Raw genomic sequence first — 898,676 nt, forward strand, 5'->3', positions numbered from 1 at the left:
GTTCTTTGCTGAGATGTTTCTAAGTGGAATGGCTTCAGGATAACGAGTAGCCATATCAATCAGGGTCAACACATAAGAAAATCCTGAAGAAGTCTTAGGAAGAGGGCCCACAATATCCACCAACACACGGGTGAAAGGCGCCTCAAAAGGAGGAATGGGAACTAGAGGTGCAACCTTTTCGGTCTGATTACACTTCCCCACAACTTGACAGGTGTGACAAGACTTACAATACCAGGAAACATCCTGAAGATACCTGACCAGTAGAAGTGTTTCAAAATGCGTGCCACAGTCTTCCTCACTCCAAGGTGTCCTGCCAAACTGGAATCATGAGCCACTCGAATGATATCCTGCCTACAACTCTGAGGGATGACAACTTGATGTACAACCTCCCATTCACAGTCGGCTGATGCTGTTGGGGGTCTCCACTTCCTCATAAGTACTCCTGACTTTACATAATAACAAGTAGAAGCACCGGCTGACTCTTCTTCACTGTAAGCAGAGTTAGCTAGACCTTTCAACTCAGGGTCAGCAACCTGCAACTCAACCAACTCTTGACGAGACAAATTATCAACACTACGGGGTACTGCCTCATATGGTGAGTGGTCCAAATTAGCAAGAAAAGTGTCAGCTAGGATAACATCATCATCATCATTATCCTCTAAATCACCAGTAACTTTAGACTTAGCCCTAGTGACAGCACATGCAGGGAACACATCAGGGACATCACAATCCTGGGCCGCAGCCACTGGCTCACTAGACAACTGAGGAGCTGGACACACTTGACTTCCACCAATATCATTTCCAAGTAAGAAAGTTACACCTGACATTGGGAGTGTCTCAACCAACCCAACCATAACGGAACCATTAACAAAACCAGACTCTAAATTCACTCTGCACAGAGGGACAGAGAAGTAATTATTCCCTACACCTTGTAAGATTACAGTCTCATCAGAGGAATTAACATTAGAGCCTAGAACACTGGTCAGCATAAGGGATTGGCAAGCACCTGTATCACGATATATTTGAACTGATTTCCTGTCATTACTGTCCAGAGGACTGACAAAACCATCAGACAGGAAATTAGCACATGAACTCTTGAGAGTGTCACCCACGTTACTGCTCAAAAGAGGAGCTCCATCATGAGAATTTAATTTACCCCTCAAAGCAGGTTCAGTTAACTCAGTTAAAGAATTCTGGGAACTCTCAAGAGTGGACACTAGACCAATTGACTGAATATTTAAAAGACTCCTTTTTGTTCATCACGCCTTCTCCTGAAACATCTCTCCGTAGTATGACCAAGCTTACTACAATAAGTACATTTACTTTTCTGAAATCTAGAGGTGAAGCTGGTATTTACTTCCTGAGAAACATCATCTTTATTCTCTTTCCTGTTACCTGTACTCTGAGTAGAGGCAACGTACAGACTCTCAGCTTTCATTTTTCCTCTAAAATATCTCTTGTGAGTGAGAACATACTCATCAGCTAAAACTGCAGCATCAGACAAATTATCTATTCTTTTCTCATCAAGATATAGGCTTACATCTTTACTAATACACCTTTTGAAATCCTCCAGCAAAATCATCTGCTTAAATTTACCAAAATCAGAATCCACATTCTTAGAATTTAACCACTGCTCTAACAGATCTTCTTTGATTCTTGCATACTCAACATGGGATTGCTTATCTTGCTTGTAAGTTGTCCTAAATTTTACTCTATAGGCTTCAGGAACAAGCTCATAGGCCTTAAGAATCAAGCTCTTAACTACATCATAATTATCAGATTGATCCTGAGGCAAAGATGCATAAGTTACTTGAGCTTTACCGGTGAGAACAGTTTGAAGGAGTACTGTCCAATACTCCTTAGGCCAATTAAAACCTGTAGCTACCCTCTCAAACAACTGAAAATACTTGGTTAAATCAGATTCATTAAAAGGAGGGACAAGTTTAACATTTTTAGCCACATCAAAATCATCAAGAGCAAGATGATCCAGTTCCACCTTGTTTCATGCGATACTCATGGTCTGCCTGAATCCTAGCAAGTTCAACTTGTGCCTGTATCTGTGCCTCCTGAATCCGAGCCTGAGATTCCGCCTCCTTAGCCTGAGACTCAGCCTGCTTAGCATTTGCCTGAAATTCAGCTTCTTTTAGCACGAGCCTCCTGCAGAGCTAGCTGTAACTTAGCTAATTCAATCTGCGTTTGCTCATTTGGAGGAGTTACATTAAACAAGCTTTTATTAATCATGCCAACAATTTGATCTTTAGAATGATGAGAGTGAACTGCAATTCCCAATTGTTGAGCAACAAGCTTAAGTTCATTCTTTGTTCTGTTTTCTATATCACACACTGTTTGCACATTTGACAAAAAATCTTTGGCTTCATCAAGTGTAGAAATAGTAGCCATCATGAATATATCAGTCACAAAATATCAAACAATATCCTTATGATAATATCCTGAATATCCTGATATGAGGTCGCCAAATTTATGTTACGGAACAGAGAAAGATAATGTACACTTTAAGTGAGAATGCTAAAAATCACTACTGTCCCGTAAAGTTCCAGGTTCAAAACAAAAGAGTTAGGTAAAATTACAAGTTAAAGTTTAATGCTCAAACTAACAACAAAACATTCAGGACTCATAAGGATAATGTAATGGCAAATAAACAGGTTAAATATATGGTTAACTGCAATAGCCTCTATTAACACGAAATTAGAAAGAGTAAATTTATCTAAGTCAGCCCTGATAAAATGAGATACCAGATAATACTCAGTGAATGCCAGATAAATAATTACAGATACAAACTATTATCAAAAATAACTGACAAAGAACCCCACACGAATTACAAAAACTTCACTAGGCCTACAAATTAAACTTATGCTATACAGTACAAGAAAAAATGCAACAACAGTTATACTCAAATTACACACAGCTGCTAGATGGTTGGAGACTTCTTGAGCACTCACAATAATAATATCTGTACAGGGGAGGACAGAGATGTGAACAAAATGAGGAGCAGATCTAAGTGGCAATGATGCAGAGACTGAGCTCATTATATAGGAGCCAGCAGAGCCTGATACAACTTGTAAGAGGGACGCGCAAATGAAGCGATGGGGACAAACGATCGACAATCCCGCACTGAATAACAGAAAGGACGACTTACTCTACTATAACGGTAGAAGGGGGGGACTGAGGCAGAACACGCTCGTGATCAAACATGCAGCAACTGTGCGTTAAAATTACACAAAGGATGATGAAATCATAGGCTATGTAACACCTCCCCACAAAGAAAAAGAAATTTACAAAGGAAATTTCTTATTACTCTAAAACAATCTGTCTAAAGTCTAGATAAGCAATCTGCAATAACATTTTCTTTCCCCTTGACATGTTGTATGTCTAATGAATACTCCTGAAGAAGTAGACTCCATCTTGTCAATCTCTGATTTTTATCTTTAAACTTACTAAGGAATTTCAGTGGGTTGTGATCGGTATAAATGACTATGGGGTCAAAACCAGAACACAAATAAAATGAAAACTGCTGTAAACCCAAAATCAAGGCCAAAAGCTCTTTCTCAATAGTGGAGTAGTTCTTTTGAGGTAGAGTGAACTTCTTACTGTAATAAGATACAGGATGTTCAATACCCTGATCATCCTCTTGCAGCAAAACAGCCCCAGCTCCTGTATCACTTGCATCAACAGCCATCTTAAAAGGCTTAGCAAAATTTGGAGTAGCGAGCACTGGCTGACTTAATAGAATAGCTTTAAGTTTGTTGAAAGAGGATTCACAGTTATCGGTCCAGACAAATTCAACTCCCTTTTTCAGTAGGTCTGTAAGTGGTGATACAAGAATAGAAAAGTTAAGAACAAATCTCCTGTAATAACCTACCATTCCCAAAAATCTTTGTAGCTCTTTCCTACTTTTAGGTCTGGGAAGATCACTTATAACCTGAACCTTAGCTCCTGGTGGTGCAACATGTCCATCACCAATTACATACCCAAGGTACTGAACTTTAGCTTGACCAAACTCACACTTTGATAAATTAGCTACAAGATTAGCATGAACTAAACGGTCAAGAAATTTACTGACATGGCATAGGTGATCTTTCCAGTTGTCACTGAAGATTAATACATCATCAATATAAACAACACACCCTGCCAAACCCTCTGTTACAACATTCATGAGCTTCTGAAATGTGGCTGGTGCATTCTTCATACCATACGGCATTACAGAACATGCCAAAGCCTTTCCTAGTGTTACAAAACATGAGATCTCCCTAGCACGTTCAGTCATAGGTACTTGCCAGTATCCCTTTAACAAATCAAACTTACTTATGTACCTAGCCTTTCCGATCTTGTCTATGCAATCTTCCACACGAGGGAGAGGGTAAGTGTCTGTTTTAGTTATCTGATTAACACGTCTGTAGTCGATGCAAAGCCTCTGTCACCCACCTGGCTTAGGGACCAGAGTGACAGGAGAACTCCACTCGCTCTGACAGGGCTCAATCATCTTGTGGTCCAACAGGTAGCCAAGCTCCTTCTGGATGAGAGGAACTTTCACTGGGTTCACACGGTAAGGAGGCAGTTTAATTGGCTTTGCGTCTCCAACATCGACATCATGCATCAACACAGTGGTTCTTCCTGGAGTGGCATGGAACACTTGCGGGTACTCCTGCAGTAATGCCGAAAACTCCTGCCTTTCCTTGGGAGGTAGATGAGAAAGCTTAGTCTGGAGATCATTCATGATATCAGGATTCTTCCTCAAACTATCACTCAGGCTCATACTGCATGGGAGAGCTTCACTTGCAGACTCGGGTGGAACAGCTACAGTGCAGACTGGATTATTTTCGTCCCGCCTGTGATATAACTTTAGCATGTTGATGTGACATAGTTGCTTGCTCTTTCTACGATCTGGTGTGGCGATGACATAGCTGACATCACTGAGTTTCTTCTCCACGAAATAGGGACCACTAAACTTGGCTTGAAGAGGTTGCCCATGAACTGGTAGCAGAATCAAAACCTGATCTCCTGGCTGAAAGTGGCGTAACCTGGACTTCTTATCATACCAAGTCTTCATCTTCTCCTGAGCAGCTCCTAAATTCTCTCTCGCCAGCTGTAAAGCAGTGGACAGCCGTTCTTTGAACTTCATCACATACTCCAGCAGGTTGACGTCATCTTCCTCCGACAGCCAGCATTCCTTGAGTAACTTAAGGGGTCCTCTTACTTCATGGCCAAACAGTAGTTCAAAGGTGAGAAGCCCAGTGATTCATTTGGAGATTCTCTTGCAGCAAACACAACGAATGGAAGACCTTTATCCCAGTCTTTCTGATGTTCCAAACAGTATTTCTTGAGCATCGATTTGAGTGTTTGATGATATCTCTCCAACGCTCCTTGGGTCTGGGGATGGTAAGCTGAAGACGTGATCTGGGTGATGCCCAACTCTTTCAGAGACTGCTTGAAAACGTTTGACATGAAATTACTTCCCGGTCGGACTGTACCTCCTTAGGCAGACCAAACTTTGTGAAGAACCCCAGCATTTCCTTAACCACGTTCTTTGCTGAGATGTTTCTAAGTGGAATGGCTTCAGGATAACGAGTAGCCATATCAATCAGGGTCAACACATAAGAAAATCCTGAAGAAGTCTTAGGAAGAGGGCCCACAATATCCACCAACACACGGGTGAAAGGCGCCTCAAAAGGAGGAATGGGAACTAGAGGTGCAACCTTTTCGGTCTGATTACACTTCCCCACAACTTGACAGGTGTGACAAGACTTACAATACCAGGAAACATCCCTGAAGATACCTGGCCAGTAGAAGTGTTTCAAAATGCGTGCCACAGTCTTCCTCACTCCAAGGTGTCCTGCCAAACTGGAATCATGAGCCACTCGAATGATATCCTGCCTACAAACACGAGGGATGACAACTTGATGTACAACCTCCCATTCACAGTCGGCTGATGCTGTTGGGGGTCTCCACTTCCTCATAAGTACTCCTGACTTTACATAATAACAAGTAGAAGCACCGGCTGACTCTTCTTCACTGTAAGCAGAGTTAGCTAGACCTTTCAACTCAGGGTCAGCAACCTGCAACTCAACCAACTCTTGACGAGACAAATTATCAACACTACGGGGTACTGCCTCATATGGTGAGTGGTCCAAATTAGCAAGAAAAGTGTCAGCTAGGATAACATCATCATCATCATTATCCTCTAAATCACCAGTAACTTTAGACTTAGCCCTAGTGACAGCACATGCAGGGAACACATCAGGGACATCACAATCCTGGGCCGCAGCCACTGGCTCACTAGACAACTGAGGAGCTGGACACACTTGACTTCCACCAATATCATTTCCAAGTAAGAAAGTTACACCTGACATTGGGAGTGTCTCAACCAACCCAACCATAACGGAACCATTAACAAAACCAGACTCTAAATTCACTCTGCACAGAGGGACAGAGAAGTAATTATTCCCTACACCTTGTAAGATTACAGTCTCATCAGAGGAATTAACATTAGAGCCTAGAACACTGGTCAGCATAAGGGATTGGCAAGCACCTGTATCACGATATATTTGAACTGATTTCCTGTCATTACTGTCCAGAGGACTGACAAAACCATCAGACAGGAAATTAGCACATGAACTCTTGAGAGTGTCACCCACGTTACTGCTCAAAAGAGGAGCTCCATCATGAGAATTTAATTTACCCCTCAAAGCAGGTTCAGTTAACTCAGTTAAAGAATTCTGGGAACTCTCAAGAGTGGACACTAGACCAATTGACTGAATATTTAAAGACTCCTTTTTGTTCACATCACGCCTTCTCCTGAAACATCTCTCCGTAGTATGACCAAGCTTACTACAATAAGTACATTTACTTTTCTGAAATCTAGAGGTGAAGCTGGTATTTACTTCCTGAGAAACATCATCTTTATTCTCTTTCCTGTTACCTGTACTCTGAGTAGAGGCAACGTACAGACTCTCAGCTTTCCTTTTTCCTCTAAAATATCTCTTGTGAGTGAGAACATACTCATCAGCTAAAACTGCAGCATCAGACAAATTATCTATTCTTTTCTCATCAAGATATAGGCTTACATCTTTACTAATACACCTTTTGAAATCCTCCAGCAAAATCATCTGCTTAAATTTACCAAAATCAGAATCCACATTCTTAGAATTTAACCACTGCTCTAACAGATCTTCTTTGATTCTTGCATACTCAACATGGGATTGCTTATCTTGCTTGTAAGTTGTCCTAAATTTTACTCTATAGGCTTCAGGAACAAGCTCATAGGCCTTAAGAATCAAGCTCTTAACTACATCATAATTATCAGATTGATCCTGAGGCAAAGATGCATAAGTTACTTGAGCTTTACCGGTGAGAACAGTTTGAAGGAGTACTGTCCAATACTCCTTAGGCCAATTAAAACCTGTAGCTACCCTCTCAAACAACTGAAAATACTTGGTTAAATCAGATTCATTAAAAGGAGGGACAAGTTTAACATTTTTAGCCACATCAAAATCATCAGAGCAAGATGATCCAGTTCCACCTTGTTTCATGCGATACTCATGGTCTGCCTGAATCCTAGCAAGTTCAACTTGTGCCTGTATCTGTGCCTCCTGAATCCGAGCCTGAGATTCCGCCTCCTTAGCCTGAGACTCAGCCTGCTTAGCATTTGCCTGAAATTCAGCTTCTTTAGCACGAGCCTCCTGCAGAGCTAGCTGTAACTTAGCTAATTCAATCTGCGTTTGCTCATTTGGAGGAGTTACATTAAACAAGCTTTTATTAATCATGCCAACAATTTGATCTTTAGAATGATGAGAGTGAACTGCAATTCCCAATTGTTGAGCAACAAGCTTAAGTTCATTCTTTGTTCTGTTTTCTATATCACACACTGTTTGCACATTTGACAAAAAATCTTTGGCTTCATCAAGTGTAGAAATAGTAGCCATCATGAATATATCAGTCACAAAATATCAAACAATATCCTTATGATAATATCCTGAATATCCTGATATGAGGTCGCCAAATTTATGTTACGGAACAGAGAAAGATAATGTACACTTTAAGTGAGAATGCTAAAAATCACTACTGTCCCGTAAAGTTCCAGGTTCAAAACAAAAGAGTTAGGTAAAATTACAAGTTAAAGTTTAATGCTCAAACTAACAACAAAACATTCAGGACTCATAAGGATAATGTAATGGCAAATAAACAGGTTAAATATATGGTTAACTGCAATAGCCTCTATTAACACGAAATTAGAAAGAGTAAATTTATCTAAGTCAGCCCTGATAAAATGAGATACCAGATAATACTCAGTGAATGCCAGATAAATAATTACAGATACAAACTATTATCAAAAATAACTGACAAAGAACCCCACACGAATTACAAAAACTTCACCAGGCCTACAAATTAAACTTATGCTATACAGTACAAGAAAAAATGCAACAACAGTTATATCAAATTACACACAGCTGCTAGATGGTTGGAGACTTCTTGAGCACTCACAATAATAATATCTGTACAGGGGAGGACAGAGATGTGAACAAAATGAGGAGCAGATCTAAGTGGCAATGATGCAGAGACTGAGCTCATTATATAGGAGCCAGCAGAGCCTGATACAACTTGTAAGAGGGACGCGCAAATGAAGCGATGGGGACAAACGATCGACAATCCCGCACTGAATAACAGAAAGGACGACTTACTCTACTATAACGGTAGAAGGTTTGGACTGAGGCAGAACACGCTCGTGATCAAACATGCAGCAACTGTGCGTTAAAATTACACAAAGGATGATGAAATCATAGGCTATGTAACACCTCCCCACAAAGAAAAAGAAATTTACAAAGGAAATTTCTTATTACTCTAAAACAATCTGTCTAAAGTCTAGATAAGCAATCTGCAATAACATTTTCTTTCCCCTTGACATGTTGTATGTCTAATGAATACTCCTGAAGAAGTAGACTCCATCTTGTCAATCTCTGATTTTTATCTTTAAACTTACTAAGGAATTTCAGTGGGTTGTGATCGGTATAAATGACTATGGGGTCAAAACCAGAACACAAATAAAATGAAAACTGCTGTAAACCCAAAATCAAGGCCAAAAGCTCTTTCTCAATAGTGGAGTAGTTCTTTTGAGGTAGAGTGAACTTCTTACTGTAATAAGATACAGGATGTTCAATACCCTGATCATCCTCTTGCAGCAAAACAGCCCCAGCTCCTGTATCACTTGCATCAACAGCCATCTTAAAAGGCTTAGCAAAATTTGGAGTAGCGAGCACTGGCTGACTTAATAGAATAGCTTTAAGTTTGTTGAAAGAGGATTCACAGTTATCGGTCCAGACAAATTCAACTCCCCTTTTTCAGTAGGTCTGTAAGTGGTGATACAAGAATAGAAAAGTTAAGAACAAATCTCCTGTAATAACCTACCATTCCCAAAAATCTTTGTAGCTCTTTCCTACTTTTAGGTCTGGGAAGATCACTTATAACCTGAACCTTAGCTCCTGGTGGTGCAACATGTCCATCACCAATTACATACCCAAGGTACTGAACTTTAGCTTGACCAAACTCACACTTTGATAAATTAGCTACAAGATTAGCATGAACTAAACGGTCAAGAAATTTACTGACATGGCATAGGTGATCTTTCCAGTTGTCACTGAAGATTAATACATCATCAATATAAACAACACACCCTGCCAAACCCTCTGTTACAACATTCATGAGCTTCTGAAATGTGGCTGGTGCATTCTTCATACCATACGGCATTACAGAACATGCAAAAGCCTTTCCTAGTGTTACAAAACATGAGATCTCCCTAGCACGTTCAGTCATAGGTACTTGCCAGTATCCCTTTAACAAATCAAACTTACTTATGTACCTAGCCTTTCCGATCTTGTCTATGCAATCTTCCACACGAGGGAGAGGGTAAGTGTCTGTTTTAGTTATCTGATTAACACGTCTGTAGTCGATGCAAAGCCTCTGTGACCCACCTGGCTTAGGGACCAGAGTGACAGGAGAACTCCACTCGCTCTGACAGGGCTCAATCATCTTGTGGTCCAACAGGTAGCCAAGCTCCTTCTGGATGAGAGGAACTTTCACTGGGTTCACACGGTAAGGAGGCAGTTTAATTGGCTTTGCGTCTCCAACATCGACATCATGCATCAACACAGTGGTTCTTCCTGGAGTGGCACGGAACACTTGCGGGTACTCCTGCAGTAATGCCGAAAACTCCTGCCTTTCCTTGGGAGGTAGATGAGAAAGCTTAGTCTGGAGATCATTCATGATATCAGGATTCTTCCTCAAACTATCACTCAGGCTCATACTGCATGGGAGAGCTTCACTTGCAGACTCGGGTGGAACAGCTACAGTGCAGACTGGATTATTTTCGTCCCGCCTGTGATATAACTTTAGCATGTTGATGTGACATAGTTGCTTGCTCTTTCTACGATCTGGTGTGGCGATGACATAGCTGACATCACTGAGTTTCTTCTCCACGAAATAGGGACCACTAAACTTGGCTTGAAGAGGTTGCCCATGAACTGGTAGCAGAATCAAAACCTGATCTCCTGGCTGAAAGTGGCGTAACCTGGACTTCTTATCATACCAAGTCTTCATCTTCTCCTGAGCAGCTCCTAAATTCTCTCTCGCCAGCTGTAAAGCAGTGGACAGCCGTTCTTTGAACTTCATCACATACTCCAGCAGGTTGACGTCATCTTCCTCCGACAGCCAGCATTCCTTGAGTAACTTAAGGGGTCCTCTTACTTCATGGCCAAACAGTAGTTCAAAAGGTGAGAAGCCCAGTGATTCATTTGGAGATTCTCTTGCAGCAAACACAACGAATGGAAGACCTTTATCCCAGTCTTTCTGATGTTCCAAACAGTATTTCTTGAGCATCGATTTGAGTGTTTGATGATATCTCTCCAACGCTCCTTGGGTCTGGGGATGGTAAGCTGAAGACGTGATCTGGGTGATGCCCAACTCTTTCAGAGACTGCTTGAAAACGTTTGACATGAAATTACTTCCCCGGTCGGACTGTACCTCCTTAGGCAGACCAAACTTTGTGAAGAACCCCAGCATTTCCTTAACCACGTTCTTTGCTGAGATGTTTCTAAGTGGAATGGCTTCAGGATAACGAGTAGCCATATCAATCAGGGTCAACACATAAGAAAATCCTGAAGAAGTCTTAGGAAGAGGGCCCACAATATCCACCAACACACGGGTGAAAGGCGCCTCAAAAGGAGGAATGGGAACTAGAGGTGCAACCTTTTCGGTCTGATTACACTTCCCCACAACTTGACAGGTGTGACAAGACTTACAATACCAGGAAACATCCCTGAAGATACCTGGCCAGTAGAAGTGTTTCAAAATGCGTGCCACAGTCTTCCTCACTCCAAGGTGTCCTGCCAAACTGGAATCATGAGCCACTCGAATGATATCCTGCCTACAAACACGAGGGATGACAACTTGATGTACAACCTCCCATTCACAGTCGGCTGATGCTGTTGGGGGTCTCCACTTCCTCATAAGTACTCCTGACTTTACATAATAACAAGTAGAAGCACCGGCTGACTCTTCTTCACTGTAAGCAGAGTTAGCTAGACCTTTCAACTCAGGGTCAGCAACCTGCAACTCAACCAACTCTTGACGAGACAAATTATCAACACTACGGGGTACTGCCTCATATGGTGAGTGGTCCAAATTAGCAAGAAAAGTGTCAGCTAGGATAACATCATCATCATCATTATCCTCTAAATCACCAGTAACTTTAGACTTAGCCCTAGTGACAGCACATGCAGGGAACACATCAGGGACATCACAATCCTGGGCCGCAGCCACTGGCTCACTAGACAACTGAGGAGCTGGACACACTTGACTTCCACCAATATCATTTCCAAGTAAGAAAGTTACACCTGACATTGGGAGTGTCTCAACCAACCCAACCATAACGGAACCATTAACAAAACCAGACTCTAAATTCACTCTGCACAGAGGGACAGAGAAGTAATTATTCCCTACACCTTGTAAGATTACAGTCTCATCAGAGGAATTAACATTAGAGCCTAGAACACTGGTCAGCATAAGGGATTGGCAAGCACCTGTATCACGATATATTTGAACTGATTTCCTGTCATTACTGTCCAGAGGACTGACAAAACCATCAGACAGGAAATTAGCACATGAACTCTTGAGAGTGTCACCCACGTTACTGCTCAAAAGAGGAGCTCCATCATGAGAATTTAATTTACCCCTCAAAGCAGGTTCAGTTAACTCAGTTAAAGAATTCTGGGAACTCTCAAGAGTGGACACTAGACCAATTGACTGAATATTTAAAGACTCCTTTTTGTTCACATCACGCCTTCTCCTGAAACATCTCTCCGTAGTATGACCAAGCTTACTACAATAAGTACATTTACTTTTCTGAAATCTAGAGGTGAAGCTGGTATTTACTTCCTGAGAAACATCATCTTTATTCTCTTTCCTGTTACCTGTACTCTGAGTAGAGGCAACGTACAGACTCTCAGCTTTCATTTTTCCTCTAAAATATCTCTTGTGAGTGAGAACATACTCATCAGCTAAAACTGCAGCATCAGACAAATTATCTATTCTTTTCTCATCAAGATATAGGCTTACATCTTTACTAATACACCTTTTGAAATCCTCCAGCAAAATCATCTGCTTAAATTTACCAAAATCAGAATCCACATTCTTAGAATTTAACCACTGCTCTAACAGATCTTCTTTGATTCTTGCATACTCAACATGGGATTGCTTATCTTGCTTGTAAGTTGTCCTAAATTTTACTCTATAGGCTTCAGGAACAAGCTCATAGGCCTTAAGAATCAAGCTCTTAACTACATCATAATTATCAGATTGATCCTGAGGCAAAGATGCATAAGTTACTTGAGCTTTACCGGTGAGAACAGTTTGAAGGAGTACTGTCCAATACTCCTTAGGCCAATTAAAACCTGTAGCTACCCTCTCAAACAACTGAAAATACTTGGTTAAATCAGATTCATTAAAAGGAGGGACAAGTTTAACATTTTTAGCCACATCAAAATCATCAGAGCAAGATGATCCAGTTCCACCTTGTTTCATGCGATACTCATGGTCTGCCTGAATCCTAGCAAGTTCAACTTGTGCCTGTATCTGTGCCTCCTGAATCCGAGCCTGAGATTCCGCCTCCTTAGCCTGAGACTCAGCCTGCTTAGCATTTGCCTGAAATTCAGCTTCTTTAGCACGAGCCTCCTGCAGAGCTAGCTGTAACTTAGCTAATTCAATCTGCGTTTGCTCATTTGGAGGAGTTACATTAAACAAGCTTTTATTAATCATGCCAACAATTTGATCTTTAGAATGATGAGAGTGAACTGCAATTCCCAATTGTTGAGCAACAAGCTTAAGTTCATTCTTTGTTCTGTTTTCTATATCACACACTGTTTGCACATTTGACAAAAAATCTTTGGCTTCATCAAGTGTAGAAATAGTAGCCATCATGAATATATCAGTCACAAAATATCAAACAATATCCTTATGATAATATCCTGAATATCCTGATATGAGGTCGCCAAATTTATGTTACGGAACAGAGAAAGATAATGTACACTTTAAGTGAGAATGCTAAAAATCACTACTGTCCCGTAAAGTTCCAGGTTCAAAACAAAAGAGTTAGGTAAAATTACAAGTTAAAGTTTAATGCTCAAACTAACAACAAAACATTCAGGACTCATAAGGATAATGTAATGGCAAATAAACAGGTTAAATATATGGTTAACTGCAATAGCCTCTATTAACACGAAATTAGAAAGAGTAAATTTATCTAAGTCAGCCCTGATAAAATGAGATACCAGATAATACTCAGTGAATGCCAGATAAATAATTACAGATACAAACTATTATCAAAAATAACTGACAAAGAACCCCACACGAATTACAAAAACTTCACCAGGCCTACAAATTAAACTTATGCTATACAGTACAAGAAAAAATGCAACAACAGTTATATCAAATTACACACAGCTGCTAGATGGTTGGAGACTTCTTGAGCACTCACAATAATAATATCTGTACAGGGGAGGACAGAGATGTGAACAAAATGAGGAGCAGATCTAAGTGGCAATGATGCAGAGACTGAGCTCATTATATAGGAGCCAGCAGAGCCTGATACAACTTGTAAGAGGGACGCGCAAATGAAGCGATGGGGACAAACGATCGACAATCCCGCACTGAATAACAGAAAGGACGACTTACTCTACTATAACGGTAGAAGGGGGGGACTGAGGCAGAACACGCTCGTGATCAAACATGCAGCAACTGTGCGTTAAAATTACACAAAGGATGATGAAATCATAGGCTATGTAACACCTCCCCACAAAGAAAAAGAAATTTACAAAGGAAATTTCTTATTACTCTAAAACAATCTGTCTAAAGTCTAGATAAGCAATCTGCAATAACATTTTCTTTCCCCTTGACATGTTGTATGTCTAATGAATACTCCTGAAGAAGTAGACTCCATCTTGTCAATCTCTGATTTTTATCTTTAAACTTACTAAGGAATTTCAGTGGGTTGTGATCGGTATAAATGACTATGGGGTCAAAACCAGAACACAAATAAAATGAAAACTGCTGTAAACCCAAAATCAAGGCCAAAAGCTCTTTCTCAATAGTGGAGTAGTTCTTTTGAGGTAGAGTGAACTTCTTACTGTAATAAGATACAGGATGTTCAATACCCTGATCATCCTCTTGCAGCAAAACAGCCCCAGCTCCTGTATCACTTGCATCAACAGCCATCTTAAAAGGCTTAGCAAAATTTGGAGTAGCGAGCACTGGCTGACTTAATAGAATAGCTTTAAGTTTGTTGAAAGAGGATTCACAGTTATCGGTCCAGACAAATTCAACTCCCTTTTTCAGTAGGTCTGTAAGTGGTGATACAAGAATAGAAAAGTTAAGAACAAATCTCCTGTAATAACCTACCATTCCCAAAAATCTTTGTAGCTCTTTCCTACTTTTAGGTCTGGGAAGATCACTTATAACCTGAACCTTAGCTCCTGGTGGTGCAACATGTCCATCACCAATTACATACCCAAGGTACTGAACTTTAGCTTGACCAAACTCACACTTTGATAAATTAGCTACAAGATTAGCATGAACTAAACGGTCAAGAAATTTACTGACATGGCATAGGTGATCTTTCCAGTTGTCACTGAAGATTAATACATCATCAATATAAACAACACACCCTGCCAAACCCTCTGTTACAACATTCATGAGCTTCTGAAATGTGGCTGGTGCATTCTTCATACCATACGGCATTACAGAACATGCAAAAGCCTTTCCTAGTGTTACAAAACATGAGATCTCCCTAGCACATTCAGTCATAGGTACTTGCCAGTATCCCTTTAACAAATCAAACTTACTTATGTACCTAGCCTTTCCGATCTTGTCTATGCAATCTTCCACACGAGGGAGAGGGTAAGTGTCTGTTTTAGTTATCTGATTAACACGTCTGTAGTCGATGCAAAGCCTCTGTGACCCACCTGGCTTAGGGACCAGAGTGACAGGAGAACTCCACCCGCTCTGACAGGGCTCAATCATCTTGTGGTCCAACAGGTAGCCAAGCTCCTTCTGGATGAGAGGAACTTTCACTGGGTTCACACGGTAAGGAGGCAGTTTAATTGGCTTTGCGTCTCCAACATCGACATCATGCATCAACACAGTGGTTCTTCCTGGAGTGGCACGGAACACTTGCGGGTACTCCTGCAGTAATGCCGAAAACTCCTGCCTTTCCTTGGGAGGTAGATGAGAAAGCTTAGTCTGGAGATCATTCATGATATCAGGATTCTTCCTCAAACTATCACTCAGGCTCATACTGCATGGGAGAGCTTCACTTGCAGACTCGGGTGGAACAGCTACAGTGCAGACTGGATTATTTTCGTCCCGCCTGTGATATAACTTTAGCATGTTGATGTGACATAGTTGCTTGCTCTTTCTACGATCTGGTGTGGCGATGACATAGCTGACATCACTGAGTTTCTTCTCCACGAAATAGGGACCACTAAACTTGGCTTGAAGAGGTTGCCCATGAACTGGTAGCAGAATCAAAACCTGATCTCCTGGCTGAAAGTGGCGTAACCTGGACTTCTTATCATACCAAGTCTTCATCTTCTCCTGAGCAGCTCCTAAATTCTCTCTCGCCAGCTGTAAAGCAGTGGACAGCCGTTCTTTGAACTTCATCACATACTCCAGCAGGTTGACGTCATCTTCCTCCGACAGCCAGCATTCCTTGAGTAACTTAAGGAGTCCTCTTACTTCATGGCCAAACAGTAGTTCAAAAGGTGAGAAGCCCAGTGATTCATTTGGAGATTCTCTTGCAGCAAACACAACGAATGGAAGACCTTTATCCCAGTCTTTCTGATGTTCCAAACAGTATTTCTTGAGCATCGATTTGAGTGTTTGATGATATCTCTCCAACGCTCCTTGGGTCTGGGGATGGTAAGCTGAAGACGTGATCTGGGTGATGCCCAACTCTTTCAGAGACTGCTTGAAAACGTTTGACATGAAATTACTTCCCCGGTCGGACTGTACCTCCTTAGGCAGACCAAACTTTGTGAAGAACCCCAGCATTTCCTTAACCACGTTCTTTGCTGAGATGTTTCTAAGTGGAATGGCTTCAGGATAACGAGTAGCCATATCAATCAGGGTCAACACATAAGAAAATCCTGAAGAAGTCTTAGGAAGAGGGCCCACAATATCCACCAACACACGGGTGAAAGGCGCCTCAAAAGGAGGAATGGGAACTAGAGGTGCAACCTTTTCGGTCTGATTACACTTCCCCACAACTTGACAGGTGTGACAAGACTTACAATACCAGGAAACATCCCTGAAGATACCTGGCCAGTAGAAGTGTTTCAAAATGCGTGCCACAGTCTTCCTTACTCCAAGGTGTCCTGCCAAACTGGAATCATGAGCCACTCGAATGATATCCTGCCTACAAACACGAGGGATGACAACTTGATGTACAACCTCCCATTCACAGTCGGCTGATGCTGTTGGGGGTCTCCACTTCCTCATAAGTACTCCTGACTTTACATAATAACAAGTAGAAGCACCGGCTGACTCTTCTTCACTGTAAGCAGAGTTAGCTAGACCTTTCAACTCAGGGTCAGCAACCTGCAACTCAACCAACTCTTGACGAGACAAATTATCAACACTACGGGGTACTGCCTCATATGGTGAGTGGTCCAAATTAGCAAGAAAAGTGTCAGCTAGGATAACATCATCATCATCATTATCCTCTAAATCACCAGTAACTTTAGACTTAGCCCTAGTGACAGCACATGCAGGGAACACATCAGGGACATCACAATCCTGGGCCGCAGCCACTGGCTCACTAGACAACTGAGGAGCTGGACACACTTGACTTCCACCAATATCATTTCCAAGTAAGAAAGTTACACCTGACATTGGGAGTGTCTCAACCAACCCAACCATAACGGAACCATTAACAAAACCAGACTCTAAATTCACTCTGCACAGAGGGACAGAGAAGTAATTATTCCCTACACCTTGTAAGATTACAGTCTCATCAGAGGAATTAACATTAGAGCCTAGAACACTGGTCAGCATAAGGGATTGGCAAGCACCTGTATCACGATATATTTGAACTGATTTCCTGTCATTACTGTCCAGAGGACTGACAAAACCATCAGACAGGAAATTAGCACATGAACTCTTGAGAGTGTCACCCACGTTACTGCTCAAAAGAGGAGCTCCATCATGAGAATTTAATTTACCCCTCAAAGCAGGTTCAGTTAACTCAGTTAAAGAATTCTGGGAACTCTCAAGAGTGGACACTAGACCAATTGACTGAATATTTAAAGACTCCTTTTTGTTCACATCACGCCTTCTCCTGAAACATCTCTCCGTAGTATGACCAAGCTTACTACAATAAGTACATTTACTTTTCTGAAATCTAGAGGTGAAGCTGGTATTTACTTCCTGAGAAACATCATCTTTATTCTCTTTCCTGTTACCTGTACTCTGAGTAGAGGCAACGTACAGACTCTCAGCTTTCCTTTTTCCTCTAAAATATCTCTTGTGAGTGAGAACATACTCATCAGCTAAAACTGCAGCATCAGACAAATTATCTATTCTTTTCTCATCAAGATATAGGCTTACATCTTTACTAATACACCTTTTGAAATCCTCCAGCAAAATCATCTGCTTAAATTTACCAAAATCAGAATCCACATTCTTAGAATTTAACCACTGCTCTAACAGATCTTCTTTGATTCTTGCATACTCAACATGGGATTGCTTATCTTGCTTGTAAGTTGTCCTAAATTTTACTCTATAGGCTTCAGGAACAAGCTCATAGGCCTTAAGAATCAAGCTCTTAACTACATCATAATTATCAGATTGATCCTGAGGCAAAGATGCATAAGTTACTTGAGCTTTACCGGTGAGAACAGTTTGAAGGAGTACTGTCCAATACTCCTTAGGCCAATTAAAACCTGTAGCTACCCTCTCAAACAACTGAAAATACTTGGTTAAATCAGATTCATTAAAAGGAGGGACAAGTTTAACATTTTTAGCCACATCAAAATCATCAGAGCAAGATGATCCAGTTCCACCTTGTTTCATGCGATACTCATGGTCTGCCTGAATCCTAGCAAGTTCAACTTGTGCCTGTATCTGTGCCTCCTGAATCCGAGCCTGAGATTCCGCCTCCTTAGCCTGAGACTCAGCCTGCTTAGCATTTGCCTGAAATTCAGCTTCTTTAGCACGAGCCTCCTGCAGAGCTAGCTGTAACTTAGCTAATTCAATCTGCGTTTGCTCATTTGGAGGAGTTACATTAAACAAGCTTTTATTAATCATGCCAACAATTTGATCTTTAGAATGATGAGAGTGAACTGCAATTCCCAATTGTTGAGCAACAAGCTTAAGTTCATTCTTTGTTCTGTTTTCTATATCACACACTGTTTGCACATTTGACAAAAAATCTTTGGCTTCATCAAGTGTAGAAATAGTAGCCATCATGAATATATCAGTCACAATTTTTTTTTTTTTTTTTCCCCGGCCTATCAACCATTGGGGCCGAAGCCCCTGGTTATTAAGGCCGTGTATATACAGTATATATATATATATATGTATATACATTTAAACATATATACATATATATACAAACATATATATATACATACATACACATACACACACACACACACACACACACTTCCATGCATACATACAGACACACTTTCATGCAAACGTACATATATATATAATAATTTTAATCTTATTTATTTTTATTTTTGTTTTATATTTTTATTTTTTTAATTTTTTCTTGGTTTTTTTATTTTTTATACCTTATAATATAAAGACAAACTAATCTAAAGACCCTAAAACTAATCACCTAACAGACAAATCGCTAACCTATACTAAATCCTACAGAGACAAATAGCTAGACCTACACTAATGGTAAAAATACCTCGACTAACAGAACGCCATCGACTACAGATATGTAATGCCTTTCTACATTACATACCTGCACTCATCACCTGGTGACTGTCAGTCGAGGCACAACCTAATATAGCAGTCACAAAATATCAAACAATATCCTTATGATAATATCCTGAATATCCTGATATGAGGTCGCCAAATTTATGTTACGGAACAGAGAAAGATAATGTACACTTTAAGTGAGAATGCTAAAAATCACTACTGTCCCGTAAAGTTCCAGGTTCAAAACAAAAGAGTTAGGTAAAATTACAAGTTAAAGTTTAATGCTCAAACTAACAACAAAACATTCAGGACTCATAAGGATAATGTAATGGCAAATAAACAGGTTAAATATATGGTTAACTGCAATAGCCTCTATTAACACGAAATTAGAAAGAGTAAATTTATCTAAGTCAGCCCTGATAAAATGAGATACCAGATAATACTCAGTGAATGCCAGATAAATAATTACAGATACAAACTATTATCAAAAATAACTGACAAAGAACCCCACACGAATTACAAAAACTTCACTAGGCCTACAAATTAAACTTATGCTATACAGTACAAGAAAAAATGCAACAACAGTTATACTCAAATTACACACAGCTGCTAGATGGTTGGAGACTTCTTGAGCACTCACAATAATAATATCTGTACAGGGGAGGACAGAGATGTGAACAAAATGAGGAGCAGATCTAAGTGGCAATGATGCAGAGACTGAGCTCATTATATAGGAGCCAGCAGAGCCTGATACAACTTGTAAGAGGGACGCGCAAATGAAGCGATGGGGACAAACGATCGACAATCCCGCACTGAATAACAGAAAGGACGACTTACTCTACTATAACGGTAGAAGGGGGGGACTGAGGCAGAACACGCTCGTGATCAAACATGCAGCAACTGTGCGTTAAAATTACACAAAGGATGATGAAATCATAGGCTATGTAACAATATATATATATATATATATATATATAATTATCATTATCATCATCATCAGCCGCCGAGGTCCACTGCAGGACCGGCCTATCCCTACCGAAGCAGGGACGATACAGCCATTGTATCTCTACCCAGTGGCTTAGGCTGTCTGGTTGAGACTGTATGTAGGGTGAGAAGTGCTTGTAAGTGTGATTGTAGTGTTGTATAGCTTTGGATGTGTGTGTAGTCTGTGAATCGAGTGTAATCGGCCCGCCTTAAGCCGACTGGGTGCAAGCATACTGGTATGCGACACTGGTTCAACCACAGCACCCCTTGTGTCTGCCAAAGTAGCAAGTGGCTTGGTGAACGCTTCCAAAAGTTTTTACAACTCTGGCGGGAGGCGAACCCGCGCTCACAAGCGTGCGACAAGCACACTCTACTACTGAGGCTCAATATATATATATATATATATATATATATATATATATATATATATACTACTGTACCAAGGAGGCTCCATATATATATATATATATATATATATATATATATATATATATATATATATATATATATATATATATCACACCCCGTTTGTGTAATTGCTCTTTTCACGAAATGGGCAGTCAGATTGCCCATTACGTGAAGCGCTCAGTCATTTGCTCAGGTCATGATCTGGGCAAATGACTGCACGTTTCACGAAACGGGCAGTTTCATTGTCCACTTCGTGAAATGAGAATATGACTGCCTGCTTCACGTAATGGGCTATCTGACTGCCCATTTCGTGAAATAAGCAATTACACAAATGGGGTGTAATATATATATATATATATATATATATATATATATATATATATATATATATATATATATATATATACACACACACACACACGAGTATATATAACCATTACTGCCAGGAATAGGTCCAATGTATGGTTGCCGATTCAGCCCAGTGTCGGGAAAAAAGTTTATTTACATATCGGCCCAACACAAGTTTTACACCAACTGGCCCAGTATAAACAGAATATTATGGCCAGGAATCGGTCCAATGTATGGTTGCCGTTTCAGCCCAGTGTTGAAAAAATGAGTTTTATTTATATATCGGTCCAGCGCAAGCTTTACACCAATTGGCCCGATATAAACAGAATATTATGGCCAGGAATCGGTCCAGTGCATGGTTGCCCTTTTCCCTTAGTTCAGTTATACAGTATGCCAGTGCTGGCCCGTCATTTCAATTTTTGCTGGGATGTGGATAAGCAGTTGAAGCATGTAGTTGACCATGTGAAGATAATTAGTAAGAAAACTGAGGCTGTAGAGAAATATTGCACTGCTGAGCCTCAGGTTAGTGTACAGGGAGCATATGAAAGGAATGGACAGTGTATGGTGAATCTTGACGGATCCCAGGCATCTAAAGGTAGCATTACCTGGGTGAATAATCAGAATGCAGAAGTTTTAAGTCCTGGTCTTAATTATGATACCCCAGTTTTTAAAGCCCTAACCAGTGAAGTACATAGCTATAATGGGGGTCCAATTAAAAAGAAACCTCAGGAATTTGATGGTAGAGTATCTTGGGAATCTTACCATGCACATGTTTAGTTACTTGCCAATCAGAATGGTTAGGATGATAGGCAGAGGGCAGTGCAGCTTGCTACTAGCCTTAACGATGCCGCAATAGAAAATCTGGGCCAGATGTCAGTGATGGAGAGGAACAGTTATCAGTCCTCAGTAGAAGTGCTGGAGCACAGATATGGAATCATGTACCAGACTGAGGTTTATAAAGCAAGATTCCGGAGCCGTGTACGGGCTTGAGGAGAATCCCTACAGCAGCTTCCTCATGACCTGGAGAGTATGGCATATAAGGTGTACACTGAAGCTGCACCTAACCTGTTGGCTATTCTTCTGAGGAACCAGTTCATCAATGCTCTTGGCAGTGCAGAGTTGAAAGTGCAAGTGAAGCAGGCACAACCCAGAAGCATGCAAGAAGCACTAGTCAGGGCTCTAGAATCTGAGTCCTATGTCAGGTTCAGTACTTCCACTTTTCAGGCCAGTTATAGTGCAGCATTCAAGGCAAGAAAGGCGCAGGTACGGGAAGTGGAAAATTTTGAAGGAAGGTGCTGGTACTGTGAAAAGCCAGGACATAGGAAAGTGGACCGCAACAACTGAAAGAGAGAACAGGAGAAGATCAGAGGACGTTGCTGGTTCTGCAGGAAGCCAGGACATAAGGTGGATTGTTACAAATGGAAGATAGAGCAAGAATGGAGCATTGCGAGGAAACCCACAATTGCAACAAACGTGTTGTGGACATGTGGTGAGGTGGAACACTTCAGCTATGAATGTGCAGATGAGAAGGACAAGGGTAAAGTAGTGAAGGATGGTGACGAGAGCCCACAACCAGTCAGTTTTTCCCAAGAAGCCCCACCACTGAGGAAATGCAGGAGAACCTTGATCTATAGTGTGCAAGAAGATGAAAGAACAGACAGCGAGAATGGGAATTTTGGAAAGAAATGCTGCCGTACCATTGTGGTAGGGCCAGCATCAAATGAAGACCTGAAGAAGATGCAGATGGAAGATGCAGATTTACAACCAGAGCTAGAGTGGCTGGGGTGGAGTATACTGCAACCATCTTGGGAAGAAGTTTCCAGATTAAGCCCTGCGACCAAGAGCTACTGGAGTCAGTGGGACCTTCTTCGTCTGAACAACGGACTACTGGAACATCAGTGGGAGACACCTGATGACTTCAGCAAGTATTGGCAACTGGTCGTTCCGAAGAAGATGAGGTCCGAGATCTTGGATGAGTCCCATAACCAGATCACTAGTGGGCACCTGGGAGTGAAGAAAGCTCTAAGCCAGCTGCGACAGAGATTCTACTGGATTGGCATGCATCAGGATGTTGAAGAGTGGTTTCGGACCTGTGATGCGTGCTGCGCCAAGAGGGGACCCAAGAAATGTGGTTGTGCTCCTCTCCAGCAGTACCAAGTGGGTGCACCGATGGAAAGAGTCGCAGTGGACATTGCTGGACCTATGCCACTCAGTGAAAGAGGAAACCGGTATGTGTCGCCATGGACTACTTCACAAAGTGGCCAGAAATCTATGCCATCCCCGATCAAGAGGCTGCGACTGTTGCTCAGGTGTTGGTTGATCAGTTTTTCTGTCGTTTTGGGATGCCACAAGGGCTACATTCAGACCAGGGTAGAAACTTCGAGTCTGCTGTGTTCCGTGAGTGCTGCAAATTACTGGGGAGCAAGAAGACCAGGACCGCCCTAGTAAGGCCTCAATCAGATGGGGTTGTGGAGAAATTCAAGTGGACCCTAGGACAAGAACTGGCCAAGTACTGTGTAGATGGACAAACAGAATGGGACCAGAAATTACCTGTGTTGCTGCTGGCATATCGGTCTGCAGCCCATTAGTCTACCAGCTACATCCCCTGCAAAACTGATGTTGGGCCACGAGTTATACTTACCTGTTGACTTGTTAATGGGAAGACCACCTGGTGAACAGATGCCTACAGACACCACCGGCTATGTGAAGCACCTTCAGGAAAGGCTGGCTGAGGTATATCATCAAGTGTGAGGAGCCCTCAAGTTTTCAGGAGAGGTGATGAAGTGCAAGTATGATGCCAAGGCAAGTGAGGTGAGCTTCAAGGATGGTGACCAAGTTTAGTTATACAATCCTCAGCGAAAGAAAGGACAGTCACCAAAGCTGCAGAGCCCATGGGACGGGCCTTACACTGTGTTAGACCACCTATTAGACATGACATATCTGATTCGGGGAGTCAGGATGTCTCACCCAAAGGTGGTACACGTGAACCGCCTGTGGTAGTACCATGGGCCAGGACAGTACAGCTGGGACGTCTCCAAGTTATCATGCTGTCCTGCAGCTGAGGATGTTGAGGAGAACCTCCAAGGAATCGTGCTCTCTCGCAGCCGAGGATGTTGAAGAGGACCATGGAGTTGAAGTGCAAGAGGATGGTGACAGTTTCCCAAGGGAAGAAGTGAATTGGGAAGAGGACCAAGACCTTTCTGGAGGAGTGGACTGTGTGGAGGAGCAAGGACGCTGTTGGAAGTTGAATTGAAGAATACCTGATAAATTGAAGGATTATACTGTGTATAGTTAGATGTTTCATTAGGATTAGGATCTACGTCTGTATATATTGTGTAATTTTGTCGGGACAACAAAGGACTAGGGAGGGGGTAGTGATAAGAAGCAAGATTTATCAGTTAGGTAGTCGAGAAGCTTCTTGACGTTTCCCGATGTTTACCGTAGGTTCCGGTACGAGTCAGAGTTGCCAATTTGCCTGCTGTTTCTAAGCACAGTTGTTTCATAAGTTATGCATTAATTTTTGTGCTCTTTTCTTTATAATGTTTTATTTATGTGATTGCTTAAATTATGTAATTCAATGTGTCTGTATGCTAAATAATTTACAGTGTTATGTAATGTAAGAAAACTCTGGCATGTTTTGATGTCTCCTAGTTGGTAACTGTTAACTGTTGCCCTGTCGAGTTTGTGCTAGAAGTTTCTCGAGTAATGTAAGCCTATATAAGGAATGGGGAAGAGACTAGAGCAAGTTCAGTCAGTTTTCAGTTCAGTTTGAGTGTAGTGCAGTGTCAGTGAAGTTTGTCATCGGTACTTGTGAAAACAGTGAAGTGCTGTCAAGCATGTAAGCGTAACTGCAGTTAATAAAGTTTGTATAGCCCCAGTGCTTGTCAGAATAGTGAATTTGGAAACCAGTAAGTGTAATTATTTGGAAAAAATAGACACTGAACTTAAGAAGCCAGTGTTTATTTACAACACCTCAGCTGATCTTGTGTACTGTACACCTAAAGGCTGACCATAGGAAGAACGACTCACTGGGCAACGACCTTCCTGTACTGTACTCCTGCTGTTGGAGCCTGTGGCAGCGTGGGGTGGGGACATAACAATAACATAAGGAACGAAGAAAAAAAAACAGCTCAGTTAACTTTTAAACTGTGAAGGAGGCTTGCCTTCTTCAGAAACTTAACAATGTACCCCGAATAGCCAGAGGTTTCACCAAGCATACCAGTGAGAGTGAGAAGCATTTGCCCCATATGCCTATGGAACAACCTATGACGCAGGTCCCTTAGACTCAAACACTAGATCAGCTAGTGACGAACAGTAAAGGGAACCAAGGAGTCGCCACAAACCTTAAGGTGGAGTTTGGTTTTCTCCTCAGAGAGTATACTGGTGAGGAAGTGCTCGTCCATCATTCTGCACTCTCCACAGCACGAATGGGGAAGCTGACAAAATAGTGTCATTGAAGCCTGGTACACATAGTATTAATATTGTCATCATTAAGCTTTCTAGAGTCAAAGAAACTTAAGTACTTCATTCCAGCTTACACCAGACGATTTTATTCATCCGAAAGTGAGTCACAGGAGACTGAGAGTGATGAATACTTTACAACCCTCTTAACCCTTATCCGCTGGTTGATGTGTATGCACGACAGGATTCAGGGTGCACAACGTCGCCGGTTGACTTGCTATACCGCACTCACCTTCCCGCCACTGTTTGAGCGTGGGACCATTTTCTATGATACCTACGGGGTAGGTAGGACCCACAGGTACCCCGCAGTTGCGTGGTTCAGTTTGTACTCGGCAGTGGTAGTGAGAGGAGCCATGTCATCTCCCTCAATGTCGTCTGATTCCGTTCCACCGTGTAAAGGGCCGATCGCCTCATCGACCTCCACTAAAGTCATGCCCTTTGTGCCAGGGAAAGGGCTTAGTGATAGTGCCATAGGACATGCCCTAGATGAAACTGTGTCATCTAGGACACTGAGTGAAAGTATGTCGTCAGAGGGTAAAGAGAGCTACCACATGGAGAGCAAGCTCTCTTGCCCTCCAACCCCTACTCACTCTCTGATGCCAGAGAGGGCTCTCCGACTTCTTCAGGAGGAAGGGACAGCCTACGAGAGCGATGATTTTGGTGATGAGGAGGCGCAAGATGACCCAGGAGATCGGGAAAGTGGCCGTGGACCTTGCGGACATCTGCGGAAAAAACGCCTCGGAGCCATTTCCCCCACACTCTCCCTGCCTGCTCGCCGACGTATCTTCCTCCACAGCTCCCCCACACTTCAGCCTACCACTTCAAGGGCAGAATCGCCTCACCAGGCCCTTCAGTAGTATTTCCTAGACGGGAGCCACGTGGTGATACTCAGTGCCGAGCGTCTTCTATGGAAAGTTCCGCATCAGGTATGTCATCACCCACTTACTCCCCCACCTCTCCCTCTCCCTCTCCCTCTCCTCCCCCCCTCCTGCCCGTGGCCGTGCACGTGGTCGTGCACGAGTGATGGAAAAACGCAGTGCAACTGCCAGACGGCCTGCTCTACCACGTGTGGGTAGAATGGACACATTTGTGTGGGAGGATGGTGTCGGCTTTGAGCCGTCTGTGCTGGCATTTGATGAGGAGGGTGCAGGTGTGCAGGAGGATGCACTTACCCCCAGGCCCTGGACTATTAGCAGTCTATTCAAGGCCATTTTCACGACTGCAATAATGCAGTACCTGGTGGATGAAATCAATTTCCACCAGGCCATGTGCGTGCATTGGCTGGACGTACCTGCAAGCAAGAGCATGCACATGCGTGAATGGATACCTGTTGAGGTGGGGAAGATGTTTGTGTGGCTCGCCCTGACCATGCTGATGGCGCACGTAAAAAAAACATGTGCTCCACGACTATTGATCGGTGGATGAACTCGTTGGCACACCTGTGTTCGGCAAGTACATGGCCCGTGATAGGTACCTGGCAATCCTGAGGTTCCTACACTTCAATCGAAATTATGGGCCTGCACCGAACGACAGGTTATGGATAATAAGACCAATCCTGACAATGCTGAAAGAGACATTCTCCAGGGTTTTCCGTCCGTTCCAGAAAGTGGTTATTGACGAGTCGCTGGTGTTATTCAGGGGCAGGGTTGCATTTATTCAGTATGTGCCATCAAAGCATCACAGATTTGGCCTCAAATTCTTTGTGCTTTGTGACTGTAAAAGTGGATATGTGCTGGATGTAATAGTTTACTCGGCAACAGATGTTGATATACCTAGCGATGATCCTCATGGATTCTCTGCATCAGTAGTGAAAGTGCTGATGGAAAGGTATTTCAACAGGCACCACATTCTGTATACCAACAATTATTACACAGCCCCAGCGTTGACAAAGTATTTGCTTGACCATGGTACTGGGTCCTGTGGAACTGTTAGGGCCAACAGAAAGAATTTCCCAGTATTTCCGGCAAATACTGAGAAAGGAGCCCTTCTGACAAAGAAATGTGGGAACATGTTAGCCCTTCTCTGGCATGACAAGAGACGGGCTAACATGTTGTCTACGGTTCATAAGGGTGTGCTGGAGGAAACTGGTAAAACAGACTACAGGACCAGGGAACCCATGGTAATGCCAGATGCGGTCAACGATTACAATATCAACATGCGGCTGGTTAATAAATCGGACATGCAAATTGGTGAGGTCGATTGCCTACGTAAGTCCTGCCGGTGCTACAAGAAGGCGTTCTTACACCTTCTTGATATCGCCATCCTGAACAGTTTCATACTGTTCAAGGAGCTTGTCAGGAAACCTCTCTCTTTACGAGAGTTTGAGAGAGAGCTGGCCCGTGAACTCCTTGAGCAATATTCAACTGCTCAGGTGACAGATGCTAGGCGGGGGACAGCGGCTCCAGCGGACAGGCTCAGCTGTGCTGACCATTTCCGTCGGCACAAGATTGTGGAGATCGGGAGAACAGCAGCAGGTCGTCTGGCATACAGGCGGTGCCACGTCTGCCGCACAACCAAAAGCCGTTCCCCAGCACGAAGAGAGACCTCGTACCAATGTGCAGAATGCAAGGTCCCTCTATGCCCCAAATGCTTCTCCGAGTATCAGTCCGAGCGTGAGTACTGAGCAGGTGGTGGGGAGGTGTAAATAATGTACAGTAATGCACAAGTTTGTGTATTATCATAAATGAGTGAAAAGTGTGATAGTATGAGTGAAGTATAGTAAGTGTTAAGATGTAAGTCATTTATAATAAGTTCTACAAGTGCATATAAGTGATTTATAGTAAATGCAATACAGAAATTGATACTGTGTATTGGATATTGGTTAGAAAATTATTGGAAATACTTTGCCTTTGCCTACGTGTTACCTGAAAGAAAACCACTTATGAGCGGGACACAAAGAACAATACCTGCTTGGCTATACCTAAATTATTTCACTCAATACTCAGTGAGAGTGTGCCAAATATGAGCATCAGTGTATCTGTGATGTGAAGTATAAATAATGTTAGTTGTGTGAAACATTTATATGATTTTCACTATAAGCCTGATTAGTATAAAGCAGTCTGATTTACAGTACAAATTACCTCATACTCTACGATAATGCGTGAAAGACCAACAACATTTACTTGTCAAAGTGTAATTACGCGTAATGGTGATGTACAATGCAGTTCTAAGTGTCATAGTAATGGAGAAATATGATTATTTACGGAAAAAGTGAGAACAGAAAAACGAAGGAGAAATATTCCTTACGGAAGAAGTGAGTACAGAAAAACGACGAGATTTTCTTTTCCCACACACCTACGGGGCTTAGTGGCATGGTGGTGTGGGCGGTAAATCCTTGGGTGAGCCACATGAACCGGGTGATGACTCATTTTCACGGCGGTGAGTAAGGAGGAGTAGAAAAAACGAGTGGAATATTCCGCATTCCATCCAAGGACGCACGGGCAGTGTTACAATCACCACTCCAATCGGTGCTGCCAACGCTAGCCGGCTGGGCCAAGGCCACGGCCAATGGCGCGCGCTGGGAGCAGAGCGCCAAAACATGAAAAACTACTCGTCTTCAACTCATCCTTACTCATCGACGGGACCACCTAGAGATCTCGGGATACCTTCATTGGAAAGAGGAAGAGTTGGTGAGTCTTTTGAACTTTTATCTGAATCTCTAGCTATTATAGTTTGTCAGATATAAGGGTTTGAAGTAAGGGTATTTTTCCCATAATCTCGGAAATCGCCCGTAGGGAGGAGTGTGCGGCGGCCGGGAACCCCCTGGCGGCTAAGGGTTAAAATTTGCACTGTGCTCCATGCGGCCACTTGCCAGTTTTGGCCTACAAGGAGGTTGAAAATATCGACTGTGGTAATTTTCCTTGTATTTATATTAAATGCGTTTAAAGTCATATAAATATCGGGTGAAAATAGCTTCGACATACTAAAATATCAAGTGCCTGCTGAACGATGCTATGCTTCTATTTAGCCGTAAATAAGCAGAATGACAAGCCATTTCCCAAACTGTAAAAAGATGGATGGTCTTCGATGTTGACTTTTCATCCATATTAAAGATGAAATGGAAGCATAACATGGGTCAATAAGTACTCGATATAATGCTAAAGCAATTTTCACACTATTTAGTTTTAACGCGATTTGTGCTAATACTACGAAAATAACGTCTATATTTTAAACTTTCTTGTAGGTCAAAACTCACAAGTGGTTAATTACAAGCTCCACAATGGTCCACTTCGCCCCATCCCCCAAGGAGGTCAGATGCTGGCAAGAATATAAGGAAAAAGACGCCATCGTAGTGAAAATGATAAACAAAATGCCCCAGTTAAAAGCTTCACAACTGAAACGCTCCATAATGCTCCGACAATACTACACAGCACACAGATTGTTCCACAGTGCTCTTCTTAAACGCTCCACAGTCTCTAAATGACCGACGTAAGTGCTCCCTGTTTAAACGAATCCAAAATACTCCAAAACGCTTCACGTATATCGCTTCATAGTGCTCTTCTTAAAAGCTACATTCTCCACAAGAATACCCGACGTAAATGCTCCACAATACGCCCCAAAATGCTTCAAGAATCGTACACAGCGAATGAATTCTTCCTCAGTGCTCTTCGGAGACGCTCCACAGTCACTAAATGCTCCACAACTTGCCCCACAAGGCTCTGTTTAAACGCTTCAAAACTTCATCACTACCAAAAACCTTCCTTTCTCTGAATATTATCTGGTGGAAGCAAGATTAAAATAAAAGACGTCAAGGCACTGCAGAAGTAACCCCTACCCAAGAAATATACCCTACTCAAGAATTATACCCTACTCAAGAATTATACCCTACTCATGAATTATACCCTGCTCAAGAATTAAACCCTGCTCAGGAATTCTACCCTGTTCAAGAATTAAACCCTGCTCAAGAGTTAAGCCTACTCATGAATTAAACCCCACACATAAATAAACTCCATCTCAAGAAGTTCATTCTACTGAAGAATAAATTAAACTCTACTCAAGAGCTTAATCCTTCTCAAGAATTAAATCTTACTCAACGCTGCATGCAGATGCAGAACACTGAGAGGCCTTTCTATAGCTAAGGAAATTCGTCAGAAAGCAGAAAAATTACATGGATATGACGTCATGATATTGAACTATAAAATACTCCTTACTGTTCCTCACTGCCCTACCAGAGCTATAAAATGCTCCTTGCTGTTCCTCACTGCCTTACCGGAACTATAAAATGCTCCTTACTGTTTCTCATTGCTCTACCGGAACTATAAAATGCAACTTATTGTTCCTCACTGCCCTATCGGAACTATAAAATGCTCCTCACTGTTCCTCACTGCCCTATCGGAACTATAAAATGCTCCTCACTATTACCTCTTGAACTATAAGTAAAATGCTCCTCGGTGGGTCACGGTGCTGGATTATCGGGCTGTCTCTAGGGCGGCACCAAATTATAAATAAAAATAAATAAATTTATGAATAATACTGCATCATTAATTCTACTTGAATATAAAGGCAGTGCAATAATAATAATAATATAATAATAATAATAATAATAATAGTAATAATGATGATGATGATAACTAGAACAACAACAACAACAACAACAGCAACAAAACAACAACAACAACAACAATAATAATAATAATAATAACAGCCTGATAATAACTCTTCTGTCTGATATAGGCCATACCACGAAACAGGTTCATTGAGAATCACAATTACGGACTGTTGACCATGAAAAATAAATGAATAAAACTGAAATAGGTAAATAAGTTATGACTGTTCCCATATTCTATAGTCTCCTGCAACATTTGTATCACACTTGCTATATAAAGCGCTACAAAGGCATGGGTCCAGTCTAGTAGTGTTTGGAGCCAAGTCTAGCGGGTCCGCAACAGCCTTCAATCCCGCTTAGGGGTCCCAGAAGGCTAGAACAGGTACTCATAGTTCACTTAAAAAGGCATCTCTCAGACTCTTCAGAATTCTCTCACACGCTCAATGAAACAACTTTACTGATGTTTTGCTGAAACGTAATGACTTTCCCTCAAACCATCCAAAATGCTCATTATTGATTCCAGACTCTCTCATCACTCAGTAAGGCTGTACTAAATATTCTTCACCTAAACGCTAAATATTTCTTTCAACCAATCCAAAATGCTCCTAAACGCTCCATTTACTTCTCCATAATGTATATTTTTGTTGCTCCGTAACGTATGTCAATGCTCCTTTAGGAGTGGTGTGTGTGTGTGTGTGTGTGTGTGTGTGTGTGTGTGTGTGTGTGTGTGTGTGTGTGTGTGTGTGTGTGTGTGTGTGTGTGTGTGTGTGTGTGTGTGTGTGTGTGTGTGTGTGTGTGTGTGAGTGTGTGTGTGTTCTTACCTAATTGTATCCTTACATGAATGAGTCAAGCTCGTACTGTCCCGTGTCTTAAACCATATTTATCATACATATCCTTAAAATTGTGAACTGTTTTGGCACACGCTATTTCATTCGGTAGTGCATTCCACTGATCGATTGCTCTATTTGGGAAACTAAATTTCCTTACGTCTTTATCACCTCTTTTCTCATGCAGTTTTTTGCAGTGTCCTCTTGCTGATGGTTTCCCATAGGTTAAGTAATCATTTATGTCTATTTTCTCCTTCCCTGATACGCATTTATATAGCATAATTATGTCACCTCTTTTTCTTCTCTCCTGTAGTGTTGGTAGATTCAGTTTATTTAGTCGTTCTTCGTAACTTAGATCCCTTAAGCTTGATACCCATCTTGTAGCGGCCATTTGAACTTTTTCAATCTTGTCTATGTGTTTCTTGAAATGAGGACTCCAGACTACTGATGCTTACTCCAGGGTTGGTCTGATGAATGATGATATTATCCTTCTTAGCATGTCTTCATTTATGTATGTGAATGCTATTCTCATATTTGCAAGCAGTGAATACATGTTCTGTACCTTCTCACTTATGTGGTCAGCCGGAGATAGTCTGTTATTGATAATCACACCTAGATCCTTCTCTCTTTCTGATGTGTGTAGGGTTTTATTTCCTAACGTATAGTCCCAATCAGATCTTTTTCCACTTTTACCAAACTTGATTACATGACACTTGTCCACATTGAATTCCATGGAGTAATACATTTGCCATGTATTACTCCATTCATGAAGTTTATTTAATTTTTCTTGTAGCACACTACAAGAGTCCGTTAGTAACCCTCCTTTGTATTTTTGCATCATCTGCAAACATATTAATAGATAGCTTTCATTTCCAGTGTTACTGTCTATATCATTTATATACACTAAAAACATGATTGGTGCCAGCACTGAGCCCTGTGGCACCCCACTAGTCGCTTCTTTCCATGATGAGTAATTTCCCCTTAGTACTGGTCTCATTTCTCTTCTTATGAGAAAATCTTGCATCCAACAATACAGTTTGCCTCGAATTCCTCTTTGATGGTACAGTTTCCATAAAAGTCTTTGGTGTGGTACTGTGTCAAATGCTTTCATGAAATCTAAATAGATACTGTCCACCCATCCTTCTCTTTCCTGTAATGTGTCTGTTACTCTGTCATAGTAGCTCAACAGATTAGTAACATGATTTTCCTTTTCTGAAACCAAACTGTCTTTCTGTTATCATATTGTATTCTTCTAGATGATTTACCCAAGCTTTTCTTATAAGCTTTTCTAATACCTTGCTTACAACACTGGTTAGTGATACTGGTCGGTAGTTGAGTGGATTTTGTCTATTTCCTTTCTTGAATAAGGGAACAATGTTTGCTTTCTTTCAAATATCAGGTAGTTTACCTTGACTCAAGGTTTTCTTGAAAATTAAAAATAATGGTTTACTTCACTCCTTTGCACATTCACATGGTACCCAACATGAAATTTCATCAGGACCACTTGCTTTTCCTTTGTCTAATTTACTTAGCTCCTCCTGTATTACTTTTTCTGATGTTTGTATATCTGGTAGTATGTGTGGGCATGCATGTTCCACATAATCCCTCTTAAAATTTTTTTCCTCTGTAAAAACTGATTGGAAATTCTTGTTTAGTCCTTCACAAATATCCTTCTCTTGTGTATAGGTGATTCCCTCGTCCGAAATGGATTGTATTTTAACTTTTACTTTGGTTTTGCTTCTGATGTAGCTGTAAAATAGCTTCGGTTGATCACTACTTTTTTTTTTTATGATATCCTCCTCAAACTGTTTTTGGGCTTCCTTATTCTTGTATAATCGTTTCTTGCCTGTTTGTAATTATTATATGCCCTTTCACTATTGTGTCTTCTGTATCTATTCCACAACAAATCTCTTTTTTCTTTCGATTTTTTACATTCTGTATTGAACCATTTTTTTCTTTTCATTTCTGCTTCTTTGTGCTTTGGGCTGTACTTCTGGACTCCTATTTCATAAAGTTCACAGAATTTTTTATATATAGCATTTAAATCTTCTCCTCTAAGCTCCTTTCCCCAATCAATTTCTAAGAAATACTTCTTTTAGGTCATGATAGTTTCCCTTTTTATAGTTTAGGCTCGTTTTGTAACTTTCATTGCTGTTAACTATGTCATATGCTATCCTGAAGTTGCAATGTAGTACTGTATGGTCGCTTTTGCCGAATGGAGGGTGGTATATTAAATTGTCAATATCGTTTTCTTGCCTAGTAAATATGAGATCTAGCATTGAGAGTACATCTAGTCCTCTTTTTCTGGTGCTTTCCCTTACATGTTGCGATAGGAAAAACTCTTGCACGAGATCCAGGAGCTTTTGGTCCCAACAGCTTTCTTGGCTTATTATATCTAGAGTATTCCAATTTATACTTGTATTAAAATCTCCAGTTAGTATAATTCTTTCCGATTTCTCTTCCATTTTATGTAGTAATGATCTTACTCTCAATTGTATTGTCTGCCGGGTCCTCATATTCGTCTCTTTCCCATGTGTTTGACTTGGGTAGCATGTACAAATTAGCTACAATTACTTTCCCTTCAGATGTATTGATCTCTACTGCAATCAGTTCTTTTTGTGAGGGTATATCTAGTTCTATTTCTTTGACTTTTAGATTTTTCTTAGTTAATATTATAATTCCTCCTCCTTTTTTTTTAAGTTCCTATCTCTTCTATCTTTCTATTGCCAGACGCCACAATCCCGTAAGGGGTGGCCATTAGAGTTTGAGTTAGTTGTTTTACGGGGAGGGACAGTAACCCTTCACCAACCCACTTGACACGTTGGGAGCACGTATGGTTTGGTTATATGGTTACCACTCAGCGTTGTAAATGGTTTCTTGGCTTACAGGAAACTATTTGGCTTGTCACTCAATGTAAAGGCACCTGTAAAGGAAAGAAAAGCAATAAGATTGACAGGAAAGATGGGAGAAATAGGAAGAGAGGAGAGCAGGCACAGAAAAAGAATGATCAATGCTAAGGAATGAGTAGGCAGGACTACATCAAGTGAGTGTCTCCATATAATAATATTCCTCTAAGTTTAGGATGTCTTTTGATATCCTTGGTGTTAATTTTCTTTTAGTTAGGCATATTATATGTGGTTCATTTTCTCTGACATAATCATTCATCTCTAATAATTTAGATACCATTCCATCCACATTTGAGTACATCAACTTAATCATCTTGTTTATATACTTGTCATGACTTGGTTCTACTACCTTCCTGTTTAGGTACCACTTTCGTACCTCCAATCCTATTACTTTGTAAAAAAAAAAAAAATGTATTCTTTTCCTCCTCTGATCTTTCCTCATTTTTTGTTTTTGCTTCCTCCCTCTTCTCATTCAGTAATTCCAGTTCCTATTGTGTTAGGCATCTTTTTATCCATACATTTTTGAACTCCTCTTTTTCCATAAGATTCTTTGAATTTTTTAGTATCTCCTCCACGGTGTTTACACTCTGGAAGGTTACCTTTAGGGGTCGTGACTTCTCTCGTATTTCCCTAACCTTTCATGTTCCTCTATGTTTTCACTACAGATTTCCTCTGATACTTCTTTCAATATGCTCATTACATTTGCCATCTCCTTTTTGTCTCTTGAGATCTTGTTTTTTACTTCTTCCTCTTCAATACCAGTGATTACTGTAGAGTTGTTTATATCTACTGAATCTTTGACTAACTTAGGATTGTTTTTTATTATTCTTTTCACTTCCTTTTTAATGTTTTTTTCTTCCACCCTTGTTTCTAAGTCTTTCTTTACTTTCACCATTTCAGCATAAGTGGTTTCCATATCATTTTTGTAGCTTTGCACAGCTTCATTCACCTGTGTTATCTGCTCCTCAACATCACTGCTCTGGTCTATCAGACTGCTTACTTGCCTAATTGTCTCTGTATAATTTTTTAACTCTTCCATAATACTCTCGTGGTTAACTACTGTACTTGCCATTTCACTAATTTTTCTCCTAAGTGAACCCAGTTCTACTGTCAGCTCATCTATCGTTATGTCTTTCTTGTTGACTTCCTTTCCTAATTTTTCTATTTCTTCCTTTTGCAAGTGCATCTGTTTCTTAATTTCATCAATCTCATCTCTAGCCTGTGTACACGTTCCACCAGTTTATTGTGAGTCTCAATTTCAACCAGTTCTTGGTAGAAATCATCGTCCTCCTTTCTACCTTTATCCCTTTTCTTTTCCAAATTTGCTTTACTAAAGTATGTGGTCATTTTGCAGTGTGTGTGTGTGTGTGTGTGTGTGTGTGTTCTTACCTAATTGTATCCTTACAGGAATGAGTCAAGCTCGTACTGTCCCGTGTCTTAAACCATATTTATCGTACATATCCTTAAATTTGTGAATTGTTTTGGCACACACTATTTCATTCGGTAGTGCATTCCATTGATCAATTGCTCTGTTTAGGAAACTGAATTTCCTTACGTCTTTATCACCTCTCTTCTTATGCAATTTTTTGCAGTGTCCTCTTGCTGATGCTTCTCCATATGTTAAGTAATCATTTATGTCTATTTTCTCCTTTCCTGATATGCATTTATATAGCATTATCATGTCACCTCTTTTCCTTCTCTACTGTAGTGTTGGTAGATTCAGTTTATTTAGTCTTTCTTCGTAGCTTAGGTCCCTTAAGCTTGGTATCCATCTTGTAGCGGCCCTTTGAACTTTTTCAGTCTTGTCTATTTGCTTTTTGAGATGAGGACTCCAGACTACTGATGCATATTCCAGGGTTGGTCTAATGAATGATGTTATTATCCTTCTTAGCATGTCTTCATTTATGTATGTGAATGCTATTCTCATATTTGCAAGCAGTATATACTGTACATGTTCCGTACCTTCTCGCTGATGTGGTCAGCCGGAGATAGTCTGTTATTGATAATCACACCTAGGTCTTTCTCTCTTTCTGATGTGTATAAGGTTTTATTTCCTAACTTATAATCCCAATCAGGTCTTTTTCCACTTTTACGAAACTTGATTACATGACACTTGTCCACATTGAATTCCATTTGCCATGTACTACTCAATTCATGAAGTTTATTTAATTCTTCTTGTAGCTCTTTACAAGAGTCTGTGTTAGTAATTCTCCTTTGTATTTTTGCATCATCTGCAAACATATTCAGATAGCTCTCATTTCCAGTGTTACTGTTTATATCATTTATATACACTAAAAACATGATTGGTGCCAGCACTGAACCCTGTGGTACTCCACTAGTCACTTCTTTCCATGATGAGTAGTTTCCTCTTAGTAGTGTCCTCATTTCTCTTTTTATGAGAAAGTCTTGCATCCAACAAAACAGTTTGCCTCGAATTCCTCCTTGATGGTACAGTTTCCATAAAAGTCTTTGGTGTGGTACTGTGTCAAAAGCTTTCTTGAAATCTAAATAGATACTGTCCACCCATCCTTCCCTTTCCTGTATTGTGTTTGTTACTCTGTCATAGTAGCTCAACAGATTAGTAACACATGATTTTCCTTTTCTGAAACCAAACTGTCTTTCTGTTATCATACTGTGTTCTTCTAGATGATTTACCCAAGCTTTTCTTATAAGCTTTTCTAATACCTTGCTTACAACACCGGTCAGTGATACTGGTCGGTAATTGAGTGGATTTTGTCTATTTCCTTTCTTGAATAAGGTGACAATATTTGCTCTTTTCCAAATATCAGGTAGTTTACCTTGACTCAAGGATTTCTTGAAAATTAAAAATAATGGTTTACTTAACTCCTTTGCACATTCTCGTAATACCCAACATGAAATTTCATCAGGACCACTTGCTTTTCCTCTGTCTAATCTACTTAACTCCTCCTGTATTACTTTTTCTGCTATTTGTATATCTGGTAGTATGTGTGGACATGCGTGTTCCACATAGTCCCTCTCAAAATTTTTTTCTTCTGTGAAAACTAATTGGAATTTCTTATTTAGTGCTTCACAAATATCTTTCTCTTGTGTATAAGTGATTCCCTCGTCCGTAATGGATTGTATTATATCTTTTACTTTAGTTTTGCTTCTGATATAGCTGTAAAACAGCTTTGGTTAATCACTACTTTTATTTATTATATCCTCCTCAAACTGTTTTTGGGCTTCCCTCCTTATTCTTGTATAGTCGTTTCTTGCCTGTTTGTAATTATTATACGCCCTTTCACTATTGTGTCTTCTGTATCTATTCCACAACAAATCTCTTCTTTCTTTTGATTTTTTACATTCTGTATTGAACCATTTCTGTATTTTCTTATCTGCTTCTTTGTGCTGTGGGATGTACTTCTGGACTCCTATTTCATAAAATTCACAAAATTTTTTATATACAGCATTTAAATCTTGTCCTCTAAGCTCATTTTCCCAATCAACTTCTAAGAAATACTTCTTTAAGTCTTGATAATATCCCTTTTTATAGTTTAGGCTCGTTTTGTAACTATCATTGCTGTTTACTATGTCATATGCTATCCTGAAGTTATAATTTAGTACTGCATGATCGCTTTTGCCGAGTGGAGGGTGATATATTAAAATGTCAGTATCATTTTCTTGCCTTGTAAATATTAGCTCTAGCACTGAAGGTACATCAAGTCCTCTTTTTCTGGTGGTTTCCCTCACATGTTGCATTAAGAAAAACTCTTGTACGAGATCCAGGAGCTTTTGGTCCCAACAGCTTTCTTGGCTATTTATATCTAGAGTATTCCAATTTATATTTGTATTGAAGTCCCCAGTTAGTACAATTCTTTCCGATTTCTCTTCCATTTTATGTAGCAATGATCTTACACTCTGAATTGTACTCTCTGCCAGGTTCTCATATTCGTCTCTTTCCCATGTGTTTGATCTGGGTGGCATGTACAAATTGGCAACAATTAATTTACCTTCAGATGTGTCGATCTCTACTGCAATCAGTTCTACTTGTGATGGTATATCTAGTTTTATTTCCTTGACTTTTAGGTTTTTCTTAGTTAATATTATAATTCCTCCTCCTTTTTTTAAATATCTGTCTCTTCTCCATATATTGTATTCCTCTAAGTTTGGTATGTCATTTGATATCCTTGGTATTAATTTTGTTTCAGTTAGGCATATTATTTGTGGTTGATTTTCTCTGACATAATCATTCATCTCTAGTAATTTAGATACCATTCCATCCACATTTGAGTACATCAACTTTATCATCTTGTTTATATACTTGTCATGACATGGTTCTACTACCTTCCACCTTTTCCTTCCATCCTGTTTGTGTACCACTTTCGTACCTGCAATCCTATTACTTTGTAAAAAAAAAATTCTTCTTCTCCTCTTCTAATCTTCCCTCATTTTTTGTTTTTGCTTCCTCCCTTTTCTCTTTCAGTAATTCCAGTTCCTCTTGTGTTAGGCATCTTTTTATCCATACATTTTTGAACTCCTCTTTTTCCTTAAGACTCTTTGCATTTTTTAGTATCTCTTCCACAGTGTTTACACTCTGGAAAGTCACATTTAGAGGTCTTGTCTTGCTTTTCTCGTATTTCCCTAACCTTTTGTGTTCCTCTATGTCTTTACTACAGATTTCCTCTGATACTTCTTTCAGTAAGCTCATTACATTTGCCATCTCCTTTTTGTCTCTTGTGATCTTGTTTTTAACTTCTTCCTCTTCTATACCAGTGATTACTATTGATTTGTTTATATCTACTGAATCTCTGACTAACTTTGGATTGTTTTGGATTATTCTTTTCACCTCCTTTTTAATGCTTTTTTCCTCCACCCTTTTTTCTAAGTCTTTCTTTACTTTCACCATTTCAGCATACGTAGTTTCTACATCATTTTTGTAGGTTTTCACAGCTTCATTCACTTGTGTTATCTTCTCCTCAATATCACTGCTCTGGTCAATAAGACTGCTAACTTGCCTAATTGTCTCTGTGTCATTTTTGAACTCTTCCATAACACTCTCGTAATTGACTACTGTACTTGCCATTTCACTCATGTTCTTCCTAAGTGTACTCAATTAACTGTTAGTTCACTGATGGTTGTGTCTTTCTTATTGGCCTCCCTTCCTAGTTTTTCTATTTCTTCCTTTTGCAGGTGCATCTGCTTCTTTATTTCATCAATTTCATTTTTGAAAGCCATTTCTAGTTTGTTTACACGTTCAACCAGTCTAATGTGGGTCTCTACTTCAACCAGTTCTTGGTAGAAATCATCATTTTGCTTTCTACCTTTATCCCTTTTCTTTTCCAAATTTGTTTTACTGAAGTATGTATCCATTTTGCAATACTTAAAGTGCAAAGCATGTACTTACAATCTCCGTGTTGTTGTAGTCTAAACAAACCTCAGAGATGACTCAGCATATTTTTCGTCTTGGTTATATTTCCTGTTTGTACAAGTCTTGTTTAAACTTATTATTTTTTTCTTTTTAATAATGAACAATCATTTAGTATAACCTGGTACTGAGCTTGACTCATACAAAGATACTATTTAGGTAATGAAACTGGCCGTGATTATTTGGTACGGAACGCCAGTGTCACACGTCTGCCTAGATTGAATCCCTGTGTGTGTGTGTGTGTGTGTGTGTGTGTTCACCAATGCAGACTATGATATATCTCTTTACTCGGTCTATATCCCTCTGTCTATCTATCTCAGTTAATCTATCTATCACGTGTCGCTGTCTGTCTCTTTACATATACATAACTGACCACGTGCTTGTTTTGGTCCATGAGGAAGTTGAAAATATTGACACATAATTTTAACAATATCAGCATAAATCGTGTTTTGATGCCTAAAATTAGTGTGAAAATATCATTAGCATAATATCAAGTACTAGCATAACAGCGTTGTGCTTCGAGTTAGCCATTAGTATGGAAAATCACCAGCAACTTCACAAACACCGTGAAGAGATGGACAGTCTCCGTTATCGTAATTTCCTTACTTACGGCAAAACTGAAACTTAAAATAGTTTATAATGCACTTGATATAATGCCACAGCTACTTTTGCTTGATATTTTCTTTGTTTTAAAAGGGATTTTTGCCAAGAGTACGGAAATGATTAATGTCAGTATTTTCAGCTTCCTCGTAGGCTAAAACTCACAACCAATCAGTTCATTATGTTGTGACCATGACCATTATTTTGCTGATAATCTCTCTCTCTCTCTCTCTCTCTCTCTCTCTCAAATGACCAAGTTAACCTCCTTAGTACGCAATCGGCGTTCTTATTCACGCGTGGTTTGACAATGTTATTCAGTTTAACCCGCCCCGTCCCAGCCACTTTTCGACCACTGGTACCTCCCAATCCCAGGCATTTTTCGACCCTTTTTTTTTTTTTTTTGCTTAAACTTTCGCTTTTGGTCAGAAACAATGGCCGGTGGCAAAGAAAGTGGTCCCCGGGGTCCCTAATTAGCTTAACCAGGTATGCCTTGGTCCCACCTGGCCCCGTGTTCTCCCTAGGCGGTATGAGCCTCAAACGTTTTCTATGGTATTATAAGTTTGGGAAACCAATGAAAGTAAGTAGAAATGAATTTATTACAAACATAAAAACATGTGATAAAAGAGTATATTGGATTTTATACAAAAATAGAGCAGAAATAAGCATTGTACCATCGTGCGAAACGAGCAAAATTGGCCAACTTGGTCACGATGAATCGCTAACATTCTAAAATCATGATACATATAATTTTTTTTACTTACATAATACTTCTACAATAACATTATACCATTTTACATTTTATTGAACTGTTTTTACGTATTCACAGGCCTTTTGATAACATTTAGCGTAATGTTAGCGCTTATTTACGTAGTGAGTGAACTCGCTGTGACTGTTGTTTCAACTCGTATTGTGCTTTTTCTACTTACATAATACTTTTCTAATATTATTATACACTTTTCAACTTTATAGAACTGTTTTGAGATTATTTCAGGCCTTACGTAAATATATAGCGTAATAATAGCGCATCATAACACACACGGTGAAGTCGCTATGACAACTAATTCAACTTACAACCTATTTTTGTACTTATATAATAATTCTACACTAACATTGCACATGTAAACACTTGATAAAATTGATATCACATCATTTCTGAACGTACGATGGAACTTAGCGTCATATTTGCGCGTACTTACACAGGGAGTGTTATCGCGATATCATTTGTTTCATCTTACACTAGTAATCAACTTATAAAATACCTTACTACTAACATTACAACATCTTCCACTGTATATAATTCCTATCACATACTGACCAGAATGTGGGTGTAATCGTGACATCAATTATGACAACTTACAGTAATGTTCAACTTATACGTTTTATTCATGCTAACATTACACCCGTTTCCACTTTATTTCCTTGCTATCACATATTTACTGACCAGATTTACACAGTGGGTGTAGTTTTGATAACAATTCTTTCCACTTACACTAATTCTCATCTTATACATTACTTTTCTGAAAAAATAACACCCGTTTCAACTTTATATTTGACTTAGCACCTACTGACTGGCCTTACCAATATCATGAGCGTCATTTCGCCTTCCCACACAGTTTCAGTAGTGTAGGAAATTATGATATTCCTTGAAACAAGGCTGAAGGCACAACGCAACATTGCACTCGACACACTCGTATCTTGTGTCTTTTCTCTGCGTGGATGGTCTGACTGTCGAGTGCCTACATACATGGCAGCAACACTGGGGTTTACGACGGTTTGGTTCGGAAGGGATTGCGCTGGGGTAGTGGAGGCCTGCAAGACGTAGGGGAGTCTGAGCAGCACAGGGGGCGCGGGGGCGGTGTGGGGGTCTGTCCTGGGCATGCTGGGCGATTATTTCACGTGCAAGCTCCCTCACAAGCCCCTCAAAGGTCTCGGATACTCCGGTGGTCATTGCATGCAGATAGTGGGCGTTCAGGACCGTGATGTCAAGCAAGTGGAAAAAGAGTTTCTTGTACCACTTCATCGTGGTCCTGGCACAGTCAACACTTGAAATCATCGAGTCTGACTGATCAACTTGCCTCATGTTCAGATTATAGGCAAGTACAGACTCTGGTTTCCATACGTTGCGCCTCCTCTCGCTACGGTGATCCACGGAGTCTGTGCGGTGCATCAGGGGGTTATGAACAGTTGATAGGAGGCAAACTTCCCTGTTGTGGTTCCACAGGGTTGCAAGGATGTTATTGGCCTGGAAGAAAACCACCTCATTCTTGTCAAGTTTCCTCCCTATCTTGACCATATGGCGACGGTTTCTCTTGACTGTACCACAGACTCCGGTGTAGTGTTGGTGGAGGAACCTAGCGAGAAGAGGGCTAGTCCTACCAGTTGTCCAGGTACAACACATGACCACGATGAAGGTACTCTTCTATCATTGTCTTCACCACGGCCCCAGAGAGTCCTATACTCCGATCTTCTATTATACCTGTCTGTGCGACCGTGTACAAGACTATGTCTTGCACATAACCAGTCTTACAGTCACACATAACAAAGATCTTGAACCCGAAATGGTGTCTCTTGCTGGGTATGTACTGCCTAAAGGAAATATTGCCTCTCCACAAGACTCTCGTCTATGACGAGGTCTCTGTAGGGATAAAATGAGGAGCGGAACATTTCCCGTAATTGATCAAATACCAGCCTAATTCTCCTCATTTTATCGGTGTTATTTGCATTGGCTGGATCATCTGCATCAAAAAAGTGGAGGCGGCCGAGAATAAACTGAAATCTGTTACGACCCATCACCTTTCCAAAGAAAGGTGTGAGGATGATTGGGTCCGTTGTCCAGTAGGCAGGAATTTGATTTTTCCTCACCACACCCATCAAGATTACCAGGGCAAAAAATAGGAACATCTCTGAAATAGTCACGGGATAGTCATACTGTTCTGCATGCTTGCTTGTGGTTCCTAAGCGTTCACTTTCAAGGCGCTGGGATTGTGAAAAAGTATTTGTCTGTTCTACTATGCGCCCAACAAACGCCTCATCAAAAAACAAGTTGAAAAAATCTAACCGTGACGACCCAGCATTTACACCTGGAGCCATGGAACCTGACCGCCACTCCTCAGTGAAAGGGTGAATGATGGGAGTAAAATTACTCCCATCCTCCCAGTTCCACGTGACACCACCGTCTCCAGCCACGTCACCATCGTCCCCTTCGTCAGGGTGGGGAGGTGAGGGTGGTGGGGGAGGTTGGGGAGGTGGAGAGCAGCGCCTCTCATCACTCGCACTTCTTTTCCCTCTCCCTTTTCCTTTACCCTTTCCCTTCCCTTTCTTTCCTTTTCCCACATCCTGGGGCTGTGGGGAGGAAGTTTGTGAATATTCAGGGGCGAAAGAAGTGCTGGGGAGTGACTCAACCTCCTCTCCCCTAGGACTACGAGCACCACGTGCTCGTGCTGCCTCCCTCACACCACTGGCCCCTTCACCCCGCACTACCCCCACACCACTCTCACTTTCACCCCGCACTGCCGCCACAACACTTTCCCTTTCTCCCAGCAATCCCACCACACCACTTGCCACTTCCCCAGACAAAGTACTTTGACCATACCTTAGGTGTCGTCTCGCCCCACCTTCTGATCCACGTGGTGAAATTTTCTCCTTTCCCAACCACGCGGCGATATCACGTCCTAGGCCTCCGTCATCCTCATCGTCCTCATCCTCGTCCTGATCAGAATCGTGATGGAGTGATAGCTGTGCACGTGGTTGGGGAGCAGGCTGGCCTTCCCTTGCCTTACGGTATGTCACATACCGCGTTTTTCGGGGCGAAGGGACCTCCTCATCACTGCTACTTATTTCTTCCTCTGGCTGGACGTAATCGCGATCCACCACATCATCATCGAGTGGAGAATCACTGTCTCCAGTGAAGGCTTCCAGGATGGATGCGATTTCCTCGTCTGAGAGACCTTTCCGCGCCATGTCTGACCTGAGTCACTGCTGGCAGGTGAGTGACCGAGACAAGGGCGAGCGCGGGTCACGCGGGGTCTAGGATGCTGCCCGCCTGGCGGCAGGTAGGGGAGGTTTGGGTACCTGGGCGAAACGAAAATCTCCCGCGAATTTTGAAAATTGTGGAAATTATGAACCTTGCAATTGCAGGACGTTGAAGTACGTCCCCGGGATTAGCTGTGACAAAACGTGAGGACGTGGAAGTACGTCCCCGGGACGGCGCGGGTTAAGGGGGAGTTTTTTAATCGGAGGAGCTAGACACGGCCTTCATTAACCTCTCCAATGACATGCTTTTTTTTTTTTTTTTTTAAATGTTTAATGAAAGTGAGAGGTGTCAGGAACTAGGTATTTCTCTTGCTAACTCTGCATTCTAGAGACTGGTGCTTCACATGGCTGGATAAAATCGTCTGGCTTTAGAAAAATCTGTCTGTCTATCTATGACCAGACGCTTTCATCAGGGGTGGCAATATACAAATCGCCTCTACGTCGCTCTGTCCTCTTTCATTTGACTGCCCTCTCTTCAGCACGCCCCCTTCCCTTCCCTCAAATATTTCCTCATCCTTGCATCTCTTCCTAGTCCTCCCCATCCTTTTGTCTCCCTCTACCTCACTCACATATACTCTTCTCGTCAGTCTCTTATTCTCCACCTTCCCCAAATGACCAAATAAAATTTAAGAATGCCGTAACATAGTAGGCTTAATTCCTTCAATCTGATGGTACATTTTTCGATATTATCAGTCGACCTTGACTAATTCTTTATCTTAGGAAGTATCTCTAGAAGTGAAAGATGTTAACGGTGACATCAAACCCTCCCAATGGCAAGTCTCTTATAAGCTGAAATATATCAGGGGGAGGTATTTGTATTAATATTAATATTAGTAATTGTATTAGTTGGGTGACATTTGTATAAGCAAGGAGCGACCCAGTCATATAGGTGCCACCACGCGAAGGCGTCTCCCCCCCCCTCCTCCAGCATGCGTCTGTAGGTATAGTTCTCTCACGTTTAATTGACACAGATTTTCGCCCTCTTGCAGCTTTTTCGACTTAACTCAGTGTAGAATAAGACATTGTTACGGCTCTACATCCTTCCCTCAATACTTCTTCGCGACTAGCACCGTATACTAGTATTAATCTCTTGTTAATCTCAGCATTCAAGAAGGAAAGAAGGCAATTTTAGGTCAAGTTAAAGTAAAAAGGATATAGCGGGAATAATACAGAAATCACTTCATCACACAGAAAGTTAATAGGGATTGTGTCTAACCCTTTTCACATGATAGGTCTTCTCATTTGTTAAGAAAATCGTCTGGCAGTCGGGGGAGGGGGGAAATCAGTCACTTGGATCTGTATATCTGCTCAGTTCATTCGTGGTATAGTTCTTTCACTTTGACTTGACCCAGATTTTTGTCCTTTTCCAGCTTATTCATGTACAGTTGGCCAGATTTCCAGCTCACTTTGCGTTGGCATCGCTCTCCTTGTGCGAGGTCTGGACTCTGAGTTTCGAAGCATGGACCGTAGACTCATTCACAACTGAGATAAATGGGGCGCAGGGATATGCGCGGAGCTGACGGATAGTATAATGGTTGATAGGGGGTCTGGGTATAGAGGGAACGAAGCGGAAGAGGGAAGAGGAAGTACTTTTGCTTATATTACGTATGATATATGATAAAAGAATATACAGGTATATTATTTGGAATATATTATTTGACAGTAGAGTATCACAGCAAGCTTGTGAGATTTTTGCTACTTATTCCATATTTCTTTACGGAACTGAATTACGAAGAATTTTCTGAACAATATTCACATTACAGCCTCTCCTCTCACCCACCCAATCAGCCACCCACTCCATTCATGTAAACGTACTTGGTTTCGTCCACCCTCCTTGTTTTTCCTGCTTTCCTTTACACTAAAGTATTATAGCATTAGTCGATTAGGTAACATGTTTTTACAGGAGTGTCCTTACGCCTTTAAGAATGGTTTCCTTTAAGAGCTGGGGGGGCATGAAGAATGAAAGTGTGTCTGGACTGACTGCTCAGGTGTTGAAGGCTTCCGGATATGTAGGAGTGGGGTTAGTCACTGATTTGACAGGTACGATTATATATGACTGTGTTGTCCCAGATGATTGGCTGGGGAGTGTGGTTGTGGGTATGAGCGGAGGGGGAGGGGTGGTGCCCTGGAAGGAGGAAATTATAGAGGCATGGAGCTTTTGGACAGGATGGTAAAAGTGGTGGTGGGAGTTCTGTGAAGTGTAATTGGAAAGACAGTGAATGTTGATGAGATGCAGTTTGGGTTTGTGCCGGGCAGGGGACTGCTGATACCATGTTCATTGTTCGACAACTTCAGGAAGAGTGTATGGGAGAGAAGGGGGAGCTGTACTTTGTTTTTGTTGATTTGGAGAGGGCCTTTGACAGAGTCCCTGGAGAGATGGTGAGTGGGCGCTGAAGGAACTTGGGGTCGAGGAGTGGCTGGTTGGGGTCGCTGTGGCCGTGTGTATGTGTGCCTCCACCCAGGTGGTGGTGAGTGGAGATTTGGGTGATTTTTCCGTGGGTGCTGGTGTGCACCAGGGGTCAGTTTTGGGACCCTTGTTGTTTATGTTCTTCAAGCCCTACTTCGGAGGTGGGCTTCCGTGGGAGATGTTGTGTGCTTTTGATTTGATGTTGACTGCAGAGAGTAAGAGGGTGGCGGAGGAGAGATTTAGGATGTGGAGAGATGGCATGGGACACAAGGGCTTAAGAGTAAATGCAGATAAAACAAAAGTGATGGTATCTAGGGCTGGTGGCAGTATTGTCAAAGAAGAGGAAGAGTGGCCATGTGCAGTTTGCCATAAGGGAGTGGCAAGTAACTCCATCTTGTGCAATGTTTGTGATAAGTGAGTGCATAAGAGATGTAGTGGTATTAGAGGTAAACTGCGAGATAACACTGATTTCATGTGTGCAGTGTGTTGGGGAGAGAATGTGGATATTGCCAAGTGTGAAAGGATTGAATTTGTTGGTGGGACTCTTGAGTGTGTGGAAGAGTTTTGTTATTTGGGAGACATGTTATGTGCTGGAGGTGGGGCTGGAGCTAGCTCTGTGTCTGAGTCAGGAGTGATTGGAAGAAGTTCAGGGAGCTGTTGCCTCTCCTGACATTGACAGGGCTCTCCCTACGTGCTAAGGGAAATTTGTTTGTGGCATGTATTGGTAACGTAATGCTGCATGGCAGTGAGACCTTGGCAGAAAAGGAAGAGGATATTCGCAGGCTCAGACGTACAGAAATGGCAATGATTAGGTGGATGTGCAGTGCGTTCCTGAGTGCGAGGCCTGGCATGGTTAGGTTTATGATGGAAGAGTTAAGAGGTAGGATGGGGCTGGAGTGTATTGATGTTGTGATAAGGAGAGGTAGATTGAGGTGGTTTGGGTATGTGGAGAGGATGGAGGATGAAAATTGGGTGCAGAAAGTGAGAAGTGTTAATGTTAGGAGTAGGGTTGCGAGATACAGACCGAAAAAGACCTGGGATGAGGTCATTGAGTGTGACCTCAGGGATAAGGGACTGAACAGGGAAGCTGCCAGAGATCAAGCAGCATGAAGAGCCGCCATTAGGTAACCGAACATATGCAAGCATGTTGGAGCCTTCAAGACCAAAACGAACGAAACACTTGTGTGGCAGTGAAGCCTGGGCAGTGAGTGATGTTTTTTAAAAGTTACAAGATACAAGAGATTACATATCTCAAAAAATCTTCAGGCATAACAAGATAGACCGCATAAAATAACAATGCACCTTACGCATCTTGGAATGGAAGAAATGACTTCAAGAATGAGATGTTGAATTATTGAATGGATAATAGGATGGAGTGAAAAAAATGAAAAATTGAAATACGTAATACCCCCTAAAAGTTGTCATTTGTCCCACATATCTTGCATGTAAATTTGGCATTCTAAAACCAACATTTGATGCCCTCTACCAAAATTGCTAATTTTATATGCCGAGACATTTTCAGTCATATCAAATATATTAGAGGACAAGGTAAGTAAGGTTTCAGATACATGCTTCTCAAATGTTTTATAAGTTCCTGAGTGTATATGTTGTTAAGAAGCAGATTTTGGTAGTTAGGTAGTCTCGTAGCTTCTCACTAATTCCCATGTTTATGGTAGCTAGCTCCGGTACGAGTCAGAGTTGCCAGTTTGCTTTCTGTTTGTAAGTGTAGTTGTTTCGTAAGTTATGATTATTTTTTGTGCTTTTTTTCTTTATAATGTTTTAGTTATGCGATTGTTAAATTATGTAATTTAAGTCTGTATGCTAAATAATATACGGTGTTATGTACTGTGTGAAACTCTGGCATGCTTTGATGTCTCCTAGTTGGTAACTGTTAGCTGTTGCCCCGTCAAGTTTGTGCTTGAAGTTTCTTGAGTAATGTAAGGCTATATAAGGATGGGGAAGAGTCTAGAGAAAGTGGGCAGTTTCAGACTGACAGCCATGGAAGTCATACCTACTGTTGCTGCTACTGCCTGCGACCCGTTGAGGGGGGGGCAACCAGCCAGCCACAGTCTCCAGCAGCCCGGAAGATCTGGGGAACCGTGGTTTGGTTTAACATCAGGGCGGGGTATGGATTCGTCAAACGCCGCCAGGCAATCGTTAACCCGCCGCGTGCCAGCCACTTCTAGCCCTGTATTACCCCCATGCTGGCCAATGTTCATTTTTTTTTTTTTTTTTGGGGGGGGGGCTAAATGATCGATTTTGATGCGAAAAGAACTTATGTGACCATAAAAAAAACTCACCGGAGGCCAGAAGTGCGTTTTTCGTAGTCCCTTCGCCCACCCGCAGGTGTGAGCGTGCAGGGAATCCCCAGTGGAGGTGAGAGAAAACCCGTTTTCTATGCAAGGTAAACTCAGGTATTCTTGCCAACGTGGCTCAGGGAAGGTATACGAATGGTCTTTACACTTTTCTGTCAACTTCACATTATTTCTTATTATTTCATAAAGAAAGCATCTGTTTTTCACAAAAAAATCACTTACTCCTGCAACACTATACGTATCACTGTGAAACAGTTACAAGAAATATGCACAACTTGACTTCACGATGTACAGCCCTTTCACTTATGATAAATTATTTACATGTCTTCAGTATACACAGACATTACAAGAGTATTTTTGAGCATCTCACTGTGAATACATCATTTAACATTTACAAGAACATATGTAAAACTTTACTCCACTACGTTGTCCTTACACTTACAAGAAAATATTTACAACATGCCTTCACTGTATGCAGCACTTATAACACTTTCCGAGCGTCTTTTTCTGCACTTACAACACTTTCTGAGTGTCTTTTTATCGCTCGCGATTACCACACTATTGTTACTCAGTAGTTAGCGAGAGTGTGGTACTCCTCAAAGCATGGGTATATGCAGTCCTACATCACACTCTGGACACATATACCTTGAGTCCTTCTGCTGAGTACATGGCCTTACAGTGCTGTTTGCACACAAGTGACACCTCCGCTGGGAATTTTGAAGTGTTGCACTTGGAGGGACGATTCTGGGCAAATGTTTAGTGGTGAGGCGGAGAAGTGTGGCGGCAGTGTGGCGGTGGTGAGTAGCACTTCCACCTTCCCCATATTCCCCCACTATCTCCCGCATCAGCTCATGAATATAGCCCTCGAAGGTTTCCTGGATGCCAGTGGTATGTGTGTGGAGATAGTGAGCATTGAGGACGGTGATGTCAAGGAAGTGGAAGAATAATTTCTTATACCACTTCATCATGGGCCTGGCACAGTCAATGCTGGAAATAATGGCGTCCGATTGATCCACCTGTCCCAAGTTCACATTGTACGCCAAGACAGGTTCTGGTTTCCAGACGTGGTGCCGCCCTTCTGCCCTGTAATCTATACTGTTTGTGCGGTGTACAATGGGCCGATGAACAGATGAGGGGAGGAATACTTCAAGGTTGTGCTGCCATGCTGTTGCAAGGATATTGTTCGCCTTGTAAAAAACAACCTCGTTTTTCTGAAGCTTCCTCCCCACCTTCACCATGTGCCAACAGCTCTTCTTTACGGTGCCACACAGACCAGTTTCCTGCAGGTGAAGGTACCTGGCGAGAAGGGGGCTTGAGTACCAATTATCACGGTACAGGACGTGCCCACGATGAAGGTATTCCTTGATCATCGTTTTTACCACAGCCCCAGAGAGTCCCAAGTGTCTATCTTCTGTGACGTCCGTCTGAACACCTGTGTACAGGACTATGTCCTGCACATATCCAGTCTTACAGTCGCACATCACAAAGATTTTTAAGCCAAACCTGTGTCTTTTGCTGGGGATATACTGACAGAAAGCAATATTACCTCTCCATAACACAAGACTCTCGTCTATGACAAGGTCTCGGTATGGATAGAAGGAAGTACGGAATTTCTCTCAAAGGTGATCAAAAACCAGACATATCCTCCTCATCCTGTCTGTGTTGTTAGGGTTAGCAGGTGTAATAACTGAAATGAAACTTAACAAATTAATCACTGTCCTGGCCAAGATTCGATCTTGGGCCCCCCGCGCTTAATACACGTACACGTTACCACTGAGCCAAAGATAGGATTCCCACATTGCCTCTAGGCAACACAGGCTTTTATACACCCTATTACACCTCTCATTTCTCCCCTCAGTGATTAATTTGGTGAGTTTCAAACACACAAGGTAGTGTAAGCATCGGAGGCCATCATGGGGAGGGTGCGGACCACACCGAAACAGCCCATCCCTGGGATCAGGGCAAGGACGCTGTCATCTAACCAAGGACCAACATCAAATTGCCAACCAAGCCCCGCCTCACATCCTACACCGCTGCCAACCAATGTGATAACTGAAATGAAACTTCACAAATTAATCACTAGTCTGGTTGGGATTTGAACTTGGGCCCTCGCGCCTCATACTCGCGCACGTTACCACTAAGCCAAAGAGAGGATCCCCTCATTGCCTCTAGGCAGCACAGGCTTTTATACACCCCATTACACAGGGTCAAGGGTGTCAAAAAAATGTAGGCAGCTCAGGATGTACTGAAATCAATTCCTTCCCATCACCTTGCCAAAAAATGGTGTCACCATTACTGGATCCACAGTCCAATACGAGGGAACCTGATTTTCTTTCAATATCCCCATCAAAAGCACAAGTGCTAGGAACATGTACATTTCACTCAAGGTTGTCAGGTCCGAATAATCGGCTGTGTTGTTCCCCCACGTTCAAACGCAGCAAAGGCATTTGTCAGGGCCACAGTCTTCAAAACAAAGTCAACTGGGAAATAGTTCCTAAAAAAGTCCAGCCTACTTGAGCTATGGTGGAGTTCTGGGACAGTACACCCGGCCTCATTCTCATGGGTGAAGGGTTAATGTGGGGGACAAGTCACTACCGTCCTCCCACTCCCACGTCGTTTCCTCCTCATCATCATTATCGCTGTGTTCCTCAGGCCATGGGGAAGCATGGGGAAGTGTGGGGACTGGGGGAAGAGTTTCACATGAGGTACTGGGTCTGGGGAAGGTGGGAAGAATTTGTTCTGAGATGCTGGACCATGCTGGGTCATATGGGGGCGAGGGAAAGCGCAGGCGAGATGAGCCACTCTCCCCCAACAACGGAACTTTCCCAAATCTGCCCCGCTTGCTCCTCACATTTTCCTCCCCACGTGGTGAAATCCTTTCCTGCCCCAACCACCCCTGAACTGCTGGACTATCTTCCTCCTCCCTTTTCCCCTTACTGTCATGACGTGCAAGAAGACGATGTGCAGGTGGCCTCCTACCACGTGTAGCCCTAGTGTAGCCCACATACCTGGATTTTCTTGGTGTGTGAATTTCATCATCACTACTACTTTCCTCCTCAGGCTGGATGTAGTCCTTATCCTCAATGTATCCTCCACATCACTTTCCCCAATGTAGGGGGTCCCGAATCTCCTTGTCAGAGAGACCACGGCAAGACAGCACTGCACTGTATGACACACACAAGCAGAGTGAGTGCGAGGCGGGTGTGCGTGAGTGTATGGGCCAGGCCGCCTGAGGGCAGTTAAAGGAAGGAGTGCCCTACAAGGACACCAATTTTTGCACGCATAGCTTGAAAATTGTGGTCGAAATGAATTTTTGAAATCGAGACTGTTTTAAAATGGCACTGGCACTGACCACGGAATTTGGTGAGGCCGTTTTAAAACGGCACTGGCACGGGGTGGGTTAAGCCTAACCCAAGGCACCCTCAAAGTTCCCTTGGTGATGGAGAGCCAGTAGAGTTTAGCCTGTTTGGGACCCCTAAGGGTCCTGAGGCCTGGGATATTACTGAACCGGGAGGTGTGGCCATGCAGGGTTCTGCCAATGCACGGCAACGTCTCATGGCCCAGGGACGTCAAGCCAGGGATCTTGTGAGTCTTGAACTGCTAAACACCATCATGGAGATGTGTATCGTGATGGCGAAGGCTTTTTGTGGGGGTGGTAAGGGGCTTTGCGTGTTCTCCTCCCTAAGATCTTCGAGGAGAACGGGCTGCCTTGCTTTATCATCCCTGAGTGTTTCGCCTGTGATGTACACTCGGTTCCTCACTGGCAGGAGCGTTGGGCCCGGCAGCCACGACCTGCTGCCTCTCGCACGACACCTAAGGAGCGGCTTAGCTGGAGGCCCCCCTCAACAGACGGACTGCCACCCAGATCACCTACCCGGTTCCGGAAATGACCACATCCCAGACCACGGTGGAAGTCCACCATCTGCCATCAATGACTGAGGAGGGGCAGAACTCTGCAGACACCGCCTCCATGGCCGAGGATGCGTCAACCGGCTCCTCGGCTGAGGAGGATGTCAGTGAGTCCTCCCCTCCTCAGGCAGTGGAGGGCATCCCATCTCGACCTCCCATTATCGACCTCAAGGATTGGCTAGACGTAGACTTCTACAGACACTTCCTGACCCTCAGCGCCCACACCTGGTCGTACCAGCTCAGAGCAACGACCTACTTCACCCTCTACGATCTGCTCTGGGCTGCCGACCAGGATGAGGAGATACAACCAGTGTTAATCGTCAGGGGGGAGGAGGTGCGTCTGGCTAATCTACGAGCCTTTTATCACATGCCCCCTCCACAACTGGCCCCCTAGATCGGCAGTATGGTGCGATGCAAGAGTGGGACTCATCAGTGTGAAATTAGAACAGACAAGGCTGGCCTCAATGTGGGTGATGGTCATTAAGCCCTGACAAAACAAAAACAAAAATAGAGTTTTAGTCAGTTTTCAGTTCAGTCTGAGTGTTCTGCAGTTTGTATATTTTCAGTACTTGTGAAAACAGTGAAGTGTTGGCAAACAGTGAAGAGTTACTGAAGTAAGTATTATCATCGAAACTGTGAAAATAGTGAAGCATTGTTGTCAAGCATTAAGTGTAATTGCAGATAGCAAAGTTTGTATAGCTCCAGTGCTTGTGAAAACAATGAAGTTGGAAAGCATTAAATGTAATTTATCTGGAAAATAAAGACAGTGAACTTAAGAAGCCAGTGTTTATTTACCACGTCTGAGCTGCTCTTGTGTACTGTACACCTAACGGCTGACCAGAGGAAGAACAATTCACTGGGCAACGTCCTTCCTCTACTGCACTACTGCTGTTACACCCTGTGGCAGTGTAGGGTGGGGACGTAACAATATTATATATATAATGCATATAATACTACCGCCACTAGTTTGTTAACCCTGGAAGTCTAGGGCTGGATAAATGCTTCCAACTCCAATTTTGGTTTCCACTGCACAGTTTTGTAAGGGGGGTAGGGGGGTCATGTTCCCAACACCTTCATGCTATGTGATGATGGTGTAGGGGAAGGTATCCATCTTGCACTCCGTGTATTGGTGTTGCTAATATTATGGATTTTGGAAAATAGTTTCCAGCCCCAGTGGATAGTGTATGGATGCTGCAGTCATCAACTCGTCGATTATCTACAGTGAAAACCCATACCCAGACCCCCACCAGACACAAGCACATGTCTGAGTTGGCTCTGGCCCTGATAAAACCTTGAGCACATACCAGGCTCAGCCACCCTTTCCTGTCTGCTAGCTTGAGGCAGTGCCTAATACACTGGGGGCATCACCCCTCCTGCACTGATAGAACAGTGGAGACCTTTCTGTCGCAGCCACCCTCCTGGTTGGGAGCTCCGTGGTAGAGCAAGGCGTCGTAGATAAGAAACAAACCATTTATAATCATTTATACCGGTAAACAACAAATCCATAAATTATTTTTCACAAATATTCATACTGGAAAATAACCTCCTCTTTTCGATTGCCTGTCCCATTCGGTGATGGTCTCAGATGGTCCAAGGGGAGTCCAGCTGCTGCTCCAGGAACTCAGGGGCGCGTAGTGGGCGTCGCCAGGCCAGCTGCTTCTCGCATGTCTACACCATTACATTTTTAGTCAACATATTGAGAATTTTTTTCTGTTTTTACCTTTTTTCTTTTAGCCCCCCCCTGAACCATTACATTTTCTTGTTGTTTTTTTTCTTACTATTAGTTCTGTAGGCTAAGGATTTTAGTTCACAACCATGTCATTTCCAAAAACTGGTAACATATTACCCAGCCCCAGTGGATACAAACCATTATCCAGCGCCAGTGGTCTAGGGTTAAGCCTACTATGTTCTGCTGCATTTCTTATGCAGTTTGAATGTTGGAGAATGGTGACAAGATGGCTAAGCGTCATCCGAGAAAACTCCGTCATGCCAAATTTTCGGTAATCCTCATAGAATGAACTTGCACAGGTTGCCAACCGCTGAAATCGAGCTTATGGATTATCTGTAAGTCAGACTGAAACTGAAGAATAATTCAGAAAGAGAACCAACTGTTTCAGAAGTGTCTGATGTCCTGGCTGTCAAAATAAAAGAAATTTGGACTCGAGCATCAATACCTACTGTGACATCAACCCGCATTATACAGCTGATATGAAATCACTATGATAAATATCTCTAACCTGTGACATAACTAATGTCGAAAAGAAATAAACAGTATGAACAGAATGTCACCGAATTCAAGGAGCAAGCCAGGAAGATTTTCGACATTGCAGCATGCAAACGTGGTAACCATTCACGTTCGCGTGCAAAGTCTTGCAAGGTTCCAATTTCTGAAGTCTTCTCTTCAAGATCAACGAACCATACGCAAGATGACGATAGGGCCACTTGACAGCACAACTACAAAGTGGTTACAGAAGCGTCTGAGAAGAAGGTACAAGACAGGCTAGCCTAGTATCACCTTAACGCTAATGCCAGTTCATCGACATCAAAGAAAAATGAAAGCAGCTTTAGCAGTTCTGCAGAAGATGAACCTGGTGAAAGCACAGACAGTGACACTGAAGTATTATCTGCTACTGTTGCATGTACTTCGCAAGAACTACACCCTTCTCCTGCTGCATGTACTTGGGTGGAGTCAGGATTCCATGGACTTGAATAGTGAGTGAATGTATGACTCCGTTCGTCGGGTATGCTGTTGATTCTCCCTCTGTCATTTTTATCTCTTCTGACACTAATGGACCCTACCTTATCCCATCCTTTGATGGGAAAATGAGTTTGAGATGATGATGATGATGATGATGATAATGATGTTTTGTTACAGACTGGAGTTGTTCCACTTCACAAGGGTTATGAAAGCCGGTCATGATCGCAGGTTTTAAAAAGCCATACAGCAGCCATCTTTATTGTGGACCCTACAAGGTAAAATATATTCTTCATGCAGTGAAATGGAATTAGGGCAGAGTTTATTCGTTACAAAATTATATCTGTAAGTAAAAATGAATGTGGTGCTGCTGCATCCATGAGTGATGATGATGATGGAGCAGTGAAGATGGAAAAACCAAAAAACAAAAAAATTAATAATGTAATTGTAATGCTGGGTAGAATTAGGCTCGACTTCTCGTTCCTATTTCACCCAACGTGGAGCGGGGTCCTCTTTCAAGACCGGAGCTAGTGCAATAAAGAGAGGCAGGACACAAAAACTCTCGGCAACACGTTTACACGTATATTACCACAGTCAGACACAGGACAAATCAGCAGATATTACAACACAATATAGACCAATATAAAACCTTATCTAGGATATGTGTATCTCGCAGGATACTTGCTTTTCTGATACTAATGACAACACAACAATCCTAGTGTATCATGAGTGCAGTAAATACAAGTGCGCGCAGAGCGCGGGGGGGGGGGGGTTGTGTTTTTTGTTGAAAGATGCCCTGCACATATAGTGCAGGCCGGGCCATACATTAGCCCGGTCAGTGGGGTATGGGCTGGTTAAAAAAAAACTGTAAGGGGAAGGACAGGACCTGGGGATTCCCCAGCACACACGTCCTGTCTCCTGGCTGGCTTTGTGGTGTGTGGGGGGGGGGTTGTGCCTCACTAGGAGGAGATAGGGGAGGTGCGGAGAGTGACTTAGAACGGCGAGGAGAAAGTTATGGTAATATTGGAAGGCGACAGATATTAGCCGGGAAGTTTATATGGTTTCCGCTAGCCATGATACTTTGGCAAATAACTCTGATCCTTGATTTACACTTACTTTAGTTTTAGGAGCGACAGCGAGTAGTAGAGAAGATTTTATGGGTAGCGTGAGGAAGGAGAGAGTATTATTAACACTTCCTTTCACGATATTCTTTCGCCGTAATGGGGGTATGTCTTTATAGGCACAGGCTTATTAATTATATATGTATATCAGAAAGGTCCTCCGGATATAGTCCATAGATCTCGCTTCACAGCGTGGGGAAAGATGGAATGCTATTAATACTACTTTTACAATATTACTTCGCGGCTAGCCAATAGATCTTGTTTCAGCGTGGGGAGAGACAGAACACTATTAACATTCCTTTCTCACAGTCTTCCTTCACAGCAACGGGGGTATGTCTTTATAGACATCGGGGGTGGCACTCGCACATATAGTCACTCAGATCTTAGTCCACATTCTCGTCCTTTAACTTCTCACTGTGATCTGATTTGCCCCGATATGCATTACATGGATTCACTGCACAATACTTATTCTAGGAGAGAGTCACACTTAACCTAAATCACTTATGTTACGTTATCACCCGTATTTTCTTAGGGAGAAAGACAGGAACACGACATCGGTGATCCGGCTGAGCTAGGGGCACCGTCAAGGCAGGGCGAGCCGAGAGGGCACGGGGCGGCTCGCAAGGGCGTCCTCTCGTGTCCGGGACTCCCTGTGGCTTCCGGACTGGGCTCCGGCGTGTGGCCCTCGGGACTGGGGCCAAATAGCTCCAGGAACCTCTGTGTCAGGTCCCGGCGTCGTGGGGGCGTGAAGAGGTCTCGCCCGGGTGTTCTGGGGAGGACCGAGAGAGACGGTGGGCTGCGGTGTCCAACGTCTAGAGGCGCCGTCAGGGGAGGACTGCGGCAGCGACGTTCACTGGGGCCCGACAGGTGCGTCTGCTATAGAGCCAGGCGTAAGGAACAGAGACCGGGGGAGGCGAGGAGGCCTGTCCGGGATGCTCTGGGACAGAGAGCCTGGACTTCAGTCTCCGGCCGTGGAGACGTCCCTCTCCTTTGCACGCCCTTGGAGCTACCGTAGATCGTCTCACGAGGCTGGGAGCGACCACAGATCATCTCTACCTGAACACTGGGGGAGCGACCATTGATCGTCTCTACCTGGACACTGTGGGAGCGACCATTGATCGTCTCTACCGGAGCACTGTGGGAGCGACCATTGATCGTCTCTACCTGGACACTGTGGGAGCGACCATTGATCGTCTCTACCGGAGCACTAAGGGAGCGACCATTGATCGTCTCTACCTGGACACCATGGGAGCGACCACTGATCGTCTCTACCGGAGCACTATGGGAGCGACCATTGATCATCTCTACCTGAACACTGTGGGAGCGACCATTGATCGTCTCTACCTGGACACTGTGGGAGCGACCATTGATCGTCTCTACCGGAACACTAAGGGAGCGACCGTTGATCGTCTCTACCTGGACACTGTGGGAGCGACCATTGATCGTCTCTACCTGAGCACTATGGGAGCGACCATTGATCGTCTCTACCTGGACACTGTGGGAGCGACCATTGATCGTCTCTACCTGGACACTGTGGGAGCGACCATTGATCGTCTCTACTGGAACACTAAGGGAGCGACCATTGATTGTCTCTACCTGAACACTGTGGGAGCGACCATTGATCGTCTCTACCGGAGCACTATGGGAGCAACCATTGATCGTCTCTACCTGGACACTGTGGGAGCGACCATTGATCGTCTCTACCTGAGCACTATGGGAGGGACCATTGATCATCTCTACCTGAACACTGTGGGAGCGACCACTGATCGTCTCTACCTGGGCACTGTGGGAGCGACCATTGATCGTCTCTACCGGAACACTAAGGGAGCGACCATTGATCGTCTCTACCTGGACACTATGGGAGCGACCATTGATCGTCTCTACCTGGACACTATGGGAGCGACCACTGATCGTCTCTACCGAAACACTTTGGGAGCGACCATAGATCGTCCCTACCAGAGGGGCGCCGTCTGGAGTTTGAGTTCTAACTCCACCCCTAGCTAGCTCAGTGATTCCGCCACTTGAAGGTAGTGTCTTTCGCCTACGGTGGCGGCGGCGTGGTGGCTGCATGTCACAGGGGAGCACGCCCCGGGCTGACATGCGTCGCTGTTGCCCGGAGTAGTGGTGGCTGGTGGCGGCTACCCCGTGGGGTCCGTGTGGGGGTGTCGGCATGTTTGTGGGCAAACTCTGTTGTTCCTGGTTCGCCCTGTCGTCGGGGATACTATGGTATTCTTCGGGAGCACTGTTAAAGCCACGCATTTCAGTAATATAATTACTGTATATTCTTTTGATAGTCAAGGATTGATGAACGAATAATAATTTTTCATCTTCATCCCATCTTCCGTTTTGACACAAGAGGTTGGGGTAAGATGTATGATGAAATTAATAATAATAATAATAATAATAATAATAATAACAATAATAATAATAATAATAATAATAATAATAATAACCATTATTATTAATTTTATTATTATTATTGTTGTTGTTGTTGTTATAATGACAGTCAAGGTGGTCTTCTGGGTTTAGGCACTCTTAACTGGATGTGGTGTACATCTGAGGGGTGGCTGAAGTTATTGCTCATATAATGCCACTTGGAGACAGGCAACTTGTCACCCCTCACCATAAATGTTGGGACTAAATAGCCCAGCCCTGGGCCTCTGTGATCCTTTTGGAGAAATAAAAGACTGTAAGTTGGATAAATAAGTAGACAGACAGCTAGATAATAATAATGAGTATTAATCTCCATATATTCTAGGTGTGTGGATATTAGTCACTCTGTTATCAAGCCTGCTGGCCATCAAATCGCCCCGTCAGAGAGCGGTTGGAACACGTGGCTATCTGGGCTGGGTTCTATGGCTAATTGGCTTTGTGACTGAGGTGACGGCAGACTACAAGAAGACTATCTATCTATCTAGATACCTAGGCTGCTTCCCCAAGAAAAGGGAGGTAGCCGAGACAGGACGGCATTCAGAAATGACCCTGCTAACAAGGTAAAATTGTGTGGTGGTAGCAAGAGTAATACAAGTGTTGGTGAGGAATGTCTTCACATGGCGACACTAATATAACTAATATAATTGGGCAGTCAGCTCCATCCATGTCCCCTGGAAGGAGGAGGGTGGACTGCTGGACAGTTTCAGCATGCAGTTCACTAGATTCATATACGGATCAAACTGGGGCCACAACAACATCAAGTGTTAGATAAAATTACCTCATCACTAGGAGATCTCTGTTTTTAGTTTTGTTATGCTGAATAAAATCACCTGGTAGAAGCATGAATAAAATTAAAGACATCATATTATAAGTGTTACTATATCTTGGCAGGATAAATTCATCTAGAGCAGACTGTATTCACTCTCGTGGACTTGTAACTATTTTGGAGAAAAAGAACGTCTGGTGCTAGCAAGAATGAAAAATACAGTAAAAGCTATCATTCTTTCGTTTATAAAGGCTCCAACATGCTTGCCTGCATCAGCTTTGGTCACTGAACAGGCTCTTCACACTGCTGAATCTCTGGTAGCCTCCCTGTTCAGTCCCTTATCCTTGAGGTCACACTCTATGAATTCATCTCAGGTGTTTTTTTGGTCTGCCACTCGCAACCCTACTCCCAATATTCACACTTTTCACCTTCCACACATATTTATCATCCTCCATTCTTTGAACATGCCGAAACCATCTCAATCAACCCCTCCTCATCACAACACAAATACACTCCAACCTCATCCTCCCTGTCACCTCTTCAGCCTTAATTCTAGCCCCCTCCCTCCCCACCTCAAGGCCTTGCATTCAAGAACACACTACACATCCATCTAATCATTGCCATTCCTGTACGTTTGAGCCTGCGAATATCCTCATCCTTTACTGCCCAGGTCTCACTACCATACAGCATTACACTCCTAACACATGCTGCATACAAAGTTCCCTTAGCATGAAGGGAGAGCCCTCTCAGTGTTAGGAGAGACAACAGCTCCCTGAACTTCTTCCAACCACTCCTTACCCTACCCACAGAGCCAGCTCCAGTCAAACCTCCAGCACATAACATGTTCCCCAATTAACAAAACTCTTCACACAAACACACACACACACACACACACACACACACACACACACACACACACACACACACACACACACACACACACACACACACACAAGCACGAACGCACGCACGCGCAGTGGTACCGTTCGCTGGTGCAGTGGTAACGTTCCCGCTTGCCAACTGGTGGACGGGAGTTCGCGCCTCGCTCAGGTTGCGAAAAGTTTCACTGACGAAGTGGGTGGTTACTGTCCCCCTTGAGCAAGGGGACGGGTGTGTGCGTGTGTGAAGGTCACAGCCTTGCCCTTGGATCGGACTATATGAGCTCTCAGCTCCCTTCCGGGAGGGTAAAAGCTGACTATCACGACCACCAAGTGATCCTGACCGACCCGGTGAATTACACACACACACACACACACACACACACACACACACACACACACACACAATCCAGCATGTTCAATCTTTTCATGCCTGACAATCTCAACATCCTCATCCCGACACACTGCACATATAAAGTCAGCATTATTTTGCACTCACGAAATCAGCTTTATTTTGCAGCCCACCTCTAATACCACTACATCTTTTATGCACCCAGTTATCGCAAACTCTGTAAGAGAAGGAGTCACTTCCCTCACCCTTGAGGCAAACTGCACATAGCCACACTCCCTCTGCTTTGAAATGTTCACCACCAGCCCTGGATATCATCACTTTTGTTTCATCCACATTTACTCTCAAAACCTTGTACCCCATTCCATCCTTCCACTTCCGTAATTTGTCCTCTTTCATTTAGTGCAGTCAACACCAAACCATCAGCATACAACATCTCCCATGGAAGTCCATTTCAGAAGGAACATGAGAGAGCTTTAGGCACTATGATAAACAATAAGGGGCACAAGACTGACACCTGATGCACATCAGCATAACTGAAATCTCCATTCACTCTCGCCTGAGTGCAAGCACCTACATGTATAGCCATACCCACTCTAACTGGCCTCTCCTTAATCTCAAACTTTCTCATTACCCACTTGATACAGATCGTAGCGGTGTGTCGATACAAAAGTCTATCTCGGAAGAAAAATGCAGGTTTGATTGAAGATCTCTTGATAATTCAAAAGAGGACAAACAAAAGACACAAGGATTTGGTCCTTACTGTAGGCATCATAGATACCAAGGGTTCTGGACCAGTGATTGCAAAACAATAGAAAAAATTGTGTCCATGTTCAAATCGGGGGAAGACCAAGTCATGACAAAAAACAAATAAACGTAAAGAAAAACAAGTCTAAAATTCACATAGGAGGCATGTTGGGAAATGAGTGTATCTTGATACCAGCTGTATGTGAGGATCAAAACGTTTCCTTATTTTTAGATACAGGCTCTCCAGTGAACTTAATAACACATAAAGAAATAAAGAGAATTCTTAAAAATAAGAAGAATGTAACTTTTCTGGATGAAGCTGATTTAGATTTATACACGGTAGATGGAAAACTAATTACAGTGAAAAGTATGATAAGATTAAATATCAGTTTCACAGAGACTACAAGACTATTCTCTGCATTTTTCTATATCGTTGAAAACTTAGCAATTAAAGCTCATATGTTACTGGGCTTAAGATCCATGAGAGCAGAGAACATAACTATACTCCCACAAATGAATGGAATAGACTTTGACAATGAATTCATAGAGGAAATACCTTCAGAGCCCTCACCGCTTGGTAAAAGAGAGCCAAAAAGAATTGGTAATATTAAAGGCTTAAAAAAACATACACAAACAGATGAGTGTATAGATCCACTCCCACCACCAGCCCCATCCTCCAGAATTAGTGACCCAGATAACAGTACTGATTTATCAATTTTTCCAGCCCATCTCACTAATGATTTAGTTATACCACCCAATTCCTACATGAAAGTTACCATAAAGAACAAATTACGGAATAGTACTGTTCTTGTCTTAGAAGAATTATGTAAAGGGATTGTCAGTAGAAAACGCATTGTCATACGAACGACGAAGGGCAAACTCAGATATTCATAATTAATCACATGAATGGGAAAGTTCAGTTGAAGAAGGGGACTTGCATAGTTAATATTGAAAAATGTCCTGCCCCTGTGAAGGAAATAGTTATAGCTGGAATGACAAGTGAGATAAAATCTACGGATAGAGAAAGAATAAGAGAATTTAATTCACTCAGGTGAATTTGATGAAGAAAATGATTTGTTAACCCTGCTGGAAACACACAGGGACACCGTAGCATTACCCGGAGAACAATTAGGGTGTACTAACTTGATTAATCACATGATTAATGTGCACCCAGAAACACCACCAATTTTCGTACCAGCTTACCGCATACCACACTCCCAACGTACACTTGCAAATCAGTATGTCGATGAAATGTTAAAACTTGGAATTATTGAGCCTTCAGTCTCCCCGTGGAATGCCCCATTATTCTTCGTGCCCAAACGAAATGGAGAAATGCGTGCGGTAGTAGATTACCGTAAACTAAATAATCACACAATCCCAGACAGATTTCCCATGCCATTGCTAAGCGACGTTCTACAGAATATTGGTCCTGAGAATAACATATTCTCAACCATCGATCTCCTAAACGGATATTATCAGATTCCGGTTTCGGAGGAGTCAAGTAAATACACTGCCTTTTCCACAAATAGAGGCCATTATCAATATACAAGAATGCCAATGGGACTGAGGACAGCCCCAGGCACATTCCAGCGTCTTATGAATTACGTATTGTCCGGAATTTTAGGACAAGGAATATTTGTTTATCTTGACGATATTATAATCGCAACGAAGAATATTAAGGATCATCTCAGGAAATTAGACTTACTCTTACAAAAGCTTAGTGATGCTGGTTTAAAAATTAAACTTTCTAAATGCAAATTTTGCTTAAGGAAATAAATTTCTTAGGCCACAAATTAAGTTCTAATGGTATTCACACCACTGATGACAAAATACAGGCAGTGAGAGATTTTCCTGAACCCACTACGACTGACGAAGTTAGACAATTTTTAGGTCTGGCTGGGTACTATAGGTCATTCGTACCACAGTTCTCTCATATAGCCTTTCCTCTATTCCAACGACTCAAAAAAGATGCTGTATTTCAATGGGAAGAAGAACAAAAAAGGGCATTTAACAATCTACAAATTAAACTAACAAATGCACCTTGTTTAGCATATCCAGATTACACAAAATCATTTTTTATTTGTACAGACGCATCAGTTAAAGGATTAGGGGCTGTACTGATGCAGGAAGATAAAAGAGGAAAAAATCAACCAATTGCATTTGCCAGCAGACAAACAAGAGGTGCAGAGAAAAGTTATTGCACTACAGACTTAGAGGCACTTGCAGTGGTTTTTGCATTACAAAAGTTTCGAGATTTGGTATATGGTTACGAAATCCACTTATTCACCGACCATAAACCACTGGTGGGTATGTTTAAAGAAAAACTACTTTCTAGGAGGAGAGCAAGATGGAAATGTACAGTTGAAAACTACAATGTACAAATTCATTATATACAAGGTAAAATGAACATAGTAGCTGACGCATTATCTAGGAACCCGAACACAATTCAGGTCTCGGCATTAGATCTCAAAGGAAATACCCCAAACCACGATGATATTGCAAAGGCACAAAGACTTGACCCAATATGGTCTAAAGTTATATACAAGTTAGAAAGTGGAGATGACATACAATTACCCAAACTGCATGTCCCACTCGAACAATTCACAATGGTCAATAATACATTATACAAGATTAACTCTAAACAACCAAAACGCCAAAGAAATACTAACCAGTTGGTAGTACCTAATGACATGATACCCCAAGTATTACGAACGATACACGATAGCCCACATGCAGGACATCCTGGAAAGGATAAGACATTCAAACAAGCCCAGCTGTTATATTACTGGCCTTCATTACGAAAAGATATAAACAATCACATAGACAGATGCGAATCATGTGCAAAACACAAAGGATACCCAATCACACCTGCACCGATGGGTACCCTGTACCACATCAACCATGGGACGTTGTCGCTGTTGATTTACTCAAGATGCCATTATCATACAATAATAACCTATACTTATTCGTAGCAACGGATCATTTTTCCCGTTATGTCATTTTAGCTCCACTTAAAGATAAGACAGCAGAGACAGTAGCAAAGGCAATAACAGATAATGTAATATGTCGCTTTACTACCCCAAAGGTACTAATAAGTGATAATGGAGGAGAATTTAATTCTGAGATCTTACAAGAAATATGTAAACAATACAACATCAAAAAGGTTAACGTTTTAGCCTATCACCCAGCATCGAATGGGTTGGTAGAGAGACAAAATAAAAAAGTATTAGATGTGCTACGACACATTCTCAGTGAAAATTATGCAAGCTGGGATGATTGGATTCCCAGAGTAGAAGCCTCAATTAATGGATAAATAAATAAATCCATAGGTGACACACCACATTTCATTATATATGGAACAGATAAAAAACTACCATATGAGCTCCTAGAAGGTGACAGTATGCCCATATGCAATTACGATGATTACTCTAAACTCCGTTTACGTGAATTCCAGGACATACACAAAAGAGTCAAAAAACAATTAACGATGTCCAAGGAAGAAATGACGGAGGCATTTAACAAGAAGGCAAGAGATTCACCTATCAGCTTAGGAGACATTGTTTATGGTATCATTCATACGAGAGACAATAAATTTTCCCCAAAATTTGAGGGCCCATACAGTGTAATTAACATAAAAGCAAACAAAGTTTTAATTAAGTCACTGTCAAGTGGCGAGGAGAAACAAGTTCATACTGACCATTTAAAACGAGTTTCAAGGGAATTATCCAATAATTATTCAGTCTCGGATACTACCGAACAGGCGAACGTACCTCAAGAAACCAAGCAAGAAAACAACAATGATTACAAAAAGAAATTAAGGTCATATACCAAACAATCGAACATAGGTGCAACTGTTCCAATAAAATCTACAGTACATCATTTACGAGAATTAAATATCGATTTAAACTCCTTCTATAAATGAAATAACAATCAACCGTAATGCACATCATCACTATCATCGACCACAGCATGACCATATTAGGAAATTAATAGATTTTTTTTTTTCGGTAGGTTACGATGAAGGAACTTATGCTATGGATTCTCCTCTACATAGCAAGAGGATATGCGCACTTAGACCCCCAACACATAGTACGACAAGGATGCCTCATAGCTCCAACGGCCACGACTACAATCGTTAATTAAGGACGTCATGAGTACTGAAAAAGTCTAGATTACTTGTATGAATTACCTACTTATCTAGACAATCTTGCGAAGCCAATGTGAACTCTGGACTTCATGATAGGCAATTATGTTTCACAAGCACATAACACAAAGGAAGTGAATGAAATGGTAAAGTTAGCGAAATGGAAACTAGAACAGGCAAAGTCAACTATGCTCATCATGATCCAAGATCTCCCATCTTATGGAACGGAGGTACTGAGCGACAGGAACAACATCACACGTACTCGCCAAAAGCGCGGTTTGTTCGACCTGGGTGGCGCAGTTCTTGGGAACATCTTTGGATTGGCTACAGAGGATGACCTTACAGAAATAAACAACAAATTTAATAAAATAGCTCAGGTACTAACATACCAAGATAAATTCATCACAGGACAGAACTCAGCAATGAAGACAATTGTGAAAAATCTGAAAAAGGCAGAAAACATAGCTCTCGAGAGTGTAGATAAAATAAATGAAATGGAAGGAAACATTACACTTTTCCAACACTTCTCCATCATCACAGAACATATTGACACGATTCTACTACAATTAGACAACACTAGAGATCGTTTCAGGGCACTTATGCAAGGAATTTCGAATGCTGGTGATGGCAAGATCACAACTGACTTCCAGTTCATGAGCTACGTCAGATAATTAGTCAAGGCATACATAAACATAAATTGAAGCCGTTGTTCCGCAGTAGGGAATTCATGCAATATTATCCATATTTAGAAGCAACACTAACACCAACATCAGTAGTAGTTCATGTACCATTCATAACTGAAGACCTGTTCACAGTATACCAAATACATCCCTTCCGCTATAAAAATAACAACACTTTGGTCATCATCAACATCAACACAGACACCGAACTCATCATGGTCTCCAAGAGACGGGACACTGTCACTTTCGCAAGTGAATCAACGATTGAACGAAAGTGCCGCACATCCTTACATGCTGTTCATCTTTGTCATGCGTACATTTTCACGTTTCAGCCTACTGATACAGTCCCTTGAGAAATGGCTATCATCAGAAATGACAATATTCATAATCATTGCAACTTCACTTTTGCTCCAGATAAACTTGTACACCATCAACGCATCGGACACTCACAGTTTTTTTATTTCACTCATATCAGTTTACATAGTCTGTCCAGATATACCACCATCTCATACTTCAGCCTCAGGATTATACATAGCACCAGACTACTGTGCGGTATTTACACCAGCCATGTCTACTTTATCCACCATCAATCACTACGCCATTCTCAATCATACACACAAACATTTCCACCCACTGCCTGATATGGACTTAAACATGAGCACAAGTATTAAGTTAACTTCACCTAAGTTTGAAACTATGCAGCTGATCAATGAAACAATGAAGCCCTGGGAAGATTTGAGTTTGAGTATGTTCAACCCATATTATGTGTATAGCCCAGCACCTACTGTCTTTATAATCTTCTGCATTGTATTTGCAGTACTGCTGTTCGCAATGCACAGAATGCATGCAAGAATTGCAAATTTGGAGTCAGTATATAGTGGGGGGAGAGTTAACATCCAAGTTAACCCCCCTGAATGAAGTGTACATATTTTGCATATAGTATTTAAAAAAAAAAGAAAAGAAAAAGAAGAATGACCCATGATATAGAAGTATGGCATACCAGTAGCATTATTTTTAAATGAAATATTAATAACTCTTACCATAATCTTAATTATAAACTATTTTTTTTTTCTTGCATGTATGCATTTCACTACAATAACCCAAGTACATACTGTATTACAGTTAAATAGCTTACTTTTAATGCATTTATTCAATTATGTATACAACTTGTTTAAAATGTAATATTACTTGATCATTGCAATTTACTATGAATATTATATGTATACAATATTATAATCAATATTATGTAGTAATAGATTACCATATGTCAATGATAATTGCTGTCGGAGGACCTTCAGCGGAGCGGCCGAGCAATATCGTCTCCATATTATAATTACAAATCATAATAGATAAATAGATAAATAGATTGATAGAGAGACAGATAGAAGCAGGAAGTCAGATGATGAGAAGGTACTGTGTCTGCGAGAATCAAGCAATGCTAAACATGCTTACACACTCTTAACTCAAGGAATCCTTTATAGGCACACGACAGCGCCTCGTGGCCATACACACACATGCACATATACTCACACACAGGTTTCTGGAACTTTCCAACCACAGTGTAACAAACGTGACACGACCCCTGCTACACTAGAATTTAGGAGTCAAGAGGTCAGAAGGAGACAGGCCATAGAACAGGCAGGTAGTAGGGAGAAGGGCTTAGCAACATGGAAGAGAGAGAGAGAGACAGGGAGATAGCTAGTGGAACTCTACTTTATACTTGTCACGGGTTTTTTTATAATATCACGGTGTTTTTAGAAATAAATGCTTAAATATTTTTTAATTGATAATAATATTCAATAATACTGAAGAGCACAGACAATGATTGTCTTGCTACATCAAGCAACGATTCTCTAAGAATGAGAATTTATAAACTTTCTCAACAGTACACAGCAGAGACTAATTACTCACAATTGCTGAATTACTGTACTGTTAGCCTCTGGAGAAAGTTACTTCACCCCTGACAATAAATAACTAATACTAATAATAATAATCAGGTCCTTGCTGATGCTTAACTCCTATGGCACAACGGATTTTAAGTTAATACAACAAGACTGGTCTAAGTACCAGTTATGAAGGCAAACGTTTATGCAAGCTAGGAGCTATGTGGGAAATAAGCTTAATTTGGAGAAATGAAACAAGATTTTACTTTACATTAAGCTCAAGGAAAAGAACTGTTAAATTTATTGATTACAAAAAAATAAATTTAACGTTACAATTCAAATCAAATTAATGAGACGCACTCACTCACTCACACAAAAGCTAAATACTTACGCCTAGAAAAAAAAACACCTTAACTAAACTCTTAAAACTAGGATTATACAAAAAGGAAATACCGGTCGATGAATGCTATGTATCACCCGGGGGATGGGAGGACTGGATTAACTGTCTCAGTGGAGCTTGGGTGCTAGCGACCTCTCACACTTCTGGAGCACAGGACCTTCCTCCGTCACAACAAACACTCGACTGAATTCAAAATACATTGTATGGGCAGGACGCACAAGCCACCGGAAGAAGGCGTGGCTAACGGTTTAGGCAAGCAGAGGTGAATGATAAAGAAACAATTGTATCGCTCAGTAGAGCACTTAGTGACGTGCATTAAATCGGTCACTTTTGAAAGTGACGAATGTTTTGAAAAGTATACTCCGAAATGGAGAGAGAAACGGTTAACTGAGCGATACACAGTGAGTTTTCCACTAATAGTTCGTGGCTTCTCACAAAAGGGAAATGTCGCGAATTGATTCATGACATTACGCCCCTACAAAATTAAATTTTTTCCTTATGGGAAAAAATTTGTGGATATATATATATGTACACCCGCGAACCAAAGTTTCGGTACCCCCCTCGATGGAAGGAAGTGGAAGTCAGGGTTAGAGAGAGAGCAGGTGAACGGACAACCGTCAGTGGTACTTTGGAACTGAGCTACGAGGCGAATAGTGAGAAACTTAATGACACTGAATTCGAAACATTTCCATGCTATTCACCTGCAAAATATTATGCGTTCGTAACATACATACTGTAACATATAACATAGACTACTGTGTTATCATGGTGTCCTGTGATACTGACCCATCTGTTTCGGATCCTCATCACACAAAGCACCGAGCCAGTTGTATATAAGTTGCAACTTGTCATTATAACTGCAGTCATAATTTTTGTGAATGTTATCCCTGGATTGTCTGTAGCTATAATATAGAATGATTGTGAATTTAATGTTGATTTTCACAGTAGTTGTGCGGATGGTTATATATGTGGCAATTATTTTATGTGGACGACTAAACCACATTGTGATGGACAGCGGAGAGCGTTCGCCAATAATTTACTATAACCAGATGAAATTAGATGCAAACAACACAATATATTATGAGACAACGAAGACACAGCTGTGGTATCCTGCTCCGCCTTGTTATCAAGGCCTTAACTGGGGCTTCACCTCATACGTGCATTATTTTCCTTCAGTCTCTGCCTCTTTTATTACTCTTACTTCCCGGTATCCTCTTACTGCGAGTCGTCATATTCCTTGGAGGGTTTCTTGTCGTCCGGTCCTATAACTCGTACTGTATTACATTATTCCTCGCATCATCACTCCCAGACAAACAACGTTAGCACAAGACTGCTGAATCTGTTAATACCATTATTGCCACTGCCACTACAACTGTAATCCCCCTTTTCCTATTGTGTCTAATTTCCCTCACAGTACTACTACTGCTTCTCCTATTACTACTCCACTATAAATTTGTATAATAATAAATATGATTGTCCTTATGTCTGTGTATCTGTTAATCATAATTATTGTCCCTGTCCCACCGTCGACAACTCGTCGCTGACCCGGCACCGCTACTCCATTTCCCACCCACCATGGACTCTACTCCTCCCGCACTCCGACACCACATTACCCTTCACCTCATCCTTGGGCCAGAAGGCCTGTTGTTCACCCTTTACCGGTGAATATACGTGGCATGCATTAATAACAAAAAAGAAGGCACTTGAGAGCTAAGCGGTAATCGCCCTCTAAAATATTCTGTTTGCCAAGTCCAAACTTTAGGCCATATTTTGATACCATGAAGGTTTTATGTTGATAGCTCAAGCCATTCATGAGATTTAATGGTGCTAAAGGCAGGCAATAAAAACTAGTTGACCTTTAGCTGTTAGTTTGGTGACCTTGACTCTGACCCCGAGTTGCCATTTTCGAACTCCTCTAAGATTTTGGCCATATCTTGATACGCTGAAGGTTTCATGTTGATAGCTCAAGCCGTTCATGAGATATAATAGGAACACACACACACACACACACACACACACACACACACACACACACACACACAGATGCAGTTAAAAACATGATCGCTCCGCCTTCTAAAGGTAGGCGATAATAATATAATAATAACGACAACATCGTAGATGTGTACTGTAGTGTTCCTAACATTACACTTAATAACTGCAGACCCAAACGTGCTTATATTACGGAGCACTGATATATTAATCACAGACCGTTCTTATCATTACCACTGCATCTTCCCTATAGCGCTTCACCATGGTAATACAACCCACTGTAGTCCTCTGTGAGATCGCTACACGTGTTCGGGAAAAATAACAATGCACAACATGCCTACAAACCACTAAAATAAGCATATGATGTTTCACTGACATCCATCAAATAGCCTAGGAGAAGTTAGTGGACAAACAAACAAACGACTTGACACAGACAGACAGAAGCAGAATGTCTCGCATCGGTACCGGTATGTAACGACCTGACAAAACTCTTGTGATCCTGCATTGCAGGTGTCATCACAGTAATAATAATAATAATAATAATAATAATAATTAATCACATGTTATTAGGCACGATACTGAGAAGGACACACACTGGAATAGCATGTGTCGACGCAATGCAGAATCTGTTTGCCATGACAGAAGGTTGGGTTGCAGTCAAACATTAATTTAGTATTACTATAACCCTACCATTACAGCATATTATGGCACTGTTTGGTTTTATATGTCACAGCTGTTTTCACTTGTTTTATCATGGAGATTATGGTGTTTGTCCTCCTCTGTATCATGGATATTAACATGTGATTACTACTACTACTACTACTACTACTACTATTACTACTACTGCTACCACTACTACTACGATTATTATTATTATTATTATTATTATAGCTATGATGACACCTACAAAGCAGGATCGTAATAGTTTTGTCAGGTTGTCATATACCGATGCGAGACATTCGGCCTCAGTCTATGTCCAGCCGTGTGTTTGTTTGTCCGCTAACTTCTAGGCAATTTACTGGATGTCAGTGAAACGTCACAGGTGTATTTTAATGGGTTGTAGGCATGTTGTGCGCTGTTATTTTTCCCAAACATGTGCAGTGATCCCACAAAGGACTTCAGTGGGTTGTATTACTATGGTGAAGTGCTACAGGTAAGGTCCAGTGGCAATGATAGGAACGGTCTGTGGTCGGTTCTGTGGTTAATATATCAGAGCTCCGTAATATAGGCACGTTTGGGTCTGCGACTTTTATAATTATGTAATGTTCGGAATACTGCAGATGTATGTTGTTGCTGTCAATTATATAGTTATTCTTATTAATGCATGCCACGTATATTCACCGGTAAAAGGTAAACAACAGGCCTGGCGGCCCAAGAAGGAGGTGAGGGGTAAAATGGTTCGGAGTGGGGGAGGAATAGAGCTCATGGCGGGTGGGAGAGAGGGGGGTGGGGTGCAACTGGGGTAGCGGTGCCGGGTCAGTGACGAGTTGTCGACGGTGGGACAGGGACAATATGATTAACAGATACACAGACATAAGGACAATCATATGTATTATTATACAGATTTATAGTGGAGTAGTAATAGGAGTAGCAGTAGTAGTACTGTGAGGGGAATTGCAGTAGACACAATGGGGAAAGGGGGAATAGTAGTGGCAGTGGCAACAATGGTATTAACAGATTCAGCAGTCTTGTGCTAACGTTGTTTGTCTGGGAGTGATGATGCGAGGAATAATGTAATACAGTACGGGTTATAGGACCGGACGACATGAAACCCTCCAAGGAATATGACGACTCGCAGTAAGAGGATACCGGGAAGTAAGAGTAATAAAAGAGGCAGAGACTGAAGGAAAATAATGCACGTATGAGGTGAAGCCCCAGTTAAGGCCTTGATAACAAGGCAGAGCAGGATACCACAGCTGTGTCTTCGTTGTCTCATAATATATTGTGTTGTTTGCATCTAATTTCATCTGGTTATAGTAAATTATTGGCGAATGCTCTCCGCTGTCCATCACAATGTGGTTTAGTCGTCCACATAAAATAATTGCCACATATATAACCATCCGCACAACTACTGTGAAAATCAACATTAAATTCACAATCATTCTATATTATAGCTACAGACAATCCAGGGATAACATTCACAAAAATTATGACTGCAGTTATAATGACAAGTTGCAATTTATATACAACTGGCTCGGTGCTTTGTTTGTGTGATGAGGATCCGAAACAGATGGGTCAGTATCACAGGACACCATGATAACACAGTAGTCTATGTTATATGTTACAGTATGTATGTTACGAACGCATAATGTTTTGCAGGTGAATAGCATGGAAATGTTTCGAATTCAGTGTCATTAAGTTTCTCACTCTTCGCCTCGTAGCTCAGTTCCAAAGTACCACTGACGGTTGTCCGTTCACCTGCTCTCTCTCTAACCCTGACTTCCACTTCCTTCCATCGAGGGGGGTACCGAAACTTTGGTTCGCGGGTGTACACATCCTAAGTCATTCACACAAGATTCACACTGTGGTGTGTGTGCTATCCTGCTACAGGAGAAAGTCGCAGTCGCCAGTGAGCGAAAAAAAACTCGTATTTACGTTAATAGAAGCAAGCTTGAGGGAAAAACTCCGTGACGACGGTGAAAATCTTGTACTCAGGTCAAACTGAGCGAAAAGTCGCTACATTTACACTGACAACTAACTGTTGTGCAGTGTGATGTATGTAATACACGGTGTAGGTGTGACAGTTGTAGTGTGACTGTACCTATGTGTAAAATGACACAATAATAATAATATGACGACGACGAAGGCAGAGGAGAAGAGGCGGCAGCGTGCAGCAGACGATCAGCTGGCCCGCACAGCAAAACTGCTACACCCATTGCTGAACCTGCAAAACCAATTGAGAAGGAGCATCAAAAGTGTCAATGAGACAAAATTTTATTATGTTACAATTACTCTCTGCCTAGCAGTCAGTGCTACGACGTACATTCGAGGTCGCCATTAATTATAGCACACAACTATGGTCGGCAAGTTGAGAATCCCTGTGCAAACTCGGGTCTTCCATAGCCTCGAACTGCACACGGGTCCTCAACCTGTGCCTTAACCTACAGTACTTATATTAATATCGGGAAGCTGAGAATCCTTGTGCAAACTCGGGTCTTCCATAGCCTCGAGTCGCCTCTGCGGAGTTCTCACTTCCCCCTTAACCTACAGTACTTATATTAGTATCGGGGAGCTGAGAATCCTTGTGCAAACTTGGGTCTTCCATAGCCTCAAGTCGCCTTTGCGGAGTTCTCTCTCGAACTTCCCCCTTAACCTACAGTACTTACATTAGTATCGGGGAGCTGAGAATCCTTGTGCAAACTTGGGTCTTCCATTGCCTCAAGTCGCCTTTGCGGAGTTCTCTCTCGAACTTCCCCCTTAACCTACAGTACTTATATTAGTATCGGGGAGCTGAGAATCCTTGTGCAAACTTGGGTCTTCCATAGCCTCAAGTCGCCTTTGCGGAGTTCTCTCTAGAACTTCCCCCTTAACCTACAGTACTTCTATTAGTACCGGGAAGCTGAGAATCCTTATGCAAACTTGGGTCTTCCATAGCCTCAAGTCGCCTCTCAACTTCCCCCTTAACTTACGGTACATAATATGTATGTACAGGCCCTGGACATAATGTGTCCTGTGGGGCCAATGGGCGAGACGTCAGGTCTGCACCCACTTCACCACTACCCTGTCTCTCAACTGTCTCAGAGATTACGGGTGTGGTTACAAATGGCACAGGAAGGGCATGTCCCTGATTAGTGGTGATACTTTGGCACACACTGCAGGAACGGACAAAACTATCTATGTCTCGTCCCATCCCTGGCCAGAAAAAGTCAGCTCGGATACGGCCCTGGGTCTTCCTTTTGCCCATGTGACCTCCTGAGGCTGAACAATGACCCCATTGTAACACTGCTCGGCGGTACTTGGCGGGAACGACAAACTGCAGTCGAACCTCGCCCTCGGGTGTTCGTGACTCACGGTAGAGCCGTCCTTGTTTACGAAGGAACTTGACTCGACCTCCCCGTGAATACTTAATCACTCGACCCTTTTGTTTGTTCCACACGGCAGCAAGTGTCGGGTCAGAATGTTGTTCTTGCACAACAAGTTGGCTACACATCAGATCTTGCGGCGATTCAATGATCACTGGGGTGACACAGTCTGGAGCCTCAGTCATGGCTCGTGTTACCGCAGCAGCCGAAGTCTGAGTAGCGCCATCATCGGAGCAACTATCCTTGGCTCCTTGAATATTGCCTACTATAAGGTCAAATAGAGGCTCTGGCATGACAACTGCGAGTGTCGTACCAGTATAAAATGGAGATGCCACCTGGATACATGCCTCAGGGAACAATCTCACTGATCCATCAATAAGATTTGCATGGATCTGTCGACCTGTATACTGCTCAGGCCGAACTAGACTCTGCTTGACAGAGCAACCTGAGGAACCATTGTCTCTCAGGACCTTCACAGGAATGCCTCCCACAAACCCTGGCTGAACAAGGAAGGTACTGTCACCTGTGGGAGGGCCTGTGGAGGAAGCAGCTAGCCACTCATGAGGCTGCTGAATTGATGCGGCAAACATTGTGCCTTGAGAATTATAAGGAGATGGAACATTGGCCATCTGTGGAGGGGGGTTCACTGTCACTGTAAGACTAGTGAACTGTGGGGAAGTACCCACACTGGTAGGGACGTGACCACCATGCTGCTGCTGAGGAATGAAGGCTGCATTCGCTTCCTGCCCCTTTTGAGCTGGTGGTGAAAAAGTTTGTCCCGACGGTCGGTTGCGAGGCTGATACTGCTGCTGGTTAGGGTACTTGTTGTACCTCTTCCACTCAGGTTTCTGAGTGTTTTGCTCCTGGTCCTTCCACTGCGGTTTTGGACCTTGGCCATTACTCTGAGAACGGCCTTGGTGCTGGGATTCAGTCTGAGACGATTTCCCAGATTTATCAGGTTTTCTGTTCGAGGTGTTTCGCTTACGAGTTTGGTACCCGTATGCAGTAAAGAATGCATCAGCCTTCTCTGCCATTTGGCTGGCATCTTTCACCTGGCAGATCTTAAGCTGTGCTATGAGCTCAGCAGGCCACGACATCTCTAGCTGTGTATGCAGCATAAGGTCAATTATCCCCTCACGCGTGGAAGGAGTTTCATCTTTCTCCATCCACTCATTTAAGTAAGCTGTGAGACGATCAAGGAACTGAACAGCTGTCTCCTTGTCTTGGAGACGAGCTCGCATTAACTGAACTTTGGCGTCGTCTACTGTGAGACCATACGCCTTAACCCGCCCCGTCCCGACCACTTTTTGACCACTGGTACCCCCCAATCCCGACCATTTTTCGACCCTTTTTTTTTTTGCTAAAACTTTCGCTCTTGGTAAGAAACATCGAAAATTCATAGAGAAATCGCTCACCTGAGGTTTAAAATACTCATTACAGGTAGGAGAGCCTCCTTACCTTACTGGGTTTTCTATCAGGCTGGCACCAAAGAAAACGAGTTCTATGGGAGGATAACTATTTCACACCACTCATAAACGGTATTTATTTATTTACTGTTACGAATTTATATGTAGTACAAGAGTATATTGGTTTTCAAGCAGAAATATAGGCATTATAAGCATTGTTTCACTCACTAATACCTGACCTTTTTTTGCCACATTACCTGATCATCATTTCTGTTTCTTCCTCTAATGCTATGTAAAGTTTGTCCTCCACATTGTCATTGATTGGGGAATCACTCTGGCCATGAATTTCGTACCGTGGCATGACTTGGCTATACTGGTCAGATCACTGATAACAGGTGAATTGCTGAGAAAAGGGCATGCAGGGGGGGGGGAGGAGGTCATGCTGGGTAAGGCATTGTCTCTGCCTGGCATCTTGTTGAGGAAGGTGTCCCGTGTATACGTACCAAAAATGACTCGCGAAAATTGAAAATTGTGGAAATTATGAACCTTGCAATTGCAGGACGTTGAAGTACGTCCTCGGGATTAGCTATGACAAAACGTGAGGACGTGGAAGTACGTCCTCGGGACGGCGCGGGTTAATGAGTGCAGCTTTCATCATCTCATATGTGAGATTGTCTCCACGAATTCTGTGGAGAATATCGAGGGCAGGGCCCTCAAATAAACTAAGAAATTGGATCCGCTTAGCTGCCTCATCCAGTTGATACATGTCTGCCATGTCCTCAAAACGAGCTATGTACGGCTCGATTCGCTCGCTTTCCTTGTATGAAGGAAGCTTGATGTGTGGGGTAGCCAGGACATGTGCAGGGGAAACGCTTGTGGAGCTTGGACCAACTGCACCAGACATGTCTGAAGCCAAGGAATCTCGCTTGAGCTTCATCATTTCAAGTTCATGTCTCTCGCGTGCTTCTCACTCGGCACGTTCGTGTTCTCGTTCTCTGTCTCGTTGTTCACGCTCGTATTCGCGCTGTTCTCGCTCTTGTACTAGCTCATGTTCGCGCTGTTGTCGTTCTTTTTCTAACTCGAGCTCGCGTTGTTTTTGTTCGTGTTCACGCTGTTCTCGCTCATATTCGCCCTGTTCTCGCTCATATTCGCGCTGTTCTCGCTCACGTTCACGAGCGTCTTTCTCACGTTCTTGCTCGTAATTGAACCGTGAGAGAACGTAACTCTGTATTTTCTCTGGGTCAGTGAGACCCATATCTTTGGCTTCCTGTACATAAGCACTGGCTGCCATGATGCTAGCTCAATTTACTAAGTAACCGAAACTGAGTACTGACTGCTTAGCGACGAATACTAATACAAATAAAGAATACAGACACAAGCTAGTGGTGACCAGTCTTATCTAGTTAACTGGCAAAAATAAATCAAAAATGCAAATAACTGGGAAGACTCAATAATAAACACAATTGGTACAGCGACTTCCCAGGAGCGAATAAAATCGTCTGGCGTTACCAAGAATAAAGTACTAAATAGAGTTAAGTACTCTATGGATTAATAAAGCAAAAATTCACTTGCTAAATTACCGGTAAACACCAGTAAACTTGTGCCTATAAACTTTAATTATAAATACCTAAATATGAACGAGTGAGCACTATCTCGTGAATAGCTTTATAGCTAGGAGTTAATATCCTGGCGAGGTCGCCAATTGTCACGGTTTTTTTTTTTTATAATATCACGGTGTTTTTATAAATAAATGCTTAAATATTTTTTAACTGATAATAATTTTCAATAATATTGAAGAGCACAGACAATGATTGTCTTGCTACATCAAGCAACGATTCTCTAAGAACGAGAATTTATAAACTTTCTCAACAGTACACAGCAGAGACTAATTACTCACAATTGCTGAATTACTGTACTGTTAGCCTCTGGAGAAAGTTACTTCACCCCTGACAATAAATAACTAATACTAATAATAATAATCAGGTCCTTGCTGATGCTTAACTCCTATGGCACAACGGATTTTAAGTTAATACAACAAGACTGGTCTAAGTACCAGTTATGAAGGCAAACGTTTAAGCAAGCTAGGAGCTATGTGGGAAATAAGCTTAATTTGGAGAAATGAAACAAGATTTTACTTTACATTAAGCTCAAGGAAAAGAACTGTTAAATTTATTGATTACAAAAAAAATAAATTTAACGTTACAATTCAAATCAAATTAATAAGACGCACTCACTCACTCACACAAAAGCTAAATACTTACGCCTAGAAAAAAAACACCTTAACTAAACTCTTAAAACTAGGATTATACAAAAAGGAAATACCGGTCGATGAATGCTATGTATCACCCGGGGGGTGGGAGGACTGGATTAACTGTCTCAGTGGAGCTTGGGTGCTAGCGACCTCTCACACTTCTGGAGCACAGGACCTTCCTCCGTCACAACAAACACTCGACTGAATTCAAAATACATTGTATGGGCAGGACGCACAAGCCACCGGAAGAAGGCGTGGCTAACGGTTTAGGCAAGCAGAGGCGAACAATAAAGAAACAATTGTATCGCTCAGTAGAGCACTTAGTGACGTGCATTAAATCGGTCACTTTTGAAAATGACGAATGTTTTGAAAAGTATACTCCGAAATGGAGAGAGAAACGGTTAACTGAGCGATACACAGTGAGTTTTCCACTAATAGTTCGTGGCTTCTCACAAAAGGGAAATGTCGCGAATTGATTCGTGACAATACTTCACTCGTGTGTGAGAGACTTTGTTAATATTTCCAAGACAAATAAAAATAGTGCCATACTAATCTTTACCTCTCCTGTCATTGCTTGACAAAAGAGAACCAAGATTATCTACTTACAAAGTTACTCACGTATAACAACCGCTCGTCCACAAGTCTTATATATAACTAATATATAAAACATCACTACAAAGGAGTTACAAAGTCTTTTATGAGATTTAGTTTTATATATATATATATATATATATATATATATATATATATATTAGACTTGTGGACGAGCGGTTGTTATACGTGAGTAACTTTGTAAGTAGATAATCTTGGTTCCCTTTTGTCATGCAATAACAGGAGAGGTAAAGATTAGTATGGGACTATTTTTATTTGTCTTGGAAATATTAACAAAGTCTCTCACACACGAGTGAAGTATAGAGTCCTGCTAGCTACCTCCCTGTCTCTCTCTCTCTCTCTCTCTCTTCCATGTTGCTAAGCCCTTCTCCCTACTACCTGCCTGTTCTATGGCCTGTCTCCTTCTGACCTCTTGACTCCTAAATTCTGGTGTAGCAGGGGTCGTGTCACGTGTGTTACACTGTGGTTGGAAAGTTCCAGAAACCTGTGTGTGAGTATGTGTGCATGTGTATGTATGGTCACGAGGCGCTGTCGTGTGCCTATAAAGCATTCCTTGAGTTAAGAGTGTGTAAGCATGTTTAGCATTGCCCGATTCTCGCAGACACAATACCTTCTCATCATCTGACTTCCTGCTTCTATCTGTCTCTCTATCAATCTATTTATCTATTTATCTATTATGATTTGTAATTATAATATGGAGACCTGACACACCACCTCCCTAGGGACTATGCTTCAGGTCTCTAAATCAACAAAAAGAAAGCACAGCTCCCTTTTCTTTCCTATATATTTTTCCTGAAGCTTTTGGAAAATGAATATAACATCAGTGGTCCCTTTGTCTGGCATTAACCCAAACTGCATCTCATCAGTACTTACTCTTTCCGTATCATACCCTCCAGAACTCTCCCCATTACCTTCATTATCTGGTCCCAAAGTTTTATGCCTCTATAATATCCTCCTTCCAGAGCATCACCCTTTCCCTTGTACACATTTACAATCACACTCTTCAGAGAGTCATCTGGGACAGCACACTCACATATAACTGAATTTATCAAATCAGTAACAAACCCTACTCTTATATCTCCTGAGGCCTTCAGCATTTCAGCAGTCAACCCAGTCACACCTGCCGCCTTCCCCAACTGCATCCTGTCTATTGCCCTGCTCACAGTACCAGCATCAAGCAAAGGCCGACGGCCAAACACAGCATCTGCTGACAAACCTTCCCTGTTCCACTCAAACTTCTCTTTCAGCATCTGGTTATAAAGCTCTTTCCTGGCATTTTTTAATATCCTAACTGTCCATCATTACCTTTCCATCATCATTCTTCAAACACTGCTCATGTGTAACATTTCTGTTTTCCCTTTCCATCTGATTTGCCACCTTAAATATCGATAGGAAGTAGACTGTAGCACCAGTCAAGCAGGGAGGTACTCCCAAGCTGGATGGAAAGCTGATGATAGGGAGAGCTGAAGCTCCCGTTTTATCAGCCCTCGGGACTAGCTCTGGCCATTACCCCCTGCTAAACTTTTTCATTGTTTCAGTAAAGCCTCTGTCACACACAAACGACTCAAGGGCCAACCGCGGTGCGACTCAAGGTCGTAACGCATTTTTTCATCGATCGTCCCTTGATTCTGTTATGTCTGTCATGCTATGTCTGTCATGCTATGTCTGTCATGCTATGTCTATGTCATGCTATGTCTATGTCATGCTATGTCTGTCATGCTGTCCGCCATTTGCCCTTTTTCCCATTTTATGTATATTTAAGAAAAGAATTCATCCTGTGTCGAACTTTGTTCGAATCTGTCAGTTATCAAACCGACCTGATGAAAGGGTTGGCTGTTTATTAACGAGGAGTGAGAATAAAACCAGCAGTCGAAGAGGTTGTCTTCCTCCTTCCCTTGCCTGTGCCCAGACTTTATTACAAGCTATCTAGGCATTCTCTCGCAACTTATGATGGACGGAAGTGATAGTGGCAAACCGGCATCGTCAACCTCAGCCCGAGGAGACAGCCTTACGACGGAACTTCGTCTGATCCCGGAATTTGACGGTACTTCGCACTCGGTGGTAGAGTGGATCGAAAAGCTGGAGCTGGTTTGTCGGCTACGAGGGATCTCTGATCTACACACCATTGTGCCACTGCGACTCACAGGCGGGGCTTTCTCTGTTTATCAGCAGCTCAGCAGCGTAGACAAGGGGAACTTCGACACCATAAAGGATGCACTCACCTCGGCATTTGCTGCAGACAAGTTTGTTGCCTATGAGCAGTTTGTGGACCGTAGGCTGCGTGATGGCGAGTCTGTTGACATGTACTTGGCTGACCTGCGCCACGTGGCTACACAATTTGGAGGAATGACTGACGCCGGTCTATGTTGTGCTTTTTTAGCTGGTCTTCCAGAAGCTGTTCGCCACATTCTGAGAGCTGGTTCACGCATGGAAACTATGGATATTAACCAACTTCTGAACCGTGCTCGAGCTGTTCTAGCTGATAATTACCTCGATGATGGGGCATCAGCACAACCAGCCGGCTCCAGACAGCACACAGTGGCTCCTGCATTAGTTGGTGTTGGTGGTGTGCGCTGCCATTCCTGTAACCAGCCGAACCACTACGCTCGTGACTGCCAGACTGGACGCAGTGTGCGCAGAGGTAGAGGTGGGCGAGGTAATGTGCGCTGCTTCAGATGCGGGGGACGAGGCCACATCGCTACCTCATGCCCTTCGGGAAATGGATCAGGAGAGGTGGGACCAGCGCCAGCCTCCTCTCCAGACAGTCAGTGAGAGGCGCTTTACCAGTGACTCGCTTGGTTGTTGATGGAAAGAACTGTGATGCCCTGGTAGACACCGGCTGTACTCAGAGTATTGCACACGTTTCCATGTGCTCTTGCTGGACCAAAGGAAATATCAGTGTGAGGACAGTAAGCGGTGAGCTTTATATGTGTATGGGAACAGGTGTGGTAACAGTCCAGCTATTGTCAGGAGTGTCCGTGTCTGTGAATGTGATAGTAGTGCCTTCCAAGCCGCTTAATTTTGACTTTATTCTGGGCATGAACGGTGTTGAAGCCCTGCAGGGAGTGACAGTGCATTCACCAGACAAAGTGCGATTTGGTATTGAGGAAGTGCAGGCTTCAGCCGTGACAGTACCTACCATACAACGAAATATTGTCGAGAGGGATTTTGAAGTAACATATGACAGTGCAGCTAAAAAGTGGACAGTGTTGTGGAACTGGCGTGATAACTCAGAGCCTCCACGACTACTGAATACTGTCTCTGAATACAGGGTGCCGAATGAAGCTCGAAAAGAATATGAAAATGAACTGTGTGAATGGATTAAGGACGGATGGCTGGTTCCATACAACGAGAGTATACATGGCCCTGTGAAAGGAACTATCCCTCTGATGGCTGTCGTGCAGCAAAACAAGAAAAAAGGTCGCCCTGTCCTTGATTTTCGTGAGTTGAATGCCCATCTTAATTTGCACACAGCTGAAGCGGACGTCTGCACTGAGAAGATACGGGAGTGGCGCAGGCGTGGACAGAGGGTCTCTCTCATTGACTTGCGCAAGGCTTACCTACAGATACACGTTCACAGATCGCTATGGTCATCCCAGACAGTGGTGTTCCGTGGGAGACGTTACTGTTTGACTAGACTGGGCTTTGGACTGAACATCGCACCACTAGTATTGAAGGAGGTCCTGAGTCGTGTGTTGAGCATGGATGAGAAGATAAACCGCGCCACTTCACCATACCTGGACGATATTCTGGTGGACGAAAGTGTGGCGAGTGCAGCAGAAGTGGAATGTCACCTCAGTCGTCACGGCCTGCTCTGCAAACCTCCCGAGATTGTGTCTGAAGGAGCTCGTGTGCTGGGCATTAGAGTCTGGGGGGAGCACGATCGTCTCGTCTGGAAGCGTGATAACGGCGTTGGCAAGCTACCTGAAAAGCTGACTAGGCGGACAGTGTTTTCACTCTGCGAGCAGCTAACGAGTCACCTTCCTGTTTGTGGCTGGTTGCGAGTGGCGGCGTCGTACATTAAAAGACGGGCCAATGAGGTCACGACTACGTGGGACGACGAGATTAATGACCTCAGTTTGCACTCGATGCTTGCGGACACGTTGGAGCGGGTGAAGAACTCTGACCCAGCCCGAGGACGATGGGATGTGGCGGGAGACGAAGCTATACTATGGGTAGATGCAAGTTCACTCGCATTGGGAGCTGTGTTGGAGGTGAAAGGTGAAGTTACTGAAGACTCGTGTTGGTTACGATGGGACGAGTGCTCTCACATTAATCTTGCGGAGCTGGACGCTGTTATTAAGGGGATAAATCTTGCAATCTCCTGGAAGATGAAACAGCTGACTCTTATGACTGACTCAAGAACTGTGTTCCACTGGATTGCAGATGCTCTCTCAGGAAAATCTCGTTTGAAGACTAGAGCTTCCAGTGAAATGTTGATCCGTAGGCGCCTAGAGACTTTTAAAATCTATCATCATCGAGTATAATCTGTGTTTGGAAGTAAAGTTTGTGTCTTCTACTGAAAACAAAGCAGATGCGCTAACACGCGTACCGAAGAGGTGGATGACACTAGCAAACGGGCAGACAAGCTGTGCAGCTGTTGCCAGTGTTTCAGACAGGGACATCGTTAACATTCATGAAACCAGCGGGCATCCCGGCATCAAGCGTACACTGTACTTCTGCAGAAGGCTCTATCCTACGGTTCAGAGGCAGCAGGTTCGCAGTGTTCTTCAGAGTTGTCAAGAATGTCAATCCTTTGATCCGGCACCAGAGAAGTGGAAGAAAGGGGAGTTGGGGGTTTCAAAGATCTGGAGCAGAGTTAGCATGGACGTCTGTCATGTCAGAAACCAGCACTATCTGACGCTCATCGACTGCGGGCCAACACGTTATGCCATCTGGAAAAGACTCAGGCGGCAAGATGTCATCAGTGTTGTTGAACAGCTAGAGTCTGTGTTTTATGAACGTGGAGCACCTAAGGAGCTATTAACTGACAATGCTGCCAGCTTCCGTAGCTCAATGATCAAAGAGTTCGCCAGGCGTTGGGGTATGGTCATCAGGTATCGGTGTGCCAACGCTCCATCTGGTAATGGAATATCAGAGAGAAATCATCGAACCATGAAGACTATACTGGCACGGAAAGGCTGTTCCGTAGCTGAAGCAGTGTACCGCTACAACGTTATGCCACGAGGTGATGATGCCTCATCTGCCCCTGCCAACCAGATATTTAGATACGAGGTCAGACTGCTGGGTATCGACGGAGTAACTCTGCAAGATCAGCCGGTGGAAGAACAACATCGCTTCAGCGTCGGTGATCGTGTATGGATCCGGCATCCCAGCAGACGCTGCGATTCTCGAAGCACAGAGGGCACAGTAACGCAAGTTGTATCTGCCCAGAACGTCGAGGTGGATGGTATGCCTCGTCATGTGCATGACCTAAGGCTGGCAACATCGCTGTCTACTGCCCCAGAGGATTCACTAGCTGAAGAAAGCCCTGAATCAGAAACAGATGATGATTTGCTAATCGATGTGAGAGGTCCTTCGAATGAGTCTACGTCAAGTGATACGTCAAGTGAAGACGAAGTAGAAAGTCCAGGGAGACCACTGCCCCGTCGAGGTTCTAGGGAGCGCCGTCCAGTACGGCCGTTCCAATATAGTGATCTTTAGAAGATCAGGGGGGAGTGTTATGTCTGTCATGCTATGTCTGTCATGCTATGTCTGTCATGCTATGTCTATGTCATGCTATGTCTATGTCATGCTATGTCTGTCATGCTGTCCGCCATTTGCCCTTTTTCCCATTTTATGTATATTTAAGAAAAGAATTCATCCTGTGTCGAACTTTGTTCGAATCTGTCAGTTATCAAACCGACCTGATGAAAGGGTTGGCTGTTTATTAACGAGGAGTGAGAATAAAACCAGCAGTCGAAGAGGTTGTCTTCCTCCTTCCCTTGCCTGTGCCCAGACTTTATTACATATTCACTGACAAAGCCCGGACTCTTTAGGGTGCTCATGAGCCGCTGGGACGACTCGTCAGGCCTCACGATTTTTTGACACACGTGTAAAAAAATCGTGGCCGCCTCACGACTTGCCAAAAGTTGTGTCACAGTTGCGTTGCAGTCGGGAGTGCCGTACATCAGTTTTAGCTCTATTGGATGCGTCGTGATGCAGTCGTTGTGTGTCGTGATGCTGTCACTGACAAAAAAACGTTCTGACTGTGTTCCTCATCAACTGACTAGACACAAGAGAGGTCCATTGTGATGCTCTGGGTGTCATTGGTGGTCCAGGTGTGATGCCCCACCCAACACTGGGTGTCTTTGGTGGTCCAGGTGTGATGCCCCGCCCCACACTGGGTGTCACTGGTGGTCTAGGTGTGATGCTCTGCCCCACACTGGGTGTCATTGGTGATTCACGTGTGATGCCCTGCCCCATGGGTCAGTCGTGGGGGGATCGTGGGGGTGTCCTGGGGGGGTCGGGGAGCATTCCCCAAATGCATCACGAAGTAAACTTGCATTTGTGGGAGGTTGTGTCACGGTCATGGCCGACAAAAATTCGTTAAATTTCAAATTTGAAGACTCATAGCTCCATCGCCTCGTGATCTTGTCACGTTCTTGAGGACATCACGACCAGTCGTGAGGCAGTCCTGACGTGGTCATTAGGCAGTCATGAGTAGAGCAGATTCGGGGCCAGTCGGGAGGTGTGGGAGCCAACTAGGACACGACCTTGAGTCACGCCGCATTTGGCCCTTGGGTCGCATATGTGTGACAGGGGCTTAACACAAGAGGTTAGGCCAGCATACTCTCTAGTACAAGTTCCTTTGACTGTCAACACCAAACTACATGCACTACACTTCTTATTGAAGATTTAAAAAAAAAAAATGACATCCAATCACCAAACCTCGGAATCCCCAGAAGGGGAGACCATCAAAGCCCCCACCATCCGCCCCTCTCCCGGTGACGACCAAGCAAGATGCCTGGAACAATTATCTGACTCACTTCTTCATTTCTGCAACATTTGCAGCCTTTCCCCTAACTTTCTCTCCGTTGAGCACCACCTCTCCTCTAAACCTCACCTTCTATTCCTCACTGAGACTCAGCCATTTGAGGCAGCTAATAGCAAACCCTTCTCTGTATCCTCCCACTTTATACTCGTTTCAAAGCCAAAGGTGTCTGTTGTGAACATGTATGCAACAACATATCTTGTTCTCACATTCCTGAACTCGAATCTTCAGAATTCTCCACTCTCTTGCTTCGGTTATCCTGTCATTCTTCGACTAAATATGTGGTTTACTTATCCTTTAATTCTGCTGACTATGAAAAATTCTCTGACTATCTTACTTCTCAGATGAAACACATCCTTTCAATTTCTCCTTTCTCTGAAGTCTCCATTCTTGGTGATTTCAATGTTCACCATCACCTTTGGCTCTCCTCTCCATTCTTTGATCGACCTGCTGAACAAGCCTCTATCTTTTCTATCCCTAATGACTTAAAGCAGCTTGTAAAGCACCCTACCTGTATCCCTGATTGCCTTGGAGGGAGCTCCAACATACCTGACCTCTTCCTTACATCTCATCCTTCTGCTTACACTGTTAATCCTTTCCCTTTGTTGGGCTCCTCTGTTCATAACGTATCACCTTATCCTGTCCTGTCACTCCAAGAAGTGGTGGCTGTGGCACTTTGGAGCTGCTGATTGGGAGGCCCTCAGGCAGTACTTCTTTTATTTTCCCTGGAATGATTATTGCTTCTGTGGCCAAAAGCCATCTGAGTGTGCCATGTTCATTACAGATGTTATTCTCTCAGGCATGGATGCATACATTCCTTTCTCATATCCTGTGGCTAAGGCAAAAAAAAAAAAAAAAAAAAAAAAAAAAAAAACTTGGTTTAATCATGCTTGTTCTAATGCTGTCCACAAGAAGAAGAAGCCCTACAAAAGGTACCAAAGCCAACCCACCCATGAATCTCATATTTTTTTTGTTCCTGCCCGGAATTGGGCTAAACCTGTTCTTCGTTTTGCTAAAAATAATTTCATTCATACTCTGAAATCTCCAAGTCAAATTCTTCCCACTTCTTTCGGCATCTTGTGAAAAACCTTTTTAACAACTTTACCTCTTTATCCTTCCCTCCTCTTTTGCACTCTGATGGCTTTGTAGTAATTTCCTTCTACTGATGAAGCAGATCTCTTCACTCAGACTTTCCTCTTGAATTCCACCTTAGATGATTCTGGTGCTGTTCCTCCATCACTTCCCTCCTCTGACTTCCTCATGGCTGACATTAAAATTTCTACAGGTGATGTATTTTCTGCCATCACTGGCCTCAGTACTAACAAGGCATATGGGGCTGATGAGGTCCCTCTTGTTGTCCTCAAGAACTGTGCTTCTGTGCTTACACCCTGCCCATGTAAACTCTTTGTCTGTCAACTTGTATCTTTCCCTCTTGCAGGAAGTGTGCTCTCATTCAGCCTGTCCAAAGAAGAGTGACCATTCCCAGCCCTCTATCACCTAATTCCGTGAACATCCTGTAATACTGAGTGACAAGCCAAATGGTTTCCTGTACACCAGGAAACCATTTACTACGCTGAGTGGTAACCATATAACTAAATTCTGGTACCTGGTGGTTTAGTGGGTAATTACGGTGCTCCAATCGGACTGATACGGCGAAGGTTTATATCCAAGGGATGGTTGGGGTTTATTGCTAACGTAATGCCACTCAGGGATGAGTGAGGCTGGTCACTCATCTTAAATGTTCGGACCAACTTGCCTAGCCCCGGGTTCCAACGCTCAAAGGGCAACACAGGATTGGATGATGGATGGATGGATTTCAAAAGTCAGAGTCTATTCATTAAAAAAATAAATAAATAAATAAAGCACCTTTCCTATCACAACCTTCTTTCAGATCATCAGTTTAGGCTTCGCCAGGAACGCTCCACTGGCGATCTTCATGCCTACCTTTCACACTCCTGGTCATTCTCCTTTTGGGACTTCGGCGAAAGCTTTGCTATTGCACTTGACATCTCAAAAGCTTTCGATAGAGTCTGGCATAAGTCTTTAATTTCCAAACTGCACTCTTATGGTTTCTATCCTTCTATCTTGTCCTTTATCTCTAGCTTCCTTTCTGGTCGTTCTATAACTGCTGTTGTAGATGACCACTGTTCTCCTAGGACTATCAACAGTAGTATTCCTCAAGGTTCTGTCCTATCACCAACTCATCCTTCGATTCATCAACGACCTTTTAAGATGTACATCTAATCCAGTCCACTCATATCCAGATGACTGCACCTTTCATATTTCCATTTGCTTCCCGCAGTGTCTATCTCAGCAGTTACATCAACAAACAAGAGATGAGGATACGGTGCACCTAATAACTGACTTGGCTCATATCTCTCATTGGGGTAAGAGTAATTTTGTTGTTTTTTAATGCATCAGAAACTCAGTTCTTACATCTTTCACACATCTTACACAGGAGCATCCTCTAATTTTTAACAACATCCAACTGGGTACTGCATCATCTTTAAACATACTTGGTGTTTCATACTCCTGGGATTTATCTTGGAAAGATCATATTACCTCTCTTACAAAATATGCTTCCAAGAGATTAGGTGTGCTAAGCCGACCCAGTGCCCTCTTCTCCTCTGGACAGTTGTTCTATGTGTCTGACTCTGTGCAAAGGCTTCAGGGCCTATCTCCAAGGTCCAGTATAGTCCTCCTACATCTCCATGTTCTTACCTACCTTACCTAATTGTATCTTTACAGGAATGAGTCAAGCTCGTACTGTCCCGTGTCTTAAACCATATTTATCGTACATATCCTTAAATTTGTGAATTGTTTTGGCACACACTATTTCATTCGGTAGTGCATTCCATTGATCAATTGCTCTGTTTGGGAAACTGAATTTCCTTACGTCTTTATCACCTCTCTTCTTATGCAGTTTTTTGCAGTGTCCTCTTGCTGATGCTTCTCCATATGTTAAGTAATCATTTATGTCTATTTTCTCCTTTCCTGATATGCACTTATATAGCATCATCATGTCACCTCTTTTCCTTCTCTCCTGTAAAGTTGGTAGATTCAGTTTATTTAGTCTTTCTTTGTAGCTTAGGTCCCTTAAGCTTGGTATCCATCTTGTAGCGGCCCTTTGAACTTTTTCAATCTTGTCTATATGCTTTTTGAGATGAGGACTCCAGACTACTGATGCATATTGCAGGGTTGGTCTAATGAATGATGTTATTATCCTTCTTAGCATGTCTTCATTTATGTATGTGAATGCTATTCTCATATTTGCAAGCAGTGTATACATGTTCCGTACCTTCTAGCTGATGTGGTCAGCCGGAGATAGTCTGTTACTGATAATCACACCTAGATCTTTCTCTCTTTCTGATGTGTATAGGGTTTTATTTCCTAACTTATAATCCCAATCAGGTCTTTTTCCACTTTTACCAAACTTGATTACATGACACTTGTCCACACTGAATTCCATTTGCCATGTGCTACTCCATTCATGAAGTTTATTTAATTCTTCTTGTAACTCTTTGCAAGAGTCTGTGTTAGTAATTCTCCTTTGTATTTTTGCATCATCTGCAAACATATTCAGATAGCTCTCATTTCCAGTGTTACTGTTTATATCATTTATATACACTAAAAACATGATTGGTGCCAGCACTCAATCCTGTGGTACTCCACTAGTCACTTCTTTCCATGATGAGTAGTTTCCTCTTAATACTGTCCTCATTTCTCTTTTTATGAGAAAGTCTTGCATCCAACAAAACAGTTTGCCTCGAATTCCTCCTTGATGGTACAGTCTCCATAAAAGTCTTTGGTGTGGTACTGTGTCAAAAGCTTTCTTGAAATCTAAATAGATACTGTCCACCCATCCTTCCCTTTCCTGTACTGTGTTTGTTACTCTGTCATAGTAGCTCAACAGATTAGTAACACATAATTTTCCTTTTCTGAAACCAAACTGTCTTTCTGTTATCATACTGCGTTCTTCTAGATGATTTACCCAAGCTTTTCTTATAAGTTTTTCTAATACCTTGCTTACAACACTGGTCAGTGATACTGGTCGGTAGTTGAGTGGATTTTGTCTATTTCCTTTCTTGAATAAGGGGAAATATTTGCTTTCTTCCAAATATCAGGTAGTTTACCTAGACTCAAGGATTTCTTGAAAATTATAAATAATGGTTTACTTAACTCCTTTGCACATTCTCGTAATACCCAACATGAAATTTCATCAGGACCACTTGCTTTTCCTCTGTCTAATCTACTTAACTCCTCCTGTATTACTTTTTCTGCTATTTGTATATCTGGTAGTATGTGTGGACATGCGTGTTCCACATAGTCCCTCTCAAAATTTTTTTTTTCTGTAAAAACTAATTGGAAATTCTTATTTAGTGCTTCACAAATATCTTTCTCTTGTGTATAAGTGAGTCCCTCGTCCGTAATGGATTGTATTATATCTTTTACTTTGGTTTTGCTTCTGATATAGCTGTAAAACAGCTTTGGTTGATCACTACTTTTATTTATCATATCCTCCTCAAACTGTTTTTGGGCTTCCCTCCTTATTCTTGTATAGTCGTTTCTTGCCCGTTTGTAATTATTATACGCCCTTTCACTATTGTGTCTTCTGTATCTATTCCACAACAAATCTCTTCTTTCTTTTGATTTTTTTCATTCTGTATTGAACCATTTCTGTATTTTCTTATCTGCTTCTTTGTGCTGTGGGATGTACTTCTGGACTCCTATTTCATAAAATTCACAAAATTTTTTATATACAGCATTTAAATCTTGTCCTTTAAGCTCATTTTCCCAATCAACTCCTAAGAAATACTTTTTTAGGTCTTGATAATTTCCCTTTTTATAGTTTAGGCTCTTTTTGTAACTGTCATTGCTGTTTACTATGTCATATGCTATCCTGAAGTTATAATTTAGTACTGCATGATCGCTTTTGCCGAGTGGAGGGTGATATATTAAACTGTCAATATCATTTTCTTGCCTAGTAAATATTAGATCTAGCACTGAAGGTACATCAAGTCCTCTTTTTCTGGTGGTTTCCCTCACATGTTGCGTTAAGAAAAACTCTTGTACGAGATCCAGGAGCTTTTGGTCCCAACAGCTTTCTTGGCTATTTATATCTAGAGTATTCCAATTTATATTTGTATTGAAGTCCCCAGTTAGTATAATTCTTTCCGATTTCTCTTCCATTTTATGTAGCAATGATCTTATACTCTGAATTGTACTCTCTGCCAGGTCCTCATATTCGTCTCTTTCCCATGTGTTTGATCTGGGTGGCATGTACAAATTGGCTACAATTACTTTACCTTCAGATGTGTCGATCTCTACTGCAATCAGTTCTACTTGTGATGGTATGTCTAGTTTTATTTCTTTGACTTTTAGATTTTTCTTAGTTAATATTATAATTCCTCCTCCTTTTTTTAAATTTCTGTCTCTTCTCCATATATTGTATTCCTCTAAGTTTAGTATGTCATTGGATATCCTTGGTGTTAATTTTGTTTCAGTTAGGCATATTATTTGTGGTTCATTTTCTCTGACATAATCATTCATCTCTAATAATTTAGATACCATTCCATCCACATTTGAGTACATCAACTTTATCATCTTGTTTATATACTTGTCATGACATGGTTCTATTACCTTCCTCCTTTTTCTTCCATCCTGTTTGTGTACCACTTTCGTACCTGGAATCCTATTACTTTGTAAAAAAATTTCTTCTTCTTCTCTTCTGATCTTCCCTCATTTTTTGTTTTTGCTTCCTCCCTTTTCTCTTTCAGTAATTCCAGTTCCTCTTGTGTTAGGCATCTTTTTATCCATACATTTTTGAACTCCTCTTTTTCCATAAGATTCTTTGCATTTTTTAGTATCTCTTCCACAGTGTTTACACTCTGGAAAGTCACCTTTAGAGGTCTTGTCTTGCTTTTCTCGTATTTCCCTAACCTTTTGTGTTCCTCTATGTCTTTACTACAGATTTCCTCTGATACTTCTTTCAGTAAGTTCATTACATTTGTCATCTCCTTTTTGTCTCTTGTGATCTTGTTTTAATTTTTTCCTCTTCTATACCAGTGATTACTATTGATTTGTTTATCTCTACTGAATCTCTGACTAACTTTGGATTGTTTTGGATTATTCTTTTCACCTCCTTTTTGATGCTTTTTTCCTCCACCCTTGTTTCTAAGTCTTTCTTTACTTTCACCATTTCAGCATATGTGGTTTCTACATCATTTTTGTAGCTTTGCACAGCTTCATTCACTTGTGTTATCTTCTCCTCAATATCACTGCTCTGGTCAATAAGACTGCTAACTTGCCTAATTGTCTCTGTGTCATTTTTGAACTCTTCCATAACACTCTCGTGATTGACTACTGTACTTGCCATTTCACTCATTTTCTTCCTAAGTGTACTCAATTCCACTGTTAGTTCACTGATGGTTGTGTCTTTCTTATTGGCCTCCCTTCCTAGTTTTTCTATTTCTTCCTTTTGGAAGTGCATCTGCTTCTTTATTTCATCAATTTCATTTTTGAAAGCCATTTCTAGTTTGTTTACACGTTCGACCAGTCTATTGTGAGTCTCTACTACAACCAGTTCTTGGTAGAAATCATCATTTTGCTTTTTACCTTTATCCCTTTTCTTTTCCAAATTTGCTTTACTAAAGTATGTATCCATTTTGCAATACTTAAAGTGCAAAGCATGTACTTACAATCTCCGTGTTGTAGTCTAAACAAACCTCGGAGATGACTCAGCATATTCTTTCGTCTTGGTTCTATTTCCTGTTTGAACAAGTCTTGTTTAAACTTATTATTTTTTCCTTTTAATAATGAACAATCATTTAGTCTAACCTGGTACTGAGCTTGACTCATACAAAGATACAAATTTAGGTAATGTCACTGGCCGTGATGATTTGGTACGGAGTGCCGGTAACCCACGTGTGTGTGTGTGTGTGCGTGTGTGTCACCATTTCGGCGCTGACAGCCACCGTCCATATTGAATACATGCAAGGGCTGTCTCATACAGGACTGGTGTATTGGTATTAGCGGAGGTGTTTTTACGACATCAGCAGGTCTTCCGGTAGATCAGTAAGGTCTGCTTTTTATGAACTTCAAATCCATAAACTGTTCCCTGCCCCACTGGGGATTTGAACCAGGGTCCACGAAGACTGCAGGCCACCTCACTACCGACCTGGAGCGTTGGCGTCTTCGTCGTGGGTCTACCCCCCAGAGGCTGTCGAAGAGAGGAAGAGGACAGCATGGGGGCCAAACCACCACAACCCCCCCTGGCTCCTCACGGGGCTCGAGTACCTGGGAGTGGCTTCGGTTGCCTGGGCAAGTACCGCATCTCCCAACACAACACACACAACAACACCGTTTTTTCTACACCAAGAAATGACTCCCCGGATGTCATTTCTCGACGACTTCTTCTAGCCAGGGACATTGAGAGCAATCCAGGACCCACCAACAAATACATATGTCCAACATGCTCAAAACCTATCACGTCGAGCCAACAGACAAAGGGTTCAGTTCAGCGCAATTCCTGCAAGAACTAGACCTTTACACCTGCACAACACTTGCATCCAGAAAACATTACACGAACACCTGGATCTGCTCCTTCCCGCCACCCATCAACCCCCCTTCCAATCCTACTCCTACTTCCTTCACACCTCCACAGCCAAACCCACCGACCCTTCCCACACCATCCAGTCCCCCAACTCCTCCCATTCCAACCCATCCTAATCCACCTCAACCCTTACCTCCATCACAATCTCCTCCTACTCCTTCCCACACCACTGTCACGGGGTTTTTAAAACAAATACAATATTAAATGATAATTCTCTGTAATACTGAGAAGAAGACAATGAATTGTCTTATGAAAATCAAGCAATGATTACTTTATGGTGGCTTGCTTCGCTGATTCTCTCAGAATGAGAATTTATCAACTTTCTCAACAGTACACGGCAGAGACTAATTCCTCACAAATGCTGTTTATTAGTACTGTTAGCCTCTGGAGAAAGTGACTTCACCCCTGACAATAAATAACTAATACTATTAAAGATATCAGGTTCTTGCTGATGCGTTAACTCCTAGAAGGCACAACGGATTTTAGCTTAATACAACAAGACCGGGCTAAGTACCAGTTATGAATAGCAAAGCGTTTATGCAAGGTAGGAGCTATAAGGGAAATAAGCTTAGTATGGAGAAATGAAAGACGAGTTTACATTACATTAAGCTCGAGAAAAAAGAACTGTTAAATTTATTGATTACAAAGAAATAAATTTAACGTTACATTTCAAAATGAATTCAAAATAAAGAGATCGCACTCACTCACTCACTCAGAAGCTAAACTCCTAAACCTAGGAAAATACGAAAAGGAAATACTGGTCAAAGAGTGGACTAAGCAGATGACTGGGTGTCGTTACTGAGGAAGAACACTGCACTCGCTGTCTCTCGCCAATCACAGCTATGTGGGACTACGGCGGCGGTGGGAACTAGGTGTCGTTGAGGAAGGACACTGCCACACACAACCTACTTCCGTGGCACTCGAAGCTTGACTGACTAACTCATGGGAAAGAGGCAAGTACTGTGGCCGTATTACTAACGGCTAAAATGAGCGAAAAATGCCCAAAATAAATTGCTCAGCGGAAGTGCTAATGTCTTGCACAAAGACAATCATTTATGACACATTGGAAATTGCCTGAAAAAAACACTCCCGACCGGCTGAATACGCAGCAGTTAAACTGAACGATAAACACTGGGATTCCACTAGAGTTCGCGGTTTCCCACAAAAGCCAATGTCACTAGCCGACTCGTTACAACCACCTCCCCCCCGAACTGCAGCAGCCAACACACATCGCACACATAACATAAACATCCTTCACTTAAACATAGATGGCATAAACACCAAAAAACATAAACTCACACAATTCATCAAACAACAAAACATACACATTGCCATCTTACAAGAAACAATGCTACACAGAGCACAGTAAACACCGACATTTCATAACTTCACCACCATTTGATAAGACCGGGCCGACGGCGATGGAGGTGGACTCATCACCCTGGTAAACAAATTCATCAACTTTGCAGATACCAGTGCACACACAAAGTCACTTCTCCCCCCACATGACACCACAACAGAAATACAATCAATTAAAATACACACTGGCAACAAATCACACATAACAATCGCTAACACATACATTCCCCCCCAGTCGTCCCCCACAGTACCACACAATTACTCTCCACAGATACACTACATCACTAACATACCCAACATCATCCTGGGGGTGATTTTAACGCCAAGTCGTCGGCCTGGCATGTTAACAACCCTGACACAGAGAGGGCTGGTACTACAATCCCAGACAGATCACCTTTTCATACTAAACAGTCTAGACCAACATACCCATATCCCACACCAAGCTCTCTTCCTCCCATCAACTCCAGACATCACCTTCTCCCCAAACCTCGCCCCCACTACATCATGGAGAGTGGTCAAAACCCTAGGTTCTAATCACCTCCCAATCATCATCACTACCAAAACCAGAATCACCCCAGCTGGCCACAAACACACATACACTAATTATAAGAGAGCCAACTGGGAGGCCTTTGTAACTGAAGCAGAACAACATCTCGAAACACTAAACAGTACACCCATCACAAACATCAACACTGCTGTGCACACTTTCAATACAATTATACAAAACGCAGACAAAAGACACATCCCTAGAGGCAACAGAAAGAGACACAACCCCAACTTCACACCAGAAATTCAAGGCCTCATCAGACAACAGGACACACTGCGACACTCCCCAACACCCCATACACAAGACACCGTACAACAAATACAAGAACTCAACACTCAAATAAACAATAAAATATCAGCACATCAAACACTAAACTGGAAAAATTACCTCCAAACACTTGACCACAAAACAAACATCAGCAAACTCCACAAAACACTAAACAGCATCACACTTTCCAACAGCAACACCACACAATCACACGCTGCCATCACAACAACAGACACCATACCCTCAAACAAACAACAAGCAAACTCATCAATCACTTTTCACAAGTCAGCCATCTAAACCCCCATCCCGAAGACCGACGTATCATCCGATGTAAGAGACAGTTCCCCACAGCCCCAGACTAAGCACCTTTCACTTACAACCAGACGAAGCACATCATTAACAACCTCAAGCACTCATCTGTCTGTGGACTAGACAACATAAGTTACATTCATCTTAAACACCTAGGACCACAAGGCATACAAACACTCACCAACATATCAAACTACAGCTACTCACAACATAATACCCAACATCTGGAAGCATGGCAATATCATCACTATCCCTAAACTCAGCAAAGACCCCACATTACCCTCCTCACATCGCCCCATCACATTCCTCTGCACCCCCTCTAAAGTCACTGAACGACTGATACTACAACTAGTCACACCTAACATTCCCCTAGCCCAGTCACAACATGGGTTTAGGCCACTACACTCCACAAACACCCTTTTTACAGACCTTACACAGAGAGTTTTCGATGGCATGAATTCAGCTAGACCACTACACAGAACAATCCTAATCACACTAGACATTAGCAAAGCTTTTGATGTCATCCCCCGCCACAACCTCACAAACAAAATACTCAACACAAACATGCACAATAACAGAAAAAGATGGCTGGCAAACTATTTAGCAGGTAGATGTGCACACGTAACATTTACCGGTCAGTCTTCTAAAATCAGAAACATCACAAACGGCGTCCCCCAAGGATCTGTTTTGTCCCCTACACTCTTTAACCTATACATGCACGACGTACCCACACCCCACACACCACAGATACACATAGCTTCCTATGCATATGATATAACACTTACATGTATGCACCAAAACGCAAACACAGCTGCACACATCATTCAACCTTACCTCAACACACTACACGAATGGTTCACCACAAACAGGCTCAAAATAGCCCCAGCCAAATCTACAGTGACTTTTCTCACAAACTGGACAGCAGAACACAGTCACATCCCACACCTTACCATAAACAACACTCCCCTACCACAGACACACACACACACACACAAAATCCTTGGTGTAACATACAATACATCAGTGTCATTTAAACAACACATCACAAACATTAAAAATAAAATAACACCAAGATTCAATGCCTTGAGGTCACTTGCCCATACAACATTCGGACACAACAAAGAAACCACAACCACAGTATACAAACAATACATACGTTCAGTGATGAATTATGCAAGCCCTGCCTGGGCTTCTAACTTCACCAAAACACACTACAACACTCTACAGACCATACAGAACAAGGCCCTAAAAATAATCATAGGTTGCACAGCTACTACACCCACAGACCACCTACATCAAGAAACCAAAGTCCTCAAAGTCATGGATCACCTAGACATGAGAGGTACCCAGTTTCTTGCTGCAGCCTCCACAAACCCACAACATCCACTACAGTACATGGCAGCACATCCACCCACACCATAGAACATCAAAACAACACCCAGCACACGATACCATACACAAATACTGTCATCTCTCCCCCCTCGCCCACCTCAGACCAGCTTCCAGAAGCATATCCACACTCAGATCACTCGCCACTCCATTCAGTCACTTAAAGACAACACACAGCTGCATGCATGGCCTCCTGACATCCACCCTTCTGAATCCTATCCTCGTGAGGACAGGGTCCACCTGGCCAGGCTGAGATGTGGGCACCATCCAGCCCTCTTAAGCTACCAGAAGAGACCGGATAACTCCGTCGCTGATGCCTGTCCAGGATGCAACACAGCACCCCATACTATTAAGCACATTATGGAAGACTGCATTGCACACAATCACCTACGCCAACAACACAACATACACTCTTTGAGAGCTCTGTGGGAAAGCCCGGTCTCGGCCATGGCCTTCCTAAGGGACTTGTAGCTGTTCGGCCAGACTGCCTAGGGAACAACTACTACTACTACTACCGACTGAGCCACCACCTTTATATACAGGTTTTATTAGCCCCTCCATTGAGTACAGCTCTCATGTGGGGAGGCTCCCCCATATACTACTTTTCTCAACAAGGTGGAGTCAAATGTTTTTCATTTCATTAGCCCTCCTCCACTTACTGGCTCCCTTCAACCTCTTTCTCTTTGCTGCACTGTTGCATCTTTATCTCCTTTAGCAACAAACTCTCATCCCTTTCCTGTCCAATTCTCTAATGCAAGAGTTAACCGTTACTCCCAGTCCTTCATGTATGCAACAGGTCAACTCTGGAACTGTCTTCCTTTGTCTGTATTTCTTATTGTCTATGATCTCCAAACTTTCAAACGCAATGTGTCCAGGCATCTTGAAATGAATGGACCTTGAATTTAGTTAGCTCTCTATTTTCTTGTTTTTGTTTTTTCTTGGAGAGACCAATCTTGCAGGCTCCTGGCCTTTGCTTCTTTCTTTCTTCAAGAAAAAAAAAAAAAATCTTCCTTTCAGCGCTATTTAGGTTATCCAGTAAAATTCCCAAAGACTCAAATTATGCCTTGAATACCATCTTTCTAGCCCTATGCTAGGCAGGCAAGTAGCCTATTCCTTTCTGCTACCACCCCTTTTCTTTTCCCAGAAAAAGCATTCTTTTCTCCTTTGCTGCGGCCTCTGCTTCCTCATCCCACCACATGTTACCTTATATCTTGGAAGGCTCCTTGTCCATTCACACACTGATGAAACAGTATTAAGAGATTTTTCTTGAGAGCTCTGTATTGTTCATTATATATATATATATATATATATTAATATACATATATATGTATATTTATATATCCATATCTATATCTATCTATCTCTCTACCTATCTATTTATCTATCTCTCTCTCTCTCTCTCTCTCTCTCTCTCTCTCTCTCTCTCTCTCTCTCTATATATATATATATATATATATATATATATATATATATGAAGCCTCTGTGGTACAGTGGTAAAGTGTGGGTTTCGTACACGGGTGGTCGAGGGTTCACGCCCCGCCAGGGTAATAAACTTTGGGAGTGTTCACCCGGTCACGTACTTCATTGGCGGACACAAGGGGTGCTGTGGTTGAACCAGTGTCCCTTACTGAGAAGTATGCTTGCACCCAGTCGGCTTGCGCGGGCCGATTACACTTGGTTCACAGATTACACACACATCCAAAGCCACTCCAACACGACAATTACACTTACAAGCACTTCTCACCCTACATACAGTCTCTACCAGACAGCCTAAGCCACTGGGTAGAGATACATTGGCTATATCGTCCCGACTTCGGTCGCGATAGGCCGGTCCTGCAGTGGATACTCAAACAGCTGATGATGATGATGATTATGATATGTACTGTATATATATATATATATATATACATATATATATATATATATATATATATATATATATATATATATATATATATATATATATATATATATATATATATATATATATATATATATATATATATAATATAAATATTATATATATATACACACACACACACACACACATATATATATATATATATATATATATATATATATATATATATATATATATATATATATATATATATATATAAAGGGCACTTTCTGTCTGTTCACGAAACTCCCTCAATTTGATTTTACCTGGCCTTAACCTACATATCTGGAATCCTTATGACCCAAGGAAGGTTTTAAGACCAAAAAGACCAACGGTTTGAGGGAGGGAGGCAGAGTAGTAAGAGTCAGATAAAAAAGGAGGGGGAACGAGAGAGAGAGAGAGAGAGAGAGAGAGAGAGAGAGAGAGAGATGGGGGGAAGGGACAGGAGGAGGAAGATAAAAAAGGAGGGGGAGGGGGAACGCCGGGTTCCCCTGCTAGTCTCTCTCTCTCCCTCTTTACCATTCAGGCCCCCAGAATCCTGTTTCTGTCTCATAGATGACCTTTCTCCTCAGGATAAATTCATCAACAGTGGACTGTGGTCACTTTCTCGCCATCCTAACTCTTTTGGAGAGATCCTTCTGTGGTTTGGTCTCTACATAAGTGCTTCATCAGCATTCACTGGATGGGATTACCTGTCTGGTTAGCTGTTTGATTTTAAAGTATGATGATGGTGATGTTTGTGTGCCAGTGCTGTGTTGGGTATGATGATGAAAATGATAATGATAATTATACTCTTTTCATTCTAACTTTTCCTTAAAATCGCCATTTTTCCATCTTGAATGTTCAGTTGTAACAATATTTTACTATTAGAATATGATGCAGGTCATGAAGAAGTGCTATGGAAGGAAGTAGACCCATAGCATTATCTTACTCTGCCAACTAGGTAAGTGCTACAAAAAGGCAAAAATATGGACCAAGTTATGGTAAAAAGAACTATAGCCATGATACTGATAATAGTAATGATGGTATATCCTTTACATCTTCAGTGATGTGTCCAGTATTAGACTAGCTTTTAATCACCAGGGCGTCTGGGGCCCCATGCTGGAGAAATACGGGCGCAAGAAATGGGGCACATCTCAGTACCAGCAATATGTTGCAAACACATCCATCCTTGTACCCTTCATAGGAAAATCACACTAGTTATTATTTTCTACACATTTTTTTTTTTTCGTTCTTTTAACGAGAACACCCTCATTACTTAAATGCTGTACCCCTTATAGGCAAATCACTATTATTGTTTCCATACGATTTCCCCCCCCATTTTTTTAACGAGGCCATCCTCATAATTTAAATGCTGTGTTAATGTTACAGGAAAGTTGATAGCTTAGCCTCAGGCACTTACATCTCAAAGCGGGTAATATGAAACTGGGTGTTACCATTTCTAGTGGTTTTTTTATTGAGAGAAGCAGGCTAGTCATTTACCCTCAAATGTAAAATGAGATTGACCGTTACCATTTCTAGCAGGTTTTGTAATCATATAATATCATAAAAGGACGTAGACTGGTCATCTACCCTCAAATATACTGGGCTATAGTATCCTAGCCTCAGACTCCTAGGGCGCGTCCACACGTGTGCTCAAACAAGTGTTGGTAACATGTAAGCAACACAGTAACGAACACGCTGCAAACATGTTGGGAGCAGCAGCGTCCAGATTATGTTGGCAACATCATGATGAAGTTTCAGCTGCCTCGTACGGACACACTTATCCCATCACCTCTGCTGCCAGTGTTCGAAACTGCACTGAAACATTTTTGCATACATATGTCCAAATACTGCTGCAAATATGTTCCCGAACATGTTGCCAGCTGTTGCCAACACATGTTTGAGCACACGTGTGGACGCGCCCTTACACTTCAAAGGGAGTGGTATGGGATTGGCTGTCACCATTTATTTGTTAATCAAATCAGGCCAGGTTTTTTTTTTTTTTTTTTTTTTTTTTTTTTTTTGAGGTTCACCTTTGGTAGTCTAGTTTGTTAAGGTGCTAACTGTATGTGGCCAACTAGGGTATGATTACAATCAGTGACTGGAGTTTGTTGTGAATGTAATGCCAGTAAGGGGCGGGCAAACGATCACTCTCATCTTAGATATCTGGTCTGAATGACTTAGCTCCAGGCCCCTATGCTCTTAATGGGGCAATAAACGAGTGGATGATGGATGAAAACACTGACTTAGGAGAAATCATATACAGGTACAATAAATCATCATTATATGTTGGCGATGTGTCCCAAAGTATTACAACCTTTTCCACACAGTTGGTATAGTAAATTAGGGAATATCAACAAGTTGGCTATTTAGCTTTTAATTATTACTGCATCTTTAGAAGTCAATATTTCTGCAATTCACAAAGGAATTCACTGAATAAGGAGAATATTAAAAAATGCAGTTGCATATGTGTGGATGGTTATCATCGTGAGGTGGAGTCAGGATTCTGGGGGTTTTAGTGGTAAGTGAATGTATGGTTCATTTAAAAAAGCATGCTGTTCAATAGTTCTACCTCTATAATGTTTTTCTTTCGTGCCTTTTGAAGCTTTCCTCACTCCATTTGGGTGAGGAAAGAGATCAGGATGATGCTGATAGACTTAATGATGATTTAACAAAAAATGGGTGAGTGAATGTGTGGCTCATTTCAAAACGCATGCTGTTAGATAGTTCTACCCTAGAATTCTCTTGACCTAGGTTCTACCTCTATAATGTTTTTCATTCTTACCTTTTGGACCTTTCTTCACTCAGTTTGGGTGAGGAAAGAGATCGGGATAATGACGACGTCTTAATGATGATTAATTTAACAAGAAATGAGGAGGTGGGGACACTCACCACCCACTCATTCGATGTAGTGCCGCTCTCGGGCGCCTGCCCTTTCCTTTCTTCCTTCCTTCATTCTTTCCTCTGTCCTTCCTTCTTTCCTCTTCTTTCTGTCTCTCTTTCCTTCATTCTCCTCTTCTTTCTGTCTACGGATGAGTCTACACTAAGTGAAAAGCCAAATGGTTTCCCGCACACCAGGAAACCATTTACTACGCTGGGTGGTAACCATATAACCAATTTTTTTTTTTTTAAATAACAGAACAGAGGAAGGAAAAACAAATGAGTAAAAAAAAAAAAAATAATCCATACACCTGATTACTGGTGTCCTCTGTTCATAAAATATCTGTAACAATTAGACTTGAACAGCTGTGGGTTGAAATTTGGAGGGAAACAACTCTGGGGACGCGAGTTCCAGAGAGATGCAGTTCGGGGAATGAAAGAATTCTGATAGGCAGAAGTTCTCCAACATGGCTGAGTGACATTCCAGTCATGAGTGCAACCAGATGCCCGTGTAGCACGAGGGAAGGCATGGAGAGGTGGCACCATGGACGCAACTTCGTCTGAGCATTTGCCAGAAAAATATCTGTAAAATAATGCAAGGGATGCAACATTCCTTCTTACTTGCAGGGGAGGTAGTTTATATGTTATGGCACCTGGTGGATTATTGGGTAATTAAGGTGCTCCAATTGGATTTAGCCGGTGCAGGTTTATATCGAAAGGGTGGTTGGGGTTTATTGCTCACGTAATGCCACTCAGGGATGAGTGAGGCTGGTCACTCTCATCTTACATACGAGGACCAATTTGCCTAGCCCCGGGTTCTTACGCTCCTCATGGGGAGACATAGGATTGGATGATTGATGGATGGATGTACAAAGTCTCCCATGCTACTTACAATACAACCTTGTAACTTCATTCTCACTGAATTTGTACTATGTGATTGTTTTATACTTGTGTAGCTTTGTACTGCATATTATGAGAAATCAAAAGTAACCCCTGCAGGCTCCTGGCCTTTGGTTCCTTCTCCCTTGCATTAACAAAATACAGTACTCATTTTATTTGTTTTCTCTACAGAGAGTGTCAGTCTGTTAAGAAGTGACTTTTTGAACTGGGGGGTTTTAAAGCAGACAGCCTTCATTGATCCTTTCACTACCAGAGCGCTCTCCTAAGCTGAATAACTTGTCTGAAGGTAGAAATAAGTTGAAAAATATGTCGGACTGAAGGGGTTAATATTACATGTTAAATGTAGTTTTCATGGTCAGATATTAATTTTTTATCGTCTTCTGCCCAAGGATGTACAGTACATTTTATCTTAGTCATGAAGGTTCCGGATGATTTTCTTCTACTTAGGATTTTTTTCTTTTAGGAGGAAGTTATAGGCTTCATCAGCCCTTTCACTACTAGGGTGCTGTCCTAAGCATCAGCTGGTAGTAGTAAAAATAAACTATAAAACATGAAGTGAAGGCGTTAAGCTATTTTCGTACCAAAGGTCTTATCAAACCATCATCATTATCACCTTGATCCTCTTCCCACCTGAAAATGGGATGAGGTACAATCCAGAAGCAAGGCAAGAGAAAGTACAAGAGTGTGAAAACTATTAATGGCATGCCCAGTAAAAAATACCAAACGGTTAAACATTCAATCATTTATGCCCCTGGCATCTTCACTTCCCTGAACTGGATAGCTCTTGCTGTTGTAAGGAAAAAAAAATGCAGTGAACAGGCTCTTGTTGATTCTAACCTGGGGTCACTTCTACGCTTAATCAAACTGTCTGGTGGAGGCAAGAAATTAGTATACAGTCACGACATGCAACACATTAGGGTTGCATCAAGTGAAAACCTATCTCATAACAATTTATCGTATAGTGAGGTCGATATAACATGGGTTCAGTGGGAACAGGGAGGGTGCCCTTTACCACAAAACCTAAAATCCTTCTAATAAAAACTGCCACCCACCTGAAAGTGTGTCTCAGGCCAGTCTGTGTCTCAGACTGGCCTAAGACACACCAAGGGTCCCCCACAAGGCTGGGGAACACTGGAGGGCCTGGACAACTACTCCGGGTCTTCAGGAGGATATGAAGAGAGATGGGGATAGTGATGTGGTAAAGCCATGGGAGAGTGATGCTCTGAGGCTGATGGAAAGCGATACAGTGAGGAAAATGAGAGCAGAGCAGAGAGGGTGAGGGAGTGTAGAGCGGAAAGGGTGAGAGTGGGACGATGAGGGTAACAGAGAGCATGGCGGTGTGGTGTATTGGTATGCCAGACAACGATGACAACAAAGCATATATGAAAGAGCAGGTGATGCATGACGTTGCACTTGCACACCACTCGTTGATGACCCTGACTCTTCCTTGGTCCTGCAGGGGAGAAGGTGGTGGTGATCTGCCATGCTGCCTTTTTCTCAGCTGCCAGGAGCTCCCCGATACCTACAACTGTAGCTTGATGCCATGCATTGACGTGTCACTCCTCACTGGGTTCAGGTCCATGTCCTGGATGAATGCAATACCCTTGTCCGTTATCCCAAGGAACTCCTTCGAGGTTTTTATATCAACAACACAAAGGTGCCTGTGCTCGCTACTGTCCTTGCCATCTTCCTGTGCCTCTGCCGCTCATTCCCTTAGCTCACTAAGAATCTCTGTGGACAGCTGCTTTATGTGGCTGTCCAAGACCTCTTGCTCATCTTCCTCACTGATCTCAAATTCCTCTCATGTGAGAGGTCGAGGTGTCTCAATGGATGTTCTCCACCACCAGGAACCCCGTGAAGGAATACACGCACTCCGGCCACACTTTGTGGCAAATGGCATTCAGTGTGCTTGGCGGCACCTCCTTCCAAGCCGTCATTTTATTGTTGATTGGGTGCTTGATGAACTTCCTCCAAAACTGCAACACTGCATCACTCACCCCAGAGTCACCTGCGCTCATCATCTGCTCCAGGTGTGATGGAGGTAGTATACCTTGGAGGTTGCAGTGACACCCTGATCCAACAGCTGAAGCAGCAATGTTGTGTTGGGGGACAGGTGCACCACTTACATGTTATCTACCCAGTCCTCCATGCCCTCAGGATGGCTCAAGACATTGTCAACCAGCAGGAAACAGCTGGCAAGGTTGCCCTTGTTGGCATAGTCACGTGGACGGAGGTACAAGTATCCTGCCATAGACGAGCCCAGGCCCTGGGGTAACTCTTCCACATACTGTAATCCTAAGGTTCTCCTTCATGACCTCTGCCAGCACTTGGGGATTCTCCCAGTGATACACCAAGAGCATCTTCAATTTCAGGTTCCTCTCTCTGCCTTGAACCCTGGTGCACAACACTCTTACTTGCTTCCATTCTTCTTGGATATCCGTTTACAAAACAGCCCCGTCTTGTCAAACTTTAAGACCTGTTTAGGAGAGTATTCCCCTTCCTCTATAAAAGCCTTTCACTGTGTAGGGAAGACCTCAGCTGCCACATGGTCTGACTATCAGCCTCGCCACGCATGGTCACATGTTTAAGGCCAGCATTGGCTTCAAACCACTCAATGCAACGTGTGTGGCTGAACTCCTCGTTGGCCTCCATACCTTGCTTAACTCAAGTAGTGAGACGTGGACTTTACAGTAAAGTAAGAGGATATTCACAGGCTCAAACGTATAGAAATGACAATGATTAGGTGGATGTGCGGTGCGTCCATGAATGTAAGGCCTGAGGGTGCTAGGTTTATCATGGATGAGTTGAGAGGAAGGATGGGACTGAAGTGTATTGGTGTTGTGATGAGGAGGAATAGACTGAGATGGTTTGGGCAGGTGGAGGGGGTCGGGGATGATAATTAGGTGCAGAAAGTGAGAAGTGTAAATGTTGGGGATGGGGTTGTGAAAGGCAGACCAAAAAGGACCTCAAATGAGGTCACAGAGTGTGACCTCAGGGAGAAGGGACTGTATGAACAGGCTGCCAGTGATTGAGCTGCATGGAAAGCCATCATTAGGTGACCAAGGCCGATGCATGCGTGCATATTGGAGCCTTTATAAACGAAAACGGAAACAAACGTCTTTCCACAGATCAAGAGCCATGCTGTAAATGAAGGTGCAGTGAAGAGGCTGCTTTCCTTGGCTCAGGTCTAACCACAGAGCTAGGAGACGCTACATCTCCTCCAGGATAGGGCTCGCTTGGTCTGGTTAGTCATTTACATGTCAGGGAAGAGACGTTCTACAATGCTACAACGACAGCATCTGATTTCTTTATCACTGTGAAGACCCTGGACTAGATCTGCGATCTTGCTCTGTCCCTGCTCCTCCTTATAGCACTTCACAATGTCTAATTTTCACATCAAAGACAGGCTATACGTTGCCCTTTTAGCTTTGCCCTCAACAGCATAAGTTGCACCATGCAATCCACTTGAGGGTAGCACCAGACATGATATTTAATTTAAGAGTTTCATTTATTTCACACATTAAAAGTTCTCTCTTGACTTACTATCGCACGCAGCACTATTTGTTCGTAGCATACATACACTTACTATGCAACAGTGATAGTGTTGTAATGATCTTACAAAAGTGAAAAGGTCATGGAACTTGAAGAACGCAAAGGAAACGATGGCTGGTACAGGACACGAGTGAGTGGGTGAGTGAGATTCAAAGGATTGGCACGAAGGCTGCCGCCTGCGCAAACCTGACATAAGGGTTCTCCACATGTAAACACTAGGCATGCATGTTGGCTCAGACAGCTGACTGTTGGCTTGCATGCATCACTGTGTCCGCACAAAATTCTCGGAGGCAGCCACTGCAATTATCATTCTAGTGAAGTCAAAATCAATTTTTATTTTCATTATTCTGAAAACCGGTATAACTTCTGAGCTATCATTGTAGTGATTTATCACATAGTGAACCGTCGTATAACAAGACTTGACTGTATATAAATATATATGCATTGTGTGTGTGTGTGTGTGTGTGTGTGTGTGTGTGTGTGTGTGTGTGTGTGTGTGTGTGTGTGTGTGTGTGTGTGTGTGTTCTTACCTAATTGTTCGTAACTAATAGTATCTTTACAGGAATGACTCAAGCTCGTACTGTCCCGTGTCTTAAACCATATTTATCGTACATATCCTTAAATTTGTGAATTGTTTTGGCACACTATTTCATTCGGTAGTGCATTCCATTGATCAATTGCTCTGTTTGGGAAACTGAATTTCCTTACGTCTTTATCACCTCTCTTCTTATGCAGTTTTTTGCAGTGTCCTCTTGCTGATGCTTCTCCATATGTTAAGTAATCATTTATGTCTATTTTCTCCTTCCCTGATATGCACTTATATAGCATTATCATGTCACCTCTTTTCCTTCTCTCCTGTAGTGTTGGTAGATTCAGTTTATTTAGTCTTTCTTCGTAGCTTAGGTCCCTTAAGCTTGGTATCCATCTTGTAGCGGCCCTTTGAACTTTTTCAATCTTGTCTATGTGTTTTTTGAGATGAGGACTCCAGACTACTGATGCATATTCCAGGGTTGGTCTAATGAATGATGTTATTATCCTTCTTAGCATGTCTTCATTTATGTATGTGAATGCTATTCTCATATTTCCAAGCAGTATATACATGTTTCGCTGATGTGGTCAGCCGGAGATAGTCTGTTACGGATAATCACACCAAGGACCTTCTCTCTTTCTGATGTGTATAGGGTTTTATTTCCTAACTTATAATCCCAATCAGGTCTTTTTCCACTTTTACCAAACTTGATTACATGACACTTGTCCACATTGAATTCCATTTGCCATGTATTACTCCATTCATGAACTTTATTTAATTCTTCTTGTAGCTCTTTACAAGAGTCTGTGTTAGTAATTCTCCTTTGTATTTTTGCATCATCTGCAAACATATTCAGATAGCTCTCATTTCCAGTGTTACTGTTTATATCATTTATATACACTAAAAACATGATTGGTGCCAGCACTGAACCCTGTGGTACTCCACTAGTCACTTCTTTCCATGATGAGTAGTTTCCTCTTAGTACTGTTCTCATTTCTCTTTTTATGAGAGAATCTTGCATCCAACAAAACAGTTTGCCTCGAATTCCTCCTTGATGGTACAGTTTCCATAAAAGTCTTTGGTGTGGTACTGTGTCAAAAGCTTTCTTGATATCTAAATAGATATTGTCCACCCATCCTTCTCTTTCCTGTATTGTGTTTGTTACTCTGTCATAGTAGCTCAACAGATTAGTAACACATGATTTTCCTTTTCTGAAACCAAACTGTCTTTCTGTTATCATACTGTGTCCTTCTAGATGATTTACCCAAGCTTTTCTTATAAGCTTTTCTAATACCTTGCTTACAACATTGATCAGTGATACTGGTCGGTAGTTGAGTGGATTTTGCCTATTTCCTTTCTTGAATAAGGGGACAATATTTGCTTTCTTCCAAATATCAGGTAGTTTACCTTGACTCAAGGATTTCTTGAAAATTAAAAATAATGGTTTACTTAACTCCTTTGCACATTCTCGTAGTACCCAACATGAAATTTCATCAGGACCACTTGCTTTTCCTCTGTCTAATTTACTTAACTCCTCCTGTATTACTTTTTCTGCTATTTGTATATCTGGCAGTATGTGTGGACATGCATGTTCCACAGTCCCTCTCAAAATTATTTCTTCTGTAAAAACTAATTGGAAATTCTTATTTAGTGCTTCACAAATATCTTTCTCTTGCGTATAAGTGATTCCCTCGTCCGTAATGGATTGTATTATATCTTTTACTTTGGTTTTGCTTCTGATGTAGCTGTAAAACAGCTTTGGTTGATCACTACTTTTATTTATGATATCCTCCTGAAACTGTTTTTGGGCTTCTCTCCTTATTCTTGTATAATCGTTTCTTGCTTGTTTATAATTATTATACGCCCTTTCACTATTGTGTCTTCTGTATCTATTCCACAACAAATCTCTTCTTTCTTTTGATTTTTTACATTCTGTATTGAACCATTTCTGTATTTTCTTATCTGCTTCTTTGTGCTGTGGGATGTACTTCTGGACTCCTATTTCATAAAATTCACAGAATTTTTTTTATACAGCATTTAAATCTTGTCCTCTAAGCTTATTTTCCCAATCAACGTCTAAGAAATACTTCTTTAGGTCTTGATAATTTCCCTTTTTATAGTTTAGGCTCTTTTTGTAACTTTCATGGCTGTAAACTATGTCATATGCTATCCTGAAGTTGTAATTTAGTACTGCATGATCGCTTTTGCCGAGTGGAGGGTGATATATTAAATTGTTAATATCGTTTTCTTGCCTAGTAAATATTAGATATAGCACTGAAGGTACATCGAGTCCTCTTTTTCTGGTGGTTTCCCTCACATGTTGCGTTAGGAAAAACTCTTGCACGAGATCCAGGAGTTTTTGGTCCCAACAGCTTTCTTGGCTAATTATATCTAGAGTATTCCAATTTATATTTGTATTAAAATCTCCAGTTAGTATAATTCTTTCCGATTTCTCTTCCATTTTATGTAGTAATGCTCTTAAACTCTGAATTGTACTCTCTGCCAGGTCCTCATATTCGTCTCCTTCCCATGTGTTTGATCTGGGTGGCATGTACAAATTGGCTACAATTACTTTACCTTCAGATGTGTGTATCTCTACTGCAATCAGTTCTACTTGTGATGGTATATCTAGTTTTATTTCATTGACTTTTAGATTTTTCTTAGTTAATATTATAATTCCTCCTCCCTTTTTTAAATTTCTGTCTCTTCTCCATATATTGTCTTCCTCTAAGTTTAGGATGTCGTTTGATATCCTTGGTGTTAATTTTGTGTCAGTTAGGCATATTATTTGTGGTTCATTTTCTCTGACATAATTTCATCTCTAATAGTTTAGATACCATTCCATCCACATTTGAGTACATCAACTTTATTATCTTGTTTATATACTTGTCATGACATAGTTCTACTACCTTCCTCCTTTTTATTCCCTCCTGTTTATGTACCACTTTCGTACCTGCAATCCAATTACTTTGTAATAAAATGTATTCTTCTCCTCCTCTGATCTTCCCTCATTTTTTGTTTTTGCTTCCTTCCTCTTCTCTTTCAGTAATTCCAGTTCCTCTTGCGTTAGGCATCTTTTTATCCATACTGTTACAAATATTTGTTACTCGATGAGTGAAACAGGGTGGCACTCATTTAGTCAGAAATGGATCAGTAAAATGTTATGTTTAGTGATTCGAACTGTTTGGGTTAGTTTCCTAACACTGACTCTCTTAACACTGTTCAGGGTTTCGAAATTCAGGATATTGGCGGAAGAGAGATGTAAAGATATCAGAATGGTGATTGAATGGACTTTGATGGATGGTTGCGGAGAGGACGGACGTGTGCTAAACTCTCCTCCAGATTCTAGGGCTGTCCCAACGGCAATAGTTTTGCACTTTTCCTGAATAAAGTTAGGTTAGCTTGCTTTCACATTCCTCCCTACCCTTATTAGAGATATAGTAGGTGTCTGTATCTGTTTACTGAGATTGCCTTTGCTTTCTCGCCTCTGGAGTGTACCCCCCACTGATCGCTCTGGGGTGTGAGTTATACACAGGCGTGTCCTCCCGAGAGTGGTTTGAGAGGGTAATCTCAGGCTAGGTGTGTCTTTCCCAGGTACTTTGTCCCTTGCTTGGTTTTCTCCTTCTTCCCATTTCCCCCTCACGGGGGGAGTGGTTACTATGACGGACGCCCCTGCTGCCTCCCCCCCCCCTTCAGGGGGGGAGGTGGTCCTGACGAATATAGGAACGACCGGACTGACCACCCCCAGACTAACGGACGCCAGACTCGTGCCCCACTTGACGTTCCTGTTGACAATGCCACGTTCGTCATTATCCATGCTCTAGGTTCGACTCCCCTTTCCAGTCTCAATCCCTTCCTTATCAAGAAAGTGATTGACCACTGTGCGGGAGAAGTCGAACAAGTAAAAAAAACTTGCTAACGGTGATCTGGTAAAAACTGTTAACTTGTCACAGGGGAGAGATTTGCTGAAACTGCGTAAATTCCACTGTTACGATGTCGAAGCCAAAATCCCAGTCTCCATGAATTCTTGAAAGGGTGTTGTCACTTGCAGGGATCTCATGGTGATGAGCGAGGACGAAATCGTACAAGAATTGGCACAGCAAGATGTAATTGAGGCTAAATTCATAACTCGTTACTCGGAAGGCATAAGGACGAAGACAGCAACTATTATCTTGACATTTGCCAAAGTTTCTCTCCCTAGTCAAGTCAAAGTTGGTTATGAAATCATTCACGTTCGACCATACATCCCTAACCCTTTCCGTTGCTTGAAATGCCAGTTGTATGGGCATGGTTCCAAGACTTGTCGGGCTTCCCAGCCAGTGTGTGGCAAGTGTGCAAGCCAAGGTCATGATGCGGAACATTGCACATCTGAGATGGTCTGTTGCTTTCACTGCAAGGGTGCTCACTCCACTTCCTTTAGGGATTGTCCCAAGTGGAAGGAGGAGAAGGAGGTCTGCACAGTGAAGGCAAATGAGGGCATTTCCTATTACAAAGCTAGGAAAAAGGTGAAGGAGTTGCATGCAACTCCCACGCCAAATAGGTCATATGCTTCGGCGGTAATGTCCCATCCTGTGATGTGCTCTGTAGCAACGCAGACTGATCCTGTCCTTCTCCCTCCTGCCACTCACAGTACATCTCCATCTCGACCTCCTGTCCGTTCCAACTCTCTCACTGACATCCCTAAGGCTTCCACTTATTCTCAGGCTGCTGCTACCTCCCCATCGGTACGGCCTAAAACGAAGCCTGACAAGCCTACTAAGAATAACATGACCACCCTCACGAAAAGTCACGTCCTCATGTCCTTCCGGTTCCTACTCCAGCGAGGGAGAGAAAGGTTAGCTCTTCCTTGGGGGAGGCTGGGAACCTAGTTATTGATGAAAATATGGAGGTTTCCGTCAACAAGCACCGGGATAGGTCCCCCGGTAGTCGCTCGCCTACTGGCGGGCGACAAAAAAAGACGAAGTACACTGGCCCCCAACGAAAATCTTAAACCGCCGCATTCACTCTATTACAGTGGAATCGTAGAGGTATTGGGAATAAGTTACAAGATATAGCAATATTGCTGTCAATACACAGGCCAGACATTGTTTGTTTACAGGAGACGCGCCTGGAGGATCATCCTGATCCTCCGCAGTTAAAACACTATCACTCATATAGAAGATATGAAGGTCACGGAGTAGCCATTTACACACACAAATCACACCCACAAACGGAAGTGATTCTAAATTCTACTCTGGAAGCGGTTGCGTGCAGAATAAAATTTAATAACACGTATCTGTCTGTTTGCTCTCTGTACTGTCCTCCACATGGCCTCATTGATAGTGATGCTTTATATTTACTATTTGAACATCTGCCTGGGAATAAGTTAGTGTTGGGCGATTTTAATGCCCATCACTATCAACAGGGTAGCTTGAGGATTGATGATCATGGGAAGCAAGTAGCCGACCTAATACTACAGTCCAACCTCTGTCTTCTGAACGATGGTAGAGCGACTCGTGTAGATGATCGTACTGATAACTTTTCGGCCATTGACTTATCTTTGGCCTCCCCTGGTATACATCAAGATCTCTCATGGGACCCTTACGACGACTCCTTGGGAAGTGATCATTTACCCATCTGTCTTTCTTATACACACGACATCGTTTCGGACCCTCCACCTCCAAAATTTAACTATAAGAAAGCAGATTGGGGATCCTTCTCAAGGATCGCCAATTTAGATATATCTGGGGAGACCATAGATGTTAAGGTCGAAAATATAACTACTTCTATATTTACACACAGCTGAGGCTGCTATTCCCAAGACTTCTACAGTTCATGCGAAGCATAGAGCACATTGGTGGACGCCAGATTGCCGACAAGCATTAAGAAAACGCAATAGGAGATACAGGATTTTTGATAGTCAGCCCACTGAGGAAAACTTTATTGCATACAAACAGGCACGGGCTGAGGCAAGGAGAATAATAAGAAGGGCCAAATGTGACTCCTGGCGGTCCTTTGTGTCCATGGTGACTCGTACAACACCATTACGTAAAGTCTGGTCCACTGTAAGAATATTAAATAATAAAGGCCCATATTTTCCAATCACCACCCTTCAGGTTAATAATGCTATGACGAGCCCGTGGACGTTGCTAACATCCTCGCCAGGAGTTTTTCTCATGTAAGTAGCTCAGCCAATTATGATCCACGTTTTCAACATCATAAACGCATGGCTGAGCTACAGATATTAGACTTTGCCACAGAAGACGTAGACTCCCCGTACAACCAAGAGTTTACGCTAGATGAACTGCTCCTTGCCCTTAAATCCTGTAAAGACACCAGCCCTGGACCAGACACCATCACGTACAGTATGATCCAGCATCTTAATCAGGACAACTTGATTAAGATGTTAGCATTGTACAATGAGATTTGGGCGTCTCGAACGTTTCCAAACTCATGGCACTTTGCGCACGTCATACCGATACCCAAAGAGGCTGGTAGTCTTAAGAATCCTACTTCATTTCGTCCTATTGTGTTGACTTCTTGTCTATGTAAGATCATGGAACGTATGGTAAACAATAGCCTTCTTTTTGTTTTAGAGTCGAAGAATTTGTTAAATGATCAACAATGTGGCTTCCGTAAATACAGAAGTTCACTAGATCATTTAATGAATTTGGAGCATTGTATTGCAGAGGCATTTGCCAATAAAGAATTCATGACAGGGGTGTTCTTGGACATCCATAAAGCCTATGACATGACATGGCGACACGGTATACTAATGAAGCTCTATGCTTATGGTTTAAGAGGAAATTTGCCTATTTATATTTCAAATTTCTTAAGGGACAGAACTTTCTCTGTCAAATTGCCCCATAACATAAAATCGGATATATTTATCCAGGAAAACGGGGTGCCACAGGGAAGTGTGCTTAGTCCTACTTTATTTAGTATTATGATCAATGATATTCTGTCATCAGCTCCCATCCCGAGGAATCTTAAATACTCGCTCTACGCTGACGATTGTGCAATATGGCACTTTTCCCGTAATGCACAATTTTCGGCTGGGTGGATTCAAGCAGCCCTTGACTCCATCCACCAATGGGCCTTACAGTGGGGATTTAAGTTTTCCATCCATAAGTGTGCCGCTATAGTCTTCACTAATCATAACGTACCTAATTTGTGCTTAACTTTGGATAATCAGGCGGTACCTTTTCAAAATTCTGTAAAATTTTTAGGAATACATTTTGATCGTAGAATTAATTTTAAACTTCACGTTAATACTTTGTGATAAACCGTTAAATGTCCTCAAGTACCTAGCAGGTACTACCTGGGGTGCCGACAGAAAATCTATATTAATGGTGTATAAGTCCCTTATTCGATCAAAGCTACACTATGGCGCACAGGTGTATGGCTTGGCATCCGATGCCACACTGAAAGGATTGGATGTCTATCTATCTATTGCCAGACGCCTCAATCCCGTTTGGGGTGGCCACAAACAAATCGCCTCCAAGTCGCCCTTTCCCCCGCCATTTCACTGCCCTGCTCCCAACTCACACCCCCCTCTCTCATATACCTCTCCACCCCATCCCTCCATCTCATCCTCGGCCTCCTCCTCCCTCTTCCCCCCTCCACCTCACTCACATACACTCTCTTCGTCAGTCTTTCACCCTCCAACCTCTCCATATGGCCAAACCACCTCAGTGTGTTCCTCATAACGCTTCCTATCACATCCACATCAACACCACAATGCTCCTTTATATCCTAATTCGTCAGCCTGTCTCTCCACGTGACTCCACAGGCTTCTCTTAAATAACTCATTTCCACTGCTCTCACTCTTGATTTGTGTCCTTCCAACAATGTCCAAGCTTCACTTCCGTACGTTAGAGTTGGTATCACAATACTGTCATGTAGTAACTTTTTCACTTCCATGCTCACTTCCCTGTTTCTTATCACTGCTTTCAAAGAACCAGCAACCTTTCTTCCCTGCTGTACCCTTTCAAGCACTTCACCCTCCAAACCTCCATCCTTACTCATCACACTACCCAAGTACTTAAACGTACTCACATTTTCCAATTCCTCACCATCCAACCTCGCTGTACATTCACTAACTTCACCTCTCTCAAAGACCATCACTTTACTCTTCCCTACATTCACCTTTAGATTCCGTTTCTTACACACTCTCTCAAACTCATCCACCAAGCCTTGCAGCTCCCCTTCGTCTTCACTCAATAACACAGTATCATCTGCAAACAACAGTACAGGGAGTTTCCAAACACTATCCTCTCTCACCAGGGCCACTCCAACATCCACTACCCTACCTTGTACCTCTTTTATTACCCCATCCATGTACAGATTGAACAACCATGGAGACATGACACATCCCTGTTTCAAACCAACTTTCAAAGAGAAAAATTCACTTAGTTCACCATCTACACGCACTGCAGCCTTCGCACCATCGTACATACTCTTCACAGCATTCAACAACTTCCCATCTACTCCATATATTCTTAACACTTTCCACAATCCTTGTCTATCCACCCTGTCATATGCTTTCTCCAAATCCATGAAAGCCGCATACAACTTCTTTCCCTTCTCTAGAAACTTTTCCACTAAAGATCTAAGAATGAATATCTGATCTACACAACCTCTTCCCTTCCTAAGCCTCCCTGTTCTTCTCCAACTAATTTCTCTGTTCTTTCTCTAACTCTGTCTATAAGTATCCTACCATACACTTTTCCTATCATACTAAGAAGACAAATGCCCCTATGATTACCACACACTTCTTTTTCCCTTTTTCCTTTGTACAAGGGAATAATTATACCTGACTTCCAATCCTCCGGGACTCTACCTTCCTCCCAGGCCAATCTGCACATCTTCCACATCCATTCTACTACTATCTCTCCCCCATGCTTCAGCATTTCTCCACGCACTCTATCAATTCCTGGGGCTTTCCCTGATTTAACTTTCTTGATTGCTTCCACAACTTCTATCCTACTGATTTCTTCCTGTCTTCTCACCTCCCTCATTCTCCCAGCCATTCCCCAGCCACTTATACTCGCATTACTTCCATCCTCTACGTTCAACAATTCCTTAAAGTGTTCTCTCCATCTGCTCACTTTTTCTCCCTTCTCCACTAGTAATCTACCATTTTTATCTTTCACTCCCCTGCTAACTTCACTTCCACCCTGTCTTACTCTTTTCACCTCTCTCCAGAACATTTTCTTACAGTCCCTCCACTTTACACTCAAATTTCTTCCAAATTCCTCATCCACTCTCTTCTTACTAATCTTTTCACCTCTCTCTTTCTTTCCACATATAACTCTCTCTTCCACCTCTCAACTTCTTCCACGCCCCTATTTCTCATCCATTCATTGTATGCTTTCTTCTTTTGTGCCACAGCCTGTCTCACCTCTTCAGTCCACCACGCTGTTCCTTGCACCCCCTTCCGTCTTCTCTTCCTTCCACACACCACATCACATGCTGCACATATTTCTTCCGTAAATATCTTACACACACCTTCCACGTCTCCCATCTGCTCCAATTCATATTTGCCCAATCGTTCCTCCACTTCTCTCTTATACTCTGCCTTTTTCTCATCCTCTTGTAACCTTTCCACTCTCCTTGCAACTACTCCTTCCTCTCGTCTTTCCCTTCTTCTATTCCTCCATCTTAATTGCATTCTAATTCTGGCCACCAACAAGCAGTGGTCAGAAAGTCCACTCCCCCAACCTCTATACACTCTTGCATCTTTTACACATCTTCGCATCCTTTCATCCACACACACATAATCAATCATTGCCTTCCTTTCATTCAGTTCACCACCCACCCTTCTCATCACTCGCCATGTATACCTGTGGATCATTTTATGCCTGAAGAGGATATTGGCTATCTCCAACCCCCTCCCAGCACAAATGTCCACTAACGCACTCCCATTCTCATCTATCTCAGCAGGCACACCCCACTCACCAACTATTCCATCCACCTTCACATTCCCAACTTTACCATTCATATCACCAATCAAAAACACTCTCTCATTCCTTCTAAACTTTTCCATGCACACTTCTACATTTGTCCAGAACTCTTCTCTCACTCTTCTAGCACGATCTTGCGTTGGTGCATACACACACACAATCGTCCACATTTATATTCCAACTTTCAACTTTACCCACACAATCCTTGACCCAACTGATCCATACTGTCTTATGCTCCTCTTCCATCTTTTACTCACAACTATACATACTCCTTCCTTTGCCCTCTCATTCTCACCTACTCCTGCACATATACCCCATCCATACTCCCATTCTCTCACACTTTCTCCTCTCCATTTTGTTTCAGTTATTCCACATACATCCACTTTCGCACCCTGAAGCACCTGGACAATCTCTCTCTCTTTCACCTCATCATTCGCTCCCCTTACATTCCAAGTTCCAATTACCATGTCCTTTGTCCGGTCCTTGGTCGTCATCATTTGGTCAGTCCTTGTCCGAGGCTTATTGTTTGTTTTTTTAGTTAGTTGTTTTCCGGGGAGGGGCACTAACCCTCCGCCAACCCTTTTAGTCGCCTTTTACGACAAGCAGGGATACTGGGGGAGTATTCTTGAAAAAAAACCCTACCCCCAGGGGGAAGGATTGGATGTGCTACAGAATAAATGTTTGCAAATGTGTCTTGGAGCCGTTTGGTGTACCTGTGTGGCTCGTATGGAAGTGGAGGCGAATGTGCCTCCCCTCCGTATTCGCCGTGACCATCTGGCCTTGTCCTACGGCGTAAGGACATTTAGGAAAAGTAATATCGGCAATGTGGCCTGTACCCCCCTGCGTCAATACCACCACTTTCTGCAGGGGGTGCGTCGGCCACTTGCCGCTCGCCTCCACTTACTGACTCAGGAGCTTGGTGTGGACCCCAGTGACTGTGACAAGTTGTTGCTTAAAATTATAGCGTCTTGGGAGCCACCTGGCTTTACAGTTGATGTTACATGGCTCCCAGCACCAAAGGCCAAGGCGCCGGAGGCAGAGGTCCACCACTTGTTTCGTAACATCATTGTTCGTCACTTGGGGTCCCATCAATTGTACACCGATGGCTCCAAGTCGAGTGAATGTGTGGGTGCAAGTGTGTGGTCGACTGAATGTGCCCTCAGGTTTCGGTTGCCGATTCATACATCTGTGTTTACTTCAGAATTTTTTGCTATTGACAAAGCCATAGACTATGCTCTCAATTCTAGGCATGACTCATTTGTCATATTTTCAGATTCAAAATCAGCCCTTCAGGCAATTGCATCTTGCATTACAGACTCTCATGAGATCCAAGGCCGCATCATTAATAAGTTGCATTCATGCAACAAGTCATTCATGCTGATCTGGGTGCCTGGTCATTGTCGTATCTACGGCAATGAGCAGGCTGACTTACTTGCAAAGTCGGCTGTGGAGCTCGAGGAGACTTGGGACGTTCCTCATGATCTACGGTCGAGTCTCTCTCTCGGAAAGAAATCAATAAATCTTCTGTGGCAAGGTCAGTGGCCCAGACTAAATATTCCAACTTGTAAGCCGTACCTTGGCGACTGGGACACTGCCAACCGTCCCAGTCGCCTAGAAGAAAAAGTGTTGGCACGGTTATGGCTCAATGCCACCATTTTAACCCACATGAAACCATATATGGAAAGACGCTTCCCACCGCGCTGTGATATCTGTAATGCGGTGTTATCTATCAATCATATCATCCTGCGCTGCCGGCGATTTATTTGTGAACGTGCTTCACTCATAAATTACTGTGGTGCAGTAGATGTCCCCTTCACCCTTTCCACCATCCTGGGTGATGAGGACATTGTTATGACTGATAAATTGATGGCTTTCTTGAGAGAGACCGGACTGATCAGAGTGATGTGACTTTTTTACTGTGTGGTTATGGTTTTTATCAACGGTAAATATGTATATATTGTAATATTAATTAGGGTTGACAGTTGACACATTTTAAATAGTTCCTCCTCCCACTGATCTATTTCTAATATAGATGTCCCCTACATTAAGCCAAGTTCCTCGCCTGACAGTCACCAGCTGATGAGTGCAAGTGTGCAATATAGGAAGGTACTGGGCACTTGCAGTCGATGGTGGTCTGCTGGGTGAGGTTCTTCACTTTTTGTACAAATTATGTAAATACATTATACTATCTTGCTTAAGTTATTCTAATTAGGGACGACAGCTGACGTATATGGAAATGTTCCTGACTCGTCTGGTTCCCTTTCATATATTGATGTCCCCTGTATTAGGTTGTGCCTCGACTGACAGTCACCAAGTGATGAGTGCAGGTATGTAATGTAGAAAGGCATTACATATCTGCAGTCGATGGTGTTCTCTTGGTCGAGGCTTTTTTACCGTTAGTGTAGGTCTAGTTATTTGTCTCTTAGGATTTAGTATAGGTTAGCAATTTGTCTGTTAGGTGGTTAGTTTTAGGGTATTTAGATTAGGTATTTTTGATTATAAGTAATATAAGGTTAAAAATATAAAAAATTAATAAAAATAATAAAAATAAAACCACAAAAAAATAATAAAATAAAAATTATTATATATATATGTACGTGTGCATGAAAGTGTGTATGTTCATATGCATGGATGTGTGTATGTATGTATGTATGTATATATATGTTCGTGTATATATATATATATATATATATATATATATATATATATATATATATATATATATATATATTTGCCTTAATGACCAGAGGCTCCGGCCTCAATGGAAAAAAAAAAAGATTGAACGGTTAGTCTTGGCGTGGCTGTCTGAAGTTGAGTATCTCTCTCTCTCGTTAATACTGGAATTGCCTTTAAGGATAACATAATATTTTCATTTACTTAGGAAAGTCTAAATATTCTTAAAGAGTGTTTATACTCATATGTTTTCACTTCTGCTTACTTGCAGATTCTGTTAAAGCCTCTTCCAGACATTAAGATATTTCTGTACAAATTCTGATGAAGAATATTGTAAGTACGGTACTAAACTTATTTGGTTGTTTATGTGGTTCGTGGTGTTATTTATAAATTTGTTCCTATTTTTCATTTATTCTACTTGTATATAATGTTAATAATCATTCGGTAAATTATATGTCTCTTGGTTTTCCTCTCGATAATTTGATTACTGCAAATTTTAGTATCTATTAATTGTGTTAGGAACTCCCCTAGGATCGTAACATATTTAATTGGGGGCCCGTCCGGGATATCCACATTTTCCCTCATGTTTGTAATCTTTTGTCTTACACTGTGAAGAGTGTTGTGATATTCATTTGCGAGTGGAAACCAAACAGGATTTTGTACTGTTCATAGTTTCATGTTAAATCTGGTGTTCTGTTCTTAAATTATTTATGTTCTCCCTAAGTAAATTCATTGAAGATCCTTCTGTTGAATAATTTTGTCAAGGACAGTTATGTAAGGCAGATTGGACAGAAATAGAGAAACATTATAGTGTTAGACATCAGTTAGCCCAGAGAAAGTCAGTAATACAGAATGCTGTCCTTACTGAACTAGTGAAAGAAGAGGTTCTTCCTGACGATGCTCTTGGGTTATGTATAGATAATCCTTGAGATAATATAGAATTACCTAAGACTGAGATGCAACATGAGCTGAAAGTGTTGGAAGAAAATAGGAAACATGAATTAGCCATACAGGAATATGAGATAACACGAAAGAAGGAAAACAGAGGAAGAAAAACGGAAAACATTAGACATACGCATGAAGGTAGAAGCAAGGATTAATAACTCTGATAAGGAGGATGGGAGCTATGGCTGTGAAGAGAGAATCCCAGCATTTGATATTACTAAGCATTTGCGTTTAGTACCCCAGTTTGATGAGGACGATCCGGAAGAGTTTTTCCAACAGTTTGAGAAGATAGCTCAATCCTTTAAATGGCCTAAAGATTCGTAGGTAGCTATGATTCAAACAGTGTTCAAAGGTGTCGCTAGATCGGCTTTCTTGTCGCTATCAACTACTGATACTGAGGATTATGAGAAGGTTAAAGCTGCAGTTTTGAACATTTATGAGTTGATTCCAGAACACTATAGGGTTCAATTTAGAAATCTGAAGAAACTAGAGTCACAATCATATTTAGAGTATATGCATAAGCTTTGTAAAGTGTTTGGAAGGTGGATAAAGAGTAGCGGAGTGGAAACATGAAGAACTGACGGAGCTGATCATACTAGAACAATTTAAGAGAACCTTGCCAAGAGATATTCAGTGTTATTTAGAAGAGAGAGAGGTAACAGAGGTGCAAAGTGCTGCAACTCTAGCAGACAGCTACGTGTTGACTCACAGGAATTTTAGGACAAATCATGTAAATAGGGACAGGGATGGCAAACTGGAAAAACAGGATCTTGTAAATGATTCAAACAAAGCATATGTCCGGAGTAGTTCGGGTCATAAATCTCCCAGGGTCGAGCGTAGAAGTCAAATTGTTTGCTTTTATTGCAGAGTGGTCATATCATAGCAAATTGACCAAAGCTAAAGGAAAAGGAGAAGTCGGTGCTGTCCTTTGCAGAGATGGAGGAGTCGAGCCCTACCTTGGTGCTTTCCAGTAAAAAGGATGATTTGCTTGAGCCATTTAAGTTTGATGGGACTATATCAAGTAATGAGTCGAGTAATGATCAGTACCCAGTTAGGATACTACGTGACACCGCAGCAGAACAAAGTCTTATGTTGAAGAGTGCTGTTCCTGATGTGGAAAAGCTCTATATCGGTGAGCATGTAGTGATCAAAGGAGTAGGGGGTACAGTAACATTTCCTTTGTGTAAGGTGTACTTGAGGAGTCCCTTAGTTTCGGGGTGGATGACTGTAGGAATTGACGACACTCTACCAGCATCAAAAGTCTCCTTTTTATTGTGTAATGATATTGCAGGTGATCGTGTAGTTCCAAATCCTGTTGTAACTATGACTCCAGCAGTGGAAAATCACACGAAAGTCATTGAAGATAATTATCCTGGTTTATTTCCAGTTTGTGCTGTAACCCGAAGTATGACATAAAATTAATGACCAGAATTCTCGGGATGATCCTGTTCCTATTGTCGCTGACAGTAATGAGGTAGCCAGAGATGACCTGGGATTGAACATTTTGTTTAACTTGGAGACATCTGACAAGGTTGCCTCATTAGTTGAGACAGAATTTAGACCTGTATGTAATAACGATATTAAGCAAGTGCCTGTGAATAGGAAGAGACCGATAACAGATCAGAAGGAGGATTCAGAATTATCAGAGTTGTATATGTCTGCAGTAAGTTCAGAGGAAGCTGAGAATTTACCAGTTTGTTACTACTTGGACTTTTGACGAGGTAGTTCAGGCCTCCATGTGCCCCCGCGGAAAAATGGCATGCAGTTAAACAAATTGTTGTCCCAAGGTGTCACAGAAAAGAAATACTCAAGACTCGCACATGACTTTTTGGGAGGACACCTAGGAATCAGGAAAACATATCACAAAATTTTGCCTCATTTCTACCAGCCAGGATTAAAAAAAGAGATGTGTCAAAGTACTGCAGAACTTGTCATGAATGTCAGGTATTAGGTAAACCTATTCAGAAAATCAAACCAGCTCCTTTGCAACCTATCTCAGCAGTAGAGGAACCTTTTAGTAAGGTAATAATTGACTGTGTAGGCCCACTCCCAAAAAGTCTTAGTGGAAATCAGTTTTTGTTAACAATTATCTGTGCTGTGACAAGATACCCAGAGGCTATTACCCTCCGTCGAATCACTTCTAAAAATATGATTAAGGCTTTGATAAAAATTTTTACACGTTATGGCATTCCTAAGATTTTGCAGTCTGATAGAGGAAGCAATTTTACATCTTCACTTTTTCAGCAAGTCATGCATGAACTGGGTATTCAACAGTATTTGTCTACAGCTTATCACCCACAATCACGGGGAGCCATAGAAAGGTTTCACCAGACCTTTAAATCAATGTTAGGGAAATATTGTGAAGAAAGTGGGAAGGACTGGGATGATGGGGTTCCTCTCATGTTATTTGCCATCCGTGACAGTGTTCAAGAGTCTCTTGGTTTCAGTCCATTTCAGTTAGTATTCGGTCATGAAGTGAGAGGTCCATTGACAGTGTTGAAGGAAAGCTGGATAAATGATAAAGTTAGGTTGCCCCTTTCCCAGTATGTAAACCAATTCCAGGAAAAACTAAAAAGAGTAAATGAAATTGCTCGTGACAACTTGCATCAAGCCCAGCATAATATGAAGTCTTACTATGATCAGCAGAGTAAGGTTCGAGAGTTTAGTCCGGGTGACAAAGTTCTAGCCCTAGTACCTTCATATAGAAATTCCTTACAAGCAAAGTTTTAAGGTCCATACTTAGTAGTAAAGAAAGACAGTAGCCTCAACTATGTTACTGCAACCCCCGGGAAACGTAAAACAGAACAACTTGTACATGTAAACAGGATAAAGCCATATTTTGATAGAAAGGATGAAGAACAGGAATCCCTTGACCAAGAGAAGTTGGTGTGTGCAGCAAGTGCACAGGAACCTCTGGAGCAAGATTTCCCAGTGGAGGTTCCCCTTAAACTTTGTAATTCCCTAATTTTAGCTGATCCACATTCTAAAGTGTCTCATCTTTCACAGCAACAGGCTCAAGACATCAGGCAGCTGCTGCAAGAATACCATCAAATATTGGGGGATGTACCACAGGCTTGCAATCTCATCAAGCATAAGGTGACTCTTTTGCCAGGGACCACACCAATCAAGCAGAGGCCCTCCCGGATGAGTCCTGCCAAGAGGAAGGTTCTTCAGGAGGAGGTGGACTATTTGCTTCGTCATGACTTGGTTGAGCCAAGTGATAGTGACTGGGCATCGCCATGTGTATTGATACCTAAGCCTGATGGCTCATATCGCATATGTACTGACTACAGGCGTGTAAATGATGTAGCCAGAGCTGATTCTTTTCCCCTCCCTCGGATCGACGACATCTTGGACAGTATCGGGCAATCCCAGTTTGTCACCAAATTGGATTTGATAAGGGGCTATTACCAGGTGAGGCTGGAGGAGGAATCTAAAAAAATTACAGCATTTGTCACCCCTGATGGACTTTGGCAAAAAAAGGTTCTACCCTTTGGTCTCCGTAATGCCCCTGGAACATTCCAAAGAGCAATGAATAAGGTGACTTCGGGGCTGAAAGGTGTTTACGCCTACCTTGACGACCTGATTGTGACAGGAGAGACTTGGGAGAGCCACCTTGAGAGACTTATTGCCCTCTTCACCCGGGTATCAGACTACCACTTCACGGTTAACTTGACAAAGAGTGAGTTTGGTCATACTGCTCTTGTATACCTTGGTCATGTGGTAGGCCATGGAAAAGTCACTCCATTCTCCAACTACCACCTCCAGCAGATAGAAAAGCTCTGCGCAGATTCCTTGGAATGGCAGGCTTCTATAGACGTTTCTGTAGAAATTTTGCTCGAGTTTCTGCTCCTTTAACAGATTTGGTAAGCCCGAAGAGGAAATTTTTGTGGACAAAAGAATGCCAGCAGTCTTTTGAGAGGATAAAACAATTGTTAACTTCCAGTCCTATGTTAATGGTACCAGATTTAGTAAACCTTTTGTTATTCAAGTTGATGCCTGTGATGTAGGGGTAGGTGCTGTATTTCTGCAGTATGATTCAAATGGTATACTGCACCCAATATGTTACCACAGCGAAAAGCTGAAACCACATCAAAGGAGACACGCCACAATTGAAAAGGAAGTTCTGGCACTTTTGTTGGCGTTAGAGAAGTTTAATGTATATGTTGATGGGGCCCTGGGAAAGACTGAGGTATTCTCTGATCATAATCCACTGCAGTTTGTACAGAAAATGAAGAACAAAAATCAAAGATTACTTAGGTGGGCCCTTGCACTGCAGCCCTGTAACATAAATATTAGACATATACGAGGAAAGCATAATTTCATCGCAGACACTCTATCTCGTAACATGTAAAAGTTTGTTTATGATAATTCATAAACTTTTAAGTTAAGGGGGAGATGTTACAAATATTTGTTACTCGATGAGTGAAACAGGGTGGCACTCATTTAGTCAGAAATGAATCAGTAAAATGTTATGTTTAGTGATTCGAATTGTTTGGGTTAGTTTCCTAACACTGACTCTCTTAACACTGTTCAGGGTTTCGAAATTCAGGATATTGGCGGAAGAGAGGTGTAAAGATATCAGAATGGTGATTGAACGGTTAGTCTTGGCCTGGCTGTCTGAAGCTGAGTATCTCTCTCTCTCTCTCGTTAATACTGGAATTGGCTTTAAGGATAACATTATATTTTTTTTAGGAAAGTCTAAATATTCTTAAAGAAAGTTTATACTCGTATGCTTCCACTTCTGCTTGCTTGAAGATTCTGTTAAAGCCTCTTCCAGACATTAAGATATTACTGTACTGATTCTGGTGAAGAATACTGTAAGTACGGTACTATACTTATTTGGTTGTTTATGTGGTTCGTGGTGTTATTTATAAATTTGTTCCTATTTTTCATTTATTCTACTTGTATATATAATGTAAATAATAATTCGGTAAATTATATGTCTCTTGGTTTTCCTCTCGATAATTTGATGACTGCAAATTTTAGTATCTATTAATTGTGTTAGGAACTCCCCTAGGTTCATAACAATACATTTTTAAACTCTTCTTTTTCCATAAGATTTTGCATTTTTTAGTATCTCCTCCACGGTGTTTACACTCTGGAAGGTTACCTTTAGGGGTCTTGACTTGCTTCTCTCGTATTTCCCTAACCTTTTGTGTTCCTCTATGTCTTTACTACAGATTTCCTCTGATACTTCTTTCAATATGCCCATTACATTTGCCATCTCCTTTTTGTCTCTTGAGATCTTGTTTTTTACTTCTTCCTCTTCTATACCAATGATTACTATAGATTTGTTGATATCTACTGAATCTCTGACTAACTTAGAATTGTTTTGGATTTTTCTTTTCACTTCCTTTTTAATGTTTTTTTCTTCCACCCTTGTTTCTAAGTCTTTCTTTACTTTCACCATTTCAGCATAAGTGGTTTCCACATCATTTTTGTAGCTCTGCACAGCTTCATTCACCTGTGTTATCTTCTCAGTATCACTGCTCTGGTCTATCAGACTGCTTACTTGCCTAATTGTCTCTGTATCATTTTTGAACTCTTCCATAATACTCTTGTGGTTGACTACTGTACTTTCCATTTCACTAATTTTCCTCCTAAGTGTACCCACTTCTACTGTTAACTCATCAACGGTTGTGTCTTTCTTGTTGACTTCCTTTCCTAATTTTTTCTATTTCTTCCTTTCGCAAGTGCATCTGTTTCTTAATTTCATCACTCTCATACTGAAAAGCCGTCTCTAGTCTGTGTACTCGTTCCACCAGTTTATTTTTAGTCTCCATTTCAACCAGTTCTTGGTAGAAATCATCATCCTGCTTTCTATCTTTATCCCTTTTCTTTTCCAAATTTGCTTTACTAAAGTATGTGGTCATCCTGCAGTACTAAAAGCACATATATTATTTACATTCTCTGGTGCAGTCGTAGACTAAACAAATGATCAGCTGATTGTGCGCATTCTTGCGCTACTTGGTTTTCTTTTGTGTTTGAACAAGTCTTACTTTAAACTTCTTCTTTCTTATATTAGAACACCATTTAGTCTAACTTGGTACAAAGCTTGACTCATATGAAGATACTAATTTAGGTAATGCCACTGGCCAAGTTGGCCAGGTATGGAGCGGTGGTGGCGTGAGTCTGCTCTCCTCGGTGCCTAGTGTGTTGTGTGTATGTGTGTGTGTGTGTGTGTGTGTGTGTGTGTGTGTGTGTGTGTGTACCTAGTTGTGATGTACTGGAAATGAGCCACACTCGTGAGGTCCCATCTCTGTGTCTCAACCAGTCAAACTTTGCTTTAAACTCATTTAAGTTTTTAAGTTGTGAGGGGAGGATGGAGAGCGAGAGACTGACGAGGAGTGTACGTGAGTAAGGTGGAGGGGGGAGAGGGAGGGGGAGGCCGAGGATGAGGTGGAAAAATGGAGTGGAGAGGTATATGAGAGAGGGGTGTGTGAGCTGGGACCAGGGCAGTGAAATGGTAGGGGACAGAGCGACTTGGAGGCGATTTGTTTATGGCCACCCCTTATGGGATTATGGCGTCTCGCAATTGAGAGATAGGAGAGATTAAAAGTGATGGGGAGAGTGATGTGGTGAGGCCATGGGAGAGTGATGCTCTGAGGCCGAAGGAGAGCAATGCGGTGAGGCTGAGGAGAACAGTGGTGAAAGTGAGCGAGAACGGAGTGGAGAGGGTGAGAGTGGAATGGTGAGGGTAACAAACAGCAAGGTGGTAGTATGGGTGTGCCAGACAACAATGACAACAAAGCATATTTGAAGGAGCAGGTGATGCACGACAATGCACTTGCACACCACTCGTTAATGGCCTTGACTCTTCCTCGGTGCTGCAGGCAGGGGAAAAGGTGATGGCGGTCTGCCATGCTGCCTTTTTCTCAGCTGCCAGGAGCTCCCTGTATACCTACAACTGCTGTTTGATGCCATGCATTGACACGTCACTCCTCACTGGGTTCAGGTCCATGTCCTGGATGAATGCAATGCCCTTGTCCATTATCCCAAGGAACTCTTTTGAGGTTTTTATATCAACAACACAAAGGTGCCTGTGCTCACTGCTGTCCTTGCCATCTTCCTGTGCCTCTGCCGCTAATTCCCTTAGCTCACTAAGCATCTCTGTGGACAGCTGCTTTATGTGGCTGTCCAAGACCTCTTGCACATCTTCCTCACTGATTTCAAATTCCTCTCATGTGAGAGGTCGAGGATGTCTCAATGGATGTTCTCCACCACCAGGAACCCCGTGAAGGAATACATGCACTCCGGCCACACTTTGTGGCAAATGGCATTCAGTGTGCTTGGCGGCACCTCCTTCCAAGCCGCCAGTTTACTGTCGACTGGGTGCTTGATGAACTTCCTCCATAACTGCAACACTGCATCACTCACCCCAGAGACACCTGCGCTCATCATGTGCTCCAGGTGTGATGGAGGTAGTATGCCTTGGAGGTTGCAGTGACACCCTGATCCAACAGCTGAAGCAGCAATGTTGTGTTGGGGGACAGGTGCACCACTTACATGTTATCTACCCAGTCCTCCATGCCCTCAGGATGGCTCAAGACATTGTCAACCAGCAGGAGGAAACAGCTGGCAAGGTTGCTCTCGTTGGCATAGTCACGCAGACAGAGGTACAAGTATCCTGCCATATACAAGTGGCAGAAAACGAAAGTTAGCCAGGCCCTGGGGTAACTCTTCCAAATACCGTAATCTCATTTGTGTGGCATTCTGAGTTATCCTTCCTACTCGTTGTGCTGTGTTAATAACATCAGTACCAGGCAAGGTGAGGGTTATGGATAAGGGGAAGTGCAAACCCAAACCAAAGCGGGGTGCCAGCTCCCCCAATAGCCCGACACAAACTGTTACTACACCCAGAGCTGCCACCCCGATTGTTGTATGCTGTCGCACACATTCCCCACCAGACACTGATGTCCCCCACATTCCAGCCCCAGTTGCTGGTGATCCTGCTGCATCCAACGAACTGACTACTGGAACAATTAAACGCATCAAGCTCAACAGTGCTGGTGGGGATGATGATGATGGTAGTGTCTCACGCTTCATAACAAGGGAGTGTGCTGAACTGGCAGTCACCGACCCCAACATCCAGGCACCAAGTGCCAACCACCCAGAACAATCCTCCGCCATAAATTCACATCCCTCCAGCCCTGATGACCCTGCCTCTACCCTCACCACCAGCACCCCTCCTGTGGCCACATACCCCCCCCTCCCCAGCCCCAGCTCCCTCCTGTCATACCACAAGACCTACATGTGCACCTGGCATTCCTCTCCTCATGCACACCTGCTGTCCGTGGTGTCCGGCACCAGTGTGCATCCACCCGCACCCTCATTACTCAACACCCTGAAGAGCTTATTTTCGAACGGTATTCCACAGGGAGATTAGCTATTTGAGGGAATGCCAGGCCATAGGTGTGGGGCAGGAAACACGTGAGAATGTCCGTCAGGTGTCTGTGAGGGGGGAGGTGGTAGATAGGAATGTAGTCTAGGTGACGGGAATTAACTCGGCTCCAGTACCAAACAGACGTTCGACCAGTGAGAAGTATAACGAGTTAATAAATATAACACACGGAGGCCAAATAGATATATCCCTTCAAAACCGTTTAGAACAATTAATTCTGAACCAAGATGGTTAAACAACAGATTAAAATCTCTCATTGGCCAAAGGAAAGGAATACATAGAAAAATAAAACATGGAGAGAAACACTTACATAACCGGTACACAATTTTAAATAGAGAAGTAAAGAAGGAGATAAGAAAAGCAAAGAGAAGTTATGAAATTAAGGTTGCTTATGAATCAAAAGAAAACCCCAAGGGTTTTTATCAAATGTATCGTACGAAAAATAAAGATAGGATAGGACCACTGAGAACAGAATCAGGTGACATTACCAGTGAAGATAAAGAAATGTGCTCCATCCTAAACAATTATTTCATATCAGTATTCACCAAGGAAAATCTAGACCTGGTCCCTCAAGCAGCAAATATTTACGATGAGAATACGGAAAATATTCTTAGTAAAATAACCATTAGTAAGGAGGACGTATTGAAAGAAATTAATAAGTTAAAACCTCAAACAGCGCCAGGTCCGGACGATATATATGCAAAACCAAAGAAGAATTATGTCAGCCACTTTTAACATTATTTAATGACTCTTTGAGTTCAGGAGAAGTTCCCGAGGCGTGGAAGACTGCAAACGTAGTGCCCATCTTTAAAAAGGGTGATAAATCAGCTGCGTCGAATTATCGCCTAACGTCAATAGTAGGAAAAATGTTAGTCAATTTTGGCAAATAAGATTAGAGAACACTTAGAAAGATTTAATCTTATAAACGAAAGTCAGCACGGATTCAGGGAAGGACGATCCTGTCTCACAAACTTGTCATTCTACTCGGAGGTCTATGAGGCAGTAGATAGCGATAAAGCTTACGATGTTATTTATCTGGACTTTAGTAAAGCTTTTGATAGGGTCCCACACGAAAGGTTAGTTAGAAAGGTTCGAGCACACGGTATAGACGGTGATATCTTAAAATGGATAGAAACCTGGCTGAAAGGACGAAAGCAGAGAGTATTAATAAATGGAACTAAGTCGGACTTGGGATTAGTAACTAGCGGTGTACCACAGGGTTCAGTACTCAGTCCCTTATTATTTATTATATATATATAAATGATCTAGACTTAGGAGTCAATAGCAGCATCAGCAAATTTGCCGACGATACAAAAATGGGGCGTATCATTAACTCGACTGACGATTGCCATAACTTACAAAAAGACCTCGATACATTGTCCAAATGGTCTAAAACTTGGCAATGGAATTTAACGTTGAAAAATGTAAAGTACTTAACGTTGGCAAGACCATTGGAGATACTAAATACAGCTTAGATAACAAAGAAATTAGCAAATCAGAATGCGAGAGAGATCTAGGAGTTGTGATTAGTAACGACCTTAAACCAAGGCAACAGTGTATTAATGCGAGAAATAGAGCAAATAGGGTCCTAGGATTTATTTCGAGAAGCGTGAGCAATAGATCATCTAAAGTAATACTGAAACTTTATCTAGCATTAGTAAGGCCACATTTAGACTAAACAGTACAATTTTGGTGTCCTTACTATAGAATGGATATTAATTCGTTAGAAAATGTACAGAGAAGAATGACAAAAATGATACATGACGTCCAGAACCTGTCATATGAAGTCAGACTGAAGTCTGCATTCGCTAGAGAGACGTAGAGTAAGGGAAGACTAAACTGAGGTGTTTAAGTGGATGAAGGGTATAAATAAGGGAGATATTAGCAAGGTACTTAAAGTGAGCATACAGGATAGAACTAAAGTCTCACCAATCTAAAACCAAGGTTTGGGTGGGGTCTGGCGCTGGGTGCAGCCATGCCATACTTCCTAAACGAGCGATGAGTAGATTATGTTATATATGTAATAGGCATCACAGATAGGTACACACATACTAATACAATATAAACGTAAGTATTCTAGCATATCAAAGGAAGGTAAACTTGTAATGCATATGGCTCTTGTACATCAATAAAGAAATGTGGCATACATATTTTACAGTGTTGCTGAAAAAAATGTAGTTACTTTTACCGACTTTCGCGGTAGTTCTAAGTTGGGTAAGTAATGTAACAATTACGTTTATAATATAATTTGAAGGAATCAGTAGAACATACGCTATTTTCTTAATAGAAATAAATAAGTTAAAACACTCACGAGCGGCAACATCCAGGCCCATACTGGGAACTGATCCATTGGAGGGAGATTTAAGCTTCTTTCACGTGCTTCCACTGTTCACTTTCTGTTATATATGTAACTTAAATTATATTTATAACTTAAATTAGTTTGTCTTTACACACACACACATACACAAACACACACACACACACAGAAGTGGGTGAAGTCATGTCAGGCCAGGTGGCGAGATGTGAGCGGACGAACTCTAGCGGTGTCAGGTCAGCCACTAGCCAATCAGAGTATAGGAAACAAGGCAACGCTGTACGCCGGGAAATCTCCGGCTGGACTCCACCCAAACCTTGGTTTTAGATTGGTGAGACTATAGAAATAATGGTTTCAAACTAGAAAAATTCCGTTTCAGTAAAGAAATCGGTAGAAATTGGTTTGGTAATAGAGTAGTAGACGAATGGAATACGCTACCTAGTAAAGTAGTTGCTGCCTCTTCCATTGAGAGTTTCAAGCATAGGCTAGATAAGCATATGACTAATAAGGGGTGGATATAGAAAAAAGAAAATCTTATAACCAATACTAATTCATAATTTTTCCTTTTCAGGTTACACTATGATAGTCTCTATTCTCCTTTCACACTTTCCTGTAAAATGTCCACGCCAGTTTTTCTATACTGCGTGGTGTTCTTTCTGACTTTTTCCTGCCGGCTTCGGCTGGAGGGTTTGGAGGCCGGGGGAGAGCCTTCTTCTTTGCTATCCTTATCTCATTCTAGTACTTCAGTTACTCTTCTAGGAGCTGCCTTGCATGGGCCAACAGGCCTACTGCAGTTATCCTCCCTTCTTATGTTCTTATGTCTCCTGCACCTCCTAACATCTACGTCCACAGGAATTACCCCAATCTCATCAAAACCCCAACAACTGAGGGGCTTTTAGGCATCAAATTTTTCCTTCATGATGCCCTAACTCAAACAAAAAAGCTGCCAGAGTTTTTAGTAAAACACCTTGCAGCTGGTTGTTCTGTTAGTCCTATACGAATTACCTAGTGTCAAATGGGCACATCGCCTGTACAACTCTTCGGGCAAACCCATCAACCGTGCCATTGTTGTATGGGAGGGAGAGGACTTCCCCCCCTTCCGAATACCACTATGAGCTACTCCTTCCCCCCCTGTACCTTTGTTGAGGCCTTGCCATCACAGCCCTTGTGCTATCGCTGTTGTGAGTCCGGCCACATCTCATGCTACTGCCGGTCTGCAGAATGGCGTGGTCTGTGCAGTGGCCCCCATTCAACCACAACCTGCCCTGTCAGGCACTCCGCCACCATTCACTCTCCCAGTCCCCATGCACCTGACCCCCACTCATAAGAGTTCCCGGAACTGTCCCTACAACCCACGCCACCAGCCCACACTGACCCCATGGCTACCCACCCTCGAATCCTACATTCATGGCAATTCCAGTGCCCCCGGTGTGGGTGTGTGGGCATCACTGCTTGGCACCTGGATTGCCCAAGTCGTCACTCAGCCCGCCCTGCCCTGCTTCTGCCTCCACCACCACCCCTGCTCCTGATCATCAGCCAACACCCCCTCCAGCCGCTGGTTCTACATCATGCCCCCATCCTCCCTGCCCTCCTATCGGACCATCAACTGCAACTACTACAACAACAGTACGAAGAACTATGAAGTCTCCTTTTGTACAGTATGTACTCTCTCACCTTAATATTCCATCTCTGCCTACCTCACAGCTCCCACAAACCAACTCCCATGTAACTACCACCGTTGCCATTATCCCTGTTCCTTCCCTCCCTTCCGTCTCACCACCACCCAGCCTTGTCCCTCCACCTGTGTCCCAGCCTCATTATCTCACACAAGCCTCCTCACCCACTCCTTTTCCCCATACATCCTCGCCTCTCTGCCACCCTCTCCCCTCCCCCTCCCTCCCTCTCTCCCGGGAACCGCACATATGGGACCTCCCTCTCTCGTGCCTCCCCACCCACTCCTCCTCCTTTCCTCCACCATCCATTCCCCAGCTCTCTCATGACAATTCTATATTTCCCCCCTTGTCTTAATGGCTCCCAAACTCAGACAAAATAAAATACAGTATTATCTTGGAACATACGAAGCATCCACTGCCGTCTGGCTGATCTATCTCATTATGCTTCATCTCATCACCCTGCTGTTACCTGCCTTCAGGAGGCTTTCCCTCACTCTTGAATCCCCAGACCCCCACCCAGGCTTTGGGGATACCATTGCTATCATACCCACTCTGGCCAAGGCCTGGTTACACACATTCGTCACTCTATTCCTCACACCCTCATTACCAAATCATCTGCCTCTTCTCACTCCTCCCTCTTTCACTTATTTTGCCTCACTGTCAACAATGCCTCTTTGTATATATGTAACGTCTATCTCGGTCCAACTGGGGGTGACCCTACCACTTTATGTACCAGATGCTCTTCACCTATCTTTTACCTGGGCGATTTTATTTTATTTATATTTTTAATGTGACCGACTCTATGCAAGTCTTCCTACGTACCGTACACCTCTACATGTCACCTGCCTCTCATTCGTCATTTGGCGGTTCTCGTGCTTCTCCTGCTGGTCATCGTCTCGATGACTTTGCCAATAACCATCATCTGCATCCATTCACCACTCCTGATCCCACTCATGTTGGGGAAGGCTATCTCGAGCTTGTCCTTGGTAGCAACGTAGTACAACATGCTGTCACTGTTGACACTGTCCCTACTCTTATCTCTAACCACAATGCCATCCTTGCCACATAGTCCATTCCCATACTACACTCCCAGCACCACCATGTCAGAAACAAGATTAATATCCCTATTCCGTTGCAACCCACTTTCAAGGGCATGCTACCACCTGGCTTGCCAGACATTCATTCATCACATCAGCTGAACTTTACACCTCCCTAGTTTCCATAGTACAGACGTTCCATGATCATTATGTGCTGCAAGTCAATCATATGAAAATCTCTGCTCACCAGGCTGGGGAGTGGGTAAGGGATCACCATCTACATGACAGCGACGAGGAAGTGCAGCAAGCAGCAGCTATGTACTGCGCTGACTGCACTGCTGACAGCCTCCACTCCTATCTCACTGCAGCCAGGTCCTCCTGTGACCTCAAACACAGTGTTCTCCAGGAGTATTGGCATGATTTTCTCCAGCATATTAATAGCACATACTCCTCAATCTAAGGCTTGGCGGCTTGTTAATAGAGTTGCTCAGTCACGTGAGTCCCCCTCCCCTCCTCTCCATCACAATCCTGTGGAATATGCCAACAACCTAGTTGACAAATGGTCCACCCAATCTCAGCTGACATCCCTGCCTCCCCCCATCAAGGCTCGCCTCTTGGCTGCTAGTGGAAACAGGCTAGCACGTATTGCAGAGGCTCGTTCCACTCCCTCTCCCCTCGATGATCACCCCATCACTGGTCATGAGTTGTGCCTTGCGCTATTGCAAGGCACGGCAACTGCCCCGGGTGATCAAGGGATCACCTATGCCACACTCAGACTCATCGCTCAAGTCCCTGGCAATCCCCTACATTCACTGTTCAACCTGAGTCTTTCTGAAGGTAGTATCTCTGCAGACTGGACCTGTAGCACCATCATTCCCATCCCTAAGCCTAATTGATTTCTGTCCCATTTCCCTAACTTCAATGTCCTCAAGAGAATTCTTTTAGTAAGGCTCTGTGATCTTCTTCAGGACCAGCTCTCTCTCCATCTTTTTGGTTTCCTCCCAGGCCAAAGCACACAACACTGCCTTGCAGAATTATTCATTCACTTCACATCCCCCTCCTATACAGCCTTCATTGACCTCAAAGCTGCATTTGACGTCACAAACCGTGATGTCATCCTTGACGAACTTGCCCACCTAGGTGTCTCCGGCCGCCTGTTCTGCTGACTGGAAAGCCACCCATCCCATCGGCACTTTCAGGTTCTGTTTTGTGGGGCAGTTAGTGATTACCGACCGTTCAATCTTGGCACACCTCAGAGTGAGGTATTTAGCCTCTTTCTTTTCAATATTCTCATGAATAGACTCCTCCATCTTTTAGGTCCTATCCCTGACACTTCTCTGAACCTAACCTATGCTGATGATATCTGCATCCACTCCCCTTCTCCCGTCACTCTTCAATGTCTCCTAGTTAAGTTCGGCCAGGCTGCATCTGCTTGTGGGGTGATTATCAACACTGCCAAAACCAAACTGTTTACATAATCCCTCACTCATAGGCTTGGTTGCACAACCATAACCCTCCTAGGCTCTCATCTTGAGGTAGTGCCGGAATATACATATCTCGGCATTCCCCTCTCGTCCCTTTTTAACCCCTCCCAGTATGTCTCCACTATCTGCACCCGCCTTCACCGCAGACTTAAACTCCTTGGCATGCTCACTTGTGACTCGCATGGGGTTAGCATCCCCGTCACTTGATCATTTTACCTGTTGTATATTCTCTCCCTTCTTGATTATCATGCTATCCTTCTCTCCCTTAACCCCCCAGCACAGCTCCGACCACTTTGAGTGATACAAAATTGGGCGATGCGTCTTATTCTTTGCAGCCCCAGGTCTGCCAGAGTAGTCAACATGCTCCATGAACTCAGTCTGTGTCTCATCACTGATTGCATTCATATGCTTGGAGTCTGCTTTGCCACACAGTGTCTGACCACATTTCCTTCTTCTGCTTCATCCTTTTCCTCCTGACTGGTTGACAATCTCTCAGATTCCACTCACCTAGATTGGATCTGGGGTGCGTTTCAACAGCTGAAGCGCCACGGAACATGACGGTGCTTTCGAGAGCGAAAGTGTGAGGGGTGAAGGGGGGGTTGTTGCGGCCTCTGTCGCAGTTGGAACTATTTGATGAGGTGGGTCTCTCTGGCGACATCTGACAGCTGTAAATGGTTTAGATCACAGTTGTGTAAAGGATAACAGAACTCTCAATGCCAGGGTATTATTCTGTGTAATTTGGGAGAGTGAACGGATTTTGAATAGTAACATGTCATAAATGAGAAGATTTGTTACAATACCCTCTTCATTTCAATTAAGTATTGATTTTCGGCTTAATGAAAGTAAAGGCTATGTGGATCTAAAGAGTACAGACTGAGGGTTTGTTTTCATTCATTCCCACAAAAATCATACTTCCATGAAGTACCTCCTCACCTCTGCACAGTGATCATATCTTCCAAAGTCATCTTGTTCCACTGTAGTCTTGCACTGCTGGGTTCATTTCGTTTTCAAAATCGGAGGAAATTACAAGAGGGAGCAGCTGTGGCGAAGGCAGCATTTGTTATGGTTCTTCATTACGGCTTAAATATTTCCAAAGTATTTCGGCAATATGCATTTACAATTATATTTTGCTGACAAATATTCATGTAACATTAACCCGCCCCGTCCCGGCAACTTTTCAACCACTGGTACCCCCCAATCCCGGGCAATTTTCGACCTTTTTTTTTTTTTGCTTAAACTTTCGCTTTTGGTCAGAAACAATGGCCGGTGGCAAAGAAAGTGGTCCCTGGGGTCCCTAATTAGCTTAACCAGGTATGCGTTCGTCCCACCTGCTCCCGTGTTCTCCCTATGCGATGTGAGCATCAAACGTTTTCTATGGTATTATAAGTTTGGGAAACCAATGAAAGTAAGTAGAAATGAATTTATTACAAACATAAAAACATGTGCTAAAAGAGTATATTGGATTTTATACAAAAATAGAGCAGAAATAACCATTGTACCATCGTGAGAAACGAGCAAAATCGGCCAACTTGGTTCCGATGAATCGCTAACATTCTAAAATCATGATACATATAATTTTTTTTACTTACATAATACTTCTACAATAACATTATACCATTTTACAATATATTGAACTGTTTTTACGTATTCACAGGCCTTTTGATAACATTTAGCGTAATGCTAGCGCTAAATCACGTAGTGAGTGAACTCGCTGTGACTGATGTTTCAACTCGTACTGTGCTTTTTCTACTAACATAATACCTTTCTAATATTATTATACACTTTTCAACTTTATATAACTGTTTTGAGATTATTTCAGGCCTTACGTAAATATATAGCGCAATATTAGCGCATAGTAACACACACGGTGAAGTCGCTATGACAACTAATTCAACTTACAACCTATTTTTTTACTTATATAATAATTCTCCACTAACATTGCACATGTAAACACTTGATATAATTGATATTACATCATTTCTGAACGTACGATGGAACTTAGCGTCATATTTGCGCGTACTTACACAGCGAGTGTTATCGCGATATCATTTGTTTCATCTTACACAAGTAATCAACTTATAAAATACCTTACTACTAACATTACAACATCATCCACTGTATATAATTCCTATCACATACTTACTGACCAGAATGTGGGTGTACTCGTGACATCAATTATGACAACTTACAGTAATGTTCAACTTATACGTTTTATTCATGCTAACATTACACCTGTTTCCACTTTATTTCCTTGCTATCACATATTTACTGACCAGATTTACACAGTGGGTGTAGTTTTGATAACAATTCTTTCCACTTACACTAATTCTCATCTTATACATTACTTTTCTGAAAAAATAACACCCGTTTCAACTTTATATTTGACTTAGCACCTACTGACTGGCCTTACCATTATCATGAGCGTCATTTCGCCTTCCCACACAGTTTCAGAAGTGTACGAGATTATGATATTCCTTGAAACAAGGCTGAAGGCACAACGCAACATTGCACTCGACACACTCGTATCTTGTGTCTTTTCTCTGCGTTGATGGTCTGACTGTCGAGTGCTTACATACATGGCAGCGGCGCTGGGGTTTACGACGGTTTGGTTCGGAAGGATTGCGCTGGGGTAGTGGCGGGCTGCAAGACGTAGGGGGAGTCTGAGCAGCACGGGGGGCGCGGGGGCGGTGTGTGGGTCTTTCCTGGGCATGCTTGGCGATTATTTCACGTGCCACCTCCCTCACAAACCCCTCAAAGGTCTCGGATACTCCGGTGGTCATTGCGTGCAGGTAGTGGGCGTTCAGGACCGTGATGTCGAGCAAGTGGAAAAAGAGTTTCTTGTACCACTTCATCGTTGTCCTGGCACAGTCAACACTTGAAATCATCGAGTCTGACTGATCAACTTGCCTCATGTTCAGATTATAGGCAAGTACAGACTCTGGTTTCCATACGTTGCGCCTCCTCTCGCTACGGTGATCCACGGAGTCTGTGCGGTGCATCAGGGGGCTGTGAACAGTTGATAGGAGGCAAACTTCCCTGTTGTGGTTCCACAGGGTGGCAAGGATGTTATTGGCCTGGAAGAAAACCACCTCGTTCTTGTCAAGTTTCCTCCCTACCTTGAGCATATGGCGACGGTTTCTCTTGACTGTACCACAGACTCCGGTGTCGTGTTGGTGGAGGAACCTAGCGAGAAGAGGGATAGTGTACCAGTTGTCCAGGTACAAAACATGACCACGATGAAGGTACTCTTCTATCATTGTCTTCACCACGGCCCCAGAGAGTCCTATACTCCGATCTTCTATTATATCTGTCTGTGCGCCCGTGTACAAGACTATGTCTTGCACATAACCGGTCTTACAGTCACACATAACAAAGATCTTGAACCCGAAACGGTGTCTCTTGCTGGGTATATACTGCCTAAAGGAAATATTGCCTCTCCACAACACAAGACTCTCGTCTATGACGAGGTCTCAGTAGGGATAAAATGAGGAGCGGAACATTTCCCGTAAATGATCAAATACCAGCCTAATTCTCCTCATTTTATCGGTGTTATTTGCATTGGCTGGATCATCTGCATCAAAAAAGTGGAGGCGGCCGAGAATAAACTAAAATCTATTACGACCCATCACCTTTCCAAAGAAAGGTGTTAGGATGATTGGGTCCGTTGTCCAATAGGCAGGAATTTGATTTTTCTTCACCACACCCATCAAGATTACCAGGGCCAAAAATAGGAACATCTCTGATATAGTCACGGGAAAGTCATACTGTTCTGCATGCTTGCTAGTGGTTCCTAGGCGTTCACTTTCAAGGCGCTGGGATTGTGAAAATATATTCGTCTCTTCTACTATGCGCCCAACAAACGCCTCATCAAAAAACAAATTGAAAAAATCTAAACGTGACGACCCAGCATTTACACCTGGAGCCGTGCAACCTGACCGCCACTCCTCAGTGAACTGGTGAATGATGGGAGTAAAATTACTCCCATCCTCCCAGTTCCACGTGACACCACCGTCTCCAGCCACGTCACCATCGTCCCCTTCGTCAGGGTGGGGAGGTGAGGGTGGTGGGGGAGGTTGGGGAGGTGGAGAGCGGTGCCTCTCATCACTCTCACTTCTTCCCTCTCCCTTTTCCTTTACCCTTTCCCTTCCCTTTCTTTCCTTTCCCCACATCCTGGGGCTGTGGGGAGGAAGTTTGGGCATATTCAGGGGCGAAAGAAGTGCTGGGGAGTGACTCAACCTCCTCTCCCCTAGGCCTACGAGCACCACGTGCTCGTGCTGCCTCCCTCCCACCAATGGCCCCTTCACCCCGCACTACCCCCACACCACTCTCACTTTCACCCCGCGCTGCCGCCACAACACTTTCCCTTTCTCCCAGCAATCCCACCACACCACTTGCTACTTCCCCAGACAAAGTACTTGAACCATACCTTAGGTGTCGTCTCGCCCCCACCTTCTGATCCACGTGGTGATATTTTTCCTTTTCCCAACCACTCGGCGATATCACGTCCTAGCCCTCCGTCATCCTCATCGTCCTCATCCTCGTCCTGATCAGAATCGTGATGGAGAGATAGCTGTGCACGTGGTTGGGGAGCAGCCTGGCCTTCCCTTGCCTTATGGTATGTCACATACCGCGATTTTCGGGGCGAAGGGACCTCCTCATCACTGCTACTTATTTCTTCCTCTGGCTGGACGTAATCGCGATCCACCACATCATCATCGAGTGGAGAATCACTGTCTCCAGTGAAGGCTTCCAGGACGGATGCAATTTGCTCATCTGAGAGACCTTTCCGCGCCATGTCTGACCTGGGTCACTGCTGGCAGGTGAGTGACCGAGACAAGGGCGAGCGCGGGTCATGCGGGGTCTAGGACGCTGCCCGCCTGGCGGCAGGTAGGGGAGGCTTGGGTACCCGGGCGAAACGAAAATCTCCCGCGAATTTTGAAATTTGTGGAAATTATGAACCTTGCAATTGCAGGACGTTGAAGTACGTCCTCGGGACTGGCTGTGACAAAACGTGAGGACGTGGAAGTACGTCCTCGGGACGGCGCGGGTTAATACTGTTGTTAGTAATGATCAAATCTACATAACTGCAAAGTATTCTGAAAGAAGGATATCTAGTGTAAAAGCGAATTCGCGCTTCAAGTATTTGGTGGTTTCACTGCTACCCCCACTACCCCCGGACCGCTCTGGGATGCTAAGGCTTGTTGAAATGCAGCTCTGGTGTACTCACGTGCCAGGCCTGGAATCCTGGCTAAAACGAATTCGTTCAGCACTCAACTGTCCTCTCCAGCTTTCTGACCGTGATCCTGCCAGTATCCATGCTGATCTTGTCACTCCCATCCCTACTGACCCTCTGCCCCCTCCATGGACACGTATGACTCCTGTTGTGCACTACACATCTTCTGCCATTGCTTCTGACCGTTTACCAATCCCATCACAGCCCTCCATCACTGAAACCCTTAACTCCGTAGCCTGCACCTACCGTTCCCCTCCTATTCATTTCTACACTGACGGTTCTGTCCTCGCTAACAGCCGGGCAGGAGCTGCTTGCATTGCCTTTACTAACTCTGATCCTCCCCCGTCTTCTCCACCTCCCCAACTGGGCCAGCAGTACCTAGTGTGAACTATCTGCTATACACTCTGTCCTTGCCATACTTCGCAACCCCCATCCCCCTCTCTTTGCCTCCCTCTACTCTCGCCTCAATCAGGCTCATGCTCTTGGTTTCAGGATTTCTTTTATTTGGATCCTAGCCGATGCTGGTCACATTCATCACGACAAGGTAGATCGCCTGGCCTGAGCTGCCTGTCATCTCCCTCTAGTTGCCATCTGTCTCCCTGTGACCACAACAATTGTCTGGAGAATCCTCCTTGAGAAGTCCAAGGAGGCTCTAGCCCTGTGTACCGATGCTGAACATTCCACTGTGTCACCATCCAGCACTATGACACCTACCATGGCGTGAGACACACCTATGCTGTGATGTGGCTGTCGCCCGCATTCGCCTGGGGTATCGCTCCCCAAGGGAAATTACCAGACGACTGACTGCCACCAGGCCATGTAAACTCTATCACAATCCAATGGACGAAGCATTATCCCATCATGTCGTTAACTGCCCAGTTATTGCCCCCTTCAGACCCCCTGGACTCTTTTTCTGCTTTGTGTACCTACTTCATCACACATCTTGATCAGGGCCGCATTAAGGTGTGTGGAGGCCCCTGTGCACAAGGCTATGTGGGGGCCCCGAAAGTGGTAAGGCAAATGCGAGGCCCGATCTCCAAGAACTGATGTGGACAACACTAACCTGCTGCAATGAAAGCCAGAACACAAGTGATTGTGTGAACTTCTGAAGCCAAGGATCAGAGCCAGGTCCAGTACAGAAAATGAACGAGAACCGTACGAGATATCAATAATGAAACCATAGAAAACGTAAGAAAATTGGTTATAGCACTAACTTTTAAAAAGTAATTCAAACAATTATAGAAAGAGAAAAATTAGGGAAATCTATGTTTTACTTTCTCATGGTAAGTATACAGTACCAATGCACTGGCTAGCGATACATGCGATAAAGAACAAAAAATCATTCACGGACACACAAAACAAACAAAACAAAACAAACCTAACCTAATCTTGAACAAAAGCCTTAATGTAAGCTTGTTCAAGGTTAAGATAGGTTAGGTTTGTTTTGTTTTGATTTGATATGTTTTGTTTTCTTTTGATTTTTGTTTTGATTAATTTTTTTTTATTAATGATGGAGTTTTACTCTCTCCAAACATCCAAACTTTTTTTTTGGTGGGGGGCCCCCTTGATGTGGGGGCCCCTGTGCACGTGCACCTTGTGCACAGTCCTGGATGCGGGCCTGATCTTGATGTACTCGAGGACAGTCTCACCCTTCACCCCGATTTCCTTTCACTGTAATGCCCTGGCACTGGGACAATGATGGGACATTTTGATATATATATATATATATATATATATATATATATATATATATATACTAAGTGAATTTTTCTCTTTGAAGGTTGGGTTGAAACAGGGATGTGTCGTGTCTCCATGGTTGTTTAATCTGTACATGGATGGGGTAATAAAAGAGGTACAAGGTAGGGTAGTGGATGTTGGAGTGGCCCTGGTGAGAGAGGATAGTGTTTGGAAACTCCCTGTACTGTTGTTTGCAGATGATAATGTGTTGTTGAGTGAAGACGAAGGGGAGCTGCAAGGCTTGGTGGATGAGTTTGGGAGAGTGTGTAAGAAACGGAATCTAAAGGTGAATATAGGGAAGAGTAAAGTGATGGTCTTTGAGAGAGGTGAAGTCAGTGAATGTACAGTGAGGCTGGATGGTGAGGAATTAGAAAATGTGAGTACGTTTAAGTACTTGGGTAGTGTGATGAGTAAGGATGGAGGTTTGGAGGGTGAAGTGCTTGAAAGGGTACAGCAGGGAAGAAAGGTTGCTGGTTCTTTGAAAGCAGTGATAAGAAACAGGGAAGTGAGCATGGAAGTGAAAAAGTTACTACATGACAGTATTGTGATACCAACTCTAATGTATGGAAGTGAAGCTTGGACGTTGTTGGAAGGACACAAGTCAAGAGTGAGAGCAGTGGAAATGAGTTATTTAAGAGGAGCCTGTGGAGTCACATGGAGAGACAGGCTGATGAATGAGGATATGAAGGAGCGTTGTGGTGTGAATGTGGATGTGATAGGATGCGTTATGAGGAACACACTGAGGTGGTTTGGCCATGTGGAGAGGATGGAGGGTGAAAGACTGACGAAGAGAGTGTTTGTGAGTGAGGTGGAGGGGGGAAGAGGGAGGGGGAGGCCGAGGATGATATGGAGGGATTAGGTGGAGAGGCATATGAAAGAGGGGGGTGTCAGTTTGGAGCAGGGCAGTGAAATGGTGGGGGACAGGGCGACGTGGAGGCGATTTATTTGTGGCCACCCCAAACTGGATTGAGGCGTCTGGCAATAGAGAGATATATACATATGTATGTGTATACCTGTATATTCATAATTCATCTAAAATGGCGTCTCTTCACCAAGCCTCGGAGTTCCCAGGGGGGGGGGACCATAAATGCCCCCACCATCCGCCCCTCTCTCGGTGATGACTCGAGGTGCCTGGAACCACTGTCTGACTCTCTTCTTCTTTTCTGCAACATTCGCGGCCTTTCCTCTAACTTTCGCTCTGTTGAGCACCACCTTTCCTCCTCTAAACCTCACCTTCTTTTTCTAACGGAGACTCAGCTGTCTGAGGCAACTGACAGCAAACCCTTTTCTGTATCCTCCTACTTTCTCTATACTCATTTCAAAGCCAAAGGTGGCTGTTGTGTATACATACGCAACGACTTATCTTGCTCTCGTGTTCCTGAACTCGATTCTTCTGAATTTTCTACACTGTGGCTTTGGCTTTCCTGTCATTCTCTGACTAAATATATCTGTGCTGTTTACTTATCCCCTAATTCTACTATCAAAAATTCTTCGACTATCTTACTTCTACGATGAAACACATTCTATCCATTTCTCCTTTCTCTGAAATCTCCATTCTAGGAGATTTCAATGTTCACCACCACCTTTGGCTCTCCTCTCCTTTCACGGATCCACCTGGTGAACAAGCCTACATCTTTTCTATCCTTAATGACCTAGAGCAGCTTGTACAGTACCCGACCCGTATCCCCGACCGCCTTGGAGAGAGCTCCAACATACTTGACCTCTTCCTCACAACTAATCCTTCTGCTTACTCTGTTAATCTTTTCTCTCCGTTGGGCTCCTCCAATCACAACCTTATTACCTTAACCTGTCCTATCACTCCGGTACGGCCTGTGGACCCTCCAGGGAAATGTCGTCTGTGGCATTTTGGAGCTGCGGACTGGGAGGCCCTCAGGCAGTACTTCTTTGATTTTCCCTGGAATGAGTATTGCTTCTATGGCCGGTAGCCATCTGAGTGTGCCTTGTGCATTACGGAGGTTATTCTCTTGGGCATGGAAGTATACATTCCTTTCTCATATCCTTTGATTAACGCAAGAAAGCCTTGGTTTAATCACGCTTGTTCTAATGCTGTCTGCAACAAGGAGAGGGCCTACAAAAGGTACTGGAGCCAACCCACCCCTGAATCACATCATCTTTACGTTTCTGCCCAGAATCGTGCTAAGTCTGTTCTTCGCTCTACTAAAAATATTTTCATCCATACTAAATGCTCTCAACTCTCCAACTCGAATTCTTCCTGCTCCTTCTGGCACCTTGCCAAAAATCTTTCTAACAACTTTACCTCATCATCCTTCCCTCCTCTTTTCTACTCTGATGGTTCTGTAGCTATTTCTTCTACTGATAAAGCAGATCTCTTCGCACACTCTTTCTCCTCCAATTCCACCTTAGACGATTCCGGTGCTGTTCCTCCATCACTTCCCGCCTCTGACTTCCTCATGGCTGACATTAAAATTTCTTCAGTTGATGTATTTTCTGCCATCACTGGCCTCAGTACTAACAAGGCATATGGGCCTGATGGGGTCCCTCCTGTTGTCCTCAAGAACTGTGCTTCTGTGCTTACACCCTGCCTAGGCAAACTCTTTCGCCTTTGTCTGTCAACTTGTACCTTTCCTTCTTGCTGGAAGTTTGCTCTCATTCAGCCAGTCCCAAAGAAGGGTGACCACTCCCAACCCTCCAACTATCGTCCAATTGCTTTAACGTCCTGCATTTCAAAACTTTTCGAGTCAATTCTCAATAGAAAAATTTTAAGGCATCTTTCCTATCACAACCTTCTTTCCGATCGTCAGTATGGGTTCCGTCAGGGACGCTCCACTGGTGATCTTCTCACCTACCTTTCAGACTCCTGGTCATCCTCGTTTCGGGGCTTTGGCGAAAGCTTTGCCATTGCACTTGACATCTCAAAGGCTTTCGATCGAGTCTGGCATAAATCTTTAATTTCCAAACTGCCCTCCTATGGTTTCTATCCTTCTATCTGTGCCTTCATCGCTAGCTTCCTCTCTGGTCGTTCTATAGCCGCTGTTGTAGACAGCCATCGTTCTTCTCCTAGATCTATCAACAGTGGTGTTCCTCAGGGCTCTGTCCTATCACCAACTCTTCCTTTTATTCATCAATGATCTTCTAAGCTGTACATCTAACCCTATCCACTCATACGCTGATGACTCCACCCTTCACCTTTCCATTCGGTTCCCGCAACGCCCATCTCAACAGTTACTTCAAGAAACAAGGGATGAGGCTTTGGCACACCTAATGTCTGACTTGGCTCGTATCTCTGACTGGGGTAAAAATAATATGGTTGTTTTTAATGCATCTAAGACTTGGTTCTTACACCTATCAACCCGACAAAATCTTCCACAGGTATACCCACTGTTTAATAATATTCAGCTTAATCCTGCATCATCCTTGAACATGCTTGGGGTTTCATTTACTCGGGACTTATCTTGGAAAGATCATATTACATCTCTTGTAAAATCTGCTTCCAAGAGATTGGGTGTGCTAAGCCGACTCCGCTCTTTCTTTACCCCTGCACAATTGTTGACTCTATATAGGGGTTTTATCCGCCCCTGTGTGGAGTACAACTCTCATGTGTGGGGAGGCTCCCCACATACAGCTCTTCTCAATAGGGTGGAGTCAAAGGCTTTTCGTCTCATTAGCTCTCCTCCTCTTACTGACTCCCTTCAACCTCTGTCTCTTTGCTGCACTGTTGCATCTATATCTCTTTTCTATCGCTACTTTAATGGTCACTGCTCCTCTGAACTGTCTGCTTGCATTCCTCCACCTCTACGACAGGCGCGTAGCACCCGTTTGGCAGCAAACTCTCATCCCTTTTCTGTCCAACTCTCTAATGCAAGAGTTAACCATTACTCCCAGTCTTTCATTTATGCAACAGGTCAGCTCTGGAATTGTCTCCCTCTGTCTGTATTTCCTGCTGCCTATGATCTCCAGTCTTTCAAACGCAGTGTGTCCAGGCATCTCAAAATGATCGGATCTTGAATTTGGCTCTCTATTGTATTTTGTTTTCTCTTGGAGGGAATTGTTACTGCGGGCTCATGGCCTTTGGTTCCTTCTTCCTCGCATTAAAAAAAAAAAAAATGTATATATATGTGTCTATGTGCATATATATATATGTATACAAGCCTGTGTGTGTGTGTGTGTGTGTGTGTGTGTGTGTGTGTGTGTGTGTGTGTGTGTGTTCTTACCTACCTAATTGTATCTTTACAGGAATGAGTCAAGCTCGTACTGTCCCATGTCTTAAACCATATTTATCGTACATATCCTTAAATTTGTGAATTGTTTTGACTCACACTGTTTCATTTGGTAATGCATTCCAATGATCAATTGCTCTGTTTGTGAAGCTGAATTTCCTTACGTCTTTATCACCTCTCTTCTTGCAATTTTTTGCAGTGTCCTCTTGCTGATGCTTCCCCATAGGTTAAGTAATCATTTATGTCTATTTTCTCCTTCCCTGATATGCATTTATACAGCATTATCATGTCACCTCTTTTCCTTCTCTCCTGTAGTGTTTGTGAGATTTAGTTTATTTAGTCTTTCTTCGTAGCTTAGGTCTCTTAAGCTTGGTATCCATCTTGTAGCGGCCCTTTGAACTTTTTCAATCTTGTCTATGTGTTTTTTGAGATGAGGACTTCAGACCACTGATGGATACTCCAGGGTTGGCCTGATGAATGATGTTATTATCCTTCTTAGCATGTCTTCATTTATGTATGTGAATACTATTCTTATGTTTGCAAGCAGTGTATACATGTTCCGTACCTTCTCACTGATGTGGTCAGCCGGAGATAGTCTGTTATTGATAATCACACCTAGGTTCTTCTCTCTTTCTGATGTGTGTAGGGTTTTATTTCCTAACGTATAATCCCAATCAGGTCTTTTTCCACTTTTACCAAACTTGATTCCTGACACTTGTCCACATTGAATTCCATTTGCCAAGTATTACTCCATTCATGAACTTTATTTAATTCTTCTTGTAGCTCTTTACAAGAGTCTGTGTTAGTAATTCTCCTTTGTATTTTTGCATCATCTGCTAACATATTTAGATAGCTTTCATTTCCAGTGTTACTGTCTATATCATTTATATACACTAAAAACATGATTGGTGCCAGCACTGAACCCTGTGATACTCCACTAGTCACTTCTTTCCATGATGAGTAGTTTCCCCTTAGTATTGTTCTCATTTCCCTTTTTATGAGAAAATCTTGCATCCGACAAAACAGTTTGCCTCGAATTCCTCCTTGATGGTACAGTTTCCATAAAAGTCTTTGGTGTGGTACTGTGTCAAATGCTTTCTTGAAATCTAAATAGATATGGGAGAGCGGTGAGGATTCGGACATTTTTTACTTTTTACTGTATTGAGCCAAGAGTTGATGCAGTAGGATTTTCTTTTGCAGCTCAACATGTAGCCACATCATTGATGTTCCTGGGGTAAATAGGCCAAGAAGAAACCTCTAATACATTTGAAGCTATAGCTCGTCAAATGAAAGTTTCCAAAATGTCCGAATCCTCCCCACTTGTGGTGAGGATACGGACATGAGGGTGGGAGGATCTGGACGTGTAATGAAATATTTTTCTAATGTATAATGCAGATGGTACTTTTTACTTTTGGTCGGCAACTTATCTAGGGATGTTAGATAATGAATATTAAGTAAATACTTTGTGGAACATCCTTTTATTTAATTCGTTATATTCATATGCAAAATGAGACCATAACTAAGATATTTTTGCCTTCAATAAAAAAAGAATAAGTCAAAATGTGAACCATTCTTGAATTGAAAAGCTTTAATTCCTCACAAAATAAATTGGTAGGCCTAACTTCCTAACTGAAATCCCTCATCATCAGCCCTGTTTCTATCCCTCTTAACATTATCATGAAGAGTGCTGCGAGAGATTCCAAACCTCTCAGCCACTTTTCTTATTGAGCCATTTTTCTCGATCACTTCCTTAACAGCAGCTTCTAGAGTAGCAGCATCCCTCTCCCTGTTAGTTTTTTTCTTATATTTGCGTCCCATTGTGAGAATTCGTACACCTGAAACAATATATAGGCAAATTTTGCAATGATGAGATTTCAGATGGGTCCCTTAGTTGAAATGAATTTGTAAGGTTATTCAACCTCATTCATTTTCAAATGGGGTTCATAACATTAAAAGAGAAAATTATTTCCAATATATGGAATCACACAAACTCAAGGGTGTCCACAGTCAAAGCTGAATAATTCATCAAGAATATTGCTTAGTACAAAATATAATTATATTACAGTAGGCTACACAGTATATAAATGTATACTTACCGGTAGTATATAATTATATTATAATATATAGCCTACGATAGTATATAGTATATTAGACATAATATAGTTATACTAAATTACTTAATGATTGCTTAACACCTCTTATTTATGTGATTATAATCAATTAAATTGGTGGGAGGATTCGGACACGTCCGAATCCTCACCCTCCCATAGTGTCCGAACCGTCCCACATATACAAATATTTTTTTAATGGCCTCACCTCAAAATTATTGGCAGCTTTCAAGTCGACAACAGCTGCAATATCTCGGGTATACGATACACTTTCACCTCTAGTATTGAATACTCACTTCCTCAGTATATTCATAGTACCACAGCTTACGATATTAAGTCGAAAAATTACGTAGGAAATACGAAAAACCACAAAATGTAACCTACATTTCAAAACAAGCGGCAGCCCTTGACGAAAATCCACGTGACGAAACTACACAAAAGTCTCGCAATTTCACGCGGTTTCCCACAACTGAGGGACCCATACGTTTTTCAGGACTAGTACTGTCCGGATCCTCCTCCGTCCGAAACCTCACCGCTCTCCCCTACTGTCCACCCATCCTTCTCTTTCCTGTATTATGTTTGTTACTCTGTCGTAGTAGCTCAACAGATTAGTAACACATGATTTTTCTTTTCTGAAACCAAACTGTCTTTCTGTTATCATATCGTGTTCTAGATGATTTACCCAAGCTTATCTTATAAGCTTTTCTAATACCTTGCTTACAACACTGGTCAGTGATACAGGTCGGTAGGTAGTTGAGTGGATTTTGTCTATTCTCTTTCTTGAATAAAGGGACAATATTTGCTTCCTTCCAAATATCAGGTAGTTTACCTTGACTCAAGGATTTCTTGAAAATTAAAAATAATGGTTTACTTAACTCCTTTGCACATTCTCGTAGTACCCAACATGAAATTTCATCAGGACCACTTGCTTTTCCTCGGTCTAATTTACTTAACTCCTCCTGTATTACTTTTTCTGATATTTGTATATCTGGTAGTATGTGTGGGCATGCATGTTCCACATAGTCCCTCGCAAAATTTTTTTCTTCTGTAAAAACTGATTGGAAATTCTTATTTAGTGCTTCACAAATATCTTTCTCTTGTGTATAGGTGATTCCCTCGTCCGTAATGGATTGTATTTTATCTTTTACTTTGGTTTTGCTTCTGATGTAGCTGTAAAATAGCTTCGGTTGATCACTACATTTATTTATGATATCCTCCTCAAACTGTTTTTGGGCTTCCCTCCTTATTCTTGTATAATCGTTTCTTGCCTGTTTGTAATTATTATACGCATTTCACTATTGTGTCTTCTGTATCTATTCCACAACAAATCTCTTCTTTCTTTTGATTTTTTACATTCTGTATTGAACCATTTCTGTATTTTCTTATCTGCTTCTTTGTGCTGTGGGATGTATTTCTGGACTCCTATTTCATAAAATTCACAGAATTTATATACAGCATTTGAATCTTGTCCTCTAAGCTCATTTTCCCAATCAACTTCTAAGAAATAATTCTTTTGGCCATGATAATTTCTGTTTTTATAGTTTAGACTCTTTTTGTAACTTTCATTACTGTTAACAATGTCATAAGCTATCCTGAAGTTGCAATTTAGTACTGCATGATCGCTTTTGCCGAATGGTGGGCGATATATTAAATTGTCAATATCATTTTCTTGCCTAGTAAATATGAGTTCTAGCATTGAAGGTACATCGAGTCATCTTTTTCTGGTGGTTTCCCTTACATGTTGCGTTAGGAAAAACTCTTGCACGAGATCCAGGAGCTTTTGGTCCCAACAGCTTTCTTGGCTAATTATATCTAGAGTATTCCAATTTATATTTGTATTAAAATCTCCAGTTAGTATAATTCTTTACGATTTCTCTTCCCTTTTTTGTAGTAATGCTCTTACACTCTGAACTGTACTCTCTGCCAAGTCCTCATATTCGTCTCTTTCCCATGTGTTTGATCGGGGTGGCATGTACATATTGGCTACAATTACTTTCCCTTCAGATGTGTTGATCTCTACTGCAATCAGTTCTACTTGTGATGGTATATTTAGTTTTATTTCATTGACTTTTAGATTTTTCTTAGTTATTATAATTTCTCCTCCTTTTTTTAAATTTCTGTCTCTACTCCATATATTATATTCCTCTAAGTTTAGTATGTCATTTGATATCCTTGGTGTTAATTTTGTTTCAGGTAGGCATATTATATGTGGTTCATTTTCTCTGACATAATCATTCATCTCTAATAATTTAGATACCATTCCATCCACATTTGAGTACATCAACTTAATCATCCTGTTTATATACTTGTCATGACATGGTTCTACTACCTTCCTCCTTTTTATTCCCTCCTGGTTATGTACCACTTTCGTACCTGCAATACTAGTACTTTGTAAAAAAAAATGTGTTCTTCTCCTCCTCTGATCTTCCCTCATTTTTTTTTTTTTTTTTTTGTTTCCTCCCTCTTCTCTTTCAGTAATTCCAGTTCCTCTTGTGTTAGGCATCTTTCTATCCATACATTTTCTAACTCCTCTTTTTCCATAAGATTCTTTGCATTTTTTAGTATCTTCTCCACAGTGTTTACACTCTGGAAAGTCACCTTTAGAGGTCTTGACTTGCTTTTCTCGTATTTCCCTAACCTTTTGTGTTCCTCTATGTCTTTACTACAGATTTCCTCTGTTACTTCTTTCAGTAAGCTCATTACATTTGCCATCTTTTTTTTTTTTTTTTATCTCCTGTGATCTTGTTTTTTACTTCTTCCTCTTCTATACCAGTGATTACTATAGATTTGTTGATATCTACTGAATCTCAGACTAACTTTGGATTGTTTTGGATTATTCTTTTCACTTCCTGTTTAATGCTTTTTTCTTCCACCCTTGTTTCTAAGTCTTTCTTTACTTTCACCATTTCAGCATACGTGGTTTCCACATCATTTTTGTAGCTTTGCACAACTTCATTCACCTGTGTTATCTTCTCCTCAATATCACTGCTCTGGTCTATCCGACTGCTTACTTGCCTAATTGTCTCCGTATCATTTTTGAACTCTTCCAAAATACTCTCGTGATTGACTACTGTACTTGCCATTTCACTCATTTTCCTCCTAAGTGTACTCAATTCCGCTGTTAATTCACTGATGGTTGTGTCTTTCTTGTTGATCTCCCTTCCTAGTTTTTCTATTTCTTCCTTTTGCAAGTGCATCTGCTTCTTTATTTCATCAATTTCATTTTTGAAAGCCATCTCTAGTTTGTGTACACGTTCAACCAGTCTATTGTGAGTCTTCATTTCAAACAGTTCTTGGTAGAAATCATCATCTTGCTTTCTACCTTTATCCCTTTTCTTTTCCAAATTTGCTTTCCTAAAGTATGAGTCCATTTTGCAATACTAAAAGTATGGAGTACTTACATTCTCTGGGGCCTTTGTAGTCTAAACAAACATCAGCTGTGTGTGTGTGTGAGTGTGTGTGTGTGTGTGTTGTCCACACACACACACGCACATCGGGTGCATGTGCATGTGTAATAATAAGAATTTTTTTTCCCACCGGTATTCACCAGTGTAATGATAGTGATATTTATATTCTTACCTGTTGTGGGTACGGATCAATTCATCCATGGATATACAAGTGGTACTCGACTTAGTATAACAGTTTATAGTAAATATTTATGAAAAGAGAGAATTGTGGTAGCGTTTGTAGTTTTTGGCCGAGCTTAGATTTAATCAGTACCATGGGTGGTCGTCGTTCCCTCAGCGAAGGAATCTTGAATTGGAAGGGGAGTGAATTTGGCTTGAGGATATAATTTCCCTGATTAGGTACACTAATAAAGAAAAGAAAATGATATATATTTTACTCTACTTTAATAATTCTGTTAATTTCCACAAAACATTTTTTTAATTACATGACCCTTTTTAGTATGAGAGAAGATTGTATATGTCATCAAGGTTTTTGGGTGATCATTCCTCTAACATTATTACCAGACGAAAACAATTTGATACACGCGAGGTATGGAGTTGTTGTACTTTACTTTCCTTTTGGCCGTTACTCTTGGGCTCAACAATAGCCTCAAGACAGGGACCTTTTTACGGACATGAATTGTCTGTTCGGGCTGGCATAGCCTCGAACCAATAAGAATGATGATTTGTGTTCGTCTTTCACCCATTTAATATATTCTCCTCATGTATATTTCTCGATTCCCACATGGTCAGTATTATTTACAGTTCATCATCAACAATGTTATATAGTCACTAGAAATGCATAATCTCTCGGGCTTGCCTAGCCTTGAGGAATAATTAAAAAAAAAAGAAATATAATTACCAAGAATACCCAATCATTTGGGCTTGTTTAGCCTCGAGGTACAACTCAAATATCACATTATTGCTCACAATTACTAAATTCCCTTCCAAGCTCCTGATTTTTTTCTAATATATTAATATTAAAGAAAGAGAACAGTTAATGAATTTGAATTTCACCTTTCCGTTACAGATCATATCACTTTTATATTTCTATTCCTTATCTACAAAAAAGAAGTTCACTTGATAGGATCATTAATACCATATCAACTACTTTCGGTTTGTACAATAATTCGTGGGTAGTGTAAGTGTGTATGTAAGAGTCTACGGGCAATACCACGAGAAGACCTCGTGCACACTTTGACGTCGCCGGTGTCTGGGGACTGAACGAACGTCCATTAGATACGACGTCTGGGGCTCGAGTGACTACGTTAAACTCTCAACAATATTACTTCATATAGTCCATAATAAGTAAGGATTAAACAAAGAAAAAGAGGGGGAGAAAGAAGAAATGTGGACGGCTCACCTGAACGAACGTCCATTAGATACGTCTGGGGCTCGAGTGACTACGTTGGGCAGCCACTGCTTAGTCAAATGAGATGGTGTTTTTGAAATATGGTGGGTTTCAATTCTCTTTACAATTTATTTAGCAGTGTACCCATGACGCCAGGACTTTTGATTGAACTGGGGAAAATTTGGGATTTATTCCTTACTTAATTTAGATACTGATTCTGTCACTATCTCAATTTGAATCTGAGAGCAGCTCATGCCATCTAGTGACGGCCAAGATAGACGGAACTTTAAATCCTCACAAATGACATTATTTAGGCCTTTTGGACTGCTAATCTTACATACTTGTGTTCTAGCAGCTTCATTAGCAAGCATTTCACAACTAGGTTACGGAAAGAATTGTATATTCATCATTACTCTGTTTAAGGTTTAAACTCGGCGCCCGGCAACGACGCATAAAGGAAGGGGATAAGCTGCTCGCATATGTCTTTCATTACTCGGCCAGATGGGGAACTCCCATAGCTCAACATCCACAATTACATCACCCACTGCATAGATACAGAGATACATACATGTAAAAACAGTTAACCCTACATTAATCATTAATATATGAATTACTACTTAGAGTAGGAACTTATAAACTAATATTCAGGTTACACCCTATCTAACTTAAAATTACAGTACTACTAAACACATACATGAATGTCAAATGTGTGGCACTACACATGTATTGTCCTAGAACTTGGATTTTGAATCAAGGAAATTTTATACTGCATATCGTTTTTTTGTCTATCTACCTACCTGAGTATGTGACTATGTATATGTAGCTACTGTACAGTACTTAGGGTGTATACTGTTTGTATATATATATATATATATATATATATATATATATATATATATCCCTGTCTATGTATATATGAATATATCACATATATGTGCATGTTGCATATGTAAATGTATGCACGCCTGCACACACATCCATATCCTCATACATGCGTACCTATCCTGTACATGCAGTATGACTACGGCTTCATGTGCGTGAATATATACTTATATGTATAGATATATACGTACATATTTGTGTGCCTCTCTCTGCATACGTATGTACACACGTGTGTATCTATGTACCACTTTACTCATCTCAAAACAAGTAATGATAATTACTGTAACAACTTTGTACCATATATGTTTCTGTTCATTATTGTGCTTGCAATGACAATTACTTCTATACCTTCTATGCCTTAAGATACCGATTCTGTTTTCCTCATGCACCCTTCCCTGCTTGGCCTTCATAGACAGTTTTCCGCAGAGTGTTGGGACTTGTACTGAATGGTAAGAAAAAAAAAAAAAAAAAGGTTCTCTTTCATGACTCCTGCCAGCACTTAGGGATTCTCCCAGTGATACACCAACAGCATCTTCAATTTCAGGTTCCTCTGTGCCTTGAACCCTGGTGCATATCACTCTTCCTTGCTTCCATTCTTCTTGGATATACGTTTCCAAAACAGACCCGTCTTGTCAAACTTTAAGACCTGTTTAGGAGAGTATTCCCCTTCCTCTATATATGCCTTTCACTGTGTAGGGAAGGCCTCGGCTGCCACATGGTCTGCACTATCAGCCTCACCACTGTCCAGGTCGGGGAGGGGTCCGCCACCATCTGCCCTTCGCCCAGAGTCTCTCGGGCTTCCCCGTCGAAGGAAGTCCCTGGCACGGCCCACCCTCCACCCAGAGGCCGCACGGGACATTCTCTCCCCTCTTCCTCTAGGTGCGGACTCCTGGAGGAGCTGCCATTTGAGTGATGGCAGGGCCCAATTGCTGAGGGGATCCACGCCCAAAGGATCACCCCTGGTTGACGCCCGGACCTGACAGATTCCCCCCGGAGGGGAAGCCGCAGCCAACCCCTGACGGCCCTCCAGTCTCATGGCGACCGCAGTCCCCAGTCTCCCAGGGACGCCCCTCAGACCCCAGGGTGGGACCTTCCCGGCTCTGTCCAACACCAGCCCTCTGCCAGGAGCAGAAGGTGCCAGGAATGACTCCTGGTCCTATATGGCCCCAGTCCCGAGGGCCACTCGCCAGGTAGAGGCTCCGCCAGGAGGGAACCACCCTGCACCCCCAACCAGGACTGCGCCCGGGCCTCCTCGCCCCTGGTAGTGGTTCCATGCCTCCTATACATGAGGGCACGCCCCGGGGCCACCCCATTATGCCTGGGCACCATCTCAACTAAGACCCAGGATCAGCAGTCCAAGAATTTCTCTAGTGTACGCCAGTGTCATTCCAAGAAATATAGACTAACCATACCAATACAGAGTATTACAACCCGGAACAGTGTTACAGTGGAAAGTAATAGTGACTGTGCCTATGAACTAAAACATCCTATCATACAGTGTGAATTACCTAAGTTCAGGGACTGGGAACAATATGCAAGAACTGTGAGGGAAAGGACTCTATGGACTATATCTCTGAAACCTTTGTATTATTGGTGTATGTAACTGACCTATGGTGTCCCCATTGTATGTATAATGTAATATAAATACTGGCACTAATAAGTCTGTCCCGTCCACATGCCCTGTATTGTATACTATTGTATGCATATTGTAAGAAGGTTGAATTAAGGCAATACATGTGTTATGGTAACCTGTCGAGTTTTTATGCCCTGTTCCTCTGTTAAGGTGTTCTAGTTCCGGTCTAGAAAGAGGACCCCACTCAGTCGCTGGTGTTTTTAGGACGAGAAGTCGACCTAAAAACATCCAGCATAACAGTAATTATCAATACTTTTGGGGGGCAGGGATACTTGATTGATTGATTAATTGATTGACTGAAAATAATTAAAATCTGGTGGTGCAACTGCCAGGGTCATATGCCGCCAAAGTAAAAGACACAGCAGAATAAAAAGTGCATATTCAAAATAAAGTTAATATCTGTTAGTCGGGATAAAACACTGAAAATAATAAAACGGGCAGGGGTACAGGGTGGACCTTTGTTTTATATGCACTATTGATCTAGCACATCAGACCTTCATACAATTTTTCAGATGCATGATGTTCTAGCAAGTTAAGGTGCTTGAGCCAGATGTGGCCCATGAGGTTCTACTCCAAGAAGTGGCTGGGGTGTTTTGCTCACATAATGCCACTTTGGGGCAGGGAAATGATCATATTCACATTACATGTCTGGACTAGGCAGATCAACCCCAGGCCTCTACATAGGTCTATAAATAATTATACGATGGATGGGAGGAGAGGGGGAATTATTTACAACTGTTTTCTGTACATTTCCTGGCACTGTTAAGCAGCCGCACCTGTAGACATTCAGTTAGTATGGGGGTTACAAAGGAAATTATGGAAGTACTTTGTGCTGCACTATGTATTTCACTCTTGCTCCTACCAGGTGTTTACAATCAGATAAGACGCGAGGTTTCAAACTAGTGATGTAAGACTCGCGAGTCAATCGTTCAAATCGAACGATTCCTTTCGCTGAATCGGGTGTATCGAGTCATTGTTTTCATTAACTCGTTCACTTAGTATTAGTTTATATTCTAACATTATATTTCGGTTGAGACTCGAGAGTGGTATATGCACTGCTCATATCACTGCCTGGTATGAGGACACACCACCACTTATACCACACCATCACTGGCTGTTCACTGACCTAGTGACCAGACCTTCAGCTCGTGGCAGGCTGCGGGTAACAGCCTCGAGTTATGGACACGAGTGTCACGAGTGACTTATAACTTTAGAACTCGACTGACTCAGGCCGCTCCGGGCAAATGTGGCGGGGCCCGACCCGGCTCACCACTCACGAGTTTGAAATACCCGGTCGCGGTATAAGTATTGCTCAGTGTTCACACCACTGCCTGGTATGAACAGTAGTGTGAGCACACATCACCACTCATAGCACAGGACCACTTGCAGGCAGCGTGTTCCAGCCTCGATTATTGAGTGTGAACAAGATTTCGTAGAACTCGAATTACATGACTCAGGCCACCCCGGACAGATGCGGTGGGGCCCGGCCAAGGCCCGGCTCACCGAGTCACTGGTGACTCACGAATTGGGAAGGATTTTAAATAACAGGTCGCTGTGTTTTTCATTTCTATTTTATTCTAGCAATAAAATAATAATTTATTAAGCAATCTAAATGTTTTTCTTTATCCTACTAATAATTTAAAGCTATTTACATCACCTCAGAATGGCTTAACGTTTTTTAACGTTTTTTTAATGCAGTCCTCTCAGTGCCTCAGTTTTTTTAAGGTTGGTTTAGAGACGATTCAGTTTTGGTAACCCCATCGAGGATAATGGCGTCGGCCAAAAGATAGAAAGATAGAATTTAACTGCAACAGTTTAATGGATTATGTTTATTTTTGCTCTAAATATGTCATTATTTAATTTGTTTAACGGAATAGTAAAGTGTTTTTTTTTTTTTATGTAATATAGGTGTTTCATTCTTTACCCCGATAATTAAAATTTTCTTGCATCAGGTCCATAGTATGAATAGGAGGGAGTTGGCAACATTCAATGATTAACCGAGTGTTGAGCGAGCGAGCTACGCTCTCTCACCCATCACCGACGTGCTGGGCTAGTCGGCTGGCAGAAATAACGGTTGCTGCAGCCAGGCTACTGACTTGGTGAATCGAGTGACTCAACTACCCGATTCTCTTCGGTGAGTGACTCAAAAAAACCCGAGTCACCAAAGTGAATCGAGTTTTCCATCTCTATTTCAAACTAGAGGGGGTAGATGTACCCATCAATATTACATTTCATAACCAGATGTTTCTCCTAAACTGTGAGGAAATAATTTGTAAATAGCAAAAATAAAATGTAAAGTAGATACCTCTTCTTGTTGTGTAGCCACAATAAGGAAGCATACTTATGGTATTTGAGGTATCGTATGTGTAATATAAACAAGATCTGAAGATTCTAAGAAAACTTGTGTAACATCATGATCTGAAGACAAAGGTGTCGAAGAACACATGTTTAAATTTTATGTTTGCTTCAATAACTGGCTAACTGTATGCTTAAGTGTAATCATATTCTTTTCAGATCATAACAGGGACCACAGCTTATACTGTATCTGGAAAGTTACAGATTTAAAGCTATTGTGGTTTTTATAAAACATGTTGCAAAGAAAAAACTGAGCAGATTTGAATTTGGTACTTTCCACTAGGGTGAATAGCAAAATATTATACCAAAATTATTCACCAAACATTTTTAACACAGGATTTTCAACCAAATAGCTTTATCTCAATTAGTTTTTGAGATTTCAATTTCAAATGTGCAGTTTGTAACATAAAAATGAATATATGGCCTTAAAAAACAGGTCCATTTATATCTGGCATCAGAGCTTGGGTTACCCTAGGGTACCTTCATGTACAATATCGTCAAGATCGAAGGAAAAAAAAAAATGCAAAGAAAAATAATAATAATAGTACTCATGAAAACATGAAGCTTTGCCATTTAAATGGAGAAGCCTAAAAACAGGCAACTGAACTGAAGGGGTTATGTAGGTACTAAAGGAGGCATGGAAGAAGAGAAGGTGGAATGTAATCATCCATGGAAAATAAAGAAGGCTTCAATTAAAAATATATATTCATTACAATAAAACCACTTTTACAAAAAAAATAAAGTTTTTCAGTCTAATGTAGAAAAGTACAATAAATGCAAAATGTACATTAATCTTACTTTTCTGTCTTTATATCCACTCATTCAATGTACCACCACCAGCCCTAGACATCATCACTTGTTTTATCCACATTTACACTCAAACCCTTGTACCGTTGCCTAAATCTTTCCTCCGTCTCCTTCTCGTTCTCTGCAAACGACACCAAGTGGTCAGCATACAACATCTCCCATGGGAGTCCATTTCTGAAGTTATGTGAGGGAGCTTCAAGTACCATCATAAAATAATAGGGGGCTCAGGACACCTATGATGCACGCAGATATTCACGGAAAACTAATCGCTCAAATCCCCGTTCAATCTCACCTGGGTGAGAACACCCACATGCATAGCCATAATCACCCTAAACAGCCACTCCTCGATCCCAGCTTTCTCAGTGCCCTCCAATAATATTATTAATATGTTTTCCTGGTAACAGATCATTCTGTAAGATTACTCCTAAATCCTTCTCCTCTTTGCTTTACTAATTTTCTCTTTTCCCATTTTGTATTCACATTTAGGTCACTTCTTACTGACCCCCATTTCTAATACATGACAATTCTTTGCATTAAAATCCATTTTCCAGGCGTGACTTCAATTGTCTCTTTTGTCTATGTCACCTTGCAACTCTTTACACCTAGCTTCATACTTTTCATAATTTTTGCATCATCTTCAAACATGTTCATGTAGCTACTTAGCCCTTCTGGCATGTTGCTGACATATATGAGAAATATGAACGTGGCCAACACTGAACCCTGGGACACTGTTAGTTACACTCTTTCACTAGGATACCTCATCTCTTATAATTGTTCTCATCTGTCTTCCCAATAAACTGTTCTCCATCCATTTTAGCAATTTCCGATGCATCCCTCCAACAGTTTTAAGCTCACACAGTAGCCTTTAATGTTGGAATTACCTTCCGCAAATCCAGGTAGACACAATCTACCCCGACCCTCTTTCTCTGGTATAATATCCACAACTCTACTGCAGAAACTTAGCAAATTAGCAGTGCAAAACAATCTCTAAATCCAAACTGTTTTGTTGTTATTTTTTCCCTTCAAGAAACTGAGTCCATCTTTTTTTTTTTTTTTTTTTACAGATTTTACAAACAACATTAATAAGGGACATATGCCTATAGCTCAGTGGGCTTTCTATGTCTCCTCCTGTGTATCTATCTATAGCAAGACGCAATAATCCTGTAAAGGGTGTTCGTTTGTCTTTGAGTTAGCGGTTCTACAGGGTGGGGCACAAACCCTCCGCCAACCCACTTGTTGGCCTCCTGTATATAATGACATATCTCCACTTTTCTAGTGTATCAGTAAATTCACTTCTGTCTATAAACACTTCATAACAACATGGATTTTCTCCACCAAGTGGTCTGCACATTCTTTCAGGATCCACCCTGCCCCTTCATCTGGTCCCTTGCCTTTCTCACAGCTAATTCCTTTGTCAATCTCAATACTTCAATTTTACCAACTACAGTGTACTGCCTCTTATATATTTGCAACTCGTCTCCTATTCGGGTTCTAAAAACTCTTCCTCTGTGACAATGACCGACCACAGTTTGGTATTCATTAACTCACAAATTTCTTCCTTCTCTTATGTTACCTCTCCAATTCCCAACCTTGACATTTTGTCCCGTATTCTCATTTTACCATTAACAAATCTACAGAACAATTTCAGTTCTTTTTAACATTCCATTGGTGCTGCAGTGGATATGACATCAGTGAAACTGTCAAGTGAATAAGTTGTGCAAAGAATATGCATGCATGCACATTCACTGCACATTAATGCAAGGGTGCGTGTATGTGTGGTCATTGGTTGTGGTCACTGGTTCCGTAGTTTGTATAGTGGTCAGTGAACCGTATCAAGTATATGAGCGAGGAAGCTGGTCAGAGAGACAGAATCCAGCCACTTCGTGCAGCAGTGCCATACATAAAACACACACACATCCTCACATTAATATATTTAACAAAAATCCTGACAAAAGAGATGATGTTACAAACATGTATGTTTAGCAGTCAGTGAAGCAGTGTATTGGGTGGCTGTGGACATATGAGAATGAGAGAAAGGGCAGCCTGGCAGTACTTGTCTATCTACAGCCACAAGCAAAAATTTACCAACAGTTTTCTCCTAGCACTGAGAACTGTGTTTCATATTTCTTACTCCTCGCCAAACAACAGAGTATTCTGCATTCTAATACTGTACTGTCTTGTGTCCCTCACACTGCTATGACAGAAACAGTTTATGTAACACAAGCTGTATGGCAGTGAAACCTGGGCAGTATGGGAAGAGGATATTCATGCTCAAACGTAAGGAAATGAGTGACGAGATGTATGTGTAGTGTACCTTTGAATGCGGGGCCTGGGAGGGTAGGATTACTACTGAAGTTTAGAGGAAGGATTAGACTGGAATGTATTGATGCTGTGATGAGGAGAGGAAGATTGAGATGGCTTGGCCATGTTGAGAGGATGAGGATGACAATTGGGTGTACAAGGTGAGACACGTCAATGCTGGGAGTAGACTTGCAACAGGAAGACCAAAACAGACCTGGGACAAGGTCACAGAGTATGAACTCAGCGATAAGGAAATGAATAGGGGGGCCGTCAAAGATAAGGCAGCATGGAGACCAACCATTAGGTGGCCATGGCTGATGCATACAAGCATGTTGCAGCCTTTAAAAATGATACAACTTCCTCTTCCCAGGGCATCACCATTCCCCTTATACACATTTATAATCACACTCTTCAGCCAAACTTCTAGGACAATACACTTGTATGTAATAAAATTTATGAAATCAGTAACTAAACCAACTCCTATACCTCCTGAGGCCATCATTTCAGCAGTCAACCTAGACACACCCGCCGCCTTCCCCAACTGCATCCTGCCTATTGCACTGCTCACAGGATCAGCATCAATCACAACACTGGATCCAATGCCTCCAAACCTTCCAGTCAAACTCCTCATTCAGTAGCTGGTTATAATGCACTCTCCAGGCATCTTTAATACCCTTTCCGTCCAACACTACCTTTCCCTTATCATTCTTCACAAACTGCTCACCTATGATATCCCTCCTCTCCCTCTTCATCTGCTTTGCTACCTTAAATACCACATTCTTCCTTTCACCGTTATTTAGGTCATCCAGTAAAAGTCTCGAAGACTCAGAGTTTGCCCTGTATACCTCCATTCTAACCCTACAATTGGCAACCAAGTTTTCCTCTCTTACCACCCCTCTTATATTAAAGGAAAATTCTTCATTTCTCCTTAACCCTTTGAGAGTCCAATGATGCTTTTTGGCATCATTTCAAATTCAACTTCAGAGATTCTGAAGACGAATTTATTCATCACTTTAAGATTCATTCATTCATACTTTTGTAAAATATTCACCATAAATCGCGTTTACATGTCAAAACAAAGAGACTTGGATATGATGTTGCGGAATGCTTGCCGTGTGCGATTTGCATGGTTTAATCTTCAAACACCAGGCTATTTATACCGTGCTACAGTGCACTCGTTCTCCCTGCACGGGAATTGCTCCAAAAATAACATGTTTTCAAACCTTCATACATTGGAAATTATAGCAGTTAGGGAAACAAATTAAAAACCATATTACTCAACAACTCTTCTTCTTGTGAATGAAAGTATCCCCAGGTCTGTAGATCGTCTCGTCAATGAGTAAGGATGCGAGGAAGAGGATCTAACGCAAGTAGGATGTATTCGTGCATGTGTTTCTGGCCCCGACTATGCCCTTGCTCTCAACAACTTCTCCATTCCTAGATAAACTAGACACAGTGGCGTCCAAGGTATGCATTTGGCACTATCACTGAGCCCTTTCCTAGTATCCTTGGAAAGAGGCTTGACAGGGGTGGATGAGGCAAAAGCCCATGTGAGGCAGGAACGGAATCGCATGAGAAGGTTAAGAAAACATTGTCTTACACCTGGCAGTCAGAGAGGCGACTGAGGTGTGACTGGCTTCGTGGCTTGTCTGGCTAGACTTTCTCTCTAGCTTTTGGTGACGAGATCATGTGGCGGCCACTTCAAACTGTGGCGCAAACACATTGTCGATTTCTCCCGACGCCCGGTGGGAATCTGGCACCTCTTTGTCGTCAGTTTGAACCGACAGCCGGCAGTTGGGAGTTAAACCAGATTTATATCTTTTTTTTTTTTTTTTTTTCCTGAATATTTTTCTATTGCAAGGTATGCAATTTTTGGTTTTCACATAACTTCAACTCATTTTGACTTTTTATTTTCTTTGTTTCCTTTTTTGAACATACTACAATAAAGTATAACTATTCAGCTTTAAAATAACATCACAACTAGCATCGTATCATAAAAGGCGTACAGTATTGACAATGACTGATCAAAGAAAAAGATCGTGAAGTGAATATGCGGCCGAGATTCATAAAACATTATGCATCATTTTCCTTTCACTTTACCGCAAAATAAAATCCTGAAATACCATAATCTATATATCATTGTAAAGGTAATTAATTTTAGTTTTGCATGGATTAAACTAGATTTATATACCAGTATCTTTATTAGTTTTTTATGAATATTTTTCTACGGCAAGGTATATATTTTTTATTTTCGCCTTCAACTCGTCATTTTGACATTTTATTCTCTTTGCTTTCCTTTTTTTAACATACTGCAATAACATACAACTATTCAGCTTTAAAATTACACCAAAACCAACATTCTACCATGAAGTGTATATACACAGAGCCAATAATGAAAAAAATTGCAGTGCGAAGCAGGGCTGCCAACCTTGGGGAAATATCCCCAGATTTAGGGAATCGATGGTCCGAATGGGGAAATGGGGAAAATGTCTCTCAATTTGGGGAAATTTGGGCGTTAAGAATTTATTGCGTAAATAATGCAATTTATCGAAAAAAAAAAAATCAACAATACTGAATACAAAATGTATGAGATTGTGGTGAAATGTCTAGCAGATGAAGGAATTCCATATAAAGATAATATGATTGGTTTTGCCTCAGATGGTGCCAGTGTTATGATGGGTGCTCATAATTCTCTTGCTTCTCGTTTGAAAAGTGACATTCCTGATTTATTTATTATGAAGTGCATCTGTCACAGCTTTCATTTGTGTGCTTCTTATGCTTGTGCAACTCTCCCAAGAGCAGTAGAACAGTTAGCCAGGGATGTTTACAATTATTTCATGTCCAGCCCTAAGCGGCTATCTGAGCTGAAAGATTTCCAGGAGTTTGTGAATGTAAAACCCCACAAACTGCTTCACCCTAGTCAGACTCGTTGGCTCTCTTTGCAGGCTGTAGTTTCTAGGCTATTGGAGCAGTATGATGCTCTTCAGCTTTATTTTACAGGTGCAGCTTTATCTGAGAGGATCTTAGCAGCTGAGAGTATTTTAGATAAGCTGAGGGATCCAGCAAACAAGCTCTACTTACAGTTTCTTGAGTTCATTTTGCCTCTTTTCAATGATCTTAATAAATCAATGCAGTCAGAAGGCCCTCAGATCCATACCATGTATGAGTCAGTCAGCACTGTTTGTAAGACAATCATGGACTGTTACATGAGAGACGATTATGTGAGGAGTACTGCTATTGAATATATGCAGTACAAAAATCCATCCAATTTTGTTCCCCTTCATAGGATTTATTTGGGTGCCAAAGTATCTGCTGCAGTTGAAAATAACACTAATGGATTGTCCAAGCCTGATCTAGAAGCTTTTCAGAAACGTTGCTTATGGTTCCTCATTGAGAGTGTAAATCAGATATATATGAGATTTCCATTTAAAAGCTTGATACTCAAGAACATCAGCTTCATTCATCCCAGAGTAGTCATGGAAAGGAATGTAACCTCCATTGCACCACTAGCTAGTTTAGTTCCTGGGATAATAGGGCATGATCAGTTGAATGAGGTAGACAGGGAATGGAGGGTGTTGAGAAACACTGAACTTAATGTTCCAGATTCCACTGATGTTGAAGAGTTTTGGCATATAATTAAAGAAATGAAGAGTGGTGATGATACACCAATGTTTCCAAATTTGTCACAACTTGTTTCTGGTCTGCTCTGTCTTCCTCATTCAAGTGCCACAGCAGAAAGAATTTTCTCAGCTGTGAACAACCTGAAAACAAAACAGAGGAACAGTCTTTCAACCAAAACACTTGTAGGATTTCTCCATTCCAAACGGTATTTGGGGGATGCTAGATGTGGCACTTTTTCTGTTGATGACAAATTAATAAGTAAAATGAATCTAGGTATGTATGAGCGTGATGCAAGTGAATCGGATTAATCAGCAACTAACATGATCTTAGCCTTCTTTTCACCAAGAGAGTTTTTTCCTTACAGAAATGTGAAGCAAAGTGTTTTTATTTATGTTATATTTGTGCAGTGTGCACATTAATATGTATAAAGTAATGCAAATAGCTTGTACACACTCTTGTTTGTAAAAAAAAAAAAAAGTATCTTTCCATCCAGTTTAATGTTTTCTTTCCTACCATAAGATACATTATTATGAGATGGGGAATTCTTGGGAATTTTTGCTCGAGGATTCAAGGAATTCTGGAGCACTTTGGTTGGCAGCACTGATGCGAAGATGTACGTCAGTGCAAGAGCGGCTGACTGTAGCACGGACATAATCTACCAAGCCAAGAAACCTGATAGGGTTAACTACGGCTTCTACACCGTCATGTCACCGTGTTACCCTATGTCTTCCAGGGTCCCTTGTCTATAAACACACTGAATCAGTAACTATCAACAGATTGTTCTTGAGAACTCTGTACTGCTCATTAACACGTCTGTCAACAGCTCCCTGTTCAGCCACCACTCGACTCATTCTCAACAGTACAGAGGGCATCCATTACTGCTTGATTTCTCTAGGTCCATTGGAACAGTATTTCTCATGCCTTTATTTTATTTTCTTATCAGCATAGAGGACCCCGAACTCGGGGTGCAGCACCCTAGGAGGTTGCTCTATCAGTGGGTGCATAATGGCAAGGTACTGTAGTCAGTGACAAGGCAAACTTGGCGGGTGTCACTGTAGCTGTCCTGGAAGGGTGCCCTGAGACCACTGCCACAGTTACTGGTCACGGATGGTGGGCTATAGGTCCCAGGTCCCATGCCTGGACTTGGGATTATGCAGGTGGGCAGGGCCTGTGGTCTGTCTTTCCCCTTTATGTATTTTAATAACATGACCAAACATAACGAGAAAAAACTCAAGCCTGTGGATACTACCGTAAATCACCCAAGGGGATCAGAGTGGAATCTTGGAATGTGGGTAATTTGAGGGGTAGAGCGGGGGAAATAGCCGAAACCATGAGTAGGAGGTGGGTGGATGCTGGCTGTGTACAGAAGGTTAGGTATAAGGGTGGATCAGCCAGAATGATTACCAGCAAGGATTGTAGATATAAGCTATTATGGCAGTGAAGTGTAGATGGATATTATGGTGTGGGTGTGCTGGTTAAAAAAAAATGCATGGAAAATGTCATGAATGTAATGAGGGTGAATGAAAGGATTATAGTATCAAAAATTTTGTCTGGTAGGATGACAATTCCATTTATATCACTGGATGCTCCACAAGATGGTTTGGATGATGTGGAAAAAGATCTGGGACGATTTGTTACATGTGGTAGGTGGTATGGGGGATAATGAGATTGTACTTTTGGGAGGGGACTTAAACGGTCATGTGGGTAAAGCAGCTCAGGGATATGAAGGGGTACATGGGGGTATATGGTACGAAGGGTGTGGAAAGGGAAAGGATAATCGAGTTTGGGGAGGCAAAGAACACAACTGTGTGCAACATGCATTTTAGGAAAAGAGAGAAAGTAGGCTGATTATATACGAGTGGAGAGGAAATAGTAGCCAGACAGACTATTTCATGGTCAGGAGGGCTGACAGGAGGTTGGTAAGGGATGTTAAAGTTATGGGGAGCAAAGAATGTGTACAGCAACAGTGTACAGCAACACAAATTACTAATCTGTGACATGGTGCTTGAGGAGCAGGTGGTGAAGAAAAGGACCCCTGCACCTAGGAGGAAAACATGGAAGTTGAAAAATCAGGCAGTAAGGGATGCTTTCTTATAGTGAGATTAGTGGAGTGGTGGCTGAACAGGGACCTGTTGACTGAAGTGTTAATGAACAGGACTGAGTTCTCAAGAACAATCTCCTGAGAGTTACTGATTCAGTATGGGATGGACAAGGGGCCCCCCCAAGACATTAGGTAACATGGTGGTGGGAAGAGGGTGTAGCAGCTGCAGTTAAGGGGAATAGAAGGCTTCTTTCGGGAAGGGAAAAGGGGTGGTAACAAAGAGGAATACTTGGCTGCCATGCACAGGGCTCAAAAAGAGATATTCAGGGCATAATCTGAGTCTCGAAGACTTTTACTGGATCACCTAAATATCACTGAAAGAAAGAATATGAAACTGTATTAAGGTAGCAAATCTGATGAAGAGGGAAAACAAGGACATCATAAATGAACAGTGTGTGAAGAATGATGAAGGAAAGGTGGTGGTGAACTGTGAGGATATTTAAGATGCCTGAAGAGAGCATTATACAGCAACCAGTGGCTGCATGACGCGTCTGACTGGGGCAGGGAAGGTTTGGAATCAGCGGATCCAGAGTTTGGCCCCTGGCCTTTGGTTGATGCAGGTACTGTGAGCAGGACAATAGGCAGGATCCTGTTGCAGAAGGTGACAGGTGTGCCTGGGTTGACTGCTGAAATGCTGAAGTCCTCAGAAGATATGGAAGTGGGGTTAGTCACCAATGTGAAAAATAAGATTATATAAAAGTGTGTTGTCCTTTTTGGCTGAAAAGTGTGATAGTAAACGGCACAAGGGGAAAGATGATGCCCGGGAAAAAAAAAAATTTATAGGCAAAAACTTTTGGACCAGATAATGAATGTTATAAAATGAATTCTAGAAGGTCTGATTAAAAAAGAAGCACATATTGATGAGATGCAATTTGGGTTTATGCCAAGCAAAAGGGACCACTGATGCCATACTCACTGTTCAACAGCTTCAGGAAAAATATATAGGAGAAAAGGGATCTGTACTTTGTTTTCGTTGATTTGGAGACGGCATTTGACACAGTCCCTAGGGAGGTGGTGAAGTGGGCAATGAGAATGCGTTTGGGATTGGGGAGTGGTTATGGTTATGTATGTGGGTGCTCGCCCCCTAGTGAGAGTGAATGGAAATATGAGAGACGAGTTTTCATTGAATTTTGGTGTGCATCAGGGATCAGAGCCTTGAGCCCCTTATTGTTTATCATGGTCCTTGAAGTTCTCTGAAAGAACTTCAGAAATGGGCTCCTATGGGAGATGTTGTATGTGGCGAGTTTGGTGTTCTGCAGAGAATGAAAGGGAGGCAGAGGAATGATTTAGGAAGCGGAGAGATGGTATCAGACTCAAGGGCTTGAAAGTAAATGCAGATAAAACAAAGGTGATGGTATCTAGGGTTGGTGGTGGTACAGTCAAAGAGGGAGAGTGACCATGAGCTGTTTGCTATAAAGGCACAAGAAGTATTTCCACCATGTGCAATGTTTGTGATAACTGGGTGCATAAGATATGTAGTGCTATTAAAGATAGACTGCAAGATAATGCTAATATCATGTGTGTGTTGTGTTGAAGAGAGCATGTGGAGATTATCAGGTGTGAATGGACTGATCTTGCCGGCGAGTTTCCTGAGTGTGTGGAAAAGTTTTGTTACTTGTAAGACATGCTATGTGCTGGAGGTGAGGCTGGAGCTAGCTAGCGCCGGCTAGAGTGAGGAGGGGTTGGAAGAAGTTCATGGAGTTGTTGTCCCTCCTAACACTGAGAGGGCTCTCCCTCCATACTAAGGGATCTCTTCATGCAGCATGTGGCAGGAGTGTAATGCTGTATGGCAGAGCAGCCTAGGCAGTAAAGGAGGAGGATATTCATAGGGTCAAACACACAGAAATGACAATAATTAGGAACATGTGCAGTGCTTCCTTGAATGTGAGGTGTCGGGGGGCTAGGTTTACAGTGATAGAGTTGAGAGGAAGGATGGGATCACAGCGTATTGGTGCTGTGATGAGGATGGGTAGACTGGGTTGGTCTGGGCATGTGCAGATGACAGGGGATGACACAAAATGTGAGAAATGTGAATGTTTTGAGGTGGTGTTGCAAGGGGCAGGCCGAAAAAGACCTAGGACATGACCAGAAGAATGTGACCTCTGTGATAATGGGCTGAACAGGGAAGCTGCCAGAGATCGAGCAACATGAAAAGCCACCATTAGTTGACCAAGGCCTATGCATGCAAGCATGTTGGAGCATGAGAATAATCTCAAGGTCGTGAGTTCGACTTTCACCCGACGGCATCCCCCCTGGGGGTAGGGGGGTTTCAAGAATACTCCCCCAGTATCCCTGCTTGTTGTACGAGGAGACTAAAAGGGTTGGTGGTGGGTTAGTGCCCCACCCCGTAAAAAGAACTAACTAAAAAAGCGAACAAAGCGCCTCGGACCCGGACGGACCATACGTTGACGACTGAGGAACGGACGAAGGACATTCTTAGGGTGGGAACGTGGAATGTGAGAGGAGTGAATGATGAAGTGAAAGAGAGAGAGAGATTGTTCAGGTACTTGAGGATGCAAAAGTGGATATATGTGGACTGACTGAAACTAAATGGAAAGGTGAAAGGGTGAGAGAATGGGAATATGGTTTAGGTATATGTGCGGAAGTCAATGAAAATGAGAGGGCAAGAGAGGGAGTATGTCTGATGATAAGAAAGAAGTGGAAGGAGAATATAAGAGAGTATGGAACAGTGGGTGCAAGGATTGTATGGGTGAGGATGAAAGTAGGTATACAAGCGTGGGCGATTGTATGTGTGTATGCCCCGACAGAGGATCGAGTGGCATGAGTGAAAGATGAGTTTTGGGCGAGTGTAGAAGCGTGTATGGACAAGTTTGAGAGGAGCGAGAGAGTGCTGTTGATTGGAGACATGAATGGCAAAGTTGGGAATGTACGAGTGGTTGGTCAGTGGGGTGTGCCAGCTGACGTAGATGGGAATGGAAGTGCTTTGGTGGACATCTGTGCTTGTAAGGGGTTGGCAATAGCCAACACCTACTTTCGGCATAATATGATCCACCGGTATACATGGACAGTAATGAGGAGGATGGATGGTGAACTTGTTGAACGAAAGGCAATGATAGACTACGTGTGTGTGGATGAGCAAATGAGATGACAAGTGTTGGATGCAAGAGTGTGGAGAGGGTGGGGGAATGGAGTCTCGGACCATCACTTAGTGATGGCCAAAGTAGAGCTGCAAAGAAAGTGGTTGAAGAGACGAGGGAGAAGACAGGAAGAAGCAACTCCTGTGAGAAGAGTGGAGAAATTGCAAGACAGTGAGAAAATGACAGAGTATAAGAGCATAGCGGAAGAAAGACTGGGAAGGTATGAGCTAGAGCAGATGGAAGGGGTGGAAGACGTATGTAAGATATTCACGGAAGAGATAGGCGCAGCGCGTGAGGCGGTTTGTGGAGTGAGGAGGAGATGCAAGGGTGTGCAAGGGACAGCATGGTGGAATGATGAGGTGAAACGAGCTGTGGAACAAAAGAAGAAGGCATATAGTGAATGGTTAGCGAGTAGAGGTACGGGAGAAGATGAGAGAGAGAAGAGAGGGGTATATGTGAGCAGGAGAAGGGAGGTTAAGAGACTGGTGAAGGAGAGTAAGAAGAAAGTGGATGAAGAGTTTGGGAGGAATCTGAGTGTGAAATGGAGGGAGAGTAAGAAATTGTTTTGGAAGGAGGTAAAGAAAGTAAGGCAGTGTGAAAGGGGAAATAGTAGGGGAGTGAAAGATAGGAATAATAGATTGTTGGTGGAGAAGAGAGAGAAACTGAGGAGATGGAAGGAGCACTTTGAGGATTTGTTGAATGTGGAGAGTGAGAGCAGTGCAAGTATCAGCGGTTGGGGAATGACTGAGAGAAGAAGAGATGAGAGGAGGGAGGAAGAGATCAGTAGGGCGGAAGTAGTGGAAGCGATGAAGAATATTAAGTTGGGAAAGGCCCCAGGAATTGATGGAGTGTGTGGTGAAATGCCTAGGTATGGGGGTGAGATTGTTGTGGAGTGGATATGGAAGCTGTGTAGATTGGCTTGGGAAGAGGGAAGGGTTCCAGAGGACTGGAAATCAGGTATAATTGTTCCTTTATACAAAGGAAAAGGAGAGAGAGAAGTATGTGGTAACCATAGGGGTATTTGCCTACTTAGTGTGACTGGTAAAATATATGGTAGAATACTCATTGATAGGGTTAGGCATATGACAGAGGAGCTAGTTGGAGAAGAACAAGGGGGATTTAGGAAGGGAAAAGGGTGTGTAGATCAGATATTTGCTCTAAGATGTTTAGTGGAGAAGTATCTAGAGAAGGGAAGGAAAGTGTATGCTGCCTTCATGGACTTGGAGAAAGCTTATGACAGAATAGATAGGCAAGGTATGTGGAAGGTATTAAGAATATATGGAGTGAAGGGGAAATTGTTGAGTGCTGTGAAGAGTATGTACGAGGGAGCTAGGGTTACGGTGCGAGTGGATGGTGAGCTGAGTGAGTTCTTTGATCTCAATGTGGGACTGAAACAGGGTTGTGTGATGTCTCCATGGCTGTTTAATATATACATGGATGGGGTTGTAAAGAAGGTGCAGGGTAGGGCAGTGGATGTGGGGGTGGCTCTAATGAATGAGGGTGAGATTTGGAAGCTTCCGGTGTTGCTGTTTGCTGATGATACAGTGTTGTTGAGTGAAGATGAATGGGAGTTGCAAGGTTTGGTGAGTGAGTTTGGGACAGTGTGTAAGAAGAGGAATCTGAAAGTTAATGTAAACAAAAGTAAAGTTATGGTGTTTGAGAGGAATGAAGTCACAGAGTGTGCAGTGAGGTTGGATGGTGAGGATATGGAGAATGTGAGTGCATTCAAGTACTTGGGTAGTGTGATGAGTAAGGATGGAACTTTGGGGGATGAAGTGCGTGAAAGGGTACAGCAGGGAAGGAAGGTTGTTGGTACACTGAAAGCAGTGATGAGAAATAGGGAGGTGAGTATGGAAGTTAAGAAGTCACTGCATGTTAGTATTGTGATCCCTACCCTGACGTATGGAAGCGAGGCATGGACCTGGCAAGAGGGGAACAAGTCAAGAGTGAGAGCAGTGGAAATGAGTTACTTGAGAGGAGCATGTGGAGTGACGTGGAGGGACAGGTTGACGAATGAAGAAGTGAAGGAACGCTGTGGGGTGGATGTGGATGTGGTTGAGAAGATTAGGAGAAATACACTGAGGTGGTTTGGACGAGGTGGTTTGGACATGTGAAGAGAATGGAGAATGAAAGACTGACTAAGAGGGTGTATGTAGGTGAGGTGGAGGGATGGAGAGGGAGAGGTAGACCGAGGATGAGGTGGAGGGATGGAGTTGAGAGGTATATGAGGGAGGGGGGGGGTGAGTTGGGGGGAGGGTAGTCAAATGATGGGTGACAAAGCGACTTGGAGGCGTTTTGTCTGCGGCCACCCTTTGCGGGATTAGGGCGTCGGGCTATAGATAGATAGATAGAATAGATTAACGCTACTTAAAAATTAACCCTATCAGGTTTCTGGGTCAGGCTGATTGTCTGTGCTTGAGTCAGCCACTCTCACGCTGACCCACATCTTCGTGCTGCAACATTTTTTTTATCACTCTGTGTAAATACACTTTTCACAATTGAATGATGGTTTGGATGTCATTTTAAAGCAGAATAGTTGTACTTTATTGGAGTATGTTCAAAAAAAGAAAACAAAGAAAATAAAAGGTTAAAATGACAAGTTGAAGGCAAAAAACAAAAATGTTATACCATGCCATAGAGAAATATTTGGAAAAAAAAAAAAAAACGATAATTTAATCTGGTTTAACCCCTAAAGGGCAGTCAACATTCCCAAACATCTGCTAAGGAAAGGGTGGTTGACATTCCGGAACGCATTTCTATTCTGTTGGCCTATTATATGAAACAAATGGGAAATATGGCAACAGCGCCAGTGGGACGTGAATATATCTCACGTCACCACCTCGAGTCACTTCCAGTTGATGGAAGTGACGATAAACAACAGAGGACGTGTGTTGTGTGCAAGACTTCAGTGAGACCCCCAGGTAAATGCAGAGATGTGACTACGTGGTGCCCTGAGTGTGGTGTGGGTCCCTGTATCAATTGCTTTACAAAAAATCACACACTAAAGACATATTAATGTGAACAGCTGTGATATACAGTTGTACATAATATTCACATACGTAAGATTATAACTGTAGAGTAGTAAGATATGAAAAATTTTACATTTATCATAATAGTGCATAGTGTTCAAAGTGCACTACAAAGACACAGAACAGTGTCATCATCATCATCATCATCAATTCATCATCCAATCCTATGTTGCCCCATGAGAAGTGTAGGAGACCGTGGCTAGGCAAGTTGGTCCAGACATTTAAGGTGAGAGTGACCAGCCTCACTCATCCCTGAGTGGCATTACATAAGCAATAAACCCCAACCACCCCTTGGATATAAACCTTCAACGGCCCAATCCAACTGGAGTGCCGTAATTACCCACTAAAATACCAGGTGCCAAAATTTGGTTATATGGTTACCACCCAGCATAATAAATGGTTTCCTGGTTTACACGAAACCATATGGCTTGTCACTCAGTGTAGAGTCACCCCCATAGGCAGAAGGAACAGGAAAGAATAAAGGAAAGACTGAAGAGGGAGTGTAAAGTTATCCGTAGGCAGAAGGACAAGGAAAGAATGAAGGAAAGAAAGACAGAAGAGGATGGAAGGAAAGAAGGATGTAGGTGAGGAGAGGGCAGACACCCGAGAGCAGCACTACACTGAGTGAGTGGATGGTGAGCGCCCCCACCAACCAGTGTACATAATGTAAAAATTATATATTTTAGTCCGCTGTTGCACATAAGAGCAGAAAACAAGACTACCCGCCTGCTCTCAGTCGTGTGCCACTGAGAGTGACCTTGACGCACCACCATCCCTCTCACTCACCTCTCACCACCACCCAGCCCGAGTGCAGTTTAAAGAAAGTAACATCAAATTCTTTGTTTTTTCAGCTATTCTGATCCATTTATGTATGTTTTGCCTGATTTCATAACATTTATTTTTTCCAAAATAATCCATCTCACACGGATGTAAAATTGGAAAGTAGCCAGCTGTTTAAGGGTTAAACCATGTAAGAGGAGGCTGTAGCACCAGCCGATCAGGGTAGTACTGGGAATGCTGGTAACAGGGAAAGCTGGAGCTCCTGTTTCACTAGCTACCTAACCATCCCCCTTTGGTGACCCTTTGTGTGACACTAACATGGAGAGTAGACCAGCATACTCTCCCAAACACTTCCTCTATTTCACATATTACACCACATGTGCTTTACATATTGAAATACACACCCCCGTGGAGACACTCCCCCTAGGACGGAGCAATGGCCCCACCCCCACCCCAGAAGGAGACCACGGAGGGGCAAGTAGAGAGTGCACCAGGTCCGAGCAATACGGGCCAAGGTGTACCACGGCCCTATGCCCCTCTTCCCCTCAACACGGCCAACGGCAACTAAACAGTACCGGCGCACTACATCAAGGCCAGGATCAGGGTGGGACTTGTTTACAGGCAGTCCCAAGCAGCACCACGGTATCAGCCACTGTCCCTACCAGGGAAGGATCGGCCACTGTACGACCTTCAGCTGTTGCCCCCTGCAGCACCGCGATATCGGCCACTGTCCATCCCAGGGAAGAAGCGGCAACTGTATGCCCTTCTGCTGCAGTCACCCCTGGAACCAGCCCCGTGGTGGCAGCCACTGTATGCCCCGGGTTGGACATGATGGCCACTGTAGGCACATCGGCTGGCAAGCCAGGGAAAGGCAGAACCGTGACGTCAGCCACTGTCCACGTCGAGGAAGGGTCAGCCACTGTACACCCTTCATCTGCCTCCTCCTCCTCCGGGAGCAGCACCGCAGTATTGGCTACTGTCCACTCCGAGGAAGGGTCAGCCACTGTACGCCCTTCTGCTGCTGCCCTCAAAGCCTGTGGAACTGTGACGTTGGGCAGTGTCCACGTCGGGGAAGGGTCGGCCACTGTACACCTTTCATCTGCGGTCTCTAGGGCTTACCCTTCAGGGGAAATCCCTGGTTTGGCCCACTTGTCACCCAGAGGCCGAGCAGGATGCCCTTCTCACTCTCCCCACAGGTGTGGTCCCCAGGAGGAGCTGCCCTTTGAGATGTGGTGACAAGGCCCGATTCCAGGAGTAGGAATCCACGGCCTACGAGTCATCCCTGGATGACGCCCGGCACTGACAGACGCCACCCGGAAGGGATGCCGCAGGCAACTCCTGACGGCAGTCCAGCCCAGTGGTGACTGCAGCTTCCAGCCACCCAGGGACTTACCCAAGACCCCGGGACAGGACCTCCCAAACCCATCCCGCCAACGACCATCCGCCAGGAGCAGACGGCGGCAGGTGGGACTTCTTGCCTTGTTTGGCCCCAGTCCCAAGGGTCACCTGTCACGTTGAGGCCCCACTAAGGAAGGGCCTCCCTGCACCCCAGACCGTAACCACACTCGGGCTACCTCACCCCCTGCAGTAGTCCCATGTCCCCTACGGGAGGACATGCCCGAGGGCCAGCCCCCTACGCCCAGGCGCCACTTCTGATTAAGCCCAGGTTTCAGCAGCCCAAGAAGCCCACTATTGTAATAACAGTGACTCCCTACAGAACAAGGACTGCCAGTGTCTGTATTATATGGCTTGTCCACATCAGTGATACAATGAAGACTGACAGTGTCCATACCCATCATAGTGACACCTCTAATGTATAATGAGAATTACTTAAATCTGAATGCAACAAGTGGTACACTAGGACTGTAAAGAAAGAACTATATAGACTGTGACTATAAGTCCTAGGTACTATTAGTGAAACTTGTTGACTGATGGTGATTACACTTGTATGTATTGTGTGCAGTAACTATTGTGTACCAAAGCCTGACATTGTCCATATAACCTGTATTGTATATAACTGCTGTATATTGTAAGGGAATCGGAATTAAGGCAATATACTGTACAGTATGTGTAAGGTTGGTCTGCCGAGTTTATTTTGCCCTGTTCTTCTTGTTAAGTGTTCTAGTTCCGGTCTCAAAAGAGGACCCGACTCAGTAGCTAGTGTTCTTAGGACCAGAAGTCGACCTAAAAACACCTAGCATAACACATATCACACGACATACCCCACTATGTCACAGGGGTTGACGCTAGCAAGGGCATGTGGCCAGAAAATTTTGCCCCCACTACTTAGTGGCAGACCTTTTGAGGGGAGGCATGATGAGGGCTCTACCAGGATAGTGTTCATGTTGGGGGTAGGGTAGCAAGAGGCAGATTGAAAAAGTCCTAGGACAAGGTCACTGAGTGTGACCTCAGGGTTAAGGGACTAAATACGGAAGCTGCCAGAAAAGGAGCAGCATGGAAAGCCGCCATTAGATGACCAAGGCTGACGCATGCAAGCATGTTGGAGTTTTCAAAAACGAAAACAATGATACAGTTTATAGGTTATCGTTATTTCTGCATTTTATTGTGCGGTAAAGTGAAAGGAATAAGATGCATAATTTTTTATGATTCTCGGCTGCATATTCGCTTTGCAATCTTTTTCTCTGATTGGTCAGTATAAATACACTTTTTATTACAGTATGCTGGTTGTGGTGTTATTTTGAAGCTGAACAGTTATGCTTTATTGCAGCATGTTCAAAAAAGGAAAAAACACAAAATTAAAAGTCAATATGATGAGTTGAATTTAAGTGAAAATAAAAAATTTTATACCTTGCTGTAGAAAACTGTTCAGTAAAAAAAATAAAAAATAAATAAATCTATATAACTTTGGTTTAACCCTTTCATTTCGGGTTTTTTTTTTGGCTAGATATCCCACAAACGGTGGTTTTGAGATATACAGTATAAAGATAATTTGTTGAACGTAGAGGATGGAAGTAATGCAAGCATAAGTGGCTGGGGTATGGCTGGGAGAAGGAGGGAGGTGAGAAGACAGGAAGAAATCGGTAGGATAGAAGTTGTGGAACCAATGAAGAAAGTTAAATCGGGGAAAGCTCCAGGAATTGATGAAGTGTGTGGTGAAATGCTGAAGTATGGGGGAGAGATAGTAGTAGAATGGATGTGGAAGATGTGCAGATTGGCCTGGGAGGAAGGTAGAGCCCCGGAGGATTGGAAGTCATGTATAATTATTCACTTGTACAGAGGAAAAGGGGAAAAAGAAGTGTGCGGTAATCATAGGGGCATTTGTCTTCTTAGTATAATAGGAAAAGTGTATGGTAGGATACTTATTGACAGAGTAAGAGAAAGAACAGAGAAATTAGTTGGAGAAGAACAGGGAGGTTTTAGGAAGGGAAGAGGTTGTGTAGATCAGATATTCATTCTTAGATCTTTAGTGGAAAAGTTTCTAGAGAAGGGAAAGAAGTTGTATGCGGCTTTCATGGATTTGGAGAAAGCATATGACAGGGTGGATAGACAAGGATTGTGGAAAGTGTTAAGAATATATGGAGTAGATGGGAAGTTGTTGAATGCTGTGAAGAGTATGTACGATGTTGCGAAGGCTGCAGTGCGTGTGGATGGTGATCTAAGTGAATTTTTCTCTTTGAAAGTTGGGTTGAAACAGGGATGTGTCTTGTCTCCATGGTTGTTTAATCTGTACATGGATGGGGTAATAAAAGAGGTACAAGGTAGGGTAGTGGATGTTGGAGTGGCCCTGGTGAGAGAGGATAGTGTTTGGAAACTCCCTGTACTGTTGTTTGCAGATGATACTGTGTTGTTGAGTGAAGACGAAGGGGAGCTGCAAGGCTTGGTGGATGAGTTTGGGAGTGTGTGTAAGAAACAGGATCTAAAGGTGAATGTAGAGAAGAGTAAAGTGATGATATTTGAGAGAGGTGAAGTCAGTGAATGTACAGCGAGGTTGGATGGTGAGGAATTGGAAAATGTGAGTACGTTTAAGTACTTGGGTAGTGTGATGAGTAAGGATGGAGGTTTGGAGGGTGAAGTGCTTGAAAGGGTACAGCAGGGAAGAAAGGTTGCTGGTTCTTTGAAAGCAATGATAAGAAACAGGGAAGTGAGCATGGAAGTGAAAAAGTTACTACATGACAGTATTGTGATACCAACTCTTAACGTACGGAAGTGAAGCTTGGACGTTGTTGGAAGGACACAAGTCAAGAGTGAGAGCAGTGGAAATGAGTTATTTAAGAGGAGCCTGTGGAGTCACATGGAGAGACAGGCTGACGAATGAGGATATAAAGGAGCGTTGTGGTGTTGATGTGGATGTGATAGGAAGCGTTATGAGGAACACACTGAGGTGGTTTGGCCATGTGGAGAGGATGGAGGGTGAAAGACTGACGAAGAGAGTGTATGTGAGTGAGGTGGAGGGGGGAAGAGGGAGGGGGAGGCCGAGGATGAGATGGAGGGATGGGGTGGAGAGGTATATGAGAGAGGGGTGTGTGAGTTGGGAGCAGGGCAGTGAAATGGCGAGGGACAGGGCGACTTGGAGGCGATTTGTTTGTGGCCACCCCAAATGGGATTGAGGCGTCTGGCAATAGATAGATAGATAGATAGATAGTTTTGATAAAATATTGCACACCAAAAAATAGACCATAATTTCCTGAGTAAAATGATGCCTAACATAATGTAAAAGGAAAATTAATTACCTGTGCCATAGCTCTCAAAACCTGTGGTGATGGAGCTCCTCCACTGACAGATGTGTGACACTGGTATAATGATAAACTCAATGCTGTTCTTTTTTTTTCTCTATAATACTTTCATTTTCACTCTCACTTTCAGCTGTCAACATAATATGACTCATCAGTCATAGTTTCCATCAGATCCAAGTAAGCTGCCGCGGCATCAAAACATCTTGTACCGCATGCCTTGACATACCTCTGATACGTGACGATAATAAATGACAATAAAACAGTCCTCCTGCGATGGCAACTCCTCAGTTTTGCCACCTGATACTGAATGACTAGACCTGGTGTGGTGGTGTCTTCGCCGTGGGTCTACCCCCCCCAGAGGCTGTTGAAGCAGAGGAGGACAGCATGGGGGGCAAACTCCCCCCCCTTCCCCTCACAGGGCCCGAGAACCTAGGAGTGACTTCGGTCACTCGGGCAAGTACCTTATCTCTCAACACAACACACACAACACCGTTTTTTCTACACCGAAAAATGACTCCCCGGTGGTCACTTCTCGAAGACTCCTTCTAGCCGGGGACATTGAGAGCAATCCAGGACCCACCAACAAATACATATGTCCAACATGCTCAAAACCTATCACTTTGAGTCGACAGACAAAGGGTTCAGTTCAGTGCAATTCCTGCAAGAACTGGACTCATTACACCTGCACAACACTTGCATCCAGAAAATATTACACAAACACCTGGACCTGCTCCTTATGCTCCTGCCCCTACCCACTAACCCCTCCACCAACTCCACTCCTACATCCTCCACACTTCCTCAGCCTAACCCACTGATCCTTCTCACATCATCCAATTCTTCAAACCCTCCCACTCCACCCCAATCTAATTCATCCCAACCCTTGTCTCCATCACAACCTTCTCCTACCCCTTCCCCTCCACCCACACCCCCACCTCCCCCCAGTGCTGCAGCATCCAACACACATCGTACACACAACAAAAACATTCTTCAAATAAACACAGATGGCATAAACACCAAAAAACACGAACTCACACAATTCATTAAACAACAAAACATACACATTGCCATCTTACAAGAAACAAAACTATGTACAACACAAAAAACACCTATATTTCATGATTTAACCACCATTAGACAAGACCGGGCCAATGGTGGTGGCAGTGGACTCATCACCCTGGTACACAAATCCATCAACTTTTCAGATACTAGTGCAGACGCATATTCACTTCTCCCCCCACATGATGCCACAACAGAAATACAATCAATTAACATATGCACTGGTAACAAATCACAGATAACAATTACCAATACATACATTTCCCCAAGTTGTTCCCCACAGTACCATACAATTACTTTCCACAAATACACCACATCACTAACATACCCAACATTATCCTGGGTGATGATTTCAGTGCCAAGGCATCAGCCTGGCATGTCAACAACTCTGACACAGAGGGCTGGTACTACAATCCCAAAGAGATAATCTTTTCATAATCAATAAAATCCATCAAAATACCCATATCCCACACCAAACCCTCTTCCTCCCATCATCCCCAGACATCACCTTTTTTGCTCCCCAAACCTCGCCCCCACAACATCCTGGAGAATGGTCAAAACCCTTGGCTCTGACCACCTCTCGATCATCACTACCAAAACCAGAATCACCCCAGCTGGCCACAGACACTAATTATAAGAGAGCCAACTGGGAGGCCTTCACAAATGAAACAGAACAACACTTCGAAACATTAAACAGTACACCCATCACAAACATCAACACTGCTTTGCACACTCTCAATACAATTATTCAAAATGCAGACAAAAGACACATCCCTAGAGGCAACAGAAAGAGAGACAACCCCATCTTCACACCAGAAATTCAAGGCCTCAAAAGTCAACGAGATACACTATGACACTCTCCAACACCCCATACACAAGACACCGTACAACAAATACAAGAACTCAACACTCAAATAAACAATAAAGTATCAGAACAGCAAACACTAAAATGAAATAATTATCTCCAAACACTTGATCACAAAACAAACACCAGCAAACTCTGCAAAACACTAAACAGCATCACACCCTCCAACAGCAACACTACACAATCACACACTGCCATCACAACAACAGACACCATTCATTCAAACAAACAACAAGCAAACACTCCCTTCAATCACTTTTCACGTCAGCCATCTGAGCCCCATCGGAACAATCGACGTGTCACCGACACAAGAGACAGTTCCCCACAGACCCAGACTTTGCATCTTTCACTTACAACCAGACGAAGCACATCATTAGCAACCTTAAGCATTAATCTGCCTGTGGACCAGACAACATAAGCAACATACACCTTAAACACCTTGGACCACAAGGCATACAAGCACTCACCAACATATCAAACTACAGCACCTCACACAACATAATACCCAACATCTGGAAGCACAGCACTATCATCAATATCCCCAAACACAACAAAGACCACACGTTACCTTCCTCACACCATCCCATCACACTCCTCTGCACCCCCTCCAAAGTCACGGAACGACTGGTATTACAACTAGTAACACCTCACATCCCCCTAACCCCATCACAACATGGTTTTAGGCCACTACACTCTGCAAACACTCTTCTTACAGACCTTACACAGAAAGATTTTGATGGCATGAATTCGGCTAGGCCACCACACAGAACATTCCTAGTCACATTAGACATTAACAAAGCTTCTGATGCCATCTCTTGCCACAACATCTCAAACAAAATCTTCAACAGAAACATACACAATTACACAAAAAAATTACTGGCAAACTATTTAGCAGGCTGATGTGCAATCATAACATTTGCCGGTCAATCTTCGTACATCAGACACTTCACAAATGGCATCCCCCAAGGATCTGTTTCGTCCCTTACACTCATTAATCTATACATGCACAACATACCCACACCCCAAACTCCACAAATACACATAGCTTCCAATGCAGATGACATAACACTTACATATATACACCAAAATGCAAACACAGCTGCTCACATCCTCCAACCTTACCTCAACACACTACACGAATGGTTCATTACAAAAAGGTTCAAAATAGCCCCAGCCAAATCTACAGTGATCCTTCTCACAAACTGGACAGCAAAACAGTCACATTCCACACCTTACCATAAACAACACTCCCCTACCACACACACACACACACAAAACCACTTGCTGGCTCAGTGGTAACGTTCTTGCTTGCCATCTAGTTGATGGGAGTTCACTCCTCACTCAGGTTGCGAAAAGTTTCACTGACGAAGTGGGTGGTTACTGTCCCCCTTGAGCAAGGGGACGGTTGTGTGCGTGTGTGAAAGTCACAGCTTTACCCTTAGATCGGACTACATGAGCTCACAGCTCCCTTCTGAGAGGGTAAAAGCTGACGATCACGACAATCAAGTGATCCTGACCAACTCATTGAATTACACACACAAAATCCTTGGTGTAACATACAATACGTCAATGTCATTTAAACAACACATCACAAACATTAAAGATAAATTAACACCAAGACTCAAAGCCTTGAGGTCACTTGCCCATACAGCATTTGGACACAACAAAGAAACCACTACCACAGTATACAAACAATACATACATTCAGTGATGAATTATGCAAGCCCTGCTTGGGCTTATAACCTCACTATAACACACTACAACACTGTATAGACTATACAGAACAAGGCCCTAAAAATAATCACAGGCTGCATAGCTACTACATCCAGACCACCTACACTAAGACACCAAAGTCCTCAAAGTTAAGGATCATCTACTGTAGACACGAAAGGCACCCAAATTCTTGCCGCAGCCTCCACAAACCCACATCATCCACTACACTACATGGCAGCACATCCACACACATCAAGGAAAAACAACACCAAGCACACGATATCATACACAAATATTGTCATCTCTCCCCCTCGCTTGTCTCACACCAGCTTCCAGAAGTATATCCATACTCAAATCACTCGCCACTCCATGCAGTCACTCAAAGACAACACACAGCTGCATGCATTTAGAAGGGTGGCTATCAGGAGGACTCCTGATAGCCACCCTTCTGAATCCTATCTCTCTCGTGAGGACAGGATCCACCTGGCCGGGCTGAGATGTGGGCATCATCCAGCCCTCTTGAATTATCAGAAGAAGCTGGATGACTCTGTCGCTCATGCCTGTCCAGGATGCAACACAGCACCCCATACTATTAAGCACATTATGGAACACTGCATTGCAAACAATCACCTGTGCCAACAACACAACATACACTCCTTAAGAGCTCTGTGGGAAAGCCCTGTCTCGGCCGTGGCCTTCCTTAGGGACTCAGGGCTGTTTGGCCAGACTGCCTAGGGAACAACAACTACTACTACTACTACTACTCCTACTGAACCACTATTAGGTCCCCAGTACTGGCGCACAAACATAAAATGTCCAGAAAACGTATATGTGCAACCCAGCAGCTACAGACATTTCCTTAGTGGCACATCGACGTGCTACCCAATGTGAAAGGATTAAACCATGCAAAACTACAAAACTACTGCCCACCACGCACTGAGCAAGCATTCCGCGACATCGAGCACGAGTCTCTTTGTTATGACGGGTAAACGTGATTTATGGTGAATATTTTACAAAAAGTATCTTATAATGACTCAAAAAAGTGTCATCGGAATCTCTAAGGTTGGATCTTAAATGATGCAAAAATGCCATTCTTTGAATCTCAAAGGGTTAATGACATTTTTCTATGAATTAGAAGCCAAATTTTTTTGTATGGACATGGAAGGCCATTTGACAAATATACATTGGGAGAAGACCAGGTGGCCCATACTCTGCAATTCTCATCTAGGGTGAAATTATGAAAATGAGATATGGGGAGTAAACAAATAATCTGCGAAATTCTACATTCCCGAGGGTTAAGGAATGTATCTTCCATGAATGTTAAGTGCTCGTGCAAATTATCTGCGTTTACTTATAATTCATACGAAAAGAATTAAAGAAAACACAGGGTACTAGGCACATTTGAACTGAGCATGCCCATTCTTTGGGAGGGTTGTTTGGTGTCTAGTGGTCCCACCACCCCCCTCCCTTTTTCTCTTTTACACTTTCTGGGGTTATAAAATTACTTTAAAGAGCAATACATAAAACCTGAGAAAGATGTCTAGATACCCAACTCAGGTACACCCGAAAGCACTAATTTCTTCCACCCTAGTGGCTGGAATCGTGGTCAGTGAGCGACCGGGCGATCGAACACCCCACATCCACAGCCCCCCCACCCCCAACACCAATAAGAGTTGTTGGATAGATGTGGAACGGCCAAAGCTGGTGATGTTACAGTGTGTCATGATTGTTTTTTATAGATAATCAGAACCAGTAGGGGCAAGTATATACCAGCATTTAATGTGTAATACTGTGCTGCTATCCACAATATAAGAGAAAGGCACAAAAATGAAAGAAGACCTATAATGTATTATGTGTTATTGTCTATATACTTACATTCTATATTATGTTACAAATAAATACAGTATAGCATTGTGAACAGCATCCGTCGAAAGATATGATGTCTTTTCTCAATTCTCATACATTGTCACTCCCACCTCCACCACCCTTCTCTCTGGGCTTCTGTCTCAGTCTCCAACAAACGCCTCTCATATCCTCTCGTTCCCCACTCCCACCCACTGTTACCCAACATAAACAATGATCATGATGAAATGATCCATCAGAAATTGATCATATTATCAAACATCTCTGTATTAAGTACCAACAAATCAATAACATATAATACTTCAGTATACCTGCCGTACATTTCATCCTTCTGTAAGCTGTTAAGTGACATACGCACTCAAGCTGGACCTTGTGTTACAAGAACATACCGTTGTTTATCGTTAACACAGGTTGTGTGTGGTTTTGGACGTCCATTAATTCACATTAAGGAGGCAATTTAAGCCTTACATTATAAACACTTAAGATTTATGTTCCTATCATCATTTAACAAACAAAACAAATCAAGGATTGGCTCTGACAAACCACAAACTCTCTGATTTAACAAAAATCTGTCACAACAGTGACATGTCATTATGTATACAACTGAGTGTGGGTCAATCATATACATAATGACATTTTGTCACTTGTGACAAGAGGTTGGAATATTATGCTACGGTAGTTAGGCTACGTTATTTTTTAGTGAATGCTAAGTTATGTTAAATGTTTTCCTAAATTAACCTAACCTAGCTAACCTGGCCTAGCTTAACCTAAACTTAAACTTAACCTAGATTATCCCAGCCTAACCTAACCCCAGCCTAAATTAACTTAACCTCAAGCAACCCATCCTAATTTAAACTCATTTCACGAATTCCCTATGGATTTCATGAAATCACCGGTTACACAAATTTCCTGTAACACACACACACACGTTTTTGTTTTCATTTTTAAAGGCTCCAATATGTTTGCATGCATTGGCTACGGTCACCTAATGGTGGCTAGCCATGTTGCTTGATCTCTAGCAACCTCCCTATTCAGTCCCTAATCCCTGAGGTCACGCCCAATGACTTCATCCCAGGTCTTTTTCAGTCTACCTCTCGCAACCCTATCCCGAACGTTAATAGTTCTCACTTTCTGCACCCAACTGTCATTCCCCATCCTCTCCATATGTCCAAACCACCTCAATCTACCCCTCCTCATCACAACACAAATACACTCCAATGCCATCATATCTCTTAACTCTTCTATCATAAACCAAGCCCCCACAGGCCTTGCACTCAAGGATGCATTGCACATCCACCTAAACATTGTTATTTCTGTTACTTTTGAGCCTGCGAACACACACACAGAAGACACAGTAGTGAAAGGGCATATAATAATTACAAACAGGCAAGAAACGATTATACAAGAATAAGGAGGGAAGCCCAAAAACAGTTTGAGGAGGATATCATAAATAAAAGTAGTGATCAACCGAAGCGATTTTACAGCTACATCAGAAGCAAAACCAAAGTAAAAGATAAAATACAATCCATTACGGACCAGGAAATCACCTATACACAAGAAAAGGATATTTGTGAAGCACTAAACAAGAAATTCCAATCAGTTTCTACAGAGCAAAAAAATTTTGAGAGGGATTATGTGGAACATGCATGCCAACACATACTACCAGATATACAAACATCAGAAAAAGTAATACAGGAGGAGCTAAGTAAATTAGACAAAGGAAAAGCAAATGGCCCTGATGAAATTTCATGTTGGGTACTACGTGAATGTGCAAAGGAGTTAAGTAAACCATTATTTTTAATTTTCAAGAAATCCTTGAGTCAAGGTAAACTACCTGATATTTGGAAGAAAGCAAACATTGTTCCCTTATTCAAGAAAGGGAATAGACAAAATCCACTCAACTACAGACCAGTATCACTAACCAGTGTTGTAAGCAAGGTATTAGAAAAGCTTATAAGAAAAGCTTGGGTAAATCATCTAGAACACCACAATATGAAAACAGAAAGACAGTTTGGTTTCAGAAAAGGAAAATCATGTGTTACTAATCTGCTGAGCTACTATGACAGAGTAACAGACACATTACAGGAAAGACAAGGATGGGTGGACAGTATCTATTTAGATTTCAAGAAAGCATTTGACACAGTACCACACCAAAAACTTTTATGGAAACTGTACCATCAAGGAGGAATTCAAGGCAAACTGTACTGTTGGATGCAAGATTTTCTCATAAGAAGAGAAATGAGAACAGTACTAAGGGGAAATTACTCATTATGGAAAGAAGTGACTAGTGGAGTACCACAGGGCTCAGTGCTGGCACCAATCATGTTTTTAGTATATATAAATGATATAGACAGTAACACTGGAAATGAAAGCTATCTAAATATGTTTGCAGATGATGCAAAAATACAATTGAGAGTTACTAACACAGACTCTTGTAAAGAGCTACAAGAAGAATTAAATAAACTTCATGAATGGAGTAATACATGGCAAATGGAATTCAATGTGGACAAGTGTCATGTAATCAAGTTTGGTAAAAGTGGAAAAAGACCTGATTGGGATTATACGTTCGGAAATAAAACCCTACATACATCAGAAAGAGAGAAGGACCTAGGTGTGATTATCAATAACAGACTATCTCCGGCTGACCACATCAGTCATAAGGTACGGAACATGTATACACTGCTTGCAAATATGAGAATAGCATTCACATACATAAATGAAGACATGCTAAGAAAGATATAAACATCATTCATCAGACCAACCCTTGAGTATGCAGCAGTAGTCTGGAGTCCTCATCTCAAAAAACACATAGACAAGATTGAAAAAGTTCAAAGGGCCACTACAAGATCGGTACCAAGCTTAAGGGATCTAAGCTACGAAGAAAGACTAAATAAACTGAATCTACAGGAAAGAAGGAAAGGAGGTGACATGATTATGCTATATAAATGCATATCAGGGAAGGAGAAAATAGACATAAATGATTACTTAACCTATGGGGAAGCATCAGCAAGAGGACACTGCAAAAAACTGCACAAGGAGAGGTGATAAGGACGTAAGGAAATTTAGTTTCCCAAATAGAGCAATTGATCAATGGAATGCACTACCGAATGAAATAGTGTGTGCCAAAACAATTCACAATTTTAAAGATATGTACGATAAATATGGTTTAAGACACAGGACAGTACGAGCTTGCCTCATTCCTGTAAAGATACAATTAGGTAAGAACACACACACACACACAATAGTTCCTGACCATCACCTTTTGCTGAACTTTTTCGGTGTTTCAGCAACACAGGGTGTAGCCCAGCATACTCTCAAATACAAGTTTCTCTAACTGTCAACACTGAACTACATGCACATTACATACTACACTTCGTTTTCGAAATTCAGCCAAAATGGCATTGTTTAACCAAGCCTTGGAGTCCCACAGGGGGGGGGGGACCATAAATGCCCCCAACTTCCGCCCCACTCCAGGTGAAGACACAACGAGCTGCCTGGTACCACTGTCTGACTCATTTCTTTTTCATTTCTGCAACACTTGCAGCCTTTCCTCTAACCTTCTCTTCGTTGAGCACCACCTCTCCTACTTCACCCTTCACCTTCTCTTCCTTGATGAGACTCAGCTGTCTGAGGTAACTGATAGCAAACCCTTCTCTGTATCCTCCTACTTTCTCTACACTCATTTCAAAGCCAAAGGTGGTTGTTGTGTATATGTATGCAACGACCTATGTTGCTCCTGTGTTCCTGAACTTGATTCTTCTGAATTCTCTGCTCTCTGGCTTCAACTTTCCTGTCATTCCCTATCTAATTATATCTGTGCTGTTTACTTATCCCCTAATTCTACAGACTATGAAAAATTCTTTGACTCTTTCTTCTACGATGGAACATAACCTATCTATTTCTCCTTTCTCTGAAACTTCCATTCCAAGAGATTTCAATGTTCACCATCACCTTTGGCTCTCCTCTCCTTTCACTGCTCCACCTGGTGCACACACCTACATCTTTTCTATCCATAATGACCTAGAGCAGCTTGTACAGCATCCTACCGGTACCCCTGACCGCCTTGGAGAAAGTTCCAACGTACAGTACTTGACCTCGTCCTTACAACTAATTCTTCTGTTTACGTTGCTAATCCTTCCTCTCATTGGGTTCCTCTGAATACAACCTTATCACCTAAACCTGTCCTACTGCTCCAGTACAGCCTGTGGACCCGTCAAAGAAATGTTGGTTGTGGCACTTTGGAGCTGCTGATTGGGAGGCCCTCATGAAGTAATTCTTTGATTTTCCCTGGAATGATTATTGCTTCCATGGCCGAGACCCATCTGAGTGTGCCATGTGCATCACAACGGTTAATCAGTCAGGCATGGATGCATACATTCCTTTCTCATATCCTGTGACTAATGCCAAAATACAGTACCTTGGTTTAATCACGCTTGTTCTAATGCTGTCCACAACAAGAAGGCCTACAAAAGGGGATTAATTCCCGAGATAGACCTCATCAGATCATATAGCCCTGGTAGGGTTACAGGAGAGCACTACCACTCCCAGCACAGCAGCCACCGAACGGGGCGAAAAACTCGCGTCCCCATGATTACGAGCCCGACACCCTACCACCGAGCTACCGTGCTCCCCAGAAGGCCTACAAAAGATAATGGAGCAAACCCACCCCTGTATCTCATCTTTTTTATGTTTCTGCCTGGAATCATGCTAAGTCTGTTTTTCGCTCTGCTTAAAATAAGTTCATCTGTACTAAATGCTCTGAACTCCCCAACTCGTATTCTTCCGTTCTCTCTGGCACTTTGCCAAAAACCTTTCTAACAACTTTACCTCATCATCCTTCCCTTCTCCTTTCCACACTGATGGTTCTGTAGCTATTCCTTCTACTGATAAAGCAGAACTCTGCAGTCAGACTTTCTCCTCCAATTCCACCTTAGACGATTCCGGTGCTGTTCATCCATCACTTCCCTCCTCTGACTTCATGGCTGACATAAACTTTATTTAATTAGTGTATTTTCTGCCATCGCTGACCTCAATACTAGCAAGGCATTTGAGCCGTATGAGGTCTCTCCTGTTGTACTCAAGAACTGTGCTTCTGTGCTTATACCCTGCCTAGGTAAACTCTTTTCTCTTTCCCTGTCAACTTGCACCTTACTTTTTGCTGGAAGTTTGCTCTCATTCAGCCTGTCCCAAAGAAGGGTGACCATTCCCAGCCCTGTAACTATCACCCAACTGCTTTAACATCCTGTATTTCAAACGTTTTTGAGTCTACGCGTAACAAAAATGTTCTAAAGCATCTTTCCTATAACAACCTTCTTTCTGATCATCAGTCTGGGACGCTCCACTGGTGATCTCATCTATCTTTAAGACTCCTGGTCATCCTCCTTTCAGGACTCTGGTGAAAGTTTTGCCAATGCATTTGACATCTTAAAAGCTTTTGATCTAGTCTGGCATATATCTTTAATTTCCAAACTGCCCTCTTACAGTTTCTATCCTTCTATCTGTGCCTTCATCTCTAGCTTCCTTTCTGGTATTTCTCTAGCTGCTGTTGTAGATGGCCACCGTTTTTCTCCAAGAGCTATCAACAGTGGTACTCCTCTGGGCTCTGTCCTATCACTAATGTTCTTCCTTTTATTCATCAATGACCTTCTAAGCTGTACATCTAACCCTATCCACTCATACACTGATGACATCGCCTTTCACCTTTCCATTCGCTTCCCGCAGCATCTATAACAGCAGTTACGTCAACAAACAAGAGATGACGCTATGGCACACCTAATGTCTGACTCGCCTCATATCTCTAATTTGGGTAAAAATAACCTTGTTGTTTTCAATGTATCAAAAGCTCAATTCTTACATCTATCAAACTGACAAAATCTTTCACAAGAATACCCTCTAATTTTTTACAATATCCAGCTCACACCTGCATCATCTTTAAACATCACTTTCTCTCGGGATTTACCATGGAAATATGCTTCCAAGGGATAGGGTGTGCTAAGCCAACTCCATACCTTCCTTACCCCAGCACTGTTGTTGATTTTATAAACAGATTTTATTCACCCCCGTGTAGAGTCCAACTCTCATATAAGGGGAGGCTCCCCAACACAGCTCTTCTCAGCAGGGTGAGTCAATGGCTTTTTGTCTCATTTACTTTCCTTCTCTTACAGGCTCCCTTCAACCTCTGTCTCTTCGCTGCACTGTTACATCTTTTATCTCTTTTCTACTGCTACTTCAGTGGTCACTGACCCTCTGAACTGTCTGCTTGCATCCTCCAACCGCTAAGATGGGTGGATAGCACCCGTCTAGCAACAAACTCTCATCCCGTTTCTGTCCAACTCTCTAATACAAGAGTTAACTGCTACTCCCAGTCCATCATATAAGCAACAGATCAACTCTGGAACTGTCTCCCTCTGTCTGTTTTTCCTACTGCCTATGATCTCCAGTCATTCAAATGCAGTCCAGGCATCTCAAAATGAATGGATCTTGAATTTGGCTCTCTTTCTTGTTTGTTTTTTTTCTTGGAAGGAGCAATTGGCAGGCCCCTGGCCTTTGGTTCCTTCTTCCTTAAATAAAAATACACAGACACACACACAATATATATATATATATATATATATATATATATATATATATATGTATGGGTTATAACTTTTTGCAACCTTATGTTCCTGTACCTCAAGTCGATGAACTTTTGCTTAAAAACAAAGAAAAAAGCCCTTATTCCTCTCAGTTTTAAAAAAAGGTCATCACAAAATAAAAAATTCAATTTTTGCAAAACTATATTTATGTGTATAATAATGTGGTAGGTGGGGGCGCCCATCATCCACTCACTCAATGTACTGGTGCCATATGATCTCTACACTGAGTGACAAGCCAAATGGTTTCCTGTACTCAGGAAACCATTTACTATGCTGGGTGGTAACCATATAACCAGGGTTTCTGGCAGGGTTAAGTGTCCCCCAGATTCCCCTATCCAAAATCACTTAATCATGGCAGTCGTTTCAGAGAGCCTCAGAGGGCCCAATACCTGCCCACGGCCACAACCAAATGGGCAGACTTGCATGGCCATGTGGAATGTGAGAGGTGTGAATGAGGAGAGCAAGAGGGTGGAAGTAGTGAATGTGTTTAACCCTTTAAACGCGGATCGTCGCATTTGCGACGCTCGGCGAAAAGGACATAACGGCGGATCGTCGCGTTTGCGATTCTAGTAAATTTTGAATAACTGCGGGCAAGCAGGCTCCAGCTGGTATTGTCTATCAGTACCATCACCCTTTAGCTACGATTAGCATACTTTACCTTTGTACTACTGACCTCCGTTGTTGCCAAGTATCGCGTTTTTCCCCTGCCCCTCCCCCCCCCCCACGGCCCGGCCAGACTGGCTGTGATACATGGCAGCGCTCTGAGTGCTCAGAACTGTAAATCTGCGCTCTCTCTCACAAGCAGTTTATGCTAATAGGAAACGCTTGTTTCCCCAGTTGTAACACTAGCTTTTTTTCGCACGGTTTGCCCCTGTTTAGCGTCAGTTTACCGCAGGCTTTCAAAGTGACATTATGGCGAGTTCTAGCTCTTCCGAGTCAGTGCAAGCGGCCAACAGGAACGAAAATAAAGTGGCGGGCGTAAGGCAGAATAAAAAGCACGCCGTGGTGATCTTTTGGGAAGTAATATGATTGAAAATAATGTAGTACACATGTTTTTAGCTGTGAAAATGGAAATGTTTGTTGAGTGACGCGAAGACCGCCGCCGCAGTGCATGTCGGCCATACGCTCCGTTGATTTTAGCCTTATTTTCAGTACTTATTGTACAAATACGGATTCCAAACTACCTTTACGTTGTAGTATAAAGTTTACTGTGACAGAATGAGGCTGTGGTAGAGGGGAAACCGGGTTGCTGGAGGTGTGAAAGTGAAGATTTGGTTACCCAACTTTGCAAGTCTCCACAAGTCCTTGGATAGTCCACGAAGGCTCAACACCTGTCTCTGGAGAAAGCTGAATGTAAGTTCTATCTGCCATACCAAGTATAATGTTCTAGGGTTAATCTCTGAGTTTTGGCTAATATTTTCCTACAGGTACTCAGACCGTGATACAACCCTGCCACTCGGGGGGGGTCGACTGTTCACGGCCGCGTTTAAGGGGTTAAGAATGCGAGATATGCCGTGATGGCATTGTGTGAAATGAAGATGAAAGGGTGTGAAGTGGAGGAGTTGGAGGATGTGAAATGTGTCAGATCGGGAATGAATGGGTGAGGAAGATGCAAGGAAGGAGTTGCTTTGTTGATGAATGAGGTATGGCAGAGTGGAATGAGAGACTACAAATGTGTCAGCTTGAGGTGTATGTATGTCAAGTTCAAGTTTGAGAAGGTGAAAGTGGCAGTGATTGTAGCATATGAACCGTGTGAGGACAGGAGTGAGAGAGAGAGAGAGAGAGAGAGAGGTTTTGGGATGAACTGGGTGAAGTAGTGGGAGAAATGCCCAGGAGCTATAAAGTGATTGTGATGGGGGATATGAATGGAAGAGTAGGCACTGGTCCTGAGGATGACATAATGGGTTGCTATGGAGTACCAGGAGAAAATGATAATGGGAAGAGACTAAAGGATATGTGTCAGGAGAGGAGGTCGTGTATTTGTAACTCGTATTTCAAACACAGAGATGCACATAAATATACATGGCATAGAGGGAACAGAGATCGTGTTGAAAGAAGACTGATTGATTACGTGCTCGTAGAGAGGTCGATGATGGGAATGGCTGCTGATACGAGGGCTGCGAGAGGACGATGTGGAGGTCTGTCAGATCACATGATTGTGGTCTGCAAGATCAAGCTGAGAGGAGTGAGGTGGATCAGGAGAGAGAGAAGTAGTCAGGGAGAATGACTGGAAGTTGAGAAGCTAAGGATCAAAGAAATAGCAGATGAATACAGGACCAAAGTAGAGGACAAGTTAGAATTATTGAATTGGAATGAAATGGATCTGGACAGACTGTGGAATGCATATAGGGATTGCTTATTGAGCAATGCTAAAGCGGTGTGTGGTGTGGCAAGAGTAACAACAAAGAAGAAAGGTAAGGCATGGCGGGATGAGGAGGTAAAGACAGCGGTGGAGGAAAAGAGGAAGAAGTGGCTAAAGTGGTTACAGGATAGGGGTTCATTTGAAATAAGAAACGAATGTGTTGAGAGCAAGAAGCACGTAAAGAGACTAGTGAAGAGGAAAAAGAAGAAGGTAAATGAGGATCTAGGAAGAAAAATGAATACGAACTACTCTGAAAATAGAAAGCTATTCTGTAAAGAGGTGCGGAAATGTAGAAGCGAAAGCAGAAAGAAATGGGATGGTGTGAAGGATGCAGGTGGTAGATTATTAACCCATGTAGATGAAGTAAGGACTAGATGGAAAGAATATTTTGAAAGCCTGATGAATGGGGATAGAGAGAGCAGAGCAGCTGTAAACATGATTGGTTTTGGGGGTGTGCAGAGAAGGAATGCAGCGCCAGGAGACGTGACACTCGCACAGGTGAAGAGTGCTGTGAAGCGGTTGAAAAATGGGAAAGCAGCTGGGGTTGATGAGGCGCATGCAGAGATGCTTAAATGTAGTGGAGAGAATGGAATGAAGTGCTTGTTGGAGATATGTAACAAGGCATGGATGAGTGAAACTGTGCCTGCAGAGTGGAAAAAGGCTGTGATTGTATCCCTGTACAAAAATAAAGGTGAACGAAGTGAGTGCAAGAATTATCGTGGCATAAGCTTACTGTGTGTGGTAGGGAGGTGTATGGAAGAATTATTATAAAGTAAGAGAGATATTAGAAGTCCTAGTGAATGATCAACAGGGTGGCTTTAGAAGTGGCAGAGGATGTATGGACCAAATATTTGCAGTGAGACAGATAGTAGAAAAGGCTTGTGAGAAGGCCCATAAGGTGTTTATGGCATTCATCGATCTGGAAAAAGCATATGACAAAGTGGACAGAGAAGGATTGTGGAAAGTTCTGCACATGTACCGCTTAGAGGGTAAGCTGCTAGGTGCCGTCAAGAGTTTTTATGATGGTAGTGAAGCATGTGTCAGGGTTAATGGGCATCTAAGTGTCAGGGTTAATGGGCATCTAAGTGAATGGTTCACAATCAGTGTGGGCGTGCGACAAGGTTGTGTGATGTCCCCATGGTTGTTCAATGTATATATGGATGGGGTGATGAGATAAGTGAAAACATGAGTAATGGAGAGAGGGATGGCATTGGTAATGAATGGTGATGGATGGAATATCTCAAATTTGTTGTATGCTGATGATGCAGTACTGCTTGCAAGTACCGGACAAGAACTTGGTAGGCTAGTGCAGAGTTCTACTGATGTCTGTAAGTGTCATTCCCTGAGAGTAAATGTAGAAAAGAGTAAAGTGACGGTTATTGAGAGAGAAGGTGACTCCCAGTGCAATGTAACAGTGAATGGAGAGAGACTGGAAATGGTGAGAGAGTTCAAATACCTGGGTACAGTGACAGAAAAGAGAGGAAAATGTGCAAAAGTTGAAAGCAGAGTGACACAAAGAAGACTAGTAGCTGGTGCAATGAAGGCCTTGATAAGAAACAGAGGCTTGAGTGTTGCAGCTGCACGAGGCATACATGAAGGAGTGTTAGTGCCAACTTTAACACATGGATGTGAAACTATGATGTGGCATGAAAATGAAAAGTCAAGAGTGAGAGCAGTGGAGATGGGACTGCTGAGGAATGTATGTGGAGTACAGAGGGTGGATAGGATACAAAATAATGTGATTCGTGAAAGATGCGAAGTGAGGAAGTCAGTGGGCACCAGAATTGAAGAGAGTGTACTGAGATGGTATGGTCATGTGGAGAGAATGGGTAACAATAAAGTGGTGAAGAAAGTATATCTGAGCGAATTTGAAGGAGGAAGGAGGCAAGGTAGGCCAAGGAGAAGTTGGAGAGATGTGGTGGATGAATGTGTGAGGAAGAGAGGTTTGGAAGTCAGTAAGGTTAGGGAACTGACAGGAGATCGAGCTGGCTGGATGAATTTTGTGAGAAGAAGTGCATGATCAGGGATTTTTTGCACCCCTTTTTAACGTGGCAGAGTCTGGATTGACTCTGACGGATACGATTATGTGAAGCTACAGAACGTGGTGAATGTTTATGGCATATCCAATAGAGCCAGGATTCAGGGGGCTTGAATGATGAGTGAATGGAAGTGTGGCCCACTGGATTGGGCAATTTTGGGCTGTCTGGACATTGCTACTCCTCACCCTGCCCTTGGGTGGGAAAGGAGGTCCGGATGATGATGATGATGATGATGATGATGATAATAAATAATAATAATAATAATAATAATAAAAATGAGTGATTCTACACTGAGGGACAAGCCAAATGTTTCCTATACACCAGGAAACCATTTACTATGCTGGGTGGTAACCATATAACCAAATTTTGGCGCCTGGTGGTTTAGTGAGTAATTATTGCACTCCAATCGGATTGAGCCGGTGAAAGTTTATGTCCAAGGGGTGGTTGGGGTTGATTGCTCATGCAATGCCACTCAGGGATGAGTAAGGCTGGTCACTCTCATCTTAAATGTCAGGACCAACTGCTTAGCCCCGGGCTCCTACGCTCCTCATGGGGCTATGTAGGATTGGATGATAGATGGATGGATGGATTAAAAAAAAGCTTATACAAAAGCATTAATACTTAAGATCACTGTTTATTACCTAGAATAAATCTAAGTTGCAGTTTGGCTTTGTTTCTGCAGGCAGCATAAAATTCCTGATTGCATGTTCTGCACATTGATTACTTCTTGGTATCTTCCGTAAGGATGGCTCCTGCTTCCAGTGATTCTGCAATGAATTTAGTGCTTTTTTGTAAGGTTTCAATATTTATGACAAGTTCTTGAAGTCATTTTCACTGTACATCTGATTTGTAAACCAGTGCTCTGCCCATTCACACGAAATGAATCTGCATATCTTCTCCAAAGTCTCCCTTGTTGTTGGTATAAGAATGAATGCAAGGACAGCGAGAATTGCTCTTGAATTCCACCTCGCATTACTCATATTTGGAATTCTGTGAAAGTTAATCAAAGGAAAATGCCCTTTTTCTTCAAAGAATCTAAACACTCGTGTTTTATGGTTGGTGGATGATTAGTCTTATCTTCATCCTTATATTTGCTCTCATCAGATTCAATGCAACTACCACTAGATGAAAGATCGTAAGATGTTGATGGTAATATAGGTTCATCAGGCAGTTTTTGTCTTTTTGAAGGGCGAGTGGTTTCCTTACTTGCATCTTGACCTGCTGAGAACCCCACTTCTTTGCTTTGCCCTTGTAGGTGGTAGAGTTATTTATCTTCAGTGGATAACCATTGACCATTTACTTTTGCGATATCAAAAAGTTTATTTAGGGCATCATATTTTCCCCTCTTGACACATTCATCGTGAGATTTTAGCACCTTGTTAAGCTCTGCTTGTATTGCTTGATCTGACACACGTGGAAAGTTCAATTTATTCTCCCATAATTTTGTAACTTCTCTGGAAATTCCAACTATATATTCATTCTTTTCTTAATTTGATTTTTGCTCCAAGAAACTGGTAACATCCAACAACTTGCATTTGATTTGGCATTCTGCATTTCGCTTCTAATGAAGATTCTTCTAAAGACACAATTCCTCTTCTTCTATGAGACTGCTGGAACCGCACCAAATTATTGGTCCAGACATCCTTGCTCTTCTGTACGATAGTATCATTTCTTTTGTGTGACATCATGCTTATGTGAAAAACATTTACTATATAACAGTAACACACTAAGCAATCATTTTGCTGACTGTTCACCTGCAAACTGCAAAGATAACTGTTAGATGCTGAAAACTGTGTCCCGTTTTATAATATTTAGATTATTCTAGAATGTTCTAAACAATGTTAAACCATACTAAAATGTTACAAACTGTTCTAAAAAGTTCTAAGCATTTCTAAAATCTTCTGTGCAAGTTTATAATATTATATAAAAATCTATATAAAGATTAAGAAAGTGATAAAACTTGCATGTGGTAATGTTAAATATGTGGTAATCCATTTTTTATCTGGGGGTGAGCTTTTTTTTTAAACTGAGAGGAATAAGGTCTTTTTTCTTTGTTTTTAAACAAAAGTTCATCAATTTATGATACAGGCTACCTTTTATTTGAAAAAAAAAATAAAAAAAAAATAAAAAATAATAAAAAAGTTATAACCCTAACATATACACTTCTGATGACAGCTGCTTATACTAAAATAAAAATGGAGTGTGAGATATGATACAAGCCAAATGGTTTCCTGTACAGCAGGAAACCATTTACTATACTGGGTGGTAACCATATAACCAATTGTTAGTGCCTGGTAGTTTAGGGTAATTATGGTGCTCCAATCGGATCGAGCTGGTGAAGGTTTATATCCAAGGGATGGTTGGGGTTTACTGCTCACATAATGCCACTCAGGGATGAGTGAGGCTGGTCACTCTCATCTTAAATGTCAGGACCAACTTGCCTAGCCCCAGGCTCCTACGCTCCTCATGGGGCAACGTAGGATTGGATGATAAATGATGAATGGGATATGAGGCACACTTCAACCAGGAGTGAGGGTTGGACTAGGCTGAATGTAGTCCTGTACATTTAAGAGTAAACAGCCAGTCTAGTACCCTTGATGGCTTGCAAAAAAAAAAAAAAAAAAAAAAAAAAAACTCGTCACCTCTCTGGAATCAAACCAATACAAGATCGTCATTCCAGCTGGGATGTTGTAACCATCAGAACACGTCAGTCAAGATAAGTCTGTCCAAATATGTCCTGACGCTTCTTGGTTGTGTTCATGAACCAGGGTCTTGCAGATTCTGGGTAGGGGGTCAGAGGAAAGTCATATGGGATAGCCAGGGTGTCCACCTCACCTGGGGTTCCCAATCTGAACTCGGAGCCCTTTGTCTGGTAAGAGAAATGCACGTATGGTAAGTAATCAGCATAAGCTAACACTTAGGCTCCTATGACTCACTCTCAATCCACCACGATGATACGTAATAACAATATGATAATACTAATCCACTTCTCCACAATCCAATCCTTTATTCTCCCATCCCGAGCATAGCAGCCTAGGGCTTGGCTTCTCACTCCAGACATTTAGCGATTCTGTGCAGTCATTTTCTCCTAGGCTGCATTGTACTATCAATAACCTGACCACTCCACTGACTTACAGCCCTAAGGACTCCATCCAGTTGTATCACCTGAACTAACTAGACTACCAGGTATTCATCTGCTGACTGAGTAGTAGTTAATAACTACAATGTCACCACCACCACCACCAACAACAACAACAATGACAATACAGTAGTCCCTCATTTATCCGGACATGTTAATTAACCGGACACTAGACCTTGGTTCTATTAAACCATTATCTGAATTTACTTGCTATTATCCAGACACAAAAGTCCCCGAGAAGTTCGGCCAGCTGGTCGACATGTTCAAACATTCGGTATCATGGGCGCTGGGCTCAAGCCATGAGTGGGAAGTAAGCTGTAACCCACAACTAGAGCTTAAATATCCAAAATATCCATCCGCCCTTGTAATGAATGGTCAAAGTTGCGCGCTTGTCTAATCACTCCCAAAAACCTCCAGCACCCGAGTAATACAACTGTTACCCACAAGCAGAGTCAAAACGTCTGTACGCATCCCCACCCAATGCTTAAAGTTGCACAGCCACCGGGCTAAGTCTTTCTGAACTGCCACTGAGACTGTAACATTGACCGCAAGCCATGAGTACAGGCATACCCCGGGTTAACGATGTACTGTAGTACTCATTATCCGGATGTTGCCACTATCCGGACATGCCTTTGGCTCTATTATGTCAGGATAAATGAGGGATTACTATAACATTATAATAATAATAAAAATCATCATCGTCATCGTCATCATCATCATCATCAATCATCATCATCATCATCATCATCATCTAATCCTGTGTTGCCCCATGAGGTGTGTAGTAGCCCGGGGCTAGGCAAGTTGGTCCTAACGTTTAAGATGAGAGTGACCAGCCTCTCTCAACCCTTAGTGGCATTACGTGAGCAATAAACCCCAACCAACCCTTGGGTACAAACCTATAAAGGCTCAATCCAGCTGGAGTGCCTTAATTACCCACTAAACCACCAGGTGACATAGGTTATATGGTTACCACCCAGCATAGTAAATGGTTCCCTGGTGTTCAGGAAACCAATTGGCTTGTCACTAAGTGTATTATTATAATAATAATAATAATAATAATAATAATAATAATAATAATTATAATAATAATAATAATATTCACTCATTCATTCATCATCTAATCCTGTGCTGCCCCATGAGAAGCGTAGGAGCCCAGGGCTATACTCAGTTTTTTTTTTATCGAGGCAAAGATGCACTTGACAGGTTAATGATGATTGGTTGAATGCAACGTCTCCAAATAACATCGTTGTATTTCAAATAATTACAGGTAATGTGAATCAAAACCTAGTAATTATTTGAAATACAATGATGTTATTTGGACATGAAGCATTCAGCCAATCATCATCAATCAGTTAAGTGCATCTTTGCCTCAATAAAAAAAAAAAAATGAGTATAGGCAAGTTGGTCCTGACATTTATGATGAGAGTGACCAGCCTCATTCACCCCTGAGTGACATTACATGAGCAATAAACCCCAACCACTCCCTGGATGTAAACCTGCACAGGCTCAATCCAAATGGAGCGTCTTAATTACCCACTAAACCATCAGGAGCCAAAATTTGGTTAGGCTACATTGTTACCACCCAGTGTCATAAATGGTTTCCTGTTGTACAGGAAACCATTTGGCTTGTCACTCAGTGTAAGACCTTTCGTAGACAGAAGGAAGAGGAAAGACCGAAGAAAAGAAAGACAGATGAGGAAGAAAGGAAAGAACAGAGGAAGGGGCAGTCATCCGAGAGCAGCACCACATCAAGTGAATGGATGGTGAGCAAAGTAATAATAAATAATTATGACATCAATAACAACAATAATAATAATGATAATAATAATTTATACAACGATGAATGGTGATTGGCCATGATGATGATGAAAATGGCAGACATCAAAGATAAACACACACACACACACACACACACACACACACACACACACACAGCCTAATGAAATAAATCAGCTTAAGAGGGATAATAAGAAGTTAGAAGAAGAAAGGGACAGGCTGAAAAACAAACTAGATGAGTATGAATCCAAATCAGGAATACAGGACGAGCACATTAAAGAAATCAAGAAGCAACATAAGGGGTGGAAGAAAATGCAGGAAGAAGGAAATGTAAATCTGAAAGAGATTAGAGAACAACAAAGCAAGGAAAAAGTGAAGAGGGAAGTGGTTAGGGTACTGAGAAGTAGAGAATCTTTAGTTAGGGATGTAGCAGATAAGAAAAAATGTGTAATAATTTCTGGAGTTAAAGATAAGAATATGACAATGAGATCAGAAAGAGAAAAAGAACTGAGGAAGGATAAAGAAATAATATCACTAGTCATGGAGGAAAACAATGAAGCTCAAGAAGAGATTGAAGAGGTGTTTAGGTTAGGAAAGTATGAGGAAGGAGGGGCAGGGACATTGAAGGTAAAATTTAAGTCCCAGGCAACAGTAAACAAAATTATCAGTAGAACATGGAAATTATCAGACAAGGAAGGGTTAAAAAAATGTTTGGATAAGGAGAGATGCAAATGAGGAAGAAAGAGCTAAGATAAAGGAGTTAGTACAGGAAGCAAAGGTAAAAAACACACAGAGAACGGAGGAAGAGAAGACAGTGTTTTATTGGAGTGTAATGGATCAGAAATTAAGGAAGTGGTATCGGCAGAGAGAAGAAGAAAAGAGAGTATAAAAAATATCAAAAATAATTGGAAGGTGACATACTAATGTTGATGGTTTAATATCTGCAAGGCCAGAAACCAACGATTTTTTGAGGATGCATGAACCTGATGTTATGTGCTTTGTAGAGACCAAGTTAAGAGAAGATATTGATGTTCATACAGGAGATGGTAAATACAAACTGTGGAGAAGGGACAGAAAAAAAAAAAAAAAAAACGGAGGAGGAGTGATGACAGCAGTGAAGAACAACATAAATGTAGATACCGTGGAAATGGGAGAGGGCAGAGCCGAAGTGATAAATATGAAATTAGAAACAGTAGAGGGAGGGGGAGGCCGAGGATGAGATGGAGGGATGGGATGAAGAGGTATATGAGAGAGGGGGGTGTGAGTTGGGAGCAGGGCAGTGAAATGGCGGGGGACAGGACGAAGTGGAGGCGATTTGTTTGTGGCCACCCCAAACGGGATTGAGGCATCAGGCAATTGATGGATAGATAGATAGAAACAGTAGACAATAGCAAGAGAGATATGCCACTAGTGTATGTTGCCCCCAAGACAAGAGCATGGAGTGATGATGAATACCAGGAAATTTTGTCAGACATGGCTAGTTATTTACAGAAAATGATTGAAAAAAGCAACAATATAATTTTAATGGGTGACTTCAATTGTAAAGAGGTGAACTGGGAGCAATGGGACTCAGGAGGCAGCAAAGATTCATGGGGCACTATATTATTAAATATAACAATGAACAATGTGATGACACAATGGGCCAAAGAAGTGACACAGTTCCAAGGTGAGGACACACCAGCAAGACTAGATTTACTGTTTACCAAAGAACCTGTTGTAACAGAATCATTGAAATATCTGTGTCCTATTGGAAAAAGTGATCATGTGGTCACTGAGTTCCAGATAATAATAGGGAAACTGGAGCCAAGAGATGAGCTTTATAGGCAGGGAAGATACAACTTTCGGAGAGCAAACTTTACAGGATTGAGAAATTTTTTCGAAAATGCAGATTGGAGAAAATTCAGAGAAACAAGAGAGATACAGAGTAAATGGAATATTTTTCTAGGCCTCTATAATTCGGAAGTGGAAAGTTTTGTACCAAGAGTAAGGGGGAAAGAAAACAGGAAAAAGGAGTGGTATCATAGAAGGTATATGATGGCAAAAAAGAGAGAGACACAGCATGGAACAATTGGAGAAAAAGAGGTAACAACAGAACAAAGGAAGAATATAAAAGAACTAGAAATGAATACACTAGAATACGTAGAGGGGAAGAAAAGAATTTTGAAAAAGGTATAACAGACAAATGTAAGGATGAACCCAAACTGTTTTAGAGATTTGTCAATGGCAAACTGAAACAAAAGGAAGGAATAACTAAACTGAAAGTAGAAGGAGAGGTCTATAAAGATGCAGCAATGCAAGCTGAAATAATGAACAAGTGTTTCCAATCAGTTTTCACAAATGAAAAGGAGTTTGTGAAAGGGGAGGGAGTGACTAGAAATGTAGTGATAAAAGATATAAAAGTGGAAGTACAGGAAGTGTATATATTACCGGAAACCCAAGATGTAAGGAAAGCCCCAGGACCAGATGGAATCTCTAATTGGGTACTGAAGGAATGCAGAGAACAACTGGCGGATAAGACTGACAGTTTAATTTTGTGTTCTCTGGAAGAGGGGAAAGTGCCTCAACAATGGAAGAGGGCAAATGTGGTACCAATTTATAGGGGACGAAACAGGGAAGAACCCCTGAATTATAGACCAGTGTCCTTAACCATAATGGTCACAAAATTATGTGAGAGAATTCTGAAAGACAGATGGATAAAATATCTGGAAAAGATGAATATTTTGGCTAATAGTCAGTTTGGATTCAGAAGTGGAAGGTCATGTGTTTCCAACTTGTTGAGTTTTTACTCGAGCGATTAACGTGCTACAGGAGAGAGATGGTTGGGTGGATTGTGTGTACAGTATTTAGATTTGGAGAAGGCCTTCGACAAGGTACCCCATAAGAGACTAATGTGGAAACTAGAGCAAATAGGATGACTGAAGGGAAACCTCCTGGAATGGATGAGAGACTTTTTGAGAGACAGACAATTGAGGACAGTAATAAAGAATAGGATGTCCGGATGGAGGGAATTAACAAGTGGAGTCCCACAGGGCTTGGTGTTGGCACCAGTAATGTTCTTGATTTACGTAAATGATATGGTAGATGGAGTGAACAGTTATGCAAGTCTGTTTGCTGATTATGCAAAGACATTGAGGAAGGTAAAAATTGGGGAGGATTGTAAAATGCTGCAGGATGATCTGGATAGGATACACGATTGGAAATGGATGTGGGAAATGACATTCAGTGCTAAGAAATGTAAAATATTGGAAATGGGTAAAAGTACGAAGAGGTCATCACTGAATTATTCGATGGGTAATGAACCAGTCACAAAAGCAAGAAAAGAGAAAGATTTGGGAGTGCTGGTCCAGGACAGCTTGCCACCTGAAAAACACATTAACAAGACAGTTAGAGAGACGTATAAACTCCTGACTAACATAGGAGTAGCTTTTCATTATATGGATGAGGTGGTGATGAAAAAATTGATAGTGGCCATGATTCGTCCCAGGTTAGAACATGCAGCAGTAGTGTGGTCCCCACACATAAAGAAAGATATAAACAAGATTGAGAGAATACAAAGAACAGCAACCAAAATGATACCCAGTCTGGGAGATCTGTCGTACAGAGAGAGACTGGAAAAGCTGGATTTGCCTTCCTTAGAAGAAAGGAGAAAGAGAGGCAACATGATTGCAGTGTTCAGGACCATGGTGGGAGTAGATAAAATTGACAAAGAAGTTCTGTTTGTATGGGATAAAAGAGCAACAAGAGGATATAGAATGAAACTGAAGAAGCCAAGCTGCTTAAAGGATTTCAAGAAATATAGTTTTCCTTATAGATGTATAGACCTGTGGAATAGCCTGGACAAAGAGATAATCCAGTCTAAAAACTTAAACAAGTTTAAAGGTAAATTTGACTTATTGAGAAACAGAGACGGGACCCCATGAGCGTAGCTCATTTCCTGTATATCACAATTAGGTAAATACACACACACACACACAAACACACACAAAAGTACTTACGACAAATTTTGGCAGAAGCAGAATGCCAACTTCATACGATCTTATAAAGAGTTGCGAGTTTTGTTTCTGTAGGGCCCCCCAGGCTGCTTTGGACAGATTAGCAGAGGTGAGGAGTAGGAACTGGGCAGAGGTTTGGGACTTATTTATACGAGTGTATGTTTTTATGTGGGGCATTGAACGAGTTCTCTTTCTTTTCTCGCTGCGCCAAACACTGAAAAAGAAGAGAAAAAGTGATCATCATCATCATCTTGCCTATTTTCCACAGCCATGGGTGGTGTGAGGTATGGTCAAGATAGCAGGTAGGGGAAATAACATGACAATGAAAGAACTAATTGACAGCAAGCCCAGTGAAATGGGCCACACACTCTACTCCCCACATTAGGTTAGGCTAATACAATAAAACGGTGATAGAAAATACAGTCTCTTACACAACAATACTAACATCATACATCATAAATAATATGTTGATCTCCCTCTCCTTGTCCCACCCACATAGCTCTAATTCTGTATCAACTGTTCCCTTTCATTTATAAAGGCTCTAACATGCTTCCATGCATCAGCCTTGGTCACATTATGGCAGCTCTCCATTCAGCTCGATCTCTGGCAGCCTCCCTATTCAGTCCTTTTTCTCTGAGGTCACACTCCATGACCATGTCCCAGGTATTTTTTGGTCTACCTCTTGCAGTCTTATCCCTGATGTTAACACTTCTCACTTTCTATACTCTATTGTCATCCCCCATCTCTCCATGTGCCCAAAACATCTCAATCTACTTCTCCTCATCACAACACCAATACACTCCAATCCCATCCTACCTCTTAACTCATCCATCATAAACCTAGCCCCCTCTGGCCTCGCATTCAAGGAAGCACTGTACATCCACCTTATCATTGGCATTTCTGTATGTCTGAGCCTGTGACTATCGTCTTCCTTTACTGCCCAGGTCTCATTACCATACAGCATAACACTCCTAACACATGCCGCATACAAAAATCCCTTAACGTGGAGGGAGAGCCTTTTCAAGGTCATGAGAGGCAACAGCTCCCTGAAATCCTTACAACAACTTCTCACTCTGTGGCCACAGTGAGAAGTGGTTGTAGGAATTTCAGCCACCACTGCCAGCACAAAACATGTCCCAAATAACAAAACCCTTCCCCACATTCGAGAGACTCACCAGCAAGATCAATCCTTTCATGCGTGACAGTCTCCATATGCTCTCCCCAACACACCGTGAACGTGAAATCAGCATTATCTTGCAGTCTACCTCTAATACCACTAAATCTTTAATGCACCCATTTATCACAGACACTGCATAAGATGGAATTACAATAAAACCTCGATATAATGGACTTCAATAGACTGGAATTCGCTTTTAACGGAAACGAGGAGCTGTCGGACTAAATTCTTATATAGCACATTGGAAAAATTTCGATAAAGCCAGAAGCAGTCCGGACTGCCTGACCACTTCAGATATGTTCACCATGGTTAGGTAATAAAAGACATGTTTATCAGTGTACAGTACAGTTTTATTTTATATATTATACCATTTGATTACTGTAGTGAATGTAAAATACAGTATAGTCATCCTTTAACATCTGCAGCGGTTAGGTAACAGAGACACTCGCGAACGTTAAAAATCCTCGGATATCTGCTGCCCCCGCCCCCATTAAAAACACCTCTGGACCTCCTATTTCCTTATATAACTACAGAAAAACCCTATGTGCATGTTAACAACCACTTTATTTAATACAAGAACACTAAAAAAAATTACTTTATTTAATACAAGAACACTAATAGTTAAAAATAATGAATAGTGTACTCCTGCATGGCCTCTTCTGACTACTGTGCTCATCCCAGCTCCCTCCAAAGGAAGAATGTTACAGTATATTTCATTCACCGGATAATGCCATTACTGTACTGAAACAGCCACAAACTGTTACAGTGTCAGCAGAGTTCGAGATTTTTTTTGTTTTTTTTTCTGTAGCCATCCATGGATAATCAAAACCGTGTGTGTTAAAACCGCAGATGTTAAGGGATGACAGTACAGTACTAAGGAGGAGATTGTAGCACCAGTCAAGCAGAGCAGTACTCCCAAGGTAGACGGAAAACTGATGACAGGGAGAGCTGGACCTCCTGTTTCATCAGCCCTTGGGACTAGTTCCTGACCATCCCACATTGCTGAACTTTATCAGTGTTTCAGTAACACAGAGAGTAGGCCCACATGCTCTCCAATACAAGTTTCTCTATCAACAATGAACTACATGTGCATTACACACCACACTTCCTTTTCAAAATTAAAATAAGAGTAACGGCGTCTAATAACCAGGCCTTGGAGTCCCCCGGGGAAGGGGGGGGGGGACCAAAAATGCCCCCACCATCTGCCCCTTTCCTGGTGAAGACACAACGAGCTGCCTGGAATCACTGTCTGACTCACTTCTTTGTGTCTCCAACATTTGTTGCCTTTCCTCTAACTTTCCCTCTGTTGAGCACCACCTCTCCTCCTCTAAACCTCACTTCCTCTTCGTAAATGAGAGACATCTGAGGCAACTGACAGCAAACTCTTTTCTATATCCTCCTACTTTATCTGTATTCATTTCAAATCCAAAGGTGACTGTTGTGTGTATGCACACTCTCATGTTCCTGAACTTAATTTTTCTGAATTCTCTACTCTCGGGCTTCGGCTTTCCTGTCTTTTTTGACAAAATATATCTGTGCTGCTTACTTATCCCCTATTTCTACTGACTACAAAAAATTTCTCGACTATCTTACTTCTACGATGAAACACATCCTCTCCGTTTCTCCTTTCTCTGAAATCTCCATTCTAGGAGATTTCAATGCTCATCACCACCTTTGGCTCTCCCCTCCTTTCACTGATTCACTTGGTGAACAAGTCTACATCTTTTCTATCTTTAATGACCTAATGCAGCTTGTACAGCACCCTACCCGTATCCCTGACTGCCTTGGAGAGAGTTCCAACATACTGACCTCTTCCTTACAACTAATCCTCCTGCTTACACTGTTAAACTTTCTACTCCGTTGGGCTCCTCCAATCACAACCTTGTTACCTTAACCTGTCCTATCACTCCAGTACAGTCTGTGGACCCTCCAAAGAAAAGTCGGTTGTGGCACTTTGGAGCTGCTGATTGGGAGGCCCTCAGCAGTACTTCTTTGATTTTCCTTAGAATGATTCTTGCTTCCATGTCCAGGAGCCATCTGAGTGTGCCATGTGTATTACGGAGGTTATTCTCTCGGGCATGGAGCATACATTCCTTTTTCATATCTTTGATGCAAAAAAGCCTTGGTTTAATCAAGCTTGTTCTAATACTGTCCACAACAAGGAGAAGGCCTAAGATACCAGAGCCAACCCATCTATGAATCACATCTTTTTTATGTTTCTGCCCAGAATCGTGCTAAGTCTGTTCTTCACTCTGCTAAAAATAATTTCATCCGTACTAAATGCTCTCAACTCTCAAACTCAAATTCTTCCCACTCCTTCTGGCACCTTGCCAAAAACCTTTCTAACAACTTTACCTCATCATCCTTCCTTCCTCTTTTCTACTCTGATGGCTCTGTAGCTATTTCTTCAACTGATAAAGCAGATCTCTTCACTCAGACTTTCTCCTCCAATTCCACCTAAGACGATTCTGGCACTGTTCCTCCATCACTTCCCTCCTCTGACTTCCTCATGGCTGACATTAAAACTTCATCAGCTTATGTATTTTCTGCCATTGCTGGCCTCAATACTTACAAGGCATATGGGCCTGATGGGGTCCCTCCTGTTGTCCTCAAGAACTGTACTTCTGTGCTTACATTCTGCCTAGGTAAATTCTTTCGCCTTTGTCTATCAACTTGTACTGTTCCTTCTTGCTGGAAGGTTGCTCTCATTCAGCCAGTCCTAAAAAAGGACGACCATTCCCAACCCTCTAACTAATGCCCAATTGCTTTAATATCCTGTGTCTCATCTCAGCAATTACTTCAACAAACAAGGGAAGAGGCTATGGCACACCTAATGTCTGAATTGGCTTGTATCTCTGACTGGGGTAAAAGTAACCTTGTTTTTAATGCATCAAAAGCTCAGTTCTTACATCTATCAACCCAATAAAATCTTCCACAGGAGTACCCACTAATGTTTCATAATATCCAGCCCAATCCTACATCATCCTTAAACATGCTTGGGGTTTCATTTTCTCGGGATTTTTCTTGGAAAGATTATATTACACCTCTAGTAAAATCTACTTCCACGAGCTTAGGTGTGCTAAGCTGACTCTGTACCCTCTTTACCCCTGCACAGTTGTTGACTTTATACACAGGTTTTATTCACCCGAGCAGAGTACAACTCTCATGTGTGGGTAGTCTCCCCACATAAAGCTCTTCTCAATATGATGGAGTCAATGCTTTTCGTCTCATTAACTCCCCTCTTACTGGCTCCTTTCAACCTTTGTCTCTTCGCCGCACTGTTGCATCTTTATCTCTTTTCTATCGCTACTTCAATGGACACTGCTCCTCTGAATTGTCTGCTGACATCCCTCCACCTCTACGACAGTCTCGTAGCACCCATCTAGCAACAAACTCTCACCCCTTTTCTGTCCAACTCTCCAATGCTAGAGTTAAGCGTTACTTCCAGTCCTTCATTTATGCAACAGGTCAACTCTGGAACTGTCTCCCTCTGTCTGTATTTCGTACTTCCTATGATCTCCAGTTTTTCAAACAGTGTATCCAGGCATCTCAAAATGAACGGATCTTGAAGTTGGCTCTCTTTTGCATTGTTTTTGTTTTATTTTCTTGGAAGGAACAGTTTGCAGGCTCCTGGCCATTGGTTCCTCCTTCCATGCATTAAAAAGAAAAAAAAATACTGCAATGGTAGTAGAAACAGTTTAAAAACTGTTGGTGAAATCCGGGATACTGTCTGATATGCTAGAAATAGTCCGGGTTAGCAGGGGGAAGTCCGGATGTCGTTTTTATCGGAATGGTTTGGGCTGAAATAAGTCTGTTAAAATGAGGTTTTACTGTACCTCCCAAGCCCTTGTGGCAAACCACAAATGACCACTCACCCTCTTCCTTGACAGTACTGTACTGCCACCAAGTCTAGATACCATCACCTTTGTTTTATCTGCATTTACTTTCAAGCCCTCGTGCCCCATACCATCTCCCCACTTACTAAACATCTCCTCTGTCCAGGGTTAGAAAAATCGATTTTTTTTTTTTTTTTTTTAAATCAAAAAAATTGATTTTTTTTTTAATTTAAATCGGATTTTTTAAAATTTAAATCAGATTTTTAAAAATCTGTGATTTTTTTCTCAACCTTGTTTGTGCCTTTGGGAATTCTGTCAGAAGAGTACCATACTGGGTCTTTTTTTCCTCCCACTTGCTGCAATGCATCCATTAGGCATGATTATATATCACTGTTCAAATAAACAGACTTACAAAATTGAAAACAATAAATGTGAATGGGAAGTGTGAGTAAGGCAGTGCACCACAGACTAGCACTTCTTGGTATGGGGAAGGTTACTCACACTCATGGTTGGAAAAAAATGCCATATATATACAGTATATATATACTGTGTATATATATACTGTATATACTGTTGGTACACTGAAAGCAGTGATAAGAAATAGGGAGGTGAGTATGGAAGTTAAGAAGTCACTGCATGATAGTACTGTATTGTGATCCCTACCCTGACGTATGGAAGCGAGGCATGGACCTTGCAAGAGGGGAACAAGTCAAGAGTGAAAGCAGTGGAAATGAGTTACCTGAGAGAAGCATGTGGAGTGACGTGGAGGGACAGGTTGACGAATGAAGAAGTGAAGGAACGCTGTGGGGTGGATGTGGTTGAGAAGATTAGGAGAAATACACTGAGGTGGTTTGGACATGTGAAGAGAATGGAGAATGAAAGACTGACTAAGAGGGTGTATGTAGGTGAGGTGGAGGGAGGGAGAGGTAGACCGAGAATGAGGTGGAGGGATGGAGTTGAGAGGTATATGAGGGAGGGGGGGGTGAGTTGGGGGGAGGGTAGTCAAATGGTGGGTGACAGAGCGACTTGGAGGCGTTTTGTCTGCGGCCACCCTTTGCGGGATTAGGGCGTCGGGCTATAGATAGATAGATATACTGTATTTTAATCTGTAATACAGTATTTTATTTAAATCATATTTTTAAATTTAAATTGATTGTTTTACCTTTTCTTTTTTTCACTTTTATGAAGACTTTTTTTTTTTTTTTTTTTTTTTTTTTTTACTAAGCCTTTACCAATGTTAAATGAAATCATATTTTGGTATCATACATATATTACCCAAAAGTTGCTATGCAACTTGAAAAGACATGATGCATTAAAGGCTTTCCTAACCAGAGCACTTATTATTATCAAAGAGCCTTCTTTCCTCTGTTTTTTTAATATTTGGCTTGTAACAAAAAGCAATCGCTTGTGCCTGACTTGATCAAGATCAGTGCAGGAAGAGTACAGGCCAAGCAGACTTGATGCATCTGTACAATACACATCCATCACATTCTGTCTTCTTCATTTTTACTGTGTTTATATATTAAAAATCAATTTTGATTTAAATCATGATTTTTTCACTCTGATTTATATCAATTTAAATCATTTGATTTAAATCATAACAACCCTGCCTCTGTCTCCTTTCAGTCTCTGCAATCAACACCAAATCACTGGCATACTAAATCTCCCATGGGAGTCTATTTCTGAAGTCACATGAGAGGTCTTCATGCACCATGATAAATATGAGTAACAAGGGGTTTAAGACTGACCCCATTTGCACACCAACATTCACGGAAAATTCATCACTCAAATTTCCATTCATCCTTACCTGGGTCCAAACACCCACACACAAATCCACTGCTACTCGAACCAGCCACTCCTCGATCCCAAACCTTCTCATTGCCCACTTCACCACCTTCCTAGGGACTCTGTCAAAGGCCTTCCCCATATCAACAAAAACAAAGTACAGATCCCTTTTCTTTCGTATATATTTTTCCTGAAGCTGTAGAACAAGGAATATAACATCAGTGGTCCCTTTGCTGGGTATAAACCCAAACTGCATCTCATTAACCCCTACACCGCGGGCATGTTTACCGATGTTTTGCGTGTGCCGCGGGGTTATTCGGGCTCCGACAGACTCTCAAAAAATATTTGCCAAAAATCAGTTATTAGTCCTAGAATAATAAAATTATATATGCTTATGGCACATACCTTCAGCTTTCTCCTGGAATGTTTGTTGAGCCTTCGTCAGTTACCATAGGACTTGTGGAGACCTCTGAAGTTGGGTAACGAAGTCTCCACTTTACACTTCCCGACAACCCGTAATATGATTACCACAGCCAGATATTAACACTATAAACACTACTCTATGATTTTCAAGTAGTTTGGGATCCATACTCCAAAAAAAAAAACACTGTGAAAGCAATGAAAATTATGAGCGCGTCTGACCGCCACACTTGCGCTAGTTCGCTCTTGGTACTCTGTCATTTATTATTCATAAAACCCCTCACACTTTATATTTCTAATACTATATAACACTTATATATATCTACAGTCTTTATCCATAAGTTTCCTTCAGTAGTATTAGTTTATTGTCACTGTAGGGATTCAATTTCTTTCAGTAAAATACGTAGCATTCACTTTCTCGTCCTGTATACTAGCATTGAGAGTGAATGTCACTTTCATCTTCACTTTCATAACTCATAGTATTCAGACAGGCTATAGTGAAACTTTCACTTTCATTACTCCTAGGGTATATACTCGTATTCTTATAATACTACTCATTTACATTTCTATTTACGTTCTCTATTTTATTTACGTTATTTACATTTCTATTTTATTTACACTGTGTTATGCACTGTCACTTGAAGTAACTTATAAAACTATTTTCCATTGTTCACGTATATTTACATTCATTACTTTCACTTGCTGTTTACACATTATTTACACATTATTTACAATTCCACTTGCACTGTTTTATTCAATAGAAAGATCGTAGTCACTCTTTTATCAATTGTCAGCCCTTTACCTCTTTCCACACGAGGTTTAGTAGGGGGTAAAGGTCACAGGGCCCTTTGCATGGGGGTGAAAAAGGCCCTGAAGTCAGCAAGAGAATGAGCCGTACCTCCTCTTCGGAAGATGAGAGAGAACTGATAAGGAAGGGCCGGCCCGGGTGGAGGCCTACTTAGGGGATATTCAGTACTACCAACGTAGCTCTTGAAACAGCTATGTATTTCACTGAAATGACTGGCAGGAAATCTAGACAATACATTATAAATTAGGTAGTTCCAGGTGAATGTAAATATCACTTAGGCTTCTCCCTTCCCTCCTTATATGTATATTTATTACAAAAATAGATTATATGGCATATTTCAAGGGGAAAAAAAACAGCAAAAATTAGCGAACGAGTGCACGTGAGGTGTTGTCAGGTGATAATTGGCCAATTCCAGGTGTATGGCACTCTCACTTACCTTATTTCTTTCTTGTATATATTATTTGGTATAAGAATAGGGCATAGGGCTTATTTCAATGGATGAAATCAGTGAAAAATTCCAGGGAAGATTTACTTAGCGTAGCACGGCCGGGCAGGCGAGAGGATAGGGTAATGGAGGGGGGGTAGGGAGGGGAGTCAAGAACTGGGAGAAATGGCTAAATTGTCAACAATGGATGGGAGTACAGATGAGATTAGGAGTGCTGACTAGTGTTGGACATTGGCAGTACTGATAGATGATACAAGCCCCCACTTGGAAGCCCGGGTGAATTCAAAATAACACAGAATCACAAAAGCGACACCCTGCGGTATGATCCCTTGCTCCCAAGTGTCACGAAAGTGACGCCCCGCGGTTAAGGGGTTAACATTCACTCTTTCACTAATCATACCTTCTAGAACTTTCTCCATTACCTTCATTCTCTGATCCAGAAGTTTTATGCCTCTATAATTTCCTCTTTCTAGGATATCACCCTTCCCCTTGCACACATTTACAATCACACTCTTCAGCCAATCATCTGGGACAACACATATAGGCTATAATCGTAATCATCAAGTTAGTAACTAACCCAACTCCTGTATCTCCTAAGGCCTTCAGCATTTCAGCAGTCAACCCAGACACACCTGCCAACTTCTCCACCTGCATCCCACCTACTGCCCTACTCACAGTAGCTGCATCAATCAAAGACCAAGGGCCAAATGGTGGACCTGCTCCAAACCTTCCAAATTCCAGCCAAACTCCTCATTCAGCAACTGATTATAATGCTCTCTCCAGGCATCTTTAATATTCCCACTGTTCACCACTACCTTTCCTTCATTATTCTTCACACACTGCTCAGCCATGATATCCCTGTTTTCCCCTCTTCCTCTGATTTCCCACCTTAAATATAATTTTCTTTCTTGCCACACTATTAAGAATATCCAGTAAAAGTCTCTGAGACTTAGATTTTGCCCTTTATACCTCTTTTCTAGCCCTACACTTGGGAGCAAAGTACAGTGCCCTCGCACAGTGAATGAGTTTATGGGCAGCAGACGAGCTCGTTCACTGTGAATTCGTTCACTGAGAACAACATATCTTATAGGAAAAATAGCACATGGGTGGCACCGCTCCATCAATGTCCACTTTTTGAGCCACAGAGATGTACTAAAGGGCACATTACAAACACATCACTACAGATATATAAAATACTGTATATAACACATGGTTATTTACCTTAAATGGAACAGATACCAGTACTGACTGGCTTGAATACAGGTGGTTCCAAGGCAGGGGGATATACTTAGGGTGTCCCCGCCACATCACCTTCCACTCCGTTCCTGTCACCAGTCTCGTCCTCATCACCTGACTGAACCACTTCCCCACGTGTCTCTGCTTCATTCATCCCTCCCATAAAACTTTCAGAGTCCAAAGATGACACCACTGACATCACATCATCATCATCTTCCCCAGGAAGAGTAGCAGATGATGTTGAGGCAACTGACTCCTGTTGTTCTTGAATTTGGTAGTAGCGTGTGATGAGTGTTTGTTTTCTTCTGTTGACTTCAATATTGTGCCTTTCAATGTAATAGGAAAAGTGGTTTCTACTCCACTGAGCACTTCCTGTGTCCTAAAGTAGCTGGTTTCATTTGCCTTCACCTCTTCTCTCGCAACATCCACTGCCGCTAGAATTTTACCGATCTTCGACATAGGCAAATCTTTGTCCCCCCATTGGATTCTGCTCTACAGATTGCTCAGATCTGGCCTTTGTGCAGCATCTACTAGGAAGGGTGGGTCATTCAATATGGGAGATGGCAGTTATGGCCAACTCTTTCCCCCGATTTCGTTCACTCAGGGTTCAACGTGTTTTGGTTTTGTGGACCTGATTATCCCCTGCTCGTTCAATAGGCGAATCGTTTACTCTGAATACGTTCACTGTGCGAGGGCACTGTATTCCTCTTTGTTACTATCTCCTTTCTATTCCCAGAAAAGCCTTCTTTTCTCCTTAACTGCAGCTTCTACACCCTCATTCCACCACCAAGTTACTTTATGTCTTGGAGGGGTGGTTCCCTTCCATTCCCACACTGAATCAGTAACTCTCAGGAGATTGTTCTTGAGAGCTCTGTACTGTTCATTAGCACTTCTGTCAACAGCTCCCTGTTCAGCAACCACCATACTGATCTCGCCATAGGAGGCATCCCTTACTGCTTGGTTTTGCAACATCCATATTTTCCTTCTAAGTGCATAGGTCCTCTTATTTTCCTTCTAAGTGCATAGGTACTCTTTTTCATCACCTCCTTAAGCACCATGTTACATACCAACAACTTGTGTTGCTGCACACACTCCTCACTCCACATAACTTTAACCCTTACACGCCGGGGCGTCAGTTGGGACCAACGCTCAAGTGATGGATCGGTAATGGCGGATGTTGGTAGGAAGCAAATGCAATCCAGTCACAGTTTGAATGGTCCGCCATTTGATTTTGTTACCAAAGGGTACAGAGAGATGCCCGCCACCCGATGCAAGCGTACCTCAGCCTTCTCTGTAACTTTGCCAGGTGCAGAACAATAATTTCTGAAACCTTGTCCGATTCTGTTCCCGCCTCACGCAGATCTCTTGCCTCATCCACCTCCACCCCTGCCAAGCCTCTTTCCAAGGATACTAGGAAAGGGCTCAGTGATAGTGCCATAGGGCGTGCCTTGGATGCCATGGTGTCTAGTTTATCTAGTAGTGGAGAAGTTATCACGCTGAGAGTGAAGCCAAAGTCGAGGTCGCGTGCACAGGCACAGAGACATCCCGCCTCAAATGCCTAAGTTACTCATCTGCTTCACATCCATACTCGTCAATGCGACCACCTGCAGACCTGGGGGTACTTTCATTAGGAAGAAAAGGAGTTGGTGAGGAAGATGGTCTTTGTTTCCCTAACTGCTATACATGCAAACCTCGGTTTAGCCATCAATAGGCAGGGTATCGTATCTCGGGGTAGATTTAACATGCAAAGTACAGTATAGGGATGTGTTTCTGAGTCTTGGGTTTCCCCCCCAATCAAGTCCTAATATCACCCAAAAGGGTCCAAAGAAAAAGTTTAGAGCCAATCTACATGGCCTAACAGCTGTAAAAGAAGCTAACCTAAGCCTAAAACCTCTGCCCGTCTCGCTTGTACCCTGTCAAGGTCGCTGAAGAATGCAAACTCCAACTCATATTCAAACTTGGTTGAGAAGAAGCAGCAGCATTGCATAAAATCCCACCATCAGATATACCCAGGACATTTAAATAAATATCTGTTATGCATAATAATAATGTATGAATGATGCCGAATTGTCCAAGGTGCGAATTGTTGCGATGGAGAATCACAGATGTTTTGATGGGAAATTCTCGACAGGGAATGCGATCGATGATGTGATCGGAATAGCCTTTTCAACATCCCCTCTTTATGTCGTTTTAGCTACTGTTATGGTTGCTGAGCTCCTTTATTTTCTTCTCTCTTATTTTCCAACATTTATTTGAAACTCCTTTGTATTTTCAAAGTGATTTCCCTTGAACAGCCCGAATGTAAACACACAATTTATCAATAGACGATGCAATCAGGACAGCCTTTTCAACGGCCCCTCTTTATGTTGTTTTAGCCTCTGTTCTGAGTGCTCAGCTCCTTTATTTTCTTCTCTCGTATTTTCCAACATTAATTCAGAAATTTCTTCGTACAGTACTTTCAAAGCATTTTTCCTTGAACCACCCAAATGTAAACACATGCTTTATCGATGTCACAGTTTTCATCAAAGCATGAAATATCTACTCTTAAAGGCTTTCATAATCATTAGTACTTCTTTATGTATTCCATGATAGGTTAGATGTTCAATGGTCAAACATGAAATATACTTTGTTGTGCCACCTTGTTGTCCAGACTTTTGTACCTCATCTGAAAGGCGAAAATCCTTATCCCCAAATGACAGTGTTCACTCCACCTATGACGAAAACACATTAACCCGTGGATTACGAGCCACAGCTCTGGCTGTGCTAACCTTCCAGTGGCCATGCATTACTGCTAACTACTCCACCCCTATGCAAACTTATGCATGGTGCTATGCAAAGATGGAGAGAGAGATTTTTTTCTTTTTCACCAGTTGATGCCCTGAATCTTCAAGCTGATAATACACAAAAGCTAAAAAAAGGTAAATAAATAAATAAATAATTTTTTTCACTACACCCCTACACAAACTTATGCATGGCACTACACAAAGACAGAGAGAGAGAGAGAGAGAGACAGAGATTTTTTTTTTTTTTCACCAGATGATGCCCGGGATGTTTATCTTCAAATTCATAATAAATGAGCTTTTTTTTTTTTTTTTTTTTTTTTTTTTTTTTGCACACCACGGGGTGGGATAAAAAAAAGGTAATTGTGCATTCCTTGGGTTAATCTACATCTAAAAACAGCTTATAAATCAACCTGAACACAAAACTTGAGTCTAAAATCTCTGTAAAACTGGTAAAAAAAAATATCAAAACCCATCACAAAACTGGGGATAGGCCTACAATAGGCAGGATAGGGTGGTATTTCTATTCCCATCATTATTCCCGGGTGTCACATCTTGGAGTATTGTAAACTGGTGCATGCCTGTACTTTCCCAGATATGAAGTTTAGAAAAAAGGCTATTTTGAGAAAAATGCCAGTAATGAGAAGGCGGCTGTACCAAAATAAGCCCAGCCTTTAGAGGTTAACATCCCTCACCAACCTGCAATCAGCCATCCTGACCAGGAAACAGTCTATCTGGGTACTATTTCCCCCAGACTCATATGTGATCAACCTACTCACTCTTTTCCTAAAATGCATGTTGCGCACAATCATGTTTATTGCTTCCCCAAACTCGAGTATCCTTTCCCCTTCCTCATTTCTCGTACCATATACACATCCCCAATGCACCCCTTCACATCCTTGAGCTGCTTCACCTTCTTGACCACTTAAGTCTCCTCCCAAAACTACAATCTCATCATCCCCCATATCATTTACCACACGCACTGTCAACCCAAAATCTATCTTTTTCTACACCATCCAAGCCTGCCTGTGGAGCAAATACAGTAAATGAAAATGACCTACCAAACAAAATTTTCACTACTATTATCCCTTCACTATCTCTCATTACATTCACGACATATTCCACTCAATTCTCCTTAACCAGCACACCCACAACACCAAATCCATCTGCCCTTCTCTGCCAAAATATCTTGTACCGACAATATCTCACAACAATCATTCTGGCTGCTCCTCTCCTATATCTAACTTCCTGCATACAGCCAACATCCACCCAACTCCTACTCATTATCTCGACCACCTCCCCCGCTCTAACCCTCAAACTAAGCACATTCCAAGATGCCACACATTTCAAGAAGATACACAAATTATACTAAGATGCCTGGAGGTTTAGTGTCGCGTACTCAGTTTTGTTTATCAAGGCAAAGATGCACTTGACAGGTTGGTGATGACTGGCTGAATGCAACTTTATTTCATAATCTCTTTACTCGTCAGCATTAACTGACAATGTATATCTGAGGGGGAAATTTTGGTTAGTAAATGTTATTCAGATATGTTGCATTCAGCCAAAAATTACCAACCTGTCAAGTACATCTTCGCCTCAATTAAAAAAACTGAGTATAGTTAGAATCTATCAACCAATAATCTGATGCCTAATTCCTGAGGGGATGACCATAAACAAACTGCATCCATGTCATGCTACCCTCCCTCTAACTCACACTGCTCTCATTCACATACTGTACCATTCCATTCCATCCCTCCCCCTCATTCCTGGTTTCCTCCTCCCCCTCTTAGAGTAATGACCCACCTAAGTAAATAGGTTCCATCCCCCAGAAGTTACTGGACATTTTGCTATCATGTATGGTAATACCACCAAAGGGAGCAGGTTGGTCATCTACTTCTACTGTCAGATAGCTTTATCTCGAGCACAGATGGAGAATGAGAGACTGACATGAAGAGTACATGTGAGTGAGATGGAGGGGGATGGGGATACCAAGGATGAGATGGAGGGATGAAGTGGAAAGATATAAGAGAAGTGGGGGTGTGCTGGAGGGAGTGCAGCCAAATAGCAGAGGACTGGGTGATGTGGAGGTGATTTGCTTATGGGCACCCTTTATGGGATTACGGCATCTGGCAACAGACAAACAGGTAAACATATAAATAGAAAGATAAACAGACAGACAGTTTGAAAAGTCTCTCCAAATAAGAATCAAATCATCTGGGGGTTGCAACAGAAATCATTACACTGAAGTGGTCATATGCAGTTGACAAAGGTAACCTAACTTCAGATCCCTACCCCTTAACCCGTGGAGAATGATAATGGTTCCGTAGGTAGCTACTGCCAAGCAACTTTTTGGCCAAAATTTTGAGCCTTACAGAATTGAATGAAACGCACATCATTGTCTTTGAAATGCCCACACACATCTGGCAATATATATAAACACATATATATATATATAAGACTAAGACCACATACAGTCACAAGGTGGAGAGATAAAATGGCCAGAAGATGAACAGCTGGTGGCGCAAGCAACCCAACCACTTGTGGTAAGCGAGATGAGGAAGGCCATTGTCCAGGAAAAAAGGCTTATATTTACCATGGCCTTGGGCAAGGACCAATTGTGCTTACTGTATCATCAACCCATTCTCTCTCTCTCTCTCTCACTCTCTCAAACTACAATAAATTACCTTACACACTGCTGACAAAGCATATATTATTATACAATATACTCATAACTCTCTCTCTCTCTCAAACTACTAGAAATGATCGTACAATATAGTCGTAACTCTCTCTCTCTCTTTCTCTCAAACTACTAAAAATGACCATACAATATACTTCTACCTCTCTCTCTCTCTCTCTCTCTCTCAGAAAAATGCCAGTAACTCTAAAAAAACAGATTCCCTTTCTCTCTCTCTCTCTCATTGTGTGTGTGTGTGTTACCTAATTGTTCTTACCTAATTGCATCTTTACAGGAATGAGTCAAGCTCGTACTGTCCCGTGTCTTAAACCATATTTATTGTACATATCCTTAAATTTGTGAATTGTTTTAGCACACACGATTTCATTCAGTAGTGCATTCCATTGATCAATTCCTCTGTTTGGGAAACTGAATTTCCTTACGTCTTTATCACCTCTCCTTATGCAGTTTTTTGCAGTGTCCTCTTCCTGATGCTTCTCCATATGTTAAGTAATCATTTATGTCTATTTTCTCCTTTCCTGATATGCACTTATATAGCATTATCATGTGACCTCATTTCCTTCTCCCCTGTAGTGTTGGTAGATTCAGTTTATTTAGTCTTTCTTCGTAGCTTAGGTCCCTTAAGCTTGGTATCCATCTTGTAGCGGCCCTTTGAACTTTTTCAATCTTGTCTATGTGTTTTTTGAGATGAGGACTCAAGACTACTGATGCATATTCCACGGTTGGTCTAATGAAAGATGTTATTATCCTTCTTAGCATGTCTTCATTTATGTATGTGAATGCTATTCTCATATTTGCAAGCAGTGTATACATGTTCCGTACCTTCTCGCTGATGTGGTCAGCCCGAGATAGTCTGTTATTGATAATCACACCTAGGTTCTTCTCTCTTTCTGATGTGGATAGGGTTTTATTTCCTAACTTATAATCCCAATCAAGTCTTTTTCCACTTTTACCAAACTTGATTACATGACACTTATCCACATTGAATTCCATTTGCCATGTATTACTCCATTCATGAAGTTTATTTAATTCTTCTTGTAGCTCTTTACAAGAGTCTGTGTTAGTAATTCTCCTTTGTATTTTTGCATCATCTGCAAACATATTCAGATAGCTCTCATTTCCAGTGTTACTGTTTATATCATTTATATACACTAAAAACATGATTGGTGCCAGCACTGAACCCTGTGGTACTCCACTAGTCACTTCTTTCCATGATGAGTAGTTTCCTCTTAGTACTGTTCTCATTTCTCTTTTTATGAGAAAATCTTGCATCCAACAAAACAGTCTGCCTCGAATTCCTCTTTGATGGTAGTTTCCATAAAAGTCTTTGGTGTGGTACTGTGTCAAAAGCTTTCTTGAAATCTAAATAGATACTGTCCACCCATCCTTCTCTTTCCAGTATTGTGTTTGTTACTCTGTCATAGTAGCTCAACAGATTAGTAACACATGATTTTCCTTTTCTGAAACCAAACTGTCTTTCTGTTATCATACGGTGTTCTTCTAGATGATTTACCCAAGCTTTTCTTATAAACTTTTCTAATACCTTGCTTACAACACTGGTCAGTGATACTGGTCGGTAGTTGAGTGGATTTTGTCTATTTCCTTTCTTGAATAAGGGGACAATATTTGCTTTCTTCCAAATATCAGGTAGTTTACCTTGACTCAAGGATTTCTTGAAAATTAAAAATAATGGTTTACTTAACTCCTTTGGACAGTCTCATAGTACCCAACATGAAATTTCATCAGGACCACTTGCTTTTCCTCTGTCTAATCTACTTAACTCCTCCTGTATTACTTTTTCTGCTATTTGTATATCTGGTAGTGTGTGTGGACATGCATGTTCCACGTAGTCCCTCTCAAAATTTTTTTCTTCTGTAAAAACTAATTGGAAATTCTTATATAGTGCTTCACAAATATCTTTCTCTTGCGTATAAGTGACTCCCTCATCCGAAATGTTTTGTATTACTGTATATCTTTTACTTTGGTTTTGCTTCTGATGTAGCTGTAAAACAGCTTTGGTTGATCACTACTTTTATTTATGATATCCTCCTCAAACTGTTTTTGGGCTTCCCTCCTTATTCTTGTATAATCGTTTCTTGCCTGTTTGTAATTATTATACGCCCTTTCACTATTGTGTCTTCTGTATCTATTCCACGACAAATCTCTTCTTTCTTTTGATTTTTTACATTCTGTATTGAACCATTTCTGTATTTTCTTATATGCTTCTTTGTGCTGTGGGATGTACTTCTGGACTCCTATTTCATAAAATTCACAGAATCTTTTATATACAGCATTTAAATCTTGTCCTCTAAGCTCATTTTCCCAATCAACTTCTAAGAAATACTTCTTTAGGTCTTGATAATTTCTCTTTTTATAGTTTAGGCTCTTTTAGTAACTTTCATTGCTGTTAACTATGTCATATGCTATCCTGAAGTTGTAATTCAGTACTGCATGATCGCTTTTGCTGAGTGGAGGATGATATAGTAAACTGTCAACATCATTTTCTTGCCTAGTAAATATTAGATCTAGCACTGAAGGTACATCGAGTCCTCTTTTTCTTGTGGTTTCCCTCACATGTTGCGTTAGGAAAAACTCTTGCACGAGATCCAGGAGCTTTTGGTCCCAACAGCTTTCTTGGCTAATTATAACTAGAGTATTCCAATTTATATTTGTATTAAAATCTCCAGTTAGTATAATTCTTTCCGATTTCTCTTCCATTTTATGTAGTAATGATCTTAAACTCAGAATTGTACTCTCTGCCAGGTCCTCATATTCGTCTCTTTCCCATGTGTTTGATCTGGGTGGCATGTACAAATTGGCTACAATTACTTTCCCTTCAGATGTGCTGATCTCAACTGCAATCAGTTCTACTTGTGATGGTATATCTAGTTTTATTTCATTGACTTTTAGATTTTTCTTAGTTTTTTTTCATTCATTGCCAGACGCCATGTATCCCAGACAGGGTGGCCAAGGGCTTAGAGTTAATTGTTTTACAGGGAGGGGCACTAATCCTCCACCAACCCCACTTGACGTAGGGATGCCAACAGCATCTGGTGTTCCCAGGCGGTCACCCATCCAAGTACTAACCAGACCCAACGTGCTACTTGTGATGGTATATCTAGTTTTATTTCATTGACTTTTAGATTTTTCTTAGTTAATATTATAATTTCTCCTCCTTTTTTTAAATTTCTGTCTCTTCTCCATATATTGTATTCCTCTAAGTTTAGTATGTTACTGGATATCCTTGGTGTTAATTTTGTTTCAGTTAGGCATATTATTTGTAGTTCATTTTCTCTGACATAATCATTCATCTCTAGTAATTTAGATACCATTCCATCCACATTTGAGTACATCAACTTTATCATCTTGTTTATATACTTGTCTTGACATGGTTTTACTAACTTCCTCCTTTTTATTCCATCCTGTTTGTGTACCACTTTCGTACCTGTAATCCTATTACTTTGTAAAAAAAATTGTTCTTCTCCTCTTCTGATCTTCCTTCATTTTTTGTTTTTGCTTCCTCCCTCTTCTCTTTCAGTATTTCCAGTTCCTCTTGTGTTAGGCATCTTTTTATCCATACATTTTTGAACTCCTCTTTTTCCATAAGATTCTTTGCATTTTTTAGTATCTCCTCCACAGTGTTTACACTCTGGAAAGTCACCTTTAGAGGTCTTGTCTTTCTTTTCTCGTATTTCCCTAACCTTTTGTGTTCCTCTATGTCTTTACTACAGATTTCCTCTGATACTTCTTTCAGTAAGCTCATTACATTTGCTATCTCCTTTTTGTCTCTTGTGGTCCTGTTTTTTACTTCTTCCTCTTCTATACCAGTGATTACTATAGATTTGTTTATATCTACTGAATCTCTGACTAACTTTGGATTATTCTTTTCACTTCCTGTTTAATGCTTTTTTCCTCCACCCTTGTTTCTAAGTCTTTCTTTACTTTCACCATTTCAGCATATGTGGTTTCCACATCATTTTTGTAGCTTTGCACAGCTTCATTCACCTGTGTTATCTTCTCCTCAATATCACTGCTTTGGTCTATGAGACTGCTTACTCGCCTAATTGTCTCTGTATCATTTTTGAACTTTTCCATAACACTCTCGTGATTGACTACTGTACTTGCCATTTCACTCATTTTCTTCACAAGTGTACTCAATTCCACTGTTAGTTCACTGATGGTTGTGTCTTTCTTGTTGGCCTCCCTTCCTAGTTTTTCTATATCTTCCTTTTGCAAGTGCATCTGCTTCTTTATTTCATCAATTTCATTTTTGAAAGCCATTTCTAGTTTGTGTACACGTTCAACCTGTCTATTGTGAGTCTCCACTTCAACCAGTTCTTGATAGAAATCATCATCTTGCTTTCTACCTTTATCCCTTTTCTTTTCCAAATTTGCTTTACTAAAGTATGTGTCCATTTTGCAATACTAAACGCACAGAGTAACTGTACTTACATTCCCCGTGCAGCTGTAGTCTAAACAAACCTCAGCTGACTGACCGCATTCTTTCGCCTCTTGGTTCTCTTTTCTGTTTGAACAAGTCTTGTTTAAACTTCTTCTTATTTTTTTTTCTTTTAATAATGAAAAATCATTTAGTCTAACCTGGTACAGAGCTTGACTCATATAAAGATACTAATTTAGGTAATGCCACTGGCCGTGCTGGTTCGGTGCGGAGCGCCGACGTCGCACGTCTGATATGTGTGTGTGTGTGTGTGTGTGTGTGTGTGTGTGTGTGTGTGTGTGTGTGTGTGTGTTCTTACCTAATTGTTCTTACCTAATTGCATCTTTACAGGAATGAGTCAAGCTCGTACTGTCCCGTGTCTTAAACCATATTTATCGTACATATCCTTAATACTGTATTGTGAATTGTTTTGGCACACACTATTTCATTCGGTAGTGCATTCCACTGATCAATTCTTCTATTTGGGAAACTAAATTTCCTTACGTCTTTATCACCTCACTTCTTATCCAGTTTTTTGCAGTGTCCTCTTGCTGATGCTTCCCCATACGTTAAGTAATCATTTATATCTACTTTCTCCTTCCCTCATATGCATTATATAACATAATCATGTCACCTCTTTTCCTTCTCTCCTGTAGTGTTGGTAGATTCAGTTTATTTAGTCTTTCTTCGTAGCTTAGATCCCTTAAGCTTGGTATCCATCTTGTAGCGGCCCTTTGAACTTTTTCAATCTTGTCTGTGTGTTTTTTGAGATGAGGACTCCAGACTACTGATGCATACTCCAGGGTTGGTCTGATGAATGATGTTATTATCTTTCCTAGCATGTCTTCATTTATGTATGTGAATGCTATTCTCATATTTGCAAGCAGTGTATACATGTTCCGTACCTTCTCACAGATGTGGTCAGCCGGAGATGGTCTGTTATTGATAATCACACCTAGGTCCTTCTCTCTTTGTGTGTGTGTGTGTGTGTGTGTGTGTGTGTGTGTGTGTGTGTGTGACGGGAGGAAGATTGACCTGTGCGCTCCTTCGTGTACGAACGTATTCTGAGCGTATACAGGGCAGTGCGCAGGCAATATCGAGGGCTGCCACCTGCCCCTGTTTCCCATACAAATTTCAGCCACCTACTCCTTGTGGCAAGGTTTTGGTACGCCTTTGAAAATCGCGCTGATTTGAGGCCAATCATTTTCAACACTATCAAGTCACACATGAGGCTTATCGCTCTCCTTGGGTTAAAACAGGTAATACAGGAATGTGTGCCAAAATATTATGACTTCACTCATACAACTGGTACAGTGAATGGTGATGAAACTGGCAAATAAGTTTTATAGGTACTATATGAAGCTCAGCCCTTTCAGTGCCATGAACATGTTTAAAATTTATTCACATAGTCCATGCAGTAAACTCTTAATTATCCGTCAATGTAGTACCCAGCCCAATGCAACATCTGAAGCTTTTTGCTTGACTCAGGCGCTGGCACTGAACAATGCTTTACTATACTGGTGCCAGTGACATCGAGTTAGCGTTGGCTAAAAAAAAATGCAAACAATTATGGGAAGCGAACAAAGGTCACTGGTATGTTTACACAAGAGACAGACAAATGAGGACAGTAATAAAGGAAAAGATGTCTGGATGGAGGGAAGTAACAAGTGGAGTCCCTCAAGGCTCAGTGTTGGCGCCAGTAATGTTCCTGATTTACGTAAATGATATGGTAGATGGAGTGAACAGTTATGCGAGTCTGTTTGCTGATGATGTAAAGATCTTGAGGAAGACAGAGGTTGAGGAGGATTGTAAAATACTGCAGGAGGATTTGGATAGGATACACAATTGGAGCCGGACGTGGGAAATGAAATTTAATGTAAAGAAATGTAAAATATTGGAAATGGGTAAAAGTAGCAGGAGACCATCACTGAATTATTTTTTGGGTAATGAATTAATCACAAAAAGGAGAGAAGAGAAAGATTTGGGAGTGCTGGTCCAAGATAGTTTGTCACCAGAAAAGCACATTAACAAGATAGTTGGAGAGACTTATAAGCTCTTGACTAACATAAGAGTAGCATTTCATTATATGGATGAGGAAATGATGAAAAAATTGATAGTGGCCATGATCCGCCCCAGGTTAGAATATGCAGCGGTAGTGTGGTCCCCACACAAAAAGAAAGATATAAACAAGATTGAGAGAATACAAAGAACAGCAACCAAGATGGTCCCCAGTCTGACAGACCTGTCATACAGAGAGAGGCTGGAAAAACTGGATTTGCCTTCGTTAGAGGAAAGGAGAAAGAGGGGAGACATGATTGCGGTGTTCAGGACCATGGTGGGAGTAGATAAAATTGACAAAGAAGATCTGTTTGTATGGGATAAGAGAGCAACAAGAGGACATGGAATGAAATTGAAAAAGTCAAGCTGCTTGAAGGATATCAAGAAATATAGCTTTCCTTACAGAAGTATAGACTTATGGAATAGCCTGGACAAAGAGATCGTCCAGTCTAAAAACTTAAACGAGTTTAAAGTTAAATTCGACTTACTGAGGAACAGCGACGGAAACCCACGACCATAGTACATTCCGTGTATATCACAATTAGGTATATTCTTAAATATTTGAAACGACTTAGACAAAGAGGTGGTGCATGAGAAAAACATTCATGTGTGTAAAGGTAGACTTGATAAATGTGGATATGGAGACAGGACAACACGAGCATTGCTCAATTCCTGTATACTACAAATAGGTAAATACAAATAGGTAAATACAACCCTACTCTACCATCCCAAGCACTCAGGTGGTCACTTCATCTGGGATGTTTTCGCCTATATATTTACATGCTAATTGCATATGAGCCATTATTTTATGAATTCTTCCGCAAATCACAGGATGGGTTTAGGAAGCTAAAAAACACACTGCCAGATGTGCCAGAAAATTCTCTTCATGTCTGTAAAGAAGAAACTGATTTTGGAACTTTAAAAATTGGCCTGGGGCTGGCCAGGGGAGCTAGCACATTTGAGGCCCTGCGCAGAGTATGATATATGGCCACCATTTTTTAAAAGTGCCAAAAAAAAAAAAATGCAGTGAAAGTTTTTTAACATTTGATGAATGATAATGGCAAACCTATTACAGTATAAGTGGCTAGGGACTGGCTGGGAGATGGAGGGATGTGAGAAGAGAGAAAGAAATCATTAGGATGGAAGTTGTGGAAGCAATGAAAAAAGTTAAAACAGGGAAAGCCCCAGGAATTGATGAAGTGTTTGGTGAAATGCTGAAGCATGAGGGAGAGATGGTAGTAGAATGGATGTGGTAGATGTGCAGCCTGGGAGGAAGATAGAGTCCCGGAGGATTGGAAGTCGTTTCATCATTTCATTTTTTAAAGGCTCCAACATGCTTGCATGCATCGGCCTTGGTCACCTATGGTGGTACCAATCTTAAGTGGCGGTTTAGGTGGGGCACGAACCACTGTACAGTGGTGCCACGTGTTCCATACCCACTATGTGAACGGCTCTGATATATGTAATAGGCATCACAATAAGATAAACACATAAGAATATAATGGTAACGTTTGAATTATAATATATGAAAGAACAGTAAACTAATTATGTGTAAAATATTTATACGGCAATACAGAAACGTGGCATAAATATTTTACAGTGTTGCTTAAAAAAAAGTAGTCATTTTTATTGTCTGTTACCGTATATCTGGGGTTGGTAATAATGTCACAATTATGATTATATGATAATGTGCAGGAATATAAGCAAAAATATGCCAGTTTCTTAGTAAAAAAAAATATATACATTAAACCCTCGTGAGCGGTAACACTCACACACACCCAGTCCGACCTGGTCATCTGTGAGGGATAGAGGAATAGGCCTGTTTGGGGACACCTCTTAAAAAAACACGCCAAGACTTTAACCTCCTGGGTGGTGTGGAAATAAAGTCAAATTTACAATATGTACATTATAACATAAAAGAAAATAATCAAAATGTATCCTAAAATACCACAGACGAGAGAGAGAGAGAGAGAGAGAGAGAGTGGAGGGGGGGGAAGGCAGACCAGGGGCAGTGTTGAGTGCAGCTTAGTGAGAGGTGAAGGAAGGGAGGGAAGGAAGAAGGGAGAGAGTGATTGAATGAAAACAAATCATGGCGCCACAACAACGAGGTCATCTGGCGTCATATGTAAAACAATAATATTTTTAAACATAATTAAATATAATAAAAACAAAATAAAGAAATGAAAGCACAAGTTTATAAGTCACTCATAAAAGAAACAAAATTCCCAAGGGTGATGCACATCTCCCCAAGGAGAGAGAGAGAGAAGGCAGGCAAGGGGCAGTGTTGAGTGCATTGTCAAGCTGAGGGAAAGATGAAGGGAGGGAAGGAAGGAGGGCGAGAATGACTGAATGAAAAGGCGCCGTAACACCGAGGTCATCTGGCATCATATGTAAAACAATAATATAATAAAAAACAAAATAAAGAAATGAAAGCACAAGTTTATAAGACATAAAAGAAACAAAATTCCCTAGGGTGATGCACATCCCCCCAGGAAAGAGAGAGAGAGAGAGAGGCATCGCGAGTATGGAAAACGTGGCAACACTGCACAGAGGTTCGTGCCCACCCAAACCGCCACTTTAGAATGGTACGACCATAGTGGCGGCTCACCATGCTGCACGATCCATTGCAGCCTCCCTGTTCAGTCCCTTAACCCTGAGGTCACACTTGATGGCCTCGTCCCAAGTCTTTCTCAGTCTACCCCTCATAACCCCACCCCCTATATTAACACTTCTCACCTTCCTCACCCAATTATCATACCCCATCCTCTCCACATGTCCAAACCACCTCAATCTACCTCTCCTCATCACAACACCAATGCACTCCAGTCCCATCCTATCTCTCAACTCTTCCATCGTAAACCAAGCCCCCCCCATACCTTGGACGCAGGGATGCACTACACATCCACCTAATCATTGTCATTTCTGTATTTCTGAGCTGACGAATATCCTCCTCCTTCACTGCCCAGGTCTCACTACCATACAGCATTACATTCCTAACACATGCTGCATACAAAGACTCCTTAGCATGTAGGGAGAGTCCTCTCAATGTTAGGAGAGGCAAGAGCTCCCTGAACTTCTTCCAACCACTTCTCACCCTAGCCACAGAGCTAGCTCCAGCCCCACCTCCACCACACAACATGTCTCCCAAATAACAAAACTCTTCCACACACTCAAGAGATTCACCAGCAAGTTCAGTCCTTTCGTGTCTGACAATCTCCACCCGCTCTCCCTGACACGCTGTACACAAAAAATCAGCATTATCTCGCAGTCTACCTCTGATACCACTACATCTCTTGTGCGCCCATTTATCACAAACACCACACGAGATAGAATTACTTCCCACGCCCTTGTGGCAAACTGCACATGGCCACTCTCCCTCATCTTTGACAGTACTGCCACCAACCCTAGATATCATCACTTTTGTTTTATCTGCATTTACCCTAAAGCCCTTGCGCCCCATATCATCTCTCCACTTCCTAAACCTTTCCTCTGCCTCCCTTTCGCTCTCTACAATCAACACCAAATCATCAGCATACAACAACTCCCACGGGAGTCAGTTTCTAAAGTCAGGTGAAAGGGCTTCAACTGCCATAATTAACCCCTTAAACGCGGCTGTGTACGGCAGATCCCCCCCGTGTGGCGGGGTTGTAGCGGGGTCTGAGTACCTGTGGGAAAATATTTGCCAAAAATCAGAGATTAACCCTAAAACATTAAAATTTTTATGGCATATAGTACTTACATTCAGCTTTCTCCAGAGGCAGGTGTTGAGCCTTCGTGGACTACCAAAGGACTTGTGGAGACTTGCAAAGTTGGGTAACAAAGTCTTCACTTTCACACCTCCAGCAACCCAGTTTCCCCTCTACCACAGCCTCAAGCTGTCACAGTACACTTTATACAACAACGTACAGGTAGTTTGGAATCCGTATTTGTACAATAAGCACTGAAAATAAGGCTACAATGAACGAAGCATACAGCCGACATGCAGCGTGGCGGCGATCTTCCCGTCACTGAACACACATTTCCCTTTTCACAGCTAAAAACACGTATACTACATTATTTTCCTTCATAGTACTTCGCAAAGGATCGCTTGGCACTATTATGGCCCTAAAAATCACTGTCCCTGCCAGTATTGGGAAGCGGGAATGAGAAAGACCACCGCGGCGCAATTTTATTCTGCCTTACGGCAGGCACTTTATTCTCGCTCCTGTCGGCCATTCGCACTTCATTTCTATCGCTCACTTTCACTCTGGGCAATGCAGAGTGACCAGTTGACCCTTGTGCGGTGTGATGCGGTGAGGATCTGTCCGTTCTCCCCTTTGGGGCTAAGATGCGAATGAATGTGTTTGAATGGATGAGTAAATGGAGAGTGAGTCGTCCTGTCTCGGCTACCTCCCTTTCCTTGGGGGAAGCAGCCTAGGTATATAGATAGACAGACTTTCACTCTAGCTGTCAGTTTAGTGCCTTATTCATCAGTGTCACTGTCATTTGTTATAAAAATAATATTTTCTACACACCAAACTGTCACTGTCAGAACATAGAATAGAAACATATGCTTTCAACTTCTTGCACTGGAGTGACTGTCACTCTCAATACTTATATTTTTACTATGTACAATTATTTACACTGAAATCACTGTCACTGTCAGTGCTTTTACAACTACATACACTAATTTACACTCATCAGACTGTCACTGTCAGTACGTAAAAGAAAACTAAACAATAGTATCACTGTCACTCTCAGTATTATTTACAAGATTCTTACCCTTATTTTCAATATCTAGTCAGGCTGTGGTAGTCAAAGAAACACAGGTAAGCGCAGAGGGGAATTTTGCACTCTTTCCACTGCAAGGAGGTGTGCCTAAATGTTCTGTCTTGCCTGGTAGTGTGGCTGCACACATGACACCACCTAAGTGCTTTTCCCCTCTTGGCAGTGCTAGGCAGTGGCTCCAGGCAGTGTTGTTGAAGGTAGTCCTGGCACTGTAGGCAGTCTGGAGGTGTGTGTGAGTGGCACCTGGGACCTGATGGCAGTACCTGCCCAAAACGCTGAAGCAGCTGGTACACACAAGTCTTAGAAAAACGCCGGAGAAAGTAGTTTGCTGGCTTCCTGTTCTTGATCTTATACAGGATGAAGGCGTTCAGCATGCACATATCAAGCAAGTGCAAGAACACCTTCCTGTACCAGCGACGGTTCCTCCTCTGGCAGTCTATCTCTCCGATCATCATATCAGACTTCTCCACCAGCCGCATATTGACGTTGTAGTCAATCACAGCATCAGGCTTCATCACAGGATCGCCAGTCCTTCTGTCGACCTTCCCTGTGGCTTGCATTTTCCCCTTGTGAACTGTGGTGAGCACATTGACGATTCTCTTATCGTGCCACCTGATTGCCAGCATTTTGTCAGATTTTTTCAGGTGCACGTCTCCCCACTTTGATCCTTCAGCCTCGGGTAAGGCAGGGTAGTGTGCCCTATTGCTACGGACAGTGCCACAGGATCTGACGCTGTGTTCTGAAAGGTACTTGGTGAGTTTGGGAGCTGTATAATAATTGTCCGTATACAGGACATGATTCCCGCCAAAGTACTTTTCCAAAAGCACTTTCACCACAGAACCAGAGAATCCAAGGGGGTCAGTCTTGTCCAAGTCCACATTGTTGGGGGTGTAGATAACGAAGTCTAGGATGAACCCCGTCTTGCAGTCGCACAGCACGAAAAACTTTATTCCAAAGCGGTGGCGTTTGCTAGGAATATACTGCACGAACCGAAGACGGCCCCTGAACAAAACCAAGGACTCGTCAATCACAACTTTCTTGAAGGGCCGAAGGAACATCATAAACTTGTCCTCGATCAGGTTCAGGATTCCCCTCACTTTCCATAGTGGGTCAGTTTGGGAAGGCTCATCGTTGTTCGCAAAGTGAAGGTAAGTCATGAGTTGCCTGAAACGATCACGACTCATGTATTTGTTGAAGATGGGTGTGGGGCAAAGATCGTCAGCACTCCAGTATTCCTCGAGCTTGTGCTTCCAGTTATGTGGCATAAGAAGCATCAAGCCGATGAATACAAATAGTTCCCTGATCGTTACAGGAACCCATGCTGCCATCCGTGATGTGGATGGTGTTGCAGCTTCACCTTCACCTTCACGAACTGCAGCAGATTGCCCTTCGTACCTGTTCGTCTCGATACAACTCTGCTCCATGACTTCGTTATCCAGGAAGGCCAACAGGTAGTCCAGACATTCACCATCCTCTGGGACAGGGAAGTCAGCCTGTATCCCACACCCACTGGCATCAAAGGGCAGATCTTCTGGCACAAAATCTGAGCCCTCAGACCACATGAAGGCATCCAGAGTGCCCTGCCTAGGCTGGGAGGTGGTGGGGGCGGCGGGGGGTGAGGCAGGCCGTGTGGCAGTGAGTGAGGCAGGCAGTGAGGCAGTGGGTGAGGCAGGCGGTGAGGCAGTGGGTGAGGCAGGCCGTGTGGCAGAGGCTGTGCTAGGTCGTGTCGGTGTGGTGGTGGTGGTGGTGGGGAGATAACGAGAAGGTTCAAGGTCACTCGCAGTGGCCTGAGTGGTGAGTTGCCTAGTGCGAGTAACCTTACCACTAACTCTAACACTAGGCGACACTTTTCTACTCCTACCAGCACGGACACGGGGCCTACGGAAACCTCTACGTAAACCAGACTGCTTACTTCCCTTCCGAGGTGGTGAAGGAGACTCAGAAGACTCTGGAGAAAGTACAGCTGAAGATGACGACGAGAGAATGGGGCTGGAAGTGCGTGGCGGTATGGCGGCAGCGTGACCTGGTGTAGGGAACAATGGCCGGTCTGAGGAAGACAATGGCTGGGAAGCGGGGTCACCACTTCGTCTCCTCTTGGCCCCCTTTCCATACACTAGACCCCTTTTCACTGGAGCCTTGCCTGTTGAGGTGCTGGGCACAGGAATTGTCACTTCAGGCACCTCAGACTCAGCACTCGATAGAGTGTCTGACTCGGCAAGGCTCGATAACACACCGACGTCACTACCATAATCCATTGACGCTTTCAACAATTCAATGCCTATAGCCGAGTCACTAAGGCCCTTAGCAGTTCCTAGTAAGGGTTTGTACAGGGTGGAGGTCACAAAGCCCTTTTTCGGAGGGCTGGAAGGCACAGACTCGGAAGAGCTTGAGTGAGACATGGTGTCACCTTCAAAGATTCTGGTAAACTGACGCTAAACAGGGGCAAACCGCGGGAAAAAATGCTAGTGTGACAACTGGGGAAACAAGCGTTTCCAATTAGCATAAAGTTCTTGCGAGAGGAAGGCGCAGAGTGACACGTCTGAGCTGTCCGCGCGCTGCCATATCGCACGACGAGGGAGGGCCGAGCAGCGGTGCGTGGGTGGGTAAAAAAAATGATACTTGGCAACAACCGAGGTCAGTAGTACAAAGGACAAGTGTGCTAAAAGTAGCTAAAAGGTGGCGGTACTGATAGACAATACCAGCTGGAGCCTGCTTGCCCGTGGTTATTCAAAATTTACTAGAATCACAAACGCGATGATTCGCCGTTATGTCCTTTTCGCCGAGCGTCGCAAACGCGACGATCCGCGTTTAAGGGGTTAAACAACATGGGACTCAAAACTGACCCCTGATGCACACCAACATTCACAGAAAACTCATCACTCAAATCTCCATTCACTCTTACCTGGGTGTGAGCACTCACATACATAGCCATAACAACCCTAACCAGCCACTCCTCCAAGCCAAGCTTTCTCATTGCCCACTTCACCACCTCTCTAGGGACTCTGTCAAAGGCCTTTTCCAAATCAACAAAAACAAAATAAAGATCCCTTCTCCTACCAATATATTTTTCCTGAAGCTGTCGAACAATGAATATGGCATCAGTGGTCCCCCTACCTGGCATAAACCCAAACTGCATCTCATCAATATTCACTCTTTCTCTAATCATACCTTCTAAAACTCTCTCCATTACCTTCATTATCTGATCTTTTTTTTTTTTTTTTTTTTTTTACATGTCCGACTCTGGGCGAAGGCTCAGGACCAATTTCTTGGGGGCAGTGGCTTATCCCAAGGCCCAGTAGTCCTCCTACACCTCCACATGTCACCACTTCGGTGCTAACACCCACTGTCCGTATTGAATACATGCTAGGGCTGTTTCATACAGGACTGGTGTACTGGTATTAGCGGGGGTACTTTTACGACATGTTGGCGGGTCATCTGGTAGATCAAGAAAGTCTGCTTTTTAGGTAATTCAAATCCTTAAACTGTTCCCTGCCCCAGCCGGAATTCAATCCTGGGTCCATTAGGACTGCAAGCCGCCTCTCTACCGATTCAGCTAAAAGCTTTATACCTCTATAATTTCCTCTTTCCAGGGCATCACCCTTCCCTTTATACACATTTACAATTACACTCTTCAGCCAATCATCTGGGACAACACACTCATAAATAATCCTATGTATCAGGTCAGTGACTAACCTCATCCCTATATCACCTGAGGCCTTCAACATTTCAGAAGTCAACCCAGACACACCTGCTGCCTTCCCCATCTTCACCCTGCCTATTGCCTCACTCACAGTAGCAGCATCAATCAAAGCCCAAGGGCCAGACACTGTATCTGCTGGCTCCAAACCTTCCCTGTCCCAGTTAAACTCCTCATTCAACAACCAGTTATAATGCTCTCTCCATGCATTTTTAATATCCTCACTTTTCACCACTACCCTTCCTTCATCATTCTTCACACACTGCTCACCTATAATATCCCGATTATCCCTCTTCACTTGACCTATCACCCTAAATATCATATTTTTCCTTTCCCCATGATTTAGGTTATCAAGTAAAAGTCTCTGTGACTCAGACTTTGCCCTGTATACCTCTCTTCTAGCCCTACGCTTGGCAGCCAAATATTTCTCTTTGCTACCACCCTTCTTCCATTCCCAGAAATGCCTTTTTCTCCTTAAATGCAGCTTCTACACCCTCATCCCACCACCAAGTTACTTTATGTCTTGGTGGTCCTCTTGTCCAACCGCATGTTACATCAGTAACTCTCAAGAGATTGTCCTTGAGGGCTCTGTACTGTTCATTGAAGCCTCTGTCTACAGCTCCCTGTTCAGCCACCACTCTCCTCAACTCACTATAGAAGGCATCCCTTACTACTTGGTTTTTCAGCTTCCATACTTTCCTCCTCAGTGCATAACTCCTCTTTTTCATCACTCGTTCTTTAAGCACCATATCACAAATCAGTAGTTTGTGCTGCTGCACACACTCCTCACTTCCTGTAACTTTAACATCCCTCACTAACCTCCTATCAGCCCTCCTAACCAGAAAATAATCTATCTGATTGCTATGTCCCCCAGACCCATACGTAATTAACTTACTCTCTCTTTTCCTAAAATATGTGTTGCACACAGTCATGTCCGTTGCCTCCCCAAACTCGAATATCCTTTCCCCTCCTGCATTCCTTAGACCATACGCACATCCCCCATGCACTCCTTCATAACCTTGTGCTGCTTCACCTAAATGACCATTTAAGTCCCCTCCCAAAACCACTATCTCATCATCCCGCATACCACCCACTACACGTATTAAATCATCCCAAAATATATCTTTCTCTACTTCATCCAATCCTGCCTGTGAAGCATATGACGATATAATCACAGCTATCTTTCTACCGAACAGAATTTTCACTATCAATATCCTATCGCTTACTCTCATAACATTCATAACATATTCCACCCATTTCTCCGCAACCATCACATCAACACCTCCATATCCGTCTGTCCCCCCCTGCCAAAACAACTCATAGCAACAGTCCTTCCCAACAATCTTTCTGGCTGATCCACCCTTGTACCGGACTTCCTGCAAACACGCCACCTCCTGCTGAATGCCTCAACGACTTCCCCCGCTCTTCCCCTCAAACTTCCCACATTCCATGAACCCACCCTCATCCCCCTGGGTGATTTACTGTCCTCAGGCTTGCTTTGAAACTTATTCTTGTGTTTTGTCATATTCAGTATTAATAAAGGGGGATAGACATACCACAGGCCCCACTCACTGCACAGTCCCAGGTCCAGGCAATGGATCTGGGAGCCCTAGCCCACCAGCTTATCAGTGGCTGTGGTAGTGGCCTCAGGGCACCCTGCCAGGACAACTGCAGGGACACCCTCCAAGCGAGCCTTGGCACCGCAACTATCCCACCATTATACACCCACTGATAGGGCAGCATCCTGGGGCGCTATTCCCAGGTTCGGGCTGCTCTCTATTGGGTGGAAGCGACAGCCTGGGAACCGTAATGCCCTGTACCCTCTAGCACAGGCCCGGGCCCCATCTCGCCCTGGACCCACGATCTATGCTGGCGGAACCCTCGTCAAACCTCCCCCCAGAAGTCCTCGACTAGGTAACGGGGGCAAAGTTTTCTGGCCGCATGCCCTTGCTGGCGCCAACCCCTGTAACGTAGTGGGATACGTTGTGTGAAATGTAAAGTGCATGTGGTGTAGCACATAAGACAGTTAGAGGAAATGTTTGGGAGAGTATGCTGGTCTACTCTCCCTGTTACTGTCACACTGAAATGTCAGCAAAGGGGGATGGTTAGATAGCTAGTGAAACAGGAGCTCCAGCTCTCCCTATCACCAGCATTCCCATTCCCCTCGGGAGTACCACCCTGTTTGGCCCGTGCTACGGCCTCCTCCTGCAGAAGGAAAAGGGGAAAAAGAAGTGTGCGGTAATCATAGGGGCATTTGTCTTCTTAGTGAAACAGGAAAAGTATAGTGTAGGATACTTACTGACAGAGTTAGTGAAATAACAGAAGAATTTGTCAGAGAAGAACATGAAAGTTTTAGGAAAGGAAGATGTTGTGTAGATCAGATATTCGTTCTTAGATCTTTAGTGGAAAAGTTTCTGGAGAAGGGAAAGAAGTTGTATGCGGCCTTCATGGATTTGGAGAAAGCATGTGAGAGGGTGGGTAGACAAGAACTGTGGAAAGTATTAAGAATATATGGAGTAGATGAGAAGTTGCTGAATGCTGTGAAGAGTATGTATGAGGGTGCTAAGGCTACATTGCATGTGGACAATGAACTGACTCAATTTTTCTACTTGACTGCTGGATTGAAACAGGGATGTCATGTCTCCACTGTTGTTCAATCTGTATATGGATGGGGTTATAAGAGAGATACAAGGTAGGGATGTGGATGTTGGAGTGGCACTAATGAGAGAGGTCAGTGTTTGGAAACTCCCTGTAATGTTGTTTGCAGATGATACTGTGTTGTTAAGTGAAGACGAAGGGGAGCTGCAAGGCTCGGTGGATGAGTTTGGGAGTGTGTGTATGAAACGGAATCTTAAGGTGAATGTAGGGAAGAGTAAAGTTATGGTCTTCAAGAGAAATGAAGTCAGCAAATGTACAGTGAGGTTGAATGAGGAGGAAATGGAAAATGAGAGCGCACTTAAGTACCTGGGTAGTGTGATGAGTAAGGATGGAAGTTTGGAGGGTGAAGTGCTTGAATGGGTACAACAAGGAAGAAAGGTTGCTGGTTCCTTGAAAGCAGTGATAAGAAACAGCAAAGTGAGCATGGAAGTGAAAAGTTACTACATGACAGAACGGTGAGTCTTCAATATACGAAAGGGATAGAGACCTAAAAATAACTTCCATAATCCGAAATTGCATGTATCGGAACACTTTTCCCCATTGAAATATACATAGAAATGGAGGGATGCATCCCAGGACCGCCTCAGACCCCCCACCTAAACTTTACCCCTCCTATTATGAAGTAAGTAATACCTAAAAGTAAGTAATACCTGTACATGTAGAGAACGAGGTGGCCATTTTCTTGTACATCCCCTTTTTCTTGGTCACAGTCCCAATAGCGGAAGCTGGAAGGCCTAAAGCACGCCCAATCTCCAAGACTCCCTGGCCCTCCTCGTGACGTCTTATAATTTCCAATTTCCTCTCCCAAGTTAGAGAATGGTGCTGTTTCTTCTTTGCAGTGGGCTCCCCCGATGCTGGAGATGATGCAGGGCGCTTGGGAGGAATGTCTAAACAGTATGAAAAGGTACAGAGCTGCGAAAATATCCTCACGTGTAGCAAAGCTGTGAGGAGGGACGTGGACTCGGTTCCAGAACAATTTGCCATCAAAACATGGACAATTCTTCGTCAGAACAATTCGTACCCAAGACGATACCCCGTCATGCTATAAATATGCTTAATATTAACTGTTTCCTACTATAATAACTAATATCATGGGGAATTATCAAGGTCTGTGTTCATTCAACAGTTTAGGCTTTGGATATTATTTATAATTTGCACATGTAGTCAATAATTACCTTGCTTCTGCCTCGCTGTAGTCGACATTGAATTATAATATGGCGACTCTCATAGCTGGCTTCAGTAATTTTTATTGTAATTTTTGAATGCAGTCGGTTGAGACTGATTGATCAGCTAAGAATGTAGACGTAATATGAAGATTATTCGTATAATTTTAGAGTATGTCGATCATTCACTTGAGGTATTCAGGCATTTATATAAATGCCAATGTCTCACATGTACCCTTATGTTAAACGATGAAGTGAAACATCATACGTCACCTGATTCACGTTTCATTATACAGTAGGCATATTTATATTTTTTTCTGTTAATACCAACTATTTGATCCCACATTTTACATTTATTATAAAAAGAATATACCACCATCACCTTTATAACTCATATAAATCAAAAACTAATATACTGTACTTGCTAAATAAACTGATACTGTATGTCAATAAATGATGGGGAATCTACCTGATGGCGAACTGTCCAGAAACCGTGGACTCAACTGAGAAGCGCGCAAAAAACTGTTTACCAGAGAGGGGTTAGTTCGTTTCCTCACCACAAGCGAGCGCCCATTTTGAATTTTTCGTATGTCCTATTGTATCGCTTTTCATACCATTGAGAAAGATACTTTCGTACTGTAGAATTTGTCCTATATTCATCACTTTCGTAACATCGAAAATTCGTACATCAGGTTTTCGTTTATCATGGACTCACTGTACTCTAATATATGGAAGTGAAGCTTGGATCTTGTTGGAGGGACAGGAGCAGAGGAAATGAGTTACTTGAGAGGAGCCTGTGGAGTCACATGGAGAGACAGACTGACGAATGCGGACATGAAGAAGTGTTGTGGTGTGGATGTGGATGTGATAGGAAGCATTAGGAGAAACACACTGAGGTGGTTTGGCAATGTGGAGAGGATGGAGAGAGACTGACAAGGAGAGTGTATGTGAGCGAGGTGGAAGGGGGGAGAGGGAGGGGAAGGCCAAGGATGAGATGGAGGGATGAAGTGGAGAGGCATATGAGAGAAAGGAGTGTGAGCTGGAAGCAGGGCAGTGAAATGGCAGGGGACAGGGCGACATGGAGGCAATTTATTTGCGGCAACCCCTTACGGGATTAAGGCGTCTGGCAATAGATAGATATATAGATAGATTGACTGATATTACAGTACAGCTAGGATGATGCTGTTTGCAGCATTTTAAAGCTGAATGTCACTACAATATCCGACAACTTCTTGGTAAAGACGCTATTATTTTTTTATATTTTTCCCATTAATTTGACAAAAATATTAGACCGCAGTTTTACATTGCATGTAACTGTGCAATCTTTCACATTTAATATTTCAAATCAATTCAAATATATAACAAGAACGGACTGATTATTATCACTGTGTGGAGAAAATAACGAGGCTACTATTATCACCAAGATATCATTATTATCATCAGACCATGATCAGCAACGGTATCTTTATAATCCCCACAAGGAGAACAAACTGTTATCTGTATTATCAATGTATGGTGGCAAACCTCCCTAACAGGTATTTAAACAGTTCAAGGGTAAGGAGGAATCTCTGTAACACTCCATGAGACATCTATTATCACGGTAGGGTGGTGATAATGGGACATCTATTGTCACCGTACTGTGATAATAAACACGGCCTAACAAGAAAGGCTCCTATACCAAATGAAAATACATACTGTACTCTGAGGCACTGTGGGATAGCATTACCTTGATTTTGGGGGGGATGGTGATTGTGTATCTTACTCTGCACCATGCCTCATTTCTGAAGGCATGGCCACTGAGGGGTTAAAATAATATCCAGCACCGAAACGGGATGCAATCAGCAGTCCTATGCATTTTCCGGTAGCAAGGTGTATCATCCGGATCAAACGCAGGACCCAATCAGCATGCAGGAAAACCCTGCAATGTGCCAGCCAATCACAGTGCATTGCGGAATCAGCCCACCCAGTGCGCCGAGCCTACCATCGCTTTCTCGTTCTGCTATACAGTGAGGACATATCAGTACACTCTGCATTTGTGACCCACACAGTGGCTAACCCCTTGTGCTGTGATTTAGTCAGTGGCCTCCTGTGCCTCACTTGTTGCTGCAGTGCTATGACTAACCTTGTGCTGCGATTTAGTCTGTGGCCTCCTGTGCCTCGCTTCTTGCTGCAGTGCTATGACTAACCTTGTGGTCCCTCAGTGCTCCATGTCCTAGTACTCTACTGTATAGTGAGGACATACCTGCTTATCTAGCCTCCATCAATGCCAACACTACGTGAGTGCAGTATGATTATTTTATATACTGTGCTACTGTACTATATGTACAGTACCTGTACTATATTAATACTGCAGGCATACTATACTTTATGTTTGATTTTAATCTTTTACTCAAGGGTAATATTGTACGAAAGTTTTTAGGATAGAGGGGTGAGACAGATAAGGACACATTATCTGCCTCAACACCAAATGGACAGTCAATTGGGGGGTGCCTATGCAATATCAGGTGTCCTGCAGTATCCAGCGTGGGGGTGGGCTGAATTACGCCGGATCATTAAGAGTATACTTTTTTTTTTTTTTAACCCCTTAACCGCGGGCGTCACGTTCGTGACGCTTGGGAGCAAGGGATCATACCGCGGGGCGTCGCTTTTGTGATTCTGTGTTATTTTGAATTCACCCGGGCTTCCAAGTGGGGGCTTGTATCATCTATCAGTACTGCCAATGTCCAACACTAGTCAGCACTCCTAATCTCATCTGTACTCCCATCCATTGTTGACAATTTAGCCATTTCTCCCAGTTCTTGACTCCCCTCCCTACCCCCCCTCCATTACCCTATCCTCTCGCCTGCCCGGCCGTGCTACGCTAAGTAAATCTTCCCTGGAATTTTTCACTGATTTCATCCATTGAAATAAGCCCTATGCCCTATTCTTATACCAAATAATATATACAAGAAAGAAATAAGGTAAGTGAGAGTGCCATACACCTGGAATTGGCTAATTATCACCTGACAACACCTCATGTGCACTCGTTTGCTAATTTTCGCTGTTTATTTCCCCTTGAAATATGCCGTATAATCTATTTTCGTAATAAATATACATATAAGGAGGGAAGGGAGAAGCCTAAGTGATATTTACATTCACCTGGAACTACCTAATTTATAATGTATTGTCTAGATTTCCTGCCAATCATTTCACTGCTATAAATAGCTGTCAAGAGGCTAAACGTTGGCAGTACTGATTTCCCAATGTAGGCCACCATCCCGGCCCACCCTTATCAGTTCACTCTCATCTTCCAGTGTGGGGGTACGTCTGTTCGCTCTTGCTAGCTTCAGGCCTTTTCACCCCCATGCAAAGGGCCCTGTGACCTTTACCCCCTACTAAACCTCGTGTGGAAAGAGGTAAAGGGCTGACAATTGATAAAAGAGTGACTACGATCTTTCTACTGAGTAAAACAGTGCTAGTGGAACTGTAAATAATGTGTAAACAGCAAGTGAAAGTAATGAATGTAAATATACGTGAACAGTGGAAAATAGTTTTATAAGTTACTTCAAGTGACAGTGCATAACACAGTGTAAATAAAATAGAAATGTAAGTAACGTAAATAAACTAGAGAACGTAAATAGAAATGTAAATGAGTAGTATTATAAGAATACGAGTATATACCCTAGGAGTAATGAAAGTGAAAGTTTCACTCTAGCATGTCTGAATACTATGAGTTATGAGAGTGAAATTGAAAGTGACATTCACTTTCAATGCTAGGATACAGGACGAGAAAGTGAATGCTACGTATTTTACTGAAAGAAATTGAATCCCTACAGTGACAATAAACTAACACTACTGAAGGAAACTTAAGGATAAAGACTGTAGATATATATAAGTGTTATATGGTAATAGAAATATAAAGTGTGAGGGGTTTTATGAATAATAAATGACAGAGTACCAAGAGCGAACTAGCGCAAGTGCGACGATCAGACGCGCTCATACTTTTCATTGCTTTCACAGTGGGTTTTTTCTTTGGAGTATGGATCCCAAACTACTTGAAAATCATAGTGTTTATAGTGTTAATATCTGGCTGTGGTAATCATATTACGGGTTGTCGGGAAGTGTAAAGTGGAGACTTCGTTACCCAACTTCAGAGGTCTCCACAAGTCCTACGGTAACCGACGAAGGCTCAACAAACATTCCATGAGAAAGCCGAAGGTATGTGCCATAAGCATATGTAATTTTAATATTCTAGGACTAATAACTGATTTTTGGCAAATATTTTTTGAGAGTCTGTCGGAACCCAAATAACCCCGCGGAATACGCAAAACATTGGTAAACATGCCCGCGGTGTAGGGGTTAAGGGACGGAATCTTATAGTGAAGTTACTGATGGTTATACCTATCCGTTCCAGTTAAAAATGTTTCTCCCAAGCATATAGAAGCCTCTGCAAGTAGAGTTAATATAAGAAATACATCATGGCAGTGAATGGATTAAAAGGCAATTTTTGTTACCTGCTGAAGACTTAAAAAGCAAAAAAAAATAGCAAATCAGACTTCTTCTACAGAGGACTTTTAATGTACAAGATGGTATTAGAGAGGAAGCTTTCATGTGGTGGCACCAATAATGAAATCATTCCTCAGTTCCCATCCCCTCAAAGGAGGATGGCAGACTGCAAGAGAGAGGCAGTTTCAGCCAGCAGTCTATCAGGTTCATGTTTAGATGAGTCTGAAGTCACAAAAACTATTGTACAGCTCACATTTCTTTGTTATGTGAAAGACTTGGGCCACTCACACAAGTTTAATATACTGTTAAGAAGTGAGAATTAGCTGTGTGCTTCTGGAGAGTTCTCAATGATTCTCACATTTGATGTTACGAGTCAGAGTTGCCAGATACCCTGATGTTGTAAGTGGAGGTATTTCATATAGTTGTGCATTAATTTCTATTAGTTTCCTTTCTATAATGTTTTATTTGGATAATTATGCATTATTCACATTTAATTTCAGTTTGTATGCTAAAGCATTTAGAGTGTTATATAATGTAGGAAAACTCTTGTGTCTCTGATTTGGTAACTGTAGGTACTAAACTAGAAGATTCGACTGTAATGCAAGAGGAGAGAATAGAGCAGTTGCAGTCAATTTTGGCTGTACTTGTGGCCTTGTGAAGTTAGAGTAGCTCTGGAATTGTGAAGCTGACAGCGTAATCATTTGCTAGACAATGAATGTGAGAAGCTCGTGTTTACATACAACACCCTTGCTGATCTCTTATTGCACACTTAAAGGCTGCCTCTAGGGAGAACAACTCACTGAGAAACGTCCTTCCTACACTGAACTACTGCTGTTGAAGCCTGTGGCAGAGTGGGACGAGGACGTAACAAGTGGTCAGGAGTTGGGCTCGGAAAGTGCCGTAGCAAGTCAAATCTTCATCATGGAGTCGGAAGGTGTACAGACAAGGAGCCATGCTAGGCAGGAGGAGGTGTCTCTGGCTGCAATTATGAAGTTACTAAAAGCACAAAGTGAACGACAAAAAGAGCTCAAGAAAGAACTCAGTGAACAACTACAAGCACAGAATGAAAGACAGAAAGAACTCAGAGGACAACTACCAGCACAAAAAGAATACAGTATCTAGTGGCACAATGTGAAGAACCGAAAGAACAATATGAACAACTTCAAGAGGCATTACAGGAGCAATAGAAGGCAGGGTTGGGATGATTAAAACCAAATGATTTTAAACAACTGATTATAATCGATTATAATAAGAGAAAAAAATCACTGGTTAAAATCAAAATATTTTTATTTTAAATATAATAATATGCATACTATCTATCACTATTACGACCTAAAAAGTTACAGACAAATAAACAAAGTCACAACATACTGGAGGTTTCAGGACATACTCCCGGCTATTCTGATATGACTTGTACTGAACTTGTCCCAGAGCTTCTCATTTGATGGGAATGTCAGGTTGGTATATTTAATGGGTGAATATACTTCTTGTCATTCTTTATATTTATATATGTCTCTGATAAAGATATTTTGTACTCAGCCTATATTATTCATCATTATTACAGCACTAAATTTGGTGTACTGTATTTAATTGATTACTGTGATTTTACTAATACAGTACATCTTTTTAATGTCAGTACTAGTTGGCAACTATTCCCAAAGCCATATCCAGGAAAGAATGTCAGAAGGGTAAATTTACTAGGGGATTCTACTAGTACTCGTTTTGTCATCCTCCGTGTTTTTGTATGCCTAAAAAGTAAAAAGACATTATTTGCATGCTCAGTCTGCATTAGTTACCATTAATTTACCAATAATACCTCCCTGAGGTATGTGTATTTAACTGATTACTATGAACTTTATTGTTTTTTCATTACTTAAAATTACTAGTTGGTAGCTTTAGTATGTGCCCAGTAGCCCAACCACAACATACATGTTAGACAACACAATTTAGTGTGAGTGGTTGATCACCTGTGACTTGTGAGCAAGCAAGTACTGGTACCAGCCTATTCTACTTTGACCTCAAAATCATGTCTACAGCTGATAGAAAAAAAACACCCAATATGGATTTCTTTGAGAGAATTTCAAATAGAAAAGGTTATCGTGCAAAGTGCAATACCTGCAAAAAAGAAATACAAGGGGTTCTTGACAGAATGAAGAAGCACTTCGAGGTGTACAATCTGCATCCCACTTATTCTCAAACAGGCGATTATAATGCTTATTAGGTCTATTCATATTAAATTAAATAAATAAAATAAGTATAATAATGTAGGGGGGTAGGGGGGTTTTTCAAGAATACTCCCCCAGTATCCCTGCTTGTCGTAAAAGGCGACTAAAAGGGTTTGCAGAAGATTAGTGCCCCTCCCCAGAAAACAACTAACTTAAAAAACAAACAAGAAGCCTCGGACAAGGACTGACCAAACAATGACGACCCAGGACTGGACAAAGGACTTGGTAATGGGTACATGGAATGTAAGAGGAGAAAATGATGGGGTGAAAGAGAGAGAGATTGTCCAGGTGCTTGAGGGCACGAAAGTGGATGAATGTGGAATATCTATCTATCTATATACCTAAGCTGCTTCCCCCAAGGAAAGGGAGGTAGCCGAGACAGGACGACACACTCCCCATTTACTCATCCATTCAAACACATTCATTCGCATCTTAGCCCCAAAGAGGAGAACGGACAGATCCTCATCGCACCACACTGCACAAGAGTCAACCGCGCAATGCCATCAGTGACATCCGCAGCAGAGCCCGACAGCAGAGCTGGTTTATCCCTGCCACATCATAACAGACTCATCCCCTTACCTGCACCTGACCTGAAATAGCTGATCAGACCAAGTGCGGGAGAATATCCCCTCAGGGCTGCGTCATCACTTATCCATTCACAATTTCTCTCCATTTATTTCTGTCACGCACAGCCACTCTTCCTTGCTCAACAGACATCCCTTTCGCATCCAGTGCTCTCTTCACACTGTCCATCCATCCTATTCGTGGTCTTCCTCTCAGCCTTACACCTCTCACATCAGATCTAGTTATCTTTATCACCAATCGCTCATTATCCATTCTCTCCATATGCCCAAACCATCGCAACACCCTCTGCTCAACTCTACCAGCCATCTCCCGAACAACTCCAGTTCTCCTTCGCACTTCATCATTCCGCACTCAATCCATACACGTCACTCCACATATACTCCTCAGACACCTCATCTCCATTACATTCAAACTTTTCCTCTCTGCTACACCCATATTCCATGTTTCAGCCCCATATAATGCAGTCGGTACCACAACACCCTCATACAGCCTTCTCTTTACATCCATTCTAAGCGAACGACATCTAAACACTTTTTTCATTCCTCCCAGCACCTTTCCTACTTCATTTATTCTAAACTTCACTTCTGCATCTATTCTTCCATCCACAGCAACATGTGACCCTAGATATTTAAAACACTCTACCTCCTCAAGCAACTCGCCATTCAAAACTATGTTCATCCTCCTACCATCTGCCAACCTCGTACACTTCATCACTTTACTCTTATTCTCATTTACTTTCAATTTCCTCCTTTCACACACCCTTCCAAACTCCTCTGCCAACTGTCTCAATCTCTCCTCTGAATCAGCCACCAATGCAGTATCATCTGCAAACAGCAGCTGCTTCAGATTCCACTCTCCACCATCAACATTCACCAGACTCAGACCTTCACCTAAAACTCTTGCATTCACCTCCCTTACAACACCATCCATGTAAATATTAAACAACCAAGGCGACATCCCACATCCCTGTCGCAGCCCCACTCTCAGAGAAACCAATCACTCACAGCATTTCCCACTCTTACACACGCTCTACTATTTACATAAAAACTTTTCACCCCTTTTAGTAACCTACCATCAAGTCCATAAAATCTTAAAACAGTCCACAAAGCCTCCCTATCAATTCTACCATACGCTTTCACTTTTAGAGTATGTGGAATAACTGAAACAAAATGGAGAGGAGAAAGTGTGAGAGAATGGGAGTATGGATGGGGTATATGTGCAGGAGTAGGTGAGAATGAGAGGGCAAAGGAAGGAGTATGTATAGTTGTGAGTAAAAGATGAAAGAAGAGCATAAGACAGTATGGCTCAGTTGGGTCAAGGATTGTGTGGGTAAAGTTGAAAGTTGGAATACAAATGTGGACGATTGTGTGTGTGTGTGTGTATGCGCCAACGCAAGATCGTGCTAGAAGAGTGAGAGAAGAGTTCTGGACAAATGTAGAAGTGTGCATGAAAAAGTTTGGAAGGAATGAGAGAGTGTTTTTGATCGGTGATATGAATGGTAAAGCTGGGAATGTGAAGGTGGATGGAATAGTTGGTAAGTGGGGTGTGCCTGCTGAGATTGATGAGAATGGGAGTGCGTTAGTGGACATTTGTGCTGGGAGGGGGTTGGAGATAGCCAATACCCTCTTCAGGCATAAAATGATCCACAGGTATACATGGCGAGTGAGGAGAAGGGTGGGTGGTGAACTGAATGAAAGGAAGGCAATGATTGATTATGTGTGTGTGGATGAAAGGATGCGAAGATGTGTAATGGATGCAAGAGCTTATAGAGGTTGGGGGAGTGGACTTTCTGACCACTACTTGGTGGTGGCCAGAATTAGGATTCAAGTAAGATAGAGGAATAGAAGAAGGGAAAGACGAGAGGAAGGAGTAGTTGCAAGGAGAGTGGAAAGGTTACAAGAGGATGAGAAAAAGGCAGAGTATAAGAGAGAAGTGGAGGAACGATAGGACAAATATGAACTGGAGCAGATGGGGGATGTGGAAAGTGTGTGCAGGATATTTACAGAAGAAATATGTGCAGCATGTGATGTGGTGTGTGGAAGGAAGAGAAGACGGAGGGGGGTGCAAGGAACAGCATGGAGGACTGAAGAGGTGAGACAGGCTGTGGCACAAAAGAAGAAAGCATACAATGAATGGATGAGAAATAGGGGCGTGGAAGAAGTTGAGAGGCGGAAGAAAGAGTTACACAGTACAATCCCTGCTATCCGGTATCCAGACAAACGGAATACTCAGAAAAACGGGAAAATTCAAGGGCTGGTAAAAAGGTCACTAAGTTATAACTGTGCCATTTTGAATGGACCGCCAAACCGCCGTTTTATCGTGTCACGCGAGGCTGGGTGAAGTCGGACTAAGCGAGGTGAAGGCATTTCTGGCTAATGTAAATCCCTAGTAAATCCTCTTAACCAGCCCTCCTCTTCCCTCTTTCCCCTATTTGAATTCAGTCATCCTCCACACCCTACACAATTTCCACAAATCAAAAGTCTGCTTTTTACCACCAGCCAGTAAACAAGCTCTCTTGCTGTTGTGTTGCTCTGTTGGACGGTAATTTCAACACTCCAAAATGCCTAAAGAGCTAACTAAACGTAAGCGTGTCGTGCTTACCTTGAAACAGAAGCTGGACATATGCAATAGACTTGAAAAAGGCAATCATTATAAAACACTGATAACCGAACATAATGTAGGAAATCCAACGATTTATATCAAGGCCCAAGCATCCAAGTTCAATGATTTTTTCATGAAAAGCGAGACAAGTAAGTCCATTGAAAAAAGGTATACTCTTCATCGTTCGAGTGGTTTTGCTTAGAAAGATCTAGGGGAGCACCTATATCTGGTCCTCTTATACGAGAAAAAGCAAGAGAGTTTCACAGTAAAATGAATACAGATGTCGAATGTGGTTTCAGTGTTGGATGGTTAAATCGTTTCAAAGACAGGCATGGAATTTGTAAACCAGACATCTCGGGAGAGAGCAAATCAACAAACACTGGTGTTTTTCTTCCTAACGGACCGACTCTAACTTACACCACGTAAATTCATCTTAGAACGCATGTATGCTGGCAGAGATGAAAAAAAACAAAAATAATAGGAATGAAGGTTGACTTTGTTGGAAGAAAAAAATATATATATGCTTGCACTTCATATGTACATCATGTATTTTATTTTGTGCAAAACAGCTGATTGGTGGCTGGTGAAGGGTGGATTGGTGGATCCACGGACAGTCGGGGCCGGGACCGTAAACAAAGCTTGTGTGGGGACACAGGTGTGATAATTCTACAGTGCAGTCTTAACATCAGTTCACCAATAAATGTTCAAGATTTTATTTTTTTATTTTTCCACTTTTATGAGTACCGTACATACAACGAATACTTCGGTAGTTAACAGAATGGTGGCGGTCAGTCGGGGCCGGGACCGTAAACAAGGCTGATGTGGGGGAACAGGTGTTGTGATAATTTACCAATAAATATTCAGGATTTTATTTCTTTAGTTTTCCACATTTATGAGTACAGAACATACAAGAAATTATTCGGTAGTTAACAGAATGGACTTGTGCATTTTGCAGTACCGGTACTGCAAGGCATTGCATGTACGTGCATTATGACCATGGTGTGTGTCTACGAGGCAATATTTCAGGTGGAATCTCTTGGTGTGCCCCCTGATGTGAGTGGTGAGTACCTGAATTGTATTTACTGCTGTGATAATGATCGCCTTTGTATAGTTTTGAATATCAGAACTACGGGAAAAATCTGTAACCGGGAAGGTAATTTCCCCAAGCCACCCGGTTAACTGGAATTGTACTGTATGTAGAAAGAAAGAGAGAGGTGAAAAGATTAGTAAGAGTAAGAAGAGAGTGGATGAGGAATTTGGAAGGAATTTGAGGGTAAAGTGGGGGGACTGTAAGAAAATGTTCTGGAAAGAGGGAAAAAGAGTAAGACAGGGTGGAAGTGAAGTTAGTAGGGGAGTGAAAGACAAAAATGGTAGATTACTAATGGAGAAGGGAGAAAAAGTGAGCAGATGGAGAGAACACTTTAAGGAATTGTTGAACATAGAGGATGAAAGTAATGCACGTTTAAGTGGCTGGGGAATGGCTGGGAGAAGGAGGGAGGTGAGAAGACAGGAAGAAATCAATAGGATAGAAGTTGTGGAAGCAATGAAGAAAGTTAAATCGGGGAAAGCCCCAGGAATTGATGGAGTGTGTGGTGAAATGCTGAAGCATGGGGGAAAGATAGTAGTAGAATGGATGTGGAAGATGTGCAGATTGGCCTGGGAGGAAGGTAGAGTCCCGGAGGATTGAAAGTCAGGTATAATTATTCCCTTGTACTGTACAAAGGAAAAAGGGAAAAAGAAGTGTGTAGTAATCATAGGGGCATTTGTCTTCTTAGTATAATAGGAAAAGTGTATGGTAGGATACTTATTGACAGAGTTAGAGAAAGAACAGAGAAATTAGTTGGAGAAGAACAGGGAGGCTTTAGGTAGGGAAGAGGTTGTGTAGATCAGATATTCATTCTTAGATCTTTAGTGGAAAAGTTTCTAGAGAAGGGAAAGAAGTGGTATGCGGCTTTCGTGGATTTGGAGAAAGCATATGACAGGGTGGATAGACAAAGATTGTGGAAAGTGTTAAGAATATATGGAGTAGATGGGAAGTTGTTGAATGCTGTGAAGAGTATGTACGATGGTGCGAAGGCTGCAGTGTGTGTGGATGGTGAACTAAGTGAATTTTTCTCTTTGAAAGTTAGGTTGAAACAGGGATGTGTCATGTCTCCTTGGTTCTTCAATTTGTACATGGATGGGGTAATAAAAGAGGTACAAGGTAGGGTAGTGGATGTTGGAGTGGCCCTGGTGAGAGAGGATAGTGTTTGGAAACTCCCTGTACTGTTGTTTGCAGATGATACTGTGTTGTTGAGTGAAGATGAAGGGGAGCTGCAAGGCTTGGTGGATGAGTCTGGGACAGTGTGTAAGAAACGGAATCTAAAGGTGAATGTAGCGAAGAGTAAAGTGATGGTCTTTGAGAAAGGTGAAGTCAGTGAATATACAGCGAGGTTGGATGGTGAGGAATTGGAAAATGTGAGTACGTTTAAGTACCTGGGTAGTGTGATGAGTAAGGATGGACGTTTGGAGGGTGAAGTGCTTGAAAGGGTACAGCAGGGAAGAAAGGTTGCTGGTTCTTTGAAGCAGTGATAAGAAACAGGGAAGTGAGCATGGAAGTGAAAAAGTTACTACATGACAGTATTGTGATACCAACTCTAACGTATGGAAGTGAAACTTGGACGTTGTTGGAAGGACACAAGTCAAGAGTGAGAGCAGTGGAAATGAGTTATTTAAGAGGAGCCTGTGGAGCCACATAGAGAGACAGGCTGACAAATGAGGATATAAAGGAGTGTTGTGGTGTGGATGTGGATGTGATAGGAAGCGTTATGAGGAACACACTGAGGTGGTTTGGCCATGTGGAGAGGATGGAGAGTGAAAGACTGACAAAGAGAGTGTATGTGAGTGAGGTGAAGGGGGGAAGAGGGAGGGGGAGGCCGAGGATGAGATGGAGGGATGGGGTGGAGAGGTATATGAGAGAGGGGGGTGTGAGTTGGGAGCAGGGCAGTGAAATGGCAGGGGAAAGGGCGACTTGGAGGCGATTTGTTTGTGGCCACTCCAAACGGGATTGAGGTGTCTGGCAATAGATAGATAGATAGATAATAATGTACCCTACTTCTTTGCTATTCAGATATGTAACATTTTTCATAATAATTGAAATAAATGTATTAAATACCAGTATATCAAGGTACTTCTATGGCTATGCTATTCATACATGTTACGTATTCTCATTCTTGTCATTCTACCATGAGTATTAATACTTATATATTTAATTACCTGGATATCTATGTGTGTGTATAATGTAAGACGTGGGTCAAGAGGACTTAACTAAGGAGCTCTACTAACAATTAAGCTTATGGTATATTTAACAAATTTCAGATGCTGAACATTCTGGTGATTCTGATGTGGATTCACAACCCCAAGCTTCTGCAACACTACCTGTTCTACCCAATGAAGCAGATTCCACTGCCTCCACTTCAGACATACACCTGGGTCCAACACCAAGGAAACTTACAAAGAGACACTCCGATCAGTGCAGCGTAAAAGCCTGTTTCATTACAAGTAAGAGTGAAAAAGAAGTTCTAGATCGGGAAATAGCTAATTATATTTTTGCAACAAACACTCCATTTCATGCTGCAGAACACCCACAGATTATCAAAACAGTAAGTAAATTAAGACCAGGGCATGTACCACCAAACAGGAGGTAGATTGGGGATCTCTACTTCAAAAGGCTATTTCTAATGCACTGGAGCAGTATTCTGATGATTTAAAGGGGAAGACTGTAAGTTTAGCAATTCATGGTTGGAATAATGTTCATAACAGGCCAATAGTGTGTGCCAGCTTCACATATGAAGGAAAAGTGTATCTTGTCAATACAGTGGACACTCATTCATGACACACAGCTGAATATCTTTTAGAAATTGCTGAATCAACTGCTGCAAAATGTGAAAAGAGTTATGGTTGTGCTGTAAAGAGTTTTGTTACAGATAATGCAGCAAACATGGCAAAAATCATAGAGCTCTAGGGAAACAAAATGAAGAATTAATTGCTTATGGGTGTTCTAAACATCTCTTGAACTTATTGGCACAAGACCTACAAGAAAAGGACATTAAAGAACACATTACCCAAATTATCAAATATTTCAGAAATCATCATATTCTTGGTTGCTTATACAAGGAAGCAGGAGAAAGAATGCTTCTAATACCTGTGGAAACAAGGCGGAATACTATGGTTGACTCCATACAGTCATACCTACAGAACTGGGATATTTTAGTTAAATTAAGTAGGGAACACAGTGATGACACTGAACAAGTAATTAGGAAGGTAAATGACAAGACCTTAAGGAGATTTGCTGAAGATTATTTAGACAGACTCAAACCAATTGCAGTGGCACTGGACAGACTTCAACATGAAGAGGCACTAATCAGTGATGCAGTAGAAGTTTGGTACAAATTTGTATGTGATTTTCAGGAAAGTTTAACAGGGCAGAAAGATTTAAATAAGTTACTAAAGAGAAAAAAGGCTGCACTAACACCTGCTCATTACTTAGCAAATCTGATTGACTCAAGGTTTCAGGATAGGTGTCTCACTGCTGAGACTGATAGTGCAGAAAATTATGTTGATGAAAATTTCCTCTACTTTCTTCTAACATTAATGAGATATCGAGGAAAGACCACACCTTTCAAGCAAAATGCATTTTAAAGCTGATATTGTAAATACCCAATCACCACTTGCTTGGCGGCAAAATTTTTCGGAGACATTAAAGAGTGTATGATGGTGCCTGCCCAGTTACGTACCTGCTGTTCCTTCCTCAGCAGGAATTGTAAGTGTCTTTAACCTTTGGACTTATCCAGTCAAAACTCAGAAACCGTCTTAGTAACAAAAATGCATCAATGCTTGTTAGTATGTTCAAACACTTCAACCAATACAAAAGCATTTCCTATGATACCCCAAACTAATCTTCTTGCCTTCTGGGTATCTGACCTGAACTGTATACGAAAGTAGCTCTGGTTATTACATCTTTTAAAATTTACATAAATATAGCACATTTATTTCATAATGATGAAAATCCTAGGAATTTTTTTCATACTTTAATACAAATAATAACTAATTTGGATTCAATGTGTATATCTTAGGTTTTATGTAGCCTAATGTAAGCTGTGTCTCAGTGGATCTTTTTCAACAGTGATGTTTATTATTTTCAAAGAGGGCAATAATTTCATTTTAGGAAAATACTTTTCAATATTAGTTAAAAGTGTACCCTAGTCATTTTCTCATTATATGCAAATTCAATAAATAATTGTCATCAAGTGTATAATTATAATAACATTTTCATACAGATATTTGAGCCAAATTATACCCACTGTAAAAAATATACTGTATATATATATATTTTACATTTTACAAGAATGGCTTTAAACATATTATGCAAAAAAAATGTGTGCATTATTGTATAAAAAGTGAAATGTGAATAAGGGAGTGAAAAATTTTTAAAGTAAAAAAAAAATAAATTATAATAAAAAAATATCTGATTTTAATTAAAAAAAATCAATTTTTTTGAATTTTATTTAAAAAAAAACGATTTTTTTTCCAACCCTGATAGAAGGAGATGCAACTGAGGATGCAAGGATAGCTAGATGCTTTCATGGGGGAAATGAAGGAAGAACAGCAACAGTTGAAGGAGGAAGTATATATTGAGCTTCAGCAGCAGAAGTGTGGGGTAAGCAGTAACGTGATGGAATGCATACAGCATCTAGACGACCAGTTGAAGATACTTAGTGAGGGAACTGTGATGGAGTGCAGACAACAGGCTGAAGACCAATTGAAGGTTAGTGAGGAAATTGTGATGGAGTGCAGACAACATACTGACAACCAGTTGAAGATAATTAGTGAGAGAACGGAGGTTGTAGAGATTTTTCCACAGTTTAGCCTCAGGTTTGTGTACAAGGAACATATGAAAAAAAAATGGACAGTGTATGTTAAATCTTGACGTATCCCAAGCATCTAAAGACAGCATCACAAGGTTAAGTAATCAGGATGCAGGAGTTTTGAGTCCTGGACTTAATTATGATGCCCCAGTTTTTTGGCCCCAAACCAGTGAAGTGCATGGCCATAATGGGGGTCCAATTAAAAAGAAACCTCAGGAATTTGATGGCAAAGTATCTTCAGAAGCTTGCTGTGTGCAGTTTGAGTTACTCGCTGAATAGAATGCTTGGGATGATAGGCAGAGGGCAATGTAGCTTGGTACTAGCCTTAAGGGTGGTGCAATGGAGATTCTTGGGCAGATGTAAGTGGAGGAAAGAAACAGTTATCAGTCCCTAGCAGAAGCACTGGAGCACAGATATGGGACCATGTACCAGTCTGACGGTTACAAGGCGAGATTCCGGACTCGTGTGTGTGCTCAAGGTGAATCCTTCCAGCAGATTGCTCATGACCTGGGGAGCACGGCACACAAGGCATACCCTGCAGCTGCACCTAGCGTGTTAGCTGTTCTTCCAAGGGACCAGTTCATCGATGCTCTTGATAGTGCACAGCTGAAAGTACAGGTGAAGCAGGCACCCAGAAGCACGCAAGAAGCACTAACCACAGCTCTGGAATCTGGGTCCGATGTCAGGTCCAGTAGGTCCACTTTTCAGGCAGGTTGTAGTGCAGGATTCAAGGCAAGAAAGGGGCAGGTACGTGAAGCATAAAAATTTGAAGAAGTTGCTGGTACTGTGAAAAGCCTAGACATCAGAAAGAGGACTGCTACAAGTGGAAGAGGGAACAGGAGAAGACCATAGGAGGTTGCTGGTTCTGTGGGAAGCTGGGACACAAGAAGGAGGATTGTTACAAATGGAAAAAGATCAAGAACAGAGCAGTGCAAGGAAATCTACAACTGTAACAAAAGGGTGTTGGACATGTAGTGAGGTGGGACACTTCCTTCCAAAAAAGGAAAAGGAGGACAAAAAGAAGGCTGCAAAAGACCAGAAAGAAGTGGAAAACTAGTGGAGGCTGGTGTTAAGGGGCAACTACCAGCTGGTTTTTCCCAAGTGGCCCCACCACTGAGAAAATGCAAGAGAACTGTGACTGACAGCATGCAGGTAGAAGGAAGAATGAATGGCAAAGAGTGTTCCCTGGTGATTGATTCAGCCTCAGAGCAAACTTTTGTGAGGCCTGATGTGTTACATCATCGGTATCAGACTGAGTCAGCAGAGCAATTGTGTGGCGTAACTGGGCACTGAGCAGAACTGAGGGTACTCTTAGAAGTCCGGACTGAAGTGGCAGGGCAAGAGGCCATGCTTCCAGCCTACGTGTCCGAGATGGAGGATCCTTGCCATCTTGGCCTGGACTATCTGATGTCCATGGAATGTGAGCTGGACTTCTGCTTCATGAAGCTAAAGGTTCGAGGAAAGTCAGTTCCCGTCACGGCAGTGAGACATACCAGTTCTGGTGCCGAGGTGAAGGCGCTCCGCACTACAGTGATACCCCCAAGATCAGATTCACTGCACCAGTGCAAGGCGAGTGGCTCTTTTGGCAGCTGTCAAGGGTTGTGGAGTCTGATGTGCAGTGCAAGACGAAGCCTGGAGTGACTGTGGGGAGAACTCTGTTGGATACAGGTGCAGGTGAAGTGCAGGTTGTGGTGGCCAATTTATCCCGTGAGCCACAGATGATAAACAAAGGAGAAATTGTGGGACTGTGCCAGGTGGTGGGCCCTGAGTGGTGTCAGTGGAAGGCCTGTAAAAGGACTGCAGTCGAAGAAGATGGAAATTTGCCAGACCACTTACAAGATCTGTTTTCAAGGAGCTGCCAGTTCCTGGATGACAAGTGCTGCAGTTAAGGCAACTGCTAGTCAAGTTTGTAGATGTCTTTTCCCCTGGAGACCTAGACATGGGATGAACAGACCTGGCAGAGCACTGTATCAACACCAGGGATCACCACTCGATCAAACAGCCAGCTTAAAGAATGGCGCCACCTCAGAAGCAAGCAATGGATAAGGCGATGGAGAGTCTCCAAAGTCAGGGAGTGCAAGAAAAGTCAGCAGTCCTTGGGCATCAGCAGTTGTTCTGGTAAGGAAGAAGGAGAAGAAGGAAGGTTCAGTAAGGTGCTGTCTGGATTATCGAGCCTTGAATGATGTGACAGTGAAGGATGCATACCTCTTACCAAGAATTCACAACACACTGGATGCTCTGTCAGGTACCAAGTGGTTCTCCATCCTAGACATGAAAGCAGGATATCACCAGGTCAAGGTTGCAGAAAAGGACAAGGAGAAAACAGCCTTCTCATACAGGCAGGGATTATGGCAGTTCAGTGTGATGCTATTTGGCCTATGTAACGCCGCAGTTACTTTTGAGCGTCTCATGGATCGAGTACTGGAAGGCCTGCACTGGCAGACAGCTTTCATCTGTCTATTGATGATGAACTATGTTTGGACGGACTTTTGACTAGGAATCGGAGAGGCTGTCAGAGGTGTTCAACAGGATCTGAGCAGCACACTTCAATCTGAACACCATGAAGTGCTATTTGTTCCAGAAGACAGTGAAGTACCTGGGACATATTGTAGGTGAGGGCAGCATCTGTACTGATTCAGATAAGGTCGCAGCTGTGAAAAACTGGTCTGTTCCAACTTGTGTGAAAGAAATATGTTGTTTTCTGGGCTTCTGTACCTACTATCAATGTTTTGTCAAGGACATTACAGTGATAGCTGCACCTCTGAACAGGTTGTTAGGGAAGAGGTGCAGAAGTTTATGTTGACTACAGTGACTCAGAAGGTCTTCGATGAACTCAAGCATGCACTGGCAAGCTCTCCAGTGTTGCCGTACCTAGATCAAAGTCAGCCATTCATCCTGGACTGTGACAGTAATGACCAGGGTATTGGTGGAGTCCTGTCGCAGGAGGATGATAAAGAGTATGTGGTGGTGTATTACAGTGAGAAGCTCAGTCCACCACAGCGGAACTATTGTATGACCCGTAAAGAGCTCCTGGCAGTGATGAAGAACCTTGATTTCTTCCATCCCAACTTGTATGGGTCCTACTTCATCATCAGGACCATGCAGCACTGAAGTGGCTGAAGACATTAAAGAATCCGGAAAGACAACTTGCACGCTGGCTTGGGAAGCTGGACCAGCACAACTATGAGGTGCAGCACCATTCTAGGCAGGTACATGACAATGCTGATAGCCTGAGTCTTCGGTCTTCTGACCCAGACTGCATTCAGTGCAGTAGGAAAGAAGATCGTAGCAAGAAATGCAGCTACACTGCAGTGACAGGGCCAGGGTCAGATGAAGACCTGAAGAGGATGCAGATGGAGGATACAGATTTACAACCAGTGCTAGAGTGGCTGCAGTGGAGTACAGTGTGACTATCTTGAAAAGTGGTTTCCGAGTTCAACCCTGCGACCAAGAGCTACTGGAGTCAGTGGGACCTTCTTCATTTGAACATCGGACTACTGGAGTGTCAGTGGGAGACACCCGATGGCCTCTGCATGTATTGGCAACTGATGGTTCCTAAGAAAATATGGTCTGAGGTCTTAGAAGAGTCTCATAACCAGATCACTAGTGGGCACCTGGGAGTGGAGAAAATGCTAGGTCTGCTGTGACAGAGGTTCTACTGGACTGGTATGCATCAGGATGTTGAAGAGTAGTGCTAGGCCTGTGATGTATGCTGTGCCAAGAAGGGACCTAAAAAACGTGGTTGCGCCTCTCTTCAGCTGTACCAATTGGGTGCACCAATGGAAAGAGTTGCGATGGACACTGCTGGACCTCTGCCACTCGATGAAATAGGAAACCAGTATGCATGTGTTGCCATGAAATACTTCACAAAGTGGCCAGAAGCCTATGCTGTCCATGATCAGGAAGCTGCAACTGTTGCTCAGGTGTTGGTTGACCAGTTCTGTCATTTTGGGATGCCACAAGAGCTACACTCAGACCAGGGTAGAAACTCTGAGTATGCAGTGTTCTGTGAGTACTGCAAGTTACTGGGGATCAAGAAGACCAGGACAACCCCACTATGGTCACAGTCAGATAGGATGGTGGAGAAATTCAACTGGACTCTGGGACAAGAACTGGCCAAGTACTGTGTAAAGAGACAGATAGAATGGGACAAGAAATGACCTGCGTTGCTCATGGCATATCGGTCTGCATCCCACAAGTCTATCAGCTACACCCCTGCAAAACTGATGCTGGGCCATAAGTTATGATTGCCAGTTGGTTTGTTAATGGGATGACCACCTGGTGAAGACCTGCCTACTGACACCTCCAGCTATGTGAAGCATCTTCAAGAACAACTGGCTAAGGTACGTCATCAAGTCCGAGAGGCTATGAAGTTTTCAGGTGAAGTGATGAAGCACAAGTATGCCATGGCAAGTGAAGTGAGCTTCAGGGATGGTGACAAGGTTTAGCTATACAATCCTCAGCGGAAGAAGGGACAGTCACCGAAGCTGCAGAGCCTGTGGGATGGGCCCTACACTGTGATGAACTGCCCGTCAGGTGTAACGTACCGGATTCGGGGAGGCGGAAGTTTCGTCCAAAGGTGGTACACATGAATTGTCTGTGGCAGTACCATGGGCCAGGATACTACAGCTGGGAAGTCTCCAAGGAAATGTGCACACCCGTAGCCGATGATGTCACGGAGGACCAAGGAGCTAAAGTACGAGGGGTGATTAGAAAGAAATGACAGTGAGTCCATAAACTTTTATTAGCATGAAGAACTATCAAACTATGACTCACATTCCTTCAAAGTACTCCCCTCCAACCTCTATGCAGCGTTCCATTCTCTTTCTCCACTTCATGAAGCAAGCGTGGTACTCTGAAGACGGTATACTTCGGAGTTCTGAATTGACGGTCCGTGCCAAGTCTTGGATGCGATGAAATTGCTTCCCAGCGATGGCAGATTTAATTTTTGGAAACAACCAAAAGTCACAGGGAGCCAGGTCAGGGGAGTAGGGTGGGTGGGGGAGCAGAGTTATACCTTGTTGTTCCAGGTACTGCATAGTGAGGCGACCTTTGTGGGGTGCAGCATTGTCGTGGTGCAGCAAAAGGCGAGACCGACGGCGGGTTGGTGCGGTGTTGGCCTTGTGTTCCAAGACTTGTGGAAGGACCTGGTCTGTGTAGTATTGGGCTGTGATAGTGGACTTTTCAGGCATCACATCCACGCATATTGGTCCTTGAGAATTGAAAAAGATGGTGAAATGGCTCTTCCGGCTGCGAAATCCTTCCTTCAAAATCTGAGGTCGAGGGTCTTCATCGCCCAACCACACCATGTTTGACTGCTTGTCACGGGTTGTGAAGAATGAAATCCAACACTCATCTCCAGTAGCAACATCTGAGAACCGTTTTGGACCATTTGGTTCAAATTCAGCAAGCCAGACACGACAAATCCTCACCCGTTCAGCCTTTTGCTCATCAGTCAACAAATGGGGTATCCATCGACAACACTTCTTCCTCAGGTGTAATTGTTCATGCACGATGTCATATGCACTCCCATAACTGATATCAAGCTCCAAGGCTAAGAACCTAAGAGTTACAGTTGGATCCTCGTCAATGATGGACCGTGCACGGACAGTTGTTGCTTCGGTCACGGATGTCTGGGGGCGTCCAGAGCGTTGTTCATCTTTCAAATCAGTTTTTCCTGCTGTGAAAGCACGAATCCAGCGGGAAACAGTTTCCAGGGAAGGAGTAGTGTCTGGATAAACTTGTAATAATTCCCCTCGAATTTCTGTTGCTTTCTTTCCCAGTTTCCACCTCGTAAAAATGTAGAACCTACAGTCTTCTTTCGAGTAATCCATGTTTCTGGCCAGAGAGCAAAAACAAGAGTGAAGCATTCACTCACAACAATAAAACAAGAAAAGTCAGGCATACGGCGACAAGTTCAAACTCGTAAGGACAGGCAACTCTGCACTCTCCTTGTTCCCCTACCTCCCATCATTCAAGGTTTTTATGTTATAGCACGAACTGACATTACTTTCTGATCACCCTTCGTACAAGAGGATGGTGATGGTTTCCCTAAGGAAGAGGAGAATCAGGAAGAGGACGAAGTCATTCCAGGAGCGGATTGTGTGGAGGAGCAGGAACGGTGTCGGAAGTGGCATAGGAGAAGACATGATAAGTTGATGGACTACTTTGGGTATAATTAGATGTTAAGTTTGGATTAAGGATAATGCTCGCAAATACAGTGGAGTTTCTTTAATTCGAAAATCATGAGACTTTCAAAGTTTCGTTTAATCGATTTTTTTCAGATAAAAGATCCTGTAATAATATGTAGGATACAAGGGAACAGTACTGAACTCACCCATCACCCATTTCTGGTGACGTCTAGCCCACCACCAACACCAGCACCCCATAAGCCACTCAACTATCACTAAAACACTTCATACACTGTACTAACTACGTATGTAACTGTACTTCTGTAACTGTAATTGAAACTGTCAACTTAAATAAACCTTCACCAAATAATTATGTAATTCACTGTAAGCAATTCAAACAAATAAAGTCTTAAACTTTATGTTTTCATATTATCTGTTTCCTTATTCAATCATTTCCACATCATCCACATCATCTCCCACATCATCCAAACAAACTGAGGGGCTGAAGCAACCAAAGCTCACGCAAGTGACTAGCAGAGCAACCGTAAACTAACGCTAGTGGTGCAGAACAAGCCCGCTGTGTTTGAATTTTCAGACATTCAGATTTTTGCGGTTAATCAAAATGAGAATGTTTTAGTAAAGCTTACAGTTAATGGCATATTACGGTTAACAGAATTCTGGATAAAAGAGACTCAACCGTATTATGTAGTTTAGTCATGACGACAAAAGGACTAGGGAGGGGGATTGTGTTAAGAAGTAAGAGTGTTAGTTAAGTGGTTCTGGAGAATTCCTGTTGATTCTTGCATTTGAGGTTACGAGTCAGAGTTGCCAGATACTCTGATGTTGTGAGTGGAGGTATTTCATAAAGTTATGCATTAATTCTTATTTGTTTCCTTTCTATAATGTTTTATTTGGATGACTATGTAAGTCATTTAATTTTAGTCTGTATGCTAAAGCATTTAGAGTGATATGTAATGTAAAAAAAAAAAAAATCTGGCATGTTTTGGATGTCTCTGATTTGGTAGTAGTAGTAGTTGTTCCCTAGGCAGTCTGGCCGAACAGCCCCGAGTTCCTAAGGAAGGTCATGGCCGAGACCGGGCTTTCCCACAGAGCTCTCAAGGAGTGTATATTGTCTTCTTGGCATAGGTGATAGTGTGCAATGCAGTCTTCCATAATGTGCTTAATGGTATGGGGTGCTGCGTTGCATCCTGGACAGGCATCAGCGACAGTCATCCAGCCTCTTCTGATAATTTAAGAGGGCTGGATGATGCCCACATCTCAGCTTGGCCAGGTGGACCCTGTCCTCACGAGGGAGATAGGATTCAAAAGGGTGGATATCGGGAGGCTGTGAATGCAGCTGTGTGTTGTCCTTCAGTGACTGAATGGAACAGCGAGTGATTTGAGTAGGATATGCTTCTGGAAGCAGGTATGAGGCGAGCGAGTGGGTTGAATTGACAGTATTTGTGTAGATATCATGTGCTGGGTGTTGTTTTGATGTTCCTTGGTGTGTTGGATGTGCTGCCATGTAGTGTCGTGGATGGTGTGGGTTTGTGGAGGCTGTGGTGAGAATCTGGGTGCCTCTCATGTCTACATGATCCTTGACTTTGAGGACTTTGGTTTCTTGGTGTAGGTGGTCTGTGGGTGTAGTAGCTGTGCAGCCTGTGGGTATTTTTAGGGCCTTCTTCTGTATGGTCTGTAGAGTGTTGTAGTGTGTTTTAGTGAGGTTAGAAGCCCAAGCAGGGCTTGCATAATTTATCACTGAACATATAGTTTGTATACTGTGATGGTGGATTTTTTGTTGTGTCCAAATGTTGTATGGGCAAGTGACTTCAAGGCACTGAGTCTTGGTGTTAATTTATCTTTAATGATTGTGATGTGTTGTTTAAATGACACTGATGTACTGTATGTTACACCAAGGATTTTAGGTGTGTGTATGTGGTAGGGGAGTGTTGTTTTTGGTGGGGTGTGGAATGTGAGTGTGTTCTGCTGTCCAGTTTGTGAGAAAGGTCGCTGTAGATATGGCTGGGGCTATTCTGAGCCTGTTTGTGGAGGACCATTCATGTAGCGTGTTGAGGTAAGGTTGGAGGATGTGCATGGCTGTATTTGCATTTTGGTGTGTACATGAGTTATGTCGTCTGCATAGGAAGCTATGTGTATCTGTGGTGTGTGGGGTGTGGGTATGTCATGCATGTATATGTTAAAGAGTGTAGGGGACAAAATAGATCCTTGGGGGAAGCCATTTGTGAAGTTTCTGATGTTCGAGGACTGACCAGCAAATGGTACGTGAGCACATCTGCCTGCTAAGTAGTTTGCCAGCCATCTTTTTGTGTTATTGTGCATGTTTGTGTTGAATATTTTGTTTGCGTGGTTGTGGCAGGGGATGGCATCAAAAGCTTTGCTAATGTCCAGTGTGACTAGGAGTGTTCTGTGTGGTGGCCTAGAAGAATTCATGCCATCAAAACTCTCTGTGTAAGGTCTGTAAGAAAAGTGTTTGTGGAGTGTAGTGGCCTTAAACCATGTTGTGATGGGGCTAGAGGGGTGCGAGGTGTAACTAGTTGTGGTACCAGTCGATCAGTGACTTTGGAGGGGATCCAGAGGAGTGTGATGGGGCAGTGTGAGGAAGGTAATGTGGGGGCCTGGAGTGGTGGCGTCTTCGCCGTGGGTATACCCCCCAGATGCTGTCGAAGCAGGTGAGGATGACAGCATGGGGGCCAAACCACTGCAAATCCCCCCAGCCCGTTATGGGGCCCGAGAACCTGGGAGTGGCTTCGGTCGCCCAGGGAAGTACCACATCTCTGATTTGATAACTGTAGATGCTTGAGTAAACTAAAATATTCGAGTGAAATGCAAGATTATATAGGGATGCGGGAGAGAATAAAGCAGTTGCAGTCAATTTTAGTTGTACTTGTGGCCTATGCTTGAGTAAACTAAAATATTCGAGTGTAATAAAAGATTATATTAGGACAGAGGAGAGAACAAAGCAGTTACAGTCAATTTTAATTGTACTTGTGGCCTTGTGAAAGTGTAGCTCTGGAGTTGTGAAGCTGACAGTGTAATCATTTGCTAAATAAAGACAACAAACATGAGAAGCTTGTGTTTACATACAACACCCTTGCTGATCTCCTATTGTACACCAAAAGGCTGCCTCTAGGGAGAACAACTCACTGAGCAATTTCCTTCCTATACTGAACTATTGCTGTTGGAGCCTATGGCAGTGTGGGAGGAGGATATAACAATGCTGTACTCTTGGTTGCATGAATTTTCATGAACCTTAAGTATGAGACGGAAATGAGTCTCCTTGGTTACTTGTGAAAATGCCCCTCCAAGCATTTTATTTTTGAATGTAAGGAAGAAGGAACCAAAGGCTTGAAGCCCCTCCAAGGAAAAAAATAAAACAATAAAAGCATCAAATTCAAGATCTGCTCATTTTGATATGCCTGGATAACTGCATTTTAAAGACTGGAAGTCTCTGGCAGTAGGAAATAAAGACAGAGGAAGCCAGTTCCAGAGCTGACCCATTGCATACATGAAAATGTTGAACTCTTGCGTTAAAGAGCTGGGCAGAAAAGGGCTGGCCATCAACTGTGCAAAAAGGGGTTAGGGAGCTTTGTCATGCTGAAGAGGGACACTATCATGTGGTGGCACTAATGTAACTAGACAGATCCACTACCCTGGGGCAAGTGTTTGCTTGCAATTGATAGATCTGTTCAATCAGACAGACTGGTGTTGCAAAACAATAATAACAACAAAAACAACATATGACCTTCAACCCTCTCCCTATCCCCCAAAAGAAGGACGAGGAGGAGTGCAGATGGAGGGGAACTTCAACCTGTGGTCCACTGGATTCATGTTCAAATAAGCCTGAGACCACAACAAAAAACAATAACAGCAACAAAAACGATATATCAGTACATACTGCAGATGACTGCTCAGCCACGTTTGTCTGTCATGGACGCCTGACTGATAAGGAAGGCAGGATCCTCCCATCCACCCCTGGCTGCTGTTACACACATCATCCTCACTTGGGTAGATGACATGTACCTGAAATACAATACAATAATCCCTCATTTATCCAGACATAATAGAACTAAAGGCATGTCCGGGTTGTGGCAACATCTGGATAATGAACGCTATCGACTATCTTACTTCTACAATGGAACACATTCTATCCATTTCTCCTTTCTCTGAAATCTCCATTCTAGGAGATTTCAATGTTCACCACCACCTTTGGCTCTCCTCTCCTTTCACTGATCCACCTGGTGAACAAGCCTACACCTTTTCTATCCTTAATGACCTAGAGCAGATTGTACAGCACCCTACCCGTATCCCAGACCGCCTTGGAGAGAGCTCCAACATACTTGACCTCTTCCTTACAACTAATCCTTCTGCTTACATTGTTAATCTTTTCTCTCCGTTGGGCTCCTCCGATCACAACCTTATCACCTTAACCTGTCCTATCACTCAGGTACAGCCTGTGGACCCTCCAGGGAAACGTCGCCTGTGGCATTTTGGAGCCGCGGATTGGGAGGCCCTCAGGCAGTACTTCTTTGATTTTCCCTGGAATGATTATTGCTTCCATGACTGAGAGCCATCTGAGTGTGCCTTGCGCATTACGGAGGTTATTCTCTCGGGCATGGAAGCATACATTCCTTTCTCATATCCTTTGACTAACGCAAGAAAGCCTTGGTTTAATCACGCTTGTTCTAATGCTGTCCGCAACAAGGAGAGGGCCTACAAAAGGTACCGGAGCCAACCCACCCCTGAATCACATCATCTTGACGTTTCTGCCCAGAATCGTGCTAAGTCTGTTCTTCGCTCTGCTAAAAATAATTTCATCTGTTCTAAATGCTCTCAACTCTCCAACTCGAACTCTTCCCGCTCCTTCTGGCACCTTGCCAAAAACCTTTCTAACAACTTTACCTCATCATCCTTCCCTCCTCTTTTCTACTCTGATGGTTCTGTAGCTATTTCTTCTACTGATAAAGCAGATTCCTCTATCACTTCCTGCCTCTGACTTCCTCATGGCTGACATTAAAATTTCTTCAGCTGATGTATTTTCTGCCATCACTGGCCTCAATACTAACAAGGCATATAGGCCTCATGGAGTCCCTCCTGTTGTTCTCAAGAATTGTGCTTCTGTGCTTACACCCTGCCTAGGCAAACTCTTTCACCTTTGTCTGTCAACTTGTACCTTTCCTTCTTGCTGGAAGTTTGCTCTCATTCAGCCAGTCCCAAAGAAGGGTGACCACTCCCAACCCTCCAACTATCATCCAATTGCTTTAACGTCCTGTATTTCAAAAGTTTTCGAGTCAATTCTCAGTATTAAAATTTTAAGGCATCTTTCCTATCACAACCTTCTTTCTGATCGTCAGTACAGGTTCCGTCAGGGACGCTCCACTGACGATCTTCTCACCTTCCTTTCAGACTCCTGGTCATCCTCCTTTCGGGACTTTGCCATTGCACTTGACACCTCAAAGGCTTTCAATCGAGTCTGGCATCAATCTTTAATTTCCAAACTGCCCTCTTACGGTTTCTATCCTTCTATCTGTGCCCACATCGCTAGCTTCTTTTCTGGTCGTTCTATAGCCGCTGTTGTAGACGGCCATCGTTCTTCTCCTAGATCTATCAACAGTGGTGTTCCTCAGGGCTCTAGCCTATCACCAACTCTCTTCCTTTTACTCATCATTGACCTTCTAAGCTGTACATCTAACCCTATCCATTCATACGCTGATGACTCCACCCTTCACCTTTCTATTTGGTTCCCGCAATGCCCATCTCAGCAGTTACTTCAATAAACAAGGGATGAGGCTATGGCACACCTAATGTCTGACTTGGCTTGAATCTCAGACTGGGGTAAAAATAATCTGGTTGTTTTTAATGCATCTAAGACTCAGTTCTTACACTTATCAACCTGTCAAAATCTTCCACAGGTATACCCACTAATGTTTAATAATATTCAGCTTAATCCTGCATCATCCTTGAACATGCTTGGGGTTTCATTTACTCGGGACTTATCTTGGAAAGATCATATTACATCTCTTGTAAAATCTGCTTCCAAGAGATTGGGTGTGCTAAGCCGACTCCGCTCTTTCTTTACCCCTGCACAATTGTTGACTCTATACAGGAGTTTTATCCGCCCCTGTGTGGAGTACAACTCTCATGTGTTGGGAGGCTCCCCACATACAACTCTTCTCAATAAGGTGGAGTCAGAGGCTTTTTGTCTCATTAACTCTCCTCCTCTTACTGACTCCCTTCAACCTCTGTCTCTTCGCTGCACTGTTGCATCTTTATCTCTTTTCTATCGCTACTTTAATGGTCACTGCTCCTCTGAACTGTCTGCATGCATTCCTCCACCTCTACGACGGGCACGTAGCACCCGTCTAGCAGCAAACTCTCATCCCTTTTCTGTCCAACTCTCTAATGCAAGAGTTAACCGTTACTCCCAGTCCTTCATTTATGCAACAGGTCAACTCTGCAACTGTCTCCCTCTGTCTGTATTTCCTGCTCCCTATGATCTCCAGTCTTTCAAACGCAGTGTGTCCAGGCATCTCAAAATGAATGGATCTTGAATTTGGCTCTCTCTTGTATTTTGTTTTTCTCTTGGAGGGAACTCTTATTGCGGGCTCATGGCCTTTGGTTCCTTCTTCCTCGCATAAAAAAAATAATAATAATAATCCCCAGACCCTACCTATAACCAACCTCCAATCTATACCTAACCGATTTGTACAGTACCTATGCTTAATATGGCAGTGTTTTGTGATCATTCAGGCATACAGTATTCAGACATCAAAACAGACATTGGAATATCCAGAGTAATGCTAAACACTAAGAAAACCATGCAGAAAAACCACTGAAAACTAAAAAATATCTTACCTTTACACTACTGTATGTATAATATCCCTCCTTATTATGGCAGTGTTTTCCAGTAATTCTGCCACATTTTGACATCAAAACATACATAGGATTATCCAAAATTATTTTCAACACCAAGAAAACCATGAAAAAAAAAAAAAAAAAAAAAAAACACTGAAAACCAAAAAACACCCTACCTATACACTACTGCATGTACAGTACCCCTCCTAATTTTGGCACTGTTTTTAGGTCAATCTGCCATATTTAGACATTAAAACACACACAGGAATATGCAAAGTAACATTAAACACAATGAAAACCATGGGGAAAAAAAAAACATTGAAAACCAAAAAACACCCTAACTATAGCCTACTACCTATACACCACTGTACGTAAAGTACCCCTCCTAATTTTGGCACTGTTTTCTGGTCATTCTGTCATACTGAGACATTAAAACACACACAATTATCCATATTAAGGCTAAACATCAAGAAGGCAATACATAAACAACAAAAATCCATGAAAAACCTGAAGACGGTTTGAAAATCAGTTATCTGTGACGAGTGATTGCTCCCAGGGCTCAAAAAAATTCCACAGCCAAATATGGTCTGTCCTTGCCTAATGTGGTTTGCTGAAATGCAATATTGCTCTAGCATGGCACAATTTTGCGGAAGGAAATAAACATTCTAACACAGGCACTGTTAGCGTAATGCATTAATTTGAACCAGGCGGGCTATGACGCGGTGTGTGTCGCGCAGCCTCACAATACTTGACGTCATCGCCCACCAATCATGCTTTGCCTTTCTCGCTCTCCCAGCCACCCAACCAGTAAGGACCCCCTTACCTTCCTCTCACCTCCCGCGTTCCCCATTTGGCCCACTCCTACCCACATCATCCTCCCCAGCTTGCCTTGTGTTGCGAGACTTTGAAGGATTTTTAGCGTGTACTCCCCCCCTACCTCATCTTTGGTGACGTGTGTCTGTTCTTCTCCTCACATAAGATATAATAAATAAAAAAGTCCTATTGACCTAATGTATTTTTTATAACCATATTAATGCTTTTGGGTGATGGGCGGGGGCACTCACCATCCACTCACTACATGTAGTGCTACTCACAGGTGTCAGCCCTTTCCTCCCCTCCGTCCTTCTTTCCTTCCTTCCTCTTCTGTCTTTCCTTCCTTCATTCTTTCCTCGTCCTTCTGCCCACGGGTGCCTTTACACTCCCTCTTCTCTCTTTCCTTTTTTCATTCTTTCCTCTTCCTTCTGCCTATGGGTGGCTCTACACTGAGTGACAAGCCAAATGGTTTCTTGTACACCAGGACACCATTTACTATGCTGAGTGGTAGCCATATAACCAAATTATGGCACCTGGTGGTTTACTGGGTAATTAAGGCACTCCAATCGGATTGAGCTGGTGAAGGTTTATATCCAAGAGGTGGTTGGGTTTATTGCTCATGTAATACCACTCAGGGATGAGTGAGGCTGGTCACTCTCATCTTAAATGTCAGGATCAAATTGCCTGGCACCTGGTTCCTGTGCTCCTCATGGGACAACGTAGGATTGGATGATGGATGGGTGGATTAATGCTTTTAGGTTTAAAATGGGGAATATGAAAAAGTTTTGCACCACAAGGGGGGAAAGAGTGGTCGGTGCGGAAGCAAATACCCGCGTTAGGAGAGGACAGACTGTATGCCATTGGGAACTGGTTATTTTGGTATGAATGGTATACCATCATCTTCGCCAGTGTTTGCAGTATAAGACAAGCTAATAAAAACACAAGAAACTGATAAGTAAAAGCACAGAAATGTAGTGAGAACAAAGTGTTCAGGAGTAAAATTTACCATCCTACTGCAAAATTTTGCCAGCAGCTTTCAAGAGTTAAGCATATGTCTAGATGCAGAATATCAGGAGCTTTCTCTATGATTCTGAGGAATTTCGATACAACCAACAGTAGTCAAATAAATCACAAAAAAAATTTAAAAACTCACAAGTCAGTGTTATCACCACGGAGGAGGGTAGGGGGACTGAGGGAGAGAGGGGGAAGCCAGGAAGATACGGAGGAGGGATGGAAGGTGGGGAGAAGCGAGGCTGTGGGCAGGATTCTCCGCCTTCTGTCACAAGGCCGACAGGCGCTCTTACCATAAATTTACTCATGGCTTGCGGTCTGTTAGATGCCGAGTGGCCATGTGGAAATACAACTCACAGTGACTGGGGGACTTTGGACATTTGGTAGAGAGGCGGACAGCCACTGTTACCAAACATGAACTTGTGGCTTGCGGTCTGTGTTACAATCTCAGGGGCAGTTAGAAAAGACTTAGCCCAGTGGCCATGTGACTTTGGACATTGGGTGGGGATGCGTACAGACATTGTAACACTCCTTGTGGGTTACAGTCGTATTACTCAAGTGCTGGAGGTTCACTGGGAGTGATCAGGTGTGCACACGATTTTAACTATTCAGTATTGGGACAGATGGATATTTTAGCTCTGGTTGTGGGTTACGGCCTACTTTCCACTCACGGCTCGAGCCCAGTGGCCCGATACTGAATGTTTGAACACTTCCGGCCGGCCGAAGTTCTCAGGGACTTTTACGTCTGGATAATAGCAAGTAAATGCAGATAATGGTTTAATAAAGCCAAGCTCCAGCATCTGGATAATGAACACATCCAGATAAATGAGGGACTACTGTACATGGTGAGTGAAGTGAGTGAAAGAATTATCGTGGCATAAGCCTACTGAGTGTGGGAAAGAAGATGTATGGAAGAATTATTATACAGAAAGTATGAGGGAGATCAAAAGTCCTAGTGAGTGATGAACAAGGTGGCTTTAGGAGTGGCAAAGGATGTGTGAATCAAATACAGGTATATCCTGACATACAATACATCTAGATGCGATACCCCAACTTAGCGATGGGCTTGACAATGGCCGCACCCCAGTTTAACAATGACGAACTCAAATGCATCATCACAGAGGGTGGTTACAGTGTGAAGCAGGTTTTGAATTTTGACAAGATTGGGCTCTTTTGGAAAAGAATGTCCTCAAGGACATTCCTTGCAACAGATTAAAAGTCTATGACAGGGTTCAAGGCCTCAAAGGACCGGCTTACATTGCTGCTCAGGAGCAATGCCGAGGGCAACCTCAAGTTGAAGCCGCTGTTGGTCTACCACTCCCAGAACCCCAGGGCTCGGGTGAGATATGTGAAGGAGAATTTATGGGAGATTTGGAAGTCAAACAACAAGGCCTGGCTGACTTCTAACATCTGTTCTTCCTATTTTCACTCCTACCGCTCTCGTGTCCTCAAGAGGTATTCCAGGGAGAACTTAGCCAACAGATTTCTCATGGTGGTAGACAATGCACCTGGCCATCCTCCCGTGATGAAGGACTGAACAAGCAACACAGAAGTGGTGTTCCTGCCCCCTACATTCTTGCTGCAACCCATGGACCAGGGGGTGATCGTGATGTTTAAGGCATATTACCTCCGCCACACTATGCAGCAGTTGGTGAGGGCTTTTGACAGTGACAACAAGACAACAATGCAAACATTCTGGAAAGGCTTTAATATACACCATGCCATAGAGAACATCAATGCTGCACGGCAGGAAGTTGGCCAGCCTACCATGAACGATGTGTGGCAGAAGCTATGGCTGGAGCGCGTTCACTCCTTCACCGGCTTCCCCAAGGACGTACAAGCTCCGCCAGTGCAACATGTGCGACAGGAAATTGCTCAACTGTCGCACGAGGCAGGCTTCAGGGAGGTCAACAAGGAAGACATGGAGGAGGTCCTGGAAAGATACAGGGAGGTGCTCAACAATGAGGAGCTCCTCAATATCGAGATTCGGCGGGTGCACCAGGGGACACAAGAGGAGGAGGTCATCCTTGAAGTGCCAGCCCTTAATATGAAAATTCTGAGGGAGATGGTGACCAACGTGGATGAGGTCACTGCGCTTAGGTGCACATATGACCCTCCCAAAACGAAGCAGGGACGCATCTGATCGGCTGGAGGAGGGGATGAAGGTGTAAAGGATGATGCTGGAGGAAAAGAAGAGGGCGGCAAGGCAGACTACAATCACTGCCTTCTTCAAACAGGCCCCCACCACACCAGTAACCCACAGGGGATCTCCCCAGCCCTCGACCAGCAGAGCATCTCCCCAGCCCTAAACCAACAGAGCATCTCCTCAGACATCTACCAGCACAGACACACCCAGGGTCTCCTCCTGCCAAGGATATGCTTGGTCCCCCGTGCTGGACCTCACCTCCAGCCAATCCCCATCTCCCGTGTCACTTGCATCTCCATTAAGGCACTCCGCCACTCCATCGCTACCTTCCACGCCCCAGTCTCCATCTCCAACACCACTTCGGCCACTGCCTCCGTCTCCCTCGCCACGACATGAGCCACCACATTTGTCTCCCTCACTACCTCAGAAGTCATCGTAGAGGTCTCCCTTGCCACCTCACCGGTCATCGCAGCTGTCTCCCTCACCATCTCCTCTGTCATCCCATCGCACTCCATCGCCACCCCCAGAGCCATCGCATCACACCCCACTGTCACCACCTGAGTCACCGCATCGCACCCCATCACCACCCCCAGAGCCAGTGCATCAGTCTACCGCTACCATCACCCCACCTCACCAGGTTCCCCCCCCCTACACTCTGACTCTCTCCCAGAGATGGGGTTTGGGGCTTTGAGGAGGATGAGTGAGTGCTAGGGAGTACCACATGTCCAGCAGTCTCAGGGGGGATAGCAAGGATAACGACCAGAACCGGACATGGACTTACAAGAAGTAAGTGATGAGAGGTGTCTGATATATTCTGACCAATTTTATTATGATTTTCAGATTTTATTTGTCAGTTTCATTGTTATTTACATATGTTAGGCTTAGGTTAGCTTAGGTTAGCTTCTTTTACAGCTGTTAGGTTATTTAGATTGCCTTTAAACTTGTTTTTGACCTCATCTGGGTGGATGTAGGACTTGGTTGGGGGGAAAATCCAAGGCTGAAAAAAGCATCCTTATACAGTACTTTACGTGTTAAATCTAGCCCAATATACAACACCCCGCCTTGCGATGGATTTCTACCTAACCAATTGCAACGTTAAACTGGGGTATACCTGTATTTGCAGTGGGACATATAGTGAAGAAGTAATGTGAGAAGGACAATACGGTGTTTATGGCATTTATGGATCTGGAAAAAGCATACAACAAAGTAGATGGAGAAGGATTGTGAAAGGTTTTGCGCATGTACAGTGTACATGGTAAGCTGCTAGGTGCCGTCAGGAGTTTTTATGATGATAGTGAGGCATGCGTAAGGGTAAATGGGCATCTAAATGAGTGGTTCACGATCAGTGTGGGTGTGCGTCAAGACTGTGTGATGCCCCCGTGGTTGTTCAACATATATATGGATGGGGTGATGACAGCAGTGAAAACACAAGCTATGGCGAGAGGATGGCGATGGTAATGAATGGTAATGGATGGAGTATCTCAAATTTATTGTATGCTGATGATGCACTGCTACTTGCAAATACTGGACAAGAGCTTGGTAGACTAGTGCATAGTTTTGTTGATGTCTGTGAGCATCACACCTGCAGAGCAAATGCATCTATCTATCTATTGCCAGAAGCCTTAATCCCGTAAGGGGTGGCCACAAACAAATAGCCTCCATATACCCCTATCCTCTTGTAAATGTAGAAAAGAGTAGTTATGTGATGGTTACTGAGAGAGAAGGCAACTCCCAGTGTGATGTTGCAGTGAATGGAAAGAGACTGGAATTGGTAAGAGAGCTCAAATACCTGGGTACAGTGACAAAAAAGAGGGGAAAATGTGCAAAAGAGGTTGAAAGTAGAGTGACTCAAGGAAGAAAAGTAGCTTGTGCTACGCAGGCCTTGATAAGAAACAGAGGCTTGATTGTTGCAGCTGCACGAGGCTTACATGAAGGAGTGTTAGTGCCAACTTTAACTTATGGATGTGAGACTATAATTTGGCATGAAAATAAAAAGTCAAGAGTGAGAGTAGTGGATATGGGACTGCTGAGAAATGTATGTGAGTACAGAGAGTGAATAGAATACGAAATAATGTGATACGTGAAAGATGCAGAGTGAGGAAATCTGTGGAAACCAGAATCGAAGTACTGAGATGGTAATGTCATGTGGAGAGAATGGACAACAAAAGAGTGGTGAAAAAGGTATATCTGAGCAAATCTGAAGGGAGGAGGAGGCAAGGTAGGCCAAGGACAAGGTGGAGGGATATAGTGGATGATTGTATGAGGAAGAGAAGAATGGAAGTTGGTGGGGCTAGGGGACTAACAAGAGATCGAGCTGGCTGGATGAGAAGAAGTGCATGATCAGGGATTTGGCACCCCTCTCTAATGTGACAGCATCTGGACTGGCTCTACCAAATGCATTTATGTGCAGCTACAGAATGTGGTGAAAGTATTTGGCATATCAGACAGAGCCAGGATTCTGGAGGCTTGAATGGTGAGTGAATAGAAATGTGGTCAACAGGAGTGGGCAAACTTGGGCTGTCTGGATGTTGCTACTCCTCAGTCTGCCCTAGGGCGGAAAAGGAGGACCGGATGATGATGATGATGATGATGATGATGATGATGATATACGGTATACAGAATATATATATACAGTACCCTCGCGTCCAGCACGGTAATATTGTCATGCATGGGTCACGTGTTGGACCAAAAACGTGTTGGACTAACAATAGAGTTTATGGGGAAAAATGAATTATGTCAGCAACCCTAGGAATAGTCACCCTAAATACCTACCATATACCTATACATATATTGGTACTATTGTAATTATAATAAATGGTACTGTGCTATGAATGATAACTAACCTTTTAGGATAGTGTTGGTGGGCTTGCTGGGAATGGAAGATGGTATCCAAGGCTGTAGTTAGTCCTACTGGGTCCCCGAAGGATGGCTGCTGGCATCACTAGCGAGTAATGGCTGTTGCTCCTCCTCAACCTCCCTCATAAATCCTTTGAAATCAAACGTCCCTCATAAATCCTTCGAAATCAAACCTCCCTCATAAATCCTTCGAAATCACACTCAGAATCACTATCTTCGTCCACAGCCATGGAAGGTCCTGCTTCTGCCTGTCCTAGCCCTGTAATCCTCGGCAAAGTGCATGCTTCTCACACTGTTGTCAGAGCCCCGTCTCGTGACTGTGGAAAGTGATCGCTGTCGCTGACTCAGTAGAGAATAAGGAGAAGCAACTTTGTTTATAAACTGGTATGCATGACGATGAGAAGGGTTTCAAAACGATTGATATTTATTCTAAAATATTAATATGTATTCAGTGTCAGACTAAATGTTCAATGCTGTAGTACGATACATTCTCTGTCGAGTCGCCTGGGTTTTGGTCACACTGTTTTCCCCGTCGTATGCTCGGCAGGAATCCATCCAGATGAATTCCAAATGCCCGTGGTATCGTCGGCAATTTTACCACGTTACCGTTCCGATTTACCATCGTATCCTCGGCAAACCTGGTATGAAGTGCCGTGTGATAGCCTTCAGCTGCCAAGATCTGGTCTTAAGTTTTTTATTATGATCACGTTGGCTTCATTCATGTCGTAGGCCTTGGCAATGTCAACTTTCCTCTCTCCTTTCTTCTTCCTCTCGATGCTTTCTAGATTGGTGGCCTGAGGGAGGTGCCGACGCTTCTTGGGGTTCTCAGAAGGCTTCCTAGGCATCATGAGCAGGGTAAAATGCAGTAACAAGGGCAGAAAATAGAGCAAGAAAAAAGCATCTTCCAATGCAATTATGCGACTGAGTGACACTGTGGCGGGAGAAATGTAAACAAAACATCACGTGACACCAGAAGCGTTTTTAATTGGGCGGCATCACGATCACGTCACGATAGCGGGCGGGGAAGGCTACTTGATCAGAAATTTTTCATTGGCTATCATCATCATGGGAATGTCCAGTATGACCATGTTGGACCGGGGGTGATCGTGCTAGAGTGAACTCTGCGGATTTCGCCCACTTCTCGGAGCTCTAAGCGTGCTATGCTAACACACTCGTGTTGCAGTAATTAAATCGTATTAAATAATACTAATTAATTGCTCCCTGTGCTGGACCCGAATCGTGCTGGACTAACGTGTGTTGGACGCGAGGGTACTGTATAGATATATATATATATATATATATATATATATATATATATATATATATACTGTATATATACTGTATATACATATATCATCATCATCATCAGCCGTTTGAGTATCCACTGCAGGACCAGCTCATCCCGACCGAAGTCGGGACGATACAGCGAATGTATCTCTGCCAAGTGGCTTAGGCTGTCTAGTAGAGATTGAATGTAGGGTGAGAAGTGCTTGTAAGTGTAACTGTAGTGCTGGAGTGGCTTTGGATGTGTGTGTAGTCTGTGAATCAAGTGTTATCGGCCGACTGGGTGCAAGCATACTTTACAGTAAGCGACACTGGTTCAATCACAGCACCCCTTGTGTCCGCCAATGCAGTACGTGGCTGGGTGAACACTTCCAAAGTTTATTACCCGGGCGGGGCGCGAACCCTGGTTCATCTGTGTACGAAACGCACACTCTACCACTGTACCACAGAGTCTCCCGGCACATTTGTGCCGGGAGAGGGTTGGTGATAGCCAATACCCTCTTCAGGCACAAAATGATTCACAGGTATACATGGCGAGTGATGAGAAGGGTGGATGGTGACCTGAATGAAAGGAAGGCAATGATTGATTATGTGTGTGAGAATGATAGGATGCGAAGATGTGTAATGGATGCAAGAGCTTATAGAGGTTGGGGGAGTGGACTTTCTGACCATTACATCGTGGTGGCCAGAATCAAGGTCCAAGTAAAATGGAAAGAAAGAAGAAGGGATGGATGGGAGGAAGAAGTATATGCAAGGAGAGTGGAAAGGTTACAAGAGAATAAGAAAAAGGAAGAATATAAGAGAGAGGTGGAGGGACGATTGGGCAAATATGAATTGGAGCAGATGGGCGACGTGGAAAGTGTGTGCAGGATATTCACAGAGGAAATATGTGCAGCATGTGAGATGGTGTATGGGGTGAAGAGAAGACGAAAGTGGGTGCAAGGAACAGCATGGTGGAATGAAGAGGTGAGACAGGCTGTGGCACAAAAGAAGAAAGCACACAATGAATGGATGAGAAATAGGGGTGTGGAAGAAGTTGAGAGGCGGAAGAGAGAGTTATTTGTAGAAAGAAAGAGAGAGGTGAAAAGATTAGTAAGAGAGAGTAAGAAGAGAGTGGATGAGGAATTTGGAAGGAATTTGAGTGTCAAGTGGAGGGACTGTAAGTAAATGTTCTGGAAAGAGGTGACGAGAGTAAGACAGGGTGGAAGTGAGGTTAGCAGGGGAGTGAAAGATAAAAATGGTAGATTACTAGTGGAGAAGGAAGAAAATTAGAGCAGATGGAGAGAACTCTTTAAGGAATTGTTGAACACAGAGGATGGAAGTAATGTGAGTATAAGTGGCTGGGGAATGGCTGGGAGAAGGAGGGAGGTGAGAAGACAGGAAGAAATCAGTAGGAAAGAAGTTTTGGAAGCAATGAAGAAAGTTAAATTGGGGAAAGCCCCAGGAATTGATGGAGTGTGTGGTGAAATGATGAAGCTTGGGGGAGAGATAGTAGTAGAATGGATGTGGAAGATGTGCAGATTGGCCTGGGAGGAAGGTAAAGTCCCGGAGGATTGGAAGTCAAGTATAATTATTCCCTTGTACAAAGGAAAAGGGAAAAAAGAAGTGTGTGGTAATCATAGAGGTATTTGTTTTCTTAGTATAATAGGAAAAGTGTATGGTAGGATACTTATAGACAGAGTTAGAGAAACAACAGAGGAATTAGTTGGAGAAGAACATGGAGGTTTTAGGAAGGGACGAGGTTGTGTAGATCAGATATTCATTCTTAGATCTTTAGTGGAAAAGTGTCTAGAGAAGGAAAAGAAGTTGTATATGGCTTTCATGGATTTGGAGAAAGCATATGACAGGGTGGATAGACAAGGATTGTGGAATGTATTAAGAATATATGGAGTGGATGGGAAGTTGTTGAATGCTGTGAAGAGTATGTATGAGGGTGCTAAGGCTGCAATGCATGTGGATGGTGAAATAAGTGAATTATTCTCTTTGAAGGTTGGGTTGAAACAGGGATGTGTCATGTCTCCATGGTTCTTCAATTTGTACATGGATGGGGTAATAAAAGAGGTACAAGGTAGGGTTGTGGATGTTGGAGTGGCCCTGGTGAGAGAGGATAGTGTTTGGAAACTCCCTGTACTGTTGTTTGCAGATGATACTGTGTTGTTAAGTGAAGATGAAGGGGAGCTGCAAGGCTTGGTGGATGAGTTTGGGAGAGTGTGTAAGAAACGGAATCTAAAGGTGAATGTAGGGAAGAGTAAAGTGATGGTCTTTGAGAGAGGTGAAGTCTGTGAATGTACAGCGAGGTTGGATGGTGAGGAATTGGAAAATGTGAGTAGGTTTAAGTACTTGGGTAGTGTGATGAGTAAGGATGGAGGTTTGGAGGGTGAAGTGCTTGAAAGGGTACAGCAGGGAAGAAAGGTAGCTGGTTCTTTGAAAGCAGTGATAAGAAACAGGGAAGTGAGCATGGAAGTGAAAAAGTTACTACATGACAGTATTGTGATACTAACTCTACCATATGGAAGTGAAGCTTGGACGCTGTTGGAAGGACGCAAGTCAAGAGTGTGAGCATTATATATATATATATATATATATATATATATATATATATATATATATATATATATATATATGAGGCGTCTAGAACCAAAGGGGCATCGGCGCCAAAATATACTTTTGAGTTATGACGCTTTAAAGTTGTGTTTATGGTAACATCATAGCCAGAAGGCAATAAACAAACCTTTTATGCATCAAAATGATCATCAGTGCCTATGCTCTACATGTAAAGCCAAAAAACAAAACAATAATAACCGTAACCACAAAATAGGCAGTAAACCAAACCCCCAATTTATAAGTGGGCATAATAACATATTGTAGGGATTTAAAAACATAGCAGAAAAAACATCAACGAATGTATTAATGTACAAAACTTTATTAACTGAAGATTCCAGTTCACTTAATATTAATAAACGAATAATTATTACTGTAATTTCATGTTTTTTACAACTAAAACTGAAATCAATGCAGTTATTATTTTTCCTCTACCATTATATTTTGAAATAATAACACTAAAAAAAAAAAAGTAGTGTAGTGCTTACGTAAATTGAGAAGGGGCAGTGGGGGGTTAAATGGTGGGGTCGTCATCTAGGAGAACGACATCCAACTCTCCTCCTCGGTGCCACGCCCCCTCCCGCTGTCTCCCCTCACCACTCTCTTTTCCTCTTTCTTTCTACCTTTTTCCACTTCTCCACACACTTCTGACACTTACGAGAGGTTATTGGCACCACTTCCTCACTGTAACTATGTGATGAACTCATCTTGTCACCCCTCCTTCAACCCCAATAACAACTCATCTTGTCACCAATAATCCACGATAAATGGGGTAAAAATCCAATACGTAATAATTATACACCTCAGTGAACACGATAAGGAAGCCTCATCGTCACACCGGGCGGGCCACACGCTTGCTGATTGGCTGCTCTGGGGGAGTGGCAGAAAGTGAGAATGCTGATTGCTTTGGGCTGTGTGGCTTAGATGCCTGCCTGCTCTGATTTGTTCGCCCGGCAACATGGACAAACCCATGTGACTTTGAGCCCCTCTACCACTGACCAGAAGGCCGAATCTTGTATGGCAACCAGTGCTGTCACTGAGAAGAGGGTTAAGCCTGTTGTCTCCCCTACCTAACTCAAAACCAGTATATTGGTGGGGATGCCCCTTTGGCTCTAGACGCCTCATATATATGTATGTATATATATATATATATATATATATATAAAGTATATATATCATCATCATCATCATCAGCCATTTGCATATCCACTGCAGGACTGGCCTATCCCGACCGAAGTCGGAGCAATACAGCCAATGTATCTCTACCAAGTGGCTTAGGCTGTCTGGTAGAGATTGTATGTTGGGTGAGAAGTGCTTGTAAGTGTAATTGTAGTGTTGGAGTGACTTTGGATGTGTGTGTAGTCTGTGAACCAAGTGTAATCGGCCTGCGCAAGCCGACTGGGTGCAAGCATACTTTATAGTAAGCGACACTGGTTCAACCACAGCACCCCTTGTGTCCGCCAATGCAGTATGTGGCCGGGTGAACACTCTCAAAGTTTGTTACCCTGGTGGGGCGCGAACCCTGGTTCACCCGTGTAAGAAACGCACACTCTACCACTGTACCATAGAGGCTCCACAGTATGTATGTATTCATGTATATATATATATATATATATATATATATATATATATGGGTATGTGTGTGTGTGTGTGTGTGTGTGTGTATTTACCTTATAGTATTTACCTAATTGTGACATACAGGAAATGAGCTACGCTCGTGGGGTCCCGTCTCCGTTTCTCAGTAAGTCAAATTTAGCTTTAAACTCGTTTAAGTTTTTAGACTGGACGATCTCTTGTCCACGCTATTCCACAGGTCTATACATCTATAAGAAAAACTTTATTTCTTGATATCCTTCAAGCAGCTTGGCTTCTTCAGTTTCATCCCGTGTCCTCTTGTTACTCTCTTATCCCATAAAAACAGATCTTCTTTGTCAATTTTATCTACTCCCATCATGGTCCTGAACACTGCAATCATGTCGCCTCTCTTTCTTCTTTCTTCTAAGGAAGGCAACTCCAGCTTTTACAGCCTCTCTCTGTACAACAGATCTGACAGACTGCGGATCATTTTAGTTGCTGTTCTTTGTATTCTCTCAATCTTGTTCATATCTATCTTTTTGTTTGGGGACCATACTATCGCTGCATATTATAACCTGGGGCGGATCATGGCCACTATCAATTTTTTCATCATCTCCTCATCCATATAATGAAATGATACTCTTATGTTAGTCAAGAGTTTATACGTCTCTCTAATTATCTTGTTAATGTGTTTTTCAGGTGAAAAACTATCTTGGACCAGCACTCCCAAATCTTTCTCCTCTCTCATTTTTGCAATTAATTCATTACCCAACAAATAATTCAGTGATGGCCTCCTGGTACTTTTACCCATTTCCAATATTTTACATTTCTTTACATTAAATTTCATTTCCCACATCTGGCTCCAATCATGTAACCTATCCAGATCCTCCTGCAGCATTTTACAATCCCCCACAACCTCTACCTTCCTCAGGATCTTTACATCATCAGCAAACAGACTTGCATAAATGTTCACTCCATCTACCATACCTATCTATCTATTGCCAGACGCCTCAATCCCGTTTGGGGTGGCCACAAACAAATCGCCTCCACATCACCCTGTCCCCCGCCATTTCACTGCTCTGCTCCCAACTCACACCCCCCTCTCTCATATACCTCTCCATCCCATCCCTCTATCTCATCCTCGGCCTCCCCCTCCCTCTTCCCCCCCTCCACCTCACTCACATACACTCTCTTCGTCAGTCTTTCATCCTCCATCCATATCATTTACGTAAATCAGGAACATTACTGGCGCCAACACAGAGCCTTGAGGGGCTCCACTTGTTACTTCACTCCATCCAGACATCCTATTCTTTATTACTGTCCTCATTTGTCTGTCTCTCAAAATGTCTCTCATCCATTCCAGGAGTTTCCCCTTCAGTCCTCCTATATATTCTAGTTTCCACATTAGTCTCTTATGAGGTACTATGTCAAAGGCCTTCTCTAAGTCTAAGTACACACAATCCACCCAACCATCTCTCTCCTGTACCACGTCAATCGCTCTTGAGTTAAAGCTCAACAAGTTAGAAACGCATGACCTTCCACTTCTGAATCCAAACTGGCATTCAACCAAAATATTCATCTCTTCTAGATATTTTATCCATCTGTCTTTCATGATTCTCTCACACAATTTTGCGACCATGCTGGTTAGAGACACTGGTCTACAATTCAGGGGTTCTTCCCTGTTTCCTCCCTTATAAATTGGTACCACATTTGCCCTCTTCCATTCTTGTGGTACTTTCCCCTCTTCCAAAGAACACACGCTTAAACTGTGGATTTTATCCGCCAGTTGTTCTCTGCATTCCTTCAGTACCCAATTAGAAATTCCATCAGGTCCTGGGGCTTTCCCTACATCTTGAATTTCCAGTAATTTATACACTTCCTGCACCTCCACTTTTATATCTTTTAGCACCAGTACATTTCTAATCACTCCCTCCCCTTCCACAAACTCTTTTTCATGAGTGAAAACCGGTTTGGAAACATTTGTTTATTAATTCAGCTTGCACTGCTGCATCTTTATAGACCTCTCCTTTTACTTTCAGTTTGGTGATTCCTTCCTTTCGTTTCAATTTGCCATTAACAAATCTATAAAACAGTTTAGGTTCATCCTTGCATTTGTCTATTATACTTTTTTCAAAATTCCTTTCTTCTTCTCTACATATTCTTGTGTATTCATTTCTAGTTCTTTTATATTCTTCCTTTGTTCTGTTGTTATCTTTCTTTCTCCAGTTGTTCCATGCCTTATCTCTCTCTTTTTTGGCTATCATACACCTTCTATTAAACCACTCCTTTTTCCTGTTTTCTTTCCCCTTTACTCTTGGTACAAATTTTTCCACTCCCAAATTATAGAGGTCTAGAAAGATATCCCACTTCCTCTGTATCTCTCTTGTTTCTCTGAATTTTCTCTAATCTGCAATGTCAAAAAATTTTCTCAATCCTGTAAAATCTGCTTTCCCAAAGTTGTATCTTCCCTGCCTGTGAAGCTCGTCTCTTGGCTCGAGGTTCCGTATTATCATCTGGAACTCAATGACCACATGATCACTTTTTCCTATAGGACAGAAGTACAGTACTTAAATGATTCTATTACATCGGGTTCTTTGGTAAAAAGTAAATCTAACCTTCCTGATTGGTCCTCATATTGGAACTGCGTCTCTTCTTTGACCCACTGTGTCATCACATTATTCATTATTATATTTAATAATATAGTGCCCCACGAATCTTCGCTGCCTCCTGAGTCCCATTCCTCCCAGTTCGCTTCTTTACAGTTAAAGTCACCAACCAAAATTATGTTTTTGTTTTTTTCAATTATTTTTTGTAAATAACTAGCCATATCTGACAATATCTCCTGGTATTCGTCATCATTCCATGATCTCGTCTTAGGGGGTACATACACTACCGCCGTATCTCTCTTGCCATTCTCTCCAGTTTCTAATTTCATATATATCACTTCAGCCCTGCCTTCTCCCATTTCCACGGTATCTACATTTATGTTGTTCTTCACTGCTATCATCACTCCTCCTCCCGTTTTTTCTTTTCTATCTCTTCTCCACAGTTTGTATTTACCATCTCCCAAATGAACATCAATATCTTCTCTTAATTTGGTCTCTACAAAGCACATGACATCAGGTTCATGTTCTCTCAAGAAACTGTTTATTTCAAGCTTTGCCGATATTAAACCATCAACATTAGTATATACCACCTTCAAATTGTTTTTGATGTTTTTTATACCCTCTTCTCTCCTTCTCTCTGTCGGTACCACTTCCTCAATTTCTGATCTTTCATAGCCATCCCCCTTAGTTTCCATCACTTCTATTTCCTTACATACCACTTCCTTATTTTCATATCCATCACTCTCCCAAAAAAAAGTATTACAGTCAACCCTTGGCTATCACGAGTAATTGGTACCCTAGGCGACCCGCCACAGCCAAAATCGCGATAGCCATACTTAAGAACTAATGGGAAAAATTCTAATTGGTTCCCCGACCTCCAACTTTACCCCAACCTTACCCTATTTTCATATCTCCTTCACTAAAATACCTGGGATTACAAACCAATGCCGCAAATTAACAACAGTACAGTACATAAAGGTTATAAATAAAACAGAATTAACTGTAATAAGCCATTTTACTTAACATTTTTGGAGAGGATGAGGGGCTTGGGTTGGTTGAAGGGGTTCCGAGGCTGGGGTGGAGTATTACTGGCCACCCCTCCGACGTTCTATCTCGTCTAGGAATTGATCAGCTTCATCAGGAGTCTGGAAGGGACCCTGAGCATAAGGCAGGTTCTTCCTCTTCCTCACTTGCCGTCCTGGGTTAGCCGCGTTACGTGCACCAATGGTAGGAGGGTTGGATGGGGTATTGGTGGCCATTGTGGTTGAACAATAGGTCTTCACGGCTATAGTTGCTGTCGACTGGTAACGCTGACTCTCTCTGAACCTTGGCAGGAAGGATGGGTAGCTGTAACCATGTCTTGGGCCAATCAGCGCTCGGGTAGCCTGTGACGTCGCGACAATCACGGCACAAGTATACGCATGGGCGGAGCCCGCGCGATTTGAATGTTTCTGGCCGACCATCGTCCGCGATAGCAGTATTTGAGGTCGTGATAAAGGTAATCGTGTTGCATTTCACCTGTCCTTGATAGCCATGAAACGCGATAGCAAAACCCGTGATAGCCAAGGGTTGACTGTACATTCTTCCTCTGTCCTCTTATCATTTTTTTCCTTTACTTCTTCCTTCAATGATTTTAAAACTTCTCTTTCTTCTTCATTCAGATCTTTTCTTATTATAATATTTTCCATCCCTGCCTCTTTGCTTAGTTTCCAGGTCACGTTAAGTATATCATATACTACACTTCCTGATGACAACTTGACTCTCACTGGTCTTGTTTCCCCTTTCTTATAAAGCTCTATCCTCCTTACTTCCTCAATTTCTTTTACCCACTTGTCTCCTTCGGGGTCAATCTTGCCTAATATTCCTCTCACCATGTTCGTGTCTCTCTCGAGTCTTGCGAACCTAACCTTTTCTTCCTCTTCCCTGTTTCCAAATACTACCACACATCTGTTCCTTTCTACAGTTTCTCTCACTATTTTCTCTTTTTTCTTCAGTATTTTCACTACATTTTCTTCCATTTTTTTCTTGTTCATTTCCCTTTCTTCCTGGATGATTTCTCTTAAGCTCACCACTTCTTTCTGTTCTTCTTCTACGTGTGTCCACTTTGCCTTATGCCCTTTTAATACACTACTCATCTTCTCCGTTTTAATAGTACTCTCTAGTAGTTTTTTCCTCAATTCGATATTTTCACGCTTCAAATTCCTTATCTCCTCATTCGCCGTCTCACTGGATTGGATCAGACTCTGTATAGCAATCCCCGTATTTTCAGACATGTCCTTTAACAACAGATTCTCCACTTTATTTTCAAGTTCACTAATCCTCATAATCAATGTTTTAACCAGATCCATGACATTAGTATTTCTATCAAATCCTGGAAATTCGAGTCCCTCAATGTTTACATTAACGGCCATGTTTGATGTTCGTTACAGTACCAAAAACAGCTGTTAATGAAAATACTATAAACAATCATGTATACTCTTGTCAATAAATCTTGACATTTTTGGTAGTCTATATTAACTTACAGTATTTAAAACTTAAAACAAGACCATAGGTGACAGGACAAACATAATTCCTGGAAACTACTTAAGGTTTGCAGCGGTGGCTGGGTCTGGAAGCAGTCAAAAGACGTCTGCTCGCTGTGTGTATTCCTAATTGTTCTTACCTAATTGTATCTTTACAGGAATGAGTCAAGCTCGTACTGTCCCGTGTCTTAAACCATATTTATCGTACATATCTTTAAATTTGTGAATTGTTTTGGCACACATTATTTCATTTGGTAGTGCATTCCACTGATCAATTGCTCTATATGGGAAACTAAATTTCCTTACGTCTTTATCACCTCTATTCATGCAATTTTTTGCTGTGTCCTCTTGCTGATGCTTCCCCATACGTTAAGTAATCATTTATGTCTATTTTCTCCTTCCCTGATATGCACTTATATAGCATAATCATGTCACCTCTTTTCCTTGTCTCCTGTAGTGTTCCTAGATTCAGTTTATTTAGTCTTTCTTCATAGCTCAGATCCCTTAAGCTTGGTACCCATCTTGTAGCGGCCCTTTGAACTTTTTCAATCTTGTCTATGTGTTTTTTGAGATGAGGACTCCAGACTACTGATGCATACTCCAGGGTTGGTCTGATGAATGATGTTATTATCTTTCTTAGCATGTCTTCATTTATGTATGTAAATGCTATTCTCATATTGGCAAGCAGTGTATACATGTTCTGTACCTTCTCACTGATGTGGTCAGCCAGAGTATGTTCTTACCTTACCTTACCTAATTGTTCTTACCTAATTGTATCTTTACAGGAATGAGTCAAGCTCGTACTGTCCCGTGTCTTAAACCATATTCATCGTACATATCCTTAAATTTGTGAATTGTTTTGGTACACACTATTTCATTCGGTAGTGCATTCCATTGATCAATTGCTCTGTTTGGGAAACTGAATTTAGTGTTGCTAGATTCAGTTTATTTAGTCTTTCTTCATAGCTCAGATCCCTTAAGCTTGGTACCCATCTTGTAGCGGCCCTTTGAACTTTTTCAATCTTGTCTATGTGTTTTTTGAGATGAGGACTCCAGACTACTGATGCATACTCCAGGGTTGGTCTGATGAATGATGTTATTATCTTTCTTAGCATGTCTTCATTTATGTATGTAAACGCTATTCTCATATTGGCAAGCAGTGTATACATGTTCTGTACCTTCTCACTGATGTGGTCAGCCAGAGTATGTTCTTACCTTACCTTACCTAATTGTTCTTACCTAATTGTATCTTTACAGGAATGAGTCAAGCTCGTACTGTCCCGTGTCTTAAACCATATTCATCGTACATATTCTTAAATTTGTGAATTGTTTTGGCACACACTATTTCATTCGGTAGTGCATACCATTGATCAATTGCTCTGTTTGGGAAACTGAATTTAGTGTTGCTAGATTCAGTTTATTTAGTCTTTCTTCATAGCTCAGATCCCTTAAGCTTGGTACCCATCTTGTAGCGGCCCTTTGAACTTTTTCAATCTTGTCTATGTGTTTTTTGAGATGAGGACTCCAGACTACTGATGCATACTCCAGGGTTGGTCTGATGAATGATGTTATTATCTTTCTTAGCATGTCTTCATTTATGTATGTAAACGCTATTCTCATATTGGCAAGCAGTGTATACATGTTCTCTACCTTCTCACTGATGTGGTCAGCCAGAGTATGTTCTTACCTTACCTTACCTAATTGTTCTTACCTAATTGTATCTTTACAGGAATGAGTCAAGCTCGTACTGTCCCGTGTCTTAAACCATATTCATCGTACATATCCTTAAATTTGTGAATTGTTTTGGCACACACTATTTCATTCGGTAGTGCATTCCATTGATCAATTGCTATGTTTGGGAAACTGAATTTCCTTACGTCTTTATCACCTCTCTTCTTATGCAGTTTTTTGCAGTGTCCTCTTGCTGATGCTTCTCCATATGTTAAGTAATCATTTATGTCTATTTTCTCCTTTCCTGATATGCACTTAAATAGCATTATCATGTCACCTCTTTTCCTTCTCTCCTGTAGTGTTGGTAGATTCAGTTTATTTAGTCTTTCTTCAAAGCTTAGGTCCCTTAAGCTTGGTATCCATCTTGTAGCGGCCCTTTGAACTTTTTCAATCTTGTCTATATGCTTTTTGAGATGAGGACTCCAGACTACTGATGCATATTCCAGGGTTGGTCTAATGAATGATGTTATTATCCTTCTTAGCATGTCTTCATTTATGTATGTGAATGCTATTCTCATATTTGCAAGCAGTGTATACATGTTCCGTACCTTCTCGCTGATGTGGTCAGCCGGAGATAGTCTGTTACTGATAATCACACCTAGGTCTTTCTCTCTTTCTGATGTGTATAGGGTTTTATTTCCTAACTTATAATCCCAATCAGGTCTTTTTCCACTTTTACCAAACTTGATTACATGACACTTGTCCACATTGAATTCCATTTGCCATGTACTATTCCATTCATGAAGTTTATTCAATTCTTCTTGTAGCTCTTTAAAAGAGTCTGTGTTAGTAATTCTCCTTTGTATTTTTGCATCATCTGCAAACATATTCAGATAGCTCTCATTTCCAGTGTTACTGTTTATATCATTTATATACACTAAAAACATGATTGGTGCCAGCACTGAACCCTGTAGTACTCCACTAGTCACTTCTTTCCATGATGAGTAGTTTCCTCTTAGTACTGTCCTCATGTGTGTGTGTGTGTGTGTGTGTGTCTGTGTGTGTGTGTATGTGTGTATTTTGGGCAGCCGAAACTACACATTAAAATCGCATGAAAATTGGCACAAAAATCGCAAAAAATTCGCTGATGTGAAAAATTTTGGTCTCATCACAATTGAAAAACTTTTACTATATTTATTAAGCGATCACATTTTGACCAAAAAAGGCCGCCCCAGGTGCACGGCATAGGATCTCCATAGAATTTATTGCCCATAGGTCTATTCTATCTATTGCCAGATGCCTTAATCCTGAAAGGGGTGGCCACAAATCGCCTCCATGTCACTCTGTGCCCTGCCATTTCATTGCCCTGCTCTCAGCTCACACCCCCCTCTCTCATATACCTCTTCACTCCCTCCCTCCATCTCATCCTTGGGCTCCCCCTCCCTCTCCCTCCCTCCACCTCACTCACATACACTCTCCTCATCAGTTTCTCACTCTTCATCCACTCCACATGCCCAAACCACCCTAATGTGCTTCTCCTACAGCGTCCTGTCACATCCACATCCATACCACACTGCTCCTTCACTTCCTCATTTGTCAGCCTGTCTCTCCATGTGACTCCACATTCATTCATTCATTCATTGCCAGATGCCATGTATCCCAAACGGGGTGGCCAAGGCTTAGAGTTAATTGTTTTACAGGGAGGGGCACTAATCCTCCACCAACCCCACGTGACACGTAGGGAGAAACCACATGCTCCTCTCAAATACCCGTATTTCGTGGCAAGTTAGACGCTGCAGTGTGAAAGACGCACCCTAATTCTGGAAGGGAAGTTCTGAGAAAAAAAGTGTCTTGACCAAGACTACAGAAAGGTTGCTTTATATGAGTATTTTTCAATAAAATACACACTCACCTTTCAGAATCTCTGTTCAGTACTGTACATCTCTCTTTGGTTTCTTTATTTTTATATAAAAGAAGGGTACAAGACATGAAAACAAACAATCCCTTCCTTATGTAATGTTACTGGATTCCATGACACTATATTAACACATTAGAGTCTCTCGTCAATACTATATCTATATGTTTAGTGTCTTTATGGAGGGTGAAAGACTGACGAAGAGAGTGTATGTGAGTGGGGTGGAGGGGGTGAGAGGGAGGGGGAGGCCGAGGATGAGATGGAGGGATGGGGTGGAGAAGTATATGAGAGAGGGGGGTGTGAGTTGGGAGCAGGGCAGTAAAATGGTAGGGGACAGGGTGACGTGGAAGCGATTTGTTTGTGGCCACCCCGAATGGGACTGAGGCATCTGGCAATTGACAGATAGATACATAGTCTTTATTTTTATGTAAAAGAAGGGTACAAAACAAACAAACACCCTCTTATAAAATGTTACTCCATACCACGACACCATCTTAACACTACCGGTTTGTTTAAGAAGTCCGAACTTTGAAGTGTCCAATTCCTTTCGTACAATAATTTGAGACGTGACGTTCATCTCTATTAAAGTACACTAAATATGTATCAGGATATAGAGATAAGTATTATTTTTCATGAAATGAACTTAAAAAAACAAAACTCAATAAAACCCGATCTTTCATTCATTTAAGAAAATACAAAGGCCATTAAGCGAAGGAATACACTATATCTCCAAAACAAATGCCTGCATGTACTGAATTTTAGAATCACAGACAACACAACCAAGTTCTCAAAAATCAATTATAAGGAACGTTTACACCATTTTATGCACCTTATAAGTACCAGAAGCCATCCTAACGTGGGGTGAGCGAATTTCCGTATCGCTAGGCGCTAAACTGCTAAAATGCTAAACCGCTAATAATGCTGTAATTTCGGGAAGTATTATTTAATGTTGCAATGTTTTTCCCATTTTCACTAACAGTAATATAAGACTGCTTCCTTCTATGATGCTCTTGTATCGAATGAAACAAAATATCAATAAGAGCTGCCAGCCTAACAAGAGTTTTTGAATTTCCTTATGAGACAGACATCTGTTACAATGACTCAACAAAAGTCATGCTAGCTAACATCTCCAATATGATTCCCTTGCTAGTTAGTGATTGGATAGCAAGTGAAGTGATCATTACAGGTAACTTGCACGGAACACGTGGGTTTCATTCCTACCGTGCCGTGTTAGGTGCGAAATCGTGTATATTTAAACTACTCCGTATTTTGCTCCCTAGACCTCCCAAATGTGTTGTTTTGCTGTTATCTGTCACTGGTAATCACTAGAAAGCACTTTCAGTGGTTAGAAGGTTTATGTAATGTTATAACTCACAAATACAGTAATCCACAGCAAAACTTCAACACACAAATACTGTATGTAAACACGAGGAAACATTCCGACGCCGATCATAGTTAATCATATAAATCAGGTTAACTGGTACCAGTGCTTTAACTTACATACCAGAACAGTACATATTTAACTTAGAAATGCAGTACTGTGATATCGAATGATTTCAGTACATAATCTGTTAGGAATGGCTGGAAAAAAAAAAATGTTATGAATACATTTTCACCTTTTGTATATACGTTTATGGTCGTTTCGAGTTATTTTTTACGTTATCGTTGTGCCCATGCTTGGAAAAGGGAGCGAAAGAGTTGAATTTTCAGTCCTAAATGAGAAAACTGCACGTCCTCCAAGGCTAGACTCTGCCACGGGAGAATAAAGTGGAGGGTCAGTCCGATTAGCAATAAGGAAGTTGTGTCACAACTTCCAGCTCCCACACCACGAGAATGGCTAAAAATAGAATCGTAATGCAGTTTCAGAACTAACATCAAGTCTAATTATTACGAATACAGATACAAAGCAGAAATAAATACGCTTACAGACGGGGAAAACGTACTTCTTCCGTCATAACATGTTCATCTTTCTCTATCATTTTACGTTCATCTTTATCATTTTACCTTGTTATTTTCGCAATATATATTGCTGTCTCGTAAACAGGGTGGTTGTTTGTGTTTTGCAAGGAAGGAAAAAGATTGTATATTCTGTCTGGGTCGAGATAATGGGTGTAACTATGTGTGGTTAGGCTTGGCCACGAGCGAAAAAATCGTACATCCACTCATCACGATAGCAGATGGTGAACTGACAGATGATACATGAGAGGGTGATGTCAAGGTCACTCTCATGTCCCAGATTTTCGTTCACTTCCCGAAAGTTTTCACAGTTTTCTACACGTTGCATTGCATCAAATGATCCAAACCATTACAGCAAACCTGAGCAAATAGGTAAAGATACCAAGACAAAAATGTATTTTTCTCTTATTATAAGTCTTGAACAAACAAACAAAAAAGGCAATATTCCGACGCCGATCATGGGTTTCATATGAATCAGGTTAACTGGTTACAAGGCTTTATTTAATGCTTTAATTGCTTACAAGTACATACCAGAACAGTAAATATTTAACTTACAAATACAGTACTGTAGAAAGGCAGTACAGTAAGAGTTTAACGAACAAACAAAAAAGGCAATATTCCGACGCCGATCATGGGTAATCATATAATTCGGGTTAACTGGTACAAGGCTTTATTTAATGATTTAACTTTATTTAAGTGCTTACAAGTACAGTACATACGAGAACAGTAAATATTTAACTTACAAATACTGTACAGTACTGTGGAAAAAACGAACAAATAAAAAAGGCAATATTCTGATGCCTATCAGGTAAAATGGTTATAAGACTTTATTTCTTGCTTTAACGTTATTTAATAGTACTTTAAGTTGCACATAAACTTACCAGAACAGTACAGTACTGTAAATATGTAACTTACAAATACTGTGCTACTGTACTCGGGAATGTCTCACTCACTTAATAATTTCCCGCCTAGATCATCACGTAATCAAAACAAACCGTGCGCTGCGGTGACGTTCGAGGATTTGATCTTTCAAAGGCCTCTCCTGCGTTAATTTGTAGTTTTCATAATGGTTCTTTAATCTTACGTTGTCTTATATGTATCCCAGCCCTTACCGTGTATAATTGCGAGCGCGTTCCGTGAGATCGTGTTCCGTGCAAGTTACCTGTATTACCTTTCTGAAGGTTAGCAAGGGGTTCAGAAGTGATCATGCTCTGAGAGTTAGGGGAATGCTAGGTGCTAAACTGCTAAATTCCTAAACTGTTAAAAAGCTGTAATTTCAGACAGTACTGTTTAATGTTGCAGTTGTTTTCCCTGTTTTTCAGTAACAGTAATTGAAAACTGTTTCCTTCTATTATATTCTTGTCTTGAATAAAGCAAAACATCAGTAAGAGAAGCCAGCCAAACAAGGGTTATTGAATTTCCATATGAGACAGACGTCTGTTACTGTGACTCAAATGTCATGCTAGCCATCATCTCCAGTATGATTCCCTTACTAGTTACTGAGTGGATGGCAAGCAAAAGTGATCATGACTGCATTTCAGAAGGTTAGCAGGGAGTTCACCAGTGATCATGTTAGCCTGCTAAAGTAGGGTGTATGCTAGATGGTAAATTGCTAAACTGCTATACCACTAAACCCCCAGACTGTCACATGGCCAGTTGTAAACAAACCCTAATTTTTTTCTTCAGCCTGGGTGTTTCTAATCACAAAATCTGAGTATATACACAAGTGAATGTAACTTTTTACAAGAAATCAAAGGTGTTTTTACTCTAAAAAATACTTGACAGCCAAACAGTGAGATGATCCTCTGTGTAAGTCATTCTTCCAAATGAAGCCAAGGTCTTAGTCTCGCCTCCAGGACACAAGGGGATATATGAAGGTGATTTTGAAACAAAAACATGCGTCTTCCACCACACGAAATAAGGGTAACTCATTTCCACTGCTCTCACTCTTGACTTCGGTCCCTCAAACAACGTCCAAGCTTCACTTCCATACGTTAGAGTTGGTATCACAATACTGTCATATAGTAACTTTTTCACTCCCATGCTCACTTCCCTGTTTCATATCACTGCTTTGAAGGAGCCAGCAACCTTTCATCCCTGCTCCACCCTTTCAAGCACTTCACCCTGTAAACTTCCATCCTTACTCATTAAACTACCCAAGTACTTAAATGCACTCACATTCTCCATTTCCTCCACATCCAATCTCACTGTACATTCACTAACTTCACTTCTCTCGAAGACCATAACTTTACTCTTCCTTACATTCACCCATAGATTCTGTTTCTTACACACTCTCCCAAACTCATCCACCAAGCCTTTCAGCTCCCGTTCGTCTTCATTCAACAACACAGTATCATCTGCAAACAACAGTACAGTGAGTTTCCAAACACTGACCATTAACACTAGGGCCACTCCAACATCTACTGCCCTACCTTGTATCTCTTTTAAAACCCCATCCATATACAGACTGAACAACCATGGAGACATGACACATCCTTGTTTCAATTCAACCTTCAAACAGAAAAATTCACTCAGTTCACCATCCACATGCACTGCAGCCTTGGCACCCTAATACATACTCTTCACGGATGTCAACAACTTCCCATCTAATCCATATATTCTTAATACTTTCCAAAATCCTGTGTCAAATGCTTTCTCCAAATCCATGAAGGCCGCATACAACTTCTTTCCTTTCTCTAGAAACTTTTCCACTAAGGATCTAGGAATGAATATCTGATCTACACAACCTCTTCCCTTCCTAAAACCTCCCTGTTCTTCCCCAATTAATTCAACTGTTATTTCCTTAACTCTGTCAATAAGTATCCTACCACATACTTCTCCTATTACACTAAGAAGGCAAATGCCCCTATGATTACCACACACTTCTTTTACCCCCTTTTCCTTTGTACAGGGGAACAATTATACCTGACTTCCAATCCTTTGGGAGTCTAGCTTCCTCCCAGGCCACTCTGCACATTTTTCACATCCATCTACTACTATTTCTCCCCCATGTTTCAGCATTTCACCACACACTCCATCAATTCTAGGGGCGTTTCCCATTTTAACTTGCTTCATTGTTTTCACAACTTCCATCCTACTGATTTCTTCCTTTCTTCTCACATCTCCCAGCCATTCCCCAGCCACTTATACTTGCATTACTTTCATTCTCTATGATCAACAATTATAATAAACTACAGCAGCGTGAGAGGCCTCTGCAGGCACTTGTACATATACTATACACAGTATACACACACACACACACACACACACACATATATATATATATATATACAGTATATATATATATATATGTGTGTGTTTTTTTTTTTTTTTTTTTATGCGAGGAAGAAGGAACCAAAGGCCATGAACCCGCAGTAACAGTTCCCTCCAAGAGAAAAACAAAATACAATAGAGAGCCAAATTCAAGATCCGATCATTTTGAGATGCCTGGACACACTACGTTTGAAAGACTGGAGATCATAGGCAGCAGGAAATACAGACAGAGGGAGACAGTTCCAGAGCTGACCTGTTGCATAAATGAAAGACTGGGAGTAAAGGTTAACTCTTGCATTAGAGAGTTGGACAGAAAAGGGATGAGAGTTTGCTGCCAGACGGGTGCTATGCGCCCGTCGTAGAAGTGGAGGAATGCAAACAGACAGTTCAGAGGAGCAGTGACCATTGAAGTAGCGATAGAAAAGAGATAAAGATGCAACAGTGCGGCGAAGAGACAGAGGTTGAAGGGAGTCAGTAAGAGGAGAAGAGTTAATGAAACGAAAAGCCTTTGACTCCACCCTATTGAGAAGAGCTGTATGTGGGGAGCCTCCCCACACATGAGAGTTGTACTCCACACAGGGGCGGATAAAACCCCTGTATAGAGTCAACAATTGTGCAAGGGTAAAGAAAGAGCGGAGTCGGCTTAGCACACCCAATCTCTTGGAAGCAGATTTTACAAGGAGATGTAATATGATCTTTCAAAGATAAGTCCCGAGTAAATGAAACCCCAAGCATGTTCAAGTATGATGCAGGATTAAGCTGAATATTATTAAACATTAGTGGGTATACCTGTGGAAGATTTTGTCGGGTGTGTGTGTTTATGTGTGCATATATATATATATATATGTGTGTGTGTGTGTTTATGTGTGCATATATATATATATATATATATATATATATATATATATGAGCCTCTGAGGTGCAGTGGTAGAGTTTCCATTTCGTACATGGGTGGACCAGGGTTCGTGCCCTGCCAGGGAAATAAACTTTGGGAGTGTTCACCCGCCCACGTACTGCATTGGCGGACACAAGGGGTGCTGTGGTTGAACCAGTGTCGCTTACTATACAGTATGCTTGCACCCAGTCAGCTTGCCTGGGCCAATTACACTTGGTTCACAGACTACACACACATCCAAAGCCACTCCAACACTACAATTACACTTCCAAGCACATCTCACCCTACATACAATCTCTACCAGACAGCCTAAGCTACTTGGTGGAGATACATTGGCTGTATCGTCCCGACTTCGGTCGGGATAGGCTGGTCTTGCAGTGGATACTCAAACGGCTGATGATGACGAGAGATATATATATATATATATATATATATATATATATATATATATATATATATATATAGTTGGTGAGGGGGGTGTGCCTGCTGAGATAGATGAGAGTGGCAGTGCATTGGTGGACACCAATACGCTCCTCAGGCACAAAATGATCCACAGGTATACATGGCAAGTGATGAGAAGGGTGGGTGGTGAACTGAATGAAAGGACGGCAATGATTGATTATGCGTGTGTGGATGAAAGGATGCGAAGATGTGTAATGGATCCAAGACCTTATAGAGGTTGAGGGAGTGGACTTTCTGACCACTGCTTGGTGGTGGCCAGAATCAAGATCCAAGTAAGATGGAGAAATAGAAGAAGGGAAGGACGGGAGGAAGGAGTAGTTGCAAGGAGAGTGGAAAGGTTACAAGAGGATGAGAAAAAGGCAGAATATAAGAGAGAAGTGGAGGAACGATTGGGTAAATATGAATATGAGCAGATGGGGGATGTGGAAGGTGTGTGCAGGATATTCACAGAACAAATATGTGCAGCATGTGACGTGGTGTGTGGGGTGCAGAGAAGATGGAGGGGGGTGCAAGAAACAGCGTGGTGGAATGAAGAGGTGAGACAGGCTGTGGCACAAAAGAAGAAAGCATACAATGAATGGATGAGAAATAGGGGCGTGGAAGAGAGACGGAAGAGAGAGTTATATGTACAGTAGAAAGGAAGAGAGAGGTGAAAAGATTAGTAAGAGTAAGAAGACAATGGATGAGGAATTAGGAAGGAATTTCAGTGTAAAGTGGTGGGACTGTAAGAAAATGTTCTGGAAGGAGATGAAAAGAGTAGGACAGGGTGGCAGTGATGCTAGCAGGGGAGTGAAAGACAAAAATGGTAGACTACAAGTAAAGAAGGGAGAAAAAGTAAGCAGATGGAGAGAACACTTTAAGGAATTCATAGAGGATGGATGTAATGCGAGTATAAGTGGCTGAAGAATGGCTGGGAGAAGGAGGGAGGTGAGAAGACAGGAAGATATCAGTATGATAGAAGTTGTGGAAGCAATGAAGAAAGTCAAATTGGGGAAAGGACCAGTAATTGAAGGAGTGTGTGGTGATATGATGAAGCATGGGGGAGAGATAGTAGTAGAATGGATGTGGAAGATGTGCAGATTGGCCTGGGAGAAAGGTAGAATCCTGGAGGATTGGAAGTCAGGTATAATTATTCCCTTGTACAAAGGAAAAGGGGAAAAAGAAGTGTGTGGTAATCATAGGGACATTTGTCCTCTTAGTGTAATAGGAAAGTTCTATGGTAGGATACTTACTGACAGAGTAAGGGAAAGAACAGAAGAATTAGTTGGAGAAGAACAGGGAGGCTTTATGAAGGGACTAAGTTGTGTAGCTCATACATTCATTCTTAGATCTATAGTGGAAAAGTTTCTAGAGAAGGGAAAGAAGTTGTATATGGCTTTCATGGATTTGGAGAGAGCATATGACAGGGTGGATTGACAAGGATTGTGTAAAGTATTAAGAATATATGGAGTAGATGAGAAGTTGTTGAATGCTGTGAAGAGTATGTATGATGGTGCTAATGCTGCAGTGCGTGTGGATGGTGAACTGAATGAATTTTTCTCTTTGAAGGTTAGGTTGAAACAGGGATGTGTTATGTCTCCATGGTTGTTCAATCTGTACATGGATGGGGTAATAAAAGAGGTACAAGGTAGGGCAGTGGATGTTGGAGTGGGCGTGGTGAGAAAGGGCAGTGTTTGGAAACTCCCTGTACTGTTGTTTGCAGATGATACTGTGTTGTTGAATGAAGACGAAGGGGAGCTGCAAGGCCTGGTGGATGAGTTTGGGAGAGTGTGTAAGAAACAGAATCTAAAGGTGAATGTAGGAAAGAGTAAAGTAATGGTTTTTGAGAGAGGCGAAGTCAGTGAATGTATAGTGAGGTTGGATGGTGGGGAAATAGAAAATGTGAGTACGTTTAAGTACTTTGGTAGTGTGATGAGTAAGGATGGAAGTTCGGAGGGTGAAGTGCTTGAAAGGGTACAACAAGGAAGAAAGGTTGCTGGTTCCTTGAAAGCAGTGATAAGAAACAGGGAAGTGAGCATGGGAGTGAAAAAGTTACTACATGACAGTATTGTGATACCAACTCTAACGTATGGAAGTGAAGCTTGGACGTTGTTGGAAGAACACAAGTCAAGAGTGAGAGCAGTGGAAATGAATTACTTAAGAGGAGCCTGTGGAGTCACATGGAGAGACAGGCTGACAAATGAGGATACAAAGGAGTGTTGTGGTGAGGATGTGGAAGTGATAGGAAGCATTAGGAGAAACACACTGAGGTGGTTTGGCCATGTGGAGAGGATGGAGGGTGAGAGACTGATGAGGAGAGTGTATGTGAGTGAGGTGGAGGGGGGGAGAGGGAGGGTGAGGTCAAGGATGAGATGGAAGGATGGAGTGGAGAGGTACAGTCCTCCTCCAATTTTGCGAGAACATGGTCAACAAAAACCCTCGTAAAATCAAAATTTGCAAAATTGAAACAATTACATATATGAATTATAGGCAAATTGGTCAACATTACCCCATGGTAAGCACTTTTTCCCACTCTTTCTCTCGACTCTACCTCTTAAGTTTACAATGATAAATGAAACAAACATGAACTGATGTACTGTACAGTGATATTAATAAGAAAACATCATAGGTAAAAAAAAAAAAAAAAAAATGCATTTACACCGATGTGAAGCCTGGCGTGGTGTACGGGACTGGTGGTGGGGGAAGACTTGGGTATGGCTACTGTGGCACTGCAGGGCCTACGTCATCACTATCACTGTCAACAGGTATTTCTTTGTTGGCCACCTGCATTCTACCATCAAATTGAGCACCTCCATAGTTCTTTGCTGCTTGCTTGATTTGTTCACTGTTCTTTAAAATCATTCTCACTGTCGATTCATCAACACCAAACTCCTGACCAACAGCAGAGTTACCTTTACCTGCTTTTTCCTTTCAATCATTTTCAATTTGGTCCGCAAACTTATTTTCTTGTTCTTTTTACCCGTTGGCGGCATGATAACACTCGTGCAAGGTTAGACTGCTGGGATATTGCGAGGAGCACCACAAAATTGTGAGGGTCAGTGACCTTGGTTAGGAACAGGTGTAAACAAACGTGGCGGGGGGGCAGACCACTGAACTAGCAGGTGCAGTACGCCCAGTGAACCATGACGTCACTACTCCATGTGGCAAAGTAGCGTGGAAAGATGACTCTCCCACCACTCGACCTCACAAAGTGTGTGATCGCTTGTAAAGTTCATAAATGTTAAAAAATACATGACTTTTGAAACTACCTCGCAAAATTGGTGAATCGCAAAGTTAAAACTCGCAAAGTTGAAGGATGTACTGTATATGAAAGAGGGGGGTGTAAGTTGTAAGCAGGGCAATGAAATGGCAGGAGACAGGGCAACATGGAGGTGATTTGTTTGTGGCCACCCCATACGGGATTGAGGCATCTGGCAACAGACAGATAGATAGACAGAGATATATATATATATATATATATATATATATATATACAGTGGGGCACCAATTTTCGCGCCTAATTCTATCTCTATGTATCTATAGCCCGACGCCCTAATCCCGCAAAGGGTGGCCGCAGACAAAACGCCTCCAAGTCACTCTGTCACCCACCATTTGACTCCCCTCCCCCCAACTCACCCCTCCCTCCCTCATATACCTCTCAACTCCATCCCTCTACCTCATCCTCGGTCTACCCCTCCCTCTCCCTCCCTCCACCTCACCTACATACACCCTCTTAGTCAGTCTTTCATTCTCCATTCTCTCCACATGTCCAAACCACCTCAGTGTATTTCTCCTAATCTTTTCAACCACATCCACATCTACCCCACAACGTTCCTTCACTTCTTCATTCGTCAACCTGTCCCTCCACGTCACTCCCCATGCTCCTCTCAAGTAACTCATTTCCACTGCTCTCACTCTTGACTTGTTCCCCTCTTGCAATGTCCACGCCTCGCTTCCATACGTCAGGGTAGGGATCACAATACCATCATGCAGTGACTTCTTAACTTCCATACTCGCCTCCCTATTTCTCATCACTGCTTTCAGTGTACCAACAACCTTTCTTCCCTGCTGTACCCTTTCACGTACTTCATCCCCCAAAGTTCCATCCTTACTCATCACACTACCCAAGTACTTGAATGCACTCACATTCTCCATATCCTCACCATCCAACCTCACTGCACACTCTGTGACTTCATTCCTCTCAAACACCATAACTTTACTTTTGTTTACATTAACTTTCAGCTTCCTCCTCCTACACACTGTCCCAAATTCATTCACCAAACCTTGCAACTCCCATTCATCTTCACTCAACAATACTGTATCATCAGCAAACAGCAACACCGGAAGCTTCCAAATCTCACCCTCATTCATTAGGGCCACCCTCACATCCACTGCCCTACCTTGTACCTCCTTTACAACCCCATCCATATATATATTAAACAGCCCTGGAGACATTACACACCCCTGTTTCAGTCCCACATTGAGATCAAAGAACTCACTCAGCTCACCATCCACTCGCACCGTAGCCCTAGCTCCTTCGTACATACTCTTCACAGCACTCAACAATTTCCCCTCCACTCCATATATTCTTAATACCTTCCACATCCCTTGCCTATCTATTCTGTCATAAGCTTTCTCCAAGTCCATGAAGGCAGCATACACTTTCCTTCCTTTCTCTAGATACTTCTCCACTAAACATCTTAGAACAAATATCTGATCTACACACCCTTTTCCTTTCCTAAATCCCCCTTGTTCTTCTCCAACTAGCTCCTCTGTCATATGCCTAACCCTATCAATGAGTATTCTACCATATATTTTACCAGTCACACTAAGAAGGCAAATACCCCTATGGTATTGGGTCCAAAAATAAAGCGCGAAAGTGGAATCAGCGAAAGTTGGGGCATTGTCTTTATGGCAAAAAGGCTAATTGGTTCCCGGTTATCCTAAAGTAACATCAGATTTTCATTTTCACTTGCAATACAGTACATCAAATCACTATTGTACATTGCATTGTGAGATACAAACAATAAAAACTGTACAGTACACATTATATGAGGAGAAACATACCACAGAGACCAGGTTGAGGTGTTTAATGGATGTTGGATGTTGGGGGTAAGTATCCGAGGCCTTTCCTCCCGACTTTGAATGTCCCGGCCACTTTTTATCACCACCACTGCCTCCCGGCCCTCCCCCCACACCACCAGGCTCTCCCCCCACACCACCAGGCCCTTTCCCCACACTACCAGGTATAGTAGAGGCCATTGAACCGTGAGAATCCAACACAATGGAGCTAGCACGCTCGTACACAATGGCGGGAATGGGTGGACAGAGTGTTGACATGACGTCATTCAAGATGGCGGTGGGTTGCGGGCGGGCGGTGCAGGAAATTCGAAGTTCAAAATATTGTCCCAAACCCAAAATTTGTGAGCGAAAATCGATTTTTTTCAAGCGAAAGTGGAAGTTAGGGAATATTTGGTGCATGCCGCGAAAGTGGATTCCGCGAATCCTGCTGTAGCGAAAGTTGGTGCACTACTGTATATATATATATATATATATATATATATATACACAGTAATCCCTCTACTATCTGATGTAATACAGCCAAAGGCATGTCCGGAGAGTGGTCCCAACCAGAAAGTGGGCTCCTGGACTCGTACTTAAGGATCCTAACCCAACCTAACTTTGAAAGCTACCTAAATAACTCCCTACCAGACATGCATAGCACCTATTTAAATCTACTTAAGACCTTATTCACACCAATAATGGACAAAAAGCATAACTAAAAAGTAACCAAAGAATGAGATATTAGAAGCGACTGTACCTCAGCCAGGGTACTTACAGCACGTCTCTCGATTCTTGTTGTAGGAGTTAAAGATGAATACAGGGAGTTTATCTTCATTTATTATCTTCAGAGAAAATCTTAAGTTGAGCAGTATATGTATTACAGAGACTGAATACACTAAATATGTCTAGTTGAACCCCTCTTCTTGTTCATTCTCTCCACTACCTGTCGGTTCTGTAGCTAGCCTCCTTCTCCGCTCTGCTTCCTAAATTCTGATGTAGCAGGGGTCGTGTCACGTGTGTTACACTGTTGTTGGAATGTTCTAGAAACCTGTGTGTATGTGTGTGTATGGTCACTAGGCATTGTTCGTATGCTATCTCGCTGACACACTACCTATATCATCCCCTGACTTGCTACTTCCTGTGTATTGTCAACATTTCCTCAGTTACACTTGCAAGATCATTTCCCGTTTCCAGGCTTGCCTGGAGCTCTGTCTATCTATTTATCTATCTATCTATCATGTTTTCTAAAATTAATTGTAATTATAATATGGAGTCCTAACATTGCTCGGTCACGCCGCTGGAGGTCCTCCGACAGTAATTATCACTGACATATGCTAATCTATTAGTACATAATATTGATTATAATATTGTATACATATAATATTCATAGTAAATTGCAATGATCTAGTAATATTACATTTTAAACAAGTTGTATACATATTTGAATAAATGCACTAAAGGTAAACTATTTAACTGTAATACAGTATGTACATGGGTTATTGTAGTGAAATGCATACATGCAAGAAAAAAAAAAAAAAGTTTAAAATTAAGATTATGGTAAGAGTTATTAATATTTCATTTAAAGATAATGCTACTGGTATGCCATACTTCTATATCATGGGTCATTCTTCTTCTTTTTTCTTTTTTTCTTTTTTTTTTTTAAACACTATATGCAAAATATGTACACTTCATTCAGGGAAGTTAACTTGGATGTTAACTCTCCCCCCATTACAGTAAATACTGACTCCAAATTTGCAATGCTTGCATGCATTCTGTGCATTGCGAACAGAAGTACTGCAAATACAATGCAGAAGATTATAAAGACAGTAGGTGCTGGGCTATACACATAATATGGGTTGAACATACTCAAACTCAAATCTTCCAAGGGCTTCATTGTTTCATTGATCAGTTGCATAGTTTCAAACTTAGGTGAAGTCAACGTAATACTTGTGCTCATGTTTAAGGCCATATCAGGCAGTGGGTGGAAATGTTTGTGTGTATGATTGAGAATGGCGTAGTGATTGATGGTGGATAAAGTAGACATGGATGGTGTAAATACCGCACAGTAGTCTGGTGCTATGTATAATCCTGAGGCTGAAGTACGAGATGGTGGTATATCTGGACAAACTATGTAAACTGATGTGTTATGAGTGAAATAAAAAAACTGTGAGTGTCTGATGCGTTGATGGTGTACAAGCTTATCTGGAGCAAAGGTGAAGTTGCAGTGATTATGAATATTGTTATTTCTGATGACAGCCATTTCACAGGGGACTGTATCAGTAGGCTGAAACGTGAAAATGTACGCATGACAAAGATGAACAGCATGTAAGGATGTGCGGCACTTTCGTTCAATCATTGATTCACTTGTGAAAGTGACAGTGTTCCATCTCTTGGAGAACATGATGAGTTCGGTGTCTGTGTTGATGTTGATGATGACCAAAGTGTTGTTATTTTTAGAGGGGAAGGGATGTATTTGGTATACTGTGAACAGGTCTTCAGTTATGAATGGTACATGAACTACTACTGATGTTGGTGTTAGTGTTGCTTCTAAATATGGATAATATTGCATGAATTCCCTACTTCGGAACAAAGGCTTGAAAGGGTACAACAAGGAAGAAAGGTTGCTGGTTCCTTGGAAGCAGTGATAAGAAACAATTTGAGAGCATGGAAGTGAAAAAGTTACTATCTATCTATCTATAGCCCGACTCCCTAATCCAGCAAAAGGGTGGCCACAGACAAAACGCCTCCAAGTCACTCTGTCACCCACCATTTGACTCCCCTCCCCCCAACTCACCCCCCCCTCCCTCATATACCTCTCAACTCCATCCCTCTACCTCATCCTCGGTCTACCCCTCCCTCTCCCTCCCTCCACCTCACCTACATACACCCTCTTAGTCAGTCTTTCATTCTCCATTCTCTCCACATGTCCAAACCACCTCAGTGTATTTCTCCTAATCTTTTCAACCACATCCACATCTACCCCACAACGTTCCTTCACTTCTTCATTCGTCAACCTGTCCCTCCACGTCACTCCACATGCTCCTCTCAAGTAACTCATTTCCACTGATCTCACTCTTGACTTGTTCCCCTCTTGCAAGGTCCACGCCTCGCTTCCATACGTCAGGGTAGGGATCACAATACCATCATGCAGTGACTTCTTAACTTCCATACTCACCTCCCTATTTCTCATCACTGCTTTCAGTGTACCAACAACCTTTCTTCCCTGCTGTACCCTTTCACGTACTTCATCCCCCAAAGTTCTACATGGCAGTATTGTGATACCAACTCTAACGTATGGAAGTGAAGCTTGGACGCTGCTGGAAGGACACAAGTCAAGAGTGAGAGCAGTGGAAATGAGTTATTTAAGAGGAGCCTCTGGAGTCACATGGAGAGACAGGCTGACAAATGAGAATATAAAGGATCATTGTGGTGTGGATGTGGATGTGATAGGAAGCATTAGGAGGAATACACTGAGGTGGTTTGGCCATGTGGAGAGGATGGAGGGTGAAAGACTGACGAAGAGAGTGAACGTGAGTGAGGTGGAGGGGGGAAGAGGGAGGGGGAGGCTGAGGATGAGATGAAGGGATGGGGTGGAGAGGTATTTGAGAGAGGGGGGTGTGAGTTGGGAGCAGGGCAGTGAAATGGCAGGTGAGAGGGTGACTTGGAGGCAATTTGTTTGTGGCCACCCCAAACGGGATTGAGGCGTCTGGCAATAGATAGATAGATAGATATAATGAATCTGTACATTGTAGTTTTCAACTACATTTCCATCTTGCTCTCCTCCCAGAAAGGAGTTTTTCTTTAAACATACCCACTAGTGGTTTATGATCGGTGAATGAGTGGATTTCATAACCATATACCAAATCTCGAAACTTTTGTAATGCAAAAACCACTGCAAGTGCCTCAAAGTCTGTAGTGCAATAATTTTTCTCTGAACCTTTTGTTTGTCTGCTAGCAAATGCAATTGGTTGATTCTTTCCTCTTTTATCTTCCTGCATCAGTACAGCCCCTAATCCTTTAACTGACGCGTCTGTACAAATAAGAAATGATTTTGTGTAATCCGGATATGCTAAACAAGGTGCATTTGTTAGTTTAATTTGTAGATTGTTAAATGCCTTTTTTGTTCTTCTTCCCATTGGAATATAGCATCTTTTTTGAGTAGTTGGAATACAGGAAAGGCTATATGAGAGAATTGTGGTACGAATGGCCTATAGTACCTAGCTAGACCTAAAAATTGTCTAACTTCGTCAGTCGTAGTGGGTTCAGGAAAATCTCTCACTGCCTGTATTTTGTCATCAGTGGTGTGAATACCATTAGAACTTAATTTATGGCCTAAGAAATTTATTTCCTTAAAGCAAAATTTGCATTTAGAAAGCTTAATTTTTAAACCAGCATCACTAAGCTTTTGTAAGAGTAAGTCTAATTTCTTGAGATGATCCATAATATTCTTCATTGCGATTATAATATCCTCAAGATAAACAAATATCCCTTGTCCTAAAATTCCGGACAATATGTAATTCATAAGACGCTGGAATGTGCCTGGGGCTGTCCTCAGTCCCATCGGCATCCTTATATATTGGTAGTGGCCTCTATTTGTGGAAAAGGCAGTGTATTTACGTGACTCCTCTGCAATCGGTATTTGATAATAGCCATTTAGTAGATCGATTGTTGAGAATATATTATTCTCCGGTCCAATATTCTGTAGAACGTCGCTTAGCAGTGGCATGGGAAATCGGTCTGGGATTGTGTGATTGTTTAGTTTACGGTAATCTACTACCACACGCATTTCTCCATTTCGTTTGGGCACGAAGAATAATGGGGCATTCCACGGGGAGACTGAAAGGTCAATAATTCCAAGTTTTAACATTTCATCGACATACTGATTTGCAAGTGTATGTTGGGAGTGTGGGATGCGGTAGGCTGGTACGAAAATTGGTGGTGTTTCTGGGTGCACATTAATCTTGTGATTAATCAGGTTAGTACACCCTAATTGTTCTCCGGGTAATGCTACGGTGTCCCTGTGTGTTTCCAGCAGGGTTAACAAATCATTTTCTTCATCAAATTCACCTGAGTGAATTAAATTCTCTTTTATGCTTTCTCTATCCGTAGATTTTATCTCACTTGTTACTCCAGCTATAACTATTTCCTTCACAGGGGCAGGACATTTTTCAATATTAACTATACAAGTCCCCTTTTTCAACTGAACTTACCCATTCATGTGATTAATTATGAATATCTGAGTTTGCCCTTCATCGTTCATCTGACATAATGCGTTTTCTACTGACAATCCCTTTACTTTACATAATTCTTCTAAGACAAGAACAGTACTATTCTATAATTTTATCTAATACTACTACTACTACAATATATACGTTCAGTGATGACTTATGCAAGCCTAACTGGGCTTCTGACCTAACTAAAACACACTAAAACACCCTACACACCATACTGAACAAGGCCCTAAAAATAATTACAGGCTGCACAGTTACTACATTTACAGACAAGGGAGGCAGTGGCTCAATCGGCAGAGAGGTGGCTTGTAGTCCTACCAGGCTCACATTCAAATCCCTGCTGGGGCAGGGAACAATTTAAGACTCTGAATTTCACAAAGGCAGACTTTACTGATCTACCAGAAAACCTGCTGACATGTTGTAAAAATATCCCCACTAATACCAATACAAAAGTCCTGTATGAGACAGCCCTAGCATACATTTAATGTGGACGGTGAGTGTTAGCACATAAGTGGTGACATGTAGAGGTGTATGGTGTGTAGGAGGACTACTGGGCCTTGGGATCAGGCTGTGAAGCCTATGCCCAGAGTTGGACACACACACACACACACACACACACACACACACACACACACACAAACGGCATCGTCGGAGGTGGACGTCTGTACCGGCGCTCCATACAAGCTCAACACGGCCAGAGGCATTACCTAAATAAGTATCTTTGAATGAGTCAAGCTCTGTACCAGGTTAGACTAAATGATTTTTCATTATCAAAAGAAAAAGAAATAATAAGTTTAAATACGACTTTCAAACAACAAAGAACCACGATGCGTTGAGTCAGCTGGGTTTGTTTATACTACAGAAAGACCGGGAAAGCATGCACACTGTAAGTACATACTCTGTTCATCTAGTATTACAAAATGGATACATACTTCAGTAAAACAAATTTGGAAAAGAAAAGGGATAAAAGTAAAAAGCAAAATGATGATTTCTACCAAGAACTAGTTGAAGTGGAGACTCACAATAGACTGGTTGAACGTGTACACAAACTAGAAATGGCTTTCAAAAATGAAATTGATGAAATAAAGAAGCAAATGCACTTGCAAAAGGAAGAGATAGAAAAACTGGGAAGGGAAGCCAATGAGAAAGACACAACCATCAGTGAACTAACAGTGGAATTGAATACCCTTAGGAAGAAAGTGAGTGAAATGAGAAGTACAGTAGTTAATCACGAGAGTGTTATGGAAGAGTTAAAAAATGACACAGAGACAATTAGACAAGCAAGCAGTCTTATGGACCAGAGCAGTGATATTGAGGAGAAGATAACACAGGTGAATGAAGCTGTGCAAAGCTACAAAAATGATGTAGAAATCACGTATGCTGAAATGGTGAAAGTAAAGAAAGACTTAGAAACAAGGGTGGAGGAAAAAAACATTAAAAAGGAAGTGAAAAGAATAATCCAAAACAATCCAAAGTTAGTCAGAGATTCAGTAGAAATAAATAAATCAATAGTAATCATGGTATAGAAGAGGAAGAAATTAAAAACAAAATCACTAGAGACAAAAAGGAGATGGCAAATGTAATGAGCTTACTGAAAGAAGTATCAGAGGAAATCTGTAGTAAAGACATAGAGGAACACAAAAGGTTAGGGAAATACGAGAAAAGCAAGACAAGACCTCTAAAGGTGACTTTCCAGAGTGTAAACACTGTGGAAGAGATACTAAAAAATGCAAAGAATCTTAGGGAAAAAGAGGAGTTCAAAAATGTATGGATAAAAAGATGTCTAACACAAGAGGAACTGGAATTACTGAAAGAGAAAAGGGAGGAAGCAAAAACAAAAAATGAGGGAAGATCAGAAGAGGACAAGAAGAAATTTTTTTACAAAGTAATAGGATTGCAGGTACGAAAGTGGTACACAAACAGGATGGAAGAAAAAGGAGGAAGTTGGTAGAACCATGTCATGACAAGTATATAAACAAGATGATAAAGTTGATGTACTCAAATGTGGATGGAATGGTATCTAAATTACTAGAGATGAATGATTATGTCAGAGAAAATGAACCACAAATAATATGCCTAACTGAGACAAAATTAACACCAAGGATATCCAATGACATACTAAACTTAGAGGAATACAATATATGGAGAAGAGATAGAAATTTAAAAAAAGGAGGAGGAATTATAATATTAACTAAGAAAAATCTAAAAGTCAAGGAAATAAACCTAGATATACCATCACAAGTAGAATTGATTGCAGTAGAGATCGACACATCTGAAGGTAAAGTAATTGTAGCCAATTTGTACATGCCACCCAGATCAAACACATGGGAAAGAGACGAATATGAGGACCTGGCAGAGAGTACAATTCAGAGTATAAGATCCTTGCTACATAAAATGGAAGAGAAATCGGAAAGAATTATACTAACTGGGGATTTCAATACAAATATAAACTGGAATACTCTAGATATAAATAGCCAAGAAAGCTGTTGGGACCAAAAGCTCCTGGATCTCGTACAAGAGTTTTTCTTAACGCAACATGTGAGGGAAGCCACTAGAAAAAGAGGACTTGATGTACCTTCAGTGCTAGATCTAATATTTACTAGGCAATAAAATAACATTGACAGTTTAAGATATCACCCTCCACTCGGCAAAAGCGATCATGCAGTACTAAATTATAACTTCAGGATAGCATATGACATAGTAAACAGCACTGACAATTACAAAAAGAGACTAAACTATAAAAAGGGAAATTATCAAGACCTAAAGAAGTATTTCTTAGAAGTTGATTGGGAAAATGAGCTTAGAGGACAAGATTTAAACGCTGTATATAAAAAATTTTGTGAATTTTATGAAATAGGAGTCCAGAAGTACATCCCACAGCACAAAGAAGCAGATATGAAAATACAGAAATGGTTCAATACAGAATGTAAAAAATCAAAAGAAAGAAGAGATTTGTTGTGGAATAGATACAGAAGACACAAGAGTGAAAGGGCGTATAATAATTACAAACAGGCAAGAAACGACTATACAAGAATAAGGAGGGAAGCCCAAAAACAGTTTGAGGAGGATATAATAAATAAAAGTAGTGATCAACCAAAGCTGTTTTACAGCTATATCAGAAGCAAAACCAAAGTAAAAGATATAATACAATCCATCACGGACGAGGGAATCACTTATACACAAGAGAAAGATATTTGTGAAGCACTAAATAAGAATTTCCAATTAGTTTTTACCGAAGAAAAAAATTTTGAGAGGGACTATGTGGAACACGCATGTCCACACATACTACCAGATATACAAATAGCAGAAAAAGTAATACAAGAGGAGTTAAGTAGATTAGACAGAGGAAAAGCAAGTGGTCCTGATGAAATTTCATGTTGGGTGTTACGAGAATGTGCAAAGGAGTTAAGTAAACCATTATTTTTAATTTTCAAGAAATCTTTGAGTCAAGGGAAACTACCTGATATTTGGAAAAAAGCAAATATAGTCCCCTTATTCAAGAAAGGAAATAGACAAAATCCTCTCAATTACCGACCAGTATCACTGACTAGTGTTGTAAGCAAGGTATTAGAAAAACTTATAAGAAAAGCTTGGGTAAATCATCTAGAAAAACACAGTATGATAACAGAAAGACAGTTTGGTTTCAGAAAAGGAAAATCATGTGTTACTAATCTGTTGAGCTACTATGACAGAGTAACAAACACAATACAGGAAAGGGAAGGATGGGTGGACAGTATCTATTTAGATTTCAAGAAAGCTTTTGACACAGTACCACACCAAAGACTTTTATGGAAGCTGTACCATCAAGGAGGAATTCGAGGCAAACTGTTTTGTTGGATGCAAGACTTTCTCATAAAAAGAGAAATGAGGACAGTACTAAGAGGAAACTACTCATCATGGAAAGAAGTGACTAGTGGAGTACCACAGGGTTCGGTGCTGGCACCAATCATGTTTCTAGTGTACATAAATGATATAAACAGTAACACTGGAAATGAGAGCTATCTGAATATGTTTGCAGGTGATGCAAAAATACAAAGGAGAATTACTAGCACAGACTCTTGTAGGGAGCTACAAGAAGAATTAAATAAACTTTATGAATGGAGTAGTACATGGCAAATGCAATTCAATGTGGACAAGTGTCATGTAATCAAGTTTGGTAAAAGTGGAAAAAGACCTGATTGGGATTATAAGTTACGAAATAAAACCCTATACACATCAGAAAGAGAGAAAGACCTAGGTGTGATTATCAATAACAGGCTATCTCCGGCTGACCACATCAGTGAGAAGGTACGGAACATGTATACACTGCTTGCAAATATGAGAATAGCATTCACATACATAAATGAAGACATGCTAAAAAGGATAATAACATCATTCATTAGACCAACCCTGGAATATGCATCAGTAGTCTGGAGTCCTCATCTCAAAAAGCATATAGACAAGATTGAAAAAGTTCAAAGGGCCGTTACAAGATGGATACCAAGCTTAAGGGACCTAAGCTACGAAGAAAGACTAAATAAACTGAATCTACCAACACTACAGGAGAGAAGGAAACGAGGTGACATGATAATGCTATATAAATGCATATCAGGAAAGGAGAAAATAGACATAAATGATTACTTAACATATGGAGAAGCATCAGCAAGAGGACACTGCAAAAAACTGCATAAGAAGAGAGGTGATAAAGACGTAAGGAAATTCAGTTTCCCAAACAGAGCAATTGATCAATGGAATGCACTACCGAATGAAATAGTGTGTGCCAAAACAATTCACAAATTTAAGGATATGTACGATAAATATGGTCTAAGACACGGGAAAATACGAGCTTGACTCATTCCTGTAAAGATACAATTAGGTAAGAACAATTAGGTAAGAACATACACACACACACACACACACGAACAGCCGGAGAGGGAGGACGTCCCAGGCATCGCTCCTAACCTTGAGTAGTTTCAGGAATTTTGTCTGTCCTGTCTCCTAGGGTCTTTCTTTAAATTTAAAATAATGAAAGTTAGTAGACTACCAAAAATGTAAAGATTTGTTGGCAATAGTATACATGAATGTTTGTGGCTTATTCGGTAACAGCTGTTTAGGTACTTTACCGGTACGTTAAACATGGCCGAAAATGTAAACAATGAGGGAATGGAATTTCAAGGATTTGATGCTAATACTAATGTCATGGACCTGGTGAAAACATTAATTATGAGGATTAGTGAACTCGAAAAAAAGTAGAGAATCTAGTGATAAAGGATGTGTCAGGAAATACGGAAACCACCATACAGAGTCTAATCCAGTCCAACGAAACAGCCAATGAAGAGATTAGGAATTTGAAGAGGGAAAATGTTGAACTGAGGAGGAAACTTGAAGAGAGTACTAATAAAACGGAGAAGGTGAGTAATGTATTAGAAGAACACAAGGCAAAGTGGGCACACGTAGAAGAAGAACAGAAAGAAGTGGTCAGCTTAAGAGAGATCATCCAGGAAGAAAGGGAAATGAACAAGAAAGAAATGGAAGAAAATGTAGTGAAAATACTGAAGAAAAAGAGAAAATAGTGAGAGAAACTGTAGAAAGGAACAGATGTGTGGTAGTATTTGGAAACAGGGAAGAGGAAGAAAAGGTTAGGTTCGCAAGACTCGAGAGAGACACGAACATGGTGAGAGGAATATTAGGCAAGATTGACCCCGAAGGAGACAAGTGGGTAAAAGAAATTGAGGAAGTAAGGAGGATAGGGCCTTATAAGAAAGGGGAAACAAGACCAATGAGAGTCAAGTTTACATCAGAAAGTGTAATAAATGAGATACTTAAAGTGACCTGGAAATTAAGCAAAGAGGCGGGGATGGAAAATATTATAATAAGAAAAGATCTGAATGAAGAAGAAAGAGAAGTTTTAAAATCATTAAAGGAAGAAGTAAAGGAAAAAAATGATACGAGGACAGAGGAAGAACGTAATACTTTTTTTTGGAGAGTATTGGATATGAAAGTAAGGAAATGGTATTTAAGGAAACAGAAGTGAAGGAAACTAGGGGGGATGGTTGTGAAAGATCAGAAGTTGAGGAAGTGGTACGGACAGAGAGTAGGAGAGAAGAGGGTATTAATAATGTCAAAAATAATTTTAAGGTGATATATACTAATGTTGATGGTTTCATATCGACAAGGATCGAAATTAATGATTTCTTGAGAGGACATGAACCTGATGTCATGTGCTTTGTAGAGACCAAATTAAGAGAAGATATTGATGTTCATTTGGGAGATGGTAAATACAAACTGTGGAGAAAAGACAGAAAAGAAAAAAAGGGAGGAGGAGTGATGATAGCAGTGAAGAACAACATAAATGTAGATACTGTGGAAATGGGAGAAGGCAGGGCTGAAGTGATATATATGAAATTAGAAACTGGAGAGAATGTTAAGAGAGATATGGCGGTAGTGTATGTTCCCCCAAAGACGAGAGCATGGAAGGATGACGAATACCATGAGATGTTGTCAGATATGGCTAGCTACTTGCAAAAAATAATTGAGAAAAGCAATAATATAATTCTGGTGGGTGACTTTAATTGTAAAGAGGTGAACTGGGAGGAATGGTACTCGGGAGGCGGCGAGGATTCGTGGGGTACTATGTTATTAAATATAATAATGAATAATGTGATGACGCAGTGGGTCAAGGAAGAGACACGGTTTCGAGGTGAGGACACACCAGCAAGGTTAGATTTACTGTTCACCAAAGAACCCGATGTAATAGAATCATTGGAATATCTCTGTCCTTTGGGAAAAAGTGATCACGTGGTCACTGAGTTCCAGTTGTTAATAGGAAACGTCGAGCCAAGAGACGAGCTTCATAGACAGGGAAGATACAACTTTGGCAAAGCAAATTTTACAGGATTGAGAAACTTTTTTGAAAATGTGGATTGGAGAAAATTCAGAGAAACAAGAGAGATACAGAGGAAGTGGGATATCTTTCTAGACCTCTATAATTTGGGAGTGGAAAAATTTGTACCAAGAGTAAGAGGGAAAGAAAACAGGAAAAAGGAGTGGTTTAATAGAAGGTGTATGATAGCCAAAAAAGAGAGAGATAAGGCGTGGAACAATTGGAGAAAGAGAGGTAACGACAGAACAAAGGAAAAATATAAAAGAACAAGAAACGAATACACAAGAATACGTAGGGAAGAAGAAAGGAATTTTGAAAAAGGTATAATTGACAAATGCAAGGATGAACCCAAACTGTTTTATAGATTTGTTAATGGCAAACTGAAACAAAAGGAAGGAATCACCAAGCTGAAAGTAGATGGAGAGGTCTTTAAGGATGCGGCAATGCAAGCAGAAATAATGAACAAACGTTTCCAGTCAGTTTTCACTAAAGAAAAGGAGCTTGTGGAAGGGGAGGGAGTGATTAGAAATGTTCCGGTGATGAAAGATATAAAAGTGGAGGTGCAGGAAGTGTATAAATTACTGGAAACTCAAGATGTTGGGAAAGCCCCAGGACCTGATGGAATTTCTAATTGGGTACTGAAGGAATGCAGAGAACAACTGGCGGATAAAATTCACAGCTTAATTGTATGCTCACTGGAAGAGGGGAAAGTGCCAAAAGAATGGAAGAGGGCAAATGTGGTACCAATTTACAAGGGAGGAAACAGGGAAGAACCCCTGAATTATAGACCAGTGTCTCTAACCAGCATGGTCGCATAATTGTGTGAGAGAATCCTGAAAGACAGATGGATAAAATATCTGGAAGAGATGAATATTTTGGCTGAATGTCAGTTTGGATTCAGAAGTGGAAGGTCATGTGTTTTAAACTTGTTGAGCTTTTACTCAAGAGCGATTGATGTGGTACAGGAGAGAGATGGTTGGGTGGATTGTGTGTACTTAGACTTAGAGAAGGCCTTTGACAAGGTACCTCATAAGAGACTAATGTGGAAACTAGAATATATAGGAGGACTAAAGGGGAAACTTCTGGAATGGATGAGAGACTTTTTGAGAGACAGACAAATGAGGACAGTAATAAAGGAAATGATGTCTGGATGGAGGGAAGTAACAAGTGGAGTCCCTCAAGGCTCAGTGTTGGCGCCAGTAATGTTCCTGATTTACGTAAATGATATGATAGATGGAGTGAACAGTTATGCGAGTCTGTTTGCTGATGATGTAAAGATCTTGAGGAAGATAGAGGTTGAGGAGGATTGTAAAATACTGCAGGAGGATTTGGATAGGATACACAATTGGAGCCGGACGTGGGAAATGAAATTTAATGTAAAGAAATGTAAAATATTGGAAATGGGTAAAAGTACCAGGAGACCATCACTGAATTATTTTTTGGGTAATGAATTAATCACAAAAAGGAGAGAAGAGAAAGATTTGGGAGTGCTGGTCCAAGATAGTTTGTCACCAGAAAAGCACATTAACAAGATAGTTGGAGAGACTTATAAGCTCTTGACTAACATAAGAGTAGCATTTCATTATATGGATGAGGAAATTATGAAAAAATTGATAGTGGCCATGATCCGCCCCAGGTTAGAATATGCAGCGGTAGTGTGGTCCCCACACAAAAAGAAAGATATAAACAAGATTGAGAGAATACAAAGAACAGCAACCAAGATGGTTCCCAGTCTGACAGACCTGTCATACAGAGAGAGGCTGGAAAAACTGGATTTGCCTTCGTTAGAGGAAAGGAGAAAGAGGGGAGACATGATTGCGGTGTTCAGGACCATGGTGGGAGTAGATAAAATTGACAAAGAAGATCTGTTTGTATGGGATAAGAGAGCAACAAGAGGACATGGAATGAAATTGAAAAAGTCAAGCTGCTTCAAGGATATCAAGAAATATAGCTTTCCTTACAGAAGTATAGACTTATGGAATAGCCTGGACAAAGAGATCGTCCAGTCTAAAAACTTAAACGAGTTTAAAGTTAAATTCGACTTATTGAGAAACAGCGACGGAAACCCACGAGCATAGTACATTCCGTGTATATCACAATTAGGTATATTCTTAAATATTTCGAACGACTTAGACAAAGAGGTGGTGCATGAGAAAAACATTCATGTGTGTAAAGGTAGACTTGATAAATGTGGATATGGAGACAGGACAACACGAGCATTGCTCAATTCCTGTATACTACAAATAGGTAAATACAAATAGGTAAATACATACGCACACCAAACTGAAAGTAGGAGAGGTCTATAAAGATGCAGCAATGCAAGCACAAATAATGAACGAATGTTTCCAATCAGTTTTCACTAATGAAAAGGAGTTTGTGGAAGGTGAGGGAGTGACTAGAAATGTAGTGATAAGCAGTGCTGGGCAGGTGTGCAAACACTTGCGCAAAGTGCAATTGCGCACCCTTGCGCTCCGGTGATATCGTTTGCGCATTGCGCACCGCATGAGACCATGCGCAATTTTGCGCTTGCGCACCTGCCCTGTGGATTGCACACTGCGCAATCCAAGGGACACGTGGTCTTCCAGGGGACACGTGGTCTTGGGAGCTTCCCGCATGGCTGGACAATGGATGGGGGAGGCTGGGGTGGGTTGCAAGGGTGGGTTGGTGGCAGTGTTGTCATATCCGAAAAACGAAATTATGCTAGGGCAATGAAAAAAATTATGCTAGATTGAGCAAAATCATTTCAAGTAAAAAATGTATTATGCTAACTTGAAGCTAAATGATAAAATTCTATATATGTTCATGTTACATATTAATTATGCATTGTGTTTACTATGAAAATATTTAATTGAACCCTACATAAGAGAATACATTTCTCTCTCTCTCTCTCTCTCTCTCTGAGCCTTGATGACACATAACTTTAGCTGAATAGAAACAATGCTGTTGCACCACTTACAAAAAGCTTTGTTTTTCCTATATCTGATGAGCCACTTTCAGACAGCCATTCTGGGCGAAAAGTTTGGTTGTAACTTTTTTTACTAGCTTCTTTTTTCTTCTCGGGTACGTCAGAATCAAGGTCACTGCTATTCAGGAATCACTGCCAAATGAAACTTTTGAAGTACTAGATCCTGGATCCTCTTGACAAACTTTCTTCCTCTTGCTTGACATCATGAAATAGCTAGGTTACTGCATGGAGTGGTACTCCACTACTGGTGTAACTTTTTTTTTTTAATTTAAAAAAAATCAAAGAATGGCAGTCAGCTGCCTCATGGTTTCTCACAGACGGTTGGCTGAGCTACAGAGTACCTGTACTCTCATAATATCGTTCTTAAGGTATCAGTATGGCAACACATTCATTCGCCAATCAGCTACCTGCACAGCTCTCTCTCTCTCTCTCTCTCTCCGATTTATAGCTTTTATATAATGGAGGAATGGGATGGAGAGGTATATGAGAGAGGGGGGTGTGAGTTGGGAGCGGGGCAGTGAAATGGCGGGGGACAGGGCAACGTGGAGGCAATCTGTTTGTGGCCACCCCGAACGGGATAGAGGCATCTGGCAATAGATAGATAGATAGAAAATTATTCCAAACTTATTCCATTCCATTCTAAATTATGCTAGAATTATGGTAAAACTTATAATATGCTAAAAAATACTCCAGACTCAAAAGTTTGATCAGAATTATCTATCTGTCTATCTATAGCCCGACGCCCTAATCCCGCAAAGGGTGGCCGCAGACAAAACGCCTCCAAGTCGCTCTGTCACCCACCATTTGACTACCCTCCCCCCAACTCACCCCCCCCTCCCTCATATACCTCTCAACTCCATCCCTCCACCTCATCCTCGGTCTACCTCTCCCTCTCCCTCCCTCCACCTCACCTACAATACACCCTCTTAGTCAGTCTTTCATTCTCCATTCTCTTCACATGTCCAAACCACCTCAGTGTATTTCTCCTAATCTTCTCAACCACATCCACATCTACCCCACAGCATTCCTTCACTTCTTCATTCGTCAACCTGTCCCTCCACGTCACTCCACATGCTCCTCTCAAGTAACTCATTTCCACTGCTCTCACTCTTGACTTGTTCCCCTCTTGCATGGTCAATGCCTCAGAATTATGCTAAAAGAATAAAATTATGCTTGATATGGTAACACTGGTTGGTGGGGGGAGGTGGGAGGGAAGGGGGTAGTAGCATTACTTAATACAGTATGTTTCAACAGAGATAATGTATTTTTAATATTTTTAAAATTATTATTATTAGTAAATAATAATAAATATACATTATTTATTAAGATTAGCATATGCAATTCCTTATAAAAACCATTAAAACATATTATTTAAATCAAATATCCACAGCCTAATAATTTATTAGGCTGTGGATATTTGATTTAAATACTCTGTTTTCATGTTTTTTTTTATTTTTTGTAACGAATTACAAATGCTATTGTATATCTATATTGAATTATTAAATAAACTGTCTTGACAAGACAAGAGAGACAGAGAGAGAGAGAAAGAGCATTATTCTGAGAGAGAGAGAGAGAGAGAGAGTTGATGATACAGTAATCACGTGATCTTTGCCAATGCCTTGGTAAATACTGTATACGCTGTTTTTCCTGGACAATGACCTACTGTGCCTCAGTCATCACGGGTGGTGGGCAGGTTGCTAATTTAGTAATTAATTTAATTATACCAATATATATTTTACAGTAATTCCCACAAATATATGCAAATGAATGCGCTAGCGCTTTCCGACATTGCACAAGCTAAATATTAGACTGTGCACTTGTGCAAATTACAAATAATAGAAAATAATAATAATAAATAAAAGTAAAATGGTTTGCACCTGCACTTTGCAACATTGCACAAGCTAAATATTTCTCAGATTGCGCATTTGCGCTTGCGCAAGGTAGTGAATTGTGGATTACGCTTTGCGTTTGCACAAGGTCCCTCTTCGTTTGGGCTGCCCACCACTGGTGATAAGAGATATAAAAGTGGAAGTACAGGAAGTATATAAACTACTGGAAACTCAAGATGTAAGGAAAGCCCCAAGACCAGATGGAATCTCTAATTGGGTACTGAAGGAATGCAGAGAACAACTGGCGGATAAGATTCACAGTTTAATTGTGTGTTCTCTGGAAGAGGGTAAAGTGCCTCAAGAATGGAAGAGGGCAAATGTGGTACCAATTTATAAGGGAGAAAACAATGAAGAACCTTTGAATTATAGATCAGTGTCCCTAACCAGCATGGTTGCAAAATTGTGCGAAAGAATTCTGAAAGATAGATGGATAAAATATCTGGATGAAATGAATATTTTGGCTGACAGTCAGTTTGGATTTAGAAGTGGAAGGTCATGTGTTTCCAACTTGTTGAGTTTTTACTCAAGAGTGATTGACGTGCTACAGGAGAGAGATGGTTGGGTGGATTGTGTGTATTGTATTTAGATTTGGAGAAGGCCTTCGACAAGGTACCCCATAAGAGGCTAATGTGGAAACTAGAGCATATAGGAGGATTGAAGGAGAATCTCCTGGAATGGATGAGACTCTTATCGAGAGACTGACAAACGAGGACAGTAATAAAGGATAGGATGTCTGGATGGAGGGAAGTAACAAGTGGAGTCCCACAGGGCTCGGTGCTGGTGTCAGTAATGTTCCCGATTTATGTAAATGATATGGTAGATGGAGTGAACAGCAAGTCTATTTCCTGATGATGCAAAGATCTTGAAGAAGAGAGAGGTTGAGGAAGATTGTAAAATGCTGCAGGAGGACCTGGATAGGGTACACAAATGAAGCCAGATGTGGGAAAGGAAATTCAATGCAAAGAAATGTAAAATACTGGAAATGGGTAAAAGTACCAAGAGGCCATCACTGAATTATTTGATGGGTAATGAACCAATCACAAAAGCAAGAGAAGAGAATGATTTGAGAGTGCTAGTCCAAGACAGTTTGTCACCTGAAAAACACATTAACAAGACAGAGAGATGTATAAACTCCTGACTAATATAAGAGTAGCTTTTCATTATATGGATGAGGAGATGATGATTTGCCCCAGGTTAGAATATGCAGCTGTAGTGTGGTCCCCACACAAAAAGGAAGATATAAACAAGATTGACAGAATACAAAGAACTGCAACCAAAATGGTCCCCAGTCTCGCAGATCAGTCGTACAGGGAGAAGCTGGAAAAGCTGGATTTGCCTTCCTTAGAAGAATGGAGAAAGAGAGGCAATATGATAGCAGTGTTTAGGATCATGGTGGGAATAGATAAAATTGACAAAGAAGATCTGTTTTTATGAGATAAGAGAGTAACAAGAGGACATGGAATGAAATTGAAGAAACCATGCTGCTTGAAGGATATCAAGAAATATAGTTTTCCTCATAGATGTATAGACCTGTGGAATAGCCTGGACAAAGAGATCGCCCAGTCTAAAAACTTAAACGAGTTTAAAGTTAAATTTGACTTATTGAGAAACAGAGAGGGGACCCCACGAGTGTAGCTCATTTCCAGTATATCACAATTAGGTAAATACGATTAGGTAAATACACACACACACACACACACACACACACACACAGATCAAACACGTGGGAAAGAGACGAATATGAGGACCTGGCAGAGAGTGTAATTCAGAGTTTAAGAGCATTAGTACATAAAATGGAAGAGAAATCGGAAAGAATTATACTAACTGGAGATTTTAATACAAATATAAATTGGAATACTCTAGATATAATAAGCCAAGAAAGCTGTTGGGACCAAAAGCTCCTGGATCTTGTGCAAGAGTTTTTCCTAATGCAACATGTGAGGGAAACCACCAGAAAAAGAGGACTCGATGTACCCTCAATGCTATATCTCATATTTACTAGGCAAGAAAATGATACTGACAGTTTAATATACCACCCTCCATTCGGCAAAAGCGACCATGCAGTACTAAATTGCAACTTCAGGATAGCATATGACATAGTTAACAGCAATGAAAGTTACAAAAAGAGCCTAAACTACAAAAAAGGAAATTATCATGACCTAAAGAAGTACTTAGAAACTGATTGGGAAAAGGAGCTTAGAGGACAAGATTTAAATGCTGTATATAAAAAATTCTGTGAATTTTATGAAATAGGAGTCCAGAAGTACATCCCACAGCACAAAGAAGGAGAAAAGAAAAGAAAGAAATGGTTCAAAACAGAATGTAAAAAATCAAAAGAAAGAAGAGATTTGTTGTGGAATAGATACAGAAGACACAATAGTGAAAGGGCATATAATAATTACAAACAGGCAGGAAACGATTATACAAGAATAAGGAGGGAAGCCCAAAAACAGTTTGAGGAGGATATCATAAATAAAAGTAGTGACCAACCGAAGCTATTTTACAGCTACATCAGAAGCAAAACCAAAGTAAAAGATAAAATACAATCCATTACGGACAAGAGAATCACCTATACACAAGAGAAGGATATTTGTGAAGCACTAAATAAGAATTTCCAATCAGTTTTTACAGAAGAAAAAAACTTTGAGAGAGACTATGTGGAACATGCATGCCCACACATACTACCAGATATACAAATATCAGAAAAAGTATTACAGGAGGAGTTAAGTAAATTATACAAAGGAAAAGCAAATGGTCCTGATGAAATTTAATGTTGGGTGCTACGAGAATGTGCAAAGGAGTTAAGTAAACCATTATTTTTAATTTTCAAGAAATCATTGAGTCAAGGTAAACTACCTGATATCTGGAAGAAAGCAAACATTGTCCCTTTATTCAAGAAAGGGACTAGACAAAATCCACTCAACTTCCGACCAGTATCACTGACCAGTGTTGTAAGCAAGGTATTAGAAAAGCTTAACCCCTTAACCACCGGGCGTCACTTTCGTGACGTTTGGGAGCAAGGGATCATACTGCGGGGCGTCGCTTTTGTGATTCTGTGTTATTTTGAATTCACCCGGGCTTCCAAGTGGGGGCTTGTATCATCTATCAGTACTGCCAATGTCCAACACTAGTCAGCACTCCTAATCTCATTTGTACTCCCATCCATTGTTGACAATTTAGCTATTTCTCCCCGTTCTTGACTCCTCTCCCTACCCCCCCTCCATTACCCTATCCTCTCGCCTCCCCGGCCGTGCTACACTAAGTAAATCTTCCCTGGAATTTTTCACTGATTTCATCCATTGAAATAAGCCCTATGTCCTATTCTTATACCAAATAATATATACAAGAAAGAAATAAGGTAAGTGAGAGTGCCATACACCTGGAATTGGCTAATTATCACCTGACAACACCTCATGTGCACTCGTTTGCTAATTTTCGCTGTTTATTTCCCCTTGAAATATGCCGTATAATCTATTTTTGTAATAAATATACATATAAGGAGGGAAGGGAGAAGCCTAAGTGATATTTACATTCACCTGGAACTACCAAATTTATAATGTATTGTCTAGATTTCCTGCCAATCATTTCACTACTATATATTAGCTGCTGTCAAGAGGCTAACACTGGCAGTAATGCATTTCCCTAGGTAGGCCACCACCCCAGCCCACCCTTATCAGTTCACTCTCATCTTCCAATGTGGAGGTACGTCTGTTTGCTCTTGCTGACTTCAGGGACTTTTCACCCCCATGCAAAGGGCCCTGTGAAATTTACCCCCTACTAAACCTCGTGTGGAAAGAGGTAAAGGGCTGACAATTGATAAAAGAGTGAATACGATCTTTCTGTTGAGTAAAACAGTGGAAGTGGAATTGTAAATAATGTGTAAATAATGTGTAAACAGCAAGTGAAAGTAATGAATATAAATATATGTGAACAGTGGAAAATAGTTTTATAAGTTACTTCAAGTGACAGTGCATAACACAGTGTAAATAAAATAGAAATGTAAATAACGTAAATAAAATAGAGAACGTAAATAGAAATGTAAATGAGTAGTATTATAAGAATACGAGTATATACCCTAGGAGTAATGAAAGTGAAAGTTTCACTCTAGCATGTCTGAATACTATGAGTTATGAGAGTGAAGGTGAAAGTGACATTCACTCTCAATGCTAGTACTGTATACAGGACAAGAAAGTGAATGTTACGTAATTTACTGAAAGAAATTTAATCCCTACAGTGACAATAAACTAATACTACTGAAGGAAACTCATGGATAAAGACTGTACATATATATCAGTGTTATATAGTAATAGAAATATAAAGTGTGAGGGGTTTTATGAATAATAAATGACAGAATACCAACAGCGAACTTGCACAAGTGGGAAGGTCATACGTGCTCGTAATTTTCATTGCTTTCACAGTGGTTTTTATTTGGAGTATGGATCCCAAGCTACTTGATAATCATAGAGTAGTGTTTATAGTGTTAATATCTGGCTGTGGTAATCATATTATGGGTTGTCGGGAAGTGTAAAGTGGAGACTTCGTTACCAAACTTCAGAGGTCTCCACAAGTCCTACGGTAATCGACGAAGGCTCAACAAACATCCCAGGAGAAAGCTGAAGGTATGTGCCATAAGCATATGTAATTTTAATATTCTAAGACTAATAACTGATTTTTGGGAAATATTTTTTGAGAGTCTGTCGGAGCCCGAATAACCCGCTGGAGATGCAAAACATTGGGAAACATGACCGCGGTGTAAGGGTTAAAAGAAAAGCTTGGGTAAATCATCTAGAACACAATATGATAACAGAAAGACAGTTTGGTTTCAGAAAAGGAAAATCATGTGTTACTAATCTGTTGAGCTACTATGACAGAGTAACAGAAAAGGAAAATCATGTGTTACTAATCTGTTGAGCTACTATGACAGAGTAACAGACACAATACAGGAAAGAGAAGGATGGGTGGACAGTATCTATTTAGATTTCAAGAAAGCATTTGACACAGTACCACACCAAAGACTTTTATGGAAACTGTACCATCAAGGAGGAATTCGAGGCAAACTGTATTGTTGGATGCATGATTTTCTCATAAAAAGAGAAATGAGAACAGTACTAAGGGGAAATTACTCATCACGGAAAGAAGTGACTAGTGGAGTACCACAGGGGTCAGTGCTGGCACCAATCATGTTTTTAGAGTACATAAATGATATAGACAATAACACTGGAAATGAAAGCTATCTAAATATGTTTGCAGATGATGCAAAAATACAAAGGAGAATTACTAACACAGACTCTTGTACAGAGCTACAAGAAGAATTAAATAAACTTCATGAATGAAGTAATACATGGCAAATGGAATTCAATGTGGACAAGTGTCATGTAATTAAGTTTGGTAAAAGTGGAAAAAGACCTGATTATGATTATCTATCTATCTATCTATTGCCAGACGCCTCAATCCCGTTTGGGGTGGCCACAAACAAATCGCCTCCAAGTCGCCCTGTCCCCAGCCATTTCACTCCCCTGCTCCCAACTCACACCCCCCTCTCTCATATACCTCTCCACCCCATCTCTCCATCTCATCCTCGGCCTCCCCCTCCCTCTTTCCCCCTCCACCTCACTCACATACACTCTCTTCGTCAGTCTTTGACCCTCCATCCTCTCCACATGGCCAAACCACCTCAGTGTGTTCCTCATAACGCTTCCAATCACATCCACATCAACACCACAACGCTCCTTTATATCCTCATTCGTCAGCCTGTCTCTCCATGTGACTCCACAGGCTCCTCTTAAATAACTCATTTCCACGGCTCTCACTCTTGACTTGTGTCCTTCCAACAACGTCCAAGCTTCACTTCCGTACGTTAGAGTTGGTATCACAATACTGTCATGTAGTAACTTTTTCACTTCCATGCTCACTTCCCTGTTTCTTATCACTGCTTTCAAAGAACCAGCAACCTTTCTTCCCTGCTGTACCCTTTCAAGCACTTCACCCTCCAAACCTCCATCCTTACTCATCACACTACCCAAGTACTTAAACGTACTCACATTTTCCAATTCCTCACCATCCAACCTCGCTGTACATTCACTGACTTCACCTCTCTCAAAGACCATCACTTTACTCTTCCCTACATTCACCTTTAGATTCCGTTTCTTACACACTCTCTCAAACTCATCCACCAAGCCTTGCAGCTCCCCTTCGTCTTCACTCAACAACACGGTATCATCTGCAAACAACAGTACAGGGAGTTTCCAAACACTATCCTCTTTCACCAGGGCCACTCCAACATCCACTACCCTACCTTGTACCTCTTTTAGTACCCCATCCTTGTACAGATTGAACAACCATGGAGACATGACACATCCCTGTTTCAACCCAACTTTCAAAGAGAAAAATTCACTTAGTTCACCATCCACACGCACTGCAGCCTTCGCACTATCGTACATACTCTTCACAGCATTCAACAACTTCCCATCTATTCCATATATTCTTAACACTTTCCACAATCCTAGTCTATCCACCCTGTCATATGCTTTCTCCAAATCCATGAAAGCTGCATACAACTTCTTTCCCTTCTCTAGAAACTTTTCCACTAAAGATCTGAGAATGAATATCTGATCTACGCAACCTCTTCCTGTTAGGAAATAAAACCCTACACACATCAGAAAGAGAGAAGGATCTAGGTGTGATTATCAATAACAGACTATCTCCGGCTGACCACATCAGTGAGAAGGTACGGAACATGTATACACTGCTTGCAAATATGAGAATAGCATTCACATACATAAATGAAGACATGCTAAGAAGGATAATAGCATCATTCATCAGACCAACCCTGGAGTATGCATCAGTAGTCCAGAGTCCTCATCTCAAAAAAGCACATAGACAAGACTGAAAAAGTTCAAAGGGCCGCTACAAGATGGGTAACAAGCTTAAGGGATCTAAGCTACGAGGAAAGACTATATAAACTGAATCTACCAACACTACAGGAGAGAAGGAAAAGAGGTGACATGATAATGCTATATAAATGCATATCAGGGAAGGAGAAAATAGACATATAATTACTGTACTTAACCTATGGGGAAGCATCAGCAAGAGGACACTGCAAAAAACTGCATAAGAAGAGAGGTGATAAAGACGTAAGGAAATTCAGTTTCCCAAACAGAGCAATTGATCAGTGGTATGCACTACCGAATGAAATAGTGTGCGCCAAAACAATTCACAAATTTAAGGATATGTACAATAAATATGGTTTAATACACGGGACAGTAAGAGCTTGACTCATTCCTGTAAAGATACAATTAGGTAAGAACACACACACACACACACACACACACAAACCTATAGCAAGAAACCAAAGTCCTCAAAGTCTAGGATCATCTAGACATGAGATGCACACAGATTCTTGCTGCAGCCTCCACAAACCCAGACCATCCATTAGCTACACTACATGGTAGCACATCCACACGCACAAAGGAACATCACAACAACACATAGTACACGATATCATACACAAATACTGTCATCTCTCCCCCCTCACCTGCCTCAAACTAGCTTCCAGAAGCATATCCATGCCCAAATATTCAGTCATAGCCTCCTGATATCCACCCTTCTGAATCCTACCTCCCTCATGAGGACAGGGTTCACTTGACCAGGCTGAGAAGTGGGAATCAACAAGCCCTCTTGAGATGTCAGAAGTGGCTGGATGACTCCTTCCCTGGTGCCTGTCCAAGATGCAACACAGTACCCCATATTATTAGGCACATTATGGAAGACTGCATTGCATACAATCGCCTGTGCCAACAATGCAACATACACTCTTTGAGAGCTCTGTGGGAAAGCCTGGTCTCAGCCGTGGCCTTCCTTAGGGACTAGGGGCTGCTCAGCCTGACTGCCTACGGAACTACTACTACTACTACTACAAGAAGTGGTGCCACGGCACAGCACACCCATCTCTGGCAGTCACTTTAGTGCTGACGTATAACCACAACAGGATATCTAGTCATAGATGCCACATATCAAATTTGGAGTAAATTGGGTGAAAATTGACAATTTTATGCCCATCTGAAATTTTAGGCCTGACCCACCTGACACTGACCTCTCTACCGTTAGCTGGGGGGTGACCCCTCTGATGTAATGAACCATATTAACGGATGCAGATTTGAAAGATGCACCTTTAAATTTTGGTTTCATGTCAATATGATGAATTTGAAAGGAGTTATGGCAAAAAAGCAATTTTTACCCGTTCCCCCCCCCCTTATTTTTTTTTTCGCCGTACAGCCTGGGCCTTGGTGCAATCTGGTACAAAATTCAATCAGGTGATTAAAAGATCATAGCCCATCATCCCTGAAACTTTAATTAAAATAGCACCAGTAGTTTCTGCGTAAAGCTGTCAACAGAGACAGAGAGATAGACAGAGAGAGACAAACAAACAAAGGTTCTTTTTCGTTCTTGAAGGCTGCAACATGCTTCCATGCGTTGGCCTTGGTCACTTAATGGAGGCTCTCCATACTGCTCGATCTCAGGCAGTTTCCCTATTTAGTCCCTTAACCCTGTGGTCACACTTAATGACCTCGTCCCAAGTCTTTTTTGTCTACTTCTCACTACTCGACCCCAAACATTAACACTTCACACCTCCTGCATCCAATTATCATCCCTCATCCTCTCCACATGCCCAAACCATCTCAATCTACCTCTCCTCACCACAACAACAATACACTCCAATCCCATCCTACCTTTCAACTCTTCCATTGTAAACCTTGCTCCCCCAGGACCTGCACTCAAGGAAGCACTGCACATCCACCTAATCATTGGCATTTCTGTATGTCTGAGCCTGCAAATATTTTCTTCCTTTACTGCCCAGGTCTCACTACATACAGCATTACACTCCTAATACATGCCGCATACAAAGATCCCCTAGCACGGAAGGAGAGCCCTCTCAATGTCAGGAGAGGCAACAGCTCCCTGAATTTCTTCTAACCACTCCTCACTCTAGCCACAGAGCTAGCTCCTGCCCCACTTCCAGTACATAACATGTCTCCCAGAGAACAAAACTCTTCCACACACTCAAGAGACTCACCAGCAAGTTCAATCCTTTCACTTTCATTCATTCATCATCCAGTCCTACATTGCCTCACGAGGAGCGCAGGAGCCCGGGGCTAGACAAGTTGGTCCTGACATTTAACATGAGAGTGACCAGCCTCACTCATCCCTGAGTGGCATTACGTCAGCAATAAACCCCAACTACCTCTTGGATATAAACCTTTACCAGCTCAATCCGACTGGAACCCCATAATTACCCACCAAATCCCCAGGAGCCAAAATCTGGCTATATACAGTAGTTATCACCCAGCATAATACAGTACAATCCCAGCTACCCGGTATCCAGACAAACGGAATACTCAGAACAACGGGAAAATTCAAGGGCTGGTAAAAATGTCAGTAAGTTATAACTGTGCGCCAATTTGAATGGACCGCCAAACCGCCGTTTGATTGTGTCACGCGAGGCTGGGTGAAGTCAGACAAAGCAAGATGAAGGCATTTCCGGCTAATGTAAATCCCTAGCAAATCCTCTTAACCACCCCTCCTCTCCCCCTCTTTCCCCTACTTGAATTCAGTCATCCTCCACACCCTCCAAAAATCACCAGTCTGCATTTTGCCACCAGACAGTAAACAAGCTCTCTTGCTATTGTGTTCCACTGATAGACGGTAATTTATACACTCCAAAATGCCTAAAGTGCAAACTAAACGTAAGCGTATCGTGCTTACCTTGAAACAGAAGCTGGACATATGCAACAGACTTGAAAAAGGCGAATATTGTAAAACACTAATGGCTGAATATAAATGTTAATAGGAATGAAAGTTTACTTTGTTGGAAGAAAAATAAATAAATAATATGCCTGCATTTCATACGTACATCATTTATTTTATTTTCTGCAAAACAGCTGAGTGGCGGGTGAGGGGTGGAGTGATGGAGGTCAGGTGGGGAAGAAGAAGAACAGTCGGAAACATAAACAAACTCACGTGGGGGCACAGGTGTCGTGATAATTCTACAGTGCAGTCTTAACACATCATCAGTTCACTAATAAATGTTCAAGCTTTTATTTCTTTATTTTATTTTTCAATTTTTATGAGTACAGTACATATAATGAATACAGTAATTCGGTAAACAATGGACTGCTGCAAAATGCAGTACTGCAAATTGCTAGACATTGCACACGTGCGTTATGACCATGGTGTGTGTTTACAAGGCAGTTTTTCAGGCGGAATCTCTTAGTGTAACCCCTAATGTGACTGGTGAGTACCTGAACTGTATTTACTGCTGTGATAGCCTTTGTATAGATTTGACTTGAAAATCAGAAATACGGGAAAAATCTGTAACCGGGAAGGTAAATTCCCCAAGCCACCCGGTTAACTGGGATTGTACTGTAAATGGTTTCCTGGTGTACAAGAAACCATTTGGCATGTCACTCAGTGTACAATCACCCACAGACAGAAGGAAGAGGAAACAATGAAGGAAAGAAAGACGAAAGAGGGAGTGTAAAGTCACTTGGAGGCAGAAGGACGAGGAAAGAATGAAGGTAAGAAAGACAGAAGAGGATGGAAGGAAAGAAGGATGGAGGAGAGAAAAGGGCAGACAACCGAGAGCAGCACTACATTGAGTGAGTGGATGGTAAGTGCCCCCACCTACCACACTCCTTTCACACCTGGCAATATCCACGTGCTCTCCCCAACACACCACACACATAGAATCAGCATTATCTCGCAATCTACCTCTAATACCACTACATCTCTTATGCATCCACTTATCACAAACACTGCACAAGATGAAATTACTTCCCACGCCCTTGCGACAAATTGCACATGGCCACTCTCCCTCTTCTTTGACAGTACCGCTCCCAGCCCTAGATACCATCACTTTTGTTTTATCTGCATTTACTCTTAAGCCTTTGTGCTCCATACAATCCCTCCACTTTCTAAATCTCTCCTCCACCTCCCTTTAATTCTCTGCAACCAACACCAAATCATCAACATACAATATCTCCCATGGAAGTCCACTTTTGAAGTCACGTGAGAGGGATTCAAGTACCATGATAAACAACAAGGGGCTCAAGACCGACCCCTGATGAACAAAACATTCAAGGAAAACTCATCATTCAAACCTCCATTCACCCGTACCTAGGCGTGAGCACCCACATACTGTACTTGGCCATAATGAACCTAACCAGCCACTCCTCAATCCCAAGCTTTCTCATTGCCCACCTCACCACCTCTCTAGTGACTCAGTCAAAAGGCTTCTCAAAATCAATAACAACAAAGTACAATTCACTTTTCTTTACTATATATTTTTCCTGAAGCTGTTGAACAATGAATATGGCATCAGTGGTCCCTTTGCCTGGCATAAAACCAAACTGCATCTCATCAATACTCACTCTTTCTCTGATCATACCTTCTAGAACTCTCTCCATTACCATCACTATCTGGTTTAAAAGCTCTATGCCTCTATAATTTCCTCTTTCCAGGGCATCACCCTTCCCCTTGTACACATTTACAATTACACTCTTCAGCCAATCACATGAGACAACACACTCATATAACTGTATTTATCAGGTCTGTGACTAACCTCACTCCTATAATACCCGAGGCTTTCAACATTTCAGCAATCAACCCATACACATCTGCTGCCTTCCCCACCTGCATCCTGTCTATTGCCCTGCCCTCAGTAACAGCGTCAATCAAAGGCCAAGGGCCAAACACTGGATCTGCTGGCTCCAAACCTTCCCTGTCCCAGTCAAACTCCTCATTCAACAACCGGCTGTAATGTTCTCTCCATGAGTCTTTAATATAAAGACCCCCAGGTCACTTTATGACTTGGTGGGCCTCTTGTCCAACCACATACTGAATCAGTAACTCTCAAGTGGCTGGTCTTGAGGACTCTGTACTGTTAACACTTCCGCCAAGGTCTTCCTGTTCAGCCACCACTCTCCTCATCTCATTATAGATGGCATCCCTTACTGTTTGGATTTTCAACTTACACATTTTGGTCCTAGGTGCAGAGGTCCTCTTTTTCATCACCCACTCCTTAAGCACCATGTCACAAATCAATAACTTGTGTTGCTGCATACATTCCTCACTCCCTGTAACTTTAACATTCCTCACTAACCTCCCATCAGCCCTCCTGACCAGGAAATAGTCTATCTGGCTGCTATTTCCCCCAGACTCATATGTAATCAACCTACTCCCTCTTTTCCTAAAATGTGTGTTGCACAAAATCATGTTCATTGCCTCCCCAAACTCTAGGATACTTTCCCCTTCCTCATTTCTTATACCATAAGTACATCCCCCATGTACTCCTTCATAACCTTGAGCTGCTTCACCTACATGACCATTTAAACCCCCCTAATACTACAGTCTCATCATCCCCCATACCACTTACTACACAAACTAAGCCACCCCAAAATCTAACCTTCTCTACCTCATCCAGGCCTGCTTGTGGAGCACATGCCAATACAATTGCGAACACCATCCCATCGAACAAATTTTCACTACTAGTATCCAATCACTTACTCTCAAAACATTCATGACATATTCCAACCATTTCTCCCTAACCAACACACCCACACCCCTATATCTATTTATCTTACCCTGCCAAAACAACTTAAAATAAAAATCCCTCCTAGCAATCTTTCTGGCTGATCCACCCCTATACTGGGCTTCTTGCACACATACCACATCCACCTACCTCCTACTCATTACCACAACCACTTCCCCTGCTCTACCTCTCAAACTTCCAACATTCCACAAAGCCACTCTGATCCCCCTCAGTGATTTGAGGTACTCAGGCTTGTTTCGAACAATCTTTAACTTGGACATAATGAGAAAAATAAGAAGGGGAGAGACATGCCATAGGCCCCACCCGCTGCACAGTCCCAGGCCCATGCCTTGGATCTGGGACCCCTAGCCTACCAACCTTAACCAGTGACTGCGGTAGCTGCCTCGGGGCACCCTGCCATGACAACTACAGGGACACCCTCCATGCGTGCCTTGGCACTGTAACTGCCCCACCATTATACACCCACTAATTGGGCTGCCTCCTGGGGCACTACTCCCAGGTTTGGGCCCCTCTCTATGGGGCGGAAACGGCAGCCTGGGAACCGCAATGACCTGTACCCCGTAACATAGGTTCAAGCCCCATCTCACCCCAGCCCCATGATCTATGCTGGCGGAGGGAGCCCTCGTCATACCTCCCCTCAAAAGGTTTGCCAGTAGGTAGCAGGGGCAAAGTTTTCTGGCCGCATGCCCTTGCTGGCGTCAACCCCTGTGAAACGGTGGGGTACGCTGTGTGATACGTAAAGCGCATGTGGTGTAGTGCATGAGATAGTCAGAGGAAGTGTTTGGGATAGTATGCTGGTCTACTCTCCATGTTAGTGTCATACTGAAAAGGTCAGCAAAGGGAGATGGTTAGGTAGCCAGTGAAACAGGAGCTCCAGCTCTCCCCATCACCAGCATTCCCATTCCCCTTGGAAGTACCACCCTGATCAGGTGGTGATACAGCCTACTCCTCCAAACAAACAAGCACACAAACAAACTGGGTGCAAGCAATACCTGTCCCTGAGCCCCTCCGGGGTGGGGATGGGTAATTATGGTGCCTGGTGGTTTAGTCGGTCATTAAGGCATTCCAATTGGGTTGAGCCTAGGCAGGTTTATATCCAAGGGATGGTTGGGGTTTATTGCTCAAGTAATGCCACTCAGGGATGAGAGAGGCTGGTCACTCTCATCTTAAATGTCAGGACCCACTTGCCTAGCCCTGAGCTCCTACACTCCTCATGGGACAACACAGGATTTGATGATGAATGAATGATAATGCACGTAACTCCATATTTCTGATGGCACTGGAGGCTTTGTAGTACCATTCCTTAACAATTTATTTTGCATGCTGCATCTTACCATTGTCTTGTATGTTATCTGAATAGCTTCATTACCTACACAACATAACCTCACAAACAATCCACCATGCCCACACTGTAATTCAATCCCACATATCACAACACACTTACTCACCTCATGTGTCACACTATCATAACACAAAATATAACTCACAAACAATCCACACTGTAATGCAAACCCCCCCCCCAAATTACAACACACATACTCAACCAATGTACCAAACTAACACAACACAAAATACAACTCACAAATAATCCACTATGCCCACACTGTAATGTAGCCACCCACAGCAATACCCACGTACTCATCAAGCTAGAGTACCCAAGCTAAATAAAATCACCTGCGGACATCAAAGAATAAATGAACTAACCATAGGGGGTGATCCTGACAGTGCTCCAGTGAAACTTAATCCCAGTTCTCCACTTAGCCAAGATCGAGCATCCTTACCCAGGCTACCTGATGGCAGAGAAGGAATGGTGAGTTCTTCATCATCATCATTATCAGTACCACACCACCACCACAATTAACATCATTACCATCAATGGAAAAGCTGTGAGCAATAACAGGTGGAGAGGAAGAGGAGGGTGATACAAGTTGGTACAGACCTCACGATGATGATATGCACAATTAGTATGGTGGCATATCCTATGCTGAACAAAACTGTCTTGTAGTAATAAGAATATGTCACCAGATATATGGTTAATGATGAAAAACAAGATGACTTTGCATTAATGCCTACCAACAACTTGGAGATCGATACTGCAAGCATTCAGTTTTTGCCGAGGCTCATTAGTCACAGAATATACTGTAACGTGCAACCATCTAATTAACAATCACATCCCCAACTGGATTCTGGATGAATAGAGACAAAGGCTGCACATGGTACCACTGCATTACCAGCCTCTGCCTCTTAACTCCTTCCATCCGATATACAGTAATCCCTGTACTATCCGGACGCCCACTTTCCGGACATCCCCACTTACAGGACATAATCATCCTGGGATCCAATATTCCAAAAATGGTCCGAAAAAGGCAAAATATTCAAAAAAAATCCGACTTTTTCCCGACTGCAAATTGAACTTGGCGCACGTGGCGCGGGACAGCTTTGTTGTGGTGCGTCATTCCTCCGATGTCCGCTAGAGTGCCCCTGCATCCTTCCCACTTTCCGCCCGTCTCTTGTCGTGAGTGAACGCTCGTCGTCATGGCTGCCCACGTGCTCGCTTTTGTGGTGGTGCCTTACCTGCTCCAGGCACTCCTGCTGCTCTCATGCCTCTCCTTCGTGTGTGTCATGATGGCCCCGCTGCCTGAAAAGAAGAAGAGAGTGGTTTTGACTCGGAGAAGAAGAGGGAGATATTGGAGAAAGTAGATGAGGGATGGTCTTCGTCACGCATCCTTCGTGAGTTCGACCTGGCCCGATCAACTTTGTTTGATATTAAAAGATCCCAAGACAAACTCATGCAGTACACGGCTGACTTCTCGTCGAAAAGAAAACGCAACGTGAAGAGGAAGATGATGTTTACTCCCAAGTTTCCTGAGGTCGACCGCTCCACGTTGATTTGGTATTGACAGCAATGTGCTGCTGGTGTGCTGGTACATGGTACGGAGCTGAAGGCTGCTGCTGAGAAGTTCGCAAGGCTTCACGACGCCCTAGACTTCAAGGCATCTGAGGGTTGGCTCTTCGCGTTCAAGTTACGACATGGCCTTACCAACCGTAAGTCTCATGGCGAAGCTTTGGATGCTAACGAGGATGGAGTAGAGGAGTTTCGGCGCAAGGTGAAAGGCTTGATCGACAAGGAGGGCCTCACTCTCGGTCAAGTCTACAACGTTGACGAAACTGGATTATTCTATCGCTCTTTGGCTACGAACACTCTAGCCGAGGAGACGAAGAAGGGTGTACCTGGCCACAAGCTCTCCAAGCAAAGGCTATCTGCTCTGTGTTGTGCTAATGCTAACGGCATGCACCGGCTTAAGCCCGTTATTGATGGCTGTGCAAAGCAGTCTCGGTGTCTTCGTGGGGTGATGGATGTCCTTCCTGTCGTCTGGTACCATTCCTTGAAGGCATGGTTCACAGCCCACATCTTCAAAGACTGGTTCCACGGCCATTTCATCAAGGAGGTCATACATTACCAGACGGAGAAACTGGGAATCCCTCGTGACCATGTAAAGGCCCTCCTTCTCCTTGACAATGCACCTGCCCACCCGTGCGACAAGGACTTGGTGGCTAAGAATGGCCGCATTCAGTGCATGTTTCTGCCACCTAATACAACTGCTCTCTTCCAACCAATGAACCAAGGAGTGATCATGGCAACGAATCGGCTATACAGACGGAAGTTCCAGGATGAGGTGATGGTTGCTCTCGAGGATGAGGATGGGCGCAGGGAGGGACGGGACACACGAGGCCAGCGGACTTTGGAAAACATTCACCGCTACAACATCAAGTCTGCCATTTACAACTGGGTCAGTGCATGGAAGGAAATCCCTGTCAAGACTCTAGAAAATGGTTGGTCTTGTCTGCTTCTCGGAATGGATGTAGAGCACAATTTCCTAGGTTTCGACGTGGATGACTTCCATGCACATCTACATGCGCATGGGGACGATGTTGATGTGGTCGAAGTGCGTGAGTGGTTGGATGACGACGAGGGCGATCCTGGGTATCAGACCCTGTCTGATATCGAGATCGCATCTTCAGTAGCAGGTGTCAGTATCCCAGCTTGAAGATTCCGACAAGGACGGCGCCGATGATGCGGACTCCTCTCAGCATGACACTACTCCAGCCATCCCCAAGCTGAGCGCACTCTGGGAACACCTAGAATTCGTTCTCGACTACTTGGAACACCCGGACTGCGACAGGGAGATGGGGCCCTTGGGACTTGTGGAGGAAGTGCGTGCTTTCAGGCAGCGCATCATAAATCGTCAGAATCGTCATTCCTTGCGTCAATCAACGATTGACAGTTTTTTCAGGCCCATGACCCCCGCTGTCCCTAGCTCTGGCTCCACTCTGTTGCCTCCCCAAGACAGGCCCTCATGCTCCAAGCCACAGCCCAGCACATCAGCCACGGTGGAGTCACCGCTCGACGTGAGTTTGCGTCTATCTTATGAGTCATCTGCAGTGGGTATGTCATCACCACGACCCAGCGACACACCCATAGGTTACCTCCCAGTGATGCTCTCAGACTCTGACAGTGATTAAATGGCAAGAACTTCTCCACTAGACCACACGGGAATTTAGTGTCGTGCAGTTAAAGAAAAACAATGCATACAGTATTGTTAAGAAATCAGAAATTTGAGTGAAAAGACAAACAATTTTTGGACTGTAAATTTAACGTAAATTAACTTGAGTGTGTTTTGTTTAGAAAATGGTTTTATGAGTGGAAAGACTTAAAGTGCAGAGTGCAACACGTATTAAGTTACAATGGAGTATAAGTAAGACAAGACTGTGCAGTGTGAAGAGAATGGACTTCTGAGTGCGAATGACTAAGTTAAGTGCAAGACTTCATGAACTGTGTACTACACGTGCTTCAGGAAATCCTTCTTACTGTCAGTGTCTGAGAGGAGGCGGTTATTCATCGAGATGGCCATGGACTTGCTGTAAGTACGCAGAATGTTTCATACTGTACTGTACTGCATTTTCCATACTATACTTACCTCAAACACCTCATTTCACTCTTTTATGTCCCTTATTGGTGTGAATATGTAGTGTCTTAGGTGCTATGCATGTGCAGTAGGGAGGTGTGTTTCTGAGTTGGGCTAGGTTAGGGTCCATAACTACCAGTCCAGGAGCCAGGGACTTGTAAGTACCCAGAATGTTTAATATTGTATAAACCTACCTCAAAAACCTCATTTCATGGTTCTTTTGCATTTATTTCAGTCTTTTGTGTCCCTTATTGGTGTGATTTGGGTCTTAACCCGCCCCATCCCGACATTTTCTGGGCAGTGGTACGCCGCAGTCCCGACATTTTTGAACCTTTTTTTTTTTGGCTCAAACATCCGCTTTCGGTGAGAAACATCGAAAATTCAAAGAGAAATTGCTCACCTGAGGTTTAAAATACTCAATCTAGGTACGAGTACCTCCTTATCTGACTGGGTTTTCTAACAGGCTGGCACCAAAGAAAACGAGTTCTATGGGAGGGTAACTATTTTATCCACTCATAAACAGTATTTATTTATTTACTTGGTACGAATTTATATGTAGTAAGAGAGTATATTGGTTTTCAAACAGTAATATAGGCATTATAAGCATTGTTTCACTCACTAACTCATCACCATTCATGACCTTTTTTCCCACATTACCTGATCATCATTTCTGACTGTTTCTTCCTCTAATGCTATGTAAACTTTGTCCTCCACATTGTCATCGATTGGGGAATCACTCTGGCCCTGAATGTCTTTATTGGCCAGGTCACTGGTAACAGGTGAATTGCCGAGACAATGGTGTGCAGGGGGGGGGGAGAGGTTATGTGGTATAAGGCATTGTCCCTGCTTGGAATCTTGTAGAGGAATAGAGGAAGGTGTCCCGTGTATACGTGCCAAAAATCACTCGCGAAATCACTCACGAAAATTGAAAATTGTGCAAATTAGGGACCTTCCAATGTTGCCGCGTTAATTCACGTCTCCGGGATATGAGTGCACGTCATGTGAGGACGTGAATTCACGTCTCCAGGACGCGGCGGGTTAAACAGGTGCTATGCATGTCCAGAGGGAGTTGTATAGGTATTTTTCTGAGTTACGGTCCATAAGTACAAGTCCAGGAGGCTGGTGCCCACTATCCTGACAGGGCCACTTTCTGAACATGCCTTTGGCTCTATTACGTCGGATAGTGGAGGGATTACTTTTGCATTTGATTATTGCTATCTTCAGATTTTATTTTGCCTAGGAGAGACATTTAACCCCTAAATGCCAGGCTATTTTTGAGCCTGGCACACTCTCAGTATGGACATTTTTGGCAAAATAGCACTTTTTCAAACTTTAATACAGGCATCTGGAAAAGTAAAATAGAGAAATAATTTAAAAACCATATTGCTCACCAACTCTTCTTCTTGCAAATAAAACCATCCCCAGGTCCCCAGGTTGTCACATCAATGAGTAAGGACAAGTAGAAAATGAGTGGTTTTTTGGTGTTTTGACGGGGATTCTCCGAATGCGCGCTGCTAGCACTGGCCTTGGTAAGCCTGGCTAGCGTTAGCAGCACTGACCGGAGTGGTGATTGTAACACTGGCCGGCCTTCCTTCACACACACCTAAACTTTTCCACTCTTCATTCCACCTTTCCTTATGCACCATCATGAGGATGAGTCACCACCCTGTCCATGTGGCTCGCCAGTGGTTTTCCAGCTGTAATAGAGAGCCACTATGCCCCATAGGTGTGTGGGAAAGCTTATGCTGTATGTTTTTCTTTATTGTTTTCATCAGGCAACAATTATAACACTTACCCTACAACCTAAGTTCAATGGCTCTTATACTGTACTTCATATCACAATCACGGCTTATTGCATTTGAAAAAAAATCATTGCTCAGCATATTGCACACAGTATGGTTAAGTATGATATACACTTGTACATAAATTTTTTTTTTATTGAACTCTTCTCAGGCAACATGAAAATGTTACTTATGTTCTACACAACTTATAACATTTGTTCTTCAGCTAACAAATATGCTTAATATCATATCTTCGCAAATATTTCAAGAGTAAAACCTCGATTTAACGGCATTCATTCCAACAGCAACCCCAAACTAACGGCACAAATCTCCTGAGGAATATTTATGCAAAAAAGTTTTTAAAATTCCCTAAAAATGGGTAAAAATCAGAAAGAAATTCAAATGTGACGGGTGCAGCGTGCATCTCGAGTGTCTGTTTGCAGTTTCCCGCCAACTGGGTATGTTTATGCTCATCCAGTCTTCCTCCCGCCCAGCCTGACCCTAAAGTGAAAAATCACATGGCACTTCACACGAGGTTTGCCGAGGATACAATGGTAAATCAGAACGGTAACATGGTAAAATTGCCGACGATACCACGGGCATGTGGAATTCATCTGGATGGATTCCTCCCAACGATACAACGGGCAAAACAGTGTGACCAAAACCCAGGCGACTCGACAGAGAATATATCATACTACAGCACTGAACATTTAGCCTAACACTGAATACTTATTAATATTTTAGAATAAATATCAATTGTTCTGAAACCCTTATAAAGAGCTAATATTTCCTGTACCTAGGAAACTGTGATGTCGATAAAATAATCATGTGTTTACAACTGAGGACTCCATTGCAGCTAGACGTACTGCAACCAGATGTACTGCTACCAGTCGCCACCTGAGAACGTCACAACAACAACTCCTGGATAATGTGATGTGATGTATACTTCTCAATAGAGTGTGTACCTGTTTGTAAACAAAGCTGCTTCTCCTTATTCTCTATCGAGTCAGCGGCAGCAATCACTTTCCACAGTCGTGAGACGGGGCTCTGGCAACAGTGTGAGAAGCACGTCCTTTGCCGAAGTACAAGGAACGTGTGTGATAGCGTCCAAGTTTTGTTCCACTTAAATCTTCCTCGGCCGTTCCTGATACAAAGTACTGTGTGATACCCCCTTAACTTACTAGGATTACTGTACTTACCTGGATTACTGTACAGTACTTTACTACAGTACAACACCACACCTACCTGCTTTCTTTTGTTCTAAATATAAATTTTTTTATTGATTTTGTATGTCTGCACATGTTTATACATTTAAAAATGTGTTAAATTGTGTTAGCGTGAGTTCCAGGGGTATCGATAGGTGTAAGACCCAATCCAATGGAATTTTGTTTTTTTCGGCATGCTCAGGGCCCCAAAGGGTGCCGTTAAATTGAGGTTTTACTGTATGTAAAAACAAACTGTAGTTCTATCTATCTATCTATCTATCTATTTATTGCCAGACGCCTCAATCCCGTTTGAGGTGGCCACAAACAAATCGCCTCCAAGTCACCATGTCCCCCGCCATTTCACCGCCCTGCTCCCAACTCACATCCCCCTCTCTCATACACCTCTCCACCCCATCCCTCCATCTCATCCTCGGCCTCCCCCTCCCTCTTCCCCCCTCCACCTCACTCACATAAACTCTCTTCGTCAGTCTTTCACCCTCCATCCTCTCCACATGGCCAAACCACCTCAGTGTGTTTCTCATAACGCTTCCTATCACATCCACATCCACACCAAAACGCTCCTTTATATCTTCATTCGTCAGCCTGTCTCTCCACGTGACTCCACAGGCTCCTCTTAAATAACTCATTTCCACTGCTCTCACTCTTGACTTCTGTCCTTCCAACAATGTCCAAGCTTCACTTCCATACGTTAGAGTTGGTATCACAATACTGTCATGTAGTAACTTTTTCACTTCCATGCTCACTTCCCTGTTTCTTATCACTGCTTTCAAAGAACCAGCAACCTTTCTTCCCTGCTGTACCCTTTCAAGCACTTCACCCTCCAAACCTCCATCCTTACTCATCACACCACCCACGTACTTAAACGTACTCACACTTTCCAATTCCTCATCATCCAACCTCGCTGTACATTCACTAACTTCACCTCTCTCAAAAACCATCACTTTACTCTTCCCTACATTCACCTTTAGATTCCGTTTCTTACACACTCTCCCAAACTCATCCACAAAGCCTTGCAGCTCCCCTTCGTCTTCACTCAAAAACACAGCATCATCTGCAAACAACAGTACAGGGAGTTTCCAAACACTATCCTCTCTCACCAGGGCCACTCCAACATCCACTACCCTACCTTGTACCTCTTTTATTACCCCATCCATGTACAGATTGAACAACCATGGAGACATGACACATCCCCGTTTCAAACCAACTTTCAAAGAGAAAAATTCACTTAGTTCACCATCCACACGCACTGCAGCCTTCGCACCATCGTACATACTCTTCACAGCATTCAACAACTTCCCATCTACTCCATATATTCTTAACACTTTCCACAATCCTTGTCTATCCACCCTGTCATATGCTTTCTCCAAATCCATGAAAGCCGCATACAACTTCTTTCCCTTCTCTAGAAACTTTTCCACTAAAGATCTAAGAATGAATATCTGATCTACACAACCTCTTCCCTTCCTAAAGCCTCCCTGTTCTTCTCCAACTAATTTCTCTGTTCTTTCTCTAACTCTGTCTATAAGTATCCTACCATACACTTTTCCTATTATACTAAGAAGACAAATGCCCCTATGATTACCACACACTTCTTTTTCCCCTTTTCCTTTGTACAAGGGAATAATTATACCTGACTTCCAATCCTCCGGGACTCAACCTTCCTCCCAGGCCAATCTGCACATCTTCCACATCCATTCTACTACTATCTCTCCCCCATGCTTCAGCATTTCACCACACACTCCATCAATTCCTGGGGCTTTCCCCGATTTAACTTTCTTCATTGCTTCCACAACTTCTATCCTACTGATTTCTTCCTGTCTTCTCATCTCCCTCCTTCTCCCTGCCATTCCCCAGCCACTTATACTCGCATTACTTCCATCCTCTATGTTCAACAATTCCTTAAAGTGTTCTCTCCATCTGCTCACTTTTTCTCCCTTCTCCACTAGTAATCTCCCATTTTTATCTTTCACTCCCCTGCTAACTTCACTTCCACCCTGTCTTACTCTTTTCACTTCTCTCCAGAACATTTTCTTACAGTCCCTCCACTTTACACTCTACCCAATAAAGTCATTTCCTTATGTGCACTCGTGGTTTTCTTTCATATATCAAGATATTCTCAAGCACTGCATCACATTACCATAATGAATTCATTATCACTTATCTCAAGAAATAATAATAATAATAATAAAAAAAATAAAAAAAAATTGTTCACACTTGTTCACTTTGTAAAGTTTCCCACACACCTCAATAATCACGTTCAGACTGATACTCATAAAAGCATTTAGGGCATGGCAGGACCTTGCATTCTTCACACTGGTAGAGGGTTTCCTTCCGTGTGTGTGTGTGTGTGTGTGTGTGTGTGATGGGGGGGGGGGCATTTTGTCATTCTGCACATGTGACAATGTCCGTAGGCCGGACGACCTGCAGGTGTACAGCCTATGTCGACAAGACAGTGACACTGAAAATACTAATTGCAGCTCAGCCTATCTGCCATCGCCACCTGGCATGTGTCCCACCTCCCACCTGTCAACTGTGCAGTTGCATACTCTGCAAGGAGCTTGTATGTTAGCTCTTGCTCAAACTCTTGTAGAGAAAAATACCTTTCCCAAACCTGCTTGAAAAGTATGTAACTGTTCAGGATAGCAATCTCAAGGTGTAAGAATGCCTTCTTGTACCATCGACAGGATTTACAGAGGCAATCAACTTCCCAAAACTGCATGCCCAACTTATCAACGAGCCGTATTGATGTTGTAGTTGTTGACAGCATCGGGCTTGAACAAAGGTTCCCTGGTCCTGAAGTCTGTCTTGCCTTGGTCTACAGTACATGTTAACCTTACACTTGTCGTGCCACATAAGGATTAACATGTTACTACATTTCCAGGTTTGGAGGGCACCTTTCTCTGTTTTTTTCTGGGAAAGATGGAAAATGCTTTCTACTGGCATGGACGGTTCCACAAGACCCAGTACCATGTTCAAGAAAATACTCAGTCAACACTGGAGACGTTTAATAGTTATCAGTGTACAAAATGTGGCGCCTGTTGAAATACCTGTCCATGAGCAGTTTTACAACTGATGCAGAGAAAACATGGGGATCATCACTAGATGTATCAACATCTGTAACTGACTAAATATTACATCAAGCACATATCCAGCTTTACAGTCACAAAGGACAAAGAACTTCAATCCAAAACATGACACTTTGAAAGAACACACTGAATAAATGCGAAATGGCCCCGGAACAACACAAGCGACTTGTCAATAACCACTTTCTGAAACGGCCGGAAAAGAATGGCAAAAAAAACTCCTTGAGCATGGTCAGGATGGGTCTTATTTTCCATAACCTGACACTGGGTACTGGCCCAGAATTCCTGTCGAAGTGCAGGAACCATAATATGGCCACATATTTCCCAAAGACAGGTGTGCCCACAAGTTCATCTTGCGACCAATAATCACGGAGAACATGTTTTCTCACATGGGCCACCATCATGCTCAAAGCAAGTCATACAAACAACTCCCCAACCTCCACTCGTATCCAATCCTTCATTTTCGTACTCTCGCTTGCCGAAACCTCCAGCTAGCGCGAACTGATAGCCTGGTGGTAGTTTATTATTACCACCAGGTACTGCATAACAGCAGTGGTAAAGATGGACTTAAAAATTGCCATCATAGTCCAGGGTCTGGGCAACAGCTCTTCAAACTGTACACTTGCCCCTTCCGCATCAAAGGCAGGCACAAAGGGCTCGAATCCTCCCCCCTCCTCCCATACAAAGGCATCCACTTTTCCAACACTTGGGAGCCTTGGCCATGAGTTTTGGCCAGCACACTTTTTCAAATCACGTGCATGCCCATACCCACTCCCATGTGCATGCCCACAGGGACGGCCATGGGCAAGCAAGGGAGGGGGAAGGAGAGGAAGAGGTGGGGGAGTATGGGGGTGATAACTCACCCGATGCTTCCCTGGGGAGATGCTGGCAGCCTGGTCACATTACGTTGGGACAGAGTGCAACTTTCCACATGTGACAGGCCAGGTTGTGGAGATAATGCCCTCGATGCACTGGGTTGTGGTGATGAGGGATGTTGGAGGGAGAGACTCCGGCAAACTGGCCGCGAGAGTGGTGTGAGATGAGGCGGCTGCGTTTATAGAGGAGATGACTGTCACCATCTCCCTTGCTTTCTTGGTGACCAGGATCATCCACCCCTTCCTCAGAAGTAAAGTTGTCCCTGTCATAAGCCCTACCCTCCTCCTGTAGCAATTTGAGAGGCTTTTCAGGCATCTCAGGGAGGACTGGGGACAGAGGATGCGACACTTCACTCTTTACATGATGGCTTCCCCCTGCTTCCAAGGAAGTATCACCACTCATGATAAGACACAGTTTCCTCCAGGGCATGACCTATGGCACAGTCGCTAAGCCCTTTCCCCGGCAGTAAGGGCTGAACTTTGGCTGGCGACGAAGAGGCTGAGAAAGATGTCACTTCGCACCGTGACAATGCCGTAAGGAAAATTAACCGTACATCTGTGGGGTACCCTGGGTACTTCCCTACCCCATGGTGATGAGAGAAAATCGTCGTGGGTTCAAATAGTGGCAGGAAGATACTTGCTTGTATAACCGCTAACTGACAGCCTCATGGAAGCCAGATTGTGACGTATATAGACGTTACCCGGTGGATGGGGGTTAAAACTGGTGGAGTAAGATATAACCTTGCACCCTTTACAGTCAGTCTTCTACTTACAAAGTATCGACTTATGAAAAATTCACAGTTATGAAAGAAATAATTTTCAGGTAAAAAAAAAATAAAAATTACTGATTCAAACCGTGCGTAACAGGAAAAGTGTATCATACGATACTTACTGACAGAGTTAGGGAAAGAACAGAGGAATTAGTTGGAGAAGGAAGGGGAGGCTTTAAGAAGGGGAGAGGTTGTGTAGATCAGATATTCATTCTTTGATCTTTAGTGGAAAAGTTTCTAGAGAAGGGAAAGAAGTTGTATGCGGCTTTCATGGATTTGGAGAAAACATATGACAGGGTGGATAGACAGGGATTGTGGAAAGTATTAAGAATATAAGGAGTAGATGGGAAGTTGCTGAATGCTGTGAAGAGTATATATAATGGTGCTAAGGCTGCAGTGCGTGTGGATGGTGAACTGAGTGAATTTTTCTCTTTGAAGGTTGGGATGAGATAGGGATGTGTCATGTCTCCATGGTTGTTCAATCTGTACATGGATGGGGTAATAAAAGAGGTACAAGGTAGGCCAGTGGATGTTGGAGTGGCCCTGGTGAGAGAGGATTGTGTTTGGAAACTCTCTGTACTGTTGTTAGCAGATGATACTGTGTCGTTAAGTGAAGACGAAGGGGAGCTGCAAGGCTTGGTGGATGAGTTTGGGAGAATGTGTAAGAAACGGAATCTACAGGTGAATGCAGGGAAGAGTAAAGTGATGGTCTCTGAGAGAGGTGAAGTCAGTGAATGTACAGTGAGGTTGGATGGGGAGGAAATGGAAAATGTGAGTACGTTTAAGTACTTGGGTAGTGTGATGAGTAAGGATGGAAGGTTGGAGGGTGAAGTGCTTGAAAGGGTACAACAAGGAAGAAAGGTTGCTGGTTCCTTGAAAGCAGTGATAAGAAACAATTTGAGAGCATGGAAGTGAAAAAGCTACTACATGAGAGTATTGTGATACCAACTCTAACGTATGGACTTGAAGCTTGGACGTTGTTGGAAGGACACAAGTCAAGAGTGAGAGCAGTGGAAATGAGTTATTTAAGAGGAGCCTGTGGAGTCACATGGAGAGACAGGCTGACAAATGAGGATATAAAGGAGCATTGTGGTGTGGATGTGGATGTGATAGGATGCATTAGGAGGAACATGTGGAGAGGATAGGGGGTGAGAGACTGACGAGGAGAGTGTATGTGAATGAGGTGGAGGGGGGGAGAGGGAGGGGGAGGCCAAGGATGAGATGGAGGGATGGGGTGGAGAGGAATATGAGAGAGGAGGGTGTGAGTTGGGAGCAGGGCAGTGAAATGGCAAGGGACTGAGCGATATGGAGGCGATTTGTTTGTGGCCACCCTGTATGGGATTGAGGCATTTGGCAATAAATAGATAGAGACAGACAAACCGTGCGCCAAGTACAAGTCCGTTGTTCCCAACAGATACCGACTATGCACTCCTGCCTTCCTCCTACTTGGTAGCTCAGAGCATTGTTGTTATCAACACAAGTAACATCAGCAGCAATTTTTGTCATTTAGACTTGACTACAGTATTTCCCTCAAAATGCCTCAGAAACGGAGATGTAGTGAAATTGATGATGGCTGCAGGAGAATGTGGCATGCAATTAGAATGGAAACCAAAGTGGACATAATTACTTGAGTGGAGAGAGGAGAGAGGCTGAGTGATGTGGCACATGTGTTGAAAATGAATCCCTTAACTGTAGGAACAATTTTAAAGGACAAGGAACTTTTCTTACACAGTACTGTACAGAATACGTAAATATAACACAGTCTTTGTATTTATGCTTGTTTATATTAACCATATATGCATAAAAATAAGAACTACTAGGACTGACAGAAGTTTAAAGGAAAAAAAAATGACTTCCGAAAAAACAACTTACGAAAGACCTTCAGGAATCTATTATTTTCATAAGTTGAGGACTCCCGGTATAAAACTTGAGATCCTTCTGAAGTTTACTAGTTTACTGAAACTATTTGAAGGTAGAAAAATAAAATAAAATAAAAAATAAATCCCCAGACTAAAGGGTCAGTGATGAAGTTACCTATAGAGGAGCACTGAGCGATGACGGGTACAGAGGAGGGCAAGGGTGAGCAGTGCTGGTGTAAAGTTTGGCGCACTTTCATGTGGCCCCAACGATGGCGACTATCTCCAACATGGTACCCTGGAACACTGCAGATTAGCACCACGCTGCAAATAGTACATCAACTTTATCATCATGATCATTATAACCAACCTCCTCCTCCTCCTCCTCCTCCCTCCTCACCACCACCATCATGGTTGCTGATGCTGCCATCACCACCACCACCATCACCATCACCAGCAACAGTTAACACAAACACCTTACAATATAGTGATCTCTCAGTTATACAGCACTCGGTTATCATAGTTTTCATTACCACTGTGAGATGAAAATCTGCACTCCCACCATTATAGCATAATTTTCAGCTTAAAAACATCGTTATCACATGTGTGAGCAGGACCGAGACCAAGACTTGCAAACATACACACTCAAACATGCCTCATATGCAGTGGTCCAACACATCAGCCCATGACACCACCCAGTGAGTGAGCTGGGCTGAGGCCGAAATTCACACACACACACACACACACACACACACACACACACTTGCTTCAGGAACATTGGTCATGCATATCAGCCCATGACACCATCACAAGAGTGCACTGTTTTCATTGGTCAGGACCTTTTAGCCACGACAGCTCTTTTTCATTGGCCCACACCATCACAGCTGGGGAAGTACATGAGTTTCACACAGTGTTGCCCACATCCCAAAGTGGTGAACAGGAATAATCAGGGTCAAATGCATGCTAATAAAGTATTTTCAATTATACAAATTGCTATGCTAATTTTTGTGCTTAACTAGTGGTTGGTGGGGGTGCTCACCATCCACTCACTTTATATACTGCTGTTCTCGGGTGCCTGCCCTTTCCTCAATTCCTTCCTTCTTTCCATCCTTCCTCATATGCCTCTCTTTCCTTCATTCTTTCCTTTCCTTCTGTCTACAAGTGACTCTACACTGAGTGACAAGCCAAATGGTTTTCTGTACACCAGGAAACCATTTACTATGCTGGGTGGTTACCATATAGTAATTCCTTGGTAAACGAAAACCCGAAGTAGGAATTTTCGATGTTACGAAAGCGATGAACAAAAGGCAAATTCCACAATATGAAAGTATCTGTCTCAATGATATGAAAAGCAATACAAAAGGAAATACGAAAAATTCGAAATGGGTGCTCGCTTGTGGCGAGGAAACAAACTAATCCATTTTTGGTAAACAGTTTTTCGCACACTTCGTTGAGTCCACGGTTTCGGTGCAATTCGCTGTCAAGTCGATTCCTTGTCATTTATTTATATATCAGTTTATTTAGCAAGAACAGTAATCACTCTAATATCCGGACGCCCAATAACCGAACATCCCCACTACCCGGACCTTATCATCCTGGGATCCAACATTCCCAAAATGGTCCGAAAACCCAAAAATTTTTTTTTTTAAATCGATTTTTTGCCGTCCGTAATTTGAACTTGCTGCGTGCGCCGCGGGAGAGCATTATTTTGGTTCGTCATTCCTCCGACGTCCGATAGAGCGCCGCTGCATCCTCCCCACTTCCCGCCTGTCTCTCACCGCGACTGGACCTACGCTCTTCGCAATGGCTGCCCACGTGCTCGCTTTTGTGGTGGTGCCGTACTTGCTGCAAGGCCTCCTGCTGCTCTCGGCCCTCCTCTTAGTGTGTGTGATGATGGCCCCGCCACCTGAGAAAAGGAAGAGAGTGGTGTTGACTCTGGAAAAGAAGAGGGAGATATTGGAGAAAGTTGATGCGGGTTGGTCTTCATCACGCATTCTCCTCGAGTATAACCTGGCCCGGTCGACTTTGTTCGATATCAAACATTCCTGAGACAAACTCATGCAGTACATGGCTGACTTCTCGTCGAGAAGCAAACGCAACGTGGAAAGGAAGGTTATGTTTACCCCCAAGTTTGCAGAAATCGACCGATCCACGTTGATTTGGTACCGACAGCAACGTGCAGTTGGTGTGATGGTACGTGGAACGGAGCTGAAGGCTGCTGCTGAGAAGTTTGCAAGGCTTCACGACGCCCTAGACTTCAAGGCATCCGAGGGTTGGCTCTTCGCGTTCAAGTTGCGACATGGCCTTACTAACCGTAAAGCACATGGCGAAGCATTGGACGCTAATGAGGATGGAGTTGACGAGTTTCGGCACAAGGTGAAAGGCTTGATCGACAGGGAGGGCCTCACTCTCGGTCAAGTCTATAACGCAGACGAAACTGGCCTATTCTATCGCTCACTGCCAACGAACACTCTAGCCGAGGAGACGGAGAAGCATGTACCTGGCCGCAAGCTTTCTAAGGAACGGATATCTGCTTTGTGTTGTGCCAGTGCTAATGGCATGCACCGGCTTAAGCCCGTTGTTGTTGGCCGTGCAAAGCAGCCTCGGTGCCTTCGTGGGGTGATGGATGTCCTTCCTGTCGTACCATTCTTTGAAAGCATGGTTCACAGCTGTGATTTTCAAAGACTGGTTTCACCATCACTTCGTCAAGGAGGTCATCCAGTACCAGACGAAGACACTGGGAATCCCACGCGACCAGGTAAAGGCTCTCCTTCTGTTCGACAATGCACCTGCCCACCTGTGCGACAAGCGCTTGGTTGCTGAGAATGGCCGTATTAGGTGCATGTTTCTGCCACCTAATACGACTGCTCTCATTGAACCCATGGACCAAGGAGTGATCGTGGCAACAAAGCGCCTGTACCGTCGGAAGTTCCTGGACGAGGTGATGGTTGTTCTCGAGGACGAGGACGAGCGCAGGGAAGGACGTGACACTCGAGGCAAGCGGACTTTGGAAAACCTTCGCCGCTACAACATCAAGTCTGCGCTGTACAACTGGGCTAGTGCATGGAAGGAAGTCCCTGTGAAAACTCTTGAAAATGGTTGGTCTCGTCTGCTTCTCGGAACAGATGTGGAGTACGATTTTCTGGGCTTTGACGTGGATGACTTCCATGCACGGCTACGTACGCACGGCGACGTTGTTGATGTGGACGATGTACGTGAGTGGTTGGACGACGACGAGGGCGATCCTGGGTATCAGACGTTGTCTGATATCGAGATCGCGTCTTCGGTTGCTGGTGTCAGTCCCGAACTTGAAGATTCCGACGACGAAGGCGACGATGATGCGGACTCCTCTCAGCAGGACACTACTCCAGCCATCCCCAAGCTGAGCGCACCCCGGGAACATCTAGAGTTCGTCCTAGACTACCTGGAACACCCGGACTGAGACAGGGAGATGGGGCCCTTGGGACTCGTGGAGGAAGTGCGTGCTTTCAGGCAGCGCATCATCAATCGCCAGAATCGTCGGTCCTTCCGTCAGTCAACGATTGACAGTTTTTTCAGGCCCGTGACCCCCGCTGTGCCAAGCCCTGGTTCCACTCCGTTGCCTCCCCAAGACAGGCCCTCATGCTCCGAGCCACAGCCCAGCACATCAGCTACAGTGGAGTCACCGCTCGATGTGAGTTTGCGGCTATCTTCAGAGTCTTCTGTAGTCGGTACGCCATCACCACGACCCACCGATGCACCCCTTGGTCGCCTGCCAGTGATACTCTCGGACTCTGACAGTGAATAAAGAGCAAGAACTTCTCCACTAGACCACACGGGAATTTTGAGTGTTGTGCAGTGAAAAAAACGGTGTGTTGTGTTAAGGTTTTCGAAATGAAAGAAAAGACTCAGTGGAAACAAAATTTAACGTAACTAACCTTCTTTGTTTTGGCTTTCGAAAATAAAAAAAACTTGGGAAAAGTTAATGTGCAACACTAAATTAAAATGGAATATTATTTGGACTAAAGTGAACACTGTGAAGAGAACGGACTTCTCTGTGTTATTGACTAAGTTCAGTGCAAGACTTCAGGAAGAGTGTACTGCAAGTGCTTCAGGAAATCGTTCTTACTGTCAGAGTCCGAGAGGAGGCGGTTATTCATCGAGGTGGCCAGGGACTTGCTGTAAGTAGCCAGAATGTTTCATACTGTACTTTTTTCCATACTATACCTACCAGAATGTTTCATACTGTACTTTTTTCCATACTATACTTACCTCATGCATGTGCAGTAGGAATATGTTTTTCAGAGTTAGGCTAGGTTAGGGTCCGTAAGTACCAGAATGTTTATTAATGTATGAACATACTTCTAAACCCTCATTTTATGTTTCTTTGGCATTTATTTCAGTCATTTATGTGCCTTATTGGTGTGATTTGGGTGTTAAATAGGTGCTATGCATGTCCAGAGGGAGTTGTATAGGTGTTTCTCTGAGTTAGGGTCCATAAGTACAAGTCCATAAGCTGGGGCCCAATATCCGGACGAAACCAATAACTGAACCTACCGATGGCTCTATTACTCCGGATATTGGAGTGATTACTGTATATTAGTTTTCGATTTATATGAGTTATAAAGGTGATGATGGTTTATTCTTTTTATCTATCTATCTATCTATTGCCAGACGCCTCAATCCCGTTTGGGGTGGCCACAAACAAATCGCCTCCAAGCCACCCTGTCCCCTGCCATTTCACTGCCCTGCTCCCAACTCACACCCCCCTCTCTCATATACCTCTCCACCGCACCCCTCCATCTCATCCTCGGCCTCCCCCTCCCTCTTCCCCCCTCCACCTCACTCACATACACTCTCTTCGTCAGTCTTTCACCCTCCATCCTCTCCACATGGCCAAAGCACCTCAGTGTGTTCCTCGTAACGCTTCCTATCACATCCACATCCACACCACAACGCTCCTTTATATCCTCATTCGTCAGCCTATCTCTCCATGTGACTCCATAGGCTCCTCTTAAATAACTCATTTCCACTGCTCTCACTCTTGACTTGTGTCCTTCCAACAACGTCCAAGCTTCAAGTCCATACGTTAGAGTTGGTATCACAATACTCTCATGTAGTAACTTTTTCACTTCCATGCTCACTTCCCTGTTTCTTATCACTGCTTTCAAAGAACCAGCTACCTTTCTTCCCTGCTGTACCCTTTCAAGCACTTCACCCTCCAAACCTCCATCCTTACTCATCACACTACCCAAGTACTTAAACTTACTCACATTTTCCATTTCCTCCCCATCCAACCTCGCCGTACATTCACTGACTTCACCTCTCTCAAAGACCATCACTTTACTCTTCCCTACATTCACCTTTAGATTCCGTTTCTTACACACTCTCCCAAACTCATCACCAAGCCTTGCAGCTTCCCTTCGTCTTCACTCAACAACACAGTATCATCTGCAAACAACAGTACAGGGAGTTTCCAAACACTATCCTCTCTCACCAGGGCCACTCCAACATCCACTACCCTACCTTGTACCTCTTTTAGTACCCCATCCATGTACTGATTGAACAACCATGGAGACATGACACATCCCTGTTTCAACCCAACTTTCAAAGAGAAAAATTCACTTAGTTCACCATCCACACGCACTGCAGCCTTCGCACCATCGTACATACTCTTCACAGCATTCAACAACTTCCCATCTACTCCATATATTCTTAACACTTTCCACAATCCTTGTCTATCCACCCTGTCATATGCTTTCTCCAAATCCATGAAAGCCGCATACAACTTCTTTCCCTTCTCTAGAAACTTTTCCACTAAAGATCTAAGAATGAATATCTGATCTACACAACCTCTTCCCTTCCTAAATCCTCCCTGTTCTTCTCCAACTAATTTCTCTGTTCTTTCTCTCTGTCAATAGTATCCTACCATACACTTTTCCTATTATACTAAGAAGACAAATGCCCCTATGATTACCACACACTTCTTTTTCCCCTTTTCCTTTGTACAAGGGAATAATTATACCTGACTTCCAATTCTCCGGGACCCTACCTTCCTCCCAGGCCTATCTGCACATCTTCCACATCCATTCTACTACTATCTCTCCCCCATGCTTCAGCATTTCACCACACACTCCATCAATTCCTGGGGTTTTCCCCAATTTAACTTTCTTCATTGCATCCACAACTTCTATCCTACTGATTTCTTCCTGTCTTCTCACCTCCCTCCTTCTCCCAGCCCTTCCCCAGCCACTTATACTCGCATTACTTCCATCCTCTATGTTCAACAATTCCTTAAAGTGTTCTCTCCATCTGCTCACTTTTCCTCCCTTCTCCACTAGTAATCTACCATTTTTATCTTTCACTCCCCTGCTAACTTCACTTCCACCCTGTCTTATTCTTTTCACCTCTTTCCAGAACATTTTCTTGCAGTCCCTCCACTTTACACTCAAATTCCTTCCAAATTCCTCATCCACTCTCTTCTTACTCTCTCTTACTAATCTTTTCACCTCTCTCTTTCTTTCTACATATAACTCTCTCTTCCCCCTCTCAACTTCTTCCATGCCCCTATTTTTCATCCATTCATTGTATGCTTTCTGCTTTTGTGCCACAGCCTGTCTCACCTCTTCAGTCCACCACGCTGTTCCTTGCACCCCCCTCCGTCTTCTCTTCCTTCCACACACCACATCACATGCTGCACATATTTCTTCTGTAAATGTCCTACACACACCTTCCACGTCTCCCATCTGCTCCAATTCATATTTGCCCAATCGTTCCTCCACTTCTCTCTTATACTCTGCCTTTTTCCAAGTAGTGGTCAGAAAGTCCACTCCCCCAACCTCTATAAACTCTTGCATCCATTACACATCTTCGCATCCTTTCATCCACACACACGTAATCAATCATTGCCTTCCTTTCATTCAGTTCACCACCCACTCTTATCATCACTCGCCATGTATACCTGTGGACCATTTTAAGCCTGAAGAGGGTATTGGCTATCACCAACCCCCTCCCAGCACAAATGTCCACTAATGCACTGCCATTCTCATCTATCTCAGCAGGCACACCTAACTCACCAACTATTCCATCCACCTTCACATTCCCAACTTTACCATTCATATCACCGATCAAAAACACTCTCTCATTCCTTCCGAACTTTTCCTTGCACACTTCCACATTTGTCCAGAACTCTTCTCTCACTCTGCTTGCACGATCTTGCGTTGGCGCATACACACATACAATTGCCCACATTTGTATTCCAACTTTCAATCTTACCCATACAATCCTTGACCCAACTGATCCATACTCTCTTATGTTCATCTTCCATCTTTTACTCACAACTATACACACTCCCTCTTTTGCCCTCTCATTTACACCTACTCCTGCACATATACCCCATCCATACTCCTATTCTCTCACACTCTCATCTTACCATTTAGTTTCAGTTACTCCACATACATCAACTTTCGCACCCTCAAGCACCTGGACAATCTCTCTCTCTTTCATCTCATCATTCGCACCTCTTACATTCCATGTTGCAATTACCATGTCCTTTGTCCGGTCCTTGGTCATCATCCTTTGGTCAGTCCTTGTCCGAGGCTTCTTGTTCGTCTTTTTAGTTAGCTGTTTTCCAGGGAAGGGCACTAACCCTCCCCCATGTATTTCACCTTCATGAATACTGATTGGGCAGGTTATTTTGTTTCTACAGCAGAAGACATATTAAATAGGATAATGACATAAGATTAGATCAATGCCTTTTTATTAAGAAAATTTATATTAAACTTCCAGTAATGATTATATACATGTCAACAATACTATTAACTGCACAGAAACATTGAAAAACAACCCTGTCTTGCAAACTAGGGAAATTAGATGCAAATACACTTTTCTTGGAGGGGGGGGAATCATGATCATGATCATCATGATCATGATCATCATCATCATCCGGACCTCTTTTCCCACCCGAAGGCAGGGTGAGGAGTAGAAACGTACAGACAGTCCAAGTTTGCCCCCCCCCCCCTCCCAAAAAGGGTAAATTTACTAATGATGAATATTTACGATTTTTAACTGGAAGGAAAGGTGGAGCATCTACTGCACTTTTTGAACAATTCTACGTTTCATTTGTTAGGAAACAAAAAAAAGATAAGTCCTGGATGTTTCTGGTTATTATACATTATACATAATTAATTATAATTATAACAGTGGGTAATTATGGAGCTTCAGTTGGACTGAGCCTGTGTAGGTTTATATCCAAGGGATGGTTGGGATTTATTGCTCATGTAATGCCACTCAGGGATGAGTGAGGCTGGTCACTTTCATCTTAAATGTCAGGACCAACTTGCCTAGCCCCGGGCTCCTACACTCTTCATGGGGCAATGTAAGATTGGATGATGAATGAAAAAATAATAATTATAATAATTAATTACTTATATTTACCCTTACCTGGATGTTGCTGATTACTAATACGGCATTCAACGTACCCAGCTGTCATGACAACTGGTTGCAAGAAACACACTCCACAGCAATGCAAAAACCTTCAGAAGGTCCGTGAAGGTAGTAGAAGAAGGATGGAGGATGAAGAAACAAGATAATTATAAAAAAGTTAGTCTTGGACTTTTGCTTGGATTTCCAATTACAGTACTGTACCTACACAGCCAGGTCCCGACTGGAACTTTGTGACAGAGAATGAGATGGTGACAAACGAAAGGGCACGGAAGAGCCAAGTAAGGGTGGACGGAGACTATGCTGTCTGGGCCAAAGTGGTACACTACATCAGTGATCCAGCAGTGGCACAGCACGCGATACGAGAAGAAAATACAATAATCTGCCCACTATCCGGACACCCCCCTACCTGGACATTGTGGGCCTGGGCCTTAAAAAAAAAAAAAAAAAAAAAAAAAAAAACTATTTTTTTCATCCATAATTTGAACTCGGCGTGTGGCACCAAACAGCTGTGTTTATGCACTGCCCCTTACATCCTCGCCTCCCTAGTTACCGCCTAACGATCATCCAGGCTAGACGCTCACCACAATGGATAAACAGTGAATAAACTGCAATACCCCGCCACTAGACCACATGGGAATTTACAGTGTTGTGCAGTGTTAAGAAATTAGATTTTAGAATGCAAAGGATTAAATGCAGAGTGCAAACTGGTGGTTGGACTGGCATGGCACAAGTAAGAACAGAATGTGCAGTGTTAAACAATTATAACTCATAGTGCAAAAGGATTAAGTGCAGCACAACACTGGATTACTATACGTGCTTCAAGAGCATTATCACCACTGACAGAGCCTTAGTGTAGGCAGCCACAGACATGTTTTAAGTACCCTATACACTGCTACATGTTTTCCATGCTCACCTCTAAATCCTCATTCTCTGGTTCCATTTCATTTACACTCAATTCTTGAGTAACGCGTGGTTGAGTAATATGATCCTGTTCTAATGTGGTCAACATAGTGAGATAAGTCATGTCAACGCGCAGAAAAACTCGAGCTCATGCAGGAAGTCAGCTGGCCTGGCAACTAAATCTGAAAGTTGCGCGCAATGACGTCACAATCAAAACTCTGGGTACTTTTCCTGGACGGATATTTCCATTCTGTATGGGTATTTATCTCAATACCACACCCAGCCACCTCAGCCAAGCAGCCCTAGTGGGATAGGTTAGGTGTTATATTGAGAAAATTTTGCCCGGGAAACACACTGAGCATATTTTCAAGAAAAATCTATGGTTAGATTTGAAACGACTGGATGAGCATCGTTCCTGGCTGAGGGTTCCAAGTGGTGAGATGAATACACATACAGAATGGAAATGTGCTTCCTGGGCACACTCAAAGCCGGATGGTTAAATGAAATTTATGGGTTTTGCAATTTCGAGGGACGAAATGGAACGAAACTGTATGTTAATCAGGAAAAAAAAAAAAAAACATGTGTTCTCATAAGTCTGGGTTCAGTTCCACAAACTTCATTCGATTTCATGCTTCCCAACACATTTTGGACCAACTGGGCATATGGTTATCAGCAAAGTAAAGAATAGCACCGCTATTAGTAGTGGCGCTACATAGCGCCACTACTATTTTAATAGTGATGGTGGTAATGCCATTACTTTTTTTGGCAAGTAATGGAACAGAGAGCACTGCTACTTTTTGGCCATACTCACGCGTTACCGCGTTCCTCTCTACTCACGCGACGAAAACAGGTCCGGAGTCGATGAGTACATACATATATGCCGATGGTTTGATTGTACAGTATTTATTAATGACAAAAAATAGTACTTTCATCAATTCTGTCAATGATGTTTGCTCTACATGACATCAGTAATTTATTAATTATTATATAACCAAACCATACGTGCTCCCTATGTGTCAAGTGGGTTGGTGGAGGGTTAGTGCCTCTCCCTGTAAAACAAATAACTCAGAGTCAAATGGCCACCCCATACGGGATTATGGCGTCTGGCAATAGATAGATAGATAGATTTTTTAGTAATGTGCAATAATTAGACAGGAATTTCCTTGTTAACCATCGATTATTTAAATTAAGTAACTGGCAGCTTGGCAAGCAGCACGGGGACACCACACACACACACACACACACACACACACACACACACACACACACACACACACACACACAGGGATTCAATTGAGGCGGACGTGCGACATCGGCGTTCCGTACCGAATCAACACGGCCAGTGGCATTACCTAAATTAGTATCTTTGTATGAGTCAAGCTCTGTACCAGGTTAGACTAAATGATTTTTCATTATTAAAAGGAAAAAAATAATAAGTTTAAACAAGACTTGTTCAAACAGGAAAGTGAACCAAGACGAAAGAATACGCTGAGTCATCTGAGGTTTGTTTAGACTACAACAACACGGGGATTGTAAGTACATGCTCTGCACTTTTAGTATTGCAAAATGGATACATACTTTAGTAAAGCAAATTTGGAAAAGAAAATGGATAAAGGTAAAAAGCAAAATGATGATTTCTACCAAGAACTGGTTGAAGTGGAGACTCACAATAGACTGGTTGAACGTGTAAACAAACTAGAAATGGCTTTCAAAAATGAAATTGATGATATAAAGAAGCAGATGCACTTGCAAAAGGAAGAAATAGAAAAACTAGGAAGGGAGGCCAATAAGAAAGACACAACCATCAGTGACCTAACAGTGGAACTGAGTACACTTAGGAAGAAAATGAGTGAAATGGCAAGTACAGTAGTCAATCACGAGAGTGTTATGGGAGAGTTAAAAAATGACACAGAGACAATTAAGCAAGTAAGTAGTCTTACTGACCAGAGCAGTGATATTGAGGAGAAGATAACACAGGTGAATGAAGCTGTACAAAGCTACAAAAATGATGTGGAAACCACGTATGCTGAAATGGTGAAAGTAAAGAAAGACTTAGAAACAAGGGTGGAGGAAAAAAGCATTAAAATGGAGGTGAAAAGAATAATCCAAAACAATCCAAAGTTAGTCAGAGGTTCAGTAGATATAAACAAATCTATAGTAATCACTGGTATAGAAGAGGAAGAAGTTAAAAACAAGATCACATGAGACAAAATGGAGATGGCAAATGTAATGAGCTTATTGAAAGAAGTATCAAAGGAAATCTGTAGTAAAGACATAGAGGTACACAAAAGGTTAGGGAAATATGAGAAAAGCAAGACAAGACCTCTAAAGGTGACTTTCCCGAGTGTAAACACTGTGGAAGAGATACTAAAAAATGCAAAGAATCTTAAGGAAAAAGAGGAGTTCAAAAATGTATGGACAAAAAGATGCCTAACACAAGAGGAACTGGAATTACTGAAAGAGAAAAGGGAGGAAGCAAAAACAAAAAATGAGGGAAGATCAGAAGAGAAGAAGAAGAAATTTTTTTACAAAGTAATAGGAGTGCAGGTACGAAAGTGGTACACAAACAGGATGGAATAAAAAGGAGGAAGGTAGTAGAACCATGTCATGACAAGTATATAAACAAGATGATAAAGTTGATGTACTCAAATGTGGATGGAATGGTATCTAAATTACTAGAGATGAATGATTATGTCAGAGAAAATGAGCCACAAATAATATGCCTAACTGAAACAAATTAACACCAAGGATATCCAATGAGATACTAAACTTAGAGGAATACAATATATGGAGAAGAGACAGATATTTAAAAAAAGGAAGAGGAATTATAATATTAACTAAGAAAAATCTAAAAGTCAATGAAATAAAACTAGATATACCATGACAAGTAGAACTGATTGCAGTAGAGATCAACATATCTGAAGGTAAAGTAATTGTAGCCAATTTGTACATGCCACCCAGATCAAACACATGGGAAAGAGATGAATATGAGGACCTGGCAGAGAGTACAATTCAGAGTTTAAGATCATTACTACATAAAATGGAAGAGAAATCAGAAAGAATTATACTAACTGGGGATTTCAATACAAATATAAATTGGAGTACTCTAGATATAATTAGCCAAGAAAGCTGTTGGGACCAAAAGCTCCTGGATCTCGTACAAGAGGTCTTCCTAACACAACATGTGAGGGAAACCACCAGAAAAAGAGGACTCGATGTACCTTCAGTGCTAGATCTACTATTTACTAGGCAAGAAAATGATATTGACAGTTTAATATATCACCCTCCACTCGCCAAAAGCGATCATGCAGTACTTAATTATAACTTCAGGATAGCATATGACACAGTAAACAGCAATGATAGTTACAAAAAGAGCCTAAACTATAAAAAGGGAAATTATCAAGACATAAAGAAGTATTTCTTAGAAGATGATTGGGAAAATGAGCTTAGAGGACAAGATTTAAATGCTCTATATAAAAAATTCTGTGAATTTTATGAAATAGGAGTCCAGAAGTACATCCCACAGCACAAAGCAGCAGATAAGAAAATACAGAAATGGTTCAATACAGAATGTAAAAAATCAAAAGAAAGAAGAGATTTGTTGTGGAATAGATACAGAAGACATAATAGTGAAAGGGCGTATAATAATTACAAACAGGCAAGAAACGATTATAAAAGAATAAGGAGGGAAGCCCAAAAACAGTTTGAGGATATAATAAATAAAAGTAGTGATCAACCAAAGCTGTTTTACAGCTATATCAGAAGCAAAACCAAAGTAAAAGATATAATACAATCAATTACGGACGAGGGAATCACTTATACACAAGAGAAAGATATTTGTGAAGCACTAAATAAGAATTTCCAATTAGTTTTTACAGAAGAAAAAAATTTTGAGAGGGACTATGTGGAACATGCATGTCCACACATACTACCAGGGGGCGGATGCACTAACACGTCCCCGTAAGGTCCCCGTAAGGACGCCGCCGCTACGGTCCCCATACGATAGTCAGTGTTTTGCTATGTACTAACATTTCTCCCACCATCGTACGGTGACCGTAAGGCTAAGGGCAGGGAAAAACTCGCTGTGTTTGAGGGAATTTTTCCCCGTTCAGCTGATGGTCGCTCTGGCCAATCACAACGCAGGATGCTTCTCTGCCTAGACGCTTCAGCCAATCAACGTGTTTGGTGACACTGACTCTCAGCTGAGAAGAACTCAAAAACAAAACAAAGGACAGGCTTGGATGAAATATATGAAGCGTTTGCCAGTTTGGGAAGTGCAGTGAGCAGAAAGCATTACTCACAATATTACCAGCATAGCTACTGCTGCATGTTGTGCAGCAGTACTGCACATTTATTATACAATAATGAACGAGTACATTAAAATGCCTTCAGTATACTGTACAGACTGAACCGCTGTTATATTTAACATTTCAACCGTACAACACTTATTACATTAATGTGTGTTCTGCAAAACAAAACGGACACTGTTGTACACTGTACAGTACTGCACCTGACATTTTATGCCGAACAAAAGCACCATAGAAAAAGCACCCTGGGATAAAAGCTTCAGCAAAGAAAATAAATTTCTGTAGTTTTTTATTTTATTTTTTGCTTAACAGTACCCTGACCTAAGAACCTAAAGTAACCTGACCAAAGGTAACTGAACAGCCTAAGCTAAGCCAACGAGCCTAACCTAACCAAACCTTAACCAAACAATTTCACCTTACCTAACAACCTAACAATACCTAACTAAAAAACCTAACCTAACAGAACTTAGCTGAAGAAACATAAGAGCCACAGAACAAGCTAACTTAGGCCAGCAAAAAAAAAAAATAATAATAATAATAATAATCGACCTAACAAGCTAAATTTATCCAACTCTAACCTTGCTCTGAGATTCACATATATACTGTTCTCAGTCATTCCTCACTTTTGCCAGAAAATACTGAATAATTCCTTTCTAAGTCCCAAGAGGGATTCCATCCCTCCTTTGAAGTTTTGAATAAATATATACTCAGCTTAATCTTAAATTTTTATGGCATGGAATTTAGTGGTTTTAGTGAAAATTTTGGTATAATCTGTTTATATTAAGATTTTGTACTTTTATGTGGCCATAACAATTATGTGAGGATCCAAATTTTGTCCTTACTCTCAGAAGGCACAAATCAAAAGCCAAAAAACATAAAATCTAACCAACATAAGAGGCTTTTATGATCGTTTTGGCTTTTTTTTTTTTTTTTTTTTTTTTTTTTTTTTTTTAATTGCCCCCTTGAAATGTCAAAATTCCCCTTGCCCTGTTCACACAACTATCATATCCTAACTCAACATAACCTTAAACTTTAATTATCCTAGCCTAATAAATTAAGATAATTTTAACCTACCCCATTCCAGTAATAAACTACCCTAACTTAAATAACCTAAATTTAAAATAATCTGATTTAAACTAAAAGTAACCAAGGCTTAACCCAATTCTTACACCAACCTAATCTCACCTAACCTTAAATTTGCCTAACATTAGTTTAACATAGCTAACCTTATCAATACTCAATCAAATTAGCCTAACATTAGTTTAACATAGCTAACCTTATCAGTACTCAATCAAAAAATAAACAAATCTTACCTAACAAAAATAAACCTAATCTAACCAACATTTAACCTAACCTAACCTAATTCTTAAATTAACCTAACCTAACCCAGTACTAACCTAACCTTACATGAGCCCAAATTAAACAAAGCTAACCTTACAATAATCCAGTCCACATATAAACAAACCTAACCTAACAAAAATTAACCTAATCAAAAATAACCTAACCTTGATTTTAAATTAACCTAATCTATCTTGAAACTATATTAGAAAAGGGATTTTTTTTTTCTAGGGGCTTGACCTATTAGGCTATTCTCCTAGAGGTTCTTGTCCTGACAGTGTACTCTACTGCATAACAGAACATATTATACTACTCTACAGCACTAAACCTTACACTATTTCACACTAATATTGCTGTACACTACTATAGACAACATTAAAGCACACTATAATTTTCTACCAACCTAAAGCTAATTTATAGTACTACACAACACTGATGAGCATATAATACAGTAGAACACTAATGAACACATACTGAAACCACCAATTTACACTAATGTACAATTCAGCGCATTGTATATTGTTGTACAGCACCTCTATTAACTACCCAGTATATTGAAATAATTCGTTTACACGAAAGAATGCTTAATTCAATTTATTTTCGGGTGTCTGAAAGATACGGGAGACGTTAAGGGTGGTCGGTCCCAACCCTAGCGGCGATCGTAACTTCGGCTCCCGTAAGGTCTCCAAAAGTGTTTAGTGCATGCCAACATACGACGCTGCTCCCTTTTCCCCCGCCCGTAGCGAGTTACGGGACCGTAACTGCGTTAGTGCATCCGACCCCAGATATACAAATAGCAGAAAAAGTAATACAGGAGGAGTTAAGTAGATTAGACAAGAGGAAAAGCAAGTGGTCCTGATGAAATTTCATGCTGGGTACTACGAGAATGTGCAAAGGAGTTAAGTAAACCATTATTTTTAATTTTCAAGAAATCCTTGAGTCAAGGTAAACTACCTGATATTTGGAAAAAAGCAAATATTGTCCCCTTATTCAAGAAAGGAAATAGACAAAATCCACTCAACTACCGACCAGTATCACTGACCAGTGTTGTAAGCATGGTATTAGAAAAGCTTATAAGAAAAGCTTCGGTAAATCATCTAGAAGAACACAGCATGATAACAGAAAGAGTGTTTGGTTTCAGAAAAGGAAAATCATGTGTTACTAATCTGTTGAGCTACTATGACAGAGTAACAAACACAATACAGGAAAGGGAAGGATGGGTGGACAGTATCTATTTAGATTTCAAGAAAGCTTTTGACACAGTACCACACCAAAGACTTTTATGGAAACTGTACCATCAAGGAGGAATTTGAGGCAAACTGTTTTGTTGGATGCAAGACTTTCTCATAAAAAGAGAAATGAGAACAGTACTAAGAGGAAACTACTCATCATGGAAAGGAGTACCACAGGGTTCAGTGCTGGCACCAATCATGTTTTTAGTGTATATAAATGATATAAACAGTAACACTGGAAATGAGAGCTATCTGAATATGTTTGCAGATGATGCAAAAATACAAAGGAGAATTACTAACACAGACTCTTGTAAAGAGATACAAGAAGAATTAAATAAACTTCATGAATGGAGTAATACATGGCAAATGGAATTCAATGTGCACAAGTGTCATGTAATCAAGTTTGGTAAAAGTGGAAAAAGACCTGATTGGGATTATAAGTTAGGAAATAAAACCTTATACACATCAGAAAGAGAGAAAGACCTAGGTGTGATTATCAATAACAGACTATCTCCGGTTGACCACATCAGCGAGAAGGTACGGAACATGTATACACTGCTTGCAAATATGAGAATAGCATTCACATACATAAATGAAGACATGCTAAGAAGGATAATAACATCATTCATTAGACCAACCCTGGAATATGCATCAGTAGTCTGGAGTCCTCATCTCAAAAAGCACATAGACAAGATTCAAAAAGTTCAAAGGGCCACTACAAGATGGATACCAAGCTTAAGGGACCTAAGCTACGAAGAAAGACTAAATAAACTGAATCTACCAACACTACAGGAGAGAAGGAAAAGAGGTGACATGATAATGCTATATAAGTGCATATCAGGGAAGGAGAAAATAGACATAAATGATTACTTAACATATGGAGAAGCATCAGCAAGAGGACACTGCAAAAAACTGCATAAGAAGAGAGGTGATAAAGACGTAAGAGCAATTGATCAATGGAATGCACTACCGAATGAAATAGTGTGTGCCAAAACAATTCACAAATTTAAGGATATGTACGATAATTATGGTTTAAGACAAGGGACAGTACGAGCTTGACTCATTCCTGTAAAGATACAATTAAGTAAGAACAATTAGGTAGGTAAGAACACACACACACACACACAGCTCTAACTATCCGCGTCTTTAACTCCTGCTCTCTCCCTCATTCTCTCTTTCAGACTATAATTCTTACTCATTCATTCATTCATTCATTGCCAGACGCCATGTATCCCAAACGGGGTGGCCAACGGCTTAGAGTTAATTGTTTTACAGGGAGGGGCACTAATCCTCCACCAACCCCACTTGACACGTAGGGAGAACATTATGCCAACAGCATCTGGTGTTCCCAGGCGGTCACCCATCCAAGTACTAACCAGACCCAACGTTGCTTAACTTCACTGATCGGACGGGAAGTGGTGTACTCAACGTGGTATGTCAGATTACTTCTGGGTGGTAAATAAACATTTCATGCTAAATCTGTTTTCCGTTGTTTTCAGCTGTGTTACACTGTGTCAACTCATTTGACTCGTCAGGGTTACAGCGAAAGGGCCTGTCCTAAGTATTTAACTACACTTGGCCTAACCTAGGTTAACTATACCTAATCTATCTATCTATCTATTGCCAGACGCCTCAATCTCGTTTGGGTTGGCCACAAACAAATCGTCTCCAAGTCGCCATCCCCCGGTATTTCACTGCCCTGCTCCCAACTCACCCCCCCTCTCTCATATACCTCTCCACCCCATCCCTCCATCTCATCCTCGGCCTCCCCCTCCCTCTTCCCCCCTCCACCTCACTCACATACACTCTCTTTGTCAGTCTTTCACCCTCCATTCTCTCCACATGGCCAAACCACCTCAGTGTGTTCCTCATAACGCTTCCTATCACAACCACATCCACACCACAACGCTCCTTTATATCCTCATTCGTCAGCCTGTCTCTCCATGTGACTCAACAGGCTCCTCTTAAATAACTCATTTCCACTGCTCTCACTCTTGACTTGTGTCTTTCCAACAACATCCAAGCTTCACTTCCATACGTTAGAGTTGGTATCACAATACTGTCATATAGTAACGTTTTCACTTCCATGCTCACTTCCCTGTTTCTTATCACTGCTTTCAAAGAACCAGCAACCTTTCTTCCCTGCTGTACCCTTTCAAGCACTTCACCCTCCAAGCCTCCATCCTTACTCATCACACTACCCAAGTACTTAAACGTACTCACATTTTCCAATTCCTCACCATCCAACCTCGCTGTACATTCACTGACTTCACCTCTCTCAAAGACCATCACTTTACTCTTCCCTACATTCACCTTTAGATTCCGTTTCTTACACACTCTCCCAAACTCATCCACCAAGCCTTGCAGCTCCCCTTCGTCTTCACTCAACAACACAGTATCATCTGCAAACAACAGTACAGGGAGTTTCCAAACACTATCCTCTCTCACCAGGGCCACTCCAACATCCACTACCCTACCTTGTACCTCTTTTAGTACCCCATCCATGTACAGATTGAACAACCATGGAGACATGACACATCCCTGTTTCAATCCAACTTTCAAAGAGAGAAATTCACTTAGTTCACCATCCACACGCACTGCAGCCTTCACACCATCGTACATACTCTTCACAGCATTCAACAACTTCCCATCTACTCCATATATTCTTAACACTTTCCACAATCCTTGTCTATCCACCCTGTCATATGCTTTCTCCAAATCCATGAAAGCCGCATACTTCTTTCCCTTCTCTAGAAATTTTTCCACTAATAATTTAACCTAATCTAACCTAGCATCCAGCTGGGAAACTGGGAGATGAAAACCATCTCTGAGTACGTCAAGACAATCATAGGCACGGCTTAAGGAACATGATGATAAAAAGTGGGAAGTTTTTCAGCAGGAAGTGGTAATTTATCACCCTGAAAATAATCAGAAAAACACCGAAAACAAACTGGAGGAATATGAATTGAACTGGTAAGGTCTTTCTACTGCTTTAAGTAAAGCATATGTTTACAGAAGTAGCAAAAAAAGTATGGCGTAAATGAAAGCACCATCATAACGATTTGGAAGGACCAGGAGAAGATAAAGATCGGGCGTAGGAAGTGATGAGTACCTTGTAGCTGTGAAAATTTATATTTTTCCTGAAGCTGACTAAGAAGCTTAGGCCTATAGGGCATTATGTGGAGCATCAGAGAAATTCTCATTTTTACTTCTCCTTACCACCTTACCCCACGTAAAATACCTCCACTTATACGCACCTTCAGGTAAAATAGTGAAAGATATATAATTATTGTAATTAATGGCATCAGTGGTATCAGAAATAGCATCAACAAAAAAGTTGGGCTGGGTACCCTTATTTTTTTTTTTTTTTTTTTTTTTTTTTTTTAATGCGAGGAAGAAGGAACCAAAGGCCATGAGCCCGCAGTAACAGTTCCCTCCAAGAGAAAAACAAAATACAATATAGAGCCAAATTCAAGATCCGATCATTTTGAGATGCCTGGACACACTGCGTTTGAAAGACTGGAGATCATAGGCAGCAGGAAATACAGACAGAGGGAGACAATTCCAGAGCTGACCTGTTGCATAAATGAAAGACTGGGAGTAACGGTTAACTCTTGCATTAGAGAGTTGGACAGAAAAGGGATGAGAGTTTGCTGCCAGACGGGTGCTACGCGCCCGTCGTAGAGGTGGAGGAATGCAAACAGACAGTTCAGAGGAGCAGTGACCATTAAAGTAGCGATAGAAAAGAGATAAAGATGCAACAGTGCGGCAAAGAGACAGAGGTTGAAGGGAGTCAGTAAGAGGAGGAGAGTTAATGAGACGAAAAGCCTCTGACTCCACCCTATTGAGAAGAGCTGTATGTGGGGAGCCTCCCCACACATGAGAGTTGTACTCCACACAGGGGCGGATAAAACCCCAATATAGAGTCAACAATTGTGCAAGGGTAAAGAAAGAGCGGAGTCGGCTTAGCACACCCAATCTCTTGGAAGCAGATTTTACAAGAGATGTAATATGATCTTTCCAAGATAAGTCCCGAGTAAATGAAACCCCAAGCATGTTCAAGGATGATGCAGGATTAGGCTGAATATAATTAAACATTAGTGGGTATACCTGTGGAAGATTTTGTCGGGTTGATAGGTGTAAGAACTGAGTCTTAGATGCATTAAAGACAACCATATTATTTTGACCTCAGTCAGAGATACGAGCCAAGTCAGACATTAGGTGTGCCATAACCTCATCCCTTGTTTGTTGAAGTAACTGTTGACATGGGCGCTGCAGGAACCGAATGGAAAGGTGAAGGGTGGAGTCATCAGCGTATGAGTGGATAGGGTTAGATGTACAGCTCAGAAGATCATTGATGAATAAAAGGAAGAGAGTTGGTGATAGGACAGAGCCCTGAGGAACACCACTGTTGATAGATCTAGGAGAAGAACGATGGCCGTCTACAACAGTGGCTATAGAACGACCAGAAAGGAAGCTAGCGATGAAGGCACAGATAGAAGGATAGAAACCGTAGGAGGGCAGTTTGGAAATTAAAGATTTATGCCAGACTCGATCGAAAGCCTTTGAGATGTCAAGTGCAATGGCAAAGCTTTCGCCAATGTCCCGAAAGGAGGATGACCAGGAGTCTGAAAGGTACGAGAGAAGATCGCCAGTGGAGCGTCCCTGACGGAACCCATACTGACGATCGGAAAGAAGGTTGTGATAGGAAAGATGCCTTAAAATTTTTCTATTAAGAATTGACTCGAAAACTTTTGAAATACAGGACGTTAAAGCAATTGGACGATAGTTGGAGGGTTGGGAGTGGTAACCCTTCTTTGGGACTGGCTGAATGAGAGCAAACTTCCAGCAAGAAGGAAAGGTACAAGTTGACAGACAAAGGCGAAAGGGTTTGCCTAGGCAGGGTGTAAGCACAGAAGCACAGTTCTTGAGAACAACAGGAGGGACCCCATCAGGCCCATGTGGCTTGTTAGTACTGAGGCCAATGATGGCAGAAAATACATCAACTGAAGACATTTTAATGTCAGCCATGAGGAAGTCAGAGGGGGGAAGTGATGGAGGAACAGCACCGGAATCGTCTAAGGTGGAATTGGAGGAGAAAGTCTGTGCGAAGAGATCTGCTTTATCAGTAGAAGAAATAGCTACAGAACCATCAGAGTAGAAAAGAGGAGGGAAGGATGATGAGGTAAAGTTGTTAGAAAGATTTTTGGCAAGGTGCCAGAAGGAGCGGGAAGAATTCGAGTTGGAGAGTTGAGAGCATTTAGTAGGGATGAAATTATTTTTAGTAGAGCGAAGAACAGACTTAGCACGATTCCGGGCAGAAATGTAAAGATGATGTGATTCAGGGGTGGGTTGGCTCCAGTACCTTTTGTATGTTGATACATAGCTTCCCGGCACTCTTCCCCCATCCCCCACCGATAATGTTGTCAAAGTTTTGCTTTCTTGTATCGTGTGGCCTTCGGAAGAGACATTAGGCCTTATGGTTAGACTAAAATTCATGGGTCTGGCAGTTTTAGGGGATGAAATGGAACGAGAATGTTTGCAAACCAAATAAAAAGCACTCTCATCCATGTGTTCTCGTGAGTTAGCATTCCGTTTCACATTTTTCGTTCGGTATCACTTTTCCCAACACATTTCAGACTGACTGAGCAGTTTAGCCATCTTAGTCTGTCTGAAATGTGTAGGGAAGCGCGATATCAAACGAAGAATGTGAAACGGAATGCTAACTCACGAGAACCCAAGGATGACGGTAATTTTTTCTGGTCAGCATAAATTTTCGTTCTGTTTCATCCCCTAAAACTGTCAAACCCATGAATTTTCGTCTAACCATACGGCCTAAAGTCTCTCCAGAAGGCCACATGATACAAGGCAAAACTTTGACAACAACACTGGGGGTGAGGGGCAGGAGGAAAATGCTGTGGAGCTACGTATCAACAAAAGGGTACCCAGCCCAACTTCTGTTTTTGTTAATGCTATTTTTAATACCACTGATGTTTTAATTACAACAGTTATATCTCTTTCATTGTTTTACCTGATGGTGGGTGCAAGTGGGGGTAATTTACATGGGGCTAGGTTGTAAGAAGGGGTAAAAGTGAGAGTTATGGAACGATGCCAGAACACACTGTACCATTATACATGTACAGTAAACATATTGTCTGAGTGACGCGGATTTGAGTACCATGGTCCTTGTCCAGTCACTACTTTTTTTTTTTTTTTTTTTTTTTTATGTGAGGAAGAAGGAACCAAAGGCCATGAGCCCGCAGTAACAGTTCCCTCCAAGAGAAAAACAAAATACAATAGAGAGCCAAATTCAAGATCCGATCATTTTGAGATGCCTGGACACACTGCGTTTGAAAGACTGGAGATCATAGGCAGGAGGAAATACAGACAGAGGGAGACAGTTCCAGAGCTGACCTGTTGCATGAATGAAAGACTAGGAGTAACGGTTAACTCTTGCATTAGAGAGTTGGACAGAAAAGGGATGAGAGTTTGCTGCCAGACGGGTGCTACGCGCCCGTCGTAGAGGTGGAGGAATGCAAGCAGACAGTTCAGAGGAGCAGTGACCATTAAAGTAGCGATAGAAAAGAGATAAAGATGCAACAGTGCGGCGAAGAGACAGAGGTTGAAGGGAGTCAGTAAGAGGAGGAGAGTTAATGAGACGAAAAGCCCTTGACTCCACCCTATTGAGAAGAGCTGTATGTGGGGAGCCTCCCCACACATGAGAGATGTACTCCACACAGGGGCGGATAAAACCCCTGTATAGAGTCAACAACTGTGCAGGGGTAAAGAAAGAGCGGAGTCGGCTTAGCACACCCAATCTCTTGGAAGCAGATTTTACAAGAGATGTAATATGATCTTTCCAAGATAAGTCCCGAGTAAATGAAACCCCATGCATGTTCAAGGATGATGCAGGATTAATCTGAATATTATTAAACATTAGTGGGTATACCTGTGGAAGATTTTGTCGGGTTGATAGGTGTAAGAACTGAGTCTTAGAAGCATTAAAGACAACCATATTATTTTTACCCCAGTCAGAGATATGAGCCAAGTCAGACATCAGGTGTGCCGCAGCCTCATCCCTTGTTTCTTGAAGTAACTGTTGAGATGGGCGTTGCGGGAACCAAATGGAAAGGTGAAGGGTGGAGTCATCAGCGTATGAGTGGATAGGGTTAGATGTACAGCTTAGAAGATCATTGATGAATAAAAGGAAGAGAGTTGGAGATAGGACAGAGCCCTGAGGAACACCACTGTTGATAGATCTAGGAGAAGAACGATGGCCGTCTACGACAGCAGCTATAGAATGACCAGAAAGGAAGCTAGCGATGAAGATACAGATAGAAGGATAGAAACCGTAGGAGGGCAGTTTGGAAATTAAAGATTTATGCCAGACTCGATCGAAAGCCTTTGAGATGTCAAGTGCAATGGCAAAGCTTTCGCCAAAGTCCCGAAAGGAGGATGACCAGGAGTCTGAAAGGTAGGTGAGAAGATCGCCAGTGGAGCGTCCCTGACGGAACCCATACTGACGATCGGAAAGAAGGTTGTGATAGGAAAGATGCCTTAAAATTTTTTTATTAAGAATTGACCCGAAAACTTTTGAAATACAGGACGTTAAAGCAATTGGACGATAGTTGGAGGGTTGGGAGTGGTCACCCTTCTTTGGGACTGGCTGAATGAGAGCAAACTTCCAGCAAGAAGGAAAGGTACAAGTTGACAGACAAAGGCGAAATAGTTTGCCTAGGCAGGGTGTAAGCACAGAAGCACAGTTTTTGAGAACAACAGGAGGGACCCCATCAGGCCCATATGCCTTGTTAGTACTGAGGCCAGTAATGGCAGAAAATACATCAACTGAAGAAATTTTAATGTCAGCCATGAGGAAGTCAGAGGGGGGAAGTGATGGAGGAACAGCACTGGAATCGTCTAAGGTGGAATTGAAGGAGAAAGTCTGTGCGAAGAGATCTGCTTTATCAGTAGAAGAAATAGCTACAGAACCATCAGAGTAGAAAAGAGGAGGGAAGGATGATGAGGTAAAGTTGTTAGAAAGATTTTTGGCAAGGTGCCAGAAGGAGCGGGAAGAATTCGAGTTGGAGAGTTGAGAGCATTTAGTATGGATGAAATTATTTTTAGTAGAGCGAAGAACAGACTTAGCACGATTCCGGGCAGAAACGTAAAGATTATGTGATTCAGGGGTGGGTTGGCTCCGGTACCTTTTGTAGGCCTTCTCCTTGTTGCGGACAGCATTAGAACAAGCGTGATTAAACCAAGGCTTTCTTGCGTTAGTCAAAGGATATGAGAAAGGAATGTATGCTTCCATTCCCGAGAGAATAACCTCCGTAATGCGCAAGGCACACTCAGATGGCTCACGGCCATGGAAGCAATAATCATTCCAGGGAAAATCAAAGAAGTACTGCCTGAGGGCCTCCCAGTCCGCAGCTCCAAAATGCCAGAGGCGACGTTTCCCTGGAGGGTCCGCAGGCCGTACTGGAGCGATAGGACAGGTTAAGGTAATAAGGTTGTGATCGGAGGAGCCCAACGGAGAGAAAAGATTAACAGAGTAAGCAGAAGGATTAGTTGTGAGGAAGAGGTCAAGTATGTTGGAGCTCTCTCAAAGGCGGTCAGGGATACGGGTAGGGTGCTGTACAAGCTGCTCTAGGTCATTAAGGATAGAAAAGATGTAGGCTTGTTCACCAGGTGGATCCGTGAAAGGAGAGGAGAGCCAAAGGTGGTGGTGAACATTGAAATCTCCAAGAATGGAGATTTCAGAGAAAGGAGAAATGGACAGAATGTGTTCCATCGTAGAAGTAAGATAGTCGAAGAATTTTTGATAGTCAGTAGAATTAGGGGATAAGTAAACAGCACAGATATATTTAGTCAGAGAATGACAGGAAAGCCGAAGCCAGAGAGTGGAGAATTCAGAAGAATCAAGTTCAGGAACACGAGAGCAAGACAAGTCGTTGCGTATGTATACACAACAGCCACCTTTGGCTTTGAAATGAGTATAGAGAAAGTAGGAGGATACAGAAAAGGGTTTGCTGTCAGTTGCCTCAGACAGCTGAGTCTCCGTTAGAAAAAGAAGGTGAGGTTTAGAGGAGGAGAGGTGGTGTTCAACAGAGCGAAAGTTAGATGAAAGGCCGCGAATGTTGCAGAAATGAAGAAGAAGAGAGTCAGACAGTGGTTCCAGGCACCTCGAGTCGTCACCGGGAGAGGGGCAGATGGCGGGGGCATTTATGGTCCCCCCCCCTGGGGACTCCGAGGCTGGGTGAATTGATGCCATTTTGGTAAATTTTGAATAGGAAGTGTAGTGTGTACTGTGCATGTAGTTTGGTGAAGATAGATAGAGAAATTTGTACTGGAGAGCATGCTGGCCTACTCTCTGTGTAACTGAGACACTGAAAAAGTTCAGCAAAGGGGGATGGTCAGGAACTAGTCCTGAGGGCTGATGAAAAGGGAGCTCCAGCACTCCCTGTCATCAGCTTTCCATCCACCTCGGGAGTACTGCCCTGCTCGACTGGTGCTACAGTCTACTGCCCGCAGTACTTGAGGTCTGAGTGCATTTCATGCTTTCTGTCCCTTATTTGCATGAATAGGGCCTTAAATAGGTGCTATGAATGTCCGGTAGGGAGTTATGTAGGGGGTTTTCTGAGTTAGGCTGGGTTAGGGTCCATAAGTACCAGTCCAGGAGGCAGAGGCCCAGTATCCAGACGAACCCACTTCCCGGACATGCCTTTGGCTGTATTAAATCGGATATTGGGAAGATTACTCTATTAGGAGACCACATGTTAGGCCACCAGTGACACACTACTTTTATGAGGCCATATCCCTCATTAGGAATCAGTGAAGCGACATACCTCCTCTTGCTGAGATAGCTCCATACAGTCTGCTGGGAGAGCATTCTGAAGTGCATTGTTGCCTGGGAGAAAACTCATATTACCCTAACGCAGGCAACGTGTTATGGCACTCCAATCGGACTGAGCCAGTGCAGGTTTATATCGAAGGGATGGTTGGGGTTTACTGCTAACATAATGCTACTCAGCGATGAGTGAGGCTGGTCACTCTCATCTTAAATGCCAGGACGAACTTGCCTAGCCCCAGGCTCCAACGCTTCTCATGGAACAACACAGGATTGAATGATGAATGAATGAATGAAGAATCACATATGAGATATCATATAAATGATATTACACACAAATTACTCAAATAATTCTAAAAGCATTGGACTAGTATACAACTGATGTTGATCTGACCAGCTTTTGTTTACAACCAAGCCTGCCACTCATGATCACAGACTTCCTCACATTAATTGAAGCAGCAGAAATATCGTACTGAGTCACGTCCTTTTCTCTATGGCTGTTCTTTATATAATTCTGATAACTTTTATGGTGGTAAGTGATTGTTTACTACTGATTTTGTGTTTCCTGTTCTTTTGATCAATGTTCTTTCCAATTCACCAGTCTTTTTATCAAGTGTAATGGCAAAACTTTCTAAAACCCATTCAAATCATCTGAATATTATCATTAAAAGGCCAACCTTATATATTTATACCCAAGCCTTACCGAACCTTAATTGTCTAACCTATCGAAACAATATAACCTGTATCTACCTACCTACAGTATTTATCTATCTATCTATTGCCAGACACCTGAATCCCGTAAGGGTGGCCACAAAAAAATCACCTCCATGTCACCCTGTCCCCCACCCCTGCTCCCAGCTCACACCCCCCTCTCTCATATGCTTCTCCACTCCATCCCTCCATCTCATCCACGGCCTCCTCCTCCCTCTCCTCCTTTCCACCTTACTCACATACACTCTCCACCTTACTCATATACATTCTCCTCATCAGTCTCTCACTCTCCATCCTCTCCACATGGCCAAACCACCTCATTGTGTTTCTCCTAATGCTTCCTATCACATCCACATCCACACCACAATGCTCCTTCACTTATATAACCTCTACCCAACCAAAAGTACCCTAACCTAACCACACTCAACCTAACAAAACCCAACTTTTGCACCTAACCTAACCTACCCAGTCTAGCCTTATTAACCTAACCCACTCTACCCTGACCTAACCAACAGTAACAAAGCAAACATGACGAAATGGGAACTCGAATTCCGGTATACCCTTCAAGGAGATACCAGATCACCTCTAAAAAATTAAAAATTTTGGACTACCTTTGAAATGATTCAGCTACTGTAAAGGTGTACAAAAGTGCATTTTCGATCATGAAGACAATCCATAAATAAACATGGAAAATGCATTATATGAGGGACTGGTTAGATAAAGCACAGATAAGTTTGTTCACGTTAGCACAAAATTGGTTAGGAGAAATTACAGTGGGTTAGAGCTATGAAAATTTAGGTTAGGTTTGGAATGTAAAGGGTGCAAATGATGAGGGGAAAGAGACAAAGATTGTCCAGGTGCTTGAGGGTGCAAAAGTGGACATACTACTTGGTTAAGTAAAAACACATCATTAGGCGGGGTATCATATCTTGGGGTAGATTTAACATGTAAAGTATCTATCTATCTATCTATCTATTGCCAGACGCCTCAATCCCGTTTGGGGTGGCCACAAACAAATCGCCTCCAAGTCGCCCTGTCCCCCACCATTTCACTGCCCTGCTCCCAACTCACACCCCCCTCTCTCATATACCTCTCCACCCCATCCCTCCATCTCATCCTCGGCCTCCCCCTCCCTCTTCCCCCCTCCACCTCACTCACATACACTCTCTTCGTCAGTCTTTCACCCTCCATTCTCTCCACATGGCCAAACCACCTCAGTGTGTTCCTCATAACGCTTCGTATCACATCCACATCCACACCACAACGCTCCTTTATATCCTCATTCGTCAGCCTGTCTCTCCATGTGACTCCACAGGCTCCTCTTAAATAACTCATTTCCACTGCTCTCACTCTTGACTTCTGTCCTTCCAACAACGTCCAAGCTTCACTTCCGTACGTTAGAGTTGGTATCACAATACTGTTATGTAGTAACTTTTCCACTTCCATGCTCACTCCTCTGTTTCTTATCACTGCTTTCAAAGAACCAGCACCCTTTCTTCCAATAATAATCTATCTATCTATCTATCTATTGCCAGACGCCTCAATCCCGTTTGGGGTGGCCACAAACAAATCGCCTCCAAGTCGCCCTGTCCCCCGCCATTTCACTGCCCTGCTCCCAACTCACACCCCCCTCTCTCATATACCTCTCCAACCCATCCCTCCTTCTCATCCTCGGCCTCCCCCTCCCCCTTTCCTGGCGTAAAACCAAAAAAAAAATTTCAATACCATGTGTACATTTAAATCATATTATCTAGATTTAAATAGTATTATCATGTCTTCTCCCTCTTTTCTCTCTTATTATGTAGGTAATATCAGTCTTTGTAATCTCTACTGATACTGTAATTCTCTCAGGTTTGGTATCATCTTAGTACACTTTGAACTTTCTATGTTTTCATTCATTCATCATCTAATCCAGTGTTGCCCCATGAGAAGCGTAGGAGCCCAGGGTTGGGCGAGTCGGTCCTGACATTTAAGTTGAGAGTAACCAGCCTCACTCATCCCTGAGTGGCATTACGTGAACAATAAACCCCAACCAGCCCTTGGATATAAACCAGCATCAGCTCAATCTGACTGGAGCACCTTAATTACCCACTAAACTACCAGGTGACATAATTTGGTCATATGGTTACAACCTAGCATAGTAAAATGTTTCCTGGTGTACAGGAAACCATTTGGCTTGTCACTCAGTGTAGAGTCACCCAGTAGACGGAAGGAAGTGGAAAGAATGACGGACAGAAAGACATAATAATAATAGTACTAATAATAATAATAATAATAATAAATAACAATAATAATGATAATTTCTTTCCTCTTTCTTATGCCTATGGGTGACTTTATACTCCCTCTTCTGTCTTTCTTTTCTTCGTTCTTTCCTCATCCTTCTGCCCGTGGGTGACTCTACAATGAGTGACATGCCAAATGGTTTCCTGTACACCAGGAAACCATTTACTATGTTGGGTGGTAGCCATATAACGAAATTATGGCACCTGGTGGTTTAGTAGGTAATTAAGGTGCTCCAATCGGATTGAGCCATTGTAGGTTTACTGTATATCCAAAGGATGGTTGGGGTTTATTGCTCACATAATGCCACTCAGGGATGAGTGAGGCTGGTCACTCTCATCTTAAATGTTAGGACCAATTTGCTTAGCCTTGGGCTCCTACGCTTCTCTAGGGGGTGACATAGGAGTGATGATGGATGGATGGATGGATAATAATAACAACAAAAATAATATAAAAAACTGTCAACTCACTTGCAGGCTGAGAAATCGTAGCTCTTTACTATGTGTGACCAACGGGTTAGATCAGGAGCCTTGTAGGACTGGAGATATTCAACTAAGTCTCTCTTGAAATGTGTGCCCGACTCACCTTCAAGAATGCTCGACTTCCCATTGCCTGTGAAAGTTGGTGATGTTAAGGTGAGCAGGGTGTTACACAATACAGCAGACCCTTGCTGTAATGGACTAATAGAGGAAAAGCCTGTTCCATGAAGGCCAATAGTACACTATATCTAAGGGTCTCCCCCTCAAGTGGAAGCTCAAGCACATGGTTGAAAATAAATTAATACAATGGCATATTCTAGTACTAAAAATGAAAACTATAACCATTTTACATTACCTGGCTCATTTTGCCCTTCTGAGCTTATTTCACATCCTTGTCACAGTACTTCATGACTGTTATAGTATTACTATAGTCTGTTATTACAACTCAGCAATCATGACTGGAAGAGAAAAATTTCATGCCAAGCTGGAGTAAACGGGGTAGGAGACACATGTACTGTGACCCACTATGCCCCATTAATGGACACTGCTTGTTATTGCCAACAAAAGTTTGGTGGGCTTTATGGCAACTATTGAATCTGATATCTGCTATATCAGGGCTCGTTATAGCGAAGGTCTTCTGTACCATAAGGGTAGGTCCTGTTATACAACCACTCAATATACGAGAAACCAATGATATGACCTGGGTAAACTAGGGATTATTTTCGTTATACGATCTCGAAAATCCAATGATAAGACATTCAGTCTGGGGTGAGGTGGGAGGATTCTAACTCAGTCATCCCAGCAAATGCAGTCACCGCCGTTTTCTCTCAACCTCGGATAGAAATAGCAGGACTGCTCAGCTGCAGCATTGCCAGATGTGATAATTATCACAAAATGCGATAGTTTGGCACACTTTGCGATATGCGATAGCATGCATGTGATAATGTGATAACTTTTATAATTTCATAATCTGAAAAATAAAATCGGGATTGCAAAATTAACAAGTCTACTGTAAGACTAGTACAACAGTCGGATTTAGTAACTCTTACGATAACCAATATTATAATCTGGTAGGTACTTAACAGTGAAACAAATTCAATAACATTAATTAATCACTCCACATATAAATATATTAATTCCACAGTAACTGCCAATTTATATGAAGAAATGCCTTTGTTTATGAGTGTGATAATTTTGATCAAAAAGCGATAATTTTATCACAACATTACCACCTATAGATTAGTGTTATGCAAGTTTTATGTGTTTAATTAATGTGCAGACATGTTATCTGCATATTATTTGCTCTTTCTGGCTGCTTTCTCTACAGTTCAGTAATGTCGATATGTTTGTTGTGTTTGTTATCGTATATTTTAGCTTGAAAACTTGCCTTTGATGGGGTCCTTGAACCCAACCAATATTTTACCATTAGTTACGTGTTTCGTTATACATGAATTCATTATACAATTATGCCAGATGGAACCTAACTGCTCGTATCTTCGGGACCTCCCTGTAAAATGAAACCTTCTATCAATCTATAAACACAAGTCCTAATTCTGGAGAGACTGGCCACAGATCACATCCACGTTACACTATCCTCCACCACCGGGCTAACCTCCCTCTAACTCACACTGCCTCATCTCTCTATCTCTGTGCTGTAACCGTTATGATTTGTAATTTTATCCGATACTGAACCAATACCGATTTACACTGCCAATATTGGCATATCGGATACAGACAGAAGAAATATTAATATAATATGTCTTTTACTAAGGATTTTTTTCACTGTTTTGCCTGATTATGTATGGGAAGTGTTTTTACCTCTAGAATGTTTTGCAGGCAAATAATGAAAAGCTATTGAAAATCATTAATGAAAAAAAAAAAATCAAGGTTGAAAGCAGTTAGTTGAGAGTAAGGTACAGTATACTGAGTTTACTGTACTGGTAATGTGTGGGTGTGGTGGCCATGTGGATTTATATGTACATAAATGGTATACACTAGTGATGGTCTGAATGTATGTTCTTCAGCATTCGTGAATGCAAATCCCAATATGAATTTTCAATATTCACGAATACGAATATTCTGTTTGATGACACAGAAACATGAGTTATTCATATTTTTTGTATGAATTAATATCATTGTAAGAGTTTTAGCCACAGAAAATTGAATGAACAAATTTCAATAAATTTTCTGTTACCAGGATGCAGGACAAGGACCCAACTCTTACATGCGTCCTCTAGGGATATCATACATATCGTGGATGAACTTCGAACGAACCCAGAACAGATCTTGTCCGACAGATGGTCTCTCTCTCTCTCTCTCTCTCTGAATTTCTTGAAATTTAGACGACTTTTTCTGGTTATGACCTAATAATCTGGAGATTATCCTCTTTTTAATGAGAAATTCTGAAAATCTGTCATTGGGAAAAAAATCTGGAAAAATCAAGACTTTTGTGGGAGTCTGGCAACATTGCAAGATGCTGCAAACAGCCCTAACTAGCTTGGCATGGCTGTTTGGTTGGCAACACTAGCCTAGAACACTCATTGATCTGATGCTTTTAAACTCTTTGTTTGATTTTCTATAAACTTTATGAATAACATTACATTATTAATACTGTAATTGTAAAATACCTACATGACAACATCCAAATGCAAATATTGAAAAAAATATGGGATACTACACTTGTGAATGCAAATATTCAGACCACCGCTAATATACACATACAATGTTGACATATGCACAAACTGCCCACAACCATTAGTTCTTATATTCTTTATTTATTATGATATTTCGTCTCTCATCTCCCTGTAGTGCAGGTGGTAGGTGGGAGTGTCCCACCAGCCACTCACTTCATGCAGTGCTGCCTATTTCTTCCTTCACGTCTGTCTTTATTTTCTGTGTCTGTCATCCTCTCCTCCTATTTCTTTCATCCTACCTGTTACTACATATTCTTCTTCTTTCCACTGCAGGTGGCTCTACACCAAAGGCAGGCAACCTCCAGCCCATGGGCCAGATCCGGCCCGCGAAGGTCTACCGTCCGGCCCGCCAACCTGTTCGGCATTAGCATAGCAATCAAGCCCACAAAACCCCAGCCAAAACAAATTAAAGTCTGACAAATAGCATCTGCCAGCCGTGCAAATGCAGTGCAATGATGTACTAAAGGCGAAGTTCTGCACCTCTTCTCCGCTGTCCTTCTTCTATGATCTTGTTCTCCCTTCTAGCAATTTTCCAAAATACACTGCACATGTTGAGCGCATTGTGGCCATGTCTGGCAGCACCTACTGCTGCGAACAACTCTTCTCCAAAATGAAGTACACGAAGTCTCACCTACGTTCCCAGCTCTCCGACTGTCATCTCAGTGACATTCTCCTGTTGTCTACTTCATCCATCGAGCCAAACATTGAATCAATTCTTCATGGCAAGCAGCACCAGCCACCTCAGTGATTTGCATGTTTTCCAATAAAATTCTTGTATATAGTCACTTTTGTGTTCTCATTTGTCATGCCAGCCCACGGGATGCTCCCAAAGTCCCACCTGGCCCTAGTTCTGAAAAGGTTGCCCGCCCCTGCTCTACACTGAGTGGCAAGTTAAATGGCTTCCTGTAATTCAGAAAACCATTTACAATGCTAGGTGGTATCTATACTGTATATCCAAAAAATTGGGTGACATGGAATCTATTATGGTGTCCCTGATAATTGGGTGGAGAGACACAACTATAGAATCCATTCAAAAGCCAAATCTTCACACTAATCCCCATGCCTCACTGTGCGAGGTGCTGTCAGCCACATGAGAATATCCAGTGCTGGGACCGTGCGCAAACAGTTGCGCAAAGCGCAATTGCGCACCCTTGCACTCCAGTGATATCGTTTGCGCATTCCACACCGCAAGAGACCATGTGCAATTTTGCGCTTGTGCACATGAAAAGGCAGGTGCGTAAGCGCAAACTTAGTTGCGCTTGCACAACTAAATTTGAGCTTGTGCACCTGCCTTGCACACCTGCCCTGTGGATTGCACACTGCGCAATCCAAGGGACACGTGGTCTTCCAAGGGACACGTGGTCTTGGGAGCTTCCCGCATGGCTGGACAATGGATGGGGGAGGCTGGGGCGGGTCGCGAGGGTGGGTTGGTGGGGGGAGGCAGGAGGGAAGAGGGTAGTATCATTTCTTAATATGCTTCAACAGAGATAATGTATTTTTAATATTTTTAAAATTATTATTATTAGTAAATAATAATAAATATACATTATTTATTAAGATTAGAATATGCAATTCCTTACAAAAACAATTAAAACATATTATTCAAATCAAATATCCACAGCCTAATAAATCATTAGGCTGTGGATATTTGATTTAAATACTCTGTTTTCATGATTTTTCATTTTTCGTAACGAATTACATCTGCTATTGTATATCTATATTGAATTATTAAATAAATTGTCTTGACAAGACGAGAGAGAGAGAGAATAAATAAGGGAATGGCAAAGGAGCCTCCCTTTGAATGAGGAGATAAGGCATAAACTTCATCCCTCTTCTCTCTCTTATTCTCCATTCCTTCCCTCCTCTCTCTCTTATTCTCCATTCCCTCCCTCCTCTGTCGGAGACAGAGACAGAGAGAGAGAGTTGATGATACAGCAATCACGTGATCTTTGTCAATGCCTTGGTAAATATAGGCTGTTTTTCCCGGACAATGACCTACTGTACCTCAGTCACCGTGGGTGGTGGGCAGGTTGCTAATTTAGTAATTTATTTAATTATACCAATATATATTTTACAGTAATTCCCACAAATATATGCAAATGATTTGCGCTAGCGCTTTGCGACATTGCACAAGCTAAATATTAGATTGCGCACTTGTACAAACTATAAATAATAGAAAATCTATCTATCTATCTATTGCCAGACACCATAATCCCTTAAGGGGTGGCCATTTGACTTTGAGTTATTTGTTTTAAGGGGAGGGGCACTAACCCTCCACCAACCCACTTGTTCACACGTAGGGAGCACGTATGGTTTGATTATATGGTTACCACCCAGCGTTGTAAATGGTTTCTTGGTTTACAGGAAACCATTTGGCTTGTCACTCAATGTAAAGCCACCTGTAAAGGAAAGAAAAGCAATAAGAAATGACAGGAGAGATGCAAGAAATAGGAAGAGAGGAGGGGAGGCACAGAAAAAGAATGATAAAGGCTAAGGAAGAAGTAGGCAGCACTACATCAAGTGAGTGGATGATGGTCGCCACCACCTACCACCAATAATAGAAAATAATAATAATAAATAAAAGTACGTAAGTTGTTATGCTGTTTTATTTAAATATCTCAATATTTTTCAGTAATTCCCGAAAATATATGCAAATGGTTTGCGCTTGCACTTTGCGACATTGTGCAAGCTAAATATTTGTCAGATTGCGCATTTGCACTTGCGCAAGGTAGTGAACTGTGGATTGTGCTTTGCACTTGCGCAAGGTCCTTCTTCATTTGCGCTGCCCACCACTGAGAATATCGGTTCATTGCATGAGATGACCCTGCAGGGGAAGCTGCTTGTGGTTGATGGGTCTGAACAATCAGACAGACCCTGATAGAACAACAACAACAACTGTTTCATTCGTTTCGTTTATAAAGGTTCCAACATGCTTGCACGCGTTGGCCTTGGTCACCTAATGGCAGCTCTCCATACTGCTAGACCTCTGGCAGCCTCCCTATTCAGTCTCTTATCCCTGAGGTCCCTTGTCTCAGAATTTTTTTTAACTGTCTTTTCCAACCCCAGCATTAAGACTTCTCACTTTCAGCACCCAATTGTCATCCCCCATCCTCTCCACATGCCCAAACCATCTCAATCTGTAGTCTAAATAAAGAAGTTATTTACTGCATGTAATATGGGGATGAACAACATTTGGCAACTCTATTAAAGCTCACTTTCTACAGTGAAACAACCCTTTAATTGAATGAAAAAATGTTACATACATATCTAACCTATGCTTCTTCACTACTCCACCATACAAGGTTTGCAATTTTTTACTCATATTTAAAGGAAAGATGATAAAACAAAGAGTATTAATGTCATGATTGGTTTTGGGGGTGTGCAGAAAAGGAATGCAGAGCCAGGAGACGTGACACTCACACAGGTGAAGAGTGCTGTGAAGAGGCTGAAAAATGGGAAAGCAGCTGGGGTTGATGGGGAGTATGCAGAGATGCTTAAGTGTAGTGGAGAGAGTGGAATGAATTACAGTGGGCTCGCATAGTGCACGAGAGATTGGGCAGTGCACGAGCTCGCGTACTGGGAATTCGCGTACTAGGAATACATAATCTTATGGGAATAATTACTTATGGGTGGTACCCCCTCATACCTGGACATTTTTTGGCCCTTAGAGACATAATAAAGGTCATATGTTTCAGACATTGTACTAAAGCTATACCTACAATAAGAAAAATATGGGTAATCACCTTAACAAGAGTAGACAACAGGCCTGATGACCTTAAATAACAGTGGTTCCGAGGCACGGCAACACTTACATCGCCGCACTCCCCACCGCAACAACACTTCCCTCCGCAGACTCCTCTTGATCACATTCCCCAAGAGCATCCAAGTCACTCACTTCGGCCATAAACCCTTCAAAGTCCAATGTTGACACTTCTGACATTGCATCCTCTTCATCCTCAACAGGATCAGGAGCAGACGATGTCGATGGTTCCGCAATTTCACCAACTTGAGCCCGCTGTGTGTAGCTTGTTATGAGTGTCTGTCTTCTCCTGTTTATTTCTTCCCTGTGCCTGTCTGTGTAGAAACGGAAGAGTTTGTCGATACCAACCAGAAGTTCCTCCGTTCTTAGGTTGCTCACTTCCTGTGCCTGCACCTCTTCCTTGAGCTTATCCACAGCAGCAAGGATCTTGCTAATGTTTGACATACACAGCTCAGTCCTGCCTTCCATCACACTAGGCTGCTCAACTTGACTCTGTCCGGCGTCGGGCTCTGCGTCAGCCTCGTGTATCCGTTGCAACACTTCCTCGGGAGGCTGTTCCTCAGTAGTAGTGCACTTCTTGTATGTCCGCCAACGTAATGTCCTCGAAACCTGGTACAGTTTGTGCTGCTGTCAATGTTGCTGCCTCAGCATCAGCCAGTGGTCGAATGGCCGTCTCCTGGGTGATGCATAGGTGAGGCACGAGCATTCGCCACGCATGGTTCACCGTTGCAGGTGTAATCTGGTGCCAGGCTTGAGGGAGAAATTCAACTGCATCCTTCACCATAAAGTTACGCCAAAATGCCTCAACAGTCATGGCATCTGTGGTAGGTCGGGATAGAGGTGCTGGTGGAGATGGAACGGGAGCAGATGCCTCATTAAGGTCTTCGTCGTGATCTTCTTGTAGGGCATGAAGCTCCTCTTGTGTGTCGGTCTTCCTGCGTAGGTAGTCATACACTTCCTTATGGTAGAAATGCTTCACTGTGGCGATTAGTTCTTGATCCAGTGGCTGCATTAGTGACGTTGTGCGGGGCGGCAGAAACACAACACGACAATCCTTGTGAAGATCTTCCAGGTATGGAGGGTGATTTGGTGCGTTATCAAGCACAAGGAGCATCTTAAATGGAATGCCCAGTTCCCGACACTTGGCTCTTGCATCAGGGACACACCGCCTCGTTAACCAGTCTGCCATAATGTTCCCGGTCATCCAACCATTTACGGACTTGTACCAATACACGCCACTTGCATCCATGTTCGTGAGGTTTTTGTAGCACCTTGGATGTGAAGCTGTGTGTACAACAACTGGCCTCATCTTGTGGATCCCAGACAGGTTTACAGCAAACATTACCGTCATCTTACACTTCTGGAGCTTGCGACCAGGGGCTTGTTTCCGTCTTTTAGCAATGTAAGTTGATTTTGGCATGGCCTTGTAATATAAGGACATTTCATCGATGTTGTAGATCTGGTCCTTGGTGTACTGTCCCTCTTCAATAATCGTTTTAAATATTGCAGGATAGTCTCTCGCGGCCAGCTCATCGGCAGAGGCACGTTCACAAGACAATTTCACGTAACGGAGTTCCTTGCGCTTGAGAAAACGGTCCAGCCATCCAACCGATACCCTGAATGGTTTTTCCACTTTTAACCTTCGAGATGCAGCCTTGTAAAAGGGCTGGGCTTGGTTCCGAATAAATCTTCCATTGAGTGGAACACCTTCCTTTTCTTTCCGCATTATGAAGGTGGCAAGATAGCGCTCCATTAATATCATAGCACGATTTCCCACCCGCGAACGGCCGTCTAGGTCAGAGGCACCGTACGTCTTCACTACAGCCTTTATGGCTTCACGGTTCTTCCACACAGTTCTCACTGTAGATTCAGCCAGTCCCAGGGTTCTCCTGATAGCCGTGTTTCCTTGACCCTCCTCCTTCATCTTAATTATCTTTAACTTGGTGGCATGCGTCAGAAGTTTCTTTACTCTTGGGGTTGGAGCCATGGTGCAGCAAAGTACAGGCAGCACAAAAAACACCACATGTTGTACACGACAGGTTAGCTGTAGAGAGCGGATCCGCACAGTGCACGAGCCGGGACTGTTATGGCGTGCCCGCTCCCTTGTACCCCAAGCTGCGCAGTAGAATGCCCGGGAATTTCTGCGTATCAACATGACGACACGTGACGCGCTCTGTGAGGGGTGGTCGCACACTAGTAGAAAATGGCATTTTTGAGCCACTCCTTGCCTCTGCCTCGCGTTCTATGCGGTAAACTCGCGCATTAAAAGGTTTTTGGTTATGATTTTTGGTCACTCGTGAACAAGGCAAATCGCATACTGCGGTGACGCGCACTGTGCGAGCCCACTGTACTTGTTGGAGATATGTAAAAAGACATGGATGAGTGAAACTGTGCCTGCAGAGTGGAAAAAGGCTGTGATTGTACCCCTGTACAAAAATAAAGGTGGGCGAAGTGAGTGCAAGAATTATCGTGGCATAAGTTTACTGTGTGTGGTAGGAAAGGTATATGGAAGAATTATTACAGAGAAAGAGAGATATCAGAAGTCCTAGTGAGTGATGAACAGGGTGACTTTAAAAGTGGCAGAGGATGTGTGGATCAAATATTTGAAGTGATACAGATAGCAGAGAAGGCTTGTGAGAAGGACTATAAGGTGTTTATGGCATTCACTGATCTGGAAAAAGCATACGACAAAGTGGACAGAGAAGGATTATGGAAAGTTTTGCTCAGGTACGGAGTAGATGGTTAGCTGCTAGGTGCCGTCAAGAGTATTTATGACGGTAGTGAAGCATGTGTAAGGGTTAATGGACATCTAAGTGGTATGGGCGTGCGACAAGGTTGTGTGATGTCCCCGTGGTTGTTCAATATACAGTACATATATATGGATAGGGTGATGAGAGAAGTAAAAACACGAGTAATGGAGAGAGGGATGGCGTTGGTAATAAATGGTGATGGATGGAATATCTCAAATTTGTTGTTTGCTGATGATGCAGTACTGTACTGTTTGCAAGTACTGGACAAGAACTTGGGAGGTTTGTGCAGCGTTTTGCTGATGCCAATGAGCATCGTGCCTTGAGTAGTAAATGTAGAAAACAGTAAAGTGATGGTTACTGAAAGAGAAGGTGACTTCCAGTGCGATGTAACAGTGAAAGGAGAGAGATTGGAAATGGTGAGAGAGTTCAAATACCTGGGTACAGTGATAGGAAAGAGAGAAAAATTTGCAAAAGAAGTTGAAAGTAGAGTGACACAAGGAAGAAGAGTAGCTGGTGCAATGAAGGCCTTGATAAGAAACAGAGGCTTGAGTTTTGAGCTGCATGAGGCTTATATGAAGGAGTGTTAGTGCCAACTTTAACATATGGACGTGAGACTATGGTGTGGCATGAAAATGAAAAGTCAAGAGTAACAGCAGTGGAGATAGGACTGCTGAAGAATATATGTAGATTGCAGATAGTGGATGGGATACAAAATAATGTGATTTGTGAAAGATGTGGAGTGAGGATGTCGGTGGACACCTGAATCGAACAGAGTGTACTAAGATGGTATGGTCACGTGGAGAGAATAGATAACAACAGAGTGGTGAAAAAGGTATATCTGAGAAAATTTGAAGGAGGGAGGAGGCAAGGTAGGCCAAGGAGAAGGTAGAGAGATATGGTGGATGAGTGTGTGAGGAAGAGAGGTTTGGAAGTCGGTGAGGCTAGGGAACTGACAAGAGATCGAGTTGGCTGGATGAATATTGAAAAGAGAAGTGCATGATCAGCGATTTGGCACCCCTTTTTAACGTGGCAGCGTCCGGATTGACTCAATAGGATACATTTATGTGAAGCCCTGGTGAGAGAGGATAGTGTTTGGAAACTCCCTGTACTGTTGTTTGCAGATGATACTGTGTTGTTGAGTGAAGACGAAGGGGAGCTGCAAGGCTTGGTGGATGAGTTTGAGAGACTGTGTAAGAAACGGAATCTAAAGGTGAATGTAGGGAAGAGTAAAGTGATGGTCTTTGAGAGAGGTGAAGTTAGTGAATGTACAGCGAGGTTGGATGGTGAGGAATTGGAAAATGTGAGTACGTTTAAGTACTTGGGTAGTGTGATGAGTAAGGATGGAGGTTTGGAGGGTGAAGTGCTTGAAAGGGTACGCAGGGAAGAAAGGTTGCTGGTTCTTTGAAAGCAGTGATAAGAAACAGGGAAGTGAGCATGGAAGTGAAAAAGTTACTACATGACAGTATTGTGATACCAACTCTAACGTACGGAAGTGAAGCTTGGACATTGTTGGAAGGACACAAGTCAAGAGTGAGAGCAGTGGAAATGAGTTATTTAAGAGGAGCCTGTGGAGTCACATGGAGAGACAGGCTGACGAATGAGGATATAAAGGAGCGTTGTGGTGTGGATGTGGATGTGATAGGAAGCGTTATGAGGAACATACTGAGGTGGTTTGGCCATGTGGAGAGGATGGAGGATGAAAGACTGACGAAGAGAGTGTATGTGAGTGAGGTGGAGGGGAGAAGAGGGAGGGGGAGGCCGAGGATGAGATGGAGGGATGGGGTGGAGAGGTATATGAGAGAGGGGGGTGTGAGTTGGGAGCAGGGCAGTGAAATGGCAGGGGACAGGGCGACTTGGAGGCGATTTGTTTGTGGCCACCCCAAACGGGATTGAGGCGTCTGGCAATAGATAGATAGATAGATACAGAACGTTGTGAATGTTTTTGGTATATCCGATAGAGCCAGCATTCCGGTGGCTTGAATGATGAGTGGAAGCGTGGCCCATTCAACTGAGCAAATTTGGGCTGTCTGGACATTGCTACTCCTCACCCTGCCCTAGGGTGGGAAATGAGGTCTGGATGATGGTGATGATGATGATGTTAACGTCATCTGATGGTGTGTATGTATAGGCAATTGTGTTTGCACACATAAGTGATGTCCAGTTTCAAGTATAACTTCCAAATAAATATTTAGCATAGCATGAGACACTGACCAAAAAGTGTCACTCACTTTCACAGAAAACCTTTTCAAGGTGAATAAAGAAGATTCTTGACTGAATAAGCTACTGTCTAAAAAATCTAAAAAAGCTTGATATTTTTAATGTGAATAACGTGAGCCACTACAGTACACTATACTACCTATGTATGTGGTTAGAATACACTGTGCTTAACCATTCATAGTTTATTTCATGCAATGTAATTTTAGTCATGTTATATATAAGGGATTATTCTTGAATACTGGTGAGCTAAATCCAATCTCTGGGATGCAAGCAGGTGTAGTTTTACCATTATGCACTGATTCTGTAAGTTGGTTTGTCTTGTATTTAGCTAATGACCAACAGATGTTATGAACTTTTGTGTATAAAAGGTAATTTTAGGGCTAATGGCAAGCTAGCCAAGATTTTACCAAATTTTAAGTATAAATGCTGTGCTCATTACAGTAGACTCCCCCCACTATAAAGAAGTAATTGGAGGTAAGCAGTGGCGCAGCCAGGAGGGGGCCACGGGGGACACAGGGGCCTTCCCCCCCCCCCAAATTTCTACATGTGTTCTAGAATAGGCTGCAAATCTTAACACGTAACCCGCGTGCTGAGCCACTGGTGTACCATTTAGTGTCTTCTTTCCTAGCGTGTTGATACACTGATGGTGCAATAATGAGTAATAATTTGTTTTCACTTTTTCATGTATTTCACCTTCACGAATATTGGCTGGGCAGCAGATTTTTTGTTGCTGCTTCTACAGTAGAAGACATGTTGAATAGGATAATGATATAAGATTAGAGAAATGCCTATTTTTTTTAGAGAATATATATCAGACTTCCAGTAGTGACTATTACATTTCATTTAGATGTGAAACAATACTATTAATTACACAAAAACATTGAAAAACAACTCCGTGTTGCAGAACTAGGGCCACAAGATGCAAATACACTTTTCTTGAAAAAACAAACAAACAAAGAGTAAATTTACTAATGATAAATATTTGTGATTTTTTACTGGAAGAAAAAAATGTAGTAACCACTCTTGTTTCGAACAGTTCTACATTTAATTTATTAGGAAACGACAAAAAAGGATAAGTGCTGAATGTTTCTGGTTATTAAACTTTTTTTAATAATTGCAAATGATTAATTATATGCAATACTTGTAATTATCCCTGGCTGGATACTGATGATTACTATTACGGCATTCAACATACCCAGCTATCATTATGCTTGGTTGCAAGAAACACTGTCATCAGTGATGCAAAAAAACCTTTAGAAGGCTGGTGAAGAAATTAAAATGAGGAAAAATGAACAAGAAACAAGATAATAATAAAAAAGGTAGTGTTGGACCTTTGCTTGGACTTCCTTCAATTACCTAAATAGCTAAGTGCCACCTGGAACTTCACGACAGAGAATGAGATGGTAACAAACCAAAGAAAACGGAAGTGCCAGGTAAGGGTGGGTGGAGATTGCGCTACCTGGGCCAAAGTAGTACACTACCTCAGTGATCCACCGGTGGTGCATCATGCGACATGAGAAGAAAATGTCAGGATACCACGTGTTGGGTCACCAGTGACGCACTACTTTTATGAAGGCATATCCCTCATTGGTTCTCAGTAAAGCAACATAAATCCTTTCGTTGTGATAGCTCCTTGCAGACTGGTGAGAGAGAGTTGTGAAGTGAAACACGGCCTGGGAGAGAACTCATATTGCCGAAACGCAGGTAACGTGTTAAATGTTGAATTCTTGTTTAATCAAGAGTGTAATACTCGGTATGTCACATATATGGAGAACTGAAAAAATATGCAATTCTGAGAAAAAATTCTTGTATACACATGTACTTTTTATGACTATAGGTGCGAGACAGATATTCGAATTTACGCATTGGGAGCTGTTGGCGTCTGAACGGGTGAGGAGAGGAGGCAGGAAAGGAAGCAAGAAACGTATGCCAGTCTGGGAAATTTTCAGTTTTTTATGTACCTTATAACATATTATCTTCAAAATGGGAAACTCTGCTACTAACAAGTTTATGTAATTAACTAGTTAGGAGTACATGTGGGCATGTAGGCCTACATGTGGCAGAACTGGCAAGAAAAATAAATTATCGTGGCAATGTTTACCAGCCATCAGCTGAGTGTCACTCGCTCATCACCCGCCTGTGTCATCATTCGTCAGCAACTCTCATCAGATCGTGTAGCACCAGTGACCAGTCCATACAACTTGCTAATTACGCTACTTGCATGCTGTACTGTGACAAGAAGTGAAAAGACATATTCTGTGGGCTTCCCTGGATCATTTTATTATGAAACGGAAGCAGCCGCAGCAATCAAGTATATTGGACTTCACGAGTTCAAGTTCTAAAAGGTCAATTTCTGTTCAGCACATGCATTAAAATGTAGAGGATATTATTACTGCCAGTAATAATAACAAATGATAATGTCATGCCATGAGCTCTACATAAGTGTAGGTGCATGCAGAAACTGGAAGCCAATGATTGCTTAAGATTTTCCTTGTGATATATTTCAGGCTTCAGCTACCTGTGCCCTGTGTGGTAACCATCACTGAAGTAAACTAATCATCACTGAACTAAGTGAAGTATTTAACAGACAACGGATTTTCACAGACATTTGTGTTGAGTGTGGTGAGTTGGGACAGTGCTGGGACACGGGGTGAGTTGGAACAGTGGGCACTGCAATACCAAATGCCCAGACATTTCCATTTTATGGTGCCCATTCAACAGCCCTGCCCCAACTTTACAAATGTTGTTAATACTAGTTTTCTACAGAACCACGAATAATGCATGAAAAACATGCAAATATGAAAGGGAAGCATTTTGACCTTTGTAAAATTTCATTTTTGAAAATACACATATTTAACCAATTTTCCTCTCCCAGTCAGTTTTAGGTCTACTTTTTGGTGGCTGAAATCTTCAATTGTTATAGTTTTCTTGTGGTTTATCCAGCAAATGCATTTTTACAGCAGAGCAGTCCTGAAGGATTAACCCCTTAACCGCGGGGTGTCACTTTCGTGACGTTTGGGAGCAAAGGATCATACCACGGGGCGTTGCTTTTGTGATTCTGTGTTATTTTGAATTAGCCCGGGCTTTCAAGTGGTGGCTTGTATCATCTATCAGTAATGCCAATGTCCAACACTAGTCAGCACTCCTAATCTCATCTGTACTCCCATCCATTGTTGACAATTTAGCCATTTCTCCCCATTCTTGACTCCCCTCCCTACCCCCCCTCCATTACCCTATCCTCTCACCTGCCCGGCCGTGCTACGCTAAGTAAATCTTCCCTGGAATTTTTCACTGATTTCATCCATTGAAATAAGCCCTATGCCCTATTCTTATACCAAATAATATATACAAGAAAGAAATAAGGTAAGTGAGAGTGCCATACACCTGGAATTGGCTAATTATCACCTGACAACACCTCACGTGCACTCGTTCGCTAATTTTCGCTGTTTATTTCCCCTTGAAATATGCTGTATAATCTATTCTCGTAATAAAAATATATATAAGAAAGGAAGGGAGAAGCCTAAGTGATATTTACATTCACCTGGAACTACCTAATTTATTATGTATTGTCTAGATTTCCTGCCAATCATTTCATTGCATATATATTAGCAGCTGTCACCACGCTGACATTGGCAGCATTGCACACCCCCTAGGAAGGCCACCACACTGTATTCAGTTTACTGTCATCTTTCAAGGTGAAAGAACGTCAGATTCATGCCTGTCCAATTCCGCCGCTTTTTAGCCCCATGCTAAGGGCCCTGTGACCTCTACCCCCTACTAAACCTCGTTTGGAAAGGGGTAATGGGCTAAGTGACTGCTGTGGAACGTGAACTGGCTAATTTGTCAATGATAATGACAGACAGTGACTACGATCTTTCTGGTGAGTAAAACAGTGCAAGTGGAAATGTAAATAATGTGTAAACAGCAGGTGAAAGCAATGAATGTAAATACAGTATAAGTGAACAGTGGAAAATAGTTTTATAAGTTACTGCAAGTGACAGTGCATAACACAGTGTAAATAAAATAGAAATGTAAATAGTGTAAATATAATAGAGAATGTAAATAGAAGTGTATCTCTCTATCTATCTATTGCCAGATGCCATAATCCCATAAGGGGTGGCCATCTGACTCTGAGTTGGCTGTTTTACCGGGAGGGGCACTAACCCTCCACCAATCCACTTTCTGACACGTAGGGAGCACGTATGGTTTGGTTATATGGTTACCACCCAGCATTGTATATGGTTTCTTGGCTTACAGGAAATCATTTGGGTTGTCACTCAATGTAAAGCCACCTGTAAAGGAAAGAAAAACAATAAGAAGTGACAGGAAAGATGGGAGAAATAGGAAGAGAGGAGGGCAGGCAAAGAAAAATAATGATAAAGGCTAAAGAAGAAGTAGGCAGCACTACGTCAAGTGAGTGGATGATGGTTGCCACCACCTACCACTAAAGAAATGTAAATGAGTAGTAATATAAGAATATGAGTATATATACTAGGAGTAATGAAAGTGAAAGTTTCACTCTAGCATGTATTAATACTATGAGTTATGAAAGTGAAAGTGACAGATTCACTCTCAACGCTAGTATACAGGACGAGAAAGTGAATGCTATGTATTTTACTGAAAGAGAAACTGAATGCCTAAAGTGACAATAAATTACTATTACTGAAGGAATCTTATGGATAAAGACTGTAGATATACAGTATATATATAAGTGTTATATAGTAATAGAAATATAAAGTGTGAGTGTTTTTATGAATAATAAATGACAGAACACCAGCGGCGAACGATCGCAAGTGGGATGGTCATACGCGCTCGTAATTTTCATTGCTTTCACAGTGTTTTTTTTTTTTTTTTTTTGAGTATGGATTCCAAACTATTTGGGAATCATAGAATAGTGTTTCTAGTGATAATATCAGGCTGTGGTAATCATATTACAGGTTTTCAGGATGTGTAAAATGGAGACTTCGTTACCCAACTTCAGAGGTCTCCACAAGTCCTATGGTACTCGACGAAGGCTCAACAAACATCCCAGGAGAAAGCTGAAGGTATGTGCCATATGCACATGTAATTTTAATATTCTAGGACTAATAACTGATTTTTGGCAAATATTTTTAGAGAGTCTGTCGGAGCGCGAATGTGCCTGCGAGATACGCAAGTCAAGTAAAAACAACCCGCGGTTTAGGGGTTAATAGACAATTGTCCCGACTCGCCCACCATTTATTTTTTTTTTATTTTTTTTATTTTTTACCCAGGGTGAATTGGGACAACAATTTCATTTGTGATTTTCATATGGAAAAACCTACTTTTCATGCATTATATACTGTACTACTATATTTTGTAGTTTGCTGTATTTATGGTGGTTTTGGGTGTCAACAAGTAGATATTCTCATTTTCAGGTTGCATGCATGCCCTAAAGAGAGAAAATACTGTGGTGTGGATTATGGCAAAAAAGCATATATTGGTACAGTGTTAAAAGTATGGAAAAAAAAGAGTTGTGCAATGAAATTTTTGGAAAGCAGAGGAACTGAGAAATGCAACTGGCCAGTTTGTGATGATATACTGTATACTGATGATGATTTTCAGCAGTATATCATTGGTGGACCTATCTTATTTGCAGGAACCGTGCCTTTTACAATGCAAGAGGTGGACAAAGCCTTTCATGATCATAAAAAGCATATTTCTCAGTAAATTTTTTCAGCATAAATTGCTACAGGCAACTTAGTGGAACTCTTAACTACGGAATATGTTTCGAGCACTGCGTCCTTCAGAGCGAGGTGTGGGGGGGGGGGAGCTAGGTTTATGCTCCCCCCCTCCCCCAAATTATATTTCTGGCTGCGCCCCTGGAGGTAAGCTAGGTCTGTTAAAACAGATGGTCCATTATATCCGGCAATCCCTCCAGAGGTCAGATTCCAAGCACATGTTTAAATATAAATAAGTACAATGGCAAATTCTAATACTAAAAATGTAAACTATGCCCATTTTAAACTAATTTGGTCCATAATTATCCCCTGTTGCAGCTTCTTCCACATTCTTGTCACAGTGCTTCTTCATAACTAGTACAGTATCACTACTCGTACAGTACATTAATACAACTCAGCAATCAAGATGAGGAGAGGGCAATTTCAGGCCTGGTTAGAGTAAAAAAAAGGTAGTAAATTCATGTACTACAGAACACCATGCCCCATTTAAAGGATAATGTTCGTTATAGCCAACAAGAATTTGGTGGGCTTCGTGGAGTCTGTTGAATCCAGTATCTTAAGGGTTCATTATAGCTAGGGTCTATCGTATTTGGGAACTGTCCAGAAGTTTACATATGTTATGCATTTCATCTGTTGTTATTGGCTAAGATTTGGCTAAGTATTTAAAGTTAAACTGTTTTGTACTTACTATCTGTCTAATGATGGAGTGCTTACATACTTCTAAGGAAGCACAAATGTTATGTGATTCATATTATATTTTCTATTATCAGGCCAGTGGCAAAGACATCACTCACTTTCAAGGAACAATGTCTTAATAATCTTTTAAAATGCACAGCTATAAAGCAGTAATAACACAACAGTTTCTTTAAAATGCAAATGCAAATACAAAAGGTAAGGGAACTGTGATATTCCGATGTAGTTTATCATCATCGTCATCTGGACCTCTTTTCCCACCGCAGGGCAAGGTGAGGAGTAGCAATGTCTAGACAGCCAAAGTTTGCCCAATCCAATGGACCACACTTCCATTCATTCATCATTCAAGTCCCCGGAATCCTGGCTCTATCTATCTATCTATCTATTGCCAGACGCCTCAATTCCGTTTGGGGTGGCCACAAACAAATCGCCTCCAAGTCGCTCTGTCCCCTGCCATTTCACTGCCCTGCTCCCAACTCACACCCCCCTCTCTCATGTACCTCTCCACCCCATCCCTCCATCTCATCCTCGGCCTCCCCCTCCCTCTTCCCCCCTCCACTTCACTCACATACACTCTCTTTGTCAGTCTTTCACCCTCCATCCTCTCCACATGGCCAAACCACCTCAGTGTGTTCCTCATAACGCTTCCTATCACATCCACATCCACACCACAACGCTCCTTTATATCCTCATTCGTCAGCCTGTCTCTCCACGTGACTCCACAGGCTCCTCTTAAATAACTCATTTCCACTGCTCTCACTCTTGACTTGTGTCCTTCCAACAATGTCCAAGCTTCACTTCCGTACGTTAGAGTTGGTATCACAATACTGTCATGTAGTAACTTTTTCACTTCCATGCTCACTTCCCTGTTTCTTATCACTGCTTCAAAGAACCAGCAACCTTTCTTCCCTGCTGTACCCTTTCAAGCACTTCACCCTCCAAACCTCCATCCTTACTCATCACACTACCCAAATACTTAAACGTACTCACATTTTCCAATTCCTCACCATCCAACCTCACTGTACATTCACTAACTTCTCCTCTCTCAAAGACCATCACTTTACTCTTCCCTACATTCACCTTTAGGTTCCGTTTCTTACACACTCTCTCAAACTCATCCACCAAGCCTTGCAGCTCCCCTTCGTCTTCACTCAACAACACAGTATCATCTGCAAACAACAGTACAGGGAATTTCCAAACACTATCCTCTCTCACCAGGGCTCTATCTGATACGCCAAAAACATCACCACATTCTGTAGCTTCAGATAAACATATCTGATGTAGTCAAACCGAATGCTGTCACGTTAAAAAGGGTGCCAAATCCCTAATCATGCACTTCTCACAACATTTATCCAGCCAGATCGATCTTTTGTCAGTCCTCTAGCCTCACTGACTTTCAAACTTTCCTTCCTCATACACTCAGCCACCATATCCTTCCACCTTCTTCTTGGCCTACCTCGCCTCCTCCCTCCTTCAAATTCCCTCAGATATACCTTTTTCATCATTTTATTGTTATCCATTCTATCCACATGGCCATACCATCTCAGTACACTCTCTTCGATTCTGGTGCCCACAGACTTCCCCACTCCACATCTTTCAAGAATCACATTATTTCGTATCCCATCAACTCTCTGTATTCCACATACATTCCTCAGCACTCCCATCTCCACCGCTCTCACTCCTGACTTTTCATTTTCATGCTACACCATTGTCTGACATCATTATGTTAAAGATGGCACTAAAACTCCTTCATTTAAGCCTTGTGTAGCTGCAACACTGAAGTCTGTTTCTCATCAAGGCCTTCATTGCACCAGCTACTTTCCTTCCTTGTGTCACTACATTCCACTTCTTTTGCACATTTTCCTCTCTTTTCCATCACTGTACTCAGGTACATTATCTGAACTCTCTCACCAATGCCACTCTCTCTCCATTCACTGTAATATCACTCTGGGAGTCACCTTCTCTCTCAATAACCATCACTACTCTTTTCTACATTTACTCCCAAGGCACGATGCTCACAGATATCAGCAAAACTATTCACTAGTCTACCAAGTTCTCGTCTGGTATTTGCAAGTACTGTAGAACTGCATCATCAGCATACAACAAATTTGAGACATTCCATCTATCACCATTCATTACCAACGCCATTCATCTCTCCATTACTCGTGTCTTTACTTCTCTCATCACCCCATCCATATATACAGTATACTGAACAACCGGGGGACATCACACAACCTTGTTGCACGCCCACACCGATCATGAACCATTCACTTAGATGCCCATTTACCCTTACACATGCTTCACTACCATCATAAGAAATCTTGATGGCATCTAGCAGCTTACCATCTACACCATACATGTGCAAAACCTTTCACAATCCTTCTTTGTTCACTTTGTCGTATGCTTTTTCCAGATCCATGAATGCCATAAACACCTTATAGTCCTTCTCACAAGCCTTCTCCACTATCTGTCTTACTGCAAATATTTGATCCACACATCGTCCGCCATTCCTAAAGCCACCCTGTTCATCACTCATTAGGACTTCTGATATCTCTCCTACTTTCTCTATAATTTTTCTATATCCCTTCCCTACCACACTCAGAAAACTTATGCTATGATACCACACTCAGAAAACTTATGCTATGATAATTCTTGCACTCACTTCGCTCACCTTTATTTTTGTACAGTAGTACAATCACAGCCTTTTTCTACTCTGCTGGCACAGTTTCACTCATCCATGCCTTCTTACATATCTCCAACAAGCACTTCATTCTCTCTCTGCAGTACACCTAATCATCTCTGCATACACTCATCAACTCCAGCTGCCTTCCCATTTTTCAGCCGCTTCACAACGTTCTTCACCTGTACAAGTGTCACATTTCCTGGCACTGCATTTCTTCTCTGTATCGATGAATGTAGTTTATTGTAGTGTATCGTTGTTCACTGCTGTCACCAATATTGATAAATGCAGCCCAGGGGTTTGATCAGATGGAGAGATTGTACGTGTATCGTAGATTAATGGCTTTCCCTCTATCACCAGTGGAGTGTAACGGGGCCACTGCTTAGTAAAATGGTGTATAATCGAGTAGAGTGAATAGGTAGGTCTCTCTCTTTCTCACCTTCCCCTTTTGTGTATCATAAGCAAGGTGAGTTACAGAACACTCTTGGGTTATGTAGTTTATTGTACACAGTTATACCAAAGTGTGACTGACAATGTAACAAGGCATGATGGCAAACCTCCTAGCTGACCCTATCTCCTGCCTTCTGCCCAGGATCGTACTCTTGGGCTCTCTTTAAGCCCTTCTGACCTGAAGGGAATCTCTGTGACATATACAGCCAGGAGGGAAAATGTGTGTGTGATGTAGTGTGTCTGGTAGATTTCCATTCAAGTGGAATAACCAACTAGAGCTGGTTACCCCAAGTGTTTGAATACGTCATGAAATTCTTGGTCGTCTGGGACAACAGGATTGTGGATATACATCATGTGGATTGACATTCCTAGTGAGAAGCTGTGTATGTTTCCAGTAGACACTACATACTGCACATGTGATATGAGATATATACTAGTGCCTATAATGCCTACATATCGCTCGGTCACGCAAAGCTGTCGTACCAACAACAGTAAATACTGTCATAACATATTAATGTATATTATATTCACATCAGGGCAAGAGAGAGGGTTATGTCTGATGATAAGCAAGGAGTGGAGGGAGAATATAAAAGAGTATGGAACAGTGGGTGCAAGGATTGTATGGGTGAGGATGAAAGTAGGTATACATGCTTGGGCGATTGTATGTGTTTATGCTCCGACAGAGGACAGAGTGGCAAGAGTGAAAGATGAGTTTTGGGCGAGAGTAGAAGCATGTATGGACAAATTTGAGAGGAGCGAGAGTGTGTTTTTGATTGGAGACATGAATGGCAAAGTTGGGAAAGTACGAGTGGATGGAGTGGTTGGTCAGTGGGGTGTGCCAGCTGAAGTGGATGGGAATGGTAGTGCTTTGGTGGACATCTGTGCTGGTAAGGGGTTGGCAATAGCCAACACCTACTTTCGGCATAAGACGATCCACCGGTATACAAGGAGAGTAATGAGGAAGATGGATGGTGAACTTGTTCAACGAAAGGCAATGATAGACTACGTGTGTGTGGATGAGTGAATGAGAAGACAAGTGTTTGATGCAAGAGTGTGGAGAGGGTGGGGGAATGGAGTCTCGGACCATCACTTAGTGATGGCCAAGGTAAAGCTGCAAAGAAAATGGTTGAGGAGGAGAGTGGAGAATTTGCAAGATAGGGAGAAAATGGCAGAGTATAAGAGCTTAGTGGAAGAAAGATTGGGAAGTTATGAGCTAGAGCAGATGGAAGGGGTGGAAGACGTATGTAAGATATTCACGGAAGAGATAGGCGCAGCGTGTGAGGTGGTTTGTGGAGTGAGGTGCCTGCCCTTTCCTCTCCTTCATCCCTCTTTCCTTCCATTCTCTTCTGTCTTCCTTTCGTTCATTCTTTCCTTGTGCTTCTGCCTATGGGCAACTTTACACTCCCTGTTCTGTCTTTCTTTCCTTCATTCTTTTCTCTTCCTTCTGCCTGTGGGTCTTTCTTTCCTTCATTCTTTTCTCTTCCTTCTGCCTGTGGGTGACTCTACACTGAGTGACAAGCCAAATGGTTTCCTGTACACCAGGAAACCATTTACTATGCTGGGTGGTAACTATATAACCAAATTTTGTCGCCTGGTGGTTTAGTGGGTAATTATTGCGCTCCAATCGGATTGAGCCGGTGAAGGTTTATATCCAATGGGTGGCTGGGGTTGATTGCTCGTGTAATGCCACTCAGGGATGAGTGAGGCTGGTTACTCTCATTTAAAATGTCAGGACCAACTGCCTAGCCCCGGGCTCCTACGCTCCTCATGGGGCAATGTAGGACTGGATGATAGATAGATAGGAGTTGATGCAAGGGAGTGCAAGTGACAGCATGGTCGAATGATGAGGTGAAACGAGCTGTGGAACAAAAGAAGAAGGCATATAGTGAATCAGCAGGGCAGAAGTAGTGGAAGGAATGAAGAAGATTAAGTTGGGAAAGGCCCCAGGAATTGATGGAGTGTGTGGTGAAATGCTGAGGTATGGGGGTGAGATTTTTGTGGAGTGGATATGCAAGTTGTGTAGATTGGCTTGGGAAGAAGGAAGGGTTCCAGAGGACTGGAAATCAGGTATAATTGTTCCTTTATACAAAGGAAAAGGGGAGAGAGAAGTATGCGGTAACCATAGGGGTATTTGCCTTCTTAGTGTGACTGGTAAAATATATGGTAGAATACTCATTGATAGGGTTAGGCATATGAAGAGGAGCTAGTTGGAGAACAAAGGGGATATAGGAAGGGAAAAGAGTGTGTAGATCAGATATTTGTTCTATGATGTTTAGTGGAGAAGTATCTAGAGAAAGGAAAGAAAGTGTATGCTGCCTTCATGGACTTGGAGAAAGCTTATGACAGAATAGATAGGCAAGGTATGTGGAAGGTATTAAGAATATATGAAGTGGAGGGGAAATTGTTGAGTGCTGTGAAGAGTATGTACGAAGGAGCTAGGGCTACGGTGCGAGTGGATGGTGAGCTGAGTGAGTTCTTTGATCTCTGTGTGGGACTGAAACAGGGTTGTGTGATGTCTCCATGGCTGTTTAATATATACATGGATGGCATTGTAAAGGAGGTGCAAGGTAGGGCAGTGGATGTGGGGGTGGCTCTAATAAATGAGGGTGAGATTTGGAAGATTCCGGTGTTGCTGTTTGCTGATGATACAGTATTACTGAGTGAAGATGAATGGGAGTTGCAAGGTTTGGTGAATGAATTTGGGACAGTGTGTAGGAGGAGGAATCTGAAAGTTAATGTAAACAAAAGTAAAGTAATGGTGTCTGAGAGAAATGAAGTCACAGAATGTACAGTGAGGTTGGATGGTGAGGATATGGAGAATGTGAGTGCATTCAAGTACTTGGGTAGTGTGATGTGTAAGGATGGAACTTTGGGGGATGAAGTGCGTGAAAGGGTACAGCAGGGAAGGAAGGTTGTTGGTTTACTGAAAGCAGTGATAAGAAATAGGGAGGTGAGTATGGAAGGTAAGAAGTCACTGCATGACAGTATTGTGATTCCTACCCTGACGTAAGGAAGTGAGGTGTGGACCTTGCAAGTGGGGAACAAGTCAAGAGTGAGAGCAGTGGAAATGAGTTACTTGAAAGGAGCATGTGGAGTGACATGGAAGGACAGGTTGACAAATGAAGAAGTGAAGGAACGTTGTGGGGTGGATGTGGATGTGGTTGAAAAGTTTAGGAGAAATACACTGAGGTGGTTTGGACATGTGGTGAGAATGGAGAATGAAAGACTGACTAAGAGGGTGTATGTAGGTGGGGTGGGGGGAGGGAGGGGTAAACCGAGGATGAGGTGGAGGGATGGAGTTGAGAGGTATATGAGGGAGGGGGGGGGTGAGTTGGGGGGGGTGAGTTGGGGGGAGGGTAGTCAAATGGTGGGTGACAGAGCGACTTGGAGGCGTTTTGTCTGCGGCCACCCTTTGCGGGATTAGGGCATCAGGCTATAGATAGATAGATAGACAGACAGATATTCACATTACAATCAACTTGTAACCTAATTAAGTGAAATATATAATACTGTAAAACTAACATGACTGTATGAATAGAATGCAGTTTCCAATGCTGGAAGCAGTGTTTTCCACAGACATGGGTTGGGCTGGAACGGACAAGGGTGTGAAGTTATGGACAAAGTTAGTGTAAAATGGGTACAGTTTTCATTTTCAGTAAAAGAATATGTTATTATACATTATATTATTTTCCATTAGGTGCTTGAAATCCCACTTCAGGGGGACCGCTGGATTTACCAAATCGACTTTATTAGATATGGCTTTCCCCCAAATGATCCAGTATAATGAGGTTCTATTCTCAGTATTAATCACAACACAGCAGCTGTGCTTATATTCTCAAAACATCGTTTATGCATGGCGGTGGCGGTGGTGGTGATGATGAGGATGATGATGATACAGAAGGGAGGGAAGGAGGGAAAGATGGAGGAAAGAAAAAAGAAAGGAAGGGATGATGATGATAAGAAAGGAAAAGAGAGGAAGGGAAGAAATGAGGAAGAAAGTGAGGAAATGACAAAGAAAGAATAACGATGATGATGATGAAAACTGACAATGATACAGAAGGGAGGGAGGGAATGAGGGAGGAAAGAAAGAAGGAAGGAAGGAAGGAAGGAAAGAAGGGATGATGATGATATGGAAGGAAAAGAGGAAGGGAGGATATAAGAGAAGAAGTTTGCAAAGTAGTGACAAAAGAAAAATGATGAAGATGAAAGAAAACCCACCTAATTCTGGAAAGACTGGAGAAACCCAAAATCCTTGTGTCTTCTCATACCAGTCATCAGGCGTGAGGTTTGCAGTGTGAATAACCACTCGCAGTCCATCTTTATATTTCAGAATCATCATTTTTGTGTGATGGGTCCCATATTGGAAAGGTACATTCACCTACAAGAGAGATAACATTCACATTATGGGTTGTATTGTATGAGGCTTTGGAGATTTCATAACACTTATTCTTTAGCAATTTATGCTGCACATAATATTTCAACAATCATCTGTATAATTGCTACAAAAAGCATCACTATTAAATGATATAAATAACATATGAGAGCATGATAAAGGGATATATGCTATATATTTCACTACAGAGGAAGTATTATGAAACCTCCTAAGTGACTTATAATATGGCCCTATGATCTTAGTATGAGCACTCCTTTTTCATCATCATCTCCGACACCTTGCTTCCTCCTGGGAATTCCCAGACAGAGTGTGACAGAAGCACCTCCAGACTACCTTATCCTCACACACCTGATGAAACTGTGCCACAACCAATAACCTGGATATGAAGTTAAGGTTGCATGAACTGTGATGACCTTTAGTTATGAGTCTCCTTGGATACCCACAACTTGAACATTATCCATGAAATTCAATCAGCCTTATCGTACCTATGACACAGGAATGAGTCTCCTTGGTTACTAACCAAAATAACCCCCAATCTGAAAACATTGTTAAAAATGAGCTGAAAGGAGTCTGGAATGTTTGTCATCATCATCATCCACACCTCTTTTCTCACCCTAGGGCACGGGGAGGAGTAGCAATGTCCAGACAGCCCAAATTTGCCCAATCCAATGGGCCACACATCCATTCACTCATCATTCAAGCCCCTGGAATCCTGGCTCTATCGGATACACCAAAAACATTCACCACGTTCTGCAGCTTCACATAAACGTCACCTTAGAAAAATGCACTATCGTTTCGTTTCATTTTTAAATGTTCCAACATGCTTGCATGCATTGACCTTGGTCACCTAATGGCAGTTCTGCATGCCGCTCGATCTCTGGCAGCCTCCTTATTCAGTCCTTTATCCCCAAGGTCACACTCAACGACCTCATCCCAAGTCTTGTTTGGTCTACCTCTCACAACCCTACCCCAAACATTAATGCTTCATACTCATTATAGAACAGGAAAACCTCACTAATGATTTCTAGACAATATTGTAATTCACAAATTATCATAGTTACTGCAAGATTACTTTATTCAGTTCTGTCAGGTGAAGGACTGCAATACTATGTCAACACGAATGCAAAAATAATTCTAGGCTCACAATGTCCTATTTTGCTGACACCATCTGTAAACAGACATAAAACAGGTGTAAATAGATAAACAGTTGTAACCTAGTGTAAACACATGTAAATAAGTAAAGAGGTGCAAATTGGCATAAAATAGCTATATCCATCCATCCATCATCCAATCCTACATTGCCCCATGAGGAGAGTAGGAGCCCAGGACTAAGCAGTTGGTCCCAACATTTAAGATGAGAGTGACCAGCCTCACTCATCCCTGAGTGGCATTACATAAGCAATCAACCCCAACCATCCCTTGGATATAAACCTTCACCGGCTCAATCTGATTGGAGCACAATAATTACTCACTAAACCACCAGGCGCCAAAATTTGGTTATATGGTTACCACCCAGCGTAGTATATGGTTTCCTGGTGTACAGAAAGCCATTTGGCTTGTCACTCAGTGTAGAGTCACCTACAGGCAGAAGGAAGAGGAAAGAATGAAGGAAAGAAAGACAGAGGAGGAAGTGTAAAGTTACCCGTAGGCAGAAGGACAAGGAAAGAATGAAGTAAAGGAAGACAGAAGAAGATGGAAGGAAAGAAGGATGGAGGAGAGGAAAGGGCAGACACCCGACAGCAGCACTACATTGAGTGAGTGGATGGTGAGCGCCCCCACCTACCACACAAAATAGCTATAAATATGTAGTAAAAAACAAATTCTGGTACATTTAACCTAATATAACATTCATACACCCAACCAAACTTAACCTAACTCAACTCAACCCAACCTCCCCTACCCTAGCCTAACTTCAGCATATGGGTACAAACAAGGAAGCAGGTGTATTTACCTAGCTGCAGTATATAGGATTTGACATATGCTCGTGTTGTCCTACCTCATTCCAGTTTGTGGTAGGTAGGGGTGTCTATCATCAACTTGCTTGATGCAGTGCTGCCTACTCCTTCCTCCATGTCTACCATTCCCTTTATTGTGCCTGTTCTCCTCTCTTCTCATTTTTCCTATCCTTCCTGTCACTATATATTACTTTTCTTTCCAATTCGGGTGATTCTACACCAAGTAAGAAGCCAAATGGTTTCCTGTAACTCTGGAAACCATTTACAACAATGGATTGTAACTATACAGCCAAATAATGGAGAGAAATGGAGTTTGCTATTGTGCCCCTTTTAACCCCTACACCGCGGGCATGTTTACCAATGTTTTGCGTGTGCTGTGGGGTTATTCGGGCTCCGACAGACTCTCAAAAAATATTTGCCAAAAATCAGTTATTAGTCCTAGAATATTAAAATTATATATGCTTATGGCACATATCTTCAGCTTTCTCCTGGAATGTTTGTTGAGCATTCGTCGGTTACCGTAGGACTTGTGGAGACCTCTGAAGTTGGGTAACGAAGTCTCCACTTTACACTTCCCGACAACCCGTAATATGATTACCACAGCCAGATATTAACACTATAAACACTACTCTATGATTTTCAAGTAGTTTGGGATCCATACTCCAAAAAAAAACCCACTGTGAAAGCAATGAAAATTACGAGCGCGTCTGACCGTCGCACTTGCGCTAGTTCGCTCTTGGTACTTGTCATTTATTATTCATAAAACCCCTCACACTTTATATTTCTATTACTATATAACACTTATATATATCTACAGTCTTTATCCATAGGTTTCCTTCAGTAGTATTAGTTTATTGTCACTGTAGGGATTCAATTTCTTTCAGTAAAATACAGTAACCCCTCCAATATCCGGATCAATAGAGCCATCGGTAGGTTCGGATATTGGTTTCGTCCGGATATTGGGCCCCAGCTAATGGACTTGTACTTATGGACCCTAACTCAGAGAAACACCTATACAACTCCCTCCGGACATGCATAGCACCTATTTAACACCCAAATCACACCAATAAGGCACATAAATGACTGAAATAAATGCAAAAGAAACATAAAATGTGGGTTTAGAAGTATGCTCATACATTAATAAACATTCTGGTACTTATGGACTCTAACCAAACCTAACTCTGAAAAACACATTCCTACTGCACATGCATGAGGTAAGTATAGTATGGAAAGAAGTACAGTATGACACATTCTGGTAAGTATAGTATGGAAAAAAGTACAATATGAAACATTCTGGTAAGTATAGTATGGAAAATAGTACAACATGAAACATTCTGGCTACTTACAGCAAGTCCCTGGCCACCTCGATGAATAACCGCCTCCTCTCGGACTCTGACAGTAAGAACGATTTCCTGAAGCACTTGCACTACACTCTTCCTGAAGTCTTGCACGTAACTTAGTCACTAACACACAGAAGTCCGTTCTCTTCATAGTGTTCACTTTAGTCCAAATAATGTTCCATTTACTTTAAGTGTTGCACATTAACTTTTCCCAAGTCTTTTTAATTTTCCAAAGCCAAAACAAAGAAGGTTAGTTACGTTAAATTTCTTTTCTACTGAGTCTTTTCTCCCAACTTGAAAACCTTAACACAACACACCGTTTTTTTCACTGCACAACACTCAAAATTCCCGTGTGGTCTAGTGGAGAAGTTCTTGCTGTTTATTCACTATCAGAGTCCGAGAGTATCACTGGCAGGCGACCAAGGGGTGCATCGGTGGGTCGTGGTGATGGCGTACCGACTACAGAAGACTCTGAAGATAGCCGCAAACTCACATCGAGCGGTGACTCCACTGTAGCTGAAGTGCTGGGCTGTGGCTCGGAGCATGAGGGCCTGTCTTGGGGAGGCAACGGAGTGGAACCAGGGCTTGGCACAGCGGGGGTCACGGGCCTGAAAAAACTGTCAATCGTTGACTGACGCAAGGACCGACGATTCTGGCGATTGATGATGCGCTGCCTGAAAGCACGCACTTCCTCCACGAGTCCCAAGGGCCCCATCTCCCTGTCGCAGTCCGGGTGTTCCAGGTAGTCTAGGACGAACTCTAGGTGTTCCCGGAGTGCGCTCAGCTTGGGGATGGCTGGAGTAGTGTCCTGCTGAGAGGAGTCCGAATCATCATCGCCTTCGTCGTCGGAATCTTCAAGTTCGGGACTGACACCAGCAACTGAAGACGCGATCTCGATATCAGACAACGTCTGATACCCAGGATCGCCCTCGTCGTCGTCCAACCACTCACGAACATCGTCCACATCAACATCGTCGCCGTGCGTACGTAGCCGTGCATGGAAGTCATCCACGTCAAACCCTAGAAAATCGTACTCCACATCTGTTCCGAGAAGCAAACGAGACCAACCATTTTCAAGAGTTTTCACAGGGACTTCCTTCCATGCACTAGCCCAGTTGTACAGCGCAGACTTGATGTTGTAGCGGCAAAGGTTTTCCAAAGTCCGCTTGCCTCGAGTGTCACGTCCTTCCCTGCGCTCGTCCTCGTCCTCGAGAACAACCATCACCTCATCCAGGAACTTCCGACGGTACAGGCGCTTTGTTGCCACGATCACTCCTTGGTCCATTGGTTGAATGAGAGCAGTCGTATTAGGTGGCAGAAACATGCACCTAATACGGCCATTTTCAGCAACCAAGTCCTTGTCACACGGGTGGGCAGGTGCATTGTCGAGGAGAAGGAGAGCCTTTACCTGGTCGCGAGGAATTCCCAGTGTCTTCGTCTGGTACTGGATGACCTCCTTGACGAAGTGACGGTGAAACCAGTCTTTGAAAATCACAGCTGTGAATCATGCTTTCAAAGAATGGTACCATATGACAGGAAGGACATCCATCACCCCACGAAGGCACCGAGGCTGCTTTGCACGGCCAACAATAATGGGCTTAAGCCGGTGCATGCCGTTAGCATTGGCACAACACAAAACTGATATCCGTTCCTTAGAAAGCTTGCGGCCAGGTACATGCTTCTCCGTCTCATCGGCTAGAGTGTTCGTTGGCACCGAGCGATAGAATAGGCCAGTTTCGTCAGCGTTATAGACTTGACCGAGAGTGAGGCCCTCCCTGTCGATCAAGCCTTTCACCTTGTGCCGAAACTCGTCCACTCCATCCTCGTTAGCGTCCAATGCTTCGCCATGTGCTTTACGGTTAGTAAGGCCATGTCGTAACTTGAACGCGAAGAGCCAACCCTCGGATGCCTTGAAGTCAAGGGCATCGTGAAGCCTTGCAAACTTCTCAGCAGCAGCCTTCAGCTCCGTTCCACGTACCATCACACCAGCTGCACGTTGCTGTCGATACCAAATCAACGTGGAGCGGTCGATCTCTGCATACTTGGGGGTAAACATAACCTTCCTCTCCACGTTGCGTTTGTTTCTCGACGAGAAGTCAGCCGTGTACTGCATGAGCTTGTCTCGGGAACGCTTGATATCGAACAAAGTCGACCGGGCCAGGTTGAACTCGCGGAGAATGCGTGAAGAAGACCAACCCGCATCAACCTTCTCCAATATCTCCCGTTTCTTCTCCAGAGTCAACACCACTCTCTTCCTTTTCTCAGGAGGCGGGGCCATCATCACACACACTAAGAGTAGGGCAGAGAGCAGCAGGAGGCCTTGCAGCAAGTACGGCACCACCACAAAAGCGAGCACGTGGGCAGCCATGACGAACAGCGTAGGTCTAGTCGCGGTGAGAGACAGGCGGGAAGTGGGGAGGATGCAGCGGCGCTCTATCGGATGTCGGAGGAATGACGAACTAAAACAATGCTCTCACGCGGCGCGCGCGGCAAGTTCAAATTACGGACGGCAAAAAAAAAAATCGATTCCCCCCCCCCCCCGGACCATTTTGGGAATGTCTGATCCCAGGACGATAAGGTTCGGTTAGTGGGGATGTTCGGTTATTGGGCGTCCGGATATTAGAGTGATTACTGTACGTGGCACTCACTTTCTCGTCCTGTATACTAGCACTGAGAGTGAATGTCACTGTCACCTTCACTCTCATAACTCAGAGTATTCAGACATGCTAGAGTGAAACTTTCACTTTCATTACTTATAGGGTATATACTCGTATTCTTATAATACTACTCATTTACATTTCTATTTACGTTCTCTATTTTATTTACGTTATTTACATTTCTATTTTATTTACACTGTGTTATGCACTGTCACTTGAAGTAACTTATAAAACTATTTTCCACTGTTCACGTTTATTTACATTCATTACTTTCACTTGCTGTTTACACATTATTTACAATTCCACTTGCACTGTTTTACTCAATAGAAAGATCGTAGTCACTCTTTTATCAATTGTCAGCCCTTTACCTCTTTCCACACGAGGTTTAGTAGGGGGTAAAGGTCACAGGGCCCTTTGCATGGGGGTGAAAAGTCCCTGAAGCTAGCAAGAGTGAACTGACGTACCTCCACGTTGGAAGATGAGAGTGAACTAATAAGGGTGGGCCGGGGTGGTGGCCTACCTAGGGAAATTCATTACTACCAACTTAGCCTCTTGACACAGCTATATATAGCAGTGAAATGATTGGCAGGAAATCTGGACAACACATTATAAATTAGGTAGTTCCAGGTGAATGTAAATATCACTTAGGCTTCTCCCTTCCTTATATGTATATTTATTACGAAAATAGATTATACAGCATATTTCAAGGGGAAATAAACAGCGAAAATTAGCGAACGAGTGCACATGAGGTGTTGTCAGGTGATAATTAGCCAATTCCAGGTGTATGGCACTCTCACTTACCTTATTTCTTTCTTGTATATATTATTTGGTATAAGAATAGGGCATAGGGCTTAATTCAATGGATGAAATCAGTGAAAAATTCCAGGGAAGATTTACTTAGTGTAGCACAGCCGGGCAGGCGAGAGGATAGGGTAATGGAGGGGAGGTAGGGAGGGGAGTCAAGAACGGGGAGAAATGGCTAAATTGTCAACAATGGATGGGAGTACAGATGAGATTAGGAGTGCTGACTAGTGTTGGACATTGGCAGTACTGATAGATGATACAAGCCCCCACTTGGAAGCCCGGGTGAATTCAAAATAACACAGAATCACAAAAGCAACGCCCCGCGCTATGATCCCTTGCTCCCAAGCGTCACGAAAGTGACGCCCCGCAGTTAAGGGGTTAAATGGGCAGAGATGCAAATGTGGCATCCACCCAGGAACAAAACTTCCAAACTGAGCCCCACTGTAGCAAAGAGCCATCAGTCGCATGGGAACATAGGTCAATGCATGGATGACCCTACAGGAGCAGCTGACCGTCTGCAGTTGATGGGTCTGCTTGATCAGACAGACAAGAGTAGCATAGTAAAATCCATCCATCCATCCATCATCCAATCATACATTGCCCCATAAGGAGAGTAGGAGCCTGGGGCTAGGCAGTTGATCTCGACATTTCAGATGAGAGTGACCAACCTCACTCATCCCTGAGTGGCAATACATGAGCAATCAACCCCAACCACCCCTTAGATATAAACCTTCACCGGCTCAATCCGATTGGAGCGCAATAATACCCACTAAACCACCAGGTGCCAAAATTTGGCTATATGGTTACCACCCAGCATAGTAAATGGTTTCCTGGTGTACAGGAAACAATTTGGCTTGTAACTCAGTGTAGAGTCACCCACAGGCAGAAGGAAAAGGAAAGAATGAAGTAAAGAAAGACAGAAGAGGGAGTGTAAAGTCACCCGTAGGCAGAAGGACAAGGAAAGAATGAAGGAAAGAAAGACAGAAGAGGATGGAAGGAAAGAAAGACAGAAGAGGATGGAAGGAAAGAAAGACAGAAGAGGATGGAAGGAAAGAAAGACAGAAGAGGATGGAAGGAAAGAAGGATGGAAGAGAGGAAAGGACTGACACCCGAGAGCAGCACTACACCGAGTGAGTGGATGGTGAGCGAGTACCACATAGCATAATAAAAACAACAAATTTATCCAGCCTACTTCTGAATAAATATATACTCTTCACAATCCACTCACTCAATGTAGTGCTGCTTAGGGTGTCTGCCCTTTCCTCTCTTCCTTCCTTCCTCTTCTGTCTTTCTTTCCTTCATTCTTTCCTCTTACTTCTGCCTACAAGTGACTTTAAACTCCCTCTTCTGCCTTTCTTTCCTTCACCTTTCCTCTTCCTTCTGCCTATAGGTGACTCTACACTGAGTGACAAGCCACATGGTTTCCTGTACACCACAAAACCATTTACTATGCTGGGTGGTAACCATATAACTAAATTATGGTGCCTGGTGGTTTAGTGGGTACGGTAATTATGACACTCCAATCAGATTGAGCGTGTGTAGGTTTATATCCAAGGGATGGTTGGGGTTTACTGCTCACGTAATACCACTCTGGGATGAGTGAGGCTGGTCACTCTCACCTTAAATGTCAGGACCAACTTCCCTAGCCCTGTGCTCCTACGCTCCTCATGGGGCAGCATAGGATTGGATGATGAATGGATATATACTCTTTGCTAACATCATCACCTTTTCCAAACCGTTCAAATATCTATAGATTATATTTGAGTAATTAAACTTGTTTTCTTCTTTTCTTTTTTTTAACATTATTCATGCATCTACTCTTCCTCAACTTATATTCAAGTCCTTTTGCAATCTCTTAAAAACAGGTAAAAAAGTGTAACTAAGTGTAAATATGTGTAAAAACCAAACTAGTTCTGTAAATCGATGTAAATATTGAAAAATGACAAACCTTGGTGCAAACAAGGCCTGGGTAATCCTTTGGGTTCCCATCAAGATCTCCATACATCACCAACAATGGCCGACCACTCAACCCAGCTGCTTTATAATTATCCATCAGGAATACCAGATCGACCATAAAATTCAGCTGCCAACAAAAGGTGAGGGATTAGGGGTTTTGATTTCAGTGTCAGAAATACTATGAGATGGTCTGATTATGTGGAGAGAATGAATAACAAGAAACTGACTGAGAGTGTATGTGATTGAAGTGAACTGGGCAAGTGGAAGGGGCAGACCCAGGATGAGGTGGAGGATGGGATGGAAAGGTGTATAAAATAAAGTGGTGTGAGTTGATGGGGGGGCAACCTGGTGGCAGAGGATGGGGTGACATAAGGGTACTTTATTTGTGCCCATTTATTTCAGAATTAAAATATTTATGAAGGATGGATGAACTTTGTACTGATGAGCACATGAATGGTTTGGAACCACTTTAACAAACTGATGGTCACTGGATACACTCCATCTGTGTGGAAGGTTATGCATATGAGGTTAAGTTAGGATTCAAGAGGCAAGACTTTCATTTTTGTTTTCAAAGGCCCCAACATGCTTGCATGTGTCGGCCTTGGTCAACTAATGGTGGCTCTCCACGCTGCACGATCCATTGCAGCCTCCCTGTTCAGTCCCATAACCCTGAGGTCACACTTAATGACCTCATCCCATGTCTTTCTTGGTCTACCCCTCATATCCCCACCCCCTATATTAACACTTCTCACCTTCCTCACCCAATTATCATCCCCCATCCTCTCCACATGTCCAAACCATCTCAATCTACCTCTCCTCATCACAACACCAATACACTCCAGTTCCATTCTACCTTTCAACTCTTCCATCGTAAACCCAGCCCCTTCAGGCCTTGGACGCAGGGACGAACTGCACATCCACCTAATCACTGTCATTTCTGTACATCTGAGCCGGCGAATATCCTCCTCCTTCACTGCACAGGTCTCACTACCATACAGCATTACACGCCTAACACATATATAAATATAATAATGAATAATGTGATGACGCAATGGGTCAAAGAAGAGACACGGTTTCGAGGTGAGGACACACCAGCAAGGTTAGATTTACTGTTCACCAAAGAACCCGATGTAACAGAATCATTGGAATATCTCTGTCCTTTGGGAAAAAGTGATCACGTGGTCACTGAGTTCCAGATGTTAATAGGAAACGTCGAGCCAAGAGACGAGCTTCATAGACAGGGAAGATACAACTTTGGCAAAGCAAATTTTACAGGATTGAGAAACTTTTTTGAAAATGTGGATTGGAGAAAATTCAGAGAAACAAGAGAGATACAGAGGAAGTGGGATATCTTTCTAGACCTCTATAATTTGGGAGTGGAAAAATTTGTACCAAGAGTAAGAGGGAAAGAAAACAGGAAAAAGGAGTGGTTTAATAGAAGGTGTATGATAGCAAAAAAAGAGAGAGATAAGGCGTGGAACAATTGGAGAAAGAGAGGTAACGACAGAACAAAGGAAGAATATAAAAGAACTAGAAATGAATACACAAGAATACGTAGAGAAGAAGAAAGGAATTTTGAAAAAGGTATAATTGACAAATGCAAGGATGAACCCAAACTGTTTTATAGATCTGTTAATGGCAAACTGAAACAAAAGGAAGGAATCACCAAGCTGAAAGTAGAAGGAGAGGTCTTTAAGGATACGGCAATGCAAGCAGAAATAATGAACAAACGTTTCCAGTCACTTTTCACTAAAGGAGCTTGTGGAAGGGGAAGGAGTGATTAGAAATGTTCCGGTGATGAAAGATATAAAAGTGGAGGTACAGGAAGTGTATAAATTACTGGAAACTCAAGATGTAAGGAAAGCCCCAGGACCTGATGGAATTTCTAATTGGGTACTGAAGGAATGCAGAGAACAACTGACGGATAAAATTCACAGCTTAATTGTATGCTCACTGGAAGAGGGGAAAGTGCCAAAAGAATGGAAGAGGGCAAATGTGGTACCAATTTACAAGGGAGGAAACAGGGAAGAACCCCTGAATTATAGACCAGTGTCTCTAACCACCATGGTCGCAAAATTGTGTGAGAGAATCCTGAAAGACAGATGGATAAAATATCTGGAAGAGATGAATATTTTGGCTGATTGTCAGTTTGGATTCAGAAGTGGAAGGTCATGTGTTTCTAACTTGTAGAGCTTTTACTCAAGAGCGATTGATGTGGTACAGGAGAGAGATGGTTGGATGGATTGTGTGTACTTAGACTTAGAGAAGGCCTTTGACAAGGTACCTCATAAGAGACTAATGTGGAAACTACAATATACAGGAGGACTAAAGGGGAAACTTCTGGAATGGATGAGAGACTTTTTTAGAGACAGACAAATGAGGACAGTAATAAAGGAAATGATGTCTGGATGGAGGGAAATAACAAGTGGAGTCCCTCAAGGCTCAGTGTTGGCGCCAGTAATGTTCCTGATTTACCTAAATGATATGGTAGATGGAGTGAACAGTTATGCAAGTCTGTTTGCTGATGATGTAAAGATCTTGAGGAAGATAGAAGTTGAGGAGGATTGTAAAATACTGCAGGAGGATTTGGATAGGATACACAATTGGAGCCGGACGTGGGAAATGAAATTTAATGTAAAGAAATATAAAATATTGGAAATGGGTACAAGTACCAGGAGACCATCAATGAATTATTTTTTGGGTAATGAATTAATCACAAAAAGGAGAGAAGAGAAAGATTTGGGAGTGCTGGTCCAAGATAGTTTGTCACCAGAAAAGCACATTAACAAGATAGTTGGAGAGACTTATAAACTCTTGACTAACATTAGAGTAGCATTTCATTATATGGATGAGGAAATGAAAAAATTGATAGTGGCCATGATCTGCCCCAGGTTAGAATATGCAGCGGTAGTGTGGTCCCCACACAAAAAGAAAGATATAAACAAGATTGAGAGAATACAAAGAACAGAAACCAAGATGGTCCCCAGTCTGACAGACCTGTCATACAGAGAGAGGCTGGAAAAACTGGATTTGCCTTCGTTAGAGGAAAGGAGAAAGAGGGGAGACATGATTGCGGAGTTCAGGACCATGGTGGGAGTAGATAAAATTGACAAAGAAGATCTGTTTGTATGGGATAAGAGAGCAACAAGAGGACATGGAATGAAATTGAAAAAGTCAAGCTGCTTGAAGGATATCAAGAAATATAGCTTTCCTTACAGAAGTATAGACTTATGGAATAGCCTGGACAAAGAGATCGTCCAGTCTAGAAACATAAACGAGTTTAAAGTTAAATTCGACTTATTGAGAAACAGCGACGGAAACCCACGAGCATAGTACATTCCGTGTATATCACAATTAGGTATATTAGGTAAATACTTAAATATTTGGAACGGCTTTGACAAAGAGGTGGTGCATGAGAAAAACATTCATGTGTGTAAAGGTAGACTTGATAAATGTGGATAGGGAGACAGGACAACACGAGCATTGCTCAATTCCTGTATACTACAAATAGGTAAATACATGCTGCATACAAAGACCCCTTAGCACGTAGGGAGAGTCCTCTCAATGTCAGGAGAGGCAAAGAGCTCTCTGAACTTTTTCCAACCACTTCTCACCCTAGCCACAGAGCTAGCTCCAGCCCCACCTCCAGCACACAACATGTCTCCCAAATTACAAAACTCTTCCACACAAGCAAGAGATTCACTAGCAAGTTCAATCCTTTCACAGCTGACAATCTCCACCTGCTCACCCCGACACGCCGTACACATAAAATCAGCATTATCTCACAGTCTACCTCTGATACCACTACATCTCTTATGCACCCATTTATCACACACACCGCACAAGATGGAATTACTTCCCACGCCCTTGTGGCAAACTGCACATGGCCACTCTCCCTCGTCTTTGACAGTACCGCCACCAACCCCAGATATCATCACTTTTGTTTTATCTGCATTTACCCTTAAACCCTTTTGCCCCATACCATCTCTCCACTTCCTAAACCTTTCCTCCGCCTCCCTTTCGTTCTCTGCAATCAAGACCAAATCATCAGCATACAGCAACTCCCACGGGAGTCCATTTCTAAAGTCCCATGAAAGGGTTTCAAGTACCATGATAAACAACGTGGGACTCAAGACTGACCCCTGATGCACACCAACATTCACGGAAAACTCATCACTCAAATCTCCATTCACTCTTACCTGGGTGTGAGCACCCACATACACAGCCATAACCACCCTAACCAGCCACTCCTCCAAGCCAACCTTTCTCACTGCCCACTTCACCACCTCTCTAAGGACTCTGTCAAAGGCCTTTTCCAAATCAACAAAAACAAAATAAAGATCCCTTCTCCTACCAATATATTTTTCCTGAAGCTGTCAAACAATGAATATAGCATCAGTGGTCCCTCTACCTGGCATAAACCCAAACTGCATCTCATCAACATTCACTCTTTCTCTAATCACACCTTCTAAAACTCTCTCCATTACCTTCATTATCTGATCTAAAAGCTTAATACCTCTATAATTTCCTCTTTCCAGGGCATCACCCTTCCCTTTATACACATTTACAATTACACTCTTCAGCCAATCATCTGGGACAACACACTCATAAATAATCCTATTTATCAGGTCAGTGATTCAACTCACCCCTATATCGCCTGAGGCCTTCAACATTTCGGCAGTCAACCCAGACACACCTGCTGCCTTCCCCACCCTCATTCTGCCTATTGCCTCACTCACAGTAGCAGTATCAATCAAAGCCCAAGGGCCAGACACTAGATCTGCTGGCTCCAAACCTTCTCTGTCCCAGTCAAACTCCTCATTCAACAACCGGTCATAATGCTCTCTCCATGCATCTTTAATATCCTCACTGTTCACCACTACCCTTTCTTCATCATTCTTCACACACTGCTCACCTATAATATCCCGATTATCCCTCTTCACTTGACCTGCCACCCTAAATATCATATTTTTCCTTTCCCCATGATTTAGGTTATCAAGTAATAGTCTCTGTGACTCAGACTTTGCCCAGTACACCTCTCTTCTAGCCCTATGCTTGGCAGCCAAATATTCCTCTTTGCTACCAACCTTCTTCCATTCCCGGAAAAGCCTTCTTTTCTCCTAAGCTGCAGCTTCTACACCCTCATCTCACCACCAAGTTACTTTATGTCTTGGTGGTCCTCTTGTCCAACCGCATGTTACATCAGTAACTCTCAAGAAATTGTTCGAGAGGGCTCTGTACTGTTCATTAACGCCTCTGTCTACAGCTCCCTGTTCAGCCACCACTCTCCTCAACTCGCTATAGAAGGCATCCCTTACTAATTGGTTTTTCAGCTTCCATATTTTCCTCCTAGGTACATAAGTCCTCTTTTTCATCACTTGTTCTTTAAGCACCACATCACAAATCAATAGTTTGTGCTGCTGCACACACTCCTCACTTCCTATAACTTTAACATCTCTCACTAACCTCCTATCGGCCTCCTAACCAGAAAATAATCAATCTGACTGCTATTTCCCCCAGACTCATACATAATTAACCTACTGTCTCTTTTCCTAAAATATGTGTTGCACACAATCATGTCTGATGCCTCCCCTTCTGCATTCCTTAGACCATACGCACATCCCCCATGCACTCCTTCATAACCTTGTGCTGCTTCACCTACATGACCATTTAAGTCCCCTCCCAAAATCACTATCTCATCATCCCTCATACCACCTACTACACACGTTAAATCATCCCAAAATCTATCTTTCTCTGCTTCATCCAATCCTGCCTGTGGAGCATATGCCGATATAATCGCAGCTATCTTTCTTCCCAACATAATTTTCACTACTAATATCCTATCGCTTACTCTCAAAACATTCATAACGTATTCCACCCATTTCTCCGCAACCATCACACCAACACCTCCATATCCGTCTGTCCCCCCTGCCAAAACAACTTATAGCAAAAGTCCTTCCCAACAATCTTTCTGGCTGATCCACCCCTGTACCGGACTTCCTGCAACACGCCACATCCACCCACCTCCTACTGAATGCCTCAACGACTTCCCCCGCTCTTCCCCTCAAACTTCCCACATTCCATAAACCCACCCTCATCCCCATGGGTGATTTACTGTCCTCAGGCTTGCTTTGAAACTTATTTTGTTTTGTCATCTTCAGTATTAATAAAGGGGAACAGACATAGCACAGGTCCCACTCACTGCACAGTCCCAGGTCCAGACAATGGATCTGGGACCCCTAGCCCACCAGCTTACCAGTGGCTGTGGTAGTGGCCTCAGGGCACCCTGCCAGGACAGCTGCAGGGACACCCTCTAAGCGCACCTTGGCACTGCAACTATCCCGCAATTATACACCCACTGATAGGGCAGCCTCCTGGGGCGCTACTCCCAGGTTCGGGCCCCTCTCTATTGGGCGGAAGCAGCAGCCTGGGAACTGCAATGCCCTGTACCCTCTACCACAGGCTCGAGCCCCATCTCGCCCTGGACCCACGATCTATGCCGGCAGAACCCCCGCCACCCCTCCCCCCAGAAGTCCACCACTAGGTAGCGGGAGCAAAGTTTTCTGGCCGCATGCCCTTGCTGGCGCCAACCCCTGTAACGTAGTGGGATACGTTGTGTGAAATGTAAAGTGCATGTGGTGTAGTGCATAGATAGTTAGAGGAAATGTTTGGGAGAGTATGCTGGTCTACTCTCCCTGTTACTGTCACACTGAAAGGTCAGCAAAGGGGGATGGTTAGATAGCTAGTGAAACAGGAGCTCCAGCTCTCCCTATCACCAGCATTCCCATTCCCCTCGGGAGTACTACCCTGTTCGGCCCGTGCTGCGGCCTCCTCCTACTGATGAGTTAAAAAGTGTGTCCCATTTCACTGGGTATGCTTTGTATTAGTTTTCACTGTATCATGTTTTTCTCCTTTCTTGTTTTCTGGATCTTGCTTCATCCCATCTAAGGGCAGAAAAAAGAGGCTGGGATGTTGGTGATGATGATGACGATGGCTTAACAGTGTTGTGAATGTCGCTGCTTGGTAAACTCCTTAAACACGCCTAAACTCCATCTTGAATGCTGAGTTGTAGCAGTGGACTAAAACTAGCATATGATATTAATCATATAAAATATGCTATGGAAAGGATGTAGAGAGCTATGTGAAATACCAGGTAAGTTTCACAAGGAGAAAGTCTGGGTCATTAAGGTGAAAGAACCATTGCCACACAATCTCACTCATACACGGGAAACTTGGCCTAAAATGAATAGAGTAAAAGAACAAGCTGATATCTGCATATATTGCTGTAAATCTTATTGCACATCTTAGATTTCTTTGTTCCCTACACATTCCCGGTACTACCAAGAAAGAATCAGCTGGTTTCAACACCTGCTTTAACTTCAATCATGATCAAATACCACCTCATCCTCAGTGTGCCCTTCCCCTTCATCTGGATGGAACAGTTAAAAACAAAAATAAATGAACAAAATAATAGAATAACAAACCTGCACAGATTCAATAATGTCTCCCATCTGAGGGCTGAGTAGGTCCGGTAAGACCAATGTTAGTGGATCATCCTTAGTCCTCTCCACACTGTAGATTTTATTTAGAAAAAAGTTGAATGGAGCACTAGCGAGGAGACGAGATGTGAATGACAGCTTTGTACTGTTGGAAAAAATGGGAGAATGGGATCATCATCATTTTCATTATCATCATTATTATAATAGAGTGTTGGTGGAGAAGAGAGAGAAATTGAGGAGATGGAAGGAGCACTTTGAGGATTTGTTGAATGTAGAGAGTGAGAGCAGTGCGAGTATAAGTGGTTGGGGAATGGCTGGGAGAAGAAGAGATGAGAGGAGGGAGGAAGAGATCAGTAGGGCGGAAGTAGTGGAAGCGATGAAGAAGATTAAGTTAGGAAAGGCCCCAGGTATTGATGGAGTGTGTGGTGAAATGCTGAGGTATGGGGGTGAGATTGTTGTGGAGTGGATATGCAAGTTGTGTAGATTGGCTTGGGAAGAAGGAAAGGTTCCAGAGGACTGAAAATCAGGTATAATTGTTATTTATACAAAGGAAAAGGGGAGAGAGAAGTATGCGGTAACCATACGGGTATTTGCCTTCTTAGTGTGACTGATAAAATATATGGTAGAATACTCATTGATAGGGTTAGGCATATGACAGAGGAGCTAGTTGGAGAAGAACAAGGGGGATTTAGGAAGGGAAAAGATGTTTAGTGGAGAAGTATCTAGAGAAGGGAAGGAAAGTGTATGCTCCCTTCATGGACTTGGAGAAACCTTATGACAGAATAGATAGGCAAGGTATGTGGAAGGTATTAAGAATATATGGGGTGGAGGGGAAATTGCTGAGTGCTGTGAAGAGTATGTACGAGGGAGCTAGGGTTACGGTGCGAGTGGATGGTGAGCTGAGTGAGTTCTTTGATCTCAGTGTGGGATTGAAACAGGGTTGTGTGATGTCTCCATGGCTGTTTAATATATACATGGATGGGGTTGTAAAGGAGATGCAGGGTAGGGCAGTGGATGTGGGGGAGGCTCTAATGAATGAGGGTGAGATTTGGAAGCTTCCGGTGTTGCTGTTTGCTGATATTACAGTACTATTGAGTGAAAATGAATGGGAGTTGCAAGGGTTGGTGAATGAATTTGAGACAGTGTGTAGGAGGAGGAATCTGAGGGGTAATGTAAACAAAAGTAAAGTTATGGTGTTTGAGAGGAATGAAGTCACAGAGTGTGCAGTGAGGTTGGATGGTGAGGATATGGAGAATGTGAGTGCATTCAAGTTCTTGGGCAGTGTGATGAGTAAGGATGGAACTTTGGGGGATGAAGTGCATGAAAGGGTACAGCAGGGAAGGAAGGTTGTTGGTACATTGAAAGCAGTGATGAGAAATAGGGAGGTGAGTATGGAAGTTAAGAAGTCACTGCATGATAATATTGTGATCCCTACCCTGACGTATGGAAGCGAGGCATGGACCTTGCAAGAGGGGAACAAGTCAAGAGTGAGAGCAGTGGAAATGAGTTACTTGAGAGGAGCATGTGGAGTGACGTGGAGGGACAGGTTGACGAATGAAGAAGTGAAGGAACGCTGTGGGGTGGATGTGGATGTGGTTGAGAAGATTAGGAGAAATACACTGAGGCGGTTTGGACATGTGAAGAGAATGGAGAATGAAAGACTGACTAAGAGGGTGTATGTAGGTGAGGTGGAGGGAGGAAGAGAGAGGGAGAGGTAGACTCAGGATGAGGTGGAGGGAGGGAAAGAGAGGGAGAGGTAGACTCAGGATGAGGTGGAGGGAGGGAGAGAGAGGGAGAGGTAGACTCAGGATGAGGTGGAGGGATGGAGTTGAGAGGTATATGAGGGATGGGTGGGTGAGTTGGGGGGAGGGTAGTTAAATGGTGGGTGACAGGGCGACTTGAAGGCGTTTTGTCTGCGGCCACCCTTTGCGGGATTACGGCGTTGGGCTATAGATAAATAGATAGATCATTATTACAGTATAATTATAATTATAATTATCATCATCATCATTATCATTATTATTATCCTGACCTCCTTTCCCAACCTAGGCAGGGTGAGGAGTAGCAACATCCAGACAACCCAAGTTTGCTCAGTCAAATGGGCCATGTTCCCATTCACTCATCATTCAAGTCCCTGGAATCCTAGCTCTATCTCATATACCAAAAACATTCACCACATTCTGTGGCTTCACTCAAACGTATCCGATAGGGTCAATCTGGACGCTGTCACTTTAAAATGAGGTGCCAAATCCCTGATCATCCACTTCTTCTCATGTCAATCATCCAGCCAGCTCAATCTCTTGTCAGTCCCATAGCTGACGGCTCCCATACCTCTTTTCACACACTCTATCTATCTATCTATCTATTGCCAGACGCCTCAATCCCGTTTGGGGTGGCCACAAACAAATTGCCTCCACGTCACCCTGTCCCCCGCCATTTACTGCCCTGCTCCCAACTCACACCCCCCTCTCTCATATACCTCTCCACCTCATCCCTCCATCTCATCCTCGGCCTCGCCCTCCCTCTTCCCCCCTCCACCTCACTCACATACACTCTCTTCGTCAGTCTTTCACCCTCCATGCTCTCCACATGGCCAAACCACCTCAATGTGTTTCTCATAACACTTCCTATCACATCCACATCCACACCACAACGTTCCTTTATATCCTCATTCGTCAGTTTGTCTCTCCATGAGACTCCACAGGCTCCTCTTAAATAACTCATTTCCACTGCTCTCACTCTTGACTTGTGTCCTTCAAACAACGTCCAAGCTTCACTTCCATACATTAGAATTGGTATCACAATATTGTCATGTAGTAACTTTTTCACTTCCATGCTCACTTCCCTGTTTCTTATCACTGCTTTCAAAGAACCAGCAACCTTTCTTCCCTGCTGTACCCTTTCAAGCACTTCACCCTCCAAACCTCCATCCTTACTCATCACACTCCACAAGTACTTAAACGTACTCACATTTTCCAATTCCTCACAATCCAACCTTGCTGTACATTCACTGATTTCACCTCTCTCAAAGACCATCACTTTACTCTTCCCTACATTCACCTTTAGATTCCATTTCTTATACACTCTCCCAAACTCATCCACCATATTCCTCCAACTTCTCCTTGGCCTACCTCTCCTCCTCTCGCCTTCAAATTCGTTTAGATATACCTTTTCTACCACTCTATTGTTATCCATTCTCTCCACATCACCATACCATCTCAGTATACAGTACTCACTTTCACTCTGGTGTCCACAGACTTCCTCACTCCATATCTGTCACAAATCACATTACAGTATTTCATATCCTATAATTATTATCATTATCATTATTATTATCACACATGGTTATCGGAACGTGGAATGTAAGGGGAGCGAATGATGAGGTGAAAGAAAGAGAGATTGTCCATGTGCTTGAGGGTGCGAAAGTGGATGTATGTGGAGTAACTGAAACAAAATGGAGAGGAGAAAGTGTGAGAGAATGGGAGTATGGATGGGGTATATGTACAGGAGTAGGTGAGAATGAGAGGGCAAAGGAAGGAGTATGTATAGTTGTGAGTAAAAGATGGAAGAAGAGCATAAGACAGTATGGATCAGTTGGGTCAAGGATTGTGTGGGTAAAGTTGAAAGTTGGAATACAAATGTGGGCGATTGTGTGTGTGTATGCGCCAACGCAAGATCGTGCAAGCAGAGTGAGAGAAGAGTTCTGGACAAATGTAGAAGTGTGAATGGAAAAGTTTGGAAGGAATGAGAGAGTGTTTTTGATCGGTGATATGAATGGTAAAGTTGGGAATGTGAAGGTGGATGGAATAGTTGGTGAGTGGGATGTGCCTGCTGAGATAGATGAGAATGGGAGTGCGTTAGTGGACATTTGTGCTGGGAGGGGGTTGGTGATAGCCAATACCCTCTTCAGGCATAAAATGATCCACAGGTATACATGGCGAGTGATGAGCAGGGTGTGTGGTGAACTGAATGAAAGGAAGGCAATGATTGATTATGTGTGTGTGGATGAAAGAATGCGAAGATGTGTAATGGATGCAAGAGTTTATAGAGGTTGGGGGAGTGGACTTTCTGACCACTACTTGGTGGTGGCAAGAATTAGATTTCAAGTAAGATGGAGGAATAGAAGAAGGGAAAGACAAGAGGAAGGAGTAGTTGCAAGGAGGGTGGAAAGGTTATAAGAGGATGAGAAAAAGGCAGAGTATAAAAGAGAAGTGGAGGAACGATTGGGCAAATATGAATTTGAGCAGATGGGAGACGTGGAAGGTGTGTGTAGGATATTTACAGAAGAAATATGTGCAGCATGTGATGTGGTGTGTAGAAGGAAGAGAAGACGGAGGGGGGTGCAAGGAACAGCGAGGTGGACTGAAGAGATGAGACAGGCTGTGGCACAAAAGAAGAAAGCATACAATAAATGAATGAGAAATAGGGGCGTGCAAGAAGTTGAGACGCGGAAGAGAGAGTTATATGTAGAAAGAAAGAGAGAGGTGAAAAGATTAATAAGAGAGAGTAAGAAGAGAGTGGATGAGGAATTTGGAAGGAATTTGAGTGTAAAGTGGAGGGACTGTAAGACAATGTTCTGGAAATTGGTGAAAAGAGTAAGACAGGATGGAAGTGAAGTTAGCAGGGGAGTGAAAGATAAAAATGGTAGATTACTAGCTGAGAAGGGTGAAAAAGTGAGCAGATGGAGAGAACACTTTAAGGAATTGTTGAACACAGAGGATGGAAGTAATGCGAGTATAAGTGCCTGGGGAATGGCTGGGAGAAGGAGGGAGGTGAGAAGACAGGAAGAAATCAGTAGGATAGAAGTTGTGGAAGCAATGAAGAAAGTTAAATCGGGGAAAGTCCCAGGAATTGATGGGGTGTGTGGTGAAATGCTGAAGTATGGGGGAGTGATAGTAGTAGAATGGATGTGGAAGATGTGCAGATTGGCCTGGGAGGAAGGTAGAGTCCCGGAGAATTGGAAGTAAGGTTTAATTATTCCCTTGTACAAAAGAAAAGGGGAAAAAGAAGTGTGTGGTAATCATAGTGACATTTGTCTTCTTAGTATAATAGGAAAAGTATATGGTAGGATACTTACTGACAGAGTTAGAGAAAGAACAGAGAAATTAGTTGGAGAAGAACAGGGAGGCCTTAGGAAGGGAAGAGGTTGTGTAGATCAGATATTCATTCTTAGATCTTTAGTGGAAAAGTTTCTAGAGAAGGGAAAGAAGTTGTATGCGGCTTTCATGGATTTGGAGAAAGCATTTGACAGGGTGGATAGACAAGGATTGTGGAAAGTGTTAAGAATATATGGAGTAGATGGGAAGTTGTTCAATGCTGTGAAGAGTATGTACAATGGTGAGAAGGCTGCAGTGCGTGTGGATGGTGAACTAAGTGAATTTTTCTCCTTGAAAGTTGTGTTGAAACAAGGATGTGTCATGTCTCCATGGTTGTTCAATCTGTACAAGGATGGGGTAATAAAAGAGGTACAGTAATCACTCCAATATCCGACGTAATAGAGCCATAGGTAGGTACGGTTATTAGTTTTGTCCGGATATTGGGCCCCAGCTTATGGACTTGTACTTATGGACCCTAACTCGGAGAAACACCTATACAACTCCCTCTGGACATGCATAGCACCTATTTAAGACCCAAATCACACCAATAAGGCACATAAATGACTGAAATAAATGCAAAAGAAACATAAAATGAGGGTTTAAAAGTATGTTCATACATTAATAAACATTCTGGTACTTATGGACCCTAACCTAGCCTAACTCAGAAAAACACATTCCTACTGCACATGCATAGCTACTAACAGCCTATTCACACCAATAAAGGACATTAAAGAGTGAAATGAGGTAAGTGTAGTATGGAAAAAAGTACAGTATGAAACATTCTGGCTACTTACAGCAAGTCCATGGCCACCTCGATGAATAACCGCCTCCTCTCGGACTCTGACAGTAAGAACAATTTCCTGAAGCACTTGCAGTACACTGTTCCTGAAGTCTGGCACTGAACTTAGTCAATTACACACAGAAGTCCATTCTCTTCACAGTGTGCACTTCTGTCTAAATAAATTTCCATTGTAACTTACTAAGTGTTGCACTTTAACTTTTCCCATCCTTATAATTTTCCAAAGCCAAAACAAACAACTCTATTTACGTTAAATTATGTTTCTTTAGAGTCTTTTCTCTCACAACTTTAAATCCTTAACACAACACACTGTTTTTTTCACTGCACAACACTCAAAATTCCCGTGTGGTCTAGTGGAGAAGTTCTTGCTGTTTATTAACTGTCAGAGTCCGAGAGTATCACTGGCAGGCGACCTAGGGGTGTATCGCTGGGTCGTGGTGATGGCGTACCCACTGCAGACGACTCTGAAGACAGCCACAAACTCACGTCGAGTGGTGACTCCACCGTGGCTAATGTGCTGGGCTGTGGCTCGGAGCACGAGGGCCTGTCTTGGGGAGGCAACGGAGTGGAGCCAGGGCTGGGCACAGCGGGGGTCACGGGCCTGAAAAAACTGTCAATGGTTGATTGACGCAATGACCGACGATTCTGACGATTGATGATGTGCTGCCTGAAAGCACGCACTTCCTCCACGAGTCCCAAGGGCCCCATCTCCCTGTCATAGTCAGGGTGTTCCAGGTAGTCTAGGACGAACTCTAGATGTTCCCGGAGTGCGCTCAGCTTGGGGATGGCTGGAGTAGTGTCCTGCTGATAGGTGTCCGCATCATCGTCGCCTTCAGCGTTGGAATCTTCAAGTCCGGTACTGACACCTGCAACCGAAGACGCGATCTCGATATCAGACAACATCTGATACCCAGGATCACCCTCGTCGTCATCCAACCACTCACGAACATCGTCCACATTAACATTGTCGCCGTGCGTACGTAGGCGTGCATTTTCCAGAGTCTTCACAGGGACTTCCTTCCATGCACTAGCCCAGTTGTACAGCGCAGACTTGATGTTGTAGCGGCGAAGGTTTTCCATAGTCCGCTTGCCTCGTGTGTCCCGTTCCTCCCTGCGCTCGTCCTCGTCCTCGAGAACAACCATCACCTCGTCCAGGAACTTCCGACGCTATAGGCGCTTTGTTGCCACGATCACTCCTTGGTCCATGGGTTGGATGAGAGCAGTCGTATTAGGTGGCAGAAACATGCACCTAATACGGCCATTTTCAGCAACCAAGTCCTTGTCGCACAGGTGGGCAGGTGCATTGTTGAGAAGAAGGAGGGTCTTTACCTGGTCGCGCGGGATTCCCAGTGTCTTCGTCTGGTAATGGATGACCTCCTTGACGAAGTGACGGTGAAACCAGTCTTTGAAGATCACAGCTGTGAACCATGCCTTCAAAGAATTGTACCAGACGACAGGAAGGACATCCATCACCCCACGAAGGCACCGAGGCTGCTTTGCGCGGCCAACAACAACGGGCTTAAGCCGGTGCATGCCGTTAGCACTGGCACAACACAAAGCAGATATCCGTTCCTTGGAAAGCTTGCGGCCAGGTACACGCTTCTCCGTCTCCTCGGCTAGAGTGTTCGTTGGCAGCGAGCAAGAGAATAGGCCAGTTTCATCAGCGTTGTAGACTTGACCGAGAGTTAGGCCCTCCCTGTCGATCAAGCCCTTCACCTTGTGCCGAAACTCGTCAACTCCATCCTCGTTAGCATCCAATGCTTTGCCATGTGCTTTACGGTTGGTAAGGCTATGCTGCAACTTGAACGCGAAGAGCCAACCCTCAGATGCCTTGAAGTCTAGGGCGTTGTGAAGCCTGGCGAACTTCTCAGCAGCAGCCTTCAGCTCCGTTCCATGTACCATCACACCAGCAGCATGTTGTTGTCGATAACAAATCAACGTGGATCGGTCGATTTCTGCAAACTTGAGGGTAAACATAACCTTCCTTTCCACGTTGCGTTTGCTTCTCGACAAGAAGTCAGCCGTGTACTGCATGAGTTTGTCTCGGGACCTCTTGATATCGAACAAAGTAGACCGGGCCAGGTTAAACTCGCGGAGAATGCGGGAAGAAGACCACCCCGCATCTACTTTCTCCAATATCTCCTGTTTCTTCTCCAGAGTCAACACCACTCTCTTCCTTTTCTCAGGTGGCGGGGCCGTCATCACACACACTAAGAGGAGGTCCGAGAGCAGCAGGAGGCCCTGCAGCAGGTAAGGCACCACCACAAAAGCGATCACGTGGGCAGCCATTACGACGAGCATGCACTCGCGGCGAGAGACAGGCGGAAAGTGGGGAGGATGCTCTATCGGACGTCGGAGGAATGACGCGCCAAAACAATGCTCTCCCGTGGCGCGCGCGGTAAGTTCAAATTACAGACGGGAAAAAATTGTTTTATTTTTTTATTTTTTGGGGTTTTCGGACCATTTTGGGAATGTTGGATCCCAGGACGATTATGTCCGGGTAGTGGGGATGTTCGGTTATTGGGCATCCGGATATTAGAGTGATTACTGTACAAGGTAGGGTAGTGTATGTTGGAGTGGCCCTGGTGAGAGAGAGTAGTGTTTGGAAACTCCCTGTACTGTTGTTTGCAGATGATACTGTGTTGTTGAGTGAAGACGAAGGGGAGCTGCAAGGCTTGGTGGATGAGTTTGGGAGAGTGTGTAAGAAACGAAATCTAAAGGTGAATGTAGGGAAGAGTAAAGTGATGGTCTTTGAGAGAGGTGAAGTCAGTGAATGTACAGCGAGGTTGGATGGTGAGGAATTGGAAAATGTAAGTACGTTTAAGTACTTGGGTAGTGTGATGAGTAAGGATGGAGGTTTGGAGGGTGAAGTGCTTGAAAGGGTACAACAGGGAAGAAAGGTTGCTTGTTCCTTGAATGCAGTGATAAGAAACAGGGAAGTGAGTATGGAAATGAAAAAGTTACTACATGACAGTACTGTGATACCAACTCTAACGTATGGAAGTGAAGCTTGGACGTTGTTGGAAGGACACAAGTCAAGAGTGTAGGCAGTGGAAATGAGTTATTTAACCCTTTAACCGCGGGTGTCATTCCAGAATGACATCGACAAAACTGGACCAAACCGCGGGTGTCATTCTGGAATGTTCATGAATATTTTGAACACCACGCGTTTTTCCTGCGCGCAAATTGTCTCACGCAAGAGTAGCTGTTGAGTTCTTTCACGCCAGCCATCCCACACCTCCCTCCTCCCACCCCGAGGGGGCCCCCCCCACCCCTGCCCTGACATGCATCAGTCAGTATCTGTCCAGCTCTGTGCGTGATAATGGCACTCCGTCCCAACTCATCGTCGCTCGCTTCCTCCTCGCAAATGATCAGTGCTAGTGTGCCTTCGACCTCTACACCGGTGAAGGAATTGCCAACGGCGAGGCAGAAGGGGTTGAGCACTCCAGAAATTAGAACAGAGCTGGACAAAACTGTAAGTACAACTCTGGATTGTGGCAGTGAGAGTGATACACTTACAGCAAGTAGTGACGATTTTGCAGTGATTGGTGGTGAACCCTTTACCATTGACAGTGACAATGATGAAAGTGAGCATGTAGTTTCCCCCCCACCACCCCCAACTTACTCTGGGAAAGGGAAGGCGCCTATGGGGAAAATTGGTGTTGCACGTGGGAAGGGAGTGAAGCGCAGACTTACGTTTCCTACACCAGGCCCTAGCAAGCATTTCCCACCACTTTCCCGTTCCCCTAGCCCTATTGCCCTCACATCATCTTCATCTTCTGCCGTGCCCTCTCAGTCTACATCATCTGAGGAATATGAATTCCCAGAGCCTGCACAGCGAGGGAAGGCAGGCCATGCAGGCCGTGCAGGCAGGGTAAGCAGGGCAGCCCGACCTAGAACAAAGGGGATGCGTGGCAGTTGGAGGGCAAAGCTGGACGATAAGCGAGGTGATAAGCGAGGTGATAAGCAGGGAAGAAAGGGTCAATTTTCACCACGCACCAGGTCAGTAACCCCCCCGCTCAGCTCCCTCACCCTCGCCACCCCCCCACTCACCCCCCTCCCGCTCGCCTCCTGCCTCACCCATTGCCTCCACCTCAGGTCCTCCTCACGGGGAAACGAGTGCAATGCGACCTGCCACTTCCACTGAACCACGCACAGGGAAAGTTAATGCATTTGTTTAGTCTGATGGTGCAGATTTTCAGCCACACAATCCGCCGTCTGATATGACAAATGCTGGAATACAGCCTGCCTTTCCATGCAACGCAGGAGATAATTTTGTTGACTACTTCCTGACCTTCATGGATGACAAAATCGTGCAGCATGTCAGCGATGAGACCAATAGGTATGCAGCTCAGTGTGCAGCAAAAGGGTTGGGACCTATTGGCTCACCAAAGCAAGTGTCGTGGTTGCCTGTCGGGATCAGAGAGCTGTATGTGTTCTTTGCACTGATGTTCTTGATGCCCCATATCAAGAGACATGAGTTGGAGGAGTACTGGCTCGTGGATGACATTACTTCTATCCCAACATTCGGGAAGTATATGTCACGGGATCGGTTCCGACAGCTGTTAGGATACCTGCACTTTGCTGACAATGGAAACCCGTCCCAAACTGACCCTTTGTGGAAAGTGAGGGATTTTCTCAACAGGATTTGGGATCGATTTATGCGATTTTTCCGTCCTATGCAGAAAGTCGTCATAAACGAATCCCTGGTATTGTTCAGAGGACGTCTCAAATTCATGCAGTACATCCCCAGCAAACGCCACTGCTTTGGGATAAAGTTCTTTGTGCTGTGTGACTGTGAGACGGAGTATATCCTTGATTTCGTCATCTACTCTGCAAGCACAATGGACGTGAACAGGAAAGACCCCCTTGGCTTCTCTGGCTCCGTTGTAAAAGTGCTGATGGAGAGGTATTTTGGTGGGAATCATGTGCTGTACACAGACAATTATTACACAGCACCGAAACTCTCCAAATACCTGGCTGAACACAGCATAGGCACTGTTGGCACTGTACGGAGCTATAGGAAAGAGTGGCCAAGTTTCCCAGAAGCATCATCCTCATCCAAGGGAGATGTGCACCTGAAGAAGTCAGACAAGCTTCTGGCGATCAGGTGGCATGACAAGAAGGTCGTGAATATGATCAGCACCATCCACAAAGGGGAATTGCAAAGAACTGGGAAGGTCAGCTACAGGACGGGAGAGCCAATCATGAAGCCTGATGCCGTCATTGATTACAATGTGAACATGAGACTTGTTGATAAGTCTGATATGATGATTGGCGAAATAGACTGTCTCAGGAGAAACAGGAAGGCTTGCCTGCACATGCTCGATATGTGCATGCTCAACGCCTTCATCCTCTACAAGACACAAGTCGGGGGCATAAGGCAACCATCCCTGAGACAGTTCTCCAAGACTGTCGTGCAGCAGCTGCTTGCACGATTTGGTCAGGTGACGGCATTGATCCTGAGGCGACACTCTGACACACAACCTGACCGTCTTGAGTGCCGCAATTACATGAGCCGGCACCAGCTTGTGAAACTGCCTCTTACCACAGGCGGCAGGTTGTCACAGGGCCGCTGCAGAGTATGTCATAACACCACACGGAGGCCTCGGACGAGAAAAATGAGCACACACCAGTGCCAGGAATGCCAAGTCGCTCTCTGTGTGACTCCGTGCTTTGCCGAGTACCACTCTCTGAGTAAATACTGAAAGTGACAGTGATATACAGTGATGCGACAGTGACGTGCTTTACCAATAATTGTATAATGGATAATGTAGTAATAAGGGATATTTTGCCTAGAAAAAAATGTAAATATTGGCCAGTGTAATAAGTGATATTGTAATAAGAGAATCTGCGGCACTTGTGCAATTCTGCGGCACTTGTGTAATTCTGTGATGCGACAGTGACGCAATATAGTAATAAGTGCAGTGTAAATATAATGCATATTGCCCAGATTATATGTAAAATAATATTAGAAGTTAGAAATAATGAAAAGATTGCTGCTAACCAAATGTCAGTGAGCGGGTGAAGCCGCAGTGAAGTGGGGCGCAGTCGCAGTAAATTGCGGGCGCAGCCGCAGTGAAGTGCCTTTTACCTACCTCAGTGAATCCAGAGTGGGTGTTTATCGTATGTGCAGTGTTCATATATGTTTATATTACTATTATCAGAGAGTGGTTGGCATTTGGTACTGGTGTGTGGGGCGTAAAACAGTGATTTTACACCCCTCACTTCTAACGGCACTGCCCGTCCTGTGAAAGTCAACAAAGTCATGAAACCTACATCAATGGAAAGCTGAAGGTTAGTACTTTCTAATGGTACCTTATTTTTTTCTCTACCTTTATTCTGTGCAGAGTTATTAAGGTTTAAAGGTTTGTTTACATTTGGCTGAAACCCCTGCGGGAGAGGACAGTCAGGCCAAAACAATGCCCGCGGTTAAAGGGTTAAGAGGAGCCTGCGGAGTCACATGGACAGGCTGACGAATGAGGATATAAAGGAGCGTTGTGGTGTGGATGTGATAGGAAGTGTTATGAGGAACACACTGAGGTGGTTTGGCCATGTGGAGAGGATGGAGGGTGAAAGACTGATGAAGAGAGTGTATGTGAGTGAGGTGGAGGGGGGAAGAGGGAGGTGGAGGGGGGAAGAGGGAGGGGGAGGCCGAGAATGAGATGGAGGGATGGGGTGGAGAAGTATATGAGAGAGGGGGGTGTGAGTTGAGAGCAGGGCAGTGAAATGGCGGGGGACTGGGCGACTTGGAGGCGATTTGTTTGTGGCCACCCCAAACGGGATTGAGGCGTCTGGCAATAGATAGATAGATAGATTATCAGACAGAGACAGGATTCCGGGGGCTTGAATGATGAGTTAATGGAAGCATGGCCCATTGGACTGTCTGGATGTTGTTATTCCTCACCCTGCCCTAGGGTGGGAAAGGAGGTCCGGATGATGATGATGATGGTGAATGTTGATATGCTGTCATTTTAATTATTCTGGTTGACAAAAAAGGCACAGCAGCAGGGGTCCCTTGTGCTGTTGTTGCCCAGAGCACGCATATGTTGTCTCCAAGTCCGCAAAGGGAAGTGGTTGCAGGGGAGACTGTTGTAGTGGACCCTGGTGGTGGTCACAACAGGACTGTGACAACACACTGCGCAGATGTGTCACAGCAATACGTCATCACCTGACAATTCGTGTTATATTCATCTTTTCCTATTGCAAGATTTTGAAACATAAACAGGTGCCTCCTCCCATGTTATATACATCTTTTTACATGTAGTAAGATTCTAAAACACAAACAGGTGCCTCCTGGGTTCCATGATTTACATGTTCTAGGATCGCACATCATAGGAGAGCTGACTGCACTTTACTACTCTACTATTTGTACTGTATCAATACTGTATTGTATTTTTACTTGATTTTAATCTTTTACTCATGGGTAATGTTGCATTAAAGTTTTTAGGGTAGAGGTTGAGATGGATAGCTTAGGGTGGTGACATTATCTGGCTCAACCCCAAATAGATAGCCAATAAGGGTACCAACGCAATATCCAGCGTGTTGCATTATTCGGCATGAGGGTTGGCTGATTTATGCCCAATACAGTAAAAGTCCTATTATTCGGCAGCTGATTGTTCGGTAGATCCGACATTTCGGCAGTTTTGAGAAATAGTCCCATTTACGAAAATCATTGATTGTTCGGCATATGTCCGGAATCATCTCGGCACTCTAGGAAGTGTTATCTATGGCTTGTAGGCCTAATGTTTCATTACACTTCTGTATGTTCACTAATTTCTATATTTTCATTCAGATTCAGGTATAGTACTGTATTGATTACAATATTGCACAGTATCATACAGTACAGTAACCACCCCCACCAAATTAGAGAGGGTTACGTTCCAAGCCCCCACGCTAATTCTTGAAATTCTTTCATTCTTGATGCCTTCCTGAAAATGACACCGGTAATTGAGTAGCCCATGAACCACTGACACTGTAATGCATTACCCATAAATAAATGTTGCTTGTTAAATCAGTTTCCTCGTTGTTTTTAGCTGTACGGCTGTGACAGCTCTAGTATTTTTATTCCTCAGCATAATGGTGGAAGGGACTGTCCTGTTTAACTGAACCTAACCTAACCGAGTTTAACTGTACCTTATAATTAAACCAAACCTAACCTAACCTAAAGTCAGAAAAATACTTAAAAATAAACTGGAGGAATATGAATTGCTAAGGTCTCTCTGATGAAAGTTAAACGTACATTTAGTGCTCATTCTTTTGTTTGTTTTTGTGCTTAATGTGAAAGAGAGAGCATTGATACAAACAGTAATATATCCCATTAACCCTTTAATAACCTCCGGCACTGAACAACCTTTTACAGTACCGATGTCAGTGATGTTAAGTTAGTGTGAACTATAAAGAAAACTGAACAATTATGGGGAGGGAACGAAGGTCAGTGGTATGTTTACATGACTACGCTACGATTCCAAGCAGTTAGGCGGTCGGTTAATCTCAGATGTTTTCGCCCATTTGGTAAATACACCGTATCTTTATCAATCTTTCCGTGACTCATAGCGAATCATAGCATGGGTTTAGGAAGCTAAATAACACATTGCTAGGTGAGCCAGACGATTATCTTCCCATCTTTAAGAAAAATAAATTGATTTCAGAAGAATGGAAGAACTTTACGTACTCGAAAGGGATTTAATTTCTTCCATTTTCTTATAAGATGTGAAGATAATCGTCTGGCGCACCTAGAAATGTGTTATTTAGCTTCCTAAACCCATGCTATGATTCGCTATGATTGACTGGAGAATTTATAAAGTTACGGTGCATTTACCAAATTGGTGAAAACATCTGAGATTAACTGACCCCCTGACTGCTTGGAATCGTAGCATAGAGTCCGTCTGGCGCACCTAGAAATGTGTTATTTAGCTTCCTAAACCCATGCTATGATTCGCTATGATTGACTGGAGAATTTATAAAGTTACGGTGCATTTACCAAATTGGTGAAAACATCTGAGATTAACTGACCCCCTGACTGCTTGGAATCGTAGCATAGAGTCGTGTAAACATACCAGTGACCTTCTTTCCATTCCCATAATTGTTCACAGTTTTTCCATAGCTCACTAACTCGACATCGGTACTTTAAAGGGTTGTTCAATGTCGGAGGTTATTAAGGGGTTCATGGAATACATTACTGTTTCCATCAGTACTCTCCTTTCACATGTAAAAAAAAAAACGAACAAAAGAGTGAGTGCTAAATGTAATTTATGACTTTCATCAGAAAGACCTTACCAATTCAGATCCCTTTACTTTATGCAATTTTCCAACTATTTTATTTTGTTTGGAAAAAGTACTGTATACAGTACTCACTCCAAACATATTTGTAATAATATAAGTAGTGATGAGTTCACCAATACAAGTGATGTACTGAGCTGGTAGGTAATATTCCGTATCATTTCGGCCATCCAGGAAGTGTTATCTGACTTGTAGGCCTACTGTGTCATTACACTTGTATATGTTCACTAATATAAATATATATTTCAGATTCAGGTATAGTACTGTATTGATTGCAGTATTGTACAGTATACAGTACTCTCTCCAAACACAGTTGTAATACCGTACCATAAGTGGTGATAAGTGTTCACCAATATATTTAAGGTACTGAGTGGGTAGGTTTTTGATTATTCAGCAAATCTAATTTCTCGGCATCATCCTGGTCCCATAGATGCCGAATAATGGGACTTGTACTGTAATTGAGACATTATTCTTCTGGGGCCCTGTGAAGCAGTTAATTGCATCATCAGCATCAAAACCACCTAATCCTATGTTGCCCCATGAGAAGCGTAAGAGCCTGGGGCTAGGCAAGTTGGTCCTGACATTTAGGATGAGAGTGACCAGCCTCACTCGTCCCTGAGTGGCATTACATGAGCAATAAACCTCATGCACCCCCTTGATATAAACCTGCACAGACTCCATCTGATTGGAGTGCCTTAATTACCCACTAAACCACCAGATGCCCTCATTTGGTTATATGGTTACAATTCAGCATAGTAAATGGTTTCCTGGTGAACAGGAAACCATTTGGCTTGCCACTCAATGTAGTCACTCACAGGCAGAAGGAAGGTGAAAGAATGAGGGAAAAAAAGACAGATGAAGGAGTGCAGAGTCACCTGTAGGCATAAGGAAGAGGAAAGAATGAAGGAAAGAAAGACAGAATAGGACGGAAGGAAAGTAGGAAGGAAAAAGGGAAAAGGCAGTCACCAAAGAGCAGCACTACATCGAGTGAGTGGATGGTGAGTGCCCCCACCTACCGCTGTAAATGCTGTATGATATGCTTCAGTGTATTTTTATTCATCACCATAGATAACATACAGGATATAGTGTGTGTGTGTGTGTGTGTGTGTGTGTGTGTGTGTGTAATTCACCGGTCGGTCAGGATCACTTTGATGGTTGTGATCGTCAGCTTTTACCCTCCTGGAAGAGAGCTGAGAGCTCAAAGAGTCCGATCTAAGGGCAAGGCTGTGACCTTCACACACGCACACACACAAGTCCCCTTGCTCAAGGGGGACAGTAACCACCCACTTCATCAGTGAAACTTTTTGCAACCTGAGGGAGGCGCGAACTCCCGTCTACCAGATGGCAAGTGAGAACGTTACCACTGCACCAGCGAGCGGTGTGTGCGTGTTCTTACCTACCAAATTGTATCTTTACAGGAATGAGTCAAGCTCGTACTGTCCCGTGTCTTAAACCATATTTATCGTACATATCTTTAAATTGGTGAATTGTTTTGGCACACACTATTTCATTCGGTAGTGCATTCCATTGATCAATTGCTCTGTTTGGGAAATTGAATTTCCTTACGTCTTTATCACCTCTCTTCTTATGCAGTTTTTTGCAGTGTCCTCTTGCTGATGCTTCTCCATATGTTAAGTAATCATTTATGTCTATTTTCTCCTTTCCTGATATGCATTTATATAGCATTATCATGTCACCTCTTTTCCTTCTCTCCTGTAGTGTTGGTAGATTCAGTTTATTTAGTCTTTATTCGTAGCTTAGATCCCTTAAGCTTGGTATCCATCTTATAGCGGCCCTTTGAACTTTTTCAATCTTGTCTATATGCTTTTTGAGATGAGGACTCCAGACTACTGATGCATATTCCAGGGTTGGTCTAATGAATGCTGTTATTATCCTTCTTAGCATGTCTTCATTTATGTATGTGAATGCTATTCTCATATTTGCAAGCAGTGTATACATGTTCCATACCTTCTCGCTGATGTGGTCAGCCGGAGATAGTCTGTTATTCATAATCACACCTAGGTCTTTCTCTCTTTCTGATGTGTATAGGGTTTTATTTCCTAACGTATAATCCCAATCAGGTCTTTTTCCACTTTTACCAAACTTGATTACATGACACTTGTCCACATTGAATTCCATTTGTCATGTACTACTCCATTCATGAAGTTTATTTAATTCTTCTTGTAGCTCTTTACAAGAGTCTGTGTTAGTAATTCTCCTTTGTATTTTTGCATCATCTGCAAACATATTCAAAAAGTTCTCACATCCAGTGTTACTGTTTATATCATTTATATACACTAAAAACATGATTGGTGCCAGCCCTGAACCCTGTGGCACTCCACTAGTCACTTCTTTCCATGAGGAGTAGTTTCCTCTTAGTACTGTCCTCATTTCTCTTTTTATGAGAAAGTCTTGCATCCAACAAAACAGTTTGCCTCGAATTCTTCCTTGATGGTACAGTTTCCATAAAAGTCTTTGGTGTGGTACTGTGTCAAAAGCTTTCTTGAAATCTAAATAGATACTGTCCACCCATCCTTCCCTTTCCTGTATTGTGTCTGTTACTCTGGCATAGTAGCTCAACAGATTAGTAACACATGATTTTCCTTTTCTGAAACCAAACTGTCTTTCTGTTATCATACTGTGTTCTTCTAGATGGTTTACCCAAGCTTTTCTTATAAGTTTTTCTAATACCTTGCTTACAACACTGGTCAGTGATACTGGTCGGTAGTTGAGTGGATTTTGTCTATTTCCTTTCTTGAATAAGGGGACAATATTTGCTTTTTTCCAAATATCAGGTAGTTTACCTTGACTCAAGGATTTCTTGAAAATTAAAAATAATGGTTTACTTAACTCCTTTGCACATTCTCGTAATACCCAACATGAAATTTCATCAGGACCACTTGCTTTTCCTCTTGTCTAATCTACTTAACTCCTCCTGTATTACTTTTTCTGCTATTTGTATATCTGGTACTATGTGTGGACATGCGTGTTTCACATAGTCCCTCTCAAAATTTTTTTTTTCTGTAAAAACTAATTGGAAATTCTTATATAGTGCTTCACAAATATCTTTCTCTTGTGTATAAGTGATTCCCTCATCCGTAATGGATTGTATTATATCTTTTACTTTAGTTTTGCTTCTGATGTAGCTGTAAAACAGCTTTGGTTGATCACTACTTTTATTTATTATATCCTCCTCAAACTGTTTTTGGGCTTCCCTCCTTATTCTTGTATAGTCGTTTCTTGCCTGTTTGTAATTATTATACGCCCTTTCACTATTGTGTCTTCTGTATCTATTCCACAACAAATCTCTTCTTTCTTTTGATTTTTTACATTCTGTATTGAACCATTTCTGTATTTTCTTATCTGCTTCTTTGTGCTGTGGGATGTACTTCTGGACTCCTATTTCATAAAATTCACAAAACTTTTTATACACAGCATTTAAATCTTGTCCTCTAAGCTCATTTTCCCAATCAACTTCTAAGAAATACTTCTTTAGGTCTTGATAATTTCCCTTTTTATAGCTTAGGCTCTTTTTGTAACTATCATTCCTGTTTACTATGTCATATGCTATCCTGAAGTTATAATTTAGTACTGCATGATCGCTTTTGCCGAGTGGAGGGTGATATATTAAACTGTCAATATCATTTTCTTGCCTTGTAAATATTAGATCTAGCACTGAAGGTACATCAAGTTCTCTTTTTCTGGTGGTTTCCCTCACATGTTGCGTTAAGAAAAACTCTTGTACAAGATCCAGGAGCTTTTGGTCCCAACAGCTTTCTTGGCTATTTATATCTAGAGTATTCCAATTTATATTTGTATTGAAGTCCCCAGTTAGTATAATTTTTTCCGATTTCTCTTCCATTTTATGTAGCAATGATCTTACACTCTGAATTGTACTCTCTGCCAGGTCCTCATATTCGTCTCTTTCCCATGTGTTTGATCTGGGTGGCATGTACAAATTGGCTACAATTACTTTAGCTTCAGATGTGTCGATCTCTACTGCAATCAGTTCTACTTGTGATGGTATATCTAGTTTTATTTCCTTGACTTTTAGATTTTTCTTAGTTAATATTATAATTCCTCCTCCTTTTTATAAATATCTGTCTCTTCTCCATATATTGTATTCCTCTAAGTTTAGTATGTCATTTGATATCCTTGGTATTAATTTTGTTTCAGTTAGGCATATTATTTGTGGTTCATCTTCTCTGACATAATCATTCATCTCTAGTAATTTAGATACCATTCCATCCACATTTGAGTACATCAACTTTATCATCTTGTTTATATACTTGTCTTGACATGGTTCTAGTACCTTCTTCCTTTTTCTTCCATCCTGTTTGTGTACCACTTTCGTACCTGCAATCCTATTACTTTGTAAAAAAATTTCTTCTTCTCCTCTTCTGATCTTCCCTCATTTTTTGTTTTTGCTTCCTCCCTTTTCTCTTTCAGTAATTCCAGTTCCTCTTGTGTTAGGCATCTTTTTATCCATACATTTTTGAACTCCTCTTTTTCCTTAAGATTCTTTGCATTTTTTAGTATCTCTTCCACAGTGTTTACACTCTGGAAAGTCACCTTTAGAGGTCTTGTCTTGCTTTTCTCGTATTTCCCTAACCTTTTGTGTTCCTCTATGTCTTTACTACAGATTTCCTCTGATACTTCTTTCAGTAAGCTCATTACATTTGCCATCTCCTTTTTGTCTCTTGTGATCTTGTTTTTAACTTCTTCCTCTTCTATACCAGTGATTACTATTGATTTGTTTATCTCTACTGAATCTCTGACTAACTTTGGATTGTTTTGGATTATTCTTTTCACCTCCTTTTTAATGTTTTTTTCCTGCACCCTTGTTTCTAAGTGTTTCTTTACTTTCACCATTTCAGCATACATGGTTTCTACATCATTTTTGTAGCTTTGCACAGCTTCATTCACTTGCGTTATCTTCTCCTCAATATCACTGTTCTGGTCAATAAGACTGCTAACTTGCCTAATTGTCTCTGTGTGTATTTACCTATTTGTATTTACCTATTTGTAGTATACAGGAATTGAGCAATGCTCATGTTGTCCTGTCTCCATATCCACATTTATCAAGTCTACCTTTACACACATGAATGTTTTTTTCATGCACCACCTCTTTGTCTAAGTCGTTCCAAATATTTAAGTATTTACCTAATATACCTAATTGTCATATACATGGAATGTACTAAGCTTGTGGGTTTCCGTCGCTGTTTCTCAATAAGTCGAATTTAACTTTAAACTCGTTTAAGTTTTTAGACTGGACGATCTCTTTGTCCAGGCTATTCCATAAGTCTATACATCTGTAAGGAAAGCTATATTTCTTGATATCCTTCAAGCAGCTTGACTTTTTCAATTTCATTTAATGTCCTCTTGTTGCTCTCTTATCCCATACAAACAGATCTTGTTTGTCAATTTTATCTACTCCCACCATGGTCCTGAACACCGCAATCATGTCTTCCCTCTTTCTCCTTTCCTCCAACGAAGGCAAATCCAGTTTTTCCAGCCTCTCTCTGTATGACAGGTCCGTCAGACTGGGGACCATCTTGGTTGCTATTCTTTGTATTCTCTCAATCTTGTTTATATCTTTCTTTTTGTGTGGGGACCACACTACCACTGCATATTCTAACCTGGGGTGGATCATGGCCACTATCAATTTTTTCATCATTTCCTCATCCATATAATGAAATGCTACTCTTATGTTAGTCAAGAGTTTATAAGTCTCTCCAACTATCTTGTTAATGTGCTTTTCTGGTGAAAAACTATCTTGGACCAGCACTCCCAAATCTTTCTCTTCTCTCCTTTTTGTGATTAATTCATTACCCAAAAAATAATTCAGTGATGGTCTCCTGGTACTTGTACCCATTTCCAATATTTTACATTTCTTTACATTAAATTTCATTTCCCACGTCCGGCTCCAATTGTGTATCCTATCCAAATCCTCCTGCAGTATTTTACAATCCTCCTCAACTTCTATCTTCCTCAAGATCTTTACATCATCAGCAAACAGACTTGCATAACTGTTCACTCCATCTACCATATCATTTAGGTAAATCAGGAACATTACTGGCGCTAACACTGAGCCTTGAGGGACTCCACTTGTTACTTCCCTCCATCCAGACATCTTTTCCTTTATTACTGTCCTCATTTGTCTGTCTTTCAAAAAGTCTCTCATCCATTCCAGAAGTTTCCCTTTTAGTCCTCCTACATATTCTAGTTTGCATATTAGTCTCTTATGAGGCACCTTGTCAAAGGCCTTCTCTAAGTCTAAGTACACACAATCCACCCCACCATCTCTCTCCTGTACCACATCAATCGCTCTTGAGTAAAAGCTCAACAAGTTTGAAACACATGACCTTCCACTTCTGAATCCAAACTGACATTCAGCCAAAATATTCATCTCTTCCAGATATTTTATCCATCTGTCTTTCAGGATTCTCTCACACAATTTTGCGACCATGCTGGTTAGAGACACTGGTCTATAATTCAGGGGTTCTTCCCTGTTTCCTCCCTTGTAGATTGGTACCACATTTGCCCTCTTCCATTCTTTTGGCACTTTCCCCTCTTCCAGTGAGCATACAATTAAGCTGTGAATTTTATCTGCCAATTGTTCTCTGCATTCCTTCAGTACCCAATTAGAAATTCCATCAGGTCCTGGGGCTTTCCTTACATCTTGAGTTTCCAGTAATTTATACACTTCCTGTACCTCCACTTTTATATCTTTCATCACCGGAACATTTCTAATCACTCCCTCCCCTTCCACAAGCTCCTTTTCTTTAGTGAAAACTGACTGGAAACGTTTGTTCATTATTTCTGCTTGCATTGCCGCATCCTTAAAGACCTCTCCTTCTACTTTCAGCTTGGTGATTCCTTCCTTTTGTTTCAGTTTGCCATTAACAAATCAATAAAACAGTTTGGGTTCATCCTTGCATTTGTCAATTATACCTTTTTCAAAATTCCTTTCTTCTTCTCTACGTATTCTTGTGTATTAATTTCTTGTTCTTTTATATTCTTCCTTTGTTCTGTCGTTACCTCTCTTTCTCCAATTGTTCCACGCCTTATCTCTCTCTTTTTTTGCTATCATACACCTTCTATTAAACCACTCCTTTTTCCTGTTTTCTTTCCCTCTTACTCTTGGTACAAATTTTTCCACTCCCAAATTATAGAGGTCTAGAAAGATATCCCACTTCCTCTGTATCTCTCGTTTCTCTGAATTTTCTCCGATCCGCATTTTCAAAAAAGTTTCTCAATCCTGTAAAATTTGCTTTCCCAAAGTTGTATCTTCCCTGTCTATGAAGCTCGTCTCTTGGCTTGACGTTTCCTATTAACATCTGGAACTCAATGACCACGTGTGTGTGTGTGTGTGTGTGTGTGTGTGTGTGTGTGTGTGTGTGTGTGTGTGTGTGTGTGTGTGTGTGTGTGTGTGTGTGTGTGTGTGTGTGTGGCATTACACACTGAGGAAAAGGTGACCATTCTAGAGAGCCATTCCTGCCTGTACCATGGCAGAGTACAGTGCCTTACTCATGACACTGCTTATGAAGCTGTATCTGGATAATGCACTGTACAAGTCATTGCACATCTCATCCTTATAGATCCTATGGCTATATACCTCTATTTTCCAATGTATATGGCATCTGATACTACTATATGATAATACAGGTCCTCCCCTACTTACGAACGGTCAACTTACAAATGTTTGCACTTATGAATTTGTACTTTCAGTAAAATATTTTACAAATTACATGGAATTAGATGAGATATTCAGCACTTTATTATAAAATAGGCTTTGTGTTAATGATTTTGTCCAAATGTAGCCTAAATACCGGTAAGTGTTCTTAGTATGTTTAAAGGGCTTGATAGGCTAGGTTAGGCTATGATGTTTTGAACTTACGAAAAACATCACCTTACGAGCACTTTCTAGGAATGTAACCCATTTGTAAATTGGGGAGGACCTGTATATGTACAATGACTTACATTTATACATTTTCTCTGCATCATTTGGTAACAGCACATCTTCAGGTTTGAATGTTAAGGGGTTACTGATGCTTTCAATATACAGACAATTCCAACTGCATGACTGCAATTCACATACATAATGCTTTAATATCCAAATCATCCAGTGTAATAGCTTAATATACCATGTGTCATACTAAGGTTTCAATAAAGCTTATAGTAGGTAAAAATAGCTATTATTTTTGTTTCTTATGCACACCACCCTGACTTTCCCAGCATTTGTATGTCACAATTATATATTATGTTATAAACATAATCTATCAAACAATTTCCTATCTATCTATCTATCTATAGCCCGATGCCCTAATCCCGCAAAGGGTGGCCGCAGATAAAATGCCTCCAAGTCGCTCTGTCACCCACCATTTGACTACCCTCCCCCCAACTCACCCCCCCCTCCCTCATATACCTCTCAACTCCATCCCTCCACCTAATCCTCAGTCTACCCCTCCCTCTCCCTTCTTCCACCTCACCTACATACACCCTTTTAGTCAGTCTTTCATTCTCCATTCTCTCCACATGTCCGAACCACCTCAGTGTATTTCTCCTAATTTTCTCAACCACATCCACATCCACCCCACAACGTTCCTTCATTTCTTCATTCGTCAACCTGTCCCTCCATGTCAATCCACATGCTCCTCTCAAGTAACTCATTTCTACTGCTCTCACTCTTGACTTGTTCCCCTCGTGCAGGGTCCACGCCTCGCTTCCATACGTCAGGGTAGGGATCACAATACTATCATGCAGTGACTTCTTAACTTCCATACTCACCTCCCTATTTCCCACAGTATAATATTAACTGGACACTGTCTTTTCTCTCAATAAACAGCATGGTAGGAAATTAGTTCTCCCATCAGTATTCATAATTACGTGGCATTTAGATGCAGTAATGCTTCGTTCCAGTAAATTCTTTTTTAAAAAATAGTGTTGCAATGTAACTTACCTATTCATTACAACATAATAAAAATGGCCAGTAAACGTCACAGTGGAATGTGACATCACAACACACAACGGAAAAACAGCAGCCCTGGTCTCACTCCCACTTCACTCCTCGTGTCTTACCAAGGTTCTGCCATGTTATTGTGGGTGGTTTTTTGTTTGTAAGTGCTGAGGGAGGTCAATGACCCTTAGCCATGCTGTGACAACATCAGTGTTGAGGAATGGGAAGGGTGCCATGGAGATGCACATCATTCCATTACATAGCCTAACCTTATTACTGTTATGTTAATGTTCATTCATTGTCATGTTGTTTTTGTGATTACGTGACGGTTGGTGTCGGTCAAGGTCTTTTATGTGGGGAAGGGTGGGCAGAAGGAGTAAGAGTGGGACTTTTGGAAAGTGGCCAGACTAAGTCGTCCAAGCATAAATGTAAACATACCGTCTGAGGACCTGCAACAGTGATGTCATCGCCGTGGTTCCACCCCCAGAGGCTGTCGAAGTGGAGGAGGACAGCATGGAGGCCAAACCACTGCAAACCCCCCCATCCCCTCACGGGGCCAGGGAATCTGGGAGTGGCTTTGGTCACCTGGGCAAGTACCTTATCTCTCAACAAAAATGCAACATATACAACAACTCTGTTTTTTCTATACCGAGAAATGACTCCCCTGTGGTCATTCCTCAAAGACTTTTTCTAGCTGGTAACACTGACAGCAATCCAGGACCCATCAACAAATATATATGTCCAACATGCTCAAAACACATCCTATCGAGTCGACAGACAAAGACTTCGGTTCAGTGCAATTCCTGCAAGAACTGGACCCATTTCACCTGCACAACACTTGCAAAAGAAGGAGGGCAAAGGAAGGAGTATGTATAGTCGTGAGTAAAAGATGGAAGAAGAGCATAAGACAGTATGGATCAGTTGGGTCAAGGATTGTGTGGGTAAAGTTGAAAGTTGGAATACAAATTTGGGCAATTGTGTGTGTGTATGCGCCAACGCAAGATCGTGCTAGAAGAGTGAGAGAAGAGTTCTGGACAAATGTAGAAGTGTGCATGGAAAAGTTTGGAAGGAATGAGAGAGTGTTCTTGATTGGTGATATGAATGGTAAAGTTGGGAATGTGAAGGTGGATGGAATAGTTGGTGAGTGGGGTGTGCCTGCTGAGATAGATGAGAATGGGAGTGCGTTAGTGGACAATTGTGCTGGGAGAGGGTTGGTGATAGCCAAGACCCTCTTCAGGCATAAAATGATCCACAGGTATACATGGCGAGTGATGAGAAGGGTGGGTGGTGAACTGAATGAAAGGAAGGCAATGATTGATTATGTGTGTGTGGATGAAAGAATGCGAAGATGTGTAATGGATGTAAGAGCTTATAGAGGTTGGGGGAGTGGACTTTCTGACCACTACTTAGTGGTGGCCAGAATTAGGATTCGAGTAAGATGGAGGAATAGAAGAAGGGAAAGAAGAGAGGAAGGAGTAGTTGCAAGGAGAGTGGAAAGGTTACAAGAGGATGAGAAAAAGGCAGAGTATAAGAGAGAAGTGGAGGAACGATTGGGCAAATATGAATTGGAGCAGATGGGAGACGTGGAAAGTGTGTGTAGGTTATTTACAGAAGAAATATGTGCAGCATGTGATGTGCTGCGTGGAAAGAAGAGAAGACGGAGGGGTGTGCAAGGAACAGCGTGGTGGACTGAAGAGATGAGACAGGCTGTGGCACAAAAGAAGATAGCATACAATGAATGAATGAGAAATAGGGGCGTGGAAGAAGTTGAGAGGCGGAAGAGAGAGTTATATGTAGAAAGAAAGAGAGAGGTGAAAAGATTAGTAAGAGAGAGTAAGAAGAGAGTGGATGAGGAATTTGGAAGGAATTTGAGTGTAAAGTGGAGGGACTGTAAGAAAATGTTCTGGAAAGAGGTGAAAAGAGTAAGACAGGATGGAAGTGAAGTTAGCAGGGGAGTGAAAGATAAAAATGGTAGATTACTAGTGGAGAAGGGAGAAAAAGTGAGCAGATGGAGAGAACACTTTAAGGAATTGTTGAACATAGAGGATGGAAGTAATGCGAGTATAAGTGACTGGGGAATGGCTGGGAGAAGGAGGGAGGTGAGAAGACAGGAAGAAATCAGTAGGATAGAAGTTGTGGAAGCAATGAAGAAAGTTAAATCGGGGAAAGCCCCAGGAATTGATGGAGTGTGTGGTGAAATGCTGAAGCACGGGGGAGAGATAGTAGTAGAATGGATGTGGAAGATGTGCAGATAGGCCTGGGAGGAAGGTAGGGTCCCGGAGAATTGGAAGTCAGGTATAATTATTCCCTTGTACAAAGGAAAAGGGGAAAAAGAGGAGTGGGGTAATCATAGGGGCATTTGTCTTCTTAGTATAATAGGAAAAGTGTACGCTAGGATACTTATTGACAGAGTTAGAGAAAGAACAGAAAATTTAGTTGGAGAAGAACAGGGAGGCTTTAGGAAGGGAAGAGGTTGTGTAGATCAGATATTCACTCTTAGATCTTTAGTGGAAAAGTTTCTAGAGAAGGGAAAGAAGTTGTATGCGGCTTTCATGGACTTGGAGAAAGCATATGACAGGGTGGATAGACAAGGATTGTGGAAAGTGTTAAGAATATATGGAGTAGATGGGAAGTTCTTGAATGCTGTGAAGAGTATGAACGATGGTGCGAAGGCTGCAGTGTGTGTGGATGGTGAACTAAGTGAATTTTTCTCTTTGAAAGTTGGGTTGAAATAGGGATGTGTCATGTCTCCATGGTTGTTCAATCTGTACATGGATGGGGTAATAAAAGAGGTACAAGGTAGGGCAGTGGATGTTGGAGTGGCCCTGGTGAGAGAGGATAGTGTTTGGAAACTCCCTGTACTGTTGTTTGCAGATGATAGTGTGTTGTTGAGTGATGACGAAGGGGAGTTGCAAGGCTTGGTGGATGAGTTTGGGAGAGTGTGTAAGAAACGGAATCTAAAGGTGAATGTAGGGAAGAGTAAAGTGATGGTCTTTGAGAGGGGTGAAGTCAGTGAATGTACAGCGAGGTTGCATGGTGAGGAATTGGAAAATATGAGTACGTTTAAGTACTTGGGTAGTGTGATGAGTAAGGATGGAGGTTTGGAGGGTGAAGTGCTTGAAAGGGTACAGCAGGGAAGAAAGGTTGCTGGTTCTTTGAAAGCAGTGGTAAGAAACAGGGAAGTGAGCATGGAAGTGAAAAAGTTACTACATGAAAGTATTGTGATACCAACTCTACCGTATGGAAGTGAAGCTTGGACGTTGTTGGAAGGACACAAGTCAAGAGTGAGAGCAGTGGAAATGAGTTAAGAGGAGCCTGTGGAGTCACGTGGAGAGACAGGCTGACGAATGAGGATATAAAGGAGCGTTGTGGTGTGGATGTGGATGTGATAGGAAGTGTTATGAGGAACACACTGAGGTGGTTTGGCCACGTGGAGAGAATGGAGGGTGAAAGACTGACGAAGAGAGTGTATGTGAGTGAGGTGGAGGGGGGACGAGGGAGGGGGAGGCCAAGGATGAGATGGAGGGATGGGGTGGAGAGGTATATGAGAGAGGGGGGTGTGAGTTGGGAGCAGGGCAGTGAAATGGTGGGAGACAGGGTGACTTGGAGGCGATTTGTTTGTGGCCACCCCAAACGGATTGAGACATCTGGCAATAGATAGATAGAACACTTGCATCCAGAGAACATTACAAATACCTGGACCTGCTCCTTATGCTCCGTCCTCTCACCATCTAACCCCCCCAACAGTTCCTCTCCTAGTTCCTCCACACCTTCTCAGTCTAACTCACCGATTCTTCCCACATCATCCAATCACCCAACCCCTCCCATTCCACGCCAATCTAATTCACCCCAACCCTTATCTCTATCACAACCTTCTCTTACCCCTTCCCCTCCACCTATACCCCCACCTCCCCCCCATGCTGCAGCACCCAACACACACAGCACACGCAACATTAACATTCTTCAAATATACATAGATGGCTTAAACACCAAAAAACAAGAACTCACACAATTCATCAAACAACAAAACATACACATTGCCATCTTACAAGACAAAACTATGCAGAACACAAAACACACTTTCATTTCATAATTTCACCGCCAACAGATGAGACCGGGCTGACGGCGGTGGCAGTGAACTCATCACCCTGGTACACCAATCCATCAACTTCTCAGATACTAGAGCACACACAAAATCACTTCTACCCCCACATGACACCAAAACAGAAATACAATTAAAATATGCACTGGTAACAAAACACACATAACAATCACCAATACATACATTCCCCCTCCATCATCCCCTACAGTACCACACACTTTATTTTCCTCAAATACACCACATCACTAACATTCCCAACTTCATCCTGAGTGGTGATTTCAACACCAAAGCGTCAGCCTGGCATGTCAACAACCCTGACACAGACAGGGGACTGGTACTACAATCCCAAACAGATAATCTTTTCATCTTCAACAATCTCCATCAACATAGCACCAGTCAAGCAGGGCAGTACTCCCAAGGTGGATGGAAAGCTGATGACAGGGAGAGCTGGAGCTCCCGTTTCATCAGCCCTCGGGACTAGGTCCCAACCATCCCCCTTTGCTGAACTTTTTCAGTGTCTCAGTAACAGAGAGAGTAGGCCAGCATGCTCTCCAGTACAAGTTTCTCTAACTATCAACACCAAACTACATGCACAGTACACACCACACTTCCTTTTCAAAATTTAAAAAGAAAAAATGGCATCGAATAACATAGCCTCGGAGTCCCCAGGGGAGGGGGACCATAAATGCCCCCACCTTCTGCCCCTCTCCCGGTGATGACTCAAGATACCTGGAACCACTGTCTGACTCTCTTTTTCTTCATTTCTGCAACATTCGTGGCCTTTCCTCTAACTTTCACTCTGTTGAGCACCACCTCTCCTTCTCTAAACCTCACCTTCTATTTCTGAGACTCAGCTGTCTGAGGCAACTGACAGCAGACCCTTTTCTGTATCCTCCTACTTTCTCTATACTCATTTCAAAGCCAAAGGTGGCTGTTGTGTATACTTATCTTGCTCTCATGTTCCTGAACTTGATTCTTCTGAATTCTCTACACTCTGGCTTCAACTTTCCTGTCATTCTCTGACTAAATATATCTGTGCTGTTTACTTATCTCCTAATTCTACTGACAATCAAAAATTCTTTGACTATCTTACTTCTACGATGGAACACATTCTATCCATTTCTCCTTTCTCTGAAATCTCCATTCTAGGAGATTTCAATGTTCACCACCACCTTTGGCTCCCCTCTCCTTTCACTGATCCACCTGGTGAACAAGCCTACACCTCTTCTATCCTTAATGACCTAGAGCAGCTTGTACAGCACCCTACCCGTATCCCTGATCACCTTGGAGAGAGTTCCAACATACTTGACTTCTTCCTTACAACTAATCCTTCTGCTTACACTGCTAATCTTTTCTCTCTGTTGGGCTCCTCCGATCACAACCTTATCACCTTAACCTGTCCTATCGCTCCAGTATGGCCTGTGGACCCTCCAAAAAAACGTCGTCTGTGGCACTTTGGAGCTGCGGATTGGGAGGCCCTCAGGCAGTGCTTCTTTGATTTTCCGTGGAATGATTATTGCTTCCATGGCCAGGAGCCATCTGGGTGTGCCTTGCGCATTACAGAGGTTATTCTCTCGGGCATGGAAGCATACATTCCTTTCTCATATCCTTTGACTAATGCACGAAAGCCTTGGTTTAATCATTCTTGTTCTAATGCTGTCCGCAACAAGGAGAGGGCCTATAAAAGGTACCGGAGCCAACCCACCCCTGAACCACATCTTTATACATTTCTGCCCGGAATCATGCTAAGTCTGTTCTTATCTCTGCTAAGAATAATTTCATCCGTACTAAGTGCTCTCAACTCTCTAACTCGAATTCTTCCTACTCCTTCTGGCACCTTGCCAAAAACCTTTCTAACAACTTTACCTCATCATCCTTCCCTCCTCTTTTCTACTCTGATGGCTCTGTAGCTATATCTTCTACTGATAAAGCAGATCTCTTCGCTCAGACTTTCTCCTCCAATTCCACCTTAGACGATTCCGGTGCTGTTCCTCCATCACTTCCCCCCTCTGACTTCATGGCTGACATTAAAATTTCTTCAGCTGATGTATTTTCTGCCACCACAGGCCTCAATACTAATAAGGCATATGAGCCTGATGGAGTCCCTTCTGTTGTTCTCAAGAACTGTGCTTCTGTGCTTACACCCTGCCTAGGCAAACTCTTTCGCCTTTGTCTGTCAACTTGTACCTTTCCTTCTTGCTGGAAGTTTGCTCTCATTCAGCCAGTCCCAAAGAAGGGTGACCATTCCCAACCCTCTAACTATCGTCCAATTGCTTTAACATCCTGTATCTCAAAAGTTTTCGAGTCTGTTCTTCATAGAAAAATTTTAAAGCATCTTTCCTATCACAACCTTCTTTCTGATCGTCAGCATGGGTTCCGTCAGGACACTCCACTGGCGATCTTCTCACCTACCTTTCAGACTCCTGGTGATCCTCCTTTCAGGACTTTTTCAGTGTCTCACTGCCATTGCACTTGACATCTCTAAGGCTTTCAATCGAGTCTGGCATAAATCTTTAATTTCCAAACTGCCCTCTTATGGTTTCTATCCTTCTATCTGTGCCTTCATCGCTAGCTTCCTTTCTGGTCGTTCTATAGCCGCTGTTGTAGACGGCCATCGTTCTTCTCCTAGATCTATTAACAGTGGTGTTCCTCAGGGCTCTGTCCTATCACCAACTCTCTTCCTTTTATTCATCAATGACCTTCTAAGCTGTACATCTAACCTATCCACCCATACGCTGATGATTCCACCCTTCACCTTTCCATTCGATTCCCGCAACGTCCATCTCAGCAGTTACTTCAACAAACAAGGGATGAGGCTATGGCACACCTAATGTCTGACTTGGCTCGTATCTCTAACTGGGGTAAAAATAATCTTGATGTTTTTAATGCATCAAAGACTCAGTTTTTGCACCTATCAACCCGACAAAATCTTCCACAGGAGTACCCACTAATGTTTGATAATATTCAGCTTAATCCTGCATCATCCTTGAACATGCTTGGGATTTCATTTACTCGGGACTTGTCTTGGAAAGATCATATTACATCTCTTGTAAAATCTGCTTCCAAGAGATTGGGTGTGCTAAGCCGACTCCATTCCTTCTTTACCCCTGCACAATTGTTGACTCTATATTGGGGTTTTATCTGCCCCTGTGTAGAGTACAACTCTCATGTGTGGGGAGGCTCCCCACATACAGCTCTTCTCAATAGGGTGGAGTCAAAGACTTTTCACCTCATTAACTCTCCTCCTCTTACTGACTCCCTTCAACCTCTGTCTCTTCGCCGCACTGTTGCAACTTTATCTCTTTTCTATCGCTACTTCAATGGTCACTGCTCCTCTGAACTGTCTGCATGCATGTCACGAATCAAATTCGTGACATTTTCCTTTTGTGAGAAACCACGAACTATTTGTGGAAAACCCACTGGGTATCGTTCAGTTAACCGTTTCTCTCTCCATTTCGGTGGTATACTTTTCAAAACATTCGTCACTGTTTCAAAAGTGACAGATCTAATGCACGTCATTAAGTGCTCTACTGAGCGATATTATTATTTCTTTATTGTTCGCCCCTACTTGCCTCGACTGTTGGCCACGCCTTCTTCCGGTGGCCTGTGCATATTCCTACCACATGTATCATATTTGAATTTAGTCTTTTGTCTGTCGTGACGAAGTGAGGTTCTGTGCTCCAGTAGTGAGAGTGAGAGAGGTCATCTAGCACCCAGACTCCACTAGACTAAAGTTCTCCAGGCTCCCACCCTTCCTTGGTGATATGCTACATTGACCAGTATTTTCTTTTCGTTTTCCTAGACTTAAGAGTTTAGTTAAGGTGCTTTTCCTAGGTTTAAGAATTTAGCTTTTGAGTGAGTGAGTGAGTGCATTCTCATTATTTTGAATTCATTTTGAAATGTAACGTTAAATTTATTACTTTGTAATCAATAAATTTAACAGTTCTTTTTCTCTGAGCTTAATGTAATGTAAACTCGTGTTTCATTTCTCCATAATTAAGCTTATTTCCCTTATAGCTCCTAGCTTGCATAAACGCTTTGCTATTCATAACTGGTACTTAGGCCAGTCTTGTATTAAGCTTAGAATCCGTTGTGCCTTCTAGGAGTTACGCATCAGCAAAAACCTGATATTATTAATAGTATTAGTTATTTATTGTCAGGGGTGAAGTCACTTTCTCCAGAGGCTAACAGTACTAATAAACAGCAATTGTGAGTAATTAGTCTCTGCTGTGTACTGTTGAGAAAGCTTATAAATTCTCGTTCTGAGTGAGTCGGCGAAGCGGGCCGGCATAAAGTAATCATTGCTTGATTTAGCAAGACAATTCATTGTCCCTGCTCTCCAGTAATATTGAGAATTATCGTTTAATTTTGCATTTATTTAAAAACCCCGTGACAATGCATTCCTCCACCCCTACGGCGGGCACGTAGCATCGATCTAGCAGCAAACTCTCATCCCTTTTCTGTCCAACTCTCTAATGCAAGAGTTAACCGTTACTCCCAGTCCTTCATTTATGCAACAGGTCAACTCTGGAACTGTCTCCCTCTGTCTGTATTTCCTGTTTCCTATGATCTCCCGTTTTTCAAACGCAGTGTGTCCAGGCATCTGGAAATGATCGGATCTTGAATTTGGCTCTCTCTTATACGGTATTTTGTTTTTCTCTTCGAGGGAACAGTTTTACGGGCTCGTTGCCTTTGGTTCCTTCTTCCTCACATAAAAACACACACACACACACACACACACACACACACACCAAGCCCTCTTCCTCCCATCATCCCCAGACATCACCATATGCTACCCAAACCTCACCCCCACAACATCCTGGAGAATGGTCAAAACCCGTGGCTCTGACCACCTCCCAGTCATCATCACTATCAAAACCAGAATCACCTCAGCTGACCTGACACACATACACTAAATATGAGAGAGCAAACTGAGGCCTTCACAAATGAAACAGAACAACACTTCGAAATTACACAGTACACCCATCACAAACATCAACACTGCTCTGCACATTTCCAATAAAATTATTCAAAATGCAGACAAAAGACATATCCACAGAGGAAATTGAAAGAGACACAACCCCAACTTCACACCACCAGAAATTCAAGGTCTCATTAGTCAATGCAGAACACTACAACACTCTCCAACACCCAATACACAAGACACCATACAACAAATACAAGAACTCAAGACTCAAATAAACAATAAAATCTCCAGAACAGAAAACACTAAATTGGAATAATTATCTCCAAACACTTGATCACAAAACAAACACCAGCAAACTCTACAAATAATAAACAGCCTCATACTCTCCTAGGGCAATACTATACAATCACACGCTGCCATCACAACAACAGACACCATACCCTCAACCAAACAACGAGGAAACACTCTCATCAATAATTTTTCATATGTCAGCCATCTAAACCTCCATCCCGTGACCGAAAATCCAATGGAAGAGACAGTTCCCCTCAGACACAAACTTAGCACCTTTTATATACAACCATACAAAGTACATCATTAGGAACCTTAACCCCTACACCGCGGGCTTGTTTACCAATGACTTGCGTGTGCCGCGGGGTTATTTGGGCTCCGACAGACTCTCAAAAAATATTTGCCAAAAATCAGTTATTAGTCCTAGAATAATAAAATTACATATGCTTATGGCACATACCTTCAGCTTTCTCCTGGAATAATTGTTGAGCCTTCGTCGGTTACCATAGGACTTGTGGAGACCTCTGAAGTTGGGTAACGAAGTCTCCACTTTACACTTCTCGACAACCCGTAATATGATTACCACAGCCAGATACAAACACTATAAACACTATTCTACAATTTTCAAGTAGTTTGGGATCCATACTCAAAAAAAAAAAACACTGTGAAAGCAATGGAAATTACGAGCGTGTCTGATCGTCGCACTGGCACTAGTTCGCTTTTGTTACTCTGTCATTTATTATTCATAAAACCCCTCACACTTTATATTTCTATTACTATATAACACTTATATATATCTACAGTCTTTATCCATAAGTCTCCTTCAGTAGTATTAGTTTATTGTCACTGTAGGGATTCAATTTCTTTCAGTAAAATACGTAGCATTCACTTTCTCGTCCTGTATACTGGCACTGAGAATGAATGTCACTTTCATCTTCACTCTCATAACTCATAGCATTCAGACATGCTAGAGTGAAACTTTCACTTTCATTACTCCTAGGGTATATACTCGTATTCTTATAATACTACTCATTTACATTTCTATTTACGTTCTCCATTTTATTTACGTTATTTACATTTCTATTTTATTTACACTGTGTTGTGCACTGTCACTTGAAATAACTTATAAAACTATTTTCCATTGTTCACGTATATTTACATTCATTACTTTCACTTGCTGTTTACACATTATTTACACATTATTTACAATTCCACTTGCACTGTTTTACTCAATAGAAAGATCGTAGTCACTCTTTTATCAATTGTCAGCCCTTTACCTCTTTCCACACGAGGTTTAGTAGGGGGTAAAGGTCACAGAGCCATTTGCATGGGGGTGAAAAAAGGCCTTGAAGTCAGCATGAAGAAACATACGTCCCCTCACTTCGGAAGGTGAGAGTGAACTGATAACGCAGAGCCAGCCTGGAGGCCTGTTTAGGGGTTATTCAGAGTTACCAATAATACTTCTTGAAACAGCTAAGTCTAGCACTGATATGATTGGCAGGAAATCTAGACCATACATTATAAATTTGGTAGTTCCAGGTGAATGTAAATATCACTTAGGCTTCTCCCTTCCCTCCTTACATGTATATTTATTACGAAAATAGATTAGAGGCCTACTTAGGAGATATATAATCAGAGCTACCAATGTTAAATCTTGAAACAGCTTTGTGTGGCACTGATATGATTGGCAGGAAATCTAGACAATACATTATAAATTAGGTAGTTCCAGGTGAATGTAAATATCACTTAGGCTTCTCCCTTCCCTCCTTACATGTATATTTATTACGAAAATAGATTATACGGCATATTTCAAGGGGAAAAAAACAGCGAAAATTAGCGAACGAGTGCACGTGAGGTGTTGTCAGGTGATAATTAGCCAATTCCAGGTGTATGGCACTCTCACTTACCTTATTTCTTTCTTGTATATATCATTTGGTATAAGAATACGACATAGGGCTTATTTCAATGGATGAAATCAGTGAAAAATTCCAGGGAAGATTTACTTAGCGTAGCATGGCCGGGCAGGCGAGAGGATAGGGTAATGGAGGGGGGGTAGGGAGGGGAGTCAAGAACGGGGAGAAATGGCTAAATTGTCAACAATGGATGGGAGTACAGATGAGATTAGGAGTGCTGACTAGTGTTGGACATTGGCAGTACTGACAGATGATACAAGCCCCCACTTGGAAGCCCGGGTGAATTCAAAATAATACAGAATCACAAAAGCGACGCCCCGCGGTATGATCCCTTGCTCCCAAGCGTCACGAAAGTGACGCCCCGCGGTTAAGGGGTTAAGCACTCATCTGCCTGTGGCCCAGACAACATAAGCACCATACACTTTAAACACCTTGGACCACAAGGCATACAAGCACTCACCAACGTATCAAACTACAGCTACTCACACAACACAATACCCTACATCTAGAAGCATGGCACTATCATCACTATCCCCAAACCCAACAAAGACCCGACATTACCTTCCTCACACAGCCCCATCACACTCCTCTACACCCCCTCCAAAGTCACTGAATGACTGGTATTACAGTTAGTTACACCTCAAATCCCCCTACATTACCTTCCTCACACCGCCCCATCACACTCCTCTGCAACTACTCCAAAGTCACTGAATGACTGGTATTACAATTAGTTACACCTCAAATCCCCCTACCCCATCACAAAACGGCTTTAGGCCACTACAGTCCACATGCACTCTTCTTACACAGAGTTTTTGATGGCATCACTTCAGCTAGCCCACCACACAGAACACCACTAGTCACATCAGACATTAGCAAAGAATTTGATGCCATCCCCCATCACAACCTCACAAACAAAATACTCAACACAAACATGCACAATAACACAAAAAGATGTTGGCAAACTACTTAGCAGCCAAATGTGCACATGTAACATTTGCCGGTCTGTCATCAAACATGAGAAACTTCACAAATGGCATCCCCCAAGAATCTGTTTTGTCTCCAACTCTCTTGAACCTACACATGCACGACATACCCACACCCCACACACCACAAATACACATAGCTTCCTATGAAGAGAACATAACACTAACATGTACACACCAAAATGCAAACACAGCTTCACACATCCTCCAAACTTACCTCAACACACTACACGAATGATTCACCACAAACAGACTAAAAATAGTCCCAGCCAAATTTACAGTGACTCTTCTCATAAACTGGACAGCAAAACTTAAGTCACATTCCACACCTCACCATAAACAACACTCCCTACCCCACACACACACACACACACACGAGCAGCCGGAGAGAGAGGTCGTCCCAGGCATCGCTCCTAACCTTGAGTAGTTTCAGGAATTTTGTCTGTCCTGTCTCCTAGGGTCTTTCTTTAAATTTAAAATAATGAAAGTTGGTAGACTACCAAAAATGTAAAGATTTGTTGGCAATAGTATACATGAATGTTTGTGGCTTATTCGGTAACAGCTGTTTAGGTACTTTACCGGTACGTTAAAGATGGCCGAAAATGTAAACAATGAGGGAATGGAATTTCAAGGATTTGATGCTAATACTAACGTCATGGACCTGGTGAAAACATTAATTATGAGGATTAGTGAACTTGAAAAAAAAGTAGAGAATCTAGTGATAAAGGATGTGTCAGGAAATACGGAAACCACCATACAGAGTCTAATCCAGTCCAACGAAACAGCCAATGAAGAGATTAAGAATTTGAAGAGGGAGAATGTTGAACTGAGGAGGAAACTTGAAGAGAGTACTAATAAAACGGAGAAGGTGAGTAATGTACTAGAAGAACACAAGGCAAAGTGGGCACATGTAGAGAAGAACAGAAAGAAGTGGTCAGCTTAAGAGAGATCATCCAGGAAGAAAGGGAAATGAACAAGAAAGAAATGGAAGAAAATGTAGCGAAAATACTGAAGAAAAAAGAGAAAATAGTGAGAGAAACTGTAGAAAGGAACAGATGTGTGGTAGTATTTGGAAACAGGGAAGAGGAAGAAAAGGTTAGGTTCGCAAGACTCGAGAAAGACACGAACATGGTAAGAGGAATATTAGGCAAGATTGACCCCGAAGGAGACAAGTGGGTAAAAGAAATTGAGGAAGTAAGGAGGATAGGGCCTTATAAGAAAGGGGAAACAAGACCAATGAGAGTCAAGTTTACATCAGAAAGTGTAATAAATGAGATACTTAAAGTGACCTGGAAATTAAGCAAAGAGGCGGGGATGGAAAATATTATAATAAGAAAAGATCTGAATGAAGAAGAAAGAGAAGTTTTAAAATCATTAAAGGAAGAAGTAAAGGAAAAAAATGATAAGAGGACAGAGGAAGAACGTAATACTTTTTTTGGAGAGTATTGGATATGAAAGTAAGGAAATGGTATTTAAGGAAATAGAAGTGAAGGAAACTAGGGGGGATGGTTGTGAAAGATCAGAAGTTGAGGAAGTGGTACGGACAGAGAGTAGGAGAGAAGAGGGTATTAATAATGTCAAAAATAATTTGAAGGTGATATATACTAATGTTGATGGTTTCATATCGACAAGGATCGAAATTAATGATTTCTTGAGAGAACATGAACCTGATGTCATGTGCCTTGTAGAGACCAAATTAAGAGAAGATATTGATGTTCATTTGGGAGATGGTAAATACAAACTGTGGAGAAAAGACAGGAAAGAAAAAAAGGGAGGAGGAGTGATGATAGCAGTGAAGAACAACATAAATGTAGATACTGTGGAAATGGGAGAAGGCAGGGCTGAAGTGATATATATGAAATTAGAAACTGGAGAGAATGTTAAGAGAGATATGGCGGTAGTGTATGTTCCCCCAAAGACGAGAGCATGGAAGGATGACAAATACCATGAGATGTTGTCAGATATGGCTAGCTACTTGCAAAAAATAATTGAGAAAGGCAATAATATAATTTTGGTGGGTGACTTTAATTGTAAAGAGGTGAACTGGGAGGAATGGTACTCAGGAGGCGGCGAGGATTCGTGGGGTACTATGTTATTAAATATAATAATGAATAATGTGATGACGCAGTGGGTCAAGGAAGAGACACGGTTTCGAGGTGAGGACACACCAGCAAGGTTAGATTTACTGTTCACCAAAGAACCCGATGTAATAGAATCATTGGAATATCTCTGTCCTTTCGGAAAAAGTGATCACGTGGTCATTGAGTTCCAGATGTTAATAGGAAACGTCGAGCCAAGAGACGAGCTTCATAGACAGGGAAGATACAACTTTGGCAAAGCAAATTTTACAGGATTGAGAAACTTTTTTGAAAATGCGGATTGGAGAAAATTCAGAGAAACAAGAGAGATACAGAGGAAGTGGGATATCTTTCTAGACCTCTATAATTTGGGAGTGGAAAAATTTGTACCAAGAGTAAGAGGGAAAGAAAACAGGAAAAAGGAGTGGTTTAATAGAAGGTGTATGATAGCCAAAAAAGAGAGAGATAAGGCGTGGAACAATTGGAGAAAGAGAGGTAACGACAGAACAAAGGAAGAATATAAAAGAACAAGAAACGAATACACAAGAATACGTAGGGAAGAAGAAAGGAATTTTGAAAAAGGTATAATTGACAAATGCAAAGATGAACCCAAACTGTTTTATAGATTTGTTAATGGTAAACTGAAACAAAAGGAAGGAATCACCAAGCTGAAAGTAGATGGAGAGGTCTTTAAGGATGCGGCAATACAAGCAGAAATAATGAACAAACGTTTCCAGTCAGTTTTCACTAAAGAAAAGGAGCTTGTGGAAGGGGAGGGAGTGATTAGAAATGTTCCGGTGATGAAAGATATAAAAGTGGAGGTGCAGGAAGTGTATAAATTACTGGAAACTCAAGATGTAAGGAAAGCCCCAGGACCTGATGGAATTTCTAACTGGGTACTGAAGGAATGCAGAGAACAACTGGCAGATAAAATTCACAGCTTAATTGTATGCTCACTGGAAGAGGGGAAAGTGCCAAAAGAATGGAAGAGGGCAAATGTGGTACCAATTTACAAGGGAGGAAACAGGGAAGAACCCCTAAATTATAAACCAGTGTCTCTAACCAGCATGGTCGCAAAATTGTGTGAGAGAATCCTGAAAGACAGATGGATAAAATATCTGGAAGAGATGAATATTTTGGCTGAATGTCAGTTTGGATTCAGAAGTGGAAGGTCATGTGTTTCAAACTTGTTGAGCTTTTACTCAAGAGCGATTGATGTGGTACAGGAGAGAGATGGTTGGGTGGATTGTGTGTACTTAGACTTAGAGAAGGCCTTTGACAAGGTACCTCATAAGAGACTAATGTGGAAACTAGAATATATAGGAGGACTAAAGGGGAAACTTCTGGAATGGATGAGAGACTTTTTGAGAGACAGACAAATGAGGACAGTAATAAAGGAAAAGATGTCTGGATGGAGGGAAGTAACAAGTGGAGTCCCTCAAGGCTCAGTGTTGGCGCCAGTAATGTTCCTGATTTACCTAAATGATATGGTAGATGGAGTGAACAGTTATGCGAGTCTGTTTGCTGATGATGTAAAGATCTTGAGGAAGATAGAGGTTGAGGAGGATTGTAAAATACTGCAGGAGGATTTGGATAGGATACACAATTGGAGCCGGACGTGGGAAATGAAATTTAATGTAAAGAAATGTAAAATATTGGAAATGGGTTAAAGTACCAGGAGACCATCACTGAATTATTTTTTGGGTAATGAATTAATCACAAAAAGGAGAGAAGAGAAAGATTTGGGAGTGCTGGTCCAAGATAGTTTGTCACCAGAAAAGCACATTAACAAGATAGTTGGAGAGACTTATAAGCTCTTGACTAACATAAGAGTAGCATTTCATTATATGGATGAGGAAATGATGAAAAAATTGATAGTGGCCATGATCCGCCCCAGGCTAGAATATGCAGCGGTAGTGTGGTCCCCACACAAAAAGAAAGATATAAACAAGACTGAGAGAATACAAAGAACAGCAACCAAGATGGTCCCCAGTCTGACAGACCTGTCATACAGAGAGAGGCTGGAAAAACTGGATTTGCCTTCGTTAGAGGAAAGGAGAAAGAGGGGAGACATGATTGCGGTGTTCAGGACCATGGTGGGAGTAGATAAAATTGACAAAGATGATCTGTTTGTATGGGATAAGAGAGCAACAAGAGGACATGGAATGAAATTGAAAAAGTCAAGCTGCTTGAAGGATATCAAGAAATATAGCTTTCTTTACAGAAGTATAGACTTATGGAATAGCCTGGACAAAGAGATCGTCCAGTCTAAAAACTTAAACGAGTTTAAAGTTAAATTCGACTTATTGAGAAACAGCGACGGAAACCCACGAGCATAGTACATTCCGTGTATATCACAATTAGGTATATTCTTAAATATTTGAAACGACTTAGACAAAGAGGTGGTGCATGAGAAAAACATTCATGTGTGTAAAGGTAGACTTGATAAATGTGGATATGGAGACAGGACAACATGAGCATTGCTCAATTCCTGTATACTACAAATAGGTAAATACAAATAGGTAAATACACACCACTACAAGATGAGTACCAAGCTTAAGGGATCTAAGCTACGAAGAAAGACTACATAAACTGAATCTACCAACATTACAGGAGAGAAGGAAAAAAGGTGACATGATAATGCTACATAAATGCATATCAGGGAAGGAGAAAATAGACATAAATGATTACTTAACCTATGAGGAAGTATTAGCAAGAGGACACTGCAAGAAAATGCCTGAGAAGAAAGGTGATAAAGACGTAAGGAAATTCAGTTTCCCAAACAGAGCAATTGATCAGTGGAACGCATTACCAAATGAAATAGTGTGTGCCAAAAAAATTCACAAATTTAAGGATATGTACGATAACTATGGTTTAAGACACGGGACAGAACGAGCTTGACTCATTCCTGTAAAGATAAAATTCGGTATGAACAATTACGTAAGAACACACACACAAACACACACACACACACACACACACACACACACACACACACACACAAACTGTTTTATAGATTTGTTAATGACAAACTGAAACAAAAGGAAGGAATCACCAAACTGAAAGTACAAGGAGAGGTCTATAAGGGTGCGGCAAAGCAAGCAGAAATAATGAACAAACATTTCCAATCAGTTTTCACAAATGAAAAGGAGTTTGTGGAAGCGGAGGTAGTGACTAGAAACGTAGTGATAAAAGATGTAAAAGTGGAAGTACAGGAAGTGCATAAACTACTAGAAACTCAAGATGTAAGGAAAGCCCCAGGACCATATGGAATCTCTAATTGGGTACTGAAGGAATGCAGAGAACAACTGGCAGATAAAATTCACAGTTTGATTGTGTGTTCTCTGGAAGAGGGGAAAGTGCCTCAAGAATGGAAGATGGCAAATGTGGTACCAATTTATAAGGCAGGAAACAAGGAAGAACCTCTGAATTATAGACCAGTGTCCCTAACCAGCATGGTCACAAAATTGTGTGAAAGAATTCTGAAAGACAGATGGATAAAATATCTGGAAGAGATGAATATTTTGGCTGATAGTCAGTTTGGAGTTAGAAGTGGAAGGTCATGTGTTTCCAACTTGTTGAGTTTTTACTCAAGACCGATTGACGTGCTTCAGGAAAGAGAAGGATGAGTGGATTGTGTGTATTTAGATTTGGAGAAGGCCTTTGACAAGGTACTCCATAAGAGACTAATGTGAAAACTAGACCATATAGGAGGACTGAAGGGGAACCTCATAGAATGGATGAGAGACTTTTTGAGAGACAGACAAATGAGGACAGTAATAAAGGATAGGATGTCTGGATGGAGGAAAGTAACAGGTGGAGTCCCACAGGGCTCAGTGTTGGCGTCAGTAATGGTCCTGATTTATTTAAATGATATGGTAGCTGGAGTGAACAGTTATGCAAGTCTGTTTGCAGATGATGCAAAGATCATGAGGAAGGTAGAGGTTGAGGAGGACTGTAAAATGCTGCAGGAGGATCTGGATAGCATACACGAATGGAGTCAGATGTGGGAAATGAAATTCAATGCAAAGAAATGTAAAATATTGGAAATGGGTAAAAGCACCAACAGGCCATCATTGAATTATTTGATGGGTAATGAACCAATCACAAAAGCGAGAGAAGAGAAAGATTTGGGTGTGCTGGTCCAGGACAGTTTGTCACCTGAAAAACACATTAACAAGACAGTTAGAAAGATGTATAAACTACTGACTAATATAAGAGTAGCTTTTCATTATATGGATGAGATGATGAAAAAATTGATAGTGGCCATGATTCGCTCCAGGTTAAAATATGCAGCAGTAGTGTGGTCCCCACACAAAAAGAAAGATATAAACAAGATTGAGAGAATACAAAGAACAGCAACCAAGATGGTCCCCAGTCTGGCAGAACTGTCGTACAGAGAGAGGCTGGAAAAGCTGGATTTGCCGTCCTTAGAAGAAAGGAGAAAGAGAGGCGACATGATTGCAGTGTTCAGGGCCATGATGGGAGTAGATAAAATTGACAAAGAAGATCTGTTTTGATGGGATAAGAGAGTAACAAGAGGACATGGGATGAAACTGAGGAAGCCAAGCTGCTTGAAGGATATCAAGAAATATAGTTTTCCCAATATTTGTATAGACCTGTGGAATATCATAGAAAAAGAGATCGTCCAGTCTAAAAACTTTAATGAGTTTAAAGCTAAATTTGACTTACTGAGAAACAGAGAAGGGACTCCACGAGCATAGCTCATTTCCTGTATATCACAATTAGGTAAATATAATTAGGTAAATACACACACACACGAGGCACCGAGGACACCAGACGCACGCCGCCACCGCTCTATACACGGCCAACTTGGCCAGTGGCATTACCTAAATTAGTATCTGTATATGAGTGAAGCTCTGTACCAGGTTAGACTAAATGGTGTTCTTAAAAAAAAAAAAATAAGCAAGACTTGCTCAAACAGAAAAGAAAACAAATTAGAGAAAGAATACGAACAATCAGCTGATCGTTTGTTTAGTCTACAACTGCACCGGGAAGTGTATGTACCATATGTGCTTTCAGTACTGCAAAATGATCACATATTTTAGTAAAGCAAATTTGGAAAAGAAAAAGGATAAAGGTAGAAAGCAGGACGATGATTTCTACCAAGAACTAGTTGAAATGGACACTCACAAAACACTGGTGGAATGAGTACACAGGCTAGAGATGGCTTCTCAAAATGAGATTGATGAAATTAAGAAACAGATGCACTTCCAAAGGAAGAAATAGAAAAATTAGGAGAGAAAGTCAACAAGAAAGACACAACCATTGATGAGTTAACAGTAGCATTTGGTTCACTTAGGAGAAAAATTAGTGAAATGCCAAGTACATAGCCAACCACGAGAGTATTATGGAAGAGTTAAAAAATGATAGAGACAATTAGGCAAGCAAGCAGTCTGATAGACCAGAGCAATGATATTGAGGAGAAGATAACACAGGTGAATGAAGCTGTGCAAAGCTACAAAAATGATGTGGTAACCACTTATGCTGAAATGGTGAAAGTAAAGAAAGACTTAGAAACAAGGGTGGAAGAAAAAAGCATTAAAAAGGAAGTGAAAAGAATAATCCAAAACAATCCTAAGTGAGTCAGAGATTCAGTAGATATAAACAAATCTATAGTAATCACTGGTATAGAAGAGGAAGAAGTAAAAAACAAGATTTCCAGAGACAAAAAGGAGATGGCAAATGTAATGAGCATATTGAAAGAAGTATCAGAGGAAATCTGTAGTAAAGACACAGAGGAACACAAAAGGTTAGGGAAATACGAGAGAAGCAAGTCAAGACCCCTAAAGGTAACCTTCCAGGGTGTGAACACCGTGGAGGAGATACAAAAAAAAATACAAAGAATCTTATGGAAATCGAGGAGTTCAAAAATGTATGGAAAAAAAAATGCCTAAAACAAGAGGAACTGGAATTACTGAAAGAGAACAGGGAGGAAGCAAAAACAAAAAATGGGGGAAGATCAGACGAGGACAAGAATACATTTTTTTACAAAGTAATAGGATTGCAGGGACAAAGTGGTACATAAACAGGAGGGAATAAAAAGAAGGAAGGTAGCAGAACCAAGTCATGACAAGTATATAAACAAGATGATTAAGTTGATGTACTCAAATGTGGATGGAATGGTATCTAAATTATTAGAGATGAATGATTATGTCAGGGGGTGCAAGGAACAGCGTGGTGGACTGAAGAGGTGAAACAGGCTGTGGCACAAAAGAAGAAAGCATACAATGAATGGATGAGAAATAGGGGCGTGCAAGAAGTTGAGAGGCGGAAGAAAGAGTTATATGTGGAAAGGAAGAGAGAGGTGAAAAGATTGGTAAGAGAGAGTAAGAAGAGAGTGGATGAGGAATTTGGAAGGAATTTGAGTGTAAAGTGGAGGGACTGTAAGAAAATGTTCTGGAGAGAAGTGAAAAGAGTAAGACAGGGTGGAAGTGAAGTCAGCAGGGGAGTGAAAGATAAAAATGGTAGATTACTAGTGGAGAAGGGAGAAAAAGTGAGCAGATGGAGAGAATACTTTAAGGAATTGCTGAACGTAGAGGATGGAAGAAATGAGAGTATAAGTGGCTGGGGAATGACTGGGAGAAGGAGGGAGGTGAGAAGATAGGAAGAAATCAGTAGGATAGAAGTTGTGGAAGCAATGAAGAAAGTTAAATCGGGGAAAGCCCCAGGAATTGATGGAGTGTGTGGTGAAATGCTGAAGCATGGGGGAGAGATAGTAGTAGAATGGATGTGGAAGATGTGCAGATTGGCCTGGGAGGAAGGTAGAGTCCCGGAGGATTGGAAGTCAGGTATAATTATTCCCTTGTACAAAAGAAAAGGAGAAAAAGAAGTGTGTGGTAATCATAGGGGCATTTGTCTTCTTAGTATAATAGGAAAAGTGTATGGTAGGATACTTATAGACAGAGTTAGAGAAGGAACAGAGAAATTAGTTGGAGAAGAACAGGGAGGCTTTAGGAAGGGAAGAGGTTGTGTAGATCAGATATTCATTCTTAGATCTTTAGTGGAAAAGTTTCTAGAGAAGGGAAAGAAGTTGTATGCGGCTTTCATGGATTTGGAGAAAGCATATGACAGGGTGGATAGACAAGGATTGTGGAAAGTGTTAAGAATATATGGAGTAGATGGGAAGTTGTTGAATGCTGTGAAGAGTATGTACGATGGTGCGAAGGCTGCAGTGCGTGTGGATGGTGAACTAAGTGAATTTTTCTCTTTGAAAGTTGGGTTGAAACAGGGATGTGTCATGTCTCCATGGTTGTTCAATCTGTACATGGATGGGGTAATAAAAGAGGTACAAGGTAGGGTAGTGAATGTTGGAATGGCCCTGGTGAGAGAGGATAGTGTTTGGAAACTCCCTGTACTGTTGTTTGCAGATGATGCTGTGTTGTTGAGTGAAGATGAAGGGGAGCTGCAAGGCTTGGTGGATGAGTTTGAGAGAGTGTGTAAGAAACGGAACCTAAAGGTGAATGTAGGGAAGAGTAAAGTGATGGTCTTTGAGACAGGTGAAGTTAGTGAATGTACAGCAAGGTTGGATGGTGAGGAATTGGAAAATGTGAGTACGTTTAAGTATTTGGGTAGTGTGATGAGTAAGGATGGAGGTTTGGAGGGTGAAGTGCTTGAAAGGGTACAGCAGGGAAGAAAGGTTGCTGGTTCTTTGAAAGCAGTGATAAGAAACAGGGAAGTGAGCATGGAAGTGAAAAAGTTACTACATGACAGTATTGTGTTACCAACTCTAACGTACGGAAGTGAAGCTTGGACATTGTTGGAAGGACACAAGTCAAGAGTGAGAGCAGTGGAAATGAGTTATTTAAGAGGAGCCTGTGGAGTCACGTGGAGAGACAGGCTGACGAATGAGGATATAAAGGAACGTTGTGGTGTGGATGTGGATGTGATAGGAAGCGTTATGAGGAATACACTGAGGTGGTTTGGCCATGTGGAGAGGATGGAGGGTGAAAGACTGACAAAGAGAGTGTATATGAGTGAGGTGGAGGGGGAAAGAGGGAGGGGAAGGCCGAGGATGAGATGGAGGGATGGGGTGGAGAGGTATATGAGAGAGGGGGGTGTGAGTTGGGAGCAGGGCAGTGAAATGGCGGGGGACAGGGTGACTTGGAGGCGATTTGTTTGTGGCCACCCCAAACGGGATTGAGGCGTCTGGCAATAGATAGATAGATAGATAGATAGATTATGTCAGAGAAAATGAACCACATATAATATGCCTAACTGAAACAAAATTAAAACCAAGGATATCAAATGACATCCTACACTTAGAGGAATATAATATATGGAGAAGAGATAGGAACTTAAAAAAAGGAGGAGGAATTATAATATTAACTAAGAAAAATCTAAAAGTCAAAGAAATAGATCTAGATATCCCCTCACAAGTAGAACTGATTGCAGTAGAGATCAATATATCTGAAGGGAAAGTTGCTGGTTCTTTGAAAGCAGTGATAAGAAACAGGGAAGTGAGCATGGAAATGAAAAAGTTACTACATGACAGTATTGTGATACCAACTCTAACGTACGGAAGTGAAGCTTGGACGTTGTTGGAAGGACACAAGTCAAGAGTGAGAGCCGTGGAAATGAGTTATTTAAGAGGAGCCTGTGGAGTCACATGGAGAGACAGGCTGACGAATGAGGATATAAAGGAGCGTTGTGGTGTTGATGTGGATGTGATAGGAAGTGTTATGAGGAACACACTGAGGTGGTTTTGCCATGTGGAGAGGATGGAGGGTGAAAGACTGACGAAGAGAGTGTATATGAGTGAGGTGGAGGGGGAAAGAGGGAGGGGGAGGCCGAGGATGAGATGAAGAGATGGGGTGGAGAAGTATATGAGAGAGGGGGGTGCAAGTTGGGAACAGGGGAGTGAAATGGCGGGGGACAGGGTGACTTGGAGGCGATTTGTTTGTGGCCACCCCAAACGGGATTGAGGCGTCTGGCAATAGATAGATAGATAGATAGGAAAGTAATTGTAGCCAATTTGTACATGCCACCCAAGTCAAACACATGGGAAAGAGACAAGTATGAGGACCTGGCACAGAATACAATTCAGAGTTTAAGATCATTACTACATAAAATGGAAGGGAAATCGGAAAGAATTATACTAACTGGAGATTTTAATACAATTATAAATTGGAATACTCTAGATACAAAAAGGCCAACAAAGCTGTTGGGACCAAAAGCTCCTGGATCTCGTGCAAGAGTTTTTCCTAACGCAACATGTAAGGGAAAGCACCAGAAAAAGAGAACTCGATGTATCCTCAAAGCTAGATCTCATATTTACTAAGCAAGAGAACGATATTGACAATTTAATATACCACTCTCCATTCGGCAAAAGCGACCATGCAATACTAAATTGCAACTTCAGGATAGCATATGACATAGTTAACAGCAATGAAAGTTACAAAATGGGCCTAACTATAAAAAGAGAAACTATCATGACCAAAAGAAGTACCTTAGAAATTGCTTGGGAAAAGGAGCTTAGAGGACAAGATTTAAATGCTATACAGTAAACTCGCCCCGAACACGTTCACGCCGAACGCGCTCGCAATTATACGCGGTTAGTGCTAGGATACGTATAAGACAACATAAGATTAAAAAACCATCACCAAAACTATAAATTTACGCAAGAGAGGCCTTTGAAAGGCCAAATCCTCGAACATCAGCTCAGCATGCAAAGTTTGTTTTGATCACGTGATGTGATTCGCTGTACTGCTTTTCCACAGTACTGTAGTTGTAGGTTAAATATTTACAGTACTGTTCTGGTAGGTTTATGTGCAAGTTAAAGTACTATTAAATAAAGTTCAAGCATGAAATAAAGTCTTATAACCAGTTTATCTGATAGGCATCGGAATATTACCTTTTTTATTTGTTTGTTAAATATTTGCTGTACTGCTTTTCCACAGTACTGTATTTGTAAATTAAATATTTACTATTCTGGTATGCACTTGTAAGTTAAAGCACTTAAAGAAAGTTAAAGCATTAAAGGAAGTTAAAGCATTAGATAAAGCCTTGTAACCAGTTAACATTTATATGATTACCCACGATCGGTGGGTACCGAGACAATTCGCCGTCATGTCAATTCCCCGTCAAAACATGGATGATTCTCCGTCAGGACAATTCGCACCCTGGATGAGTCCCCGTCCTTCAATAAATATACTTATATTAATTAATCAGTACTTTTATAAAAATATTGATTATTAATTGATCAATACAGTACTTTAATAACTATTTTTCAGGGGGATCCATCAAAGTCTACGTTGTCTTGTTATTGTTGTGACGGCAAACTGGCTTGAGAGCGAATAGTCCCGAAACCATTTGCTCCCTAGACTTCCTAAACGTGGTATTTTGCTGTTATCTGCCATTGGTAATCAATATGAAGCACGTTAAATGGTTAGAAGGTTTATTTAATGTTATAACTTACAAATACAGTACTGCACAGCAAAACTTCAACACACAAATACGAAACACAAGGCAACATTCCGACACAGATTGGTTTCGGAATCAGAATGTTGCCTTGTGTTTACATATTTGTATGTTGAAGTTTTGCTGTGCAGTACTGTATTTGTAAGTTATAACATTAAAAAAACCATCTACCCACTTAAAGTGCTTCATATTGATTACCAAAGGCAGTTAACAGCAAAAGACCACATTTAGGGGATCTAGGGAGCAAAATAAGGAGTAGTTAAAACTTACGCGGTTTCGCGCCGAACGCGACACGTTAGGAACGAAACCCACGTGTTGGGGGCAAGCTTGGTGTATATAAAAAAATCTGTGAACTTTATGAAATAGGAGTCCAGAAGTATACCCCAAGGCACAAAGAAGCAGAAAAGAAAAGAAAGAAATGGTTCAATACAAAATGTAAAAAATCACAAGAAAAGAGAGATTTATTGTAGAATAGATACAGATGACACAAGAGTGAAAGGGCATATAATAATAACAAACAGGCAAGAAACGATTATACAAGAATAAGGAGGGAAGCCCAAAAACAGTTTGAGGAGGATATCATAAACAAAAGTAGTGATCAACCAAAGCTATTTTACAGCTACATCAGAAGCAAAACCAAAGTAAAAGATAAAATACAATCCAGTACGGACGATGGAATCACCTATACACAAGAGAAGGATATTTGAGAAGCACTAAACAAGAAATTCCAATCAGTTTTTACAGAGCAAAAAAAATGTTGAGAGGGATTATGTGGAACATGCATGCCCACACATACAAACATCAGAAAAAGTAATACAGGAGGAGCTAAGTAAATTAGACAAAGGAAAAGCAAATGGCCCTGATGAAATTTCATGTTGGGTACAACGTGAATGTGCAAAGGAGTTAAGTAAACCATTATTTTTAATTTTCAAGAAATCCTTGAGTCAAGGTAAACTACCTGATATTTGCAAGAAAGCAAACATTGTTCCCTTATTCAAGAAAGGGAATAGACAAAATCCACTCAACTACTGACCAGTATCACTAACCAGTGTTGTAAGCAAGGTATTAGAAAAGCTTGTAAGAAAACCTTGGGAAAATCATCTAGAAGAACACAATATGATAACAGAAAGACAGTTTGGTTTCAGAAAAGGAAAATCAAGTGTTACTAATCTGTTGAGCTACTATGACAGAGTAACAGACACATTACAGGAAAGAGAAGGATGGGTGGACAGTATCTATTTAGATTTCAAGAAAGCATTTGACACAGTACCACACCAAAGACTTTTATGGAAACTGTACCATCAAGGAGGAATTCGAGGCAAACTGTATTGTTGGATGCAAAATTTTCTCATGAAAAGAGTAATGAGAACAGTACTACAGGGAAAATACTCACCATGGAAAGAAGTGACTTGTGGAGTATCACAGGGCTCAGTGCTAGCACCAATCATGTTTTAGTGTAAATAAATGATATAGATAGTAACACTGGAAATGAAAGCTATCTAAATATGTTTGCACATGATGCAAAAATACAAAGGAGAATCACTAACACAGACTCTTGTAAAGAGCTAAAAGAAGAATTAAACAACCTTCATGAATGAAGTAATACATGGCAAATGGAATTCAATGTGGACACGTGTCATGTAATCAAGTTTGGTAAAAGTGGAAAAAGACCTGATTGGGATTATACACACATCAGAAAGAGAGAAGGACCTAGGTGTGATTATCAATAACAGACTATCTCCGGCTGACCACATCAGTGAGAAGGTATGGAACATGTATACACTGCTTGCAAATATAAGAATAGCATTCACATACATAAATGAAGACATGCTAAGAAAGATAATAATATCATTCATCAGACCAACCCTGGAGTATGCATCAGTAGTCTGGAGTCCTCATCTCAAAAAACACACAGACAAGATTGAAAAAGTTCAAAGGGCCACTACAAGATGGGTACCAAGCTTAAGGGATCTAAGCTACGAAGAAAAACTAAATAAACTGAATCTACAAACACTACAGGAAAGAAGGAAAAGAGGTGACATGATTATGCTATATAAATGCATATCAGGGAAGGAGAAAATAGACATAAATGACTGCTTAACCTATGGGGAAGCATCAGCAAGAGAACACTGCAAAAAACTGCATAAGAAGAAAGGTGATAAAAACGAACGGAAATTTAGTTTCCCAAACAGAGCAACTGATCAGTGGAATGAACTACCGAATGAAATAGTGTGTGCCAAAACAATTCACAATTTTAAGGATATGTACAATAAAGATGGTTTAAGACACGGGACAGTACGAACTTGGTTCATTCCTGTAAAGATGCAATTAGGTAAGAAGAATTAGGTAAGAACGAACACACACACACACACACATACGAGGAGGCACCAAGGAGAGCGGACACAGGCTGACAACGCTCCATACCGGGCCAGCTTGGCCAGTGGCATTACCTAAATTAGTATCTTTATATGAGTCAAGCTCTGTACCAGGTTAGACTAAATGGTTTTTGTATTATTAAAAAAAAAAGAAGAAGAAGTAGAAGTTTAAGCAAGACTTGTACAAACAGAAAGAATAAAATAGCGAATGATTGCGCTCAATCAGCTGATTGTTTGTTTAGACTACAATTGCCCCAGGGAATGTAAGTACTCTATGTGCTTTTAGTATTGCAAAATGGCCACAAACTTTAGTAAAGCAAATTTGGAAAAGAAAAGGGATAAAGGTAGAAAGCAGGATGATGATTTCTAGCAAGAACTGGTTGAAATGAACACTCACAATAAACTGGTGGAGCGTGTACACAGACTGGAGATGGCTTTTCAGAATGAGATTGAAGAAATTAAGAAGCAGAAGCACTTGCAAAAGGAAGAAATAAAAAAACTAGGAAGGGAGGTCAACAAGAAAGACACTACCATCAGTGAACTAACAGTGGAAGTGAGTACACTTGGGAGGAAAATGAGTGAAATGGCAAGTACAGTACTCAACAACGAGAGTATTATGGAAGAGTTCAAAATGATATAGAGACAATTAGGCAAGTACGCAGCCTGATAGGCCAGAGCAGTGATATTGCAGAGAAGATAACACAGGTGAATGAAGCTGTGCAAAGCTACAAAAATGATGTGGAAACCACTTATGCTGAAATGGTGAAAGTAAAGAAAGGCTTTGAAACAAGGGTGGAAAAAAAAACATCAACCTCTAAAACGAGGGGAGTCACGTTTGCGACACTCGCCGAAAAGGACATAATGGCGGATCGTCGCGTTTGCGATTCGAGATAATTTTGAATAAACGCAGGCAAGCAGGTTCAAGCTGGTATTGTCTATCAGTACCGCCACCCTTTAGCTACTATTAGCATACTTGACCTTCGTACCACTGACCTCCATTGTTGCCAAGTATCTTTTTTTTTACCCACCCCCCCACCGTTGCCCGGCCACCCTCGCTGTGATATATGGCAGCGCACTGACTGCTCAGAAATGTCAATCGGCGCTTTCCTCTCGCAAGCAGTTTATGCTAATTGGAAACGCTTGTTTCCCCAGTTGTCACACTAGCTTTTTTTCGCGTGGTTTACTCCTGTTTAGCATCAGTTTACCGCAAGCTTTCAAGGTGACATTATGTTGAATTCTAGCTCTTCCGAGTCAGTGCCTTCAAGCCCTCCGAAAAAGGGCTTTGTGACCTCTACCCCTTCTAAACCCTTACTAGGGAGTGGAAAGGGCCTGAGTGAGTCTGCTATAGGCCTAGAATTACTGAAAGCCTCTATGGACCACAGTAGTGATGTTGCTGTGTTGTCGAGCCTTGCGGAATCAGACACTTTATCGAGTGCTAAGTCTGAGGTGCAGGAAGAGACAATTGCTGTGCCTAGTACCTCATCAGGCAAGGCTCCAGTGCAGAAGGGAGTGGCGTATGGCAAGGGGGCAAAGAGGAAGCGAAGTGGTGACCCCGGTTCCCAGTCACTGTTCTCCTCAGGCCGGCCATTGTCCCCAACCTCAGGTCACGCCGCCGCCATACCGCCTCGCACCCCCAGCCCCATTCTCTCGTCATCATCATCTGCTGTGCTTTCTCCAGAGTCTTCGGAGTCTTCTTCACCACCTCGGAAGGGAAGTAGGCAGTCTGGTACTCGTGGAGGTTTCCGTAGGCCCTGTGTTCGTGCTGGCATGAGTAGAAAAGTGTCTCCTAGTGCTAAAATTAGTAATAAGGTTTATCACACTAGGCAACTCACCACCCAGCCTACTGTGAGTGACCTTGAACCTTCTCCCACTCTCCCCACCACCACCACAACCGCAAATGCCCGACCTAGCTCACCCACTGCCACACGGCCTGCCTCACCCACTGCCTCACCCACTTCCACACGGCCTGCCTCACCCACTGCCACACGGCCTGCCTCACCCTCCAACGCACCCACCCACTCCCAGCCTAGGCAGGGCACTCTGGACGCCTTTGTGTGGTCTGAGGGCTCTGATTTTGTGCCAGAGGATCTGCCCTTTGATTCCACTGGGTGTCGGATCCAGGCTGACTTCCCTGTCCCCGAGGGTGGTGAATGCTTGGACTACCTGTTGGCCTTCCTGGATGACGAAGTAATGCAGCATATTTGTACCGAGACCAACAGGTACGAAGGACAATGTGCTGCAGTTCGTGAAGGTGAAGGTGCAACGCCATCCACGTCACGGATGGCAGCATGGGTTCCTGTGACGATCAGGGAACTATTTGTATTCATCGGCTTGATGCTTCTGATGCCACATAACTGGAAGCACAAGCTCGAGGAGTACTGGAGTGCTGACGACCTTTGCCCCACACCCATCTTCAACAAGTACATGACTCGGGATCGTTTCAGGCAACTCATGACGTACCTTCACTTCGCAAACAACGATGAGCCTTCCCAGACTGACCCCCTATGGAAAGTGAGAGAAATCCTGAACATGATCAAGGACAAGTTTATGACGCTCCTTCGGCCCTTCAAGAAAGTAGTGATCGACGAGTCCTTGGTTTTGTTCAGGGGCCGTCTTCGGTTCATGCAGTACTGTATATTCCTAGCAAATGCCATCGCTTTGGAATAAAGTTTTTCGTGCTGTGCAACTGCAAGACGGGGTTCATCCTAGACTTCGTCATCTACACCGCCAGCAATGTGGACTTGGACAAGACTGACCCCCTTGGATTCTCTGGCTCTGTGGTGAAAGTGCTTCTGGAAAAGTACTTCGGTGGGAATCATGTCCTGTATACGGACAATTATTATACAGCACCCAAACTCGCCAAGTACCTTTCAGAGCACGGCGTCGGCTCCTGTGGCACTGTCAGGAGCAATAGGGCACACTACCCTGCCTTACCCGAGGCTGCAAGATCAAAGCGGGGAGACGTGCACCTGAAGAAATCAGAGAAGATGCTGGCGATACGATGGAACGACAAGAGGATCGTCAATATGCTCACCACAGTACACAAGGGGGAAATGCAAGCCACAGGGAAGGTCGACAGAAGGACTGGCGATCCTGTGATGAAGCCTAATGCCGTAATTGACTACAACGTCAATATGCGGCTGGTGGACAAGTCCGATATGATGATCAGAGAGATTGACTGCCTGAGGAGGAACCGGCGCTGGTACAGGAAGGTGTTCTAGCACTTGCTTGATATGTGTATGCTGAACGCCTTCATCCTGTATAAAATCAAGAACAGGAAGCCAGCTAACTACTCTCTCAGGCGGTTTTCAAAGACTTGTGTCTACCAGCTGCTTCAGCGTTATGGGCAGGTACTGCCATCAGGTGCCAGGCGCCACTCACTGACACCTCCAGACCGCCTACAGTGCCAGAACTACCTTCAGCGACACCACCTGGAGCCACTGCCTAGCACTGCCAAGAGGGGGAAAGCACTGAGGAGGTGCTATGTTTCCAGCCACACAATCCGGCAAGAACGAACTTTTAGACGCACCTCCTTGCAGTGCAAAGAGTGTCAGATTCCCCTGCGCGCTTACCCGTGTTTCTTTGACTACCATAGCCTGACTAGATATTGAAAATAAGGATGGAAATATGTAAATAATACTAAGAGTGACAGTGATACTAGTGTTTAGTTTTCTTGTACGTACTGACAGTGACAGTCAGTTGAGTGTAAATTAGTGTATGTAGTTGTAAAAGCACTGACAGTGACAGTGATTTCAGTGTAAATTATTGTACATAGTAATAATATATGTATTGAGAGTGACAGTCACTCCAGTGTAAGAAGATGAAAGCATATTTTTCTATTCTATGTTATGACAGTGACAGTTTGGTGTGTAGGAAATATTATTTTTATAAGTAATGACAGTGACAGTGATGAATTAAGCACTTAACTGACAGCGAGAGTGAAAGTGAGCGATAAAAAATGAAGTGCGAGCGGCCGACACGAACGAGAATAAAGTGACTGGCGCAAGACAGAATAAATGCGCGCCGCAGTGGTCTTTCTCATTCCCGCTTCACACTACTGGCAGTGACAGTGATTTTTATGGCCGTAATAGTGACATGCGAGCCTTTGGGAAGTACTATGATGGAAAATAATGTAGTATACGTATTTTTAGCTGTGAAAAGGGAAATTTTTGTTCAGTGATGGGAAGACCACCGCTGCGCTGCATGTCGGCCGTACGCTCCGTTGATTTTAGCCTTATTTTCAGTGCTTATTGTACAAATACGGATTCCAAACTACCTGTACGTTGTAGTATAAAGTGTACTGTGACAGATTGAAGCTGTGGTAGAGGGGAAACCGGGTTGCTGGAGGTGTGAAAGTGAAGATTTTGTTACACAACTTTGCAAGTTTCCACAAGTCCTTGGGTAGTCCACGAAGGCTCAACACCTGTCTCTGGAGAAAGCTGAATGTAAGTACTATCTGCCATAAAAATTATAATGTTCTAGGGTTAATCTCTGATTTTTGGCAAATATTTTCCTACAGGTACTCAGACCGCAATAACACCCCGCCACGGGGGGGGGGGGCAGCTGTTGATGGCTGCGCTTTAGGGGTTAAAAAGGAAGTGAAAAGAATAATTCAAAACAATCCAAAGTTAGTCAGAGAGTCAGTAGATATTAACAAATCTATAGTAATCACTGGTATAGAAGAGGAAGAAGTAAAAAACAAGATCTCAAGAGATAAAAAGCAGTTGGCAAATGTAATGAGCTTATTGAAAGAAGTATCAGAGGAAATCTGTAGTAAAGACATAGAGGAACACAAAAGGTTAGGGAAATACGAGAGAAACAAGTCTATACCTCTAAAGGTAACCGTCCAGAGTGTAAACACTGTGGAGAAGATACTAAAAAATGCAAAGAATCTTATGGAAAAAGAGGAGTTCAAAAATGTATGGATAAAAAGATGCCTAACACAAGAGGAACTGGAATTACTGAAAGAGAACAGAGAGGAAGCAAAAACAAAAAATGAGGGAAGATCAGAAGAGAAGAATACATTATTTTAAAGTAATAGGATTGCAGGTGCGAAAGTGACACATAAACAGGAGGGAATAAAAATGAGGAAGGTAGTAGAACCATGTCATGACAAGTATATAAACAATATGATTAGGTTGATGTACTCAAATGTGGATGGAATGGGAACTACATTATTAGAGATGAATGATTGTCAGAGAAAATGAACCACATATAATATGCCTAACTGAAACAAAATTAACACCAAGGATATCAAATGACATACTAAACGTAGAGGAATATAATATATGGAGAAGAGATAGGAACTTAAAAAAAGGAGGAGGAATTATAATATTAACTGAGAAAAATCTAAAAGTCAAAGAAATAGAACTAGATATACCCTCACAAGTAGAACTGATTGCAGTAGAGATCAGTACATCTGAAGGGAAAGTAACTGTAGCCAATTTGTACATGCCACCCAGATCAAACACATGGGAAAGAGACGAATATGAGGACATGGCAGAGAGTACAATTCAGAGTTTAAGAGCATTGCTACATAAAATGGAAGAGAAATCGGAAAGAATTATACTGACTGGAGATTTTAATACATATATAAAATACTCTAGATAAAATAAGCCAAGAAAGCTGTTGGGATCAAAAGCCCCTGGATCTCGTACAAGAGTTTTTCCTAACATAACATGTGAAGGAAACCACCAGAAAAAGAGGACTCGATGTACCATCAATGCTAGATCTCATATTTACTAGGCAAGAAAATGATATTGACAGTTTAATATATCACCCTCCATTCGGCAAAAGCGACCATGCAGTACTAAATTGCAACTTCAGGATAGCATATGACATAGTTAACAGCAATGAAAGTTACAAAAAGAGCTTAAACTATAAAAAGGGAAACTATCATGACCAAAAGAAGTACTTCTTAGAAACTGATTGGGAAAAGGAGCTTAGAGGACAAGTTTTAAATGCTGTATATAAAAAATTCTGTGAATTTTATGAAATAGGAGTCCAGAAGTACATCCCACAGCACAAAGAAGCAGAAAAGAAAAGAAAGAAATGGTTCAATACAGAATGTAAAAAATCAAAAGAAAGAAGAGATTTGTTGTGGAATAGATACAGAAGACACAAGAGTGAAAGGGCATATAATAATTACAAACAGGCAAGAAACGATTATACAAGAATAAGGAGCACTGCCCAAAAACAGTTTGAGGAGGATATCATAAATAAAAGTAGTGATCAACCGAAGCTATTTTACAGCTACATCAGAAGCAAAACCAAATTAAAAGATAAAATACAATCCATTATGGACGAGGGAATCACCTATACACAAGAGAAGGATATTTGTGAAGCACTAAATAAGAATTTTCAATAAGTTTTTACAGAAGAAAAAAATTTTGAGAGGGACTATGTGGAATATCCATGCTTCACACATACTACCAGATATAAAAATATCAGAAAAAGTAATACAGGAGGAGTTAAGTAAATTAGACAGAGGAAAAGCAAATGGTCCTGATGAAATTTCATGTTGGATGCTACGAGAATGTGCAAAGGAGTTAAGTAAACCATTATTTTTAATTTTCAAGAAATCCTTGAGTCAAGGTAAACTACTTGGTATTTGGAAGAAAGCAAACGTTGTCCCCTTATTCAAGAAAGGGAATAGACAAAATCCACTCAACTACCGACCAGTATCACTGACCAGTGTTGTAAGCAAGGTATTAGAAAAGCTTATAAGAAAAGCTTGGGTAAATCATCTAGAAGAACACAATATGATAACAGAAAGACAGTTTGGTTTCAGAAAAGGAAAATCATGTGTTACTAATCTGTTGAGCTACTATGCCAGAGTAACAGACACAATACAGGAAAGAGAAGGATGGGTGGACAGTATCTATTTAGATTTCAAAAAAGCATTTGACATTGTACCACACCAAAGACTTTTATGGAAGCTGTACCATCAAGGAGGAATTCGGGGCAACCTGTATTGTTGGATGCAAGATTTTCTCATAAAAATAGAAATGAGAACAATACTAAGGGGAAATTACTCATCATGGAAAGAAGTGACTAGTGGAGTAACACAGGGCTCAGTGCTGGCACCAATCATGTTTTTAGTGTATAAAAATGATACAGACAGTAACACTGGAAATGAAAGCTATCTAAATATGTTTGCACATGATGCAAAAATACAAAGGAGAATCACTAACACAGACTCTTGTAAAGAGCTAAAAGAAGAATTAAATAAACTTCACGATTGGAGTAACACATGGCAAATGGAATTCAATGTGGACAAGTGTCAGGTAATCAAGTTTGGTAAAGTGAATAAAGACCTGATTGGGATTATACGTTAGGAAATAAAACCCTACACACATTGGAAAGAGAGAAGGACCTAGGTGTGATTATCAATAACAGACTATCTCCGACTGGCCACATCAGTGAGAAGGTACGGAACATGTATACACTGCTTGCAAATAGGAGAATAGCATTCACATACATAAATGAAGACATGCTAAGAAGGATAATAACATCATTCATCAGACCAACTCTGGAGTATGCATCAGCAGTCTGGAGTCCTCATCTCAAAAAACACATAGACAAGATTCAAATAGTTCAAAGGGCCGCTACAAGATGGGTACCAAGCTTAAGGGATCTAAGCTACGAAGAAAGACTACATAAACTGAATCTACAAACACTACAGGAGAGAAGGAAAAGAGGTGACATGATAATGCTATATAAATGCATATCAGGGAAGGAGAAAATAGACATAAATGATTACTTAACCTATCGGGAAGCATCAGCAAGAGGACACTGCAAAAAACTGCATAAGAAGAGAGGTGATAAAGACGTAAGGAAATTCAGTTTCCCAAACAGAGCAATTGATCAGTGGAATGCAGTACCAAATGAAATAGTGTGTGCCAAAACAATTCACAAATTTAAGGCTATGTACGATAAATATGGTTTAAAACACAGGACAGTATGAGCTTGACTCATTCCTGTAAAGATATAATTAGGTAACAGCAATTAGGTAAGAACACACACACACACACACACACACACACACACACACACACACACACAGTGTTTGACTGGAGAGTCATGGATCAGAAATTAAGGAAGTGGTACTGGCAGAGAAAAGGAGAAAAAGAGGGTATAAAAAACATCAAAAATAATTGGATGGTGGCATATACAGTACTAATGTTGATGGTTTAATATCGGCAAGGCTAGAAATCAAGGATTTTTTTAGGGTATATGAACCTGATGTTATGTGCTTTGAAGAGACCAAATTAAGAGAAGATATTGATGTTCATTTGGGAGATGGTAAATACACACTGTGGAGAAGAGACACAAAAGAAAAAACGGGAGGAGGAATGATGATAACAGTGAAGAACAACATGAATGTAGATACCGTGGAAATGGGAGAAGGCAGGGCCAAAGTGATAAATATGAAATTAGAAACTGGAGAGAATAGAAAGAGAGCTTTGGAAGTAGTGAATGTTCTCCCTCAGACAAGAGCATGGAGTGATGATGAATACCGGGAAATGTTGTCTGACATGGCTAATTATTTACAGAAAATGATTGAGAAAAGCAACAGCATAATTTTAATGGGTGACTTCAATTGTAAAGAGGTGAACTGGGAGGAATGGGACTCAGGAGGCAGTGAAGATTCGTGGGGCACTATATTATTAAATATAACAATGAACAATGTGATGACGCAATGGTCAAAGAAGAAACACGATTCCAAGGTGAGGACACACCAGCAAGACTAGACGTACTGTTTACCAAAGAACTCGATGTAATAGAATCACTGGAATATCTGTGTCCTATTGGAAAAAGTGATCATGTGGTCACTGAGTTCCAGATGATAACAGGGAACGTGGAATGAAGAGACGAGCTTTATAGGCAGGGAGGATACAACTTTGGGAAAGCAGACTTTACAGGTTTGATAAAAATTTTTGAAAATGCAGATTGGAGAAAATTCAGAGAATCAAGAGAGATACAGAAGAAGTGGGATATTTTTCTAGGCTTCCATAATTCAGGAATGGAAAAATTTGTGCCAAGAGTAACAGGGAAAGAAAACTGGAAAAAGGAGTGGTTTAATAGAAGGTGAAAAAAAAAAAAAAAAAAAAAAAAAAAAAAGAGAGAGAGAGAGAGAGAGAGAGAGAGAGAGAGAGAGATACAGCATGGAACAACTGCAGAAAGAGAGGTAACAACAGAACAAAGGAGGAATATAAAAGAACTAGAAATGAATACACAAGAATATGTAGAGAGGAAAAAAGGAATTTTGAAAAAGGTATAATAGACAAAAGTAATGAAGAACCCAAACAGCTTTACAGATCTGTTAATGGCAAACTGAAACAAAAGGAAGGAATCACCAGACTGAAAGTAGGAGAGGTCTATAAAGATGCAACAATGCAAGCAGAAATAATGGACAAATGTTTTCAATTGGTTTTCACCAAAAAAAAAGGAATTAGTGGAGCGGGAGGGAGTGACTAGAAATGTAGCAATAATAGATATAAAAGTAGAAGTGCAGGAAGTGTATAAATTACTGGAAACTCAAGATGTAAGGAAAGTCCCATGACCGGATGGAATCTCTACTTGGGTACTGAAAGAATGCAGAGAACAACTGGCAGATAAGATTACGGTTTAATTGTGTGTTCTCTGGAAGAAGGGAAACTGCCTCGAGAATGGAAGAGGGTCAATGTGGTACCAATTTATAAGGGAGGAAACAAGGAGAAACCCCTGAATTATATAGACAACTGTCCTTGGCCAGCACAGTCACAAAATTGTGCAAGGGAATCCTGAAGGACAGATGGATAAAATATCTGGAGGAGATCAACATTTTGACTGAAAGTCAGTTTTGATTCTGAAGTGGAAGGTCGTGTGTTTCCAACTTATTGAGCTTTTACTCAAGAGTGATTGACGTGCTACAGGATAGACAGCTGGGTGGATTGTGTGTATTTAGATTTGCAGAAAGCCTTTGACAAGGTACCCCACAAGCAACTAATTTGGAAACTGGAGCACAAAGGAGACTGAAGGGAAACCTCCTGGAGTGGATGAGAGACTTTTTGAGAAACAGACAAATGAGGAGTGTAATAAAGGACAGGATGTCTGGATGGAGGAATGTAACAAGTGAAGTCCCACAGGGCTCAGTGTCAGCGTCAGTAATGTTCTTGATTTACGTAAACATTATGGTAGACGGAATGAACGGTCATGCAAGTTTGTTTGCTGATGATGCAAAGATCTTGAGGAAGGTAGAGGTTGAGGAGGATCATAAAATGCTGCAGGAAGACCTGGATAGGATTCATGATTAGAACTGGATGTAGAAAATGAAATTCAATGCAATGAAATGTAAAATATTGGAAATGCGTAAGAGTATCAAGAGGCCATCACTGAATAATAGGATGGGAAATGAACCAATCACAAATGCGAGAGAAGAGAAGAATTTGGGAGTGCTGACCCAGGATAAATTGCCACCAAAAAAACACATTAACAAGATTGTTAGAAAGATGTATAATCTCTTGACTAACATAAGAGTGGCATTTCATTACATGGATGAGGAAATGAAGAAAAAATTGATAGTGGCCATGATCCACCTCAGGTTGCAATATGAGGCAGTAGTGTGGTCCCCACACAAAATGAAAGATATAAACAAGATGGAGAGTATACAAAGACCAGCAACCAAGATGGTCCCCAGCCTGGCAGATCTGTCGTACAAAGAAAGGCTGGAAAAGCTGGATCTGCCCTCCCTAGAAGAAAGGAGAGAGAGGAGCGACATGACTGCAGTGTTCAGGGCCACGATGGGGGTAGATTAAACTGACAGAAAAGATCTGTTTGTATGAGATGGGAGAGTAACAAGAGGACACGGAATGAAACTAAAAAACCCAAGTTGCTCGAAAGATATCAAGAAACAGAGTTTTCCAGACAGATGTAGTGGTATCAGAGGTAGACTGCGAGATAATGCTGATTTTATATGTATGGCATGTTGGGGAGAGCAGGTGGAGATTGTCAGACGTGAAAGAATTGAACTTGCTGGTGAATCTCTTGAATGTGTGGAAGAGTTTTGTTATTTGGGTGCATGTTGTGTGCTGGAGGTGGGGCTGGAGCTAGCTCTGTGGCTAGGGTGAGAAGTGGTTGGAAAAAGTTCAGGGAGCTCTTGCCTCTCCTGACATTGCGAGGACTCTCCCTATGTGCTAAGGGGTTTTTGTATGCAGCATGTGTTAGGAGTGTAATGCTGTATGGTAGTGAGACCTGAGCAGTAAAGGAGGAGGATATTCGCCGGCTCAGACATACAAAATGACAATGATTAGGTGGATGTGTAGTGCTTCTCTGCGTGCAACGTCTGGGGGGGCTGGGTTTATGATGGAAGAGTTGAGAGGTAGGATGGGACTGAAGTGTACTGGTGTTGTGATGACGAGAGGTAGATTGAGGTGGTTTGGACATGTGGAGAGGGTTGGGGATGATAATTGGGTAAGGAAGGTGAGAAGTGTTAATACTGGGGGTGAGGTTATGAGGGGTAGACCGAGAAAGACATGGGATGAGGTCATTAAGTGTGACCTCAGGGTTAAGAGACTGAACAGGGAGGCTTCAATGGATCGTACAGCATGGAGAGCCACCATTAGGTGACCAGGGCCGATGCATGCAGGCATGTTGGAGCCTTTAAAAATGAAACAAAACAATGCACAGACCTGTGGAATAGCCCAGACAAAGAGATCGTCCAGTCTAAAAACTTAAATGAGTTCAAAGCAAAATCTGACTTACTGAGAAAACGAGACGGGACCCCACAAGCATAGCTTATTCCCTGTATATCACAACTAGGTAAATACAACTAAGTAAATACACACACACACACACACACACACACACACACACACACACACACACACACACCTTGGTGCAACATGCAATACATCAATGTCATTTAAACAACACATCACAAACATTAAAAATAAATTAACACCATGACTCAATGCCTTAAGAACACTTGCCCATAGAACATTTGGACACAACAAAGAAACCATCACCACAGTATACAAACAATATATACATTCAGTGATGAATTGTGCAAGCCCTCCTTGGACTTCTAACCTCACTAAAACACACTACAACACTCTACAGGCAAAACAGAACAAGGCACTAAAAATAATCACAGGCTGCACAGTTACAACATCCACATACCATCGACACCCAGAAGACACAGTCCTCAAAGTCAAGGATCATCTAGACATGAGATGCACACAAATTCTTGCTGCAGCCTCCACAACCCCACACCATGCACTACACTACATGGCTGCACGTCCACACACACCAAGGAACATCAAAACAACACCCCACACAAGATATCATACACAAATACTGTCATCTCTCCCCCCTCACCTGCCTCAAACTAGCTCCCAGATGCATATCCATGCTCAAAACACTTGCCGCTCCATTCGGTCACTTAAAGACAACACATAGCTCCATGCACGGCCTCCTGATATCCACCCTTCTGAATTCTACCTCCCTCGTGAGGACAGGATCCACCTGACCAGGCTGATACATGGGCATCATCCAGCCCTCTTGAGTTATCAGATGAGACTGGATAACTCCATCGCTGATGCCTATCCAGGATGCAGCACAGCACCCCATACTATTAAGCACAGTATGGAAGATTCCATTCCACACAATTGCCTGCACCAACAACACAACACACACTCCTTGAGAGCTCTGTGGAAAAACCCAGTCTTGGCCATGGCCTTCCTTAGGGACTCAGGGCTGTTCAGCCAAACTGCCTAGGGAATAACTACTACTACATACTGTCTGAGTAGCGTGGTCCATGTTCGGAGTACATTTACCATGTTACCCATGGTCTGAGTGTAATATAAAACATAAAAAGGAATACATGACAGTATGACAGAATGTATAGCCATAAGATGGAATGCAAATGGAGGGAAGTGTTAGTGGAATTTCATTACATATGATAGCATACTGTATTTGACTCACAGCAGTGGCCGTTTTGTGAGGTGGAATGAAACCAGATATACTTACTCTAATTTTCTATATTTTTCTTGTGGTGGTGATGTCTGTGATCTCTCTTCAGATGCCTCACTGTTTGAGAGTTCACTACAGCTTCTCTTCCCTGTACCTGTGACAGATAAAAACACCATCATCATCATCATCATGATCTTCCACTGGATAGAAAAAAAATAAAACAATGTACTCAGGATGCGGGGTTTATATTGTCAGAACCAGCTAACGGCTTTCCGGCACACAAGGATATGATGATGAATTACTGTCTACTGCTGCACACTAAATCTTTATACGGGTGATCAACGCTTTCGCAATGAGCATTACTCGTGCATGCATTTCTTTCCCTAAAGCAAAGAGTTTCAAATGACAGTTTGTTTCACATTTATAGACTTATGCTTCATGAACTGTTGATAATAACAGCAGGTATCTATATATATGAGATATGATAGCTGAATATTCTATAATGCTACATCCACTGTTTCACAACGTAAAGTCAGGCAAGTGCAACAATACTTTTCTGACTAAGTGTACAACTGCTTGGTGCTCTCTCTCTCTCTCTCTCTCTCCATCGCAGAGAGTGAGGTGATTCTGTCATGAGAGGACTATCCCTGGAGGAATCTATCTCATGGCAGTGAGTAGACTCTTGAACCCCTGGGAAGCAATCATGCTCCTCAAGTTATAGAATCACAGCTGCTGAATTCTTCCTCTAATGAAAAGCAAGAAACTGGCCCAATGAAAGAAGTATTGTACCTCCATACACACCAGTGCCTTTGGGGAATGGGGACAGCTAGGGGTATTCAGGATGTGGCTGGAGCCACTTAAGACAGTTTTCTTCACTGTAAAGTCAGAGACAAATTGCCCAAACTTAAGGCATTCATGGCTACAGAACATTTTGATGTTGTAGCCATTACAGTCATGGATTCATGGTAATAAGTAGTGTTTTTGCTGGAGAATTTAAAATTTCTAGTTACTAAATGTTTCATAAAGACATCTAAACTAAATCATCCAAAGGGATCAGAGAGGCGCCATGGAATGTGGGAAGTTTGAGGGGTGGTGCAGGTGAAGTGATCGAGGCAGTGAGTAGGAGGTGGGCGGATACTGGCTGTGTGCAAAAGGTTAGACATAGGGAATAATCAGCCAGAATGACTGCTGGGAGAATTTGACAATACAAGATATTTTGGCAAGGTAGGGCAGATGGCTATGGTGGTGTGGATGTGTTGGATATGGAGAAATGGATGGAATATGGCATGAATGTAATGAGAGGGAGCAAAAGGATAATAGTTGTGAAAATTTTCATTGGTAGGGTAGCATATTCATTCACACTGGTGTATGCTCCACAGGCTGCCTTTGATGAGATAGAGAAGGATAGATTCTGGGATGACTTAATACCTGTAAGTGATATTGGGGATGATGAGATTGTAGTTTTAGGTGGGGGAAATTTAAATGGTCATGTAGGTGAAGCAGCTCACATTATGAAGGAGTAAATGGGGGATGCACATATGGCACAAGAAATGAGGAAGGGGAAAGGATAATTGAGTTCGGGGATGCAATGAACATGATTGTGCACAACACATATTTTAGGAAAGAAAAAGTTGGGTACATAAGAGTCCAGCAGCAATAGCAGCCAGATAAACTATTTCCTGGTTAGGAGGGCTGATATGAGGCTGGAGAGGGATGTTAAAGTTACAGGGAGTGAGAAGTGTATGAAGCAGCATGAGTTATCGATATGTAACATGGTGCTTAAGGAAAGGGTGAGGAAAAAAAGGACCTATGCACCTAGGAAGAAAATAAGGAAGTTGAAAAACCAAGCTGTAAAGGATGGATGCCTTCTATATCGAGATGAGTACAATGGTGGCTGAAGGGCGAGCTGTTGACAGAAGTGTTAATGAACAGTACAGAGTTCTCATGAACAATCTCCTGAGAGTTACTGATTCAGTGCATGGATGGAAAAGGGTACCCCCCAGGACATAAAGTAACTTGGTGGTGTGACGAGGGTAAAGAACCTGCAATTAAGGAGAAAAGAAATCTTTTCAAGGAATGGAAAACAGGCAGTAACAAAGATAAATACTTGGCTGCCATGCGTAGGGCTAGAAAAGAGGTTTACAGGGTAAAAACTGGGTCTGAGAGACTTTTACTGGATAACCTACATAGTCTGGAAAGGAAGAACATGATATTTAAGGTGGCAAATCAGATAAAGAGGGAAATCAGAGATATCACAGGTGAGCAGTTTGAGAAGAATGATGAAGGAAAAGTTGTGGTGAACAGTGGAGATATGAAAGATGCTTGGAGAAAGCAATATAACCAGCTGCTGAATGAGGGGTTTGACTGGAACAGGGAAGGTGTGGAGCCAGCAGATCCTGTGTATGGCCCCTGGCCTTTAACTGACCCTGTTACTTTGAGCAGGACAATAGGCAGGATGCAGGTGGAAAGGGCAGTGGGTGTGTCTGGGTTGACTGCTGAAATGATGAAGGCCTCAGGAGATATAGGAGTGGGGTTAGTTATTGATCTGAAAAATACATTGATATATGAGTGTGCTGTCCCAGATGAATGGCTAAAGAGTGTGACTGTAAATGGGTACAAGGGGAAGGGTGATGCCCTGGAAAGAGGAAATTATAAAGGCATAAAGCTTTTTTGGACCAGATACAGTAATAAAGGTAATGGAGAGAGTTCTACAAGGTACGATTAGAAAAAAAGGGAACAGTGATGAGATCCCATTTGGGTTTATGCCAGGCAAAGGGACCAGTGATGCCATATTCACTGTCTGACAGCTTCAGGTAGTGAGACCTGGGCAGTAAAGCAAGAGGATATTCACAGGCCCAAAGGTACATAAATGCCAATGATTAAGTGGATGTGCAGTGCATCCTTGAGTGCAAGGCCTGAGGGGGCTAGGTTTATGAGGAGTTAAGAGGTAAGATTGAACTGTAGTGTACTGGTGTTGTGATGAGGAGAGGTAGACTGAGATGGTTTGGGCTTGTGGAGAGGATGGGGGATGACAATTGAATACAGAAAGTGAGATATGTTAATGTTTGAGGTAGGCCAAAAAAGACCTCGGATGAGGTCACTGAGTGTGACCTCAAGGATAAGGGACTGAATGGGGGGGCTGCCAGAGATCGAGCAGCATGGAAAGGTGCCATTAGGTGACCAAGACCGATGCATGCAAGTATGTTGGAGCCTTTTAAAAACAAAACCAACGAAAGCCCATACTACACAAGAAGGAGGGTGGATATTTTAATGTATGTCAATGACAACTTAAATTCTGTTGACTGTAAAATTAAGTCAAACCACAAAATGTTAAGCATGGACCTTCATCTAACCAATACTACGTACGAGTTAGTTCTAGTATACAGGTTTCTGCATCAGTTCACTGACACCGATGAAGATATATGCAGAAATCTGAGCAATGCAGTTGGCAGTAAAACATTCGTAATTCTTGGTGACTTCAACTGTCATGTAAATTGAGGCAGCAAAACAGCAGACTCTGAAAGATGGCTTCTTGTTGACACTGCTGGTGATCCCTCCCCCCCCCAGTGGGTAAATGAATTGTCTAGAGGTAACAGCATTCTGGATCTTTTCACTACAGACAATGAAAGTGTTTCCAACTTGTCTGCTGGTGAATCACTGGGAGGTAGTGACCATAACCTGATTAAGCTATGCAAGTCCTGGGTCATACTATTCACTTTTGGGGAGAACTCTGAGGATGGTTGATCTAGAAAAGAACTTAGGTTTATTTATAATTAGTGGCCTAAAGTTTTCCAAACAGTGCATTAAAGACACGAAAAAAGGCCCCAATATAACTAAGCTAAGTCCAGAGGCAGATTCATCATGGGAACAGTTTGTTCTTATGCTCTATAACTCCTTAACAAGGCCGCATCTGGAATATGCTGTGCAGTTCTGGTTACCCATACTTAGGGAAGACATAGATTAACATGAAAGAGTTCAAGTTAGAGCTACAAAACTTATTCCATCCAGTAGGAGACTGACCTATCATGAAACTGTTTTCACTGGTAATTCGTTGACTACAGGGTCAACTTGTTGAAGAGCTTAAAATACTAAATGAGTTTAACAATCTTGACCCAAAAAAGTTGTTTAGTGTGCACATGAACACATCACACAACCATGGTTGGAGACTGGAAGTGGAAAGATTTAACACCAGCATATGTGAAAACTTTTTCATGTACAAGATCTGCTCCACTTGGAACGGACTCTCCATGGATGTTGTTAACAGCACTAATGTACAGCAGTATAAGAGAAATCTTGATATGATTTTCCTCCCCCTTGAATGACTGCAAACTGGCTATGCATTCCTAAGCAAGTATGAAGTATCTCCTTAGTATGGACTGCAAAGTCTTTGAGATACTGTACTAACTTTTCCTTGTAAGTCAATGTTTTTTTTGTGAAAGACTGTCTGGATCTCGTAAAAGAAAACCAGACTTTTACTGAACTGACTTTGCAGGTTTTAGAGTGTTTTATGAATGTTGGGATGGAGGTCAGTATGTAAATGCAATGTGATTTGTCACAAAGGCGTGGTAAGTAACTCCATCTTGTGCAGTGTTTGTGATAAGTGGGTGCAAAAGAGATGTAGTGGTATTAGAGGTAGACTGTGAGATAATGTTGATTTCATGTGAGCGGTGTGTCGGGGAGAGCATGTGGATATTGCCAGGCGTGAAAGGATTGAACTTGCTGGTGAATCTCTTGAGGATGTGGAAGAGTTTTGTTATTTGGGAGACATGTTATGTGCTGGAGGTGGGGCAGGAGCTAGCTCTGTGGCAAAGGTGCAGAGTGGTTGGAAGAAGTTCAGGGAGCTGTTGCCTCTCCTGACATTGAGAGGGCTCTCCCTATGTGCTATGAGATCTTCATATGTGGCGTGTGTTAAAAACATAATGCTATATGGCAGTGAGACCTGGGTAGTAAAGGAAGAGGATATTCACGGCCTCAAACATACAGAAATGTCAACGACTGGGTGGATATGCAGTGCATCCTTGAGTGCAAGGCCTGGTGAGGCTAGGCTTGCAATGGAAGAGTTGAGAGGTAGGATGGGACTGGAGTGTATTGGTGTTGTGATGAGGTAGACTGAGATGGTTTGGGCAAGTGGAGAGGATGGGGAATGATAATTGGGGCAGAATGTGAGAAGTGTTAATGCTGGGAGTGGGGTAGTGAAAGGCAGACCAAAAAAGACCTAGGATGAGGTCATTGAGTGTGACCTCAGGGTTAAAGGACTAAATAGGGAAGCCGCCAGAGATTGAGAAGCATGTCTTTAGTCACCATTAACCCTTTAACCGCGGGCATTGTTTTGCCCCGACTGGCCTCTCCCGCGGGGATTCCAGCCAAAATGTAAACAAACTTTAAACCTTTATAACACTGCACAGAATAAATCTAGAGCGAAAAATAAGGTACCATTAGAAAGTACTAACCTTCGGCTTTGCAATGATGTAGGTTTCATGATTTCTTTGACTATCACTGGATGGGCAGTGCCATTAGAAATGAGCGATCTAAAATCACTATTTTTCGCTCACACACCATTACCAAATGCCAACCTCATTCTGATAATAATACTATAAACATAAATGAACACTGCACATACGATAAACACCCACTCTGTGTTCACTGAGGCAAGTAAAAGGCACTGTAATTGCCCGCATTTCACTGCCACATCAGCGATGTTGTAATCACTATTTTTCGCTCACACACCATTACCAAATGCCAACCTCATTCTGATAATAATACTATAAACATATATGAACACTGCACACACGATAAACACCCACTCTGTGTTCAATGAGGCAGGTAAAAGGCACTGTAATTGCCTGCACTTCACTGCCACATCAGCGGTGTTGTAATCACTATTTTTCGCTCACACACCATTACCAAATGCCAACCTCATTCTGATAATAATACTATAAACATATATGAACACTGCACATACGATAAACACCCACTCTGTGTTCACTGAGGCAGGTAAAAGGCACTGTAACTGCCCGCACTTCACTGCCACATCAGCAGTGTTGTCACTCACACAGCTGGACAGATACTGATGTGTGTTTGGTCAGGGGTGGGGTGGGGGTTGGCTGGAGTGAAAGAACTTAATAGCTACTCTCCCTTGAAACAATTGGCGCATGGAAAAAACGCGCGGTATTCAAAATATTCACAAACATTCGAGAATGACACCCGCGGTTTGGTCCAGTTTTTGCAATGTCATTCTGGGATGACACCCGCGGTTTGGTCCAGTTTTTGCAATGTCATTCTGGGATGACACCCGCGGTTAAAGGGTTAAGTGACTAAAGACAATGCATGCAAGCATTTTGGAGCCTTCAAAAACGATAACGAATTTTCAGAGAGACAAGTTACATTCATACCCCTAAGTTCACAATGCCAAACTCAGTTCAACCAAAATGGTTAATAACTAAATAACCACTGCAACAAAAGAGAGAAAAGGCTGCATACAAGACAGCCAAAAGCGACCACGATCAGAATGATTTGGACTCCTTCAAGACTACAGGTAGTGTACTAATGGAAAGAATAACCACTTACAAATAATAAGTGACCAGTATATTTAAATTTAAGAAGTTTATGAATGTACGAAATATTTGAGGAACTGTTACTAGTAATACAATTCAACACAGAATATTAAATGGACCTAATATAAAGGGGTGTCCACACAATATCTTGATGAAGGGTACAAGATATACATGGTAGCACTGACCCTTCAATTTACTAATTTCCAAATTCTTGGCTTCTGAGAATTTCAATTGTATCTTCTGGAAAGGAAAATAGGGTCATGCGGGAGGTCGATGAAACATCTGACTGTTGATGCTGGTCATTTAGTGATGTACTGCTTCTCCATACATGCTAGATGACAACAGGGAGATTGGACTTGTTCCAGGTATGGGGAAGATTTGAAAAATACTTGACAGCTAAACAATGACCATGTTGAACAGAATTTTCAGGTGGTTTCAGGCATAGTAATAAGATGAAAGTATTATACTTTAATCTGCCCCCGTCATGACCGATTTTCCACCACTGACCGCCCCCAATCCCAACAGATCTTGGAAAACATTTTTTTTGGCTCAAACCTCTGCTTTTGGTGAGAAACATCGAAAATTCATAGAGAAATCGCTCAACTGAGGTTTAAAATACCGGATACAGGTGACAGTACCCCTTACCTACTGTGTTTTCTACGAGGAAGGCTCCACAGAAAACAAGTTCTATGGGAGGGGTAACTATTCCACACCACTCATAAACGATATTTATTTATTTATTTGGTGCGAATTTATATGTAGTACAAGACTACATTGGTTTTCACACAGTAATATAGGCAATATAAGCATTGTTTCACTCACCAAACACATCAACATACCTCACCTTTTATGGCAACATTACCTGATCATCATTTCTGATTGTTTCTTCCTCTAATGCCACGTAAACTTTGTCCTCCACATTGTCATTGATTGGGGAATCATTCTGGCCTTGAATTTCGTACCGTGGCGCAACATGTCTTTACTGGCCAGGTCACTGGTAACAGGTGAATTGCCAAGACAATAGCGTGGGGGGGGGAGGGTCATGTGGGGTAAGGCATTGTCCCTGCCTGGCATCTGGTAGAGGAAGGTGTCCCGTGTATACATACCAAAAATCACGCACGAAATTTGAAAAATGTGCCAATGACGGACCTTGCAATTTATATACATCAACGGGAGTCACAGGGACAAAACGTTCAGATGTATATACACGTCAACGGGAGTCGGCGGGTTAATGTGAAAAAATAAAACTTTTCATTGGAATATTTCAAGGAATTAAGATAATGCAGCTGCCCTCTGACCACCCTAACCTTTAGTTATGGTAATACTGCAGAGGATAAGAAATCACCACCTTAATTCATAATCACAAATCTGTGTTTAGTATCATACTGGTGTATGTGACTGGCTGGCCTTATTCTGGGGTGTCAAACTGCTGACAAAAGCTGTTACTTCCTCTCCACACACACAGTTGCTCTGTACTCATCTCATATTTCATGATTTCCGGGACAGACATTACTTTCAAAACATTACTAACATAGGTACAATACAATCAAAATACCTTTTGGGGGATTAGAAATCAATACACTAACTCATAATGGGGCTTGGAGAAAGGAAAGTTCCTATCACCAACTCTCTTTTTATTCATCAATGACCTGCTAAGCTGTACATCTAAATCTATCCACTCGTATGCTGACGATTCTACCCTTCACCTTTCCATTTGGTTCTCGCAACGTCGATCTCAGCAGTTACTTCAACAAATAAGGGATGAGGCTATGGCACACCAAATGTCTGACTTGGCTCCTATCTCTGACTGGGGTAAAAATAATCTTGTTTTTATTGCATCAAAAACTCTGTTTTTACACCTATCAACCTGACACAATCTTCCACAGGAGTACCCACTAATGTTTAATATTATCCAGCTCAAGCCTCTATCATCCTTGAACATGCTTGGGGTTTCGTTCACTTGGGACTTATCTTGGAAAGATCATATTGCATCTCCTGTAAAATCTGTTTCCAAGAGACTAGGTGTGCTAAGCTGACTCCGTACCTTCTTCATCCCTGCACAGTTGTTGACTTTATACACAGGTTTTATTCGCCCGTGTAGAGTACAACTCTCATGTGTGGAGAGACTCCCCACATAAAGCTCTTCTTAATGGGTGGAGTCAAAGGCTTTTCGTCTCATTCACTCTCCTCCTCTTACTGGCTCCCTTCAACCTCTGTCTCTTTGCCGCACTGTTGCATCTTTATCTCTTTTCTATCACTACTTCAATGGTCACTGCTCTTCTGAACTGTCTGCTTTCATCCCTCCACCTCTACAACGGGTGCTACGCACCCGTCTAGCAACAAACTCTCATTCCTTTTCTCTCCAACTCTCTAATGCAAGAGTTAACCGTTACTCACAGTCCTTCATCTATGCAACAGGTCAACTCTGGAACTGTCTCCCTCTGTCTGTATTTCCTACTTCCTATGATCTCCAGTCTTTTAAACATAAAGTGTCCAGGCATCTCAAAATGAATGGATCTTGAATTTGGCTCTTTTTTTCTTGGAAGGAATGGTTTGTGGGCTCCTGGCCTTTGGTTCCTTCTTTCTTTAAAAAAAAAAAAAAAAAAAAAAAAGGAGGCCGTGATCCTGCACCCGAGAAACACAGAGAGAGTGAGTATCTCCCCTTACTTAGCACTCCACCTCCCCCTAGGGATCCTTCAGATAAAACTTTTAAACTACCTATTATCTTTTTAAAATGTGGATAAATATCACAAAATACAGAGGAACTCACTGGTAATATATTAGCCTCCAGTGTCATCATTCAACTGAAAAAAATAAAACTGAATCGATATAAAGAATACATAACATCATGATAGAAATGTATAAAAACATGGGATTTTACAGTGCAAGATGCAAAAATATTACTGGCATTTTTTTCAACCTGTACAGTACGAGAGTGAAATCTCTGATAAGGGTGGCTAAATGAAATGAAGAAATCAGGGAGGCATCACAATAGAAAGGGCCTAAAGAATTCTTCAGCCATGTAAATGGCAAGAAATCTTTCAAAGGTTGTATTAGACCAGTTAAGGATCAATCAGGTGTAATGAAACTCTCAGACTTGGATACGACCAACACTCTAAATAGTTACTTTTTTATAGGTCTACATCAGAAGGTACTCATGTCAAGACCACTACTGGTCCATGAGACTGAAGATTCCATCATCCTCAAATGCAGACAAGAGAAGGTGGCAAGAAGAATTGACAATCAAAATATTTACAAGTCACCTGGTCCTGATGAAATCCTTCCAAGAGTTCTAAAGGTACATGACCAGGTAGATCCAACATGGTCCATCATCCAATCCTACGTTGCCCCATGAGGAGCGTAGGAGCCCGGGGCTAGACAGTTGGTCCTGCCATTTAAGATGAGAGTGACCAACCTCACTAATCCCTGAGTGGCATTACGTGAGCAATAAACCCCAACCACCCCTTGGATATAAACCTTCACCAGCTCCATCCGATTGGAGCACAATAATTACCCGCTAAACCACCAGGTGACAAAATTTGGTTATATGGTTACTACCCAGCATAGTAAATGGTTTCCTGGTGTACAGGAAACCATTTGGCTTGTCACTCAGTGTAGTTTCACCCATAGGCAGTAGGAAGAGGAAAGAACGGAGGAATGAAAGACAGAAGAGGGAGTGTAAAGTCACCCGTAGGCAGAAGGACGAGGAAAGAATGAAGGAAAGAAAGATAGATGAAGATGGACGAAAAGAAGGATGGAGGAGAGGACAGGGCAGACACCTGAGAGCAGCATTACACTGAGTGAGTGGATGGTGAGTGCCCACACCTACCACTTTCCAACATGGTACTTACAGAAATCTTCAACATGTCACTGGAAACAAGAGATGTGCCAAAAGACTGGAAGACAGCAGATCAGGAATGTCCTGAGAATTACCATCCAATTAGCATGACCTCTGTCACAGGAATACTGATAGAATTATTGCATGCAGGATAGTTTAACGCCTGGAAAATTACAGCCTGATCATGGACTCCCAGCATGGGTTCAGGTGACATATAGTCTTGCTCATAAATAATCACCTATCTTCCAGTACCCCATGCCTTAGGCTGGCTCATTTATGCGTGGCAAGTCACAGTGGAGTAAGAGGGGCTGAGAGGTAGAGGCCAGAGAGATAGAAGGGAAGGTGAGTGGGGGGACGAGTGATGGTGTGAAGGTGGAGTGAGGGAGGGGAGGAAAGGTAGGTAGGGGAGGGAGAATGAATGCAAAGTGGTGGTCATATTATTTGTCTATTTTCTTTCATTTTGGGCATGATATAAAAGGAGTTTATATTCAGTAGATAATGTTGCATTACACCTTGTATTGCGGCATCAGATAACAAGCTTTAGATAGATGCTGATGTTAAGGACTGGCTTGGGGGGGGGGGGAATATACTGATGTGACAGATCAAACATCAGTGTTGAGGTATCAAGGCTGTGTAGGCCCAGACTGTCAATGAGTGGGTGCCAGAGAACAAGAGGACATGGGTTTGCCTCCTCCAGTGCACCAAGGACAAGTGGGAGCTGTTCAAACAAAACCAGCAAACCCTTAACAGCATTGTTTCCTCAGTGCTTCGACAACTGCAGGGGGTTATTGAGGCAGGAGGCCACTGGACTAATACTAAGGCTTTTCTGGTTGCTTTAGCTTGACCAGCGTTGGTAAACATTGGCACAGATATATTTTGGGAGTTTGGGTAGGATTCTGTTTCATCTTCTTTCTAACATTTTATGAGAGATATCGTTATTATATCCACCCACGTGCACAGACATCAAATTTATGTACCTTTTCTGAACAATTATTTTAAATAGCTTTTTCATATAGAGATGCCACAAACTAGTTGACATGATGGTGACTATACAGAGGGAGTGTATACTGAAAGGATGATCATGTTTACTGTGGACATAGTCATGTCAAAGGCTGCATATAACATATAGTTCAAAAAATTAATTACATGTAAGGGTAGAGAACATTCTTTAATTAAACATTACATAAGTCAGTCATCCAGATTCTATTCTGCATCTGAAGTCATAATACAGTATACGGATAAACACTAATATCTAACTCCGCACTAATGTATGATCGTCACATCAGTTTATTTCCCTCATGAGCCAGCCCTTGACATCAGCACCTACGGTATCTAAAGCTTGTTACCTGAAGCTGCTGTACAAGGTGTATTGCAGAATTATCTACCATATATTAACTCCTTTATATCATGCCCTGAATGAAAGAAAATAAACAAATAATGTGACCACCACTTCATATTCATTCTTCCTCCCCTACCTACTCTCCCTCCCCTCTCTCACTCCACCCCCACACCATCACTCGTCCCCCCACCCATCTTCTCTTCTCTCTCTGGCCCCTCCCTCTCACTCCCTCTTAACTCACTGTGACTTGTCGTGCATAAAGGAACCAGCCTGAGGCAAAAGGTACTGGAGGATAGGTGATTATTTATGACCATGACTGCACATCATGCTTAACCAACCTGCATGAATTTTTCAACACAATGTTGAGAAGGTATGACAGGAATAAAGCAGCAGACATCCATTACCTTGACTTTCAAAAAGCATTCAATAAAGTACCCCACCTCAGTCTAATTTCAAAGCGAGTGCACCTGGTATTAATAGGGAGGTTGCACTCTGGATAAAATACTAACTAATGGATATGAAAAAAGCAGGAAGTAATCAACAGAATTTCTTCTGACTAGGCTTCAGTCACTTATGGAGTTCCACAAAGGTCAGTCCTTGGTCCTCTCCTCTTCATCAATTATATCAATGACAAATGTTGGCATGCTAGAAGTGATCTTCACGTTTGCAGATAACATCAAACTTGAGCAAATGTGAGCAGTCTAGTGACTGAAAAATTCCAGGCAGACTTGTCCAGACAAGGGGAATGGTCTGAAACATGGCATATGCCATTTAACTTGGAGAAATGCAATATGCTGTATACTGGCCATCCATATCACAAGTCAGACTATTCACTTTTGGGAAAACTCTGAGGATGACTGATTTGTAAAAGGACTTAAGTGTATTTATCACAACTGACCTAAAGTTTTCCAAATGATGAATCAAAGTAGAGAAAAGGCCCAGATATTGCTAGGCTATATCAAGAGGCAGTTTCATTATAGGAATAAAAAGACTGTTTTTACACTCTATAACTCTTTAATAAGATAATACACTCACTTCTGAAGTATGTTGTGCAGTTTTCATTACTTAAGCTTAGGAATAACAGATCAACATGAAGGAGTTCAAGCAAGAGCTACATAACTTATTCCATTCAATAGGTGACTTAAGTTTTCAGGACTGCTTGCAGGCTCTGGGAATGTTTTCATTAAAAACTTGTCAGGTATGAGGTCGGCTAACTGAAGTGTCTAAAATACTGAATGAGTCTGACAATACTGACCACAGAAAGTTGCTTTGTCTCAACACAGACTCACCATGTAACCATGGTTGGAAAATGGAATTGAAACACCTGCATCCGTGAAAACTTTTCATGTACAAAATCTGCTTCAGCTGGAGCCGGCTCCCTGTCGATGCTGCTAACCTTTAACTGTTACATTCCTTCTGAATGGACCTACTGACTGACTGTGGCATTCATTTTAAAATCCACAATTCTATTTCAAAAGTTGTACCCTGTATTCTGCCCCGAGAACTTTGTGTACCAGTATTCATCCATTCACACTTGGGGTTACTAGTTCATCATTTGAGCTTCCCGCTACGTTTGCATGAACACTAGTGGGCATGAACAAGTACAAAGGAAAGTGACAACATGGTACCCAGAGTGTCAGGTTGGCTTATGTCTGGAAGACAGCTACCATGATTTCACACACTCACCAACTTCTGGAAAAGTAACTCATAAAATGTAAATAAGTGAAAGAAACTAATTGTAAGTGTAAATGAATAAAACATTTGGAAAATGAAAGTGTCTGGTGTAAGCTTTCCTCTAACTTTGGCTCTGTTGAGCATCACGTCTCCTCCTCTAAACCTCACCTTCTTTTTCTAACTGAGACTCAGCTCTCTGAGGCAACTAACAGCAAACCCTTTTCTGTTTCCTCCTACTTTCTCTATACTAATTTCAAAGCCAAAGGTGGCTGTTGTGTACATATATGCAACGGCTTATCTTGCTCTCGTGTTCCTGAACTCGATTCTTCTGATTTCTCTACACTCTGGCTTCGGCTTTCCGGTCATTCTCTGACTAAATATATCTGTGCTGTTTACTTATCCCCTAATTCTACTGACTACCAAAAATTCTTTGACTATCTTACTTCTATGATGGAACACATTCTATCCATTTCTCCTTTCCCTGAAATCTCCATTCTAGGAGATTTCAATGTTCACCACCACCTTTGGCTCTCCTCTCCTTTCACTGATCCACCTGGTGAACAAGCCTACAACTTTTCTATCTTTAATGACCTACAGCAGCTTGTACAGTACCCTACCCGTATCCCTGACCGCCTTGGAGAGAGCTCCAACATACTTGACCTCTTCCTTACAACTAATCCTTCTGCTTACAATGCTAATCTTTTCTCTTCACTGGGCTCCTCCGATTACAACCTTATCACCTTAACCTATCCTATCACTCCGGTACGGCCTGTGGACCCTCCAAGGAAACATCACCTGTGGCATTTTGGAGCCACGGATTGGGAGGCCCTCAGGCAGTACTCCTTTGATTTTCCCTGGAATGATTATTGCTTCCATGGCCAGGAGCCATCTGGGTGTGCTTTGTCCATTACAGAGGTTATTCTATCGGGCATGGAGGCATACATTCCTTTCTCATATCCTTTGACTAACGCAAGAAAGCCTTGGTTTAATCACGCTTGTTCTAATGCTGTCCGCAACAAGAAGACGGCCTACAAAAGGTGCCGGAGCCAGCCGACCCTTGAATCACATCATCTTTACGTTTCTGCCCGGAATCGTGCTAAGTTTGTTCTTCGCTCTGCTAAAAATAATTTCATCCATACTAAGTGCTCTCAACTCTCTAACTCGAATTCTTTCTACTCCTTCTGGCACCTTGCCAAAAACCTTTCTAACAACTTTACCTATTCATCCTTCCCTCCTCTTTTCTACTCTGATGGTTCTGTAGCCATTTCTTCTACTGATAAAACAGAACTCTTCACACAGACTTTCTCCTCCAATTCCACCTTAGACGATTCCGGTGCTGTTCCTCCATCACTTCCCACCTCTGACTTCCTCATGGCCGACATTAAAATTTCTTCAGCTGATGTGTTTTCTGCCATCACTGGCCTCAATACTAACAAGGCATATGGGCCTGATGGAGTCCCTCCTGTTGTTCTTAAGAACTGTGCTTCTGTGCTTACACCCTGCCTAGGCAAACTATTTCGCCTTTGTCTGTCAACTTGTACCTTTCCTTCTTGCTGGAAGTTTGCTCTCATTCAGCCAGTCCCAAAGAAGGGTGACCATTCCCAACCCTCCAACTATCGTCCAATTGCTTTAACGTCCTGTATTTCAAAAGTTTTTGAATCAATTCTCAATAGAAAAATTTTAAGGCATCTTTCCTATCACAACCTTCTTTCTGATCATCAGTACAGTTCCGTCAGAGACGCTCCACTGGCGATCTTCTCACCTATCTTTCAGACTCCTGGTCATCCTCCTTTCGGGACTTTGGCGAAAGCTTTGCCATTGCACTGGACATCTCAAAGGCTTTCGATCGAGTCTGGCATAAATCTTTAATTTCCAAACTGCCCTCTTACGGTTTCTATCCTTCTATCTGTGCCTTCATCGCTAGCTTCCTTTCTGGTCGTTCTATAGCCGCTGTTGTAGACGGCCATCGTACTTCTCCTAGATCTATCACCAGTGGTGTTCCTCAGGGCTCTGTCCTATCACCAACTCTCTTCCTTTTATTCATCAATGACCTCCTAAGCTGTACATCTAACCTTATCCACTCATACGCTGATGACTCCACCCTTCACCTTTCCATTCGGTTCCCACAATGCCCATCTCACCAGTTACTTCAACAAACAAGGGATGAGGCTATGGCAAACCTAATGTCTGACTTGGCTCGTATCTCTGACTGAGGTAAAAATAATCTTGATGTTTTTAATGCATCTAAGACTCAGTTCTTACACCTATCAACCCGTCAAAATCTTCCACATGTATACCCACTAATGTTTGATAATATTCAGCTTAATTCTGCAACATCCTTGAACATGCTTGGGGTTTCATTTACTCAGGACTTGTCTTGGAAAGATAATATTACATCTCCTGTAAAATCTGCTTCCAAAAGATTGGGTGTGCTAAGCCGACTCCGCTCTTTCTTTACCCCCGCACAATTGTTGACTCTATACAGGGGTTTTATCCGCCCCTGTGTGGAGTACAACTCTAATGTGTGGGGAGGCTCCCCACATACAGCTCTTCTCAATAGGGTGGAGTCAAAGGCTTTTCGTCTCATTAACTCTCCTCCTCTTACTGACTCCCTTCAACCTCTGTCTCTTTGCCGCACTGTTGCATCTTTATCTCTTTTCTATCGCTACTTTAATGGTCACTGCTCCTCTGAACTGTCTGCATGCATTCTTCCACCTCTACGACGGGCGCGTAGCACCCGTCTAGCAGCAAAGTCTCATCCCTTTACTGTCCAACTCTCTAATGCAAGAGTTAACCGTTACTCCCAGTCCTTCATTTATGCAACAGGTCAACTCTGAAACTGTCTCCCTCTGTCTGTATTTCCTGCTGCCTATGATCTCCAGTCTTTCAAACGCAGTGTGTCCAGGCATCTTGAAATGAATGGATCTTGAATTTGGCTCTCTCTTGTATTTTGTTTTTCTCTTGGAGGGAACTCTTATTGCGGGCTCATGGCCTTTGGTTCCTTCCTCCTCGCATTTATAAAAAAAAAAAAAAAAAAAAAAAAAAAAGCTACCTATCTATCTATCTATTGCCAGATGCCTCAATCCCGCATGGGATGGCCACAAACAAATCGCCTCCACGCCGCCCTGTCCCCTGCCATTTCACTGCCCTGCTCCCAACTCACACCCCCCTCTCTCATATACCTCTACACTCCATTCCTCTATCTCATCCTTGGCCTCCCCCTCCCTCTCCCACCATCCACCTCACTCACATACACTCTCCTCATCAGTCTCTCACCCTCCATAATCTCCACATGGCCAAACCACCTCAGTGTATTCCTTATAACGCTTCCTATCACATCCACATCCACACCACAATGCTCCTTTATATCCTTATTTGTCAGCCTGTCTCTCCATGTGACTCCACACGCTCCTCTTAAATAACTCATTTCCATTGCTCTCACTCTTGACTTGTGTCCTCCCAACAATGTCCAAGCTTCACTTCCATACATCAGAGTTTGTATCACAATACTGTCATGTAGCAACTTTTTCACTTCCATAATCACTTCCCTGTTTCTTATCAATGCTTTCAAGGAACCAGCAACCTTTCTTCCCTGTTGCACCCTTTCAAACACTTCACCCTTCAAACTTCCATCCTTACTCATCACACTCCCCAAATACTTAAATGTACTCACATTTTCCATTTCCTCACCATCCAACCTCACTGTACACACACTGACTTCATCTCTCTCAAAGACCATCACTTTACTCTTCCTTACATTCACCTTTAGATTCCGTTTCTTACACACTCTCCTAAACTCATCCACCAAGCCTTGCAGCTCCCCTTCGTCTTCACTTAACAACTCATCTGCAAACAATGGTACAGGGAGTTTCCAAACATCACCCTCTCTCACTAGGGCCACTCCAACATCCACTGCCCTCCTTGTATCTCTTTTATTACCCCATCCATGTACAGATTGAACAACTATGGAGACATGACACATCCGTTTCAACCCAACCTTCATAGAGAATAATTAACTCAGTTCACCATCCACAAGTTCTGCAGCCTTAACACCATCATACATACTCTTCACAGCATTCAACAACTTCCCATCTACTCCATATATTCTTAATACTTTCCACAATCCTTGTCTATCCACCCTGTCATATGCTTTCTCCAAATCCATGAAGGACATATACAACTTTTTTCCCTTCTCTAGAAACTTTTCCACTAAAGATCTAAGAATGAATATCTGATCTACACAACCTCTTCCCTTCCTAAAGCCTCCCTGTTCTTCTCCAACTAATTCCTCTGTTATTTCCCTAACTCTGTCAATAAGTATCCTACCAAACACTTTTCCCATTACACTAAGAAGACAAATGCCCCTATGACTACCACACACTTCTTTTTCCCCTTTTCCTTTATAAAAGGGAATAATTATACCTGACTTCCAATCCTCCGGGACTCTACCTGCCTCCCAGGCCAATCTGCACATCTTCCACATCCATCCTACTACTATCTCTCCCCCATGCTTCAGCATTTCACCACACACACTATCAATTCCTGGGGCTTTCCCCAATTTGACTTTCTTCACTGCTTCCACAATTTCTATCCTACTGATTTCTTTCTGTCTTCTCACCTCCCTCCTTCTCCCAGCCATTCCCCAGCCACTTATACTCGCATTACTTCCATTCTCTATGTTCAACAAACCGTTAAAGTGTTCTCACCATCTGCTCACTTTTTCTCGCTTCTGCACTAGTAATCTACCATTTTTATCTTTCACACCCCTACTAACTTATAAATATATTTTGTTGAGTTTAGCATGCTTTACTATTACTGACTAGTTTTTCACTGCTCAAAATAACACTACAGTAAAACCTCACTATAACAGGCTAAATGGGGCCCAAACCATTCCAAACAAAGCTAAATTCCAATAAAACCAACATCTGGACTTCTCCCTGCTAACCCAGACTTTTTCTAATATATCAGACATTAGTCCAGATTGCACCAATGGTTTTTAAACTGTTTTCACTACCATTGCAGTACTGTACTGTATTTGCATTCACTACAATAACCAAATGGTACAATATATATAAAAACAGTATATTGTACTAAATATTGATAAATGTCTTTTATTACCATATTGTGGTGAACATAGCTCAAGTGGTCAGGCAGTCCAGAGTGCTTCAGGTTTTATTGGACCTTTTTCTGATATATAAGAATTTATTCCAGTAGCTCCTTCAGTCCCATAAAAGCAAATTTCGGTCTACTGAAGCTCGTTATACTCAGGTTTTCCTGTACAGTATTCATTTTACAGTGTCTGTAAAATAATGATATTGCAGTGCTTAAGTGGCAAATACTCCATAGTGCAAACATAAGTGACACGCACAGTAGATGTGGTGGTGAAGTGAAGGGTGGTGGGCGATGGTGGGGGTCACTGAAGACGAAGAACAGCTACAGAGACGCACAAAAACATCAAAAATGGCGTTGCTTCCACTTATTTCTACAGCAACATAGGAAAATTCTAGACACTGACTGAAGCGCTCAAAGGTAAACAGAAGGGAACTGGAGCAGTGGCGTCTTCATCGTGGGTCTATCCCCCAAAGGCTGTCGAAGAGAAGAGGAGGACAGCATGGGGGCCAAACCACGCAAACCCCCCCCGGCCCAAGTACCTGGGAGTGTCTTTGGTCGCCCGGGCAAGTACCACATCTCCCAACACAACACACACAACAACACCGTTTTTTCAACACCGAGAAACGACTCCCTGGCAGTCATTTCTCGACGACTTCTTCTAGTCGGGGACATTGAGAGCAATCCAGGACCCACCAACAAATACATATGTCCAACATGCTCAAAACCTATCATGTCGAGTCGAGAGACAAAGGGTTCAGTTCAGTGCAATTCCTGCAAGAACTGGACCCATTACACCTGCACAACACTTGCATCCAGAAAACATTAAACAAACACCTGGACCTGCTCCCTATGCTCCATCCCCCCACCCACTAACCCCCCCACCAACCCTACTCCTACTTCCTTCACATCTCCACAGCCAAACCCACTGATACTTCCCACACCATCCAACCCCCCAACTCCTCCCACTCCAACCCATCCTAATCCACCCCAACCCTTACCTCCATCACAACCTCCTCCTACCCCTTCCCCTCCACCCACACCACCTCCCCCCCCCGTGCTGCAGCAGCCAACACGCATCGCACACACAACATAAACATCCGTCAGTTAAGCATAGATGGCATAAACACCAAAAAACAAGAACTCACACAATTCATCAAACAACAGAACATATACATTGCCATCTTACAAGAAACAAAACTACACAGAGGACAGAAAACACCAACATTTCATAACTTCACCACCATTCGACAAGACCGGGCTGACGGCAGTGGCGGTGGACTCATCACCCTGGTACACAAATCCATCAACTTTGCAGATACCAGTGCACACACAAAGTCACTTCTCCCCCCACATGACACCACAACAGAAATACAATCAATTAAAATATGTACTGGTAACAAATCACACATACCAATCGTTACCACATACATTCCCCCCCAGTCATCCGCCACAGTACCACACAATTACTCTCCACAGATACTCCACATCACTAACATACCCAGCATCATCCCGGGTGGTGATTTCAACCCCAAGTCATCGACCTGGCATGTCAACAACCCTGACATAGACAGAGGGCTGGTACTATAATCCAAGACAGATCATCTTTTCACCAGGCCAGGCTGAGATGTGGGCATCATCCAACCCTCTCGAGTTATCAGAAGAGGCTGGATGACTGTTGCTGATGCCTGTCCAGGATGCAACACAGCACCCCATACTACAGTATTAAGCACATTATGGATGACTACATTGCACACAATCACCTACACCAACAACACAACATACACTCTTGAGAGTTTTGTGGTAAAGCCCGGTTTCGACCGTGGCATTCCTTAGGGACGCAGGGCTATTTGGCCAGACTGCCTAGGGAAAAACTACTACTACTACTCCTACTACTACTACTACTACTACACACACACACGACGTTGTCAGAGGTGGATCTCAGCAATGGCAAAAAGGAGGCCTGCTTATTGTGATTCTGTGAACTGAGTGTCGTCCCCTCTTAATTTAGTGAAAACAAGCCAGAGGATTTGGGCAAATAGGAGTAAAACACAGAGGTGATTTTAAATTTTTGGATGACTACACCATAGCAGAGGGAAGTAGTCCATTGTTTAAGTCCAGTGATAATGAGTTCATAGGGTTTACCAATGAAGACCGACACCATCCATCCATCCATCATCCAATCCTAAGTTGCCCCATGAGCAGCATTGGAGCCCCAGGCTAAGGAAGTTGGTCCTGACATTTAAGATGAGAGTGACCAGCTTCACTCATCCCTGAGCGGCATTACATGAGCAATATACCCTAACGACCCTTTGGATATAAATCTTCACTGGCTCAATCTGATTGGAGCGCCGCAATTACCCACGAAACCACCAGGCGCCAAAATTTGGTTATATGGTTACCACCCAGCGTGGTAAATGGTTTCCTGGTGTACAGGAAACCATTTGGCTTGTCACTCAGTGTAGAGTCAACCACAGGCAGAACGAAAAAGAAAGAAAGACAGAAGAAGGAGTGTAAAGTCACCCATAGGCAGGAGGACGAGGAACAAATGAGGGAAAGAATGACAGAAGAGGATGGAAGGAGAGAAGGGTGGAGTAGAGGAAGGGGCAAACACCTGAGAGCAGTACTATATCAAGTAAGTGGATGATCAGCAGGGGAGTATCAAACTGAACCAAAGAAGTGTAGCAAGTGTGGAGAAAATGGCTGAGAGGAATGCCCAGGAATTAAAACAGATATGAGTAGACTGTAGCACCAGTCGAGCAGGGCAGTACTTCCGAGGTGGATGGAAAGCTGATGACAGGGAGTGCTGGAGCTCCCATTTCATCAGCCCTCAGGACTAGTTCCTGACCATCCCCCTTTGCTGAACTTTTTCAGTGTCTCAGTTACACAGAGAGTAGGCCAGCATGCTCTCCAGTACAAATTTCTCTAACTATCTTCACCAAACTACATGCACAGTACACACTACACTTCCTATTCAAAATTCACCAAAAATGGCGTCAATTCACCCAGCCTCGGAGTCCCCAGGGGGGGGGACCATAAATGCCCCCGCTATCTGCCCCTCTCCCGGTGACGACTCGAGGTGCCTGGAACCACTGTCTGACTCTCTTCTTCTACATTTCTGCAACATTCGCGGCCTTTCATCTAACTTTCGCTCTGTTGAGCATCACCTCTCCTCCTCTAAGCCTCACCTTCTTTTTCTAACGGAGACTCAGCTGTCTGAGGCAACTGACAGCAAACCCTTTTCTGTATCCTCCTACTTTCTCTATACTCATTTCAAAGCCAAAGGTGGCTGTTGTGTATACATACGCAACGACTTATCTTGCTCTCGTGTTCCTGAACTTGATTTTTCTGAATTCTCCACACTCTGGCTTCGGCTTTCCTGTCATTCTCTGACTAAATATATCTGTGCTGTTTACTTATCCCCTAATTCTACTGACTATCAAAAATTCTTCGACTATCTTACTTCTACGATGGAACACATTCTGTCCATTTCTCCTTTCTCTGAAATCTCCATTCTTGGAGATTTCAATGTTCACCACCACCTTTGGCTCTCCTCTCCTTTCACGGATCCACCTGGTGAACAAGCCTACATCTTTTCTATCCTTAATGACCTAGAGCAGCTTGTACAGCACCCTACCCGTATCCCTGACCGCCTTGGAGAGAGCTCCAACATACTTGACCTCTTCCTCACAACTAATCCTTCTGCTTACTCTGTTAATCTTTTCTCTCCGTTGGGCTCCTCCGATCACAACCTTATTACCTTAACCTGTCCTATCACTCCGGTACGGCCTGTGGACCCTCCAGGGAAACGTCGTCTGTGGCATTTTGGAGCCGCGGACTGGGAGGCCCTCAGGCAGTACATCTTTGATTTTCCCTGGAATGATTATTGCTTCCATGGTCGTGAGCCATCTGAGTGTGCCTTGCGCATTACGGAGGTTATTCTCTCGGGCATGGAAGCATACATTCTTTTCTCATATCCTTTGACTAACGCAAGAAAGCCTTGGTTTAATCACGCTTGTTCTAATGCTGTCCGCAACAAGGAGAAGGCCTACAAAAGGTACCGGAGCCAACCCACCCCTGAATCACATAATCTTTATGTTTCTGCCCGGAATCGTGCTAAGTCTGTCCTTCGCTCTACTAAAAATAATTTCATCCATACTAAATGCTCTCAACTCTCCAACTCGAATTCTTCCCGCTCCTTCTGGCACCTTGCCAAAAAACTTTCTAACAACTTTACCTCATCATCCTTCCCTCCTCTTTTCTACTCTGATGGTTCTGTAGCTATTTCTTCTACTGATAAAGCAGATCTCTTCGCACAGACTTTCTCCTCCAATTCCACCTTAGACGATTCCGGTGCTGTTCCTCCATCACTTCCCCCCTCTGACTTCCTCATGGCTGACATTAAAACTTCTTCAGTTGATGTATTTTCTGCCATCACTGGCCTCAGTACTAACAAGGCATATGGGCCTGATGGAGTCCCTCCTGTTGTTCTCAAGAACTGTGCTTCTGTGCTTACACCCTGCCTAGGCAAACTATTTCGCCTTTGTCTGTCAACTTGTACCTTTCCTTCTTGCTGGAAGTTTGCTCTCATTCAGCCAGTCCCAAAGAAGGGTGACCACTCCCAACCCTCCAACTATCGTCCAATTGCTTTAACGTCCTGTATTTCAAAAGTTTTCGAGTCAATTCTCAATAGAAAAATTTTAAGGCATCTTTCCTATCACAACCTTCTTTCCGATCGTCAGTATGGGTTCCGTCAGGGACGCTCCACTGGCGATCTTCTCACCTACCTTTCAGACTCCTGGTCATCCTCCTTTCGGGACTTTGGCGAAAGCTTTGCCATTGCACTTGACATCTCAAAGGCTTTCGATCAAGTCTGGCATAAATCTTTAATTTCCAAACTGCCCTCCTACGGTTTCTATCCTTTTATCTGTGCCTTCATCGCTAGCTTCCTTTCTGGTCGTTCTATAGCCGCTGTTGTAGACGGCCATCGTTCTTCTCCTAGATCTATCAACAGTGGTGTTCCTCAGGGCTCTGTCCTATCACCAACTCTCTTCCTTTTATTCATCAATGATCTTCTAAGCTGTACATCTAACCCTATCCACTCATACGCTGATGACTCCACCCTTCACCTTTCCATTCGGTTCCCGCAACGCCCATCTCAACAGTTACTTCAACAAACAAGGGATGAGGCTATGGCACACCTAATGTCTGACTTGGCTCATATCTCTGACTAGGGTAAAAATAATATGGTTGTCTTTAATGCATCTAAGACTCAGTTCTTACACCTATCAACCCGACAAAATCTTCCACAGGTATACCCACTAATGTTTAATAATATTCAGCTTAATCCTGCATCATCCTTGAACATGCTTGGGGTTTCATTTACTCGGGACTTATCTTGGAAAGATCATATTGCATCTCTTGTAAAATCTGCTTCCAAGAGATTGGGTGTGCTAAGCCGACTCCGCTCTTTCTTTACCCCTGCACAATTGTTGACTCTATACAAGGGTTTTATCCGCCCCTGTGTGGAGTACAACTCTCATGTGTGGGGAGGCTCCCCACACACAGCTCTTCTCAACAGGGTGGAGTCAAAGGCTTTTCGTCTCATTAACTCTCCTCCTCTTACTGACTCCCTTCAACCTCTGTCTCTTTGCCGCACTGTTGCATCTTTATCTCTTTTCTATCGCTACTTTAATGGTCACTGCTCCTCTGAACTGTCTGCCTGCATTCCTCCACCTCTACGACGGGCGCGTAGCACCCGTCTGGCAGCAAACTCTCATCCCTTTTCTGTCCAACTCTCTAATGCAAGAGTTAACCGTTACTCCCAGTCTTTCAGTTATGCAACAGGTCAGCTCTGGAACTGTCTCCCTCTGTCTGTATTTCCTGCTGCCTATGATCTCCAGTCTTTCAAACGTAGTGTGTCCAGGCATCTCAAAATGATCGGATCTTGAATTTGGCTCTCTATTGTATTTTGTTTTTCTCTTGGAGGGAACTGTTACTGCGGGCTCATGGCCTTTGGTTCCTTCTTCCTCGCATAAAAAAAAAAAAAAAAAAAAAGTAATTAGGGAATTGCAGTAACACATCTCAGAACAGGAGAGGGACATAGAGGAGCTGAAAAACGAGTTAAAAAACGTCTGCTCACACAGGTGCTGACCAGGAGAGAAAGGTATCAGAATTCAAACTGAGCATTGAAGCAGCCACAAGTAAAATAAAACAGCTTCAGGGGGAAAATAGGAGGGTGGAGGAGGAAAGGGACGGGATGAAATGTAAACTTGATGAGTATGAATCCAAAATTAGGATGCATGACGAACATATCAAGGAAATCAAAGAAGAACACAAGGGATGGAAGAAAATTCAAGAGGAAGAAAATATAAGGTTTAAGGAGATTTTAGAACAGCAGAGAAAGGAAAACCAGGAAAAGATGGAGAAGGAAGTGGTTAAGGTCCTAAAACACAGAGAATCTCTGGTCAGGGATGTAGCAGATAGGAAAAAAAATGTGATAATTTCAGGATTGAATGAAAAACCTATGTCAGTAAGATCTGTATGGGAAAGAGAAGAACAGAGAAGGGCTACAGAAATAGTATCAATAGTTACGGATGGTGAATACAAAGCTCAAGAAGAGGCTGAACAAGTGTTAAGGCTGGGAAGATACAAAGAGGGAGGGGCACAGCCACAAGAAGTTAGGCTTCGGTCACAGGTCAAGGTAAATGAGATTATTAACAAGACATGGAGACAAGAAGGGATTCAAAAATGTTTGGATAAGGAGAGAGGCAAATAAGGAAAACAGTGCTAAAAAAAAAGAGAGAGAGAGAGAGAGAGAGAGCCAATTAAGGAAACTAAGGAAAAAAATGACCGGAGAACGGAGGAAGAGAAAACAGAGTTCTACTGGAGACCTGTGGATCAGAAATAGAGGAAGTGGTACCGACAGAGAGAGGAAGGAAGAGGGACAGAATAAAAAACAACGTAAAAAGACTGAAAGTGGCATGCGCTAATCGTTTCGTTTTTAAAGGCTCCAACATGCTTGCATGCGTCGGCCTTCGTCACCTAATGGCGGCTCTCCACACTGCATGATCCACTGCAGCCTCCCTGTTCAGTCCCTTAACCTTAAGGTCACACTTAATGACCTCATCCCATGTCTTTCTCGGTCTACCCTTCATAACCCCACCCCCAATATTAACACTTCTCGCCTTCCTCACCCAATTATCATCCCCCATCCTCTCCACATGTCCAAATCATCTCAATCTACCTCTCCTCATCACAGCACCAATTCACTCTAGTCCCATCCTACCTCTCAACTCTTCCATCATAAACCAAGCCCCCCCAGACCGTGCTCGCAGGGACACATAACACATCCACCTAATCACTGTCATTTCTGTACGTCTGAGCCGTCAAATATCCTCCTCCTTTACTCCCCAGGTCTCACTACCATACAGCATTACACTCCTAACACATGCTGCACATAAAGACCCCTTAGAACGTAGTGAGAGCCCTTTCAATGTCAAAATTGGCAAGAGCTCCCTGAACTTCTTCCAACCACTTCTCACCCTAGCCACCGAGCTAGCTCCAGCCCCATCTCCAGCACACAACATGTCTCCCAAATATCAAAACTCTTCCACACACTCGAGAGATTCACCAGCAAGTTCAATCCTTTCATGCCTGACAATCTCCACCTGTTCTCCCCGACATGCCGTATACATAAAATCAGCATTATCTCACAGTCTACCTCTGATACCATTACATCTCTTGTGCACCCATTTATCACAAACACCACACAAGATGGAATTACTTCCCATGCCCTTGTGCCAAACTGCACATGGCTACTCTCCCTCGTTTTTGACAGTACCGCCACCAACCCTAGATATCATCACTTTTGTTTTATCTGCAATTACTCTTAAGCCCTTGTGCCCCAAACCATCTCTTCACTTCCTAAACCTTTCCTCTGCCTCCCTTTCGTTCTCTGCAATCAACACCAAATCATCAGCATACAACATCTCCCACGGGAGTCTGTTTCTGAAGTCACGTGAGAGGGCTTCAAGTACCATGATAAACAACATGGGACTCAAGACTGACCCCTGATGCACACCAACATTCACGGAAAACTCATCACTCAAATCTCCATTCACTCTTACCTGGGTGCGAGCACCCACATACATAGCCATAACCACCCTAACCAGCCACTCCTCCAAGCCAAGCTTTCTCATTGCCCACTTCACCACCTTTCTAGGGACTCTGTCAAAGGCCATTTCCAAATCAACAAAAACGAAATACAGATCCCTTCTCCTACCAATATATTTTTCCTTAAGCCATCGAACAATGAATATGGCATCAGCGGTCCCCCTACCTGGCATAAACCCAAACTGCATCTCATCAATATTAACTCTTTCTCTAATCATACCTTCTAAAACTCTCTCCATTACCTTCATTATCTGATCTAAAAGCTTTATACCTCTATAATTTCCTCTTTCCAGGGCATCACCCTTCCCTTTATACACATTTACAATTACACTCTTCAACCAATCATCTGGGACAACACACTCATAAATAATCCTATTTATCAGGTCAGTGACTAACCTCACCCCAATATCGCCTGAGGCCTTCAACATTTCGGCAGTCAACCCAGACACACCTGCTGCCTTCCCCACCTTCATCCTGCCTATTGCCTCACTCACAGTAGCAGCATCAATCAAAGGCCAAGGGCCAAACACTGGATCTGCTGGCTCCAAACCTTCCCTGTCCCAGTCAAACTCCTCATTCAATAACCGGCTATAATCCTCTCCCCATGCATCTTTGATATCCTCACTGTTCACCACTACCTTCCTTCATCATACTTCACACACGGCTCACCTATAATATCCCGATTATCCCTCTTCATCTGAACTGCCACCTTAAATATCATATTCTTCCTGTCCCCATGATTTAGGTTATCAAGTAAAAGTCTCTGTGACTCAGACTTCGCCCTGTATACCTCTCTTCTAGCCCTACGCTTGGCAGCCAAGTATTCCTCCTTGCTACCACCCTTCTTCCATTCCCAGAAATGCCTTCTTTTCTCCTTAACTGCAGCTTCTACATCCTCATCCCACCACCAAGTTACTTTATATCTTGGTGGTCGTCTTGTCCAACTGCATGTTTCATCAGTAACTCTCAAGAGACTGTTCTTGAGGACTCTGTACTGTTCATTAACGCCTCCGTCTACAGCTCCCTATTCAGCCACCACTCTCCTCATCTCGCTATGGGAGGCATCCCTTACTACTTGGTTTTTCAGCTTCCAGATTTTCCTCCTAGATACATAAATCCTCTTTTTCATCACTCGTTCTTTAAGCACACCATCACAAATCAATAGTTTGTGCTGCTGCACACACTCCTCACTTCCTATAACTTTAACATCCCTCACTAACCTCCTATCAGCCCTTCTAAACAGAAAATAATCTATCTGACTGTCGATGGCATAACCTCGGCAAGGATAAAAATCAATGATTTCTTGAGGGTAAATAAGCCAGATATCATGCACTTTGTGGAGACCAAGTTAAGAGAGGATATTCATATCCAAGTGGGCGATGGTAAATACAAAGCATGGAGAAGAGATAAAAAAGAAAAAATGGGAGGAGGAGTGATGATAGCAGTGAAGAACAGCATAAATATGGATAATACGGAACTGGGAGAAGGTAGGGCAGAAATAATAAATATGAAACTAGAAACCAGACGGAAAGGAAGGAGAGACATCGCAGTAGCCTATGTCCCACCTGAGACAATGGCATGGAATGAGCCTAAATACCAACAGATGTTGTCAGACATGGTTAGACAACTACAGAAAGTGACTGAGAAAAACAACACTATAATCCTGGTGGGTGACTTTAACTGTAAAAAGGTGAACTGGAAGAAGTGGGACTCCAGGGGTAATGAAGATTCGTGGGGCAGTCTACTATTTATCTATCTATCTATAGCCCGATGCCCTAATCCCGCAAAGGGTGGCCACAGACAAAACGCCTCCAAGTCGCACTGTCACCCACCATTTGACTATCCTCCCCCCAACTCACCCCCCCCTCCCTCATATACATCTCAACTCCATCTCTCCACCTCATTCTCGGTCTACCTCTCCCTCTCCCTCCCTCCACCTCACCTACATACACCCTCTTAGTCAGTCTTTCATTCTCCATTCTCTTCACATGTCCAAACCACCTCAGTGTATTTCTCCTAATCTTCTCAACCACATCCACATCCACCCCACAGCGTTCCTTCACTTCTTCATTCGTCAACCTGTCCCTCCACGTCACTCCACATGCTCCTCTCAAGTAACTCATTTCCACTGCTCTCTCTCTTGACTTGTTCCCCTCTTGCAAGGTCCATGCCTCGCTTCCATACGTCAGGGTAGGGATCACAATACTATCATGCAGTGACTTCTTAACTTCCATACTCACCTCCCTATTTATCATCACTGCTTTCAGTGTACCAACAACCTTCCTTCCCTGCTGTACCCTTTCACGCACTTCATCTCCCAAAGTTACATCCTTACTCATCACACTACCCAAGTACTTGAATGCACTCACATTCTCCATATCCTCACCATCCAACCTCACTGCACACTCTGTGACTTCATTCCCCTCAAACACCATAACTTTACTTTTGTTTACATTAACTTTCAGATTCCTCCTCCTACACACTGTCCCAAATTCATTCACCAAACCTTGCAACTCCCATTCATCTTCACTCAACAGTACTGTATCATCAGCAAACAGCAATACCGGAAGCTTCCAAATCTCACCCTCATTCATTAGAGCCACCCCCACATCCACTGCCCTACCCTGCACCTCCTTTACAATGCCATCCATGTATATATTAAACAGCCATGGAGACATCACACAACCCTGTTTCAGTCCCACACTGAGATCAAAGAACTCACTCAGCTCACCATCCACTCGCACTGTAACCCTAGCTCCCTCGTACATACTCTTCACAGCACTCAACGATTTCCCCTCCACTCCATATATTCTTAATACCTTCCACATGCCTTGCCTATCTATTCTGTCATAAGCTTTCTCCAAGTCCATGAAGGCAGCATACACTTTCCTTCCCTTCTCTAGTTACTTCTCCACTAAACATCTTAGAACAAATATCTGATCTACACACCCTTTTCCCTTCCTAAATCCCCCTTGTTCTTCTCCAACTAGCTCCTCTGTCATATGCCTAACCCTATCAATGAGTATTCTACCATATATTTTACCAGTCACACTAAGTAGGCAAATACCCCTATGGTTACCACATACTTCTCTCTCTCCTTTTCCTTTGTATAAAGAAACAATTATACCTGATTTCCAGTCCTCTGGAACCCTTCCCTCTTCCCAAGCCAATCTACACAACTTCCATATCCACTCCACAACAATCTCACCCCCATACCTAAGCATTTCACCACACACTCCATCAATTCCTGGGGCCTTCCCCAACTTTATATTCTTCATCGCTTCCACTACTTCCACCCTTCTGATCTCTTCCTCTCTCCTCTCATCTCTTCTTCTCCCAGCCATTCCCCAACCACTTATACTCGCACTGCTCTCACTCTTCACATTCAACAAATCCTCAAAGTGCTCCTTCCATCTCCTCAGTTTCTCTCTCTTCTCCACTAACAATCTATTATTCCTATCTTTCACTCCCCTACTATTTTCCCTTTCACACTGCCTTACTTTCTTTACCTCCTTCCAAAACAATTTCTTACTCTCCCTCCATTTCACACTCAGATTCCTCCCAAACTCCTCATCCACTTTCTTTTTACTCTCCTTCACCAGTCTCTTAACCTCCCTTCTCCTGCTCACATATACCTCTCGCTTCTCTCTCTCATCTTCTCCCCTACCTCTACTCGCTAACCATTCACCATATGCCTTCTTCTTTTGTTCCACAGCTCGTTTCACCTCATCATTCCACCATGCTGTCCCTTGCACACCCTTGCATCTCCTCCTCACTCCACAAACCGCCTCACACACTGCGCCTATCTCTTCCGTGAATATCTTACATTCGTCTTCCACCCCTTCCATCTGCTCTAGTTCATACCTTCCCAGTCTTTCTTCCACTATGCTCTTATACTCTGTCATTTTCTCACTATCTTGCAATTTCTCCACTCTTCTCACAAGAGTTACTTTCTCCTGTCTTCCCCTTCGTATACTGTATACTGTACTGTTAAATATAGCAACAAATAACATAATGTCCCAGTGGGTTAAAGAAGAGACTATATTTAAAGGTGATTACATACCAGCATGACTAGATATATGCAGTACTGCTAACCAAAGCACCTGATGTAACTGAATCTCTGACATACGTGTGTCGTATAGGAAAAAGTGATCATGAGGTGACTGTGGTCCACATGACAGAATGGAATGAGGAGCCAAGAGATGAGCTACACAGGCATTGGAAGATACGTACATTGCAAATGCACTCTTTGAAGCACTGAGAAAATTTCTTGAAGAAGTGGACTGGAGCAAATTCAGGGAAACATGAGAGACGCAAAAGAAGTGGGATATCTTTCTAGCCATTTCCAACTCAGGAGGGCAAAAATATGTGCCAGGGGTACATGGGAGAGAGAGAACTGGAAAAAGGATTGGTTCAACAACATAATGGTATATGACAGCAAAAAGAGAAAGGGATGAGGCATGGAACAAATGGAGAAAGAAAGGTAACAAGAGAACAAAGGAAGAATATAAAAGAACAAGAAATGAATACACAAGGATCCATGGAGAGGAAGAAAGACATTTTGAAAGAGGTACTGTATAACTGACATGTGAGAAGGAGCCTAAACTGTTTTATGGGTTTGTCAATGGCAAACTGAAACACAAGGAAGGAACTGATAAGCAGAAAGTCGAAGGAAAGATCTACGAAGATGCAGTAATGCAAGTTGAAATAATGAGCAAAAGTTTCCAATCAGTCTTTACTAAAGAATGTGATGTGATTTGTGAGGGGGGAATAGAAATGTAGTGCTAAAAGATATACCAGGTAAATATGGAAGTACACGAAGAACATAAATTACCGGAAACTCAAGATGCGAGGAAGGCCCTGGGGCCCGATGGGGTCTCTAACTGGATACTAAAGATATACAGATAACAACTGGCAGATAAGATTCACAGCCTAACTGTCTGTTCTCTAGATGAAGGGAAAGTGCCTTGGAAATGGATGAGGGCCAATGTGGCAAAAATTTACAAAGGAAGGAATAAGGAAGAACCTCCGAATTATAGACCACAGTCCCTGACCAGCATGGTAACAAAACTGTGCATGAGGATCTTGAATGACTGATGGATCAAATATCTGAAGGAGAGGGACTTTTGGCTGAAAGTTAGTCCGCATTCAGGAATGGAAGATCGTGTCTCTAACTCGTTAAGCTTCCACTCAAGGGCAATTGATGTGCTACAAGATAGAGAACTATTTGGGTGGATTGTGTATACTTAGATCTGGAGAAAGTCTTTGACAAGGTACCCCACAAGCGACTAATGTGAAAATTGTAGCACATAGGAGGACTAACGGGGAATCTATTGGAATGGATGAAAGACTTCATGACAGACAGATAAGGACAGTAATAAAGGACAGAATGTCAGTGTGGAGGGAAGTAACAAGTGGAGTCCCACAGGGCTCGGTGCTGGGGTCTGTAATGTTCCTGAACTATGTAAACAATATTGTGGATGGAATGAACAGTTGTGCAAGCCGGTTTGCAGACAATACAAAAATCATGAGGGGAGTTTAACTGGTTAACTGCTCTATACCGCCTGGGCTATTCTGAGTGCAACTGCTCAATACAGCCCTGGCTGCACAGGTGAACTTCGAATATAGTGCCATGGTGACCAAGGCCGACCCATGCAAGCATGTTTGAGCCTTTAAAACCGAAACCAGAACCAAAATAGAAAAAGAAAACGAAAACCATACATTCCAATAGGGAATCCGACACTTCAATGTTCATCCATGGCTTTACCAAGGTAAATATTGAGCTAATATTTTGTTACTATATACTCTGGCATGTGTTCTCTCAATTCCTACGACAAAATTTGGCCCTTGGGAAATTTCATTTTTACCCCTATGTCTGCGCACCATGGACACTTCCAAAAAACCACCATGAGCAGTTAATGGGTTAAGTTGATACAAAATGCTGCAGGAAGATCTGGACAGGATTTGCAACTTGAGCCAAGTATGGGATATGAAATTCAGTGCTAAAAAATGCAAAATACTGAAAATGGGTAAAAGTACTAAGAGACCATCACTGAATTACTCAATAGGAAATGAACCAATCACAAAGGCAAGGGAAGAGAAGGACCTGGAAGTTCTAGTCCAGAATAACTTGTCACCTTTAAAACACATTAACAAGATTGTCAGAGACATGCTTTTGACACACATAAGAGTGGCATTTCAATACATGGATGAGGAGAATGTGGTAGGTGGTGGCGACCATCATCCACTCACTTGATGTAGTGCTGCCTACTTCTTCCTTAGTCATTATCATTTTTTTTCTGTGCCTGCCCTCCTCTCGTCCTATTTCTCCCATCTTTCCTGTCACTTCTAATTCCTTTTCTTTCTATTACAGGTGGCTTTACATTGAGTGCCAAGCCAAATAGTTTCCTGTAAACCAAGAAACCATTTACAACGCTGGGTGGTTACCATATAACCAAACCATACGTGATCCCTAAGTGTCAACAAGTGGGTTGGTGGAGGGTTAGTGCCCCTTCCCGTAAAACAAATAACTCAAAAGTCAAATGGCCACCCCTTACGGGATTATGGTGTCTAGCAATAGATAGATAGACAGATAGGATGAGGAGATGATGAAAAATTGATAGTGGCTATGATCCACCTCAGGTAAGAATATGCTGCAGTGGTATGGTCTCCACATAAAAAAAAAATAAATAGTAGTGGAATGGATGTGGAAGATGTGCAGATTGGCCTGGGAGGAAGGTAGAGTCCCGGAGGATTGGAAGTCAGGTATAATTATTCCCTTGTACAAAGGAAAAGGGGAAAAAGAAGTGTGTGGTAATCATAGGGGCATTTGTCTTCTTAGTATAATAGGAAAAGTGTATGGTACGATACTTACTGACAGAGTTAGAGAAAGAACAGAGAAATTTAGTTGGAAAAGAACAGGGAGGCTTTAGGAAGGGAAGAGGTTGTGTAGATCAGATATTCATTCTTAGATCTTTAGTGGAAAAGTTTCTAGAGAAGGGAAAGAAGTTGTATGCAGCTTTCATGGATTTGGAGAAAGCATATGACAGGGTGGATAGACAAGGATTGTGGAAAGTGTTAAGAATATATGGAGTAGATGGGAAGTTGTTGAATGCTGTGAAGAGTATGTACGATGGTGCGAAGGCTGCAGTGCATGTGGATGGTGAACTAAGTGAATTTTTCTCTTTGAAAGTTGGTTTGAAACAGGGATGTATCATGTCTCCATGGTTGTTCAATCTGTACATGGATGGGGTAATAAAAGAGGTACAAGGTAGGGTAGTGGATGTTGGAGTGGCCCTGGTGAGAGAGGATAGTGTTTGGAAACTCCCTGTACTGTTGTTTGCAGATGATACTGTGTTGTTGAGTGAAGACGAAGGGGAGCTGCAAGGCTTGGTGGATGAGTTTGAGAGAGTGTGTAAGAAACGGAATCTAAAGGTGAATGCAGGGAAGAGTAAAGTGATGGTCTTTGAGAGAGGTGAAGTCAGTGAATGTATAGAGAGGTTGGATGGTGAGGAATTGGAAAATGTGAGTACGTTTAAGTACTTAGGTAGTGTGATGAGTAAGGATGGAGGTTTGGAGGGTGAAGTGCTTGAAAGGGTACAGCAGGGAAGAAAGGTTGCTGGTTTTTTGAAAGCAGTGATAAGAAACAGGGAAGTGAGCATGGAAGTGAAAAAGTTACTACATGACAGTATTGTGATACCAACTCTAACGTACGGAAGTGAAGCTTGGACGTTGTTGGAAGGACACAAGTCAAGAGTGAGAGCAGTGGAAATGAGTTATTTAAGAGGAGCCTGTGGAGTCACATGGAGAGACAGGCTGACGAATGCGGATATAAAGGAGCGTTGTGGTGTGGATATGGATGTGATAGGAAGCGTTATGAGGAACACACTGAGGTGGTTTGGCCATGTGGAGAGGATGGAGGGTGAAAGACTGACGAAGAGAGTGTATGTGAGTGAGGTGGAGGGGGGAAGAGGGAGGGGGAGGCCGAGGATGAGATGGAGGGATGGGGTGGAGAGGTATATGAGAGGGGGGGGTGTGAGTTGGGAGCAGGGCAGTGAAATGGCGGGTAACAGGGCGACTTGGAGGCGATTTGTTTGTGGCCACCCCAAACGGGACTGAGGCGTCTAGCAATAGATAGACAGATAGATAGATAAATGAGATGGAGAGAATACAAAGAACAGCAACCAAGATGGTCCCTAGCCAGACAGATCTATCGTACAAGGAAAGACTAGCAAGCTGGGTCTGCCTTCCTTACAAGAAAGGAGTGAGAGGGGCAACATGATTTCAGCGTTCATGGCCATGATGAGAGTAGACAAAATTGACACAAATGATCTGTTTGTATGTGATGGGGGAGCAACAAGAGGTCATGGAAAGAAACTGAAAAAGACAAGTTGCTTGAAAGATATCAAGAAATAACAGTTTTCCATACTGATGCACTGACCTGTGGAATAGCCTGGAAAAAGCAATCTTCCAGTCCAAAAACTTATGTGAGTGTAAAGCAAAGTCTGATCGAGACATGGGGATGGGACCCCAAGCATGTATCTCAATTCCTATATGTGATAACTAGATAAATACAACTAGGTACACACACACACACACACACACACACACACACACACACACACACACACACACACACACACCAATGTACCTGAAGTGCTTGAGGTGGCTGCATTTTCAAGGTGAGGGTGGTAAAATTCCTGTAAGTGCCGTGGGTTTCTGCGATAACACAGAGATCCATATTTGCATAATGGACGTTTCTTTTTCTCATCTGCATTGCCTGGAAATGGGATAACTTTAATAGACTGTGGCTTAAAAATATGGATGCTTGCTTATAGTCAACAGGAGCTTCAGAGATTATTCCTATATCATTTTGACTTGGCCAAGATTTTGTCCTTATGCAGCTTCTTTCACAAAGCTAATGCCTTGGCTCTATATATCTTCTACAGTAATTCTCCATGAGTAGCACTATATATTAGAGTTAACCTCTTATTTCAACTCAGCATCCAAAACAGGGAGACGGTATATTTTGGCCAAGTTAAGATGAAAAGAGTGTAGTGAAGGAATACAGTAATCCCTCCACTATCCGACGTAATAGAGCCAAAGGCATGTCTGGAAAGTGCTCCCATCCGGATAGTGGACCCCAGCCTCCTGGACTGGTACTTAAGGACCCTAGCCCAGCCTAACTTTGAAAACCACCTAAATAACTCCCTACCAGACATGCATAGCACCTATTTAAGACCCTGTTCACACCAATAATGGACATAAAGCATGAAATAAATGAAACGGAACCAAATAATGAGGAATTAGAAGTGACTGTACCTCAGCCAGGGTACTTACAGCACGTCTGTGGCCACCTTCTCTACGGCTTTGGCAGTGGTGAAAATGCTCTTGAAGCGCGTACAGTAATCCAGTGTTGTGCTACACTTACAGTAATTCTTTGCACTGTGAGTTATAATTGTTTAACACTGCACATTCTGTTAATTGCACCACACCAGTTTCAACCGCCAGTTTGCACTCCACAGTTAATCCTTTAATATCTAAATTCTAATTTCTTAACGCTGCACAACCCTGTAAATTCCTGTGTGGTCCAGTAGCAAGGTATTGCAGTTTATTCATTGTTTATTCACAAAAAACGAGCACATGTGGCTTCCATTGCGATAAGCATCTACTCACCATCGATGTTAGGCAGTAACTGTTGGTGAGGGGGAAACAGAGTTGCCAGATTGCAACTTGGCCATATTACCAAACTCCTCAATTTTCATTACCAAATTTAACTTTTCATTACCAAATTTGTAAAGCTAGCATTTATTCTTCACTAATTATATATACAAGTGGAAATAAATGTAATCACTCTCCTTAAAATTAACAGCATGTTGATTATTTTCACGCTAAGTAGGCTAGGAGATCAGTCAGAGAGAGCAAACAATCCACCATCTCCATCCTGTGTATCCTCATACATGTGAAAAATCCGTTTGGTAATGCATCAATTTGATTCATTACCAAACGAATTTTTCATTATCAAATTGGCCCACATTTGGTAATGAAAAATACCAAATGGGAACCCTAACAGGGGAGGGGGGAGGAAGGAAGGGGTGAAGGGGCTGTGGTGTAAACAGCTGTTCAGCGCCGCGTGCCAATTTCAAATTACAGGTGGGAAAAAATTCGAATTTTGGGGGGATTTTTAATTTTTTTTGGCCATTTTTGGGTTCCGAAGGTCCAGGCCCACAATGTCCAGTAAGTGGGGTGTCCGAAAAGTGGGCGTCCAGATAGTACGGGGATTACCGTATGTGAATGTCTGTGAGCATCTTTGAATGTAAATGCAGAAAAGTCAAGAGACTGTTGCTGTGTGAGAGGGATCCTCTACATATGATATGCTGGGTGAGTGGAAAGACTCCTGGACTGGTGAGGGAGTTCATATACAATTGCCAATTAGAGTAATGTCACAGCTTCTGAATACTTCGGACAGGCTCTGTTCTGGTAAAGTCTGCCAGTTGTATGATTAATGTTTCATGTGCTACAAAATACTGTCATACTATTTCAAAGACATCAACTACTTAAAAGACATCATAGGGTCATGTAATGTAACTAGTGATGCTAATTAAGTAAAGTTACACAAAATGAAAAAATAATGTATATTTATTTATTTTTTAGTTTAAAACCATATGGTAGTTTTTCCAGACTTCCTGAGTTGTATCCACTGTTGCCAGATGCTGCCAAATATGGCACATTGTGCCAAAACATGCATAGAGAATTTGGCATGACCAAAATGAAGATATGTTAGTTACCTTTCATCATCATCATCATCATCCAGACCTCCTTTCCCACCCTAGGGTAGAATAAGGAACAGCAACATCCAGACAGCCCAAGTCTGCCCAATCCAATGGGCCATGCTTTGGCTGATACGCCAGAAACATTCACCACATTCTGTAGCTTCGCAAAAACATATCTGATAGGGTCAATCAAGATGCTATAGTATTAAGAAGAGGTGCCAAATCCCTGGTCGTGCACTACTTCTCACGACATTCATCCAGCCAGATCAATCTCTTGTAAGTCCCCTAGCCTCACTGACTTCCATAACTCTCTTCCTCACACACTCATCCACCATATCCCTCTACCTTCTCCTTGGCCCACCTCACCTCCTCCCTCCTTCAAATTCACTCAGATATACCTTTTTCTCCAATCTATTGTTATCCACTCTCTCCACATCAACATACCATACCATCTCAGTACATTCTCTCTGATTCTGGTGTCCACAGACTTCCTCACTCCACATCTTTCATGAACCACATAATTTCGCATCCTATCCACTCACTGTACACCACATATATTCCTCAGCAGTCCCAGCTCCACTGCTCTCACTATTGACTTTTCATTTTCATGCCAAACCATAGTCTCACACCCATATGATAAAGTTGGAACTAACACTCCTTCATGTAAGCCTCGTGCAGCGGCAACACTCAAGCCTCTGTTTCTGTCAAGACCTTCATAGCACCAGCTACTTTCCTTCCCTGTGTCGCTCTACTTTCCACTTCTTTTGCACATTTTCCTCTCTTTTCCATCACTGTACCCAGGAATTTGAACTCTCTCACCAATTCCAGTCTCTTTCCATTCATTGTAACATCACAATGGGAGTCACCTACTCTCTCCACAACACTCACTTTACTCTTTTCTACATTTACCCCCAAGGCATGATGCTCACAGACATCAGCAAAACTCTGCACTAGTCTACCAAGATCTTGTCCGGTATTTGCAAGTAGCATAGCATTGCATACAACAAATTTGAGATATTCCATCCGTCACCATTCATTACCAATGTCATCCCCCTCTCCATTACTCTTGTCTTTATTTACTTCTCTCATCACCCCATCCATACAACAAACAGTATATATATATATATATATATATATATATATATATATATAGTATGGAAGTTAAGAAGTCACTGCATGATAGTATTGTGATCCCTACCCTGACGTATGGAAGCGAGGCATGGACCTTGCAAGAGGGGAACAAGTCAAGAGTGAGAGCGGTGGAAATGAGTTACTTGAAAGGAGCATGTGGAGTGACGTAGAGGGACAGGTTGACGAATGAAGAAGTGAAGGAACGATGTGGGGTGGATGTGGATGTGGTTGAGAAGATTAGGAGAAATACACTGAGGTGGTTTGGACATGTGCAGAGAATGGAGAATGAAAGACTGACTAAGAGGGTGTATGTAGGTGAGGTGGAGGGAGGGAGAGGGAGAGGTAGACCGAGGATGAGGTGGAGGGATGGAGTTGAGAGGTATATGAAGGAGGGAGGGGGGTGAGTTGGGGGGAGGGCAGTCAAATGGTGGGTGACAGAGCGACTTGGAGGCGTTTTGTCTGTGGCCACCCTTTGCAGGATTAGGGCATCGGGCTATAGAATAGAATAGAAAATATATATATTCACTCTCATTTTAAATGTCGGGACCAACTGCCTAGCCCCAGGCTCCTACGCTCCTCATGGGGCAACATAGGATTAGATGATGGACGGATGGATGGATATATATATAAATATATATATACATGTATATATATATATATATATATATATATATACAGTAATCCCTCTAATATCCGGACGCCCAATAACCGAACATCCCCACTAACCGAACCTTATCGTCCTGGGATCAAACATTCCCAAAATGGTCCGAAAATCCAAAAAAATTGGGAAAAAAATCTATTTTTTGCCGTCCGTAATTTGAACTTGCCGCGCGCGCCGCGTGAGAGCATTGTTTTGGTTCGTCATTCCTCCGACGTCCGATAGAGCGCCGCTGCATCCTCCCCACTTCCCGCCTGTCTCTCACCGCGACAAGACCTACGCTCTTCGTCATGGCTGCCCACGTGCTCGCTTTTGTGGTGGTGCCGTACTTGCTGCAAGGCCTCCTGCTGCTCTCTGCCCTACTCTTAGTGTGTGTGATGATGGCCCCGCCTCCTGAGAAAAGGAAGAGAGTGGTGTTGACTCTGGAGAAGAAACGGGAGATATTGGAGAAGGTTGATGCGGGTTGGTCTTCCTCTCGCATTCTCCGCGAGTTCAACCTGGCCCGGTCGACTTTGTTTGATATCAAGCGTTCCCGAGACAAGCTCATGCAGTACACGGCTGACTTCTCGTCGAGAAGCAAACGCAACGTGGAGAGGAAGGTTATGTTTACTCCCAAGTATGCAGAGATCGACCGCTCCACGTTGATTTGGTATCGACAGCAACGTGCAGCTGGTGTGATGGTACGTGGAACGGAGCTGAAGGCTGCTGCTGAGAAGTTTGCAAGGCTTCACGACGCCCTAGACTTCAAGGCATCCGAGGGTTGGCTCTTCGCGTTCAAGTTGCGACATGGCCTTACTAACCGTAAAGCACATGGCGAAGCATTGGACGCTAACGAGGATGGAGTGGACGAGTTTCGGCACAAGGTGAAAGGCTTGATCGACAGGGAGGGCCTCACTCTCGGTCAAGTCTATAACGCTGACGAAACTGGCCTATTCTATCGCTCGGGGCCAACGAACACTCTCGCCGATGAGACGGAGAAGCGTGTACCTGGCCGCAAGCTTTCTAAGGAACGGATATCTGCTTTGTGTTGTGCCAATGCTAACGGCATGCACCGGCTTAAGCCCGTTATTGTTGGCCGTGCAAAGCAGCCTCGGTGCCTTCGTGGGGTGATGGATGTCCTTCCTGTCGTATGGTACCATTCTTTGAAAGCATGGTTCACAGCTGTGATTTTCAAAGACTGGTTTCACCATCACTTCGTCAAGGAGGTCATACATTACCAGACGAAGACACTGGGAATTCCTCGCGACCAGGTAAAGGCTCTCCTTCTCCTCGACAATGCACCTGCCCACCCGTGCGACAAGGACTTGGTTGCTGAGAATGGCCGTATTAGGTGCATGTTTCTGCCACCTAATACGACTGCTCTCATTCAACCAATGGACCAAGGAGTGATCGTGGCAACAAAGCGCCTGTACCGTCGGAAGTTCCTGGACGAGGTGATGGTGGTTCTCGAGGACGAGGACGAGCGCAGGGAAGGACGTGACACTCGAGGCAAGCGGACTTTGGAAAACCTTCGCCGCTACAACATCAAGTCTGCGCTGTACAACTAGTACATGGGCTAGTGCATGGAAGGAAGTCCCTGTGAAAACTCTTGAAAATGGTTGGTCTCGTCTGCTTCTCGGAACAGATGTGGAGTACGATTTCCTAGGGTTTGACGTGGATGACTTCCATGCACGGCTACGTACGCACGGCGACGATGTTGATGTGGACGATGTTCGTGAGTGGTTGGACGACGACGTGGGCGATCCTGGGTATCAGACGTTGTCTGATATCGAGATCGCGTCTTCGGTTGCTGGTGTCAGTCCCGAACTTGAAGATTCCGACGACGAAGGCGATGATGATGCAGACTCCGCCCAGCAGGACACTACTCCAGCCATCCTCAAGCTGAGCGCACTCCGGGAACATCTAGAGTTCGTCCTAGACTACCTGGAACACCCGGACTGCGACAGGGAGATGGGGCCCTTGGGACTCGTGGAGGAAGTGCGTGCTTTCCGGCAGCGCATCATCAATCGCCAGAATCGTCGGTCCTTGCGTCAGTCAACGATTGACAGTTTTTTCAGGCCCGTGACCCCGCTGTGCCAAGCCCTGGTTCCACTCCGTTGCCTCCCCAAGACAGGCCCTCATGCTCCGAGCCACAGCCCAGCACATCAGCTACAGTGGAGTCACCGCTCGACGTGAGTTTGCAGCTGTCTTCAGAGTCTTCTGTAGTCGGTACGCCATCACCACTACCCACCGATGTACCCCTTGGACGCCTGCCAGTGATACTCTCGGGCTCTGACAGTGAATAAACAGCAAGAACTTCTCCACTAGACCACACGGGAATTTTGAGTGTTGTGCAGTGAAAAAATCGGTGTGTTGTGTTAAGGTTTTCAAGTTGGGAGAAAAGACTAAGTAGAAAAGAAATTTAACGTAACTAACCTTCTTTGTTTTGGCTTTGGAAACTTAAAAAAACTTGGGAAAAGTTAATGTGCAACACTTAAATTTAATGGAACATTATTTGGACTAAAGTGAACACTGTGAAAAGAACGGACTTCTGTGTGTTAGTGACTAAGTTCAGTGCAAGACTTCAGGAAGAGTGTAGTGCAAGTGCTTCAGGAAATCGTTCTTACTGTCAGAGTCCGAGAGGAGGCAGTTATTCATCGAGGTGGCCAGGGACTTGCTGTAAGTAGCCAAAATGTTTCATGTTGTACTATTTTCCATACTATATTTACCAGAATGTTTCATATTGTATTTTTTCCCATACTATACTTACCAGAAAGTGTCATACTGTACTTCTTTCCATACTAAACTTACCTCATGCATGTGCAGTAGGAATGTGTTTTTCAGAGTTCGGTTAGGTTCGGTTAGGTTAGGTTCGGTTAGAGTCCATAAGTACCAGAATGTTTATTAATGTATGAACATACTTCTAAACCCACATTTTATGTGTCTATTGCATTTATTTCAGTCATTTATGTGCCTTATTGGTGTGATTTGGGTGTTAAATAGGTGCTATGCATGTCCGGAGGGAGTTGTATAGGTGTTTCTCTGTGTTAGGGTCCGTAAGTACAAGTCCATAAGCTGGGGCCCAATATCCGGACAAAACCAATATCCGAACCTACCGATGGCTCTATTGATCCGGATATTGGAGTGATTACTGTATATATATATGTAATCCCTCTAATATCTGAACGCCCAATATCCGAATATCCCCACTAACCAGACATAATCGTCCCGGGATCCAATATTCCCAGAATGATCAAAAAAAAAAAAAAAAAAAAAAAAAAAAAAAACGCCCGTAATTTGAACTTGGTGCGCGGGAGGTGGGACAGCTTTGTTGTGGCGCGTCATTCCTCCAACGTCCACTAGAGTGCCCCTGCATCCTCCCCACTTTCCGCCTGTCTCTCGTCGCAAGTGCACGCTCGTCGTCATGGCTGCCCACATGCTCGCTTTTGTGGTGGTGCCTTACCTGCTGCAGGCACTCCTGCTGCTCTCGTGCCTCTTATTAGTGTGTGTGATGATGGCCCTGCCGCCTCAGAAGAGGAAGAGAGTGATGTTGACTCTGGAGAAGAACGGGAGATATTGGAGAAAGTAGATGCAGGGTGATGATCTTCTCGCATCCTCCGTGAGTTCAACCTGGCCCGATCTACTTTGTTTGATATTAAGAGATCTCGAGACAAAACTCATGCAGTACACGGCTGACTTCTCGTTGAGAAGCAAACGCAACATGGAGAGGAAGGTGATGTTAATCCCAAGTTTGCTGAAGTCAACCACTCCACGTTGATTTGGTATCGACAGCAACGTGCTGCTGGTCTGATGGTACGTGGTACGGAGCTGAAGGCTGCTGCTGAGAAGTTTGTCAGGCTTCACGACACCCTAGACTTCAAGGCATCCGAGGGTTGGCTCTCCGCGTTCAAGTTACGGCATGGCCTTACCAACTGTAAAGCTCATGGCGAAGCTTTGGACACTAACGAGGATGGAGTTGACGAGTTTCAGCACAAGGTGAAGGGCTTGATCGACAGGGAGGGCCTCACTCTCGGTCAAGTCTACAACGCTGACGAATCTGGTTTATTCTATTGCTCTTTGCCAACGAACACTCTAGCCGAGGAGACGGAGAAGCGTGTACCTGGCCGCAAACTCTCCAAGAAACGGGTATCTCCTTTGTGTTGTGCCAATGCTAACGGCATGCACCAGCTTAAGCCCGTTATTGTTGGCCGTGCAAAGCAGCCTCGGTATCTTCGTGGGGTGATAGATGTCCTTCCTGTCGTCTGGTAACATTCTTTGAAGGCATGGTTTACAGCCCAGATCTTCAAAGACTGGTTCCACTGCCACTTCGTCAAGGAGGTCATACATTACCAGACGGAGACACTGGGAATCCTACGTGACCAGGTAAAGGCCCTCCTTCTCCTCGACAATGCACCTGCCCACCCATGCAACAAGGACATGGTGGCTGAGAATGGCCGGATTAGGTGCATGTTTCTGCCACCTAATACGACTGCTCTCATCCAACCAATGGACCAAGGAGTGATCGTGGCAACAAAGCGCCTATACTGACGGAAGTTCCTGGACGAGGTGATAGTTGTTCTCGAGGACAAGGACGAGCGCAGGGAGGGACGGGACATGCGAGGCCAGCGGACTATGGAAAACCTTCGCCACTACAACATCAAGTCTGCCATTTACAACTGGGCCAGTGCATGGAAGGAAGTCCCTGTCACGACTCTAGAAAATGGTTGGTCTCGTCTGCTTCTTGGAACGGATGTGAAGTACGATTTTCTAGGGTTTGACGTGGATGACTTCCATGCACGGCTAGATATGCATGGTGACGATGTTGATGTGGACGATGTGACTGAGTGGTTGGATGACGACGAGGGTGATCCTGGGTATCAGACCTTGTCTGATATCGAGATCGCATCTTCAGGTGAAGGTGTCAGTACCCAGCTTGAAGATTCCGACGAGGATGGCGACGATGATGCGGACTCCTCTCAGCATGACACAACTCCAGCCATCCCCAAGCTGAGCACACTCCAGGAACACCTAGAGTTTGTTCTCGACTACCTGGAACACCCGGACTGCGACAGGGAGATGGGGCCCTTGGGACTTGTGGAGGAAGTGCGTGCTTTAAGGCAGCGCATCATCAATCGTTAGAATCGTCATTCCTTGCATCAATCAACCATTGACAGTTTTTTCAGGCCCGTGACCCCCGCTGTGCCCAGTCCTGGCTCCAATCCGCTGCCTCCCCAAGACAGGCCCTCATGCTCTGAGCCACAGCCCAGCACATCAGCCACGGTGCAGTCACCGCTTGACGTGAGTTTGCGTCTGTCTTCAGAGTCATCTGCAGTGGGCACACCATCACCACGACCCAGCAACGCACTCCTAGGTCACCTGCCAGTGATACTTTCGAACTCTGACAGTGAATAGACGCCAAGAACTTCTCCACTAGACCACACGGGAATTTACAGTGTTGTGCAGTGAAAAAAAAGAGTGCATTGTGTTAAGGATTTACAGTTGTGAGTGAAAAGACAATTTTTGAACTAAATTTAACGTAAATAGACTTGTGTGTTTTTGCTTCTGAAAATGGTTATAAGAGTGGAAAAAGTTAAAGTGCAGAGTGCAACACTTATTAAGTTACAATGGAGCATACTGTAAGTTAGACAAGAGTGCGCACTGTGAAGAGAATGGACTTTTGAGTGCGAATGACTAAGTTCAGTGCAAGACTTCATGAACAGTGTACTGCAAGTGCTTCAGGAAATCCTTCTTACTGTCAGAGTCTGAAAGGAGGCGGTTATTCATCGAGATGGCCATGGATTTGCTGTAAGCAGGCAGAATGTTTCATACTGTACTCTATTGTATTTTTCATACTATACTTACTTCAAACACCTCATTTCACTCTTTTATGTCCCTTATTGGTGTGAATATTCTGTGTCTTAGGTGCTATGCATGTGCAGTGGGAAGGTGTTTTTCTGAGTTAGGCTAGGTTAGGGTCCATAACTACCAGTCCAGGAGGCAGGGACTTGTAAGTATCCAGAATGTTGAATATTGTATGAACCTACTTCAAAAACCTCATTTTATGCTTCTTTTGCATTTATTTCAGTCTTTTATGTGCCTTATTGAATGGTTATTGCATTCTGCCCGGACTGACGATGCTGGTCTAGAATGCGAGCTGTTTGCGGAATCGTTTAATCTCACCCAGTTGGTAAAGCAACCAACCAGAATACCTGATAATCCTGACCATAATGCCCATGTCTTGGATTTATTCTTGACAAATAATCCAGATCAATACAGGATAGAGGTACTGTCACCACTTGGATCCTCTGACCACAATCTCATCAAAGCCTCATTAGTTAACCCTCCTACACCTCCCCATTCCGAACCTGTCAGGGTGACCCGATGGCACTTTGCCAGGGCAGACTGGGATGGATTTAGAAATTATCTTGCTGATGTTCCATGGCAGTCTTTCTTCTCTAGTGATCCCAATACTACCCAGTCCCAAATTTGCGACTTAATACCAGCTGGTATGGATTTATTCATACCAAGTCAACAGTTCACTAAAAGATCAAACTCTCCAAAATGGTTTGGTGGCAATTGTGCCAGAGCAACAGCCCAAAAGTCATTAGCATATAACTCTTACTTAAAATCAAAAACATCTGAATCACTCTCCCAATTTAAAATTGCTAGAAATCATGCAAAAGCTGTATTAAATCTATCTAAATCAAACTTTCTTCAAAAGCAAGCATCAAAACTACTTAACAACCCTAATGACAATAGAATTTCTGGTCAACTCTTAATTCTTTCAATAATAACTTTAACAAGTCATCTTCCATTCCCCCACTAAAATCTTCAGATGGCATTATTACAAATGACCCACGTGGGAAAGCAGATATCTTTGCTAGTACCTTTGCAAGAAACTCTACCATAGATGATACCAGCCAGCATGTCTCAGTACTGGAACTTGATTCTCCCGAAATTGTCCCACTTAAAATACAGACAAGATTCATAAAATCCATCCTAGACAATTTACCTACCAACAAAGCTCCAGGCCCAGATGGAATTCCGCCAATTGTTTTGAAAAAGTGTTCCCCTGAACTTGCCTCTGTCCTAGCCAAATTATTCAGACTATGCATATGTACTTCTTTATTCCCAAATTCATGGAAAGAAGCCAATATCCACCCAGTTCCGAAGAAAGGAAGTTTGTCTGACCCCTCCAATTACAGACCAATAGCTGTCACATCTTCTCTTGGTAAGGTATTTGAAACTTTAATTAATAAGCATATTGTTAAACATCTTGAATCCAACAACTTAATTAGTGATAGACAATACGGTTTTCGCCACGAAAGATCCACCATTGACATACTCAATCTCTTAACTCATACCATCCATCAATCAATTGATCTTTTTGGAGAAACTCATGCAGTAGCTCTTGATATCTCTAAAGCTTTCGACAGAGTATGGCACCGTTCCCTGCTGTCCAAACTCCCTTGCTATGGACTAACGTCTTTTGTTCCTTTGATTTCTTCTTATCTTAGTGACAGGAAAATAAGAGTAAAAGTAGATGATGTATATTCGAATTTCCACTCAATTAACGCCGGCGTGCCGCAGGGATCAGTTCTGGCGCCAACCCTATTTCTGGTTCATATTAATGATCTCTTATCTGTCACTCACAACCCTGTTCACTCATATGCAGATGACTCAACACTACATAGTTCATTCACACTCAGACATCCATTTACAAAGTCTAATATCTCTACCTCTCAACTCACTACAGCCATCTCCATAAATCAAGATCTAGCTACAATCAGTGAATGGGGACAAAACAACCTTGTCTCTTTTAATGCTAGTAAAACTAAATATATACAGTTTACTAATAGACAGATATTGCCAGATTCGTACATTACCTTCACTGCTACTAATATTCCCATCTCCAAAAGTATTGAAATTCTTGGTGTCTCACTTAACAGTGCCCTCAGCTGGACCTCTCATGTCAGATCACTTGCTAAGGCCGCCTCAAAGAAACTTGGATTATTGTACAGAGTCCGTAACTTCTTCACCGATGAGCAGTTAGCTATAATTTATAAGAGTCATGTGCACTCTCAGCTTGAATATTGCTCACCCTTGTGGAATGGTTGTGGAGAGGTTGCATTGAGACAACTGGACAAAATTCAGAATAAAGCTGTTAGAATCATTAACAACCCTGCCATTACATATAAACTACCTCCCCTGCAAGTAAGAAGGAATGTTGCCTCCCTTGCATTATTTTACTTATTTTTTTTGGCAAGTGCTCAGACGAGGTTGCGTCCATGGTGCCGCCTCTCCATGCCTTCCCTCGTGCTACACGGGCATCTGGTAGCGCTCATGACTGGAATGTCACTCAACCATATTGCAGAACTTCTGCCTATCAGAATTCTTTCATTCCCCGAACTGCATCTCTCTGGAACTCGCTTCCCCAGAGTTGTTTTCCTCCAAATTTCAACCCACAACTGTTCAAGTCTAACTGTTACAGATATTTTATGAATGGAGGACACCAGTAGTCTGGTGTATGGATTTTTTTTTTCCCCATTTGTTTTTCCTTCCTCCGTTCTGTTAAAAAAAAAAAAAAAAAAAAAAAAAAAAAAAAAAAAAAAGTGATTTGGGTCTTAAGTAGGTGCTATGCATGTCCAGAGGGAGTTGTAGAGGTGTTTCTCTGAGTTAGGGTCCATAAGTACAAGTCCATAAGCTGGGGCCCAATATCTGGACAGGACCACTATCCGGACCTGCCTATGGCTCTATTACGTCGGATATTGGAGGGATTACTTCATTCATTCATTCATCATCCAATCCTACATTGCCCCATGAGGAGAGTACAAGCCCGGGGGTAAGCAGTTGGTCCTGACATTTAAGATGAGAGTGACCAGCCTCACTCATCCCTGAGTGGCATTACATGAGCAATCAACCCCAACCATTCCTTGGATATACACCTTCACCGGCTCAATCCGATTGGAGCGCAATAATTACTCACTAAACCACCAGGCACCAAAATTTGGTTATATGGTTACCACCCAGCATAGTAAATGGTTTCCTGGTGTACAGGAAACCATTTGGCTTGTCACTCAAAGTACAGTCACCCACAGGCAGAAGGAAGAGGAAATAATGAAGGAAAGAAAGACAGAAGGGGGAGTGTAAAGTTACCCGCAGGCAGAAGGACAAGGAAAGAATGAAGTAAAGGAAGAACAGCCATGGGGACATCACACAACCGTGTCGCATGCACACACCAATCATGAACCATTCACTTAGATGCCCATTTACCGTTACACATGCCTACCTACCACCATAAAAACTCTTAACGGCACCTAGCAGCTCACCATGTACGCCGTACATGCACAAAACCTTCCACAATCCTTCTCTGCCTACTTTGTCGTATGCTTTTTCCAGATCCATGAATGTCAAAAAAACACTTTGTAGTCCTCACATGCCTTCTCCATTGTCTGTCTTAATGCAAATATTTGATCTACACATCCTCTGCCACTACTAAAGCCACCTTGTTCATCACTCACTAGGACTTCTGATATCTCTCTTATTTTATTATAATTTTTCCATATACCTTCCCTATCACACTCAATAAACTTATGCCACAATAATTCTTGCCCTCACTTTGCTCACCTTTATTTTTGTACAGGGGTACAATCACACACTTTTTCCACCCTGCTGGCACAGTTACACTGATCCAGGTCTTCTTACGTATCTCCAACAAGCAATTCACTCCACTCTCTCCACTACACTTCATCATCTCTGTACACACCTCATCAATCCCTGCTGCTTTCCCATTTCTCAGGCGCTTCACAGTTATTCACCTGTGCAAGTGTCACGTTTTCTGGCACTGCGTTCCTTCGTCGTACACCCTCAAAACCAATCATGTTTACACTGGCTCTACTCTCTCTATTTCTATTCATCAGGTTTTCAGGGTATTCTTTCCATCTAGTCCTTACTTCATCCCCATGGGTTAATAATCTACCAATTACATCCTTCACACTATCACATTTCTTTCCACTGTCACTTCTACATTTACACACCTCTTTCCTGAATAACTTCCAATTTTCATAGTTTTGGAAGTTATTCAGGAAAGAGGTGTGTGTCCCTGGGGGTAGGGGGGTTTGTCAAGAATACTCCCCCAGTATCCCTGCTTGTCGTAAAACGCGACTAAAAGGGTTGGCGGAGGGTTAGTGCCCCTCCCCGGAAAACAACTAACTAAAAAAACAAACAATAAGCCTCGGACAAGGACTGACCAAACGTTGACGACCAAGGACCGGACAAAGGACATTGCAATTGGAACGTGGAATGTAAGGGGAGCAAATGATGAGGTGAAAGAGAGAGAGATTGTCCAGGTGCCTGAGGATGCGAAAGTGGATGTATGTGGAATAACTGAAACAAAACGGGGAGGAGAAAGTGTGAGAGAATGGGAGTATGGATGGGGTATATGTGCAGGAGTAGGTGAGAATGAGAGGGCAAAGGAAGGAGTATGTATAGTTGTGAGTAAAAGATGGAAGAGGAGCATAAGACAGTATGGATCAGTTGGATCAAGGATTGTGTGGGTAAAGTTGAAAGTTGGAATACAAATGTGGGCGATTGTGTGTGTGTATGCGCCAACGCAAGATTGTGCTAGAAGAGTGAGAGAAGAGTTCTGGACAAATGTAGAAGTGTGCATGGAAAAGTTTGGAAAGAATGATAGAGTGTTTTTGATTGGTGATATGAATGGTAAAGTTGGGAATGTGAAGGTGGATGGAATAGTTGGTGAGTGGGGTGTGCCTCCTGAGATAGATGAGAATGGGAGTGCATTAGTGGACATTTGTGCTGGGAGGGGGTTGGTGATAGCCAATACCCTCTTCAGGCATAAAATGATCCACAGGTATACATGGCGAGTGATGAGAAGGGTGGGTGGTGAATTGAGTGAAAGGAAGGCAATGATTGATTATGTGTGTGTGGATGAAAGGATGCGAAGATGTAGATTGGATGCAAGAGTTTATTGAGGTTGGGGGAGTGGACTTTCTGACCACTACTTGGTGGTGGCCAGAGTTAAAGTTCAAGTAAGATGGAGGAATAGAAGAAGGGAAGGACGAGAGGAAGGAGTAGTTGCAAGGAGAGTGGAAAGGTTACAAGAGGATGAGAAAAAGGCAGAGTATAAGAGAGAAGTGGAGGAACGATTGGGCAAATATGAGTTGGAGCAGATGGGGGATGTGGAAGGTGTGTGTAGAATATTTACAGAAGAAATATGTGCAGCATGTGATGTGGAGTGTGGAAGGAAGAGAAGACGGAGGGGGGTGCAAGGAACAGCGTGGTGGACTGAAGAGGTGAAACGGGCTGTGACACAAAAGAAGAAAGCATACAATGAATGGATGAGAAATAGGGGCGTGGAAGAAGTTGAGAGGCGGAAGAGAGAGTTATATGTAGAAAGAAAGAGAGAGGTGAAAAGATTAGTAAGAGAGAGTAAGAAGAGAGTGGATGAGGAATTTGGAAGGAATTTGAGTGTAAAGTGGAGGGACTGTAAGAAAATGTTCTGGAAAGAGGTGAAAAGAGTAAGACAGGGTGGAAGTGAAGTTAGCAGGGGAGTGAAAGATAAAAATGGTAGATTACTAGTGGAGAAGGGAGAAAAAGTGAGCAGATGGAGAGAACACTTTAAGGAATTGCTGAACGTGGAGGATGGAAGTAATGCGAGTATAAGTGGCTGGGGAATGGCTGGAAGAAGGAGGGAGGTGAGAAGACAGGAAGAAATCAGTAGGATAGAAGTTGTGGAAGCAATGAAGAAAGTTAAATCAGGGAAAGCCCCAGGAATTGATGGAGTGTGTGGTGAAATGCTGAAGCATGGGGGAGAGATAGTAGTAGAATGGATGTGGAAGATGTGCAGATTGGCCTGGGAGGAAGGTAGAGTCCCGGAGGATTGGAAGTCAGGTATAATTATTCCCTTGTACAAAGGAAAAGGGGAAAAAGAAGTGTGTGGTAATCATAGGGGCATTTGTCTTCTTAGTATAATAGGAAAAGTATATGGTAGGATACTTATTGACAGAGTTAGAGAAAGAACAGAGAAATTAGTTGGAGAAGAACAGGGAGGCTTTAGGAAGGGAAGAGGTTGTGTAGATCAGATATTCATTCTCAGATCTTTAGTGGAAAAGTTTCTAGAGAAGGGAAAGAAGTTGTATGCAGCTTTCATGGATTTGGAGAAAGCATATGACAGGGTGGATAGACTAGGATTGTGGAAAGTGTTAAGAATATATGGAATAGATGGGAAGTTGTTGAATGCTGTGAAGAGTATGTACGATGGTGCAAAGGCTGCAGTGCGTGTGGATGGTGAACTAAGTGAATTTTTCTCTTTGAAAGTTGGGTTGAAACAGGGATGTGTCATGTCTCCATGGCTGTTCAATCTGTACATGGATGGGGTAATAAAAGAGGTACAAGGTAGGGTAGTGGATGTTGGAGTGGCCCTGGTGAGAGAGGACAGTGTTTGGAAACTCCCTGTACTGTTGTTTGCAGATGATACCGTGTTGTTGAGTGAAGACGAAGGGGAGCTGCAAGGCTTGGTGGATGAGTTTGAGAGAGTGTGTAAGAAACGGAATCTAAAGGTGAATGTAGGGAAGAGTAAAGTGATGGTCTTTGAGAGAGGTGAAGTCAGTGAATGTACAGCGAGGTTGGATGGTGAGGAATTGGAAAATGTGAGTATGTTTAAGTACTTGGGTAGTGTGATGAGTAAGGATGGAGGTTTGGAGGGTGAAGTGCTTGAAAGGGTACAGCAGGGAAGAAAGGTTGCTGGTTCTTTGAAAGCAGTGATAAGAAACAGGGAAGTGAGCATGGAAGTGAAAAAGTTACTACATGACAGTATTGTGATACCAACTCTAACGTACGGAAGTGAAGCTTGGACGTTGTTGGAAGGACACAAGTCAAGAGTGAGAGTCGTGGAAATGAGTTATTTAAGAGGAGCCTGTGGAGTCACCTGGAGAGACAGGCTGACGAATGAGGATATAAAGGAGCGTTGTGGTGTTGATGTGGATGTGATAGGAAGCGTTATGAGGAACACACTGAGGTGGTTTGGCCATGTGGAGAGGATGGAGGGTGAAAGACTGACGAAAAGAGTGTATGTGAGTGAGGTGGAGGGGGAAAGAGGGAGGGGGAGGCCGAGGATGAGATGGAGAGATGGGGTGGAGAGGTATATGAGAGAGGGGGGTGTGAGTTGGGAGCAGGGGAGTGAAATGGCGGGGGACAGGGCAACTTGGAGGCGATTTGTTTGTGGCCACCCCAAACGGGATTGAGGCGTCTGGCAATAGATAGATAGATAGATCATCACTTACCTCCTTTCTCTTCACTAGTCTCTTTACATGCTTCTTGCTCTCAATATATTCGGTTCTCATTTCATCTGAACCCCTGTCCTGTAACCACTCTAGCCACTTCTTCCTCTTTTCCTCCACCGCTCTCTTAACCCTTTCATCCCACCATCCAATACCTATCTTCTTCATTGTTACTCTTGCCACACCACACACTGCTTTAGCATTTCTAACTAAGCACTCCCTACATGCATTCCACAGGCTGTCTTTCATTCCAATTCACTGATTCTAACTCCTCCCCTACTTTGGTCCTATATTCATCCGCCATTTCCTTGATCCTTAACTTCTCGACTTTCAGTCTTTCTCCCTGACTGCTCCTCTCTCTTGGTCCACCTCACTCCTCTCAGCTTGATCTTCCATTCTGCAATCATATGATCTCACCGACCTCCACATCATCCTCTCACAGCCCTCGTATCAGCAACCATTCCCAGCATCGACCTCTCCATGAGCACGTAGTCAATCAGTCTCCTTTCAACATCATCCCCGTTCCCTCTATACCATGTATAGTTATGTGTATATTCATGTTTGAAATACAAGTTACAAATGCACAACCTCCTTTCCTGACACATATCCTTCAGTTGCTTCCCATTATCATTTTCTCTTGGTACTCCATTACAATCCACTATGTCATTCTCAGGACCTGTGCCTACTCTTCCATTCATATTGTCCATTACGATCACTTTATAGCTCCGGGGTATTTTACCCACCACTTCATCCAGTTCATCCCAAAACCTGTCTTTCTCTCTCACTCCAGTCATCACATGATGTATACGCTACAATCACTCCCACTTTCACCTTATCAAACTTGTATCTGACATACATCGCTGAATCAGCGACGAAAAAAAGACCACCCTATTTGTGATTATGTTTATGAGTGCGTGAGTGGTGGTCATTAATCCATCTAATATCCGAACATCCCCACTGACCGGACATAATCGTCCCGGGATCCAATATTCCCAAAATGGTCCGAAAACCACACAAAAAAAATAAATAAATAAAAAAATAAAGAATTTTCCCGCCCGTAATTTGAACTTGGCGCGCGTGGCGCGGGACAGCTTTGTTGTGGCGCGTCATTCCTCCTACGTCCAATAGAGCGCCCCTACATCCTCCCCACTTTCCGCCTGTCTCTTGACACGAGTGCATGCTCGTCGTCATGGCTGCCCACGTGCTCGCTTTTGTGGTGGTTATTTACCTGCTGCAGGCACTCCTGCTGCTCTCATGCCTCTTATTAGTATGTGTGATGATGGCCCTGCCGCCTGAGAAGAGGAAGAGAGTGCTGCTGACTCTGGAGAAGAAAGGGGAGATATTGGAGAAAGTAGATGTGGGGTGGTCTTCTTCCCGCATCCTCCGCGAGTTCAACCTGGCCCGATCTACTTTGTTCGATATCAAGAGATCCTGAGACAAACTCATGCAGTGCACGGCTGACTTCTCGTCGAGAAGCAAACGCAACGTGGAGAGGAAGGTGATGTTAATCCCAAGTTTGCTGAAATCAACCGCTCCACGTTGATTTGGTATCGACAGCAACGTGCTGCTAGTCTGATGATACGTGGTATGAAGCTAAAGCCTGCTCCTGAGAAGTTCGCCAGGCTTCACGACGCCCTAGACTTCAAGGCATCTGAGGGTTGGCTCTTCGCGTTCAAGTTACAGCATGGCCTTACCAACCGTAAAGCTCATGGCGAAGCTTTGGACGCTAACGAGAATGGAGTTGACGAGTTTCGGCACAAGGTGAAGGGCTTGATCGACAGGGAGGGCCTCACTCTCGGTCAAGTCTACAATGCTGACGAAACTGGTTTATTCTATTGCTCTTTGCCAACGAACACTCTGGCCGAGGAGACGGAGAAGCATGTACCTGGCCGCAAGCTCTCCAAGCAACGGATATCTGCATTGTGTTCTGCCAATGCTAACGGCATGCACCAGCTTAAGCCCGTTATTGTTGGCTGTGCAAAGCAGCCTCGGTGTCTTCGTGGGGTGATGGATGTCCTTCCTGTCGTCTGGTACCATCCTTTGAAGGCATGGTTTACAGCCCAGATCTTCAAAGACTGGTTCCACCGCCACTTTGTCAAGGAGGTCATACATTACCAGACGAAAACACTGGGAATCCCACGCGACCAGGTAAAGGCCCTCCTTCTCCTCGACAATGCACCTGCCCACCCGTGCGACAAGGACTTGGTGGCTGAGAATGGCCGCATTAGGTGCATGTTTCTGCCACCTAATACGACTGCTCTCATCCAACCAATGGACCAAAGAGTGATCGTGGCAACAAAGCGCCTATACCGACGGAAGTTCCTGGACGAGGTGATGGTTGTTCTCGAGGACGAGGACGAGTGCAGGGAGGGACGGGACACGCGAGGCCAGCGGACTTTGGAAAACCTTCGCCGCTACATCAAGTCTGCAATCTACAACTGGGCCAGTGCATGGAAGGAAGTCCCTGTTAAGACTCTAGAAAATGGTTGGTCTTGTCTGCTTCTCGGAACGGATGTGGAGTACGATTTTCTAGGGTTTGACGTGGATGACTTCCATGCACGGCTACGTACGCATGGCGATGATGTTGATGTGGACGATGTGACTGTGTGGTTGGATGACGACGAGGGCGATCCTGGGTATCAGACCTCGTCTGATATTGAGATCGCATCTTTAGTTGCAGCTGTCAGTACCCAGCTTGAAGATTCCGACGAGGACGGCGACAATGATGCGGACTCCACTCAGCATGACACTATTCCAGCCATCCCCAAGCTGAGCACACTCCAGGAACACCTAGAGTTTGTTCTCGACTACCTGGAACACCTGGACTGCGACAGGGAGATGGGGCCCTTGGGACTTGTGGAGGAAGTGCGTGCTTTCAGGCAGCGCATCATCAATCGTCAGAATCGTCGGTCCTTGTGTCAATCAACCATTGACAGCTTTTTCAGGCCCGTGACCCCCGCTGTGCCCAGCCCTGGCTCCACTCCGTTGCCTCCCCAAGACAGGCCCTCATGCTCCGAGCCACAGCCAAGCACATCAGCCACGGTGCAGTCACCGCTCGACGTGAGTTTGCGTCTGTCTTCAGAGTCATCTGCAGTGGGTACGCCATCACCACGACCCAGCGACGCACCCCTAGGTCACCTGCCAGTGATACTCTCGGACTCTGACAGTGATTAAACAGCAAGAACTTCTCCACTAGACCACACAGGATTTTACAGTGTTGTGCAGTGAAAAAAACAGTGTGTTGTGTTAAAGGATTTACAGTTGTGAGTGAGAATACAATTTTGGAACAAAATTTAACGTAAATAGACTTGTGTGTTTTTGCTTTAGAAAATGGTTAGAAGAGTAGGAAAAGTTAAAGTGCAGAGTGCAACACTTAGTAAGTTACAATGGAGCATAAGTTAGACAAGAGCGCCACTGTGAAGAGAACGGACTTCTGAGTGCGACTGACTAAGTTCAGTGCAAAACTTCATGAACAGTGTACTGGAAGTGCTTCAGGAAATCCTTCTTACTGTCAGAGTCTGAGAGGAGGCGGTTATTCATCGAGATGGTCATGGACTTGCTGTAAGTAGGCAGAATGTTTCATACTGTACTTTTTTCCATACTATACTTAACTCAAAAACCTTATTTCACTCTTTAATGTCCTTTATTGGTGTGAATAGGGTGTTAGGAGCTATGCATGTCCAGTAGGAAGGTTTTTTTTTTTTTTTTGTGACCGACTCTGGGCATAGGCTTCACAGCCTGCTTTCAAGGCCCAGTAGTCCTCCTACGTACCGCACACCTCTACATGTCACCACTTCGGCATTAACACCCATCGTCCATATTGAATACATGCTAGGCTGTCTCATACAGGACTGGTGTATTGGTATTAGCGGGGGTATTTTTACGACATGTCGGCGGGTCTTCTGGCAGATCAGTAAAGTCTGATTTTTGTGACATTCAAATCCTTAAACTGTTCCCAGCCTCAGCGGGATTTGAACCCGGGTCCGTCAGGACTGCAGGCCAACTCTCTACCGATTGAGCCACCGCCATAAGTACCAGTCCAGGAGCCAGGCACTTGTAAGTACCCAGAATGTTTAATATTGTATGAACCTACCTCAAAACCCTCATTTTATGCTTCTTTTGCATTTATTTCAGTCTTTTATGTGCCTTATTGGTGTGATTTGGGTCTTAAATAGGTGCTATGCATGTCCAGAGGGAGTTGTATAGGTGTTTCTCTGAGTTAGGGTCCATAAGTACAAGTCCATAAGCTGGGGCCCAATATCCGGACCTGCCTGTGGCCCTATTACGTCGGATATTGGAGGGATTACTGTTTAAAAGGTCGCGGGTTCAGTCATAAAAACAGCAGGATATAGTGAAAATAGAAAGTCTCCATATGGCTGATTTATGGCGGAAAGGGACGGTGCAATGTTTACAAGTGGCGAGAGAGAGTTCGAGGGTTTCTCTGAAGAGGACATGGGAAATGGAAGTATTAAGTTGAACCAAACAAGAATAGCAGGTGTAGGGCAAACAGTGGAGAAGAATGTCCAGGAGATAAAAAAAGGTATGGGCAGTAATTAAAGAGTTACAAGAACGGACCATAGAGAAGGAAAAACGAGATCAAAAGTCTGCGAAATAAACTGGAAAAAAATTGTACACGTAGTGACGAACAAGAAAGAGAAGTAACTGAATTAAAAGTGAGCAATGAATCAGCCTCAAATGAAATAAAACAGCTTAAGAGGGAGAATAAGAGGTTGGAAGAAGAAAGTGACAGGATGAAAAGCAAACTAGATGAGTATGAATCCAAATCAAGAATACAGGATGAGCACATTAAAGAAATCAAGGAGCAGCATAAGGGGTGGAAGAAAATTCAGGAAGAGGGAAATATAAATTTGAAAGAGATTATTGAACAACAAAGCAAGGAAAAGGTGCAGAGGGAAGTGGTTAGGGTGCTGAGAAGTAGAGAATCTTTAGTTAGGGATGTAGCATATAAGAAAAAATGTGTAATAATTTCAAGAGTTAAAGAAAAATGTATGACAATAAGATCAGAAAGAGAAAGAGAAGAAATGAGTAAGGTTAAAGAAATAATAGCAGTAGTCATGGAGGAAAACAACGAAGCTCAAGAAGAGATTGAAGAGGTGTTTAAGTTAGGAAAGTACGAGCAAGGACAGGCAAGGCCACTGAAGGTAAAGTTTAAGTCTCAGGCAACAGTAAACGAAATTATCAGTAGAACATGGAAATCATCAAAGAAGGAAGGGTTAAAAAATGTTTGGATAAGGAGAGATACAAATGAGGAAGAAAGAACTAAAAAAAAGGAGTTAGTAAAGGAAGCAAAGGTAAAAAACGAGCAGAGAATGGAGGAAGAGAAGACTGTTTTATTGGAGAGTCATGGATCAGATATTAAGGATGTGGTACCGGCGGAAAGAAGGAGAAAAGAGGGTATAAAAAAACATCAAAAATAATTGGAAGGTGACATATACTAATGTTGATAGTTTGATATCAGCAAGGCTAGAAATCAATGTTTTTTTGAGGGTAGATGAACCTGATGTTATGTGCTTTGTAGGGACCAAATTAAGAGAAGATATTGATGTTCACATGGAAGATGGTAAATACAAACTGTGGAGAAGTGACAGAAAAGAAAAAATGGGAGGAAAAGTGATGATAGCAGTGAAGAACAACATGAATGTAGATACCATGGAAATGGGAGAAGGCAGGGCCAAAGTGATAAATATGAAATTAGAAACTGGAGAGAATAGCAAGAGAGATATGGCAGTAGTGTATGTTCCCCCTACGACAAGAGCATGGAGTAATGATGAATACCAGGAACTGTTGTCAGACATTGCTAGTTATTTGCAGAAAATGATTGAGAAAAGCAACAACATAATTTTAATGGGTGACTTCAATTGTAAAGAGGTGAAATGGGAGGAATGGGACTCAGGAGGCAGCGAAGATTCGTGGGGCACTATATTATTAAATATAACAATGAACAATGTTATGACGCAATGGGTCAAAGAAGAGACACAGTTCCAAGGTGAGGACACGCCAGCAAGACTAGACTTACTGTTTACCAAAGAACTCGATGTAACAGAATCATTGGCATATCTGTGTCCTATTGGAAACAGTGATCATGTGGTCATTTGAGTTCCAGATGATAACAGGGAATGTGGAGCCAAGAGATGAGCTTTATAGGCAGGGAAGATACAACTTTGGGAAAGCAGACTTTACAGGTTTAAGGAAAATATTTGAAAATGCAGATTGGAGAAAATTCAGAGAATCAAGAGAGATACTGAGGAAGTGGGATATTTTTCTAGGCTTCCATAATTCAGGAGTGGAAAAATTTGTGCCAGGAGTAAGGGGGAAAGAAAACTGGAAAAAGGAGTGGTTTAATAGAAGGTGTATGATAGCAAAAAAAGAGAGAGACATGGGGTGGAACAACAGGAGAAAGGGAGGTAACAACAGAACAAACGAGGAATAAACAAGAACTTGAAATGCATACCCAAGAATACATAGAGAGGAAGAAAGGAATTTTGAAAAAGGTATAATAGACACATGTAAGGATGAACCCAAACTGTTATACAGATTTATCAATGGCAAATTGAAACAAAAGGAAGGAATCACCAAACTTAAAGTAGAAGGAGAGGTCTATAAAGATGCAACAATGCAAGCAGAAATAATGAACAAATGTTTCCAATCAGTTTTCACAAATGAAAAGGAGTTTGTGGAAGGGCCGGGAGTGACTAGAAATGTAGTGATAAAAGATATAAAAGTGGAAGTACAGGAAGTGTATAAATAACTGGAAACTCAAGATGTAAGGAAAGCCACTGGACCAGATGGAATCTAATTGGGTACTGAAGGAATGCAGAAAACAACTGGCGGATAATTTTCACAGTTTAATTGTGTGTTCTCGGGAAGAGGGGAAACTGCCTCAAGAATGGAAGAGGGCAAATGTGGTACCAATTTATAAGGGAGGAAACAGGGAAGAACCCCTGAATTATAGACCAGTGTCCCTATCCAGCATGGTTGCAAAATTGTGCGAAAGAATTCTGAAAGTTAGATTGATAAAATATCTGGAAGAGTTCTTCTCTTGCCCGAGTGCCAGGGGGTTAACTCATCCTCTTGATGCCCACAGTGGGGGCGGAGGGACGTTGGTTACAAGATAGTGACAAAGTGAGTTAACTTTTACCAGGTCGTGGTGTAGTGGTATGCTGCCTGGCTCTCACCTGAGAGTCCCTGGTTCGATTCCCAGCATACTGGTAATTTATCAGATGATTTTTCCTGTGTACAGTACAGGTTTCTCTCTTCTATCTGGAAGAGATGAATATTTTGGCTGATAGTCAGTTTGGATTTAAAAGTGGAAGGTCATGTGTTTCCAACTTGTTGAGTTTTTACTCAAGACCGATTGAGTGCTACAGGAGAGAGATGGTTGGGTGGATTGTGTGTATTTAGATTTGGAGAAGGCCTTCGACAAGGTACCTCATAGGAGACTAATGTGGAAACTTGAGCATATAGGAGGACTGAAGGGGAACCTCCTGGAATGGATGAGAGACTTTTTGAGAGACAGGCAAATAAGGACAGTAATAAAGGATAGGATGTCTGGATGGAGGAAAGTAACAGGTGGAGTCCCACAGGGCTCGGTGTTGGTGCCAGTAATGTTCCTGATTTATGTAAATGATATGGTAGATGAAGTGAACAGTTATGCAAGTCTGTTTGCTAAGGATGCAAAGATCTTGAGGAAGGCAGAGGTTGAGGAGGATTGTAAAATGCTGCAAGAGGATCTGAACAGGATACACGATTGGAGCCGGATGTGGGAAATGAAATTTAATGCAAAGAAATGTAAAATATTGGAAATGGGTAAAAGTACCAAGAGGCCATCACTGAATTATTTGATGGGTAATGAACCAATCACAAAAGCGAGAGAAGAGAAAGATTTGGGAGTGCTGGTCCAGGACAGTTTGTCACCTGAAAAACACATTAACATGGCAGTTAGAGAGATGTATAAACTCCTGACTAATATAAGAGTAGCCTTCCATTATATGGATGAGGAGATGATGAAGAAATTGATAGTGGCCATGACTCGCCCCAGGTTAGAATATGCAGCAGTAGTGTGGTCCCCACACAAAAAGAAAGATATAAACAAGATTGAGAGAACACAAAGAACAGTAACCAAAGTGGTCCCCAGTCTGGCAGATCTGTCGTAGAGAGAGAGGCTGGAAAAGCTGGATTTGCCTTCCTTAGAAGAAAGAAGAAAGAGAGAAGACATGATTGCTTGTGTTCAGGACCATGGTGGGAGCAGATAAAATTGACAAAGAAGATCTGTTTTTGTGGGAAGAGAGTAACAAGAGGACACGGAATGAAACTGAAGAAACCAAGCTGCTTGAAGGATATCAAGAAATATAGTTTTCCTTATAGATGTATAGACCTGTGGAGTAGCCTGGACAAAGAGATCGTCCAGTCTAAAAACTTAAACGAGTTTAAAGCTAAATTTGACCTATTGAGAAACAGAGATGGGATCCCGCGAGCATAGCTCATTTCCTGTATATCACAATTAAGTAAATACAACTAGGTAAATACATATATCTCGACCTGACACATTTGTAATCTCTCATTCCACTCTGCAACATCTCATTCATCAACAAAGCAACTCCTTCCTTGCATCTTCCTCGTTTATTCATGCCCAATCTTACACATTTCACACCCTCCCACTCCTCCACTTCACACCCCGCCATGTTTGTTTCACGCAATGTCATCATGGCATATCTTGCACTCTTGAACATAGTTACCACTTATACCCTCTTGGTCTCCCCATTCACACCTCTCACATTCCATGTTTACTTTTCCTGTGATAAAAAATTGAAAGTGCCAGAATCAGTTTTGTATAAGTCAAATATGAGTGAAGTGCCTGATAACCCTTGGTGGAAGAGTTTCGGCAAGCCGAAGCTAAACAACATCTGCAAGTCCTTTGTCATAATACAGTAAAACCTCGATATAACGGGCTTCAATAGACTGGAATTCAATTTTATCAGACTGTAGGAGCTACCGGACTAAATTCCCATATATCGGAAAAAGTCTGATAAAGCCAGAAGCAGTCCGGATTATCTGACCGCTTCAGCTATGTTCACCACAATAAGGTAAATAAACGACATGTTTATCAGCGTACAGAACAGTATTATTATATATATTATACCATTTGATTAATGTAGTGAAGTTATAACACAGTAGAGTACCACAACGGAAGTCAAAACAGTTTAAAAACCGTTCACGCGATCCAGACTAATGTCTGATATATCGGAAAAAGTCTGGATTAGCAGGGGGAAGTCCGGATGTCGCTTTTATCAGACTTTCACATTTTTCGGAATGGTTTCGGCCCTAATTAGTTTGTTATAGTGAGATCTTACTGTACTATATTTTTACGAATCAATAAACAGTGCGTATTTTGATGTTCAGTATTTATGCAATCACTTGAAGTTGAAAGTTATCCCTGTTTAATTTTATGATGGCTTCCCTCTGAGCTGCTGACATTTCTTGCCCTGCTCAATGACATTTTATTTTTGCAACCATGATATAAGTTCTCATTTCCTGCCTTTCCTTTACACACATGGAGGCAACATAAATGGAAAAATATATATAAATATATATATACATCCATCCATCCATCCATCATCCAATCCTACATTGCCCCATGAGGAGCATAGGTGCCCAGGGCAAGGCAGTTGGTCCCGACATTTAACATGAGAGTGACCAGCCTCACTCATCCCTGAGTGGCATTACACGAGCAATCAACCCCAACCACCCCTTGGATATAAACCTTAAACGGCTCAATCCGATTGGAGCGCAATAATTACCCACTAAATCACCAGGCGCCAAAATTTGGTTATATGGTTACCACCCAGTGTAGTAAATGGTTTCCTGGTGCACAGGAAACCATTTGGCTTGTCACTCAGTGTAGAGTCACCCACAGGCAGAAGGAAGAGGAAAGAATGAAGGAAAGAAAGACAGAAGATGATGGAAGGAAAGAAGGATGGAGAGGAAGGGGCAGGCACCTGAGAGCAGCACTACATTGAGTGAGTGGATGGTGAGAGCCATATATATAAATATATATGAATGCATATATATATATATATATATATATATATATATATATATATATATACCAGTATATATATATACTTGAATATATATATTATACAGTACCCTCGCGTCCAACACGCGTTAGTCCAGTACGATTCGGGTCCAGCACGGAGAGCAATTAATTAGTATTATTTAATACAATTTAATTACTGCAACACGAGTGTGTTAGCATAACACGCACAGAGCTCCGAGAAGTGGGTGTAATCCGCAGAGTTCACTCTAGCACGATCACCCCCGGTCCAACACGGTCATACTGGACATTCCCATGATGATGATAGCCAATGAAAAACTTCTGATCAAGTAGCCTTCCCCGCCCGCTATCGTGACGTGATCGTGATGCTGCCCAATTAAAAATGCTTCTGCTGTTACATGATGTTTTGTTAAAATTTCTCCCGCCACAGCGTCACTCAGTCGCATAATTCGCATTGCAAGGTGCTTTTTTCTTGCTGCATTTTCTGCCCTTGTTACTGAATTTTACCCTGCTCACAATGCCTAGGAAACCTTCTGAGAACCCCAAGAAGCGTCGGCACCTCCCTCAGGCCACCAAGCTAGAAAGCATCGAGAGGAAGAAGAAAGAGGAGAGGAAAGTTGACATTGCCAAGGCCTACGACATGAATGAAGCCAACGTGATCATAATAAAAAAGTTAAGACAAAATCCTGGCAGCCGAAGGCTATCACACAGCACTTCATACCAGGTTTGCCGAGGATACGATGGTAAATCGGAACGGTAACGTGGTAAAATTGCCGATGATACCACGGGCATTTGGAATTCATCTGGATGGATTCCTGCCGAGCATACGACGGGGAAAACAGTGTGACCAAAACCCAGGCGACTCGACAGAGAATGTATCGTACTACAGCATTGAACATTTAGCCTGACACTGAATACATATTAATATTTTAGAATAAATATCAATCGTTTTGAAACCCTTCTCATCGCCGTGCGTACCAGTTTATAAACAAAGTTGCTTCTCCTTATTCTCTACTGAGTCAGCAACAGCGATCACTTTCCACAGTCACGAGACGGAGCTCTGGCAACAGTGTGAGAATCATGCACTTTGCCGAGGATTACAGTACTAGGACAGGCAGCAGCAGGACCTTCCATGGCTGTGGACGAAGATAGTGATTCTGAGTGTGATTTCGAAGGATTTATGAGGGAGGTTTGATTTCGAAGGATTTATGAGGGAGGTTGAGGAGGAGCAACAGCCATTACCCGCTAGTGACGCCACCAGCCATCCTCCGGGGACCCAGTAGGACTAACTACAGCCTTGGATACCACCTTCCATTCCCAGCAAGCCCACCAACACTATCCTAAAACGTTAGTTATCATTCACAGCACAGTACCATTTATTATAATTACAATAGTATCGATACATGTATAGGTATATGGTAGGTATTTAGAGTGACTTTTCCGAGGGTGGCTGACATAATTCATTTTTCCCCATAAGCTCTATTGTTAGTCCAACACGTTTTTGGTCCAACACGTGACCCATGCATGACAATATTACCATGCTGGACGCGAGGGTACTGTATATATATATATATATATATATATATATATATATATATTGTATATAAATATAGAGGAGCGTTGTGGTGTGGATGTGGATGTGATAGGAAGCGTTATGAGGAACACACTGAGGTGGTTTGGCCATGTGGAGAGGATGGAGGGTGAAAGACTGACGAAGAGAGTGTATGTGAGTGAGGTGGAGGGGGGAAGAGGGAGGGGGAGGCCGAGGATGAGATGGAGGGATGGGGTGGAGAGGTATATGAGAGAGGGGGGTGTGAGTTGGGAGCAGGGCAGTGAAATGGCAGGGGACAGGGCGACTTGGAGGCGATTTGTTTGTGGCCACCCCAAACGGGATTGAGGCGTCTGGCAATAGATAGATAGATAGATAGTATATAAATATATATATTATATATATATATAGTCCAACACGCGTTAGTCCAGTACGATTCAGGTCCAGCACGGAGAGCAAATAATTAGTATTATTTAATACGATTTAATTACTGCAACACGAGTGTGTTAGCAAAACACGCACAGAGCTCCGAGAAGTGCGCGAAATCCGCAGAGTTCAACTCTAGCTCGATCACCCCCGGTCCAACACGGTCATACTGGACATTCCCATGATAATGATAGCCAATGAAAAACTTCTGATCAAGTAGCCTTCCCCGCCCGCTATCGTGACGTGATCGTGATGCCACCCAATTAAAAATGCTTCTGGTGTCACATGGTTTTGTTTAATTTTCTCCCGCCACAGCGCCACTCAGTCGCATAATTGCATTGGAAGGTGCTTTTTTCTTGCTGCATTTTCTGTCCTTGTTACTGCATTTTACCCTGGTCACGATGCTTAAAAGCCTTCTAAGAACCCCAAGAAGCGTCGGCACCTCCCTCAGGCCACCAAGCTAGAAAGCATCAAGAGGAAGAAGAAAGGGGAGAGGAAAGTTGTCATTGCCAAGGCCTACGACATGAATGAAGCCAATGTCAGGACCATAATAAAAAACCAAGACAAGATCCTGGCAGCCGAAGGCTATCACACGGCACTTCATACCAGGTTTGCCGAGGATACGATGGTAAATCGGAACGGTAACGTGGTAAAATTGCCGACGATACCATGGGCATTTGGAATTCATCTGGATAGATTCCTGCTGAGGATACCACGGGCAAAACAGTGTGACCAAAACCCAGGCGACTCGACAGAGAATGTATCGTACTACAGCATTGAACATTTAGCCTGACACTGAATACATATTACTATTTTAGAATAAATATAAATCATTTGGAAACCCTTCTCATCGGCGTGTGTACCAGTTTATAAACAAAGTTGCTTCTCCTTATTCTCTACCGAGTCAGCGACAGCGATCACTTTCCACAGTCACAAGACGGGGCTATGGCAACAGTGTGAGAAGCATGCACTTTGCCGAGGATTACAGAGTGCTAGGACAGGCAGAAGCAGGACCTTTCATGGCTGTGGACGAAGATAGTGGTTCTGAGTGTGATTTCGAAGGATTTATGAGGGAGGTTGAGGAGGAGCAACAGCCATTACCCACTAGTGACGCCAGCAGCCATCCTCCGGGGACCCAGTAGGACTACCTACAGCCTTGGATACCACCTTCCATTCCCAGCAAGCCCATCAACACTATCCTAAAAGGTTAGTTATCATTCATAGCACAGTACCATTTATTATAATTACAATAGTACCAATATATGTATAGGTATATGGTAGGTATTTAGGGTGACTTTTCCTAGGGTTGCTGACATAATTCATTTTTCCCCATAAGCTCTGTTGTTAGTCCAACACGTTTTTGGTCCAACACGTGACCCATGCATGACAATATTACCATGTTGGACGCGAGGGTACTGTATATATGTATATATTATATATACACATATATATATATATATATATATATATATATATACACATACATGTATATCTATCTATCTATCTATTGCCAGATGCCTCAATCCCGTTTGAGGTGGCCACAAACAAATCGCCTCCAAGTTGCCCTGTCCCCCGCCATTTCACTGCCCTGCTTCCAACTCACACCCCCCTCTCTCATATACCTCTCCATTCCATCCCTCCATCTGCCCTGGGGGTTGGGGTTTTTAAGGGTTTTTCAAGAACACTCCCCCAGTATCCCTGCTTGTCGTAAAATGCGACTAAAAGGGTTGGCTGAGGGTTAGTGCCCCTCCCCGGAAAACAACTAACTAAAAAAACAAACAAGAAGCCTCGGACAAGGACATGTATATCAATATGTATATATATATATATATATATATATATATACAGTGGAACCTCGGTCCTCGAACGTCTCACATGTCGAACAAATCGGACCTTGACCAAAAAATTCAAGAAATTTTTGCTCCAGAGGTCGACCAAAATATCAGACCTCGACCAACCTGAACGAAGCCAAACGAAGGGAAGCTGGCCGACCGACAGTCACGCGTCCACCTTTGTTGTTCGTCAACGTGGTCATCCTGCTGTGCTTCACATTTTTCTTGATTCAGTGCAGTATTAGCCCCTAATAATGGCTCCAAAGAAAGCAAGTTCATCCAGTATGGCTACTGGCAGTGAAAAGAGGAAAGTAGTGCGGAAAATAATTGAAGAAGTGGAAAAATTATTGCTTATCTTCATCAATGAGAAACAGTTAGCAGGAGACAGTGTTAGTGAGTATATAATTTGTGAAAAGGCAAGAGAAATATACAGTCACCTTGTAAAGGAAAGCACTGGTACCAGTGCTGAAACTTAAATAGGTAAGCATCTGGGGTCTTGGAACGGATTAAAATGATTTACATTATTTCTTATGGGGAAAATTAGTTCGGTCCTCGACCAATTCGGTCCTGGAACAGCCTTTCAGAACAGATTGTGTTCGAGGGCCGAGGTTCTACTGTTTATATATATATATATATATATATATATATATATATATATATACATACTCTGTGAAGAGTATGTACGATGGTGCGAAGGCTGCAGTGCGTGTGGATGGTGAACTAAGTGAATTTTTCTCTTTGAAAGTTGGGTTGAAACAGGGATGTGTCATGTCTCCATGGTTGTTCAATCTGTACATGGATGGGGTAATAAAAGAGGTACAAGGTAGGGTAGTGGATGTTGGAGTGGCCCTGGTGAGAGAGGATAGTGTTTGGAAACTCCCTGTGCTGTTGTTTGCAGATGATACTGTGTTGTTGAGTGAAGACGAAGGGGAGCTGCAAGGCTTGGTGGATGAGTTTGAAAGAGTGTGTAAGAAACGGAATCTAAAGGTGAATGTAGGGAAGATTAAAGTGATGGTCTTTGAGAGAGGTGAAGTCAGTGAATGTACAGCGAGGTTGGATGGTGAGGAATTGGAAAATGTGAGTATGTTTAAGTACTTGGGTAGTGTGATGAGTAAGGATGGAGGTTTGGAGGGTGAAGTGCTTGAAAGGGTACAGCAGGGAAGAAAGGTTGCTGGTTCTTTGAAAGCAGTGATAAGAAACAGGGAAGTGAGCATGGAAGTGAAAAAGTTACTACATGACAGTATTGTGATACCAACTCTAACGTACGGAAGTGAAGCTTGGACGTTGTTGGAAGGACACAAGTCAAGAGTGAGAGCAGTGGAAATGAGTTATTTAAGAGGAGCCTGTGGAGTCACATGGAGAGACAGGCTGACGAATGAGGATATAAAGGAGCGTTGTGGTGTTGATGTGGATGCGATAGGAAGCGTTATGAGGAACATACTGAGGTTTGGCCATGTGGAGAGGATGGAGGGTGAAAGACTTACGAAGAGAGTGTATGTGAGTGAGGTGGAGGGGGAAAGAGGGAGGGGGAGGCCGAGGATGAGATGGAGGGATGGGGTGGAGAGGTATATGAGAGAGGGGGGTGTGAGTTGGGAGCAGGGGAGTGAAATGGCGGGGGACAGGGCGACTTGGAGGCGATTTGTTTGTGGCCACCCCAAACGGGACTGAGGCGTCTGGCAATAGATAGATAGATAGATAGTAAGCCCTTAATTCACGCTAACTTTTTTCACGCGATTCTGGTTATCCACGAATTTTTTGTACAACAATTAAAACATAAAATTATAGTATTCAAGTAAATAATTTTAATATACAAGAGAAATAAATAAAATACTGTATAAAAATGCCTACTGGCTGCCTGTGTGCATACATATATATGTGTGTGTGTATGTGTGTGTGGGAGGTCGGTCTACAACGCACCACACAGTCAGTGTGAATCCAACGATCGAACCATGCGTGACTCGCAAAATGTTATTTGTGGCTTATTTTTATGCCTTCCAGTGATTGCTTGCCTTGTCTGCCAACATGGGGCCTAAGCATAATGCTAGTGATGCATGTGGTAACACACCAAAACGGATTAGTAAAGTGATGTTGCTGACAGAGAAAGTTAAAGTGTTGAAAAAACTTAAGGGAGGAATGTCGGCGACAATTCTCCATCAGAACGATTCCCCGTCATTTATTTACATACCAGTTTATTTAGCAAGTACAGTAACGTCGTGTCCAACACAGTAATATTGTCATGCACGGGTCACGTGTTGGACCAAAAACGTGTTGGACAAACAACAGAGCTTATGGGGAACAATGAATTATGTCAGCAACCCTAGGAAAAGTCACCCTAAATACCTACCATATACCTATACATATATTGGTACTACTGTAATTATAATAAGGGGTACTGTACTATGTATGATAACTAACCTTTTAGGGTAGTATTGGTGGGCTTGCTGGGAATGGAAGGTGATATCCGAGACTGTAGGTAGTCCTACTGGGTCCCTGAAGGATGGCTGCTGGCGTCACTAGTGGGTAATGGCTGCTGCTCCTCCTCAACCTCCCTCATAAATCCTTTGAAATTCCTCTCCCCTTTCTTCTGCCTCTCGATGAATTCTAGCTTGGTGGCCTGAGGGAGGTGCTGCCGCTTCTTGGGGTTCTTAGAAGGCTTCCAGGCATCGTGAGCAAGGGAAAATGCAGTAGAAAGGGCAGAAAATGCAGCGAGAAAAAAGCACCATCCAATGCAAATTATGCAACTGAGTGGTGCTGTGGTGGGAGAAATTTAAACGAAACATCACGTGAGAACAGAAGCGTTTTTCATTGGGCGACATCACGATCTTGTCATGATAGCGGGCGGGGAAGCCTACTTGATCATAAGTTTTGATTGGCTGTCAGCGTCATGGGAATGTCCAGTATGACTGTGTTGGACCGGAGGTGATCATGCTAGAGGCGAACTCTGCGGATTTCGCCCACTTCTCGAAGCTCCGTCAGTGTTATGCCTACGCACTCGTTTTACAGTACTGTACTTAAATCGTATTAAATCATACTAATTTTTTGCTCTCAGTGCTGGACGCGAATCGTGCTGGACAAATGCATGTTGGACGCAAGGGTAGTGTACAGTACACTAGTTTTTTACTTATATGAGTTATAAAATCCCCCTGAAAATTAGTTATTAAAGTACTGTATTAATTAATCAATAATAAGTATATTTATAGAATGACATGGAATCGTCCATGTTTTGATGGTGAATTGACATCATGGTGAATTGTCTCTGAACCGTGTGTTTGGAGTGAGTCAACTGTTCTTACAATAAAGAAGGAAGAATGTAGCATATGGGAGGCAGTGAGGGCTTGTGCACCAGACTGCTGAAGTGTCTCCACCTACACCTGTGCTTGTCAGGTTTCAGTGTTAAATTTCATACATTTTTGTTGCTTTTCATACTTTATGCCAGTTTATAAGATGTATGTAGTGCATAAACAGTATTATTCAGATGTAATATATTTAGTAGACATGCGTAATTATGTGCACACAAAGGTAGAATGTATACGCGAATTTACCACATAAGCGAAGGGTCTGGGAACGTAACCCTCGTGTGAATTAAGGGCTTACCTGTATATATATATATGTATAATATATATATATTGTTACGCTGTCCGCCTATCCGTTCCCACGGGTGCAGCCGTTACAGCTGGGCTAGGGGATTATGCAGTATCCGTGTCATTCGCGGAGTTTAAATTAGCGAGTGTTACAAGTTCTTTTGTTTCTTTCGTTCCTGCCACTGAGGGCAATTTTATTTAATACCATGCTGAGTATGCATTTGATTATTTTGATTGTCTTATGTGAGCTACCAGTATATTTAATGATGTTTTGCTTGCATTAGAAGTACCAATTCATTGTAGAGAAAGAGGGGCACGAATTTAAGTTCCTTGTTAATTAGTCTGATTCATGCGTTCACGCTTGGCTGCACACGAGCCTTGCATCAGTGCAGTGTCTTCCCAACCAGCTTCAGTATCAGGTGTTTGTACACTCTCTCTCTCCCCAGTTATTTTTGTGCCGAGCTGGCGTTTTCATTTAAGTTCATTTTATTCTTTTGTTTGCTGACTGAGGGAAGTAGCTGTTTTATTTGTTTTTGTGACCGTGTTGTCTTTGGAGGGCCAGTCTGGCTCACCGTAGTCCTCTCGCTGCCTTAATTAACGCTCCCCCAACACACGTACATACACACACATCCCTAACCCCTACACAGTTCAATCCCAGCTCCTTGCACAAGGCTAGTGAGAACTATCGTGAGCTGTCAACTGCGTTCCCCCTTGGACACGGGTTAAGTAGAAATTCGTCACCACCGGAAATAAGTGGGAGGTGTTCCTGTAGACTGTCTCGGGCGGTATTATTTCCGGTAGTGACGATAGTAGGCTAGATCCATAGGTAGGCTGTTCCGTTTTACTATCAAAGTACAGAGTGTTGCGTACTTAAGTATTCTTCCGTTGCGCAGTTTTTCTCTAGTTTACGGAGTGTGAGTGCCGGGGTCTGCGTTATTTTTACAACGCAGTGGAGGCCGATCATCTAAAACTACCTTGTTGTCTTTTTGTAATAGCCCCGGGCTGGCGCTACCGTAACAGTGGCGACCTCGCATCAGGATATCCTAACAGTGCCTTCTTCTTGCTAGGATATCGTTACCTTGGCGTTCTCTGTGCTTTGAGGTGAAGTTGATGTGTGTGAAGTTTCTCAGTCAGCATTAGTTATTTCATTATTCAGTACTGCCATTGAATGTCGCCATGGAGTCACGCGTGTCTACACCAGAAGGCGTACGTGCTGAGTCACCTGTGGATAAGGAAAATATGGAACAACGAGAGGCACATAGCAAAGGTACTCCCCGTGTGAGCCCTGAGTTTAACTATGGTGCTGAGCTGCCTCGTTTCGCTACCCCACCATTACCATCTATGATGCCGCCGAGCCAGTTTAGAGCAGTTCCCCCAGGTATGTCTAGTGCTTTCCCTGGAGTTGTTCATTCCACTCCCATATACCCTGGAGTCTTGTCACCGGAGGCTCAGTTGCAGTTGCAGTTGAAAAGATGGAGATGGAAATGCAGCGTGCAAGAGAGAAAGAAGAGATGGAGATGCAGCGTGCAAGAGAGAAAGACGAGAGGGAGATGCAGCGTGCAAGAGAGAAAGATGAGATGGAGATGGAGATGCAGCGTGAAAAAATGCGATTTGAGCTGGAGAAGGCTCGCTTGGAGGTGACTGCTAATAGACCTACTTCAGATACCCATACCTCAGGCCGTGCAGAGGACAGGGAGAGTTGGCTCTCAAGGAGTCTGAAATTAGTGCCAGCATTTGATGAGTTGAAGGTGACAGAATGGTTTGTCAGGTTTGAAAAGAAGGCTAGGGAGTTTGAGTGGCCCAGGCAGCGCTGGGTGGGCTTGGTATCTAATGTGCTGAAGGGAAAAGCTTTGGAAGCGTATAATAGGATGAGCCCTGAGGATGTAGATGATTATGATGAATTTAAAGCCGCCATTCTTAAGGCATATGAACTTAGGCCAGAGGCTTATCGGTTGTTGTTCCGTGGTGCTCAGAAAAGACCTGCTGACACCTATATGGCCTACGCCAGGTATCTGGAGGAGACGTTAGACGAGTGGTTGCTGAGTGAGAGTGCCACTTCGTATAACGATGTGCGTGAACTGCTTTTGATGGAACATTTTACCAACATGGCTGACAAAGAAATTGGTGTTAAAATTAGAGAGAAGAGATTTAAGACCTTGAAGGAAGCAGCGACGTGGGCTGATGACCGGGTGTTGGCCTTGCGGAGTATGGGGGTCAAGTATGCTAATTTTCAGCATTCCAGGGAGAGGACTGTGAGTGGTCCGGCCTGGGATAAATCTCCCGTGAATCAGTCCAAGGGAAGTACAGAGGAGAAAAGGAATTCTGGGAGAAAGAGCCCCGTATCCAGTTCGAAGCTACTTTGTTACTTTTGCAAACAGAGTGGGCACATCAAGCCTAACTGCCCTAAGTGGAAGGCCTCCCAAAATGCCAAACCAGTGGCACTAATAGTAGGTTCGAGTCAGGTGAACGAGAGGAGTTGGGAGAGTGGTAACGGTGAGGGAGAAGACTGTGGAAAGCTGGAGTGCAGCCGGCTGTGCTCGCTGCCAGCTCAGGCTGAAAAAGTTACCCAACATGCTACGCCACCTCCGTATGAACTGCCTCAGAAATCGTCCCTAGACTGGTGTAAACCTTTTATGTGTCACGGCACAGTGAAAATTCATGGGATCAGTTATCCAGTTACTGTGGTTCGTGACACCGGTGCACAACAGTCTGTGTGCAGAAACGTGACTGGAGGGCCTGTAAACTCAGGGAAGTATGTGCTGTGTAGAGGCATGAACTCAGATGAATACTATGATTATGTTCATGTGGAACTCGATTGCCCCATTGTTCAGGCTGCAGCTCAAGTCGCTGTTGCTGATGTAACGCCAGTAGAGGGGGTTGATTTTCTGCTGGGGAACGACCTGGCTGGGGAGAAAGCATTTCCATCTCTTCCCCCACCAGTTGTTGTGGCAGAGAAGTGTTTTGACGCCCAAGAAATTGGTATTGAAGTTGATGCAGAAGTGGAAGCCATGTTCCCGCTCTGTGCAATTACAAGATCTATGGCACAGGTTGCAGCCTGGGAGGAAGAACTGGCGAAGTCACAGGTTCTTGGGGTCGACTGTGATGAGGCAGGGCCACCAATGGAGGAACCTAGTGAGCAGAGTGTTGCTGTGGTGGGTGAGGAGAGTGGGAATGCGTGCATGGGCGCCACCCCACTTCCCACTCAGGACACTAGAGGTGGTGCTGAGTGTGTCTGTGTGGAGACTGAACCCAGCCCACCGAATGAATTAGAAGAATTTCAGGACGCTGGGGTCGACTGCGGGGATGCAGGACCACCGTCAAACGCGCCTGAGGAACAGAGTGTCACTGTTGAGGGTAGAGGTGATGATGATGTCAGTGTGGAGTCTGACATTCCTCCCCCTGTCGAGTGTACTAGAGGTGGCGCTGAGATTGATCGCCCTTCGCAATCCAGTGTCCCGACCAGTCCCTTATCTCAGTCCTCAGTAGAGCTGGCGGGTGTTGGGCCAGCAGAATTGAGGGTGAAGCAACAGGAGGATGTAACATTAAAGCCCTTGTTTGCTCCAGTAGGGGAAGAAAGAAGTATGGAGTGTGGTAAGGAGGAGTTCCTGATTAAAGACAATGTTTTACATCGCCGATGGACGCCCACTGACGCCACGTTGGATGGAGGAGTGGGTGAGTTAGTGCAGGTGGTGGTGTCTGTGCAGTATAGGGTGCCATTAATACAGTTAGCCCATGAGGGACCTTTAGCAGGTCACCTGGGAAATAGAAAGACAGTGCAGCGCTTAAGATATAACTTTTGGTGGCCAAGTATGCCGGGACAAGTTGCTGCGTACATCAAGAGCTATCACACGTGTCAGATAGTGGGCAAGCCTAATCAAGTTCTTCCTGTGGCCTCTTTGACTTCCATTCCTGCAGTTGAACCTCCGTTTACCCGGGTAATCATTGATATCGTGGGCTCTTTACCTCCTACTTCTGCTGGAAACAAGTATTTGTTAACCATAATGGATGTTACAACGCGATACCCAGAGGCTATACCAATCAGAAGCATGCAGGCGAAGTCAGTAGTCAAGCAACTTATCCTGTTCTTTACTCATTTTGGCCTGCCCAAGGAGTTGCAGTCAGACCGTGGAGTAAATTTTACATCTAATTTGTTTAAGCAGACAATGACAGAGTTGGGCATCAAACACATTTTGTCCAGTGCCTACCATCCGCAGTCACAAGGTGCCCTGGAAAGGCATCATCAGACCTTAAAGACAATGCTGCGCACCTTCTGCTATGATAGTGGAAAGGATTGGGACCTAGCGGTACCCTTTGTTATGTTTGCAGTGAGAGAGGTACCAACTGAGTCATTAGGGTTTTCACCCAATGAGTTAGTGTTTGGGCACAGAGTTCGTGGTCCTTTGGATGTGGTGCGAGAGGCCTGGAGTAACAACAAATCTGGCAACCAGGAATCCATGCTTGACTATGTCTGCCGCACTCGGGAGAGACTGCATTGCGCTTTAGAGCTTGCCCGTGACCATCTAATCGGGGCTCAAGCGAGAATGAAGGCTCATTACGATAAGAAGGTCAGAAGTCGTGAGTTTAAGCAAGGAGATGAAGTTTTGGCACTGCTGCCCATGCAAGGAAAACCTCTGGCGGCTAGATTCAGTGGTCCTTATATTGTGAAGAAGAGAGTTGGGGAACTTGACTATCTAATTGTTACCCCAGATAGGCGGAAGAGTACTCAGTTGTGCCACATTAATATGTTGATGCCATACTACCGCCCAGTTGATTCTCATTGTGGGATGACTGCTGATGTCTCTCACCTGGGATGTGAAGGACGGGGAAGGGAGAACGTGGCATCAAAGGAACGTGCTGTGGAAGGAGCTGTTGGTGCCGGTGATGTGAGTAGTGGACCAGGGTTACAGCCACAGTCCCTAGAAGGAGACTTTGGAGTGGACGTTGAGGGAACCAGGGATAAGAGCGCTCCTGTAGTTTTGGCGGTTGGTAGTGAGTTGGAGGAGCAGGAGGAAGTGCTTAGTCGTGGTGAGATGTTACCAGCTGACCTATGGGAGGGCAATGGTTATGCAGCTCTGGTGGAGAAATTGCGACACCTTGATCCAGTAAAGCGAGAAGAGCTGTGCAACAGATTATGGAGATATCCGAAAGTTTTTGGAGATTCACCGGGATTGACAACTTGGGCTACTCATGACATTGACGTTGGGGATAGTAAGCCTGTAAAATTAGCTCCCTACCACATCAACCCTATCAGACAGAAAGCTCTCGATAAGGAGATCAAGTATATGTAGGACCATGGATTGATCAAGAGGAGTTTCAGTGAGTGGAGTTCACCAGTTACCTTGCAGCCGAAGCCAGATGGGAAGGTTAGGTTGTGTGTGGACTTCCGGAAGGTTAACTCACTGTCTAAGACCAATGCAAATCCCTTGCCTCGGGTCAATGACTTCGTGGACAAGGTGGGAAATGCCACTTATATCACCAAACTTGACTTAGTAAAAGGATACTGGCAGGTCCCGCTGACGGAACGGGCTAAACAAGTGGCTAGCTTTGTTGTCAGTGGTGCAGTATATCAGTGCCAGGTGATGCCTTATGGATTGAAGAATGCTCCAGCCACTTTCCAGAGGCTTATGGATAAAGTGGTGGATGGCATACCTAATTGTGTCATTTACATCGATGATGTCATTGTGTATGACACCAAGTGGAAGGAGCACCTTGATCATGTGGAAATGCTCATTAAGCGGTTGGAGGAAGCTGGCTTAGTAGTCAACTTGGACAAGTGCGAGTTCGTATGTGCTAAGGTCCAGTACCTTGGATTTGTTGTAGGACATGGGCAAGTGGCTCCACCTCGGGCTAAGGTGGATGCCACTTCCAACTTTGCAGCACCCCAGTGTCGCCGCACCCTCCAGCGATTTTTGGGCATGATCGGCTATTACAGAAGATTTATTGGGAATTACTCAACAGTGCTTGCCCCTCTTACTGACTTATTGCGCAAGGATAAGAAGTGGCAGTGGACAGCCGAGTGTGAGCAAGCTTTTACTACTGTTAAGTCTCTGCTGTGCCACCACCCTATATTGCGTGCACCAGATTTTGACAAATCTTTTGTGCTGGCAGTTGATGCTAGCCGAGTAGGGGTAGGAGCAGTGTTGATGCAGCCGGATGAGGGCCAGGTTGAACATCCCATATCATACTTCTCAAAGAAGTTTAATAGAGCCCAGAAGAACTATTCCGTCGTAGAGCAGGAGTTATTAGCGATTATCCTGGCCCTGCAACACTTTGCTGTCTACCTGCCCCCTTTTGGTCCTGTGATCAAGATTTATTCAGACCATCATCCCCTGCAGTTTTTGAACAAGTTTAAATTTAAGAACCAGCGTTTGACCCGCTGGAGTTTGCTTTTGCAAGAGTACAATTTAGAAGTTAGGCATATTAAAGGGATTGATAATGTAATTGCTGATTGCTTATCCAGGGAGGGGTCAGGGTCTTGATTCGAAAATTTTGATCCAGGGCTCAAAATTTTCCCTTGGGGAAGGGGGTGTTAAGCTGTCCGCCTATCCATTCCCACGGGTGCAGCCGTTACAGCTGGGCTAGGGGATTATGGAGTATCCGTGTCATTCGCGGAGTTTAAATTAGCGAGTGTTACAAGTTCTTTTGTTTCTTTCGTTCCTGCCACTGAGGGCAATTTTATTTAATACCATGCTGAGTATGCATTTGATTATTTTGATTGTCTTATGTGAGCTACCAGTATATTTAATGATGTTTTGCTTGCATTAGAAGTACCAATTCATTGTAGAGAAAGAGGGGCACGAATTTAAGTTCCTTGTTAATTAGTCTGATTCATGCGTTCACGCTTGGCTGCACACGAGCCTTGCATCAGTGCAGTGTCTTCCCAACCAGCTTCAGTATCAGGTGTTTGTACACTCTCTCTCTCCCCAGTTATTTTTGTGCCGAGCTGGCGTTTTCATTTAAGTTCATTTTATTCTTTTGTTTGCTGACTGAGGGAAGTAGCTGTTTTATTTGTTTTTGTGACCGTGTTGTCTTTGGAGGGCCAGTCTGGCTCACCGTAGTCCTCTCGCTGCCTTAATTAACGTTCCCCCAACACACGTACATACACACACATCCCTAACCCCTACACAGTTCAATCCCAGCTCCTTGCACAAGGCTAGTGAGAACTATCGTGAGCTGTCAACTGCGTTCCCCCTTGGACACGGGTTAAGTAGAAATTCGTCACCACCGGAAATAAGTGGGAGGTGTTCCTGTAGACTGTCTCGGGTGGTATTATTTCCGGTAGTGATGATAGTAGGCTAGATCCATAGGTAGGCTGTTCCGTTTTACTATCAAAGTACAGAGTGTTGCGTACTTAAGTATTCTTCCGTTGCGCAGTTTTTCTCTAGTTTACGGAGTGTGAGTGCCGGGGTCTGCGTTATTTTTACAACGCAGTGGAGGCCGATCATCTAAAACTACCTTGTTGTCTTTTTGTTATAGCCCCGGGCTGGCGCTACCGTAACAATATATATACAGTAAAAGTCCAATATTTCGTCATCCAAATCCCCGGCAAATCTGACATTTCGGCAGTTTTGAGAAATAGTCCCATTTACGAAAATCTCCGATCGTTCGGCAGATTCTCCGATTTTTTTTCGTCAGTCTTGAAATTCTCCATGAGGCTCGCCAGCTAGCTACCCGCCTTTACCCGCCTTAGTGAGTGAGATAGTGAAAGTGATGGAACGAGTCTACCACTGCCATGAAGCTCATAGGCTAGCTCTTTCTCCTATAGCATAAAGAGAGGACAAACATGTAGTGAGTCTAGCATGGGAAAGAGAATCTGTTTCGCCATTCTTCCGAGTTGTTGCCGTGCTGCTGCCGACTTCTCTTGATTCTTCTGTGTGCTTTGTGAACTTCGTACCGAAATACCTCTGAAATTACTATTCGAGTGTGCTGTAAGCACCGTAACATCAGACAGGAGCTTTGTAACACCTGAGTGGACCAGCCGTGTGTTGTGAACAGTATAAACATCTTCTGCGTGCTTTGAAAATGGCCTCCACGTGTGGAAAGTTAACTGGTGTTAGCAAGAAGCGTACACATAAGATGTTGACTATTGCTCAGAAAATTGAGCTGTTGAAAAAATTAGAGGCTGGCATGAGTAGGAAACAGATTATGGATGAGTTTAACGTAAGCTCCTCTGCTCCCTCCTCTCCATCACCAACAGTCTCTGAACCTCAAGCTCTACTGCCGCAGCAACAGGGAGAAGAGTCCTTAGAGCCTGTTGCAGGACCCTCTACTGCTGGGAACTTATTCCAGCAGTAGCAGACTCCAATCAACCCCTTCTATTGTACATATGTAAATAAGGAACCTACTATAAATTTAGGTAAGTGCATGTGAACTTGTAGGCCTACTGTACCATTACATTTATATACAGTATGTTCACTAATTTCTTTATTTTTCATATTCATGTATAGTACTGTATTCATTACAGTATTGTACAGTATCAAACAGTACACAGTACTCTCTCCAAACACATTTGTAATGATGTGAGTAATGATGATAGTGTTCACCGAAACATATAAGGTACTGAGTGGGTAGGGTTTTCGATAATTCGGCAATTTTGATATTTCGGCACTTGCCTGGTCCCATAGATGCCGAAAATTCGGACTTCTACTGTATATATATATATATATATATATATATATATACTATATATATATATATATATATATATATATATATATATATATATATATACACTCAATCCTCGTAAATTGCGGTAATTTGGGTCTGGACCACTGACACGATTTACAAATTCCATGGTTTATAAATAAAAACTCTTATGTGAAAAATGAATTTGGGTCTGGACTTTGGCCAACCACCCCCCACGGCACCCTACCTACAGTACACCTATCTAGGCACCATCAAACACAAACATACAAATTTAGGAATATTCAGTGCATATATTTAATAGAAATAAGCAATGTTAAGGGATCTCACCTTAATCCTATGATGATATTGCTTAAGTGAATGGAGGGGGGTGGTATTGGGAAGAACTCTGAACCTCTCAGCATAAGGTGGGGGTGCTCCCTTCTCAGCATGACAAATGAGCTCCAAACATTGACTGTATGACTACGGTGGCTGCTTCTTGATGCCATACTGCTTACAGCGCTTCATCGGGGGTTCGGGAGGGGCCATGGAAGGTAGGACGCGGGGGGGAAGGTGCACAAAAAAAGGCAGGTAGCTCTCATACTCCATGGCAATGGTCTGTAGTGTGCACACTGGCGGAAAGAACAACAACAACGTGGCGGCATTAGTATGCAAACTTGCCACCAGGGACGGGTGGTGATTGGTTGTTGGGTTGGGATTTTCAAATTGAATGCCGCGGTTTACAATTCCCCTCAGAAAAGGCCCACTTTGGTGCCTAGGTCCACGATTTTCATGACTTACCAGTGATTTAAGGGTGCCGGCAGTCTGACAGCCACTTAGCCATGATTTACAAATCCGTGATTTATAAACACGCGATTTACGAGGATTGAGTGTATATACTGTATACATATATATATATATATATATATATATAGATCCTGCATTCATATATATATATATATATATATATATACACACAGATCCTGTATTCATATATATATATATATATATATATATATATATATATATATATATATACAGTAATCCCGCATTTTTTGCGGATTTTTTGTCTACGGTTTTGCCCTCTCGCGGATTTTCTTAGCATTAATAAGTTCAACAAAAATATCCTTGAATATACAGAAAAAAAAAAATTTGAAATTCCCGCAGCTTCCAATTGTAGCGCGGTAAACTCACGCCACCCTCTGTCCCTTTCCCATGGCCCCTCTGCCAGTGTTACCATATCTAGCATAATTTTATTCTTTTAGCATAATTTTGATCAAATTTTCGAGTCTGGAATATTTTTTAGCATATTAGAAGTTTTAGAATCATTCTAGCATAATTTAGAATGGAATGGAATATTTTTAGAATAATTTTATAAAAGCTACAAATCACAGAGAGAGAGAGAGAGAGAGAGAGAGAGAGACGAATAAGGTGTTTGAATAGTTGGTTACTTTCAGTTTGGGCTTGGTTGGGTTGGATTAGGTTAGGTTAGGTTAGGTTGGATTAGGTTAGGTTAGGTTCGGTTAGGTTAGGATAAGTTTGAGCTTTATACTTTACCCATGAAACCTAGGTTTTTCCGATGGATTTTGGTATGATTCATTCGATTTTCAGCTTCATTTCAGTCGGAAATGACCATTCTGTGTTTCCCCCCCTCCCTATAATCCCCGATTCCCCAAAGATCCCTCATTATTTCAGGGGGATGGGGGGGTCATATCTCAAAATCTGGTTATTTCCGACGGAAATGATGCTCAAAATCGAACGAATCACATCAAAATCCATCAGAAAAACGTAAGTTTCGTGGGAAAAAGCAGTATGGGTAGATACCGATATTTATCCTCTTACTGTATGTAGGTTCATTTTAATGTTTTCATAGTAAACAATACATAATTAATATGTTGCACGAATATGTATAGAATTTTATCATTTAGCTTCAAGTTAGCATAATTCATTTTTTACTTGGAACAAATATGCTCAATCTAGCATAATTTTTTCATTGCCCTAGCATAATTTCGTTGTTTGGATATGGCAACACTGCTCTCTCTCCCGCAGTCTTCAGTCCACGCCTGACTGCCTTAAGTGGCTGTTGTGGTTGTAACCACACTATGATTATGAGCCTCTTGCCTCCCACTTGCTTTCCACATGGCCCCAGGACGTAAGCCAGCCTCACCAAAGGCTAATAATACAATTAGTAAGAACTCCAAAGTGACAAAACGATCAAGTTATGACCTTAGCAGAGAAAATTGTGTTACTGGACAAGCTAAGAAACGACCGTGCGAGTTTTTGCTATCACCAGTTAATGCATCTTTTTATTTTGTACTGTTTTGTTAATAAATGTGTAGATAATTGTGTATTGCAGTACGGTGTTTACGTTTTTCCTTCATAATGGAGTATGTGCTTTCAATCTTGTAAGAAGGTATTTCGGGATGAGTATGGAGGTTTCGGGACAATTCGCAGTCACAACAAACACAAAACAATTCGCCTTCATTAATGAAGATAGCTATGGGTGACGCTAGAATATAATTCAAAGGCGACTACAGCGAGGAAGAAACAAGTTAATTATTGACTAAAGGTGCAACTAATAAATAATATCCAGAACCTATGCTACTGAACGTAGACTTTGCTGGATCCCCCTGAAATATAGTTATTAAAGTATCTATCTATCTATCTATATACCTAGGCTGCTTCCCCCAAGGAAAGGGAGGTAGCCGAGACAGGATGACTCACTCTCCATCCTGTCTCGGCTACCTCCCTTTATTAAAGTATTGATTAATTAATAATAAGTATATTGATGAAAGTATTGATTAGTATATTTATAGAATGGCGGGGAATCGTCCAGGGTGCGAATTGTTCTGAAGGGGAATCGTCCATGTTTTGACGGGGAATTGTCTGACGGCGAATTGTCTCGCAATCAGTATGGACATGGACTGTGTGATGGGCAGCATGGTGGACACAAGTGCAAGTTTTCAATTGTTAATAGAGTATTCGCGGAACTGACTTTTCGCGGGGGTTACAAGAACGTAACTACCGCGAAATATGCGGGATTACTGTATATATATATATATATATATATATATATATATACAGATTCTGTATTCATATATATATATATATATATATATATATATACAGTACCCTCGTGTCCAGCACGGTAATATTGTCATGCATGGGTCACATGTTGGACTAACAATAGAGCTTATGGGGAAAAATGAATTATGTCAGCCACCCTCGGAAAAGTCACCCTAAATACCAACCATATACCTATACATATATTGGTACTATTATAATTATAATAAATGGTACTGTGCTATGAATGATAACTAACCTTTTAGGACAGTGTTGGTGGGCTTGCTGGGAATGGAAGGTGGTATCCAAGGCTGTAGTTAGTCCTACTGGGTCCCCGGAGGATGGCTGCTGGCGTCACTAGAGGGTAATGGCTGTTGCTCCTCCTCAACCTCCCTCATAAATCCTTTGAAATCAAACCTCCCTCATAAATTCTTCGAAATCAAACCTCCCTCATAAATCCTTCGAAATCACACTCAGAGTAATCCTAGGGAAAGTGCATGCTTCTCACACTGTTGCCAGAGCCCCGTCTCGTGACCGTGGAAACTGATCGCTGTCGATGACTCGGTAGAAAATAAGGAGAAGCAACTTTGTTTATAAACTGGTATGCACGCCGATGAGAAGGGTTTCAAAACGATTGACATTTATTCCAAAATATTAATATGTATTCAGTGTCAGGCTAAATGTTCAATGCTGTAGTACGATACATTATCTGTCGAGTCGCCTGGGTTTTGGTCACACTGTTTTGCCCGACGTATCTCGTCAGGAATCCATCCAGATGAATTCCAAATGCCCGTGGTATCGTCGGCAATTTTACCATGTTACCGTTCCGATTTACCATCGTATCCTCAGCAAACCTGGTATGAAGTGCCGTGTGATAGCCTTCGGCTGCCAGGATCTTGTCTTAGTTTTTTATTATGATCACGTTGGCTTCATTCATGACGTAGGCCTTGGCAATGTCAACTTTCCTCTCCCCTTTCTTCTTCCTCTCGATGCTTTCTAGCTTGGTGGCCTGAGGGAGGTGCCGACGCTTCTTGGGGTTCTCAGAAGGCTTCCTAGGCATCGTGAGCAGGGTAAAATGCAGTAACAAGGGCAGAAAATGCAGCAAGAAAAGAGCACCTTCCAATGCAATTATGCGACTGAGTGGCTCTGTGGCGGGAGAAATGTAAACAAAACATCACGTGACACCAGAAGCGTTTTTAATTGGGCGGCATCACGATCACGTCACGATAGCGGGCGGGGAAGGCTACTTGATCAGAAGTTTTTCATTGGCTATCATCATCATGGGAATGTCCAGTAGAGATGGAAAACTCGATTCACTTTAGTGACTCGAGTTTTTATGAGTCACTCACCGAAGAGAATCGGGTAGTTGAGTCACTCGATTCACCAAGTCAGTAGCCTGGCTGCAGCAACCGTTACTTCTGCCAGCCGACTAGCTGAGCAAGTCGGTGTTAGGTGAGAGAGCGTAGCTCGCTCGCTCAACACTCGGTTAATCATTGAATGTTGCCAACTCCCTCCTGTTCATTATTGACTAGCGTTTAACTATGGACCTGATGCAAGAAAATTTTAATTATCGGGGTAAAGGATGAAACACCTAGATTACATAATTAAAAAAAAAAAACTTTACTATTCCGTTAAACAAATTGAATAAATGACATATTTAGAGCAAACACAAACATAATCCATTAAACTGTGGCAGTTAAATTCTATCCTTCTATCTATTGGCCGACGCCATTATCCTCGATGGGGTTACCAAGACTGAATCGTCTCTAAACCAACCTTTCTCCCGCCTGACATGACCTTCCTCCCACTCAAACCCACTCGCCCTCATATTCCTCCTCACTACATCCCTCCACCTCATTCTTGGTCTCCCCCTACCACTAATCCCTCACACCTCACTCTCAATCTTTCACTCTCCATACATTTCATAATATACTCTCTTTACAAATTAGCATTTAAAAAAACATGTTCACAGACCTTTATTGCTAGAATAAAACAGAAATGAAAAACACAGCGACCTGTTATTTAAAATCCTTCCCAATTCGTGAATCACCAGTGACTCGGTGAGCCGGGCCTTGGCCGGGCCCCACCGCATCTGTCCAGGGTGGCCTGGGTCATTAATTCGAGTTCTACGAAATCTTGTTCACACTCAATAATAGAGGCTGGAACAAGCTGCCTGCAAGTGGTCCTGTGCTATGAGTGGTGATGTGTGCTCACACTACTGTTCATACCAAGCAGTGGTGTGAACACTGAGCAATACTTATACCACGACCGGGTATTTCAAACTTGTGAGTGGTGAGCCGGGTCGGGCCCCGCCACATTTGCCTGGAGCGGCCTGAGTCAGTCGAGTTCTAAAGTTATAAGTCACTCGTGACACTCGTGTCCATAACTCGAGGCTGAAACCCGCAGCCTGTCACGAGCTGAAGGTCTGGTCACTTGGTCAGTGTACAGCCAGTGATGGTGTGGTATGAGTGGTGATGTGTCCTCATGCCAGGCAGTGATATGAGCAGTGCACATACCACTCTCGAGTCTCAACCGAAATATTCATTCATTCATTCATTGCCAGACGCCATGTATCCCAAACGGGGTGGCCAAGGGCTTAGAGTTATTTGTTTTACAGGGAGGGGCACTAATCCTCCACCAACCCCACTTGACACGTAGGGATGCCAAAAGCATCTGGTGTTCCCAGGCGGTCACCCATCCAAGTACTAACCAGACCCAACGTTGCTTAACTTCGCTGATAAACTAATACTAAGTGAACGAGTTAATGAAAACAATGACTCGATACACCCGATTCAGCTAAATGAATCGTTCGATTTGAACGATCGACTCGCGAGTCTTACATCACTAATGTCCAGTATGGCTGTGTTGAACCGGGGGTGATCGTGCTAGAGTGAACTCTGCGGATTTGGCCCACTTCTCGGAGCTCTGTGCGTGTTATGCTAACACACTCGTGTTGCAGTAATTAAATCGTATTAAATAATACTAATTAATTGCTCACCGTGCTGGACTCGAATCGTGCTGTGCTGGAAGCGAGGGTACTGTATATATATATATATATATATATATATATATATATATATCTATCTATCTATCTATCTATTGCCAGATGCCTCAATCCCGTTCGGGATGGCCACAAACAAATCACCTCAACGTCACCCTGTCCCCCACCATTTCACTGCCCTGCTCCCAACTCACACTCCCCTCTCTCATATACCTCTCCACCCCATCCCTCCATCTCATCCTCAGCCTCCCCCTCCCTCTCCCACCATCCACCTCACTCATATACACTCTCTTCGTCAGTCTCTCACCCTCCATCCTCTCCACATGGCCAAACCACCTCAGTCCATTCCTCCTAATGCTTCCTATCACATCCATATCCACACCACAACGCTCCTTTATATCTTTATTTGTCAGCCTGTCTCTCCATGTGATTCCACAGGCTCCACTTAAATAACTCATTTCCACTGCTCTCACTCTTGACTTGTGTCCTTCCAACAACGTCCAAGCTTCACTTCCATACATCAGAGTTGGTATCACAATACTGTCATGTAGTAACTTTTTCACTTCCATGCTCACTTCCCTGTTTCTTATCACTGCTTTCAAGGAACCAGCAACCTTTCTTCCCTGCTGTACCCTTTCAAGCACGTCACCCTCCAAACCTCCATCCTTACTCATCACACTACCCAAGTACTTAAACATACTCACATTTTCCATTTTCTCAACATCCAACCTCGCTGTGCATTCACTGACTTCACCTCTCTCAAAGACCATCACTTTACTCTTCCCTACATTCACCTTTAGATTCCGTTTCTTACATACTCTCTCAAACTCATCCACCAAGCCTTGCAGCTCCCCTTCGTCTTCACTTAACAACACAGTATCATCTGCAAACAGTACAGGAAGTTTCCAAACACTACCCTCTCTCACTAGGGCCACTCCAATGTCCTCTGCCCTACCTTGTACCTCTTTTATTACTTCATCCATGTACAGATTGAACAACCATGGAGACATGACACATTCCTGTTTCAACCCAACCATCAAAGAGAAAAATTCACTCAGTTCACCATCTACACGCACTGCAGCCCTAGCACCATCATACATACTCCTCACAGCATTCAACAACTTCCCATCCCCTCACTTTTACCCCTTCTTATTACCCTACCCCACATAAAGTATCCCCTACTTAAACCATCAGGGAAAACATGAAAGAGATTTATTATGGTAATTAAGTGCATTAATGGTACTAAAACTGAGTAATCCCTCATTCATCCACACATAATAGAGCCAAAGGCATGTCCAGGTATTGGCAACATCCAGCTAATGAACACTATCCCCCTACCATACCCAGACCCTACCTATACACAACCTTCTACATACCTGTACATTACCTATGCTTAATCCAGTCATTCACGCATATTTAGACATCAAAACACACAAGGAATGTCCAAAGCAATGCTAAACACCAAGAAAACCATGCAGAAAAACCACTGGAAATGAAAAAACATCCTTCCTATACACTATGTACGGTACTCCTCCTTATTTTAGCAGTGTTTTCCAGTAATTCTGCCATATTTTGACATCAAAACATACATAGGATTATCCAAAATAATTTTTAACACCAGGAAAACCATGAAAAAAAAAAAAAAACTGAAAACTAAAAAACACCCTACCTATACAATACTGTACGTACAGTACCCCTCCTAATCCTAGGCAATGTTTCCAGGTCAATCTGCCATATTTTGACATCAAAACACACACAGGAATATCTAAAGTAATACTAAACATCGAGAAAACCATGAAAAAATAAAATAAAACACTGAAAACCAAAAAACACCCAACCTGTAAACGACTGTGTGCACAGTACCCCTCCTAACTTTGGCACTGTTTTCAGGTCATTCTGCCATATTGAGACACCAAAACACACACAGGAATATCCATATTAGTGCTAAACATCCAGAAAAAATGAATAACCAACCAAAATTAACAAAAAACCTGAAGACGGTTGGAAAATCAGTTATCTGTGACGAGTGATTGCTCCTGGGGCTCGAAAAAAAAATTCCAGTCAAATACAGTAAAAGTCCTATTATTCAGCAGCTGATTGTTCGGTAGATCCGACATTTCGGCAGTTTTGAGAAATAGTCCCATTTACGAAAATCATTGATTGTTCGGCATATGTCCGGAATCATCTCGGCAGTCTAGGAAGTGATATCTGTGGATTGTAGGCCTAATGTTTCATTACACTTCTGTATGTTCACTAAATTCTATATTTTTATTCAGATTCAGGTATAGTACTATATTGATTACAATATTGCACAGTATCATACACTACAGTAACCACCCCCACCAAATTAGCGAGGGTTACATTCCAAGCCCCCACGCTAATTCTTGAAATTCTTTCATTCTTCATGCCTTCCTGAAAATGACTTACCGGTAATTGAGTAGCCCATGAACCATTGACACTGTAATGCATTACCCATAAATAAATGTTGCTTGTTAAATCAGTTTCCCCATTGTTTTTAGCTGTACGGCTGTGACAGCTCTAGTATTTTTATTCCTCAGCATAATGGTGGGACTGTCCTGTTTAACTGAACCTAACCTAACCGAGTTTAACTGTATTTAGCCAAACCTAACCTAACCTAAAGTCAGAAAAATACTTAAAAATAAACTGGAGGAATATGAATTGCTAAGGTCTCTCTGATGAAAGTTAAACATACATTTAGTTCTCATTCTTTTGTTTGTTTTTTGTGCTTAACGTGAAAGAGAGAGCATTGATGCAGTAATATATCCCATTAACTCCTTAATAACCTCCGACATTGAACAACCTTTTACAGTGCCAATGTCAGTGATGTTAAGTTAGTGTGAGCTATAAAGAAAACTGAACAATTATGGGGAGGGAACGAAGGTCACTGGTATGTTTGCATGACTACGCTACGATTCCAAGCAGTTAGGCGGTCGGTTAATCTCAGATGTTTTCGCCCATTTGGTAAATACACCGTAACTTTATCAATCTTTCTGTGACTCATAGCGAATCATAGCATAGGTTTAGGAAGCTAAATAACACATTGCTAGGTGAGCCAGATGATTATCTTCCCATCTTTAAGAAAAATAAATTGATTTCAGAAGAATGGAAGAACTTTATGTACTCAGAGAGGGATTTAATTTCTTCCACTTTCTTATAAGATGTGAAGATAATCGTCTGGCACACCTAGAAATGTGTTATTTAGCTTCCTAAACCCATGCTATGATTCGCTATGATTGACTGGAGAATTTATAAAGTTACGGTGCATTTACCAAATGGGCGAAAACATCTGAGATTAACTGACCCCCTGACTGCTTGGAATCGTAGCTAGAGTCGTGTAACCATACCAGTGACCTTCGTTCCATTCCCATAATTGTTCACAGTTTTTCCATAGCTCACTAACTCGACATCGGTACTGTAAAGGGTTGTTCAATGTCGGAGGTTATTAAGGGGTTCATGGAATACATTACTGTTTCCATCAGTACTCTCCTTTCACATGTAAACAAAAAAAAAAAACGAACAAAAGAGTGAGTGCTAAATGTAAGTTATAACTTTCATCAGAAAGACCTTACCAATTCAGATCCCTTTACTTTATTTTATGCAATTTTCCGACTATTTTATTTTGTTTGGAAAAAGTACTATATACAGTACTCACTCCAAACATATTTGTAATAATATAAGTAGTGATGAGTTCACCAATACAAGTGATGTACTGAGCTGGTAGGTAATATTCCGTATCATTTCGGCCATCCAGGAAGTGTTATCTGACTTGTATGCCTACTGTGTCATTACACTTGTATATGTTCACTAATATATATATATATATATATATATATATATATATATATATATATATATATATATATATATATACCGTATTTCAGATTCAGGTATAGTACTGTATTGATTGCAGTATTGTACAGTATACAGTACTCTCTCCAAACACAGTTGTAATACCGTACCGTAGGTGGTGATGAGTGTTCACCAATATATTTAAGGTACTGAGTGGGTAGGTTTTTGATTATTCGGCAAATCTAATTTCTCGGCATCATCCTGGTCCCATAGATGCCGAATAATGGGACTTGTACTGTATGCCACCTGAAAATGGTTATATTAGTATACATGTATATCATCATCTTCGCTGTTTATACTATCGTTTCATTTTTAAAGGCTCCAACATGCTTCCATGCATCAGCCTTGGTTACCTAATGGCGGCTCTCCATGCTGCACGATCCATTGCAGCCTCCCTGTTCAGTCCCTTAACCCTGAGGTCACACTTAATGACCTTGTCTCATGTCTTTCTCGGTCTACCCCTCTTAACCCCACCCCCAATATTAACACTTCTCACCTTCCTCACCCAATTATCATCCCCCATCCTCTCCACATGTCCAAACCATCTCAATTTCCCCCTCCTCATCACAACATCAATACACTCCAGTCCCATCCTACCTCTCAACTCTTCCACCGTGAACCCAGCCCCCCCCAGACCTTGCACGCAGGGACGCACTACACATCCACCTAATCATTGTCATTTCTGTACATCTGAGCTGGCGAATATCCTCCTCCTTCACTATCCAGGTCTCACTACCATACAGCATTACACTCCTAACACATGCTGCTTACAAAGACCCGTTAGCACATAGGGAGAGTCCTCTCAACGTCACGAGAGGCAAGAGCTCCCTGAACTTCTTCCAACCACTTCTCTCCCTAGCCACAGAGCTAGCTCCAGCCCCACCTCCAGCACACAACATGTCTCCCAAATAACAAAACTCTTCCACACACTCAAGAGATTCACCAACAAGTTCAATTCTTTCACGTCTGACAATCTCCACCTGCTCTCCCCGACACGCAGTACACATAATATCAGCATTATCTCGCAGTCTACCTCTTATACCACTACATCTCTTATGCACCCATTTATCACAAACACCGCACAAGATGGAATTACTTCCCAAGGCCTTGTGGCAAACTGCACATGGCCACTCTCCCTCGTCTTTGACAGTACCGCCACCAACCCTAGATATCATCACTTTTGTTTTAGTTGCATTTACCCTTAAGCCCTTGTGCCCCACATCATCTCTCCACCTCAAAATCCCTCTCCCGCCTCCCCCCCACTCCCAGCAACCAACACCAAACCACCAGCACACAACAACTCCCACGGGACTCCGCCTCTAAAGTCACGTGAAAGGGCCCCAAGTACCATGATAAACAACACGGGATCCAAAACCGACCCCCGATGCACACCAACATCCACGGAAAACCCATCACCCAAATCTCCACCCACCCCCACCTGGGTGCGAGCACCCACACACAGAGCCATAACCACCCCAACCAGCCACTCCTCCAAGCCAAGCTCTCTCACTGCCCACCCCACCACCTCTCTAGGGACACCGTCAACGGCCCTTTCCAAATCAACAAAAACAAAATAAAGATCCCTTCTCCCACAAATACATTTTTCCTGAAGCTGTCGAACAATGAATATGGCATCAGTGGTCCCCCTACCCGGCACAAACCCAAACTGCATCCCATCAACATCCACTCCCTCTCCAATCACACCCCCTAAAACTCTCTCCACTACCTTCATTATCTGATCCAAAAGCCCCATACCCCTATAACCTCCCCCTTCCAGGGCACCCCCCCCCATACACATTTACAACCACACTCTTCAGTCAATCATCTGGGACAACACACTCATAAATAATCCTATTTATCAGGTCAGTGACTAACTTCACCCCAATATCGCCTGAGGCCTTCAACTTTTCGGCAGTCAACCCAGACACACCTGCTGCCTTCCCCACCTTCATCCTGCCTACTGCCTCACTCACAGTAGCAGCATCAATCAAAGGCCAAGGGCCAGACACTGGATCTGCTGGCTCCAAACCTTCTCTGTCCCAGTCAAACTCCTCATTCAACAACCAGTTATAATGCTCTCTCCATGCATCTTTAATATCCTCATTGTTCACCACTACCCCTCCTTCATCATTCTTCACACACTGCTCACCTATAATATCGCGATTATCCTTCTTCACCAGACCTGCCACCCTAAATATCATATTTTTCCTTTCCCCATGATTTAGGTTATCAAGTAAAAGTCTCTGTGACTCAGACTTTTTCCTGTATACCTCTCTTCTAGCCCTACGCTTGGCAGCCAAATATTCCTCTTTGCTACCACCCTTCTTCCATTCCCGGAAAAGCCTTCTTTTCTCCTTAACTGTAGCTTCTACACCTTCATCCCACCACCAAGTTACTTTATGTCTTGGTGGTCCTCTTGTCCAACCACATGTTACATCAGTAACTCTCAAGAGATTGTTCTTGAGGGTTCTGTACTGTTCATTAACGCCTCTGTCTACAGCTCCCTGTTCAGCCACCACTCTCCTCAACTCACTATAGAAGGCATCCCTTACTAATTGGTTTTTCAGCTTCCATATTTTTCTCCTAGGTACATAAGTCCTCTTTTTCATCACTCGCTCTTTAAGCACCATATCACAAATCAGTAGTTTGTGCTGCTGCACACACTCCTCACTTCCTATAACTTTAACATCCCTCACTAACCTCCTGTCAGCCCTCCTAACCAGAAAATAATCTATCTGACTGCTATTTCCCCTAGACTCATACGTAATTAACCTACTCTCTCTTTTCCTAAAATATGTGTTGCACACAATCATGTCCGTTGCCTCCCCAAACTCGAGTATCCTTTCCCCTTCTGCATTCCTTAGACCATACGCACATCCCCCATGCACTCCTTCATAACCTTGTGCTGCTTCACCTACATGACCATTTAAGTCCCCTCCCAAAACCACTATCTCATCATCCCGCATACCACCCACTACATGTATTAAATCATTCCAAAATCTATCTTTCTCTACTTCATCCAATCCTGCCCGTGGAGCATGTGCAGATATAATCGCAGCTATCCTTCTACCGAACAGAATTTTCAATATCAATATCCTATCGCTTACTCTCATAACATTCATAACATATTCTACCCATTTCTTCGCAACCATCACACCAACACCTCCATATCCGTCTGCCCCCCTTTGCCAAAACAACTTATAGAAACAGTCCTTCCCAACAATCTTTCTGGCTGATCCACCCCTGTACCGGACTTCCTGCAAACAAGCCACATCCACCCACCTCCTACTGAATGCCTCAACAACTTCCCCCGCTCTTCCCCTCAAACTTCCCACATTCCATGAACCCACCCTCATCCCCCTGGGTGATTTACTGTCCTCAGGCTTGCTTTGAAACTTTTCCTTGTGTTTTGTCATATTCAGTATTAATAAAGGGGAACAGACATACCACAGGCCCCACTCACTGCACAGTCCCAGGTCCAGGCAATGGATCTGGGAGCCCTAGCCCACCAGCTTACCAGTGGCTGTGGTAGTGGCCTCAGGGCACCCTGCCAGGACAACTGCAGGGACACCCTCCAAGCGAGCCTTGGCACCGCAACTATCCCACCATTATACACCCACTGATAGGGCAGCATCCTGGGGCGCTATTCCCAGGTTCGGGCTGCTCTCTATTGGGTGGAAGCGACAGCCTGGGAACCGTAATGCCCTGTACCCTCTAGCACAGGCCCGAGCCCCATCTCGCCCTGGACCCACGATCTATGCCGGCAGAAACCCCCGTCACGCCTCCCCCCAGAAGTCCGCCACTAGGTAGCGGGGGCAAAGTTTTCTGGCCGCATGCCCTTGCTGGCGCCAGCCCCTGTAACGTAGTGGGATACGTTGTGTGAAATGTAAAGTGCATGTGGTGTAGTGCATAGGATAGTTAGAGAAAATGTTTGGGAGAGTATGCTGGTCTCCTCTCCATGTTACTGTCACACTGAAAAGGTCAGCAAAGGGGGATGGTTAGATAGCTAGTGAAACAGGAGCTCCAGCTCTCCCTATCACCAGCAGTCCCATTCCTCTCGGGAGTACCACCCTGTTCGGCCCGTGCTACGGCCTCCTCCTATCTTTAAAAAAAAAAAAAAAAAAAAAAAAAAATACAGTAACATGGTACAAGGCATTAGCCTTGGGCTCAGGAGCGACTGATCCATGTCCAATTGATGTTCACATGGAACCCTTCTCCACATCGGCCTACAAGGGAGTCTCTCGATTAGTTGCTACTACCACCAAGCTCTGCACCAGTGGTGGCTCCAGTCCAGCTCACGCCGAAACCTTCAACGGTCACCACCATGCCCTCCTACTCACCGGGGCTTAAAGACTTGCGTGGTGAAGCCTGTTGTGCCACCGGCGGTAGAGTATCGGGAGAATGATTGAGCGCCATACCATTTTAAGGGCTAGTTACTTCGGCAGGTGAGTTGTTACACACTCCTTAACGGATTCCAACTTCCATGGCCACCGTCCTGCTGTCTATAGCAACCAACACCTTTCTTGGGTTCTATGAGCATTCATTTAGGCCCCCTTAACTCGACATTTGGTTCATCTCACAGCGCCAGTTCTGCTTACCAAAATTGGCCCACTAGGCACTCAGTGATTTGGCCCTGGAGCTTCAGTAGTGGACCGCAGCGCCAGCAGCTTTTGGAAGGCCGCCGTGCCCCCATCTTTCAAGAAAGCCCAGACACTCACCCATTTAAAGTTTGAGAATAGGTTGAGGAGGTTTCGTCCCCAAGACCTCTAATCATTCGCTTTACCGGATGAAACTCATGTACGAGTGCCAGCTATCCTGAGGGAAACTTCAGAAGGAACCAGCTACTAGATGGTTCGATTAGACTTTCGCCCCTATACCCAGCTCTGACGATCGATTTGCACTTCAGAATCGCTCCGGACCTCCACCAGAGTTTCCTCTGGCTTCATCCTGGCCAGGCATAGTTCACCATCTTTCGGGTCTCAACATATCTGCTCAAGGTACTTGCCGGCACCTGCCGCAGGTGGAAAACGGGAAGGAGGCGGGTATCCGCCCCCCAGAGCCTGCCCCTCCGTGGAGGGGCTAATAAAAACACACAAAACTTTTAGGTAAAAGTACAGAAATGCAGTGAGAATAACATGTTCAGGAGTAAAACTTACCTTCATATAACTTCCCACCAACCTAATGTAAAATTTGGCAGCACCTTCCAAGAGTTAAGCATATGTCTAGATGCAGAATTTCATTAGCTTTCTCCTAGATTTTGTGGAATTTTGATATGACCAACAGTAGTTAAATAAATCACCAAAAAAATCTGAAAACTCATGCATCAGTGATATCACCATGGAGGAGGGTAAGGACTAAGGGAGTGAGAGGGGAGCCGAGAGGGTATGGAGGAGGTATGGGAGGGGAGAAGAAGCAAGGCTGTGGGCAGGATTCTCCTTCTTCTGTCCATAGGCGGACAGACTCTTTTACCGTACATTTACTCATGGCTTGTAGTTTGTTAGACACCGAGTGGCCATGTGGAAACACAACTCACAGTGACTGGGGGACATTCAACGTTCGGTAGAGAGGCGGATGCCCACGGTCACCGAACATGTACTCGTGGCTTGTGGTCTGTGTTCAATGGTGGTGGCGGTTGGGAAAGACTTACCCCAGTGGCCGCGTGATATTGGACATTCGTTGGGGATGTGTATGGACATTTCGACACCACTTGCAGGTTATAGTTGTATTACTTGGGTGCTGGAGGTTTGTTGGAAGTAAACAGATGAGCGCACAGCTTTGACCATTCAGTAAAGGGGCGGACAGACATTGTAGCTCTGGTTGTGGGTTACAGACTACTTCCCGCACACAGCTCGAGCCCATCGGCCACAATACCAAATGTCTGAACATGTCAGCTGGCAGGCCGAAGTTCTCAGGGACTTTTACGTCCAGATAATAGCAAGTAAATTCCGACAATGGTTTAAGAGAGCCATGTTCCAGCGCCTGGATACTGAGCGTCCGGATAACGAACACATCTGGATACTGAGCATCCGGCTAATGAACACTTCTGGATAAATGAGGGACTACTGTAGCTTGAACAAAAACAAAAGTTAGGCTGGATACCCGTGTGTTGCTGATGTGTAGCTCCGTAGCACTCTCCCCCAGTCCCCCACCCCTAATGTTGTTATTCTTGTCACTGTTATGTCACTGCCCCTGCACTTTTTTCATCAACAACTAGGTCGAATCCTTCAAAGTTCAGGACTGACACAATGGAGTTGACCTCATCATCTGAGGTGGATGTACCCTGATGTAAGCTGGCCAATCTTGGCAAGTGGTGGGTGACATCACCATGCATAACTTTCAAACAGCGTCGTCAGGCCAGCTGATACTTCCCAAGCAAGCTTGAGATTTTACCAATACTGATTATGACCTGTCGCACTATGCTGACTGTGAAGGTACACAAATGTGTTACTCAACTGCATGTTACTCAAGGACTAACTGTAATTAAGAGCTACATGGAGACTGAAGGACAGTGAAAGATTCAGTGGGACAGTTGTAAGAAAGAACCTTAACCAGGAAGAGAAAAATAACAAACTTCATAGGAGAAGCAAGGGAGAAAAATTATGAGAAAACATAAAAAGAAATAAAAAAAAATTTTGGACAGGGAAAGACATGAAGATAATAATGTGGTACTGTATAATGGGGAGAAGAAAGAAATATGTAAATAGAAATCAAAAAAGGGAAAGGAAAGGGAAGGGAAGCAATGAAAAAGTAAGGCAGAGCAGTTCCATAAAGGTTATGTATAATAACATAAATGGATTAATTTTAAAAAATGATAATAATCATAACAATCTATCTATTGCCAGATGCCTTATTCCAGTAAGAGGTGGCCACAAACAAATCACCTCCACGTTGACCTGTCCCCTGCCATTTCACTGCCCTCCTCCCAGCTCAAACACCTCTCTCTCATGTATCTCTCCACTAAATCTCTCCATCTCATCCTCGGCCTCCCCCTCCCTCTTCCCCCTTCCACCTCACTCTCATACACTCTCCTTGTTAGTCTCTTGCTCTCCACCCTCTCCACATGGCCAAATCATTTCAATGTATTCCTCCTAAAAGTCTCCATCACATCCACATCCACACCACAATGCTCCTTCGCTTCCTCATTTGTCAGTCTGTCTCTCCATTTAACTCCACATGTTCCACTCATATAACACATTTCCACTGCTCTCACTCTTGACTTGTGTCCTTCCAACAAGGTACAAGCTTCTTTCATATGTCTGAGTTGGTATAACAACACTGTACTATCATGCAGTGACTTTTTTACTTCCATGCTCGTTTCCCTGTTCCTTATCACTGCTTTCAAAGAACCAGCAACCTTTCTTCCTCGCTGGACTCTTTCAAGTACTTCATCCTCTAAACTTCCATCCTTACTCATCACACTATGCAAGTACTCAAATGCACTCACATTTTCCATTTCCTCATCATCCAACCTCACTGTACACTCAGAGATTTCATTTCTCTCAAAGACCCTAACATTATTCTTCCCTACATTTACCTTTAGAGTCCATTTCTTACAGCCTCTCCCAAACTCATTCACCAAGCCTTGAAGTTCCCTTCTGTCTTCATTTAAAAATAGTATCATCTGCAAACAACAATACAGGAAGTTTTCAAACCCTGCCCTCTCTCATTAGGGCCGCTCCAACATCCACTGCTCTACCTTGTATTTCTTTTATAACCCCATCCATATACAGATTCAACAACCATGGAGAAAACATGACACATTACTGTTTCAATCCAACAGTCAGAGAGAAAAATTTACTCAGTTCACCATCCATATGCACTGCAGCCTTAGTACCCAAATACTCCTCACAGCATTCAACAACTTCTCATTTACTCCATATATTCTTAATATTCTCCACATTCCTTGTCTATCCACCCTATCATATGCTTTCTCCAAATCCATGAAGGCCATATACAACTTATTTCCTACAAACTTTTTCACTACAGACTTAGGGATGAATATCCGCTCAACACAACCTCCTCCCTTCCTAAAACCTCCCTGTTCTTCCCCAACTAATTTCTCTGTTATTTCCCTAACATTGTCAATACGTATCCTACAATATACTTTTCCTATTCCACTAAGAAGACATATGCCCCTATGACTACCACACAATCTTTTTCCCTTTTTCCTTTGTACAAGGGCATTATTATTCCAATCCTCCAGGCCAATCTACACATCTTCCATATCCATTCTACTACTATCTCTCCCCTATGCTTCATTATTTCACCACACACTCCATCAATTCCTGGGGCTTTCCCCATTTTGACTTTCTTCACTGCTTCCACAACTTCCATTCTACTAATCTCTTCCTCCCTTCTCATCACCTCCTTCTCCTAGAGTCTAGGACCTAGACATTCCCCAGCCACTTATACTCACATTACTTTCATTCTCCATGTTTAACAGTTCCTTAAAAGTGTTCTCTCCATCTGCTCACTTTTTCTCCCTTCTCCACCATCAGCCTACCATTTTTATCTTTCATTCCCCTACTAACTTCTTTATCACCCTGTTTAACTCTCTTTACCTCCTCCCTGAATATTTTCTTACATTCCCTCCGCTTTACAGTCAAATTCCTTCCAAATTCCTCATTCACTCTCTTCTTACTCTCTCTTACTAATCCTTTTACCTCTCTCCTCCTAACTCCCTCTTCCTCTCTACGTATAGCTCTAACTTCCGTCACTCAACTTCCTTCAGGCCTCTGCTCCCCATCCACACACAATATGCTTTCTTCTTTAGTGCCACAGCTTGCCTCACATCTTCATTCCACCATGCTGTTCCTTACACCTCCTCTTGTCTTCTCTCCACCCTACACAACACCTCACATGCTGCACACATTTCTTCTGTGAACATCTTGCACACACCTTCCACCTCCCCCATCTGCTGCAAATCATATTTACCCAATTGCTCCTCCATTTCTCTCTTATATTCTGCCTTTTGTCCATCCTCTTGCAAACTTTCTACCCTCCTTGTATGAACTACTTTCTCCTGTCCTTCCCTCTTTCTATTTCTTCACTGAACTTGAACCTTGACTTTCACTATCACCAAGTGGTGGTCAGAAAGTCCACTCCCCCAACCTCTGTATGCTCTTTAACCCCTTAACCGCGGGGCGTCACTTTCGTGACGCTTGGGAGCAAGGGATCATACCGCGGGGCGTCGCTTTTGTGATTCTGTGTTACTTTGAATTCCCCCGGGCTTCCAAGTGGGGGCTTGTATCATCTATCAGTACTGCCAATGTCCAACACTAGTCAGCACTCCTAATCTCATCTGTACTCCCATCCATTGTTGACAATTTAGCCATTTCTCCCCGTTCTTGACTCCCCTCCCTACCCCCCCTCCATTACCTTATCCACTTGCCTGCCTGGCCGTGCTACACTAAGTAAATCTTCCCTGGAATTTTTCACTGATTTCATCCATTGAAATAAGCCCTATGCCCTATTCTTATACCAAATAATATATACAAGAAAGAAATAAGGTAAGTGAGAGTGCCATACACCTGGAATTGGCTAATTATCACCTGACAACACTTCACATGCACTCGTTCGCTAATTTTCACTATTTCCCCTTGAAATATGCAGTATAATCTATTTTCGTAATAAATATACATATAAGGAGGGAAGGGAGAAACCTGAGTGATATTTACATTCACCTGGAACTACCTAATTTATAATGTATTGTCTAGATTTCCTGCCAATCATTTCATTGCTATAAATGGCTGTGTCAAGAGGCTAAACGTTGGCAGTGCTGATTTCCCTAGGTAGGCCTCCACCCCGACCCACCCTTATCAGTTCACTCTCATCTTCCAGTGTGGGGGTACGTCTGTTCGCTCTTGCTAGCTTCAGGGCCTTTCCACCCCCATGCAAAGGGCCCTGTGACCTTTACCCCCAACTAAACCTCGTGTAGAAAGAGGTAAAGGGCTGACAATTGATAATAGAGTAACTACGATCTTTCTATTGAGTAAAACAGTGCAAGTGGAACTGTAAATAATGTGTAAATAATGTGTAAACAGCAAAGTGAAAGTTTCATTCATTCATTGCCAGATGCCATGTATCCCAAACGGGGTGGCCAAGGGCTTAGAGTTATTTGTTTTACAGGGAGGGGCACTAATCCTCCACCAACCCCACTTGACACGTAGGGAGAATGTTATGCCAACAGCATCTGGTGTTCCCAGGCGGTCACCCATCCAAGTACTAACCAGACCCAACGTTGCGCTTTGTCTTATTCCCAGTGCAATTTTGTTCTTTCCATATTTCTCTTCTTGCTATTTTCTTTTCATTATATTTGTCTTTCATCTTCACATTCTCTCCCTCTCCTTTGCTTCTTTCTCTTCCTCTCTTGACTCCTCTCCCTCCTTCTCTTCATCTTTCTCTACATCTCTCTCTCCCTCTCCCTTCCCCTTTATCTTTCCCTCTCCTTTCTCTCTCTCTCTTTGCTCACCTTTTTCTATTTTCTATTCTCTCTTCCTATCTTCCCCTTCTTTTCTTTTTTCCCTCGTAAATATATGTGAACAGTGGAAAATAGTTTTATAAGTTACTTCAAGTGACAGTGCATAACACAGTGTAAATAAAATAGAAATGTAAATAACGTAAATAAAATAGAGAACGTAAATAGAAATGTAAATGAGTAGTATTATAAGAATACGAGTATATACCCTAGGAGTAATGAAAGTGAAAGTTTCACTCTAGCATGTCTGAATACTATGAGTCATGAGAGGGAAATTGAAAGTGACATTCACTCTCAATGCTAGTATACAGGACGAGAAAGTGAATGCTACGTATTTTACTGAAAGAAATTGAATCCCTACAGTGACAATAAACTAATACTACTGAAGGAAACTTATGGATAGAGACTGTAAATATACATAAGTGTTATATAGTAATAGAAATATAAAGTGTGAGGGGTTTTATGAATAATAAATGACAGAGTACCAAGAGCGAACTTGCGAAAGTGCGATGGTCAGACGCGCTCGTAATTTTCATTGCTTTCACAGTTGTGTTTTTTTTGGAGTATGGATCCCAAACTACTTGAAAATCATAGAGTAGTGTTTATAGTGTTAATATCTGGCTGTGGTAATCATATTACGGGTTGTCGGGAAGTGTAAAGTGGAGACTTCGTTACCCAACTTCAGAGGTCTCCACAAGTCCTACGGTAACCGACGAAGGCTCAACAAACATTCCAGGAGAAAGCTGAAGGTATGTGCCATAAGCATATAAAATTTTAATATTCTAGGACTGATAACTGATTTTTGGCAAATATTTTTTGAGAGTGTGTCGGAGCCCGAATAACCCCGTGGCACACGCAAAACATTGGTAAACATGCCCGCGGTGCAGGGGTTAATTCATTACATACCTTCTCATTCACTCATCCACACACACAAAATCTATCATCGCCTTCCAGTCATTCAGTTCACCACCCACCCATCTCATCACTCGCCATGTATACCTCTAGACCATTTTGTGCCTAAAGAGGGTATTGGCTATCACCAACCCCCTCCCTGCACAAATCTCCACTAAAGCACAACCATTCTCATCCACTGCTGAAGGCGCGCCTCACTCACCAACTACTCCATCTGTTATAACATGGTATGCCTACACATCCACCCTCATATTCCCTACTTCAGTACTTTTCTAATCATATCTCCAATCAGAATCACTCTCTTATTCCTCAAACTTTTCCATGCATGCTTACACATTTGCCCAGAACTCTTCTTTCACTCTGCTTGCACAATCTTGCACTGGCACACACACACATGCAATTGTCATTTCTGTATTCCCACTTTCTATCTTACTCACACAATCCTTGAACCAACTGATCCATACTCTCTCTTATATTCTCCTTCCATCTTTTGCACACAATACATACACCCTATATTGTCATCTCATTCTCTCCTCCACATATAGGCTATCACATCCATACTCTCACTCTGAAAAACTCTTATCTCTCGATTTAATCTCACTTAATCCATGTATGTCCACTTTTGCACTCTCAAGCACCTGGACAATCTCTCTCTCTCTTTCACCTCATCATTCCCACCCCTTTCGTACCAAGTTGAAATCCGTACCATGTCCTTTGTCCAGTCCTTGATTGTCAACTGCTGGTCTTTCCTCATCCGAGGATTCTTGTTTGTATCTGTGGTTAGTTGTGTTCCAGGGATGGGCACTAACCATCCAACAACCCACTTGCTGACACACAGGGAACAATTGTTGGTTGGTTACAGGATTACCACCCAGCTTATTACATGATTTCCTGTTTTACAGAAAATCATTTGGCTTGCCACTCAATGCTGAGTTTCCCGAAAAAGAATACCACCACACTGAGTGAGTGGATGATGGGATCCCTCACAGACCACTTGGTAAGTGCTAAGAGGGTAAGTGCTACAAATATCCATAATTTAAAAAAATTTGGACAGTTGTAATGCTGGAGACAACAATATGAGTACAGAACTAAAATCCTGCAGAGTAAAAATAGGTACACACACACACACACACACACACACACACACACACACACACACACACACACACACACACACGTAATCAAGTTTGGTAAAAGTGGAAAAAGACCTGATTGGGATTAGACGTTAGGAAACAAAACCCTACACACATCAGAAAGAGAGAAGGACTTAGGTGTGATTATCAATAACAGACTATCTCTGGCTGACCACATCAGTGAGAAGGTATGGAACATGTATACACTGCTTGCAAATATGAGAATAGCATTCACATACATAAATGAAGACATGCTAAGAAGGATAATAACATCATTCATCAGGCCAACCCTGGAGTATGCATCAGTAGTCTGGAGTCCTCATCTCAAAAAACACATAGACAAGATTGAAAAAGTTCAAAGGGCCGCTACAAGATGGATACCAAGCTTAAGGGATCTAAGCTACGAAGAAAGACTAAATAAACTGAATCTACCAACACTACAGGAGAGAAGGAAAAGAGGTGACATGATAATGCTATATAAATGCATATCAGGGAAGGAGAAAATAGACATAAATGATTACTCAACATATGGGGAAGCATCAGCAAGAGGACACTGCAAAAAACTGCATAAGAAGAGAGGTGATAAAGACGTAAGGAAATTCAGTTTCCCAAACAGAGCAATTGATCATTGGAATGCATTACCGAATGACATAGTGTGTGCCAAAACAATTCACAAATTTAAGGATATGTACGATAAATATGGTTTAAGACACGGGACAGTATGAGCTTGACTCATTTCTGTAAAGATACAATTAGGTAAGAACAATTAGGTAAGAACACACACACACACACACACACACACACACACACACACACACACACACACACACTGTCAGCCAGAGTGAACAAACGTGTTTTGACTGCTCTCAACCACCGCTGCAAACCTTAAGTAGTTTTTAGGAATTATGTTTGTCCTGTCTCCTATGGTATTGTTTTATGTTTAAAATATTGTAAGTTAACATAGATTACCAAAATGTAAAGATTTATCGGCAAAAATATACATGAATGTTTGAAGTGTTTTTCGGTAACAGCTGTTTTTGGTACTGTAACCAACATCAAACACGGCCGAAAATGTAAACACTGAGAGACTCGAATTTCCAGGATATGATAGAAATACTAATGTCATGGACCTGGTTAAAACACTGATTATGAGGATTAGTGAACTTGAAAAGAAAGTGGAGAATCTAGTGTTAAAGTACGTGTCTGACAATAAGGAGATTACTATACAGAGTCTGATCCAGTCCAATGACACAGCGAATGAGATCAGAAATTTGAAGCATGAAAATATCGAATTGGGGGTGGCCTTAATGAATGAGGGTGAGATTTGGAAGCTTCCGGTGTTGCTGTTTGCTGATGATACAGTATTGTTGAGTGAAGATGAATGGGAGTTGCAAGGTTTGGTGAATGAATTTGGGACAGTGTGTAGGAGGAGGAAGCTGAAAGTTAATGTAAACAAAAGTAAAGTTATGGTGTTTGAGAGGAATGAAGTCACAGAGTGTGCAGTGAGGTTGGATGGTGAGGATATGGAGAATGTGAGTGCATTCAAGTACTTGGGTAGTGTGATGAGTAAGGATGGAACTTTGGGGGATGAAGTACGTGAAAGGGTACAGCAGGGAAGGAAGGTTGTTGGCACACTGAAAGCAGTGATGAGAAATAGGGAGGTGCGTATGGAAGTTAAGAAGTCACTGCATGATGGTATTGTGATCCCTACCCTGACGTATGGAAGCGAGGCGTGGACCTTGCAAGAGGGGAACAAGTCAAGAGTGAGAGCAGTGGAAATGAGTTACTTGAGAGGAGCATGTGGAGTGACATGGAGAGACAGGTTGACGAATGAAGAAGTGAAGGAACGTTGTGGGGTAGATGTGGATGTGGTTGAAAAGATTAGGAGAAATACACTGAGGTGGTTTGGACATGTGGAGAGGATGGAGAATGAAAGACTGACTAAGAGGGTGTATGTAGGTGAGGTGGAGGGAGGGAGAGGGAGGGGTAGACCGAGGATGAGGTGGAGGGATGGAGTTGAGAGGTATATGAGGGAGGGGGGGGTGAGTTGGGGGGAGGGGAGTCAAATGGTGGGTGACAGAGTGACTTGGAGGCGTTTTGTCTGCGGCCACCCTTTGCGGGATTAGGGCGTCGGGCTATAGATAGATAGATAGAGAAAACTAGAAGAGAGTACTAATAAAACAGAGAACGTGAGCAGTGTATTAGAAGAGCATAAGGCAAAGTGGGCACACGTAGAAGAAGAACAGAAAGAAGTGGTCAGCTTAACCCTTTAAACGCGGAGCATCGTGTTTGTGACGATCGCCAAAAAGGACATAACAGCAGATCGTCGCGTTTGCGATTTGAGTTAATTTTGAATAAACGCGGGCAAGGATGTTCCAGCTGGTATTGTCTATCAGTACCACCACCATTTAGCTACAATTAGCATACTTGACCTTTCTACTACTGACCTCCGTTGTTGCCAAGTATCGCATTTTTCCCCCCTCGCCCCCCCCACCATGGCCCGGCCAGCCTGGCTGTGATATATGGCAGCGCGCTGACTGCTCAGAACTGTAAATCTGCGCTTTCCTCTCACAAGTAGTTTATGCTAATAGGAAACGCTTGTTTCCCCGGTTGTCACACTAGCTTTTTTTCGTGCGGTTTTCCCCTGTTTAGCGTCAGTTTACCGCAGGCTTTCCAAGTGACATTATGGCAAGTTCTAGCTCTTCCGAGTCAGTGCGAGCGGCCGACAGGAACGAGAATAAAGTGACGGGCATAAGGCAGAATAAAAGTGCGCCGCGGTGGTCTTTTGGGAAATACTGTGATTGAAAATAATGTAGTATACGTGTTTTTAGCTGTGAAAATGGAAATGTTTGTTGAGTGACGAGAAGACCGCCGCCGTGCTGCATGTCGGCCATACGCTCCGTTGATTTTAGCCTTATTTTCAGTGCTTATTGTACAAATACGGATTCCAAACTACCTGTATGTTGTAGTATAAAGTTTACTGTGACAGAATGAAGCTGTGGTAGAGGGGAAACTGGGTTGCTGGAGGTGTGAAAGTGAAGATTTTGTTACCCAACTTTGCAAGTCTCCACAAGTCCTTGGGTAGTCCACGAAGGCTCAACACCTGCCTCTGGAGAATGCTGAATGTAAGTACTATCTGCCATACCAAGTATAATGTTCTAGGGTTAATCTCTGATTATTGGCTAATATTTTCCTACAGGTACTCAGACCGCGATCCTACCCCGCCACCCGGGGGGGGGGGGGTCGGCTGTCCATGGCCGCGTTTTAGGGGTTAAGAGAAATCATCTAGGAAGAAAGGGAAAATGGACGAGAAAAAATGGAAGAAAATGTACCGGTAGTGAAAATACTGAAGAAAAAAGAGAAAATAGTGAGAGAAACTGTAGAAAGGATGAGATACGTGGTAATATTTGGAAACAGAGAAGAGGAAGAAAAGGTTAGGTTCGTGAGACTCGAGAGAGACACGAACCTGGTGAGAGGAATATTAGGCAAGATTGACCCCGAAGGAGACAAGTTGGTAAAAGAAATTGAGGAAGTAAGGAGGATAGGGTCTTAAAAGAAAGGGGAGAAAAGACCAATGAGAGTCAAGTTTACATCAGAAAGTGTAGTAAATGATATACTTAAAGTGACCTGGAAATTAAGCAAAGAGGCAGGGATGGAAAATATTATAATAAGAAAAGATTTGAATGCAGAAAAAAGAGAAGTTTTAAAATCATTGAAAGAACAAGTAAAAGAAAAAAATGATTTGAGGACAGAGGAAGAATGTAATACTTTTTTTTGGAGAGTGATGGATATGAAAGTAAGGAAGTGGTATGTAAGGAAATAGAAGCAAAGGAAACTAAGGGAGATAGCTATGAAAGATCAGAAATTGAGGAAGTGGTACTGATGGAGAGAAGGAGAGAAGAAAGTATAAAAAACATCAAAAATAATTTGAAGGTGATATTCACTATAGTAGCCGCAGCGAGAAATGAACGTTGTGGTGGGGCAGCCGGGATGACCGGGGATTCCTCCACTGTAGCCATATCCACATGTCACCGACCATAGAGGTAGGATGTCACCGACCATCGGCCACCACTGCAGCCCCGCTCCATGATCCTTACCCTGTGTCTCTGGCTTTCTCTTTCTCTCTCGGTTTCTATATAAACTGCTGTATTTCCGAAACTAATTATGAAATTATTATGACTTTTGTTCCACACCACCACTGGGGTAAAAATCAAGGAGAGTTTTCTGTATAAAGGTTCCCCCCCCCTTGTCTGAGGGCAAGTCAGTTCTGGCGAGTGTATAATTATAGGTCAGGCAGAGGTATCGGCAAGGCCGCACTCCCCCGCTCATATGCCACATTTAGGAGGGGGGGAAACCTTTATACAGAAAACTCTCCTTGATTTTTATCTCAAAGGTGGTGTGGAACAAAAGTCATAATAATTTCATAATTAGTTTCGGAAATACACCAGTTTATATAGAAACCGAGAGAGAAAGAGAAAGCCAGAGACACAGGGTAAGGATCATGGAGCGGGGCTGCAGCGGTGGCCGATGGTTGGTGACATGTGGATATGGCTACAGTGGGGGAATCCCCGGTCATCCCAGCTGCCCCACCACAGCGTTCATTTCTCGCTGCGGCTACTATAATGTCGATGGTTTAATATCGGCAAAGCTTGAAATTAACGATTTCTTGAGAGAACATGAACCTGATGTCATGTGCATTGTAGAGGCCAAATTAAGAGAACATATTGATGTTCATTTGGGAGATAGTAAATACAAACTGTGGAGAAGAGACAGAAAAGAAAAAGTGGAAGGAGGAGTGATGATAGCAGTGAAGAACAACATAAATGTAGATACGGTGGAAATGGGAGAAGGCAGGGCTGAAGTGATATATATGAAATTAGAAACTGGAGAGAATGTTAAGCGAGATATGGCAGTAGTGTATGTTCCCCCTAAGACGAGAGCATGGAATGATGACGAATACCAGGAGATGTTGTCAGATATGGCTATTTACAAAAAATAATTGAGAAAAGCAAGAATATAATTTTGGTGGGTGACTTTAACTGTAAAGAGGTGAACTAGGAGGAATGGGACTCAGGAGACAGTGAGGATTAGTGGGGCACTATAGTATTAAATATAATAATGAATAATGTGATGACGCAAAGGGTCAAAGAGGAGACACGGTTCCGAGGTGAGGACACACCAGCAAGGTTAGATTTACTGTTTACCAAAGAACCCGATGTAATAGAATCATTGAAATATTTCTGTCTTATAGGAAAAAGTGATCATGTGGTCACTGTGTTCCAGATGACAATAGGGAATGTCGACCCAAGAGATGAGCTTCATAGACAGGGAAGATACAACTTTGGGAAAGCAAATTTCACAGGATTGAGAAAATTTTTTGAAAAAACGGTTTGGAGAAAATTCAGAGAAACAAGAGCAATACAAAGGAAGTGGGATATCTTTCTAGACCTCTATAATTTGGGAGTGGAAAAATTTATACCAAGAGTAAGAGGGAAAGAAAACAGGAAAAAGGAATGGTTTAATAGAAGGTGTATGATAGCAAAAAAAGAGAGAGATAATGCATGGAACAATTGGAGAAAGAGAGGTAACAACAGAACAAAGGAAGAATATAAAAGAACTAGAAATGAATACACAAGAATACGTAGAGATGAAGAAAGGAATTTTGAAAAAGGTATAACAGACAAATGCAAGGATGAACCCAAACTGTTTTATAGATTTGTTAATGGCAAACAGAAACAAAAGGAAGGAATCACCAAATTGAAAGTAAAAGGAGAGGTCTATAAAGATGCAGCAATGCAAGCAGAAATAATAAACAAATGTTTCCAATCGGTTTTCACTCATGAAAAAGAGTTTGTGGAAGGGGAGGGAGTGACTAGAAATGTATCGGTGATAACAGATATAAAAGTGGAGGTACAGGAAGTGTAGATTTTACTGGAAACCCAAGACGTAAGGAAAGCCCCAGGACCTGATGGAATTTCTAATTGGGTACTGAAGGAATGCAGAGAACAACTGGCAGATAAAATCCACAGTTTAAGCGTGTGTTCTCTGGAAGAGGGGAAAGTGCCACAAGAATGGAAAAGGGCAAATGTGGTACCAATTTATAAGGGAGGAAACAGGGAAAAAAACCTGAATTATAGACCAGTGTCTCTAACCAGGATAGTCGCAAAATTGTGCGAGAGAATCCTGAAAGACAGATGAATAAAATATCTAGAAGAGATGAATATTTTGGCTCAATGTCAGTTTGGATTCAGAAGTGGAAGGTCATGCGTTTCTAACCTGTTGAGCTTTTACTCAAGAGTGATTGACGTGGTACAGGAGAGAGATGGTTGGGTGAATTGTGTATACTTTGACTTAGAGAAAGCCTTTGACAAGGTACCTCATAAGAGACTAATGTGGAAACTAGAATACATAGGAGGATTGAAGGGGAAACTCCTGGAATGGATGAGAGACTTTTTGAGAGACAGACAAATGAGGACATTAATAAACGATAAGATGTCTGGATGGAGGGAAGCAACAAGTGAGGTCCCTCAAGGCTCGGTGTTGGCGCCAGTAATGTTCCTGATTTATGTAAATGATATGGTAGATGAAGTGAACAGTTATGCAAGTCTGTTTGGTGACGATGTAAAGATCATGAGGAAGGTAGAGGTTGAGGAGGATTGTAAAATGCTGCAGGAGGATCTAGATAGGACACATGATTGGAGCCGGATGTGGGAAATGAAATTTAATGTAAAGAAATGTAAAGTATTGGAAATGGGTAAAAGTACCAGGAGGCCATCACTGAATTATTTGTTGGGTAATGATTTAATCACAAAAACGAGAGAAGAGAAAGATTTGGAAGTGCTGGTCCAAGATAGTTTGTCACCTGAAAAGCACATTAACAAGATAGTTAGAGAGACGTGTAAACTCAGAGTAGCATTTCATTATATGGATGAGGAGATGATGAAAAAATTGATAGTGGCCATGAGTCGCCCCTGGTTAGAATATGCAGCAGTAGTGTGGTCCCCACACAAAAAGAAAGATATAAACAAGATTGAGAGAATACAAAGAACAGCAACCAAGATGGTCCCCAGTCTGGCAGATTTGTCATACACAGAGAGGCTGGAAAAGCTGGATTTGCCTTCCTTAGAGGAAAGGAGTAAGAGGGGAGACATGATTGCAGTGTTCAGGACCATGGTGGGAGTAGATAAATTTGACCAAGAAGATCTGTTTTTATGAGATAAGAGAGCAACAAGAGGACACGGAATGAAAATGAAAATGTCAAGCTGCTTGAAGGATATCAAGAAACAAAGCTTTCCTTACAGAAGTATAGACTTATGGAATAGCCTGACAGAGAGATTGTTAGTCTAAAAACTTAAACGAGTTTAAAGCTAAATTTGTCTTACTGAGAAACAGCGATGGGAACCCAGGAGCATAGCACATTTCGTGTGTATCACAATTAGGTATATTGGGTAAATACATAAGCATTTGGAATGACTTAGATGAAAAAGTGGTGCAGAAGAAAAACATTCATGTGTGTAAAGTTAGACTAGATAAATGTGGATATGGAGACAAGACAACACAAGCATCGCTCAATTCCTATCTATCTATCTATCTATCTATTGCCAGACGCCTCAATCCCGTTTGGGGTGGCCACAAACAAATCGCCTCCAAGTCGCCCTGTCCCCCGCCATTTCACTGCCCTGCTCCCAACTCACACCCCCCTCTCTCATATACCTCTCCACCCCATCCCTCCATCTCATCCTCGGCCTCCCCCTCCCTCTTCCCCCCTCCACCTCACTTACATACACTCTCTTTGTCAGTCTTTCACCCTTCATCCTCTCCACATGGCCAAACCACCTCAGTGTGTTCCTCATAACGCTTCCTATCACATCCACATCCACACCACAATGCTCCTTTATATCCTCATTCGTCAGCCTGTCTCTCCACGTGACTCCACAGGCTCCTCTTAAATAACTCATTTCCACTGCTCTCACTCTTGACTTGTGTCCTTCCAACAATGTCCAAGCTTCACTTCCTCAATTCCTGTATACTATAAATAGGTAAATACATTACATGGATGAGGAGATGATGAAAAAATTGATAGTGGCCATGATTCGCCCCAGGTTAAAATATGCAGCAGTAGTGTGGTCCCCACACAAAAAGAAAGATATAAACAAGATTGAGAGAATACAAAGAACAGTAACCAAAATGGTCCTCAGTCTGGCAGATCTCTCATACACAGAGAGGCTGGAAAAGCTGGATTTGCCTTAATTAGAAGAAAGAAGAAAGAGAGGAGACATGATTGCAGTGTTCAGGACCATGGTGGGAATAGACAAAATTGACAAAGATCTGTTTTTGTGGGATAAGAGAGCAACAAGAGGACATGGAATGAAACTGAAGAAACCAAGCTGCTTGAAGGATATCAAGAAATATGGTTTTCCTTATAGATGTATAGACCTGTGGAACAGCCTGGACAAAGAGATCGCCCAGTCTAAACACTACATTCATTCATTCATTGCCAGACGCCACGCATCCCAAACGGGGTGGCCAAGGGCTTAAAGTTAATTGTTTTACAGGAAGGGGCACTAATCCTCCACCAACCCCACTTGATACGTAGGGATGCCAACAGCATCTGGTGTTACCAGGCGGTCACCCATCCAAGTACTAACCAGACCCAACGTACACTTAAACGAGTTTAAAGCTAAATTTGACTTATTGAGAAACAGAGACGGGACCCCACGAGCATAATTTCCTGTATAACACAATTAGGTAAAGACAATTAGGTAAATACACAGGTCATGTGTTTCCAACTTATTCAGCTTTTATTCAACAGCGATTGACGTGCTACAGGAGAGAGATGGTTGGGTGAATGGTGTGTAAAGTAAGACCTCACTATAACAGACTAATTCGGGCCCAAACTATTCCGAAAAATGTGAAATTCCGATAAAAGTGACATCCAGACTTCCCCCTGCTAATCCGTACTTTTTACGATCTATCAGACATTAGTCTGAATGGTTTTTACACTGTTTTGACTACCATTGTGGTACTGTATTGTGTTATAACTTCACTACAATAATCCAATGGTATAATATATATAATAATACTGTACTGTACACTGATAAACATGTCTTTTTACTTACCTTATTATGGTGACCATAGCTGAAGTGGTCAGGCAGTACGGATTGCTTCTGGCTTTATCGGACATTTTCCGACATACTGGAATTTAGTCCGTAGCTCCTCAAGTCTGATAAAAGCACATTCCGATCTACTGAAGTCCATTATATCGAGATTTTACAGTATTTAGATTTGGAGAAGGCCTTCAACAAGCTAACGCATAAGAGACTAATGTGGAAACTAGAGCATATAGGAGGACTGAAGAGAAACCTCCTGGAATGGATAAGAGACTTTTTGAGAGACAGACAAAAGAGGACAGTAATAAAGGAAAGGATGTCTGAATGGAGGGAAATAAAAAGTGGAGTCCCACAGGGCTCGGTGCTAGTGCCAGTAATGTTCCTGATTTACTTAAATGATATGGTAGATAGAATAAACAGTTATGCAAATCTGTTTCCTGATGATGCAAAGATCTTGAGGAGAGTAGAAGTTGAAAAAGATCGGAAAATGCTGCAGGAAGACCTGGATAGGATACACGATTGAAGCCGGTTGTGGGAAATGAAATTCAATGCAGAGAAATGTAAAATAATGGAAATGAGTAAAAGTACCAAGAGACCATCACTGAATTATTTGATGGGTAATGAACCAGTCACAAAAGCGAGAGAAGAGAAAGATTTGGGAGTGCTGGTCCAGGATAGTTTGTCACCTGAAAAACATAATAACAAGACAGTTAGACAGACGTACACACTCTTGACTAACATAAAAGAAGCATTTCATTACATGGATGAGGAGATGATGAAAAAATTGACAGTGGCCATGATCTGCCCCAGGTTAGAATATGCAGCAGCAGTGTGGTCCCCACACAAAAAGGAAGATATACACAAGATCGAGAGAATACAAAGAACAGAAGCCAAGATGGTCCCCAGTCTGGCAGATCTGTTGTACAGAGAGACTGGAAAAGCAGAAATTGCCTTCAACAGAGGAAAGGAGAGAGAGGGGCGACATGATTGCAGTGTTCAGGACCATGATGGGAGTAGATATAATTGATAGAGATCTGTTTGTATGGGATAAGAGAGTAACAAGAGGACATGGAATGAAACTGAAGAATCCAAGCTGCTTGAAGGATATCAAGAAATATAGTCTTCCTTATAGACGCACAGACCTGTGGAATAGCCTGGACAAAGAGATCATCCAGTCTAAAAACTTTGAGTTTAAAGCAAAATTTGATTTACTGAGAGGCAGAGAAGGGACTCACAAGTGTAGCACATTTCCTGTGTATCACAATTAGGTACTGTAAATACTATCTATCTATAGCCCGAAGCTCTCATCCCGCAAAGGGTGGCCGCAGACAAAATGCCTCCAAGTCGCTCTGTCACCCACCATTTGACTACCCTCCCCCCAACTCACCCCCCCTCCCTCATATACCTCTCAACTTCATCCCTCCACCTCATCCTCGGTCTTCCCCTCCCTCTTCCTCCCTCCCTCCACCTCACCTACATACACCCTCTTAGTCAGTCTTTCATTCTCCATTCTCTCCACATGTCCAAACCACCTCAGTGAATTTCTCCTAATCTTCTCAACCACATCCACAACCACCCAACAACATTCCTTCACTTCTTTATTCATCAACCTGTCCCTCCATGTCACTCCACATGCTCCTCTCAAGTAACTCATTTCCACTGCTCTCACTCTTGACTTGTTCCCCTCTTGCAAGGTCCATGCCTCGCTTCCATACGTAAGGGTAGGGATCACAATACTATCATGCAGTGATTTCTTAACTTCCATACTCACATCCCGATTTCTCATCACTGCTTTCAGTGAGCCAACAACCTTCCTTCCCTGCTGTACCCTTTCATGCACTTCATCCCCCAAAGTTCCATCCTTACTCATCACACTACCCAAGTACTTAAATGCACTCACATTCTCCACATCCTCATCATCCAGCCTCACTGCACATTCTGTGACTTCATTCCTCTCAAACACCAGAACTTTACTCTTGTTTACATTAACTTTCAGCTTCCTCCTCCTACACACTGTCCCAAAATTCATTCACCAAACCTTGCAACTTCCATTCATCTTCACTCAACAATACTGTATCATCAGCAAACAGCAACACTGGAATCTTCCAAATCTCACCCTCATTCATTAGAGCCACTCCCACATCCGCTGTCCTACCTTGCACCTCCTTTACAACCCCATCCATGTATATATTAAACAGCCATGGAGACCACACAACCCTGTTTCAGTCCCACATTGAGATCAAAGAACTCACTCAGCTCACCATCCACTCACACCGTAGTCCTAGCTCCTTCGTACATGTCACGAATCAAATTCGCGACATTTTCCTTTTGTGAGAAGCCACGAACTATTAGTGGAAAACTCACTGTGTATCGCTCAGTTAACCGTTTCTCTCTCCATTTCGGGGTATACTTTTCACAACATTCGTCACTGTTTTCAAAAGTGACCGATTTAATGCACGTCACTAAGTGCTGTACTGAGCGATACTACTGTTTCTTTATTGTTCGCCCCTGCTTGCCTCGACCGTTAGAAAATGCGGCCTACTACTCCCCCTTTTGTTCCCACGACTTAGCAGTCGAGTGTTTGTTGTGACGGAGAGAGGTCCTGTGCTCCAGAAGTGTGAGAGGTCAGCTAGCACCCAAGCTCCACAGAGTACAGTTAATCCAAGCTCCCACCCCCTGGGTGATACACAGCATTCATCGATCAGTATTTCCTTTTTGTATTTTCGTAGACTTAAGAGTTTAATTAAGGTGTTTTTTCTCTAGGCGTAAGAATTTAGCTTTTGCGTGAGTGAGTGAGTGCGGTCTCATTGATTTGATTTGAAATGTAACGTTAAATTTATTTTTTGTACTCAATAAATTTAACAGTTCTTTTTCTTGAGCTTAATGTAAAGTAAACTCTTGTTTCATTTCTCCATAATTAAGCTTATTTCCCACATAGCTCCTAGCTTGCATAGACGTTTTACTATTCATAACTGGTACTTAGACCAGTCTTGTTGTATTAACTTAAAATCCGTTATGCCAGGAGTTAAGCATCAGCAAGGACCTGATATTATTATTAGTATTAGTTATTTATTGTCAGGGGTGAAGTAACTCTCTCCAGAGGCTAACAGTACTAATTCAGCATTTGTGAGTAATTAGTCTCTGCTGTGTACTGTTGAGAAAGTTTATAAATTCTCGTTCTTAGAGAATCGTTGCTCGATTTAGCAAGACAATCATTGTCCCTGCTCTTTAATATTATTGAATATTATTATCAATCAATTAATACTTAGCATTTATTTTAAAAACCCAGTGATATTATAAAAACCCCGTGACAATTGGCGACCTCATTCCAAGATATTAGCTCCTAGCTCTAAAGCTATTCACGAGATAGTACTCACTTGTTCATATTTAGGAATTTATCATTAAAGTTTACAGGCACAAGTTTACTGGTGTTTACTGTTAATTTATGGAAACGTCAGACGATTTTATTCGCTCCTGGGTAGCCGCCGTACCCATTGTGTTTATTATTGAGTTCTCAGTTATTTGCATCTTGCTTTAATCTTTGCCAGTTAATTAGATAAGACTGGTCACCACTAGCTTGTGTCTGTATTCTTTATTTGTGTTATTAGCATTTGTTTGCGAAGCAGTCAGTACTCAGTTTCGGTTTACTTAATAAATTAGCGCCATGGCTACCGCTGTATTTTTACTGGAAGCCAAAGATATGGGTCTTACAGACCCAACCGAAATTAAAGAGTATATACTCTCACGGCATAATCAGGAGCAGCAGCGCGAGAATGATGCCCGTGAAGAGCGTAAGATTCAGAGCGAATACGAGCGAGAACAGCGTGAGGAACGCGAAAAAGAACGGGAATACGAGCGGGAACAACGTGAATATGAACGTGCCGAACGTGAGGCACGAGAAAAACATGAACTTGAAGTGCTGAAGCTCAAGCGAGATTCCTTGGTTTCAGACACGTCTGGTGCAGTTGGTCCAAGCTCCACGAGCGTTCTCCCTGCACATGTCCTGGCGACCCCACGCATCAAGCTTCCTTCATACAAGGAAGGCGAGCGAATTGAGCCGTACATAGCTCGTTTTGAGGACATGGCAGACATGTATCAACTGGATGAGGCAGCTAAGCGGCTTCAGTTTCTTAGCCTTTTTGAGGGCCCTGCCCTCGATCTTCTCCACAGAATTCGTGGAGACAATCTCACATATGAGATGATGAAAGCTGCACTCATTAAGGCGAATGGTCTCACAGTAGATGACGCCAAAGTTCAGTTCATGTGAGCTCGTCTTCAAGACAAGGAGACAGCTGTCCAGTTCCTTAATCGTCTCACAGCTTACTTAAATGAGTGGATGGAGAAAGATGAAACTCCTTCCACGCGTGAGGGGATATTTGACCTTATGCTGCGCACACAGCTAGAGAGGTCGTGGCCTGCTGAGCTCATAGCACAGCTTAAGATCTGTCAGGTGAAAGATGCCAGCCAAATGGCAGAAAAGGCTGACGCATTCTTTACTGCATACGGGTATCAAACTCGTAAGCAAAACACCTGGAGCAGAAAAGATACTGCCAAGTCTGGGAAGCCGTCTCAGACTGAATCCCAGCACCAAGGCCGTTCTCAGAGTAATGGTCAAGGTCCAAGCAAACCACAGAAGGACCAGGGGCAAAATACACAGCAGCCTGCTTGGAAGCGGTACAACAAGCACCCCAACCAGCAGCAGTTCCCCAAGCAGCAGCAGCAATACAAGGACAAGCCACGTAACCCTCAGTCAGGTCAATTAGTGTATCGGAGGCAGGAGGCAAATGCAGCCTTCATTCCACAAGTACCCGGTGGTGCCATCTCTACCAGTACAGGTACTTCCCAACAGTTCACAAGTCCCCCTCCGACCATGAACTCTCCTCAGACACCTAGTTTCCAGGGCGCCACGTTTGCTGCATCGGTTGTTCCGCAGTCTCATGAATGACTGGCTGCTACCTCCTCAGACCCTTCCACCAGCAACACTGCCTTTCTTGTTCAGCCAGGGTCTGTGGGAGGTGTCTCTGTAAATGTCCTGAGGGACAATGGTTCCTCAGGTTGCTCTGTTATGCAGAGTTTAGTTCGGCCTGATGAGTATACAGGTCGACAGATCCAAGTTAGACTTATTGATGGATCAGTGAGACTGTTCCCTAAGGCACGTATCCAGGTGGCGTCTCCATTTTTCACTGGCCTGACAGCTGCAGTTGTCATGCCAGAACCTTTATTTGACCTCATATTAGGCAACATACCTGGCATCAAAAATAGTTGTGCCGTAGATGTTGCTACTCAGACTTCGGCTGCTGCGATAACACGAGCCATGGCCAAGGCTCCAAATCGCGTCACTCCGTTGACCGTCGCAACGCCACAAGATCTGATTCGTAGTAAAGATGTTGTCCAAGAGCAACAGACTGACTCGACACTTGCCTCAGTGCGCAAGAAGCTGGGGGGTAAAGTGATCAAGTATTCATGGGGAGGACAAGCCAGGTTCCTTCGTAAGCGAGGACGGCTGTACTGTGAGTCACAGACACCCCAGGGTGAGGTTTGACTGCAGTTTGTCGTTCCCGCCAAGTAACGCCTAGCAGTGTTACAATGGGGTCATTGTTCAGCCTCAGGAGGTCACCTGGGCAAAAGGAAGACCCAGGGCCGTATCCGAGCTGACTTTTTCTGGCCAGGGATGGGACGAGACATAGATAGTTTTGTCCGTTCCTGCAGTGTGTGTCAAAGTAACACCACTAATCAGGGACATGTCCTTCCTGTGCCGTTCATAACCACACCTGTAATCTCTGAGTCAGTTAAGAGACAGGGTAGTGGTGAACTGGGTGCAGACCTGACGTCTCGCCCATTGGCCCCACAGGACACTGTATTTACAGCAGTTTAACCTTGTTGTGAGATACATCAAGGGAAGTGATAACGTAGGTGCAGACCTGATGTCTCGCCTACTAACTGCTGACTAACATGAGCAGTTGTTGTATGCTGGGTTCCGTGATAGGCATCCTCTGTCGGAAATTTAGGAATAATTCCTCCCATTTTCTGTTTTAGTTGGTGATGGGCGAATAATATTTCACCAGGGTTTCCAGCTTTTATTTGAGTAATCCAAGGACCAGCCTGGTTCCCAGTCAGAAGTGTAGACCTGACGTCTCACTTGTTGGCCCCTCAGGACACAGTATGTCCAGGGCCTGTACATACACGTGTACTGTAGGTTAAGGGGGAAGTTCAAGAGAGAACTCCTCTGAGGCGACTCGAGGCTATGGAAGACCCGAGTTTGCACAAGGATTCTCAGCTCCCCGATACTAATATAAGCACTGTAGGTTAAGGGGGAAGTTCGAGACTCCGCAGAGGCGACTCGAGGCTATGGAAGACCCGAGTTTGCACAAGGATTCTCAGCTCCCCGATATTAATATAAGTACTGTAGGTTAAGGCACTTCCTCCCATTTTCTATTTTAGTTGGTGATGGGCGAATAATATTTCACCAGGATAGGCATCCTCTGTCGGAAATTTAGGAATAAAGGTTGAGGACCCGTGTGCAGTTCGAGGCTATGGAAGACCCGAGTTTGCACAAGGATTCTCAACTTGCCGACCATAATCGTGTGCTATAATTAATGGCGACCTCGAATGTACGTCGTAGCACTGACTGCTAAGCAGAGAGAGTAATTGTAACATAATAAAATTTTGTCTCATTGACACTTTTGATGCTCCACCTCAATTAATTTTGCAGGTACAGCAATGGGCGTAGCAGTTTTGCTGTGCGGGCCAGCTGATCGTCTGCCGCATGCTGCCGCCTCTTCTCTTCTGCCTTCGTCGTCGCCATATTATTTATTGTGTCATTTTACACATAGGTACAGTCACACTACAACTGTCACACCTACACCGTGTATTACATACACCACGCTACACAACAATTAGTTGTCAGTGTAAATGTAGAGAATTTTCGCTCAGTTTGACCTGAGTACAAGATTTTCACCGTCGTCACGGAGTTTTTCCCTCAAGCTTGCTTCTATTAACGTAAATACGAGGTTTTTTCGCTCACTGGCGACTGTGACTTTCTCCTGTAGCAGGATAGCACACACACCACAGTGTGAATCTTGTGTGACTGAGTTAGGATGTGTACATATATATATATCCACAAATTTCTTCCCATAAGGAAAAAATTTAATTTTGTAGGGGAGTAATGTCACAAATCAAATTCGCGACATTTTCCTTTTGTGAGAAGCCACGAACTATTAGTGGAAAACTCACTGTGTATCGCTCAGTTAACCGTTTCTCTCTCCATTTCGGGGTATACTTTTCAAAACATTAGTCACTGTTTTCAAAAGTGACCGATTTAATGCACGTCACTAAGTGCTGTACTGAGCGATACTATTGTTTCTTTATTGTTCGCCCCTGCTTGCCTCGACCGTTAGAAAATGCGGCCTACTGCTCCCCCTTTTGTTCCCACGACTTAGCAGTCGAGTGTTTGTTGTGACGGAGAGAGGTCCTGTGCTCCAGAAGTGTGAGAGGTCAGCTAGCACCCAAGCTCCACAGAGTACAGTTAATCCAAGCTCCCACCCCCTGGGTGATACACAGCATTCATCGACCAGTATTTCCTTTTTTGTATTTTCGTAGTCTTAAGAGTTTAATTAAGGTGTTTTTTTTCTAGGCATAAGGATTTAGCTTTTGCGTGAGTGAGTGAGTGCGGTCTCATTGATTTGATTTGAAATGTAACGTTAAATTTATTTTTTGTACTCAATAAATTTAACAGTTCTTTTTCTTGAGCTTAATGTAAAGTAAACTCTTGTTTCATTTCTCCATAATTAAGCTTATTTCCCACATAGCTCCTAGCTTGCATTGACGATTTACTATTCATAACTGGTACTTAGACCAGTCTTGTTGTATTAACTCAAAATCCGTTGTGCAAGGAGTTAAGCATCAGCAAGGACCTGATATTATTATTATTATTAGTTATTTATTTTCAGGGGTGAAGTAACTTTCTCCAGAGGCTAACAGTACTAATTCAGCATTCGTGAGTAATTAGTCTCTGCTGTGTACTGTTGAGAAAGTTTATAAATTCTCGTTCTTAGAGAATCATTGCTCGATTTAGCAAGACAATCATTGTCCCTGCTCTTTAATATTATTGAATATTATTATCAATTAAATAATACTTAGCATTTATTTTAAAAACCCAGTGATATTATAAAAACCCCGTGACAGTACATACTCTTCACAGCACTAAACAATTTCCCCTCCACTCCATATATTCTTAATACCTTCCACATACCTTGCCTATCTATTCTGTCATAAGCTTTCTCCAAGTCCATGAAGACAGCATACACTTTCTTTCCCTTCTGTAGATACTTCTCCACTAAATATCTTAGAACAAATATCAGATCTACACACTCTTTTCCCTTCCTAAATCCCCCTTGTTCTTCTCCAACTAGCTCCTCTGTCACATGCCTAACCCTATCAATGAGTATTCTACCATATATTTTACCAGTCACACTAAGAAGGCAAATACCCCTATGGTTACCGCATACTTCTCTCTCCCCTTTTCCTTTGTATAAAGGAACAATTATACCTGATTTCCAGTCCTCTGGAACTCTTCCCTCTTCCCAAGCCAATCTACACAACTTCCATATCCACTCCACTACAATCTCACCCCCATACCTCAGCATTTCACCACACACTCCATCAATTCCTGGGGCCATTCCCAACTTAATATTCTTTGCTTCCATTACTTCCGCCCTGCTGATCTCTTCCTCCCTCCTCTCATCTCTTCTTCTCCCAGCCATTCCCCGACCACTTATACTCGCACTGCTCTCACTCTCTACATTCAACAAATCCTCAAAGTACTCCTTCCATCTCCTCAATTTCTCTCTCTTCTCCACCAACACTCTATTATTCCTATCTTTCACTCCCCTACTAATTCCCCTTTCACACTGCCTCACTTTCTTTACCTCTTTCCAAAACAATTTCTTACTCTCCCTCCATTTCACACTCAAAATCCTCCCAAACTCTTCATCCACTTTCTTCTTACTCTCCTTCACCAGTCTCTTCACCTCCCTTCTCCTGCTCACATATACCTCTCTCTTCTCTTTCTCATCTTCTCCCCTACCTCTACTGGCTAACCATTCACTATATGCCTTCTTCTTTTGTTCCACAGCTCGTTTCACCTCAACAATCCACCATGCTGTCCCTTGAACACCCTTGCATCTCCTCCTTACTCCACAAACCACCTCACACGCTGCGCCTATCTCTTCCGTGAATATCTTACATACGTCTTCCACCCCTTCCATCTGCTCTAGCTCATACCTTCCCAATCTTTCTTCCACCATGCTCTTATACTCGGCCATTTCCTCCCTATCTTCCAAATTCTCCACTCTTCTCACAGGATCTGTTTCCTCCTGTCTTCCCCTTCGTCTCCTCAACCATTTTCTTTGCAGCTTTACCTTGGCCATCACTAAGTGATGGTCCGAGACTCCATTCCCCCACCCTCTCCACACTCTTGCATCCAACACTTGTCTTCTCATTCGCTCATCCACACACACGTAGTCTATCACTGCCTTTCATTCAACAGGTTCACCATCCATCCTCCTCATTACTTTCCATGTATACCGGTGGATTATCTTATGCTGAAAGTAGGATGGGGTAATAAAAGAGGTACAGTCGTCAAACTTTCCACCTGGGCCACCTAGCCGCGAGAGGTGGGTAACGGGTGCTGGCAACAGTGTATGTGTTCGTTCGTGTGTACATGCTCGACGAAAGTCCAGATCATCAACTCTCTTCGTCCGTAGTGAACCTCCGTTAGAGTCAGAGTTTATCCCATAGATGGTTGGGTACGGAGTTGGGTGGGGAGAAAAATGTCTCAGGAGTAGGGCGGCTCTCCTATCGGTTCAGCTAGTTGCATATATCTGGGCGCACGGAAAATTGTTGTGTGCAACAGGTCGCGCTGACCAAGGCCAAATAAATATGAATATATTAATTTTATAATAAGGTAATATATATAATATTATGATATAAATATGTACTATTATATATAACACAATAATATATATTACAGTCTACTTATTTGGCCTTGGTCAGTTCAACCTGTTCCGGCAACTAGTTGAGCCGGTGGGAGAACTGCTTAAAGGGGGAGCTAGGCATATTGAAGGCCAGGGCAGGCGCCGGACGGTGGGGGGGCGGGGGGGGTTACGTTATTCATACCGCCAGTGATAAAAATTGCCGAACTAGTTTTTCAGATCCCCATAGGATTCTTCTAAATATTTGCATTGTTAACAATACTAAACATTTTATTTTCTATGTTGTTTTTACATATCGCTCCAAGCCCTTCTCTCTCTCTCTCACACTCTCCCCTTATATCAGTAATTCCATTTCATAGGGTTATCACTTGATACCATTATCAGTATAGGTTGAAGAGGAATGCATTTACCTAACATCTAATTCCAGTTACAAGTAAGATTACCTGACATATCACACATCATGAATGACACTGACCGATAAACATTAGGATGATATTCAGACACTGTTAACAGTTGCTTATTTCCTCGTTGGTAGTACTTCAGGTAGATGTTTTTATGTGTTCTGTGGTGCACCACGAAGAGGTAGGAGGTTAAAGTACTGTCACCTCAACAGGCGAAGAGTTTATGCATACTGTTGTCGAATGTGGCTATTATATCAGCAATGATAGTGACTTACCGTATCATATTTCATAATATGATTGTGGTCATTACGACACACCTTCATGGTCCATTCATCTAACGAATGACTGAATTACACATTACAAGGAAAACTGATTGTGAGCAGTGCCGCTTATGTGTGAGGTCCCACATTTACACGCTTATCGATTATTATTCACCGAACATTATCTCACATTATAGCAAGATGAAGACACCACCTCCCCATCACAGAATGCAAATGCTTCCAGTCATTTTAAGCACAATTGCTATTGAATCATGAATTGTTGGGACATTTATATCACCACTGCCTGTGATATTACTTATGTGATTGGTAAATGCAACATAAAACGAACATCAAATTATCATTACAGGCTGGAACATTTTTTTTTTTTTTTTTTTTTTTTTTTTTGATACCACGAACGTAGGCGCGTATAGCATCCATCACCGAGGCCCGGGGTGCGAGGTTATGTGATGTTGGTTGCTGATTGGCTGCTACAAAGACCTAGGTCATAAGATAAGGGCTTGGTGTTTAACAGGAGAAACCCATCTCTCCTGACGGGGGTGGAACCACGTTACACGGATCGGTTGTCGGAAGTGTTAACAACACCACCACCCAGAGTAAGGTTTCACATTTAATATATATCAACTATCAAAACAATTGCCGTGTTTGCACTGCAAGCACAGTGATCCACGTAATGATTAAATGATGAGATGCTTAGGTTTTCTATCGTTAACGAAAGGATTGGCATTGAGATGCCATATAATTTACTGGCGAATTGCAAAACGAACAGACACTGGTATCTATTTTTTTACCGTAAGGGCCGGTCACACAACGGTTCTTCTCCCCAATAATCAGTAGACAATTTTTAGCCATGGGTTTATCATGTAATAATGGAAAAGAATACGTTTATAAGTATGCAATATATGTAAAGATGCGGTCATTTAGATTATTTCACTATTATTTTCAATACTAGCATTATCCAATACTTCCAAGAAGTTCCTTTGAAATTCTATGGGCTAAAAATTGTCGACTGATTATTGGGATGAACCCTGAGGTTCACTACGAACGAACAGAGTTGATGATCCGGAGTTTCGTCGAACATGTACACACGAACAGATACACTGTTGCCAGCACCCGTTACCTACCTCTCACGGCTAAGTGGCCCAGGTGGAAAGTTTGGCGACTGTACAAGGTAGGGTAGTGGATGTTGGAGTGGCCCTGGTGAGAGAGGATAGTGTTTGGAAACTCCCTGTACTGTTGTTTGCAGATGATACTGTGTTGTTGAGTGAAGACGGAGGGGAGCTGCAAGGCTTGGTGGATGAGTTTGGGAGAGTGTGCAAGAAACGGAATCTAAAGGTGAATGTAGGGAAGAGTAAAGTGATGGTCTTTGAGAGAGGTGAAGTCAGTGAATGTACAGCGAGGTTGGATGGTGAGGAATTGGAAAATGTGAGTACATTTAAGTACTTGGGTAGTGTGATGAGTAAGGATGGAGGTTTGGAGGGTGAAGTGCTTGAAAGGGTACAGCAGAGAAGAAAGGTTGCTGGTTCTTTGAAAGTAGTGATAAGAAACAGGGAAGTGAGCATGGAAGTGAAAAAGTTACTACATAACAGTATTGTGATACCAACTCCAATGTATGGAAGTGAAGCTTGGACATTGTTGGAAGGACACAAGTCAAGAGTGAGAGCAGTGGAAATGAGTTATTTAAGAGAAGCCTGTGGAGTCACTGTCACGAATCAAATTCGCGACATTTCCCTTTTGTGAAAAACACGAACTATTAGTGGAAAACTCACTGTGTATCGCTCAGTTAACCGTTACTCTCTCCACTTCGGTGGTATACTTTTCAAAACATTCGTCACTGTTTCAAAAGTGACCGATCTAATGCACGTCACTAAGCGCTCTACTAAGCGATACTATTGTTTCTTTATTGTTCGCCCCTGCCTGCCTCAACCGTTAGCCACGCCTTCTTCCGGTGGCCTGTGTGTTCCACCACACGCATCGTTTGAATAGGCAGTCCAGTGTTTGCTTTGATGGAGAGAGGTACTGTGCTCCAGAAGTGTGAGAGGAGAGGTCAGCTAGCACCCAACCTCCACTAGACTACAGTTCTCCAGTGCTCCCACCCTTCTTTGGGTGATACACACATTCATTGACCAGTATTTCCTTTTTGTATTTTCCTAGGTTTAAGAGTTTAGTTAAGGTGTTTTTCCTAGGCGTAAGAATTTAGAATCTTGTGTGAGTGAGTGAGTGCGATCTCATTAATTTGATTTGAAATGTAACGTTAAATTTATTTTGTAATCAATAAATTTAACAGTTCTTTTTCTTGAGCTTAATGTAATGTAAACTCTTGTTTCATTTCTCCGCAAGTAAGCTTATTTCTCTTATAGCTCCTAGCTTGCATAAAGGTTTGCTATTCATAACTGGTACTTAGGCCAGCCTTGTATTAAGTTTAAAATCCGTTGTGCCTTCTAGGAGTTAAGCATCAGCTTAAGTGGAGTAGACTGTAGCACCAGTCGAGCAGGGCAGTACTCCCGAGGTGGATGGAAAGCTGATGACAGGGAGTGCTGGAGCTCCCATTTCATCGGTCCTCAGGACTAGTTCCTGACCATCCCCCTTTGCTGAACGTTTTCAGTGTCTCACTTACACAGAGAGTAGGCCAGCATGCTCTCCAATACAAATTTCTCTATCTTCACCAAACTACATGCACAGTACACACTACACTTCCTATTAAATATTCACCATAATGGCGTCGATTCACCAAGCCTCGGAGTCCCAAGGGGGGGGGACCATAAATGCCCCCGCCATCTGCCCCTCTCCCGGTGACGACTCGAGGTGCCTGGAACCACTGTCTGACTCTCTTCTTCTTCATTTCTGCAACATTCGCTGCCTTTCATCTAACTTTCGCTCTGTTGAGCACCACCTCTCCAACTCTAAACCTCACCTTCTTTTTCTAACGGAGACCAAGCTGTCTGAGGCAACTGACAGCAAACCCTCTTCTGTATCCTCCTACTTTCTCTATACTCATTTCAAAGCCAAAGGTGGCTGTTGTGTATACATACGCAACGACTCATCTTGCTCTTGTGTTCCTGAACTTGATTCTTCTGAATTCTCCACACTCTGGCTTCGGCTTTCCTGTCATTCTCTGACTAAATATATCTGTGCTGTTTACTTATCCCCTAATTCTAATGACTATCAAAAATTCTTCGACTATCTTACTTCTACGATGGAACACATTCTGTCCATTTCTCCTTTCTCTGAAATCTCCATTCTTGGAGATTTCAATGTTCACCACCACCTTTGGCTCTCCTCTCCTTTCACGGATCCACCTGGTGAACAAGCCTACATCTTTTCTATCCTTAATGACCTAGAGCAGCTTGTACAGCACCCTACCCGTATCCCTGACCGCCTTGGAGAGAGCTCCAACATACTTGACCTCTTCCTCACAACTAATCCTTCTGCTTACTCTGTTAATCTTTTCTCTCCGTTGGGCTCCTCCGATCACAACCTTATTACCTTAACCTGTCCTATCAATCCGGTATGGCCTGTGGACCCTCCAGGGAAGCGTCGTCTGTGGCATTTTGGAGCTGCGGACTGGGAGGCCCTCAGGCAGTACTTCTTTGATTTTCCCTGGAATGATTATTGCTTCCATGGCCGTGAGCCATCTGAGTGTGCCTTGCACATTACAGAGGTTATTCTCTCGGGCATGGAAGCATACATCCCTTTCTCATATCCTTTGACTAACGCAAGAAAGCCTTGGTTTAATCACGCTTGTTCTAATGCTGTCCGCAACAAGGAGAAGGCCTACAAAAGGTACAGGAGCCAACCCACCCCTGAATCACATCGTCTTTACGTTTCTGCCCGGAATCGTGCTAAGTCTGTTCTTCGCTCTACTAAAAATAATTTCATCCATACTAAATGCTCTCAACTCTCCAACTCGAATTCTTCCCGCTCATTCTGGCACCTTGCCAAAAATCTTTCTAACAACTTTACCTCATCATCCTTCCCTCCTCTTTTCTACTCTAATGGTTCTGTAGCCATTTCTTCTACTGATAAAGCAGATCTCTTCGCACAGACTTTCTCCTCCAATTCCACCTTAGACGATTCCGGTGCTGTTCCTCCATCACTTCCCCCCTCTGACTTCCTCATGGCTGACATTAAAGTGTCTTCAGTTGATGTATTTTCTGCCATCACTAGCCTCAGTACTAACAAGGCATATGGGCCTGATGGGGTCCCTCCTGTTGTTCTCAAGAACTGTGCTTCTGTGCTTACACCCTGCCTAGGCAAACTCTTTCGCCTTTGTCTGTCAACTTGTACCTTTCCTTCTTGCTGGAAGTTTGCTCTCATTCAGCCAGTCCCAAAGAAGGGTGACCACTCCCAACCCTCCAACTATCGTCCAATTGCTTTAACGACCTGTATTTCAAAAGTTTTCGAGTCAATTCTTAATAGAAAAATTTTAAGGCATCTTTCCTATCACAACCTTCTTTCCGATCGTCAGTATGGGTTCCGTCAGGGACGCTCCACTGGCGATCTTCTCACCTACCTTTCAGACTCCTGGTCATCCTCCTTTCGGGACTTTGGCGAAAGCTTTGCCATTGCACTGGACATCTCAAAGGCTTTCGATCGAGTCTGGCATAAATCTTTAATTTCCAAACTGCCCTCCTACGGTTTCTATCCTTCTATCTGTGCCTTCATCGCTAGCTTCCTTTCTGGTCGTTCTATAGCCGCTGTTGTAGACGGCCATCGTTCTTCTCCTAGATCTATCAACAGTGGTGTTCCTCAGGGCTCTGTCCTATCACCAACTCTCTTCCTTTTATTCATCAATGATCTTCTAAGCTGTACATTTAACCCTATCCACTCATACGCTGATGACTCCACCCTTCACCTTTCCATTCGGTTCCCGCAACGCCCATCTCAACAGTTACTTCAACAAACAAGGGATGAGGCTATGGCACACCTAATGTCTGACTTGGCTCGTATCTCTGACTGGGGTAAAAATAATATGGTTGTCTTTAATGCATCTAAGACTCAGTTCTTACACCTATCAACCCGACAAAATCTTCCACAGGTATACTCACTAATGTTTAATAATATTCAGCTTAATCCTGCATCATCCTTGAACATGCTTGGGGTTTCATTTACTCGGGACTTATCTTGGAAAAATCATATTACATCTCTTGTAAAATCTGCTTCCAAGAGATTGGGTGTGCTAAGCCGACTCCGCTCTTTCTTTACCCCTGCACAATTGTTGACTCTATACAGCGGTTTTATCCGCCCCTGTGTGGAGTACAACTCTCATGTGTGGGGAGGCTCCCCACATACAGCTCTTCTCAATAGGGTGGAGTCAAAGGCTTTTCGTCTCATTAACTCTCCTCCTCTTACTGACTCCCTTCAACCTCTGTCTCTTCACCGCTCTGTTGCATCTTTATCTCTTTTCTATCGCTACTTTAATGGTCACTGCTCCTCTGAACTGTCTGCTTGCATTCCTCCACCTCTACAACGGGCGCATAGCACCCGTCTGGCAGCAAACTCTCATCCCTTTTCTGTCCAACTCTCTAATGCAAGAGTTAACCGTTACTCCCAGTCTTTCATTTATGCAACAGGTCAGCTCTGGAACTGTCTCCCTCTGTCTGTATTTCCTGCTTCCTATGATCTCCAGTCTTTCAAACGCAGTGTGTCCAGGCATCTCAAAATGATCGGATCTTGAATTTGGCTCTCTATTGTATTTTGTTTTTCTCTTGGAGGGAACTGTTACTGCAGGCTCATGGCCTTTGGTTCCTTCTTCCTCGCATAAAAAAAAAAAAAAATGATATTATTATTAGTATTAGTTATTTATTGTCAGGGGTGAAGTAACTTTCTCTAGAGGCTAACAGTACTAATAAACAGCAATTGAGTGATTAGTCTCTGCTGTGTACTGTTGAGAAAGTTTATAAATTCTTGTTCTTAGAGAATCGTGCGAAGCAAGTCAGCGTAAAGTAATCGTTGCTTGATTTGGTAAGACAATCATTGTCCCTCCTCTGCAATATTACTGAACATTATTATCATTTAAATAATATTAGCTTTTATTTTAAAAAAAACCGTGACAATTGGCGACCTCGTCAGGATATTAACTCCTAGCTCTAAAGCTATTTACGAGATAGTGCTCACTCGTTCATATTTAGGTATTTATCATTAAAGTTTATAGGCACAAGTTTACTGGTGGTTACCATTAATTTAGCAAGTGAATTTTGCTTTATTAATCAATAGAGTACTTAACTCTAGTTTATTCTTGGTAATGCCAGATGATTTTATTCGCTCCTGGGAAGTCGCCGTACCCATTGTGTTAATTATTGAGTCTTCCCAGTTATTTGCATTTTTGCTTTACTCTTAACTAGATAAGACTGGTCACCACTAGCTTGTGTCTGTATTCTTTACTTGTGTTATTAGCATTCGTTTGCAAAGCAGTCAGTACTCAGTTTCGGTTTACTTAGTAAATTAGCGCCATGGCTACCACTGTATTTTTACAGGAAGCCAAAGAAATGGGTCTTACAGACCCAACTGAAATTAAAGAGTACATACTCTCACGGCATAATATGGACCAGCAGCGCGCGAATGATGCCCGTGAAGAGCGTAAGATTCAGAGCTAATATGAGCGAGAACAGCGTGAGGAACGCGAAAAGGAGCGCGAACCCTAGCGGGAACAACGTGAATATGAACGTGCCGAACGTGAGGCACGAGAAAAACATGAACTTGAAGTGCTGAAGCTCAAGCGAGATTCCTTGGCTTCAGGCACATCTGCTGCAGCCAACCCAAGCTCCACTAGCGCTCTTCCTACACATGTCCTGGCGACCCCACGCATCAAGCTTCCTTCATACAAGGAAGGCGAGCGAATCGAGCCATACATAGCTCGTTTTGAGGACATGGTAGACATGTATCAACTGGATGAGGCAGCTAAGCGGCTCCAATTTCTTAGTTTATTTGAGGGCCCTGCCCTCGATATTCTCCACAGAATTCGTGGAGACAATCTCACGTATGAGATGATGAAAGCTGCACTCATTAAGGCGTATGGTCTCACAGTAGACGACGCCAAAGTTCAGTTCATGCGAGCTCATCTCCAAGACAAGGAGACAGCTGTTCAGTTCCTTGATCATCTCACTGCTTACTTAAATGAGTGGATGGAGAAAGATGAAACTCCTTCCACGCATGAGGGGATAATTGACCTTATGCTGCGTACACAGCTAGAGAGGTCGTGGCCTGCTGAGCTCATAGCACAGCTTAAGATCTGCCAGGTGAAAGATGCCAGCCAAATGACAGAAAAGGCTGACGCGTATTTCACTGCATACGGGTATCAAACTCGTAAGCAAAACACCTGGAACAGAAAAGATACTGCCAAGTCTGGGAAGCCGTCTCAGACTGAATCCCAGCACCAAGGCCGTTCTCAGAGTAATGGCCAAGGTCCAAAACCGCAGTGGAAGGACCAGGGGCAAAACACTCAGAAACCTGAGTGGAAGAGGCACAACAAGTACCCTAACCAGCAGCAGTATCAGCCACGCAACTGACCGTCGGGACAAACTTTTTCACCACCAGCTCAAAAGAGGCAGGAAGCGAACGCAGCCTTCATTCCTCAGCAGCAGCACAGTGGTCACGTCCCTACCAGTATGGGTACTTCCCCACAGTTCACTAGTCCCACAGTGACAGTGAACCCCCCTCCACAGATGGCCAATGTTCAATCTTCCCAGGCAGTGAGTACAAACCCTCAAGTATATAATTCACAAGGCACAATGTTTGCCGCATCAATTCAGCAGCCTCATGAGTGGCTAGCTGCTTCCTCCACAGGCCCTCCCGCAGGTGACAGTACCTTCCTTGTTCAGCCAGGGTTTGTGGGAGGCATTCCTGTGAAGGTCCTGTGAGATAATGGTTTCTCAGGTTGCTCTGTCAAACAGAGTCTAGTTCGGCCTGAGCAGTATACAGGTCGACAGATCCATGCAAACCTTATTGATGGATCAGTGAGATTGTTCCCCGAGGCATGTATCCAGGTGGCATCTCCATTTTATACTGGTACGACACTTGCAGTTGTCATGCCAGAACCTCTATTTGACCTTATAGTACGTAACATTTTTGGTGTCAAGGATAGTTGCACCGAACATGACGCTACTCAGACTTCGGCTGCTGCGGTAACAAGAGCCATGGCTGAGGCTCCAGACTGTGTCACCCCAGTGATCATTGAATCGCCGCAAGATCTGACGTGTAGCCAACTTGTTGTACAAGAACAACATTCTGACCCGACACTTGCTGCCGTGCCGAATAAACAAAAGGGTAGAGTGATGAAGTATTCACGGGGAGGTCGAGCCAAGTTCCTTCGTAAACAAGGACGGCTCTACCGTGAGTCACGAACACCCGAGGGTGAGGTTCGACTACAGTTTGTCGTTCCCACTAAGTACACCCTAGCAGTGTTACAATGGGGTCATTGTTCAGCCTCAGGAGGTCACATGGGCAAAAGGAAGACCCAGGGCTGTCTCCAAGCTGACTTTTTCTGGCCAGGGATGGGACGAGACATAGTTAGTTTTGTCTGTTCCTGCAGTGTGTGTCAAAGTAACACCACTAATCAGGGACATGTCCTTCCTGTGCCGTTTGTAACCACACCTGTAATCTCTGAGTCAGTTGAGAGACAGGGTAGTGGTGAAGTGGATGCAGACCTGACGTTTCACCCATTGGCCCCACAGGACACATCATGTTCAGGGCCTGTACATACATATTATGTACCGTAGTTTAAGGGGGAAGTTCGAGAGAGAATTCTGCAGAGGCGACTCGAGGCTATGGAAGACCCGAGTTTGCACAAGGATTCTCAGCTCCCCGATACTAATATAAGTACTGTAGGTTAAGGGGGAAGTTCGAGAGAGAACTCCGCAGAGGCGACTCGAGGCTATGGAAGATCCGAGTTTGCACAAGGATTCTCAGCTCCCCGATACTAATATAAGTACTGTAGGTTAAGGGGGAAGTTCGAGAGAGAACTCCGCAGAGGCGACTCAAGGCTATGGAAGACCCGTGTTTGCACAAGGATTCTCGGCTCCCCGATATTAATATAAGCACTGTACGTTAAGGCACAGGTTGAGGACCCGTGTGCAGTTCGAGGCTATGGAAGACCCAAGTTTGCACAAGGATTCTCAACTTGCCGACACTAATCGTGTGCTATAATTAATGGCGACCTCGAATGTACGAAGCTTAGGCTGTCACTTGTATTTTTCAGCTAGAGCGTACTTTTCGTAGCATGTACTGATTGCTAGGCAGAGAGAGTAATTGTAACGTAATAAGAATTTTGTCTCACTGACACTTTTGATGCTCCACCTTAATTGGTTTTGCAGGTACAGCAATGGGTGCAGCAGTTTTGCTGTGTGGGCCAGCTGATCGTCTGCCGCACGCTGCCGCCTCTTCTCCTCTGCCTTCATCGTCGCCAAATTATTATTTACTGTGTAATTTTACACGTAGGTACAGTTACACTTTTTTTTTTTTTTTTATGCGAGGAAGAAGGAACCAAAGGCCATGAGCCCGCAGTAACAGTTCCCTCCAAGAGAAAAACAAAATACAATATAGAGCCAAATTCAAGATCCGATCATTTTGAGATGCCTGGACACACTGCGTTTGAAAGACTGGAAATCATAGGCAGCAGGAAATACAGACAGAGGGAGACAGTTCCAGAGCTGACCTGTTGCATAAATGAAAGACTGGGAGTAACGGTTAACTCTTGCATTAGAGAGTTGGACAGAAAAAGGATGAGAGTTTGCTGCCAGATGGGTGCTACGCACCCGTCGTAGAGGTGGAGGAATGCAAGCGGACAGTTCAGAGGAGCAGTGACCATTAAAGTAGCGATAGAAAAGAGATAAAGATGCAACAGTGCGGCGAAGAGACAGAGGTTGAAGGGAGTCAGTAAGAGGAGGAGAGTTAATGAGACGAAAAGCCTTTGACTCCACCCTATTGAGAAGAGCTGTATGTGGGGAGCCTCCCCACACGTGAGAGTTGTACTCCACACAGGGGCGGATAAAACTCCTGTATAGAGTCAACAATTGCGCAGGGGTAAAGAAAGAGCGGAGTCGGCTTAGCACACCCAATCTCTTGGAAGCAGATTTTACAAGAGATGTAATATGATTTTTCCAAGATAAGTCCCGAGTAAATGAAACCCCAAGCATGTTCAAGGATGATGCAGGATTAAGCTGAATATTATTAAACATTAGTGGGTATACCTGTGGAAGATTTTGTCGGGTTGATAGGTGTAAGAACTGAGTCTTAGATGCATTAAAGACAACCATATTATTTTTATCCCAGTCAGAGATACGAGCCAAGTCAGACATTAGGTGTGCCATAGCCTCATCCCTTGTTTGTTGAAGTAACTGTTGAGATGGGCGTTGCGGGAACCGAATGGAAAGGTGAAGGGTGGAGTCATCAGCGTATGAGTGGATAGGGTTAGATGTACAGCTTAGAAGATCATTGATGGATAAAAGGAAGAGAGTTGGTGATAGGACAGAGCCCTGAGGAACACCACTGTTGATAGATCTAGGAGAAGAACGATGGCCGTCTACAACAGCGGCTATAGAACGACCAGAAAGGAAGCTAGCGATGAAGGCACAGATAGAAGGATAGAAACCGTAGGAGGGCAGTTTGGAAATTAAAGATTTATGCCAGACTCGATCGAAAGCCTTTGAGATGTCAAGTGCAATGGCAAAGCTTTCGCCAAAGTCCCAAAAGGAGGATGACCAGGAGTCTGAAAGGTAGGTGAGAAGATCGCCAGTGGAGCGTCCCTGACAGAACCCATACTGACGATCGGAAAGAAGGTTGTGATAGGAAAGATGCCTTAAAATTTTTCTATTAAGAATTGACTCGAAAACTTTTGAAATACAGGACATTAAAGCAATTGGACGATAGTTGGAGGGTTGGGAGTGGTCACCCTTCTTTGGGACTGGCTGAATGAGAGCAAACTTCCAGCAAGAAGGAAAGGTAAAAGTTGACAGACAAAGACGAAAGAGTTTGCCTAGGCAGGGTGTAAGCACAGAAGCACAGTTCTTGAGAACAACAGGAGGGACCCCATCAGGCCCATATGCCTTGTTAGTACTGAGGCCAGCGATGGCAGAAAATACATCAACTGAAGAAATTTTAATGTCAGCCATGAGGAAGTCAGAGGGGGGAAGTGATGCAGGAACAGCACCGGAATCGTCTAAGGTAGAATTGGAGGAGAAAGTCTGTGCGAAGAGATCTGCTTTATCAGTAGAAGAAATAGCTACAGAAACATCAGAGTACAAAAGAGGAGGGAAGGATGATGAGGTAAAGTTGTTAGAAAGATTTTTGGCAAGATGCCAGAAGGAGCGGGAAGAATTCGAGTTGAAGAGTTGAGAGCATTTAGTATGGATGAAATTATTTTTAGTAGAGCGAAGAACAGACTTAGCACACCTACACCATGTATTACATACACCACGCTACATAACAATTAGTTGTCAGTGTAAATGTAGCGAACTTTCGCTCAGTTTGACCTGAGTACAGGATTTTCACTGTCGTCACGGAGTTTTTCCCTCAAGCTTGCTTCTATTAACGTAAATACGAGGTTTTTTCGCTCACTGGCGACTGCGACTTTCTCCTGTAGCAGGATAGCACACACACCACAGTGTGAATCTTGTGTGACTGAGTTAGGATGTGTACATATATATATATATATATATATATATATATATCCACAAATTTTTTCCCATAAGGAAAAAATTCATTTTGTAGGGGCGTAATGTCACGAATCAAATTCGCGACATTTCCCTTTTGTGAAAAACACGAACTATTAGTGGAAAACTCACTGTGTATCGCTCAGTTAACCGTTTCTCTCTCCACTTCGGTGGTATACTTTTCAAAACATTCGTCACTGTTTCAAAAGTGACCGATCTAATGCACGTCACTAAGTGCTCTACTAAGCGATACTATTGTTTCTTTATTGTTCGCCCCTGCCTGCCTCAACCATTAGCCACGCCTTCTTCCGGTGGCCTGTGTGTTCCACCACACGCATCGTTTGAATAGGCAGTCCAGTGTTTGCTTTGATGGAGAGAGGTACTGTGCTCCAGAAGTGTGAGAGGAGAGGTCAGCTAGCACCCAACCTCCACTAGACTACAGTTCTCCAGTGCTCCCACCCTTCTTTGGGTGATATACACATTCATTGACCAGTATTTCCTTTTTGTATTTTCCTAGGTTTAAGAGTTTAGTTAAGGTGTTTTACCTAGGCGTAAGAATTTAGAATCTTGTGTGAGTGAGTGAGTGCGATCTCATTAATTTGATTTGAAATGTAATGTTAAATTTATTTTGTAATCAATAAGTTTAACAGTTCTTTTTCTTGAGCTTAATGTAATGTAAACTCTTGTTTCATTTCTCCGCAAGTAAGCTTATTTCTCTTATAGCTCCTAGCTTGCATAAACGTTTGCTATTCATAACTGGTACTTAGGCCAGTCTTGTATTAAGTTTAAAATCCGTTGTGCCTTCTAGGAGTTAAGCATCAGCAAGAACCTGATATTATTATTAGTATTAGTTATTTATTGTCAGGGGTGAAGTAACTTTCTCTAGAGGCTAACAGTACTAATAAACAGCAATTGAGTGATTAGTCTCTGCTGTGTACTGTTGAGAAAGTTTATAAATTCTCGTTCTTAGAGAATCGTGCGAAGCAAGTCAGCGTAAAGTAATCGTTGCTTGATTTAGTAAGACAATCATTGTCCCTGCTCTGTAATATTACTGAACATTATTATCATTTAAATAATATTAGCTTTTATTTTTAAAAACCCCATGACAGTCACATGGAGAGACAGGCTGACGAATGAGGATATAAAGGAGCGTTGTGGTGTGGATGTGGATGTGATAGGAAGTGTTATGAGGAACACACTGAGGTGGTTTGGCCATGTGGAGAGGATGGAGGGTGAAAACTGATGAAGAGAGTGTATGTGAGTGAGGTGGAGGGGGGGAAAAGGAAGGGGAAGGCCAAGGATGAGATGGAGGGATGGGATGGAGAGGTATATGAGAGAGGGGGGTGTGAGTTGGAAGCAGGGCAGTGAAATGACAGGGGACAGGACGACGTGGAGGCGATTTGTTTGTGGCCACCCCAAATGGGATTGAGGCGTCTGGCAATAGATAGTTAGATAGGTGTTGGCTATTGCCAACCCCTTACCAGCACAGATGTCCACCAAAGCACTGCCATTCCCATCTTCTTCAGCTGGCACACCCCACTGACCAACCACTCCATCCACTCGTACATTCCCAACTTTGCCATTCATGTCTCCAATCAAAAGCACTCTCTCGCTCCTCTCAAATTTGTCCATACATGCTTACACTCTCGCCCAAAACTCATCTTTCCCTCTTGCCACTCGGTCCTCTGTCGGAGCATACACGCATACAGTCGCCCACGCTTGTATACCTACTTGCATCCTCACCCATACAATCCTTGCACCCACTGTTCCATACTCTCTTATATTCTCCTTCCACTCCTTGCTTATCGTCAGATATATTCCCTCTCTCGCTCTCTCATTTCCATTAACTCCCGCACATATACCTAAACCATATTCCCATTCTCTCACCTTTTCACCTACCATTTAGTTTCAGTCAGTCCACATATATCCACTTTTGCATCCTCAAGCACCTGAACAATCTCTCTCTCTTTCGATTCATTATTCACTCCTCTCACATTCCATGGTCCCACCCTCAGAATGTCCTTTGTCCATTCCTTAGTCGTCAACGTATGGTCCGTCCTGGTTCGAGGCGATTTATTCACTTGTTTAGTTAGTTCTTTTTACGGGATGGGGCACTAACCCACCACCAACCCTTTTAGTCGCCTCGTACGACAACCAGGGATACTGGGGGAACATTCTTGAAACCCCTCTACCCCCAGGGGGGAAATACAATTAGGTAAATACACAAACACAGACACATACAAGACATTGTCAGTGGTCGAGCTCCATGCAGATCAAGGGGAAATAACATTTAATCAGCGGTGAAAAGGAGGCCTGCCTATTGTGACTACGTGAAAGAGTGCATGAGTGGTGGTCCCATCTGAATTTTGTGAATATAAGTCAGAGGATTCATTCAAACATGAGTAAAACACAGTGGTTGTTTTAAATTTTTGTACAACCGCATCAAGACGATGGGAAGTAATCAATTGTTTACATCCAGCAATGGTGAGTGCGCAGGGTTCGCCAATGAAGACCAAAACATGGGGAGCATTAACCCCTACGCGCAGGTTGACGTGTATAACCGTCACGATTCTGGGCACAGAGCAACACCGGTTGACGTATATAACCGCAAGCATCTTCCCGCCACCCTCTGAACTTTAACTTATCCATAATCATTGACACGACCACCTGGAGATGTGGGGATACCATCATTTGAAAGAGGAAGAGTTGGTGAGTCTTATGTATCTTTAATTTTTCTCTAACCATTGTACAGTAGTTTGGCAGATATTAGGGTTTGAAGTAATGGTATTTTTTCCAAAATCACAAAAGCACACCCAGGGCGAGCCTGTAACATAAGAAAAAAATAAATAAATAAATGAAAAAAAAAATGGCATGTAGGGGTTAAACTCAACCAAACAAGAGTTGCAGGTGTTGAGAAATGGTTGAGAGAAATGCCCAGGAATTAAAACAGGTATGAGGCGGTGGCTCAATCGGTAGAGAGGTGGCTTGCGGTCCTACCGGACCCAGGTTCAAATCCCCGCTGGTGCAGGGAACAGTTTAAGGATTTGAATTTCATTACGGCAGAGTTTACCGATCTACCAGAAGACCCGCCGACATGTCGTAAAAATACCCCAGCTAATACCAATACACCAGTCCTGTATGAGACAGCCCTAGCATGTATTCAATATGGACGGTGGGTGTTAGCGCCGAAGTGGTGACATGTAGAGGTGTACGATATGTAGGAGGACTACTGGGCCTTGGGAGCAGGCTGAGAAGCCTATGCCCAGAGTCGAGCACATAAAAAAAAAAAAAAAAAAAAAAATTAGGAAATTACAGGAATGGACCTCAGAACAGGAGAAAAAGGAGTTGAAAATGAGTTAGAGAGCATCTGCTCAGCAGTGCTGACCAGGAAAGAAATGTACAGTATCAGAATTAGAAGTGTGCAATGAATTAGCCACAAGTGAAATAAAACAGCTTTAGAGGGAAAACAAGAGACTGGAGGAGAAAATGGACAGGATGAAATGTAAACTTGACAAGTATGAATCCAAAATTAGAATGCACAATGAACATATCAGGGAAATCAAAGAACACAAGGGGAGGAAGGAAATTCAAGAGGAAGAAAAAATAAGTTTTAAGATTTTAGAATAGCAGAGAAAGGAAAACCAGGAAAAGATGGAGAAGGAAGTGGTTACGGTACTAAAAAGTAGAGAATCTCTGTTCAGGGATGTAGCAGATAGAAAAAAAGTGTGATAAATTCAGGACTGAAAGAAAAACCTATGTCAATAAGATTAGAATGGGAAAAAGAACCAAAAAGGGCGAAAGAGATCTATCTATCTATCTATCTATAGCCCGACGCCCTAATCCCGCAAAGGGTGGCCGCAGACAAAATGCCTCCAAGTCACTCTGTCACCCACCATTTGACTACCCTCCCCCCAACTCACCCCCCCCTCCCTCATATACCTCTCAATAGAATCAATAATTATGGAGGGTGACAATGAAACTCAAGAAGAAATTGGAGAAGCGTTTGGGCTGGAAGACACAAGGAGGGAGGGGCATGGCCACTAAAAGTCAGGTTCCAGTCACAGGTCACAGTAAATGAGATTATTAACCAGACATGGAGACAAGGAGGGTTCAAGAATGTCTGGATAAGGAAAGATGCGAATGAGCTAAAAACGGCTAAAATAAAGGAGCTAGTCAAGGAAGTTAAGGAAAAAAATCACCAGAAAATGGAGGAAGAGAAGACAGAGTTCTATTGGACAGTTATGGATCAGAAATTGAAGAAGTGGTACCAACGGAGAAAAAATGGGAAAAGGAAAGAACAAAATCATCATCATCATCAGCTGGACCTCCATCCCCACCCTAGGGCAGGGTGAGGAGTAGCAAGGTCCAAACAGCCCAAGTTTGCACACTCCAATGGGCCATGCTTCCATTCACTCATTATTCAAGCCCCCGTAATCCTGGCTCTAACTGATACGCCAAAAACATTCACCACATTCTGCAGCTTCACATAAACGTACCTGATAGAATCAATCCAGATGCTGTCACATTAAAAGAGGGTGCCAAATCCCTGATCATGCACTTTTTCCCACAACATTCATGCAGCCAGCTCGATCTCTTGTCAGTCCCCTAGCCTCACCAACTTCCATACGTCTTTTCCTCACGCACTCATCCCCCATAGCCCTCCAGCTTCTCCTTGGCCTACCTCACCTCCTCCCTCTTCAAATTCCCTCAGATATACCTTTTTCACCACTCTACTGTTATCAATTCTCTCAGCATGACCATACCATCTCAGTACACTCTCTTTGATTCTGGTGTCCACAGACTTCCTCACTCCACATCTTTCACGAATCACATTACAGTATTTCGTATTCTATTCACTCTCTGTACTCCAAATACATTCCTCAGCAGTCCCAGCTCCACTGCTCTCACTCTTGACTTTTCATTTTCATGCCATACCATAGTCTCACATCCATATGTTAAAGTTGGCACTAACTCCTTCATGTAAGCCTCGTGCAGCTGCAACACTCAAGTCTCTGTTTCTTATCAAGGCCTTCATAGCATCAGCTACTTTTCTTTCTTGTGTCACTCTACTTTCCACTTCTTTTGCACATTTTCCTCTCTCTTCTATCATTGTACACAGGTATTTGAACTCTCAACAATGCCAGTCTCTTTCCATTCACTGTAATATCACAATGGGAGTCACATTCTCTCTCAATAACCATCACTTTACTCTTTTTGACATTTATCCTCAAGGAACGATGCTCACAGACATCAGCAAAACTCTGCATTAGTCTACCAAGTTCTTGTCCAGTATTTGCAAGCAGCACTGCATCATCAGCATACAACAAATAAGAAACTAGAAACCATAGGGAAAGGAAGGAGAGGCAACACAGTAGCATATGTTCCCCCTAAGACAAGGGCATGGAATGAGGCTGAATATCAAAGAGATGCTATCAGACATGCTTAAACACCTACGAAAGTGATTGAGAAAAGCAACACTATAAGCCTGGAGAGTGGTTTTAAACCAAGGATTGTGAGCCACAGCTCAAGCTGGGGAGCGTCCCATTGCAAGCCACAGCTCAGGCTGTGCTAGTTGTGCATCACCACTAACTACTCCACCCCTACTCAAACTTATGCGTGGTGCTACACAAATTGAAGAGAAAGAGATTTTTTGTTTCTTTTCACCAGATGATGCCCAGGATGTTTATCTTCAAGTTTACAATAAACAAAAACAATTTTTTTTTTTAATTGATTTCTTCACTACTCCCCAACGTAAACTTACCCACGGGCCTACGCAAAGACGGACAGAGTGAGATTTTTTTTCACCAGATGATGCTGTGGATGTTTATCTTCAAGTTTATAATAAACAAAAACAAAAAAGAAAAAAAAAATCTTCATTTTTTGCACACCACGGGATTGGATAAAAAAGGATAATTGCACAACCCACGGGTCAATTGCAAAGAGTTGAACTGGGAGGAATAAGACTCAGGAGGCAGTGAAGATTCACTGGGTAGTATACTGTTAAATATAGCAATGAATAATGTAATGACCCTGTGGGTCAAAGAAAAAGACTAGATTTAGAGGTGATGACACACCAGCTTGACCAGATTTACTGCTAATCAAAGAACCTGACATGACTGAATCTCTGAAATATCTGTGCTTCATTTTCATTTTTGAAGGCTCCAACATGCTTGTATGCGTTGGTCTTGGTAACTAATTGTGGCTCTCCATGCTGCTCAATCTCTGGCAGCTTCCCTATTTAGTCTCTTAACCCTAAGGTGACACTCACTGATTTCATCCCATGTCTTTTTCGGTCTACCTCTCACTACCCTACCCCCAACATTAACATTTCTCACTTTCTGCTCCCAATTATCACCCCCCCATCCTCTCCACATGCCCAAACCATCTCAATCTACCTCTCTTCATCATATTAATACACTCCAGTCCCATCCTACCTCTCAACTCTTCCATCGTCCTACAGGAAAGAGTGATCATGTAGTGCGGGGGTCGGCAACCTCCGGCCCAAGGGCCAGATCCAGCCCGCAAAGTCCGAACTCATGGCCCATCACCCTGCTAGATATTTATATAACAATCCGGCCCGCAACAGCCTAGCCAACTAAATAAGTAAGTCGGCACCTCGCGACGAAGCCCCTGCCCCCCTGCAGATGGAGTTGGTGGAGCTTCAGTGTAATGACGAACTGAAGGCAAAGTACCGTACCACTTCTCCACTGTCCTTCTTCCGTGACCTCGTCCTCCCTTCTGACAAATTTCCAAATTACACTGAGCATGTAAAACGCATCGTTGCTATGTTTGACAGCACTTACTGTTGTGAGCAACTCTTTTGAAAAATGAATTATACAAAGTCTCGCATTCGCTCCCAGCTAAGTGACCGCCACCTCAATGACATTCTGCTCTTGTCTACCTCATCAATCGATCCAGACATTGAATCACTTCTCCATGGGAAACAGCACCAACCATCCCACTAATTTGCATGTCTCTTGATAAAACTGTTTTCTGCAGTCACTGATTTGCATGTTTTTCAATAAATTTCTAGTAATCTAGTCACTGGTTTGCTTGTTTTTCTACAAAATTTTTGTATATTGTTACAAACTGTTTTCTGCAGTCACTGATTTGCATGTATTTCAATAAATTTCTTGTAATCTAGTCACTGGTTTGCCTGCTTTTCTATAAAATTTTTGTACACTGTCACTTTTGGGTTCTCTTTGGCACTCCGGCCCGCAGGCTACTCCTAGAAGCTTTCTCTGGCCCTCGCACTGAAAATGTTGCCGACCCCTGATGTAGTGACTGAGTTCCAAATGAAAGATGGGAATGTGGTACCATGAGATGAGCTATACAGGCAAGGAAGATAAAAATCTGGGAAAGCAAACTTTACAGGACTGAGGAAATTTCCCGAAGTAGCGGACTAGAGAAAATTCAGGGAAGCAACAGAGACACAAAAGATGTGGGATATCTTTCTAGCCATTTCCAACTCGGGAGTGCAAAAATATGTGCCATGAGTAAATGGGAGAGAGAACTGGAAAAAGGAATGGTTGAACAAATGGTGTAAAATAACAAAAAGAGAAAGGGATGTGGTATGGAACAAATGGGGAAAGAGAGGTAACAAGAGAACAAAGGGAGAACACAAAAGAACTTGAAAATAATAAACTGTAAAAGAATCTGTAGAGAGGAAGAAACTTTGAAAGAGGTACAACTGAAAAATGTACAGAGAAGCCTAAATTGTTTTATAGGTTTGTCAATGAAACAAAAGGAATTAATATACTAAACGTAGAAGGAAAAGTCCATAAAGATGCAGTAATGCAAGCTGAAATAATGAACAAAAGTTTCCAAGCAGTTGCCACTAAAGAAAGTCATTTTGTGGAGGGGGAGGTAGTGACGAGAAATGTAGTGCTAAAAGATAAAAATGTGGGATTACAGGAAGTGTATAAAGTACTGGAAACTCAAGATGTAAGGAAGGCCCTGGGACCTGACGGGACATCTAATTGGATACTAAAGGAATGCAGAGAACAACTGGCGGATAAGATTCATGATTTAATTCTGTGTTCTCTGGAGGATGAAGAAATGCCTCGGGAATAGAAAAGGGCTAATGTGGTCCCACTGTACCATCCATTCATTCATCATCCAATCCTATATTGCCCCATGAGGCGAGTAGGAGCCCAAGGCTAGGCAAGCTGGTCAAGAAAATTTACAAAGGAGGATAAAACGAAGAACCCCCAATTATAGACCAATGTCCCTGACCAGCATGGTCGTAAAACTGTGTGAGAGAATCTTGAAAGACAGATAGATAAAAAATCTGGAGGAGATGGACATTTGGCTGAAAGCCAGTTTGGATTCAGGAATGGAAGATCATGTGTCTAACTTGTTGAGCTTCTACTCAAGGGCGACTGACGTGCTACAGGAGAGAGACAGAGTTGTGTATACTTAGATCTGGAGAAAGCCTTTGACAAGGTATCCCACATGCGACTAATGAGGAATTTGGAGCATATAGGAGGACTGAAAGGGAATATCTTGGAATGGATGAACGACTTCATGACAGACAGACAGGTGATGACAGTAATAAAGGACAGGATGTCACGGTGGAGGTAAGTAACAAGCAAAGTCCCACAGGGCTTGATGCTGGTGCACATAATGTTCCTGATCTACGTAAATGATTTGGTGGATGAATGAACAGTTATGCAAGCCTGTCTGCAAACGATGCAAAGATCAAGAGGAGAGTTAATGTTGAAGAGGATTGCAAAATGCTGCAGGAAGATCTGGACAGGATTTAAGATTGGAGCCAAGTATGGGAAATAAAATTTAGTTCTAAAAAATGCAAAATACTGGAAACGGGTAAAACTACTACAGGGACATCACTGAATTACTCAATGGGAAAGGAACCACTCACAAAAGCGAGTGAAGAAAAGGACCTGGAAGTGTTGGTCCAGGATATTTTGTCACACGAAACACGTATTAACAAGACAATCAGTGAGACATATAAGCTCTTAACAAACATAAGTGTAGCATTTCAATATATGGATGAGCAGAAGAGTAAAAAATTGATAGTGGCTATGATCCACCCCCAGGTCAGAATGTGCAGCAATGGTGTGGTCTCCACATAAAATGATATAAACAAGATCGAGAGAATACAAAGAACAAAAATGAAGATGGTCTCTAGCCTGATAGATCTATCATACAAGGAATGACTAGAACAACTGGGTATGCCTTCCTTAGAAGAATGAAGAAAGAGGGGCGACATGATTGCATTGTTCAGGGCCATGATGGAAGCAGACAAAATTCACAGAAAAGAGCTGTTTGTATGGGATGGGGGAACAACAAGTGGTCATGGAAAGAAAATGAAAAAGACAAGTGGCTTGAAAGATTTTTAAAAATACACTTTTTCCATACAGATGCACTGACCTGTCGAACAGTCTGGACCAAGAGACTGTCCAGTCCAAAAGCTTAAATGAGTATAGAGCAAAGTTTGACTGACTGAGACATGCAAACAGAACCCCATGAGTGAAGCTCATTTCCTGCATATCACAATTAGGTAAGTACAACTAGGTAAACACACACACACACACACACACACACACACACACACACACACACACACACACACATTACCATGACACAAAAAACACATTAACATGACAGTTAGAGAGACATAAAACTCTTGACTAACATAAGAGTAGCATTTCATTGTATGGATGTGGAGATGATGAAAAAATTGATAATGGGAATGATCCACCCCAGGTTAGAACATGCAGCAGTAGTGCTGTCCCAACACAAAAAGAAAGATATAAACATGATCGAGAGAATACAAAGAACACCAATCAAGAGGGTCCCCAGCCTGGCAGATCTGTCGTACAAAGAGAGGCCAGAAAAGCTGGATCTGCCTTCCTTAGAGGAAAGAAGAGAAAGGGATGACATGAATGCAGTGTACAGGAACATGATGGGAGTAGATAAAACTGACAGAGAAGATCTGTTTGTATTGGATAGGAGAATAACAAGAGGACAAAGAATGAAACTAAAAAAAACAAGCTGCTTGAAGGATATCAAGAAATATAGTTTTCCTAATAGATGTATAGACCTGTGGAATAGCCTGGACAAAGAGATCATCCAGGCTGAAAACTTCAAAGCAAAATTTGACCTACTGAGAAACACAGATGGGACCCCACGAGCATAGCTCATTTCCTGGACATCACAACTTGGTTAATACAACTAGGTAAGCACACACACACACACACACACACACACACACACACACACACACACACACACACACACACACACACACAGCGAACGGACGTCTCTTGACTGCTCCCAGGCCAAGGCTCAGCCACTGCTGCAAACCTTAAGTAGTTCTCAGGAATTATGTTTGTCCTGTCTCCTATGGTCTTGTTTTCAGTTTAAAATATTGTAAGTTAATATAGACTACCAAAAATGTAAAAATTTATTGGCAAGAGTATACATGAATGTGTGTAGTATTTTCGGTAACAGCTGTTTTGGTGCTGTAAGTTGTAACCAACCTCAATCATGGCCAAAAATGTAAACACTGAGGGACTCGAATTTCCAAGAATTGATAGAAATACTAATGTCAAGGATCTGGTTAAAACACTGATTATGAGGATTAGTGAACTTGAAAAGAAAGTAGAGAATATAGCGTTGAAAGATGTGTCTGAAAATAAGGAGATTACTGTACTATACAGAGTCTGATCCAGTCTAATGAGACGGTGAATGAAGAGATAAGAAATTTGAAGAGTGAAAATATTGAACTGAGGACAAAACTAGAAGAGAGTACTAATATAACGGAGAAGGTGAGCAGTGTATTGGAAGACAATAAGGCAAAGTGGGCACACATAGAAGAAGAACAGAAAGAAGTGGTCAGCTTTAGAGAAATCATCCAGGAAGAAAGAGAAATGAACAAGATAAAATTGGAAGAAAATGTAGTGAAAATACTGAAGAAAAAAGAGAAAATTGTGAGAGAAACTGTAGAAAGGAACAGATGCGTGGTAATACAGTAACACCTCCAATATCCGGATCAATAGAGCCATCGGTAGGTTCGGATATTGGTTTCGTCCGGATATTGGGCCCCAGCTTATGGACTTGTACTTATGGACCCTAACTCAGAGAAACACCTATACAACTCCCTCCGGACATGCATAGCACCTATTTAACACCCAAATCACACCAATAAGGCACATAAATGACTGAAATAAATGCAAAAGAAACATAAAATGTGGGTTTAGAAGTATGTTCATACATTAATAAACATTCTGGTACTTACGGACTCTAACCGAACCTAACCGAACTCTGAAAAACACATTCCTACTGCACGTGCATGAGGTAAGTATAGTATGGAAATAAGTACAGTATGACACTTTCTGGTAAGTATAGTATGGAAAAAAATACGATATGAAACAATCTGGTAAATATAGTATGGAAAATAGTACAACATGAAACATTCTGGCTACTTCCAGCAAGTCCCTGGCCACCTCGATGAATAACCGCCTCCTCTCGGACTCTGACAGTAAGAACGATTTCCTGAAGCACTTGCACTACACTCTTCCTGAAATCTTGCACTGAACTTAGTCACTAACACACAGAAGTCCGTTCCTTTCACAGTGTTCACTTTAGTCCAAATAATGTTCCAGTTTAATTTAAGTGTTGCACATTAACTTTTCCCAAGTTTTTTTAATTTTCCAAAGCCAAAACAAAGAAGGTTAGTTACGTTAAATTTCTTTTCTACCGAGTCTTTTCTCCCAACTTGAAAACCTTAACACAACACACCGTTTTTTTCACTGCACAACACCCAAAATTCCCGTGTGGTCTAGTGGAGAAGTTCTTGCTGTTTATTCACTGTCAGAGCCCGAGAGTATCACTGGCAGGCGTCCAAGGGGTGCATCGGTGGGTCGTGGTGATGGCGTACCGACTACAGAAGACTCTGAAGACAGCCGCAAACTCACGTCGAGCGGTGACTCCACTGTAGCTGATGTGCTGGGCTGTGGCTCGGAGCATGAGGGCCTGTCTTGGGGAGGCAACGGAGTGGAACCAGGGCTTGGCACAGCGGGGGTCACGGGCCTGAAAAAACTGTCAATCGTTGACTGACGCAAGGACCGACGATTCTGGCGATTGATGATGCGCTGCCGGAAAGCACGCACTTCCTCCACGAGTCCCACACGGGCCCCATCTCCCTGTCGCAGTCCGGGTGTTCCAGGTAGTCTAGGACGAACTCTAGATGTTCCCGGAGTGCGCTCAGCTTGGGGATGGCTGGAGTAGTGTCCTGCTGAGCGGAGTCTGCATCATCATCGCCTTCGTCGTCGGAATCTTCAAGTTCGGGACTGACACCAGCAACCGAAGACGCGATCTCGATATCAGACAACGTCTGATACCCAGGATCGCCCTCGTCGTCGTCCAACCACTCACGAACATCGTCCACATCAACATCGTCGCCGTGCGTACGTAGCCATGCATGGAAGTCATCCACGTCAAACCCTAGGAAATAGTACTCCACATCTGTTCCGAGAAGCAGATGAGACCAACCATTTTCAAGAGTTTTCACAGGGACTTCCTTCCATGCACTAGCCCAGTTGTACAGCGCAGACTTGATGTTGTAGCGGCGAAGGTTTTCCAAAGTCCGCTTGCCTCGAGTGTCACGTCCTTCCCTGCGCTCGTCCTCGTCCTCGAGAACAACCATCACCTCGTCCAGGAACTTCCGACGGTACAGGCGCTTTGTTGCCACGATCACTCCTTGGTCCATTGGTTGAATGAGAGCAGTCGTATTAGGTGGCAGAAACATGCACCTAATACGGCCATTTTCAGCAACCAAGTCCTTGTCGCACGGGTGGGCAGGTGCATTGTTGAGGAGAAGGAGAGCCTTTACCTGGTCGCGAGGAATTCCCAGTGTCTTCGTCTGGTAATGTATGACCTCCTTGACGAAGTGATGGTGAAACCAGTCTTTGAAAATCACAGCTGTGAACCATCCTTTCAAAGAATGGTACCATACGACAGGAAGGACATCCATCACCCCACGAAGGCACCGAGTCTGCTTTGCACGGCCAACAATAACGGGCTTAAGCCGGTGCATGCCGTTAGCATTGGCACAACACAAAGCAGATATTCGTTCCTTAGAAAGCTTGCGGCCAGGTAAACGCTTCTCCGTCTCATTGGCCAGAGTGTTCATTGGCACCGAGCGATAGAATAGGCCAGTTTCGTCAGCGTTATAGACTTGACCGAGAGTGAGGCCCTCCCTGTCGATCAAGCCTTTCACCTTGTGCTGAAACTCGTCCACTCCATCCTTGTTAGCGTCCAATGCTTCGCCATGTGCTTTGCGGTTAGTAAGGCCATGTCGTAACTTGGACGCGAAGAGCCAACCCTCGGATGCCTTAAAGTCAAGGGCGTTGTGAAGCCTTGCAAACTTCTCAGCAGCAGCCTTCAGCTCCGTTCCACATACCATCACACCAGCTGCACGTTGCTGTCGATACCAAATCAACGTGGAGCGGTCGATCTCTGCATACTTGGGGGTAAACATAACCTTCCTCTTCACGTTGTGTTTGCTTCTCGACGAGAAGTCAGCCGTGTACTGCATGAGCTTGTCTCGGGAACGCTTGATATCGAACAAAGTCGACCGGGCCAGGTTGAACTCGCGGAGAATGCGTGAGGAAGACCAACCCGCATCAACCTTCTCCAATATCTCCCGTTTCTTCTCCAAAGTCAACACCACTCTCTTCCTTTTCTCAGGAGGCGGGGCCATCATCACACACACTAAGAGTAGGGCAGAGAGCAGCAGGAGGCCTTGCAGCAAGTACGGCACCACCACAAAAGCGAGCACATGGGCAGCCATGGCGAACAGCGTAGGTCTTGTCGCGGTGAGAAACAGGCGGGAAGTGGGGAGGATGCAGCGGCGCTCTATCGGACGTTGGAGGAATGACGAACCAAAACAATGCTCTCACGCGGCGCGCGCGGCAAGTTCAAATTACGGACGGCAAAAAATAGATTTTTTTTCCAATTTTTTTGGATTTTCGGACCATTTTGGGAATGTTTGATCCCAGGACGATAAGGTCCGGGTAGTGGGGATGTTCGGTTATTGGGCGTCCGGATATTAGAGTGATTACTGTATTTGGAAACAGGGAGGAGGAAGAGAAGGTTAGATCCGTGAGACTCAAGAAAGACACGAACCTGGCAAGAGGAATATTAGGCAAGACTGATCCCGAAGGAGACAAGTCGGTAAAAGAAATTGAAGAAGTAACGAGAATAGGGCCTTATAAGAAAGGGGAAACAAGACAAATGAGAGTCAAGCTGTCAGCAGAAAGTGCAGTAGATGATATACTTAGAGAGAACTGGAAATTAAGCAAAGAGGCAGGGATGGAAAATATTATAATAAGAAAAGATTTGAATGAAGAAGAAAGAGAAGTTTTAAAATCATCGAAGGAAGAAGTAAAGGAAAAAAATAATAAGAGGACAGAGGAAGAATGTAATACTTTTTTTTGGAGAGTGATGGATATGAAAGTAAGGAAATGGTATTTAAGGAAAAAGAAGTGAAGGAAACTAAGAGGGATGGCTGTGAAAGACCAGAAGTTGAGGAAGTGGTACTGACGAAGAGTAGGAGAGAAGAAGGTATAAAAAACATCAAAAATAATTTGAAGGTGATATTCACTAATGTCGATGGTTTAATATCGGCAAAGCTTGAAATTAACGATTTCTTGAGAGAACATGAACCTGATGTCATGTGCTTTGTAGAGACCAAATTAAGAGAAGATATTGATGTTCATTTGGGAGATAGTAAATACAAACTGTGAAGAAGAGACAGAAAAGAAAAAACGGGAGGAGGAGTGATGATAGCAGTGAAGAACAACATAAATGTAGATACCGTGGAAATGGGAGAAGGCAGGGCTGAAGTGATATATATGAAATTAGAAACTGAAGAGAATGTTAAGAGAGATATGGCAGTAGTGTATGTTCCCCCTAAGACGAGAGCATGGAATGATGACGAATACTAGGAGACGTTGTCAGATATGGCTAGCTATTTACAAAAAATAATTGAGAAAGGCAATAATATATTTTTGGTGGGTAACTTTAATTGTAGAGGTGAACTGGGAGGAATGGTACTCAGGAGGCGGCGAGGATTCGTGGGGGACTATGTTATTAAATATAATAATGAATAATGTGATGACGCAATGGGTCAAAGACGAGACACGGTTTCGAGGTGAGGACACACCAGCAAGGTTAGATTTACTGTTTACCAAAGAACCCGATGTAATAGAATCACTGAAATATCTCTGTCCTATAGAAAAAAGTGATCATGTGGTCACTGAGTTCCAGATGATAATAGGGAACGTCAACCCAAGAGACGAGCTTCATAGACAGGGAAGATAAAACTTTGAGAAAGCAAAATTTTACAGGATTCAGAAACTTTTTTGAAAATGTGGATTGGAGAAAATTCAGAGAAACAAGAGAGATACAGAGGATGTGGGATATTTTTCTAGACCTCTATATTTTGGGAGTGGAAAAATTTGTCCCAAGAGTAAGAGGGAAAGAAAACAGGAAAAAGGAATGGTTTAATAGAAGGTGTATGACAGCAAAAAAAGAGAGAGATAAGGCATGGAACAATTGGAGAAAGAGAGGTAACAACAGAACAAAGGAAGAATATAAAAGAATTAGAAATGAATACACAAGAATACGTAGAGAAGAAGAAAGGAATTTTGAAAAAGGTATAATAAACAAATGCAAGGATGAACCCAAACTGTTTTATAGATTTGTTAATAGCAAACTAAAACAAATGGAAGGAATCACCAAACTGAAAGTAAAAGGAGAGGTCTATAAAAATGCAGCAAATAATGAACAAATGTTTCCAATCGGTTTTCACTCATGAAAAAGAGTTTGTGGAAAGGGAGGGACTGACTAGAAATGTACCAGTGATAAAAGATATAAAAGTGGAGGTACAGGAAGTGTATAAATTACTGGAAACTCAAGATGTAAGGAAAGCCCCAGGACCTGATGGAATTTCTAATTGGGTACTGAAGGAATGCAGAGAACAACTGGCGGATAAAATCCACAGTTTAAGCGTGTGTTCTCTGGAAGAGGGGAAACTGCCACAAGAATGGAAGAGGGCAAATGTGGTACCAATTTATAAGGGAGGAAACAGGGAAGAACCCCTGAATTATAGACCAGTGTCTCTAACCAGCATGGTCGCAAAATTGTGCGAGAGAATCCTGAAAGACAGATGGATAAAATATCTAGAAGAGATGAATATTTTGGCTGAATGTCAGTTTGGATTCAGAAGTGGAAGGTCATGTGTTTCTAAGTTGTTGAGCTTTTACTCAAGAGCAATTGACGTGGTACATGAGAGAGATGGTTGGGTGGATTGTCTGTACTTAGACTTAGAGAAGGCCTTTGACAAGGCACCTCATAAGAGACTAATGTGGAAACTGGAATACATAGGAGGACTGAAGGGGAAACTTCTGGAATGGATGAGAGACTTGAAAGACAGACAAATGAGGACAGTAATAAAGGATAGGATGTCTGGATGGAGGGAAGTAACAAGAGGAGTCCCTCAAGGCTCGGTGTTGGCGCCAGTAATGTTCCTGATTTACGTAAATGATATGGTAGATGGAGTGAACAGTTATGCAAGTCTGTTTGGTGACGATGTAAAGCTCTTGAGGAAGGCAGAGGTTGAGGAGGATTGTAAAATGCTGCAGAATGATCTGGATAGGACACATGATTGGAGCCGGGCGTGGGAAATGAAATTTAATGAAAAGAAATGTAAAATATTGGAAATGGGTAAAAGTACCAGGAGGCCATCACTGAATAATGTGTTGGGTAATGAATTAATCACAAAAATAAAGAAGAGAAAGATTTGGGAGTGCTGGTCCAAGACAGTTTGTCACCAGAAAAGCACATTAACAAGATAGTTGGAGAGACCTATAAACTTTTGACTAACATAAAGAGTAGCATTTCATTATATGGATGAGAAGATGATGAAAAAATTGATAGTGGCCATGATTCGCCCCAGGTTAGAATATGCAGCAGTAGTGTGGTCCCCACACAAAAAGAAAGATATAAACAAGACTGAGAGAATACAAAGAACAGCAACCAAGATGGTCCCCAGTCTGGCAGACCTATCATACAGAGAGAGGCTGGAAAAGCTGGATTTGCCTTCCTTAGAGCAAAGAAGAAAGAGGGGAGACATGATTCCAATGTTCAAGACCATGGTGGGAGTAGATAAAATTGACAAAGAAGATCTGTTTGTATGGGATAAGAGAGCAACAAGAGGACACAGAATGAAAATGAAAAAGTCAAGTTGCTTGAAGGATATCAAGAAATACAGCTTTCCTTACAGAAGTATAGACTTATGGAATAGCCTGGACAAACAGATCGTCCAGTCTAAAAACTTAAATGAGTTTAAAGCTAAATTCGACTTATGGAGAAACGACGACGGAAACCCACGTGCATAGCACATTCCGAGTATATCACAATTAGGTATATTAGGTAAATACATAAATATTTGGAATGACTTAGACGAAGAAGTGGTGCATGAGAAAAACATTCATGTGTGTAAAGGTAGACTTGATAAATGTGGATTTGGAGACAGGACGACACGAGCATTGCTTAATTCCTGTATACTACAAACAGGTAAATACAAATAGGCAAATAGGTAAATACACACACACACACACACACACACACACACACACACACACACACACACACACACACACACCGAGGCACCGAGGCGAGCAGATGCATGTCGCCACCGCTCCATACCTGGCCAACTTGGCCAGTGGCATTACCTAAATTAGTATCTTTATATGAGTCAAGCTCTGTACCAGGTTAGACTAAATGGTGTTCTAATATAAAAAAGAAGAAGTTTTAAGTAAGACTTGTTCAAACAGAAAAGAAAACAAAGCAGCGCAAGAATGCGCACATTCAGCTGATCGTTTGTTAAGTCTACAACTGCCCCAGGGGATTTAAGTACTATATGCACTTTTAGTGCTGCAAATTAACCACATACTTTAGCAAAGCAAATTTGGAAAAGAAAAGGGATAAAGGTAGAAAGCAGGATGATGATTTCTACCAAGAATTGATTGAAATGGAGACTCACAATAAACTGGTGGAATGAGTACACAGACTAAAGATGGCTTTTCAAAATGAGATTGATGAAATTAAGAAACAGATGCACTTGTAAAAGGAAGAAATAGAAAAATTAGGAAAGACAGTCAACAAGAAAGACCCAACCATTGTAAGTGGGTACACTTAGGAGGAAAATTAGTGAAATGGCAAGTACAGTAGTCAACCACAAGAGTATTATGGAAGAGTTCAAAAATGATACAGTGACAATTAGGCAAGTAAGCAGTCTGACAGACCAGAGCAGTGATATTGAGGAGAAGATAACACAGGTGAATGAAGCTGTCCAAAGCTACAAAAATGATGTGGAAACCACTTATGCTGAAATGGTGAAAGTAAAGAAAGACTTAGAAACAAGGGTGGAAGAAAAACGCATTAAAAAGGAAGTGAAAAGAATAATCCAAAACAATCCTAAGTTAGTCAGAGATTCAGTAGATATTAACAAATCTATAGTAATCACTGGTATAGAAGAGGAAGAAGTAAAAAAACAAGACCTCAAGAGACAAAAGGGAGATGGCAAATGTAATGGGCATATTGAAAGAACTATCAGAGGAAATCTGTCGTAAAGAAAAAGGAGGAACACAAAACATTAGGGAAATACGAGAGAAGCAAGTCAAGACCCCTAAAGGTCACCTTCCAGAGTGTAAACACCGTGAAGGAGATACTAAAAAATGCAAAGAATCTTATGTAAAAAGAGGAGTTCAAAAATGTATGGATAAAAAGATGCCTAACACAAGAGGAACTGGAATTACTAAAAGAGAAGAGGGAGGAAGCAAAAACAAAAAATGAGGGAAGATCAGAGGAGGAGAAGAATACATTTTTTTTTACAAAGTAATAGGATTGCAAATATGAAAGTGGTACATAAACAGGTGGGAATAAAAAGGAGGAAGATAGTAGAACCAAGTCATGACAAGTATATAAACAAGACGATTAAGTTGATGTACTCAAATGTGGATGGAATGGTATCTAAATTATTAGAGATGAATGATTATATCAGAGAAAATGAACCACATACAATAAGCCAAACTGAAACAAAATTAACACCAAGGATATCAAATGACATCTTAAACTTAGAGGAATATAATATATGAAGAAGAGATAGGAACTTAAAAAAAGGAGAAGGAATTATAATATTAACTAAAAAAAATCTAAAAGTCAAAGAAATAGAACTAGATATACCCTCACAAATAGAACTGATTGCAGTAGAGATCAATACATCTGAAGGGAAAGTAACTGTAGTCAATATGTACATGACACCCAGATCAAACACGTGGGAAAGAGACGAATATGAGGACCTGGCAGAGAGTACAATTCAGAGTTTAAGAGCATTACTAAATAAAGTAGAAGAGAAATTGGAAAGAATTATACTAACTGGAGATTTTAATGCAAATATAAATTGGAATACTCTACATATAATAAGCAAAAGAAAGAGGTTGGGACCAAAAGCTCCTGGATCTCGTTCAAGAGTTTTTCATAACACAACATGTAACGGAAAGCACCAGAAAAGGAGGACTCGATGTACCTCAATGCTAGATCTCATATTTACTAGGCAAGAAAACGATACTGACAATTTAATATATCATCCTCCATTCGGCAAAAGCAACCATGCAGTACTAAATTGCAACTTCAGGATTGCATATGACATAGTTAACAGCAATGAAAGTTAGAAAAAGAGCCTAAACTATAAAAGGGGAAAGTATCATGACCTAAAGAAGTACTTCTTAGAAATTGCTTGGGAAAAGGAGCTTAGAGGACAAGATTTAAATGCTTTATATGAAAAATTCTGTGAACTTTATGAAATAGCAGTCCAGAAATACATCCCACAGCACAATGAAGCAGAAAAGAAAATAAAGAAATGGTTCAATACAGAATGTAAAAAATCAAAAGAAAAAAGAGATTTGTTGTGGAACAGAAACAGAAGACACAATAGAGAAAGGGCATATAATAATTACAAACAGGCAAAAAACGATTATACAAGAATAAGGAGGGAAGCCCAAAAACAGTTTGTGGAGAATATCATAAATAAAAGCAGTGATTAACCAAAGCTATTTTACAGCTACATCAGAAGCAAAACCCAAGTAAAAGATAAAATACAATCCATTACGGATGATGGAATCACCTATATACAAGAGAAGGATATTTGTGAAGCACTAAGCAAGAATTTCCAATCAGTTTTTACAGAGGAAAAAAATTTTGAGAGGGATTATGTGGAACATGCATGCCCACACATACTACCAGATATACACACATCAGAAAAAGAAATACAGGAGGAGCTAAGTAAATTAGCCAAAGGAAAAGCAAATGGTCCTGATGAAATTTCATGTTGGGTACTACATGAATGTGCAAAGGAGTTAAGTAAACCATTATTTTTAATTTTCAAGAAATCCTTGAGTCAAGGTAAACTACCTGATATTTGGAAGAAAGCAAACATTGTTCCCTTATTCAAGAAAGGGAACATACAAACTCCACTTAACTACCGACCAGTATCAATAACCAGTGTTGTAAGCAAGGTATTAGAAAAGCTTATAAGAAAAGCCTGGGTAAATCACCTAGAAGAACACAATATGATAACAGAAAGACAGGTTGGTTTCAGAAAAGGAAAATCATGTTTTGCTAATCTGTTGAGTTACTATGACAGAATAACAGACACATTACAGGAAAGAGAAGGATGGGTGGACAGTTGTATCTATTTAGATTTCAAGAAAGCATTTGACACAGTACCACACCAAAGACTTTTATGGAAACTGTACCATCAAGGAGGAATTCGAGGCATACTGTATTGTTGGATGCAAGATTTTCTCATGAAAAGAGAAATGAGAACAGTACTAAGGAGAAATTACTCATCATGGAAAGAAGTGACTAGTGGAGTACCACAGGGATCAGTGCTGGCACCAATCATGTTTTTAGTGTATATAAATGATATAAACAGTAACTCTGGAAATGAAAGCTATCTAAATATGTTTGCAGATGATGCAAAAATACAAAGGAGAATTACTAATACAGACTCTTGTAAAGAGCTACAAGAAGAATTAAATAAACTTCGTGAATGGAGTAATACATGGCAAACGGAATTCAATATGGACAAGTGTCATGTAATCAAGTTTGGTAAAAGTGGAAAAAGACCTGATTGGGATTAGACGTGAACCCTATACACATCAGAAAGAGAGAAGGACCTAGGTGTGATTATCAATAACAGACTATCTCTGGCTGACCACATCAGTGAGAAGGTACAGAACATGTATACACCGCTTGCCAATATGAGAATAGCGTTCACATACATAAATGAAGACATGCTAAGAAAGATAATAACAACATTCATCAGACCAACCCTGGAGTATGCATCAGTAGTCTGGAGACCTCATCTCAAAAAACACATAGACAAGATTGAAAAAGTTCAAAGGGCCGCTACAAGATGGTACCAAGCTTAAGGGATCTAAGCTATGAAGAAAGACTAAATAAACCGAATCTACCAACACTACAAGAAAGAAGGAAAAGAGGAGACATGATTATGCTATATAAATGCATATCAGGGAAGGAGAAAATAGACATAAATGATTACTTAACCTATAAGGAAGCATCAGCAAGAGGACACTGCAAAAAACTGCATAAGAGAGGTGATAAAGACGTAAGGAAATTTAGTTTCCCAAATAGAGGAATTGATCAGTGGAATGCACTACCGAATGAAATATTGTGTGCCAAAACAATACACAAATTTAAGGATATGTACGATAAATATGGTTTAAGACATGGGACAGTAAGAGCTTGACTCATTCCTGTAAAGATACAATTAGGTAAGAACAATTAGGTATGAACACACACAAAATGTATGCATGAGTGTGCACACACACACACACACACACACACACACACACACACACACACAATCAGTTTTTACAGAAGAAAATAATTTTGAGAAAGATGATATGGAACATGCATGCCCACACACATATTACCAGATATACAAATATCAGAAAAAGAGGCACAGGAGGAGTTAAGTAAATTGGACAAAAGAATAGCTAATGGTCCTAAGAAATTTCATGTTAGGTGTTATATGAATGTGCAAAAGAGTTAAGTAGACCAATACATTTAATATGCAAGAAATCCTTTGGTCAAGGTAAACTACCTGATTTTTGGAAGAAAGAAAATATTGTTCCCCTATTCATGAAAAGGAATAGACAGAATCCACTCAACTAACGACCAGTATCACTGACCAGTGTCGTAAGATACTAGAAATGTTGATATGTGAAGTTTGGGTAAACCATGTGGAACAATATGATAAGTGAAAGGTAATTCAGTTTTAGAATGGAAAAATCATGTTACTAATCTATTAAGCTATTATGATAGCACTGCAGAAACAATAAAGAAAAGAGAAGAATGAGTGGACAGTATCTATCTACATTTCCAGAAAGCATTTGACAGAGTACTGCACCAAAACGTTTATGGAAACTGTACCGTCAAGGAGGAATCCAAGGAAATCTGTACTGTCAGATGCAAAGTTTTCTCAGTAAAAGGGAAAATGAGAAAAGTACTAAGGGGAAATTACTCATCATGGAGGGAAGTGACAAGCAGAGTTCCACAGGGCTCAATGCTGGCACCAATTATGTTTTTAGTGTATATAAATGACATAATTGGCAACACTGGAAATAAAGCTATCTAAATATGTTTGTTGATGATCCAAAAAATACAAAGGAGAATTACTAACAGACTCTTGCAGAGAGCTACAAGAAGAATTAAATAAACCTCATGAATGGAGCAATAAATGGCTAATGGAATTCAATGTGGACAAGTGTCATGTAATTAAGTTTGGTAAAAGTGGAAAAAGACCAGATTGGGATTATAAATTAGGAAGTTCAACCCTACATATACCAAACAGAGAGAAGGACCTAGGAGTGATTATCAATAACAGACTATCTCCAGCTGACTACATCAGTGAGTAGGTACGGAACATGTATACACTGCTTGGTAATATGAGAATAGCATTCACATACATAAATGAAGACATGCTGAGAAAGATAATAACATCATTCATCAGATCAACCCTGGTGTATGCATCAGTAGTCTGGAATCCTCATCTCAAAAAACACATAGATAAGATTGAATAAGTACAAAGGGCCACAACAAGATGGGTACCAAGCTTATGGGATCTAAGCTATGAAGAAAAACTTGAAAAACTGAGTTTACCAACACTATAGGAGCGAAGGAAAAGAGGAGACATGATTATGCTATATAAATGCATCTCAGGGAAAGAGAAAATAGACATAAATGAGTATATAACCTATGGGGAAGCATCTGCAAGAGGACACTGCAAAAACCTACAAAAAAGAGAGGTGATAAAGACATGAGGAAACTCAGTTTCCCAAATAGGGCAACTGATCACTGGAATGCACTACGGAATGAAATAGTGTGTGCCAAAACAATTCATAAATTTAAGGATATGAACAATAAAAGTGATTTAATACACGGGACAGTACGAGCTTGACTCATTCCTGTTATGATAAAATTAGGTAAGAACACACACACACACACACACACACACAGTGTGGGGAGGTGCCCCACATACAGCTCTTCTCAACAAGGTGGAGTCAAAGGCTTTTTGTCTCATTAACTCTCCTCTTACTGGCTCCCTTCAACCTGTCTCTTCACCAAGCTGTTGCATCTTTATCTTTTTTCTAGCACTATTTCAATGATAACTGCTTCTCTGAACTATTTGCTTGCACCGCTCCACCACTTTGGGTGCACAGCACCGTTCTAGCAATAAACTCTCATCCTTTTCTGTCCAACTCTCAAATGCAAGAGTTGACCATTACTTCCAGTCCCTATTTTATGCAACAGGTCAGCTCTGGAACTTCTCCTTCTGTCTGTACTTCCTACTTTCTATGATCTTCAGTCTTTCAAACACAGTGTGTCCAGGCATCTCGAATTGAGCGGATCTTGAATTTGGCTCTCTGTTGTATTGTTTTTGTTTTTCTTGAAGCACCAATTTGCTGGCTCCTGGCCTTTGGTTCCTTCTTCCTTGCATAAAAAAAAAACATTGTATGCATGAGTGCATACATGCATTCATGTGTACACACACACACACACACACACACACACACACACACACACACACACACACACACACACACACCGCTCGCTGGCTCAGTGGTGACGTTCTTGCTCACCATCTGATAGATGGGAGTTTGCGCCTCACTCAGGTTGCAAAAAGTTTCACTGACAAAGTGGGTGGTTACTGTCCCCCTCGGGCAAGGGGACGGGTGTGTGCGTGTGTGAAGGTCACAGCCTTGCCCTTAGATCGGACTATGTGATTTCTCAGCTCCCTTCCAGGAGGGTAAAAGCTGACGATCACAACCATCAAGTGATCCTGACCAACCCGGTGAATTACACACACACACTCCTACAATATCTTACCATAAGATGGTGTGGACTTACAAGCCCTGACTGCAGGATGGTTAAGGGTGATGTTCTAGTGTGCTATCTAGGAAGAGGCCATGGCAAAGTCTACCATAATACAGGTGTGATACACAGCTTGTCCGAGCCAGGAACAATGCATGAGATGCTTGCTTTTATATAAAGCAGATTTACAGAAAGTGAAGCTCAGGTTTCTGACTTTCAAGGAGCCTCAGGTCCCAGACACTGCTGTTACATCTACATTGCAGATTGATTTGAAATTAGAGAAAACTGAGTTTCTGGAGGAGAGACTCATCTTTAAAGATATTTTTCGTGCAATGCGTCTCAACATATGCTAAATGTCGTACCCTTTGATGCTGTCAATATGGTGTCATTAAATTTAACAATGATTCTGTGTGTGCTACATCATTTTCGTATATTTCACAATGGTCTGTTCTCACCATCATATAATTTCCTAATATCTCACAATGTTCTTTTCTCAGCAGTGTTTAATGTTTGTTTGAAAGTTTAAGTACCACTGGCAAACAGCAGTTACAGATGAGCATACTTTTTTATTCAGATCAGTATGACTGCCCCACGACATGGGGCAACTGCACCATCTTTTCCCATGTATCAATGAAATTATCATTTTTTGCAGCAACTCCATTTTCATAGTGCAGTATACTGTAATTTCCTTACATATATACCTATTACTTGGGGCAATAAAGTACTTCAAATCATACTTGTAGTTTCCGTGATATAAGCAATTACTGGAAAAAACTGCAATAAACTGGTATGATTACCTCACTCCTGGGTCTGTAATATACTCGCTTTACTCTATGTCGACCTAAAATCCCATCTTGAATGGAATGCAGAGCTGTAGGAAGAGAGTGACACTAGATTATGATGCTAGTCATAATGAAGTGCTATGGAGAGTATGTACAGCAGTAGCATTAGCTTCTGCCACAGAGCTATGTGAAATAAGTTGCAAAGGGATGAAAATGATGGCCAAATTTAGGTCAAGAAAGCATAGTATAGCATCAGTGTGATAAAAAAAAATGGGGTGTTGCTTGGGCAGCATGGGTAACATACCTGGATATGCCCATGGATAGTGTTACATTGCTCACATCATTACTTGAGTTTATGTATTCATTAAGGAGGCCATTGACCATGCTATATGCTTTTTTTTTTACCTTAACTTGGCCTAAAACTGCCATCTCTCCATCTTGAATACTGAGATGTAACAATAAATTACCACTGCTAGTCATGAAGAAGTGCTATGTGAAATCTTACTCTGCCATTAAGCTACATGAAATAGCCTAAAATAGTAGTAAAATAGTAGTAAAACTATGACTACTACTACCACTAATACCCCCCTGGGGGTAGGGGGGGTTTTCAAGAATACTCCCCCAGTATCCCTGCTTGTCGTAAAAGGTGACTAAAAGGGTTGGCGGAGGGTTAGTGCCCCTCCCCGGAAAACAACTAACTAAAAAAACAAGCAAGATGCCTCGGACAAGGACTGACCAAACGATGACGACCCAGGACCAGACAAAGGACTTGGTAGTGGCTACATGGAATGTAAGAGGAGCGAATGATGAGGTGAAAGAGAGAGAGATTGTCCAGGTGCTTGAGGGTGCAAAAGTGGATGTATGTGGAATGACTGAAACAAAACGGGGAGGAGAAAGTGTGAGAGAATGGGAGTATGGATGGGGTATATGTGCAGGAGTAAGTGAGAATGAGAGGGCAAAGGAAGGAGTATGTATAGTTGTGAGTAAAAGATGGAAGAAGAGCATAAGACAGTATGGATCAGTTGGGTCAAGGATTGTGTGGGTGAAGTTGAAAGTTGGAATACAAATGTGGGCAATTGTGTGTGTGTATGCACCAACGCAAGATCGTGCTAGCAGATTGAGAGAAGAGTTCTGGACAAATGTGGAAGTATGCATGGAAAAGTTTGTAAGGAATGAGAGAATGTTTTTGATCGGTGATATGAATGGTAAAGTAGGGAATGTGAAGGTGGGTGAAATAGTTGGTGAGTGGGGTGTGCCTGCTGAGATAGATGAGAATGGCAGTGCGTTAGTGGACATTTGTACTGGGAGGGGGTTGGTGATGGCCAATACCCTCTTCAGGCATAAAATGATCCACAGGTATACATGGCAAGCGACGAGAAGGGTGGGTGGTGAACTTAATGAAAGGAAGGCAAGATTGATTATGAGTGTGTGGATGAAAGGATGCGAAGATGTGTAATGGATGCAAGAGCTTATTGAGGTTGGGGGAGTGGACTTTCTGACCACTACTTGGTGGTGGCCAGAGTTAAAGTTCAAGTAAGATGGAGCAATAGATGAAGGGAAAGACGAAAGGAAGGAGTAGTTGCAAGGAGAGTGGAAGGGTTACAAGAGGATGAAAAAAAGGCAGAGTATAAGAAAGAAGTGGAGGAACGATTGGGCAAATATGAATTGGAGCAGATGGGGGACATGGAAGGTGTGTGCAGGATATTTACAGAAGAAATATGTGCAGCTTGTGATGTGGTGTGTGGGAGAAAGAGAAGACGGAGGGGGGTGCAAGGAACAGCATGGTGGACTGACGAGGTGAGACACGCTGTGGCACAAAAGAAGAAAGAATACAATGAATGGATGAGAAATAGGGGCGTGGAAGAAGTTGAGAGGCGGAGGAGAGAGTTATATGTAGAAAGGAAGAGAGAGGTGAAAAGATTAGTAAGAGAGAGTAAGAAGAGAGTGGATGAGGAATTTGGAAGGAATTTGAGTGTAAAGTGGAGGGACTGTAAGAAAATGTTCTGGAAAGAGGCGAAGAGAGTAAGACAGGGTGGAAGTGAGGTTAGCAGGGCAGTGAAAGACAAAAATGGTAGATTACTAGTGGAGAAGGGAGAAAAAGTGAGCAGATGGAGAAAACACTCTAAGGAATTGTTGAACATACAGGATGGAAGTAATGCGAGTATAAGTGGCTGGGGAATGGCTGGGAGAAGGAGGGAGGTGAGAAGTCAGGAAGAAATCAGTAGGATAGAAGTTGTGGAAGCAGTGAAGAAAGTTAAATTGGGGAAAGCCCCAGGAATTGATGGAGTGTGTGGTGAAATGCTGAAGCATGGGGGAGAGACAGTAGTAGAATGGATGTGGAAGATGTGCAGATTGGTCTGGGAGGAAGGTAGAGTCCCGGAGGATTGGAAGTCAGGTATAATTATTCCCTTCTACAAAGGAAAAGGGAAAAAAGAAGTGTGTGGTAATCACAGGGGCATTTGTCTTCTTTGTATAACACGAAAAGTGTATGGTAGGATACTTATTGACAGAGTTAGAGAAAGAACAGAGGAATTAGTTGAAGAACAGGGAGGCTTTAGGAAGGGAAGGGGTTGTGTAGATCAGATATTCATTCTTAGATCTCTAGTGGGAAAGTTTCTATAGAAGGGAAAGAAGTTGTATGCGGCTTTCATGGATTTGGAGAAAGTATATGACAGGGTGGATAGACAAGGATTGTGGAAAGTATTAAGAATATATGGAGTAGATGGAAAGTTGTTGAATGCTGTGAAGAGTATGTATGATGGTGCTAAGACTGCAGTGCATGTGGATGGTGAACTAAGTGAATTTTTCTCTTTGAAAGTTGGGTTGAAACAGGGATGTGTCATGTTTCCATGGTTGTTCAATCTGTTCATGGATGGGGTAATTAAAGAGGTACAAGGTAGGGTAGTGGATGTTGGAGTGGCCCTGGTGAGAGAGGATAGTGTTTGGAAACTCCCTGTACTGTTGTTTGCAGATGATACTGTGTTGTTGAGTGAAGACGAAGGGGAGCTGCAAGGCTTGGTGGATGAGTTTGGGAGAGTGTGTAAGAAACAGAATCTAAAGGTGAATGTAGGGAAGAGTAAAGTGATGGTCTTTGAGAGAGGTGAAGTCAGTGAATGTACAACGAGGTTGGATGGTGAGGAATTGGAAAATGTGAGTACATTTAAGTACTTGGGTAGTGTGATGAGCATGGATGGAGGTTTGGAGTGTGAAGTGCTTGAAAGGGTACAGCAGGGAAGAAAGGTTGCTGGTTCTTTGAAAGCAATGATAAGAAACAGGGAATTGAGCATGGAAGTGAAAAAGTTACTATATGACAGTATTGTGATACCAACTCTAACATATGGAAGTGAAGCTTGGACGTTGTTGGAAGGACACAAGTCAAGAGTGAGAGCAGTGGAAATGAGTTATTTAAGATGAGCCTGTGGAGTCACATAGAGAGACAGGCTGACGAATGAGGATATAAAGGAGCGTTGTGGAGTGGATGTGGATGTGATAGGAAGTGTTATGAGGAACACACTGAGGTGGTTTGGCCATGTGGAGAGGATGGGGGGTGAAAGACTGATGAAGAGAGTGTATGTGAGTGAGGTGGAGGGGGAAAGAGGGAGGGGGAGGTCGAAGATGAGATGGAGGGATGGGGTGGAGAGGTATATGAGAGACGGGGGTGTGGGTTGGGAGCAGGGCAGTGAAATGGCGGGGGACAGGGTGACGTGGAGGCGATTTGTTTGTGGCCACCCCAAACGGGATTGACGCATCTGGCAAAAGATAGCTAGATGGATAATGATGATGATGATGATGATGATGATAATAATAATAATAATAATAATAATAATAATAATAAAATATGGGCCAAGCTAAGGTGAAAAATCATAGTACTGTATAAGAAGGGCTTTTGAAGCTGGTAACTCTGTGCCACTACCAAGTGCTAATAATAATAATAACAATAATAATAATAAAATATGGGTCAAGTTAAGATGAAAAATCATAGTACTGTATAAGAAGGGCTTTAGATGATGATAACTCTGTGCCACCACCAAGTGCTACTTAGACAACAGATTTGGTGCTGTATTACCTTACTGACACTGAGGGTTATAAGAGCAACCATCCTGGACTACTTAATGATTTCCTGGGGTAAATGAAACAATTCTGCTCATCACTCAGTGTAACTGTACACTGAGAGGATAAGAAGTAACCCACCTAAAAAGTCATAATACCAGTACGTCTATCTCTCTATCTATAGCCTGACGCCATAATCCTGTAAGGGGTGGCCACAAACAAACTGCCTCCATGTCAGCCGGTCCCCTGCCATTTCACTGCCCTCCTCCCAGCTCACACACCCCTCTCTCATATACCTCTCCACTCCATCTCTCCACCTCATCCTTGGCCTCTCCCTCCCTCCCCCCCTATCTCACTCATCTCCTTGTTAGTCTCTCACTTTCCATCCTCTCCACATGGCCAAACCACAATGTATACTGTACCTCCTAATGCATTCTATCACATGTACATCAGAGTTTGGTAAAAGTGGAAAAAGACCTAATTGGGATTATAAGTTAGGAAGTAAAACCGTGCACACATCAGAAAGAAGGAAGGACCTAGGTGTGATTATCAATAACAGACTATCTCCAGCTGACCACATCAGTGAGAAGGTACGGAACATGTATATAATGCTTGCTAATATGAGAATAACATTCACATACATGAAGACATGCTATGAAAAATAATAATATCATTCACCAGACCAACCCTGGAGTATGCATCAGCAGTCTGGAGTCCTCATCTCAAATAACACATAAATAAGATAGAAAAAGTTCAAAGGGCCACTACAAGATGGGTACCAAGCTTAAGGAATCTAAGCTACGAAGAAAGACTAGAAAAACTGAATCTACCTACACTACAGGAGAGAAGGAAAAGAGGAGACATGATTATGCTATATAAATGCATATCAGGGAAGGAGAAAATAGACATAAATGATTACATGACCCATGGGGATGCATCAGCAAGAGGACACTGCAAAAAACTGCATAAAATGAGAGGCCATAAAGATGTAAGGAAATTTAGTTTCCTAAACAGGGCAATTGATCAGTGGATTGCACTACTGAATGAAATAGTGTGTGCCAAAACAATTCATAACTTTAAGGATATGTACGATAAAAATGGTTTAAGACACAGGACAGTACGAGCTTGACTCATTTCCTGTAAAGATACAATCAGGTAAGAACTACAACACTCCTTCTGTAGTGCCATAATTTTAAGTATTAGTGTAAGTTAGTATAAGCTAGTATTGTAAGTGCAATCTTAAGCTTAAGTTTTGTAAGTATAACTCATGATGTAACCGTTAGGTTCTATATTTAAGTTTAGTCTTAGTTGACATTCATAATCTGAAAATGATTCTGCTATTGATAATGCTAAGTCAAGTTTTGATGTGAATATGACTAGTGTTTATGCATAGCGAACCAGCCAATTTCAATAAAAATGTATAACCGCAGAAATTTTAGTAGAGATCAAAAATCACGAATATCTTCCTTTGTATTCTGATCCAGAGATTTACCTGCTGAAGTTAATAGATTTCCCCTTTTGAACTATGCAGTGGTGATTAAGAGTTGACTGAAGTAAGAATATTGAAGACTGTCATTTGTGAAGTGCGAAATTCATGTTACTGAGTCCTGCTTACAATCACGTAGGCATGTAACCGACACAGGTAATAAAACTGTTCGAATTCTTAATTAATTTGGCTTCATTATGATTAAAGTTCCTGTATGCTTATTACAAAAATTTCAACACTGTAAGTAACTTTTCTACGTATGTTGAGTGCAAACGTATCTCTCATATTCCTTGAAGATCTAGTAGAGTCAGTAGTATTACAAAGTAATCAGCTGAAGTTTTAGCTGATTCCCGAATACTGTTTTGATGCTTATAAAAGGCAAGAAGCCACGCCAAACAATTCAGATCATTGCTCCTTTTCATCGTTGCAGGTTGGTGGCTGAGCTCTCCACACCCCCCCCTTTTCTCTCCCTCATGTATTGAGTTATCATGTACGTTTGTGAGTTGAATTGGTGATAATCCTTCCTGTGCTGAATAATCAGATCATCACTCTTTTTCATCGTTGCAGACGAGAATTATGGAGGGCCGTGGCTCACATCCCAAGGACTCGAGCGTTCTAGCTGCGGCCTAACCTCTAACACACTAAATCCCTCCCCCCCTTTTAGTTCACAGAATCAAAGTAAATATCGGCTTGTCCATTTGTCCATGTGATTACTGGTCCTTTTTTATTATTGAGTCTAGTTCATATAAGATTTTACAGTTTTTGTGCATTTAGTCTTAGAGAATATTCTTTGATGATAATCTTTAGGTTCCTTCCCAACGAGTCTGTCAGAGACAACAGGGCTACATCCATGCGTATCAGTATTTTTGGAATATAAGCCTAGTGTGTAAAGATTCATATTTTATACTGTAAATCCTCATTACTGAATATTAATTTAGTTAGTAAAGATTCATATTTCTGAAAAGAGTAACAGTGTTCTTTGAATATTCAGTTTGAGAAGATTCACATTTCTGTTGTTATAGATCCTCATTATATTTTGTTTGGTATCACTCCCAGTTTGAAGAGTAATCTGTATCTCAGTTCTTAATACTTAGTAAATCTTAGGTTAAGTCATATCGAGTTTTGAATTTTGTTATTCTCCTAGGAGTGGTTTAGACGAGATTGAGTGGCCCGAAAGGTGTAATATCTAACTACTCACGCCCTTTCAAATCAGATCACGCTACCCAATTTCTCTTGATTTCTAAACTTCTCTAATAAACTCACGCTACCCCATTTTCCATAATCTCTAAAATCGTCAGCATTATTGGTAGCGGTCTAAAAATCTCTGAGTATTACACTGATGACAAAAACTTCTTGCGTTACACTTCACTTCCTCATCTGTCAGTCTGTCTCTACATGTAACTCCACATGCTCCTTTCAAATAACTCATTTCCACTGCTCTCACTCTTGACTTGTGTCCTTCCAACAAGGTCCAAGCCTTACATCCATATCTTAGAGTTGGTATAAAAATACTGTCATGCAGCGACTTTTTTACTTCCATGCTCACTTCTCTGTTTCTTATCACTGCATTCAAAGAACCAGCAACCTTCTTCCTTATTATACCCTTTCATTCACTTCATCCTCCAAACTTCCATCATTACTCACCATGCTACCAAAGTACTTAAATGCACTCACATTTTCCATTTCCTCATCATCCAACCTTTCAGTACATCCAATGACTTCATTTTTCTCAAAGACCATAACTTTACTCTTCCCTACATTCACCTTTAGATTCCATTTCTTACACACTCTTCCAAACTCATTCAGCAAGCCTGAAAGTTCCCCTTTGTCATCATGTAATAATACAGTAGCATCTGCAAACAACAGTACAGGGAGTTTCCCAACATTGCCCTCTCCCAAGTATATAAGTCTATCTATCCATCTATTGCCAGACGCCTTAATCCCATAAGGGGTGGCCACAAACAAATCGCCTCCATGTCGCCCTCTCTCCCGCCATTTCACTGCCCTGCTCCCAGCTTACACCATCCTCTTTCATATACCTCTCCACTCCATCCCTCCATCTCATTCTTGGCCTCCTTTTCCCTCTCCCCCTCTCCACCTCACTCACATACACTCTCCTCATCAGTCTCACTCTCACTCTCCATATAAATAAATAAATAAATAAATAAATAAAATACAGGGCATTTACAATAAGAATCTACAGAAGTTAATGGTCCAAGCTCCTCCTTACCTTGCACCCCATGATCTTCCACCCTGCTACATTCTGGCCCTCTCTCCTCTCGCGTCTCCCTCCCCTCCATCTGCATCTGCTCTGGCTCTTTCCATTCCTCTAGCACCTCCTCTTCACTGTCAGACATTTCGTGTGAGGCTGATGCCAAATGCTGTGCCACTGCTGCATCCTTGCGTGTCTGTTCTTCCATTGCCCTGAACTCAGCGTCAAACTGATGGGGGTAACAGTATATAACTTCAATGCCGTCACCCAATATCACCAATAAACAATAATTGAACAGGTTATACAAATCTCCCTCAACTCCCTCCCAATCCCCAGCAAGGAGGATAGTGGACTGATAGAAAAAGGTAGCTAACTTCAGCCTGGAGTTCACCAGGGTCTTGTTTCAGATGAGGTTAGGAGTACATTAAAACACTCAGGCAGCAACAACTCACTTTCATCTAAAAATAACTGAGTGGCACTAAATGAAATACAGTTGCTCCATTACTTATTAACTTTTCTGTTATGAATTTCCAGATATTAACTTTATTCAAACCAATTACCGTTATTCTGTCAATGACATCTAAAAAATATTGCACACAGTACTTTTTAATATTCTGCCAATGGTATTAACTCCTAAAAGACGGGTGTCTGCATATGCTGTCTGAGGGTACTAGGGCCAAAAAGACAGGTGTCTGCATAATATGCAGTCACAACCCCCCCCACCTCACACCATCCCCCCATCCCCACCCCTCCCACTGTTCCATCACCCCCACCCACAAACCACCCCCACCACCCCACTGCTTCCCCCCATCTCCACCCCTACCACCCCACTGCTTCCCCCCATCTCCACCCCCACCACCCCTACCCCCCACCCCACCCCCTATAATCCCTCTCACCCCTTAAACCCTCCACACCTCTAACCCCCACCCCCACCCTGCCCTCCCCACCCCTCCCACTGCTCCACCACCACCATCCACAAACTGTCCCCCCCCCCCAATGTTCCCATCCCCACCCCCACCACCCCCTACTCCCAACCCCAACCCCCTACCATTCCTCCTATCCCCCAAACCTCTAACTCCCAAACCCCCACCCCTAACCATCACCCCTACCCTTATCTCATCCCCCAAACCCCCAGACCCCCACCTTATCTCATCCCCCAACCCCCCAGACCCCCACCTTACCCCAACCCACACCCCCCTATCCCCTCACCACCCTATCCCTCCCAAAACCCCTCCCACATCCCCACCACCCCTCCCACCTCGCAACCACCCCCCTCCCACAAACTCCCGACCATATTGCACTCACAGATTCTGCCTATCCTGAGTGTATGCCTTTTAGGATATAATGGTTTTTTTACTTGATGAAATTCATAAAACAGTGGACCAGTATTTCAGTTTCTACCTGTGTTCATAATGTTCACTAGTGATTCATACATTTATATTTGGCCTCAAGTGATAGACTGAGTGAGTGTGGATGAGCGAATGAGAAGACAAGTGGTGGATGCAAGAGTGTGGAGAGGGTGGGGGAATGGAGTCTCGGACCATAACTTAGTGATGGCCAAAGTAAGGCTGCAAAGAAAATGGCTGAAGAGACAAAGGGGAAGACAGGAAGAAACAGTTCCTGTGAGAAGAGTGGAGAATTTGCAAGACAGTGAGAAAATGGCAGAGTATAAGAGCATAGTGGAAGAAAGATTGGGAAGGTATGAGTCAGAGCAGATGGAAAGGGTAGTAGTAGTAGTAGCTGTTCCCTAGGCAGTCTGGCCGAACAGCCCCGAGTCCCATAGGAAGGCCATGGCCGAGACCGGGCTTTCCCACAGCGCTCTCAAAGAGTGTATGTTGTGTTGTTGGCGTAGGTGATTGTGTGCAATGCAGTCTTCCATAATGTGCTTAATAGTATGGGGTGCTGTGTTGCATCTTGGACAGGCATCAGCAAAGGAGTCATCCAGCCTCTTCTGGTAGCTTAAGAGGGCTGGATGGTGCCCACACCTCAGCCTGGCCAGGTGGACGCTGTCCTCATGAGGAAGATAGGATTCAGAAGGGTGGATGTCAGGAGGCCGTCCATGCAGCTGTGTGTTGTCTTTAAGTGACTGAATGGAGCGGCGAGTGATCTGAGTGTGGATAGGCTTCTGGAAGCTGGTCTGAGGTGGGTGAGGGGGGAGAGATGACAGTATTTGTATATGGTATCGTGTGCTGGGTGTAGTTTTGATGTTCCTTGGTGTGGGTGGATGTGCAGCCATGTGCTGTAGTGGATGTTGTGGGTTTGTGGAGGCTGCAGCAAGAAACTAAGTGCCTCTCATGTCTAGGTGATCCATGCCTTTGAGGACTTTGGTTTCTTGATGTAGGTGGTCTGTGGGTGTAGTAGCTGCGCAGCCTGTGATTATTTTTAGGGCATTGTTCTGTATGGTCTGTAGAGTGTTGTAGTGTGTTTTGGTGAGGTTAGAAGCCCAGGTAGGGCTTGTATAATTCATCACTGAACGTATATACTGTCTGTATACTGTGGTGGTGGTTTCTTTGTTGTGTCCGAATGTTGTATGGGCAAGTGACCTCAAAGCATTGAGTCTTGGTGTTATTTTATTTTTAATGTTTGTGATGTGTTGTTTAAATGACACTGATGTATTGTATGTTACACCAAGGATTTTGGGTGGGTGTGTGTGTGGTAGGGGGGTGTTGTTTATGGTGAGGTGTGGGATGTGACTATGTTCTGCTGTCCAGTTTGCGAGAAGAGTCAGTGTAGATTTGGCTGGGGCTATTTTGAGCCTGTTTGTGGTGAACCATTCGTGCAGTGTGTTGAGGTAGGTTGAATGATATGTGCAGCTGTGTTTGCATTTTGGTGCGTACATGTAAGTGTTGTATCATCTGGAAGGGGTGGAAGACGTATGTAAGATATTCACGGCAGAGATAGGCGCAGCATGTGAGGCGGTTTGTGGAGTGAGGAGATGTAGGGGTGTGCAAGGGACAGCTTGGTGGAATGATGAGGTGAAACGAGCTGTGGAACAAAAGAAGGCATATAGTGAATGGCTAGCGAGTAGAGGTAGGGGAGAAGATGAGAGAGAGAAGAGAGAGGTATATGCGACCAGGAGAAGGGAGGTGAAGAGACTGGTGAAGGAGAGTAAGAAGAAAGTGGATGAAGAGTTTGGGAGGAATCTGAGTGTGAAATGGAGGGAGAGTAAGAAATTGTTTTGGAAGGAGGTAAAGAAAGTACGGCAGTGTGAAAGGGGTAATACTAGGGGTGTGAAAGACAGGAATAATAGATTGTTGGTGGAGAAGAGAGAGAAATTGAGGAGATGGAAGGAGCACTTTGAGGATTTGTTGAATGTAGAGAGTGAAAGCAATGCGAGTATAAGTGGTTGGGGAATGGCTGGGAGAAGGAGAGATGAGAGGAGGGAGGAAGAGATCAGTAGAGTGGAAATAGTGGAAGTAATGAAGAAGATCAAGATGGGAAAGGTCCCAGGAAGTGATGGAGTGTGTGATGAAATGCTGAGGTACGGGGGTGAGATTGTAGTGGAGTGGATATGGAAGTCATGTAAATTGGCTTGGGAAGAGGGAAGGGTTCCGGAGGACTGGAAATCAGATATAATTGTTCCTTTATACAAAGGAAAAGAGGAGAGAAAAGTATTTGGTAACCAGAGGGGTAGTTGCCTTCTTAGTGTGACTGGAAAAATATATGGTAGAATACTCATTGACAGGGTTAGGCATATAACAGAGGAGCTAGTTGGAGAAGAATAAAGGGGATTTAGGAAGGGAAAAAGAGTGTGTAGATCAGATATTTGTTCTAAGATGTTAGTGGAGAAGTATCTAAAGAAGGGAAAGAAAGTGTATGCTGCCTTCAGGGACTTGGAGAAAGCTTATGACAGAATAGATAGACAAGGTATGTGGAAGGTATTGAGAATATATGGAGTGGAGGGGAAATTGTTGAGTGCTGTGAAGAGTATGTACGAAGGAATTAAGGCTACGGTGAGAGTGGGTGATGAGCTGAGTGAGTTCTTTGATCTCAATGTGGGACTGAAACAGGGTTGTGTGATGTCTCCATGGCTGTTTAACCCCTTAACCACGGGGCGTCACTTTTGTGACGCTCGGGAGCAAGGGATCATACCGCGGGGTGTCACTTTTGTGATTCTGTGTTATTTTGAATTCGACCAGGCTTTCAAGTGGTGGCTTGCATCATCTGTCAGTACTACCAGTGTCCAGGTATACTCAGTTCTGCTAATGTCATCTGCACTCCTATCCACTGTTGACAATTTAGCCATTTTCCCCCCTGTCCTTGACTTCCCTTCTTACCTCCCCTCCATTACCTTCTCCTCCTGCCTGTCCAGCTGCGCTGTGCTATACAAATCCTGGACGGATTTTTCCACTCATTTTATCCATTGAAATGTGCCCTATGCCATATTCTCATACATAATAATATATATAAAAGAAAGAGAAAAGGTAATTGATACTGCCATATGTCTGGAATGGGATGACCTGGCAACACCCCACGTGCACTTGTTCGCTAATTTTCCCTGTTTATTAACCCTTAAAATATGCCGTATGACCTATTCTCGTAATAAAAATATATATAAGAAAGGAAGGGAGAAGCCTAAGTGATATTTACATTCACCTGGAACTACCTAGTTTATTATGTATTGTGTAGATTTCCTGCCAATCATTTTATAGCATATAAATTAGCAGCCGTCACCACGCTGACACTGTCAACCCTTCCCTGCCCCTAGGCCACATCATTCAGTTTACTGTTTTCTTTCAAGGTGAAACCATGTCCGATTCGCGCCTGTCCTTAGTCCCCTGCAAAGGGCCCTGTGACCTCTACCCCTACTAAACCTCGTGTGGAAAGGGGTAAATGGCTTAGTGACTCTGCTGTGGAACGTGAACTGGCTAATTTATCAATGATAATGATGGACAGTGACTACGATCTTTCTGGTGACTCTAAAACAGTGCAAGTGGAAATGTAAATAATGTGTAAATAGCAAGTGAAAGCAATGAATGTAAATATACCTGAACAGTGGAAAATAGTTTTATAAGTTACTGCAATTGACAGTGCTTAACATAGTGTAACTAAAATAGAAATGTAAATAATGTAAACAAAATTGAGAACATAAATAGAAATGTAAATAGTTAGTAATATAAGAATACGAGTATAAATACTTGGAGTAATGACAGTGAAAGTGAAAGCTTTGCTCTAGCGTGTATAAATACTTGAAGTAATGAAAGTGAAAGTGAAAACTTTCGCTCTCTACACTAGTTTACTGAACCAGAAAGTGAATGCCTGGAGTGAAAATAAACTACTAGTACTGAAACTTATGGATAAATACTGTATATAAAAATAAGTGTAATAAAGTACTAGGAGTATAAAGTGTGAGTGTGTTTATGAATAATAAATGACAGCTCCGCCTCAGAAAACCATCGGGGAACGAGCGTGGGTGGAAAGCTCGTACAGGTATGCGCTCATAATTTATGTTGCTTTCACATTTTTTTTTCTTTTTTTTAATATGGATTCCAAACTACTTGAATTCATAGAATAGTGTTTGTAGTTACAATGTCAGGCAGTGGTAACCATATTATGGGGTATCGGGAAGTGTAAAGTGGAGACTTCGTTACCCAACTTCAGAAATCTCCACAAGTCCTACAGTAGTAAACGAAGGCTCAACAAGCATCCCAGGAGAAAGTTGAAGGTATGTGCCATATGCTTATGTAATTATAATATTTTAGGACTAATAACTGATTTTTGGAAAATATTGTTAAAAAGTCAGTTGGAGCGCGATTATCCTCGCGGGACACGCATGACACACTTCCGATAACCCCGCGGTTATCGGGTTAATATATACATGAATGGGGTTGTAAAGGAGGTGCAAGGTAGGGCAGTGGATGTGAGGGTGGCTCTAATGAATGAGGGTGAGATTTGGAAGATTCCGGTGTTGTTGTTTCCTGATAATACAGTATTGTTGACTGAAAATGAATGGGAGTTGCAAGGTTTGGTGAATGAATTTGGGACAGTGTGTAGGAAGAGGAATCTGAAAGTTAATGTAAACAAGAGTAGTTATGGTGTTTGAGAGGAATGAAGTCACAGAATGCACGGTGAGGTTGGATGGCGAGGATATGGAGAATGTGAGTGCATTCAAGTACTTGGGTAGTGTGATGAGTAAGGATGGAACTTTGGGGGATGAAGTGCATGACAGGGTACAGCAGGGAAGGAATGTTGTTGGTTCACTGAAAGCAGTGATGAGAAATAGGGAGGTGAGTATGGAAGTTAAGAAGTCACTGTATGATAGTACAGTAATCACTCCAATATCCGGATCAATAGAGCCATCGGTAGGTTCGGATATTGGTTTTGTCCGGATATTGGGCCCCAGCTTATGGACTTGTACTTACGGACCCTAACACAGAGAAACACCTATACAACTCCCTCCGGACATGCATAGCACCTATTTAACACCCAAATCACACCAATAAGGCACATAAATGACTGAAATAAATGCAATAGACACATAAAATGTGGGTTTAGAAGTATGTTCATACATTAATAAACATTCTGGTACTTATGGACTCTAACCGAACCTAACCTAACCGAACCTAACCGAACTCTGAAAAACACATTCCTACTGCACATGCATGAGGTAAGTTTAGTATGGAAAGAAGTACAGTATGACACTTTCTGGTAAGTATAGTATGGGAAAAAATACAATATGAAACATTCTGGTAAATATAGTATGGAAAATAGTACAACATGAAACATTTTGGCTACTTACAGCAAGTCCCTGGCCACCTCGATGAATAACCGCCTCCTCTCGGACTCTGACAGTAAGAACGATTTCCTGAAGCACTTGCACTACACTCTTCCTGAAGTCTTGCACTGAACTTAGTCACTAACACACAGAAGTCCGTTCTTTTCACAGTGTTCACTTTAGTCCAAATAATGTTCCATTAAATTTAAGTGTTGCACATTAACTTTTCCCAAGTTTTTTTAAGTTTCCAAAGCCAAAACAAAGAAGGTTAGTTACGTTAAATTTCTTTTCTACTTAGTCTTTTCTCCCAACTTGAAAACCTTAACACAACACACCGTTTTTTCACTGCACAACACTCAAAATTCCCGTGTGGTCTAGTGGAGAAGTTCTTGCTGTTTATTCACTGTCAGAGCCCGAGAGTATCACTGGCAGGCGTCCAAGGGGTGCATCGGTGGGTAGTGGTGATGGCGTACCGACTACAGAAGACTCTGAAGACAGCCGCAAACTCACGTCGAGCGGTGACTCCACTGTAGCTGATGTGCTGGGCTGTGGCTCGGAGCATGAGGGCCTGTCTTGGGGAGGCAACGGAGTGGAACCAGGGCTTGGCACAGCGGGGTCACGGGCCTGAAAAACTGTCAATCGTTGACTGACGCAAGGACCGACGATTCTGGCGATTGATGATGCGCTGCCGGAAAGCACGCACTTCCTCCACGAGTCCCAAGGGCCCCATCTCCCTGTCGCAGTCCGGGTGTTCCAGGTAGTCTAGGACGAACTCTAGATGTTCCCGGAGTGCGCTCAGCTTGGGGATGGCTGGAGTAGTGTCCTGCTGGGCGGAGTCTGCATCATCATCGCCTTCGTCGTCGGAATCTTCAAGTTCGAGACTGACACCAGCAACCGAAGACGCGATCTCGATATCAGACAACGTCTGATACCCAGGATCGCCCTCGTCGTCGTCCAACCACTCACGAACATCGTCCACATCAACATCGTCGCCGTGCGTACGTAGCCGTGCATGGAAGTCATCCACGTCAAACCCTAGGAAATCGTACTCCACATCTGTTCCGAGAAGCAGACGAGACCAACCATTTTCAAGAGTTTTCACAGGGACTTCCTTCCATGCACTAGCCCAGTTGTACAGCGCAGACTTGATGTTGTAGCGGCGAAGGTTTTCCAAAGTCCGCTTGCCTCGAGTGTCACGTCCTTCCCTGCGCTCGTCCTCGTCCTCGAGAACCACCATCACCTCGTCCAGGAACTTCCGACGGTACAGGCGCTTTGTTGCCACGATCACTCCTTGGTCCATTGGTTGAATGAGAGCAGTCGTATTAGGTGGCAGAAACATGCACCTAATACGGCCATTCTCAGCTACCAAGTCCTTGTCGCACGGGTGGGCAGGTGCATTGTCGAGGAGAAGGAGAGCCTTTACCTGGTCGCGAGGAATTCCCAGTGTCTTCGTCTGGTAATGTATGACCTCCTTGACGAAGTGATGGTGAAACCAGTCTTTGAAAATCACAGCTGTGAACCATGCTTTCAAAGAATGGTACCATACGACAGGAAGGACATCCATCACCCCACGAAGGCACCGAGGCTGCTTTGCACGGCCAACAATAACGGGCTTAAGCCGGTGCATGCCGTTAGCATTGGCACAACACAAAGCAGATATCCGTTCCTTAGAAAGCTTGCGGCCAGGTACACGCTTCTCCGTCTCATCGGCGAGAGTGTTCGTTGGCACCGAGCGATAGAATAGGCCAGTTTCGTCAGCGTTATAGACTTGACCGAGAGTGAGGCCCTCCCTGTCGATCAAGCCTTTCACCTTGTGCCGAAACTCGTCCACTCCATCCTCGTTAGCGTCCAATGCTTCGCCATGTGCTTTACGGTTAGTAAGGCCATGTCGCAACTTGAACGCGAAGAGCCAACCCTCGGATGCCTTGAAGTCTAGGGCGTCGTGAAGCCTTGCAAACTTCTCAGCAGCAGCCTTCAGCTCCGTTCCACGTACCATCACACCAGCTGCACGTTGCTGTCGATACCAAATCAACGTGGAGCGGTCGATCTCTGCATACTTGGGAGTAAACATAACCTTCCTCTCCACGTTGCGTTTGCTTCTCGACGAGAAGTCAGCCGTGTACTGCATGAGCTTGTCTCGGGAACGCTTGATATCAAACAAAGTCGACCGGGCCAGGTTGAACTCGCGGAGAATGCGAGAGGAAGACCAACCCGCATCAACCTTCTCCAATATCTCCCGTTTCTTCTCCAGAGTCAACACCACTCTCTTCCTTTTCTCAGGAGGCGGGGCCATCATCACACACACTAAGAGTAGGGCAGAGAGCAGCAGGAGGCCTTGCAGCAAGTACGGCACCACCACAAAAGCGAGCACGTGGGCAGCCATTACGAAGAGCGCAGGTCCAGTCGCGGTGAGAGACAGGCGGGAAGTGGGGAGGATGCAGCGGCGCTCTATCGGACGTCGGAGGAATGACGAACCAAAACAATGCTCTCACGCGGCGCGCGCGGCAAGTTCAAATTACGGACGGCAAAAAATCGGTTTTTTTTCCAATTTTTTTGGATTTTCGGACCATTTTGGGAATGTTTGATCCCAGGACGATAAGGTTCGGTTAGTGGGGATGTTCGGTTATTGGGCGTCCGGATATTAGAGTGATTACTGTACTGTATTGTGATCCCCACCGTGACGTATGGAAGCGAGGCATGGACTTTGCAAGAGGGGAACAAGTCAAGAGTGAGAGTAGTGGAAATGAGTTACTTGAGAGGAGCATGTGGAGTGACGTGGAGGGACAGGTTGACGAATGAAGAAGTAAGAGAACGTTGTGGGGTGTATGTGGATGTGGTTGAGAAGATTAGGAGAAATACGCTGAGGTGGTTTGGACATGTGGAGAGAATGGAAAATGAAAGACTGACTAAGAGGTGTCTGTAGGTGAGGTGGAGGGAGGGAGAGGGAGGGGAAGACCGAGGATGAGGTGGAGGGATGGAGTTGAGAGGTATATGAGGGAGGGGAGTGAGTTGAGGGGAGGGTAGTCAAATAGTGGGTGACAGAGCGACTTCGAGGCTTTTTGTCTGTGGCCACCCTCTGCAGGATTATGGCGTCGGGCTATAGATAGACAGATAGACACATAGGTGTTGGGGAATTTTAACTGATGAATTTTTCACACTATGAACCCATCTTGGAACCAATTATGCCTGCACGTAGGGCAGCAACTGTAGAATATTAAAGCTGTCTCAACACTGAAAGGGTTAAAGGCAAGAGTATTAACTATCTATCTATCTATTGCCAGACGCCTCAATCCCGTTTGGGGTGGCCACAAACAAATCGCCTCCAAGTCGCCCTGTCCCCTGCCATTTCACTCCCCTGCTCCCAACTCACACCCCCCTCTCTCATATACCTCTCCACCCCATCCCTCCATCTCATCCTCGGCCTCCCCCTCCCTCTTTCCCCCTCCACCTCACTCACATACACTCTCTTCGTCAGTCTTTGACCCTCCATCCTCTCCACATGGCCAAACCACCTCAGTGTGTTCCTCATAACGCTTCCTATCACATCCACATCAACACCACAACGCTCCTTTATATCCTCATTCGTCAGCCTGTCTCTCCATGTGACTCCAGAGGCTCCTCTTAAGTAACTCATTTCCACGGCTCTCACTCTTGACTTGTGTCCTTCCAACAACGTCCAAGCTTCACTTCCGTACGTTAGAGTTGGTATCACAATACTGTCATGTAGTAACTTTTTCACTTCCATGCTCACTTCCCTGTTTCTTATCACTACTTTCAAAGAACCAGCAACCTTTCTTCCCTGCTGTACCCTTTCAAGCACTTCACCCTCCAAACCTCCATCCTTACTCATCACACTACCCAAGTACTTAAACGTACTCACATTTTCCAATTCCTCACCATCCAACCTCGCTGTACATTCACTGACTTCACCTCTCTCAAAGACCATCACTTTACTCTTCCCTACATTCACCTTTAGATTCCGTTTCTTACACACTCTTTCAAACTCATCCACCAAGCCTTGCAGTTCCCCTTCGTCTTCACTCAACAACATGGTATCATCTGCAAACAACAGTACAGGGAGTTTCCAAACACTATCCTCTCTCACCAGGGCCACTCCAACATCCACTACCCTACCTTGTACCTCTTTTATTACCCCATCCATGTACAGATTGAACAACCATGGAGACATGACACATCCCTGTTTCAACCCAACTTTCAAAGAGAAAAATTCACTTAGTTCACCATCCACACGCACTGCAGCCTTCGCACCATCGTACATACTCTTCACAGGATTCAACAACTTTCCATCTATTCCATATATTCTTAACACTTTCCACAATCCTAGTCTATCCACCCTGTCATATGCTTTCTCCAAATCCATGAAAGCCGCATACAACTTCTTTCCCTTCTCTAGAAACTTTTCCACTAAAGATCTGAGAATGAATATCTGATCTACACAACCTCTTCCCTTCCTAAAGCCTCCCTGTTCTTCTCCAACTAATTTCTCTGTTCTTTCTCTAACTCTGTCAATAAGTATCCTACCATATACTTTTCCTATTATACTAAGAAGACAAATGCCCCTATGATTACCACACACTTCTTTTTCCCCTTTTCCTTTGTACAAGGGAATAATTATACCTGACTTCCAATCCTCCGGGACTCTACCTTCCTCCCAGGCCAATCTGCACATCTTCCACATCCATTCTACTACTATCTCTCCCCCATGCTTCAGCATTTCACCACACACTCCATCAATTCCTGGGGCTTTCCCTGATTTAACTTTTTTCACTGCTTCCACAACTTCTATCCTACTGATTTCTTCCTGTCTTCTCACCTCCCTCCTTCTTCCAGCCATTCCCCAGCCACTTATACTCGCATTACTTCCATCCTCCACGTTCAACAATTCCTTAAAGTGTTCTCTCCATCTGCTCACTTTTTCTCCCTTCTCCACTAGTAATCTACCATTTTTATCTTTCACTCCCCTGCTAACTTCACTTCCACCCTGTCTAACTCTTTTCACCTCTTTCCAGAACATTTTCTTACAGTTCCTCCACTTTACACTCAAATTCCTTCCAAATTCCTCATCCACTCTCTTCTTACTCTCTCTTACTAATCTTTTCACCTCTCTCTTTCTTTCTACATATAACTCTCTCTTCCGCCTCTCAACTTCTTCCACGCCCCTATTTCTCATCCATTCATTGTATGCTTTCTTCTTTTGTGACACAGCCCGTTTCACCTCTTCAGTCCACCACGCTGTTCCTTGCACCCCCCTCCGTCTTCTCTTCCTTCCACACACCACATCACATGCTGCACATATTTCTTCTGTAAATATTCTACACACACCTTCCACGTCCCCCACCTGCTCCAACTCATATTTGCCCAATCGTTCCTCCACTTCTCTCTTATACTCTGCCTTTTTCTCATCCTCTTGTAACCTTTCCACTCTCCTTGCAACTACTCCTTCCTCTCGTCTTTCCCTTCTTCTATTCCTCCATCTTACTTGAACTTTAACTCTGGCCACCACCAAGTAGTGGTCAGAAAGTCCACTCCCCCAACCTCTATAAACTCTTGCATCCAATATACATCTTCGCATCCTTTCATCCACACACTCATAATCAATCATTGCCTTCCTTTCACTCAGTTCACCACCCACCCTTCTCATCACTCGCCATGTATACCTGTGGATCATTTTATGCCTGAAGAGGGTATTGGCTATCACCAACCCCCTCCCAGCACAAATGTCCACTAACGCACTCCCATTCTCATCTATCTCAGCAGGCACACCCCACTCACCAACTATTCCATCCACCTTCACATTCCCAACTTTACCATTCATATCACCAATCAAAAACACTCTATCATTCCTTCCAAACTTTTCCATGCACACTTCTACATTTGTCCAGAACTCTTCTCTCACTCTTCTAGCACGATCTTGCGTTGGCGCATACACACACACAATCGCCCACATTTGTATTCCAACTTTCAACTTTACCCACACAACCCTTGATCCAACTGATCCATACTGTCTTATGCTCCTCTTCCATCTTTTACTCACAACTATACATACTCCTTCCTTTGCCCTCTCATTCTCACCTACTCCTGCACATATACCCCATCCATACTCCCATTCTCTCACACTTTCTTCTCTCCATTTTGTTTCAGTTATTCCACATTAACACTCGGCTGAATTAAACCATCGGGCATCAGCCAAGCCTTTTTCACTATCCTTATCTCATTTTAATAGTTTAGTTACTCTCTTAGGAGCTGCCTAGCATAGGCCAACTGGCCTATTGCAACTATCCTCTTTTTTTATATTCTTAAGATACAATAATAGACTTGCCACACCCATGTCAGGCTTAATGGTGACAGATTAACACTTTCACCTGAATGAAATCAAGTGTCAATAGCTGCAATAAAATATTAAAGTTGTCTCAACCAGGAGAGGGTAAATACAGTACAGTACTACTCTGCCAAACAACGGGGGTTAGGTTCCTGAAAACCACCATGGTTGGGAAAAATGTGACTGGTGAAGTTCTTATTATTTTTTTTTTTTTTATACCTAGGCTGCTTACCCCAAGGAAAGGGAGGTAGTCAAGACAGGATGACACACTCCCAATTTACTCATCCACTCAAACACATTCATTCACATCTTAGCCCCAAAGGGGAGAAGGGACAGATCCTCACCGCATCACACTGCACGAGGGTCAACTGCGCAGCGCAACCAGTGACATCCGCAGCAGGGTCCGACAGCAGAGCTAGTTTACCCGTGCCACATCATAAAGAACCCATCCCCTTACCTGCACCCGACCTGATCAGCTGATCAGACAAAATGCAGGAGAACACTGTATCCCCTCAGGGCTACATCACCATTTATTCATTCACAATTTCTCTCCATTCATTTCTATCATGCACAGCCACTCTTCCTTGCTCAACAGACATCCCTCTCGCATCCAACACTCTCTTCACACTGTCCATCCATCCCATTCGTGGTCTTCCTCTTAGCCTTACACCTCTCACATCATATCTAGTTATCTTTTCCACCAATTGCTCATTATCCATTCTCTCCATATGCCCAAACCATCACAACACCCTCTGCTCAACTCGATCAGCCATCTCTCGAACAACTCCAGTTCTCCTTTGCACTTCATCATTTCTCACTCGATCCATATGCGTCACTCCACACATACTCCTCTGACACCTCATGTCCATTACATTCAAACTTTCCTCTCTGTTACACCCATATTCCACGTTTCAACCCCATATAATGCAGTCGGTACCAAAACACCCTCAGACAGCCTTCTTTTTACATCCATTCTATGCAAACGACATCTAAACACTTTTTTCATTCTTCCCAGCACCTTTCCTACTTCATTCATCCTAAACTTCACTTCTGAATCTATATCCTCTATCTGCAGCAACATGTGACCCTAAATACTTAACCCGCCCCGTCTCGTCGATGTATGGGTACGTTGCAACGATTTGCATTTGCCAGTCCCGGCGATGTACCAGTATGTCGTGCAATTGCAAGGTCCCTAATTTGCACAATTTTCAATTTTTGCGCGTGATTTTTCGTATGTATACACGGGACACCTTCCTCTATTCCTCTACAAGATGCCAAGCAGGGACAATGCCTTACACCACATAACATCCCCCCTCCCCCCCTCACACCATTGTCTTGGCAAAGGACCTGTTACCAGTGACCTGGCTAGTAAAGATATTCAGGGCCAGAGTGATTCCCCAATCGATGACAATGTGGAGGACAATGTTTACATAGCCTTAGAAGAAGAAACAGCCAGAAATAATGATCAGGTAAAGTGGCAAAAAAAGGTCAGGTATGGTGATTAGTTAGTGAGTGAAACAATGCTTATAATGCCTTTATTACTGCCTGAAAACCAATATACTCTCATACTACATATACATTCGTACCAAGTAAATAAATAAATACCGTTTATGAGTGGATAAAATAGTTACCCTCCCATAGAACTCGTTTTCTTTGGTGCCAGCATGTTAGAAAACCCAGTCAGGTAAGGAGGAACCCCTACCTGGATTGGGTATTTTAAACCTCAGGTGAGCGATTTCTCTATGAATTTTCGATGTTTCTCACCAAAAGCGAAGGTTTTAGCCAAAAAAAATTTTTTTGAAAATACCTCGGGACTGGGGGATGTCGGAGGTGCGGAAAATCTTGGGACGTGACAGGTTAAAACACTCTACCTCCTCAAGCAACTCACCATTCAAAACTATATTCATCCTCCTATCATCTACCAACCTTGTACACTTCATCACTTTACTCTTATTCTCATTTACTTTCAGTTTCCTCCTTTCACACATCCTTCCAAACTCCTCTACCAACTGTCTCAATCTCTCCTCTGAATCAGCCACCAGTGCAGTATCATCCGCAAACAGCAGCTGGTTCAGATTCCACTCTCTACCATCAACATTCCCCTCAGTGGCGGGGGAGACACAATCTGGCCACACTATGGGGTGGTCCTACTACTCTGTGGCCAGGTTGTGTTAGGAAAAATTCTGCCACCGTATTCCCTGCGTGTCGTAAGAGGTGACTAAAAGGGGCGGGTGAGGGGATTAAGGACCCCCTCCTCAGTTTTTTTTTGTTCCTAAAAAGAGACAGGCCAGAGAAAACAGAAAACTGGGTTGGAGAAACCTTGGTTGAAGGTAAATGGGATATAAAATGAAAAATATATACTATTTTTCTGGTCTTCATTGCACAACACTGCACTGTACCAAATGGAATCACAGAAAAATAAACAAAAGTATGGTAGAAAGTGATTTACTGTAAAGCTTTATATTTATGAAGGTTATCAGCTGGCTAGAGCGCCATGCTCGTGAAGACTGGGGACCAATATCAGCTGACTTGGGATAATGGCTTGAAGTAACACAGGGTAAACATATCCTTTAAGCAGCAGAAGCACCAAACCAAATCAGTTCTTCTTCTTCCTGATAGTCTGTTATATTTTTCTTAGTGTTTCTAGGGTGCTAAATAAACATTTCTTGTTAAATCTGTTTCCCTGCTGGGATAAAATTGTTTATCAACCCCTTCAGCCTAATGATGTACTTAATTTTATTCTTGCCATCTCCACACAACTGTATTTTAACTCAAGATTTTTTAACTGAATAAATTACGGTAGATACAGTACACTGTACTGTAGTTTCCATTAACCTATTCACTACTAGCACGCTCTATTAAGTTTGAATGATGCCAAGGTTAGGTCTGAGGGATGCCAAGTTGGGTTTGAAGAATGCCAAGGTTAGGTTTGAAAGATGCCAAGGATAGGTCTGAAGGAAGCTAAGATTAAATTTCAAGAATGCCAAGGTTAGGTCTGATGACTGTCAAGGTTTGACTTGACAGATGCCATGTTAAATCTGAAGAATGCAAGGTTAGGTGTGAAGGATGCCAATATTAGATCTGAAAGATTCTGGAATAGTTCTAAAGGATGCCAAGGTTTAGTTTGAGGGATGCCAAGGTCAGGCCTGACAGATGCCAAGGTCAGGTCTGAAAGATGCCAAGGTTAGGTATGAAGTATGCTTTCACTATCAGATTAGATTGCTAGACTAAGTACAGTACTGGTATGTATGGTTTCATAAATGTATTTCCTTGCGGACAACCAAGTACGTCTGAAGGATGTTTAAGTTAGTTCCACATAATACCAAAGTTAGAAAAAAAAGATGAAAGCAAATAAATTGAGTTCACAATGACATAAAGACCAGGTTCTGCAAATCATACTGAGCTTGATAGAAAAGAGGATGGCTTAAAGGTTTATTTTCATGTAAAAGCACAGTGGAATCTCTTAAATCATGGTCTTAAGAGACTGGGCACATGCCACGATATGAGAATATCATGATTTAGAAATAGAGTAACTAATCTTATGGGGAAAAATTATATGAGTCTGTCATTTTGGAAAAGTTGCCCCCCTTACCCCCAAACCTACATCACACTGGTCACCAGCAAACACTAACAGCCTGGAAAGAAAATCAATAAGGCATTTAATAGAACTGACCAATATTTACTGTAAAATTCTTGCATGACTCTGATGACATTGCTTGAATGGATGAGGGGGGGGAAGGGTTTCCAAAGCTTGAGGTGGACTATGGCCTTTCCGCATGAAGCAAGTGTTCTGTTCCACCTCTGTGTGCTGTGATTGGATTAAAGTTTATGCGGTAGGTGGGGCCACTCATCATTCACTCACTTGATGTAGTGCTGCTTTAGGTGTCTGCCCTTTCCATTCTCCCATCCTTCCTCTTCTGTATTTCTTTCCTTCATTTCTTCCTCTTTCTTCTGCCTACGGGTGACTTTACACTCACTCTTCTGTTGTTGTTTCCTTCATTCTTTCTCTTCCTTCTGCCTATTGATGACTCTACACTGTATGACAAGCCAAATGGTTTCCTGTACACCAGGAAACCAATTACTATGTGGTAACCATACAATCAAATTATGGTCCCTCGTGGTTTAGTGGGTAATTAAGGGGCTCCAATCTGACTGAGAATGTGTAGGTTTATATCCAAGGGGTGGCTGGGGTTTATTGTTCATGTAATGCCACTCTGGGATGAGTAAAGCTGGTCACCCTCATCTTAAATGTCAGGACCAACTTGCCTAGCCCCGGGTTCCTATGCTCCTTAACACGTAACCCGCGTGCTGAGCCACTGGTGTACCATTTGGTGTCTTCTTTCCTAGCGTGTTGATACACTGATGGTGCAATAATGAGTAATAATTTGTTTTCACTTTTTCATGTATTTCACCTTCACGAATATTGGCTGGACAAATTTTCTGTTGCTGCCTCTACAGGAGAAGACATGTTGAATAGGATAATTATATAAGATTAGACAAATGCCTATGTAGTTAGAGAATATACGGTATATCAGACTTCCACTAGTGACTATTACTTTTCATTCAGATGTCAGACAATACTGTACTATTAATTGCACAAAAACATTGAAAAACAACTCTGTGTTGCAGAACTAGGACCACAAGATGCAAATATACTTTTCTTGAAAAAACAAACAAACAAAGAATAAATTTACTAATGATAAATATTTGTGATTTTTTACTGGAAGAAAAAAATGTAGTAACCACTCTTGTTTCAAACAGTTCTACATTTACTTTGTTAGGAAACAAAAAAAAAAAAAGATAAGTGCTGGATGTTTCTTGTTATTAGACTTTTTTTATAATTATAAACGATTAATTATAATCAATAACATTGAGTGAAAAGCCAAATGGTTTCCTGTAAGCCAGGAAACCATTTACAACACTGGGTGGTAACCATATAACCAAACCATACGTGCTCCCTACATGTCAACAAGTGGGTTGGTGGAGGGTTAGTGCCCCTCTCCGTAAAACAAAAACTCAAAGTCAAACGGGCACTCCTTACAGGATAATGACATCTGGCAATAGATAGATAGATAGATAGAATACTTGTAATTATCCCTGGCTGGATACTGATGATTACTATTAAGGCATTCAACTTACCCAGCTATCTTTATGCTTAGTTGCAAGAAACACTGTCTTCAGCGATGCAAAAAAAAAAAACTTTAGAAGGCTGGTGAAGAGTTTAGAAGGAGGAAAAATGAACAAGAAACAAGATAATAATAAAAAAGGTAGTGTTGGACCTTTGCTTGGACTTCCTTCAATTACCTAAATAGCTAAGTGCCACCTGGAACTTCACAACAGAGAATGAGATGGTAACAAACCAAAACAAACAGATGCGCCAGGTAAGGGTTAGCGGAGACTGCGCTACCTGGGCCAAAGTAGTACACTACCTCAGTGATCCACCGGTGGTGCATCATGCAGCATGAGAAGAAAATGTCAGGATACCACGTGTTGGGCCACCAGTGACGCACTACTTTTATGAAGGCATATCCCTCATTGGTTCTCAGTAAAGCAACATAAATCCTTTCGCTGTGATAGCTCCTTGCAGACTGGTGAGAGAGAGTTGTGAAGTGAAACACGGCCTGGGAGAGAACTCATATTGCCAAAATGCGGGTAACGTGTTAAGGGGCGATGTAGGATTGGATGATGGATGGATGGCTATGCCTGAGTATGGCTGGTTTAATAATTAACAGCGACCCTATACAGACTAGAGAGACAATATCTAAAGCTGTAAAATGATTGGTTGGCTGACATGGAGCCATTTTTGTGAAAACACCTTACAGTCCGGATGCTGGCTGACTACAGATTCATCTAAAAATACAGTTCGTCAACTGCTATGATACATGACTGGTTGATGAATAAAATAATGTTTTAATTGCAACAGATTTTTAAAATTTGAGCTATTGAAGATTTCCATTTATCCTCGTCTCTACATGTGTAAAACTCGGGATAATCACCGAATTGTAATGCTGTCAAACCAAACTGTTGGTAGCTATAATATGGGGGGGGGGGGTGCTGTGTTGGATTACCAGTACTGGTGTTTTTTTGTCCTTATTAATGGATTGATTGTGCTGCATTTGGGTGCAATAACACTAACGGACCTTCTACGTGACTTTTCCAACTCCCTTGTGATCCACCAAGAAGGACTTTATGGGATATTAACCCCTTAAACGCGGATCGTCTCGTTTGCGACGCTCGGCAAAAAGGACATAACGGCGGATCGTCGCATTTGCAATTCTAGTAAATTTTGAATAACCGCGGGCAAGCAGGCTCCAGCTGGTATTGTCTATCAGTACCACCACCCTTTAGCTACAATTAGCATATTTTACCTTTGTACTACTGACCTCAGTTGTTGCCAAGTATCGCGTTTTACCCCCGTCCCCTCCCCCCACCACGGCCCGGCTAGCCTGGCTGTGATACATGGCAGCGCTCTGAGCGCTCAGAACTGTAAATCTGCGCTCTCCTCTCACAAGCAGTTTATGCTAAGAGGAAACGCTTGTTTCCCCAGTTGTAACACTAGCTTTTTTTCTCACGGTTTGCCCCTGTTTAGCGTCAGTTTACCGCAGGCTTTCAAAGTGACATTATGGCGAGTTCTAGCTCTTCCGAGTCAATGCAAGCAGCCGACAGGAACGAGAATAAAGTGGCGGGCGTAAGGCAGAATAAAAAGCGCGCCGTGGTGATCTTTTGGGAAGTAATATGATTGAAAATAATATAGTATACACGTTTTTCGCTGTGAAAATGGAAATGTTTGTTGAGTGACGGGAAGACCGCCGCCACGGTGCATGTCAGCCGTACACTCCGTTGATTTTAGCCTTATTTTCAGTGCTTATTGTACAAATACGGATTCCAAACTACCTTTACGTTGTAGTATAAAGTTTACTGTGACAGAATGAGGCTCTGGTAGAGGGGAAACCGGGTTGCTGGAGGTGTGAAAGTGAAGATTTAGTTACCCAACTTTGCAAGTCTCCACAAGTCCTTGGGTAGTCCACGAAGGCTCAACACCTGTCTCTGGAGAAAGCTGAATGTAAGTACTATCTGCCATACCAAGTATAATGTTCTAGGGTTAATCTCTGATTTTTGGCTAATATTTTCCTACAGGTACTCAGACGCGATACAACCCCGCCACTCGGGGGGGGTCGACTGTTCACGGCCGCGTTTAAGGGGTTAAGGTGAAGAGAGGAAGCTGGTCTGCCAGTGAGTGTCATTGGCTTTGCTAGGCAAGTTTCGTGTACAGCATTTGGCCCACATCCACATAGGGAGGTAAGCCTAAATAATTTCCCAATGGAAATCACTTTACCACAATTAAAGATAGCAAGATGAACGACAATATTCAAATTAAACCAAAACTCCATCACTCTTAGAAACTGCAGGCAATTAAAGTACCGTAAACACTGCTGGTGTTAATCATTCTAACATTGTCTGGCAACTTGTCCAAGGTATTTATATGCGTCAAAATTTGCAGACACGTGAGATGGTGTGCGAGGTGAAGAGAAGACAAAAAGGGGTGTATGGAACGGCATGGTGGAATGAAGAGGTGAGACAGGCTGTGGCACAAAAGAAGAAAGCATATAGTGAGTGGATGAGAAACAGGGGCATAGAAGAAGTTGAGAGATGGAAGAGAGAGTTACAGTATATGTAGAGAGCAAGAGAGAGGTGAAAAAATTAGTAAGAGAGAGTAAGAAGTGAGTGGATGAGGAATTTGGAAGGAATTTGAGTGTAAAGTGGAGGGAATGTGAAGAAAATGTTCTGGAATGAGGTAAAAAGAGTTTGACAGGGTGACAAAGAAGTTAGTTTAGTCGAGGAGTGAAAGACAAAATTGGCAGCTTACTTGTGAAGAAGGGAGAAAAAGTGAGCAGATGGAGAGAACACTTTAAGGAATTGTTGAACATAGAGAATGAAAGTAATGTGAGTATAAATGGCTGGGGAATGGCTAGGAGATGGAGGGATGTGAGAAGAGAGGAAGAAATCAGTAGGATGAAAGCTATGGAAGCAATGAAGTCAAAATGGGGAAAGCCCCACGAACTGATGGAGTGTGTGTGGTGAAATGCTGAAGCATGGGAGAGAGATAGTAGTAGAATAGATGTGGGAGATGTGCAGATTGGCCTGGGAGGAAGGTAGAGTCCTGGAGGACTGGAAGTCAGGTATAATTATTCCCTTGTCCAAAGGAAACAGGGAATAAGAAGTGTGTGGTAATCACAGGGGCATTTGTCTTCTTAGTATAATAGGATAAGTATATGGTAAGATACTTATTGAAAGAGTCAGGGAAGTAACAGAGCAATTAGCTGGAGAAGAACAGAGGGGTTTTAGGAAGGCAAGAGGTTGTGTAAATCAGATATTCATTCTTAGATCTTTAGTGGAAATGTTTCTAGAGAACGAGAGGAAGTTGTATGCAGCCTTCATAGAATTGGAGAAAGCATATGACGAGGTGGACAGACAAGGATTGTGGAAAGTATTAAGAATATATGGAGTAGATGGGAAGCTGTTGAATGCTGTGAAGAGTATCTGTGAGGGTGCTAAGGTTGCAGTGCATGTGGATAGTAAACTGAGTGAATTTTTCTACTTGAAGGCTAGATTGAAACAAGGATATGTCATGTCACCATGGTTGTTCAATCTGTATATGGATGGGGTTATAAAGGAGATACAAAGTAGGAAAGTGGATTCTGGAGTGGTCCTAATGAGAGAGGGCAGTGTTTGGAAACTCCCTGTACAGTTGTTTGCAGATGATACTGTGTTGTTAAATGAAAATGAAGGGGAGTTGCAAGGCTTGGTGGATGAGTTTGGGAGAGTGTGTAAGAAATGAAATCTACAGGTGAATGTAGGAAAAAGTAAAGTTATGGTATTCAAGAGAAGTGAAGTCAGTGACTGTACAGTGCGGCTGGATGAGGAGGAAATAGAAAATGTGAGTGTGTTTAAGTACTTGGGTGGTGTGATGAGTAAGGATGGAAGTTTGGAAGGTGAAGTGCTTGACAGGGTACAACAGGAAAGAAAGGTTGCTGGTTCCTTGAAGGCAGTGATAAGAAACAGGGAAGTGGGCATGGAAGTGAAAAAGTTACTACATGACAATATTGTTACCAACTCTTGACATATGGAAGTGAAGCTTGTACCTTGTTGGAGGGACAGAAGTCAAGAGTGCATGCAGCGGAAATGAGTTACAGTATTTGAATGCAGCCTATGGAGTCACATGGAGAGACAGACTGACAAACGAGGATGTGAAGGAGCATTGTGGTGTGGATGTGATAGGAAGCGTTAGGAGAAACAAACTTAGGTGGTTTGGCCGTGTAGAGAGGATGAAGAATGCGAGACTAACGAGGAGAGTGTATGTGAGTGAGGTGGAGGCCAAGTATGAGATGGAGGGATGGAGTGGAGAGGTATGTGAGAGAGGGGGGTGTGAGTTGGGAACAGGGCAGTGAAATGGCGGGGGACAGGGCGACATGGGGGCGATTTGTTTGTGGCCACCCCTTACGGGATTAAGGCATCTAGCAATAGATAGATAGATAGATAGAGAGGTAGATAAATAATATGCCTAGCTGATACAAAGAGGAAAATCTCATTTTCATACAGCTTTCATTAAGAAGAAACCACCATTTGTGCAAACATAGCATAACAGATTATCAAAAATGCATTGGAGACCTTCACTTTTGAGGTTGCAATTGCGAATTAATGATACAGTATTGCACACTGTTGCATGATGTTCCTGCATACTGTATTATGAATTCGCTGTTTAGAAATGAGTGATTTAGGAGATTCCACCGTACTAAATTTTGGAATAAAATCTTCATATCCTTAGAAATATATATACAATATATATATATATACAGTATCCATACACTCAAACCTCGATTTAACGGACTAAATGAGGAATCAACTTGTCCCTTACTTGAAAATGTCCATTGTTTTACCACACATAAAGACAATCTTGTTATGAAATGCAATGACTGTTTCACTTATCTTTCTTATTTCTATGATTATGAATATTATTTAACTGGTACTATATAAAGAAACATATTAATGTTCATAGCAGTGGACTTTTTGAATGGTCCTGTCCATTTGTCAGGTAGAATATGGAGCTCCTTAAATCCGAACTTCGTTAAATGGAGTTCCCTCAAATCGAGGTTTGAGTGTACAAATATATATATATATATATATATATATATATATATATATATATATATATATATGTACAGTATATATAGAGATTACTAGTGGAGAAGGGAGAAAAAGTGAGCAGATGGAGAGTACACTTTAAGGAATTGTTGAACATACAGGATGGAGGTAAAGCGAGTATAAGTGGCTGGGGAATGGCTGGGAGAAGGAGGAAGGTGAGAAGACAGGAAGAAATCAGTAGGATAGAAGTTGTGGAAGCAATGAAGAAAGTTAAATTGGGGAAAGCCCCAGGAATTGATGGAGAGTGTGGTGAAATGCTGAAGCATGGGGGAGAGATAGTAGTAGAATGGATGTGGAAGATGTGAAGATTGGCCTGAGACGAAGGTAGAGTTCCGGAGGATTGGAAGTCAGGTATAATTATTCCCTTGTACAATGGAAAAGGGGAAAAAGAAGTGTGTGGTAATCATAGGGGCATTTGTCTTCTTAGTATAATAGGAAAAGTATATGGTAGGATACTTATTGACAGAGTTAGAGAAAGAACAGAGGAATTAGTTGGAGAAGAACAGGGAGGCTTTAGGAAGGGAAGAGGTTGTGCAGATCAGATATTCATTCTTAGATCTTTAGTGGAAGAGTTTCTATAGAAAGGAAAGAAGTTGTATGCGGCTTTCATGGATATGGAGAAAGCATATGACAGGGTGGATAGACAAGGATTGTGGAAAGTATTAAGAATATATGGAGTAGATGGGAGGTTGTTGAATGCTGTGAAGAGTATGTATGATGGTGCTAAGGCTGCAGTGCGTGTGGATAGTGAACTAAGTGAATTTTTCTCTTTGAAGGTTGGGTTGAAACAGGGATGTGTCATGTTTCCATGGTTGTTCAATCTGTACATGGATGGGGTAATAAAAGAGGTACAAGGTAGGGTAGTGGATGTTGCAGTGGCCCTGGTGAGAGAGGATAGTGTTTGGAAACTCCCTGCACTGTTGTTTGCAGATGATACTGTGTTGATGAGTGAAGACGAAGGGGAGCTGCAAGACTTGGTGGATGAGTTTGGGAAAGTGTGTAAGAAACGGAATCTAAAGGTGAATGTAGGGAAGAGTAAAGTGATGGTCTTTGAGAGAGGTGAAGTCAGTGAATGTACACTGAGATTGGATGGTGAGGAATTGGAAAATGTGAGTACGTTTAAGTACTTGGGTTGTGTGATGAGTAAGGATGGAGGTTTGGAGTGTGAAGTGCTTGAAAGGGTACAGCAGGGAAGAAAGGTTGCTGGTTCTTTGAAAGCAGTGATAAGAAACAGGGAAGTGAGCATGGAAGTGAAAAAGTTACTACATGCCAGTATTGTGATATCAACTCTAACGTATAGAAGTGAAGCTTGGATGTTGTTGGAAGGACACAAGTCAAGAGTGAGAGCAGTGGAAATGAGTTATTTAAGAGGAGCCTGTGGAGTCACATGGAGAGATAGGCTGACAAATGAGGATATAAAGGAGCGTTGTGGTGTGGATGTGGATGTGATAGGAAGCTTTATGAGGAACACACTGAGGTGGTTTGGCCATGTGGAGAGGATGGAGGGTGAAAGACTGACGAAGAGAGTGTATGTGAGTGAGGTGGAGGGGGGAAGAGGGAGGGGGAGGCCGAGGATGAGATGGAGGGATGAGGTGGAGAGATATATGAGAGAGGGGGGTGTGAGTTGGGAGCAGGGCAGTGAAATGGCGGGGGACAGGGCGACGTGGAGGCGATTTGTTTGTGGCCACCCCAAACGGGATTGAGGCATCTGGCAATAGATAGACAGATAGATATATATAGAGAGAGAGTGCCCCTCGCCTAAAACAAATACTGTGTAACTCACAGTCAAGTGGCCACCCCTTACGGGATTATGGCGTCTGGCAATAGATAACCAAAGATATATATATACAGTAATCCATCTAATTTCCAGACGCCCACTTTCCGGACATCCCCACTAACCGGACATAATCGTCCTGGGATCCAAAAAAAAAAAAAAAAATCCCGCCTATAATTTGAACTTGGTGAGCGGGGCATGGGACAGCTTTGTTGTGGCGCATCATTCCTCCGACGTCCGCTAGAGCGCACCTGCATCCTTCCCACTTTCCGCCTGTCTCGTCGCGAGTGAACGCTCGTCATCATGGCTGCCCACGTGCTCGCTTTTGTGGTGGTGCCTTACCTGCTGCAGGCACTCCTGCTGCTCTTGTGCCTCTCCTTCGTGTGTGTGATGATGGCCCTGCTGCCTGAGAAGAGGAAGAGAATGGTATTGACTCTGGAGAAGAAGCGGGAGATATTGGAGAAAGTAGACGCGGGATGGTCTTCTTCACGCATCCTCTGTGAGTTTAACCTGGCCCAATCTACTTTGTTTAATATTAAGAGATCCCGAGACAAACTCACGCAGTACACAGCTGACTTCTCGTCGAAAAGCAAACGCAACATGGAGGGGAAGATGATGTTTACTCCCAAGTTTGCTGAAGTCGACCGCTCCACGTTGATTTGGTATTGACAGCAACGTGCTGCTGGTCTGATGGTACGTGGTACGGAGCTGAAGGCTGCTGCTGAGAAGTTTGCAAGGCTTCATGACGCCCTAGACTTCAAGGCATCCGAGGGTTGGCTCTTCGCGTTTAAGTTACGGCATGGCCTTACCAACCGTAAGTCTCATGGCGAAGCTTTGGACGCTAACGAGGATGGAGTAGAGGAGTTTCGGCACAAGATGAAGGGCTTGATCGACAGGGAGGGCTTCACTCTCGGTCAAGTCTACAACGCTGACGAAACTGGTTTATTCTATCGCTCTTTGCCAACGAACACTCTAGTCGAGGAGACGGAGAAGCGTGTACCTGGCTGCAAGCTCTCCAAGCAACAGCTATCTGCTTTGTGTTGTGCCAATGCTAACAGCATGCACCGGCTTAAGCCCGTTATTGTTGGCCGTGCAAAGCAGCCTCAGTGTCTTCGTGGGGTGATGGATGTCTTTCCTGTCGTCTGGTATCATTCTTTGAAGGCGAGGTTCACAGCCCAGATCTTCAAATACTGGTTCCACCGCCATTTCATCAAGGAGGTCATACATTACCAGATGGAGAAACTGGGAATCCTACACGACCAGGTAAAGGCACTCCTTCTCCTCGACAATGCACCTGCCCACCTGTGCGACAAGGACTTGGTGGCTGAGAATGGCCGCATTAGGTGCATGTTTCTGCCACCTAATACTACTGCTCTCATCCAACCAATGGACCAAGGAGTGATTGTGGCAACGAAGCGCCTATACCGACAGAAGTTCCTGGACGAGGTGATGGTTGTTCTCGAGGACGAGGACAAGCTCAGGGAGGGATGGGACACACGAGGCCAGCGGACTTTGGCAAACCTTCGTCGCTACAACATTAGGTCTGCCATTTACAACTGGGCCAGTGCATGGAAGGAAATCCCTGTCAAGACTAGAAAATGGTTGGTCTCGTCTGCTTCTCGGAACGGATGCAGAGTACGATTTCCTAGGTTTCGACATGGATGACTTCCATGAATGTCTAAGTGTGCACGGCGATGATTTTGATGTGGACGAAGTGCGTGAGTGGTTGGATGATGACGAGGGCGATCCTGGGTATCAGACCCTGTCTGATATCGAGATCGCATCTTCAGTTGCAGGTGTCAGTACCCAGCTTGAAGATTCCGACGAGGACGGCAACAATTGATGTGGACTTCTCTCAGCATGGCACAACTCCAGCCATCCCCATGCTGAGCACACTCTGGGAACACCTAAAGTTTGTTCTGGACTACCTGGAACACCTGGACTGCGACAGGGAGATGGGGCCATTGGGACTTGTGGAGGAAGTGCGTGCTTTAAGGCAGCGCATCATAAATAGTCAGAATCATCGTCCCAAGCATCAATCAACGATTGACAGCCTTTTCAGGCCCGTGACCCCCACTGTGCCCAGCCCTGGCTCCACTCCGTTGCTTCCCCAAGACAGGCCCTCATGATCCGAGCCACAGCCCAGCACATCAGCCATGGTGGAGTCACCGCTCGACGTGAGTTTGTGTCTATCTTCAGTGTCGTCTGCAGCGGGTACGCCATCACCACGACCCAGCGATGCACCCCTAGGTCACCTGCCAGCGATACTCTCAGACTCTGACAGTGATTAAATGGCAAGAACTTCTCCACTAGACCACACGGGAATTTAGTGTTGTGCAGTGAATGAAAAACAGTGCATACAGTATTGTAAAGAAAGTAGAAATTTGAGTGAAAAGACAAAATTTTTGGACTAAATTTAACGTAAATACACTTGTGATTTGTTTTGAAATTGGTTTTATGAGTGGAAAGACTTAAAGTGCAGAGTGCAAACTTAATAATTTACAATGGAGCATAAGTAAGACAAAGAGTGCGCAGTGTGAAGAGAATGGACTTCTGAGTGCGAATGACTAAGTTCAGTGCAAGACTTCATGAACAGTGTACTGCAAGTGCTTCAGGAAATCCTTCTTACTGTCAGAGTCTGAGAGGAGGCGGTTATTCATCGAGATAGCCATGGACTTGCTGTAAGTAGGCAGAATGTTTCATACTGTACTCTACTGTATTTTCCATACTATACTTACCTCAAACACCTCATTTCACTCTTTTATGTCCCTAATTGGTGTGAATATGTTGTGTCTTAGGTGCTATGCATGTGCAGTAGGGAGGTGTTTTTCTGAGTTAGGCTAGGTTAGGGTCCATAACTACCAGTCCAGGAGCCAGGGACTTGTAAGTACCCAGAATGTTTAATATTGTATGAACCTACCTCAAAAACCTCATTTTATGCTTCTTTTGCATTTATTTCAGTCTTTTATGTCCCTTATTGGTGTGATTTGGGTCTTAAAAAGGCGCTATGCATGTCCAGAGGGAGTTGTATAGGTGTTTTTCTGAGTTAGGGTCCATAAGTACAAGCCCAGGAGCTAGTGCCCACTATCCGGACAGGACCACTTTCCGGACATGCCTATGGCTCTATTATGTCCGATTGTGGAGGGAATACTTTTATATATATATATATATATATATATATATATATATATATGTATACATGTTCTTCCCGGGCATTCTACTGCGCAGCTTGGGGTACAAGGGAGCGGGTGCGCCATAACAGTCCTGGCTCGTGCACTGTGCAGATCCACTCTCTACAGCTAACCTGTCGTATACAACATGTGGTGTTTTTTGTGCTGCCTGTACTTCACCACACCATGGCTCCAACCCCAAGAGTTAAGAAACTTCTGATGCACGCCACCAAGTTAAAGATCATTAAGATGAAGGAGGAGGGTCAAGGAAATACGGCTATCGGGAGAACCCTGGGACTGGCTGAATCTACAGTGAGAACTGTGTGGAAGAACCGTGAAGCCATAAAGGCTGTAATGAAGACGTACTGTGCCTCTGAACTAGACGACTGTTCGCGGGTGGGAAATCGTGCTATGATACTAATGGAGCGCTCTTTTCCCACCTTCATAATGCGGAAAGAAAAGGAAGGTGTTCCACTCAATGGAAGATTTATTCGGAACCAAGCCCAGCTCTTTTACAAGGCTGCATCTCAAAGGTTAAAAGTGGAAAAACCTTTCAGGGCATCGGTTGGATGGCTGGACCGTTTTCTCAAGTGCAAGGAACTCCATTACGTGAAAGTGTCTGGTAAATGTGCCTCTGCCGATGAGCTGGCCGCGAGGGACTATCCTGCGATATTTCGAGCGATTATTGAAGAGGGACAGTACACCAAGGACCAGATCTACAACATCGATGAAATGTCCTTATATTACAAGGCCATGCCAAAATCAACTTACATTGCTAAAAGACAGAAACAAGCCCCTGGTCGCAAGCTCCAGAAGTGTAAGATGACGGTAATGTTCGCTGTAAACCTGTCTGGGAGCCACAAGATGAGGCCAGTTGTTGTACACAGAGCTTCACATCCAAGGTGCTACAAAAACCTCACGAACATGGATGCAAGTGGCGTGTATTGGTACAAGTCCGCAAATGGTTGGATGACCGGGAACATTGTGGCAGACTGGTTAACGAGGCAGTGTGTCCCTGATGCGAGGGCCAAGTGTCGGGAACTGGGCACTTCATTTAAGATGCTCCTTGTGCTTGATAACGCACCAAGTCACCCTCCATACCTTGAAGATCTTCACAAGGATTGTCGTGTTGTGTTTCTGCCACCCCGCACGACGTCACTAGTGCAGCCACTCAATCAAGAACTAATCGCCACAGTGAAGCACTTCTACCATAAGCAAGTGTACTACTACCTACGCAGGAAGACCGACACACAAGAGGAGCTTCATGCCCTACAAGAAGATCACGACAAAGACCTTGATGAGCAATCTGCTCCCGTTCCATCTCCACCAGCACCAGTATCCCGACCTGCCACAGATGCCATGACTGTTGAGGCATTTTGACGTAACTTTACAATGAAGGACGCAGTTGAATTTCTCCTTCAAGCCTGGCACCAGATTACACCTGCAAAGGTGAACCATGCGTGGCGAATGCTCGTGCCTCACTTATGCATCACCCAGGAGACGGCCATTCAACCACTGGCCGAGGCTGAGGCAGCAACATTGACAGCAGTACAGGCTGTACCAGGTTTCGAGGACATTACATTGGCGGACATACAAGAAGTGCACTACTACTGAGGAACAGCCTCCTGAGGAAGTGTTGCAACGGATACACGAGGCTGACGCAGAGCCCGACGCCAGACAGAGTCAAGTTGAGCAGCCTAGCATGATGGAAGGCAGGACTGAGCTGTGTATGTCAAACATTAGCAAGATCCTTCCTGCTGTGGATAAGCTTAAGGAAGAGGTGAAGGAACAGGAAGTGAGCAACCTAAGAAGAGAGGAACTTCTGGTTGGTATCGACAAACTCTTCCGTTTCTACACAGACAGGCACAGGGAAGAAATAAACAGGAGAAGACAGGCGCTCATAACAAGCTACACACAGCGAGCTCAAGTTGGTGAAATTGCGGAACCACTGACATCGTCTGCTCCTGTTCCTGTTGAGGATGAAGAGGATGCAATGTCAGAAGTGTCAACATTGGACTTTGAAGGGTTTATTGCCGAAGGGAGTGACTTTGATGTTCCTGGGGAAGGTGATCAAGAGGAGTCTGTGGAGGGAAGTGTTGGTGCGGTGGGAGGTGCGGTGGGGAGTGCGGCACTGTAAGTGTTGCCGCACCTCGGAACCACTGTTATTTAAGGTCATCAGGCCTGTTGTCTACTGTTGTTAAGGTGACTACCCATATTTTTGTTATTCTAGCTATAGCTTTAGTACAATATCTGAAACATATGACCTTTATTATGTCTCAAAGGGCCAAAAAATGTCCAGGTATGAGAGGGTGATACCCATATGTAATTATTCCCATAAGATTATGTATTCCTAGTGCGCGAATTCCCAGTGCGCAAGGTCGTGGACCACCCAATCTCTCGCGCACTGTGCGAGCCCACCGTATATACTGTGTGTATATATATATATATATATATATATATATATATATATATATATATATATATATATATACATATATATATATATATATATATATATATATATATATACTATATATATATATATATATATATATATATATATATATATATATATATATATATATATATATATATATATATATATATATATATATATATATATATATATATATATATATATATATACTATATATATATATATATATATATATATATATATATATATATATATATATAAATATATAATGTATATATAAATATATATTTATACTGTATAACTATATATATATATATATATATATATATATATATATATATATATATATATATATAAATTGCATATATATCTATCTATTGCCAGACGCCTCAATCCCGTTTGGGGTGGCCACAAACAAGTTGCCTCCACTTCGTCCTGTCCCCCGCCATTTCACTGCCCTGCTCCTAACTCACACCCCCCTCTCTCATATACCTCTCCACCCCATCCCTCCATCTCATCCTCGGCCTCCCTCTCCCTCTTCCCCGCTCCACCTCACTCACATATATACACTCTCTTCGTCAGTCTTTCACCCTCCATCCTCTCCACATGGCCAAACCACCTCAGTGTGTTCCTCATAACGCTTCCTATCACATCCACATCCACACCACAACGCTCCTTTACATCCTCATTCATCAGCCTGTCTCTCCATGTGACTCCATGTGCTCTTCTCAAATAACTCATTTCCACTGCTCTCACTCTTGACTTGTGTCCTTCCAACAACGTCCAAGCTTCACTTCCATACATTAGAGATGGTATCTCAATACTGTCATGTAGTAACTTTTTCACTTCCATGCTCACTTCCCTGTTTCTTATTACTGATTTCAAAGAACCAGCAACCTTTCTTCCCTGATGTACCCTTTCAAGCACTTCACCCTCCAAACCTCCATCCTTACTCATCACACTACCCAAGCACTTAAACGTACTCACATTTTCCAATTCCTCACCGTCCAACCTCGTTCTACATTCACTGACTGCACCTCTCTCAAAGACCATCACTTTACTCTTTCCTACTTTCACCTTTAGCTTCCGTTTCTTACACACACTCCCAAACTCATCCACCAAGCCTTGCAGCTCCCCTTTGTCTTCACTCAACAACACAGTATCATCTGCAAACAACAGTACAGGGAGTTTCCAAACACTATCCTCTCTCACCAGGGCCACTCCAACATCCACTACCCTACCTTGTACCTCTTTTATTACCCCATCCATGTACAGATTGAACAACCATGGAGACATGACAAATCCCTGTTTCAACCAAACCTTCAAAGAGAAAAATTCACTTAGTTCACCATCCACATGCACTGCAGCCTTAGCACCATCATACATACTCTCCACAGCATTCAACAACTTCCCATCTACTCCATATATATTCTTAATACTTTCCACAATCATTGTCTATCCATCCTGTCATATGCTTTCTCCATATCCATGAAAGCCGCATACAACTCTTTCCTTTCTATAGAAACTTTTCCACTAAAGATCTAAGAATGAATATCTGATCTACACAACCTCTTCCCTTCCTAAAGCCTCCCTGTTCTTCTCCAATTAATTCCTCTGTTCTTTCTCTAACTCTGTCAATAAGTATCCTACCATACACTTTTCCTATCATACTAAGAAGACAAATGCCCCTATGATTACCACACGCTTCTTTTTCCCCCTTTCCTTTGTCAATCTATCTATCTATAGCCCGTCGCCCTAATCCAGCAAAGGGTAGCCGCAGACAAAACGCCTCCAAGTCGCTCTGTCACCCACCATTTGACTACCCTCCCCCCAACTCCCCCCCCCTCCCTCATATACCTCTCAACTCCATCCCTCCACCTCATCCTCGGTCTACCTCTCCCTCTCCCTCCCTCCACCTGACCTACATACACCCTCTTAGTCAGTCTTTCATTCTCCATTCTCTTCACATGTCCAAACCACCTCAGTGTATTTTAATAATCTTATCAACCACATCCACATCCACCCCACAGCATTCCTTCACTTCTTCATTCGTCAACCTGTCCCTCCACGTCACTCCACATGCTCCTCTCAAGTAACTCATTTCCACTGCTCTCACTCTTGACTTGTTCCCCTCTTGCAAGGTCCATGCCTTGCTTCCATACGTCATGGTAGGGATCACAATACTATCATGCACTTACTTCTTAACTTCCATACTCACCTCCCTATTTCTCATCACTGCTTTCAGTGTAACAATAACCTCCTTCCCTGCTGTACCCTTTCACACACTTCATCCCCCAAAGTTCCATCCTTACTCATCACACTACCCAAGTACTTGAATGCACTCACATTCTCCATATCCTCACCATCCAACATCACTGCACACTTTGTGACTTCATTCCTCTCAAACACCATAACTTTACTTTTGTTTACATTAACTTTCAGATTCCTCCTACACACTGTCCCAAATTCATTCACCAAACCTTGCAACTCCCATTCATCTTCACTCATCAGTACTGTATCATCAGCAAACAGCAACACCGGAAGCTTCCAAATCTCACCCTCATTCATTAGAGCCACCCCCACATCCACTGCCCTATGCTGCACCTCCTTTACAACCCCATCCATGTATATATTAAACAGCCATGGAGACATCACACAACCCTGTTTCAGTCCCACATTGAGATCAATGAACTCACTCAGCTCACCATCCACTCGCACCGTAGCCCTAGCTCCCTCGTACATACTCTTCACAGCACTCAACAATTTCCCCTCCACTCCATATATTCTTAATACCTTCCACATACCTTGCCTATCTATTCTGTCATAAGCTTTCTCCAAGTTCATGAAGGCAGCATACACTTTCCTTCCCTTCTCTAGATACTTCTCCACTAAACATCTTAGAACAAATATCTGATCTACACACCCTTTTCCCTTCCTAAATCCCTCTTGTTCTTCTCCAACTAGCTCCTCTGTCATATGCCTAACCCTATCAATGAGTAATTTACCATATATTTTACCAGTCACACTAAGAAGGCAAATACCCCTATAGTTACCACATACTTCTCTCTCCCCTTTTCCTTTGTATAAAGGAACAATTATACCTGATTTCCAGTCCTCTGGAACCCTTCCCTCTTCCCAAGCCAATCTACACAACATCCATATCCACTCCACAACAATCTCACCCCCATACCTAAGCATTTCACCACACACTCCATCATTTCCTGAGGCCTTTCCCAACTTAATCTTCTTCATCGCTTCCACTACTTCCGCCCTATTGATCTCTTCCTCCCTCCTCTCATCTCTTCTTCTCCCAGCCATTCCCCAACCACTTATACTTGCACTGCTCTCACTCTATACATTCAAAAAATCCTCAAAGTGCTCTCTCTTCTCCACCAACAACCTATTATTCCTATCTTTCACTCCCCTACTATTTCCCCTTTCACACTGCCTTACTTTCTTTACCTCCTTCCAAAACAATTTCTTACTCTCCCTCCATTTCACACTCAGATTCCTCCCAAACTCTTCATCCACTTTCTTCTTACTCTCCTTCACCAGTCTCTTAACCTCCCTTCTCCTGCTCACATATACCTCTCTCTTCTCTCTCTTATCTTCTCCCCTACCTACTCGCTAACCATTCACTATATGCCTTCTTCTTTTGTTCCACAGCTCGTTTCACCTCATCATTCCACCATGCTGTCCCTTACACACCCTTGCATCTCCTCCTCACTCCACAAACCTCCTCACACGCTGCGCCTATCTCTTCCGTGAATATCTTACATACATCTTCCACCCCTTCCATCTGCTCTAGCTCATACCTTCCCAATCTTTCTTCCACTATGCTCTTATACTCTGCCATTTTCTCACTATCTTGCAATTTCTCCACTTTTCTCACAGGAGCTGCTTCCTCCTGTCTTCCCTTTTGTACAAGGGAATAATTATACCTGACTTCCAATCCTCCGGGACTCTACCTTCCTCCCAGGCCAATCTGCACATCTTCCACATCCATTCTACTACTATCTCTCCCCCGTGCTTCAGCATTTCACCACACACTCCATCAATTCCTGGGGCTTTCCCCAATTTAACTTTCTTCGTTGCTTCCACAACTTCTATCCTACTGATTTCTTCCTGTCTTCTCACCTCCCTCCTTCTCCCAGCCATTCCCCAGCCACTTATACTCGCATTACTTCCATCCTCCATATTCAACAGTTTCTTATAGTGTTCTCTCCATCTGCTCACTTTTTCACCCTTCTCCACTAGTAATCTACCATTTTTATCTTTCACTCCCCTGCTAACCTCACTTCCACCCTGTCTTACTCTCTTCACCTCTTTCCAGAACATTTTCTTACAGTCCCTCCAATTTACACTAAAATTCCTTCCAAATTCCTCATCCACTCTCTTCTTACTCTCTCTTACCAATCTTTTCACCTCTCTTGTTCTTTCTACATATAACTCTCTCTTCCGCCTCTCAACTTCTTCCACGCCCCTATTTCTTATCCATTCATTGTATGCTTTCTTCTTTTGTGCCACAGCCTGTCTCACCTCTTCATTCCACCACGCTGTTCCTTGCACCCCCCTCTGTCTTCTCTTCCTCCCACACACCACATCACATGCTGCACATATTTCTTCTGTAAATATCCTGCACACACCTTCCATGTCCCCCATCTGCCCATCTGCTCCAATTCATATTTACCCAATCGTTCCTCCACTTCTCTCTTATACTCTGCCTTTTTCTCATCCTCTTGTAACCTTTCCACTCTCCTTCCAACTACTCCTTCCTCTTGTCTTTCCCTTCTTCTATTTCTCCATCTTACTTGGATCCTAATTCTGGCCACCACCAAGTAGTGGTCAGAAAGTCCACTCCCCCAACCTCTATAAGCTCTTGCAACCATTACACATCTTCGCATCCTTTCATCCACACACATATATATATATATACATAATATATATATACATATATATATATATATATATATATATATATATATATATATATATATATATATATATATATATACCGGTATATATTTATGGTCACTCGTCTTAAATGTCAGGACCAACTGCCTAGCCCCGGGCTCCCACACTCTTCATGGGGCAATGTAGGATTGGATCATGGATGGATGGATGGTATCATTTCGTTTTTTGCTTCATTTTTAAAGGCTCCAACATGTTTGCATGCGTCGGCCTTGGTCACCTAATGGTGGCTCTCCACACTGCACGATCCATTGCAGCCTCCCTGTTTAGTCCCTTAACCCTAAGGTCACACTTAATGACCTCGTCCCATGTCTTTCTCGGTCTACCCCTCATAACGCCACCCACAATATTTACACTTCTCACCTTCCTCATCCAATTATCATCCCCCATCCTCTCCACATGTCCAAACCATCTCAATCTACCTCTCCTCATCACAACACCAATACACTCCAGTTCCATCCTACCTCTCAACTCATCCATCGTAAACCCAGCCCCCCCAGACATTGCAGGCGGGGAAGCACTACACATCCACCTAATCACTGTCATTTCTGTACATCTGAGCCGGCGAATATCCTCCTCCTTTACTGCCCAGGTCTCACTATCATACAGCATTACACTCCTAACACATGCTGCATACAAGACCCCTTAGCATGTAGGGAGAACCCTCTCAATGTCAGATGACGCAAGAGCTCCCTGAACTTCTTCCAACCACTTCTCACCCTAGCCATAGAGCTAGCTCCAGCCCCACCTTCAGCACACAACATGCCTCCCAAATAAAAAAACTCTTCCACACACTCAAAAAATTCACCAGCAAGTTCAATCCTTTCACGGCTGACAATCTCCACCTGCTGTCCCCAACATGCCGTACACATAAAATCAGCAGTATCTCGCAGTCTACTTCTGATACCACTACATCTATTGTGCACCCATTTATCACAAACACCGCACAAGATTGAATTACTTCCCACGCCCTTGTGGCAAACTGCACATGGCCACTCTCCCTCGTCTCTGACAGTACCGTCACTAAACCTAGATATCATCACTTTTGTTTTATCTGCATTTACCCATAGGCCCTTGTGCCCCATACCACCTCTCCACTTCCTAAACCTTTCCTCTGCCTCCCTTTCGTTCTCTGCAGTCAACACCAGATCGTCAGCATACAGTACAACATCTCCCACAGGAGTCTGTTTCTAAAGTCACGTGAGAGGGTTTCAAGTACCATGATAAACAACATGGGACTCAAAACTGACCCCTGATGCACACCAATATTCACGGAAAACTCATCACTCAAATCTCCATTCACTCTCACCTGGGTGCGAGCACCCACATATATAACTATAACCACCCTAACCAGCCACTCCTCCAAGCAAAGCTTTCTCATTGCCCACTTCACCACCTCTCTAGGGACACTGTCAAAGGCCTTTTCCAAATCAACAAAAACAAAATACAGATCCCTTCTCCTACCAATATATTTTTCCTGAAGCTGTTGAATAATGAATATGGCATCAGTGGTCCCTCTACCTGGCATAAACCCAAACTGCATCTCATCAATATTCACTCTTTCTCTAATTATACCTTCTAAAACTCTCTCCATTACCTTCAATATCTGATCTAAAGGCTTTATACCTCTATAATTTCCTCTTTCCAGGGCATCACCCTTCCCTTTATACACATTTAAAATTACACTCTTCAGCCAATCATCTGGGACAACACACTCATAAATAATCATATTTATCAGGTTAGTGACTAACCTCACTTCTTTATCTCCTGAGGCCTTCAACATTTCGGCAGTCAACCCAGACACACCTGCTGCCTTCCCCACCTTCATCCTGCCTATTGCCTCACTCACTGAAGCAACATCAATCAAAGGCCAAAGGGCCAAACAATGGATCTGCTGGCTCCAAACCTTCCCTGTCCCAGTCAAAATATATATATATATATATATATATATATACCGTATATATATATATATATATATATATATATATCGTTTTGTTTCGTTTCATTTTTAAAGGCTCCAACATGCTTGCATGTGTCGGCCTTGGTCACCTAATGGCAGCTCTCCACGCTGCACCCTGAGGTCACACTTAATGACCTCGTCCCATGTCTTTCTCGGTCTACCCCTCATAACGCCACCCACAATATTTACACTTCTCACCTTCCTCATCCAATTATCATCCCCCATCCTCTCCACATGTCCAAACCATCTCAATCTACCTCTCCTCATCACAACATCAATACACTCCAGTTCCATCCTACCTCTCAACTCTTCCATCGTAAACCCAGCTCCTCCAGGCCTTGGACACAGGGACGCACTGCACATCCACCTAATCATTGTCATTTCTGTACGTCTGAGCCGGCGAATAACTTCCTCCTTCACTGCCCAGGTCTCACTACCATACAGCATTACATTCCTAACACATGCTACATACAAAGACCCCTTAGCACGTAGGGAGAGTCCTCTCAATGTCAGAAGAGGCAAGAGCTCCCTCAACTTCTTCCAACCACTTCTCACTCTAGCCACAGAGCTAGCTCTAGCCCAACCTCCAGCACACAACATGTCTCCCAAATAACAAAACTCTTCCATACACTCAAGAGATTCACCAGCAAGTTCAATCTTTTCACGGCTGACAATCTCCACCTGCTCACCCCGACACGCCGTACACACAAAATCAGCATTATCTCGCAGTCTACCTCTGATACCACTACATCTCTTATGCACCCATTTATCACACACACCGCACAAGATGGAATTACTTCCCACGTCCTTGTGGCAAACTGCACATGGCCACTCTCCCTCGTCTTTGACAGTACCGCCACCAACCCTACATATCATCACTTTTGTTTGATCTGCATTTACCCTTAAACCCTTGTGCCCCATACCATCTCTCCACTTCCTAAACCTTTCCTCCGCCTCCCTTTCGTTCTCTGCAATCAACACCAAATCATCAGCATACAACAACGCCCACAGGAGTCTGTTTCTAAAGTCACGTGAAAGGGCTTCAAGTACCATGATAAACAACGTGGGACTCAAGACTGACCCCTGATGCACACCAACATTCACAGAAAACTCATCACTCAAATCTCCATTCACTCTTACCTGGGTGTGAGCACCCACATACACAGCCATAACCACCCTAACCAGCCACTCCTCCAAGCCAAGCTTTCTCATTGCCCACTTCACCACCTCTCTAGGGACTCTGTCAAAGGCCTTTTCCAAATCAAGAAAAACAAAATAAAGATCCCTTCTCCTACCAATATATTTTTCCTGAAGCTGTCGAACAATGAATATAGGATCAGTGGTCCCCCTACCTGTCATATATATTGGTGGGGGGAAGAAATGATAGAATAAAACTGAGAGTTAGCCTTCAATACCAGTACTATTAATAAAAATATATTAAAATTACAGTACAGGTACTGCCCATTCCACTTTGCCCCCCTGAGTATGAGGGCCCAAAATAAGCTAGTTACTGCAGTCCAGGGCATTTAAGGGCAGAAGACTAACCCATGGCCATGGTAGTATTATACATTAAAAAAAAAAAAAAAAAAAAATCACAACTAAGAAATGAACCACATCACGAAAGCAACAACCTATTCTGGTACCCTTCGAGGAAACATGAAACCACCTTATTTTGAAGTTTTCTTCATTTGTTAATTTACCAAAGTCCTTCATGAGATTTTGTGTGTGTGCATTTGCAAGTTCTGATGTTTTTTGTATTATTTCTGAGTAGCGTTCAAAAAGCAGTATTTGTTTACCATCGCAATAGTGGCAGACAGAGTAAAGTCAACCTGTGCACCAAAAACAGATGGATATCATCTTAGCATGCCATTTCAGCATTAATCTACCCTATCAAATGTTTATTTATCCAAACCAAACCCAAATTAACTTAACCTAACCTCATCTATTATAGCTATCTATACCTAACTTAACTTATTGTAACAATCTAGCCTGATTTATACCTTACAATCCAGCCTTATCTAGTCTACTTTATCCTTACCTAACCTGGCCTAGTTTCTCTTAACCTAACCATACCTCTCCAAACTTATTCAAATCTAGCCTAATTTATCCCAATCTAATGAAAACTAATCCCAACCAGCTGGTTTCAGCATTTATAAAATTGTGATGCCATCAGAATGCAGCGTGGGAGGCGTGGTTTGTCTACAGCTTATACTGTGCTGTATAAATCATCTATCTATCTATCTCTCTATAGCCAGGCGCCTTAATCCCGTAAGGGGTGGCCGTTTGACTCTGACTTAGTTGTTTTACGGGGAGGGGCATTAACCCTTCGCCAACTCACTTGTTGACACATAAGGTACAAGTGTAGGTTGCTTATATGGTTACCAACCAGCATTGTAAATGGTTCCCTGGCTTACAGGAAACCATTAGGCTTGTCATTCAATGTAAAGCCACCTGAAAAGGAAACAAAAGTAATAAAAAGTGACAGGAAAGATGTGAGAAATTGGAGTGGAGGGCTGACAGAAAAAGAATGATAAAGGTGAAGGAAGAAGTAGGCAGCACATCAAGTACATTAAGTGGATGATGGTCATCATCACCTGCCACCACGTATGAAGCATGTTTTCCTTATTTACTGATGGATCCTCCTCATACTGTTCTAGAAAACACCTCTCGGAGGGATGTGAGAAGGGAGGAAGAAATCAGCAGGATGGAAGTTGTGGAAGCAACAAATAAAGTCAAAATGGGGAAAGCCCTAACGATCAATGAAGTGTGTGGTGAAATGCTGAAGCATGGGGAGAGATAGTAGTAGAATGAATGTGGAAGATGTGCAGATTGGCCTGGGAGGAAGGTAGAGTCCTGGAGGACTGGAAGTCATATATATATAATTATTCCCCTGTACAAAGGAAATGGGGAATAAGAAGTGTGTGGTAATCAAAGGTGCATTTGTCTTCTTAGTGTAATGGGAAAAGTATTTGGAAGGGTATGTACTGACAGAGTTAGGGAAATAACAGAGAATTAGTTGGAGAAGAACAGAGAGGTTTTAGGAAAGGAAGAGGTTGTGTGGATCAGATATTCATTCTTAGATCTTTAGTGGAAAAGTTTCTAGAGAAGGGATAGAAGTTGTATGTGGCCTTCATGGATTTGGAGAAAGCATATGACAGTGTGGATACACAAGGACTGTGGAAAGTATTAAGAATATATGGAGTAGACGGGAAGTTGCTGAAGGCTGTGAAGAGTATGTATGAGGGTGCTAAGGCTGCAGTGCGTGTGGATAGTGAACTGAGTGAATTTTTCTATTTGAAGGTTGGATTGAAACAGAGATGTGTTCTCTCCATGGTTGTTCAATTTGTATATGGATGGGGTTATAAAAGAGATACAAGGTAGGGAAGAGGATGTTGGGGTGGCCCTAATGAGAGAAGGCAGTGTTTGGAAACTCCTTGTACTGTTGTTTGCAGATGATACTGTGTTGTTAGGTGAAGATAAAGGGGAGTTGCAAGTCTTGCTGGATGAGTTTGGGAGAGTGTGTAAGAAATGGAATCTAAAAGTGAATGTAGGGAAGAGTAAATTTATGGTCTTCAAGAGATGTGGAGTCAGTGAATGTACAGTGAGGTTGGATGAGGAGGAAATGAAAATGTGAGTGCATTTATGTAGTACCGGGTACCGGTACTTGGGTAGTGTGATGAGTAAGGATCGAAGTTTGGAAGGTAAAATGCTTGAAAGGGTACAACAGGGAAGAAAGGTTGCTGGTTCCTTGAAAGCAGTGATAAGAAACAGGGAAGTGAGCAAGGAAGTGAAAAAGTTACTACATAACAGTACTGTGGTACCAACTCTAACAGATGGAGGTGAAGCTTGGACCTTGTTGGAGAGACACAAGTCAAGAGTGATAGCAGTGAAAATGAGTTATTTGAGAAGAGCATGTGGAGTCACATGGAGAGGCAGACTGACAAATCAGGAAGTAAAGGAGCATTGTGGTGTGGATGTGGATGTGACAGGAAGCATTAGGAGAAACATACTGAGGTGGTTTGGCCATGTGGTGAAGATGGAGTGAGAGACTGATGAGGAGAATGTATGTGAGTGAGGTGGAAGGGGGATAGGGAGGGGGAGGCCAAGGATATGGAGGGATGGAGTGGAGAGGCATATGACAGAGCGGGATGTGAGTTGGGTGCAGGGCAGTGAAATGGCAGGGGATAGGGCGACATGGAGGCAATTTGTTTGTGGCCACCCCTTACGGGATTGAGGCATCTGGCAATAGAGAGATAATGAGACATCTCGATACCTTTACAAAATATCTAAATCAATCCAAAAGTACAGGTATATAAAATTTTCTGCAAATATTTCAGAGGTTGTCTCACATCCTCTTGAAGTAGACCACTATTCCAATATGAGAGCTCTACCACCAGAATATTATATAAGAAAAACTGGCAGCAGGTTAAAACATGTTTTTTAACTTTCAAAATATAACCAAATCTAACTAGCCTATACTCCTTGCACCTAAACTTGGCCCCATATTCATCATTTTGCAGCTTATTTCACATAGGTAAGTGGCAGAAAATGGATAAATCCCTCAAGCCAGGAACAATGAATCATACAGTTCTGCAGGGCAAGGAGAGATCCCTGGAGAGGCCGGTATATCTTACCAGGTAATTATATGTTACCCTGGTGCAGGCTCAAACTGTGCTACCATATATTCTGGACCGCAGTAGCAGAAACAGAAGGCTACAGTTCTATATCTTTTCCATCACACTTCTTTGTGACTAACATTACACCACAGTAAAGATTTTAATGCTGCAATTCAGCATTCATGATATATGGAAGTTTGATGTCATCAGGCTAAAAAGAGTATACAGTACCGGTATTTACCTAACCTCTATGCTCCATATATATATTTATGTCAACCTGCCAGCCATCAACATAAAACCTAATCAAGAGGCTCTGCGTCAGGCCAAAAACTCATTAACATTTCCCTTGTAAACTCCAACAGTGTAAGTAAAATTCTTTTAGCAACAAGATATGAAGGTTATATGTCTCACTTGTTCCTGCAGCTTTCTTGCAAAGTCTTCATCACTGTCCATATTACCAGACACTGTATATTCACAATAAAAAGAATAACCCAACTGGACGTCCTCGAGTCTTCTTCCTTTATTACCGGTGTCTGGTGCAGTGCTCCCTGGCCCTGCTGAAGATTGTATTTGGCAGGTGGCAATGCACATAGGCAAGTAACGATTTCGGGATATGGCTTCGATTCGGCTCCCTTGTTATTTATTTATTTATTTATTTATTCCTTTTTTTTTCGCATTTCTGGAGTTTATGCTGGCTGTGCCTGTTAAACTATTTGTTTTCTTTTCATCAATAGTAGTTTATTCTTTTTCTAACCGATATTTTCCCCACGTCTTGATTTTTGAATGCGAGACGTATATGAGGGAGGGGGGGTGACATGGGGGGAGGGTAGTCAAATGGTCGGTGACAGAGCGACTTGAAGGTGTCTGGGGCCACCCTTTGCGAGATTAGGGCGTCGGGCTATAGATAGATAGATAGATAGTAGATCGGCTCTACGTAGGGCTGATGTGAAAATGTGTGTTTGTTACGTGTTATGCTAGGTGTTTAAGGGGCGGCTTCCCATTCCTAGAGCGCCTAGAGAGCAGTTGGGTTCTCTTTCTAGACCGGAGCTTAGACAAACAAGAGAGGGCCAGGGCATAAAACACAGGGCAACAACCTTACACGTATATTGACACATTCAACTGATGTGGAATGAGTAGACAGCCAGATACAATTTCACAGACAACAATCAGTACATAGGCTGGCATTAATGGGTCTAGTACTGCACAGGATAATGTATACACAGGAGTCTAAGTAAAATGCCCGCGACCGGACCTTCCGCCCCGCCACCCCCCACACCACCACCGGGCCACCACCACCCCACCACCCGAGGAGGAGATAACGGTCAGGTTAGTGACCCGGGACAAGAGGGTCATCCAACCACCACTGACCTGTGCCCCTTCTTCCCGCAACTGCCTCAACACCAGGTGAGCCTAGATCCGCAACAACTTACGCGGCGGGTTGACCATCGACAGCAGTGGGGTGGGACTGATATAACATCAGTCCCTAGTAGTTTTGTGGTGACGACCACAGCTTCACCCCAACAGGGCAGGAGGTCCCTAGGTGAGCCACGAGGTGTTTACACCTGCTGCCACCGCGAGCCACGAGGAAGTACCATCCTCTGCCGCAATAACCCTGGTGAGCCACGAGGGGCTAGTACCCTCTGCCACCGTGAGCCACGAGGGAGAAATACCCTCTGCCACGACCAGGACAGGAGGTCCTTTAACGAGGGAAAAGCACCCTCTATAACAAACAGGGCAGGAGGCCCAATAGTGGACTATATGGGGCCAACACCCCTAGTCACCCCAAGGGTAAGAGCCCCTTGCACAAAGCCACAAGTGGGTCCCAGGACCGATCAACCTGGTGCCACGGCTGTATTGAAGACAAGAGAGAGAGTCGCCTCTGTGCTACCCTCCCTGAGTACAAGAGAGACCACGGCCTCCGTGTGTCCTCTAAAGTCAGCCAACTCCCGCAGGAGTAGCTGGACACCACCCGGGAGAGTTGCCCCGGAAGTGTCACCCGAGCAGAGGCCCGGTCCCAGTCGGGACCTACCTCCCACCCCCGGGAAATTCTTGTCTTCCCCAGGTACCAGCAGGAGACGAGGCCGCAGCCCACACCTGACGGCGCGTCCCCTGGCAGACCTCCACAGCCTTCGGACCCCCAGGCGAGCCCAGCAGCCTACCAACGCTGACCTCCCCCTGCCGCAGATCCTCCGACGCCAGACACGTCTGCTTCACCTGTTTGGCCCCAGTCCCTAGGTCCAACATAGACAGGCCTCCCTGTACCTTGACCAGAGCGAGGGCCTATGACAGGTCGAGACCCCAGGCAAGAGGGTCTCCCTGCACCGTGACCAGAGTGAGGACCTACAACAGGTCGAGACCCCAGGCAAGAGGGTCTCCCTGCAACATCGGACCCGGGTCGAGTCTCCCCCAAGCGGGTACGGTGATTCCCGCCATGGGTAGAGCCCCCGGAGGTCCCCTTATAGTGACAGAGTGATGTCGCCCCAAAAAATCGGGCAAGATTAGTGACTTTCCTTTCCTGCAGTGAGACAGAGATAGTGATACAGTGACAAAGTGAACCAGAGGGATTCTACCTATAAGTGTCCATAAATACTTTCCCTTGATAAAGACTATAAGTTCTGGGCCCATGAAACTAGTGTTATTCCCAAGCCCAGACTAGAGGAGTCCCCCGTACCAGCGCACGCGCGGGCAAGAGTTGCCGCGCCGAGCCCAAACAGTAAATTATAGTGATCTGCTCCCCTTGTTCTTTTATAGTAGTAATCCTTCCCCGGCTTATCAAGCCCAGACATCTCGATTGCACCAGTACACTAAGACCTTTTGGACTTTAATGAAAGTTAGTCTCATTCACTTGTGGACCCTTAACCCATTGTAAAGTATAATTATAGTGTGTGTGAATATCCCGTGTTGTACTAACGTAACTTTGTATATCTGTATCCTCTGTCCAGAATATTATTCTTATATTGTCACAGTGTTAGAATTAAAGTAATAGATGTGTTAAAGGTGGACTGCCTAGTTTTTATGTTCTGTTCCTTTGTTAGTGCATTACTTCTGGTCCGGAAAGAGGACCCCGCTCAGTAGCTAGTGTCTTTAGTACGAGAAGTCGGCCTAAAAACACTCAGCATAACACTGGTGGCAAGCGGTGGTTCTGGATCCGAGTAAAGCACGGAGGAACGCAAAAGGAAACCTGCACAATGGCAGCTAAACCGCACATTCAATTACCAAAATTCAACCCGGACCAATGTGACATGGATGTTTATTTGGACATGATCAAACCCCTTTTAGACATAGGGTTTGACTCAGATAAGGAGAAAATTGCGGTCACACTACCGAATCTGGGGAAAATTATCATAAAAGTCGCACCCAAAATAGTCCCAGAACTGTCATGGGACCAGTTCACTCAGATAGTGAAACAGGCTTTTATGCCTTGCATGGGCAGTGTTGTCGCACTCTCACAACTCGACGCCCTCACCTATGACGGTAACCTGGTTGACACTTTCATCCAGGCTCGGCGCCTTGTCACCGCCGCTTATCCCGAAGCAGAAATAACTACTCGGGATACCCATACCTTCAACGCCCTGCTGAGGATCCTCCCGAGCATAGTCAGGGAACAATTCTCCATTTATGATCCATCAGGAAATGTGGATCAAGACCTGCAGCTCGTCAAACGTCTCCTCGCCGCCCGTCCCACACCACAACCGCTTCACGCAGTGACAAAGTTCCCCACAAACCACAACCCCCCACCAAAACCCAAGCCGCCGTCTAACCAATCGCCTGCAGACCCGCCTCCCACAGTACCCAGGGCTTACCCGCAAAGGAAGCGCCATAACCCCAGGGAACAAGGTAACTTAATTAGTATAAACCCTTGGGAGTTCACGGCTTGCAGCCGCACCTGCCCCCTTCATGACATAAGTGAGCAACTCAAGGCGAATCGGCGCAAGAATCCCCAACAAGGCCGTAGGAAAGTTTCCTCCCTTGACGCCAACCATCTTGCAGAAAAAATCCTAAACAACGGGGAGAAGAAGACCGGCAGGTTCAAGAAATGCTAGATGCCGGTGTCATATCAAACTCCACCAGCCCATGATCATCACCTGTAGTAATCATGCGAAAAAAGGACGGAACCATGCGGTTTTGCGTCGATTACTGCAAAGTAAATGACGTTACCATCAAAGATGCTACGCCACTACCCAGGATCGACGACTCTCTAGATTCCCTACATGGATCTACCTGGTTCTCTACCTTAGACCTGCAATCAGGTTATTGGCAGGTTCCAGTTCACCCGGACGACAAACACAAAACCTCCTTTTCAACATCAAACGGGAAGCACTGCGAATTCAACGTCCTTCCCTTCGGACTCTGCAACGCCCCTGCGACATTCTCCCACCTGATGGAATCTGTGCTGAGTGGACTCACCTGGGAAACATGCTTAGCCTACCTGGATGATGTAATTGTTTTCAGCCATACCTGGGCCGACCATCTCCACCGCCTCAAACAGGTATTCCAGCGCATACGACAGGCCGGATTGAAGCTAAAACCAACCAAATGTGTGCTAGCTGAAAGATCAGTCTCCTTTCTCGGACACCTGGTCAACGCAGAGGGCATCTCCCCCGACCCCGACAAGCTACGTGCAATCGCCGACATTCCACCACCTCGCGACGTGCACGAAACCAGAGCCTTCCTAGGATTAACCTCCTATTATCGGCGCTTCATGAAAGGTTTTGCGAACATCGCAAAACCCTTGCACGATCTTACAAAAAAAGGAGAACCCTTCGCCTGGACTGAACCCCGGCACATCGCATTCACCACCCTCAAAGCCAAACTCACCTCTGCCCCAGTCGTCGCCTTCCCGGACTACAACCTACCATTCCGCCTGTACACAGACGTCTCACTCCACACAATAGGGGCAGTCCTTGCACAAGTACAGGACGGCCGCGAACACATCATCGCCTGTGCCAGCTGCACCCTGAACTCAGGCGAAAAGAATTACGCGGCCACCAAACGTGAATGCCTAGGGATAATATGGTCACTTGAGTACTTTCGCTCATACATATCAGGCACCCATGTGATCATCATCACGGATCACCAATCCCTACAGTGGTTGCGCCAATCCAACACCACGAACGCCCAGCTCACTAGATGGTGCGAAACCTTAGAAGAATACGATTTTGAAATATCGTATCGTCCAGGCAAACTCCACACGAACGCCGACGCCCTATCAAGACTACCCATCAATGCCATCTCGCCAGAACCCGACCTGATTAAGATGTGGCAAGACAACCAACGCCCTACCTGGATTCCGCCGAATATTTTCAGCAAGCTCCACCTGCATGGCAAACACTTGTTTGACCCTAACGGCCACATAGTCCTGAGCCCCACAACCGCCCATGACACCATGCTCCACCTCCATGCCGATAACAGTATCCACTTGGGCACCAAGAAACTCACCCAAGTGTTCAACGACATATACTGGACACCGAACCCCACCACCATCGCCAAAACCATCGTACAATCCTGCCGAGCCTGTGCGTTAGGAAAGGATATCACCCGCACACCAGGCCCATCTGGAAAACTAACGGCAACAAAACCCTGGCAACTGCTATCCCTTGACGTCGTCGGACCACTCACCCCCAATGCAGGATATAAATATATAATCACCTTCGTTGACGTCTACTCAAAATTCATCATAGTTTGTCCTGCTAAAGACAACAGTGCAGTGTCTGTTGCTGATGCTCTGACTCGCCACGTGTTTCCATACTTTGCCATTCCCCAGGCATTACACTCCAACAATGCACCAGAATTCACCGGAAAGGTTTGGCAGGAATTAGCTAAAATATTCGGATTCCACATCTCCCACTCATCCCCCTACTGGCCACAAGGCAACAGCATCTGTGAAAGAAGCCATCGCTCCCTCCTCAATCAAGTCCGCACTCGCATCACACAAACAGGAAATGAAGACTGGCCTGCTCACGTCAAAATAGTTCAATGGGGCTTGAACATATGCCCGCGAGAAGACGGCATAACACCACACGAGTGAGTATTCGGGGAAACCCCGCTCCTCCTCCCGCTCCGCCATCACCTCCAGCCACCCTCCCCACCCTCCCTCACCGACCCTCTCCACCATCTCAAATGCCGCCTCCACCACCTACAAGCACACCAAGACCTTACACCCGATACCAACCACACCAACCCCTACAAAACCAGCCAATCTGTTGTCGTCGCCCAACTCCCTACCCCAAATAAAATTGCACCACGATTCATTGGACCCTTCACCATAACTCAAGTCCCCAACCCGTATCAAGTCATCATCAATCAACACGGCCAGCAGCGCACGTATCGCAACCGCCACGTGCGACCTTTTCACCCACCCAACAATAACCACCCCCGCACCCGCACGCCCAGCACCTCTGCCTGACCACCTGGCCACGACGACGTTTCTGGGAATTATCCCCCACACTCATACGCCTACTACTTCTCACCCCCACCCAGTACCTCACCTACCACCACACCACCCCCCACCACCCCGGATCTTAACTTACCTCAACCGCTGCCCTCGCCACCACCCCCCACCACCCCGGATCTTAACTTACCTCAACCGCCGCCCTCGCCACCACCCCCACCCAGCACCTCACCTACAACCACACCACCCCTCACCACCCCGGATCCTGACTCACCTCAACCGCCGCCTACACCACCACCACCACCCGGCACCACCACATACTCAACAACGCCCACACCACACTCCACCACCCATTCCCACACCACCCCTCACACCACACCCCCTCCATCCCCTGCCTCTCCACCACCCCAAACCACTACCTCCTCAAACCATACTCCTCCACCTTTGCCCACCTGCGCCCGCACCACGCCCAGAATCACCCAAGCAAATGCGCCCGCCCTACCCAGCGACCATGCTCACTATACCCGCCATACAACCAGGCCACCCACCTCACCCCCCAACACCCACACACCCTCACCACCACCACGTGCTCAACCACCCTCACCACCCACACCCACCCTCACCACCACCACTACTAGATCAGGCCGCCTTTCACGCCCACCACCCAGATATACACCTACACCACCCCACAGTAACCAGCCAACCCACCACACACCACCAAAAAAACCCCTACCCCAAACACCTCCCCCATCACTCTCCCTCTCCAACAAGCACGATGGAAAAACCCCAAGTCCCAATTCCCCAAAGTCAAATCCCCTACCCACCAACCCATCCCCCATAAAAGCACCGACCCGCCAACCATAGCCAGCATTCAGCTACAGCCGCCTCACCAAGCACCAACCAGCAGCATGAAAATCACCCGCGTCCAGTGGCTATCTCACGGCCAGCCGCCCATCAGAATCCGACAGACGCCTCAGCTTCTTCGCCACCTACGCCACACAAACCACCCATCCTCCATCCGACTTTTCATCAACCCAGCCCACAAACCGACCACAATGACCAACCACTGGATCAACCTCCTGCAGCACCTCACCCCAGTCAACAGGACACCCACCACCATCACCTACCACCTACAGTCACGGGGTCGTGACTTTTTCACGAGCAACGGTGGTAAAATGCCTGCGACCGGACCTTCCGCCCCGCCACCCCCCACACCACCACCGGGCCACCACCACCCCACCACCCGAGGAGGAGATAACGGTCAGGTTAGTGACCCGGGACAAGAGGGTCATCCAACCACCACTGACCTGTGCCCCTTCTTCCCGCAACTGCCTCAACACCAGGTGAGCCAAGATCCGCAACAACTTACGCGGCGGGTTGACCATCGACAGCAGTGGGGTGGGACTGATATAACATCAGTCCCTAGTAGTTTTGTGGTGACGACCACAGCTTCACCCCAACAGGGCAGGAGGTCCCTAGGTGAGCCACGAGGTGTTTACACCTGCTGCCACCACGAGCCACGAGGAAGTACCATCCTCTGCCGCAATAACCCTGGTGAGCCACGAGGGGCTAGTACCCTCTGCCACCGTGAGCCACGAGGGAGAAATACCCTCTGCCACGACCAGGACAGGAGGTCCTTTAACGAGGGAAAAGCACCCTCTATAACAAACAGGGCAGGAGGCCCAATAGTGGACTATATGGGCCAACACCCCTAGTCACCCCAAGGGTAAGAGCCCCTTGCACAAAGCCACAAGTGGGTCCCAGGACCGATCAACCTGGTGCCACGGCTGTATTGAAGACAAGAGAGAGAGTCGCCTCTGTGCTACCCTCCCTGAGTACAAGAGAGACCACGGCCTCCGTGTGTCCTCTAAAGTCAGCCAACTCCCACAGGAGTAGCTGGACACCACCCGGGAGAGTTGCCCCGGAAGTGTCACCCGAGCAGAGGCCCGGTCCCAGTCGGGACCTACCTCCCACCCCCAGGAAATTCTTGTCTTCCCCAGGTACCAGCAGGAGACGAGGCCGCAGCCCTCACCTGACGGCGCGTCCCCTGGCAGACCTCCACAGCCTTCGGACCCCCAGGCGAGCCCAGCAGCCTACCAACACTGACCTCCCCCTGCAGCAGACCCTCCGACGCCAGACACGTCTGCTTCACCTGTTTGGCCCCAGTTCCTAGGGCCAACATAGACAGGCCTCCCTGTACCGTGACCAGAGCGAGGGCCTATGACAGGTCGAGACCCCAGGCAAGAGGGTCTCCCTGCACCGTGACCAGAGTGAGAACCTACAACAGGTCGAGACCCCAGGCAAGAGGGTCTCCCTGCAACATCGGACCCGGGTCGAGTCTACCCCTAGCGGGTACGGTGATTCCCGCCACGGGTAGAGCCCCCGGAGGTCCCCTTATAGTGACAGAGTGATGTCGCCCCAGAAAATCGGGCAAGATTAGTGACTTTCTTTTCCTGCAGTGAGACAGAGATAGTGATACAGTGACAAAGTGAACCAGAGGGATTCCACCTATAAGTGTCTGTAAATACTTTCCCTCGATAAAGACTATAAGTTCTGGGCCCGTGAAACTAGTGTTATTCCCCAGCCCAGACTAGAGGAGTCCCCCTTACCAGTGCACGTGCGGGCGAGAGTTGCCGCGCCGAGCCCAAACAGTAAATTGTAGTGATCTGCTCCCCTTGTTCTTTTATAGTAGTAATCCTTCCCCGGCTCATCAAGCCCAGACATCTCGATTGCACCAGTACACTAAGACCTTTTGGACTTTAATGAAAGTTAGTCTCATTCACTTGTGGACCCTTAACCCATTGTAAAGTATAATTATAGTGTGTGTGAATATCCCGTGTTGTACTAACGTAACTTTGTATATCTATATCCTCTGTCCAGAAAATCATTCTATGTAATATTGTCACGGTGTTAGAATTAAGGTAATAGATGTGTTAAAGGTGGACTGCCTAGTTTTTATGTCCTGTTCCTTTGTTAGTGCATTACTTCTGGTCCGGAAAGAGGACCCCGCTCAGTAGCTAGTGTATTTAGTACGAGGAGTCGGCCTAAAAACACTCAGCATAACACTAAGTCTGGTTCAAGAGGGCAAAGGCACTTGTGTGCAGCTGGGACCGGAGCTTAGGAGAAAAGAGAGACAGGGCAGAGGGCACAAAAACTCGGCAACAACCTTACACGTATATTGGTAAGTTCTAGATGAGGAACAGGTACAAACGTCACCAAACAGGAATATAGACAATTACATGACATGTACAGAGATTAAAATACATCTCCTCCTCCGCCGAGACCAACCACCCCGCCACCCCCCACCCCACTGCCGAGCCGCAGCCCCACCACAACCCCAGGAGGACACCACGGCAGGCCAGGTCAGGTTGAGACTGACCCAGAGCGAGAAGGGCACCGGGGCGCCCCTACCTTGAGCCCCTCTTCAGCTCAACCGACCCGACAACAACCACGCAGGAATGAGAGACGACCCTGCGAGCGGAGCAGCCTTCACCAGGTTTGGGGTGGGACTGCTCCAGATACAGTCCCAAACAACACCGCGGTAACGGCCACAGTACGTGCCGGGGAGGGAGCGGCCACAGTACACCCCTCAGTTACTTCCCTTTGGGCAGGCAGAGCAGCGACAACGGCCACAGTACGTGTCGGGGAGGGAGTGGCCACAATACACCCCTCATCTGCCTCTTCCTCCTTCGGGAGCAGCACCGTGGTCACGGCCACAGTACATAATGGGGAAGGAGCAGCCACAGTACGCCCTTCAGCCGCTACCCTTAGGGACTGTGGAACCACCACAACGGCCACAGTACGCCCTTCAGCCGCTACCCTCAGGGACTGTGGAACCGCCACAACGGCCACAGTACGCCCTTCAGCCACTACCCTTAGGGACTGTGGAACCGCCACAACGGCCACAGTACGTGTGGGGGAAGGTGGCCACAGTATGCCCTTCATCCGTAGTCTCTTGGGTTCTCCCGGAGGAGAAGGTCCCTTGCACGGCCGGCTCACTACCTCTCAGCTGCATGGGACGCCTTTCCCTCTCTCCCTCCAGGTGTGGTTCCCCGGAGGTGCTGCCATTCCTAGAGTGGTGGCGAGGTCCTGTCCCTGTCCTTCAGCCGACCCCTGACGGACACCCGGCAGGAGAGGTGCCGCAGTCCACTCCTGACGGCGTCACACTCTGTAGGCGACTGCAGCACCCGGACTCCCAGGGCCAGTCAGCAGGCCTCAGCACAAGGGCCACCTATCAGGTTGAGGCCCCCAGACGGGAGGGCCTCCCTGCACCCCGCTGAAGAAGCAGGCCTGGGCAGTGACGCCCCTGCGGGCAGTACATTGCCTCCTGCAGGAGGGCTCTCCAGAAGGGCCCCCTTGCACTCCCAGGCTCCACCTCTGTTAGCCCAGGAACCAGGGGCATATAGTGGTGACTTCAACGCACCTCCTAAGTCGCACCTAAGTCTAAGCAAAAGAGACGAAAGTGAAAGTGACTGTGGAATCGGAGAACATAATATACATGAACACAAGGGCAGAAAGCAAGGGTCAGTGAGCACGAATAATAAGGCAACTGGATATAAGGAAATAGTGTGTTTATACTAGTGGCGCCTCAAAATAAACAAAACCAGTGAAATAGGGTTGCTGCGGCTATTCGTGCCATAACATGTGTATAGTAATATTAGCCAACCTGACCCTCTATTCCATCCACCTATAGTGCATCTAGTTAAGAACATTAAATGACAATTATGCCCAAACTGTAATACCTATGTCGTGCTTTAGTGATTACCAGTATCTGAGTATGTGATTATCATTGTGTTCTGCCCTTGACATCACTGTTGTGTTTGTGTACATCCTGTATCGGAAGGCCAACTCTGTCACCCTGTCTATTCTATATCCAGTGTCTCTTTGTCCTTATATTGTAAGGTGTGTTGAACTAAGACAATAGATGTACTAAGGTATACTGCCGAGCTTTTATGCTCTGTTCCTTTGTGGGTGCTTTACTTCCGGTCCGGAAAGAGGACCCCGCCCAGTCGCGGGCGTTTTTAGGACAAGAGGTCGGACTAAAAACACCCTGCATAACACTGGTGGCAAGCGGTGGTTCTGGATCCGATTAAAACACAGAGGAACACAATAAGGGAAACTTGCACAAAGGCAGCCAAACCTCACATCCAATTGCCAAGGTTCAACCCTGAACAATATGACATTGACGTCTACTTGGATATGGTTAAACCTCTCTTAGATATTCGGTTTGACACCGACAGAGAAAAATTGCAGTCACACTACCCAACCTGGGCAAAATAATCGCTACTGTTGCCACAAAAATCGTCCCGGAATTAACATGGGACCAATTCTCACACATTGTGAAACAGGCTGTCACGCCTTCACTGGGCAGAGTTGCCGCCCTTTCACAACTCGACACCCTCACCTACGACGGCAGCCTAGACGACACTTTCGTCCAGGCGCAGCGACTCGTCACCGTCGCCTATCCCTAAGCAACCACAGCCACTCGGGATCAACATACCTTCAACACCCTGCTGAGAATCATCCCAAGCACAGTCAGGGAACATTTCACTATATATGATCCCTCTGGTGATATGGACCATGATTTGCAACTCTTACGACGCCTCCTCGCCTCCCGCCCCACGCCCCAGCCTATCCATGCTGTGAGCAAATTCCCAACAGCCAAGGCCCCGCCGCCCAAGCCGCTGCTGCCACCCACACAACCTACTATGGAGCCATCAACTACAGTCCCCAGGCCCCACCCCCAGAAGAAATGCCCTAACCCCAGGGAAAACCTCAACCTCATTTCCATTAACCCCTGGGAATTTACGGCCTGCAGTTGCACCTGCCCACTGCACGACATCTGGGAGCAGCTTAAAGCAAATCGACGCAGGGCATTCACACAAGGGAGCCGAAAGGTATCCTCCCTGGAAGACGATGCCCCACAAGATGACGCCCCACCCATAAAATACCCAGAGCCAGTTAACGAGGAGCCCGACGAGGTAGACCACGCTCAGCAGATGGATTTTTAGGTCTGCCTCCCCACCTCCCCACAGTGGCAGGGGCCACTTCACTTAAGTACAGACCCCCAGTCTACGACAAAATACGCCTGAACGGGGTCAAGGCAAGGTTACTGGTAGACACGGGAGCTGCCAGGTCATGCCTGTACTCATATTTATACTCCCGCCACAGTTCCGCCTTCGGCCCCCTTCTCTCCACCTCAGCCAACCTCGTAGATGCAGGGGATGGCCCCCGCCTATCCATGGAGAAACACAGGCCCTGCGGACTGAAACCCACCAGCAAGCTTCCACCAGACATCCCTTCCTCGTCTTTGATTCCACCTGCCGTGCATACGACGGGTACCTGGGGCTGGACCTCCTGCAATAGCTGCACACCACCATCGACTGTTACCAATCCTGCCTCCACTTCTGTCCAGCCCCCACCACCTCCCCCCCCAAAAAAAAACACAGTAACCCTTCACGCAACACGTGCACACCATCACCACCCACCAGTCATCTCCCCCAACCTCTCTGCACGTGCAGCTCATCACTCGCATCACCCAATACCTCACCTCCTCACCCACACCCCTCACACTCTCCCTCACCTATACCACCTTCCCCTCCAACTTTTCCTGCCACCATCGCTTCCGCTATCACCATTCCACCCCACCACGAGGCTTGGTTAAACAACTAAACAGACCCTCCGGTACCTCTGTCCTCTTCTCCCCAACCCTACCAGCCGGACCCCTTTAATCATGTTTAGTTTCCCCAACTTTCCTCCCTCCTCATGTCCATGCGGTGCACATCGCGAACCTCGCTGCCACACCACTTATCCTTCCACAAGGGCTAATCATAGGCGACATGGAGGAGGCTGAGCCCTGTGAAACACCTCCCTTCAACCATCCCACTCTACCTACTCTACCTTCCCACCTCTCCACCTCCCAAACTAACAGCCTCTGACAATTACTCCTGGATTTCTAAGACCTTTTCTCATCAGGCCCAACAGACATCGGCCACACTACCTACCTCAGCCACGAAATCCACACCACCGGGCCACCCATCTGCCAACCCTCACGTCACAAAAGCCCTAAACAATGCACAGAGGAAGACCGGCAGGTCCAGGACATGCTCAATGCTGGCGTTATTTCTAACTCCACCAGCCCGTGGTCCTCCCCCGTCGTGCTGGTTAGAAAAAAGGATGGCACCATGCGGCTCTGTGTGGACTACCACAAACTCAATGATGTAACCACCAAAGACACCACGCCCCTACCCAGAATCGACGATTCCCTCGACTCACTACACGGCTCATCATGGTTTTCCACCCTTGACCTACAATCGGGGTACTGGCAAGTCCCCGTCCACTCAGAAGACAAACAAAAAACTGCCTTTTCCACCTCCAATGGCAAGCATTATGACATCAATGTCCTCCCCTTCGGACTTTGCAATGCCCCAACTACATTCTCCCGCCCTGTGGAGTCAGTCCTAAGTGGCCTGACCTGGGAGATCTGCCTGGCATATCTCGATGACGTCATAGTATTCAGCCGTACCTGGGCCGACCACCTCCACCGCCTCAAACAAGTCTTCATACGTATACGCCAGGTCGGGCTTAAACTGAAACCCTCCAAGTGTGTCCTAGCCGAGAGATCCGTCTCCTTCCCAGGACACGTGATCAGAGCTGAGGGCATCTCCCCCAATACCGACAAACTCCGCACCATAGCTGACCTCCCTATACCTAAGGACGTCCACGAAACACGAGCCTTCCAAGGCCTAACCTCATACTATCGGCGTTTCGTCAAAGGCTTCGCCGACATAGCCAAACCATTACACAACCTAACAAAGAAGGACGAACCTTTTGTGTGGACAGATACAAGAAGAGCAGCATTCGACACCCTCAAATCGAAGTTCATTTCAGCCCCCATTGTAGCCTTCCCAGACTACAACCTCCCCCTCCGTCTTTACAACGGTCACCCTCATTGCCGTAGGGGTTATACTTGCTCAGGTGCAGGATGGGCTTGAACACATCATCGCCTGCACCAGCCGCACCCTCAATCAAGCTGAAAGAAATTACGCTGCCACAAAGCACGAGTGCCTTGGAGTCATCTGGGTGTTAGATTATTTCCGTTCTTACATCTCCAGCACCCACGTTGTCATCATTACAGATCACCAATCACTCCAATGGGTACGTCAATCCAACACCACCAACGCCCAACTCATTCAATGGCGAGAGGCATTGGAAGAATTCGATTTCGAAATATCTTACTGGCCCGGAAAATTACACACCAATGCCGATGCCCTTTCTCGCCTCCCCATCAATGCTATTCGCCCCTAGCCTGACCTTATTCAAATGTGGCATAATAAATAATGCCCCACCTGGATCCCGCCATGCACCTTCGCCAAACCACACCAGCACGGCAATCATCTATTCAACCCAGATGGCCACATCGTCCTCGACCCTGGCACTGCACACGATGCCATGCTACACCTTCACGCCAACAATGACATCCACCTTGGCACAAAGAAGCTTCTACAAGTCTTCAGTGACATATATTGGACACCAAACCCCTCCACAGTCGCCAAAAACATCATTCAAACGTGCCGAGCCTGTTCCTCAGGCAAAGATATCATACGCACACCTGGACCATTGGGGAAAATGTCTGCACAAAAACCCTGGCAGCTACTCTCGGTTGATGTAGTTGGCCCTCTCACTCCTAAAGCAGGGTATAGATACATCATCACCTTTGTTGATGTTTATTCAAAATTCATCATTGCCTGCCCAGCTAAAGACCACAATGCCGTAACAGTCGCCGATGCCTTAGTCCGCCACGTCTTCCCCTACTTTGGGATTCCCCAGGTCCTACATTCAGATAACGCCCCAGAATTCACGGGCAAGGTCTGGGAGGATCTCGCAACAATCTTCGGTTATCATATTTCCCACTCCTCTCCATACTGGCCTCAGGAAAATAGTGTCTGCGAAAGAAGCCATCGATCCCTCCTAAACCAAGTAAGAACCAGAATTGTGCAAACGGGCAATGACAATTGGCCGGCCCATGTCAAAATTGTGCAGTGGGGCCTAAACACATGCCCCAGAGATGATGGCATAACCCCCCACGAGTGAGTCTTTGGGGAAGCCCCGTTCCTCCTGCCCCTCCGTCAACACCTCCAACCCCCACCCCTACCCTCCACCACCGACCTCCTACACCACCTCAAAAGGCGTCTCCACCACCTCCGATCACAACAAGACCTACAACCCGACACATTCCCCGCCAACCCCTACAAACCAGAAGATTCCATCATCATGACACGTCTGCCAACTCCCAGCAAAATTTATCCCCAGTCGACGACCCCTTCACTATCATCAAAGTCCCTAACCCCTACCAGGTCACTATCGATCACCAGGGACAGACACGCACATACTGCAACAGACACGTGCGTCCCTTCCAACCCACCAACAATGACCCCACACTCAACCATGCGCCGCACACCTCTCGCTGCACACCAACCACCTCAGCATCTTCTAAGAAACACTCCCCTGATTCATACGCCTACTCCATCTCACTCACCCCCCCCCGTCTTCCTCACCCACCATCACACCTCCACCTCCTACACCCACACTTGACCCACCACTGACTCTCTCTGATCCTGATCCCTCGCCCCCTCCAACCCTCCATGCCTCTCATACACTCACCCCACCATCTCCACCACGCCACTCTCAGTCACCGCCCGCTACGCCCACCAACCACCCCAAACCCCATCACCCAACGGAAACCACAACCAACATCGCTGCACCATCACAACCACCCCCACACCCCTCCCACACCCCACCACGCACCGCCCAACGCACCACACCACCCACTGACCCACCACATGCACAAACTCCACCTGCCACTCGCACCACCCACTCATCCACTCCTGGCCACCCATTACCCATCGACCATGCTCACTACAAACGACACCCCACACCATCACCCACACCCGCCCCCAACCACGATAGGACGCCCACACCACCACGTGCCTCCCCACCTTCACCACCAACACCCACCCTCACCACCACTACCACCAGATCAGGATGCCTCTCCCCCCCACCGTCTAGATACACCCCTACACCAACCCCTACCCTTCCTACTGCCCCACATTCTCCAACACATACCACCCGTACCCCCAACACCACCTCCATCACGCTCCCTCTCCATCAAGGAAGGTGAAAACTTTCCCGATTCCCCAAAGGACGACTCTCCTCCCACCATGTCCTCCCTCATAAAATGCTCAGGACCTCATCCCTCGCCAGTATACAGCCTCTACCCCTTCACCAAGCACCACCACCAGAGATGAGAATAGACTGCATAGTATGGCGCCCCCACGACTGCCCGGCCGTCAGACTATGGGGAACCTACCAGCTCCTCCATAACCTACGCCACACCACACAACCATCTACGCTCCAGCTAACCCTCAACCCCCCACCAGGAACCAAACACCGCAACCTACCACTGGACCTCCCTCGTCCAGCACATCACCCTGGCCCACCAGACATCCACCACCAGCACATACCACCTACAGTCACGGGGCTGTGACTTTTTGACCACAGAAGGTGGTAAAATACACACCTCCACCGCCACTGGACCAACCACCCCGCCACCCCCACCCCACTGCCGAGCCACAGCCCCACCACCACCCCAGGAGGACACCACGGCAGGCCAGGTCAGGTTGAGACTGACCCAGAGCGAGAAGGGCACCGGGGCGCCCCTACCTTGAGCCCCTCTTCCATTCAACCGACCTGACAACAACCATGCAGGAATGAGAGACGACCCTGCGAGCGGAGCAGCCTTCACCAGGTTCTGGGTGGGACTGCTCCAGATACAGTCCCAAACAACACCGCGGTAACGGCCACAGTACGTGCCGTGGAGGGAGCGGCCACAGTATGCACCTCAGTTGTTCCCCCCTTTAGCACCGCCACAACGGCCACAGTACGTGTGGGGGAAAGAGCAGCCACAGTACGCCCTTCAGCTACAGCCACATCTGGAGACAGCCTCGGAACGTTAGCTATTGAGCGCACGCTGACTGGCAAAGGAAGGAGGAGTGGAACCGCAACAACGTCCACAGCAAGTGTGGGGGAGGGAGCGGCCACAGTACGCCCCTCATCCACTGCCTCCTCCTCCTACGGGAGTAACACCGCGGTAACGGCCACAGTACGTACCGAGGAGGGAGTGGCCACAGTACGCCCCTCAGTTACTTCCCATTGGGCAGGCAGAGCCACGACAACGGCCACAGTACGTGTCGGGGAGGGAGCGGCCACAGTACGCCCCTCATCTGCCTCTTCCTTCTTTGGGAACAGCACTGTGGTCACGGCCACAGTACGTACCGGGGAAGGAGCGGCCACAGTACGCCCTTTAGCTGCTACCCTTAGGGACTGCAGAACTGCCACAACGGCTACAGTATGTGCGGGGGAAGGTGCGGCCACAGAACACCCTTCATTCATAGTCTCTAGGATTCTCCCGGAGGAGAAGGTCCCTTGCACAGCCGGCTCACTACCTCTCGGCTGTGTGGGACGCCCTTTCCTCTCTCCCTCCAGGTGTGGTTCCCCAGAGGTGCTGCCATTCCAAGAGTGGTGGCGAGGTCCTGTCCTGGTCCTGGAGCCGACCCCTGGACGACAGCAACCCCTGACGGACGCCCGGCAGAAGAAGTGCCGCAGTCCACTCCTGACGGCGGCCCGCTCTGTAGGCGACCGCAACACTCGGATTCCCAGGGCCAGTCAGCAGGCCCCAGAGCAGAGTCGCTCAAGCCCCACTCTCCCACAGCCCTCTGGCCGGAGTAAGAGGCGGTAGGCCCGCCTACTGAAGCTGTTTGGCCCCAGCCCCGAGGGCCACCTACCAGGTCGAGGCCCCCAGACAGGAAGGCCTCCCTGCACCCCACCGACGAGGCCTCAGCACGAGGGCCACCTATCAGGTCGAGGCCCCCAGACAGGAGGGCCTCCCTGCACCCCCCTGACAAAGCAGTCCGGGGCAGTGACACCCCTGCGGGTGGTACGTTGCCTCCTGCAGGAAGGCTCTCCAGAAGGGCCCCCTCCCACGCCCGGGCTCCACCTCTGTTAGCCCACGAACCAGGGGCATATAGTGGTGACTTCAAAGCACCTCCTAAGTCGCACCTAAGTCTAAGCAAAAGAGACGAAATTGAAAGTGACAGTGGAACCGGAGAACACAATATAAAGTGATGAACAGTATACATGAACACAAGGGCAGAAAACAAGGGTCAATGAACAGGAATAATAAGGCAACTGGATATAAGAAAATAGTGTGTCTATACTAGTGGCGCCTCAAAATAAACAAAACCAGTGAAATAGTGTCGCCGCGGCTATGTGACAATTCCGTGTGCCGCGACTCGTGCCATAACAAGTGTATAGCAATATTAGCCAACCTGACCCTGTATTCTATCCACCTATAGAGCATCCAGTTAAGAACATTAAATGACAGTTATGCCCTAACTATAATACCTATGTCGTGCTCTAGTGATTACCAATATCTGTGTATGTGATTATCATTGTATTCTGCCCTTGACATCACTGCTGTGTTTGTGTACATCCTGTATCGGAAGGCCAACTCTGTCACTCTGTCTATTCTATATCCAGTTTCTCTTTGTCCTTATATTGTAAGGTGTGTTGAACTAAGATAATAGATGTGCTAAGGTATACTGCCGAGTTTTTATGCCCTGTTCCTTTGTGGGTGCTTTACTTCCGGTCCGGAAAGAGGACCCCGTCCAGTGGCGGGCTTTTTTAGGACGAGAGGTCGGACTAAAAACACCCCGCATAACAGAGATCATCGGTAGTAGTATCACGCAGGATACTGTTTGGACATTAGTTCTGGGTAAATGTGAATAGCACGATGAACAGCACTTACGATGTTGGGCAGGAGAATTAGCCACTGTCACATTAATGGAAATCTACACTCTTATTAGAATGGGTGGCTCGTTTCTAGGTCTTATGTCGCAGAAGAATTATATAACTAGAGCCGAGGTACACATTCACTGAGATCACTGTACTCACTGCTCGGCTTCTCCCCTCTGTCACTGTTTCACTGTTGATTAATTTTACACTTCTGTCACTATATCACTGGCAGACCTTTGACTTAATTTCCCTCTAACATCTTAACACTGTAATGCTAGGTGTTTTAGGGTCGGCTTCCCGTCCCTCTAACACCTAGTTTGTAGCTGGGTTCTCTTTCTAGACTGGAGTTTAGACAAATAAGAGAGAGGCAAGACAAAAACTCAAAGCAATAACCTTACATGTATATTGCTGAATTCTACAGTTGAACGGGCAGATGTCACTAAAATACAGTATAACGTCACGGAGAGCAACCTAACACCCTCGGAAGGAGCCCACCAAGGAGCATATACTGCGCGCCGAGACTCCAGGCGACAAGGACATAAGTCCGCTCGGGCTGCGCGCCCCTATGATCTGGAGCTCGCCCACGGCCACCATAGCAAGAATACGAGACTACCTTCTGGGCGAGCCGACCACCAACAACCACGGGGTAGAGCTGTTACTCCAGCTCAAGTCAGCACCCCTGAGACGGCTGGTAGCCGCTCAACCCTCCTACAGGAGATGGCCTGCTGCCGCTCTTGAGGCAAACAGGAGACGGCCTGTAGCCGCTCCCGCCTTCGTCAGGAGACGGCCAGAAGCTGCTCTGAAGGTGCCCCTAACAAGAAGGCCTGTAGCCGCTCGACCCTCCTACAGGAGATGGCCTGCAGCCGCTCCTGAGGCAAACAGGAGATGGCCTGTAGCTGCTCCCGCCTTCGTCAGGAGATGGCCAGCAGCCACTCTGAAGGTGCCCCTAACGAGATGGCCTCTAGCCGCTCGACCCTCCTACAGGAGGGGGCCTGCAGCCGCTCCTGCCTTCGTCAGGAGACGGCTTGTAGTCACTCTGAAGGTGCCCCTAAGTCAGCCTGTAGCCACTACCTCCCTCAGGCCACGGCCAGTAGCTGGGCCTTAGCGACAGCTGGTAGCCATGCCACCAGAAGGCCACGGCCAGTATCTCGGCCCTACAGCAGGAGACGGCCGGTAGTCGCTCCTCCATCAGGTGCTGATTCCTGTTCACCAACCTATGACCCAGAGGGAGTCTCCAGCCTGGAGGAGTACTGGAGAGGCCCCGTGACTACCACCAGGCTCTTCTCCCTGCAGCTGGATCCTGAGAGGACTCGCCCGACTGACCCCGACATAGGCCGACACCGCAGCCCCCTCCTGATGGTGTCTCTGCACCCCGGGGACTGCAGCCCTCGGGACTTCCAGACTGCCCTCAGGACCCCCGGGTGGGACCTCCCTACACCCAGACCCCGGAGATCCTCGTCCTCCATTAGGCACCTAAACGAGAAGTTCAGGCAGCTGTTCGGCCCCAGCCCTGAGGGCCAGACTCCCAACCCAAGCCCCGAGAGTGCAGGACCCTTCACCACCAGCAGCCCCGGACGAGAAAGGACGCCCCTACGTGTGCTCCCATGGCCCCTGACACAGAAGCACCTGGCGAAACCCAGCCCCATCAGTAGTGAGGCTGAGTCGGCTTGTACCTGACTGCCACGATGCCCAGACCCGAAAGGAGTGACAGTGAAAGCACAGTGTCTGTGACATAGTGAAGTAATGGCAGAACAGTGAATTAATAGTATAAAGGAAGTCAGTGAGGAAAGCATCAATGACAATATAAAAGAGTGGTGGAACAAGTAAGGTAACAGTGAAACAGTGAACGCGGCAAGGCAATGAAATACGGGTCCATCACAGTGAATACGCTACCAAATAATAACGCCGCACCACACGAAGATCATACACAGGCCCTAGTGTTAAAGTAATAATTACCCACAGTGAAATAGGACCACCAATTCCACCAATATATAAAACTTGGACTTCCTGCAATAATAGTGCATAACCCCTCTGCCGTAAGTGCTATTCATCTTACCCGACCTTGACCTGAGTTGTATCCTGCGTGATACTAACAATCCAATAATTGTCCAGTATATCTGTATTCGTGACATCTACCCGTTCTGTTGTAGAATTTAGTAATACACATGTAAAGTTGTTGCCTTGAGTTTTTGTGTCCTGCCTCTCTCCTATTTGTCTAAGCTCCGGTCTAGAAAGGGAACCCAGCTACACACTAAGCGTTAGAGGGACGAGAACCTGACCCTAAAAGACCTAGTATTACATTGGTGGACAGCGGTGGTTCTTGACCCGGGCATACGAGAAAGGCAATCAGGAAATACCAGAAAAATGGCAACCAAACCGCATGTGCAATAACCTAAATTCGACCCTGAACAGTAGCCTATGATGGTCACACATACCTGGCAATTATTAAACCTTTGCTAGATATCGAGTTCGAGGATGACAAACAAAAAATTGCGGTCACATTCCCGCTACTGGGCAAAGCGGCAGCTAGTATAGCATCCAAGATCGTTCCAGGGCTCACCTGGCAGAATTTCACGAAACTCGTAATTCAAGCCATCAGTCCATCACTAGGTAAAGTGGTTGCGCTATCCCAATTGGATAGCCTAACCTTTGATGGCAATTTGGATGATACTCTAATCCAAGCTATAGATACCTGGTCACTGCTGCCTACCCAGAGGCAGATGATGAAACCCGGGAGCAACTCACCTTTAATACTCTCCTGACAGTGCTCCCCAGCATGGTCAAGGAGCAGTTTACAATCCATGACCCTTCCGTAGACATGGATAAGGATATCAAACTGATATGCCGCCTCCTGACCTCCCGCCTTGCACCCCAGCAAATTGACGTGATAAAAAAGTTTCCCACGAATATTCCAGCTCCCCTAGTCAAGCCACGTCCCCCTATGCCCCGCACCAGCCCCAGCCCCACCCCAGCACCCAGCCTGCCTAGGGTGCACCCCACCCACCGGCGCCCCAGTCACAGGGAGAACCCCAACCTCAATCTGGTGAATCCCTGGGTGTTCTCTGCTGCAGCTCCAGGTATTAGACTCCATATTATAATTACAAATCATAATAGATAGATAGATAAATAGATAGATAGACAGCTCTATGCGAGCCTGGGAATGGGAAATGATCTTGCAAGTTACACTGAGGAAAAGCTGACGACAGATTACGAAGTAGCCAGTAAGGAGATGATGCAGTTAGTTGTCAGCAATTCACCGGTGAACAAAGCTTTGTTGACCATACACACACATACACACATACTCACACACAGGCTTCTAGAACTTTCCAATCACAGGGAAGACACGTGATACGTCTCCTGTTTCACCAGAATTTAGGAAAGAGAGCTCAGAAGGAAGCTAGCCATAGAACAGACAGGTCGCAGGGAGAAAGGCTTAGCAACTTGAGAGAGAGAGAGAGAGAGAGAGAGAGAGAGAGAGACAGGGAGACAGGGACTCTGCTCAACTCACTCGTGAGTGAGAGACTTGTTAATATTTCCAAGACAAATAAAAATAGTCCCATACTATTCTTTACCTCTCCTGTCACTACATGACAAATGGGAAAGAAGATTATCAACTTACAAAGCTACTCAAGTATAACAACCGCTCGTCCACAAGTCTAATATATATATATATATATATATATATATATATATATATATATATATATATATATATATATATATATAACTTCTCTACAAGTAACTACAAAGTTCTTTTATGACATTTGATAGCAGCGAACGTATACGAACCTCGTCTACGAATCAACATTGAATTCCTACAAAATATCAAGATTGAAAACAAGAATACCTCTCACAACCAACAACTCACAAATAGCTCCTGATAGTATTCTCTCCAACCAGCCCCCTCCGTCTCCCCGATCATCACGCTGATGTAGAAGTGATCACACGACGTCTTGCAAGTAGTTTAACAATATATTGATACAAACAATTTTGCAACTTCTACGACGAACCAGCGAACTACAACCATCTACAATCAACTACAAGTAACAACTCTACGAGTCGTCTGTATAATCTACACGCACCTACAAGTAGCGGCAGTCTTCATCCTACAACGAGTAAATCACAAGAAAAAAGGACCACGAATACCTCGAGGAAGAAAAACGGAACAAACAAACGAAGAGTGAGACACGACTCATAACTCATCCTACTCACTCGTCTTCACTCAAGTTACTCATCGCTACTCATTCACTCACCACAGCTACCAGTGTGGGAAGTCGACGTCATCATGTGTGCTTGCTGAAAAGACGCCACGTCAGTCAACTCACCACCTGCACCATCACTAACACCATTCCCACCACGGTAAAAATTAGTGAGTTACATAGTTACTTCATTTATACAATACACAGTGATAGACAATAAGCTTCTGCACAAACATATAAAACGTGCTGTATAGTTACAGCTTTAATACACATACTTACTTCAGTTATCTGCATAAACACTAAGTAATCACCAACAATAAATATTCTACACTGTATATATTCATTTATTTATTATAGCATTTATTTACTACCAACGAATGTTACCATTTATACCTACATAAAATACGTGTTTCATACATACAGCTATACATTATTATATCTACAAAGTGATAAAGAAAATATTCCATCACAGTTACTCAGTGAGCGATTAAAAGAACTGTATTAAACATTTATTAATTAAAGCTACCTAGTGGAAACAGATAAATTAAGTTACAAGGAAGACCAGAAATAAAAAAAAAATGGCCAACACAAATGACGTTAGCAAGAGTGAACATCTTCAACACAATCGTGAAGACAATGATTTCCACACAGTGCTGACACACATATTACCCACGATAGGTACAAGTGAACAACAAGTCAGTGTATATAGTTAATACTGTATATAGTGTATATATTTTTTATATAAAATAACAAAATATGGGACTATATAATATCATTTTCAGTAATATCTGTGCAATATAAACAAAACTTTAAAAAAGTATCCCAAGGAAATTAGCCAGTAATTATGCAACCATGAACAACATAGAAAAAGCGTACACAAGCGAAGAAAAACAAACCATAGAAAATCAATACATACAAAAAAAAAAAAAAAAAAAGAAAGAAAGAAAGAAAGAAAAAGTATGAAAGAAAAACGAGAGAAATAGAGTAAGATCACATAACAAACAAATGAAAATAAGTGTAAGTGTTACTACATATGTCAAAATACCACATAAACTCCTTCTATAAGTGAAACAAAAAAATTGTTGTCTCCACAAGCAAGTGGCATGGTACATCATCACATAAACTCCTTCTATAAGTCAAACAAAAAGCATATTGTTGTCTCCACGAGCCAGTGGCATGTCACATCATCACTATCATCGACTGCAGGATGATCGGATTCATATGTTAGGACTGCAATTATTACAATTATGTAACGACAAACGATTGCATTATGTTACACTTGCTACAATTATGTAACTACAAACGATATGTAACAATTATGTACCTCCATATTATAATTATGTAACGACAAACGATTGCATTATGTTACACTTGCTACAATTATGTAACTACAAACAATACTACAAACAATATGTACCATTTATGTAACAGTTGCATTAACAAGATGTAACTTTTATGTAACTTTAACTACAATTATGTACCTACAAACGATATGTAACAATTATGTAACGACGAACGATTGCATTATGTTACACTTTGCCAATTATGTAACAGTTGCATTAACAAGATGTAACTTTTATGTAACTTTAACTACAATTATGTAACTACAAACGATATGTAAAAATTATGTAACGACAGACGATTGCATTATGTTACACTTGCTACAATTATGTAACTACAAACAATATGTACCATTTATGTAATAGTTGCATTAACAAGATGTAACTTTTATGTAACTTTAACTACAAGATACTACAAACGATATGTAACAATTATGTAACGACAAACGATTGCATTATGTTACACTTTGCCAATTATGTAACAGTTGCATTGACAAGATGTAACTTTTATGTAACTTTAACTACAATTATAAGGCCAAGACACTTATGTAACAGTTGCATTAACAAAATGTAACTACAATTATAAGGCCAACACAATTATGCATTACCACAATATTTTGTAACAATTCATAAAATGTTACAATTATGTATTACCACAATGCTACTACAATGTTATAAGTCATACAACTATACCACAATTCTGTATTACCAGTATCATCATACAAGTTAGGTGAAATATTAGACATTACTCAATATGTAATATATAACCTAGCAGTATTACCATTGCACAATTATATGCGTATGTCTGTTATACATACACATCTCACTAAATGTATACAACTTGTTTAAAATGTAATATTACTGAATAATCACTATTTACTATAAATATTATATGTATACAATATTCATACAATTATGTTACTTTTGCAGTATTACGTATTTCACTTAATTAGCTTATAAGTTCATTATAATATGTATATAATATGTATTAATATGTTATGACTATTAACTGTCGATGGTACGCCATTTTCGCGTGACCGAGCATATATTAGGACTCCATATTATAATTACAAATCATAATAGATAGATAGATAAATAGATAGATAGACAGCTCTATGCGAGCCTGGGAATGGGAAATGATCTTGCAAGTTACACTGAGGAAAAGCTGACGACAGATTACGAAGTAGCCAGTAAGGAGATGATGCAGTTAGTTGTCAGCAATTCACCGGTGAACAAAGCTTTGTTGACCATACACACACATACACACATACTCACACACAGGCTTCTAGAACTTTCCAATCACAGGGAAGACACGTGATACGTCTCCTGTTTCACCAGAATTTAGGAAAGAGAGCTCAGAAGGAAGCTAGCCATAGAACAGACAGGTCGCAGGGAGAAGGGCTTAGCAACTTGAGAGAGAGAGAGAGAGAGAGAGAGAGAGAGAGACAGGGAGACAGGGACTCTGCTCAACTCACTCGTGAGTGAGAGACTTGTTAATATTTCCAAGACAAATAAAAATAGTCCCATACTATTCTTTGCCTCTCCTGTCACTACATGACAAATGGGAAAGAAGATTATCTACTTACAAAGCTACTCAAGTATAACAACCGCTCGTCCACAAGTCTAATATATATATAACTTCTCTACAAGTAACTACAAAGTCCTTTTATGACACAGGTGCCCACTGCACGATATCAGGGGCCAATTAAAAGCTGCCAGACGGAAAACCACCATCCCAGACCAACATAAACTTTCCTCTCTAGAGAACAAGGAACCAGAGGACGAACCTGCACCCGTGGAGAAGACCGAACCCAGGGAACAGGAGCCAGAGGAAGAAGAAGGCCATCGGCAGTTGGATTTTTTAGGATCGCCCCCGCACCTTCCCACGGTGGCGGGGGCCACTTCCCCCAAATACCGCCCCCCAGTTTGCCAAAAGACGAAGCAGAACAGAGTGAAAGCCAGACTTCTGATCGACACAGGAGCAGCCAGATCCTGCCTGTATAGCCACTACTTCTCCCATCACAAGTTGACCTTTGGCCTGCTATTCCCGACGGCTACTTACCTTGTGGACGCGGGGGATGGCCTCCTGCTGATCTGTGGGGAAACAATGGCCCTGCGCGTCGACACCCATCAGCTGGCATCGACACAGCATAAGTTCATCGTATTCATCTCTTTCTGCCGCAGTTACGACGGATATCTAGGGCTGGACCTGTTGCAGAAGTTAGGAGCCACCATTGGTTGCTGCAACAGACAGCTCCAGTTCCGGAAATCACCCCCCCCCTCCCACTCGAGTCGTCTGCAACTGCACACCACGGCCCCAGCCGAAAGACTCCATGCCCCCCCTTCACCCGCCCTTGACCTTCCTTCCCTCTCCCCCCTCCCCCTCTTTTCCCGCCACCATTTCCTCTGCTGTCACCATTTCCCCCCACCACGAAGCCTGGGTGCCCCTTAACTGGCCCTAAGGTACCTCAATCCTGTTCTCCCCTCTCCTGCCACCCGGAACCCTCTCGGCCTGCCTCCTGCCCCCAACCTTCCTTCCCCCTCGCCCCTGACTCTCCCTAAAGGGCTTATAATCGGAGAGATGGAGGAAACCGAGCCTTGCGTCCCCTCCCCCTCCCACTCCCCCGCCGACCATCTCTCTGCTTACCAATCAGACACCCTCCACCGCCTCCTCCTGGATTTCCAGGATCTGTTCGCGGAGGGACCCACCATCCTGGAGAAAGAACCCCAAACAGCCAGAAGAGGAAGACCGCCAGGTGCAGGAGATGATAGAAGCCGGAGTCGTCTCCCCCCTCCACCAGCCCCTGGTCCTCCCCCCGTCATCCTCGTGAAGAAAAAGGATGGCACGATGTGGTTCTGCGTCAATTACTGCTGGCTTAACGACATGACCACCAAGGACGCTACTCCACTCCCGCACATAGACAATCCCTGGTTTCCCTATACAGCGCCTCCTGGTTCTCCACCCTCGACCTCCAGTCAGGGTATTGGCAGGTCCTGGTGCATCCGGAGGACAAAGGCAAAACCGCTTTCTCAACCAGCAACAGGAAACATTATGAATTTAATGTTTTACCTTTCGGCCTCTGTATTGCCCCCACCACCTTCTCAAGACTAATGGAATCCGTCCTCAGTGGCCTCACATGGGAGATCTGTCTCGCTTACTTGGATGACGTCATCGTTTTCAGCCAGACCTGGGCCGACCACCTGCAGCACCTCCGCCGGGTTTTCACCCAAATCCGACAGGCAGGCCTTGAACTCCGACCCTCCAGGAGCGTCCTGGCCGCCAGAACCGTCTCATTCCTGGGACATGTCATGATTGTCATCTCCCAGGCTGGCATATCTCCTGACCCAGACAAGCTCTACACCATCGCAGACATACCCTCACCACAAGACATTCATGGGATTTGAGCCTTCCTTTGCCTGACGTCCTTTTACCGCCGTTTTGTGAAGAGGTTCGCCCACATTGCCAAGCCATTCCACGACCTGACCCGTAAGGGAGAACCGTTCAACTCAACGGATGAGATGAGCTGCCTTCTAACAACTTAAGGATAAGCTTGTTTCCACCCCTGTCATGGCCTTTCCCGACTATGCCCTCCCATTTCGGTTCTACATGGATGTTTCCTTAATCGCGATCGGTGCTGTGCTGGCACAAGTCCAAGAGGGCCGCAAGCACATCATCGCCTGCACCAGCTGTACCCTCAATCAGGCGGAAAAGAATTATGCCACCACCAAAAGGGAGTGCCTGGGGATCATCTGGGCACTTGAGCACTTCCGTGCATACCTATTGGGGATTCAAGTTACTATCATCACTGATCACCAGTCCCTCCAGTGGCTGCGGCAGTCTGACACCCACAATGCCCAGCTCATCTGATGGCACAAAACCCTGAAGTTCAACTATGAAATCTTGTACCACCCCGGCAAACTCCACACCAATGCGGCTGCTCTCCCTTGGCTTTCCATCAGTGCCGCCCAGGCAGAACCCGATCTCCTCCAGCAGTGGCATCGTAAGGAACGACCTCACTGGATCCCCCAGCACCTCTTCAAGAAACTGTATCGCCAGGGCAACCATGTTCTTACTCCGTCTAGGCATATCATCCTAGCCCCCAACGCCACCCTCGACGTCCTCCGACACCTGTACACTCACAATGGCATTCACCTGGTCATGAAAAAACTCCTGCAGGTCTTTAACGACACCTAGTGGGTGCCCAATCCCTCCACCCTCGGCAAGGAGAATATCCAATCTCGCCGAGCGTATGCCCTTGGTAAGGACATCACCCGTACCACCAGTCCATCAGGTCGTATTACCGCCCACAAATCTTGGCAATTATTGGCGATCGACACAGTGGGACCCTTACCCCCGAAATCAGGCTATAGGTACAGTATGTATTCACATTCGCTGATACGTACTCCAAATTCGTTGTAGCCTGCTCAGCGAAAGAACACCATGCTGTCGCAGTGGCTGATGCCCTCATTCGGCACGTATTCCCGTACTTCGGTATCCCACAATCAGCCCACTCAGATAATGCACCAGAGTTCATCAGTAAAATCTGGGAGGAGCTGGCCCACATATTAGGCTATAACATCTCACACTCATCCCCTTACTGGCCGCAAGGAAATGACATATGCGAGTGAAACCATCATACGCTAATGAATCAACTCCGCATCCGGATAGAAGTCACCAAAGATGACGACTGGCCCTCCAATGTAAAAATCGTGCAATAGGGCATCAACTCCTGCCCACGAGAGGACGGAATTTCGCCGTACGAACGAGTGTTTGGAGAAACACCCCTCCTCCTACCCCTTTGGCAGCACTTACAACCCCCCACTTCCACCCCCACATCTGACCCATTACACCATGTCAAACGACGGCTAACCCACCTTCAAAACAACCTGGACCTCTGCCCCGACACCGCCTCCAACCCCTACAAGCCAGGTGACACTGTCATTATAGCACAGCTCCCCACCCCCCTCAAGCTTGCGCTGCACTTCATGGGGACCCCACATCATCATCCATGTCCCTAACTCCTACCAGGTGACACTCGAATATCACGGCACTCACCGCACTCTCAGAAACCGTCATGTACTCCCTTTTCACGCTCCTGCCTCCCCTGCCCCGGCCCCGCCCCCCTTGCCACCCATTACCCCTGTGCCACTCCCCTCTACCTCCTATGACTGCTACATCTCCCCCCCGCCATCTCTCCCTCCCCTTCCCCCGCCGCCTCCACCTCACCTCACGCCATGCTGCCTCACAACTCATCTGACAACTCAGTGATGCCGCAAACTCCTCGCCTCTCCCCCACCCCCTAACCACCTACTGCCCTCTCCCCCACGCCCAGCACCGCGTGTCCCATGCACCCCTCCACACACCCTCAACCCACCAAACCCTAGCCCCAGCCATCACCCACCACTGTCCCTGAATCTCCCCACCCGCTGCCCACACATGCCCCCTCGACCCCACTTACCCTGTTCCCCACCCCTGACTTCATCTACGCTGCCCATGCACCCACTACACCACCACACACTAAGTCTACACCCCACTCCACGTGCCGTGCTGCCCACACTCCTACCACTCCACTGCCGCCCTTCCACGCCCCACGCACCTCACACTTGCACCAACACTGCACACCCACATCACCGCCCACACCCACCCTTAAAACAACCATCACACACACCGGCCACCTCTCCCACCCACCTGCCCGTTACACCCACACTCCCACCCCACCCACCCACTCCAACCCCTGCCCTTAATCATCTCACACTCATGCTACACCAGGCCCAAATCCCAGCCACCTACACTCCCCAGAAACAGCACGCCGCATTACCCCAGCATAAAACCCCACACTCGCCCTCCATCTCCAGCATTCAGCACAGCCCTGCACAGAAGACAACACCTACCGCCATGAGGATTTGCAGAGCAATATGGGCGCCGCCTTTTGAACGAAAACAACGAGTCCGTGGACCCCGCCACCTCCTACAACCCCTCTGCTCCTTCACCAACCCATCCACCCTCTCCATCACCTGTGACGAGCAGCTAGACAAAAACCCTGCCACCACAGCCTGGCACATCCTTCTCCAACACCTACATCCAGTCTACCAAACCTACTACACTAAAGTTTACCACCTCCAGTCACAGGGACGTGGCATTTTCCCAGCAGACGGTGGTAAAATGCAGTGTGTCACGGAGGGCAACGTAACACCCCCAGATGGAGGCCACCGAGAAGCATATACAGCGCGCCGGGACTCCAGGCGACAAGGACATAAGTCCAACTGGTCCACACGCCCCCATGACCCAGAGCTCTCCCTCCGCCACCATAGCAGGAATACGAGACTATCTTCCGGGAGAGCTGACCACCAACAAACACGGGGTGGAGCTGTTACTTCAGCTCCAGTCAGCACCCCTGAGATGGCCAGTAGCTGCTCAACCCTACTACAGGAGACGGCCTGCAGCCACTCTTGAGGCAAACAGGAGACAGCCTGTAGCCGCTCCCGCCTTCGTCAGGAGACGGCCAGAATCCGCTCTGAAGGTGCCCCTAACGAGTCGGCCTGTAGCAGCTTGACCCTCCTATAGGAGACGGCCTGCAGCCACTCCAGAGGCAAACAGCAGAGGGCCTGTAGCCGCTCCCACCTTCGTCAGGAGATGGCTGATAGCCACTCTGAAGGTGCCCCTCGAGAGATGGCTTGTAGCTGCTTGACCCTCCTACAGGAGACGGCCTGCAGCCACTCCCAAGGGAACCAGGAGACAGCCTGTAGCCACTCCCGCCTTCATCAGGAGATGGCCTGTAGCTGCTCTGAAGGTGCCCCTGAGTCGGCCTGTAGCCGCTCCCTTCCCCAGGCCACAGCCAGTAGCTGGGCCTTATGGCAGAAGACACCCGGTAGCCACTCCTCTCTCAGGTGCTGACTCCTGTTCACCAACCTACGACCCAGAGGGAGCCCCCAGCCTGGAGGAGTACTGGAGAGGCCCCTTGACTAACCACCGGGCTCTTCTCCATGCAGCCGGATCCTGAGAGGACTTTTTTTGCTTTCTTTTTTATGCGAGGAAGAAGGAACCAAAGGCCATGAGCCCGCAGTAACAGTTCCCTCCAAGAGAAAAACAAAATACAATAGAGAGCCAAATTCAAGATCCGATCATTTTGAGATGCCTGGACACACTGCATTTGAAAGACTGGAGATCATAGGCAACAGGAAATACAGACAGAGGGAGACAGTTCCAGAGCTGACCTGTTGCATAAATGAAAGACTGGGAGTAACGGTTAACTATTGCATTAGAGAGTTGGACAGAAAAGGGATGAGAGTTTGCTGCCAGACGGGTGCTATGCGCCCGTCGTAGAGGTGGAGGAATGCAAGAAAACAGTTAAGAGGAGCAGTGACCATTAAAGTAGCGATAGAAAAGAGATAAAGATGCAACAGTGTGGCGAAGAGACAGAGGTTGAAGGGAGTCAGTAAGAGGAGGAGAGTTGATGAGACAAAAAGCCTTTGACTCCACCCTATTGAGAAGAGCTGTATGTGGGGAGCCTCCCCACACATGAGAGTTGTACTCCACACAGGGGCAGATAAAACCCCTGTATAGAGTCAACAATTGTGCAGGGGTAAAGAAAGAACGGAGTCGGCTTAGCACACCCAATCTCTTGGAAGCAGATTTTACAAGAGATGTAATATGATCTTTCCAAGATAAGTCCCGAGTAAATGAAACCCCAAGCATGTTCAAGGATGATGCAGGATTAAGCTGAATATTATTAAACATTAGTGGGTATACCTGTGGAAGATTTTGTCGGGTTGATAGGTGTAAGAACTGAGTCTTAGATGCATTAAAAACAACCATATTATTTTTACCCCAGTCAGAGATACGAGCCAAGTCAGACATTAGGTGTGCCATAGCCTCATCCCTTGTTTGTTTAAGTAACTGTTGAGATGGGCGTTGCGGGAACCGAATGGAAAGGTGAAGGGTGGAGTCATCAGCGTATGAGTGGATAGGGTTAGATGTACAGCTTAGAAGATCATTGATGAATAAAAGGAAGAGAGTTGGTGATAGGACAGAGCCCTGAGGAACACCACTGTTGATAGATCTAGGCGAAGAACGATGGCCGTCTACAACAGCGGCTATAGAACGACCAGAAAGGAAGCTAGCGATGAAGGCACAGATAGAAGGATAGAAACCGTAGGAGGGCAGTTTGGAAATTAAAGATTTATGCTAGACTCGATCGAAAGCCTTTGAGATGTCAAGTGCAATGGCAAAGCTTTTGCCAAAGTCCCGAAAGGAGGATGACCAGGAGTCTGAAAGGTAGGTGAGAAGATCGCCAGTGGAGCGTCCCTGACGGAACCCTTACTGAGGATCGGAAAGAAGGTTGTGATAGGAAAGATGCCTTAAAATTTTTCTATTGAGAATTGACTCGAAAACTTTTGAAATACAGGACGTTAAAGCAACTGGACGATAGTTGGAGGGCTGGGAGTGGTCACCCTTCTTTGGGACTGGCTGAATGAGAGCAAACTTCCAGCAAGAAGGAAAGGTACAAGTTGACAGACAAAGGCGAAAGAGTTTGCCTAGGCAGGGTGTAAGCACAGAAGCACAGTTCTTGAGAACAACAGGAGGGACCCCATCAGGCCCATATGCCTTGTTAGTACTGAGGCCAGTGATGGCAGAAAATACATCAACTGAAGAAATTTTAATGTCAGCCATGAGGAAGTCAGGGGGGGGAAGTGATGGAGGAACAGCACCGGAATCGTCTAAGGTGGAATTGGAGGAGAAAGTCGGTAAGAAGGGATCTGCTTTATCAGTAGAAGAAATAGCTACAGAACCATCAGAGTAGAAAAGAGGAGGGAAGGATGATGAGGTAAAGTTGTTAGAAAGATTTTTGGCAAGGTGCCAGAAGGAGCGGGAAGAATTCGAATTGGAGAATTGAGAGCATTTAGTATGGATGAAATTATTTTTAGTAGAGTGAAGAACAGACTTAGCACGATTCCGGGCAGAAACGTAAAGATGATGTGATTCAGGGGTGGGTTGGCACCGGTACCTTTTGTAGGCCATCTCCTTGTTGCGGACAGCATTAGAACAAGCGTGATTAAACCAAGGCTTTCTTGCGTTAGTCAAAGGATATGAGAAAGGAATGTATGCTTCCATGCCCGAGAGAATAACCTCCGTAATGAGCAAGGCATACTCAGATGGCTCCCGGCCATGGAAGCAATAATCATTCCAGGGAAAATCAAAGAAGTACTGCCTGAGGGCCTCCCAGTCCGCGGCTCCAAAATGCCACAGACGACGTTTCCCTGGAGGGTCCACAGGCCGTACCGGAGTGATAGGACAGGTTAAGGTAATAAGGTTGTGATTGGAGGAGCCCAACGGAGAGAAAAGATTAACAGAGTAAGCAGAAGGATTAGTTGTGACGAAGAGGTCAAGTATGTTGGAGCTCTCTCCAAGGCGGTCAGGGATATGGGTAGGGTGCTGTACAAGCTGCTCTAGGTCATTAAGGATAGAAAAGATGTAGGCTTGTTCACCAGGTGGATCCGTGAAAGGAGAGGAGAGCCAAAGGTGGTGGTGAACATTGAAATCTCCTAGAATGGAGATTTCAGAGAAAGGAGAAATGGATAGAATGTGTTCCATCGTAGAAGTAAGATAGTCGAAGAATTTTTGATAGTCAGTAGAATTAGGGGATAAGTAAACAGCACAGATATATTTAGTCAGAGAATGACAGGAAAGCCGAAGCCAGAGTGTAGAGAATTCAGAAGAATCGAGTTCAGGAACACGAGAGCAAGATAAGTCGTTGCGTATATATACACAACAGCCACTTTTGGCCTGACAGACCCCAACATAGGCCAATGCCGTAGCCCCCTCCTGATGGCGTCTCCGCACACCGGGGACCGCAGCCATCTGGACTTCCAGACTGCCCCCAGGACCCCCAGGCGGAACCTTCCTACACCCAGACCCTAGAGATCTTCGTCCTCCGTCAGGCACCTGAGCAAGATGTTCAGGCAGCTATTCGGCCCCAGCCCTGAGGGCCAGACTCCCAACCCAAGCCCTGAAAGTGCGGGACCCTTTGCCACCAGCAGCCCCGGACGAGAGAGGACGCCCCTACGCGTGATCCCATGGCCCCTGAACACAGAGGCCCCCGGCAGAACCCAGTCCCATCAGTAGTGAAGCTGAGTCGCCTCCGCCGCCCTGACCGCCACGACGCCCAGACCCAAAATGAGTGACAGTGAAAGTACAGTGTCCGTGACATAGTGAAGTAATGGCAGAACAGTGAATTAATAGTATAAAGGAAGTCAGTGAGGAAGGCATCAGTGACAATATAAAAGAGTGGTGGAACAAGTAAGGTAACAGTGAAACAGTGAACACGGCAAGGCAATGAAATACGGGTCCATCACAGTGAATACGCTACCAAATAATAACGCCGCACCACACTAATATCATACGCAGGGCCCAGTGTTAAAGTAATAGTTACCCACAGTGAAATAGAACCACCAATTCCATCAATATATAAAACTTGGACTTCCTGCAATAATAGTGCATAACCCCTCTGCCCTAAGTGCTATTCACGTTACCTGACCTTGATCTGAGTAGTATCCTGCGCGGTACTAACAACCCATATCTAGGCCTAAGAATTATAAGTGTCCAGTATATCTGTATTCGTGACATCTGCCCGTTCTTCTGTAGAATTTAGTAATACACATGTAAGGTTGTTGCCTTGAGCTTTTGTGTCCTGCCTCTCTCCTATTTGTCTAAGCTCAAGTCTAGAAAGGGAACCCAGCAACACACTAGGCGTTAGACGGACGGGAAGCCGACCCTAAAAACTCCTAGCATTACAGTCACAAATACAGTTATGCTGGACAATTATATTTCTCAGACTTTGATAATGGGTGTTAGTATCACACAGGATACTACTTAGGACAAGATCGGATAAAGTGAATAGCACTTAGGGCAGTGAAGCTAAACACTACTATTTGGGAAACTCCAGCTTCTGTATATTGGTAGAGTTTGTGGCAGTATTTTCACTGCTGGCAGGCTAACTGGTTTGTCTGTCGTGTCGTCAATTATTGCTCTGGCACTGGGGCCTCCGTATGATGTTAATGTGAGGCGGAGTCACTACATGGCAGCATGTTCACTCGAGACAGACCCTTATTTCATTGCCTGGCCGCGTTCACTGTCTCACTGTTATCTCATTTATTCCAACTCTCGTTTATATTATGACTGATGCTTTTCTCACTGACTTTCTATATTCTGATAACAATCTGTTCTGCCCTTACTTCACTATGTCACAGACACTGTGCTTTCACTGTCACTCACTTTAGGGACTGGGCGTACTGGCGGTCAGGTACAAGGGCAGCGGGAATGACTCAGCCTCACTGCTGACGGGGCTGAGTTCTGCCAGGGGCCTCCGTATTCAGGGGCCACGGGATCACGCGTAGGGGGGTTCTCTCTCGTCCGGGGCTGCTCGTGGTGAAGGGTCCCGCACTTTCAGGGCTTGGGGCGGGAGTCTGGTCCTCAGGGCTGGGGCGGGAGTCTGGCCTGCAGGGCTGGGGCCAAACAGCTGCCTGAACCTCTCGCTCAGGGGCCTGGTGGAGGACAAAGATCTCCGGCGTCGGGGTGGAGGGATGTCCTGGCCGGGGGTCCTTGGGGCAGTCTGGAGGTCCCAAGGGCTGTGGTCTACAGCAGTTGGGCAAGCCGTCAGGAGTGGGCTGCGGCATCGGCATCCATCGGGGTCTGTCAGCGGGTCCTCTCAGGAACCGGCTGTAGTGAGAAGAGCCCGGTGTTAGTTACAGGGCCTCTCCAATACTCCTCCGGGCTGGGATCTCCCTCTGGATTGTAGGTTTGTGGGCAGGAGTCAGCACCTGACGGAGGAACGGCTACCACCCATCTCCTTCTGTAGGGCCCGGCTACTGGCCATGGCCTTCTAGGGGCACGGCTACCGGCCATCGCTAAGGCCCAGCTATTGGCCATGGCCTGGGGGAGGGAGCGGCTACAGACCGACTCAAGGGCACCTTCAGAGTGGCTACCGGCAGTCTCCTGACGAAGGCGGGAGCAGCTACCGGCCATCTCGTAGTTACCTCCGGAGCGGCTGCAGGCCGTCTACTGCAGAAGGGTCGAGCGTCTACCGGCCGTCTCTCGAGAAGCACCTTCGGAGCAGCTACCGGCCGTCTCCTGACAAAGGCAGGAGCGGATACTGGCCATCTCCTTGTTACCTCCAGAGTGGCTGCAGCCCATCTCCTGTAGGAGGGTCAAGCAGCTACCGGCCGTTTCTTGAGGGGCACCTTGAGAGCGGATACCCGGCTGTCTCCTGACAAAGGCTGGAGCAGCTACTGGCCGTCTCCTTGTTTCCCCCGGACTGGCTGCAGGCCGTCTCCTATAGGAGGGTTGAGTGACTACAGGCTGTCTCATTAAGGGGACCTTCAGAGCGGCTTCTGGCCATCTCCTGATGAAGGCGGGAGCGGCTACCAGCCGTCTCCTCATTACCTCCAGAGCAGCTGCAAGCCGTCTCCTGTAGGAGGGTTGAGCGGCTACCATCCATCTCAGGGGTGCTGACTGGAGCTAGAGTAATAGCTCCGCCCCGTGGTTGTCGGTGGTTGGCTCTCCCGGAAGGTAGTCTAGCTTTCCTGCCATGATGGTGGCGGGCAAGCTCCAGGTCATAGGGGTGAGCGGCCTGGGCGGAGTTATGTCCCTGTCACCCGAGTCCAGTAACGTTGTATATGTTCCTCTATAGGCTCCTTCTGGGGGTGTTGGGTTGCCCTCAGTGATATTGTACTGCATTTTACCACCGTCTACTGGGAAAAAGTTACGTCCCTGTGACTGGAGGTGGTAAACTTTGGTGTCGTAGGTGTGGTAGACTGACTGTAGGTGTTCAAGGAGGGCGTGCCAGGCTGTGGTGGCAGGATTCTTGTCTAGATGAGCATCACAGGTGATGAAAACGGTGGATGGGTGGTAGGTGTTGTCTTCTGTGCAGGACTGTGCTGAATGCTGGTGATGGACGTCGAGTGTGTGGTTTTATGCCGGAGTGATATGGCACGACATCTCTGGGGAGTGTAGGTGGCTGAGATTTGGGCCTGGTGTAGCATGCACGTGAGATGATTTAGAGCAGGGATTGGAGTTTGATTTTGCGGCAAGGTGGGTGGGGTGAGAGTGTGTGTGTATCAGGCAGGTGGGTGGGAGAGGCGGCCGGAGCGTGTGATGGTTGTTTTAAGGGTAAGTGTTGGTGGTGATGTGGGTGTGCTGTGTCGGCGTGTGTGTGAGGTGTGCAGGGTGTGCGAGGGCGGTGGTGGGGTGGTAGGAGTGGGGATGGCATGGGGTGTGGAGTGGGGTGTAAGCCTAGTGAGTGGTGGTGTAGTGGGTGCGTGGGCAGCGCAGGTGGAGTCAGGTGTCTGGGATGGGGCAGGCGGGGTCGAAGGGGTGTGTGCGGGCGGCAGGCAGGGAGATTTCGGGCCAGGGGTGGGCAATGGCTGGGGTGGGGGTGTGGTGGGTTGAGGGGGTGCAGGTGCGTGGGAGGAGTACGTGGTGCTGGGAGTGTGGGATGGGGGGTTTGGTGGCATGGAGGTGGGGGGGAGGTCAGAAGTTGGTGGTGTCAGTGAGCTGTCAGGTGAGGTGTGAGGCGGTGTGGTGGGGTGTGAGGTTGAGGGGGGGGGGAAGGTGAGAGAGAGAGAGAGGGAAACGGCAAGGGGGAGATGTAACAGTCATAGGAGGTAGAGGGAAGCAGAGCAAGGGTAGTGGGTGGGGTGGGGTGCGGGGCAGGGGCGGGGGAGGTGGGAGCGTGAAAGGGGCATATGTGACGGTTTCTGAGAGTGCGAGAAGTGCCTTGATATTCAACTGTCACCTGGTATGGGTTAGGGACGTGTTTGATGGTATGGGGCCCCGTGAAGAGCGGTGCGAGCTTGTTGGGGGTGGGTAGCTGTGCTACCATAACAGTGTCGCCTGGTTTGTAGGGGTTGGAGGAGGTGTCGGGGCGAAGTTTCAAGTTGTTTCGAAGGTGGGTTAGCTGCCGTTTGAGATGGTGTAGTGGGTCAGATGTGGGAGTAGAGGTGGGGGGCTGTAAGTGTTGCCAGAAAGGTAGGAGGAGAGGTGTTTCCCCAAACACTTGCTCATATGGTGAAATTCCGTCCTCTCGGGGGCAGGAGTTGATCCTCCATCGCGCGATTTTTATATGGGCGGGCCAGTCGTCTTCTTTGGTGGCTTCTATCCAGGTATGGAGTTGATTCATCAATGTATGATGGTTCATTCACATATGGCATTTCCTTGGGGCCAGTAAGGGGACGAGTGTGAGATTTTATAGCCGAATATGTGGGCTAGCTCCTCCTAGATTTTGCTGGTGATCTCCGGTGCGTTATTGGATTGGATTGCCTGTGGGATACCAAAGTATGGAAACACATTCTGAATCAGGGCGTCAGCTACTGCAACAGCATGGTGTTCTTTCGCTGGGCAGGCTACAACGAATTTGGAGTACATAACAGTGAACGTGATCACGTACTGATAGCCTGATTTCGGGGGTAGAGGTCCCACTATGTCAATCGCCAACAACTGCCAAGGTTTGTGGGCAGTAATGTGTCCTGATGGGCCTGTGGTATGGGTGATGTCCTTACCCAAGGTGCACGCTCGGCAACATTGGATAATCTCCTTGGGTAGGGTGGAGGTATTGGGCACCCACTAGGTGTCGTTAAAGACCTGCAGAAGTTTTTTCATGCTCAGGTGAATGCTGTTGTGGGTATGCAGGTGTCGGAGGGCATAAAGGGCAGTGTCAGGGGCTAGGATGATATGCCCAGATGGAGTGAGCAGGTGGTTGCCTTGGTGATATAGCTTCTTGAAGAGATGCTGGGGGATCCAGGGGGGTCGTTCCTTACGATGCCACTGTTAGAGGAGGTCTGATTCCGGCTGGACGGCTTTGATGGGGAGCTGGGAGAGAGCATCTGCATTGGTGTGGAGTTTACCAGGGCGGTATGAGATTTCATAGTTGAACTCCTCCAGGGTTTCACGCCATCTGATGAGCTGGGCGTTGTGGGTGTCAGATTGCCGCAGCCATTGGAGGGACTGATCAGCGATGATATTAACTTGAGTCCCTGATAGGTATACCCGGAAGTGTTCGAGTGCCCAAATGATGCCCAGGCACTCCCTCATAGTGGTGGCATAATTCTTTTCCGCCTGATTGAGGGTACGATTGGCGCAGGTGATGATGTGCTTGTGGCCCTCTTGGACTTGTGCCAGCACAGCGCCGACCGCAATTAGGGAAACGTCACTGTAGAGCTGGAATGGGAGGGCATAGTCGGGAAAGGCCACGACTGGGGCAGGAACGAGTTTGTCTTTAAGTTGTTGGAAGGAGGCTCGTCTCTCATCCGTCCAGATGAACGGTTCTCCCTTACGGGTCAGGTCGTGGAGTGGCTTGGCAATGTGAGCGAACCCCTTCACAAAACGCCAGTAATAGGACGTTAGGCCGAGGAATGATCGAATTCCGTGAACGTCTTGTTGTGAGGGTATGTCCGCGATGGCGAGGAGCTTGTCTGGTTCAGGAGATATGCCAGCCTGGGAGATGACATGTCCAAGGAATGAGACGGTTCTGGCGGCCAGGACGCACTTGGAGGGAGTTTAAGGCCTGCCTGCTGGATTTGGGTGAAAACCCTGTGGAGGCGCTGAAGGTGATCAGCCCAGGTCTGGCTGAAAATGATGACGTCGTTTAAGTAAGCTAGAAAGATCTTCAACGTGAGGCCGCTGAGGACGGATACCATTAGTCTTGAGAAGGTGGCGGGGGCATTACAGAGGCCGAAGGATAAAACATTAAACTCATAATGTTTCCCGTTGCTGGTCGAGAAAGCAGTTTTGCCTCTGTCCTTCGGTCGCACCGGGACCTGTCAGTACCCTGACAGGAGGTCGAGGGTGGAGAACAGGAGGCGCCGTATAGGGAATCTAGGGAGTCGTCTATGCACCGGAGTGGAGTAGCATCCTTGGTGTTACCTCGTTAAGCTGGCAGTAATCGACGCAGAACCGCATTGTGCCATCCTTCTTCTTCACGAGGACAACGGGGGAGGACCAGGGGCTGGTGAAGGGGGAGACAACTCCAGCTTCAGTCATCTCCTGAACCTGGTGGTCTTCCTCTTCCTGCTGTTTGGGGTTCTTCCATCGTGGATCTTGTGGGCCAGGTAGATGGTATGTCCAATATTGGCAGGTCCTGCCGCGAACAGATCCTTGAAATCCAGGAGGAGACAGCGGAGCGTGTCTGATTGGTGGGCGAAGAGATGGTCGGGAATGGGGGGCAGAGGGGCAGGGAAGCAGGAGGGGGAGGGGACGCAGGGCTCGGCTTCCTCCATCTCTCCGATTATAAGCCCTTTAGGGAGAGTGAAGGCAAGAGGGCAAGGTTGTCAGTTCGGACTGCTGTGTGATGAGGGGAAAGGAAGGCTGGGGGCAGGAGGCAGGCCGAAAGGGTTCCAGGGGGCAGGAGTGGGGAGAATAGGACGGATGTACCTGAGGGCTGGTTGAGGGGCACCCAGGCTTCGTGGTGGTGGGGAATGGTGACAGTAGAGGAAATAGTGATGGGAAAAGAGGGGGTGAGGGAAAGGGGGTCAGGGGGGTAGAGGAGGGGGGAGGCATGGAGTCTTCCAGTCGAGGCCATGGCGTGCAGGTGCAGACGGTCCGAGTGGGAGGGGGGGGTCAGGTGATTTCTGGAACTGGAGCTGTCTGTTGCGGCAATCAATGGTGGCTCCTAACTTCTGTAGCAGGTCCAGTCCCAGATGCCCATCATAATTGCGGCAGAAAGAGTAGAACATGATAAACTAGTGGCGTGTCGACGCCAGCTGATGGATGTCGATGTCGATGTGCAGGGCCCGTGTTTCCCCACAGATTGGCAGGGGGCCATCCCCTGCGTCCATAAGGTGATTGGCCGTCGGGAATAGCGGGCCAAAGGTCAACTTGTGACGGGAGAAGTAGTGGCTATACAGGCAAGATCTGGCCGCTTCCATGTCGACCAGAAGTCTGGCTTTCACCCCGTTCAGCTAGATCTTGTGGTAAACTGGGGGGCGCAATTTGGGGGAAGTGGCCCCCGCCACTGTGGGAAGGTGCGAGGGCGGTCCTAAAAATCCAACTGCCGGGGGCCTCCTTCTTCTGCCTCTGGCTCCTGTTGCCCGAGTTCGGTCTCCTCCATGGGTGTGGGTTCGTCTTCTGGTTCCTCATTCTCCAGGGAGGAGACTACGTCAGCCTGGGGTGGTGGTTTTTTTGCCTGGCAGCTTTTAATTTTTTTTTTTTGTGTCCGACTCTGGGCATAGGCTTCACAGCCTGCTTTCAAGGCCCAGTAGCCCTCCTTCGTACCGCACACCTCTACATGTCACCACTTCGGCGCTAACACCCACCATCCATACTGAATCCATGCTACGGCTGTCTCATATAGGACTGGTGTATTGGTATTAGCAGGGGTATTTTTACGACACATCGGCGGGTCTTCTGGTAGATCAGTAAAGTCTGATTTTAATTAAATTCAAATCCTTAAACAGTTCCCTGCCACAGCAGGATTTGAACCCGGGTCTGTTAGGACTACAAGCCACCTCTCTACCGATTGAGCCACCGCCTCCCTCTGATATCGTGCAGTGGGCACCTGGAGCTGCAGCAGAGAACTCCCAGGGATCCATCAGAATGTGGTTGGGATTCTCTTTGTGACTGGGGCACCGGTGGGAGGGGTGCGCCCTAGGCAGGCTGGTTGCTGGGGTGAGGCTGGTGTGGGGCATAGGGGGACGGGGCTTGACTGGGGGAGCCGGGATGTTCATGGGGAACTTTTTCACCACGTTGATTTGCTGGGGTGTAGGGCGGGAGGTCAGGAGATGGCGTATCAGTTGGATATCCTTATCCATGTCTCCGGTAGGGTCATGGATTGTGAAGTGCTCCTTGACCATGCTGAGGGGCACTCTAAGGAGAGTATTAAAGGTGTGTTGCTCCCAGGTTTCATCATCTGCCTCCAGGTAGGCAGCAGTGACCAGGCGTCTGGCCTGGATTAGAGTGTCATTCAAATTGCCATCATAGGTTAGGCTATCCAACTGGGATAGCTCCACCACTTTACCTAGTGATGGCGTGATGGCCTGAATCACTAGTTTCGTGAAATTCTGCCATAAGGTGAGCCCCGGGACGATCTTGGGTGCGATATTAGCTGCCGCTTTGCCCAGTAGCGGGAGTGTAACCGCGATTTTTTGCTTGTCATCCTCAAACCCGACATCTAGCAAAGGTTTGATAATTTATCATACTGTTTGGGGTTGAATTTAGGAAATTGCACATGCGGTTTGGTTGCCATTTTGCCGGTATTTCCTGATTACCTCTCTCGTATGCCAAGGTCAAGAACCACCACTGTCCACCAGTGTAATGCTAGGTGTTTTAGGGTCGGGTTCCCGTCCGTCTAATGCCTAGTTTGTAGCTGGGGTCTCTTTCTAGACCAGAGCTTAGACAAATAAGAGAGAGGCAGGACACAAAAACTCAAGGCAACAACCTTACATGTGTATTGCTAAGTTCTACAGTGGAACGGGCAGATGTCACAAGTACAGTTATGCTGGACAATTATATTTCTCAGGCTTTGATATTAGGTGTTAATATCGCACAGGATACTACTTAGGACAAGATCGGATAAGGTGAATAGCACTTAGGGCAGTGAAGCTAAACACTGCTATTTGGGAAAGTCTAGGTTCTGTATATTGGTGGAGTTTCTGGCAGTATTTTCACTGCTGGCAGGCTAACTGGTTTGTCTGTCGTGTCATTAAATATTGCTCTTGCACTGGGGCTTCCTTATGATCTTAATGTGAGGCGGAGTCACTATATGGCAGCGTGTTCACTTGAGACAGACCCTTATTTCACTGCCTGGCCGCGATCACTGTTTCACTGTTATCTTACTTATTTCACCTCTCGTTTATATTATCACTGATGCTTTTCTCACAGACTTTCCATATTCAGATAACTCACTGTTCTGCCTTTACTGCACTCTGTTACGGACACTGTGCTTTCACTGTCACTCACTTTCGGGACTGGGCGTACTGGCGGTCAGGTACAAGGGCGGCGGGAATGACTCAGCCTCACTACTGATGGGGCTGAGTTCCGCAGGGGGCCTCCATATTCAGGGGCCACGGGATCACGCGTAGGGGGGTTCTCTCTCATCCGGGGCTGCTCGTGGCCAAGGGTCCCGCACTTTCAGGGCTTGAGGCGGGAGTCTGGCCCTCAGGGCTGGGACCAAACAGCTGCCTGAACCTCTCGCTCAGGCACCTGGTGGAGAACAAAGATCTCCGGCATCGGGGTGAAGGGATGTCCTGCCCGGGGGTCCTGGGGATGGTCTGGAGGTCCCGGGGGCTGTGGTCTCCGGTGGTTGGGGACGCCGTCAGGAGTGGGGTGCAACGTCGGCCTCTATCAGGGTCCGTCAGGCAGGTTCTCTCAGGAACCGACTGTAATGAGAAGAGCCCGGTGGTAGTTACAGGGCCTCTCCAATACTCCTCTGGGCTGGGGTCTCCCTTTGGGTCGTAGGTTTATGGGCATGAGTCAGCACCTGACAGTGGAGCAGCTACCAGCCGTCTCCTGCCATTGGGCCTGGTTACTGGCCGTGGCCTTCTAGGGGCGCGTCTACCAGCCGTTGCTAAGGCCTGGCTACTGGCTGTGGCCTGGGGGAGGATGTGGCTACAGGCTGACTGAAGGGCATCTTCACCGTCTCCTGATGAAGGCGGGAGTGGCTACCGGCCGTTTCCTCATTACCTCCAGAGCGGCTGCAGGCCGTCTCCTGTTGGAGGGTCGAGCAGCTACCGGCTGTCTCTCGAGGGGCATCTTCGGAGTGGCTACTGGCCATCTCCTGATGAAGGCGGGAGCAGCTACCAGCCATCTCCTTGCTACCTCCGTAGTGGCTGCAGACTTTCCTGTTGGAGGGTTGAGTGGCTACTGGCCGTCTCGTTTAGGGCACCTTCAGAGCGGCTTCTGGCCGTCTCCTGACAAAGCCGGGTGCAGCTACCGGCTGTTTCCTCTTTACCTCCAGAGCGGCTGCAGGCCATCTCCTGTAGGAGGGTTGAGCTGCTACCGGCCGTCTCAGGGGTGCTGACTGGAGCTAGAGTAATAGCTCCACCCCGTGGTTGTCGGTGGTTGGCTCGCCTGGAATGTAGTCTCGCTTTCCTGCTATGGTGGTGATGGGCGAGCTTCGGGTCATAGGGGCACGCGGCCCGGGTGGACTTATGTCCCTGTCACCCAGAGTCCAATCATGCTGTATATGCTCCTCTGTGGGCTCCTTCTGGGGGTGTTGGGTTGCCCTCAGTGATGCTGTACTGCATTTTAAACACACTGCCCGGTATCTATATCACTGTTTCACTGTCACTGCACTTCCACTATCACTCACTGTCGGGACTGGGTAGGGTGGCGGCGTTGGCAGAGAGTGGCGGGAGAGCTCACAGCCCTGCTCGTGATGGGGGCTGAGCTTTGCCAGGGGCCTCTGTGTCCTGTGGCCATCGGATCACTAGTAGGGGCGCCCTCTCTTGGCTGCTGCTGGCCATCCCTCATTGTAGGTACGGCTACCAGCTGTCGCCTGGCCCGACTCCCTGACGTGCGTGCAGGCAAAGTGCGGCTACCGGCTGTCACTTGCCTGTCAGCGTGGCTACTGGTTGTCGCCAAAGTCCTGTGTGGAGGATGACGTGCTGATGAGGAGCGGCTGCAGGCCGTCTCCTGCCGATGGGTGCGGCTACCGGCCATTGCCTGTGTTGTGTCCTCTGAGGCAACTACAGGAGGAGAGAGGACACACCCTTCTCTCCCCAGCATGGCTACCAGCTGTCGCTGGTTCCTGTAGGGGGGTATAGCAGCACCTAACAGGGGAGCGGCTACCGGCTGTCTCCTGCCGTGTGGCCCGGCTACAGGCCATGGCCTTTTAAGGGTGCGGCTACTGGCCATCGCCTGAGCCCAGCTACAGGCCGTGGTTCTTAGGGGGGAGTGGCTACCAGCCATCTCCTGAAGGGCAGAGCGGCTGCAGGCCATCTCTGGGAAGCCCTCCGACTGGCTACTAGCCGTCTCCTGAAGGGGCTGACTGGCTACTGGCCATCTCACAAAGGGCACAGTTGCTGGCCGTCACTGGGGTGCTTCCTGAAGCTGAGGAAGTAGCTCCACCCCGATCCTGTCGAGGGTCAGCTCGCCCGCAAGGTAGAATCCGTTTCCTTCTATGGTGGCGGTGGGCGAGTTCCTGGTCATAGGGGCGCGCAGCCTGGGCGGACTTACGTCCTTGTCGCCCGGAGTCGGGCCGCGCTCTGGCTGCCCCTCTGTAGGCTTCTCCTGGGGGTGTTGTGATGCCCTCGGTGACTATTCCCGGCATTTTAGCACTATTACAGTGTTCATGGTGGTAAGGCACTGTCGTGAGGCGTTCACTGCTCTGACACTGAGTTTATAAGCTTAATACTGGGGAGGGTGTTACTGACTTGCATGAGGGAGGGGAATAGTTACAAGTGTCGTTACAAGGGGGCAAGGGTAATATCACTGCTCATAATATTCACTGTCTATGTTTCTGTGCTCTAGAGTCTTACTTGGCCCCACTGCATACTGGGGATCACCAGGGCACCTGTTCGTCTTTATTCACTCATATCGGTCTTCTCTGGCCTCACTGTATTTACTGTAAACTCACTTTTACACTCTTAGTGCCGATGTCACTGTTCACTATAAGTTCACTGTCTTTTCGTACACACTTAGTTTTGCTGGAGGAAGGGAAAGTCCAGGGCTCACAACTCTCGGCCCGGGTTGGGTGGAGGGCCTGTGGGAGTCTCTTCGTCCTGCGGCCACGGGACCACTCTCAGGGGCGTCGTCTCTCTGCTGGGGCTCAGGCTGTGGGTGGCGAAAGGCCCCTCACTGTCTGTGCTGGGTACTGAGGTCTGGCCCTTGGGACTGAGGCTGAACAGGCATTGGAGGCGCTCACTCAAGTGCCTGGTGGAGGACAGGTGTCGTTTTCATCAGGGTGGGGAGTGGGCCCGCCCAGGGGTCCGGGGGATGTCCTTGGAGGGGCGCCGGCTGTGGTCCTCTGTTGGGGCACCACCGTCAGGGCTGGGCTGCTGCGTCGCTCTTGGGTGGAGCCCGTCAGGTAGGCGTCCTCTTCCTCTGGACAGAGGGAGAACAACCCTGGGAACAGTATGGGGCCGCTCCACCAATCCTCCAAGTGGTGGTCCTCCTCCTGGAGGTTGTCTCGGTCTGAGTGGACAGGTGGGTAACCTGTGCTCCTGCCAGAGGGCAGGACTGAGCACAGCTGACCGTTTTATTGCAGTCACAGGGGGCGAGGGACTTTGGTGACTCTCCCCGGCATGGCTATCGACCGTCGCTAGGTTCCCTTGGGCAAGAGACGGAGGGTGGCTAAAGGCCGTCCCTTTGCTGTCAGCGAGGCTATTGGCCATCGCCGGGGCCCGACTCCCTAAATGGCACTCAAGCGAGGTGTGGCCATAGGCCTTCGCCTGCCTGCCAGTGCGGCTATTGGCTGTCACCGAGGTCCCGCAAGGAGTGCGCCATGCAGGAGAGGAATGGCTACAGGCCGTCTCCTACCTACAGGCACAGCTATAGGCTGCAGCCGGTGGCATGCCCTCCAAGGCAACTACAGAAGGAGGGGGGACATACCTGTCTTTCCCCAGTGCAGCTATAGGCCATCGCTGGTTTCTGTACGGGGTGTGAGCAGCACTAGGCGGAGTGGCTATAGGCCGTCTCCTAACTAATGGTCCGGCTATAGGCTGTGACCTTTTTTGTGTGTGGCTATAGGCCGCCTCTGGTGCCTGGCTATAGGTTGTGGCCCTTTCTTCCTCAGGTGCAGCTATAGGCTGTCTCTGGTGCCCGGCTACAGGCTGTGGCCCTTCTTTTTGGTGAGCGGCTATAGGCCGTCTCTGGTGCCCGGCTATAGGCCGTGGTCCTTCTTTTTGTGAGTGGCTATCAACTGTCTCAGGTGCCCCGCTATAGGCAGTGGCTGGGGTGCTGCTCGGAACTGTTAGGCCAGTTCCACCCCAATCTTTCAGATCACCCAGAAGGTAGTGCACTTTGGCGAAGGTGGTGGCAATGGGCGAGTTCCGAGGAATAGGGGCGTGCAGCCTGGGTGATCTTATGGCCCTGTTGCCTGGGTGCAATCCGCGTGCCATCCAGCCCTCCATGTCCTCCTGGGGGTGTGGTGGCGGCTTGTGTTGTCACCACCGACATTTTATTACATATGTGGCCATAACTGCTGAAAAATAGTAGAAAGTGCTCAAAGGTTTCATTTTGATGTCCACACTGTTATGCAGCGTGTTATGAGTCCCGACTTCTCAGTCACAGACACAGTGCGGTTCTGGGTTCTTTGTTCCTGACCGGGTCAGTACTAGCAAGGAAGGAAAACACAAACACCACTGGTCATAAGGCACGCTTATATATTACCAAAAGACAAATACACACACTGTTCTATGAGCAAAACTGAGGAACTTACAATGACCTAAAATAGTGTTTACGACAATCACTTTCCACCTAATTCACCAAGTCTGACCTGTAAACGGAGTTACACCTTCCTAATATAATGTCCACACAGTGTCACAGACAATATCTATCAAATATGTCAGGTACATTATGTTCAGCTCACACGGACAATACAGTACAGTATACCCAATATGACATGCACGTGACATGGATGACAATATATATTCAAGCTCTCAAGTCTAGGTATCCGCGTGACATAGACGGGTTCCCAGCTAGTACAATGCATCTACGTGACATGGACAATACCCTAGCTGATCGTAGGCTATGTATGCGTTACATAGGACGAGAGTATATAATGTCCTGCACTGGTAAAAAAAAAGGGGTGGAGGGGTATTAGTGAGTCTAGGGTGGGTCTGTTCACGTGGGGACGGGGACTGGGGCCAGGGGGGGAGGGGGAGAGTGCACTGGGGAGGGTTACACTGACATGTGATGTCCTGTGGGGTGACACTGGGGGAGGGTTGTCGCTGTTGGGGAACCGACCCATGTGTGGGCATTGAACACTCCGCATGTGAGAGCACAAGTAGTATAATTCACTATGGCACACTGAGGGAGGATAACACCGCGGCTGGCGGGGGGGGGGGGAAGAGGGGATAGAGCAATGGAGTGGGAGGGTCAACACAGGGGAGGGACACGATGTATGGGGGGTGAGTAACAGAGGTGGTTCACTGGGGGGATGCAACAACACTGGAGAGGGTGCACAATCATAGGATCTAGTACTCACGATTTTGGTGGAGTGGAGGGCACAGGCCACAGGGCGGGAGGGCCTATGCTGGAAGCTTCATATGTCGGCCAGGTGAGGGAGGTGGATCGCCCAACAAGTAGTTCAGGGGAGTGTGGTCCGTGTGGTCGCCACAAGTCCTGGAAGAGTGGGCGGGTGGTGTGTTACGCGGCTACCTAGCCACTATGGCCAGGCAGGAGGCAGGGCTCTCTGGACTAGGGCTGAAGAGGGCCAGAAGGCACGCTGCTTGACGCTGGCCCTTAATTGTCGTCAGGGTTCTAGGAGAGGAACTAGGGAGGCCCAGGGCTAGGGTTGTGAATGGAGAGGGTGGTGTCCGGGGTGTGTTGCTGCCTCGTCCTACAGGGGCAGCCGTCAAGGAGGGTTTACAGCTGCCATCGCTGAGGGAGCCTCAGCTATTACAGAAAGCGCCAGGGGAGGTTTGCTGACTCCGGGGGGCTGCGGTCTCATCATCAGGAGGGGGGCTGGCGGGGGTGAGCTGCAGCCTCTCATCCTGGAGGACTCCGACAATGCCTGGAGCTGCAAGGACAGGACACTGGGCCTCGGGGATGTCACGCCCGCTCTGGTCTCTGAAGGGGTCCCTGAAAAGGAGCAGAAACCGCCCTCTCGTGTAGAGAGACGCGGAGAGGGGCACCTCACTCTGCCACTGGAGTGGTGGTCAGGGCAAGAGGTACCTTCATCTGCAGGAGCCTGGGGATGGGTGGAGGGAGAGTGGCCAGGGGCGGCTCTCCTACTTGGTGGGGTAGGGAGGCCCCGCTGGAACTCTGGTCCAGGCTAGAGGGGGAAGGTCCAAGGGACTCTCCCTCTGTCAGGCAGCTCCATTGGGCACTGCCTGGGCTCCAACAGGGGACAGGAGGGCAAGAGGAGTTGGGGGAGGCTCCTCTGGGCACAACAGACCTGGCAGCAGGGAAAAGGTGCCTGGTGGATACGCCTAGCTATTGCCACAGCTCCAACAGAGGCTGCACTCCAGTTGTAGTTCTGGCAGTGGGGAGAAGGCGCCCGATGGATACGCCCGGCTATTGCCACAGCTCCGACAGAGGCTACGCTCTGGTTAGTAGTCTTGGTGGCAGGGAGTAGGTGCCTGATGGATACGCCCGGCTATTTCTGCAGCTCCAACAGAGGCTACTCTCCAGCCGTAGGGTCTGGGACTCCTCTCCCGGAGACACCACTGTTTTCGTCCCGCGTGGTACCTCTGGCAGAGAGTACCCCAGGACCCGCCTTCCTCCTTGGGGCTGCTGGCCAGGACTGTCTGGTGGATGTGCTAATGTGCCAGCTCCCGAAGATGGTTGGCAGAGGGTGGTGAACCGACAGTCCTTCCACCCACAGTATCCCCAGTGGGTGATACTGTGCCACTGCTCCTTTGGGGGAACAGCAGCCCTTGAGGCTCCTCCTGAGTCCTCTGTTAAAAAGGAGGCTGATCCAGGAGACTTGGCATCTGAGGGTCTGCTTGGGATCTTGCCACTGCAAGTCCCACCCTGATTATGGTGAGCGTTCCCTTCGCTGGAGTGCAGTGTACTTTTCTTGCACACTGCCAGGTGGTCTGGCTGCAAAGAAAAGGGACGTTGGGTCGCGAGGGAGATAAGACGCTCTTGCCTAGAAGGTATGACAGGTAAGCTAGCCTCTCTGTCATCTCCTGGTGGGGTGGGTATCGCCGCCCCGTACTGTCCTCTGGGGGTGGTAGTGTCCAGCTTACCCCATCACGCGGGTATTTCACTACCGTGGCGGGGGTGAAAGTTACGTCCTCGTGACTGGAGTTGGAATGTGTCAAAGTTGGCAGTGCGGTGCGAGGGGGTGAGATGGTGGAGGAACTTTGTCCAGTATGTGGTTTGTGGATTGGGCCAGAGATACAGGGAGTAGTAGATGGTGAGGGATGACAAGTATGGGCATGCTGAAGGAGTTGGAGGAGTTGGTGGGTGCCCTGGATGCGGCATCTGTGCCCTTGGTGTGGACTTCAGAATACGGCTGTGATTTTCATGTCCGGTGGTGGTGTTGGGGCGTACGGGATGAAATCGGGCTGGAGACTGCCGAGAGAGGACGTGGTCGTGTTTTTATGAGGAAGTCTCGGGTAAATCGGCTTAGTTGGGTGGGCAACTGGGATATTATCTGGGAGGTGGCGTGGTTTAAAGGTGAGGGTGGCAACGTTAGGGGTGGGGGTGGAGGGCGGGGAGGGTATTTGGGTGTAGCGGGCAGGTGGGCGTGGCAAGCGGCGGGACTGGGTACGGGTGGTGGTAAGTATGGGTGTGGGTGGGGAGTGGTGGGTGGGGGATGGGCCTGCGGATGGTGGGGGTGGCGCGGAGGTCGCATAGAGGGTGGTTGTGGTGTGGGGATGGTGAGGTGAGGTGTGGGCAGTTGTGGGGATGGAACTTGGAGGTTGATGGGCAGTGGTGGTTGGAGGGGACGAGGGAGGTGAGGGTGTGGTGGAAGACGTGTGAGAGGGTGGGGTGGGGGTAGATGGGGAGGAGGATGTCGGGGGACCAGGTGTGAGCAACAGAGGGGTGATGGCTGGAATGGGGGCATCGGACGTGTTGGGAGTGTTGATGGAAGAGAAGGAGAGGGAGAGGTAGCAGGTGTAGGAGTTCTCCGGTGTTGGAGGGGTGGCGGGAGGTGGGGTCGGCAGTGGGTGTGGTTGATAGGGTGGCGTGTTTGTCGTGGGGGAGCGACACACATGTCAGTTTCTGTAGGTGTGGGTGGTGCTGTGATATTTGATAGTGACTTGGTAAGGGTTAGGGACACTCACTATTTTATAGGGGCCAGTATAGCGTGGGGCAAGCTTGGGTGGGGTGGGTTGGGTGGTGGCCATGACAAGATTGCCAGGTTTGTAAGGGCTGGTAGGTGTGGTATCAGGGGCTAGGTCTTGTGTGGCTTGTAGATGTTGGAGCTTTTGCTTGAGGTGGTGCAGGGGGTCAAAGGAGGTGAGGTTAGCAGGGGCTTGTAAATGATGGCAGAGGGGGAGCAGTAGGGGCGGTTCACCGAATACTCTCTTGTGTGGTGTGATGCTGTCCTCACATGGGCAGGTGTTCATGCCCCATTGTACTATTTTGACGTGCGCTGGCCAATTGTTGCTTTGTGTGGCTTGAATCCTGGTCCACACTTGATTGAGTAGAGTGCAGTGGCTACACTCACAGATGCCGCTCCCTTGCGGCCAGTATGGGAAGGAGTGGGAAATATTATATCCGAAAAGGGCAGATAGTTCCATCCAAACTTTTCCTGTGAATTCGAGCGCATTATCAGAGTGGAAGGAGTGGGGGATGCCAAAGTATGGAAACATGGCGAGTCAAGGCATCTGCGATGGTGAAGGCGTGGTGTTCTTTTGCCAGGCATGCTATTAGGAACTTAGAATAGGCGTCTACAAACGTAATGATGTAGCAGTAGTCCAATTTAGGTGGAAGGGGACCGATGACATCAACTGATGGCAGCTGCCACGGTTTACTGGCCACAAGGTGGCCAGAGGGGCCCAGCGTGCGAGTGGTGACTTTTCCAAGGGCGCACACTAGATAGGCCTGCATGACTTGTTGCACGAGTCTAGAGGGGTGTGGGGCCCAGAAGGGGTCATTGAAGGTCTGGAGCAATTTTCTCGTGCTGAGGTGTATCTCGTCAGCGTGGAGGTGGGTGAGGGTGTCTAAGGCGGCATTGGGGTTGAGAACTATGTGGCCTGAGTGGGTGTGTAACAGGTCATTTTGTCGTTGTAACTTGGAAAAGAGATGCGCGGGCATCCAATCAGGGTGATCCTTGGCCTATCAACGTTTCGTGAGGGTGGGTGCAACCTGGATGGCGTTCACAGGGAGTCTAGAGAGGGCGTCGGCATTTGTGTGAAGTTTGCTGGGCCGGTATGATATATCAAAATTGAATTCTTCTAAGGTCTCCCTCCTGTGGATCATCTGTGCACTTTTGGTGTTGGATTGGTGGAGCCATTGGATGGGCTGATGATCAGTGATGATGGTAACGTGGGTACCCACCAGGTATGTGTGGAAGTATTCGAGTGCCCAGATGATACCGAGGCACTCCCATTTTGTGGCCACAAAGTTACGTTCTGCCTGGTTGAGGGTGCGGCTGGCACAGGCGATGATATGTTCCCTGCCATCTTGTCCCTGGGCTAGTACAGTGCCGATGGTCACCAATGAGACGGTGTACAGGTGGAATGGTATAGCGTACTCTGGGAATGCCACTATGGGGGCTGTGATGAGTTTGTCTGTGAGGGTCCAGAAGGCTTGGAGACGATCTTCTGTCCAGGTGGATGGTTCCGCCTCTTGGTGAGGTCATGTAATGGCTTGGCGATGGTTGCAAACCCTTTCACAAAGCGCTGGGAATAGGAGGCAAGGCCTATGAATGTGCAGATCTCATGCACGTTCCGCAGCAGGGGGAGTTCAGCTATAGCCTTGAGTTTTTCAGGGTCGGGTGCGATGCCTTCCTTTGATATGATGTGCCCCAGGAAGGAGACCGATCTCTGAGCCAGAATGCACTTGGATAGGCGAAGCTTGAGCCGGGCGTGGCATATCCTAGAGAAGACCTGACGTAGGCTGTGGAGGTGATCAGCCCAGGTCCTACTAAAGATGATGATGTCGTTGAGGTAGGCAAGGCAAATCTCCCAAGTGAGGCTGCTGAGTATGGACTCCATCAGGCGGGAAAACGTAGCTGGGGCGTTGCAAAGGCCGAAGGGGAGCACATTAAATTCTTCGTGTTTCCCATTGATGGTGGAGAAAGCAGTCTTTCTTTGATCCTCTGGGTGAACAGGGACCTGCCAGTATCCTGACTGTAGGTCCAGGGTGGAGAACCAGGATGCCCCATACAGGGAGTCCAGGGAGTCGTCGATTCTTGGTAGGGGAGTGACGTCCTTGGTGGTGACATCGTTTAGGCGATGGTAGTCCACGCAAAACTTCAATGTCCCATCTTTCTTCTTGACAAGGACGACAGGAGAGGACCATGGGCTGGTTGAAGGAGATATAACGCCGGCATCTAATGTGTCCTGGACCCGCCAGTCTTCTTCCACCCATTGCATGGGGTTCTTCTGGCTTGCAGGTTGCCGGTTGGGAGGGCTCGTCGTGTGTATCTCGTGGGACAGGATGGTGGTGTGGCTGTCCGTGGGTCCCAACGAGAAGATGTCCTGAAAGTCCAGGAGAAGTCGTTGCAGACTGGTGGTTTGTTGTGGGGAAAGATGGTCGGGGAGTGGGGGCAGAGCCAGGGAGGTGGGGGGAAAGGGAGTTGTCAGGGCTCGGCTTCCTCCATCTCACCCAGAATTAGGTCCTTAGGGAGCATGAGGGATGAGGTGGAGAGGTTAGCCACGCAGGCTGCAGCAAGGTGGGGGGCAGGAGGAAGGTGGGGGAGAGAAGGCAGGAGGCGGTGGCACCCACCGGTGTGGTTGGGGAAAATACTACATGGGTTCCGGTGGGCCAGTGCAAGAGGAGCCAGGCCTCGTGGTGGGGAGGAATGGTGACGGTGGAGGAGAGTGCAGTGGGAAAGGTGGGGGGTGGGGTTGGTGGGGCAGGGGTGGGGCCGAGGGGGAGGGAGGAAGGAGGGAAAGGGGGGCAGGGGGGAGGAGAGGGGAGTGTTGCAGTGTGGCACGTGCAGAGAGGTTGAGGGGGCGGATCTGGTGACTTGATAAAGTGCAACTGCTTTCCGTGACAGTCAATGTTGGCCCGGAATTTCTGCAACAGATCCAACCTCAAGTAACCATCGTAAGCACGGCAAGTGGAGTCAAAAATAATGAACTGATGTTGGGCAGTTGCTTTCTGATGTGTCTGGACACAGAGGGCCCGTGACTCCCCATGGATAGGCAGGGGGCCGTCCCCCGCATCTACGAGATGGGCTTAGGTGGGGAGGACAGGGCCGAATGCTCTAGTGTGACAGGAGTAGAAGTGATGGTATAGACAAGACCTGGCTGCTCCCGTGTCAACCAACAGTCAAGTCTTCACCCCATTCAACTTGGCCTTATCGTTGACTGGGGGCGGTACTTGTGAGAGGTGGCCCCCGCCACCGTGGGGAGGTGCGGGGTCGCTCCTAAAAATCCAGTTGGGGTAAGACACCCTCCCCCTTGCTGCCTAAGTCAGCCTCTTCAGCATCAGGGGCATTGGTGGGAGGGGAAGGTTCGTCCGGTGGGTCGTCTTCAATAGCTGATATCTTGCAGCGCCCCTGGTTTACAGCCCTCTGCCGGGTGGCTTTCAATTGTTCTCGAATGTCGTGTATGGGGCAGCAGTGGCTGCATGTGGTGAACTCCCAGGGATTGATGGAGATGAGGTTGTACATTTCCCTGGGAGTGGGTTGCTTTTTAGTGGGGATGGCTCGTGGCAGGGGTGGCGGTTCCTGGGATGGTGGGTTTGGGGTTGGTGTCTGAGGCTTGTTGGGGGGCGGCTTGAGGGTGGGGACTCTGCTTGCTGCCCCTATTTGTTGGGGAATGGTGCGGGTGGTAAGCAGGCGCCTCACCAACTGGATATCCCTGTCGATATCCCCAATCAGGTCGTAGATGGTAAAGTGTTCCCTGACCACTATGGGGAGTATCTGTATCAAGGTATTAAACACATGTTGGTCCCGGGTTTGTAAGTCTGCCTTTGGGTAAGCGGTGGTGACGAGACATCATGTTTGAATGAGGGCGTCATCTAGATTCCCATCATATGTGAGTGCATTCAGCTGGGAGAAGGCGACGAATTTCCCTATAATGAGGGTGTGACAGCTTGGGTCACAATTTGTTGAAATTGGTCCCATTTCAACTCCGGGACTATTTTAGTGGCTATACTTGAGACTCACCGCACAGTGAGTCCGTTCTCCCCTTGGGGCTAAGATGCGAATGAATGTGTTTGAATGGATGAGTAAATGGGGAGTGTGTCGTCCTGTCTCGGCTACCTCCCTTTCCTTGGGGGAAGCAGCCTAGGTATATAGATAGATAGATACTTGAGACAATCTTTCTGAGGTGGGGGAGCGTAACTGCTATTTTTTCTCGGTCATTCTCAAAACTTATGTCTAATATAGCTTTGATCGTAGACATGTACGTGTGTATGTTGTAAAGTTCAGAGTCGAATTTAGGAAGCTGTATGTGTGGTTTGGCCACCATGCTTGCGAATTTTCTGTTCCTTGCTGTTCCACCGCCGGGTCAAGAACCACCACTAGTCACCAGTGTTATGCAGTGTGTTCTGAGTCCCGACTTCTCGGTCACAGACACAGTGCGGTTCTGGGTTCTTTATTCCCAGCCAAGTCAGTACTAGCAAGAAAGGAAAACACAAACACCACTGGTTAAAAGGCACGCTTATATATTACCAAAAGAAAAATACACACACCGATCTATGAGCAAAACTGGGGAACTTACAATGACTTAAAATAGTGAACTTTCCACCTAGTTCAGCAAGTCTGACCTGTACACAGAGTTACACCTTCCTAATATAATGTCCACACAGTGTTACAGACAATATCTCACAAATATGTCACGTATAATAATGGTCAGCACACACGGACAGTACAGTACACTATACCCAATATGACATGCACGTGACATGGACGACAATATATATTCAAGCACTTTAGTCTAGGTATTCGAGTGACATAGACGGGTTCCTAGCTAGTACAATGCATCCACGTGACATGGACAATACCCTAGCTAGTTTTTGGCTATGTACGCGTTACATAGGACGAGAGTATATAATGTTCTGCATTGGTAAAAAGGGGGGGAGGGGTATTAGTGAGTCTAGGGTGGGTCTGGTCACGTGGGGGCGGGGCCTGGGGCCTGGGGTGGAAGGGGGAGAGTGCACTGGGGAGGGTTACACTGACATATGATGTCCTGTGGGGCGACACTGGGGGAGGGTTGTTGCTGTTGGGGAACCAACCTGTGTGTGGGCGTCGAACACTCCGCATGCAAGAGCACAAGTAGTATAGGTCAGTATGGCACACTGAGGGAGGATAACACCGTGGCTGCCGGGGGGAGGAGAGGGGTAGAGCACCGGAGTGGGGTGGGTCAACACTGGGGGAGGGACACCAAAGAGTAACAGAGGGTGGTTCACTGGGGGGGGGGTGCAGCAACACTGGGGGGGGGCATAATCATAGGATCTAGTACTCACGATTTTGGTGTAGTGGAGGGCACAGGCCACGGGGTGGGAGGGCCTACACCGGGAGCTTCAGATATCGGCCGGGCGTGGGAGGTGGATCACCCGGAGAGTAGTGCAGGGGAGGGTGGTCTATATGGTTGCCACGAGTTCTGGAGGAGTGGACGGGTAGTGTGTTAGGCGGTTCCCTAGCCACTACGGCCCGGCAGGAGGCAGGGCTCTCCGGGCTAGAGCCAAAGAGGGCCAGAAAGCGTGCTACTCGGCGCTGGCCCTTAGTTGTCATCTGGGTTCTAGGAGAGGAACTGGGGAGGCCCAGGGCTGGGGCTGGGCATGGAGAGGGTGGTGCCCAGCGTGTGCTGCTGCCTCGTCCTACAGGGGCAGCCGTTAGGGAGGGTCTGCGGCCATTGTCGCTGAGGGAGCCTCGGCTACTGCAGCAGGCGCCAGGGGAGGCCTGCTGACTCTGGGGGCTGCGGTCTCGCCGTTGGGAGGGGGGCCTGCGGGTATGAGCTGCGGCCTCTCGTCCTGGAGGAGTCTGACAACACTTGGGGCTGCAGGGACAGGACACCAGGCCTCGGGGATATCATGCCCGCTCTGGTCTCTGGTGAGTTCCCTGAAAAGGAGCAGAAACCGCCCTCTCGTGTAGAGGGGCGGGGAGAGGGGCACCCTACCCAGCCACCGGAGTGATGGTTGGGGCAAGATGTACCTTCCTCTTCAGGAGCCTGGGGATGGGCAGAGGGAGAGTGGCCAGGGGCTGGCACTCCTACTTGGTGGGGCAGGGAGGCCCCACCAGAACTCTGGTCCGGACTAGATAGGGAAGGTCCAAGGGATTCTCCTTCTGTTGAGTAGCCCCATTGGGCACTGCCTGGGCTCCCACGGGGGACAGGAGGGCAAGAGGAGTTGAGGGAGGCTCCTCTGGGCACTACAGACCCCGGTGGTGGGGAGAAGGTGCCTGATGGATATGCCCAGCTATTGCCACAGCCCCAACGGAGACTGCTCTCCAGCTGTAGTCTTGGCGGCGAGGAGTAGGTGCCTGATGGATACGTCTGGCTATTGCCACATCTCCGATGGAGGCTGCACTCCGGCTATAGTCTTGGTGGTGGGGAGAAGGCGCCCGATGGATATGCCTGGCTATTGCCACAGCTCCAATGGAGGCTGCTGTCCGGCCAAAGGGTCTGGGACTCCTGTCCCAGAAACAGCACTGGGGGACAGCGATGTTTCGTCCCGTGTGGTATCCCTGGCAGAGAGTACCCCAGGGCCTGACTTCCTTCTTGGGGCTGCCGATGAGGGTCGTCTGGTGGAAATGCATACATGCTGAAAGTGGTTGGCAGACGGTGGCAAACCAACAGTCCTTCCACCCACAGTATCCCCAGTGGGTGAGAATGTGCCGCTGCTCCTTTGGAGGAATAGCAGCCCTTGAGGCTCCTCTTGAGTCCTCTGTTAAAAAGGAGGCTCCTCGGCATCTGAAGGTCTGCTTGGGATCTTGCCACTGCAAGTCCCACCCCAATTCTGGCAAGTGTTCCCTCTGCTGGAGTATAGTGTATATTTCCTGCACACTGCTGGGTAGTCTGGCTGCGGAGAAGAGGGGCGTCGGATCGCGAGGGAGATAAGATGCTCTTGCCTGGAGGTATAAAAGGTGAGCCAGCCTCCCTGTCATCTGGTGGGGTGGGTATCACCCCCCCATACTCTCCTCCTGAGGTGGTGGTGTCTGGCTTACCCTGCCACATGGGTATTTCACACACACTGGGCAGGTTGAGTCTTGTCCTTGAAGTCCTTTTCTCCAGTTTAAGTCTAAGATGTTGATTCTTCCCCTCATCATCATGTAGAACTCGTTGGTGTTGTCATACCATGTCACTTCCTTTTTCGGCTCTTGTTTTTACTGTATGTGTCTTGAAATGACAACAATGGAGAGCATCATGACACCCCCAGGAGGCGACAACAGACGGGTAAGCACGGCATGCGACGTCCGTGCCATATGGACGTAAGTCCCATGTAGCTGCGCGCCCTATTCCCCGGAATGCACCCAGCACGAACACTTCAGTCTGAATGCATTACCCTTCCACCGACCCAGCCTTCGTTAGGATTGGGGCAGAGCTAGAAAAATAGCTCCAGGCAGCGCCCCAGTGACGGCCAGTAGACACACATCAAAACCAACGGCCTGTAGCCATGCAACAATGACTGCCAGAAGCTGCACATCAATAGCAATGGCCTGCAGCCATGCAACAGTGACGGACGGTAGCCGCACCCTTAAGAGACGGCCAGCAGCTGCTCAGAGTGCTGCCTTCCACCCCCTGCAGAACCCATGATGGCTGGTTGCCACAAGCGGAGAGAGAGAATGGTACGCCCTCTCTCCTTCTGCAGTTGCCTCAAGGGGCATTAAAATGCCTGCTGTGACAAAGCAAGCCGCCACCACACCCCCAGGAGGAGGACACGGAGGGCTGGATGCCTGGGGAACTGCGCCCGGGCAACAGGGCCACAAGATCACCCCGGCCACGTGCCCCTATTCTCCAGAACTCGCCCGCCACCACCACCTTAGTCAACGTGCACAACCTTCCAGGCGAGCTGATCACCAACTGGATCGGGGTGGAACTGGCCTAACAGTTCTGAGCAGCACCCGAGCCATGGCCTGTAGCTGGGCACCTGAGACGTCCTGTAGCTGCTCAGTTTTTAAAGAGACGGCCTGTAGCCGCTCACCAAAAGAAAGGGCCATGGCCTGTAGTCGGGCACCAGAGATGGCCTGTAACCTCTCACCAAAAGAAAGAGCCACGGCCTGTAGCTGGGCACTAGAGATGGCCTGTAGCTGCTCACCAAAACAAAGGGCCATGGCCTACAGCCAGGCACCAGAGACGGCCTGTAGCTGCTCACAAAAAGGTCATGGCCTGTAGCCGGACCGCTAATTAGGAGACAGCCTGTAGCCGCTCTGCCTAGTGCTGCTCACACCCCCTACATAAACCAGCAATGGCCTGTAGCCATGCTGGGGAGAGACCGGTACATCCCCTCTCCTTCTGTAGTTGCTTTGGAGGGCACGCCACCAGTGAAGGTCTGTAGCCGCGCCTGTAGGGAGGAGACAGCCTTTAGCCACTCCTCTCCTGCACAGCGCCCTCCTTGCAGGACCTCGGTGACGGCCGGTAGCCGCACCAGCAGGCAGGGGAAGGCCAGTAGCCACACCTCACCTGAGTGCCCATTAGGGAGTCAAACCCAGGCGATGGCCTGTAGCCACGCTGACAACGAAGGGACGGCCTGTAGCCACCCTCCATTTGCTGCCCAAGGGAACCTAGCGACGGCCTGTAGCTGCGCCAAGGAGAGTCACCAAAGTCTCTCGCCCCCTGTGACTCTGCAACGAAAAGGTGAGCTGTGCTCAGTCCTGCCCTCCAGCAGGAGCACAGGTTACCCGCCTGTCCACCCAGGCCGAGGCAACCTCCCGGAAGAGGACCACTGCTTGGAGGATTGGTGGAGTGGCCCTGTACTGTCCCTGGGGTTGTTCTCCCTCCGTCCGGAGGAAGAGAACGCCTACCTGATGGACTCCGGCCGAGAGTGACACTGCAGCCCAGCCCTGACGGCGGCGCCCCAAGGACGTCCCCCAGACCCCCAGATGGGCCCTCTCGCCACCCCAACAAAGGCGATGCCCGTCCTCCACCAGGCGCTTCAGTGAACGCCTCCAACGTCTCTTCGGCTCCAGTCCCGAGGGCCAGACCCCAGTCCCCAGCCCCAACAGTGAGGGGCCTTTTGCCATACACAGCCTGAGCCCCACCAGAGAGACGACGCCCCTGAGAGTGGTCCTGTGGCCGCGGGACGAAGGGACTCCCACAGGGCCTCCGCCCACCCTGGGCTGAGTTGTAAGCCCTGGACCTTCCCTTCCCCCAGTGAAATGAAGTGTACACAAAAAGACAATGAATCTATAGTGAACAGTGAGACGAGCACTTAAGGCACGAAAGTGAGTTTACAGTGAATACAATAAGGCCAGAAAAGACCGAGGTAAGTGAATATAAAAGAACAGGTCCCCTAGTGAATTCCAGTGTACAGTGGGGCCAAGTAGGACTCTATAATATAAAAGCATAGGCAGTGAACATTATGAAAGTGATATTACCCTCCCCTTATAACGGCACCTGTGACTATTCCCCTCCTTTGTGTAAGTCAGTAATACCCTCCCCTATACTCAGCCTATTAACTCAATGTCAGAGCAGTGGACGCCTCACAACAGTGCCTCATCACCACGAACAGTGTAATAGTGCCTTGCCCTCCTGGACCAGACTTAGACCCCTGGGCATACAGTATCCTGTGCGATACTAGACCCACTAATGCCAGCCTACGTATTGATTTTTGCCTATGAGATTGTGTAAGATTGTCTACCTGTTCCACATCAATTGAATTTGTCAATATCAGTGTAAGGCCGTTGTCCTGTGTTTTTATGCCCTGGCCCTCTCTTATTTGTCTAAGCTCCAGTCTAGAAAGAAGACCCAGCTGCACTCTAGGCGTTCTAGGTACGGGAAGCTGCCTCTTGAACACCTAGCATAACAGGCATAACACCGGTGACAGCTGGCGGCCGCACCAGTAGACAAGGGACAGCCAGTAGCTGCCCTTTGCCTATACGTCGCCCCTCATACGGGACTACGGCGATGGGCGGTAGCTGCTCCCGTGGGCAGGTGATGGCCAGGAGCCGCACTTTGTCTGCATTCCCATCAGGGAGTCGGGCCCCTGTGACAGCCGGTTGCCACATTGACGGGAAAGGGACGGCCTGTAGCTGCCCTCATCCTGTTGCCCAAAGGACCTCAGCGACAGCCGGTAGCCATGCCAAGGAGAAGCATCTTGAAAGCCCCTCACCCCCTGTGACTCCGCAACCCGAGGGAGACCTTGGAAGTCAGGCTCTGGTGACGGCCAGTTGCCGCATGGACGGGAAAGGGATGGCCTGCAGCCGCCCTCCTCCCATTGCCCAAGGGACCTTGGTGACGGCTGGTAACTGTGCCAGAGAGGGGCATCTTAAAAGCCCCTCACCCCCTTCGACTTCACTACCTGAGGGAGACCCCTGTTCAAGCTACCCCTCTGGTGGCAGAGCAAGTCCCATCCGTGGCTCCCCCGACCGAGGCAGCCTCCAGGAGGAGAACCTTTCCATCAAGGACTGGTGGAGAGGACCTGACGACCCTGGGGCTACACTCCATCCAGCCGGCGTCAGAGGGAGACCAATGTCTGTCAGATTCCTACCGCCCTCAACGCCACAGCCCTACCCTGACGGCGAAGCAGCGGGAACAAGACCACAGCAGATGGGCTCTCCACGCCACCCCTAGCACCCCAGGGCATGACCTCTCCAGTCCGGAAGAGGAGCGACGCCCTTCCTGTACTGGGTGCCTGCAGGAGCCCCTTCAGAGAATTTTTGGCCCCAGTCCCAAGGGCCAAACTCCCGTACCAAGCCCCTCCAGTACAGGGCCCATCACCACGCCTGACCATAGCTCATCCCGGATGACGACGCCCCCACGAATAGTCCCGTAGCCCCTCGACGAGAGGACACTGGAGGGGACGCAGCCAACACTGGGCCACCACCTGTGAGCCGCCGCCCCCTTGCTTGATTGGCCTGCTTCTCTGCCCCACATCCCCATAGTGACTGTGATTTCTTTGCCCGCGAGGAGAAAGTGAATGTGGCTACCCGAGTGTTGAATACAGTGACAGTGTCTGAGCAGCCAAACTCTAGTGAAAGTGATGAGACATAACCAGTGTATAACGCGGGACAGATATAGGATTACTGTAAAGAACAAGCGGCCCTAGGACAAAGTATAGTCCCATCTTCCCTTACATGCAGTGTCTGTCCATCTGTTTCCGAGACTGTCGGTATCCTGCGTGATACCTATAACTTATATGCCAATTGCAGTTCTTGCCTTTGGGCAGAGTCTCGTGAACTGTCTAGCTTCCTGTACCCAGAATTTGATAATATACGTGTAAGGTTGTTGCCCTGTGTTTTTATGCCCTGTTTCGCTCACACTGTGTCTAAGCTCCGGTCTAGAAAGGGAACCCAGTTATACCTTAGGTGTTATTAAGACGGGAAGCCGAACTAAAAACACCTAGCACAACATGTTTAGTTTTGATTTGGTGCTGATTTCCTGCCTCCAAACTTCCGAGTCTCTTATATTTATTTTGTATTTGAATTGTTGTTCTGACATTGTCTTTAAGTTTTCTACTGTTAAGTTTACTTCTTTTACTACTGTTAGGTTTACTTTTTGTAGGTATGTCTTTAGTTGCTTTATCCATCTTGTTGAGTTACTCTCATACTGGTGGTTAATATGTTTCTTATTAGTTTGTTTCCATTTTCTAAGAGGACATGTTTGGTGTAGAGTAGTTTTGTGGTGATGTCCCTGAACTCGCATGTTGACCTTATTGCAGAAACAGCAGTGTACTTAAGCACCTTCAGAATTCCACGGTATACTTGGTTTTCAATTGTTTGGAGTGTTTTCAATTCTTATATATTGAATGAAATGGCTTCTCTTGAGTGAAGAATTAATGGTAATGCTAAGTACTTCCAGTAGGTTTTATCTATAAGCAATTTGTTGTAGCTTTTTGAGGTGACTGAGTAGGCTGTGTTGGCTAGTTTTTTGGCTTTATCAAGGCATAGCATTTTGTGATTTGAAAAGCAGTTTTTGCTGTTGTTGATGGTGATTCCTAGGTATTTAATGCTGTTCACTGTGTTAATGTCTTCTATTCCATGTGCTGGGAATAGCTCTGCTATACGCGTAGTCTGGGTTCCGACTTCTCGGGTCCAGATACGGTGCGGCACTGCGGGCCTTGGGTTCTTTGCTCACGACCGGATCAGAGTACACAGACAAGGAGGGGGAAGTCCAAATACCGACTGGTCAAAGGCACACGTATATTAACAATAAGGTGGGTTACAATGTATCACACATTACAGTCCGTGACCAAACCAAGTTGATGCAGAATATTAAGCTGACACGGAGCAATATGTCTTACATTAAATATCTCCACCTAGTTCACACAGAGTATTGACCAACACAAGAGATATATCTTCACTTACACATAGTAATCCCACGCTACAATACACACATAATTCATAGAGTATGGCAGGTATGTCCTGTTCCCGTACACATCACACTTCCGATACAGTCTCCTTCAGTATACACAGCACGTGACTGGGACGGGAGTACATTCTCATTCCATAGCCATTCGTGTAACATAGATGGAAGCTTTACACTATATGCGTGACATAGACGAGATCTAGGCTATCTTATGTTGCACTCGTGTGACATGGGACGGAGGAATGTACTACTTATTACCTACTCGCAAGACGGGGACGAAAGACACTATTGTTACACAGGATTCTTACGCTGGCCGATCGCAGACAGTAAACCCGTATAATAGACACTCGATGTGTAAGGAATAAGACTGGGAAGGGGGGGGGATTGAGAGTATATGACAACACAGGGGCAGAGGCACACACTGATACTTAAAGAGAGTTCGTCGTGTATTGTACTGAGCGGAGTCACACTGAGGGAAATGACCGGGGCCTCCAGCCTCATACCAACACTAGCTATCAACGTGAGTTTTCACGTGGGGTTGTAAGTTGACTGGTCCAAGCAAGGGGAAGGGGGAGGCGGCAGCACTGGGGACATCAGGGAGGGCCTACTTTAAATATTAACACCACCAGGGGATGGAACAACAACCTCAGAGTCTTTCTACTCACGGGTACAGGTGGGGAGGGGCACCAGGGTGCGGTGCGAGGCCCACTATACTGGAAGTCGCAGGTGGCGGTCAGGCATAGGAGGCGGGCCATCAGAGGGGTGTTCTCGGTGTAGGTCGCTGTGGGGATCACCATGGGCCCTACGGGAGCTGACGGGCCACACCTCACCCTGGGTGAGGTGTGGCCCTTGGGGATGGGGTGGAATAGGGCCAAGAGGCACGCAGCATGGCTCTTGCCCTTTCTTGTGGTATGGGTCCTAGGAGCGGACCTGGTTAGGCCCGGGCCAAGGGTCAGCTACAGGTAGGGCGGCGCCCTACTAGGACCACGGTCCTGTCCGGGAGAGGAGGCCATCAGGGGTGGTCTGCAGCCGCTCACTGTGGGGGAGTCTGGCAGCACCTGTTGGGGGCGGGGGTGGAGCCGCAGTGACAGACACCTGGCCTTGGGTTCGTATCTCCCTGGCTGGTCTCTGGCGGGGTACCTGCGGGGGAGCAGTTCCCACTCTCTGGAGGAGAGGGGTGGGAAGAGGGGCACTTCGTTCCACCGTAGGAGGGGCGGACTGAGCAAGGGGGGGTCACCCTCAATAGGAACCCTGAGGGTCGCAGAAGGGGAACAACCAGTGGCCTGCTCCCCAGCTTGGTGGGCCTGACGGTCCTTGCTGGAACTCCAGACTGGGGTGCGAGAGGGAGACCCGGTGGGTACTCCTTCGGCCAAACAGACCTGGTGGGTACTGTCTAGGTTCCTGCTCAGGACAGAGGTCCGGCGGACGCTCCCTCGGGTGCCGCTAAGCCCAGGGACAACGGGAGGGGGAGGCCAGGTGGGCTCTCCTGGCTTACACCGCAGGTCCGGCGGACTCTGTCCTTCTGCCGTCAGGGCTGGGGCACCAGTCAAGGGGAGGACGGGAGGGGGAGGTCTGGCGGGCTCTCCTGGCTAACGCCACAGATTTGGTGGACTCTGTCCTCCTGCCGTTGGGGCTGGGACAGCTTGGGAGACGACCAGTGGTCTGTTCCACATAGGTAGCTCCAGCGGAGTCTACCCCTGGGCCCGCCTCCCTCCTGGGGAGATCCAGTAAAGGTCGTCTGTTGGACGTGCCGACGTGCTGGCTCCTGAAGGTGGGTGGCAGATGGTGGAGAACCAGCGGTCACCCCACCCACAGTAGGTCTGGTGGACACAACTGTGCCACTGCTCCCCTGGGGTATAGCAAGACTGGAGGCTTCAGTGGAGTCTTCTCCTCTTGTGAAGGCTGATCAGGCAGACACAGCGTCCAAGAGCTTGCTTGGGACTTGAGGGTTGCAAACCCCACCCTGATTTTGGCAAGTGCTTCCTCCGCTGGAGTGTAGTGCACTCAGATTGCATACTGCCCAGTGATCTGGCTGTGAGGAAGAGGGGCGTCGGATCACGGGCGAGATATGTTGTTCCTGCTCAGGAGGCTCAGCAGGTGAAAGAACCTCCCTGTCATCTCCTTGTGGGATGGGGGTCACCTCCCTGTACCCTCCTCCTGGGGTGGTGGTGTCTGGCTCGCTCTGCCGAGCAGGTATTTCAAGCTCATTAAATGCTATAGTTGCGGCGCACGACTCAGAGGGTGTCATAATCGTACCCTAGCAAACTACCATTCAAAAGTGCGTCCAATTTCATATCATATTATATACGAATCATATTATTATGCACGAATATATTATACACGAATAGTATTGTTATGCAGCATATTCTGGGTCCAATTCCTTGAACTCAGATACGGCCATGGACTTGGGTTCTTTTGTTCACGACGGGCCTAGAGCATGCAAACAGGGGATAGGGCTCAAACACAGGCAAGCCAGTCTTACATGTATTTTACCTAACAAACAAGTACAGTGGACTTTACACAATCAGTACATGAGGCAACACTATACATGGGCACAAGTACGGTGTATCTCACAACATTGTGTATCAAAGGGGGACAAGTATTCCACAGAGTTATGATGCTATAGATGAACGCAAGTATTACACAGGGGTCGTGATATTACAACTGGGGCACAAGTATTACACAGGGGTGTGGGGCTCTATATTACACATAGTATCATAGGTGTTTTTAGGTCAGCTTCTCGTTTTAACAGCACTAACTACTGAGCCGGGGTTCTCTTTCGAAACTGGAACTTGAATACACTACAAGAGGAACAGGGCATAAAAACTCTGGTCAACCAACCGTACACGTATATTATCTTAGATTCATACAACACTGAGCATAATGTGAATACAGTAGGGGCACAATACACTATACAGGCTTGAAAGTCACTATCTGGACAGGAGGACTCCAACAGGGCTACTGAAGTCTCAGGCTGCCTGCAGGTGTCGGCCAGGTGTGGGAGGGGTCCCATCAGGCATGCCTTCCCTCAGGGGGCACGGGACTACTTTCAGGGGCCACGTCGTCGGAGTGGGCTGCTGGGCGGCGTGGAGAGGGGCCTTTCCCTAATGGGCCTCAGTGGGGAGTTCGGTCCTTGAGGATGGGACCGAGTAGGGAGAGTAGGCACGCTTCCCTGCACCCACTCTGAGAAGTAGGTCACCGTCCGATGGGGCTGGGGAGCTCATACCCCAGGGTCCTGGGGGTACCCCAGGGAGTTCGAGGGCTGCAATCTCTCTCGGGTCACGTTGCCGTCAGGGGTTGCCTGCGGCGTCCCTTCCTTTGGGAGTCCAACAGCAGGTGATCTCGTCCGGGCACCGGCTGCACTGAACTGATCCCCAGGATCACAATGGGGCCTCGACAAACCTCCTCCAGCTGTAGCTCCTCCCGGGGGCTGTCTCTGTGGGGAGAGAGGAAGGGGTGTTCCGCTCAGCCTCTTAAGGGGTGTGCCAAGCAAGGGATGTCCTTCGTGGGGAAAGACACAGGGGGTGAGGGGCGGGTGGTGACCGTGCCCTCTCCAGCACGGCTGGTGGCCGTCACTGAGGTCCCTAGGGCAGCAGGTATAGACCAGCTGGTGGCCATCTCCTGCCTGCTGGTGCGGATAGTGGCCATCACTGGGGCCCATTTAGGTGGAGTGTGGTGGGTGGCCGTCACCTGTCTGCTGGTGCGGCTAGTGGCCGTCACCAAGGTCTTGTCCCTTGTGAGGATTGCAGACGAGGTGCGGCTAGTGACCGTCACCAAGGTCCTGTTCCCTGTAAGGACTTCAGGTGAGGTGCAGCTAGTGGCCGTCACTGAATTCCTACTCCCAGGAGTGACTGCAGACAAAGGGTGGGCGGCAAACATCCCTTCCTCAGTGGCTGTCACTGGGCTCTGTGGAGGGGGGAATGCAGCTGTAGAAAGGTCTATGGCTGTCTCTTGCCTAGTGCAGCTAATGGCCATCACTTGGGTGCTGGCTGGGACTGTAGTGTAAGCCCCACCCCGAACCTGGCGAGGGCTGGTCTGGTTGGAGAGTGGTGCACCAGCACTGTGTCTCTCTTGTCGGGTCCATTGAGGGGAAGAGGGGCGCAAGGTAGTAGGGGACATAGGCCTGTCCTGCCTGAGCCTTACGCGCCCCCTATGCGCCTCTCTGTGGTCTCCGCCTGGGGTGCGTGTTGAGACATCCCTTTCGTGGTGTTTCTTTGGGGTGGGCATTTGTATGTAACACACAGGGTCAGGGTCAGTGATGCCACGGAGGGGTCACAAGTGGTACACATGGGTCATGACATTACATCTGGGGCACAAGTATTAAGCAGGGGTGTGGGGCACAACGTTACACATAGTATGTAACACACAGGGTCAATGGTGCCATGGAGGGGTCACAATTGTTACACAGGGGTCACAAGATTATGGACGGGGTATAAATATTACAAAGGGTATATACAGTACACATGCAGTCCGTGATATTATAGGGTGGTCACAAGTATTACACAGGGGCACGACACTCTGGACGGGGAGAATAGAGTTCACTCAGGGACTATAGCACTATGGATGGGACACAGGTGTTGCAGAGAGTTGATAACACCACTGGTGGGGCGCTGAGGTGCACAGAGTGTACACATCCAGGCTCACAGCAGGTCTGCTCCAGACACTCTCCAACAGGAGTCCTGTTGGGGAGCAGTCTCTGCCCTTTGTAGAGGAAGGAGAGCAGGAAGGGCGTCTTGCTTGGCCTCTGTAGGGGTGGGCTGAGCCAGAGACTGTGCCCTCGTAAGGAGCCTCTGGGGTAGTGGAGGAGGGATGACCGGTGGTCTGTCCCTCAGCCTGGCAGGTCCGATGGACTCTACCGGAACTCCATTCCGGGGTAGAGGAAGGAGGTGCGGAGGACTCTCCTTCTGCCTGGCAGGTCCAATGGACTCTACCCAGGCTCCCTCCCGGGGTAGTGGACGAAGGAGGTCCGGTGGACTCTCCCTCGGTCCGACAGGTCTAATGGACACTGTTGGAGGCCCACTCGTCCCAGAGACAACAGGAGGAGGAAGTCCGGTGGACTTTCTGGCTCCTGTGGCAGGTCTGATGGACTCTACCACCCTCCGGCTGCCGAAGGAAAGTTGCAGCTGGGGGATGACCGGTGGTCTCTCCCCCGGTGGTGGGTCCGATGGACTCTACCACGGGCCCATCTCCCTCCTTGGGACTGCAGGTGAAGGTCGTCTGACTGATGGTCCGAGACACCTGCTCCCGAAGGTGCATGGCGGAAGAAGGAGATCTGGTGGACGCTCCTTCTACAGTAGGTCCGATGGACTCTACTGTGCCGCTGCTCCCCTGGGGAACAGTAGAGGTTTGAGGACCAGTGGTCTCTCTACCTCTTTTAGTGTCAGGTCCGGTGGACTCTGCTACCGAGGGCCTACTTGAGATTGTATTGGAACAAGTCCCACCCCGAGTCTGGTGAGTGCAGTCCTCATCAGAGGGTAATGCACCTGGCTGATGCACTTCCTGTGGGTCTAGCTGGGTGGAAGAGGGACATAAGGTAGCTGTGGACATGGGCCAGTGTGGTGTGGGACACTTTTAAGCCTCCCCGTGGCCTCCTCTTGGGATGGGTGTCACCTCCCTGTGTCCTCCTCTTGGGGTGGTGGTGTGGGAGTCGCTCCGTCGGGTAAGTATTTCAGTTATTATACACGAACATATTATACACTAATCACATGCGTATCATATTATACACGAAATCAGAGGCACTTTTGAGTGGTAGGTTGCCAGGGCACAATAATAACAACCTCAGAGTTGCACGCAACGACTACAGATTGTTGCTTTTCTGCTTATTTATGCTCAGTCCTTAGTCAGTTGCTATGTCAGTAAGTGCCTTTATCCTCCTTATTGCCTTCTTTGAGTGGGCGAAGAGGAGAACATCATCTGCATAAAAAATAGCTGGAATGTTGAACTGGCCATTTCTAAATGCTGCCTGAGATTTGTGTAAATAGCGATTTCGAGATATGCCTTTGATTCGGCTCCCTCTTTATTTAGTTACTCCTTGTTATGCTAGGCGTTTTTAGGTCGGCTTCCCTCCCCAAGAATGCCTAAGATGCAGCTGGGTTCCCTTTCTAGACCGGAGCCTAGACACAGTATGAGAGGAACAAGGCCTAATAACACAGGGCAACAACCTTACACGTATATTAACAAATTCTCTGCTACAGAATGGGAAGGCAATTCACACGATATGCTAAACAAAGTTAATACACAGCTGGGAAATGGGTTTCGAGTATCACGCAGGATACAAGATAGGAAATGAGCTTAGTCTGGGTAAAGAGGCAATACACAGTTTTCGCAATCCTTGTTCCTGAGGCTCGTTTCACAGTGAGAAGGTAAAATATAGGTTTTACTGCGCACGGGATAGTTCAAGAGTCCTTATTCTGACACTGACTCTATTTCTTGATTTATGATATATATTATACTGTCACTGGATTTTACCTCACGGCTTACACAGGGTGGATATGCACTGTCACAAGTTATTATAATGACACCGAGTTTTGCCTCTCGTTCTGCACAAGGTGGGTATGCACTGTCACAAGCGTCTTTTATCTCTGCACTGGAATTCATTATTTACTTGCTCTGCACAGTCTCTGCCTCTCACTTACTGTCCGTGGGAACTATGTATCACAATCGCTGATCGGGCAAAGGGGAAGGGGGAAGGCCTGGGGACTCACAGTTGTCGGCCTGGAGTAGGTGGATTCAATTCAGGAGTCCTTTCGTCCCGCGGCCACGGGACAACTCGCAGGGGCATCGTCTCTCGTCGAGGGCTCAGGCTGGCCGTGGTGAAGGGCCCCTCACTGTCAAGGCTAGGGACTGGGGTCTGGCACCCAGGGCTAGGGCCAAACAGGTTCTGGAGACACTCCCTCAGGCACCTCATGCAGGAATGGCGTCACCTTCGTCGGGGAGGGGAGAGGTCTCGCCCCAGAGTATGGGGGCACCCTCGAAAGTCCGTCAGCTGCAGTCTCCTTCCTGCTGCACTGCCATCAGAGTGGGGCTGCAGCCCTCGCTCCTGGCAGGGGTCCATCAAGTGGGAGTCCTCAGGGGCTGAGTGGATGGAGAATAACCCCGGGGATAACACCAGGCCTCTCCACCAGTCCTCAGGGTGGAAGTCCTCCTCCTGGAGGTTGCCTCGGTCTGGGTGGACAGAGATGCAACCTGCACTCCCGCCAGCAGGCAGGGCTGATCGCAGGTCACCCTCACGTTGCAGAGTCACAGGAGGTAAGGGACTTTGGTGGTGTCCCTCCCTGGCAAGGCTAACGACCATTGCCGAGGTCCCTTGGGCAATAGATGGAGGGCGGCTACAGGCCATCCCTTCACTGTTGGTGCAGCTTCTGGCCGTCACTGGGGCCCGACTCCCTGACGAGACTGCAGACAAAGCGCGGCTGTAGGCTGTCACTTGGCTGTGGACGTGGCTAGAGGCTGTCGCCAAAATCTCGTATAGAGAGCGACGTGTAGACGAGGAGCGGCTACAGGCCATCTGCCTACTGGTGCGGCTACAGGCCGTTGCCGGTGTCATGCCCTCTGAGGCAACTAGAGAAGGAGAAGGGGCATACCGTTCTCTCCCCATGTGCGGCTTCAGGCCATCACGGGTTCTGCAGGGAGTTTGAGCAGCACCTATCAGAGCGGCTATGGGCTGTCTCCTTTTGGGGGGTAAGGCTACAGGCCGTTGCCTTTATTGTGTGCAGCTACCAGGCGTCACAAGGGAGCGGCTCCAGGCCATTGCCTTTTTATAAGAGCAGCTACAGGCTGTCTCCTTGTTATCAGAGTGTCTACAGGCCGTCTCTTAGTTCACATGGCTACCGGCCGTCGCTGGGGTGCTACTTCGAGCTGATTTTTTAGCTCCACCCTGATCCTGGCGAGGGCTAGCTCGCCCGAAAGGTAGTGCACCCAGACTGGGGTGGTCATGCCGGGCGCACTCTGGGGAATAGGGGCGCGTGGCCCAGTGGGACTTATGACCGTATTGAATGGACATGGCGTGCACATATATCCCTCCGTAGTCTCCTCCTAGGGGTGTAGTGATGCCCTAAGTTGCCACGGCTGGTATTTCACCACCGTTGTCAGGGAAAAAGTCACATCCCAGTGGCTGGAGGTAGTAGGTCTTTGTGGTGCTGGTGTCATGGGCCGGCATCAGGTGTTGCAGGAGGGCGTTCCATTGTGTTGTCGCCAGGCTTTCGTCAACGTGAGAGTTGCAGGTGAGGAAGAGGGTGGAGGGCTCGGAGACTGTGTGGAGGAGCTGGAGGTGACAAGGTCCGTGGACGTGGTGTTTCCTGCTGAGGGTTGGTGCCCAGGTGGTGTGTCGTATTCTCATGGTGGAAGGTGATTGTTCTGGCAGGGGATCTAGTTGAATGCTGGATACTGAGGAGACGGCAGTGGTTTTATGCCGGGGCAAAGTGCCGGTGTATTCCCTCAGGATAGGTGTGGGTGAGATTTGGGCCTGATGTAGCATGAGGGTGATAGTGGTCGTGTTGGGGGTGTGAATGGAGAGGGAGGTTTGCTCCTGTGGTGGAGGTGAGGTGAGTGGGGTGGGAGAGGGGGGGTGGTATATCTTATGGGAGGGCGTGAAAGGCAGTCAGAGCGTGTGGTGTTCGTTTTCAGGGTGGGCGTGGGCTGAGGTGGGCGTGCAGCCTTGTGGTGCTGTAGTTGCGTGCGGTGTGGTGTTGGAAGGGGTGGAATGGGATGAAGGATTTTGCCGTGGGGGCCTGGGGGTGGGGTTGGTGAGGGGAGATGAGGTGAAGGCGGGAGTAGGGAGGGCAGCGTATGGGTGTGTGAGGGCGTCTTGGTTCTGGGAGGTGGTGGCTGGGTGGCAGATGATGTGGTGTTGGGTGTGGGAGGAGAGGGGGGCAGTGGCGGGGGGGTGAGGGGTGGGTCAGGAATTTGCAGCATTGGTGAGGCTGTAGGTGAGGTGATATGCGGCGTGATGGGTCGAGAGTTGGGGGTGAGGGAGATGGGGAGGAAAGGAGGAAGGAGGAGGGAGGATGAGATGTAGCAATTGTAGGAGTCGGGAGGAGGGTTGGGGGTGGCGGTTGGAGGTGGCGAAGGGCGGGTGGAATGCGGGGCAGAGGCAGGGGAAGTGGCAGCATGGAATGGGTGTACGTGGCTGTTCCTGTAGGTGTGGGGAGTGTTATTGTAATCCACTGTTACTTGGTAAGGGTTAGGGACATAGATGACAGTGTACAGGCCCATAAAGCAGGTGGGAGAATTTGTGTGGAATTGGCAGCTTTACAATCATTACAGAATCGCCTGGCTTGTAGGGGGTGGAGGCGGCATCTGGTTGGAGGTCGAGACCAATTTGCAGGTGGTGGAGTCGCCTTTTGAGATGGTGGAGAGGGTCTGACGTGGGGGGCGTGGAGGGTGGCTGTAGGTGTTGGTGTAGGGGCAGGAGGAGAGGCACCTCCCCGAAAGCACGCTCATGGGGTAATATGCCGTCCTCCCAGAGGCAGGAGTTCATTCCCCACTGAACAGTTTTAACGTGTGCTGGCCAGTCCTCCTTTTCAGTTTCTCTGATCCAGGTGTGTACTTGGTTCACGAGGGTTCGGTGGCTCCTTTCACAGACTGCATTTCCCTGTGGGCAGTAGGGGAAGGAGTGGGAGATGCAATACCAGAACAAATTTGCTAGTTCTCGCCATAAATTGCTGGTGAATTCTGAGGTGTTGTCAGAGTGTGGGGCTTGGGGAATTCCAAAGTAGGGAAAAACGTGATGGACCAGGGCGTCAGCTACAGTGACGGCTTGATGTTCTTTGGCCAGGCATGCAATGATAATTTGGAATATGTATCTACAAAGGTGATGATGTATCGGTAGCATGACTTGGGTGGCAGGGGCCCCACAACATCTACGGAAAGTAACTGCCAAGATTTGTGGGCAGTGATGAGTCCTGAAGAGCCAGCAGTGCAGGTGGTGTCCTTGCCTAGGCACAGGCTCTCCAGGACTGGGTGATTTGTTTGGCAAGGTTGGAGGGGCTGAGGGTCCAATTCGTATCATTGAATAACTGGAGGGGCTTCTTCATACCCAGGTGGATCCTGTTATCCGAGAAAGGTGTCTCATGGTGTCCAGGGCAGTGTCGGGGTTGAAGATGATGTGTCTCAACGGGGTGAATAGATGGTTGCCCTGACAGTGGAGTTGAGTGAATAGGTGGGGAGAGATCCAGGGTGTGTGGTCCTTGTTGTACCACCATTGGAGGAGCTCCATTTCGTGTTGGACTGCGTGGATGGGGAGCCAGGAGAGTGTGTCGGTGTTAGTGTGGAGTTTGCCGGGGCGGTAAGATATTTTGTAATTAAACTCTTCCAAGGTCTCTCGCCATCTGATTAGCTGGGCATTGTGGGTGTCTGACTGCTGGAGCCATTGGAGCGACTGGTGGTCCGTGATGATTTGTTACGTTCATCCCAGATAGGTAAACCCGGAAGTGTTCAAGGGCCCAGATGATGCCTAGGCACTCCCATTTGGTAGCGGCATAGTTCCGCTCGGCCTGATTAAGGGTGCAACTGGTACAGGCAATGATGTGTTCTCGTCCCTCCTGGACTTGGGCAAGGATGGCACCAATCACTATGAGCGAAACGTCGGTGTACAATAGAAAGGGCAGGGAGTAGTCGGGGAAGGCGACGATCGGGACGGTGATGAGCTTGTTCCTGAGCTCTTGGAAAGCAGCCCGTCACTCGTTGGTCCAGGTAAAGGGTTCTTCCATCTGGGTCAGGTCGTGGAGGGGCTTGGCGATGTTAACAAACCTGTTTACAAAGCATCGATAGGAGGAGGTAAGGCACAGGAAGGCCAGGACCTCATGGACGTCTCGTGGTAGGGGAATATCTGTGATGGCAAGCAGTTTGTCTGGGTTGGGAGCTATTCCGTCCTTGGAGATGACGTGCCGCAGGAAAGAGACAGTTTAGGTGGCCAGAATACACTTGGAAGGCCGGAGCTTGAGGCCTGCCTGGCAGATATGTTGGAAAACTTTCCTGAGGCACTGGAGGTGATCGGCCCATGTTTTACTGAAAACAGTGACGTCATCCAGGTATACCAGACAGATTTCCCAGGTGAGGCCGCTAAGGACAGACTCCATCAGCCGAGAGATGGTGACAGGGGTGTTGCAGAGGCCAAAGGGCAGAACGATGAATTCATAATGTTTCCTGTTACTGGTGGAAAATGCGTTTTTTCCTCTGTCCTCTGGCTGCACGGGGACCTGCCAATACTCTGATTGGAGATCTAGGGTAGAGAACCAAAAGGCACCATACAGGGAGTCGAGGGAGTCATCGATCCTGGGGAGGGGGGGTGGCATCCTTGATGGTTACGTTGTTGAGGCTGTGGTAATCAACACAGAATCGCATGGTACCGTCCTTTTTCTTGACGAGGACGACTGGGGAGGACCAAGGGCTGGTGGAAGGTGAAACACCGCTGACATCGAGCATTTCCTGGACCTGCCATTCTTCCTTTGCTCGTTGTTTCGGCCTCTTCCGCCGGGATGGTTGGCGGATTGGTGGTCCTGTCGGGTGTATTTCGTGCGCCAGGTAGGTGTTGTGGCTGATATCTGAGGGGCCTGACGCAAAGAGGTCCTGAAAGTCCAGGAGGAGATGGCGAAGGGTGTCTGATTGGTGAGGGGAGAGATGGTCACGGATGGGGGGCAGTGGGGCAGGGGAGGAAGGGGGGATGACAATGTGTAGCTCTGCTTCTTCCATTTCTCCCATCACGAGCCCTTTGAGTAGCGTGAGAGGTGATGTGATGATAGATGTTCGAGGCTGTGTGGATTGAGGCTTCTGGAGTCTCAGCAGAAGTGTTGTAAGCTGAAGAGATAGCAGTGGTGGGTTAGTACATTCGACTTTGATGCATGGTCGTGAGGAGTGCAGACGTGTTTTCCATCTGCTCTCATCTCTAGCTTTCAAGGCTGCCTCACCGGGAAGTAGCATTTTTTTTTTTTCACCCTTCTGGTGACATTAGGCTAGCTAGTTTCTAACTTTCCTCCCCTCCCTATTAGTTCGGAACAGTAGGTGTCTGTTCCTATTTACTGAGCTTGCCTTTGCTTATTGCCCACGGAGGGTCCCCCCCACTGATCGCTCTGGGGAGTGAATAAACACGGTCGGGTCTCCCTGGTGTGGTGTGAGAGGGTAATCTAAGCCTTAGGTGTTTGGTTCCGTGTTGTTTATCCTTTGCTCGCTTTTCTCCTTTTTCCCACTTCCCTCTGGCGGGGGAATTGGTCCCTATGGCGGACACCCCTACTGCCTCTCCCCCCTTCATGGGGAGAGGTGGCCCTGACGAAACCCCGACGGATTTACAGACTGACCGCCCGCAGACTGAATGGCCCCAGACACATCTCTTGGACATTACTATAAATAATGCACTATGTCACTCTACATGCTCTAGGTTCTACTCCCTTGAGCAGTCTCAATCCTTTCCTCATCAAGAAAGTGATTGATTACTGTGCTGGGGAGGTGGAACAAGTTAAAAAACTTGGTAACGGAGACCTTCTTATCAAAACTGTAAACTCATCCCAGGTTAAAGACTTAATGAAACTGCGTAAGTTCCACGAATATGATGTCGAGCCGAACATCCCGCACGCCATGAATTTCTGCAAAGGTGTTATCACCTGCAGGGATCTCATGGATATGGAAGAGGACGAGATCATACAGGAACTTGCTTTGCAGGACGTAATCGGTGCCTGGTTTATCACTAGATTTTCCGAAGGCATGAGGACGAAGACTGCCACGATTGTCTTGACTTTTGGAAAAGCTTCACTCCCAGACCATGTCAAAGCTGGATATGAAATTGTTAACGTAAGGCCTTATATCCCTAATCCACTTCGTTGCTTAAGGTGTCAATTGTATGGGCACGGTGATAAGACTTGTCGGGCTTCCCAGTTAGTGTGTGGCAAATGTGGAACACACGGACATGATGCTGAACACTGCACATCGGAGACCGTACGTTGTTTTCACTGCAAGGGCGCACACTCCACTTCCTCTAGGGATTGTCCCAAGTGGAAGGAGGAGAAGGAAGTCTGCGTAGTGTAAGCAACTGATGGCATTTCCTACCACGAAGCTAGGAAAAAGGTGAAGGAGTTGCATGCAACTCCCACGCCGAATAGGTCCTATGCTTCGGCGGTAATGTCCCGTCCCATGTGTTCTGTTGAAACACAGACTGACCTTGAACCTGTTCCTCTTGACACACACTCTACCTCTCCATCTGAGCCTCCTGTCCAATCCACCTCTCAAACTGACACCCCTGTTGCACCTTCCTACTCTCAGGCTGCTGCTGCCTCTCAGTCAGTAAAGCCTAAACAGAAGTCTGACAACTCTAGTAAGAGTAATATGACCACCCTTATGAAACAGCCACGTCCTCATGTCCTTCCTGCTCCTTGTCCGGGGAGGGAGAAAAAGTTTAGTTCTTCCTCGTGGGGCTCTGGGAGCCTAGTTACTGATGAGCAATGTATGGAGGTTTCCATTAGTAAGCACCGGGATAGGTTCCCCGGTAGTCACTCGCCTGGCGGCAGGCGGTATAAAAAAGCTAAGCACACTGGCCCCTCTCGTAAATCTTAAACCGCCACATTCACTGTGTTACAATGGAATTGTAGGACTCTTGGGAATAAATTCCACAATACAGCAATTTTGCTATCTATACACAGGCCAGACGTTGTTTGTTTACAGGAGACACGCTTGGTGGATCACCCTGATCCTCCACACTTCAATCACTACCATTCGTATAGAAGATATGATGGTCACGGAGTCGCCATATACACCCACAAATCACACCCACAAACAGAAGTGATTCTAAGTTCTACTCTGGAAGCTGTCACGTGCAGAGTAAAATATAATGTCACGTATCTGTCTATTTGCTCTATCTACTGTCCTCCCTGTGGTCCCTTTGACGGTGATGCTTTCACTTCACTAGCCCATCAACTCCCGGGTCATTAATTAATTTTAGGCGATTTTAACGCCCATCACTGTCAATGGGGGAGCTTGAGGAGTGATGGTAGGGGGGAACAAGTAGCCGACCTCCTCATATTGCAGTCAAACCTCTGTCTTCTAAACAGTGGTAGAGTGACTCGTGTAGACGACTGCACTGGTAACAAGTCATGTATAGATCTGTCCTTGTCATCTCCCGATATACACACTAACATCTCTTGCGACCCATATGACGACTCTATGAGTAGCGATCATTTTCCAATCTGTCTTTCTTATACACGCGACGATTCTCGGCCTCCTCCACCACCTAAATTTAACTTTAAGAAAGCAGATTGGGGGTACTACTCACGGGTCGCCAATCTAGACATATCGGGAGATGACATTGACGAGAAAGTTTCACACCTACAGACTTCCATTATACACGCAGCTGAGGCTGCTATTCCCAAGACATCTACAATTCCAAACAAGCGTAGAGTCTCATGGTGGACCGACAAGCACTCACTAAGTGCAATAGGAGATACAGGATTTTTGAGAAACAGCCAATAGAATCAAACTTTATTGCCTACAAAGCGGCTAAGGCTGAGACAAAGAGGACAATTAAAGTGGCAAAACGGAATAACTGGGGTAGTTTTGTGTCCACACTGAATCGCTCCACCCAACTAAGTCAGGTCTGGTCCACCATAAATGTACTAAACAACAAGTACACCCAGTCACCAATCACCACACTTGAGGTGGCAGGGAATGTCACTGATGATCACGTGGACATTGCCAATACTATTGCCAACCATTTTGCCCAGTTAAGCAGCTCAGCCAACTACGATCCCCGCTTTCTCCACCATAAGCGTACGGCTGAGCTGCAAAACTTAGACTTTGCCACGGAAGATGGAGATACCAGCTACAACTCCGAATTTACATTAGATGAACTTCTCCTTGCCCTTAAATCCTGTAAAAGCTCCAGTCCCGGTCCATCCACCATTACGTACGGTATGATTCAGCATCTTATTCTGGACAACCTGAGTAAGCTGTAAGCGGTGTGCAATGAGATTTGGGCTTCTCGCACGTTCCCAAACTCATGGCACTACGCGCACGTCATCCCGATACCTCGCCGGGACGGTCGCCTTACGAGTCCCAGCTCGTTTTGACCTATAGCGCTGACTGACTGTCTATGTAAGGGCTTTGAACGTATGGTTAATAAAAAGTTACTTTTTGTTTTAGAGTCGAAGGGTGTGTTAAATGATCAACAGAGTGGATTCCGTAAATACAAGTCCACTCTGGATCATTTACTGCACCTGGAGCATTGCATACCCGAGGCTTTTGCCAATCGCGAATTCATGATAAGAATTTTTCTGGATATTCATAAGGCTTATGATATGACCTGGCGAAACGGAATACTAAGTAAACTCTACGCCTATGGTTTAAGAGGTAATTTGCCCATTTTCCTTCAGAACTTCCTTAATGACAGGACGTTTTCTGTCAGGTTACCCTGTAACATAACTTCGGACATATTTGTCCAAGAGAACAGGGTACCACAAGGAAGTGTGCTTAGCCCTACTTTGTTCAGAACTGCCATTAATGACATTCTGTCGTCCGCTTCCGTCCCCAGGATGCTTAGATACTCACTCTATGCTGATGATTGTGCAGTGGGGCACTCTTCCCGCAATGCACAATCCTCGGCACAGCAGATTCAATTGGCACTTGAATCTGTTCAGCGTTGGGCCCTAAGTGTGTCGGTGTTGTTTTTACTCGAAAACTTAACATTACCTCCTTTGCATTTAACTTTAGATAATCAGCCGATACCTTTTCAAAATTCAGTCAGATTCCTGGGTCTACATTTTGACAGTAGGCTCAGTTGGAGAACACACATTAATCATTTGCTTGCTGCTTGTAGTAAAAAAGTTAACGTCTTTATGTTTCTTTCCGGTAAATCGTGGGGAGCCTACACAACGTCTTTATTGATGGTGTATAAGTCCCTTATCTGTTCTAAGTTTGACTATGCCTCACAGGTGTATGGGTCGGCATCGGATGCTGTCCTCCGTAGACTGGATGTGCTTCAGAACGTGTGCTTGCGCATATGTCTCGGAGCCCTTCGATGTACTCGTGTCGAGCGGTTGGAAGTGGAGGCTAATGTATCTCCCCTCCGTCTACAACGTGACCACCTGTTATTTTCTTATGGTATCACCACGCACCGTAAACGCTCACTTGGCCTTCCGACTTGTCGGATCCTCCTACAATGGGAATACCTGCTGTATGCGGCCCTCAAACCGGTGGCTGTGAGGCTTCACTTCCTTTGTGAGGCGTTAGGGTATGACCTTTCTAATGGGGATCAGGTTTTAACATCAAAAATAGCGCCCTGGGAGTCACTTGCCACCACATGCAACACTGACTGGCACCCCATCGCAAAGTACAAGGCGCCGGAGGTGGAGGTACGACAGTTGTTCCGGATGATCCTCATTAGACACCTAGCGTCATTCCACTTGTACACCGATGGCTCTAATATGGATGAATGTGTGGGTGCGAGTGTGTGGTCTACGGAGTGCCGCATCCGTTTTCGGTTGCCCCCCATACGTCCGTATTCACTGCCGAATTATTTGCCATAGATCAAGCTATAGACTTTGCTTTGCGTTCAGAACACAACAGTTTTGTCATTTTTTCGGACCCTAAGTCAGCCCTTCATGCAATTCATTCATGTAGGACTGATTCACATGAGGTCCTGGGCCGCATTATCAATAAGCTGCACACATGTGCTAAATCCTTCTCTCTGATCTGGATGCCTGGTCATTGCGGTATTTACGGCAATGAGCAGGCTGACGTACTAGCTAAATCGGCTGTAGAACTCGAGGAGACTTGGGACGTTCCTCGTGAGCTACAGTCTAGTCTCTCTTTTGGAAAGAAATCAATTAATCTTCTGTGGCAAAGTTGGTGGACCGACCTGGCAATTCCATCAGTCAAAAAGACCATATGTGACTGGTCCAATTCCTCCCGAGGAAACAGGCGGGAGGAGGTCGCTTTAGTCCGCCTCCGCATGAATTCCACTCTAGGGACACATATGTTACCATATATTAACATACAATTTCCACCACGTTGTACCACCTGTGACGCAGTGTTATCGGTGGTGAACAGACGAGGAAAGTACTGTACAGTAAGCTCCCAAACATTCCCCCGGAATACGACACGCAACCGTCGATTTCACATCCGCGTACCTATTTTTAAGTACGAACAGGCTAGGGCAAAGGAGACCGTGCCTAAAGGTCTCGTGGTCGACCCGGGAACTCTCGCTTGCGAGGCAAGTGTGCTACCGTTACACCATCGTCCACTCCCGGTGTTACCTATTAGTCACATCCTTTTGTACTGCAGTAGGTATGCTGGGGAACGTACCTCTCTGGCTACCTACTGTAGGACAAATGGGCTCTCTTTCACACTTGATTCTGTCTTGGGTGAGGGGGACGTTGGTGTGACTAATAAATTGATGACTTTCCTGAAAGAAACCAGATTACTCAGAGAGTTGTGATTTATTTTATGAACTTGGCTGTGGTTTCCTTATTTATTATAATTATCTTTTTTTTTTTTTTTTTGTATATAAAGATATGGTTTTTGTACACATGTAAATACGTGAATACACTTTTATAGATTCGTGAACCGCAGGAGAAGGTTACATTTATATAAATGTGTATTTTTTTTTTCTTCTGTTCAGGACCAGTAAATTTGTAATTGTTCTTTTTATGCATTTTTTTACATAAATTTGATAAATATTTGATTATTTTGTAGTAGTATAGTAATGAGTCTACATGTGATGTATAGATGGAAGTATTTGTCCTGGTACTATCCATGTATACTGATGTATTCTTTATTACTTATTATGTTTCATAATCATGAATAATAACTTAATATTGGTATGATATAGATGCAAATATTTCATATCATTATTTTGGCTTTCATGATTATCGATTCTTGTTGGCCTAATGCCCCTTCAGGATGATGGCCATTATATATATATATATATATATATATATATATATATATATATATATATATATATATATATATATATATAAAGTACGTTCCAGACTGGCGTCAGGACAGCTGCTCTCTCTCTGCTGTGTGTTCCCATCCTTTCTAATTTAGAGTAAGTGTTACTTTATTTTTTTCTTCTTCACTTCACTGTTCCTTCTTCCCGTAAACTTACAATACGTGTTATTGTCATATGGTTTAAGAGTGGTTGTGTGTACGTGTGTATGTTGTGAATGGGTCTTACGCAGTTTGTATATATGTATGTTTTGACAGTGGGATGCAGTGACGTAGTGGCGTAGCACTGTTAGCCTGGATGACTGCCACCTCTGGGAGAGACGCAGTGGCGTAGCTCTGCTGGCTAGGACGACTGACGCCTCTGCGAGGGCAAAGGAGTGTGCCTTCTTCTCCAGTGCCCTGGTGTTTGGGGCATTGTATTGCTGGCTGCCTGTTGTAAGCCTGGTGTTTGGAGCCTTGCCAGGACAACGCCGCATCTGGGAGGGCAAAGGAGTGTGCCCTTCTTCTCCAGTGCCCTGGTGTCTAGGGTATTGTGCTGCTGCCTGCCTGTGGTAACCCTGGAGTTTGGGCATTGTTCAGCTACCGGACCCGTAGTGACTGGTTGTTCCTCTACCGTAGTGCGGTTGATCTTATCCAGATGAGTACGGTCACCCTGGGGATCATCTTACGTCCTTTGGCTCTTCATCTGTCACTAGTGTGTTTGTGTGTGTGGATGGAGTGTGCATGTGCAAGTGATTGATAGTTGTTGGGTGAGTTTGTATTGTGGATCTTTTGTTATTATATTATTTTTCTAATTTCTCCAAGTGTTTTAGTTTTCCTTGCTGTGGTAATTCCTTGATGGTCAGTTCAAATTCGGTCCATTTCTCTAGACCAGGTCATGATTAGAATTTACACACCTGTCCAGTTCACTGCTGTAACAATCACGACCCTGTCGACGGCCTCCAGCCGCTACCCAAAAAAGAGGGTCTCAAGCTGCTTCCCTTCTGAGACGGCCTCCAACCACTCCACCTGGACTAACCGCAGGGTCGGTGGTGGTCCTGAGGACACGACACAGGCGACGGCCTCCTGCAGTGCCCACAGACAAGAAACGGCCTCCAGCCGCTCTACACCCTCACATCGCCCTCTTGCGTCCACCTGCCGTAGTACCAGTCCCCAGCCAGGCAGCCCACTGCTGGCAGCCTGGTGGCAGGGCCCTGTACTGTCCCCGGAGCTGTTTTCCCTGCAGCTGGCCCCTGAGGAGGACCTGCCTCTGACGGACCCCTCCCCAGAATGACGCCACAGTCCCCTCCTGATTGGGGAGTACCCCGGAGCGGATCGCAGCCCCCTGGTCCCCGACAGCGTCCCCAGCTCCCCGGGACGAGATCCACCCCACTCCCGGCCGAGGCGACGTGGATCCTCCACCCAGCGGCTCGGAAGGCATCTGAAGGAGTTGTTTGGCCCCTACCCCGCCAGCCAGACCTCTGCCCTCAGCCCCCAGCATCCAGGGCCCTTCATCACGCCCATGGGGGACGACATCAACCTATCTGGACTATAAGTGACTCAGGTGTGGATCAGTATGTGGACATGTAGTAGAGTGCCAAAACTGAAATCATTAAGTGACCGTGCCTAGACAGTGACTTAAAGAGCAGTGTCATAGAAATAAGGCTCCTGTACCCGAAGTGGTGAATATTATTGCTCAGCACGCCCCTCTCCTCTCCTTTGCACCTGTGTCAACCTAGATTCTTCTCTCCCCCCCCCCCTCCTTTTGTTTCCAGCAACAAGATCATCAGTGCACCCCCCCCCCCAGTGATCATAACAAGGTTGAACATAAGAACTCTCATGTGACCAGGAGCCACTAATCTTAGAGACTGTGTATAAATTATAATCCCGAGGCACCTAGATTCATATCGTGAACTGTACTACCCTGAATTGTGAACTGTACAACCCTGAATTGTGAACTGTATCTATCACGTATCCTGTGAGATACTCCTACCCCTTTTCAGCAGCCCAAGAATTGATGAGTCAGAAATATTGTGAGACATCCTATTGCCTTTGTGTAAGATTAGTGAATATATGTGTAAGGTGTTGCCTTGAGTTTTTATGCCCTGTTCCTCCCATTTGTGGTATAGCCCCGGTCTTGAAAAGAACCCAGTACTAGGCCAGGCGTTCTTAGGACGGGAAGCCGCCTTAAAAACACTAGCATAACAGTTTGATTAGGTTTAATTCAACTGCTGAGTTAGGATAGTTGCTTCCGCTATTAAGCTGACGAATCAAACATGAGCTGTCACAGCGAAACACAGCTAAAAAACGGGGAAGCAGATCAACAAGAAACGTTTTTACCATCCCAGAAATAATCAGAAAGAATTACCAAAATAAAGAAACCAAGCAAGAAAATGCGACTAAAGATAAGGGCAGCATGAATTGGCCAAAAAACATAACAGACGAATGCTTCTACTGCATAAAGTTAAGCGATCTGTGGAAGTAGTAGATAGTAATTCATATAGAGCTCCATGGCTGTCAAACAATGAAATAAACATCCTTAGATGGAGATACTACACAACCAAGTCCCTCTTCAATTGAATATAGTTTTGCCCTCGTAGAAGAAAAACAATCAGAGTCTTTTTGAGATTACAGTGTCCACGTACGGTGCTGTGTGGGAGATTCAAAACTGTTATGCTGCGTACTCCGAGTTTAACTTGTCCTCAAAGCATGAGCAACTGACTTGGGTTCTTTTTCAGGACCGGGTCTAGAGCATGCAACAAAAGGAACAGGGCTCAAACACAAGCTAACCAGTCTTACATGTATAATACTACAAAAAAACATACAGTACAAGACACAGTACATGTGGCACAATACAAATACAATATTAGTACAAGAAGATAGGGGGTGGACTATGGCAGATCAGGTAGTTGCATGTGGCGGCCAGGTGTGGGAGGTGGCCCGTCAGGTGTGTGCTCCCGTGAGAGGCACAGGTCTCTGACCGCGTGGTGGATCGTCCGGTGTGGGCTGTGGGGCAGTGTCGTGGGAGGCTCCCTTCTGGTGGGGCCTTGGTGGGTGTGGCAGCCCTCAGGACTGGGGCCGAACAGGGCAAGCAGGCGCGCAGCTCTGAGCCTTCCCTTGGAGGAGGTGGACGTCTCACCATGGGATCAGGGTTGGTCCCGGCCTGGGGTCCTTGGGGCGTCCCTCGACGGCTGGGGGCTGGAGTCTCACCAGAGTGGGGAGGCCGTCAGGGTCTGCCTGCGGCCTCTCGTACTCAGGGAGTCTGACAGCAGCTGGTGACGTTGAGGTGCCGGCTGCAGTGAGCACACTCCCAGGCTCATGATGAGGCCACTCCAGACACTCTCCAACAGGGACCCCACTGGGGAGCAGACTCCACCCATAGGGGTGTGAGGGGAGTGGGACAGGCATCCCGCTTGGCCTCTGGAGGGATGAGGCAAGCAAGGGATGCTACCCTTGACGAAAGCCTCAGAGGCAGTGGATGAGGAAAGTCCAGTGGACGTTCCCTCTCAGCAAGTCCAGTGGACATTCCCTTCTGGCAAGTCCATTGGACGTTACTGCGTTTCCACTCGTCCCTGGGACGGCAGGTGAGGGAAATCTGGTGGACGTTCCTTTTGCGGCAAGTCCAGTGCATGTTACTGCGGCTCCACTCCTCCCTGGGATGGCTGGTGAGGAAGTCCAGTGGACGCTCCTTCTACAGCAAGTCTGGTGGACGTTACCGCGATCCTGCTCCCGGTGGTGGATTGCAGACGAGGGAAGTCGGGTGGATGTTCTTTGTTCGGCAAGTCCGGTGGACTTTACCGTGGGCCTACTAGGGACTGTGCGAAGACTAGTCCCACCCCAATGCTGGCGAGTGTTGGTCCGGCTGGAGTGTAGTGCAGCGGGGCAGTGTACTCCCCGCTGGCTCTGTTGAGAGGAAGACGGGTGCATGATGGTGGGGGAAGTAGGCCCATCTGACTCAGGGCCCTTATGTGCCTCCGTGTTGTCTACCCCTGGGGTGGGTGTTTCATCATCCCATCTGCTCACCTCTCTGTGGTCTCCCCTTGGGGTGGGTATTTCACCACCATCGTGGGTGAAAAAGTCACGTCCCCGGGGCTGGAGACAGCAGGTGTCTGATGTAGCTGTCTGGTGGGAGGGAATGAGGTGACGAATTAGGTTGAGCCAGTGGTGTGTAGGGTGGTTTGGCTCCTGGTGTGGGTGGTAGACAGTTTCCAGGGAGGAGGTATGGGTCGTCTTCTGTAGGAGGCGCAGCAATTGTGATGTTCCCCTCAGGCAATGTTTGTTTCCCTGGGCAGGGGTCCACAGCACATGTCTTATTTTCGTTTCTGGTGGCACGGAGTATGGTGACTGGCCGGTGGCTCTGGGCTGAATGGTGGAGACAGGTGAGGTGACCTGAGTTTTATGAGGTCATGGGGGACACGATTTAATTGCCGTGGTGGGCCTGGCAGCTGGAATTTCCCATTCTGCCTGGTGGAGTTTGACGGTTGAGTACATACTGTATTGTGTGGGAGATTCAAAACTGTTATGCTGCGTACTCTGAGTTCAACTTGTCCTCAGAGCACGGGCAACTGACTTGAGTTCTTTTTCAGGACCGAGTCTAGAGCATGCAGTAAAAGGAACAGGGCTCAAACACAAGCTAACCAGACTTACACATATATTACCACAAAAAAAAACCATACGGTACAAGACATAGTCCATGTGGCACAATACAAATACAGTATTAGTACAAAAGGATAGGGGGTGGACTATGGGAGGTCAGGTAGTTGCAGGTGGCGGCCAAGTGTGAGAGACAGCTCATCAGGTGTGCATTCCCGTGAGAGGCATAGGTCTCTGACTGCGTGGTGGATCGTCCAGTGTGGGCTGTGGAGCAGCATCGTGGGAGGCTCCCTTTAGGTGGGGCCTTGGTGGGTGTGGCAGCCCTCGGGACTGGGGCCGAACAGGGCAAGCAGGCGCATGGCTCTGCGCCTGCCCTTGGAGGAGGTGGGCGTCTCACCAGAGGGTCTGGGTTGGTCCCGGCCTGGGATCCTTGGGGTGTCCCTCGACAGCTGGGGGCTGTGGTCTCGCCAGTGTGGGGAGGCCGTCAGGGTCTGCCTGCGGCCTCTCGTACGCAGGGAGTCTGACAGCAGCTGGTGACATTGAGGTGCCGGCTGCAGTGACCACACTCCCAGGCTCATGATGAGGCCACTCCAGACATTCTCCAACAGGGACCCCACTGGGGAGCAGACTCCGTCCCTAGGGGTGTGGGGGAAGTGGGAGGGACGTCCTGCTCGGCCTCTGGAGGGGTGAGGCAAGCAAGGAAAGCTACCCTCGATGGAAGCCTCAGAGGCAGTGGATGAGGGAAGTTCAGTGGACATGTCCTCCCAGCAAGTCCGGTGGATGTTACCATGGTTCCACTCGTCCATGGGACAGCAGGTGAGGGAAGTCCGGTGAACATTCCTTCTGCAGCAAGTCTGGTGGACGTTACCGCGATCCTGCTCCTGGTGGTGGGTTACAGATGAGGGAAATCCAGTGGACGTTCCCTCTACAGCAAGTCCGGTGGACGTTGCCACTGCTCTGCTCCCTGCGGAGTCTGTAGGTAAGAAAAGTCCAGTGGATATTCCTTGTTCAGCAAGTCCGGTGGACGTTACCGTGGGCCTACTGGGGACTGTGAGGACTAGTTCCACCCTGATGCTGGCGAGTGTTACTCCAGATGGAGTGTAGTGCAGTGGGGCAGTGTACTCCCCACTGGCTCTGTTGAGGGGAGGAGGGGGGCATGGTGGCAGGGGACGTAGTCCCATCTGGCTCAGGGTCCTTACACACTTCCCTGTGGTCTCCCCCTGGGGTGGGTGTTTCATCATCCCACCCGCTCGCCTCTCTGTGGTCTTCCCTTGGGGTAGGTATTTCAAAAATCCCAAATGAATATCCCACACCCAGACTTGATTCCATCAACAGACCTATCAAAGCATCAAAGTATGTGTGACAGTGTGTACGGACTGGTGACAGATTGTCTCCAACGTTTCCATTTAAAAAAGGGATTTAAGTTCATAAGACAACCAGTGATCCTTGGGCCTTGGGAGTTTATGTCCACACTGTGCAAGGACTCCAGTGGCTCAAGTTTGTACATACAGCCAAAATACACATTTGGAGGTGAACAAGTATTGTTATGAAAGAACATCAAGGAGTGCCTTAGTTGTTCAGACCCGTAATTAATCAGACTACTGTACGTGACGCAATTTCTTGTATCTATTAATAATAGTTGGTAGTTCCAGTTCAGCTTGCATTACCAAAATTTTTGTCTTGGGACAACGTAGGACAATCCTCAGGGCCTCATTTTGTACATTTGCCAATTCCTTAAGGTGCGACAGACTATACTGAAATAATAGTACCAGGAAGACCAGCACCAAGGGGAGACCACAGGGAGGCACCGAAAGGGCCCGAGCCAAACAGGCATATGTCCTCTCTTCCCCTCAACAGAGCACGCAGGAAGTACGCCACCCCAATGCACTACTCTTGGGCCAGACCAGCACTTGCCAGGATCGGGGTGGGATTTGTTCCTTAACAGTCCCAGGTAGAACTGCGACAACAGCCACCATCCTCGTCGGGGAGAGGATGACTACTTTACTTCTCTTATTACCACCCCCTGCAGGACCGCAGCAGCGTCCATTGTACCTGCCGGGGAGGGAACAGCCACCATCCTTCCCTCACCTGCAGCCTCCACTGGGAGCAGAACTGCAGCAACAGCCACCGTCCTCGCCGGGGAGAGAGTGGCCACCGTCCTTCCCTCGTCTGCTACCCTTGTGACACCCCTCAAGGGAAACGTCCCTTGCTTGCCTCACCCCTCCAGAGGCCAAAGGGGACACGTCTCTCGCTCTCCCACAGAGCTAGCCCCCCGATGGAGTTGCAGCTGGAAAGAATCTGGAGCGGCCCTGTAATGAGCCTGGGGGTATGCTCACTGCAGCCAGTGCCCCTACATCGCCCCTCGCTGTTGGACTCCTAGAGGAAGAGACGCCGCAGGCAGCCCCTGATGGCCTCTCAACCCGAGTGAGGCAGCAGCCCCCAGCCACTCACGGGCGTCCCTAGGACTCCAGGATAAGACCTCACCAGCCCCAATGACGAGCAGTCCTCCTCCAGGAGCAGGCACAGGGACGCGCACTTGCTCGCCCTGTTTGGCCCCAGTCTTGAGGGCCAACTGTAATGCTGAGTAGAATTTGGCTCGACTTCTCGTCCCAAATCAACTCAACACGGAGCGGGGTCCTCTTTCGAGACCGGAGCTAGTGCAATGAAGAGAGGCAGGACATAAAAACCTTCGGCAACACCATACACGTGTATTATTTCAGTCAGACACAAGACATTTCAGTAGACATTACATCACAATATAGAGCAATACAAAACCTTATCTAAAATATTGTGTATCTCGCAGGATACTAGCTTCCTAGATATTAATGACAATACAACAAATCTTAGTACTAGGAGTACAGTAAAAAACCCGCGCGCGCGGAGCGCGTGAGGGGAGAAGGGGGGGGTTTGTGATCTACCAGGAGGGGGGGAAGTAGGGAGACACGGAGAGTGACTTAGAACGGCGAGGGGGAAGTTATGGTAATATTTAATGAGGCCCGATATTAGCAAGGGAGTTTAGGTGTTTTCTGTTGGCAAGAATTCTTTGACAATTAACTCTGGTTCTTATTTGGACTTTAAGAGCGGGGGTGAAGAGTGGAGAGAGTTTTTAGGGATAGCATGCGGAGCAGGGGAATATAGTTATTACTTGCTGTCCTCGTTGTTTTGGTGACACTAGGTTTCTGTCGGCACAACTTATATATTACACATCTCCCCGGTATGTTATGTAGACTCGCACTTCCCAACGCGTAACAAAGTCGGAACCCTCGTAAATTCTATTCCACTATATTACTCAGAGCTTAGCCAATAGCACTCCAATAATGTGTTAGTCTTTCTTCGGGCTCTAGAGAGAAGTCTTTAGAAAACTTCGGGGTGACACTCGCACGTATTTTCACTTGAGGTCTCTATCCACATTCTCGCCCTTTAACGGAGGATTATGTCCTGGTTTACCCCAATGGAAATTACATGAAATTACTGCACTAGTCTTATTCTAAGAGGAAAGGAGTCACACTTAACCTACTTCACGATTATTACAGGGTCACTCGTATTTCTCATGGAGAGAGACACGGTTACCTCGGTGATGATCCGGTCGGACTGAGGGCGTCGTCAGGGTAGGGCGAGCCGGGAGGGCACGGGGCGACTAGCTAGGGCGTCCTCTCACGTCCGGGGGTTTCCGGACTGGGCTCCGGTGTAAGGCCCTTGGGACTGGGGCCGAAGAGGGCTAGGAACCTCTGGGTCAGGTCCCGGCGTCGCGGGGGCGTGGTGAGGTCTCGCCCAGGTGTCCTAGGGCGGGCCGGAAGAGGCGACGGACTGCGGTCTCCTATGAGCAGGGGCGCCGACAGGGGAGGACTGCGGCAGCGGCTGTCACGGGGGCCCGACAGGTGGGTCTTCTCAAGGGCCTCGCGCAGGGAACAGAGGCCGGGGGAAACAGGGAGGTTTTTCCACCTTACTATACCCTGGGAGCGACCATCGATCGTCTCTACCGGAGTGCTGAGGGAGCGACCTTGGATCGTCTCTACCTGAGCTTTCAGGGAGCGACCATTGATCGTCTCTACCTGATTTTTATGGGAGCGACCATAGATCGTCTCTACCTTGTTTTTATGGGAGCGACCATTGATCGTCTCTACCGGAGTGCTGAGGGAGCGACCGTTGATCGTCTCTACCTGAGCTTTCAGGGAGCGACCATTGATCGTCTCTACCTGATTTTTATGTGAGCAACCATAGATCGTCTCTATCTTTTTTTTATGGGAGCGATCATTGATCGTCTCTACCGGAGTGCTGAGGGAGCGACCGTCGATCGTCTCTACCTGAGCTTTCAGGGAGTGACCATTGATCGTCTCTACCTGATTTTTATGGGAGCGACCATAGATCGTCTCTACCTTGTTTTTATGGCAGCGACCATTGACCGTCTCTACCGGGTTTTGATGGGAGCGACCATAGATCGTCTCTACCTTGACACTATCAGAGCGACCATAGATCGTCTCTACCTTAGGGGCGCTGCCTGGAGTATAGTTTCTGACTCCACCCCTAGCTAACTCGATGATTCCGCCACGCGAAGGTAGTGTCTTTCGCCTACGGTGGCGGCGGCGTGGTGGTTGAATGTCACAGGGGCGCACGGCCCGGGCTGACATACGTCGTTGTTGCCCGGAATGGTGGTGGCTGGTGGCGGCTACCCCGTGGGGTCCGAGTAGGGGTGTCGGCATTCTCGTGGGCGAACTCCGTTGTTTCTGGTTCGCCTCGTTGTCAGGGATACTATGGTATTCTCCGGAATATTCCGGAGTACCATATGTGTGTCCGTCAAAGCCACGCATTTCACCAACCTACCCACCATAGCCCCACCAGGGAAAGGCCTCCCTCTATAGTGCCCAGCAACCCACCTTGGGTGATCCGGCCCCTGATGGTGGTCCCGTGCCTCCTGCGAGAGAGCACACCTGATGGCACCCCTCCCACACCTGGACACCAGCAGCTGCCCAGTCACCAGTAGCACAACCCGGGTCCTCTGTGTCTCTGATAATGTATTTCATCTGTACATTGTATTGTGTCCAGCATTGTATCTTTGTGGTAATATAAGTGTAAGGTTGGTTGACCCAAGTTTTTATGCCCTGTTCCTCTAGTTGCATGCTCTAGACCTGGTCTTGAAGGGAACCCCAGACCGATCGCTCATGCACAGAAAGCAAGGAGTTGAGCTCTGAACACATAGCATAACATGTTACAAGACAGCAGCTGTGTAATCTATTAAGGACCTAACAGCACTGATGTACAGCCGTCCACACTGCCGCGAGGTACACCACAGAGCGGTGGCAACGCTGGGGAGACATAGTAAAGAAGCAAGTGAAACGCTTCGAAACCCTCCCCCCGATTGAAGCACAGGTGTGCGCTGAATATTTGTATTGAATATTTGTACTGAATATTTGTATTGAATGACCTCTTACATCACTCGTAACTCGTACGATATGTGGATTATGCCTCCCATTCCCATCTCTCCCTCCCACCAGTGACTGCATCGAATGAAATTCGAAAACTTGAGGTTCCGGGTTACCGTCTTGGCCAGCGTTGCCAACGTTCTGTGATGTACCTCGCGGCAGTGTGGACGGCTGTACATCATTCTGAGAACTGGGATGCCAACTCCGTTTCCCGGGTAGCCAAGACTCGCAATGGTGCAAGCCTAGGTTGACATAAATTACAAAAGTAGCCTAATCAATGCATCTGGGGCTTTTATGATGGACCCCAAGATACTGTAGGAAGTAACTCTTCCTAGTTTAACAGAAATTAAACTACTGTAGGTAGTTTACATCTCTTATCCAATCCCTGAAATTTGGTTTTCCATATACTCACATGGCCTCCAAGTGTTGGAGGCTCATAAAATGGAAGGGGATTCGCACCGGAGTAAGATGTCATCAGCACATATGATTATCTCCGTACCAAGAGGGAAAGTGTAACGTGCTATTTTGGCTATCAGTATATTGAAGAGCATAGGACTGAGAACACCACCATATGGTGTACAGTTCAATCTCTCATCAGAAAACTGTCCTTGTAACCTAACTCTTGCTGACCGGTGATAGAGACAGGATTTGTTCCACCCTTCAACCTCTTTGGCATCTAGTTACTTCCCTGTTTGCCTTGTCAAATGCCCCCTTCAAGTCAATGAAAGCCGTGTACGTGGCTCTAGTATTACTGAGACGCTTTACAGAACAATCACTTGTTGACTTTCCTTAAAAAAAAAAAAAAAAAAAAAAAAAAAAAAAAAAAAGACTAATCCCCGATCTTGTACAAACAGGTGAGACGAAATATAGAATCGGCACTCGGCACTTTTAAAAGTATATAAATAAACAATATATATATATATATATATATATATATATATATATATATATATATATATATATATATATATATATATATATTGTTACATGTGTAAGAATGTACACATTTTTGTGTATATTGTGCATGTATGTATAGTGCGTGCATGTTGCTGGACGTGTGTGTATGTTCATCGATGCTGTGTACGCCAGCATCTACACACAAGCACTCGCTCATATTGTTGCCTATTTAGTGTGTACACATTTACAAAGTCTTAGTTATTTCTGTTTGTTCTCTCAGTGCAGGTGTGACTAAAATTGTTTTTTCTGACTTTTGGTGGAGCTTAAGCTGGTCACATAAAGATTTGTATTCACCAGCGATATTCATAACGTTTGGAGTATGAGGGAGAGATTAATTTGCCTAGCTCTTTGTCTGTATACATTCAATCCTCGTAATCTAAGTGTTTATAAACCACGGATTCGTAATCCGCGGCAAAGTGGCTGTCAGACTGCCAGCACTCTTAAACCGCGTTAAGTTACGAAAATCGCGGATCTAGGCACCGAAGTGGGCCTTTTCCGAGGAGAATCGTAAACCGCGGCATTCATTTTGATAACCGTGACCCAACAACCAATCACCACCCGTCCCTGGTGGCAAGTGTGCATACTAATGCCGCAGAGTTAGAGAAACATCAGGAATTCACCAATCACTATTTTGCCCGGTTAAGGGCAGAAGCTGAGCCTGAACCACAGCCTGGCCCTTCACACACTGAGGACGTGGATGACGTAGCATCAGTCATCTCTGAGGCAGACTTTGAGGGCTTCCTGAGGGGGGCTGAGGAGCTGGAGAAGAGAGAACAGCATGATGGAGCACCCTCACCTCATGCTGAGAGGTTCTAAGTTCTTACCAACACCACCTCACTTCATTCACTTAAGCAATATCGTCCTAGGATTAAGGTGAGATCCCTTAACCTTGCTTATTTCTATTAAATACATGAACTGAATATTCCTAAATTTGTATGTTTGTGTTTGATGGTGCCTAGATAGGTGTAGGTAGGGTGCTTTGGGGGGTGGTTGGCCGAAGTCCAGACACTAATTAATTTTTCACGAGAGTTATTATTTATAAACCGCGGAATTTGTAATCCGCGGCAGTGGTCCAGACCCAAATTGCCTCGGATTACGAGGATGGAATGTATTTCTCATCTGGCCTCCAGCTGCGTGTTGACACATGCATGCAGCCGGATGGTATATAAGGTGGAGAATTTTCAATGGAGAGAGTTTTTGTGGGATTGGCGTCGAGACAGTGTTTGGACTGGAGATCAGAGAGGGAGGAGAAGCAGTATTTTGTGTGTTGTATATATTTCTGAACATCTTTTCACTTCTTATCAGCATCTAGTCGCAAGTATTGTTACTGTTATTATTATTAATACTATTATTATTATTATTATTATTATTATTATTATTATTATTTGAGGCTATTATAGAAGGCAGTTTGTTTATCTCTTTTTGTATGATTCTGTTTCTTTCGTCTGGCAAGTTTGTTCCCAGACTTTAGTGTAATTATTAAGGGTATTATCAGCTTGCTTGTTTTTGTCATTCTTTTGTGTTTTATAATCTCATTGTAAATTTGGTAAATATCAGCTTGTATTATATTAGGTATTTTTCATTGTGTTTATTTTGTCCTCGCTAACATCAGCTAATTTTATTTACTTTCAGACCTGTGTTGCGGGATTCGAGTTAGTGTCTTTTTTTAATGTTTTTCATCACTTAACTATACTGTTCAGTTCCCTTTTCACTTTGTTTTTCTCAGTTTTTACTAAATCAGATTCAGTTATCTTGTACTGCCTACTCCCATCTCGTAACATATAAATTGGTGACCTCGCCAGGATAATACCCAGATATTTTGTTTATTACCGAGTCATTGTGGTTGTGTCATCATGGAGGGTAGAACTAGTGATGTTACTGTGGCTCCCCTGCATATTGTGAGTCAGCAGGATGCACTTGACTTCATCAACTCAGGACCATCGGAGGATAAGGTTAGGAGGTTGCAGAGGCAGGAGTTAAGCTTACTTGTTCAAGCTCTTGATATTCAGAGTAAGTCAGGTAATGCCTTCCCGTTAACTAACTTAACCTGCCACCGACTGTTTGGCACAGACCCATACGAAGTTCTCGGATCCTTGCCAGACCTTGAATTAGATTCTAGATCAGTTCATTCATCCCATGATAGTTTAGTTGAGGTCACTGTCATCCAGCAGAAAGAATCTATTGATGCAGAGCAGGCTAAGTGCGATCATGAGTATAGGATGTTACAGCTTCAGCTGCAGCTTCAGAGGGAGAAGAAGGAGGAGAATAGCAAACTACAGGAGTAGAAAAAAAAAACAGGGGCAGATGAAGCTTAGCTATGAAATGCGTATGAATTGCCCAAGTCCCCCAAACAACTTTCCCCATTCCTTTTTCAGAATTAAAGCAGTTGACCCCACTAAATTACTTTCCCCATTCGATGACTGCTTAGTCCTTCAGTTCTTTGACCAATTTGAGAAGACTGCTGCAGGTAACAAGTGGCCCAGAGACAGCTGGTCATCTCTAGTTCAGACAGTAATCAAAGGTAAAGCGTTGAAGGCCTATGACAGTCTTAACCACCTGGAAGCACAGGATTACGAGGTATTAAAGAAAGCCATACTGTGTGCATACGACCTGAAGCTTACAGGGAGAAATTTAGGAATTGTAGGAAGCGCCCACATGGCACTTTTGTAGATTTCAGTAGGCAGTTGACTGATGCATTTAATCAATGGATGCGAAGTGAGGATGTCTCAGAATCTTATGTTAAGCTTAAGGAACCTGTTATCCTCGAGAACTTCCTTGATAGGATTGATACAGATTTGAGAACTTACCTTGCTGATAAGAATATTAAGAATGCTGCTGAAGCTGCAGTTTATGTAGATGATCATTTATTGTTTAAAAACTTGAATAAGGGTAAGGAAGTTCCTAGGAGTGTTCCTCAGAAGTGTTATCCCTCTCAGCTTCCCAAACAACCGTCTCAGAAGCCCAGCTCCATAAATTACTCCACACCCAAACCTGATACACCTCACATTTTCCCAAAAGCTACACGCCGCCCATTTACTTGTTCATATTGCAAGAGGCCAGGTCAAACTGTAGATAGATGTTGGCAAAAGTCAGGTGTTGTGAAGCCAGTGAGCTTTGTTTCTCGTGGAGCTCCAGTGGTTACCCTTTCAGTTGGTTCCCCAGTTGTTACCCAGGGAAAATCTGATGTTTTACACCCTTCTAGGGTTGATGTTGTTCTACGAAGTGGGAAGAAGGAGGCCACAGTTGTGTGGGAGCCCACAGTTTCAGGAGGTGTGGTACAGGTGGTGACGAACAGTGTTGCCCCTGCTTCTTCATATGCCCCCTACCTGTATTCTGGTTCGGTGAAGGTGAATGGCGTGCAGCATCCGGTACGCATTCTTCGTGACACTGGTTCTTCAGTTTCTTTGTGCGTAAGGCCAAATAATAAAGTTTTTGATGTTGCAGGAGGAGAGTTCGTTCTGATTAGGGGAGTAACAGGTGCAAAGACTGTGCCGCTAGTTTCTTGTGAGGTTAAATGTCAGTTGTTTGATGGATTGGCACGATTGGGTGTTGTATATTATTTACCAGGGAGTGGTGTTGATTTAATACTTGGCAATGACCTAGTGAGAGGTGAGGAGATTACCACTCCAGTTTTGTCAGAGGTGCCAGTGCCCGAAGTTCCCTCGCAGGTTGGCCCCAATGATGCAGAGGCATTCCCAGTTTGTGTAGTGACTAGGTCCATGTCACGTGCAGAGCAGAGTCGACAGGAGAAGGTTGCTTGTAGTGTGCCCCGCGTTATCGTACCAGAGGCAACAGTTAGTCCTATGTCCGAGGACACGACACAATCGGACAATGAGATATCTTTGGTAGATACGTTTATGGGTTCTTTGGAAGATATTCCACCTGTTCCATTGGAGGAGGTGAACATTGAGAAGTTAAAGAAAATGCAGTCTGGAGACTAGGAGATTCTGAAGTTGAAGCTGTGTGCAGTGGATGATTTTGAGAAGAAGAATGGCAGATGTTTTATGTGAAAGATGAGATTTTGTGGAGACAGTGGAGACTTCCACATGTGAATGTAGATGATGGGATGTGGGACTACCATCATATCATAGTACCTAGTGAGTGCAGGCAGGAGTTAATGAAACTGGCCCATTCTACACCATTTGCAGGTCACATGGAGAGGCTGCGTGCGTAATTCTACTGGCCACGCATGGAAGCAGATGTGGCTAACTTTGTCAAACATTGTCTACCTGTCAAGTAGTGGGTAGACCGAATCAGTCTGTTCCTAAGGCCCCTCTTGTTCCCATTCCCGCCATTGATCCCCCTTCTTGCAAGTTAATTATTGATATGGTGGAACCCTTGCCCCCAACTTCTAGCGGTAACTCATATCTACTCACTATCATTGACCCCTCCAAGAGGTACCCTGAGGCAATACCTCTACGTTCTATCAAGGCTAAGGCAGTGGTTAGAGTTTTGCTAGATTTCTTTACAAAGTTTGATTTGTCCGGGAGGTTCAGTCAGATAGAGGGTCTAATTTCCTTTCCATCATCTTCCAGCAGTCATTACCTCAACATGGCACCACACACATCAGGAGCAGTGCCTACCATCCGGAGATGCAAGGTGCCTTGGAGCATTACCACCAGACATTTAAGAATATGCACCGCAAGTACTGACTGGGATCGTGATGTGCCGTTCCTCCTGTTCGCTACGAGGGAAGTACCCCAGGAGAATTTGGGTTTCTTTCCCAGCGAGCTCGTGTTTGCCCATCGATTTCGGGGTCCCCTGAGCTTGGTTAAGGAGACTTGGAGCAGTAACCCGCCGAGAGCAAGAGCTTACTCCGTTGTCTGCAGGACTTCAAGACCCGTATGAGTGAGACTGAAGCTGGCCAGGGAAAATCTCAAGCAGGCACAGGAAGCCATGAAGGTGTGGTACGATCGATAGGCCAGGCTGAGGGAGTTCAAGGTCGGTGCCAAGGTTTTGGTGTTGCTGCCACTGCAGGGTCAGCCGCTGGCTGCTAAGTTTAATGGTCCTTACCCTGTAGTGCGGCATATAGGAGACACTGACTACTACAGAAGGAAGAAGCACCAGCTTTGCCATGTGAACATGTTAAGGCCGTACCATCATGCACCAGATTCTCTGGCTCCCATACACCTTGTCTCCGCCACTGCTGCTGCTGCTGAGGAGGGTGTTGATAGCGGCTTGTTTGAGGTGGACTGCGAGTTTCCTGATTGTATCTGGGTAAAGAATGATGAGGCGGAGTCCACTCTCAACTCCAAGTTAGCACATCTGCCTCGGGACCAAGCATCTTATTTGGTTGTCCTCTTGTCAACTTACAAGGAAGTATTCATCAGCGCCCCTGGGAAGACCGATTGGATTCAGCACAACGTGGATGAGCGTGACGCCATTCCTGTGAAGTTGGCCCCTTATCGAATCAGTCCTCAGCGTGTTGGCATGTTGCATCAGGAGCTCGATTATATGTTGGACCTTGGGCTTATCTCTCCCTGTCTTAGTCCCTGGAGGTCTCCTGTGACGTTGCAGCCTAAACCAGACGGCACCACAAGATTTTACATAGACTACAGACGGGTGAACGCACTAACCAAGACCGATACGTACCCATTGCCCCGGCTGCATATTTCCCAACTCTGGAAGGGTATATACATAGGGAGAAATTAGAACCAATCAAAGCGCGAGGAGCTAAACGATGACGTCATACACATTATTGCCAGCTACGGTCTCAAAGTTTACTATGAATTTATGCAATTCACGGCTTATAATGATATATTTATTTTAGTCAAACATATGGATTAATTGTTGAACACTAATTTAACAACTTTGTTATTTTCAGATGAGATGCATCATGAAAAATATTAGCTTTTATTGACTTGTCGTATTTGGTAACATTGCACAGTGGCTTACAAAGTCAATACTAACTTTAAAAATATATGTTTCGATCGCATATGTGGCTAAATAGTATAGTTATAAACGTTATTATTTACGGTTTAATGACATAAAAATATTGTTGATACCTGATGGGATGAATAAAACAATATATAAGATGTTAAAGCTGATGGTATGTGACCTATAAGTGGCATACAAACTACAGACAACAACAATCCATCTATTTTGAGACAAATTTCACCAATTTAATTATATTTTGATATAATTCATAGTACAATAGCCTTAAAATTATAGCTTTTTGAGAGAGAGAGAGAGAGAGAGAGAGAGAGAGAGAGAGAGAGAGAGAGAGAGAGAGAGAGAGAGAGAGAAATAGGCCTACACTACGTATTTTGGACATACCCTATTAGGTAATAAGGTTTATTACTGTCCTTTGTATTGAAGGCAGTATACTGGCCATTATAGGTCATGAAAAGGAATCATAATTGAAATAGTGTGCTGTTTACACGGATACAGTATAAGCTCCATTTATTAAATTATTTAGAGAGAGCTTATTAATCCTGTGTCCTCAAGTAACCCTATAGGGCTGTTTTGTTTGGTGATCAAAATTAGCCTACTGTGCCAGTATAGTAACTTACTAAGCTCATCCTCTCAGTAACTAAGCTGTGTAAGGCTGCTTTTCAAGGTACTGTACAAGTTGTTGTACTAGTAAAATAACACAACGTCAAAAATGGCCTTTGTAAGGTGGATGCTGTTTGATTACCTTTTGCCTTCAAGATCTCTTTACCTTACCTGGTTTTTACTTGTCATTCATTGTGTACAATGGAATAAAAAGTGATTATTTCATTGAGTATTTATTTTTCTTAGCTATTATAACAGTACAGAATATCTTTTTGGCAGCCAGACTAGACTTATTACTGAGCTAAGCTGGACTGGAATTTATGCATAAATTTATTAGTTATTGCCATATGCTTTAACAAAATATGGATGACACTTCAATTCACACCTTATTTTCAACATAAGATTATGGACTGATAATAGATACAGTATTAATTACAGCCAGAGCTAACAATAGTATGGGTAGAACACAATGTATATACCAGCTCACAGTTGTCAAGAGCAAAATGTAACCCTGAAATTATGCATAGAAATTTGTGTCATCAAAATTATATCGTCCACATTTTGTTTAAGCATATGGCAGTTATTATTACAGTACTGTACAGAATACCTTTTTAAAGCTAGAGTGGACTTGTGGTAAAATTTAAGATTAGCAAAAACCACAATTTATATAAAAGTATACTACGGTACTGTACAGTATAGTTTTTGGGTGGCTAGATTAGTGTACTTAATACTGAGCCAAGACTAAAATTTCTACAGTCGTGAAATCTAAAAGAAACAAACTGCAGTAAAATAATATTTAAGTGAATGTTTATTTTCAATTTTTTATGAATTTATTGAAATCCGAAACAAACTGCAATAAAATAATATTTAAGTAAATGTTTAGAGTGAAAGCTGAGTTCTGGGAAAATGTAGAAGCATAACTGGACAGGTCTGATAAAAATGAGTGTTTTTGATTGGTGATATGAATGGTTAAGTGGGGAATGCAAGAATAGATAGTGGTTAGTCAGTGGGGTATACCCACTGAAATGGATGGGAATGGTATTGCCTTGATGGAAGTGTGTGCTGGGAAGGGCTAGGTGATCACCAATACCCTTTTCAGGCACAGGCTGATCCATCAGTATACATGGAGAAGTATAAGATGAATGGGAGATGAGATGACTGAACATAAGGCAATGATTGATTATGTATGTGTGGATGATGAATGAGAAGGTCTGATAAGGGAGTGTACAGGGGATGGGGTAATGGCCTATCTCAGGGAGATAACCGAGGGATTAGCAGAACAGGGAGGCTTCAGAAAGGGGAGGGGGTGTGCTGACCATATATTCTCAGTTAGGTGCATAGTAGAGAAGTATTTTAAGAGGGGAAAGAAGTTGTATGCAACCTTCATGGACCCGGAGAAAGCATATGACAGAGTAGACAGCAGACAAGGAATGTGGAACGAGCTAAGAATATATGAAGTAGATGGGAAATTGCTGAATGCTGTTAAGAGTATGTATCAGGGTGCTAGGGTGGCAGTGCGGTGGAAAATCAACTGAGCAAGTTCTTTTATCTGAGTGTTGGACTGAGGTAGGGGTGTGTCATGTCTCCATGGTTGTTCAGCATATACATGGATAGTGTGATAAAAGAAATATATGGTAGAGCAGTGGATGTTGGAATGTCCCTAGTGTGGGAGGGCAGTGTGGAAACTGCCTGTACTGTTGTTTGCTGATGACAGTTTTAAGAGAAAATGAATGGGAGCTGCAGGGTTCTGTGAATGAGTTTGGAAGTGCAGTAGAACCTCTTTAGTCCAGACCCCTTTAATCCAGATTTCTGTTAATCCGGACAAAATTTAAAAATAATAAGCTCCAAAAATATGTTGAAATTAATTCTAAAGGCATTTTCAGTATCGGCGCGGAAAGCGATCGTCATTCGTTTAGACTCAGATAAAGCTAGGTCGCTTCATGGGCGCCTGTTTAAACACACGCTAGCATTCGTTCCATCAACTAGTTCACCAACCATTTATATTTTTACGCTGTATTTCAAAAGTTAATCCTCCTTACCATGCCCCTTAATGCAAGTGTAGCTTCTGTAATGAATAAAGGTGTTAAAAGGAGGAGTTTGCTTACACAAAAATGGGTCAGAATATTCTGCAGTGTTTAGTGATTACTGTAGGTTCTTTTTTGTACTTAAATGTGCTTTACTTGTACATCAAACATTAGCTTCTTGCCCGTATGGGTGTTATCAATATGCCAAAGATGACAATGTATTTTTTGCCTACATAAGTTTTATTTTTATTCCAAATATTACATTTAATTAATTAATTTCCTACATGGGCCTCAGTCACTTACTAGAATTTAAAATGTAGGCTAGTTTCTTGTCATGGCCTTACCTGCAAATTATGCAATACAAAACTATCTTACAAGATTAGTTTTGTTATTTTAGTACCAGTATCCTTTCATCTTTTGCGGTTACCTAGGGTTGACATATGCCACATATGTTAATAATTAACAAACATAGATAGAGTTTGGTATGAACTGAAGATTACCCTGATGGTCCGGACAATCTGCTAATTCGGACAACCCTTCCCCCCATATAGTCCGAATGAGAGAGGTTCTACTGTGTTTGTGAAAAGAAGAAAATTGAAAGTGAATGTAACAAAGAGTAAAGTTATTGTTTTTGAAAGGTGCGATGCCACAAAATGCCTAGTGAGGTTGAATGGTCAGGAAATGGAGAATCTGAGAACCTTCAGTAGTGTGATGAACAAAGATCGAAGTTTAGAGGATGAAGTGCGAGAAAGCGTGCAGCAGAAAAAAAGGGTTGCAAGGCACACTGAGGGCAGTGACAAGGAATAGGGAGTGAGCATTTAAGTGAAGAAGTCATTGCATGATAGTACTCTGAATCCCACTCTAATGTATGGAAGTGAAGCTTGGACCTTGCTAGAGGGACACAAATCGATATGAGATCAGTGTGAATGAGTTACCTGAGAAGAGCATGTGGAGTTACATGGAGAGACAGACGAATGAGGAAGTTCAAGAGTGTTGTGGTGTTGTTGTGGATGTTTTGGAAAGTACAAGAAAGCAATATCACAGACTGGCACAAAACACTACATTATGTGAACATTTTAGCAGCAACCTGCTTCAGCTGCCCTCTGGTTCAATGACTGCTGCCATGCGACTTTGCATTTGCAACGTTGCACTCTACATTATGAGCAAGGTTGCGGGGACACGTTGGCTTCGATGACAGAGCTGCTGATGGTTGACGTCCTTTACCGAGGGGGGCTGCTCCTCTTGGCATTCCTGGGGACCTTCTTGCTATGGAAGTTGGTTGGCAAGAAATCTTCTCACGACCAGCTCCACCATACTTCACCGATGAGCCTGCACAGTTCAGCAAGGTGTTCAGCTGATTTGCAGTTTTAACTGAACGTATCCTCTGAAGGAATCTTTGCAGGGCCACTCGAGTTTCTAAATTTCCATACCGAGCAGTTGTTTCAATTAGCTCCTCTGCTACTACTTTTGATTCAGCAGTTAGGTCAACAGTGTCTTCAGCAATATTTCCAGATTCTCTTGCATCGGTTTCCATCCTTGAATCTGTTTCCACCTTTACATCTGTCCCATTTCCTCCATTGCTTTCATTTTCATTTTCTTCTACCTCAGTCAAACCTTTAAAGAAACTCTCCTTAGGGTCTTTTTCTGTGCCAACGGCTAAGGCTGCCAACCACTGCCGACTACTGCTGGTCAATACAAAGATTTGGGACACTGCTGTCATGCCATAGTCTGCACATGCAATCTGATGTTTACAGATGGCCCCATTTTGTCCTTTCACACATGTGCACATGCCAATGGAGAGGTCAACTTCATACACCTGTGTTTGGTCAGACTGGCTTTGCACAGAGTATAGACCTCCACCAACGGATTTTACTGCATCAACTGCTACCTTGTCGACAGTGATGGACTTCACCCGTCGTCGGCGCAGTGCTACATCCACCAACCGCTGTCTCATGTAGCAGTCGAAGATCTCCACCATGAAGACCAGCAGCTGCGCAGTGTTGTAGGCCTTGCATCTGAAATAATAGTAAAAACCATAATATGAATAATACATTGTAGGTCTGAATGCTTAATACAAGAATGTACAGGCACTCCTCATTTTACGATGCTTCGACTTGTGAAGGATTCGAAATTACGATGGTGATAATATCATATGTAGTCTCACTGTTTGAGTGTTATCAGAGTTTATTCAAATTTATTGGGAGATTCCATAATATTTTCTTGCATTATTCACATGCAGTACAAAAATTCATTATTGCTTCAATTTACGACTGCTTCAACTTATGATGGATGTCTCAGTCCTAAACCCCATCATCAGTCGAGGAGTACCTGTATACAATTTGGAAGACATAAGTCAAAATATAACGCCAAATAAGAAACCCTGTTTTATTAGGAGTTAGTTAATCCTTACCTATTGAGGACAATATCCTTAATTATGCAGACTGCTGATTCTGCATAGTTATTGGTGAGATGCCCCCGCAACATCGCACCAGCTCGGAAAGCGATTGCCCACTCTTTTCTTTGTACCAGAGAGGTTAGATAACTGCAAATATAAAATCAAAATCTATTTAAAGAAAAAAAAAAAGGAAACTTAGAGAAAGAAAAAAATACCTATCTATCTATCTATCTATTGCCAGACGCCTTAATCCCGTACGGGATTAAGGTGTCTGGCCTCTCACCCTCCATCCTCTCCACATGGCCAAACCACCCCAGTGTGCTCCTCTTAATGCTTCCTATCACATCCACATCCACACCACAACGCTCCTTTATATCCTCATTTGTCAGCCCGTCTCTCCATGTGACTCCACAGGCTTCTCTTAACCTGCCCCGTCCCGACGATGTTCTTGTACGTCCAAACATGATGTAATCTCATGTCCCGCTGACGTACTTAAACGCGCCAAAATTGCAAGGTGCATAATTTGACAGAACATGAAGTCACTAGGTATATAAGTGTTATTATTATGCAAAATATTATCGTAAGGCCTGTAAATATGTGAAAACAATTTTGTAAAGTGGAAAATGGTATGATGTCATTGGGAAAGTATTGTGGAACTTGAAAAAAATACAATTTATGATGAAACAACAATGTTACCTTACCATCTGTGACCTACTGTAATTGGGCGCTTTCGCTATTTCCGCCCAATGGAACATTCCTTATTTCATATGTTTTTTGTATAAAAACCAATATACAGTACTCTTGTACTACATGTTTCTTTCTTTGCAATAAATAAATATGTACCGTACGTAATCAGTATTGTTTTCCATATTAATACCTACCATAGAAAATGTGAGAGCAGCAGTGCACCTCCACAGAACATGATCCATCCATCCATTGCCAGACGCCATGTATCCCAAACGGGGTGGTCAAGGGCTTAGAGTTAATTGTTTTACAGGGAGGGGCACTAATCCTCCACCAACCCCACTTGACACGTAGGGAGTTATGCCAACAGCATCTGGTGTTCCCAGGCGGTCACCCATCCAAGCACTAACCAGACCCAACGTTGCTTAACTTCGCTTATCGGACGGGAAGCGGTGTACTCAACGTGGCATGAACATGATACCAGGCGTAATGTAACTATACCTGTTTAGGCCACTTGACAACCCCAGTAACCACTTTCATTGTGATTTTCCTTTGTTTCTCACCAAAAGCAGAGATTTGAGCCAAAAAAAAAGTGGGTCCAAAATTTGTTGGGACTGGGAGGTACCACTACTAGGAAACTTGTCAGGACGGGATGGGTTAAATAACTCATTTCCAATGCTCTCACTCTTGCCTTGTGTCCTTCCAACAACGTCCAAGCTTCATTTCCATACGTTAGAGTTGGTATCACAATACTGTCAGGTAGTAACTTTTTCACATCCATGCTCAATCCCAGTTTCTTATCATTGCTGTCAAGGAGCCAGCAACCTTTCTTCCTTGTTATACCCTTTCAAGCACTTCACCCTCCAAACTTCCATCCTTACTCATCACACTCCCCAAGTACTTAAACGTACTCACATTTTCCATTTCCTCACCATCCAACCTCACTGTACATTCACTGACTTCACCTCTCTCAAAGACCATCACTTTACTCTTCCCTACATTCACCTTTAGATTCTGTTTCTTACATACTCTCCCAAACTCATCCACCAAGCCTTGCAGCTCCCCTTCGTCTTCACTTAACAACACAGTACCATCTGCAAACAATAGTAGAGGGAGTTTCCAAACACTACCCTCTCTCCCTAGGGCCACACCAACATCCACTGCCCAACCTTGTATCTCTTTTATTACCCCATCCATGTACAGACTGAACAACCATGGAGACATGACACATCCCTGTTTCAACCCAACCTTCAAAGAGAAAAATTCACTGAGTTCACCATCCACACGCACTGCAGCCTTAGCACCACCATACATACTCTTCACAGTGCTCTACAACTTCCCATCTACTCCATATATTCTTAATACTTTCCACATTCCCATTTTTTTTTTTTTTTTTTTTTTTTTTTTTTTTTTTTTTTTGACTCTGGGCATAGGCTTCACAGCCTGCTATCAAGGCCAAGTAGTCCTCCTACATACCATACACTTCTACATGTCACCACTTCGGCGCTAACACCCACCGTCCATATTGAATACATGCTAGGGCTGTCTCATACAGGATTGGTGTATTGGTATTAGCGGGGGTATTTTTACGACATGTTGGCGGGTCTTCTGGTAGATCAGTAAAGCGTGCTTCTACGAAATTCAAATCCTTAAACTGTTCCCTGCCCCAGCGGGGATTTGAACCTGGGTCCGTTAGGACTGCATGCCACTTCTCTACCGATTGAGCCACTGCCTCCCCCTGTTATATGCTTTCTCCAAATTCATGAAGGCCGCATACAACTTCTTTCCCTTCTCTAGAAACTTTTCCACAAAGATCTAAGAATGAATATCTGATCTGCACAGCCTCTTCCCTTCCTAAAGCCTCCCTGTACTCCAACTAATTCCTCTGTTATTTCCCTAACTCTGTCAATAAGTATCCTACCATACATTTTTCCTATTACACTAAGAAGACAAATGTCCCTATGATTACCACACACTTCTTTTTCCCCTTTCCCTTTGTACAGGGGAATAATTATACCTGACTTCCAATCCTCCGGGAGTTTACCTTCCTCCTATGCCAATCTGCACATCTTCCACATCTATTCTACTACTATCTCTCTCTCATGCTTCAGTATTTCACCACACACTCCATCAATTCCTGAGGCCTTCCCTAATTTGAATTTCTTCATTGCTTCCACAACTTCTATCCTACTGATTTCTTGCCGTCTTCTCACCTCCCTTCTTCTCCCAGCCATTCCCCAGCCACTTATATTCACATTACTTCCATTCTCTATGTTCAACATTTCCTTAAAGTGTTCTCTCCATCTGCTCACTTTTTCTCCCTTCTCCACTAGCAATCTGCCATTTTTATCTTTCACTCCCCTACTGACTTCACTGGCACCCTGTCTTTCTCTCTTCACCTCTTTCCAGAACATTTTCTTACAGTCCCTCCACTTCACACTCAAATTCCTTCCAAATTCCTCATCCACTCTCTCTTACTAATCTTTTCACCTCTCTCTTCCTTTCTACATATAACTCTCTCTTCTGCCTCTCAATTTGTTCCATGCCCCTAAGATAAACAATATTTATCATTGGTGATCCTTATTATATTATAAGAAAAAGTAATTAAAGATAAAAATAAATACAGTACTGTAAGTACCTTCTAAAATTGGAGTATTTCTCTAGAAGAAAACTGGCTTCAACTTTCTTCCACAATTCACTGAATTCATCCCTTGAACTTGCATATACAAGAGACTTCATCACACCCATAAGCTCTTGGCGATTTTCTTTATGGATGCCATGCTTGGAATCCAGAAGCCAGCGCTATACTTGCTGTAAAATGTGGAATACGCAGAGGAAGAGCTTTGATGTAGACCATGTGGCTGCCACAGCCTTCCTTTCTGCTTCGCAGTTATCTGTCATGAAACACTGTGGCTCCCCTCTGCCATAGAAGGCGCACTCGCCAAGTGCCTCTTTGATCATGCCAAAACCTGTCAAGCACAAAGTAAGAAAGATTATAATTACAATTCATAACCAACTGTTTCATCAGCAAACATACTAAGTATACAAAATAACAAACAAATCAGTACTGTATATGGTACACTAACCTTTAGTAAGTGTCGCTTCATCTTGAGAAGATGTGAACACTATTGCTAATGGCACTGCACCAGCTGGTCCTGCACACAAGAATGGTGTTACGGCTGTGTTAAGCTGGTCAACACAGCCTGTGGCATCTACAAAAACTACCTCTCCAGCTTCTTTTAGTTGCCTGTGGTTCCCTCATCATAAATGGTGTTATCAACAATACACAAAAGTTCTTTTGGTCATGTTCAAATTTCACAATGACTTCTGGGTTGGCCTGCGCATAATTTTGTATTGCTTCAAACATGGTTGGCATATTTAATCCACCATGCTCCCTGTTCCGCCACATGTCCCACATATACTGAATTGATCTCTGAGTTGGATTTACAGCATAATCAGCTTGCCCATATATAGCATCACACAGGCCCATCTTGAGTACATGATGACGATGTGCCTGCACTGGTGTCATGCCTGTAGTATAAAGATATAATTACTGTACTGTATATACATAATTATATACACTGTATTAGCTTATGATCTCCATGCCACGTGCCTGCAATATGCAACATATTGTCTATGCCAGACCTGCAAGCAGATTAAAAACTATCCACCTTTGACAGAAACCAGTTGTTACAACCAGGTCTTAATAAAAAGTTGGATACATAGTATGCAAAGGTTCATAAGAAAAGGCTCTTGATTTTTTATGCTGACATGCGCTCTAAATACTGTAGTATTGTACAGTATCATGCCCAGCTTAAAATTTGAACTTATCTACTATTATATAGCACAGTGTATCTTAATACAGTATTTAGTTATCCATATATAGGTTCATCCTTATGGTTACTCCTTATCTTAATACTATACTGTACCATACCCTATTCCATGGTATAATACTTATTTGTTTGTACAGTATTTACGTTAACTGATAGAGGAAACAATACTGTATTACAGTTGATGTAACTCAATATTGTGCTTATGATTTTCCATTTAGAAAAACTAGACTCTACAACAGAAGTGATGTTGCCTTTTCGAGTCTAGGGGTCATAGTTTCAGGATTCAAAACACCACACACAGAAACTATACCCTGATTCACAGGACAGAAGTAAACCCTAAAGTTTGAGGCAATACCGATTTTGTTGTTGGCTATACTTAAAAGCTTTTTTCTGAAGTCTCAATAGACAGCTTAGGCTAATTATTTTAACCTTAAACATATTTTTTTCTAGCTTATAATGTACTTAAAGCTTATTCTTCATCTCTATAGAAGACTTACTTTATGTCTATACCATATTTCAGCTTATGCAGTACTTAAAAGCTTCTTTCTTATCTAAATAAAAAACTTACATATTTAAGCTTAAAGCTTATGATATGCTTATTTACATTTCATTGGATGAGAAGGTGCATAAAGTCTGCCAGTTGACATTTCTGGAAAGAGGGATACAAATGTAATCATACATAAAAACAGTAGGCAAATCTATCACATAATATATTTATTCAACACTTTTGTTGTGAGGGAATGCAATGTATGTAAATTTTCCACTTTTAAAATCACCAAAATACTTGTAGAACCCAGAATTATGAAAAATGGATAATTATGCTGCAAATCACTTGAAAGACAGCATCTACTGTAGTATTTTCAATGCTCATCTACACTTATTAATCATTATTAATGTTTTTAGTTTGGTCTTTCAAAAATATAAATAATAATGCATTACAATACCTTGCTCAAAGTACTTCTCAAACACCTTCTTTGTATTTGCTGCTACTCTCAGCTGGTTGAGACTCTGCTGCTTGAAGGGAGTGATTGTGTTGCCCACGGATCTCCACAAAACATGGAAAATCCTTGACCTTTTCAGGAGTCCTCTTGTGCACAATACTGATGGTCACATCCATGAACACCTTGCAACTGTAAAAATGCGTGGAAATTAAGAAGTTATACTAGGTTCATTCAGTTTCTGTATACGTAACTATATATGTAATTCCATTAGTGACTGTATACTATATATGTAATTCCATTAGTAATTGTATATTTCATTAGGATTTGTACCATATACTATATGCTTACCCTGTTGAAGTTTTCTTTAATCCTTTATGCTTTACACCATGATGACATATTAGTTTTTGGCGAAATAATTTTCTCTCGCCAACTGGGTACAATTTATAAGAATTAAAACAGTGCATATTTTTAATACAAAAAATTTCTTTCCACTGCTGGAATTCTTCTCTGCACTTCACGTTTGTTCTAAGTTTAATACAGTCTTGTTACTTTTCAATGTCAACATTTTTAAAGTCATCACTTTCTACGTCCAAGATTAAATCCATTGTTGTTGAAGTTCTTGGTTTTGGAGTAAGGGCTTGCGGCTTGGTGAAGTTTGCCTCAAGGTAGATGGATTATTGTTGTCTGAAGTTTGTATTCCACTTGTAGGTCACATCCCATCAGGTATCAACAACATTTTTATGTCATTAAACTGTTAATAATAACGTTTACAACTATACGATTTAGCCACATATGCGATCGAAATATATATTTTTAAAGTTGGTATTGACTTTGTGAGCAGGAATTAATAGCCACTGTGCAATATTACCAAATATGGCAGTCCATAAAAGCTAATATATTTCATGATGCATCTCATCTGAAAATAACAAAGTTGTTAAATTAGTGTTCAACAATTAACACATGTGTCTGACTAAAATAAATACATCATATAAGCCGTGAATTGCGCAAATTCAAAGTTAACTTTGAGACCGTAGCTGGCAATAATGTCTATGACGTCATCGTCTAGCTCCGCGCGCTTTGATTGGTTCTAATTTCTCCCTATGCATATACTCTTCCAGAGTTAGGAAAGATGCGCCCCGGCTTAAGGACTGTATTGATCGCATTGGCTCGTTTAATTTTATCACCAAGTTAGATCTCAAGAAAGGCTTCTGGCAAGTGTCTTTGACCGAACGGGCTAAGGAAGTCTCGTGTTTTGTGGCAGATGGACAAACATATCAGTGTAATGTGATGCCATATGGTATGAAAAACGCCCTGGCAATATTCCACTGATTAATGAACATGGTTGTCAGTGATCTGAAGCATTGTGTGGTATATTTGGATGATGCAGTAGTCTTTAGCAATGATTGGGAAAGTCACTTAAGAGAACTAGGTGTTTTGCTGTCCAGGCTTTCTGAGGCTCGCCTTGTAGTAAATTAAAAGAAGTGCGAGTTTGTTTGTGCACAAGTTCAATACCTTGATTATGTGGCTGGTCATGGTTGTGTACGCCCCCCTGACTCTAAGGTGGAGCCAATATAGAATTTTCAGGCACCACAAAACAGGCGTGAGCATTGGAGATTACTTGGAAGTATTGGTTACTACCGTCGTTTTTTGAAGAACTTTTTTTTTTTTTTTTTTTTTATGCGAGGAAGAAGGAACCAAAGGCCATGAGCCCGCAGTAACAGTTCCCTCCAAGAGAAAAACAAAATACAATAGAGAGCCAAATTCAAGATCCGATCATTTTGAGATGCCTGGACACACTGCGTTTGAAAGACTGGAGATCATAGGCAGGAGGAAATACAGACAGAGGGAGACAGTTCCAGAGCTGACCTGTTGCATGAATGAAAGACTGGGAGTAACGGTTAACTCTTGCATTAGAGAGTTGGACAGAAAAGGGATGAGAGTTTGCTGCCAGACGGGTGCTACGCGCCCGTCGTAGAGGTGGAGGAATGCAAGCAGACAGTTCAGAGGAGCAGTGACCATTAAAGTAGCGATAGAAAAGAGATAAAGATGCAACAGTGCGGCGAAGAGACAGAGGTTGAAGGGAGTCAGTAAGAGGAGGAGAGTTAGAGACGAAAAGCCTTTGACTCCACCCTATTGAGAAGAGCTGTATGTGGGGAGCCTCCCCACACATGAGAGTTGTACTCCACACAGGGGCGGATAAAACCCCTGTATAGAGTCAACAATTGTGCAGGGGTAAAGAAAGAGCGGAGTCGGCTTAGCACACCCAATCTCTTGGAAGCAGATTTTACAAGAGATGCAATATGATCTTTCCAAGATAAGTCCCGAGTAAATGAAACCCCAAGCATGTTCAAGGATGATGCAGGATTAATCTGAATATTATTAAACATTAGTGGGTATACCTGTGGAAGATTTTGTCGGGTTGATAGGTGTAAGAACTGAGTCTTAGAAGCATTAAAGACAACCATATTATTTTTACCCCAGTCAGAGATATGAGCCAAGTCAGACATTAGGTGTGCCATAGCCTCATCCCTTGTTTCTTGAAGTAACTGTTGAGATGGGCGTTGCGGGAACCGAATGGAAAGGTGAAGGGTGGAGTCATCAGCGTATGAGTGGATAGAGTTAGATGTACAGCTTAGAAGATCATTGATGAATAAAAGGAAGAGAGTTGGTGATAGGACAGAGCCCTGAGGAACACCACTGTTGATAGATCTAGGAGAAGAACGATGGCCGTCTACGACAGCAGCTATAGAACGACCAGAAAGGAAGCTAGCGATGAAGGTACAGATAGAAGGATAGAAACCGTAGGAGGGCAGTTTGGAAATTAAAGATTTATGCCAGACTCGATCGAAAGCCTTTGAGATGTCAAGTGCAATGGCAAAGCTTTCGCCAAAGTCCCGAAAGGAGGATGACCAGGAGTCTGAAAGGTAGGTGAGAAGATCGCCAGTGGAGCGTCCCTGACGGAACCCATACTGACGATCGGAAAGAAGGTTGTGATAGGAAAGATGCCTTAAAATTTTTTATTAAGAATTGACTCGAAAACTTTTGAAATACAGGACGTTAAAGCAATTGGACGATAGTTGGAGGGTTGGGAGTGGTCACCCTTCTTTGGGACTGGCTGAATGAGAGCAAACTTCCAGCAAGAAGGAAAGGTACAAGTTGACAGACAAAGGCGAAATAGTTTGCCTAGGCAGGGTGAAAGCACAGAAGCACAGTTTTTGAGAACAACAGGAGGGACCCCATCAGGCCCATATGCCTTGTTAGTACTGAGGCCAGTAATGGCAGAAAATACATCAACTGAAGAAATTTTAATGTCAGCCATGAGGAAGTCAGAGGGGGGAAGTGATGGAGGAACAGCACCGGAATCGTCTAAGGTGGAATTGGAGGAGAAAGTCTGTGCAAAGAGATCTGCTTTATCAGTAGAAGAAATAGCTACAGAACCATCAGAGTAGAAAAGAGGAGGGAAGGATGATGAGGTAAAGTTGTTAGAAAGATTTTTGGCAAGGTGCCAGAAGGAGCGGGAAGAATTCGAATTGGAGAGTTGAGAGCATTTAGTATGGATGAAATTATTTTTAGTAGAGCGAAGAACAGACTTAGCACGATTCCGGGCAGAAACGTAAAGATTATGTGATTCAGGGGTGGGTTGGCTCCGGTACCTTTTGTAGGCCTTCTCCTTGTTGCGGACAGCATTAGAACAAGCGTGATTAAACCAAGGCTTTCTTGCGTTAGTCAAAGGATATGAGAAAGGAATGTATGCTTCCATGCCCGAGAGAATAACCTCCGTAATGCGCAAGGCACACTCAGATGGCTCACGGCCATGGAAGCAATAATCATTCCAGGGAAAATCAAAGAAGTACTGCCTGAGGGCCTCCCAGTCCGCAGCTCCAAAATGCCAGAGACGACGTTTCTCTGGAGGGTCCGCAGGCCGTACTGGAGCGATAGGACAGGTTAAGGTAATAAGGTTGTGATCGGAGGAGCCCAACGGAGAGAAAAGATTAACAGAGTAAGCTGAAGGATTAGTTGCAACAGTAGTGGCCCTTGTCACTGAACTGCTTAAGAAAGATAGAAAATACGTCTGGACTGATGTGTGTCAGAATAGTTTTAATGCAGGCATGGAGGTCTTATGTAATTATCCAGTTATGGCTGCACCAAACTTTAATAAGTCAGGAGTTGTGTTAATGCACAACGATGATCATGGCATAGAGAATCCTGTTTATTTCAGTAAGAAGTTTTCTGTTCCTCAACGTAATTATTCTGTTATCAAAAAGGACCCGTTAGGCCTGGTCTTCACCCTGCAACACTTTTCTCAGTATATCCTTGCATTTGAACCTACTGTCATTGTATATACTGATCATCGTCCACTCAAATTTCTGAATAATTTAAGGATGAAGAATCAGCAAGTGACACGCTGGAGCTTGTTCCTTCAACAGTTTCATTTGGATGTTAAACATATCAAGGGTGTAGACAATATCATCGCTGATTGTCAGGTTCCTAAGAACAAATTTTCCTAAGGGAAAATTCTTTCTAAGGTGTGGGCGTGTTACGTGTGTAAGAATGTATATATACTTTTTTGTGAATATTGTGCATGTACAGTATGTACACTGTAGTGTATGAGTGTCACTGGGGGTGTATGTATGTGCGTCGATGCTGTGTACGCCAGCACTACGCACATGCACTCGCTCATGTTGTTGCCTGTTTAGTGCATACACATTTATAAAGGCTTAGTTAATTCTGTTTGCTCTCTCGACGCGGGTGTGACTAAAATTGTTTTTTAATATCATTGACTTTTGGTGGAGCTTAAACAGGCGACATATTTTTACTCACCAGTGATATTAATAAAGTTTGGAGTCTGAGGGAAAGATTAATTTGCCTAGCTCTTTTCTGTATATTTCTTGTCTGGCCTCCAGCTCCGTGTTGACAAGTGCACACGGCCAGAGGGTATATAAGGTGGAGAATTTTGAATGGAGAGAGAGTTTTTGTGGGATTGGCGTCGAGAGAGAGTGTTTGGACTGGAGGTCTGAAAGGGAGGAGAAGCAGTATTTTGTGTGTTGTATATATTTCTGAACATCTTTTCACTTCATATCAGCATCCAGTCATAAGTATTATTGTTACTGTATTATTATTATTACTATTATTATTATTATTATTTGAGGAAATTATAGAATGCAGTTTAGTTATCTTTTTTTGGATGATTTTGTTTCTTTTGTCTGGCAAGATTGTTCCCAGACTTTAGTGTAATACAGGGTATTATCAAATTGCTTGTTTTTGTTATTATTCTGTGTTTTATTATCTCACCGTAAATTTTTTTAATATTAGCTTGTATTATATTAGGTGTTTTTCATTGTATTTATTTTGTCTTTGCTAACATCAGCTAATTTTATTTGCTTTCAGACCTGTGTTGCGGGATTGGAGTTAGTGTCTTTTTTTTATTGTTTTTCATCACTTAACTATATGTTCAGTTCCCTTTTCACTTTGTTTTTCTCAGTTTTTACGCAGTCAGATTCAGTTATCTTGTATTGCCTATTCCAATCTCGTAACATATAAATTGGTGACCTCGCCAGGATAATACCCTGATATTTTGTTTATTACTGTCATTGTGTCATCATGGAGGGTAGAACTAATGATGTTACTGTGGCGCCCCTACATATTGTGAGTCAGCAGGATGCAGCTGACTTCAACTCAGGACCATCGGAGGATAAGGTTAGGAGGTTGCAGAGGCAGGAGTTAAGCTTACTTGTTCAAGCCCTTGATATTCAGAATGAGTCAGGTAATGCCTTCCCGTTAACTAACTTAATCTGCCACCGACTGTTTGGCACAGACCCATACGAAGTCCCAGGATCCTTGCAAGACCTTGAATTAGTTTCTAGATCAGTTCATTCATCTCATGATAGTTTAATTGAGGTCACTGTCATCCAGCAGAAAGAATCTGTTGATGCAGAGCAGGCTAAGTGCGATCATGAGAATAGGATGTTACAGCTTCAGCTGCAGCTTCAGAGGGAGAAGAAGGAGGAAAATGGTAAACTACAGGAGCACAAAATAAAACTGGAGCAGATGAAGCTTAGCTATGAAATGCGTATGAATTGCCCGAGTGCCCCAACCAATTTTCCCCATTCTTTTTCATAATTTAGAGCAGTTGACCCCACTAAATTAGCTCCACCATTCGATGACTGCTTAGTCCTTCAGTTCTTCGACCAATTTGAGAAGATTGCTGCAGATACCAAGTGGCACAGAGACAGCTGGTCATCTGAAGTTCAGACAGTTATCAAAGGTACTGTAAAGCGTTGAAGGCCTATGACAGTCTTAGCCACCAAGAATCACAGGATGATGAGGTACTAAAGAAAGCCATACTTCGCGCATATGTCCCGAAGCTTACAGGCAGCAATTTAGGAAATGTAGGAAGTGCCCTCATGAAACTTTCGTACATTTCAGTGGGCCGATAACTGATGCATTTAATCAATGGATGCGAAGTGAGGATGTTTCAGAACCTTATGTTAAGCTTAAGGAACCTGTTATCCTCGAGAAACTTCCTTCATAAGATTGATACAGATTTGAGAACTTGCCTTGCTGATAAGAATATTAAGAATGCTCCTGAAGCTGCAGTTTATGTAGATGATCATTTATTGTTTAAGAACTTGAATAAGGGTAAGGAAGTTCCTAGGAGTGTTCCTCAGAAGTGTTATCCCTCTCAGCTTCCCAAACAACCGTCTCAGAAGCCCAACTCCATAAATTACTCCACACCCAAACCTGATACACCTCACATTCCCCCCAAACCTACACGCCGCCCATTTACTTGTTCGTATAGCAAGAGGCCAGGTCACACTGTAGAAAGATGTTGGCAAAAGTCAGGTGTTGTGAAGCCAGTGAGCTTTGTTTCTCGTGGAGCTCGCGTGGTTACCCCTTCAGTTGGTTCCCCAGTTGTTAGTCAGGGAAAGTCTGATGTTTTACACCCTTCTAGGGTTGATGTTGTTCCAGAACGTGGGAAGAAGGAGGCCACAGTTGTGTGGGAGCCCACAGTTTCAGGAGGTGTGGTACAGGTGGTGACGAACTGTGTTGCCCCTGCTTCTTCATATGCCCCCTACCTGTATTCTGGTTCGGTGAAGGTGAATGGCGTGCAGCATCCGGTACGCATTCTTCGTGATGTTGCAGGAGGAGAGTTCGTTCTGATTAGGGGAGTAACAGGTGCAAAGACTGTGCTGCTAATTTCTTGTAAGGTTAAATGTCAGTCGTTTGATGGATTGGCACGATTGGGTGTTGTATATTATTTACCAGAGAGTGGTGTTGATTTAATATTTGGCAATGACCTAGTGAGAGGTGAGGAGATTACCACTCCAGTTTTGTCAGAGGTGCCAGTGCCCGAAGTTCCCTCGCAGGTTGGCCCCAATGATGCAGAGGCATTCCCAGTTTGTGTAGTGACTAGGTCCATGTCACGTGCAGAGTGGAGTCGACAGGAGAAGGTTGCTTGTAGTGTGCCCCGCGTTATCGTACCAGAGGCAACAGTTAGTCCTATGTCCGAGGACACGACACAATCGGACAATGAGATATCTATGGCAGATACATTTATGGGTTCTTTGGAAGATATTCCACCTGTTCCACTGGAGAAGGTGAACGTTGAGAAGTTAAAGGAAATTCAGTCTGGAGACCAGGATATTCTGAGGTTGAAGTTGTGTGCAGTGGATGATTTTGAGATGGAGAATGGTGGATGTTTTTATGTGAAAGATGAGATTTTGTGGAGACAGTGGAGATTTCCACATGTGAATGTAGTTGATGAGATGTGGCACTACCATCATATCATAGTACCTAATGCATGCAGGCAGGAGTTAATTGAACTGGCTCATTCTACTCCATTTGCAGGTCACATGGGTGTAAGGAAGACCATTGAAAGGCTGCATACAGCATTCTACTGGCCCCACATGGCAGCGGATATGGCTAACTTTGTCAAACATTGTCATACCTGTCAAGTAGTGGGTAGGCCGAATCAGTCTGTCCCTAAGGCCCCTCTTGTTCCCACTCCTGCCATTGATCCCCCTTCTTCCTTGGACCTTTGGCCCAACTTCTAGCAGTAATTCATATCTAATCACGATCATTGACCCCTCCACGAGGTAGGCTACCCTAAGGAAATAGCTCAACGTTCTATCAAGGCTAAGGCAGTGGTTAGAGTTTTGCTAGATTTCTGTACAATTTGGTTTGTCCCGGGAGGTTCAGTCAGATAGAGGGTCTAATTTCCTTTCCATCATCTTCCAGCAGTCATTAGCTCAACTTGGCATCACACACATCAAGAGCAGTACCCACCATCCAGAGACGCAAGGTGCCTTGGAGCATTACCACCAGACGCTTAAGAATATGCTCTGCAAGTACTGACTGGGACCGTGGTATGCCGTTCCTCCTGTTTGCTATGAGGGAAGTACCCCAGGAGAGTTTGGGTTTCTCTCCTAAGGAGCTCATGTTTGCCCATCGATTTTGGGGTCCCATGAGTTTTGTTAAGGAGACTTGGAGCAGCAACCTCGCTGAGAGCAAGAGCTTACTCTGTTATGTGCAGTACTTCAAGACCCGTATGAGTGAGACTGAAGCTGGCCAGGGAAAATCTCAAGCAGGCACAGGAAACCATAAAGATGTAGTACGATCGAAAGGCCAGGCTGAGGAAGTTCAAGGTCGGTGCCAAGGTTTTGGTGTTGCTGCCACTGCAGGGTCAGCCGCTAGCCACTAAGTTTAGTGGTCCTTACCCTGTAGTGTGGCGTATTAGAGATGCTGACTACCTGGTGGAGACCCTCAACAGAAGGAAGAAGCACCAGCTTTGCCATGTGAACATGTTGAGGCCGTACCATCGGGCACCAGATTCTCTGGCTCCCGTACACCTTGTCTCCGCCACTGCTGCTGCTGCTGAGGAGGGTGTTGATAGCGGCTTGTTTGAGGTGGACTGCGAGTTTCCAGATTGTAGCTGGGTAAAGAACGATGATGTGGAGTCCACTCTCAACTCCAAGTTAGCACATCTACCTCGGGACCAAGCATCTCAGTTGGTTGTCGTCTTGTCAACTTACAAGGAAGTATTCAGCAATGCCCCTGGGAAGACCGAATGGATTCAGCACAACATGGATGTGGGTGACGCTGTTCCTGTGAAGTTGGCCCCTTATCGATCAGTCCTCAGCGTGTTGGTGTGCTGCGTCAGGAGCTCATTAATATTTTGGACCTTGGGCTTATCTCCCCCTGTGTTAGTCCCTGGAGTTCCTCTGTGATGTTGCACCCTAAACAAGACGGCACCGCAAGATTTTACATAGACTACAGACGGGTGAACGCACTAACCAAGACTGATACGTACTCATTGCCCCAACTTGATGACTGCATTGATTGCATGGCTCATTTAGTTATATCACCAAGTTAGATTTCAAGAAAGCTTCTGGCAAGTGCCTTTGACTGAACGGGCTAAGGAAGTATCGTGTTTTGTGGCAGACGGACAAACATATCAGTGTAATGTGATGCCGTATGGTATGAAAAGTGCCCTGGCAACGTTCCAGCGGTTAATGAACATGGTTGTCAGTGGTATGAAGCATTGTGTGGTATACTTGGATGACGTAATAGTCTTTACCAATGATTGGGAAAGCCACTTAAGAGAACTAGGTGTTTTGCTGTCTAGGCTTTCTGAGGCTCGCCTTGTAGTAACTTTAAAGAAGTACGATTTTGTTTCTGCACAAGTTCAATACCTTGGATATGTGATTGGTCATGGTTGTGTATGTCCCCCTAACTCTAAGGTGGAGGCAATAATGAATTTTCAGGCACCAGAAAACAGGCGTGAGCTTTGGAGATTACTTGGAAGTATTGGTTACTACCGTCGTTTTTTGAAGAACTTTGCAACAGTAGTGGCCCTTATCACTGAACTGCTTAAGAAAGATAGAAAATACGTCTGGACTGATGTGTGTCAGAATAGTTTTAATGCAGACATGGAGGTCTTATGTAATTATCCAGTTATGGCTGCACCAAACTTTAATAAGACATTTAAACTTGTTTTAGATGCTAGTAATGAGGGTGCAGGAGCTATGTTGATGCATGACGATGATCATGGCAGAAAGCATCCTGTTTGTTATTTCGGTAAGAAGTTTTTTGTTCCTCAATGTAATTATTCTGTTATCAAAAAGGAACTGTTAGCCCTGATTCTCACCCTGCAGCACCTTTCTTTGTATATCCCTTCATTTGGACCTATTGTCATTGTATATACTGATCATCGCCCATTCAAATTTCTGAATAATTTGAAGATGAAGAATCAGCAAGTGACACGTTGGAGCTTGTTCTTTCAACAGTTTCATTTGGATGTTAGACATATCAAGGGTGTAGACAATATCATCGCTGATTGTTTGTCACGTTCCAAAGAACAAATTTTCCTAAAGGAAAATTCTTTCTTAGGTGTGGTCATGTTACGTGTGTATGAATGTATATATATTTTTGAGTATATTGTGCATGTATGTATAGTGCGTGGGTATTCCTGGCTGTGTGCGTATATGCATCGATGCTGTGTACACCAGCATCTACGCACATGCACTCGCTCATGTTGTTGCCTGTTTAGTGCAAACACATTTATAAAGGCTTAGTTAATTCTGTTTGCTCTCTCGACGTAGGTGTGACTAAAATTGTTTTTAATATCAGTGACTTTTGGTGGAGCTTAAACTGGCGACATAAATATTTTTACTCACCAGTGATATTCATAACGTTTGAAGTCTGAGGGAACGATTAATTTGCCTAGCTCTTTTCTGTATATTTCTTGTCTGGCCTCCAGCTGCGTGTTGACGTGTGCACACAGCCGGAAGGTAGATAAGGAGGAGAATTTTGAATGGAGAGTTTTTGTGGGAATGGCATCGAGAGAGGGAATGTTTGGACCGGAGGTCAGAGAGGGAGGAGAAGCAATATTTTGTGTGTTGTACATATTTCTGAACACATTTTCACTTCGTATCAGCATCGAATCATAAGTATTATTGTTACTGTATTATTATTATTATTATTACTAATATTATTATTATAATTGTTATTATTATTATTATTATTTAAGGCAACTAGAGAATGCGGTTATATATCTGCTTTTGTATGATTTTGTTTCTTTTGTCTGGCAAGATTGTTCCCAGACTTTAGTGTAATTATTCAAGGTTTTATCAGGTTGCTTCTTTTTCTCATTCGTTTGTGTTTTATTATCTCATAAATTTTGTAAATATTAGATTGTATTATATTAGGTATTATTCACTGAGTTTATTTTGCCCTTGCTAACATCAGCTAATTTTATTTACTTTCGGACCTGTGTTGCGGGATTGGAGTTAGTGTCTTTTGTTATTGTTTTTCATCACTTAACTATATGTTCAGTTCCCTTTTCACTTTGTTTTTCTCAATTCTTATGCAGTCAGATTCAGTTATACTATACTGCCTACTCCCATATCATAACATATAAATTGGCGACCTCGCCAGGATAATACCCTGATATTTTGTTTATTAACCCCTACACCGCGGGCATGTTTACCAATGTTTTGCGTGTCCCGCGGGGTTATTCGGGCTCCGACAGACTCTCAAAAAATATTTGCCAAAAATCAGTTATTAGTCCTAGAATATTAAAATTACATATGCTTATGGCACATACCTTCAGCTTTCTCCTGGAATGTTTGTTGAGTCTTCGTCGGTTACCATAGGACTTGTGGAGACCTCTGAAGTTGGGTAACGAAGTCTCCACTTTACACTTCCCGACAACCTGTAATATGATTACCACAGCCAGATATAAACACTATAAACACTACTCTATGATTTTCAAGTAGTTTTGGATCCATACTCCAAAAAAAACCACTGTGAAAGCAATGGAAATTACGAGCGCGTCTGATCGTCGCACTTGCGCTAGTTCGCTCTTGGTACTCTGTCATTTATTATTCATAAAACCCCTCACACTTTATATTTCTATTACTATATCACACTTATATACATCTGGAGTCTTTCTCCATAAGTTTCCTTCACTCGTATTAGTTTATTGTCACTGAAGTAATTCAATTTTTCATTCAGTAAAATACGTAGAGCCACGGATTCACTTTCATTGATATAGCATAAATTATTTGTACTCATATTCTTATATTACTAAATACTTACATTACTATTTACATTTTCTATTCTATTTTCAATATTTACCCTTCTGTTGTACTTACACTATGTTATTCACTGTCACTTTCAGTAAGATAAAACTATAATACACTGTTCAATCATATGTACTGAACATCCATTGCTTTCACCTGCAATTTACACATTATTTCCAAATTATTCTGCTTTCACACTTGCACTGTTAGAACTGCTTCTGGCTGTGGTAATCGAAGAAGCAGGTAACACAGAGGGGAACCTGGCACTCAGCGCACTGCCAAGAGGTGCATTTGTGCTCAGGTGTTCTTAGCTTACCTAATTGTTCTTACCTAACTGTATCTTTACAGGAATGAGTCAAGCTCGTACTGTCCCGTGTCTTAAACCATATTTATCGTACATATCCTTAAATTTGTGAATTGTTTTGGCACACACTATTTCACTCGGTAGTGCATTCCACTGATCAATTGCTCTGTTTGGGAAACTGAATTTCCTTACGTCTTTATCACCTCTCTTCTTATGAAGTTTTTTGCAGTGTCCTCTTGCTGATGCTTCTCCATATGTTAAGTAATCATTTATGTCTATTTTCTCCTTTCCTGATATGCACTTATATAGCATTATCATGTCACCTCTTTTCCTTCTCTCCTGTAGTGTTGGTAGATTCAGTTTATTTAGTCTTTCTTCGTAGCTTAGGTCCCTTAAGCTTGGTATCCATCTTGTAGCGGCCCTTTGAACTTTTTCAATCTTGTCTATGTGCTTTTTGTGATGAGGACTCCAGACTATTGATGCATATTCCAGGGTTGGTCTAATGAATGATGTTATTATCCTTCTTAGCATGTCTTCATTTATGTATGTGAATGCTATTCTCATATTTGCAAGCAGTGTATACATGTTCCGTACCTTCTCGCTGATGTGGTCAGCCGGAGATAGTCTGTTATTGATAATCACACCTATAGTCTCACCAATCTAAAACCAAGGTTTGGGTGGAGTCCAGCCGGGGATTTCCCTGCGTACAGCGATGCCTTGTTTCCTATACTCTGATTGGCTAGTGGCTGACCTGACACCGTTAGAGTTCGTCCGCTCACACTTCGCCACCTAGCCTGACATGACTTCACCCACTTCTGTGTGTGTGTGTGTGTGTGTGTGTGTGTGTGTGTGTGTGTGTTTGTGTGTGTGTGTTTTTTTTGTGTGTAAAGACAAACTAATTTAAGTTATAAATATAATTTAAGTTACCGGTATATATATAACAAAGTGAACAGTGGAAGCACGTGACAGAAGCTTAATCTCCCTCCAATGGATTAACTCCCAGTATGGGCCTGGATGTTGCCGCTCGTGAGTGTTTTAACTTATTTATTTCTATTAAGAAAATAGCGTATGTTCTACTGATTCCTTCAAATTATATTATAAACGTAATTGTTACATTACTTACCCAACTTAGAACTACCGTGAAAGTCGGTAAAAGTAACTACATTTTTTTCAGCACCACTGTAAAATATGTATGCCACGTTTCTTTATTGATGTACAAGAGCCATATGCATTACAAGTTTACCTTCCTTTGATATGCTAGAATACTTACGTTTATATTGTATTAGTATGTGTGTACCTATCTGTGATGCCTATTACATATATAACAGAATCTACTCATCGCTCGTTTAGGAAGTATGGCATGGCTGCACCCAGCGCCAGACCCCACCCAAACCTTGGTTTTAGATTGGTGAGACTATAGGTCTTTCTCTCTTTCTGATGTGTATAGGGTTTTATTTCCTAACTTATAATCCCAATCAGGTCTTTTTCCACTTTTACCAAACTTGATTACATGACACTTGTCCACATTGAATTCCATTTGCCATGTACTACTCCATTCATGAAGTTTATTTAATTCTTCTTGTAGCTCCCTACAAGAGTCTGTGCTAGTAATTCTCCTTTGTATTGTTGCATCATCTGCAAACATATTCAGATAGCTCTCATTTCCAGTGATACTGTTTATATCATTTATGTACACTAAAAACATGATTGGTGCCAGCACCGAACCCTGTGGTACTCCACTAGTCACTTCTTTCCATGATGAGTAGTTTCCTCTTAGTACTGTCCTCATTTCTCTTTTTATGAGAAAGTCTTGCATCCAACAAAACAGTTTGCCTCGAATTCCTCCTTGATGGTACAGCTTCCATAAAAGTCTTTGGTGTGGTACTGTGTCAAAAGCTTTCTTGAAATCTAAATAGATACTGTCCACCCATCCTTCCCTTTCCTGTATTGTGTTTGTTACTCTGTCATAGTAGCTCAACAAATTAGTAACACATGATTTTCCTTTTCTGAAACCAAACTGTCTTTCTGTTATCATACTGTGTTCTTCTAGATGATTTACCCAAGCTGTTCTTATAAGTTTTTCTAATACCTTGCTTACAACACTGGTCAGTGATACTGGTCGGTAATTGAGAGGATTTTGTCTATTTCCTTTCTTGAATAAAGGGACAATATTTGCTTTTTTCCAAATATCAGGTAGTTTCCCTTGACTCAAGGATTTCTTGAAAATTAAAAATAATGGTTTACTTAACTCCTTTGCACATTCTTGTAACACCCAACATGAAATTTCATCAGGACCACTTGCTTTTCCTCTGTCTAATCTACTTAACTCCTCCTGTATTACTTTTTCTGCTATTTGTATATCTGGTAGTATGTGTGGACATGCGTGTTCCACATAGTCCCTCGCAAAATTTTTTTCTTCTGTAAAAACTAATTGGAAATTCTTATTTTGTGCTTCACAAATATCTTTCTCTTGTGTATGAGTGATTCCCTCGTCCGTAATGGATTGTATTATATCTTTTACTTTGGTTTTGCTTCTGATATAGCTGTAAAACAGCTTTGGTTGATCACTACTTTTATTTAGTATATCCTCCTCAAACTGTTTTTGGGCTTCCCTCCTTATTCTTGTATAGTCGTTTCTTGCCTGTTTGTAATTATTATACGCCCTTTCACTATTGTGTCTTCTGTATCTATTCCACAACAAATCTCTTCTTTCTTTTGATTTTTTACATTCTGTATTGAACCATTTCTGTATTTTCTTATCTGCTTCTTTGTGCTGTGGGATGTACTTCTGGACTCCTATTTCATAAAATTCACACAAATTTTTATATACAGCATTTAAATCTTGTCCTCTAAGCTCATTTTCCCAATCAACTTCTAAGAAATACTTCTTTAGGTCTTGATGATTTCCCTTTTTATAGTTTAGGCTCTTTTTGTGACTGTCATTGCTGTTTACTATGTCATATGCTATCCTGAAGTTATAATTTAGTACTGCATGATCGCTTTTGCCGAGTGGAGGGTGATATATTAAACTGTCAATGTCATTTTCTTGCCTAGTAAATATTAGATCTAGCACCGAAGGTACATCAAGTCCTCTTTTTCTGGTGGTTTCCCTCACATGTTGCGTTAAGAAAAACTCTTGTACGAGATCCAGGAGCTTTTGGTCCCAACAGCTTTCTTGGCTATTTATATCTAGAGTATTCCAATTTATATTTGTATTGAAGTCCCCAGTTAGTATAATTCTTTCCGATTTCTCTTCCATTTTATGTAGCTAGGATCTTATACTCTGAATTGTACTCTCTGCCAGGTCCTCATATTCGTCTCTTTCCCATGTGTTTGATCTGGGTGGCATGTACAAATTGGCTACAATTACTTTACCTTCAGATGTGTCGATCTCTACTGCAATCAGTTCTACTTGTGATGGTATATCTAGGTTTATTTCCTTGACTTTTAGATTTTTCTTAGCTAATATTATAATTCCTCCTCCTTTTTTTAAATTTCTGTCTCTTCTCCATATATTGTATTCCTCTAAGTTTAGTATGTCATTGGATATCCTTGGTGTTAATTTTGTCTCAGTTAGGCATATTATTTGTGGTTCATTTTCTCTGACATAATCATTCATCTCTTATAGTAATTTAGATACCATTCCATCCACATTTGAGTACATCAACTTTATCATCTTGTTTATATACTTGCCATGACATGGTTCTACTAACTTCCTCCTTTTTCTTCCATCCTGTTTGTGTACCACTTTCGTACCTGCAATCCTATTACTTTGTAAAAAAATTTCTTCTCCTCTTCTGATCTTCCCTCATTTTTTGTTTTTGCTTCCTCCCTTTTCTCTTTCAGTAATTCCAGTTCGGCTTGTGTTAGGCATCTTTTTATCCATACATTTTTGAACTCCTCTTTTTCCATAAGATTCTTTGCATTTTTTAGTATCTCTTCCACAGTGTTTACACTCTGGAAAGTCACCTTTAGAGGTCTTGTCTTGCTTTTCTCGTATTTCCCTAACCTTTCGTGTTCCTCTGTCTTTACTACAGATTTCCTCTGATACTTCTTTCAGTAAGCTCATTACATTTGCCATCTCCTTTTTGTCTCTAGTGATCTTGTTTTTAATTTCTTCCTCTTCTATACCAGTGATTACTATTGATTTATTTATTTCTACTGAATCTCTGACTAACTTTGGATTGTTTTGGATTATTCTTTTCACTTCCTTTTTAATGCTTTTTTCCTCCACCCTTGTTTCTAAGTCTTTCTTTACTTTCACCATTTCAGCATATGTGGTTTCTACATCATTTTTGTAGCTTTGCACAGCTTCATTCACCTGTGTTATCTTCTCCTCAATATCACTGCTCTGGTCCATAAGACTGCTTGCTTGTCTAATTGTCTCTGTGTCATTTTTTAACTCTTCCATAACACTCTCGTGAGTGACTACTGTACTTCCCATTTCACTCACTTTTTTCCTAAGCGTACTCAATTCCACTGTTAGTTCACTGATGGTTGTGTCTTTCTTATTGGCCTTCCTTCCTAGTTTTTCTATCTCTTCCTTTTGTAAGTGCATTTGCTTCTTTATTTCATCCATTTCATTTTTGAAAGCCATTTCTAGTTTGTGTACACGTTCAACCAGTCTATTGTGAGTCTCCACTTCAACCAGTTCCTGGTAGAAATCATCATTTTGCTTTTTACTTTTATCCCTTTTCTTTTCCAAATTTGTTTTACTGAAGTATGTATCCATTTTGTAATACTAAATGAACAGAGTATGTACTTACAGAATATGTACGCTTTCCCCGTGTTGCTGTAGTATAAACAAACCCAGCTGACTCAACGCATCGTGGTTCTTTGTTCTGTTTGAACCATTCTTATTTAAACTTATTATTTCTTTTCCTTTTAATAATGAAAAATCATTTAGTCTAACCTGGTACAGAGCTTGACTCATTCAAAGATACTTATTTAGGTAATGCCTCTGGCCGTGTTGGTCTGGTATGGAGCGCCGGTAACGGACGTCTACCTTCGACGATGCCCTGTGTGTGCGGCGGGTGGTATGTGCACATACCCGACACCTGCGAATCGCAGCCTTCCTTTTCCCTGTGGCATGCATAAGCTCAAGTCTGTGCCGATCTATATACGCCCTCTGCTCAAGTCGGTCGGGAAGTGTTACTGGATGGCGCCTTGGAGTTGCTGCTGTCACCTACCATATCTTTCCAGCAGCTGCTGGACACAAGTCCCGGCAAACAACCTCAAGGAGAAGGACTTGGGTGGCTTGACCTTCATCTTGTACAGGATGAAGGCGTTCAGCATCGTCATATCTATGAGATGCAGAAAAACTTTCCTGTACCACCTAGTATTCTTCCTGAGGCAGTCGATCTCACCAATCATCATGTCCGACTTGTCCACCAGCCGCATGTTGATATTATAGTCCAACACAGCATCAGGTTTCATCACAGGTTCGCCTGTCCTACAGTCGACCATCCCACTGTCTGTCATCTCCCCCTTATGTACGGTGGTGAGCATGTGCACGACCCTCTTGTCATGCCACCGTATTGCCAGCATCTTCTCAGACTTGCGTAGGTGCACGTCTCCTCGCTGCAAGGTTCCTGCCTCTGGGAATTTGGGGAAGTGGGCACGATTACTTTTCACAGTGCCGCAGGAGCCAATGCCGTGCTCAGAAAGGTATTTGGCAAGTTTCGGTGCTGTATAGTAGTTGTCTGTATACAGCACATGATTCCCACCAAAATACTTTTCTAGGAGCACTTTCACTACACAGCCTGAGAAGCCAAGGGGCTGTGTTTTATCCAGATCGACAGTGCTGGCTGAATATATGATGAAGTCAAGGATGTACCCAGTCTTACAGTCGCACCGTACGAAGAACTTAATTCCAAAGCGATGGTGTTTGCTTGGAATGTACTGAACAAACCGAAGACGTCCTCTGAACAAAACCAAGGATTCGTCAATGACAACCTTCTGAAAGGGGTGGAAGAATGACATAAACTTATCCTTCATTCTGCTCAGAATCTCCCGGATCTTCCAGAGTGGGTCGGTTTGGGAAGGTACATCGTTGTCGGCAAAGTGCAGGTTTCCCATGATGTTCCGGAAGCGATCTCTGGCCATGTACTTATTGAAGGTGGGTGAGGGTAGTAAGGGGTCCATGGACCAGTATTCTTCCAACTCATGCTTCTTGGAGTGTGGCATGAGAAGCATGAGGGCAAAGAACACATACAGCTCCTGCACTCCCAGCATGGACCACTGTTGCATCTTGGCTGCGCCTGTACCACTTGCAGCACGTTGTGATTCATACCTGTTGGTCTTATCACATATGTGCTGCATGACTTCGTCATCTAGGAAGGCCAAAAGGTAGTCCACACACTCAGCATTTTCGTCAATAGTGAAGGCAGGCTGAACTCCTGAGGAGCTCTCATCAAATAATAAATTTTCAGGCACAAAATCTGACCCTTCTGTCCACGCGAAGGCGTCCAGGATTCCCTGTCATGGCGGTGTAGGGCGGGTGGTGGTGGTGGTGGTGGTGGAGGTTGGCTGTGAGGCAGATTTATCTCGGTCAAGGTCACTCGCACTGACCCTAGGTTGCCGTACAGCACTAGCAGCCCTTACCCTACTAGCTACACTACTTTTCACTCTCCTTGATTTACCTCTACCTCTACGGCCTGCCTTCACTGTTGATGCTGGTGGTGACTCCGACGACGAAGACTCCGGAGATAACTCAGCCGACGATGATGAAGAAATGAGTGAAGTGGGGCTTGGGGAACGGGGAGGTGAATGCACTCATGACTCATGGCGGGCTGGGTCATGTGGGGGCATTGTTCTGGGGCTAACATGCCGCCTTTTCACTCCCTTCCCAAATTCCTGGCCTTGCTGAATTAAAGGCTCCTTTCCCTTGGAGCTAGAGACTACTTCCGACACTGAAGCACTCGTTGTAGCAGTTTCTGGCACGATAACCTCACCCGGCTCATCACACGATTCACCCGAATCGTCAAAATCACTGTCCATCATCACCATGGACAATTCTGCCAGTTCACGTGCCACTGCAGAGTCACTAATGCCTTTCCTGCTTCCCTCACAACTTTTCTTAGGGGTAGAGGTCAGGGGGCCCTTTGCAATGGGCGCAGAAGCGGCAGGAATGGTGGGGCGCGAGTGCGACATTGTTTCACTACAGCAGAGGACAAGGAACTAAATGCCGCTGCTCATCTGAGAAGGGAAGGGTTGACATTGACACTTAGGCTGACTTCTGCTAACTTTCATGCTAATTTTTTATAGGTAGAAAATCTCGGCAATACATAAAGAAATAGGTAGTTCCAGGTGAATGTAAATGTCACTTAGGCTTCTCCCTTCCTTTCTGATATATATTTTTATTACAGACATCGATTACAAGGCATAATTCAAAGGGGAAATTACCGTGGTAATGTAGCGAATGAATGCACGTGAGGTGTTGTCAGGTGATAATTAGCCAATTCCTGGTGTATAACACTATCACTTACCTGTTTTCTTTTTGGTATATATTATTTTGTATAAGTATAGGGCATAGGGCTTATTTCAATGGATGAAATCTGTGGAAAAATCCGGGGGAAAGTTGCGTAGTGCAGCGCGGCGTGGGAGGTGAGAGGACAGGGTAATGGAGGGCAGGTAGGGAGGGGAGTCACGAAGGGGGTAAAATCGCTAAATTATCAACAATGGATGGGAGTACAGATGAGATTTGGAGTGCTGACTAGTGTTGGACATTGGCAGTACTGATAGATGATACAAGCCACCACTTGAGAGCCTGGGATAATTCAAAATAACACAGAATAAAAAAAGTGACGCCCTGCGGAATGATCCATTGTGGCCGAGCGTCAAGAAAGTGACGCCCCGCAGTTAAGGGGTTAATGTCATTGTGGTTGTGTCATCATGGAGGGTAGAAATAGTGATGTTACTGTGGTGTCCCTACTTATTGTGAGTCAGCAGGATGCAATCATTATGGAGGGTAGAACCAACTCAGGACCAACGGAGGATAAGATTAGGAGGTTGCAGAGTTAGGAGTTAACATTAGTTGCTCAAGCTCTTGATATTCCGAATGAGTTAGGTAATGCCTTCCCGTTAACTAACTTAATCTGACACCGACTGTTTGGTACAGGCCCATACGAAGTCCCAGGATCCTTGCCAGACCTTAGATTAGTTTCTAGATCAGTTCATTTATCCAATAATTGTTTACCTGAGGTCACTGTCATCCAGCAGAAAAATCTATTGATGCAGAGTAGGCTAAGCACGATCATGTGTATAGGATGTTACAGCTTCGGCTACAGCTTCAGAGGGAGGAGGAGGAGAAGGAGAATAGTAAATTACAGGAGGAGAAAATAAAACTGGAGCAGATGAAGCTTAGCTATGAAATGCGTATGAATTGCCCAAGTGCCCCAACCAACTTTCCCCATTCCTTTTTCAGAATTAAAGCAGTTGACCCCACTAAATTACTTTCCCCATTCGATGACTGCTTAGTCCTTCAGTTCTTTGACCAATTTGAGAAGACTGCTGCAGGTAACAAGTGGCCCAGAGACAGCTGGTCATCTCTAGTTCAGACAGTAATCAAAGGTAAAGCGTTGAAGGCCTATGACAGTCTTAACCACCTGGAAGCACAGGATTACGAGGTATTAAAGAAAGCCATACTGTGTGCATACGACCTGAAGCTTACAGGCAGAAATTTAGGAATTGTAGGAAGTGCCCTCATGACACTTTTGTAGATTTCAGTAGGCAGATGATTGATGCATTTAATCAATGGATGCGAAGTGAGGATGTCTCAGAATCTTATGTTAAGCTTAAGGAACCTGTTATCCTCGAGAACTTCCTTGATAAGATTGATACAGATTTGAGAACTTACCTTGCTGATAAGAATATTAAGAATCCTGCTGAAGCTGCAGTTTATGTAGATGATCATTTATTGTTTAAGAACTTGAATAAGGGAAAGGAAGTTCCTGGGAGTGTTCCTCAGAAGTGTTACCCCTCTCAGCTCTCCAAACAACCATCTCAGAAGCCCAGCTCCATAAATTACTCCACACCCAAACCTGATACACCTCACATTTTCCCAAAACCTACACGCCGCCCATTTACTTGTTCATATAGCAAGAGGCCAGGTCAAACTGTAGATAGATGCTGGCAAAAGTCAGGTGTTGTGAAGCCAGTGAGCTTTGTTTCTCGTGGAGCTCGCGTGGTTACTCCTTCAGTTGGTTCCTCAGTTGTTAGTCAGGGAAAGTCTGATGTTTTACACCCTTCTAGGGTTGATGTTGTTCCAGATCGTGGGAAGGAGGCCACAGTTGTGTGCGAGCCCACTGTTTCAGGAGATGTGGTACAGGTGGTGACGAACTGTGTTGCCCCTGCTTCTTCATATGCCCCCTACCTGTATTCTGGTTCGGTGAAGGTGAATGGCGTGCAGCATCCGGTACATTTTCTTCGTGACACTGGTTCTTCGATTTCTTTGTGGGTAAGGCCAAATAATGAAGTTTTTGATGCTGCAGGAGGAGAGTTTGTTCTGATTAGGGGAGTAACAGGTGCAAAGATTGTGCTGCTAATTTCTTGTAAGGTTAAATGTCAGTTGTTTGATGGATTGGCACGATTGGGTGTTGTATATTATTTACCAGAGAGTGGTGTTGATTTAATACTTGGCAATGACCTAGTGAGAGGTGAGGAGATTACCACTCCAGTTTTGTCAGAGGTGCCAGTGCCCGAAGTTCCCTCGCAGGTTGGCCCCAATGATGCAGAGGTATTCCCAGTTTGTGCAGTGACTAGGTCCATGTCACGTGCAGAGTGGAGTCGACAGGAGAAGGTTGCTTGTACTGTGCCCCACATTGTCGTACCAGAGGCAACAGTTAGTCCTACATCCGAGGAAACGACACAATCGGACGAGATATCATTGGCAGATACGTTTATGGGTTCTTTGGAAGATATTCCACCTGTTCCATTGGAGGAGGTGAACACTGACAAGTTAAAGGAAATTCAGTCTGGAGACCAGGAGATTCTGAGGTTGAAGTTGTGTGCAGTGGATGATTTTGAGGAGAATGGTGGATGTTTTTATGTGAGAGATGAGATTTTGTGGAGATGGTGGAGACCTTCACATGTGAATGTAGGTGCTGGGTTGTGGGAATACCATCAGTATATAGTACTTAATGCGTGCAGGCAGGGGTTAATACAACTGGCCCATTCTACTCCATTTGTATGTTACATGGGTGTTAGGAAGACCACGGAGAGGCTGTGTACAGAATTCTGCTGGCCCCGCATGGCAGCGGATGTGGCTAACTTTGTCAAACATTGTCATACCTGTCAAGTAGTGGGTAGGCCGAATCAGTCTGTTCCTAAGGTCCTCTTGTTCCGATTCCTGCCATTGATCCTCCATTTTCCAGGTTAATTTATGATATGGTGGGACTCTTACCCTCAACTTCTTGCGGTGACTCATATCTACTCACTATCATTGACCCCTCCATGAGGTACCCTAAGGCAGTGGATAGAGTTTAGCTAGATTTCTGTACAATTTGGTTTCTCCCGGGAGGTTCAGTCAGATAGAGGTCTAATTTCCTTTCCAACATCTTCCAGCAGTCATTAGCTCAACTTGGCATCACACATCAAGAGCAGTGCCTACCATTATGAGACACAAGGTGCCTTGGAGCGTTTCCACCAGATGCTCAAGAATATGCTCCGAAAGTACTGACTGGCACTGTGGTGTGTCGTTCCTCCTGTTTGCTACGAGGAAAGTACCCCAGGAGAGTTTGGGTTTCTCTCCTAATGAGCTCGTCTTTGCACATCGAGTTCGGGGTCCCCTGAGATTGGTTAAGGAGACTTGGAGCAGTAACTTCGCCGAGAGCAAGAGCTTACTCCGTTATGTGCAGGACTTCAAGACCCGTATGAGTGAGACTCTGAAGCTGACCAGGGAAAATCTCAAACAGGCACAGGAAACCATGAAGTTGTGGTACGATCGAAAGGCCAGGCTGAGGGAGTTCAAGGTCGGTGATGAGGTTTTAGTGTTGCTGCCACTGCAGGGTCAGCTGCTGGCCGCTAAGTTTAGTGGTCCTTACCCTGTAGTGCGACGTATTGGAGACACTGACTACATGTTGGAGACCCCCGACAGAAGGAAGAAGCACTAGCTGTGCCATGTAAACATGTTGAGGCCGTACCATCATGCACCAGATTCTCCGGCTCCCGTACACCTTGTCTCCGCCACTGCTGCTGCTGCTGAGGAGGGTGTTGATAGCAGCTTGTTTGAGGTGGACAGCAAGTTTCCAGATTGTAGCTGGGTAAAGAATGATGAGGCGGAGTCCACTCTCAACTCCAAGTTAGCACATCTGCCTCAGGACCAAGCATCTCAGTTGGTTGTCCTCTTGTCAACTTACAAGGAAGTACTTAGCAGTTCCCCTGGGAATACCGATTGGATTCAGCACGACGTGGATGTGATTGACACTGTTTCTCTGAAGTTGCCCCCTTATCGAGTCAGTCCTCAGCGTGTTGGCGTTCTGCGGCACGAGCTCAATTATATGTTGGGCCTTGGGCTTATCTCCCCCCGTGTCAGTCCCTGGAGTTCCCCTGTGACATTTCAGCCTAAACCAGATGGCACCGCAAGATTATGCATAGACTGCCTCTGTGTTAGTCCCTGGAGTTCCCCTGTGATGTTGCAGCCTAAACCAGATGGCACCACAAGATTTTGCATAGACTACAGACGGGTGAATTCGCTAACCAGGACCAATATGTATCCATTGCCACAGCTTGAGGACTGCATTGATCGCATTGGCTCATCTAGTTATATTACCAAGTCAGATCTCAAGAAAGGCTTCTGGCAAGTGCCTTTGACTGAATGGGCTAAAGAAGTCTCGTGTGTTATGGCAGACGGACAAACATATCAGTGTAATGTGATGCCGTATGGTATGAAAAACGCCCTGGCAACGTTCCAGCGATTAATGAACATGGTTGTCAGTGGTATGAAGCGTTGTTGTGTGGTATACTAGGATAACGTAGTAGTCTTTATCGATGATTGGGAAAGGCACTTGATGTCCAGGCTTTCTGAGGCTCGCCTTGTAGTACATTTAAAGAAGTGCGAGTTTGTTTGTGCACAAGTTCAGTACCTTTGTTATGTGGTTGGTCATGGTTGTGTATGCCCCCCTGACTCTAAGGTGGAGGCATTAAAAATTTTCAGGCACAACAAAACGCGCAGCCTTCGGAGATTCCTCGGCAGTATTGGTTACTGTTATGCTGAGTGTTTTTAGGCTGACTCCTCGTACTAAAAAAACTAGCTACTGAGCAGGGTCCTCTTTCCGGACCGGAAGTAAAGCACTAACAAAGGAACAGGACATAAAAACTAGGCAGTCCACCTTTAACACATCTATTACCTTAATTCTAACACCGTGACAATATTACATAGAATGATATTCTGGACAGGGGATACAGATATACAAAGTTACGTTAAGACAACACGGGATATTCACACACACTATAATTATACTTTACAATGGGTTAAGGGTCCATAAGTGAATGTGACTAACTTTCATTAAAGTCCAAAAGGTCTTAGTGCACTGGTACAATAGAGATGTATGGGCTTGATGAGCCAGGGGAGGATTACTACTATAAAAGAACAGGGAGAGCAGATCACTATAATTTACTGGTTGGGCTCAGCGCGGCAACTCTCGCCCGCGCGTGCACTGATAAGGGGGAACTCTTCTAGTCTGGGCTTGGGAATAACACTAGTTTCACGGGCCAAGAACTTATAGTCTTTATCAAGGGAAAGTAATCACGGACACTTATAGGTGGAATCCCTTTTATTCACTATGTCACTGTATCACTGTCTCTGTCTCACTGTAGGAGGGAAAGTCACTAATCTTGCCCGATTTTCTGGGGCGATATCACTCTGTCACTTTAAGGGGACCTCTGGGGACTCTACCCGTGGCGGGAATCACTGTACCCGCTGGGGGGAGACTCGACCCGGGTCCGATCCACTGAGGTGTTGCAGGGAGACCCTCTTGCCTGGGGTCTCGACCTGTTGTAGGCCCTCTCTCTGGTCCCATCGTCACGGTGAAGGGAGACCCTCTTGCCTGGGGTCTCGACCTGTTGTAGGCCCTCTCTCTGGTCCCGTCGTCACGGTGCAGGGAGACCCTCTTGCCTGGGGTCTCGACCTGTTGTAGACCTCCTTCTCAGGGTCCCGTCGTCGTGGTGCAGGGAGGCCCGTCTATGTGGGGCCTCGACCTGTTGTGTTGGCCCTCAGGACTCGGGCCAAACAGGTGAAGCAGTCGTGTCTGGCATCGGAGGGTCTGCGGCAGGGGAAGGTCAGCGTTGGTAGGCTGCTGGGCTCGCCTGGGGGTCCGAGGGCTGTGGAGGTCTATCAAGGGACGCGCCGTCAGGTGTGGGCTGCGGCCTCGTCTCCTGCTGGTACCTGGGGAAGACAAGAATTTCCCGGGGGTGGGAGGTAGGTCCCGACTGGGACCGGGCCTCTGCTCGGGTGACACTTTCGGGGCAACTCTCCCGGGTGGTGTCCAGCTACTCCTGCAGGAGTTGGCTGAATTTAGAGGACACACGGAGGCCGTGATCTCTCTCTTACACAGGGAGGGTAGCACAGAGGCGACTCTCTCTCTTGTCTCCGATACAGCCGTGGCACCAGGTCGATCGGTCCTGGGACCCACTTGTGGCTTTATACAAGGGGCTCTTACCCTTGGGGTGGCTAGGGGTGTTGGCCCCGTATAGTCCACTATTGGGCCTCCTGCCCTGTTTGTGATAGAGGGTGTTTCTCCCTCGTTAAAGGACCTCCTGTCCTGGTCGTGGCAGAGGGTATTTCTCCCTCGTGGCTCACGGTGGCAGAGGGTACTAGACCCTCGTGGCTCACCAGAGTAGCGGCAGAGGATGGTATTTCCTCGTGGCTCGTGATGGCAGCAGGTGTGAACACCTCGTGGCTCACCTAGGGACCTCCTGCCCTGTTGGGGTGAAGCTGTGGTCGTCACCACAAAACTACTAGGGACTGATGTTAGATCAGTCCCACTCCACTGCTGTCGATGGTCAACCCGCCGTGTAAGTTGTTGCGGATCTAGGCTCACCTGGTGTTGGGGCGGTTGCGGGAAGAAGGGGCACAGGTCAGTGGTGGTTGGATGACCTTCTTGTCCCGGGTCATTAACCTGACCGTTATCTCCTCCTCGGGTGGTGGGGTGGTGGTGGCCCGGTGGTGATGTGGGGGGTGGCGGGGCGGAAGGTCCTGTCGCGGGCATTTTACCACTGTCGCTCGTGAAAAAGTCACGACCCCGTGACTGCAGGTGGTAGGTGATGGTGGTGGATGTCCTGTTGACTGGGGTGAGGTGCTGCAGGAGGTTGATCCAGTGGTTGGTCATTGTGGTCGGTTTGTGGGCTGGGCTGACGAAAAGTCGGATGGAGGATGGGCGGTTTGTGTGGCGTAGGCGGCGAAGAAGCTGGGGCGTCTGTCGGATTCTGATGGGCGGCTGGCTGTAAGGTAGCCACTGGACGCGGGTGATTTTCATGCTAGTGGTTGGTGCTTGGTGAGGCTGCTGTAGCTGAATGCTGGCTAGGGTTGGTGGGTTGGTGCTTTTATGGGGGATGGGTCTGTGGGTAGGGGATTTGACTTTGGGGAATTGGGACTTGGGGTTTTTACATCGTGCTTGGTGGAGAGGGAGAGTGATGGGGGAGGTGTTTGGGGTAGGGGGTTTTTGTGGTTGTGTGTGGTGGGCTGGTTGGTTACTGTGGGGTGGTGTAGGTGTATATCTGGGTGGTGGGCGTGAAAAGCGGCCTGATCTAGTAGTGGTGGTGGTGAGGGTGGGTGTGGGTGGTGAGGGTGGTTGAGCACGTGGTGGTGGCGAGGGTGTGCGGGTGTTGGGGGGTGAGGTGTGTGGCAAGGTGGTGTGGCGGGTATAGTGAGCATGGTCGCTGGGTAGGGCGGGCGCGTTTGCTTGGGTGGTTCTGGGCGTGGTGCGGGCGCAGGTGGGCGAAGGTGGAGGAGTGTGGTTTGAGGAGGTAGTGGTTTGGGGTGGTGGAGAGGCAGGGGATGGAGGGGGCGTGGTGTGGGAATGGGTGGTGGAGTGTGGTGTGGGCGTTGTTGAGTATGTGGTGGTGCCGGGTGGGGGTGGTGGTGTGGGCGGCGGTTGAGGTGAGTCAGGATCTGGGGTGGTTGGGGGTGGTGTGGTTGTAGGTGAGGTGCTGGGTGGGGGTGGTGGTGAGGGCGGCGGTTGAGGTGAGTTAAGATCCGGGGTGGTGGGGGGTGGTGTGGTTGTAGGTGAGGTGCTGGGTGGGGGTGAGAAGTAGTAGGCGTATGAGCGTGGGGGGTAATTCCCAGAAACGTCGTCGTGGCCAGGTGGTTGGGCAGAGGTGCTGGGCGCGCAGGTGCGGGGGTGGTCATTGTTGGGTGGGTGGAAAGGTCGCACGTGGCGGTTGCGATACGTGCGTTGCTGACCGTGTTGATTGATGATGACTTGATACGGGTTGGGGACTTGAGTTATGGTGAAGGGTCCAATGAATCGTGGTGCAATCTTATTTAGGGTAGGGAGTTGGGCGACAACAACGGATTGGCCGGGTTTGTAGGGGTTGGTGTGGTTGGTATCGGGTGTAAGGTCTTGTTGTGCTTGTAGGTGGTGGAGGCGGCGTTTGAGGTGGTGGAGAGGGTCGGTGGGGGAGGGTGGGGAGGGTGGCTGGAGGTGGTGGCGGAGCGGGAGGAGGAGCGGGGTTTCCCCGAATACTCGCTCGTGCGGTGTTATGCCGTCTTCTCGCGGGCATGTGTTTAGGCCCCATTGAACTATTTTGACGTGAGCAGGCCAGTCTTCATTTCCTGTTTGTGTGATGCGAGTGCGGACTTGATTGAGGAGGGAGCGATGGCTTCTTTCACAGATGCTGTTGCCTTGTGGCCAGTAGGGGGATGAGTGGGAGATGTGGAATCCAAATATTTTAGCTAATTCCTGCCAAACTTTTCCGGTGAATTCTGGTGCATTGTCTGAGTGTAATGCCTGGGGAATGCCAAAGTATGGAAATACGTGGCGAGTCAGAGCATCAGCGACAGACACTGCACTGTGATCTTTAGCAGGACAAGCTATGATGAATTTAGAATAGACGTCAACGAAGGTGATAATATATTTATATCCTGCTTTGGGGGTGAGTGGTCCGACGACGTCAAGGGATAGCAGTTGCCAGGGTTTTGTTGCCGTTAGTTTTCCAGATGGGCCTGGTGTGCGGGTGATATCTTTTCCTAACGCACAGGCTCGGCAGGATTGTACGATGTTTTTGGCAATGGTGGTGGGGTTCGGTGTCCAGTATATGTCGTTGAACACTTGGGTGAGTTTCTTGGTGCCCAAGTGGATACCGTTGTCAGCATGGAGGTGGAGCATGGTGTCATGGGCGGTTGTGGGGCTCAGGACTATGTGGCCGTTAGGGTCAAACAAGTGTTCGCCGTGCAGGTGGAGCTTGCTGAAAATATTCGGCGGAATCCAGGTAGGGCGTTGGTTGTCTTGTCACATCTTGATGAGGTCGGGTTCTGGCGAGATGGCATTGATGGGTAGTCTTGATAGGGCGTCAGCGTTCGTGTGGAGCTTGCCTGAACGATACGGTATTTCAAAATCGTATTCTTCTAAGGTTTCACGCCATCTAGTGAGCTGGGTGTTTGTGGTGTTGGATTGGCGTAACCACTGTAGGGATTGGTGATCCGTGATGATGATCACATGGGTGCCTGATATGTATGAGCGAAAGTACTCAAGTGACCATGTTATCCCTAGGCATTCACGTTTGGTGGCCGCGTAATTCTTTTCCGCCGAGTTCAGGGTGCGGCTGGCACAGGCGATGATGTGTTCGCAGCCGTCCTGTACTTGTGCAAGGACTGCCCCTATTGCGTGGAATAAGACGTCTGTGTACAGGCGGAATGGTAGGCTGTAGTCCGGAAAGGCGAAGACTGGGGCGGAGGTGAGTTTGGCTTTGAGGGTGGTGAATGCGGTGTGCCGGGGTTCAGTCCAGGCGAAGGGTTCTCCTTTTTTCGTAAGATCGTGCAAGGGTTTTGCGATGTTCGCGAAACCTTTCATGAAGCGCCGATAATAGGAGGTTAGTCCTAGGAAGGCCCTGGTTTCGTGCACATCGCAGGGTGGTGGAATGTCGGCGATTGCACGTAGCTTGTCAGGGTCGGGGGAGATGCCCTCTGCGTTGATCAGGTATCCGAGGAAGGAGACTGATCTTTCAGCTAGCACACATTTGGTTGGTTTTAACTTCAATCCGGCCTGTCGTATGCGCTGGAATACCTATTTGAGGCAGTGGAGGTGGTCGGCCCAGGTATGGCTGAAAACAATTACATCATCCAGGTAGGCTAAGCATGTTTCCCAGGTGAGTCCGCTCAGCACAGATTCCATCAGGCGGGAGAATGTAGCAGGGGCATTGCAGAGTCCGAAGGGAAGGACGTTGAATTCGTAGTGCTTCCCATTTGATGTTGAGAAGGCGGTTTTGTGTTTGTCGTCGGGGTGAACTGGAACCTGCCAATAGCCTGATTGCAGGTCTAAGGTAGAGAACCAGGTAGATCCATGTAGGGAATCTAGGGAGTCGTCGATCCTGGGTAGTGGCGTAGCGTCTTTGATGGTAACATCATTTACTTTGCGGTAATCGACGCAAAACCGCATGGTTCCGTCCTTTTTTCGCACGAGTACTACAAGTGATGACCACGGGCTGGTGGAGTTTGATATGACACCGGCATCCAGCATTTCCTGAACCTGCCGGTCTTCTTCTGCCCGTTGTTTAGGATTTTTTTCTGCGAGATGGTTTGCGAATGAGAGGTCCTGTAGTGTGAATTTCGTGGCTTAGATAGGTGGTATGGCCAAGATCGGTCGGGCCGACGGAGAGTAAGTCCTGGAAGTCCAGGAGTAGTTGGTGGAGGCTGTTTGACTGGGCAGGGGAGAGATGTGGTGGTATGTTGGGGAGGGTGGGGTGATTGGGGGGTGGTGTTGAGCATGGTTCTGTCTCTTCTGTGTCACCAATGATGAGACCTTGAGGCAGGGTTAAAGGTGTTGTGGCGAGATTGGCAATACAGATTTGATGGGCGTGGGGGGGGAGGAAAGTGGGGGAGACTAAACAGGATGACAGGGGTCCGGTGGGGATGGACGGTGAAAAGAGGACTGATGTACCTGAGGGTCTGGTGAGTGTAACCCATGCTTCGTGGTGAGGTGGAATGGTAATGGTGGAAGTAAAAGTGGCAGGGAATGAGGGAGTCTGTGGTAGCAAAGGTGGAGTAGGGGATGGGGTTGGAGGGGGATGAAGCAAGGCATTTAGCGAGGTCAGGGTGGGGTTACATGTACAGGTGGGTTGGGGAGGGTGAGTGTTGTAGGGTGGTGTGTGTGTGGGCGGTGTGGGGGTGCTGGTGTTGTTTTTTCTTCTTTTCTTGTTGGTGGATGCTTGGTTAGGGTGGGCTGGACCGAAGTGGAGGCGACGTTGATAGCAATTAATGGTCGCATGGAGTTTCTGAAGCAGGTCCAGGCCAAGATATCCATCATATTGGCTACATGAGGAGTCAAAAATGATGAATGGGTGGTCGGTGGAGACTCGTTGGTGGGTGGTAGTTTGTAAGGCCCTGGTTTCCCCACGGATGGGTAGGGGGCCATCCCCTGCATCTACGAGGTTGGCTGAAGTGGGGAGGAGTGGGCCGAATGCTGAGATGTGGCGGGAGTAAAAATGGGAGTAGAGGCAAGACCTGGCTGCTCCCGTATCCACCAGTAATCTTGCCTTGACCCCGTTCAGCCATATCTTGTTGTAGACTGGGGGCCTGTAGCTATGTGAGGTGGCCCCTGCCACTGTGGGAAGGTGCGGGGGCGGGCCTAAAAAATCCATCTGCTGAGGATGGGGGTAGTCGTCGTGCTCATCGTCATCCGGTCCTTGGTAAAGCGGTGGTGGTATATCGTCCTCCTGGGCGTCGTCGTCAAGGGAGGAAACTTTCCTACGGCCTTGTTGGGGATTCTTGCACCGATTCGCCTTGAGTTGCTCCCTTATGTCACGAAGGGGGCAGGTGCGGCTGCAAGCCGTGAACTCCCAAGGATTTATACTAATTAAGTTACCTTGTTCCCTGGGGTTATGGCGCTTCTTTTGCAGGTAAGCCCTGGGTACTGTGGGAGGCGGGTCTGCAGGTGATTGGTTAGACGGCAGCTTGGGTTTTGGTGGGGGGTTGTAGTTTGTGGGGAACTTTGTCACTGCGTGAAGCAGTTGTGGTGTGGGACGGGCGGCGAGGAGAAGTTTGACGAGCTGCAGGTCTTGATCCATATTTCCTGATGGATCATAAATGGAGAAGTGTTCCCTGACTATGCTCGGGAGGATCCTCAGCAGGGCGCTGAAGGTATGGGTATCCCGAGTAGTTATTTCTGCTTCGGGATAAGCGTCGGTGACGAGGCGCCGAGCCTGGATGAAAGTGTCATCCAGGTTACCGTCATAGGTGAGGGCGTCGAGTTGTGAGAGTGCGACAACTCTGCCCATGCAAGGCATAAAAGCCTGTTTCACTGTCTGAGTGAACTGGTCCCATGACAGTTCTGGGACTATTTTGGGTGTGACATTTGTGATAATTTTCCCCAGATTCGGTAGTGTGACTGCAATTTTCTCCTTATCTGAGTCAAACCCTATGTCTAAGAGGGGTTTGATCATGTCCAAATAAACATCCATGCCACATTGGTCCGGGTTGAATTTTGGTAATTGAATGTGCGGTTTAGCTGCCATTGTGCAAGTTTCCTTTTACGTTCCTCCGTGCTTTTACTCGGATCCAGAACCACCGCTTGCCACCAGTGTTATGCTGAGTGTTTTTAGGCCGACTCCTCTTACTAAAAACACTAGCTACTGAGCAGGGTCCTCTTTCCGGACCGGAAGTAAAGCACTAACAAAGGAACAGGACATAAAAACTAGGCAGTCCACCTTTAACACATCTATTACCTTAATTCTAACACCGTGACATTATTACATAGAATGATATTCCGGACAGGGGATACAGATATACAAAGTTACGTTAAGACAACACGGGATATTCACACACACTATAATTATACTTTACAATGGGTTAAGGGTCCATAAGTGAATGTGACTAACTTTCATTAAAGTCCAAAAGGTCTTAGTGCACTGGTACAATAGAGATGTATGGGCTTGATGAGCCAGGGGAGGATTACTACTATAAAAGAACAGGGGGAGCAGATTTCTTTAATTTACTGGTTGGGCTCAGCGCGGCAACTCTCGCCCGCGCGTGCACTGATAAGGGGGAACTCCTCTAGTCTGGGCTGGGGAATAACACTAGTTTCACGGGCCCAGAACTTATAGTCTTTATCAAGGGAAAGTAATCACGGACACTTATAGGTGGAATCCCTCTTATTCACTATGTCACTGTATCACTGTCTCTGTCTCACTGTAGGAGGGAAAGTCACTAATCTTGCCCAATTTTCTGGGGCAATATCACTCTGTCACTTTAAGGGGACCTCCGGGGGCTCTACCCGTGGCGGGAATCACCGTACCCGCTGGGGGAAGACTCGACCCGGGTCCGATCCACTGAGGCGTTGCAGGGAGACCCTCTTGCCTGGGGTCTTGACCTGTTGTAGGCCCTCTCTCTGGTCCCGTCGTCACGGTGCAGGGAGACCCTCTTGCCTGGGGTCTCAACCTGTTGTAGACCTCCTTCTCAGGGTCCCGTCATTGTGGTGCAGGGAGGCCCATCTATGTTGGGCCTCGACCTGTTGTGTTGGTCCTCAGGACTGGGGCCAAACAGGTGAAGCAGTCGTGTCTGGCGTCGGAGGGTCTGCGGCAGGGGGAGGTCAGCGTTGGTAGGCTGCTGGGCTCGCCTGGGGGTCCGAGGGCTGTGGAGGTCTATCAAGGGATGCGCCGTCAGGTGTGGGCTGCGGCCTCGTCTCCTGCTGGTACCTGGGGAAGACAAGAATTTCCCGGGGGTGGGAGGTAGGTCCCGATTGGGACCGGGTCTCTGCTCGGGTGACACTTTTGGGGCAACTCTCCCGGGTGGTGTCCAGCTACTCCTGCAGGAGTTGGCTGAATTTAGAGGACACACAGAGGCCGTGATCTCTCTTACACAGGGAGGGTAGCACAGAGGCGGCTCTCTCTCGTCTCTGATACAGCCGTGGCGCCAGGTCGATCGGTCCTGGGACCCACTTGTGGCTTTATACAAGGGGCTCTTACCCTTGGGGTGGCTAGGGGTGTTGGCCCCGTATAGTCCACTATTGGGCCTCCTGCCCTGTTTGTGATAGAAGGTGTTTCTCCCTCGTTAAAGGACCTCCTGTCCTGGTCGTGGCAGAGGGTATTTCTCCCTCGTGGCTCACGGTGGCAGAGGGTACTAGACCCTCGTGGCTCACCAGAGTTGCGGCAGAGGATGGTATTTCCTCGTGGCTCGCGGTGGCAGCAGGTGTGAACACCTCGTGGCTCACCTAGGGACCTCCTGCCCTGTTGGGGTGAAGCTGTGGTCGTCACCACAAAACTACTAGGGACTGATGTTAGATCAGTCCCACCCCACCGCTGTCGATGGTCAACCCCCTGTGTAAGTTGTTGCGGATCTAGGCTCACCTGGTGTTGGGGCAGTTGCGGGAAGAAGGGACACAGGTCAGTGGTGGTTGGATGACCCTCTTGTCCCGGGTCATTAACCTGACCGTTATCTCCTCCTCGGGTGGTGGGGTGGTGGTGGCCCGGTGGTGATGTGGGGGGTGGCGGGGCGGAAGGTCCGGTCGCGGGCATTTTAGTTACTACCGTTGTTTTTTGAAGAACTTTGCAACAGTAGTGGCCCTTATCACTGAACTGCTCAAGAAAGATAGAAAATACATCTGGACTGATGTGTGTCAGACTAGTTTTGATGCAGCCATGGAGGTCTTTTGTAATTATCCAATTTTGGCTGCACTAAACTTTAATTAGACATTTAAACTTGCTGTAGATGCTAGTAATGTGGGTGCAGGAGCTGTGTTAATGCAGGACGGTGATCATGGCATAGAGCATCCTGTTGTTATTTCAGTAAGAAGTTTTCTGTTCAACGTAATTATTGTTATCGAAAAGGAACTGCTAGCCCTGATCCTCGCCCTGCAGCACTTTGTTTATCCCTGCATTTGGACCTACTATCATTGTATATACTGATCATCGCCCACTCAAATTTTTTAATAACATGAAGATGAAGAATCAGCAATTGACACGTTGGAGCTTGTTCCTTCGGTGTTGACAATATCATCGCTGATTGTTTGTCAAGTTCCTAAGAACAAATTTTCCTAAGGGAAAATTCTTTCTCAAGTGTGGGCGTGTTACATGTATAAGAACATATTTTTGTGTATATTGTGCATGTATGTATAGTGCGTGCATGTCGCTGGGCATGTGCGTACTGTATGTGCGTCGATGCTGTGTATGCCAGCATCTAGGCACATTGCACTCGCTCTTGTTGTTGCCTGTTTAGTGCATACACATTTATAAAGTCTTAGTTAATTCTGTTTGCTCTCTCGACGCGGGTGTGACTAAAATTGTTTTTATTATCAGTGACTTTTGGTGTAGCTTAAACTGGTAACATTAAGATTTTTATTCACCAGTGATATTCATAACGTTTGGAGTATGAGGGAGAGATTAGTTTGCCTAGTATTGTTCTGTATATTTCTTGTCTGGCCTCCAACTGCATGTTGACGTATGCACACAGCCGGAGGGTATATAAAGTGGAGAATTTTCTGTGGAGAGTTTTCGTGGGATTGGCATCGAAAGAGGGAGTGTTTGGACTGGAGATCAGAGAGGGAGGAGAAGCAGTATTTTGTGTGTTGTATATATTTCTGAACATCTTTTCACTTCGTATTAGCATCCAGTCACAAGGGTTATTGTTACTTTATTATTATTATTATTATTATTATTATTATCTGAGGCCGTTATAAACTGCAATTTTGTTATCTCTCAGACGTTCCCGTGCCCACCACACCCTCCGACGAAAAAGCAGGAGAAAGAAAAATACCCTGTTCGTTGAAAAGAAAAATGTTTCTTTAGGTGGGACAGGAAATGAAATACTGTACAGTATGAAATCTGTAATCTAAAGCTATTAAAATAAGACCACACACGATGTCAGAATACTGTCACAGATAAGTAGGGTAAGGCCTTGTGTTTTATGGGGGTTACGTTACATGCACACCCACGAAAACTAATTTCCGCCAAGTAACGACATCTTTACAAAATGTCTGCCACAGCCATAATTTACTATATAATAGCCTAAAAACCTTTGTAGTGGCCCGAAACATCACCAGACATTACAATATACTTGTTTAAAGTGTATTTTGAGATGATTTACCAACACACTTTGCTAAATTCTGCCAAAATACAGCTTAAACTTGTGCATTTGTGATGGTTTACTCACCCAGGAAAAACCGGAGCCGGCAAAGTGGACTACCGCGAAAGACAAGGCTGACTGTGCTCGTGTGACTGTCGTCAGGATACACGTCAGCCTGGAAATAAACACACGCATTTACTTATTGACTAGAGTCTACAAATATTTATCCCAGCCAGGTTTGTAATGTATCTATAGTTCTTGCACTAACCACTGTTGCTGTAGTATATTCCATTGCATTAAACACACGCCATTACATATTGACTATACAAATATTTATCCTGACAAGTTTGTAGTGTAGCCATACTCCTTGCACTGCTGCTGTAGTTTATTAGACTTCATCTACAGGTAAAGCAGTTTTTCCATATATTAATATTCCACTTCTACCATGAAAAAATGGGAGAAATGGAGTTCCCCCGAGTTAAGCCCTGTATTGGACTATATAGCCCCGCTAGGGTTACAGGAGCGAGCTACCACTCCCGGCACGGCAGCCCGGGCGAGGCTCGAACTCGCAATCCCCCGATTACGAGTCCGGCGCGTTACCACTATGCTACCGCGCCCCCCGCTTCTACCATGAATTGTAGTCGTAGTGTCGTTCTGTATATCAAACAAAATATTCACCACAGCAGTCCACCAGGGTCATGTTAAGGCTGGGGATACAATATTAAGCTACTACTATCATTCTTTTTATTTATCATATTCTTTTAATTATACCTGTTTTCATCATATTCTTTACAGTACCTTATGTATCAGTCATGATACTTTCTCTTACTGTTTCTCTCAGTAATTTTTTCTGTACATTATATTGTGTTTTACTTTCCAGTATTGTATTCCAGCTGCCGTCAAACGATTGTATTCAGTTCAGAGTGAGTCATGGCATCCTGAGAAGCAACGTAAATTGAACAATGTACTAATGCCACGAAAATGAGGAAGAAGACGAGAAAGAAAAAAGAAAAAAATATATGTAAATAGAAATGGGAGAAAAACAGCAAGAAAAGGCGAGATCTGGTAGGAAGGGTGAAGGTGTGAACTGGGTACAGGTGTAATAGGGTGCCAGGCCGCTCCACCTTACTGCATCTCGCCTCCTGCCTCTCTTGTTGCTTGTGGTGATAATATTGTAGCCTAGATAATTATCTTGTAACTATGGTGGTGCTGGTGGTGATAACGATAGATAGATAGATAGATGGACACAGACAGATTAGATGGATAGATAAACAGAGAGAATGAGAAATCACGAACATTAGAATAAAAACAGTAAATGAAAAAAGAACAAATTAATAAACGAAATGACGAATGGAGGATACAAAGAAAATTAAATGAAAAGGTAAACTAAAATGACAAAAATAAAAAAGGATAAAAAAAATAGAACTGAGAAGAAAACGAGAGAAGAACAGCAAACAAAGCATAGAAAAACGGAAAACAAGAAAAAAGGAAATGAGAAAGAAAACATAGGAAGAGCACAGCAGTAGTGATGGTTGGAACTGAAGACACCTTTATAAGAGTCCCAGATCACTGCACCTTACTTCACCTTGGCTCCTATTTCACTTGTTGCTTTATTGGTGTAAAAAATATAGTAAAGAAAGTAAGATGGACGATGAAGACGGAAAATATAAGGAAAAAACAAGAGGAAATGAAAAACAGAAGAAAAGAAAGGAAAACAAACGACAAGGATAAAAAGATAGAGTGAGAAAGGAAAAAACATGACAAGAATAAAGCAAAACGTGAAATAAAGGCCGGAAAAGGTAAAGAAATAAAATGCGTTATAAACGCCTCACAGCCCGCTGCACCTGACTTCGTTTCGCTCCTGCCTCTTTTATAGCTTCTGATGTTAAAATATAGTAAAGAAAGACACGAGAAACGAAAAAAGGACAAAAGAAAAGAAAAAGGGAGGAGACGGAAGGAAGGAAGTGAGAAATGTAGAAAACAAAGAAAGGCAACGAAAGTAAAAGGTGAAGTAGAAAGGAAGGAAGGGAGGGAGAGTGTGCGTGGTCTGGCACAGGGTTGAACTGGGTACACCTGTGGTAGTCTCAGGCCGCTACACCTTACTTCATCTTGTTTCCTACCACTCTTGTACCTTGTGATGCCCTGATATACTGCTGCAAGTCATCTAATATATATATTCTTTGTACAAAGGAAAAAGGGAAAAAGAAGTGTGTGGTAATCATAGGGCAATTTGTCCTCTTAGTATAATAGGAAAAGTGTATGGTAGGATACTTATTGACAGACTTGGGGAAATAACAGAGGAATTAGTTGGAGAAGAACAACAGGGAGGCTTTAGGAAGGGAAGAGGTTGTGTGGATCAGATATTCATTCATAGATCTTTGGTGGAAAAGTTTCTAGAGAAGGGAAAGAAGTTGGATGCGGCATTCATGGATTTGGAGAATGCATATGACAGGGTGCATAGACGAGGATTTTGGAAAGTATTAAGAATATATGGAGTAGATGGGAAGTTGTTGAATGCTGTGAAGAGTATGTATGATGGTGTTAAGGCTGCAGTGCGTGTGGATGGTGAACTGAGTGAATTTTTCTATTTGAAGGCTGGGTTGAAACAGGGATGTGTCATGTCTCCATGGCTGTTCAATCTGTACATGGATGGGGTAATAAAAGAGGTACAAGGTAGGGCAGTGGATGTTGGAGTGGCCCTAATGAGAGAGGGTAGTGTTTGGAAATTCCCTGTACTGTTGTTCGCAGATGATACGGTGTTATGTGATGACGAAGGGGAGCTGCAAGGCTTGGTGGATGAGTTTGGGAGAATGTGTAAGAAACGGAATCTAAAGGTGAATGTAGGGAACAGTAAAGTGATGGTCTTTGAGAGAGAAGAAATCAGTGAATGTACAGTGAGGCTGGATGGTGAGGAAATGGAAAATGTGAGTACGTTTAAGTACCTGGGGAGTGTGATGAGCAAGGATGGAAGTTTGGAGGGTGAAGTGCTTGAAAGGGTACAACATGGAAGTAAGTTGCTGGTCCCGTGAAAGCAGTGATAAGAAACAGGGAAGTGAGCATGGAAGTGAAAAAGTTACTACATGACAGTACTGTGATACCAACTTTAACGTATGGAAGTGAAGCTTGGACGTTGTTGGAAGGGCACAAGTCAAGAGTGAGAGCAGTGGAAATGAGTTATTTAAGAGAAGCCTGTGGAGTCACATGGAGAGACAGGCTGACAAATGAGGATATAAAGGAGCGTTGTGGTATGGATGTGGATGTGATAGGAAGCGTTAGGAGGAAACCACTGAGGTGGTTTGGCCATGTGGAGAGGATGAAGGGTGAGAGACTGACAAGGAGAGTGTATGAGAGGTGGAGGGGGGAGGGGGGGAGGCCGAGGATGAGATGGAGTGGAGAGGTATATGTGAGAGGGGGGTGTGAGTTGGGAGCAGGGCAGTGAAATGGCGGGGAACAGCGCGACGAGGAGGGATTTGTTTGTGGCCACCCCGTACGGCATTGAGGAATCTGGCAAAAGATAGATAGATAGATGGATGATGATTAGGTCTATTCTTATGCTAATTGAACAGAGGGTATAATTATGGTGACGGTGATGGTAATAATGATGATGATGATGATGATGGTGATGATATTATTGAGGTTATGATGGTGATGTAGGTTCGCTTTGATGACAACCTAACTTCATCTTGCCTCCTATCTCTCTTATGTAGTGAAGAAAGAAAGAAAGGAAGGAAAGACAAAGAAAAGGAAATGTAATAAACAAGAAAGAACAGAATATGTAATGATAAGAAAGACAGAAAACGAGAAAAATGAAAAAAAAAATGCAGAAGGAAGGAAAAGAAAGAGAAAGACTGGAACATGAAACAGAACTAATGGAAAAGACGAGAAAGAACATTTTTAAGAGAAGAAAAGAGAACCACAGACCAGAGAGAGAAGAGAGAGAAACAAACATCCCAGGCCGGTCCACCTTATTTCGTCTCGCCTCCTGCCTCTCTTGTAGCTTACGATACTATCATTTACTGCCTGTATATCTGTAAATGATGATGATGATGACAGTGCGGTGATGGTGAATACAATAAGTGACGATGATGATGATGATAATGATGATGATGATGACAGTGACGGTGATGGTGAATACAATGATATAAGTGACAATGATGATGATGATGATGATGACAGTGACTGTGATGGTGAATACAGTGATATAAGTGACGATGATGATGATGATGATGACTGACTGTGATGGTGAATACAGTGATATAAGTGACGATGATGATGATGATGATGACTGACTGTGATGGTGAATACAGTGATATAAGTGACGATGATGATAATGATGATGACAGTGACGGTGATGGTGAATACAGTGATATAAGTGACGACGATGATGATGATGTCAGTAACGGTGATGGTGAATACAATAAGTGACGATGATGATGATGATGAGTGACGGTGATGGTGAACACAATAAGTGACGATGATGATGATGATGAAGACAATGACAGTGATGGTGAATACAATAAGTGACGATGATGATGATGATGCTTGTGGTGGTGATGGCAGCGATGGTAAAGTAGGTTAGTACTAATGATAATTTTATTTCCTATCGCCTCCCACCTCTCATGTAGTTTGTGATGTTGTATTACAACGCAGAAAGAAAGGATGAAAAAATAGAAAGAATTGCTTGAAAAAAAAAAAAAAAAAAGAGAAAGATAAAAAAAATTAAGATAAAATATGAAAGAAAACAAAACAAAGTAAAACAAGAGCTAATACAGAAAATAAAGAATAGGGAACAAACGAAGAATTTATGGAAAGAAAATGCGATGAAAAGATGGGATGAAAAACATTAAAGAGGAGAAAGAAGGAATGAACAAAAAATGAAACAGAGAGAGAGAGAGAGAGAGAGAGAGAGAGAGAGAGCAGAAAGAATGAAAGAAGAAAAAAAGTTAGTACTAATGAAGGGGAGAAAACTAAAGGAGTAACAGAAAGAAGAGGACAAAAGAAGAAGAAGAAAGGCCAAGAGGCAAGCCTGAATGAAAGAAGAAAAGACAAAATGAAACAGAACGTGCAACAAGGAAGGATGGAAAGAAACAAAGGTGTAAAGATATAAAATGAAGTATAAAAGGTAAAGGTGTTAACTGGGTACAGGTGTAGTAGAGTGCCAGGCCGCTCCACCTTACTTCATCTCGTCTCCTGCCTTTTGTGGCTTGTAATGATGTAATACAGTGCCCAGATCTAAGTACCTGACCATGGTGAGGATGGTGACTGTCATGATTATGATGAGGGAAAAAGTGAGCTTTAGTTTAGCACTGTTGAGAATATTGCTAATTTCATGGATATTACTGGTGGTTATGATGATGGTGGTGGTGGTGATAGTGGTGGTTGTGATGTACAGTACAGTAGTTTAGCAGTAACGATAACCTTACTTCATATCACCTCATAACTCCCTTGTAGGTTGTAATCTTGTAATATAATGGTGAAGCAGAAAAAGGATCAATATGAACAACTGAAGTGTCTCAGGTGAGAAACAAAAAAAACAATAGAAAAGCACAATAATAGGAGAAGGAAAGAGAAATTATGAAGAAAAATGAAGCAAAAGGGGAAGCTAAAAAGCATACGAAACACAACAAAACAAAAAGCAGGAAAGAAGAAATAAAAAAAAGTAGATACGGAAAACGAACGCTATCGAGAGTAATAGGAAATATTACAAGAGTAACATGAAAAAGAATAATGGAGAGGCAAAGAGAACCACAGTGAAAGAAACAAAATGATGATGATGATGATGATGATGGTGACAGTGATGCTGGTCATTTCGTGTTATTGATGGCGATGAAAACAATTATACGGAAACTGATGATGATAAAAACTTGGTTCTTTACAACTGATATGGACAATGGTGGTAATGATGTTGAATCATGACATGGGTTGGCTTTGACTATGATGGTAATGACGAAAAAAGGAAATGAGCGCACTGTCACTACTCTGGCTCCGTTGCAGAGCCAGGCCGTTGGACTGTGGCCAGTCTTGGCCTGGGTTGCAGAGCCAGGCCGTTGGACTGTGGCCAGTCTTGGCCTTGCTTGCAGAGCCAGGCCGTTGGACTGTGGCCAGTCTTGGCCTGGGTTGCAGAGCCAGGCCGTTGGACTGTGGCCAGTCTTGGCCTGGGTTGCAGAGCCAGGCCGTTGGACTGTGGCCAGTCTTGGCCTGGGTTGCAGAGCCAGGCTGTTGAACTATCGCCAGTCTTGGCCTGGGTTGCAGAGCCAGGCTGTTGGACTATGGCCAGTCTTGGCCTGGGTTGCAGAGCCAGGCCGTTGGACTGTGGCCAGTCCTATTCGCCCCCAAACTCTGGCGGTGGACCTCCCCTCAGGTCCACCACTTGGTAGCGGGGGCAGTGTTTTCCGGCTGCATGCCCTTGCTGGTGCTAACCCCTGTATGTTGTGGGGTACGTTGTGTGGCTTGTATAGTGCATATAGAGTTGAGTAGTGCATGAGATAGTTTGAGAAATGTATGTGGGAGAGTATGTTCACATACCCTCCACGTTAGTACCACACTAAAAAAGGTCAGCAAAGGAGGATGGTCAGGATATCCTGATGGCTGGTGAAACAGAGGCTCCAGCTGTCCCTCACCAGCAATCCCATCCCCCTTGAGAGTACCACCCTGATCGGCTGGTGCTACAGCCTACTCCCTACAGAAGTAGGGCGTAGGCTGTAGAAGTAATACATAGCTGGCGCAACCCGAGGATCGTTTGAGCTTGAACCTGGTGGACATCAGAGTGAAGCTGCTCTCCGCCTGCAGCTCACCATCCTCCTTTCAGGATCAGGGGAGTTGTGGGACATGTGTGTACTCAAGCAACAGACCAGCTTAGTTATATCAGTGCCACCACATGAAGGCATCCCTCTCCAACACCAACCATACCCTGTCCTGACATTCATTCACGTTGCTGACCTGGTAAATTTCATAACATCTCTCCCTCAGTGATTTATTTTCCCCATCACACCTCCATATCCTATTGTATAATACTCCTGTAAACCATGTTTATAACAGTTAGATATAAACAATGAATTAGAAATACCTGTAATAATATGATGTTCTATGCAAGGGAAACTGCTAGGGAAGAAATGCCACAAACTCTCTTCTGTCAACGAGATTATGGCAGGCAAACCCGCTGACTGCACAAAGCCTTGTAATTCCTATATTTCTCCACAGCACCTTCCTTGGTACGTACAACCTCACCATCTGCAATCAACAACTCCCAGGGCAACTCAGATATAATATCCCATGGAAGTTCTCCATGCACCATGATAAACAGAATGGAACTGCAGACAGACCATAGATGTGCACCAATTATTAACGTAACGACCTATACTCCGTCCACTTTAATTTGGCCTAAAATTGCCATCTATCGGTATCTTAAATGCTGAGCTATCACACGAGATTAATGCTACAATATGGTGACATTCAGGATGAAGTCCTATGGAAAAGATTCAAAGCATAGGATTTTCAAATTGTGTAAGTTCTGTGCTATCAATTCCCATTGTTTCTCAATTTGCACGATTTCAGTTACCTGTTTCTTTATATAATGCTTTTCATATTTAACATCATATAACTTCTCCCATTTAATACAATTCTGAAACTGTTTTCTACCTCTTTCAACCTCTGGCAAGTGGGTATTTTCCTCTTCATCTACTTATTCCTTTTACTGTCACTGTTTAACTGAACTTTGGAATTTAAGTGAAGTCTTTTCCTTATCCTCAGTTTAGTTATCTAATCATTTTGTGGATTTGCCTTAACATGGAATCACTTGGTACATCAGCTTCTCTCTCACTTAAAGCTTGAAACATGTTATTTGAGACATTATTATATAGTACTAACTGTGACACCAGAGACCACAGCAGCTGTCGCTCCTTCTAGCAGTTGGGTAAAAACAATAACAGTTTACACAGGAGCATCTCCCTCTAGCTGCACTAGCTGCTCCCCCACCATCCTTTCATACCATATTTCATTCCATCTGTTTATTTCTATACTATAACTTGGGTTAAAGATACTATATACATTTGATCTTTTCACTGCACAACCCCGGTATTTTGACTGTTGTCAAATTAAGCATAATAACTTATTGCTGCCTTAAGCTTTTCAACATCAGAATCTCTTCATTTGTATTCTGAAAGCTACTGGTAATGTTTACCACTACACCTTAATGCCTGTGTCTTGGTTGAGGTCACTATGTGAGTGTGTAGTATATGCTGGATCACACTGGCATCTGCCAAGAGAAATGTACAGAAAATTTATCAAACAACAAAAGCACCCGAAAAGAACATTTTTTGCAGAGGGACTTGCTCAACTAATTTAATTATGCGAAGTATTTAACACAAAACATCTTCCAGAAGTGCAAACTACAATGTCCTCAGAGATACGAAGACAATCTTGGTTAAATATCCTGCTTGGATCCGCATCATTTTGGATGACAAAAACTGCAGCTTGGTGTTACTGAAGATGATTTTCAATCCGATCCATCAGCATGGAAGAAAACTTACATTTTTAAATATACTGTAGTAAGATACTGACCTGACATCACCATTTTGTTGTATGCTGGACACTTTGTTTTACCTACACTACAACACAGTGTTAGTCTATACTATGTCTGTTGGTGCTGTGTTGGAGTAACTCACATTTTGGTGTTGTGTACAGTAGGCTATATGGCATACGAGTGTACTGATTCCCCACCTAACCTAACAAACCAGGTTCACCACCACAAGACACAGTTCAACTGATCCACTGTGGTTGCTGGTGTGGTGCTTGAGCAATTCACAAAACAGAAACATTACTGAATAACAAATATTATCACAAACTATGGCTGTCCCTTAATGGAAAAAAAAAAAAATCAATACTTTGCCACACGGGCACGACCTTTCCATATTTCCTACTGAAATTAATCCTTCACAGGTGGCTTATGTTTCATAGATTATCATAGTTACAGGGCGTTTTTTAACAATGTTACCTGTGAAATATGTAAAGACATGTTTATGTCACACATTCCATCACCCACATAAAGGTACCACCAAGAGGCAAACCTTGCTGACAAATTCTACAAATGCATGTCTTACTTTTGGCATAAGTAAATTCCCAACTGATATGTTAGGTTTGGAGAATTTCAACTGATTAAATTACTGTAGGATTAGCTAGGTTAAGATGGGCTTGGATTGGTTGTGTGAATAGGTTAGGTTATGACAGATTAGATTTACTGTTAGGACTCAAGACTGGGATTTGGCCTGACAGATACTCAAGGGGTCTCTAAGCTAAGTGGCAATCCAAGGTGGTTAATATCAGGGGGGGTGGGGGCAAACCCCCCCGTTGGAATAGGTTAAACCTCCTCTTTTCCTGTTTCTCCCATCTTTCCTGTCACCTTTTATTACTCTTCTTTCCTCCAGGTGGTTTTACATTGAGTGGCCTGCCTAATGGGGTCCTATAAGCCTGGAAACTATTAACAACAGTAGGTGATAACCATATAACCAACCCATATGTGTTCCTTGTGCCACACATATGGGTAGAGGGTTAGTGCTCCTCCCCGTAAAACAACTTGCTCAAGACAAACGTCCACCCCTTATCGGATTATGGCGTCTGGTTATTGATAGATAGGATACGTTAATTAAGACTGGATCGTTTGGCTTTGTATAGAGTTCAATGTTTGATGCACCAACGTGTCCTGCTGGCAATCAACGTATCCAGTCGGTAACCAGGTTGCCACAGCAAAACTGGCGGTTTCCTTAAATACCCCAAACAGTATATTTTATTTTTTTTCTACACTTTTTGCTGTCTAAAATAACCAGATAACTATGTTTCATATGGCTATAAAATTACTTTTCTAAAGATCATGAGATTGTAAGAAGGCAGTTGCAGTCACCACACCCATATGCGATATCAAAAATTTAAAGAACATAAAATGAAACTTCGTCCATTAAAAAAAAATATATATAATATACTGAGAAAAGTTATAACACAGGAGGAAATATAGGAAAATAAAGAGAGCAATGTGTACTTATCCCATTTTTGGAGGCGACGGGCCTGAGGCTGGGCTGGTGTAGCGAAGAACACTTAAGGACAGGAGGCTGACCTACGCCCCTGGTAGTGTGTACAAGACAGAAATACTTGTGGGACTCCAACCACAGTGCACAGCCACAGGCCACTGTGCATTCTGACCCAACAGCTCTACTACCACACCACCATTAAAAAGGTAACAAAAGTGGTACCAAAGTAACAAATAACTCAGCACACAAAGTATACTCCCTCTGGCTACCTCTGGGACTTGAACCACAGCACATTTTGACCCGAGGGCTCTACCTCCACGCCACCATTAAAAAAAGTAACAAAGTGGGTAAAAAAGTGAGTAACAAGTAACATCAAAGAAAGTAAATGTCCCTCCAATAAGACAGAGTAAACTGAGAGTAACAAATAACATCAGAGAGTAATGTCTGTCCATAGAGATAATTCTCAGCACTAAGCAAAAAGACAAAACAAAATGTAGATTCCATTAAAGTAAAACAAAAACTTATAAGATGAATCAAATCACACCAGGTGTGGGGGTGGGGCCTGCCGCTGTGTGGGGTGGTGGTAAATCACACCAGGTGTGGGGGTGGGGCCTGCCGCTGTGTGGGGTGGTGATAAATCACACCAGGTGTGGGGGTGGGGCCTGCCGCTGTGTGGGGTGGTGATAAATCACACCAGGTGTGGGGGTGGGGCCTGCCGCTGTGTGGGGTGGTGATAAATCACACCAGGTGTGGGGGTGGGGCCTGCCGCTGTGTGGGGTGGTGGTAAATCACACCAGGTGTGGGGGTGGGGCCTGCCGCTGTGTGGGGTGGTGGTAGCGGTGGTTCAGGTACAGTGCCGAGACACTGACCAACAGTTTGACCACAAACCACGCCACCACCCCCACCCAAGCCCCATTCCACACCTCCCACACCTCTATCACCCCAACTATGGCCTCCAGGGGGTGAAGCAGCTGGGCACAATAGATGGCACTCAGTGCCAGCTGCCAACTCAGCATACTGACACCCAGAATTACACTCAGCACCAACAGCACAACCTGAAACACGTCATTTTTGACAAACCAAAAGCCAACCCAAGTGGTGAGCAACCAACAGTGAAAAAACAATAAGCCAAGTTAGACCCGCGTTGACCTCATACCGCAATTGTGAAGAAATTACCATCCCGGTCAATTCAGACAACATTAGCCTACCGGGATAGTGACTATATTGTCCTCCTAATGACTTAATTGCCCAGTTAAGCCTTGATGGCTCAATATTATGTCGCAAAATTGTGTCTAGAGGAACACCATTCTCGACAAATTTGTAAACAATATCAGAAATATCCTTACGGAAATAGGGAACACATGTTTTGACAAAAATGGTGAAACCTAAATCAGTAAGTGACACAATTACGAACCAACAAGTTATGAGTACGAACAATATCTTTTTGAGGAGGGGCCGAATCCCGTTAGTGTTGACGGGGATAGTGGTGGGGCGGTAGACCCCGTTGTCCATGTGTACAACTGTGTGGGACATTTTGGGATGAGCTTACCAAAACTTAATCGTAAGCTATATCACAATCCAATATCGCACTACACAGTACGATTAATGTTAAAGTTACTAACTGTTATAAAATTACGGGTCACAATGAAAATGCGAGAGCGCGGACAACACACCCTCTCGCTAACTCGTCCACTAGAGTCGCTCACGCAGGTGCTCACCTTTTATAGCCCCAAGACGCCGGAAGTGGATATTATGAATACTTCGCGCTGCCAATATTTCGTTACTTTTCTTCCATAATTACCTAAGTGCCATTCAAACCCTTAAAACTTACACATTTTAAGAAAAAACAAAATCCGTATTCTTAAATCTAGTAAATTAAGATTGATTTAGTGTTAAAATCGCATAAGAGGCGTCAAGTAGTTAATATTTTCGAGACTGCCTTTTTTCGGTCGTATCAACTTAAATTCAAATCTGCGTTTGTATTTTTGAATGCACCACAGCAAAGGCAACATAAACTAGCCATATTGTTTTGTGAATATTCACTGTTTCTTTTTTCATTTCCTAACTATTGTTTCTTCAAAGATGACAGAAATAAATAACGTTTCACAAAGACTTCTCAAACCTCCTTGGAAAATATCATGCATAGTTATGACACCTACCACAATACTAACCTACTGGCCAGTGACTCCATATCCTTTCCATAGCACCTCTTCGTGACTAGCACCATAGTTTATGTTAGTGCTAATCTCTTATTACAGCACAACACTGAAGATGGTTAGATGGCAATTTTACGCCAAGTTAAAGTAAACAGAGTTTAGTATCGTCACTATTTACTTTCCTCTAACTTCTCCTAAAGGCCTTACTTTGATCAGCTGGATTGGTGATAATTACAATATAAGGGAAAAACATTCAAGCACCAGAATCTGTGGCTACTAATGGTGCTTTTAATAACAAAATCAAACAATTTATGAATGCTGTGAACTCTCTTCAACTACAATTTGGGTGAGGTGGGGGTTAACCGTACTATTAGTGGCAAAATATTCACCAAACATTCGGATAAAGGTTTTACTATGAAACGTAAATATCAAAAGAAACTTCAGGAAAAGGACTATCTTTGGTATGGTTATTATTTCTTTTGAAAAAAAGATAAGTTAACCTCAAAGTGTCTTTTCAAAAAGGTAGCCATGTGTATGGATAGTGGGGGTGATGCCTACATCCTATTTGACAACACTTTAATGTGTTACCAAAGTAAATCTAAGTTTATATATGAAGTAGGCAATGTAAGAATTCAGAGCAGAGACATTTATCTACTTCATGACTTTTATATTGCCTTACAAACAACACAAAAATTTAAAATTCCATTATTAAATGTTTAACCTGGCTGAATACTGAAATGTGGTGCTAAATTATTGTAAAAGTAAAGGACATATGCTGTCCCAGTACAAAAATGTTGGCCACATGTTACAGAAATATATATGCCATAGAATAACAGGTCAGGTTAAGACGTAGGACTGTTATTTAAAAAAGATATATGCTCTAACACTATATAAATAAAGGTGAAGGTACACACTGCACTCTTTAATCTACCTCGGGTGTTATGCCAGCATGTTAACCTGATGTTACAAGTCTACTTCAAATTGCACTGAGTTAGAGCCACATTGAATTTAATTATTCTGGCAAGCCTCTGGTTTACCTCTCCCCCATTTGCAAGGCATGTTGATAAGCCTGTGAAAGACATTACGTGAGTTCTTCACACACATATGACCTTACTAATACTGTATTTTGTAATTTATGGTGGACCGTAGAGAAATGAATTGGTATTGAACGCCCTAAAACTATCGGTAAAAATAAAATGACACAATATCTTTATTGGGTTATAGGCCAAATAATTCAATCTGCAAGGCTTAACTGCATATCCCATATTAACAAAATTATACATATATCGCTGCAACAAAATCGTACCGTATATGACTGAAAATCATGTTGCACCAAACACATGTACATAATTTCATGCTGGATTGCTAGCAGTAATGTTCTGTGAGTATCCAGGTACCTTCTAGGTATTTATTTTGTATGATGTGTCCACTACCCACGCCATAATATTTATAAATTCGACACAGGCCTCGGGTTTCGACGGTCATCAATTTCTTCATATATTATTGTAGCTAAGTAGACAGACTCTAATTACGACAGAATCTCCTACCATCAGAATCTACCAGTATTCATTGTCGATACACGTTGTATCAGGAGTGCTAAATGTTATACCAGATATCCAAAAAACTGAAAACTCACCTCCCACATCCAGCTTTCCAGATGTAAACATGGCGCTACCAGGCGGCCCAGCTGTCGTGCCGCGTTTTGTTCTTAAGCGGTTACTATTCTAGACCCAATAGGGAGTTAAGGAAAGCGTCTGTACCACTCCCTAGTACGTTTATACCACCTCACCCTACATTAGAGCGTCTCTACCACCCCCTAGAATGGTTTATGCCCACCTCACCTACCCAAGAGCGTCTGTACCACTCCCTTGCACGGCTTATGCCCACCTCACCCAACCAGTGTGTGTGTACTGTACACCCTGGACTATGCATGTGACTAATGCCATGCGTAAAGAATACTATGGTTATAATCTGGTGGCATCAAATATGTTACATACTAATTATCCCAACAGCATGTTAAAATATCACAAGGTATTCGCCTACGTGGATATACACGTATAAATACTTTCCTACTTCAGAGAGTACACAATCAACCTATACCTGTTCTTTGCAAACATTCATATTTACTGGAATTCAATGTATAACAAGATCATTTTATAAATTCGTTTGACAATTATACTTACATAACACCGTGGGTGAATGTTATTGTTGTAGTGCCTACAGTATATTCTTTTACAATAACTGTACAGATAAACTGGTATACACCACTTTTATGCGATTAAGCTGTGTACTATGCATTACGACTAGCCATTCAACATACCATGCAATGCTATCTGCAGCTGTGGTAGTCCATCTCTGTTCACTTCCAGGAGAGTTCGACCATGCAGTGTCTTCTCCAGCTGTGGTACTCTATCTTTTTCCTCTTCCACGGGAGTGTGTCAATCGCTAACAGCTGCCAGTGTTTGTGGGTGATGATATGGCCCAATGGTCCTGCAGTGCGGGTGAAGTCTTTACCAAGGGCGCAGGCGCGGGAGGTTTGGATAATTTCTTTGGCAAGGGCGGAAGGGTTGGGCGCCCAGGAGGTGTCATTGAAAACCTGCAGCAGTGTTTTTGTACCCAGGTGAATGCCTTTGTGGGTGTGAAGGTGTTGCAGGGCGTTGAGGGTGGTGTCAGGGGCTAGGAGGATATGACTTGACGGGGTTAGGAGGTGGTCGCCCTGGCGATACAGTTTTTTGAAAAGGTGGTGGGGGATCTAAGGGGGCCGCTCCTTGCGGTGCCACTGTTGGAGGAGGTCTGGCTCTGGCTGGGTGGCGTGGATGGGGGACCAAAAGAGGGCGTCCGCATTGGTATGGAGTTTGCCGGGGCGGTATGAAGTTTCGTAAATGAATTCTTCCAGGGTTTCACGCCATTGGATGAGCTGCATGTTGTGAGTGTCGGACTGCCGTAACCATTGGAGGGATTGGTGGTCCGTAATGATGGTGACTTGGGTCCTGGAGAGATATGTCTGGAAGTGCACAAGTGCCCAGATGATGCCCAAGCACTCTCGCTTGGTGGCGGCATAGTTTTTCTCTGTCTGATTAAGGGTACGGCTGGCACAGGCGATGATGCGTTCACAGCCCTCTTGGACTTGCACTAACACAACAATGATGGCAAGGAGGGAGACATCGGTATAGAGGCGGAACGGGAGGGCATAGTCGGGAAAGGCCACGATGGTGGCAGAAACGAGCTTGTCTTTAAGCTGCTGGAAGGCAGCTCGTCTCTCATCCGTCCAGAGGAACGGTTCCCCCTTACGGATAAGGCTATGGAGTGGTTTGGCAATGTGGGCAAACCCTTCCACGAAGCAGCGGTAAAAGGACGTCAGGCCACGTCCTGTGGTGTGGGTATGTCCGCAATGGCACAGAGTTTATCAGGGTCGGGAGATATGCCTGCCTGGGAGACGACATGTCCCAGGAATGAAACGGTTCTGGCGGCTAAAACGCACCTGGTGAGCCGGAGTTTGAGGCCTGCCTGTCGGATCCTGGTAAAACCTGGTGGAGGCGCTGCAGGTGGTTGGCCCAGGTCTGGCTGAAAACAATTATGCCGTCCAAGCACGCGAGGCAGATCTCCCTCGTGAGACCGCTGAAGACGGATTCTATTAACCTGGAGAAGGTGGCGGGGACTTTGCAGAGGCCGAACGGCAGAACATTAAACTCATAATGTTTCCTGTTGTTGGTTGAGAAGGCAGTTTTTTCTCGATCTTCCTGTTGCATGGGGACCTGCCAATACCCCAACTGGAGGTCCAGGGTAGAGAACCAGGAGGCTCCATACAGGGAATCCAGGGAATCGTCTGTGCATGGGAGTGGAGTGGCGTCTTTGGTAATTACGTCGTTAAGCTGGAGGTAGTCGACGCAGAACTGCATTGTGCCATTCTTTTTTTTATGAGGACGATGGGGGAGGACCAGGGGCTGGTGGAGGGGGAAACGACTCCAGCTTCGATCATCTCCTGTACCTGGCGGTCTTCCTCTTCCCGCTGTTTGGGGTTCTTCCGTTGGGATGGCTGTCGGATCGGCGGGCCTGTCGTATGAATTTCGTGAGCTAGGTAGGTGGTGTGTCCAATGTCAGCTGGTCTTGCTGCGAACAGATCCTGGAAATCCAGGAGTAGGCGGTGAAGGGTGACTGACTGATGGGCGGAGAGATGGTCAGGGATACAGGGCAGGGGGACAGGGGAGTGGGAGGGAGAAGTGGCACAGAGCTCAGCTTCCTCAGTCGCTCCAATTATGAGCCCTTTTAGGAGGGTGAGGGACGAGGGGGCGAGGTTGGCAATCCAGACTGCTGTGTGATGCGGGGGAAGGAAAGTTGGGGGCAGAAGGCAGGCCAAGAGGGTTCCGGGTGTCAGGAGTGGGGAATATAGGATGGAGGGTCCGGAGGGCCAGTTAAGGGGCACCCAAGCTTCATGGTGGGGGGAAATGGTAACGGCGGTGGAAGCAGTGGCAGGAAAAGAGGGGGGGAGAAGAGGGGGAAGAAGGGGGGGTGGAGTCTTCCAGCCGAGGCTGTGGCGAGCAGGTGCAGATGGCCCAGGGAGGAGGGTAGGGTAGTGCACGGAACTGGAGCTGTCTGTTGCGGCAATCTATGGTGGCTCCTAACATATGCAACAGGTCCAACCCCATGTTTCTGTCGTAATTTCGGCAGAAAGAGTCGAATATTATGAACTGGTGTTGGGTTAACACCAGTTGGTGGGTGTCGACTCTTAGGGGCCCGTGTCTCCCCATGGATGTGCAAGGGGCCATCCCCCGCATCCACAAGGTGAGTAGCTGTGGGGTGGAGCGGGCCAAAAGTCGATTTGTGACGAGAGAAGTAATGGCTGTAAAGGCAGGATCTGGCCACTCCCATATCAACCAGAAGTCTGGCTTTCACCCCGTTTAGTTTCATCTTGTAGGAAACTGGGGGGATATATTTGGGGGAAATGGCCCCCGCCACCATGGGAGCGTGCAGGGGCGGGCCTAAAAATCCAGCTGCCTGGGGCCTCCTTCTTCTTGCTCCAAGTCCTGTTCCCCGGGGTCGGTCTCCTCCACAGGTGCAGGTTCGTCCTCTGTTGCCTCGTCCTCTAGAGAGGAGACTTTGCGTTGGCCTGGGGTGGTAGCTTTCCGATATGCAGCCTTTAACTGATCTCGAATATCGTGCAGTGGGCACCTGGAGCTGCACGCCGAGAATTCCCAGAGATTCACTAAGATGAGGTTGGGGTTCTCCCTGTGGGCAGGGCACCAGTATGTGGGGTGTGCCCTAGATGGGCTAGGTGCTGGGGTGGGGCTGGTACGGGGCATAGGCGGACGTGGCTTGACTGGGGGAGCCGGAATTTTGGTGGGAAACTTCCTTAACACGTTGATCTGCTGGGGTGCAGGACGGGAGGTCAGGAGGTGCTGTATCAGTTGAACGTCCTTATCCATGTCTCCAGTCGGGTCATGGATCATAAAGTGCTCTTTTATTACACTGGGGAGCACTCTCAGGAGAGTATTAAAGGCATGTTGTTCCGGGTTTCATCATCTGCGTCCGGGTAGGCAGCGGTGACCAGGTGTCTTGCCCGGATTAGGGTATCATCTAAGTTCCCATCCAAGATCAAACTATCCAATTGGGGTAATGCCACCACTTTCCCTAGTGATGGGGTGATGGCTTGGTTCATGAGTCTCGTGAAAATCTGCCAGGTGAGCTCCGGAACGATTTTGGGTGCTATATAAGCTGCCGCTTTGCCCAGCAGTGGGAGTAACTGCAATTTTTTGCTGGTCGTTCTCAAAACCAATATCTAGCAAAGATTTAATAATCGCCAGATATGTGTGAACATCGTACTGTTCAGGGTCGAACTTAGGCAATTGCACGTGTGGTTTGGCTGCCATTTTTCCGGTATTTCCTGATTACCTCTCTCGTATGCCCGGGTCAAGAACCACTGCTGTCCACCAGGGTAATGCTACGTGTTTTAGGTTCGGCTTCCCATTCTGTGAACGCCTAGTGTATAGTGGGACTCTCTTTCAAGACTGGGGCTTAGACAAATAAGAGAGAGGCAGGACACAAAAACTCCAGGCAACAACCTTACAAGTGAATAGCTTAGTTGGACAGGGGAATTAGTAGATGTTACAGGCACAAATATACTGGGCGAATATAAACTCTTATGTCTAGATATAGTTAGTAGTATCTCGCAGGATACTGTTTTGACTCACAGTGAATAGCACTTGAGGCAGAGCGTGCTTAATCAGGGAAGTCCAGGGTCTCTATGCGTGTGGAGTTGTTAAGGTTATTTCTCACTGGGGAGTGCTGTGTAAGGCAGTGAGGTCTAATTATGATCTTAGTATTGAGATATTTTCTGATAGTAGCGTATTTACCTCGTTACCCACGACTCGTATTTTGCTTTTGAACAGTCACTGTCACTTACTCCACCACTTCGATATTATTATTGAATCTTGTCAGAGGGGTGGCTCACTATTCCGTCCCCTGGGTCACATACACTGTTCACTGTATCTATTTTTCTCTCCACCACTTGGGTATTATCACTGACTTCCGCTAGAGGGTCAATTCACTATTCTGCCTTTGCACTGCTTGATCACTGACATTACACAATTATTGTCACTCCGCTTGAATCTGGTGCCGTGGCGGTCAGGTGCATGGGCGGAGGGGCAGCACCGCTCCGCTACTGACGGGGCTGGGCACCACTGGGGGCCTCTGTACCTAGAGGCCAAGGGATCACATGCAGGGGCGTCTGTTCTCGTCCAGGGCTGTGGGTGGTGAAGGGTCCCACGCTCTCAGGGCTGGGGACAGGAGTGCGGCCCTTTAGGGCTGAGGCCGAACAATTGCCTGAACCAGTTGTTCAGGCTCCTGACAGACGATGAGGACCTCCGCCATCAAGGTGTGGAGAGTTCCTGCTCGGGAGCTCTTGGGACGGTCTGGGGTTCCCAAGGGCTGCAGTCCCCGGGCCTTGGCAGCACCAACAGGAAGGGGCTGCAGCACCGGTCTACGTCAGGGTCCATCAGGTGGGTCTCCTCCAGAGCCAGTTGTAGGAAGCAGAGGCCGGGTGAGACTACAGGGTCTGTCCAATACTCCTCTACGCCCAAGACTCCCTCTGTGTCAGGGGTCGGGAAACAGGTGTCAGTTCCAGGCGGCAGAGTGGCTACAGGCTGTCTCCTGCCGCAGGGCCCGGTTACTGGCCATGGCTTCCTAGGGGCACGGCTACAGGCCGTCGCCCAGGCCCGGCTACTGGCCGTCGCCCAGGCCCGGCTACTGGCCGTCGCCCAGGCCCGGCTACTGGCCGTGGCCTGGGAGAGTGGGTGGCTGCCAGCAGACCCAAGGGCACCTTTGGAGTGGCTACAGGCCGTCTGATGAAAGTGGGAGTGGCTACAGGCCATCTCCTTTAGGAGGGGTGTTGAGCAGCTACAGGCTGTCTCAGGGGGAACACCTTCAGAGCGGCTACAGGCCGTCTCCTGACGAAGGCGGGAGTGGCTACAGGCCGTCTCCTCATTACCCTCAGAGCGGCTACAGGCCGTCTCCATCATGAGGGGTGAGCGGCTACAGGCCGTCTCAGGGGAAACACCTTCAGAGTGGCTACAGGCTGTGTGACGAAGGCGGGAGCGGCTACAGGCCGTCTCAGGAAGAACACATTCGGAGCAGCTACAGGCCATCTCCTAACAAAGGCGGGAGCGGCTACAGGCCATCTGATTACCCTCAGAGCAGTTACAGGCCGTCTCCTTAGCAAGGGGCGAGCGGCTACATGCCGTCTCAAGGAAGACACCTTCAGAGCGGCTACAGGTTGTCTCCTGACAAAGGCGGGAGCAGCTACAGGCCGTCTCCTTGGAACCCTCAGAGCGGCTACAGGCCGTCTCCTTAATGAGGGGTGAGCAGCTACAGGCTGTCTCCTTAATGAGGGGTGAGCGGCTACAGGCTGTCTCTGGGGTGCTGGCAGGAGCTGGATAGGCAGCTCCACCCCTTAGCTGGTTGGTGAAGGCTCGCCCGGAAGGTAGGCTGGTATTCCTGCTATGGTGACGGCAGGCGAGCTCCGGGTCATAGAGGCGCGCGACCCAGGCTGACTTAGGGCGTTGTCGCTCCGAGTCCCGGCACGCTGTCGTTGCTCCTCTGTGGGCTCCTTGTGGGGGTGTCTGGGTATTCTCGGGGGCACTATACTGCATTTTACTAGCCACAACGTGTAAGTCCAGAAAGAGAAAACAGTGACATAACTCTCATAACTACTGTAAAACCTAGAACGAGCGTCGTGCCTGAACAAATACCCCTGAACTCGTAAAACCTGTGTTTTGCCTCCCTTGTGGAGGGACTGTAAAAGTTATGTATTGCCCAGATCCGAATTAAGACCTCTGTCTATCTAGTACAATTGTAACATTGTTGCCTTGTGTTTATATATATATATATATATATATATATATATATATATATATATATATATATATATATATTGTTACATAGCCTATGATTTCATCATCCTTTGTGTAATTCTAACGTACAGTATGCTGCATGTTTGATCACGAGCGTGTTCTACCTCACTCCCCCCTTCTACCCTTATAGTAGAGTAAGTCGTTCTTTCTGTTGTTCAGAGCAGGAGTGTCAACTCTTTGTCCCCTATGGCTTCATTTGCGCGTCCTTCTTACAAGTTGTATCAAGCTCTGCTGGCCCCTATATAATGAGCTCAGTTTTTACATTAATTGCCACTTAGATCTACTCCTCATTTTGTTCACATCTCTGTCCTCCCCTGTACAGTTGTTATTTTTGTGAGTGCTCAGGAAGTCTCCAACCATCTAGCAGCTGTGTAATTTGAGTATAAGTGTTATTGCATTTTTTCTTGTACTGTATTGCATGGGGTGTTAATTCGTAGGCCTAGTGAGGTTTTTGTGATCCATGTGTTTTAAGTGTCAGCCATTTTTGATAATATTTTGTATCTGTAATAATATATCTTGCATTCACTGAGCATTATCCGGTTTTCTCATTTTATCAGGGCTGACTTAGATAAATTTACTCTTGCTGATTTCGTGTTAATAGAGGCTATTGCAGTTAACCATATATTTAACCTGTTTTTTGCCATTACATTATCCTTAGGAGTCCTGAATGTTTAGGTGTTAGTTTGAGCATTAAACTTTAACTTGTAATTTTACCTAACTCTTTTGTTTTGAACCTGGAACTTTGCGGGACAGTTTTCTCTGTTCCGTAACATAAATTTGGCGACCTCTTATCAGGATATTCAGGATATTATCATAAGGATATTGGTTGATATTTTGTGACTGTGATTTATTCATGATGTCTACTATTACTACGCTTGATGAAGCCAAAGATTTTTTGTCAAATGTGCAAACAGTGTGTGATGTAGAAAACAGAACAAAGAATGAACTTAAGCTTGTTGCTCAACAATTGGGAATTGCAGTTCACTCTCATCATTCTAAAGATCAAATTGTTGGCATGATTAATAAAAGCTTGTTTAATGTAACTCCTCCAAATGAGCAAACGCAGATTGAAATAGCTAAGTTACAGCTAGCTCTGCAGGAGGCTCGTGTTAAGGAGGCTGAGTTTCAGGCACGTGCTAAGGAGGCTGAGCCTGAGGCTAAGGAGGCTGAGTGTCAGGCTCGTATTCAGGAGGCACAGATACATGCTCAGGCACAAATTGAACTAGCTAAGATTCAGGCAGACCATGAGTATCGCATGAAACAAGGTGGAACTGGATCATCTAGCTCTGATGATTTTGATGTGGCTAAAAATGTTAAACTTGTCCCTCCTTATAATGAATCTGATTTAACAAAGTATTTTCAGTTGTTTGAGAGGGTAGCTACAGGTTTTAATTGGCCCCAAGAGTATTGGCCAGTACGAGGGGTGATCAGAAAGTAATGACAGTTCGTGCTATAACATGAAAACCTTGAATGATGGGAGGTAGGGGAGCAAGGAGAGTGCAGAGTTGCCTGTCCTTACGAGTTTGAAGTTGTCGCCGTATGCCTGACTTTTCTTGTTTTATTGTTGTGAGTGAATGCTTCACTCTTGTTTTTGCTGTCTGGCCAGAAACATGGATTACTCGAAAGAAGGCTGCAGGTTCTACATTTTTACGAGGTGGAAACTGGGAAAGAAAGCAACAGAGATTCGAGGGGAATTATTACAAGTTTATCCAGACACTACTCCTTCCCTGGAAACTGTTTCCCGCTGGATTCGTGCTTTCACAGCAGGAAAAACTGAATTGAAAGATGAACAACGCTCTGGACGCCCCTGGACATCCGTGACCGAAGCAACAACTGTCCGTGCACGGTCCATCATTGATGAGGATCCAACTGTAACTCTTAGGTTCTTAGCCTTGGAGCTTGATATCAGTTATGGGAGTGCATATGACATCGTGCATGAACAATTACACCTGAGGAAGAAGTGTTGTCGATGGATACCCCATTTGTTGACTGATGAGCAAAAGGCTGAACGGGTGAGGATTTGTCGTGTCTGGCTTGCTGAATTTGAACCAAATGGTCCAAAACGGTTCTCAGATGTTGCTACTGGAGATGAGTGTTGGATTTCATTCTTCACAACCCGTGACAAGCAGTCAAACATGGTGTGTTTGGGCGATGAAGACCCTCGACCTCAGATTTTGAAGGAAGGATTTCGCAGCCGGAAGCGCCTTTTCACCATCTTTTTCAATTCTCAAGGACCAATATGCGTGGATGTGATGCCTGAAAAGTCCACTATCACAGCCCAATACTACACAGACCAGGTCCTTCCACAAGTCTTGGAACACAAGGCCAACACCGCACCAACCCGCCGTCGGTCTCGCCTTTTGCTGCACCACGACAATGCTGCACCCCACAAAGCTCGCCTCACTATGCAGTACCTGGAACAACAAGGTATAACTCTGCTCCCCCACCCACCCTACTCCCCTGACCTGGCTCCCTGTGACTTTTGGTTGTTTCCAAAAATTAAATCTGCCCTCGCTGGGAAGCAATTTCATCGCATCCAAGACTTGGCACGGACCGTCAATTCAGAACTCCTAAGTATACCGTCTTCAGAGTACCACGCTTGCTTCATGAAGTGGAGAAAGAGAATGGAACGCTGCATAGAGGTTGGAGGGGAGTACTTTGAAGGAATTTGAGTCATAGTTTGATAGTTCTTCATGCTAATAAAAGTTTATGGACTCACTGTCATTTCTTCTAATCACCCCTCGTACTCCTTCAAACTGTTCTCACCGGTAAAGCTCAAGTAACTTATGCATCTTTGCCTCAGGATCAATGTGATAATTATGATGTAGTTAAGAGCTTGATTCTTAAGGCCTATGAACTTGTTCCTGAAGCCTATAGAGTAAAATTTAGGACAACTTACAAGCAAGATAAGCAATCCCATGTTGAGTATGCAAAAATCAAAGAAGATCTGTTAGAGCAGTGGTTAAATTCTAAGAATGTGAATTCTGATTTTGACAAATTTAAGCAGATGATTTTGCTGGAGGACTTCAAAAGGTGTATTAATAATGATGTAAGCCTATATCTTGATGAGAGAAGAATAGATAATTTGTCTGATGCTGCAGTTTTAGCTGATGAATATGTTCTCACTCACAAGAGATATTCTAAAGAAAAGAGGAAAGCTGAGAATAAGTACGTTGCCTCTACTCAGAGTACAGGTAACAGGAAAGAGAATGAAGATGATGTTTCTCAGGAAGTAAATACCAGCTTCACCTCTAGGTTTCAGAAAAGTAAATGTACTTATTGTAGTAAGCTTGGTCATACTACGGAGAAATATTTCAGGAGACAGCGTGATGTGAACAAAAAGGAGTCTTTAAATATTCAGTCAATTGGTCTAGTGTTCACCCTTGAGAGTTCCCAGAATTCTTTAACTGAGTTAACTGAACCTGCTTTGAGGGGTAAAATAAAACCTCATGATGAAGCTCCTCTTTTGAGCAGTAACGTGGGTGACACTCTCAAGAGTTCATGTGCTAATTTCCTGTCTGATGGTTCTGTCAGTCCTCTGGACAGTAATGACAGGAAATCAGTTAAAATATATCGTGATACAGGTGCTTGCCAATCCCTTATGTTGACCAGTGTTCTAGGCTCTAATGTTAATTCCTCTGATGAAACTGTAATCTTACAAGGTGTAGGGAATAATTACTTCTCTGTCTCTCTGTGCAGAGTGAATTTAGAGTCTGGTTTTGTTAATGGTTCCGTTATGGTTGGGTTGGTTGAGACACTCCCAATGTCAGGTGTAACTTTCTTACTTGGAAATGATATTGGTGGAAGTCAAGTGTGTCCAGCTCCTCAGTTGTCTAGTGAGCCAGTGGCTGCGGCCCAGGATTGTGATGTCCCTGATGTGTTCCCTGCATGTGCTGTCACTAGGGCTAAGTCTAAAGTTACTGGTGACTTAGAGGATAATGATGATGATGATGTTATCCTAGCTGACACTTTTCTTGCTAATTTGGACCACTCACCAGATGAGGCAGTACCCCGTAGTGTTGATAATTTGTCTCGTCAAGAGTTGGTTGAGTTGCAGGTTGCTGACCCTGAGTTGAAAGGTCTAGCTAACTCTGCTTGCAGTGAGGAAGAGTCAGCCGGTGCTTCTACTTGTTATTATATAAAGTCAAGAGTACTTATGAGGAAGTGGAGACCCCCAACAGCATCAGCCGACTGTGAATGGGAGGTTGTACATCAAGTTGTCATCCCTCGTGTTTGTAGGCAGGATATCATTAGAGTGGCTCATGATTCCAGTTTGGCAGGACACCTTGGAGTGAGGAAGACTGTGGCACGCATTTTGAAACACTTCTACTGGCCAGGTATCTTCAGGGATGTTTCCAGGTATTGTAAGTCTTGTCACACCTGTCAAGTTGTGGGGAAGTGTAATCAGACCGAAAAGGTTGCACCTCTAGTTCCCATTCCTCCTTTTGAGGCGCCATTCACCCGTGTGTTGGTGGATATTTTGGACCCTCTTCCTAAGACTTCTTCAGGATTTTCTTATGTGTTGACCCTGATTGATATGGCTACTCGTTATCCTGAAGCCATTCCACTTAGAAATATCTCAGCAAAGAACGTGGTTAAGGAAATGCTAGGGTTCTTCACAAAGTTTGGTCTACCCAAGGAGGTACAGTCAGACCGGGGAAGTAATTTCATGTCAAATGTTTTCAAGCAGTCTCTGAAAGAGTTGGGCATCACCCAGATCACGTCTTCAGCTTACCATCCCCAGATCCAAGGAGCATTAGAGAGATATCATCAAACACTCAAATCGATGCTCAAGAAATACTGTTTGGAACATCAGAAAGACTGGGATAAGGTCTTCCATTCGTTGTATTTGCCGCAAGAGAATCTCCAAATGAATCACTGGGCTTCTCACCCTTTGAACTACTGTTTGGCCATGAAGTAAGAGGACCCCTTAAGCTACTCAAGGAATGCTGGCTGTCGGAGGAAGATGACGTCAACCTGCTGGAGTATGTGATGAAGTTCAAAGAACGGCTGTCCACTGCTTTACAGCTGGCGAGAGAGAATTTAGGAGCTGCTCAGGAGAAGATGAAGACTTGGTATGATAAGAAGTCCAGGTTACGCCACTTTCAGCCAGGAGATCAGGTTTTGATTCTGCTACCAGTGCATGGGCAACCTCTTCAAGCCAAGTTTAGTGGTCCTTATTTCGTGGAGAAGAAACTCAGTGATGTCAACTATGTCATCGCCACACCAGATCGTAGAAAGAACAAGCAACTTTGTCACATCAACATGATAAAGTTATATCACAGGCGGGACGAAAATAACCCAGTCTGCACTGTAGCTGTTCCACCCGAGTCTGCAAGTGAAGTTCTCCCATGCAGCATGAGCCTGAGTGATAGTTTGGGGAAGAATCCTGATATCATGAATGATCTCCAGACTAAGCTTTCTCATCTAGCTCCCGAGGAAAGGCAGTTTTCGGCATTACTGCAGGAGTACCCGCAAGTGTTTCGTGCCACTCCAGGAAGAACCACTGTGTTGATGCATGATGTCGATGTTGGAGACGCAAAGCCAATTAAACTGCCTCCTTACCGTGTGAACCCAGTGAAAGTTCCCCTCATCCAGAAGGAGCTTGGCTACCTGTTGGATCACAAGATGATTGAGCCCTGTCAGAGCGAGTGGAGTTCTCCTGTCACTCTAGTCCCTAAGCCAGGTGGGTCACAGCGGCTTTGCATCGACTACGGACGTGTTAATCATTTAACCAAAACAGACACTTACCCTCTCCCTCGCCTAGAAGATTGCATAGTCAAGATCGGAAAGGCTAGGTACATAAGTAAGTTTGATTTGTTAAAGGGATACTGGCAAGTACCTATGACTGAACGTGCTAGGGAGATCTCATGTTTTGTAACACTAGGAAAGACTTTTGCATGTTCTGTAATGCCATATGGTATGAAGAATGCACCAGCCACTTTTCAGAAGCTCATGAATGTTGTAACAGAGGGTTTGGCAGGGTGTGTTGTTTATATTGATGATGTATTAATCTTCAGTGACAACTGGAAAGATCACCTATGCTATGTCAGTAAATTTCTTGAGCGTTTGGTTCAGGCTAATCTTGTAGCTAATTTATCAAAGTGTGAGTTTGGTCAAGCTAAAGTTCAGTACCTTGGGTACGTAATTGGTGATGGACATGTTGCACAAGCAGCAGCTAAGGTTCAGGTTATAAGTGATCTTCCCAGACCTAAAAGTAGGAAAGAGCTACAAAGATTTTTGGGAATGGTAGGTTATTACAGGAGATTTGTTCTTAACTTTTCAATTCTTGTATCACCACTTACAGACCTACTGAAAAAGGGAGTTAAATTTGTCTGGACCGATGACTGTGAATCCTCTTTCAGCAAACTTAAAGCTATCCTATTAAGTCAGCCAGTGCTTGCTACTCCAAATTTTGCTCAGCCTTTTAAGATGGCTGTTGATGCAAGTGATACAGGAGCTGGGGCTGTTTTGCTGCAAGAGGATGATCAGGGTATTGAACACCCTGTATCTTATTACAGTAAGAAGTTCACTCCACCTCAAAAGAACTACTCAGCTATTGAGAAAGAGCTTTTGGCCTTGATTTTGGGTTTACAGCATTTTTCATTTTATTTGTGTTCTGGTTTTGACCCCATAGTCATTTATACCGATCATAACCCACTGAAATTCCTTAGTAAGTTTAAAGATAAAAATCAGAGATTGACAAGATGGAGTCTACTTCTTCAGGAGTATTCATTAGACATACAACATGTCAAGGGGAAAGAAAATGTTATTGCAGATTGCTTATCTAGACTTTAGACAGATTGTTTTAGAGTAATAAGAAATTTCCTTTGTAAATTTCTTTTTTCTTTGTGGGGAGGTGTTACATAGCCTATGATTTCATCATCCTTTATGTAATTCTAACATACAGTATGCTGCATGTTTGATCACGAGCGTTCTACCTCACTCCCCCCTTCTACCCTTATAGTAGAGTAAGTCGTTCTTTCTGTTGTTCAGAGCAGGAGTGTCAACTCTTTGTCCCCTATGGCTTCATTTGCGCGTCCTTCTTACAAGTTGTATCAAGCTCTGCTGGCCCCTATATAATGAGCTCAGTTTTTACATTAATTGCCACTTAGATCTACTCCTCATTTTGTTCACATCTCTGTCCTCCCCTGTACAGTTGTTATTTTTGTGAGTGCTCAGGAAGTCTCCAACCATCTAGCAGCTGTGTAATTTGAGTATAAGTGTTATTGCATTTTTTCTTGTACTGTATTGCATGGGGTGTTAATTCGTAGGCCTAGTGAGGTTTTTGTGATCCAAGTGTTTTAAGTGTCAGCCATTTTTGATAATATTTTGTATCTGTAATAATATATCTTGCATTCACTGAGCATTATCCGGTTTTCTCATTTTATCAGGGCTTACTTAGATCAATTTACTCTTGCTAATTTCGTGTTAATAGAGGCTATTGCAGTTAACCATATATTTAACCTGTTTTTTGCCATTACATTATCCTTATGAGTCCTGAATGTTTAGTTGTTAGTTTGAGCATTAAACTTTAACTTGTAATTTTACCTAACTCTTTTGTTTTGAACCTGGAACTTTGCTGGACAGTTTTCTCTGTTCCGTAACAATATATATATATATATATATATATATATATATATGTATGTGAAATACCCGCACAATGTGAAATACCCGTACGGCAGGGTGAGCTGGACACCACCACCCCAGGAGGAGAGTCCGGGGGGATAATACCCACCACACTAGGAGATGACAGGGAGGCTGACACACTTGTCATATCTTCCAGGCGAGAGCATCTTATGGCCCTCGCGCCCCGACGCCTCTCTTCTCCGCAGCCAAACCACCTGGCAGCATGCAGGAAAAGCACACTACACTCCGGTGGATGGAACGCTCACCAGAATCGGGGTGGGACTTGTAGACAAGATCCCAAGCAGACCCTTGGATGCTGAGTCCCCTGGATTGGCCTCCTTTTTGATAGAGGACTCAGGAGGAGCCTCAAGGGCTGCTATCCCCCAAGGAGCAGCAGACGAGACATTGCTGTCCACCAGTGCTGTCTCCAGGACAGGAGTCCCGGGCCCAAAGGCCAGAGAGTAGCCTCCATCAGAGTTGTGGCCATAGCCGGGTGTATCCGCTGGATGCCTTCTCCATGCCTCCAGAACTAGGGCTGGAGAGCAGCCTCTGTCGGAGCTGTGGCAGTAGCAGGGCATATCCTCTGGGTGCCTTCTCCCTGCCTCCAGAACAAAGGCTGGAGAGCAGCCTTCGTCAGAGCTGTGGCAATAGCCGGGCGTATTCATCGGGTGCTTCTCCCTGCCTCCAAAACAACGGCCGGAGAGCAGCCTCTGTCGGAGCCGTGGCAATAGCCAGGCATATCCATCGGGTGCCCTCTCCCTGCTGCCAGAACAAGGGCCGGAGTGCAGCCTCCGTCGGAGCTGTGGCAATAGCTAAGCGTATCCATCGGGCACCTACTCCCCGCCATCAGGGTCTGTAGCATCCGTAGGGCTGGCCCCTGGCCACTCCTCCTCTGACCATACCTAGGCTCCTGTAGAGGAAGGTGCCTCCTGCCCCGACCACCATTCTGGGGGCAAAGCAAGGTGCCCCTCTCCTCGCCCCTCGAAACAAAAGGGCGACTCCTGCTCCTTTTCAGTGACCCCACCAGAGACCAGAGAGGGCGTGACATCCCCGAGGGCCAGTGTCCTGTCCTTGCAGCCCACAGCATTGTCGGACTCTCCCCAGACGAGAGGATGCAGCTCACCACTGTCGGCCCCCTCCCAATGGTGAGATCGCAGCCCCCGGAGTCGGCAGGCCTCCCCTGGTGCCTGTCGCAGTAGTCAAGGTTCCCCCAATGACAGCAGCCACAGCCCCTCCCTGATGGCTGCCTCTACAGGACACAGCAATGGCTCTCCCAGGACGCCGCCCTCTCCCTGCTCAACCCCAGCACTGGGCCTCCCCCGATCCTCCCCTATGACCCCGACAACGACTAAGGGCCAGCACCATGCAGCGCGCCTCCTGGCCTGGAGAGCCCGACCTCCTGCCAAGCCGTAGCAGCTAGGGAGCCACCCACTACACCAACTGCCCACTCCTCGAGGACTAGTGGTGACCCCACGGACCACCTGCTGCTGTACTACTCGCCGGGCGGCCCACCTCCCATGCCCGGCTGACATCTGAAGCTCCTGGCTCTGTCCTCCCCTCCGCCAGAGTCGTGTGTAATAGACTTTCTGTTTGTGTACTTCCCTAGGGCGGCCAGATCCCTTCCCCAGTGTAACTCTCCTCCCCCTCGAGTCCATGATGCCACTTCCCCAGGGTTGACCAACCCTCTCCAGTGTGATCCCCACCCCCCTGTGTGCCATAGTGAACTCTATTACTCATGGCAGAGTGCTCAACACCCCCCATACATGGGCTGGTTTCCCTACAGCGACGAACCTTCCCCAGTGTCACCCCCACAGAACAACAGACGTCAGTGTAATCCTCCCCTGTGTATTCTCCCTTCCCTCCCTGGGCCCCAACCACCGTCCCCACATGAACATACCCTCCCTAGACTCACTATCCCCCCCTCCCTGGTGGTCAGTGTAAGACATTATATATTCCTGTCCTATGCAGAGCATGTATAGCCTAAGTTTAGCTAGGGTTTCGTCTACATCACGTGGATACATTATATTAGCTAGGACCTCATACATCTCCCACAGATACCTAAACTTAAGGGTCAGGATATATACCATCATACGTGTCACACAACCATCCCCAGGCCCTGTCCCCACGGAATCTACCCTCCCTAGATTCACTAATCCCCCCCTCTTTTTATCAGTGTAAGACTTTATATATTCTCGACCCATGTGGCGTGTGTATAATAAGACCAGCTAGGGTATCATCCATGTCACGCAGATACATTATATTAGCTAGGACCTCGTACATGCCACACGAATACCTAGAGTTAAGGATCTGGATATATATTGTCGTATGTGACACATTGGATCTGTATCAGTGACATCTACTCGTTCCCCTGTCCAACTTAGTAATACACGTGTAAGGTTGTTGCCTTGAGTTTTTGTGTCCTACCTCTCTCCTATTTGTCTAAGCTCCGGTCTAGATAGAGAGCTCTGCTACACACTAGGCGTTTACGGGACAGGAAGACGGACCCTAAAACACCTAGCATTACTGTTATGCTGGGTGTTTTTAGTCGGACCTCTTGTCCTAAAAACGCCCGCGACTGAGCAGGGTCCTCTTTCTGGACCGAAAGTAAAGCACCCACAAAGGATAAGGACATAAAAACCAGGCAGTACATCTTAACACATTTATTGTCTTAATTCATTCACCGTTACAATACAGAACAGAGAGACACTGGATATGTTTTGGACAGGGACACAGAGTTAGCCTTCAATATAAATGTACACGGTTACATTCAGGATGTAGTATTTTTCACTTACACATGAATAATAAATAATGAATACACGATACCCGTATTCTGTTTATAGGCAGAATTGATATTCTATATATATATTAAGCCTGATGCACTAGGGGTGGAAAGGGCCAAGGGTCAGGGGAGTGAATATTACTATAAGTGTTCAGGGTGTGAGCCGCGACACTCGGGAAAGTCACTTAGTCGCAGTAACACTTGTTCACAGGTCTTTGGTTTTTCCGCACACCACTGGTCTTGACCCACTATTTCTATCTGTTACTTTATCTGTATTTATTAGTATTTTTCCACTCTGCCGGGGTATTGTTTCTCAGTGTGTCACTTATAACTTAGTCACTTATATTGTTTTGGCCCTTACTTTGTTACTGTCACTACACACTCCCATCTCGACAGTTCGTGGCACAAGAGGCGTCGAGAGCACTACGTACCCTTGTTTCCTGGGTTTAACTTGATGAGGCGCCTGGGCGTGAGAGGAGGCCTTATTGGGGAGCCTTCCTGTAGGGGGCAACGCACTGCCCGTAGGGGCATCACCACCCAGGCCTTCATCATCGGGGGTGTACAGGGAGGCCCTCCCGTCTGGGGGCCTCGACCTGGGAGGAGGCCCTCGTACTGGAGCCTCGTCGGTTGGGTGCAGGGAGGCCCTCCGGTCTGGGGGCCTTGACCTGGGAGATGGCCCTCGGGACTAGGGCGGAAGAGCTGCAGGAGGCAGGCCCGTTGCCTCCAACTCCGGCGAGAGGGGGAGCCCGAGTTGCCCGGGTCTGGAGCCTGCTGGTCAGGCCTGGGGTTCCGGGGACTGCGGCCGGCTGCAGGGTGAGGGGCCATCAGGGGTGAACTGCGGCGCCTTCTCTGTCGGACGTCCGTCAGGGGCAGGGACCTCCCAGGGGTAGGTGGTAGGAACGGGATCGGGCCACGCCACCACTCAGGCAGCACCTCCAGGGAACCACTCCTGGAAGGAGACAACAAAGGGCTTCCCATGCAGCCGAGAGGTAAAGGGTCAGCCGTGCAAGGGACCTCCTGCTTCAGGAGGACCATCGGAGTCACAAATGAAGGGCGTACAGTGGCCGCTCCTTCCCCCACACGTACAGTGGCCAAGTTGGCGGTTCTGTAACTCCTAGGGCCCACAGCTGAAGGGCGTACAGTGGCAGCTCCTTCCCCCGCAAGTATAGTGGCCGTGCAGGCGGTGCTGCTCCTGAAGGAGGAAGAGGCAGGTGAGGGGTGCACAGTGGCCGCGCCCTCCCTGGCACATACAGTGGCCGTAGCCGCGGGCCTGCCTGCCCTTCAGGAAGTAACTGAAGGGCGTACAGTGGCCGCTCCTTCCCCGTCACGTACAGTGGCCGTGAGTGCGGTGTTACTCCCGTAGAAGGAGGAGGTAGTGGATGAGGGGCATACAGTGGCCGTGATCGCGGCTCCACTACTCCTGCCTTTGCCAGTCGGAGCGCGTTCAATAACTAACACTCCGAGGCCGTCCCCAGAGGTGGCTGTGACCGAAGGGCGTACAGTGGCCGCTCCTTCCCCTTCACGTACAGTGGCCGTGATGGCGGAGTCACAGGGGGGAGACAACTGAAGGGCGTACAGTGGCCGCTCCTTCCCCCGCATGTACAGTGGCTGTACCGCGGTGTTGGTTGGGACTGACTCTGGATCAGTCCCACCCCGAACCTGGTGAAGACTGCCCCGCTCGCAGGGTCATTACCTCTTCCTGCTTACCTGGTGTTGGGCCAGTTGCGGGGAAGAGGGACTCAGGACAGGGGTGCCCCGGTGACCCTCTTGTTCCGGGTCAATAGCCCCGCCGTGGTGTCCTCCTGGGGTGGTGGTGTGGTAGTGGCTTGGTGGTGGGGTGGGGGGTGGCGGGGTGGGTGGTCCGGCGGCGGCGGGTATTTTACCACCCTCTGTGGTCAAGAAGTCACTGCCACGTGACTGGAGGTGGTATGTTGTGGTGGTGGATGTCTGGTGGGCGGGGTTGAGGTGTTGTAGAAGGTTGGTCCAGTGGAGAGTGGTGGGGTTTTGCTCTTGGTGATCGTTGAGAGTGAGCTGTAGGAAGGATGGGTGGTTGGTCGGGTGTAGGAGCCGGAGAAGCTGGTGTGTTGCCCTGATCCTGACATTGGGACGGTTGTGAGGTTGCCAATGGACTCTTTCGATCTTCATCTCGGGTGGTGGTGCTTGCTGTGGAGGCAAGGGCTGGATGCTGGCATGTGAGGGGAGCTTGGGGCTTTTATGGGGGATGGGTTGGTGGGAGGAGCATTGTTCTTTGGGGAATTGGGATTTGGGGAGATTCCATTTTGCCTGGTGGAGAGGGAGGGTGATGGGGGAGGTGTTTGGGGTGTGAGTGGTATGTGGTAGTGAATGGTGGGTCGTGTGGGCGGTGGGTGGTGGTGTTGGGGTGTATCTAGAGGGTGGGCGTGAGAGGCGTCCTGATCTGGTGGTGGTGGTGGTGAGGGTGGGTGTCGGTGGTGAGAGTGGTTGAGCACGTGGTGGTGAGGGAGCGTTGTCGTTGCTGGGTGGGATTGTGGGTGGGGGTGTGGTGCGTCGTGTGTAGTGAGAATGGGCATGGGGTAAGGGGGGGCGGTTGGATGGGTGGTGCATGCGAGTGGTGGAGTTGTTGCACGTGGTGGGCTGGAGAGTGGTGTGGTGGGTGGGGTGGTGCGTGGACTGGTGTGAGGGGGGTGAGTGGTAGGTTGTGATGGTGTGGCAGTGTCAGGAGGGGGGTGGGTTAGCTGGTGGGCCGGGGGCTGGGTAGTGGGCGGCAGGGGCGGTGATGCAGCATGTGGTGGAGGAGATGGTGATGCGGAGGTAGGGTGGTCATGGGGAGGGGTGGGGGGTTGGGGGTTGGTGTCGGAGAGAAGGGGTGTGTGTTGCGGGTCGATGTGGTGGGAGGTGGCGTGCTCATGGGTGAGTTGGAGGGTGGAGGTGAGAAGGAGTAAGAGTAGGAGTCTGGGGGGTAATTCTTGGAAGACGCCGAGGTAGCAGGTGTGTGGAGGGAGGTGCGAGGTGAGCGGGTGTGTGTGTGGTCAATGTTGGAGGGATGGAAGGAGCGCACGTGTCGGTTACGATATGTGCGCGGCTGTCCCTGGTGGTCAATGGTAACTTGATAAGGGTTAGGGGCTTTGATGATTGTGAAGGGACCATCAAATCGGGGGGAGGTCTTGGCGGGGGTGGGTAGACGTGCCACGACGACGGAATCTTCTGGTTTGTAGGGGTTGGAGGGGTTAGCGTCAGGTTTTAGATCTTGTTGTGCTTGGAGGTGGTGGAGACCTCGTTTGAGGTGGTGAAGGGGGTCGGTGGTGAAGGGAAGGGTGGGAGGGTGGAGGTGGTGGCGGAGGGGTTGGTGGAGTGGTGCTTCCCCCGGAGAACTTGCTCGTGGGGGGTTATGCCATCGTCTCTGGGGCATGTGTTGAGGCCCCATTGTACAATTTTGACATGGGCGGGCCAATCGTCATTTCCCGTTTGCATGATTCTAGTTCTGACTTGGTTTAGAAGGGACTGATGACTTCTCTCACATATGTTGTTTCCTTGTGGCCAGTATGGGGATGAGTGGAAGATGTGGTAACCGAATATTGTTGGGAGTTCTTCCCATATTTTGCCAGTAAACTCTGGGGCATTATCTGAGTGTAGGGCTTGGGGAATTCCAAAGTAGGGGAAGACGTGGCGGGTCAGGGCGTCGGTGACTGATACGGTGTTGTGGTCTTTGGAGGGGCAAGTGATGATGAACTTTGAGTAATCATCCACGAATTTGATGATGTATTTGTATCCCGCTTTAGGTGTGAGGGGGCCGACGACGTCGAGAGAGAGCAACTGCCACGGTTTTTGTGCAGTTAGTTTGCCTGAAGGGCCGGGTGTGCGAGTGATGTCTTTACCTAAGGCACAGGCACGGCATGCTTGGATAATGTTTTTAGCAATGGTGGATGGGTTTGCTGTCCAATACATGTCATTGAAAACTTGTGAAAGTTTCATCGTCCCGAGGTGGATGCCGTTGTTGGTGTGAAGGTGTAACATGGCATCGTGTGCAGTGGTAGGATCGAGGACGATGTGGCCATCTGAACTGAACAGGTGATCGCCGTGTTGGTGAAGTTTGGTGAACGTACGTGGCGGGATCCAGGTAGTGCATTTTTTATCTCTCCACATTTGAATTAGGTCTGGTATTGGGCAGATAGCATTGATGGGTAGGTGGGAAAGGGCGTCAGCGTTGGTGTGTAACTTCCCTGGCCGGTATGATATCTCAAAGTCAAATTCTTCTAGTGCTTCTCGCCATCGGATGAGTTGGGCGTTGTTGGTATTGGACTGGCGTAGCCATTGGAGTGATTGGTGGTCCGTGATGATGACTACGTGGGTGCCGGAGATATACGAATGGAAGTATTCTAGAGCCCAGATGATTCCGAGGCACTCGCATTTGGTGGCAGCGTAATTCCATTCAGCTTGATTTAGGGTGTGGCTGGCGCAGGCAATGATGTGTTCGCGGCTCTGTTGTACTTGAGCGAGGACAGCCCCTATGGGTATGAGGGAAACGTCGGTGTACAGACAAAATGGAAGGTTGTAGTCTGGGAAAGCTATGATGGGGGCTGAGATAAGCTTTGATTTGAGGTTGTTGAATGTGGCCTTCCTTGGTTCTGTCCACACGAATGGTTCGCCCTTTTTTGTGAGATCATGGAGTGGTTTGGCGATGTCTGCGAAACCTTTAACAAAACATCTGTAAATGAAGTTAGGCCTGGGAAGGCCCTGGTTTCGTGGACGTCTCTAGGTAGAGGGATGTCGGCTATTGCACATAGTTTTTCGGGGTCAGGTGAGATGCCCTCAGCTCCGATCACGTGTCCTAGGAAGGAGACAGATCGCTCGGCTAGGATGCATTTCGACGGTTTGAGTTGAAGTCCACCTGGCGTATGCATAGGAACACTTGTTTGAGGCAGTGGAGATGGTCGGCCCAGGTGTGACTAAAGACTATGACGTCATCTAGATAGGCCAGGCAGATTTTCCAGGTCAGACTGCTCAGGACGGATTCCATGAGGCGGGAGAATGTAGCTGGGGCGTTGCAGAGTCTGAAGGGGAGGAGGTTAAACTCATAGCGTTTCCCGTTTGAGGTTGAGAAGGCCATCTTTTGTTTGTCGTCTGGGTGAACGGGGACCTGCTAGTATCCTGATTGCAGGTCTAGGGTGGAGAACCATGTTGAGCCGTGTAGGGAGTCGAGGGAGTCATCGATTCTGGGTAGGGGTGTGGCGTCCTTGATGGTGACATCATTGACTGCGGTAGTCAACACAGAACCGCATGGTTCCGTCTTTTTTTCCCTCGAGCATGACGGGGGAGGACCACGGGCTGGTGGAGTTGGAAATGACACCGGCATCGAGCATGTCCTGGACCTGCTGGTCTTCTTCCGCACGTTGCTTAGGGTTTTTGCGCTGTGATGGTTGGCGAATGGGTGGTCCGGTTGTGTGTATCTCGTTGCTGAGATAGGTGGTGTGGCCGAGGTCTGCTGGGCCAGATGAAAAAAGGTCTTGAAAGTCCAGGAGTAATTGTCGGAGGCTGTTAGTTTGGGAGGGGAACAGGTGCGGAGGTAGGATAGGTAGAGTGGGGTGGTTAGAGAGTGGTGCTTGACATGGCTCGGATTCTTCCGTGTCGCCTATGATAAGTCCTTGTGGTAGTGTCAGTGGTGTTGCGGCGAGGTTTGCTATACGGATTGCTTGGGCATGGAGGGGAAGGAAGGTGGGGGATACTAAACAGGATGAGAGGGGTCCGGCTGGTAAGGAGGAGAAGAGGACGGAGGTACCAGAGGGTCTGTTTAGTTCTATCCAAGCTTCGTGGTGGGGTGGGATGGTGACAGTGGAGGCGATAGTGGCGAGGAAAGATGGAGAGGGGGCCGGTATAGGTGGGGAGGAATATGATGATGGAGAGTGAGGAAGTGAGGTGTTGGGTGAAGTTGGAGTGGAGTTGCATGTACAGATGGGTTGGGGAGGATGATTGTCGGGGGGGGAGGGGGTGCGGTGTGTATGGGTGGTGGTGTTGTTGTTGTTTTTTTATTGATGGTTGGTAGGGACTGGACTGAAGTGGAGGCGGCGTTGGTGACAGTCGATAGTGGTGTAAAGTTTTTGTAAGAGGTCCAGCCCTAGGTATCCGTCATACTCACGGCATGTGGAGTCGAATATGATGAAGGGGTGATTGGTGGATGCTTGTTGGTGAGTGTCGGTCCGCAGGGCCTGGGTTTCCCCACGAATGGGCAGGGGGCCATCCCCCGCATCTGTGAGGTTGGCTGAGGTGGAGAGAAGGGGGCCGAAAGTGGAACTGTGGTGGAAGTAGAAGTTGAGTACGGGCATGTACTTATGTGAAGTGGCCCCCACCACCGTGGGGAGGTGCAGGGGCGGACCTAAAAATCCATCTGCTGAGTCTTGTCTTCTTTGCCGTGTTCCTCGTCGTCTGGTCCTGGGTAGACTAGGGTTGGAGCATCGTCCTGTGAAGCGTCGTCCTCCAGGGAGGATACCTTTCTGCGCCCATGTGTGAGGGTCCTGCATCTGCTTGCCTTGAGCTGCTCCCTGATGTCGTGCAGGGGGCAGGTGCGACTACAGGCTGTAAATTCCCATGGGTTAATTGAGATGAGGTTGCCCTGGTCCCTGGGATTGGGGCGTTTTTTCTGTGGGTGGGCCCTGGGAATGGTAGTTGACGGTTCCGTGGTGGGCTGGTGGGGCAGCGGCTTTGCTTTTGGTGGTGGGGTCTTGGTGGTAGGGAATTTGCTCATCGCGTGGATGGGTTGTGGCATGGGACGGGTGGTGAGGAGGCGTCGGATGAGTTGTAGGTCACGATCCATGTTCCCAAAGGGGTCATAGATAGTGAAGTGCTCCCTGACTGTGCTTGGGAGAACTCTCACCAGGGTGTTAAAAGTGTGTTGATCCCGAGTGTTTGTGGTTGCCTTGGGATAAGCGGTGCTGATGAGGCGCCATGATGCCTGGACGAAAGTGTCGTCTAGGTTACCGTCGTAGGTGAGGGCGTCGAGTTGTGAGAGGGCGACAACTCTGCCCAGAGAAGGCATGACAGCCTGTTTCACGATGTGTGAAAATTGGTCCCATGTTAATTCTGGGACAATTTTTGTTGCAACAGTGGCGATTATTTTGCCCAGGTTGGGTAGTGTGACAGCTATTTTTTCTCTGTCGGTGTTGAACCCAATGTCTAGGAGGGGTTTGACCATATCCAAGTATACGTCAATGTCATATTGCTCCGGGTTGAACCTTGGCAATTGGATGTGAGGTTTGGCTGCCATTGTGCAAGTTTCTCTTGTTGTTCCTCCGTGCTTTAATCGGATCCAGAACCTCCACTGGCCACCAGTGTTATGCTGGGTGTTTTTAGTCCGACCTCTCGTCCTAAAAAAGCCCGCAACTGAGCAGAGTCCTCTTTCCAGACCGGAGGTAAAGCACCCACAAAGGAACAGGACATAAAAACCAGGCAGTACACCTTAACACATCTATTGTCTTATGAATAATAAATAATGAATACACGATACCTGTATTCTGTTTATAGGCAGAATTGATATTTTATATATTAAGCCTGATGCACTAGGGGTGGAAAGGGCCAAGGGTCAGGGGAGTGAATATTACTATAAGTGTTCAGGGTGCGAGCCGCGACACTCGGGAAAGTCACTTAGTCACGGTAACACTTGTTCACAGGTCTTTGGTTTTCCCGCACACCACTGGTCTTGACCCACTATTTGTATATGTTACTCTATCTGTATTTATTGTTATTTTCCACTCTGCCGGGGTATCGTTTCTCAGTGTGTCACTTATAACTTAGTCACTTATATTGTTCTGGCCCTTACTTTGTTACTGTCACTACACACTCCCATCTCGGCGGTTCGCGGCACAAGAGGCGTCGAGATCACTACATACCCTTGTTTCCTGGGTTTAACTTGATGAGGCGCCCGGGCGTGAGAGGAGGCCTTATTGAGAAGCCTTCTTGCAAGAGGCAACGCACTGCCTGTAGGGGTGTCACCACCCGGGCCTTCGTCATCGGGGGTGTACAGGGAGGCCCTCCCGTCTGGGGGCCTCGACCTGGGAGGAGGCCCTCGTACTGGAGCCTTGTCGGTGAGGTGCAGAAAGGCCCTCCGGTCTGGGGGCCTCGACCTAGGAGGTGGCCCTCGGGACTAGGGCCGAACAGCTGCAGGAGGCGGGCCTGTCACCTCCAACTCCGGGGAGAGGGGGAGCCCAAGTTGCCCAGGTCTGGAGCTTGCTGGTCAGGCCTGGGGGTCCGGGGGTTGCGGCCGGCTGCAGGGTGGGGCGCCGTCAGGGGTGAACTGCCTTTTCCGTCGGACGTCCATCAGGGGCAGGGACCTCCCAGGGGTAGGTGGTAGGACCGGGATCGGGCCACGCCACCACTCTGGCAGCGTCTCCGGGGAACCACTCCTGGAAGGAGACAACAAAAGGTGTCCCATATAGCCGAGAGGTAAAGGGTCAGCCGTGCAAGGGACCTCCTGCTTTGGGAGGACCGTCAGAGTCACGAATGAAGGGCGTACAGTGGCCGCTCCTTCCCCCACACATACAGTGGCCATGTTGGCGGTTCCGTGACTCCTAGGGCCCGCAATTTTTTTTTTTTTTTTTATGTGTCCAACTCTGGGCATAGGCTTCACAGCCTGCATTCAAGGCCCAGCAGTCCTCCTACATATCATACACCTCTACATGTCACCACTTCGGTGCTAACACCCACCGGCCATATTGAATACATGCTAGGGCTGTCTCATGCAGGACTGGTGTATTGGTATTAGCGGGGGTATTTTTACGACATGTCGGCGGGTCTTCTGGTAGATCAGTAAAGCCTGATTTAATGAAATTCAAATCCTTAAACTGTTCCCTGCCCCAGCCGGGATTCGAACCTGGGTCTGTTGGGACTGCAGGCCACCTCTCTACCGATTGAGCCACCGCCTACCCCCTGAAGGGTGTATGGTGGCCGCTCCTTCCCCCGCACGTACAGTGGCCATGCTGGTGGTGCTGCTCCCGAAGGAGGAAGAAGCAGGTGAGGGTGCACAGTGGCCGCACCCTCCCTGGCATGTACAGTGGCTGTAGCCGTGGGCCTGCCTGCCCTTCGGGAAGTAACTGAAGGGCATACAGTGGCCGCTCCTTCCCCGTCACATACAGTGGCCATGAGTGCGGTGTTACTCCCGTAGAAGGAGGAAGTAGTGGATGAGGGGCGTACAGTGGCCGCTCCCTCCTCGTCACGTACAGTGGCCGTGATTGCGGCTCCACTACTCCTGCCTTTGCCAGTCGGAGCGCGTTCAATAACTAACACTCCGAGGCCGTCCCCAGAGGTGGCTGTGACCGAAGGGCATACAGTGGCCGCTCCTTCCCCCTCATGTACAGTGGCCGTGATGGCGGAGTCACAGGGGGGAGACAACTGAAGGGCGTACAGTGGCCGCTCCTTCCCCGGCACGTACAGTGGCCATACCACGGTGTTCCTTGGGACTGACTCTGGATCAGTTCCACCCTGAACCTGGTGAAGGCTGCCCCACTCGCAGGGTCATTGCCTCTTCCTGCTTACCTGGTGTTGGGCCAGTTGTGGGGAAGAGGGACTCAGGACAGGGGTGCCCCAGTGACCCTCTTGTTCCGGGTCAATAGCCCCGCCGTGGTGTCCTCCTGGGGTGGTGGTGTGGTAGTGGCTTGGTGGTGGGGTGGGGGATGGCGGGGTGGGTGGTCTGGCGGCGGCGGGTATTTTAATTACAATAAGTGTGCCTTTTGACCCATGGTGCTTGTGTTTTCCTTCCTTGCTGATACTGATCCGGTTGGGAAAAAAGAACCCAAAACCACACCGTGTCTGGAACCGAGAAGTCGGGACCCAGAACACGCTGCATAGCAGTATGTATATATATTGTTATGCCAGGTGTTGAAGGAGCGTCTTCCCGTCCCTAGAACGCCTAGAGTGCAGCTGGGTTCCCTTTCTAGACCGGAGCTTAGACAACAGGGCAACAACCTTACACGTATATTGACAAAGTCAACTGCTGTGGAACAGGTAGACAATCTTACACAATCTCATAGGCTAAAATCAATACATAGGCTGGTATTAGTGGGTAGAGTATCGCACAGGATACTAGATGTACAGGAGTCTAAGTCTGGTTCAGGAGGGCAGAGCACTATCACACTGTCCGTGGTGAGGAGGCACTTCCATGAGGCATACACTGTTCTGGCACTGAGTTTTTAGACTGGGTATGGGGAGGGATGAGTTACTGACTCTGCACAAGGAGGGAGGGGTAGATCTTGACACTGTGTTACAGGGGGTGATGCGTCACTGCCTGTATATTCACTGCTTGATATCATTGAGGTGCCTATTCTTTTACACTTCCTATTTTATATTCTTACTTGGCCTCACTGTATACTTACATTGATATCACTGAGGTGCCTGTTCTTTTACACTTACTATTTTATATTCTTACTTGGCCTCACTGTACACTTATAGCTTGATATCACTGAGGCGCTTGTTCTGTTACACTTTCTATTTTATGTTCTTACTTGGCCTTGCTGTACGCTATACACTTATAGCTTGATATCACTGAGGCACCTGCTCTGTTACACTTACTATTTTATATTCTTACTTGGCTTCACCGTATATTTAGTTTATTTTATACTCACTCTCGTGCCTCGAGTGCCGGCCTCACTGTACACTTATATTTCACTGTCTTTAGGTCCACTTTGTTTCACTGGGGGAAGGGTAGGTCCAGGGCTCAAAATTCTCGGCCTGGGGTAGGCGGTGGCCCTTTGGGAGTCCTCTTGTCCCGCAGCCACAGGACCACTCTCATGGGCATCGTCTCTCAGCTGGGACTCTGGCTGTGTTTGTCGAAGGGCCCCTCACTATCACAGCTGGGGACTGGAGTCTTGCCCTCAGGACTAGGGCCGAACAGGCGTTGGAGGCATTCACTCAGGCACTGGGTGAAGGACGGGCATTGCCTTCGTCAGGATGGGGAGACGGTTCGCCCGGGGGTCCGGGGGACGTCCTCGGAGGCATGTCGGCTGCAGTCTTCTGCTGGAGGCGCCGCCGTCAGGGTTGGGTTGTGGCAGCGTCCCCTGCTGGAATCCGTCAGGTGGGCACGCTCTTCCTCTAGACAGAGAGAGAAAAACCCCGAGGACAGTACAGGGCGTCTCCACTAGTCCTTGGAGCAGTGGTCCTCCTCCTGGAGGTTGCCTCGGTCTGGGTGGACAGGAGGGTGACCTGTGCTCCTGCCGGAGGGCAGGACTGAGCACAGCTCACCATCTCATTGTGGAGTCACAGGGGGCGAGAGACTTTGGCATCTCTCCCCAGCATGGCTACAGGCCATCGCTGGGTTCCCTTGGGCAACAGCCGGAGGGCAGCTATAGGCTGTCCCTTCGCTGTCGGCACGGCTACAGGCCGTTGCAGGGACCCAACTCCCTGACGGTAACACTGGTGAAGTGCAGCAACAGGCCGTCACCTGCCTGTCGGTGCGGCTACAGGCCGTCACTGAGGTCCTGCAAGGAGGGCGACGTGCAGGTGAGGAGCGGCTACAGGCTGTCTTCTCCCAACTGGCGCAGCTACAGGCCGTTGCTGGTGTCATGTCCTCCAAGGCAATAACAGAAGGAAAGGGGAAGTACTGGTCTCTCCCCAGAGTGGCTACAGGCCATTGCTAGTCTCTGTAGGGGGTGTGAGCAGCACTGGACGGAGTGGCTACAGGCCGTCTCCTAATTAGCAGCCCGGCTACAGGCCGTGACCTTTTCTGGGTGCAGCTATAGGCTGTCACTGGTGCCTGGCTATAGGCCATGGCCCACAATTCAGAGCGACTACAGGCCGTCTCAGGTAATGGATGGCTACCAGCCATAACTGGGGTGCTGCTCGGAACTGTTAGGCCAATTCCACCCTGATCCTATCAGTGGTCAGCTCGCCCGGAAGGTACTGCACTTTGACTAAGGTTGTGGCAGTGGTCGAGTTCCGGGGACTAGGGGCATGCAGCCCAGGTGAACTTACGTCTATATTGCCCGGGCGTGTTCCGTGCACCATCGAGCCCTCCGTGTCCTCTTCCTGGGGGTGTAGTGGCGACTTGAGCTGCCACAGCCAGCAATTTATATATATATATATATATATATATATATATATATATATATATATATATATATATATATATATATATATATATATATATATATATATATATATATATATATATATATATATATATGTATATATATATATATATATATATATATATATATATAATATATATATATGTATATATATATATATATATATATATATATATATATATATATATATATATATATATATATATATATATATATATATATATATATATATATATATATATATATATATATATATATATATATATATATATATATATATATATATATATATATATATATATATATATATATATATATACTCCCCCAGTATCCCTGCTTGTCGTACACGGCAACTAAAAGGGTTGGTGGAGGGTTAGTGCCCCTCCGCAGAAAACAACTAACTAAAAAGACAAACAAGAAGCCTCGGACAAGGACTGACAGAGGGATGACGACCAAGGACCGGACAAAGGACATGGTAATCGGAACATGGAATGTAAGAGGTGCGCATGATGAGGTGAAAGAGAGAGAGATTGTCCAGGTGCTTGAAGGTGCGAAAGTTGATGTATGTGGAGTAACTGAAACTAAATGGGGAGGTGAGAGGGTAAGAGAATGGGAGTATGGATGGGGTATAAGTGCAGGAGTAGGTGAGAATGTGAGGGTAAAAGAAGGAGTGTGTATAGTTGTGAGTAAAAGATGGAAGAAGAAAATAAGAGAGTATGGATCAGTTGAGTCAAGGATTGTGTGGGTAAGATTGAAAGTTGGAATACAAATGTGCCTGATTGTGTGTGTATAGGCCAACGCAAGATCGTGTAAGCAGAGTGAGAGAAGAGTTCTAGACAAATGTGGAAGTGTGCATGGAAAAGTTTGGAAGGAATGAGAGTGTTTTTGATCGGTGATATGAATGGTAAAGTAGGGAATGTGAAGGTGGATGGAATAGTTGGTGAGTTGGGTGTGCCTGCTGAGATAGATGAGAATGGCAGTGCGTTAGTGGACATTTGTGCTGGGAGGGGGTTCGTGATAGCCAATACCCTCTTCAGGCACAAAATGATCCACAGGTATACATGCCGAGTGATGAGAGGGGTGGGTGGTGAACTGAATGAAAGGAAGGCAATGATTGATTATGTGTGTGTGGATGAAAGGATGCGAAGATGTGTAATGAATGCAAGAGCTTATAGAGGTTGGGGGAGTGGACTTTCTGACCACTACTTGGTGGTGGCCAGAATCAAGATCCAAAAAAGATGGAGAAATAGAAGAAGGGAAGGACGGGAAGAAGGAGTATTTGCAAGGAGAGTGGAAAGGTTACAAGAGGATGAGAAAAAGGCAGAATATATGAGAGAAGTGGAGGAACGATTGGGCAAATATGAATTGGAGCAGATGGGGGACGTGGAAGGTGTGTGCAGGATATTCACAGAAGAAATATGTGCAGCATGTGATGTGGTGTGTGGGATGAAGAGAAGACGGAGGGGGGGGGATGCAAGGAACAGCGTGGTGGAATGAAGAGGTGAGACAGGCTGTGGCACAGAAAAAGAGTGTATACAATGAATGGATAAGAAATAGGGGCATGGAAGAAGTTGAGAGACGGAAGAGAGAGTTATATGTAGAAAGAAAGAGAGAGGTAAAAAGATTACTAAGAGAGAGTAAGAAGAGAGTGGATGAGGAATTTGGAAGGAATTTGAGTGTAAAGTGGAGGGACTGTAAGAAAATGTTCTGGAAACAGGTGAAGAGAGTAAGACAGGACGGAAGTGAAGTTAGCAGGGGAGTGAAATGTAAAAATGGTAGATTACTAGTGGAGAAGGGAGAAAAAGTGAGCAGATGGAGAGAACACTTTAAGGAATTGTTGAACATAGAGGATGGAAGTGATGCGAGTATAAGTGGCTGGGGAATTGCTGGGAGAAGGAGGGAGGTGAGAAGACAGGAAGAAATCAGTAGGATAGAAGTTGTGGAAGCAATGAAGAAAGTTAAATTGGGGAAAGCCCCAGGAATTGATGGAGTGTGTGGTGAAATGTTGAAGCATGAGGGAGAGATAGTAGTAGAATGGATGTGCAAGATGTGCAGATTGGCCTGGGAGGAAGGTAGTGTCCCAGAGAATTGGAAGTCAGGTATAATTATTCCCTTGTACAAAGGAAAAGGGGAAAAAGTGTGTGGTAATCATAGGGGGATTTGTCTTCTTAGTATAATAGGAAACCTGTATGGTAGGATACTTATTGACAGAGTTAGGGAAATAACAGAGGAATTAGTTGGAGAAGAACAGGGAGGCTTTAGGAAGGGAAGAGGTTGTGTAGATCAGATATTCATTCTTAGATCTTTAGTGGAGAAGTTTCTAGAGAAGGGAAAGAAGTTGTATGCGGCTTTCATGGATTTGGAGAAAGCATATGACAGGGTGGATAGACAAGGATTGTGGAAAGTATTAAGAATATATGGAGTAGATGGGAAGTTGTTGAATGCTGTGAAGAGTATGTATGATGGTGCGAAGGCTGCAGTGCGTGTGGATGGTGAACTGAGTGAATTTTTCTCTTTGAAAGTTGGGTTGAAACAGGGATGTGTCATGTCTACATGGTTGTTCAATCTGTACATGGTTGGGGTAATAAAAGAGGTAAAAGGTAGGGTAGTGGATGTTGGAGTGGCCCTGGTGAGAGAGAGTAGTGTTTGGAAACTCCCCGTACTGTTGTTTGCAGATGATAATGTGTTGTTGAGTGAAGACGAAGGGGAGCTGCAAGGCTTGGTGGATGAGTTTTGGAGAGTGTGTAAGAAACGGAATCTAAAGGTGAATGTAGGGAAGAGTAAAGTGATGGTCTTTGAGAGAGGTGAAGTCAGTGAATGTACAGCGAGGTTGGATGGTGAGGAATTGGAAAATGTGAGTACGTTTAAGTACTTGGGTAGTGTGATGAGTAAGGATGGAGGTTTGGAGGGTGAAGTGTTTGAAAGGGTACAGCAGGGGAGAAAGGTTGCTGGTTCCTTGAAAGCAGTGATAAGAAATAGGGATGTGATAATGGAAGTGAAAAAGTTACTACATGACAGTATTGTGATACCAACTCTAATGTATGGAAGTGAAGCTTGGACATTGTTGGAAGGGCACAAGTCAAGAGCGAGAGCAGTGGAAATGAGTTATTTAAAAGAAGCCTGTCGAGTCACATGGAGAGATAGGCTGACAAATGAGGATATAAAGGAGCGTTGTGGTGTGGATGTGGATGCGATAGGAAGCGTTAGGAGGAATACACTGAGGTGGTTTGGCCATGTGGTGAGGATGGAGGGTGAAAGACTGACGAAGAGAGAGTATGTGAGTGAGGTGGAGGGGGGGAGAAGGAGGGGGAGGCCGAGGATGAGATGGAGGGATGGGGTGGAGAGGTATGTGAGAGAGGGGAGTGTGAGTTGGAAGCAGGGCAGTGAAATGGTGGGGGACAGGGTGACGTGGAGGCGATTTATTTGTGGTCACCCCGAACAGGATTGAGGCGTCTGGCTATATATATATATATATATATATATATATATATATATATATATAGAATGCTAGGTGTTTTAGGTTCGGCTTCCTGTTCCGTAAACGCCTAGCATTATATATATATATATATATATATATCTATATATATATATATATATATATATCTATAACAGGATACTGTTTTGAGTCACAGTGAATAGCATTTGAGGCAGAGCGTTCTTAACCCGGGAAGTCCAGGGTCTCTATGTGTGTGTTGTTAAGGTTATTTCTCACGGGGCAGTGTTGTGTAAGGCACTGGGGTCTGACTATGATCTTAGTATTACGAGATAATTTCAAATAGTAGCGTGTTTACCTTGTTACCCTCAACTCGTATTTTGCTTTAAAACTGTCACTGTCACTTAGTCCACCACTTTGATATTATTACTGAATTATTCTGTACACTGTTCACTGTATCTATTCTTCTCTCGTACACTTTTGTATTATCTCTGGCTTCCACTAGAGGGTCAGTTCACTATTCTGCCTTGGCACTGCTTGATCACTGACATTGCACAATTATGGTCACCCTGTTTGAATCTGGTGCCAGGGGTGCGGGCGGAGGGGCGGCACAGCTCCGCTACTGACGGGGCTGGGCACCACCAAGGGCCTCCGTACTTGGAGGCCACGGGATCATGCGCAGGGGCGTCCGTTCTTGTGCAGGGCTGTGGGTGGCGAAGGGTCCCGCGCTCTCAGGGCTGAGGACAGGAGTGCGGCCCTCAGGACTGGGGGCAAACAATTGCCTGAACCGGTCGTTCAGGCTCCTGACGGAGGATGAGGACCTCTGCCGTTGAGGTGTGGGGAGTTCCAGCCCAGGTCTGGGGGCGGTCTGGGATTCCCAAGGGCTGCAGTCCCCTGGGCTTGGTGGCACCAACAGGAAGGGGCTGCAGCACCGGTCTGCGTCAGGGTCCGTCAGGTGGGTCTCCTCCCAAGCCAGTTGTAGGGAGCAGAGGCTGGGTGAGACTACAGGGCCTCTCCAATACTTCTCTACGTTCGAGACTCCCTCTGTGTCAGCGGTCGGGGAACAGGCGTCAGTTCCAGGTGGCAGAACGGCTACAGGCTGTCTCCTTCAAGAGGGATGTTGAGCGGCTACAGTCCGTCTCAGGGGGAACACCTTAAGAATGGCTACAGGCCATCTGACGAAGGTGGGAGCAGCTACAGGCCGTCTCCTCGTTACCCTCAGAGCGGCTACAGGCCATTTCCTTCAGGAGGGGTGAGCGGCTACAGGCCATCTCCTTCAGGAGGGGTGAGTGGCTACAGGCCGTCTCAGAGGGAACACCTTCGGAGCGACTACAGGCCGTCTGACGATGGCAAGAGTGGCTACAGGCCATCTCCTTGAAGAGGGGTGTTGAGCGGCTACAGGCAGTCTCAGGGGGAACATTTTCGGAGCGGCTACAGGCCGTCTCCTTCAGGAGGGGTGAGCGGCTACAGGCCATCTCAGGGGGAACACCTTCGGAGAGGCTGCAGGCCGTCTGACAAAGGCGGGAGCAGCTACATGCCGTCTCCTTCAGAAGGGGGTTTGAGCAGCTGCAGGCCGTTTCAGGAAGAACACCTTCAGAGCGGCTACAGGCCGTCTCCTGGCGAAGGCGGGAGCGGCTACAGGCCTTCCCCTAATTACCCTCAGAGAAGTTACAGGCCATCTCCTTAGCGAGGGGCATGCGGATTCAAGCCATCTCAAGGAAGACACCTTCAGAGCGGCTACATGCCATCTTCTTAGAACCCTCAGAGCGGCTAAAGGCTGTCTCCTTAAAGAGGGGTGAGTGGCTTCAGGCCGTCTCTGGGGTGCTGGCAGGAGCTGGATAGGCAACTCCACCCCTTAGCTGGTATGTGAAGGCTCGCCCGGAAGGTAGTCTGGTATTCCTGCTATGGAGGCAGAAGGGCGAGCTCCAGGTCATAGGGGCACACGGCCCAGCCTGATTTATGCCGTTGTCGCTCCAAGTCCCGGCATGCTGTCGTTGCTCCTCTGTGGGCTCCTTGTGTTCTCAGGGGCACTATAGGGCATTTTACCATCGTCTACTGGGAAAAAGTCAATTCTCCGTGACTGGAGGTGGTAGACTTTCGTATCATAGGTGGAGTAGACTGGCTGCAGGTGTCGAAGGAGGGCATGCCAGGCTGTGGTGGCAGTGTTCTCGTCTTGTTCCTCATTGCAGGTGAGGAAGAGGGTGGATGTGGTGGTGAAGGAGCGGAGTTGGAGGAGGTGGTGTGGTCCTCTGACTCGCTGGTTACGTCCGAGTGATGGTGCCCATACAGCTCGCAGTATTTTTATGGTGGTAGTTGTTGCCCGTGGTGCGGTGTGGTGTTGAATGCTTGAGATGGATGGTGAGTGTCGAGTTTTATGCTGGGGTAATGCGGTGTAGCGTCTCTGGGGAATGTAGGTGGCTGGGATTTGTGCTTGTTGTATCATGAGTGTGAGATGGTCTAGGGCAGGGGTTGGAGTGCGATTTTGCGGCGAGGCGGGAGGGGTGGGAGAGTGAGTGTATCGGGCAGGTGGGCGGGAGAGGCGCCCGGAGTGTGTGGTGGTTGTTTTGTGGGTAGGTGTGGGTGGTGATGTGGGTGTGCGGGTTTGGCGTGTGTGTGTGTGAAGTGCGTGGGGCACTCAAGGGTGGCCATGGGGTGGCAGAGGTGTGGGTGGCACAGCATGGGAAGTGGGATGTGGGGTGAGTGGGTAGTGGTGACATGGGGTTGTGGGCAGTGCAGGTGGAGGTGGGGTGTGTGCGGGTGGTGGGCTGGGAGTTGTGGTGGCAGTGGTGGGCGACAGCTGGGGCAAGGGTGTGGTGGGTAGAGGGGATGTGGGGGTGTGGACGTGAGAGAGGAGGCAGCGGGTGATGAGGAGGTGGGGGAGCAGTGGGGACCTGGTGGCGTTGGTGAGTTGTCAGGTGAGGTGAGGCGGCGTGACGGGAGGTGAGGTGGAGGCAGTGGGGAGAGGGGAGGGAGAGAGAGGTGGGGGGGGGAGATGTAGCAATCATAGGAGTCAGGGGGGGGTTGGCGGCGGTGGTTGGCGGTGGGGAAGGCGGAGTTGGGATTGGGGAGGGGGTGGTGTATCTTGCAGGCGTGGGTGGAAGGGGGCCAGAACGGGTGAGGGCAGGTTTTAGTGTGGGAGTGAGTGGTGAGGTGAGTGCACGGCCCTTTGATGCTGTGGCTGCGTGCGGCGTGGCAGTGGAAGTGGTGCGCCAGGGTGGGGTAGTTTCAGGTGGTGCTCCAATGGTGGGTGTGGGTGAGGCAGTGGGGCTTGAGGTGTGTGGGGGTGTGAGGGTGCTCTGTCACTGGAGGTCAGTAGCGGTGGTGAGGTGGCAGGTAAGGTGGCTTGAGGTGTGGGTGGTGAGGAGGGAGTGCGGTCTTGTGGCGCCATCCGGTGTTTGGTGGTGGGGTGGTTTGGGCGGTAGCAGGGTTCTGTGCTTGTAGTGTGGGGTGGGTGGTGGGTGCGAAGCCAGGGGATGGTGCGGGTGTGGGGGCGGTGGCGGGTGGTGTGCGGTGCAGGAACCGTGGTGGTGGGGTGGTGGGGTGGCAGGGGCTGCGGAGTGGGGTGTGGCGGGTGGTGTGTGTCGTCGGAGGTGAGGAAAGGCAGGGTGAGGTGTGGGCGGTGAAGGAGCCGGTGATGGTGGGGAGGTGCAGCCTCGCGGTGTTGTCTGGATGTTTGGTGAGGGGGCAGTGTAGGTGGTAGGAGAGGGCTGAGCTCGTGATGGAGTGGTGGGTGGTGAGGTGTGGGGTGTGGTGGGCGGCGAGGCATCTGGTGAGGTTATTGGGAACGAGCTGGGAGTCCATGAGGATGGTGAGGTTGAGGGTGGGGTGGGGGGGGTGAACAAAAAAGATGAGGTGGGTGAGGGTGGATCAGAGGAAGAGGAGGGTAAAAGAGAAGAGATAGAGGGAGGAGAGTAAAAGGAAACGCGCCATTTCCCCCTGTCATAGACTGGGGGGGGATGTGAGGTGGCCCCCACTAGGATAGGGGGGTGCGGGGGCAGTGGTGGGCACCTTCTGTGCTTTTTGTTCTGTGTTTTTCTGTTTCCCCAAAGCTTGGGGCAATCGGCATGTGGTGGGGTGGCTTGTAGGTGCCCTCTTGTGGCTCTGCTGTGCCAGGCAGCTTTGAGCTGCTTGCGGATGTCGTGAATGGGGCATCCATGGCTGCAAGCAGAAAATTCCCAAGGGCCAATTGCGATGATGCCCGTCGGAAACTGATCGATTGCGCTGATGTGTTGAGGGGTGGAGTGGATGGCTAGACAGCACCTCGTTACTTGGATATCTTTCTCCAGGTCTCCCGTAAGGTCATGTGTGATAAAATGTTCTTTGATGAAACTCGGGAGGATCCTGATAAGTGTGTGGAACATGAGTTGTTCCCGGGTTTCATCATCATCCTCCGGGTAGGCAGCAATGACCAGGCATCTGACCAGGATTAAGGTATCGTCTAAGTTTCCATCGAAGGTTAAACTACCCAGTTGGGATAGTGCCACCACTTTCCCTAGTGATGGGGTGATGGCTTGGATCACGGGTCTCGTGAAAATCTGCCAGGTGAGCTCCAGAACGATTTTGGGTGCTATATTAGCTGCCGCTTTGCCCAGCAGTGGGAGTGTAACTGCAATTTTCTGTTGGTCGTTTTCAAAACCGATATCTAGCAAAAGGTTTAATAATCGCCAGGTATGTGTGAACATCATACTGTTCAGGGTCAAACTTGGGCAATTGCACGTGCAGTTTGGTTGCCATTTCTCTGGTATTTCCTGATTATCTCTCTCGTATGCCCGGGTCAAGAACAACCGCTGTCCACCAGTGTAATGCTAGGTGTTTTAGGTTTGGCTTCCTGTTCCATAAACGCCTAGCGTGTAGCGGGGCTCTCTTTCGAGACCGGGGCTTAGACAAATAAGAGAGAGGCAGGACAAAAAAATTCCAGGCCACAACTTTACACGTGTATTGCTTAGTTAAACAGGGGAATAAGTAGATGTTACAGACACAAGTATACCGGGCGATTATAAACTCTCATATCTAGATATGGTTAGTACAGTAGTATCTCGCAGGATACTATTTTGAGTCACAGTGAATAGCATTTGAGGCAGAGCGTTCTTAACCCGGGAAGTCCAGGGTCTCTATGTGTGTGTTGTTAAGGTTATTTCTCACGGGGCAGTGTTGTGTAAGGCACTGGGGTCTGACTATGATCTTAGTATTACGAGATAATTTCAAATAGTAGCGTGTTTACCTTGTTACCCTCAACTCGTATTTTGCTTTTAAACTGTTACTGTCACTTAGTCCACCACTTTGATATTATTACTGAATTATTCTGTACACTGTTCACTGTATCTATTCTTCTCTCGTACACTTTGGTATTGTCTCTGGCTTCCACTAGAGGGTCAGTTCACTATTCTGCCTTGGCACTGCTTGATCACTGACATTGCACAATTATGGTCACTCTGGTTGAATCTGGCGCCAGGGACATGTGCGGAGGGGAAGTGTAGCTCCGCTACTGACGGGGCTGGGCACCACCAGGGGCCTCCATACTTAGAGGCCGTGGGATCATGCGCAGGGGCATCTGTTCTTGTCCAGGGCTGTGGGTGGCGAAGGGTCCCACACTCCCAGGGCTGGGGACAGGAGTGTGGCCCTCAGGACTGGGGCAAAACAATTACCTGAACCAGTCGTTCAGGCTCATGACGGAGGATGAGGACCTCCGCTGTTGAGGTGTGGGGAGTTCCCGCCCGGGAGGTCTGGGGGCGGTCTGGGCTTCCCAAGGGCTGCAATCCCCGGGGCTTGGTGGCGCTAACAGGAAGGGGCTGATGCACCGGTCTGCATCAGGGTCCGTCAGGTGGGTCTCCTCCTGAGCCAGTTGTAGGGAGCAGAGGCAGGGTGAGACTACAGGGCCTCTCCAATACTCCTCTATGCCCGAGACTCCCTCTGTGTCAGGGGTCGGGGACAGGCGTCAGTTCCAGGCGGCGGAGCGGCTACAGGCCGTCTCCTGCTGTAGGGCCCGGCTACTGGCCGAGGCTTCCTGGGGGCACGGCTACAAGTCGTCGCCAAGGCCCGGCTACTGGCCGTGGCCTGAGAGAGTGGGTGGCTGCCAGTGGACCCAGGGGCACATTCAGAGCGGCTACAGCCCGTCTGGCAAAGGCAGGAGCGGCTACAGGCCATCTCTTTCAGGAAGGGTGTTGAGCGGCTACAGGCCATCTCAGGGAGAACACCTTTGGAGCAGCTACAGGCAGTCTGACGAAGGCAGGAGCGGCTACTGGCCATCTCCTCGTTACCCTCAGAGCGGCTACAGGCCATCTCCTTCAAGGGGGGTGTTGGGCGGCTACAGGCTGTCTCAGGGGGAACACCTTCATAGCGGCTACAGGCCATCTCCTGACGAAGGCGGGAGTGGCTACAGGCCATCTCCTCATTACCCTCAGAGCGGCTACAGGCTGTCTCAGGGGGAACACCTTCGGAGCAGCTACAGGCCATCTGACGAAGGCGGGAGGAGCTACAGGTCATCTCCTTCAGGAGGGGGTTTGAGCGGCTACAGGCCGTCTCAGGAAGAACACCTTCGGAGAGGCTACAGGCCATCTCATGACGAAGGTGGGAGCGGCTACAGGCCATCTCCTGATTACTCTCAGAGTGGCTACAGGCATCTCCTTAGTGAAGGCAGAGTGGCTACAGGCTGTCTCAAGGAAGACACCTTCAGAGCGGCTACAGGCCGTCTCCTTGGAACCCTCAGAGCGGCTACAGGCCGTCTCCTTGGAACCCTCAGTGCGGCTACAGGCCGTCTCCTTGGAACCCTCAGAGAGGCTACAGGTCATCTCCTTAAAGAGGAATGAGCAGCTACAGGCTGTCTTTGGGGTGCTGGCAGGAGCTGGATAGGCAGCTCCACCCCTTAGCTGGTTGGTGAAGGCTCGCCCGGAAGGTAGTCTGGTATTCCTGCTATGGTGGCGGCGGGCGAGCTCCGGGTCATAGGGGCGCGCGACCCAGGCTGACTTATGCCGTTGTCACTCCAAGTCCCTGCGCGCTGTTGTTGCTCCTCTGTGGGCTCCTTGTGGGGGCGTCTGTGCGTTCTCAAGGGCGCTATACTGCATTTTAATATACTGTATATATATATATATCACAAATCCGGTAAAAAATTTGTGCTTAATTAAAGTTAAAAAAAAAAAAATCAGGATCCTAAACGTAAGCAAAGTTAGCAGGTATTCTCCTTTTAGATCGCCAACACGCTTTAACAGACTTCCATTTTGCATAAACATCGATTTGCAGTGCAAATAAATGTATCTGCCTATTAACTCAATATTTCTACAGAATAGAAGTCTATCAAGGTAAGTTGTCATGCAAAAGTAAAAATATTTTACTAACTTTAGCAAGTTTTTGCACTGAATCCTGATTTTTTTTTTAATTAACTATCTGTTTGTATATCTAGGCTTTTTTCCCCACTAACGGGCGGTAGCCAAGACAAGACAACACACTCACCAAAAATACTCATCCACACATGTGTATTTACTCGCATCTTAGCCCTATGGGGAGAAAGGATAAAGGGACCGCTCCTCATCTCACTTGTCACTACTCACTAGAGAGTCCCTGTAGGGTCTCTGCACCGCACAAGGGTCAACTGCGCAGTGCAGTCCAGCAACATCCACAGCAGAGCCCGATAGCAGAGCTGGTTTACCCCTGCCACATACTTGGTCCATCCCCTTCCTACCCGATCAGCTGATTAGACCCTCACTACCATACAGTAATATCATCAAAACACATGCCACATACAAAGATTCCTTAGCACAAAGGGAGAGCCCTCTCGTGTCAGAAGCAACAGCAACCTGAACTTTTTCCAACCACTTCACACTCTAGCCACAGAGCTAGCTCCATGCCCACCTCCAGCACATAATATGTCTCCCATGTAACAAAACTCTTCCACATACTCAAGAAACTCACCAGAAAGATCAATCCTTGCATGCCTGACAATCTCCATATGCTCTTCCTGACACACCACACAGATGAATTTAGCATTATTTCGCAGTCTACCTCTAATACCACTTCATTTCTTTTATGCACCTATCCTATCCTATCCTATTGCCAGACGCCATAATCCTGTAAGGGGTGGCCATTTGACTTTGAGTTATTTGTTTTACGGGGAGGGGCACTAACCCTCCACCAACCCACTTGTTGACACGTAGGGAGCACGTATGGTTTGGTTATATGGTTACCACCCAGCGTTGTAAATGGTTTCCTGGCTTACAGGAAACCATTTGGCTTGTCACTCAATGTAATGCCACCCGTAAAGGAAAGAAAAATAATAATACGAGACAGGTAAGATGGAAAAAACAGGACGAGAGGACAGACATAGAAAAAGAATGATCAAGGCTAAGGAAGAAGTAAGCAGCACTACATCAAGTGAGTGGATGATGGTCACCACCACCTACTACTTATCACAAATATTACAGAAGATGGAATTATTGCCCACACCCTTGTGGCAAGTTGCACATGGCCACTCTCCCTCTACTTTGACAGTAGTATGCCACCAGCCGTAGACATCACTTTTGTTACCTCCACGAAGGAGATTATGTTCTTGCCAGCGTTGGTTTGTCTGTTTGTTTGTGTGTCTGTTAGCAGGACTACGCAAAAAGTTATGAACGGATTTTGATGAAACTTTGTCGAAGGGTGGACCATGGGCCAAGGAAGAAATTATTAAATCTGGGGGTGGACCTGGATCCAGTATCCTGCACAATATCTCCAAAAGTTCTCAACGAATTTCAATGAAATTTTCTGGAAAGGTGGACCACAGACCAAGAGAGAACTGATTAAGTTTTGGGGCAGATCTGGATCAGATCCCATATCCACAGAACTGTTAGTGGGATTACTCAAAAATTTAAGAAAGGATTTTAATGAAATTTTGTGGAGGGATGGGCCATGGACTAAGGAAGAAATTATTAAATTCAAGGGCAGATCCGTATCTGGAGTATCCCACACATTATCTGCAAAAGTTCTCTATGAATTGCAATGACACTTTGTGGAAAAGTGGGCCATGGACCAAGAGAGAATACCTGATTAAATATTGGGGCGGATCCAGAACCTATATCCACAGATCTGGATCCTTTTCAATGGCAATGGCATTGGTGAAGGTATATGTTCCCTGAGTGCTTTCTAGTTTTACCTCCATTTACTCTCATGCTCTTTTGCCCTATACCATCTCTTCTCTTCCTTTTAAATCATTCCTCTGCCACTCTTTCATTCTTTGCAATCAACACCAAGTCATCAGCATACAGTTTTTCCACGGAAATCAAATCACGCAAATGGTACCATAGAAACCTTTGTTATAAGGGTAATTGGTATGGTGAAATCTAAATATTTTCATGAAGTACCTCTTTTGGCCCCTTTGAAAAATTCTGACCACCCCCCTCCTTGATCATACCTGAGACTGTATTTATTGTAGTAAACATACAACTTCTAGAAGCATCATTGGGCATAAAAAAGGGTTACCAAATTTAGGGTACAATGTGGTAAATAAGTGGTGGTCACTTACCATGATAGGGGATAGAGCGATGCTTGGGAGTTGGGGAGGAGTGTATCGCTCTCACTTTTAATAAAATATTTTTAGTGCCTATAGTTCCTTCTGCAGAATATCATAAAATATTTCTGTGCACATGCATGCAAATGATGCCAAGGTGACACCATCAGGCTGCCCCTTTTGTGCTATATACGGTATAATCTCAAATTTCAACGGAGGTTGGTTCCCCGACCCCCCATGAAATTAAACATGTCGAATTTCAAACTGAAATTCTTATGGAGAAAATTACCATGATTCTGCAGCTGGCCAACGCTGACTTTTAAAACCTCCCTTTTTCACATACAGTGCTCGTCAGAAGTATCGAGCGCCTATGGCCGGGCGCATAGTACTTATGACCAAGAAAGAATCACCCGTTTTTGGTAGTAAAAATTGAGCCACAAGTTTGCGGCGCTAGCATAACGTCACGGTACCATGAGGTGTTCCTATGCGCTGGTTGGTTCCTGCCTCATTTGCCTATGAGCTGGCTGAGAGAGAGGAACTCCGCCGCGTCTCCCTCTCTTTTTGCACCATTTTTTACTGAGTAGTGTCCCGCAGTGTTTTGGCTTTCGCCACTTTGTTATGGCACCTACCCGTGAACTATCGAATGAAATCATATCCCAGATCATTGCTCTAAAGGAGGCAGGCCACCAAACGAAGGAAATTAGTGAATTGGTTGGCGTGGCTTGATCGACAGTGTGAAGGTGGTGCGCGTTTTCGAGTGGAAAACAGTGGTGACGTTTCCACAAAGAAACCGCGATCTGGTAGGCCTAGGAAAACTTCCCCAAGGTCTGTTAATGTTTTAAAACGTGCAATGGAGTCTAATCCTCATGTGAGTGCAAGGAAAATAAAGGAGAGCAACCCAGAAGTGTTTGGTGAGGTTTCTGTATGCACAGTGTCTCGAATGGTCCATGAACTTGGTTACGCAAGTCACAGGCCTGTGAGAAAGCCTCTTCTCTCTAGCAACCAACGACTTCGTAGGCTTGCCTTTGCTAACAAATACCATAATTGGGGTGAGGAGCAATGGTTGTCTGTGTTCTGGTCTGATGAGGCAACGTTTAGTGTAACCTGTAACAGAGGAGCACGTGTGTACCGGCGCAAAGGTAGTGATCCACTTAACCCACGGTATGCTGAAAGCACAGTTAAACATCTTAATTCACTCATGGTATTGGGTTGTTTTTCTGGTAAGGGTTTGGGGAAGCTTGTTGTACTTCCCATGAACTGCAGAGTGAATCAGGATGTTTATCTGGAGCTTCTGTGTGATCATTTACCTGAGTCATTCGAGCTAACAGGTGCACGAGTGTTTCAGCAGGACAGTGCACCTGCTCATAAGGCCAAATCGGTCACCAATTGGCTTCGTGACTGCGAGGTATCATTCATGAAAGACTGGCCAGGAAACAGCCCAGACCTCAACCCGATTGAAAACCTCTGGTACCTCTTAAAGAAGAATCTCCAAGGGAAGGACGTGAGCTCTCTGCCTAAGCTAGAAGCCGCCACTCGTGACTCCTGGGACAAAATACCCCTCCAGCACCTCAGGAACCCTGCCCTTTCACTCCCAAGACGTTAAAAGTCTGCGAAGAAGCGTAAAGGATACCCTATTAAGCACTAAAGGCAAATAAAATGCATTATTTATATTTTTTCAATGTTGAAAGGTTTGTTTCATAGAAGGGACGCAGGGCGCTTGATACTTCTGACGAGCACTGTACAAACCCAAGTTAATGCATAGTAATAATTAAATATAGCCTACATAAGTATTCTACACTACTTTACTCACCCAAAATAGGAGGTTCCGGGTGGCTTGGGTAGATGCTGGAGATGGAATGTGGGGTCAGGTGGCTTAGTTGGGTGTACTTGGCCTCTCCAATGAAGTCACATTCAATCCATTCAATCCAAAACCAACAAAATTGAAACCCTCATCCTCTAGCAAGTCCACATCAGCGGTTTCAGCATTTTCTTCCACATTTTCTTCGATTGTGATGTTTTCAAAAACATTCGCATGAGGCTGTTCTGGGAGGAAATAGCTGATAATCTTGGTCTGTTTTTTCTCAAGAACGGTTTTATTGTACAGCTGCATGAAGTTTTTCTCCACACTCTCTAATAAATTTTGGCACCTGTTGTGCTCTTTACAGTAAACACATGACTGAAAGCTAAGCAGGGTCTACAGAGGGCTGCACAGTTGCGAAATGACCGCTGCCAAGTGAAATTTGGCTTGCGTCGGAGCTTTTCTCGCCTCACAGCCTGTTGAAATCGGTGATTTCCGAGTTGAAATTGGCGACGGGGTAGCACTAAATATGCCATCAAAATTTGAATCGTTGAAATGGAAACCGCCGAAATTCCAGATTATACTGTATGTAGCTGGTCGCCTGCTTTTGGTTCAGCTCATCTCTCTCTCTCTCTCTCTCTCTCTCTCTTTTAAAAAATAAAATACAGTAATCCCCTGATTATCTGACGTCATAGAGCCAAAGGCATGTCCGGGTAGTGACTTCATTCGGATAGTGGACTTCTCCCCTGGCCCCCATTCATACATAAACCAGTGTAAAAGACCACTACAGTGCATCATGCACCAACTGTTCCTGTTGTTTAACACTATCTGGTCAGGCAGACCTAAGTATGCAGTAGGAACACAAAACATAATGGTAAAATGGAGTAAAATCTTGGCAAAATAGAATAAAATCATGGTACAATACAGTACAGTAAGCTAGAATAAAATCAACCTCAACACTCATGATCCAATCATCCCGTGTCAATCTTGCCCAGGATCTCCTGCTTCTAACGTCAACACTACCTTCTTCCTTTTTCCTGGTGAAGGGGCCATCATCACACACCCAAGGAAGAGGAATGCAAGGAATAGCAAGGCCTGAAGTAGGTAAGGAACAACCACAAAAACCACCATGTGTGCCACTATAGCAACTGTTTACACTGCTGTGTGGGCCCTGAGAGCAAGCAAGGTGGGGGGGTCTCTGGTGGATGCTGGGTAAACTAGCCATCCAGACACGGTGGCATCACCAGGCTATTCGGAAATTTTTTGCACGATCATAATTTCCAAATGGACACAAGCATTTTGTCCGGATAGTGGGAAAAAAGGTACAAATAATGGTTTGGAACCACCAGATCACAATGTCCAGGTAATGGAATGTCTAGGTAGTGGTCGTCCAGATAATCAAGAGATTACCGTATTCTTAATGCCTGTAGCTCCTTGTGAGGAAAATAATAAAATGTTTACGTAAACATGCATGCAGTTGCGCAGCATTAGGCTGTCTCTTTTGTTACCTGATTAACATAGCTAGTCGCCTGCTCTTGGTTCTAATCATATCCATCTATAAATCTCTCTCTCGCTTCTAACAAACAGCCAAATGTTCTCTGCAACTGTAGCTTCCTCTGAAGAAAATAATAAAATCTTTATACAGTATAAACATGCACTCACAGGGAGAGGTAAGAGCCATATTTGGAGGCCATGTTGACAGGTCACCACGCAGGACTTTCGACTGTTGACACCCAATAGACCAAGTTTGGAGGGGGGGTGACATTTCTAGGATCTTCCATCGCAACAGGAATCAATGTAGGGTTTCTCTCTCCATATAAATGATAAAAATAGGAAATGGAACCTGCATAATTGGAGAGGTCACTGTACTTTTAAGAATAAAATATATATATATATATATACAGTGGGGCACCAATTTTCGCGCCTAATTGGGTCCAAAAATAATGCGCGAAAGTGGAATTAGCGAAAGTTGGGGCATTGTCTTTATGGCAAAAAGGCTAATTGGTTCCCGTTTATCCTAAAGTAACATCAGATTTTCATTTTCACTTGCAATACAGTACATCAAATCACTATTGTACATTGCATTGTGAGATACAAACAATAAAAACTGTACAGTACACATTATATGAGGAGAAACATACCACAGAGACCAGGTTGAGGTGTTTAATGGATGTTGGGGGTAAGTATCCGAGGCGCGTGGGGGGCTTATTTAGCCACGCCAGACGTATTGGCGCCACCTCTTGCTGCCTCGCTACCACTCTCTCTCTCTGCCTCCTCAGATGCAACTTGATGCAACACTTCCACTCTCTTTTAGCCTTGGCCTTTCCTCCCGACTTTGAATGTCCCGGCCACTTTTTATCACCACCACTGCCTCCCGGCCCTCCCCCCACACCACCAGGCCCTTTCCCCACACTACCAGGTATAGTAGAGGCCATTGAACCGTGAGATTCCAACACAATGGAGCTAGCACGCTTGTACACAATGGCGGGAATGGGTGGACAGAGTGTTGACATGACGTCATTCAAGATGGCGGTGGGTTGCGGGCGGGCGGTGCAGGAAATTCAAAGTTCAAAATATTGTCCCAAACCCAAAATTTGAGCGCAAAAATCGATTTTTTTCAAGTGAAAGTGGAAGTTAGGGAATATTTGGTGCATGCCGCGAAAGTGGATTCTGCGAATCCTGCTGTAGCGAAAGTTGGTGCCCCACTGTATATATATATGGGGGCATTCACCATCCACTCACTCAATGTAGTGCTGCTGTCAGGTGTCTGCCCTTTCCTCTCCTCCATCCTTCTTTCCTTCCATCCTGTTTTGTCTTCCTTGCTTCATTCTTTCCTTGTCCTTCTGCCTACGGGTAACTTTACACTCCCTCTTCTGTTTTTCTTTCCTTCATTCTTTCCTCTTCCTTCTGCCTGTGGGTGACTTTACACTGAATGACAAGCCAAATGGTTTCCTGTACACCAGGAAACCATTTACTACACTGGGTGGTAACCATACAACCAAATTTGGGTGCCTGGTGATTTAGTGGGTAATTATTGCGCTTCAATTGGATTAAGCCAGTGAAGGTTTATATCCAAGGGGTGGTTGGGGTGATTGCTCATGAAATGCCACTCAGGGATGAGTAAGGCTGGTCACTCTCATCTTGAATGTCGGGACCAACTGCCTAGCCCCGGGCTCCTACGCTCCTCATGGGGCAATGTAGGATTGGATGACGGATGGATGGATATATATATCCATCTATCCATCATCCAATCCCACATTGCCCCATGAGGAGCGCACAGGCTGAAGGAAGTGGAAAGAATGAAGGAAAGAAAGACAGAGGAGGGAGTGTAAAGTCACCCACAGGCAGAAGGACAAGGAAAGAATGAAGGAAAGAAAGACAGAAGAGAATGGAAGGAAAGAAGGATAGAGAGGAAAGGGCAGACACTCGAGAGCAGCACTACATCGAGTGAGTGGATGGTGAGCGCCCCCACCTATACATAAATATATATATATATTGTTACATAGCCTATGATTTCATCATCCTTTGTGTAATTTTAACGCACAGTATGCTGCATGTTTGATCACGAGCGTGTTCTGCCTCAGTCCCCCCCTTCTACCGTTATAGTAGAGTAAGTCGACATTTCTGTTATTCAGTGCGGGATTGTCATCTCTTTGTCCCCATGGCTTCATTTGCGCGTCCTTATTACAAGTTGTATCAAGCTCTGCCGGCCCCTATATAATGAGCTCAGTCTCTGCATCATTGCCACTTAGATCTGCTCCTCATTTTGTTCACATCTCTGTCCTCCCCTGTACAGATATTATTATTGTGAGTGCTCAAGAAATCTCCAAACATCTAGCAGCTGTGTGTAATTTGAGTATAACTGTTGTTGTATTTTTTCTTGTACTGTGTAGCATAAGGTTAATTCTTAGGCCTAGTGAGGTTTTGATTAATGTTGGGTTGTGTCAGTTATTTTTGATAATAGTTTGTATCTGTAATTATTTATCCGGCATTCACTGAGTATTATCTGGTATCTTATTTTATCAGGGCTGACTTAGATAAATTTACTCTTGCTAATTTCGTGTTAATAGAGGCTATTGCAGTTAACCATATATTTAACCTGTTTATTTGCCATTACATTATCCTTATGAGTCCTGAATGTTTTGTTGTTAGTTTAAGCATTAAACTTTAACTTGTAATTTTACCTAACTCTTTTGTTTTGAACCTGGAACTTTACGGGACAGTAGTGACTCTTAGTATTCTCACTTAAAGTGTACATTATCTTTCTCTGTTCCGTAACATAAATTTGGCGACCTCATATCAGGATATTCAGGATATTATCATAAGGATATTGTTTGATATTTTGTGACTGTGATATATTCATGATGGCTACTATTACTACACTTGATGAAGCCAAAGATTTTTTGTCAAATGTGCAAACAGTGTGTGATATAGAAAACAGAACAAAGAATGAACTTAAGCTTGTTGCTCAACAATTGGGAATTGCTGTTCGCTCTCATCATTCTAAAGATCAAATTGTTGCCATGATTAATGAAAGCTTGTTTAATGTAACTCCTCCAAATGAGCAAACGCAGATTGAATTAGCTAAGTTACAGCTAGCCCTGCAGGAGGCTCGTGTGAAGGAAGCTGAATTTCAAGCACGTGCTAAGGAGGCTGATGTTAAGGAGGCAAATGCTCGTATTCAAGAGGCAGAGGTACGGGCTCAGGCACAAATTGAACTTGCCAGGATTCAGGCAGACCATGAGTATCGCATGAAACAAGGTGGAACTGGATCATCTAGCTCTGATGATTTTGATGTGGCTAAAAATGTTAAACTTGTCCCTCCTTTTAATGAATCTGATTTAACAAAGTATTTTCAGTTGTTTGAGAGGGTAGCTATAGGTTTTAATTGGCCCAAAAAGTATTGGCCAGTACTCCTTCAAACTGTTCTCACCGGTAAAGCTCAAGTAACATACGCATCTTTGCCTCAGGATGAATGTGATAATTATGATGTAGTTAAGAGCTTGATTCTTAAGGCCTATGAGCTTGTTCCTGAAGCCTATAGAGTAAAATTTAGGACAACTTACAAGCAAGATAAGCAATCCCATGTTGAGTATGCAAAAATCAAAGAAGATCTGTTAGAGCAGTGGTTAAATTCTAAGAATGTAAATTCTGATTTTGGTAAATTTAAGCAGATGATTTTGCTGGAGGACTTCAAGAGGTGTATTTATAAAGATGTAAGCCTATATCTTGATGAGAAAAGAATAGATAATTTGTCTGATGCTGCAGTTTTAGCTGATGAATATGTTCTCACTCACAAGAGATATTCTAAAGAAAAAGGGAAAGCTGAGAGTAAGTACGTTGCCTCTGCTCAGAGTACAGGTAACAGGAAGGAGAATAAAGATGATGTTTCTCAGGAAGTAAATACCAGCTTCACATCTAGATTTCAGAAAAGTAAATGTACTTATTGTAGTAAGCTTGGTCATACTACGGAGAGATGTTTCAGGAGACAGCGTGATGTGAACAAAAAGGAGTCTTTAAATATTCAGTCAATTGGTCTAGTGTCCACTCTTGAGAGTTCCCAGAATTCTTTAACTGAGTTAACTGAACCTGCTTTGAGGGGTAACTTAAATTCTCATGATGGAGCTCCTCTTTTGAGCAGTAACGTGGGTGACACTCTCAAGAGTTCATGTGCTAATTTCCTGTCTGATGGTTTTGTCAGTCCTCTGGACAGTATTGACAGGAAATCAGTTAAAATATATCGTGATACAGGTGCTTGCCAATCCCTTATGCTGACCAGTGTTCTAGGCTCTAATTTTAATTCCTCTGATGAAACTGTAATCTTACAAGGTGTAGGGAATAATTACTTCTCTGTTCCTCTGTGCAGAGTGAATTTAGAGTCTGGTTTTGTTAATGGTTCCGTTATGGTTGGGTTGGTTGAGACACTCCCAATGTCAGGTGTAACTTTCTTACTTGGAAATGATATTGGTGGAAGTCAAGTGTGTCCAGCTCCTCAGTTGTCTAGTGAGCCAGTGGCTGCGTCCCAGGATTGTGATGTCCCTGATGTGTTCCTTGCATGTGCTGTCACTAGGGCTAAGTCTAAAGTTACTGGTGATTTAGAGGATAATGATGATGATGATGTTATCCTAGCTGACACTTTTCTTGCTAATTTGGACCACTCACCAGATGAGGCAGTACCCCGTAGTGTTGATAATTTGTCTCGTCAAGAGTTGGTTGAGTTGCAGGTTGCTGACCCTGAGTTGAAAGGTCTAGCTAACTCTGCTTACAGTGAAGAAGAGTCAGCCGGTGCTTCTACTTGTTATTATGTAAAGTCAGGAGTACTTATGAGGAAGTGGAGACCCCCAACAGCATCAGCCGACTGTGAATGGGAGGTTGTACATCAAGTTGTCATCCCTCGTGTTTGTAGGCAGGATATCATTAGAGTGGCTCATGATTCCAGTTTGGCAGGACACCTTGGAGTGAGGAAGACTGTGGCACGCATTTTGAAACACTTCTACTGGCCAGGTATCTTCAGGGATGTTTCCTGGTATTGTAAGTCTTGTCACACCTGTCAAGTTGTGGGGAAGTGTAATCAGACCGAAAAGGTTGCACCTCTAGTTCCCATTCCTCCTTTTGGGGCGCCTTTCACCCGTGTGTTGGTGGATATTGTGGGCCCTCTTCCTAAGACTTCTTCAGGATTTTCTTATGTGTTGACCATGATTGATATGGCTACTCGTTATCCTGAAGCCATTCCACTTAGAAATATCTCAGCAAAGAACGTGGTTAAGGAAATGCTAGGGTTCTTCACAAAGTTTGGTCTGCCTAAGGAGGTACAGTCAGACCAGGGAAGTAATTTCATGTCAAACGTTTTCAAGCAGTCTCTGAAAGAGTTGGGCATCACCCAGATCACGTCTTCAGCTTACCATCCCCAGACCCAAGGAGCGTTGGAGAGATATCATCAAACACTCAAATCGATGCTCAAGAAATACTGTTTGGAACATCAGAAAGACTGGGATAAAGGTCTTCCATTCGTTGTATTTGCTGCAAGAGAATCTCCAAATGAATCACTGGGTTTCTCACCTTTTGAACTACTGTTTGGCCATGAAGTAAGAGGACCCCTTAAGTTACTCAAGGAATGCTGGCTGTCGGAGGAAGATGACGTCAACCTGCTGGAGTATGTGATGAAGTTCAAAGAACGGCTGTCCACTGCTTTACAGCTGGCGAGAGAGAATTTAGGAGCTGCTCAGGAGAAGATGAAGACTTGGTATGATAAGAAGTCCAGGTTACGCCACTTTCAGCCAGGAGATCAGGTTTTGATTCTGCTACCAGTTCATGGGCAACCTCTTCAAGCCAAGTTTAGTGGCCCTTATTTCGTGGAGAAGAAACTCAGTGATGTCAACTATGTCATCGCCACACCAGATCGTAGAAAGAGCAAGCAACTTTGTCACATCAACATGCTAAAGTTATATCACAGGCGGGACGAAAATAATCCAGTCTGCACTGTAGCTGTTCCACCCGAGTCTGCAAGTGAAGCTCTCCCATGCAGTATGAGCCTGAGTGATAGTTTGGGGAAGAATCCTGATATCATGAATGATCTCCAGACTAAGCTTTCTCATCTACCACCCAAGGAAAGGCAGGAGTTTTCGGCATAACTGCAGGAGTACCCACAAGTGTTCCGTGCCACTCCAGGAAGAACCACTGTGTTGATGCATGATGTCGATGTTGAAGACGCAAAGCCAATTAAATTGCCTCCTTACCGTGTGAACCCAGTGAAAGTTCCTCTCATCCAGAAGGAGCTTGGCTACCTGTTGGACCACAAGATGATTGAGCCCTGTCAGAGCGAGTGGAGTTCTCCTGTCACTCTAGTCCCTAAGCCAGGTGGGTCACAGAGGCTTTGCATCGACTACAGACGTGTTAATCAGATAACCAAAACAGACACTTACCCTCTTCCTCGTGTGGAGGATTGCATGGGCAGGATCGGAGGGGCTAGGTGCGTGAGTGGGTTTGATTTGTTGGGGGGATGCTGGCAAGTGCCTGTGACTGGGCGTGCTGGGGAGATCTCATGTTTTGTAGCACTGGGAAGGGCTTTTGCATGTTCTGTGGTGCCGTGTGGTATGAAGAATGCACCAGCCACATTTCAGAAGCTCATGAATGT

At 44.1% G+C, this 898,676-nt stretch overlaps 4 protein-coding genes, 1 non-coding gene and 3 pseudogenes across 5 annotated transcripts; 3 read left to right on the plus strand and 5 right to left on the minus strand.

The window, feature by feature from the left end:
• The first annotated feature begins 56,045 nt into the window (after window positions 1-56,045).
• On the plus strand, window positions 56,046-101,572 carry LOC145411022 (uncharacterized; annotated as a pseudogene).
• Window positions 81,946-82,767, plus strand: LOC145410956 (uncharacterized). Its single transcript, XM_080281011.1, has one exon. The coding sequence runs from the start codon at window positions 81,946-81,948 to the stop codon at window positions 82,765-82,767; it is 822 nt and encodes a 273-aa protein (XP_080137137.1).
• A 97,732-nt stretch (window positions 101,573-199,304) lies between the features above and the next one.
• On the minus strand, window positions 199,305-480,462 carry LOC145411023 (tyrosyl-DNA phosphodiesterase 1-like). The gene is made up of 10 exons (XM_080281084.1): window positions 480,332-480,462; window positions 416,064-416,223; window positions 408,572-408,706; window positions 399,693-399,852; window positions 374,524-374,665; window positions 345,193-345,338; window positions 332,161-332,246; window positions 265,317-265,441; window positions 205,508-205,718; window positions 199,305-199,466 (listed from the first exon to the last, which is right to left on the minus strand). The coding sequence occupies exons 1-10, from the start codon at window positions 480,460-480,462 to the stop codon at window positions 199,305-199,307; spliced, it is 1,458 nt and encodes a 485-aa protein (XP_080137210.1).
• On the minus strand, window positions 362,543-362,661 carry LOC145411077 (5S ribosomal RNA). Its single transcript, XR_013899369.1, has one exon. It is a non-coding gene; the product is annotated as a 5S ribosomal RNA (ribosomal RNA).
• Window positions 480,463-483,649: 3,187 nt separating the features above from the next.
• LOC145411024 (uncharacterized) lies at window positions 483,650-688,477 on the minus strand. Its single transcript, XM_080281086.1, has 4 exons — window positions 688,391-688,477; window positions 645,812-646,022; window positions 515,614-515,742; window positions 483,650-483,756 (listed from the first exon to the last, which is right to left on the minus strand). Exons 1-4 carry the CDS (start codon window positions 688,430-688,432, stop codon window positions 483,650-483,652), a joined length of 489 nt encoding a protein of 162 aa, XP_080137212.1. The 5' UTR covers window positions 688,433-688,477.
• Window positions 573,081-573,927, minus strand: LOC145411066 (large subunit ribosomal RNA; annotated as a pseudogene).
• A 104,309-nt stretch (window positions 688,478-792,786) lies between the features above and the next one.
• LOC145411092 (5S ribosomal RNA) lies at window positions 792,787-792,905 on the minus strand (annotated as a pseudogene).
• A 27,294-nt stretch (window positions 792,906-820,199) lies between these two features.
• Window positions 820,200-820,697, plus strand: LOC145411025 (uncharacterized). The gene has a single exon (XM_080281087.1). It carries the CDS (start codon window positions 820,200-820,202, stop codon window positions 820,695-820,697), a length of 498 nt encoding a protein of 165 aa, XP_080137213.1.
• The last annotated feature ends 77,979 nt before the right edge of the window (window positions 820,698-898,676 follow it).

This window comes from Coenobita brevimanus, chromosome 87, assembly GCF_032717465.1.
Source record: "Coenobita brevimanus isolate Jiangsu-jjx chromosome 87, ASM3271746v2, whole genome shotgun sequence".
Lineage (NCBI taxonomy): Eukaryota > Metazoa > Arthropoda > Malacostraca > Decapoda > Coenobitidae > Coenobita > Coenobita brevimanus.

Bases quoted from the DNA above. Each gene is read 5' to 3' on its own strand.
- LOC145410956 (XM_080281011.1), top strand. From the start codon at position 81,946: ATGGACGGAAGTGATAGTGGCAAACCGGCATCGTCAACCTCAGCCCGA.
- LOC145411023 (XM_080281084.1), bottom strand. From the start codon at position 480,462: ATGATGATGATGATGGTGTTTTTATCTGTCACAGGTACAGGGAAGAGA. The intron at 408,707-416,063 runs GTTTGTTATTCT...TTTTGTTGGCAG, and splicing joins ACATTATTGAATCTGTGCAG to CTGAATTTTATGGTCGATCT. The intron at 199,467-205,507 runs GTAAGTACTTTT...TTCTCTTACCAG, and splicing joins TGCTTCTGCCAAAATTTGTC to ACAAAGGGCTCCGAGTTCAG.
- LOC145411024 (XM_080281086.1), bottom strand. From the start codon at position 688,432: ATGGACAGTGATGAAGACTTTGCAAGAAAGCTGCAGGAACAA. The intron at 646,023-688,390 runs GTGAGACATATA...TACCCCCATCAG, and splicing joins CAAGAAAGCTGCAGGAACAA to TTTGACGCTGAGTTCAGGGC. The intron at 483,757-515,613 runs GTACATTGGTGT...TTTACATGACAG, and splicing joins AGCCACCTCAAGCACTTCAG to TTGAAGTCACCAAGAATTAC.
- LOC145411025 (XM_080281087.1), top strand. From the start codon at position 820,200: ATGAGACACAAGGTGCCTTGGAGCGTTTCCACCAGATGCTCAAGAATA.